Source organism: Neovison vison, chromosome 10, assembly GCF_020171115.1.
Source record: "Neovison vison isolate M4711 chromosome 10, ASM_NN_V1, whole genome shotgun sequence".
NCBI lineage: Eukaryota > Metazoa > Chordata > Mammalia > Carnivora > Mustelidae > Neogale > Neogale vison.
Genome location: NC_058100.1, coordinates 57,901,626 through 59,027,693, shown reverse-complemented (window position 1 = coordinate 59,027,693; position 1,126,068 = coordinate 57,901,626). Strand labels below are relative to the sequence as shown.

The window sequence follows — 1,126,068 nt, the reverse complement described above, 5'->3', positions numbered from 1 at the left end:
AAGAAACACTCATTTTAAATAGTACAATTCAAAAGGAATAGTAAGGAGATAAAAGCAGGACTCAGACACTAAAGTTTTCATCAGTGCAAGTTTGCATCTTGTTTCCTTCCATATGAACTTGTTTTCCACTGTATTTACTCTTTTTTCATAATATTTTCATAGAACTTCTGCTAGCTCTAGAGCTCTGCTCAGTGCCTCTATTGAAACAGTATACCCTTCTTATATGCTGTCTTGAGAATCCTCCAATAAAATCATGTGCTACTCTGCAAAAGTTTTTGCTCAAAAATATTACTGACTGAAACAACTTTCCTTCTTGTTTCCTTATTGCTACTAAGGACCAGCAGGGAGAAATATCCTCTCCCCAGCAGTGAATACTGTTATGCAATTTACACTTGACGCTCAGGCCTGCTGAAGCTGAGGCTTACCTGTAATCACAGCCTCCAAGGGAATGAATTCTTCAGTTCATGTAATAATACATGCTAATGAGTGTGAAATTGAGGCATTTTATTAATAAAATCTTGGTTCTTTTATACAGATTATATATCATTATCCTCATCTGTAAAGCCACTGTTACTACTTTGAAATTGCACTTTCTGGTGAAAAGTTAAAATTTTTAAGGAAAAAAATGATACAAATTTCAGTGGTCAAAAGTTTTCTCATTGTGTTCATAGACCAATTTTTTTTCAATGTATTTTGCAGGAAGATCTTTGAATAAGACTTTAACCACAACCAAAAGGAATAACCTTCTCCTTCTCCCTTCCCCTACTACAAAAATGTTTGGCAACTTTTGTGTTTACATTTAAGATCATTTGCACCTTTACAAGGAAAAAAAGTATTTGGTAAACAGTTGTTTACATGTATCATTTATGCTTTTTTCTAGCATGTATAACTTTTTTAAATAAAGGTAGTACTTACCATAAAAAAAATTGGGGCTGATGTTTTTTGGTGCTTGTGTCTTTGCTGTTTAGTTTCTTTTTTTTTTTTTTTTTAAAGATTTTATTTATTTATTTGACAGACAGAGATCACAAGTAGGCAGAGAGGCAGGCAGAGAGAGAGGAGGAAGCAGGCTCCCTGCCGAGCAGAGAGCCCGATGTGGGGCTCGATCCCAGGACGCTGGGATCACGACCTGAGCTGAAGGCAGAGGTTTTAACCCACTGAGCCACCCAGGTGCCCCTGCTGTTTAGTTTCTATACCATTTATATGTCCTTTATGTAAAGTTGCAGGTACTTTCAACTTGAAGGAATAAAAGGACTGCCAGCTGGAATTATGAACTTATGTATTTTATATAACAGTACTATATGACCTAACCTCTAAGCTTATTTTCTGGTGTAGCACTTAGAACCATACAATTTTGAGCTAGAAGGACTCTTTTTTTTTTTTTTTAATTTATTTATTTTCAGCATAACAGTATCATTATTTTTTCACCACACCCAGTGCTCCATGCAATCCGTGCTCTCTATAATACCCACCACCTGGTACCCCAACCTCACACCCCCCCCCGCCACTTCAAACCCCTCAGATTGTTTTTCAGAGTCCATAGTCTCTCATGATTCACCTCCCCTTCCAATTTACCCCAACCCCCTTCTCTCTAACTCCCCATTGACAATCATCTGGTCCAAACCCATCCATTTCTTTGCTCTAAGCCGGAAAACCAAAGATGTCCTTCCTAAGAGTAAATATAGTCAGTGATAGGACCAACATTAAAAATCAGTTCCCCCAACTCCCACTCCATTTCTCTTTCTGTGCCACACTGCCACTACACCCCCACTTGAAACATGGCCTAGAATTAAATGTACTAACAGACTTCAAGTAAATCTGGTATGTAACATTAAAAATATACAAGCACTTCATAAGATCCTTAGAGTGCTGCATCATTAAGTCAGTCTTCAAGATAAAACTCACTTACTTCCCAAGATTCTACTATTGCCATGTATTTTATAGGAACAATTCACATGGCAGTGGTTCGATAGCAGAGACCCAGGATCTACAATACTGACCAAAGTGTTCACTGGAGCATAAAGGGTTATTTTTTCCCTCCACTGAAAGTGGTCCAGTTTTATTATTGAGAAAATGTACCTATTATATAGTGTCACTGCTGTAAAAGAACATTTGCCTAGTGATTTCCACAACTGAAGTGAGCTCAGAATTGGGTTGGGTTGGCAGTCCACTTCATTTTATAAATTAGTAAATTGAAGCCTAGAAAGTTTAGGACATGTTAGAAACTGAACCTCATATCCACATCCCAATTCCAAATCCATTCATTGTTCTTTATACTACTCTCCAATGTAGGGGACAGCAGTTTACCCCATGTCCTCTCCTCTTATGAATCCAAGAAGAGATGTTGATTTTCCCATCTCTTCAACTTTTTATTTGTTAGGACACAGGGCTATCCTCCTATGAGGAACTGGAAACTGGAAGCGAAATGTGTAGCTTTAAGTAAAAAAAAATATGAATTAGCTCAATAGTGCAGGAAAATAATTTGACAAGATCCAACACACATGCATAATAAAAACCATCAACAAATTAGGAAGAGAACTGCTTTAACCTGACAAAGGGCATGTATGAGAAACCTACAGCTAACATCATATTTAACAGTGAAATATATACTAAGATCAGGAACAATATAACACTACCTTCTCACCACTTCTATCTGCCATTGTGGTGGAAATTCTAGCCAAGGCAGTTCGGCAAGGAAAAGAAATAAAAAGCATCCAGATTGAAATTAAGTAAAACTTTTTATTCACAAATACCATTTAGTCTTGCATACAGAAAATCCTAAGGAATTCACTGAAAAAATTACTAGAATAAACAAGTTCAGCAAGATCACAGGATATAAGAGCAATATATACTCACAACAATCCAAAAATGAAATTAAGGAAGCAATTCCAAATGTGTAAAATTGTAAGCATATTTTTAAAAGGTGTTCTCTTCAAAAACAGAAAACACATAAAACTATCTTACTGTCATTATCGAGTATGGATGGACATGGAGTTCCACTTTGAAACTCCCTGGCTACTGACCTATCCAAAATAATTTTCACTTACAGGAAAAAAAAACTTTTGGCATTCTCAATAGCATGAAATAAATACTTAGGAATAAATTCAACAAAAAAAAGTGCAATACTTGTATGCTGAAAACTCTAAAATGCTGCTGAAGGAAGTCTTGAAATAAATGGGAAAATATCCCATGCTCATAGACTAGATATTAGACTTAATACCATTATGACTGCAGTACTCCCCAAATTTATCTATAGATTAAACACAACCACTATCAAAATCCCAGCTAACTTTGTTTCAAAATTGACCAGCTGATGCTAAAATTCTTTGGAAATGCCAAAGACCCAGAATAACCAAAACAATCTTAAAAAAAAAAAAAAAAAAAAAGGAAAAGTTGGAAGACTCATACTCCCTGATTTCAAAATGTACTACAAAGCTACACTAATCAAGACAGTGTGGTACTGGCATAAAGACTGACATCAATGAAACAGAGTTGATCGAGTCCCGCGTCGGGCTCTCTGCTCGGCGGGGAGCCTGCTTCCCTCTCTCTCTCTCTCTCGCTCTGCCTGCCTCTCTGCCTGCTTGTGATCTCTGTCTGTCAAATAAACAAAATCTTTAAAAAAAAAATAAATAAATGGTACTAGAACAAATGAATGATAAGAATGAATGAATATGCAAAATGATGAAACTGAATGCTTACCTCACCCCATACAAAAAATCTCAAAATTCTGGATAACAGACCTAAATTAAAAGCTAAAATTATAAGATCCTTAGAAAAACACAAGAGTAACCCTTTGGGACCTCAGATTAAGCAATGACTTCTTAGACACAACACCAAAGGCATGAGAAATAAAATAATTGATAAACTGGACTTAATCAAAATTAAAAACTTTGACATTTTGAAAATAAATGAGTTCACCCTGGTATCTCTAATTCAAATTTAACATTACAGAGTTTCTACTGAGCTTACTTTATAATTGTTTATCTTTTATGCTCAAAATTTCTTGGTTCATAACATTGTTATGTTTTATCTTATTACAAACAATGATAAAAGAATACCAATATTATTCATAACAAGGTAACTGAGTACAACTTAAATTCCTTTGCTGCTCTTCTTTTCCTAAGATATAGCTGACAATATAAAATCAAAATACTAGGATTTAAAAATACTAAAAATAACTCTTTGGTGATTATGACATGAATTAAACATAGTTAGGTTTATTTATTTTTAGTTTTTAAGGATTACTTTTTCTTTTTGATCCAATTTTGTTTCTAACTATATAAAACACCTACATGGTTCTAAACTCTAAACAAGGAACAATCAAGTAAGTTTTAAATTTCATTCCTGCTCCCTTTACCCCAGTTTCTTCCTTCCCCCTAATAAGTAACATTATTATTGCTTTTGATTTATCCTCTCATTGTTTTTTGGAAACATAAAGGAAATACACACAAACTCATATTTTACCCATTTCTTCTATATAAGAGAGCATACTGTATATACACTGTCCGCATACTCTTCCAACAATGCCTCTTAGAGATCAAGATCACTCCATGGCAGTATCAGATTATCTTCCTCAAACCTTTTTATAGTTAGATAGTGGTATTTCACTGGGCAGCTACACCATAATTTATTCAAACAATCTCCCTTTGATAGGCATTTGGAATTTTTTTTAGTCTTGCTATTACAAATACTATTGCAATAGATAGCCTTGTACAGGCTTCATTTATGTTTTGCCAGTGAGTTTTGGGGATAGAACGCTAGAAGTGGGACTGCTGGTTAAAGGGTAAATCCCACATAATTTTGCTAGATATTAATTTCTCCGTAGCAGTTGTACCATTTCAAACAATCTTTTAACTGTTTTTCCTTTCACTCTCGTCCACCTATAACTCATTCTCCCTCATATCTTATAAAACATATGTTAGATAATATTACTCTCCTGCTTAAAACTTCAATGATTTCCCATTGCATTTAGAATAAAATCCAATTTCTTCACAGTTATCTACGAAAACTTAGATGATGTAGATACTGCCTCTTTCTATCAGGATTAGGTTTGGCTCTGAGCAAGAGACCCAAAATAGCAACAGCTTATACAAGATAAAAGTTTACTTCCCTGGGGTAGTGGATGGCTGTAGCTTAAGCACAGACCCTTGCCTTCAGCTCACATCATGGTCTCAGGATTGTGAGATCAAGTCCTGTGTCGGGCTCCGTGCTGGAGGTAGAGACTGCTTAAGACTCACTCTCTCTACCCCCCTGCCCCTACAACCTTCCCTCTCTTAGGAAAAAAAAGTTTACTTCCCCGACACATAAGTCTAGAGGAAGACTACCCAGGGGTCGCAATGGGGTTCAGCTTTAAGAAGTCCCTGAAGCAGGGCGCCTGGGTGGCTCAGTGGGTTAAAGCCTCTACCTTCCGCTCAGGTCCTGACGAGCCCCTCATTGGGCTCTCTGCTCAGCGGGGAGCCTGCTTCCTTCTCTCTATGCCTGCCTCTTTGCCTACTTGTGATCTCTGTCTGTCAAATAAATAAATATCTAAAAAAAAAGTCTCTGAAGCACAAACTCTTTTCAGACCATGCTCCACCCCCCTATGATCTAACCTGCATCCCCGTGACCACAAAGAATGGCTAGAATTCTAGTCACCTATAGTCATTATAGGTGTTCCAAGCAGAAAAGATGGAAGAATAATTAAAAGGCAAAGGGTACATGCCCACTGTTTTTTAAGGAAGATTTCCTGGAGGCTCTACATGATCCTTCCATTTATAGACCATGGGTCAGAACTTAAGTCATATGACTACACCTAGCTCTGAGAAAGGCCGGAAAAGGTCATCTTTATTCTAGACAGCCACATGCCAAGTCAAAAATTGGAAGACATAGTCAGTGGAATAAGTCTCTGTTGAACAATTTCTTCACTTTCATCTACTTCTACTCCACCCTTACTCTGCTCAAGACACACACAGACTTCCTTTGTTCCTCAAATGAGCCAAGTTCTTAGCCATCTCAAGGCCTATGCTCTTGCCATTTCACCTGCCTAGCACATTCTTCCACACACCTTCCCACAGCTGGTTCCCTCTCACCACTCAGGACTCAGCTCAAATGTCACTTCCGCAGAGAGACCTTGGACAACGGTATAAAACGTCACCCCTTTCCGTAATGTACTGCCTTATTTTCTTTATAACATTTATCTCAACTGAAATTATTTTTACCTTCCTCCACTAGAATATAATTTCCACATGACAGGGATACTTTCTGTCTTCATTGCTATACCCCTGTTGCTCAATACAATTTCAAGTACAACACAGGAGCTTAATATTAGTTAAATGAAAATGACTGTCTGACTCCAAAGCCCATGTTTTTTCCACTATCCCTGCTATTCACAGTGTATGTGAAATAATACCCCAATCCAGAAGTTAACCTTTGTTTTTAGAATGACAGCCTACTAAAGTTATTTTCTTTCAAACAAATTTTAAAAAACATCATTTGCAAAGTAAAACAAAATCTTCCTATGCTCAATAAATTAAAATTTAGAGACATAGATATAGCAAGTTGGGCAAGTCTCCCAGGTTGCTCGAATTCATAGTTTGCATCTATAAAACAGAAGAGCTGGTTAAAATGCGTTCACTTAACCTGCAGATATTTACTAAGTACTGTGCTAAAGCAAGATTAGGGACATGAAAGTTAAGATAATTTCTGCCCGCAAGAGACTCATGGTTGCCTCTGATTCCATATGATTGTTGGCTTGTAACATTTGTGCTAGAGAAAAAGACTACAATTCTTGTTCTTGAGACATTCAAGACCTGTCACCAAGACACTGATACACACTGCTTCATTTTAAAAGTAAATATTTAATTCAACATTGCAATAAGAATTGAACAGTATTAAAAACAGAAGCATATTAGTGGCTTTAAAAAGTGTATGTTAATCTCCAGTTTCCTTTGGAGATTTTAATTGCCAGCTCTCTACAATGAAATGATACTAAGAAAATGTCTTTAGAAGACAGAAATTCTCTTTGGATCCAATTCTAAAATGCTTAAAAGGAACTGACGGCTTTAAAGATCCAAATCAGAAATAATATTAGAGATACCTCATTTGAATCCTAAAAATTTGATGTAATAAACATTACATATTTTTTAGAAAGATGGTCCAAGAAAATAACAACTCAGCATTTTCTAGACACTGGCATCCCAGATCATCATGACTATTATGGAGCACCTGGCTGTGATTCATTCACTACCACGTTCTTTTTTCTTCTAGATCCTTCTTGAATTCCATTCCATCTGGGCAATTCCAAAGGCACTGAGAGGAAAACAGATGCAGAGACAGATGCTTATTTCTCCTGCGGGGCCTCTCAGAATAGCAATTAGGCAAATAATCAGTGAGGAAAAAGCATATAATCCATCATTTATAGTCCCCACAAGACTTTAATCAATTTGAAAAATTGCCAGTTCTGTCAAATATGCCAAGACTCCAATAAGGTATTTATGACACAGAATCTGAAAAAAAAACAAAAAACAAAAAACAAAACACACACACACACACAAAAAAAAAACAGATACTTAAAATCAGAATTATGATAACAAAGCAGTTTGATATTCGATAAATATTCCAGGCTTAAATTCCACATCTGGAAGCTAAGATAAACCCAAACCACTGCTGCTCTAAGTCAAATAAATTTTGATCTATTTAATGAAGACTAGTAACTTTAATAAATACACAAGTATTAGTCAGTGGTGCTTAGAAATAACTAAAATTCTTAATTTTTTCTGATTTCCACAGATGGGCTAACTATGTATATAAGGAATAAGGAGAGGAAGGGGGTATCCCTGAACCCCTTGGATTTCTATGCAAAATAAGTATGTACATTTTCTACAAAGAGGTTCTATACCTTCCTTCTTTTCAAAGGGATATATGATTCCAAAAGTACCTTGTAGAAACTAAGCAGATAGCAGAAACCTGGTTAATACACTAATTTCAAACTTTTGAGAGGCAGTACACTGTTGCAGTTAAAGGCATAAGCTCAGATGACTGGGCTCAAATTCAAACTCCCTTATTAGCTATTTGATCTTGGGGAACCTACTAATCCTCTGTGCTAGTTTCTCTTCACAACATATCTCAATAGGTTGTTGTGAAAAACTGAATGAGACGGTATATACAAAATGCTTTGTAATGCCTGGCACCATTACTGCTTAATAAAAGTTCACTATCAAAAAAAATGTTTAAATGTTAGCTATCACCATGGCATTATATGAAGGTAGGAGCCAGTCACCATCTTAAATCATTAAGAGAGGCTCTTAGTGGGGCGCCTGGGTGGCTCAGTAGGATAAGCGTCTGACTTGATTTTGGCTCAGGTCATGATCTCGGGGTTGTGGGATCGAGCCTGGCGTCAAGCCCTAAACTGGGCTCCACACTCAGCATGGAGTCTGCTTATCCCCCTCTCTTTGCTCTCCCCTCCCACTCACTTGCTCTATCCCTAAAATAAATAAAATTTAAAAAAATTTAAAAAAGGATCTCTTATCTGGTCTATATTACACCAGATAAAATCAATGTGTTTAAGAACCATCTTTATATTCATAATAATACATTATATGAAGCAGTTTTTATAGAGTGGGCATATGACCACAAAATCTTAAATACACAAGGACTTCATGAACACTGAATTCTGAGGTGCTAAAATGGAATTATTTTCCTTTTATAATACCAAATTAAACAAGGTATGGTATAATCTTTCAAATGTTTCACTGAAAACCAAAGAAATAAACTTAACGTCATGACCCAGTACAAGCAATGTATATACCCTTACTATATATGATACAGTCATTTTTATATTTTCTATTACATATCTTTCTTTTGTTTTTTAAAGCTGGTCTCTTCCCATTAAAATTATTTTCCAACTTACTATTGCAATAGGACCTTCAATTAGAAAAACACTAATACAGTGTTTATAGAGTATGAGCTTTTTGGAACCTAAGAGATAAGCATTCAAATACTGACTCCTCCTCTGACTAAGCTATTCTGCTGGTGTCACTTTCACCTAACTTGGCCTGTTCCCTTGTTTTAAAAATAAAATGTGGATAAAAACATCTACTACAGGGTTGTTCTAAAGATTAAAATTAAGATATATTAAACTCCTAGCACAGTCACAAGTTCAATATTCACTGTTTACTATGGCTACATTTTAAAACATTTTAAATATATTAATATATTTTATTATATTTAGGTGCCTACTCTCAGTTTATTTCTGATATTTCCTCTAGTAAGTAGTTCATGGAGAGTAACACAATGTCAATTATTTCCTTCCTAGAGAGAGAAAATCCTAGATAACATCTTAGTTATGTATTTCTGGCTACAATTTTCTGATCTCACATACAAAATCCTCTGTTGCTCTGATAATTATTTCCAAGTTTGACAAAACAATTTTTAATATTTCAAAATTACTACAGAATAATTCCTATTATTACCAAAGTCTGTAGCTCACAGCATATAGTATTCTCCCATTATAAAGCTATACCTAGAGACTGAAGACTTTCTAGTAAATCATTTATAAAGCATAAAATATCCTACTGTCTCGAATTAGCATTCAAATGTGTTTCTTCAATGTAGCAAATGCATACTTTTTAAAAGCTACGTAATCAGGAAAAATTACTTAATTAGACTTGTTCAAACTAACCTTTATTTTTCCATCAGTATGTGCTGAAGCTACAGATGTAGAAACACGGACCAATCTTGTGGCTGATAAATGAATCTTGAAATGCCTATGGAAATGTGAATAAAGGCAGTCCATAAATAAGTCAACTTCTTCCTGAGTAACTTCCCCAGGGGTTTTGTGGACACTGTCCCACAAAGCTTTTGCATCCTCTGGATGTATGGCGTAAGAAATGTCCAGACTTTGAGGGCTACAGGGTACAGACCAAAGAAATTCGGTAGCAGCCATATATTGGTCCATTTTGCATGCAGTCCACATAGCAGCCATCCAGGAAAGATTAAAAGCATTGATTGCTAAGGGACTGAAATAACAATCGAAAGTTTTCTGAAACCACGTTCCTACTATGGCTGTATTTGTCTCTGCTCCATTTGCGAGGAATAAGGGTACACAGGTGAAATCTTCTGAAACAGTCTCTAGAAGACTGTCTCCAAATATACAGCAGAACCAACCAGTCCACAACACTTTATGTTCTCTGTTCTCAGATGGCAATTGAGATTTTGACAGAATCTACAAAGAAAAAAAAAAAGGTTCATTAAATTCAAAAGTACACTTACTCCAAATTACATCTTCTCAAAATTAGTACATTTAAAAATAAGATATGTTGTACTGCTTGCCAAAAAAAACACAAAGGAAATAATCTGCCTAATCATCATTAGGCTTTATCAAGTTAATTGACATTCCTCCTAATATTCTTATTAGGACATGGTATATGGATGGCAAGATCTTGGTGCAGCCAAAATGCAAAATATGGAATGCCAATATAGTGTAACCAAGTACACTATCCTGAAAAAAAAGAAATCTCAAAATCTCAACTTCAGAAGGGACTATAAAAAGTCACCAAATCCAACATGCTTGAATTCTTCCATAAGGGAAGAATTCAGGATTTCCCAAGGCAGCTCTATCAACTTAAAAATGTTCTTTCGTTGGTTAGGCCCACAGTTTCCATCCGTAGGTCCTGTTTTCTTCCTTATGTGCATGTAGAACAAATCAAATCTAATTTCTCTTCTACAGTCAAATATTTGATGATCTGTATCATATGTAATGTCAAGTTCAACATCTCTAGTTTCTTAACTATTCCTCCTATGACATACACGTTATCCTGGTCACTCTGAAATTCTTCGGCATGGGAGTCATTCATAAGTGAATATAACCACTTCAAAAGGATCTGATTAAAGTACTGTTACCATCTTTAACCTAGATTTTACTACTATAAATATAATCTTAGATTCAGTAGTGTTCTCATTTTTAATTGACAGCTTTATATAAATTATCCCTATTCATTTTTACTATGAATAGGTAAATCTTAGGGCACCAGGGTGGCTCAGTCAATTAAGCAGACAACTCTCAATTTCAGCTCAGATCATGATCTCAGGGTCCTGAGAATGAGCCCCACATCAGTGCTCAGCAGGGAGTCTGCTTGAGACTCTCTTCCTTTCCCCTCTGCCCCTAAACCTTTAAAAAAAAAAAAAAAAGTAAACCTCCCCTAATATAGAGAGGCGGTATATTTACTCCTATTAAAATTTTAATCTCTTTCAATTTGACCCATTGTGCCAATCCATTCAGATTTTTTAGAATCCTGATTATGTTTCCCGGCAGACTAACATTACAAACTTCAAATCTCTAAACTACAGGACAAATGTACCTTCCAGATACTGAAAGTTTTAAAGTCTGACCAGGATAAAGTGAAGATCACAGCCCAGTTTCCTATCCCTTTAGAGATAATCATTTTAACAACTACTTTTAGCATATTTCTCCTTCTTGTTCAAGAGAGTGTAAGAGACCCAAAAGCTTTGAAGCCCAGATAGGTCTACCGCACTTTCATAATCTAAAAGTTCTATAACACTATGAAGAAATGAGATTTACTTCGGTCACTATTAGGACACTCTACTAACAGCTCAAGTGGTCATGTCTATTCCTGAAAGAATATTTGCCTGTTGACATGCAAATCACATCCCTTCTCTGGGCATTTGACAAAGACTGCTAACTATCTACCCGGTACCTACTTTTCCTTCCACAATAAAACTGTGCTTTTAATGAGGTGGCAAAGTACCCACTAAAAAAAGAAAAAATTCCTAGTCTGCCTTCCAACTGGGATGTAAAGAGAAGTTGTTGGGTCTTAGAGTCTCATTAAAGGTTTACTCAGTGACAGGCACTCTCTTTGCCCTCTTACTTCCTTGGAACTTGCAGACAATATTTAGAGTTTCAGGAGCCAAGTCAGACTACACGCAACCTTATGGAGAGAAGCCATGCACCAAGGATGAGAGAGAAGGCAGAAGGAGCCTAGATTATCCATTCATAAAGGATATGCCAGCTTTGAACACCTTACCTCCACTTTTTTTGTAAGACAAATAAGGCTCTATCTATTAAACCTCAAGACAGACATTTCATTCACAGTTATTTAGGCTTTTTATTTTATGCAGCTAAACCTAAACCTAGGAATCTTAAAGATCCTTGTCAATATCATGACCTACAGCAGGGGTCAGCAAATTTTTTCTGTAGAAGTAGGATAGCAAATATTTTAGGCTTTGCAAGACATATTGTCTCTGTAGCAAATACTCAAACGTGCTGTTTGAGCACAAAAGCAGCCGCAGACAGTATGTAAACAATGAGAGGAGCACCGTTCCAAAAAAACCTTATTTAAAAACACAGCAACAAAAACAAAAACAAGTAACATGTCAGATTTGGCCTGTAGGCCATAGTTTGCTGATCTACACAAATAAGCAAAATTAGGCCTTTTTGATTATTTCAGAATTTAATTTATAATGACTAAGATGAGTTCACTCAAGAAACAGAAGTAGCAAGCATGAATAATAAATCCAGTTTCTTAATCAATCCAAAGATAGTCCTACTACTTTTAAATACTACAAACAGGAACGTTACATTTCTTTTTTTTTTTTTTTTAAGATTTTATTTACTATTTACTTGACAGACAGAGATCACAAGTAGGCTGAGAGGCAGGAGCAGAGAGAGAGGGGGAAGCAGGCTCCCCGCTGAGCAGAGAGCCCGACATGGGGCTCGATCCCAGGACCCTGGAATCGTAACTTGAGCCGAAGACAGAGGCTTAACCCAGTAAGCCATCCACGCGTCCCAGAACGTTACATTTCTAAGAGTAACTTGGCATGATACATTACAATATACGATGATAGATTATATATGTATATATATATCTTATATATGTATATACATACACTTTTTTTTTTTTTTTTTTTTTTTTAGATTTTATTTATTTAACAGAGATCACAAGTAGGCAGAAAGGCAGGCAGAAAGAGGAGGAAGCAGGCTCCCCGCCGAGCGGAGAGCCCGATGCGGGGCTCGATCCCAGGACCCTGGGATCATGACCTGAGCCGAAGGCAGAGGCTTTAACCCACTGAGCCACCCAGCTAAAATTCCACTTCTAGGAATTTAATCCAGATTTATGCAGGTTTCCTTACAAACATGTAGTATTCTTAATGACATGAGTAATTATAATATTATTATTAATTTTTTTTTTTTTAAAAAGGCCATATGCAGGGATGCCTGGGTGGCTCAGTTGGTTAAGCAGCTGCCTTCGGCTCAGGTCATGATCCCAGCATCCTGGGATTGAGTCCCACATTGGGCTCCTTGCTCGGTGGGGAGCCTGCTTCTCCCTCTGCCTCTGCCTGCCTCTCTGTCTGCCTGTGCTCGCTCGCTCTCTTTCCCTCTATCCCTGACAAATAAATAAATAAAATCTTTAAAAAAAAAATAAAAAAAATTAAAAGGCCATATGCAAAGGTGTGGACAATATAATCCAAATTTTAATAGATTCAGATAGCCACACAGACATATCTATGTTCGTGAGAGATACTGACCTATAGTTTTAGTAATCTTCATGTAGTTTTAGTATTGGGTAATGCTGGCCTCACAGAATGAGTTAATCTCATTCTATTCTCTGAAGAGACTGTAGAGACTATAAAGAACTGAAATAATTCCTTCCTTAAATGTTTGGCAGAATTCACCAGTGAATCCATCTGGGCCTGATGCTTTCTACTTTGAAAAGTATTGACTCAATTTTTTAATAAATAGAGGCTTACTTGGATTGTCTATTGTCAGATGTATACCAAAATGTTAAACTGTGGTTTTCAATTTTTTTTATATTTTTATGTATTTTATGATAAACATGACTATAATGTAATTGGAAAAAAACTCAAATTGGCCATATCTAATTACTGTAATTTGGTCAAACGAGACGTAAGATGGGTTATAAATCACAAGCTTAAGTTTTTTTTTTTTAATGTAAGAAAATACCACAATTTCTAAACCAGGACAGTGCAGATTCTTTCCCCCTGGGAAGCAAAGATTGATTATATAACATACCTGGACAAGAAAGGCTTCAGAGTCTCTTTGTGTTCCTTTCATTCCTAGGAGAGTGGAGAAAGTCACTTTGATGTTGAAGTCTTCTCCCACTTCCACAGCAAGCCCTTTTTGCTTCTCAGCAGCAATAAATGCACTCAGAAGTCTAGAATACTCTTTGAGATTAGTATAGGAGAATTTATACAGGGGAGTTAAACTATATAAAGTCCATTGTTTATGCAGAAGGAATGCAACTTTTTGAGGATCATTATCTTCCTACAGAAAAAAAAAAATCAAGACAAAAGAAGTTTAAATTCTCATTTACTAATATTTCCTAATTCTTAATCACAGTATTTTAAATATTTAATACCAATCCATTACTGGGTACCTAATCTTTACACTCCAGCCAAAACAGAGTTTGCAGGACTCTGAAGATCTCTAACAAGCCTTTTCATTTGCTGTATCTTCACTTTGGAATATTCTTCCCACATGCATTCATATGGCATGTTCCTTTCCTTCACTCAGGTCTGTCCAATGTCACTCAAGAGGCCATCCTATCTAATTTTGTCTCACTCCAATTTTGTCACTTTACAGATGCTTTTTTTTTTTTTTAAATATGGAATGCTTCATGAATTTGCACGTCATTCGTGTGCAGGGGCCATGCTAATTTCTGTATCGTTCCAATTTTTTTTTAAGATTTTATTTATTTACTTGACAGACAGAGATCACAATCAGGCAGAAAGGCAGGCAGAGAGAGAGGAGGAAGCAGGTTCCCTGCTGAGCAGAGCCAGATGTGGGACTTGATTCCAGGACTTTGGGATCACGACCCGAGCCGAAGGCAGAGGCTCTAACCCACTGAGCCACCCAGGTGCCCCTATCGTTCCAATTTTAGTGTATGTGCTGCTGAAGCAAGCACACTTTCTACCTCCTTAACCCCCCCTTTTTTTTTTCCACAGCATTTATTACTATACGACATGATATGTTTACTGGATTTTTATTGTTTGATTCCTTACTAGAGCATGAGTATGATAAGAACAGGCATTTTGCCTATTTTACTAGACATTATATCTCTATCCTCTAGAACACCTGCTCAATAAATATTTATTGGATGAACATTTATGTTTCACCTTTAGAAATTTAAAATTATAGATTTTCAAAATAGTAACTATTCCTGGAACATTTGATTAGTTTTAATTATGTAATTTTCTTAAATATTTGACAGTAAATCCACTCTGCGACACAATGTCAAATTCAGCAGATTAAATAAAAAGATACTTCGGAGCATTTCTACCATGCTCTATTAGAATCACGGGTACCATCAAAAACAAAAACACTTCCTTCCTATTGGCCCTATGGCATTATTGAGGGTCTTCACATACATCCCCATACAGGTTCCTACTTTGATCCTAAATTGAAATTTTCTATAAAATCCACACTTTCTGACATAGTCTTACAGCTCCAACTATCTTTTGGAACTTTCATTGCAGTTGTCTACTTGATAAAAATATTTCTTCGGACTAGAGTGTTCATGGAAACTTTTATAAAACTTATATAAAAAGCTATAAACTTTTTTCTTGTTATGATCAAAAGGTATGGGGAAACTACTTATTTTGCAGTGATAAGGAAATGAATTGAACGTTCCAATCTTTATTTTATATACAATTTCTATTTTATGGTTAGGGACCATCACTTTCATTACCAGCACTAGTAATTTAAGAAACTTTTCAGAAAGAAGCAAAAATTTTCCCATTATCTCAAGAGATATGAGGCATATAACATGGAGAAGAAAATAAGACTCCAGGGAGGATGTGGGTGACTGATCAGCCAGACTCCTTGCTATGTTCCTCAAAACCACACACCAAACCCACACTGACTAGGGTTTTATTTCCTGTTCCAGTGAAATCACAAATTACTAATGTTATAAATGTTCAGAGTTGTTTATGAATAATCAAAACAGAGAATGTTGCTGTAGACAAACTGGAGACAATATAAACACCAAAATAATTTAGTAATGATTTAGAAAAATTTGAAAAACAAAAATTAAGTCTAATAAATTAATAAGTGGAGGAGAAATAAGAAGCGTTTACAATAGAATGCCAAAGGCTGGTTGGTAAATAATGCAGCAAATGGGAGTTGGAAAATCATGATACTGTGACCATAATGATAAAGACAGAATCAGACAAATACTATCGATGGATGTTAAGTATGAGGGGAAATTTAGAGAGGAACAGAATATTTACATTATCCTAAAGTGTCTCCCAGACTGCTTATCAGATGCAGAGATGAATAAAACAGTAATTACTGAGCAACACCTTGACAGGATGATCAAAACTGACATCACCTCTGTGCTACCAGATGTTATTCCCCAAGAAGGACACGACAGCCCCTATGCTGCATTCCAGCCAATGTGTGGCTTCAATCTAACCACGAGGAAACATCAGACAAATACAAAATGAAGAATATTCAATTTAAAAAGGAAAAGGGAGGAAACTACATTCTTCAAAATGTCAATGTCATAAAAAATACAGAAATACTGTGGAAATGCTCCAGATTAAAGGAAGTTAAAAGACATAACAGAGGTGGTACTGATAGTGTGAATAATTGTTTTTTCTCATTTTATTACCTGAGAGATTAAAAAGATACTAAAAAATACTATTAAAAAGTAACAAAAGTCGGGGCTCCTGGGTGGCTCAGTGGGTTAAAGCCTCTGCCTTCGGCTCGGGTCATGGGCCCAGGGTCCTGGGATCGAGCCCTGCATCGGGCTCCCTGCTCAGCGGGGAGCCTGCTTCCTCCTCTCTCTGTCTCTGCCTGCCTCTCTGCCCACTTGTCTGTCAAATAAATAAATCTTTTTTTTTTAAAGGTTTTATTTATTTATTTGACAGAGATCACAAGTAGGCAGAGAGGCAGGCAGAGAGAGAGAGGGAAGCAGGCTCCCCACCAAGCTGAGAGCCCAACGAGGGACTCGATCCCAGGACCCTGAGATCACGACCCAAGTCGAAGGCGGTGGCCCAACCCACTGAGCCACCCAGGCATCCCATAAATAAATAAAATCTTAAAAAAAAAAAAAAAAAAAGTAACAAAAGTCAAAACGTTTTGCTCACAGATTTTCTCAATTATTGAGTAACATGAAGGAATACAAAAGGCATACCTGTAATTGGGAACACTGAGGAATTTTCCTTCGAGGTGGTGTTGGGATAAATGAAGTCTGCTTCCTGACTGATTCTAATCGTTTCTGCAAAGGGGTGGCACCTATAAAGTAATCTTTAAGCCTTGAGGATGCACTGTGCCTAGGAGTCGATCCTGGTGTATCATAAGAATCCATGATCTACATAAAAAGAAATAAAACCAGAACTCTGAACACTAAAAAGTTAATTCAGGCTCACAGCTTCACTGATTCTTCTTCTCCTTGCTATAAAGTTCTTTCTTTCCCTTCCACTCCCTGCCCTCCTCCCCCACCCAGTTTTGACTTTTTAACCAAGTTCTCATTGGCTATAGACTATTTTTAAGAATATCTTCCCAGGGGCGCCTGGGTGGCTCAGTGGGTTAAGCCTCTGCCTTCGGCTCAGGTCATGATCCCAGTGTCCTGGCATCAAGCCCCATATCGGGCTCCCTGCTCAGCAGGAAGCCTGCTTCTCCCTCTCCCACTCCCCCTGCTTGTATTCCCTCTCTTGCTGTGTCTCTGTCAAATACATAAATAAAATCTTAAAAAAAAAAAAAAAAAAGAATATCTTACCAATGCCTCAAACACAGAATGTTCAAAACTACATTCAACTCCCTCCCATTCTCCTCCCCAAATTAGCTGGTCCATTTTCAAATTCTTGTCAATTTTCTATGTTAAAATTCATTTAAAGTGGCTCTTGGGAGCGCCTGGGTGGCTCAGTGGGTTAAAGCCTCTGCTTTCGGCTCAGGTCATGATCCCACGATCCTGGGATCGAGCCCCACGTCGGGTTCTCTGCTCAGCAGGGAGCCTGCTTCCCCGTCTCTCTCTGCCTCTCTTCCTAATTGTGATCTCTCTCTGTCAAGTAAATAAATAAAATCTTTAAAAAAAAAAATTTTAAGTGGCTCTTGAACAGGTAGCCATTAAGCAGAATCTTTCGAGTTTTTCCTTCAGCAGTCTCTGTCATCCATTCCCAAAGCTACTTCTAGGTTCTTATGACCATATCTAAGGGTAATCCACTCTTCAGTAATGACACTTTATCATTAGTCGCCTGTGCAAAAAACTTCACAGTGATGAGAAAAATGCTACTTTTTGCTATTTAAGATCTCTCATAATACAGCTTGCCCTTATCCTACTCCTCCTAGGCGTAAACATATTCTTGTCTGCATGTTTTTGCCTATCAATTATGTTCCTTATCTGAAGTGTCCTTTTTCCATTCCACCTCCTTTAGGACCATGCTTGAATTTGATCTCTTTCCAAGTAGTAGGGTTTTATCAATCTTTTTTCCCCAGAAGTGTATATTATACGCTTCTGTCTGTATCAATAGCTCATTCCTGGAAGCATTGTGTATAGGGGCATGGCTGTGTGTGTATAGAATGAGGTCTCGGGGGTAAATATTTTTTAAAAGCCCAAAAACCCTCTGAGTTTCATGGTACCACATTATGTGATCTTATTATCTGGCACTATTCAGGTTCATTTTCTACTCCAGGAATTCTCAGCCCAAGATCTATGGACAAAATCCAACAACCCTAGGTTGTATGCAAAATGTCATATGCATGTGTATTTGGTGGAGGAAGGGCAAGAAGAAAGGTCCCACAGACAATTTTTGCAAAGGTTAAGAACTACTGCCCTAGGGGCACCTGGGTGGCTCAGTGGGTTAAAGCCTCTGCCTTCCGCTCAGGTCATGATCCCAGGGTCCTGGGATCGAGCCCCACATCGGGCTCTCTGCTCAGCAGGGAGCCTGCTTCCTCCTCTCTCTCTGCCTGCCTCTCTGCCTACTTGTGATCTCTGTCAAATAAATAAATAAAGTCTTTTTTTTTTTTAAAGATTTTATTTATTTATTTGAGAGAGAGTGAGAGAGAGCATGAGCGAGGAGAAGATCAGAGAGCGAAGCAGACTCCCCATGGAGCTGGGAGCCTGATGTGGGACTCGATCCCAGGACTCCGGGATCATGACCTGAGCTGAAGGCAGTTGTCCAACCAACTGAGCCACCCAGGCGTCCCAATAAATAAAATCTTAAAAAAAAAAAAAAAAAAAGAACCACTGCCCTAGAGAGATCATTACCCTACTACCCCCTTCGTGCCTGTCATGTTCGCCTCTGCTCCCTGACTTTTTTATTCAGCCTACAGCCAACTAAGAATGCTGCTCTCCTCCCATATGCCTGACCAAATGCAACCCATCCTGGAGGTTTCATGTCCTCAGAAGCTGGCCGTATCCAGAGTTATCACCAGCTCTTCTTGCACTTGTAGTTCATAACATACAGTTCCAACTTAATTGTTTTTCCTGTGGTAGACCCTGACTTAATTCACTTTTTACACTGTCACCAATACCCAAATCCGAGTGCCAAGCACGCAGCATGCAGCCATCTAAGCACACAAGTGTTGTAAAGAAAACGAGCACACTGCAGGGCAAAACGTAAAGTGTACTGCCGGTCCTGGACAAAGACAATGGGTCTTACCAATAAGATGCTGTGATGACGCTGTCACCCATTCCGGCTTCACGAATCATTCCTCAAGTCTGGTTCCAAAACTAGGTAGAAACTAAACCCCCATGAAGTTTAAAAAAAAAGTCGCCAAAACGGCAGCTGAGACAGAGTTCGGAAGGAATCCTTGGCCCCTTCAAATTCCCTCTCGCTCCACAATAACCGGTTCACCAGGGACACAAACTGTTCCCTCAGACGTCCGGCGACTTCACCCCAGGAGGGGCATTTCCACTGACCCAGCCACCAGCTCTGCGACCCTCGCTCCTGCGGAGTCGGCTTCTGCCAGAGAAGAGAAGGAATAAGGGGTAGCGGGTCCCAACTCGCCCCTCTCCACTTGAGCCCTTCAGAGGCCCAGCTAGCTCTGAAATCCCGCCTTTGAGAAGCTGCACCCCAGGGCTCAGCCGCCGCCTCTGTTTAAAATAGTTTCCCGTCTCGCTCTGCGGCCGGACGCCGGAAGTCTCCCTGGTACGGATTACACGTTAGTGAAGCGACTCCGGTCGCCATTTTAACTGAGGTCGAGCGACCTGACCGTAATCGTCAACGTGGCTAACTGCGCTGCGTCAGTCTTCAGAATTTTCTACCTGCGTGAAGCGTTCCGGCAAATTTCCGCCCATAATAAGCATGGCGAGGGCACCTCTGCTCTGATTGGTTGAATGCCTTCACCGAAACTTGGGCGCTTTCAGGCGGAACAAGGAGTGTTTGTCTCTCAGCGGTCGTCTAACACACTGTGGGTTCTGGACGTGCGAAGGTTTTGGGTTTGCTGGCCTTCCTGTTTCTGAAGACCGGAGGCCGGCCGCCAGGTCTGGAAGATTTGAAACCTGAGGCTCAGTTCCTTCTTGTATTCCAAGTTCGGCCTGCGAAAGCGTGGAATGAGAGGAAGGGCGTGCGCCTGGTGATCAGCCCCTTCGCCTCTGCATGGTAGCGGAGACCCCCTTTGCCCTGCTGGGTGGAAGGGTTCTGTCGGCTCTTCTGGCCGCAGTTCTGTTGGTTAGAAGTGGAAACTGATGCACTGAGATGGAAAAAGGATCTTTCCCTCACCCATCCTCCAGGGGCCCCAAAGAACTTGCAGATTTATCTAGTTTCTAGACACGTGTACTTGAATGTTCAGCGGAGGAGGGCTTAAATATTGGAGAAGAGAGCGAAAACAACTAGCATTTTAAGGGATTTGTGTCTGTTTCCAAAACTGACTTTCGATCATCATCCAGCACCGGCTGCTTGGGATTCGTGAGTGTCTCTTGCCGTCCTGTGGCTCCAACATGTTCTGTTGGTTAAGTCGGCTCTACAGGGGTTTTTCCACACCCACCGGAAGGATCACCCACCTGATCCAGAGTTCTCTCTCCAGAACGCTGGTGCTCACTTCACAGAGGAGAATTCCAGGTGAAAGCAGTGAGGGGCCCTGTCCTCTAAACAGTACGGTCTCTGCAGCCAGAGTGCTCTTAGTCCATTTCCCTGTAGTCTGAACTGGATAGCTTTATGTGTAGAGGCAGATCTTTCACTCTCCATTTCTTACAATGTCAGTTTTTCTCTGGAGTTTTAAAAAAAGTAACCACATGAGTTTTGCTTTTAGCTGATGCTGTTAATAAGCCTAAAAAATTCTTTAACGTTTGAGAATATTTCGTATAGTCTTTTCTGTCGTGCAAGTGACTGGTTTCACTCTAGATTCATACCATCAAACTTCTGTTATTTCCAAAACCTCATTTCATTTTGGAAAAGAATGTGCACTATTGAGAATAGGGTAATTTTAGGTCTCAATGCAAATGCTACGTGATCAAAATTTAGATTTCCTAATGCAGGGCAAAAATGTACAGTAAGACCCGTTAATTTACTTGGATTTTGACACATCTGCAGGTAAATTTAATAATGACTGAATCAAATTACACACTTGAACTTACTTTATAAATTCCATTCATTGACATTAAATACTTAAGATCATATAATTTCAGGGTCTTTATTTTCAAGCAATTTGGAAGTAATATGTTTTTAATCTTGCTTTTCTTTAAAGAATTCAGTAGCTTTGTTGCTCGGACTAACACGTGTGGAGAGTTGCGTTCTTCTCACATAGGCCAAGAAGTCACTTTGTGTGGATGGATTCAATACCGAAGGTAAACTGGCCTACGAGTGTCTGGTGGTGAGGGGTGACTGGGTGTCTGAGACAGTTTGCTTTCAGCTCTTGATTTCTGCTTCAGGTCATGATCTTAAAGTCCTGAGATAGAGCCCTGTGTTGGACTCCGCCTGCTTAAGATACGCTTCCTGCCCCTCCCTCCCCCAAAAGAATGACTGGAGGTTGTTTTCCCCCAGTCAATTCCAAACTTTTATTAAAATTTCCATCAGAACAGCAAAAGTTTTCCAACTCCTGCAGGATTCTCAGAATTCCTTGAGTTTTCAGATCTGTTTTGCAAGACCCAAATAGAGTCACTGGAGTGGCATGTGTTGAAGGGTGTAATAACCCGTGTTCCACCAGTGGACTGAAATGTCCATTAGCCTAATCAAGTTGAGGAGTTTCTAGGAACAGGAATTGGGAGTGGGCCAGCTGGTAGCTTTAATAGCATGGAAAAGTTTTATTATTCTAAATTTAGGTAGAGAAAAAGCCTAAAAACATGAACAGAGATTCCTTAAGATTAGAGCCCATTTTGTTGTTCATCTCGATATTCTAGCACATACCTGAATAGTACATTAATTAACAATGAAGAGTTCCAAATTATAGAGACTGTGTGGCCTTCCTGAAGAATATATTCCAAAGGGGAACACTTGAGTGGCTCAGACGGTTAAGCATCTGCCTTTGGCTCAGGTCATGATCCCAGGGTCTTGGGATGGAGTCCCACGTCAGGCTTCTTGCTCAGCACGGAGGCTGCTTCTCCCTCTGCCTGTCACTCCCTGTACTTGTGCACTTGTGTGCTCTGACAAATAAAATCCTCAAAAAAAAAAAAAAGAGTATGCTCCAAATGGGTGGATATTTGACCCATAAATGTGGTGACTTCTGAACTCAAAATCCAAAGAGGTTTTCTGTACCTGCCTGGTCCTAAGTATAGTATAAGAAGTGCGGGTTGAACACTAAAATGTTGGGATTTGGGGGACCTTCTTGATGGTTTGTGGAAGTATTAGTACTTAGACCACCTGTAGAAAATTTTAGTTGTATTTTTTAGGAAAAGAGTTTATAGGGACACATGGGTGGCTCAGTTGGTTAAGTGTCTGACTTCAGCTCAGGTCATGATCCCAGGGTTCTGAGATCAAGCCTCACTACGGACTCCTTGCTCAGCGGGGAGCCTGTTTGTCTCTCTCTCTCTCTCCCTGCTGTTCCCCCCCTGCTTATAGTCTCTCTCTCTCAAATAACTAAAATCCTAAAAAAAAAAAAAAAAGAAAGAAAGAAAAAGGAAAAGAAGAAAAGAGTTTATATTTCTATATTTAAGAAATGACCAATTGGATATTTCTAATATCCTAGAATATCTTTGGATTTTAATTCTTGAAAAGTTTCCAAATTTAATAAAATTTTCTTATAAAGACTTAAGCCAATGAAAATTAAAAATTTGCCTTTTACTAACAAGCCAGCTGGATAACATTAGCTGCATGTATAACCAGTAAAAATTGAAATTGAAAATGAAAAGCCTGGGGTGCCTGGTTAGCTCAGTGGGCAGAGTGTGATTTCAAGCCCTGCTTGTGGAATGGAGTTTATTAAAAAAAATTTTTTTTTAAGATTTTATTTAGGGGCTCCTGGGTAGCTCAGTGGGTTAAGCCTCTGCCTTCAGCTCTGGTCATGATCCCAGGGTCCTGGGATCGATCCCCGCATCTGACTCTCTGCTCGGCAGGGAGCCTGCTTCCCCCCTCTCTCTCTACCTGCCTCTCTGTCTACTTGTGATCTCTCTTTCTCTGTCAAATAAATAAAATCTTTTAAAAAATAAATAAATAAAGATTTTATTTATTTTTCAGTGAGAGTGAGAGTGAACAAGCCCAGGCAGGGGGAGTGGCAAGCAGAGGGAGAAGCAAGCTCCCCACCCAGCCGGAAGCCCAATGATGGACTCCCATTTTTTAAAAAAACAGGAGCGTCTTGGGCAGCTCAGTTGGTTGAATGGCTGCCTTTGGCTCTGGTCGTGATCCTGGGATCAGAACCTGGTGTTGGAGCTCCCTGCTCAGTGGGGAGCCTGCTTCCCCTTCTCCCTCTGCTCCTCTGCTGCTCCCCCTGCTTGTGAGCTCTCTCTCAAATAAATAGATAAAATCTTTTTTAAAAATTTTAAAAAATAGATGATTTAGGAAATAACAAATGCAAAGTCTGGGGTTTTTTTTCCATTAATAAATTTACATAGATAATTGCATGAATGTAGCACGTAACGAAAACACATAATTATTTATTAAAAAAAGAACGTGGGAAATTCCATGCATTTTTGTTTGTTTGATTGTTGTTTTGCCTGCTTAAATTTTAGCTCAGAAATTTTTGTTCTAACATGTTCATTTTCTTCATTGATCAGGCAAAACATCTTCCTGGTCCTAAGAGATTTCCATGGACTTGTTCAAGTTGTCATTCCCCAGGAGGAGGTAATCGAAGGATTTCTAATGTTGTCTGAAAGCCTCTTTGATGCTGTGGTAGAGTAAGCTAAGTATGTTGGATAAGCGTGTGTGTGTGTGTGTGATGAAATGTTCCTGGAATAATACTTGGTTTTCTCTAGGAAGGGTGACTTTTTACTGTCTATCTATCTATACCCTTTGAATTTTGAGCCATGTGAAGGGTACTACCAGCTCAAAAAAATTTACCATTAAAATGAGATAAAATATCTCTCATCATGCTTGTTGGGCAATATTGGCTTGTCTTGTAATGTTTACAAATACATGTATACACAAGAAACATATGGTTTACTCAGTTTTTAGTCTTTGAAGTAAGTTAAGAGCAATGAATTTAACTTTCAGGGATCAAGATCCTTAGACGAACATAGTAACTCAGGAGAGTTCCTTTCATTTGGACTCCATTATTGCTATTGGGTATAACTGTCCCTAAGACTAACTCTGGAGACAGCTGCCTTAAAAGTATGTAGGAATTGTTTCCATCGATCATTCTTCTCCTTATTTTCCTTTAAGGAAAACAGTTCTAAAACCCTTAACTAATAGTTTTTACCTGGTATATTATGTAGAGTCAAAATGGGGATGCAATTTACAAAATTCTTTTAGAAAGTCATTAAGGGCATCCCCAGTATTTATATCAGTTTAACTATGAGTGTTAATATTTATCTAAACCATAGACTGCAGTTACTACATATTCCTTTAAACTCATTTGTTTGTCGGAACTGTTTTTCTCTCTCATTCTGTAGTCAGCTGCTTCTGTGAGGAAGATTCTCTGTGAAGCCCCCGTGGAATCTGTGGTGCAAGTATCTGGGACAGTAGTTTCCCGACCTCCAGGACAAGAGAATCCAGTTAGTAGTTTAGAAGCAGTCTTTGTAAATTTTACCTGTATACCTGTGCACTGTCTACACATTCAGGCAGCAGCGAATGTGTACCTATTAGACATTAGGCACTGAAAGTTCTGCAGGTTTTACAAATGAACCTGCATATTCCAAAATCTTCACCAGAAGCACACACCAATGTGCACAGGCATGTTAAGACCTCTGTCAGGAGCACATCGGCCCCAGATATGCGTAAGAATGTCAAAGTCACACACAGACAGGGATGCTTTAGACTCTGCCCTCTGAGCACCCGCACACTTTACATATGTAAATAAGTGCATGCGTTTTACAAATGATCATTGTGTACTTGTCCTGATGAGTGATTTTTTTTTTTTTAAAAATAGGTCTTTTCTCTCTCTTTAAGAAAATGCCAACAGGTGAGATCGAAATCAAAGTTAAAACGGCTGAACTTCTGAATTCCTGCAAGAAGCTGCCCTTTGAAATTAAGGACTTTGTGAAGGTGCCATCCTCTGTTTTTTTAAGATTTATTTATTTATTTGACAGAGAGAGAGAATACAACCAGGGGAAGCAGCAGAAGGAGGAGAACCAGGCCCCCCGCTGAGCCCAATGTAGGGCTCGGTCCCAGAGTCCTGGGATGAAGGCAGACGCTTAACCAACTGAGCCACCCAGGCATCCCATCCTCTTTTATTAATAAAATAGAGTATCTTAAGAGTATCTTAAATTCTTAGTACTTCATCTTTTAGTTAGAAAAAGCAATATAATTACAGGGCTGAAATTTTTGTGGTGGGGGAGAAAAAAGGAAATATACAGTTTTCCCCCAGCTAAGCTTTCACAAAGAAATGACAGTTGTATTTTTGGTTAAAAGTTGTCAGTGCAGAGAGATGCAGAGATTTACAGCTTGAAAATAAGCAAACCTTCTTACTGATTCCTACGAGTACCACAGTGGAGATGTCCTCTGCTGCTCCTTGCATTTCCTACACTTGTAGTTCCACTCAGGTGATAATGTCATAGCTGTTTTTACTCTGGTATATATAGTTTTTTGAAGATTTTATTTATTTATTTGAGGGAGAGAATGAGCAGGGGGAATGACAGAGAGAGAGGAGAAGCTCAGTAGGGATCTTGACTCAAGGTTTGATCCCAGGACCCCTGGATCATAGCTTGAGCCAAAGGCAGATGCTTAACTGCCTTTGAGCCACCCAGGCACCCCCTACTCTGGTGTGTGTGTATATATATATGTATACATGTATATGTATATACACATATATATATTTTAAAGATTTTATTTATTTGACAGAGAGAGAAATCACAAGTAAGCAGAGAGGCAGGCAGAGAGAGAGGGAGAAGCAGGCTGCCCGCTGAACAGAGAGCCCGATGTGGGGCTCTATCCCAGGACCCTGAGATCATGACCTGAGCCGAAGGCAGAGGCCTAAACCACTGAGCCACCCAGGTGCCCCACTCTGGTGTATATTTTGAAACAATCGTTGAAGTCTTTATATTTTTCAAGACTCAACTAAGGGCTTAAATGAATGGATAAGTGTTTAGGAGGGTAGGCAAATTGTGATCCATGAGGGGTAATAATTATAATAATGAAGAGTAAAAAATGTATAATCTATGTTAGTAACAAACTTAGAAGCTGTAGGAATTAAGGACGGTGTATTCGCGAATGGTGGAAAGTAAAGATAGAACTGAAGTTGTTGAAAATCCGAGCTCTGTATTAAAGTTAATATCTTTTTAATATTCAAAAAATATTTAAACATTAAATTCTAACCATTTGTTTAGAAAACAGAGGCTCTTCGTTTGCAGTATCGCTACTTAGACTTGCGAAGTTTCCAAATGCAGTATAACCTGCGACTGAGATCCCAGATGGTCATGAAAATGCGGGAGTATCTCTGTAATCTACACGGTAAGGGACATGCCTGAAAGTTCTTAAGCATTTTTAGCATCTCTTCTGTTTCATTCAACGTCTTATTGCATCTTCTCTTTAGCACGATTGAGTCAGAAGTTGCTAGATGTCTGGAATTTACTTAATGTGTAAAGCAGTTTTTGAAGAAAGTTTCATTTCCAGGTGTTTTGTCCTAAGGCATAATTTGGTAACTTAGAGCGTAATTTCGATCTATTAGGTTACAAATACAGTCTTTTAAAGATACTGTGTGGAAGGTAGAAAAGCCCCTTGTTGTTATCTGTGAGTTTTCTTAATTCTTTATCATGTTTATACTACTTTGTCGGGAGCTCAAAGATGTCCTATGAATTAAACTAGACTCTTCAATCAGTCCTGGGCTGGGGGGTTGCTACTATGTTTGAGTTATTTTTGCTATCCAAGCAGAACATTTAGAAAACAGAACAATTCAGTAAAGAATCCATCAAATAGTTGGAATTATTTCACAACAGAAGTGTCATTTTATGAGCCAAATAGGGTTTTATGAAAATCTTAAGCTTCCATCTTGGTTGTGTGGAAATCAGTATTCAGTGAGCTTGGTAACTTCTTTCAGGCAAAATTCCTAATTAAAATGTAGGAATTTCAGATTTGTTGAACTGTACCGTAGACAGCACATTTGACAAATTCCTATTTATTAAATTCTGATGCTTCTCTCTTCTCAGGATTTGTGGATATAGAAACACCAACATTATTTAAGAGGACTCCCGGAGTATGTATATCCCTTAAATCAACCTACCAATAGTGTCCTATTAGTTATGAAATTGGACCACTTTGTTTTTATATTCCTGTGGCTATATTTTTTAAATATATTTTACTGTTTGACAGTGGTCACATTAACTGGGTTTTGTTAAGAGTGGAGAAAATTATATGGGAATTTTGACTCTGAACTTTTCTCCTACATGAGTTTTCTTTCCCTTAATGTTTATAAATGCAAACCAATAATGAATTGTTTCCTTAAAAATAAACCTCTTGTTGGGTGCCTGGCTGACTTAGTCAGGAGAGGATGTGACTCTTGATCTCAGACTTGTGAGTTCAAGCCCCAAATAAGGTATAGAGATTACTTAAATAAAAAATTAAAAAAAAAATAAACTCCTTATTCATTAAGAATTGACATTTCTAGGGCGCCTGGATGCTCAGTCATTAAGCATCTGCCTTTGCTTCAGGTCATGATCCCAGGGTGCTGGGATCAAGCCCCGCATCGGGCTTCCTGCTTGGCAGGAAGCCTACTTCTCTCTCTCCCACTCCTCCAGTGTTCCCTCTCTTGCTGTGTCACTCTCTGTCAAATAAATAAATAAAATTTTAAAAAAAAAAAAAAAGGACATTTCTAAACGTTGTTTATACAGTCCGTGGACTTATAAAAACATAGTTTAAAAAAGCAGTTAGCAATTACTGGATAGGAATTGCACAAAATTCTTTCAGATCATAACAGAATTGGGAATTCATTTCAGCAAGCATGTTTATTACTTACCATGTACAAACATTGTTAAAAGCCTACTATGTGCAAGCCTTTTGGGGGACTAAAAGATGAGCAAGAGATGAACTCTGTCATTTGCTCTTTAGTTAATTTCATTTGTGATGAGCTGAAGTATCAAGCTCCACCAGGTCTTAGGTTCAGGGTTTTTTTAACCATATTTCTGCTCTCCTTCTCTCATTAAAAGGGTGCCAAAGAGTTTGTAATACCATCGAGGGAACCTGGAAAGTTTTATTGTCTCCCTCAGAGTCCTCAACAGTTTAAACAGCTTCTGATGGTTGGTGGTTTAGACAGGTGAGCCTTCTGTGTGCTAGTCGTAAGTTGTCAGAAAAAGAAAAGGAAGGAAGGTGGGAAGGTGGGGGAAGGAAACACAAAATCATCTGATCTCTTAAAAGAAGGTAGAAAATGGGGGCACCTCGGTGGCTCAGTGGGTTAAGCCTCTACCTTCGACTCAAGTCATGATCTTAGGGTCCTGGGATCGAGCCCAGCATCGGGCTCTCTGCTCAGCAGGGAGCCTGCTTCCCCCTTTTTCTCTGCCTGCCTCTCTGCCTACTTGTGATCTCTCTCTCTCTGTCAAATAAATAAATAAAGTCTTTAAAAAAAGAAGGTAGAGGGGCGCCTGGGTACCTCGGTAGGTTAAAGCCTCTGCCTTCGGCTCAAGTCATGATCCCAGGGTCCTGGGATTGAGCCCTGCATCGGGCTCTCTGCTCTGCGGGGAGCCTGCTTCCTCCTCTCTCTCTCTGTCTGCCTGCCTCTCTGCCTACTTGTGATCTCTGTCTGTCAAATTTAAAAAAAAAGAAGGTGGAAAATGTGTGAGCATTTGGAAAATATTTGTAAAATACCCCAAACATTTGTAGTCATTATTTAGTAAAGATGTATTGGGTAGCCACCATGTGCAAAGCTATATGCTAGTAGATGTGCAGAGAATTTTTTTTAAAAAAAAGGAAACGTTTTAGGGGCACCTGGGTGGCTCGGTTAAGTGTCTGACTGTTGATCTCAGCTTGGGTCTTGATCTCAGGGTCGTGAGTTCAGGCTCTGAATTGGGCTCCGAGGTGGGTATGGAACCTACCTAAAAAGAAAGAGAGAAAGAAAGGAACAAAGACAAAAAGTAAAGATTTTGCTCTCCAGGAGTTAATGGATATAGTAAGACAGAATAGGGTAATAAATAAATAAACGAACTGTGATAGAACCCAAAAGTGAGTTTGTTGACAGTTGCAAATTAGGCGTTGTTTGGGGACATATTATTAAACAACTTTGTGAGCAAGGCCTTCTGGGACAGTGCTGCATCCCAGCAGATGAAGATGCGAGTGGGAATGGCGTAGCGCAAGAAAGCTCAAGTGTATTCGTGGAGCAATAAGTATTTTGATTTGGCCAGAGCAAAAGAGTCTATATAAAGAAGCATAAGCTGCCTTGCATGCCAATCTACTATATGAATATTGAAAGGTGCCATTGTATGTTTTTAAAACTGCATAGATGAGTTAGTTTCTTATGGGTCTACCGTACATCCACTTAGAGCATCATAAAGAATTTTTAAAATTTCATATGTCCCTTAGGTACCATTATTAATTTATTTCATAGATTGCACTGCCATGAACTTTTGGGGAAAAGTATGTGTATCTTCCTAGAATCATGACTCAATTCATGTTATTTTTCAATTGTAGATATTTTCAGGTTGCCCGATGTTACCGAGATGAAGGTTCGAGACCAGACCGACAGCCCGAGTTTACTCAGGTACTGTGTGATACTCACTTCTGTCTCTTAGTCAGCCTTGCTCCAGCCAAGTAGTTCAAGACCGGGCAGTAATTTTTATCTGTAGGCAGACCTTGTTTTGTTGTACTTTTGCTTTATTGTCCTTTGCAGACGTTGTGTTGTTTACTGATTGAAGCTTTGTGGCAATCCTTCAGAGCAAGTCTATCAGCACCATTTTTCCAACAGCATTTGCACACTTCGTGTCTCTGTGTCACATTTTAGTAATTCTCACGATATTTCAAACTTTTTCATTATTGTATTTGTTTTTTTGACCTGTGATCAGTGATTGTGGTTCCCTGAAAGCTCAGATGATGTTTAGCATTTCCTAGCAATAAAGTATTTTTTGATTATGGTACATATATTTTTTGACATAATGTTATTGCACACTTAATAGACTACAGCATAGGGACGCCTGGGTGGCTCAGTTGGTTGGACGACTGCCTTCGGCTCAGGGCGTGATCCTGGAGTCCCGGGATCGAGTCCCACATCAGGCTCCCAGCTCCATGGGGAGTCTGCTTCGCGCTCTGACCTTCTCCTCGCTCATGCTCTCTCTCACTGTCTCTCTCTCTCAAATAAATAAATAAAATCTTAAAAAAAAAAAAAATAGACTACAGCATAGTATAAACCTGACTTCTATAGGCACGGCCAAACCAAAAAATTAATTTGACTCACTTTATCGTGATTCTGCTTTGTTGCAGCAGTCTGGAACCAAGCCCACAAGAGCTCTAGTGTGTGCCAGTGCTTTATTTCTCATCACATTTTATCCATCAGATATTTAATTAAATGAACCTGCAGTGGAGACACTATTTAATTTTTGATTCATTTCGTGTGTCCTTCTTAGAACACTTATGGTCATCAACTAAGAAATGCCAAAGATTCCTGCAGTGTTGTAATGGTGTTGCTAGGATAAGGTTCTTCTTCTTCTTCTTCTTCTTTTTGAAAGATTTTATTTATTTATTAGAGAGAGAAGAAAGAAGAGAGCATGAGAGGGTCAGGGGAGGGAGCCCAATGCAGACCCGATCCTGGGACTCCAGGATCACAACCTGAGCCAAAAGCAGTCACTTAACCAACTGAGCCACCCAGGCGCCATAGGATAAAGTTCTTTAAAACAAATCCCTTGTACATTAAGAGCCAAGATTTCTGTATGCTGGCATTTAATCTGACTCATCAAAGCTGTCATGATTTGGTTTTTATATGATAGCATGTTAATCAGCGTGGTGAAGGGGCAAAAATCTAAGCTTTGGAGTTGGACACATCTGGGGTCAAGTGTGGCTTCACTACTTACTAACCACATGTACACAGGCAAGTTACAAAGCCTCTCCGAGCCTAAGGCATGAGGAGAGCGATGAGAGCTAAACAGGTTGTTCCGAAAGCAGTAGGAAAATGCCTGACACAAAACAGATGTGCAGTATATCCTCCCAACCCCCATCTATGGATTAAGTATTTATGTGCAGAATCCTGTGGTAACTTGAAAGCAGCAGAATGTATAAATTTGTACATATCACTACTGTGGCTGTCCAAGTTAGTTTCCCTGTGTTATTTTGGTTTCAGATTGACATAGAGATGTCTTTTGTAGACCAGACTGGAATCCGGAGTTTAATTGAGGGCCTGCTCCAGTATTCCTGGCCCAGTGACAAGGATCCTGTGGTGGTTCCTTTTCCTTCTCTGACTTTTGCTGAGGCATTGGCCAACTATGGAACTGATAAACCTGACACTCGCTTTGGGATGAAGGTACTTCTCTTCGCTTTTCCAGGACTCTGTCCTACCATCCTCCTGCAGTCTGTTAAACCACTTTGAAATTTACAACCAGTTACACACATTGTTATATCATATTTTTTGTTGTTACCTTAGCTTGTTACCAAGCTATAGCAAGAGAGAATAAAAGCATGTAAGCACTACAGTACTTTTGTCATATCTACTATGCTCCAAGACTTTTTCCAAGAATAAGGTGTTCTTGCCATAAAGTTTTTATTATTGACAACTTAGTAATTATATGGACATGAATGGTCACTTGAAAGGAAAAAAACCCTGTTCTTTCCTCTTTAATTTTTCTTAAGCTAAAATGGCACTTGGAAGACAAATGATTAAGATTTATTCTTTTTCCCTAGCCTATAAAGAGCTCAAGTATATGGAAATGTTTATTCAAATTATTGAGATCTATACATATTTTAACTAGGGGTAAGAGTAGGATTTATATGGAGCAGTTTCCATTAGCAAGCCTCTCCTTATTTGCTCTTAGAAAGCATTGACCCTCCATGTCTATAATGCTGTTGGCATTTCTCTATCTCAGTTCTCAGTGCAAATTCCTTAGAAGTCAAAGTTTCATTTCATCTATAAATAGGCAGTGCTCGATTCTTGGGATGAAAAAAATACACGAAATGTTCTAACTGCCTGCTTACAGCTGCCAACCTAACCACGTCTTATTTCTTCTTTTGTAATATGGAATAGGGGTAATAATTACGTCAGACTTCTTGAGTTAAGTTCCGGCTCCGGGTTGTCTTGGCCGAGTTATTTTCTTCTCCGTGCTTGGTTTATTCCTGTATTACATGGGGATAATGAGAGTGCATATCTCATACTTTTATTATACTGATTAAATGAATTAATAATGATGAATAATACATTAGTACATTAACCCCTGTCCTAGTGCCCAACCCATTAAAAACCGGCTGCACTCTGTAAATGTTTAACATAATAAGATCTACTTGCTTTTTTAGAATCTTGTTTTTAAAATTTTGAGATAAAAATTACCTCACATTTATTTACTTTTTTTGTTACCCATATTATAGATCATAGATATTAGTGATTTGTTCAGAAATACAGAGGTTGGATTTCTTCAAGACGCACTTAGTAAACCCCAAGGAGCCGTCAAAGCCATACGTGTCCCTGAAGGAACAGTAAGTGACTCGTAGTTCTGTTTCTCTAGAGTATATATTCGGGAAGTAAATATATTCAACATTGGCACATTAACTTCAAGTAGAACAGTTCTTTTTTTAAGAACATATATCTTTAGGGGCACCTGGGTGGCTCAGTGGGTTAAGTGTCCAGTTCTTTTTTTTTTTTTTTTTAAGATTTTATTTATTTATTTGACAGAGAGAAATCACAAGTAGACAGAGAGGCAGGCAGAGAGAGAGAGAGGGAAGCAGGCTCCCCGCTGAGCAGAGAGCCCGATGCAGGACTCGATCCCAGGACTCTGAGATCACGACCTGAGCCGAAGGCAGCGGCTTAACTCACCGAGCCACCCAGGCGCCCCCTAAGTGTCCAATTCTTGATTTCAACTCAGGTCATGATCTTAGGGTACCAACATTGAACCCCACGTTGGACTCTGCACTGGGCGTGGAGACTGCTTGAGATTTCTCTCTCTCCCTTTACCCCTCCCCCACTTCTAAAAAAAAAAAAAAGAAAGAAAATACATATTTTTGTATAAAGTAAAGAATAAAACCTTGTGAGTGTGAGTTTACACTCAAGATGTAGAGTTTTTGTCTTTCTTTTAAAAAATGCTATAAAGGGACACCTGGGTGGCTCAGTCAGTTCAGCCGCTGCCTTTGGGTCAGGTCATGATCCCAGGGTCCTGGGATCAAGTCGTGCATCGGGCTCCTTACTCAGCAGGGAGCCTGCTTCTCTCTCTCTGCCTCTGCATGCCACTCTGCCTGCTTGTGGGGTCTCTGTCTCTCTCTCTCTGACAAATAAATAAAATCCTTTTTAAAAAGGCTATAAAGTACTCTTCTACTTCATTTGAGATCATTCCCACCAGTGATGAGCATGAAATAGTGTTCATATGTCTTCCAGCCTCAGTTTACCCAAAGGCTCCCAGACCATATCAGCTCCAGGATCGCCTTTGCATGTTGGTTCTGGGCCTTCCGAGGGCTCTGGTCTCGGTTGCATTCAGGTGCATTAATAACAGCAGGAGGGCGAGGAGGTGGAAATGTGAAAAGCCAAAGCAAGGGGAAGTGAGGGCAGGAGAAAGAATGGCTGCGCTAGGCAGACCCCGACTCCAAGGTGATGAGACACGTCTGTTTTCCATTGTTAGCACACCTGCTTTGAACAGGATGTGAGAAGAGGGGTTCTGGAAGTACTTTGGATAAAATTACTATTTTGAAAGATGACTCCTTTGTGTTCTTGAGCATATTAGTGTATTCAAAGTGGGAATAAGAATTCAGTCTCATTACTTTTTATTCACTTCGTATGGTTAGTGGAAAGTAATTTGTGTCCATACTCTAGTCCAGACATAATGAAAACATTCAGGTAAGCTCAGTTTAACATATACTGCTTGGTATTATTTGCCTCGGGCGCCTGGGTGGCTCAGTGGGTTAAGCCACTGCCTTCGGCTCAGGTCATGATCTCAGGGTCCTGGGATCGAGTCCCGCATCGGGCTCTCTGCTCTGCAGGGAGCCTGCTTCCTCCTCTCCCTCTCTCTGCCTGCCTCTCTGTCTGCTTGTGATTTCTGTCTGTCAAATAAATAAATAAAAATCTTTAAAAAATAAAATAAAAAATAAAAAAAACATATACTGTTTGGTATTATTTGCCTCAATTTGAGTATGTCCAGTCTTCCCCAAGCCAATTATAAGAAGCACGGGAGTGTTAATCATGTCTCTGCCTTTCCGTATCTCCCATCCCTAGTCTAGTGCCCCAAGAATATTAGTTACGATGATAGTCCTAGTGTTTCAGTTACAAAGGCATTGAGATAACTTAAAAAAGGTAAGATACAAAGAATTTTAAGTGACCTGAAATAAGCAAATTCTGAGTCCTCTTTCTGATCTGAAAATGATTTTTTTCTTACACAATTCAGTTGTAAAGATTTGAACATGAACCCTGCGTATTCCATAGGCAGGCTTTTCTGTGGAGCACGTTTCCAGCCGTTGCCAATGATTCCTGCATAAGAGGGGGGCAATAAGCCTTGTACAAGCTCTAAAATGTTGTCATTTGGAAGCAGAAATTAAATTTTATATTAAATCCTATTGTGGGGGCGCCTGGGTGGCTCAGTGGGTTAAGCCGCTGCCTTCGGCTCAGGTCATGATCTCAGGGTCCTGGGATCGAGTCCCGCATCGGGCTCTCTGCTCAGCGGGGAGCCTGCTTCTCTCTCTCTCTCTGCCTGCCTCTCTGTCTGCTTGTGATTTCTCTCTGTCGAATAAATAAATAAAATCTTTAAAAAAAAAAAATCCTATTGTGGTGGACACAAAATGTATTTGTAGCCCATTTGATACTGTAGACATGTTTATGAAGCTGAGTTTACTGTCTTTTCAGAAATACTTAAAAAGGAAGGACATTGACTCTATTAGAAAATTTGCAGCTGACCATTTTAATCAGGTAAGGAATTAATTACAATAGTTGTTTTTTTCCCTATTAGGGATTCCATATTTTTAATAAGTGTTTGAGCTCTTTATATAATCTCTAATTTTGAGGTCTTACTATGTCAGACCATTCTTCTGCTTTTCTTCTTTTAAGGTTCATCTAATCCCAGGACAAGACTCTAAGATTTTTATTTAGACAGTTGAATTCACCATTGATCAGAATGTGAAAATTCAACCATAGTTTTTTGTTTTTGTTTTTGTTTTTAAGATTGTATTTGTTTATTTATTTGTCAGAGAGAGAGAGAGAGCACACAGGCAAGCAGGGTGGCAGGCAGAGCGGAGAAAGAAGCAGGCTCCCTGCTGATCAAGGAACCGGATTCGGGACTTGATCCTAGAACCCTGGGATCATGACCCGAGCCAAAGGCAGCAGCTTAACCGACTGAGCCACCCAGGCATCCCGCAACCATAGTTTTCAAAATAAATGTGGAGGGGCACCTAGGTGGCTTAGTTGGTTAAACTGTTAAGCATCTGCCTTCAGCTCAGGTCGTGATCAGGCCTCACGTCAGGCTCCCTAGTCAGTGGGGAGTCTGCTTCTCCCTCTGCTTCTCCATCCACTCGTGCTCTCTCTTGTTCTCCCACTCTGTCACTCTCACTCTCAAATAAGTAAAAATATTTTTAAAAATAAATAAAAGAAGTGTGGAGTTTTAATCCAGTTAGGATTAGATTAGAGCCCCATTTGCCCAAGGTTTGAAGGAAGCCTGTATTCATTGTTTTTCCTGTACCCTTTTTAAATTTTTTAAAATTAAAAAAAAATTTTTTTTAATTTAAAATTTTAAAATTCAGAATTTTTAAAATTCTGAATCCACCTCTGACAGACACATTTTGTGTTGTTGGCTTGGTGAATGGAGGAACTGAACTACCAAGGAGTGGGAGTGGCAAACGGGCCTTTCTTATCTCATCACTGGACCTGGAAATTGTCTCAGCCTTCTCAGAATCAGTAACTTTAAAAATAGTCATGCCCTCTGAGTCATTAATATTCTGTGACATACTTTGTAGAATACATTCTAAATCTGAAGAGAGTATGCTTATTATAGTATCCTTTACAATAGGAATAAGGTGAAATTATATGGGAATAATTAAATAAATTAAGGTATAATCAAAGGAATTGATATGATTAAAGTTCCTTTTTTAAGACTTTGTCTCCAAAAAGTCTGTAGTATGGGGGATATGTTTATATTGTAATGATTTGTAAGAAAAGGAAAATACAGAATTTTATATAAACACTGATCATAACCATGTAAAAACACAGTATTTTTGTACTGAAAATGGACCACCCACCTCTACCACTACCACAACCAAGCCTCATACCTCAGGCTCAAAGGGATTTTCAACAAGAAAGAAAGAAAGATTAAGATAATGGTTTCCAAAATGGGTCAAGGCAAAGTGAGAAAAGTCAGAGCAATATAAAAAGCTTTTCATGAAGTTAAATGAATTTAAAGAATTATCCTCTACTTCTCCTTGTTCTTTATTGTAAAAATGTATATTCTTTTATGAAATGATGCTAATAGCAGATAATGTTTTAAGTTTGTTTTATGCTTTTGATAAAATTCAAAAGTGGCAACTCTAGATCTTCCAATTTTGTTTCTTTACTTTTATTTTGCTGATATTTGAAGTCTGCACTTAGGAATGACAGGACTGGGAAATAAGCTGGAAGGTTAACTTCAGTAACCTTCAGTTCATGAAACTCTTACTACATGTTCTTTTTTTCCCCTCTTTTTGCCATTTCTCATTAACTGATTTTTATAGAAGAAATGGGTAACACTTCTGTTTTTTTATTGTATTATTTTTACTTGATTTTTTTAAAAAAATATGTGTCTGAATTTTTAGCAATATATCACATGCACAGAGTTAAAAACACAAGTAGTAGGATGCCTGAGTGACTTAGTCCATTAAGGGTCTGCCTTTGGCTCAGGTCATGATCCCAGGGTCCTGGGATCAAGTCCCACATTGGGCTCCTTGCTCACTGGGGAGCCTGCTTCTCCCTCTGCCTGCGACTCCACCCGCTTGTGCACACGCTCTCGCCTTCTCTCTGACAAATAAGTAAAATCTTCAAAAACACACACAAGTAGTAAAGGATTAATGAGATGCATAAGTGTGTGTTCTAGCTCACATCACTCCAGTTCCACACCAGCCAGAATGTCTCCGTTTTTTAGAAATATATCTGCATACTGGTGTTTTTGTTTGTTTGTATTTGTTTTTACTTATCCATTTTAAACTGGATCTGTAAACTTCTGCATAAGCAACAGAGCTTCCACACACAGGCCTTACCTAGTTCTTGTGTACCTCCTGCACAGCCGTCTTTGTGGACCTTTCCTTCATTCCTCTTTTGAGTTGAAGCCACTCTCCCTGGACCCCAGATCTTCCTCTTTCTTATTTGTGTTGGAGTAGATCCTCAAGTAACTTCCTAAGAAAGCACACAAGAGATACACTTGCTTCGCCTAAAAATGTCTTTATGTTGAAAACCTCACTCTTGATGACTAATTTGGCTTAGTATAAAATTCAGAATTGCAGTCACATCCCTTTAGAACAGTGCTGCCCAGGGCACCTGAGAAGCTCAGTTAATTGAGCCTCCAACTCTTGGTTTCTGCTCAGGTCATGAACTCCTGGGTCATAGGATCGAGCCCTGCATCGGGCTCCACACTTAATGGGGAGTAGGCTTGAAGTTTCTTTCCTCTGCCCTTACCCCCACCTTCTCTTTCACAGGAGTCCTCACTCTGTGCTGTCCAACAGAACCTTCCTTGTTGGTGGAAATGTTTTGCTTCTGCGTCATCCTATATGGTAGCCCTTAGCCAGGGCAGCCATCCAGTGCTTGAAATGAAGCTACTTTACCTAAGGAGCTAGTTTACCTGAATTTTTAATTTTATTTCATTTCAGTTAAATAGGTACGTGTGAGTGGTGGCTACTGTATTAGACAGCACAGCCTTAGCTTGCCGAAAACATTGCTTTTTTCTGTTGTATCTGCTATTACTGATGAGAAGCCTGATGCTGACACGAATGTGTTCCTTCACAGCAAAGCTGCTTGTTTTCCTTTGGAAGCATTCAGCCTCCTGATCTTTAATGTTCCAGAATTTCAGTTTGCATACCTTTGGATCGTTTTGCATTCATGTGTTGTACCCTACAAGGGCCGTTTCAATATTGATGGCTCATGTCTTTCATTTGTGGAAAATTGTTCTATTACTGATAGTTTTGACTTCATCATTCCCTCTAGTCTCTTTTTTTTGGAATTTCTTTTAGCCATATTTGTACTTCCTCTTGTAACTTAACTAGTATGTCTCTCTCTTTTTTTTTCCCTGTGTTCTTTGCCACCATTTTCTTTGTCCTTTTTATTCTGAGAGATTTCTTCAACTCTTCTGTTGGATTCATTTTAGCAATCATGTTTCAGTCCCAGTAGCTGTTTCTTTTTTTTTTTTCCATATTTTATTCTGGTTTTATTGATAGAATATATTTTTGAGGGCCTTTGAGGATTCAGTCCCTAAACTACCTCTTTCCTCTTGTGTCCTTTTTTTTTTAAATACTGCAGCATTTCTTTAATGTATGGTGACTATTGATTGTATATATTTAGAATGAGGTGGGTTTTTTTTTTTTAAGTTCTTTCTTGAATTCCAGTCAGTTAACATACAGTATATAATATTACTTTCAGGTTTACAGTTTAGTGAGTTGGCATTTCCTTACAATGCCTGGTGCTCGTCACACGTGCACGCCTTTACCCCCATCACCTGTTTCACCCGTCCTCCCCTACCTCCCCGAACGTCCTTCCCCCACCTTCCAGAATGGCAGCACCTTCCAGATTTAAAAAGCTGGCTGGTTCACTTGGTAGAGCATTCAACTTTTGATCTCTCTGGATCTCTTGATCTCAGGGTTCCTGAGTACAAGCTCCACATTGGGTGTAGAGCTTACTTAAAGGAAAAAAAAAAATTTTTTTTTAGGTGGTTAGGAGTACAGGGTCCTTGGAGGGGCTTTGTGAATGGGTATGTTCAGTCTAGGGGGAGCAGCAGAGCCACTGGCCCCTACCCTGAGGATCCAGAGTTTCATCGGCGTCCTGAGCCTACCCTCTGGGCTTCTGCAGGAAAAAATCCATCCCTTCTGTGCTGAGACGACTCCATTTTCTCCAGGCCAGAGCTCCTGCTGCTTGCTGCTGTAATCATTCCTATTCCGTTCATTTGCAGCCTCCACAGATTTGCAGAAACCTCTTTGCCAGTGTCTCCCCACCTTTTATTCCCTTTTGTTTCTGATTATGGTGAGATGACATCTGTAATTCCTCTAGTGTCATTTTGAAGGGGTTGAGGGAAGGAGTGAAGATCATCTCATGTCGGGCACCTGGGTGGCTCAGTGGGTTAAAGCCTCTGCCTTCAGCTCAGGTCATGATCTTAGGGTCCTGGGATCGAGCCCCGCATCGGGCTCTCTGCTCGGCGGAGAGCCTGCTTCCTCCTCTCTGCCTAAATGTGATCTCTGTCTGTCAAATAAATAAATAAAATCTTAAAAAAAAAAAAAAAAAAGATCATCTCATGTCCTGCTGGGAGCAAGAAATTTTCTATGACAAGAAAAATAAATCACCCCCACTTTTTAAAAAGGTGTAACTAAGTCTTTTTCTTTATCACAGGAAGTCTTACCTGTATTCCCAGAAGCCAGTAGAAACTGGAATTCTCCAGTTGCTCAGTCCATACTGGAGGAGCAAAGATCGGGACTAATCAGACTAATGGAAATCCGAGAGGATGATGTGGTCCTGCTGACTGCCGGGGAGCACGAGAAAGCAGTAAGAGGGGGCACCTGGGTGGCTCAGTCATTAAGCATCTGCCTTCAGCTCAGGTCATGATCCCAGGCTCCTGGAATCGAGCCCTGCATCGGGCTCCCTGCTCAGCGGGAGGCCTGCTTCTCCCTCTCTCACTTCCCCTGCTTGTGTTCCCTCTTCACTATCACTCTCTGTGTGTCAAATAAATAAATAACATCTTTAAAAAAAAAAAAAGAAGAAAGCAAGCAGTAAGAAACACCACCTGTGAACAGCTGTGCTATTGATGCTGTGTACATAATACATATTTAAAATTGACTTAATTTCATAAAATGGGGCTGCTCTATATGAGTTTTTCTATTAATAAATACCTTTCAGCACTTAAAACAATGCTTAAAACCAAAATCCCTTAAAAAGCACTTAAAAACAAAAATCCAGGGGCGCCTGGGTGGCTCAGTGGGTTAAAGCCTCTGCCTTCGGCTCAGGTCATGATCCCAGGGTCCTGCTGGGATCGAGCCCAGCATCGGGCTCTCTGCTCAGCAGGGAACCTGCTTCCTCCTCTCTCTCTGCTGCCTCTCTGCCTACTTGTGATCTCTGTCAAATAAATAAATAAATAAATCCAAAGAAGTGTTCTCTTCATCAGCTCCCAGCCTCTATCAGAATTGCTCACACAGTGATAATTATGATGTGATGATTGGCACTGTTCACACAGATTAGATATGGCTCTGATTAGGAAAGCCACTCAGGTCAAGGGCCATTGGTATTCCTTGTAGGACTGTGAAAAAATGTTTTCACTTTCAGGGTTTTGCAGATTAGGAAGATTTGGTAATCCCAAACTTTTGTAGATAATGCATTCCTAAAACTGTGGAGGGAGAGATCAGACTGCTGGAAGGCTACTGGGCTGGCAGACATCTCCAGCCCTACTTGGTCACGGCCGGACCCTTCCTCCTCAGGAACAGCTGCTGGGAGGTGATGAGTACTGCCATGCCCTGGCCATCTCACCACCCTTCAGGAGATCTGTGGAGTGGACTGAGCCATAGAGATCACTGTAAAAGGTACGGAAGAATGGAATGTCAGTCAAACGTGAATATTGAAAATACACTGGAAAGGTCAAGTGTGATATAAATTCATTTTTACACTAAAGTATAATATGATTTCTTTGTAGCAGTGGTGTTTGATTAGTACTTTATCAAGTCCCTTCTTCTTTTTTGTATTTGTGCTGTACATATCATTGTTTCTTCCAAAGGAAAAGCTTCAGAGGTCAGTTTCAATGCAAAGTTTAACCCACTGTCCGGCGCCAGGCTGGCTCAGTCAAAAGAGCGTGGGACTCTTGATCTTGGGGTCATGAGTTGCAGCTCCATGTTGGCTATAGAGATTACTTTAAATAAGTCAATAAATAAAATTTTAAAACATTTCTTTTGAATAAGTAAGTAAATGTAGAACCCTCTTTCCCTTCACCGGCCATAATGGAGTGAAGAAAGCTATTTAATTACAACTTTGTTTTGATGCCACAGTCACGTTTTGTTTCGTTTTTTTAATTTTTATTTATTTATTTGACAGAGATCATGGGTAGGCAGAGAGAGAGGAAGGGAAGCAGGCTCCCTGCTGAGCAGAGAGCCAGATGTGGGGCTCAATCCCAGGACCCTGGGATCATAACCTGAGCCGAAGGCAGAGGCTTTAACCCACTGAGCCACCCAGGTGCCCCCGCAGTCATGTTTTTAATGAATTCATTTATCAACATTATTGTTTAAAACCAGTCATGAACAGCGCCGATAAACTTGCTGGGGAATGCACCAGTTAATTACAAATTTTACTGTCAATGAGTTTCTTAAAAAAGAACTCGGGATTTTGTATTGTATAAATACCCTGCTGTAAACTTATTTGGTCATTCTGCTTTCTCCTGGTATGGGTTGAAGCTGCTGGCGTTCTTCTCTCAGGAAAGTACCATTTGAATTCCTGCTGGGACTGCTTGGAAGAACTAAAAATTGGACTTAAGAAGAATAGCATTAGCACTCTGAATATGCCACAGGTCAAGTGCCCCAGGTGCACATGTGAGCTAGAATAGGCTCTGTGCATGTTTGTAGGCACAGTTTCCTTTCTCAGGGAAGTTCCGCATATCGTAGTGAGCACTTCTCTTTGCTCAGCACTGTTCTGTGTGCTTTGTGGACGTTAACTCATTTAATCCTCATGCCAGCCTTATGGGAGAGAAGGACCATTCTAAGATCAGAAAACAGAAGCATGGGGGCACCTGGGTGGCTCAGTGGGTTAAGCGTCGGCCTTTGGCTCAGGTCATGATCCCAGGGTCCTGGAATCGAGCCCCACACTGGACACCTGATTGGTGGGGAGTCTGCTTCTCCCTCTCCCTCTGCCTGTCCCCCCACCCATGTGCTTATGCTCTCTGCTCTCTCAAATAAATAAAATATTTTTTTTTTTTTTAAAGAAAAAAAGAAAACAGGCATGGAGGTTAGAAATGGACTTACATGCAACCAGACAGTAAGGGAGCAGGTTTCTAACCTATGAAGTCTGGTTTCAAAAGTCACACTCTTAAATGGACCTCTTACCCGTTCTGCCCCTCTGATCATAGCCAACATTTGCTGGGCATCAGCTGGGTGCCAGGCACCCCTTGGAGCCTCACTGCACCCCCAGGAGCAGTCAGGGGAATGATCACAGAACAGCTCCTGTAGGTATGTCACTTGATCTTCACAGCGGCGTTTTGGAGTAGATCAGTTTATCTCCATTGTCCTCCGGAAAAAGGTGTGGAGAAGTGAGTCAGTAGCCAAACCGAGATATAGCCCAGGTCAGTCAGACTCAGGTATCTGTGCTCTCTGTCACTGTGTTACCAAATTCTCACCTGATCTTCCAAGTGTGACAGTCCTTCTCAACCAAGTTTCAATCCGATCATCCTCAGCTCTTTGTCTCCTGAGAGGCTCAGAGTGTCTGAGTAATCGTCTCGTCCCTTCTCAGAGGATGGCCTGGCTGTAGAGTCCAGCTTGTGTCATTTGCTGCCTACTCTGTCGCAGTGGTTAAATCAACATTCGTATCTTCTGTTTACAGTGCTCTGCGCTGGGAAAATTACGACTGGAATGTGCCGACCTTCTAGAAGCCAGAGGATTGGTGCTGCGTGACCCAGCTCTGTTCTCTTTCCTTTGGGTTGTGGATTTCCCACTCTTTCTTCCCAAGGAGGAAAATCCCGGAGGGTTGGAGTCAGCCCACCACCCGTTCACTGCTCCCCACCCCAGTGACCTGCAGCTCTTATACACCGAACCCGAGAAGGTACCATACCTGTTCTTCCACATAAAAAGGAAATGGGGAAACAAAGGCAAAGACGGTCTGATTTCATGGTCTCACCCAGTTCTGGAAGCCTCAGAGAGGTGGTTGGGTTTGAGCACATAGTAAATACATTGTCTTTGAGTAGCTGCACTGTCTTCAACCTGTAGAACAGAAAATTAGAAATTTTCCCTAATATAAAGGCTCTGTGAATCTTCTAGGTCCGTAGCCAACACTATGACTTGGTTTTAAATGGCAGTGAGATAGGCGGGGGTTCTATCCGAATTCATGACGCAGAGCTCCAGCGCTACGTTCTGGCAACTTTACTGAAGGTAACGTCATTTTCTAACCTGTTGTTGTTGTTGTTGTTGTTTTAACCAGAATATTTGTTGTTTTAGCCAGCATTGATGGTATAGTGGTGAGCATACTGCCTTCCAGAATGTTTGTGGGATTTGTTTTTTTTTAATTTGTTAGGAATTAAGGACTCACTAGATAGAGAATAGTGTTGGTTTGTCTCTCTACCTTTAGTGTGTAAGACTTTGAAAAGTAAATGATCATAACAGTCATTTATTAGTAGGGGCCGTTGTGTGCTGGGCATTAAGTACTTTATATGCACAGACACATTTAATCCTCACAATTACCCTATTCTGCCCATTTTAAAGATGAGTGACCGAGGCAGACTAATTAATCTGCCCGGAGTCACACAGCACAGAAGTCACCAGAGCCACTATTCAAATCCAGGCCAGGTGGCTCTTAAGCCCAAGCTCCTAACCTCCGAACCACCACACTGCACAAAAAATGATGTGGCCAGAAATGCATGGAAGTGTTGATCATGCTAGAGAAAGAGCCTGGTTTGAAAGAATTTTGTATCATTTCATATGGGTGATATGATATGATAGAGAGTGGGATAATCTGGGTTTTTAAAAGAAGAGTCTCTACAGATGCAGGTCTAAGAAACTTCTTGATGATTCAGTGGAAGGCCAGGTTAGATTTCAGGAAAAAAATTGTCCAAGGAGAGTCTGATCTCAAGCAATTATTTAGTGGGATAAACTAACAAGTGTGAGGGAGGATGGAAGAATTTTTTTTTTTTTTTTTTTTGAAAGAGAGACAGTGAGAGAGAACATGAGAGGCGAGAAGGTCAGAGGGAGAAGCAGACTCCCCATAGAGCTGGGAGCCCGATGTGGGACTCGATCCCAGGACTCCAGGACCGTGACCTGAGCCGAAGGCAGTTGCTCAACCAACTGAGCCACCCAGACACCCCAAGAATTTTTTTTTTTTAAAGATTTTATTTATTTATTTAACAGAGACACAGTGAGAGAGGGAGCACAAGCAGGGGGAGTGGGAGAGAGAGAAGCAGGCTTCCCACCAAGCAGGGAACCTCATGCGGGTCTCCATCCCAGGACTCTGGGATCATGACCTACGCTGGAGGCAGAAGCTTAACGACTGAGCCCCCCATGCACCCCTAGGATGGAGGAACTTCACTGAAGGCAGGGTTGGAGAACTCCAAACCACAGACTCCCCATCAGCCTTGAGGACATTGCAACCTCCCTTAATATTTCTCCTCCCAACTCAAGGCATCCAGTCATCAGTTTCCCAGCCAGGTTTCTTCCTTCCTTTCATTGTCAAGCTTCTTAAATGAGTCAGTGAGAATCCATGGCTTCTGCCTCTTCCCCACCACCCGTGGTTCTCTGCCCCGCTTTGCATTGGAACAGAATCAAGTGGAAAGTGTTAAAAACAAACAAACAAAAAAAGACCACCTCACTACTCCACCCCAGATCAATTACGCGAAAGGCTGTGTGAGGCTTTCACATTCATTCCTTAAAAGCTCCCCTCTTGTTTCAGTTCTGTAGCCTGGGGAGAGAACCACTGTCAGACACACTTTCAACGTTTCCACACACGTTGCCCCACATAAGTTAACTTGCAGAGCCTCCAGATCCAGTGGCCTGTTCTTAGCCCCCAAGCTGTCCTACCTCCCAGCAGGATTTGATGCTCTTCCTCTCTTAATAATGTTCTCTTACCTTGGCCCTGTGATAGGACACTTCCTGCTTTTTATCCTACCCTTCTGAGCCCACACCTCCATGTCCTTGATAGGCGCTACCCTGTCCCCATTCTCATTGTAATATTGGCTGCGTTACTGTGTGCCACACATCCCTCTACATATTTCATTCTGTGACTTGTCCTAGTCTCTTGCTAAACCATAAACAATCTGAAGGTGTTTTTTTTAACTCGTTTTTTTTTTTCCCCCTTTAGCATCTGCGCTTACTGTGGACCCTCAGTGTGTATTCAAATTGAATTCTGTTTTGAATTTCAGGAAGATGTGAACTTGCTCTCCCATCTGCTCCAGGCTTTAGATTTTGGGGCGCCCCCTCATGGAGGAATTGCCTTAGGTAAACAACTGTCCTTTGACCAGCTAAATTTCATTCTGTAACCTTATGTCTCAAATTTGGGCTCAGTTTCCAGGCAGGGGCAGAGGTGGAGAGGAGGGGATAAAAAGGATAGGGTGCGAGCCCAAGAATTCTGTAAGATTTTAAGTTTGTGTTTTCCTTTCGTTGATATAGTGTACTTCTAAAATGTACTTTAATATGTACTTTACCAAAGGGGGAGGAAAAAAGTACTTTACCAGCTAAAGGTAAAACTTTATAATTTGCACTTGAAAGATTTCTTTTTTTTTTTTTATTTTGTCAGAGGGAGAGAGAGAGAGAACGCACAAGCAGGCAGAGGCAGAGCAGACTCCCTATGGAGCAAGGAGCCCAATGTGGGACTCGATCCCAGCACCCTGGGATCATGGCCTGAGCCAAAGGCTGCAGCTTAACCAACTGAGCCACCCAGGCGTCCCTTGAAAGATTTCTTAGAAGAATAAAACTTCAGTGTTAAGTCAGTATTGCTCAAATCCCTGGGGGCTCACAATCGCATTCACAGGTGACTGGAAGGCACTGCTCCGTGGTATTCAGCTTGTGTGAGAGCAGGAACATGCCAGTGCCCTTCTGCCATCGTTGCTCACCTTGCTGGTTTTGTCAAACGAGGAGTGTGAGAAATTCTCGGAAGCTTACCTAGATCGTAGGCACTCAACAGCAAGGACTTCCGTTTGTGTTCTTGGTTTTTGTCAACCTTTAGAAAACCTTTGCTAAGGACTCATTAATTGCTGTGACTTCATTTGAGCGTGTGAATATTCATCCTCGGCATTTTTCTAGGATAAGACAGAAAAGAACCTTTCAAACACACAGAAGTTCCCTAAAAAAGGCAGGGAACTCTGCTTGGCTGCAACTAAAGATTCTTATTTAAAAGTTCTCTACAGCCTTTGTGGAAAAACTTAGTCACTCCCAACCTTAGATTCCACTCTCATCTGTTACCTTTGTATTTTACTTCCAGGGTTAGACAGACTGATATGCCTTGTCACTGGAGCACCAAGCATCAGAGATGTCATAGCCTTCCCCAAATCCTTCAGGGGGCACGACCTCATGAGCAATGCCCCAGATTCTCTCCCTCCTGAGGAACTGAAGCCCTATCATATCCAGGTCTCCTGGCCAGCAGACTCAGAAGCAGAAAAGAGCTCATTGAATCAGCCATCCCTTCCAGAAAGTTGAGCTTTTGAGTTTTGTCTGCTTGGCTTCCCCAAGGCTGAAATCAGATGCAGAGTGCTGCCGCAGGCCTCATGAGCAGCTCTTCAGGGGGAAGGAATCCAGACAACATTCTTTACCACAACAAAGAAACAGAAGGTATCTCATTTTGACTTGATAACACACATTACTAGGATTTTTTGTTTGGGACTTTTATGTAGTTTCTGTTACCTGGACAGGTGTGAAAATGGGCCTCTGTCTGAGTAATATAATAGCTTAGTGTTTTCTCATCATGTTTTTCATACCTGGATAGTAGATCGTTTACTTGAGACAGAGGTAATCAGTAATCAGACCATGTGAAATGTGGGGAGATGCTTGCCCCTTTAGTCAATTGATAAGGGGGTCATTTCAACCAGCCTCATCAAGAGAGTCCTGTAAAGGAAGCTAAACAGTGTTATTTCAACGGTAAGCATAATATAGTGAGAAGCATCATGATATAATACCAAAAAAGAAAAAAAAAAAATCACCAAAATGAAAGTCATAAAATCTTGGTGTTTTACCTTGAGCACGTTACATAAGCCTCCTTTCCTGCTTATATGAAATGGGAACACTGCTTGTCCTGGCTTCCTCACCAGGCTCCTCTTGCCAGAACCAGAAGAAATGATGTATGTGGAAGGAATTGTGAATAAAAATAGTTTGAAAAACTATAAAGGATTACACAAATATAATAGATAATGGTATTATTTACCTGTAAACAGATACTGGTATATCTATATATCTTACAGTCTAAGATTAAATAAAACTGACATCTATGGCATAAGAAAAACAGTAATTTTATTAATCAGTATTCTATTTATGATTGTATTTTTTAAAATAATTATTGGGGTGCCTGGCTGGCTCAGTGGGTAGAACATACAACTCTTGATCTTGGGGTTCTAAGTTCAAGCCCTACACTGGGTATAGAAATTATTTAAAAATAAAATCTTTGGGGGGCGCCTGGGTGGCTCAGTGGGTTAAGTTGCTGCCTTCGGCTCAGGTCATGATCTCAGGGCCCTGGAATCAAGCCCCGCATCAGGCTCTCTACTCAGCGGGGAGCCTGCTTCTCCCTGTCTCTCTGTCTGCCTCTCTGCCTGCTTGTGATCTCTCTGTCAAATAAATAAAACCTTTTTAAATAAATTAATAAATAAAATAAAAATAAAATCTTTGGGGCGCCTCGGTGGCTCAGTGGGTAAAGCCTCTGCCTTCGGCTCAGGTCATGATCTCAGGGTCCTGAGATTGAGCCCCATATCAGGCTCTCTGCTCGGCAGGAAGCCTGCTTCCCCTTCTCTCTCTGCCTGCCTCTCTGCCTACTTGTGATCTCTCTCACTCTGTCAAATAAATAAATAAAAATCTTAAAAAATATATATATATTAAGATGTCTTTTAAAAAAACCACACGTGATTTTTCTAGAAAAAAAATCATATTTTGTTATGTGGCAGAAGTGCTTCACATGTACTTCCTCTTTGTCAAACAAAACATTTAAGTGACATGCACTCAAGGTCAAGATTCTAACTGAAATTCCGAAGTGCCTGGGTGGCTCAGTGGGTTAAGGCCTCTGCCTTCTGCTCAGGTCATGATCCCGGGGTCCTGTGATCGATCCCCGAGCAGAGAGCCTGCTTCCTCCTCTCTCTCTGCCTGCCTCTCTGCCTACTTGTGATCTGTCAAATAAATAAATAAAATCTTAAAAAAAAAAAAAAGATTCTAACTGAAACTCCTGATGATGAACAATATATCAAAAAATTTTTTTTAAAGATTTTATTTATTTATTTGACAGAGATCACAGTAGACAGAGAGGCAGGCAGAGAGAGAGAGAGAGAGGGAAGCAGGCTCCCTGCTGAGCAGGGAGCCCGATGCGGGACTCGATCCCAGAACCCTGAGATCATGACCTGAGCCGAAGGCAGCGGCTTAACCCACTGAGCCACCCAGGTGCCCCAATATATCAAAATTTTTAATCTTTATGCTTCTCAGAAAGTTTTCTGATTCAGAAAATGGCACTTTTTTATAAAAGAGGAAACAAGAACACACACACACATATATATAACAAATTTTATATGTAAAGATGTACATAAAAATTCAGAAAATTGGATTTTTTGGGCCAGTTTTTAGATTACTCACTATTTTGGGCAGTGCGAATTAAGTAAATGAATCTATTTTGGCACGCAGCTACTGTTCATATAATATCATTGAATATTTAAAAAATAGTGTTAGCTTAGGACTTCATGTTAGCAATATGATAGAGTAACTATCCTAGAAAATCTTACTTGTACAGAACACCTAAATTCCTAAATAAAATATTTTCTGAGTCTTTTTTAAAATTTTATTTAGAGAGAGTGTGAGTTGGGGGAGGGGCAGAGGGAGAGGGAATCTCAAGCAGGCTCTGCACTGAGCGTGGAGCCCGACACAGGACTTGATCTCATGACCCTGAGATAGTGACCTGAGCTGAAATCAACAGTCAGAAGCTTAACCCACTGAACCACCTACATGCCCTCTTTGAATCGTTTTATATGCATAAATGAACTAGTAAGGGAGCTCCTTACTAGTAATTGTCCCTGACACTGACGAAATTAGGTGCTGAAGCTGTTGATGTCCTGTGGTACTGCTGATCTGGTGTGACCTAGTCGTTTTTCCTGGATCATAAGGGGAAACGGGCAAACAAAACCTACTGCTTCCTGCGTAAGTCAAGAAGTTAGATAAGCGATGCCCATGCAAAACAAGGTCCTGAAAGGAGACCCCCTCAGTAGGGGGTGATTGACAAAGAAATTTGTCTGTGTTTGCTTTGGCTCTGGGGATCTGCTCTGGCCATTAACAGCCACAAGCTGACACTTAACAGAGGTTTGAACACTTTCTAGTCTGAGACTCATGGTGTGCCGAGGTTGATAAAAGCAAATGCAAAAGAAAACAACTTAAACCTGGTTCTCAAAGAATTGCTGAAGATGAAGTTCCAAGGAACATAATCTCACAATTTTTTTTAACATCTTTATTTTTTTCAGTGTTCCAAGAGTCATTGTTTATGCACCACACCCAGTGATCCATGAAATACGTGCCCTCCATAATACCAACCACCAGGCTCACCCAACCCCCTGCCCCCCTCCCCTCCAAAACCCTCAATTTGTTTCTCAGAGTCCATAGTCTCATGCTTCATCTCCCCCCTCCTGTTTTCACCAATTCACTTTTCCTTTCCTTCTAATGTCCTCCATGTTGTTCCTTATGCTCCACAAATAGGTGAAACCATATAATTGACTCTCTCTGCCTGACTTATTTCACTCAGCATAATCTCCTCCACCTGTCCATGTTGATACAAAAGTTGGGTATTCATCCTTTCTGACGGAGGCATAATACTCCATTGTATACATGGACCTTATCTTCTTTATCCATTCGCCTAAGGGCATCTTGGCTCTTTCCACAGTTTGGCCATTGCTGCTATGAACACTGGGGTACATATGGCCCTTCCTTTCACTACATCTGTATCTCTGGGGCAAATATCCAGTAGGGCAATTGCAGGGTCATAGGGTAGCTCTATTTTTATTTTTTTGAGGAATCTCCACACTATTTTCCAAAGTGGCAAAAAAACACCCAAGGAAACAAGCTACTAATGAGACTTTATCTGCAGACACACAACCAGGATCTGATCTGCAAATATTTAATATATTGGGACCTATCAGATCCTGACAACAAAACATACATTTATAGAAATAAAAGGGAATTAAATGTGTGAGTGGGGTATAAGAAATGATAAAAATAGCTAGACAAATTTGGAGGGGAATTATAAGCATATATAGGGGGGCGCCTGAGTACTCAGTGGGTTAAAGCCTCTGCCTTCAGCTCAGGTCATGATCCCAGGGTCCTGGGATCGAGCCCCGAATCGGGCTCTCTGCTCGGCAGGGAGCCTGCTTCCTCCTCTCTCTCTGCCTGCCTCTCTGCCTACTTGTGATCTGTGTCTGTGAAGTAAATAAATAAATAAAATCTTTTTTAAAAAAGCATATATAGGGGCGCCTGGGTGGCTCAATTGATTGTGTCAGGTCATGATCCCAGGGTCCTGGGATTGAGCCCTGTTTCGGGCTCCTTGCTCAGTGGTGAGTCTGCTTTTTTTTTTTTTTTTTTTAAGATTTTATTTATTTATTTGACAGAGAGAGAGATCACACGTAGGCAGGGAGGCAGGCAGAGAGAGGAGGAAGCAGGCTTTCCGTGGAGCAAAGAGCCCGATGTGGGGCTCAATCCCAGGACCCTGGGATCATGACCTGAGCAGAAGGCAGAGGCTTTAACCCACTGAGTCACCCAGGTGCCCCGTGAGTCTGCTTCTTCTGCCTGCTGCTCCCCGTGCTTATGCTCTTGCATGCGCTGACAAATCTTTTTTTTTTAAAGTGCCTCATAGTCTCGGACATATGTCCCTGATTGTTAAGTGCCACATAAAAGTTGCTTTATTATCACCTAACGTTCTTTTTCCAAGACATTCCAGAGTCATCTTGTAAACACGCAGTAGTCCTGTGTTTTGGTCAGACCCAGATCTGGAGAAACGTGTCTCAAAGGTCTGTCAGCTCTACCTTCAAAATGTACCCAGCATCTGATCCTTTCATAGCTCCAGGCTACCACCCTGCTTCAGGTGGCCATCTTCCACAGCAAAAGCTTCCTAACAATCTTGCTTGTGTCCTTACCCCTCCGCAGTCTAAGGGTCAGGTTCCCTCCTCTGCTCAAAACCCTCCAGTGGTTTCCCATCTCAGAGAAAAGCCAAAGTCCTTACAGTGCCCTCCAAAGTCCTCCATAACCTGCCACTTGCTACCTGCTGACCATCTCCTGCCCACCCCCTGTGCCATCCACACTGGTGGTCACCAGCCATGAGCCCATGCCTTTGCCCTAGTTGCCAGGTAGCACTTTTTCTGGAGGTAATTGCATTGTTCAATTCCTAATAATAACCTCAAGCCTTTGCTCCCATACTTCCTTTTTGAGAACCATATTCAAGTGAGCTCCTGCCACCCACCAGAATACTCTGCCGTCCTTTCCCTGCTTCGTTTTTCCTTTGTAGCACTAATCACATTACCTGACCGACTGTATTTTATTTGCCTCAATAGAATGTAAGCTCCATGAGGGCAGGGATTGGTTTTGCCATTCTTTGCAGTATGTCCCCAGCACTACTTGGAAGCCTGTACCTCCTGCTGCTCTCCACTCGTTTTGCCCCTACCCCTCCCCTGGCAGCCGTTGGTTCTCTGTATTTACAGGTCTGTTTCTGCTAGCTTTGGGGAACTGGGTGGCTCAGTCGGTTAAGCAGCTGACTTGACCTCAGCTCAGCTCCTGATCTCAGGGTCATGGGTTCAGGCCCTGCCTTGGGCTCCTTGCTGGGATGGCTTGGGATGAAGAGATCAAAGTTACACCCAAGTCCAGTCTCAGCTTTATCATGTGTGCAGCACAATACACCAACACTTTCTCCACCTTTACACCAGGAATAAGAGGGAAGAAGGAAGCATAGGTTTATCCTTTGAAGCCTCAGGGATTTTCAAGAGCATGAGGATCCCTTTAAAATACATAAATGTACAGCTTCTTGAAAGATGAAAAAAGCTCATTTAGCTCTTTTAAAAGCTGTGACATTTGAAGGATAATCAAGCACTAGTTTTGAATTCTGGAACCCAGCTTTTCAGCTTGAGAACATAATTACCTTGTGTGCTTGGCAGGACAATTAGTGAAACACATCATGTACTAAATTAGAACTACCATTTGTTGGCTTTCTGGCAAGGTGGGGTCCACTAATGGGCTATTTCCATTATGTTCTATGAAAATCACTTACATGCGTCATCACTCAGTAATGGGTTTTTTTTTCCAGGGGGCCAAATCAGATACTGTTAGTATAAATGTGGGAATCAGTTATTCAAACTGGAGTTACTGGTGACTGAACAGTACCCTACAACACCCATCCCTCACCTCCCTCAGTGTGTAAATGGTAGGTGGTAAGTTAGAGGATTACAGGTTCCCAGGATTGGAAGGCACCTCATAACTTGGGAGTCCAAACTCCTACCCAGTGCCAGAGGCTCAAGTCACATTAGGGTTTTCGTTTTTTAAAAACCAGCCCAGCCCTACTTTTGGGTAGCCCTTTGTTCCATAAAGCCTCGAAGTCTTTGCCAATCTTGTCAAGCCAGCTTTAGCAACTCTAGGCACACATTGGGAATTTTCCGACCAGATGTCAAGACCTTTAATATTCTTGCCTGTAGTATTTCTTCTACTGGTTTTGGCCCTCCCTTCTAGCCCTCTGAGAATTATCCTTACAAATTCTACCATTACATTATTAACGTTACAGTATATTCTGACATTGCTACCTGTGTGGCCTCTGGCAACTTTAGCCTTGGTTTATTTATCTGTTAAATGGAGAAAATTGCTCACTTGCTGCCATAGTAAGGATTAACTAATACCTTTAGCATCTAATAGACATTCAGAAACTTTTGTTAAGACAGGATTGGTGTTTCAAAGTATACTAGAGCTATCTCTTCTGATTTGCCATTAGTCCTCACTCAAGTTTTCAACCAGCTTCATATGAATTCACCTTAATGGCTGTCATTGAGCATAAGACCATCATGATAGATTGCTTGCATAATTTCATTGTTGGGATCTTTAGGCATTCAGTATCAATTTGAGACTGAACTAATCCCATCTGTAGTTAATTTCATACCTTCCTGGGACACCTGGGTGGCTCAGTGGGTTAAGTGATCTCAGGGTCCTCAGACAGCTCACAGGGGGCTCTCTGCTTAGCAGGGAGCCTGCTTCCCCACCCCATTTGCCCACCTCTCTGCCTACTTCTGATCTGTCAAAGACAATCTTAAATTCATGCCTTCCTGTAGAAGAAACATTAAGCATGGAGGTCAATGTGGCTGTAGCCAAGAGCTCAAAACCAAATTTTCTTACTCTGAAAGCCTCAAAACACACCATCAGACCCCAATGTTTATTTGGAGTCACACTATATCCAGATTTGCAGCATCCTCAGGCTTCTAAGTAGGTTAAGTCCTAAAATAAAATTGTAATCCATCTATCATGTTGTGTCCTGCCCCCAACTTCAAGTTCTAAATGCTGAGTGGAGATTCTGATTATCTAAATCTAAGGCTTGTGTTTCCAGAAGCCAGAACAGACTCCTTAGGAATTTAGGGAGTAACTGGGAACCCACTAGACTATTCATTAATGACCAAAACTCCCAATTTCCATTTGCAAAATTAGCACTCCTACAAAATCCCTATTTCCTTAAGGATATTGGAATAACCCCAGCACTACTGACCTCGTTCTTAAAATCTATCCTCAATTTTTAGGCTTTCTTTCAGTTATGTATGGGGGTGGGGGATAATGGAGTCACTTCCTAATACCACATATCAACACTTCAAGAGACCCATCACCATGGTGCTCAATAGCAAGTATTTTGCTGACAGGGATTTTCATTCAGCCCTAGAAAATTTCTGCAAGACATACAGCTCATCCCGGGTCATGTCACTGTTCTAAATCAACACAAATACAGTATTCTACACAAAAAGGCTGTAGTACATTCCTCTGCCTTTACTTTCAAACCCAAGACATCCTGTAAAATACACATGAAAAGGTCCTTACTGTCACAGGGTCTTAAACTACAAAGGTGTCCTATTTCCCTTCTTTCATCCCATTAAGTTGAAATAAGCACTCTTGATCAGATGGTTTGTAAGAATTTATTGAAATTGATCATTTCTTCTATCCCATGAGCATCCATTCAGGTTCCTGCAAGGACAAAAAAGCTATTTTTAGTCACATTTCTGTGTTTCAATTCTAAAGATATTTTGAGTACACAGAACCTCAGATCTTTTATGATCATCAAGTGATCAGTGAGAGAGTTCAAGGTGGAGTGAGATCATCATGTGTTCTGGAGTAAGACAGCAGCAGTACTGTGGTTCTCAAGCCTCACCTTTTAACTGTTCAGCTGCTCTCGTAACTGGACTGCTCTCTCGTAACTGCCCTAAAAGCAACAATTGCAAGTTAATCATGGTAAAAAACAAAAAACATTGTGATACTTGTCAATAAAGTAACCTCAGAATCAAAATGGAACGGTTTTAGGAGTGATATCATTCTATTTCATTTGGCAGAATCACTACATCACTGGTTACATTCTAACTTACCACACAGACCGGAGACCAACTTACCTTTAAATCTTCAGGTTGCTAAGTCGGCCTGTTTGAATATGGAGGGGAAAAAAGGCTTTCATTTAAAATTTGTTCTACTTAATTTTTCCCATTTTTAACTTTCTAAGAAAAGGGCAGCAAACCCATTCCACACATTATGACAACTGTGTAGGTGTCATACAGTGTCCATGCCCATACATCATATAACACCCTGAGTAAATCCTACTGTAAACTCTGGACTTTGTTGAGAATGATCTAGTACAGATTTGTAATCGCAGCCTGTCTCACTCCAATGTCCAATGTTGATAGTTAAGTGTGTGAAGACAGGATACACAAATTCTACATTCAGTTTTGCTGGGAATACTAAAACTGCTCTGGAAATGAAGTTTATTAATTAAAAAAATAAGTACAACTAAATAACTCATCCTGGCCTCATCTATTCAGATTCATATGCCATAAAAACTTCCTGGCAAAAATAAATCAGACTGCATTTCTCCAGTTGTGAATCCTTAGAACTATTTGTGTTTGAGCCGCTATAGTATCCAAACCTGAACATTTCCTGTGGTAAAAAGGTCTTAAATTTTCTTTTTCAAGGGTATGGACAGGATTGCTGCAGCCGATACATCAGATAGGAGCGAAAGACAATTTTGCTCATCACTGCTAGTCTGCTGAACTATGGTTTCATCATTGTATCAGCTTTAAATTAACACTTCCCATAGAAACCAAACTTGAGATTTCTGTACCTTGGCTTAAACTCCCCGATGCAGGCCTTGTAAGATGCCCCAACTCTTCATACCTGCAGAAATTTAGTCAAACTTAGTAATAAATAATATTAAGTAGGTTTCTGCAGTTTTCCCAGTACTGTTTCAGTTTTCAAAAATCTTCACTCTTTTTCAGAGAGATTCCCATCTGTGTTTAATTTCAAAAATCATCACTAACAGCATCTTGCTAGTAACCAAGTCAGATCACTAGAATACATACCTTTATATAAAGTTCTTCAAACGCAGCACCTAACAAAAAAAAAAGATATTGCTTTAGACACATGTCACAACAGCCAAGTCCTCCTTTCAACACCAGAAAACACTTAACACAGTATATTTCAGAAATACAGACCAGACTTCAGAGAACAAGCTGTTTTCATGTCTTACCCTAAGCAAGTCATCCATGATAGGGGCCTGTAAGCTAGAAAAGAAAAAAGACATTTTATTAAAATGTTAATTATCATCGAATTCTTCTCAGAGTTTTTGTACAGGGTTCTTCAGTGTTAACTTTGTCTACATGCTCATTTCAGGTCAGACATTTGATCAACATCATTTCAAAAACCCTGATGAGAACACGCTTGACATGCATTCATAATCAGCCACAAAACTAGTTAACTTGGTAGTTAAGCATTATCCTTCAGCATTCAGAGTTAAGTTTTGGACCTACTATAAAATGTTAATACTTACCCCAAAATTGGTCTGTCCAGACACGTTAAAGACTCAAGTCCACCTAAGAAATAAAAATAAGTTAGCAAGATAGAAAAAAATGAATTTTTTCTCTCACAAATCTAAAAATGCCTGATATCAGGTAGAGCTAATTAAGACCTTCATGTTCAGTCAGTATTTGCTTATCATCATACAGGCTGGTTTTTTACAAATGACAGTGTCCTAGCTAATGGTAACAGGACAGGATCTGGCCCTTTATTTAATGCATTGAAGCATTTCATGGTAGGAGTGATTTCTGTGCATAAGGCAATGCTAAAAAGCCATTAGTGGCATTCTTTATTATGTTTGCCCAGTTACCAATGTTTATTTCAACGTAAATTGTACTCACCCCTCCAACTTCCAGCTAATTCTGTGTAATGCCTACAGAAAAGGATAAAGTTAGTGACATTTTGCTTATGCTGTTATACCAAACCAATTTTACTATCAACTCAGATACATCAGACAAATGGTGTCTCTCTTCATGATCCAATCTGCTGAACTATGCAACCATCATAGTATCTGTTTTGCAGGTTCCACAAGCACTTAAGATACCAGAGTATAGAAGTTAACATTTGTTTTAAAAAAAAAAAAAAAGAAAAGTACTGAGTAAATATGGAGTATATGAAAGGTTTCTCACCTGCCTGCCCATAGCCAGGGTGTTTAACTTCAGGATCTAGGAAGAAAAAGCTTCACGTAAACTTAGTGGCAATCTCTAAATTCTTTAAATCACCATTTTGTGTGCCTCAGTTAGTGTAAAGGTGGTAATAATTCTCGTCATTCTTACAGTCAAGAGTAGCAAATAAATGTCATCATTGTGGCACTTTCAACCTAACTTCCCCCTTGTGAGAGAATTTCAGTAACTTACCTTGCCAGCCACTTCCGCCCCTTCAGCACGAAACTACAAAACAGACGAGGAATATCCAATGAAACACACCGCGCGGCCAAGTTAATGACCAACATTCTAACTAATTAAGCCTCAGCAGAATTTTTCAGAAATCCCTTCTGTCCACTACTCTTAAACCATCACGGGCTTAACAAAACCTCCACCTCCAAGCAGACCTTGGCGTTTACCCGTTTCTTACCTGTCCATCAGAAGCCATCAAAAGCCACACTGCATTCATGTCCGGCACCATTCCTAGGTTAAAGATCAGGATCTTTAAGACACCACTTTGTTCTACTAAGTCTAAACATGTCTTTCCTACCATCTATACCAGGTCGTTTACACCAGCCACAATTTCATGACTTTAAGGGTGCACTTCACAGGTTAGAAAAAGCGCACGGCACACGGTGGGGCGCCACGAGGTAAGTAACGGTGCACCGCGGAAGGCAGCCGATGGGCACCACGTGGACTACCCTATCCGCCGGCCTTCCTCAACAAGAGGCCGGAGGCGGCCCAGGCCCAGGTCATTAACAAAGGCCCACTCGGGTGACTCGGCATGCGCCGCCATCAGAGCCGTTGGCATTCATCAACAGTCTCAGATGTCCCTACCAACGCAGACTTCATCACAGGCAGGGAACGCGAGCCCAGGGGTTTCTCGCAGTTCAGCCCCCACAACCCGAGTAGCAGTTTAGGCCGCGGCCGCACCCAAGGCGTAATCGTCTACCATCTTCATTTTGTGAACCCTGCAAAGGATCGCGACCGGCCGAGAAATACATGTACGCATAAGGTGACTTGAACTGCCAAGGGCTGGAGGCCTGGAGCGAAGAAACCATTAAGCTAAAATGACACTTACAAGCAATACGCCAACTGCCAACCTCGAAAGACCGAGATGGCGTCCCAGCGCTAGTATATAAGGATGGGTTTTCATGACGTCATGACGCACCCTCCCCGCCAGCGCGGGCTTCAGCTCCTCCCCCTCTCCTCCCTCCGTTTCTTGCTCCGCCTCTAGCCACACCTCCTTCCTCTTGGCCCCGCCCACCCCGCCGTTACGGGCGGAGACTCGGCCGCCCGCGTGACTCAGGGCTCCCGCCCTCCGACCGACTGAGAAGGAAGAGAGGGGAGGGGGCGCGAGGGACGGAAAGCGCTGGGGGAGGGGGAGGGGGGCGGTGTAAGGGTGAGTGATTTCCTTCCGGCACGTCGCCCGCTCCGGGGGAGGGGGTGGGGGGTTTCACTTCCGGGACGGTGTTCCGGCCCATTCCGGCCCATTTCCACCCCCGGAGGTAGGTGCTGCTCCTTGACTGGGCTCGGGCCCCGCACTCCGGTCCCCCTGCCCTGCACCGGGGCCGCCTTGTCCGGGCTCCGCCGCAGCCTGCTCCTGGGGCGCTCGGCCACTCCCCTTCACCCCACCCTCAAGGCACCGAGACCTTCCACCCCCTTGGCCCCGGGCCGGACTGAGCTGCCGGACCCGCCCCCTCGCCGGGCCCCTCCCTCAGGACCCCGGGATGGGCGGCCCCCTCCCCCACCGCAGCCGGGACACACCCAGATACACACACCCACCTCTGGGCAGCTCCCCGCCCGCCTACGCTTACCGCCTGGACTGGGTCCCGGGGCGCCGCCCCCTTCCCGGTGCTCTGCCCTCACCTGATTGCTGGCTCCCCAGCCTCGCGCCTTGCACCCGTCTGCTCCCCCGCTTCTCGGTGACATTTCGCCCTTCTGCTAGTTCTCGCTACCCACGCTTCCTAACGCAGGCTGAAGCCCCTCAGATACCGGAGTGGCCAGCCCCATGGCGTTCCCGATTCTCCCTTTTACAGCTCTCACCCTTCCAGTGCCGACGGTAAAGACCTTACGCCAGGGGCTTCCTCCTCACTGGGGAATTGCCGGAAAGATCAAACAAAAAAGGCGCTGGTGTAGGCTCCAAAATAAACACATCTGAATTCATGATGGCATCGACAGAGGCTCTTATTGGATTAAAAGTTTCAAAACAAACAAAAACGCTTTGGAAAAAGGTCAGATTGGCTAAAGTTGGTTCTTGAAAGCAGTGTATACACTTCCCTACTTACCTATAAGTGTCTCGTAAACGCGGGGCTGTACTGTGAGCTTGTCAAGATACATTCCTGAAATTTTAGATCTTAAGATAACTGTGTAATGTCTTACAAAGTTACAGATTAATGGAAACATTGGGCTGTAGTCAGTGTCTTCCTGTGGAGATTCAGACAAACTACTCTGAACCACTGAAGGCTATTGGATGCAGTTACTGGCATAGTGTTTCGTTTCTTTTTAAAAAATCTTTTAATGTAAAAATATTGACCATACTTGGTGAATGATCTGGGTTTTGTTGTTGTTGTTGTTGTTGTTTTCTTTTTTAACCAGTCTTGGGGAATGAAATTTTAGAATCAGTATCATCACCACCCTGAAATTCCTCACTTTGAATTGAGGTAGAAGTAGGTTTACCTACTCATCCCTGATTCTGAGAGTGAACTTTAAGTTCTCTGCATCTTCAGTGAGTTCTGACACAGCTGTGGCATGTTTCCCAGCCTAGAGTTTGATTCAGAGCCCTAAACCCAAAGCCTTTTGGTGGGGACTCTGACTCTTAAGCTTAGAAATAGTGGCTTGCATTCGTATGGGCTATTCGCGACCTTTTAAATAATAAACCTAACTCTCGAAGTGTATAATAAAGTATTTAAAACAAGAGGGATACCTAATCAACTCATTTGTGTTTAATTACTTTTATTCAAAGAGCTTACTACTTTCTCCTCCAAAGAAACGTCTCAGGATTTTATATTCAGTGTGCAAATACTTTATGATCAAAGAACAACAACAACAACAAAAAAGAACTGTCACAACTGCATTTGCTCCTTCTGTTCTGTTGAACTTATATTTTGATGTTGCATAGGTTATTAGTAAGGGACGTGTGGAAATAGCTCGAGTTTATAGAAGTCTAGTGATCCTATTTTGGTTTTAAGGGTATTTGAAAAACCTGTTGGTTCTTTTCCGTGTCTAGACGTAAGGAAATTTCTCTTTTTACTTGGAGATTTTGAAATTTTACCCACAACTAGTTTTAAATAGATTTGAATTGGAAAGCCTAAAAGGAGTGAAATGCTAACTACTGATGATTATGGTTTCCTCTTTCAGCAGGGTTGAATGCCTGCCTACACCCTCAGGCGCGACCATGGAGAAAGGTGGGAACATACAACTGGAGATCCCTGACTTCAGCAACTCTGTCCTGAGCCATCTAAACCAGCTGCGCATGCAGGGACGCCTCTGTGATATTGTGGTCAACGTGCAAGGACAAGCTTTTCGGGCTCACAAAGTGGTCCTGGCTGCCAGCTCACCCTATTTCCGGGATCACATGTCCTTGAATGAGATGAGTACTGTCTCCATTTCAGTCATCAAGAACCCCACTGTTTTTGAACAGCTCCTCTCTTTCTGTTACACGGGGCGGATATGCCTGCAACTGGCAGATATCATCAGCTACCTGACGGCTGCCAGTTTTCTGCAGATGCAGCATATTATCGACAAATGTACACAGATCCTGGAGGGTATTCATTTCAAAATTAATGTGGCGGAAGTTGAAGCCGAGTTAAGTCAAACGAGGACAAAGCATCCAGAAAGACCTCCAGAATCGCACAGGGTCACACCAAATCTAAACCGTTCCCTTAGCCCTCGGCATAACACCTCAAAGGGAAACCGGCGAGGTCAGGTAAGTGCTGTGTTGGATATCAGGGAGCTCAGTCCTCCCGAGGAGTCCACCAGCCCCCAGATAATTGAACAGAGCTCTGATGTCGAGAGCCGGGAGCCCATTCTTCGAATCAACCGAGCAGGACAGTGGTACGTGGAGACAGGAGTAGCAGACCGAGGGGCCCGCAGTGATGATGAAGTCAGGGTCCTTGGAGCCGTACACATCAAAACTGAGAATCTGGAGGAGTGGCTCGGGCCTGAGAATCAGCCTTCCGGAGAAGATGGGAGTAGTGCAGAGGAAGTCACAGCCATGGTGATTGACACCACAGGCCACGGTTCTGTGGGACAGGAAAATTACCCTTTAGCATCTTCGGGAGCCAAGGTGGCTCGGCCAACAAGCAGTGAAATTGACAGGTAAGGCTTGTTTTCCTTGTTCGTCTAACCGCTGTTGAGCAGACACAGCTGAAGCAGGCTCTCCGTGTGGTGCAGAGTGCATCTTCCTTACTCGATGTTGTTAGCCAAGACAAGCTGATGTTGGGGAAACTGGAGGCGTGCCAAAAGATTTGCATTCTTATTTTTTTTTTTTAAAGATTTTATTTATTTATTTGACAGAGCGAGATCACAAGCAGGCAGAGAGAGAGGAGGAAGCAGGCTCCCGGAAGCTCCTAGTCATAAAGTATTCACAGTGTTGTGGGAACTATGGTAAAGTTAGACACTTCCATGAATCAGGATAGCAGCTGCAGCCACACTAGGATCAGTAATTGCCAGGGCCTCCTCGGATTTCCAGGCCGGGAGCTGATCATCAGCGGGGAGCCTGGCATCTTTGCCTTTCCGTGGTACCTTATCACACAGGTAGGTGGCCTCGGGGACTTTTACTTTCCTTTGGAGCAGTGTTTACTTTTCTTTGCCTCCACCCACCAGATTAGAGGATGCATGGTACCAGCGCAGATTGTTCTTTTTAGTGTAATCACAGTAATTCCAAAGAAACTTTTTTGGATGTTTTTCCCTTCTTTTTTTTTTTCATTTGCCGTTTGATAATATCTTCCCAGTTTTGTTTTTAATTGATGACTGCTGGCACCACAAGCCTGAGAGTCTCTATTTTCCACCAGTGCTACAAATGCCCTATGCCTCACTTTTCTTTATCTAATATATTGTAGATGTCAGAACTTTTTTTTTTTTTTTTTTTGGTGGAAGTAGCAATAATTCTAATCTAAGTAAACTGAAAGACAGTCTCAGGTGAAAGAAAGAAATATTACCAACTTAGACTGGTAACATTTTTTTTTTTCCACTCTTGAAAATAAACAAAGGGCACCTGGATGGCTCAGTGGGTTAAAGCCTCTGCCTTCAGCTCAGGTCATGATCTCAGGGTCCTGGGATCAAGCCCGCATCAGGCTCTCTGCTCTCTCTCTGCCTGTCTTTCTTCCTACTTGTGATCTCTGTCTGTCAAATAAATAAATAAAATCTTTAAAAAAAAAATAAATAAACTAAAATTGACTGCATGAATAGTGAAAACCAAAGAAGCTATTACTTTGGTTCCCACCTGGTCTTGAAAGCGACTTGGGTGTCAGAGAAATTCAGAGAGCATATCCCATATCCACTATAGGTGGTCTCTTCTTGTGTCCTTCAAAGGTAAAATCTCCTTGTGCACAATACTTATTGCCCCCTGTGTTAGCACTGTGTCCAGTGTCAAAACTGTGTCAGAAGTAATAGCTTTGGGTGCAGAGATTTTTAATCTCCATGGTATGTATCAGCAGTCTGAAATATATAACGAGTTACTGTGGGCACTGGGGGAAGGAACAACCAAAAGCCTAATAGTTATGCAGAAGAAACAAAATAATAGACACAGTTTTAATTTATGCTTATATGGTCTCCCAGTACTTACGGCTAGAAGCTTCTATTTAGCCTAGTTTCCCCAGGCCCTGTGGCCTATCTGCTGTGTCGTTTTGTGTTTGTTAAATTTACTAAGGCAGACCTTTCTTAGATCAGATCTTATACTGACTTCATGAAAGTATTTCTTAGTAATCTGTTTTTCTGGTTGTTCCCCTTTCCTCAGCCATGGGATAAAAAGGATAGACATCACTATTCTTTAAGTTCCTTTATGCTACTTGTCTATCTGTCCCCATTTTGCTCCTCTTCCAACAGATTTAGCCCCTCTGGCAGTGTTGTTCCCTTGACCGAGAGACACAGAGCCAGAAGTGAGTCTCCTGGGAGAACGGATGAGCCTAAGCAGCCCAGCTCCCAGGTATGTAATGGATTTCGGGTTGCTGCAGTGGTTGAGGGAAGTGCCACTGCGTGTGAACAGAACATAACGAATAAGAAAGAAAACATGTAGGAAAGGTAACAGTGGCCCTGTTAACTAACTACCATATTTGATGACTTCTCTTCTTTGCTCTGGCTTGTGAGCATGCAGGAAATACACTTTTGTTGGCAGCAGAGTTTGGGAAGTGAAAAAAGATGAGATTGTGGAATACTTTCCTGATTATAGGAACCAGTCTGTATTCCTGACTGAAAATAATATAAATAACCCCTGAAAACTACATGCAGGTAATTTAGGACCTGGGATGGAGAGAGTCTGATTTTGTACTCAAGTGGGTGTAATATTACATAATTTCTGATTTAAATAGTAGTATATATTTGTAAATAAATTGCGTATGTGGGACGCCTGGGTGGCTCAGTTGGTTGAGCAGCTGCCTTCGGCTCAGGTCATGATCCCAGTGTCCTGGGATCGAGTCCCACATGGGGCTCCTTGCTCAGCAGGGAGCCTGCTTCTCCCTCTGCCTCTGCCTGCCTCTCTGTCTGCCTGTGCTCGCTCTCTCTCCCTCTCTCTGACAAATTAAAAAAAAAAAAAAAATCTTTAAATAAATTGCGTATGCATTTTTTGTGTGTGATTGCTTTTTTTTGTATGCTGGTATCTTTTCATTTTTTTTTCTTCCGGAATCTTTTGTTAGACCAAAATGTTCTAGAAAGGATAGGAATGATGTTTTCCATCTTTTTTGTAACTCTCCCTAGCAAGTAGTGTAAGTAGTTGGTATTTTTGTTTATTTGTTCTCTTAAGTCTGTATCACTGAAGATTTATTTTTTTTAAAGATTGTGTGCTCACCAAGTAGAACACAGTAAATTGTAAATATTTTTGCTCTTTAAAAGGAAACACTGGTGGGTTAAGATTGGATAGCTTCTGCATTGTATGATCGTATCTTATTTAGTTTTTATGTAAACCATTGGATGTTTATTGTATCCACAGTGTACTAACAGCAGTAGGACGTTGTTAGAAACTGTATTTACTTGTATGTTATCATGCCAGGGTACCCGAAAAGGAAGGTAACTGTTAGAAGATAGTTTTTTGGTTCTAATAACGTGTTAGAGAAAATGTTACGAGCTTGGAGGAAAAGTAACTTCATTCATGTAATTAGGACCCGGGTTTTCTCTTCACCTCTCCGGTAGGAGGCAGTGAGTGACCCTGTGAAGGTGACTGTGAGGCAAATACACACACACCGCAGTGGGACAGGCCTTATAACCGCCTGTCAAGTTTGTGTTTGTTAAATTTACTAAGGCAGACCTTTCTTATTTCAGATCAGATCCTATACTGACTTCATGAAAGTATTTCTTAGTAATCTGTTTTTCTGGTTGTTCCCCTTTCCTCAGCCATGGGATAAAAAGGATAGACATCACTATTCTCTAAGTTCCTTTATGCTACTTGTCTATCTGTCCCCTTTTTGCTCCTCTTCCTTTCCTGTGGGTAAGACAGACTAACAGATACACAGAACACCAGCAGGAAAGACTGCAGTGACTTGAGGAGCAGTGCTGGGGGAGCGGGAGTGCTCACAGCCAGTTCTGACAGTCAGTGTCCCCATAGCAAAGTGTTCTTCCTGAAAGATGAAATGCACTTTTTTAAGAACTGGTTAGAAAGAGATAACTTATTCGTATGTAGATGGGATGGGGATAAAAATGGGAGTTCTGCAAGGGGTTTACCTGACCAAAGCAGAAGGTACAGGCTATAAAGCAAATAAGTAATTCTATCTGAAGATGGTATTAAGAGTTGAGTTTAGGGGCGCCAGGGTGGCTCAGTGGGTTAAAGCCTCTGCCTTAGACTCAGGTCATGGTCCCAGGGTCCTGGGATCTGGCCCGGCATCGGGCTCTCTGCTCAGCAGGGAGCCTGCTTCCTCCCTCTCTGCTGCCTCTCTTGCCTACTGTCAAATAAATAAAGTCTTTTAAAAAAAAAAAAAGAGCTGAGTTTATATACCTTAATATGTGTGAAAGTTTTTTTTTTTTCTTAAGATTTTATTTATTTGACAGAGAGAGAGAGATCACAAGTAGAGATCACAGAGAGAGAGAGGCAGGCAGAGGGAGAGGAGGAAGGAGGCTCCCCACTGAGCCAAGAGACCGATGCGGGACTTCATCCCAGGACCCTGAGATCATGACCTGAGCCGAAGGCAGAGGCTTACCCCACTGAGCCACCCAGGCGCCCCTGGAAATAATTTATATGAAATGTATTCATTATATGGAATAATTCACTTAAAAGGATAACTTAAAAGACTTAAAAATTAAGTACATTTTAAAAGATAAAATGATAACATAGATAACTAAAATGCATTTACTTTCTTCTTGTGGACAGTGCTGGTATGATACTTAAAGTTAAGCAGGAGTTTTTTTTAGAGAATAGATACCCTCAAGATTATGAATAGTATTGTAAGTTTGTAATGTTTAATACTAGTTAATGTTTACTTAGCTACATTAAGTACTTTAGCATATTAACTCATTCGGTGCTCATTGCAACCTAGCTGGCAGGTGCTGTTATGATACTCATTTACAGATGAAGAAATTGACACAGGAGTAATTACATAACTTGCTCATGGTCTCACATTAAGTAGGATTCAGATTTGAACCCACATTTCAGCACCGTTAATTGCTACACAGGGTAATCACATGCACTCAGAATGTTTCATGGTATGTTTATTGTGTTTGATTCTCCTGAGAATTCTCTTGAGAGAATTGTTGAGCTGGAAGAACATGTACTAACCTTTTAATTTTGTGGATGAGAAAACTAAGCCTCAGAGAAGTTATTCTGTGCTTTGTCCAGGAACTTTTAGTGGGTTAATCCTTTGTTCTTTATGGGAGTTCAGTTTTGATTATCTAGGGAAATGGAGCAGAAAGAAATGTTATATAAAACACATGAGAAATCATCTAAAACCTCAGGCTTACTATTCAACACTTGACTTCACATACTGCTTCCCAAGCCTGCTGAGAACTGCTTCTGTTCTGTTGGAAATGCTGGAGACTGTCAGTTTACATACGGGAAAGGAGACAAAACTCATTTTTAGAAATTCAAGAGAAGGGCACTGAGTTAGATACGAGGTAGATGAGTCTTTCTCCAGTTAATCCAGAGTGAACTTTTGCATTTTCTTCTCTTTGCATTGGTACGTTGCTTCTGCCAAACATCTGTAATTGCCTCATACGTTTTTATACTGCTTATATACACATCCAAGCTTTTTATTCAAAACATTACATTATATATATGGTATTTATGTGTACACATATAATATTTCAGAAGTCAGCAGACTGAAAATATCAGTAATTTCTGAATGGTGAGATTTTAATAAAGAATTTTGAATGAAAATCATTTATAAATCCAAAATGTTTAGGGGTGCCTGGCTGCCTCAGTTAGAAGAGCATGTGACTCTTGATCTTGGAGTCATGGGTTCAAGCCCCAACTAAAAAAGTAATAGTAATAAACTTTCAAAAAATGGTTATAAAAAGTAAATCCAAAATTTTTATATGATTCATTAAAAGAAATATATTGTTCCTACTCTCAACTTCCAGGTAGGAGGAGCCCTTATTTATTTCATATATTAAAAAATTTAACCACTTACTTTGTTAATGTTCATATTAGGTAAAACAAAACAAGGTCTTTAATTGATATTGATGAATTACTGGGTTTTTTAGGGGTAGTAGTGGTAGTTTGATTATATTAAGAAAAATAATCTTTGTCTTTTAGAGATACTTTAGTAGGAGATTTATGGATGAAATTATGTCTGGAATTTTCTTCAAAAATAATATGAGAGGGGCACCTGGATGGCTCAGCCCGTCAGGCATCCAACTCTTGACTTTGGCTCAGGTCATGACCTCGGGGTCATGAGATGGAGCCCGTGCTCAGTGCAGGAGCCTGCTTAAGATTCTCTTCTTCTCCCTCTCCCCATCCCCCTGTGGCTCTCTCTAAAAAATAATAATAATATGGGAAAGGAGAGAAATAAGTTAGGTTAATGAAGAAAAAATTTTCCATTGGATGTTAATTTTTGGGTGATTGGCAATTCAGCATACCATTCTGCCTAAAATTGTTAATGAAAAGTTAGGAAAATATGTACACTCTGACTGTCATAAGGAAAAATAAATCAGAAAGAAAAGGAAAGCCTTCCTTTTCAGTAATCTGAAGGGTTAGTGATGTAATTAATAGCAGCGTTGTAATGCTGCTTTTATAATTGCTTTTTTTAATGTTTTAGGTATATTTGTTACCACAACATAAAAAGTTTAACTTTGGCAGGGAGATCGTTTTAAAAGAGAGATTGGAGAGATAATATATACATCACGGATTATTCTACTCTATTTTATTTTAAAGATTTTATTTATTTGTCAGAGAGAGAGCAAGCGAGAGCAAGGGAGCAGCAGGCAGAAGGAGAAGCAGGCTCCCTGCTGAGCAAGGAGCCCAAAGCAGGACTCGATCCCAGGACACCCTGGGATCATGACCTGAGCCAAAGGCAGACACTAACTGACTGAGCCATCCAGGCATCGCAGATTATTCTATCTTAATAATCTGTTTAAATCAACTCAAAACCACTACAAACAGGTGTATAAAGCGAGACGGTAATACGTCTGTGCGCCGTATTGCCAGCGTAACCTTCAGGGTAAGGGTAACCTTCAGTGTTTGAAAAGTGAATAAGCAGCATCATGAGGAATATGTATTGATCCTATTTCTCTTTGTCTGGTTTTTGTTCAGAAATTATATCTTTTGTTCAAAGGGCAAAATCAGAAACCAAGTCTTACACTTCTTTCTCTGTAGTTATCGGTCATTGTCTTTGGTGGACAACGGTCAGTGACTACTTAATGAGTATCAATTTGTGAAAAGGGTACAGGAAGGAATAATTGAGTTAGTAAATCCATATCTCAGCCTTGTTTCCTTTCCCACCTCTTCTGCCAATTTGCTCCGAGGTCAGTTACAGTGTGAGTAGAACGAAAATCCTGTGTATTGGTATGGCACTGACATATTTTTGGGTAAAGAACATTGTTACTGACAAATTGTATATCTTTGGTAAAGGTAGTTACTGCAGGATTAGATTTTGGTGTTAATGATAGTGCCACAAATAGAATTTATGATGTGTTTGCCACACATAATGTGTTCTCTGCCATCATATATTGTTATCATTGGCCATATCACATGTGGCTATTTAAGTTTAAATTTTAATTAACTGAAAACAATTAAAATTAAAAAATCAATTCCTCAGTCGAACTAGCCATATTACAAAGGCTTAAGAGGCACATATGGGTAGGAGCTACTGCATGAGATGGTACAGGTTATAGAACATTCCCATCATCACAGAAAGTCCTACTGGGCCAGCACTGCCTAAGGGCCTATGTGATTGTTGAGAGTCCAGAGGATGGTACCACTGGCCTAAGGTTCTGTGACTATAAAATACGACATTCGGCAGGGGTTTGATGAGCAGGCTGGTTGTCAGCCCAAGTAACTCTGCTGTCTTGCTCTTTGAAAGAAATCTGAGTGTCCTAAGATTGTTCTTTGTAGTATTATGTTAACATCTTTAGCTACATGTTTTTTGTAGTATTTACTTTCCTGTTTGGATCTCTCCTAAAAATTAGCAGATGGCTTAATATGAGAAGTGAAAAGAGATTTGATCTCTCTTAATATGTATACTTAAGCATAAGTGTTCTTTCTTGCGTTCCTCACCTGGCACAGGTGGAGGAGTCCGCAATGATGGGAGTAAGTGGCTATGTGGAGTATCTCCGGGAGCAAGAAGTATCTGAGCGGTGGTTCCGGTACAACCCCCGTCTCACCTGCATCTACTGCGCCAAATCTTTCAACCAGAAGGGGAGCCTGGACCGCCACATGCGCCTGCACATGGGTATCACACCATTTGTCTGCCGCATGTGTGGCAAGAAGTATACCCGGAAAGATCAGCTGGAGTATCACATCCGCAAGCACACAGGTAACAAACCCTTCCACTGTCACGTCTGTGGCAAAAGCTTCCCCTTCCAGGCCATCTTGAATCAGCACTTTCGCAAAAACCACCCTGGCTGTATACCCCTGGAGGGGCCTCATAGCATCTCCCCTGAAACAACTGTCACGTCTCGAGGACAAGCTGAGGAAGAGTCACCTTCTCAAGAAGAGACAGTTGCTCCTGGGGAAACTGCCCAGGGCTCTGTGTCCACCACTGGGCCAGATTGAAACTTTGAGGGGGAGGGGGCAGACCCTCTTCCCCTTTGGGCCGTCAGCAGCCAGCATCAGGGCCCTGGGCTGGTACTTAGATTTACAAAATGCCACATCACTAGATCGGAAGATGCGCCCAAGATGTTGCCAAACTAGAGGATGAGCAACATACACAGAAGCACTAGAGGCTCTTCCCCTCCTCCTTCCCACCTCATCCTTTGGAAAATAATCAAGCAAATCAACTTTCTAATTCAGGGATCAACAGCCTTGGTTTGTTAACTTTATAAGAAAAAAATTTTTTAACAAAACAATGATAGATGGTCATTTATCTACCAGTCATGTTTGAACACTGTACTTTGGTCCATATCATCCTGGTGGCTATAATTGCCCAGATCTGAAAAAACAGCAGGAGCCTTGGTCATCTGAACCAGCCAGCCACAGGAGAGAAGGAAGTAGTCGTGACGGCAACAGGGAGGCGGCATCTCTCCTCTTCCTTCCCTGCCAGAACATGCAGTTTCACATTTGAAGAAAAAAAAGAAGAAAAAGGTATCCTGGTGGTTCTTAACTGCTTTGAAAGGTTAGACCTTACCTTCGCTCTGATTAGGCGTCTGATACTTTGCCTGATTGTTTCCTGTAAGCCACCATCTTGGAGCGGTGTTGTCGTGGGCAGCGTCACCTGAAGCACTTTAGGCAACCGGAAGTGAAATGAGCAGCAGAGTGTTCGCAGTAGGTCCTGCTACATGTGGGGGCTTGAGTGTCCTACTGAGGAAGAGGGGAGCAGGGAAGGAAGTGGGGTTTTTGTGCGAATGTCAAATGGTGCAGAGCACTGCCACTTCCTGGTCGGGATTTGTACCCCGTAGTGCTTAAATATCTTTGGGTGTTAAGAAACGGCTCTAGTCCAGATGAATTAATGTGTTAGGCTGAGTACCAAAGTTTCATCCAGTCTCTGTGGCTCCTCCTTTCACATAACAGCAATATTATACATCAAAAAGTGTCACTTTCCAGTGAAATGAGCCTGGACTGTATTTTTAAATCTACAGGTCTCCATATTTGATAACTTTTATATGAAGTTTTAAACACATTTTTTCTGCAATAGTGTGGTTGAAGAAATTCAACACTATGGTTCTTACTGCAACCACAATTCCATTTCCTTCTACACATGTAAAAGTTTATATTTTCAAGCCAATAGAAGAACCTCACTAAATCCATGTCTTGCGTCTGCAAACCTAGTAATTCATAAACCCATCATCAGCAAATTGCTGGTGACTCCAAGAGCTTTGCTTTTTAATAATACACTACAGGGCATTCACCAGAAAACATCATGCACAATCACGTTGCAATAAATTGATCAAAGGATCAGTTTTGATCAGGTTTGGTTACTTAATCATTCCTAAGATTTTTAAAACTTCAAGGGACCTTTTTGGTAATTCTGGGGATTTCTGAGATTCCTAATCCAGCACTGAGAGTCAGAAAAATTTACCAAACATGTAGAGTTTTAGATGCCCTGTCTCGCATTCAGAGAACGGAGGAGGATTAGTAAGGGGTGCGGGCAAGGAGATGCTTACAGTGCAGATAGAAAAGAGAAAAACCCATAGCGTATCCTAATGGATCATTAGTGTTTTAAGAGTATTTAAATATGCAGTGGTTTGAGTTATTTTGGTGCAGAGGCATAGATGATTGTAAGAGATCCGGGGCAGGGCTGGTCATGCCTGCACCGGTGAGCCATCTGTGAGAACGTTAGTAGCGTGCTCCCTTTCTGAGAATGCTTTGTGGTATGTGGAAAGGTGGGTGGCAAAGAATGGCATTTCTTTGATGACAGGAAGTTAGAGTGCAAAGAGTAGCTCCTGAGCAATCTGCGAATTGTACGTACACACAAAGCTGCACCGTGTCCCCAGAGAGTGGTTATTTTCCCTTCTGGAAGAACGTGGAAATGCGTCTTGCAGTAGGAATGTAATGATGCTACCATGTGATAAGAGCCTACCCTTACACAATCCCGCGAAGCCGTCTTTTGTCTTTCCGAGACATAGACTGGAGCATTCTCCTCTTCAGCTGGGCAACAGCATGATAGGGCCGTCTTAGGGACCAGCTATGCTTTGTGGCATAGAAGTGGATTTGAAATTAGCCTCAAATCTATAGGGAAACCTTTTAGCTGGTCATCTAGGCTGTCCGTGGACAGATTTTGCCATTACTGAATAGGCAGGCATGTGAGAAGACAGAATACGCTGCTGTCGATGGAGCTTTCAAGCCTACCAAAAAAATGTTAAGTCCATCCTACTTGTGAGAAGTAGTATGCTGGAAAGTTCTTTATGCTTTGTTAGTTTCTTAGATTTTTCTGTGAGGAAATAGAGCTTTTTTAAACTGTTACCAAATTGTAAAGGCGAAGTGCAGTCATCTTTGTCAAGAGAGACTTTGCAGCATTTGTCAGTACTCCAGCCAGAGGGTTAGCAACTGACCTTTTAAATGAAGTCGGGGCTGTGTAGTAGATGTGGAATGCTGTGAGTGTTTCGTGGGTTCACCTCCCTTTTCATGCATTTGTCATAGGTTTCTGCTGTATTGATACTGTGAATAGAGTGCTGCCAGGTCTTCCGGGACCACAGCAGCACAGTCATGTTTGCTGGTTCTCACCTCTTAACTGGCTTAGCCCAGAGCCATGAAATTCGTGAACGTTCAAGCCAGGCTAGCTTTTAAACAAAAGTTTCTGAAAGCAATTTCCATGTTAGCCAGAAAAGATATTATTATTCTAAATAACTATCCAAGATTCTTATTCAGGTTCACTGTGACATTGTCCTAGTCCTTAGCTAACATCACTGTAGGGTCATAGGGTTAGTAGTGTTCTATCTACATTAAGGAATAGCTGTATTGGTGTGTGCACAGAGGATACCTCTCTTAGGGACGTACTAAATGGACTATAGCTAATGCCGAAAATTCATTACCAAATCTTAACTTGCACATGTCACCTTGTGAAGGGAACTGCATTAGCAGTCAGAGCTAAATCATCATTAAGTACTTAAATGCCATGAAATAGCAAACACTGGGACCATTTTCATTCATTGAGTGGCACTTAATAGCAAAGGAGCTACCCAATATTGTCAGCAAAAGAAGAGAGATGGCAGTATATTAATTTGTTTTCATTCTAAAAGGTACCTTTTATTCTCTCTGAATTCTGATACCAGTATCTAGATGTAGCATTGGCATGAACAGGAACACTGTTCTTAGGCAGAAAGGCTCTTTCTAATGACTTGTTCTCTCTTTACTCAGAACCATATTTACCTCTGAACCGAGCTGAGTTTTATTTTATGTAATTTGTCAACTACCCCCAAGCCATCATTGTACCAGACAGTTAAATCTAATCTTGAATAAGTGAAAATAAAGGATAAGGATTGGAAAAAAAGGGAGATAGCAGTTGAGGAAAGTTTTCTTGTTACTTTGTTTTTTTGGTATTTTTACATGTTTCCAGTTCCCTCTATATCAGTGAAACAGAGTTTCCAAAGATGTTATGGCAATAGAAATAAACCAATTTTCTCCCACCTTCGTAGTAGAAATCTGGCCTTGGATGGAAGTTGGTCTGATGGAAGAGTGAAATCGTGAGCCCCATCCTTAGCCAAGTAGTCTCTGGTCAAGAAATACTTTAAAAAATTTCTAGCTATTACTTTAAATAGTTAAAAGCTATTTCTTTTAACTAGTAAAAATTACATTTTGTTTGACTAAAAGATCTAATTTAAAGAAATAATAACAACGGGTAATGGAAAGAAAATTAAATTGAACAAAGACAGCCGGTCTTCTTAATCGAAGTGGAAGGCGTTTAATCAGGAAAGGGTTGGAATCCTGGAAGTTTTTCTCTCTTTAGATCCAACAGACAGGTGTGTTTTGTTTTGTTTTGTTTTTCCTCTTCCTCAGATGCTCTTCTCATCTACTTACTGGTTTAAGGCATAACAGAGAGGTCTTTATTGAACTTGTCTTTGAAAACAAGGCTCTTTACCTTTGCCATTTGGGAAGGGTGCACAACACAGAAGTACTTTAGTTGCTGAGATTTAGAAATGGGACACAAAGCTATTAAGTCAGGTAAACCCCTGGGTTGGAGAGGATGCCCCTTAGCAAAGTATATCCTGAGAATTTATGAATCAGATCAGGGTTCAGCAGACTGAGGCCCCCAGGGCCCAATCCTGAGGCCATCTGTTTGTCTAGAGAAAGCAATGGTGGAATGGGGACACACCTGTTCTTCAGGTATTGGTTCTACTGTGATGGCAAGGTCGAATGCTTTGTGACTCAGACCACATGACCAGCAGGGCCTGAAGATGTACTGTTTGTCACTTGACAGAAAAGTTTGCTAACTGCAGAATTAGATTTGAAACAGTGACCCCCCAAATTGGCACTTCTGCCATTTTGTCTTTATAATAGTTTGGTTGAACTTTTAAATTCGTGTTGCCATGTTTGCATCAGTTTCTTGAAAGAGCTTGCCAACTTTTTCCAGATCTTTGTCTTGTAACCCTCTCTGTGTTCCTTTTTAATGATACCCATTGCTTTAAAAGCATTTGGAATAGCCTTATGATCTGTCCTTGCCTTGAAGGTGCAGGTGGATTAAAGTTTAGGATGGTAGTTACAGATGTAACAAAGTAATTTAAAAAATAATTCCCGTGCATAATAATGTAGGATTAAATGAGTACCATGTTTACATAAAATACTGTAAGAAAAAAAGTTAATGTTTTTATAAGTAAGTTTTGCCGTTCCTCTGAGATCACTTGAACTGATTTGCATAATAATGGCAAGAATGCATTTTTTCCCATTAGTATTAAAAATTAACTTCTGTTATGAATAAGTGGTTTGATTCTTAACCTAAAATACTGTCTTTCTAGATTAGAAACCTCTACCCTTTCTCTGTACTACAAACCTTCATTTTCATTTCCTCAAACTCACTCTGTTCAATGTGGAGTAGTAAAAAGCCAAATCTTCTTCCCTTCCTTTATTTTTTTTTCCCCAATGAATGTTTTAAAATATGAAATCTCTGAGGATTTCAAATTGCTGTTAGACCCATCTTGCAATTTCTGTTACTATCATTTTTCTAAATATGTACTGGGCCATTATTTATTTGCTCTCTGAATGTTCATTCTTACTGTTCAAATAGCTTATTTATGCCAGATGTGCAAACCATGGAAAATGTTGGGATGAATATAAACAGAATTCCTTATAAGAGGAGAATATAATTGTTCCCTGTATGGAAACCAGGCATAGACTTCTGAGTTAAATTTATCAAGACAAAATGTTCTAGGCCATGCTGACACAATGTAGTGAATCTGATTCTTCCTTTGTTGTCAGCTCAACCAACGCATAGCAAGTTCAGATGACCTAACCTCCAGTCGGCACCTCTCTACTAGGCATTTTGTTCCTAAAGTTCCTTTTTTCTGAGTTGGACATTAGTAAGTATTATGTGTATGATATGCCTGAGGAGTAATAGGCAACCCTGAAACTATAAAGTTCCAGAATATTTGCCTAGGTTAGAACTCCCTTGTCTTAGAGCACTTAGAGTAATACAGCGTTCTTGACATTGTGGAGTGTTGCTTTTCTGATTAATCTGGGATATAGAACTTGTGAAAGCAATTGAATTTAGAGAGCCCAGTGAACCATCTGCCTCCAGCTCCACACGAGTTCTAGGGAATAGTTGTCATTTCTGTGTGAAAGCATTGAAAACAATGTTGTGTGCCTAGCATGTGGGCAGGGCATTATGACTTCTTTGTTAATTACCAGTCTTGTGTTTTGCCTTCTTTGCTTTTTGGAGTTTCTCTGTTTTCAGTCTTCTCCTTTTTAGGTAGTGCTTTTCCCAGGACCAGTCTTTTTTACTTTGCAGTAAGTGGGTCTTCTTGCTCAGGACAAGCCAAAGTTGGATATTATGAGTCCTTTAAAACACCTGACTGACTTACATTCCAAAGGATGTAATTACTGACAACAGCAGTGGTCTCCAAATCTGGAAGATATCTGCAGACTCTCCAGTTTTCTTGTGTAGGCAGACTTTCTTCTCCCTCAACTGGGAGGAACAGCAGTGACTTAAAAGGCAGTCATTACGTGAAACGTGTAGTTTCTTCACAGAGTACGTGTACTGTCTTCACAGAGTACATACGTGAATAAATTTCTTCTCTCACATCTTCCTCATTATCTGTATCACAAGTACTTCCCATCTTCATGCAGTTGAGAAGGGCCGGCTCGCTCAAAGAGGGGAAGCTTTAAGCAACAGAGCTGAGTTCTAAAGGCAGAGCAATTCTTGAAAAATAAAACTCTTCTAATGCTTGCTTCTTCATGTCTACTCACTAAGTCCTGTTGAGGAGGCTAGAATTCACCATCCAGTGAAGGAGCTATATGTGCGGCATCTGTGTGGACAACAGCACAATTTAATAAACTGTGAATCTTCGAACCTGAATTAACCCCTAATGCCAAAAGTCCGAGTTTCTCGTGGGAAAATGTTTCCTATTCTGTGAAATCACTTGTGTGATAAGCAGTATGCAGGAGACTCTGTTCTATAAAGTAAATATTAAGTACTTTTTGGTACCAGACCATGTGCTTGGAATTTATATAACAAAATGGATTTTAGACATAGTTTAGCTGTGGCTTCCTATATTGAGAGTCCTGAATCCTCTTGGCTAGAGTCTGGACATATCTCTTTTTTTCACCACAGAGATCAAAGAGAAGGGGACAGACTCTACTGTCCTAAGTGCTTTAGTGGCATAATCACAGTTAATCCTCAGAATAAGCCTGTGAGGTGATAACAGTAGAACTAAAAATAGTTGAGTTTTTTTTGAATGCTTACTACGTGCCAGGTACGGATGCGTGTGTCTCACATCAGCTAACTCACCCGGTCCTTACGGCAGTCTCGTCAGAGCGACACTGTTACTCTCCTTGCTTTAGGGAGGGAGAAACTGAGGCACAGAGAAGTTTGACCCAGGCAGTCTGACACTAGAGTTGACACTGTACTAGACTGTGTTGCCTTTAAACGGTGTAATTCTACGACGTTTTATAGATGAAGAAACTTGAGGAGCCCGGGGTTGCACAATGAATAAACTGCAGACCCAGTAGTTTCCCATCTGATTCCAGAGCCCAGACTCCCTCCACTACATCCTATTGACTCTGTTTGCTTACAACAAGTTGGGGTGAACTGGAAGAAACAATAGCGAGTAACTACTGCTTTCAGTGAATCTTTAACTCAAGAAAGCATGCTTGGAAGATTTCTTCAGAAGATAAAGTCTCTGAGCAGATGTTGGATGGGGGATATTTTCTGGGGGTATTGCTCATTGACTCAGGAGTCACCCATTTGGAAGGTACAGTTGTGAATCAGTTCAAGTTGCCACCAAGGCAAAAACTGAAAGATAACATTCCTGTATATCTGGCTTTGTAACAAACTGCCCTAAACTACAGTGACTTAAAATAACAACTTTATATGTCTTATGATGTGATGAATCAGAATTCAGGAAGGGCTCATCTAGACAATTCTCTGATTCCCTGTGGTGATGACTGGGGTCACCTGGGTATTCAGCAGGTGGCTGGGCTGGTCTGCAGTGTCCACACCAATCTCACAGGCCTGATGCCTTATGGGATGGCTAGAAGATGGGGCTCAGCAGGCCTCTTCTCCCTGCCTGGAGTCTCAGGGACTTTCCATGTGGTCTCTCCATCAGGGCAGTCCAAGACTTACTAAATGGCAGCTCAGGCCTCCCAAGAGGCTGGGCAGAAGGTGCCAGGCCTCCTGAGTCCAGGCTCAGAGCTCCCATAGGGTCACCACCATACACTATTGGTCAGAGGAGAGTCACTGGTCAGCCCAGATCAAGGGGGGAGGAAATACCTTACCATTTGATGGCATGTGTGTCAAGAATTTGGGACCACTTTGATCTGTCGTAGGTACCATTAGGTTATTGATTTCTCTGGACTTCTCTGTGTTCGTTCACTTGGGTTAGTTGTTTGTGCCGTAGAAATCACTTATGATGTATGTCTACCTTGGGTCAGTCAAGGAGCTAGAAGGAGAATGAGACAAGTACCCAGAACAGGCTTCGTTAGCTACACACCCACTGAGTTTCATTTATCTAACAGCAGAATTTCCATTTTGTTTTTCTTTTGTTCCAAGTTCTAAGTTGTGACCATTTGCTGGTTGTTGTTGTTTTTCTGTGAAGCTACAGTAACTGTACATAACTGAGCCAGAAACACTCCAGAGGGAGTAAAAAGCTTGCTGTTAGAGATGTCAGCTGTATTTAAGTTTACAAATAGGCCCAAATGCCTGTGGTATGGAAAATTCATATGGCCACTAAATCTCTTTCAACAGGAGTTTCTGTTGAGTGGCTGCATGGATCACGTTCTTGAGATCATTGAAAGCTTCACCCGCACGTCCTCATCCCACCTTAACTGCCGCCGCGCCACCTCGGGCGCAGTTCTGTGCTGGGAGATGAATAAGCTCATCCCGTTTTCCATCACCTTTCATGTGGGAAAATTCATTGCTCAATTTGATCTGTTGTTAGTCCTTTAAAATTAGCAGTTGCTGTCAACCTGTCATCTAAAGGAACAGATCACTGAACTGTGAGGGTTTTTGTCATTTAGGGTGCTTTATTTAAACTCCTGCTGCCTTGTGCTAGTTTAGACTATTGCTGTGACAGAAGAAATATGGGCAGATAAAAAATTCTGCTCTAAAAAGGATCACCCCCCCCCCCAAATCAGTATGCTTTGTAAGAGAAGAAAGATTTGGGATTATCTATCCATTCCGTGGGCAGTGGGTTTCTGGAGAATTAGTGGTGAGGGCTTCTTGCTGGTCATCCCCAGGTATCAGAGAGTAAAGAGGTCTCTGTTCCTGAGCCCAGGCCTCAGGAATTGCAAATACAGGAAAAGGTACTCAGGGCTGACGGCTTAATATAGGGCTCTACAAAATGCTGGGAAAGGAAAAAGACTTCGGCATTTGTAGTTGGATTGCCAGGGATGAAATGTTTGAGGCAATTAAGCATCAGGATTAGATTTTGTCATATAAGGATTGGGGCAAATTTCAATGGATTAAAAACAAACGAGCCTTAACATTTTCATTTTGACCCACATTTCTACTCTGATGTACCTCAAAGTCTGCTTTCTGTGACAGAGAAGCCTTTTAAAAATATATTCCCAGGGAATGAAAAAAATCTTACAGTGGTCTCTGGAGAAGTCTCTCGTTCCGTGGGGGACAACTCTTTGTGTCCTCCTCTAGATTCTCTGTGATGCTTAAGTTTGAAACCCTCTGCTAGTGGCATGAGAATGAAGTACTGTGGTCTTGCTTTGCAGAAGAGAACAGAGTCACAGGAAAGGACACCTGTAGACCGAGATCATACTGAGTCTTTCAGCATCTCAGGCTGGTCTCAGCATTCTGCGGGAATAGAAATTCCTTAGGGTTTAGATTTCTGCTCTTAGCTATGTCTTAAAGCAGATGTTCCTGACATATTTAAAGATGATCTACTGAGTTTCCTATAAAGCAATGGAGTCCTCACTGTAGTGGTTGTCTACAAACCAGTGCAGAAACAGAATTACAACACAGGGAACAAAGCTTAAAGGGTGTTTCCTCTGGAAGCCGAGACGCTCAAGCAGGGGTCACTGAGAGTGTAGCTGAATTCTCCATCTAGAACAGCTATCAGTGAGATAGCAGAGATATTTAGGATTTATATGGTATTTCTAATATTTTTTAAAAAATGATTTTAAATCATGTAACTTGAAGTTTTAAAAAATGAGCCTGTTTTCTTTTTGGAAAACTGGCCCAGTAAAAATAACACTAATAGAACTCAATCGTATATGCATGTGCATTGAACACAGAGTGGTATACTAAAGATAGTTCATGCAAATAACTTTTGTGGGAAGTTTGGCTATTTTCGTAGTATCTTTTTTCATAAATGTGTGTTTATAAATATATTTACTCATCCACTATGACCTTGGTAGCATTAGAAGCATTTGTTAGCTGTATCATTGATTCTGAAAAATCTGATTTTTGGCATAGTAGGCTATGAGAGCTTTTTGTTGCTTTGTATTTTGGCTAAGAAAATTATTTCTTGCACTTTCTATTTATAAAGATGTTATAACACATTGCACCCACTTAATGTAGCTGTTGTTTAGAGACAAAAAAAAAAATGTAGGTGTTAAAGTGAAGTGTATGTTTAAAAAGCCTGGCCTAAAGAGGGACCTCAAAATAACAAACTTGGCTTGCATCTACCTGAGAAGAGCTGGGGTTGGATAGCAAATTTAGAGTGAAAGGAGCTGTTGGGGTGGGCAGACTTTTGCTGCAAGTTGCAATTTTCTTGCGAGTTGCCGTGATGTGTATGTAATTGTGTGTGTGTGTGTGTGTGTGTGAGAGAGAGAGAGAGAGAGAGAGAAACAGGTGTCTGATGAAGGCATATAAGTCAGTGTAGAATAGTCTACCTCCCATTAAAGACTGAGCATATTCCAAGATTGCCCTGTAGCCCTTTGGGCAGGAAGCTGCGTTCCTCAGCCACTGTCCACCTCGTTCCCTGTTGTACTCGCTTCGGCTCCTCTACCTCTGAGCACTTGGCTGAAGAAAGAGTGTGCTTTTTGTAGCAAAGCGAAGGAAAAGCCGGACACACAGTCTAGAGGCTGCAGTAGCGCAGTTCTCATGGTCAAGTGCCGATGCTGGTACTTAGCTCCAGTGTCCAGATCCAACGCTGTCAGAATCCTTTGGTTTAGTGCTTTTATCTGCTGGCTTCTGATCGGCCAGAGTGGCAGTGCATGTGGAATCTTTCTGGTTTTTTGTTTTGGTTTGGTTTTTTGGTTTTGGGTTTTTTTTGTAAAGATGCACCAAACTCCTTTTAATGATGTGAACATTTTGTTTGAATCCTGAGCTGTGTTTTTTGTTCATTGCCATTGATGGTCCATTCCTGGGGGACCCGATGGTTAACCATACTTGCCCAATGATGAGCCTTTTGCCAGTATCTTGACACAGAGGGGTGTGTGACATGGGGTTTTGGATCACTTATTTTGCTTTTAGCCACTGCAAAGAGATAGTCCTGTTTTTAATGCCTCTGCTGTTAACAGTAGTCAAGATGGCCTCATCTGGATGCTGCGGGTGTCAGGAAACTGGGTTTCAGTAATTGCCACTAGTCACACCATCTGACCTTGAAATCCGGCTGTGACACTCACCTGTCTTACCTCGTGGGGCACTAGTACACTGAGCCATGTCGGGTTACCTGCATTTGGAACACGTGTTCTAGCTTAGGAAGGACTCTTGGCCCTTTCATGGATCTGTGGCGCTTTCCACCTTTTCATTCGAAGGCACTGGCTGATGGTAACATCTAAACGGGCGTTCTCGGGTTAGGAGCGAGAACGAGAGGGTGATCTGTTTTCAGATGTGGAGAGGCTGGCCTCTGTGTTTAGGTACTGGCTGATAAGTATTTGCTTTCCTGGTGACTGGGAAAGGCAAGCAATGATACAGTGTGAAATTCCAAATAATGAGATGGGCATTAGTCCTCAGTGACCAACGATCTAGTGGTCTGCCTGAACACAGCATGAGTTCTGGAGGGAGATGAGGCAGGAAACCATGTGAGTCTACTCACCACAGCTATTGTTTCTCTTCCTTTCTTTTCTGCATGCGTGCCTCTGTGTGTGTGTGTGTGTGTGTGTGTATGTGTATTAAAGCACAGGGACAGGACCAGTGGGCAGAAAGAGCTGTCCAGCTATTGAGATTCTAACTGTAGAATAATTGTCAGCCTGTAAGCCATGCTAATATCCTAGACTCAGGAATTAAAGCCTGCTTAGGAATCCTCCTCCCTCTGGCTTTTATCTTTTTGGGCCAAGTCTGTTCTAGGCGTGCCCCCAGCTGTTTTGCTGTAACACATACTTAAGTGCAGACTTACCTAAATCTGAAATGTACTGTTGGCAGTGTGACCTGTTACAGCCAAAGTGATTTATTTAAAAACAAAACAAAAAGTGAGAGATGCCTAGGTCATGTCTTTGGGGCACATATTAAATCTATGAATCTGAGAGGAAGCATGGAGTCTTACCTTTCTTCCCTCTGACTTGAGGGAACACTGGCCTGCATGCTTCTTCTTACTGAGCCAGTTGGCCTAAGCCAGTCGTTTTCCATCCTGGCTGCACATTAGCATCACCTGGGCCATGTACACAATGTCCCCCCACCGCACCCCGCTGGACCCTCATGTTGAATTGGTCTGCTGTGCAGCTTGGACTTTAAAGCTCCCCAGATGATTCTAGTGGGCAGCCAGAGTTGAGAATCGCTGGCCCGGTAATCTTGAGTGGTCTTCAGCAGGATAACCTCAATCCTGGTTTTTTTTTGTCATATTGGTATCCCAGCATGACTCTGAGTTTAAAGTTGGCCAAGGCTCAGGTGGTAAAATGGATCATCCGTTTGTCCTCGAAGTAGTTCTGGAGAGAGATGTTGCCTTCCATCCAGTTTGGTCTCCATACCAAATACCAGGTGTGCGTAGGTAAGCAAAACAGATTTTCAAAGTCAGGTCTCTAGAATCCTCTTTCCTTTGCATATGTGATTTGAGTGGAGATTTCTCAACTCTGCTAGCTAACATAGAGCACTTGAACTTATTAAAAGGGCCAAGCCCAGCCCACCTAGGATGATTTCTATTTGTAAAATAAACAGGAAGCATTATTAAAGTTAATGGAAAAAGAGAAGGATCCTTCCTGGGCGTCATGGTAATACATTTGATTATTTGTCTCTTAGCCGGTCTTCTAAGTGGGATTTCAATGTAAAGTGGCTTTCACTTTGGGTTTTTTTGTTTGTTGGGTTGGGGTTTTTTTTGTTTGTTTTTGTTTGTTTGTTTTTTGTGAATGATATGCACTAGCTAAGGCTTAAATATTTCTGAATTTTACATGAAATGTGAAATGAGTCATTTTAGTATCTCTATTCTGGGTGTCAGAGACCTAACCTGGTAATTTCTAAATGAGGTTCCGTATCTTTCTTTCTTCCCACACCAGCTAGTAAAAATGCCTGCCCCTGGCAGCTTTGCACATGGTAATGGGAAGGGGAGAACTGTTTGATTACCTTACAAGTAATCAAACAAGTGAGACACCTTCTCCCCATTCAAACTGACTAGCTACCAAGTGATTTCTCATTGATGACAGACATTTTTGTTTAAGAGCAAGTTCAGGTATAGCAGTCTTTTCTGAGAGAATTCTGGGCACTGTAGAAATTTTCATTCATATCTTGCCTACAGTAATTGCTACTTTACATTTCAGATAGGTGGTATGTTCAAGAAGAAAAATTGGTTAGAAGGGAAGATTGGTCAGTGCAGAGGACTGAATTAGCATCAGGCTACGAAGTTTCATTAAAGCATGGAGGCCTCTACATCGCATGTAAATGCCGCAACATCTTTTAGAGAATATGCCTCCTACGCCTTAGAAAATTGAGGCTTCTTGAGACAGGGTGGAAGAGAAAAACAGTAGCCTTTGGGACTTGCATGCATCAGAGAGTAGGCCTTAGAGTGTCATACGAGGAGGATTGTGGAGTACTGTGAAACATTGTTGAACTTGATGCAAATCAAACTGCACTGGATTTTATGATTCCTGGGGGAGGGGGGAAATGATGAGGAGGATGGGAAAGTAATGGTACAAAATATATAAACTTGTTCTAGATTTTAAACAAGAAATGAAACAAATCCCCTTTCAGGAATTCTCTGTCGGGACTGTGAAGCCCAGTCAAGTTCTCTGTCCTACTGGACGGGCTTGCGGGCTCCTCTCCAACTTGGAGGGAGGCCTTTCTGAAACAGCTACACGGATGCTAGTCTGGTTACAGTTTCACCACCCTCCCCTCCGCCTACTCAACAGAAGAAAAACATTCCTGAACAATAGAAATGTGTTCTGTCTCAGTCCACTACCTTTTTATCTGCTCTGGTCTGTGTTCACAGTTTTAGCCCATTGCGTTGTTTTGTGACCTAATGGCAGAACTGGAAGGGATCTGCCAATTCAGTAAGGAACCAATGGCCTCTCCTTTAAGAAATCTGAAAACCAGAACTCTCCATCTTTGGCATGTTAGCATCATTTGGAAGAGCACTTAGATTTCCTGGCTCCTCGTCATTCAGGGTTGGGACCCACTCACGCTCTGGCCCTGAGAAAAGAGAAGGCTGAGGGTTCAAAGATAGAAAAGTCAAGGTAGCTGAAATGTGGTTTCCTTCAGATGGACCTGGTCTGAAAGAAATCTGTCCACCTGTTCTCTATGGTGCTTATATATGGTGGGTGACAGCTGTCCCCATCTACCTGTCCCTGGCACTGTGCCTTCCTACTGGTCACTGTGAATAGCAGATCACACTGGACTCAGAGGCCAGAACCCAGGACCATTTCCCCCTTCTCATCTTGAGCCCATCACTTCTTCATACAGCTAATAATGTAGCATTTACGTCTCTTGGGAAAACTCTTGGGTTTGTCCCTCAAGACACAGTAAAGCACTTCAAGGAAAATAGTCAGAAAATAAGATTGTGGTGGTAGCTATCAAATAAAGAGACTATAGGAAAATTTCTCTTCCCCTCACCTGATACCGATAGCAAGGATTAACGTGCCCCCTCTTCCTGCATTTTTAAAGGCTACCATAGTATTTTTAAGCAACAAACTTAGGTAACATTTTTTTCACAACTTGCTAATCAAAGATTCGTATTAAAACAGACAATCAGTTTCTAAAATGTTGTTATCCCTGAAAGGGAATGAGGTAGAGTTTTAAACTAGAAGAACCTACCGGTCTGTTTTTTCCCTTAGAAAAAACAAACATTTGAGGTTTGTGTCTTTCATCTGAAGGTATTACACCATTACTAAAGATGCCTCAGAAAAGTCAGTGAGCCGGGTGAGCGCCCTTCCACCTCTGCGGGTGCTGGCCCTGGTTCGTGCATCTTATTTCCTTAGAGAATATTTGTTTCTATTATGACCTTAATTATAAATACCTATATATAGGAATAGGATTTTCTCTCACCCCACCCTCTTTTAATCATTATCACTTAAGTGTAAACCGCACCTCCCCTCACCCCCCTTTTACTGAACAAATGCACTTTAATTCCTAAGGAGAGTGGCTGTTCCTGGCCCTGAAGCCAGATTACTTCAGGAGGAGAGTTGAGGAGGGAGAACTCCTGCCAGACCCTGTGAAATGAACCAAATTCTTTAATGTCAACACAGAAATCCTACCCATTTTTAAGCTGTCCCCACCCCCTGCCAAAGGGAAAAAAAGAAACAAGGAAAATGAGGAAGTTTAAAATGGCTACCCTGATTGTAGAAGTTTCCCCAGGGGGAAATACCCAGTATTAAGTTATTTTCTCAGCTACCAAAATGTCAGAAGCTTCTTGGTTGTTTTGTGGGAGGCTGAGATTTCTTTAAGTAAAAACTCAAGTGAAAACAAAGGCTATAAGATACGATTCTGATTTATATTAGATTTGTTCTCTCCCTTAATTTGACAGGTGTTCTCAGTCTCTCCTCCTGTAGATTCTGTCCTTCCCCTGATGACAAGCCAATAGTCCTTGGTGGGGTTGCATGTCTCCTAGAGCCCCGGAAGCCCTGTCGTGTCGGGGGAGGGGGGAGGGCAGGAGGGCGGGCTGAGACTGGGGTTGGGGGAGGGAGATTCAGAAAGAGTGAAGATATGGGTTTATATAAACATATTTAAAGCAGTTTAGCAAAAGCTTTCTCGTTGAACAGCTTTAAGAACAATGTGAATGAAATCTTAGCAACTTGGTTAGAAATTTGAAAAGTCTATTAATGTATACTTGAAATTCTGTTTGTATAAAAATACATTTTCCTCTTTATTTTAACACTGTGTAAAAGAACATTATGCATGTGAGTGGTTTGAGAATTAAATGGTTTAATACTCAGATTTGACTGTCTGGTTTTTCCTATATAGAGATTAATTCTTTTACAGTTTTTGGATTTTTTTTTTTTTTTTTTTTGTATTATGGGAATACTGACATTTTACGAGAGAGAGAGCACGTGTACAAGCGGGCGTGGGGGTGGGGGAATGAAGGAAGGGGGAGACTCTGCTGGGTGCAGAGCCCTACATGGGCCTCGGGGCTCCACCTCATGACCCTGAGATCATGACCTGAGCCAAAATCAAGAGTGGGAGAGGCTTAACCAACTGAGCCCCCCTCAGGCACCCCCTTCCTCCACTTTTCTTGACCCAGGTGTGCTCACTGATAGAGAACAATCAAAAGCACTCACTTGACCAAATGCCCGCTAGCATCTCCATCCATTTCTCCTCTCCCTGTCTTCACTTCATGTGGCAAAATCCATTCATAATTGGGAATAGTTGTGTTTATTTTTACTTCGATCACAAACCAAAACAGGAAGAGGTGCAAAAAATAACACTTCATTTATCACAGGGGTTGGCTACTCTGCCCATGAAGAGAATAGTGTTGAGAGTAACTTCCCTTATAAGAACGAGGAAGGGCCTGTTGGCCTTGAAGGTCACCTTGTTGGGGTTCAGCGAACGGCCAGCAATCCCGACGACAGTACTTGCTGCTGCTTCACTGCCTTCCTCGTTGACCTGCAGACCAGACAGGAAACACAACAGAAACATTAGCTCCTCTGCAGTTCACTGTCACAGACACAGCAGTTGCTCAAAATGCTGTTTGTTCTCCAGGGAAGAGTACGCTTGGGTCAGGTTGCGCTCCCACCAGAACCTGACGTTTACTCATTGTTTCATCCAAGGAATATTGATGTAAGCACTTGTGTTCCTCCAAGCTTTGTGCTGTAAGAGCAAGGGTTCCTTTCAGGTAACCCCTGAGCCAGTAACATGGATATACACAAGGCTGTTGTATTTCTGGCTGGCCCCATCATACAGGGTATGGCAAGAGGGTTATCTTGTACCAGATGCTAAAAGAGACTTTGAATCCAGATCAGAACTCTGTAGTCGAGATAGTTTCACTCTTGGAGCATAAAGATCCCAGAGAGAACTACCGCAAGCAACCACTCAGGACACTGGACCTATGAAAAGACGAGGGTCTTATGGCTGAATAAGGTGAGTATTTTTTGGAGTAACAGTCTGACACATTGGTATTTTAATTTGCTGATAAGCAGAATTTCCAGAGAGACACCTTCAGAAAATTTTGCTTGGGGACCCGGCATATCACCAAAACTCTCCCTGCCTCTTAATGAAACACTTTAGATCCCTGAGCTTTGTGGAGCTGGTTGAAGAGATGCTGTCCCTGTCACTCTTCTTGCCTGCTTCCTTACCATTCTATACCCCCGTCTTCCCATGCTGTTTCATGGTCATACTAGGCCTGGATTTCTGAGCAAGACCAGGATCATCTTATTCAAAACAGACATTGGCTTCTAATGGCTTCCCAGGAGATCTACAATCAGCTGGGGTCCTGTATATTGGGTTCCCAAGGTTTCCGAGGAAAACGACTTTGTTCCAAGAGCTGTGGAGGAACCTTGTGCCATTGTTTAGTGGGCTAAGGGGGAATAGCCCACTAAATCCAACCTCTGCGTCTTCCTAGTGGTAACTCAAAGCCCTCAAGGGTGCCTGAGTTGACTTCTTCCATTTAGGGTCCTTGGACGAGGACTTTTCAATCAGAGTGACAACACTGAAGACCCAGCTTCCCTCACAGTCTTCCTAAGTGTACTTCCCTTCATAATCCATATCAAAGAAGGTGTCAGCAGTGGCATTTGTACTTCCAAAACCGCTAATCCAGTTCTCCTGTAAGATCCCTAGGTCTGATCTCCAATTTTAGTATATGTGCTGCCGAAGCGAGCACTAGGTCTGATCTCAATACCTTGAAGATACAGCCCTCTGGTCTTGAATTATAATAATGACACTATCTTCTCAGACTATAATCTTTTTCTTTTTCAAGCTATTGGATCTCCCTCAGTCTCATGATAATTATTCTGCCTTCCTTCTGTCCTTTGATCCCTCTGAGCTTGGACTCTGCCACTGTATTTACTAGCACCATGCTCTGAAACCTTTCTCCTTTGACCATAACCTTTCTTGGCAGTATCCTCAATCCTGTGACCTTCTCTAACAGTGGCCATCTTCTTTTCCTTCCAGGCTGGTTCCCCCAGGAAATAGTGGCTTCCCAAACCTGGTTGTGGATTAAAATCTCCTGAGGAGCTTTGTAAATATGCTGATTCTCAGACCCCATTCTGGATCTCCAAGAGTCAACTCCCCACTGAACTAGTGCTATTGGTCCATAGTTCAGTATTTGAGAATGAGAATTTCTATCTTTTTTTTTTTAAGATTTTTATTTATTTATTTGACAGACAGAGATCACAAGTAGGCAGAGAGAGGAGGAAGCAGGCTCTCCGCCGAGCAGAGAGCCTGAGGCAGGGCTCCGTCCCAGGACCCTGGGATCATGACCTGAGCCGAAAGCAGAGGCTTTAACCCACTGAGCCACCCAGGTCCCTGAGGACGAGAATTTCTATAGGCTTTACATAGCTATTACTCTAGTAAATGGTTCCATGGGCACCTGAGTTGGGGAAACACTGGCTTAAGCAATATATGTTTTTAAGTTTTTATTTTAATTCAAGTTAATTAATATACAGTGTTATATTAGTTTCAGGTGCACAATCTAGTGATGTAATGATCGCACACATTACCTGGTGCTCATCACAGCAAGCGCTTCCTTAATCCCCATCACCTGTTTCACCCATCCCCTATCCGCCCTCCTCCCCTCCGGAAGGAACCAGTTTTTTTCACTATGGAACTTCTTAGATGCCAAAATGCCAGTGTGCATTGTTAATTTCCCAAGAAGAGCATATGCATTTATCTGACCATTGAACTTTGTTTTTTGTGGAGTTCTAGTTCTTTGGAACACACTTTAGGACATGATCCATTCTCATCAGCTCGGCTTCTTTACCCTCCATTTGCTCTTCAGCTGTTACAATCAGGCCTGTCCCCCAACTAGTCTGTCCAAATTCCACAGGTAATGGTAACCTATGGTCAGTTTTAATCTTGTTACTAGATGCTTTCTGTCTCCCTAAAACTCCTGCCTGTGTTTCTGTGAACGCCTACTCCCCTGTTCTCCTCCTCTGAATTCCTTCTCTGTAGCCTTTGTTGGTTTCTTTTCCTGTGTCACCCACCCCTAAATGTTTGACCTGCTTCAGGAGAAGTCGTGGGTGGGGGTTAGACCATGAAGGCTTCAGGGAGTGCTGTGTTGTGGAGGCCTCATGGAGGAGGGGGCTACAGATCTGGGGTTTGAGGGACACTGGAAACATGCCTTTTTCACAGTTGTGTCCTGCTTTTCACACACCTACTGTAAAACCATAGACCCAAGGAGCAAGAACTCCATAGTTATAAATCACGTGAGATACCAATATACTGAAAAAAGAAGCAAGAGCATTAGAAGAGAGTAAAGGAAGATGTACCCACCTCAAGAAAGGCTTTATGGAATGCATCTGAGATGTAGAGGTCGCTCCGGCCTCCTGCGATAATACCTGAAGGAAAACCAGAGAAGGTTCTGTGAAGTGGGAGAAAGTTGGCTTCAACCCTCAGAAAGGAATGCAGTTTGAATTAAGAGGTCCTGTGGGGCTTTTTTTGAAAAATAAAAATCCTGAATGCTCATCTAATGATACTAAGTAAATAAATGCATGTTAAAAAGAATAAAGTCCTTTAGGCTTTTTCAGCCTGGCTCCTGAGAATGTACTCTCAGCTTCAGCTCTTGGAAGGGGGCAGGGGACTCGGTTCTTAAAGAAAAACTCACTCCACTTAGTAGGAATGTCTTTCTTTCCAGTCTGGCAACATTTTCAAGATAGAAGTTGGTTAGACCTAGTTTAAATTTTTTTCAACTTTTATTTATTGAAGTCATCTCTATACCCAGCGTGGGGCTCAAATTCATGACCCTGAAATCAGAAGTCAGATACCCTTCCTTCTGAGCCAGGAGCCCCTGCTTAGACCCTGTTCATAGGCAGCCTATTAAAGGTAAATTCAATTACCTGACACTGTAAACTTCTTTTGAAAAAAGATATTTTAGTGCATATTTTTAAAGGATGGTAGGAACCAAGACCACAGAACACTGTTGCTGAAGTCTCACAGCGGGGGAAGGTTGGCCACATCTGTTGTCCAAGTGATGTTAGGGCAAACTCAGGAGCCCTTTGGAATATCAGGCTGTTCAACGTCAGCACTGCCTATGTTGCGGGTCGAAGATGTCTCCCGCTCTGAATCATATCTTTGCTTTGAATTCTGATGTCTTTTCAAGTTCTTCTCTACCTGGTCCCATCCCGCATATCAGTTATAGTCTCAAAGCATCCCACTGCCTGCTAAGTCCCTGGACATCTAGGCGCAGACTCCCCAGGATATGGAAGAGGAACCAGGTCTTGGGAAGGAAGGGATCTCCCCGAGTTAGCAGCAGAACCCTTGCTCTACTCCTAACCTGCTCTTTTCTACACTTTCCCCAATTCTTTCACCTTTGCTCAGCCCACCTTGGTGGGGGGAGGTGGACAGAGCAAAGAGAAAAGCCCTTCCTGGGCTAACCTGGGAGCCTGGACTTCTCAGGGCTGAACAGGTCCACGAGGCCCATGTCCTGCAGCAGCTCCTTCACACTGAAGCTGTCCTCAATGCGGAAGCGGGGTACGTGGGCCACCAACATGATCTCTGTCATCTCGTCCAGCCACTCCTGCAGCATCTCCGGGGTGAGCTCCTTCTCCACCTTGGCCAGGGTCTTCTGCAGCTTGGGCAGGATGAGCACCATGGTGATGTCATCGCCCTTGAAGGGCAGTTCAAGCACCTGGGTGCCTTCGGCCACTTGACGATAGCGGAACTTGCCTTCCTGGTACATCATGGACGCCAAGCACGACTCCCCATTAGTCTTGTGGAATGGTTCCTCCCTTGTGTTCTCGGGACTGAACTTGGACTTCCACAGGCCCTGGGAGGAGACAGCAGGTGGAAGAATCACAGTGAGAAGACCACAACCCGCTGTAGGAGAATCCTGATGTGGGAAATAGTCACATTATTTTATCACCCTAATATGTAGGTAGACTTGGTAGAAGAAGAGGTTAGAGGGCTGTGGATGGAAAGGTTTACAATGATATGGCAGTGATGGAATTACCAGTGTTTTTCTTTCTGTGAACTTTTCTGTATTTTACAGATTTTCAGCAGTGGCTATTTATTTGCTTTACAACTAGAAAAATAAAAATGAAAACTGAGAATAACCTACTGGCCTCTTCACAAGCATCTTTTTGAGTTTGAAGTGCCCTTTGCTTTCTGCCTCCCACCTGTCTCTTTCTCAATCCAACAGGCTGGGCTCTGACCCCGATAGATAAAGGCCAGACATAGGTAATAACCCAGGGGGTTGTCTTGGAGCCCTGCCCCTGCAGAGAGTGAGTCCTGGCTAACTTCCTGCTCAAAGATGGAGGGACCCTGGGATACAAGATAGCCCTGTGAAATATTCGGAGTTGTAATTACCATTCCTTGTCCTTTCTGGCTGGTTGATTTGGATCCTCGCCTATAAAACTAGGAGCTGGAGTTGGCGAATACTTGCACCGCTCCAAGCATTTCACCTGTGTTCACTTACTCAGGCCCCTCAGGAAGCTCATGAGGGAAGTGTGTCCTTATTCTCACTTTACAGATGCAGTATTCGAGGCGCAGAAAGGCCTCCGCTAACTCACCTGAGTTCACACAGCAGAAATGGAAGGGTCAGGATTTAAGTAATCTATCTGAGAGGCCCGAGGTCTCATTGATGATATTATGAGAATAAAGAGGGCTAATAAACAGCAAAGTGTTCTGTAAACCATAAATGGCAATACACATTGCGTAACTACAACCTTCTCCACGCTGCGGGGGTGGGGAGGGAGAAGGAAACCCCAAGGGACAGGTGGATGGCAACAGGCCTGGCTGAACTCCTGGGCTCTGTGGGGGGGAGGGGAGTACACGTAGAGCACAACCCAGGATGGGCAAATGTGCCCCAGTTCCCGCCAACTTAAACCTGTGGCCCTCCTGAGTACCAGGGGCCTGTTTATTCCCAGTACCCTGTCCCCCATTCCCCTTCCTGCATGTCTCCATTTGGAGTAGCCTTTAGACATCTCAGCTCTGAGAAAGACAAAGCCATGTGCACGATCCAGTCACAGGACTCTGCAGAATTTGGGCTGAGCCTGGCTCTTGCAGGTGCAGAAGCTCCAGGCAAGGGGAACTTTGAGTCACTATTGAAGCTGCTCCGGACCATGGAGAAAACCTCATCACCGAGAACTGTCAGTAGAGCCTACTGTGTTGTTCCAGATTCCAAAGTGGAATTAACTGGATAGAAAAATTGTCACCCTTGTATAAGAGTTCAACACCATGCATACTTTGCAGCTGGGCATGCTAAGTTTGTGGGTGTGTACACTCTTCCTTGTGCCCAGAGACACGACCAGGCCCCCTGGACTTCAGGCCAGCAGCCATGGCCCTAGACATAGTTCTAGACTCTCAGTAAATTCGTATTTCTCCTCAGGCCAGGCATAGACTGTTTCTCAGAGAGGATCTATCTAATGCCTAATGGTGTGAAAGCAGATGAGCTGGAGGACACGGGGATGTCCTCTGGGTCTCTCTGGGGCCATCTCGAGTACCTTGAAGTAAATGGTGTTGACCAGCACCAGGACGGTGAGCTCGTTGATGGCGTCCTCAGGCACAACATCAGTGATACGTCCTTCGGTCTTATTGGCTACCCATTTGTTGATGATCATTCTGGACTGCTCTGCATTTTCCTGAGGAGAATAGGAAACAAACCTACCCACCTGTGCTTTCAGTGGGCTTCTCCACTTCCCCACACAGCATTTCATTTTATTCATCAGCCCTTTGCCCTTTCCCACCGTTTCCCACTCTAACCCAGATTAGGGAGAAATTACATATCTAATATAATGCCATGAATCTTCCAGATGGTTAGTAAATATTCACAGAAGAGAGAGAAATAGAAGCAGAAATAAATGAACAGAAAAAAAGAAAATAGTCTGGGGAAAAAGAAAACAAAATACTATTTTTCTGATATGTACAGAAGTTAGTGAGTTATGCAGGGGTGAGGGGCAGGAAGGATGCCCTTATGTGGACAAAAAAAAAAAAAAATTGGAGAAATGCTGCCTGAATAAAGCCACAGACTTCTTTGTTGCAGGACTCAGCCGCTTCATGAATCTCCAAAAGGAGGTTACAGCATGCAGCATACACCAACTTTATTTGAACCTGGTAATTTTTTTAAAATGAAGTAAGACTGGCATCTCCAGAGTCCTTTTTGGTCTTGGGGGATAACATGAAGAATTTATTATTTATACAGTGTTTTAAGAGCCGGCACCACAATCTAAGCCAGAGATACCATTGATTTCTCAGGTTTCGAGCAAGCAGATATGTTCCAGGGGTGCTGACTTCTAGGCACTCCCCACCCCCAAACTGCCTTCAACTAGCTTCGCCACGTTCATTTGGATCCTGGATTCTGCTTCTCTATCTTCTCAACCTCTGAGTGGAGACCAAGAACTCTGAGGTCGGGGACGACATCTGCGACTCACCTTAAAGTTCAGGGGCTGGAGCTTGGCTCCGTACACCACCTCACTGATGTCCTGGTAGGTCTCATTGAAGACAAGCGATTTGTCTCCGAAAAGGCGGTTGGCTGCCACTAACTCCGAGGATTTGTTGGCTTTCCGATAGAGGCGGCAGTTCAGTTTGGCAAAGAAAAAGTGCACCTGGTCAGACGTCTTCTCAGAGATGGTATCAAACTTAAAAACCTGTGAAGCCAAAAGAAAATGGTGGAGAAGCCTGGCTAAGGCGGTGGGGTCAGCCCCTGACCAATGGCCACCCAACCTGAGACCTCGTTCAAGAGCAGCACCCCGCCCGGCCAAAGTCCTCAGCTCACATCTGCTAAGTGAATGCAGGATAAAAGGAGAACAGAGGGGGAGGAAGGAGAAAGGGGGAAAGCACAAAGAGACCGGGACACCACCTAAAGTCTGTCCCCAGCTCTGGGCAGCACAGGTTTCCTTGGCGTCCAGCTGGGAGGCGAGGCAGAAAGGCTTCCCACTGTACCTCCATCAGCTGCTTGAGGGTGTTGTCACAGGCCCCCAGCTTGGTCATAGCAAAAGCTGTGGAGATACTCAGAGGCGACAGGAAAATGTTGTCCTTGTCATTCTTGGAGTCGGCCAAGTGCTTATAGAAGGCGGTGGCAAAGCGCGAATTGGCTCTGGACAGCTCCCAGACGCGCCGGTTGGTGGCCTCGGGGACCTTCTGCTCCGCGCCCTCCTCCTCCACCGCCTTCTTCTCCGTCGCGCGGTAAATGCACAGGGGGTTCACGGGGATGTCCCGAGGCTTGGCTGTGCAGATGTCCTCCACGGGGCTCCAGTCACAGGTCACACAGCCCCAGAGCCCGGTGAGCAGCAAGGCCAGAAGACATGCCCTCCTATAGGGGGACAGAAAGCGGAGTTAAGCTTGGCTGGGAGAACCCTGATCCCCGCTGCCCGGCCCCGCCGTGCCCGGGAACGCGCAAGACTCCAGCCCTGGGAGTGTGGCCAGGCGGCGGGCCCGACGCAGGACCGGTCGGTGGGTCGGGGGCAAGTGGATCCACCTGCCCCACACGGTCAGGTTGAAATTAAAATCAACGATTGAAGCAGCTGAGGGTCCTAAAGCACCGCGGGCCCAAGGCGGGAGGGAAACTAAGAGGTGCGCAGCTGCCGCTGGGCGAGCCGGGACCCACGCCCGGCTACCAGGCAGGGTCCTGAGCGCCCAGCGCAGACTTAGCGCGGTAGGAGGGGCCATTTCCAGAAGCTGCTTAGGAAGGGCCTCCTGGATGTTAAGAGCTGGGGATCTGGACTAATGCAGCAGAGATTTCGGTAATAAAACAGGGGTAAGAAGGGATGGGGGCGCCTGGGTCGTTCAGTGGGTTAAAGCCTCTGCCTTCGGCTCAGGTCATGATCCCAGGGTACTGGGATCGAGCCCCACATCGGGCTCTCCGCTCCACAGAGAGCCTGCTTCCTCCTCTCTCTGCCTGCCTCCCGGCCTACTTGCGATCTCTCTCTCTGTCAAATAAATAAGTAAAATCTTTAAAAAAAAAAAAAAAAAAAAAGAAGGGATGAACAGGGCGAAGCCCCACCTAAGTGCCCAGGCCTCTCCAGGCCTCCAGCTCCAGCCCTACCACCCCCACGGAGCGCCAGACCCACTGTGTGCCAGATAATGCCACCCGCACGACCTGAAGATTCCTTAGTGAAATGCCACCCGATTGTCCTGGTAAGTAGTGTCCCCACCCACCTCTTCTCCTCCTCCATCCCCAGTTCAGCGAACGAGAGCCTCAAGCCAGAAACCCCGGGTGGGGGGTGTTTCTCCTTCCCCCGTTCCTCACTTTCACCCTCATTAGTCAGACCCTGGACTCAAAGAACTCTGCGTCCTGCTCTCGCCGCCTTGGTGCAGGCCCTCATCATTCCTCTGCCTGGATTTTTGAAAGTTTCCAACAGCGGTTCACTAAAAGCCAATGAAATTAATCTTATTTTTTAAAAAATGAGATCGTGCTACGGGCATATTAGAATTGGAACACTAGGCACACCAGGAGATAAACTCTTGTCGTACTTTTGTACAAAGACAGGGTGGGCCCGGAGCTCCTTCTGGCTGACTTGGGAGTCTGTGTGGGTACTGAGGCTTCTCAGTCTCCCCTGGCAGAAAAAGGCTCGCTGAGGTGCTGGGCTGCTGGAGGCTGGGGGCAGCTGAAGGGTCCTTGGCTCCCTGTGTGAGGTGAGGTCAGCTCTGCAGCCCTTTAAGAACAGAGGCACAGAGCGGGAGAGAAGCAGAGGCAGTTGGGGAGATAGAGAAGGCAGGGCGAAGAAGCAGAGAGAGAGAGAACCGTGCTGTTCATTTCCCCATCTTGCTTGCCTTTGGTTTCCCTTTTTGGTCCTCAGCTACATCTAGAAACACAAGCGGAGGCTGAGGGGGATCTGGGAGTGTTGTTCTTCGGGAGAAGAAAAACCAAGATGGTGGTGCCACAGCCTCCGTTGGAGCCTCCACAAACAGCCCAGGTCAAGAAGGGAATGTGCGGTATCGAGGGAGGAGGGGACCTCCCTGTGAGGCTAGTGAACGGGGTCGCTGTCCTTCAGTCAAAGGTCATTGAGTTCTTGGAGCGGGGGCAATTGAGTGGAAAGAGAAGCAAAAAGGGAGTTAGGAGATCCTCACAGGTTAAATTTTCCCTCTTTTCAGCTTATGGCTGGCCTGGGAATTTGCGTCGGAGTGTCCCCAGGGCTACTCTAAGGGCTGGCACTGGCACAGCAGCTCTAGGCAGAGAAGACATCCCCTTTGTTTCTTGGGCTAAGAACCCAAGGTGTGGCTTACCCCAAGAGGGGGTGGAAGGGAGGGTGCTTGGAATGACGTCTTCCAAACACGTCTTTTATTGTTACTACGAAGGAGAGGGCCTGATTTTCTGGAAGGGATGGAGGCCATCTTCAGCAGAACTTCAAAAATGAAAAACCCCAATGAGGGCATGCAAAAGAGAAAACTTGCCTCTCTTACCTTTTTCCAGTAGCTACAGTTCCTATCCCACTGGAAAACATGGTTGCTAATCTTCCACAGGGCCGGGTGAGTGGAGATAGTGTGTTCTGAGGCAATGGCTCTGAAAACTGGTTCTTTCCTCTGAATCTGACTGAGGTTCCAGAAGCTAGGGTGGGGGAGGGAGCTGGTGACGAGGGGAAAACTGAGGTCAAAGGCTGATGACCAGCTTCCAGGGTTAAGCAAAGTGTAGAGCCCAGCATTGCTTAATTAGAGAAGTTTTAAAGTTCAGTCAGGGCGAGGAAAGGCAAGGCCCACCTCTCTTAGGCATATTCCCTCACTCTCTTCATTAATTTTAGAGAAGAGGAAAAGGAGGACATGTTCTCAAATTTAAACCTGGTCAGAAAATGCCTGACAGAGAACTTTGTCTACAGGATTTTTTTTTCTTGGTTAACCAAACCAGGAGGTAGAAATAGGTGAATATACCTAGTCAAGTTCAATGTCCAGAAATTTCTAACTTTCTCCCTGCTCAGTGCTATATGCCCCCTGCCTCCCTCTCTTTTGGAAGATTTATTTGACAGAGAGAGAGCACAAGTAGGCGGAGAAGCTGACTCCCCACTGAGCAGAGAGCCCGATATGGGGCTGGATCCCAGGATCCTGGGATCATGACCTAAGCTGAAGGCAGACTCTTAACCAACTGAGCCACCCAGGTGCCTGCTGTATGCTCTCTGTCACAGCTCTTTCCGGGGAGAGAGAGAGAGTCCATAAAATCTGGTCAGAGGGAAGAGTATTCTGAACAAGTTACTACCTTCATTCAGGCTTCTAAGGACCAATGTGTCCATGACCCAGACCAGGACACACAAAGGAGGAATTGATCCCACTGGGGGATCGGGAGACAAAGTATGGGGTAGATAAAAACATACATGCTCTTTTTGAGATATTTATTTTTTTAAAGATTTTATTTTGAAGTAATCTCTCCATCTAACCCCAAACTCAGCGACCTGAGATCAAGACTCACGCTCTACTGACTGAGCCAGCCAGGCACCCTTGAGCTACTTCTTTAAAAACAAAGAAAGCAAATCCTGTTTCTGGGTGTATCTCTGGGGGAGATTAAACGAATTCAAACTAATGGAGATAAAGGGTAGGTTTATTTGTATTCTCCTCTTCCTAAATAGCCAACCCAATATCCTAAGGTTTGCTGTGATAGTATTTACAGGGTAAGTATGCCTCCTTCTGTGGGATTGAAGATTCTTCGAAAGTGGTGCACTAATAGGTATAATTCATATATTATTTTTATTCATGTAATAGATGTTATTTTCTGTCCTACTTCGGAGGAAGTTGCAGATAAAATGTCCCCTTATCCCTAAAGTGTGTGAAGTTCCTCAAAACCAGGACATGCCCTTACATGTCTATGGTACAATGATCAAAGTCAGAAAAACTGACAATAATACAGGACTGTATTTAAATCTGTAAACTATTCTAAGTTTGCCAGTTGTCCCACTGATATTCGTTATAGCAGTGGTTCTCAGACTTTTTGCCTTCCGGATCTCTTTGTAATCTTGCTAAATAATATCTAAGTATTATTAAAACTTATATATAAAAGTTCAACTTCATGCAGACATGAAGGAGTCCCAGGGACTTCTTGGGGCTCCTGGACCACACTTTGGGAAACACTGATTGAGTGCCCCCGTCCTGCTTTTTTTCCTTTTCTAGGATCACACGTTGCATTCAGTTGTCATGTCCCCCCGCCTTTCTGTTTGTTTGCAGTCCAGAGGTCTTTTATATTTTCTACAGCCGCCATGCCATGAGATCATGTGGAATGGGTTCCGTTGGCTCTGGCTCCTCTCAGATGGTTCTCGTGTGCTTCTTTGGGTGGGACAGGCTGCTGCTTTGTTTGAACCCTAGTATCTTTCTCTCTGGCTTCTTTTTCTGACGATTTTCCTTTGCACGCCTCATGAAGCCATCTCGGCTCTAGAATGCTTAATATGTTCAACACACACGTCAATTCTCTTGGCAAGAATCTTGTCCTTGACTACAGTAATGCCAACAGCATCCTGGGTAACATCGTTGATATTTCCACTTTTGTCATATTAATACAGGGCATTCCTTTTAGCACAGTGCCCGTCCCCTTGATGTCTACAATATCATCTTTCTTGTGGATTTGCATGTATGTGGCCAAAGGAACAACCCCATGTTTCCAAGACCTACAGCAGATGACTCTCCTCTTTCCCTTTGTGTTGGTCCTTTTGGCAATTCCTGGAAAATGGTGGATTCAGCTGAAAGGGTGTCAGTCTCTAGCGTATTCTGGTTTGAAAAGTTGCTCTCTTTTGTCATGCTTTAAGAGTAGGAGGCAGTTTTTGTTATGTTTTGTTTGTTTTTTCCTTTTTTTTTTTTTTTTCCTCTAGGTAGGCTCCATGCTCCATGTCAGGCTTGAACTCACGACCCTGAGACCAAGAGTTGTATGCTCCATTGACTAAGCTGGCCAGGTGCTCTCAAGCCAGTCATTTTTGAAGAATGTCTCTCAATTTGAGTGTATCTGAGGTTTCCTCAGGATTAGATTCAAGTTACACTTTTTTAAGGGCAAGCACTGCAAAAGTAATATTGTATCCTTCTCTGTGGATCCTATCAGGGGAGACATGATGTCCGTTTTTTCCATTAGTGGTGTGATGTTAGTAACTTTGGTCACTTGGTTAGGATGGTGTCTGCCAAGTTTTTTTCTCTGCTGTAAAATGTGCAATTTTCTCTTTTTTAATTAAGTGTGTATCTTCTGGGCAGATACCTCAAGAATATGTAAATACAGTTTTTCATCAAACTTCACCTGCTAATTTACCATCCCTCAATGATTTCTTTGCAAGACTTTTTTTTTTTTTTTTTAAGCACTGTACTTTCTCAGTTATTTCTCATCTGAGTCCCTAAAAAAGGTTATCACTAAAAATAGTAGAATTAAGAGAGATTAACTAAGGGGCGCCTGGGTGGCTCAGAGGGTTAAGGCCTCTGCATTCGGCTCAGGTCATGAATCCAGGGTCCTGGGATTGAGTCCCACATCGGTTCTCTGCTCGGCATGGAAACTGCTTCCCCCCTCCTCTCTCTGCCTGCCTCTCTGTCTACTTGTGATTTCTCTCTCTCTGTCAAATAAATAAATAACATTAAAAAAAAAGAGAGAGAGAGATTAACTAAGCTAGCATACTGTCTTGCTGGGCTGTGAGGAGATAGGCCCTTTTATCCATTGCTAATAGGAGGGCAGAATGCTGTAACCATTTGAAGGGAAATTTGACAGCACCAAAAATTACAAATGAATTTAGCCTTTGAGCTGGAAATCCCACTTCAAGAAATGTCTGCTACAGCTCTATCTGTATGGGTGCCAATGAGATTACTGATTGTAACCTGATTTGTAGTAATAGCAAAAGATTACAAACAGCTTCCATCTAGAAGGGAGTAGTTAAATAAATAAGCTGAGGTACATTCCCACCGGAAGACTATGCCACTGTCCCAAAAGAATGAGGAGCCTTTCTCTGAACTGATACGGAAAATCTCCAGGATAACTAAATAGGGGGAAAAGTAAGCTGCCCATCAGTGTTTGGTGTGCTACCTTTTGTATCACAGAGTAGAGAGGAAGGGGTGAGGATTAATTCTTCTGTCAGCTAAACCAGTGAGATACTATTATGTCCAGTTTATAGATGAGAAAACTGCCCTTCACAAGGCCTCAGAATGTGCCCCAGATTAGAAAGCTAGCAAAGCTGCGGTTCAGACCCATTGTACCTGTCTCACAGGTTTGGTGCTCCTGTAACACAGCTATGAAGAAAATGTCGTCTCCCCAGGTTAAAACTCCAGTTCTTTTTCTGGGAGCAGGGTCTGTATGTCATCAGCTGGTTCTTCTCCTCCAGATAGTCTCTATCAAGTTTGTCCATGAATCCCTCCAAATCCAGGGCTCCGGGGCCCAGAAATGAACCCAAGGATTGCCACTTTCTTTGGTTACACATTTTTATCAGAAGGCATTTGTCTTTGATGCGCATTCCAAACGAGATTTCCAGCTGGTCTTTGGGAGTCTTTAACCCCAGCCTAGTCTCTGGGTCTCATACAGCCCTCCCCGCCCCCGTCTCTGCCACCCTTGCCTTTGTACTGTCTAGTTTTTTGGGTTTTTTGTTTTGTTTTGCTTTTTTCAAAGATTTTATTTATTTATTTGACATACAGAGATCACCAAGCAGGCAGAGAGAGAGGGGGAAGCAGGCTCCCCGCTGAGCAGAGAGCCCAATGCAGGCCTTGATCCCAGGACCCTGAGATCATGACCTGAGCCGAAGGCAGAGGATCAACCCACTGAGCCACCCAGGCGCCCCTGCACTGTCTAGTTTTTCATGATCCCAAATCCCTTTCTTCTTAGTTCATCTCAGACTGCTTTGATGAGGAAAGAGAGAAAGAGTGTCTATGCTGGGCTCGCTAATGTGGGTCTCTCCCTGCCCCACACCACCAACCCACTCAGCCCCAGACTCAATTATTCTATAGGGTTTTAACAATGGTCTAGATTTAAAGACCTAAAAGTGTGCTTAAATCAAATTTTTCATGGTAGCTTCTAATCATTTCTGAAATTGGGGGCAGACTCTATTTTTCTCTGAGTGGAAACAAGGTCAGAAGGAGCTGGGGGTTCTCTGTGCTCTGCTGTGTTAGGGGTAGGTTTGAGGGGCCACAGAGAGGAAAGAATATAGCATTCAGTCACCCTCTTTTTTTTTTTTTTAATTATTAAGTGGTTTGAAGATTTATTTACTTGAGAGAAAGAGCTTGACCACACGTGTGTGTGAGGGGAGGGCCGGAGGGAGAGGGAGAGAGGCAGGCTCCTTGCGGGCCAGGCGGTGGAGTTGGGAGTCTGATGTGGGGCTGGATCCCAGGAACTCCAGATCATGACCTGAGCTGATACCAAGTCAGCGGCTTAACCAACTGAGCCATCCATGTGCCCCACCCTCTCTTTAAAAAAAAAAAATATTTCTTTCAAGTGAGTAGTAAAGTTAAAAAAAAAAATCCCTCTTTCCCTACTTGGCCTCTAGTCCCAGCAGCAGCTCCTGATGCTTGCTGTTGATTCTCTCATGTTCTGGGCTGTTCTGTTCTTTTCTCTGGCATCAAGAAGACCTTGGTGGAGTATAAACAGGAGAGCTGAGCTCCTGCTGCTGGTTACTGAGTAACTCAAAGCTTAACTTTTCATGGAAATTTGGCAAAATATCCAACACAAAAACCAGAGCCATTCTCCAGCTCTCCTAGGCTTCTAGGTTATGAGGTGGTTATGCTATTTTAACTGAGGTGAAGTAAAGTTTGTCAAAATAATCCTGCGTTATTACTTGGCAGCTTTTCAGTGACTCTCAAAGCTTCTCACTGGAATTTGTTAAAATTCTCACACAGGTTAGAAAGTCCAGCTTTAGTTTCAGGGACAGCAAATCAAAGTCACAAATATTTATCGAACATGCCCAGTGCACAGGCCACTGGACCTTCCACGTACCAGGTGCTTGATAAATATTTGTGTTTGAAGGAACCTGCTTTGGAGTAGTTTTGCTGACTATTCGCAGAAAAATACTTTAAATCCCTCCTAAATAGAAAGTTGAGGTTATTAAAAATGCTTACTTCTCCAGAGGAACTGACGCCTTGTATGATCAGAAGTAGCAGGCGAGGGCATTCTGGGGAGACTGAGCAGGAGAGCAGTGCATGAGGTCAAACTCACTGTCCTGTTTTAGTCCAGGAAGATGTGGGCGGTGAAAGAGACGCGGAGAAGGGGGAAGACAGCAGAGGTAGAGGGACGGGGAAGGTTGTGTGGAGACAGAGGGGATGGCTTGGACAGACCTAGAAACTGCTGGGAAGAACTCCTAGGGAAGCCAAGGCCAAGGGGGTGTGTTTGGTGAGTACAGGTCAACCAATGTGACTGGTGTCTCTCACCCACCGCTGCCACGGGAGGGCCGCTTAGCAAATCTGTCCAAACTCCTACAAGCAGGGAGGTGGAAATGAGGATCTAGGAATGAATGTGGCTTGGTAGCTTTTATCCCATCAGGACACGAGGTTGGTTTCGGGCCCCTTCCAGGTGGCCAGTGCCGAAAACCAACAGATGCTGCTTGGGAATAGGTTGTTCAACTTTGAACAGAAACGAGTTTTAGGAATCCTGTCTTGTGCGCTTACCAAAGTCCGGCTAAGCAGGGAATGGTGCCAAAGGCAAACCCTCAAGCTGCTTGGTGAGAGAAAGGGGCCGGCCCACACCGGAGGCGCGGCTGGGGTCTCACCGGCCATCCAGGATTCCTAGGACGGGTCAGTTTTCTGGGACAGGTCAGTTTCCCTAGCTTGTCAGGGTAACAAAGGGCCCGCTCAGGGGAGGAGGACGAGCTTAGGGACTGAGGGAAACCAGAGGGTCCTGTAATCTAGATCATAATAGCCTAAACTCCTTAGACTTGAGAGGATAAGAAGATAAGCTGAGGTGGCTGTAGGTCTTCCTGGAAACTGAGTATTTAGGAGAGCTTTGATATTGCAAAGGCAATTTTTCCCCTTTAACCTAATGCTGTAGGGAACAACCTAGTGCTTGCTGAAGGGAACCATGGGAGGCTGCGGACTTGGGTGCACGTGTTTGGGTGTTTAGTGATGCCAATCATGCTTATACCATTTGTGGTCAAGTTGCAGCTCCAGGAGCACATACAGGGTCCTGCAAGAATGTGGCCTCGTAATGAACTTCAGGGAGTTGGGAGCAGCTTGAAAAGTCAGGTGGAGGCCAAGCCTCGGAAAGCTTTGTGTATAGTTCTGAGTTGTTTGAGTTTTATCCTTTGGTGGTTCAAATCAGTAAAGGTTTTAAGCCATAGTGAGAAGGGATTATCAGGATTTGAAATGGAATAGGGACGGGGCAGAAAACCCACTCAGTAATCTGCCGCAGTAGACGTTCAGGAAATAATCAGGGCTGGTCAGCACCAGGACAGCGGGAATGAAGAGGAGGGAAGAACGTCCGAGATCGTGCTCAGTCTTGCAGCGTTGACTCTCCACCTTGTTCATCTTATAAACCCTTTCATACCTTTAAGAATCACCTCTTCAGAAGAAAAAGCCTCCCTGAATCACCTTGCTTCCCCAGCTCAATGCATTTTCCTTGAAGTACTCTCCTTGATGCTAATTGTGTCTTACATCTCACTGCTTCAGGAAGTCTGATGATGGCAGAAACTGGATCTTTCTGCTTCTCAAATTGCTTTGCTGCTCACAGGTGTGGTCTGCGGACAAGCAGGACTGCCAGCCCCTGGGAGCGCATTAGGTAATCCCAGGCCCCACTCCAGAGCTGCTGCAACAGTAAGGACACTTTAACAAGAGTGCCAGGTGAGACGTATGCACATTTCGTCTGAGACGTGCTGACAAAGAAACTCTCCAATAAATGTGAATAAAGAGGCACAAATCAGACCCCTTCATTGCTGGCTTGTAACCTTTCCTTGGAATCCCTTTACTTTCAGAATAAAATCAAAATACTTTAGCATCATCTGCAGGCCTCTGTGGTCCAGCTCTGCCTCATCTCATGCCATGGTCTCACTCCCTCTACTCTTGCCTCAAACAGTGAGTAACACAGATTCTTCTTTCCAAAAAATCATATTCCATAGAAACATATTCTGTTTTCTCTGACTAGCGGTCTCTCGCCTCCAACATTACCTGCTGTTCTGTCTGTTCTCTAAGTCTTACCTTCAGTGCAACTGCCTCAGGAAAGCCTTTGCTGCTCAGCCAAGCAAGGTGAAGTGTACTTTGTGTACATTCTCACAGCTCCTGGCTCTTCTCCTTTGAAGACAATTGTAGCTGGATAATTTTTTTTTTTGGTGATTCTAGTGTTTTGCTGATGATTATTACCTAACATATAATGTATTATTTGTTTCAGGGGTAGAGGTCTGTGATTCTTCAGTCTTACACAATTCACAGCACTCACCATAGCGCATACCCTCCCCAATGTCCATCACCCAGCCACCCTATCCCTACCACCCCCTCGCCTCCAGCAACCCTCAGTTTGTTTCCTGAGATTAAGAGTCTCTTATGGTTTGTCTTCCTCCCTGGGCCCATCTTGTTTCATTTTGTCCCATCCTACCCCCATGACCCCCTGCCATGCCTCTCAAATTCCTCATGTCAGAGAGATCATATGATAATTGTCTCTCTCTGATTGACTTATTTCGCTTAGCATAATAGCCTCTAGTTCCATGCAGGTCATTGCAAATGGCAAGATTTGGGGGGTTTTGATGGCTGCATACTATTCCATTGTATATATATACCACATCTTCTTTATCTGTTCATCTGTTGATGGGACATCTAGGTTCTTTCCATAGTTTGGCTGTTGTGGGCATTGTTGCTATAAACATGTGGGTGCATGTGCCCCTTCGGATCTCTACATATGTATCTTTAGGGTAAATACCCAAGTGTGATTGCTGGGTCGTAGGGTAGCTCTATTTTCCACTTTCTGAGGAACCTCCATGCTGTTTTCCAGAGTGGCTGTACCAGTTTGCATTCCCTCCAACAGTGTAAGAGGGTTCCCCTTTCTCTGCATCCTCGCCAACATCTGTCATTTTCTGACTTGTTCATTTTAGCCATTCTGACTGGTGTGAGGCGGTATCTCACTGTGGTTTTGATTTGTATTTCCCTGATGCCGAGTGATGTTGAGCACTTTTTCACATGTCTGTTGGCCATTTGGATATCTTCTTTGGAAAAATGTCTGTTCATGTCTTCTAAGGATTTCTTGATTGGATTATTTGTTCTTTGGATGTTGAGTTTGATAAGCTCTTTTTTTTAAAGATTTTATTTATTTATTTGACAGAGAGAGATCACAAGTAGGCAGAGAAAGAGAGGGAGAAGCAGACTCCCTGCCAAGTGGAGAGCCCGATGCAGGCCTGGATCCCAGGACCCTGATATCACGACCTGAGCTGAAGGCAGAGGCCCAACCCACTGAGCCACCCAGGTGCCCGAGTTTGATAAGTTCTTTATAGATTTTGGATACTAGTCCTTTATCTGTCATTTGTGAATATCTTCTCCCATTCTGGCAGTTGTCTTTTGGTTTTGTTGACTGTTTCCTTTGTTATGCAAAAGCTTTTGATCTTGATGAAGTCCCAATAGTTTGCCCTTGCTTCCCTTGCCTTTGGTGATGTTTCTAGGAAGAAGTTGCTGCGGCTGAGGTTGAAGAGGTTGCTGTCTGTGTTCTCAAGAATTTTGATGGATTCCTGTCCCACATTGAGGTCTTTCATCCATTTTAAGTCTATTTTTGTGTGTGGTCTAAGGAATTGGTCCAGTTTCATTCTTCTGCCTATGGCTGTCCATTTTTCCCAACACCATTTGTTGAAGAGACGGTCTTTTATCCACTGGACATTCTTTCCTGCTTTGTCAAAAATTAGTTGACCATAGAGTTGACAGTCCATTTCTGGGCTCTCTATTCTGTTCCATTGAGCTGTGTGTCTGTTTTTGTGCTAGTACCATACTGTCTTGATGATGACAGCTTTGTAATAGAGCTTGAAGTCTGAAATTCTGATGCCACCAACTTTGGTTTTCTTTTTCCACATTCCTCTGGCTCTTTGGGGTCTTTTCTGGTTCCATATAAATTTTAGGATTATTTGTTCCATTTCTTTGAAAAAAATGGATGGGATTTTGATAGGGATTGCATTAAATGGGTAGCTTGCTTTAGGTAGCATAGACATTTTCACAATATTTGCTCTTCTAATCCATGAACATGGAATGTTTTTCCATTTCCCTGTGTTTTCCTCAATTTCTTTCATGAGTACTTTATGATTTTCTGAGTACAGATTCTTTGCCTCTTTGGTTAGGTTTATTCCTACGTATCTGATGGTTTTGGGTGCAATTTTATGGGATTGACTCCTTAATTTCTCTTTCTTCTGTCTTGTTGTTGGTGTATAGAAATGCAACTGATTTCTGTACATTGATTTTATATCCTGACACTATACTGAATTCCTGTATGAGTTCTAGCAGATGTGGAGTGGAGTCTTTTGGTTTTCCACATAAAATATCACATTGTTTATAAAGAGTGAGAGTTTAACCTCTTCTTTGATGATGCCAATGCCCTTTATTTCTTTTTGTTGTCTGATTGCTGAGGCTAGGACTTCTAGTACTATGTTGAGTAGCTGTACTGATAGTAGACACCCCTGCCAAATTTCTGACCTTAGGAAAAAAGCTCTCAGTTTTTCTCCATTGAGAATATTTGCTGTGGGTTTTTCATAGATGGCTTTGATGATATTGAAGTATGTACCCTCTATGCCTACGCTGTGAAGAGTTTTGATCAAGAAAGGATCCTGTACATTGTCAAATGCTTTTTCAGCATCTATTGAGAGTATCATAGGGTTCTTCTTCTTGCTTTTATTAATGTAGTATATCAAACTGATTGATTTGAAGATATTGAACCAAACTTGCAGCCCAAGAATAAATCCCACTTGGTCGTAGTGAATAATCCTTTTAATGAATTGGTTAGTATTTTGGTGGGAATTTTGCATCCATGTTCATCAAGGATATTGGTCTGTAATTCTCCTTTTTGATGGGGTCTTTGTCTGGTTTTGGGATCAAGGTCATGTTGGCCTCATAAAATGAGTTTGGAAGTTTTCCTTCCATTTCTATTTTTTGGAACAGTTTTAGGAGAATAGGTATTCATTCTTTAAATGTTTGGTAGAATTCCCCTGGGAAGCCGTCTGGCCCTGGGCTCTTGTTTCTTGGGAGATTTTTGATGACTGCTTCAATCTCCTTACAGGGTTATGTTATGGGTCTGTTCAGGTTTTCTATTTCTTCCTGGTTTAGTTTTGGTAGTTTATATCTCTAGGAATGCATCCATTTCTTCCAGATTGTCAAATTTGCTGGTTATATTTGCTCATAATATGTTCTTATAATTGTTTGTATTTTTTTTTTTTTTTTTTTTTTTGGTGTTGGTTGTGATCTCTCCTCTTTCATTCCTGATTTTTTAACTTGGGTCCTTTCTCTTTTCTTTTGAATAACTCTGGTCAGGGGTTTATCAATCTTATTAATTCTTTCAAAGAATCAGCTCCTAGTTTCATTGATTTGTTTTACTGTTCTTTTGGTTTCAATTTCATTGATTTCTGCTCTGATCTTTATTATTTCTCTTCTGCTGGGTTTGGGTTTTCTTTGCTGTTCTTTCTCCAGCTCCTTTATGTGTAGGGTTAGGTTGTGTACTTGAGAGCTTTCTGATTTCTTGAGAAAGGCTTGTATTGCTATATACTTTCCTCTCAGGACTGCCTTTGCTGTGCCCTAAAGATTTTGAACAGTTGTGTTTTCATTTGTTTCCATGAATTTTTAAAATTCCTCTTTAATTTCCTGGTTGACCCATTCATTTTTTAGTAGGATGCTCTCTAGCCTCCATGTACTTGAGTTCTTACCAACTTTCCTTTTGTGACTGAGTTCTAGTTTCAAAGCATTGTGGTCTGAAAATATGCAGGGAATGATCCCAATCTTTGGTACCATTTGAGACCTGATTTGTTACCTAGGACGTGATCTATTCTGGAGAATGTTCCCTGTGCGCTAGTGAAGAATGTGTATTCTGTTGTTTTGGGATGGAATGTTCTAAATATATCTGTGATGTCCATCTGGTCCAGTGTGTCATTTAAAGCCTTTATTTCCTTGATGATCTTTTGCCTGGATGATCTGTCCATTTCAGTGAGAGGGGAGTTACTTTTATTGTATTTTTGTTAATTGTGTTTCTTTGATTTTGTTATTAATTGGTTTATATAATTGGCTGCTCCCATGTTAGGGGCATAGATATTTAAAATTGTTAGCCCTTCTTGTTGGACAGAGCTTTTAAGTATAGTATAATGTCCTTCCTCATCTCTTATAGTGTTTGGCTTAAAATCTAACTTATCTGATAATAGGATTGCCATCCCAGCTTTCTTTTGATGTCCTTTAGCATGGTAAATTGTTTCCCACCCCCTCACTTTAAATCTGGAGGTGTCTTTGGGTCTAAAATGAGTTTCTTGCTGACAGCATATCGATGGGTCTTTGTGTTTTTGCTCTTTCTCTGCTTAGAGGACCCGTTTCAATATTTCTTGTAGGGCTGGCTTGGTGTTTGCAAATTCATTTAGTTTTTGTTTGTCCTGGAAGCTTTTTATCTTTCTATTTTCAATGACAGACTCGTTGGATATAGTATTCTTGGCTGCATATTTTTCTTGCTTGGTGCTCTGAATGTATCATGCCAGTCCTTTCTGGCCTGTTAGGTCTCTATGGATAGGTATGCTGCCAATCTAATATTTCTACTGTTGTATGTTACAGACCTCTTGTCCTGAACTGCTTTCAGGATTTTCTCTTTGTCACTGAAACTTGTAAGTTTTATTATTAGATGACAGGGTGTGGACCTGTTTTTATTGATTGCAGGGGTTCTCTGTGCCTCCTGGATTTTGATGCTTGTTCCCTTTGTCAGATTAGGAAAATTCTCTGCTACAATTTGCTCCAATGTACCTTCTGTCCCTCTCTTCTTCTTCTGGAATCTCAATTATTCTAATACGATTTCATCTTATGGTATCACTTATCTCTCAAATTCTCCCCTTGTGGTCCAGTAGTTATTTGTCTTTCTTTTGCTCAGCTTCTTTATTCTACATCATTTGGTCTTCTATATCACTAATTCTTTCTTCTGCCTCATTTATCCTAGCAGTGAGAGCCTCCATTTTTTATTGCACCTCATTAATAGCTTTTTAAATTTCAACTTGGTTAGATTTTAGTTATTTCTCCAGAAAGGGATTCCCTAGTATCTCCCATGCTTTTTCCAAGCCCAGGTAGCACCTTGATAATCGTCATTCTGAACTCTAGTTCTGACATATTAATGTCCATATTGATTAGATCCCTAGCCGTCGGTACTGCCTCTTGTTTTTTTTGTTGTTGTTGTTGTGGTGAGCTTTTCTGCCTTGTCTTTTTATCCAGATAAGAACAGATGAATGAGAGAACAAAATACTAATAGGGTAGCAATGACCCCAGAAAAATATACACTAACCAAATAAGAAGAGACCAAAAATCAGGGGTAGAATGAAAGGGGGGAAAAATAAAAGATATATATATATTAGACTGGTGAATAGAACAGAGCCACATACTTGATTCTGGATATATATACACACACACACACACAAGTGACTGTAAAGATGAAAATTTAAAAGATAAATTTTAAAGATGAAATTTAAAATGTTCAATTTTAAAGATGAAAAATAAAAATTTTAAAGATGAAAATTCAAAAAGGTTCTAAAAAAGGAATTGATAAGAAGTTGATTGAAAAAAGAAAAAAAAAAAAGGAAAGAATGTGATCAGGCTGGAGATTAGAACAAAGCCATGCACTAGATTTAGGGTATATTTTGATCTGTTAGAAGACACTGTATCCCAAAATTTTGAAGAAAAAACCTGTATCTATACAAAAAAAAATAAGGTTAAGTACAATGAAGAGATATTATGACTATAAAAATGAAAATTAAAAAAGATTTTTAAAAAAGATTTATTTATTTGACAGAGATCACAAGTAGGCAGAGAGAGGCAGGGAAGCAGCTCGATGTGGGGCTTGATCCCAGGACCCTGGGATCATGACCTGAGCTGAAGGCAGAGGCTTTAACCCACTGAGCCACCCAGGTGCCCCTAAAAAAGATTTTTTAAAAGGTATTGATAAAATAGAAAACATTAAAATAGGAAGAGGAAATTTTTTTTTAAATTGAGGGGGGAAAAAAAAAAGCCATGAATTCTATGTGTTGTTTTCCCTAGCTCTGGAGTTTGCAGTTCTCATTGTTCAGTGAACTTGGTCTTGGCTGGATGTTCTTGCTGATCTTCTGTGGGAGGGGCCTGTTGTAGTCATTCTCAAATGTCTTTGCCTGAGGCAGAATTGTACCGCCCTTGCACGGGACCAGGCTAAGTAATCTGCTGGGGGGGGGGCTGTTGTTCTTGGTAGCTTTTGTTCCCTGAACGCTTTACATGTAGCTTTGGACAACAGGAATGAAGATGGCGGCCTCCCAATCTCTGGCCCCATAGGAGCTGAGAGCTCAGGGCCCCACTCCTCAGTACGCCCTCAGAGAAAAGCAGGCAATCCCTCCCATCTCTCTGGTCTCCAGCTGCAATTTCAGCTCACCTGGCCTGTGAGCAAGCATTTCCCTCTGGCACAGGGCCCTGTTTGGAGTTTCCAAACCCAGCATATTTCTGCAGCATGCTCCCGCACTGCTCCTCTTGGAGAAGGAGGGAGGAGGTCTCCCTGGATCTGCCACTTGTGGGGTCCCTGCTTGAAGAGCAGTGGTCCAACTGTGCCTTGGATTACAGCTTGGGGTAACCCTGAGCTGAGAAACCCCTCCTTGGCTCCATCCCCGCAGCCAGTCTCCCTGCCTTGTTACCTGGGAGCTCTGCCACACTCAGTCACCCGTGGCCCTTCTGCATCCCTGTGCATCCTGAGACCACACCGTCCCCACAACGGCACCACCCCCTGCTTAGCCTCTGGAACAATGTCCCTCAGTGGAGCAGACTTTTAAAAGTTCCGATTTTGTGCTCGCTGCTCTATCACTTGCCAGGGGCCGGCCCTCTCCCCGTGGTCTCTCTTCCCGAATGTTGCCTTGGATTCACTTCTCCGTACATCCCACTTTCCAGAAAGTGGTCAATTTTCTGTTCCGAGAATTGCTGCTCTTCTTCTCTTCGATCTCTTGTTAGTAGGTGTTCAGAATGGTTTGATATCTAGCTGAACTCCTAGGACCTGATATTTAGGTTCCCTACTCCTCTGCCAACTTGCTCCTCCCCTCCCCCCCTTTTTTTAAACAATCATTTTTTAAAAAAGATTTTATTTATTTGAGAGACAAGAGATAGCAAGAGAGCATAAACACAGTGGAAAGGGAGCGGGCTCCCTGCTGTGCAAAAAGCCCAATGAGGGCTTGATCCCAGAACCCTGGACCATGACCTGAGCTGAGGGCAGCCAGCCAACTGACTGAGCCACCCAGGTGTCCCTGTTACCTATTTTAAAACTGCTCATCTCAGTTTCCGTAACTGGAGCCTAAGCTCCTTGAAGATGAAGACTGGAGTCTATCTTCTACAGTGTGGTACATTTGATTAAGTACTCAATAATTCACTTCAGTAAACACCAAAGTGGGTGTTCAGTGAGTAGTTGAAAGGCCACTTTTGAGTTGCAAAGTCTTCCAAGTAAGGGTGGCAGCCAGTATTCAATGGGCCACCATGTTGGAAAGTGGAGGGCATTTATTAATTGATCATTGCAGATTAGCTGGTTACTGGGAATGAAATGCTAATATACACAAAAAACAAACTCATATTAATCTATGTGAGTCTCAGTGTAAAGGGTCAGAAAATATCCTACTGCTCGTGGGCAGGGTAGGCTTAGCATAGTGGTCAAGATGGCATGGCTGGTTTTGGAATTCCCACTCTAGATTTTTTAACATTCAAGGATGGTTGCAGTAGTTACCATCCTTCATACCCTCTAAACTTTCTTTCTTTCTTTCTTTTTAAAAAGATTTTATTTATTTGACAGAGATCACAGGTAGGCAGAGAGAGGAAGGGAAGCAGGCTCCCCGCTGAGCAGAGAGCCCGATGTCGGGCTTGATCCCAGGATCCTGGGATCCTGACCTGAGCTGAAGGCAGAGGCTTTAACCCACTGAGCCACCCAGACGCCCTTAACCTTTCTTTTATTATGGTCGATTCCCTTGAGGTCAGGTGTGGTACCAAACAAAGATACCTATTTGCTAATTGTTGGTAGGAGGTGAAAATAACCTTCACTGTTTAGTATATTACTTTTCTGCAAAAATAAAGGAAATGCCAGGAATTGTCAGTTATACATCTTTTAAAAATATGGGCATTTACTTACATAAACATGTTGCTATTATCACACTGAACAAAAAGGTCATTCCTTGGTCTTAGTAACCAGGCGCCTGGGTGGCTCAGTTGTTAAGCATCTGCCTTTGGCCCAGGTCATGATCCCAGGGTCCTGGGATCAAGCCCTGCAATAGACTCCCTGCTCGGTGGGGAGCCTGCTTCTCCCTCACCCACTCCCCGTTTGTGTTCCCTCTCTTGCTGTCTCTCTGTCAAATAAGTAAAATTTAAAAAAAAAAAAATTGTTTTCCCCACCTTTGATTCAGGATGCAAATAAACTCCACATGTTGCATTTTCCTTTTGGTCTTAACCTTCTTTTGAATCTAGCAGCCCCTTCCCCTCCCCTTTTTCCTTCTTCATGCCACTGAATTGCTGACTAAGGCATATTTTACACCAGTCTCTAGTAGGAGACAGTCAACCTATACACCCTCCAACTGCAAGGAATGACTAATGGGTGGGGATTTCAGGACAATAAGAAGTCAGTTAGGATGGAAAGACAAAAAATATTTGCATCAGGAAGGTACCCACAGAAAGTCCATGCTGCTTAAACATAAAAGAAGGTCCTGATTAGGAAGTGGCTTATAAAGGTAAGTAATAAGTAAAATCTTAAAAAACAAAAAACAAAAACCAGAGCTCTGGATATTAGCCCTGGAGTCTCACTGACTACTGATGCTAGGATCTCAGACGCACCACCTTTACTGTGCAATAGCTTTAGAACATAAAAGGAATATGGATGATAGTGTATTTAAGGTTGGAGTAATTCCTATGATATTTCTACAAAACTGGCTACTGCAAGTATGTTTTAATCTAATTCTCAATTTTTCACATAAAAAAAGGTGTAACAATCCCAATGTTAGAATAAAATGGCACAGACTCTTTTATAAAAAAGACTACACATTTCTCCTCATTAATTTATCATTTAATATAAATGCTGACAGAAAGCAGATAAAGACCTTGTAGACACTTTCATATATTTACAAACCAAAAGGTGAATCACCTCCTTCTACTTGTTAAAATAACCCTTTTATCTGCAACTCATGGGAGCTTTAAACACTAGTTAGGAGCAACATGAGGCTGAGTCAGTTTCCACGGTAATAAAGGAAATAGCATTTTAACAAAATGTGGCATCTCTGATATAAACAACATGCACACAAATAATATAAAATTGATAAAGATGGCCTTAATCCTCTTAAAAACCTGACAAGTATAACATGCACTTATTCAGACCCAGAATTCTGCTGCCCTAAACATCTTCCTATTACTCTTTATTTCCACCTCACTTGTTTTGAAGGCTGTTTAAAAATTGGAAATATAAACACATTAAAAGAGAAGAAAATGGTCCATTTCGAACAGGGTTTTTTTCCTTCCTATTCCAAAACCACAACTTTCAAGAGATAGTCTTCAAATAAGATTTCACAGTTTGCCGGAATCTAAAGAACTATTCACAGTTTGTGAAATTCCAACCCATTTATTTTCATTTCTATTTTTAAAAAATTGAAAACACCTGGAAAAAAGTAAAATTTCACAAACTTCAGCAACTTAAAAATCAGCTGTCACTTTAAGACAATATTTTTATTCCTGAACAGGTGGGTGGAGACAGGCAAGAATAAACAGGGAGCTGAGGCAAGGAAAAAAATAGGAATTCAAGAGAACTTTTTAAAAATGGTACTTTGTCTAGCACTGATTTATAAGAATAGGAGATATAAATTCTCACTATCCAAAACTAGGTGATTTCATGAAGTCATCTATAACCTGACTCAAATATCATGGGCTCCTTTATTAACCTAAATTATTTTTGTCTTGTTAAATATACCTCTGCAGGGCACAATCACATACAATCAATACGATTGGTAAATTACACAAGCTCTATCCCAAGCAAATATGCATCAATGTTAAAAAGTTTTTTTTAAAAAAACAAAAAACAAAAAACCAAAATAAAACAAAATCCACCCAAAAAGGTGATAATGACTGCAGAATGTCTCGGGGAGACTGGTATGAGCCTAAAGACCAAATTGACCATAGTCATGGAAAAAGGGTAGCAGGAGGAACAAGGGGAGACCACACACAAAGAGGAATCTCACAACTGGAAAATGCTTCAGTGGGTAAAAGATTTTGTTCATCATCTTAATTAACTTTTTCCACTGCTCTTGTTCCAAAAAGTTAGAGTATCATCATAAAGTAAGACAACAAGGCCTCTGATCAGTGAATAAAATGGAAAAAAAAATTCCCCTGCAAGTTCCTTTCATTTCCAGAAGGTAGGAAGAGGATGAAGGGTGATTGGGGTGGGGTTGGGATGTGGGGTATGGCAATGAAAATGTGGGCAATAACACATCTGGAAAAAGTAGCTCTCAGGACAGTGCCTTCGTTGAAAAGAGGATGTAAAAATGATAAAAAAAAGCTTCAAATACCTTTAAATCAGAGGAATATATTACAGGGTTGTTTAGATACTATTGTAAGAACGGCAGTCAATCAGTGATTACACTATAAATGGTGATTTTAAAAAACAACAATAGGCAACCCCCACCCCCCAAACCAAAACCCAACAACATCCAGGCAACCAATTATCCAACAGTTTCTTTCCATCCTTTTCATGACCCTTTTATGCACTGGCTGGGGTGGGGAGCAGGGGCTGTCTGATAGTTTCCAGTTATAAGATGACTCTGAGTGTACAACCTAAAATGGAAGCCAAAGACTTGTGAGCTCTGTCTACACAGAGTTAAAAACAACAAAACAAACAAAAACAACAAGAAACAGACCTCAGTACAAGAAAATAAGTCATCTTGTCTAGTGTGTATACATATACATACATACATATATACGTATATATATATATACATATACTAACTCCACAGGATTTAACTTTTCTAAATACACATTTTTGGACACAATATTACCTTGAGGTTTAACGTCTCTCTCTTGGGTTATTGTGCCTTATTTTCTTGTGAAAACAAAGGTTATTACTCTAGGGATGTTTTGCTTAGGAATAAAATTCAAAGTAAATTCAGTGTTTGGCTGAAAATTCAGAGGCTCTGAAAAGAAGGATTCCAGTGATGAGGTTAAGTCCCTTTATCACAACACGATTTCAAAGGGCTCTACCCACTTTCTTCAGTGCAGTATTGAAAACCCACCTATTGGGAACACATTTATTATTAAAAGGTGTTACTTCTTCCTGGTGGTGGCAGTGTCCTATTATTTATTAACATCATAGCTAGTATTACTTATCAATTAGAATATTTTATATGTGAAAATATCTTTAGCAGTCAAAGCAATAAAATCTTAAAAACCAAATCTTAAGTTGGTATTTACTATAATTAACAGTACCTTTTGACAAAAACAGCGTTCTTTTTCAAATGGCTCAGAAAAGTTGAATAAAGAATTTAATAAAATATTAACTGCAGTCCACCTACAACTCCCAGTAAATCCTTTCAGCAGGAAAATTTCATAAAGCTGAGCTGAAGCACAAATAAATAGAAAAGTCACAGCTGTCCAAGGTAGAAAGGTATGAATGAGGACCAGCAAAATGGGTAAAATGATGACAGCAGTAGACCGCTTATTTGTTCAGTCCCTAATGTTGAACGTAAAATCTGCTTTAGTTTAGTTGCTCTAATTTTTTTCTAAAAGGACAGGCTGATTTTTCAGGGAAGAGATCATCTTGTAACACTGTTACCAGGCATCACCAACTGAGAAATAAACACAACCAGGCTCTTTTCACTGAAGTTAATTTCTAGGCAGATCATTAATTTCTCCAAAAAAGTAACTGGATCTTTCCTTTTACAAAATATGTATCATTATAGGTGCTTTTAACAGGTAAATTTAAAATTATGAAACCTTTTCTCAATTCTTTAAAATGAGCAAAAATGAAGTGGAAAAAAGAGGGTAAGACCTCCATCCATCACCATTTGTATTTAAAAGCGCTCAAATACTTTTTAGTGAAGATAATGTTTTTCTCCAAATCCAAATATAATCGTAGACATGCAGTGACTATAGTTTATTTCTCACCAGTCACATGCTCATGAATTCTTTTACCCAGTCTCATAGCTTGACCATGGTGATATAGATTGTCCTTCCAGACACAAGTACAAAACCAAAACACACAAGATGCTATCATGACAAGATAATCTCAAAAAACAGGGGGTCTGCTTACACACAATATGCACACAAGATGCATTCACTGGTTTAGAGAAACTGGTGAATTTTCATTACTTTTACATTTTATAAGGCCAGCTACCTTTAACAGTTATCTTTAGATAAATCTACTTACACAGTACAATCAACTGACAAATACTAAAAGGTTTCACAATCAAAATGGCTATTTCCCCCAAAACCAAAACAGAGTAAAGCACAAGTCTTTGGCTCTCCTTTAAAGAAAACAGCAGGTTACCATTTTTAACCAGACCTTTGTTTGCCTACCAGTAGGGCAAATACCACATTTGTGCATCACTGAGTAATAACACCATTAGAAAAGGCAACTTCACAGAAGTTATTGGCTAAGCGAATTCATTTGAATGCTCTGTTTTGAGGCAGCAAACTGTCACTGTTGCAGATTGGGGAGGGCAGTGGGTAAGTCAAGGGGAATATGCAAAGACAGAAAAGGGTCAGGAAAAAAAAAAAAAAAACAACCAAAACAAACTTTGAGCTCCAACCCTGAAGACCTATGGAAAAGTCTGATGGAGTTACACATTCATGGTAGCAAATGAGAATCATACCAATTTTGTCTTTTAGGCAAAAGAATAAATGCATGAGAAGTCCAGAAGGGAAGGGAAATACGACGAGAGAAGGGAATCAGCCACATTAATGCCATACCAAATAATTTTTTTATACATTCTGAGTATTTGGATATTTATAACTGGTATTAGAAATAGTGTCTTATCATGTGAATACTATTACTAGAAACCTATGCTACAACTAACTGTTCTTTTGATTACAAAAGTTACAAGGAATGGATCTTTGGTCACTTTAGCTTCTGTAAATTACCCAAGACAGGGCAGCTACTGGACTTACCTTGTGACAGTATCTATAAGGTAAAAGAACTATATATAAGTTAGGAAACTATGTGTAGATATCTTATTCTTAGTTCTTCTACTCTTTTCCAGAGACACCTTGGGGGGAAAAAAAACTTTTATATTCCTAGCTATAAGATGATTCTGGTTTTATTATCTAAACAAGAGTGAACACAATGATTACTATATTCCTACCTTCACCCTCTCAGAATTGCTCATGTTCATCTGTGATGTCAGTCTTGCTTCTGAATTCAGTGAAAAGCAAATAAAGTCATCTCCAGAAGAAATTAATATTTACTAAGTAGAAAGCATAAAAACTGTATTTTCTATTTGACCGATTTAATTTCTTAACTGTCTCTAAAGATATACATTTTAACAGCAAAAAAAACCCCAAAACCCAAAAAAACCAAAACCAAACCCCCCCAAAACAATCCCTTTCACATGTTTTGGGGGGGGGGGAAGGCAGCTGAAGAGTCAAGCAGTTAAAAGAAGAGTCAAGCAGTTTTGCCCAAAAAGGCTGCTTACCCTTACAGGCTCATCATTTCACAAACTGTACCACAGAGAAAGGGAAAAGGCAAAAAAAAAAAAAAAAAAAATCCAAACTTTGGAGGTTTTATTTAATTTCTAAAACTGCCTGGGGGTACTAGGAAAGTTTTAAGAATTTCCACTGGGATAAGGCAGAATGACCAATTTAAAATAGGTAAGTTAAAGGCACAGTGGGATAGGCTATCATTCTTTTGCCTTTCTACCCAACCAGATTTCCTCTAGAGTGTGTGGGGCCTTACTGAGGTACAGCTAGAATTAAGGCTACAATTTAAGTGATCTGCCCCCCACCCCCATCACCAATGAAATTACCTTAAAAAGTGAAAGGGACGATTTTAAGTCAATTCAAAATAGTGGCTTTTCTGGTTTTATTCTTAATAGAAATACTAACTATTCCTGCCTAGCTTATGAAATCAAAATGGTGGAAGCAAGGAGTGTATTTGGAGGATATAAAAATAAGAATAACAGAAGTTGACTTATTAGATGTTTCAATGGATATCCAAAATAGAATTTTACTTTTATTCTGAACTTCAACAAAATCAATACTCAAAAATTCCCTAATACCAGAATCATTCTGAGTTCCAAACTGAACCAACTGCTTCTAAAATTTAGGAATTATCTAACATGTCCAAATGAGAAATAAGATCTGCCCAAATCTGCCTACAGAAGGTTGGAGGCCAAGAATGTTGCCTTTTACAGTTATACAAAGAAATGAAAAATCTTGGGACTCTGTCAGACATACAAAGTTTCTCTCCTTCTCCCAAAAAACAATAAGCACTTACATATAAGAGGGTTTCAAGCAAAAAAGAAAACGAACAAAAAAGCAAAAAAAGCAAGTGTGTATTTTTTTAAAAAAGGAAAATATGATTATCAACTGAAAAAATGCCTCATCTTCATTCAGTGCTTCTACCTCCCAATCAGTCATTTTATCGCAACAGCTGCGCTCATGCGAAAAAATCCTTAAAACATACCCAATATATATACAGATATAGCTATGTATATATGTATATATATATAATATATATAAATTTTTATTTAAATAAAAAAGAAAGCTCGAATCCCAAGCCAATATGTGTATATCAAATCCTTGACCAGCCAGGTCTGTAGGGCATAATCAAATTCAATGTGAAATAGTATATAAACACGGTGCGCCTTGACTGGGCAAATTAAATAATCGCTACTCAAAAGAGTGTTCTGTTTGGACTCTCCTACTGGTAGGCAATGGCAGGACTGTATTTCCCTCCCCCCTCCCCCCATTTGTTTCAGTTAACAGTATGATGGACACAGAGCTTACACTGAGGTTGTTATGACCTCAGCAGGAGTTAAGGGTTAAGAAAATAAGAAACAAGAAAAATACAAACTCTTGCTTTTACCCAACCAAAGCAATGCAGTAACTTATTACATAACCAGTGCTTTCTGTTTTAGTAGTATAGTCCAGAAAGGGAAAGTTTTAAAAAATCAGGCAAACGGAGGGATGGGGAGGGTGACTACATCAAATAATCCCCACTAAACATGTTCTATAGGGTCTTAGTTCAGTATAGACACATGGCATCAGAATATGTGCAGCAGAACTAAATTAAAAAAAATTCTTCCCTATTCTTTTCAGCACTTTTACAAAGAATCTCTTCACTACTGTAAAGTCAAGTCTAAGAAAACTGACTTTTAGATATTTACAACCAAATGGTGCCAATGATTCTGAACAACAACTAGTCAATTCATAACTATCCTTAAGATCTGGGCGGTCTGTATTTGCCAAATCTACTTGAAAGCCAGTGGCTTTCATGTGATTTTATATTTTCGGTTTTGACAGTAAAACAAAATAATAACATCCACGAAATAACATGACTGTTCATTTTCAGTTCAAGTCAAGTGTTGTAGTTTTAAAACATGGTTGATTTTTTAAAAAATACATTTTATGATTTTAGCAGAAGTTCAATTTGAAAAAGCACAGCTCCAAATTTTCAACCATCCGCTCAGTACAGGTAATACACTGACCATGTATTTTCAGTACTATTAAGTTACAGTTCATTCTTAAAATCATCTCCATTTAAACTAATCAAAGAGCCTACAATATTGGCCTGACTTTCTGATTACATTAAGAGAATGACATGGATCCTTAATATGGAAGTGAGGACTTCAAAAAATTAATTGATAATTATCTCTCTGAAAAAGCAAAAACCAGAAGTTTTAGTGCTATATGAAAAACATATATATGAGGCCAGTAGCCAGAAAGAGAAAGAAAATTATGACTTTCAAGTAATAGCTCTTGGAAAAGTTGGTTTGCTGCACATTTTCTAATAACTAGTCTACTACTGTCTCTTTGTTTCTCAAGCACCACCAAATTCTCAGACAGTCTGGTGCTTTCTGTCTGTTTTAATTTATGGGGTTTGCAAACGTTGGATAGGACTGGGGGTAAGGAATTATACACTGGGTATGTAATAATACCAAAATACAAGAAAAACCTACTTCATTAAGATCATACAATTAATCAAACAGAGTGTATATATAATATCTTCTTTTTTTTTTTAAAGCCCTGGATCCAAGGCGTCCAAAGTTATTAAAATAAAGTTCATTCACAGAACAAAAACAAATTTAATCTGAATTGCTTGCAGATACTGCTAATTTTCTTTTTCTTTTTTTTTAAATTAAAAAATGCATTAATGTGAACTATGTGCAGGGTTTGTTTTTAGTAGTGGTGTTTGTGCACATTGCCTCCGCTACTTTTCCTTGATTTCTCTGACCACTCTCAGAGAAAAAGTTTAGAAGTTATCTGTTCTCCTACCCCTATGCCCCGCAAATTAATCAGGAGCAAAAGATAAACGTTGGACTCTTCATAATTTAGGGAGCAGAAGTGGGTGTGACTCCTGCTCTCTGGGAGTCATTGTTGTCACCTCCTCCCTCGGGGTCCTCTGACAGGTTCAGAGAGCTGGTCTTGTTTGACAGGAGGCTGATATTCTCTTGTGTCAAAGCTGATCCATTTGGTACATCGCTGTTGACATATTAAAAAAAAAGTTGGAATTTTAAATAAGGAGAAAGAGAAAAATGAGTATTAGCAGAATAAAATCAATAGGGTCTTTCTTGCAGCACCTGGGTGGCTCAGTGGGTTAAGCCTCTGCCTTCAGCTCAGGTCATGATCTAGGGGTCTTGGGATCGAGCCCCACATCGGGCTCTCTGCCTATTTGTGATCTCTCTCTCTGTATTAAATAAATAAATAAAATCTTAAAAAAAAAATAGGGCCTTTCTTTTACTAGTATGGAAAAATATGCAAGTAGCTTTTTGGACTTTAATTTACAGTTCGATGTCCATGGTTTAAACATAGGGTTTGGCAAACTAAGGCTAAGCAGTGCCTGTTTTTGTAAGTATAATTTTACTGAAACATAGCTTGCCCATCTGTTCATGGATTGTCTATGGCTGCTTTCACACTACAAGGGCAGAACTGAGAGTTTCTCCACAGAGACTGTAAGACCCCTAATTTTAAATTCTTACTATCTGGACTAAAAGCTCTGACCCCTGCTTTAGCAGGCTTACAAGTACAAGAAATTATTTAGAACTCAGGACAATGCATCGATTTACTTAGCTAAAAACTACGCCTGAAAGCAACAGGGCATTAGAAATTATTGCTATGCAATCATCAGGAGAGTAACTCAGGACTATGCTGCAAATGACTTCAAACTACCCTGAGGAAATAATGACAGCTGTGCACATAAAGAACTACTACAAACCTGTTTATTGCAGGGTTGTTCACAGAGAGCTAACATGTATCCCTCACCTCTAGATGATATGGGATAGACCGAATTAAAAACCAAGGGGACGAGGTGGAAGGTGGATTTGAAAGAGGCTAAATCCCCACACACTTCAGAAGGACTGGAAAGGTCTACAGCAAAATATTAACACTGGCTTTAAATAAACTAAAAAACAGAAAAAGAAGAATTGGAGCCAGAAAAATTAATTTTAGGTATTGATAGATAATTCAGTTTTGAACCTGTTCTAACCTTCCAAGTTTTATATCTAAATTTATGTGAAAATATTCTTAATGAATGTATACAGAATGATAATTTTATTATTTATTTATTTATTTATTTATTTATTTTAAAAAAGATTTTATTTATTTATTTGACAGAGAAAGATCACAAGTAGGCAGAGAGGCAGGCAGAGAGAGAGGAGGAAGCAGGCTCCCTGCTGAGCAGAGAGCCCGATGCGGGGCTCGATCCCAGGACCCTGAGATCATGACCCGAGCCGAAGGCAGCGGCTCAACCCACTGAGCCACCCAGGCGCCCCAGAATGATAATTTTAAAAACAAATCATATTTATGAGGATACTTCTGTCAAGACTGCATAATGTAAGACTATAACAATGTCCTTTCCTTTACCTGAATGTCAATGTAAGGTCCTCAGCTGGAACCTTATTTTGTGGCTCTGGTTGTCCATTTTCAGCTTGCTTACTTGTATTCAATTTGCTTTTCATGTCCAGAGAACACTGGTTCTCCTTTGAAAGAGAAGGAAGTAAATTCAGTTATCTTCTATTTAATGGTGCTAATGAGAGACCAAATATAGATAATACAAATTGATAATTCACAAATCATATACACTTTTATAAAATGACCAAAGAAATGGGCAGCCTAAAAGAGAGACATACATGATGATAATAGAGTACACTTGCTCACTATCCAAGCCAGAAAACAAGGGGGCGAATGCCTCAAGTTAGAAAAACTGATGACTTAGAAAAGGTAAGCCAAAATGTAATAACTACCTATAATGTGCTTACTGAAGCCAGAAAAATGAAATGCCCCGTTTATTTGCTTGGAAAGAACGTGAAAATTATGCAACCAAAGAGTCAATTACCATGCAACTGGGGGGAATGGTTCAATCGCCCAAAATCCAAAATTTACTAAAAGCAGTATTCATGCACTATGAAGCAAACCCTAAGTATATCCATGGATACAATTCCTCAATAAGGAAGGTGTAGATAGCATTTTACTCATAACAAAAAACAGGTCTTCAATAACTAAAGGCTATAAAAACTAGAATGCTATTTGTGAACACACATTACAAAATCATAATCACCATCCCCTCATCTTCCCTAACCAGGATATTTAACAGTAATTTAATATTGTACAATTAACTGCCTTGTTTTCCCTTAAAAGTTTTTCGTAATACAGAATTCCTAAGACCAAGAACACACTAGAACAAAAAGGGAATGAGAGGAGGAATGAATAAAAGAGGGAGCTAGCTCATCCTCATGAAACTATTCTAAGTATTAACCACTCACTGGATACCTTGGGGTGATGATTCTCGAGCTCTATAGCCATGAGTTCTCCGACATCACTACACAGAAGCTTTCCTTTTCCCCTATCCCGGCTCCCACGCTTTCCCACCAGAACACTCACCATACTCAGTTCCCGGGTTCTCTTCCCGATTTCCCTTTCCACCTGGTGCAGTTCCAAGCTCAACTGCTCACTTGAAATCATTCCAGGCCACTTTGGAGGTGGTGGTGGGGGCTGTGACTGGCCTGCCAGGGTGTTCACCTCCCTCTGCAACACCAGCCTGTTACTAACAGCCTAGTACATAAAGCCAAGCACATACACAACTCAACACATTTCACACCATGCACAGAATGACCAGGCCCAATTTCAGACCACTGCCTCAAGGAGTTTATCATGAAGATATTTGCAATAAAAATGACACTATAAGGTTCTCTCTCTTTTGAGTGCCATTTGAACTAAAAAGAAAAACCAGGGGATTTAAACTTACTAAGCAGTAATTTAATCTTAGGGATAAGTTGCTCTTACTTGATTTGAAAGAGAAGTCAAGTATAAAAGCATATTTCTTCCCCTCTTTTAAATGGAATTTTCTGAAGTAAATCCTGCAATTTATTTCAATGAAACCTCAGTAATGGCAAGGACATTTAACCATACTGAGTTAAATATGTGGCAAACTTCCAAATGATGCTGTTTATTCTTTTGGAACAGAAAATGGGTCTACAAATTTCAAATAAGACAAAAAGCCATGAGCTAGCAGGATAAGAAATAATACTTGCAGTTAATGGTCTGAATCTTCAAAAAGCTAATCAACTAAGGAAGAACATAAACACAGCATTCTATTTATTTTTAACAATAGGAATTAGGAAGAAGTTCTAGACCAGTGTAAATAAAATAATGGCACAAGAAGATGAAATATGAGTATTACATAGTTAAAAAAAATTCTAAGCCTAATTGCTTACATAAGAGCACAAGTCAGACATGTGTTCCAAAAAACACAATCTCCTATTTGTCTTCATAATGAGGGAATCTAAGAATTAGTTAAAAATTTATTCCCAAAGGGGTTCCTTCCTTATCAAAGATTTTGGTAGAAAGGTAACAACTAATGTTCTAATAGCTACTTCTTCTCCAGAAGGGAGCAATATATTTATCAGTAGAATGTCTTCAGTTTTCTAAATTCAAAAAATATGCTCCCATGTAAGTAAAGCAAACAAAACCGTCTTCTTTATGTGGCACTTTTTTTTTTTTTTTAAAGATTTTATTTATTTATTTGACAGAGAGAGATCACAAGCAGGCAGAGAGGCAGGCAGAGAGAGAGAGAGGAGGAAGCAGGCTCCCTGCTGAGCAGAGAGCCCGATGTGGGCCTCGATCCCAGGACCTGGGCCTTTAAAGAATTTAAAAAATTCCTTGTTTTCAGATATTTTTTCTCTAAGTGTCAGGCAACATGGTGGAAAGAACATTGAATTTGGAGTAGGAAGATTTGGGTTTATATTTCAACCTCTGTGAAACTCCTATCTTTCAAGCAGAAGAGGGGGACTATACCACTTGCCGAACCTATATGACCGGGTCATTGTAAGGGTCAATCAGGACCTGTGATTGGTAACTTATAAACTCAAAGAACTAGATTAATGAAAGGTGCAATCGCTATACAGAGGCTCTTTTTTAAGTCCAAGTTCTAAAATTCTATCTTTTAAAGATATATAAATAAATGTGGAGGAAAGGAAAATTTTTTTTAATTAAGAAAGGCAGTATGGGGGCGCCTGGGTGGCTCAGTGGGTTAAGCCGCTGCCTTCGGCTCAGGTCATGATCCCAGTGTCCTGGGATCGAGTCCCGTGTCGGGCTCTCTGCTCAGCCAGAAGCCTGCTTCTCCCCCCCTCTCTCTGCCTACTTGTAATCTCTGTGTCTGTCAAATAAATAAATAAAATCTTAAAAAAAAAAAAAGGCAGTATGAAAAATGAAAAATGTTAAGCTAAAAGCATTTGTTGATAAAAACTGTATACCTTAAATGTGCCATCAGGGAATCGAAGTTTCTGCTGGGAAATTTTTAGATAATGTGTTTTCTATTTTAATGGAATAGAAATTCTGAATTTCCTATTATCCCACACTGAATTCTTAAGTACTTAAATTCTTTAAAGAATGGACAGCTATACTAACTCTTTAAGAAACAGCCCTTAAGTTTTTATGTTCATAGTACCTTAAAAGTTCTTCCTTTTAAAACCTCTTTGAGAGCCCTTCAAAAATTGGAATGAAAAAAATATCTGTAGGCTGGTACCTCTAGCCCACGTAGTTGAGTCTGTTGGCTAATTTGATGGTTTAGTTGTTGCAATTCTAGTCGTAGCTGTTCCCTCTCAGCAGATGGAAGGGGTTTTCCATGACTGGCCACTTCTGACATGGACATTCTCTCCCTGTGGTGGGAAATAATGGATAAAATATTATTGACCTAATGTAACATTTTGTGTCAACTGTACTTCAATTGAGAAAAAAAAAAGAAAGAAAGAAAACAAACAACCCCCGCCCCAGGTTTGATCTACTACTGTGCTGACATAAAAATCTGTGTTACTTCATCATGAAAATAATAAAAATCATTGACAAGAAAAATAAAATGAGAAAAGCTGAATAATTTTAAAGGCTTATAAAAGTAAAAAGAATGACTCATACCTCTCACTGAAGTGTCCTTGAGAAGGAATGTTTTGATGAGTTGAATATGGAGAACCTCCCCAGCCACTGTGGGTTCCATATGGACTATAATCTGTAAGAGAATAATTTACTGTGGGATGATGCAATTCAGAGATTTCATTCTTTTTTTTTTTTTTTTAAAGATTTTATTTATTTATTTGACAGAGAGAGATCACAAGTAGGCAGAGAGGCAGGCAGAGAGAGAGAGAGATGAGGAAGCAGGCTCCCTGCTGAGCAGAGAGCCCGATGTGGGACTCGATCCCAGGACCCTGTGATCATGACCTGAGCTGAAGCCAGCGGCTTAACCCACTGAGCCACCCAGGCGCCCGAGATTTCATTCTTTTAAGGTAGCCTTAATCTGGGGTGCCTGGGTGGCTCACATGTTAAGCGTCTGCCTTTAGCTCAGGTCATGATCCCAGGGTCCTAAGATTGAGCCCCGCATTGGGCTCCCGCAGGGAGTCTGCTTCTCCCTCTCCTCCACCACTCTCTCCCTCAAATAAATAAATAAAATTTTAAAAAAATAAGATAGCCATAATCTAAAAAGCACAGGCATATTTTATACACAGCTATGTGGAAAGATGTCCACTAATGTAAGAGGGTACTGATGTCTGTTTTTTCCTTACTGAAAGATACCAGTCTTTGTAACTCTTTCTTTCTTTTCCTTTATTTTGATAGAACTCGAACTCACAACCCTGAGATCAAGACCTGAATTGCGATCAAGAGTCCAACACTTAACCAACTTAGCCACCCAGGCACCCATTTCAATTTTTTAAAATGAGAATGTATTATTTTAATAAAAGCAACACAGCTATTAACACACAACTAACATAGGCAATCTTCACAAAGAGACATTTTAGTTTGTACCCTTAGAATTCTCTGGGTTATTAATTACCTATCTACAGGGATAATACTATGCAAGAGTTTAAAAAAGATTACTGCCTTGGAAGATTATGAAAAGTACTCACAGTAAATGGGGAGTAGGAATGGCAGCTGAAAGTCATGAATAAGAACCCACTAGATCAGCTTACCTTCAATTCTTACCTGAAATATTAATAGGTTTTGTGGGAGCTCCTTGAGGTGCCATGGCCTGCATTGGACCAGCACCCTGATATATTGTTTTGGAGGTTCGAGAGATGGCACCAAACCGAGATACAGTTGGTCGGTCTCCAAATGGGATAAGGTCATCATCACTGGTTTCTGCTGCTCTTCTCTGAAGATCCAGCCGCTGGTCTCTCATTCCTTTACTCTCCACATTCTGGGAAAAAGTAAAATGAGAAATCCACCCTACACTTAGATCTCTAACATTATTTCCTCCAGCTCTGTGGTAAGGTTTAAAAGAAAAAAGTATAACATCTTTATAGGTAGGACTAAAATAATTTGCTTGTCATTGTAAACATTGCTTTTTAAACCTCCGATCACAATAAGAAATACATCTTACATCATGACCCAGTTCGTGTATATACATTCTAATATACAGATATAATTTCATGATAGATATTTACCTCTTACTGTATGTGCTCCTATATTTATACTGTTATTCTACATTATTCTTAACATAAAAAAGACCCATCAATTTCAAAACTCAATAGTTAGAAAACCACTGCCTAAAAATATGAAGTGCCTATGCAGATGTTTCAAAGAGATTCCAATTAGAAATAAGTTCCAAGATAGATAGAAAAAGAAATCTAACTGGTTGCCATTTGTTGCTCAAAATATAGTTTGAGGGCCATAGCAGCAGCAGCAGCATCATGTGGGAACTCATTGGAAATGCAGAATCTCAGGTCCCACCCCGGTCTTACCGAATTAGGAACTGCATTTTAACATGTTCTACTTAGACTCTGACATAATTTATATGCACACTAATTTCTGAAAAACACTAATGGTCTTTCAACCATTTGGGAGATTTTCAATTCTATCTAGGTTAGGTTGACAAATATTTTTATTTTTGAGAGATTTAAGGAAATGAGTCTTATTTTGCTAATGTTGGTTTTAATATAATAATCCTCCACCCATTTTAAGATTTTACTTATCTGAGAGAGAGAGAGAGAGAGCATGAACAGGGAACGGGGCAGAGGGAGAGGGAGAGGGAGGAGCAAACTCCCTGTAGCCAGGAAAAGAAATAATTTGTATATCTATTTACTATACAACACCAGTTATCATACAATGGTATTTGATAAAAGCAGTTAAAATTAAAGAACCTGACCTATAACTTTGGATACATCTCAAAAACAAAGTTGAATGAAAATGCAAGTTGAAGTATGTAATATATATAAGACCTATAAACGTACAAACCAAAATTGTTTAGGAATAGTCTAAAAGTATCCATGAAATGATAAAGTTTCAATTCAAGATAAAGGTTACCTCCAGGGAAGATGGAAGGAAGAAAAATGAGATTGGGGAGGTATATACAAGAAGATTTAACTACTTCTATAAAGTTTTATTTCTTTAAAAAATAAAGAAGCAATTAATATATATATATACATACATATATTAATATATACATACATATATTAATATATATACATACATATATATGTATATATATATTTATACATACATATATATGTATGTATATATATTAACTAGCTTAATATTAGACACATAAAAATAAAATTGAGCAATTATAATACATTTCTATGTATTTCAAGTTCACTTGAAGCTTACTAGCTCAATTCTGACTCAAATACTACTGCTGCTCATTAGATTCAACTTCATTGTTTAAACCTCAGAGCTGTAAAAGTTATAATTTACTTGAACAAGAAATCCAAGATCCCGATTAATCATACAAAATAATTTAATTTGGGTTCTAAACAGTTGTTTGGTTAACTGTTGGCTGCTCAGAAATACAGTAAATGATCTTCTTTGTCTATCTAGATATGCATTAGAAGATTTATGCTTTACCTGAAAGAAACAAAAATCCATATAGTTTAAACATAATTCAATTCACATCATATAGAATATGGTCTGAAATTCTTAAGGAAATCTCAATTATTTGTGTCTAACTGTTAATGGGGCCTGATTCATCAGGTTCATCTTCATTTGTATTCATTATGACTTAGTATCAGACATACCATCATTTCCACACTCCCCGCTGCCACCACATCTTTGGGTTTTGCATCTTTGGTTCCAATGTAGGAGCCGATGGTGTCACATGACCAGGGAGAATACTGGCTATAATCATTTCCTTTGTATTTCCCAGCTACCTTCAAGTCTTCATCCAGAAACTACAGATGGGGGGACAAAAGTATATATATATGTATAGAAAATGGGTCTTACAAGTAACAACACAGAAAAAGCAGGAATGTCGTAGAACACCATAGGCTAAAACAACATGATTATCTGATCTGTTACAACAGAAGATTTCTGTAGACTATGAAAAATACACAAGTGAAGATGGGATTATGGAGGAGGTTTACTCATCTTCTTTATCAATGGAAGTCAACACTTAAACTAATATGTACCACGTCCTAGTTTTGCTGGACACTCCTCATTGTTTCTTTTAAGAACATTCCAGGTAAACAAGAGCATTAAAAACTACTTAAAATGTAGCTTAGAATATTCTATATAGTGCATCATGATGCAGTAACTTTTTTACTGAAATCTCTTTAATAGCATTAATTCATATTTTAAATAAATTCTCATCCTTAGGTTGATTCTGTGAAGTGAAAAGGGTAAGATACTGAATTTTCTTGATGAGTCCTGAAATTATATAGTAACAGAAAAGCTATTCTAGGTCTAATGTATTTTTATTAAAATCACAATACTGACATTTGTGTAAAGTTTTACAGTTTTCAAAGTATTTTTTAAGTATACTACCTCATATGTTCCTCAGATCCATATGAGAACACAGCTGATTTAAGGCTACACCATTATAGGCCAGTACTATGACTAGAACTTTATCAGAAATATATATACATTGATATACTGGTAACATAGGGGCTATTGACATATCTAAGTGGTTCTATGCCTCCCCCATCTTAAAAAAAAAAAATCTCTTTTCAGTCATCATTACTGGTTTTCTATAGTGACAGAGGGTTTTGCTGTTCATAAATATTAATCATTTTCACCCACAACTCCCATTTCTATTGTTTATAAACTGTTTTGTCCTATCTTGATTTAAAAATTTTATCTCTTTATTTCTCCTTCACATGATAACTTCATGTAGAACAGCTAGCTTTTTAAAGATATGACCTATTAACAAGAGTGCTTACCCGGTCCCACCCTAATATATTATGTGGCTGTTAAAAAGAACTAGATAAATTTATATACTGACAAAGAAAAATATACAGGATAATTGGTCAAGTAAAAACAATAAACAGAAAATGTAAATATAAACAAAACCACAGGATATATTACTAAATGATTCTATTAAAAAGTAATAGGTTAGTTTATGCACACAAAGGTTGAAATGTATTTAGAAAGTTGAAACTTATAATAAACTTACAATGATACATAAAATGGGATTTTGGAGAAATTTCTCTATGTTTTTTATTCTTATAATGTATGAATTTACATTTATTTATTATTTGAGAGAGTACCAGGGGGAGGGGAGGAGAAGAGGGAGAGGAAGAAGCAGGCTCAATCCTAATGGAAATACAATGAGACCTACATATATAATTTTTAAAATTTCTGTCAGTCACATAAAAAAAATAAACAGGTAAAATTAATTTTAATAATACATTCTGTTTAATCTAATACATCCAAAGTATTATCATTTTTTTTTTTTAAGTAGGCTCCATGCCCTGTGTGGAGCCCAACATGGGGCTTGAATTCATGACCCTGAGATCAAGACCTGAGCTGCGATCACAAATTGGATGCTAAATAAATAAAATCTTAAAAAAAAAAAAAAAGAATTGGATGCTTAAGCAACTGAGCTATCCAAGGCACTGCTAAAGTATTATCATTTTAATATATAATTAAGAAATTCATTAATGAAAAAAGGAAATTAATGAAATGTTGTATTCCTGGGGTGTACTAAATCTTCAGATCCAGTGTACATTTTATGCTTACAGTATAACTGAATTTGGCTTAGCCGTATTATTTGAAGTACTCATTAGCCATCTGTTATAAAACTATTGTAAAACAATGTGGTATTGGTGCAAAGACAGAGAAATAAATCAATGAAACAAAAGAGTCCAGAAACATTTATAGTCACCTGATTATGACAAAGGTGACTGGATTATGATTATGGTGACTTCTGGACACTAGGGAAAAGATGGGTCTTTTCATTAAATGGTACTAGATCAATGAGATATCCTTTGGGGAAAAAATGGATCTCTACGCCTAACACAGTAACACAAATCAATTCTAGATGGACTGTAGATCTAAATGTAAAATAAAATAAACCTTTTAGAAGAAACACACAAAAAAAGTATATTCATAATTTTAGAAATAGCCAAGATTACTTAATACTTAAATAAGACATGCAACAAACAACTGATGAAGGAAAAAATGATAAATGAGACTAAAAATGATGTGCTAGGGGTGCCTGGGTGGCTCAGTGGATCGGGGCCTCTGCCTTTGGCTTGGGTCATGGTCCTAGGGTCCTGGGATCGAGCCCCATGTCAGCCTCTCTGCTCGGCGGGGAGCATGCTTCTTTCTCTCTCTCTGTCTCTCTGCCTGCCCCTCTGCCTACTTGTGATCTCTATCTGTCAAATAAGCAAACAAAATCTTTAAAAAATAATAATAAAATAAAAATTATGTGCTTACTTCCTCTTGATGAAAGGTAGGAGGCAATGTTGGCGAAGGTGCAAAAGGAGGTGGAGAGATGACCTTCCTTTCCTCTAGCTGGGCCATTATTTCCTTTCGTCTTCGATGTAGCTCATCTAGACTAGGATGGGGCTGAGGAGGAGGAGGAGGAAGCCGGCTATAAGGAGAGTCCTGGAAATGCAAAGATTAGTAAAAACTGAAAAAGAATTTCAAAACACATTAGCTCATTTAGCACATCTTTTGAATAGGTTTTATGTGTTCATATCAGTATCTGAACATACTAAGCCTTAGTAAAACAAAGCAAAATAAAACAAAGCCCTTCAAAACTCTTGAGGTTTTCCCAAAGAGCAAATTTAAATTTCTTTTCCTTGGCCAGAGACCATAATTTCAAATACATTTGATGCTTGAGCCGCACAGGGCCACTTACACATTTTTTTTTTTCCAATAAAAACAGTTCTGTAAATATATTTTCTCTAATGATTTTAATAACATTTTCTTTTCTCTAGCTTACCATATTTTAAGAATACAGCATATAATACATATAACATACAAAATATGTGTTAACTGACAGTTTATGTTAGGCTTCTGGTCAACAGTAAGCTATTAGTAGTTAAGTTTTTTGGGGAGTCAAAAGTTACAAGTGTTTTTCAACTGCATGGGGGGCACTGCGCACCTTAATGCCTGCATTGCTCAAGGGTCAAATGTGGATCTAGAAATGTTAATAAAACTAAAGTTCTGAAACTAAGTAGGGTTAGAGGGAATGGGGTAGGATTTTTTTCCCCCTTTAATATTAAGTTAAAAAAAAGAAAACCCAAAACAAAAAAACAACTCTGCCCAAATTGTGAAAAGATGGGAAAAAAAGGAAGGGGGAAGCTTTCTTGTAAAAAAGAATTGATCGAACAAAGGGTTACTACCATGGCAAAAAGGTAAATCACTACAACCAATAATCAAATTAAATCTACATAGTAAGAAAAAAAAAAAAACAACCAGCATACTCTGTATGAAGGTCTGATCTGAGTTGGATGAGGAGCCACTGGATAGTAACCCTCCATCTGTTGGTATCTTTCTCTGGATTCTGGTACATAGGATGGTACTGCAGCAGGTGGAACCTCAATGGGTATAGGACTTTCTCGGAAAATCTCCTCTCTTGTGTAAGACTGAGCAGGGTACATTCGGCGGCCGTCATAGTGTGGTGGGTACATAGGTGGGTACTGCTGTGGCTGGGTGCCATACTGAGAGTTGACTACACGATCTTGGAGATAGGGCGGATAATGATCCAAGTAGGGAGGACCAGGTTCAGGAGCAGATGGCGGAGGTCTGACAAAGCGAGACACACACTGTGGTGGTGTAGTATAGTACATACCTGTACAATATAAAAAAGGAACCAAAAGTAACAATAAGCCAATCTATTTTTCTATATTTTTCCTTTTAATATACATCAACACTAAAGAATTAATAATCCACTCATTTCTTTACATGTTTTCCCCTCTGCCATAGTCAGGTTAGTTTTATGAAAAAATAAACAAAAATTAACCTTAATCCTTAAAAGTCATTGAAAAAACTAATCTACTGATAATTTATAATAGCAGAGTGGCTCTCTCAGTTGTTTGACCATCTTTTCTGCTATGCCTTAATGCAACGCAAATATTGGAAAGTTAAAGATTACATTTCCCTGAAATTCAGGTTCCACAAATCACTCACATGAAATCTGAATGTGAAGTAGAGTTAAGTGGAAAGGAATGTGGCATACACAGATCAATTCTGCTACTGCAGAGCTCTGGAGACAAGAGTTGTAGCAGTGGCTTCCCAATTTTCAGACTTTGGCTTCAAGTGATATGATCCTGGCACACAGATAGGACCCATGCTTCCTTTTTCTATTGCCTTTTTTTTTTTTTTTTAAATTAGAGATTTATTTGAGAGTGTGCATGCATGCAAGAGAGAGACCGTGCATGCACAAACTGGAGGAGAGGCAGAGGGAGAGAGAAGCAGGCTCCATCCCAGAACCCTGGGGTCATGACCTGAGCTGAAGGCAGACGCCTTAACAATTGAGCCACCCAGGTACCCTGTTTCCACACTTTTTTTTTTTTGTTTGTTTCTTAAAGATTTTATTTATCCATCTGAGAGAAAGAGAATGAAAGAAAGCATGAGAAGGGAGAAGGTCAGAGGAAGAAGCAGACTCCATGTGGAGCTGGGAGCCCGATGCGGGACTTGATCCCAGGACTCCAGAATCATGACCTGAGCCGAAGGCAGTTGCTTAACCAACTGAGCCACCCAGGCGCCCTGCTTCCTCACTATTAACAGGCTTTTTCAGTATCTGCTTCTGGGACTCACTCCTCCAGGCCTAGTTTCAGCCTGCTTTTGCAGTACTTCCACGGATTCTATAGGCACCCCAACTCCCTGCAATCAACCTCTTTCTGCTCAATACAGCAACCATGATTTTTGATCTCTGACTCTGGACCTTGACTGATACAGTGTATTTAAGGTCATCTTAACAAAAGTAGATGAATATTTCCTGTGATGGATGGCCCAAAGGAACTTTGACACAAAAAACTTTCATCAGATTTTTTCATGCAGTAATAATGCCATACCAATTTAAAGCTATTCTTTAGGAAGCAGAGAAGACATTACTAATTCAAAATTGAGACAACCTTGGGAAAAGGAAATGGAGAACACTTTTAATCTTCTTCAGTTTAAAAAAATAATAGCACCACACAGTCTCTGACAGAGACCCAACACTTTAAAAATCAGTGTTCCTATTTTGCACAGGAGTTGTATATGTGAAGCCTCCGTCATCTCCACTCCTTCGCTATCCATAACTAGTATTGTCATTAAAGCTAATTTCCCAAATTTGACTATTTTCTCAAATCCCTTCTTCTTCTTTCCCACCACACTAATACAGGCCTCAATAATCATACCCGGTGTACCAAGTCCCCTTACTCCTCCTCAACTCTAGACTGTCATCTTTGCAATCCATTCATAAATTTATCTTTTTATTCCCATACTTTTAGGGCATTCTTTCATAAAGTCTTTTTGATTCTGCAAGTTCTCAGTGATCTCCCTTGAGTCTTGCATTAATCCCTATCACATTAACATTAACCACAACTGAATGCTTAGTTTTTAGCACAAATACAAGCACACACATATATAAGGTATGTTTACTTATACTATTTCTTTACTAATATTGATTCTACACTATTAACTCTCTACAGTATGTATGCTACTTTTTATTCGTATATAAAACACGGCCCAGAAAAAAATATTAGGTGATAAATGAAACCAAGAAAAACATACTCTGTGTGTTTAATTTATACTCACTATAATATTAAATTCTTTCGCACGCTTGAATAAAATTTTGGTAAGGAAAATATATACTGCCTTAGTTAAGTAAGTTTCTATTGTTTACTTGGGTGACTTGTGTAACTATACATGACTATATGTACATATTTAATATACAACTAGCTTCCCATGATAGGCAGTTTGCTTGATATACCTCTGTTAATTCACTTATTTTGTACTATTTAGTTGGTCATAAAATCTCTGCTTTTTCCAAAGGATCACATAAACGCATTTATTTATCTTGAGCCTGCTGCAAATACGATCACTCTTTCTTAGAATTATTCTCATAACTCCTAAGGAAAGAGAGCAACATAAAAAATCATTACCCTGCTGATACGGTGCTGGTTCAAACGGTGGAGCAGCTCCTCGAGGATCCTGGTAATAAACATCTGCCTGCTGTGCTGGGTATAACTGAGAACCTCGTGGTACCATCTGAAGTGGTTTGGTGACAGGCATTGGAGGCAAATCTGTCGGCCCCCTTGGAGGTACAGGATGTGGATTCACAGGTAAGGCAGAAATACTCTTAGGGACAGATTCTAGCCTAAAGGAGTAAGATTCTACAAGTCAAGTTAAAGGTCTCAAAAATACTTCTAATATACACAAATTGTAAAATGTTTTTTTTTTAAAAAGCCTTAATTTGGGAAACTTTTCTCCCCAATAGTCCGTTCTTCTATAAATTTCATAAACTTTGATCTTAGTTCATTTATGCTAATTGTTTCTTAAAAAAATCACTAAAACAGGAAATAAAGAACAAAATAAAACCAAAAATGAAGTGGGCTGTTTGTTTGTTTTTTTAATTAAACTCTGATTATTCTTTCTTCCCTCTACTTTGTTTGTAAAGAAAAAACTTTAAATAACAGCTAGGAAAAATGACGTACAGGTCAGGAGGAGATCCAGGGGCGCTACTGCTCAGATGATCTATCTTTCCTGGCTTCAGACTAGAATCATAGGTGGCATCTGTCCCTCGTGGAATCAGCTGTGTTACTGTACTCCCTGCTGATACAATTCCATTTGGCAGAGCAGGGGTTTTTCTGCTAGGCAGATCCACTGCGCCTTCATCTGGAAGGACAGCTGCTGAAGGCAGGCCCACCTCATTAAGTTGACCCAAAGAGGCACTCAGGGGTCTTCTGGGAACTAGGCGTTTATTCATTTTACGAAACCTACACAGAAAGCAAAGTCACACACTAAAACCCAAAATTATAAAAACAAAACCAAGAATTAAAATATATTTGAGAAACAGATCAAAGGAAAAGATACTAAGATACTAAGAACATTACTTTCTAGAAATTCTCTTGAAACATCAGCCATAGTTATCAACTTTGTGTGTGTAGATACTACAAAATCTCAGGCAACACACTAAGTATAAAATTCCTTATAATGAGTATTTATAATATCACAGATCATACTAAGTAATATCTGTATTATAACTTACTTTTACTGTAATTTCTATTTCTGAAACATTGGAGGGGGTAGAAAAATCTTTAGGGGACAGTTCCTGAAATATTTTACTTTAGCTTTCCCCCATATGCCTTAGGATACAGTTAACCTATATTATAAATTAACTATAAAACAAAAAGCCAGTGTGCAGAGAAAAATTTACCATTTATTCCATTAAAAATTTTTAAATTAAGCATAGTACTTTGTATCTGATATGATTCCAAGATTCTCATGTTAATGTGCACCTACACAAAACTGAAATTATTTTAAAAGTGGATGAATATAAACAATACAGAATAATGCCCAAATTTAAACAGACACTGGGGTATAAAAGGCATGTAGATTCTAAATCTAACCACAGTAAAACTATTAAGCCATCCAAATTCAGTACCCTTGTTCCTCAACAGTGAAAGAAAATCTATTTACACCTGCTAGGACACTGAAAAAGTATCTCAAAAACAAACCCCCTTAAGAATAATGTTTTCTTCCTGAATGTTTCCCATATCTGACAAATTTCAGAGGAGTGGAGAGGAGACAATACTCCTTAGGTGTAACCACTGTAAACAGTTTGGTACATAATCATACAGACTTTTCCCTCTATACCCTGCCTTAAGATTAATATGTATGTAAGACTATTATGAACAGAAATAGGGTCATATATGAGTAACTTCTCCTTCTACTTTGTAACCTGGATATTCCTTTATGTTGGTACATTTTAGGTTGTTTCTGATTTTTTGCTATTAAAACAATGCAGTAACGGATACTTATGTATATGTCCTTGCATCCTTGTGTGACTAACCAGAAGAGAATTTTAAGTCTAATGTATGTACATTAGAAATTGTTATAATGCTCTAAAACTATTGTAACTTCTAATGGTAATAAAAGAAATGGCCTTTTCCATTATTTCATCGAACACTAGGTAGTATCACAGTCTCTCTTAATTTGCTAGTTCAAAATGTCATTTTAAAAAAGATTTTACTTAGGAAGCACACAACATACATGCATACGCATGCGTGGAGGGTGTGGGGGAGGGATTAGCAGACAATGGCAGAGCAGGGAGCCTGACACCCTTGCCCTTCCATCTCAGGACTCTGAAATCATGAACTGAGCGGAAACCAAGAGTCCTACTGCTTCATCGACTGAGCCATATGGGTGCCCCTGAAAATTTTGTTTTCATTTGTATTCAAACAATCAGTGAAGGTGACATTGTTTTACACTTTTTTTTTTAGTATCCTTCTATGAATTGCCTATCGTTCATGATCCCTGCATTTACTGGTTCTTCTCCTTACAGATGTGTAGTAACTCATTTTATATTGGGGATGTCAGTCCTCATTTCCTCACCAATCTTTTATTTTTAATTGTGGTGTTTGGGCCACATCTTAGATTATTTTTATGTAATCATATTCATCAATCTTCTCTTTCATGGATGCTGGGTTGTCTTTCAAAAATTCTTTCCTATTATAAGATTAAGTAACAACAGAAAAGATCTCTAAGTACAGGTTGCCTTCTTAAAGATTTAAATCTCTAAAGCATTTAGAATTCATTTTGATATAAAGGTAAGAATTGAGTTCTAATTATTTTTCAAATGGATAGCAGTTGTTCCATGTCATCTTCTTTGTTACTGATGAAATGCTACCTTCAGCACAAACGCTCAGTTCCTATTGTGTCTGGTATTCTTTCTAGATTTTCCATCGTATTTCATGGTTCTATCTGTTCCTTTGCTAACACCACAGTCTTTGTGCACTGCAGCTCATGATACACCTTAATAGTTGTTAGTCTAATCTGTTTGAAACTTATTTTTTCAGAAATTTTCTGGCTATTTGTACATATTTACTTTTCTCAGCAAGTTATTTTGTTAGGTCCTAACAATCCTCATGTTAATATTCTGAGATTTCACTGAAGTAGTGGTCTTACTACTACTCAATTTTGTCTTACTGTCAACTTGAATGAGACTGAATCTAATAGTTTACAAGTTGAGCATCATGTAATCATACTAGCTTTTAAGATACAATTATGCTGAGGAAGTGTCTATAACAGCTTTCTTCTATTAAATAATTTTGATCTATTATGAACATTTGATTCTAAACCTAACGTAACTATACTGTGTTATCTTTGCACTTCATGGTGCCTACTTTAATGTATTATTGAATTCTAATACTTGGGATTTTAAAAATATTAACATGTGAGGATGGACTGGTATTTTCTTCAATTGTCCTATCTTTGTCAAGTTTAGTGGCAATGTTACACTGGCTTTATAAAAAAATTAAAAGGTTTTCTTTTCTTTTCTTTCTACTATGTGCTGGGAAATGTACCATCACTGGAATTATCTGATCTTTGAAATTTAAAACAATCTGTGAAGTTACACCTGGTAATAAAACAATTTGGTGAACAGAACAAAGGGCAAATTTTTCAATTGGAAATACATTATTCAACTAGTTAAAATTAATGAAAATTTTTAGAGTTTAATTTTTTTTGGTAGTGCAAATGACTCACTTCTATATTTAGTTTTCTATTTGTGGGCACAATATAATTAAAGCTGAAGAAACTGCCTTGGTTTTCTTTTTTAAAATATCTGTATTTCTTTCTAACCTTTTCCCATTCATTAAAGAGAATGTAGCTGCTCCTTTTCTGTTTCCTAACAGTGGCAAATTATTCTACTTAGTAACTCTACCTTATTTCATAACAAGTTATTAGAAGGTTGAGTTTCACACTTACTTCTCCAGTTCCTCCTGTGAGTGTGCAAATGTACAGCTGGCCCCACGAGGGCATCCTCCTCTCTGCTTCATATCTCGACACATGTATGTTTTATATTTGCTATGCTGTGGAGGCTGAGACCAAAGTTAAAACATTAGACACTGATTCAAACTAACTCACACAATTATCTAGCCTGCCCAGAGCAAAAGTGTTAGAAAGCCATTCTGTCTACAGTCTCAGAGTCCAAAAATAAATTAATTATAAAGAACGGGGTCCTGATTTTTTGATATGTTGGCATTAATTCTCCAACATGTAGCATCATGTAACTCCTAGATTAAATCTATGACAGCTTTATCATTTTCTTTCCAGGTTTATAATGGAAAAACAAACCACTGGAGTTTAGGGCTTTCCAATGTTTAATATGTGTTCTAATATTTGTTTTGGACAATGTGTAGTATTAGCTATATTTACAATTAGGTTTTCCTATGACACAACACAAGACTACAGTGGGCTCTATCTAAAAATGAAAAATACTCTGTAACCAATTCTTGATATGCAGAAGAACTTATCAAGGACTTACAGTATCTCTACAAGTACAAATGAAATTATTATTTTCTAGTATAAGAAAGGAGGATGGACTTGGGAGTTAACAAAAGTATCAAACACAATACAAAGCTAAAGGAAATTTTTTTTTTTTTTAAAGATTTTATTTATTTATTTGACAGAGAGAGATCACAAGTAGACGGAGAGGCAGGCAGAGAGAGAGAGAGAGGGAAGCAGGCTCCCTGCCGAGCAGAGAGCCCGATGTGGGACTCAATCCCAGGACCCTGAGATCATGACCTGAGCCGAAGGCAGCGGCTTAACCCACTGAGCCACCCAGGCGCCCAAGCTAAAGGAAATTTTATTCATTTTATCACCTATCGATAGAACTTAAAAGATTAATCTTATTGTTACGTTCTTCATGACGTGTAATAAAACATGAAAAAGTTTTTAATATTTTATTTCTTATCATAAAATAAAGTCTGATCTATGCTTAGATTATTTAGGAAAAATGTATCCATATTATTCTACTCAGCAGGATAGTTTTTTAAAAGAAGATTTTATTTTTAAGTAATCTCTACACCCAATATGGGGGTTCGAACTCACAACCCTGAGATCAAGAGTCGCATGCTCTACCAAGTCAGCCAGGTGCCCCGCTACTCAGCAGGATAGTGAATGGAACTTAATGTTTCATGCCTCTCAAAGAAAAAAGAAATACTGAATAACCTATTGTTAATATTTACCTGAACCAGATAAATTAATAACAAAGCTTTAATTTCACAAGCTTATTATGGCAAAATAAAAGATCTAGCGAACCTAACATAAATCCCCAAGAGCAGAATAAAATGAAAAACTGTAGCCATAACATTAGACATTTTACTGCTGTATACTTCAAAGTATTTGAAGAAAAATCTGGCCCACTTGCACAACAGACCTTATATGAATGAAAATGTTAAACTACTACTACAGAAGAAGCATTTACAAATATATGAATAGTTCTGGACAGATACAGCATTAAAAAGTGATATATATTATCAAACTATAATGTAACAGTAACCAATGAGGATCATTTTATTTAACATAGAACCTTTAGCACAGAATCAAATGCTACTACACATCCAAAGTGAAAAATGACTCCAGTACAACTAACAGGATTATTTAATTCCACTGTTGCCAGATAAAATTACCACACTAATCCATTAAATTGGCTATAAGCCATATTAAACTAATTTATAGTTTCTATAGTCAGAGTCTCAAAATACTCATGTCATCTTGTGGGTTTTGTTTGTATCTGTCATAACACCCACAGTGGCTTACTTCTAAGTCTCCAACGTCCCCCTTACCTGCTGTTGATCTGCTCCCTTTTTGCTATGGTTCTGGATATAGTCTACCAGCCCATGTACCACAGTCCGCACAGCAACCAGCCCATTTTCTAGCTGCTCCCAAGTAGGAGGAGGAGCATCTACACAACAAATTAAAAAACATTTTAAAATGATGTGATTCAGTATTTTGTCCAATATTAAACTAATAAAAGGGTTAGTGTCAGCCCTTCAGTGAAATTAAGTTAGGCTTCATACAGCTTTTCAGGTAATAACATATTCTCCTAAAAAATCATTTTAAGGAATGGATTCTAAACTAAAGTAACTACAGGGACAGGGAATGTAACATAAATTAAGTAGGCCAGACAATAAATGGCGACCACCATTAGACACTTAGGGTTGGGAATGACAACAGAGAGATAAGAGGCAGGGACTAGGCTGAACTGGAGAGTGTGGCCCCATCTAAGGTAATGGTTACGATTCAACTTCAGCTGATTGCTGTTATGTGACGATGTAAGGATGGCACTCCCGATATACCGCTGTTCCCCAGGGAATACTAAAATTTGAGATTTTCATGTGAAATTACCCAGTTTTAAGTTTTACCTAAAAAATTTAGAATATTGTGCAGACCAACACTGTGTGGACCGAACAAAAGTTAACTCTGGACTAGCCAATTTGTAATGTCCATTTTGAAATTCTGCATAGATGACATATTGGTAAACAGAATGTTTAAAGAAACTGAATAGAAGAGTCATTATATAAAGCAACTCTGCTATACCATCTTCATTTAATATTTATCTAGTGACAGTGCTGTGATTTTTATAAAGGGAAAGTTAACCACAAATACAAAATGTTCTCTAGGAGAAAATATAAAAAGTGAGAACACAAATACAGAGAGGACTTCCCACTGGAGACACTCTGAAAGACTTCTAGGTGATGGCTGTGAATAAGGCTTTGAAGGACACATGGGAGTTTCACTTGAAAAAAAAAAAAAGAATATCTAGAAAAGGTGAAGAGAACTGTCATACAACAAAGTATTGTTGGGAACACCTACTAAGTCCCAGGTATTGTTCTACTTGCTAGGGAACCAACAGTGATCAAAACAAAAACCCATTATATCCAAGGAGAGGAGACAGACAGTAAATAAGATAATCAAAATAAAACAATTTAGATAATGATGACTTGAATAAATAGAGCACGGACAGGTATGTATAAAATTTTAGACTGGGTGGCCTGAGAATGTCTCCTTGAGAAGGTTACATTTGATTAAAGACCTGAAAAAATGGGATGAGTGTGCCTTGTGGATACATTAGGACAAAAATGTTCTAGGGAAAAAGAGTAAGTGGGAAGATGGGGATATGGGAGTATGCCTGGCATGTTCCACAGAGATGAAACTGAAAAAGAGTGAGTTAGGTGGAAAAGAATAGAAAATAAGCTTAGAAAAAGGTAAGAACCCCAGATCATGTGAGGTCACAGAAAAGATTTTCACTTTTACTGAACAATGGAAAGCACTGGAGAATTCTTTAAGATTTCATTTATTTTTAGAGAGTGAGCGAGAGTGCACACATGTGTGTGCGAGCAGGGCAAGGGGGAGAATCTGAAGCCGACTCCATGCTGAGTGTGGAACCCAACACGGGGCTCAATCAGTTCTGGAGAATTTCTGAGCAGACTGCTAGCAGGATCACTCTAGCTCCTATGCTAAAACCAGACAGAACAGGAGGCGATTCTGTAATCCCTGAAGAGAGAGAGGATGGTAGCACTGAAGGTGATGAGCAGATGGATTCTCCGTGGATTTTAAAGGGAAGGACCTCCAGGGTATGCTGCTGGATCAGAGGTACCACACGTGAGCAAGAAGAGTTGAAGAGATCTCCAAGGTGTTTGGACTGAGGAAATGAAATGGAAGGTTGGAGTTGCCACTAAAAGGAAAGGAAGGTGGGGTGTGTGTTAAGGTACCTGGAACTCACTTTTAGACAGAATGTTTGAAATTATTTTTTTAATAAAGATTTTATTTATTTATTTGACAGAGAGAGAGATCACAAGTAGGCAGAGCAGCAGGCAGAAGGAGAGGAGGAAGCAGGCTCCCTGCTGAGCAGAGAGCCCAGTGCTAAGCTGGATCCCCAGGATCCTGAGACCATGACCTGAGCTGAGCCGAAGGCAGAGGCTCAACCCACTAAGCCACCCAAGTGCACCCCCCTTTTCTGAGCCTTTTAAATTTATTTATTTGAGAGAGAGACAGAGAGAGCAAAAGCAGGGGAAGAGGCAGAAGGGAGGGAGAAGTAGACTCCCTGCTGAGCAGGAAGCCCAACGTGGGGCTCCATCCCAGAATCCTGGGATCATGACCTGAGCCAAAGGCAGACGCTTAACGATCTGAGCCACTCAGGTGCCCCTAAGTTTGAAATTACTAGATATTCAAATAGGCCTGCTGCATGCTGAACAAGGAGGTGGATATACAAAAGAATTCAGGAAGAAAGTATGGGCTGGATATACTACATGTTTCACAGAATCTAAATCAATTGCAAAATACACCATTATTTTATGTGTCACCAAAATAAAAAGAGTGTTAATTAAATTACATGTCATTACACAGATGCATCCCAATTTCAGAAATGATAAGATCGAAAGAAACGTGGGCTTCAGAACTGACAAAATATAGTAAATTTGTGAGTCATATAAATAATATTTAAAGTTATGAGACTAGACAATATTATCTAGGACATGGGTATAATTAGAAAAGAGATACATGTATTAAACTCTGGGAGCAATCCAAAAGTGAGAGGCTATAGAGATGAGAAATTAGCAAAGGAGGCTCAAAGGAGGGTCCCATAAAATGAGAAGGAAAATAGGAAAGTCAAGTGAAAAAAGCGTTAAGAGGATCAGAAAGTGAACAACAACATTAAATGCTGCTAACAGGTCAAACAAATGAGAACCAAGAAGTTATGTCTGGAATTAACTTCATGGAAGTCACCTGTGACCTTGACAAAACAGTTTTCGTTGAACAATAGAGATAAATGCCTGACTGCAGTGAGTTCAGAGCATGTTTTTTAAAAAAAAAAAAAAGGAGAAAAACAGTAGTAGGTGGATGGCAAATAGTGTCCAAGGGGGTTATGTTAACAAGAGTAATAGGATGTCTGTATGTTGACAGAAATACTCCAGTAGAGAAGACAACTTGATCATATAAGAAACAGAGGATACTGGAATGACATACTTGACAAGATGATATTAGGAACATGAGAAGGGGGAGAGGCCTTAGCGGAGAGGTACAGTTTATCCACTGTTTCACAAGGATAGCAGCCCATACCGGCACAGCTATAGACCAAAAGGTTGGTGCTTGATGGGGTGAAAGTGCTCTTCTGATTGCTCAGAAAGAGCAAAGCATAATAGTGAAAAAAGAAAAATGACTGGGCTCTAGGACTATATTCGACCTGGTCTGATTTAAGCAATTTTGAGAGTAAATTTTTTTTTTTAAAGATTTGATTTATTTGAGAAAGAGAGTGTGCAAGCACACAAGCAGGGGGAGTAGCAGAGAGAGAGGACGAAGGCTCTTCACTGAGCAGGGAGCCCGATGGGGACTCGATCCCAGGACCCTGAGATCATGACCTGAACTAAAGACAGACCTTAACTGACTGAGCCACCCAGGTACCCAAGTGACAGTAAATTCGACAAAGGTAGATTTAAAAAAAAAAAAGAAGAAGAAAGAAAAAAATAGAGGGCCCCGAAATGCCACTGTCAAGATTTCCAAACCTTATTCAATAAGCAATGGGGTGTCACTGAAAGTTTATGAGCACAGAAATAAGATCAGAGATGTGATTTATTTTGCAGCAGTATGTGGACTGAACTAAAAACAGAATTAAGAGTAGCAGAAAATGGAAGGCATCCGGTCTCAGGAAAAAGAACAAGGCCCTCACCAATGCAGTATTAACTGGCATGGGATAGAGGGATATTGTGAAAGAACAGACAGATCCTGTTGTCCCAAATCGTATGTAGAAAGAGTAAAAGGAAAAGATATGAGCTAAGACAAAAGACTTGGGTTTTAAGTGTAAATACCTCAGACAAAGAGGTCATTTAACACAGAACACAGGAAGAAGAGCTGTATCAAGTGAAGAAGAATCCGCTTTGAAGAACAGAAGAGACTATGAAGAATCTCGGAAAGCATTTGGGAAAGTCAATCTGGAGTGATGAAGAGATAATGATGATAGAGATATCTGGGAGCCTATTTTCTCCAGAGAGTAACACCAGTGGTGGGAATGAATGACCATCATCAACAAAATGCAAAGGAAACAAAATTCCAAGAACACAACTGGCCTACTCCTTAGTGGGCAGGAGCGAAGAATGGGTCAAAATAAGAAGCACAATTTAGAGAAGTCAGAAGGAAATTATGAGAGTAGAGAAAGATACAGTATCAAGAGAGTCCCTATATTGAGGAACTGGTCGACAACATCATCAAATACTAAAGAGAAATCAAGTAATTTGAGGACTGAGAAGCCGTCTCTGGAATTTGAAACTGGGGAATTACTTGTGAAGGTCAGGAGCAGGAATAAAACACAGGGACAGCAGCAGAACACAAGCTAAAATACCTTTGATGTGAAAAATGAAGGTTGGGTGATTTTCAGGTCAAGGGGAAGGAACAAGAAAAGGGTTGACAAAGTAAAGATGTGCAAGAGAGGATGCTTGATGAATGAGAGACATTATCATCACAGAAAGGGCAAAAAATGGGACCAAGAAAACGGCAACTAAGGACACAGAATATAGAAAAAAATTAGTGAACTTGTGTTTTGTCAAAATAGATAAGAACAGTAAATAGAGCATAATTCTGTTATATGAGAAAAAGAAAACGAAGGATCCTAGAGTGAATCTACTTCCCTGGTGAAGTGAACAGTAAGTAAAAAGGTTTGAAGCAATAAGGATATAGATACAAGGCTGGGGCCAGAAACTTACACAGTGTCTAAAAGGAATGTAACAAAAGGTAATTAAAAGAATCACTGAGCAGCACTGAGGCACACAAAGGACAGTCCATTAATTTCCCTTGGGGTTAATTTACCTGGACTAGGGTCAATGTTTGCCAATAGCTCCAAATGGGGTCTTAGTCGGTTCAAATTTGCTGGATCTCCAGTTCGCTGGAGAGCAATTGTTAGTTCCTGAACACTTTGTGCAAAAGAGGCTGGGGTCTGCAACTTAAGAAAGATAAATATTAACTTTCCAAAACCCAGCTAATCCTTTTAAAGTAAAAACTATGTGTAATATTGCAATCATTTTTGCAACTTACTACATTTAATTTTATCCTCCCATACATTCCAGGCTTTGGCCAGACTGGATTACTGGTGCCTGAGCAAACCCCATACTCCCCTGCCTTCACAGCCTGGCAGACTATAAACTCTCTTCCCTCTGATGGCACAATCCTCAAATGTGTCTGACCCTTTCTCAATTCCTCAATTTGGAAGTATACTCTTTCCATCTTACGTTCTTTTTTTTTTTTTTTTAAGATTTTATTTATATGACAGAGAGAGATCACAAGTAGGCAGAGAGGCAGGCAGAGAGAGAGAGGAGGAAGCAGGCTCCCTGCTGAGCAGAGAGCCCGATGCGGGACTCGATCCCAGGACCCTGAGATCATGACCTGAGCTGAAGGCAGCGGCTTAACCCACTGAGCCACCCAGGCGCCCTCCATCTTACGTTCTTAGAGCACTGTATTAGTTTGGCTCTTGGAGTGCTTCCAGAGAACTGAAATTTGGAGTCTAGAGAGAACGCTATACAATACCAAAAACAATGAAACTGAACTCAGTCAAACTGAGCTTGAGTTCAAGTTCTGTTCGAGACCAAAAATCACCACACCGGACACAGCCGTTACGGACTCACTCGGAAGTCCATCTGTGATATGGACTAAAAAATTTCCAAAGTCCACTCCAACTCGAAAACAATCTTATAATGGTTTGGGATTCTTGGAAGTTATCTGGCTGTGTATTTTCCTCAAGCTTAATTAATGACAGACTTTCTTACATTAACTCCCCTGAGAGGCCCTATATATAGGACTTTGAATAGGGGAAATTGATTAGGCTATAGTAACTTACTTGGAAACATTTAGCTCTCTATGCCTTTTACTAACAAAGATGAGACTTTTGCTCCCGTAAAAGGTCACTCTTTAAAAGGTAATTTTTTAAAAAAAAGCATACATTTTAAAAAACATGAAAAATAACCATTCAAATGCTAACATGCCTTTATTCAATTTTTTCATCTTTGCATGCTTTTTACAAATTTATAATTTATAAACTTACAGTTTTGGCTACCATTAGTATTTTAACAAAAGCATTTAAAAAATATTTTATTTATTTGACAGACAGAGATCACAGGTAGGCAGAGAGGCAGACAGAGAGAGAGGAAGGGAAGCAGGCTCCCTGCCGAGCAGAGAGCCCGATGCGGGGCTTGATCCCAGGACCCTGGGATCATGACCTGAGCAGAAGGCAGAGGCTTTAATCCACTGAGCCACCCAGGTACCCCAACAAAAGCATTTTTCTATTGCTAACCACTTTTATTAGAGAGAGAAGTACTTCAAAGTGTACTAATAAAATGACAACACCCACGTTTCCTCACTGACAATACAAATATTTCACTTTTTTTTTTAAAGAAACTGAATGATATTTATCAGCTGAAGAGAGTATCTGTCTTGAAATAACTAATTTTAATGGCCATATAACCGTGTTCTGACCAGAAAGGTAACTTCTTTAACCATCTGCTTATTTTCTACTTTATAAATAATGTAGCAATTGATACTTTTGAGGCTCGAACCCAGGACCCTGAGATCATGACCTGAGCTGAAGGCAGAGGCTTAACCCACTGAGTCACCCAGGTGCCCCTGTAATGTCAGTTTTAAATGTGTATTTAATTATTACTGGAGCTGAATTCTATTCTATCAATTACATATGTTTCTTCTTTGTGAACTGGTAATTCATGCTTATCCATTAATTTACTATGATTACTGATTTTCATTATCACTTTTAATAAATTCTCTGTAAGGTCCAACACAGTGGCAATATGTATAGTAGCAATGTAGTAGTAGCCACTAGCAATATGTGGCTATTTAAGTTAAAATTAGTAAAATAAAATAAAAATGTAGCTCTTCAGTTGCACAGTCATATATTCTGGGGGCTAAACAGCCATGGGTGGCTAGTGATCACCACATTAGACAGTGTTCGTTACCACAGGAAGTTATACCACTCTAGATAATAAGATGCCACACCACTGTGAAGTCTGTTTATCAGTTTGTTGTAAGGTCTCTGGATAGTAAATTCAAACTATTGCTCATGATGTGAGGATACTGTTACAGAATAAACTACATAGTCTAATTCACACAAAAAGGTCAACCTCCTTGTAGAATCTTTATAAAACCCAGCCAAGTTTCTCTTTAGAGGTAGAAAGTTACTCTTTTAAGAGACCATTACTAAGGTTTCAATACATTATAATCAGTCAGTTGCATAATTTCAGACCTAGGAGTTGCAGGTAAAGTTTGAGCAAAGATATCTAGAAAAGATTTATAGGACAAAAGAAGTAATATACATTATACTGAAAATTACATAACAAGCATAGAAAACCATTTCCCAATTGTTCTTTGACATCAATACACTATTCATGCAAATAATCCTATCCTGGGAATAACAAGAAGTGACAGAATAGTCTGGAAAGATCTGGTGGTTAAGAACATGGATTCTAGACTAGTACACCCAACTTCAGATCCAGCCCTGTCACTGATTACCTATACCAACCTGGAGAAATGTACTTAATCTACTTCCCTGGGACAGCGCAGGGTTATTGAAAGGATTAAATGGGTTATTTAAAACGAGGCACCAGTGAACTCTCAATAAATGTTCAATAATATTATATTTGATCTACCCTTACATCTTGATCTTACTTCTTTAAATTAAATGTGGGTAGACTCTAAAGTATAATCATCTCGCTGGTTTTAAGTATTTAAGGTAAAATAGTAAAAGTTAATGCTATTATAACATATATATTTACATGGTGCTTTAAGACTTTTTTTATACTTTTGTATATTTCATGTTGAATTACAACTAAAACAATTACAGGATTTACCCTAGTTTTAACAGAATTAAATACAGCACTTAATGGAGCCTGATCATATGTACTCTGGTGATCTTCTTATCATAACAAAGAGATAAAGTAAAAATAAGTTTACTGAAAATATGATCAATCCTAGAATGATTGGTAACTTATGTGAAATTACTGTTGCTAAGAATCATAAGAAACCCTAATGTATACATTCTCCAGATGACTGAATGGCTGTTACAGGAGAACAATAAAGGCATTTAGAAGATGGGTTTAGTTAACACGATGATGAAAACTCAGGGAACAAAACAAGGGAGAGAGGCAACAATAACAGAGATGGAAGACTCTCAAAAGAATACTAGAGTGTGCTGGATGACTTATTATAACACTAGTCAAATCTTTTATGAATGATGTCATTATACACTAATTATATAAACAAACTGGAATTACTATGTGACTAGCTATGATACTCAGCTACAGATAAGTAATTTATAAGAGCCTGACATACAGTATTCATTTTAACATACATTCATTAAACAAATTACTAAATCATGAATTACCCAAACTCCAATATTAGTCCAAGAAGTAAGGATCAAAAAAGGGTCTACCTTGTCAATAATTGACTGCATATGAGACTTGTGAGTCTGGTCTCCATAAAGTAAAGAGGACCATTGGTCTGGTGCAATTCGTAAGCCTGCTTCCATAGCAATTTGCACTATCTGGGAGTCATGTTCTCGCCGCAGAGCTTCGTAGGTTCTAAATTCTTCCTTTAGTTGCATCAAAGAAGAGTCTTCATCACGCTTGGTGACCTAGTAAGATACACAACAATCTCATGAGTCAGTAAGAAAGAAAATGAGTTTATACTTTATAAAAGCACATATAGAGAACAGATCATTTTTAACAAATTTCTTTTTTTTAAGCTTTTATTTATTTGTCAGAGAGAGAGAGAGAGCGCACAGGCAGGCAGAATGGCAGGCAGAGGCAGACGGAGAAGCAGGCTCCCTGCTGAGCAATGAGCCCAATGGTGGGACTCCATCCCAGGACCCTGGGATCATGACCGGAGTCAAAGGCAGCCACTTAACTGCCTAAGCCACCAGGTGTTCCTATAACAAATTTCTTTTAACAACAATAACAAGATTAAAATGGAACACACTGTTTTGCCTGTAAAACATTTCCCCCTTTAAAGACATCAAAATCTTGCAAACAGGGGCGCCCGGGTGACTCAGTGGGTTAAAGCCTCTGCCTTCAGCTCAGGTCATGATCCTGGGGTCCTGGGATCGAGCCCTGCATTGGGCTCTCTGCTCCTCGGAAAGCCTGCTTCCTCCTTTCTCTCTCTGCCTGCCCCTCTGCCTACTTGTGATCTCTGTCAAATAAATAAATAAAATCTTAAAAAAAAAATCTTGCAAACAGGTCTTACAGAAAGAATGAATATGTGCTGGAGCAAACTAGACTGGATAGACTTTAACACATATAGAGATGTGCAGATACGCATTTTTGAAAAGAAGAAAAATGCTCGAGGCACCTGTCTGGCTCAGCCAGTATAGCATGTGCCTCTTGGTCTCAAGGCATGAATTCAAGCCCCACATTGGATATGGAGTCTATTTCTTTTTATATACATACATAGGTATGTGTATATACACACACACACACAGCAAGGACTTTAAAAGAGGGAAAATATGCAATTATTCTGAAAAAGACAATAACAACAACAATATATGTTTCTTCTTCATAACTGTGGATTATCAAACTTGGGCTTGCCTGGCATTGAGCTGGCTGACAACCTAACTGAAAGAGTGTCATTCAGATGCTGGTATGATTCTAAAGACAATTAATCTGTACTTAGCTTAATATTCCAGAGTTTTGCAGGCTTGGCCACCATCAGAAAGTATAAAATAATAATAATGATAATATCTTTTAGTAATTAAAATGATTAACCCTTATTGAGCCCTTAGCATGCTCTAGTCAGTGTGTTAACTTATTAACCATCATACTGACATATTAACTCATTTACTTCTCTAAACTTGTTGAGGTAGGTACTATTGTTATTTTTGCTGTATCGCTACATTTTGAATCAAGCTGGATTTAGGCCAAAGGCTCAGGAAATCAAAGTCAAATAATATTTTTTAAAAGATTTTATTTATGTGAGATAGAGTAAGAGAGAGTGTGCATGGGGGAGAGAGAGAGAGAGAAAGCACATGACCGGGTAGGGGGGGCAGACGGAGAGGGCGAGGGAGATAAAGGAAGGCTCTCCACTGAGCAGGGAGCCCCACACAGGGATCAATCCCAGAAACCCGGGATCACGATTTGAGCCAACTCAAATTAAACAACTGAGGCACCCAGGAACCCCCAAAGCAAAATAATTAATTCTACTCCAGGATCACCTGTATCCTAACATATTTCAGAACATATTTTTACCTTGTTAACCTTTTATTCCCACAAGGACTCAAATTCCTCTAGCAGAAAATTCCCATTTTTTTCCTTCCAAAGAAAACTACAGCAAGACTTCTAGGTCATCCTGATTATATTTTTAAATGTATTCCATTCTTATTACAAGAAGGCCTAACTTAAATTTCGTTAGGCAAATCCATAAAAGACCAAATAGATTTAAAAAAAAAATCAAGAACTAGAGTCACAAAAACAAAATATATTTTGCCACCATTTAAAGGCAAGTCAAAAGACCAAATGCATATGTGGATGTATAAAAACATCTCTCAATACAAGCTAAACCTTATTAAAATGTAGAATGTCTTCCATATGATATACTAGGGTTCCCTGGCCTTGGTTCTCACAACTGTGTTTTAACTAAAAACAGTCAAAGATTTCCAAGAGATGCATGTCTACAGTAAGTTCTGGAACTGTAAGGTACTAAGGAAGATCAGAATTATCCCTGCCCGAAAAGGTTTTTCTTTAAAGATCTTATTTATTTATTTATTATGACCTGAGCTGAATGAAGGTAGATGCTTAAGGACTGAGCCACCAGGCACCCCTGAAAAAGTCAACGGAAATAAAAGAGATGCTAAAAGGATGCAGTTAGAACACAGCTATATGGACACACACAGCTACAAGGAATAATGGAAGATGTGAGCTCCATTGATGTGAGTTCCACAAATTAAATTAAACAGGTATTGGTAGATACTTAACAGAAACTCTGCCATAGTGAATAAAATTTAGGGTGTGGACCTACTGCAATGAGAGAAGATAAGTCTTCTCATGATGGAAACTGTGGCACGTATTACCAGCAAGAGAAGAAAGCAGGTAGACAATGAAATAAAGGGAAAGAATCAGGACCCAAATGAAAAATAATTGGATTTTTATAAATTTCCGATCTCTTTTCAATTACTATTAATGCTTTTAATTAGGATTGAGAGGTTCACTGTGGGTGTTCTGGGGCTTTTGGACCCCTTATTATTCTTCACAGGGGAAGGGTAGATTTCCTTTTCTTTCCTTTTATTTTTTAAGCTTGTAATAGTGTGTCTGTGCTGTTATTACAGAACAAAGAACTTTGGAAGCAGACAGACATTCTGAAGTGTACTGCACATAACACTGTACAATCATGTTATTATAATCATTACAACCAATGTGATTTATTTGGGGACAATCTGAACTACTTGGGAGTTATTCTGGCTAGAGTTTCTAATAGTCCCAGAGGCACCTATGGCCAAGAACAGGGTTGGGTACAGACCTGGAGTGCACACATCATTTTCAGTATATATATAATCTGACTCAAGAAAGAAAAATAATGTGGGCATTTAGTCAGAGCTTTAAAAAATTTTTTAAATTAAACTGGCATGCCTTCCGGCCACCTAGTTAAGTGTCTGCTCATGTCATGATCCCAGGGTCTTGGGATGGAGCTCCAGGTGGGGCTCTCTGCTCAGGGGGAGCCTGCTTCTCCCCCTCTCTCTCTGCCTGCCACTCCTTCTGCTTGTGCTCTCTTTCTGTGTCAAATAAATAAATAAAATCTTAAAAAATATATAAATAATTTTATTATTTATGAATGTCTTATTAACTTACAAAACATATTTATGAAATACATTGTTATTTATATATTTATAATATAACAATATTTCTATCACTACAATTATGTAACTCAGCAATATTATTTCTATTATTACAATTATGTAATTCATATAATTTATATATAATATATAAATAATAAATATATAAATTATTTTGTTTGTATATAAAATATAGTGTTTATAAAAATAAATGTTTTCCTGTTGATTTTGTAAACCATGCTTTCTCAGGAAATGAGAAAATAAACTACAGCAGACTGTAGGATTTTTTAGTTTGAGTGTCAGATGAGGGGACATGGTGACCCACGAAAGGGGTCATACAGTCTGTATGAATTAAAAAATTTTTAGTAGCTTGCCTCTCTGGTCCATGAAGTACTAGTTATGTGTGTGACAGAAGCAAGAAGCCTTCACATTAAGAAGTCAGGAAAACAGGATGAATGATAAATGCTACACAGGAAGCACTGATTGTCTAAAGCAGTGCTGATACAAAAGAGTATGTCCAGGAGCGCCTGGGTGGCTCAGTGGGTTAAGCCTCTGCCTTCGGCTCAGGTCATGATCCCAGGGTCCTGGGATCAAGCCCCACATTGGGCTCTCTGCTCAGCAGGGAGCCTGCTTCCTCCTCTCTCTCTGCCTGCTTGTGATCTCTGTCAAATAAATAAATAAAATCTTTAAAAAAAAAAAAAAGAAGAAGAGTATGTCCAGCCTTACTTTATATACTGAAAATGAAATGACAAATGGAACTCCAGTACTGTACATGTGGAATTACAGCAGGAGCAAAGAGCAAAATGAAACTTCTTGCTTCAATTACTCTCTTTTCAGACCAATTCTGCATATAGTCTTGATGGAACAATGACACACAGCTTATTAGCCTCTTCAAATATAAAAATCTATAAACCTGGGGCGCCTGGGTGGCTCAGTGGGTTAAAGCCTCTGCCTTCGGCTCAGGTCATGATCCCAGGGTCCTGGGATCGAGCCCCACATAAGGCTCTCTGTTCGGCAGGAAGCCTGCTTCCTCCTCTCTCTCTGCCTGCCTCTCTGCCTACTTGTGATCTGTCTCTGCCAAAGAAATAAATAAAATATTAAAAAAAAAAAAAATCTATAAACCTCAGTTTGATCCATATGTGGATCAAATTGTTGTTGTTCAATATCTAATATACAAAATTTAATATAATAGGGGTGCCTGGGTGGCTCAGTGGGTTAAAGCCTCTGCCTTCGGCTCAGGTCATGATCTCAGGGTCCTGGGATTGAGCCCCACCTCGGGCTCTCTGCTCAGCGGGGAGCCTGCTTCCTCCTCTCTCTCTCTGCCTGCCTCTCTGCCTACTTGTGATCTCTCTCTCTGTCAAATAAATAAATAAAATCTTAAAAAAAATTAATAAAATAAGATTTAACTTTAATAGGACACCATCTGCATTGCTTTCATTTATTATTATTATTTTTTACATTTTTTTAAAAAGATTTTATTTATTTATTTGTCAGAGAGAAAGAGAGAAGCAAGAGTGAGCACAGGCAGACAGAGGCAGAGGGAGAAGCAGGCTCCCTGCCAAGCAAGGAGCCCGATACGGGACTCGATCCCAGGATGCTGGGATCATGACCTGAGCCAAAGGCAGCTGCTCAACCAACTGAGCCACCCAGGCGTCCCTTTTTACATTTTTCAAAACAAAAAATCTTTTAATTTTCTTAGGGGCAACTTTATTAAACTCAAAAGTTTTACTACTAGGGCACCTGGGTGGCTCAGTGGGTTAAAGCCTCTGCCTTCAGCTCAGGTCATGACCTCAGGGTCCTGGGATGGAGCCCTGCATCAGGGTCTCTGCTCAGCAGGGAGCCTGCTTCCCTTCCTCTCTCTCTCTGCCTGTCTCTCTGCCTACTTGTGATCTCTGTCAAATAAATAAAATATAAAAAAAGAAGTTTTATTACTTAAGTTTGGGAAAAAGATAATGTTTCCTTTTAAGCTGAAATATAACCTTAGTTCATACCTTGAAGCAGGAAGCTCTATAAAGGAGCTGAACAACATGCCCAATGCTAGTTTTAGAGGCCTGAGGAAACCGTGGCTCCAACCTTTGCACCACAAAGAGAACCAAGACTTTCCTTGACAGAGCAGAACCATCTTCCAAGGCCAGGAGAACCAGCTTTAGAGCTTCCTCCTGCATTGCTAGGGAAAGTTAGGCAAAACCAAAATTTATCATGTATAAAGATAAGATAAATTTATTTATTAGAACGGCAATATTTAACAATTTCTGCAGGTACCACTCCATGGGCAACATAACACTGTAATACATAGTTACAGTTATACTTTCTAACCATTTTGGGGCAATTTTATATTATACTCTGCATATTTTATTTAAGAAAGCAGATAAAAAAAATTTCTATCAAGTTAAAAACTTTTGACACTGAGAAATGTTTTACATGCTCTAAAATACTGACATGGAATTACCCAAGCCATGAGTGTCAAGTGGAATATTTCTTGGTAATAACAGAGTATTAGAAAAACTAGCCTTTGTATATCACACTTATAGTTCTTAACATCATACTTTTAGAATTATTAGTAGAGTAAATATCAAACTTTCATCACATACCTGGTCCAAGGAACTGGCAGCCCCTAGCCCTGACTGCTGCCCAAAGATTAGAGGAGAGTTGCTGAGGATTCTGGTGCTGAAGAATGAGCTCTGTAACTGTTCGTTCACCTAAAGATCGGGCAGCTCTCATAGCACGAATCCTGCCTTCTTCTTCAACGAGTTGGCAGTGGACCAGAGTCACCAGCTTCCTCTGCATTGGGCGACTCAGCACACTCTGAGTAGTGCTATTCAGACCCACTCCTTTAAAGAGAGTAAAAAGTTATTTCTAGGTTTACAATGCAATTTTAGAGTCCAGAAAAACTTCCTCTGATGGGCTTACGGACTTATGCATACATGATAGTTCCCAGTTCTACTGTAATGTTTAAAATAAATAATAGATAAAACTACATGAAGCCTAGTTTGCATTTTAAAAGTATACAAAAGCTATTATCTCATGTAAATATAACACTCAGTACAACATTAAATATATCATTATTCATCATAACCATGGAGGGAAAAGGGGAAAATGCCAGATATTAAGACTCAAATCTTGAGGTCATAACAGTTCTGGCATTTTACTTCGTAACGGTTAATTTTACCTTCCTAATGAAATAAGTCATAATGGCAAGGCACAAAGAACAACTTCCAATTTTATTTCATTCCCTATGGCACACCATATAATACTGAACAGAAGGCAGACAATCCAGAGTTGTCAAATAATGGAGAGCTCTTCTGAAACCACATTCACTTATATTTGCAACTCATTCAAATGTTTCCAACATCACATAAACTCTGAAAGTCATCTATTTAATGTGATTTATAATGATATTATTTAGTGTTTGTGGGTTTGATTTATAATAAATAAGTAAATTTCATTAGCATTCACTTACAGTCCACAATTTTTTTTAAAGATTTATTTATGGGGAGTCTGGGTGGCTCAGTCAGTTAAGTATCTGCCTTCAGTTCAGGTCATGATCCCAGGGTAATGGGATCCAGCACAGTGTCGGGCTCCTTGCCTATCAGGGAGCCGGCTTCTCCCTCTCCTCTCTGCTTGTACTCTCTTCTGCTATTTCTGTCATTCTCTCTCAAATAAATAAATAAAATCTTTAAAATACATAAACAAACAAATAAGTAAAATAAAAGATTTATTTTAGAGAGGAGGTTGAGGGACAGAGGGAGAGAGAAACTCAAGAAAACGCTGAGCTGAGCACAGTTTGGCACGGGGCTCAATCTCATGACCTCGAGATCATGACCTGAGCTGAAACCGAGAGGCAGACACTTAACTGACTGCACCCTCCAGGCACCCCTACAATTTTTATGATAATAAAAACATCTTTAATGAACATGTTTAGCATGGGTAGCTGCATCCGATTTACCTCTAGCACTGCTGAGTGGTTTCAGGTACAATGCTAATTCTTCTACACATTTCTTGGCTTCCTCATAATGCTTTGTATCTTCAACCCCACTACACAAAGTAATGGGTTGCTGCTCAGGGACCTTCAGGTCAGAAGAAATGGTCTGTATGAGTACTCATTGTTTTATTGAGTATATTTTATGCACTGCTACTCTGTGGTAACATCAAAGCGCCTATGAAATTTACTGAATTCTTCCAAAGGCCTTTTCTATACTAATACACAAAATTTAATGCACTGGTTTTGGTTTTGTAATAGCTTTACTGAAATATAATTTGTACACCATATAAGCCACCCATTTAAGATATACAATTCAATGGTTTTTAGTATATTCATAACAGTGCAACCATAACCACAATTTAAGAACATTTTCATCATCCCTCCAAAGAAGACAGTATCATACTCTTGTCTCCCCTCTCATATTTCCTCCCAACTCCCCACCAACCTTAGGAAAACAATGATCTACTTTCTGTCTCTATGGAGTTGCCTACTTTGGACATTTCACATTAACAGAAATCAAAGAACCATATATAGTTACTTCCAAAGTGGCTACACTATCTTTTACTCTCACCAGCAATCAATGAGTTCTGTTGCTGCCAGCCTCACCAGCACTTGGTATTGTGTTCTGGATTTTAGCTATTCTAATTGGTATGTAGCATAATCTTGTTGTCTTAATTTGCAATTCCTTAATGACAAATGATATTGAACAACTTTCCACTGTTCATTTACCATCTGTATATCCTCTTTGATGAGGGATTTATTCAGATTTTCCCCATTTTAACATTATGTCTTTTTTATTACTGAATTGTAGGAATCATTTATTTATTTATTACGAAGTTGCAGGGGAATTTATTAGCACATCTAGATCTGAAAAAAAAGGTTATAGACTTACAAGGCTAAGCTGCAAGTAGGGAGCAGAAGGGAGAAAAACTTTAGTTGCTATTAGTTTTTATTCCAAACTGCATCAGTTCATTAGAAACAAGTAGTTTATAAAGGACTTAGTCCATAACTTTAAGAGTCTTTTATATATCCTAGACACGACTTTCTTTCAGATATGTGAGTTACAATTATTTTCTCCCATTCTGAGAGTTGGGTCTTTCACTCCCTGATGGTCCTTTGAAGCACAAAGTTCTAAGTCTTGATTTAATTCAATTTACCCTTTTATTCCTTGTGTTTTTCATGTCCTATCTTAAAAACAACAACAACAACAAAAAACAAAACCCACCCACTGCCTACTCCAAAATCATGAAGATTTATGAGTTCTGTGGTTTTAGCTTTTACATTTAGCCTTTGGTTCATTCTGAATTAGTTTTTGTATTTGGTGTGAGGCAGGGGTCCAAATTCATTGTTTTGCATTTGGATATCCAGTTTTCCCAGCACCAATTGCTGGAAAAACTGTCCTTTTCTCACTGAATGGTCTTGGAAACGTTGCCAAAAATCATTTCATATGCGTGGGTTTATTTCTGGGCTCTGTTCTATTCCACTGAACTAAATGTATGTCTTTATACCAGTATCATACTGTCTTGATCACTGTAGCTTTGCAGTTTCAAAATGTGGAATCTAAATCCTCCAACTTTGTCCTTTTTCAAGATTGTTTTAACTATTTGTGGTCCCTTCTGATGCCATGTGAGTTTTATGATTGGCTTTTTGTTGTTGTTGTTTCTGCAAAAAGGAAAACCACAATTGGGGGTTTGATACAGCTGGCATTGAATCTGTAGATGGTTTTGGGTAGTACTATGATCTTAACAATATTAATTCTGCCAATCCACGAACAATGTCTTTCTATTTATTTATGTCTTCTTTAAATTTCTTTCAGCAATGTTTTGTAGCTTTTCAGTGCACAAGTCTTTCTCCCCCTTTGCTAAATTTATTCCTAAGTATTTTATTATCTGATGCTAGTGTAAGCGGATTCATTTTCTCAATTTCCTTTTGGATTTTTCATTGATAGTGTATAAAAATGCAACTAATGTGTTGACTTTGTATCCTGCAACTTTGCCTAATTCATTTATGAACTCTAACAGCTTTCTAATGGAAATCTTTAGAGTTAAAATAGTGACTGCTATATATTGAAATTCCCTGTCCTTGTTCCTCAAAATGTTAATAATAGAACCACCCTATGATCCAGCAATTGCACTGTTATTTACCCATAGGATATAAGAATACAGATTCGAAGGGATACATACACCCCCATGTTTTACAGCAGCACTATCAACAATAGCCAAACTATGGGGAGAGTCCAAATGTCCATCGACTGATGAACGGATAAAGAAGACGTCGTGTATATCTACAATGGAATATTACTCAGCCATCAAAAAGAATGAGATCTTGTTTGCAATGACATGGATGGAGCTAGAACATATTATGCTAAGAGAAATAAATCAGGCAGAGAAAAATACCATATAATCTCACTCATATGTAGAATTTAAGAAAGAAAACAAATGAACAAATGAGCACACAGAAAGGGGGAAAAGAAAAAAGGAAAGAGGGAAACAAACCATAAGAGACTCTTAATGATAGAGAACAAACTGAGGGCAGACAGAGGGACGTGGGTTGGAGATAGGCTAGACGGGTGATAGACATTAAGCAGGGTACTTGTTATGAGCAGCGAGTGTTGTAAACAAGTGATGAATCACTGAATTCTACTCCAGAAACCAGTATTGTACTGTATGTTAACCACCTAAAATTTAAAAAAATAATAATAAAATAAAATGCCCCATCCTCAAATATAAACATTAGTTGTTTCAGTTAAGATATAACAAGGTCTTACTCATTTTGTAGAAAGAGTTAGTTCATCTTTAGACAATTTTATGGGGGGGGAAGCAAGCCTTGGTTATTTGCTATTATTAAAGTAGTATATTTTTAAAATTATTACTCTTAATAAGTCTATTTTTTAAATGTTTCTGAACTATCATATGGGATTTTCAAAATAAAAAGAAATTATTATGAAATGAAAAATTAAGTGCAAGAAGCAAAAGGACCTATTATTGCACTTCCCCTTTTGACAAATATTTTGTAGTGTTGTTGGTAACATCACGAGAGGTTTATAAATAAGTTTTCCTTTTGAATAAGTTATTCTAGAATTGCTCTCTTCATCTCCAACATACATATTATCAACCTTTCGTACATTTTAGCAGCTTTTGTCAAGACTGATCTAGAGAACATCAATGCGGCCAGATCCAAAGTTCTAGTATATTTATTCAAAAAATGATTTTTGGTAAATATATGGCATTTCAGACTCACACTCTGAACATTTAGTAAAGGATTACTTAAATAAATCATATCTAGCTTTCAACAACCTACCTCCCTTGGCTTTGTGAAATCTTCTGAAGATACTACTGATCCCTAAATTTGAGAATAAGGACATTAAATTTTAGAGTATTACCATCAGACTTGCTAGACTAACTTTAACATTTAGATACCTAGGAATATTTGCTTCTACTCTAGAAAAATGGTTCCCAATATGCTCTAGAGTTCTTGTCACCGTCTTCATCTTTCATTTCAGTTAGTGTCTACTATGGACAACTGTCTGAAGTAGCTTCACTTTTCCTATTAAGTAAAAAGCAATGGTTTTATGAGCAGTATTTTCCTCAATATTAAGAGGTCTCTGTGACTTATCCTCTTAGGTCTCTCTAGTGATCTGAACAGCTGAGATTGCTGAGAAAGGCTGACCACCAGATTAAGGGACTGTTCTGTGCTATGACCAAGGAACACTGCACTCCCACGATGTATCTCCCAACACACTGAAATAAAAGATTTGCACAGTACCAATGGAATTTTCTGTCTATTTAGGTAGAAGGCAATGTTGTCCAATTTTAATTCAAGTTTCCCTTAGGAGAAAAACACATACACTCAGAAACTGAACAGTAAGTGCTCCATCTCACCTGAGCACCCACCAGCTGCAGCAATGCTGAGTTCACGGGGAGGAGCTCAATGTCTGTATTGATAGTGGTCTGGTCAAATGGGCAAGCCTTGCGGTGAAGTTTATTCAGGCACATCTTGCAGACAGTATGGCCACAACCCAAACTGATGGGCTTTCGAATTGTTTCATCAAAAGTCTGAGTGCAAATTGGGCAGGAGAGGAAATCCGTCCACTGTGGAGCTTGTACAGGCATTGTTACTGGAGTTACAATTCACTAACACACACACACACAGAGAAAATAATCTAAAGCAAAGATTCCACTGGAATCAAAATCTTTGAAAAAAGTTTTTTTTTTTTAAATATCTTCTGTAGATACAGTCAGCACATAGTGTGAAATATAACCTGGAAAACAAAAAAGAGAGAGAGAGAGAAAAATCAGTGTGTCTTCCTTTTCACTTAAACCGTGCGTTCACTCTACTACCTACAACATGTTATCACTATAGTACATTGTTTTGCACTTCTATAGGATCAGAGCCATAACAAAACATCTAGTTTTATCCCCTCACTGTAGAGATGGGGAATGGACCCCAAAAAGAAAATTACTTGCTCAATGTAACAAATGAAGTTAGTAATAAAGTTAGATCCAGTATCTACATCTCTGAAGTTTACTGAAGTCTATGATTTATAGAAGAATTAGCCTTTTTTTCTTTTTTTAAGATTTTATTTACTTGTCAGAGAGAGAGAGTGAGAGTGTGAGCACAGAGAGAGCAGGACACAGAGGGGGAAGCAGGTGCCCTGCTGAGGAGGGAGCCCGAAGTGGGACTCGATTGCAGGACCCCGGGATCAGGACCTGAGAGAAAAGCATCCGCTTAACTGAGCCACTCAGGCATCCCAGAAATAGCCTTTTTAAGGTGGTTAATAATACTATTTCTTTTTTTTTTTAAAGATTTTATTTATTTATTTGACAGAGAGAGATGACAAGCAGGCAGAGAGGCAGGCAGAGAGAGAGAGGAGGAAGCAGGCTCCCCGCTGAGCAGAGAGTCCGATGCGGGGCTCGATCTCAGGACCCTGAGATCATGACCTGAGCCGAAGGCAGCGGCTTAACCCACTGAGCCACTCAGCCACCCCAATAATACTGTTTCTTGATGTGAATGACAGTTACATCTATCTGTTCAGCTGTGAAAATTTATCAAGTTGTACACTGATGATATGTACACTTATGTACATGTTACACCTCAATAAAGAGTTTTAAAAAATTGGCATAAAGCAAAAACCACCTTAAAATATTTTATCATCAAATTGGGTATAGGTAGGGTACCTGGGTAGCTCAGTTGGTTGGGCATCTGCCTTCAGCTTAGGTCATGATCTTAAGAGTCCTGGGATTAAGGTCCCAATCAGGCTCCCTGCTTGGCGAGGAGCCTACTTCTCCCTCTCCTCCCTGCTCTTGCTTTCTCTAGCTATCTCTGTCTTTCAAATAAATAAATAAAATCTTAAGGGGAAAAAAAAAGGACTTTAAATAAATAGTCTATGGGCTTTTTTAGTTTGTTTTTAAGGGTCTTAAATATTGTTAAGAGTTTTATTTACAGATAGTTATCTTTAAGCCCCTGGTATAGCCTTTATTTATTGCTATTGTGTGTTGTACTGAACAACTGCATAGTTAAAATCATTTACTTCAAAAGATTCTTTAAATTCTCAAATTTATGAATGACAGAACAATTATAATTCAAATTATAATCAAATTCCATTGCCTAGTCTCTGTTTTTGGCAGAGGATAACAGCCAAATCACAAAATTTATCACCTGTGTCTAATAGAAATTCTTTATATAAAATTCAACCTAAATCCAGCATATATATTAAATACCTACTACACTTACTCTAAATGTCGTTTCTAAAAATAAGAACTGATGCACAGAACAATAAAGTAATAGTATTACAAGGTTCTCCAAGATTTGATTTTGCTTACAAAGATGGAAAAAATTATTTAAGCTATAATTAACTAGGAAAGTAAATCCTCTAGATACCTTATTCTTTGAGCATTATATTTAATTCTTGTCTTATTGAAATAACTCAACCTTAAATGCAAGGCCATTATTGGTGAGAGAGCAGTTTCATTCATTCAGCGAATACTTACTAAGCACTACTATGTGCCAGACTGAATTATTGGGGAGACAGTGAAACGGCACGGTCATAATATCCGCCTTCTAAGTAATATTAGTTTTGTTTGGGTTTTTGCAAAGTGTGCTATAAGATAAATGGATTTTACCAGGTTAATTTCATGTTTAGGATATAAAATTAAAGTTATCTGCATGTGTGTTAAAATGGCCCCTGCAATAACAAGAATGAGTAAAGAAACTGCTCACATTTTGATTTCTATAATGTTTTAAAGATAAATACTTCTAATAAAATAGATTTAATCAAATAGATTGAGTAGCTACAATTATGTTTATATAAAATTATTACTATTTAATAAACTGAAACTCTCATCTGGAATGGTAAAAAAGAGAACAGCATCTAATTACTCTATTCAACTGCACTCAAATGCTACATTTGTGTACGGGGTTAGAAAATGCTCCAAAATAAAAAAAAGAGTAACGTTTTAGAAGACATAATACTCAGAAAAAAGAAGTAGGTATTAGTCAAAAAACTGCTTGCTGAACCCGATTAAATCAATAAAGTATCACCCACATGAACTCTTCTATAGATTAGCATAGCAATTTATACTAATGCCTGTGAAGAATCTGATCTTGTGTTAATCTCTGCAAAGTAATTTAATGGTTCCTTCCTTTTTATTAGTATCGCCTTGCAAACAACTTAAAAAAATTTTTTTTTAAGATTTTTTATTTATCTGACAGAGATCACAAGTAGGCAGAGAGGCAGGCAGAGAGAGAGGAGGAAGCAGGCCCCCTGCAGAGCAGAGAGCCCGATGCGGGGCTCGATCCCAGGACCCTGGGATCATGACCTGAGCCGAAGGCAGAGGCTTAACCCACTGAGCCACCCAGGCGCCCCAACAACTTAAGATTTTTTAACCATTAAGTAAAGATAACAAAACACAGCACTTTATTCTCTCAAACACTGTAACTACACAAATCCCAAAGGGCATAAAATGTAAATATTTTATTGTACGTCAGTACAATTTTTATCATTACACAGCTATGTGCCACATTCTATGCTAAATGCCTTGCATACAGAGCACTTATAAAATGTAGATAATTACTGTTATTCCATTTTACAGATTTGAGAAATGGAGGTTTAGAGAGGCTGAGTAAGATAAAAAGAAAGAGCTAAAATACTAAACCCAGATATTCTCGCACAAAACCCAAACTCTTAGCCATATCACCATTCACAAATTAAAGGTTAAATAGAAGTAAGGAAGAACTATATGTGACTTCATTCAAAAACCAATGTCACAAAGCTGCGCTAATAGCTACTGACCTCACAGCAATTCTGCTAACCTTACTGCCAAATCTAATGGTCAGGTCACTGTTCTAATCTTGTCTTCTCAATAAGATATGAAACAGATGGCTACTAACTTCCTGCTTCTTGAAAGTGTCAATGAAACACGTTCCTCTCGTCCCCTCCAACTTGCTGACTGTGTTTTTGATCTCTTAAACTCCTAAATGTTGGCATCATCAGATCTCTACTTTGAGTTTCCTTTTCTCATCATTCTTCAGCTAAAATCCTAAAACAGCTTTCTGTAAGATTTACAATAAACTCTGGATTTCTTATACTGGTTTACAAAACCCTAATTGATATGACTTATAATTCTACTTCAACTTCGTTTTCTAACACTCATTCCACCTCCCTAGTACTGTCCAGCTATTCAAGGGAAGCTTGTTCCCACCTTAGTATAATAATATGAGGTATTCTCTCTAATCTTTGAATTGGAAACCATTTACTTTGATGCCATCAAAAATGTCAAGTGTTCCTCGACCACTTAAAACTCTAAATCACTTTTTAACCCATCACTGTATTTAAATTCTCTATAAAACATTTCCAACATCTGTAAGTAGCATTTTCTTTCTTAGATTTTATTTTTATTTTTTAAAATATTTTATTTATTTATTTGACAGACAGAGATCACAAGTAGGCAGAGAGAGAAAGGAGGAAGCAAGCTCCCCACCAAGCAGAGAGCCCAATGTGGGGCTTGATCCCAGGACCCCGGGATCATGATCTGAGCTGAAGGCAGAGGCTTTAAGCCACTGAGCCACCCAGGCGCCCCTCTTTCTTATATTTTAATGTTTACTTAATATCCATCTTCTATAAGAATACAGATTCTACAAGAGCTAAGACCTAATGTGTCTTGTTCACTATAAAAGCTATAGCTCCTAAAAAAAACAAAACAAAACAAAAAAAACTATAGCTCCTTACTAAAATTTAGGCACATTAAAAATTTTGTGTGTAATTTCAGAGAGTTCACAGACCTGTGGAAATCTACTCAGAAATCTCTAAGGTACTTAGAAACTCTAAATTAAGGGTGGCTCAGTTGGTTAAGCAGCTGCTTTCGGCTCAGGTCATGATCCCAGCGTCCTGGGATCGAGTCCCACATCGGGCTCCTTGCTCGGCGGGAGCCTGCTTCTCCTTCTGCCTCTGCCTGCCATTCTGTCTGCCTGTGCTTGCTCTCTCGCCCTCTCTCTCTCATAAATAAATAAAATCTTTAAAAAAAAAAAAAGGAATTCTAATCTACATTATTCCTTAATGAGTCTTAAAAAATTATAAATAAATACTTGAGATTTATTGTATGTCAGACACTGCAATATGGAAACAGGTAAAAAAACATGGTCAACATCAGTTTTACAGACTTGAAAACTCATGGCTCTCCTATATGAACTCAGATCTATGCTGCCATAAAAAATTTTCCAAATCATTCTGTTATAACAAGAATTCAAAATTTTATCAGTAAAAGAGACCTCAGAGATCATCTGGTTCTAGCCTAGTTTTTCAAGATGAGATACTAACATTTACTTCTGTCCCTATCAAAAGCAAATATTATTAAGCTTTTTCAAACACCTCTTTTCACTTAATCTTTAAAACCCAAAGAATGGGATGCCTGGGTGTGTCTGTCAGTTAGGCCTCTGCCTTCGGCTCAGGCTCAGGTCATGATCCCCGGGACCTGGGATGGGGTCCTGCGCATTGGGCTCCTTGCTCAGCAGGGAGCCTCCTCCTACCTCTATCAGCAGCTCTCCACTGCACACCCACTGTGCGCTCTCTCTCTGACAAATAAATAAAATCTTTAAAAATAAATAAAACCCAAAGAACTTGGGATCATTTTTCTTCTTTTGGCAAAGAAATAAAAATAACATTAAAAAAAAAATTCAAAGAACTCTGTCCAAGGTCACACAGGCAGTATCTGGCAAAGTCCAGATGACACAGCCACCTCAGGTCAGTACTTAACACTAAAGGCTACATGCACTTTCCACCACACCAATCTGATATGGAGAAGACCAAAAGGCATGACAAGTAAAACAGTTACAAAGTCATGAAGCTTGATAATGGCAGCGCTAGAATTCGAAACCAAGTTTCCCAACTCCTAGTTCTAGTGTCCCCTGCACCCCATCAGACTGCCTTGCATATATACCTATATCAACAAACAGCTGATTTTTAAAAATATTCTTGCATATGAAAACCACAATGACAGTACTTGGCTTAGACCAAGCATCCATTAATCTTGGAAATGATAAGTAAAATTGTTTATATACACATGCCCATTCTTCTGGGAATAAGATCCCTGAGTTTTATCAGATTCTCAAAGGTTTTATTTGGGGAGGAAGATAGGGGGAAGGTTAAGTATCACTGACTCAGACATACTGAAATGAAATAAAGTAACTGGTGAAAACATAAGAATATAAAAAAAATAATATATGAAAATATATGTCCTCTATATTTGCACCACAATCTCAGACTAACTCTTGTAAATTTTTTTAAAAGTGATATTCATGTGCATCAAACATTTTTTTTACACGATTACACTGAAATGTCTCCCTCTCACCCCTATTTCCCATTCTGCTAGTCCTTATTTCCATGCCACCTCCACAGATAAACCACTGCTATTATTCCCTTTCAGTTTCTTTATTCATCTAGCTCAAATACATATTATTAATTGGAAAAAAAGCATTTAAATGAAGTTATTTACAACTCTCCTATCCCTTTCTTCATTAAACCAGTTTTTCTTAGATTGAGGTTCTGTCAAGAAAGAAAAAAAAAATCCTAAATAATTCTTCTAATTACAAAGCACATGTGCTCAAGGCCTCCAGATAAATCATGGTATGTTAGGGATCTGCCCACATGTTGCTCAACAGGGCTAATTCTACTGGAGCCTTTCTAACCAGAAAAGCATGAATGATGGTCCTCTTCAGTTCTAACAAAACCCAAAGGAGGGGTGGCTGCTCAATGATGAGAGCAATGATTAACTTTCCTATCAGTTAAAACAAGGCCTACTCCCCTAATACCTCTGATACTAGGTGACAATACAGAACACACATGACAGTTAAATAGCAATCAGTCCACCTTGAAGAAGGCCCAAATTTTAAAGTATCACATAACTTCTCCAATAATAAGCACATTTTTATACCAGGAATAGTGCTCATAGCTACTACAGACAAAATTGTGACACGATACATAAAAGAGCTTGGTTTTCTGAAAATGAAGCATGTATCAGGCATTATGCTAGTTGTTTTCAGATGCTTTTCCTTTTAAATGTATACCATAACCCTAAACTACAAAGTAAGGTACCATCAGTCACCAGTATTTGTGAAGTACCAAGTAGGTGCCGACACCACAGCGCTCTGTACACGGTATCAAATTAAAACAATGTTCACAGCCACACAAATGTTCATAGCCACACGGTAATGCAGTTATTACCTTCATTTTAATACTAGAGAAACCAAAATACAGAGAAGTACCCAAAGACACAAAACTAGCAAATGCAGGACTATGATTCAAACTTGGCCAGCCTAATCCCCAAGCTGTACTTTTAAATACTATGATCTCTGTCATCTTATAGATGACCATTAATAGTCATTAAGGCAGGGAACTTCGAAGAGTGATGGAAATGTTTAAAATTGGACTGTGGTGATGACTGTACAATTCTGCAAATTTACTAAAATTCATTGAATCATACACTTAGAATAAGTGAATGTTATAGTGTATGAATTATACTTCAATAAAGTTATTAAAATAATCATGAAAGGCTTTTAAATAAAAAGTCTCAGCTTTCACATTTTTAAATGCAATATATAACTTAAAAATATAAAGACATCTCTCAGATCTGTTCTATGAATGCAGCAGTAGCCCTATTAAAAGCTAACTTATACTGCTTTAAAGATGTTATTTAAATATATTAAAAACTAACAGAAAAAAGTCTTAAAAGTGTATTACCATTTCCTCTACACAGGTTTGTTTTCTCTGCTTCTGATTTAGAGGGAGAAACACAGAAATAAAATTCATCAAGTATCTAGTTTGGGCCAGTCACTCACTCCTCTGAGGCATTTTTTAATGCCCATTTTATAGATAACACTTAAAGCTTCAAAAGCATTAAATAACTTGCCTAAAGCCTATGAATTGTAAGCTGACACCACAACTCAGCTTTGAAGTGACTCTGAAATTATAAGTTACCTTGAGAAAGATATGTTAGACAAATCTTTATTGCCTATGAGAAGAAAATCTTGGATTTCCTCTCACCCTGTCCTATGAGATGAGTTTAACTCCTTATTCTTGGCCTTAATTTAATTTGCCATTTCTCTGGAACATTTCCATAGCAACCAATATGCAGGGCAACTTCAGAGAACATTTTTAACCAATTTGAAAAACGAAGCTAAAAGCAGGAAATCAGAACAAAAAGAAGAAAAATCAATGAAAGCTTATTATAACACTTCTCAGTGTTCTAATTCTCAGCAGAGTTTCAATTAATTTACAGATAAAATACTAGTCTGAGATTTTTAAGGAAGCTCAAGGTTTTTCCAGCAATAATACCCTGTGAAGAAAGACACTATTTTGATTGTAAAAAATCTCTCTTCCAGAGGCACCTGGGTGGCTCAGTGGGTTGGGGCCTCTGTCTTCGGCTCAGGTCATGATCCCAGGGTCCTGGGATCCAGCCCTGCGTCGCACTCTCTGCTAGGCAGGGAGCCTGCTTCCCTTCCTCCCTCTCTGCCTCTCTCTGCCTACCTGTGATCTCTCTCTCTATCTGTCAAATAAATAAATAAAATCTAAAAAAAAAAAAATCTCTCTTCCCCCCAAAATACAAATATACAAATTTGTATACAACAGTGCTCGCTTCGGCAGCACATATACAAATTTGTATACAACAAATTTATATACAAATACAAAAATACAAATATAAATTTGTAACCCTATATTGTATACAACATTCTAGATATAATTAATGTAATATACTAATGTTAGTACGAATGGACGAATACTTGAGACAGGTAAAAAAAGAATGTCTTCTCATTTAGAGGGGGGAAAGCCTGAAAGATAGAACTTGACAAATAAGGGTTGAGAAAGCAGCAAAGGGTTCATTTAGCTGGCTTACTTTCCCAGTGTTCCGAAGGACAAAAAGAAACACTTCCATCTGGAACTTAATGCCAAATTTAGGAGAAGTAACACTAAGGAAAGATAAAATCATTCATGGGGAAGCTACCCGATCAGAAGCTGAAACAGTACTCTATAAAATTACTTTTTTTTAAATTTTTTAATTTTTTATTTTTTTATGAACATATATTTTTATCCCCTGGGGTACAGGTCTGTGAATTGCCAGGTTTACACACTTCACAGCACTTACCATAGCACATGCCCTCCCCAATGTCCATAACCCCACCCCCCTTCTCCCAACCCCCCTTCCCCCCCAGCAACCCTCAGTTTGTTTTGTGAGATTAAGAGTCACTTATGGTTTGTCTCCCTCCCTATCCCATCTTGTTTCATTTATTCTTCTCCTACCCTCTTAACCCCCCATGTTGCATCACCACTTCCTCATATCAGGGAGATCATATGATAGTTGTCTGAAAGACAACTTCTAACTTTGTGTACACAGTTTAAAACTCCAGATATCTATTCTACATAAAGTTAGGCACTGTGTGTAAATGTGTTGCACGGAAGAGGACATCACCAGTTATTAAGAGGTAGCAGAAAAACATCATCTTGAAAGTACCCGTGAGGTAGTAAGCAGGGAAAGCTTACCCATTACAGCAAAACAGCCAAAGGCTATTTTATTTTTTTCAGCTTTTGTATCAATATTCTGCTGAATATTACATACACTACATTGTCAAGTAAGTTTGTCATCACCATTTAGTGGTATTCCAAAAACAGACAACACAATAAGAACTAATCAAAATCAGGAATATCTTGGAATACACTAGGCCATTTTAGTTGATCTGTTATCTTGTTAATTGCTTTCAAATTAAATGCAGATTTCTGATATTAGTTGCTTTCTTTGTGAAAAGTGGTGTCTCCTTAATTTGGCCTCTTTTCTAAACCACAAAGATAACTCAGTCCCAACACAAGAAGATCCAAGAATAATTTTAGGTGCCTAGGCCAAATATTTCAACCAGACTCTAAACAGTTTTTCAGACCACATTCAGAAATCTCTCCTCCTACTGCAATAATAGGCTCCTTTTGAGAACAGGAAGTTTGTTCCTCCGGTATGCACAAGTTATTTTGAGACACAATGACAAATCTGATTGGCAAGTATTCAGTAATCTTGGATGTAGGGATAAATACTCACAAAGAAAAGAAAATCTAACTTTCATATTTCAGACTATTACAATGAAATTGAGATGTTCTGAGGGGCAGCACTAATAATCTGTTTCTTTAACTTATCCCTTTTTACTAGTTCTTTCCCACCCGCATGCTTAAATCCTTGTTCAGAAGAGCTTAAAAACACCCACATTTCTATCTCCAACCTGTCTCCAACCTTTAATTAAAAAAAAAAAAAAAAAGGGCAGTTGATTGACTGGGGTGGAGCCTGCAACTCCTGATTTCATTAGGGTCATGCATTCAAGCCCCACACAGGGCACAGAGTATACTTTAAAAAAAAAAAAAAAAAAAAAAATTTAATCCCTGTCCTTATTTTCTTCCTAGGCTCTATTCTTTACTCCCTCACCTTTCAGTTGTGGGTTTTTATTATTTTTTTTTAAAGATTTTTATTTATTTATTCATGAGAGACAGAGAGAGAAGACCAGAGAGAGAAGCAGGTTCCCCCTTAAGCAGGGAGCCGGATGCGGGGGCTCCATCCCACGACCCTGGGATCATGACTGAGCTAAAAGCAGGCAACTGAGCTGAAAGCAGGCGCTTAACCACGAAGCCATCCAGGTGCGCCCCCTTCACCTTTCAGTTTTAAAACTACCATTCTATCCCAATCGCTATGACTCTGAACAAACACATCAACAACCTTCTTTTGAAATTCAACAGTTATGGGGTGCCTGGGAGGCTTGGTCGTTAAGTTGCGGCCTTCAGCTCAGGTCATGATCCCGGTGTCCTGTGATAGAGCCCCACACTGGGCTCCTTGCTCAGTGGGAGGCCTGCTTCTCTCTCTCCCACTCCTTCTGCCTGTGTTCCCTCTCTTGCTGTGTCTCTGTCAAATAAATAAAATCTTAAAAAAAAAAAAAAACCTCAACAGTTATATCTCAAGTCATTATCTTCTTTTTATACAGCATTTAATGATGTTGACCATTCTTCCCTTTTTGGTTTCTATAATGCCATACTGTCCAGGTATTCTACTAACGGCAGGCCATTCCTTGGGTGTCTCTGTTGAGGGCTTCTCCTTCTCTGCCCATTTCTGGAATATATGTGGTTTTTCAGAATTCCTTCCTCAATTCTCTCCGCTACAAAATTTCCCTAAGAGATTTCATCTATTCTTCAGCTTTCAAATACCAACTACACGCTGATGATTCCCAACTCTACGTCCCAGTTCAGACTTCTCTTCTGAATGTCAGCCAGGGCCATATAACCAGTTGGCTACTAGCCACCTAGTACTTACCATGTCCAACTAGTCTCAGATCATCTCAATCTCACCAAAACCCTTCTGTTCCCTATATCAATGATCAAATCTCTTATCCATTGACAGAAGCATGGGGAATCACCCCTGACTTTTCCCTTTTCCTCAAGCCCTTCCCCTCCAACTAATCAGTCACTATGTTTATCATGTTATTTTTTAAATGTTTGAAACATTCCCATCCATTCTCAATACCTAAATTTAGATCACCAACATCTCTAACCTAGATTACTGGATTTTTTAACTATGGTACTGCTGTTAACAGTATCCTCAACAGAGCAAAGCTAGGGTATATAACTAAACTCTAAATTCCTTAAAATCAAAGAACATCTTGGGTTTTTTTCCTCTCTTGCTATTTTCTCTATGGTTTTAATATAGAAAAAGCCAGCCAATATACATTAGCAAACCTATCAAGCTGGAGTATTTATTTTCCCCAGCACTAAGTCAACAGAGTTAATGGAAAGCTAGCTGCTAGGGAAGAAACCTAGGGCCTTACCATGCAGAGTAGCATGCACAGATCACCAAGGATTTTAAAACTTGAAATAACAACACTTTGAACCAACCAGACCTTAAAGATATCCAGAGAATACCTAACAGCAGCAGAATTCTTTTCAAACATATATGGAACATTCTCTAAGATACACCACATGCTAGATCATAGACATATATGGAACATTCTCTAAGATACACCATATGCTAGACCATTGGCTTTTATTGACCATAAAAGCCAATACATTTAAGAGGACTGAAATTACAAAAGTTATATTCTATGAACACAATGGAATGAAATCACAAACCACTAACAGAAAAGAATTCTGGGGAACTCATGAAAAGGGAAATTAAGTAACATGCTCCTTTTTAAAAAGATTTTTATTTATTTATTTGAGAGAGAGAGTGCAAGAGAGTGAGAGACAGTATGAGCAGGGGGAGGGGTAGAAGGAGCTGGAGAAGCAGACTCCCCACTGAGGAGGGAGCCAGAAGTAGGGCTTGATCCCAGGACCCCAGGATCATGACCATGACCGTAGCTGAAGGCAGACACTTAAGCAAATGAACCATCCAGGTACCCCTAAATAACATACTCCTAAGTAACGAGTAAGTCAAAGAAGGAATCAAAAGGGAAATTAGAGGGACGCCTGGGTGGCTCAGTTGGTTGGACGACTGCCTTCGGCTCAGGGCGTGATCCTGGAGTCCTGGGATCGAGTCCCGCATCGGGCTCCCAGCTCCATGGGGAGTCTGCTTCGCTCTCTGACCTTCTCCTCGCTCGTGCTCTCTCTCACTGTCTCTCTCTCTCAAATAAATAAATAAAATCTTTAAAAAAAAAAAAAAAGGGAAATTAGAAAGTATTTTGAGATGAATAAAAATGAAGACACACCACACAAATGCTTGTAAGATACAACTAAAACAAGGTTTAGAGGGAAGCTAACTTCTTAAAGCCTGTATTAAAAAAGAACAGGGAAGGTGCCTGAGGGGCTCAATCTGTTAAGTGTCTGCCTTCAGCTAATGTCATGATCCTGGGATCCTGGGACAGAGTCCCTAGTTTGGCTTCGCACTCAACAGGAAATCTGCTTCTCCCTCTCCCTCTGCCCCTACCCCCACTTGTGCTCTCTCAAATAAAATTTTTTAAAAAAATAAATAAATAAAAAGAAGAGGGAGGTGGGTGGGGAAATGGTGAAATAAATGAAAGTGATTAAAAGTATGTTTATCATGATGAGCACTAAGTAATGTATAGAACTGCTGAATCACTATATTGTATGCCCAAAACTAATACAACACTCTGTGTTAGTTACACTGGAATTAAATTTAAAAAATAAATAAATAAGGCAAAAAATAAATAAATAAAAAATAAACCAGAGAAAATAAAAATTAGAAAATTATAAAGAAGAAAAATCAATAATCTTACTTTCCACCTTAAGGCACTTGCAGGAAAAAAAGATCTCTGACATCAGCAGCATAATAAACTCTCTGAGGCCAAAATGTAGTGAATTTACATCGGTAGCAAGTGATACCAATTTTAGACAATTACTGCCATAAACATACAAAACAGAAACTTAATATACCAGACAGTATAAGCTTAAAATTTTAAAAACAAAAATAAATTTTTAAAAGTTTAAAAATTCAAGTATTCTTATACCCTGAACTGTTTAATATTAACCAGTTTAAGAGGTATAAACCCAATCTAAAAAAAATCTTGATAGTTCCTTTTCCCAATGAACACACACACACACATTTCCATTTAGGAAGAAGGAGAAACGATACCTCAAGGTTTATAAACTCAAATATAAAATCCAGGTTTTTGTTTCATTATTTTAGGCAAACAACTTATAACATGAGCAAATAAGACTTAATATATCAAAGCTGGCAGAGAGAAAAACCCTCAACTTTATCTTTCAAAGGGCTTCTGGAATACCACTTATTAGCAAGCTATACTGGCTTCCCTATCTTTGACGAAAATTTTCATTGGTTTAATATAAGCAAATGAAAACTTAAAACAGAATGCTGTTTTAAAATAATAACAGCATTTACTATGGGTTAAAATATTCTAAAAACTTAAAAAGTACATTAATTTTAACTATCAAAATAACCTTGCAAAATATTATCGGACCCTTGAGAAAATCACTGTTAACCATATTCTCAAGGTTCACAGCCAATGAGAGCTTGTGGAGTTTAGATTCGAACCATGATGTGTCTAACTTTACTACTGTTAAGACTGTCTCCTTGGGTTTTTAAATCATTTGTTGTGTTAGTCTGCAAAGATTCCTCCCTCTGTAATTTGACTTTGCTGCTCTTTCTATTAAGAGAGGGGGGTCTACAAGTCAGGAAATGACAGATGCTGGCGAGGATGCGGAGAAAGGGGAACCCTCCTGTTGGTGGGGATGCAAGCTGGTGCAACCACTCTGGAAAACAGCATGGAGGTTCCTCAAAATGTTGAAAATAGAACTGCCCTATGACCCAGCAATTGCACTACTGGGTATTTACCCTAAAGATACAAACGTGGTGATCCAAAGGGGCACGTGCACCAGAATGTTTATAGCAGCAATGTCCACAATAGCCAAACTATGGAAAGAACCTAGATGTCCATCAACAGATGAATGGATAAAGAAGATGTGGTATATATACACAATGGAATACTATGCAGCCATCAAAAGAAACGAAATCTTGCCATTTGCGACAACATGGATGGAACTAGAGCGTATCATGCTTAGCGAAATAAGTCAAGCGGAGAAAGACAACTATCATATGATCTCCCTGATATGAGGAAGTGGTGACATGGGGGCTTAAGTGGGTAGAAGAATCCATGAAACAAGATGGGATAGGGAGGGAGACAAACCATAAGTGACTCTTAATCTCACGAAACAAACTGTGCGTTGCTGGGGGGAGGGGGGTTGGGAGAAGGGGGGTAGGGTTATGGACATTGGGGAGGGTATGTGCTTTTGGGTAAATTGGAAGGGGAGGTGAACCATGAGAGACTATGGACTCTGAAAAACAATCTGAAGGGTTTGAAGTGGCGGGGGGGTGGGAGGTTGGGGTACCAGGTGGTGGGTATTATAGAGGGCACGGCTTGCATGGAGCACTGGGTGTGGTGAAAAAATAATGAATACTGTTTTTCTGAAAATAAATAAATTGGAAAAAAAAAAAAAGAGAGAGGGGGGTCTATTTTCCCACCTCTTGAATCTGGGTAGCCTTGACTTACTTTGAATAGTAGGACGCAGCAGAAGTGATGTTGGAGGGAGTTTGAGAGCCTAGGCATCAGCTGACCTTGCAGCTTCTACTCTCACTCTTGCAACATGGTGCCACTATGTGAGTTCGCCTGCACTAGCCTCCAAGGGAGAGACCAAAAGAAGAGAGAAAAACTGTCCAAGCTCAGACCCCTGGAGCAATGAGCCCCAATCTGAGCTTCCAGATGACTGAAGCTGCATGAGCGGCCTCAGTGGAGACTAGCAACAGAACCACACAGCTAAACCTTGCCCAAATGTAACCAAATAGTTATTGTTTTGAGCCTCTATGGTTTGTTACTCCAAGACAGGTATCTGATGAGGGTTGCTAGTCGGGCCAGGGATGGGGGTACGAAGAGGGTGGTTGGGTTACGGACATTGGGGAGGGTATGTGATATGGTGAGTGCTGTGAAGTGTGTAAGCCTGACGATTCACAGACCTGTACCCCTGGGGCAAATAACACATTATATGTCAATAAAAAAATAAAAATTTTTAAACAATTTTTCAAAAAAGATATCTGATAACTATTTATATAATTAAGACATAACAACCAAGATAACACTTAAAATGCATCACAGCCCTTTTGAGACTACAGTAATACTGAATGCAGTATCGACACTGGAGTTTGAAAGGTTCTTTCAACTGAATTACAACCCTTTACAAGAGTGAATCTATCTATCCTCTTTTCTTAAGGCCCTAAAATTTACTAATATACTGAAGTACCTTCTTAAACACAACATGCCTAAATTTAGTTTCTTAATCCTACAGCATAAATTAATAGTAACTAAGGAGAAAAGAATTTAAGTATACCAACGGTAACATTTTCAAAGCACAGCATGGACAACAAATCCTCTAGACAAAACATGTACCACTTAGGCTCAATTTAAATCCATCTAGAACTTTTTACTACATTCCAACTTAATACATTTGTCATCTGTGCTAACAGTCCTTTATCCTGATGTGCCAGAGAAGCATTATTAGCTCTTAATGCTGATAGATTCATATGCTTATAAGTTAGATGTTATTAGTCTTCAGTGGTTATAACTGAAAGACTACTTCCCCTAACAACATTACCTTAGTTATCTTAAGCAGGTTATACTTGTTTTTATCTACCCAAAGCATCTTTACATATTCTCCAAATCTATTTCCTCCCCATCCCCACTGTGAGATCTGGGTGCCAAGCACTTATAGATTATCTCATGTAATCCCCCAACAACCTTCTGAGACAGCGATCACCTCTACTTCACTGATGAAAGAAAGAAAGAAAACTGAAAGTTACTCAGCTAATTTAGTGGCCTAGTCATAATTTGAACCCACGTTTGTCCAACTCCAAAGCCTGTACTTTTTCCACAGTAATTAGTCTTCCAACTTCTAGCATCTGTAATTTTTATTACATTTATTAATGATTTTATTACTTAGCCAAAAATAAAAATCTAAATTAAATGGTGCCTGCTTTAGGTTTAACCTGAGCATTAGTTTTAAATTAAGTATATTTAGTACAGGAACCCTGGAACTGTTTAAGCCCTGGTTTTTTTTGTTGTTGTTGTTTTTTAATTAGGTTAGAGCAACTACTATGTTTCTATTGAGAATCACAAGGAACATTTTACTAAACATTTCACAAAAATAATCAGAGGACTAAAACAGTATTTTATATATATTTTAAGATACTCAAGACATACTGAAGTATCGCATACATACAGAAAAGCATATAGATCAAGAAGTTCAAGTCAATGAATTATTACGAAGTAAGCATACCTGTACAGTTGACCTGTAGAGCTGACCCTCGAACACCAGTTTGAACTGCCTGGGTCCACTTATATGCAGATTTTTTTACAGAGCTAACAGCAGGGAGCCTGGGGGGCTCTGTTGGTTAAACAACTGCCTTCAGCTCAGGTCATGATCTCAGGGTCCTGGGATCTAGCCTCACATCCCTGCTCAATGGGGAGTCTTCTTCTCTCTCTCCCGCTCTCTGCTCTCTCTGCCGCTCCCCCTGCTTATGCACTCCTGCTCTGTCAAATAAATAAAATCTTAAAAAAAAAAAAAAAAAGCTAACAGCAAAAGCCACAAGGCGTTTACTTACACCTGCCTGCTCTCGTGTCCACAGAACGAATCAAAGGTAACTGCAAAGAGGTTGCGCCTGCTGTGCTGAGAACCCAGGGAGACCTAGAGAGGCAGTCAGCAGCCCCTGGGTGCCCTGGGATGGGGCAGGTCTTCAAGTCACCCCAGGGTGAAAGGGTTGTATAGGTGGGGTGGTTGGGTCAAGCATCAGGGACTAAACTGAAGGAGGAATATATCTAGTGCCCTCAACCTTCAATCCTCCAGGCAGCCCCACCCCCACCTGGCTGCCACCTCTCCCCAGTAGCACCCAGGCCCAGTGTCCCTGGGAGGCCCACATGTAGTCACAGGTACCAATGGCACAGGTCAGTGCTACATGGCAAGGCAGACGGAGTAGCTGTACTGTGCCTCCAGGCCTCTGCCGCAGCCAGCAAGTCACCCGGCAGCTGCCCTTGCTAAGCCAAGGCCACAGGCTGCAGAAAATGACCATCCCAGAACGAGGCCTGCCCCGATAATGCCCCTATCTCTCACTCTCTTAAAAATAAATAAATAAATAAAATAAAAATAAAAGTTCTATACAGTGGATCATCAACATGTATTTTTTTGTGTTTTGGCTTCTTTCCTTCAAGATTATTATTTGTTAGATTTTTTTTTCTACATTCGTATTTTTCTATTTTCGTATTTTTTTTCCCCCGATAATGCCCCTATCTCTCACTCTCTTAAAAATAAATAAATAAATAAAATAAAAATAAAAGTTCTATACAGTGGATCATCAACATGTATTTTTTTGTGTTTTGGCTTCTTTCCTTCAAGATTATTATTTGTTAGATTTTTTTTCTACATTCGTATTTTTTTTCCCCAAGATTTTATTTATTTATTTGACGGAGAAAGAAGAGTATAAGCAGGGGAAGCAACAGGGAGATGGAGAAGCAGACTCCCTGCTGAGCAGAGAGCCCAAAGTGGGGCTCAATCGCAGGACCCTGGGATCATGACCTGAGCTGAAGGCAGACAATTAACGGACTGAGCCACTCGGCACCCCTCAACATTCTTATTTTTAAACTGTTAAAAACACTCCAGTTAAACTGATCACAGTTAGAAAACAACCCTACATAAAGTCATTTTTGAAGCAATGATGACATTTGAATTTTGACTATCAGCAGATTTCTGGTATTGAACTGGAAGGGACAAAAACAGGTGTCAGCAACAAAACTTGAGAACAGAGTCCCCTCTTTACTCCAGAAAACAAAGCAGCATATCTGTCACACTCATAACCCCCACCTCTTTCCTTTCACTTGTTTCTTTCTTTTTTCCCAGGGAACCTGTGCCTTGACTTCCTTGGTGGCTACCAGAGGGCTGTGACTGATTTTAGAATTGGACAACAATGAGAAAACAGGAAGATGTATTCAGAATAGGTAAGTTGTATATGCAACTCGCTTGGGATGCAACAGCTGGATGACGCTCGAGTACATACTCTGACCTAAGGAATCTTTGCATTAGAGACCTAATCGAACATTTGGAACAATAATAAAGCAGTAATAGTAGTATTAATAAGATGTACTGTCCACATAACCTAAGAGCTGAGGCTTAAAGGCCTTGTCATTACTTTATTTTTATGGACTATGCCTGAAAGGATTTAAACTATTTCCACAAAACAAAAGTTGAGTGATTTTCAGTTGCACATGCTTGAAAAATAATGCAACAAAATAAGAGGTGTGGATTATTTCTAGACTGTTATCCTGGGCAAAAATTTCATTTTGAGGAATTAAAAAAAAAAATGGACAAACTGTTACATGACTCCAAACACAGGGGCTTATAGCTACAATATATTTATATATATAAGGGGATATGGAACAGGTAAATTGTGATTTGAAACAGGTAAATTGTAAAGGAAGACATTTTGTTGATCTCCAAGTAGTAGCTACTTCCAGAGAATCTACTGGTTTGTTGCCACTATATCAGAATTAAACACAAAACACTTCTGTCAAAACACATAATGATGACCTTCTGGGGATTAAATTCATGCTCAGGTTTGTGTAGTACATTTATATGTGTTGCAGACAGCAAGGGATAAAAGGCTTCCGAAAGTCTCACTGATGTGGGCTGCACAATAAACAGTCATTACTACTACTAAATTACACTTTTTGGTAAAAAGAGGGAGCTCTGCTTTCCTAAAGAATTATGATCAGTTTGCCCACTATTCCCCCAATCATTAACCTTTCCCTCATTTCCCTTTAAGCATTAATCTATGAATTCCCTAATGAAGGGCCTTACTTGATTACCTTATTTAAACCTGATCTCTCAACCCCAATCCCATTACTACCATACACAAACTGCTGCTTCCCATCTTGTTCCTGATTAATTTTTCTTGTAATACTTCTCACTATCCGATATGCCCTTTTACTTTTTTCTTACAGTGCATACCCACCACTGCCAAAATGTAAGCTCTACAGGATAGAGATTTTTGTTTGTTCCTCTATCTAACCCTGAATACATTCTATGTTCCAGGCACTACACTAAGTGTTCTACATGCATTATCTCACGTAGTCTATTAGAAATCACAATGTAGGGCGCCTGGGTGGCTCAGTGGGTTAAGCCACTGCCTTCGGCTCAGGTCATGATCTCAGGGTCCTGGGATCGAGGCCCGCATCGGGCTCTCTGCTCAGCAGGAAGCCTGCTTCTCTCTCTCTGCCTGCCTCTCCATCTACTTGTGATTTCTCTCTGTCAAATAAATAAATAAAATCTTTAAAAAAAAAAAAAAAAGAAATCACAATGTAAAGCTTAATTTCAGAGTTGAGGAAACTGAAGAACGTATTAGATTAGGTAATATGCTCAAGGTCACATGGTAACTAAATGTATCCTGATTTTTAAAATGGCAATTCTTTCTGTAGTCTTTGCTGCTTTGGTGACACTACTATCCAATTTGACACTCGATGTACAAATCTGGCAATCTGACAATCATCCTAGATTCCATCGTTTTCTACTCTTATTAAAAAAATTTTATCATTGCATCTATATATTCCTTTCCTTCTCTACTTTCCTGAGGACCCATATTCATTCACTTAAAAAATACTGAAATCCTACTATGTGCCAGTGGCCTAGGATCTGAAGTTACAGCCCTGAAAGAAAGAACAACCCTGCTCTCACAGAGCATATCTAGTCTTCTCACCCGGATGACACAGTAACCTTTTAACTGATCTCTGCTTCCAGCTTTGCTCTTGCCTTCCTCTATTCTCCTCACAGCTGCTGGTTATTCACCTATGTTCTTCTTCCATGAAAACTCAATAAAAAAAAAAAAAAACAGACAACAGGGACGCCTGGGTGGCTCAGTTGGTTAAGCAGCTGCCTTCGGCTCGGGTCATGATCCCAGCGTCCTGGGATTGAGTCCCACATGGGGCTCCTTGCTCGGCAGGGAGCCTGCTTCTCCCTCTGCCTCTGCCTGCCATTCTGTCTGCCTGTGCTTGCTCTCTCTCCCTCTCTCTCTCTCTGACAAATAAATAAAATCTTTAAAAAAAAAAAAAATAGACAACAGACTTCAACAAACATTTCACAAAAAGGATATCCAAATGGCCAACAGGCATACCATATGCCAGCTGAAGTTATAGAATAACATGACACACGGCACCTGGGTTGTCAGTCAGTTAAGTGTCCGCCTTTGGCTCATGTCATGATCCGGGATCCTGGGAAGGAGCCCCCCATTAGGTTCCCTGCTTAGTGGGGAGCCCCCTTCTACCTCTCCCCCTGCCCCTCCCCATGCTTGTGGGTGCTCACGTGCTGGCTCTCAAAAAAAACAAAAACAAAAACTTAAAAAAAAAAAGAATAGCATTACACAGGTGGGGAATTTAAATTAAAATGACAATGAGATACAACTCCATATGTATCAGAAGGGCTAAATTTTTTTTTAAGATTTCTTTTTTAGAGAGAGTGAGCATGAATGTAAGGTGCTTCTCAAACCATCTCCATGCTGAGCACCGAGCTGCCGTGGGACTTGATCTCATGATCCTGAGATCACAGCCTGAGCTGAAACCAAGAGTTAGACCCCCAAACGGCTGTGGCACCGAGGTGCCCCAGGCTAAAATTTTAAAACAACAATACCAAAGAGGATATGAGCTGTAAAATTCTCATACAATGCTGATGGCAGTGTAAGTTGGCACATTTCACTTTGGAAAATTGGCAGTATCTACTTAGGCCAAACAAATGTCTACAAATGACCCCAAAAATTCTACTCCTGGGTATTTATATAAGAGAGATGACTAATTATGTCCATCAAAAGATATATACAAGAAAGTTCATAGTGGCTTTATTCCTAAAAAACTCGAAACAAACTGGGAACAACCCAACTATCCAGGTACAGTAGAATGGATAAACTGTGATAAATTCACACAATGATAAATCACACTGTGATAAATTCATACAATATAGCAATAATAAAAGGAATACTGATCTGTTACATATAATACAGCTGAATTTCACAGATATCATAATGAACAAAGCCAGATTAAAAAATAGCACCTACTGAAGGATTTAATTTATAGAGGAAAAAGAATACTTTTTACGACTTCATTTAAAAAGAAACAAAGTGTCTATGGTGCTAAAAGTTAGAATACCTGTTGGTAAAGATGGGTGGCAGTGAGGAGGGTATTGCCTGGGAAACAGAAGAAAGAATTCTTAGGTGCTAGAAATGGTAGGTATCTTAATCTAGGTAGTGTTCTGGTATATCATAAGTGTATGTATGTAAAAAGTCATCAAGATGGGCCCCTAAGACGTTTTTACTGGTTTTTTTTCCAAGATTTTATTTATTTACCTGAGAGAGACGAGCGAGAGCTCACAGAGAGATAGGGAGAGGGAGAGCCGACTCCCTGCTGAGCAGAGAGCCTAAACCCAGGCTGGACCCGAGGACCCTGAGATCATGACCTGAGCTGATCTGAACCACATAGGCACCCCAAGATTTTATTACTCTTTACTGCATACATATTATACCTCAATTAAAAAAAACATCAACAATTTCTTCAATGATGCCTGAAGAGGATCAATCCCAAGTACCTGAACATGCCATAAAGATCTTAGGATGTGGCCCCCACTTACCTCTCCAATCTTACTTTTCATCACTAACTGCTTTATATTTTATTCTCTACCAAAGTATTAAGGTTTCCTTGCACACAATATATTCTTTTTCACTCTAGGTTTTGTTTGGTTCAAGTATTCCCCTAAATCTAGAATATTAAACCTCTACTCATCCTTTAAGGCCCACTTAGGTCAGGAAGCTCTTTCAAGAAGCCTTTTTTTAGCCCAGCCTATATTAGGTACTCCTCTTGTGTTTCCAATATATTCTATGTTCTTTCTTTCTTTCTTTAAAGATTTTATTTATTTATTTGACAGAGAGCAAGATCACAAGTAGGCAGAGAGGCAGGCAGAGAAAGAGGGGGAAGCAGGCTCCCCGCTGAGCAGAGAGCCCAATGCGAGGCTCGATCCCAGGACCCCGAGATCATGACCTGAGCCGAAGGCAGCGGCTCAACCCACTGAGCCACCCAGGCGCCCCATTCTATGTTCTTTCTATATGAGAAAGTTCATACTGTTGTGTGCTGCATGGCGTGTAATATTTGCTCAGTAATTGTTGAAGGACTGAAAAAATCACTACTGTGCCTGATTGTAACAAGTTTCATATTCCTAAAGATAGTGCTGGGACAATTCGCATAAAAGATAAAGCCGAATGGCAATGGGACTTAGGACGGCAGGATGTATCACCACACAAAGAGTCAAACTTTTTAATACTGGTACTTAATATTTAGAAGAAAGTATGTTTCCAAAATTAAGCACATCCTTAAAAATATCTATAACCCAGGAAAACTAAAAGTGAAGTGGCAGATTAAAAATGTAAGAATAAAGAGGCTAATAATGTGAGAGGCGCCTGGGTGTCTCAGTCGGTTGAGCCTCTACTTTCAGTTCAGGTCATGACCCTAGGGTTCTGGGATTGAGCCTGGCATTGGGCTCCTTGCTTACAGGGGAACCTGCTTCTACCTCTGCTTGTGTACACGCACTCTCTCTCTGACAAATAAAATGTTCAAAAGAAAAAAAAAAAGCTAATCTGAAAAGACAACATATTGTATGGTTCCAATTATATAGTATCTTATTCCAGAGCATCTGGGGCTGAATGGTTAAGTGTCTGATTCTTGATCTCAGGTCAGGTCTTGATCCTGGGGTTGTGAATTCAAGCCCTACATTGGGCTCCACGCTGGGAAGAGAGCTACTTAAAATTTTTAAAAATTATATTCCAAATAAACACATAAAAAGATACTCCACATCATAAATCATCAGGAAAATGCAAATTAAAACAACATGATACTACTATACACTCATCAGAATGGCCAAAATCCAGAACATATACAACATCCAATGGTGGCAAAGATGTGGAACAACAGGACCTCTCATTCACTGCTGGTAGGAATACAACATGGGACATCTACTTTTGAAAACAGTCTGATGGCTTCTTAGAACTATACGTACTCTCACAATAATATCAAGCAGTCACTTTCCTTGCTTTTACCCAGAGGAGCTGAACACTTATGACTATACAAAAACCTGTAAACAGATGTTTAGAGCAGCTTTATTCATAACCTCCAAAACTTGGAAGCAAGCAACCAAGATGTCTTTCAGTATAGATAAACTGTGGTATATCCAGACAGTGGAATATTATTCAGCATTAAGCTATGAAAAAAAAATGGACAAAACTTAAATGCATTGCTAAAAGAAAGACGACACCTGAAAAGGCTACTTACTGCATGATTCCAACTACAGGACACAATGGAAAAGGCAAAACTAGGGAAACAATAAAAAGATCACTTGCTGCTAGGGAGTTGGAATGAGGAGATGAATAGGCAGAACACAGAGGATTTTCTGGGTAATTCAAATACTCTGTATGATACTGTAACTGTGAATACTTGTCATTATACATTTGTCCAAACCCATTAAATATACCACACCAAGAATGAACCGTTTGTAAACTATGGACTTCAAATGTCAATGTAGAGGGGTGCCTGGGTGGCTCAGGGGATTAAAGCCTCTGCCTTCAGCTCAGGTCATGATCTCAGGGTCCTGGAATCAAGCCCCGCATCGGGCTCTCTGCTCAGTGGGGAGCCTGCTTCCTGCTCTCTCTCTCTGCCTGCCTCTCTGCCTACTTGTGATCTGTCTGCCAAATAAATAAATAAAATCTTAAAAAAAAAAAAGTCAATGTAGATACACCAATCTTTTTTTTTTTTTTTTTTTTTTTGGAGGAGACTGTGCATGTGTGGGAGCAGGGAGTATATGAGAAATTGCAGTACCTTCTCAATTTTGCTGTGAATCTAAAATTGCTCTAAAAAGTCTTTCAAAAGGGGCACCTTGGTGGCTTAGTGGGTTATGCCTCTGCCTTCAGCTCAGGTCATGATCCAGCGTCCTGGGATCAAGCCCCGCATCAGGCTCTCTGCTCAGCAGGAAGCCTGCTTCTTCCTCTCTCTCTGCCTGACTCTCTGCCTACTTGTGATCTCTCTCTGTCAAATAAATAAATAAAATCTTCCAAAAAAAAAAAAAAAGTCTTTTAAAAAGAAAAAAGAATTTAAAAAAATCAACAACTGAACCAGAAATCTTTCCCAAATATGGAAAACCTATTGACAGGTTTTACTCCCTACTTCCTTTCCCTCCACCCTTCCCCACAACCATTTTGCCATTATGCACCTAAGAAGTTGTTGAGTTTTATCTTGACACAGAGTACAATGAATTAACTAATGCATGTCAATCATTAGGAAACTAGGTGCTACTACTTCAATATTCAATGATGTTTTCAGAAGAGTATTATCTATTCTGGCCTTTGTGATATTCTAAGTTACTCTTAAGTGCATTTAGAGATCTATCTATCCTAAGGATTTTTTTTTTTTTTTTAATTTCACAAAACCATCTTTTTTTTTTATAGCAGTAGAAAGAAAATAAATCGGCCTTCTGGGCTCTTATGAACAGGTTTTCATCAACTGCATACCTACAGACCTATCATAATAAAATCACATTTCTGAAAAAATTGACTCAGATAATGAGTAAATCCACAGAATCTATAACTCAAATTTTCTAAATATATAGAGAACGTTACATTTATTTTTAAGCCTCTGATAAAGTTAAAGAAAAGCTAAATTCAAGCAAAGACTGTTTAATCAAAACAGTTCAAAAACTTCTTTCAATGGGGTAATTAATGTAAAATTTGACACATAAAACATGGCTTTTAAAAGAGTAATTATAGGGAAAGCATTTCAAAAGGAAGGCTAAAACCCAAGGTTTTTTTTTTTTTTTTTTTAAAGTACAGCACTTAAATATGGAAGACTCTTTAACAGAACATCTCCACAAAAATGGCCTTTTGAGCAAGCATGACTGTATACTGATACAGGGAAGGTCAAATCAAGACCAAACACAATATAGCTACTTTCAGCAAAAGTAGAGCTATAGCTTATTTATTTAAAAAAAAGGGGGGGGGGTGCCTGGGTGGCTCAGTGGATTAAAGCCTCTGCCTTTGGCTCAGGTCATGATCTCAGGGTCCTGGGATGGAGTCTGCTTCCCAACCCCACCTCCCCACCCGCCTCTCTGCCTCCTTGTGATCTCTGTTTGCCAAATAAATAAAATCTTAAAAAAAAAAGGGGGGGGGGCAAAAGAGAATGACATAAGGTTCTCCACTTCTCAAGCTCCGGAAACTTCACCAAGGTGAGTTAAGGAAGATACAAGTTCATGTGGTAACCAATTTGGATTTTACAGATTAAAATGTAGTATGAATAGAACCCAAGTGTAAAGCCAAGTGCCAACACGGAATTCTGGATGCCAATAATGTTCAGTTAAATTCTATTCACCCTTACTAGCCAATTCATAATTAGTTGCGGAAATTAATTTCCATTATTGAAAATGACTCATACTCAAAAATATTTTCCCATCATAGCTGAATTATAAGAAGAAATCAGCTAAATGGGATAATTTTCTTCTTTAAGATTCTAATTATTTAAAGAATAAGAATAATTTAACTATTAAATCTATAGTTAAGACTATAAATTACTATTTAAAATTATATAGTATATAATTAAATGGTTCCCAATGACCTCTTTCAAAAGTGATTGTAACTTCAAACACAACTGTAAAGGCAACCCCAATTAGTGCGGAGCCCAAGAGAGAACTAGGTTAAGGAGATCTAAATTCTAATATCAATTCTGCCATTTATTAGCTCTGAGACCTGTATATCCTTGATAAATAAATTTGAAAGGTTTAGAGAAAAACAAGAAAAGGGGACTCTAGATTTTAGAACACCAAAAAATGGAGTAAAAGAGGATACTCTAATAAGAAATCATGGAAACCATTAATGGACAATATTTATTTGGTAAGACTGTTTCATTCAGGGCGTAAAGTTTATTATGTAAAGTTCAGGGCTGCCGGTGACACAAGCAACAAAGCACAGAAAATGTAGGCTTGAGGACAAACTGAGATCATGTAAAGAAATAAGTTTTCTCTGAGAGTGAACATAAACAGGAACCTGGACCTTCGGAGGATAGTTTACATCAGCACTCTTCAATAAAACTTCCTGAGATGTTCTTTGTCTTCAGTTTCCAGTATGGTAGCCACTAGCCACATGTGATTACTGAATCACTGAAATGTGGCCTGGTGCAACTGAGGAACTAAATTTTAAATTTTATTTTATTTTAATTAATTAAAACTTAAGTTTATGCACAAAATGAAATATTACTTAGTAGTAAAAAGAAATGAGCTAGGGACACCTGGGTGGCTTAGTCAGTTAAGCATCTGTCTTCCACTCAGGTCAGGTCCTGGGATCATAAGTCCTGCATCAGGCTCCTTGCTCACAGTGAGCCTGCTTCTCCCTCTGCCTGCTGCTCCCCCTGCTTGTGTAAGCTCTTTCTCTCAGACAAATAAATAAATAAAATCTTAAAAAAAAAAAAATGAGCTATCAAGCCCCACAAAAAGACATAGAAGAACCTTAAACGTTACATTGCTAAGTGAAAGAAGACAATCTCACTCAGGAAACTACACAGCACAAAATGTGAATCCTCATATAAACTATGGAACTTAGTTAATAACAATTTATCAACACTGGATCATCAATTATAACAAATGCACACTAATACAAGATGTTAACAGAAGTAACCGTAAGGGGAAGGTGTATACGGAAAATCTGTACCTTCAGGACATTTTTCTATAAACCTAAAACTGCTCTAAAAAAATTAAGTCTATTACAAATTTTATATTTAAGTAGCCATTTGTAGCTAATGGCTAGTAAGGAATAGCAAAGATCCATATCAATGAAAGACTGACACGGGAAGAAAATGAGAATGGTATCTCATTTCTTTCTTTCTTTTTTTTTTTTTTTTAAAGATTTTATTATTTATTTGACAGAGATCACAAGTAGGCAAAGAGGCAGGCCGGGGGTGGGGGGCTGGGGGGCGGGGGAGCAGGGGAGCAGAGAGCCCAGTGTAGGGCTCGATCCCAGGACTCCGGGATCATGACCTGAGCCAAAGGCAGAGGCTTTAACTCACTGAGCCACCCAGGCAACCCTGGTATCTCATTTCTGACCACTACTTTCAAAAGTACACATACAGGGACATCTGGCTAGCTCACTGTATAGCATGTGACTCTTAATCTCGGGGTTGTAAACTCAAGCCCCACACTGGGTGTAGAGTTTACTTAAAAATAAAACCTTAGGAAAAAAAAAATACACATACATTTAATCCTAAACTACACAAAGTTTATACGCAGCTTCAGTAGCAAATCTCCCTCTGCCTCTGCCTGCCTCTCTGCCTGCCTCTCTGTCTGCCTGTGCTCGCTCTCTCTCCCTCTCTCTCTGACAAATAAATAAATAAAATTAAAAAAAAAAAAAAATTAAAAAAAAAAAAACGATTTCAAATAGTCTAGATGAATATCTTTCTAAAATGATTTTTGTTAAACAGAATTTACAGAGCAAAATTATTTACTGACTGAGTACTATGTATCAGGTACTATACTGAAGATGTATGTTATCTCATTTTAAACTTCAAAATAAATCTTTAAGATTTCATTTATTCATTCATTCATTCATTTATTTGAGAGAGAGAGAGAGAGAGAGAGAGAGCATGCATGCACATGTCCATGCAGATGTGTGTGCTAGCAGCAGGGAGGAGCAGAGGGAGGAGCCTGGGAGGGGAGGACTCAGGTCTCATGACCTGAGCTAAAATCAAGATTGAGTTGCTTAACTAACTGGCCACCCAGGCACCCCCCAAAACAAATCTTTAAAAGGAAAGTATATCTAGGGCACCTGGGTGGCTCAGTGGGTTAAGCCTCTGCCTTCGGCTCAGGTCATGGTCTCATGGTCCTGGGATTGAGCCCCACATCAGGCTCTCTGCTCAGCAGGGAGCCTGCTTTACCCCCCCCCCCCGCCCCCCGCGCCTCTCTGCCTACTTGTGATCTCGCTCTCTGTCAAATAAATAAATAAAATCTTAAAAAAAAAATAAAGGAAGGTATTATCATTTCTGATTTTAGAGATGAAGAATCATAAAGCTTAAGTGGTAAAAGATGGGAACATAGATATTGGACTCCAAAGCCTGTGTTCTAATATACTCTGTACGTATTTTTATGACTTCCAAAATTATGAACATAACTGAATTTTCCTACAATGAATTTATCACCAGGAATAGGTTAAAAAAAAAAAGGAATAAGTTATATAGCATAATAATTAAATAATGACACACTCAGTCTACTGAGGTGTTGTCCATATATTAAATGGCCCCAAGCTAACATGGTTTTTTTCTGTAAACCCCTCCCCTTCCTGTCCCTTTTACCTATAGTGCCTCTACTCCCACAGCTAATTTGCACCTTTTAATGGCTATGGAATTAGAGAACAGATAATCAAATTTATTAGAATTATGTACAAACCAAGAGAGCACCTAAATCAGTGCCTTAGTGCAGATGATCTGGTTCATTAATCTTGTAACAAAAGTTTTTTTGTATAATTCTTATTGTAAACTGGGACCTGGAGAGATGAACTACTACTGCTCTATAATAAAGCTAAGAATCCAATAATCCTACTTCACCCACAAATCTTCCACTAAGCCATATTTTCAAGTATAGATCTGTAAACATCACTTCACTTAAAGATGTTAACGATAAATGTACTGTTTTGTTCTTTTTTTAAGAATTTATTTATTTGAAAGAGAGAGACAGCGGGCACACACAGGACGAATATAGGTGGGGAGGGATGAAGTGGGAGGGAGAGGAAGAATGTGAAGCAAACCGACATGGGAGTATGGAACCACACTAGGGCTCAATCCTAGGACTGGGAGATCGTGACCTGAGCCGTGACCTGAGTCGTGATCCGAGCCAAAACCAAGAATCTGACGCTTAACTGACTGAGTCACCCAGGCACCCCAATGATTAAATGTATTACTTTAATATACTAGCTTTCCTATGTTACTATAAAAAATAAATGAGATATATATAAAAATACAGAAATATTTATAAAGAGTTAATACTTTTCTGAAAAAAGTCCCCCTATTAAAGAAAAGTACTTAATTTTAAGTATTTGTAAGTAATTCTTTCTCATCACTTTTTAAGTTGCCCTTATAAGGAAGTTTTCCCTTGAAAAGGGGCTATTACTGAAGTGACTTTTTATATGCCCTTCTTGTCCCAAGATTATGGCCAGAGGATATCAAGAGTAATCTGGAGGTTGCTGAGGGCTTGTTTTAGAGTGTTTTCAAGTCTGATGGAGAACTCTTGACATTTGGAAACAACTAAGAAAATATGAATATTTAAAACATTTTAAAAAGGGGGAGAGGGAGGGGTGCCTGGATGGCTCAGTTAGTCGGGGGACTGCCTTTGGCTCGGGTCATGATCCTGGAGTCCTGGGATCAAGTCCCACATCCGGCTCTCTGCTCAGCAGGGGTCTGCTTCTCCCTCTCACTCTCCCCTTCTTGTGCGCGCTCTCTCTCTCTCTCTCTCAAATAAATAAAATCTTAAAAAAAAAAAAAAAGGCGGGGGGGAGAGGGAGATAAATATCAAAATTTAAAATTTTCTGCCTCACTTAGATCTCCTGTAATTCATTATAAATCTTTACTAATAACATGAAACTTGTTCTGCACCTATCACCATAATTTTAAAGATTTCAATTTAACTGGGGCAGGGAGGGAGTACCATTCTGAATTTAAGAAAAGGATAAGAGTATTTCCAAAGCCCGAAACTGAAACTTCAAATTAAGCAATCCTAAATTTACAGAAGTCTGGGGTACTGGGCTGGGTCAGTCAGGAAGAACAGGCAACTCTTGATCTTGGGTGTAAAGATTACTAAAAAGAAAAACAAAAACAAAAACAAACCTTTTTTTTTTTTTTTTAAATATTCTATTTATTTGACAGACAGAGAGAGAGAAAAAGAGAACAAGCAAGAGGAGAGGCAGGCAGAGGGAGAAGAGGGCTCCCTGATGAGCAAGGACCTGGATGTGGGACTCAATCCCAGAACCCAGGGATGATGACCCAAACTGAAAGCAGACACCTAATCCACTGAGCCACCCAGGTGACCTGAAAAAAAAAATTTTTTTTTTAAAAAGGGTTGTCTGGCTTGCTTGGTGGGTAGAGTGTGTGACTCTTGATCCTGGGATTGAGTTTGAGCCCTATGATGGGTGTAGGGATTACTTTAAAAATAAATAAAATTTCAGAGGTCAAAGTGCATTACACATTATTCCAGAAAAGAAAGCTTAATAATTTTCTCCCTCAATCCATAAACTAAACCAATCAAAAAAAGCTACAGATCAATTGGTTCTGTAACAGTCATCTTTTTGGAGGGAGTCAGGTAGAGCCAAAACCTAGGTTTTTAATACTCATTCAACATGTGATTAAAAGCAGAGTGTCAGGTAAATTACAGCTCCAAATATTCTCAAAGATTAGCTGAGTAAAATAATTATAAAGTCAGATTCATAAACATCATGGAATTTCAACCTAACGATCATTTTCCAATATAATCTAAAAAAAAGGGAGGGGGGCGGAAAAGACAAGAGAGAGAGAAACCAAAAGGCAAACAAGTTGTAGAGCGCAAAATAAGTCAGTCTTAGCTGCTCCTATCTGTATAGAACATCATAATTTAGTTAATTCTCATAACCCAATAAGGAAATACAAATGAGTCTGAGAATTTGAGTAGAACTCCTCTGGAATCATCAAAATTAAAACTGCAAATTTGAAAGAAAACTTTCAACTTTTCTTCCTTCCATAAAGAGTCCCTGGCAGTCTGCCTACTGTACTCAAGAAAAGCATGCAAAGAATGAGGTGGTTTTTGATTCCTAACAATCATATCCTGAAGTTTTTTCCTACAATTTCAATTATACGTAATACTGCTTCTTAATCTTGACTCAATATAAATTTATGTTAATTCCACAAAGACAAAAAGTAGAATGGTGCTTGCTAAGGACGAGGGGGAGGGGTGAAAGGGGGCATAACTGCCTAATGGGTAAAGAGTTTCCTTTGGGGGTGATCAAAGGGTTTTGGAATTAAGACAGTGGTGGCTGCACAACATTGTGACTATAGTGATACTGAACTGCTTACTTTAAAATTACTAGTCTTATGTTAAATGACCTGAACCTTAATTAAAAAGTTGTTTATGTCAAGATATATATATATATAAAATGTATATATAATATACATATAATACATATGTATATAATGGCCTCTTTAGAGTTCTTCTTCAAAAACATTGCCACCATGTTCAAATGCTATTTAGATCTTGGAGATTTCTAGATGCATTACAAGTTAAATTATTACCATATACTCACAGTAATAATCAGTGTGATGAGTACTAACGTCAGTGCTAAAATGCTTAACATCAAAATATTGCTGACATAAGACATATATTTGTTAATAATCTCGAAGAAAAACATAGATAAACCTTAAAATATTCACTCCTCTACTGCAGGTCACAATTTCAGTCAGCTCAACTGTGCACGAAAGGTCAACTAAGATTTTTTACTAAAATTCTTTTCCCCAGGGGCTCCTGGGTGGCTCAGTGGGCTAAAGCCTTTGCCTTTAGCTCAGGTCATGGTCCCAGGGTCCTGGGATGGAGCCCCGCATCAGGCTCTCTGCTCACCAGGGAGCCTGCTTCCTCCTCTCTCTGCATGTCAAATAAAATCTTAAAAAAAAAAAACAAAATTCTTTTCCCAAACCTCAACCAATTAGGAAAACACTGTGAACTAATAAGAAGTGCCTAAATTACATAAAGGGTAAACAAGAATATTATGTAAGAAGTGAACAGGCACAAGTCTGACCAATAACAGCTATAAATAAATATGCTAAAGTTATATGTCCTGGGGATATAAGGCAACATTATTTAGGATTAGTAAACTGCTCACTTAAAAATACACAGAATCTAAGAAACGTTGGAATAAGAAAAATTCCTTTGTATTACGCCAGACAAAATCATTCTTAGGGCGTAACAACCTCCATGGCTAGCTAGTCCAAATCCAGCCTAGACTCCAGGATTAAACAAGAGAACAAGGTCTTCAAAAACGTCCTACAAAAACAGGCTGATTTTGAAATCTACTGTGACTGTTTTGATGCAGGCCAATGTGAGAATTTAAATACATCTGAATCTAACCCCAAAGAATATCTGAACTCCTGAGCATTGACAGGGCCAAAGCTAAAGCAGGTCAGTATACCCTGCCAAAGAACATCTTGCTCCGAGGTATCCACCAAACAAGGATCATTTATCAGTGTATTCTTCACTGTGTTGAATGCCAACCACTCTCAAGATATATCCAAGGGTAGACTGCCTAGCCTCCCAGAGAATTCCATTTTGAACCCCAAGATCTAGAGATGAAAAAATGGTGCAGAACTCTAAATGGTTTATGGCCTTAAAAAATTATAAATGGAGAATTTCAAATGTTAGCTGACCCAACTTGAGCATCCCTGAATGTTACTAAAAGCATTTTTAAATTTCCATGAAGTATTTCACAGGCACAATTTAGCAACTGTTTACGTAGCAAATTAAAGCCATGAAACGATTACAGTAATACAACAAATCTGTCCTATGTAAATGGTATGAGTTTCTAGATCAACCACATTTAAATTTACTAAAAGCAAAAATAAGTGTTTCATTTGTAATTCACATGAATAAATACTTTCTCAAACTTAGAAATGAGTATTTGGCAGTGTATAAATAATGTTAATAGAAAGATATTAGGGCTAAAGGCAGCATTACAAAGCACAGCTGCTGATCAAAACAAGGAAATCCATCAACATAGGAAAGGCTTCAAAGTTAAATCCTGAGACACATGGTGGCAGTAGTAAAGCATCTAATTTGTCCACAAGACCTGGGTTTGAGTAAGCTCTTTTACCTATTAATTATGTGGCCTTTTTGCAAGTGACATAGCTTCTCCTAGCCTCAGATTCTTCATATATAAAGTGAGAACAATACCACCAATATTATAGTCTAAATAGGAGAATTAAATGTGAATGTTTTTACTCATTCAACAAAGATGCTTTGAAAAACTATAAAATTTTTAGGTAGAAAAAACTCAAATTCTTCAAATTAATCATATATATTAACTTTTAATATTACCAAGAAAATACAAATCTAGTTCTTAAGCTATGGTTCCAAAATCTTATAAGGAAATTCTTAAATATTACTTGAGAAACTGAAATTATCAGAATAAACACTGATAAAATATGATGATACAGGGATATCTTAAAAGAGTTTTGACACCTATTAAAACCAGAAGTCTCTAAAAGGTTTTTCAACATTAAACAGAAATATGGACCCACACCCAAACCATAAATTGTTAACACCCAATTTCAAATACAAAACCTTAACATTTAAAAATCTTTTGTTTGGGGACCCCTAGGTGGCCCAGTTGGCTACCTGTCTGCCTTTGGCTCATCCCTATCCCAGGGTCCTAAGATCACCTCCCCATATCAGACTCCCTGCTCAGCCAGGAGTCTGCATCTCTCTCTGCCTGCCTGTCCCCACAACGCTCGTGTGCGCTCCCACTCTTCTCTCTCTCTCTCTCTCTCTGACAAATAAAATGTTTAAAAAAAAAAAAAAAAATCTTGAGGCGCCTGGGTGGCTCAGAGGGTTAAAGCCTCTGCCTTCGGTTCAGGTCATGATCCCAGGGTCCTGGCATCGGGCTCTCTCCTTGGTGGGGAGCCTGCTTCCTCCTCTCTCTCTCTCTCTCTGCCTGCCTCTCTGCCTACTTGTGATCTGTCAAATAAATAAATAAAATCTTAAAAAAAAAAAAATCTCTTTTGTTTTCAGGGAAATGTTATTAAGTATGAGGCAAATTAGTCCTTCATACAACGAGAGGTTTTTTTTTTTTTTTTTTTTTTCATAACAAAGCAAACTAACCACTTAAAATTCTCAAACTTGTACATTCTAATAGGTTTAGGGTCACACATAAATATAAGCATCATTACAAGCTAGACTTTACGTGCACTTTGTGCTGACCCAAGAAAATTAAGCGTTAAAAAAAGTATGGGTTTCTTGGGGTGCCTGGGTGGCTCAGTGGGTTAAGCCTCTGCCTTCAGCTCAGGTCATGATCTCAGGGTTCTGGGATCGAGTCCCACATCGGACTCTCTGCTTGGTAGGGAGCCTGCTTCCTCCTCTCTCTCTCTCTGCTTGCCTTTCTGCCTACTTGTGATCTCTCTCTGTCAAATAAATAAATAAATAATCTTTAAAAAAAAATTATGGGTTTCAGTACTTCAAAAAAGAAGTGTCCTGGGCGCCTGGGTGGCTCAGTGGGTTAAGCCGCTGCCTTCAGCTCAGGTCATGATCGCAGGGTCCTGGGATCGAGCCCTGCATGGGGCTCTCTGCTCAGCCGGGAGCCTGCTTCCTTTTCTCTCTCTGCCTGCCTCTCTGCCTGCTTGTGATCTCTCTCTGTCAAATAAATAAATAAAATCTTAAAAAAAAAAAAAGAAGTGTCCTTTCTGAAACTTACTCCCTGAAAATTCACATTTGCTGAAGCCATGTTAAAGTCGTTCTTTCCCCATCACTTTAAAGTCAAAACATCTACATTATTTATGCTGGGCATAAAATGAAAGTTATTTGTATTTTTCCACTTTATTTCAAACCTAAGCAACAATAAGATACTTCAACCTCCATTTTTGTTCAAGTGCTAATGTATTTACTGTCAATTCTCCTGAAAGAATTAAGGACTAGCTCCACTCACTAAATTTCACATAACCTAAAAATGCTTTGAATCACAACACAGACAATTCTAAGCAGAAATTTACCCTAAAAATGGATGAAAGATATTAACTGGCATCTTCAATCTTCCTTTTAAGAACACAAACTAGGTGGACATCGCAACTGAACATTAAATAGTAGAAAGCAATCTTCCTGGATGCATCCAAACACTTTTAATATAAATTTCTGCACACCTGGGTAGAAACTGGAATAGAAATAACTTGAATCACCCCACCCCAACCCCCCCCACCTGGAAATGCACGAGGTAGATGTCTCAAAAAATTAAATTTTGGAGTAGTCGCAGTTAACTGTTGAAGTTACAGGCATCACTGCCGGAGGGCAAATGCAATAAAGAGCTGCTCCTCCAAAAGCCTAAAAACCCTCAAAAGAGAACAGTTGTTTCTAGTTTTTGAAAGTTACAAAAAAGTTTTGAAATCTTATTAAAATCTGCTTTAGAAATCACATCTCAAACTCAAAGGAAAGGTTAAGTCTTAGAACAAATTACTGAAAAGCAAAAATTACAACAGGAGACAAGACACAAGAAAGTTCTAGCCTGGAGAAGAACCACTTCTCTCCTGAAGAAATGCTTCATTGGGTCCATTCTGGGCTAACGTTGTTGTTGTTTCTTATGCGGCACATTAATAATTCAAAACGGTTCGTTTGAAGAAAAGTTCTATTCAAACATTACCATTTGTCTTCGCGTTGCCAGTTAGTGGCTTTGTTTCCAGTTTCATGGACTATTCTGGGATGTCAAGAGTTATATTATTACTGCTCCAAAAGAGCCCTTGTTTCACTCTCACCCGGGACGTGGTCGTAACTGCTGTTTAGAGGGAACTGATGCCAAGAGATGTTTTAAGAACATCCCTCGGCCCTCCATCCCTCCCCAGCCCTTATCGATAATCGCGTTTTACCTCGCATGTTTCTTGCTGTTGCACGTAAATTTTTTTTAAAAAGACACCCGCATACACGATTCCCCTATCGCCATCAGGAAGAAAGAAGACCATCTGGCCCGATCTCCAGGAGCTTCACGGAAACAGACACCGTGAAACCCACAGGGTCGAGGAAGCGGAGCGCTCAAGGGGTCAGCGAAGGGAGCAGCCCCGAGTGCAGGGACGCGGAGGCGGTGCCAGTTTACAGACGCCTTCACCTCCCCACCCCCACGGACCGGGGGGGTCCAAAAAGCATTTCCTGCGCGCACTCTCCGCCCGCCAAGGCCCTCGGAGTAACCGCCGAGCTGGGCGGCCTTTTGGCCCCCTCCCTCCGGCCGAAGTCTCCCGCGCCCTCCCCTCGGCCGGGGCGGCGTCCGCACCTCCCCACGGCCTACCCACCCGGCGAGGCCCTCGCGGTCGCGCTCGGAGGCCTGAGGCCTAAGGACGCCGGGCGCTGACAAGCCCCGCCGCCGCCGGCTGGGCCGAGGCCGGGGGGTGGGGTGGGGGGGCGGCGGCCGCTACCGCCGAGGGGCGGAGGGCGGGCGAGGACGGCCTCTCCCCCGCCGCGGCTGCCTATTGTTCCCGACGGAGGCCGGGCGGCTGCCCCGCGCTCCCCTCGCCGCCGCCGCCCGCCGCTCGCTCACCGCGCTGGTCCGAGCAGCAGCTCCTCTCAGCTCCGAGTCCCCGCGGCCGTCGCCACTACCGCGGCAGCCGTCGCCGCCGCCGCCGCCACCGTCGACTCTGACTCTGTCCCAGGCCGCCGGGCCACGGCCGCCGTCGCCACCGCCAGCGCCGCCTCCAGCCTCCCACCTGCTGCTGCTGAGGCTGCTCCTGCAGCAGGGGCCATCTTGTTGGTCGGCCTCCTCTTCCTCCTCCTCCTCCTCCGCCCTGTCGCTCGTTGTCCTCGTCCCCTTCCTCTTCTTCGGGCTCCGGCCCGCCCCGGAGACTGGGGCGGGGACGAGGGCGAGGCCCCTCCTTCGGGGGGGCGGGGCGCGCGGAGGGGAGGGACGGAGGGAGGGAGGGAGGGAGGGAAAGGAGGGGATGGGAGGGGCGGGGCGGGCGCGGGAGGAAAGCTCTGAGTCACCCGCAGCCAACGCCCGGGAGGGAGGCCCGCGACGCTCCCCGCCAACCCCCGGGGCGCACCCACACCCGGAGCCGCCGAACTGGTCCAGCGGTCCGCCGGCCCTCCCCCACCAGCGCCTCTGCGCCCAGCGGCGAGCGGCCAGACAGACGGCGAGGGAGGATTGGGAAATTTCTGACGTTTCCATCGAACCCCGCACTCGCTCGTCCCTAGGCTTTCTCAGCTCCCGTCCCTCTACTCCGGTTCCTTTTCACATTCCCGCCTCCCCCAGCCTCCCCCAAAAGAATTTGTTCTTATCTCGTGTTGTCCGCATTCTGGGTCCCACCAGGTTGGCCCTGGACACCGCTCTCACCGACTCCCAAAGAGAGTTCAGCTTCCCCCGCGCGGCGAGACCGCCCGAGGGCCTGGACACTCACTGCCCCCAAACATCTCCTCAGGCCCAAGGGAACCCTGAGAGCTGTCTGGGCCGGGGGGGGGGCGGGGGGGACGGAAAGATTCGGCCCATGGAAGAGTTCCTGGATCTCAAAGCTAACCTTACGATGACAAAGTTTCTTCTCCCTTCTGGAAAAGAAGCCATTTTGATTTGGGGAAGCGGGAGACCCCTTCCAGACAAGCGCGCTTCACCAAACCCGTGCTTTGAAGGGAGAGAAACGGAATTCCTCTCTTATCACACAGTCCTAATTTCAAGATAAGCCGTCCAGAGTAGAGGTGGTCTTCACATAAACATCCAGTTAGTACTCCTGCATTTATCCCCCCCCCCTTTTTTTTTTTGCTTCAGGTCTTGGCCAAGAGAGCAGATACGCTTTCTTGTCCTTACCAAGAACAGTCCTTTATGTAGAGAAGCTCCTGCCTTTAAGTCAATAAATTCGATCGTTGTAACAGTGTTTTTTATATTATTTGTAAAATAAGACCACACACCTTCCTAAACTCTGGGCGCCGGTCTTTTTAGTCGCTGTCACCCTCCTGCCACTCAGATTTCAGCTTCTTTTTAGAAGACCTCGTGTTGATTGGAGTTAACTCCCTTTGAAGTGGGCCGAATCTGTAACCTTCCCCTCAACCTTCTGAGCAGTAACCGCAATCCTACAACTAACTTCTAGCTATCACAGAGGGATTAGGTTAGTGTACGCTAATCTAAAGGATATCTATCTCTAGGATAGCCTTTTCTTCCCCGATGAGGCAGACCTCATTCCCCTGCTAGGAAAAACATTAATCTGCTCCTCTTGTTTTTCCTCCTCCTCCCTTCTTATCCCTCCTAGGGAACCTTCCACAACAGAAGGTTTTAGCGGCTGTTGCTAGGCAAACATGCCAACTTCCCTGTTTAGGTGAAGCAAATAACCCAACTTCCATTACAAGCAACCTAGATAATATAATTTCTTTAAACTATGAATAGCTGTACCTCAGTGGTAAATCCCTCTCAAGGTTATCTTATAAAATAGGATGCTAAAGTTAAATTTATTTTTATTTCATGTATATTTCAGTTAAATACAGGTTTAAAGCCAAGGGGCTTCCCAGAATTCACTTTAATAATATAATTAAACAGAAACATTTGGCAGAAAAAGGAGAAAAGCAGCTTTGAAAATTACTTCGGTGTTTACAATAAAAGCTAATCTATGAGAAACATTTATATGCTTTGAACTCCCCACTTAGGGTAAATGTATAAAATACAGAGAATAATTTGTTCCTTGAGACTGTGCCTATTTAGAAGAAAGGTAATACGGTTATTTGGCAAGAAAAAAAAATAGAGATTCTGGATTTTATTCCCAAATTAATAACACGGTAAGAATTTTAGCTAGTAAGCTAAGACCTTCCCCCCCCCCACCCCGATTTTGCTGTTTAAGATTTTTGCTTTTCAGGGTGTTGAGAAGTAATATAAATAAGATTTTAAAAGTTATGTTGAGGGGCGCCTGGGTGGCTCAGTGGGTTGAAGCCTCTGCCTTGGGCTCAGGTCATCATCAAAGGGTCTTGGGATAGAGCCCAGCATTGGGCTCTCCGCTCAGCAGGGAGCCTGCTTCCCTTCCCCCTCTCTCTGCCTGCCTCCCTGCCTACTTGTGATCTCTGTCAAATAAATAAATAAACCTTTAAAAAAATTAAAAAAATAAAAAGTTATGTTGAAATTTATGTATACACACACGTATATGTCTTTAAAGTTTCAAACACTTAAAATTGTATAATTTGTTTTAATCCAGCTATTTGTATTAATCCAGTGAAATAGTGTTTGAGAACTTTCCTGAGCTAAGACACTACATCAAGAGTGTATTACTAAAGACAAACAACTTAGATGTTTTATAGTCATTTGTGCTTAGAAATCACTACTGTGTAGCTTTAACACAACTTAAGCAATTTAGTTTTATTTTGTATTTTATTATACAATCCTGTTTTAGAATGCCTAGAAATTTAGATGCTGCCCTGGCCTCCATCCTTGGTATACTATGAAAATTAAATGAGTCATTTCATGTAAAGGACTTCAAACAGTTCACATAGTAAGTACTTAAATGATTTTTTTAAATTCCTTTTATGTTTATGTCATTATAGTCTTTAGTTTTTCATCAGTCAAATGAGGGTAACAAGTCATCAAATACATTTTTGCTCTTAGCATGAACTGTAAACAAAATTAATACTAATTTTTATTTTTATTTTTTTAAGATTTTATTTATTTATTTATTTTTAAAGATTTTATGTATTTATTTGACAGAGAGAAATCACAAGTAGATGGAGAGGCAGGCAGAGAGAGAGAGGGAAGCAGGCTCCCTGCTGAGCAGAGAGCCTGATGTGGGACTTGATCCCAGGACCCTGAGATCATGACCTGAGCCTAAGGCAGCGGCTTAACCCACTGAGCCACCCAGGCGCCCCAAGATTTTATTTATTTATTTGATAGAGAGAGAGTGCGCATGCACATGCAGGAGGGAGAGGGGAAAACAGACTCCCCGCTGAGCAGGGAGCCCAAAGAGGAACTTGATCCTAGGACCCTGGGATCATGACCTGAGCTAAAGGCAGGCACTCAACTGACTGAGCCACTCAGGCACCTCAATGCTAGTTTTTAGATCACAAATCAGTTAAAATAATGCCTTATGAATTTTTTCAATATATTTTCTGATATGCCTGTCCTCTATTGTTCTTCCTTTGATTTTTGTCTTTTTTTTTTTTTTGAGACAAATTATGCAGTGTGATTAAGCTAGCACATGCTTAAATAAAACTCTGGGATGTGTTATTGTCAACCTAAGGCTTTATTTATTTTAAAACTAGAAAAGATTTTTAGATACCAACCAACTTATAGGAAAGAGAGACTAAGAACGTTTGGATAGATCAAATATCTACCCAATGCCTTCTTTATAGATAAATATTATAGTACTGAGGAGGGGGTTAGAGAGCGAGAAGGGCTATTCCATCCTACAAAGATGAGTAAGTCATGTGTCCCCGCTTTAAAGAATTTTGAAATACACATATAAGCAACAAGAGTATAAAATAAACTGGGTCATAATTACATAGAAAGTATAAAGTTCTATGAAAGTTAAAGGAAATAATTAGTAGGAATCATCACTCTAATGTCACAGAAACTACCTTTTGACAGGTAAAAATAACTATGTATGATATTAGATGCGTACCCAGAGCCATAGAAATATAATAGCTATCAGTTCAAGGCAGGATGTGGACGAAGGATAAGGAATAGGAAACACAAGTGTGTGTGAATGGAGTTTAGATTAACTAAAAAACCTGGTTAATGTACTGCTAGAAGTCGAGACCTCTCCAAGGTAAATGATTTATGTTGGGAGAGGGGGTGACATCCTCAAACACAGACACATACACAAAATAACACTAGAGCTGAGTCACCTGGACTTTCTGGAGTGCTTTAGGTCAAGTAAGGATGGGAGTCCGAGTGAGTCCTCTTCATTCTTCCCACCCAACCCACCCTCATACATAGATTCTCCATAACCTACCCTTTCCCCCAGTCAACAATCCTATCACCACTATTCATTAAGATAAATCTCTTAGAAAATAAATGAAGAGGAAGACATTCCAAGAAATTACACTAAGGAAATATGAAGAAACCAATAGTTTCTGACCTACCCTTCACCTTTAGAGATCAGTCCCAAAGCAGGCCCAAGTCAGCATCTGCAATCTAGACCCCAGGGGTTGCCTTAGATTTAGGGTAACGATCCAAAGTAATCACGGCAGATGTAGCCCAAGCCAGTTCTGGGGTTTGTGGAGATCGGTCTTTGTAGGCTTGATCCATAAAGAATTAAATAAACTGATGTTTCTGAGTCCCTCCTGAAATGGCTTCTGAACCTGTTAGCAAGCCCTCTTGCTCAACCTTAGATCCAAACAGTTAAAACCAGAAGCCGAGGGGCGCCTGGGTGGCTCAGTGGGTTAAAGCCTCTGCCTTCGGCTCAGGTCATGATCCCAGGGTCCTGGAATCAAGCCCCACATCGGGCTCTCTGCTCGGCTGGGAGCCTGCTTCCTCCTCTCTCTCTGCCTGCTTCCCTGCCTACTTGTGATCTCCATCTGTCGAATAAATAAATAAAATCTTTAAAAAAAAAAAGAAACAAAAAAACCCAGAAGCCGACCAGACAGCTTAAGTCATGCTCTAACTAAAACCCCTTATAGTTATTTCTGATCACACTTTCTGGAGGCATTGATGAAGGCATTTTACAAGGACCCAGAACATCTCTCCCATCCAACCAGAAAAGCCATGATGGCAATGGGAATGCCTAGAAGACCATTCCCCACATATGCCCTCACACCCCCTTCCCTGCCCATGATCCATGGGCTGAACACACACTGAACCCCACCCGTGACCACATGCTCTCTGCCTGCTTTCTCGCACCCACTCCTCTGAACCTCTCTCTGTCAAACTCCAGATGTCCATCTTGCTGGAGGTCAGTGTCCAGACTTAAGCCATATCCCCAGGCTGCCCACACCCATATAAATTTATCTCTTCCTCTTTTCGAGACTCTCATCTCTTGACTTAACTGGCTTCTCTTGAGACAAGTTTATTGGAGTTTTTTTGGCAACATTGTTGGCAAACCCAGCCAGGACCTGTGCTTTGAATTTATCTCCCCTTGGGATTTTCCAGGATGGAGCAGTTCGGACCTGAAGTGCGCCGGGGCTCACCGGTTTGTTTCCCGAGTTAGTGGCTATGATAGATCTTTAGAAAACAAATTGGTCTTCATGAAGGACTTCATGAAAGACTTCACCCCAACACTGAGCATCTCTGAACTTCAGCTGACCTTTAGTGACTTATTCTGGGGTGAAAGTAGACAGAACTCCTCTATGAAAGAAACATCAGACTACTTTCAGGCAAGAGGTAGTTAAAACGGTCAAGAGAAAGCAGCTTCACTTTTCACTTAGTGAAGTTTACTGAAGTTTTGTTGGATTTCATTATCATACTAGCTTCCTAGGGCTGCTGTAATAAATATCACAGACTCGTGGCTTAAACAACAGAAATTTTCTCATAATCCCAGAGGCTGGATGTCCAAGATCAAGGTATTACAGGGTTTGGTCTCTTCCAAGGACTCTCTCCTTGGCTTACAGCTGGCCATATTGTGTTCATTCTGTGTCTGTCTGTATCCCAATCTCTTCTTATAAGGATACAAGGCATATTGGATTAAGGCTTACCCATACGATCTCATTTTACTTTAATTACCTCTTTATGGGCCCTGTCTCCAAATACAGTCACATTCTAAGGTACTAGGGATTAGAACTGTAACATGAATTTAGGGGTAAGGGACACAAATCAGCCCATAACAATAATAAATGCCCACTTTAAGAATATAATAATTATTAATAAAAGTCACCCTTATGAATGCACAATTTCAGATTTATTCAGTAAACCTGAAGGTTTTCTTTTTTTTTTTTTAAGATTTTAAAAATTTATTTATTTGATAGGGAGTCGGTGAGAGAGGGAATAAAAGCAGGGGGAGGAGGAGAGGGAGAAGCAGGCTCCTGGCTGAGCAGGAAGCTGGATGTGGGATTGGATCCCAGGACTCTGAGATCATGAACTGACCCAAACGCAGATGCTTAATGACTAAGTCACCCAAGTGCTCCACTCTTTTTTTTTTTCTTTTTAAGATTTTATTTATTTATTTGAGAGAGACACACACAGAGAGAGAAACAGACTCCCTGCTGAGCAGGAAGCACATTGCAGGGCTCGATCCCCAAACTCTACAATCACAGCCTAAGCCGAAAGCAGATGCTTCACCAACTGAGCCATTCAGGTGCCCTGATCCTGAAGCTTTTCTAATTACTCTTTAAATAAAATATCAATGCTCTTTCAGTATAAGTTAGCAACAACAAATAGGATACTGAAATTTTAAAAAGCTGATTACCAAAATTATCTGAGCCATACCACAATAAGAGTTATTGGAAAACAGAACTAAAATTCTAGTCTATTCAGAGAGAACTTGAATAGACTCAAGAATAATATGAAAGGATTTATAGAGCTCATGATTTGACCCTCATTTAGAATTCTAAGTAAGCAACTATAGATATATTGAGGTCAAATACATTTTGTAACCAAATGATATCCTCTAGCACAAATATATGTTCAATATGTCTCGGCATGTCAAGACTAGCCAGTTAAAAGAAGTTGGACATTCATGTGTAAATCCTTCCTTTAAGCAAGATGGGGAGGAACTCTCTTTTGCTCCCTGCCTTACTTTCTAGGATCTGGACTCAGGGGAAGTCTTTAGAGTTCCTTATGATGTTCCAAGAGATTAGGGATTAAAGATGAGCTTGGGTTGGGACACCTGGCTGGCTCAGTAGGTGGATTCTCTCCTGCTCCCCTGTGCTTGCTCTCTCTCTCTCTCTCTCTCTCTCTCTCAAACAAATAAATAAAATCTTTAAAAAATAAATATTGAAAATAAAATAAAATCTTTAAAAATAAATACATACTGACTCACATACATACCTGTACACCTAAATATGAGCTCTGCCACTTGGGGCAGATCATGAACCAGATTGGAAGCTGTCCCTATGGTGGATACTTCACTGAAGATGAATATTCAGTCTGTGTTGCATTAGGCCCATGATTCTCAGTTTCGTCGTGAACTTTTAAAAATTTTATATCCCCAGCTCTATCCCTAGAGATTCTGATTTGAGGTCTTATTGTGGGGCCAGGGAGCTTTCATTTTTTGAATTTGACAGGTGATCCTATCCTATTGTCTGAGGTGAGGACCACTGATGTGTATCAGGGGTCGGGTCAGCAAGCTTTTTTGGTAAATAGCCAGATGGTGAATATTTTTGGCTTTGCAGGCCATACAGTCTCTGCCACAATTACTCAGCTGTGTCATTGTAGCAGGAAAGCAGCCCCAGACAAAATGTAAATAAATGAGCATGCCTGTCTTCCAATAAAACTTTAGGTACAAAAACAGACAAAAAGAGGTGATGGGCTGGATTTGGACCCAGACTGTTGTTTCCAACCCTGTCTTATATGAAGAGAGGTTTTACTTGCCAAAGTCAGGGAAAGTATTTTTCTTATGTTCAACAGCAGCATTAAAAGCTTTACATGCAATGATCAATGTTTGGTGTTACACACGATTAACTAAACAGACAGAACTCCTGCCTTTCAAGGAATTATTTTCTAAAACAACAATAGCACAGACATACTGTTTATAAGGAATCAGATATGACTAATTGTCATATAAATAGATGACACTATGAGACTAAACGTGAAACTGAGTTCAGAGGTGGGCAGATTTTCCTAACACTCTCGATTTATGAATATCAGATTAAGTAAAAGGAACATTCAGTAACCAATGTAAGGAGGAGAGCAATACCCCAAACTAGCTCCCCTCTTTGAACAGGAGGCGATCAGAGAGCATATTTTAAGAGGAGTCCTGTAGGGTACCTGGCTGGCTCAGTCAGTGGAGCGTGTGCTCTTGTTCTTGGGGTCATGAGTTTGAGCTCCACGTTGGGTGGAGAGATTACTTGGGAGAAAAAGAAAAAAGAAGGGTCTTTTAAATAAGACTTCATGGCTCTCTGTATGGCCAAATTTGCCCTCTCTCAATTGTAACTTCTTGATCAAACACATTATCAGGGCGCCTAGGTGGCTCAATCTGCCTTTGGCTCAGTTCATAATCCCGAGGTCATGGGATCAAGTGCTGCATCAGGCTCCTTGCTCAGCTAAGAGCCTGGTTCTCCCTCTCCCTCTGCTGCTCGCTCCCCCTGCTTGTGGTCTCTCGCTCAGATCTTAAACACACACACGCGCGCGTGCACGCGCACACACACACACACACACACATTATTGTCAGATTTATCCTCTGAGGTAAGTAGGAGCTGTATTATGGTTGCAGTTTAATGAAACATGATTACTTCCTTTATATAACCTGGAACAAAGAAAAATGTTTCCCTTTCTCAATAGAAATAGTAAATTAGAAAAAAAAATCAGTGGATCAATTTGTGTGTTGGTGTGTTTAAAATAAGTGATTGATAATTTAGTGGCCTCCTGCCTACATTTGTAGAAATGGTAGAATAATAGTTGTTGGTTACGGCAACATTCTCCTACATCTCCTTGTATTTCCAAAAGATGGACGTACATAATGAGTTACTTAGAATTTTATGGCTTTCCAATATCTTACCTCCCTTCCTTATACTGCTTGGGAATTTTCCATTTGGGAATTTTTGTGGGTGGCAGGATCTCTTCTCCTACTACAGGAGCCAGAAAGTCCAGATACTTGCTTGCCTTCTGCCCTTCCACATGGTCTCCCCCACCCCACCCCACCCCTGCATTCATCCTAGAAGAAGGGAAAGTGACCCAAGCTTGGTAGACTGGATGCTCTTACTTGGGACTTTGAATCAGGACTGAGTTACACAGACTAAGCAGAATTCATCCCCCTCGTGCCTATGACACCCAGAGTCTGGTGACACAATGGCAGCAATCTCTGGGGTGGTATCCGGCATTTATTTGCAATGGCAGTGATGCCCTAAACGGGCAATTTCAGGACTGACTCTAGATGTGGTTCTGGCTATCTAGCTTCACTCAACCCCCTTCCTTACCGTCAAAACCATGAACCACTCAACGTTCCTCCAGAAAATTCCTTTTCTGCTTATGTTAGCCACTGAGATGGTTTAACATATAAAGGAACGGTACAGAAATCATAAGATTGCAGAAATAATCCATTTTCCCATTTCTCATATAATTTCCCTTTACTCAGTTTAATGGAAGTTGTCCATATATGGGTTTTTTAAATTTTGTTTTGGGGGCCCTGATTTTTTTAATTTTGATTTTTTTAAATTTAATTTTAATTTTTTAAATTTTGTTTTGGCCCTGATTTTTATTACTGTAGTCATCCAAGTTTCAGAATTTAAGAGTACATCTGGATGCATTTCAGTTAAACTTAAGTGAGGGTGTCCCAAATTACTTGTTTGCTTCGGTTACTCAGCTCATTGATTATACCCAAATAATAAACACTCCTTTCAAGATTTTAGACTTGACTTTTTAACTCACTCTGCCAAGAATATTGAGTGTTTACATTAAAAATAATATTGCCCACATTTCTCAAGAGAAAATACTCCATATAATTCTCTCTTGACTAAAAATTTTTATGAATGCAAAGTGCTTTTAATTTTTTTCTTGAACTCCTTCTGCTCACAAGAATTGTCGCAATCAAGTATTTCGTTTGGGGCAATCAAAGCCCTCTTTGCTAAAATTACATGGAACAAGGCTTCTTTTTTCCATTTTTGCAAAAATATTTCCACAACCACAATTGAAGTGCTCCTTTGTGGTTCTTTTCTGGAAAGACTTATAACCTTGTTTCTGCAACATCTAATTGAGACCCCGATGTCTCAACTAATAATATGGAAGTCACAGAATGAAATTAATTTGCACCCACTTTATCACAAACAATCACAATAAATATCTGATTACTGGTCATGTACCAGTCATGGTGCTATGGTAATACAACAGTGTACATGACAGAGTCTATTCTTCCAGAGAATAGACTAATGGCTAAGCAGGGAAGATAGGATACTTATAAATAATTAAACAACCACAAGTGTGAAGGCCAAAAGTACATGGGATATTTAACAGTGAGAATTGACTGAGTCTAAGATGAACAGAGGCTTCCTCAAGAAAATGACATTTAAGCTGAAAGTTACAGGATGAGTAGAAATGAGCCAGGCAAAGAGAGAGAAAAATGTTTCAGGCAGAAAAAACAGCATACGGGCGCCTGGGTGGCTCAGTGGGTTAAGCCGCTGCCTTCAGCTCAGGTCATGATCTCGGGATCCTGGAATCGAGTCCCGCATTGGGCTCTCTGCTCAGCAGGGACCCTGCTTCCTCCTCCTTCTCTCTCTACCTGCCTCTCTGCCTACTTGTAATCTCTCTCTGTCAAATAAATAAATAAAATCTTTAAAAAAAAAAAAAAAAAGAAAAAACAGCATATACAAATGCACCAAGGCAGGAAGAATGGTAGTTTGTTTCAGGAACAAACAGAAATCAAGTCTGGCTGGAGAAAGTCAAGAGATTCAGAAGCGGCCTAGTGAGAACATGGCTGCAGAGGTAAGGAGGTAGGTATTGGAAACCAAAGTAGGCTGAACTTGCCTTTTCTGGTTAGCTCAGTTTTCATAGCCCAGAAGGACTAGGGGCACAAAAGACAAAGCAAAATTCAAGATTTAAGGTCTACCATGAGACTTTCCCTTCATAAAGCCAAAACCCGCTGTACTTTCTGTATTAGGACACATGATAAATGAATACCTCCCACCTCCTTGGAACTGCAAAAAAGCTACCTATTTTAAAAGTTGGTGCTGGGGCACCTAGGTGGCTCAGTGGATTAAGCTGCTGCCTTTGGCTCAGGTCATGATCTCAGTGTCCTGGGATCGAGCCCTGCATTGGGCTCTCTGCTCAGCAGGGAGCCTACCTCCCTCTCTGTCTCTGCCTGCCTCTCTGCCTACTTGTGATCTCTCTCTCTGTCAAATAAAATAAATAAAATCTTTAAAAAAATAAAATAAAATAAAAGTTGGTGCTGACTGGAGAGAAGAAAATTTTTTCCTGAGAATTCATTACCACAACAAACCCTTTTACAGGTTTATAGTTTGAATTCACACTTCTTGGTTAGGCCAAAAATATCTCAAATCAGTAACTTCATTTTGAGGGGCTCTTGGCTAGGATGCCCCAATCACGTGATAGAAGTAAAGGCAAATCTTTTCTGAAGGAACCCTCCTGCTTCCCAGGCCTCAAGAATTCCCACAAGGGGCTCCTGGGTGACTCAGCTGGTTAAGCATCGGACATTTAATTTTGGCTCAGGTCATGATCCTCAGGATCCTGAGATGGAATCCTGCTTGAGACTCTTTCCCTCTCCTTTTGACCCTCCCCACTCCCACTCATGCTCTCTTTCTCTATTTCTCTTAAATAAATAAGTAAACAAACAAATAAAATCTTTAAAAAGTAATTTCTGCTGAAAGTTCAAAAGAATAGCATAATTCATAGCAAAACAACAAAGTCATCAACATCAACAGCCACAGTGTCAATCAGCAATAATCATCCAAAATGATGAGCATCACAAGCCCTCATGGCAGATCAGACCCACAGAATTTTCAGATGTTGAAATTATTCAACACAAAATCAATAAGGAAGTTTAATGTTTCTAAGAATAAATAAATCTTTAAAGCATGAATCAAAAGTGGATAGTTAAAAAGAATGAAACATCTGTTTCTGATACCAATGGATAAGGAATGGAGAACCAATCCTCTTTTGAGAACAACCAGAAAAGCTGGTCAAAAAATTCTTTGTCATTAGAGTCTTGGAAGCTTGACCAGGAGAATAAGTTCTCCTATCAATGGACCTAGGGAGCTTGTTTGGAGGTTGTAGAGGGGGAGTGCATCTACTCATATACCCTTGACTCAAGAATGGTCTTCCTTTGTTGGGTAGTGGTCCTCTTCCTCTGAGTATACAGCTTTGGGAGGGATGCACATAGAGTGGGAAGGGAGGAAGGGGACACCTGCCTAGCCAGCCAGATCAGCCAAATCAACTTTGGTGATCAATGGGGTGACAGATGTCACAGTCAGATTGCCCTCACATCCATGGTCAAAATATTTTTAGAATCTTGAACTCATGAGAGAACTGGCTAATCTTGTTCCCCCAGTAGCCTTGTCAATGGGGGATGATGGAATTCTTGGCCAGGATGGTGGCCCCATGGATGGCAGTGGCTGCCTCCTTGGAGCACTTAACACCCAGCCGGATGTGTCCACTGTAATCTCCAATGGCAACAAACATCTTGAACCTGGTCTATGGGAAAGCACAGGTGTGCTTTTGGAGAGGCATAATCTTCAAAACCTCAGCCTTGAGAGATGTGTCCAGGAAAGAGTCAATGATCTCAGATTCCTTGGTGAGCAGAGAGACAAGATAGATCTCCTGCAGGGACTTGATCTTCACAAGTAGGTCTCAACAGTGGGCTTAAAATATTTAGTAAACCATGTTGTAAACAGGTGTGCTGGCATCCAGTCTTGATTGGCCCATTTCTAGAGCACAGGTCAAGCAGATTTTACATAATTTTTAAGGGATCAAGGATTTTCAGAACAGTAAATGAACATTGGCTTCAAGTTCAAGTTAAAGTTACCAGCTGCATGAGCCCCTGACAAGAGTTAGCCTGCTCTTTGAAGTTTGAAGCCAGGCATTGATTTCTCCCACATAGCATTTTCTTAGAATATAAGGATATAAATATATTTTCTTGGGATCATTCTCTTGTTGAGTATAGCCACCTTCAGGAATGATCTTCTGGAGAACTTGCTCAGCTTCTACACCAACACTTACTTTTTTCACTTGCTGCAGTAAGTGGCTTCTTTCCTCAATACTCAGGAACATTTCCTAGCTTCAGACTTTTCTTTTTCAGGGTTCTCACCTCCCTCAGCCTTCATAGAACTGAAGAAATTTAGGGCTTTCCTCTGGGTTCAGCTTTGGTTTAAGGGAATGTTGTAGCTAGCTTGATCTTCTATCCAGACCACTAACACTCTCCATATCCGCAATAAGCTGTTTTGCTTTCTTATCATTTTTTTTGTGTTCACTAGAGTAACACTTTTCATTTCCTTCAAGAACTTTTCCTTTGCATTCACAACTTGGCTAACTGGCTCATGAGGCCTGCCTTTTAGCCTATCTTGGCTTTCAACATGCCTTCCTCACTAAATTTAATCATTTCTAGCTTTTGACTTGAAGTGAGAGACATGGAACCCCCCCTTTTTTTTTCACTTGAACACTTGTCATCATAGGATTATTGATTGGACTAATTTCAATAGTGTTATGTCTCAGGGAACAGGGAGGCCTGAGGATGTGGCGAGAGATGGGGGGATGGCTGGCTGGTGGAGCAGTCAGAACGCACACAATGTTTATTGATTAAGTTGAGTGTCTCAGACAGGTGCAGCTCATGGCACCCCCAAACAACTAAAGAGTAACATCAAGATCACTGATCACAGATCACCATAGTAAATATAATAAAAAAAAATTAAAAAGTTTGAAATATTGCAAAAATTTCCAAAACATGGGGCACCTGGGTGGCTGAGTGGGTTGAAGCCTCTGCTTTAGGCTCAGGTCATGATCCCAGGGTCCTGGAATTGAGCCCCGCATAGGGCTCTCTGCTCAGCAGGGAGCCTGTTTTCTCCTCTCTCTCTGCCTGCCTCTCTGCCTACTTGTGATCTCTCTCTGTCAAATAAATAAATAAAATCTTAAAAAAAAAAAAAAAAGAATCTCCAAAATATGACACAGAGACATGAGGTGAACAAATGCTATTGAGAAAATGCCACCAATGGATTTGCTCAATGTAGGGGTTGCCATAAACCCTCAATTTGTAAAAAAACAAAAACAAAAACACAGATCTGTGAAGTGCAATAAGACAAAGCACAATAGGAGCACCTAGGTGTCTCAGTTGGTTAAGCATCTGACTCTTGCTTTCAGCTCAGGTCATGGTCCTAGGTCATGAGATCAAGCCCTCCCTTGGGCTCCATGCTCAGTGGGGAGTCTGCGTGAGATTCTCTCTCTAACTCTCCCTCTGCTCCTCCCCATTTTACCCACCCCCATTCATGTGTGCTCTCTCTAAAAAAAAAAGAAAGAACAAACACACACACACAACAGAATAAAATGAGGTATATTGTATGCATAAAGCACCTCATAATTTTTTTGATGAGATGCAGAAACTTTCATGGCATTTTATCAATTCAGACTTTTTAACCTCAGGTAACACGGATACTGATAAAGTTACTCGGAGGCCCAGTGATGTCTATATTTTTAAGTAGCTTGGAAAAACCTGCTAAGACAGGCTGTTGGAGATGCAAAAATGAAACAGAGACTGTTAGGGGCTAGGGGTAGACGACCATCATCACCCTCCCCACCGCCATCACGACCACCATCATCACTGTCAACAATAAAGCATCCCCCATGTCTAGACATTGTGTTGAAAGTTTTCTGTTCATTATGTTGAATCTTTACCATTCTAGAAGTCATTCTACAAGGCACTGAGGTTTGTAAAGGTTGAGCAATTCATCCCAAATAAAGCAGAGGAAATAGCAGAGCTAAGATTCAAAACCAGATCCCAGGGGCCTGGGATCGAGCCCCACGTCGGGCTCTCTGCTCTGCGGGAAGCCTGCTTCCTTCCCTCTCTCTCTCTGCCTGCCTCTCTGCCTACTTGTGATTCCTCTCTCTCCGTCAAATAAATAAAAATCTTAAAAAAAAAAAAACAAAAAAAAACCAGTTCTGTTCATCCCAGAGTACTCGGTCTGCGTTACAGCAGTGCTAACCCTCTCGGCTAGCCCCGAGTCCACTGCAGATTCGACTCCATGAATTACACACAGAGCTCGTCCTGAGCCTGTTTTCCTCAGAAGCATTTCTTGCCTTCCCTGATCTCTGTGTCACAGGGAGGACCGACCTTCTTGTGAAGGCCGACTTCTTGGTGTGTGTGGCTAATAGGAGGAGTTCAGAGAGCAGCAGGAAAGAGAAGCCACATTGTTCCTCATCAAACCCCCTTCCTCCTGCTGGGGGTAACTTCCCAGGCATCAGCCATTTGCTGCCTTATTCCAGCTGCAGCTACACAAGCTTTTACTAGGTAGCCCTAATCCCTGGACTTCTTTAGCAATCCTCCTTCCCTTTGTCCCTTTAGCCTAGTGGCACCCTACTGTGGTTCATCTAAAGCAAGAGTCTTGGGTATAGAAATAAGTGGGTGTGTTTGTTCTTCTTGCTCTATCACTATGGCCACCACTAACTGGATCCAGAGTGGCTCTAACTCAAGAACAGCCCACAGCTGGCTGGCAGGCTTCCTAGATCAGGTTCTTAGCAACAATCTGTCTGGAATTTGATCTCTAGATTTAGGGGGTCCATTAGCTGGTAGTAGGAGCAAAGGCAGAAAATCACTCTAAGAGAAACAAAGGCAGAGAGAAAAGACGTCCTGTCGATTGCAGGGCACTCAGGAAAAGTTAGCAAACTTGCGGCTGGCATCGAGAGGAGGATGATTTATCTGTGCTGGTTTCTGAAGAAACTTCCAGTTTAAAAGCCACATTACAGGGGCGCCTGGGTGGCTCAGTGGGTTAAAGCCTCTGCCTTTGGCTCTAGTCATGATCCCAGGATCCTGGGTTCGAGCCCCACATTGGGCTCTCTGCTCAACGGGGAGCCTGCTTCTTCCTCTCTGACTGCCTCTCTGCCTACTTGTGATCTCTGTCTGTCAAATAAATAAATAAAATCTTAAAAAAAGAAAAAAAGCCACATTACAGTCTCTGTCCAGTTCAGCTGTACTCAGGTTCCCATGCTTCCTGTGTGCCCCTACTGTGTCACTTCCTGATTTCCTGGCTGGCTGAAACTTGGGGCTGAGATTTCTACTTCTTTTCTTTTTTTTTTTTTTTTAAAGATTTTATTTATTTATTTGACAGAGAGAGATCACAAGCAGGCAGAGAGGCAGGCAGAGAGAGAGGAGGAAGCAGGCTCCCTGCTGAGCAGAGAGCCAGATGCGGGCCTCGATCCCAGGACCCTGAGATCATGACCTGAGCCGAAGGCAGCGGCTTAACCCACTGAGCCACCCAGGCGCCCTCTACTTCTATTCTATTTTTAAAAAGTTTCCCTAGGTATCTTTCCAATAAACCATTCACTCCATGACATAATCCAAGTGTGTTCATGTTTGTTTGTTTACAACCAATTTAACCACCTAAAATGATTTTTAAAGCCTGTCCAATCTCTTTAATCTTATCTACATGCAGCTCTATGAGCTGGGCAGAGCAGAGGTTTTTATTATTTTTTTTTAAATAATAGGTGGGCACCTGGGTGGCACAGTGGGTTAAGCACCCAACTTGTGATTTTGGCTCAGGTCGTGATCTTAGGGTTGTGGATTGTGGGGTTGTGGAGACCCACGTCAGTCTCCACGCTGGACATGGAATCAATCTGCCTAGGACTCTCTCTCTCCCTCTCCTCTCTACCCTTCCCCCTTCCCTTTCTTAAAAAAATTCAAACTTCAGATTAGCTAAATAACTCACCCACAATCACTGGGCTAAGTGATAAGTGATAGAACCAGAACTAGGAAACAAGCATTTTGATTTCTGGGTCTATTTTGATTTCTGGACTAATCCCTAATTTCCTGTGAGCACACAAGCATACACACACACACTGTCAATGATTTATTTAGCAGGAAAAGAGATATTTGGACATACTGGATATCAGAAGTTCATTACTGGATATCTCGAAGAGTCTTTTGACTTACTTGGTTGATTTACATCTCTAGGCATCTTTCTGATAATACCTCTCCAATTTTACAGAAGAAAGGTCAAGTTGAGTTATAATAGGCAAACATTCTGCAGATGAAAACCAGACAAACCCATTTATTTTTTCAGAAACATTTGCTGGGAACCTACTCTGTGGCAAAAACTTGCTAAGTGCTGCAGATACAGAGATGGGGAAAAAAAAAAAAGAAAAAAGAAAAAAATCCGTTGTGGGAATTTTCAGCCCAAAGGGAAAGAGATAAATAATATTACAGCACAAGGGCAACAAGCACAGGCAAAGCACAGATCCAGACCAGATAAAGGTTTGATGAACTCTATGGGGGTAGGTGACAGGGAAGACTTTCTGGAAAAAGTAACAATTGACTGGAGTTTAGAAAGTTGAACTAGAATATCAATTAAAAAATTTTGGGGGGGGTTCCTGGATGGCTTAGTTGTTAAGTGTCTGCCTTCAGCTCAGGTCATGATCTCAGGGTCCTGGGCTGGAGCCCCACATCAGGATCCCTGTTCGGCAGGAAGCCTGCTTCTCTCTCTCTCCCACTCCCCCTGCTTGTGTTCCCACTTTTGCTGTGTCTCTCTCTGTCAAATAAATAAAAATCTTTAAAAAATTTTTTTTCTTTTTTTTAAAAGAACCCAAAGTGGGGTTCAAACTCATGACCCTGAGATCAAGAGTCGCATGCTGTAGCAACTGAGCCATCCAGGTGGCCCCTGGAATATCAGTATTTAATGGTAAAGGGAGAAGGTGCTGCTACAAAGAGATAAAAAAAGGATAGTCAGAGAAAAAAGGGAATAAGGAGAGATGGTGGCCCAAAGACTAAGGGCAATAGCTTAAAGGAAGGATAGATGAACACTGTAAAAAACCCCAGAAGTATTTGTTAAGTAATAGACAGATATGGTAATATACTAATGCAGGCTCAATGGACCTGGCAAGCAGAAAGTTCTTGGCAACCTGATCCAGGGCTGTTTCTAAGTGGGGAGAGGGTAGCAATTAAGCTGAAATTCAACGGGATCCAGAGTAAAAGGGAGGTAAAACAGTAGAGATATGAAATATTTCAGGAATCCCAGAAATGAACAAAAATTGTGTCAGACTTCCCTAAAGTTGAAAGAGGGTTAGAGAACATACAATGGCATGGGGAATGAATGGAATTTGGGATAAGAATATCTAAGGAACTAACCTAAACTGGAGAATCTTTGATGACTGAAATTTTCTGGTATGCTTTCTATTTAGTAGATACTGGAATATAACTGGCCTATTAGTTCTTCCCTCTTCCCCATTTTCAAATTACTACACATGTATCCTGTGGACCACTTCCTATGTCCTTCTTAGTGAACACTATGGACAGTTCAATTCTTACTGACATGTATATGACCAGTGACCACTTGGCACATAAGGTTAGGCACAGAAAAAGTGGACTCTGGATTCAGACCATCTTGATCTGAATTCTATCTGCACCTTGTATTTACATGGTCTTGCACAAATTAATTAATCTCTTTGTTTCTCTCTTTCTTCATCTGTAAAGTAAGGATAATGATACTTACTCTGTAGCATAGTTGGGAGCTTTAACTGAGTTACAACATATAAAATGCTTAGAACAGTGCCTGGCACTTACAAAGAGATATACATGGTAGTTGTTATTATTAGCAGTAGTAATTGTGGAAATAATAAAACAGAATGTTTGAAATTGGAATTATGCTAGAAAATCCAGGACTTGTGTATATGTGTGTGTGTGCTTGTGTGTATTTGTGTGTGTGTGTGCATGAATGGTAGAAGCCCCATTCAAAATAGCTTTACTGGGCGCCTGGGTGGCTCAGTGGGTTAAGCCGCTGCCTTCCACTCAGGTCATGATCTCAGGGTCCTGGGATCGAGTCCCACATCTGGCTCTCTGCTCAGCAGGGAGCCTGCTTCCTCCTCTCTCTCTCTGCCTGCCTCTCTGCCTACTTGTGATCTCTCTCTGTCAAATAAATAATAAAATCTTTAAAAAAATAGTTTTACTAAAAGGGTTAATGTATTGTCTCCTGTAACTATGTTAGATTGTTTAGGCAGGGAGAAATTCGTTCTCTGCATCTCTTGGGACTTTCTGCCGCTCATCGTGTGATGGAATCATTCTCTTCTGTAGCACAAAGGGGAAGGAGGATGTGGCTGGTAGTCCCAGGGCTACATTCTTACAGTACTTATTGCAAAAAAAAAGAGAGGCTCCCTCTCAACCCCATCTTCAGCATAACATTCAAGGAAGTGCAGGAGAGGAAGGGATTGGCCCAGCCCATGGCATGTACCCACGTTTGTGATTGGGAAAATGGGGGCTTTGATTACTAACTCTACCAAGACCATGTTGAACCAGAAAAAGCAGGCTATGCAGATAAATCTACGCTATCATGTCTTTTGAAATCAGATGCACACCACATTTTACCTTTTGGGTAAGCCATATTAAAACTCAGCTTTAGATACTTACATAAATGACAACAATAAAAGTAACACTTGCAACTAATACTAACTGAGGCTTACTATGTTTTGGGCATTGTCCTAAAAGTACTGACAATTTAATTCTTACAACAGACCTATAAATAGGTGATATCATCATCATCATCATCATCACTTTATAAATGAGGAAGTGGAGGAAAGAGAAAGATTAAGTTGCTTGCCCTGAGATCATTTATCAAAAAGTGGTAGAGCTGGGAACTGAGTCCTGAGAGTTGGCTCCAGAATCTGGACTCTGCCAAAGAAGAGGAGGGAAAAACAGTACAGTATAGTTGGAAACGAGAAAACATATTTTCAAATACACTTAGTGGAGATTTTGGAATCAAGCCAAAAGATTGCTTTGGTTTTGAGCTTTTTTCTAAGATGTTGAAGACTCAGAAATGTTGAAGGTTGGAGTATATTTTCTAAAAATTCCATCAGTGTTTTAAGTCATCCAAAGAATATACTGAATACAATGTATCTCAATCTCCTCGGAGAATGTCCACAAAAAAGCATGTTTTGCACATTCTTGGGTATGAATTATCTGAGTTGTCTGAGTTATATGAGCTCTGAGTTATCAGAGCTTATATATATATATATATATATATATTTATATTACCAATAATTATATACTTTATACTTCATATATACTTATAAGTATACTTTATATACTTATATTACAAATTACCTACTGAAGGATTGAAGACTATCTCTTTGCAGAGCTGAGAGAAAGCAAGGAGTAGACCTTTAGTTACGTTAGGCGCTCTGGTTCATAAGGGGATCATGGAGGATTTCTGCAGATCCAGTGACACCTCCAGGAACTTTCCTTCCCTCAACTTTATGGGATTCTTCCTGTATTCCTTTTTTCTTCACAGTTGCTACCACCCATGTATGTATGTTCTTCCTCATGAAGCTATCTTAGAAACTACCTCTTCAGCTTTCTCTAACTATCTGTGATGACCTCAGGAAAGAAAGACCAGAGGTCCTTTTTGTTTTTAGGAATTACTGTTAGTTGCTATGGGGAAACAAAATTGTGGCCAAAAGAAATCGATCCCAAACTGGAAAAGTAGCAAATACTCACAAAATATCAACAAGTTCTTTAAGTTAGTCCTCACAAGGGGTGCCTGGGTGGCTCATTTGGTTAAGTCGTTGGCTCAAGTCATGATCTCGGGGTCCTGGGATCAAGCCCCGTGTTGGGCTCCCTGCTCAGCGGGTACTCTGCTCCTCCCTCTCTCTCTGCTCCTCCTCCCCCCACCCACTGTGCTCTCTCTCTCTCTCTCTCTCTCTCAAATAAGCAAATAAGTGAAATCTCAAAAAAAAAAAAAAAAAGACATCATGATTCAAACGGAAGCTGGCTGGCTCTAAAGTCTACTTTCTTTCTTTCCCCCTAAAGTCTACTTTCTTGATCCTCTGGTGTAGCAAAAATCAGGACAGATGGTTTCACAAGCAGAAGCATATAACAGTCCAGAGGACTAAGTGGAAATATGGCTTAGGAGCTGGCTGCTTTAATAGGTCCTCTTCGTCAGAATACTTGGCAGGATCAACACTGCCCCATGACTGTGCCTCAGCTCCTTTTATAAATTGGATTTTCTCAATTACCCAGAGATGATGAGTGTCTTAAAGACAATTCACACTGATGGATTCATAAGACAGTAACATAACAGCCATAATGTCAAGTGATACATTCCTTTCCAGTGGCTAGAAACTCTTATCTTCTTTCTAGGACTACTTTTCTTGGTATCAGGGAAACTGAAAAACCAGAAGGTTTATTAGTAAGAGTAGAATTGTAGCAAGAGAAGTAAAAAATTGGGGAGGGGGGGAGATAATATTTCTTTAGGCTCAGGACAAAGCTGATGAAAGATTTTTTTTTTCCTCCCATGTCAGAGGATACAACCTGACGGCTCTTATTCCCAGAACTGAGGCCTTCCTCACCGATCAGGGGTGGGATGGACATATCTCGTATTTGTCCCGGTAGCTTTGGGGATGTCAGAAAATAAAAATCTTACCCACATTCATACAACAGAGGTGGGATGTAAGTGGCACAGGGGGAATTCTCATTCAGTCTGAGTCCAAAGCCAGAGTTCTTTGGAGGACCCCATCATTTGGTTTAAATGGGAGATGACAGTAGACCACAGTCAAGATCAGCCAAACACTTATGGAGACAAACACTTCCGGTGCTCCTTGTAAGTGTTCACTCTGTCATGCTAAATGTGTATCAAGGACGGTCCTTGCCCTTACTTGTATAGGTAAGAGCAACAAACAGTAACATCTGTGATACAAACTCTAGGTGCCCTGATGCCGAAAAGGCCAAAAAAGAAACAGGTGACTAAGAGCTTCCACAGTCAGGGAAATTGATCAAAACATTTAAGAATGGGTTAAACGTGGATTGGTAGAGGGGAGAAATAGACATCTCTGTGGTATAAAGATTATGAAGGAGGAGTAACTTCCCAGGAGAACAATGCCACTGAATAGAGGATTACTGCAGGCTAGGTTGGTGGGGGTGGGAGGGGCAGCAGGGTGAGGGTTGATGATCTCTGGCCTTCAAAGGCAGTGACAGGGTTTGAGTGTCATGAATTTGGTCTACAGTGTGAGTGTTCAAGGAGGCCAGACATGTGCCTGCTGTGGTAATCCACCTCTGAGATGCTGAGGGATCCAATGTGAGGCGGGTGGGAATGGACAGGAGGAACTGACGCTTAGAAGGAGGTATTATTAGGCCTTGATTTTCAGAAGGAATGCAATAGAAGGAAGGGTTCAAAGTAACTGTCAGGGTTCTCCTGTGACCACTGATATTTATGTTCAACCAGTTTTTCTTCATTTTCTTTGACCTCTCCTCCCCCAACCACATGTGAAACTACGAGGAGTCACATAAGGTCAAATATTTCTGATAAACTCTTTTTGCCCAGTTTATAAATGTTTATCTGAATAGAAAAAGAATTTCAAGAATCAGGGATCTTCATTATTGTTTTCAGGATGCCTTCTTTGAACATCAAGCACGTGCTTTTTATCCTTCGTCTTCTCCTTCTGCTTCTTCTCATTCTTCTCCTCCTCCTCTCCCTCCCCTCTCCTCTCCCTCCCCCCTCCTCCTCTCCCTCCTCCTCCTCCTCCTTCTTCTTCATTTTTTTTCTTTCCCCCTTTTTGATATGTACATATTCAAAAGCAAAAACACTTTATTTCCTTAGTCTACAACAGAATTATTGGCTACTACCTTCTTTTGACAGTTATGGGTTCACCTGAAAATCTCCTGAATTTCATTATATTCCTCCAAATACTGTTTGATTCTTCTGTAAACGCTAATAAAAATAACTTGAAGTTCATACTCCACCTTTCATTCAGAAAGATCCCAACATTCTTTACAATGTGTACTGATGCTATTCCTTTACATAGGCACACCACATTTCCTTCGTGCCTTTCATCTGAGGATCACAAGGGGCACAACAAACATTAATTAATTCTTACAACAACCTTCTGAACTATAATTTTTATGTGTATATAGTAGATGAATCACCTGAAGAACCAGCAAAACACAGCCTTTGTAGGCAAGACTTTGTAGGCTTGGCACAACTTAACGTATAAATAGTCCAGTCAAATAGGTTAGCGCAGGACAGGCAGCACTGTTTTTTATTTAACTAAAACCACCAATGGAGTTTCACTAAGAGAATAATTATCCAAATAATGACTTATCTAGGTTTCTACAAGCCACTCTTGGACTTTTGCAACAAACCCTCCCAGAAAAAAGAAGGAAGTATAGTCTATTAATAGCTACGCCCTCCATCTCATTGTCACTCCCAAGACAAGTGCTTCAGCAACAAAGCAGTTCTTGTCATTACCTGAAACTTTGATTTAGTATCAACACAGAGAAAGTGTGCCACGGGCTGACTCATCAACACTTTGCTTCCTACCTAGATTTCCCTGGAGTGTCTCTTCTTCAGGTGTGTAGCTCTCTGAGGCCTATTTAGCTAAAGAGAGATTAAATGTTCATTATTGTCATGTAGGCTACTCTTTAGAATAAGAACAAAAACCAAAAGAGAATCTATAGTGGAAAATATTCACAAGAAAATGGACTCTTTCTTTTCTAAGTTGGCTCGCCAAACAATTGAGGATATATATCAACAAATGCTTTGCTCAGGGGAACTGATTTTATATCTTTTCCTTTATTGAAAGCTCACCTTTATTCTAGATTTTTAGTATAGAAACTTTCAAGTATATTCAAAAGTAGATAGAATGATATAATAAGGACCCCATGCACCCATCACTCAATTCTAACAATGATCACCTTGGCTCTTCTTAAATATATATTTTTAAAGATTTTATTTATTTATTTGACAGACAGAAATCACAAGCAGGCAGAGAGGCAGGCAGAGAGAGAGGAGGAAGCAGGCTCCCCGCTGAGCAGAGAGCCTGATGCTAGGCTCGATCCCAGGACCCTGAGATCATGACTTGAGCCGAAGGCAGAGGCTTTAACCCACTGAGCCACCCAGGCACCCCTCTTCTTAAATATTATGGCCAGGAAACGTACACTTTGCAGGAAGTCCCAATACAATAGCAACAACACAGTCCTCTCAGAGATCCTCATGGAAAAAAAAAGAGAGAGAAACAGCTTCATGGAATCCTGAAAGCCAAATTTTAATTCATTTAAATTAGATTTATGAAATAAATATACGTATACATGCCATAGGGCAAAGTTATGGGAAGATTAGAAAACTGTGTCTCAGGGACGCCTGGGTGGCTCAGTTGGTTGGACGACTGCCTTCGGCTCAGGGCGTGATCCTGGAGTCCTGGGATCGAGTCCCACATCAGGCTCCCAGCTCCATGGGGCGCCTGGGTGGCTCAGGGGTTAAGCCGCTGCCTTCGGCTCAGGTCATGATCTCAGGGTCCTGGGATCGAGTCCCGCATCAGGCTCTCTGCTCAGCGGGGAGCCTGCTTCCTCCTCTCTCTCTACCTGCCTCTCTGCCTACTTGTGATCTCTCTCTGTCAAATAAATAAATAAAATATTTAAAAAAAAAAAAAAAAGAAAACTGTGTCTCAAAATCAAAGAACAGAATCGCTAAACTCTAAGTAACAACACTATCGCCATTTATTAAGTCAAATGCCAGAGACACACTGACCTCTTATTTATCAACAGTACTATATGGTATCTCTGCTTTCAGACTGTGGAAACACGGGTGCCTGGGTGGCTCGGCTGGTTAGGCCTCCGACTCTTGGTGATCTCAGGGCTGTGGGATCGACCCTGCTTTGGGCGTGAGCTCGGGAATCTGCTTGAGATTATTTCCTTCTCCCACTGTCCCTTTCCCTCTCCCCTTGCCCCTCCCTCTCCCACTGCCCCTCTCCCACTCACACACTCTTTCTCTCTCTCTCTCAAATAAATAAAGGAATCATTTAAAAAAAGGTTTGGAGGGGCGCCTGGGTGGCTCAGTGGGTTAAAGACTCTGCCTTCGGCTCAGGTCATGATCCCAGAGTCCTGGGATTGAGCCCCACATCGGGCTCTCGGCTGAGCAGAGAGCCTGCTTGCCTGCTTTCTCCTCTCTCTCTACCTGCCTCTCTGCCTACTTGTGATCTCTGTCTGTCAAATAAATAAATAAAATCTAAAAAAAAAAAAAGGTGTGGAAATTGAGGCCTGGAGAAGTTAAGTAAGTGACTTACAGTCATAGCTAGTTAGCAACAGGATTAACACTTGCCATTCTCTGATTTAAAAGCCTCTGCTTTGTTTTATAAACTGTAGCCAAATAGCCAATATAAACTGTAGCCATAACGTATGTCTTTTGAGTTGAAGACATACTCAAAAGACATACGTTATGGGTGTTAGAGGGGAAGGAAAACGACAAACATCCAGTTTGGTGGGAACATGGAAAAACCCATAAGAATTGTTAAAGTTTTGGGGTGCCTGGGTTGAGAAGGTTGAACACCTGGTTGGTCTCAGCTTAGGTCTTTTTTTTTTTTTTTTTTTTTTTTAAGATTTTGTTTATTTATTTGCCAGAAAGAGAGAGAGAGAGAGAGCACGATCATGAGCAGGGGGAGCTGCAGGCAGAGGGAGAAGCAGGATCCACGCTGAGCAAGGAGCCCAAAGTGGGATTAGAGTCCAGGACCCTGGAATCATGACCTGAGCTGAAGGCAGACACCCAATCAACTGAGCCACCCAGCCATCCCCCAGCTCAGGTCTTAATCTCAGGGTCTTGAGTTCAAACCCTGTGTTGAGCCCACTTTAAAAATAATAATAATAATAATTGTTTAAGTTTTAGCACCCAAGCTAAGGCAAAAGAGTTGATTAATTCTACTTTACATTTGCTCCATTTAAAAGTAGCCTAGAATTCTTAACATGATGAAATGAATAAATGTGTCATTTGCTCAGCAGTACAATAACTTAAACTAGCCATAATTGCATAGTAAGGCATAATTTAACCTTGCCCACTGTCATAATGCCAACTTAAATCAGAAGCCATGCTAAATAAATCACCACCAGTCCATTGTCTAAATTCATCATAAGCTCACACCATTCAAGGGCAGTGCATTAAAACTTGAGTTTTATTGGCTCAGTCATCCTTACCTTTTCTAACAAACCTTTTGTCAAGGAGACAAAAAAACAAGTGCGATTTTGGTTGGCATATATATATACACACACATACATACATACATATATATATATGCCAACCAAAATCGCACTTGCTTTTGTGTCTCCTTGACAATAGGTTTGCTAGAAAAGGTTAGAAAAGGTAAGGATGACTGAGCCAATAAATGTATATATATAAATGTATATATATATACATACACACACACATATATGTGTATACATATAAATTTATATATAATATATACCAGAAAATTTTTTATAAAAAACAATATATGTGTGTGTGTGTATATATAATTTTTTTTTCTTTATTCTTTATAAAGGACCTGGGACCATTTTGTGTCCAGATTCTACTGTTTAATACTTTCTTTTAGGGGTGCCTGGGTGGCTCAGTGTGTTAAAGCCTCTGCCTTCGGCTTGGGTCATGATCCCAGGGTCCTGGGATTGAGCCCCACATTGGGCTCCCTGCTCAGCAGGGAGCCTGCTTCCCCCTCTCTCTCTGCCTACTTGTGATCTTTGTCTGTCAAATAAATAAATAAAACCTTTAAAAAAAATAAAAATAAAAAATACTTTCTTTTAAAAAAATTTCGTTAGAGAGAATTATTTTGTTTTAAACTCACATATATTTTGCTCCATTTAAAAATTTAGCCAAAGTATTTACTACATATGCACAATTTCTTTAACCTGGGTGGCTCAGTGGGTTAAGCCGCTGCCTTCGGCTCAGGTCATGATCTCAGAGTCCTGGGATCGAGTCCCGCATCGGGCCCTCTGCTCGGCAGGGAGCCTGCTTCCCTCTCTCTCTCTGCCTACCTCTCTGCCTGCTTGTGATTTCTCTCTGTCCAATAAATAAATAAAATCTTAAAAGAAAAAAAAAATCCAGAAGCACCAAATAAGTTATAAAGACAAACAGCAGTTTCTTGTCCCACCCCTTCATACTACCTCCCAGTGATTGCCTCAGAAAATAAAATACTTTTTTCTTTTAAACCGTTTTAGCTGTTTGTGTATGTAAGTATTTCCATATTCCTAGATGATAGCCTTATAATGTTTCCTCTTGATTTACCACTTTGAAGACAGCAGCCAGTGACTTCCTGGCATGGTAGATGGTAACAGATGGATACGTATTTTTTTAAAAGATTTTATTTATTTATTTGACAGACAGAGATAACAATTAGTCAGAGAGGCAGGCAGAGAGAGAGGGAGGGAAGCATGCTTCCCGCTGAGCAGAGAGCCTGATGCAGGGCTCTTTCCCAGCACCCTGGTATCATGACCTGAGCCAAAGGCAGGGCTTTAACCCACTGAGCCACCCACGTGCCCCCAAATGTATACATATTAGTTGAGTACCTGCTATATGCCAGATACCGCTCTGTGTTTTGGGGATGCCACAGGTGACAAAACAGACAAATCCCTGACTTTGTGAAATTTACCATAAAGTGGATTAAATCTTTTTATAACCCTTCCATCCACTCCCTACTCTTCCAATGTGATTATACCATAATTTTTATTTCAGTTAATTTGTGTTTATATTATGCCCGTATAAGTACTCTTTACTTTAGTACTCCAGACTACTAGGGTTATATTTCTTCTTTTTGCACTTCTTGAGTACTTTTTAAAAAAAGATTTATTTGTTTATTTCCATGAGACAGAGGGAGCACATACACAGCAGGAAGGAGCAGAGAAAGAGGGAGAGAGAAACCCAAGCCCACTCTGTGCGCTGAGTGGGAAGCCCAAGGGGGCCTCGATCCCAGGAACCTGGAACCAGACCTGAGCAGAAACCGAGTCTCATGATTCACAGCTGCGCCACGTAGGTGCCCCACTTCTTGAGGACTTTTAAAATAAAAATAAAAATAAAGATAATAGGACTTTAAAATTGTTACAACAGCTCAAACAGATGCTCAGTCCATCTATCATCAGTTTTCCTCAAATGCTCCTATGCAACAGAAAATCAGCCAGTTCTTTCATTTTCCTAGGGACTCACATGGGGAAGCGTCTGTCTGTTTCAGTTGATATTGATTGTTCTGTAGGCCTGCTTCTTCAGGGCTGCATTGCACGGGTTCCTGGATTCCATGCCTTCCTCTGTCTCATCTCCATCCCTTTTCTGTTGGGAGTCCATCTTTAGTAAAGTCTAGAGAAGGGTGGACAAGAAATATATTTTCTGCATCCACAAATACATGAAAATCAATCAATCAATCAATCAATCAATAGCACCAAAAAAGTTAGAAGGACAAACAGTAGTTTGTTTGTTTTTTTTTAAAGATTTTATTTATTAATTTGAGAGCGAGACAGTGAGAAAGAGCATGGGCGAGGAGAAGGTCAGAGGGAGAAGCAGACTCCCCATGGAGCTGGGAGCCCGATGCGGGACTCGATCCCGGGACTCCAGGATCACGACCTGAGCCGAAGGCAGTCGTCCAACCAACTGAGCCACCCAGGCGTCCCCAAACAGTAGTTTCTTGTCCCACCCCTTCAGACTACCTCCCAGTGACTGCCTGCGAAACAATTACCATTTTCTTTCTTTCGTTTTTTTTTTTTTTTTTTAATTTTTTATTTATTTACTTGACAGAGATCACAAGTAGGCAGAGAGGCAGACAGAGAGAGAGAGAGAGGAGGAAGCAGGCTCCCGGCGGAGCAGAGAGCCTGATGCGGGACTCCTATCCCAGGACACTGGGATCAGACCTGAGCCGAAGGCAGAGGCTTTAACCCACTGAGCCACCCAGGAGCCCCAATTACCATTTTCTTTAATCTATCTTCTGGTTGAACAGGCATTTCCCTCAGAATTCTCAAAGCATTGCTTCATTGTCTTGGACCATTCAGTGCTGATAACAGAGCTGTGGTGTCATTCTCTCCCTTGTTCCTTTGTCTAGGACCCATCTTTTCCTCTTTGGAAGCTTTTAGAATCTTTATCTCTTGCAGAGTGACAAACCTTTTTATGAAAATGTTTTCATTGCTCAGAGTATCTGGGCTTTTTCCACTTACAGGCTCCTGTCATTTGGGTCTGGAGAATTTTCTAGGGTTATTCCTGACAGTTTGTTCATCCGTATTTACTCTCTCATTTTTGTTTTTAAGATTTTATTTATTTATTTTTTGGGGGGAGAGAGTGGGGGAGGGAAGAGGGACAAGCAGATTCCGCACTGAGCACAGAGCCCAGCCTGGGGCTCCGTCTCACAATCCTGAGATCATGACCTGACCTGAAATCAAGAGTCAGACGCTTAACTGACTGAGTCACCCAGGCGCCCATACTCTTTGCTTTCGCAGGAATTCCACAGTTTGGATTTTGGTCTTTTTGCATGGATCCTTTCATGTCTTTTATTTTCTCCTGTCTTTCTTTGCTTGCTGGGCGATTTCATTAACTGCCTTTTCCAACCCTTCTAATTACATTACTCTTGTGGCTATTTATTTTTAATTTCTAGGCTATCTTCTGTGTTCTCTGTTTCTGTTTTGTTTTGTATTTTAAATGAATGTCATATAATTTCTTCTCTGAGTTTTGGAGTTGGTTTTTTTTTTTTTTTTTTTAAGATTTTATTTATGGGGCGCCTGGGTGGCTCAGTCTTTAAGCATCTGCCTTCGGCTCAGTTCATGATCCCAGGGTCCTGGGATTGAGCCCGCATCAGGCTCCCTGCTGAGCAGGAAGCCTGCTTCTCCTACTGCCACTCTCCCTGCTTGCGTTCCCTCTTTCACTGTGTCTCTCTCTGTCAAATAATAAATAAAATCTTTAAAATATATATTTTATTTATTTATTTGATAGAAAGAGAAAGCACAAGAAGCAGAAGTGGCAGGCAGCCAGAGGGAGAGGAAGAGGGAGAAGCAGGCTTCTCGCTGGTCAAAGAGCCCAATGCAGAGCTCGAGGACCCTGGGATCATGACCTGAGCTGAAAGCAGCCACTTAACCCACTGAGCCACAAAGGCGCCCCTGAGTTTTGGAGTTTTAAAAAGAGTTTTCTTCTCCCTACATTGTCTCTGTCTTCTTCTTTTTCTTTCTTTCTTTTTTTTTTTTTTTTTTAGATTTTATTTATTTATTTTTGAGAGAGAACATGAGCAGGGAAGGGAGGGGCAGAGGGAGAAGCAGACTCTTACTAAGCAGGGAACCTGATGTGGGGCTTGATCCCAGGACCCTGGGATCATGACCTGAGCCAAAGGCAGATGCTTAACCAGTTGAGCCATTCAGGCATCCACAGAAACAGTCTTTAAATCACACTTCCAAATTTTCTGCGTGAGCCCATTAGCTCATCTGGGTGGAACATGGCAAAATAATGTCAAGGTCGTAAGTTTGATCTTCATGAAAGTCCATCAGCCATACTTAATATTACAGACCATCTTCTCCCCTAACTCACAGAGTCAAGAATATTGTTTTGGATAGCTATAAAATAGGCAAGGAATAATCTCGCTTTCATTTCCTGCTACTGTTAACATTCTGTATCCTAGGTCCTGAACTATCTGCAACATGCTGCTATAGGAACTTAAAAGAAACAACAACAACAAAAACACTGGCAGATTAAAGGGACAGGATGAGAGAAAGAATACAGACATATCAAGATAAATCTGTTCATGTCTGCTGGGGGAGAATCATCCCATATGGTTCCCAGTGCTTCTCTGGAAGCAGAGTTTAGATGGCTGTTTGTGGACAAAGGCTTATTGGGGACTAACTCTCAGGGGGAACACGGTAGAGGAGGGAGGTCCATGGGGGAAGTTGATCTTGGTGAAGCCGCAACAGAGGTCTCAGCTGGTCGCTCAAGGAGTCCTGGAGCTGGAAGTCCCTACAGAGTTGTCCCACCTTGAGCCAAGACATCAAGTTTTATAACCACGCGTTGACCTGTTATGGGGTGAGAACTATCCCAGAAAGGGAGCATGACCTTCTGGAAGAGTGGCCCTTATCAGCTGTCAGCAATTTCTAGAGAGTTTTGGTTTCGAAGTTGTGAGTCTGCACTCCTGGCCGTGTTCACCATATATACCCTATAGAGTACGGTCCTCTTGAACGTTCAAAAGCTAAAATATTGGGGCGCCTGGGTGGCTCAGTGGGTTAAGCCGCTGCCTTCGGCTCAGGTCATGATCTTGGGGTCCTGGGATCGAGTCCCGCATCGGGCTCTCTGCTTGGCAGGGAGCCTGCTTCCCTCTCTCTCTCTCTCTGCCTGCCTCTCTGCCTACTTGTGATCTCCCTCTGTCAAATAAATAAATAAAATCTTAAAAAAAAAAAAAAAAAGCTAAAATATTGGTTGTTTTTTTTTTTTCTTTTTTCCCATTTCTCCTAAGTACTTATGGGAAGAAGAGAATGAGCAGTGCAGGGGCAGGGATCTGTTCAGTCCGTAACCCAGAGAATTCACTTCTGAGAAATGAAATGAATGGAATTGACTCTCCAGGGGTTTGGGTATTTTAATTCATGTTACTTTTGCTTTTGGTGGATTTTTAGTTTATTTACTTTGGTTAACAATCATTCTTAGGTTTAATTTATTTATTTAAAGTAGGTTCCAAGCCCAGGGTGGAGCCCATCACAGGACTTGAACTCTCCACCCCAAGATCCCAACTTGAGCTGAAACCAAGAGCTGGACAGCTAATTGATTGAGCTACCCAGGCACCTTTAACTATCACTTTTTTGTGTCCTATTAACTGGAGTTAAAATACATTCTGAATGTTTTCCTTTTTCAAAGACTTTGGCTCAGGTCACGATCTCAGGATCTTGGGATCCAGCCCTGCGTTGGGCTCCCAGTTCAGCAGGGAGTCTGCTTGTCCCTCTCCCTCTGTCCTTTCTGCGCCTCATGCTCTTTCTATCTCTCTGTCTCTTTCTCAAATAAAGTCTTAAAAATAATAAAATACATAAGTTTTTAAGTGTATATAGAGAAAAGCTTTTTAATAGTAAATTATTTTAATGTATACAGCAGTGATATATAGTACTACATATACTTTACACTTTAAAATTGTATTTTGGGGGTGCCTGGCTGGCTCAGTCAGTTAAGCGCCTGCCTTTGGCTCAGGTCATGATCCTGCGGTCCTGGGATTGAGTGACCGAGTGCCTCATGGATCCCCGTTCAGCTTCCTGTTCCCTCTGCCTGCTGCTCCCCCTGCTTGTGCTCTCTGTCAAATAAATAAATAAATCTTAAAAAAATATATATAAAATAAATTTGTATTTTGTTGTCAGTAGAAGTAATGGGGTGCCTGGGTGGCTCAGTGGGTTAAAGCCTCTGCCTTTGGCTCAGGTCATGATCCCAGGGTCCTGGGATTGAGCCCCGCATCAGGCTCTCTGCTCAGTGGGGAGCCTGCTTCCTCCTCTCTTTCTGCCTGCCTCTCTGCCTATTGTGATCTGTCAAGTAAATAAATAAAATCTTAAAAAAAAAAAAGTCAGAAATTCAGTATTTCCCAAACAAGCATATGTCAAAACCATTGGAGAAAAATAGCTAAATGGAACAATGGTTTGAAACTTTAATTCTGTTCCCTCAAGTTTCAAGTCGGTGGAAAACCAAAGGTAAAAGGAGAAAGGGAACCTTCACAGCCTAAAAATCTGTTTCTCATTGCTGTTGGGAAACTGAAGAAAACCAGACTACTAACCCAAAACTTGAGAGAGGGAGCAAATTTTTGTTAAGTGGTGAATTAATGGGTTCAACGTGCCAAGATGCACTAATGATGGCAAGCAATGGCTGAGTCATGTGTGGGGCATGGCTGAGCTTGGATTCCAACAGGCAGCTGAATTCAGTGTCATGTGGTAATTGGGAACAAAGGCAGCTGATTTCTCTCTCACAATAAAGCCTGGGAAGATGGTTTCACATCACGTCAGAGAATCTTCAAGAAACTCTGCGGAGGCACCTGGGTGGCTCAGTGGGTTAAAGCCTCTGCCTTCAGCTCAGATCATGATCCCAGGGTCCTGGGATGGAGCCCCGCATCAAATAAATAAAACATATCAAAAAAATTTTAAAAATCTTAAAAAAGAAAAAAAAGAACTCTGCAGGTCAGGCTCACTTGGTTAGAATCTGTTTCATATGCTCAGTGTTCCTGCCTTTTTCTCAGCAAGGTCTCCATCACCCACGAAATCTCAGACTTATGAAATTCAAAGCGCACTCCAAGACGGACAATGAAAAGTAAGTGTTCTTCCTGTTCTCTTCCTCAGAGCTCTCATTCCCTTCCTAGAGGCAAACATTGTTTCCAGTTCCTGATGTATTTGCCTCTAAGATATTCAAGAGTGAGGTTTTAAAAATCTACTCTTTGCTTTCTGTTTAGGCTGCCACCACTCCTTATCATTTAGAATCTATAAATGCAAGGGCCTATTTAGCCAGAGCAGCTCCATCCTGACGCTGCCCAGCCCCCCTTCAGGGAACTTACTTAAAAATGAGTCCCAAGGGGCGGGAGCCTGGGTAGCTCAGTGGGTTAATCCTTTGCCATCAGCTTAGGTCATGATCTTGGGGTGCTGGGATCCAGTCCCACATCCGGCTCTCTGCTCCGCAGGGAGCTGGCTTCCTCCTCCTCTCTCTCTCTGCCCACTTGTGATCTCTCTCTATCAAATAAATAAAATCTTAAACAAACAAAAAAAAACAAGTCCCAGAAACCAATCCCAGGTAACAAAGCCCAAATACCAGTGTGGGTCAGCAGGTGGAGGTATCCAATTGGTGGGGGTGTATACTGTCTCCCTAGCTACCAAGGAGGAGATGGGCCCCGCCCTTTGGGTGTCCTTTGGGCACCAATTCTGACCAAGGTGATAGGCTAGTTCAAATATCTACTATAAAAAAAAAAAAAAAATCTTAAAAAAAAAAAAAAAAAGGACGCCTGGGTGGCTCAGTTGGTTAAGCAGCTGCCTTTGGCTCAGGTCATGATCCCAGTGTTCTGGGATCGAGTCCCACATCCGGCTCCTTGCTTGGCAGGGAGCCTGCTTCTCCCTCTGCCTCTGCCTGCCTCTCTGTCTGCCTGTGCTCGCTCGCTCTCTCTCCCTCTATCCCTGACCAAAAAAAAAAAAAAGAAAAATATCTCAAATATCTACGATAGGGTAAATTGTAATTCAATTGGTCACTTATGTGTGACCTAGCAGGACTGTGCAGCTTTCTCTGTGTTACAATCTCATTGGCCACCTGTGCGTGGCCAAGCTCAACCACGTGGCCTTTGCCCTTAAAAGCTAGTCTGTGAGGCAGAGAGAGGTCGCGTCTTTGCAAAAGACCTGCCCGGTCAGTTTGATTCTCGATGCTTGGCACGAAATGAAGCTTTGCTTGACTTTCACTTTGTATCAGTCTCGCTCCTTTGACCATGGACCCAACATAATAACCTTGAAAATGAATTTGGTCTTATGAATTTGTAGTAAACCTTAATGGCTTTTAATGATCTATTACTACTTTTAGGGAAAAAAAATGATCCTAAACAACGGGTGTGCCCTTGATTTGTCCTGGGACAGATTTCTACAGTTTTCAGGGATTATATGGTGGAATTTCTTTGGGGGCCAAGCAGAAAATCAAAATATGTATGGGAGAAGCCAGAAGGAGGTTGTAGATAGTGTACAAACAGTATTTCAAATACCAAGAATGTTATGTACATAGTACAACTGAACTATATAATTTTTGGTCCCTCATTTTACACTTCACTCTTCTTAACAACCGTAATAAGTACGAAAAAATCATAAGTACGCTTACCCATCATTAGCCCTCTAAAACCTAGCCTATTTTTCTAATTCCTTAATAATTATAAAGAGCAGTTCAATAATCTTAGGATCCTAGTAGATAATATGATTGGGCCCCAAGAAATTTAAATATAGTATGGAAATGTTATTTTAATTGCATGAGGCAAAATCACAGAGTGCTTAAAGACACAGGCTGCGAAGCCAGAGAGACCTGGGTTTGAGCCTTGGGGTGCAGGTTAGCCAGACTGGACAAGTCATCTTTGCTTAGCTTAGCTTCTAATTTATCTACAAAATGGGAATAATAATAGTTGCTTTGAAGATTATATTAGATAAGGTAGGTTAAGTGCTTAGCACTGCACTCCAAGGTGAGCCCCGAGGCACACCTGCCTAGTCCTCAGAAATTATCTCTATTATCACTACTTCAAAGACCTTGATACAAACTTACACTCCTTTGCACTTGAATTCCTTCTTAACCAATTTTCCTGCTTATTTTATTTTATTTTTTTAAAGATGTTATTTATTTATTTGAGAGAGAGACAGTGAGAGAGAGCATGAGAGAGGAGAGGGGCAGAGGGAGAAGCAGACTCCCCGCGGAGCTGGGAGCCAGATGCAGGACCTGATCCTGGTCCTCCGGGATCATGACCTGAGCCGAAGGCAGTTGCTCAACCAACTGAGCCACCCAGGCGCCCCATTCCTGCTTATTTTAATTCAGAGGTCATTTCTGACGAAAGGCAGAAACAAAATATTAATTGATTCATTGAATGAGAACTATTATTTATTTATTTATTTATTTATTCCATTTGAGATTAGTCATTCATTAACTGACCAGATTACAAAAACAATCAAGGTAGATACCTTAGTTCATCCTTCCAATAAGCCTATTGATCTGGTCTTCTTCCTTGTTGCCAGCATCTCCACCTTCTACAAAATGGGTGGTCTTTTTCTTCATTCCCTGCCTCCTGGAGAAGATAATCTGAAAGGCCCTAGAAAGTTGTTTGCTTCTTTGAAACGTTTTCCAGCAGTATAGATCTCATGAACCAGATCCTCCACGCAGACAACGCGGTATTTACCAAGAGATCGGGCAATCAGTGTGTCATCTGTCAGGCCAATTTGCTTCTTGTGGATTTTGCCATAACCCCACTTGTAGATAAATTCATTCCCCAACTTCAGGTTTGGGTACCCCCATGCTGTATATGGTTCCACAATCCTTAGCGTGTTAACTGAAGCCTTGTTGAACTTAACAAAGTACCATTGAAGATCTGGTGAAGGCAAAGAAGCTGCAACTTGAACCTTTGGGCTCGCACCTTGATACCGCTGATCCTGATGACAAACTCCAGTTTGGGTTCCGCAGGTACCGTAGAAGTTGCCATTCGAATCTCAGTTCTGTGGAAAACCAAAGGTTTTCTTGGCATCCTCGCCATTTGAATCTCAGTTCTGTACACCTGCTTATATTCCCAGTGGTAGTGCTTAGCTTTTTCATAGATAAGCTTCCTCCTTGCCTTTTTTTTTTTTTTTAAAGATTTTATTTATTTATTTGACAGAGAGAAATCACAAGTAGATGGAGAGGCAGGCAGAGAGAGAGAGAGAGGGAAGCAGACTCCCTGCTGAGCAGAGAGCCTGATGCGGGACTCGATCCCAGGACCCTGAGATCATGACCTGAGCCGAAGGCAGCGGCTTAACCCACTGAGCCACCCAGGCGCCCCCCTCCTTGCCTTTTGAAGCATCTTTTGAGCAAACGTCTTCCTCCAACACTTGATCTTCAGCACTGTGAAATTCCTTCTCTTCTTTTTAAGGGTTTCTGGCACAGCAGGAACCTTCATTTTCTTCTCTTATGCACCCTCCATGGTTCTGGCCAGAAAAGAGGAAGTCCTATTTATTTATTTATTTATTTACAGAATTTATTATTTATTTATTTGACAGAGAGAGAGAGACAGCGAGAGAGGGAAGGGAAGCAGTGGGAGTGGGGGAGGGAGAAGCAGTCTTCCCATAGAGCAGGGATTCCCATGCCGTCTGGGGCTCAATCCCAGGACCTTGAGATCATGACCTGAGCAGAAGGCAGACACTTAACAACTGACCCGCTCAGGCACCCTGAGTGATAAATATTTGAATACTTTGTATATGATGGGTACCATTCAAGACAGAATATTGAAGACAAATTTCCCTTTCTCCAGGAGTTTGCCTAGCATGAGGGAGATGGACAACAAACAAATTAATTGGTATAGGATGCAGTTTCAGCTTCCGATAGGGGCTGGGATATAAAGGAAAGCAGACCAGGAGCCTGGGGCTTTGAAGGTGGTGGTGTTAGAATGGGGGGAGAATCCTGACAAACCACAGTTGATGGGCACTTTGTTGACACAAAGGTAGCAACAATGAACTAACATTGCTGCTGGACTCACGAAGTGGGCTGGTTCCTTTTTCTTCACACCCTTCTTAGCATTTTCTCATGAGGCTTAGTCTAGCAGGTTCCACCCTTCCTGATAATTTAATGCTGGAGCCACTCTCTTACATTTGCTCTTGACTGTGGACTCTACTTTCTATCTTTCGTATTTTTTGTTAGAAATTGAGATTACAATATGTTGTACACTGGGAATTAATATAATATTATATGTCAATTATTTCTTGATTAAAAATACAAAAACGGGGCGTCTGGGTGGCTCAGTTGATTAAGCGACTGCCTTCGGCTCAGGTCATGATCCTGGAGTCCTGGGATCGAGTCCCACATTGGGCTCCCTGCTCAGCAGGGGGTCTGCTTCTCCCTCTGACCCTATCCCATCTCATGCTCTCTCTCTCTCACTCTCTCTCTCAAGTAAAAAAAAAAAAAAAAAACAAATTAAAAAAAAAAACAGCATTAGTAGAGGAACAGAGGAACACCACCACTACCACCACCAACTACAAAAACCATGTTTTTAAAAATCGAGATCATCAGAGCACTTCCTGCATAACCACAGTGACTTCTTTGGGTTCTGCTTGGTATTAGTCATCACCACAGACATTTGTACATCCTTCCCCCAATACTTTGCTGATGATACCTATAGACAAGTAGCCATCCTTCCATGGAGCATGTCTGGCTTCTTCCTATACAAATCTGGAGACACAAGTATTTTTTTTTTTTAAAGATTTTATTTATTTATTTGACAGAGAGAGATCACAAGTAGGCAGTGAGGCAGGCAGAGAGAGAGAGGAGGAAGCAGGCTCCCTGCTGAGCAGACAGCCTGATGCGGGACTCGATCCCAGGACCCGGAGATCATGACCTGAGCTGAAGGCAGCGGCTTAACCCACTGAGCCACCCAGGCGCCCCGACACAAGTATTTTTTGGTATGTCCACAAAAACAAATCTCCACAAGATACTGAGAAGGAAGGCCAGTTTTTACTAGAGATTTCATGAAAAGAAGGTGAAGTGTCATAGGGCATACTACACAACAAATAACTTTAAATTCCCAGTGGAGGGGCACCTGGGTGGCTCAGTCTGTAAAGTGTCCTCCTCTTAATTTCAACTTAGGTTATGGTCTCAGGGTCCTGGGATTGAGCCCCCTGTCCTGCTCTGCGCTCAGCACAGAGTCTGCTTGTTTCTCTCCCTCTGCTGCTCCCCTGTTCTCTCTCCCTCCCTCTCTTTCTCAAATAAATGAATAATTACAATCTTACTTTAAAAAAAAAAAAAGAAAGAAAAAGGGGTGCCTGGGTGGCTCAGTGGGTTAAAGCCTCTGCCTTCGGCTCAGGTCATGATCCCAGGGTCCTGGGATCGAGCCCCATATCAGGCTCTCTGCTTGGCGGGGAGCCTGCTTCCTCCTCTCTCTCTGCCTGCCTCTCTGCCTACTTGTGATCTCTTTATTTGGGATAGAGCAAGAGCGAGGAGGAGGGGCAGAGGCAGAGGGAGAAGCAGACTCCCCACTGAGCAAAGAGCCCAACCGGGGGCTCGAAGCCAGGACCCTGGGATCATGACCTGAGCTGAAGGCAGAGGCTTAACTGACTGAGCCACCCAGGCACTCCATTCATAAGGTTTAAAACTAAAATGAGCAGACTCTGTTTCAATTCAGCTATTTCTCTGCAGAGATAGCACTTCTCAGCTCTTTCATCAGTTCATTTGGGATTCTAGATCTATACACATGCTACCTTTCTACTTCTGAATTTCAAGCTTTAGGTCCTATTATAAAATGTTCTTTATTTTTTGGAAGATTTTATTTATTTTTAAGTAATCTCTACACTCAATGTGGGGCTTGAACTCCCAACCCCAAGATCAAGAGTTACATGCTCCACTGACTGAGCCAGCCAGGAGCCTGTATGATAAAATGTTTTATTACAATTATATAAAAACTATTAACAGCTAAGCCAAGTAGTAAGCTATGACAACTATGTAGAACTTTTTCCCCCTTGATATTAACTGTCTTTTTTGAAACTGTTGTTATACAGTTAGTTTTGTTTTTTTTTAAAGATTTTATTTATTTATTTATTTGACAGAGGGAGAGAGAGAGAGAAATCACAAGTAGGCAGAGAGGCAGGCAGAGAGAGAAGGGGAAGCAGGCTCCCTGCTGAGCAGAGAGCCCGATGAGGGCTCGATCCCAGGACCCTAAGATCATGACCTGAGCTGAAGGCAGAGGCTTAACCCACTGAGCCACCCAGGCGCCCCTACAGTTAGTTTTTTATATACTAATTAATATTACAACCCTCAACTCTTGGCCAGTAATCCAGATCTCTTCTCTATTCCTTCAAATATAATATTAGGTATTCCTTTTTCATTTTTTTTTTTTAAGATTTTACTTTTAAGTCACCCAACATGGAGCTCATAACCCCGAGATCAAGAGTTGCATGCTCCCCTGAGCCAGCCCACTGCCCCTAATATTAGATATTCTTTCAATTTAATCTTCATGGAAAAATGTCCATGGAGCATTTTAACCTGCTCCAGTGTGGGCCAGTTGTCTGCTGCGTGACATCCCAGTGTCTCCTTTTCGCCAGTATCCCGAGAATTCTCCTCGCGCCTCTTCTTGAATACCACACATTCCTCTTTCTTATTTTACCTTTTGCCCTCATTTTGGTGAAGCAAACACATCAGTAGCTTTCTAAGAAAGAGTACGTGGAATGTAAACTTTTGAGACCTTGTATATTTGGAAATATCCTTAATCTTCTGTCATAGCTATATAATTGGTTATATATAATTGTATATAATTGTAGGTTTGGTTAGGTATATAATTGTAGGTTTGAAATAGCTTTACTTCAGAATTTTGAGGGGTTGTCCATTGTTTAATAGCTCTCATTGTTGCTGAGAAGCTGTATTTGTTTTCTACTTTTGTTAATAAATCACAAACCTATCAGCTAAAAAAGAATATCCATATACTGGGGTGCCTGGCTGGCTCAGCTGGTAGAGTATGCAACTCTTGGGGCGCCTGGGTGGCTCAGTGGGTTAAGCCGCTGCCTTCGGCTCGGGTCATGATCTCAGGGTCCTGGGATTGAGTCCCGCATCGGGCTCTCTGCTCAGCAGGGAGCCTGCTTCCCTCTCTCTCTCTCTCTCTGCCTGCCTCTCTGTCTACTTGTGATCTCTGTCTGTCAAATAAATAAAATCTTTAAAAAAAAAAAAAGAGTATGCAACTCTTGATCTTAGGGTTGTCAGTTCGAGCCCCTTGTTGGTTGGAGAGATTTGTTTAAAATAAAACAAAAATTTAAAAAAAGAATATCCATTTGGGGTACCTGGGTGGCTCAGTTGGTCAAGTGTCTGCCTTCAACTCAGGTCATGATTCTGGGGTCCTGGTATCGAGCCCCGCATTGGGCTCTCTGCTAAGTGGAGAGCCTGCTTCTCCCTCTCCCTCGGCTCCTCCTCATGCTTGTGCTCTCTCTCTCTGCGTCATATAAATAAATAAAATCTTTGTAAAAAAAGGAATATCTATTTCATGGATGATAATTCTGTTGTTGGTCAGAAATCTGAGCACACTGACTGGGTTCTCAGCTCAAGATACACAAGTCTGAAACCAAGATATTAGCTGGACAGAATTTTTGTCTGGAGAATCTGGGCAAAATTCACTTCCAAGCTTATACAGGGGTCTGGCATAATTCAGTTCTTTGTAGTCATAAAACGGAGATCCCCATTTCCTTGCTTCCTGCCAAGTAGCGACCTCTCTCAGCTCCTACAGGTGCCTGCATTTCTTGTCATCCAGCCTCCTTGTCTTCGAAGCCAGTTATGGACCCTCTCCTTTGCCAGGAAGAATCCATCACTTTTAAAGTCTCTTTTATTTTTTATTTTTATTTTTTATACTTAGTATGTGCAGTTTATTATGTTAGTTATATCTAAATAAAACTTCAAAGAATAAAAACATTCCAGATAGAGTTGAAGCTCCACTCTGCCTTCCCTACTACCATTCTCCAGATGACGTCTAGCTTGAATTTGAGGCTTATCATTTCTATGCATGTTCTGTACTTTCAGTTCATGTTTGTATTTATAAACAATATATAACATTGTTTTGTATAATTGTATTATTTTATAAATGGTATACTTTGTGCATCTTTCTACAATTTGACTTTGCAGTTTTAAAAAATTTTTATGTATTTATTTATCTAAATTCAATTAATTAACATATAATATATTATTAGTTTCAGAGGTAAAATTCTGTGATTCATCAGTCTTATATAATACCCAGTGCTCACTACATCATGTGTCCTCCTCGACATCCATCACCCAGCTACTTCTTCCCCCATCTCTCAGTTTGCTTCCTATGATCAAGAGTCTCTTATAGTTTATCTCCCTCTCTGATTTTGTCTTGTTTTATTTTTTCCTCTCTTCCCCTATAATCCTCTGTTTTGTTTCTTAAATTTCACATATGAGTGAGATCATATGATAATTGTCTTTCTCTGATTGACTTATTTCGCTTAGCATAAAACCCTCTAGCTCCATCCACATTGTTGCAAATGGCAAGATTTCATTTTTTTGATGGCTAAGTAGTATTCCATTGTATATATATGCCACATCTTCTTTATCCATTCGTTTGTTGATGGACATCTGGGCTTTAAAAGCTCTTCTAATGCTGACCAGGTCGAGCCTTTCTTAAAGTTGACTATGCCATGTAACAGAACCTAATTATGGGAGTGAAATGTGTCATATTCATGGTATTCATATTCACAGTACTGGTATACACAGAGGTTGGGAAATCTTGCAGTCAGAATTCTACCAAAGAAGTCTAAAATTATTTTAATTCATGATCTGTTGTTTATATTCTATTTTTACCTCTGGAAGCTTATAGAATTTTTCACTGTTTTCAGGTTTTTGAAATTTCATTATGTGCCCTCCTATGGATCTTTTTAATGATTGTGCCATGCACTAGGTAAGTCTTTTCAGTCTAGAAACTCACATCTTTTTTTTTTTTCCACTCATTTATCTAATTGAGAGAGAGAGAGAGAGAAAACAAGCTGGAGGGGCAAAAGGAGAGGGAGACAGAATCCTAAGCAGACTCCTTGCTGAGTGCAGAGCCCAACGCAGGGCTCAATCCCACAACCCCAAGATTGTGACCCCAGCTGAAAACAAGAGCTGGACGTCCAATTGATTTTGCTGCCAGGTGCCCCCGAACTCTCCATCTTTCTATTTAATTTGCATATGTTCACTGATTATTTCCTTCCTTTCATTTTCTCTGTTCTTGTTTTCTGGAACTCCAATTACTTGAATGCTGGTCCACCTGGTTAGTTCTTTAATTCTTCTCCCTTCTCTCTGTTTTCTATCACTGTTTTTCATTCTACTTATTTTTTCACAGCAACATTTTCCAGATATTAAAATTTTCATTTAGGTTCTCAAAGGTTAATTTACAAGAGCTGATTTTGTTTTGTTTTGTTTTGTCTTGTTTGTATAATGAATGCTCTTTCCATGTGGCATCATGTTCTTGTTTTATGCATGCAATGTTTTACGTCTCTTATTTCTTTGAGGATATTAGTGCGGATTTTCTTTTCTGATTACCTTTCTGTTCCCATAGTCTCTTTGCCGTCCAGGTTAGCTTTACATATTTGTTAGAAGTTTTCCTAAGAAAGCCTGGTAACTGTGATCTTTGGTCACCTGTTTTAAACCACAAAAAGCTGATTGTAAACTCTGAGCCCATGATAAAGTCTTGTCAACCAGGAAATTTACTGGACAGTGAGCTGCTTTCTGCCACCATGTTAAGGAAACCCCAGTGCTGGTATCTTTAGGTCTTTCTTTTTGGACAGCCTAGTTAGTCCTGGAAAGACATCTCAAAGTCTTTCAAATATCCTTTCAAGAGGTTGTTGGCCTAGTTTTCAACTTCTTGGAGCTGAATAGGGGAAAAGAACTGAGGCTGTATGTTCTTGGTAGTATGTCAGGAATTCAAAATCATCTATGTTTTGGCACCAACATTAATATATGTCATGGTTTTCTGTGTTCACACCCAGTAGAGTGTGTAGAAAGTACTCTTTACATCTCATCTTTGTTTATTGAATTTTTATCATTCTTTAGATCTAAGCTCAACTGACCTGTCTAGAAGTAATTCTTTCCACCTTTATAATGGTTTAAAATATGGTTCATACCACTCATAGTACTTTAAGCACACCTGCCTTGAATTGTATAGAATTGTTTACTTATCGGGGCGCCTGGGTGGCTCAGTGGGTTGAGCCTCTGCCTTTGGCTCAGGTCATGATCCCAGAGTCATGGGATCGAGCCCCGCATCGGGCTCTCTGCTCAGCAGGGAGCCTGTTTCCCCCTTCTCTCTCCCTGCCTCTCTGCCTATTTGTGATCTCTGTCTGTTAAATAAATAAATAAAATCTTAAAAAAAAAAAAAAAGAATTGTTTACTTACCTTTTTACTAGGGACAAAGTCTTTCAGGGCCATGACTATGTCTATATAATGGAGTTTCCCGTCAGAGTGTCCTGCTTTTACAGGCTTTTAACAAATACCTGTTGAATGAGTGTCAGACCAGAGAGTGATTACAAAATTACATCAGTATTTTCTAAGATGTGTCTCTAGGGATTCTTTAAGGGCTTTCTGGAGAAACATTTTGATCTTATTCATTTGGTTTTAGAGACCTTCAGAAAAGTGTATTGTGTGATTGGGAATGTAACAGGAATAGAGAAATATAACAGCCCACCATCTTGTGTCATGTAACTCCCACATGGAACAGTAAAAGTGTCAAATATATAGATATTAAGATAAAGATTTTTTTCCATTTCCTTTTCTGAACCACTGCCAAATTATTGTCAGAAACTTCTATAACAGCAGGCACTACCAATTCTAAGATAATTTGAAACCAACGACTAACATTAGCTATTTTTGGATGGTTGACAATGCATGTAAGATGTCTAGTCATTCTTATTCATGCTGCATTTGTTCAAACACAATTCAACCTGAGCATCCTAATGCTTTTTTCTAACAGAGACTGTCCCCCCAAACCTTCTTTTTCATTCTGGAAAACCCCTTTCTCAGTATTAGCCACGTAGATAAGTGCTTGGTGTGTCAGAAGAACTTTTTTCTTCTTTTTTCTTTTTCCAGTTCCATCGTTAATTTTTTCCCCTAATATTTACTTATTTTTAAAATTTCTTTTCAGTGCTCCAGAATTCATTGTTTATGCACCACACTCAGTACTCCATGCAATACGTGCCCTCCACAAGACCCACCACCAGGCTCACCCAACCTCGCCCAGCTTCCAAAACCCTGTTAGCTCCTCAGAGTCCACTGTCTCTCATGGTTTGTCTCCACCTCCAATTTCCCCCAACTCCCCTCTCCTCTCCTCTCCCTATGTCCTCCGTGTTATTCCTTATGCTCCACAAATACGTGAAACCATATTAGTTTTTTATAAAAGATTTTGTTTTCTTATTTGACAGAGAGATAGAGGGAGCCAGAGAGCACAAGCAGGAGGTGGGAAGGGGTTGGGGGAGAAACAGGGGAGGGGGGAATGGCCGTGGGAGAAGAAGCAGCTCCCTGCTGAGCAGGGAGCCCAATGTGGGGGCTTGATCCCAGGACCCTGGGACATGACTTGGGCCAAAGACAGATGCTTAACTGACTGAGCCACCCAGGCACCCCTCCATCGTTAATTTTTGTGGAGATGTAAACTTCCTTTTCTTGGTCTCAGTTTCATTTTTTTAAAAATGACAAAGAAAACTCCCTAAATGTTAATCATCAAAACTTTTTAAAATCATCTTGGAAGAAGAAACTTCTGGAAACTAGATTTTCCCCTGCTTTCTGATTCACTGCAGGTATTACAGTGACAAACCTAAAACTTCCTCCCATTTACTTTTTTTCCAGTTCTTAATTTCTCCTTATCCTTCAAGCTTCAGCACAAATTTACTAAGTAAATTTACCTTTACTAAGTAATCTAGGTTAAGTGCAAAACAGTTTTGGAAGTGTAAAAAAGATGAAGAAAAAAGTAAAAACTTATAATCCTATCATTTGCAGAAAACAATTTATTAGTATTTGGGAATATCTCCTAATTCTTTTTTAGGACACAAATACGTACATAATTTAATTTTAAAATTGTATATGAAGTTGGATCATTATTTTGAATTTTTTTTTTAAATATTTTTTTAAAAATTTATTCATTTGACAGAGAGAAAGAGAAATCACAAGTAGGCAGAGAGGCAGGTAGAGAGAGAGAGGGAAGCAGCCTCCCCACTGAGCAGAGAGCTTGACTGGGAGCTCGATCCCGGGACCCTGAGATCATGATCTGAGCCGAAGGCAGAGGCTTAACCCACTGAGCCACCCAGGCGCCCCTATTTTGAATTTTTTAAGTTAAAATTACAGTATGAGTCTTCTCCCCTATTGTAATGTTTTTCAGGAGACAGCGTACTTAAGAGGATAGCCCGTAGCATCAAACTTTTCTCTGGGTTCAGATCTTATCTTTCCCACTTATTAGCTATATAACTTTACATGCCATATCTCTCTATGCCATAGCCTCCTTAGATGATAATGAAATACCTATTTCAGGATTTCTCTGTTTCTTAAATAAATTATTACATGTAAAACACTGGAACAACATCTTGTACATAGTAAATACACGCTTTTAAATTGTAACAGAGTACTCTACTATTTGGATATATTATAATTTATACAATCAATCCCTTATTATTGAACATTTAGGTTGTTTCCAATTCTTTAATATTCCTTGTGCTTAAATCTATGTACATTTATTTGATTATTTCCTTTGATAACTTCCTAGAAATTATGGACCATACAGTGACTAATTTACTATTTATAATTTCTCCCTCTTTTTCTCCTTTAAGAGTAAGTTTCAGAGGACAGAAAATTTGTCTTTTTTGTTTAGTACTTCATGTCCAGTATCTGGAAGAGTTCCTGACACATAGTATAGACTTGATAAATTCTGTTTGTTGAAAAGAGTATATCCAGTATAATTATATCATTAAGCATCTGCCTTCAGCTCAGGTCATAATCTCAGGGTCCTGGGATTGAGCCCCTCATCGGGCTCCCTGCTCATCTGGGAGCCCGTTTCTCCCTCTCCCTCTGCCTGCTGCTCCCCTTGTTTGTGATTGCTCGCCCTCTTTCTGTCAAATAAATAACATCTTTAAAAAGATAAGAAAAGAGTATATCCATTTTAAGAATCTTGTCAAATTGATTTCCAGAAATCAGCACTTCCTCTGGAGTATGAGAGTGCCAGACTCATGACTCCCTTTCCTGCTTCACGATGTCAGTTAAACACTCTGCTTAAAGAATCTTTGAGATCAGCATCCATGAGCTGTCATTACTCTTCTGATATGCTGTTTATCACGTATCGCTGATCCCAAGTTTGTTAAAGAAGATAACTAGCCTTGTATTTTTTCTTTCCTCCTCAACATTTTGTGTCTAGAACCATCTTTTGCTATAATTAGTCCTGTCTTTTCATCACGATCATTCCTATTTTCATGATTGTACTGGGTTTGGACAAGGCATATTGGTTCTAAGTAATAGCAGCTAACTGCATGGGACTTAAGCAAATAAGATAATTATTTTGAGAATATGGAGTTGTCTCACAAAACTCAAGGACAAGAACAGAATGAGAGACCCTGGAAGGGCATAGTAGGCTTGAACCAAGAAATCAAGATTTTTCTCTTCCTTATTCTCTCTGCAGATCAGCTTCTCCCACTTCTCCTGACTCTAGGATTTTACATGTAACAGTTCCAGCCATGCATAGAGACTGACCTACCTATTTCGAATTCCAGTTCAGAACTTCTGAGTTAGGGAATTTCATTGGCCCTGACTTGGTTGGGGTCAAGCATCCAATGCAATCTAATCTATCTTGACACAAGAGCAGGAATCATGTGGTAAAACATGGTCACCAGGTGCCCGTTCCTGTGGAGGGAGGATCGGTTCTGAGAGAAAGGAAGAGAATTATTTTGAGCTGAGCAGAAACTTTCAAAAGCACCTGCCGCAATAATCTTACTCAAATCCTTTCCTTGTCTGAATGTGTGGTTTACCTAAACTTTGTGCATCTTTATTATCCCAGAAAGAATCTCCAACGTCAGAATCATGAAGATACCTTGGTGTTCCAAATTATTTTATTTTTGTCCTTCCTGAGAACTTATTTTTTACCCTTAGTGTAGTATTGTATTAAACAATAGGTTATTTTCTAATTGTTTTTATTCAAGGAGTTTTTTGATTTCCAAGCTGGGTAAGCAATCTAAAGAGGGGTAGCAACTCTCAAATTTCACTTCTATATACTTAGAAAGTGCTCAATTAATATTTGGTGAATTGACTAAAGGGCTTGATAAGAGCTTTGAATTCTCAGGGCACCTGTATGGTGTAGTCAGGTGAACGCCCGACTCATGGTTTCAGCTCAGATCATGATTTCATGGTCTTGAGATCAAGCCCTGCATAGAGTGTACCAAGTTCATTTCTACACGCAGCATGGAGTCTGCTTAAAGTTTTTCTCTCCCTCTGCCCCCCACACTTTCTCTCTCTCTCGCTCTCAAATAAATAAATAAATAAGTATTTTAAAAAAGCTTTGAATTCTCTGAAAGAAATAATTCATCTCGTTAAATGAAAAGATTATATCTTGAGTATTTTTGCCTAATGTGTACTATGCATAAAAAAGTTCCTAACAGCCAGGAGAATGATGAGTGTCTCTATAACACACCCCAAGTTCATGAGCAACTTTTCATCTCCATCACCACCTTTGTTGAGTTCGTCCTCATCTGTCTGAGAGATTTATTGAATTAGACTTCTATCCTATCTCCCTATTGCCTGTCTTGCTCCTTTCCAACCTATTCTCTTAGTAGGAAAAAAGAATCTTCTTAAAATACAAATCTGATCATGTCATTCCTCTGCTTGAAATCTTTCAGTGACTTCATACTTTCCTTAGAATAAAATCCAAACTCTTACCATGGCCCATAAAAATCAGTATGATCTGATCTCAACTTCTCTCTTCAACCTCATTTTTCAAGTCCTTCTCCCCTTGCTGGCTGTGCTCTGCCTGGTTTTCTTTCAGTTCCTCAGGTAGATCAAAATCTTTCCTCAGGGTCTTTGCATATGCAATTCATCGCCTCTCTCAGGAGAGGTGCACCCCCACAACACTGCCTCTCCTTACAGGTCTCAGCTTAAACGTCACCATCTTTTTTTGTCCTGGCTCTCCTGAAAACCCTCTCTGAGATAATTTTTCTCTGTTTTTTTCCTTGTTAGCCTCATGTTTACATCCTTCATAGAATGTTTACAACTCACAACTATTTTATTTTTCTCCTCAAAGTTTTTTTTGGGTCTGTCTTCCTTACTACATAAATTCCATGGGTGTGTAGGAACTGTGTTGGGTTTCTACCTGCTCTCTATTGTATCTCCAGCATCTTCCGTAGGGCCTAGCGTATGGTAGCTGTTCAAAATACATTTGTTGATTTTATAAACAAGTGAGTAATAAGATAGATAAAATAGAACTTACGAGGCTAATTTTCAAGTAGTTCCATGTGGTTCCAGTAGTTTCTAGTGGTTCTATGTTGGATTAGAAGGCAGACTTCCATGGTCAATACTATGTCATTTTAAGCAAATAATTTGATCTTTCTGTTCTTTAGTTTTCCCATACATAAATAAAATATAATCATACCCTACATGCTTCTGGAAACATAAAGGTAGTTTGGAAGAGATGGTAAATGACCATACTACTAATTAGACATGCAAATTGTGTATGTACGTGTGTGTTTAAGAAAATGAAAAAGTGTTATCAGCTGGATGTTCTCTCCCTGAAAACAGATATTTGTCCATGCAAAGTAATCAAAGTTTGGCGATAGAGATGATTACATTATAGAAGGTCTTTTAGCAAATCTCCATGAATTAATTTGTATTTCTTTTGTGGGGGGTGGTGGAAAAGGGACTTGTAAAGTATTTTTTTTTTTTTAAGATTTTACTTATTTATTTGACAGAGAGAAATCACAAGTAGACAGAGAGAGAGAGGGAAGCAGGCTCGCTGCTGAGCAGAGAGCCCGATGCGGGGCTCGATCCCAGGACCCTGAGATCATGACCTGAGCCGAAGGCAGCAGCTTAACCCACTGAGCCACCCAGGCGCCCAAGGGACTTGTAAAGTCTTAAGAAGGGGTTAGAGGAAGTGTTTTGAAATTGTGACTGTAGATTTCTGCTTTTTACCTCTGTCTGGACTAGCAAGTACACTCCTGCCAGAAGTTTCCAAAGTTAATCTTCATAGGCTTGGAATCCAAAGAGTATCTTTGTAGGATTGCTTTTAGTTTCTGGACTTTCTTTTTCTACTAGCTTGACTTTTAAGACTTTTTAAATATTTTAAAAAATACTTTCATACTTTATTACTATCTGACTACTTATACTACTTTGTAACACATTTTCACATTCATAAGCATGAGAGAAATTATCACTATTTTCAAGGTATGGAAACTAAAATTAAGTAATTAGCGCCTAGGCCACATCATTAGCGGAAGGCGTTAGGTGGGATGTGGAGGTAGAAAGGGGAGGCAGAGAGGTGTTCTCAAACTCTGGGCTTTTGATTTCTTACGGCCTTGCCATCTCTCAGAAGTGCTAGGTATGCTAAACTGACATTTCCTGGTGGCCCTAATAGAGATTTGCAAATAAGTAATGGAAGTGGTTTTAAAAATGGAATCACTCAAAAAAAAAAAAATCTATAATTGTGTAAGCATCTAGAATATTGATCTCAGTGATCTTGCCAATATCCAAGTATCAAACCTTTTTTCTTTGGTTTATGGCTTATCCCATTTTTGGAACACTTGATATGCTCTTAAAAATCATGACTACACAGTTTTGAAAGATTCTTCTATTAACTATTTTGCTGCCTAAGTTCAAAACTAGCTTGATCTCCTAGTGCCCTCTATTGAAATAGCCATAGTATAACAACTAGTTTCTTCCGACATGATTGAATGATCTATGGATAGCAAAGGGCCTCTAATTTTGTACTGACTCTATTCTTCATTTCTAAGTATATTATGTTATGTTATTTTATATACAAAGAAACTCTATTTCCAGTAACAAATTCAGGGAAACTCAGAGGTTACTCAATAAATACTTGGTGAATTAATTTATATGTACTTTGGTTTATTCTAGAAGCATTCATGTGACCATCTACTGTGAAATTTTTCTGTAAAGTAATACCACTCTTTTGCAGTTTCAGTTGGTCCTTGTAATTTTCTCTTCTACTCCTATAGCCTTGCTTTGAGACGTGGCACCCAGAGTGATGGCTAATCTTTTTCCACTCCCACCCCAGAGATTGCCATTTTTGGTTTTTCTCAAGATACAGTAGAAGTTCGCAAGAGTTTGGGTTTTTGAGTAAGACAGATTTGAGTTTAAATCGAGACTGCCACTTCCTCAAAGAAGTTGCTCATCTTTTAAAGGGCTTTCCCGTAGGTAGAATGGGGAAATTGTCAAACCCAACTTCTAGGATGACCGAGGCTTCAAATGATATAATGCAAATAAATATAACTTTTATTATTTTATTACTTTCATTTTTAGCTTGGGCAGGTTTGGTCTTGAATATTGAATTCCTTGGCAGAGTGAATGCTTGGGGAAGACCTCTCTGTTGCTCTACCTGACAGCATTTCCAGAACGTATTTCTTTAGTAAAAATCTATCTACAAAAAGAAAAATTTGGAACCAGATCCTCACATTCTATAATTCTTTTTCATAGCTCACTTTTTAACAATTTCAGCCAAAAAGCCTTGCCCTAGATTCCCATCCTTTGAGGCTTGTGTATACTTATCAATCGTTTTTATTAGCTCTTCCCCATTTGTGAATAATCCTCATTTAATAAAATGTAAAGGATCTGGAGAACAGAGGAAAAGAAACTTGGAAATCATGGGACTAGAGGAAGATAGAAACAAACCAGGTTTTGTTTCTTTTACCATACTAGTGTAAAGGAGTTGACCATATTTTAATTTTGTCTTATTTAACAAAAAGAAAAACCTTTAGTTTCTTTTTTTTTCTCAAATTAACATAGAATGTATTATTTGTTGCAGGGGTACAGGTCTGTGGTTCATCAGTCTTATATGATACTCAATGCTTATTACAACATACATCTTTCCCAACGCCCATCACCCAGTTACCCCATCCCCTCCCCCGCCTCCCCGCCAGCAGCCCTCAGTTTGTTTCCTATGATTAAGAGTCTCTTATGGTTTGTCTCCTTCTCTGGTTTCATCTTGTTTCATTTTTTCCTCTCTTCCCCTGTGATCCTCTACCTTGTTTCTTAAATTGTGCATATCAGGGAGATCATATGATAATTGTCTTTCTCTGATTGACTTATTTCAATTAGCATAATACCCTCTAGGTTCCATCCACATTGTTGCAAATGGCAAGATTTCTTTCTTTCTTTCTTTTTTTTTTTTTTTTGATGGCTGCTTGTTGGGGTTTTTCATTTCATTTTATTTTTATTTTTATTTTTTACTTTTTAAAAATATTTAATTTATTTATTTGACATCGAGAGAGAGAGAGAGAGATCACAAGTAGGCAGAGGCAGGCAGAAAGAGGGATGGGAAAGCAGGCTCCCTGCTGAGCAGAGAGCCTGATGCGGGGCTGGATCCCAGGACTCTGAGATCATTACCTCAGCTGAAGGCAGAGCCTTAACCCTCTGAGCCACCCAGGCGCCCCATGAGTTTTTTATTTAATTAAAATTTTTTCAACATTTTATTATGAAAATTTCCCAACATACAGCAAAGATAAGAGAATTTTCCAGTGAATATCCATATAATATCACTAAAGTTCTGCCACTAACTTGTTATTATACTCTGCCATAATATTTTAAAATTTATTTTTCATGAAAAATTTAAAACTTCCCTCAGTTATCAATTAATAACAATTTCTTGAGAGTTTTTTGTTTGATTTTGTTTTTGTTTTTGTTTTTGTGTTTTTTTTTTTTAAGCAAGTACAAAGCAGTTTATTAAAACTAAAGTACACTCTTGGGCGCCTGGGTGGCTCAGTGGGTTAAGCCACTGCCTTCAGCTCAGGTCATGATCTCAGGGTCCTGGGATTGTGTCCCACATTGGGCTCTCTGCTCAGCAGGGAGCCTGCTTCCCTCTCTCTCTCTCTCTCTCTGCCTGCCTCTCCATCTACTTGTGATCTCTCTCTGTCAAATAAATAAATAAAAATCTTAAAAAAAATAAATAAAACTAAAGTACACTCTCAAGGTGGGAGAGCTGGGCAGTTTTCTTGAAGTAGAACCAGCCCCGAGGTTGTTTTGGAATTGGATAATATCTGGTTTTTTTTAAATTAATTATTTTTATTAACATATAATATATTATTTGCCCCAGGGATACAGGTCTGTGAATCGTCAGGCTTACACACTTCACAGCACTCACCATATCACATACTCTCCCTAATGTCCCTAACCCAAAATATTTGTATTTAATTTAAATTTTTATCACATTGATACCTGGTCATAGTTTAAAATGTCCAACAGTAGTGAGGCTTGTAATGAAAAATGCAACACCTGGTCCCATCTTTCCCCCAAAGCTGCCCCCCTCCCTCCACTTACTGAAAGCTGGTTGCTCCGGTATGAAGCTCATATTTCTAAATAACATGCTTATAGTGCAACTTCTTACTATTTCAGTTTTGAGAGTTTCCTATCTACTACTGTTTATTACCTCCACATTCATAGGCACATATAAACTTCTACTTCCCCCTCTCCAATCCCCTCGTCTAATCATTGTTAGAAAAATACTTAGTATTTGTTAACATGACTTTTATATACACACTATTCACAGTTCAACTAAGTATGATGACTCCTGTTTTTATTTTCCCTCAGTAAGAGTTGCCTGGTTCCCTCACTTAGTTTGCTATGTGATTATGACAAATTTCTCTTCCAACCCTTAGAAAGAATTTAAACATCCGTTCAGAACATTAAATGTATTGGGAAATCCACTGGTTTCTTTTTCTCTTTCTTTCTTTAAATCTTAAGATGATCATCCTGTAATTTGCCAATGTCTCATTCCAATCTGGTTTCTGCCTCCCAGTAGTCATCCAGGACTTGACTTCATCTAGTTGAGAAATCTCTTTTCTGTGGGACTTTATAAGACCCTATTTCCTGGGTCCTGTGTCTCTCTTTGTACTGGATATAGTCCACTTGTCTTCCTTCCCCCTCAACTCCTCCCCACTTCTCCCCACTCTGTGATTTGCTTTCCGTAAGATGCTGACCTGATTCTCTTTGGCCTTTGATTGGGTTTGGTCAATGGGAGACACAGCATTAAATCTGAGGGAGAGACGAAAGTGAAGATGGTGTATTTATTCCCCTGACTCCTTCCCTGTCAGGTAACTCTCTTCATATGCCATTGTCTCTGGGTTCCAGTAACTACTCTCTTGCTTTGTCCCTTTGGCCTTAAGGGTGTTAATAGGCTCAGAGTGCTGCACTACTCCTTATTGTTTTCCCCAATCCCTGTCCACACCTTCTAGAATAGTCCCATTATTAAACTCTCCAGTTTGAGTGTGCTGCCTGGTTCATTCTTTCCTTTTGGTGACATGTTCTCTAGGCTCTTTTTAAGAAAGGGTGCATAAGAAGTAATTTTTTAAATAGCTCATCTAAAAATGTCTTAATTCTACACTTATATGTGACTGATAGTTTGGTGGGGATCAAGTTCTAGGTTATAAATAATATTCTCTCATATTATTGTTCTTGCTTCATTGTTTTCTAGCTTTGATTATTGCTGCTGAAATGTCTGAAAATATTCTGGTTATTAACCCTTTGCACGTGGCTTATTATTTTCTTTCGAAGAGCTCTCTCAATCTTTTTTTTTTAAGATTTATTTATTCATTTATTTGACAGATAGAGATCACAAGCAGGCAGAGAGGCAGGCAGAGACAGAGGAGGAAGCAGGTTCCCCGCTGAGCAGAGAGCCCAATGTGGGGCTCGATCCCAGGACCCTGGGATCATGACCTGAGCTGAAGGCAGCGGCTTAACCCACTGAGCCACCCAGGTGCCCCTCACAATCTTTTCTTAATCCCATGTCTGAAATTCAGCAATAATGTGCCTTGATGTGGCCTTTTAAAAATGTGTTGTGCTGGATACAAAATGAATTTCATTCATTCCTAAAACTTGGCCTTTAGCTATAGGAAATTTTATTGTATTATATCTTCAGTAATTTCCTATATACTTGGGAAATGTCAAATTACATTTTTAAAAAAGACTTTATTTATTTATTTGGCAGAGAGAGAGATCACAAGTAGGCAGAGAGGTAGGCAGAGAGGGAGAGGGAGTCAGGCCCCCTGCTGAGCAGAGAGCCCTATGGATGAGGGGCGGCTGATCCCAGGACCCCGAGACCATGGACACCATGACCTGAGCTGAAGGCAGAGGCTTAATCCACTGAGCCACCCAAGTGGCCCTCAAATTACATTTTTTTTTAAAGATTTTATTTATTTATTTGACAGAGAGAGATTACAAGCAGGCAGAGAGGCAGGCAGAGAGAGAAAGAAGGAAGCAGGCTCCCGGCTGAGCAGAGAGCCCGATGCAGGGCTCGATCCCAGGACCCTGAGATCATGACCTGAGCCGAAGGCAGCGGCTTAACCCACTGAGCCACCCAGGCGCCCCTCAAATTACATTTTTTAATGGGATTTTTTTTCCTGTTAGTTACTTATCTGTCTCAGTTTTCTCCAAGTTTCTTCCAACTATTTCTATTGTTCTTTTCCATGTTAAAAGCTTTCCTCAAATATCTGATGATTCTCAGCTTCTCATTCATATTTGAAGTTAAATCTCCATCAGGTTTTCTAATTACATATATCTTAGGCTGCTTAAAGTTGTCTCACAGCTGATTCTCTGTTCATTTTTTTTTTCCTAGTCTTTTTAAAAATCTGGACATATACACAGAAAACTTACATTGGATAGTTTCTATAACTATTCCTTCAATTTCACAAAAATTTTCTTCACAGTGTCTAATCTGCTATTATTTCCATCTCCAGAAGTTCAGTGTGGGTCTTTTTACTATTTTCCATGTTTCTATTTATCATTATTGAATTTTTCCTCAATACTATGGAACATATAGGATGTAATAATAACTTTTAATGTTCCTGTCTAATAATTTTTATTGTCTATCTCATTTCTAAGTCTTTTTCTATTTATTAACTTTTTCTGCTTACTTTTTTTTTGTGTCTGATAATTTTTTACTAGGTGGTAGACATTGTTATTTTACCTTGTGTGATGCTGGACTGTCTTGCATTCCTATGGTTTTGGTTTTTTTTTCAATATTTTATTTATTTATTTAACAGATAGAGACCACAAGTAGGCAGAGAGGCAGGCAGAGAGAGAAAGAGGGGGAATCAGGCTCCCTGCTGAGCAGAGAGCCCAATGCGGGGCTCGATCCCAGGACCCTGAGATCATGACCCAGGCCGAAGGCAGAGGCTTAACCCACTGAGCTACCCAGACGCTCCCCTATGGTTATTTTTGAGCTCTGTTCTGAATGTAGTCACTTAAAAATATTTTGACCCTTTTAAAACTTGCTTTTAACTTTTTTAGGCGAGACCAGAGTAACCTTTAATCCAGAGCTAATTTTTATCCCACTGCTGAGGCAATACTCCATAAATTACGATTTTTCACCTTTGTAATCCTACTATTTTCTATCTTCATAATTTTAAAAAAGTTTTTATTTATTTATTTGAGAGAGAGAGAGAGAGAGGGAGAGAGAGCACGAGCAGGGGGCAGGGGCAGAGGAACAAGCAGACTTCCCACTGAGTGGGGAGCCCAACAGGGAGCTCAGTCCCAGGACCCAGAGATCATGACCTGAGCTGAAGGCAGACACTTAACTGACTGAGCCACCCAGGTACCCCCTACCTTCATATTTTTTTTTTACTTTTCCTAGCTCTGTGTGAGTCCCAGAAATTGTGTCCTCTGCAATGTTTGGGTACTTTCTTCCCTCACCTTGAGTAGGTTCTTCATAAACATGCTCTAATCAGCACTTAGCTGAAAAGTTGAAGGGGTCCTTTTGCAGACCTCCAGAACTTTCTACTGTATCTCTCTCTTCTCCAGTACTGGGCCTAGCATACCCTAACTGCCTTGGCTTATCTGTACTCCCTGCTCTGTCTCCTCAGCTAAAGGGGAGATTGCCAGCTCCATCTGGGTTCTTTTTCCTGAAAAGGAAATTGATGAACTGGCCTGAAATTCTCTTGAGACAGTAAAGTGAGGCTCACCTTGTTTGTTTCCCATTCTTAGGAATCACTCTTCTGGATTACTTGGTGGCCAATATCCAGAAACTGTTGTTTTATATGTTTTGTTTTAGTTATTTTAGGTATGAGCATAAATCAGGTCTCTTTTGCTGCATCTTGGCTGAAACCGAAGTTCTTTCAGTCTTTTAAAAAAAATAACATACATACATATGTATACACATACATGTGTATTTAATAGGATCTGATTATTGCATTTATGGTTTTGTGTCCTGCTTTTTTCAACAATTGTGCATACTAATCATCTTTGAATATTTAAAAATATTTTTAGAACAACAAATTCAAAATTAAAAGTGTAAAATCTTTAAAAACTCTTAATACTGTGTATAATTAATACATCAAGTTTTAGCAAAATGTCATTCTGAAGACCCAGAACTTTTCCAAAACTAAGCTTTGAGAAACTACCCATCTATTTCATTTCTAGGCATCTCATAATTATTAATTATGGCCACAAATGTCTTGTGTTAAAACAGTTAACACTTCCTTTCCCAGTTTAATGCAGTGATTGTACCTATCTTATCTCTAATGGTTAAATGCTGCCTTCTGACCTTCTCCATGCACCTTCCCAGCTATCCCACTAGTCTATGGCAATCGGATTCCCAAGTTCATTGCAACATTTCCTACCATCATCATCACCTGCAGAGGACAGCCAATACAGGGCTTTTCAAGGATACTAAAGCTCCCAACACTAAGGCACTTAGGACTAATTAAATCTTTTCTACCTAATAACTTATTAATGCTTTGGTGAGGAAATGCCACTTAGGTACCCAGGAGGTTAGTGTGTGGCTGAGAATCTCCACCTTAATATGTCCATTTCCCTAAGACTTAGGTTTAAGTTTTACAATATATCTGTGAGGTTTTGGTATTTCAGTTTCATTTACTATGTGCCACCACTGAAGCCAGGCCCACAACCAACCACAGAAATTGTTAGAGTCACACCCAGAGACTAAACAAACATATTAAATCTCCACCCTAGGTAACAGCACCGATATTAATGAATTTGGCCAGACCCAACCTTATTGTTTTTCCTTTGGATGAAGACCTCTAGAATATACTCTAAATATGCTTCCCATATTTTTGACAAGTTGGCCTTTAACTCCTAGGTTTACTGTGCATATAGTATTTCCTCCCTTTCAGGAGATTTTGCAATTTTTCTTCTGAGCTATACTGGGAGTTAGTTATTGTTGTGGGCTTGAAGGTTTGGTGAGATTCTCAATGTGGCTCTTGAGGAGGTAGATGATTTTAAATTTTGGGTATCATCCACATACAAATTATATTTAAGCCATAAGATTGGCTCACCAAGAAAGTGAGTATAGTTAGGGAAGAAAAGAGGGGCAAGAGCCAAACCCAACATTTAGAGGTCAGGTGGAGGAAGATGAACCAGCAAAAGAGGAATGGCCAGTGAGCTAGGAGGAAAACTGTGCTTACTAGACCTAAGTGAGAACGGTGTTTCAAGGAGAAAAGAAGATCAATGAACTGAGAATTAACCATTGGATTTGGCCACATTAAATTTATTGCTGATTTGACAGGCAGTTTGAACTGAATGATGGGGGCGATGCCGTGATTAGAGTAGGCTTAAGAGAATACATGGAAAGAACTTGTATACGGAATGAAGGCAATACTTCTGGAGAGTTTTGTTATAAGAAGAGTAGAGAAATAAAGTGGGAGCTGAAGGTGGATTTCAGGTCAGTGGGGGGATCTCTCTCTTTCTCTCAGGATGGGATGTGTTACAGCGTGTTTCTATGCTCATGTGAATGATAGAGTAGAGACACAAGAATGATGTGCAAGAGGGTTAGGGGAGAATGGTCTTAATGTCCTTGATGAAGCAAGATGAGATAGAATGGAATTCAGTGCTCAAATGGAGGGGTTGGCTTTAGGAGCCCAGACCGTTCATTTTTAGGAACAGGAGGAAAGACAGTTTCTGGTCGCAGATGTAGGATGGGTAGATATGACAGAAACTTATAGGATTACTCTTCTGAGTGTTTTTATTTTCTCAGTGAATTAAGAAATAATGTCAGGGATGCCTGGATGGCTCAGTGGGTTAAGCCGCTGCCTTCGGCTCAGGTCATGATCCCAGGGCCCTGGGATCGAGTCCCACATGGGGCTCTCTGCTGAGTGGAGAGCCTGCTTTCCTCTCTCTCTCTGCCTGCCTCTCTGCCTACTTGTGATCTCTCTCTGTCAAATAAATAAATAAAATCTTAAAAAAAAAAAAAAGAAATAATGTCAATTTGAAAAGAATTATTTTTGAAAATTTCCCTAGAATTTTCTAAAACTTATTTTACATTAATTTTATTGAGGCATAATTTACATACAGTAAAATGTACAGAGCTTATGTGTATAATTACATCAGTTAAGACAATGCATGTAACAAACACCTCGGTCAAGACAAACACAAGATAATCCTATCAACACAGCAAGTGTGTTCCAGCCCCTTTCTATTTAAGCCCCTCATCCTTCTCCCTTCCACACCTTGCTGCCCAGAAATGCCAGGAGACAATTGTTTTGATTTTTTGTCAGTATCAATTAGTTTTACGTATTCTTTTTATTTTATTTTATTTATTTATTTGACAGAGAGAGATCACAAGCAGGCAGAGAGGCAGGTAGAGAGAGAGGAGGAATCAGGCTCCCTGCCAGGCAGAGAGTGCGATGCGGGGCTTGACCCCGGGACCCTAGGATCATGACCCAAGCAGAAGGCAGGGGCTTTAACCCACTGAGCCACCCAGGCGCCATAGTTTTACATATTCTTAATCTTCATATAGCTAGACGAGTGAGGTATGTAGTGTTTTGTGTCTGGCTTCATTTACTCAGTACAGTGTTTTTGAAATCATCCATTCTATTGTGTGTATCAACAGTTCATTATCTGTTATTGCTGATTAGTCTACCACTGCAGGAACACGCCACAGTGAGCGTACTCATTCTCCTAGGGATGAGCATTTAGGTCGTCTCAAGTTTGGGGCTATTATGGATAAAACCACAATAAACTTTCTTGTGCTGATTTTTTTTTAAAAGATTTTATTTGTTTATTTGACAGAGAGAGAGGTCACAAGCAGACAAAGAGGCAGGCAGAGAGAGAGAGAAGGAGAAGCAGGCTCCCCGCTGAGCAGAGAGCCCGATGCGGGGCTCTATCTCAGGACCCCAAGATCATGACCCAAGCCGAAGGCAGATGCTTAACCCGCTGAGCCCCCCAGGCACCCCCCTCTTTTTTTTTTTTTTAAATATCTTTTTGACCACTGTTTTTCAACTCCAAAATCTATACACTGGGACAGATCTCTTCTCTTAGCTGCAGATTCATACACCCTGTTGGGTAGTTGACTCATCCCTTGAATGGTTCCTAGGTTTCTCAAACTCAAAATGTTCCAAACTGAGCCCTCCTGCAAACCCTATCCTCCAGTATCTCTACTCTTAGTATCAGTATCACCCAGTAACCCCTGCTAGAAACTAGTAATCACTCTTAACTCTCCTCTCCCTCACCTGCAGTGTCCAATTATTCTGTTGATTCTTCCCCCTACATATTTTATTAAAAATATGTTCTCAAATCCACCCATTTATCTACACTACAGTCTAATCCTTTATCTACATAGAAAAAAAATATTTTCTGACATTCATATCTGACTATCCCTCCCCGTCAAACTATTCCATAATATCCCTTTACTTACTTTAAGGACAAAACCCAAACCCCTTGGCATGGCACAGTCATGATCCAGCCCCTGACTATCTCTGTAGCCTGATCTCTAAACTCCAGCCATAGTGAACATGCTTCTATCTCCAAACATTCTCTTCTAAGAGCTCTTCACTTTGTCTAAAACATTCCCTCCCCTCCTCTTGTTTGCCTGGCTAATCCCCAGCAACCTTGTAAGGCTCAGCTAAAATTTCACTTCCCTTGGTCTGTCCTCTTCGACCCCTAAAATTAAGGCCAGTTCCCTTTATTTATATGCTTTGTAGCCCATACTTGATTATAATTATGTGTTGAGTTTCTTTATTTTCCAGTAGCTCCAAGACAAATCTTCTTGTTCACTGCTGCATTTTCAATGCTTAGCAAATAAATAGCAAGTCAATAAATATCTGTTTATTGAATGAATGAATAAATAATGTTTGATGGACTTTAATGTCCACTGCCCATATATTATAGCACAACTTCCTCATTTGGAACTCTTGTTTTGATTTCATTATTAGTTAGCTGAATATATACTCCAGATTTCTTTAAGGAAGAGAATAAGAGTGTTATTTTCTTTTCTGAAGACTCTCATGATTTTCTCTTGCCATCACACCTAAACACATTGATTCACACTCAGTGTGCACCTAAACAGTAGCTTGGATTTTTTTTTTTTTAAGATTTACTTATTTAGGGGCATCTGGGTAGCTCACTGGGTTGAGCCTCTGCCTTTGGCTCAGGTCATGATCTCAGGGTCCTGGGATCGAGCCCCACATTGGGCTCTCTGCTCAGTAGAGAGCATGCTTCCCCCTCTCTCTCTGCCTGCCTCTATGCCTACTTGTTTCAGATTATTATCTGCTTCTCAAGGCTCCTTGGCAAGCCTCTTAGATGTGAGCTCCTGTTTGCTCCCTACCCACAACAGCTGGCCAGCTCTGCTTCCTGGCACACAACCTGCCCCAAATCCTTGGAATTCTTGTCCATATCAGGTACCCAAGCCCTTTTCTTGCCCAAGAAAGGTAGACAAAATAGTATAGAAAAGGGAAAAGGAACATAATCCAGAAGATTCAGAAGATTTACTTATCTCTGAAAGTAACTTTCATTTAGAAATAAGAAAGCACTCATTCCCAGTGGTTTTGTTTTCAATGACTCTGCTACACTGTGATGGGACATTGTGGTCCAATGTCACTGCCTGAGATATAGAAACTATCTGGTTCTCTGACAAACCAAACCAATGGAAATTTGTGATCTATCATCAGCTCTGCAAGCATCGTGACCGGCACTCTGCCTAGAGACTTTGTTCATAGGGACAGATCTGCCAGGACACAATAAACTATCACCAGCTCCCCATCCCTACCTCAACCAAACTTTGGAATTTGCAGTCTCCAGATACACACAGAAAGATGATAGCCTCCAACATGACCATAACCAAAAAGCAAGACATGACACCACACAAGAGTCACCTGCTCAGCCTGCAGTTCTGCGATGGCCCCTGGCTTCCTGGGTCAGAAGCTGACGGTGGGGGAAGGAGGCTCAACTCACTATCTTCTTTCAGACGGGTGGATCTGCTCTGTATACCGAAGCAGAGTATGAATGGGGCACCAATTATTTTCCTGAATCCCACTCCATCAGCCTCATAAGCTGGGGTAATTTCTCCTGTCAATAAGAGGCTTGTCAGTCTTTGTGATCTGCATTGGTATGAATTTTATCATTTCTCTTCATCTTTTTGTGTGTTTCAGGCAGCAGTTGGGAGAGGCTGAATCAGGGGCTGCTAGCCAAATACCATTTAAAACTGGAAATGCCTCATTGATTTTTTTTTTTTCCCAATTTATTTATTTTCAGAAAAACAGTATTCATTATTTTTTCACCACACCCAGTGCTCCATGCAAGCTGTGCCCTCTATAATACCCACCACCTGGTACCCCAACCTCCCACCCCCCCCGCCACTTCAGACCCCTCAGACTGTTTTTCAGAGTCCATAGTCTCTCATGGTTCACCTCCCCTTCCAATTTACCCAAATTCCCTACTACTCTCTAACGCCTCATTGATTTTTATTGTGATTGCGTCAGCCTGTTCTCATCCCTCCAGCCTTTGCTACAGGATTTCCCAGGCCACAATTTTTGGTTGGCTGCTCAGTCTGCAGTCTCTTTCAGGGAATTAATCTACTCTTACACCTTCATATCTGGTACCTGAGAAGTCTCAAACTGCTGTCTGCAGTCTTGTTTTCTCATCTAAATTGTGATCCTTTATTTTCAGATCAAAAGACATTTCTACCTGACAAAATTTTTGTGTCCTTGATGGATGTACTTCTACCTTATTATTAAGACTGTTAAACTAAGGGTGCCTGGGTGGCTCAGTGGGTTAAAGCTTCTGCCTTCAGCTCAGGTCATGAGCTCAGGGTCCTGGGATCGAGCCCCACATCAGACTCTGCTCAGCAGGGAACCTGCTTCCCCCTCTCTCTCTGCCTGCCTCTCTGCCTGCTTGTGATCTCTGTCAAACAAATAAAATCTTAAAAAAAAAAAAAAAAGACTGTTAAACTAGTAGAGCCCAAAGTCATTGGGACAGGAAATAAACACTTTGTACAAGGGTTATTTGATTAAACTGTGGGAAGCATAACCCCATTTTCACTCTTTCTCTTCTTGGAGAGGAGAAGGTATACCATATATTGGTCAAAGGGGTAGAGCATTTACTTCATCCCAGAGGGCCACACCCCAACTCGCATCTCAACATAGCATGGTCCTCTCGCTGGCAATGTAACTGAGTTTTCTATAGTCATGTCGCTGTTCTGTATGATTTGCCTCCACTGCTTTTGAGTGATTGAGGGCAAGACGTGTAAATTGAATGGGTGTCAAACTATTGACTCACAGAGTTCATTTGTCTGAAACAATGTCGTATGGAAAATTCGTATCATGTAGGATATTTTGAGTTGCAAGAAACAGAATACCCACTGAGTTATAGTTCTTGAAGTTTTCCCCACTGTCCTTCAGGGTTCACCTAAGTAGAGCTGAAAGCCACAGAAGTCCATTTAGAGTGAGAGCTACCAAACTGTACAGAGCTTTCTATAAACTTGGATTGTTTTTTTCTTCTCTTCAAGCAAGTGATTGTAAGGAAGGACCCATGAGGCCACAGAAGTGTGATGCAGGAGGTGTGACAGAGAGGTCAGAAAAGACATGCTGGGGAGGGGGTGTGTGAGCCCACAGCATGTATAATTTCCTTATGACTTTGGAACCTGCTTGGATGTAGTCTTGTTTACATTGTTTCCACTTGATGGTAGTGTGCTGATGCTTGATTTATTTTTTAATTTATTTTTTATTTATTTTCAGCATAACAGTATTCATTGTTTTTGCACCACACCCAGTGCTCCATGCAATCCGTGCCCTCTATAATACCCACCACCTGGTACCCCAACCCCCACCCCCCCACCCCTTCAAACCCCTCAGATTGTTTTTCAGAGTCCATAGTCTCTCATGGTTCACCTCCCCTTCCAATTTCCCCCAACTCCCTTCTCCTCTCTAACTCCCCCTGTCCTCCATGCTATTTGTTATGCTCCACAAATAAGTGAAACCATATGATAATTGACTCTCTCTGCTTGACTTATATCACTCAGCATAATCTCCTCCAGTCCCATCCATGTTGCTACAAAAGTTGGGTATTCATCCTTTCTGATGGAGGCATAATACTCCATAGTGTATATGGACCACATCTTCCTTATCCATTCGTCTATTGAAGAGCATCTTGGTTCTTTCCACAGTTTGGCAACCGTGGCCATTGCTGCTATAAACATTGGGGTACAGATGGCCCTTCTTTTCACTACATCTGTATCTTTGGGGTAAATACCCAGGAGTGCAATTGCAGGGTCATAGGGCTTGATTTTTTTTTTTAAAAGATTTTATTTATTTATTTGACAGACAGAGATCACAAGTTGGCAGAGAGGCAGGCAGAGAGAGAGGGGGAAGCAGGCTCCCCACCAAGCAGGGATTCCGACCCTGGGCTTGATCCCAGGACCCTGAGATCATGACCTGAGCCGAAGGCAGAGGCTTTAACCCATCAGGGGGCACCTGGGTGCCCCCTGATGCTTGATTTTACATCTAGTTAGCTAATACTAAGTTCATAATGAATACCAGGTGTCTCAGGGACATGCACTCAGGGTCCATCAGGTATCAGTAGCAAGCCACAGGCTGTTACAGAAAATTATACATATGATTATACACAAATTTTATTACATTTTATATATTACATTATTTTATTTTGTTTATTTAAAAAGCTTTTTTAGAGATTTTCTTATTTATTTGAGAGAGAGTGTGTGTGCATGAGTGGTGGGTAGGAGCAGGGGGAGAGAGCAACAGGGTCCCTACTGAGCAGGGAGCCCCACATGGGGTTCGATCCCAGAATTCTGGGATCATGACCTGAGCTGAAGGCAGATGCTTAACCCACTGAACTGCCCAGGTGCCCCTAATTTTAAATAAGAGATCATGGCTTTGTTTTGCATCAAAGCCCTGCTATGATTCTTTTAACAAACCTTGGCATGTTCTCTATATAACATTATAATCAACCACATTGTGGGCACCACTGGCTCAAAACTACTTGCATTTTGGCTTGGATAAGTTGGGATATTTTCTCTCAAATGAAGATCAGTTCACGACTCTCTCTACCACTGAGAAAGAGACACAATACCGTTGATCCCTGAACAGTACAGGTTTGAACTACACCGGTCCATTTATAAATAGACTTATTTCAGTAAATACAGTACAGTACTGTAAGTGTATTTTCTCTTTTTTATAATTTTCTTAATATTTTCTGTTCCCTAGCTTTACTGTAAGACTACCACACATAATACCTATAACATACAAAATATGTGTCAATAGATTGTTTATGCTACTGGTAAGGCTTCCAGTTGAGAGGAGGCATTGGTTAAGTTTTAGTGGAGTCAAAAGTTCAGACTTCAGACTTTTGACTGTGTGTGAGGGTTGGTGCCCCAAGCTGCCCTGCTGTTCGAGAGTCAACTTTCCTTTGTGAGCCCCCGTGGGTTTTGGAGGTAACGTGTTATCACATGAGTATGCTGCTCTAACCCATTTTCAGATTACCACAAAAGATGCTTTGAGAGGGACCCAGAGAAAGAAGTTTCCCTAGCTGATCGTTTAAGGTTCCTGGTAGTGTTGAAAGTGTTCAAAGTCACTGTGAAAGGCTCCATACTATGTAATGGGAACAACATGACATTGTAGAAAAAGGCAAAACTATCAAGACAGTAAAAAGATCAATGGCTGTCACTGATTTGGAGAGAAGGATAGACAGAGGACTGAACAGGTGGAGTAAGGGGGGGAGGTTATGGTAGTGAGAATATTCTGTATGATACTGTAATGTTGGATACATGACATCATGGGTTTTTCAAAACCCAAAAAATTATATAACAAAGAATAAACCCTAAATGAATCCATGGACTTTAATGGACTTTACTTATATTAATTAAAAAACCTAATTAATTAATTAATTTAAAAGGGGGTATTAATTTTTACTAATAGTGCAGTCTAAATCAATATTGCAAAAGAAAGTATTTCATTGATTAGGAGTATGCTACCTATATTTTAATAGGCCTCCGTTTTTGTGTGGAGTAACATGCTACTTTTTGCTCTTCGTTGGGGCCTACTAGAACAAGAGGAGAGCTACGTTAGCCTTTGAGGGCTTCTCTGTGATGGTTCTGGTTTCAATTAATTTCCTTTGATTCATTAGTCTTCCAGTATAAAAAAAAAATTAGGGGTTCTCAGTAAAAGGAAGCACATGCATCTAATTTTGGTCCCTTCAGAAATTCCACTAAAACTTAGTAAAAAAGAAAAAAAAAATTAAAGCCAGAAACTGACAAGCTAGAAAACAGGAAAAAAACCAACATCAATGATATTTCATAAGCTATGAAGCTGATAGGTTGGTGGTTACCAAGGGCAGTCCAGAGAAAGCAGGCTCTTAACCTAGTAGGGGAAAACCTAAGAACTAAACTGGTGTGCATTGCAAAAGTGCTTAAAATGACCGGGATTCTCAGGATCAGTCACCTCTGAAAATGAAAATAAAAGTTGGAGGAAATGTTACAAAAGGAAGATTTGTTGAAAACTAATGAAGGATCAGATGGCTAGATCTTGTTTCTTACTCCATGCTGCTGATTGATTATCTACTCCCTGCCCCCACCATAGACTACAGACTTCTTTGGGAAGGGTAAAACCAAGAGTGTCTGGTCTCAAGGTCATCACTCGCAGTGGAAGGTGGAGTACCCACCAAACATGTGTCAACGTGAGTGTATCTGAATGCTGAGTCCTGAGTCCTCTTACCCCATCTGACTCCCAGACATTGGCAGTTAGGCCTAGACCCTCTGGTCAGATTGGAAGATCTCTGGGGATCAGATCAGCCCATGAAGATACTAAAGATACTGATTCAGGGGTTCCTCAACAAGCAACCCAGTGGTTTAAAGCTTTCTATTTTTAAAAAGTTTTTATTTAACTTCCAGTTAGTTAACATACAGTGTTATAGTAGTGTCTGGTGTACAATATAGTGGTGCACCAATTCCATACATCACCCTGTGCTCATCACAACAAGTGCCCTCCTTAGTCCCCATCACCTGTCTCACCCATCCCCCACCCACCTCCACTCTGACAACCACTAGATTGTTCTCAAGAGTTACGAGTCTGTTTCTTGGGGGCGCCTGGGTGGCTCAGTGGGTTAAGCAACTGCCTTCACCTCAGGTCATGATCTCAGGGTCCTGGGATGGAGCCCCACATTGGGGTCTCTGCTCAGTGGGGACACTGCTTCTCCCTCTCCCTCTGCTGCTCTGCCTGCTTGTGCTCTCTCACTCTCTATCAAATAAATAAATAAAACTTAAAAAAAAAAGTCTGTTTCTTGGGGGTGCCTGGCTGGCCTAGTAGGTAGAGCACACAACCCTTGATCTTGGGGTTGTACCCTCAATCCCCCTACTGGGTGTAGAGATTACTTAAAAATATATATATTTTTTTAAAGTATCTGTTTATTGGTTTGCCTCTTTCTCTCTCTCTCTCTCTCTGTTCCCCCATTTGCTCATTTGTTCTATTTCTTAAATTTCACATGTAAGTGAAATCATGTGGTATTTGTCTTTCTCTGACTGACTTGTTTCACTTAGCATAATACACTCCGGCTCCATCCACATACTTAGAGCTTTCTATTAGCTCTCAGTGTCCTACTTTTGAGCAAACAAACAATTGAGTAACAGAAAGTTGAAGAAAAGCTATAAAGAAGGATAAAATAAGTAAATAAGCAAATGCAAGAAAGAACATTTGGGGAAACAGCAATGAGATAAAGATGAGAAAAAAAACCCTTAAGTACAAGATATTACATTCATGAAACAAGATGCTACATCAAAACAATATCCAGATTGTAAAAATTATTCTTTGGAATTAAGGTGATGGTAGCATAAATGAAAAACTCAACAAAAAAGTTGGCATTTCCAGTTGAGGAATCTTCCAGAGAGTAGAGCAATAAGAAAGAAGAAAGAAAAGAAATCCAGAGAACAAGTTCAAGAGGTCCAGCATCTGAAAAATAGGAGTTCCAGAGAGAGAGAGAGAGAGAGAGAGAGAAGCAAGAAAACAATTGGGAAGGTATTAACAAAATAGTTCACAAAAATTCCCCAGAACTGAAGCTCATGAGTTTTCAGATTGAAAGATCCCACTGTAGGATACCACCAGGGATAAAACAAAACAAAACAAAACAAAAAACCCCACACCCAGACATATTACTATGAAATTTCAGAACATTAGAGATGAAGAGAAATTCCTACAAACTTCCAAAAAGGAAAAAAGAGGCCTCCTACAAATGATCAAGAATCAGAGTGTCTTTTGAGTCCTTGGTGGCAATACTAGAAACCAGAAAGCAATGGTGAAATGGTCTCAAAATTCTGAAGGAAAATTAATTGCAACCTAGAGTTCTATATCCAGTCTGTATGCAGAGGGAAAGAAGACATTTTCAGACATGAAAGATCTCAGAAAACTCACTTTCCGGGTATCCTTTCTCATAAAGTTACAAAGGGTTGTGTCACATGAAAACAAGAGATCTATCCTAGGAGAAAATAGAAAGGAAACACCAAGGTGTTTGCCAAGGGAGATCCTAGGATGTTACCATCACAAGTCAAAGTTGGAATGGGTCAGAGGCCCTGGGACAGAAATATTTAGGAAGAAAAAAACTAATAGACTATATTAATAAATTTAAACAACTGGCAGAGGGTTTGATTGAATTAGGGGTTAGAAAATTAAGCACATGAAAATTATTGACTCCAGGAAAAGCAAACGTTTATTTGCAGGGGGAGAAATGACCATAGTTGACTATCCAACTATTCTATCACCAAAAGCATCATTGAAAAGGTTTAAAAGTGTAAAGTTGAACAAAAAGCAAAGTGGCTGCACTAATGCTTTAGCAAAGCTCTATTTTAAACCAAGTAACCTTTTCTCTCTCTTCCACAAACCTCTGCTCCTCTCTTCTTAGCCTTTTGTTTTAGGAACCTGGTCCTACCCTAAAGACATGACTAATGTGGCTGGCAGCACATACACAATTCCTGTCAAAATTGGCTGGATCCTGGACCCCTGGGTGGCTCAGTCGGTTAAGTGTCTGCCTTCAGCTCAGGTCATGATCCCAGGGTCCTGGGATTGAGTTCCGCATTGGGACCCCCATTCAGCAGAGGCAGAGCCTGCCTCTCTGCCTGATTGTGCGCGCTCTCTCTCTGACAAATAAATAAATAAAATCTAAAAAAAAATTTGGCTAGATCCTGTATTTCCCTATGAAACCCTCCACCCCTTCCTCCCAGCAGGCTTGAAGTTTTGAAGGCCTTAGCCTGCTGCAGCCTCCTTTGCCTGGCAAAGCAATAAAAGGATGATTCCTCTTTATCCCAAACTCTTTTTTAAAAAATTTTACTTAAATTTGTTAGTTAACATATGGTGCAATATTGGTTTCAAGAGTACAATTCAATGATTCATCACTCACATACAACACTCAGTACTCATCATAACAAGTGCCTCCTTGGTGTGCCTGGGTGGCTCAGTCATCCAGCGTCTGCCTTCGGCTCAGGTCATGATCAAGCCCTGCATCAGGCTCCCTGCTCGGGGGAAGCCTGCTTCTTTCTCTTCCACTCCGTCTGCTGTGTTCCCTTTCTTGCTGTGTTCCCCTCTGTCAAATAAATAAAGAAATAAATCTTAAAAAAAAAAAGTGTCTCCTTAATACCCATCACCCACTTAGCCCATCACCCCCCATCACCCCTGTTTGTTCTCTATCATTAAGAGTCTTTCTTGGTTTGTTTCCTTCTCACACCTCCCCCCCCCAACTTCCCATATGTTCATCTGTTTTGTTTCTTACATTCCACATATGAGTGAAATCACATGATATTTTTCTCTCTCTGACTTATTTCGCTTAGCATGATACTCTCTAGCTCCATCCACATCACTGCAAATGGCAAGATTCATTCTTTTTGATGGCTGAGTAATACTCCTCTGTGTGTGTGTGTGTGTGTGCGTGTGTGTGTGTGTGTGTGTATCACCTTTTCTTTATCCATTCATCAGTCATTGGGCATTCAGGCTTTCTCCATAGTTTGGCTGTTATTGATAATGGTGCTGTAAACATCGGGGTGCACGTACCGCCTTTGAATCTGTATTTTTGTATCCTTTGGGTAAATACCTAGTAGTACAATTGCTGGATTGTAGGGTAGTTCTATTTTATAACTGTTTGAGGAAACTCCATACTCTCCTCCAGAGCGGCTGCCCCAGTTTGTATTCCCATCAACAGTGCAAGAGGGCTCCCCTTTCTCTGCATCCTCATCAACAACTGTTGTTTCTTGTGTTCTTAATTTTAGCCATTCTGACAGGTGTGAGGTGGTATCTCATCTGGTTTTGATTTGCATTTCCCTGGTGATGAGTGATGTTGAGCATCTTTCCATGTGTCTTTTAGCCATCTGGATGTCTTCTATGAAAAAGTGTCTCGTCATGTCTTCTGGCCATTTCTTAACTGGATTATTTGATTTTTGGGTGTTGAGATTGATAAGTTCTTTATAGATTTTGGATACTAACCCTTTATTGGATATGTCATTTGCAAATATCTTCTGCCATCCTGTAGGGTGTCTTTTAGTTTTGCTGATTGCTTCCTTTGCTGTACAGAAGCTTTTTATCTTGGAACGCCTGGGTGGCTCAGTGGGTTAAAGCCTCTGCCTTCGGCTCAGGTCATGATCCCAGGGTCCTGGGATTGAGCCCCACATTGGGCTCTCTGCTCAGCGGGGAGCCTGCTTCCCTTCCTCTCCTTCTGCCTACTTGTGATCTCTGTCAGATGAATAAATAAAATCTTTAAAAAAAAAGAAGAAGCTTTTTATCTTGATGAAGTCCCAATAGTTCATTTTCATTTTTGTTTCCCTTGCCTCAGGAAACAGATCTAGAAAAATGTTGCTAAGGCCAATTTCAGAGTCATCACTACCTGTGTTCCCTTCTAGGATTTTTATGATTTCAGGTCTCACATTTAGGTTTTTAATCCATTTTGAATTTATTTTTGTGTATGGTGTGAAAAAGTGGTCCAGTTTCATTCTTCTGCATGTGGCCATCCAGTTTTCCCAACACCATTTGTTGAAGAGGCTGTCTTTTCTTCCATTGGATATTCCATCCTGCTTTGTCAGAGATTAGTTGACCATATAGTTGTGGGTTCATTTCTGGGTTTTCTATACTGTTCATTGATCTATGTGTCTGTTCTTGTGCCAGTCCAATACTATCTTGATTACTACAGCTTTGTTATATAGCTTGAAATCCAGAATCATGGTGCCTCTAGTTTTGTTATTCTTTCTTGGGATTGCTTTGGTTATTTGAGGTCTTTTGGTTGCATACAAATTTTAGAATTGTTCGTTCTAGATCTGTGAAAAATGCTGTTGGTATTTTGATAGGTTTTGCATTAAATGTGTAGATTGCTTTGGGTGGTATTGACATTTTTTTTAAAAGATTTTATTTATTTATTTGTCAGAGAGAGAGGGAGAGAGAGCGAGCACAGGCAGACAGAGAGGCAGGCAGAGGCAGAGGGAGAAGCAGGCTCCCTGCCGAGCAAGGAGCCCGATGTGGGACTCGATCCCAGGACGCTGGGATCATGACCTGAGCCGAAGGCAGCTGCTTAACCAACTGAGCCACCCAGGCATCCCTGGTATAGACATTTTAACAATGTTTGTTCTTTCAACCCATGAGTATAGAATATTTTTCAATTTCTTTGTGTCTTCTTCAATTTTGTTTGTAAGTGTTCTATAGTTTTCAGAGTATGGATCTTTTACCTCTTTGTTTATTCCTAGTTATCTTACTGTTGTTGTTGTTGGTGGTTTTTTGTTTGTTTGTTTGTTTACTGCAGTTACAAATGGGATCATTTCCTTGATTTCTTTTTCTGCTGCTTCATTATTGGTGTATAGAAATGCAACAGGTGGGCGCCTGGGTGGCTCAGTGGGTTAAGCTGCTGCCTTCAGCTCATGTCATGATCTCAGGGTCCTGGGATCGAGTCCCACATCAGACTCTCTGCTCAGCAGGGAGCCTGCTTCCTCCTCTCTCTCTCTGCCTGCCTCTCTGCCTACTTGTGATCTCTGTCAAATAAATAAATAAAATCTTAAAAAAAAAGAAATGCAACAGATTTCTGTACATTGATTTTTATATCCTGTGACTTTGCTGAAATCATGTATTCGTTCTAGCAACTTTTTGGTGGAGTCTTCCAGATTTTCTGCATAGAGTATCATGTTGCCTGCAAATAGTGAAAATTTGACTTCTTCCTACTGATTTAGATGCCTTTCATTTCTTTTTGTAATCTGATTGCTGAGGCTAAGGCTTCTAGTACTATGTTAAATAATAGTGAAAGTGGACATCTTTGTCTTATTCCTGACCACAGAGGAAAATGTTTCAGTTTTCCATCATTGGGGATGATATTAGCTCTGGGTCTTTCATAAATGGCCTTTGTGATGTTGAGATATGTTCCATCTATCCCTACTTTGTTGAGGGTTTTTATCAAGAATGGATGCTGTATTTTGTTAAATGCTTTTTCTCTATTGAGAGGATCATACGGTTCTTGTTCTTTCTTTTATTAGTGTGGTGTATCACTATTGATTTGTGACTATTGAAATAGTCCTATAGCCTAGGAACAAATCTTACTTGATTGTGCTAAGTAATTATTTTAAGGTACTGTTGAATTCAATTTGCTAGTATTTTGTTGAGAATATTTGCTTCCTTGTTCATCAGGGATGTTGACCTGTGAGTCTCCTCTTTAATGGGCTCTTTTTCTGGCCTAGAAATCAAGGTAATGCCAGCCTCCTACACTGAGTATGGAAGTTTTCCTTCCATTCCTATTTTATCTCAAACTCTATTTTTTTTTAAAGATTTTATTTATTTATTTGACAGAGAGAGATCACAAGTAGGCAGAGAGGCAGGCAGAGAGAGAGAGGAGGAAGCAGGCTCCCCGCTGAGCAGAGAGCCCGATGTGGGACTCGATCCCAGGACCCTGAGATCATGACCTGAGCCGAAGGCAGCGGCTTAACCCACTGAGCCACCCAGGCGCCCCTCAAACTCTATTTTTGCACAACATTTTGGGACTGAATCACAGAAGTTTGTTTGCAACAACTTACATAATTATAATAATGCAAGAGCATATATTTATCTAATCACTATATTGTGCTGATAAGGGATGGGAAATGATTGTATATGTATGTGTTTAATTGTGATGGGGTAAGGAAAGCCAGTAGGGAATACCTACCATTAAAAGGGTGTGGAGTAGTAATATAGGCATACTTTTTAGACTATAGAGGTATGCAGGAAGAAAGTCATCTAGAGTTGAAAGTAATTGTCTTTGATACCAGTGGAATGATGGGTAGAAGGACTGAGGACTGTTTTTTTGTTTTAATATATCTTGTTAAAGTTGTTCACATCTTATTTTTTTTCAACTTGTTCACTTTTTTAAAAAATGAAGACAAAAGTTAATTGATAATTACGTATTTCAGAGACATTATTTAGGACTCTGAAACAGGTGTTTTTTGTGGTTGTTTTGTTTTATTTTTCTACTATGTCTTGTACATAGTGAGTACTCTCAACTGATTTTGAATTGAATCTTTAAAAATGTGTTAGCAATTGTAACAAGTCATTACTGGCCTGTAAGATCCTTGAGATCAAGGATTCTTTCTTTCTTTTTTTTTTTTTTTTAATTTATTTGACAGAGAGATCACAAGGAGGCAGAGAGGCAGGCAGAGAGAGGGGGGAAGCAGGCTCCTCGCTGAGCAGAGAGCCCGATGTGGGGCTTGATCCCAGAACCCTGAGATCATGACCTGAGCCAAAGGCAGAGGCTTAATCTACTGAGCCACTCAGGTGCCCCAAGGATTATTTCTTATACATCTTTATAGTTCCTTCAGAGTATAGTGTAGCATCATTTGCATTTTACTTGTGTTAATGTGTCAGATTTTGCATGTTTAAGTCTCACAAAAAATGGTCAAATTCCTTTATATTCTTAGTTAACTATAATTGATATTGAGTTGAATATTTATCTTTACAAATAAGCTTTGCCTTTCAGTCAAGAAATCAGCCAACAAAAATTTTTCAAGTGCTTATTTTGGGCAAGGCAGATCACATAGTTCTTTATTAACTAAATTACATTCTCTAGGAAAAGAATCTGAGAGATGTATCCAAGGTCATCCAGAGAAACAGGCAGCACCACCTCTTCTCAGTCAGATCATTTGCCAAATTTTTGTGATAAACACACTCAGAGAAGGTGTGAGGAAAAAGTCAGAAGGCTTTATTCCACTTGAGATGAACAGGCAGTGCAATTGGTTTTTGACTAAAGTGTTGATGGATAAAAGACAAAAACTGGTGTGTAAATTCAGACTTTGTGGAACGAGGATTAAAAATAGAAAGGAATTCTATTTAGGTGTAGACAGTGAAGGTTGAGATATAATAAGAACTTTTATAAAGGAGTGGGCTTGAGCTCTTTTTTCCTACTAAAGAGCCCAGATTATGAAGCTGGCAGCATATGCCTCTTGTCTGCTTGCTTGTATTTCTGGTGTCCTGGTGAATCACATGGTTGTCCCAAATCAGCAGCTACTAATCTATAAATTCACAGCTCCAGAGAGTTCATATGAGATTATCCAGACACTATTTAAAGGACCAGAGATCAAGGAAACAAAGGAGGCTCTTCATAATGGGTATGCTAGTACTTTCCTAATCCTATGGCACTTGGTAATTTCTACCAAAGTAGATGGGGTGTATTTGTCTCTTCCAATGGATTCTTCTCCTCTCCACTTGTTTCCTCTCATAAATGAAATTAATGTTTTATGCCTCCAATAGGGGGCAGTTATTTTAAGTAGAACAATTCTACTCCCTTCTACTCGCCATATTAATAGTTGCTTCCTATATGGAAACTTATCTTGGACATCTTAGATTTAAACAAACAAACAAACAAACAAACAAAATAGAAAACAACTTAAGAAGAGCATCCCAGGACTTCAGGGACTATAAATACAATTCAGAAAACTTTTGGAAGAATGGATTCTTGGGGGCACCTGGGTGGCTCAGCTGGTTGGGCGACTGCCTTTAGCTCAGGTCATGATCCTGGAGTCCTGGGATGGAGCCCCACATCAGGCTCCCTGCTCGGCAGAGTCTGCTTCTCCCTCTGACCCTCCCCCTCTCTGATGCTCTCTCTCTCTCTTTCAAATAAATAAATAAATAAAATCTTAAAAAAGAAAGAAAGAAAGAATGGATTCTAGGAAACAAAAAGAACAAGAAAACTGCATTAATAGTTACTATTTTAAAATCTGCCATTCAGAAGATAACCACAAACTTAAAAGGACTTGTCTATTAGCTTTCTTGATTTTAAGCTCATTTTCAGAGACATATTTTCTAGGTAAAATCAAAGGAAGTCGTCTGCATTTTTAGCATTAAATATTGAAAGATGTAATTCAATACTAACACTTTGCATTCCCTGTTCTGTACTTTTAAAAATGCTGTTCCATCTTTGTTATGAAGTAGGTAATGCAGACGTTATTAATATTTGTAGATTGAGGAAACTGAGATCTGAGAACTTAAGTGACATGGTTAAGACCTCACAACTACATCATGAAAGGCAGGGCCAGAATTCTTGTTCCATTGTTTTATTCGTTGCCATCTATCAGTAAACATTACATCTTTGATGAATTATGGGCATTCCTACTTCATGGTTAAGTATACAAAGACAAAACAAAAAATCTTAATGGGATGTTCAAGGTCACTCTGTAAGAGAAATGAATAGCTAAGGAAAATACACGAGCACTGACTTGAAATCCTTTCCTCAAATCACTTGACCACAATAAATATGAGTGAAATCTAAAGAGCTCTACAGAACACATTGTGCATTACTGTTCTTAAGGTTTGTCCTAGATAAAAGGTTTCCATTAAAGCCCAATGCTTCTTGGCAAACACTATAGCCTTTGGGTAACTATTTGTCTCCTCTAGAAATTAGAAACAAAAGACAAAAACAAAAAAGGTAAATAATGGAAATGAAGCAATCCTCTATGTTGAGCAAAAGTCAGAAAAATTAAATTTTTCACAACTCAAATATAAGATTATGTTCATCAGACAGACTAAAGTTTGTAACAGGTATAAACTATTGTGTAACCAAATAATTAGATCATATTACAGTAACATTCTGTTAATCCGACTTTTAAAACTTCATTTTAAGCGCAAGAAATCACTATACATGAGATGAATGATTGCCTTTGTGTTCTCAGATTAAAGAAAAAAATTGGATGCCGTCATAGAAATTGGTCATTATGCAGGCCACCTGACCTGCTTCCTTATACTTAGAGAATTCCCACCTTGTAAGTCTTGGTGACAGCTGTCTCCCTCAAAGGAAGTGGAGGATGTCAGATACTCTTTTTCTCTGCGTCACTTGCTGCGAAAGGGGCAGGCATGTGACGTAGGCTTTTTAATCAGACATCTGTGGGGACCTTTGGCTCAGAGCTGAAAATACAAGCTGTTTCTATCTTTCTGTCACTGTCTCTCTTCTAGTATCAGGACAGTTACTGTTAGCAACAGTCTCTAGTGCAGAAATGGCCAAAGGGCTTCAAGAGCCTGATGTCTGTGGCACCAGCTCTAGGCTGACCATCTTGTCACAGTTTGTCCCACACTTTTTCAGTCTTAGTTTGAAAAACTCAGAATCCGTGAAAACCTCTCGGTCCCAGGAAAACCAGGAGCGTTGGTTTCTCCAGCCCGCTTCCTCTTGAGATTAACTCTGTGGGAAGTTTATCTTTGCTGTTTAGCTTTAAGCCTTCCAGAATTTATGTGAACCACCTAATATCCTTTGTTTAAAAAACAAAAACAAAAAACCCTACAACTATGGAAGTATAACCCAATATCCTTTTTTAAAATTTTTTAATTAACATATAATGTATTATTAGCCCCAGGGGTACAGGTCTGTGAATCGTCAGGCTTACACACTTCACAGCACTCACCATAGCACATACCCACCCCGATGTCCATAACCCAGCCACCCTCTCCCTACTTCTCTCCCCCCAGCAACCCTGTTTGTTTTGTGAGTTTAAGAGTCTCTTATGGTTTGTCTCCATCCCGAACCCATCTTGTTTCATTTATTCTCCAATATCCTTTTAATCAAATATTGTTTCGCTTAAATGGGGGAGAGTTGGTCTCTGTTCTTGTTACAAAGAACCTCGACTGAAACAGACACTTTTGCATAGAAGTTGTTTCGAAACTTGTGTTTCACAGAGACCCTATGTATCCTTTTGGTTGATTCAGCTCCTAGGGTTACTTACAAACCCCATCTGATGTTAGTGCAGCCTTTTAATATTTTGACAGGTGTAGCGAATGCATCAATAATAAGTATTCTTAGTGTTTTTTTTAAAAAGATTTTATTTATTTATTCATCAGAGAGACAGAGTGAGCAGGAGAGAGCCCAAGCAGGGGGAGTGGCAGGCAGAGGGAGAAGCAGGCTTCCTGCTGAAAAAGGAGCCTGATGCAGGGCTTGACCAGGGCCCTGGGATCATGACCTGAGCCAAAAGCAGATGCTTAGCCAGCTGAGTCACCCAGGCACCACTTTTACCATATTTCTGAAATCCTAAGATCTTTCTCATGGATGAGATTGCTGTGAACCATCTCCTCCTGGTGATGAGATAAACGTTGACAGAATGTAAAATCACTTAAAAGTACAGTTGCTAACAGAAAACTAATTTTGCCACCCCATCCCATCCTATATCTCCCAAATTTATGAACGCTTATTCTCCAGATGAAAAAATTTTAAAGTAAAAAACAAACAAACAAACAAACAAACAAAAACCAGTAAGAAGAGATGACTTTTAAAAAGCCACTCAACTGGGGTGCCTGGGTGGCTCAGTGGGTTAAAGCCTCTGCTTTCGGCTCAGGTCATGATCCCAGGGTCCTGGGATCGAGCCCTGCAACAGGCTCTCTGCTCAGCAAGGAGCCTGCTTCTTCCTCCTTCTCTGCCTGCCTCTCTGCCTACTTGTGATCTCTGTCAAATAAATAAATAAAATGTTAAAAAAAAAAGCCACTCAACTATTCATCTTTGGAGCCTATCTCAAGCTCTCTGTTGTCTCTCCTCATAGTTACACCATCCCCCCCTCCACTGCCCCAACATGGGCACCTCTCCTTCAGCTTTTCCTTCATGGTATCCTTACACTCCTGCACTTGGGTTTATTTTGTCCTTCGGAGAGAAAAACTTCAGGGAGGATATTTCTGTTCATCAAATGGTTATTAAAGTGTTCCATAAATCGTACCTCTTTATGAAAGAAAGAAAACAGAAAAAGAAAAGCAGAAATAAGTATGCATAATTCTGCCACGGCTAACATTTTCGTATTTGTTTTATGTGAACATTCATGTCTATAGCTATAGAATTTGTTAAAGATTGTATTAATTAATTAATTAATTAATTAGAATGAGCAGGGGGAAGGACAATGGGAGAAGGAGAGAATCTCAAGCAGACTCCAGAGAAGCACAGAGCCCAGCACAGGGCTTGATCCCACAATGCCGAAATCATGACCTGAGTCAAAACCAAGAGTCAGAAACTTAATCTACTGAGCCACCAAGGCTCCTTATAGCTATAGAATTTTTTTTGAAGATTTTATTTATTTATTTGACAGAGAGAGAGAGAGAGTAAGAGAGGGAACACAAGCAGAGGGAATGCAAGAGGCAGAAGTCGACTCTCCAATGAGCAAGGAACCCAATGTGGGGCTGGATCCCAGGACCCTGGGATCATGACCTGAGCCGGAGGCAGGCATTTAACCACTGAGATACCTATGTGCCCCAGCTATAGAATTTTTAAAATCTGGGGTCAAACTATATACACTATTTCAAAACCTGTTCTATTATTACTATTGTGAATTTCCCTCCATATATATGCATATAGGTATTTTAAATGATGGCGCACTTTATAATTTTTAGATGTATCAGGAACATATTATCAGTGAATTCTTGGACATTTTTAGTTTTTATCAACAATACTCTCAAAAACTATATAGTTTATTTTTTGCAAATAAAAAAGTACATTTTGTGTCTTCTATTTGAGGAATATATTAAATAAGTTTCAGGAACATATTAAACTATTAAATAAAATAGTTGCAATGCTGGTATTTGTCTTGAGGTGGGAGTTCAGAGGAAGTATGATCAGTATCTCTGGAGCAGTATTTGCTGCCTATTTCTCCATTACTTTGCTGCTTTTTGCTGGCCTTCATATATTTTATTACCTCAAAGTCCATCATCACCCACTTCTAAAGCCTACCTGCAGGATATTGGTGGAGGCTGTTAATGTCAGTCACACCAGAGAGAGGAGAGTGGGCGGGAAGCTCTTCAGGGGATCTTGGTTGGCTTCTATATCTTAGCTTTATTTTTAACTCTGTGCAATCAATGTTGATGACATTAGACATTTGCTTAATCTCAGTGCATTCAGTCACTCTTTCTTTGGCTCTTTCCTCTCACACCCTAGAGCCTTCTCCCAAGCTACACCCTATGCTTACAGTGACCATATGCTCTCTTTTTCTAGAGTCCCAATTTCAAATATTCTGTCGCATTGCCAAATCAGATGTCAGACCATATGTTTCATATTTTCTTTGGGGAAATATCTTCACTTACCTATACTTCGGTTCCCTAAATTCTGCCCAACAAGATTTCTATTGGTTTTGCAAGACAGTTTATGAAAAAGGTTATTAATCCGAAACAGCTCAGATGTCTTCTCTTACAGGAAGCATTCCTTCATTGCCTTCTTTCTTTCGATGTGGCTTGTAAGTGCTCCCAGAGCTCTCTACGGTTCCCTAGCAAGGCACAACTGAAACCACAGATTTCCCTCACCCACTCATCAGAATCACCATCCTTGGCATATTTGGGGAAAGCGAAGGGTGGGAAGGGTTGCTCCACATCTATTACGGATTCATTACCGTAAACTCTAGTCTACAGTCTCTTTCTTCTTCCTGATAGCCTAGGGATCTGAATATTCCCCAGCAGCACAATTCCCCATCTTGTTTGTTTCAGTCTAGAATAATACCATGGGGGAGGGGATGGGAGTTCCATATGAGCTTTCCATTCTAAGTTTAGTTGCACAGTCTAGAGTCTAAGAGAGATTCAGTATTCTAAGGACCTAGGAGACAATCATCAGGTCATGTACACAGACACACACATTGATTTCTCAAGGGCAAACCTCAATTTTCAGAGCAGTACTAATAAAAAGGAAAAGAACAACTGTCCTATTTTTTCTTTATAACCCAGCCCTTGTACACAATGGAGATGGAAATTATAGGGACATCTGGGAGGTTCAGTGAGTTAAGCATCTGCCTTCAGCTCAGGTCATGGTCCCTGGATCCTGGGATAGAGTCCCTGTGTCAGGCTCCTTGCTCACAGGGGATCCTGCTTCTCCCTCTGCTTGCCACTCCTCCTGCTTGTGTGCTCTCATGCTCTGGTAAATTAAATAAAATCTTAAAAAAAAAAAAGAAATTTACATTATAATGTAGAACAGCTTTAGTTCTTGTATTTATCTTTCCTTTCTCTTCTGCTTTTAAAGATTTTATTTATTTATTTGAGAGAGAGAGACAGTGAGAGAGAGCATGAGGGAGCTCCAGTGTGGCTCAATAGGTTGGGCAGCTGCCTTCAGCTCTGGTCATGATCCCTGGATCCAGGGATCAAGCCTAGCATCAGGTTCTCTGCTCAGGGAAGAGCCTGCTTCTCCCTTTCCCTCTGCCTCCCATTCTCCCTACTTGTGCGCTCTCTCTATTTCTCTGTCAAATAAATAAAATTTTAAATAAATAAATAAATAGGGAGCTCCAGGCCAAAAAGAAATAAGAAAATGGACCAACTGCTGAATCTAATCACCTCCTAATGGATGAGAATATGATATAGACTGTGGCCCTTCTCTGCAGCTTCTCTGCACAGCTAGCCAAGGCATGAAGAAGTTTCATGGTTTCAGGGCATCCATGGACCTGTCTACAAGATTTCTGCATCTCAGGATAAGAGTTCCTATTATATTTATATGTGTTCTAGGCACCAGAGAAGCAGACATTAATCAAAGAATCACACAGACAGATGTAAATTACCACAGTAATTATAGGTACATAACAGGATAGTTGTCATAGGCAGAGAGGTCCCCGAAGTCTTCTCTGGTGAAGTGCTGATTGAGGTAAAGTCAAACCAAAGGGTAGAGAGAATCTAGATACAATGAATAGTGTGCACGAAATCCCTGAGGCTGGGAGGCACAGGCCAATTTACGGAATGGGAAGGCCAGCGTGGCTGAAGGACAGAGAATGAGGGAGAGAACTAGTGAAAGGAAGGCCGGAGAGAGAGGCCAGTTATGAAGGTCTTCGTAGACCAGTTAAGGAACTTGGTCTTTATTGTAGGAGCTTTGGGAACTGTTCATAGCAGAAGGGTGATAACTGGTTTTGGTTTTGAATCAAAACTCTGGCTATCATGTGGAGAATAAATCAGAGTGGATAGGGAGAGATCAGTTCAGACACTGTGACTCTAGTTCAAGGAAGAGTAGAGGGTGCTTTGAAGTAGGGAGATGGCTGTGGAGGGAAAGAGAAGTGGTTGAGTTCAAGGACTCGCCAGAAGTGAAATTAATAGAATGGAGACATGAGTTGGGAATGAGGGAACAGGTGAGAGAAAGAGAGAGAGAGAGAGAAATGTTAACAAGAACATCTGGGTTTTGGACTTCCCTGATAGATTAAATGATGGTGCCATTCAGAGAGATCATGCATGCTAATAGGGGACCAAATTTTGGTGGGGGGAAGACATTGGGTTCATTTTGCACTGTTGAAACTGAGAAGTCAATCTTTTCACTTGTGGGTATTAGGCTGCCCTCAACAACAGACATTTTCTCACAGCTGTGGAGACTGGGAGTCCAACACCAAAGTGCTAGCCGGGTATGTTTCTGGTGAGACCCCTTTTTCTGGCTTGCAGAGAGTTGTCTTCTCACTGGACATTCACTGGCCTTTTTTTCTGTGCAGAGAGAGAGAGAGAGAGAGAGAGAGAGAGCATGCACATGCTTGTGTGTCTTTTCCTTCTCCTCCTTCTTCTTTTAAAGATGTAATTATTTATTTTAGAGAGAGAGCATGAGCAGGAGGGGTAGTGGGAGAGGGAGAGAGAACCTCAAGCAGACTCTGCACTGAGCACAAAGCCCGCCATGGGGCTCCTTTCCAAGACCCTGAGATCACCACCTGAGCCCAAACCAAGAGTTGGATGCCTAACCAACTGAGCCACCCAGAAGCCCTTCTTCCTCTTTTTATAAGGACACCGGTTCTTTTGGATTAAGACCTCACACTTAAGATCTCATTTAATCCTAGTTACCTCCTTAAAGGCCATATTTCCAAATATAGTCACATTGAGGGTTAGAATTTCAACATAAGAATTGAGGGGTGGGGGGGGACACAATTCCATAACAAAGCGTATTTATTTATTTATTTATTTAAAAGATTTTATTTATTTATTTGACAGACAGAGATCACAAGTAGGTAGAGAGGCAGGCAGAGAGAGAGAGGAGGAAGCAAGCTCCCGCTGAGCAGAGAGCCCGATGCGGGGCTCGATCCCAGAAGCCTGGGATCATGACCTGAGCAGAAGGCAGAGGCTTTAACCCACTGAGCCACCCAGGTGCCCACAAAGTGTATTTATTAAATAGTAGATAAAATCACAAACTTCCAAATAAAACCAAACCAAGTTTAAAAATCTGACTCCCACAACCCAAAAACTCCATCATTAGATGCATGAATAATTAAATAGTGATATTACTCATATAATGGATTTTTCTAAAAGATTTTATTTATTTATTTGAGAGAGAGAGAGAGAGAGCATGAGCACAAGTTGCAGAGGGGGAGGCAGAGGGAGAAGCAGACTGCCCGCTGAGCAGGGGACCCTGGAATCATGACCTGAGGAGACTCTTAATGTACTGAGTCAGCCAACCAGCCATAATAAATTATCAGAGAGCGATGAAAAGAGTTATAAGGTACTGAGACACACAGCATGGATGGATCTCAAAGTAATTATGCTGAATGACAGTAGCCAGACTGAAAACAGAATGTGTAATTTTATTTAAATAAAATCCTAGAAAATGCAAAATAGTCTATATGACGGAAAGCAAATCAGTGGTTACCTGGGGCAGGGGTGGAAAGGAGGGACAGCAGGGAGAGCTAACAAAGGGACATGAGAAAGCTTGGGTGATGGGCAAGTTCATGATTTTGATGGTGGCAGTAGGGTATATACATACATCAAGAGGTGTATCAAATTCTATTTTTTTAAAGATTTTATTTATTTATTTCACAGACAGAGATCACAAGTAGGCAGAGAGGCAGGCAGAGAGGGCGGGGGAAGCAGGCTCCCCGCCGAGCAGAGAGCCTGATGCCGGGCTTGATCCCAGGACCCTGGGGTCATGACCTGAGCCGAAGGCAGAGGCTTTAACCCACTGAGCCACCCAAGAGCCCCTCAAATTCTACATTTTTAAATATGTTCAATTCATTCCACATCATTTAAGTCTTAATCAAGCTGTTAAATTTGGGAGGGAGGTTGTTGGAGAGAATCAAAGAGACTGTCTCCATGTCCTCTCAAAGGCCTAAAAGTCTTTCTTTATCCCTAAGTGAAGACCATGCGGCTTTCAATTCAGGTGGCTGGGTGTCTGGCCCAGGCCTCTGAGGATGCTCTGGATCTCTTTAGAGGAACTTTTTTGGGGCTAGCTGAGCTTCTGTGACCTTCTGCCTTTTGCCCCACCTTCCTGCTCCCTCTTTGCTATTCTGAAATTAAAGATAAGAATGGATTTTCTGGCCCTGAGCAGGTGTGGAATAAAATGTACCAGCTGGTCGCATTGAATGAAATCTGTATAGCTTATGATTGAAAGTTTTCTTTTCATTTGTTTCATAAGCATTTACTGAGCACCAGCTAGATGCAAGATGCTGTGCACGTAGTTACTGAGCAATTTCTGCACACCTTGGATATGGGCCTTGTGATTTACTTTGGCCACCAAAATGTGCTAGAAGTGACTTGTGTGCCAGTTCTTGGCCTTGAGAGACCTTGCATGCTTTCTAGGTTCATGCTTATAACCCTGACAGTCCATGTGGCTAAGCCCAGGCAGGTCTCCTGGAAGATGAGAGACACACGGCTTCATCACCCCACTTCCCCAGCTGACTGTTGATGTCAACACGTGAATGAGTCCAGTGGGACCAGAAGAGCTCCCCATGGAAGCCCAGCCCCAACTGCTGACCCATAAAACCACAGGTTAAATAAATGGTTGTTCAGGGGCTCCTGGGTGGCTCAGTTGTTAAGCATCTGACTTTGACTCGGGTCAAGCAGGAAGCCTGCTTTTCCCTCTCCCACACCCCCTGCTTGTGTTCCCCCTCTCGCTGTGTCTCTCTCTGTCAAATAAATAAAATCTTAACGTAAATTAATAAATAAATGACTGTTTAAGTCACACACACATACTTATACACACACCTGGTTCCTGCTCTTATTACTAGTGCCTAAGTGACTTGGTCAAGTTATTTAACCGTCTCTGCCTCAGTTTTCTCATTTTAGAAATGGGTATTTTTTTTTCAGCATAACAGTGTTCATTGTTTTTGTACCACACCCAGTGCTCCATGCAATCCGTGCCCTCTCTAACACCCACCACCTGGTAAAAATGGGTATTTTTTTTTTTTTAAAGATTTTATTTATTTATTTGTCAGAGACAGAGGGAGAGAAAGCGAGCTAGCACAGGCAGACAAAGAGGCAGGCAGAGGCAGAGGGAGAAGCAGGCTCCCTGCCGAGCAAGGAGCCCAATGTGGGACTCGATCCCAGGACCCTGGGATCATGACCTGAGCCAAAGGCAGCTGCTTAACCAACTCAGCCACCCAGGCGTCCCAAAAATGGGTATTTTTTAAATACTCATTTGACGCCCGAGTGGCTCAGCCAGAGGAGCATGCAGCTCTTCATCTTGGGGTCGTGAATTCGAGCCTCACACTGGGTGTAGATTACTTTAAAAATTAAAAAAAAAAATCAGTCAATATATAAGAGTATAAAAATACCTGCTCTGTGCCAGATATTTTTATACTCTTATTTGTTGATTGACCAGATACCCGGTCAGCTGAATTGAAAGCCACAATTGAAAGCCGGGGTTGTTAATATTACATGAGATAGTATTTGTAAAGTGCCTTACACAGGGATGGACACCTCAATATGTATTTGGAATACAGTAGCAATGATTATTTTTCTAGTCAAGACCCATATCTTACTCATTTTTGTTTCCTCAACAACAAGCACAGGGTCTTCATAAAGGACACTCAGTAAATGTGACTATTTGGGAACTGAAGCAAGTTCAGTGAATATTCTGATTAAAATCTTCTTGAAAATAATACCATATATTTATTTAAAAGGTGGAAAGAAATCACCATCTCTATTGTTGTGAGTTGAAAAGCCAAGTTTTTGTTACCTTCATTTTCCCTGAAACTCAGGACTAGTATTGGAATTCTCTTATCTTCTTGACCCTATCAGCAGCATTTCAATACCGGCTGAGAATTCCTTTCTCCTTGAAACACATCTTCCTTCGGCTCCATGGACACCACACGTCCTTGATTCCCCTTTGATTCCACAAGCCACTTTGCAGTCTCCAGTAGCTGAACTGCTCTAGGGCTCTAGGCTTGGTCCTTTTCTTCTCTCTGTCTCCATTCCCTCCCTTGGTGATCTCGTTCTCATGGTTTGTTTGTTTTTAAAGTTTATTTATTTCTTTTAGTCATCTCTATCCTCAATGTGGGGGTTGAATTCATGAACCTGAGATCAAGAGTTGTCTGCTTTTTCAACTGAGCCAGCCAAGTACCCCTCACCATCATGGTTTTAAATATCTCTAGGGGATGCCTGGGTGGCTCAGTCGTTAAGTGTTTGCCTTCAGCTCCGGTCATGATCCCAGAGTCTTGGGATCGAGTCCTGTGTTGGGTTCCTTGCTGGGTGGGAGCCTGCTTCTTCTTCTCCCACCCTTCCTGTTTGTGTTCCCTCTCTTGCTGTCTCTCTCTGTCAAACAAATAAATACAATCTTTAAAAAATATATCCTCTCTGTATCCTGGCAATCCCAAATTTCTATCAGTGGCTGAGAGATGTATATATACATATATACGTGAGATATATATATAGATCTATCTAGATACTGTAGATCTATAGATCTATACCTAGATCTATAGATCTACAGTATCTAGATAGATCTAGATAGATCTATAGTATTGATAGATCTATCTAGATCTATAGTATCTATATAGATCTGTATCTATATCTATATCCAGATAGATCTATATATATCATACCTGAGTATAAACACACACACACACACACACACACACACACACACACACAACTGCCCATGTGACACAACATTTGGTTATTTAATAGAACATTGGAAACCTGAAGCATCCAAAACTTGATTTCTGATTCTGTCCCCTTCACCTCAAACCTAGTCCTGACATTTTCCCTATCTCAGTGTATAACAGCGCCATCTTTCAAGTTCCTTCTACAGTTAGAAGAGCTTAAAATCCAGGGGACAGTTCTCCTGGGATATTTCCAAATGTTCTGCTTCAGATGACACGTAGCCACCAGGGGTGAAGGGTAGGAGATGAGTCACAGCTGTACAACAATTCTCAGAACTTGCCAGTCCCAGCGTGAGGCCTTCTGTGATCTCCTGCCTCTGCAGCAAACTTCTCCTGTCTTTCATCACTTTTCCTTCTCTTCCTTCTAGGTGATAGAACAGACACTCTGATAAGTTGATTAGTTTAAGGTGATCTTTTTTCAACAAGCTTTGGGTCCCTAAAAAATCTCCTCTATAGGTGGGCTCCTCTGCTTGTATCTTATAACAAGCTGCCTTTCCTTGCTGAATTATTCCAAGATAATGTATATATTTAATAGAAACCTTCAATGTCTTTAATTCAAAACAGTAAACATTAGTCCCCATAATATGCCCAGTGGAATACTTTGTGGGACAAGATAGGCATTTGGTACCAGTCAAAAATATACTTGGCCATCTATTTATGCTTTTTTTCATGAACAAATGTCCTCTGTTCCTGGAGGTTAATTCAAATGTATCATTTTAACATATTTTTAAAAGATTTTATTTATTTATTTGACAGAGAGAGATCACAAGTAGACAGAGAGACAGGCAGAGAGAGGGAAGCAGGCTCCCTGCTGAGAGAGAGCCCAATGTAGGATTCGATCCCAGGACCCTGAGATCATGACCTGAGCCGAAGGCACCGGCTTAACCCACTGAGCCACCCAGGCACCCTCATTTTAATATTTTTTTTTTTAAAGATTTTATTTATTTATTTATTCGACAGACAGAGATCACAAATAGGCAGAGAGGCAGGCAGAGAGAGAGGAGGAAGCAGGCTCCCCGCCGAGCAGAGAGCCCGACGCGGGGCTCGATCCCAGGACCCTGGGATCACGATCTGAGCCGAAGGCAGAGGCCTTAACCCACTGAGCCACCCAGGTGTCCCTCATTTTAATACTTTTTAAATCTTCTTTTCTTCAGACGAGTTTCCTGCGCAAGGAGTTTAATTCTCTTTCGAGAAGAGTATTACTTTTATTAAAATACAGATTTTAGGGGCGTCTGGGTGGCTCAGTGGGTTAAAGCCTCTGCCTTTGGCCCATGTCATGGTCTCAGGGTATTGGGATCAAGCCCCACATCGGGCTCTCTGCTCGGCAGGGAGCCTGCTTCCTCCTCTCTCTCTGCCTACTTGTGATCTGTCAAATAAATAAATAAAATCTAAAGATATATATAGATAGATTTTATTTATTTATTTATTTATTTGTGTGTGAGAGAGAGAGAGAGCAAGAGAGCACAAGCAGGTGGGAGAGGCAGAGGGACAAGCACACTCCCCACGGAACAGGGAGCCCAATGTGGGACTCGATCACAGGACCCTGAGATCATGACCTGAGCTGGAGGTAGATGCTTAACCAACTGAGACACCCAGGTGCTCCCCACTTTTGAAAAGATTTTATTTACTTATTTATTTGAGAGAGAGAACATAAGTGGGGAAGGGGAAACAGGGAGGGAGAGGGAGAGAGAGAATCTCTCAAGCCGACTCCACACTGAGTGCAGAGCCTGACGTGGGACTTGATCTCAGGGCTCTGAGATCATGACCTGAGCAGAAACCAAAAGCGGGTCGCTCAATTGTTGGAGCCAAACATGCACCCTCAAAAGAGTATTCCTGAATGAAATGTAGTCTCTTTCCTTTTTCCTAAGTTTATCCAGAGTCTGGAGGAGTAAATTTGCTTGGGATGGCTCACACTGCATGAAGTTCCAAAATTATTTCATATCCACTTTCTTACTTAATTCCATTGCTGTCTTAATTCTAATACTATTTTATCCTAGTTTTATTACTGCTATTACTATTGTGCTTTTACCACCACTGCCTTTCATCCCAGAAATGAAACGGTACCACACCCTTACAAATTGATTATTTGTACAGCTTCCTAACAGATTCTCTGACTCCACATTCTTTGCTCAAATTCAGCATGCATTCCACTATTAAAATAAAAACTCAGATTTACTGCATCTGGACTACTTGTTATTTCTTTAATCCTTCTGCCCTTTGTTCTTTTATAGGGCTTTACAATTTTTCAAGGTTTTTTTGTATTTACTATATTGCTTAATTCTTATAATTGCCCTGCAAAGTATTATTAAGAGGAAGCAACATATACAGGGAAGAACTATTAGCTAAAAAAATGATAAGTAAGTAATACATGTCAGATTTGTGATTCAAACCCAGATGTTTTATTCCAACTCAAGCATTTTTGGAAAACAGAGATGCCTCTATCCCTCTGCCTAGCCTCCTTCTTAACAAACTGACATTATCCTCAGCCCCTTCTGGACAATGGTCCTAGTTTCCCTGTTTGTACCAAATACTTCATACTTCCTAGCAATGGTTTTGTAGATGTTTGACCCAAATGGTGTCATTCTAATTCTCCATTCCAGGAAACTGGAAATGGATCATAGAGACTATGATAAGTTGTTGGGAACTAGTGGGTAGGGTGTTGTTTTTTTCTTACGTGCATATCTTGGTGATTATTTTTTGGAGGCCCCAAACTGACATACCAGGGAGAGAAAGAGAGAAAAGAAGCAGGCAATAAGAGACAGAAATGAAGGAAAGATTAACCTTGGTTTTCAACTTTGCAGTTCCTGGTTCCATACCTTAGTGGGCTCAGATAAACTTGCTGCTCCTTCTTGAATCTGTGAGAATTTTTTTTTAATAGATCCTGCTTTATCTAAAGTTTATCAAGTGGATTTTTGGTCTTACTGTCAATGATATCTAAAGCATGTTATTCTTTCCACCCATTTTTTCCTCCTTCCCTCCCATGCTTTTTGCTCATGCTGCGCCTTCTGCCAGGAATGCTTTCTTATTCTGTTCTCTCCCTTTCAAAATTCTGCCATCCTTCAAGTCCCAGTTCAAACACAATGTCTTCTCTAAGGGCTTCTTTGTTCATTCCACTTGGGATGAACAATCAGTCTGTATAACTGTAGCATGCACTTGGTAACAACCCATAACACTCATCACAAACTGCTTTATAGGATTCTTCTTGTGCATGTCTCCCCTGGCCTATTGTTGAGAAAACATACAAAGATCTTGACCCATCCAGTTCTGAAAGGGACTGAGGCCTGAGGCACATCTGGATATCAGAAGTGGAGCCATGTATCATATACATGTAATTGTTCTCACATAGTCAGTACCAATGGATTTCCCTATTGGGTTTGTTACATTGTCTTTGGAATGAGAAAATAAAACTACTGAACCAATAGCTACTTGAACTATTGGTGCCTCAGGACAGAACAGAGGTGAGGTGGACCTCACCTAAGTTAATTGCTTCCTGGATGCAAAGAGAAAATTTAGCTCAGAATTTCCTAAACTGTATTCAGTTCTGAGATAAGGAACAATAGCCATTTATTATAGAGCCCATAGTTGTATAGCAAAAATATCGATGACAATAATATTTATTTCTGAATGTATTTAGTATTTGTAATTCCTGTGCCCATGAACAATATTGTCTCCAGATGTGATTGGCAATTATAGTTAAGATAGTATTTATATATTTATGTGGTTTTTAAAAATAATTTTATTTATTTATTTGACAGAGAGAGAGAGATCACAAGTAGGCGGAGAGATAGGCAGAGAGAGAGGGGGAAGCAGGCTCCCCATTGAGCAGAGAACCCGATGCGGGGCTCGATCCTAGAACCCTAAGACCATGACCTGAGCCAAAGGCAGAGGCTTAACCCACTGAGCCACCTAGGTACCCCATATTTATGTGTTTTATATATATACACACAAACATTACTATGGTGAAACTATTTTTAAAATATTTTAATTTTTTATTAAAATGTATTTTAAACATTTTTAAGGATTTTTATTTATTTATTTGACAGAGAGAGAGATCACAAGTAGGCAGAGAGGCAGGCAGAGGAGAGGGGGAAGCAGGCTCCCTGCTGAGCAGAGAGCCCAACGTGGGGCTCAATCCCAGGGCCCTGAGATCGTGATCTGAACTGAAGGCAGAAGCTTAACCCACTGAGTCACCCAGGCGCCCCATATTTTAAACATTTTTAGATAATATTTTATAACCTCTTTCCGTACTGTGAGCACTCACAGCCTATGCCCTCAACACTCTCACCTTTTTTTTCCACTGGTAGTTGGTTGGCAAAACTCCTGGTATAATGCAACTTCCCACCTACTCAGTCTAATCAACTGGAGAGAAAAAAATTATGCTCGCTGGACTCACTTTAAAATTGTGATCTCTAGGGACGCCTGGGTGGCTCAGTTGGTTAAGCAGCTGCCTTCGGCTCAGGTCATGATCCCAGCATCCTGGGATCGAGTCCCACATTGGGCTCCTTGCTCAGCAGGGAGCCTGCTTCTCCCTCTGCCTCTGCCTGCCATTCTGTCTGCCTGTGCTTGCTCTCTCTCCCTCTCTCTCTCTGACAAATAAATAAAATCTTAAAAAATAAAATAAAATAAAATTGTGATCTCAAGTTTCAAGAGGGTTCTCGGTGTTGTCCAGCCATTCTTTACATTTCCCTAGTTGTCTGACTCACCCATTTTCCAGATGATGCTATTCCTCTCCAGACTCTTCCTCTCTTCCCCATCCTAGCTGACGACTTTCCTTCTTATTTCACCGAAGGAAAAGAAGCAGTCAGCAGAGAACTTCCACAGCTTCTCACCACTAATTCTACCCACTTCCTGCATTTTACCTTCCCTCCCTTTATAAAAGTTGAACTGTTCCTGTTGCTGTCTGGATCCAACCCCTCCTGTCTGTGCTCTGGGTCCTATCCCCTTTCGCCCATTCAAAAACTTCACTTCTAAAATTATCCTATCTTTTTCCTATATCAGATTTCCTCATTCTGTGGGGTCATTAACATAAATATATAGAAATATATTTAATAGCATGCCTGAGTGGCTCAGCTGGTTAAGCATCCAACTCTTGATCTTAGCTCAGGTCTTAATCTCAGGGTTGTGAGTTCAAGCCCCGTGTTGGGCTCCGTGCAGGTGAGGAGCCTAAGAAAGAAAGAAAGAAAGAAAGAGGAAAAGAGGAAAAAAGGAAAATAAATACATTTAATATCTCTAATTTAATAAAAGAACCCCTATCTTGATCTCTTATCCCTCTTTAGACACTGCCCCCATTTCTTTAATCCTCTTTTAGGGCAAAACTGGAAAGAACATTTTGTAAATGTGCTGTCCCCTTGTAATCATTTGTCTTGAATTCACACAACAAGGCTTTATGCCCTCATCATTCCACTGAGAATGCTCTGATCAAGTCTACCATTGAACTTGCATATCACTAAATTCAATGCCGAGTTCTCAGTCTTCACCATGCTTCACCTCTTAGTAGTATTCAGTGTAGTTGATCTTTTCAGAATGCATACTATGCTTGTCTCCAAGAAACTTCTCTCTCCTGATTTCCCCCTATATCTTTGGCTCCTTCTTCACAGTCTGCTTTGTTGGTTCCTCCTCATTTTTTGGACAAGTGAATGTCAAAGTTGGGGTTCCCCAAGTCTCAGTTCTTCTTTATTAGTCCTTATTCCCTGGGAGATCTCAGCCAGTTTCATGGTTTTGTAAGCCATATACATATACTCTTTTCCTTTTCTTTCTTTCAGTTCCTTTCCCTTCCCTGTAATCTTAAAAAGTAGCAAGGTCATGAAAATCAAAGAAAGAGTAAGAAACTGTTCCAGAATGAGAAAAATTAAAGAAACATAATTCTGAGCTGAACCTTTTTTTTAAAAAAAGGTTTGTTTGTTTATTTATATATTTTTAAAAGATTTTATTTATTTATTTGACAGACAGAGATCACAAGCAGGCAGAGATGCAGGCAGAGAGAGAGGGGGGGAAGGGAAGCAGGCTCCCTGCCGAGCATAGAGCCCGATGTGGGGCTCGATCCCAGGACCCTGGGATCATGACCTGAGTCGAAGGCAGAGGCTTTGACCCACTGAGCCACCCTGGTGACCCAAAGATTTATTTATTTTAGAGAGAGAGAAAGAGTATGAGCAGGAGAGGCAAAAAGAAAGATCGAGAGAGAGAGAGAAAGAGAGAGAATCTTAAGCAGATTCAACACTGCACACAGAGACAGATGCGGGGCTTGATCTTATGATCCTGAGATCATGACCTGAGCCAAAACCAGGAGTCAGCACTTAACTGACTTCACCACACAAGTGCCCCTGAATCCTTTTGATATAAGGTCAATAACATTAGATGTTGGTGATATGGCAGCCTTAATTTCTGGATTTCAATGATTTTATTGTGGTTAAGCAGGAAGAACACACTAAAGTATTAGGAAGTGATGGGTTACAGAGTAGCATTCTCAGTGGGTCATTGAGTCAACATTGACTCAAGGAAACTTGAGCCACTAAGGAAAGAAGTTGTTTACACTGTACTTGCAACTTTCCTTTAAGTTCGAGATCGTTTTTCTCTTCTCTTCTTTTCTTTCCTTTTAAAAAAAAAGAAAAAGATTTTATTTATTTATTTGACAGACAGAGATCACAAGTAGGCAGAGAGGCAGGCAGAGGCAGAGGAAAGGAAGCAGGCTCCCCGCTGAACAGAGAGCCTGACACCGGGCTCAATTCCAGGACCCTGGGACTAAGACCTGAGCCGAAGGCAGAGGCTTAACCCACTGAGCCAACCAGGCGCCCCATCCTTTTTTTTTTTTTAAAGATTTTATTTATTTATTTGACAGAGAGAAATCACAAGTAGATGGAGAGGCAGGCAGAGAGAGAGAGAGAGGGAGGGAAGCAGGCTCCCTGCTGAGCAGAGAGCCCGATGCGGGACTCGATCCCAGGACCCTGAGATCATGACCTGAGCCGAAGGCAGCGGCTTAACCCACTGAGCCACCCAGGCGCCCCCTTTTTTTTTTTTTTAAAGGAAAACTATAGGTTGATGAGACTTTAAGACTCATTTCTCTCTAGCTTATATCCAAGACCACATATCTAATTTTAAGGTCAAAATTTTCACTTGGATGGCTAATAGTTTTGAAACTTCAAATGTAAACTTGAACTTTAGATTATATATTAGATTATTATAGATTATAGATTTAGATTATTTATATTTAGTATAGTCCTCCAACTCCATTTGTCCCTTCCCCAATGTTTCCACCATTTACCTAATTGCTTGAGTCAAGCTCTTAAAATTAACTCTGACTCCTTTTTAACTCTCAGGTCGTCACTAAATCCTATTGGTTCTATCACAATATACACATCTTCCCACCTCTCTCAATACACCTCTATTTCAAGCTACCATCACATTTTACTTGGTCTTCTAAGCTGGTTTTTTTAAAATGGTCTCTATGTTTCTGCCCTTGTTCCTCCATACTCAGTTCTCGACTCTATAGCAGACTGATCTTTTCAAAGCATAGAACAAATCTTGTCACTCCTCTACTTAAAATGGCTTTCCGTCAACATGGAATGAAATCTAACTTGTACACTCTGAAGATGGGCCATGTTCTACAAAGGCCTTCTATCATCTTGGCCACGAACTAGCTCTTCCCACTCCCCCAATCTCATCTCCTCCACTTTTCCTTCAATCATTGGCCCCAATCATATTGGCTTCTGTGCTGTTCTTAGAGCACACCAAGGACTCTGCCACCTCGTTCCATTTGTATCAACTGATTGCACATCATAGATTTTCTAACATTTCTTTACAGAGGCTTTTCCTGACTGCCTTATCTAAAATGGCACTTCCTATTCCTTTACAGTGTTTTTTTTTTTTTTAAGATTTTTATTTATTTATTTGACAGAGATCACAAGTAGGCAGAGTAGCAGGCAGAAGGAGAGAGGGAAGCAGGCTCCCTGCTGAGCAGAGAGCCTGATGCGGGGCTCTATCCCAGGACCCTGGGATCATGACCTGAGCCAAAGGCAGAGGCTTAACCCACTGAGCCATCCAGGTGCTCCCCTTTACAGTGTTTTATTTAATAAAATATTTATTTTTTAAAAAATTTTTTAAAAAATTTTAAGATTTTATTTATTTATCTGACAGACAGAGATCACAAGTAGGCAGAGAGGCAGGCAGAGAGAGAGGGGGGAAGCAGGTTCCCCGCCAAGCAGAGAGTCCGATGCGGGGCTGGATCCCAGGACCCTGAGATCATGGCCCAAGCCAAAGGCAGAGGCTTAACTCACTGAGCCACCCAGGCGCCCCAATTTAATAAAATTTTTAAAAATTTTTAAAGTTTTTATTCTGATTGCAGTTAGTTAACATACAGTGTTGTATCAGTTTCAGGTGTACAATACAGTGATTCAACATGGTTTTATTTTTCGTAGTCAGACCTGTTATCCATTGCACAACTGGCCCTGCATACAACATGGTTTTATTTTTCTTCATTGCATTTATCAACACCTGGCATTATATTATGTCTGTTTATTTATTTTTTAAAACATTTTATTTATTTATTTGAGGGAGAAACAGAGGCAGAGATAGAGCATGGGCAGGGGCATTGAGGCAGAGGGAGAGGGAGAAGCACACTCCCTGTTCAATCCCAGGACCTCAAAATCATGACCTGAGCGGAAGGCAAATACTTAACCGACTGAGCCACCCAGGTGCCCCTGTTTATTTATTTTTTAACTGCTGGTGTTTTCTACAGGTATCTGTAAGTTATCCTGGACTTTTCCTCTCCTATTTATTGCCATATCTCAGCACTGAGAACAGTGCATCCTACCTAAGAAGTACTTAAATGAGGGGCAGCTGGGTGGCTCAGTGGGTTAAGTCTTTGCCTTTGGCTAGGGTCATGATCTCAGGGTCCTGGGATTGAGCCCCACATTGGGCTCTCTGCTCTGCTAGGAGTCTGCTTCCTCCTCTCTCTCTCTCTCTGCCTACTTGTGATCTCTCTCTGTGTCTAATAAATAAATAAAATCTTTAAAAAAAAGAAGTATCTAATGAATATTTGTTCAGAATGAATGGGAATGTTTACTATTAAAATGACCAAATGAAGATGATACAGAAAGCTTTGCCAAGAAGGAAGAGGAAGGCTTTGAAGTAATATTTCTCAAAAGGCAGAGTTTTGAGGGTAAGTAAAGGTTATATATTACACTGATTAGAGAAAAAAGTAATAAGGGACTCATGTCAGAGGCACAAATCTGTCATGTGTCTATACTTTTCCTTTTCTTCTTTCTGTTTATCCACGTGGAAGGAAAGTTTTTGGATAAGAGAAAATTAAAATACGTAGAAATGTAATTCAGTAACAAGCTATGTAGTATAGTCAGTCATTGGGATTATTCCACAAACTGAAACAACATTACACATATATCTAGAAGGTCTTTTGATTTTCAAAGATGTGTTTGATTATAAAGAAGGCAGCCAAATACATATTCCAAGAGTTTTTTACTCTGAGATGAGGAATTCAGGGTTTGTTAAAGGAGGGTTTCCTAGGTCTGAAAGTATTCATGGTGGAGTGGGGAAGAGGATGTAGTAATTCAAATTAGCTATTGGTAAAAGTTACTGCTTAGAGAGAAAAATACCAATTTTTACTTTGCATATAAGTGACCACTTTGTGCTTATTTTAAAAAATCATTTTGTATTCCTGTTATTCTACTAAAGGATTTAATTTTTAAAGCATAATTTATTGGAAAACCACTAATTCTCTCTTAGTTAAACATGTCTTTGAAAAGTCTGGCTATTTGCATCCTGAATCTATAACAATGTAACAAGGAAGTTGCATAGAAAATTTTGAAAGAAGCAGTCCAAGGCAACAGGTATGGTTTTTCAGAGTGAGGTACCAGACCGCCCAGCAGAAATTTCAAAACAAATTTCCACTGGTTAGATAGTTCTTAAGAACCACAAGAGTCAGGCTGTGGAAAGTGAGACTGCAGTTGTGAAGCGGTATTCTTTAGATAAAACAATGTTGTGCATCCTGTGCCCTTCTAACTAAGGTAGAGGAGGGGAGGATGCTGGTCCTTTTACTACTGGTGTAGTAGTAGGGATTCCTATAGGATTACTCAGAAAACTTTGGTCACAAAGATGGGTTATAAAGGACTGATAATCTGACTTCCCAGAAAATCCAGAGGACCAGAAAGTGATGGCTGGTCAGGCTCTTTTTTATTGGAGAAGATATGCCCAATTGCATTAGGACCAGTAAGCTCTCTCAGAATTTGTCAGGACAAATGATGCATGAAGCTTCCCACAGACCTGATGTGGGCCACACAGGGGAGAAAGAACCAGTCCAGAGATCTTTCTGACTTCTACCTAAGAGAACTGCCTGATAGGTCAATGGGGCTCTCCCAGAAAGAATTGCACGGTGTGGATATCCAAAAAAATCTGCAGCCAAAGGAGGAGTAGCCCCAAGAGGAATAGAATATATGTCCTGTGTCCGATGTTGTTGGAGGAGTTAGCGCTTGATTGACCAAGCACGAGTCTGTGAGGAACAAGACAAAAAATCAGTTTTAAACATCTGCCAGTCCCAGCAAGTACAAGGTCATCTCACTGTAGTACCGACCAAGTAAGACCTTTTTGCTCCCTTATCCGAAGTGCCTCTCTGAACTGTAATCCAGGGGTTCCATCGTAGCACTACTGAATAGGAAAGAAAATAAGAAGAAAAGACAGAAAACAGCTGACCACATCCCTTTTCTTTAACTTTCCTTTCTAAATGTCAAATTGAGGTTGAATTTTGTGATTTAAAGTGATTGTAAGATAAGGGAGCAGAAAAGTCATAAGACTTGCTGGAATTTTCATCTTGGTCACAGGGGGAAAAACTCACCCTCTGAATTCATGCCAAGAGAACAGTTATGTTTTGACTATATCTCATAAGTCACATTAACGCAATGTAACAAATACACAGATTTTCCATTGTATGGTTAGTGGAAGCCTCTCAGAACTTGCAGGTACAAATCTTAGGAGGAAATGCACATTGCAAGCCCAAATTTATAAAATAAAAATTGTGTAATTTCAGCATTGGTTTCATTCACCAGTCACTACAGTAGAATCCTGAAATAAAATGAATGTAGAAAACAGCTCTATGGAAGAAAGAAATGTAAAATCTGGATGAAAAAATCCAGTCCTCCTAAACCAGGAAAAAAATGCAGTGTAGTTCCAGTGAGAATATTAACAAACCAAAATGTATTTAAAATACATGTTTGGGGCGCCTGAGTGACTCAGTGGGTTAAACCTCTGCCTTCAGCTCGGGTCATGGTCTCGGGGTCCTGGGATTGAGCCCTGCGTCGGGATCTCTGCTCGACGGGGAGTCTGCTTCCCCTTCTCTCTCTCTGCCTGCCTCTCTGCCTACTCGTGAACTCTATCAAATAAATAAATAAATGAATCTTGAAAAAAAAATACACGTTTTGGGGTGCCTGGCTCACTCTTTTGGTACAGCATGAGACTGTCGATCTCAGGTTGTAAGTTTGAGCCTCACATTGGGTTTAGAGATTACTTTAAAAAAAAATTATCTTTTAGCCATGGTTTTTAAGATGAATAGTTACCAAAAATCTTATCCAAACTTTCTGTAACAGCTAGCCTTCTAGATATGATAGATTCTAATAAACAATATCAATTTTAAAGGAATAACATTATCATGAGACTATTTATTTATTTGAGTGAGAGAGAGAGAGAAAGAGCATGAGCATAATGTTGGGGGAGGGGCAGAGGGAGAAGGAGAGAGAATCTCAAGTAGTCTCCATGCTCAGTAAGGAGCCTGATGTAGGGCTTAATCTGGATCTAACAACCCTGAGGTCCTGACCTAAGCTGAAATCAAGAGTTGGACACTTCACCCACGGAGCCACCCAGACATCCCATTATGAAACTATTTTAATTCTCTATTCTAAAATCATGGGTATCAATTAAGGAGTATGAATTCAAAATAAGGCTTAGGGGTAACAGCACTAGTTAGAATTAGATCCAGTTATGGTGAGTAAAACCAATAATAATAATAATGCATTACATATATAAGGATTCATTCTCTACAAAAGAAGTTTGGAAGTTGACATTTCACGTAGGTTGGAACTTCCACAAAGTCATAAGGGACCTAAATCCTCCCAGTTCATCACTTCACCATTCCCACGGTGCACTCCTGTACTCTGGTTCAAGATGGCTGCTAGATTCAACCATCATATCTATGGTCCAGGCAGCAGGAAGGAAGAAAGGAGAAGAGCCCATTCCTTCTCTTTGAAAGAAATGTCTCAGTTCCTTCTCTTTGTCAGAATACATGGCTACAATGGAGATCAGGAATTATAGTCTTTTAACTATGCACATTCTAATTTTAAATAAGTTTGGGGTTTTGTTACTAAGGTGGAAAGAGAAAATGGATGTTGCAGCAAGCCACCAGGAGTCACTGGCTTAGAGACTTAAATATATTTCTTCTAATAAAATGGTTAGGTCAAACCTTGATTACTGATTACTAGCAAATTAGAATTACTGATAAAGATCCTTACTGGTACTATAGCTAAGATTTTCTTTAAATGCTTGCTTTTTCTGTGAAGAGAACATTTTTGTCACTTGGAACCAAGGAAAGACTACGATCTATTAGTAGGAAACTCAGTAACTTATTATATTATTTAAGCTCTCTGTTTCATTGAGAAGACAAGCATCTCAGAAATTTCTTTTTTTTTTTTTAAGATTTTATTTATTTATTTGACGGACAGAGATCACAAGTAGGCAGAGAAGCAGGCAGAGAGAGAGGAGGAAGCAGGCTCCCTGTGAGCAGAGAGCCGGATATGGGGCTCGATCCCAGGACCCTGGGATCATGACCTGAGCCGAAGGCAGCAGCTTAACCCACTGAGTCACCCAGGCGCCCCACATCTCGGAAATTTCTAAAACAAATTTGTGAATGTGTTCATTCATGCTATTACTCATACAATAAACATTTACTGAATAGGTATTAGGGGAAGAAAAAGACATGATTTTTGTTTTCAAAGATTTAAAATCTGGTGAAGGTAATCATGAATATTTTTAAATGCATCAAAGTCTTATAGATGCTGTAAGAAAGTATGTACCAGGTGTTATGGAGTTATAGAAGAGAAAGATAATTTCATAAAAGAGATCAAAAGTTATGTATCCAAAGTAAGGCAGAAAGTGATAATGGAATTAAATTAAAATTATTATGCAATTTAAACTATACCAAAAAGCATAAAAAAATAACACAGTGGACATCCATTAACAAACCATCTACTTTATGAACTCACAGGGCACACTTTATTTATTTATTTATTTATTTATTTAAAGATTTTATTTATTTACTCGACAGGCAGAGATCACAGGTAGGCAGAGAGGCAGGCATAGAGAGAGGAGGAAGCAGGCTCCCTGCCGAGCAGAGAGCCGGATGTGGGGCTCGATCCCAGGACTCTGGGATCATGACCTGAGCCGAAGGCAGCGGCTTTAACCCACTGAGCCACCCAGGCGCCCCAATTTATTTATTTATTTTTAAAAAGATTTTATTTATTTATTTGACAGACAAAGATCACAAGTAGGCAGAGAGGCAGGCAGAGGGAGAGAGAGGAAGGGAAGCAGGTTCCCCACTGAGCAGAGAGCCCAATGCGGGGCTCTATCCCAAGACCCTGAGATCATGACCTGAGCTGAAGGCAGAGGCTCAACCCTCTGAGCCACCCAGGCACCCCAAGAGCACACTTTATTAAAAATGATCCAAAAACCTGGATTTTGGTATAGAGTTTGAAATTATTAGCATTCATGTATACAGGCATAAACATTTGAAACTGCTGATCTTCCACAACAAATTGTTATTGTCATTAGAGAATTAAAGAGTAGTAAGAATCTTTCTGAAATTAGGGAACAGTTAGGGATCTTCCAATAGAACTGTTGTTCTACAGCAACAGTGTTTTTCATTTAATTATTCTTTATTTTTGAGGCACCTGGGTGGCTCAGTGGGTTAAAGCCTCTGCCTTCGGCTGAGGTCATGATCCCAGGGTCCTGGGATGGAGCCCCCCATCAGGCTCTCTGCTCAGTGGGGAGCCTGCCTCCTCCTCTCTCTCTGCCTGCTTCTCTGCCTTCTGGTGATCTCTCTCTGTCAAATAAATAAATAAAATCTTTTAAAAAATCTTTATTTTTAGGTTAGGTAAACTGTGATAGAACTTAGACATAAACTTTTTTTTTTTTTTTTAATTTGCAGCTTATTTTGTATGTGGCAAAGGGAAAAGGGACTGAAAAATGTCTTGGGGGGAGGATGGGAGGTGGTGGCTAGGGTGTGGATTTCCCTTGACTCAGAAGAGGAAAGTGGTAATTTTCCTCCCTTTACCATGAAAGTTATTTGTAACTTTTGAAGTTGCTTTTCTGCAAAACATATGTATTTAAGGAAAATTTCTGATATGACCAAAATCTAAATTCTAGGCCTGTGGCAAGTACTACAAGGGAACGTGGGTCACTGCCAAAGCTCTGTCTGTGTGCCTGGTGTGGGGAATGCACCAGGGAACAAGAACTCCATTAAAAGGGCTGACACAACATCAACACAGAGGCAGTCTCCCTCTTTGACCGTATACTTTCCATTGTTAAAACACAGAGTTCCTTCTCAATAGTTTCTTTACATTGCTAAAAATGAGTAACTTTATTACCACTTTTTTACATTGTTAAAAAAAAGTAATCAAATCTAGATTGCTAGATCGTAATCTAAAAAATTGTAAAAGATATATATGACCAGTTTCAATATCTTGAAAGCAGGATAGGGGAAATTCTCAAGTTCTAGAAAAAGGAAAACAGACAAACAGAGCATAAGGGGAAGATGACACCAAGTACATGCTGAAGCCCAGTAGGGATGGGGAACATGCTATGAGACTGAAAGACTAAAAAAAAAAAAAAAACAGTGACTACTGATGCATTTAACAGCATGGATGAATCTCGAAATAAATGTGCCAGGTGAAAGAAGCAACACAAAACAGAATACAGAGCGTATGATTCCATTTATAGAAAACTCTAGAAAATGCAAACTAATTTATAGTGACAGCAGATCAGTGGTTACATGAGGATGGGAGAGAATGTAGTAGAGAGAAATTACAGAGAGGCACAAGGAAACTTTTTTGGGTAATGGGTTTGGTCATTATTTTGACTGTAGTGATGATTTCATAGGTACACACATACCTCAAAATTTGTCAAATTGAACACATTAAATATGTGCAGAAACTGGTCAGATACATTCAAAAGAATGTATCTTTTTCACTTTTTCACACCATATACAAAATAAATTCAACATGGATTAAAGACCTAAATGTGAGACCTGAAACCATAAAAATCCTAGAGGAGAACACTGGTAGTAATGTCTCTGACATCAGCCGTGGCAACATTTTTCTAGATATATCTCTGGAGACAAGAGGAACAAAAGCAAAAATAGGCTTTGAGGGACGCCTGGGTGGCTCAGTGGGTTAAAGCCTCTGCCTTCAACTCAGATCATGATCCCAGGGTCCTGATATTGAGCCCCACATCGGGCTCTCTGCTCAGCAGGGAGGGTGCTTCTTCCTCTCTCTCTGCCTGCTTCCCTGCCTACTTGTGATCTTTGTCTGTCAAATAAATAAATAAAATCTTAAAAAAAATAAGCTTTGGGACTATATCAAAATAAAAATCTTCTGCACAATGAAGAAATGACATATTTGATAAAAGATTGGTACCCAAAATATATAAAGAACTAATACAACTCAAAACCCAAAAACCAAATAATCCAATTTAAAAATGGGCAGAAGACACGAACAGACATTTCTCCAAAGAAGACATCCAGATGGCCAACAGACACATGAAAAGATGTTCAACATCACTCATCATCAGGGAAATGCAAATCAAAACCAGATGAGATACCACCTCTCACCTGTCAGAATGGTTAAAGTCAACAACACAGGAAACATTACTACCTGTGTTCTCTGGCAAGGATGCTGATAAAAAAGGGAACCCTCTTGAGCTGTTGGTGGGAATGTAAACCAGTGCAACCACTCTGGAAAAGAGGATGGAGTTTCCTCAAAAAGTTAAACTAGAACTACCCTACCATCCAGCAATTGTGCTACTAGGTATTTATCCGAAAGATACAAAAATGCAGATTCGAAAGGGGTATATGCACCCTGATGTTTACAGCAGCATTATCAACAATAGCCAAACTATGGAGAGAGCCCAATTGTCCATTGACTGATGAATGGATAAAAAAGATGTGGTATGCACGTGCGCGCGCACACACACACACACACACACAGGAATATTACTCAGCCATAAAAAAGAATAAAATATTGCCATTATGCAATGACATGGAAGGAGCTAGAGTATTACGCTACATGAAATAAGTCAGAAAAAGACAAATGCCATATGATTTCACTCATATGTGGCATTTAAGAAACATAACAATTAAACAAAGAAAAAAATGAGAAAAAAAAGGGAAAACATGGGAGAGAGGCAAACCAAGAAATAATGTTTTTTAAAAGGTTTTATTTATTTATTCGACAGACAGAGATCACAAGTAGGCAGAGGCAGGCAGAGAGAGAGGAGAAATCAGGCTCTCTGAGAAACAGAGAGCCTGACATGGGACTCGATCCCAGGACCCTGGGACCATGACCTGAGCCGAAGGCAGAGGCTTTAACCCACTGAGCCACCCAGGCGCCCCGGATGGAGTTTTTAAATCACCTTGTTGTATACCTGAAACTAATATAACACTATATTAACTCTATTGGAAATAAGTAAGTAAATAAATAAATAAATAAAGCGCAGCCTACTGTATGGCCTTTATACCTCAGGAAGCTGTTAAATACAAGATATCCAAGCAAGTTCAAGACATCCTTCTTTACATTTTTGTGTATTCAATTTATTTGTTGAAGGGATTTGGTGGTCTGTCCTGTAGAGTTTGCCACATTCTGGATTTTACTGATTGCAAAAAAAAATTCTTATCTTTTAGAACTATGTGATGAAGTATTAATGGATGAAATCCACAAGAGGGGTGGGGAAGAGGAGATTGGCCATGTGTTGGTAATTTTTCAAGCTGAGTGATTGGGATCTGAAGACTCATACCATTCTTTCTAGTTCCTTATGATCTTAAACATTTTTGTAATAAAAAATTAAAATAAAAGAAGTCCTGGGTCCCCTAAATCTCTTAGGGTTTGAACATAGAGGTCTGGGTTTTCTAATAAAGTCCCTGGGTGATTTTGTTATATATTAAAGAGAATCACTGCCCTAGACCAAAGTAAAGGGCCGTGATGGTAAGATGGATATTGGATGCTTGGCACAAGGTATGGGAAAAGCAGTTTTTGGCTCATGTTCTATTTCTTATCACATTATGAAAGTTGTACATTAGCTCTTTTTCAGAGAGACATTTATGGCTTTGCCTACCTCCTCCACTGCTGAGGAAATTTTCTAATCACTACATGTTCATTGACTTTGTTCTTACTCAGTCTTAAAAGTGTGATTTTAATATAAATTTGCTTTATCATATAGGCTTAGTATGATTTGCCTGGATTATTCTGAATTTCAGCCCTACATAAAACTGAAATAGAAAAGTTTGTCTTCTGTATGTCTGGTCTCCTCTATGACGCCTTTACTCTCTCAGGTTCCTGGTGTCTTTCCTAATCTTCCCACTAGTTAAAACCACTGAAAAACTGTATGGGGATGACTAGGTGGCTCAGTGGGTTAAAGTCTCTGCCTTCAGCTCGGGTCATGATCCCAGGGTTCTGGAATCGAGCCCCGCATCAGGCTCCCTGCTTTGCAGGGAGCCTGCTTCCTCCTCTGTCTCTCTGCCTGCCTGTCTGCTTACTTGTGATCTCTGTCTATCAAATAACAAAAATTTAAAAATCTTTAAAACAAAACAAAACTGTATGATAAGTTCATTTATAGAAGTTTGCTGATTGGAATTAAGTCCTCTTCTCAGGGAAAGTAGATTTATTTATTTACTTTTAAAGATTTTATTTATTTGACAAATACAGATCACAAGTAGGCAGAGAGAGAGAGGAGGAAGCATGCTCCTTGCTGAGCAGAGAGCCTGATGTGGGGCTCGATCCCAGGACCCTGGAATCATGACCTGAGCTGAAGGCAGAGGCTTTAGTCCACTGAGCCACCCAGACACCCCAGGAAAGTAGATTTAAAGAGGGCACAAGAGGGCGCCTGGGTGGCTCAGTGGGTTAGGCCGCTGCCTTCGGCTCAGGTCATGATCTCGGAGTCCTGGGATCGAGTCCCGCGTTGGGCTCTCTGCTCAGCAGGGAGCCTGCTTCCCTCTCTCTCTCTCTCTGCCTGCCTCTCTACTTGTGATTTCTCTCTGTCAAATAAATAAATAAAATCTTAAAAAAAAAAAAAGAGGGCACAAGATTTAAGTAAAAGTTAAGAAAAAAACAAAATATGTTGGATTCTCAGGCATCAAGTAATCTAGTGAGAGAGAGACCCTTTACAATTTTACCAGCTAGGTTTTTACCTATTCATCTCATTGAGTATGTACGTTTAGAAGACTCGGATAATGACTTTTCTTTTGTAATATGTACAGAAAACTTAACTTTGGCTGTAATTAAAAAAAGCCAAATTTGAACTTTTTAATAGTCAAGAAAATTTATTGGCTCAGGAAACTTACTAAATCTGGAGGAAGGGGTAGGCTTCAACACAGATTTGAGCCCTTCAGTTCTGTGTTAGCTTTATCCTCAGCTGGTTTCCCTCACAGTAGCCAAGTGGCCACAGTAACTATTGGACTTATATCCAACTATCACACCAGCCAGAGTAAGAGACAGAGCACATTTCTTCTGCTAATAAACCTCAGATTTGGCCTCCCTTAGGACGGGACCATTTTAGATCTGCATTAGATCCTTGAACACTGAGAGTTAGGTGGAGACCAGATTAGGCTGGACATCCATTAAGGCCCACACCTCCGGAGCTGGTGCTTTTCTGTTCAAATCATTAGCTGCCTCACAACTGCAGAGGGTTAGAAATGCATGCTGGGGAGTCAGCTAATAATGCCCATTATAAGAGAAATATAATATTTCACATCATTAAATACTGTGATTTAAACTTCGATTTTGTTCAATGTGTATCTCGTTTCCTGGTTTTTTTTTTAAATGTATAAAATATTTACTAATTGATTTCCTTATCCACCACTCCAGCCGACATAGGCACCAGGGAAACAAAGATGAATTCAACATGACTCTTGCCTTTTAGGTGTCCATACCAACCTAAAGGTTCCCGTATTTTCAGGACTTTCTGGGAATCTTTTTTTTTTTTTTAATTTTCAGTGTTCCAAGATGCATTGTTTATGCACCACACCCAGTGTTCCATGCAATACATGCCCTCCTTAATACCCACCACCAGGCGCTGCCCCGCCCCCATGTTTCCTGATTTTTATGTTATGAAATTTTAAATTGGGAGATGCAGACCCACATGAGGGAAACAGGGTAGGGTAAAACGGGGAATACAGAAACTTTGAGAATGGAGAGAATGAATGTCTTGTAGGCGGCTGATTGTCGCCACCTGAAAATGAAGGTCCACAGTTACCAAATCTCCAGTTTTTAAAGAGCAGGGAGCTGAGCATACAACCTGAGATAGAGGGGCTCAGTTTTGGGATCAAGGGATTAGGACTTGAGGTGATGGCAGACACTTAACTGATTGAGCCACTCAGGTGACCCCTATTTGCCTTTTAAAGAGAAACCGGAATGCATTTGAAATCTTCTGGCTTTAAATTTTAACTTTGGCTAATTTGTTTAAGCACCATGCAGGCCAAACAAAACATGTTTGTGGGTTAGATCTGGACGTAGGCCACCATTTTCTGTCATGTTATGAGCCATGCTAGAATACTTTATAACTTTCTCCAACGTGAGAGCTTTCAGTCCTTTCAAGGATTAGGGCTGCTAGCATATGCTTATTGCAAAAGAAGTCATCGTGGGAAGAGAAGTGAGCAGTGCACATTATATGAACAATGCTTTGTTATTAAATCTTTGGCATGTACTTAGAATTGTTTTCCAGAGAATGAGGGTAAGTTTGCACTAAATCACCTTCACGGTCTCTTATCTAGGTTCTCTCGGGACTTGTCTCTTATCCAGGTTCTCTTGCGACATTTTTTTTATCTAAGTTCTATTGTGAGGAACAGTTCAGTTTTACACAATGACCCCTGGTGATTAGAGATGTAACCTGTGGCCACCCGACAGAGTTTGCTCTTTTTGCCAAATAGCTTCTCTCCAGTCAAAAGATACCGGAAGGTAGAAACTTACATCTTTTTCATCTGTTGGTTTCCTTATGGTGCCCAATAAATAAACTACTAGAAAAAAATAAACTTTCTAGTAGTTTATTTAGTAGAGACTCAGTACTTGGCAGCTTATTTATGAATAGGTACTTGTTGGTGTATTAATAGCTACAGATAATTTGAGTTATTCCAACCCTAATTTTATTAAACATCAAAATTCAGACATTTATTGAGTCAGTCCCAGAGGTAGGTAGACCCTTGGAATACTGAAGTTGGAGGACCTTCAGGGAAGGAGCCCAGAAGATAGGGGAAACAGAAGATAGTTGCAACACTCCTGATATGTTCCAGCATCTCCAGACATTTAAATCAGGAAAAAGAAAAAAAGAGAGAGAGAGAGAGAGAGAGGGCCCTCTGGACTAATGTCGTATTTCTCAGGGTAGTTTTTAGATCTAGTTGGGGAAATGAGTGCAGGGGAACTGAAGTGGGGCAGAAGGGAGGATTTTAAACTAAAGAATTCATTCTAGAGCTTAAATCATTGGACATACACTTAACTCTTAACGCACTATATTCATTTATTCATACAGTTACATGCATGGTGTACTTTCTATGAGTCAGGCTCTATGCTAGGCATTGTGGAAGATACAAAAATGAAGTAAGTCAGGTCCTCAAGGATTCTCTAGGAGAGAAAATATCGCACAGATTTACCTAGATAGGGTTGAATATATTCGGTGCCTCAAACCTATAGAAACAAAGTGCCATGGAAATTAAGAAAATTTACAGTTCATTTCTGGCTGCCGGCTCTATGAAGGAAGATACTGACAGTTCAAGGATCAATATACAATATTGGTAAAGGAAAAAGAGTTGGTTTATCTCTATTAATTTGTACTCCCAATTAACTACCCCAAAGGACGGAGTGATTTGAGTTTTCTTAATATAAATACATAGCAGGTGTTTTCCGTCTTCAATCTCCCACAGAACCAACAAGCAAGGGAGCGCTTGACCAGCACGCACTTTCGAAAGAGGCACCTAACAGTAACTGGCGAGAAAAGTTAGTATTCTTTACGGTGACTCTCTTGAGGATTACTTGGCATTAAGAATGAGATTATGTAAGCCGGTTTATGAGCAGGAACACAATCGCCCCAAATTTAGAGCTATCTAACAACTCTGACCTCTGGGCAGGCCCGTCAGCCCACCCCGCCCTGGGCTTGGGGACGCCCCTCAGCGAGCCCGAACTCAGCTGGCCCCACCGGCTCGGTTACCCCTCCGAAAGGTTCTGAGGAACGGCGACCGTCTACCACCCTTTCCCGGTCCCCACTCTGACAACCCGAGTTCTGCCCGGTCCTCACTCCCCGGTCCCCATCCCCCGGTCTCCCACTCCAGCCAGGACGTGTACGCGCGTGCGCGCCGCCCCCGAGGGCAGAGAAGGCGCCTCCGCCCTCAGGAGCGCGCACGCCGCGCCGAGGGGCTCGGACGCGCGCGCTCCCGACCCACCTCCTCCTCGGCCCGCCCCCTCCCTCGCCTCTTCCTGCCGGGCGGTCCTCCTCTCCCCCCCTTCTCCACTCCCTCCGCCTTGCTCCCTCCGCCCTCCCAGGGCTCTGGCGGCCGCGGAGTGAACGGGACGGGCCCGGCCGCAGAGCGCGGGGCGGCGGGTGAGACGCGGGATCCAGGCAGAGTTGTTCCGGCCCTGTCCGCGGAGACGTGAGGAGGTGAGGCGAGGGCGGCCTCCGAGGGGCCGGCGGGCGGCCGGGCGGCCAGAAGCCACGGGCCGGGCCGGGGGTGTTGGCGCCGGGGCTGAGGCGGGGGAGGGTCGATTTGGGGGCCGGGTCGAGGACTGGATGCGAGAACACGGTGGGGAGGAGGGCACGGGGGCTTCGGGACTGTCGGTCGCTTCCTGGACCCCCCGGCTCTGCCTGCTGGTCTCTCTTCCTGGCCCGGGCGGGCGGGCGGAGTCGGGGCGCCCCTCACCTGGGGGCGGGGTGGGGACTTGGGCGCTCGCCCCTAGCTGTGCCCTCCTGACATTGCCGCCGCCTCCGCCGCTGCGCCTTGCTTGCTGCCGGGCTCGCGGTCTCAGCAGCCCTGCGTCCGGGGGGCTTGTGGTTAGGATTTTTTTTTTTTTTTTTTTAAACCCACACTCAGGCTTCTCTTCGTGACCGCGTCTCGCCCTCGCGCTCCCCCTGCCTCCCCCTGGCACTTTGCTCCGCTCTTGCTGTTGATGGTTGTGGTTTTGCAGTTTGGGATGGGCTGCGTCCTGAGCAGATCTCTACCTGCAAGGAATGCCCCGTTTCGGACTTGACTGGCCACGACAGCCCTCTGTTAGGTGTGGGTGCTCAGTGTCCTGATAACTGAGTCAAAGTTTCTGAGACTGGGCTAGTACTTTGCACTGGTCGCCAGCGGTGCAGGGCTGGGCGGTGCGTCAGCGTGTGGAAAGGGGCCCCCCCGGCCCCCGAAGGTGGCTGGATGGTGGGGGACTGGACTGACAGGGTTTATTTCTGATTTCAGGGCAGTGTGTGCAGGTAATTGTGTACTCTCCTTGTACCTCTCAGGATTATCTTAGAGATTTTACCAAAATGTAGGTGGTCACTTGCAGAGTTGAAGGTTTCTTGGAAGTGAGGAGAAACGCCAACCTCATTATACTAATTAATGGTAAGGAGAGCTTTTGCTTGCTTGAGAGATTTCAGCGCTGACTGGAAACTGATTTCAAGGCCTGCATTTTTGGTACGGGAAGGTTTAGGGATTTCTAATACATTTAAATTTTCTTCTACTTGGTGGGAAGTAGATAGTTGCTTGTTTGCAGTTCTGAAAACACAATTTCATGAAAACGCTCTGACTTTTCTTCTAGTAGTGTTTATATTTAGCTTTTGCTGTACTTCTGTAGAATATCCAATACGATGATGTCAGAAACTACAAAAATGAAGGTTGCTTGTGGTCAGATTGGAAGTGGATTTTGTCCGTGGAAAATATTGGTCCACAGGCAGCTAGAGCTGGAAAACTGGCCTGTAATTGATTATCTCAGTAGAGTCCCATAGGAAACTGACAACGAAATTGCAGGGGAGAAAGACCAGGTGAATTTGATCCGTTTGTATTTAAATGTTCACCTGCTTGGTGAGTTAGTTGAGACTGGGAGAGAATCTCAGGGTCTATATTAAATCAGTTCAAAGTGTGCTCTGATAGGATATATTAATAAGTCATCTGGGGAGAAGTGGGTGTAGTTGGGTAGTGCTTATATATGAACATATTATATAGCCTACACTGTATTTTAGAAAGCTGGAGACAAGGTAGTAGATCCCAGTGGTATTGGGACACATGGTGAATACACCACACCACCCAGCATGAGAAGGTGTGACAATACATGTATGAAGTTTGTTTTGTTTTTGGCCTGAGTTATTTGATAGGAACTCTATTTATTATAGTTTTGATATTCTGTGAGTTTTGTTCCTTTTTTAATGTTTCATGATTAAGATAATTGTCTTTTCACTCTAGTATTTTTTTTTTTAAGATTTTATTTATTTGAGAGAGAGAGACAGGGAGAGAAGGAATACAAGCAGGGGAGAGGGAGAGGCAGGTTTCTTGCAGAGCAGGAAGCCGGATGTGGGGCTCGATTCCACAACTGTGGGATCATGACTGGAGCCTAAGGCAGAGGCTTAATGACTGAGCTGTCCAGGCACCCCTCACTCTAGTAGTTTTTATGCTGTTTTACTTTGAATGACAGAATTTTGTAAGGCATATGAAACTGAAGTTTTCATGTTTACTCACTAGTGTACAATTTGACTTCTAAAAAGTTATAATTAAAATTTTTTTCTTTGCTTTAACCCAGATTTCAACTTGTTCAGTTACTGTACATTTATTTGAACTCAGATGATACAGCATTAAAGCTGAAAGTCCTTTTATCCATGCTTAATGGAGTAGTTAAAAGAAGGAATTTTGTTGTGCCAAGAAAAAATATTATGAGTGGGAGATAGCCAAGCTTCAAGAGATGAACTTTAAAGAGCATAGTAGCTAAGTAGAAAAAAATTGTTGCATTGGGGGTGTAGAACTGGGTCTGCATTCCATCCTACCATTGTCTTGAAGAGGTATGGGGATGATTATTGGCTGGAAAGAGGGTGTTTAGAGAATGGAGTAGATGTTTTAGTCTATAGTATTCTCAGGCACAGAGCTTTTTTTGTTTTGTTTTGTTTTGTTCTGTTCTGTCTCACAAGTTTTTTTTTTTTTTTAAAAGATTTTATTTATTTATTTGACAGAGAGAGATCACAAGTAGGCAGAGAGGCAGGCAGAGTGAGAGAGGAGGAAGCAGGCTCCCTGCTGAGCAGAGAGCCCAATGCGGGACTCGATCCCAGGACCCCGAGATCATGACCTGAGCCGAAGGCAGCAGCTTAACCCACTGAGCCACCAGGCGCCCTGTCTCACAAGTTTTAATGAGTTGCTACCTCTATGAAGTTCTTGCCTTGTATAAGTGGCTCAGCCACTGGGTCTGAGCGTGACCAGTAGCACAAGGCTATATGAGCGTCTGGTACTGCAAAGATAGCTCAGGAACTTCTTATGGAGATAGTCTTATGACATTTGGCACCAATAAAGTAGAGGCAGAGAAAGTACAGACTTGAACCTGAGTTATGATAAAACCCACTCATATTTTAGAGGAGAGGTTTAATATTGTGAACGTGGAGGAAGACATTGCTTGACTTGACTTGTGGCTTTTCAGAGTGGTAATTAATTTTCAGTTTATGGTTAATATTTGTATTGGGTATAAGTATATGAACCTCAGTGGACCCCTAATAAGGAAGACTTAATGGAATTTAGCAGAATTTGTATCTCAACATTTACCTTTTCATATTTCATTTATTTTCCATATTGCACTCATTCATTAGCTAGGATGCCAGAATTGTTTGAGTATAGCAGTTTGTGCTCATGCTGACTCCTTTTTATCATCTTTTGGTATTTTTTGGTGTAATTTTTGGGGATTTTCCTTGGAAACTTCTAGGCATATACTTAGATGATTTGGAGTTAGATGTGGGCTACAATTAGTAGTCTATCTGAAATTCTGAGCCTTCTTGTTTTCTAAATAGCTTTAAAAATAGAAAACACAATTTTTTATAAACACTTCTGAAAAATCTGGTTACAGACTGTGTTGTTGTGATAGACATAGAACAGCCAAAAATATATTCAAGAAACGTCTCTCCTTACCCAGTTTAGTAAGCTTAAATAAGAAGTAAGAAAGGTTTTTTTTCCCCCCCAGTAAAAGCCTGATTTTCCCAGAATGTCAAGTCTAACAACTGTTGGTTGGTCTGTTTTTTTCCCTTGCTTATTCTAAATTCAACAAGTACATGTCTCTAGTCCATGGCAGAAACTTAATTCTAGTAGAGAATTCTTAGTAATGGAGATCTTGTTTGGGGATGCAGGCTAATTGCTGGAGAAATTGACTGGGAAACATCAGATACAGAAATTGACTTTTTTACAGTACTGTTTTTCTCTGTACCTGAGTTCTCGGTGGAGTGGGGGCATGGGCACAAATGTCACAGTTACTTGGATTTTTTTAATACTATATATTTCCTCTTCCTCTTCCCTTGTCCTCCCAACTCTTTGCTAAGTGAGCCACTTGCTACTAGTAGGAGTGTGTTATGTCCCTCAGATGTGTGAGGCTGAACAAAGGCTGAAAACCTTGGCCCTTTTCTGATACTTCCTAAGCCAAATTTCCACTCCCTGTAAGTTGCCTCCTGGTGTATCAATAGGCATCTCTGTAACTCTTATTTTTTTTTTTAAGGTTTCTTTTTATTTATTTGACACAGAGAGAGATCACAAGTAAGCAGAGCAGCCCAATGCGAGGCTCAAGTCTCGATCCCAGGACCCTAAGATCACGACCTGAGCCGAAGGCAGAGGCTTAACCCACTGAGCCACCCAGGCGCCCCGTAACTCTTATTTTTGAAGAGCAATAAATTGTGGTGGAAAAGAAATTACATATGTAACCAAGAATAAGATATATTGCGTTGTGTAGGACACATGAAAGAGACTAGGAGATTGTTTAGCTGAACATTTATTAAATTGTTTTGACTGTGACTTACAGTAAGAAACACATTTTATACCTTGATTCAACCCCTCCTTCCCCCACACTCAAGTGCAGGCACGCAAAGTTTGGCAAAACGATACTTATCTTTTCAGGACCTTGCTGAAACTGGCTCATCATGTGGCCTTGCAGAAGCAGTGTGCTTCCCTCTTTCCACCCAGCTCCGTGTTCAATGCCATCATGCTGGTAGCTTGAAGCTGGCCATGGCGTGAGGGTATTTATACCAGGGAAATCAGCAAATGATATAGTTTAGGGCCTTTTTTCTTCCCTTTGTATAGCCAGTTGTTGAACATTTTCAGCACACTGCTGCCTACAGTACACATAGATATTTCTAGTCCACCTGATTTCATTAAAAAAATGCTGAGTTTGTCCCCCAAATTGATTTTATAGCCCGCTAATGCAGACAACAGCTTATAATTAAAAAAGGGTTTAGTCCATCCTCTTTTCTTTGCAGATGACCATTCTGGAAGATTGAAGTTGAAGTTTGATACAGCTAGTTATTACCAAAGTCGGGTCTCCAGAATTCAGTGATCTGGAGCTGTTTCTAGTGGACTTTTCTCCTAACTCAAGTCATTCATGTAGCTCAGTCGAGGTGCTTAATATGTGTCAGACATTGTATTAAGCAGTTTGAATAGAGTTGAGCAAGGCATAGACTTTGACCCTCAGGCCTTTTATGTTTATGTGGGGATTAAATGTGGAAAGAAAGATACTATTTGGTAGAAAGTAAGTGTGGTAAAGAAATAAAGATAATGCAGTCTGAGGGTTTGGGGAGAGGAGGGAGCAATCTCTTTTAGTTTTAAGGATAAGGGAAGAGGTGACATTTAAGCCATGCTTTGAAGAATAGATAGGATTTGGACTAGTGGAAATAGGACAAATAGTATGTAAAGAAAGGCCTTTCTGAGCCTCAGGCTAGGGTGATCAGAGGCATAGAGGGAAAGGGCTAAGCAAGAAAGAGTCAGCGCTTGATGGTGAAGAGCCTTGAATGCCAGTTTTCCTTTCTGCTTTTCAGTTTATCTTTCATTTTTGACTCTGGCATCATCTAGTACTTCTTAACATTAGAGAAGTTTTGTATGCTATGTTCTTGATTAGAATATGACCCAGAGAGCACTTGAATATCCTTAGTGTGAAAGCTGAAGGGAAAAATTATCAGTGTTAGGGAAGGGAAGCAACCTCAAGTTTGATCAATCTTAAAATTGTTGGAAAGTAAGGGAAAATATTTTCTTTGTAAGGAGATACCATTATTTTTTGTTCGCCAGATAGATAGCATCAAATGGCTATAATAGAGGAGGAAGGAGTTTTGAAAGTATTTTCAAAGTGCCTTCCAAAATGTGATTTCTAAATGACTGGATCTAAATTCTTGAAGGCAGATCTGGTTTGGCAGAAGGGCAGTCTTTACAGAGCCATGGCTGAGCTGACTAGCTTTCAGAATTTAGGGCAGCAAGGCAGAGAATTTCATACCACGGCCAGATGTGAGGGGCTGATTATTTTTCTACTCAAAGAAGTTCCTTGAATTTCAGCCTTTATGTATTTGACAGCCTGTATGACTGAGGATGTTTTGAAGTCTTGAATGGAGCATCCCTTGTTCCACAGGTGAATTAGGTGGTTAGAAATGAAGATGAGTGACAGTAAGGTGTGTCTGTTAGTCAAATTGACTGTGGTTCTCAAGGTCTTGTTTTCTGATGATTTCACACTTACTGCTTCTAATTAAAATGGCACACAGTTAATTTGAAGAAGTTTTACTTCATTTTGACCTCCCAGTTCTGTAAAAGGTAAAAGCCCTTTTAGAGCGTTGCCCAGGTAACAAGACATACAGAGACTATTAGAAGCATGTGGAAAATTTTGGTAATCTTGGTGATGCAGTCACTATAGTAAATAAATGCTTGGTTGGTAAAAGCTGGCCACTTCTGGATAGTTGACAAAGAATTTTTGGGATGAGCTTTTGTTCAAAATAAATAACAAATTATTTTGTTGCCATACTGTTTTCCTCATTTATTTCAGCTTCTGATATGTAAAATATGTCATCCTATCATTTTAGAGGTTTTCAGCAGTTTCGAATGAACTGCTCCACAGGATAGCACGCCCCAAATAGTATGATAAGGGTTCAGATGCAGCAGGCCTCAGATAGCTCATGCCAGCTCAATGGAGTCGCTAATCGTGTCAGCACAGGGCATTGAGTTTTTTTTTGGTTGTTGTTTTTTGTTTTGTTTTCTGTTTTTTCTTTTTTGAGATGTGTTAAACTTCCCAAATAGGGTTAATTAAAATCCTTCCAAATTTTCTACCATCATTTTTTGTGGTCCTAACTGTGATATTAATGTCTTTAATTGATATTTTGTCTACAAATAAACACATATACATAAATGTGTATTATGTATGTATACACATGAATACCACCCACTAGCTGTTGACATTTATGGTGAAAATATAGTCTACCTGCAAATGATTAAGAAGAAGTGGTCAGACTCTTTGAAGACTGTCATGTGAAGTGACAAATACAAAATAATGCAAATCCCCACAGGGATTTTTTTTTTTTTTTTTTTTTTGTATGCCAAATTTCCAGGAAAGGAGCACATTTAAAAGGGCAAGTATAGAATAGATTCATGTACCAGTGAAGGATTTCTCAACTTCTACCCTACCCCACATATACACCCATATTCTGCCCTTATTATCAGCAGTAAGCAAAATTGTAGGGCTTCAAAATCAGGCTTCTACCACGGGGGATGCAAATAACAAATACTCTTTTTAGAAAAAATAGAAACCTGTGGTTTTCACTTTTGCAGGCTTAAGAGACAGAATGCTAGTTTTTGATAAATGATATAGAATATTTATTCTGTACATCAAGATGTATTTGTAATTTTGAGGGCCTCTGCTAAGAGCATTGTACAAATACAAATGGTTCTTAGAGTGGTTATCAGGAATTTCCTTGAGTAGTCTCTCTGGAGTAATTTATCCTGGTATGACATTTTGAATAGATTATAGTTTAGTGAAAAGTCAACCACTGACAGGAGCCTGTACATATATTGGCAGACAATATGGTTTCTTAGGTTGTTTTCTAGTAATTTTGTTACTTTAGCATCTGAGACCATCAGACCTCAATTATTTACTGTTTCCAGAAAGCTCTTCCCTCATGAACTGTATTCTTTCATTTTAAATCTGTATCTCATATTTGCCCTACTATTAAGGACCATATTTCAACTAACGTTTTGATATGCCTTTGTCCTAGACTTTGTGAAAAGATGAATTACTGCCTATTAGGTTGGTACTGAATAGTAATTCAGTTAATGTCTTCTTTCTTCCATCCATTTTCCCTCCAATATTATAGAATATAATTATTTTTCAAATCCTAGGACTAGCGGTTTACCTATATGAGTGAACCTATAAAATTTTAATGCATGTCTTATGTAGCTTAATTTTTCACAAATGAGTCTAGGTTTCTAAGTTTTGTTTTTTTTTTAAATTCTGAAATGCATTTTGTATTTCTTGTCAACATTGTCAATAGTTTTGATATGTGAAACAGGTTTCTCCTGTTACAGTTGTTTTCACAAACAGTAAAATAGCAGTCTCTACCATTGAAGATATCAGATAAAGTTTTTAAAAGTTAATTTAATAATAGGTTAGAGAAACCAGTTTGTTTAGCAGTTAGTGTGGTACTTCCCATTTTACATATAAATTTCATTGTTTGAATGCTAATCGTGGTAGAATCTTACTATATTACACTGAGGAGAATTTACTTTTTAAAAAAATTTTATTTTTATTTATTAATTTGACAGACAGAGATCACAAGTAGGCAGAGAGGCAGGTAGAGAGAGAGGGGGAAGCAGGCAAGAGCCCTCTGCGATGCGGGGCTTGATCCCAGGACCCTGAGATCATGACCTGAGCCGAAGGCGCCCTGAGAATTTACTTTTTAAAATAGAGTGCTTTAGCAATTTTTGTACTTTGGAGAATTTCATTTAGAAGAGGATAATAGTAGATTTAAAAAATTGTGGTTGGGCTGGGGGATGGGGATGGACAAAAATAGTCATTAAGCTGCAAATAACTAAAAATGCTTTTTGGTTTTGTGGAAGACAAGGTACAAGGTAGGTGAAACACAGGACCTTAATTCTTGATCCAGTACTGTTGTGAAATTCAGAGAGAAAAAGTGATTTACCAAAAAAACTATTTCTTATTTTACATGACGTTGTTTAGTGGATTAATTATATGAGGTACTGTGCATTGTCTACTTAATCTTATGGGGTAGGAGCTATTATACTATTATTCACAGTTTGTGGAGGAGGAAATGGCATAGAGAAGGTCAGTAACTTGCTTAAAATCATCCAACTCATAAGAGGCAGGTCTCCTTTGCTTCTAAATCTGCTTCATAGTGACTCTCAATACTACTCTCTATTGGTGATTCTTCAGATGGGTTGATGATACTTCTCTTACCTATTTCATAGGGTTGTTATGAGAATTAAGAAAATTAAGATTTACGAAGAAAACACCTGTAAATGTGCCTGGTGTTTCGTTTTACTGGATAATTTTTGAGGAGCCAAAGAAATCTTGGAAATATATAAACTCCTATATTACTTTGTAATTACTATATCACTAAAATAAGTTGAACAGATATTTGAAAGACTACTATTTGCATAGTGGAAGACCTATTTAGTGTGGGTCCAGTGGGTCAGCGAGTGAAAGAGGAAAGAAGAAATGTAGGGGTGGATTGGATGATCTCTAGGAAAGTGAATTCTTCTGCAATGAGGAGGAGTATATTATAACATGAGATAACTTCTAAGACCCTTTCAACATCAGGAATCTATGAGTCCTGTAATGGGCGCCTTTTCTTTTAACACCTTGAAATAGCTGGATACAGCCAAGATAATTTTTGTTTTAGCTTGGATCGTCAACAGTCACAGTTCTTTAAATGTTAATTCTTTGCACATAGGTTGAACAGAAGTAAGTAGTTGCTTGGGAAAAGTACAGTTATGTATTTTTGGTTTTCTCCCTCCCAAGATAAAACGGTGTTTTTCAGGGTGTAGTGGGTAAAAAAGGTTTAATGGTATCTGACAAGCTTGTATATAATAGTTTTCATATGACTTTTCCTTAAATTTAGATGTCCTGAGTGTATATGTGCAAAAGAAAGTTACAGGTATGAAAGGTCGTTTTTAATTGTATGGAGAGTTATGGCTTTATCGCCATAAATTCAGTTTCATTCTCTGACATTGTTTTATTCAGCAGACATTTATAAGGCAGAGTATATGTTCTGTGCTCAAGAAGCACAGGTAAGAGGCTGTTATGATGCTGACAGTCATATTGGAGAAACATGAAGAGTGAAGTTTAGCAAGGATGGGGCAGGAAAGGATGTGTTGTATGGGAAAGCTTCAGAGGGTTACGTAACCTGGTCTGGGGTTTCAGGGAAGGCCACCTGAACTATCTAAGTTGAATTGAAAGAAGGCAGGAGAGACATTTTAACTAGAGGTACAAAAATTAGAGGTAAAAAATCTGAAATTGTAACTCTTAGTACCTTTGTAGACCCAGTGTAGGCAGTTCCTCATCTCTCTGAATCATTGTAAAATCCCTAAGTAGATGTCATTTTCATAAGTAACTATAAATAAAGGTTTTTAGCTCTCACTGATAACTTATTTTAAATATAATGCTTGTGGTAGCAGATTAGGAGGAACAGTTTAGAAGAGGTGAGGTGCTGTGGTATCTGTACATACTGATAACAGGACGGTGAGATTGCTGAGATGACAGTAGTAAAGAATAGGAAAAACTATTAAAAAAAAAATCCCCAAATCTAAAAACTATAGATAGCATAAGGTAAACAGCCTTACATAACCTAATTAGCTTTAAAGTATCAATTATATTTCTAATTTGTCAGATTCTCTCTTACCAAGAAAAGGTTAAGTATGTAGTCTGTGCAGTACATTTATGAAGGCATTAAGGTATTTATTGTAGAAAGGTTTTGTAAGGAATACAGTAGAGTGTTGAAAAATGTGGTTTTGAGTTGCACGGATAAGGTCCACTTCTCCGTGGATTTTTTTTTTTAAATTAATACAGTATGGTACTGTAAATGTATTTTCGCTTCCTATGATTTTTATAATAACTTTTCTTTAGCTTCCTTCATTGTAAAATTACAGTATGTAATGCATATAACATATCAAGTATGTGCTATTTGGTTGTTTATGTTACCAGTAAGGCTTCCAGTCAATAACAGGCTATTATTTCTTTTTTTTGTATTTTAACAGTTTTTATTTAAAATCATCAGTTGTTTCTTCCTTCTTCTTCTTCTTCTTCTTATTTTAACAATCAGCTATTAATAGGTAAGTTTTGGGGGAGTCAAAAGTTATATGTGAATTTTCAACTGCAAGGGGGTTGGTACGGTACCCGTAAACCCCCTGCATTGTTCAAAGGCCAACTGTAATATGAAAACCAGAGGGTAAACTCTTATTTCAGTTATCAAATTGCTTATCCAGATGATTGATTTCCAAAGAGTTTTGAATAACCATAGATTTAATTTTCTTCTTATATATGACACACATAGGCCTGCAGATTTTACAAAATACTAAACATTATTAAGCAAGGTATTTACTATGTAACATGGGTTAGAAATTATTTGCTCATATAATGGATCAGAGTTAGGGCCGTTGACCATTTGGATACCAGGTATTTTTGAAGAGTGTGGACTAGATTGCCTTTTTGCTCTAGATGGCTGGTACTTGTGATCTTAGCATAGACATCATCATCTTGAAAGTCTTCACTGAAACTGTAGACTCTCTCATATGTGCTTTCAGAGCATTCTGTTTTCCTCCATGCTGTGATACTAAAACATTGTATTGTACGTTACCTGTTTCTGCATTAGACTATGGTATAGGCTTTTTAAGAGCAAAAACTGTTTTGTTTAGGGATCTGAAATTTGGCTTAAATCTTGAATCTTTGTGTCTTTGGGGAATTCTATCTGTAAAATAGGGATAATAGTATTTATTGCATAGGTTTTTTTTTTTAAAGATTATATTTTTGTTTTAGAGATGGAACACAGGTGGGGTGAGGAGCAGAGGGAGAGGGAATAAGCAGACTTCACACTGAGCAGAGAGTCCAAAACAGGGCTTGATCTCACTTCAGTATCCTGAGATCCTGACCTGAGCTGAAATTGAGTCAGACATTTAACCAACTGAGTCACTCAGGTGCCCCTAGTGTTATTTGTCTTGAATAAGTTAAGGAATGTAGAGGAGACACAGCGCAGTTCCTGGCACGCAGTTAAATTCTCGTAAATGTTCTCTCCTTTCTCCCTATATTGGGCACTTAGGATTTTCAGTAAAACTTTTTAAGTGAATTTGAAAATTGTGTTCCAGCTGAATTGGATCTGTCACTAACCTTATTAATGAAAATGTCTTAAAATGAAAACTACTATATAAAAATACAGTCTTTGAGCTAGATGACAGTAAATTAGTCTCCAAATTGGATTATCAACCAGAAAAGCATTTCTTCGCTTTCATCAAACTTGTAATTGTTATGATGGCAGTGGGTTTAAAGTAGGTGGAAAAGAATGTAGAGTTTCTTTTCCAGGCCTTGTTCACTAGTGTTGGTGGTTATGCCTCGTATGGCCATTATCTTGGCTTTTTAATGATGGGATTGTTATTGATATATTTCTTGGGGAGTTAAGAATTCCGAATCTGACAGACTTATTAGCTGTGTGACCTTGGATAAGTAACCTTACTTCTGGGTTTATGTATCTGTAAAATGAAAGTAATAATAGCTCATGACTTTATGAAATTTAAGAAATAAAATAGGTGCTTGGTGTGTAGAAGGTGCTCTCTACTAGGTGGGTATTCTTGGCCTTCTTTTTTTTTTAAAGATTGTATTTATTTATTTGACGGACAGAGATCATAAGTAGGCAGAGAGGCTGGCAGAGAGAGAGGAGGAAGCAAGCTTCCCGCGGAGCAGAGAGCCCGATGTGGGGCTCCATCCCAGGACCCTGGGATCATGACCCGAGCTGAAGGCAGAGGCTTTAACCCACTGAGCCATCCAGGTGCCCTATTCTTGGCCTTCTTAACCAAGCCAGAATCCTTAGTATTCCTTGCCTTTAGTAACTTTATTTATTTTTTTAAAAATTTTATTCATTTATTTGAGAGAGTGAGACTGAGTGAGAACTAGTGGCATGAACAGGGGGAGGGGGAGGGGTGCAGGGTGAGGGAGAAGCAGACTCCTTCAGAGTTGGGAGCCCAACTCTGGGATTGATCCCAGATGACCTGAGCCAAAAGTAACTTTAACCCTTTGAGTAACTTTTATTCCCCTTTAGTAACTTTAATTGACAGCAGCAAACCAAAAAACAGGGGTTGGGAAGGAGGGGTACCTGGCTGGCTCATTTGGTAAAGCATGCAACTCTTGGCCTCATGTTTGGGGGTTTGAGCCCATGTTGGGCATAGACATCGTTTAAAAAATAAATAAAGATAAAAAAGATAGGGGGAGGGAGAATTGAATGACCTGGGGAATGATGGCAGAAATTTTATGCCAATGCTCTTGACCTGAAATAAGAGACATGGGTGGGGAGGGCCTTTGGGTTTATACGAAGGTTTATGAGTGGAACCAGATTGATCAGATGTGACATAACATTTATATTCTGGCTTAAAACCTCACAAACCAGATGAGTGTTTTTTTTGTTTGTTTTATTTGTGTTCCTAATTACTGAAATACTTAGGATACTAAACTGTTTATTTGATTAGAGAGTTCTTTTTCATTGGGCTGAGTCCAATTTATTCAAGGCTTATGGACTGTTGAATTGTTCCTTTGTGATAATGTGTTAAAGACATTCTAGGAATGATGTATTTTCCCCCCTCTATATCTCTACTGTTTGCAAGGGGAATATATAGAAGTAGGAGGCATAAACCATATCTTTCAGGAACTTGACTGTAGTGGGAGAGTAATATATACATGTATTAAAAATAACTGATTTTTAAAAAGAATTTATTTTATTTTATCTTATTAAAGATTTTATTTGAGACAGTGACTGAGAGAGAGAATGAGCAGGGAGAGTGGCAGAGGGAGAGAGAGAATCAGACTCCTCACTGAGCAGGGAGCCCGACGTGGGGCTCTGGGATTGTGACCTGAGCCCAAGGCAGATGCTTAACCAACTGAGCCACCCAGGTGCCCCAATAACTGATTTTTTAAAAAAGCAGAATTATTGGCTGAAACAATCTGATTATCAGTCAGATTATCAATCAATGGGATAACAATCCCATTATCCTCAGCATCATTTAAGGTATATAATTTTGCTGGAAAAAAAGTCCTAGGCTGTTGTATATGCTGGTGTCAAAAATTAATAGAAAAATTGGAAATGCAAGTTTCTGATTAATGTTAATTTTTTCATCTTATTTGAAAATCTTTATTAGAATTATCTTCTAACATTTTCTAAGAGTTTAAAAAATTACCAATAAATCTTAAAGCATATTTACTTTGTTATCTTTAAATGGGATCATTGAAATGTTGGTTAATCTATCTTTCTAAGCAGTGAATTTAAATCATCATGATTTAGATATTTTTCTATAATAGTATTTTGCTATGTCTCTCCCTTAGGAAAAATCAAGCTGATACCATATTTATTATTAAATCTTTTTGTAATATCTTTTATACTTAAATCGTACACGTTTTGATAAAAAAAATATTGCCAGCCCCCCTTCCCTCACCCTTTACCCCTTGCTCTTTTGTACCTTGATGAATACTTGGATAGAAGAGCATCTCTAATCAGAATGTAGTCTCCTTCTATTTTCCTGTTCCTGTCTTCTTGTCATTCAGATCTCAGCTCTTTTTTCATTTTCTCCAAGCCTTTCCCAAACCACCCAACCAATGAAATGGTCCCCTATTCTAGTCTTGTTCTCCCACATTGCCTTGTGTAGTTGAATTCAGAATACTTATCCCTGTCTTAGAAATTTCCTTCCTTCCCTCCCTCTTTCCTTCCTTATTTACTCTTTTCTTCCCATCCCCCAGTAGCATGTAAGCTTTTTGAGAGCAAGGAGTTTGCTGTTTTTTCACTTAAAAAAAAAAATTATTTATTTGAGAGAGGAGGAAGGGGCAGAGGGAGAGAGAATCCTGACACAGACTCCTCAGTGCAGGGCTTAGTCTCCTGACCCTGAGATCAGGACCTGAGCTGAAATCGAGAGCTCGCTGCTCAAACATTTGAGCCACTCCAGCATCTCTGTTTTTTTCACTTTGGTATCTCTACAGCTCTGAATAAACCACTCAATAAAATTTGGTTGATGGCAGAATGAAGCAGATATTCTTGATCTTAATTAGCTTTAAGACTTTCTTGAAAGTTATTTCACTTCATTTTGCCTTGGTTTTCTTCCTTTGCAAAGTGGGTGGGGGATGGAGAGGCAAGAGATTAAATTGGGTTATTTCAGAAATCCCTGCCATTTAAGGGCTGCTGTTAGCTTATGAGCTTGGAGGTCTATTCTAATGGCATTGGTGAATTCGTGCTGACTTAATTACTTTCTTACTCTGTCTACTGTTGAAACCAGTAGAGTATATTTATATTTGCAATATTACAGCATTGGAGAGTAAACTCTTACTGCAAAATCAGGTTTCTTGGTGTATCTGGATTATTAAAGAGAGCAGATCTGCAACATGATTTCTGTTTCCATGGTCAAATTTATTAAGATAAATTTCTTTGGCATATCCCAGTGCTAGGTTGAACTGAAATGGTATTTAAATATCAGGAAATTTGAGTCAGCTTAATTATTTTTAATCATGAGAGTTATTTAAATGAAATGTGAGATAATATATGTATATAAAATGAGAGTATATAAAAATGTAATTTCTGGAAGATGAATAGCGTTAAATAAACTGTAGTTTTTCGTTTGGTCTATGTGGCTAGAACTTTAGACATTTGGCACTTTCATTCTTCAGTTGCGAAAGCTTTATTGTAAAGAACAAAACCATTTTTTGAAATAGGTAACAGAGATGAACAGATAATTGATAGCAGAGGAAATGTAAGCAACTGGTAGCAGAATGTTAGATCTTATCAGTAACCAAAGAAAGGCTTAGTAAAGCAAAATGAAATACTATTTTATACCCATTTCAGTTTTTTAAAAAATACTAATAACATAAGCCTGGTTAGATTTTAGTAAAGTGGGCATATCAAATATTGCCGGTAGTTTGTAATTTGGCAATATGTATGTAGAATTGTTAGACTGCTCATAACCTTTTAATAAATGTTCAATTTAGTAATTTCATTTCTGAGAGTATTCTAAAGAAATAACAGAAAAAAAGGAAAAGACAGAAAAACAGGTGTTATGTTAGCATAAGGAAATGGCTATAACATTTAAGGAAAGGCGAATATAACATTTAAAGTATGTAAGAAAAAGAGGAATGAACTGATTGCGGATTGGTTAGTGTGGTAGGATTATGGAATGTATTTTTTTTTCCCTAAATTTAACCTCTTATAATAAGAAACTTTTTAATGACTTTTTTTATAATGAAAAAAAGTATAAATAAAGTCAGGTTTTGCTTGCTGTGATAATTTAGTTAGTATAATTAGGGTTGCCAGATCTAGCAAGTAAAAATACATATGATGTTTGGGAGATAGTTACACTAAAAACTACGCTTTATCAGAAATTTTAATTGGATGTCCTGTGTTTTATCTGACAAGCCTAAGTGTAACATATTTTGGTGATAGCTGAGTGTTATGGGGAAATGTTGGGACACTGTGCTTCCCAAATATTTCTAAGTATTGTTTTTAATTCAGGTAACTTTTTTTTTTTTTTTTTTTAAATCCAGGATTATTTAGCTGGGAGAATTACTGTTTTTTTTTATTTTTATTTTTTTTTTTTTGCTGCTGTTGTTGTTTTAAGATTTTATTTATTTATGTGACAGACAGTGAGAGCAGGAACACAAGCGGGTGTAGGGGGTGGGCAGTGGGAGATGGAGAAGCAGGCTTCCTGCTGAGCAGGGAGCTCAGTGCAATGTGGAGCTCAATCCCAGGACCCTGAGATCATGACCTGAGCCGAAGGCAGCTGCTTAACCAACTGAGCCACCCAGGCGCCCCAGGAAAATTACTCTTATGGGCTAGTTTTATTTCAGGACTAGCTTTTGAGTGATGGTTAAAGGAAATATGCTTTAATATTTGACAAGAGCAATTTTTAAGAAAACTTATTAATAAAAATATAATATTTGATGTTGCCTGTTTACCTTAGGTAGAATGAATTTGGACACAAGTAAGGCTGGAGTCAGGAGGGCAATTTAGAAAACTATTACAGTAATCCAAGTTAGGGAAGTAGGTGGAAGTAGTGAAGTTGGAGAGGATAAACAGATTTAAGAAGTTCTTGTGAAGGGGGCGCCTGGGTAGCTCAGTGGGTTGAAGCCTCTGCCTTCGGCTCAGGTCATGGTCCCAGGGTCCTAGGATTGAGCCCCGCATGGGGCTCTCTGCTCAGCGGGGAGCCTGCTTCCCCCTCTCTCTGTGCCTGCCTCTCTGCCTACTTGTGATCTCTGTCTGTGAAATAAATAAATAAAATCTTAAAAAAAAAAAGTTCTTGTGAGGTAAAATGAATTGGACTTTGTCATATATTAGATTTAGGGGTGAGAGAAGTGATTCTTGGGCCTTTTTATCAAGAGGGGTTAAAGGAAGAATGCAGTTTTGGGGAAAGAAAATAGGAGCTCAAGGTTTAATATCTATAAAGTAAATATTATAGATGTCTGTAGGCAATTTGACATACGGTTATAAAACTTGAGAGATGTTTGGGTTTGAAAAGTGCTAATTGGGACTAAGTAGAATAGAAAAGGCCCAGAATAGAATTCTGAGGAGCTCCCTTTTAGAGATGGAAGAGTAATTTGTTTAAAAAAAAAAAAAAAAAAGACTTTCTAAAAATTTGCACATTTATATATTTTTCTACTGTTTATTTGTATTTATTTCTGTTAATTTTGCTTTATTACATCCTTCTTCTGTTAGATTATAGACCCAGTTAGGCAGGACCGTATCTCTTTTGTTCACCTCCATGTGTACAGTACTTAGTACATAGTATATAGTCAACATATAGTTTTTGAAGCTATGATTACAGTTTTGTGTATTTTTGTATTCCTTTTGTTCCTCATTATAATGTCCTTTTTTTTTTTTAAGATTTTATTTATTTATTTATTAGATCAAGAGAGCGAGCACAAGCAGGGAGAACAGCAGGAAGGGGAAGGCACTGTGCTGAGCAAGAAGCCCTATATGGGACTTGATCCCAGTACCCTGGGATCATGACCTGAGCCAAAGGCAGCCGTGTAACCCACTGAGCCACCCAGGCGTCCCTTTTTTTTTTTTAAAGATTTTATTTATTTATTTGAGACAGAGAGAGTGTGAGAGAGAGCATGAGCGAGGAGAAGGTCAGAGAGCGAAGCAGACTCCCCATGGAGCTGGGAGCCTGATGTGGGACTCGATCCCGGGACTCCAGGATCACGCCCTGAGCCGAAGGCAGTCGTCCAACCAACTGCGCCACCCAGGCGTCCCCCAGGCGTCCCTTAATGTCTTAATTGTGGGCATTCATTTTGGGAAACTTTGTTCTATTGTACAATCAATTATTCTCTTTATTTTTTTTTTTTAAAGATTTTATTTATTTGAGAGAGAGTGAGAGAGCATGTGAGGAGGGGAGGGACAGAGAGAGAAGCAGACTCTCTGTTGAGTGGGGAGCCTGATATAGGGCTCTATGCAGGGACTACAGGATCATGACCTGAGCCAAAGGCAGGCTCTTAACTGATACCCAGGGACCCCTGATTTCTCTTTAAATCAGTTTCATATAGATATATTTTTAACTTTTCATTATGGAAAATTTCAAATTTATAAGAAGGAGTAGTTTACTTAGTAACCAAATAACCATCTTCGTTTAACAGTTTTTATATTTATTTTTATCCCTTTTTTTTGTGTAACACTACAAATTACAGAGATTGATTCATTTTATCCTTAAATATTTATTTATTTATTTGTTTGTTTATTTATTTTTGGGGGGGGCAGAGGGAGAGAGAGAATCATAAGCAGGTTCCTTACCCAGTATTGAACCTGACATGGGGGTTGATCTCACAACCCTGAGATCATGACCTGAGCTGAAATCAAGAGTCGGACGCTTCACTGACTGAGTCATCCAGGCACCCTTATACATAAATATTTAAATGCATCTTTAAAAAATAAGAACATTTTCTCACATAACCATAACACATCCTCACATTCTCTCACCTAACAGTTTCTTAGTATCATAAAAAAAACCTAGCCCATATCAAGATTTCGCTACTTGTAAAGAAGTGTCTGTATTATTTTACTAGGGCTACTGTGACAAAATACCAACAGACTGGGTTGCTTAAACAATAAATTTATTTTCGCACAGTTCTGGAAGCTGGAAGTCCAAGGTAAAGGTGTTGGCAGATTTTATTTCTCCTGAGGACTCCTTTTTGGCTTATCAGTAGCCACCTTCTTCCTTTGTCCTCACATGGTCCTTCACACATGGATTTGTGTGTACATGCTGGGGTCTCTCTATCTTCCTGTAAGGACTCGTCAGATTGGATTAAGGCCTAACTAATGGCCTCATTTTAAAGGCCCTCCCTCTAAATACAGTCACATTCTGAGATATTGGGGGGGTTAGGGCTTGAACATATAAATTTGGCAGGATATAGTTCAGCCCATAAAAATGTCTCTTATTGCTGGTTTGTTCAAATCAAGACATAATCTAGGGCGCCTGGGTGGCTCAGTGGGTTAAGCCGCTGCCTTCGGCTCAGGTCATGATCTCAGGGTCCTGGGATCGAGTCCCACATCGGGCTCTCTGCTCAGCAGGGAGCCTGCTTCTCTCTCTCTCTCTCTCTCTCTCTCTCTCTCTCTCTCTCTGCCAGCCTCTCTGCTTACCTGTGATCTCTCTCTGCCAAATAAATAAATAAATAAATAAATAAATAATCAAGACATAATCTAGGACTATGCAGTTGCATTTAGTAACACAACTCCCCACTTTCTCCTTTTTCTTCTTATGGGTGTCGAGACATCTAGCCAGTTCTGTAAAACGTTCCACATTTTGGATTTGTCTGGCTTATTTCATTGTTTTCTGTTTTTTGTATTTCCTGTAAACTAAAAGCTAGATTTATTTATTTACTTAAAGATTTTATTTATTTATTTGACAGAGAGGTCACAAGTAGGCAGAGCAGCAGGCGGGGCGGGGGGTGGGAAGCAGGCTCTTCCTGAACAGAGAGCCCAGTATGGGGCTCGATCCCAGGACCCTGAGATCATGACCTGAGCTGAAGGCAGATGCTTAACCCACTGAGCACCCAGGCACCCCTAAAAGCTAGATTTAAAGGTCTGTTTAAATTAAAACATTTTGGCCACCCATGTTTATAGTTGCTGCTGTGTAGATCATAATTCATTATATCTGGAGACATATGTCTGATTGTCCGGGTTTTCATGATGTTGAGATTATTTCCTGGATAAAGTGGTGACACAGTCTAATCGTTTTGTTATCAAGTTTGCTTTTTTATCTTACAGCCAACAAGTTATTTGTGGTATAAAATTTTTCTCTAGATATCATATGGTTTTTTTCTGTTTTTAAGTAGGCTCCATGCCCAGCATGGGGGTTGAACTCATGCTCCTGAGGTTGAGAGTCACAGCCTCCACTGACTGAGCCAGCCAGGCTACCATATAGCCTCGAGAGTTGTCGTTTAGGGTAATGTGGTTTCCTGAATGCCACTATTGTTGTTATGAAGAGTGAACATTGTCATTTTTTTTTTCTTTTTTAGCATTTGAACCCCTTTCTTGTATTTGATATATTCCCCCAATTTATGAGTCAGAGCCACCTTTTCTCTAAAAGCTAAAGATGTTAGATGCTTTATTCCCAGCCCCCTTTTCATATAGGGCATGGTACATACCTAGATTCCATCAGCCAAATACAAATTATGTCCAAAATTAGAGGACCTCTTAGGGCTCATAGACTCCATTGAAATGTGATTTTATAGAGAGGAGGGATCTGTTAGTGCTGTCTGCCATCCTTCTGTGTTTAATGCTAGGGTCTGTGAAATGTGGAAAGATCTGGAGATGCCTTATAATCCTTTTAAATCTAACTTCAGGATCTGCTGGCCAGGGACTACTCAGTAAATACTGTACTTGAAATGGAGAAAATTGTATGCCCCTTGCTTTGAGAATGACAGAAGTAAAGTACTTCAGAGGGTAATTTAAAATTTTATTTCTATTAGGTTTTACTTAAAATCATTTTTTCCATTTCAAGAAATGTAAAATTATATCTTCAAGTAATTATTTCTTGAAGTTTTCTGCTTTTATTTTAAAATCCTGTGTAGTGTATTGTAATACATTTAAAAGATAAAGTAAAAAGGAAATTCTGCTTCTCCCCATTTATTGATTGATGAACACACACATGGGAAAAAAAAAGAAATGAGCTTATAATAGGTAATATATTTTGAATATCTTTCTGTGGCAATTTTATGGTAGCATAATACCATGGAACTCACTGTACTGTTTCCTTATTGTTAGATGTTTAGATTCCCTCCTCTGCTCTCTATCTGCCTGTCCCCCCACTGAAACAGTACTAATATGTGTGCCTTTGTAATTGTATTTTCACATATTTTGGGGATATTTAGCTGGGACAGATTTTTGTGGATGGATCATTATGTACATTTACTTTGAAATTCGGTTTAAAAGTTAAAACAGTAAGAATTAAATGTTGACTTCAAGCTCTTTCTGGACACTAATGTTCTCACTCACTTGGTAGAGATGGGAAGATGGTTTGATGAACAATGGAAGATGTTTATCAGATAGAATATTGTAGGTAGAAGCTTCCAAGGAACGTCTCAACATACCTGAGTTTCAGGTAGAAGGTGAAGATGCAGGGATTGTTTTTTTAAAAAAGATTTATTTCTTTAGAGAGAGCAAGTGGCCGGAGGAGGGGCAGAGTGAGAGGGAGAGAATCTCAAGCAGGCTCTGTGCTCAGCACTGACCCTGACTTGGACCCACTATCCTGAGAACATGGCCTGAGCTGGAATCAAGTGTTGGCTGCTCAGCTGACTGAGCCATCTAGGCGTCCCACAAAGATTGTTAATCTCACAAAGTTATAGCTAATCCTCACTTTTTCATTTTGATGCAGAAATAATTTTTGAAAGATTTTGGTGGTATTTTGCTAAGCCAGGTATTTTAAATTGCTTTCTAGTGAGAAATGGAATTATAGTCTTTTTTTCTTTGGTTAAATATAGTCTGTTTTGATTTAAAAGTAATGCACATGATAAACATTTACATAGTCTGTATACATGTCTGTATCTTCTGCATAGACCCCTGTTCTCATTTCATCCAACCTGTAAAGAACTGGTAAGGTCAATTATTCAGAGGCTGATTTCCCAATTCGTCTTTATGATGTCCTTTCATTCATTTTATTAGACCATTTTACTGTTCTACTTTAGTATAATGCAAGTATGAACATATAAAGGGAAAGGGAGGAGAGAGTGGTGATGTCTGGAAGATCATGGGTTAGTTAAAAAAGTTGATTAAAGGGCGCCTGGGTGGCTCAGTGGGTTAAGCCGCTGCCTTCAGCTCAGGTCATGATCTCAGGGTCCTGGGATCGAGTCCTGCATTGGGCTCCCTGCTGAGCAGAGAGCCTGCTTCCTCCTCTCTCTCTCTCTGCCTGCCTCTCTGCCTACTTGTGATCTCTCTCTGTCAAATAAATAAATAAAATCTTAAAAAAAAAAAAGTTGATTAAAGCAGGGGGTCATGAAAAAACCTAACGCACATGCACCTTAATCATGTTAACTTGAAATCCGTGTGAACCTTACCAAGCTTTTGATGTAGGACCAAGCCCTTCTGGCATTTTTTATCTTGGTTTTTCTTGCACATGCCTCATTTATAATGCTTTTAGTTTTTTTTAGTGCACTTAGAATAAAACCTTAAAAATCTTTAACATGTGCTACAAATCTACAGTATCTGTCCCATTGCCCGTTTCTAAGAAATCTATTCTTCCTTTGGTTTTCTGTGATCAGATTATTCAGGCATTTCAATTTTCTTTCTTTTCTGGGGGGGTGTTTTTAATTTGTTTTTTTTTTTTTTAAGATTTTATTTTTAAGTAATCTCTCTAGCCAGTGTGGGTCTTGAACTCACAACCCCGAGATCAAGAGTCGCATGCTCCACTGACTGAGCTGCCAGGTGCCCCTGGCTTTTTGATTTCTGAAACTTGACGTAGGTTTTCCATAACCTGGAATTATCTTTTCTTCAAATCTTTGGGTAAAGAATCTTATCTCAAATGCCCAGATTCAGAGAAGCATCCTTGATATTCCCTAATATTCCAATCTGAAGTAGGCTACCCCTCCTCCTACTAATATCACCTTGTGGTTTTGTTTCATTCTCCTTGACGTATTTGAGAAGTACATATTTGTGTGTTTGTTGATTTTCTGCCTTCTTCACAAAACTGAGGGCTGCATGAAGATGAGGTCCATCTCTGTTAGGTTACCATGTCTGTGCTTAGAGCAGCATCTGGCATATAATAAGCTGATGTATTTGTATACCTGATTAATCAAATGTTTATTAATTACATACAGTATGTCAGACACTGGGACATTAATAAAATGCCACTTAGTTACATTATTCATAGCCTATTGTATATTTTTAAGTGGAAATGTGTACATCTAAACATGCATATATTCAGTAAAATACAGGACATTTAAATTCTGAGATAATAATATTAGAACATGCAAATTTTATGCTAAAATAAATAGAGCCCTTTTTCGAATGTAGGAGAAAATGTTGCTTAAACTTTTAAAAATAGTTATTCATCCATTTTTCATTGACACTACCTTGAGAATTCTGATCATCTTATGGAAAGCTTTGAAAAGCTAGGAAGATCGTAGGCACTATTATTAATAATTGTAGCTTTTTTTCCCCCTAAAGTAATTAAGGTTTTCCTCGTGAGTCTGCATAAAGTAGAGATACTTGCCCTCTGGAGAACGAAATTGGTTTGAAATGTAGAACTGGAAGTAGAGCATAGGTAATTAAAGCTAATATACTGTGATTTTGAGTTGTTGCGTCTTAAGATCTCTTGCCCTTAATAAGATGTGCTGAAATAAACAGAATGGCAGGCATCATTTGTAAAGCTTTTCCATTAAAAAAATATATTTTATTTGTTTATTTGACAGAGAGCTAGAGAGAGAGCACAAGTAAGCAGAGCGGCAGGGAGAAAGGGGGAGAGAGAAGCAGGCTCTCTGCTGAGCAGGGAGCCTGATGTGGGGCTCGATCCCAGGACCCTGGAATCATGACCCAGCCCGAAGGCCTCCGCTTAACCAACTGAGCCACCCAAGCGCTCCAAGCTTTTCCATTTTAATCATGGTTTTGTTTTTGCATGACCTGAAATTCTATGATTTGGTAGGGTATACTTTATATAAAGAACCGTGTGCAGTTAGTGTTTTGCTTTCACGTTTATATTAAATCTGTGAAATGTGGTTTCCTGACTATGGGTGAATGAATTAGCTTTTCAAATCCCATTATAGTTGTAAAGTGGATCTGGATTTGGTATTTGTATGGGTTGTCTAATGTAATTAAAACATTAAAAATTATTTTTGTTGAAATGATCTTGCTAGAGAGAAATTATTCTTTGAAATGTGAAAGTTTAACCCATTCATTTAACAAGTGTGATATTGTCAGGTGGGGTGCTATGTTCCTGACACTTTTTTGGGAACTGGAAATACAATGATGAATAAAGGGTACTTGCGGTCTTAGCAGAACTGGTTGTAATTGATGACACAGACACATAAATCAGTGGTATAGTAAGTGCTAGGGTATGAGTATAAATTAAGATTTTGTAGAAGCGCTGTAAAAGCAGTGATTGACTCTTTTTGGAAGAGCTGGAGAAAGTTTCTAGGTTGTTAATCCAGACAAATCCAACTATTGGGATTTTACCCTCCCCAGTTTGTGTAAAATATGGCTTTTTAAACTACCTGCATAGAACCCCAAAGGCAGAGGAGAGTAAGAATGCCCGTTGCATGCGTTCAGGATGTACCTCAGGGTAGATTGAAAATTTCTTAAATTTTCGGTTTTATCTTAAGAATTCTTATGAATGCTGCATTTCTTTATATACTGATTATATAAATATAGAAATATTTAAAAAAATGTTTACTTATTAGAGAGAGTGTGTGTGAGAGAGCATGAGCAGAGGGGAGGGAGAGGGAGAAGCAGAGTTTCTGCTGAGCAAGGAGTTCTATGTGGGGCTCGAATCCCAGATCCCAGGATCCTGAGATCTTGACCTGAGCTGAAGGGAGCCGCTTAACCAACTGAACCACCCAGGTGACCCTAAATATAGAAATATTTTAATTACTACCAGAAAAGAAACATTCACTGCTGGTCTATTAATTTTGGAATACTGGAGTGAACGAACAAAGCTGATACTACATACAAAGTTTAGCATTCACCTTCCTTTTCCTCGTGTAACACCAGCATGTCTCAGTTTATGCCTGGAGATAGATGTATACCGGTTTGAGAAAAAACAGATTAGTCAATCAGATCATGGAACATTGCATTCTTCTTCCTTTCCCTCCCACATTCCTGTTGTGTTCTTTCTCCTTGGTTTTTACCTCTGGTTTAATGACTACTGCTCGGTATGCCGTGATCAGCTTGCTTACTGCCCTGCTAGTTTTTATCAGCCAGTGAACAGAGAGCAATACTAGAAGATGTTTGGGGGCATAACCAGGGAGGTTTCTGGATTATAGAGAAAATCCGAGTCAGAAGACATCATAACACAAGGAAATGATCAGATTTGGCTCATCAAAGTAAGTAAAGGTTTAGGAAGGCTCCTGTATTATTAGAAGGAAGATGGGCCAGACTAATAAGCCTTGGGGTGAGAATGTGGGACTAAGAGCACTGGTAGAGTCCAGTTTCTGAGCAGCAACAAGAAAGCTGGTGGTGTTAACTTAGATTTTTTTCAAAGTGGTCAGACTAAATGGTCTGAATATTTCATATATTGAAGTAAGTGCATGTTCAAAAATAGGTTCTCTCTGAAACCTTATGGTTACACATGAAGTCATGTCACTGACTTATTCTGCATATGATAATAACCATCTCTGTGGTTCACCTGATGTTGTTAGTATTAATGACAGCTGCTTCATCTCAAACCTATGCTGTACGTGTTTCTCTGACTTGACTTTGCTTGCTGGTTGGAGGCTCAGGAGGGTCTAATGGAGTCACTTCTGCACCTCTCCAGGTTTTTAACTAATTGACAACAGAAACAAGGTGTCAAATGTGGGACAAAAATGAAGTATTGAGCTTTATTACTGGTAAAGGTAGATTGGAAAGTGTTGTGAGGATTTCAGTATTGCACTCTCCCTAGGAAGAAGTGAAAGCCCCCACATAGAAGTGGAACAGAAGAATCAGTTTCCTTTTCAATGCAGTGACTCATGACACCTGCTGTAGCCACAATCCCCTCAGATGGAAACTTTGGGCAAACAGCTAGGCAGGCATGTTTTAAACCATTCACCCTGGTCCACCCTTCTGCCCCTCCATTGGGCTTGAGATGGGCATCTGAACTGACCTATGGACAGTCATTGTAGGAGACAGACCACTGCATAGTGGTTGATGTGGCTGCTTCAAATCTGGACTCCATATTTACATAGCTGTAGGAGCTAGAACAAAGTCCTTCATCTTTTGAATGTAGTCCTTCATTTGTAAGGTGGGAATGCAGTTAGTTTAGTGATTGTTGTGAATATAAACAAAAAGATAACTAGAATGCCCGACACTATTTGGTTCATAGAAAGCATTTAATAAAAGTGATAAAACTGTTATTTGTGACTTAGAGTGCGTTCTCAACTAATTAGACTTTAAATCTTTAAAAATTACAACTGCCCCATTAAACACATAGTATGTTATACTTGTTACGTTCCTAAGTTATACTGTTATTGGAAAACATGTATCCTTTGAAATTAATATTGCATCTTTGATCTGCTCATTTCCCAAGAGCAAAAGGCTATCATTGTTTTTATGCTGATGTGCTCTTATATTACAGACTTGCATATGGGTGTTACTCAGACCATGAGGGATAGGTTTTCATTTTCTTGTCAGAGTGAAATCTCAATAATGTTCTCTGTATTTTGGGGGAAGGGAGCATATGGTCAGCTGTCATTACTGAATACTTATTTCTTGGGTGCCTCAAGTGTCATTGGAAGTAGGTTTAATTTATTTGAGCCAACACGTTAAAAAAAATATATATATATATATATTTTTAAGATTTTATTTATTTATTTGACAGACAGAGATCACAAGTAGGCAGAGAGGCAGGGAGAAAGCAGGCTCCCCGCCAAGCAGAGAGCCGGATGCGGGACTCTATCCCAGGACCCCGAGATCATGACCTGAGCTGAAGGCAGAGGCTTTAACTCACTGAGCCATCCAGGCAGCCAAGTTAATATATATTTTTTTACGTTAATATTTTTTTAAAAAGATTTTTATTTATTTGACAGAGAGAGATCACAAGTAGGCAGAGAGGCAGGCAGAGAGATCGAGAGAGGGAAGCAGGCTCCTTGCTGAACAGAGAGCCTGATGCAGGGCTCGATCCCAGGATCATGACCTGAGCTGAAGGCAGAGGCCTAACCCACTGAGCCACCCAGGCGCCCCAACATGTTAATAGTTCGAAAAAGATGTGTTATTTATTTTAGTGTGTAGCAGAAAGCATTGACTTGACTTAAACTTTATGTATGAATGCTTTGTGTGCATAATTATTGTTTAGTATGTATTTGTTAACTGGTCTCTTGCTATACATTTGTTTACTCAGATACATTAAGGGAGCTCCTAAGGTACCTTTCAAGATTTGAATATGTGTAATAGGATAAATAGTCCCTTTATCAGTAGAATGAAGTATGGTTAAAACATAGGTTTAATTGTTTATAGCCTGTTTGATACTAGAAATTGTAACAAAGTCTGGGATTCCTGGTACTAAATTGCATTGTCTTTGGGGAAAGAATTCTGGAGCTCTTTTACCAGTTACTACTTACTGATTTGACTTTAAAAATGAACTTGAGGGGCACCTGGGTGGCTCAGTGGGTTAAAGCCTCTGCCTTCAGCTCAGGTCATCATCCCAGGGTCTTGGGATGGAGCCCCACATCGGGCTCTCTGCTCAGCAGGGAGCCTGCGTCCCCCCCCCACCCCGCCTCTCTGCCTGCCTCTCTGCCTACTTGTGATCTCTGTCTGTCAAATAAATGAATAAAATATTAAAAAAAATTAACTTGAAAAAAGCGTTTAAGATATGGTTTTGCTAAATTTTCTAAGTTGCTTGGCTTAGGTCTGTCCTCACCTTCCTTCTCTCCCTCCTTTTCCTTTTTCCCCTCTGTTTCTCTGACATTTTATTTTAAAAAGTTACTTTGCAGAAGTTACTCTTCATTATGAAGTATGCTAATCTAAAATTTGTACTTGGAAAGGTAGAAAATACCTCATAGTGGAACTGAGCTGAAAGGACAGTAGTTCCTGTGGGGGATTTTGATGCATTACTGGTTGGAAAACAGAAAATGAGGAGATAGAAACTAGAAGTTAGTATTTAGACTGCTGGGAAATGCCTTGTTACTATAGTTAAGTGAAGATATTTTCATAGAACCTATCTTTGGTTCATTGTGATTCTTTTGGATATCCCCACTGTCCAGTCAGCCTCTCCCTCTGATCTCTCCCTTTCTTATTTTTAGGGTACATAGGAATCTTCTACAGCATGTATAAGTACAACTCTTTGTGACCTGGGATTTGGGATACTGTTGTACTTTTGTGAAGCATGGAGGATATGGGGAAATTCCCCGCCGCCCCCCTCCCCCCACAGTACAATGTGTAGTTACTAGGTAACTGTATCTAAAACAGATTAGAATTTATTTCAGATTATAGTACTTGAATTTTATTTCAGGTTATGTCAAATATAAGTTTCCATGTCTGTGCTTCTCCAACTGTTTATTTTCATCATTCTCTTGATAGTAGTATTGAAGTATGTTTTTGGCTTATAGAAGTTTGACATATTTTGACAAAACTGTGACAAATTGTAAAAAGCCTTCATCTTTTCATTTTAAAACTTTTATCTTCTGGGGCACCTGGGTGGCTCAGTGGGTTAAAGCCTCTGCCTTCGGCTCAGGTCATGGTCCCAGTGTCCTGGGATTGAGCCCCGCATGGGGCTCTCTGCTCGGCAGGGAGCCTGCTTCCTCCTCTCTCTCCGCCTGCCTCTCTGCCTACTTGTGATCTCTGTCTGTCAAATAAATAAATAAAATCTTTAAAAAAAATAAAAAAAATAAAACTTTTATCTTCTGCTTTGTCATAACATCAGGTGTTAATGAAGTGTGCTGGGACCATTATGAAAGGCTATTAATCTTTAGCATATTAGGTACAAATTACTTAAATGACAAACACAAATAAAAAAAAAGTCAGAGACAGTTTTAAGGTACTGAGATGGGCTCTGACTAGTGGGAAGAAAATTATTAATATTTGAAAAAAAGTGAAGTTCAGATGTAGAGTAAATTAGTCTTTTGTGCTAATTTTCTTGGAAATGATTTTCCATTTGTAGGACTTGGTTTAAAGGCAGTAATTTTGACATAAAATATTTCAATTTTTTTTTGTGTGTGTGATTTCCTTTGCTCAGAAGCAGGAGAGAATTTCTGCCTCATTTTTTTGCCTTTAGGAAGAAAATACAACAAATAACATTTTAGCTTGTGTGTTAAAAAGATAAGCTGGAGAATTTAAGTGGGAAAAAGAAAACCCTTGACTTCTCAATTTGTGCTTGGGTGTTGGTTTACAGTTGTTAAATTCCCAAGTGTAAACTCTGGGAATCAAGAAGGGGTTGCTTGTAGTGTTTACTGTGTTTATGGCTGTGTATTTATTATCTGGTCCTACCCATTAGGACTAGTTTTTTTAAATTTTGTATTTATAACCTATGCTATGTTTTTTATGGTAGAAAAACTTGCTTATTTTACTGTTAGCTCAGCTGTAACTTAACTAGATTAAAAGAATATACCTTTGGTTCAACTGAGCTTCAAATCTCCCAGCAATATAGTAATATGAAAATGTCTTGGGAAAACCAGACTCTGTCTTCCCAGCTTAACTGAGACTCTCATGTTGGAGCATCTCCACCAAATTTTAGCTTATTAATTGATGGGGTTAGACTGGACATTTTGTACATGTGTACTTGCTTGAATCTTTTAGACTATTGGCATTTTTTTTTTTTTTTTAATGTTTGAAGTTTAGTTTTAACCGTGGCTCTAAAATGTAGCAGTAGTTAGGGGCATCTGGGTGGCTCAGTTGGTTGAGTGTCTGACTCTTGGTTTTGGTTCAGGCGGGGAGTCAGCTTGTACCTCTCCCCCTGCTCCCCGCCTCCACTCACATGCTCATTCGTGGGCTGTCTCTTTCAAATAAATAATCTTTAAAATGTAACAATAATTAGACTTGTGAGCCAGGGAGGTCACTTTACTCTCTTCTCTTTAACCTAAAGCATTTTATAACTTTTTAAAAAAATTTATTTATTTGGCAGAGAGAGAGAGAGAGAGAGACAGAGAGAGAGGAAACACAAGCAGGGGGAGTGGGAGAGGGAGAAGCAGGCTTCCCACTGAGTAGGGAGCCTCAGGCGGGGCTCGATCCCAGGACCCTGTGGGGTCCTAAAGCATTTTATAACTTCTTAGTGGGATTTAGTCTCAGGATAAAAATATGAATCAGTATAATTAGTTAGAACTTTCTTTTATCTTTCTTCCATCTTCTTTATAAAAATCAGTACAGAGATGAAAATTGTTATCCTAATGATTGAAGTTGCGGAAAGCCTGGAGTGTTTGAATTTAGGTAAGATTAATTTTAGTGGAAGATATTTTGACTAGAGATGAGGGTCACCTTTTCTTTTTTTCTCTGTAAAAGCATCAGATTATGAAAGCTCTTTCCTAAGATTTTGGAAGTAATTATTAACTTAATGTTCAGTGAAAAAATTGAACTTCTGAAATCAAATAATGAGTGGTTCTCTTTTAACTTCATTTTCTTTCTTTTTTTTTTTTTGTTTATGTTAAGTTTATAAAAACACCTGCATGCCTTGTGGCTTGCACTGTGATTTAAGGAACCAGTGGTAAGAGCTGTTCAACCTCCTTTAGATGAATGCTTCCATTTGTAAGCCTGGTATGTGCAGCTTGTGCTGTCCCTTTAACCTATATTTTTGAAATGTTCTCATTTTTATTTTGTATTCAAGGTCAGTAACAGCTAGGATTAATGGTTTGCTCAAGAGTCTAAGCAGTGTTTTTTGGGCAGTGGGGGAGAATTGTTTGGAAGGGCTAAACTTTTTGTTTTACTCTATTTTATTTATTTATTTATTTTTAAAGAGGATATGTGTGCATGCATGGGGGGCGTGGGAGGGGGATGGGAGGGGGAGAGAGAGAGTCTTAACCAGGCTCCACATTCAGTGTAGAGTTCCACCTCACCATCCTGAGATCATGACCTGAGCTGAAATCAAGGGTTGGACTCTTAACCAACTGTTAAGGCACCCCTGTTTTCCTTTATTTTTAAGGAGATCAGATAATGCACAAGGTGTATGTGGCACATTGGGAAGCTGCAGAGACGCCCTGCGTTATTATAGGTGTTAGGGCATAGAGAGCCCACAGGTTTGACTCATCTCTAAATTTCCATTCTGTAGTGTTAAGTATATAGTAGATGTCCAGTTAATGTTCAAATTAATGAATACATGGCATGCACGTTAGAAAAGATTCTTTGCTGTCTTTTGCGCAAATATTTAATGATTTTTATTCCATTTTTGGAGGTCATCTTCAGGAATTATGACACATTATAGTTCCATTATCTCAAAGTTGGAAAATCATAACCTTTTATAGAAATTTTAATTTTTATTCAGTGTTCCATTTTTTTATACTTTTTATTTGTTAACCAATTAATCATCTAAGTGTTCCTCAAGTAATTCAAGGATGGAGGGACTAGTTTCTGGTTTGCAAGGTTACTCCTTACTCTTAAATATAGGAAATCTGTTTCTGTTCCCCTCTTCTTCAGTCTGGTTATATCACATAGTAAATTCCCTAGATTTTAAGGTATGGAGTATTTCAAGACTGGTACTTTGGAGTAGTTGTGGCTTTGTATCTCATTTCCATTGCTTATTGGTTGTGTGGTTCTTGAGTTGGTTACTTAACTCCTTTTTAATCTCAATTTACAATTAAATTAACTAAGAAATATAAAGCACCTGGCAGAGCAACTGACAAATAGCAAAATGGTAAATGCTAATAACTACCAGCTATGTTTACTACTTTGTTTACTAAAGGGAAAGCAGAGGTAGTCATGCAAGTTTAGGATCTGTTTGCAATTGAGAATTAAGGAAGATTGTAAAATTGGTAAAATTGTGGCAGTATAGTGAGTTTGTTTTTGAGCAATTTGGACTCTCAATTTGTCTTCTGGGTATAGGCTACTTTTCTCTTAAACTCAACATTTTGAGAAGGTTGTTGCAATGAGAAAAATCTGAGGAATAATAGTTGCTGAACTTAAAAAAATTTTCAATTTTTATTTTTGTTCTTTGAGGGACTGATTATATGAGAAAGAAGAGTGTGTATAGCACAGTGCCTCCTACTTAATAAGCTTAATAAATGATAGTAGTTTGTGTGTGTGTGTGTGTGTGTGTAATGCTGCTTCTCTGGGTGGACTGCTATACTAGTTTTGTGTCTTTGGGTAAGACATTTTAGTGTTCTGTTGTTTCTTCATGTATAAAAATGAATTCATCTTAGCTCTGCTGTATATTGGGAGGGCTAAATGAGATGGAATGTAAAGTGCATAATACAAAATAAGCACTCACTTAATGTTGATATTATTATTGAATGCATTTTCTTTTGAGAGGCATTATTCCAGAATGGGAAACGCAGGCTCTTTGGAGTCTGGTTGAGTTGGTTTTGAGTTTTGCTTCAGCTGTATGCTAACATTGACCTTGGGCAGATTGCTAAACTATTCCTTTCCTGTTTTCATATCTATAAAATGAGGATAATAGCTACCTTGTCGAGTTTTCAGAATAATGATGAATACATAGATACTCAGTAAATGGTAATTATTATTGGCATGATGCTTGTAATTCAGGTCAATAGTATTTTCTTGGCAATGTGAGCCAGCTGGCTGGATTTTTTCTTTGACACTGAGGGCTGTCTGAATTGAGGACTTAGTCTACAACCAAGTCAATTGTGCTTTCTCTATAAAATAAAACTTCCTGTGAGAGGAGTCAAGATGGCGGAGAAGTAGCAGGCTGAGACTACTTCAGCTAGCAGGAGATCAGCTAGATAGCTTATCTAAAGATTGCAAATACCTGCAAATCCATTGGCAGATCGAAGAGAAGAACAGCAATTCTAGAAACAGAAAAACAACCACTTTCTGAAAGGTAGGACTGGCGGAGAAGTGAATCCAAAGCGACGGGAAGATAGAACCCCGGGGGAGGGGCCAGCTCCCGGCAAGCGGCGGAGCAACGGAGCACAAAATGAGGACTTTGAAAAGTCTGTTCCGGGGGCGCCTGAGTGGCTCAGTTGGTTGGATGACTGCCTTTGGCTCAGGGCGTGATCCTGGAGTCCCGGGATCGAGTCCCGCATCAGGCTCCCAGCTCCATGGGGAGTCTGCTTCGCTCTCTGACCTTCTCCTCGCTCGTGCTCTCTCTCACTGTCTCTCTCTCTCAAATAAATAAATAAAATCTTTAAAAAAAATAAATAAATAAAAGTCTGTTCCGGGGGCGCCTGGGTGGCTCAGTGGGTTAAAGCCTCTGTTTTCGGCTCGGGTCATGATCTCAGGGTCTTGGGATCGAGCCCCGCATCGGGCTCTCTGCTCAGCGGGGAGCCTGCTTCCCTTCCTCTCTATCTGCCTGCCTCTTCTGCCTACTTGTGATCTCTACCTGTCAAATGAATAAATAAAATCTTAAAAAAAAAAAAAAAGTCTGTTCCGCTGAGGGACATCACTGCAGAGGCTAAACCGGGGCGAAGCCCACGCGGGGTCAGTGTGGCCTCAGGTCCCGCAGGGTCACAGAAGGATGGGGGGTGTCTGAGTGTCGCGGAGCTTGCGGGTATTGGAACGGGAAAGCCGGCTGCAGAGACAGAGTCGACAGTGAGCTCACAGCTCGGGGTTACCTTGAACGGGCCGCATGCTAGGTGAGCTCGGAGCGCGGCCGGAGGTCAGGCAGACGGGAGTTACTGGGCGCTGTTCTCTGAGGGCGCACTGAGGAGTGGGGCCCCAGGCTCTCGGCTCCTCTGGGCCGGAGACCAGGAGGCCGCTGTTTGTATTCCCGTCCTCCAGAACTCTACGGAAAGCGCTCAGGGAACAAAAGCTCGTGAAAGCAAACCCGAGCAGATTACTCAGCCCGGCCCCTGGTAAGGGGGGGTGCAATTCTGCCTGGGGCAAAGACACTTGAGAATCACTACACCAGGCCCCTCCCCCAGAAGATCAACAAGAAATCCAGCCAAGACCAAGTTCACCTACCAAGGAGTGCGGTTTCAATACCAAGGAGAGCAGCAGAATTCCAGAGGAGGAGAAAGCAAAGCATGGAACTCATGGCTTTCTCCCTGTGATTTTGTAGTCTTGCAGTTAATTTCATTTTTTTCTTTTTCATTTTTTTTCTCTTCTTCTGCTAAATTTTTTTTAACTTTTACCCTTTTTTAACGTTTTTTAACTAGTTAATATATATATATTTTTTCTTTTTCATACTTTTCTTTATTCATTTTCTTTTTAAAAAAAATTCTTTTCTTTTTTTTTCTTCTTTCTTTCTCTTTGAACCTCTTTTTATCCCCTTTCTCCCCCCTCATGATTTGGGATCTCTTCTGATTTGGTTAAAGCATATTTTCCTGGGGTTGTTGCCACCCTTTTAGTATTTTACTTGCTCCTTCATATACTCTTATCTGGACAAAATGACAAGGCGGAAGAATTCACCACAAAAAAAGAACAAGAGGCAGTACCGAAGGCTAGGGACCTAATCAATACAGACATTGGTAATATGTCAGATCTAGAGTTCAGAATGACAATTCTCAAGGTTCTAGCCGGACTCGAAAAAGGCATGGAAGATATTAGAGAAACCCTCTTGGGAGATATAGAAGCCCTTTCTGGAGAAATAAAAGAACTAAAATCTAACCAAGTTGAAATAAAAAAAAAAGCTATTAATGAGGTGCAATAAAAAATGGAGGCTCTCACTGCTAGGATAAATGAGGCAGAAGAAAGAATTAGCGATATAGAAGACCAAATGACAGAGAATAAAGAAGCTGAGCAAAAGAGGGACAAATAGCTTCTGGACCACAAGGGGAGAATTCGAGAGAGAAGTGACACCATAAGACGAAACAACATTAGAATAATTGGGATTCCAGAAGAAGAAGAAAGAAAGAGGAGAGCAGAAGGTATACTGGAGAGAATTATTGGGGAGAATTTCCCCAGTATGGCAAAGGGAATGAGCATCAAAATTCAGGAGGTTCAGAGAATGCCCCTCAAAATCAATAAGAGTAGGCCCATACCCCGTCACCTAATAGTAAAATTTACAAGTCTTAATGACAAAGAGAAAATCCTGAAAGCAGCCCGGGAAAAGAAGTCTATAACATACAATGGTAAAAATATTAGATTGGCAGCTGACTTATCCACAGAGACCTGGCAGGCCAGAAAGAGCTGGCATGATATTTTCAGAGCACTAAACGAGAAAAACATGCAGCCAAGAATACTATATCCAGCTAGGCTGTCATTGAAAATAGAAGGAGAGATTAAAAGCTTCCAGGACAAACAAAAACTGAAAGAATTTGCAAACACCAAACCAGCTCTACAGGAAATATCGAAAGGGGTCCTCTAAGCAAAGAGAGAGCCTACAAATGGTAGATCAGAAAGGAACAGAGACAATATACAGTAACAGTCACCTTACAGGCAATACAATGGCACTAAATTCATATCTCTCAGTAGTTACCCTGAATGTTAATGGGCTAAATGCCCCAATCAAAAGACACAGGGTATCAGAATGGATAAAAAAACAAAACCCATCTATATGTTGCCTCCAAGAAACTCATTTTAAGCCCGAAGACACCTCCAGATTTAAAGTGAGGGGGTGGAAAAGAATTTACCATGCTAATGGACATCAGAAGAAAGCAAGAGTGACAATCCTTATATCAGATCAATTAGATTTTAAGCCAAAGACTATAATAAGAGATGAGGAAGGACACTATATCATACTCAAAGGGTCTGTCCAATAAGAAGATCTAACAATTTTAAATATCTATGCCCCCAACGTGGGAGCAGCCAACTATATAAGCCGATTAATAACAAAATCAAAGAAACACATCAACAATAATACAATAATAGTAGGGGACTTTAACACTCCCCTCACTGAAATGGGCAGATCATCCAAGCAAAAGATCAACAGGGAAATAAAGGCCTTAAACGACACACTGTGCCAGATGGACATCACAGATATATTTAGAACATTTCATCCCAAAGCAACAGAATACACCTTCTTCTCTAGTGCACATGGAACATTCTCCAGAATAGATCACATCCTCGGTCCTAAATCAGGACTCAACCGGTATCAAAAGATTGGGATCATTCCCTGCACATTTTCAGACCACAATGCTCTGAAGCTACAACTCAACCACAAGAGGAAGTTTGGAAAGAACCCAAATACGTGGAGACTAAACAGCATCATTCTAAAGAATGAATGGGTCAACCGGGAAATTAAAGAAGAATTGAAAAAAATCATGGAAACAAATGATAATGAAAATACAACGGTTCAAAATCTGTGGGACACAACAAAGGCAGTCCTGAGAGGAAAATATATAGCGGTACAAGCCTTTCTCAAGAAACAAGAAAGGTCTCAGGTACACAACCTAACCCTACACCTAAAGGAGCTGGAGAAAGAACAAGAAAGAAACCCTAAGCCCAGCAGGAGAAGAGAAATCATAAAGATCAGAGCAGAAATCAATGAAATAGAAACCAAAAAAACAATAGAACAAATCAACGAAACTAGGAGCTGGTTCTTTGAAAGAATTAATAAAATTGATAAACCCCTGGCCAGACTTATCAAAAAGAAAAGAGAAAGGACCCAAATAAATAAAATCATGAATGAAAGAGGAGAGATCACAACTAACACCAAAGAAATACAAACTATTATAAGAACATACTATGAGCAACTCTACGCCAACAAATTTGACAATCTGGAAGAAATGGATGCATTCCTAGAAACATACAAACTACCACAACTGAACCAGGAAGAAATAGAAAGCCTGAACAGACCCATAACCAGTAAGGAGATTGAAACAGTCATTAAAAATCTCCAAACAAACAAAAGCCCAGGGCCAGACGGCTTCCCGGGAGAATTCTACCAAACATTTAAAGAAGAACTAATTCCTATTCTCCTGAAACTGTTCCAAAAAATAGAAATGGAAGGAAAACTTCCAAACTCATTTTATGAGGCCAGCATCACCTTGATCCCCAAACCAGACAAGGATCCCATCCAAAAAGAGAGCTATAGACCAATATCCTTGATGAACACAGATGTGAAAATTCTCACCAAAATACTAGCCAATAGGATTCAACAGTACATTAAAAGGATTATTCACCACGACCAAGTGGGATTTATTCCAGGGCTGCAAGGTTGGTTCAACATCCGCAAATCAGTCAATGTGATACAACACATCAATGAAAGGAAGAACAAGAACCATATGATACTCTCAATAGATGCTGAAAAAGCATTTGACAAAGTACAGCATCCCTTCCTGATCAAAACTCTTCAAAGTGTAGGGATAGAGGGCACATACCTCAATATCATCAAAGCCATCTATGAAAAACCCATCGCAAATATCATTCTCAATGGAGAAAAACTGAAAGCTTTTCCGCTAAGGTCAGGAACACGGCAGGGATGTCCATTATCACCACTGCTATTCAACATAGTACTAGAAGTCCTAGCCTCAGCAATCAGACAACAAAAGGAAATTAAAGGCATCCAAATCGGCAAAGAAGAAGTCAAATTATCACTCTTCGCAGATGATGTGATAATATATGTGGAAAACCCAAAAGACTCCACTCCAAAACTGCTAGAACTTGTACAGGAATTCAGTAAAGTGTCAGGATATAAAATCAATGCACAGAAATCAGTTGCATTTCTCTACACCAACAACAAGACAGAAGAAAGAGAAATTAAGGAGTCAGTCCCATTTACAATTGCACCCCAAACCATAAGATACCTAGGAATAAACCTAACCAAAGAGGCTAAGAATCTAACTCAGAAAACAATAAAGTACTCATGAAAGAAATTGAGGAAGACACAAAGAAATGGAAAAATGTTCCATGCTCCTGGATTGGAAGAATAAATATTGTGAAAATGTCTATGCTACCTAAAGCATTCTACACATTTAATGCAATTCCTATCAAAGTACCATCCATCTTTTTCAAAGAAATGGAACAAATAATTCTAAAATTTATATGGAACCAGAAAAGACCTCGCATACCCAAAGGGATATTGAAAAAGAAAGCCAAAGTTGGTGGCATCACAATTCCAGACTTCAAGCTCTATTACAAAGCTGTCATCATCAAGACAGCGTGGTACTGGCACAAAAACAGACACATAGATCAATGGAACAGAATAGAGAGCCCAGAATAGACCCTCAACTCTGTGGTCAACTAATCTTCGACAAAGCAGGAAAGAATGTCCAATGAAAAATAGTCAGTCTCTTCAACAAATGGTGTTGGGAAAATTGGACAGCCACATGCAGAAAAATGAAACTGGACCAATTCCTTACACCACACACAAAAATAAGACTCAAAATGGATGAAAGACCTCAATGTGAGAAAGGAAGCCATCAAAATCCTTGAGGAGAACACAGGCAGCAACCTCTTCGACCTCAGCTGCAGCAACATCTTCCTAGGAACATCGCCAAAGGCAAGGGAAGCAAGGGCAAAAACGAACTATTGGGATTTCATCAAGATCAAAAGCTTTTGCACAGCAAAGGAAACAGTTAACAAAATCAAAAGACAACTGACAGAATGGGAGAAGATATTTGCAAATGACAAATCAGATAAAGGACTAGTGTCCAAAATCTATAAAGAACTTAGCAAACTCAACACCCAAAGAACAAATAATCCAATCAAGAAATGGGCAGAGGACATGAACAGACATTTCTGCAAAGAAGACATCCAGATGGCCAACAGACACATGAAAAAGTGCTCCATATCACTTGGCATCAGGGAAATACAAATCAAAACCACAATGAGAGATCACCTCACACCAGTCAGAATGGCTAAAATCCACAAGTCAGGAAATGACAGATGCTGGCGAGGATGCGGAGAAAGGGGAACCCTCCTACACTGTTGGTGGAAATGCAAGCTGGTGCAACCACTCTGGAAAACAGCATGGAGGTTCCTCAAAATGTTGAAAATAGAACTGCCCTATGACCCAGCAATTGCACTACTGGGTATTTGCCCTAAAGATAGAAACGTAGTGATCCGAAGGGGCACGTGCACCCGAATGTTTATAGCAGCAATGTCCACAAACTATGGAAAGAACCTAGATGTCCATCAACAGATGAATGGATCAAGAAGATGTGGTATATATACACAATGGAATACTATGCAGCCATCAAAAGAAATGAAATCTTGCCATTTGCGACAACATGGATGGAACTAGAGTGTATCATGCTTAGCGAAATAAGTCAAGCGGAGAAAGACAACTATCATATGATCTCCCTGATATGAGGAAATGGTGATGCAACATGGGGGCTTAAGTGGGTAGGAGAAGAATAAATGAAACAAGATGGGATTGGGAGGGAGACAAACCATAAGTGACTCTTAATCTCACAAAACAAACTGAGGGTTGCTGGGGGGAGGGGGGTTGGGAGAAGGGGGTGGGGTTATGGACATTGGGGAGGGTATGTGCTAAGGTGAGTGCTGTGAAGTGTGTAAACCTGGCAATTCACAGACCTGTACCCCCGGGGATAAAAATATATGTTTATAAAAAATAAAAAAATTTAAAAAAACTTCCTAATAACAGCTTAATATTTACTTGTTTATAGAATTTTATATGAAATGCAAATTAATGTATATTAGAGTATACTTTTTTGTGTTTTCTTTCTTATTTTTGTAGAACAAAGGCAAAAGCAGCATCTGTTTGGGTTTGAGACTAAGAGATGCTATTCTCACTTCCCCTGGATGCTCTTTATCCTGTGTTTCCTGGAAAAGAGAAATCCTGCTCATACAGGGTTGTTTCTAGGATGTAGAGGCTTTATAGAGAAGTGATAGTCATCTGTCTATTTGGGGGAGACAACATAGAATTTGTCTTGCCTAGAAAACAGAGAATTCCTAGTCAAAAATGTCAGGTGATTATTGTCACATTCTTTATTGTATGAACAAAGCTGTCAGTGGGATCAGGCAGCTCAGCTCCAGACTAAGTCTGTAAAGGCACGATCAGTTTTCCCACAAGAGGATCTAGCTAATAGAATTTACTGAGCACCAGTGAAAAAACCAGGTGATCACCCACTCTGAACTGAAACTACAGCAGGCTGTCACAAGTTTGCAGATGTACAGACTGTTTATGGAGAATGTTACCAAAGGGTCTGCATGTTCATTCAGATACTTAAATCTCATGGCTGGTGAGGATGACAAAATTTGTACCTGTGTCCTCTTCCTCCCTTTATTTGAAAAAAGAAATCTTGGAACATATAGAAATGGTAGCCTCATAATAGATTTCTTGGTAAACATAAAATTTCTGATAAGTAACAGTCATTTTACATGTATTTTTCCTTATCTTTTTGGAAGGTTTTGCATGTAAATGTCAGTTATATGGATTTTTTTTTTTGAGACACAATTCACATACCATTTTATTTTTATTCTTTTTAAAGATTTTATTTATTTGTCAGATAGAACACAAGCAGTGGGAGTGGCAGGCAGAGGGAGATCCAGGCTCCCCACCGAGGAGGGAGACCGACATGGGACTTGATCCCAGGGCTCTGGGATCACGACCTTAGCCAAAGGCAGATACTTAACTTACTGAGCCACCCAGGCGCCCCTCATATACCATTTTAAAGTGTACAGTTCGTTGGTTTTAGATGTTCACTAGTTGCATACTACTAATTCCAGGTAGAGTATACATATCTTTTACCGTATTTAGACAAACTTACTCTGATTTCCTTTTATGCTTTAAGGAAACCTTCTATTTTTCTTTTGGGCTTATCCTTGACTTTTTGTTAAGTCATTTGGAGTTTGTTATTTGGAGACCAGTAGTCTCAATTTAGAGTGGTTTGTTGAACATCCAAGTTTTTCACATTAGTCAGTGGTGCTTCGTAAATTTTAACAGCTGGATCTTCTCTTTTTTATTAAGGTTTTATTTTCTAATTTATTATTATTATTATTTCTTAAGTAGTCTCTACACCCAGTGTGGGGCTTGGATTCACAACCCCGAGATCAAGAGTGGCATGCTTTTCCAACTGAGCCAGCCAGGCACCCCAGCTGGATCCTCTCTGGAGGGAAAATTGTTTAACCAGTTTCAGGAAGTTCTCAAACATCTATTTCTACATTAATTCCATTTTTATTCTATTTCAGAATAAGAGAGGATAGAAAATAATATCATTTTGGGTGACTTTGCCATAGGCTGAAGAACAGTTGTTCAACAGTGGAGCAGTTATTTGATGACTTAATTATTCACTCCTTCCTCTTGCATGACTAAGTTTTAATATAGAAGTTATTTTTTATAGATCAACTAAAGATGTTTTTCCTTAGCAACCCATGATACTGTCATTGCAAGCACTCTATAAACTGCTGTGGTTCTCTTAAATAATTACCTTTATTCTTTATTCTTAGCTTTACCTTTACATCTGAAAGATTTGTACAGGGCATTATAATTTTCTAACACATTTACTTTCCTTGTCATTGAAAATAGGTCTTTGTTTTTATATACAAGTAGATAGATGTCAGCAGGACTTACAGAACTTAACCATTGTCTGCTTTGTCTTACTTAAATCTTAATAGTAGATTCTCTGGAAAACAGGATAGGTGGTAATCCAGTTTATTGTTATTTTTGACTCAAACTAAAATGCAGTTCTCATTAGCTGCAAAGCATGTCTCTTTGGGTTCTTTAACTTCTAGTGAAGTGAAAACCCTTCCTCCCACTTCTTTCCTCCCTTCTTCCCTTTCTCCCTCCCCCCCTTCTTGTCTTCCTTCTGTTCTTCACCCTGTATCTGACATGTGCCATCTCTTATAGGACTCCTGTCTATTTGCCATACTGTCTAGAGGGAGGACAGCCTCTCTTTCCTCTCTACTACATTATCTTGTGGGTTTAATCTGATGAGACAGTTTAGTTCTTATATTCTTTCCTGTACTGTTCTTAGGAAAATGCCAGGTAAAGTGGCTTAAGACTTAGTCCTCCTCTTGGAACAGTGTTTCAGTAAGAGGTATTAAGTTAATGGGCTTGGAGTTTAGTTAGAGACATGACCTCTCTCCTCTTGCATCGTTATCCCTACCTCCAGAGGCTAGGTTCTGGGGCTGCTGCACAGCTGAGAGATAGAATGGATGCTAGAAAACATAATATGGTTGTTGGTCATAGTCTTTTATGTCCTTTATTTCATTTTTGATCAGAGTGTCCATCTCCCCGCCCCTGCCCTGACAACTTGTTACGTATTTAGGATAGTACCATTTTGTCATGTTTCAGACTTTTGCCTTTAAATGTTGCTCATATTATTTGATATGCAGAAGTCTTAAATTTTTATGAAGTTATCAGTCCTTTTCTTTATGATTTTTTTTTTGGATTATGCTTATTTCTTCCCTACCCTGATAATCAGAAATACTCATAGTTTTTTCCCTAGTCATTTAACAAAACCAAAATTCTTTTGACATTTGTTTGGAGTTTGGTTTCTGGCAGGTATCACATGTAATTTTTTCCCAATAGCCAGTTTTCTTATCACTTTTTTTTCCTTTAAGATTTTATTTATTTGAGAAAGAGAGAGTGTGCACTCTTGAGTGCATAAACAAGGGGCAGGGGTAGATGGAGAAGCAGACTCCCTGCTGAGTGGCGAGCTTGGATCTGGGGCTCAATCCCAGGATCCTGGGATCATGACCTGAGCTGAAGGCAGAAGCCTGACTGAGCCACCCAGGTGCCCTGTCCCATCAACTTTTATTGAATATTCCCTCCTTACAGTAACATTTTGAATGAACTTGTCCTTTCCCTAATGCTTGTAACATGCCACTCTTATTGTATACCAAAATTTTAGCCGGTAGTCTCTTGAATTTTCTATTTTTTTTCTGATTTGCCTCTGATGTCTTATACCACTCTTACATAATTTCAATTAATCTGTCTTCTCTCTGGTAATATGCCTTCTTTCCTTTTCCCCCACGTTTTCTTGATTGTTTTCCCACATGTTTTCTTCTAGATGTTGATATGTTGATACTGCTTTATAGGTATTGAGTATGTAAAGGTCGACGTTTTTTTGTTTGTTTGTTTATTTTTTACACGTATTAGCATATTCAGTCCTTGTAACAAGCCTTCAGTCCTCATAACAAGCCAGTGATGTTGGTGTTATATCACAATTTTACAGATGAAAATATTGAGGTACAGATAGGTTGAAAACTTAGTTTAAGATCAGGTTAAGCTCAGGAGCTAGAATTCAAACCCAGGCAGTCTGACTGTAGAGCTCATGCCCTTAACCACTATCCTAACTAAAGGTTACATTATCGTGTCAAGTTTCACAAGAACTTTTTTTTCCTTTTAAGTAATTTCTACACCCAGTGTGGGGCTTGAACTCATGACCCTGAGATCAAGAGTTGTATGCTCTACTGACTGAGCTAGCCAGACACTCTCCCCAAGAACTTTTTAAAAATTTTGGTAATTGAATTCGATTGTACTTGTAAATCAACTGGACTCTTTACAATATGTAGTTATATAATGGTCTGTTTTCCGAATTCTGTTATCCTGGAAAATTATGTGTATCTCTGATTATTAGAGTTTTTAAGTACTTTAGTAGAATTTATTAGTATTTTTTATAAGTTCTCTTTCTATAAGAAATTTATTCTTATTTTATTATCTGAGTGGGTTCCTCTCACCCTCTTTTAGGTATAATGAGATACTGCTGGTCTAAAAGAAGGCTATTGAATTTGTGTATTTTATGTCTGGTAGGCTTGCTTAAAAATAAAGACAATTCTACTGATTATTTCCTATTTTCATAGAGTCTGTATTTCAGGAAATGTTCAAAGAACAATAATTTGGTTGATTTATGTGTGTGTGTGGGGAAGGTGTATTCTATTTATAAGTAACTAAGAAAATGTGAAAACTCTAGATAATAGATACTCATTTTAGAATGAGATAAATCCTGTAGCTGTCTTTGAGATTCTTTCTAGGGATTTCCTGGGGAAGTGAGGCCCAGTCACTTTCTTAACTGTATTGTTGGCCAGGAAGCTTTTGGATGGGATCTCTCAACTGTCCATTGTAGTGGTGAAGATAGGCATTTTACTTGATGGGCAGTGCTGCAGAGAAGATCTGGCCTTTTTACTCTGGGTTGATGGTATTACCACAGAAAAGCAGGAAATAATCTGTGCCCTGTGGATATGAATTACTGCTTTGGCATAAGGAAGTTAGGCAGAGAGTGTCATTATACAAAGTACAAAAACTATCAAATGTGTGGAAGTAGAGAAACATTTGTAATAATAATGACTAGCACTCTTTTGTGTACTTAATGTGTCCAAAGAACTCTGTAATTTTTCTGAACTCTTACTAGTAAGTTTTAATAGTTTTTCAGTTTAGCTTTCAGATTATGACAGTTTATACAATAATATTACTATAAAGGTATTTTGGAACAAAACCAGAAATATTTTGATATGTAGTGTTCTCATTTTTACATTTTAAATAGTTTGTGATTATAGCTTTAATGTCTTTATTGTCCTGAGTATTTAGTGCTCTTTAATTTCATTCATTCAGTTCATATTTACATAGTGTTTACCATGTGTCAAACATTCTTTTAGGTGCTGTGGAAGCAGCCCAACAGATCATATGTTCTGGTCAAGATTGAGGAATGTTTGTCAATTAATGAGCAAATAGGATTCCCTCTATTTGATATAAACTCTAATTGATATTTAGTTTTATTGTATTTTTGTCAGAGAAATATCCTGAGCAATCTCTATTCTAATTTTTTTTTTTGATGGTGTCTAGGATATACTTTGTTTTGAAAATGAACCTTTATTTTTTTATTTTTTTTTAATTTTTTTATTTTTATTTTTTAAAGATTTTATTTATTTATTTGAGAGAGAGAGACAGTGAGAGAGAGCATGAGCAAGGAGAAGGTCAGAGAGCGAAGCAGACTCCCCATGGAGCTGGGAGCCCGATGTGGGACTCGATCCCGGGACTCCAGGATCACGCCCTGAGCCGAAGGCAGTCGTCCAACCAACTGAGCCACCCAGGCGTCCCTATTTTTTTATTTTTTTTAAAGATTTATTTATTTATTTGACAGACAGAGATCACAAGTAGGCAGAGAGGCAGACAGAGAGAGAGGAGGAAGCAGGCTCCCTGCTGAGCAGAGAGCCCGACGTGGTACTTGATCCCAGGACCCTGGGATCATGACCTGAGCTGAAAGCAGAGGCTTTAACCCACTGAGCCACCCAGGCGCCCCAGAAAATGAACCTTTATTTTTGACCAGATGATACATATCTGTTAATGAACCATACCAGTTAAACTCCACATCTGTATCCTCATTTCTTAGGCATTTGATTTGTTCACAGCTAAATTGTCCTCTGCTTGAATTATGTATCTATCAATCTTGCATTGTATTTTGGACAGTTTTTGCCTTATTATTTGATATTATACTATTTAGTGTATAGAGGCTTTTGACTAAGAGATTTTCAGTGTGGCTTGTACTACTTATCACTATAAAAGACTGTATTTGTCCTGTTTAATGCTTTTGGCCTCAATTACACTCTGATTTTGAATCTACCAATCTCTGTTCCTTTTGTTTTGATTTGCTGATAGGATTTATACTTTTAATTAATTAATTAATTAATTAATTTTTTAAAGATTTTATTTATTTGTCAAAGAGAGAGAAGGAGAGAGAGTGAGCACAGGCAGACAGAGAGGCAGGCAGAGGCAGAGGGAGAAGTAGGCTCCCTGCTGAGCAAGGAGCCCGATGTGGGACTCGATCCCAGGACCCTGGGATCATGACCTGAGCTGAAGGCAGCTGCTTGACCAACTGAGCCACCCAGGCGTCTCTATACTTTTATTTTTTGACTTTCCATGTACTTTTATTTTATGTATGTCTTTTAGGAGTATTTATTAGATTGAACCACATGTAATTATCATTTCTATAGGTCAAAAAAAGTCACTTATTGGCAATTTTATGTGGTTCAACCGTAGTCTTTTTTTTTTTTTTTTGTAGATATATTTTGACCCCATATGCAAATCCTTAATAGGTAAATGATACAGATACCAATAACAAGTAGCATTCATTAAGTACTTCTTTGTGTTGTTTTAAGCACATTACTTACGATAACTCATTTTATATTTATAGTAGATCTATGTGCTATTTACAATTATCCTCCCTATTTTATATCTGAAAAATATATTAAGACTTAGGGAGATTAAGTTCTTTGCCCAAGGCCATTAAAACTGGTTAGGATAGAAGTTATGATTCAAAACCAGTTGTTCTCGGTATCTGGCTTGTGATCAATACTGACCAGCTTGGCTTTGGTACCTATTAAATTAAACTCAGAATGAGAATTTAATTGGTAGTCTTTTGTGTTCTCCCTGGTAGTAATGGTGATGGTGGTGAGTAAATCTGCAGGAACAGGCTTCAGTTAAGTCTAAAGCCTGAGCCTTTCAGTAGGATTATACATCTCAGGGAGTGATTCTACGAAATTGACCTGTTTGTTCTGTACTGCTCCCTGGGAAAATTGCTGAGATTACCATCACTTACTTGGCACCTGGAGGGCAGGCATGCACTAGATAGTCTTTTTTTTTTTTTTTTTTTTTTTAAAGTAATCTCCATGCCCAGTGTGGAGGCCAGTGAGGGGCCTGAACTCACAACTGTGAGATAAAGACCTGAGCTGAGATCAAGAGTCAGACACCCTAGACACAGTTTCTTGAATAGTCAGGAGTGGCTGAGAAGGGACTGATAACAGAGTTTGCTGGGGGGATAGAATTGGGGGAGTGACTGCATGTGAGTACAAAGTTTCTTTTTGGGGTGATAAAAATGCTCTGCAGTTAGACTGTGGTGATGGTTGTACAGCTTTGTGAATATAGTAAAACCTACTGAATTGTTTTAAAAAAGAAGAAAGAGCAATTCAAGCTTTCTGGCAATTGCTGCAATACTTTGGTGGGGCTTGAAGGCCAGAGGAGCTTGTCCCGCTAATGGGGAGGATGTATCTGACTTACAACTTTATTTTATTTTTAAAAATAGACTTTGTGTTTTAGAGCATTTTTAGGTTCACAGCAAAATTGAGCAGAAGGCCCAGATTTTTGTGTATACCCTCTGCCCCCACACATGCATAGCCTCCCCCTTATCAACATTGCTCAAAGGGTGGTACATTTGTTAAAATTGATGAATCCGCATTGCCACATGATTACCCTTCAAAGTCCATAGTTTACATTAGGGTTCACTCTGGTGTTACATATTCTCTGAGTTTGGACAAATATATAATGACATATATCAACCATTTTAGTATCATAGAGTGGTTTCACTGTCCTAAAAGTCCTCAGTGATCTGCTTTTCATCTCCCCCACCCCCTGCAGCCCTTGGCAACCATTGGTCTTTTTACTGTCTACATAATTTTTTTCTTGTCTAGAATGTTATATTGTTGGAATCATGCAGTGTATAGCTATTTTAGACTGGCTTCTTTCTTCAAGAAATATGCATTTAAGTTTCCTTTATGTCTTTTCATGACATGATAGCTTATTTCTTTTTAGCTCTTAATAGTGTACCATTGTCTGGATGTACCATGGTTTATCCATTCATCTACTGGAGGGCATCTTTGTTGCTTCCAAGGTTTGGTAATTATCAGTAAAGCTTCTTTAAACATCCTTGTGCGAAATTTTGTGTGGGCATTAGCTTTCAGCTCCTTTTAGTAAATACCAAGGAACCCAATTAGTATATTATACGGTGAGAGTATGTTTAATTTTGTAAGAAGCTACCAAATGTTTGCCATAGTAGCTGTCCTATTTTTTATTCCCCCCAGTAATGAATGAGAATTCCTGTTGTTCCACATTCTTGCCAGCATCTGGTCTTGTCAGTGTTCTGCATTTTAGCTCCTCTGGTAGGTGTGTAGTGGTATTTCATTGTTTTAATTTGCATTTCCCTGATGACATGTGTGGAGCTTCATTTTATTTCATATGCTTCATTTTCATATGCTTATCTGCCATGTATATATCTTCTTTGATAAGATGTCTGTTAAGGTTTTTTGTCCATTTTAAAAATCAGGTTATTTTTCTTGAGTTTTGAGAATTGTATATTTTGGATAACTGTCTGTTGTTCGGATATGGCTTTTTCAAATATTGCTTCCCAGTCTGTGGCCTATCTTTTCATTCTTTTAGCAGTGTCTTCTGCAGAGTGGAAAATTTTAGTTTTAATGATGTCAAATTTATCAGTTTCTGTTATGGATCATGCCTCTGGTGTTGTATCTCTAAAAGTCATCATCAAGGTCATCTAGATTTGCTCCTGTGTTATCTTCTATGAGTTTTATAGTTTTGATTTTACATTTAGGTCTGTGGTCCATTTTGAGTTAGTTTTTGTGAAGGGGATAATGTCTGTGGATTCATTTTATTTGGACATGGATGTCCAGTGTTTTTGTACCATTTGTTAAAAAGGCTATCTTTTCTCCATTGTGTTGCTTTTGCTCTTTTGTCAGAGATTGCTTGACTGTATATGTGAGTCTATTTCTGGGCTCTGTTTTGTTCCATTGATCTATTTATTCTTTTGCCAGTAACATACTATCTTGAATACTGTATCTTTGCAGTAAATCAGGTACTGTCAGTCCTCAAATTTTGTTCTTCAATATTGTATAGGTTATTCTAGGTCTTTTGCCTCTCTCTCTAAACTACAGAATTAGTTTGTTGATATCCACAGAGCAAATATCTGGGATTTAAATTAGGATTGTTTCAGATCTGTACATCAAGTTGGGAAGAACTGGCATCTTAGCAGGATCGGGTCTTCTTATACACGAACATGGAATATCTCCTCGTTTCTTAAGTTCTTCTTTGGTATCATTCATCAGAGTTTTCTAGTTTTTCCTCATACATCTTGTACACAATTTTTAATTTTTATTTATTTATTTATATATTTGACAGAGATAAAGAGCACAAGCAGGGAATGGTAGGCAGAAGGAGAGGGAGAAGCAGGCTCCCTGAGGAGCAGAGAGCCTGATGTGGGGCTTGATCCTGGAACCTCGTATCATTACGTGAGCCGAAGGTAGTCACCCAACCAATCGAAGTACCCAGGCACCCCATAATTTTTTTATATGTATACCGAAGTATATAATTTTGGGGGTGTTATTGTAAATAGTATTGTATTTTTAATTTCAAATTTTATAGGCTCATTGCTGGTACATAGGAAAGCAATTGATTTTTGTATGTTAATCCTATAGTGTATCACTTTGCTGTAATTGCTTATTACTTCTAGTAGTTTTTTTGGTCATTTCTTTCAGATTTTCTACATAGACAGTCATGTCATCTCTGAACATATTCTTTTTTTTTTTTTTTTTAAGATTTTATTTATTTGACAGAGAGAAATCACAAGTAGATGGAGAGGCAGGCAGAGAGAGAGAGGGAAGCAGGCTCCCCGCTGAGCAGAGAGCCCGATGCGGGACTCCATCCCAGGACCATGAGATCATGACCCGAGCCAAAGGCAGCGGCTTAACCCACTGAGCCACCCAGGCGCCCTGAACATATTCTTTATCAAGGTTGAGGACAGTCCCTTCATTCCAGTGTACGGAGAGTTTTTATCATGAATTAGTGTTAGATTTTGTGAAATGTTTTTCTCCATCTATTCATATAATCACGTGCTTTTTTTTTTTTTTTTTTTTTTGTAATTTGTTGATGCGATGGATTCCATTAATTGATTTTTGAATGTTGAATTAGTTTTACCTACCAAGTTTCGCAACTGTTGCCAGAGGGCACCTCCAGACTGCCTGGTCTGGTAGTTAACAGGACTAAGCTTGGGGTTTCACAAGACTGTATATTTGTATACTTGAAAAGCTACTGCCTGAGGGTCGGGCTTCCAATCAGCCTGAATCTAGGTGCTGACTAAGGACACCCCCCCCCCCAAACGGTGTCCAGTTTTGGACACCGGTCTTGGCACATTGTCAACAATTAGCACCTATTAAAAATAAAGTAGGCTGCTTGGACAATCACAAAGGTTCAAGAGACAAGCAAAAACTATAGTTTGGTTGAATGGTAAGGTTCATTTCCTAAGTGAGACCATTCCTTCAAGAATTGGAGGGGGAGGGGCGCCTGGGTGGCTCAGTGGGTTAAAGCCTCTGCCTTCCGCTCAGGTCATGATCCCAGGGTCCTGGGATTGAGCCCCCTCATCAGGCAGTCTGCTCTGCAGGGAGCCTGCTTCCTCCCCTTTCTCTCTCTGCCTGCCTCCCTGCCTACTTTTGACCTCTCTCTCTCTGTCAAATAAATAAAATCTTTAAAAAAAAAAAAAAGAATCGGAGGGGGAGACAAATGATGAGAGACTGTGGATTCTGAGAAAGAAACAGGGTTTTGGAGGGGTGGTGGGTGGGGGGTTGGGTGAGCCTGGTGGTGGGTATTATGGAGGGCATGTATTGCATGGAGCACTGGGTGTGGTGCATAAACAATGAATTTTGGAACACTGAAAAAAATTTTAAAAAATTTTATAAGCTAAAAAAAAAAAAAAGAATGGATAGGAATGAACACAGACTGTCAAACAAAATGAGGAAAAAGAGGAATATGTTCCAAATGAAAGAACAAGATAAAATCTCAGAAAAATTTGTTAATGAAATGGAGATAAGCAATTTACATGCTGAAGTGTTCAAAGTAATGATCACATAATGATGCTCACTGAACTTGGGGGAAGTGTATGAACACAGTAAGAAGTTCAACAGAGAGTTAAACAGTATAAAGAAGCACCAAAATAAGTCAGAGATGAAGAACACAATAACTGTTCTGAAAAATATAATGGGGGGTTCAACAGCAGACTAGATGAAGCAGGAGAAAGGATCAGTGAAATCAAATTTAGGGCAGTGGAGCTCATTTAATCAGAGCAGCAAAATGAATAAAGAATGAAAAAGTGAAGCTTGCTTTTAAGGGACCTAGGAGGCAACATCAAGTGGACTAATACTCATATTTTAGGGGTCCCAGAAGGAGAAGAGAGAGAGAGAAAGGGCAAAAAACTTACTTGAAGAAATGGTGGCTGAACCTTTCCTAACCTAGAAGGAGGAAATGGACATTTAGATCCAGGAAGCCCAGAGAGTTCCAGAAAAGATGAACTCACGCTAAGACACATTATAATTTAAAATGTCAAAAGTTAAAGACAAAGAGAGACTCTTAAAAGCAGCAAGAGGAAAACAACACATTACATACAAAGGAACTCCCATAAGGTTATCAGATTTTTTAGCAGAAACTTTGCAGGCTAGAAGGAAGTGGCATGATATGTGCAAAGTGCTGAAAGAAAGCAACTTCACCCTGCAGTGTTATTCAGAATTGAAGGGGAGATCAAGAATTTTCCAGACAAGCATAAGTAATGAAGTTCATCATACTAAACCAGCTTTATAAAGAAGCTTTTTAAAGGAACTTCTTTAAGCTGACAAGGAGGGACCCTAGGTTGTAACAAGAAAGCATATGAAAATGTAAATCTCACTGGTAAATGTAAATATGTAGTAAAGGTAGTCAGTCAGTCACTTACAAAACTAGAATGAAAGTTAAAAGAGAAAAATAGTAAAAATAGCTATAACAACAATTTTAGTTAAAAATACAAGATGTAAAAGGTGACACCAAAATCACAAAAGGTAGAGTAGGGGAGAGTAAAATACAGAGTTTTAGAATGTATTCAAACTTAGGTTTTTATCAACTTAAAATAGACTGGTACAGATTGTTATATATAAGCCTTATGGTAACCACAAAGCAAAGATGGTATGGTGGATACACAAAAAATAATGAGAAAGGAGTCTAAGCATACCACTAAAAACACCCTCATCAAACCACAAGGGAAGAGAGCTAGAGAAGAAGAAAACAGAGAGAACCTACAAAGCAGCCAAAAAATAACAAAATTGCCATAACTACATGCCTATCAGTAATTACTTTAAATGTAAATGGACTAAATTTTCCAATAAAACATAGAGTGGCTGAATGGATAAAAAAGGAAACCCATTTATATGCTACCTACAAAAGACTCACTTCAGATATAAGGACAAAAACACACTAAAAGTGAAGTGATGGAAAAAGATATTCCATGCAAGTTTCTGACTTGCCCACACTGAGCTTCAATTATAGTTCAAGTTTTTCTACTCCAGCACTGGTTGCCATGGATGTTTCTGCTCCAGGGGCTTATGATTCTTTGGACTTACCTATCAGTCTGTTCAGTTTTGGGAGCAGCAGTTTGCCTTGTCACCTCGCCTCTCTTTTGGAGCTAAGAAGAGTTTTTGATTTTTCAGTTTGTGTAGTTTTTACTTGTCATTAGGATGAAATGGTGATTTCTAAGCTGTTTAATATGGGGCACTGGAAACTGAAGTCTAATTTTATTTTTGTATTCTTGTACTTAAAGAGATTTAGGTTTTTCACTTGGGACGCCTGGGTGGCTCAGTTGGTTAAGCAGCTGCCTTCGGCTCGGGACATGATCCCAGCGTCCTGGGATCGAGTCCCACATCGGGCTCCTTGCTCAGCAGGGAGCCTGCTTCTCCCTCTGCCTTTGCCTGCCATTCTGTCTGCCTGTGCTCACTCTCTCTCCCTCTCTCTCTCTGATAAATAAATGAAATCTTAAAAAAAAAAAAAGAGATTGAGGTTTCTTACTTATGTTTGTTGATGTCTTTTCTTTCTTTCTTTCTTTCTATTTATTATTTATTTGACAGGGAGAGAGATCACAAGTAGGCAGAGAGGCAGGTGGCGGGGTGGGGGGAGAAGCAGGCTCCCTGCTGAGCAGAGAGCCCAGTGCGGGGCTCAATCTCAGGACCCTGAGATCATGACCTGAGCCGAAGGCAGAGGCTTAACCCACTGAGCCACCCAGGCACCCCTTGATGTCTTTTTTCATTATAATTAGTATAGTATTGCATCCTTTCACTTTAATGTGACAAGACTTTTGATTTTCCTTTTATCATCCTCTACTTTATGTCCTTGAAATTTTATGCTTTTTTACTGTTGCCTTATTTCTCATCTCCTGTTGTAAGTATCAGTAGATTATGGTTCTTAATTCTTCATCCAAGTGATAAAGAAGATAATACAAATTTTTAACAAGACAGGGCATACTTTCTTTAGCAAAAACTGGTGTGTGTGTGTGTGTGTGTGTGTGTGTGTGTGGGAAGGCATGACAGTAGTTTGCAGGGCCTGAACGTGAGAGGGTCAGGGGTGGATAGCAGAGCTGTGATGTGACTCAGGATAGAAGAGCCAGAGGTCAGATGTTTTGGGGGTAGGTGTTTTTTGGTAACTTGCCACTTGCTTCTCAAGGCGTTATGAGGCTCAAGAGCCCCTGGGCATTCTATAGGTATTGACTGGTAAGGAGGGACTCTTGAACATCAGGCAACCTTTTAGGTAAGCCTCCAAGATGGGGATGTCCAGGGTGGAAAAAGATCCAGAAATTGAAGCATCACCTCCCTGACTCCATCATGTAAAGGTGAGAGATACCAGCAGCAGAGCCCAGAAGAGAGTCTGAATTCCTTGGTTAGGTTATCAAATAAATTTAAAAAAATCCTTTCCCCCCAAAAGGAAAAATAAAAAAGATGAAAATGGCCCCAAAGCTATCTGAATCACTGTTTCAGTGTCTTCAGCTCAGGGGATTAGGCTTCTCTGTCAAGGGAGTCCCCAGTACTCTACCAGAATTAGATATAATTCTTAGTGGGGTACTCGGAGGGACTCTGAGAGATGACATATGTGGCGGATTCCAAGTGTCAGACCATATCATATTCTAGCCCTGGGATACCCCAGCCTGCTGGGCAGGTGTAGCATAGCAGCTCCCTTTCTGCTGAGCAACGCAGGGCCAGAGTCTGCCCAGCCCAGGTAGAAGGAGGCCCCAGCTCCCACTTTTGGGCCCTGGCCACCTGGGGGTTGTAGAAGTCCTACATGGTTGTGTGGACTGGCAGCAGATGGGGATCAGGGCAGGATCCCTGAGATGATAAAGATGATCTCAGAGAAAATCAGCAAATGGCCCTTGGAGTCCTTGTCTTCCACGTAACCAACAGACCAAGCAGAGCCAACAGGAGGATGATCATGAGCAGTCTGCAGGTCCTGGGGCAGCACGAGCAGTGGGGCCTATACCATGCACTGCATCTGACCTGTGCTCTGCACCATGCAGGACACCTGCAGCTTCTCCCACACCACCTGGGCTGCCATAGTGTTGTTGCTGATGAAGGCAGTCACTTTCCACAGGGCCAGGGCACAGGACAGCAGAGCATTCACCCAGCCAAGCAGCATTAGGATGATCCTCAGGATTTGTAGACCAGTGGAACCATGGCAGAGTTGAGGCTGAGAGGAGCTGTGAAGGAGTGCACAGGGATCCTTAGGAGCCACTGAGTGTCTCCTCCTAATATTTCTTCGAGAGGCGTTGTATAGTGAGGAGCCAGATTGCTTGTTTTCTAATTTGTGCCATGATACTAGCGACTTTGGGCAAGGTTCTTAGCATTTTGTTCCTTAGTTTACTCATCTATAAAATGGAGATAATAATAAACTTATTTGAGGGTAGAATGAAAAGAGTTTATGTAAAGTGTTAAGAATTGCCCCTGGTATAACTTGAGAATTGTTATTATTGTTTTTAAAAAAGATTTTATTTATTTATTTGACAGAGATCACAAGTAGGCAGAGAGGCAAACAGAGAGACAGGAAGGGAAGTAGGCTCCCAGCTGAGCAGAGAGCCCGACGAGAGGGTTGATCCCCAGGACCCTGGGATCATGACCTGAGTCGAAGGCAGAGGCTTTAACCCACTGAGCCTCCCAGGTGCCCTGAGAATTATTTTTATTATAGGCTTCAATATTACGGTTCTCACTTCAGTTTTTCTTTTCTTTCCTTGGGAATTATTATTTTTTAAAAATTTATCTCTTTTGGATCTGATTTCCTATTTCTCTTACTCAGGATTTATATTTCTTAATTCTTTTATCCATCCTGGGATAAGTTTTAAGTTTTTAACATTTCTTTTTTTTATATGTTCCACTGAAGTATCTAATCCATATCTGTTGTGGTTTTGCCTTTGGAAATCATGTTATTTTGTCTCTGCAGTTTTCCCTAATCTTCCTTCATAACTTTGTGCTCTAGTTTCGTGTATATAATTCTCTCTTGAATGTCCTGAGAACATCAACTAGAAATTTTGTAAACACGTTTTCCTGTATCTTATAGTAAATCTACTTAAAAAGAAGTTTGCTTTTTTGTTCAGTCAAGTACCCATAATCTGTATTGAATCTTTTTGAATGTGAAGTTTTTTTCTTCTTCATTTTTATGGTGGGAGATCTCTGCTAGCCCAGGATTGGTCATAGTGTAAGATAGAATTTGAGATGTATTATTGTTATTTAAAGATCTTATTTGTGCATTTATTTGAGAGAGAGAGAGGGAGAGAGAGAAAAAAAAAATTGGCGGGGGAGGAGCAGCAGGAGAGGGACAAACAGACTCTACAGTGAGCACAGAGCTTGGTGTAGTAGGGCTCAGTCCCACGACACAGAGATCATGACCTGAAACCAAGAGTTGGGTACTTAACCAACTGAGCCACCCAGGTATCCCAAGTTTGAGATGTATTATAAGAGATGGCTGTGGATCAAACTAAATCTTTAAATAAGTTGAAGGTAGGTGATACTGGTAATGCCCCTGTAATAACTGAGCCAGGGTTCATAGTATTATAGAAAAGAACAATAAATGATAATCACTAACATGTATTAAGCTTTTTTAAGTGCCAGGCAGTATGCGAAATGCTTTTACTTACATAACATTATTTAATTTTTCCCAACAACTCTTAGGTAGATTATTATTTTTTCTGTTTTAAATTCAATGAAATTGAAGTTTAGAGAAATTTACTTACCTTAGGTCATTAAGTTTGTAAATGGTGGAAGCAGGATTAAACCCAGTTGTGTGTGTACCTGATTCTAATGGTTAAGAGTTTAACAGTCAGGCTTTAATGGCCCCCATTGTCAATATTTATTAGAGCTTGAACTCTTGTATTAGATTTAGTAGTAGGTTTAGTCCCAAACTCAGACAGTACCCCATCTCACCCATGGGGGATAGTGGGAGATGTGTTTAGATCTCTCTTGGTGAAAGAATCCTTCAGTGTTCCATTTAATGTATTCCTTCCCCCCCCCCCGCCTTTTTCTTTTTTTCAGAGAAGGGGGAGGGGCAGAGGGAGAAAGAGAATTCTAAGCAGACTCCATGCCCAGTGTGGTACCCTGATGTGGGCGCCATCTCACAACCCTGAGATCAAGAGTCAGATACCATCCAGGTGCCCGTCCACTTAATGTACTTTTGAAAACCACGAAATTTGTTCACTTCTTAATTAGGGTTATTCACTCCTCTGATGCACATAGATAACCTTCTCACTGCCATACTGCTTTATTACCTGTTTCTTAAGCATAACACAGTACTGCTGTCTTACTTTAAAAAAAATCTGTGGTCTGTATAGATATTCTTGGAGTTCTGGGCATGTGGTTGGCATCTTTTCTGGAGAGCAGAGAATCCCATTTCATTTGAATGCATTTTCATTGTTTGCCATAATGCCTGTCACTTAATAGTTGTTAGTTGAATGAATACTGTGTAAATTAAATTAGATAAGGAGATTCTGTAGTGTAAGTCCTTGAGGATGGGCATATTTTAAATGGTTGAATATATATATCACAACCAACTCGGAACTTTTTTCACAACACTGAGTCTTATCATGACTAGTCCTTTATCCCTTTTCTATCCATGATATTAGGGATTCCTTTACCTGTCCTTCAGAACCGCTGTTCTAAAGTGTTGAGTATAGTTGGAGACTATAAAATGATTGAGTAGTTCTTGACGAATATATGCTACCTTTCTTTAATATTTACATGTTTGTGCTGTAATGATTAAAATGTCTAAATCCATGGTACATGTGGTTTAGATCTTGTTTATAACACCTTTGTATATAAGACCTTTTAAGAGTTTCATGAAGTAATATACACAGTCCTGAAGTGACTTTGCAGATTGTGATATTACTTTTGTCTTTTAGAGTGGAAGAGACATAAAATAAACCCTATATTCAAGGACTTGACTTGAGAGCAAATTTAGAATAGGTTTCACCTCTTTGAAATCTGGTATAATATTTTGATTTATTAAGATGATTGGTTTAGGTTACATGAAAATAAATTTTTACAAAATGAAAATATTTGTAGTAATCAGAAAAAAAATCTCATTTCTTTTTTGATCAGCAGCAGGGTTCACGGTATTATACTGGGAATTAATGGTATAAAAACATCTCAGGTACCTATTCTTTGTTTTTATTAAGAATTTGAGATTTTAAAAAAAAGTGAGATTTTGTGGCAAGTAAGAGTAAGAAGCAAGAGAAAATCAAACTAAAATAGGTACTTGAGATGTTTTTATATAAGCTCTTATGTAGGTGGTAGCTAAAAATCTGGTACTCCTAGAATGTGAAACACATACATCACATCTTACTCTTTGGCACATTAGTAGAATAAGCTGGCATAAACAAATTTCTTTTCCTGATGGGAAAATTTATACTTTTTTGCACTTAGTCCATTAAGTTTTTATTTTTAGTTACTTGAATGTGAATTTAAAAACAAAACCCAAACATTTATCTGTACATGATCTAGATGGGTGGCCCTAAAAAAATTGTTTTTGACCATAAGCCCTATAGGCTAATATCATTTTACTAGAGCAGAATTAATCAGTTGGGGAAATTGTTGAAACTGTTTCCAGAGGTTATGCAAATTGTTTTGAAGGATTCAAATTTCATATATCTAGAGTGTTTTTTGTTTGTTTGTTTTTTTAATTTGAGAGCCAGAGAGAATGCACACACACATGAACAGGGAGGAGGAACAGAGGGAGAGGGAGAAGCAGACTCCCTGCTAAGCAGGGCGCCCCACATGGAGCTCAGTCCCAGGACTCTGAGATCATGAGCTGAGCTGATGGCAGATTAACTGACTGAGCCACCGAGGTGCCCATGTATATCTAGTTTATGCTACCTTAGCAATTAAAGATTTAAATTTTCTATGCCCTTAAAATTTTTTGTTTACTTGACCTTTCTGAGGTTGAGATACTGTTTTCTTCCTGCTGTATTTGTTTTCTGGTCAAATTGATCCTTAACATTTCTATTAGTATTCCTTCTAATTATGCTGTACTATTATTTGGTACATAAAATTTCAGCCACATTTTCTTGTCCCTGTTGATTATATTTTGCATTTATATGAATGACCTTTATAGAATAAAGTACAGTGCCTTTTATCTTGTAAAAAGATGGAAACTTTTTTTGGGTTGTCCCCCTTCTGTTCCAGTCATCCAGATCTGAGGTCAGTGTGGCCATCGCTTTGCATGCCATTTTTCCTTACTCTGAAGGACGGCCTTACTTTGGGCATTCCTTCCTTCCTTCCTTCCTTCCTTCCTTCCTCTTTCTCTCTCTCTATCTTTCTTTTTTTAAAAAGATCTTTTATTTATTTAACAGAGAGAGAGAAATAGTAAGTAGGCAGAGAGAGGGGGGAAGCAGGCTCCCCACTGAGCAGAGAGCCCGATGCAGGGCTCGATCCCAGGACCCTGAGATCATGACCTGAGCTGAAGGCAGAGGCTTAACCCACTGAGCCACCCAGGTGCCCCTCATTTTTGTTTTAATCTGCTCTTGTCATTGTGGGATTTTATAGGAACTGTTCTTTAGTTATGACATATATTTTATTTTTTCATCATATGTTTATTTTTGTGCCATATAATGTGCTAGGTGCTAAAGGAAGTATAGGCTTTTTTTCCTTTTACTTTCTGTACTATTACTTTCTTCTGTTTTTGTCAGATTTTGAGCATATAAAATACAAATTTCAAGCATACAAAATCAAAGTGAGTGATATAAATATTCCTATGGCCTTTTACCAATTTCAGCAGTTATCAAATGATGACCAGTCTAGTTTCCTCTGTGCCCACCCAGATTTTATGAAGCAAATCTCAGCCTATTATTTAATTTGTGAATATTTCACTATGTATTGCCAAAAGACAAGGACTCTCTCATGACAGTACCACCATTTTCATGCTCTCAGAAATATCAACAATAATTTCTTAATATGGTTGACTTGTTATTGTTCTTGTTTTCCTTGCATGAATGGAAAATTTGCTGAGGAGGTCTCTAACATTTTAGTTTACTATCTTTTTTAAAAAGTTACCTCATTATATCCTAAACCTGTGGAAGTTCCATGTAATGTCAAGTGTATGCTGGTTATTTACCCAGGGAAAAAAAACTGTCTGCTATTATTATCATCCTTTAGAGTCAAAGTTCTGATCAGGCTGTGGGGTCCCATATGGCCTCTTGAGTTTTAGGAACTTTGAATTTACTCAGTCTTGGATAGTCGTTCATTCATTTATTCAGCAAATGTTTATCTGTCTGCTATATGCCAGGCATTCTTCTAGGTGCTTGGGTTATATCAATGAATAAAACAATTATCCTTACTTTTGAAGAAACTACATCCTGCTGGAAGAAACAGACAATAAGCAGTAAATATGACACAAAAGTAAATTAGATTTCATGTTAGAAAATAAGTGTTCTGGGAAAGAAAGTAAGTAGATCAGGATAAATAGGGATTGGAAATTGGTGGTGGGGAAGTAGTGTAAGATAAGGCAATCAGGGTAGCTCTCTGAGGAGGATGATATTTGAACAAAGATATGAACAGGGAAGTAAACATGTTAGCAGACATCTGGGAGAAAAGTGTTCTGTTTTGCAACAGCCAGAGCAAGTGTGCCAGTGTGGTTTGAGAGAAAGCAGATAGCAGGGAGATTGATTTAGAATGGAATTGAGTCTACAAGGGGAGAATTGAAGGAGAGAAGTCACAAAGGTAAGGTAAGATGGGGTAGTGAGTAGGGGCCTTTGTAGTACAGGCATATAATAGCTTTGAAGGTCACTTGGCTTTTATTATGAGTAATATGGGGGAGCCATTGGACAATTTTGATCAGAGGACTGGCAAGAACTAAATTAAAAGGATCATTTTGGATGCTTTTGAAAATAGACCATAGGGGAGCAAATAAAGAAGCAGAGAGTATTTTCAGAGACTTTTAGAATAATCTAGGTAAGGGATGATGATGGGTGGGATTGGGAGCTGGTAGTGGCAGTGGAGGTAGTGAGATATGATTGGTTTCTGGATGTAATTTGAAGATAGAGCCAAAGTAATTCCTGATAGTGTAGAGTAAGCTGAGAGAGTGGAGAGAGTTAGTTTGAGAAAGGAGAAAAAGAGAACAAGAGGAATAGCATGACTGATACAGTTGGCCAAAGTTAGAAGGATTGAATTGTCATTAATGAGATGAGAAAACCTGTAGGAAGGTAGTATGGAGCGAGGGGTAGGTTGGTAGGGAATGGTTGGAAGTGTGATTTCTGAATATGTTGAGTTTGAAATGTCTGTTAGACATCCAGTTGGAGAAGACTGTAACTATGCTTATCAAATAATATGTGCTCAACATCAGCAACAACAGTGAATGCTTGTTAAAAAATTAACTGGATTCTGTATGAGTGGTATTAGAGCATGGAGCTCTAATATTCCTATCTCTGCCCTCAGTATGCAGCAAGTCTATTGTGGCTTATGACCCAGGATTCAAAGACATGACAAATACCAATACGGACATCAGCATGCAAATTCAGTAACATGAGAAACTCAAATATTGGATTTCTGGTAGCTTGTATTTTATCACACTTTTCCTATTTAAAACATCAGAAGGCATTTAAAAACATCCTTTAGTAGGTGGGATATTCAGTAGAAATAGTTGTGGAGTCATTGAATAATTAGCTCTTCTAATTAGATAAAGTACCTTTGGGTTTTGTTGCCTTGTGAGAGTAAAGTAGAAAAATCTAGTACTGGAAAAATTATTACTTTGAATTATTTTCCCAGTGAATGGTGACTTAATTTTTCCCCTTTGCTTTTGTAGACATATGACATGTAAATTCTTAGAAACAACTTATGAAATTTTAGGTATGTCATATTTTCTAAATATTAATATCTTCAGATTATTCTGTGCCTTTGTGTTTTTGTTTAGTTTCTACAACACAATTTAGAAGTCCTGTTTTTAGGGTTTTAAAACTTTTTTTTTTCATATTGCTCAACTTTCCTCATAAGCATCCTGCTGAATAATTTTACTCAAAAGATTAGGGAGTAGTCTGAAGTATATTATCTTTTCCTTGTTACAAATTCTACCAAAGCAGGGGCACCTGGGTGGCTCAATTGGTTAAGTGTCTGATTTTGGCTCCTGTTATGATCTCAGAGTCCTGGGATTAATACCGCCCCCCCTCCAGGGCTCCCCTCAGCAGGGGAACTTGTCCTTTTCCCTCTGCCCCTCCTCTGGCTCATGTGTGTGCGTCCTTGCTCTCTCAAATAAATAATTTTAAAAAATTTCTTCCAAATCAAAGAAAAACGCCTTTTCTTGAAACCTAGTTAATTTGAGGGATTTTCTTGCTCTCTCAAATAAATAAATTAAAAAAAATTTCTTCCAAATTTAAAAAAAAAATGCCTTTCTTGAAACCTAGTTAATTTGAGGGATTTTCAAAAACTCTAATGCTTTTATGTGGCTCACTAATTCTGTAGAACTAGGCAGAGAGAAATGCATAACGCATATAAATATGTATACTATATGCCAAGAAGTTTTCGGGTCTTATGTATTTAAATTTCTTCTGATGGGTTAAAAGGTGTTAAGTCAGGCATATCTCACAAACATTCAGTATTATAGTAAACACAGAGGGTCCTGTGTTTCAAAGACAGAAGTCAGAGCTTTGCCTATAGACTTAAAAGGAAAGAAAAAAAACAATTAAAAAAAATCATTTGCCTTCTTTTCTTTATTTTTTCTGGTGCAGTGACTCAGGTGCCCCTCACTGCTGATTTTGTGCAGATTGAATAGATAAAGAAGGTAATTGTGAAGTCTCTTAGTCTTCTTAGGAACCATGTCTGGTTGCCAAGTTTATGAATTTTTTTTTTAAAGATTTTATTTATTTATTTGACAGACAGAGATCACAAGTAGGCAGAGAAGCAGGCAGAGAGAGAGGAGGAAACAGGCTCCCTGCTGAGCAGAGACCCTGATGAGGGGCTCGATCCCAGGATCCTGGGATCATGACCTGAGCCAAAGGCAGAGGCTTTAACCCACTGAGCCACCCAGGCGCCCCAGTTTATGAAGTTTTAAGATTCTACCTTGAGTCTCTCTCTGCTAGACCCAGCAAATTGGGAATTACCATTTCCTCTGTTAACTAAGTGCCAATTATGTGGAGATACACAGTAAACATTAATTCACTAGTTTTTCCCTCTTAATTCTGCTTGGTGTTGTATTTGGTATACTTTCATAGAGTGTATTATGTGAGAGCAGAAGAGACAGTGGATTAGACTCAAAATGTTTGTAATAGTGTAATATGCTAGTAAATAGATTTCTCAAATGAAGATTTCTGTGTTCTCCTTCTGGCTCTGTAACTTGTTAGAGAAATTGTTTTTCTCTGTGCCATAGCTTTGAAGATAAATGATACATAGAAGCTTTAGAGCTTAGAGATCTTGGAGATCAACTAGCCTAATCCCTTATTTTTCAGATAAAGAAACCCATGTGTTCATAGAGCTGAGACACCATTCCCATGGACATATTGGGCAGAAAGAAGTGTGGTGTATGCTTTATGCAGCATTATACAACATGCCAAATGTTAGACGGTGGCCCACAGATCATAAAACTTCGGTTTTATTATACCAGGGGAGCTAGAACTATGAAGTGGATACCTTAGTAGATGGTCTCTTCTGTCACATGATGGATTTCTTTTCCCCCTTGACCATATGCCTGTACCTGCTGGGCACAAAACTGATTATTAGTCTTAAGCCATGTTTATTGAACTCTGAATCGTATAGTCATCAGACCTTAGTTTTCCAGGCAGTAAGTGACAATAATATAATGTATATAATTTTATCAACCTTACTCTTGAATAGATTGCTTAAATAATTATGGGAGAAAAACCAAGAGAAAAATCTAGAGTTAAAGTCAATCCTGATTAAAAATATTTGAGAGTATTTTCAAAATATTTTTCATCTATGTTATTGCCTAGGAGATACTGCTGAATAGGGTTTTCTAAACTACAGTATGCATGGGTCAAAGTTTTATAAATTGAGTGTATCTAGAATTGAATATTAGTTTTAGAAGATTAGTCTGTTGAAGTACATTTTAATTCAGTGGAATATAAAAATTACAGAAATCACTGGATTTTTTAGGCAGTAGTTAAAAGCCATATCAGTATCTCCTTGAGAGATAGTTGCAGTGTTAGCTATTTCTGATTTTTATTTAATTTAAAGATAGCATAATAATACTGAAGACATTTAAAGTTTGTTTGTTTGTTTGTTTATTTATTTATTTTTTAACTAATCTTTACACCCAGTGTGGGGCTTGAACTTACAACCCTGAAACTGAGTCCTGTGCTATTCTGACTAAGCCAGCCAGGTGCCCCTGCTGAAGACATTAAATAGATCACTGAATTACTCAGCCGTTGTCATGGTAGTGCTATATAACAATTCCAAAATGTTAGATGGCTTACAACAATGAACAATTAGGTTTTTAACTCATGATTCTGTGGGTCTGTGAGGGAGACTCTACTTCCTTCTGGGATTGGATTCACGTCTTTGTCATGAGTTCCATTTTGGGTCTCCTGACTTCCTGGGCCACCATCTTCTTAGGATAGATGGCAGGAGCTCAACAGACCAAGCCAAATAACTTAAGACACTTAAAGTCTTTGACCAAGTTTTGTTTATTGGTATTCCATTGACCAAAGCAAATTACATGGGTAAGCCCCAAATTTTTTAGGCTGGGAAATACTTTGCTCCACTGACTGTAGTGAGAGGTATTAAAAAATCACATGATAAGGGCTCTAAATGTACAAATCTGTAATAGGGAGGGAGTAGAAAATTGGTAACAATAATCTGATTTTGAACAGTCACTTATAAATCTTACTATTTTAATACAGGTTTTTGTTTATGTTAAGTGTTACTCAGCGTAAAAGTACTATTCAGTCATTGTGAGGCAAGCAATATTTACATACCTGTTCCTTTTCCATTATGTCATTTCAGCTAATCAGTTTTTTGAGTATTTTTATTTTTAATTAAGGTACAGTTGGCATATAGTATAGGTGTACAACATAGTGATTCAACAATTATATGCACTGTGGAATGCTCACCGCAGGAAGTGTAGTTACCATGTGTTATTACCATTCAGACTTATTATGATATTATTGACCATATTATATTCCCTGTGCTGTACTTTTCATCCCCATGACTTATTTAATTAAATTAATTAATTAGTTAATTAATTTTTAAAGATTTTATTTATTTGGGGGAGAATCTTGAGCAGACTCCATGCTGAGCACAGAGCCTGTCGTAGGGCTTGATCCCACAACCTGGGTCATGACCTGAGCTGAAACCAAGGGTCAGATGCTAAATTGAGTGAGCCACCCAGGTGCCCCATGACTTATTTATAACTGGAAATTTGTACCTCTTAAGCCCTCTTCACCTTTCCACAGTACCTGCATCAATTTCCATTTCCACCAATAGTGCATGAACGTTTTCTTTTCTCTACATCCTTGCCAGCACTTGTTACTTCTTGTCTTTGTGATACTAGCCCTTCTGACTGGTGTGAGGTGGTATCTCATTGTGGTTTTGACTTACCTTTCCCTGATGATTAGTGATGTTGATCATCTTTCATGTGTCTATTGGCCATCTCTGTGTCTTATTTGGAAAAATGTTCTTTCAGGTATTCGCCCATTTTTTATTGGATTTGTTTTTGTTTGTATTAGTGTTGAATTATATGGGTTTTGTTAAATATATTTTGGATATTAACTCCATATTGGATATGTCATTTCCAAATATCCTGTTTCATTCAGTATGTTGCCTTTTTTCTTTCTCTTTTCTTTAATTTCTTTATTTGGTTTTTCATTTTGTTGATGGTCTCCTTTGTGCAAAAGCTTTTTAGTTTGATTTAATCCCAAATGTTTATTTTTGTTCTCGTTTTCCTTGCCTGAGGAGACGTATCCAGAAAACTATTGCTAAGGTTGATGTACAAGAGACTACTGCCTATGTTTTCTTTCAGGAGTTTTATGGTTTCAGGTTTCACATTTAAGTCTTTAAGCATTTTGAGTTTACTTTTCTGTTTGGTGTAAGACAGTGGTCCACTTTCATTCTTTTGTATGTGGCTATCCAGTTTTCCCAACACTACTTACTGAAGGGACGATCTTTTCACCATTGTATATTCTTGCCTCCTTTGTTGTCTATTAATTGACCATATAATCATGGATTTTTTTTTCTGGGCTCTCAGTTCTATTCTGTTGATTTGTGTGTGTGTTTCTGTTTTATTACCATACTTATTTTTAAGATTTTATATATATATTTGAGAGAGCGAAAGCATGAACAGTGTGAGGAGCAGAAGGAGAAGCAGACTCCCTGTGAGCAGGGAGCCGATGTGGGGCTCGGTCTTCAGATTCTGGGAGCATGACCTGAGCTGAAGGCACTTAGCCAACTGAGCTACCCATACTTCGTTGGTTAAGCTTTCCTTTTTTTCGTCATATCCAGTATACTGTTTATCTGGGAAATTGTCAACTTTTTAGATACTGTCTTCTTCCTTCACCTACATATTTGTTCTCATACTACTATATGAAACCTATTGAAATATATCTTATGGGGTGTCCAGGTGGCTTAGTTGGAAGAACATGTGACTCTTGATCTTAGGGTTGTGAGTTTGAGACCTACATTGGGTGTAGAGATTACTTAAAATCTTTTAAGATTTTATTTATTTATTTGTCAGAGAGAGTGAGCACAGGCAGACAGAAAGGCAGGCAGAGGCAGAGGGAGAAGCAGGCTCCCTGCTGAGCAAGGAGCCGGCTTTGAAAAATAAGTGTGTGTGTGTGTGTTTATCTTTTATGTCTTTTTGGTAGCTTATAATTATAGTAGGACTTAAGAGGTTTCATGTGACAGAAACTCAGTTTAAACTAGCTTATGAAAAAAAGAATTTATTGGAAAGTATATTTCATAGAATTAAAGGAACAGTGGATTTATCAAGACTGAGGATGGGAACAGAATCCTGTACTTCAGGATTCTCTCAAACAAAATGATAGGGACTCAACTAAGACTCTATTGCTTGTGTGTATTTAGGATTTTCTTTCACCGCATATTGGCATTCTTCATTTGGGAAAAAATATGGCCACCAACAATTCCTAGTTTACATCTTAAAAGTTTCTGCTGTAAGAGAAACAAGTGTCATGATGGAGTCTCTGGTCATCAGTCCAAAAATCTTAGGAATTGGGTTAATTGGTCTAATTAGTTTGTATTCAGTGGTCCATCTTTGGATCTGTTTGGCCATAGTTTGAGGTTTGAACAGAAGGAGGGCTTATTGTCCGAAAAGAGTGTTTTGAGATTATTGCTAGACAAATAAAAATAGGTATCCACTAAAGCAATGTGAACTACTAAGGCCCTTTTGTTACCTTTTCAGGGGCAAGGACATACTTGCACATATGTATTCATTTTGGTATGGCTCTTGCCTGAGAACTGGAATAGTAGAGGAACTGTTTAGTAATAGAGGTAATTGTTTGTTTGTTTTTCCCAAGACTGGCTTGGTTTTTCAAAGCTCAGAATTCTAGTTGGTAAGTGTTCTAATTCTAAATTATTCACATTCCTTTTCTTATTATAAATTAAGACTTTTCCTGTTTCTACTATTGTGATGGGTCTACTATATAGTCATTTGAATTCTCATGCCTAATAGTCCTTGCAGCCTATCTTGTCCAATTTTGAGTCACACTCATATTTTCGCCGTTCTATTTTAGTTCAAGAGCCACTTGAAAATGAATAGGTGCAAACACATAATCTAAAAGCAAGAAGCTGGCTAACCACATTTGGCACAAAAAGAAATTGGACCATGTGCACCACGATTTTATACTTTTGAATGTGTTCAGTTATTTTGGGAAGAAGATAGTTTCCAGTTAGACTTTGCTAAATGTTGTTATACTGTTTCTAGTATATGTGAAAATTGTAGTTTTAGGCATCCAAGTGAGGTGTTAATTTAAGATATATTGCTCATTTGACAAAAATGATGTGGCATTAAAGAAAGAATTAAAAGCCATTTCACTTGGTAGAATTGGCAGAATTGCTGTAAGCGTGGGGGATATGTGTGTTTCAATGGTTCAATTCAGTCAAAAATATTTATAGAGCCCCTTTGGGCTCAGAGAAGGGGAAAATATTTCCTGTAGGACTGATAAGTTTTCTGCCCCTTATTCTCTTCTACATTTAAAATGCCTAAAGTAGGGACGCCTGGGTGGCGCAGTTGGTTGGACGACTGCCTTCGGCTCAGGGCGTGATCCTGGAGTCCCGGGATCGAGTCCCACATCAGGCTCCCAGCTCCATGGGGAGTCTGCTTCGCTCTCTGATCTTCTCCTCACTCATGCTCTCTCTCACTGTCTCTCTCAAATAAATAAATAAAATCTTTAAAAAAAAAATAAAATGCCTAAAGTATATGAAAATATATATATCTACACTGTAGTTCCCAGGTTTGTTTGTTTGTTTGTTTGTTTTTTGTGCCTGAAGAGACATAAAATTTTTTGGTCAGATTTTACATTCTAATTTTTGGATTATGATAAGGGTAACCTTTTAACTAAATGCCTTTAAAAAAAAAGATTTCATTTATTTATTTATTTGGGAGAGAAAGAGAGCAAGAGAGAGATATCATAAGCAGCGGGGAGGGATAGAGGGAGAAGCAGACTCCTTGATGAGCAGGGAGCCAGATGTGAGACTCTATCCTAGGACTCTGGGAACATGACCTGAACTGAAGACAGGCGCTAAACCAACTGAGCCACCCAGGTGCCCTAACTAAATGCTTTCACACACTGAGTTGAAATGGATGTGTTTGTCTTGAGGTCACAGCACTGTGAGCTGCGTATTATTTAAAAGACCCCTGCGGAGGTGCCTGGGTGGCTTAGCTGATCAGTTAAGCATCTGCCTTTGGCTCAGGTCATGAGCCCAGGGTCTTGGGATTGAGGCTGAGTTGGGTTCCCTGCTCAGGGGGGAGTCTGCTTCTCCTTCACTTTCTGCCCCTCCTCCTGCTTGTGCTCACATGTGTGCTCTTTTTCTCTCTCTCAAATAAATAAAATCTTAAAAAAAAAAAAGACCCTTATAAAATTTCCAACTGCTATTTCTTTTGATCAGAAATAATGGTAGATTGCCATACGTAAAGAGCAAGTAGTTATTTTGCTTAGCATATTGCTGCGGAGTAGTAGACTCAGTCAGTTGTATTTTGAACTGACTTGTCAAAATGGAACTCTTCAACACATCACATGGAATGAGCATCTTAAGATTCAATGACTTTAGAATTCATTCAGTCCAATATCTTTTCTAATGTCCAACACCCTGTTTGATGCAAGAGTCCATTCTGGTTCATCCAAAATAATTGGCTTGTTTATTAAACATGTATCTGTTCAATCTGTGGGCACTATGTTAGGGATATGTTGGTGAGTAGAATAAAAAGAGACATGCTCCCCTGCCCTTGTGCACATAGTTAAGCTTGTAGTTGAGTGCTCAGTTGGTCATTCAGCCTCAGCAAGTTGGGAAGAATTGATAATGTTAACAATATTGAGTTTTTCTAATCCATGAACATTGAGTATCTCCATTTACTTAGATCTTTAAAAATTTTTTATCTTTGTTTTGTAGGTTTCTTACTGATCTGTTTCTTTATTTTAGAGTAGACATAGAGAGTGTGTGGTTGTGTGTGGGGGGTAGGAGCAGAAGGGATTTCAAGCAGACTCTGCACTAAGTGGGGAGCCCACCTTGGGCCTCGATCTCATGACCCTGAGTTGACATGAGCTGAAATCATGATTCAGATTCTTAACCAGCTAAATCACCCAGGCTCCCCTAGGAGGGGTTTTTTGGGTAGATTCTTTGGGATTTTTCTACATAGTCTGTGAATAAAGACTGTTTTATTCTTCCTTTTAAATTTGTATGCTTTTATTTCTCATTTCTTATTTTTTTAATTGAATTAGCCAACATATCTCTTGCCTGTGACTAGCAAGAAGTTGCTATGGCCAAGGTCAAAGGGGTTGTTACCTGTATTTTCTTCTAGGATTTTACTGGATTCCTGTCTCACATATAGATGTTTCATCCATTTTGAGTTTATCTTTGTATGGTATAAGAAAATGGTCCAATTTAATTCTTCTACTTGTGGCTGTCCAGTTTTCCAAACATCATTTGCTAAAGAGACTGTCCTTTTTTCATTGTATATTCTTTCCTACGTTTTTGAGGATTAATTGACCATAGAGTTGAGGGTCCATTTATGGGTTCTCTATTCTGTTTTTGATCTGTTTGTCCTTTTTTGTGCCAGTACCAAAATGTCTTGATGATTACAGCTTTGTAATAGAGCTTGTGATGCCATCAGCTTTGATTTTCTTTTTCAACATTTCTCCGGCTACTTGGGGCCTTTTCTGGTTCCATACACATTTTAGGATTGTTCCAGCTCTGTGAAAAATGTTGATGTTATTTTGATAGGGATTGCACTGATGTGTAGATTGTTCTGGGTAGCATAGACATTTTAACAATATTTATTCTACCAGTTCATGAGCATGGAATGTTTTTCCATTTCTTTGTGTCTTCCTCAATTTCTTTCATAGGTATTCTGTTGTTTCTGGAGTATACATCGTTTATCTCTTTGGTTAGGTTTATTCCTATGTATGGTTTTTGGTGCAAACATAAATGGGATCAATTGCTTAATTTCTCTTTCTTCTGTTTCATTGTTAGTGTATAGAAATGCAACTGATTGGGCACCTGGGTGGCTCAGTGTGTTAAGCCTCTGCCTTCGGCTCAGGTCATGATCTCAGGGTCCTGGGATCGAGTCCAGCATTGGGCTCTCAGCTCAGCAGGGAGCCTGCTTCCCTCCCTCTCTCTGCCTCTTTGCCTACTTGTGATCTCTCTCCCTCTCTCTCTCTGTCAAATAAATAAGTAAAATATTAAAAAAAAAAGAAATGCAACTGATTTCATATCCTGCCATGTTGCTGAATTCCTGTATGATTTCTAGCAGTTTTGGAGTGGGATCTTTTGGGTTTTTCCACATAAAGTATCATGTCATCTGTGAAGACTGAGAGTTTGACTCTGCCAGTTTAGATGCCTTTTATTTCTTTCTGTTGTCTGATTGCTGAGGCTAGGACTTCTTGTACTATGTTGAACAACAGTGGTGAGAGTGGGCATCCCTGTTGTGTTCCTGACCTTAGGGGTGAAGCTCTGTTTTTCACCACTGAGGATGATATTTGCTGAGGGGTTTTTGTAAATGTCTTTTATGATATAGAGGTATGTTCCTTCTATCCCTACAGAAGAGTTTTTTCTCAAGAAAGGATGCAGTATTTTGTCAAATGCATTCTCTGAATCAGTTGAGAGAATCATATGGTTCTTGTCCTTCTTTTATCAGTGTGATGTATCATGTTGATTGATTGGCCAATATTGAACCACCCTTGCAGTCCAGGAATAAATCCCAGTTGGTTGTGAATAATCCTTTTAAAGTACTATTGGATCCTAATGGCTCGTATCTTGGTGAGAATTTTTGCATCCATGTTCTTCAAGGATATTGGTCTGTAATTCTCCTTTTTGGTGGGGTCTTTGGAGATTAAGGTAATGCTGGTCTCATAGAATGAGTTTATAGAAGTTTTTCTTCCATTTCATTTTTTTAAAGGTTTTATTTATTTATTTGAGAGAGAGAGAGAGAGCACATGTGAGAGCATGAGCAGGGTGAGGGGCAGAGGGAGAAGTAGACTCCCCACTGAACAGGGAGCCTCATGCAGGGCTCCATGTGGGAACTCCAGGATCATGACCTGAGCCAAAGGCAGATGCTTAACTGACTGAGCCACCCAGGCACCCCCATTTCAATTTTTTGAAATAGCTTCAGAAGACTAGATAGGTATTAGTTCTCCTTCAAATGTTTGGTAGAATTCCCCTGGGAAGCCATGTGGCCCTGGACTCTTTTGGGAGGTTTTTGATTACTGCTTCAGTTTCCTTGTTGGTTATGGATCTGTTCCGGTTTTTTGTTTCTACCTGTTTAAGTTTTGGTAGTTTATAAGTTTCTAGGAATGCATCCATTTCTTCCAGATTGCCTTAGTTGTTGACATATGGTTGCTCATAGTATGTTTTTTAAATTATTTTTATTACCTTGGTAGTGTTCATGATGTCTCCTCTTTATTCATGATGTTATTAATTTGGGTCCTTTCTCTTTTGGATAAGTCTGTCTAGGGGTTTATCGATCTTATTATTTCTTCCAAGGAACCAGCTTCTAGTTTCATTGATCTGTTTTACTGTTCTTTTGGTTTCTGTTTCATTGATTTCTGCTCTAATCTTTATTATTTCTCTTCTGCTTGATTTAGGCTTTATTTGCTGTTCTTTCTTCAGCTCCTTTAGGTGTAAGATTAGCTTGTATATTTGAGACTTTTCTAGTTTTTTGAGAAAGGCTTGTATTGCTATGTACTTCCCTCTTAGGACTGCCTTTGCTGCATTCCAAAGGTTTTGAACAGTTTTGTTTTCATTTTCATTCGTTTCCATGAATTAAAAAAAAAAATTCTTTAATTTCCTGGTTGACCCATTCATTTTTCAGTAGGATGCTTTTTAGCCTCCGAGTATTTGAGTTCTTCCAAATTTCCTCTTGTGATTGAGTTCTAGTTTCAAAGCATTGTGTTCTAAAAACATGCAGGGAATCATCCCAGTCTTTTGGTACTGGTTGAAACCTGATTTGTGACCCAGTATGTGATCTGTTCTGGAGAATGTTCCATGTGCATTTGAGAAGAAAGTGTATTCTGTTGCTTTGGGATGGAATGACCTGTATATATACGTGAAATCCATCTAGTCCACTGTGTCATTCAAAGCCATTGTTTCCTTGTTGATCTTATGCTTACGTGATCTGTCCATTGCAGTGAGTGGGGTGTTAAAGTCCCCTATTTTTATTGTATTATTAATAGTGTGTTTCTTTAATTTTGTTATTAATTGGTTTGTATATAATTGACTGCTCCCAAGTTAGCAGCATAAATACTTATAATTGTTAGATCTTAATGTTGGATAGAACCTTTAAGAATGATACAGTACTCTTCTTTATCTCTTACTACAGTCTTTGGTTTAAAATATAATTTGTCTGATGTAGGGATTGCTACCCCAGGTTTGTTTGTTTGTTTCTTTTTTTTTTTTTAAAGACTTTATTTATTTGATAGAGAGAGAGATCACAAGTAGGCAGAGAAGCAGACAGAAAGGGAGGATGAAGCAGGCTCCCTGCTGAGTAGAGAGCCCAATGTGGGGCTCGACCCCAGGACCCTGAGATCATGACCTGAACCGAAGGCAAAGGCTAAACCCACTGAGCCACCCAGGCGCGCACCCGCCCCCCACCCCCCCACAGCTTTATTTTGATTCTCATTAGTGTGATAAGTGGTTCTCCATCTCGCTTTCAATCTGGACTTGCCTTTGGGTCTAAACTGAGTCTCTTGTAGATAGCACATGGTTGGGTCCTGCTTTTTTATCCAATCTTATACCCCTTGTCTTTTTTCCCCCCCCCCAATTTATTTATTTTCAGAAAAACAGTATTCATTATTTTTTCACCACACCCAGTGCTCCATGCAAGCTGTGCCCTCTATAATACCACCACCTGGTACCCCAACCTCCCACCCCCGCCACTTCAAACCCCTCAGACTGTTTTTCAGAGTCCATAGTCTCTCATGGTTCACCTCCCCTTCCAATTTACCCAAATTCCCTACTCCTCTCCAACGCCCCTTGTCCTCCATGCTATTGGTTATGCTCCACAAATGAGTGAAACCATATGATAATTGACTCTCTCTGCTTGACTGATTTCACTCAGCATAATCTCTTCCAGTCCTGTCCATGTTGCTACAAAAGTTGGATATTCGTCCTTTCTGATGGAGGCCTAACTAAAGAGGTAAAGGATCTATACTTGAGGAACTATAGAACACTCATGAAAGAAATTAAAGAAGACACAAAAAGATGGAAGACCATTCCATGCTCTTGGATCGGAAGAATAAACATTGTTAAAATGTCTATACTGCCTAGAGCAATCTATACTTTTAATGCCATTCCGATCAAAATTCCACCGGCATTCTTCAAAGAGCTGGAGCAAATAATCCTAAAATTTGTATGGAATCAGAAGAGACCCCGAATCGCTAAGGAAATGTTGAAAAACAAAAATAAAGCTGGCGGCATCACCTTACCTGATTTCAAGCTTTATTACAAAGCTGTGATCACCAAGACAGCATGGTACTGGCATAAAAACAGACACAGAGACCAGTGGAACAGAGTAGAGAGCCCTGATATGGACCCTCAACTCTATGGTCAATTAATCTTCGACAAAACAGGAAAAAATATACAGTGGAAAAAAGACAGTCTCTTCAATAAATGGTGCTGGGAAAACTGGACAGCTATATGTAGAAGAATGAAACTCGACCATTCTCTTACACCGTACACAAAGATCAACTCAAAATGGATAAAAGACCTCAACGTGAGACAGGAATCTATCAGAATCTTAGAGGAGAACATAGGCAGTAATCTCTTTGATATCAGCCACAGCAACTTCTTTCAAGATACGTCTCCAAAGGCAAAGGAAACAAAAGCGAAAATAAACTTCTGGGACTTCATCAAAATCAAAAGCTTCTGCACAGCAAAGGAAACAGTCAAAAAAACAAAGAGGCAACCCACGGAATGGGAGAAGATATTTGCAAATGACAGTACAGACAAAAGGTTGATATCCAGGATCTATAATGAACTCCTCAAACTCTACCCCTTGTCTTTTGATTGTAATGAAAGATATAAAGTATTGAAAGATATAAATTTAGTGCCATTGTATTACCTGCAAAGTCCCTATTTCTGTAGATTGTCTCTGTTTCTGGTCTCTGTTACTTTTGGGCTCTGTCTTCACTTATAGGATTCCCTTTAATATTTCTTGCAGGGCTGGCTTAGTGATCACAAATTCTTTCAGTTTCTGTTTGTCCTAGAAGCTCTTTATCTCTTCTTCCATTCTTAATGACAGCCTAGGTGGATAAAGTATTCTTGGCTGTACATTTTTCTCATTTAGAACCCTGAATATATCATGTCAGGCCTTTCTGGCCTGCCAGGTCTCTGTGGATATGTCTGCTGCCATTCTAATATTTCTACCCTTGTAGATTTAAGAACCCCTTGTCTTGACCTGCTTTCAGGCTTTTCTCTTTATCTCTGAAATTTGCAAGCTTCACAATTACATGTTGGGGTGTTTATCTGTTTTTTGTTGAATTTGAAGGGGTTCTCTGTACCTCCTGGACTTGAATGCCTGATTGCTTTCCCAAATTAGGGAAGTTCTCAGCTATGATTTGCTCAAATATAACTTCTGTCCCTCTCTCTTCTTCGTCTGGGACACCAGTAATTCTAACATTGCTTGGCTTTATGGTAATGCTGCTTTCTCAAAGCTTCCTTCTCCTCATGGGTCCATTAGTTGTTTTTCTCTTTTCCTCAGCTTCCTTCCTTTTCATCATTTTGTCTTCTGTGTCACTGAGTCTCTTCTGCCTCTATCCTAGCTGTTAGAGCATTCATTTTAGACTGCATCTCAGTTAAATAATTTTAAATTTTGGCCCGATTAGATTTTATTTCTGTACTAAGAGATTCTCTACTGTCTTTTATGCTTTTTTTCAAGCCCAGCTAGTGGCTTTATAACTGTTACTCTTAATTTAGTTTCTGATATTTTACTTATATCCATATTGATTAGATGTGTGGTAGAGACTATTACCTCTGGTTCTTCTTTTGCTGTGAATTTCTCCTTCTAGTCATTTCATCTAGAGAAGAATAGATGAACGAGAGAAGAAAATCATAAATATCAACCATGACCCTGGTGAAATACACACTAGACAAATCCGACGTTTTCAGAAACCAAAAAAGAAAGGGAAAAAAGAATATAATCTCACAGGTGGATAGAACAGTGTGATCATTTGATCCTGGGTGTATTTTGGTCTGTTTGTTAGAAGACACTAAATCCCAAATTGTAAAGAAAGAAGAATATATATATATGTATCTAAATAAAGTTGAATACAGTGAAAGGAGACCAGAAGTGAAAAATATATCTATAAAATGTAAATGTAAAAATGAAAATTAAAGACTTAAAAACAATTGATAAAATGAGAAACCATTTGAAAAGGAAAAAAAGTGAAAAAAATTAAGATGAAAGACTAACTACTCATGAGAAAAAACCCTCCTATCCAATTGATTTTTTTCCCTAGCACAGGAGTTTTTCAGTTCTGAGTGATTCATAAACTTCCTACTCAACTTATGTTCATGCTGGTCTTCTGGGGGAGGGGCTTATTTTATTGATTCTCAGGTGTCTTTGACAGGGTGGAGTTGCAGTACTCTTTGCGGGGAAGGAGGGCTGACTCAGTGTAAGCTGCTTTGGGTTGCTGCATGTGGCTTTTGTTCCCTGAAGGTTTTTCTTGCTGCTCCAGAGGATGAAAAAAAAAATTTAAATGGCGGCATCTGGATCTCCAGCCTTGGAGCTGAATGACTAGGGCTCCTGCTCTTCAGTGTATCCTCAGAGAAATGCAGTCAGTCCCTTTTGTGTGTGCCAAACTCTGCAGACTCCTTCAGTGCATATCTGTACCAATCCTGGCGGGGGGGTGGTTGTCTCACTGTGTCCCCACTTTGGGGAGTGGTTGCCTGATTGTGTACCCTGGCTGCTCTCACTGGAGTAAGGAGCAGGGTCTCCCAGTGATTGTGGCTTGACTTGGAGAGCGAACATGCGGGGGTTCCTGGTTTATGGCAGTGCCTAGCTGAGAGGCCTCTCTGGGGCTTAATAATTGTAGGTGGCGTCCCCTGTTCCAATGCTGGAGAACTCTGCTAGACTCAGGCGCCCTGTTCTTTTTGTGATCCTGGAACTCCTGAGACCACACTCTTAGGGAGAATTCTGTCCCTGCTTCACCACCTGAGCACCTTCCAGGCAGGGATGTCCCCCACAGGAGCAGACTTCTAAAAGTTCCAGTTTTTGCTCTCTGCTGCTGTTACACTTTCCGGTATCTGGCTTATGGAGGCTTCCCTCCCTGCCAAGTTTATCGCCAGATATATCCCCTTAGATTCCTGTCTCTGTACCTCCTCCTTTTTTTTAAAGATGTTTATTTACGTTAGAGAGAATGAGCACAAGTAGGGGGAGGGGTAGAGGGAGAAGCAGGCTCTCTGCTTAGCAGGGAGCCTGATCTGGGGCTCCATCCTAGGGTACTGGGATCATGACCTGAGCCAAAGGCAGAGGCTTAAATGACTGAGCCACCCAGGCACTGCTCCACACCCCTTACCTTGGAGACTGATTGCTTTTCTTTTTCTTTTTTTTAAAGATTTTATTTAGTCATTTGACAGAGAAAGAGAGAGCAAGCACATGCAGTGGGAGCGGGATAGGGAGAAGCAGACTTCCCACCAATCAGGGAGTCTGATGCGGGGTTCTGTCCCAGGACCCTGGGATCATGACCTGAGCTGAAGGCAGACGTCCAACTCACTGAGCCATCCAGGTGCTATGTAGTTGCATTTTTATTTGTAGAATTGCAGGAATTCTTTTTTTTTTTTTATTTGAGAGAGAGAGACAGTGAGAGAGAGAATGAGCGAGGAGAAGGTCAGAGAGCGAAGCAGACTCCCCATGGAGCTGGGAGCCCGATGTGGGACTCGATCCCGGGACTCCAGGATCACGCCCTAAGCCGGAGGCAGTCGTTCAACCAACTGCGCCACCCAGGCGTCCAGGAATTCTTTTCTTTGATCTCAGGTTGAATTCACAGGAGTTCAGGATGATTTGATAGATAAATAGCTGAATTCAAGGGACCAGATGAAACACAGGTCCCCTATTTCACCATCCTTTCTCTCCTCTCCCTTATTTCTTATGACTTTGAATCAGAGTGGTGAGAGAGGGCATCCTTGTGTTGTTCTGAGTATTAAGGGGAATGTGTCCAGTCTTGTAATTAAGTATAGGTTTTTTGTAGATACTCGGTTTTTTTTTGTTGTTGTTTGTTTGTTTTTTAAATGTAGGCTCCACGCTACCCAGTGTGCGACTTGAACTCATGACTCTGAGATTGATACCTAAGCTGAGTTCAAGAGTGGGATGCTTAACTGACTGAACCACCCAGGCACCCCTTTTGTAGATACTGTTAAGTTGAGGAAATTCCATTAATTGCTAGTTTGCTGAGAGTTTTTATTTTTATTTTATGACTAAGTGCTGAATTTTGTCAAGTGCACTTTCTGTGTCAGTGACATGATTAGGATTTTTCTGTAGCTTATTGAAATGATTTATTGCATTGATTAATTTTTGAATGTTGTTAGTCTTGTAGACCTTGAGTATAATCCTTTTTTATGTTGTTGAATAAAATTTTATAATATTTTGTCTTTATTCTTGTAATCTGGTTTTGGTCTTAAGGTAATGCTGACCTCTTAGAATGAATTGCAAAGTGTTTCCTCTTTTATTTTCTGGAAGTGATTGTAGAGAGTTGATATTATTCTTTAAATATTCGGAGAATTCACTGGTGAAGCCATCTGTGTGTGATGCTTTCTTTTTTGGGAGGTTATTAATTATTGTTAAGTTTTTTGAAAATTATAGAGCTATTCAGAATATCTAATTTTCCTAGTGTGAAATTTGGTACTTTGTTTTGGCAATTTTTAAATTTTGTATCCTCTAAGGAATTTGGTCCAGATCATCTAAGTCACCAAATCTGTGGGCCTAGAATTGTTTCAGTATTCCTCTATTACCCTTTCAATGTCCAGAGGATTGGTAGTGATGACCCATCTTTCATTTTTTTATATTAATAATTTGTGTCTTCTCTTTTCTTGTTTAGCTTGGCTAGCCGTTTATCAGTTTTATTGATCTTTTGGTGTTTTTTGATTTATCTGTATTTTCCCATTTCAATTTCATTGATTTGTTACATTTTTTATTATTTCTCATCATTTGTTCTTCTTTTTCTGGTTTCCTAAGATTCCTAATGAAGCTTACAAATATTTTAGATATTTTTTCTTTTCTACTATACGCATTCAGTTCAACAAGTTTCTAAGTACTGCTTTTCACTGCATCCCACAATTTTTGGCAAGTTGTATTTTCATTTAGTTCAAAATATTTTTAAATTTCTCTTGGGTCATCTTCTTTGACTAATGTTCATTTAGAAGTGTATTGTTTAATTTCCAAAACTTGGGAATTCTCCAGCTCTCCTTCTGTCACTGATTTCTAGTTTAATTACATTGTGGTTGAGAACATATTTATATGATTTTTATTTTTTCACACTTGTCAAGTTATGTTTTATGGCCCAGAATATGGTCTTCTTTGGTGAATGTTCCCTGTGAGCTTAAGAAGAAAATGTATTCTCCTGTTGTTAGATGGAATGTTCTATAAATGTCAGTTGGATGATATTGGCTGGTGGTGCTATGCAGGTATTTATAGCCTCACAAATATTCTGCCTGCTTGGTCTATCACAGGTCAAGAGCTCTCTCACAGAGGGATGTTGAAGTCTCCAATCATAATATGGCATTGTCTATTTCTCCTTTAAAAAAAAAAATATATATTTTTAAAGTAATCCCTTTTAAAAAATTTTATTATTATTGTTTTTTTACTTTTAAGTAATCTCTACAGCCAACATGAGGCTTGAACTCACAACCCCAAGATGAGGAGTCACATGCTGTACCAGCTGAACCAGTCAGGCAGCCTTCTCCTTTCATTTTTATCAGTTTTTGCCTTATAGATATTGACACTGTTAAGTGGTTACTTGTTTGGGATTGTTATATCCTCTTGGAGAATTGATCCCTTTATCAGTATACAAAGCTCCTCTTTCTCTGCAGTAATCTTCCTAGTTCCGAAGTCTGCTTTTTTAAAAATCAGTATAGCTGTTTCAACTTTCTCTTTTTTTGAATGTTAGAAATTTGTTATTATTAAGCTCAATTTAATATACACAACATTTCAAGTTACCCTTCTTTAACCACTCTCCCATCCTACACCCAAATTCCTCACTTAGCTTCTAGCAGTTTGTCAAAATTACCATTTAAGTGTTCCTACCAGTTTATGGCTCCAGCAGCTTCTGCTTCAGGTAAAGAGATCTGACTTGCTATCTCTCTCTGGATTGTCTGTCTTTCCAGATTTTGGGATGGCAGTCTGTCTTATGAACTCAGTTTTCTGATGGATCAAAGCTACTGATACTTAGTTTATTCAAACTTTTCTTGTTGTAAGGAAGGGAGTGATGACTTCCAAGCCTTTTAGCTGAAACTAAAAGTTGGGATTATTTGTCTTTTTATTATTGAGTTGTAAGAGTTACTTACACTATCTGGGTACAAGACCTTTTTCGGATATATGATTTGTGAAGTATTTTCTCATCCTGTAGTTTTATTTTACTTTCTTCATAATATCATTTTTGCCATACACATTTCAAATTTCAATATAGTTCAGTTTACCTATTTTGTTCTTTGGCCATTGTGCTTTTGGTGTCATTTCAGAAATCATTGCTTTACCCTAGGGCATGAAAGTTTACACCTGTTTTCTTCTAAGAGTTTTATAGTTTTAGCTCTTACATTTAGGTCTGTGGTCCATTTTGAATTAAGTTTTGTGTGTGGTGTGAGGTAAGGGTTCAATTCCATTCTTTTGCATGTAAATATCTGATTACCTAGCATGATTTGTTAAAGACTGTTCTTTCCCCGTTTAAATATTACTTTGGGATGCCTGGGTGGTTCAGTATGTTAAATATCTGCCGTTGGCTCAGGTCATGATCCCAGGGTTCTGGGATAAAGTCCCGAATCAGGTTCCTTGCTTGGTGGTGAGTGTGCTTCTATATCTGCTTGCTGTTCCTCTTGCTTGTGCGGGTGCACGTGCACTCTTTCTGACAAATAAAATCTTAAAAAAAATTATTACCTGCCTGTTGAAATATTTTAAAGTGTTGGCTTTGTATTCTCAGATTTTGTGTTTGTGTGCAAATTTAGTAAGCATTTGCATTGAAGTTAAAAGAAATGTTCAACCCAGTAAGGTAGCATTAGGCAAACTTCTAAAAGTATCCCTAAGGCCTTAGAGGCATGGTTTGATGTTAGTAATGAGAGCTGTCTTAATTCTGAGTAGAATGAGAAATTCTGGCTGTGTTTTGAAGAGGTCACAGTTTGGTAAACTGATAGCTTTTTGTTAGCCGTGCAGAATATCTAACATTCTCTTAGGCTAAATAAAACCTCTTAAAAATGGACATCTTATTTGAATTGAGCAACTATTAGTATTCATTTACATGGTGATTTAGAGTTAAGGGCCAGGTTAACTGTTTATCACTTATCTAAGAAAAATGTCTTGTGGGGAAGACAGATAACTTTTGGTGGAGGGAGGAGAGACATGGAGAAAGTTCTGTGTGCATAGTGACAGATACCAGCCCTGAGTGTCTAGGAATAGGTGAGGAAACTTCAAGAGATGGTATAATGTAGTGGCTCAGAGCATGTACTTTGAATTCAGAATACTGGTTTGAATCCTGGTTCTACATTTGTTATTGGTAAAAACTTTAGCCTGATTGGTGCTTTTAACAACAATTTGTTTAACACATTTAGTGAATGTACTAGGTCTACTATATTAGGCACTTGATATTCCCAGATAAACAAAAGAGTTGGAAGATAGCTTTAGCATCAGGGGTGGCCTCAGGCTTCCCTGCCTTCCTTAACATTTCTCATCTTTTACTGCTCTCACCCATGTTCAATTTGACCTAGCTATCAAGGCCTCCTTTCTCATAAGCCTTTTCTCATACCTGGGCTTTTTGTATTTGCTGTTTCTTGTACTTGAAGGCCACCCCCTCCACCCCCGTTCTTTCTGTGGCTTACTCATTAAGCCCAAATGTCAACTGAGTCCATTTTGCCGCCTACCTTCTTATTACCTTTTATAGTATATAAAATCAGTATGGGATCCTGATTTATGTTTTGTTTTTCTGTGTTATTTCTCTCTTCTCTAAGAATGTTAGCTCTAGGAAGATTGGGACTGCACTGGTTTCATTTATCATTTAGTCTCCAGTTCCCATTGTAGTTTCTAGCATATAGTAAATACTCATAAATATGAGTTGGATAGATGAATGAAAGCTTATACCTGTTAGATTCAGCCATATGAACGTAGGAGGGAAGTGCTAAGACCCTAAAGTGGGGAACAACTTTCTGTAATTAAAGAGCAGTAATGGTAAAGTGACAGGGGCAGAGACGTGTTGGGCTTTGTAAGTCCTGGCAAGTAGTTTGGATTTTATTAGAATTTTAGTGAAGAGATTTTAGAATGGAGTTTTAATGTAATATAACTTATTTTCCATAAGATTTCTTTGGCATCTCTGTGAAGAGTAGGTTAGGAGAGGAGAGGACTAGAGGTAGTAGATGAGACTTTTTTAGTAGATGAGAACATTGCCTGGATTAGTTTGGTAAAAATGGCCATGAAGAAATGGGATAGAGGGATTTGTTTTGGATGTGGGGCTAACATGACTTGCTGATGTGAGGAATGAAGAAGTAGAGCTGATAGAATGATATCCAGATTTCTTGTTTGAGCATTTTGTTAGAAAGTGGTATTATTTACTGGAAAGGGAAATTGATTGAGGAACAAGTTTAGAGGAGGTGTTAAGAATTCCATTTGGGTCACATTTAAGATACTGATAAGAATTCCTAATGGAAATATAAAGTGGAAAGTTGGATTGCAAATAAGGAATTTAGAGGACATTTGCGTTGGAATAGAAATTTGGAGATTGCTAGAAAATAGATGGTATTTAAATATATGGCAATGAGAGATACTACTTAGTGGGGGTGTGGCAAGGAATCAGGAGAAGCCTCAGGACTTGGGGAATTTCCAACATTAAGATGTTAAGTCTAGGAGTGTCCGCTTGGGCTTGAAGGATTGGCCACAGAAGGAACACCTGGACTATGTAGCATCTTGGCAATCAAGGGTTCATGAGACAGCGTGGAAGGGTAGAGACATGGCCTCTATTACATATTGCATTTTCAGAAACATTACCTGTAAAATAAAAAACAAAAACAAAAAAAAAAACCTTTAGAGGACTTGAAGGATTTAAAATTTAAAAGAAAGGATATTCACATGGCTAACAATTAAATGATGGCTAGCTAATTATGCTATCCTAGAATAAATAATTACTCTTTGTTTTGATATTATTGGGAATTGTGAGTTTTGATGAAGGTGGAAGTAATTAATTTTTTAAAGTATAATTTGAAGCTGAGAGTAAAGCTTTCTTTTGGCTAAGAGTAATGGTGTTAGTGTCACCTAAAGGCAGAATGAGGTAATGCAGCCCTATTTATATGAGGCAAAGAACACAGTAACCTAATTGGAATGAGAACAAGAACAATTCTGTGGGTAATTTTAAGGCGTGGGTTAGCAGACTTAGAGTCATGTGTTATTTAGCCCCAGTTTACTTGTCTTACCCCTCTATCATATTTCCCTTTTGGTCACTGAGCAAGTTGTTTAACATACGGTTCTTGTCTTTTACATTTCAGCTCAAATATTTCCCCGAGTCCTTTCCTACCGCCTTACTTAAAGTTGTCTGTATACTTTTTATAGCTATTCTTTGTCACAATAACCTGTTGTATCTTCTCCAAAGCCTTTAGAGTGATTTAGAATTGCCTTATTTGCTTACTTGCTTGTTTTCTTACTAGATACGAGCTCCCGCGGTGCAGGCACCTTGTCTGCCTTACTTACTCATATAGCCCCAGTGCTGAGTACTACGTCTGTTATGTAGTACACACGTTCAATTAAAATTAGTTGTGTGAATATTTGAACTTCTGGAAGTGATAGACAATGTTCAGTTTTTTTGGTGGCAGATTGATCCAAAAAACAGAATGGCTAAAATACTGTTTGCCACATGAATATGACATGAGAGTCTTAGCCTTTTCTCCCCTTCTTGTGCTGATAAGTGACAATGTGTCTGGAAAAGAAAAGATACATGGCTTAGGGTGTTGAATTCTTTAGTAATCAGTCGACTTTAGTGACACAAGGTATTTTAAGGTACAGTACTTGGTCTTAAGGAGATAAGTTTTTGGAAACATTTAGATTTAATTACAAAGTAATTTCAGTGAATATTTGTGTGTGAATTTGGTTTCTAGTGTCATACTTATTTCTTGTATTTATTAAAAACAAAAATAATATTTCTAGGAGAAATAGAGTCAAACAGTAGTAAATCTGTTTAGTTGTGATGTGGGAAGGTTTTTGTTGTTTTTCAGGGAACAATATGGTTCTTTTAGTCAAGAAACTCAGGGTGAAGAGAGTACATTTCCATTATGTGGCCTAGTCCAAGAAGGTAGCCTCTCTAGTTTTGAGATAATTATCTAGCCAGCAGAATTCTTCTTCACATGAATCACTTTTAAAGGCTGAGTATTGATCAGGGACTTATTAGTCCATGTTTTCATTAATAGTTTTTTTTTTTAATCCCTGTAGTTTTGATCAGGTGGATGTGGAAAGAGAAGTTTGTAGAATTGAAATGGAGGTCAGAGCTGCATTGCAGAAGGTTAGTGGGTCATCGGATTCTGTGGCCACGCTGAACAGTGAAGAATTTGTTTTGGTTCCTCAGCATGCAGATGATACTTCTACAAAAGAGGATGAAAAACCCGAACTGAAGGTATTTCTCTTTCTTTCTTTCTTTCTCTACAAATGATATTTTAAATCTCTGTTTTTTCTTAATGAGGTGAGACTGATCTTAAGAGGTGTGTAAAATACAAAGGTTTTTCTCAAATGCTGACCTTGAATAGCATCAGTATTTGATTTATGCAGAGGCTAATATTTGGTTTGTGTGTTTTTGAAGTTTTTTGCTTTTGGTTATGTTTTAATTCAGAATTTTAGAAAGAAGTAATAGAAAGGAAAATAGAAAAGGATAATTGGGGAATTAGACTTAAATTTACCTAAGATTTAACCATTATCTGGATATTTTTGTGTTTCTTATTGCTGAGTTTTTTAAGTTAATTATATGAAAGTTATGTTTTATTTTTACTTCAGAAACAATATTGTGGTTTTTGTGTTTTAAATCAGCTGGTAACATTCTAGTATGTGATTTAACAGTTGGTTTGTCTGAATATTTTTTTAAACATATGTCTTATATTTTTAGCAGTTGAATTTTTATATAAACAAAAATGATCCTTTTTCATTTTTGTTGTCTTACTAACTCAAAGAAAAAGAATCAGACCCAGGTGTACATGCATGAGAATTGTATAACCACCATCTAGAAACAGGAATGGAGAAACTAGTCGGAAGTGCTACATGTTGTTTATGATTTTTATTTAGTACTATGGACTCAAAAATATATATCAATTTAATAAAATTGTATAAAAATTATATTATTAAATACCCATTTATGCTATGTTTAGGATATATAGCTTTATAAATACATTAAAACAATCAGTGGTTTTATTTAAATTTAAGTATATTTGTATTTAAATGACTTTAAATTTAAATATTTATATTTTAATATTAATGTGTTTATGACATTTATTAGGCCTTGCATCTCACCTGCTTTTAAGAGAAGAATGAGTCAACTTAAATGTGAGGAAATTAACAATACTCCTCTTGGCAGCAAACAAACTTTGTAAAGAAATCATAAATATGTTTATGCTATGATAACGAGAAATATGACCTTTTAAATAAGAGAGTAGATACTTTATTTAAATTTACCTGTTTTTATCTTTAAAACACATAAATTTAATGTTACCTGTACTTAGAATGTGTTTGTATGGAAAAAAAGTAAAGGAAAGAAAAATCTTTGTAAATTAGATCTTAGATCAGCTATAGTTAGGTACAGCTGTATAAATTCTTTTCAGTAACTTAAATTTAAAATTTAACTTGTTTTAATTTCTTCTGGAAATAAAATATTTTCATTAAGCCCCAGAACTATAATATGATTGAAACAGAATTGTCTCGATTTGCCTATAGATAATTTCTAATGGTGATGAACAATTGGAAAAAGCCATGGAAGAGATTTTGAGAGATTCTGAGAAAGGGCAAAGCAGTCTTCTTGTTGATTGTCAAAGTTCCTCTGAGATTTCAGAGCATTCATTTGGAGATATTTCAGCCAGCCAAACAAATAAGCCATCTCTTCAGTTAATTTTGGATCCATCAAATACAGGTACTGTATTGAACTCTTAAACACCTTAAGATAAATGGGATAAAGTGAACATGAAAATTTTAAGAAGAAAATTTTAAAATCCTGTTAGTTTTGTTTTCTAAGATCAGGGACACCAGCCACCAGGTTTTTGGTTCTGGTCAAGAGTTCCCACTCTGTGTTTTTTTTTTTTTTTAAGATTTCTTATTGTTTTTTTTGGCAGAGAGAAAAATCACAAGTTGGCAGAAGTAGGCAGAGAGGCAGTTAGATAGAGAGGGAGAAGCAGGCCCCCTGCTGAGCAGAGAGCCCGATGTGGGGCTCAATCCCAGGACCCCAGGATCATGACTTGACCTGAAGGCAGAGGCTCAACCCACTGAGCCACCCAGGTGCCCCCCAACTTTGGTTCTTATGTTTTTGTTTTTTTTCCCCTCCATGTTAAATGCATGTCAGTGTTATTTGAGAACAGGGTCTATGTCTGGGTCTTTATTTTATTCCTAGTACTTGGTGCATAGTGGTCACTCAATAAATACTTACTGAACAATTGAGTAAATTCTTGGATGTTAGGAATGGTGTAATGTCTTTCATATGATGTTCCTTTTTACTCAGTTTGACTATAGTTATTTCAAATTGTCATTTGTGAAAATTCTAAGTAAAATAGCTTATCAATTCTGTCAACATGTTAAAAAATAAATACATCCATGATTGAGTAGGATTTACAGTGGAAATACCAGCTTATAATGCAAAATGGTTTTGGGAGCAAGAAGAGCCTAACCAAACCAAAGCTAACTCCTACTTCAGATAGTTTAAACACTAGGGATATTGTTTGATCTGGGCTCTGATAGTGTTTTTGTTTTTAAAGATTTTATTTATTTATTTGACAGACAGAGATCACAAGTAGGCAGAGAGGCAGGCTGAGAGAGAGAGAGAGGGGAGAAGCAGGCTCCCTGCTGAGCAGAGTCTGATGTGGGGCTGGATCCCATGACACGAGCCGAGGGCAGAGGCTTTAACCCACTGAGCCACCCAGGCGCCCCATTGTTTTTGTATTTAATATACTATTCAGCTTTGATCTTTTCCATGTCCCCTTTCCTCCAATTGGCTTCCTTTATGGTCATAAAGTAGTTAGCAGCAGAAACTGGTAAGTAGGGCCAGATAATTTATTTATGGCTGTGGCAGAGGAAGACTCTCTTCTTTTATCTATTGAACCAAAGTTGTGAGTTTCACTCCTTTGAAGGATTATCTAGTAGTCAGGGGAATCACCCGTAACTGATGGTTACATTCAAACCCTGAAATAAGTCACACTGACAGACAAGATGAGATTATCCTGATTGACTTAGGGCCAGTGATTCATTTCTGAATGCTGCTATAGGGAAAGTATAGATACTGGCCATACAGAGTGTGGCTTTGATGGCTCTAACTTATACTATACACAAAATTTATTCCTAGTGAATCAGATAGTTAAATGTGAAAAATAAACATCTAAGAAGAAAATATCAGAGACTATTTTTGTGATTGCATAGGAAAAGCCACATCATTAAAAAAAGATAGTTTTTTATATATATAATATATATTTAGATGTTTTATATATATTTAAAAGATTTATGGTATATAAATATATATATATTTAGAAGATTTTATTTGTTATTTTAGAGAGAGTGTGTGTGCACATGGGTGTGGTGGGGGAGGGTCGGGGAGAGAGAATCTCAAGCAGACTCCCTGCTGAGTGCACCGCCTTCCTTGGGCTGCTGTCCCAAAACCCTGAGATCATGACCTGAGTGGAAATCAAGAGTCAGATGCTCAACTGACTGAGCTACCCAGGTGCCCCGAAATGAATGAGAATGGTACCATAATAAATGAGTTTTTTTTGCTTTGATCTACATTTAATTAAATTATTAGACAACACATTTTTTTAAAAGATTTTATTTATTTATTTATTTATTTGACCGACAGAGACCACAAGTAGGCAGAGAGGCAGGCAGAGATAGAGAGGGGGAAGCAGGCTCCCTGCTGAGCAGAGAACCCCATGCGGGGTTGGATCCCAGGACCCTGAGATCATGACCTGAGCTGAAGACAGAGGCTTAACCCACTGAGCCACCCAGCCGCCTGCCCCATAAACAACACATTTTAACATGAAAAAAAAATTGTACTTGTAAGGTTTCCTCCAAATGGACCATTAGTGTTAGGCAACAAAACTTCAAGTTTTTATGTGAGTGTGTGTATGTTTTTTTTTTTTTACCCTGTCCCACTGATACATCCTCAACCATTTTATGTAATAAATAAAGACAGACTAGGAGAAGATATTTGTAATGTGTTGGGGTTCCTTAATAAAACTCTCTAGTTTGGTGACTCACTATAAATACTTACAGGTATTTATTATTGTATAATAATATAGTTATAGGTATATTGGTATATATTACAGGTAGATAATATAGGTATATTATCAGTATATAGTCATACAGCTAGAATTAAATTCAAGCGAACTTAAGCTAAACATGTATGTATGTGTATTTTACTTAAAAATATATATATTTTAATTAAAAATAGAAACAAACTTTAAATAGTATTAATTTTTATTCTTAAGGGAACATAAGAGATTATCTTACTCATTGTTCTTTGCTTTATCTTTTGAATTTCCTAAAATTCAACTCTTCCAAAAAACCCAGATCATACTGTATCACATTTATATAATTATATTTTGGTTACTAGATTAATTGAAAGGAGGAAATACCTTTTATCTTCTAATGGAGCTCTGATGGGTTGTTGGAATTAGTTAATCTTTGCAGTGGGCTTATGATTTTAAGTTTATTTGATAGGGACCATGTATTATACTTTCTTGTGTTCTCAACACTCATTACACTAAATATATCTTAAAAATGTATTTTTTGGGGTGTCTGGGTGGCTCAGTGGGTTAAAGCCTCTGCCTTTGGCTTGGATTGTGATCTCAGGGTCCTGGGATCAAGCCCCATGTCCGGCTCTCTGCTCAGGGGGGAACCTGCTTCCCTTCCTCTCTCTCTGCCTGCCTCTCTGCCTACTTGTGATCTCTGTCTGTCAAATAAGTAAATAAAATCTTTAAAAAAAGAAAGCTTTAAAAAATTGTATTTTTCACTGAAGATATTGGATAAGAAGAGATTTCCTTTGCTTTACAAGTAAGTTTTTAGTATTTTTTTCTAGTTATATATTTTTAGTTTTTATTTTCAATAGTATAATATTGGAATGTTCTTGTCTTTCTCAGAATTCATGTTGAAATCCTAACTCTCAAGGTGATAATATTAGGTGGTAATATTGGGTAATATCACCTAATATTGTTATATTAGGTGATATCATTAGGTGATACCACCTAATACTGTTATATTAGGTGATACCACCTAATATTGTTATATTAGGTGATATTATATTATTAGGTGATAATATTAGGTGATAATATTGGGGACTTTGGGGAGTGATTGTCACGAAGATGGAATGCTTGTGTTTGGGATTAGTGCCGTTGTAAAAGAGACCCCAGAAAACTAGCTTGTCCCTTCTACCTCTAAGGACACAGTGAAAAGATGTTGTCTGTGACCCAGAAGGTTGGCTCCCACCAGACACTGAATCTGCTGGTGTCTTGAACTTGGCCTTTCCGGCATCCAGAACTGTGAGAATAAGTGTCTGCTGTTCAGAAACCACCCAGTCTGTGGTATTTTGTTATAGCAGCCTTAACAGACTAAGACAAGACATTTCAGCTGCCTTTTCCTAGTTGCAGTCAACACAGTTTTGCTTAACAGAATTATTGTGGTTGGTTTAAAATGACGCATAACTTCAGTGGCAAGGAACTGTCTGGAAATCATCTAGGTTTAAATGGGCTCGAGTGAACATTTAAGGTATGTTGTTTTTCGTTGTAAAACTAGACAGATGAAAGCTTTTGTTCAAACATGATGATAACTTTTTCATTTTTGTCATTTGATTGTATATCCTGGCTATGTGGTTGCAGCTCTGATGGGGAATCTGCTAGTTTATTAAAATATACTTAAATACTGTTTGGATACAAAGATGAGTCTTCTTTGGTATACTCTTTGTCACTCTTTTTGCTGAGGAAAGGATGATGGGGTTAAAGAGCAGGGGACTGAATTTATATTTCGGTAGGAATGAATTCCTTACATTGGTGTGTGACTTTACAAGGTCTAGAACTATTGCGTTGGTAGAAATATTTTGCTGTTTGGCTGCTTAACTCAGGATCTCCGCTAGTTGTAATTGGATAGTTACCAACGAGTTTTGTCTGCACGAAGGCTGCAGTTACAATATATGCAGTTGTGGGTGGTATAGGGTATAAGATGGTGTTCAGGATGATGTGTGTTTCCCATGATAGGCAGCTGGAAGGATGATTAGCCTTAAAATTTTTCATCTATTTAGTGATTAATTAAATTGATATATATTGTCTAGTCTTTTAGATACTGTTATTAAGTGCTGTGAATAAAAAGAGGATAGAACAGTTCCTTCCCTTGAAGAGCTGATACTCTGTGTAACTAAATACAGAATGAGAACTACACTGTTCTTTTAATTCATCCTATTGTAGACCTTTCATAGAGGTTAAGACCTCATATCTGAAGTTCAGAGCTGGATTTGAACCCAAGCTCTGTCTACGTGTCTATGACCTTGGTCAGGTTCTTTAACTTCTCTAATGCTTAGTTTCCTCATCTGTAAAATAAAGATAAAATAGAATAAGCTATATAGAGGTGAAGGAGGATGAAATAAGATCATTCATTTTGAGGTATTTTGTAAAATGCCTGGCACAAAGTAAGTACCAAATGAAATACCATCTTTCTCCTCCTCATTGTCATCATCCTCATCCTCAATAGTATTGGAAATACTATTGAATTGAATCTGAAATAAAAATCACATAAACTTTTAGGTCCAAGCCCAGTAATTACAATACATATCTGCTTAAAATGCATGTGGGGCAGGGTATAGGCTCTTCATCTCTATTGAAGCACTTTGGTAGCTCCTGGAGATTTCTGTGGAGCAGTGTCCTTTTGAAAAGCATTTAAATAGTTCTTTTCTTTGAGCACTATAAATAGGTTATTCTGCTATCTTTTTGTTTTCATAGTTTCTGTTAAGAAATAGTCACTCCTTTGAACATTCATTTTCCCCCTGTTTATAACATGCTGCCTTTTCCTGTATACTCTTTATTATCTTTTCAGCAGCTTGATTATATGTTTTTTTTTTTTTGAGTTTATTTTTATCAGAGTTCACCGAGATTCTTGAATCTATAAATTTGTGTCTTTCACCACATATGGGAAGTTTCCAGCCATTATGTTTTAGAAATATATATATATATATAGATATATATATTCTCTCTCTCCTCCCCCCCCCCCCCCCCCCGCTTTACTCACTTTCTCTTCTCTTCCTGGGACTCAGACAACAAAAATGTTAGATATTTTCCTATTATTCCACCTTTCTGAGGCTCTCTTCATTATTTGTTGCAATTTTTTCTCTCTGTTTTTCAGTTTAGGTAATTTTATTGACCTATGGTCAAGTTCACTGACTCTTTATTCTTCATTCTTTTGAGTCCCTCTACTGATTTTTAAATTTTAGATATTCCATTTTTCTGTTCTTAAATTAACTTTGGTTCTTCTTACACTTTATGTTTCCTCGCCAAGGGTTTCAATATTTTCATGCATTTCAGGTGTATTCACCTTTATATCATGGAGCATGGTTATAAAGGCAATTTTAAAGTCCTTGATAATTTCCACAACTGTATACTCTTCAGATTGGTTTATGTTGATTCTTCTTTCCCTTGGGAGTTGGTTACCTTTTACTGTTTGTTTGCTTGTTTGTTAATTGGATTATTTTCCATACTTTCTGAATCTTGTGTTTTGAGATTCTTTTTCCATAAGATCCTCTGAAGAACATTGATTGTACTTTATTTTAGGGGGCAGTCTACCTGGTAATGTCCAGACTGCAAGTTTTATTTTCCTTCCTGGTTCCAAAGTCACTTCAGTTCCCAAAACCTTTGCTGTGCTTCTTTGGTTTGTTACACATACGGTGAGCCCGAACTTGTATTAGTTCATATACAAAATTAGGGATTTCCTTCTTCTCAACTCTCTTTGGGATTTCTCCCACACTCTCTGGGTTCCTGGGACCCATTTTTCTTCTTCTGTAGAAAGATTTCTCACTTAGAGTTTTTGTTTTGTTGTGCTGTCTAGCAGTCTTGCATGCCTGGAGTCTACTCTAGGACAAAGTGGTAAGAGAAAAGAGAAAAAAATAGTGGAGGTCCATTTTTGAATCAAAGGAGTGAATCCATTTGCTCTGGTGTTTAGATTTTCAGACAGGTTTTTTTTCCTCTAATTTTTAGATGTCTGTCTCCCCCCACCAACCTTTCCCACATTGCAGTATAGGTCTGTAACTGGGGCTGGCCTTGTGGAAGAACTGGGAGAGAGAAAAGAGAGAGAGGAAACAGTATCAGAAACAAGTTGTAATTCCTCAGACACTCTGGTTTGCAGACACTCCTTTTTCTGTTTTTTAATTTCTTTTATAGTTTTGTTCGTTGCACAGTTCTGCACTGGGAATGCCCTTAGGTTAAATCTGGGAGATAAAAGAGGGTGGGGGTGGGGGGCTAAGAAGGAAACTCAACACTATACTGGTAGTTCTTCAGGTTTTGACTCCTCTCTTTAATCTTAATTATTGTTTACTTTTTTAAGAAGAATTTTTATGTACTCTTTATATTCTGTTCAGTGTTTTTAGTTAAGAGAGATAAGCTGTAGCAGACTTAGTGCTTCAATTTGACTGGTTCTGTCAGTTTTTGCTTTAAGTGTTTTGAAGCTCTGGTGTTAGGGGGCATAACCACTTAAAATTACTATGTTTTTCTGATGAATTGACCCTTTATCTTTGTGAAATGTTACTTTTCCCCCTGCTAACTATTCCTTGTTTTGCAGTCTAATATTTGATATTAATATAACTACTCCAGTTTTCTTATAATTAGTGTTTGCATGGTATGTCGACTATTTTTTTAAAATTTATTTTTAGTCTACTTGTGTCCTTAAATTGTGGATAAATTGTAGATAAATTGTAGATAGCCTGTAGTTGAGTTTTTCTTTTTTTATCCAGTCTGATGAGCTTTTAATTGACTGGGGCTCAGCAAATTACTTCCCATAGGCCAAACCCTACCCATTACTTGTTTTCAGTATGACTTGCAAGGTAAGAATTGCTTTTACATCTTTAAAGGGCTGAAAACAAGTCAAAAGAGAATAATATTATGTGACACATGAAAGTTATATGAAATTCAAATTGAAAGTGTCCATTTTAAGTTTTGAATTTTGTTAAAAAAATTGTGGAAGGCCATTTCTCTCTTTTTATATAATACCTGTATAATATCCAAATTTTTTCTTGGCCCATAAAGCCTGAAATACTTATTAATATGGCCCTTTATAGAAAAAGCTGGTGATCTTTGTCTTTGACCATTTATATTTAATGTAATTTTGTGCATGTTTGGATATGAGTATTCCTACTTTCTTGCTGTTTGTTTTCCCTTTGTCCCTTTGTTTTTGTGTCTTTTCCCCCTTTTCCTGCCTTCCTTTGAATTGAATATTTTTTAATACTATATTTTATTCCCACTACTGGTATATTAACTGTGTAATTGTATACAGCTGTATACAAATTTTATAATTTGTTTTATTATTTTAGTGCTTGAGGTTTACGACTTAAGTCTTTAACAGGTCTGTGTTTTAATAATGTACCACTTCATGTATACTGTGAGGATCTTCTTTTTCTTTTCCTGCAGACTTTATGCTTTTGTTGTCATTCATTTTGCTTATACACATTATAAATTCTACAAAATACTAATTTTTCACTTTAAAAAATCTATTATGTTTTAAAGAAATGAAAAAGCAAGGAAAAATTCTTCCCCTCATATTTATAACTTCTGGTGCTCTTCAGTTTTCCTCCAGTATCATTTTCCTTTCCCAAGGAACTTCTTTAACATTCTTCTTTTCTTCTGCAATTTAGAATCTGCTGTTATAGGAGGGAGCATTTGATTTCACATCTTGCATTTTTTAGGTCTAGAATTTCTTTTGGTCCTTTGTCTTTCATTTTTTTCTCCTTGTTTTGTTAGATATTTTAAAATCCTCAATCATAATTATGATATTTATTTTAAAGGCTTTGTTTGCTTATTTTGTCATTTGTCTTTTGGGATCAGTTTCTGTGCTGTTTCTCTATTTGGAGTTTACAGAGTTACTTAGAAAGCCACTTTTTATTTATTTATTTTTTTGCTAAAACTCTGACTACATATAAATTAGACCACTTGAACTGCTTTATCTTCCATTCATCAGTTACTGAAACATGATTTAATCATAGGATCTTGCAGATAACTGTTGTGTGCTTGCTAATTTAACAAAAAATACATATGATAAGTCTAGATATGTTAGCTAATGAATGTTAGCATTCAGCCTTAACATGTATTTCTGTTCTTTATTTATCCCTTTTGAAATCCAGCACATTGAACTGATTCAAAAGGGGGAAAAACACGTTTCAGTGATTAAAGAACATGGTAGATGAAGTAATTGATTTTGAATGGGTTTAGTTTCTCAACAGAAGAAAAGTAGGTGGTGATGTTCCATGCTATAGTATAATGTTTGGGAGCTGGGAATGGCTTTTGTGAATTATTTATTAATATACTATCAAGTGGGATCTTGGTAATGAGGATTTGGGCCTGGTACAAGGATCTAGTTCTGGTAGACAGGTGTGTTTGGGTATGGGTAATGGGAAGAGGTGGAGACTAACTCAATGTGGCTTTCAGGTGAGGATGGAGAGAGAGGCAAAGGGAGAATTTGATAGTATCTGATACATGCAGATAGATACTGTTTAGCCACAGTTGGGCCTTTGCTGCATGCTGTGCTTAGGATTTTCTAAAGTGAACAGTTTGTTTTAGAAACTCATTAATGGGGAGAGGAGAATTAGAGGAAGCAATGATCAGATCAATCATAGGAAGCAATCGTAGGATGCACTGGAATACTTACATAGTTCATAGAGGTCAGCAAGCCAGGAAGGAGGCAAAGAGGGAGCTTGCTTTTGTTGTTACTGGTATGAGATGTAACATCTTAATGTTGTTTACTTTTTCTTGTGAAGTTAGGATCCTTAATAAATTTGGTGCTATACCAAATTTGGATCTCTACAGTCAAGACAGACTTTTAACTTATTTTAGTTTTATTTAATCCTCATTATTTTTAGGCTACTTAACCCTGCCTTAATTTATTTTATTTTATTTTAAAAGATTTTATTTATTTGAGAAGAAGAGAGAGACAGAGCATGAGAGGCAGAGGAGAGAATGAGAAGCAGACTCCCTGTAGAGCAGGGAGCCTGATGTGGACCTCGATCCCAGGATCCTGGGATCATGACCTGGGCTGAAGGCAGATTCTTAACTGATTGAGCCACCCAGATACCCCTACCCTGCCTTTAGTGTACTTTTTTCTCCTTATTGTTCTATATCATTTGAACTCTTTTTCTTTTTTAAACAAAAAACTTAGTTTTTTTTCCTTTTCTTCTAAAGAAGTTATAGCTAAGTAACATAATACTTTGAGAGGCTTTGAAAGTACAAAATTCCAGAACTCTGAATTAAGATGTAGCATAAACATCAAAAGAGGTGAAAACACAGACCTAAATTTTGTTTGCAGTTTTTCATTTACGTTTTCCATTAACTTTTGAGTGAGTGTGTGTGTGTTTTTCTTCAGAAATTTCTACACCCAGACCATCTTCTCCAAGTGGATTACCTGAAGAAGATAGTGTTTTATTTAACAAACTGACCTACTTAGGATGTATGAAGGTTTCTTCCCCACGTAATGAAGTGGAGGCTTTACGAGCAATGGCAACTATGAAATCTTCCAGTCAGCACCCCTTTCCTGTCACTCTGTATGTGCCAAATGTTCCAGAAGGTTCTGTGAGGTAAGCTCCAATCTTTTTTTATTTCCCCCAGACATGTATGAAATTTTTTGCATGGTGGTGATGATGTTAAATCATAAATCAGGACTAGGACTTACCGTGAGTTCACTTTTACTCTGTAGACATGAAAAGTAAACATCTTTAGGCTTAGACCATGTTGCTTATTTATGAGAGGTGTTTACAAAATTTTGCTTAGAATATTATAAATGGAAATAGAAATTTAAACATACCTATTCAGAAGGAACATAAAAACCTGCCTTCCCCTTGTCCTATAACCGTGGTTCAAGAACTAGAGTGAGGGGCACCTGGGTGGCTCAGTCCATTAAGCATCTGCCTTTGGCTCGGGTCATGATCCCCAGGATCCTGTTATCGAGCCTTACGTGGGCCTTCCTTCTCAGTGCAGAGCCTCTTTTCCTTCCCCTTCCACTTGCCACTCTGTCTGCTTGTGTGTTCTCTCTCTTTTCAAATAAGTGAATATAATCTTTAAGAAAAAAAAAAAGGAACTGGAGTGAGCCATAGACTTTATACTTTTAACATCAGATTGGGAAGAAGCAAAATGGCCTTTTCTCTTATGCTTAATTAGGAATAATATTTACTGTCATCTGCAGCTCAAGTTTCTTTAAATCAGATCATGTTCTTCTACATTCAGTGGCCTTTAGTCACATTTGTGATTATATTAAAAAATTCTTGCCATATCTGGTCACTCAGAAACTACTGCCTTGACCTGATCTTTTACCCTTCTCCTCTCTCTGTACCTGTCTTCTCTCTCTCTCTCTCTCACTTTATTCACTCACTACCTTCCAGTCATAGTAGCTTCTTTGTACTTTCTCAAACATCATGATTCCTACCTCAGGACCTTTGCATATTCTCTTGCCTTAGCTTAAAAAATCTTCCTTTGTTTCCCAGTAACTTTTTAAGTTATTTACATTTCACCTCATTTTATCAAAAGAAGCCTTCTTTGATCAGGTCACGTAACTGTTCCTTTTTTCCCATTATTGGGCCTTTTTTTCCTTCATAGCACTTTCTTTGATTTCATTTTGTATGTTTATTTGCTTATTGGTTTATTGTCTAACTTCCTCACTAGAATATAAGCTCCACAAGAGCAGATTATTTCTTTCTCTGTGCTGTAGCTTCAGTGTTGAGAGTAGTATCTGGTCCATAGCAGATTTCAGTAAATGTTTACTGAATGAACAAATGAAATGTACCAAATCTTTGAAATTAGATTGACTGTATCCTTGTCCTAAAATATTCCCTGACAGCAATTTAGTCTTTTTTCAAACTTTCTGAAATGCCTTATTCTCTAAGGTTTAGAATGTGAGAAAATGTTAGCTTTGTTCTAAGTACTAAAGTAATAGCAATATAAATTTATAAGGTTTGGTGAAAATACTTTGAATTTTTAAAGGAAAGTTGTAGCTATAGTATTTATATGGTATTTCTTTAAAAATGTCAAAATGCCTTTTAAAGTTATCTTTTTAGTTTCAAAGTGCCAAACACATCTTGACTAAGACTTAGTGTTTTGATTTGCGCCTCTATTCCTACTGGGTACTCCTTAGTTTTTTAGATCCTGACATGGTCTTGAGATTTTAAATCAGTCTAGGGCTTAGGATTTACATAGGGGAAAGTCAGAGAGTTATTTACTCCTAAACCCCACAGACTTCTTTTACTTCTTAAATTCTGTTGTTAAGTTCACCTTTGGAACCACTCTGACCTTTTTTGTTTTGGGTAAGAGATGTCTTGGTTGAACAATGAAGATAAACTTATAGGTGCTTTGTAAATAGAAATGAACTTTCCAGGGATGGTCTGTGGTATTCTGTACTAACATCTCTTTTGCTATAACAGAACAAGGCTAGCAGTTGGGGATGGGTGACAATAGATTTTATGACGCAGGTAATGTGTACTTGGCTTTGGGAGTAAATGAATTGCATCATAGGAGATATGAAAATTAAGTAATTGTTAAAAGAAGTTGAAGAATTTATGTATGTGTCTGTGTGTGTGTCAGTGTAAGATATGTATATCTGTACACATATATACACACAGACACAAACATATCAAAATATTATTTTAGTACATAATTATAGCCAGTTTATATTTGTGATTTTAAGATAATTAAGATAGGGGTCCTTGGGTGGCTCAGTGGGTTAAAGCTCTCCCTTCAGCTCAGGTCATGATCCCAGGGTCCTGGGATCGAGCCCCACATCCGGCTCTCTGCTCAGCAGGGGGCTTACTTCCCTTCCTCTCTCTCTGCCTGCCTCTCTACCCACCTGTGATCTCTGTCTGTCAAATAAATAAATAAAATCTTAAAAAAAAGATAATTAACATGATTATATATATGTCATTAGTATAATAGAACTGTTTACTTTTGTTCTTTGATAGTTAATATGTTATCTTATTTTTTTATCACTGTTCTGTAGAATTATAGACCAATCCAACAATGTGGAGTTAGCTTCTTTCCCGATCTATAAGGTGTTATTCTGTGCACGTGGACATGATGGGACAACAGAGAGCAATTGCTTTGCATTTACAGAGAGTTCCCATGGTTCAGAAGAATTTCAGATACATGTTTTCTCCTGTGAAATTAAAGAGGCTGTAAGTATAATATACTGTAGTAATTTGCTATCAAGATGAATTAGGGTAGTATTTTTGAACCGCAGTCTCACTGTTTTGTAAATTAGTATGTATCACCGTATACTGTATTACATAAATTTGGAGTACATTTCTAAAGAGAAAGTTAATATTTAATGGAATAGGACTAAAGATGGAAAGCTAAATCTGATAACTGCACTGAAGTGGTATTGTAGGTAGGGCACTCGCAACTTAAAAAATATAACAGAAAAAATCCTACTTGAAGAGCTCTCCTGGTACCCTACCATGGTAGTAATTGCTCAGGCTTAGAATGGCCTCTGTTCTTATTTTTCCCAAGTTGATTGGTCCATGTGACTTTTTAAAGCTTCTATTACAAAATGTTTTTCTGCTGGACTGAGGATTACATGTTGCTTTCATTTACATATTGGACTATGATTGTTTCTTAGATATCTGTGGTTTTCACTGGTGATTATTATGTTCATTCCCTCAGAGGATGACTTCTGCTTTATGGAATTGACCTAATGAAAAATATAAATCTCACCGATAGCAGAGGTGTCAACTTAAAGTTTTTTGAAGATGCTAGTAATGTTCCTCTTGGTAATTACTAACTGGTGGTTTATTCTGAGACTAGAGAAGTGGTTCTTAAAAACATGGAGAAATTGCCTTCTTTTCTGTATTTGTTGGATTCTCCCCAAATTAAAAATAGGTTGCACTTAAAAAAAAAATTCCAGTGTGCCTGACTGGCTCAGTCTGTAGAGTATATGGCTCTTGATCTTGGAGTTGTGAATTTGAGCCCCATGTTTGGTAGAGATTACTTAAATAAATAGAAAAACTTAAAAAAAATTCCACTATAGTTAACACACTGTTATATAGCTTCAGGTGTAATTAGGTTATACTTTTAGAACTTCAGTGCTTACAACAATTTTAAAGGCATTAATAAATTTGTTTGGATGGGCAAATCTAAGGTGTATTGACTTTTGGAAATATAAATTGTCAGCAGGAAATGCTAAAAGCCGCTATTCTATTTTTTGTTTACCATGAAACATAAATAACCATTGTATTAACAGGACTTCCAAGAGTTTATTTCTGGCCACAACATGGGAACTCAAAGAAATGTGTATTTCTCTGTGTTTGATACTAAGCATGAAGGATATGTCAATTCTTATGCCTTGGTGACTAGTTTTATTTATACTAAAATGAACATGCATAGATACACATAATTTAGATTGTAGCCATATGAGGCAGAACCCACGTCTGTATAAGAAGTTCAAGTTGGTTTTTTTGTTTTTTAAAAAAAAATACGTCTGAGACTATTTCATGCCAACATTTCTATATTTATGTATATACTGTCTGCTTGGTCGGTGGTGTGATAGGAGAGTGAATGAGTACAAGTGTGCCTGGCACTTAGCAGGCAGTGAATATAAATATGTTGGAAGAATATCTGTGAATTTGAATGAAGGGGTCTATTTCAGATTCTTACAACTCTACTACAGAAGTGAAGAAGCAGAGGGTAGAGTCCTGGCATTTCATGTTTGCAGCATTTAACACACCTGTGTGGTTTCTGGGTAATTGGCGCTTAACAGCAAGGAAATGAACTTTGAAGACTTGGAGAACCTCCTGCTTGGAGACGTAGAAACACTTCTGCAGAAGAAAATGGAAAGGGTCCTGGCTTGCAAGCATTTTTCATAATTATGATGGTAGGAAACTCTCTTTTTGATTATCACATTCTCTTGTTTATGGGTAGAGGAACTGTGTGTCATTTTTGAGAGCTTTAACAGTGGATAAGCATGGACAAAACTGTGGGGGAATTCTCAGCCTGACCATTTTGGATATGATATTAAATAGTATTAAGTATATTTCTGGAGCAGATATTTGGTACCTTGCAAGTTATGAGAGGTGATATCCGTGTATTTAATTTTTTTACAGTACATTTTTGGAAGCGTTCCATTATGTGTTCATTGGTGGCAAAATTCATTATTTGAAGGAGAAATACATGACATTTGTCATTAAAATTTATTATGAGAGATATTTCTAAATGAAAAAATAACCAATATAAATGTAGAGCTTATGCCAGGCACTGTGCTAAGTATTTTTTTGACATTCATAAAATCCCCATGATATAGATAGTATTTATTTTGATTAGTGATCTTCTCCTCTGCCTGGAGCAGTTCTGGTTTATGTCTGTTGTCCAGGTATATTATTAGTAGAACTCCCATCTTATTCTCAAAGGGTTCTGGTTTGGCTGATAAACTGTATGGGATAAACTTTGTTTATCCCAAGGCTAAGATTATATATAATAGAGCTGGACTTCAAATAGAAGTCTCTGACTCGGAATACCCATGTAATTTTCAGTAACAGCTTACCTGTTGCTTAAATATTATAAAAAACAAATATGGATTTTTTCATTATGTTTAATGAAGACATTTATTGTTCATTTAGTTTACATTCCACCCACCTTTCAGTTTTAATCATGCCTTACACAGAAGATGTCCAACATCTTCCTCTTTCCCCTCAAAAAATAATGACCCACTTTAATTAATCTGAAGTCTTTAGTTGCTTTTACTGGTTGTCTCATTATCTAGTTCCTAGGTTTCTTGTTCTGTGGTGAAGGTGCAACTTTAGTCCTTAGTTTTTGGGTCCCTCTTGATGGGCACAAACAATTGGCAAAGATAGTTCAGGAAGAGGTAACAGACGTTCTTATTGCCTAAATATGCACTATTAAGCAATGTTACTAACTTAGTTGTTTTCCATTGTTTGCAGAGTCCTTGGATGTGATCTGTAGAAGTTTATTAAGAGCAAGAAGACATCTTAACTTCTCAAGCAGGAGTAGCTGCATGGCTGCCAAGACCAACTATCACTGTGATGCTTTATTTCACCCTAAAATCCCACAAGTAGTGTTAGGGTGAAGCCAGTGAAGGTCATAGCTCTGTGGGACCTGATGTAGGGATTAGGTGTTCCCACAGAAGGGTTAGGATACATATGACTTGATAGACCCGGGAGACTCATCTGTAGGGCTCTGCTGGAATGGATCTCAATTACCTGTGGCAAGAGTTGGGGAATCCCACCCCAGGTCTCTTGATGCCCTGATTTTGTTCAGGGAAAGTGATACACTGTTTCTGTTGAAGGATTGCAGGCCAAACAGAATATCAGAAAGCATAGTGAAAAAAGCCAGGGGAGACATGTACCCTTGTTGCATCTTTATAGATACATTGTATAAAACTGTTTGTAAAGATACTTTTAAAAGGCTTAGTTGACTGGCTTTCAGAATTTATTAAGTCTGTGTAACAAGTTTCCTCAAAACAGATTTGATGTTTGTTGTTTGTGTATTTAAACATACTTCTCCATTCCTAGCAGTTCTCAGTGTTAAACATTTTAGAAGCATGATTATTACCTAGTGTTAAAGGCATTCAGAGGTATTTCATATTAAATTTCAAAGGTATCATTGGGAAGATCTTCATTCTTAATGCACTGTTTTTTTGAGCCGGGGTGGGGGGGGGGAGAGGTTGCTGAAATGTCACTATGTAAGAAACCTTATTCCTTGTATACAAGGGAATATATTATTTCAAAACACATTTATTGAGATGGCATTTTAGCAAAATGCCATATTTTGGAAATTAATTCTGAAGTTATGTTATTAGTGTTTTCCATAAATAAGTTTATTTTTATAATTTTTAAGAAGTTTCTTATATGAGGGACACCTGGGTGGCTCAGTCGATGAAGTGTCTGACTCTTGATTTTGGCTCAGGTCATGATCTTAGGATCCTGAGACAGAACCTCATGTGGGGCTCTGTGCTCAGCAGGGAGTTGGCTTGATTTTCTCTCCCCGCCAGCATGGTTTCTTTCTCTCTCAAATAAATAGATCTTTAAAAGAAAAATGTCTTGTATGTTATGCCTCTTATTTTAGTTCCTTCTATGAGTAATTTATTGGAATAATTTGTTTCTAAAAATTTAACACAGTATCTTTCACAGTGCCCTTTATAGAATGATTTTTCTACATCTGTTTCTTCAGTGAACATTTTCTTAATATATGGTATTTTTAAAAAGAGTCAGTTATCTTTCACCAATATTAATAAAAAGGCTTTATCTTGGAAAAATATGTCATTTATGTTAAGTAAATACCTTTTTGTTTAATAGCATTTTTTTTGGAGTATTTACATGTAATACATATTTGAGAAGGTGGAAAATACCGAAATAAAGAAGAAGAAAATAGAAGTTATTCAAAATTTCACCAGAGTTAAGATTTTGGTATATCTCCTTTCTACATACCTATGTGTGCTCTCCTCCTACCTCTTTATAATCAAGAACCCCAACAGATAACTTTTGTGTTTAATTAGTACTTTCCATAGGTATAGTTTTCTGGAGGAAAATTGTACTGTATTTTTTGTCAATAAAGCTTCCCTTCTGCAAAGAATATGCCTATTCTAGATTATGTGTGTGTGAGTGTGTGTGTGTGTGCATGTTTAATAGTGTGACATGTATAGAAATGTTGGACCGTGGTATATGTTTTTAATATTCTTTTCATGGTGTAGTTGGCTACCCAATTTGTTTCAATAACTATAGACATCGATAATCATTTTTCCTGAAGATACTGTACTTTGCCAATCATTGGGTCACCATTCCAGCTACTCGTAGACTCTAGAATTCACAAATGATTTTAACCTTGTTGTTGGGAGTGGCAGCTATAAGACGTGGTGAGGATGAAATGTAGTTTGATTGCTGTTAATGTACCAGCTGTGTCCTATGTCTAAAAAGAGAAAAGTGTAGTCTGATTCCTCTGCCTCCTCCACCCCCAAGTCATTCTTAACTACTCTGGCTCAGCCCCATATACTTAAAAACCTTTTAAAGAGAAATTGCTGAGCCTTGCCATCTACTTTAGAATTTGCCAAGCTCCCTGACTTTTTTGGTGTGTCCTGATGTGGCAGGCTTGCTGATAGCTCTTATATAAAGAAAACGAAATAGTTAGAAGATATGGGAGAGGAGAAGAAAGAATAAATATGGTTGGGGTTTGACTCTACTAATGTATCAGTGTATCTACAGGTGTTCCCCTATATTTACATACAATGTTTTCTTAAAAATATGCTGGAGTTGAATGTGTAAATAGCAAATAATAGACTTCACATTTTGTTTGATGTTAGGAAATGGGGAGTACTCAACTAAAAGTGATTTAAAGTTTCTATTTACACTTTCCCTTGAGTCATACTCTTCAGTGACTTATTTCTAGTGGGTTTTTTTGCCACTGTTTTCTTTTCTAACCACTTAAAGTATTGAGCTAAATCGAATAAGTATCCATTTGAGGCTAACTATTTCTGGTTTTGGCTTACCTAATGATTCCTTCTTCCCTACCGGAAGCATGTTCAATGTACGTGTGCTGAAATGTAAGCACCACATTCACTGCTGTATCCCTAGCACCTAGAATAATACTAAGTATACAGAGGGCGCTCAAAAAATATTTATTAAACGAATGTGTGAATTCGTCATCTTAATTGTAGAAGAGTTGAGGACTGCATTTCTTAGTTATATCAGTCGTTGTTGCTTTTGTTGTTTTTATTCATTTATATAAAATTATAGTTGGGTAACACATTAAAATATTTAAAAAATTTTACAAGCACTGTGGTTCAAATGTGCTCTGCTTGATGTGAACCTCAGGCTGGCAGGCAGTATTTGTACACATTTAAAAGTGTGTAAGTCAGGGGGCACCTGGGTGGCTCAGTGGGTTAAATTCTCTGCCTTCGGCTCAGGTCATGATCCCGGAGTCTTGGGATCGAGCGCCACATTGGGCTCTCTGCTTGGCGGGGAGCCTTCTTACCCCTCTCTCTGCCCGTCTCTCTGCTTATTTGTGATCTCTGTCTGCTAAATAAATAAAATCTTAAAAAAAAAAAGTGTGTAAATCAATTAAGCTTAATTTGGCAATGGAAAGGCAGTTTAGGGTAATTATTGATTAATAGATACAAGTGTGGCTGTGGGAAATTTGAGGACCACTTATTTTTGAATGTGAGAGACTGTATGAGAAAAGGCAGAATATACACGAACATCACAAAAAGAGAAAAATGAAAGACCCCATGCTTTAAGAAATTCTGTTGATGTAAGTGGTCATTTGAAGCAAATGACAAAATATTATAGTCTTAAACTCACATAATTCAGTGGATGATTTTAATTCACTTTATCTAAAGGGAAGGATTTGTTCATATTTAAGGGAGTCTCTTGTATCTCCCCATGTGAGATTATGTACGATCTTTGTTAAACTCTACTTTTTCCATCTTGGTTTCATTGTTCAACCCATGGATGGCCTGAGAAATTTGGAAGTTCTTTTGTGCTTCAAGCTTGCAATTTTGAGATGGTTTGATGCTTCTTTTGGAGCCAAGGAAGAGAATAACTTCCAAAAGAGTGGGATCCGGAGTACTTTTCCACTTTAGGGCAAGAGTATAAGCCATTGATAGATATATATTTTATAGAAGTCACCAGGGTGGCTTAGCACTAATAAATAGATCATCTCAGCTGGGAATCCTGCAGTGCATTTTTATCACAGCAACACTGAGGAACAGCACTTGAATCTCTTTAGATCACATTACCGTGTCAGCTTATTGCTAACACCAGTATTTACTTTATTCTGTGCCTCAGTGTCTAGCCCTCTGCAGCTGAGGGGAGTGAAAAGAGAAATTGAGAACTTAGGCTAACACCTTGTTTTGTGTGTTCATTGGGACGATTTAGAAGCCAACACCATTCGTTCATTGATTGCAATATGGTATATTCTTTTTTTTTAAGATTTTTATTTATTTGACATACAGATCACAAGTAGGCGGAGAGGCAGGCAGAGAGAGAGGAGGAGGCAGGCTCCCTGCTGAGCAGAGAGCCCGATGTGAGGCTCGATCCCAGGACCCTGGGATCATGGCCTGAGCCGAAGGCAGAGGCTTTAACCACTGAGCCACCCAGGCGCCCCGCAATATGGTATATTCTGAGACCTAGAAACATCTGTAAATAAATATAGTTCCTTCAGTGAACTTCAGTTAGTTAGACCTTTTCATTACCATTTTAAATGCTGGATTTAAAGAAGAAACGGTATATAAAATGTTATGTACAATATATAAACATACATAAATATAAGCATATATATGAATATAAGCAAGCAATATATATAAAATACCATATATATATTTTGTGTGAACATGAATGTATAAATATATGCTTAGACTATATCTGCTGAAGTAAATTGTGACCATGGAAAGTTACAGATTCAAGAATTAGGAAAGAGGAGTAGCAAAATGCAGTTAAAACCTTTGCCTAATGGTATTTCCATTTTTCTTTCAGGTAAGCAGAATTTTATATAGTTTCTGTACAGCATTCAAACGTTCTTCCAGACAAGTGACTGATGTTAAAGACTCGATTATTCCTACTCCTGACAGTGACGTGTTCACCTTCAGTGTCTCCTTGGAGGTAAAAGAAGATGATGGAAAAGGAAACTTTAGGTGAGGTTATTTGGGAAGAATAAAAGTTGGTATTATGCTTGAAATATAATACTGGCTAATGTAAAGCTTCCAGAAGCTATGCAACATTTGTAGAAAGCTTTAACATGATAAATATTTGGCAGGTGAATGAGTATGTTTCATTACTCTCATGCTTTCAGATATTTTATGTAGATGATTTTCTCAGTATTTAAGAATAATGATATTATAGAAAAATTCATAAAATAATAAATGCAGAATAAAAAGTATAGTTTTGTCAGCCACACTCAGTTTTAATATTTGATTTATTCCTTTTGTTTATTTCTAAGGGGTATTTTTATACACTTGTATATACAAATTTTTCTCTTTATTATGTAAGAATTTTTCCATTAAAATGTTCTTAATCAAAATCAGCTTCGATGGTATCAATAGTGGTTTGACCATCATTTAATTAAACATTTTCTTCTGTTGTATGTTTAGAATGTTTTTCTTGTGTTCACAAATAGATTATAGAGCACAGTTATGCTCTTAATGATCATTTATGTGCCTTTAATTCTAACAATAATTATTAGGTAGATATTTTGTCTGCTTTTTTGTAGATATAGACATTGAATCTTAGATAAGTTGTTCAGGGGATTTTTCATTTCAGATAAGACGACCTATGTTTTAGACATTTATTATCTTAATTGATTCTTAAGAGTAGTCAGTCTGATCTAGGCTAGAATTATAGTTGTACTGATCCATATCTCTTTGTCCATTTTTATGTGTATTTACTTGAGTATGTTATAGTTATCTCAAATGGTAGATATTTAAAGCAAGCTCTTCTCACTTTGTTTTGTCTTGGGTTTTAGTGTCTTAAGGCCACACAACCAGCTAAACCAGATAGTGAGTCTTAAAAAATGAATAAGCTATATTCCTAAATTTATTAAATTTAAAATTAAAATTGAAATGGTGTCCTTTAAATAATCTTGGTTTTATCTTGTGTTAGAGATAAAGTGTAAGGCCCTTGCAAGTCCAATTTAAAAATTAATTAATGACTTTGTTTTGCTGACTGTAAAATTTGTAGCTAGCTCCTCTGGCAGAATGAGAGTTTAGAGCATGTTAAGACTAAGGGTATTTTCTCATTTGAACCTCAGAATAGATTCTAACCTTGGAATAGATTATTTTTTTGTGTTATTGTACTGATAATTTCTGTTCTTTTCGCATATTTCAGTCCTGTTCCTAAGGATAGAGACAAATTTTATTTCAAATTAAAACAAGGAATAGAGAAGAAGGTTGTGATTACAGTGCAGCAACTTTCTAACAAAGAATTAGCTATTGAAAGGTAAGCAGCTTGCTTCTAAATGCTACCAAAACCTTGTATTGACATTGCTGTTGTGTTTCAAGAGATGTACTATTGAGTTTAAGCTGTATTACTCACTGTGTCTTTTCACCATACTTCATTTTCTTCATTTAAAAATGAGAATGAGAATCTTAATGCTGTATCCACTTAAATAAGTTAGATTTAACTGGTTCATTGAAAATCTCAGTTGATGGAAGAAATAAACTTGAAGTTTTTCTTCCCCCAGTAATAACTGCTTGAACTCTGTTTGGTTACATCTCTTTTTCCTGCTGTCCCTTATTTATATATAGGACAAATGCTTTAAATTCTCAATCGTCTCTGATAATTAAAAATTACATTTAGTAACCGGGATGTCAGGGGCTTAAGATAGATACATATCTTTTAAATATATAAACACACACACACACACACACACACACACACATATATTATATATTAACAATATTAACAAATACATAAATATATATATGTATGTGTGCATTTATGTATTTGTTAACATTTGGTCATATAAAAACAAAAAAATTTTGTAGGACAAAAGATACCATAAACAAAGAATAACAAATGATAGTTCTGGAAAAAGTATTTGTACTGTAAATGACAGATGAAAGGTTAATATCTATAATATACACAAATTTCTTAAAAATTTGCAGAAAAAGGGAAAATAAAAGTATGAATTAACAAATTACAGGAAAGCTATTCACATGACTAATAAACATATATATGCATAAAACATATTGTCACTATTCATGAATAGACTGGAAGATGTATGTAAGGTAGCAGTAAGGTAACAGATGCACAAAGATAACACATAGAGCTGGTGGGGATATGGGAAAATGGTGAATTGTGTGTACATCCTTTTTGAAAACAATCTGACAACATCTAGAAATTAAAACAAAAAACCCCACCTATAATTGGATGCATCAGTCCCATTCTAGGGACTCTGTCCTATTGAAAAGAAGAGTACTGTGTAAGGACTTAATTTTAAGGATGTTTATTATAGCCCTTTTTTATAGTGGCAAAAATCCAGAAGTAAAAGCAAATGCCTTTTCACTTAGCTTTAGGAAGTGGAAGCAATTGGTGATGGTCACAAGAGAAAGAAAAGCCTCTTCATCAAGACTGCTGTAGACATGACCTCTTACCTCCCACCCCCCAGTTCTACAGCTAGGATGAAGGTGGGGGGGCAAGTTGAGGTGCTGGCTGATGGCATCATGGGCACCTCTGTCCTTTTAAGTCTAGGAGAAGGTGTCTGGCCTCCAATTATCTCTTTAGAATGTTCTTTAGAATGTCAGGAATTTAGCTTTGCTTTGTTCCCACCCTTGGGTTTTACTACTCATACCCAGATAACAGGAAAAATGCTGCTATTTAATTCTGTCTTATAATTATGGTTGTCATCTTTTCTCCTTTTTTAGTCGTATAAAAAATAATTGTGAGTCATAAAATGCATGAAAAATAGCTGGAGATTAAAGGTATTGTTGATTTTGAATATTTTAGTCCTACAAGGATGATGAGAATTTTTGTTGTTGTTAGCAGTAGGTAGAGCAATGTTTGAATCTTTTTATTCAGAAATAGGCAATTTCACACTTACAGATGAGGTTAAAAAAGGTGGCCCAGTGGGTTAAGCCGCTGCCTTCAGCTCAGGTCATGATCTCAGGGTCCTGGGATCGAGTCCCGCATCGGGCTCTCTGCTCAGCGGGGAGCCTGCTTCCTCCTCTCTCTCTCTCTCTCTCTCTCTCTCTCTGCCTGCCTCTCTGCCTACTTGTGATCTCTCTCTGTCAAATAAATAAATAAAATCTTTAAAAAAAAAAACAAAATAAAATTGCTACAGAGAACACCTGTGTACTCAGAATCACCTGTGGGGAGCATTTTACCCCACTTACTTTGCACCCACTTTCTCCATCTCTCTCTTCTAGCTCTCAGTCTTTACCTACCTACTTATCTACCTGTATACACACACCCATATAATCGTTTTTCTGAATGATTTAAGTTACGCACACCATGGCATCTTATTCCTGTGTACTTTCTTAGGAAATGTGTATTTCCTAAAAATAAGGATTGGGTTAGCTCTAATATAAGCACATACGATACTTTTTGTCTAAACTGCGACTTGTCTCCAGGTTTGTCCGTTAACCCAGTAGCATCCTCTCCCTCTAGTTCAGGGTTCGGACTAGAGTCAGGTTGCATTTAGTTGCCATATGTCTGACTTTCGTTAATCTGGAAACATTTCCACAGCCTTTCTCTGTCTCTTATGACATGGACGTTTTTAAAGAATACACCCATTTTTCCTCTTTTTAATACAGCATTGCTAATTTGGGGTTAATCTGATACTTCTGTGTGATTAGACTCAAGTTATTTATTGCTGCGTAGGTGATGTTTCTGTCACTGTGGATCACATTTGAAGGTGCCTTACGACCATCTGATAACCATCTGTCCCTCACTGGCGATGTTCATTTTGATTGCCAGAATTTGTCAGAATGTCTGATTTCTTCTCTGTAATTCCTTCTTTTGTCCCCCTCCCTTGCAACTAGTAAGCAGTCTGTGGGGAGATATATGAAAATATCCTGCTTCTCATCAAAATTTTCTTCTTAAGTTAGCATTCATTCATGATTCTTGTCTGATCTTGTCTGATTCAGTCTTAACTGTGAGGAATGCAAAATTACAATTTTCCATCTCCTGTACTTTCTCTAGATTTGGCAGTCAGCCCTTGGCATTCTGATGTAAGCCAAAGATCTCCACTTATGTATTTGTTATTGGTATAGACTCCTGCATTTCTCTCCTCTCCACAGTACTTTATAGTACTTAATTATTTTGGTGTTCAGATTGTCCAGAATTTGCCACTGGGAGTCTCTTCACATCCTGCATCCGTAAGACATGCCCCCAGAACTTCTTTCTGGCATAACAAAAGGCAGCTTTCCATTTAATACATCTGTAGTAACATGCGTAAGGAAGTATTAGGTGTTGAGTAATTTAACTTTTAATAATCATTATTGAAAAATTTTGGAGTTTTATGATTAATGGCATATTATGTCTTTATAATAGAGGCTTGTGCTATGCTTGTATTTGAGGCAATCCTTCCTATTCCTAATGAGAAGCTCCAACTTTGGTCAACTTGAAACCTTGATGAATATGAGTAAAACAGTTGAATGCCTACTTAGAATGTTTTCTTCATTAGCTTAAACATTTACACATGTATTTTGAATATATTACAGGAAATAATAACGTAGAAATGGGGCTTTTTGACCACCCTCATATTCAGAAGCCAACTTTTCAGCCTCCGTAATCTTCAACATCATTGTCTTCATCATTCTACTTTCTGAATAATTTTGAGGCATTTTTCCAGAGCTCATTATCTCAACATCTGCTTAAGTTATCTGAGATAAAGCACTTTTTTTGAGCAGTATATGTGGCTATTGTTGCTAAGCCACAGGTGCCTATTTGTATAGCATTAGAATTATTTTTAAAAAATTAATTCCATATATGACCACTTACTATATTGCTTTTATGTTAATATAATTGATCTTGATGATACTGTCTAACAACTCTGGGTTCATATATCCAGCAGTAATTATTAAACTCATGCTAAGTGTCTTTGCCACCCCCACCATTTTTTTAAAACACATTTTATCTGATCACCTCTATAAATATCCAAACTAAAACTGACTGAGATAGCTTCAGCTAAGGCTTCTTCCACAAACAATACTTCATTCAGCATAACAGAGTGAATTTCCTGTGATATGGGACATTTTGTAAATACTCAGATTTGTCTATTTTGCACTTGGTCTCAGCCAAAAGGCTGAGAAGTGATTCAGATTTATGTTTTTTGGAGAAAAGAATTGCCTTTTATTAGATTATATGCGGTATTTAAGGTGTTTAAATAACAAAATGTAAATAGTGGAATTTAAGGTGATCCACTAGGTGGCAGTCTTGTCAAGAGAATTCTTAACACCTCTGCCTCGAACTGCTCCTGACATAGTTTGTAATTGAAAGACATTGGTGTGACTGCTATTCAACATAATACTAGAAGTCCTAGCTGCAGCAATCAGACAACATAAAGAAATAAAAGGCACCCACATTGGCAAAGAAGAAGTCAAACTATCACTCTTTGCAGATGACTGATACTTTATGTGGAAAACTCTAAAGACTCCACTCCAAATCTGCTAGAACTTATACAGGAATTCAGTAAAGCATCAGGATATAAAATCAATGCACAGAAATCAGTTGCATTTTTACACACCAACAACAAGAGAGAAAAAGGAGAAATTAAGGAGTCGATCCCATTTATAATTGCACCCAAAACCATAAGATACCTAGGAATAAACCTAACCAAAGAGGCAAAGAATCTGTACTCAGAAAACAATAAAGTACTCATGAAAGAAATTGAGGAAGACACAAAGAAATGGAAAAATATTCCATGCTCATGGATTGGAAGAACAAATATTGTGAAAATGTCTATGTTACCTAAAGCAATCTACATGTTTAATGCAATGCCTATCAAAATACCATCCATTTTTTCAAAGAAATGGAACAAATAATCCTAAAATTTATATGGAACTAGAAAAAACCTCAAATAGCCAGAGGAGTGTTAAAAAATAAAGCCAAAGTTTGTGGCATCACAATTCCAGACTTCAAGCTTTATTACAAAGCTTTCATCATCAAGACAGCATGGTACTGGCACGGAAACAGACATATAGATCAATGGAACAGAATAGAGAGCCCAGAATAGACCCTCAACTCTATGGTCAACTAATCTTTGACAAAGCAGGAAAGAATGTCCAATGAAAAATAGTCAGTCTCTTCAACAAATGGTGTTGGGGAAAATTGGACAGCCACATGCAGAAAAATGAAACTGGACCAATTCCTTACACCACACACAAAAATAAGACTCAAAATGGATGAAAGACCTCAATGTGAGAAAGGAAGCCATCAAAATCCTTGAGGAGAACACAGGCAGCAACCTCTTCGACCTTAGCTGCAGCAACTTCTTCCTAGAAATACCACCAAAGGCAAGGGAAGCAAGGGCAAAAGTGAACTATTGGGACTTCATCAAGATCAAAGGCTTTTGGACAGCAAAGGAAACAGTCACCAAAAGACTGAGAGAATGGGAGAAGATATTTGCAAATGACCTATCAGATAAAGGGCTAGTATCCAAAATCTATAAAGAACTTATTAAACTGAACACCCGAAGAACAAATAATTCATTCAAGAAATGGGCAGAAGACCTGAATAGACATTTCTGCAAAGAAGACATCCAGATGGCCAACAGACACATGAAAAAGTGCTCCACATCACTTGGCGTCAGGGAAATACAAATCAAAACCACAGTGAGATACCACTTCACACTAGTCAGAATGGCTAAAATTAACAAGACAGGAAACAACAAATGCTGGTGAGGATGTGGAGAAAAGGGAACCTCCTACACTGTTGGTGGAAATGCAAGCTGGTGCAGCCACTCTGGAAAACAGCATGGAGGTTTCTCAAAAAGTTGAAAATAGAGCTTCCCTACGACCCAGCTATCGCACTACTGGGTATTTACCCTAAAGATACAAATGTAGTGATCCAAAGGGGCACATGCACCTGAATGTTTATAGCAGCAATGTCCATAATAGCCAAACTATGGAAAGAACCTAGATGTCCATCAACAGATGAATGGATAAAGAAGATGTGGTATATATACACAATGGAATACTATGCAGCCATCAAAAGAAATGAAATCTTGCCATTTGCAATGACATGGATGGAACTAGAGGGTATTATGCTGAGTGAAATAAGTCAATCAGAGAAAGACAACTATCTTATGATCTCCCTGATTTGACAAATTTGAGAGGCAGGGCGGGGATTTTGGGGGGTAGGGAAGGAAAAAATTAAGCAAGATGGGATCAGCAGGGTGACAAACCATAAGGGACTCTTAATCTCACAAAACAAACTGAGGGTTGCTGGGGGGAGGGGGAGTATGTGAGGGTGTTTGGGTTACGGACATTGGGGAGGGTACGGGCTGTGGTGAGTGCTGTGAAGTGTGCAAGACTGATGATTCACAGACCTGTACCCCTGGGGGAAATAATACATTATATATTAATTTTTTAAAAAAGACACTGGTGTGGAAAAAACCCCCAAATTACATAATTTTGGCTTATCTTCAGAAAGCAAAAGTGATTTATCATTTTCAAAAGCAACTTTTATGTATGTAAAATTTGCAACATGTGCAAAAGTAGAAAATAATATATTGAACCTCACAGTGCATCCATCCATCACCTATCCCAGATGCTAATTTTCAGTGTTTGGACTTTCTTCAAAAAGTATTTTTTTCCTAAAAGAATCCATTTGCCTGTGTATTCAGGGGTTCAAGCCTTCTTTCTGTGTAAGTATTTGATAAATTAAACTGGACTTTCTATCTCAGAATCTCCAATATCTAGCACAATGCTAGCAACACAGAACTTTGTGGTTAGCTACTTAACCCTTACGTAGCACTTCTGTGCTGGATATGGTTGTAGAGGCATTGGTGATACTATTTTCGCTTTACACTTGAAGAAACTCCTGAAGAAACTGAGGCACAGAGAGGTTCGGTAACTTGCCTAGGTCATGCAATTAATATTTGAGCGGAGTCCATCTGGTATCAGAATACGTATTCTCACTCTCTACTGCCTCTTTCAAAACTTGTTGAAAAATGAATAAAAAGTATAAAAAAGTATTACATAGAGTATTGACCAAACTCATTGTAGTAGTAGCAATAGGACACTGCACCTGATAGACTCCTTCCTTGTTTGGAGAACATGTGAAGACTGCCTTCATATCTTGAAAGTTTCTAATAGTCTTGTTAGTGATCCATGTTGGATTTTACATTGAGCTTTATTTGGAACTGGACAGAGGAGAGAAAGTAGTAACGGCCAACGTTTATTGAGCGCTTACTGTGATGGCCATGCTACCGTTGCCATAACAACATGTGAGGAAGGCTTTATAATTATTACCCTGTTTTTGCGGATCATGAAACAGGCTAAGGAGCTTAAGTAACCCGGGTCACTTGGCCAGAAACTGGTAGAGCCAGGCTTTAAACCAAAGCCTGGTTTCTGAGTGTGTCCTCTTTAAGATTATACCCAACTAAATCCTGATTGTTCACTAACTTTAAAATTAATCAAGCCAGTTAGAAGATAGATGAATTGGTATTGTCATAATTTTAAAAAATTTATTTATTTATTTATTTGACACAAAGAGAGAGATCATAATTAGGCAGAGAGGCAGGCGGTAGGGGGTGGGAGCAGGCTCTGCGCGGAGCAGAGAGCCTGATGCGGGGCTCAATCCCAGGACCCCGGGATCATGACCTGAGCTGAAAGCAGAGGGTTAACCCACTGAACCACCCAGGCGCCCCGGTATTGTCATATTTTGAGCAGAATTTGAAAGTGAGAATATAGATGTTGGGGCATCCAGGTGATTGTTCAGGGACTTCAAACTCAGGGACACCATGACGTGGGAAAAATGCCGACTGATTTGTAGAAGAGAAAGCCGACAGTAATAACTGATGGGAGGAAGCAAGACGGTTGTCATCTGAGATGTGTGAGAAGAGCAAACCTGGTTATTGTGGGCCCTCAGTGAAAATGTTAAAGTGTGCGGATTTGATCAGGTCAAGTTCTTTTTGTATTTCCAGAGCAGAAATGGCAGTCATCTGTGTGTCTGACCAGCAGACATTTCTGTGATTTTTGGTAATCATCACATGTAGAAATAGTGAGAAAAAATTTCTGACAAACTACTGAATTGATACAGATTTTTAAAGTTATTTTATTTTTAAAGATTTATTTATTTATTTGACAGAGAGAGAGAGAGGAAGGGAAGCAGGCTCCCTGCTGAGCAGAGAGCCCAATGCAGGACTCGATCCCAGGACACTGGGATCAGGACCTGAGCTGAAGGCAAATGCTTAACCAACTGAGCCACCCAGATGCCCCAGATTTTTTTTAAAGTTTTATATAATGTTTAGAATACACTTTTACATCATGCCTACTTCAGTGCTTTAGGTAGATTGTTGGTTATGCCTCATACTTGAGAAGTGAGTTTTTCAGTTTTTGCCGTATTAATTTTTTGACTAGTATTTTGTAATAAAATGATTCAGGACAATAATACCATACATACTTTGCAGATGGGCTACTGTAAATGAGAAGTGGTGTTTTAATGATGGCAATTTCAGGCCTCGTGGAAGGTTAGTTGGGAAGAGATTTTTGGCTTCAGCGTTTATGTCTGTCTGATCGCTCTGTTCCCAGGGATCCACCCTGATGCTTGCTGTGTGAATCAAAATGAAATATTGATACAGCAAGCAGAACGCAATGACTAGATTTGTCATAAGCATATAACTCTGTTTGTACTGAGTAACGTGGGCCACACTATGAGAAAAAAGGGATTTCCATGAGTCACTTTGATCCTAATTTGGGGGAATTACAACCATTACATATACTTTTAAAAATACATAACACATCATTAACAGAAGGTAGTTTGATCATTTGTGGAGTGATTCAGAGATGTACTGGTTTTGGTAGTATATGCTGCCTCGCTTCTTAATTTGTGCTTGCTGGCTTACAGTGAAAACCATATGATGAGAAATTCACGTGTTAAGTGCCATACTTCATAGCACGAGTGATTGACAGGTACCTTTCCTTGTGTTATTTTCTGGAGGGAAAGATTTCCAAGCTAAGGAGTACTGAAAATAAAAACCACCTGGGGCTCTTTTTCTCTCAGAACAATTTTCCAATATGATTTGATACCACTGGAGTTGGGGAATGGTAGAACTTCAACTGTTTATTATTTTGGGGCTGATCTAATTTGATGTTTGACCATTCTGAAGGTCTTTTGCTGGATTTACCTAGCATTTATTTTTATCCTCACTCTAGCAAGTTACTGTTTTATTTAGAAAGAAGCTCAGGTCACTGACTTCAGGCTGCCTAGATGTTAGTTTGATTTATATCTTTTATGGAAAGATATAAAATTATGATTTATATCTTTTATGGAAAGATATACAATTATGATTATGAAATCAAAAGCTTTAGATGTTCTAATAATTTTTCTTAAAGGATATCATTCTTCTCCATCCTAAAATGAGAAAAAATTGGTGGGGTGACCAGAAGTCTCGGTAATATTTTATTTTGTTTGTTTGTTTATTTTGAGAAAGAGAGAGAGAGAGCACGCATGCACATGAGTGAGCTTGAGTGGGGCAGGGGAGAGGTAGAGAGAGAATCCCAAGCAGACCCTCATGCCCAGCTTGGAGCCCAGTGTGGGGCTGGATCTCATGACCACGAGATCATGACCTGAACCAAAATCAAGAGCCAGATGCCCAACCAACCCACCCAGGCACCCCTCCATAATATTTTAAAAGCTGTTCTCTGAACTTACTCAGCTGTCTTCTTTGAGTTTTCTTTTCTTTCTTTCTTTGATGTATTTATATGTTGTGCTATGATTGCCCTCATAGCAATAGTTAGCACCTCTGTCATATCACATAATTATAATTTCTTTTTCGTAAGATCTCGTCTCTTAGCAAGTTTGATGATAATACAGTTTTGTTGTCTATACTCACTGCGTTGTACATTAGGTCTCTAGACCTTACTTACTACTAGCTGCAAGTGTGTGTCCTTAAACAACATCTTTCCTGTTCCCCCTCTCCATCTCCTGATAACCATCCTTTTATGCCCTGCGTTCATGAGTTTGGCTCTTTTAGATTCCACATATAAGTTTAGATCATACAGTATTTGTCTTTCTTTTCCTTCTTTATATCACTTAACATAGTGTCCTCAAGTCCATTTCTGTTGTCACACATGGTGGGATTTCTTTTTTCCTCCGGACTGAATAATATTCCGTTGTATCCCTGTACCACATCTTCTTTATCCAGTCTTCCACTGACAAGCATTTCGGTTGTTTTTATATCTTGCCTGTTGTGAATAATGTTGCAGTGAACATGGGAGTGCATTTATCTCTTTGATATCCTATTTTCATTTCCATGGTTGTATACCCAGAAATGGGATTTTCAGATTGTATGGTAGATTTGTTTTTAATTTTTAGAGGCGCATCCATATTTTTCCATAGTGGATAAACTAATTTACATTCTCAACTTACATTAGAAAATAACTTAATCCGTTGGTTTAAGAAATTTAGGGTTCTTTTTTTCCCCAAGATTTTCTTCATTTATTTGAGAGAATGAGACTGTGGGTGCATGAGTGGGGAGAGAAGCAGAGGGAGATGTTGACTCCCAGGGAGCCCAGGACCGTGAGATCATGACCTGAGCCAGAGGCCGATGCCACTCAGGCACCCCAAAACTAGGGTTCTAATTAGGAGAAGTGGGGTATTTTAACTGTATCCTCTTCCAGTTATCAATTTATTATCTCTAGGTTCCAAATCTACCCTCTTTTATATTTGATGGAGCGAAATTTGTTTGCAGCCAGCACAATATTATATTGAGCCAGTAGAGGGTGCTAGAGAGACACTGCTGGGGGACGGGTCTTCTCTTTGGTTCTGGTGTGCTGTGGTGGTTTCTTGCTCTTGCTGTTAAGATTCTGGGACATCCAGTGGTGTGTTCCAGCTGTGCAGCCAGTGCACACACGCCCTCCTCGAGCTCAGAATCCCAGTCCTGGCTCAGCACGATCTTCCTGTGGACCTCCAGACACAGATACTGTGGGCCTCAGCCCTCACACCATTCTGCCAGTGAGCTGGCTCTGGGAGCTCTGATTGCCTTTGTTCACGTACTGGCCGACTTGGCTGCCTGCACCGATGTGGGCTGTTTCCTGTTTGCTTGTGGCCCAGCTCAGTCCAGCAAACTTTGCCATCCACTGTACTGCAGTCGAACTTTCTCTAGTAAGGATAGAATACCAGCTGTAGGGGGAGGATCCTCCTCCCAAGTACTCTTTCCTGGTGTACTCTCCCTTAGGCTTGAGGTATTCTTTAGAATTCTCTTTACTGTTACTCTCCTATTATAGTTAGTAATTCTTGATAATAAACTTTCCCTGTTCAAATGATTGTGTTTTCTCTCCTAATTGGACTTTGACTGGCTAATTGAATTAATACCTGATAAGATCAACCAGTCCCATAGGTGAAGTTTTAAATACATTTCTGGGCAGGGTGGGGACTGGGAAGAAAATTGTTATTTTAGATAGGTTTTTGTGGTTTTTTTTAAGGGGGTGGAGGAACAGAGAGAGAGAGGGAGAGAATCTCAAGCAGGCTCTACACTCAGTGTGGAGTCTGATGCAGGGCTTGACATTATGATCCCTGAGATCATGACCTGAAATCAAGAATCAGACTTTTAACTGACTGAGCCACCAGGTGTCCCTGGTTATTTTAGATAGGTTTTTTTGTTTTGCTTTTTGTTTTCGTGTGTTTTTTTTCTTTTTTCTTGGCTTTGTTTTTCTTTTACTTTTTTTTTTTTTTTTTTTGGCTTTCATAATAGTGATAATGGCAAGGCTAAAAACTATTTAATGACTTTTGCCATATGTCCATTTCCATTCTGAGGTTTTTTCATTTGACTCTTCTGTATGACTTATTTTTGTGGGAAGGTGCAAGGAGAGGGATTAAGTATCTGTAAATACAATGATTTTGTCACTAGTAAGCATAGCTTAAATACTAATGTTTTATCCTTCTTTATAATGAAAGTTGTTTTTTTCTCTTTTAAAGATCTTTGTTTCATTTGAAGAGACGAGGGAGGAGGAAGTACATAAAATGTTATTTTTATTTAGTAGGACATTAGGCAGTCAACAAAAGTTAAGTTATATGTGAAGTCTTGTATTTGTACTTTAAATATTAATTTGTTTTTTTTCTAGTTTGACTGTGTTTTAATGTTTCCTCATCCCTTTTATTCTCATGATTTTTCTTTCTTTTTTTTTTTAAAGGGGGGTGAAGGGGCAGAAGGAGAGGACGAGAATTTTTTTTTTTTTAGATTTTGTTTATTTGACAGAGAGAGACACAGCACAGTGAGCGCAGAAACACAAGCAGGGAGAGTGGGAGAGGAAGAAGCAGGCTTCCCGCTGAGCGGGGAGCCCAATGCAGGCCTTGGTCCCAAGACCCTGGGACCATGACCCATGAAGTCAATAACTGAGCCACCCCGATGCCCCTAGGGTGAGAGAAGCTTTTTTTTTTTTAAAGTCTTTTTTTTTTAAAGATTTTATTTATTTGAGAGAGAGAGAGAGTATGAGAAGGGGGAGGGTCAGAGGGAGAAGCAGACTTCCCGCTAAGCAGGGAGCCCTATATGGGACTCGATCCCGGGACTCCAGGATCATAACCTGAGCCAAAGGCAGTCGCTTAAAACCAACTGAGCCACCCAGGTGCCCCGGGAGAGAGAATCTTAAGCAGGCTGCATGCCTAGCGCAGAGCTGGACGTGGATCTTGATCTCACAACCCTGAAATCATGGCCTGAGCTGAAATCAAGAGTCAGATGCTTAATTGACTGAACCACCCAGATGCCCCTCTCATGTGGGTATTCACGTTTCCTTTAAAGTTCGTATATTTTGATGAGTTACTTCATTATTCCACTGTACTGTAGAAGATTGTTATTCTTTTGATAACTGATCAAAGCTTAATATCACTTGATTTAAGCCTTTTAAATGGAATTGAGCTCCTGAGGAATCTATATTATTTTACATACAGATGACATTGTATTATATTAAAGTTCTCCTTACTTAGAATGTAAATATGAAGATAGGGCTCTACAGAAGTGGAGCTGAAATTGCTGTTCTTAAGTGTAGGAATTGTAGGGTTGGTTCTTGAAAGCCATCTGAAAACTTGGATTTCAGGAAGGGTCCCACTATTCCCAGAACTGGTGAGTGCCTAAACTGTTTGTAGAAACAGCATGATTTATGCTGAATACTTGCTTTTCTTCTGGAAACTGGAATTTTGTTATGTCCCAGCCAAAGGATGCCTGTATGACCAGCTCCCAGTAAAAACCTTGGACACGGAGTCTCTGACTTTCTCTGGTAAACAACTTTTCACACATGTCACAACTCATTGCTGGAGAAATTAAATGTGTCCTCAGTGAATCCACAGGGAGAGGACTCTGAACTTCACCTTGTGCACCTTTCCTTTTGCTGATTTTGCTTTGTGTCTGTTCACTCTAATAAATCATCGTCATAAGTACAACTCAGTGCTGAGTCCTGGGAGTCCTCCTAGCAAATCTTCCAACCTGGAGTGGTCTTGATAACTCCCAACATAAGAGCATTTTGTTGTGGCTAGTTTTTCATGTAAGAAAACTTTTCATGTAAGAAAACTTTAAATGTTTTCTTAAAACATTTAAAATTAACTATTTTCTTCCTTGGGGGGTGTATGTGTATTAGCTTTTATTGATTGTAGAAAATGAGCATTAGCCTACTTGAAGGTCTCTTTATGTGGTTATAGAACAGCTGTTTTGGATCTTGTCTTTTAGGGAGCAGTAGCATTTGTGAGATGAGGTTATGAGCTAATGCACAGTAGATACCGTTTTGGGTTTACAATTCTGCAGACTCATTAATCCAGTGTGTTTTTGGATACCCAGAAGTAGTTCTCTTTCCTTGATGCCCTTCAAGTCAAAACTCCTCTACACTCATATATTCTGTTCCCATTCCTACCCTGCCCCCCATCAATAATAGGAAAGGTTGTCCGTATTTCTCTGGTAGTACTGCCCCTTCCTTGACTCGTGCACCTTGGTTGTCCTGAACTGGACTAAAACGGTATTCCAGAGATCTTCATGCTCTTGCCAAGACTCTCCTCCTTCTCATCCTCAATCTTCAACTTCGCTGAAATCTGTTTGTTTTGCCTGTTTCTTTCAGGCCTTGTAAGAAGTCCAGAACTCCTGGATTTTCCATCAGTACTCAAATCCTGATCCCCTGGATATCCTGTCTTCTGACTCTCATCTTCCACCTTTACTCAACTTCTGGAGCATTCCAACCTACACTCTGGAACTCATAACGCATCACAGCACAGTTAGCCTCTTTCTGAACCTGATTTCTGAATGTTACCTTCACTTTATACAAACTGGGCTTTCAACTGAGTCTGCTGCTTCCTTTACAATCTTTTCGAGCGATGGCTGTTTCCTCTCCTCCCATCCCTGTATCTTTGGCCTGGAGATGTATGAGTATCCTTCTTGCATATCCCTGCTCCTTTGGACTGTTTTCTTCTTCCCTCTTTGAAAACTCACAGCTTTGAAGTTGATGCTCTTAGACTTTCCCATCTCCCAGCCTCTCTTGTCGCAGTTATCTACATATCCTTGGGATTTGCATCATTCTTTGAAGATTTTAGCCCCTGGCTCTCTATCATTCTCTAATTATTAGGCTTATCCTAAGTTTTGGCAGTTTCAGTATCTATGCAGATGATTTTCCTAATAACCTAGCTTCTTAGTTTCTTGACTTCTTCTTTTTTTTTTAAAGATTCTATTTATTTATTTGACAGAGAGAGATCACAAGTAGGCAGAGAGGCAGGCAGAGAGAGAGGAAGGGAAGCAGGCCCCCTGCTGAGCAGAGAGCCCGATGCGGGACTCCATCCCAGGACCCTGAGATCATGACCTGAGCTGAAGGCAGCGGCTTAACTCACTGAGCCACCCAGGCGCCCCGACTTCTTCTTGTCTACAGACCTTTTCTCCCTTCCTCAACTATCTACTTCTACCATTATACTCTGGAATTTGTCATTACCAATAACCACACTCCCTTCATAGTCTCAATATAAGGTATCCCACTGTCTGATCACTACCTTTTATCTCTCCAATTCATTCTCATTTTCTCAATTCCATTAATTCTTTGATCTCACTGAGACTAATAATCTGTGGTCCCATCATGATTTGCTGTCCTTCACCCACTCGCTTCATGTTTGTTTTTTTTTACTTATCTCTGTCCTAATTTAGATTCCATTATCTATCTTTATAAATTATACTCCCACATCTCCCTTATTCTCTTTTCCATTTTTCCACTCGCCTGGCATATTGCCATCTCTAAGCTTTCTGCTCCTTTGTACCAACACCGGTTAGAATTGAATGCAGCTGGGGAAGTAACAGATAAACAGCCATGCTGATTGGCGTCACTCGAGGTTCATGGCCATAGCCTCAGGTGTACATTTGTGTTGCTAGCATCCCTATTTCATTTTACTGGACAAGCTATTTCATCTCTTTCTTAGGCTGTTTCACACCTGCTCTTTAAGTGTCCACCATGTCTTCTACCATGTTTACTCTCAACCAGTGATCTCTTATTGACGATAACAGAAACAGTAGTAGAACTTTTTTTTTTTAAGATTTTATTTATTTGACAGAGAGACAGTGAGAGAGTGAACACAGTGAGGGGAATGGGAGGGGAAGAAGCAGGCTTCCTGCTGAGCAGAGAGCGCAGCATGGGACTCGACTCCAGGACCCCAGGACCATGACACGAGCTGAAGGCAGCTGCTTAATGACTGAGCCACCCAGGCGCCCTAGAACTTTTGATATTACCATCACCTTTTCTACTAATTTTCTCATCTGTACTACATATTCTGCCTTTTCTCATATTACTCTGGATGAAATGTCCATGCTCTTGGCCAACTTTCTACTTGTATAGGAGATTTTATTCAGTTTTTTCCTTCTTGATGACATGAGTTTAGTAGTCTTTCCTCTACCACACTCTCTCCTTAGTTACCTCATCCGGTCTCTTCATATATAGGACTTTAAATATATCTACAAATGAATGACTTCCAAATTTTTAATCTCAACCTGAGGTCTCTTCTGAATTGCAAATTTTTATATGTATCCACAATTTCAGATCTTCATTTGGCATTTGTTTGCTTGTTCATTTGTTTAGAGCAGCTCTATTCATAATTGCCCAGAGTTGGAAGCAGCCAAGATGACTCTTAATAAGTGAATGAATAAGCAAACCAAGGTATATACAGGGAATGGAATAATCACTAGAAAGAAGTGGGCTGTCAAGCCATGGAAAGGAGGAACCTGAAATGCAATTGCTATGTAAGAAGTCAATCTGAAAAGACTACTCTGGTTCCAAATGTATGACATTCTAGAAAAGACAAAGCTATGGAAACTGTAAAAAGATCAGTGGTGGGGGTTGGAGGGAAGAGAGTGTTGGGTAGATGGAACATGAAAGTTTTAGAGCCGCGAAGCTCTTTTGATGACCCCGTAATGGTGGATGTAGGCAGTTATATACTTGTCAAAGCCCATAGACTGCATAACAAAAAGTGAACACTGTGTCAAGTATGGGCTTTGGGTGATAATGATGAGTCAGTTAGGTTTAGCAAGTGTATCACTGTGGGGCAGGATGTTGATAGTAGAGGAAGGGGTTGGGGCAGTATTTCAGAACCCTGTACTTTCTGCTCAGTTTCTCTGGAAGCCCAAACTACTAGTAGATTAAATCTATACTAATAGATTAATTCATAGATTAAAAATCTATTAGTTAAAACTATGTTCTATACAACTAAATATTTAATGCAGCAGTAGCAGTCACTTCTTGGCAAGCGTCAAGTACAGAATCCAGACGTCCACCTCTGTATTCCCGGAGGATGGATGGGGCAGAGCACAGCAGTCACTGGGATGCAAATCAGTGTAGGTGTGGGCTTGCCGCCACTTACTCTTTACCGAGATATGGCCCATTGGAAGGGAATGATGTTGGTGTGTTCAAACCCGGTCACTTCTCCTTCCCCATTGCAATTAATCTTTCCATCATCATCTTATTTCTGTTAGCACATTCAGGGCATACCGTGTTATCTTCTAGGCCTGGGGATGAGAAAGTACAGGTGGATAACAGGAAGAGAGAGATCATCTTTTTGGGAGTGTCAGGCACCCAGACCTGACTTGCATGGAACTGTAGGTGAATGCAACCTTTTGTATCTGTCATGGACTACAGACCACCTGACGCCAGAGGCTTGCAGCAGAAAGGTCTCAACAGAAGCAGAAAAGGAACATGAATTCATAGACTTGGACAGACTGGCTCTTGCAGCAGTTCTTTTGAATGATACTGATGATGCATGTATCTGGTATATGCAAAAGCCCAAATAATATATCATTATCTAAATTTTATGTATTAATCCTGTTGAATAATAAAGCACAATAATTGATTTACTAAATGTTTTTAGCGGTAATTAAGCCAAGTGTTAGATTTTGAAGTTTATTAGTTTGATTATTCTAATCATTTTTAATATTCTGTTTTTATCTGAGTATAATAACTAAGTTCTCCTTTTGTATTTGAAAAGATTTAGTGCAAGTATTCATATTTGATATGGTTCTGCATTTCAGATTTTGATCCATCATAACGGTGTGGTTAATGGGATCATTGTTGCCGCAGGATGCTATGCTTGGAGTTTATTGTATGTTCTTAAAGTTTATTAGTTTGATAATTTAAAAAGAAAAAAAAGAGGGTCTAAAAATATCACCTCTTGGGGCGCCTGGGTGGCTCAGTGTGTTAAAGCCTCTGCCTTCGGCTCAGGTCATGATCCCAGGGTCCTGGGATCGAGCCCCGCATCGGGCTCTCTGCTCGGCGGGGAGCCTGCTTCCCCTTCTCTTTCTGCCTGACTCTCTGCCTACTTGTGATCTCTGTCTGTCAAATAAATAAATAAAATCTTTAAAAAAAATCATCTCTTCTTCTATAACCTCTTTGTGGATTAAATTCTTTTCACTGGTAGCAGATCTAAAACAGTCCTAAGTATCTATTTTAAATATTTTAAAAAAGATTTTATTTATTTGAGAGCGAGAGAGAGTGCGCATGCGAGAGCATGAGAGGAGGGCGGGGCAAAGGGCAAGGGAGAGAGAGAATCTCAAGTAGACTCTACATTGTGCCCTTGTTGCAGGGCTTAATCCCGCAATCCTGAAATCATGACCTAAGCTGAAATCAGGAGTCAGATGCTGACCCAGGCACCCCCAAGCATCTATTTTATTTTTTTCCTGGTGATTTGTCCTAGTATTCCAGGTAATCTTAGGGGAAAACTATAAAAATTTCCCATCTGAAGAATGGAGAGAAAAGGACGACTAGTTTTTTAAACCTCTTTTGCTGATAACTATAAAACCTAATGGAGAGACTTCTTCCTGCGACTGAGGGCTCTGAAGTTAGTAAAATTTTTAAAATCACCAACTATGGAGTCCTTCATCTGGGTTTTAGTCCTGGCTCTACAGTGACTGTGTTATTTAACTTCTCTGTGCTTCGGTTTCCAATTTGTAGATTGTGAATAATACCTCTTAAGAATTTTGGGAGGAGGGCGCCTGGGTGGCTCAGTGGGTTAAGCCGCTGCCTTCGGCTCAGGTCATGATCTCAGGGTCCTGGGATCGAGTCCCGCATCGGGCTCTCTGCTCAGCGGGGAGCCTGCTTCCTCCTCTCTCTCTCTGCCTGCCTCTCTGCCTACTTGTGATCTCTCTCTCTGTGAAATAAATAAAATCTTTAAAAAAAAAAAAAGAATTTTGGGAGGAAAAATTAGATAATACCTGTAAAATATTTGGAATAGTCCCTGACTCAGAATAAATGCTTAATAAACACTTGCTGTTATTACTGTTGGCAGTATTATCTCTAGTAGCACAATCATGATATTTACTGAGACTGTTCTGAGTGATAAGTGAAAATCAGAGCATCCTGTAGAATCAGGGTAGACTGCTACCATGAGAAGGCAAAACCTTGGCTAGATTTTTAGCACTTTTGTGTATGTACAAGCAATCCTTGTTTTGTAATTATGATAATGCACAAATTTATGTTACTTTGGCTTAGTTAAATAATACAGTCCTGCAGCCACATAGTTCAAATTTTTGTTATCATGATATATTAATTTTGAGTAATTGCAGAAAGTGAAAACTCTGTTGTTAACTCTTTAGTTTATAGTCACCACATAAATTCAAGATCAGCAACTAGTCACATCACTTCCTTGAAATTCTGTTGAAAATGGTAACAGTGCATCTGTTACTTAGTTCACGCCCAGATAGCAAAGTGTGTAACTGTGTTGCCTCCTTATCTCTCAGTGATAAACCTATGTAACATTTCCCCAAAATATATAAATTCAAAGAATTGGCCAACAATGTTAAATGTGTAGCAAAGAAATGAAAGTGCTGATGCTGAAAGTGAAATTGCATATGATCTTAGAAGATTTAGAAATGATGACAGCAGAATGAAGATAGGAAGAGCTCTAGGCGCTGCATGAAGCAATGGTGTCAACCGTTCTGAAAAAGTCTGGTGAATAAAAAGAGCACAATAAAGTCACTGTCATCTTTAGGTTTCAGTAGGAATAGAAAGCTGCTTAGGGTTGAAATGGAGCATTAATTTCTACTTTGGATTAAAGGCTGCAATAAAAAAAAAATCTAGTTTTGCTAGCATTCAAGCCAAAATTTTGAATTTTGTTGCCACATTGAAAGGGAGTGATACTTCCAAGAATGGAGATCATGCAGTTTCTTTAGCTGAGTTTGGAAGAAATATGATATAAGCATGCAGTTGAACACAATCATGTGGGGAGCCTGGGTGGCTCGGTTGGTTGAGTGTCCAACTCTTGATTTTGGCTCGGGTCATGATCTCAGGATCCTGGGATCGAGACCTGCTTCGGGCTTCATGCTTAGTGGGCAGTCTGCTTGAGAATTCTCTCCCTCTTCCTATGCCCCCCTCCCACATGTGTGCTCTCTCTCACTTTCTCAAATAAGTAATCTTAAAAAAATTCATGCAACTCAATGTGTTTTGATTTGAGTCTCCCTGATGGCTAATGATGATGAACATTTTTTCATGTGTCTGTTAGCCATTTGTATGTCTTTTTTGGTGAAGTGTCTGTTTATGTCTTCTGCCCATTTTTTGATGTGATTATCTGTTTTTCTGGGGTGTTGAGTTTGAGGAGTTCTTTATAGATCTTGGATGGTCAGCCCTTTGTCTGTACTGTCATTTGCGAATATCTTCTCCCATTGCGTGCGTTGCCTATTTGTTTTGTTGACTGTTTCCTTTGCTGTGCAGAAGCTTTTGATCTTGATGAAGTCCCAAAAGTTCATTTTCGCTTTTGTTTCCCTTGCCTTTGGAGACATGTCTTGAAAGAAGTTGCTGTGGCCGATGTCAAAGAGGTTACTGCGTATGTTCTCCTCTAGGATTTTGATAGATTCTTGCCTCACATTGCAGTCTTTTATCCATTTCAAGTTTATCTTTGTGTATGCTGTAAGAGAATGGTCGAATTTCATTCTTCTATACTTAGCTGTCCAATTTTCCCAGCACCATTTATTGCAGAGACTGTCTTTTTTCCACTGGATATTTTTTCCTGCTTTGTCGAAGATTAGTTGACCATAGAGTTGCGGGTCCATACGTGGGCTCTCTACTCTGTTCCACTGGTCCGTGTGTCTGTTTCTGTGCCAGCACCATGCTATCTTGGTGATCACAGCTTTGTAGTAAAGCTTGAAATCAGGCAATGTGATGCTCCCAGTTTTGTTTTTCTTTTTCAACATTTCCTTAGCAATTTGGAGTCTCTTCTGGTTCCATACAAATTTTAGGATTGTTTGTTGCAGTACTTTGAAAAATGGCAGTGGAATTTTGATCGGGATGGCATTGAAAGTATAGATTACACGAGTTAGAATGGCCAAAATTAACAAGACAGTAAACAACAAGTGTTGGAGAGGATGTGGAGAAAAGGGAGCACTCTTACACTGTTGGTGGGAATGCAAGTTGGTGCAGCCACTGTTTCCAGCGACTGGAAAGCAGTGTGGAGATTCCTTAAGAAATTAAAAATAGAGCTACCTTATGACTCTGCAATTGCACTACTGAGTATTTACCCCAGAGATACAGATGTAGTGAAAAGAAGGGCCATCTGTACCTCAGTGTTCATTGCAGCAATGGCCACAGTCGCCAAACTGGAAAGAGCCAAGATGCCCTTCAACAGACGAATAGATAAGGAAGATGTGGTCCGTATATGGAGTATTAGCCTCCATCAGAAAGGATGAATACCCAACTTTTGTATCAACATGGATGGGACTGGAGGAGATTGCGCTGAGTGAAATAAGTCAAACAGAGAGAGTTAATTATCACATGGTTTCACTTACTTGTGGAGCACAGTGAATAACCCAGAGAACTTTGAGAGAAGGAGAGAAGTGAGTTAGGGGAAATCAGAGGGGGAGATGAACCATGAGAGACTGTGTACTCTGAGAAACAAGCTGAGGGTGTTGGAGGGGAGAGGGTGGGGGGATGGGTGAGCCTGGTGGGTATTAAGGAGGGCACGTATTGCATGGAGCATGGGATGTGATGCATAAACAATGAATCTTGGAACACTGAAAAAAATAAAATTTAAAAAAAATTCATGCATCATGACAGGGAACAACAATGAATAGTATGCGTATGACATGGCAGAACTTTTACTGCCGTATACGAAAAACTTTGCAGGATTCGAATCAGACGTAAATGGAATTATAAAGAAATAGAACCCTGGGAATGTTGACATTGCCACTGTTCAGTGGAGTCTGCACAGGCAGCCAGAGAACGCAGTGAGGTGAATTTAGCAGCATAAGTAAGGAAAGTGATTGTGATGAAAAGGAAGCATGTCCTGGAGGAAATGCCAGCAAAGACTTCACGTTAAAGGAACCCTCAGATATTTCATAACATTGAAAGTGCAAAGGATAAAATATTGGAAGCTGATTCAAACTTAGAAAGGAATATGAATTTTACCAGGGCATAGAAAAAATGCTTACTCTTGTTGTAAATTCCATGAGAAAAAGCAAGCTCTGTTCAAACTCGTCTTAATAATTGTTTCTGAAGAAATAAAAAACTTTGTCAATGTTTCTGTTTTAAATCGCAAAGAACTAAATAAGTTTTACTTTTTTTCTCCATCAGTTGTGTACTTATAACTGACAGCAAAGAGTTTTTAAAGTTTTGACAAAAATAAAGGTTGCAGAACAATCATAAGTTTCCTCACTGATCATAACATCCTTTTGCCCGACTTCAGCTTGTGTGGTTATTATAATGGTTCCCCATACTGCGCAGAGTGAGGAATGCCTGTGTATCTATCTCTGCTTCATCCTGTTAGTGAGGGAAACACAATCCCAGCATTTCTCACCTGGCTTTTGCAACTGTCTTTTGCTTTAACTCCTTCAGTGTGAGACTGACCAGGATTCTAATTTTTACAAAATTTAGCTTTTCGTGTTCTTGGATATTCTGAAAAAATATGATTGATTTATAGCTTTTCTTTGTGTTTCTGTTTACCTTCTTCTGATATACTGTCACTTTTTCACTTTTTAAAAAAAGATTTTATTTATTTATTTGAAAGACAGAGATCACAAGTAGGCAGTGCAGTGAGGCAGGCAGAGAGAGAGAGGGAAGCAGGCTCCCCGCCAAGTAGAGAACCCGATGCGGGGCTTGATCCCAGGACCCTGGGATCATGACCTGAGCCGAAGGCAGAGGCTTAAATCACTGAGCCACCCAGGCGCCCCCACTTTTTCATTTTTAACAGCAAAAGTTTAGTTAAGAGACAGTGCTCCTTAACTGACATTGGTAGACACTTGCCTCCTTTCTTTTCCTTTCCTCCCTTCTTCATTTTTATCCATAGTCTTAATGGAGGTAGATAGAATCCTAATCATTTGATGGGCTGAAAGCAAAAGTAAAATAATTTAGTTTGCTGTTACAGGGCATTAACATATCATCTTTGGTTTTTGTCACTTTTTTCTATCACTTAAGTCTAAATACGCTGAGTTTTGGTGTTTGTATGGATGCTAACTTGGTATTAAAAACTGTTCAAAGTGCTTTTCTTATTGACATATAATGTATTATTTGCCTCAGGGGTACACGTCCGTCCATCATCAGTCTTACACAATTCACAGCATCACCATAGCCCATATCCTCCTCCCCCATGTCCATCACTGAGCCACCCCCTCCCTCCCCCCCCACCCCTCTAGCAGCCCTCAGTTTCCTAAGATTAAGAATCTCTTATGGTTTGTCTCCTTCTCTGGTTTCAACTTATTTCATTTTTCCTTCCCTTCCCCTATGATCCTCTGTCTTGTTTCTCAGATTCCTCATATTAGTGAGTTCATATAGTTGTCTTTCTCTGATTGACTTATTTCACTTAGCATAATACCCTCTGGTTCCATCCGTGTCATTGCAAATGGCAAGATTTTGCATTTTTTAAAAAAAGGGCTGCATAGTATTCCATTTTGTATATATATATACCACATCTTTTTTATCCATTCATCTGTTGATGGAGAGCTAGGCTCTTTCCATAGTTCGGCTAATGTGGACATTGCTGCTATAAACATTGGGGTGCACTTCCCTTCGGATCCCTATGTTTGTATCTTTAGGGTAAATACCCAGTAGTGTGATTGCTGGATCGTAGGGTAGCTCGATATTCAACTCCTACACTGTTGGTGGGAATGCAAGCTGGTGCAGCCACTCTGGAAAACAGTATGGAGGTTCCACAAAAAGCTCTGTTTTGAGTAAAAACTCATAGGTATTATGGAAAGTTAAACTTTGTTTTTTTAATAATAGTGGCACTAGGGGCCTGGGTGGCTCAGTTGGTTAGGTGTCTGCCTTGGGCTCAGGTCACGATCTCAGGGTCCTGGGATTGAGTCCCCAGCTGCTCAGCGAGGAGTCTGCTTCTCCCTCTGCTCCTGTGCACTGTCTCTCTCTCACGGTCTCTAAAGTAAATAAATATAATCTCTAAAACAATAGTAGTAGCAGTTATAATAATAATTTGTAATTGGGCACTGCTTTATAGTTCACAGTGTACCTTCACCTTGAGGGCTTTCATTTCACCTTTACATGAATATGGGAACTTGTGAGCCAATAACACTTATATTTCAGAAATGTGGAAAGTGAGATGCTGTGGTGTGTAAGTTGCCCTGGGTCACATGGGCAGTTGATAATCTTTCCTGATAGGCTAAGGAGGTGATAGAGTTCAATGTGTAAAAGATCTGCAGTTTTGGATCATGGACATGGACTCGAATCCCAGTCCTTTAACTAACTACCTGCGTTGTTCGGACAAATCCCTTCTACCTTCATGAAAACTAGTTTGTCATTTCTCATATGCAGGTTGTTTTGAAATGTAAATGCAGCAATACAGTAATGTCTGACTTAAGGAATTAAACAGTATATGCTATAATTTAATAATATTAATATACTGTCATCATCATCTCATTCTCAGGAGGTTTGATTTCAAATTTTGGTCAGGTCCGTATGTACTGTATTATAGTGTTGGGTGTGTTTCTTTTCTGCTTTTTTAACATTCTGTATTTACAGTGATCCTAGAACTTACCATATCGGGTTTTAGTTCCCTATTTACTTGTATTTTCCTCCTCTAATAGACTATGAGCTGCTTGAGAAAATAGGTGTGATGGCAGTTTTCTACATTATTTATAGAGTTAACAAGGAAAGGTTGAATGCTTTGATCTCCCCAAAGAAATACTTAATATTCACATTTGGTGTTTGTGGTACTAATAATATCTAATTACTGACACATTATCCCTAATAGACCTTACTTGTCTCCATAGGAAACCTGATGTGCTTTAATGAAATATAAATTTGGAAATGACTAATACAGCTTTATAGAGAAAAATGGTGCAATTTTGATGTCAGAAAAACTCCTCTGAGTTCTTGTATTATACCTCTTCCATTTTGTAGAAGAGGAAGCGGAAGCTCAAGGGGGTTAGGTGCTGGGGCATCTGGTGGCTTGGTCAATTAAGTGTCTGCTGTTGATCCCAGGGTCCTGGGATGGACCCTGAACCCGTGTCGGTGGAGAATCTGCTTCTCCCTCTCCCTCTGTCTCCCACTAGTGCTTTCTCTCTTTCTGCCTTTCACTTTCAAATAAATAAAATATATATTTTTTAAACATGGCAGGGGGTAGGTAGGTCCTTTCTCCAAGGTCACACTACTGGTTGGTTGCAGGATTTTTTTTTTAAAGAGTTTATCTTGGGGGACACCTGGGTGACTCAGTCACTGGGTGTCTGCCTTCGGCTCGGGTCATGATCCTGAGGTCCTGGGATCAAGCCCCGAATTGGGGGTCCCTGCTCAGTGGGAAGCCTATGTCTTTCCTCTCCCACTCCTCTTGCTTGTGTTCCCTCTCTCCCTGTCTCTCTCTCTCTTTCAAATAAATAAATAAATAAATAAATAAATAAATAAAATCAATCTTAAAAAAGTGTTCATTTTTATTTGTTTGAGAAAGAAGAGAGAGCACAGCTGGGGGTGAGGGAAGGAAGAGAGGGAAGGGAGATGGACAAGCAGATGCTGTGCCGAATGTGGCCTTGATCTCACTACCCTGAAATCATGACCTAAGCCAAAATCAAGAGTCGTTTGCTTAATTGACTGAGCCAGCCAGTTGCGCTGGTGGCAGGATTTTTTATTTATAACCCAGGAAAAGATCACCACATCCAAGACCATCAAAATAAAGTGATAGCTGTTGCCATTTAAGGAAAACCTAAACCTCCAAGACTCTTTTTGCAATAAAGCTTAACATGGGAATATTAAAAAAATATAAAATTGTACCAATTTCATTATCTGCCTGCAAGTGCTTGGCAAACAAAATGGTAAAAATCTTTTAAGTCTTCAAGAACAAAAAGAAATGTAGGGAGGATGCATACTAAATTGTTAATGTTCATTCTTAAGGGGGCTGATATTAGAGAGAAAAGGATAAATTTATGTTTTCTTTTTCCATTTTGGTATCCATTAACTTTTTTACAGTAAGTACATAATAGTTTTGAAACTTAAGAATTCTATAATATAGAAAATTGTTCTTTAAAAAAAAACAAACCGTGAGAGATACAAGCCAAAGCAAAACATGAAGGGAATGTGAGAGAAGTCTTCTGTCCTCACTGACCTGACCTTTTAGTTGGAGGGACCAAATTTCTTATCGGAAAAAAGAATTCACTTTTCATTCTTTTTTTTTTTTTTAAAGATTTTATTTATTTATTTGACAGAGATCACAAGTAGGCAGAGAGGCAGGCAGAGGGAGAAGCATATTCCCCACTGAGCAGAGAGACCAATACGGGACTCAATTCTAGGACCCTGAGGTCATCACCTGAGCCGAAGGCAGGGGCCCAACCCACTGAGCCACCCAGGTGCCCCTCACTTTTTATTCTTGCTTAGCAAGTATTTCAGGCAATGATAGAAGAGAGAGTACAATGAATTGCATAATTAACACTTAATTTGCGGTGTTTATTATAGGAGTTCATTGGGAGATTATAGCAGCGTATAGATTATAGTGTATGGCAGTATATATTACATTTTGTTCAGTGGTACAGTAATATGTTTGGAAAGTTATCTTCAGATCTCAGTGACTTTATCTTTTCATGTACTCTCTTGTTTTTCGATGCCAAAAGAGATCCTTGTGCATTTGAGTATCCTCAAATACTAACAGGAGGTATATATTGCTTTACTACTTACTAGACTCATATTGGGATAGGTCTTACCTTGTTCATGGAAGAACAAGATGTACTACTAAAAAAGTAAACCTTTGAAAAATAACAAGGATCAGAATTTGTAGTGACATGTCAGTTGTCAGTATTTTGAAATATAAAAATATTAACAGAATTTATTTATTTACATTCTCTACTGCTGTGTGAAATATTCCATAGCATACTTTTAAATGTTGGAAAACTACAGTAAAAACACACTAGTAAGTGTGGGTATGCGTTGTTGGCAGAGGGATACTGAGGACAGATCAGATTGTCTCTAGATTTACAAGAGTTATTTAAGAGGCAAGAGAATTTGAGTAAGTTGTTGGGTTTCTCTAGATTCTGCTTTTCTTACTAAAAAGCAGAATTAATAATAATCTAACACATATAAAAATATTGGATTTAGCTGAATTTAGACCTTACGAAAATCCTTCACAAATAAAGTCATAGGGAATGTAGTCAATGGGATTCCTAAAGCTTCTGTAGCATCAGGAAGCACAGAACAAAGTAAGTAGTTATTCCTATGTATAGTATGTTGGATAATATCTTCACTAATATAATGGCACATTTAGTAATGAGTTTCATATAACTTTTTTTCCAAAGTTAGGGTATAATAAATATTAACAGGCTACTCAGTGAAAATGAGTGTTGAAGGCCAGGGTAATTGTTTCTCTTAATCTGGCTTGATACAAAGAGTGAGCACAGTTTTGTTATTTTTTAAAATCTCCTTTACTATTTAATTGGGTTAGTTGATTTTGGCTTATAGGCTTGAAATAACTCTAAGGTAAATAAACCTTCATTTCTGTCTAAAAACAAATTCATATTTTACTACTGTATTTTGTTTCAGTCAGTAATTTGTAGCCATTTTTATTATAGTTTTTGATCACTGGTAATCTTTTACATGCAGAAATAAAGATTTGGGAATTTAAATAACTTATTTCTATGCAGTTTTATTATGTATCTTAATTATTTTTTGTGGTGTTTCTTTTAAAAAACTAAAGTTATTTGTAAGTACAGAGGTCAGATTGTATAGTTATTATAAAAAGGCTTTTTGCTCACTGGGCTTCTGTATGTTCTTGATACCTTATTTGTCCTTTTTTTTCCCCCAATGTTTTCAGATGTTTTGGAATGTTATTAAGCCCAGGTCGAAACGTGAAGAACAGTGACATGCATTTACTGGATATGGTAATGATAACCTTAAGCACATTAACCAAGTATAGATGATAGTTAATTTATATTTTAGAAGTATTTTCTATTTTTAAATTTTGTCATATTGTCAAAATTGTTTCTAACTTTCATCTGTATGGTAGTAATAATTTTGGAAACCCAAACTTAAAGTTACTTATGAGGGAGAGATTTAGAAAAATTTCTACCAAAAACTCCTATGCAAATTGAAAGCAAATAAAAGGATAGTGTTGTGGCAATGTCCATTTTTTCATCTCTCTGGGTTCTTAGGAAGATGTCTTTTCTTTGAGCCAAAAATAACAAGTACATGATTATAACAGGCATATCCAGAGTGAATATGGTGCCTTTCATTTTTTTTAATGCACTGTTACTGAGTACTGTAATGAATGCTTTTGTTTTCTTTAAAACATTTCTCTTTCTGAATTTATGCTCCTTTATTACCTGTCCTTAGCAAAGTATATTTACTTTAGGAATGGTATTTATTTAAATAATTTTCTTAAAGATTAATATGTATTTGAGAGTTGGTTATTTTATGTAAAAATAGCAAACTATCTTAACTTTTAAACAGAAATACCTTCTATATTGCACTTAATGAATATATTTACTTTGTGATTTAGAAATGTTGTAGGAAGGTCATCTTAGAGTTTCAAGTAACTATGAAATAGTAAAATATAAAGTGACTTAACTGGGATTTTTATATTTAGTGACAGCAAGCCCTACATATTTTAATCTTTTCAGCTGAGTGTTGAAAATGTCAATTAAATAGCACCAGTTCTGTCAACTTTTTCTTCAGGTTATATCATGCTAATGTCACTGATTTTCTAGTGGTCCTACTGGAAATGGTTTGTTCAGCCCTTTGAGCACATAACTGTGAGCCAGGCATTGTGGGGAGTGCTGGGTTTACAGATATGGTAAAACATAGCTCTTAGCATCTGTGGGTTTATAGATTTGTTGATAAAAAACAGATCTCTTAAGTATGTAACTATGGCAGTGGGTTAAGTGCTCTCCTAGCGTTGATACAATGAGCCACAGAGATCTAGAGGAAGCATTTCACGAAAAGTTACACTGAATGTGAAACGAATTAGCTATTGAGCCACCTCTCTTCCATCCCTCTGTACAACATATCAGTAATACAGGTGGTTTTACCTAAGGCAAGCCATAGCATTTTGGAGTCCTGAAAATTCCATGAGGAGGTAGTTCATAACACAGGTTCCTAGGTCTTAGAGTCTTGCAGAGTTTAAAAGATTAAGGTGAAACCATGGCAGAGACTTTTTAAAAAATAAAACCTGAATGCAGATTTTAGACTTACAGATTGGCATGAACTTCTGAGGCCCCTTGTTCTTGAGTGTCTTACTTGAAGAGCAGTTCTCCACTTTGAAGAATCCATATTGAAATCAAAGGTCTGGTCAGCACTGAAGCTTCTGTTCAACAAATAGTTGGTAGAAGTGGGAGGGTTTGTTTCTGCAATTATCAAGAATTGTGATTTGTTATTGATCTTTGTGCTATCTTTAATACATGGTTATTGAGCCTTGGCTAGACTACATTTCATAAAAAGGAACTTATTACTTATAGTGAAGACTATGGGACAATTCTGGTTACTACAAAGTTATTTCCTTATAATCACCTGAAATCATATTCCTTATATCTTTGCCTAATTAGTTTTAGTTCTGTCCTCTAGAGCAAGATATTCTTCTGACTCATTCAAATATGTGAATACTTTGAAAACAAATTTTGCTTTCTTACACTTGATTCTGATAAATTTTGGAAAATCCTGCAATTATATTTAATTTTAGAATTTGTGAGACTTTTCTGTTTATCTTGAATAATTTTTAAACAATGCTGACTTTTCTCCCCTTTGAATATTTTCTAGTAACATGAATTGAGACTTTTTAAATAAGATTTTCTTTATTTATTTGACAGAGATCTCAAGTAGGCAGGGAGGCAGGCAGAGAGAGAGAGGAAAACGCAGGCTCCCCACTGAGCAGAGAGCCTGATGTGGGGCTCAATCCCAGGACCCCAGGACCATGACCTGAGCTGAAGACAGAAGCTTTAATCCACTGGGCCACCCAGGCACCCCGAATTGAGACCTTTTATAAATTTATACATTTAATTTAGTATAAGATCTACATGAAAGAGAAATTCCAATTTATAAGTGAAACTAATTTTCTAGTCAAACAGCTAGATTACTCATATATATATATAGAGAGAGAGAGAGAGGGAGAGAGAGAGTATATAAACAAAATATACATAGTATTATATATAGTATATAAACAAAGTCTTCTATAAATAAAATTGGGTTTTGGGGGATACAAATAAGAGATTCAGTTTTCTTCTAGTAGTGAGAATATTTTCAATACTGTTGGTAAGGAAAGATTTTTCTTTACCCTTCAAGGTTCTTTTGCCTGGTCTAGGAATTAAATTGACAAGAGACAGATTAGCAGGAGAAAACTGAATTTAATTACATATGTATGGGTGCTCCATAAGAATATGATGCCTGTAGGCAGTCAGACAATGAGGCTTATATGCCATTCTAAGCTAAGGAGAAGGGTTAGAAGTTGAGGACTTCAAGGGAAGGAAGATAATTCAGAGAAGATGAAAAAAGTAAATGTTTGGCAAACATGTTGTGAGACCACTCAGAAACAATGGGACATAGGAATTTTAACAAACAGACTGCCCATTTTCTCCCTGACTACCTCACCTACTTTATTTTATACTGTAGTTATCTAGGGTGACAATAAGGGGGAGGTCAAAGGTTCTTCCTCAGCCTTTTTTTTTTTTTTTTTAAATAAGCAGCCTAAAAATAACCCACATGCCAGAGAGATAGATTTTGTGTGGCAAAGTTTGCTTCCCTATATGAAACTAGAGAAAGCCTAACAGCAAGGTACCAAGAGCTGAAAACTCAGTAGAGGCAGGTTTCTTGGAACTGGAATGCAATTTAAAAGTCCTAGAAACGCCTCAGATAGTTTGTGGATCTTTACAATTAACCATTTATTGACACTAGACTAGTAGCTGGTCTCACAGTTAAATATACACGATTACACTGTAATCCAGTAAGCTCGTAATCTGTATGTGTAAAAAAGCAATAAGATTTTCATGAAACAGTTCTTACCCCTTACACGTGTAAGGAACTCTGCTATTTTTTTCTTATACTTAATTAAAAAGTCTTGTCATAATGTACTAGTTGATTTTAGGATTCACAAATGGGTCACCAACTGGTTTTTGGAAAACATTAGCTTGTTAGTTCTCTAGAGTCAGGATCATTTAGTTTTGTTTTCTCTGCTGGATACTTACAGGCAAAGACCACAACTTAGAGTAAACTTGCATTTGCTTAAAGAATGGGTGGATTAGCCTGAACTTACTTTTTTTTTTTTTTTTAAACTTTTTCTGTGTGTTATGTCTTTTCAGCACCATGTGTCTGCTTTACCCCACCATCTGCCTACTTGACCTCATAGCTTAAGCTTGCTCATTACTTGACAATAGTTCATCTGTGGCTTACTCTGTGATTCCCTGGCCTCTCCCTCATGGCTTTTCTGCCCATGTTCCCACTGCAAACTGCCACATTCTGTCTGTATTTCCTAATTTATTTTCCTAAGAGGAGGGCATCTAGTGGTTCCATCCTGGCCTAGTTTGAACAGAGTCTTTTGTTGTCCAGATGTCCCTTACCTGCTGTTCCTGATTTTGTCAGTCCTGCTTGTGGTAGGCGCAGAGGAGTCAGGAGGAACTCTTCAGCAAAGATAATTGAAGAAGTATCCCTCTCTCTCTCTCTCTTTTTAAAGATGTATTTATTTTAGAGAGAGAGTGAAAGGTAGAGTGAGCAGGGGAGGGACAGAGGCAGAGGGAGAGAAATCCTCAAGCAGGCTCTCCTCTGAGTGTGAGCCTGACTTGGGGCTTGATCCCACAAACCCCAAGAGAGTCAGACACTCAACTGACTGAGCCACCCAGGAGCCCCAAGAAGTATCTTTATAAGAGACTGGGAGCAAGCCAGACTGTGTAATGGAAATGTCTAGTTCAGAAAGAAAAGTGCCATACTTGATGAGGAGAAACTTGTATTGAGGGCTTTTGATGTGTAAGACAGTGTTACTGTGGTGGTGTGAGGACGACAAAGACATAAAGCTATGGTTGTTGAATTAGGCTGTTATGGTTACAAGGGACAAAGATGCACTTAGAGCACCTTAGAGACAGGAGAGGTTATTGATCTTCATGAAATCGTATGGAACCCTGCAGAGTGGTCTCTGCTATCTAGACTCTTCTGTCTGCCTCACCTCCCCCCAGAGGCTTACTCTTTCTTTGAGTCTCTTTATAGGTTGGGCTCCTGCTCTTTTTCCACCCCTGCTCCTGCCTCTGGTGCTCTGCCCCCTCTTTCTGTACCTCCTTCCCCATCTCTCTCTTTCTTTCCTTCACCTTCCCTTTCTCCTTTCGCCTTTTCCTACCTTGTCCTCCTCTCTCCCTCCCTGCCCATCTCTGCTCTTCTCTCTTTGTTCCTCACTCTTCCTCCCTCCTTCCTGCCTCCCAGTATGTGCCTTTGTATCTGGACTCCATGATTATTTTTAATGAATTTTTTGTTTTCTCCATTTCTCTCTTACCAATTAGCAGTTTCCCAGTACTCTGCTGTTCTTTATATAGTCTTTCCTACTTTACAATTTCTGTTACCTTGTCACTTCATTTGATGTGTGACCTGTCAGGGCCTGACTTCTTAAAATCTTACAGCTCCGCTGCTAACTGCCCATTTTGCTTTGTATTTGTCGATTGGAAGAAATATTTTGATTGGACTAGCTATCTTTTTGGACTCAAGCACAGCACAGCTCTTTCCAGAAATGGGTTGGGCTTTTTGGGAGGCCAGATTCTCGATCTGAATGGGGGTCTAGATAGGTAGAGAGGATTAAGAGGTAGGTAGAGAGGATTAAGCATAGAGAGGGAGGGAGGGAGGAAGGGGTGGAGAGAGAGATGGAGACCGAGAATGAAGATGAATATATGAATGTGGTGAAGGTGCTGTGTGAGTGTCCTTTCCACGGCCTTGAGTGTACTTTATCTCCAGAACTCAGGGTTCTTACACTCAAGCTGACCACCAATACACTAGGAAAATAGACATTGTAATCACCAGCATCTGTGTGGGGGTAAAACAAAAAAAAGCTTTTCTCTTTGTTTTCGTCTGACCCTTTCATCACTCTTTTCATAATATGAGGAAATGGCTACAGAGAATTTAAAGCACTGTAGACAGCATTCTCTTGCACGTGCACATGCTTGTATGCTGTGCGCTGTTCTCCCATGGGAACACCTCTAACTGCCCCCCCCCACGCAATACATACACACAGCTGTGTGGGATCCTGTTTTCACTGTGGGAGCTGCTGGCTGCTTCAGCAGAGTCAGGAGTGCGCTGGTGGACACCTTAAGGGGTGGAGGAGATGAAGAAGGGGAGGACAGAAGGGAAGGGGGGAGCAAGTAAAAAGGTCAAAGGGAGACGGTCAACTTGGGTGTTGACTACAAACCTTTATTAGTCTCCTAACATTGATTACTGATCGTAAGAAAGTGTACACATACATAGATGATCGAAAAGTTTCAAATTTGAGAGGTGTTGTGATAAAATAAATGAATATTTTAAGAATATATTATAAATTAAAATGGCAGTAAAATACTAACTGCTTTTCCTTTGATTAGCTATTAGTTCAGTTAAAATATCTTCAGTGAGATCTATTCTATAGTTGTAATAGAAACTAGACATACTCATATGCTTTAAGTATGTGAAATTTTGACAAGCATCCTAAGATAAACCTAGATATAACTTCATACCAATTTGCTTTTGTGAGTCAGCATATAAAGGTGTACCTTCTTTTAGCCAAGAGGTATGGCATCTAAATAGAAACTCTGAGGAAAGCTGTAAGAGAATTTAATATTGAAAGAAATGCTTTCACAGGGTGACAAAAATTCTACCCCCAAAAATCCCATTTGATTTTAAGTCCAAATTTTAATAAATTTGATTGCTTAAAGTAAGATATAACTTAAAATGGTGATTTTCTTGATATTTATATTCTCAGTGATTTCTCTCTGAACTTTTCCAGGAATCCATGGGCAAGAGCTATGATGGGAGGGCTTACGTTATTACTGGCATGTGGAACCCCAATATACCAATATTTCTGGCACTTAATGAAGAAACCCCAAAAGGTAAATTTTCTCAGAGGATTCATTATTACTTGCTTTAAATTTTATATTATGGTCAATGTTGTTTCGCTGCATTTTTTGAAATTTTAGTGCTTATTTAAAGTGAAGTTATTCTCATTTAGATTTTAAAGTATTTTTTTCTTGAGAGATTTTATTTATTTGACAGACAGAGATCACAAGTAGGCAGAGAGGCAGGCAGAGAGAGAGGAAGGGAAGCAGGCTCCCCACGGAGCAGAGAGCCCGATGCTGGGCTTGATCCCAGGACCCTTTGCCCGAAGGCAAAAGCTTTAACCCACTGAGCCACCCAGGCGCCCCTAGATTTTAAAGTTTTTTAATACTCTATGCATTTATGGGGAAAACGTCCACTATTCAATCGAATCTACCCCAAAGGTATGTGAATTAGTTTTATTAGATTACGTAGAAAGTATTCGGTGTTTGTGTTTCATATGTTATCATAGAATTATTTGAGGGCAATGACAGACACAAACAACTGTCCCACCCAGGTTGCTCCTGTTTGGTCTTCTATTGAGGGATTATGTACTTTAAAGTTTATTTCCTCTATTAAAATAAACTTTCTATAATATTATATTAAAATAATATTCTTGGGGTGCCTGGGTGGGCTTGGTTGGGTGGTCACCTCTTGGTTCTTTTGAGGTCATGAGCTCCTGGGTTATGAGATCAAACCTGTGTGGGGCTCCCATCTCAGGGGAAGCTTGCTTGGGATTTTCTCCCTTTGCTTCTCCTTCCCCTCGTGTGTGCACATGCATGTGTGTGCTCTCTCTCTCAGATAAGTAAGTCTTAGAAAATATTCTTACTCGAAAGATAATGTATTTTATTTTATTTTTTAAAAGATTTTATTTACTTGACAGAGACACACAGCAAGAGAGGAAACACAAGCAGTGGGAGAGGGAGAGGGAGAACCAGGCTCTCTGCCAAGCAGGGAGCCCAACGTGGGGCTTGATCCTGGACCCTGGGATCATGACCTTAACGACTGAGCCACCGAGGCGCCCCAACATAATATATTTTAAATATAAAATTATTTCATAAGGCAGAAAAAACACCTGATTTCTAAAATTTCCAAATGATATCCTTGAGATTATAAATTACTCAGAGGATTCATGAATCAGAGTTTGATTTTTTACAGAGGAAGTTGAAGTTCTAGAGATGAAATGTCTTGGATCTTTCTACTAAACCACCAAGTTGTGTATTCTGTTTTATGTTTTGTGTTACTGTCTCTTAAACTTTGACAGTACTCCCCTTGGACTTTTAAGGCCTGCCAGGGCAAGTACAATGTTTAGAGAATCCTTGTTTCTCTTGAATTGGCAGGTAGAATTTATTTAGAAAGAATGTAATTATTTTTTGTTGAATTTGATATTAATAGAAGTACAGTTGATGTGTATAAATGTTGTATATTTTTTTTTAAAAAACATTGTTGAAGGTTTCTTCTAATGATGGGCTTATTTGAACTTTAACTGAGAACTCAAAATGCTGGACAAAGTAAATTTTTAAAATATTTCAGAAGTGGGGCGCCTGGGTTGCTCAGTGGGTTAAGCCTCTGCCTTCAGCTCAGGTCATGATCTCAGGGTACTGGGATCGAGCCCCACATCTGGCTCAGTGCTCAGCAGGGAGCCTGCTTCCCCCCTCTCTCTCTGACTGTCTCTCACCCTACTTGTGATCTCTCTCTCTGTCAAATAAATAAATAAAATATTTTTAAAAAAATTTCAAAAGTAACAAAGAAATGACGATATGGATTAGCCAAACCACAGACTGAAAAACCCAAATGAGGGGTGCCTGGATGGCTCAGTCAGTAGAGGCTGAGACTCTTATTCTCAGGGTCAAGAGTTCAAGCCCCATGTTGGACATGGAGCCTACTTAAGAAAAAAAAAAAAAAAAAAAAAAAAGAACCGCCCCCCCCCCGCCCACTGAATCTCAAGCAGGATAAATAAAATAAAACCCGTATTTCAACCTATCATGTTGAAACTAAAGAAAACCAATAGACACTAGCCCAGAAGATTCTAGATTCTTACTGAAGGAAGGCTGTGGCCAAGTAAAAATTTTAAATAATAACTGAAATTTTGACTGATAGCACTATACTCGTGCCTAAAACTACTTGCCAGGCTCTGATACAGATCTGTAACTGTACAGAACTATTTCATCAGAGCCTTGGTGATTTTCCTGAGCATGTGATGAGGGGACAACGAGGATTCCGACAGATCTCCAGGGACTTCCCTTAAATCATACAACATTTAAATATTCATTTAAATAGCATGTTCCAATACAAACTTAATATAGTGAAGGTTGAGAGTCTCTTCTGATTTGACAGTTCTTTCCATGCAACTCACCAAAGTGAATAATTTCTTCTGTCCCTTTTTATAAGATAAAAGGACAAATCCTATAAATTTCTAGAGGCATTCTGGGAAGTTGGAAAGATAGTTTTAGTTTAAAAGATATTCTGAATATTTTACCTAATTTTTATATTAAGAACCTGATCCGGGGAAGGAAAATTAAGTTTTCAGAGGTGATTTTGACCATTGATTTAGATAGGGTCATGAGTATTGAGAAACATACTTGGAGAACGTGGTCATCTATTTAATCAAAGCTGTAATACAACATTTACAATTAAACACAGAAAGTGACCATCTGATTGGAAAGAACCTTCTTGGGAAAACTTAACAACAAAGCCAGCATAACATACAGTAAATTTCTGCCACAGATAAGCGAGTGTACATGACGGTGGCAGTGGATATGGTCGTCACAGAGGTTGTGGAGCCTGTGCGCTTCCTTCTGGAGACAGTAGTACGTGTGTACCCTGCGAATGAGCGGTTTTGGTATTTCAGCAGGAAGACTTTCACGGAGACTTTCTTCATGAGGTTGAAACAGGTAGGATTTTTTTTTCTTTACTTGTAATAACCTATATATATATTTTCTGTTTTTAAAAAATTATTTTTGTTAATATATAATGTATTATTAGCCCCGGGGGTAAAGGTCTGTGAATCATCAGGTTACACATTTCACAGCACCCACCATAACACATTTTCTATTCTTTTTTAACACCAAGATAATTTCTTAAGTAGTGATAAAAAGTGACAAAAACTTCTCAAATAATCAAGTGATAGAGTCAACCAATAGAATATTTGAAAAATCTACATCTAGGTCATGTAAATTAAAAAAAAACCCAGGGACACCTGGGTGGCTCAGTTGGTTAAAAAAAAACCCAGCTCTGTTTAATAAGTACGAACTCTTTTCACTAGAAACTTGGTCTGTGTATCTGTGAAGTATCCACATACTTAAGAGAAATACTGATTTATATGTATAAAACAACATCCTTTTATATATATTTATTTAGAACCAAAAAGACAGGGCACAGAAATAGCATATCTTTATAAAGTTATAATGAAAAAATTTCCAAGTAACACCTGGGATTAATTTTCATAGTTATTTCTACCAAGATATTATATGAATACATTGTGTGACTTATCAGTAAGATCATAAAAGTACATTTTAGTACTTAACTAACAAAAGTGGAGTTTCTCTGACATCCCTAAATTAGGCAATGTAAGCAGGTAAAATACACAATTTTTGTTTTGTAGTGAAGGAAGACGGTACTAGTGAAAAATAATTCGGATCGTAATAGGGTCTGTTTTGTGAAATGAGGGTAAAATGCTCTATTTGAGTAATGAAAATCCTTTATATACTATTTAGTACTGCCATTTCCCAAATTTAGTCATGCTTGCTGTTTGATAGACTGCAATATGTGAAATGTAATGTGGTAAAAGCAAGTATCAGCACAGTGAACAGATAAAGAACCCATATTCATATAAAAAAAAAAGTCATTGCTCAGTTAGGCTTCATATACTACATATTTTGAAATTACTGTGTTTTTTGGCTTTCATAAAATTATCAGAGTGATGGTTTGATACAACTTTTATTACTATTTGGATTATTTCCTTTTTTTGTAGCATATTCTAAGGAAGATTATATGAACAGTATTCAAAATATTAGCCTCTTGAGTATCTTTGCATATTTTATTATGGAATATTTTCCTTCCTCCCTCCTTTCTTTTCTTTGCTTTTTTGGTAGCTTAATTGTTCTGACTATCAAAGAATTCACTTTTCATTTTGAACTGAAGGATTATTCAGAGTTGTGTGAGAGCAAATAAAGGCTCTATATAGAAAGTGGTCATCATTCTTCCCAGTGACCGTTAATAAATTATGATGTGAATTCTTCCTTCTTGAGACCTGATAAAAAGTTAGCTTCTTCCCATATCTATATATCTATATCTGTATACAATATCTATATATCTATGCACACACACATTTATGGCAAGGTAAACAAGAGTACTAAGATTTATGTATTTATATACATTTCAAGAATATATGTATTACAGTAGATTTTTATAATTAAATGCACTTTCATATTTTAAAAACTACTGATGTTGAGTAACTGAGTAGCAAGTAATAAATATTAAAAATACTGTCCAAGGTCATTTCATGTGAATTAAGAAGATTAAATCAGATTTACTTATAATATTCAGCTCTACTAAATGTGAGACAGATGTATTTTTATGTTAATTTTTTATTGTGAACAATTTTATGCCACAATATTAGAAAATGTAGATGAAATGGACAAAATCCTCAAAAATACAATTTATCTAAATGATGGACGTAGGGATAAATAGAAAATTTGAATTGCCATATGTATAAAATATGTTGAATATGCAATTAAAATTTTTCCTACAAAGTGAACTCAGTCTGAATGCCTTCAAACACCTACACACTTACAAAATACACACACAAACACACGCACAAACACGTGAACACACACGCACACATACATGCACATACCAAGCTACACAGGCTTCCCCTGAGAATAGAGAGGAAGGAATACTCCCTGACCACATTTTATCAGGCCAGAAAATAAATTGACGTGAAAACCTGACAGAGAAACTACAAAATGGAAAAACCACAGTAAACTCTCTCACATGAACTCAGATGTAAATTCCTAAACAAAATATTTGCACACAAGATTCAGTGATTTATAAAATGGATAATTATATATCATTACCATGCAGGTATGGTTTTAAGTTGTTATTTAAGTTCCTGTTAGTTAATGTACAGTGTGATACTAGTTTCAGGGGTACAGTGCAGTGATTCAGCACTTGCATACAACATCTGGAGCTCACGACAAGTGCACTGTGAGACTGATTTAAGTGAATATCAAATACGAAGAAGGTGGTTTCTAACTTTAGTGGTATAATCTGTGTTCAAGAAGAAGTGTGGAAAGCTGTGGAGACTGAAGGCATACCTGCCCTGAGCAGAAATAATGAAAAGGAGGAAAAGAATTGAAATCTAGAGAAGTTAAATGAATTATTAAAATTTATATGGATAATTATTGCAAGAATGGAAACTATAACTTCTTACTGAAAGTCCTGCTATGCTGCAGGAAGGCTAAGCTAGTTTTCTTTCAATATTTCAGAGACTAGGTTGTTTTGTGGCCATTGATAATAATTTGGAGATGTTAGTCTAGACTAGACAACCTTGGTAGAAAGAAGGAGTTAAGTGAGCACCTAATGCAGTTCAAGGTTACCTTGGAATCTCTGGGCCCAGGCCATTCCTAAAGTAAATGATTCTGGGTGACTGCACTTGCTGAATAACCCCAGAACCAGTTCTGTGCTCAAACAGGATTAGGTCAGATTCCTGGGGGATAATAACAAACCAGATGGGATTTGCTCTATTCTGTTCCATTGCTCTTTAGGTCTGTTTTTAGACCAATACCACAGTATGGACCACTATAACTTTTTAGTAATTTTTAAAGTCTGATGTTCGAAGATTTCTGAAGTTTTTCAAAGGTTTTTTTTTTGTCTCTTTCACATTTTTTTTTGTATTCTCTTCAGAATTTTAGAAATAATTTGTCAGTTTGTAGAAAACAATCCCAATTTTGATTGGGATTGCCTTATATCTATCTATCACTTTGGAAAGACTTGCTATATTAACAGCATTGAGCCTTTCCCATATATGCGAAGCCTACAGCTAATATCCTTAGTGGGGAAAAAACCAAGAGTCATTCCCCTAAGGTCAGCAACAAGACAAGGATGTTCACTCTCACCCCTTTTATTCAACATTGTATTGGAAGTTCTAGTCACAGCAAACAGACAACAGAAAGAAAAGACATCCAAGTCAGTAAGAAAGAAGTAAAATTTTCACTATTTATATATGACATGATACTCTATATAGAAAATATGAAAGACTCCACCAAAAGCTGCTAAAACATAAATTTGGTAAAGTCACAGGAAACAAAATCAGTGTACAGAAATCTCTTGCCTTTCTATATACCAATAATGAAGCAGCAGAAAGAGAAATGAAGAAAACAATCCCATTTACAAATTGCACCGAAAACAAAAGGTTACTTAGGCATAAACCTAACCAAAGAGGTGAAAGTCCTATACTCTGCAAACTATAAACCACTGATGACAAAAACAGAAGATGACACAAAGAAAAGGAAAGACATTTCATGTGTAGGGATCAGAAGAACAGATATTGTTAAAATGTCTGTACTGTCCAAGCAGTCTACATATATAATGCAATCCCTATCAAAAATACCACCAGCATTTTCACCGAATTAGAATAAACATTCCTAAAATTCGTACGGAACCACAAAAAAAAAAAAACAAACCCAAATAGGCAAATCAGTCTTAAAAATGAAAAATGAAGCTGGATGCATCAAATTCTAGACTTCAAGTTTTATTACAAAACTGTAGTGATCAAGCGAGTATGATACTAGCGCAAAAACAAACATATGTCAATGAATCAGAATAGAGAGCCCAGAAATAGACCCATGATTACAGGTCAGTTAATCTTTGACAAAGCAGAAAGAATATCCAATGGGAAAAAGACCATCTTTTCAACAAACAAGGTTGAGAAAACTGGGACAGCAACATGCAGAAGAGTGAAACTGGACCACTTTCTCACACCATACAGAAAAATAAATTCAAAATAGATTAAAGACCTAAATGTGAGACCTCAAACAATAAAAATCCTAGAAGAGAACACTGGCAGTAATGTCTCTGACATTGATTGTAGCAGCTTTTTTCTAGATAGATTCCTGAGGCAAGGGAAACTCAAGCAAAAATAAATTATTGAGACTGCATCAAAATAAAAAGCTGCTGCTCAGTGAAGGAAACAGTGAAACTGAAAGGCAGCCTATGGAATGAAAGAAGTTACTTGCAAAGGGGTTAGTATCCAAAATATATAAAGAACTGATACAACTCAGCACTCCCCAATAATCCAATTTAATTAAAAATGTGCAGAAGACACAAACATTTTTCCAAAGAAGACATACAGATGGTCAACATACACATAAAAGATGCTCATCATCATTTATCATCAGTGAAATGCAAGTCCATACTACAATGAGATATCACTGTACACCTGTCGGAATGGCTAAAGTCAACAACACAGGAAACATTTGTTGACAAGGATGTGAAAAAGAAGGTAACAGGGTTCCTTCTTCTGTTGGTAGGAATCCAAACTGGTATTGAGGTTCTTCAAAAAGTTAAAAATAGAACTGCCTTATGATCCAGCAATCACACTAGTGGGTATTTACCCAAAGAATACAAAAACAGTAATTCGAGGGAATGCAGGCACCCTATGTTTTCAGCAGGATTATTTGAAGTAGCCAAAATGTGGAAGCACCCCCAAGTGTCCATCAACTAAGGAACGAGGTGGTATATATACAAAAGAATATTATTCAGCCATAGAATAGAATGAAATCTTGCCATTTGCAACAACATGGATGAAGCTAGACAGTATAATGCTAAGTGAAACAAGTCAAAGACAAATACCGTATGATTTCACTTATATGTGGAATTTAAAAAACATAACAAATGAACAAAGAGAAAGGAGAGAGGGAGTGAGACAAACAAGAAACAGACTCTTAATTCTGGAGAGCAAATTGATGGTTTCAACAGGGAAGGTAAATGAGAGGATGGGTGAAATACATTTTGGGTATTAAGGAGTACAGTTGACACAGTATGCACCAGGTGATTAAAAATAAAAACTTAAAACCCACTATCAAGCCTTCCAGTCAATGGATGGCATATCACAAGCTATATAGCTTTTCTTTAATTCCTCTCAGCAGTGTTATGCCACTTTTAGTATATGGGTTTTATTCATATTTTGTTACATTTGTCTCCAAGTATTTAATATTTTTATGTGACTAAAAGATACATTTTGTAATTTTAAATATTTGATTGTTCATTGCTAGAATATAAACATTTGCTTTTTGTATATTGACCTTACTTTCTGCAATCTTGCTAAGTTTGTTTATTAGTTTTTATAAATCCCTGGGTGTTTTTCATATACACTATGATGTCCTCAGTGTATGAAGACAGTTTATATCTTTCTTTCTAATCTGAATGCTTTAATTTCTTTTTCTTGTTTTGCTGAGTGTTGGGTTTTATGAAATATTTTTTTGTGTGCATATATTGAAGTTGTTCCTGTTTTCCTCCATTATTATGCTGAATGACACTGATTCTTTGACTGTTAAGCTAACTCTGCATTCTTCAGGATAAGCCCCACTTATCCTAATACCATGATGGTATTCATTTTATATATTAGTCATGATAATCTTTTTATATATAAGCTAGATTTGAATTAATAATACTTTGTTAATGATTTTTATGTCTATTTTCATGAGAAATATTGGTCTGTAGTTTTCTTGTAATGTCTTTGTCAGATTTTAGTAGTAGCTTAATATTCTCACAAAATGCATTGGAATTTGTATTTTCTATTTGCTTAAAGAATTTAAGATTATGCTATTTTTTCCTTAAATGTTGGGTAGAATTCACCAGTGAAACTATTTGGGCTTATAGCTCACTTTGTGGGAAGGCTTTTAGTTATCAGTTTAATTTCTTTAGTAGATACTGTGTTACTTTGTTTATTACTATTTTATTTCTTTTTGAGTTGTGGTGATTTGTATCTCCAAGAAATTTTCAGTTAAATCAAGAATATTGCTTAAAATATTGTCTTATTTTCTTTTTAATGTCTCTAGGATTTGTAGGACCTTCTTTTATTTCTGACATTGGTAGTTTATGTATTCTCTCTTTTTTAAATTAGCCTAACTGGAGGTTTATTAATTTTATTGACATTCTTCTCTCAAAAAATCAGATTTCGATTCACTGTTTTCCCAGTTGTTTTCTGTTCATTCCTTTTGTTTTCTTTGTCATTTCTTTTTTTCCCCTCCTGCTTTGGATTTAACTTTTTTTCTTTTTCTAGTTCTTAATGTGAAGATTAGATCCCTGATTAAAAATTTTTTTTCTGATGCCTTTTCATTTTTTTTTTTAAAGATTGTATTTATTTATTTGACAGACAGATCACAAGCAGGCAGAGAGGGAAGCAGATAGAGAGAGGGGTAAGTAGGCTTCCCACTGAGCAGAGAGCCCAATGGGGGGCTTGATCCCAGGACCCTGGGATTATGACCTGAGCTGAAGGCAGAGGCTTTAACCCACTGAACCACCCAAGCGCCCCAGCCTTTTCATTTTTAAGGTTATAACTTTACCTGTTACTACTGCTTTAGCTGCAACCATAAGACTTGATATTTTGTGTGTTCATTTGATTTGAAATATTTTCCACATCCTGTATTATTTCTTTTGTCATATTGGTTGTTTAGAAGTGTATTGATTAATTTCCAAATATTTGTGATTTTTCCAGGTATCTTTCTGCTACTGATATATAATTTGGTTTCATTTTGATTAGAGAACATAGTCTGTGTCATTTGAATCCTTTTAAGTTGTTTAACCTTACTTTATGACTTAGTATATGGTCCGTCTTGGTAAATGTTCCAAGAGTACTTATAAGGAATGTGTATTCTGCAGTTGCTGAGTGAGTATTCTATAAATGTCAATTTTATTAAGGATTATGAAAGGGCTTTTCTGTGAAGTCTACTCAGTTATCCATGTATTCATTGAGATTTCTCCATTCTTGTTGAAAGTAACAACTACTTCCATGACTATTACTATAAGCAGTAGTGGTGATAGCAACTATATTACTACATGCAGTATGCTGTTCTAAGCATTTTAAAAGTGTTACCGTGTGTCATCCTTGGTACCACCATTGTGATGTACATACCATTACTGTCATCATTTTTCAGATAAGCATTTAGGCACAGGAAGGTTATTAGTTGGTAGATGAGGAATTAAACCTAAGAAGTTTGGCCCTAAAACTTACCCTTGTGAAGTGTTTATGAGAAAGGGGAAATATGCTAGTCATCACACTAAAATTGGGATTTTTTTTTTTTTCCTGTGAAAACTTTTCTCTATGAGTCCTGGTCATTTTGTTATATTTTACTTCAACTTCTCTTCTTTACTTGCATTATCTTTGGCTGTTGACATCCCTAATTACATTAGTATTATATGTGAAGAGTTTAGAAATAAGATCTAAAGATTTGTAACATTTGAAACATGGGCAGTGCACTTTATCTTTCTAAGAAAACAGGCTCTTAGCTGCTGAAATGAAGTGATGTATGATTCTGGTCTGGGAAGAGCATACTGCTTATATGGAATCATTTGGAAGCTGTTGCCCAAAAAACGCCTGCTCCAAAACCTTTCTAATACTAATGAACATCGGGTATCTTACTATTTGATGCTATTCCACTGCTTTAAAGATTTGCTACCTGTTCAAATGCCAGCATCCTCGGGAAATAGACCTTAATAACTTTTACCAGTCGTATTGTATTCATTGTTGATGAATTTAATAACCCTCTTTCCTTGGGCTAGATTTTATTAGAGGACTAGGTTAAGAAATCAAGAGGGCATTCCCAAGTGATGTGTCAAGTGTTAGTAAATTCAGGAGAGAGGGCCAAACCTTTATAACTTATCTTATAGTTTTTCTGAGATGCCAGTACTCATTTTAGAACTGATTTTCAGTGCTTAATTTAGTTTATTAAACATTTATTTAGTGCAAAATATGATAAGCACTGTGCTAGATGTTGCGGATATGTGAATGAATAACATATGTTCTCTGTCCTTAAGAAGTAAGAATGTAGTTGTAAAAATATTATATCACTAGGTAATACATGCGACTGTAGAAGTATATGCAAAGTGTAGAAGTCATGTTGACCAATGACACGTTCTACTCAACTTAGTTTTCCTGGGGTTGTATCTCAGTTTACCATTTCCTGCATGTTTAACCTTAGGCAAAATACTCCTTATCTCTGAAATGTGGAGTTTTATTATACCACCTTATAGAGTTGTTGAAAGAAAACTTTGTTTTCTTTAACTATGATTCACACCACTTCTAACAACAGATGGGTGGGTGTTTTCCCGTATCAGTCAATCAGCCAGCTCTGTGGATACCAACTGGGTGACCTAAAATTCAGTTATGACACTACCTGGAGTTAGCACAGACCCCACAGGTTAAGGGCTCAGTCCCTCTACCCCCAACTTCAGACACCAACTTTAAGTCCAGTTTGACACATTTACTTTTGACTAAGTGGCTTTAAATTGGAGGTTCCCACGGCTCCTCTGCTCATATTTGATAATTTGCTAGAATGGCTTGCTGAACTCAAGAAAACAGTTTACTTACATTATTGTTTTATTATTAAAGACTATAACTCAGGAGCAGCCAGATGGAAGAGATGCATAGGGCAAGATATGGGGGAAGGGCTGTTTATTGTGGAGATTTCACGCCCTCTCCAAGCCCACCATCCTCCCAGCACTTCCACGTGTTCACCAATCCCTTTATTTAAACTAGTCCCTTTATTTATGGGTTTTTAATGGAGGCTCTGTTATATAGGCATGATTGATTAAATCACTGACCATTAGTGATTGAATCACTCACTGATCAGCCCTTTTCTCCTCCTTGAGGGGTGGGGGGTGAGTCTGAAAGTCTAATCACTCTGTTGATCACATCCAGCCCTTTCTTCCCCCTAGTCTTTAGGGGTTTTCCAAAACTCACCTCATTAACATAAACTCCAGTGTGGTTGAAATGGACATGTTAGGAAAAGATGCTCCTTTTACCTTTATTGCTCTGGAGCTATTACAGAAAGTGGGACAAAATCCAAAATTTTTTTTAAAGATTTTATTCATTTATTTCACAGAGATCACAAGTAGGCAGAGAGGCAGGCAGAGAAAGAGAGAGGAGGAAACAGGCTCTCCGTGGAGCAGAGAGCCTGATGTGGGGCTCGATCCCAGGACCCTGGGATCATGATCATGAAGGCAGAGACTTTAGCCCACTGAGCCACCCAGGCGCCCCAAAATCCAAATATTAAAAAAAAATGTTTTTTATTAGTTTCACAGGTAGAATTTAGTAATTCATCAGTTGCATATAATACCCAGTGCTCATGACATCACATGCCCTCCTTAATGCCCATCACCCAGTGATCCTTCCCCCACCCACCTCCCCTCCAGCAACTCTGTTTGTTTTCTAGAGTTCAGCATCTCTTATGCTTCGCCTCTCAATTTTCATCTTGTTTTATTTTTTCCTTCCCTTCCCCTATGTTCATCTGTTTTTTTTCTTAAATTCCACACATCAGTGAAATCATATGCCATTTGTCTTTCTCTGACTTATTTCACTTAGCATAATACCCTCTAGTTCCATCCACATAATTGCAAATGGCAAGATTCAATCTTTTTGATGGCTCAGTAATATTCTTTATTGTACATAAAATATACACACACACACCACATTTTCTTTATCCATCTGTTGATGGACATCTGGGCTCTTTCTATATGACAACAAACAAATATTATAACAAAAGATGTTTCTTTCACCTTTATAGTCATGGAGCATTTTTAGGAGCCAGGATTAAGAAATACATGTCTTATTATATCACAGTATCGTAATTGTTATAATAGATAAATAAGAGTTCACATAATGCCCTTTAGAATAGTGCTTGTCATCTGGCAAATACTCAGTAAATATTAACTATTGTTATTAATGCTAATTGACTACTTGCTTTCTTCTATCTGTTCTGTATTCTCATTGCACAGAGTCCTATCAACCTGAAGTAAGTGAATCAATCAATCAAACAATGAATAACAATCAATCAAACAAAGCCTAACAAGGATATGTTAGGCTTTTGAAGTATGACAAAGCAGAGAAGGGCATTTCATTTGGAGAAAATAACTTGCGTAAATTCATAAAACTGATGCAAGGTGGTCTGCTCAAGAGATGTAGAAAAATTAGATATTACTGAAGCATCAGTGCACTTTACTCTAAATAGGTAATTAGATACTTGCTTAGATACTTAGAGACTTTCCTCAGATTGGGAGGATTTTAAAAGCTGTGAATGGCAGTAGATTGGTAATTGAGAGAGGTCGCTCTGACAGCAGTGAACAGGATGTTGATACTGGAGGCAGTAGATATGAAGTGAGTAGGCTGTGATGGCCTAAAGATAGGCAGTGTCAGTGAGGATTGTCAAACAGAGGAATTAGAGAGGCATCAATAGAGCAAAGATGGTAGCATTTGGTAAAGTTGAGGGAAAACAAGGAGGCTATGGTTTTTTTCTTTTTTTAAGATTTTATTTATTTATTGAGACAAAGAGTCCAGGTGAGCATGTATGTGAGTTGGGGAAGGGAGAGAGAATCTCAAGCAGACTCCATGCTGAGCTTGAGGCCCCATATGGGACTCAGTCTAGCCACCCTAAGATCATGACCTGAGCCAAAATCAAGAGCTGGATGCTTGGGACGCCTGGGTGGCTCAGTTGCTAAGCAGCTGCCTTCAGCTCAGGTCATGATCCCAGCGTCCTGGGATCAGGCTTGGCATTGGGCTCTCTGCTCAGCAGGGAGCCTGCTTTACCCTCTCCCACTCCCCCTGCTTGTGTTCCCTCTCTCTCTCTCTCTCTGTCAAATAAATAAATAAAATCTTCAAAAAAAAGAAAAAAAAAAAAGAGCTGGATGCTTAACCAACTGAGCCACCCAGGTTAGGATTACTTCTAAGTGACTGGGTGGTTGTTGATCCTCTTGATTGAGATAGAGTTCTCGGGAGAAAAGTTATAAAACTGAGTAATATTCCGCCATGTATATATCTCACATCTTCTTTATCCCAGGACCTTAAGATCATGACCTGAGCTGAAGTCAGACACTTAACCCACTGAGCCACCCAGGTGCCCCTAAAATTGGAGTTTTGAGAAAATCCAGTCTCTTTTTCCTGGATTTGAAAGTTACACCTAGTGATACTGCTGAGTGAGCATCTCATCAAAATACAGGGCGCTGAACACTTATTATTGCCAACATTTAGAAGAATGACGTAGATAAATTTCAAAGCAAACTAGTTTCTTTTGGCAGAGATGGTATAGTTAAGCATTATGTACAAACTTGTACATAATGCAAGTAGTAGATAAAAAAAAATCCTGGAGATCTAATGCACAGCATACTGATTATAATCAACAGTATTGTATTACAGACTTTAAAGTTGCTGAGAGACTAGATCTTTTGTTCTTGCCACACAGAAAAAGTGACAACTATGTGACAAGATAGAGGTGTTAGCTGATTTTACAATGGTAATCATATTGCAGTGTATAAATGTATCAAATCAACACATATACCTGTACAACATTATATGCCAATTATATTTCAATTAAAAGGGAAATTATGCATCACCTGATATTTTTCTTCTTCTTCTTCTTCTTTTTTTTTAAACATATGGAAGGACTTCTAAAACAGCAGAAAGCAAAATTAGAATTTTGGAACATTCTGTTGCTTCAGATTCTATGTGCTTATCATGTTAATTCAAAATGATTTTTTAAATGACAGTTTTAAAATACCCCAAAATAGAACTTATATTGGAGATACTCATAACTTGTTCAAAAACAGTAGAGTAAAATTTGAAGATCTAATTGGCTTTATTGTGGTCTACACATTTAATGCAATCCTATCAAAATACAACCAGCATTTTTCACAGAACTAGAACAAGCCATCCTAAAATTTGTAGGAATCACTGAAGACCCTAAATAGCCAGAGCAGGGGGTGGGGTTATGGACATTGGGAGGGTATGTGCTTTGGTGAGTGCTGTGAAGTGTGTAAACCTGGCGATTCACAGACCTGTACCTCTGGGGATAAAAATATATGTTTATAAAAAATAAAAAATTAAAAAAAAATAGCCAGAGCAATCTTGAAAAAGAAGGGGAAAACTGGAGGCATCATGATTCCACATTTCAAGTTACAGTACAAAGCTGTAAGCATCAACAGAGTATGGTACTAGTGCAAAAACAGAGACATATATCAGTGGAACATAATAAAGACCAGAATTGGACCCACAACTGTGTGGTCAACTAATCTCCAACAAAGCACTCCCACCAAGTGGCCTGTGAGTGAAAAATAACTCCTACCTAAAGATTTGTGTTCTTTGAGTACATTGAAAATTTAACAGATAAAAATAAAAGGCTTATCACCACCTAAAGGGCAATGTGACAGAGCTACTTGGATGTGATGGGAAGTAGCAATGTAATTGATATTTACTAATAAAATTTTACTTATTTAGATGCACTGTCTTTAGGTTCAGATAACATTCTTATGTTTGAAACTGTGATTATTACTTAGAAAATACTACTTGTTCATCATTTTGAAATGAAATTATTTCCTATGAACAGAGACAACTGCTTTTGTTTCCAATAATGCCATGTAACATTCTTAGTTATGTTGCTCTTCACAAAAATGTTTTCTACTTTGTGCTTTTGCCAAAATGTAGTAAAAATTGGTAACAGCAGAGTTTTTCTAGGTATAAAAAAGGAAAGCATATGGAATTAAGAGCTTTGAAAAATGCAACATTTACTTCAGTGAACTCAGTGATCTTTTATTTCATAATTAGACATCTACAAGGAGAGGGAGTGTCAGAAAAAAAATAGGAGCAGATTTGATGATTAGATGAAGTTATTATAAAACAGAATTCAGTTCGCCAGAGGTCAGTTGAGTCAGCACAGTGAAAACGCATAGGGGGTGGTTCTTGAATTCTTGCTTATTTGGGGGCTGTGTGTGATAAACTAGGAGGAACAATTTGAGGCAATTATAGATAAAAAACAATGTTATGAAGAAAGAAATGCTTATATAATACTCCTTTTAAAGATAATCTTAAGAAATGTTATTTACATTAGATTAGTTTAGGAAATCCAGAACATTTTGAGGCCAGCATACCATATTTTAATGCAGATTGGCATTTCTTGAGATAGGAAGCATATGTTGTAGAATTAGCAAGGTTTAAATAATTTAAGTTATATTAACATATCTGATTACCATGATGAACAGATTTTCTGAAAAAATGTTGCTTATTATAAAGATTTAAAAAATTCTAATAATAATAAAAAATTAAGTAATATTTAATTATTGGAGCATCTGGCCTAAAAGGACATACTGAGTTTTACATCTGATTGGAAGGAATCACTTACTTCTGTATAGATATGTAGTGTGTATCATGTATTTTGAATTTAATACATAAAAAAGTGTTTTGAATTTGTATATGAAATAAATATGTCAGCTGATGCTGGTTCTCAATAGGTAATTTTTTTTTAATTTTTAATTGTTTTTCAATAGGTAATTTTTAAAAATTCTATTAGATGTCCTTTTATCTCTGTAAGCATTGGTTTCCTAGTTATAAAGTAAGACTGTAGATTAATACAATTACTGAGGTTTTTTCTTTCTCTAAAGTTCTGTGACAGTTGAATTAGTGAGCTACATAAAAGGATTATACCACAAATAATTCCATGACTGCTATCATTAATTCAAAGTTAATTTATGATCTCTGTGGTAGTATTCATGGTGAGGATAAGATAGTTAAAAATCTAATCCTTATTCCCAAAGGCTCTCTGTGTCACCTTCTATTAGTAAGGAAATGTATAAAAATGTATAAAAATCACCATTTTACAAAGAAGAATATGATAAATACTGAATGAAAATAATGTATAGAATGCTGTGGGGTTTAGCAAAGGGAGGGACCGCAATAGTGTAATGACACAATGTGGTGCTTAAAAAAAGTCCCTTTGAGGAAATACGTGAGTTTTTTTTTTAAGATTTTTTTAAATAAATCTATATTCTATTTATAAATCTATATTTTTCTAAATCTTTTATACATAGATTTATTTTATATTTTATAAAATAGATTTATTTTATTTATATTTATTATGTTTATATATATTTGTATTTATTTATAGATTTATTTTATAAATCTGTATTTTTATAAACATATTTTTAATAAATCTATATTTGTAATTGAACAGAAATTGAGTGCAGAATATATTTTAGCCTGTCTGTTGTTAAATAACAAAATTCAGGCCATTAGATTTGAAGATGTAATTGGCTTTATTAAATGATTCATGAATCAGGCTGCATTCCATCTAGCAAGTAGAGGGGAGCTTCACTAAGTTAAATAAGAGAAAGATTTTAATTTTTTTTCTTTTAAAATTTATTTATTTTAAAGAGAGAGAGCATATTTGCGAGTGAGGGGGGAGGGACAAAAGGAGAAGGAGGGAGAAAATCTCAAGCAGACTCCCCACTGAGCACGGAGCCTGATGTCATGACCTGAGCTGAAAGCATGAGCCGGGTGCTCAGCTGACTGAGCCATCCAGGTGCCCCTAAAAATCTCTCTTTATCTTTATTTTTGCCTTTTTAATTACTATGTTAATTGGTGTGATCTTCTTGGGTTTCTTTTGTTTGGGGCTTTTGGTGCCTCCTGTTTCTGGATTTCTGGTTCCTTGGGAAGTTTTTAGCTATTATTTCTTCAAACTTTCTGTCCCCTTTTTCAAACTAGCTTTTATATCAAGTATTTTTCCAGATTATATGAACTTGGAAAGCATTTGGGTTAGTTTCTATCTTCTTGCATTTTAGAATAACCAGTTCTTATAAGTGCTTGCCTCTGAACCAACTAAATAGAGCTGTTTTACAAATTAATTCCTACCAGAGATAGAAACACAAAGACCACATACATAGACACACGTGAATATGCAGGTAGATGCTGACTTTATTAGCTTCTGTTTTAAAATTACTACCATGAAATAAGTGTTACCTAAGATTCTGTCACAGCCACTGACTCAGGAAGGCAGTGGGTCAGCGCTTAGCTCACTACATTGTCCACTGCATGAACCGATGAGCTCTGGCATGCTGCCTCAGCCAGTTGTCTCAGGGAATCCCATGGAGGCTGGGCAAATCAGTAGGCTAGCACCTGGCTGGATTTGCTAACACTGTTGCTGTACAAACCTAAACTTGTCACAAGAGAGGCCAGTAACTCAAGCGACAAGTGTTTGGAAAAGAGAAAGGGAGAAATTTATTTTGGGTTCCAGAAGCTAGGGGGATGGAAGGCTTAAGCCTTAATAACCATCCTCTCCACTGACAAGATGGACACCTAGAAGTTCATAGGAAGAGGATGGGGGTGGAGGGTGCATGGCAAAAGAGCAGGCAGAGAGTGTGTGATCATGGGTGGGGGTCTGTATGTATGTAGCTCAAGATCCTGGGCAGGCAAGGGGACGTGGGGTGTGGTCTTCTAGACATTTGGTTGCTATCAGGGCTTTTCTGTTCTTGTTGTTGGAATGTTCCAGTCATTGCAAAATGTTTTTTGTCAGTGCCACCTGAAAGTGTAGTAAGAAATAAATACAGTGGGTTTTGGTTAGAGCTTGAGTTGTTGAGTAGTCTTGTCTGTTTCTGGTTTTAACTGGGCCTATGGTGGAGCAAGAGGGCTCGATGTAAAAGTATAAACTTTTAGTTATAAAATTTGGATTTGAGTTTCTCTGGTAGATGGTTAAGGTTATTGGTATAGATGGCTAAAGCTTTCTTTTAATATTTGTGGAGAAGCTACTTAAGATTTATATTTGTCCTTGGCAAGTCAAGTTTTAAATGGCCTTTCCTTCTTATTTTCACTTGGTAAGGATTACCTCCCTGCAATTGGCACGTTAAAGAGATTGGCTAGATAAAGAGTTCGCAGAGAAGACTGGGTAGGACATCAAACATTTTCATTTTAAATGCACAGGAAAAAAAAATGTAGCCATTTTCTAGAAGACTTTTATTTCTTTAAGGTCAGAATTTTTACAATATTTATAAGCCTTTTGAGATAAATAGGGGATGTTTTGGGATTGATGAAAAGGATTGATGGTCTTTGAATTGTTTTTGGAACTGCACTTCTGGTCCGCTAAAGGCTAGTTTTGTAAATTAAGCACAGGTGTTTCTAATTTCTCACTGAATTTCATTGCTGCCTAAATGATATCACAGGCCTAACAGACCCATCTATTCATGAGAATGCCTTTTCTCCCTTGAGTACATTTAGCTTATGGGAGAAGGCCTAAAAAAATTTCTACCAGCCCTAGATAACAGCTTTCTAGTTTGTCCAAATTTCTGATTATAGTTAGTAAATCTTTTAAAAATATCTTTCAGGTTTTGGCTGGGACAAACAAAAAAGATTTCTGGAAGTGTTAAACAACCTCATGGATACAAGAGAAATCCTCAAATAGGATGTAAAAGATACTGTTTTTACAAGAGATAGTCATTCCCCAAAATAGCCAAAGAAACAACCACCTTCAGGTACCAGGCAGGCAAAAAATCCAAGCTGTGTTATTGGGATGTAAAGTTGTTGGGTCCCCAATGTTGGGTCCATGGTCAAAGGAGCGAGACTGATACAAAGCAAAGTCAAGCAAAGCTTTGTTTGGCACCAAGCGTCAAGAATCAAACCGACTGTCAAACAGACGGGTCGGGGCCCCCTCTTATGGAAAGGACGACCCCTCCCTGCCTCACAGACTAACTTTTATGGAGCAAAGGCCCTGTGGTTGAGCCTGGCCACACACAGGTGGCCAATGAGATTGCAATACACAGAGTAAGCTGCACAGTCATGCTAGGTCACACATGGGTGGCCAATTGAACTGCAATTCCCCCATAGTAGACATTTGCACTAGCTTATCACCTTGGTGAGAATTGGCCCCCAAAAGGCGGGGCCCACACTCCTTGGTAGCTAGGGAGATAGTATGCTCGCTTTACTGATTGGATGTCTCCACCTGTCCCGACTCATCCCTGCATTCGGGCTTTTATCTCTACCTGACCTGACCCACCCTTGTATCTGGGCTCTGTTACCTGGTACTGGTTTTCTGGACTTGCTTTTAAATAAGTTTCCCTGGGGGGGAGCGGTGGACAGGGTCAATTTAAGTTTTACTGCATAAACAACACAATGGCTGTTCAACCGAGGTGGGGCCACTCTGGCTAAATAGGCCTTTACAAAGTGAGATGGGCAAGAAAGAAATACTTACTCCTAAGAGTGAAATTATTATTTATTTATTTTTTTAAATGATTTTTAGTTTGTTTATCTGGCAGAGACAGACATAGCTGGAGAGGGGAACACAGGCAGAGGGAGTGGGAGAGGGAGAAGCCAGCTTCCCTGCTGAGCAGGAATCATGACTCAAGCTGAAGGGAGACACTTAACCGACTGAGCCACCCTGGCCCCCCCAAGAGTGAAATTATAAATAACCAATGGTCTGGCTTTGAAAATGATGGGATAATGTGAATCGTTATTTTCCCCTCTTGACTAGGCTCAGGAGGTAATTTTTTAAAAAAGATTTTATTTATTCAAGAGCCAGAGATAGAAAACACAGAGAGAGAGAGTGAGAGGGAGAAGCAGACTCCCCACTGAGCAGGGCACCCAATGTGGGACTCCTTCCCGTACTCCAGGATCATGACCTGAGCTGAAGGCAGTTGCTTAATCAATTGATCCACCCAGGCTCCCTTATCAGCCTTTTGTAATGAATCTTTCAATGAAACTAATTTGGAATCTTGAAGCCTTTTGGAAGCTCCTTAATATCCATTAAAATAAGCCTCCCATTCTGTTTAATTTGGGACCCCTTTCTTTCAACCATACTTTTTAAATGAGCAAGTTTGTCTAATTTGAACATTCCCCATAATGGCCACTGTAAATTCTGGATTATTTTTAATAGAATTTTTTTTCATCTTGCTAGATGCCTACAACTTCTAGGACTATAGTTCTTAGACATAAAATAAGCAGGTATGCTTGATTCTTTAGAATGTAAAGATCCCATTAGCTAGTAAGTCTTTGGGTTTTTCAGAGCCCAACTAATACCTAGAAGTAGTATGTTGTGGGGTTGGGATTGTGTGTGGGTTTTTTTTTTAAATATTTTTAAATTTTTTATAAACATATATTTTTATCCCCAGGGGTACAGGTCTGTGAATCGCCAGGTTTACACACTTCACAGCACTCACCAAAGCACATACCCTCCCCAGTGTCCATAACCCCACCCCCTCTCCCAACCCCCCTCCCCCCAGCAACCCTCAGTTTGTTTTGTGAGATTAAGAGTCTCTGATGGTTTGTCTCCCTCCTGATCCCATCTTGTTTCATTTATTCTTCTCCTACCCCCTTAACCCCCCAAGTTGCATCTCCACTTCCTCATATCAGGGAGATCATATGATAGTTGTCTCTCTCTGATTGACTTAATTCGCTAAGCATAATACCCTCTAGTTCCATCCACGTCATCGCAAATGGCAAGATTTCATTTCTTTTGATAGCTGCATAGTATTCCATTGTGTATATATATTACATGTTCTTTATCCATTCATCTGTTGATGGACTTCTAGGTTCTTTCCATAGTTTAGCTATTGTAGACATTGCTGCTATAAACATTCGAGTGCACGTGCCTCTTCGGATCACTACTTTTGTATCTTTATGGTAAATACCCAGTAGTTCAATTGCTGGGTCATAGGGTAGTTCTATTTTCAACATTTTGAGGAACCTCCATGCTGTTTTCCAGAGTGGTTGCACCAACTTGCATTCCCACCAACAGTGTAGGAGGGTTCCCCTTTCTTCGCATCCTCGCCAGCATCTGTCATTTCCTGACTTGTTAATTTTAGCCATTTTGACTGGTGTGAGGTGGTATCTCATTGTGGTTTTGATTTGTATTTCCCTGATGCCAAATGATATGGAGCACTTTTTCATGTGTCTGTTGGCCATCTGGATGTCTTTGCAGAAATGTCTGTTCATGTCTTCTGCCCATTTCTTGATTGGATTATTTGTTCTTTGGGTGTTGAGTTTGCTAAGTTTTTTATAGATTTTGGACACTAGCCCTTTATCTGATATGTTGTTTGCAAATATCTTCTCCCATTCTGTCAGTTGTCTTTTGGTTTTATTAACTGTTTCCTTTGATGTGCAAAAGCTTTTGATCTTGATGAAATCCCAATAGTTCATTTTTGCTCTTGCTTCCCTTGCCTTTGGCGATGTTCCTAGGAAGATGTTGCTGTGGCTGAGGTCAAAGAGGTTGCTGCCTGTGTTCTCCTAGGGTTTTGATGGATTCCTTTCTCACATTGAGGTCCTTAATCCATTTTGAGTCTATTTTCATGTGTGGTATAAGGAAATGGTCCAATTTCATTTTTTTGCATGTGGCTGTCCAATTTTCCCAACACCATTTATTGAAGAGGCTGTCTTTTTTCCATTGGACATTCTTTCCTGCTTTGTCGAAGATTAGTTGACCATAGAGTTGAGGGTCTATTTCTGGGCTCTCTATTCTGTTCCGTTGATCTATGTGTCTGTTTTTGTGCCAGTACCATGCTGTCTTGATGATGACAGCTTTGTAATAAAGCTTGAAGTCCGGAATTGTGATGCCACCAACTTTGGCTTTCTTTTTCAATATTCCTTTGGCTATTCAAGGTCTTTCTGGTTCCATATAAATTTTAGGATTTGTTATTTGTTCCATTTGATATTTGTTCTATTTCTTTGAAAAAAAAATGGATGGTATTTTGATAGGAATTGCATTAAATGTGTAGATTGCTTTAGGTAGCAAAGACATTTTCACAATATTTATTCTTCCAATCCAGGTGCATGGAACATTTTTCCATTTCTTTATGTCTTCCTCAATTTCTTTCATGAGTACTTTATAGTTTTCTGAGTATAGATTCTTAGCCTCTTTGATTAGGTTTATTCCTAGGTATCTATAGTTTTGGGTGCAATTGTAAATGGGATTGACTCCTTAATTTCTCTTTCTTCTGTCTTGTTGTTGGTGTAGAGAAATGCAACTGATTTCTGTGCATTGATTTTATATCCTGACACTTTACTGAATTCGGATTGTGTGTGTTTTACTGTATTTTCTTGCTGCACAGGAGTTTTCTGGAGGTTGTCAGGTGACCTGGTGTTAATCTAACCCTTCTGTGGCTAGCTGATCAACCACAGGAGTCTTCTTGAGGTGGTATGTGCTCTAACACTTGTTAAATGCTTGACCTGTACCCCACCATTTTTTGTGGCTTTCTGTCTTTTAAGATCTCTACTATCAGTAGCCTTTATTTATACAAAACAAGACGAACAAACATGTGCCTTAAAATATTAGCAGTGCTGTGTCTTGGCCACAAGAAAGCTTTCTGCACACAACTGACAATTCTTGTAGAACCTTGATGAGGTTTTCTGCCCTGGGAATTGTCCAAAGGATTGAGGTCATGGTTCTGGGCAGACCGTTCCACCAGCTCAGTTGGACTCTGGGTGAAATTGCCATCTCGACTGGGCTCTCAGCAGAACTGCCAGCTCAGCTCTGGGCAAATCTGCCAGCTCAAGCTGACCTACCTATAAAGGAAAGCCACTCATATCAGGAGCTTGAGTGCAGACAAAAAGGCGTCTCTCACACTGAGAGGTGCTTACCTACAGCCCTCTGAAATGACAAAGACTAGGAACTCAAAGGGTTTGCATTGTTTCTCATTTTGCCTGAATGTTGTAAGAAGTTTGCTTCAGGTCCTACCACTGCCACCAAATGTGTTAAATAATAAAATTCAAGCAAGTAAATTTGAAGATCTAACTTGCTTTGTTAAACAACTCATGAGTTGGGCAGCACCCCATCTAACAAATAGGATGCTCCATAGAGTTACTTGGAGTGGAAGATATTTTATAGGATGATGGGGGCAAGAAAGGTATTAGTAAGAGAAAAGGGTTGTTCACTCAACGGCACTGTCTAGGGGGAAAGCACGTGTCTTATCATGCAGATTACCCTATCTTTCTTTGTGGGGTAGAGAGGACCAGGTGGCAGACTCTGTTATGGATTGAAAAATTTCTGAATAACCAGTTAGGGCTACATTTCTGGGGATTGCTGAAACCGCAGTTAGATTATGTATTAAGTATGGGTTTGGAGACGTGGTTTAAGTGACACTATTACGGCGCCTGTGATTTTTTTTTTCTTTTAACACAGTTTAAAAGCACAAAAGGAAAATTACATTTTGGAGATACATGTTGATTTAAGCCTATTTAAGTCAAGGTATAATCAGTTAGTATAACCAAGAATCACCTATGTGAAGTGATGGGTAGTAACTAAACATTGTAGAAATTATTTCACAATATATATAATGTATCAAATTATTATATTGTACATCTTAAACTTACACAGTGTTGTATTGCAGTTACAGCTCAATAAAACTGAAGAAAAGTAAGAGTAACTGAATAGGAATAACTTCTAATTGCAGAAAGATGAAAATTAACAAGGTTGGGGGGGTCCTTATGTAATTGTGGGAAAATAAAAAGCTGTGGAAGGCAGATGTTTTCCTAATTTAACAGTTCTATGTAGGATCGGCTTTCTTTACCTTCACTTGTGTGAAGTTAAATAGAAGCTGTTTGCAAATGTATTTTCCCCGTGTTATTATATGTATTTGCAGCTCAGTGAGACCATCTGATGGTTACATGATTTGTGATTTTTAAAAACATAGACATTTTTATTAAAACAAGAGTTCTTATAGGCAGTGGTTCACAATTTAACGTTTTTTTCTTTTTTTTTTTTTTTTAAGATTTTATTTATTTATTTGACAGGCAGAGATTACAAGTAGGCAGAGAGGCAGGCAGAGAGAGAGGAGGAAGCAGGCTCCCTGCTGAGCAGAGAGCCCAATGCGGGGCTTGATCCCAGGACCCTGAGATCATGACCTGAGCCGAAGGCAGAGGCTTAACCCACTGAGCCACCCAGGTGCCCCCACAATTTAACTTTCATCAGAATCACTTTTGGCTCTTTAAAAAATCCAGATTCCCGGACCCCATCCTAAAGATTCTGAATAGAGATATGAGGATTATCGTTCTTTGTATTTGATGATAGTATACCATTTTAGACAAGTAGAGTTTATTTGTATAAGTGTGAAGAATCTTCGTGATGTTTACTCAACCACATTTATGGAGCCCCTTTCATGTATTTACCTGTGTCAAAGTGCTCTAGTTAATTCTAACATGAACCAGACAATTTTTGTTTTACACACAGATTGATTTTTAGTTACCTAAAAATAAGTGAATATTAGAAATAAAAAGTGTTTTTTATAAAAAAAATCTCATTTTGAAACTAAATTGGTGAATATAATGTTTAGGTCTACATGAGATTTATAGTAATAGAGAAAACTTTGTTTCTGTAGTAAACTAAGTGCAAATGAAGTATTTTACCAGTGTTGTACACTTATCCACAACAACAAAGTTGAGTAGTTGTGATTGAGACCATATGGCTTGCAAAGCTTAAGATATTTCCCATCTAGCTTTTTATAGAAAAAGTTCATTGATTCCTGACAAGGATTTACATTGTTTGTAAATAAGAACTGTTTTACTTCTTCCTTTCCAATGAGTGTGCCTTTTCTTTCTTTTTCTTGCTTTATTGCACTATTTAGGACTTCTCTATGATATTGAGTGGGAATAGGAAGTGTCTCTTATGTCTTTTCTGTGTTCTCAGTCTTTGGAGAAAAGCAATTAATTTTTTACCATTAAGTGTGATGTTAGTTGTAGGTTTATGGGTACTGTTTATCAGGTTAAGAAAACTCCTTTGTATTCCTAGTACTGAAAGTCTTTAACATGAATGAATGAATGCTGAACTTTCTCTAATGCCTTTCTATATCTGTTGATGATGAGGTTTTTCTTGTTTAGTCTGTGACTATGTTGAATTACGTTGATTTTTTTCAATGTTGAACTATTGTTGCATTTCCCAGATAAACTTCACTGGTTTTGATATATATCTTTACCTATAAGGTATGTTGCTGGATTTTATTTGCTCATATTTTTTTTTTTTTTTTAAAGATTTTATTTATTTATTTGACAGAGAGAAATCACAAGTAGACGGAGAGGCAGGCAGAGAGAGAGAGGGAAGCAGGCTCCCCGCTGTATTTGCTCATATTTGATTGAGGATTTTTATCTGTTTTTATGAGGGATATTGGGGCACTGGTGTTATTTCTTTAAATATTGAGTAAATATTTAAATATTGAATATTAAATATTCAATGACAAATTTGTCGTTGAAACTATATGGTCCTGAAGTTTTCATTTCAGAAAGGTTTTAACTTACAGATTCAGTTTCTTTAATACAGGTCATGTATTTCTTGGGTAAGTGTGGGCATTCTTTAGCTTTCAGAGCATTGGTCCGTTTTATCTAAGCTGTCCAATTAATATGCATAGAACTGTTTGCATTATTCCTTTTGACATCATGGGGTCTGTACAAGTGTTATACACTTTTTTCCTGTTAATGAGTAATTTGTACCTTCTTTCTTTTTTGCTTGGTCAGTTTATTTTAGAGATTTATCATTTTATTGATCTTTGCTAAGAACTACATTTTGGGGGGTGCCTGGGTGGCTCAGCTGATTGAGCATATGCCTTTGGCTGAGGTCATGATCCCAGGATGCTGGGATTGAGTCCCAAGTCAGGCTCCCTGGTCAGCAGGGAGTCTGCTTTTCCCTCTTCCTCTACCGTTCCCCACACTTCATGCTCTCTTTCTTTGTCACTCTCTCAAATAAATAAATAAAATCTTAAAAAAAAAGAACTACCTTAAGTGTTTTTTAATTTGTGCTTCTTTCTGCTTGCTTTGTGTTATTTTGCATTTCTTTTTCTTGTTTTTCAAGTAGAAAGTTAGATTACTGATTTGGGGGTGTTTCTTTTGTAATATAAGCACTTATAGCTCTAAATCTATACTGTTTAGATGTATTACTAATTTTGATTTGTTTTATTTTTATTTTCGCTGAATTCAAAGTATTTTGTAATTGAACATTTCTCTTTCATTTTGACCTATGGATTATTTGGAATTGTGTTGCTTTATTTTTCAGTATTTGGAAATTTTTCAGATGTATTTCTCTTATTGATTCTAGTTTAATTGTATTATGCTCACTAAACTTATTTTTTACAATTCAATTTTTAAAACTAAAGATCATGTTATAACCCAGGAAATAATTTGTCTTGGAGAAAGTTCCATGTGCATTTGAGTAGGTTGTGTAATCTGCCTTTGTGTTGCATAGTGATCTATAAATACTAGATCCTGTAATTGGTGTTCAGTTCTTCTATAACCTCGATGTATTTTTGTATACTTTGTTAGTGATTATTGTGAGAGGAATGTGAAATCTCCAATTATAAATGTGGCTTTATCTCCTTTCATTTCCATCAAGTCTTTATACTGTTTAGTTGTTAGGTAAATTTATATATATTTACTTTTGTGTTCTCATTGACTTGATTCTTTTAACATTGTTAAATGACCTTCTTTGTTCCTACTGGTTTTTTTCTTGTGTGGTAGTCTACTTTGTCTTATATTGATATAAGTCTCTTTAGACTATATTAGTGTATAGTCTCTTCAGTTTTCTTTTGATTAGTGTTTTCATGGTATAGCTTTTTTCCTCATTTTACTTTAACTTGTATTATTTAAATTTTTTCTTTTTTAGACAATGTAGTTGTATCTTGTTTTTAATATAATCTGCCAGTTTTTGTCTTTTAATTGGTATGTTTAAGTCATTTATGTTTAATGTAATTATTTACAAGTTTGAATTTAGGTCTGTCATTTTATTGTTTTCTGTTTTTGTTTCTCATTTCCTGCCAACTTTTGAATTATTTGAACATTTAGTATTTCATTTTTACTCTATTGCCTTATGATAATTTTATTTTATTTATTTTATTATTTTTTTAAGATTTTATTTGTTTATTTGACAGACAGAGATAACAAGTAGAGAGAGAGGCAGGCAGAGAGAGAGAAGGAAGCAGGCTCCCTGCTAAGCAGAGAGCCCGATGCGGGACTTGATCCCAGGACCCTGAGATCATGGCCTGAGCCGAAGGCAGCGGCTTAACCCACTGAGCCACCCAGGCGCCCGCCTTATGATAATTTTAGTGGTTGCTGTAGGGATTGAGGTCTCTGTGTCTTGAGTAGAGTAGAAATACAATTAAAATTTGGTTGATTTAAACCCGATAACTTTTCATGGCTGTCTTCTCTCTTTTAATGGACAATTTTTAACTTTTATTATTTGCTAATTGATTTGAAGGTACACCTGAGATTCGAATTTGGGATTCAGAATTAATTCTTGAAAACAGTGAATAATTGGTAGCTATATATATATTTTTAAAGATTTTATTTATTTATTTGACAGAGATCACAAGCAGGCAGAGAAGCAGGCAGAGAGAGAGAGGAGGAAGCAGACTTCCTGCTGAGCAGAGAGCCCAATGTGGGGCTTGATCCCAAGACCCCGGGATCATGACCTGAGCCAAAGGCAGAGGCTTTAACCCACTGAGCCACCTAGGCGCCCCTAGTAGCTATATTTTTATAATTTAAATGGATTACATATAGTACAGGTAGATATTAGAGGTAATTTTATCTCCATATATGCATATATTATTCTTGTTTTGTGTTTTTTAGAGCCCAGTGTGCTATAAACATTGAAATAATGATGATAATAACAAGTGTATTATTATTAAAAATTTGTTTCAGATACTTAGGTAAATGTCCAGAGTTGATATAGATACTGTGACTCAAGCAAAATTGAGTAATTTGTCCAAGACTTCATATCTTATTAGTAGTAAAATTTGAATTCAGATCCATGTCAGTTTGATTCCAAAGTTCATATGTTGTAGTATTAGTCTAGCCATTCATTCTACTGATACTTGTTGAGTACCTACTATGTGTCAGATACTATATTATTTCTGATTGAAAAATCAGCAGAGTTCTTGCTGTTATGATGCCTCTGTCTTGTGGTAAGACTGCCATTAAACAAATAAATATAATAACAAATGTGTAATTACATTGTGGTAGTGCCGTGAAGGGGAAGGACAGGGAATGAAAAGTATCAAAAACATGAGGAACTTACTTTGAATAGTTTGTTAGAGACCTGTACCCCTGAAACAAACAATACATTGTTATGTTAATTTAAAAGTTAATTAATATGTTAATATGTTAATTAATATGTTAATTTAAAAAGATAGTTTGTATGAGTGACATTAGCAATAAAGATCTAAGAGTGATGGGAGTTAGAAAGGCTCTATTGGCAGAGAGCAAAGGATCTCCCAGGGTCTTGAGTTGGAAAAGAATTTAAAGGTTCTTGGAACTGAAACAAGGCCAGAGTGGTTGGAATATAGTAACATGCTGTGGGTGTGAATTGAGACTGGAAAGAGAGGCAGGGGCCAGGTTATCTAGGGCTTTGTAGGCTGTGCTAATTTAATTGACAGTTGCCTTAAATTTTCCTCCTTAGGAAAGGGCCATAGAATGTAAACCATTTATAAAGTAAGAACTGTCTACTTCCATGAATTACTTAATGGATATAGCTGCTATCTTTTTATCTCAATGCAGGGTGTAGTCAGTCCTGGAAATCTAGCATTACTTATATATCTACCCTAGAAAATGTGGTGGTTCAAGATTTTTTGATAAAAAGAAATTTTTTCCCACAATGTTTAGTAGGTTTCATTGGTTAAAATAATATAAGAATAATGCATTTAGAATATCATGCAGAGAACAACACACTTTAAAAATTTTCTTAAGACATACAGGAGATCAAACATGACATGCTACTCTTAATTTCAGCTGTTTTTAATGAACCTTGAAATACTATCTTTTAGCATTTCCTTCACATTTCTAATATTGGATCACATGTTTATGTCTTTCTCAGTCTGAGGGAAAAGGGCACACCAATGCTGGAGATGCAATATATGAGGTAGTAAGTCTACAACGACAGTCTGAAAAGGAGGAACCAGTCACTCCCACTAGTGGAGGGGGTCCAATGTCACCGCAGGAGGATGAAGCAGATGAGGGTAAGAAGTGACACTCAGTTCTCTTTCTTTACATAGCTTCTGTACTTATAACCCTCAACACTGTGTGTGTGTGTGTGTGTGCGTGCGCTTGTGTGTGTGTGAAGGGCGCGGGAGGAGAATGCTGATTATTCCTAGTCTCCCCAGCTCCGCTGCTCCAGATTCTGCTAAATGCAGAAGAGATTTCGGTCCATTGCTTCCTTGGTTGCATAGTTCCCAGTGCCATTTATGCATCTGTTAAAATTTGCTGTTTTGCTTTCTGTTTAATTTCAAATATGTTTTAAGTGTTTAATGAGAAGTTTCAACTTTTCTCACATGTCTTTAGAATTTCAGTTATAGGTCATGTCCCACTACTCATTTGATGTTATTTAGTTTTGACTTGTTTTTTGTTGTTGCTTTATCATTTTACCACTCAGTTTTTTTTTTGTTTTTTAAAGATTTTATTTATTTATTTGACAGAGAAAGATTACAAGTAGGCAGAGAGGCAGGCGCAGAGAAGAGAGGAGGAAGCAGCCTCCCTGCTGAGCAGAGAGCCCGATGCAGGACTCAATCCCAGGACTCTGAGATCATGACCTGAGCCCAAGGCAGCGGCTTAACCCACTGAGCCACCCAGGCGCCCCTACCACACAGTTTTTTGAGATAGCATGGTGTGTGCTCTGTTTACTACGTGGATGCTATTGAGAGATGCTTACTGGCCTCACAAGGGTCACACTTCATTTGGCTCTGTGCTTAGTATTCTTTTTATAGGAACTAGAACTAACTGGCAGATCTTTACTTAAGCCCTTAAATGATCTGCTTATAGGATAGGGTTTATTAAAAATTTCTGAGTTTATATCATCTTTGAAAAAAGGATCTTAGAATTCTTTCTCTCTGTGAAACCATTCCTTTATTTGGTTTGCCATACAGATACTGGTTATTTTTTGGCTTGTATTTATTGAGTGTTTATTACATGCTAGACATTGTTCTAAGTGTGTAATTGAAAAAAAACACTTTGTGAAGGTATAATTTACATACAATGGAATGTATCCATTTTATTTATTTGCTTACCTATTTATTTTTAAAGATTTTATTTATTTATTTGACAGACAGATCACAAGTAGGCAGAGAGGCAGGAAGAGAGAGAGGAGGGGAAGCAGGCTCCCTCCTGAGCAGAGAGCCTGATGTGGGGCTTGATGTGGGTCTGGATCCCAGGCCCCTGGGATCATGACCTGAGCCAAAGGCAGAGGATTTAACCCACTGAGCCACCCAGGAGCCCCATAAAGATTTTATTTTTAAGTAATCTCTGCACCCAGTGTGGGGCTCATACTAGGATCCTCAAGATTAAGAGTCTCACGCCCTACTGATTGAGCCAGCCAGGTGCCCTGGATGTACCCATTTTAATTGTATAGTTCATTAAATTAAATTAAACTATTAAATTAAATAGTTCATTAAGTGGATACATCTGTATAACCACCACCAGCATCATAATATAAAATATTTCCATTACTCCTTCCCCCCCAAAATTTCCCTCATGCCCCTTCACAAGAATCACTGTTTCTTCTCACCTATAGTCTCAGGCAACCACTGATCTGTTTTCTGTTACCATCTTTTTCCTTTTCTACAATTCATATAAAAGGAATCCTATAGAATATAGTCTTTTGTATATAGTATCTCTCACATAGCAAATCTTTTGTTATCTATGTTGTGTCAATAGTTGGTTCCTTTTTGTTGCTGAGTAGTAATTTATCGTAAAGATATGCCACAGTTTATCTCCTCACTAGTTAATGGACCTTTAAGGTGTTTCTAGCTGTTGGCTCTTTGCTGCTGTGGATATTTGAGTACAAGTCTTGGGTGAATATTTGCTCTCATTTTTCCTGGGTAAATCACCTAGGAGTGGATTTTCTAGGTCTTATGATAGGGGTAGTTTAACTTCATCAAAAAATTTATTTATTTATTTATTTATTTAAAAGATTTTATTTATTTATTTGACAGAGATCACAAGTAGGCGGTGGGGGGGGTGGAAACAGGCTCCCCGCTGAGTAAAGAGCCCAATGCAGGACTGGATCCCAGGACCCTGAGATCAGGACCTGAGCTGAAGGCAGAGGCTTTAACCCACTGAGTCACCCAGGCGACCCTAAAAACTTATTTTTTATGAATAACTTTTTTATAAAAAAATATAAGCTATTTTTCAAAGTAATTTTACCATTTCCATCTTTATCAGCAACATATGAATTACTTGCTCCATTTCATTTAACACATTAGGCAACTGTCAATTTTTAAATTGACAGTAGCTATTCTAGTGGGTGTATAGTGGTATCTTGTGACATTAATTTGAATTTCCCTAATGACTTACCATGTTGTTCAACTTTTCATATGGTATATGCCATTTGTCTATCTTTTTGGTCAACGGTCCATTCAGATCTGTTGCCCCCCCCTTTTTTTTAAGATTTTATTTTTATTTATTTGACAGAGAGAGATCACAAGTAGGCAGAGGGGTGGGGGGAGGCAGACTTCCCACTTAGCAGAGAGCCCGATGTGGGATGTGGGGCTCGATCCTAGGACTCTGAGATCATGACCTGATCCAAAGGCAGAGGCTTAACCCACTGAGCCACCCAGGTGCCCCTCTGTTGCCCATTTTTATTTTTTTTTAAAGATTTTATTTATTTATTTGACAGACCGAGATTACAGACAGGCAGAGAGGCAGTCAGAGAGAGGAGGAAGCAGGCTCCCTGCTGAGCAGAGAGCCCAATGTGGGGCTCAGTCCCAGGACCCTGGGATCATGACGTGGGCCAAAGGCAGAGGCTTTAACCCACTGAGCCACCCAGGCGCCCCCTGTTGCCCATTTTTAAATTGGGTTGTTTTCTGTTTGAATTTTCATATTTCATCTCTCTGTGTATATACGAATATGTAAAAGTCCTTTATCGATATGTTTTGCAAATATTTTGTCCCATTGTATAGTTTGCCTTTTCATTTTTTGAACAATGTCTTTCGGAGAGTATAAGTTTAAGTTTTATGAAGTCTAATTTGTCAGGTTTTTTCCTTAATGATTTGTCTATGATCCACTTAAATTTTTATGTTTAGTTGGAGGTAGAGCTTAGAGGTTTTTTGTTGTTGTTTTTGTTTTGTTTTGTTTTGTTTTGTTCGTTTTGGGGCTTAAAACTCCAAACCTGTTATTATATCTTATGGCTTCTGAAGGTCAGGAATTAGGGAATGGTTTTTGTGGGCAGTTCTGACTAAGAGTTTCTTATGAATTGTCAGGTGTTGTCTGGGGATATAATCATCTAAAGACTTCCCTCGGTGGGACTGAAAGGGTCCCATTCACATAATTACCAAAATGATGCTGATGGTTGGCAAGCAACTTTGCTTTCTCTTATGTGGGCCTCCCCTCAGGGGCTGCTTGGGTGTCATTGTGAGATAATGGCTAACTTCCTTCAGATAGCCATCCAGGAGACCAAGGTAGAATCTGCAGTGCCTTTTATGTCCTCGCTTTGGAGTCATACAGTATCACTTTATTTATTTATTTATTTATTTTAAAAATTTGTTTGACAGGCAGAGATCACAAGTAGGCAGGCAGAGAGAGAGGAGGAAGCAGGCTCCCTGCTGAGCAGAGAGCCTGATGTGGGGCTCGATCCCAGGACCCCGGGATCATGACCCGAGCCGAAGGTAGAGGCCTTAACCCACTGAGCCACCCAGGTGCCCTCGCAATATCACTTTCATAGTATTCTCTTGATTACAGAGTTCAGCCCTTCCATTGCATGACTCCACTATATTCTATACAAGACTCCCAGGAACACTGTTGTGGTCATCTCTTTCCCAGCCAACACAAAGAGGAAAAGATCAGAGATCACAAGCAGGAGAATTTTAGGCCAGACCTAGAAACACATTCTTTTCTGGTCAACAAGAACCACAGCACTGGTTTGGGAATGTAATTGAGCTATATGCACAGGAAGAAAAAACAGGTGTTTCAAGTATCTACCAGAAAGTAATTTGAGCACAAGATTTCAGGTAATGTTTTACAAAAATGCCGGTCTTAAATGAAATATACGGGGCGCCTGGGTGGCTCAGTGGGTTAAAGCCTCTGCTTTCAGCTCAGGTCATGATCCCAGGGTCTCTGTTCAGCAGGGAGCCTGCTTCCTCCTCTCTCTGCCTGCCTCTCTGCCTACTTGTGATCTCTGTCAAATAAGTTAAAAAAAAAAAAAAAAAAGAAATGAAAAATACATGGAACTAGAATTGGGAGAGAACAAAAATAATAGAATGAGAGGTGCTACTCAATAGGAATAGATTATATTATACATTATATAATACATAATATAATTTAGTAAATAAAAATTCCTTACTTCTATCCACTAACTTAAAAGAAGGTTAACTAACATGGATTAGGTATCTGATATGTGGCATATAGTGTATTAGATATTTAATAAATCTAATTTTATATTTTACTCATATTAGCCCTGAGAAATAAGTATTATCATCTTTATATAACATATGAAGAAATAGACTTAAAAGTTTTAGGTAAATCATTTGGGGTCAGAGGACTAATAATAATATACAGAATCTGGGACACCTGGGTGAATCAGTTGGTTAAGCCTCTGCACTGGGTCCAGCATTGGGCTCCTTGCTCAGCAGGGAGCCTGCCTCTCCCTCTGCCTTCTGCTTCCCCTGCTTGAGAAATAAACAAACAAATAAATAAAATATTTCCCCTGAGAAACAAATAAATCTTTGAAAAAAAAAATATACAGAATCCAAACCTATGTTAGTCTCACTCTAAAGCCAGTGAATTTTCATGACCTACAAAATCAAGGTATTCTTCTTTAAACCATGAATTGTAACTCCACTCTCAATTGCTTAAAAGGTAGTATTTTTAATATTATAGACAAGATATTTTAGATCTTACAGATTTCAGATCCTATTCTAGATGTAATATCATGCTTTGGATGGAAGACTATAATGTAACATAGTATGAAAATATAACATGAGACTCTATCGTCCAAATTGCATTTGTTGTGTGAAAGCACTTTTGGAGAGTGATTTCAGCATACAGATCAACTAGTGCATTAAAAAAGACCTTTAATAAAAAAAAAAAATAAAAAAGACCTCTAGATATAGAATATTTCAGTTATGTTGGCCAGAAGCAAACATCCTTCTTTAAAATCTTTTGGAAGCCCAAATATTCTCTTCAACAGAAGTCTTTCAGACAGACAAGTCCAGCTTTATTTTATTTTCCATGCGTTTTGTCTGACATATTACTTGATGTTATTCAAGGCTTAGAAGGGTATGTTTTGGTTTAGTGGTAATTACTTCAGGGGTGAGAAGATTTGAAAGTTGTGCAGATGCACTTGAAGGGAAGAGCTGCTTACTTATGGAAAGCAACATTACTAGAAAATGGTTACATTGAGAAGTAAATGGCAAACCAAATGATCCCAGGTTTAGCTTGTTACTAATTAGCAAAATATTCAGAAACAGTCACTGCCAGGATCTTAAGATCATGTATCTGAGCATTGGAAAGGCCATTTTTTTAGTCTTATTGAATTAGGCACAAGCTTCATTTTTACTTTTATTGAAGTATAATTAACATACAATGTTATATTAGTGTTGGGCATGCAATGTAATGATCCAACAATTCTATACATTTCCATTGTACAGCATGGTAAGTGTAGTCACCATCTGCCTCCAGGCAACATTATTGCCGTCTTATTGACTATATTCCATATGCCGTACTTTTCATCTTCATGACTTACTTATTTTGTAACTGGAAGTTTGTACCTCTTAATCCCCGTTCTCTCTTTTACCCATCTTCCCATTTTCTCCCATCTGGCAACTACCAGTTTGTCCTCTCTCTTTTTAAAAGATTTTACTTATTTATTTGAGGGGGGGGGTGGCATGAGCAGAGGGAGGGGCAGAGGGAAAGGGAGAAGCTGACTCCCTGCTGAAGGCAGGGGAGGGGGTTAATCCCAGGTTGCCAAGATCATGACCTGAGCCGAAGTCATACGCTTAACTGACTGAGCCACCCAGGTGTCCCTGTTCTCTCTATTTAAGAGTCTTTTTTTCCCCTTTGCCTCTTTTTTCTTTGTTCATTTGTTTTTTAGATTCCACATATAAATGAAATCATATGGTATATATCTTTTTCTGTTTGACTTATTTCACTTAGCATTTATGTCCTCTAGGTGCGTCAGGTTGTTTTAAGTCCTCAGGGAAATGTAAATCAAAACCACAGTGAGATACTGCCTTACACCCATGAGAATGGCTAGAATCAAACACATGAGAAATAACAAGTGTTGGCGAGGATGTGGAGAAAAGGAACGCTTGTGCACTGTTGGTGGGAATGCACACTTGTGCAGCCACTGTGGAAAACTGTGGAGGTTCCTCACAAAATTAAAAATAGAACTACCATATGATACAGTAATTCCATTATGGGGCATTTACCTAAAGAAGACAAAAGCACTAATTTGAATTGATAAATGCACCCCTATGTTTATTGCAGCATTATTTACAAAACCTAAGGTATGGAAGCAGCCCAAGTGACCATTGATAGATGAATAGATAACAAAGACGTAGTATGTATATATGGTGGGATTTTAGCCATAAAAAAAGTGAGATCAAGCTTCATTTTTGTGGTAACCATTTTGGTAGATATCTTTTGACACAGTTTTGTCCAAATGGCTACTTCAAATTGTGAGGAACAGAGGCAGAAGAGATACATTTGAGAATATTCTGGAGGTAAAATCAAAAGGTTTGTAAATTAATTGTATGTCATGAGCAGCAGAAGGGAAGGGAAGAAAAAGAATTAAAGGTCACATCCAGGTTTCTAGTGTAGGTTGTTGGATGACTTTGGTTGAACAAATGAGATAAGAGGAGGAAGAATGGATTACAGGGTAAGGGTAAGATTTATTCTGTTTCAGACACTGATGAGTTTGAACTTACTGGACATTAAAATGGGACTATTTTTCAGTTATTAAAAATAGCCTTTAATTGTGAGAGAAGTTTAATAGCTAGAGATAAAGGTTGGAGAGACATTAGAATGAGGTAATGAGAATGGCTAAAATTTCCTTGGGAGAAAATGTGGGAGGTGCAGGTTAAAAGTAGAATTTAAGTGATCACTGAAACTTGAGGGATAGATGTAGGAAGAGAGAGCTCAGCTAATGGATTTGCAGAAAAATGATCAGAACATTTTGAGAGGATGAATAACAGACTAAGTAGTAGTAACAGCCTGAGGAGTGGAGATTTGTAAGGTGGGGGTGATGTGCAGCATTGCCACATGAACAGGGAGGTTCAATATGAAAGGACCAAAAACTGTTAATTGGATTTGGTAAATTTTAGAAGTTTCCATGATGGTGATTTTACTGACGTTGAGAAATAAAGCCTTATTGTAGTGGATTTGGAGAAGGAGAACAGTGTTCTTAAACTTTCAAGAAAGTTGATGAGAAGAGGAAAGAGATTGGATTAAAAACATTGGGTTAATTAGGCCAGAGAGGGGTAAGAAATTTGAGCTCATCTGTAGCTGGAAAGGGAGAGCTTAAACAGGGAGGAATTAGCCACTGAATGTGTAGCAGTCCAGGCTCCCGACATGCTTCTGTGTCTTTGCAAGTGCTGTTTACTCTGCTTGGAGGCTTTTTCCATTTAAGTCCACCTGGGTAAGCTCTACAACAGGAATGCATGTTAACAGTCAAAAGAAAATAGTAATTTTAGTGTACTGGCAGTTTCTATACTTAGAGTATGTTTCAAAATATTTTCTATGACTTTTTTTTAGTAGGTTGCTCAGGTGAATTTACATTTAAAAGTATTCAGCCTACAAGGGCTGAGTAAGGAGCTTGGTGAATCCACTTATCAAAAAGCAATGATAAAAGTCGATAAAATTGTCAAAAACCAGCCAGTTCAGGACTTGGGAAAGTGACAAATTATAAAAAATGGAGAAACATCTATTCAAGAAAAACTACTGAACTCAGAAAAGAACAGTCCGTATTTTAGTCCCCAAGGCTGCCCCCTTCTGCTCATTCCCACCATTGGCTTATTGTCATGACAGTTTTACAAGGGTGGGGCAAGCTGTGAAAACTAGGAGCTTTTGCCAAAACAGATCCATAAATACAGTGAATGAATTTGGGTGGCCAGAGGGAAGGGAGTCTGGGAGATGGGCAAAATGGGTGAAGGGAAGTGGGAGATATCAGCTTTCAGTTGTGGAATAAATAAGTCATGGGATGAAAGTTACATAGAGCACAGGGAATGTAGTCAGTGGTCTAGTGAGAGCAGCGTGTGGTGGCAGACGGGAGCTGCGCTTGTAGGGAGCACAGCGTAGCATATAAAGTTGTCGTCACTGTCTTGTACCCCTGAGACTAATGTAATATTGTGTGTCAACTATACGTCAATAAAAGAGGAAAGAAGAAAAAAAAAGGGGGAAAGAAGGAAAATCAGTAGCTTTGCCTTAGCTGCTGGAAGGAGTTTACTTGATTTGGAGCAAACATAGAAACCTGTATTTCTGGAATGTTCTTGGAAACAGTAGTGATTTCTGTGGCAAAAAGATGGGAAGGCCAATGTTGTTAATAGCATGAGATCACAATTCTGGTTGGGGAAAGCCATAGGTTGGCCAGAATTTGAACAAGATTTTAGGAATAGGTGGGCTTTCATAAGATCGTACATGTCACTGGTGGTCTAGAAGACTGCGTCTGGTTGTGAGGCTCTGCACACACTCAGGAGAGACCAGAGAGAGCCCTAACTAGTCATATCGATGCTGGACCCGAGTCCTGTTTCCAGAGTTCCATCTCCAAAATGGTTTTGCTTTTCTTCTCTAGTCAGCGGAGAGCAGCTGTGTTCCAAGTGGAATAAATAGCTGAAGACTGGTTCTCCCAGGATCAAGCCTTTAGTCTTCCCTTGTCAGCAGGTGGCAGCTCCCAGGCTCCAAATCTCAGAATCCAGAATCTGACCTCTCTCTGACTGGATCGTTGCCTATGCTGGATTATTGCCTTTGTCCCTAACTGGTTTCTCGCCTTTCACCTTGGCCCTACCACCCTAGCCTGTGTTCACACGCACCGGCCATACATATTCTTTAGAAATTTGTAAGATTACTTTTCTTCTCCCCTTACAGTCCTCTGTTGGCTTCTCATTTCACTCAGCCAAACGTTCTTTTTACCAGGATCGACAAGGCTGAACGCAGTCTTGCTCTCGATTTTTACCTTTCTTTCTTTTTTTTTTTTTTATTTTTACCTTTCTGACCTTATTCCCTGACACTGCCTCCCTCACAAATGCCACACTTGTCCTTTTGCTATTCTTCAGACACACCAGGTGTACGCTTGCCTAGGGCTGGAGCGCTGGCTGTGGCCGCTGGCTGGGACCCTTGTTCTTAGATTGCTGCATGGTTCCCTCCCTCCTCTCATTCTAATTTTTCTTCAGTTGCCACCTTCTCATTGAGATCTTGCCTGCTCAGTAAATAGGAGGGATAATAATAAATGAATGAACAAATAATTAAAAACTAAACATATAGGTACAATATAATAGATATAACAAATGAATGTTTCTCCTTTTATAATGCCTCAAAATGATTGAATATTGAAAAATATTAGAAAAACAGATGTAACATTTTGGAATTGCATTGAAAATATGAAAAACAAAAAAATTTTCAGTTTCTCTTCCTTATGTATATGGTCTAAAGAAGAACAAGTCATTAGATTTCTGTTTTCCTAAAAATTTCTTGCTTTTGTTCATAATGATTTTTCAGATGTCACCTCATCTTTTGAAATTCTGTTAGCCATCACCTTTTAAAAAAATCACAGATTTTACAAAAATCACAGAGTAAGAAGTAATACTTTGTTTTCTTTTTTTAATAGATCGGGCATTTCATACATTTTCAATATACTTTATTATTAGTTCTGTAATTGACATTTCTGTCAACGCAGACATCAAAAGTTAGAGCTGGAGGTGGCATAGGAATGTTTCCTGCTGGGGGGAATTGGAGTATTCTTTTATTTAATTATTTTCAACAATTTGCCTGTCAAAGCAAAAGTGGAAGTTCAAGTCACTCTAAATTGTCTTACCTTAACCTGTAATTTAACTAAAAAGGGATACAGATTTAAAAGGACTAAAACTGCTCTTAATTTCCTGCGAAAGATCTAAAGTAAAATGAATTAAGATATCTTTGCATTTTTTCAAATGTTGTTTAAAAAATGAAGTGGTTTAAGGATATTAATCTGAATTCAAAGGAATCTTAGCAGAAAGGTAAGTCCCTCAGTCAATGCAACATCACAGGGATTATTTGAAAATTACATTATCACCTTTAGGCACTCCTGCATATTCTGAATTGCTCCTGCTTTTGAAACTTGAAGTGCCCTCATTTTGCTTCATCTGTATTTCAAACTGGCTTTCTGTTTGTTACCCTGAAACTTGTATTTAGTTACTTGTAACATGGATAATAAATTATGTGAAGGCAAAAGATGACAAATACAATGTGATTTCCTTTAAGACATATGCCCAAGTAATTGTAGAAGACCAGAGCCACAGTAATATTAGATAAGCTTCTCTCCTGGTTGTACTTTTTATGTCCAGTATAATCTACAGTTTTTATATTGGGATTGATTAAAATGCTATCTAAAAAAAATTTCCCCATGATTTAAGTGACTGTTAGCTAACACAGCTCCTAACTCATTATAATTTAAGAGCAAAATAGTCTCAAACTCAATCAGAGGCTTATTTTCTCCAAATTTCTTAATTCATAGTCTGATTAGAGAAAAGGTGATGACAAAGAGCTTTTACTACAGAAACCAGTTTGCAGATGAAACTTTTTAATATTCAAATGAGAAGAAGACAGGGCATGTAGAAAAGAAGTTAGTTTTTTAGGAAAATGTAATGATCATATAGCACTTATGTGTGGCAAGCAAAACAGCTGCAGAAGTGCTGCTCAAACTTTGAACGTGCACATACATTGCCTGGAGATCTTGTTGAAGTCAGGTCTTGTTTCTTACACCACACTTCCAGTCTCAAGTATTTAAATAGCCTGCTTATATTAATTAATTTAACCCTCATATCTTCCCTCACAGATCTGCACTATTACTATATCCATCTTGTAGATGAGCAAAATATGTTCCAATAAAACAATCTTGGCATATTAGATACTGTGTCAGATACTTTATTTATAAAATAAAATTTATAAATTTTATATTTTTATAAATTTTATTTTATAAATTATAATGATAATTATATTATAATTAAATTATAAATTATAAATTTATAAAATTTATAAAAAGTCAGATACACACAGTCAAACTTTATAAATAAAGTGAGAGAGAGAGAAAGAGGAGGAGAAGGAGGGAGAAAAGGATTTTATAATATTGTTTTATTCTTGCATTTTAAATGATCTGTTTCAACAAAGTGATTAAAAATATATTTGATAAGGGAAGGTATTTAAGAGAAAGTGGAGGGAAAGAGTGTATTAGTTATTAGTCGCTCCATAACAAGTTACCAAAACATTTAGCATCTTAAAACAATACACATTTATTATCTCACATTTTCCATGGATCAGGAGTCTAGGCATGGCTTTGCCCAGGGCCTCACAAGGCTGCAGTCCAGAGTTTCAGTTAGGAAACTGAAATGTAAGGCTGAGGCTTGCGGTTCTCTTCAAAGCTCAAGTGATTGTTGGCTGAATTAATTTTCTTGCAACTCTAGGACTCCTTGTGGCTTGCTTCTTCAAAGCCAACAACAGGAGAATCTACTGTAAGGGAAGGCCCAAGCCCTCTTTGAAGCATTTGCCTGATTAGGTTAGGCACACCTTGCTAGTCTCACTTTGATTAATTAAAAGTCAGACTGGTTGGGAACCTTATGTCTGCAGAATCCTTTCCCCTTTGCCTTATGACACAACCTAGTCACAGCCATCATATTTACACATTCTACCTACACTCAATGGTAGGGATTTTGTAGGGTGTGTACCCCAGGAGTCAGGAATCTCTGGAGCAGTCTTAGAACTGCTTATCACAGAGAGGGTATGAACCAAAAATAAAGCAAACCTGTTATTTTTTAAGCACCAGTTCAGTAACAGTCACTTTCATATACATTTTATTTCACTTGTCACTGTAATGATGCAACATAGGTACTATTACTTCCCTCATTTTATAAGTTTATATCTCATTTGTCCCATTGGACTAGGCCCTAGTATATAAATATGTGCAGTGTTGGCTAAACAAAAAGATGATCTAAACAGCTCTTCCAAAGGGTACATGATAAATTGCCAAATGAATAATACGAGCATTTATTAGTACAGATTTCCAGTGTCTTTTCTCAAGCCATTTCCATTACTTGTGAAAACCTTAGCATCTCTGCCTGCCAGGATTCAGCTGGCTATCAGTTTAAATGCCATTTCTTTATCATTTATCCCCAGTCAGAAGTGATCTGTTGTTCCTTGAATATAGAAGTACACTGTAATTTTGCTTATCTGTCTTTAATAACATTTATGATATTCTGTTAAATTACAGTTACATGTGTCTTCTCTTCCTTATGTGACTGTAAATTCCTTCTGACAAGCTTGGGTCTTTATTCATACTTGGATCTGTCCTCTGCTGGGCCTATCCGAGATTTCAACACAGTGGGTCACCAGTAAATGGTAGCTTTACTTCACTTGTCAGGGAAAATTTGAATGAGTTAGTGGGATTTGGAAGAGTAGGAAGTATAGCATTTTGACATCTGTGAAAACAGGAAATGTAGAGGCATGCAGAATCTGCAGTGTGCCTATGAGACAGGGAATGTGAGGTTGGAGAGCCAGAGGGGGACCAGACCTTGGAGGGCCACCCTGAAAATACTGAACAGTGTCGACTTCAGCTGTATGAAGCCATGGAGAATCATTGAGGGATTTTGAGCGAGGGCGTGCATGAGCAGAGATTTGAGTTAGTAAGATTAAGTGGGCAGTAAGCTATATAAAGTGCAGTTAGGAACAATGAAGAACCTGTGATTATATCTCTAATTTGAAGAGATAAAGCCTGAGCAAGGGTGCTGATCCTGGAAATAGGAAATGACTGATTTCAGGGAAAAAATTGATAGGAAAAGGTGATGAGTCATAGCTGTCTTTAATTGCCATATTCAGAGGCTCAGCGCTGGGTTAGCTTGCCCTGGAAGAAAGCGTATTGGTATATTAACTTCATTCATTTCAGAATTTTTGTGTGTACGTACATACTCTCAGCACTGCAATTAGTTCCTTGGAAGGACTTACCTTAAAGCTAAACTTCCTTATGTTTTATGTGGGAATGAACATTTTAAATCCTTGCAGGAATTAAGTAATACAGTGAAACATCACACTATATATTGGATTTGACCCAAATGTAATCAAGTGCCAAATGTGTGCCTTAGATTTTAAGTGTTGTGAGATTAATTAAGACTGTCATTTGGGCTCTTGATGTTTTCCCCTGCAGATAACCAGTGGTGTTTCAAAAAAGCAGCTGCAGTCTAACCACTGGGTGCTTGAGTATGATTTGGTCCCCTATCGTCTGAACTTAAGCACTTAGTAGTGATTTCTTCCCCTGTGACTTGTGTTTTATTTAAAAACCTAAACTATACAAAATTGTGGTGTTTAATTCATGATTACAGTCTGTTCAATCTAATCTTAATTCCACCTCAGTCATATGGTAATTTTTATGTTTTAAAATATAGCGCCTCTAAAGAATGAAAATCTAGAATTCAATAGAGAATAACTTACATTCTCAAATTTCTAGCTTGCATGTCTTCTACCAAAAAAAAAAGATGCCATTTTAGAAAGTAATTAATAGGGGCACCTGGGTGGCTCAGTGGGTTAAGCCTCTCTCTTCCTTCAGCTTGGATCATGATCCCAGGGTCCTGGAATCGAGCCCCGCATGGTGCTCTCTGCTCAGCAGGGAGCCTGCTTCCCCCTTTCTCTCTGCCTGCCTCTCTGCCTTCTTGTGATCTCTCTGTATCTCTGTCAAATAAATAAATAAAATCTTAAAAAAAGTAATTAATATTTCAGTTTGACAGAGAATACATTGTAATCATTTCCTACAGCAGTATTTTTGTATCTGGGAAGTTTATGGTCTTATCCTTAACTGGAATCTAGTATTTTTTTTTTTTTAAGTGGTAAGATTCTTGAATTTGGCAGATTGAAATCTAATTCTAACATATTTACTGTGTATGGGACTGATTTCTATTATATTTAAATTGTACAATAGATAGACTAGTCTTTTATATTTATAGTAAGTATATCCTCACTTTTCATAAAATGGATTTTATTTTTTTGAAAAATGTATTGGGCATTTGAAAAAAAATCATCTTTAATGTTTTGAAGCAAATAGAAATGGTTTCTCTGCAAGGGTCCCAAGTTTGGCACATGTGGCCAAACTAGCCATAGTCTGGTTTTGTTGTAATGGCTTCTGAGCTAAGAGTGGTTTTAAAGTGTAGTAATAACAACATCTCCTCCCAACCTCCCCGCAAACCACCCCCCCCAAAAAAAAATAAAGAAGAAAGAGAAGAACATGTGATAGAACTGAAATTATTTACTGTTTGGACCTTACGGAAAAGTTGGCCAACCCTGACAGTCACACATATTTGTGAATGTGAACGTTTTATGTAATTCCTAAAATTCTGTAAAATATACTGTTATTACTATGCTTTCTTTTGTATTTATAACTGGGGCCACATTTTAGTTAAAGTTTTTTGTTAGTTGCATTTGTTACATAATAGATGCCCTTCCTATTATAAGTACTCCAAAGTAAACTATTCTTATAAAAATTTTTGCCATGAGTAGTGTGTTACAGTAAAGCTTTAGTGTATTTCTAATGAGAAGTTGGTAAAAAATGAATTTTTTTGTTTTCATTTTGAGATGTCCCTAAGTGGAGCACTCAAAATTCATGAACTGAGGTTGTTCTTAATAGGAGATATATTTGAAAGGAAATATGAGAAGTAGCAAGAAAAAAAAAAACTTGTAGAGTTATTGTTTCATCATATAGGTGTGATAAAAAGAACCCATCTTTCTCATTTGGTTATTTAGTGTGCCTGAACAATTTGTTGGTATTTAAGGTATACCTTAATACAACTCTTGGTTGTTTTGGCAAGCCCCAAGTGTGTATTTACTTCAAACTAGCATAAGTGGATAATCTAATAGAAAAAGTACATTTTGATATCTTAAAAATATTTTCAATATTGTTATATAAGCTCTTTTCAGGGAAGATTGATACTTGGTATTAATATAGTACAGCATCTTTAGTTAGAAAAATCAGTCTTAAAGATAATTTTACTCAAAAGATTTTTTTTAATATAAATATATGAACTTAAAGTTTTAACTTTATAGTAAGGATAAGATTGTGAATATAGTAAATGAGTTGTGAATTTCTGTATTGCATGCTTTTAGAAAAGAACTTAAGTGTGTATTTTTAAATGCTTCTGTTTGGTTATTAAACTTATATAGGTTTGGTTTTCTTATATGGAGGATTTTTTTGGTTTTGTTTTGTTTTCATGCTGGGGTCAGTTTTTGTTCATTTAGTACTTTGTATGTATACCAGTTACCTTAACTGAAACATTATTAATGTAATGATATAGTATCAAGAATTAAATGATCATGTCTCCCTTTCTGTATTTTTTCTAATTTTTAAAAAATAGTCCTTTGACCTTTAATTTCACAAAACAATCTGAGGGTTGCTGGGGGGGCGGTTGGGAGAAGGGGGGGTGGGGTTATGGACATTGGGGAGAGGGTATGTGCTATGGTGAGTGCTGTGAAGTGTGTAAACCTGGCGATTCACAGACCTGTACCCCTGGGGATAAAAATAAATGTTTATAAAAAATTAAAAAAAAATAGTCCTTTCAGAAGTTAGAAAATAGTTTGAATTAACTAGCACCCCTATAGAAAGGTATCCTAGTTCTTCATTTAGTGCTATTTTCATGTTATTCCAAAATGCATGTGGCTATCTTTCATTATTTTTCTAACTTTGGTGTGATAAAAGCTTCACATTTCCCAGCCCCCAAATCTCCTGAATGTCAGTTAATGTGATGCCTCTTTGCCTCGCTTAATGTCTCAAACTTCTTGAAAGATGATGATGAAGATTAATATTATATAATTTATCTTAGAGACATTGTCAAAATGCTGCCTTTGTAATTTTCCTCTGAACACTTTCTGTAGATATTATAGGATAGGATGAAGATTTGGATAGGAAAGGATATTAGAAGGTAAGAGGGAGGCTGAATTCAAGAAACTACGATTATGCAGAATTGTTGGATGTAGCACCAAGGCTTGCTACACCAGTTTGCATGAAAACTTGAGCGCTTACGTTTCTTGCTGCTCCCAGGTTCCTATTACATATAAAGATGTTTTCATTTGAAATCCCTAAAGTTTAACTGACATGGGATTTCGCCCTTCTTTGCCCTTGAAACCCCTTTCTTGTACTTAAAGTAATTCATAGAATAATTGGGAATTCAGGGCAAATCTCTGGTATCTGAAGTTTTAAGTTAATGTAGGATTTCATTCTTGACATTTCTTTTTTAAGCGAAGTAATTACCTTCTCACCTGAGGATTTTAGGTTTTGTTTTGTTTTAATGAATATGTTTCAAAAGTCCAAGGGTCTCACATATTTACATGCAAAGCAATTATATTCTAAATAAGTACTTTTCTGGAGATTGGAAGGCTTAATTTAATCCTATAGATTTTTTTTTTTTTTTTTTTGGTAGTGGGGCTGACCTTTAAATGATAGATAAGTGAACTTTGTACTTGAAGGGTCACTGCTACTAGCTAAATGCCACACAGTTTTTAATATAAATTTTACTTGATTTTATTTATCTTTCTACAACATTTTTACATGTAATTATATTTTCTAAGTTGCTTAGTAAAGCCTGTGTTTGAAAAGTTTGTCTAGATCCAGTATGCTTAGGGAAGAATAAGAATATTTATTCACAATTGCTGCAGCTAACTATGATAATAATAATATTTTAACTAACTATGATAATAATAATATTTTAAATGATAGCTGAATAAAGAGAGGAGAGTGGTTAGAAACAGTCTAAAGTTCTTAAAATAATTACTATTATTGACAAATGATGATGTAAATGTAAAGAAAAACCCCAAGTGGACTTTCTCTGAGATAAACTTCTTTCTAGTAAATGTCGTTGATGTTTGTCATTTAAATTTTACTGCCTACATGAATCAACTAAAATGGTTTTTGACTGGTTTTTAAAAGTCTATTTAATCAAAATTTTAAGACATTTAAATAAATTAACAGAGCTACTGAAAAATTGTCTGTGTAAAGCCAGCCACTGGTTTATTATTTGGAAGATAAGCAACTTTGTATTAGAAAACAAACAGAGAAATATATGGAATTTCTTTTCTCTCTTTTATTGTTAAAAAACTTAAATAAATATAAAATGGACTCTGACTGCCCACCAATTCTGGTTCTCCAGGAGAAATCATTTAATGGTTGAGATATTTTTTCTTTTTCCTAAAGGAATATTTTGCATATCCTGTTTGGCAACTTGCTTTTCTCATTAAACAATGTATCTGATAAGAACACTATGTTAAACTATTTCTTGCTTTCTAATTAAAATAGTGTTCTGTGGCATGGATATAGCATAATCTACTTTTCCAGATCTCTCTCTCTTTTTTTTTTAAAAGATTTTATTCATTTATTTGACAGACAGAGATCTTAAGTAGGTAGAGAGGGAGGCAGAGAGAGAGAGAGGAGAAAGCAGGCTTCCCACCGAGCAGAGAGCCTGATGTGGGGCTCGATCCCAGGACTGCGGGATCATGACCCAAGCCGAAGGCAGAGGCTTTAACCCACTGAGTCACCCAGGAGCACCCCAGATCTCTTTTGAAAGTTCTAAAAGCAATTTCTATTTTTCTTTGCTTTTTCTTTTTTGGCTATTATGGCTATTGTGAAGAATAGTCGGCCTTATATATATATATTCTGAAGCGCAAATTCAGATTTCTAGATATTACTGTGGTGTGCACAGTCTGGTTTTTGATGGTAGTACTAAATTACTCTCTAGAAAGACTGCAGCTTTATGTTCCTTAAAGTAGTTTATCTGGGCGCCCTTTCCTTCAAATCTTCACACAGAGGAGATATTATTAGTCTTAATGTTTACTGCTTCCATGATATGATAATAGCAATAATAGGAGTTAACTTTGGTTGAACATTTATACATGCCTGAGACTATTATCAGCACTTTTTGGATGTTCTCCACATTGTGGAGTGAGCTGTTTCTAGTCTCTGGTCTTTGTTCCCATAAGTGAGTAGTAGATGGTCTATAGTCATGCCCAGTGTCCTTCAGAGTTCTTGTGGCTGGTTGGGTTTATGTGGCCACTGAACCCACTTTTTCTGCCAATCTAGTGATTAGGATTCAGACTAAAATACTATAGTGACTATCTGGGCATGATCATTCACACACCCAGTGATGCTGATTCAGCTGCATGTTTTCTGTGTATCTTTGAATTAGAAGAGAGCCTGGTCGTCTACTGCCTGCCTTCTCCTGAAGTAGAATCCCCTTAATGCTTGGCAAGTAAACTGGTTTCTGTGGGAACAGATTGGGCCACTGATTCACCAGGGTCACTAATTCCACTTTCTAGTGAAAAACTATGTGGATTATACATTTAATTCTCACACTGGTCCAATAGGGTAGTATTTTATCCATTTTTTTAGTAGAAAAAAATTAAAGATAGGTTAAGGAGTTTGCCAAGGTCACACAGTTTGTGAATATTTTTCTTGCTAAAATCTTTTCTTCTTTTTTCAGGCTAAGGCCTTGCTTAAATCTCCCTTTTTCCTCCTCAGGCACTGCCTCTATTACAGGAGGGGGCAGGGTATGACGAACTCCTGTTGTTTCTCAGCCTCGTGCTGGGTTTGGGTTGAAGCCAGAAAGCTGATAGCATCTGTGATCCCCCCCCAAGTGCATGTCTGTGGGCAGGGCTTGGGGAGGTAGATGTCTGAGGGAAAGGCCTGAGGAGAAAAATGCTAACTGTTGTGTTCTCTTTATTCAATCTATAGAAGGAAAATTTTAATAACCTCAAATCACTAAAATATTTAAATTTGGGAGACTGGCAACAAGTTAGGCATTATATACTTGCTCAGAGAATGTACTCAATAAATGTTATTTGAATTTAATTATACTGAACTATGTCATTTGTAGTTCTGGAAACTGAGACCTTGGAAAAAAGTGACAGTGTCAGGACCAGAATCTAGGCTTCCGCTACTTATAATTGTATTGTGTAAATAATTAACTCCTTTAGCTGAAGCAAGACTGTGAGAACTTATTAACTATTTGCAGAAAGATTATAGAAGTAATTCATATGTCAGTATCAGTAAGGAGAGGGCTTAATTCTTTAGTCGGAGAGATTATGACTTTTGTCACACCAAGGGGATGTAGTGTTTTAATGATTTGAGTATGGCATTGGGAGCGGGATGACTCAGATCTTTTATAACTACAGGAAGAAGGCTGAGCTTTCTGAAAACTTATTGCTGAAAATATCACACTGGCTTTAAATTGGGGGCTAGAGTAAATATTTGTAAAATGTATGTCAGCAGAAAGGCTACACAATATTGTACTGTTACTATTTTCATGATACTATAAATAGAGACAGGTGAATAAGTTAATAAAAATTCTAAGTGGTACCCATTTGACCACATCAAAGTATTTTGAGAGGTATTTTATTTTTAGTTTTTGAAAGAGAGAGCACGTGTGGTCGGAGGGGCAAAGGGAGAGGGAGAGAAACTTAAGCAGGGTCCATGCCCAGCAGGGAGCCGGACTCAGGGCTCAGTCTAACCACCCTGAGGTCGTGACCTGAGCCGAAATCAACAGTTAGATGCTTAACCGATTGAGCCACCCAGCTGTCCTTTGGAGGGGTATTTTAAATACACAGAAAGTTTGTTTTTAAAAAACCCAGAAATTTGGAGTTAGATAATTAGAGCTTTAATTTGTCCTTTCTCTTTGTACCAAAACCACAAATAAATTTTACATCAGAGAAATAAAGGTTTTAGATTTTACCAGTCTCTTCAGGATTACCTGGCTTTTGTAATCACCTCTCTCCCCATAACCTTTATGACTGTCTAGTGCTGATTTTCTCTTACTTGCCTCTACCATTCCCCCAGCTTTGCTTGTCCCACTTACCCTCCCTTTCCAGATTCCTTTCTTCCAACCATCCTACATTCACTTACATTTAAAGCCTGTTATGTACAAGGCACTGTACTAAATGCTTAGGACCAGTACCTGTCTTCAAGGAGTTTGCGGTCTAGAGGTAGAAAGACATATGTGGGGGCACCTGGGTGGCTCAGTGGGTTAAGTCGCTGCCTTCGGCTCAGGTCATGATCTCAGGGTCCTGGGATCGAGCCCCACATCGGGCTCTCTGCTCAGCAGGGAGCCTGCTTCCTCCTCTCTCTCTGCCTGCCTCTCTGCCTGCTTGTGATCTCTGTCTGTCAAATAAATAATAAAAAAAAAATCTTTAAGAAAAAAAAAAAGAAAGACATATGTGTACAATAAATGCAAGATAGAGGAGCTAAGATGTGGAGTAGTAGGTGGAACCTAGGCTTGCCTTGTTTCTTGTACACAGCTAGATAAATCTCAAAGCACTCTGAATACCCAAGAAATCGATCTGAGGACTGACAGAACAAACTGCATAACTGGAGGGAGAGAAGAGGCCACATGGTGGAAGGTAGGAGGTGGGGAGATGTGATTTGGGGGAGAAAGAATAGCAACACTTATCTCAGACAAATTGGAGTTTAAACCAAAGACTGTAATGAGATGAAGAAGGGGACCATGTCCTAATAAAGGGGTCTATCCAACAAGAAGATTGAACAATTATAATATTTATGCTCCCAATTTAGGAGCACCCAAATATATAAAACAATAACAAATGTAAAGGAACTCATTGCTAATAATGCAATAATAGTAGGGGACGTTAATACCCCACTTGGATTGATGGACAGTTCATCCAAGCAGAAAATCAACAAGGAAACTGGCTTTGAATGACACACAGGACCAGATGGACTTAACAAATGTCTTAAGAACATTTCATCCTGTAACTCCAGAATACACATTCTTTTTGAGTGCACATGGGGCATTCTCCAAACTTGATCACATACTGGGTCACAAATCAGGCCTCAACAAGTACCAAAAGATTAAGATGATACAATGCATATTTTCTGACCACAATGCTGTGAGACTTGAAGTTAGCCACAAGAAAAAATTTAGAAAGAGCACAAATACGTGGAGGTTAAAGAACATCCTACCAAAGAATGAATAGGTCAGCTTGGGAAATGGAAGAAGAAATTTAAAAAGTAATATATGGAAACAAATGATAATGAAAGCACAATGGTCCAAAACCTTTGGGATGCAGCAAAAATGGTCATAAGAAGGAAGTATATAACCATACAGGGCTGGTCTATTTCAGGAAGTAAGAAAAATCTCAAATATGCAACCTGACTTACACCTAAAGGAACTAGAAAAAGAACAACAAACAAAGCCTACAGCCAGCCAAAGGAAGGAAATAATAAAGATTAGAGTAGAAATCAATGATATAGATGCTAAAAAATACAAGAGAACAGATCAGTGAAAACCAGGAGCTAGTTCTTTGAAAGAATTAATATACTTAATGAATCGCTAGCCAAACTTATCAAGAAGAGAAAGAACCCAAATAAATAAAATTGCAAATGAGAGAAAATAACCAACACCACAGAAACTCAATCAACTAGAATGTTATGAAAAATTATATGCTAACAAATTGTGCAATCTGGAAGAAATGGATAAATTCCTAGAAACATACAAACTACCAAAACTGAAACAGGAAGCAATAGGCAATTTGAAACAGATTGATAAACAGCAAAGAAATTGAATCAGTAATCAAAAATCTCCGAACAAACAAAAGTCCAGGGCCAGGTGTCTTCCCAGGGGAATTACAAATGCTTTAAAGGAGAGTTAATACCTATTCTCCTCAAACTGTTCCAAAGAATAGAGAAGGAAGGGCACCTGTGTGGCTCAGTCAACTAAGCGTCTGTCTTTGGCTCAGGTCATGATTGCAGGGTCCTGGGATTGAGCCCCACAACAACAAGCTCTCTGCTCAGCAGGGAGTCTGCTTATCCTTCTGTCCTCCCCCACCCCACTTCACTCAGGTTCATGCTCTCTGTCTCTCACATAAATAGATAAAATCTTAAAAAAAAAAAAATAGGAAGAAAAACTTCCAAACTCATTCTATGAGTCTAGCATTACTCTGATTCCCAAACCAGACAAAGAACCCACTAAAGAAGAGAGTTACAAGGCCAATATCCCTGATGAACATGGATGCAAAAATTCTCAACAAAATGCTACAAACAGAATTCAACAGTGCATTAAAAGAATCATTCACCATGATCAGTGATTATTCCTGGGATACAAGCATGGTTCAAAATCCACAAGTCAATCAGTGTGATACACCACATTAATAAAAGAGGTTAACCATGTGATCCTCTTTTTTAAAAATTTTTTATTTTTTTAGGGATTTTATTTATTGATTTGACAGAGATGACAAGTAGGCAGAGAGGCAGGCAGAGAGAGAGGAGGAAGCAGGCTCCCTGCTGAGCAGAGAGTCCAAGGCGGGGCTCGATCCTGAGATCCTGAGATCTCATGACCCTGAGATCATGACCTGAGCCGAAGGCAGCAGCTTTAACCCACTGGGCCACTGAGGCACCCCCCACCCATGTGATCCTCTTAATAGTTGCAGAAAAAGCATTTGACAAAATGCAGCGTTCATTCGTGTTAAAAACCCTCGACAAAGCAAGGATAGAGGGAACATACCTCAACATCATGAAGCCATATCCTAAAGACCCCCAGCTCACATCATCCTCAGTGGGAAAAAACCGAGAGCTTTCCTTCTATGGTCCGAAACAAGACAGAGATGTCCACTCTCACCGTTGTTATTTAACTTGCTACTGAAAGTCCTAGTCTCAGGAGTCAGACTACAAAAAGAAATCAAAGCCACCCAAACTGGCGAGGATGAAATAAAACTTTCACTCTTTGAGGATGACATTATACTTTACATAGAAAACCCAAAAGACTCCAGCAAAAAATTGCTAGAACTGGTGCATTAATTCAGTTAAGTCCTAGGATGCAAAACCAACATACAGAATTCTGTCGCAGTTCTATACACCAATAATGAAGCAGCAGAAAGAGAAATCCAGGAAGTGATCTCATTTGTAATTGCCCCCAAAACAGTAGGATACTTAAGAATAAACCTAACCAAAGAGATAAATCATCTGTACTCTGAAAACCATAGAATACTTATGGAAGTAATTGAAGAGGACACACAGAAATGGGAAAGCATTCCATGATCATGGAATTGGAAGAACAAATATTCTTAAATTGTTAAAATGTCTATATTGCTCAAGGCAACCTACACATTTAATGCAATCCCTAATAAAATAACACCAGAATTTTCATAGATCTAGAACAATCTAAAATTTGTATGGAACCATGAAAGACCCTGAAGAGCCAAAGCAATCCTGAAAAAGAAAAACAAAACTGGTGGCATCACAATTCCAGACTTCAAGCTCTATTACAAAGTGGTAATCATCAATACAGTGTGTTACTGGTACAAAAACAGACACATAGATCAGTGGAACAGAAGAGAGAACCCAGAATTGGACCCACAGCTATATGGTCAGCTAATCTTCAGCAAAGCAGGAAAGAGCATCCAATGGAAAGAAGTCTTCAACAAATGGTGTTGGAAAAACTGAAGAGTGATATTCGTGAGAATGAAACTAAACCAGTTTCTTACACCATACACAAAATAAGTTAAAAATGCACGAAAGACCTAAATCTGAGACCGGAAACCATCAAAATCCTGGAAGAGAAATAGACAGTAACCTCTTTGATGTGGGCCATAGCAACTTCTTACGAGACATGTCTCCAGAGGCAAGGGAAACAAAAGCAAAAATGTACTGTTGGAACTACATCAAGATAAAAGTTCTGCATACTTAAGGAAACAACCAACAAAACTAAAAGGCAACCAACAGGATGAGAGAAGATAGTTGCAAATGACATACTTGATAAAGGGTTAGTGTCTGGAATCTGTGAAGAGCTTATCAAATTCAATATCCAAAAAACAAGTAATCCAGTTAAGAAGACAGTTTTTCAAAGAAGACATACAGAAGGCTAACAGACACTTGAGAAGATGCTCTGTATCACTCATCATCGGGGAAATACAAATCAAGACTATAATGAGATATCACCTCACACCTGACAGAATGGCTAAATTCAACAACAAAATAAGTGTCACTGAGGATGTAGGGAAAAAGGAACTCTCTTGCACGGTTGGTGGGAATGCAAACTGGTGCAGCTGTTGTGGAAAACAGTCTATTATGCTAAGTGAAATAAGCCAGTCAGAGAAAGACAAATACCACATGATTTCACTTATATGAGGAACTTAAGAAACAAACAGATGAACATATGGGGGGAAAAGAGAGGCAAACCATAAAACAGACTCTTAACTATAGAGAACAAACTCAGGGTTGCTGGAGGGGATGTGGGAAGAATGGATTAAATGGAGGATGAATATTAAGGAGGGCAGTTGTGCTGAGCACTGGATGTTGTATGTAAGTAATGAACCACTAAATTCTCCTGAAACTAACATTCTTGGGGCGCCTGGGTGGCTCAGTGGGTTGAGCCTCTGTCTTCGGCTCAGGTCATGATCTCAGGGTCCTGGGATCAAGCCCTGAATCGCATCGGGCTTTCTGCTCAGCAGGGAGCCTGCTTCTCCCTCTCACTGCCTGCCTCTTTGCCTACTTGTGATCTCTGTCTGTCAAATAAATAAATAAAATCTTAAAAAAAAAAAAACTAACATTATTGAAGGCTATGCACCTATGATCATTACTGAAGTGAGATTTTTGTTGAGTATTTATAATGGTCATGTTACCCAGTTAAGGATTAAAACTCTCTAATTGAAGAAATCTTGAGTTTTCTTTTCACTACTTTTTTTGAAAAGAGGATATTTTGCATAAGTAGAACAATACATCTTAGTCATAGAAGTGATGCAAAAAGATTCCCATTTCTTTCACTAGATTTTAGGGCAAAGGAGCAGAAGTATGGATTGTAGTTTGACTTAATGGAGTAGCTGACTTTCACACGTCACATTTTGTATGCTTGCCTTTATTACATTTATTTATTTATTTTATTTATATTTTATTTATTTTCCAAGATTTTGTTTATTTATTCGAGAGAGAGAGCGAGAGGGCAGGACACAGATCTTGAGCAGAGGGGAGGGGTAGCGGGAGAAGCAGACTTCCTGCTGAGCAGGGAGCCCAGTGCAGGACTGGATCCCAGGACCCTGAGATCATGACCTGAGCCAAAGGCAGATGCTCAACCCACTGAGCCACTCAGGCATCCCTTTATCACAATTTTTTAAAGGTAAGAAGTGTATATTATAAGTTATAAATATATGCATTAAAAGATTAATATATAAGATCTTATGTGGTGTTTTCAACTGAAGTAATGTAAACAGAACAGTAGTTCTTAATATATGGGAGAACCTTGTTATTCCAGAGGTGTGTTCTTTAGTTGAGAATTTATTGTGTGCATTGAGAAATGTCATTTATGAGAATGGGCTACATATGCACATGATACATAAAAGTGATAGAGAGTTGAGAACCATTGATTATAGAAGATGCCTGTGCGGAGATTCAGGGCCATCAGTCCAAGTGGGCGTACGTGAAGGCTCCTTGACTTCTGCAGTGCAATTTTGTTTTGCCACCCATTCACCTAAGAAGTATGCAGAGCAAACAGATCTTACTCACAGTGCGGTCTGTGGGTACATTTAGCACTTACGGATGGTCTCAGATGTGAAGAGTCTGCACTATAGACTGAAAAATGTAGACACTTGGTATTCAGGATATCCCCTTAAAAGAAAGTATTCGATATTTATTCTTTTAGATTTTTCAAGTGTGATTACTAAATCAGTTCAGATCATTAGAGGGACGCCTGCGTGGCTCAGTTGGTTGGACGACTGCTTTCGGCTTAGGTCGTGATCCTGGAGTCCCGGGATCGAGTCCCGCATCAGGCTCCCAGCTCCATGGGGAGTCTGCTTCTCCCTCTGACCTTCTCCTCGCCCATGCTCTTTCTCACTGTCTCTCTCTCAAATAAATAAATAAAACCTTTAAAAAAAAAGAAAAAGAAGGCCATCGGTAGATTAAGTTTGTTATTTGGCAGGTTTTGTTGAAATTGTAAAGTTGGAGCAAACTTTTAGTGGGCACCCACTACTTTGTTAAGTGCTCTAGACACAAAAATAAATAAGACATGACTCTTATCCTTGAGCAGCTTTTAGCCCATAAGAAAAAGACCCACAAATAGATAGCAATATGTAGTAAATGCAGCAATAAGATATGAATGGGATATAATGTGAGCTGCCTAAAAGAAAGTTTGGCCTGAAAATTCAAGGAAGACTTCCTGGAAATTGTGCCCTAGGAGTGCTGTCTTGCACATTATTTAGCCAGAAATATTTGGATGCCTGGTAAGGAAGACTTTCCAAGCAGAGGGAAACATTGTGTGATAGGAAAACAGCATTATGTGTGTGGTAAAATATATTCATTTATAAGGGTGGGAAATGATACAATATGAGATTAGAGAGACTATAGAGGCTGATGGAGGGTCGTTTAGGTCATTCTAACTTTGTATTTTCTTCTTTAGTCAAAGGTTGGTATTAGAGATATTTCTACAGTTATGGTAAAAGTGTCTTCTTGGACATGATTTATTATGTTTTTCAGGGTATTTTGTGTAAGGATATAGGCCATTGATCACACAAGTTGGGAAAAGTTCCCTCTAAGTGAAAGTAATTTTAAGCTTTTTTTTTTTTTTTAAAGATTTTATTTATTTATTTGATAGACAGAGATCACAAGTAGGCAGAGAGGCAGGCAGGGAGAGAGAAGAGAAAGCAGGCTCCCTACTGAGCAAGGAGCCCAATGCAGGGCTCTATCCCAGGACCTTGAGATCATGACCTGAGCTGAAGGCAGAGGCTTTAACCACTGAGCCACCCAGGTGCCCCTAATTTTAAGCTTTTATCAGTAAGAGTTGTGCCTGTACATGTAACCGTTTCTTTCTTTCTTTCTTTTTTAAAGATTTATTTATTTATTTGGGAGAGAAGGAGAGAGAGCACACAGGCAGTGGAAGGGGCTGAGGGAGAGGCAGAGAAATCCTCAGGCAGGCCCTGCGCTAAGCATGGAGCCCATAGCAGGGCTTGATTCCAGGACTCCGTGATCATGACCTGAATGGAAATCAAGAGTCAGACACTTACCTTGCTGAGCCACCCAGGCACCCAACCCTTCATTTTTTTCATTCTTGTCTTTGGAGAAGGTTAAAGCTTAGTTTTTCATTTAACTGTTGTATGTTGTTTTTGCTTTGGTGTTCTGATGGAAGGCATCTTCTTTACCCCATTCCAGCCTTTGACTTTTCTGTTCCTGTTACTGTTCATCTATTTTACTCTGTTGTCATGTATCTGTATCCATTTCCTCTGTTTCTGTTAAGACATTACTTCCTCAAAGTCAGGGAGGATGTCTATTTCATATTTTTAAGTTTGGCCATATATTGAGTGCTTTATAAATATTTGAATGAATTAATACTTGATTAATTCATGTTTGCTTCATTTACTTGTGTCTGTTTTTAACTTCTCCCTCAAGTTTTTTTTTTTTTTTTTTTTTTTTTTGGTAAATGTGTAGGATAGATGTAAATAAGATATAATCACTAAATGTTATGGGCTCCATATATCTAATCTCTTAAATCATCTGTTTCTCAATATATGAAGAGGACATGATGTAATAATAGCTACTAAAATTTTTTGAGTGAATACTGTATTCTATGGAGCTTCTCTTCAAATTGACCTTTCTCTGAGCCATTGCATATGTTGTTCCTTGTTTGGAAGGTACTTTCATCAGGACTTCTGCTTGCTGCCTTTTCCGCATCATTCATTCATTCATTTCTGTTTGTTTATTTATTTGATGAAGATTTTGTTTAATGAGAGAGAGTGAGATTGAGAGAGCACGAGCAGGGGGAGTGGCAGAGTGAGAGGGACAAGCAGACTCTCCACTGAGGCTCGATCCCAGGATCCAGAGATTATGTCCTGAGCCAGAGGTGGAGGCTTAAGCCATAGCGCCACTGAGCCGCCCTTTCTCATCATTTAGATCTCAGCTCAAGGCTTAGGTGTTACCTCTTCAGATAGCCTTCCTTGACCACTTTCTGCTAAAGTAGGCCCTTTCTTCTCTCTCAGTTTTTTCTGGAAGTCTTCCCTTACACAGTAAGGCAGCATTAGTCTTTCTGTCATCTTGTTCTGATGGTACTTTGAGCATACCAATCTAATAATTCTTAAAATACCATATTATAAATATGGTCTTTTAAATTCATTTCTCTCACCTTCCAGAGTGTGAGTTCCTAAGGGGCAGATGGTATTTTATTCTTTTTTGAGTTCCCATTGCCTAGTATGTGGCAAGTGTTAAGTAAATATTTATGTAATAAATGGAAATCTCTTGGAAATGTTAGACTCAGTGAAGAACAACATATTTTTTGTTTTTAAAATATGTTAATGGACAGATAGGTGATACAGGGGTGAATATGTGTGCAGAACAGACTTAACATAGCAGTCTTCAGACTGCTATCCTCAGAAAAGGCTATTTGCAAGGTCAGCCCTTGGCTGCTACTGGGAAACAGATTTTGAGAGGGTTCCCACCATTCCCTAATTGAGAAGAGTGGCTCACTGTGCCTACACTGTTTCTACTAACAATATGGTTTATGCTGAACACCTACTTTCCTTCTGGATTCTGGAATTTTGGTACATGCTAGGCAGAGGGTACTTACATGATCAGCCCCAATAAAAACCTCTCTAATGAGCTTTCCTGGTAGACAGCATTTCACACGTTTTGTAATAACTTGTTGCTGGAAGATTTAAGTGTGTCCTATGGACTCCACTGGGAGAGAGAGGACTTTGAGAAGTTTGTACCTGGTCTCCTCTACACTTCACCTAGGGTGCCTTTTCCCTTTGCCAGTTTTGCTTTGTTTCCACTGTAATAAGTCATGTGTAACAACTATAGGCTGAGTCCTCTGTGTCCGCTAGAGAATTTTTTTTTCCACTAGAGAATTATTGAACATGGGGGTGATCTTGAAGACCTCTGACTTAATAAGATAGATAGATCTTTTGTACTGCTAATTGTGGGAGAAATGACAGATACTAAATCAGAAAAACATCATGAACTAATAATGCCATTTAGACAGTTAAAATTGGTTGATTGGTTTGGGTAGTTAGATTGGGTGTTCAGCTAAAAATTTCTCTGAGGAGGTGGCATTTGCACTGAGACCTGAGTGACAAGAAGAAGCCAGCTGTCGGAAGATCGGGAAAGAGCATTTTAGGAGAGGAAATAGTGCAGAGGCGTGAAGGTGAAGGTGTGCTTGGTGTATTTGAAGAATAGAAAGGAGAATGGGGGTACCTTGGTGGCTCAGTGCGTTAAGCCTCTGCCTTCAGTTCAGGTCATGACGTCAGGGTCCTGGGATCGAGCCCCGCATTGGGCTCCCTGCTCAGGGGGATTCTGCTTTCCCCTGTCTCTCTGCCTGCTGCTCTGCCTATTTATGATCTCTCTCTCTCTCTGTCAAATAAATAAATAAAATCTTAAAAAAAAAGAAAGAAAGAAAAGATGGATCACTGAAGGGTAGGGAGCAAGCAAAAGAGTGGTACAATACAGACATGGACAGATAGAGCCAGGGGACATCATGTAAATACTTGTAAGCCACAGTGAGGAATTCTTTTTTGAAGGCTTTAAAGGATTTTAATCTGGGAAGAAGAGACAAAGATTTGATTCCTGGTTTCAAAACCCCGCTGCAGCTTTATAGGAGGAAAATGAAGTTCAGCAGAGTACGGATGGAAGCAGGGAGACTATTGGGAGAGTCTTACAGTGATCTGGGCCAAAATGTTGGGGGCTTGGGTGAGGGTTGTAATGTGGAGAGGGAGAAAAGTAGATAGAATTGAAATACGTCTTGGAGGTGGAGTCAGCAGCGTCAGGCAATCAAATGTAGGCGGTGAGGATAAATAAGAACTTGTCCATTTCCATTTGAACAACTGCATAGATTATGCTGTCATTTATGAACATGGGGGAGGGGAGAATCAGGCAAATACAGGTATGTGAAGAAAACTAAGAATTTTTTTTGCAAGTTTATTAGGTATCCAAATGGGAATGTCCCATAGGCAGTTGATGCATAGGTTCTGAAAAAGTGTGTTTCTTCTTTTATTCATCAGACATCTGTTGAGCGCTTACCAGGTGCTAAGTACTTTGATAGGGTGTGGAATGCCATGAGGACTAGAATACAGTCTCCTATTTAAGCAAGTAAGTTAGTTTCGGAAGGAAGGCAGGCAAGTGTTCAGGCCATTACAGAGAGGCATGTTATCATAGGACCATGCAGAGAATGCTTAGGTCCGCTAAAATGGCACTTATGCTCTACAATTTTCAGTTTTTCTCAAAAATCCATAATTTTCTGTTACTTCCACAATTACGTGTTTACTGTCACTGTTGAATTTTAAAGTCCGTATGTGTAAGAGCCAGCCTATATCAAAAATTAACCTGTCTCCTTCGGCGGTTTCTGCCCCTTTTCTCCCAGTGTGTTTCATACTTGGCAATCTCTTCATCAGTTAAAATGCTTTCCCTTAGGAGGGGAATCTAAAAAAATCCCAGTGCAGAGATGTACCTGCTTTCACTGTTACTTCCTTGACTGCCTGATTTCATGTGGCTGCTTTGACAAGTCTTGTGGGCATTTCCCCTTCCTTTCTCATTTCCTTTTGAGTATTTTCCCTTGCAGAGTTACACTGTTGGTCAAAGAGGTTCATCTGCCCAGTTAGAGGACTTGTGAGTATATTATGCAGCCCTGGTGGGTGTTAGTGAGCTCCCTTTCCACCATTAGTTAAATTTGAGTATCCTGAGGGGTTCTTTCTTCCCTTGCTTCTCTTTGCTTGTAATTATCTCCAACGCTTGCTTAGTTTTTTCCCTCTAATTGATTGGCTGCCTTTTAAAAGTCATTCTTTGATAAGTTTTAAAATAATCCTTTCGTATAACTATTTTCATATGTTCTTTCTTATAATCTGCCAGGCACTAATTGCCTTCTTTACCATCTGTCAAATTATTTTGAAAAAAATCATTGATAATACATTGAAATAGCCACTGTCCCAATTTTTTATTATAAAACTATACTAGTGTCCCCAAACACATCAAATTGTATACATTAAATACCTATAGCTTTTTGTATGTTAGTTGTATTTCAATTTAAAAAAATGAGCAGAGAATTAAAATGCATTTCCAAACTCCCCAAAATACAAAATGTAAATAAATAGATAAATAAATAAATAAATAAATTCTAAGTCCTTTATATCCCAGAAAAATGTAAAATGAAACACACATAAATACATGAAAGGATATACTAACCTTATGATTAAGAAAGCAGTTTGTTGGGGCACCTGGGTGGCTCAGACAGTTAAGCGTTTGCCTTCGGCTCACGTCATGATCCCAGGATCCTGGGATGGAGCCCTGCATCAGGCTCCCAGCTCAGCGGGAAGCCTGCTTCTCCCTCTCCCACTCTCCCTGCTTGTGTTCCCTCTCTCGCTGTGTCTCTATCAAATAAATAAATAAAACCTTTAAAAAAAAATAGAAAGAAAAGAAAGCAGTTTGTTTAGGTGCACCTGGGGGGCTCATTGGGTTAAGCATCCAACTTTTTATTTTTTATTTATTAATTTTTAAATTTTGTATAAACATATAATATATTTTTATCCCCAGGGGTACAGGTCTGTGAATCGCCAGGTTTACACACTTCACAGCACTCACCTTAGCACATAATCTCCCCAATGTCCATAATCCCACCCCCCTTCTCCCAACCCCCCTCCCCCCAGCAACCCTCAGTTTATTTTGTGAGATTAAGAGTCACTTAATTTTGTCTCCCTCCCAGTCCCATCTTGTTTCATTTATTCTTTTCCTACCCCCTTAACCCCCCATGTTGCATCTCCACTTCCTCATATCAGGGAGAACATATGATAGTTGTCTTTCTCCGACTGACTTATTTTGCTAAGCATGATACCCTCTAGTTCCATCCACGTCATCGCAAATGGCAAGATTTCATTTCTTTTGATGGCTGCATAGTATTCCATAGTGTATATATACCACATCTTCTTTATCCCTTCATCTGTTGATGGACATCTAGGTTCTTTCCATTGTTTGGCTATTGTGGACATTGCTGCTATAAACATTCGGGGGCACGTGCCCCTTCGGATCACTATGTTTGTATCTTTAGGGTAAATACCCAGTAGTGCAATTGCTGGGTCATAGGGTAGCTCTATTTTCAACATTTTGAGGAACCTCCATGCTGTTTTCCAGAGTGGTTGTGCCAGCTTGCATTCCCACCAACAGTGTAGGAGGGTTCCCCTTTCTCTGCATCCTCGCCAGCATCTGTCATTTCCTGACTTGTTGATTTTAGCCATTCTGACTGGTGTGAGGTGGTATCTCATTGTGGTTTTGATTTGTATTTCCCTGAAGGCATCCAACTTTTGCTCTCCATTCAGATCTTGATTTCAGGGTCATGAGCAACCTGCATTGGGCTCCTCACACACACACAAAAAAAAAAAAAAAGAAAAGAAAAAAAGTGGTTTGTTTAATGTTAAGAGCCTTATCCTCTTTTTTCCTCTCAAATGTAACCTCACTTCTTTCCATTCTAGTTATCTGTACAAATTTGTGAGGCTTAAAAAACAATGTTACAAAGTGGAAAAAAAAAAAAAAGTAAGGTTCTTGTCTTCCCTGTTTCTCTTGAATATGGTTGACAGATTTCAACAATCGCTGATACATTTTTATTAATCACTTATGCTTAGTAACTACAGGGACTATTAATTAGAAACCTGTAATTAGATTGAGAGTGACAGTGATGATGATTTAGTTGGAAAGAAATCATGCAATTTGTGGTGTCTTCCACCTTGAATCTTCTCTCTGTAATAAATCACCTTGCTTTTGACAGTGGAAAATGTTACCCTATTTCATATTAAGGATGATCTTTTGTTTTACCTTCATGGTTTACATTTGTGTATCAGCTTATATATAGAAAAATATATTCTGACTGTCATGTGAAAAATGAGAGACTATTTTCAAGGTCATACAAATGTGACAGCTTTTGGCTATCCAAAATGACATTATTTCCTACTAAGTAATCAAAATAAATCAATTTTACTCTATTCCAGGTTGACACATGTCATTATACAGACTTGTATTCCTACAGGTTTTGCCAGATGAGTGAGGTTTTGTTTTTTTCTCTCCCCAATTGTTTAGAAGAGAGTTTATAGTAACCTTTGATTACCAGTATTAATTTCAGCAAACAGTATGTATTACAAAAGAAAATTAAGGGGAAAATCATTGAAAACCCATAGCAATCACATTTTATCTGTAGTTACTTATCAGTTCCTCATTTTATGAGTAATCCTTCAGTTGAAAAGAAAAATGAGATTGCCTGGGTGCCTCATTTGTTAAGCATCTGTTTTTGGCTCAGTTCATGATCCAGGGTCCTGGGCAGTCTAGCCCCACATCAGGCTCCCTGCTCGGTGGGAAGCCTGCTTCTCCCTCTCCCACTTCCCCTACTTGTGTTCCCTCTCTTGCGATCTCTCTCACGGTCTCTCTCTCTGTCAAATAAATAAATGAAATCTTTATTTTTTTCTAAAGATTTTATTTATTTATTCATTCGACAGAGAGAGATCACAAGTAGGCAGAAAGGCAGGCAGAGAGAGAGAGAGAGAAAGGAGGAAGCAGGCTCCCTGCTAAGCAGAGAGCCCAATGTAGGACTTGATCCCAGGACCCTGAAATCAAGACCTGAGCCGAAGGCAGAGGCTTAACCCATTGAGCCACCCAGGCACCCTAAATGAAATCTTTAAAAAAAGGATTTTGTGCTAATTTGTCCCTGATTTTGTCATTTATTTTTAACTTTATTTGAAAAAAAAAAGCATTGTGTTGTGTGCATGTATATGTATATAGAAATATATATATTTTTTCCTTTTATGGTGTCTGTTGATACTAGTTCTGAAATATTCCTTTTATGACTAGGATGAAAAACATTGCTAATAGAAACACAGTATTTGTTTCAAAGCAGGGAGTAGCCAAAGTTAAGAGAGAGAGCCCTTAAATTAATTTGACCGAAATGTCATACATATTTATTTTATTTGATCTAAAAATCTACATTTATTGAATCTTATTTTGGTGTTGCACAGTTGGTTTCTGATCTCTGCATGTTAGAAAAATCAGTGAATAATAAACAATAAACCTAGAATGCTTTTTTAGTTACTTTGAAGTGCTGGGCTGAAAACAGGATTCAGTAACAATAGAAATAATAAGAAATGATAACTAACACTTGAGTACTATTGGGTGTCCAACACCATGATTAGTACTGCACATGCATTCTCATTTAATTTTTACAATACATGATTAATATGGTTATTTTCATTTCACCAATTTTTAAAGTTGTAGTCCTATAGTATGAGTTTGATCTGGAATCCTCTGTTTGGTTTTGGTTTCTCAAGGAGAAATTGAATTGAAATTGAACTGCAGGGAAATTGAAATTGGCAAGGAGACTGTGCATGGAAAAAAATGAAGTTAGGCATTTTGGAGGAGTCTCCAGCCATACTCCCTGAGTTAAGCAGAGTCTCTCAGAGACCTTTTCTAAAGTAAAGGAGTTGAAACTGTTAGGTGTGGATTCCCCCAGCTCTCTCTCTTAACATCATTAAACTTATCCAAAGCCCCATATTTAGTCAAAATATGAGAGGTCCTTCTGGTCAGTCACTCCCTCCAAACCTGGGCAGTTTCATGTCTTTTTCGGGAGTTGGCCTGATTCCTCATCTTTCTCTTTCTGATGTTTTCTTTCCCAATTACTTTAAGTGTGTGAACGTATTCTAAAAATAAAACAGTAACAAAGAAATACTTCCATTTATTCCATAATTGAATGTTACTATGTGCTAAGTGCTATTATATAAAGACAAGATATACCCCCACCCCTCACAGAGCTTGGTTTCCAAGAAAGGAAAGAACATATGTAAAACATGAAAGTTATAGATATTAAATGCCTGAATGAATAATGAAAACAGGCATGTGTTCATGGAAATCTTACAGATATTATCGTAGGAGTCTTTATAGGAGTCAGAAAGGAAGAGCTGGCCAATTTTCTGGGAGGTGGGGCTTGATAAAGGAAGCGTAACGCTTGACTTGACCATGCAGTTCTTTTTAGCTTTATTACTCTCGCCTTCGCACATTTCACGAGCTTCGATAGAGATAATCTACATTTATAGTTGCTGCTTCCTGCTGAAAACTTGCACTCCGGCTTTTCCCCTGTACTGTACATCACAGGAATTCAAATTTCTTTTTTTTTTTTTTTTAAGATTTTATTTATTTATTTGAGAGAGAGACAGTGAGAGAGAACATGAGAGGCGAGAAGGTCAGAGGGAGAAGCAGACTCCCCATGGAGCTGGGAGCCCGATGTAAGACTCGATCCCGGGACTCCAGGACCGTGACCTGAGCCGAAGGCAGTTGCCCAACCAACTGAGCCACCCAGGCGCCCAGGAATTCAAATTTCTTGAATGAAAACAGCTTTTAATAGTTAACATGCCTGCCTTTTGCCGGGCACTGTAATATATATGTGTTTTGCATATAATAACTTGCTTAATTGGTACAACTACAGTGTTGTTGTTATTCCCATTTTACAAATAGGCAGCTGAATCACAAAGTGATTTAACCAGGATCACAGCTAATAAATGGTGGAACTGGGTTTCAGAACCAGGCATTTTCACTCTGGAATCCATTATGAATGACTGAATGGACCTGGTTCCCTTTACCCATGTTTGCATATAGATGCCCACGTACTAAAGTTTACTAATTTTCAAGGCGTATATTTTTTTGTAGGTATAACGAATTTTTCTTTCTTCCATCTTCTCCCCGTCAGTTATCAATTCAGGAAACTTTTAACATCCTATGACCAAGTACTAATATAGGCACTGGGAATATAGAAATAAAAGTTTCTCCCCATTGTCAGGAAACGTAAAGTCTGATAGGAGAGGACATAGAAGAAGATAGATCATTGTAATATGATGTGATAATCACTAGGAGAAATATGCCCAGAGGAGTAGCGCATCCAGAAAAAGGTAATCCTAACTTGAATTTTGGTGTAAAAAACAAGATTTACCTAGGAGGATAGGAATCCAAGCCTTGTATCATTGTTCTTCTTTTTTTCCCCCTAGGTAGAATGGAATATACAGTTGGTTGGTTTTTTTTGTTTGTTTTTTGTTTTTTAACAGTTGCTTTTTATAAAACCTTCAGTTACCCTTTTACATACCACATTGTTCTGTTGTTGCCTCTCTGCCACATTCTACTTGCTAACCTTCTCACTGTTTCTTACTGCACTTCGGTTTCCAGTGTCTTTTTCTTTCCTTTCCTTTCTGTCCGTCTGTCCATCCGTCCCTCCCTCCCTCCTTTCTTTCTCTCTCTCTTTCTTTCTCTCTCTCATTCTTCCTGTATATTTATTTATTTGAGAGAAAGAGCATGGGAGCCAGAGAGAGAGAGAGAGCGCACGCGAGCGAGCACGCATGGGGAAGAAGGATTGGCAGAAGCAGGCTCCCCCTGAGTGGGGATCCTGATTCGGAACTTGATCCCGGGACCCTGGGATAGTGACCAGAGCAAGAGGAAGATGCTTAACTGACTGAGCCACCCAGGTGTCCTTTAGTATCTTTTTCATTATTTTTTTCCCCTTAAGTTTATTTCTTCCATTGTACCTAGAAACTCCTTTGTATCTAATACAGTAACTTTATTTCGGTTCAATGATATTCTTAGGATTTTTCCTCTTTTATAGAACCCCCCTTAATATTTCCTGCAGTGTCGGCTTGGTGGTCGCATTTTAAGCCTTGCCGGTCTTGGAAACTCTTTATCTCTCCATCCATTTTGAATGTCAGTCTTGCTGGATAAAGTATTCTTGGCTGCATGTTCATCTCATTTAGTGCCCTGAATATATCTTTCCAGCCCTTTCTGGCTTGCCAGGTTTCTGTGGACAGGTCTGACGTTATTCTGATGGGCTTTCCTCTGTACGTAAGGAGCTTCTTTGTCCTAGCTGCCTTCAGGAGTGTCTGTCTACAATTAAGATTCCTCATTCTTACTATGAGGTGTCTCGAGGACTTTCGAGATTCTGTAATCTTGGGGGAAGATCGTTCTGTCTCTAGTACATGAACGTTGGTTCCATTTGCGAGATTGGGAAAATTTTCAGAAAGAAAGACTTCAAAGGTAACACGATGTCAATAAAAATGTATCTAACAATAATCACTCTCAATGTGAATGGCCTAAATGTGCCCATAAAATGACACATGGTTGCAAATTGGATAAAACAACAGGACCCATCCATATGTTGTCTACAAGAGACCCATTTCGAACCTAAGGATACACCCAGACTGAAAGTGAAGGGGTGGAGAAGTATCTTTCATGCCAGTGGGCCTCAAAAGAAGGCCAGGGTAGCGATTCTCATATCAGATAAATTAGATTTTAAACTAAAGAGTGTAGTCGGAGATACAGAAGGACACTACATAATTCTTAAAGGGACTATCCATCAAGATGATCTAACAATTGTAAATATCTATGCCCCCAATATGGGAGCAGCCAATTACATAAGAAAACTATTAATCAAGATAAAGAATCATATTGATATGAATACATTAATAGTAGGCGATCTTAACACACCTCTCTCAGTAATACAGTAACTTGAATTTGTTTCTTTAGTTTCCTTTCTTCTTGTCTAACAGAATGGCCAGTAGGTATTTGAAACTCAGGGTGACTTGTTTCTGCAGCAAGGAAGATAGGTCTGGCTCACTTTTGAGGTCACTAGGATATCAATTTATTTTTATTCTTCCTGATTGTCAAGGGGATTGTACCCCTGAAACCTGACCATTAAATCTCTTGCTGCCAACTCAGTGTTTTGGTGTCTTTTGGGCATGTTGCTTTAAATGGGCCTGCCTTTTCTATTCTTGGCTCTGGCTTCTAGCCATTTACTAGATGTTGACACTTGGCACAGACTCCTATCTGCTAAATGCCAAGCATGGTCTCCTATGAAAACATGGTAGGAAAAGAAACAAACTATAAGGAGTGGTAACATTTGACTCTGACCTAGAATTCTTGAATTTTCTGTCTCCTTCACCTGCCCAAGCAGGGTAACCTTGAGCAAATTACTTAACTTCTCTGTGCCTCAGTTTTCTTACATTGAAAGTGGGAAATTGAGTAGTTGACTACCTTATTAGGTTGTTTAAGGGATACAGTGAGTTAGTGTCTGTAAAATTTAAGAACAGTATTTGGTATAGAGATTAAAAAAAGACATTCAATAAAAGCCTATGATTCCTGTCTTCTTTGGCTAAGTCCTATTTTTTTGTCCAAATATTTGGCTCCTGACTTGCTGTAGTTTCTGCCTTCCCCATTTTACTTTTTTTTTTTTTTACTAGGGATCTAGTTTTTACTTCAGTGTGTGTGCCCATTTTACCCCCTCTTATTGTGGTTCTCCGACTAATCTGGGTGTTTACACTTCTAATTCCTTTTTGTGGTGGAATATAACTTGGCAGATTGTCAGGGAAATAGTAACTTGTTGTCAGTGATGATTTTATGGCATATTAGTAGGGGTTTATAATAATGAAGTAGGCTTTTGTTTTCTGTAGCAACAGGGATTATTTAAAAGATAAAAGTCCTTTCCCCATGGTTAATATAGTTATGTGTACTTATTTTAAAAGATAAGAATTTTTATAGAAAAGAAACTTAAAAGTAACACATGTGTTCCCTTAATATTTATTGAATGTCTACTATGTGAGAAGATACTGTTAGATGATGAAACATAATCGTTTCTTAATAGTTTGGTGTATAATCTTAAACAGCTTTTTTTTTTTTTAAAGACTTATTTATTTATTTATTTATTTGACAGAGAGAGAGAGAGAGAGAGAGATCACAAGTAGGCAGAGAGGTAGGCAGAGAGAGAGGAAGGGAAGCAGGCTCCCTGCTGAGCAGAGAGCCCGATGTGGGACTCGATCCCAGGACCCTGAGATCATGACCTGAGCTGAAGGCAGCGGCTTAACCCACTGAGTCACCAAGGCGCCCCTAAACAGCTGTTTTTAAAGATCTTTGTAGTCATATCAGTAATATAACTTACTGAAATAAAACTGTACTTAAAAATTACTTTACTCTTTTTTTTGTTTTTCATCTCAAATTAATGTATTTTAGATGGTTTTCAAGTATCGTATAAAGATCTAGTCAATTCTTAAACTGTTGGGTGGTATTCTTTGGAATGGACGTACCATAATTTAGTTAATGCAACTTCTTTTTTTAAATAAAGATTTTATTTATTTATTTGAGATAGAGAATTAGAGAGAGAGAGAACACAAGCAAGGGTAGGGGCAGAGGGAGAAGCAGACTTACTGCGGAGCAGGGAGCCCAACACAGGGCTCTATGCCAGGATTCTGGATCATGACATGAGCCCAAGGCAGATGCTTAACCAACTGAGCCACCCAGGTGCCCCTAGTTAATGCAGCTTCTGTTGAAGAAGTCCTGATAGTTTTCAGTTGTTATTACAAGCAGTGATACAATGAAATTCTTTTACAGATACCGATATGGCATATGTGTTCCTGGAGAATAAATTTTTAGAAGTGGAGTTGCTGTATCAGATGATGTATTAATTTGGACTCTTAGATTACTCTTCTATAAACATCAACTTTCTTGGCCATTTCCCCTTATTTTTTTTTTATCAACACTAGATATAATTATTCTTTATGTTCTCTGGTTTTTTCTGTTTCATTGTCTTAATTTGAATAACAAAATAATTGAGATAAGGCTTTCTTTAACATCTTTATTGGCCAGTTATTTTTTTATACAACTGTACTATGTTTAGGTCCTTGGCCCAGTTTTTTATTGGAATTTTTAGTTTATTGAATACTAGGACCATTTGTCAAAAGTTGGGATTTTTTTGTTTGTTTGTTTTTGTTTTTTAGTATACACTATATCTTGCTTCATATCAGCTTTTAATTTACAGGTAGATTTCTTAATCTTTCTTATGGCATCTTGGTTTTGTTTTATTCCTTTACCAAAAAGAATAAGAAGAAGCAGATTCTCTGTGTTAGTAGTACTTTCTGAATTTTATTATAATCAAGATTAATGATTTGTTTCCTTTTTTTTCTTTTCCCTTTTCATTGTTCTTAGATTTTGGTCTTCAATTTGGCATTTCAACTTTAGCAAATACTTTGGAGCCTTGGTGTGTTATTATTTACTATGGAGCAAAATAGAGGATAAGGTGGAACTCTATTGGACCCTCCTTGACTGAAATCCAGTTTTTATTATAAGCACTCATACTTGGTACCAGTTTATAAGAAGAGTGATCCACAGTCCCTGTTTGCCTCAGAATAGCGTGTTTAACCTTTTTCCAGTGTAACTTTTAATAGTCTCCTTTTTCACTCTCAAAAAGTACCTCAGTCTAGATGAAAAATTACAAGGATTATAAAGGATGGTTATTTACATCGATAGTTTTTTAGAATATTTTAATATTTAAGGCTTTAGTTGTTTCTGTTTACTTTATTCCTCTAATACTTAGAAATACTTCATTTGGTTTAACTTTTTTTTTTTAAAAGATTTTATTTATTTATTTGAGAGGGAATGAGTGAGAGCAGGAGAGAGGAGAAGGTCAGAGGGAGAAGCAGACTCCCCAAGAAGCTGGGAGCCCGATGCGGGGACTTGATCCTGAAGTCCGGGATCATGACCTGAGCCCAAGGCAGTCACTCAACCAATGGAGCAACCCAGGCGCCCCTTGGTTTAGCTTTTTAAAAAATCTCTTATTTCTCTTATATTCATGATGAACAAAGTTCACAGAATTGCTTATGTGAGGTATTTGTAGAGCAGTGAGTTTAGTGTATACCTTCTTGACCGTCATTCCAGTATCCAGAATAATGTTTACTTTTTGGACAAAGTGTCCTAAACGTGTTGAAGCATTTGTCTATGCATGTGCTTATGTTTTGGTTATACTTTACTATGTGATACTTCACATATTTGTGTGAATATGACCAAATCTTTTAACCTGACCAAATAAACCTTCCTTTATTGTATTGTGTTTTGGTATTCATGCTGTCCACCTGTATGAATTAGTTTATACTTGGATCATTGGCTTTCTAGTATGCTAAGTAATAACGGTTCTTCACACCGATCCTGGTGGGATTCACTTAATGCCAGTCCCTATTGTACTGTAACAACGTTGATAAGACATTTGTTCTTGCTATGAGCCAAAGAAATTTTTATCTAGCTTTTCATTCAGGTAATACTTCTTCAGACTTTTCTTATATAGTCCTCTGTCAAAGTCCTTGTTATAATGTAGGTAAGTTGTGCCCATTGTATTTCCTTTCTCCACCAGCTCTGTTACCACCTAAAGAAGATTTACACAGCTTACAGTTACTCATTTTCATCACTAATGGAGTGCTGTAACTCAACCAGTTGTATTCTTTCTGCAACTTTTACTTTATATTATGGGATATTTTATAAAGTTGCCATTTGAAAAAGCCAAATAGTTTAATCTTTCCTTTAGTTAAAAATATTTGTACTTATGAATTCCTTTAGTCAAAAATATTTGTACTTATGAGTGTATCTTTAAAACCTTAAAATTTTCTTATATTTCTAGTTGTTTGGTGTTTGTATCACAATATATATATATTTCTCAGTGTTATATATTGATATAAATATATATCTGACTCTTGATTTCATTGTTGGCATCACTAATAAAATACTAATATTTGAGAATATTAATTTCATGATTAGAATATCACATAAGAATTTCTAATTGCGTTACCATTAGCTTTAAAATTTTACCCTTTGGGGATAGAGTTATGTATATATATTGGTATTTTCAATTTCATACTGTATAAATTGTGAATAGGAATTTTCATAAAATGTTTATGCTTTGAGAATATATTTATCTAGGCACTAAAGATAAACTATAATAATGAAATTTCTACCTTTTTTTTTGCAATGGGCATAATATAAGCAGAAGTTTGTTTTATTAGACACATTGTCATGTTTCTTTCTTTATAATACATAAATAGCAAATATATAATACAGTGTTCTTCATTTTTATTTTTGTGTTTCTTCTGCAGAGAGTGATAATGAACTCTCAAGTGGAACAGGTGATGTGTCTAAGGATTGTCCTGAGAAGATCCTGTATTCTTGGGGAGAACTGCTAGGAAGATGGTAAAATTTATTTTTTGTATTGAAAATTTTATATTTACATAGTTGATGTTCATTTGTCTTATTAATTAAAATATGTTTGTTTATATTAGTATTTTAATGTACTTTAAAAACATAAAAGTTAAAACATAATTCATGAATACTCTATGTTTGGCTGGGTCTTCCATCCAGTATGGTTTTATTTAACTTACTTTTGGAAGATACATTTGCCTTATTATTTAATTTAGAAATGACATTGCCTAGAGTTGTCAGCTATGTGCTTTATTGCTAAAACATGTAAATATCTATTGTTAAGGGGTTATATTTCCTTTCTCTACCAATCTATTACCATGAAAAGGGGCTGTACTGCTTAGAATTACTCATTTCACCACTGATTATAAACGGTAACCAGTCTGTTTTATTCTTTCTGACTAAAACTGTTGCTTTAGATTTTGGAGTATTTTATCTAGAACTACAAAAAAGGATACTTTGTTTATACTTATTATGAATATTCTCTTTATATCTATTACAGGTAAGCTTTTTAAAGAGGTAATCATAACTATAATTTGTTAGTAAAATTTAAAAATCTTGCCAACAAACGATTGTGCCATACCGTTATATAGAAACTACCATTTATTATTGAGTATACATATCAAATTACATGCATGGTGGTGGTCCAGGAGAAGCTGCTAAGTCTGGGAAGAATTTCAGACATTTTATATGGTAAAGTAGAAGAACAAAGAATTAAACTTTATCTTTTTAAGAGACAAACAAATGCTTCTTATGATAATCTCCTATACACCTCCTGAGAGGTTCCTCATTTAATTAGGCAGATTATTTATGGTTCTGAGGATTGGAAAGCTCATGCCTTCTCACTGTAAAATCTGGAGAATAGTTTTGTCAACTTTCTGATCGAAGTGCCAAATCTTTTATATTTTAAGGAGTTGCCCTAAGAGTAAGGGAGGGCTTGCTGCCTCCCCTAATTAAACAAAGAAAATTTAATCTTATTTATCTCACAGATACAAATGTAAAATGAACACATCTTAGAGAGTTTGTTTAACTCATTGATTAATGGGAGCCATTAAGATATTAGAACCAATCAAGTGAGAATTCAGTTTAGAGATTTATATTCTCTTCCTAATAATTCACTTGCATTGTCATGAATAGGAATTGTTTTCATGGCTATGGACAAAAAAGTTATGCATTGTTACCAGTTTTCTGCACATCTGTTGAGAGTTGTAAATTTGCCTAAAGACAAAGGCATACACCTCTGTCATATCAGATAATTCCCAAAAGGGGCAACATAGAAAAGGTGTTCAGTAGACTCTTTAACCCCCATTTCAAAAACCTTTCATGATTTTTCCCTATATTATATCCAGAAGCTAATTGACTCGTGTAAGCATTGATCACCTTCCTAAATTTATCTCGTATATTTTTACTGATTTCATGCAGTGTTTTTGCCCCATTTAAGATGTATTTTCATTTTCTATGGCCGTGAATTAGTGTTAAGGTTATCCATGACACTTGTTAAAGGTGATAAGAGCGACTTTATTCAGGGAGGGGGAGCTATCACGGTAGGTATAGGAATCACTAAAATGAGGTCTTGCAGTAGGGGAGAGGGATTGGGCTGAACTCCAGATACAGCAAGGAACAGTGCAAATTTATAGCCAAGGAGAGGGTGGATGTCAGCAGGTGGAAAGTGACTGGAAGGAAACATCAGAGGTGAAGGAGTTCCTGACTAAATTCACCTTGCAAGATTCTTGCATAAGGTTTAGGATAAGGGTGATCAGACATCACCTGAGGATGGCAGAAGATGAGGAACTCAATTAGAAATCAAGGGTGATCAGATACTGAGGGTGGGGTTCCTGGCTAAACTGACTTAGTAGGATTCTTGCTAAAAATGGACAATACAGAGATGAACATGGAAACGTCCAAGTCAGGGCCTGTTTGAGGAAAGAGTTCAGGTGAGCCTGAGCAGAGCTCTGTGAAAAAGAGAATCTTTGTCATTAGTTAATAGAATTTTCTAGGACATTATATCTTGGGAGTGGGGAAGGGGTGCTGGTCAGAGCAAGAAGATTGTTAGAGTCCAGTTGGGAAAACAGAAGCCCTGCCAGCCTTTTCAGCTAGAGGGGTATTAATGCAAGTAATTGGTTTCTAGCGTGTTAGAATGCTGAACGACAGAAAGAGGATATTGAAAATTCCAAATAGTAGGAAGCAGCAGTATCCTCTAGAGGTGGAGAAATAAAATGGAAGAAGTATTGTGAACAGAATCTAGGAGCTCAGTGGAGGTTTCCTAAGAAGCTGGTGCAGGGACCTCTGAAGAAGACTGCCCAGCTGGTTGCTGAGGCATTGAGGATGCTCAGAGCAGCTAGGGTTTAGAAGGAGCTGTGAGGGGAGGGGACATTTTGTTAGTTCCTGGCTTTGAAAGAGTTACCCAGCCCTCTGAGCTGGTGGGGGGACCCTATATGATTGGTGCTGGTATTTCCTAGAGCATCTCCCAGGTATCATTATTTCTCAGGAGTCGTGGTATGGCTGCTAATGGCAATGCAAATCCTTCTTTTCTTCTTTCAATCACATACCATTGTTAACTTATTGGCAGAACCTAATTCGGAAACAGAGTTTTACAAGGTTGTAGGATACAAGGTAAATATGCAAAAATCGATCTTACTTCTATATTCTAGCTATGAAAAATTGGAAATAGAAATTTAAAACCACATAAAAACACTAGGAAAAAAACCCTTGAAACATTTAGGTAGAAATTGAACAAACTGTTACTAGATCTATACATTGCAGAAGTAGAAAACAGTAATGAAAGAAATCAAAGAAGACCTCAGTAAGTGGAAAAATGTATCATGTTAATAGAATGAAAGTCTCAGTATCGTTAAGATTTCCCTTCTGGCCATACTCGTCTTTGGGATCAATGTAACTTCAATCAAAATCCTAGTGGAATTTTTTTTGGTACCAACTGAATATCTGATTCTAAAATGTGTGTAGAAAAGTGAAGTAACTGGAATTGCCAAAACGCTTAAAAATGAAGAACGAATTTGGGAGACTCATACTGCCTGATTTCAGGGCTTACCATCAAGCTACAGTGATCAAGACATTATTGATGAAAGGACAGACACATAGATCAAAGGTGCAGAATAGACGGTTCAGAAATAGAGCTACACAATGTAAATAGACATTTCTCCAGAGAAGACATACTGATGCCGAGCCAGCTTATTAATTACATCATGTAATGCTTGCATCATTAGCCATTAGGGGAATGCAAATGGAAACCACAATGAGATACCACCTTACATCTACTGGGTTACCTGTAATAAAAAAGACAAATAATAACAAGTGTTGGCAAGGATGTGGAGAAATCGACACCCTCTTACACTGCTGATAACAGTATAAAATGGTGCAGCAGCCATTTTGGAGAACATTCTCACTTTTCCTCAAAAGGTTAAATATAGAGGTAAGACACAGCCTAACAATCCCACTCCTAGGTGAAATTGTCACCCAAGTGAAATGAAAACCTGTGTACAAGTCTGCAACATCTTTGTTCATAAGTGCCCCCAACTGGAAACAGTCCAAATGCTGTCCAGCGTGGATCAACTAAGTGGTACATGCAGTCCGCGGAGTATTCCTGAGCAATTAAAAGAATGAACTACTGGGGCTCCTGGGTGGCTCAGTTGTTAAGCCTCTGCCTTCAGCTCAGGTCATGATCCCAGGGTCCTGGGATTGAGCCCGTATTGGGCTTCCGGCTCCACGGGAAACCTGCTTCTCCCTCTGCCGCTTCCCCTGCTTGTGTTCCCTTGATCACTGTGTCTGTCTGTCTGTCTGTCTGTCTCTCTCTCTCTGTCAAATAAATAAATAAATAAAATCTCTTTAAAAAAAAAAAGAATGAACTACTGACACACAATAACATGACGGATCTCAAGTGCTTTATGTTAAGTAAAACATGTCAGATTTGAATGGCTAAATCCTACATGATTTCTTTTATATAAGATTCTTGAAAAGCCAAAACTATCATGATAGAAAATTTATTAGTAGCTGCCAAGAATTGATCATGTTGGGTGGTAGTAACTACAAGAGAGCATAGAATTTTTTAACTATCCTGTATATCGGTTACAGTGATGACCACACAACTTTATGAATTTATCAGAACTCACAGAACTGGGGTGAATTTTACACTGCATAAATTGTACCTTAAATGGCAAAAAACCCTAAAACCCAAAACCAAAACAGAAACAACCCAGACCCCGAAAACCAAGAATATTAATCCTGAGCATTTTGATTGTTGAGGCACAAATGCTACTACTCTGTCAGAAAAACAAAAGAAGAAAAAAATGACCCAAATGCTTATTTTATATTTTGTACTACACAGAAAACATCATAACAAGTAATAAATATGAATGAAGGAAGGAAATGGAGGAAAAAGAAAGGAAAAAGACAGGAGTGAAATTTGTGGCTTATATGTAGAGTAGCTCTTTGAAGTGTCTGCTTTTCTTAGGTCAGTGCCTTCATTATCCCTTGTATTCACATTCCTCTCTCTTTACTTTGATTTGTAGTATTTATTGTAGGAATCACTATCTCAAACTAATTTTTCTATTCTGGCCCTTCAAAGTTATGTCAAATGCACATGACCTCCTCAAAGTTACTGTTGTCTTACAGGTTCCTATCACAGTGCCTAGAATGTGGTAGGTGCTCAACAGAAATTTATTGAATGTATTTATGAGTGAAAATTCTTGACTTACAGACTTCTGTCCCTTCAAGTCTATGAAAATTTTACATAGCTACATTTGGTACTTGATTATTTTTTTCTTGTATAATTTTAAAATAAATGTAAATTGATATATTTCATGTTGGATTTTAAGTAGATTCAATTTTCATAGGACAGTTTACTTGACCACTTTGTATCTTGATCATGTCATGTTATGGTGAGGTGTTTTGACTTAAACATTTTTAAAGTGTCATTCTGGCTTTGAACTGAAAAATAAATTATAAGGAAGCAAAGACAGAAGGAGGCAGAATAGTTAGAAGACTATTGTAAATAAACTAGCAGAGAGATGATGATGTCTTCTGCCATGCTGATAGCAAAAAGTAACATGTGTTGAGATTCTGGATTTATTTTGAGACAGAGCTGATAGAATTTGCTTATGTTTCCTGTGTGGCCTGAGAAAAAGAAATAACTGACCAACAATGCCAGAGTTTTGCCTTGAACAATTAGGTCTTATGTTTATTTAAATATGAAAGACAAGAGGAGGAAGAACACCTTTGGAGGATAAAATCAAGACTTCGGAGATGTTGAGATGCCTTGTAAACATCCAAATAAATGTGTCCTTTAGTCAGTTAGATAGTAGATTGAGTTCAAGGGAAAGGTAAGGATAGAAATAGGAGTTTGGGAGCCACTGGTGTATAGATGATTTTTAAAGCTGTTAGAATGGACAGGATTACTTAGGGAGTGAATAGAAAAGTCATCCAGGAACCAGGCCCTTGTCCACTCCAGCCTTTAGAGGTGGGAGGGATGAGGAGGATCATACAAAGGAGTCCAAGAAAGCATAGCCTGTAAAGGTAGGAGAAGAAACAAGGAAGTCAGTCTGTCAAGAAGAAGGTAATGATTAGTTGCTGATAGGTCGAGTAAGCCTGAGAATTTTTACTTGACCCAGCAATTCAGTTGTCACTGATGACCCTGACAAAAACCTCTCAATGGAGAGGTAAGAATGAAAGCTTGATTAGACTGTGTCTAAGAAAGATAATCAGCAGGTAAAGGGACCTCTTCAGAGTAGTTTTGCTATAAAAGGATGACAAGAAATAGGGACATGTTAGGAACTGCATGTGCACCGAGAGGTTATTCTAAAAATTAATGTAGCATGTTGTATGTTGTTGAAAATAATCTAGGAGAGAAAATTTGAGAATGCCAGAGGGAGAGGACACAGTTGCAAGAGAAGCTGTTGAGTAGACAAGAAGAGATGGATTTGTTGAGGAATGGAGGAGTTGTTTTTAAGAGCACAGACCGTTCACTATAACAGGAGGAAAGGCAGGGCATGGCTACAAAGTAAGAGCTGACTCAAGTTTGCTTGCTATGCGCCAGGTGCTACCCTGAGCACTTTAGAAGCCTTACTCTAGTCGCCACGGCAATCCTCTGAGGCAGGGACTGTTAGTATCTTAATGGTAGAGATGAGAAACTAAGGGTGCCTGCGTGGCTTACTTAGTTAAGCGGCTGCCTTTAGCTCAGGTCATGATCCCAGGGTCCTGCTCAGCAGGGATCCTGCTTCTCCCTCTTCCTCTGCTGCTCCCCCCTGCTTGTGCTCTCTCACTCTTTCTGTCAAATAAACAAAATCTTAAAAAAAAAAAAGAGAGAGAGAGATGAGAAACTGAGGTACAACTACATTCAGAAGCTAGTATAAAAATGCATAGAAGATAATGGTAATGAATAGGTAACTTGCTCAACAGCCAGTAAGTAACTTGCCCACGATCATGCAGTGAGTAAATGACCACGTCAGCATTTGAATCTAGACAGTCTGGCTCCAGAGCCAGAACTTTTGTAGCCAAGTGGACAGGTGCCATTTCTGTAATGTGGGTAGGTTACTGGATTAGCTTTTATGGAAGAATGTAGAAGTTTTAATGAGAGGGAGAGAGTAAATTAGGAAACTGATTCCCTTGCCAGCCTTCTAGTAGGAGTTAAAGACAGACCATGAGGATGGCAGGAACACAAAATTACTTAGGTGACTGAATAAATAGCATATTGAGAGCTTTGCTGTTTTTACAAAATAACAAGATTTATAACTTGGTCAGAACATACATTTTATGAAGCATTTTCCTAAGCTCTAGGAGATACATAGATAAAGACACAGTTCTTACCTCGGATGTTCATAATGAAGAATAGATAGGAATGTATTCTCATAACAGATCATTTTAATCAGTTAACTGAAACATTGAGTTGTTTCATGTTTCTTGACCATTTTGTTATTTTTTCCTATAGGATGATTGTGTCCAACTGAAAAAAAATGATCTACTCTCTCTTAGGAACTGTACTAGACATAAAGATGAATAGGAGATAATTCCTATCTCCAAGGAGTTTGCCATCTTACAGAGGCATGTAAACATTTAAATGGATAATTGTGATATGCAAAAGTGAGAAAATAATACAGAGTAAAGCCTCATGAACCCACCATCCAACTTTAGTAGTTACCAACATAGTAAAGACAACCCTCAACAAATCTTTTAAAGCTAAAATTGCTATGGTGCTTTTTATTATTTCAGAAGCACCTGTTAATAGAGAAACTGGTTGGGAGGTAATTGCCTGAGTTGGTGAGTTCTTACCAAACCCATGGGCCTTACAGGGAGAGGAGGTTCCAAATGGGGAAGGAATTCGGAAGTAGAACTGACAGGGCTTCTCACCTATAATTCAGTGTACATTTTTCTAGGAATAAAGTATCTTTCTAAATTATATTTTTAGTAGTGGACTTCAAAAAATTCATTGAGTGAATCTGAGGAAATGATTTTATTTTTTTAGATTTTATTTAAATTCAGTTAATTAACATATAGTGTATTATCAGTTTCAGAGGTAGAGTCAGTGATTCATCAGTTGTATATAAACCTAGTGCTCATTCCATCACATGTCCTCCTTAATGTCCATCTCCCCCTCCAGCAACCCTCAGTTTGTTTCCCATAGTTAAGCATCTCTAATGGTTTGTCTCCTCTGATTTCATCTTGTTTTATGTTCCCCTCTCTTCCCTTATGATTCTCTGTTTTGTTTCTTAAATGTTACATATGAATGAAATCGTATGATAATTCTTTCTCAGATTGACTTACTTGCTTAGCATAATACCCTCTAGTTTCATCTGCATTATTGCAAATGGTAAGATTTCATTTTTTGATGGCTGAGTAATATTCCATTGTTTGTATGTGCCACATCTTCTTTATCCATTCATCTGTCGATGTCTGTCTGGGCTCTTTCCATAGTTTGGCTATTGGGGACATTGCTGCTATGAACACTGAGGTGCACATACCCCTTTAGATCACTATGTGAGGAAACTCTTTTAATCAACTAAGAGAACTGATTTTTGACCTTTACAGAACTTGTTGCATCTTCTACAATTCAAATATTTTTATTTTATTTGGCTCTTTATCACAGTTGTGTCATGATAATTCACATGCATAAAAAAGGAAAAATGTGCCTAATTGAGAAAAGTTGTATCTATTACATAAGGATTGATAAAAATTTTTAATTGCTCTTGGAATATCTTTTTAAAACATTACTGTTCTTTACATTTAGAAGCTTTTGGTGAGTCTTAGCAATACTGGTTAGGTACTTACATTAAGTTATTTTTGTGATTTATTTAGGTAAAGCACCTGTTGTATAAAATACTTCAGTTTTGTTTTGGAATATTTTTCTTTAAAGTGAGGAGACAGCCTGTGTTCTTCTTCTTCTTCTTTTATTTATTTATTTAATTTAGTATTATTTTTTAAAGATCTTATTTTATTTATTTGTCAGAGTGAGTGAGCACACAAGCAGAGGGAGCAGCTGGTAGAGGGAGAAGCAGGCTTCCCACTGAGCTAGGAGCCCAATGAGGGACTCAATTCTAGGACCCTGGGATCATGACCTGAGCTCAAGGCAGATGCTGAACTGACTGACCCACCCAGGCATCCCTTCAGCCTGTGTTCTTAATGAACTTTTAACTAAAATATAGTTGAAAGTATTTTGAACTTATTATAAAACAGCTAGATCACTGTATTGAAATAAAGTGGAACTTTTATGGATGAAATCAGAATTCAGTTAATTAAAAATATACCAATAGAAAGATGTAAAGGGAAAAATTTAATACAAATTTGAAATTATCAGAAAGAAATAAAGATACGGAAAAGAAAGGTAAAAACAGAGTGTGTAAAAACTTCAGTAGTAGAGGTCTGTTATATGAACTTGGAGTTAAGGTTTCTTGAAGAAATGACCGAAAGAAAAAAGTAAGTGAGCTAGAATTGAAGAAGAGGGCTAGCAACAGGGAGAGAGGAAGAGAGGAGAGAGACATCTGTGATGGGACAACTTGGAAAATCCAAACTGGAAATTGGTAGCACCTAAAACCATAAGATACCTTGAAATAAACCTAACCAAAGAGGTAAAGGATCTATACTCTAGGAACTACAAAACACTCATGAAAGAAATTGAAGAAGACACAAAAAGATGGAAAAACATTCCATGCTCATGGATTGGAAGAATAAACATTTTTTAAGTGTCTATGCTGCCCAGAGCAGTCTGTACTTTCAACACCATCACAATCAAAGTACCAATGGCATTTTTCAAATTGCTGGAACAATCAAAATTTGTATGGAACCAGAAAGGACCCTGAATCGCCAAGGAAATGTTGAAAAAGAAAGACAATGCTGGGGGCATCACATTGCCTGATCTCAAGCTATATCACAAAGCTGTGATCACCAAGACAGCATGATACTGGCACAAAAACAGACATATAGACCAGTGGAATGGAATAGAGTGCCCAGATATGGACTCTCAACTCTATGGTCAACTGATCTTCGACAAAGCAGGAAAAAATATCCAGTGGAAGAAAGACAGTCTCTTCAATACATGGTGCTGGGAAAATTGGACAGCTATGTATAGAAGAATGAGACTGAACCATTCTCTTACACTCTCTTATTTAGAGTTTATCTTTATAAAGATAAACTCTAAATAGATGAAAGACCTCAATGTGAGACAGGAATCCATCAAAATCATAGAGGAGAACATAGGCAGTAACCTTTTTGGCATCAGCCATAGCAACTTCTCTCCAGACACATCTCCAAAGGCAAGGGAAACAAAAGCAAAAATGAACTTTTAGGAGTTCATCAAGATAAGAAGCTTCTGCACAGCAAAGGAAACAATCAACAATACAAATAGGCAACCCACAGAATGGAAGAAGATATTTGCAAATGGCACTACAGACAAAGGACTGATCATCCAAGATCTATAAAGAACTTCTCAAATTCAATATCCAAAAAAAACAGATAATCATGTCAAAAAATGGGCAGAAGACATGAGCAGACACTTCTCCAAAGAAGGCATACAAATGGCTAACACACATGAAAAAGTGTTCATCATTAGCCATCAGGGAGATTCAAATCAAAACCACACTGAGATACCACCTTATACTAGTTAGAATGGCCAAATTGACAAGGCAAGAAACAATAAATGTTGGAGAAGTTGTAGAGAAAGGGGAACCCTCTTACACTGTTGGTAGGAATGCAAATTGGTGCAGCCACTTTAGGAAGGAGTGTAGAGGTTCCTCAAAAAATTAAAAACAGAGCTACCCTATGACCCAGCAATTGCACTACTGGGTATTTACCCCAAAGATACAGATGTAGTGAAAAGAAGTAGTGAATGTACCCCAATGTTCACAGCAGCAATGTCCACAATAGCCAAAATATGGAAAGAGCCAAGATGCCCTTCAACAGACTAATGGAAAAGGAAGATGCAGTCCATATACACGATGGAATATTACTCAGCCATCAGAAAGGATGAATACTCAACTTTTGCATCAACATGGATGGGACTGGAGGAGATTATGCTGAGTGAAATAAGTTTAATCAGAGAGAGACAATTATATAGTTTCACTTACTTGTGGAACATAAGGAATAGCATGAAGGACATTAGAAGAAGGAAGGGAAAAATGAAGGGGGAAAAATCGGAGTGGGAGATGAACCATGAGAGACTATGGACTCTGGGTAACAAATGGAGGATTTTAGAAGGGAGGGGTGTGGGGGTATGGGTGAGCCTGGTGATGGGTATTAAGGAGGGCATGGATTGCGTGGAGCAATGGGTGTTGTATGTAAACAATGAATCATGGAACACTGCATCAAAAACTAATGATGTACTGTATGGTGACTAACATAACACAATAAAAAAAAGACTTCTGTGACATGTCCAATATATTCAAAATAGTAGAGCCGATGACCTGAGCATTAAATTATTGAGTAAATTTAAGGAATTGGGCAGAATTATTTCTGGATAACTATTTCTGGTTTTAAAGTTGTGTGGAAGCTGTTGAGGTTTTTGAAGACTAGAAAAACAGAGTACTGACTCTGAAAACTTAGGCATAAAGGTCAAATTTTGTAGCAGGAAGATTTCCTAACCAAAAATACTAAGTGAATGTCTAAGGTAAAAATTATGGTTTATTGAATAAAACCATCTTCAAGCTACTCATTTCTCTTTTATCAGAATACCAGAAAATTGATACACATTTAGTAGGCACTTTGATTGTGTTCTTCATGGCTGTGCTTACCACAGTGGGAACGTGTTGTTTTAATCTGTGGTCTCTCAGCCTAACCAAGCATCAATGAACTGCTGGGAGAACAAAATGAAATACAAGCTCAGAGAGAACCTGAAAGACTAGAATCACTAAGTGTGAACATTTATAGCTTTCCTCCTTTTCACATTAACATATAATGTTCCATTTTTTTCAGCTGAGGAAAAATCCTGCTCGTCTCCACCCCAGATCAAAATATGTGCTCTTGATCTTCAGAATGACCTTTAATCTGTCATTTTTCTTGAAGTCTCTCTCTCTCTCTCTTTCTTTCTTTCTTTCTTTCAAGACTTCAGTTAAGAGGCGCTGAGTGGCTCAGTGGGTTAAGCCTCTGTCTTCGGCTCAGGTCATGATCTCAGGGTCCTGGGATCCTGGAATTGAGCCCTGCTTTGGGCTCTCTGCTCAGCGGGGAGCCTGCCTTCCCCTCTCTGCCTGCTGCTCTGCCTACTTGTGATCTCTCTCTCTCTATCCAATAAATAAATAAAATCTTTTTTTTTTTTTTAGCATTTCTTTCTTTTTTTTTTTTTTAATTTTTTATTTCTTTTCAGCGTAACAGTATTCATTGTTTTTGCACCGGACCCAGTGCTCCATGCAATCCGTGCCCTCTCTTAATACCCGCCACCTGGTTCCCCCAACCTCCCACCCCCCCGCCCCTTCAAAACCCTCAGAAGAGAGTTGAGGGAAATTGGAAGGGGGGGTGAACCATGAGAGACTATGGACTCTGAAAAATAAATAAAATCTTTAAAAAAAAATACTTCAGTTATTTGAGAAAGAGAGCAAAAGAGAGCACAAGTAGGGGTGGGAGATACAGAGGGACAGGGGCAAGCAGACTCCCCTCTGAGCAGGGAGCCCCACTCGGGGCTTGATTCTAGGACCCTGGGACCACGACCTGAGCCAAAGGCAGATGCTTAACTGACTGAGCCACCCAGGTGCCTCTCTTGAAGTTTTTTTCTTATTGTAGCTTGTTTAATTTAAGTAGGATCTAGGTTTACATATTTAGATTTTCTCACTGTTGGGGAAGGAGAAATCCCTGTCTTTTAGTTTCAGTTCTAGCTATTCCTTTTCCTGTGAGAACCTTTTAAAATGGGTCAAGCCACTGTCCTCACATTGTCCTGTCTCCCAGCCACCTACTTCCACCTCCCTTCTGTCAAAATTGCCCTAATTCCATCAGCGACCACTCAGTGACATTCAGTGGCTCTTCTCATCCCTTGATTTCTCTGGTATTTTTGTTAGAAATAATATCTTCCCTTTGAAATTCTCACTGGACAGTTTTGGAATAGTAAAAGTTCTTATATGCCTAGATTGTTTCAAGAAAAGATGCCTCTTTTGAAGGTGACTAGATGAATACATGGCATCTTGATGATCTTATTAAAATCAGTTAGCATGTTTGCTTTTAAAAAAGCATTTTTGGGGGGCACCTGGGTGTCTCAGTGGGTTAAAGCCTCTGCCTTCAGCTCAGGTCGTGATCTCAGGGTCCTGGGATCGAGCCCCACATTGGGCTCTCTGATCAGCAGGGAGCCTGCTTCCTCCTCTCTCTCTGCCTGCCTCTCTGCCTACTTGTACTGTCAAATAAATAAATAAAATCTTTTTTTAAAAAAAGCATTTTTTTTTTTTGCTTAGACTTAGTAGTTGATCATATTAATTTAATTTTATAAATCTGTTCACTTATTTATCTAAAATATATTGAATGTCTTCTTTGTGCCAGGCACTGTTCTATGTACTTGGGGTGCTAAAATAAAGAAGAAAGAGATTCTTGCCCTTCTGGAGTTTATAATTATTAAACTTTTTTAATAAATAAAATTTAATAATAAAAATTACTTATATTTATTAAAAACTACCTGATAACCATACATTTAATATATATCTGCTTTATATGTGACTTCTTGAATAATTAGATGCCTCTTGTTTCCAGTACATGCTTCAACACATGTAACAACTAGTTGTCTATTTCTAGGTCTCTTGATCGCTGCATTTTATGTTTTATTCAAGCAATGGTCGTATATAGTTATTAATAGGTAGTTTTATCTGAAATATGGAAAGCAGTGATTATTTCCATAAATTGCTATTTCATTTCAGTCCTCCCTGGTCATAGATGTATACTAGTAGTATTTGGCTTAATATCCTTTACTGTCCCTTATGCATTAGGGTGCTGTATGCATTATAATTACTGTATGATTACTAGGATAATCAGTAAATTAGAGCTGGTAATCATGTAGTGTTATGAATTACCTCGTTCTTTTTAAATGCCAGTCTATAAAGATAAATAGAGCCTAGGTTTTTAAGAGAGGAGAAAAGACTTTTTTCCATAATGCTTGGCCAGACAGATGGCTGGGGGTCAGCTAGAAGCTGAAATGTCAATTGAGCTGAATCATACTGTGGTAAAATGTTCATTAGGGTTGTATGTATGCATATGTAGGAAAGGATACTCCAATATAAAATCTTTTTAAGTTTTTTTTTTTAAATTTATTTGACAGAGATCACAAATAGGCAGAGAGGCAGAGAGAGAGGAGGAAGCAGGCTCCCTGCTGAGCAGAGAGCCCGATTCGGGGCTTGATCCCAGGACCCTGGGACCATACCTGAGCTGAAAGCAGAGGCTTTAACCCACTGAGCCACCCAGGTGCCCCTAAAATCTTTTTTTAAGTCATTATACAAAATTATATTTGCCAGCAGTATTGGAAATTTATAGTAGTACAACAAGTGAGTGTTAGGAAGCTGTGTGTGGTCTAGGCTGAATAGAACTGTGGAGATAGAAGTGCTTGGAATTTGGAAAGATCAGGAAAAAATGCATTAGCCTTGTTGATGGATCTCTAAAGGGCAGAGAGTAATGCCAACAGTAATTCCTAGGTTTCTAATTTGGATAGATTGTGGTGATAGTCACTGAGATAGGATACCCTGGAGAGCAAGGTTTAGTAAGAAAATGTGGATTGAGATTTGGACATGTTGATTCTGAGGTGCCTTTGAGCCTGTGAAACTCCAAACACACGGGCATGGGTGAAAACACTCCGAGATGAGAGAAACAAAAGAAGTAGACCACTGAGAAAAGTGTGAAGAGAGTATCCACCAGACTTGGGAGGTTCACAGAGGAGAAACTATAGCAGTGGGGTCTGTGAGGGGGAAGAGAGAGGGCTTTGTCCTTGAAGCCAAAGGAAGCAAAGTGGTCAACAGTGAGAGGTTTGAAAAATGCCCCTTGAACTTAGTGACATGGAGAGAGGTCATGTATTACCTCAGTGAAAACTAAGCACAGATGCAGAAGCCATGCTGAGCTGAGTTAAGGAGGAAATAGAGGTAATGACTATTTAACAACTCGAGAGAAATCTGTTGTTGTAAGGTAGGAGACAGTATGACAGCCAGAGGATTATGTGGAGTTGAGGAAAGGTTTCTTTTACATGGGAGGTGTGTTTTGGAGTTTTAATAGTTGTGTGTACACTGATGACTTACTGATCGATATAACATGAAGCATATGATATATTTAATTACTTTGCTATTGTGGTTATATAATGGGACTTAAAATTCAGAATATTTTGCTTTAATTTCAGAGGAAATGAGCTTTGACCTTTGTTTTTAGTTAATTCCATTTTCAGATAATTCTTATTTTTAGTTAATTCTGTTTTTTACCCTAAGATTATAGAAACTCAGATACCCTCAAACACCATATGTTTTTCCTATTCAAAAGTATAATCAGAACCAAATAAATTGTAAGAAGGATCATTTTATGACTGATCCTGGCTCTCTTGTGGTGCAATATTCTTTTGCTAATATTATACTCAATTAGATAGCAAAGAAGAGGCAGGTGGAATGAGATTAAAGATGTTAGTTTACTCAGGTGTAAGTCTTCTCGAGAATAATACTCACAAGAAATTTTGTGGAGCATATTTAGCTTTGTTTTTACAAACTAAAGTTGTATTTTAGTTTAAGTCCATGAGAGAAATTTAAAGAATTGAGATGACTTTTCTTGTGTGTGTATGATTATAAAAGAATTTAAGATCATTGTGAATATTTCAAACAGCAGAGGAAAATAAAAAGTAATTTCCCTCTCAATTCTATTACACATTTTGGGGTATATTCTTCTATATACTTTTCCTATGCAGGTTGAAATCAGACTTCAAAATATTATGGGTTAGAGAAAGAGAGAAAGCAAGAGAGGGAAGGAGAGAGAGAATGAACATCTATCTAAAATAATACTGTAGGGGTGCCTGGGTGGCTCAATAGTTAAGCATCTGCCTTCAGCTCAGCTCAGGTCATGATCCCAAGGTCCTGCGATCGATCCCTCATCCAACTCCTGGCTAGGCGGGAAGCCTGCATCTCCTTCTCCCACTCCCCCTGCTTGTGTTCCCTCTCTTGCTGTGTCTCTCTTTGTCAAATAAATAAATAAAATATTTAAAAAACAAATAAAATAATACTACATATAAAATTTTGAGAGAGGGAGAGAGAGAGTATATAAATTTAAAATTATATATACTGTTTTGAAACTTGCTTTTTTTCACTTAGCAGCACAACTCTGGTCCCTAATGTGCAATAGTGTTTTAAATGTATAAGCTCTACCTCCTTTCATTTCATTTTGCTCCAAGCCCATCAGTATCAGCAGTTTAGGTTCTCTAACTCAGCAATATAAAAATTTTCTTTGAAAAGGCCAGAAGAAAGCAGAATAGATATACACTTGATGGTTTATTAAAAATATTAATGGGATGAGTTTATTTGAGCTTTAAAGTTATAGGAGTTATGACAGTTTTCCAAAATGACCAGATTATGACCGAATGGGAAAAGAATGGAACATATTTTCAGAGGAAGGACCTGCTAAAACTGAGGTCTGGGCCAGAGATGGAAGAGTATATATAAGCTAGGTAAGTTGGTGAGGTAGATGGGAGGCCAGTTTTAGAAAATAAACGTATTGATTCTATGACCTTTAAGACTAAAACTTGAAACCAGAGTCTGAATGTTATATCAAACCAGACTACATCGTCAAGGTTTGGAGCCCAGATGGTAGCACCAGAGTCAGTTCTAAGAGATCAGAACTGAGCAACAAATACAAATAGAAAATCTGAGCAAAGGGGCATAAAATGTAGTTCCAGGTTCAAGCTAGGCACCAAGAAAACATGGAGGAATGTAGATTACATTCACAAGAATGGGAATTGCAAGTCACTTTCTTGTTCAGTTGGGCAGATTATTATAGTAGCATACTTCCTATGTCGTCATTGACTTCATGACAAAAAATATTTGCCTTTGTTTCATTTCTAAATACCCTTGGCTGATAAGTCTATGCTACTCCCCTAGCAGGGTGGAGTTGAATAGGTTTTGTAGGAAAGTTCTAGGTCCTTCATTTAGGGAGTACTTTGGGTCAGGACGTAGGCATATAGTCAAGACATGTTAGGCCTGTGATCCACTTTCAGCATCCCGTTCCCCCAGCCCCTGCTGTACCCTGCCACTAGCCAATTTACCCTATGTTCATGTCAAGGGATTCATATGGTTCTTTTTATGCCTTGAAATGCTTCCCAGAAATACATAATTAACACATTCATTTTTGTGAATAAGTTCATAGAATGGTTAAAAAAAAAAAGTAAAAAAAGAGAAAGTAGAAACTTTTCTTGACAGAAGAATAACACGGTTCACCAACAGAGAAAAGATGGGGCTGAGGAACCACGTCCGTGACATCTCTGAGCAACTGATGGCATTTCATGCCTCCTTCCCAGTTTTTCTCTCAACCCAGGCTTACATTTTTTATGTAAATTCATTAATGTAACTCATAACCACAGCGGTGATGAAGGGAGTGTGAGTGGTTTGTTTTCTTGTGTTCTTAGGCACAGTAACCTTGGTGCACGACCGAAGGGGCTGTCCACTCTGGTGAAGAGCGGTGTCCCCGAAGCCCTGAGGGCAGAAGTGTGGCAGTTATTAGCAGGCTGCCATGACAACCAGGCAATGCTGGATAGATACCGGCTTCTTATCACAAAGGTAGGAAGCTTTTTTCATATTCTTCTCATTGGACAGTATATTAAGTAAATACTGTTTTCATAGCTACAATAAGTCGTAAATGTTTTGAACTTCTTTAAAAACCGCTTTAGTGTTGTGCAGTGAATGGTTCTGCCTTTTGTTCTGAGCACTTGTTGTGGATAGTGGTAAATAATGCCTTGGCTTTCCTTTTTTCATTGAAGTGGAAGATATTTATATTTCAAGTGTTTTCAGTGAAGCTTTCTTACTGAGTGAAATTTGTATACAATTATGTTTGTACGCAGTATAATTATACTGTAGTGTAATTTAACAATCAAATTAACTTAAAATGAAATGAAAAGGCCTTCTGTGCTTATGTAACCTTACACTTAAATGATGTAGATAGTTAGTTGCCCAGATCCCTATTCTATCAGGAGCCCCCGCTTCCAATGTAAACTCCTGTGTTTATGTCCCAAGAGCAGATTGTAGAGCATATGTAAAGGTAGTCCTCAGTCCTGGAGTCTGCTCTTAAGGCTCCCCTCCTGATTTCTTAATCTGCTCTAAATCATGGATGTAAACATCTTCTTCATAAATGAGATACTTTGATAACCAAGACTTTGTTCCTCAGGATTTATCAACTTTTCATATTCTTTAGCCCCTTTAATTCCTTCTTCGCTTCCTACCCTCTGTTCCTCCCTCCCTTCCACAGATATTTCCTGAATGCCTAAATTCACCCATTGCTAAATTCAGATTTTTAAAAAAAGCTTTATCATTTTTATGATTAGTGTTTTCTGCAGTGGAATATGCAAGGTGATCCATTGATATATGTGTGTGGGAGGGGGATGCCTCAAGTTCCATTTGTATTTTTAAAATTCCAACACAAAGGATATTGAGCTATCCTAATATTTGCTGTGCCTTGGTACTGAGACCTCAGTAAGTCGTCAGGTCCAATGGCTACTTGTCTCATGTGATTTGGGAGTGACCTGAAGGAAGAAGGGACTTGCACACTTTGGGAAGGAATACCAGTGGTGCTCACACTAGTGTATGCACTTTCATGATATTCGAGTTTTCTTGCAGTTTGCATGGGCTCTTATGTGGATTTAAAGGTTGCCTAGTTTTAACTTAACCCCCACAGGGTATATGAGTGGTTTAAAGAGGTTGCTATCACATGATGTTACATATTAAGATACTAAAAATAACAATAGAAAACAAACACACTAATCAGTCCCTTCAAGTAAGAATTAATGTTGTCTAAAGGATGACAAAGCAACTATTCTAGAAATAAACTCATGTTCTAGAGAAGGACATTTGAAACATTTGGCAATGTAAACATCACTATGTGATTTTGTCGCACTGAAAGCTACATGTGTTATAAAACTCAACATCTTAAAAACCTGGAATCAGAAATTTCAAATGTGTTTAAAACTTGTACAAATAGTTGTAGAAAATTTGGAACTGACTGTTAAAATATAAAAATAAAACACCTTCTGGTTTAATGATATGAAATCATTTGAGGGGCGCCTGGCTGGCTTAGTTGGCAGAGCATGTGACTCTTGATCTCAGGGTTGTGAGCGCAGGCCTCATGTGGGGTATAGAGATTACTTAAAAAAATAAAATCTTTTTTTTTTTTTTAAGGAAAAAAACTCACTTTAGAAAATGAGTAATTTCCTAACCACATTTCAGCAAAATGATTAATGGGTGTGACTGAAAAAAAAATGATGCTCCTCTATTAGGGTCTCTGGATCTCTTGTCAGTCTTTTTCAGATATGATAATGATTAAACCATGAACTAAGAAAACTGATTTTGAAACAAGTTTCAAATTGTTTTTTCATAAACTGATAAAACAGCGTATGAAAAAGTAAATCATGTTGCATGATTTCTGTTTAGATGAAATGTTCAGAATAGGCCAATGCTTAGAGACAGAAGGTAGGCTAATGGTTGCTGGTGGCTGAAGGATGGAAAGTTTGGGAGTGGCTGCTCCCAGATACGGGTTGCTTTTTGGGGTGATGGAAATATTCTGGAATTTCATAGTGGTCATAATTGTACAATATTGTGAATATACCAAAAACCACTGAACTGTATACCTTAAAATGGTAAATTTTATGTGAAGTTTCTCTCAACAGAAAAATTGCACAAAATTAAACATTTTTAAATGACCCATATTCAATATTGAATAATATTTTTGTGTAGCCTAAATTTTTCATTGGTTTTATCTTTTTTTATATCCTACCTACATTTCTATGCTTTATAGGATCTATATTATACAGTAGCACTTATGCATAATAAAAATTAATAAAATAAATATATATGTGTTGCAAGTTTCTGCCCAGAGAAGTTTTTATTAATGGAGGTAACTGAGAAGAAGTGTCCAGAGACCATAACTCTGGTGTCAGAACACTTTTTAATATAAATAACAAATTGTATCCTTTTAATGGCTGCTTATAGGATAGCAGCTACTACCATATCCCTTTCTCTACTAAGAGGCTTTTAAGATTCATATCTTTTAGGATTTCAGACTTTGGGAGAAAAGTTAAGAATAGTCTCCCATGATGTTATTTATGAACTTCCGACAATACAGTGTAAGTCATATACATGATAAATCTTTACCATATATACTAAGCACCATGGTAATTTTGAATACATAATTGTGGGAAGGAGTTTAAGATCAAGAGACAGAATGGCCAAAAATGTTTTCATTGAATAAAATATTTTGAGAACTCTCTTTCACTCTGGGATCTGGCTGCGATTTACTTTCTGCATGTGAAGACTGGAGGGAGGCAAGAGCGTGTTATTTTTTTCTGGCAGTAGTAGACAGATCCCTGGGCCTCGCCAGTTGTGAGCCTTTGCATCTGCCTCCAGGCTCTCCATACTGAATCACCTGCCTCCATTCTGTAGTTGCTGTTTCCTGCAGTTTCCTAATTTGAGAAGCAATAGCCATCCCTACTTCTCTGGACTGTAGTGGTGGTGGCAAACCCAGAAGCTAGCAGTGGTGTCCCCAGTCTTCTGGTCTTCCAGCTCTTTCATTGCTTAAGTACTTAAGTTCTTCCATTAAATCTCTTTGAAATACTTAGAGCAGGTTCTCTTTCCCTTACTGAACTCTGTCTGATGTACTCGGCACATGCTTGTCATCTTGTTGTCACAAAATGGCTACTCTGCGTCTAATATTATGTTTAGAAAAGAAGAAAGACAAAGACTGTCAAACTGGACTTTAAGGGAACAGGCCTTCAGGCTACCAAGTCTGCCTGGGACTTCTAACTCCAGCTGCAAGTTTGGGGGTCCAGAGAGCCACTCTTATTTCATACTAGCTTAGCTACAAATTTGGGGGTCCCTGTAGGTAGTCTCTAGGAGTAGAACAAAATGTTATACTCACAATTATAGTTTTTTTTTTTTTTATAGCAAAACAATACAAACCAGAACCAGCCAAAGGAAGAGATATATAGAGCAGAGTCTAGGACTGAGAGGATAGGACGCTGGCATCATCCTCAGGGACATATTATCCTTCCTGCATCAGTGTGTAGTAGTATGCACTTAAGAATCACCAACACAGGAAGCTCACCAAGCTTTGGACTCCAGAATTTTTATTGGGGGTTCACCCTCCTGGTTGAGTTCAATCTTTACTTCTCTGTTCTCCCCTCTCCCAAAGTTGGGCTGATATCATCTGGCTCAATACCCCTAACCACATGGTTGGCTTTCCTGGCTTGGCTAGCCTCCATGCTGAGTCCTCTTTTTAACACAAACTGTCTAGAGCTCACCGTGAGTTGCCTCCTCCACATAAACTATCAGATATGGTTGGAAGAGGCAACTGCAGATGAAAAAAAGACACTCATACCATTTGGGAGAGGCCAGGGACTTAAAGGTTATCTCCCATAAGCTTGAATTGAGGCTGGACCTCTCTTCAGCATATCTGAACCAAGTCTGTGGCTCCCCACCTTTTTAAATATCCATTTATTTATTTTAGAGAGAGAAAGAGAGTGTGTGTGAGTGGGGGTAGGAGCAGAAGGAGAGGGAGAGGAAGAGGGAAAGAATCCCAAGCAGACTTTGCAGTGAGTGTGGAGCCTGACCTGGGCCTTGCTGTCATGACCCGTGAGATCACAACCCATGAGATCATGATCAGAGCCAAAACCCAGAGTCGGATGCTCAGCAGACTGAGCCAGGTGCCCCTGTATGTTGCCCTTTTAAAGAGCTTTCCCTTAAACTTTAAACAACAACTTTTACTTATTCTTTTTGACCAGAATTTTGTTACATGGCTACTATCTCCCTGGGAAGTTGGGATTTTTTTTTTTAAGATAGGTACTTTGCTTCTCTCCTCTACCCACTGAATATGGGTTTATTAATAATGATGAAAAGAGAAAATAGAGATTGGGTAGATACCCACTTTTCTCTGCTACAGTTGCCTGTTAATAGAGGCAATAGTTGATATCTGTTATGGAATAATTTTTTATAAAAATTAAGCTTAGTAGTTTGTTTATTTTAGAATGGCAAGTGTTTAAAAATTGCCACTGGAGGTTGACTAACAATGTAGAATTTAAGATAGTTTAATAAATTATTCCATGTTCAGTTTATACATTTATGACTATATAAAATTTTTAATGTTATTTCTGTTGTTAACAGTAAAATTTATCAAAACAACGTTTTCATACAAACAGTATAGAAATGTGGTTTTGATAATGTTCCTTCTTTATTCAGGCTCTCAAGGTATAACATTTCTGTGAGGACATACAGTGGTATATTTAGTTTCATGGTCTTCCTTCTAATAAGAGATAATAAATGATGCATGTCAGTATCTTAAAAAACAATTTTGTCCTTTTTCTGTGTTTAAGGGTAGAAATTAGACAGCAAGTGCCTAGAGCAGAAAACATATGTATGTACTTTGGTGGTGAATACATAAAAGCTTACCAGCCACTCAGTAGAAAAAACACGAACACCCAGAAGAGTTTCAGTAAAAAGTGCTTCCAGTATTTGGTACTTGTTTGTCATGGTTCAACAGTTTGTAGTGTCTTCTTTGGTACAGTTAATTTTTCATGTCTTATCAAGGAAATGGCAATATTTCAAGGCCAGTTAATGAAGTGGTTCAGCTTAAACAAATAGTTGCTTAATGAAAACCCTACCAAGGACCTAAGATTATGTAAGGAAGGAATGTGAGTATTTACAGAAAACTTACTGAAGATTCGGCTTCTCTGAAAAGTAGTCTGTTGGGGCACCTGGCTGGTTCAGTTGGTGGAGCCTGCAACTCTTGATCTTGGGGTTGTGAGTTTGAGCCCCATGTTGGATGTAGAGATTGCTTAGAAATAAAATCGTTAAGAAGAAAGAAAGAGAGAAAAAATAGTCTGTTTCTCATTCAGTTCTATGGTAGTGGTGTGTAGTTCAGAATTTGAAGCAACAAATCACATTCTGAAGCATTCTTTTCAGGTGTAGTGTCATTCAGCCATCGGGCTGAATCCAGCCACAATACGTTTTGTGTGACATCGAGAATAGTATGTGTGTGTGGTTCAAGCTTGTACTTCCTGTTTGACCATAGACTCACTGCTCTTTATTATTTACTTTCTGTTCTTTACACATTGCAATGCATGAATGGCCCTCAAATATATTTGATTTTGTGGTTACCACATGAACCATTGCCTCAGAGGAGGTAGTTATTCCAGTGTGCTTTTCATTGGTTAATATCTTGTGTGACTACTTTGCATTATATTCTTTAACTTCATCCATGTCATTGCAAATGGCAAGATTTCATTCATTTTTATGGCTGAATATATATTCCATATATCACCCCCACATCATCTTTATCTATTTATCTGTTGATGGACACTTGGGCTGCTTCCATTGGTTAGATGTTGTAAACGGTGCTGTAATAAACTTGAGGGTACATGTATCCCTTTGAATTAGTGTTTTTGTATTTCTTGAGTAAATATCCAGTAGTGTGATTGCTGCATCTTTGGGTATTTCTATTTTTAACTTTCTTCATACTGTTTTCCTCAGTGGCTGGACCAGTTTGCATTCCCATCTGCCAGCAATGCAAGGGGGTTCCTTTTTCTCCACATCCTTGCCAACATCTGTTGTTTCTTGTGGTGTTGATTTTAGTTTTTCTGACAGAAGTGAGATGATATCTCATTGTAGTTTTTTTTTTAATTTTTAAATTTTTAATTTTTTTATTAACATATAATGTATTATTACCCCCAGGGGTACAAGTCTGTGATTCACCACGTTTACACACTTCACAGCACTCTCCATAGCACATACCCTCCCCAGTGTCCATAACCCAACCACCCTCTCCCTCCCAACCCCCGCCCCGCCCCAGCCACCCACAGTTTGTATTGTGTGATTAAGAGTCTCTTATGGTTTGTCTCCCTTCCGATCCCATCTTGTTTCATTTATTCTTTTCCTACCCCCCAAACCCCCTACCTTGCATCTCCACTTCCTCATTTCAGGGAGATCATATGATAGTTGTCTTTCTCAGATTGACTCATTTCGGTAAGCATAATACCCTCTAGTTCCATCCACATCATTGCAAATGGAAAGATTTCATTTCTTTGGATGGCTGCATAGTATTCCTTTATATATATATACCACATCTTCTTTATCCATTCATCTGTTGATGGACATCTAGGTTTTTCCATAGTTTAGCTATTGTGGACATTGCTGCTATAAACATTCGTGTGCACATGCCCTTTCCGTCACTACATTTGCATCTTTAGGGTAAATACCCAGCAGTGCAATTGCTGGGTCATAGGGTAGCTCTATTTTCAACTTTTTGAGGAACCTCCATGGTGTTTTCCAGAGTGGTTGCACCAGCTTGCATTCCCACCAGCAGTGCAGGAGGGTTCCCCTTTCTCCTCATCCTTGCCAGCATCTGTCATTTCCTGACTTGTTAATTTTAGCCATTCTGACTGGTGTAAGGTGATATCTCATTTTGGTTTTGATTTGTATTTCTCTGATGCCGAGTGATGTGGAGCACTTTTTCATGTGTCTGTTGACCATCTGGATATCTTCTTTGCAGAAATGTTTGTTCGTGTCCTCTGCCCATTTCTTGATTGGATTATTTGTTCTTTGGGTGTTGAGTTTGATAAATTCTTTTTTTAAAAATTAAATTTAATTTATTTAAATTTATTTCTCTTCAGCGTAACAATTCATTGTTTATGCACCACACCCAGTGCTCCATGCAATACGTGCCCTCCATAATACCCACCACCTGGCTCCCCCAACCTCCCAGGCGCCGCCCCTTCAGAACCCTCAGATTGTTTTTTAGAGTCCGTGAATCTCTCATGATTCATCTTCCCTTCCAGTTTCCCTCAACTCTCTTCTCCTCTCCATTTTCCCTATGTCATTTAGTTTTGGTTTGCATTTCCCTGATGATGAGTGATGTTGAGCGTCTTTTGATTTGTCTGCTGGCCCCATCTGTATGTCTTCTTTGGAGAAATGTCTGTTCATATCTTCTGCCCATTTTTAGTGGATTATTTTTTGGGTGTTGAGTTGTATAAGTTCTTTATAAATTTGGATACTAACCCTTTATCAGATATGCCATTTGCAAATTTCTTCTCTCATTCCATAGATTGCCCTTCTAGTTTTGTTGATTGTTTCCTTCGCCTTGCAGAAACTTTTTATTTTGATATAGTTCCAATAGTTTATTTTTGTTTTTATTTTCCTTGCCTCAGGAGACATATCTAGAAAAATGTTGCTATGGCCAATGTCAGAGAAATTGCTGCCTGTCTTCTCTTCAAAGATTTTTATGGTTTCAGGTTCACATTTAGGTCTTTAATCCATTTTTGATTTACTTTTGGTTATTTTTGTTTATTTTGTGAAAGAAAGAGGTCCAGTTTCATTTTTTTGCTTGTTGCTGTCCATTTTCCCCTACACCATTTGTTGAAGAGACCATCTTTTTCCCATTTTGTATGTATTCCTCCTTTGTTGATGATAAACTGACCATATAACTGTGGGTTTACTTCTTGGTTTTCTGTTCTATCCCATTGAGCTCTTTGTCTATTTTTATGACAGTACTGTACTGTTTTAATTACTACCAGTTTGTAATATAACTTGAAATCTGGAATTGTGATACGTCCAGTTTTGTTTTTCTTTTTCAAGATTGCTTTGGCTATTCAAGGTCTGTTGTGGTTCCATACAAATTTTAAGATAGATTGTTCTAGTTCTGTGAAAAATGCTATTGGTATTTTGATAGGGATTGCAGTAAATGTATAGATGGCTTTGGGTAGGGTAGACATTTTAACAATAGTTGTTCTTTCAACCCTTAAGCATGGAATGTCTTTCCATTTCTTTGTGTCATCTTGAATTTCTTTCATCAGGTGTTTTATAGTTTTCAGAGAAAGGTCTTTCACCTGCCATTGAGTTATTTTTTTTTCTTCCCCAAACTGTAAGCCTTATGTTATGTGAGGTTATGTATGTATATATATATATGTATATATACATATGTATATATACATATATATGTATACTAGTAAAGTATGAAGCAGTATCTCTCCCCATCAGGAATCTTACCTATTTGGGGACAGCTATAACCATTGAGCTAATTTGAGCACCAGGTCTTGGTATACTAGCTTCCATGTTTTTTTCCAGAGAATAGGTAGGAATCACTAGGAATTACTGGCGTAGTTCTGCAAATGCCAGTGGGGTGTGAGATTAAATTACTCTGAATCTTTTACCTTGTGGCTAGAGAGTAATATTGACTAGAGAAGCGTGGGAGTACAGTGTAGAAGAATCACACTTACTGCTCCTGTCTTTATAATGTAATCTACAGAAAATAAAGCTTTACACATCTTTTTGACTGGTAGGAAATGTAATGGGACCAAAAATTTTAAAAGGATGAAAAACTCTAGTCTAGATTCACCAGAAGATGAACAAAAGCTGCAAACAAACTGATAATCCTAATCTGAAGCCAGAAACTAAGCAGGGCCAGTCAGAAGCACTGTTACATCTGAGTCATGAAGAATTATGTTGACTCTACTGCTAGCATCCAGAGGAGCTTTCAGGCACACCTATCTTGGTGAAAGTGGTCGCTTCGCCTTAGGAAATGTTGGTGCTCACCTTGGAGGGAGACCTTGGGTTCAGATTTCAAGCTCTGCTGTCTTCTAGTTTGTGACCTGGAGCAAGTTCCTTAATTATCCTCACTTTCAATTCCCTCATGTATGTAATGGTCTTAATCTGTATCTTCTGGAATGGTTGGGAGGATTCAATTAGATAACCCACACAAAGCACTCAGAGCATGCCTCACACATGGTTAAGCAAGCACTAGGGTTAGGCATGAGGAAAGTGACAAAGCAGTATATGCTTCAGTGAGTGGCACAGGAAAGTACTCTGGGAAAAACAGAGATTACAGTGGGTTCTTGAGATCTATGAAGGTTTCAAGACATCCATCTGAGAAAAGAGAAAGAAGCAAAACAAGATGTGTAACACCCTGTTATCTACTTGTGCAACTAATTCTTTCCTTAACTGATCAAACATCAAGATGTCTTTTGTGGGGGCGCCTGGGTGGCTCAGTGGGTTAAGCCGCTGCCTTCGGCTCAGGTCATGATCTCAGGGTCCTGGGATCGAGTCCCGTATCGGGCTCTCTGCTCAGCAGGGAGCCTGCTTCCCTCTCTCTCTCTCTGCCTGCCTCTCCATCTACTTGTGATTTCTCTCTGTCAAATAAATAAATAAAATCTTTAAAAAAAAAAAAGATGTCTTTTGTGTTCGACACTATGCTAGGTACTAGAGGTATAAAAACAGTAATGCTTATACCTACCCTTATAGAAGTTAACAGTCCGGTGGCGGAGGCAGTCAAGACAGCAGAGAATGGTGTTACCATGGTAAGTGCTGGGACAGAATTCTGAGCCACGTGTTAAGGGAGCAGAATGGAGCAGCCAACTTTGCCTCGGAGGCAATGAATAGGAGAGTATATTTAGGCTGAGGCAGTGCCAAGCTTAAAGACAGAGCTGTGAAAGGTCCTGCCACGGTCAGGTTGTGGGAAGTGCAGCATGACTCATGGGAGTGCTCTAGACTATAAACTCTCCATAAGGAGTGTGTCTGGATTTTGCTTACGGCTGTAGTTGTAGCATTCAGCACTAGGACCGCCCTTTAGCTGATGCTAGAAAACACTTGCTGAGGGAATTAATGGAGCGTGTGGGTATTACGGAGTGATGGGTATTATGTCTAGTGCTTTCTTATGTTCTTTCCATGTAAGTCTGACTACTTTGGTGATGCAGTTCTTGTTTTTACTGTTGAGGAGAAAGGAGGTGTGGAGAGATAAAGAGACACACAGTTACTAAATAGCAGAATCAATTTTGAACCCATAAAATAGAAGACTCTAAAAGAGAAATGAAAGGGATAGGGCATTCCTACGTTTTGTCTTTTAAAGATCCTTTGGAAGGAAGAACTCTTTCTCTGTATTTTTCTCATTGTTCACCATTAAAGGTAATAAAAGGCTAAAGAAGTAAGAGCAGTACTATCCCTTTCCTCTGCTTTATACTATTCATTGTATGGAAATGAAGTTTATAAACTAGGTATTACTCGGTTTTTATCAGAAAACATGTATAAACCTTACAAGTGGTAGAAAAGAGCTAAATAGTACTTTATAGAATCAGTAATAGAAAAGTTCTAAAACACCTAACTTCAAGCCATTCCTTTTAAATGGGCCTTTACAGTCTATCTTAAAAAAAAAAAAATTCATTCATTGAGTCATTGATTCATTTATTTTAGAGAGCAAGCACGAGTGAGGGAGGCCGGAGGGAGAAGGAAGGGGAGAGGCAAACCCCCTGATAAGCATGGAGTCCAACTTGGTGCTCAATTCCAGAACTCTGAGATCACGACCTGAGCCAAAGTCACTCAACTAACTGAGCCACCCAGGTGCCCCTGCACAGTCTATCCTAAAGTGGCCTGAGGCTTCAGCCATTGTCTGCTGCTGCATGATTTCTACCAGAGGCTGAAGACATCAGCCCTGTTTTTGGATCAGGGACAGACTTGTACCACATATTACTGAAGTTATTCCTTATAATTGATATTTCTTATAATTCCTGTGAAGTTAGCATTCTTCATCATTTTGAGGTGATCTAAAAAGACAAGAGAGGATTATGACCTGCTTCCCCTATGTGATCAAGCAGGACTGAAATTAGAGCTTCTGAACTGAGGATTAGTTCAGAATATCTGGCTTGAGGAGCCACTGAGTAATAATTACATTTTCACATATTTAGCAACCATTTGAGATGGGGGAAGTTGTGTGTGTTTAGGGCAACTTGAGTTTTATGTTGTTTTACAGAACTGTAAGTATAATTTTCAAAAAGATTTTATTTATTTATTTGAGAGAGAGAGAGGGAGTATGATGGGGGGGGAGGAGCAGATGGGGAAGAAGAGGTAGAATCTTAAGCTTATTCCATGCTGAGCTTGGAGCCAAATGCAGGGCTTGATCTCATGCCCCTGAGATTATGACCTGAGCCGAACGAGGAGTCAGATGCTTAACCCACGGAGCCACCCGGGTGCCCTGTATGTATAATTTCAGTAATTACAAGACATGTATGGTATAGTTTATCAGTCAAGTCTGCTGATTATTATCTGCATAACATAGCAAATACTGGATCATGGTCTGTGCTCTTTTATAGAAGTGAAGTAATTTGTAACATTCATACTTTACACTTTATTAATGGATGAGCTTTCAGAAATAACCTCATCACAAGCCATTTACCACCACCACTTGAATTCTTGTGGTTTTTTTTTTTCCTGAATGAATCTTCTCTTCAAAAAATGTATATGTGTGTGTATGTGTACATATGAACAGATACAATTTCTTTTGAAAGGATTTAAGTTCCAGTGTTAGATTGATCTAGATTTGAATCTCATCCCTCCCACATATTAATTTATGATCTTGAAAGATTATCCCAACTTCCTAAGCCTCAGTTTCATCATCCATAAAGCAAGGATAATAGTAATGCCTGCTGGGATTGTTGTGGGAATTAAATAAGGTGGTAAAGTGCTTGGCACATAGTAAGTATTCAAGATTAGCTTCTACTGTTTTTGCCAATATGGTGTTACATCATGAACATTGTTAACAGTGGTAGTGGGTATTGGTGTTGGTCTGTATTTCTACTTTCACATGTATGTTAGACCATGTGTATTAGACTACTTCTAGTCACATAATTTTCACAAGAGCACATGGTGTAAATAATAGCTATGATGGAATTGAAAAAAAATGTTTTTAGAAGTATGAAGTATCAGACTTGTCTTTTTCTGTTTTTTTTTTCTTTTTTCCTGGTTGCTGAATATCATGGAATATTTCATTCCTAAAACTTGACTTTTTAGTGATTTATTATTTTAGTGATTATGCATATTTGAGTATATCATAAAGTCAAATGATGTTCTCTAAAAATCATTCCTAATGATTGTCTGATTATAATCAAGACTGCAAATCAGGTATTAGTCTCATTCACTTAGTAACTCATTTGTTCACTGAGCAACTCTTTATTGAGCAACTTTTATGGGCCAGGCTTTCTGTGGTTTCTAGGGCCATGTAGATGAAAAGGGTTCATACCTTTGACTCGTGTAGCCTAGGGAAAGGCAAGTCTGTGCCTTGAGTGTATTATGATACAGATTATTAGAGATATCTCAGTCGAGTGTGTGGCATACAAGAGAGGTAGTCTCAGCTCTGCTTGGATGAGTCAGGGAAGAGTTCACAAGGAAGAGGATGTCTGAGGTGGGAATTAACTGGCTGAGCAGGATAAGAGAAGGGAATGCAGTAGAGAATGGGCTTATGTAATGATTCAGCTGTCAGTGACTTAGCTTGGCTTGTGCAAGGAGCCTTCACAAGTGAAATCAGTGTGCTCCTTCCTTGCCTCACTCCCCACCCCCTACTCCCCACTCCTGCGCTCTTCATGGGTCAGTGCTTGTCCCCCTGTTAAATGGGAAGAAAGTAATAAAGTTTATTCACATATATAAATACGTGAAATGAAAAACTTCAGAAAATATGTAATATCAGAATGGTACAAGAGGATATTTAATTGGTTACTTAAGGTTAATGTAATAGAACTTTAACAAGTAATATTATAGATATTTGAGTACTTATTGTATGCTGGGTACAGTGCTAGGATGGCAGTGCATATTAACTTTGACAATCAGTGAACTGAAAAAATACTATCTTGGCTGAATATAAAACAGTATAAGCTTGCAGAGTAGAAGTCTGATTTTATAAAGTACAGAGAGTGTGTGCTCAAACTTCTATCAGCGAGTTAAAAGGGCAGTAGTTGCAAATAACATTTTGGTAGTTGCTGCCAAATTCTCCTTTGGAATATAAATAAAAACAACTGTGTGACTGGCCTGTTTTGAGATTCTGCAAGTTCTCTACTTTCTTGAGCATTATGTGGACAGGTAAGGCTTCACCATGTTTATTCCTGTCAGGTTATTGGTACTGCTCAGAGTAAAGCCTGTCTTCTCTCTATTCTCCGGTGTGTTATTGTAGCAGATGGCTTTTAATAAAACATGTAGGTAAAGAAAATTTTTACTCTATTTAGTAGAACATACTGTAATTGTAATTACTGGACAGTCTCAAGAGGAGATGTTTAAATTGGTATTTTTCTTATGATTGAGAACCATTTAGAGAATATTTCATTGAAAAGTCAAGTAATGGTATCAATTACAAATTTCTTTTATTTGGTAAGGTTTCACAACTAAATTAAACCCTGTACATCATTTAACCAGGTAGTTTGCTTTTTCTTTACATGGTTTATTTTTTAAAAATTCAATGCTGTATGTTAGGGAACACTCAACACTAGATTTCATCGAGAGGCAGGGCGCTGTTTAATTACACGGCTGCTCTGTTCTCTGTCATCACCTTGTCTAGTTGTAGGAAATGAGCTTTTTGATAGAATGGGGTTATTCCAGCTGGGTCTGTATCATTGGTATGTATAAAAGCCACAGCCTCTTGTACTGAATGGTATATTACTGATATAGCCACAAAATTCACAAAAATTACTCCAGAAAAATTTATAATTTTTAAAATGTACTAACCCACAAAATAAGATGGACAAACAGAATAAACAATATTCACTGTATTGTAATGTAAGTGCCTTGAACAGGTAGATGCCAGAAGATCTTTGTTAAAGGAAATCAAGAATTACTGAAAAAGATTCTTTAAATGTACATTATTTTCTCTTTTCTTGTGTAGTAAATGCAGTGGTTTCTGACCACGTAATTGTACCTTGCTTATTATTACTTTTTCACAGCATCATTTTTTTCAAACTTTCTTTCATCCTCTAGGGTCTTTCATTTTTTATGATACCTGTATTGACACTTGCATGTATCAAAACTACAATTATATGTGAATCTGAGATGCACTCAAAGTCTTTCCCCCAGCATTGACATTTTTCTGTAAAAATTTTAAAATGTATTTGTACTTTTATGTACTTAAGTGACAATGTTCTATTTCTAGTAACAGATAATGTTTTGTCTTTGTTATCCTTTAAACTTAGTTAATAGTTTCCAGGTAAATTAAGGAGCAGGTGATTTTCTGATGTTACCTTTATTTTCATGTCATGGAGTTAGTGAAGGAGTACACTGTTTTGCGGGAAGTCTTTGGGTTATTGAACATAGATCATTCAGTGGCATAAAAGTTGTATTATTACAGCTTTAGAATTAAGGATAAGAGGAAAACTGATACTTTTCCTAAATCATGTGAATTTTCAAGAGTCTGGGATTATAGTATTACTCCTGGATCCTATTTCATAATAACTTTTTTAAATAATAATTTTGTTAATCTTATCTGCACATGTTTCTAAAGCATATTTCTGTTTTATTGGGTAATGTGGTATAACGAGTTTACCCAGGGTTTTTGTATTGACTTCCTTTTTCATTCAAATTTATGTTTACATCTGTTTTCCGTTAATTAGTATCAGGGTTTTAAAAAAGTGTGAGACATCTCTCTGATATGAGGAATTTGAGAGGCAGGGTGGATTGGGAGTGAGACAAACCATAAGATACTCTTAATCTCACAATACAAACTGAGGGTTGCTGGGCGGAGAGGGGTATGGAGAGGGTGGTTGGGTTATGGACATTGGGGAGGGTATGTGCTATGGTTAGTGCTGTGAAGTGTGTAAGACTGATGATTCACAGACCTGTACCCCTGGGGCAAATAATACATTATATGTTAATTTTTTTAAAAAAGTGTGAGACAATAGATAGGAGACAGCTACCAAACCACCCCCCGCCCCCCATATTACACATTTCTTGTCATCTTTTTCTAACAGTTAACGGTTTCATGTTGTAGGTTCTTGTTTGATTACTTTATGAGTTTCTCAGTATCTTTATCCTTTTGTGTTTTGTTATAGTTTATATTTGTCTCTCCATCATTTCTTCCATCTGTAACCTGCCTCCTTTTCTTAACTGTCCATAATGTAGCTCTCAAAGGTGGTTTTCATTATTTGGAATTTTATATTTGCTGGGTTTCATTTTCCTTGTGAATTTCTCAGTTTAGGCTGCTTGTTAGTTGCATGGCTTTTAGTTGATTTTTTAAACTGACAAGACAACAGACTGTGTCATCATAGAGAAACTGTCATTTTGTTTCTCCAAACGAAATATGCTTTGTATCCCCAGAGGCTGGCACTAGCCTTGAGTATAAATATTTGTTGAGTGACTACATGAGTTGAAGTATAGGTCAGTGCTCCATGATTTAAAAAATAGGAGGGGTTAATTGATTATGATATTATAATTAAATAATTATATTAGAAGTTAAGAATGTTTGTTTTGGGGGCACCTGGGTGGCTCATTTGTTAAGCCCCTGCCTTCGGCTCAGGTCATGATCCTAGGGTTCTGGGATCTAGCCCCGCATCAGGCTCCCTTCTTCTCCCTCCCCTGCTCCCCCAGCTTGTGTTCCCTCTCCTGCTCTCTCTCTGTCAAGTAAATAAATAATCTTAAAAAAAAAAAAAAAAAAAAGAATGTTGGTGTTTGTTTTGGGAGGGGTTTTGTTTTGTTTTGTTTTGTTTTTTAATAGAATGCTTTAAGTTATAAACCGGAGCTGATTAACTGAAGTCTCACTTTTTTCATCACATTTAATGAGTAGCTCTTAGGGACCAGATGCAAGCCTAGTCATTGAAAAGTTGTCATCATAATTTGTTCAGTATTTTCATTGTAAGTAAAATAATTACTCTTTTAAGCTTATGGAGTACATATGTAATTGTTAATATGCATACACAAAGACCCCAAAATATGACAAAGAATATATCTCCTATTGCAAACTCATATCCTAGTTTCTACTTCTTTCTCCCATTAATAGAAAAAAAAAAAATAAACAAATGGAAAAGCCAAAGGACCATTGAGAAAATGAAACATTATTATAGGCCTTAGAAAAATTCAGTTTCAGGGCACCTGGGTGGCTCAGTGGGTTGAGCCTCTGCCTTCGGCTCAGGTCGTGATCCCAGGGTCCTGGGATCAAGCTCATGGCGGGCTCTCTGCTCAGCAGGGAGTCTGCTTCCGCGCCCCCCCTCCCCTGCCACCCCGCCTGCCTCTCTGCCTACTTGTGATCTCTGTCAAATAAATAAAATCTTTAAAAAAAAAAAAAGAAAAAGAAAAATTCAGTTTCTCTGAGAAATTCTTGAGTTTCTTCCAGAAGATACTAGATAAATACCATGTTGGAGATATGATTGATACTGCAAATTTTTTCAGACTTTAAAGCTTTATTCCATAAATTGGCTTTTGGTTTAATTAATATATTCATTCCACAGACTGTTTCAAAATAAGTATTATAATTAATTCAATATGTTGCTATTTAAAAAAGAATAATTACTCCATAGCTATTTTATTATGATTCTCATTTGGTTGTTTTTTTCTATTAAATCTTTACTTTTTTCTAGATTCACAATTTTATCAGTAATGCTTCTATTAAGAATACAGTAGATTCATTGTGGAGGGTATGTGCTATGGTGAGTGCTGTGAAGTGTATAAACCTGGCAATTCACAGACCTGTACCCCTGGGGCTAATAATACATTGTATGTTAATAAAAAATAAAAAGTTAAAAAAAGAGTACAATAGGTTCTACTTTTTTTTTACATACAAACTTTTATTCCTAATGAATGATGAATAGACTTGGTAAAAGTTGCTCAAAACTTTTTAAATTATGGAATATTATGGGTATGCATACTTGAGAGCTTTACTTGTTACTCCTGTCAGAATAATTCAATCACTTCTACCCTTTAAGAGCTGATCCCTGACATGTTTATGAAAGCTGCTTAATCTTTTAATAGATGACTAATTTTCTGAAGACAGCATTATGAAACTTTAACCTTGATACCTGCAAAAATGATGTGAAAAGGAGCAATTCCATTTAACTCTTTAAAACTTCAGTTCTTATTTGAAAAAGTATGATGGCAATTTTTAATTGAAAACTTAAAAAAAAAGAAAAGGACACTTATCTTAATTTTTCTACCCATCTGTCTATTTGGTACTTAGATACCTTGGATAAGGTTCTGTCTCTTTATACAGATTATGTAATTGAAGACTGTAGCTTTCCTACTTTACTTTCTAGAGATTTCAGATCTTTGAAGAGTTTCAAAGGTCACATTTTTGCAGGGATGATTTAGGTATGTTCACAAGATTTCTTTTTTAGTCCTACAAAGCCGATCATTCAGTCAAAAGGGAAAATAATCTTTATTACATTTAAAAATTGCTATTTAAAATCGAGATTTTCTGAGTTAAAAAACAAACAAAGTGGGGCACCTGGGTGGCTTAGTGGGTTAAGCCTCTGCCTTCGGCTCAGGTCCCTGGGATGGAGCCCCACATCAGGCTCTCTGCTCAGCAGGGAGCTTGCTTCCCCCTCTCTTTCTGCCTGCCTCTCTGCCTACTTATGATCTCTCTCTGTGTCAAATCAGTCAATCAATGAATCAATCTTAAAAAAAAAAAAAAAAGAAAAAATTATAGGAGAATTTAAATGAAGAATTGAAGGGATTCCCCTATATAGTCTGCATACTTTTTCTGCTGGGGTTGGTGATATATCTCTTGTTATTGACCCGTAGTTTTTCCAACTTATTTTTACTGTGAAAAGACCTTTTCCCATTAAAAATAGATTGAGCTGGATCCTTGGGAAAAGATGATACTTAATAGTACCAAGAGAGGAGAGTCACTGTTTGTCCCAGTGGCACAGTGTAGTCTTGCATTAAGTGCTCTGGGACTAATTAATCAGGAAATGACTCTAATTAAAAAAGGAAACTGCTTATCAGCTGCCTGCACAGGCTATTTTACCAAAAGAAACTGTAGAGTTAGCTACTTGCTATCCAGCTTCTAGCAACATTCTTTCACTGCTTATGTGCTAGGTGAAAGGAGTGATATGAAAGATTTCTAGCCAACTTTATTTTGTAGTGATAAACTTTGATATTTAATGGACTTCTTTTTAGACATAAATTTACATAATAGCAATAATTTTGGAGTTAAAATATTTTGGTTGATCTGCCAAGTTTTTTAACTTGTAATCTTACCATGTATTTTAAATCCTGGAACAAACCATGCTACTTAAAAATAATCTTAGTAGACAACATTTGGGAATGTATGCAGATATATATATATAAATATAAACATATATACATATATATCATGTGAGATCAAAATCAACATAAATATCCAACAACTATTAGTGAATTTATCTAATTAATATTGTCATTTGTATAAGCTTAACAGTTTCTTTGGTTTAACTGAAATCTTTTTAGAGAATTACTATATAAAAGAGACTTTTAATTTCATAAGGGTATGTGTATTATGCATATTCTGTGTCTTGTTTCCCAGGCCTCTTTGTGTTTGTATGATGATTATTATATCCAGCACTTCAGATATTTCTTAATTTACCAAATAGTAATTGATTATGAATTACTAGTAAGAACTTTATCATTGTTCTTAATGTTGCTTTTGTTAATTTACTTCCTATCTTTGGATATGTTTTAATAATGTACAGAGGTTTATTAGTTTCTCAAATAAACCAGTTAAAGTGGAACTAATTAGTTTTCTCAAAGAAACATCTAAAATGGGGCAAGTAGTTGGACAAATTAAGAAGATAACTGAAGATAACTGAAGAGTTCCCCTCAGTAGATCTGGAATGGTAGCTTACTCCTCCTTGCATCTTTCCTACCCTTCCCGCACAGGTTGGCACATAGTAGATTTTCATTTTTATATTGATTCTTTATTTCTATGAAGATGATTTGAATTGTGGCTCTTTGGGGAACAGTTTATTCTGTGCTGCTATTTCAAATTGGTTATACTTCAGGATGCTAAATTTTGTACAAATGATTGCTGACACAGCACAATCTAATGTTTGCAAACTTCATGGCATGCTCAGTTATGGCAAACATAAGTCTTATGAATGACGTAGTAGTTACTTTTTAAATGTAGATGTATTTCTTTGAATTGTATTTCTGTTGAATTAAGAAAAAGTTTGTTAACCCAGATTTGCCTCTAACTTATATTATTTGATGCACCTGATAAGAACAAGAGAGTATATTGAACAAAAACAGTTATTAAAGCAGGTGCCATAGTTTTTATTCAGGTTTTAGATCTCTGGGATTCTTTTTGATTAGGGTTTCTGTTGAACTTGAGGTATGTGGATTTGCATTAATTTGCGTAACTCAGTTACTCAGATGTTCACCTTAAAGTATTGTTATAGGTTTATTTCATACATTAATTTTGAGAATTGAGAATTGATTTAGAAACATTAGTTTATCTTTTTGACTTAGCTATGGATTAGATTGATTTCAAACCATAGTATTACAGTTAATGTAGAAATCTAAAAGTTTAAATACTCAGCCCAAGGTCAAATAGAAGAGGTATGTCAGAACTGGAAATAGAAACTAGAGTTACCTGTAATTAATTATGGTTTTTAACTCCCTTTTTAATGTTTTCCATTGAACTTGCTTGGAGCATAAAACCATAGAGAATATTTCTTCTTTATATTGTGATAAAACCACATGATTATCACAGTTTTCATGAATAAACAGTATCTCCAGAGACTAAAAACTAAGAGGCAGCTTGCCGGCTTTCCAGAAGTGTTCTTTCCAAGGCTGAGAACTCGTGCTTGTGGTCAGGGCTGCTCGCTGCATACGTGGTAAAGCGGTGCTCCACTCCAGACTGATGTTGAACTCATCCACTTTAGAAACTGGAATCATTTGCTTTTCATAGGTAGCATGATGTTTAGATTAAGTAAGGTAAGGTATTATTCCACTGATACTGTTTTGTTTTGCTTTTCTTTGGAACGGGGCGGCAAACTTTTTTTTTTTTTTTTTTTTGAGGTAAACTTTTTTTTTTTTTTCAGGTTTTTTTTTTTTCCCAATTTATTTATTTTCAGAAAAACAGTATTCATTATTTTTTCACCACACCCAGTGCTCCATGCAAGCTGTGCCCTCTATAATACCCACCACCTGGTACCCCAACCTCCCACCCCCCGCCACTTCAAACCCCTCAGACTGTTTTTCAGAGTCCATAGTCTCTCATGGTTCACCTCCCCTTCCAATTTACCCAAATTCCCTACTCCTCTCTAACGCCCCTTGTCCTCCATGCTATTGGTTATGCTCCACAAATGAGTGAAACCATATGATAATTGACTCTCTCTGCTTGACTGATTTCACTCAGCATAATCTCTTCCAGTCCCGTCCATGTTGCTACAAAAGTTGGATATTCGTCCTTTCTGATGGAGGCATAATACTCCATAGTGTATATGGACCACATCTTCCTTATCCATTCATCCGTTGAAGGGCATCTTGGTTCTTTCCATAGTTTGGCGACTGTGGCCATTGCTGCTATAAACATTGGGGTACAGATGGCCCTTCTTTTCACGACATCTGTATCTTTGGGGTAAATACCCAGGAGTGCAATTGCAGGGTCGTAGGGAAGCTCTATTTTTAATTTCTTGAGGAATCTCCACACTGTTCTCCAAAGAGGCTGCACCAACTATGAACTCCTCAAACTCAACCCACACGAAACAGACAAACACATCAAAAAATGGGCAGAAGATATGAACAGACACTTCTCCAATAAAGACATACAAATGGCTATCAGGCACATGAAAAAATGCTCATCATCATTAGCCCTCAGGGAGATTCAAATTAAAACCACATTGAGATATCACCTTACACCAGTTAGAATGGCCAAAATTAACAAAACAGGAAACAACATGTGTTGGAGAGGATGTGGAGAAAGGGGAACCCTCTTACACTGTTGGTGGGAATGCAAGTTGGTGCAGCCTCTTTGGAGGTAAACTTTTAATACCTGCTTTTATCATCAGGCTAAGTCATGCAGTTACAAAGTAGTTAGAAATTTCTGAAAGACCATTTTTTTTTTAAAAGCTCACTCTAACATACATAATATCTAGTACTTTATTGGGACACTCCTGTTCAAAAGGTCCTGGCCAAGTAAGTCCCAAACAAAACACTCAACCCAAGGTTGTTTTCAGCCCACTGTTAATGAAGCTGTGTGTAGAATCCGAGCTTCTAAAAGAGGACACAAAGGGTGAGTCGGGGCTTTTGGCAAGGCTCAGAACTGCCGACTAGACCCCAACGTGGGAACCCAAGTGTTTTTTTTCTGGGGCACTTTACTTGAATTATTGCTTAGGCAACACAATAGATCTTTAAAAAGGAAGAACAATTAATTAACATGATAAGGAGGTTATTACACTCTTTAGACTGTATGTCATAGTTGTGGTTAGTAAATTCTTTTTTTTTTTAAGATTTTATTTATTTGACACAGAGAGAAATCACAAGTAGGCAGAGAGGAGGCAGGCAGACAGAGAGGGGGAAACAGGCTCCCTGCTGAGCAGAGAGCCCAGTGCAGGGCTTGATCCATCCCAGGACCCTAAGACCGTGACTTGAGTCAAGGCAGAGGCTTAACCCACTGAGCCACCCAGGCGTCCCTGTGGTTAGTAAATTCTGACAGTCTTAACAAAAATAGTCTCCAGCATTTGCAAGTATGAAGATCACTTAATTTTCCACAGGATTTTTGCTGCACAATAATACATGATAGATGAGCTAAAAACAATACTGTTTTATATTATAAAAATACAAGCTTTTTTTCATTTATTATGTTTATAGGCATTTACTCTTTGCATTCATATTGTTAATGGAACTCTATATAGAATGATTTTATTACCATATAAGAGGAAAGATTCTCTTACTGCTAAATTTTATTAGTTTGTACCAAATTCAGTAGTGTCCTAAGTCATTGACAATTCTTTAATATAGGGGTCTTCTGGTAGCATATTAATACTTCATGAAAATGGTTACAAATTAACTTTGTTTTTTTATTCTGGAGAAAGATGTTCTCTAAGAAAGCCTATAATAGTGAAACCTCTTCAAAAAACAAAAGAAATCCATGTTTATTGTAGTAATTTTGAGGAGTGTTCCTCCAGGAGCACACCAGAGAGAATTTAAGAAGGGATTGGTCCAGTAAAAATATGGCAGCCAATCTAACACTGACTCGATTAGAGTGTAAACTTGGAATATGATCTCAAGTGCCAATTCCATACCTCTCTGCAAGTCTGGATTTAATCATGAAAGCAGAGTCAATACTTGATAATTTGTTCTTGGTTTGTTTACATTCAGGGTTAATTTTACTATTGACTGATTCAGTAGATCTGGGATGGGGCTTGCAGTTCTCATTTCTAACAACTCATCTGTTAATGCCAGTACCTTTAGTAGTCTATGAAACAATTTGAGTAGCAAGGTTCTAGGTCTTAGGCCTTAAACCCTAAAATGTTCCTGAAATAGTGTTTTTTTTTTTTTTTTTTAATGATTGTTGGCTCAGTAAATGTAGGTAATTATTTCTGGCTTATTTTAGTTAAGAAAGATATAGCTAGAAGTCACAATGTAATTTATTACTTAGTATAAAATAGTTAAAAATTTTTTCTACAGTCATGGGTAAGAGAGATCATAGCTGAACACTATTACTGTTACGGACAGATAAGACAATGTAGTGTGTGTGTGTGTGTGTGTGTGTGTTTTAAAGAGAGGGAGAGAGAGAGCATGGAGGTGGGGAGCAGAGGGAGGGAGAGAGAGAGAGAGAGAGAGAATCTTAAGGTGACACCACACCCAACACAGGGCTTAATCTCACAACCCGGTGATCATGACCTGAGCTGAAATAAAAAGTCAGATGCTTAAATGACTCTGCCACCCATGTGCCCCAAGACAGTACAGTTTAATTTTTGTGTATGAGAAAGTGGTACACTTTCATTCTTCTGCATGTGGCTTTCCAATTTTCCCAACACTATTTGTTAAATAGACTTTTTTTTTTCCATTGGATATTCTTTCCTGCTTCATTGAGGATTAGTTGATCATAGAGTTGAGGGTTCATTTCTGGATTTCCTATTCGGTCCCACTGATCTATGTGTCTGTTTTTGTGCCAGTACCATACTGTCTTGATGATTACAGCTTTGTAATAGAACTTGAGGTCTGGAATTATGATGACTTCAGCTTTGGCTTGCTTGCTTGCTTTCTTTTCTTTTGGTGAATCAGATTTTTAAAAATCTATTTAATATAATTTAATTTTTTTCAGTGTTCCAAAATTCATGGTTTATGCACCATACCCAGTGATCCATTCCTTTGGCTATTTGGGATCTTTTCTGGTTCCATACAAATTTTAGGATTGTTTGTTCCAGCTCTATGAAAAATTCTGATGGTACTTTAATAAAGATTGTGACAATATAGTTTAAAAACTGAAATAGTTATGGGGCACCTGGGTGGCTGAGTCAGTTGAGTCCCCAACTCTTGATTTTGGCTCAGGTCATGATCTCGGGGGGATGAGATGGAGCCCCTGCTTTGGGCTCTGTGTTGGCCATGGTGCCTGCTTAAGATTCTCTCTCTCCCTTTCTGTTTGCCCCTCCCTTATCTCCCTCCTACCCCATGTGCGTGCGTGCATGTGCACTCTCTCTCTCTCTCTAAAAAAATAAAGTATATATTTAAAATAAAACTAAAATTGTTAGTTTTATATTTTATATTTATATATTTTTATATATTTTATATTTATATAGTCTTAAAATAGTTTAGTTTCTTATCAAAGGAATACTGTGTAAATAAATACAAAATGAGAATCATGACAGTGGATTATACATAGTTGCCTTGTAAAGTTTAAGTTCTTAACATCTAAATCATCTGATACTTGGCTTTTACTTGATGGAAAAGAAGGAAAGAAAGAGAATCAAAGAAGTAGATATTTCTTCTAAATCATTTTTCTCTCCCGAGTTTTGGCTGTCTACTTTCATTTTTGATTCAGGCTTTTTCTTTAATTCTCAAAATGTATGGAGCCTTTTAGGTTTTCCATTTGAGCCCAAAGAATAAGAATTAAATTTTACTTCCATTAATCTTCATTCCTATACTACTTGACCCATCACATTTAAAACCTTAATACATTTTATTTCCGAGGAAGACAAGTCCTATTCCCCATTGCTACTGTCAGGTTAAATTGAGAGAAGAGTTCTTTAGTGAAAGCCAACCACATTAATTTAAAATATTCTGTCATGGAGATAGAAGCTTAACAGAATTTAAGGTTACTGGAGGGCTATTTTTTTTTTTTTTCTTTTTGGAAATGGGTAAAGATGTAGCCAGAAATATCTTGTGACAAATAGTCCTTTAGGAAACCTGCCTAGTGCCTTTGCTGTAGAAATGAAATGACATATACTAAATGCCTAAACTAAAAGAGCCACTTTATTTGTATTCCTTTTTAGAAATCACTCCCAGGAAGAAAATGAGTTTAGATATTGTTCATGACATATTTGATTATTGACATAGACATAATTATATGAATCTTGAACATACTATATATTATACTAATTACTGATTTATGAGAGCTTTTTATTTATTTTTAAAGATTTTATTTATTTATTTGACACAGAGAGAGAGAGAGAGATCACAAGTAGTCAAAGCGGCAGGCAGAGAGAGAGGGGAAAGCAGGCTCCCCACTGAGCAGAGAGCCCGATGTAGGGCTCGATCCCAGGACCCTGAGATCATGACCTGAGCCGAAGGCAGAGGCTTAACGCACTGAGCCACCTAGGTGCCCCTATTTATTTTTTTGTTAGAGTGCTTTTTAAATGGCACTCACCTTTCAGAACATGTTTAGTATTATTCTAAATGCTCAAGAGAATTTATAAACTGGCTTAATTTTTATTTCTAATATGCCTTTCATCTCTCCCTTTTATGCTACTTAGTTGTATTTGAATATCCACTGTGGATTCAGGTTTTGTTGGGCCGGAAGCATAGTTTTGCGGTGGCAGAATTCTTTAAGGAAATAACCTTTTTTTTTTTTTTTTTTTGCAAATTTTGCGGAAGCATATAATGATGTGAACATATTTCTAGGGACTTTTCCAGGACAGAATGAAATTTAAGCTTGACTTGATTTTCTCCCAGTATCACAAACTGGGAAAACACTTTGTACTTTTTTCCTGTTCTAGTGTAGTCTAGTAAAGTTGGAAAGAACGTCAGTTTTCTGTTACAGCTGGGATTCAAACATGGGCATTCTCCATCTTCTTTGCCATTGCTGGATTCCAAGGCATGTGTTTTTCCAGTGTGACAACAATAGCTTTCTAAATGGTCCTCCCACTTCAATTTTTTTCACCTCATCACCCCCTTTTACTCCATCCTGTTCTCCATATTGCAGCCAGAGGACTCTTTTAAAAAGCTTTTCAGTGATCTATTTAGGAAAATCCAGATACTTACCACTATTTTTTCATGCTCTTCATTTATTCCTCAAGATTCAAGTTTCTCTCTGGTATCATTTCTCTTGAGCCTGAAATAATTTATCTAGTATTCCATATGGCACAGGTCTGTTGATAACATAGCTTTCCTTTATCTGAAAATGTCCTTATTTTTCCTGCATTCTTGAAGGGTATTTTCCCTGGGTATACACTATTGGGTTGATGGTTTTCTCTTTCAGCATTTTGAAAATGTTCCTTTGGCTTCTCTCATTCTTGGTGCAAGCCCATAGTTGCTCCAGAGTCCGTTTCATGGGCATGTGACCTGTGCAGTTACATAGGACTCCACACTTATTACAAAGGCTGTGTGCTTGGTTAAATTTTCTCCTGTATTTGCCTTGAAATTCTTAATAGTTTTGAACAATGGGCCCTGTGTTTTTATTTTGCAGTGATACTCAAAAATTATTTGACTTGTCCTGCATCATTTGGATCATTGCTGTCCAGTATATAAAATGTTGTTTTTCTCTGGCTGCTTTCAAGATTTTCTTTTTCACTTTGATTTTTGATAGTTTGATTATGATATGCCTAAGTATGGTTTTCTTCATATTAGTCCTCCTTGGGACCACAAACTTTCTTAAATCTGTGAATTGATGTCTTTCACCAACTTTGAAAGATTTGGGACAGTACTTCTTCAAATATGTCTTACTTCCCAATTCTCTTCTACTACTAGGATTTTGTCTTGTTGATATTGTCTCTTTAGATCTCTGGGGTTTTCTCTTTTTTTTTTTTTTTTTGATAAGCTGTTTTTCTTTCTTCTGTAGGTAGGATAATTTTTGTTGATCTTTCTTCAAGTGCAATTAGTCTTTTTTCATCTCTATTCTATTTTAAGTCCTTGCTGTGAATTTTTAATGTTATGTTTATATTCTAAAATGTTCCTTTGGATCTTTTTTATATTTTCATTTTCTCTCCTGAAATTTACTCTACTTTTTACTCAGTGCAGGTATAGTTTTCTTCTTCACTTCACTGAGCATAGCTTCATAGCTGCTTCAGAGTCCGTGTCTGACAATTTCAACATTTGGATCGTCTTAAGGTTGCCTTCTGTTGATTGTCTTTTCCTTTGTAAATAGGTTACAGTTTCCTGGTACTTGTTTGTCAAGTAATTTTGGAGTTCTGTCCTGGAAATTGTGAATATTATGAGAGTACTGACTTTTTGTTCAGCAAGTGCCTAACTTGATTTTATTCAGATTGTAAGCTCTGTTTTGTCTTGGTGGCTAGCAGACCCCTTCTGGGTTGAGCCCATTCAGCTTGAGCCTACCAGTTTGTAGTCTGTCACATGTATACTTGGGTTGGGGGTTACTCAGAAACTTGGGAGGTGTTATACACAAAATTTAGGGTTCCCAGTCTCTGGCTCTTTCTTCTCCTTTATTTCCTCCTTCACTGTGATTATGCTGAGCCCTGACCCTGCCTTCTCAGTCAGGAAAGACAGTACACTTTCTATGGGAACGTCAGCCATCTTGCATCTCATTGTGACTGTGGCCCACCCTCAGGTCAAAGCTGCAAAAAATGCATACTTATCTCATATTCTTGCTTTCTAGGTTGGATTACCTCTCCCAAATAATCCTGCTTTTTTCCTCTCTCCAGAGCCCTCAGTGAATTGTTCCTTTGCATTTAGTCTGGAGCTTAAAGTTGGTCTGTTAGGGTTTATGCTGTCCTACTACAAGTACAGCTTTCTTTGTGTGTCAGCTTTTAGTACTTTTGAAGGGAAGCAAGAGTGATTTATAGAAAGGCTTTATATCATACTGCTTGGAGAATGTAGAAATTTGATAATGCCTTTAGTGGTATATAATAAAATAGCTAATCCTTTTGAATATTTATTATTGAATGTGTGAATTCATTTAATTATTGCTGTTTGTATTATTTATAATTATTTAAGTGCTGTTATTGAAGCTAAAGATTTTAAGTAACTTAGCCAAAGTTGTAGTAAACAAAGGAGTTATCTGCTTTAAGAGCACATATTTTGAATTACTTTTCATAAGAAAAAGAGAACACTCTGTGGTTTCTTCCAGTTTGGAGACTTAATATAAGTACAGCAAACTGGAATATTTTCTCTGCCCATTGGGCAAAAATTATCTTGTATTTAGGTTTCCTGTGCCTGATTAATAAGGATCATCAAGATTTAAGTAACTTTTTAAAACATTTGAACAACTTCCAAAAGTTTTAAAAATAGAAAATAGAATTTGTAATAATACAAACAATAATTTATATTTCATAGTTGACCATTTGGGTTATTATAACAAAATACAATAAAGGGGGTGGCTTACAAACAACAAATATTTATTTCTTACAGTTCTGAAGGCTGGGAAGTCCAGGGTCATGACATAAATAGATTCAATGTACAGTGAAGGTCTACTTCCTAGTTTATAAAGGATGCCTTCTCAGTTTGTCCTCACATGGTGGAGAAAGCAAAACAGCGTTTTTTTGTTTTTTGTTTTTTTAAAAGATTTTATTTATTTATTTGACGGAGAGAGACTCAGAGAGAGGGAACACAAGCAGGGCGAGTGGGTGAGGGAGAAGCAGGCTTCCTGTGGAGCAAGGAGCCTGATGCAGGGTTCCATCCCAGGACCCTGAGATCATGACCTGAGCCAAAGGCAGACACTTAACTAATGAGCCACCTAGGTCCCCCCAAGGCAGTTTCTTGGATGACATTTCTAAGGGCACTAATCACTTCCCAGAGGCTCCACTTCCTAATGCCAATCACCTAGGGGGCTAGAATTTCCACATAGAATTTCGGTAAAACACAAACATTCACTTTATAGAAATAGCCCTTCTTAGTTACAAAATTTTCTTAAGTACCTTCTTTTTTAAAAAGATATTTAATTTATTTGTTTGAAAGAGAGAATGAGTGAGAGAGAACACAAGCCGGTGGGGAGGCTGAGCAGAGAGCCCGATGTGGAGCCCGATCCCAGGACCCTGAGATCATGACCTGAGCTGAAGGCAGATGCTGAACCGATTGAGCCCCCCAGGTGCCCGAGATTTTCTTATATACTTTCTAGTTTTATCCTCATGAAAGCCTTTTATAATATGAAGGCCATAATCCTTTATTGGTGTGGAAATAGAAGCCCGAGAGAAGTTACATCAAATAGTCTTATATAATTCAGGTATCCATTCTCTTTTGAAGTTTTATTGGTAAAAATAGTGACATTTTTAACATACTTTATAATTTTTTCCCCAAAATGTTTCATAAATATTTTCTTATTTAATGTTTCAACTCACCATCTGGGATAAGCAAGACAATGGTGTATGACTCTTTTTTCTAGATGAGACATCCAAAGGCATAAGAATTTATTGGTATGGGATGCATATTTGTTAATTGTAACATATGATGCTGTACCTAGATCTCTAAAACAAAGTTCTTTGTTCGTTCTTCTGTACCAAACTATCTTATTTTGTTTACAGGTGGCTCTGGCAGTATAGAGTATAAACATATCCCCCTAGCATTTTTCTGTAGTGCCTTCGGACTGCATCTGACATTGTAGGAAGCACTTAACACTTTATTGAATCAACAGATAACGAACAAAAAGAAACCTTTTGATAGTAATTCCCAAATGTCTTTTGGACTTTTTTCTTCTTTACTCTCTTTTGGAAAATGTATTGTGAGTAAAACTGCCTCTTCTTTGTCTCAAAATGAACTGAATAATATTTCCAAAGTGTCTTATACCTGTATTTTGATTTATGAATCCACTAATACAAAAACTTAAAAGATTCCTGGGTTAAAGGGGCTACTTAAATGGTAAGTAATATGCTTTTGGATGAAAATACTTTAGAAATATTTATATTTGATAATTTTTCTATGTAATCCTCTTGGAGGTCTTTTGAAGGTTTCCTTTTTTGTTTGCTTCCTTCTTTCACTCCACACTCTTTTCTTCCTTTCTTCCCTCCTGCCTTCCTTCCTCTGCTTTCCTCCCTTCCTCTAGTATAGAGTTCTGTTCTGGAAAAGACCTGTCCTATCTTGTGCCAAGCCTTTGATCCAATTTTGGAAAAACTTCTCGAGGTAATTTAAGTACAGAAGGTAGACTGAGTGTTCACTTTACTTTTGATTTATATATGACATCTGTTTGAAACTAAACTTTCTTTTCAGAACCAGAAAAAAATATATTTATTTTGGGATATGTAGGCCAAAGGCAAATGATCTGAGAAGTAAGCACCCTTGTTCCTAAAGGAGAAGTCACTTCAGTTTATAAGAAAAGCTGTATTTGACCAAAACCAAAGGACTTCAAAAAAGAAACCATAGTATACATTAGGCTATCAAGAAAAAATTTACTGAATAATGAATGAAGGAAATGTGTGTCTATGTTTTTATGGCCTACCCAGAATATAGGATATGTCTTTTTTTCCCTGACCCACTGTCAAAGAGGGGATGTAAAATTGCTCTGTTCAGTAGTGTTGGCCTAGAACAAGAGGTACTTGTGGCATGAAAAAATAACCTTAATGTGCCTTACCCTCATGCCCTTAGGATTACTAGAGACAATGGCTCATAGTGTAGCTTCTGCTCCTTTTCCATTCTCAGCCTGGCATTTAAAATTAGTAAAATGCAGATTTAACCTTCATTTCTTTCCTCAAGTCCATGACATTTCTGTATTTCTTCAGTTATTAAATGCTTTTTGATAATGATAAAAATACATATTTTATTAATTTTTGGAAATGTTTCATGATGTACTTCTCAGGCTTTACTATATGTCATCTCAGCCATATTTTAAATAAACAAACAATAACCATATTTTAGTCAAAATTGTTCAATAGTGGTTTTGCTTCCTATGAAGGAAACAAAAAGATGCTGGAAAAAGGTGCTGAGTAACTTAAACTGCATTCGGTGCAGTAATCTCCTTGAGATCACACTTTCTGAAGGGTCTTATTGCTACTATGGAATAAAAACATGAATAAATTACAGCCTTTAGTGCATCTAATTGACTAGTATATAGCACACCTTTATGTTCCATTTGTGCTCATGCTTAACACTTTATTGGTGTTACTATTGTTACAAAATTGTAGTATACCATTGGAATGCAAGTTCTTGTGGAATTAAAATAAGCCAACAATAGGATTATCATTTAACATTTAGGAAAAAAATTGGTTAAATTGTCCTTGGTCGGTCATTGCAAGCAAATAATAAGAGGACTTTCTACTTTTTGTTGTTGTAGCTGCTATTAGTTGATAAGGAACACTGTTAACACACTGAATATTATTTGAGCTGTGTAAGTCATCAGCCAAAGCATTGGGAATCTTTTTGTCATGCTGAGTTTTTTCATTAGAATTTGTTATGGCATTTGCTGTAGATAGGATCTGACCAGTATAACCAACAGATACTGAAGTATGTTAAATTTTTTATCAGTAGTTTTCTGTTATGTCTATAGTCTTTGTGTCCCAACACACATTAATAATGTTGTTAATAGGCACCCTTATGAATGTAAAACTTTTAGGACTCTAAACGACTTTTAAAAAGCATCAGATGTTGCTATTGCATGCCTCATTTGGTAAGCATCACATTCTATAAATGAAACAAATTAGGCCTTAGGACTGGAAGAATTCAAGTGACTTTCTGTCATCCAATAAATAGTGGACTAGAATTTTCTTTTATTTCTAGTAGCATTTGGCTGAGCCATGAAGAATATTTCTAATAATTGTATTCAGAATTTCTTACCAACTTAGATTCTTATGAAAATCCCCCCAAATATAAGGAGCAAATTAAACACAATCGTTTTTACTTGTGTAGATTAAAAACTGGATAATAAAAACAAAAACAAACACCTCAGTCTGATTTTTAATGGTGGGGTTTAGACTAGTGTTTTCCACAAATATAGTACATCTTCATGTTACTCGATAATTGGCATTTTCTCTTGATTCTTTTCATATTGGTTAAATTCATTTTTGCAGAGTTAAAATTTATAAATATAGTGACATTCCAGCAATATTGGATCATTTTTTTTTAATTTCCAAAACTTTTCTAATACCCATTTTGTGTACAAAAACCTTAATTGTAATAGTGCCAAGCATCTAGTTTATTAGGAAGCTCAAAGGATTAGAGTTATATTTATAATTAAGTTTCATCTACTTAGAGGAAGAAGCTTTATTGGTAAAGTAACATTTATTACTGAAATAGTTATTGGTTGACTGGGAGAATTTTACTGTATGTTACAATCAATTAGCTGTCATCAGGTTCACCCAACCCCCACTTTCCTCCCCTCCAAAACCCTCAGTTTGTTTCTCAGAGTCCACAGTCTCTCAAGGTTTGTCTCCTCCTCGGATTTCCCCCAACTCACTTGAGCCCAGTGGTGGGTATTATGGAGGGCACCTATTTCATGGAGCACTGGGTGTGGTGCATAAACAATGAATTTTGGATCACTGGAAAAAAATTAAATTAAATTTTAAAAAATTAGCTGTCATCATTCTCATGAAGTTCTGTTTAAAATACTTCCTATTTAATACCTTTGCTCTTGAACACCACCAATAATTTCTTTTCCCTCGGGGGCACACAGCTGTTACCAGCCTACTCAGAGCCATGTCAGGGCATAAAATCATCTTGACAGAAAGCTTTAAATTATAAATAGTCCCATAATGACATTCATCTTGGGCTGTACATTTATAAAAGGAGTTATTAAGGAAAATGTCATTTCAACCCTATTACTATAACTGGAATCCTTCACATTTCTGCAGTCATCTTTTGATACCCAGATAATATTTGTATATGCAAGCATTCGAACTGTTAGGGCTATTGAGTTTTGCAAGTATAAAGACAGACTAGGGATATTGGATAAACTGTTTCCTAAAATGTTCTAATTTTTTTTCTATCACAAATACATCTTCATATATGCCTTCTCCCTGAGAAGACTGTAGAAGGATAGGACTATTAAGACTCCAAGGTCTTATTATTATTCAAAAGGCATAGCACTGGAAATATTTCCTATATGATAAGAGAAAAGAAAAGATAAAAGAAAAGATTGATTTATCTCATTGTTATATAAAGGCAACTTCACAGTATTGGATATTGAATAGAATTCTGTGAACACTTTTTTCCTAGAGTAAATGTTGATATTAAATTATTTGGTGTTAGTGTTCTGAGTTTTAAATGACCAATTAATTCTAACTTCTTGCTGGCACATTTAAATTCTATGAAAATTCTACTTTTAACCCAAGGTGTATTTTTTTCTTTGAACAAAATTACAGTTTCTTAAAAAAGCTTAACTTTTAAATAACTGTATCTCTTGAACTCGTCTTTCTATTTTATACTGCTGTACCAGTTTATTTCAGCTCCTGAAAGCAGGGGTAGGTGAGAGAGCGAAAGGGAAAAGCAGAGGATGGTAACATTTGTAATGTGAGTCCATGTTGCAGAGCTACATTTACACCAGGCTTTAGCCTGTTGAGGTCTCAGCAAAAGCATCTAGATGATTGCTGGGTTGAAGCTGCGTTATGGAGATGGCAGTGTTAGATGAACAGGAATGCTGAATCTCTGTGAATGTGTGTATATGTCTGTCTGTATATGTGTGGGTGAATGTTCATTTTTCAAATCCTGTCCCCCGGCTCAGGAATTTGTAAACATTGTTGCATCGTGCTGCCTAGTAGGCCCCCCAGTCCGCCATACTGATGGCGGATTCCCACTTCGGTCTTCTAATTCAAGTTTTTAATCATATTTTCTTCTTTGATCCCAAATCCTTTTCAATAGAGACATTTTCTGACCAGGCTTCTGCCAGTTTAGCAACATTTATTCCTCTTTTAGGCATGTCTTGAAAACAGCATAATAGGTTTATTCTTTCCTTTCTCAATTTCTGTCTCTTAAAAGTGATTTCTGTCAAAGGCTCAGTGTTCTGAGTTGTTCCCTATGCTACCTAATCACTTTAGCCACTTAGCTTTGAAACTGCCTGGTGAAAAATAAAGTTGTACTGGCAGATGTAGGTCAATTCGTTTGAGTTCTCATTTTCCTTATTCCCCCATAACATGACCCAAGGATGATGAGAAAGTATAATATTTTTAGCTTTCCTTTGAAAAGCTTTATATTCTGGGTGAATTTAAGCCACCCTAATTTCTGTTATTTGAAGAGAATCCTGCTGTTTATTTTAGATTAGGAAAAGATCTAGCTTTATGAAATAACATTTTGTGTTGATGTTTAGCAGGAGAGGAACACAAATCAGTCAGTTTGATTTAGTAAGTATTATCTTCTATCATGTGTCAGGCACTGTGCTCACCACTGAGGATAATAGTAAGGATAGATCTATTCAGAGGAGCTCATAACATAGTAAAGAAGATGGTTAAATATACTCAACCCTTTGTTGGTTGGTGAATTAAATTCCTTAGTAAATTATTTTAGGCCTCTGCAAAAGACACTTAATGATCTTGTGGCTAATACATTTCTGGTCTCAGGGTTAGAAGGTCTTCATTTCATTCATTTCTGTTGATTTTTCCTCTTCCATCATATTTTTAATATGCTCTGGAGTAAGTCATGCAATATGTTTATAGTGTTAGTAATATCTGCTTATAAATCATTATGAGATCTTTGGGGAGAAAGTGCTGGCTCAACAGAAATATTATCCTTTCAACAAACATGTACTGAATATCTATGATTGAAGCATTGTGTGTTAGGCTCCATGAGTGATACAAAGATAAATGAGACAATTGTCTCCGTCTAGGAGCTGACAATGCAATGTACGGAGTGGTGATAGGATGTGGGGGAAGTTTGTGGAGGAAAGGATAATAATCAGGACATTTCTTTAGTGCTTTCATGTAAAAGCAAATGTATGTATAAAGGAGCATCTTATGGCAATTATATTCTCTCTTCTAACTCTTTTCTACCTGTTTGTATGATTTGTAATTGGATGTTTTCTGTACACTTAGTGGGCATGCTATAGTCAAAAATTGTTCGTTTCTTATCACTAGTTAAATAGTTTTCTTTAGCTTTGCCTCTTTTTCACTTGTATTGCCAGAGGACTTAATCATCACAATTAAAAGACATCTTTTTGAATATCAACTATATGCATCAGGGTTTTCAACATTGAATAATACACCACACAATTTCTTGGTGAAGAAAAGTCCTTAACAATCCCCTTCCACCAGTATGGACTATAAATATTATCTTGTTACCTAAATGTGTAGTGCTATAAAATTCAATATAAGCTCTGTATACTTTTAGTTCTTGTGATCATAATGTACCAGAAGTAATGAAAATATACATTTTTTGCTATTAATACCAATACCGTATGGTCTTAATTTAATGCTGTGGATTAGGTTATTTTCCTGAAATTAAGTTGCTGCTTACAGTGTGTGTGTGACCCTGATAGCTACCAGATGGGATTTTTCTGAGCTTGGCATGCTTACGGGACCATGTGCTTTCATATGACTCAGTTTTCCCAGCACACTTTCTGCAACCCACTTGGAGAATTTATTTGTAGGGTGTGGTGTTAGGTCACTTGATCTTCATGTGGTGCATTATTTACATATTAAACCTCTTTATGTATTATTTTCTGACCTGCAACCAATTAAGAACTAGCTGGCTCCAACACAATGGTAAATGCTTCAGTAAATCTTGGCACCGATAGTGCATAACAATACTTTGTTATGAGATAAGTTATCAGAATCTACTTCTTGTAAAACTTCTAGATTATGGAGGAAATAAAATTGAAAATTAAAAAATATTACATGAATACATGGACCCCTAAAGATACACTCTTGAAGATTCCTTGGACCCCAGTTTGAGAATAATATATGCAGACACATAGACCTGTATATATGTGGCATAAACAAACAGAAATTCAACACTGTTAGAAAATGAATCATGCAGGCATTACATGGATACAAATTACTACTGAGTTAAATACAATGATCAAATTAACTATTGAATACTTTTGTTTTGGAGGTACAGTCCAAGCACTCAATACAACTATATAAAATTAAATTCTTTTTCTGTTTTTGAATGCTTGCATTCCTTTTTTGGGAAAAATTAGGAAAAATATTTGGTTGGATGATACTAAAAAGTACAGATTAAGAATAAAGTAAGGCATTGTAGATCACTTATCTAAAGGACAATACCAGTTACTCATTTTATTAAAAGGCAACAGAATTTTAATGGGCTTAGGATCAAAATAGTAATGATTATCACTAATCCTCTTCTTTACTGGGTAAGGCAGGTAAGGGAAGATTTGTGGTTTTGTAAGCATCCTCTTTCTGCGGAGGTAGGAACCTCCTGCATATACAACAGAAGGCAGCTCTCCCTTTCTGTATAAGGCCCACATTCCCCCTGAGCCCAGCGTGAGCTTCTCAAGGTGTCTTTACTAAGTTCACAGGAGAAACCACAGCTGCCTTAAAAATAAGCCAATTATTTTTAGGGGGGAAATATACTTTTAAAAAAGTACAAATAAAGCAGAGGGGTGTGGAGAAGCACACAGAGGGGTCTGTTCCCAGTCAGTTCTGTTCAGTGTGTAAATACTGGAGAAACGTGCTATGTTATCACTATTTGTTACTACATTTGTCACCTGAATCTTGGTCATTAGTTATTAGAAAGGAACAAATGAAACTATGAAAGTAAAGACTTAACCTACATTTTCTAGTGCAAAGCATGTATAAGCAAATTTTTAATTTCTTACTCTGTCTATCTCTGGGGAAAGAATCAATTTATGTTACTTCCTGGTTTAAATCCTTAAAGACCTTACCACTGCTTGTAGAACCTTCATAAATTTTCTTCTGATACTATATCCCTTCATTGTACGTCACCTTCCAGTGATGTTGACCTATTTTAGTTTGTTCTCTACCAGACTGTGACTTCTATGAGAAAAGATCTCAGAACTTCTTCCAATACGTAGCATTCAGTAGACCTTCAGTAAAATAGTAATTTAATTGAACTCTAAATGGATGAATCTGGGCAAAGCACTTTGGCAGTGAGTATATCTTTTCAACCTTTAGTGTATTCTAGAGTAGAACAGTGAAGATTAGAGATAAGAAGCATGTTAGAAGACCAGAAAATCCAGATTTTGCACGAACTCTGAGTAGTTGAGTTCAATTCAATATGCATTTATTAACTCACATTTCCTGCTACTCATGAAGTTTGAGAACTTGTGTGGTTCTCAGAGGCACATTGTTGGTTGTGTATAGAATGATGAGGGATGTGAGGAATATCAAAAATACTTCAACTGTTAGGCTGAAGTTTTGTTTTTTTGTTTTTTAATTTGGACTTTAGAGATAATTTGTAAAGACAAGAGCATGAGTATTTCAAGTTTTCTTTTGAGAACTGAGTCATAGATGTTGCATTTCAAGCCAAGTAAAGGTTTGATTATTTTACACTTCATGGCTTTTTAAAATTCTAGTTGCTATAACAACTTTGATATTTCTTTATTATTTTTAGCACTTCAGTTGCCATAACAATAAGATATCTTTAAAAAATAGCAATTTTCTTTTATAAGGGAAAAATTTCTTTCAATTAAAAATGAATTTGAATCAACATTTCTTTCCCATAATGTGTACCCATTATTTAAAATGCAGTTATGCTATTCTGTTTTTGTATAATTTTGACAGAGCTTTGCAGGAGATGTTTTAATGTTCAACTTAAAGGGAGGTGGCTATATTGAACTCTTTCTGTGACATACTATTAATATTTGATGGGATTTCATTGATATAAAAATCTCATTAAACAATTTAATTTCCAGATTTGTTTCATAAAGTAAGAGAGAACATGATTAATGGATAGTTCTTACATGGAAGATACAAGAAATCTTGGAATTTCCTATTCTCTTGTATAATTTTTAAGTGTATTTATCATGTCTATTGCCATAGTCAGCACTTCACTTATCCAGAAATAACTGACAACGTAGTCCTGAGCTATAGCATTTTATTCATAGAACAGTACCTCTGTTTATTCTTTGAGAAAAAAATTCTTGTAAGCTTAATTTCTGATATTTAAGCCTTTAGAAAATTAAGGATAGCAAATTAAAGATGAAGGAGGAGTACTGCTATATTTGCTATGCAAATATAGTCAGAAAATATGGGAGCTTCGTTCTTTTCTAGGTGCCTGGTTACTTGCAGAAATTAAACAAGTCTGTCTGTTTCTCCCTATATTTAAAACCTATGTATCTATACCTGTATATACATGTAAATGCAATCTAGTAGTTACAGAGGTGTGATTGTATCATAAGACTGTGTTCTCATTGATGTTAACAGTGATGATCCCAGCCTACCAGGCAAAAGTTAATTATGTTCAGAATTCTCAGTTTAAGAAGGCAGAGGAGTAGATGATACATCCTATAAAGATTTAAATGTAAAATTTCTTAGAGTGAAGCAAAATTTTAAAAATTTAAAAAGAGAAACCTCATTAGCTGGGAATTGCAGCATCCATGAAACTGAGGTTTTTAACAGACTAAACTTTGGCAATTTTTACATTACTATGTTGCTAATCATATAAATTTCCTAAGCTGCATGGTCAGGTGCAGATAATGTGTTTATTTTAAGAATGTACTTTAAAAAAGGAATTTGGAAGGAGATGGCAATTCAGTAGAAAAGTGGAAGAGTTGTGATTAATTTCCTAACCTCAACAGGTTACTTAAGGGTATAGCTTCTTAAGGAAAAATGATTAAACAAAAAGTCTATTGATAATAAGAGTATGCTTACCTTTACTGTATGAGCTTTAAATGAATAGCTATGTACTTTTAATGGTTCATCTTTAATTTCTAGCTTTCATACCCAACTTTCAAATGTGGGAGTTACGTCCATTTTACAGATGGAAGCTGAGACACGTGGGAAGAATGACATACCCACAGCATCACAGTTAATGAGCACTGCAGCAAGCTGGCCCTGCTCCCAAACTGGCTTATGCTAGAGCCTATATTCTCTTCTTTAAGTCATAGATTTCTCATGTCTTCAAATTTAATAAATATTTATTAAAAATAATAGCCTAACTTAGGGAAAATGTAAAGAAAGAGGATACTATGCGTGGTTTGATTTTATTGCTCTGCATACTATTTTTGACCTATTAATTTGATCTTAATTATATATTTTATTTGAGGGTCTCCCCCACTCAGAGTTAAACATACATGTAAATTAGTATTTTTTTTCTCTGTTTTCCTTTGTGACTGATTAAAGATAATGAAATTTCTCGAAAGTTTTACTTTCTTGGCCAGTTTTGTCAGATCCCAGCTAGCTAGGGCAGTCTCACAGTGTTGTATAACTGGCATTTAATAAGAAGTCTTTTCTCACCCAGTGTCTCACTTGCATCTGGGCTGTTGTGTCTGTGAGTGCAACCGCTGAACCATGAGTCAGGTAGACTGATTGAGAGGGTGTGAAAGTAGACATAGGATAGATGGACTTACTCTGTCTTGTAGGATCTGTTCTTTTAGACATTACATTAACTTTCACTCTTGATGGGACATTGCTTTGGAGGATTATGGTATTTTTCTTTTTAAACATCAATATATATATTTCCTGGAAACAACTCAAGTAGTTCAGGGCTCTAATTTAGTGGTTTTACAAAGAAATGGAGCATTTAAAACATGCAAGTGCAATCATAGCTTTATCATTCTTTGTGGCTATAATTTACATGTAAGTGAAATGCACAGATCTTAAATGTCACATTTTGATGAGTTTTGATATAGATGCATGTATGTTACCCACAGATACCAAAATACACCATGTTTCCATCATCCTTAAAAGTTTTCTAATACCTCTTGCTGGTCAAGACACACACACACACACACACACACACACACACACGTCCACACCCCATATGAGGGAACTATGTTCTGTTTCTTTCATCAAAAATTAGTTTCACCTATTCCAGAATCATATAAACATATCACAGTTAGTTTATCTGTTACCCTGGTGATGGATAGATAGATGGATTGTTTTCAGTTTTTGGCTATTAAAAGTAAAGCTGCTATGTACATTTTTATACACATTTTTTGTGGATATATTTTTTCATTTTGATGGGTTGGAACTAGTGAGTAGATTTGTTTTATGTTATAAGAAACTCCCCAACTGTTTCATGGTTTTAAAAGCTGGGCCATTTTCGAGGATATGGAGAAAAAGGAATCCTCTTTTCCTGTTGGTGGGAAAGCAAACTGGTACAGCCACCGTGAAAACCAGTGTGGAGGTTCTTCAGAACTACCCTATCATCCAGCAATTGCATTACTGGGTATTTACCCAAAGAATACAAAAACACTAATTCAGAGGAATACATGCATCCTTATGTTTATAGCAGCGTTATTTACAAGAAGCGGCCCAATTATTTCTTGGTCCATCCATGGATAAAGAAGAGGTGATATGTGTATATATGTGTATGTGTGTGTGTGTATATACACACACACATGTAATGCTAATCGAAACAAGTCAGTTACAGAAGGACAAATACCATACGATTTAAGAAAGGCAAAAAGAGGGGCACCTGGGTGGCTCAGTGAGTTAAAGCTTCTGCCTTCGGCTTGGGTCATGATCCCAGAGTCCTGGGATCGAGCCCTGCGTCCAGCTCTCTGCTCCACGTGGAGCCTGCTTCCTCCTCTCTCTCTGCCTGCCTCTCTGCCTACTTGTGATCTCTGTCAAATAAATAAATAAAATATTTAAAAAAAAAAGAAAGGCAAAAAAGAGACAAGAAATAGACTCTTAATTATAGAGAACAAACTGATGGTTACCAGAGGGGAAGGAGGTGGGGGATGGGCAAAATAGGCAATGAGGTTTCAGGAGTGCCTTTGTCACTAGCACCAGGGGATGTATGGAGTGGCTGAATCACTATATTGTACGCTTGAAACTAATAGAACAGTGAAGAAAATCATATTAAAAAGTTGGGCCATGGCAGGGAGCCTGCTTCCCTCTCTCTCTCTCTGCCTGCCTCTCCATCTACTTGTGATTTCTCTCTGTCAAATAAATAAATAAATAAATAAATCTTTAAAAAAAAAAAAGTTGGGCCATTTTACATTACCACTAACAATTTTTAAGAGTTTGAATTGTTGTGCATTCTTACCAATATTTAGTATTCGCAGTGTTTTCATTTTAGCCATTCCAGTGGGCAGGTAGTTATAGTTCATTGTGATTTGACTTTGCCTTTTCTTTTTTTTTTTTTTTTTAAAAGATTTTATTTATTTATTTGACAGAGAAAGATTACAAGTAGGCAGAGAGGCAGGCAGAGAGAGAGAGAGAGGAGGAAGCAGGCTCCCTGCCGAGCAGAGAGCCCGATGTGGGACTCGATCCCAGGACCCTGAGATCATGACCTGAGCCGAAGGCAGTGGCTTAACCCACTGAGCCACCCAGGCGCCCCTGACTTTGCCTTTTCTTGATGACCATTGATGCTGAGCACTTTTTCATTTTGTTTTGATGGCCATTTGTCTATCGTCTTCGGTGAGTTGTCTGTGACAGCATTTCCCCATTTTTAATTGGGTTCTTTGTATTTTTACTAACAAATTATAGGATTCAGTTATTAATTTTAGATACAATTTTTTGTTAGATAATATGTTTTGCTAATGTTTTCTCCTAGTCTTTTGACTTACTGATATTCTTACTAATATTTTTGGAAAAGCAGAGTTTTGATTTTAAGCATAATTAATTACATTTTACTTTTATTGTTATTGCTTTCTATATCTAAAGAGATCTTTGTCTACTGACATGTTATGAAGATTTTCTTCTTCTAGTATGTTTTCTTTTAGAAGCTACATATTTATAATTTAAGATATTTATCTTTAGATCTATGATTATATCAAATATATTTTTGTTTATAGTATGAGGATAGGGTCTAAGTTAATTTTTCCCAGATATCAAAGTTTTCTAGTAATATTTACTGAAAAGATTTTCTTTTCCTCTTGACTTGATTTAGTCTTTTAAAATTCAGTTGGTAAGTTTGGGTTTATTTTTGGACTCTGTTCTCTTTACTGACTTACTTGTTTATCCTTATGCCAGTCTTGAGTACTGTGGCTTTATAGTAAGTCTTGAAATCAGGTGTGCCAGTCTTCCAGCTTTTAAAAATTCCTTTCCCCAGATTGTTTTAGCTACCCCAGGCCCTTTTTTATTTACGTACAAATTTTAGAATCAACTGTTTAGTTCTACAAATAGCAATAAACCCATAGATTAATTTGAGAAAAACTAACATTCTTAACAATACTGAGTCTTCTAACCCATAAAGGTGGTATATCACTCCATTTACTTAGGGCCTTTTAATTTTGTAGTCTTCAGGGTAGAGGTCTTACACATCTTTTATTAACTTTATTGGTATTTTCTGTAAGTGGTTTATTGTTTTAAAATTTCATTTACTATAATTTATTGCAAATATATAGAAATTCAGTGATTGTTGTGTTTTGACCTTGTATTTGGACAAGATTTACTCATCAGTTCTAATTATCTTTGGGGTAGATTTTTAAAGTACTTCTTATGTATGTAGCCATGTCTTCCAATTCTTGTATGGCTTAGCTATTTCTTTTTCTTGCCTACACTGGCAGGGACTGCCAGTACAATGTGCTTGGAAGTGGTAAGAGCAGACATCTTTGTCTTATTTTCATCTTAAAAAGAAAGCGTTTACTCTTTCACCATTAAATACCATTCTAGCTACAGGTTTTCCACGGAGTGTCTTTAGCAGGTTGAGGAAGTTTTTTCTGTAGCGCCACTCATTTAATATTTGTTAAATATTTGTAATTGTTAATAACTTGTCATAATGAAGTAAAGTTAATAATTTAAACTTGTTTTCTGTCCTTAGACATCACTAAATCAGTGATTGTAATATGTGCTACTTCACATGGTTTTTTTTTTTTTGTAGCATTTAGACCAAGTTGCTTTGATAACTACATTTCTAAAATATATTGATACTGTATGTTGTAGTATTTGTCATTCTTAAAATAAGTCAATAATCATTATCCCCTGCCAGATAGGATTTTTCAGAGCACTAGTCAAATACTCATACTGAATCGGGTTTACGTAGAGGTATAGATGAATAATATTTCCCTTAATTTGAATATAGTAAGAGTCTAATTATTCTCCTTCTGCAATTAGGATATATACTTTTATAAATTTCTTATGAAGCTTGAATGTCATTCAGGGGGGATTGCAAGGAACTCTGAGCTTCGCAGAAACTGGTTATTGGTGTTTTTCTGTCTTACAGACTCTTCAAGCTATTTTTATGTGCTTTATATTAGTTTTATTAAACTCTTATTTAGCTCCAGTTTTATGCCCAGTAGTGTAAAGTAGGTACTTAAGATATAATGGGGAATAATACAGGTATTTCTCCTTTCGTGGGGCTTGCAAACTAGTTAGGAAGATATGATCTAGGTCATTACAAACTACAATAAGAATGGAATCTGGTCTAATCTGGGAATTCAAGAAAGGTAGCTGTGAGACAGTGGTGTTTGAACAAAATCTGAAGGTTGCAACTGAATTAACTAAAAAAGTGTGATAGCACAGTGACCAGCAGGTACAAATGTCCTGAGGCAGTAGAGAACATAGCAAATATATGTGGGACAGGAGGATGGGTGGAAGAGGGGGAGGTTTAGCTAAACCTAAACAATATAGAAAAGAAGTAAGATTGGATGAATATGTAGAGAACAGATTTTTATAGGACCTGTTAGGACTTTATCTTAAGCGCAGTGTGAAACCACTGAAGTATTTTATTTTTAAGATTATTTATTTATTTGACAGAGAGAGAGAGATCACAAGTAGGCAGAGAGGCAGGCAGAGAGAGAGTGAGAGAGGGAAGCAGGCTCTCCACTGAGCAGAGAGCCGGATGAGTGGCTTGATCCCAAGACACTGAGATCATGACCTGAGCCGAAGGCAGAGGCTTAACCCACTGAGCCACCCAGGCGCCCCACCACTGAAGTATTTTTTTTTTCCTTTCCACCGAAGTATTTTAAAAGGGTAGTGGTATCATCTGGCTTTCATTTTTGGAAAGAATATTTTGTTTGTTTATGCATAATGGATTGAAGAGAGGTCACAGGCAGCTCAGGAAGACCACACTGGAAGCCACTGCATGAGCCCACACACAAGGTAATGCTAGTTTGCTTAGGGCAGTGACAGTGGAGATGGAGAAAAGTTAACAGATGGTAGGAGTAGTTGAAGAAATAGATACATTCTGTTTCTGGATGTATACACCCTTTTTGTACCTTTAAAAATGTTTTTTTAAAAAATGCTTTTTATTCTCTATTTGTTTACTTTTTATAATATTATATTGGTTATGTAGTTCTTCTTGATAATCATTACTTACTGTTTATCTTATTTACCATTGATGCTGATATCCTTCTGTTACTTTGCTATTTAGGTCCTATTGAGTAGTTGCCTGAAATGCTTAGATGTTTAATAATGAAATATTGATACATATAAAAGAATATGTAAAACAGATGGTATAAATAAGAAACCAAACACCTGTGGTGTGTCATCTCATAAAGCTATATTTTTTGCTGTTAGAAGTAATTCTGAAATATCCCAAATAATGATTCCTCTTAGTATTTCCCAGCTAGCATTCCTCAGTTGAAAGGAGAGGGAGGTGGTTGATAATGATTGTAATAAGAATGACAGTAATAAAACACCTAATGGCCCCTAATGTGAAAAGAATTATGCCTAATTTAAACACAAAGAATGCTTTATGTAATGAGCTATGTAAATATATGATATAAATGTCTTTTTGTTATTAGAGCTTCACATTATAAATTAGTTCCTATTATAATCAGATCAGAAAAAAGGTTGATAAGGGAACAAGTCAATCTCTAAAAAAAGAAAATTATCTTGTAAGAACCATTAAAGTTTTTTGTAAGTTGGTAGAAGGAAAGCGGGAAGCTTAGTGGATCAAAGACTCTAGTTGAACTCTTTCTTATATTGTCTTTTGAAAGCATGTACAATTATGGATTAGAGTATTCATAGACTCAAATCCCTGTCAGTGATAGTTTTTGGAAATAAATGTGTCAAACTAAAGGAATTTAGTATTTGAATTTCCCTGTGAGACTTTTTTTTTGCCATTTCCCTGATTTTGGAAAAATTACATTCAAAGCTATTTTAAAAATATGTAAAAACTAGGGGCGCCTGGGTGACTTAGTTAAGCATCTGCTTTCAGCTCAGATGATGATCCCAGGGTCCTGGGATAGAACCCTGTGTTAGTCTCCCTGCTCAGCAGGGAGTCTGTTTCTCCTTCTCTCTCTGTCCCTCTCCTCCCCGCCCGTCCCTGCCCCAAGCAACCTGTTCAGGCTCTATCTCTCAAATAAGTAAATAAAAATCTTTAGGGAAAAAAAGAGTAGATCTTTAAAGAATATATGTAGAGTCTATCCTTGTAAATGGTTTATTTAGATTTTGGTGACATGGGTAACTTTAATTATTGATAGTGTTTTATTTTTCGATGGATTTATAGTAAAGCTTAGTATTTAACTCTAATATGGGGTATGGTATCTGTCTATATTCATGAATATTTATCAAATATAATTTTTATTTTGAATATTTATTATTATCGTAAAAGAGAATGTTAGTTAATTCTAGTCTTGTTTGATTTTAATGCTTTTAGGTATCTCTAGAAGTCAAAATACTTCTCTGTAAAATAGGACCTTCTAGCCTTTTGTATTACATTTAAATATTTACTTTCAAAGCTCAGCTTGGTACTCACTCTACAGTTGTTATTCTAACTTTGTTTATAAATTATTCTGGTAATGAGAAATGTGCTTGCATTCTGTATTTCAGCTAAGCCTCTGAAAATTTTTAACAATAATATGGCCTTCCTGTTGGGCAGTTCAACATGGAGGAAAAAAATAGGGCTTTCTATTATTTAAAAATTACTTTAAGAAACAAAATTGTTGAACACAGGGTAAGAGAAGGAAAGATAAAATAAGACAAAATCAGAGAGGGAGACAAACCATAAGAGACTCTTAACTATAGGAAACTGAGGGTTGCTGGTGGGAAGTTGGGTGGGGGGATGGGGTAAGTGGATGGTGGGCATTAAGGAGGGCACTTGATAGAAGAGCGCCGTGTGTTATATGCAACTGATGAATAACTAAATTCTACCCCTGAAAGTAATAATACACTCTGTTGTTAACTAACTTGAATTTAAATGAAATCTAAAAAAAAAAAAAAAAAAAAAAAAAAAAATCTAGAGGGAGAGAGAGGTTTATCAATATGGTATTAGGATTGATAGCTTCAATGCTAGTTTCATGATTCTAGTAGGCAAGTTATACTTACCTTTTCTAGTACCCACCTTCTTCCTTTGAGAAATGATAATGATGGGTACCTACTCCATAAAGATTTAAGGTTTTTATAGAGAGAAAATATATAAAGCACATAGCATAATGGTTGGCACACAGAGCGTGCTTAACAGATGTTAGTTATCTTCCGTTTTCATTTTAATTTTCCTTATTTAATTCTGAAATGATTTGTAAATTAGTTCTAAGTCACTTTAAAGAAAAGTGCTGACCCCATGAAAAATAAGCTTAAAACAGAGAATGTTTGTCTGTAGTACGTCAAAATAAATGGAAATGTTTTTCATCTCCATCAGGTTAAGGAGCTTAATTTGAATTCCTCTAACTTGGGCATGAGTAGCTCAGTCACTATATGACAGAGTTCTTTGACTCTGAGTGTTTTTCATATTAAGATAAAGAATAGAGTAAATGGCTATTTTACTTATTTCTAATACCTACTTTTCAGAATTCACATTTAACCTTAAATATTTGCCCCAATAGATTTTAGCATAGAAGTGTTAGTTCCACTGCTTTGTTTATACAGTAAAATACATTAAATTCAACAATTTAGTGTGGGTATGGCAGGGATTGGAGAGATTATTAAATGACTGCTATTAATCAAAATATAACTATATTTTAGAGAGTAAAAATAGTAGCTATATCACTTGAGTTCACGAAGACTTAGCTGATTTTTAATAATTAATACATTTTTTCTGCCAGTGAGCATTAGATTTCTGCTGACTTTTTAGTGTCAGAGTACCTCGTGGTAGTTTCTCTACAGGGTTTAAAGGTGTATCCCAGTGCTTTTCTCTTTTTGTTTTTTTCTGTACTGCCCATAGGAAATAATCTTTACAAATGCTATAAGGAGACTGCCTCTAGAGAGTCACACGTGCCATTAATATGTTATAAGGATCGGTCAGTTGCATTGTCTTCTCTTGTCAATCTTGATCGGAGCTTGCCGAGTAAGTCTATAAGCCTGCATGTGCCTGGCAACTGTTACCTAGTGACAGTTTCAGCTGCAGTAGCCATTGGCTGTGCTGTTGATTGGGGCAGGAGGACCGAGTCACCTTTCTGATGGTGAGTTCTTCTGCATCAGCTCAGGATGAGGAGGAGGAGCAGGGCTCCGGCTCAGGTGGAGGCAGTGATACTGAGAGATTGTGAATTATCTACCGACAGCATCCTGGTGACTGCATCGCAGTGAATCGGACTTCTGAAGCAAGCAGCCCAGCCTAGCAGCTGGTAAGAGTGAATGTAGGTGAGAAGCATTGCCTTATTCCTGTAAGAAGAGAACTATTTTGTGATAAGTGAAACTAGGAATGTGCAAGGAGGAATATCCTGTGGATGTTACAAAAGAAGAAAGACTTCCCTGAATGACTTGGTGGTGCATGAGTAAATAACTTTCAGAAGAATGCTTTCTATTAAGCTGCTGCTTTGTTCCTGAAGGAAATGTTTTTATATCTAATGCAATGTTATTTCTTCAAGAGGGATGACAACAAAGACTGACAGAAAACTCTCTCAAATACCTGTACTTTAAAAAAGATTTTTGACAAATGTTCACTTGATAGCAGAATGACCTTGGAAGCCTTTGGATGGATTCTATCCTGCAAGCCTCTCAGTATTTCACACTGTAGGATTTAAACTCATCTTGATGCTTTAGAGGTATTTTAAAATAAGACCATCTTATAACCTACCTAATGGCCCCTGTATTAATTGAGCACTTGCTCAAAATAGAACACAGTAATAGAAGAGGCATTTTCTTAACTTATGGCTGCTATGTAACTGCAAATATAACAAAGAAGGTAATTTTCCACTTTCAGAAGATTTAGTCAAAGTAATGATCTAATGTGTTAACCCTCTGATGAAAATAGAAGAGATCTAGAAACAGAGACTACGAAGCCTACTAGGAATTCCTGAGTAATGAATAATGGCAACATTTCTGGTCAAAGAAGCTCAGAGTATATAGGAAAGTTTCTATTGCCAGAATTTCATGTATCCTTACATATATATGTGAGATATAGGTGTGCTTGTGAAGGTGAGAATAACTTTGAGCTATGTATTTTATGATCATGCTCCATTGTAAGGAAGGTGGCATATCAGATAATGAAAGTTACTTTTAGTTAATGATGCTGAAATTAATAACAGTTATTTATTTTTCCTTGGGAAAGGAAAAAGTATAAATTACATTGTTGGTGGTAGCACTAGTAATTGTGATGGGCTAAAGCTGTTTTCATCTGAATGCTTAGAAGATTGCATGCAGAATTAAAACTTTAAAGTTTATCATCTTTTGTCAGGTGTTAACGTTGTATATAACATATACAATGTTATATTGTATTTGTATATTATCTTCCCTACTGGAAATAGGCTTTTATTTACTCATGAGAGTTATAAGGCAATCTGGAGTCTTTTATCTCGGTTCTGCTCCTTTGTGCCCAAGTACAGCTGAGTCTTTTAGAATTAACCTTGTGTCTGTGTTTTTGGGGGTGTGTGGGGGGGTTAGCTCTTTTGAGAAATGAGAGAAATAGATCGTAAAGTTGATCCACCAGCATCAAACCCTGAACTGAGCCCAAAGATACTCTTTGCTGCAATGAACTTTTTCTTAGATTTGCAACTAGATCTTAGATCTTAATTATTTAAATTGTAAAATATGAATCCACTTCTCATCATAGATGAAGGAGGAAGCCTGAGACAGTTTAAGACTCTTTTTTTTTCATTTGTTCTAGTTGATCCCTAACAAACTACCTTTCTGAGGAGACCAAACAGCCCACAAAGGCTTTTCTTCTCTTGGCAATAGATTTTTTTTTTTTTCAGATCTAATTTTTCATAGTGCAAGGTAATAAGAACTCCATTTTCTCTAGAAGTTCCTGTGTCTTGAGAAAGTTGTTTGAGAGCACCGGAGGAAGCTAATCAGTGACCTTTTTTCACCTCCTTTCTAGCTTACCTCCCTTTCTTCCCCCCCAAAGTTGAGATGTGTCACTGCTGCACTGAGCTGATGAAGAGGCTTGAGTACTCTCTGGGAGGCTTAGCTGTGACAGAAGCACTGCCGCTGTCTCCCGAAGCTGATCCCAAGACACTAATGTGCAGAGTTTAACACATGCTGGACAGGGCACCTGCTTGCTGGAGCCTCGGCTGCACGCTCCCTTAATTCCAAGCCATGAACGAATCCAGGTGGACTGAATGGAGCATCTTGAACATGAGCAGTGGCATTGTGAATGTGTCTGAACGTCACTCCTGCCCACTTGGATTTGGCTACTACAGTGCAGTGGATGTGTGCATCTTTGAGACTGTTGTTATTGTCTTGCTGACATTTCTAATCATTGCCGGGAATTTAACAGTCATCTTTGTCTTTCACTGTGCTCCACTCCTGCACCATTATACCACCAGCTACTTTATTCAGACGATGGCATATGCTGATCTTTTCGTTGGAGTGAGCTGCTTGGTTCCTACTCTCTCACTTCTCCACTACTCCACAGGTATCCATGAGTCACTGACCTGCCAGGTTTTCGGATATATCATCTCCGTTCTAAAGAGTGTTTCTATGGCATGTCTTGCTTGCATAAGTGTGGACCGCTATCTGGCAATAACCAAGCCTCTTTCCTACAATCAACTGGTCACCCCCTGTCGCCTGAGAATTTGCATTATTTTAATCTGGATCTACTCTTGCCTAATTTTCTTGCCTTCCTTTTTTGGCTGGGGGAAACCAGGGTACCATGGTGACATCTTTGAATGGTGTGCCACCTCTTGGCTCACCAGTGCCTATTTTACTGGCTTTATTGTTTGTTTACTTTATGCTCCTGCTGCCTTTGTTGTCTGCTTCACTTACTTCCATATTTTTAAAATTTGCCGGCAGCACACCAAAGAGATAAATGACCGGAGGGCCCGATTTCCCAGCCATGAGGTGGATGCCTCTGGAGAGACTGGACATAGCCCCGACCGTCGTTACGCCATGGTTTTGTTTCGGATAACCAGTGTGTTTTACATGCTGTGGCTCCCTTATATAATTTACTTTCTTCTAGAAAGCTCCCGGGTCTTGGACAATCCAACGCTGTCCTTCCTAACAACCTGGCTTGCTATAAGTAATAGTTTTTGTAACTGTGTGATCTATAGCCTTTCCAACAGTGTTTTCCGGCTAGGCCTCCGAAGACTGTCCGAGACAATGTGCACATCTTGTATGTGTGTGAAGGATCGGGAAGCTCGAGACCCCAAACCTAGGAAACGGGCTAATTCCTGCTCCATTTGAAGAGAACGATATAGAAATCAAATGTAATCCAAAAGGGGTTTTGGATTGTATTCTAGATTCAATTTGCCACTAGAGAAATGTTTACTTGAATAGTTGACTATGAGATGGAGAGACGAGAGGGTTCTTTTTTTTCCCCTCTTTTTCCACGGTGGTGGTGGGGGGAACTAGAGAAAAGAATGTATAGAGGGCAATCTCATGAGATATTTATAGTGTATGAATATAAATGTAAAGTAATAGCAAAATTAAGCACTGAGGATGAAAAAAATATTGAAAAAAGTATCTCAGATCTTCCACAGGACATGAGCAAAGCCCCTCGGCATCTCTGTCTTCTCGGACTGAGCTCTCCCCTCTGTCTTTGCCTCTCATTCCGTCTGTCAATGTCTCTCTCCCTCTCTTTGTGTTTGTGGAAGTTACTTACATAAATTGCCCTTTATGGGAAAATGCTACATATTATATATGTGGCAATGTACATTTTTTTTGCATCAAAGCATACTTTTACATACGAATCTGCAATCTGTAAGTGGTTTCTCCATGAAGGATGCGTAGTAAATTTTATTACCTGCCACATAATCCTTTTGCTTGTGTTTTTATACTATCCACAGCATAAAATTTCTGCTATAAACAAAAAGAAACAGTATTTTTGTTCTGGCTAAAATTATGCTTAGCCCTCACCCCCACCCCCTTCTGACAGCCTGCTCTTTCTTTTTCTCGATCTGCCTCCTTCGGTACCTTAATCCAAAAGTGTCTTAGCTAATAAAGAATCTACCATATAAAACAATCATAATGTTAAATAATGTATTCCTTCCAACAAAGCAATCTATAGCTCATTTCAGATACTGTGTTAAATACTCTTAATAGCTTTTGTAAACATTTTTATCTGGTTCCTTTTCATTCAGTTCATGTGCCCAAAGTGGTATCTTTTTTTTTTTTTTTTTTTTGCTTTAATAAAGCTTTGTTTTTCTTTAAGAAAATCCACAAATAATTCTAATGCAGACGCATAGTATTCACCAGAAGTGAGGTATTGATTGCCCTTCGGACCACACTCCATGTGTCCCCCTTTTCTTTCCCCCTTAAGAGTAAATATTAATCTTTTTGCGTTAGGTCTACAAAGCTTAGTGTTGCGTCCACCAATCATTTGTATGATATGCATTTGCATATACTATATTTTTTACAACAAAGAAAATGTAAATTATATCATGTGATCTGTGCCTAATGTTTTCTTAGCACAATATATAGATCAATGTTGCTTAAGTCATCAACATTGGAAAAAATATACAAAAACTTCTTTGAAGAGAAAATTACTTTTGTGTAGTTGTTATTTAGATATTTATATTAGACCGAGCTGCATTCTTAGTACTGCTGAGAATATGATATACTTAATTATCAAATACAGGTAAGAGCTGTCAGTATTTTCTTTTGTAATGATCTGTTTTCATACGCAAAGATTAAATTAACTTATTTTTTAGTGTGCTACATGGACTTGTATAATAAATTATCAGGGGTTTAGATGTAGCAAAAGGGCATTTGGGGAATTAGTAGTGAAGCAGGTGTGAGTGGTAAAACATCTGAATCTTACTTTTTTACTATAAGTTTCCTGCCTGACAGATATTTTAAAGTTTATATCAAACTACTGAGTATTTTTCTTCTCAGCATTTTGATTTCTTTGTTTTATGAAATGCATTTAATGAAATGTGCCTATGACTTCAAATTGGAAGCCAACTGTGTTTGCACACTAGTGGTTTGACTTCAGAGGTCCTTTAATAGAAAATGTCATCATTTTATTGAGGTTGTTCTGAACCCATGTATATTTTTAAACATGTAAGAAAGGTTTAAAATAAAGAATAAAATAGTATTCTATATATCAAAATCAGACTTTGTTTCAGTTTAATGAAAACTCCCTTAGAATAAGACTTTGCTTGTTTGGGAATCAAAATTTAATTGTTTCACATTTCTGTGATTTGGATTTTGTATATTCTTATCTCTGTTTGCCAGTGACATCTTGGATAAGTTGAGATGAGCCTTTTAGGTTCAGACCAGTTCAAGAAAAACAAAATTCAAGAAAGTATAATACTTCTAACTTTTCAGCTGTCACAAATAGAGTCTTCAACATGATATGCATTATTTGGTAATCATATTTTTATTCCTTTAGTTTGGTCTGTAAATATACTTAGAAAGGATTCAGTAGGTGTCTGTAGAGGAAACCTGAGGTTGTGTTTATTGCGTTTTCCTCTTCTGGCTTTTCCTTTTGATAATTAATAACAATATGTGTCCAGTTTTAACAGTGTTAAGTTGTACATATATTATAACATTTAATCCTCATTATACTAACCCTTTCAGATAGGTACTGTTATTGTTCTTATCCTAGAGATGAGCAAACTAAAGAAGGGTGACTAATGCCAGGTCACTAATGCCACAGTCCGTAACGGAGGTTCATTCACACTCAGCTGGATTGGAGCCAAAGCCTGTGCATTGAACCACTGTGCTGTACTCCTTTTTTCTTTTCTTTTTTCTCCTTTTCTCTTCTCTTCTCTTCTTTTCTTTCTTTCTTTTCCTTTTTTTTCTTTCTTTCTCTATTTCTCTCTTCCTTCCTTCCTTACTCCCTCCCTCCCTTTCTTTTCTTTCTTTCTCTTCCTCAAAAGCTTTCACACCTTTGTACCTCTGTCTGTACCTTGTCCTTACAAAATTTCTCTGAGTTTTCTTTTTCCTTGCCTAAATCTTTTGCTTTAGTCCTTTCCATGTTTTGTGATATCATTTCCCTTGATCTTACACATTCTTTTATTAAAATACCAATCTAGTAGGCCCAAACTTGCCAGTTTACTCTATCATCAAACTGAAACTCCAGGACATAGCATTTCCTTGACATTGCCTTTATTCACATTTGTTAAGTTTTTGTTGAATAGTTTCTTCAGATCTCTATAAATTTCTTATAGAAAAAAAATGGTGAAGGAGAGTAGAGAAGGAAAGCTTTACTGTGAGCTTCAAGGCTCACAGTAAAGGCAAGTTCTAGATTTAGAGTTTTCATTTTTTATCATGTTTCACATGCAACTCGAAGGCAAGCCACTTAACTTCCTTTTGACATATTTTAACGTGTTTATATAATAAGATAATACTTGTTTTGAAACTACTCTTTTTTAGATTAATGTGTTTTAAGAATAGAAAGCGTAACCATTATTCTCATCATTATATTGTATTCGGTGGTAATTATCCAATTCGGTTCTAAGTGACAGCCAAATAGTAACGCTGTAGTTTATTACTGGTAATTCTATTATCTGTAGAGCCATTTTTTTAAAAAAAGTATTTTATTTATTTGACAGAGAGAGATCACAAGTAGGCAGAGAGGCAGGTGGGGGGAGGGGAGAAGCAGGCTCCCTGCTGAACAGAGAGAGTCTGATGGAGGCCTCGATTCCAGGACCCCAAGATCATGACCTGAGCTGAAGGCAGAGTCTTAACCCAGTGAGCCACCCAGGCGCCCCCTGGGGAGCCATTTCTAAAGTTACATAGTGTTGGAAGCCTTTATAACCCATGTGTATGAAATCTGGACTGAAATCCTGGCCTGCAGAAGTCATTTGGCCCTAGGTAAGCTACCAGATCCTCAGATTTCTCATCAGTAAAATCCAGAGACTTATACCTTACTGTTAACGCTGGATTTGAGGACTGAACAAGGTAATGTAGTCTATGTGCCCAGCAGGCTCCTGGCTCATAGAAAACATTCAGAATGTGAGCTCCTTGTTTCATTGTGGCTGCCATATTTGTTGCCATTACAATTTAAAGATCACTAATTCCAATTTAAGAAAGTTACATTTTATAACAGAATTAATCCATTGAGTTTAAGAGTTTCCTGAAATGGCATTTTTTTTTATCTGTTTAAATTCAGATTTTGGCTTAAATTCAAATGTTTTTAAGTATAGAGAGCTTCCATAATTTCTGAAAGCTCATTTTCCAGGAATGCTATTCATGAAGACTTTTGAGATGAAGGATAAATTAGCAAGCAGTTGTTGGGAAGATTCTGAGATTGACTTAACTTCTTATCTGATTGTATTAAAAGATGCCTGAACATTTTTCTTTTGTCAGGTTGGCAGTAGTAGGAACAGATTGTTCAGGAATGTTTTGCCATTTGTCTTTACATTTTCGTTTTCTTGACTTACTGAAATGGAATCTAAGGTATTTTGTTATATACATGTTACTGGAAGATACAAAGATGAACCAGCAGGTTCCTTGTACATATAGCACTGATTCATAAGTTTAGAAATAAATGAAGTTGTTGCCTTAAAGGACTTTCTTCTGTCTCTCTCCACCCTGGGAGGTAATCATTAGAGATGAAAAAGATGTAAGTGTGCGATAAATAAAGGAGGTTAAGGTGCGAAGAATTTGCTAGTACAGTGTGTTTAGGTTGGGCCATCACAGTGCACAGGAGTTTGTGTTACTGAGTTGATGTGATATTCAGATGTGTAGATTTCAACAGGTGCTCTTCTCCCTGAACAAAGCTTTTTTTTGGATTAAGAAGAATATGTAGAAAATGGCATACTCTACAACCAAATATGTAGACACTGAGGAAAACTAAAATGCTTAGAAAAGAAAAGAAAAAAAAACAAACAGATCCCCTTTTCATTGTTTCTCGTAAATGGGTTTATCCAGTGCTAGTTTTGCTCTATTAATTTAAAATACTCGTAACCTTGTTTAATAGTGTAAATGGTTGTGTTTTAAAATATTAAAAGTGAAAGTGATGTGATTGGGTCTTCTTTATTCATGTCCTGTTTAATTTTTTTTTTTTTTTAAGAATGAACAATTACTTCTTTTTATAGTCAGAAGTAGAAAAATTGTTCTGTTAAAAAGAACACTGAGGGGTGCCTGGGTGGCTCAGTGGGTTACGTGCCTCTGGCTTAGGTCATGATCCCAGGGTCCTGGTATTGAGCCCATACTGGACTCCCTGCTCAGTGGGGAGTCTGCTTCTCCCTCTCCATCTGCCCCTCTCCCCCACTTGTGCTCTCTCTGTCTCTCTCTCTCAATAAAATAAATAAAAATCTTTAAAAAGAACGTTGGAAAGAAAAGAATGCTATTTTTAAAATATTTTGAGGGGCACCTAAGGTTAAACGTCAGACTCCTGATTTTGGCTCGGGCTGTGAGACTGAGCCCCAAGGCCGGCTCTGCTCTGAGCATGGAGTCTGCTGAGGATTCTTCCTCTCCCTCTGTCCCTTCCTCCACTCCTGTGCACACTCCCTCTCTCAAATAAGTAAACAAATCTTTTAAAAAAATTAAAATATTTCGACATTTTGCAAAACAGTTTTTGTTGATTCTACAAGTAGCATTATCCAATTATGTCTCAGTATTTTTTCTTTTGAATCTATATAGTTTTCTTTTTTTTTTAAGTTTTTAATTCCAGCTAGTGAACACATAGTATCATGTTAGTTTCAGGTGCACAGTATAGTGATTCAGCAGTTTTATATGCCATCCAGTGCTCATCACAGATGCACTCCTCAATCCACACAATGTACTTACCCCTCTTCTCTGTAACCATCCGCTCTCTACAATTAAGAGTCTGTTTCTTGATTTGTCTCCCTCATTTTCCCCCTTGGCTCATTTCTTCTGTTTCTTAAGTTCTGCATATGAGTGAGATCATATGGTGTTTTGTCTTTCTCTGACTTACTTTTGCTTAGCATTATACTCTCCAGCTTCACCTATGTTGTCGCAAATGACAGGATTTCATTCTTTTTATGGCTGAATAATATTCCATTATGTATACTATTCCATTACATATAATGGAATATTATATATATGGGTGTATAAATATACATAATCCCCTTCATATGTGTATATGTATATACATATATATAATCTCCGTGTGTGTGTGTGTGTGTGTGTAAGCTCCTTCATCCATTCACTAATCAGTGGACACTTGGGCTGCTTCCATATCTTGGAATCTGTTGTAATCTATTGTAGACTATGCTGCTATGAACATAGGGGTGCATGTATCCCTTTGAATTAGTGTTTTTGCATTCTTTGGGTAAATACCCTGTAGTGCCGTTGCTGGATCATAAGGTAGCTCTATTTTTAACTTACATGATGTTCTCTACAGTGGCTACACCAGTTTGCATTCTCACCAACAGTGCAGGAAGGTTTCTTTTTCTCTACATCCTCACCAACATCTGTTGTTTTTTGTGTTATTGATTGTAGCCTTTCTGGCAGGTGTGAGATGACAGCTCGTTGTAGTTTTGATTTGCATTTCCCCAATGGTAAGTGATGATGAACATCTTCCCATGTGTCTGTTGGCCATCTAGATGTCCTCTTTGGAGAAATGTCTGTTCATGTCTTCTGCCCATTTGTAACTGGATTATTTGTTTTTTAGGTGTTATATTAGTTCTTTATATATTTTGGATACTAACCCTTTTATCAGATATGTCATTTGCAAATACCTTCTTCCATTTCAGGTTGTCTTTTAGTTTTGTTGATTGTTTCTTTTGCTGTGTTGAAGTTTTTTATTTTGATGTAGGTCCAATAATTTATTTTTGTATTTATTTCCTCTGTCTTGGGGACCTAGCTAGAAAAAAGTTGCTATGGCCAGTGTCAGACATAACTGCCTTTGTTCTCTTCTAGGATTTTTTTATGGTGTCAGGTCTCATATTTAGGTTTTTAATCCATTTTGAATTTACTTTTGTGTAGGGTGTAAGAAAGTGGTCCAGTTTCATTCTTTTGCATGTTGCTATCTAGTTTTCCCAATATCATTTGTTCAAGAGACTGTCTTTTTCCCATTGGATATTCTTTCCTGCTTTGTCTAAGATTAGTCGTATAGTTGTGGTTTCATTTCTGGGTTTTCTATTCTATGTTGTTTATCTGTATCTATTTTTGTGCCCATACTGTACTGTTTTGATTACCACAGTTTTGTAATATAACTAGAAGTCTAGAATTGTAATGCATCTGGCTTTGCTTTTCTTTCTCAAGATAGCTTTGACTTCAGGGTCTTTTGTGTTTCCATACAAATTTTAGAATTGTTCGTTCTAGTTCTGTGAAAAATACTCTTTTCTTTTCTTTTTTTTTTTTTTAAGATTTTATTTATTTGTTTACCAGGGAGAGACAAAGCAGGAGAGGGAACACAAGCAGGGGGGACCAGGAGAGGGACAGCAGGCTCCCGCCGAGCAGGGAGCCGGATGCGGGGCTCGATCCCAGAACCCTGGGATCATGACCTAAGCTAAAGGCAGATGCTTAATGACTGAGCCATCCAGGTGCCCCCTGAAAAATACTCTTGGTATTTAAAAGGGATTGCATTAAATGTGAAGATTGCTTTGGGTAGTGTAGACATTTTAACAATATTTGTTTTTCTAATCCATGAGCATGGAATGTCTTTCCATTTCTTTAAGATAGTCCATATAGTTTTCTGATTTCTGTAGTATTTACTTCAGAGTAAATTTTCTGAGAAATTTGATTCAATATTCGATATTCTTGAATTGTTTTTGCTTTAACACAGTGAATACAAATTTATCTGTGAATACAGTACAGACTAATGCAGTGAAGGCATTGCAGCAAGAAATGACTAGTGCACTTGTCTGAGGTTATACCAGACATAAATAGTTGCTCATGTATGAACTCTGTAAAATAAAACTGTAAAACTTTACTTGTGTTCCTAAGAGAGTTCAAATTTAAAATAGGTATTGTTAGATTATACATTTTATACTAATAGACTTTTCATAGTTATTTTCTTTACTCTTTCCAGAATTTTATAATTAAAAATATTAAATTGGTAAAATTGATATTATAAGTGACAGATTTGGGGAAGATTAAAAGAATTTCTGAAAAAGCAGGTAAAAAATCCTGAACATCCTTGTTTAACTTTTAAGATATTTAAATTTAATTTAAGTTAAATTATATTTACATTTTTCTTATATTTATTATTTTGTCAAGGAAAGGATGATTCAAATTTTGGTTTTTGGAATTGCTTGAAGTTACCAATTTTAAAATAGATCATAATTTCCTGTTTGTAAGAAAATAACTTCTGTATAATGTATACCTAGGTTTAGATATAATTTGTATTGAAATTTAAAATTACAGTGAGATAGACATTCAATTTTTTTTTCCCTCATTTCTACAAAGATCTTTAAACTTTACTGGATTTCTAGGTATTTTTATTTGGAAAGAAATCTGGAAAAGTACATTTTGAGGATTTATATTTATGATGTCATGTTACTAAGAGGGTCTTGTGATAGCTTCTGTTATTTCAGTCATCAGTTTCATGTATCAGCCCTTTTTCTAGATATGATTTAATATTTAACAATTGAACAGACTTAAAATTAGAGGACTGTATTGGGATTTACTTTTATAAATTTTGAAGTCCAGGACATCCATTGGTAGCATAGGGACAAATAAAGTGAGGTAGGGGGCAGTGGGTTGTTGCTTTTATCACATTATAAACTTAGCGGGGAAAATTCTGGCATTTTTGGTGAGCAGTTGTTGTAGTGTGTTTAATAACTTCTGCAATAATTCAATGCACACGTCTTCTATAGAAGACATATTAGGATTTGAAGCCTCATTCTTGACCAAGATCACCATGATGTCCCAGTTTGGAATATTACTTGGGATATCTTCAAATGATTCAGTGTACCATGAGGAAAATGGAGACCCATGTGTGCCTCTCCTATTAAATCTGAGTTTTAAAAAATTATTAGAAAAGTTCAAGTAGGGGCGCCTGGGTGGCTCAGTGGGTTAAAGCCTCTGCCTTCGGCTCAGGTCATGATCTCAGGGTCCTGGGATCGAGTCCCACATCGGGCTCTCTGCTTAGCAGGGAGCCTGCTTCCTCCTCTCTCTTCCTGCCTGCTTGGTCTCTCTCTGTCAAATAAATAAATAAAATCTTTAAAAAAATATTTAAAAAAAAAGAAAAGTTCATGTAAAAATTTGAAAAGAATTTAAAGTGCTTTTTGAACATATGTAATAAATGCCCTTGACATTATGAATTAGGTGTATTCTAAAAGCTTCGGTGAGTAGGCACTATCTCATTTCACATACAGATATCTGAGATAAGATTTTTTTTTTAAAGATTTTATTTATTTGACAGACAGAGATCACAAGTAGGCAGAGAGGCAGGCAGAGAGAGAAGGAAGCAGGCTCCCCACTGAGCAGAGAGCCCGATTCGGGGCTCGATCCCAGGACGCTGGGATCATGACCTGAGCTGAAGGCAGAGGCTTTAACCCACTGAGCCACCCAGGCGCTCCTGAGATAAGATTTTTAAGTGACCCTAACAAGATCATACAGCTAGACAGAGATACTACTGAGCACATGCCTTGTGTAGCAGTAGTTTTATCTGTGATAAGGCTCTTGAATAATATATTTGTTTTATTTTATTTTTTTAAATTTTTTATTTTATTATAAACATATATTTTTATCCCCAGGGGTACAGGTCTGTGAATCGCCAGGTTTACACACTTCACAGCACTCACCAAAGCACATACCCTCCCCAAAATCCATAACCCCACCCCTGTTCTCCCAACCCTCTTACCCTCAGCAACGCTCAGTTTGTTTTGTGAGATTAAGAGTCACTTATGGTTTGTCTCCCTCCCAATCCCATCTTGTTTCATTTATTCTTCTCCTACCCACTTAAGCCCCCATGTTGCATCACTACTTCCTCATATCAGGGAGATCATATGATAGTTGTCTTTCTCTGCTTGACTTATTTCGCTGAGCATGATACGCTCTAGATCCATCCATGTTGTCGCAAATGGCAAGATTTCATTTCTTTTGATGGCTGCATAGTATTCCATTGTGTATATATACCACATCTTCTTTATCCATTCGTCTGTTGATGGACATCTAGGTTCTTTCCATAGTTTGGCTATTGTGACATTGCTGCTATAAACATTCGGGTGCATGTGCCCCTTTGGATTACTACATTTGTATCTTTAGGGTAAATACCCAGTAGTGCAATTGCTGGGTCATAGGGCAGTCCTATTTTCAACATTTTGAGGAACCTCCATGCTGTTTTCCAGAGTGGTTGCACCAGCTTGCATTCCCACCAACAGTGTAGGAGGGTTCCCCTTTCTCCGCATTCTCGCCAGCATCTGTCATTTCCTGACCTGTTGATTTTAGCCATTCTGACTGGTGTGAGGTGATATCTCATTGTGGTTTTGATTTGTATTTCATGATGCCGAGTGATATGGAGCACTTTTTCATGTGTCTGTTGGCCATCTGGATGTCTTCTTTGCAGAAATGTCTGTTCATGTCCTCTGCCCATTTCTTGATTGGATTATTTGTTCTCTGTGTGTTGAGTTTGCTAAGTTCTTTATAGATTTTGGACACTAGTCCTTTATCTGATATGTTGTTTGCAAATATTTTCTCCCATTCTGTCAGTTGTCTTTTGATTTTGTTCACTGTTTCCTTTGCTGTGTAAATGCTTTTGATCTTGATGAAATCCCAATAGTTCATTTTTGCCCTTGCTTCCCTTGCCTTTGGCGATGTTCCTAGGAAGATGTTGCTGCGGCTGAGGTCGAAGAGGTTGCTGCCTGTGTTCTCCTCAAGGATTTTGATGGCTTCCTTTCTCACATTGAGGTCTTTCATCCATTTTGAGTCTAATTTTCGTGTGTGGTGTAAGGAAATGGTCTAATTTCATTTTTCTGCATGTGGCTGTCCAATTTTCCCAACACCATTTATTGAAGAGGCTATCTTTTTTCCATTGGACATTCTTTCCTGCTTTGTCGAAGATTAGTTGACCATAGAGTTGAGGGTCTTTTTCTGGGCTCTCTATTCTGTTCCATTGATCTATGTGTCTGTTTTTGTGCCAATACCATGCTGTCTTGATGATGACAGCTTTGTAATAGAGCTTAAAGTCCGGAATTGTGATGTCACCAACTTTGGCTTTCTTTTTCAATAATTGAATAATATATTTATTAATGGCTGGTGGTCGAATGACCTGACCCTTCTCTCTTGAGTAGAAAATGAAGACTTATTTTGTTGAATAAGTTGAATAAATTTCTTTGTGAAATTTTAACTTTTAACGTATGAAGGGGGAACGATTACCTTAAAATTAACTGTATGTTGCAGATGGGACTTTGAGATCATGGAAAATGTTGTGTGTGTGTGTGTGTGTGTGTGTGTGTTTTAAGATTTTATTTATTTATTTGACAGACAGAGATCACAAGTAGACAAGAGTGGCAGGTAGAGAGGGGGGGGGAAGCAGGCTCCCCGAGGAGCAGAGAGCCCGATGTGGGGCTCGATCCCAGGACCCTAGGATCATGACCTGAGCCGAAGGCAGAGGCTTTAACCCACTGAGCCACCCAGGCACCCCAATATCATGGAAAATGTTAATAAGATATATTATTAGCTCTGCTCACTGCTTTGATATTTCTTAAAACAATTTCTAGCTCATAGAGGATAAATGAAAATTTGTATCTTTTAAAAACACAACAGTCGTCTGCTAAATATGTTAAGATAAATAGACTGAATCAAATAGTATTAGCTGTGTCTTTAAAACCCTAGAATGATAAGGAACTACCAAAATCACACTATCTTTATGTAAAACTGCTTTTGAAAAGTAAACATGTCATAGCCATGCACTTTATATTCTGAATGTTCTTTGTAATGGGTTTGCAGTATGGCTGAAGTCATCATAGGATGGGTTTTTCTGAAGCATGATGGAAAAGGTTTTGACATTTCTGGCTATTGTGCTTTATGTATGTTTTGTGTTTAGTATATAAAATAATAGTCAGGAAATCAGAGATCAGTCTGAATCAGTGATGTTTTATTTTATTTCAGTTAAAAATATTTATTTAGAGAGAGAGATAGAGAGCACACACAAGTGAGAGGGGCAGAGGAAGAGGGAGAGAGAATCTCAACCAAACTTTGTGCTGAGTGTGGAGCCCAGTGTGTGGCTCCATCCTATGACCCTGAGATCACAGCCTGAGCTGAAAACAAGAGTTGGATGCTTAACGGACTGACCCACCCAGGGATCCCATGAATCAGTGACATTTTAAATAAAACCTTTCTAATATATGATTCAGTTTTATTTCAGTGAAATATTACAGTTACAGAAAAATTAAAGGAACTCAATTTAGGCTAACACAGGATTGTTTTTTAAATGTCCTTAGATGAAACATTTCTGCAATTTCTAGTATACACAGCAGTTGAAGTAAATAAATTCAACCGAGTTACTTGAAAAGTTTATTTTCTTACAAATTAAAAATTTCTGATTGTGACTACTTAATTTATAGTACTAATTAAAATGGCTTACAAGCTGAGTCATTACATAATACAAATTATTGAAATTTTAATTCACATTCCATATCGACAAATTAGGGCAATATGTATTTATTGTGTTTTATGTGCAGAATATAAATTATGGTTTATAATACTCCTGGATGCGTTTAGATCCAAAGAATAACTTATTGAATTGTGGGAAGGAAGCAAGAGGGCAGATCATCTAATTTCCAGGATTTGAGGGAGATTTTGCAGAAAAGTCTTAGGAACAGTACAATAGATTGAAGAATTAAAGGGACCAGTGCATTTAATAAAATGAACTGACATAAATATTTGGCTACATGTTTAGATTCTGAAGTCTTAGAGGATAGCTTGGGGTATTTGAGAAGTTATTAAAGTGAAAGGAAGGGCAATGTTCAATATTCAATATAATACAAAAACATTGTGGGGAAACTTCAAGATGCAGTATATTACAAAGAAAATGTTTTTTTATATGGTTTAAATCTTATTAGAGTAAAGTAATTAGGTGTAAAGTATAAGCTTTGAGACTAGGACAGAAACATTAACATGAGTAGATACAGCTTGAGGGATTGCATCTGGGACACATTCTGTCATCCTAGACCACTATTTAGATTTGTTTGGTGTTTATTTTTCTAATATTTGTCACCTGGTTATAGGTGAATTTGTCTTTATGATGTAGCGCTGTCTTTATGACAGGTGGGTTTTAACTTGTCTGTCAATCAAGGTAATCATATGATGTGAACCTGATATTTTTTGGTTCTTTACTTATTAGGTTGTTACTATATATGAGGGACTATACTAAATTCTATGCAGGATCATGAGATTCACAAGTAAAACAGATTTTCGCTTCTCCAAGAACATGTAGACTATTAGGAGATATATGGACTGCATATAGATAACTGTAGTCTAAGACAGGAGTTGACAAATTAAAGCCCACTGCCTACTAATGTTAATAAAGTTTTCTTGAAACATAACTGTGCCCATTCGTTTAGATATATTGTCTGTGACTGGTTTTGTACCACAATGGCAGGGTTGAGTTACTGTGACAGATTTTATGTCTTACAAAACCTAAAATATTTACTATCTGACCCTTCCAGGAAAAAATTTCTTGACCTTTATTATAAGACATTATAAATACCTTTTTTTTTTTTTAAGGATTTTACCTGTTTATTTGACAGTGAGAGACAGTGAGAGAAGGGAGTACAAGCAGGGGGAGAGTGGGAGAGGGATTGGTAATCTTCCCACTGAGCAGGGAGCCTGATGTGGGGCTCGATTCCAGGACCCTGGAATCATGTCCTGAGCTGAAGGCAGATGCTTAATGACTGAGCCACCCAGGTGCCCCTATAAATTCTTTCTGTATGGTACCACATAGTAATAGAATGTTGTACTTTTATAATTACTAAGGACCTCATAAGGATGATTGCTAGTTTTAACCTGATTCATCCAGATATCGGGAAGATTTCTAACATGTAGGTAAAATGCTAGATCCAGCTAATGGTGTTTTAAACAATCTATCAGAAAGTTTTGGCTTTTCTCAAATTTAGTTAGATGGGCTAGAAAATGAATCCATGATCTTGACTTTTATGTCAAAGATATACTTTGGTTTATTATGATAAAAGCAAACACTTAGATATGCTTTATACATGTCAGCTACTGTTCCAAGTCACTGAGGTAGGAGAGCCATTATTTGAACCTGTATAGTCTAGCTGAGCACCTCAGTAATTTATTTGTCATATATTTTCTGTCAAAAATGAGTAGGAATATTACTCAGACATAAAAAAGAATGAACTCTTGCCATTGGCAATAACTTGGATGGATCTAGAAGGTGTAATGCTAAATGAAATAAGTCAAAGAAAGATAGATACTATATGATTTCACTCATGTGGAACTTAGGAAAAAAACAAACAAAGAAAAAAAAAAGAGACAAACCAAGAAACAGACTCTTAACTATAGAGAAGAAACTGATGGTTACAAGGGAAGTTGGTGGTAAGGATTAAAGAGTACACGTAATCATGATGAGCATTGAGTAGTGTACAGAATTGTTGAGTCTCTATATTGTACACCTAAAACTAATCTAAGGCTGTATGTTGGGCACCTGGGTGACACAGTTGGTTTAGTGTCTGATTCTCGGTTTTGGCTCAAGTTGTGATCTCAGGGTTTGGGGTTGAGCTCATGCTCAGTATGGAGTCTGCTTGGGTTTCTCTCTTCCTCTGCCCTTCCACCCCTGCTTGCACATGCTTTCTCCTTCTCTCTCTGTCTCTCCAAAATAAATAAATAAATCTTAAAAAAAAAAAAAAAAGACTATGTTACGTATACTGAAATTAAAATTAAAGCTTAATAAAAAAGTACTAAAAAAACCCCAAATGAATAAAGAAAAAAGGCAAACAAAAAAAAGGACTTTTTTTTTTTAAAAAAAAGACTTTATTTATTTGAGAGAGAGAGAGAGTGAGAGAGCATGAGAGGGGAGAAGGTCAGAGGGAGAAGCAGACTCCCCACAGAGCCGGGAGCCCAATGCAGTACTCAGTTCCGGGACTCTGGGATCATGACCTGAGCCAAAGACAGTGGCTTAACCCACTGAGCCACCCAGGCGCCCAAAACACCATACACTTAAATACAGAGAACAGACTGGTGGTTACCAGAAAGTAGGTGGATGTGGGGATGGGTGAAAGGGAAAGGGGAGAAAGAGCACACTTAGTGTGTGATGAGTACTCACTGAATAATGTTTAGAATTTTTGAATCACTGTATGGTGTGGAACTAATAGCACTGTGTGTTAATTATAGTGGAATTAAAAAAAATAAATTTTTTAAATGAATAAGATAACATAAAGCTGAATAATAAACAGCAACAAATTGTCAGGTTTCCGTTAGTTTGATTTTAAGTGAAAGCTCTCCAGAGGATCATGGGGTCTTCTTGCCTGTTTCAGGAGAGTCGATGGACTGCAGGGTGCTGAGAGAAGAACTCGAGGATTTCTTACAGAACTAATTTAGGTGTTAGGATATTGTCTGTACTTCTGCACATATTTAGCAACATGCGTTTCATAATAAGCACCTTTTAATATCAGACAGCTCTATAAATGCCGGAGTTCTAGCAAATCACTATAAACTTATCTCTAAGTTTGCCTCTCTTAATTCTCATCCTTTTTACGTAACTGATTTCCCCTTTTCATCCTCAATCAAGGTTTATTTTAGGGGCTTTTATTTTTAATTTTTAAAGTCATCTTCTTAAGGAAATATAGGGAATATATTAAAAGGACAGAAAAGAGAACAAATCACCCATAACTCTTTTATCTGTATATAATTAGAACAACTTTTCATATTTTTTCCATTCCATTTTTTTCAGTATGGATTAGGACTTTTTACAAAGAAAAAATAATAATCGTGTGTGTGTGTGTGCGTGCGTGCACGTTAAAGATTTTATTTATTTATTTATTTATTTTAGAAAGAAAAAGAGACTGGGGGGAGGAGCAGAGTGAGACTGACAGACAGACTCCCCACTGAGTGTGGAACCCGATGCAGGGCTGGATCCCGAGGCTTTCAGATCATTACCTGAGCTGAAGTCAAGAGTCGGCCTCTTAAGTGACTGAGCTGCCCAGGTGTAGCGCCATGTAAAGGATTTTTAAATGCATTTATTTATTTATATCTGAAGCGTTATTCCATGTTACTGCATACTCTTTATAAGCATCTTTATAAATGAAACTTTGTCTGTATTTAGTATTATTTTCCTACAGTTTTTAAGAAAGAGAAATACTGAGTCAAACTGTGTGAAGATATTTTAAGATTATTTGCATATATTGCCAGTTGCTTTTCAAAGGGAGCGAGCCAGTTTTCCTTCACACCAGTAACGATCAAACTAGGTTGTTTCACTACAAACTTGCCAGCAGCAGTTCTATGTTAACCAGTAAATTAAGGTAATTAATTTTTCACTTTATTGCCTCCTAGCCCCTATTAGAGGTTGCTTTGTTAATGTGGTTTTTTATGGTATTTTTCTTCCCCACTTAAAAAAAAAAAAAAAGTAACTAGGATGGGTCTGCTCTGCTACATTTAAACCAAAGTGCCCAAGCTCTTTATTTAAAAATCTTTGAGCTCAAATCATCTCACTTTTATTAGCTTACCATTTACTTTATGCTTCTGCTTTGTGAAGATAAAACACTGAATTCTGTCAATGCTGTTCTTCCATTGTTGGTGCTATTTTCAGCATTGCCTGTTTCTTTGTCTGCTGTGGGTGCTACACGACCACTTCTATGTGGAGTTTGAGAAAGATTTAGAACATTTTTTCCATTGTACCCTTCATCCTCCAGCAGTAATAACCCTACTGGCCTTTCATTGTGGGGGAGATCTTTTTGTAATTGGAGACTTTCGAACCCAGTGTCCTTGGAATGCACGTGGACATCAAGACTTCAGCTCTTAAGGGCTAAGAACCCCAGGCCTAGTTTTGATCCTGAGGATTTCCCTTCAACCTGGGTACAGTTCCCACAGAGATGACCTAAACTGTGGTAAGCAGTTGAGTGGCTTTACCACTTTGGAGAAGCCGTACCTGGGGTGGATGTCTAAGGGACAGGGGGTGCTTCTAAGTCTTTTCTGTCTATTTCTTCAGAGTGTCTTGTATGCAGTGATTGTTTATTTGTTGAGCTGAGTGTACTCTCTATACAATAAGTCATGTATTGGGAGTGGAATTGAGTGAAATTGTCCAGATTTGGGTCTCTCCCCCTTTCCCTACCCAACTCAGAGGATGGTGTGGTTGGACTGAAGATTATTTCAAAATCTTTTCCCCCTCTGCCTTTTTAGTAGAGTGTAAATGGGGAAGTATGGAAAAGAGTATACTATAAGAGTTGAAAGATTATTTAATACAGGTATCATTTAAGATAGGTATCCATTCTAATTTAATTCTTCCTTCTGCAGTCTGCATTCAGTACATGTGTAGGCTTTGAATGTGTGTTTTAAAAAGGGTAAATGTACTTTGAGGTTGCTTTGGATTTGGGGTAGTTTTTATTTATATTCAGCTGAAATGAATGTCTTTCTGATTTCTTTCCACCATGATTAGGGAAAGAATTAGGGGCACGGGGGTGGCTCATTCAGTTAAGCATCTGCCTTCAGCTCAGGTCATAATCCCAGGGTCCTGGGTTGAACTTCCTTGGAGTGGGGAGTCTGCTTCTCCCTCGCCCTTTGCCCGTCCCCCCCACCTTGTGCTCCTGTGCATGCACACGCTTGCTCTCTCAAATAAATAAATTAAATTAATTTTTTTAAAAAAAAAAGAAAATGAAAATTTCTAGTTTGCCTAAGAACCTTCTGTATCCATTAGTAGAACCGTTGTTTCTTAGAAAAGTCTTCGCTTACTCTTGAACCATTCATTACTCGTAAAATACTGTTTTGAAGCTCATCACCAGCTTTTCCCTGAATGTGCTCTAATATATCCTTCTTTAAATGGTGCTCAGAGCTGAATATAATGTTCTGTATGTATATGGCCATTAGCAAAAGAGAATGAGGTTATCATTCTTCCTTCATTTATATAACATACTGCTATTTATTCAGCACGGAAATAAATTAGGTACTTTTGGTAGTTATAAATTATCACTTAACATATTGAGTTTATTTTCAATAAACCCTTAAGTCTTTTTTGCACCTGTTTAATTGTGTGTTCCTTCTTCCTACATGTACAATAGTTTGTGGGGTTTTTTGAGCACAATTTTATCTTTATCTCCTTTAATCTTGTTAGAGTTGGCTCAGTTGTTCCAACCTTTTAAAAACTTCTCTGTATCTTCCAATGTACTCATTAAACTTTTGCCATTTACAAATGTGACGAACATTTTTAACATGTAACTCCAGATAATTAACGTTTAAAAAAATCAAACAATCTCAAACTATATTGGTCATGGGTCCCTGGAACTCCCAGCTTTGGTGATTTTTTGGACTCCTAAGATTTAGCATATGGTTGTCTTGTGGCTAAGATTTATTACAGCAGAAGGATACAACGTAAAACTAGCAGAGGGAACCAGACAGATTTAGGAGTCTTCTCCTAGTGGAGTCATAGCACACACTGCATTCCTCCAGTGAGCTGTGACAACATGCACAAATTACCGAGCACCAGTGAGGCTCAGTAGAGATTGAGCGCTCTAGGATTTTATTGGAGACTGGTCATGTAGGCACCCTCTGCCTTGTGCCAACCCAAATTTCAGACTTCCAGAAGGAAGGGCGATATTTAGCACAAACCATATTGTTTGCACAAACAGACCAGGCATGGTCATTTAGGGAAAGTTTTATATCAGGGTGGGAAACTGTTGACCAGCGATGTTCCCAGAAGCCAACCAAGGGCCAGCCTTGCAAGGAGGCTGTTCCATGAGTGAGCAGCAGTCGCAGGCCTGTTGTATTAACTCCTCTCTATACATTATGCTATGTTGTCATTGGCTAGAATTTATGTCTAGTGTTAAGGGTTTTTTTCCATTTTTTAAAGATTTTTATTTATTTATGTGGCAGAGATAGAGGGGAAGCAGGCTCCCTGCCGAGCAGAGAGCCTGATGGGGGACTTGATTCCAGGACCCTGAGATCATGACCTGAGCCAAAGGCAAAGGCTTTAACCCACTGAGCCACCCAGATGTCCGTCCCTAGTGTAAGTTTTTTAGGGTCTTGGTGGGATACAGTTTCTTAGAGTGTATACCAGGGGGAGTCATTTGTTTTTTTTCATGTTTATAGAAATAACTTTGAACTTAGGACTTTCTGATGAGGTTAGACTTGTTATTTTTATAGCAGTAGAACTTCCATCTGAAATACTTTACCACTTACGTTGATTTATTCAACGTTATATGATTTGATAAGAATATTTAACATTTGTCTCTTCTTTTTCCTCTTGATAACTAATTGTGAAATATTTACTGATTTTTCAGATTGCAGACTTCCAAATATCTAAATTATAGAGGTGCTATACAACTTATAGAACCTAATTTTCCTCTAATTTTTATATTTATTTTGACATTGTTTATGATTGTGTAAGATTGAGAAGAGAGTTCATAATAACAATAACAACAAATCACAGTTTGAACAAGAAACAACTAAATCTTTATCATTTAAGTTTCATGACTTATGATGTCCTATTTAAGTTGATGCAGAAGGATACTGTTTATTTTAGAAGATCAGGGAAAACTTTTTTCACTGTGTGAGAAGTGCTTGATTTGGTGTAATACAAATAGGTATTTTGGACTTTTCTAAAATATACGTTTTTTCCTAAACTTATGCTATACGTTGAATTATTCATTTTTAAAAGGCCAAGAAAAAACTGTAAGTCCTTCTGCTTATCCACTTAGGAAATCAAATTTAATATTTGATTATTTGATAAATTTACTATAAGAAATTTTATCATTTTCATTCTGAAACTACATTTAAAATACAGGAAGATTTTAATACATGGATCATTAACATATGGAATATATTTTGCAGGGATTTTTAAGAATGCCTTTTAGGGGAGATTTTTAAGAAGATGAAAGATAATGACCTTTGGAGTTTTTATTTAAGTGCAATTCTGCCCAAGGACAAATGAATGATTGGTTGACATGTAAAAATGATCCTTACAGAGATACAATTTTTTCATGCTCTCTCCATCCCTAATTTATTGTTCTTTTTGAATATTTCCACAGAAAGCTCATACATTCACAGGGATTGAACTACCATCCTTTTACTAATGATCTGAAATGGAGCTCCCTAAATCTGGCCTTGAACTTGTTCTTCAGTCAAATGTATCTAGCCTCCCTATTCTGGATTTCTCATAAAAATTGAGACCCAGAGAATTACATGAGGAATTCATTATTGCCAACTTAACTGACCATTTCTGTTTTGTTTTCTTATTAATTTCACTGGTACCAGTATCTTCCTAGATTTCCAGCTTGCCAGTCTCTCTATTAATGTTCATTTTAAAAAAATTATTTTTTAAAATTTATATATATATATATATTTTTTAAAGATTTTATTTATTTATTTGACAGAGAGAGATCACAAATAGGCAGAGAGGCAGGCAGAGAGAGAGAGAGAAGGAAGCAGGCTCCCTGTTGAGCAGAGAGCCCGATGCGGGACTCGATCCCAGGACCCTGAGATCATGACCTGAGCCGAAAGCAGAGGCACCCTTAAATTTGTATTTTTAAAGAGTACCAGAGCTTTTTTTTCTCCTTCTCGTCCCATTTCATTTCATTCAAAATCAAATTTATACTGATTCTTTTATTCCTTTTTTTTTGTACTGATTCTCTCTACTGCCTTTTAAGATACCTTTTCTGATAATGACTTTGATCACTTGTTTTGGTCTTCATGTATAGTTTTATCATATTCCTTTTTTTTTTAAGATTTTATTTATTTATTTGACAGAGAGAGATCCCAGGTAGGCAGAGAGGCAGGCAGAGAGAGAGGGAGAAGCAGGCTCCCCACCTAGCAGAGAGCCCGACACGGGGCTCGATCCCAGGACCCTGAGATCACGACCTGAGCTGAAGGCAGAGGCTTTAACCCACTGAGCCACCCAGGCGCCTCTAGTTTTATCATATTCTTTTAAAAAAAAAAGTGTTTATTTGAATAATCTGTATACCCATCATGGGGCTCGAACTCACAAACTTGAGATCAAGAGTTGCTTGCTCTTCCAACTGAGCCAGCTGGGCACCCCTAGTTTTATTACATCCTTAATGTACTTTGAGTCAGGGGAATTTTAGGTTAACTGATAACTTATGGACACAGCCTTACCCCTAAGAATCCTTTCATAACTAATAAGGTGTCCTCTTCAATTGTTACACAGCTCTGTGACTTAAAAGATGCTTCCTAGGGTGCCTGGGTGGCTCAGTTGGTTAAGCAACTGCCTTTGGCTCAGGTCATAATTCTGGAGTCCCAGGATCAAGTCCCACATCAAGCTCCCAGCTCCATAGGGAGTCTGCTTCTCCCTCTGACCCTCTCCCTTCTCATGCTCTCTCTCTCTCAAATAAATAAATAATCTTTTAAAAAAAAAAAAGATGCTTCCTAATAGTGAATCCAATTTTTCTTTGTTGAAATGTCTACCATTTTGATCCTATGTCATCTTTCAGGAGAAAAACAGAAATAATTCATCTCCCTTTTTGACATGACTCCTCTGATATATGAAAATTGCTCTTATATCTTCCTTCTCTTCCCAGATTAAGCATCTTTATTTCCCCACACTTGCCCACTTGGTTCATTCAGTAAATATTTATTGGGCACCTCTTAGGTACATGTCACTCTTTGAAATACTTGCAATATGGCAGTAAACATGAATGGTTAGCTCTCTTTTGTCATAAGGCTTATGTCAAAATAGAGATAAACAAAAAGTATTTCGAATTAAAACACTGACAAGTAAAAACTAAGATAATTTTGGACTTTAATAAATGCCATGAAGAAAATTCAATGGTTATAGGATAGGGAGGGCATGGGGATGGGAGGCTACTTTCTCCGTTTACTTTGGTTTTCAAATGTCCCATCATCTTGGTTGGCCCACTACAACAATATGCTTGAGCTTTGGCACTTTCAGATCCCTAAAATGATGGAATTCTGACCTGTTACTGTCCTCTCTGTACATAGGAAGGTAGAGGCTTCTTAATTATGGTTGAGATGAAACTGTTTGGACTATGATATCAATAAGGCCACTATTAAAAAGGAAAACACAAAAATTTACACCTTTAGGGCATGTTGGACTTAAACATAGTATTCTCTGGCTTAATACGAACTTTCATAGTTCGAGACTAGTAGTTGCTGTATTTAGACAATGTGCTTCCATTAGGGCGGTCTCAGATAGGGTTATCTGTTTGAACGACAGTGTTGCCCTAGTTTTGTAGTGAACTTTTTCAAGTCTGTTGTATTTGAACTATTTTTCAACCAGATCTTTTCTGTTCTGTACTTGGAAAATCAGTTTCTTGAACCTTATTGCAGGGTTTTACAGTCATCCCTATAAAATTCAATCTTACTTAGTAGCCCTTCCTTCTAGATTTTTGTGATCTTTTTGTATCATGTTACAGATTCGAAAGCTTACCCTCTCTGTTGTCTTTCAAGTCAACAATATTGACTTAAACAGAAGAGTTCCAGGAACAGAACTTGGCAAAACGCTCCTTCCAGTGGATTTTATTTTATTTAATGTTAGCACATTTTGAATACGGCTGTATATCTGTCTCTAGCACTACTTAATATCTGGTTCACATTTTATCTAGTGTTAATATCTAGTTTTGTTTTCTTCCCTCTTATTTTCAATCATTTCAGATCATTTCATGAGATGTTTCCTAAAGAAATTGAAGCATTGTTGTTCAACCTGCATTCCAGAGTCAAACTGATTGGGATTTTTATTTATTTATTTATTTTTTTGACAGAGAGAGATCACAGGTAGGCTGAGAGGCAGGTAGAGAGAGAGGAAGGCAGAGAGAGAGGAAGGGGAGCAGGCTCTCTGCCGAGAAGAGAGCCCAGTGTGGGGCTTGATCCCAGGACCCCGGGATCAGGACCTGAGCCGAAGGCAGAGGCTTAACCCACTGAGCCACCCAGGAGCCCCGGAACTGATTAGGATTTTAAAAAATTATTTTTATTAACATATAATTTGTTATTTGCCCCAGGGGTACAGGTCTGTGAATCATCAGGCTTGCACATGCCCTCCCCGATGTCCATAACCCAACAACCCTCTCCCTCCTGATCCCATCTTGTTTCATTTCTGTTTGGATTTTAATTGTTTCTCCTGTCTCTTGTTCTTTGTGTAATACTGGGCATGTTTACCTAACCTCTTTGACCCTTGGTTTCCTAATAATTGTACCTGCTTCCTGGGGCTATGTGAGATAATGAATATAAATCACCTGTCGTAGTGCCTGGCATATAGAAGATTCTGATAAATATTGGCCGCATCAGCTGGAGTCATTCTTGACAGTCCTGAAGAAATTAAATATATTCTATCTTGGGCTTTCTTGATCTTAACTCCTTTAAGTGCACGTGCACATACACAAATATACACATAGCCTGATTTTTACCATTTGTTCTTAGGGATGGGCAGTGTGGAACACCTTTTTTTTTTTAAGTATTTTAAGCCATTTATCTAGAATTCTACTAGGTGAAGCATCAACCTTACCATCTCTGGAATTCATACTTTCTTCGAAAGCTTAAACTTTGTCTTCTCTCTAGTCATTTATTCTCTTTTTGGTGGTCCACAGTTCCTCAAGGAGTAGATACTAACACTGCACTTGTAATAGTTACTTGGTTTATCTTGGAGCCTAGTCAAAAATGACACCTCAGCATGGGATGCTGAAAGTATTGCCAGGCTAGCTCATTCACTTAGTCATGGTCCTTGGGTCTCTGGTAGCACAGAGAATAAAATTGTCTAGAGAGGGAAGAGAGATGACATAACACAAGTACTGTATGATAAGCACCATGAAAATGTCTTCATGTGTATTATTTTATTTATCCCTTTTAGTAATTTCATTTCACAGCTAAGGGAACTGAGCATCAGAATTCAAATCCCTACTTCATCTCACATCCACTAAGTGGTGGCATCTCTAGAAATTGAATCCAGTTTTGTCTGATACCAAAACCATGTCCCTTCCAGTCCAATATATGCTTCAGGCCCTTGTTCTCCTGCTCTTTGGCAGTTAACATTATATGGACATATATATCAGACTGACCCACTCTTCTTTCACTAGGCATTGGGAAACCAGTAAAGGATCGGTATAGAGGAGATTTGTGAAGTCAAGAGAATTGATGGGGTCATAACTAATATTGGCATATTCCCCCTACATAGGAAAATTTGATCATTATAGCAGTATTATAAAATCATGGAATCTTAAGGTTGAAGAGACCTCTTTGGTCATGAGTTCTGTTTTCTAGCCATATAAAAGTCATATGTGGGATGTATTGTAAGGAGGTTATTTTGGTATTTTTGTATCTGAAATACTTTGTGATTTAAGATAAATTTTTGCCTTTATTATACTTCTCTATAATACATTGTATTTTAGAAGTTTCTTTGTGTTTCTATAATCTAATGGTTACACAAACTTGTTATACGCGAAAAAGGATAAGTGAATAGAAATTTTAGAATTCTTTTTCCGTACATGAGAGATACTATAAAGGGCATATCTTTAATTATCATAGAGGGTTCCTAATGACTTATGCTAAAGTTCTGGAAGAGACTTTTACACACAAATAAGTGCAGGTAGGCTGATTTTGTGTTAAATAATTCTGCGTGTGTGTGGTTTATCAAAACTTGTAGTAATAATTTATTTCACATTTCTCTCAGCCATATTTACAGAAAAATTACCTTATAATATTAAAGTACAAATAGAAATACTCCTTATTATCTAATATTCTAATTTTATAATTTTTCCAACTTTATTGAAGTATAATTGACAAACTGCATATATTTAAAGTGTGTGTTTTTTTTTAAGTAAGGATTCATCCTGTTTGATCTTAGTAAGTGATGGATTCATATTCTATACTGATTTTTAATCTTGCAGTGTTATGACATAAAACATTGTCATTATCTAGTTCTTTTTTAAAGAAATGTGAAATTTTAAAAGTTCCTAAACATGGAATAGACATTTTTATGTAAATATTTGTGAATTCATTAGTGAATTTCAGGTAGTGGTTAGTTCTTTAGGCTAATATTGGACATTATTACTCTAAAGAATCTAAAGAAAAAATTTAAAAAGAAAAGAAAGAACAGACATTGACATATGTATAAAATTAATCCAATAATCTTCTAGAACCTTAAGTTCCGTGGGGGGCAGGGACTTTATTACATTGACCACTGTAATCCTGTCGTCCAAAATAGTACGCCACACATGGTAGGTGTATAGTAAGTATTTGTAGCAACACTGGCTATCTTAGCTCTACAGATGAGTGTTATACTAAAAATGAGGGGGATACTTTTGCTTTTGAGTAGATTACATTGCTAACTATTTGGCGGCTTTGCTTGAATACTTCTAAGAATTTGTGTTTTCTCCCTCCTAAATTTCTAGATTCTATTAGCAAAGCGTTTTACACAAAACCTAAGAACAGAGCACCCTTATTTGGGGTAACTGTACCAAACACATGCTTGTGTGTGTTTATGCTCATGTCTTTTTATCTGAAATGAGAAAAATACAGCTGTGACTGTTTAATAGCTTCTCATAAATTGCTGAATGTCAGGTAAGTGCTGCTTTGATTTATTGTCCTAGATAATAGGCTCAAATCTTTGTGTGTTTGTTTAATTGTAGAGGAAAACATTGGTGATGAGGGATATTATTTTGGTTACCAGATATGAGAAAGTTTTCATGTTGCTGCCTGTATCTTTCTAGCAAAGTTATCTTTACTGCTTTCAAGTAAATCAGGTCTTTTCTCTGATCTGCATTAATTTTTCTGAGTCACTGATCCAGCATTTCCAAGTTGTATAGTCTGGACCATTTACATCATATTACTGTCAGTCCTTATTAGAATTGATGAGTCCTAGAAACCACCTTGAACCCACTAAATCAGAATACCTGGAATGTGGGTCTCTGGAACCTGAGTTGTTTTGTTTTGAGAGAGAGAGAGAGCACATGAGCAGGTGGGAGTGGGTGGGGTTGGCACAGAGGGAGAGGGAGAGAAAGAATTCCAAGTAGGCTCCATTTCTGGACTCTCAGAGCGTGACCTGAGATGAAATCAAGAGTTAGATGCTCAACCGACTGAGATACCAAGGTGCCCCTGGGACCCGAGTTTTTGACAGGGTCTGCAGATAATTTCTCTCTGCACTCAGAAGATTGAGAATCATTGTATTAAATTTTGCTGGAAGTGTCTCTGCCCTGGGGAGAGGCTGGTTCATGGAAGCTCTGCGGAAGGAGTCCTTCACTGAAATTTCCCGGGACCCACTTTTAAGTCCCAAATGAAGCAGTTTTAAGACCCTGATTGGGTCAGTGTGAGTCAGAACCAAAAGGTTTTCTAACCATACTGTTAGATTATAACTCTCGTGGGTGATCAGGTCTTCTCTGCAGGCATGGCCCACCTTCGTTCTCTTACTGGTTGCCCAGGACCACTGCTGCATTTGGCAGGTACCTACCTAACTGTCCGGCCCAGAGTCACCCCATCTCACAGGGTAGGTACCATTTCCTATATTGTTCCAACTTCTTCTCACCTCTCTAATATCAACCAGAAAATGATTCTGAATTTCGGGGCTTAAGAAAGGCACTCTTTCTTTCTAATGCATCAAAGCTCAGTTTCAAAAAAAAAAAAAAGTAAATTGACAAATGTACAATCTGTTTAAACTTATTTGTATCAGCAAACTACATGGTAATAAACAAAATGGTGATGTTGAACTAATTTGCTAGAAGTAATGATAATTTTTTAGTTTTACATTCATGTTGTAACACCTGGCCCTCCTTAAATTCAGAGGCATTCTAAAATGCAGCATTTATTTATTTATTTATTTTTATTTACTTTCAGCCTAACAGTATTCATTAAAATGCAGCATTTAGAGGACAGACACCAGTTAACATAAGATTAAATCCATGACTTCATTGACATTGTGCCATTGCCAAGTTAATTAGTCTCAAAAGCTGGATTTTGCCTATACATTTGTCTCATTTTCCTAGGCAAGAGTTAAGAGGGCTGACACTGTATATTAAGCTTTTTTGTGTTCCCTGAGCTAATTAGTATGGTGGCTTATACACAGCAGATATTTAGAGAAAAATACCCTAATGTCTTGATACTGATTCAATACAAGGACATTTCAGCCACTTTCCGTGGGTTTCTTTGGGAAGGATCTACTAGGATTTGAAATTTCTATTTAGTTTTTAAATTTCTATTTATTAAATTTCTGTATAGTTTTTTTTTGGTGTGTGTTTAAATTCAGTTATATTAGCTCTTCCCTGTCTTCTTGCTGGAACTTCTTTTTAGTGGAATGTGATTATTGCATTAATGATATGTTAGTTGTCTTGGAGAATTGACATTCTTTCTAGCTCAATTAAAAAAATTTATTGTAAGCCTCTGATGTGACTCAACCTAGAGACAAAAAGGTGATACTAAGATGACATTCACCTTCTCTAGTAGGGAAGGAAGGTAAAAATATTCAGCTTGCTTTCAAATACCTAGGATACTTGTTAGGGACTAATTTATTTAGGGAAGTGAAAATTTCTTTATATATTAGAAATTTTGCTAAATTTTAAGACAAAATCTTAGAAAAGTGGGTATTAGAATTTGATAATAGGCAGGGCACCTGGGTGGCTCAGTTGGTTGAGTGTTTGCCTTCTGCTCAGGTCCTGGTCCTGGGGTCTGGGGATTGAGCCCCAAGTCAGGCTCCCTGCTAAGCAGGGATCCTGTTTCTCCCTCTGCCACCACCCTGCTTGTGCTTTCTCTTTCTCTCTCTTTGTGTCAAATAAATAGATAAAATCTTAAAAAAAAAAAAAAAGAATTTGATACTAGGCGATTATATTTTTAGAGACATGTCCACATCAGACTAGATGCTGAGATAAATTGCTCTGATTTCTTGATCTCTATCTGAAGCAGCTCCTTTCAGGTGTTAGATATTGGCTCAGTGGGAATCAGGTTAAAGCACTTGTTCTGTACCCATAGATTTTGGAAACTTCTCCTTGGCAGACTTTGAGCCATGGAGACCCATAATGATTACAGTCTCCTAGGAAACTTAATCTGGCTGCAGATTGCAGAATTTATTTCGGGAGGTAAAGACCAGATAGGAGATTATTATGGACTGGTGTTTGTGGTCCACCTCCGGGAACCCCCACCATTCATATGTTGAATTTCTAACACTCAGTGTGACTGTATTTGGAGGTAGGCTCCTGAGGCAGTGCTGAAGGTTAAATGAGGTCATAAGGGTGGTGCCCTCATATGATAGGATTGATCCTCTTATAAGAAGAGGAGGAGAGTGGGACGCCTGGGTGGCTCAGTTGGTTGGACGACTGCCTTCGGCTCAGGGCGTGATCCTTGAGTCCCGGGATCGAGTACCGCATCAGGCTCCCAACTCCATGGGGAGTCTGCTTCGCTCTCTGACCTTCTCCTCGCTCGTGCTCTCTCTCACTGTCTCTCTCTCTCAAATAAATAAATAAAATCTTTAAAAAAAAAAAAAAGAAGAGGAGGAGATACACGAGTGTTTTCTTTCTATATCTTGTGAGGACACAGCAAGACGTCAGCCGTCTGCAAGCCCTGGAGAGCTTTCACTGGAAACTGAATTGGCCAGCAGCTTGATCTTGGACTTTCTAGCCTCCAGAACTGTGAGAAATAAGTTTTTGTTGTTTTAGCCATCAGTCTGTACTAATTTGTTATGGCAGCCAGAGCAGACTGAGAAAAAGACCATTGTCAAAATCTGAGCTTGAGGTGGCAAGGGGAGTGGTGACTGAAAGATGAAAGAGATGGGTCCATGGAAATGAAAAGAAAGTGATATTATGAGAAACGAGTCTGCAGGATCTGGTGGCTAACAACATACAGGAGGCAAAGGTGATGAGTCTTCAAATGGAACACTTGTCCACTTTTCCCAAAATGCGGAGAAGTGTTTCAGGACTAACTGCGTTGAGTGTTCCCAAGACCATTGCAGTTTTGGTAATTTGCTTAAAGGACTCACAGGACTCAGTCTATAGTCATATTCGTGGCCGTGATTTATTACAGTACAAGGGATACAAACCAAATGTAACAAAGGAAAAAAAGGCACATGGGGCAAAGTTTTGGAGGAAACCAGGCACAGGCCTCCAAGAGTTCTCTCCCAGTTGAGTTGAACAGACAAGTTTTATTCTTCCCGTATCAAGTTGCGAAAGCACTTGCAAAATGTTGTTTGCTGGAGAAGCCCACCTGAGCCTTGAAGTCCAGGGTTTTTATCAAGTGTGAGTTACATAGACAACCTTTGTTTAGCCACAATGGTTGACCTTCAGAAGGAAGGTAGATGTTCAACATAAACCACATTGCACACAGAGTTGGGATACAGTAGGCCTCACTTACCAGTTAGTGAATGATGGGAACCTTCCCCAAATCCAAGTTCCCAGATGCCAGCAAATGGCCAACCTTGTGAGCAGGCCTTTCTAAGGATTGCAGTCTCTGGTTTGTTATAGTAACTCTTTTCTGCACAGGAATATTGTAAACAAGAAAGAAAAAATCACACCTATGCCACTCTTTTTGTTAGTTTATGCACAACACAAAGTTTATGCATAACAAATTTAAATTCCAGTCATTATCTTCAGTCGGCAACAGATAAGGATATTTTCCACAAGTGTTGGGAAGCGAAAACAGTTCTGAATGCAGTTACATTCTCTTGTGTAGTAAGAATAATTTTACGATACCATTAGTAATACATACCTAGACAAGTCAAAGAGTTATTGTCACTTTATAATAAATTTACAGTTAAAAAACTGTTTACCAAATGTCCGTATGCTTTCTATTTCCTTTAGATTGTTTCTAATCAATTGGCTCAGAGTTCATTATATAGTAGGAATATTAGCCCCTTTTCATGTACGGTATATTATTACCTTCTTTCCTCACCCCTGTTGAGAATGTTATTAAGACAAAGCATTTAAGGGACACCTGGGTGGCTCAGTTGGTTGAGCAGCTGCCTTCGGCTCAGGTCGTGATCCCAGCGTCCTGGGATTGAGTCCCACATCGGGCTCCTTGCTGGGTGGGGAGCCTGCTTCTCCCTCAGCCTCTGCCTGCCATTCTGCCTGCCATTCTGTCTGCCTGTGCTCGCTCTCCCCCCCCCTCCGATAAATGAATAAAATCTTTAAAAAAAAAAAGACAAAGCATTTAAAATTTTTATTTAGTCTCTAGAAGGATTCTCTAACTTACCATGAGATTGAGTTTTTGCTTGGTTGCTAAAAAATAGGCATGACTAAAATGTGAACATGTTGAAAATCAAATGGGCTGTGTTAATTTAATTTCCGAGAGAGCTATTTGAGCAGTTCAGCATTTGTGAAAATCTACACTCTATTTAAATGGACTTCTAACTTTCTTCATAGGAAATGAGCCATGAGCTAGCCCATTAGGTGATGTTGAAAAACTCAACATCAAGAACAGTGTTATCCAGGACCATTTCCAGAATAATATTTAGTTGAATTAAAAATGGAGATTGGTATTTGACTTCTGTGACATTAATTTGTCTTAAATATTTGTCAAAGTTCTTGCATTTAGTTTATTGATGTTCAACATAAAACCCTCAAAGATCCATTTCAGACAAGTGATGAAAATGTTGTAAGTCTAATTAGGAATTATGATGGGGAAAGAAAAATAGATAATAGTTACATTAAAGAAGATTTGGCCTGATCTCTGATTTTTGTCATGAAGTCAGGAGAACACCATTCATGTTGTTTGTTTCACTCTATGCAATCTTCAAATAATGGTAGACAAGTAATTTCTCATGATTTTCAAAATAGTGCTGAGAACTGAACTCCCTGCGATAGAAATAATACTAGAAAATTTACTGCCTCTAAAAAAATCAAGTATAATAAGCAAAGTTGGCCAGTAATGTCTCCTTGTTATATTTCCAATAATGCTATTCCCTCTATTATCTACCAGTCCCCAGATTGTGTTTCCGAACCATAACGGGTAAAATCATGCTACAGTGGTATTCAGATAGCTTTTTTGGTATGTTTCTGGTTCTTCCCTACCAGTGTTCTCCCCATTGCTTGTATACTCAAGAACTAGTTGGTCCCATCTACCCTTCTTTCTCTCCTGCTTTGGCTCTCATGCTTTTGCAGCCACCGTAGTTCAAGGATGTTCACCTCTGCCTCCTGGGAGGTCACTGCCGTTTGATGTTTGTGCTGAGAGCACTGTCTCTTGACAACACAGGACCTCTGTGAACCCTGCTAGTGTGCAGAATTCCTCCTATGGCAGGTGCGTGTTGCTTTCTTGGGAGCCCTGCAGGGGCACAGCTCTTCCTACCCTCCAAAATGTAGATTTGTTAGAATGTGCTACATAGATCTTAAATCTTTCCTGTCTTATACTCCAAATGCCTCAGAGAGATTTTTTTTTTTTTTTTAAAGATTTTTAAAGCAGCATCTTGTTCTGTTGTTTTGGCAGAGCATCTGCTGTCCAGAGCTCTGGGGCAAGTTCCAGTTAGAACTGGGAGGTGGAAACAGCGTAGGCTCAAGGGCATCCAGAGGACAAGATATCCTGACTGTGTTTCCCTTTCTATAGCACGTATGGCCTTTTATTTCCTTGGGATGAGCTCTTACCTCACAAATGCCTTAGCAGTTGATACAGTTTTCGGGCAAACTAGACATGCCTTGAGGTAAGCGTAATTTGTTATATATAATTGCATAATGATAGAATTTTTAGTTTTCAAACTTTCTCTTAAAGCCAACAAAAATCTCCTTTACACCCACAGCCCCCACCCCCACCCCCGACGGCTCAGGTGCTCTAACTGAAGCAGGTTGCAGTCCTGCAGTCATTCATCCCCCTGAGGCTCATGTGTAGAGTATGACAGGTTTTCAGAGATTACTGATCTCTTAACTCCCTTGTTTTATACATGAGAAAAAGAATGTCCATGGAATCCAAATCTGCCGTTTCTCAAAGGCATTACTAAACTTTTTCTAGACCTTCTCTGAGTTCATTTTTTCTTTGTGAGACATGATGGAATTAACTGCTCATGTGGCATTTCATGTACACACAGATCATGTAATGCTTATCTTTTTGTTTTATACTTAAACAGTAGTGCTCTCTCTCTGTTGTCTCTAGCCTCGGGGTTTATTTTTTAAAATTAATTTTAGATTCTCAGTGCTGGGGCGCCTGGGTGGCTCCGTGGGTTAAAGCCACTGCCTTCTGCTCAGGTTATGATCCCAGGGTCCTGGGATCAAGCCCCGCATCGGGCTCAGTGGGGAGCCTGCTTCCCTTCCTCTCTCTCTGCCTGCCTCTCTGCCTACTGTGATCTCTGTCAAATAAATAAATAAAATCTTAAAAAAAAAAAATAGATCCTCAATGCCCAAGGTCATCTTATCATATTTTAGGTAGCTAATACATGTTACATTAAAATAAATAAATGTATTTAATACTTTTCTTGGAAATTATGAATTTGGTTTATGAAGTATCATTTTACATCGGTGGATACTTTAATTTTTTTATATTTTAATTTTTAATTGACCTTCCTGTTAGTTTATGTGAGCGAGGTCTGTTTGTTCAACTAGGTTGTCACTCTTTTAAAACCTTCTGTATCTCCCCCCATCACCATGAATCCCAGCATAATAGAAGCACACTGATTAATCAAAGAGAATTCCACAGGAAATGTCAAGAAACTATTGCTTTACTCCCTTCTTAGTGCCTCTTAAAATCTTCCTGACATTGACAAGTCAATCTGACAAACAGATTTGCGTGCTTCTTGAGGCTGCTGGATAAAGAGGCGAGGTATAATATGAAATAACAGGAATTGTGTTTGGGATCTACTGCTTATTAGCTTTTGACCATGACCATGTTACTTAACCTCTGTGACCCCTAATTGCATCATGTATAAGACAGAGAAAATAATATCTGTCATATTGTGATAAGTAAAGGAAATTACACCTAGTGTTTAGGAGTACAACATGTGTAATAATTGCTAACTCTTTAAATGATAGTTTTTGTCATGTATAAGCAGGTGTGATGAACCTGCTACTCCGTTGGTGTTTAATGTGGATACAGATCATGTGGAGATCTTGTTAAACCGTAGGTTCAGATTTTGGGGGTTTGAAATGATGCCAGATATTCTTCATTTCTGATAAACTTTTAGGTGCTGTAAGGACACTTGACATAGCAAGGTGCTGCATTATTCAGGATTCCCACCATGCATTTTCTCCCCCATATGTTGAATGATTGGATTGTCTTTCACAATTACTGTATATCTTGTCAAATATTGTGACTGTGTTTTTAAGATAGTGAACAACAATATCTTGAACTTATGCTTGCTTTGAACACCTCTTTTTGTTAAAATGCCAAGGGCATGATATATTTTTTGAAAGCTTGCAGTGCTAGGTATGGAACGGTTAAGGCCAGACCATTAGGGTGCAAATGATGATCCTGTCTACTTTTGGAGGTTTTGAATTTGAAAGGATACCAAGCAAGGACTTCGGGCAGATCAAGTCTTTAGCCATTTTCTTCCGGCTATGTATGAATTATATACAGGTCAAAAATTTACAAGGATAAATCTAAATATCCCATGTAAGATGAACTTTATAAATCTTCTGAAACTGAAATAAAAAGAGCACTAGACTGGAAGTCAGGAAATGAGAATTCTGGCTTTGGCTCCAACAAAGATTAGTAGGGTGACCTTGGAAAGCTCAGCATTAATTCTAACTTTTTCATGCATTTGTAATACTTTATAAAACAAATATTTAAACAGAGCTTTCAGTTTCCTCTCTAGGAATGGATCTCACCTATAACAATTTTCTAATCTTCAGTATTCTGAGTTTAACTTTAAAACTACAAAGTACTCTAATAATTAGTTGACTATGCCTAGTTTTATTTTGATTATATTCATTTTTTTTAAAGATTTTATTTATTTATTTGTCAGAGAGAGAGGGAGAGAGAGCGAGCACAGGCAGGCAGAGGGAGAAGCAGGCTCCCTGCCGAGCAAGGAGCCCGATGTGGGACTCGATCCCAGGATGCTGGGATCATGACCTGAGCCGAAGGCAGCTGCTTAACCAACTGAGCCACCCAGGCGTCCCGATTATATTCATTTTTGTTACTAAGATTTTAATAATACATTTTGGAACATTTTACTGACTAATTGACTATTTCAGATATTGCATCAAAATTTGAATATATTTTTATAAAAATACAAATTAACGCAAATGTAAAAAATTATTTGAACTGTAATTATTTTCAGGTTCTTTTTCTTCTCATGTGTGCAGAGTTATCCACTGATGTAAAAGATAAAACACAAGAGATGTATGAATTCCTGAATATTGTAAAATACTCTTAAGCTTCTATGTGCAACTCTTGGAAATACCATGTTAATTTGTGAGTACCTGCAGGAGCACAAATTAAAACGGGAAGCAAGAAAATGGACCTTGGCACTATTGGGAAGTGATACTTAGTTAAGTGGGGATTTATTGCATCCATGATATCTGAGAGGAAGGATTTGACAAGTTAATTAATTTGTCTTTTCTCTTACCTAAGTGCTTTCATTGCTCAAATCCTTCTGAAGCTCCAAAGCGATATCTATCTCTGTCTTCAGCAGCAGCCCACAAGCCTTCAGGGCATTCTGACCTTTATTTGGAGGGGTAAGGGCAAGAGATGTGGAAAAGCATTTCCCTGGGTTTGAAGAGTGTTGCTTGTGAGAGATGTTTAGGGTCATAGGTCATACTGTGTCAGTCTTAGCACCAAATTCAAGTGGCAGAAGGCATCCGCTTGCTCTTCAGCAGTTTTAACAGGATATTTGTGATAGCTAGAGTTCTCTGAAACAGTCTCTGGCAGTGTCCCTCCTTCCTGGATCTGAGGCAGGTTCTGCTTTGAGTTACCGTAGTCGTAGGAGCAGAACTGGGTGTGCTGAGACAGAAATACTATGCATATGACCTGTGCCACCTTATAATAAATAAAGTATCATTTTGGGTACCAGATAAAGTACAAAAGTTATTACTGGGTAGGCGTTTTCCACAAACTTCTGCAGCTAATCTATGTGTTTGAATGGCAGCCAGACTATTGAAATGTATGAACATATAGCATTACAAACTAAAATCATGCTGTTTTTAAGCAAATAACCTCCACTGTTCTTCTAAGCACCTTGGAATTATTTTCTTGGTTGTAGCTATTGTTTTGATGTTTACATATAGTAATCACCATTATCTAACGCTTAAGATTTCTGAGCAGCGGTAGTAAGCATTGTACTTCTTAACTCATTTCTAGTAAAGAAAATAGAAAAGCAAGCAGGGTAAATTTTGAGTTTAGTGTTGATTCAAAGTCAACAAATAAGTGATAGCTATTTCACATAATTTTCTGGTATTTGCTTCTGTAGCATTGTTTTCAAACTCAGTTCTTTTTTTTTTTTTTTTTAGGATTTTATTTATTTATTTGACAGAGAAATAGAGAGAACAAGTAGGCAGAGCGGCAGGCAGAGGGAGAGGGAGAAGCAGGCTCTCTGCTGAGCAGGAAGCCTGATGTGGGGCTCCATCCCAGGACCCTGGGATCATGACCTGAGCCAAAGGCAGAGTCTTTGACTAACTAAGCCACCCCTCAGTTCTTAAGTACTTAAGTACTGAATTGGAGAGGTACTGGACATGTGGGAACACTTTTTTCCTCTGCCATAAGCTGTGATCCATATTTCATATTGAAAGCTGGTATAATAATAAGTTAATATTATATACAACAGGAACCCTGACATAATGCATGATAACAGCAAAATTATATTTATTCAAGAGGATAGTAATATTTCCTTAATTATGAATAAAACTTATTGTATCCACATTAATACAATTTCCAGTAAGTGCTGTGAGATCAGTTAGTGCTTAAATGAGTGCTTAGAGATGAGGTCTCCAAAGAGATTTTGAAAAAAGTATTTATATCAAACCTGCATAGTATATTTTATAAATAAGCTGAATATCTACATAGTATTCCCATAGTTGAGTGGTAATACTGTCATTAACAATAAATTTTACAACTAATTTAGTATGCTTCTGTGATTAAGAAAATAAATTGTCATTTCTTTCTAAGGTATTATTTATAAGGCAGCATGATATTTTTCCAGAAAGCATAGTGTTTATATGTAATATGTTCATGGCCTCCCGTTTTGCCTCTCTAGTTTTCAGGTGTGTTCTTGTGGACTGTAGTCCTCTCTCTCTGATTTGTTCCCCACTTTGTTAAAAAAAGAAAATAAAAAACAGAAGATTCAAGGAGGACTGTCTCTTAATGTTTTGTTTTGTATTTTTTGCAGTAAGTCTTTTTATTATATAGGAAACTATATCCCAACCTTAAGTACACTCGCATACGGGAAAACAACTTTTAGAATGTGCAAAATGGAATGAATAAGGTCTTGGTTATTCTTTATATCTTCAGTGAGTCTTAAATTGGGGACCAGAGCAACTCACAAACCATTGCTGTTTATAAACCCTCTCTTTTTTAGCTTTTGTCTTTTTCTCAATTGTATTTTGAGTGACTTCTGTCTTCTGTGATTAGTACAGTGCTTGGTGGAGGAGAATGGGAAATGGTATTATCGTTCAAGTTTTAAAATTCAAAGATATTCAGAATTTTTCATCAGCATTTCAACAGGGCCTTGGCTTTGCCCCTTTTACTATAAAGCATATTTCAGGTGTTTACCATAATATTCTTAATATACTTTGCTGTTTCCTGATTGCATCCAAGAATAACTGCTCTAGAACAGTACAACTCAAGCTTTAATGTAAATATGAATCACCTGGGGATCTTGTCAAAATGCACATTTTGGCTCAGCAGGGCTGGGTTGGGCCTGATTCTGCATTCCAAACAAGCTGCCAGTTGGTGCCCCTGCTCTGTGTAGGGACAATATCTTGGACATATGGGTTATATTGGCATATCTAATGCTTCTTAATGCATATACCATGTGTTCTAGGAATAGCTTGTTCTTAGACAGTGATTCTCAAATTTTAGCATGGCCCCAAATCATGTGGGAGAATGTTTGCTAAAAATAAACGTGGCTGGGCTCCCCTCCTCAGAGTCTGTTTCGGGGCAGGGGGTGTTGCGGGTGGCTTGGGAGCTGAGGAATCTGTACTTTTCAGAACTCTGCAGATTTTGGTGCAGGTGGACTAAGACCAACTTTGAGAAATAGTACTTTAAAGTCTGGAATTGCTGTGGAAATTCAGTCCTTTCTGGAACAGCAGGTTTCTAAAGCCAAAGTTACATTGAAAAACCCATGTAAAAGGTGATTGCTTTGGATGCCAATGTAGTATTTAGGTAATGAGAAAGCAGTCGTATTAACTTTGTGTGTTTATCTGTTCTGTCCCATTGCCTCAGGCAAAAGGCACATGATATTTTACAGTATACCAGTAGAGAAGGCCACAATCTCTTTTAGTTCCTAATTAACCCCGAAGGGGTCTTAATTGAATAATTGGGTGGAAGTAATAGGTGAGTAGGTATATTAAATGATGGTGAATGGAGGCTGGCATTAATGCTTCTCTTGGGCATTCTTACTGGGGTATTGACTCTCTCCGGGTTCCACCAACATGTCTGGTGTCTCCTGCTATTATATTTGCCTCGAGTCCCAAGACTAGCTGGTGCCTTACATAAAATACAGAGTTGGTCTGCAAGTTGAAACAAAAATTAGGAATTCAGATAACATAATGAGTTATTTGTCATTTTAGTTTGACAGCAGTTAAATTCTAAAAGTATGTCATTCAAAGTGAATTTTTAAAAGTGACATCTTTTCACAACTTTAAAAGTGATTCTTCACCTGCACATGTCTCTTTCTCTTTTAAGGATGTGGGAGGTATTTATGTAATACCTAATTGACTCTATATAAATTATTTAAAACAACAGGGTTGTACAGAGGTTACAGTTATTAGATAATCTTTCCAGAAATAGGAGAATACTGTGTTCGGCAAACTGTGTAATGTTAACCAAAGTGATTTAAAAGCTTTATTTAGGATTAATCTATCATATGGTTAAATTTATTTTCTCATTTATTCACTGATTTGCATATGATCTTACAACTCAGAAATTTTTAAACAAACAGAGGTGTACCCAAAAATGAATTATAGGATAAATTCAATTAAAGCAATTGTAACCGAGGCTAGCCCTGGACAGAAATGTGGGATTAGTGAGCTGTGATTACATTACTCCTTTACTGCTTCTCTGCTCTCCAGAGCAAATTCCTTTTGTGCTGCTTCAAGATGGCTCTGTTCCAGTGCCACAGTACCCCTCTGAGATCTCCCTTACCTTTGAGAATTTCAAAGTCTAGAGCAGAAACAGTTTTGAAACTGTTATGACTTAGTATATAAGTGCTGTGTGAGAAGGATATTTATCATATGAAATACTTTAAGATCACACAGATTAATTCTGCCTGAAAGAAACGAGAAGATAGACAAATACCTCCAGGGGTAATTAATATACAACATAATCCTCTCTGAGATGAGATATAAACTGAGTGACCTTTTTGAGATGCCTTTCTGTTGTGAATTTCATGGTTTATTAATAGGCTAAGAACTGTGGTTTACAATCTACAGTAGTCATACCTCTTAACACAAAGGTGGTTAGCATTGGGAAGGAAAAGTGTCTACTGGTTTTTAAAACAAACTAAAATTTTCATTGCATGCTGTGAAGTAATTTTGTTGAAACTTGGGTGAAAATTTTGCTCTGAGTTAAGAAAACATACGAATGAACAAGAAATGTAAAAGGTATTTAAATTCTGACACTTTTTTTTTAACAATTTTATTTATTTATTTGACAGAAAGAGATCACAAGTAGGCAGAGAGGCAGGCAGAGAAGAGAGAGGAGGAAGCAGGCTCCCTGCTGAGCAGAGAGCCTGATGCGGGACTTGATCCCAGGACCCTGAGATCATGACCCGAGTCAAAGGCAGAGGTTTAACCCACTGAGCCACCCAGGTGCCCTCTGACACATTATTTTAAGAGCAGTTGATTTCTAACTAAGGAGAAAATCAGGATAGCTGTTTGTACTAAAGTGGAAAGACTGTTACAGACTTATTGTCAAGTTGTTTTTATTTTCACACCTAATATTTTCTAGGTTTCTACATATATGGTTCAAGATAGATTTAATAAGATTACTCTAGCAAAATATAATTTAAGGCATATACCTTGTGAAATAAAAATAATGTTTAGAAGTTTACTTTATAGTTATATATAAATTAAGAACTTTATATCATTTTAAATTAACTCAATTACAGTTTTGATGCTCCTTGATGGCTAGAGCTATGGTAACAGTTCTGAGTTACTATTACTAGTCAACAGTTTCTAGTCACATGTGACTCTTTAAGTTTAAATTAATTGAAATTAAAGTGAAATTAAGTAAAATGTGAAATTGTTTTAAATGTTCAACATTTGATGGGGACGCCTGGGTGGCTCAGTTGGTTGGACGACTGCCTTCGGCTCAGGGCGTGATCCTGGAGTCCCAGGATCGAGTCCCACATCAGGCTCCCAGCTCCATGGGGAGTCTGCTTCGCTCTCTGACCTTCTCCTCGCTCATGCTCTCTCTCACTGTCTCTCTCTCTCAAATAAATAATAAATAAAATCTTTAAAAAAAAAAAATAAAATAAATGTTAAACATTTGAAGTGGCTAGTGGCTTCTGGGTTGGACAGCAGAGATACAGAATATTTCCATCATCACAGAATTTGGACAGCACTAGTCTAGATTTTAGAGTATATGCCAGGTGTGGATTTGCTAGGATATGCACCTTGTATCAGTTTGGTTCAGGTTCACTTACATAAACCTAAATACCATAAATCACAGTGGGTTAAAGAAAGTAGAAGTTTTCTCTCATGGAAGTAAAGTCTGGAAATAGACAATTCAAGGCCATGGAGGTAATTGGGTATAAAAAAAGGAAGCTTATTCTTGCTCTGTGCTCTCCTGCCATCACATCTTCTACATTGTGGTTCAGGATGGCTGCCCAAACTCCAGCCCTTATTAAGTCTGTATTCCAGACAGAGGGAAGAGGGAAAGGAGGGGAGAATTCTCCCTGTTTCTTTTTTAATTCTAATTTTTAAAAGATTTTATTTATTTATTTGAGAGAGAGAGAGTGACAGAGAGCATGAGTAGGGGAAAGGAAAGAAGACACTCCCTACTGAGCAGGGACCCCAATGCAGGGCTTGATCCCAGGACCCCGGGATCGTGACCTGAGCTGAAGGCAGATGCTTAACTGACTGAGCCACCCAGGCACCCTGCAGTTTCCTTCTTTTTAAAGATGATTTCCCATTTAACTATCATTGGACACTTGACTTTTATTTCATTGGCTAATACTTATCTTTTATATTTCACATGGCCAATATTAAGCACAAGTGAGGATGGGAAATGTCTTATAGCTGGGCAGAAATGTGTTTCCCTCGAGAGGGCTGGCTGTTGTCAAGTTCTTCAGAAGAGCCAATGAGAAATTAGTCTCAATGTGTAGAAATTAATGTAAATGAAAAGTCTTTCATAGTATGTTTTAAAACCTAACAGAGCAATAAGAAGCAAATAGTGTTACCTCATTTCACTGGGGTAAAGAAAGCATGCAGAAATCACAAATTTAGTTACATAATCCCTCTTGTGCCTATTTTCCATGTACTTAGAGCTTAGTATTGAGCTGTTTATTTTTTTTTAAGTTATAGTTTGTTATGTTTTCTGTGAAATTTTATTATTGGCGTTGAGGTTTCAATTGTGTGAGGTGTTCCTCAGATAGCCGAAACATTCCAAATTAAAATTGATTGAGATTAATGAAATGAGCAAATTAATCACAGTTAGAAATGATGATTTTCATAAGCGTAGTGATCTACATTTTATAAGTATTCAGGGATTAATGATGTTTTCTAATATTCTATGGATGCTTATTATTAGGTAGTATAGTTTAGGGTTGATTTCACATAGAGCTACCCTACACCCCAGCAATTGCACTACTAGGTATTTACCCCAAAGATACAGATGTAGTGATCCAAAGGGGCATGTGTATCCCAATGTTTATAGCAGCAATGTCCACAAGAGCCAAACTATGGAAAGAACCTCAATGTCCATCAACAGCTGAATGGCTAAAGAAGATGTGGTACACACATGTACCACATGTGTGTACACACACACACACACACACACACACACACACAGGAATACTACTCAGCCATCAAAATGAATGAAATCTTGCTATTTGCAATGGTGTAGATGGAACTAGAGGGTATTATGCTGAACTAAGCAAAATAAGTCCATCAGAGAAAGATAGTATCATGTGATCTCACTCATGTGGAATTTAAGAAACAAAACAGAGGATCATAGGGGAGAGAGAAAAAAATAAAACAAGACAAAATCAGAGAGGGAGACAAACTGTAAGAGATTATTAATCATAGGAAACAAACTGAGGGTTGCTGGAAGGGGAGGGAGATGGGGGAATGGGGTAACTGGATGATGGACATTAAGGAGGACATGTGATGTTACGAGCACTGGGTGTTATATAAGACTGATGAATCACTGACCTCTACCTCTGAAACTAACAATACATTATATGTTAATTAGTTGAATTTAAGTAATAATTAAATAATAGTTGATTTTATTAAGTAAAATTACTAGAAAGTGAAAATTGTTATTAATTTTTTCCATATTTTTTTATCCTTTATTCTGCTGGAAATTCTTAAGAAATCTTATTTTGGCCTATCTTCTAAGAAAGACAGTTATTTTAATGATGTGAGTTTATAGAGTCTGTGATCTCCATTTAATAACTTGTGTCTTTAAATCATTAGGTTGTTCCAGTGCTCTGCAAACACGTTTTTATTGTCATAGATTTAGGACAGACTCTGGAAGCCCATATTCTAAGATTTCAAACAATATATATTTCTACTAAAGTGAACCATCAGGAAAACCTTGAGAAAAACTTAGTTTTTATTTTCTTACGTTCTGACGGGTGACAGTTACTACTGTAGGATTTCTGTTGGAGTTCTGATTTTGCCTGAGGACCTGTGTGATTTTGTTTGTGGGATTTCCAAGGAAATTTCATATTTGAATCTGGTAAGAATGAAGGCACAGTATTTTCAGGGGATGTAACCCAGTAGTCTGTTCATAGAACAAGGTTAGCTGAATCTTGCCTCACCATTTCCCCGAAAGTTTTAGAATAGATTCTTAATCGATATTGTCAGTGACTTTATCATAAAGCTCTTTACCCTCAACTATTGCCTTGAAAGTTGCAACCTGTGTCTTTTATCTGATTTTTTATTCTAATTCTTCTTTACCTGTTTAGTTTCATTGACTTCTTCCCTTTGGCACACAGGCGACTACCAAAGCTTTTATCTTTCTGTCCCCTCAAATTTCTTTTTAAAAAATATTTTGCTTTTTAAAACTGTAGATTTATCAAAAAAAAAAAAAAAAAAGATTTACATTTGCCGGCAGCCCACTCTGTAGGAGCTGCAGTCTGGCTCCGGTCACCAGCACTTGGCCAGGTGCTTATTTGAAGATCTCCAGTGATACATTAATTAAAACCCCAGTGGCCCTTTTCTCTTTGTGTTTCTTCATCTCTGCCACAGTTGAATTTTTGACCACTTTCTCTGTGAAATTCTCAGTTCCTACTGTTTCCCATTGAGTGTTCTTTACTCCCCCCACTGGGACTTGTTAAATGTGTCATCTTTCTTCTTCTTCTTTTTTTAATCTTCCTTCCAGTTAGATACACAAAGCTCCCACCTGAAATATCACCCCATACTTATCTCTTCCTGTTACAGATCCTACCAGGGCTTTAAGACCTTCATATGCCATCTTCCTTTTGAGCTAAAAATATTCTTTCTCATTTCTATCTCATTTTCTCATTTCTCATCCAGTTCCTACTTGAAGCACTTTTAGGATGAGTTTTTTCCTTGACAGTGTGATTTTGTACCAATTTTTTATCTACCCTAGCAGATACTAATCAGAGGAGGGAAGAGGCTACCATTGCAGCTTCCTCAATGCTGGGTGTAGTCCGTAACCTTGAATATTTGTGTTGTGTGCTGTGGTAGGCAGAATAATGACTTGCTAAAGATATCCATGTCCTAATCCTCAGAACCTTCATGTATGTAAAGTTACATGACAGAGGGGAATTAAGGTAGCAGATGGAATTAAGGTTGTTAATCAGTTAACCGTAACAGGGAATTTATTCAGTTTTACAGGAATTTTTCTTTTCTGGTTGTTCTTCAAAGGAATTCTTCGTAATGGAAGAGAGATAGAGTCCATTGAGAGAGAGCCCACATTGGATGTATCCATCCAGAAGGAAAAAATTCCTTTTATTTGGGCTTTATAATTTGAAAAAAATAAAGATACCTCCCTTGTTAAACAGGGCTGCTAAATAAGGGGAGACGTCAAATGACAAAAATAAAACAATTCATTTACAAGTTTGATGTCCTTTGTTCAGAGGAAAATAGTCCATGGATTGGAGAAGTACCATGCCTCACAAGCAGTGGACACTATTGTGGAGGGATTTGAGGTAAAAGCGAGTTTTATGGATTGTTAGAAGAGGCAACTCAGAAACAGCGTGACTGGCTAGGAGGTCGGTAGTTCCCTGTGGGACAAGCAGGCCCTCTTTTCTAGGGCTTGGTAAAGCTAGATAAAGTGGAGTCGGAGGACTGTAGTGGTGTACTCTAGGTTTTCATGACAGTGAGGTGTTTCCCCGTAAGTGCAGGCTGACTTACATTTTGATTTATGACATGGACTGGGCCACTGCGGTGGCCTCTATTTTGTGAATTGCTCTAAATAAATTAACATTATCAGAGTTCAGTAAATATTAATTTAATGAATGGAGTTGATGAGTGAAAGGAGTATGTTATTCGTTCTCCTAAAAAATGAATTATTTTAGTTTCATAATTGCACTATATTCTTCCCTCCTCTCTTAGAAATAATGTTTCCTTTACGTGGAGGTGTCTTCCCTTTTCCTTTTGAATAAGTCCTAGTGATCCTTAAAGTCTTGGTTTAAATGTTAAATGGGGAAGGATTTCTTAAATTCCTTAACCACTCGCTACCCTTTCTCCCCCTTTTCTATGTACTTTGTGTTCCCACAGCACTTTGTATTTCCATCTTAGCCCTAACACACTCTAGCATTATTACCCATGTAATTGTCTTTCTCTGTAGACTGTGCTCTCCCTAAGAACAGGGACTCTATCTGTTTTGCTCGATATTGCATTCCCAGAGCTTGCTCTAGCGTATACTTGTTAAATATTTATTGAATGACATTCATGAGAAATATCAAATGTGACAAAAATACATGTTCAATTTAAGTAGGTATAAAGTATTGTTTTCAGATTCTTTGCTTATCTGTTAATGTCCATCAACCTACCCAGAATTAAACTTATTAATAGTTTTTAAAAATAATGTATTTATTTGAGAGAGTGAGAGAGAGAGTGAGAAAGAGGATAAGGTGCGGGGAGTGGGAAAATGAGGCTCCCCGCCAAGCAGGCTCCCTGCCGAGCAGGGAACCTAACACGGGGCTCGATCCCAGAATCCCAGGACCATGACCTGAGCCGAAAGCAGACACTTAACCGACTGAGCCATCTGGGTGCCCCAAACTTAATAATAGTTTTATAGGCAGAATGAAGTCTCTAATAGTAAAATCTTTTAAGTAAACTATTGAAGTTTATCCAGACTTCAAGCTTGATATTAATCCCCAGATTTAATCTGTTTCACTTTTATATTTGAATTTAAAAACTATTTAGAAGTTGCCATTTTATACTTAGGTATTATTTTTCAAGAAATAATTTTATTCTTCTGTGACTTTTCTACGTTGGAGTCTAGTATTTTTGAGAGCACATATTTAGAACATTGATTGTGTATAATTTTTTTATTTTTTAGAGAGAAAATGGCATTGATCTGTTTCTTGCCTTTTGAAAATAATACTCTGTTGGAGGCTTGGAAGGGTTTATGTAGAATTAAGTGGGCTTATGTTGGCTGATGGGCTCCTGTAGATAAAGCCCCAGCCAACTTCAGCCAGGCTGCTTTTGTGTTGATGTACTGTTTTTCCTTGGGCCAATAGATGCTATTTTTTTATAAGATACGACATGGTTGGGAAGAAAATCTGTTCTGTTTTGCTGCTATTTAAAGCACCATAGAATGGTTGGTAGACCTTGATGCTCTGTTCATTTCATCTGCAGTTGAATTATTATTGTTGCTATTTTTTTATTAGGGAGAGTTCCTCTGAGATAACGTCTACACAGTAGTTATAATTTCATGGTTTTCCATGTGAAATGAAATGACTCTCTGGAGATTTGGGCCTATTTAATTTGGTTTCAACATCTTAACCACTAGATTGTTTTGCCTCCAGTTTGGGTGATTAAAGTTAATAAATCTAATTTATTTCTTTGGTTTTCATTGATATTGTGAAATTTCAAATTGACTAATAGAATGAATTCCTAGCAGCCAAAATCTTTGGTCTTCTAGAATATCATTTTAAGCTACTTTTCTCGCTTTCTCCTCCTTTTCCATGTTTGCGCTCACTCTGCCTTCACTGTGGCTTTCATTTATGCTGAGACTTAGGATGCTAAGAAGGGCTGCAGGACATAACTTTTCACAGCCAAGAAAAAGGGGAGAGGGTTTTGGTGTGTACACAAACCAATCCAAGATGGGGGGACATGGGTGAATCATGCATGATACATCTTTGCCGAGTCCTGCCTACCGAGGGACGCTCCATTTCTGCAAGGAAAACACCTTCGGTGAGGAAACAGTTTCTCTTTTAGCATTTATCACCCTATTCCACCCCTCCTCCTCCTCCTCCTCCTCCTCCTCCTCTTCTTCTTCTTCTTCTTCTTCTTCTTCTTCTTCTTCCTCTTCTTTTCCTTTTTAAGATTTTATTTATTTATTTGACAGAGAGAGAGGGAACACAAACAGGGGGAGTGGGAGAGGGAGAAGCAGGCCTCCCGCTGAGCAAAGAGCCTGATGCGGGATCATGACCTGAGCCAAAGGCAGACATTTAACGACTGAGCCACCCGGGCATACCCCCACCCCTCATCTTCTTATTAGAAGAGCTGAATTGCCTCAGGAAATTGCTGACTTCCTTGAAGTATGTGGGACCCTCTACCAGGGACTGTGAGGCTGGTAGCGAGTGTTTCCTTCAGTCTGTGGACTCTTTACTCTGTGAGTGTTTGATGGAAACCAGGCTCCTGCTGAGACATACAGCATGAAATCTCATTGTTCCAGTTCACCTTCTTCCAGTCCCGTAAATTCATGGAATGGAAGTGCTTCAGAATGAGACTTTGCCTAGTTTCTATGGTGATGTGAGGAATCTTTTGGGAATAGTAAAATGATATATTTTTGTTTCAAGCGTTCCCTCGTTCCTTTTGTTCCGGGCTTCCCCATCCACCCCTGGAGTCATTGGCATGCATTATTTCAGGAGAATAGCTGCAGTCTCAAGGGTTTCTTTTTCAGCTGTTTTTTTTTTTTAATAAATTATTTTCTTGATGTGAAATACATGTACAGTAATAAAATTTAAAAGGTACAAAAGGATAGAATTTTATTTAAATCTTCTCTTCCCTTCTTTCCCCCCAGTACATCGCCACCCTTTTTCTCTGCCGTTCATTTCTATGTACCCAAATGCTATATCATTTATGCTCTTGTACACCTTGCTTTTCTCACATAATATCTTTGCTGTAGTTCCATACTGGAAGTATAAAAGTACCTCATTTTTTGTTATCAGCTTTAGTAGCCATATCAGTTTGGACAGTTCCGTTCCTAATCTTAGGCTTTAACAAATAATGCTGCAGTGAGTAACCCTGAGAATACGGCATCTTGCACTCATGAATTTATCAACACCATCAACTCTTAAAAGTGGAATTGCTGGGTCAAAGTCTGATACTCTTAGCTCTCAGCTTTAAATGTGTTGGGGTTTGTTCTGGTGCAGCTTGTTTTCTCCAGAGCGAAACTCGTGACAGTCTGAATCTCCTGAGAGAAATAAGGACTTTTTAAATTCTAGAAGCTCCTTAGTATATGTTGAGAGCAAAATTTGAAAATCTGTACATAATTTCATTATAAGCAACGGCATATCAAAAAAAAAAACAACTCGGGAGTATATGTATGTTACACACAACACACGCATGCGCGTGCGCACACGCGTGTGCGCGTGCACACACACGCGTAGGCAATTTCTGCTACCAGAAGAAGAAATCCTGTCCAGTGCTGAGCAGAGCCATAGGTCCGTGTTCTTACCCGCCCTACATACCTTTTCAGAGGCTGAAAATTGAAAATAGGAGACAGGGAGGTATTGATGATAGTGATGGTAATCAAAACAAAACAAAACAGAAACCAGTTAGCGTTAGGAGAGAATTTGAGAATACCAGGATTGCTTGAGAAAGCTGTCTCTCAAGGGACAGAGAAATTCTAAGAGCACTGGTAGACTAGCCAAGACCCGTTAACGGAGGATATATGCTAAAGAGTACCTGGACCTCAAAACCAGATGTCCTTGAAACCAGAGGCTATAGCAAGATTCAAAGTCAGCCAAAAAGACTGGGAAAACTCTGGGGCGCCTGGGTGGCTCAGTGGGTTAAAGCCTCTGCGTTTGACTCAGGTCGTGACCCCTGGGTCCTGGGATCAAGTACCCCATGGGCTCTCTGCTCAGCAGGGAGCCTGCTCCCTCCTCTCTCTCTGCCTGCCTCTCTGCCTACTTGTGCTCTCTGTCTGTCAAATAAATAAATACAATCTTTAAAAAAAATTTACATAAGACTGGCAAAAATCTGAGTAGACATGAGCATAAGGCACATAGTGACTAAGTGGAATGGCAGATGTCTCAGGTAAAGCCAATCAACTGCCTGGCCTATAGGACGTGAATCAGCACTCACTTACCCTCCACCATGACCATGAGACAACTCAGTCTTCTTCTTTAACTAGTTACCATCCTAAGAAAGAAGATGGGGTTCAGGAATTCCTTAAAAAGATTGAATTTTTAATCATGGAACACCACATCAATGATGTTCTGTATGGTGACTAACATAACACAATTAAAAAAAAGAAAGAAAAGATTTAATTTTTAATTGAATGACTTTATCTGAAAGAGATTGCTTTAAATAGAAGAACTTGAGTCATTTTTAGTTGCTGAATTTTTAACAATTCTCAACCATAGTCCACCTATCACTATTAGAAGAAATGGATGCATAAGAACAAAATTACTTATGTTGTAGAAAAGAACTGTTATTTTTATATTTTTGTACCTCTGAGTCATGGTATATCTATTTTATCACTTCTCTCCAGTGTGTACACACATGTACACTCATACATGTTGCAGAACAGTATCTCTCTGCTTACTTCCACCATGCCATATGTAAGGCATGTCCAAAGGTGAACCACGGATTGCAACATACGTAAGTTACTATATGGCTTCTAATATTTTTTAATGGAATTCTGTTTGAGTATAAATAGAAACTTCTGGTTACTTGTAGGTATCTTTACCAGCCTGTTCCATCATATTTTTACCATATCACAATTACCTACATGCAGTCTCTTCTCCTTTTATCAGAAACAATAATAATGAATATTAATGAGTGCTTTTTGTGCTCTCAGCACTGTGTGCTGCCTAATGTTTTGTGAGGATCACTTCATTTATATGAGGGGAGTGGCACAAAGAAGTTAAGGAACTTCCATGGGAAGTTTATTTGTTTGTTTTTAAAGATTTTATTTATTTGAGCGAGTGAGCGAGCGAGCGAGCGAGCGAAAGAGATGGGAGGGGGGCGTATGATCCCAGCCAGGGGGAGGGGCAAAAGGAAAGGGAGAAGCAGGTTCTCCACTTAGAAGGGAGCCAGAGGTGGGGCTTGCAGTCCCAGGACTCCGGGATCATGACCGGAGTTGAAGGCAGACACAACCGACTGAGCCACCCAGACACCCACCCCTCCGTGTGGAATTTAAAGTTGGAGTTCACACTCTCAGCAAGGAAGCTATATTGTGTGCCACCACCTTGCATTTTCGCTTTCATCCCTTCCTTCCTAACGCTACTGTTTTGTGTAAATTCTTTGTTTTCCCATTCTCCCTTTCCCCCATCCTCTTGTCCCTTTGGTTTTTTGGTCTTTCTCTGTTGTATGAGTTCTGTTTCACATCTTTTATCACCTGGAGTCTTTCTGGTAGACTGATTTCTGATTCCCTGAGTCTGTTCCTCACGCTCCTCTCCCCCTCCCACTCTTTGCCCTTTTGTCATTGACAGCTTCTTGCAGATTCCCTTGCTCTTTTTCTCTCTTTCTCAGTCCAACAAAGACGGCTCAGAAAGAGCAGCAGCCTTGTCATTCGAACAAAAGATTCCAAGAACCCTGTGTAGGTTGGCTATTGATTAGCTTAACTGAAAAGCTGATTAGCTACTTCATCTGTGGCTGAGTCTATCTGTTAATACCAGGGAGTTGCAGGCTGTGGTGTTAGGAGATCTGCCAGTGGCCACCTTTACATTAATTTTACTTACTGATTTCTGTCTCGGAGGTCTTGACTATACCTTGATTATTGCATAACTCCCAGAAGGGAAAATGAAGTCCCCAAAAGCACCTTACCTTGCAGGCTTGATTTATTTTAAGATTCTGTTAGTTTCCTAGGTATTATTTTCATCACATTTGGAAAATCAATTTTATATTTTAATTCCATATTTTTAAACTTCTAAGTCATGCTTAGAAAAAATGGTATAATCTAGCCCTTTCTTTTTTTTTTTAGCTTTAATTGATTTCTGTTTTTTTCTTTATTACTGAAATATGGTAATTCAGCTAAGGAGGAGTGAAGTTATGTATGAATTTATGTGTACATTTATTTATAGAAATATGTGTACGTATGAATTTATGTGTACATCTATTTATAGAAATATGTGTATGTGTCCATAAATATTATATGTGATTATGCGTATAATATGTGTATGCTGTTTAGGTATATCAGTTGATTAAGAGCTCATTGAAATCAAATATGTTTTATAATCTTCCTTTTAATGACTTACCATTATTACTATGTAGACTCCAATAAATCTAATCAGTAAGTAAGATTTATTGAATCTTGATGGATATGGAGAATATGCACATTTTAACTGAAACAAAATTTTTAATTGTGACTATTTAGCATTTCTTTCTCCTTATAAAAGGTAAGAATTGGCTCTTTGATGTTTGTTATCTAGTGGCAGACCATGAAATAAATTTAGTATCATTTTTATTGATTTCTGTGTATTTTATCAACTCAAGAAGTCTCTCCAGAGGAGCAGTCTTTTAGTTGGTTTTAGTTGGTGATGTACTATGCGTTGTGGTAGAACAAAGAGGTTTTCTTTATATTTTAAATTCCTTCTGGATAATATTAGGAATTAGTCTTATAAGTCGACTAGGCTTTCTATTCATTAATAATTCTTCACCCCAAATTGTTTTACTTTCAATCTTATGAAAGGCCAAGATATCACAATGCAATATTTTCATAGAACTGGGAAAAAATAAAAAGTGAATTAAAGCAAGATCTTCTGTTCTAGGAAGTGGCTTAGATTATGATGTAGTTAGTATATTCCTGATGAAATGTTACAAAACCTAGAAATTCAAATTTAAAACAACTGATCATTTTTATGCAAATTAATAATTTTAAAGGTAGTAGCACACTAGAAAGATAATTGTAATCATCAACGGTTTTCAAATTAGTGCATGCAGTTAAGACTTAGGATGCTTAGGGAACTAAGAGGAGGTGTAGAAAAGTACCATGTGAGTCACTGCTTCTTATTATTGGTTTGAGGTCAACACTTAGATGTTTGTAGCAGCGAAGTTATTTATATAGAATTTGAAAGCTAAAAGATATCTAGAAACATGGATTCTTTTTTTTTTTTTAAAGATTTTATTTATTTGAAAGACAGAGGTTACAAGTAGGCAGAGAGAGAGAGAGGAGGAAGCAGGCTCCCTGCTGAGCCAGGACCCTGAGATCATGACCTGAGCCGAAGGCAGCGGCTTAACCCACTGAGCCACCCAGGCGCCCCTAGAAACATGGATTCTTAATGGCAGGCTTTGGCATCCAGCTCCAGCCAGAGTGACTTTGTCCTACTGCTGAGCCTCAGTTTCCTTGGGCTTAATGATAGTAATTACCCTGTAGAATTCTCCTGAAGATGAAATGATAAAATTTACATAAAGAATTTAACACCGCGCTTGGCACAGGTGGAGAATAAGTAAATGGCAGCTGCTGCTACCAGTGGAGGTGGCTGCAGCTGCAGTGTTGTTTAATGTGAGGAAATAAAATCAAGCCTGAAATGTTATCATTTACTACTTTCTTGGCTTTCTCCTTCTGTCTTTAATCTCTCTTTTTAGGGCTCTTCTTTAAGTTCATATATTACAAAATTTTGAATTCTAGACCCTCATAACTGTTGGACTATTTAGAGTCCTAGTCATATAATTATAGAATTTCGGAGTTGGGAGTTTGGGGATGATTTTACCCAAACCCCTAATTTCACAAGGGAGAAAATGATGTCCAGAGAGGTTAAGTGATTTACCCAAAGTAAACTGCTTATGGCAGGTTTCCTGGTGAGTGGAACAATGTTCATTTTACTGCTACATTCTGCTGCTTCCATACCATTCAGTTCAGATATGAATGGACACTGTCAATATGGTTGACTCACTTGAGTCCTTATTCTGTACCAGTTACTATGCTAAATGCCCAGGTAACAAAAATGAGGAATGTAGAGTTCCGACAACACAAGCATTCCTAGTGGAAGCAACTGAGTGACAATCACAGGAGAGTGGTATTATAAAAGTGGGGTATAATAAGTCTAGTTAAAAAAGAAGGACAGGGACTAGGGTTTATGAAGTGCCTATGTTCACATGTGCTGTCATTTAATGGTTGACGTAACCCTCTAATGTAGGTGTTACTTCCCACAGTTTTGTTTCTTGGCAAAGCTCAGGGCCTTTTTGAGGAGCAGAGACACATAGACCTGAGTTCCAGTGGGAAAAAAACTCAGTGCTTGTCAGAACTTGGAGCTTCCAGAAAAGATTTGGTAGATATTGGTTGATGAATGGGAATGATGAATCATTGAGACTTCACTTTTTTTTAACCTGCAGCTGAAATTAAAGACCAAGTTGCTTTTTTTGTAATTTGTTTTCTATAAATCTATTGCCTTAATTGAGTGGAAGACACTAAAAATTGTCTGACTTCTTAGAAGAGCAACATTAGTGAGCTGAACTGAGGAACAAGCATTTCCTGTTGTAAATGAACTTCATTTAGTTTTCTTAATGTTTCTGAGTCAAAATCTAGGGCAGGGGCTAAAGTCTGCAAAAGGCACAAAAGCTTCCATGTCCTTTGAGACTCTGCATTTTCTTAACTACTTGATCTTCTTACCTCATTTACTTTCATCACTTGGTTTTTTCCTCCCTTTTTAGTTGGTTCTCAGATGGGTACATAATGCACTGTGAGAAGATTTAATTGTTCTGTGACAACTCTGAGGTGTCGTTATTACTATTTACATTATTGTGTACACTTTGGGAAATCAGCTAACAACTAACAATTGGGATACTTTAAAAAATGTTTCTGTCACAGAAGAATTTCCTTTTGTAGGTATTTCAAAACACTTGGTTGCTCTGGCTTCCTAAAAATGGAAAAAAGACACCCATTTAAAAAACATTTAGTATAGTATGTGTGCCCTCGTTTTGAGGGAAAATACCATTCTCTGATTCTTAGGGTATCTATGAATTTATTCTTAAGTTTCAATTTTGGACATAATGGAGCTGGTCCAGAAAATACTCAAGGTTTCTTTTATATCTAAAAATCTGTTATTTTATTGGAACTATTATCTTTATAAACTATTAAATGCAGTAAAGGTATACTAAATACTGTGCAGAAGCTATGAAAATTACAGATACATAATTATGTTAAAAATGTGCATCACAACTTGCTGCTCTAATTATCAAAATGTATAGAAAAATACATTTCTTGACATAATGAACTTTCTGTAGGCAACAGGTACACAAAAAAGTTCACATAATTAGTATAAGCAGCTAGAACAGCAGGCAGAAAGTTAGCAGCCAAACTTATACCATATAGTCAAGAAATTGTTCAGTTTTAACTGAACGTTCCAAAAGAAAGAATCCCAGAGAACTGTCCAGGCCACTGCTCCATGTAAACAACGTGTGTATATTGCATACCCTCTTAATACCTATAATACGCAGTAGGGTTTATTGAAGGGTATGAATGTTATTTAGAAATATGTATGTAAATACAGAAAAAAATAGCTAAAAGAATTGAAAATTATTTCCTCAGGACAATAAGAGTCAGAAGTGGAGAGGGATGTGACAGAATCCTGCAGCTTTTCATTTGTTTAATAGTACTATTTTAAATTCATGTACATTTTACATTCAATTTTTAAAAAGTCTTTAAACAAATAAGCATGGGGGGAGCAAAAAGAGAGAGAGTGAGACCCAAGAAACAGGCTCTTAACTCTAGAGAACAGACTGATGCTCACAAGGGATGGGGGGGCGGGGTGTGGGAAGAATGAAACAGGTGATGGGGATTAAGGCGTGCAATTGTGATGAGCACCAGGTGTTGTATGGAAGTGTTGGATCACTAAATTGTGCACCTGAAACTAATTTTTTAAAAAAGGTAGCTGTCAGAATTATGTTTTTGGCTGTAGTTTTGCCGTGTTACATTGGTGCTTCCATGTATCACTGAAGATACGTGGAATTCAGCAAGTATATAAACAAGAGGCATCAGAGATACCATAGGAATTATATAGATGTTAAAATGTACACACACCTTCTACCACTCCCTTCTATTAATTTTTGTTATCTGTTTTTAGGATCAACTATGGTAGATAATTGATATTTACAGAATAATAGTCACCTCTTTAATTTTATCAGTAGTTGCAAAATTTATTTGTAGCAACTTCTCTTTACTATAATTGCAATTGAGAAGTCAAAAAAGGGGGCGCCTGCCTGGCTCAGTTGTCAAGCTTCTGCCTTCGGCTCAGGTCATGATTGCAGGGTGCTGGATTGGGCTCTGCTCAGTAGGTAGCCTGCTTCTCCCTCTCCCACTCCCCCTGCTTGTGTTCCCTCCCTCTCTTTGTCAAAAAAAAAAAAAAAAAAAAGAAAGAAAGAAAGAAAGAGAAACAAGAAAGGAAATGAAAACCAAAAGCCAAAATAAAACTGATTGACTGTCATGACATAGTCTGGGGGAGGTGATAATAGTAAAAAGACCAAAGGGGGGAAATAAATGAGAATTCCAATGGCCTTGATAATCCATAGGCTAATGAACAAGGTCAGACTGAATCAGGTGAGTTCTCTGGGGGTTAATAAGCCCTATAACTTGATGGTAGCTAATAAAATGTCACTGAAATTTTTATTTACTATTAATTATCTTTAATGTACTATATTTAATATTCACCAGGTAGAGCCGTCTCTCTCACACAGCTATATGGTTCTTGAGGCAGAAACCACACTTTATTCAGTTGTTGTATCCTCTATGGCATAGTCGTGTCAATAAAGGCATGCTTTATCATGAATGGATTTTCACTACCTGCAAATTAGCATGTTGTAGCTGTGTTTCAAAAGCATCTTAGATTTGTGCACAAACACTTGTATGAGTGCTATATCTTGAATAAATAAAAGCATTTCTTTTTCCTGATTTCACATATGTATGGTTTATGCTAGTGATAATAAAGACTTGGACATTTTTCACTCTGTCAGAAGGGGGCCCCATATCTCCCCTCCATAATTCCAGCCACATGTTGCTGGAAAACAAGGCTCAAGATTCCTTATCTATTATTTTTCCCCCTAAATTCCATGATCATGGCAGAGAACATTTTTTTTAATGTGGTTTTCTACAGTGTGCTTTCAATATGCATGTATCTAGTAAATCTGCTGTCTACTGTTGTGTTACAGTTCTTTGCTTTTTCTCTGAACCAATATAATTATGTGGTTTACTTTACTATTGAATCTTGGGGTTATTTTTTTACCCCAATATAGTTTTTCATCATTTCTGCAATGTTCTCTTTGGAAGAATCTAGATTGCTTTGTAGCTAAATGGTACCATAGCCAGAAAAAAAAGTGGTTAAGATCTGATGACATATGATTAATTGGCATGTCATTTGTAATTGTGTATTCTACCTAGTTCTCTACTTGAGGGAGATCTTTTCTCCTGGGAGTGCTAGGGAAATTATTACAGTGTCGTTCCTCAGAAAAGTTATTCATAGTAATGTAGCTGAGAGACATATCTAGTCTGAGGCTATCTTAAGGAAAGATTGTCCTTTTTGAACAGATGTCACATATCTTTATTGGAAAACTTATTTTCTTCCTATTGTGGAAATAATGAAATTAAACACATTATATGAATTAAAAGAACTGTGACTCTGATATACAAGCTATGCCTGTTTTATTACTTCTATATAACTTGCAAGTCCTGTTCAATTGTGTTCATTTTGTTAGGAATGAAAAAAAAAACCACATTTGTGTTTAATTAAATTGGAGTGATACAGTATTATGCCATCTTTTAAAAACTACTGGCAAATTTTAAATGTTCAAAGCACCATATAAATAGGGATGAGCAGAGTCTATTCAGGGCAAGGTAATTAGAGCATATTTGGCTAGAAGATCTCAGAGTAAAAATAGCTAGTCTCAGATAGTGTTGGAGAAAGGTAATTAAAGCTTAAAGAATAATGATGAAAACCTTTTGCTTAGATACCTTTCCTTATTTTAGGTTCACTGCCTTACATTAAAAATAATGAACCCTAGCCTAGAAATCTCTGTGCAATCAAAACTAGCCCAGTGAATACTAGTGAGTAAGATAAATTATAATACCCTATTCTATATCCCTGATGAAGAAGGGAAATGCATATGGCCTAGTAATATAACAGCTTATAAGTTAAAAACATTTATCTTCTCTCTTTTGTCATATTTCAACTTCATGTATATTTTTATAAAATCCCCTAACTCTTCCTCCTCCTTCTTCCCTACATAATGTACAAAATGTGTTATGGCACTCTAAATTGAGATTCCCAGATTTTTATGCCCTTCTAAACTCTTTGACAAATCATTTATCATCCCCTTTTCTCAAATCTTAAATATAGACATCCTTCAGTGAGCTCTCTTTAGTCCTTTCTCCCCCTCTAATCCCTTCCTTAGACGTGTTTTATGTTTCTACTATTCTGCCGTATGTAGTGATGCTCAAGTATATGTAATTGGTCTAGGTTTCCTGGGCTCCAGAACTGCATTTTCAACTGTTACCTGGATATCTGTACTTGCAATGTAGTGACATCTACATATCTTCAAAGTCAAGGGTCATACTCCATTGCCTGTAACTCTCCTACCTGCACTACACGTAGCCTTCACTGAGTTCATGGCAATATCAGTCACTTTTGACAACTTAAAAAATTTTGCTTATCCTTTGAAAGGTATGTCCATTCAACTTATGTAACAACCACCGTCAGATTTATCTCCTCCATTCTATTCTCTACTCCCACGGCAAAGGTTCAGGAAGGAAGGTAGCAGGAAGGGAGCAGTTGTTGCTGTCGATCTGCACCTCCTGCCCCGGTCCATTCTACCCGCTGCTCATTGATCGGCTTCCTGAAGCCCTGGTCTTATAATGCCATTACCCTATCTAAAACCTTTCCCTGGGTCTTTACTGGACTTAACGCTAAGACCAGTTTTCAACCTCACTTGCACGACTCATCTCAGTCAAGCTCTTTAACCTCCTTTTAACACTTGGCATAGTTTTAATGAAATGGAATAATTTTTTTCCTCGAATATTGTACATTCTTTTCCATCCGTGGTTCTTTTCATATTAGTATGTCAGCCTCATGAAGGCATTGATTTTCTGTTCATCTGTTCTGTTTGTAGTTCTGTCCTTAGCTCCCGAGACAATGCCTGGCACCTAGCAGGTATTCAGTAAATATTTGTTGAGTGAGTGGACAAGTAAACAAATAAAAGGAGAAGCTGGAAGATATCTTTCATGGGTCTGTACTATTCTTTCCTACCTTGCATTCTTTTTTTTTTTTTTAAGATTTTATTTATTTATTTGACAGAGAGAGATCACAAGTAGGCAGAGAGGCAGGCAGAGAGAGAGAGGAGGAAGCAGGCTCCCCGCAGAGCAGAGAGCCCGATGCGGGACTCGATCCCAGGACCCTGGGATCATGACCTGAGCCCCACTGAGCCACCCAGGCGCCCCCTCCCTTGCGTTCTGAGACCTGTATCCTCTCAACAAATCCTCTTTGCCTATGTTAATTTAAGTAATTCTTTTTCTTCTAATGAGATGATCTTTGACCAAGACAGCACAGAAAAGTTGAGAAGATGCTAAGAATTTGGATAAAGGAATTTACTTTTAGAGAACTGAAGCTTTCTCTCACCTTTGCTTTCACAAAGTATGAAAAAAAATCTCATCTCTGAGGTCAGGTATCCCATAACCCAAATATGTGGTGAATGGGGAAACATCCTGATTTCAGTGGAATCACTCATTAAGTTGACAAGGGTCTATCCATGACTCTGTAATGTCATGTTTTTGGTTATATGTGAGCAAAGAAATTTATTAAGTCATGTCTTAATTATAAAGTATACTAAAGCTAAACAGACTTCTGTTAAAATAGTAATTCAGTAGACTAATTAGTTGATTTTCAAGGTACACTAAACTGGTTGATTGTCAAGCCACAGTAAAAATATTTGCACGTTATTAGTATCCACAAATTTTATATGAATGCAACTTTAGGCAAGCAGAATCTTGATGAAAATGTGATGTCAAACTTTGCAGTTTTCCCCAAGTGCCCATCGATAGATAAATGCAGAAAGATGTGTACACATGTGTACACACACACACAAAATGGAGTATAATTTAGCCATAAAAATGAAATCTTGGGGAACTGGGTGGTTCAGGGGGTTAAAGCCTCTGCCTTTGGCTCAGGTCATGATCCCAGGGCCCTGGGATCAAGCCCCGCATCGGGCTCTTTGCTCATCAGGGAGCCTGTTTCCTCCTCTCTCTCTGCCTACCTCTCTGCCTGCTTGTGATCTCTGTCTGTCAAAGAAATAAATAAAAGTCTTTATTAAAAAAAAGAATAAAATCTTACCATTTGCAACAACAGGAATGGATCTGGAGAGTATAGTGCTAAACAAAATAAGTCAGAGAAAGACAAACACCATATGATTTTACTCATATGTGGAATTTAAAAAAACAAAACAGATGAAGGAAGGAAAAGAGACAAACCCAAAAATCAGGCTCTTAACTATAGAGAACAAATAGAAGGTTACCAGAGGGGAGGTGGTTGGGAAGATGGGTAAAATAGGTGAAGGGAATTCAGAGTACACTTATCTTGATAAGCACTGAGTAATATATGGAATTGTTGAATCATTGTATTGTGCACCAACAAACAACTACACTGGAATTTTTTAAAAATTTGAAATTTTAACTAGTAGATATGAGTTAAGGGTAACATAAAATATCTCTTATTTAACTAAATGCTTAGAACACCACTAAAAGCCAACCAAATGGCCTCAGTTATATGGAAAAAAGTGATAAAGGAAGCTTAGGTTTTAAAGATAAAGTCACGAAGTGCATGTATTTATAATGAACAGAAGGCTACAGATGAAGGAGGATGAGATATCTTTACTAACAAAACACTTAGGCAGAAATACATGTTTTCAGTGAAGGATAGATGCTAACAATTAGGCAATTTTCATTGGTTATAAAAGAATCTAGGCGGTTCACATGTGATGCTTAATGTTTACAATTAAATAAGCCTGCCCTTAAAAGCACAAATTTAGAATACTGGCACTAAAGTAAATTAAGCCAAAATTTCCACCAAAGAGAAATTAGGATTTCATGCTTCCCTGCCCCACCCCCATGGCTCCTGGAGTAATTTTAGGTACACTGAGGATGCTTCTTCCATTCAATTACATTTTCTGACTCTCTATCAAGTCCTCTGGTTAATTTATCTCCTGGTTGACTTTTCAGTAGCATGTGGCTTCTTTACACAACCAGTCATTTTATAAAATATTTTAGGTAATTTTTAATGAACACTAATCTAGTCAGTTCTAATTAGTAAGAACAAAGGATTCCTGCATATATTATTCACAACCTAAGTATGGTCATGAGAAGGTAAGACTTACCATTTAGAATACAACATATCTGGCCTAGTATTCTGTCCATGGTCATAGCTGATGGCGAGCATTGTTGGGAATAGTGGCAATGGTAGTATTATCACTTTTACTACTTCTACTCTAGTTACTGGCTTCTGGCAAACTTGTTCTTGTTGTGTATTTTCTAACACTTTGCATGATTTCTCAAAGGTATGGTAATAGATATTTAGCCCATTTTACTCTAAAAGAGGGACATAAGGAGAATAAATGAACATATAAAAAAGTCCATGTTTAAGGCTGTACTAGAATTTGCATGTTATGATCCAACACTTCTCCTTGGAAGCACAGGGAACAACTAAAATTCATCCTCTTGAATAAAGTCATGCTTTACAGTTAAGCATTAAAACTATGTTTTCAGGGCATAAGGATCACATAGTAAGCCTTTGGCCTTTCTCTATTCCTCTTTAAATCTACATGTGGGTAGCAGGCCAAGAATTCAAGATGAGATAGTAAGATAAATTGGAATTTTGATTATATGGATCTATATAGCTCACTTGTTGAATTGGGGAGGGGGGCTCTGGGATGGTTGTTCCAGGTGTACCCTACTGGAGCCAAAAAGGCTGAAGACCTTGCTTTAGGCTAGATTGTTCTTCTCAGAGATAATGGATATTTAAACATGTACCTACATAAAAATATATGTTATCCAGGATAGTTATATTCTAAATGCAGAGATAGAAGTTTTCTAGCTTTTGCTAGCGTTCTTCATCTCTAGTACCATAATGCAGTGGAATTAAGTCGGATAGCCACAGCTGTTGAGAATGAGCTCTGTCTGGCACTGTCATGCTAAAGGGCCATGTAAATGCATTAAAGCAAGACTTCATGACAGTGTTAATATTGCTACCAAACTATGCCTGTATTCCAATTTTAATCATTCGTACAAGGCTCATTCATGCTCATTAAGTACTCATTAAGTACTTTTAAAGCAACGATTCTATAGCATCCCTCAGTAATATATTTTTTAAAGATTTTATTTATTTATTTGACAGAGAGAGATCACAAGTAGGCAGAGAGGCAGGCAGAGAGAGAGGAGGAAGCAGGCTCCCCGCTGAGCAGAGAGCCCGATGTGGGACTCGATCCCAGGACCCTGAGATCATGACCTGAGCCGAAGGCAGCGGCTTAACCCACTGAACCAAGCAATATTAAGTATTATTTCCTTTTACGTAGTTTGTAATGTAATGTCTGACATTTAGTGGCTTATTTGTTAACTAAAGAATTAACTCTGAGCCTAGTAGCTGTTGTCAGTTGCCAGTTTTCTAGGAAATCATTATGGTATAGACAAAAACATATTATTGGCATCATGTTTTGACTAATGAAAAATTTTTAAATTTTAACTTACAGCTTGTCTGTTTTGATGTGGAATTTCTCCTAATGGCGTTCTGAAATTATCTAAAGTCAATAATTTTATTTGTTTGGATAAAGTTGTCCAAAATGACTGTATAGCACAAATAACTTAAATTAAGCAGACTATTTTAAGCACTCTTCATACAAAAAATTGTACAACTAACAAAATGAGTTGCACACATTTGTATAAGTTTGTGATTTATGCTGCTATTCATTTAAAGATGAAGGCTCATCTATCAGAGCAGGAACCTATAGGCAAAGTCCAAAATGAATAAATCAAGAAGTAGCTATGTCAGTGTATGCATATTTAGGTATAGTGCTAATTGTTATTAGAAGGGGGGAAGAGGAATCATCTGTGAAAAGTGGAATCATAAGCTGTTTTGTGCTACTTGATTCTTTTGTGCTATTTGATTTGTTTTTAAATATTTATTTAGAGAGAGAGCTTGTGAGCCCCGGGGGCGGGGGAGGGGGTGCAGAGGGAGAGAATCTTCAAGCAGACTCCCCGCTGGGCACAGAGCCCAATGCAGGGCTCGGTGGGAGGCTTGATCCCGTGACCCAAGAGATCATGACCTTAGCGGAAACGGAGAGTTGGATGCTTAAACAACTAAGCTACCCAGGTGCCCCTTTTGTGCTATTTGATTTTAAATCATGAAGCATGTGCTATATTGGAAGCCAGAAAAAAGAGAAGAGATTATCTTTTGTTGGTGGAGTTCATCTGCAACTTCAAAAACTTAAGCTTTTAGGTTGGGGTAGAAGCCAGACTGTGAATCAACAAGAAATGGAAAGGAAGTGAGATAGGGACCACAGCTCATTCTTTCAAGAAGCTAGATCGCCAAAGAGTTATATAAAACTTAAAGACCATGAGATAGTTGAAGACAATTTGCTGTAAGTTGCAGCTTACACAGTTTGCTGATATTTATCATGCATTAAATATACACTCCCAGTTATTGTTTGAGCAGATGTGTAATGGGCCAAACTCTGTAAAAGTTAAAGGCAGAACCTATAATCCTAGGAGCTTCGCAGGTTCCTTGTGGAGTTTTTTTCCTCAGGGAACTTTTGCTTCCTGGTCTTTTTTAAATTATCTAACCCTGGTTTCTTGATCAAGAGAGGGATTTTTCTTTTTGTTTTCAAAAGGCACTCCATTCTTTTTAATCACAATTTTTTTTCTGACAGTTTTTTGATCGGATCCAAGTTTGCAGCCCAGGCCCTAAGGATCTAATTGATGTGTTTATTGCAGCAGTTCTCAAAGATTTTAGTCTCAGGGCTGCTTTATACTTTTTGTTTTGTTTTGTTTTTATGTAGGCTGTCCAACACGGGGCTTCAATTCATGACGACGTGAGATTAAGACCTGAGCTGATCAGGAGTCAGACACTTAACTGACTGAGACACCTAGACACCCCAGGGCTGCTAAAGATTATTGAAGACCCCCAAAAGTTTTGTTTATGTGGGTTTTACCTATTCATATTTACTCTATTAGAAATTTAAAAACCTGTGAAATTTTGAAAATGTTTTATCAGTTACTTTAAAGTAGCACCATTAACCTCATTATATGTTACAATAACATTTTTTTTTTAAGATTTTATTTATTTTTGGAGAGAAAGAGCAAGAGTGTGAGCAGGGGGAGAAACAGGGGAAAGAATCTGAAGCAGACTTGGTGCTGAGCTCAGAGCCCAACATGGGCTCGAACCCACAACCCTGGGATCATGACCTGAACTGACACCAAGAGTCAGACATTTAACCAACTGAGCTACCTAGGCGCCCCGCCATAGCATTTTTTTAATGAAAAAGAACTATTTTGCAGTACAAAAATAATTTAGTGAGAAGAGTGATGGTATTTTACGTTTTTTGGAAATCTCTTTAATATCATTGTAAGACAGTCAGAACCTCAAATCTGCTTTGCATTTACTTTGTTGTAATATGGCATCTGGAAAATTCCACAGTATATTTGAAAGTGAGTTCAAAAAAGGTAAATAGCATTTAGTATTAGCAAGAAAATAGTTTCACCTTGAGGATCCTCCAAAAGGTTCTGGAGGAGCTCCTCCTAACAGATTCGGTTTTTTTTTTTTTAAAGATTTTATTTAATTTATTTATTTGACAGACAGATCACAAGTAGGCAGAGAGGCAGACAGAGAGAGAGGAAAGGAAGCAGACTCCCTGCCAAGCAGAGAGCCTGATGCGGGGCTCGAACCCAGGACCCTGAGACCATGACCTGAGCCGAAGGCAGAGGCTTAACCCACTGAGCCACCCAGGTGCCCCAACAGATTTGGTTTTGATGCTATTTTGTCCTTTGCTCTCTTCAAGTGCGCTCTGGCTGGCGTCGGCACGTGCACCTGCAGTCCGCCAGTGCTGAGAAGGCCTCGCTGCTGTGCTGCTGTGCTCTTAGTCACTTACACCAGTGGGATTTTCTTCAGCTGTGTCCTTTCTTCTTCCTCCTTGTAAAGGGAGGTTCAAATTCAGCAACATTCTCTCCCTATTCTTAAGCCCATGCCCAGACGAGAAATTGGAGGTGTTAAATCACAGGCGAGGCGACAAGAGAGGCCTCAGGCATTCCCCTCCAGCTCCGAGCTACCACTGGCTGTTTTCCAAGCTCTTTCAAATGCATATCCTGTCAGGAAAGTATGTTTGAGCACAGAGCTCCAATTTTTGTGCTTTTACTTATTTATGAGTTACCTGCATATCCTTTAGCCCTCATGTATTTATGAGTTAGATACATATGCTCTTGGACTCACATGTTATAACATGTACAGAAATACAAATAAAATAGATTAAATTAAAATAAACATGAAGAGTTTGACTGTTCTCCTTCTACATCCAAGTGGATCATGGCACATACGTCCTAGTTGCTTTTCTGTGACATTGTAGACCCAAGCAGTTGTGGCTTAAACCACAAAAGAAAAGGATGAGGAGGTGGAATCTGGAGAAGGGCTCTTTTTTTTTTTTTTAATATTTATTTATTTGACATACAGAGATTACAAGTAGGCAGAGGAGATGGGCAGAGAGATAGGAGGAAGTAGGCTCCCCGTCGAGCAGAGATCCTGATGTGGGGCTCGATCCCAGGACCCTGGAACAATGACCTGAGCAGAAGGCAGAGGCTTTAACCCACTGAGCCACCCAGGCGCCCCTGGAGAAGGACTCTTAAGATGAAGGGAGGTTACTTTGTTTCCTTGCTTGACTGGGAAAGAACCCATGTCAGGAATCAAAGATGTAGAAGATTGTTCACATGTCAGAGTAGGAAGGTAGAAGGAGATGAATGATGAGTCCCTGTCCAAATTTTATACTGAAAAGCAGGAGGAACCATTTGTTTAAAAAAAAAGTTAGGGGTGACTGGGTGGCTGAGTGCATTAAGCCTCTGTCGCCAGTTCAGGTCATGATCTCAGGGTCCTGAGATCAAGCCCCACCTCAGGCTCTCTGCTCAGCAGGGAGCCTACTACCCCCACCCCCGCTCTCTGCCTGCCTCTTTGCCTACTTATGATCTCTGTCAAATAAATAAATAAAATCTTTTTTTTTTTAAAGATTTTATTTATTTATTTGGCAGACAGAGATCACAGGCAGGCAGAAAGACAGGCAGAGATAGGAAGGGAAGCAGGCTCCCCGCTGAGCAGAGAGCCTGATGCAGGGCTTGATCCCAGGACCCTGGGATCATGACCTGAGCCGAAGGCAGAGGCTTTAACCCACTGAGCCACCGAGGTGCCACAATAAATAAAATCTTTTAAAAAATTAATAAAAATAAAAGATTTTACTTATTTATTTGAGAGAGAGAGCATGAGAGAGAGATCAAGCAAGTGGGGTGGGGGGCAGCAGGCAAGCAAGGGTAAGACAGAGAGAGAGGGAGAAGTAGGCTCCCCACTAAGCAGGGATCCTGACAAAGGCTCAATCCCAGGACTCTGGGATCATGACCTGAGCCAAAGGCAGACACTTAACCAACTGAGCTGAGGTGGCCAAGGAACAGTTTCTAAATATCCAGCAAATAGAGCAAATAATGATGAAGTATGAAATGAAGAAGATGGAAATTAAGAGAATTTCACGTTTGCAGGTTTTCTGCTAAGACTGAGGATAGATGAGATGGAGTTAAAGAGAGAAGAAAGGGGCGCCTGGGTGGCTCAGTGGGTTAGCCGCTGCCTTCGGCTCAGGTCATGATCTCAGGGTCCTGGGATCGAGTCCCGCATCGGGCTCTCTGCTCAGCAGGGAGCCTGCTTCCTCCTCTCTCTCTCTGCCTGCCTCTCCGTCTACTTGTGATTTCTCTCTGTCAAATAAACAAATAAAATCTTTAAAAAAAAAAAAAAAGAAAGAGAGAAGAAAGGATTTTAAACAGCTGTTGTAAGACCTGTAAACTTGCTTAGGACACAAGAGGAGACCACATGAATTGCTCAACCATAGTAAAGGCTGTACTGAATTTAGATACACATTGTTTGGGGCCTAAAAAGCATGGTTTGGTGACTTCTTTAGCAATGCTTAGCATTTTGGAAAGGGGAGTAAAGAAACTAAAACAAGGAAAAAGGAAAAACAGACTAGAAAATACCCAAAGTTGGAAATGAGTAAGTTCTGTATAGCAGAAATTCAAGAGGAGAAGGCATCGAGAGGGAGCTAGTGATGGTATATTTGGAATGGTTGCAGACGGGTCTGGGTAGAGAAGCAAGTCTAAAGCAGAGAGGGTTTTGATGAATTAATGAGAGGTGAGGAGTGGAGGTGGCACAAGAAATCATTCACATTGGAGAAATTGAGAAAGAAAGCCAGATTTTTAAAAAAAGATTTTACTTATTTATCAGCTAGAAATCACAAGTAGGCAGAGAGGCAGGCAGAGAGAGAGGAAGGGAAGTAGGCTCCCCGCTGAGCAGAGAGCTCGATGCGGGGCTGGATCCCAGGACCCTGTGTGTGTGTGAGAGAGAGAGAGAGAGATTTATTCAGCAGAAAACTCTCCCACAGAACTTTCTCCCAGTTGGCAGAGGAGCTCTTTTCCCTGCTCATCTGCAGTTTAAGGTAATCCGTCTCACAGTTCTGGGAGATCTTGGGTGTTACACTCTAGTTGAAAGATTGATTTGTTTCATTTGCATGTTGGCCATTTCTAAATATGGTGCTTAATAAATACACCTGTTTTTGTTGCTCTTTGTGTTTTTGGTATTGTTGCGACAGACTTTATATTTTTCATTGGATTGCAAGTTCCTTAAGGACGGTGATGATATTTTTAAACCCTAAGTAACCCACCATAACTAATGTATTAAGGTGTTCACATAATAAACATTTAATACACATTGGCTGGTACATAGGTAAATTTTACTGTAAGTAGAGGTAATCTTTCTTATTACTCATGATAGTGTGAGAGGAATAACTCTGGTAGTTATTTTTATTTAAGAACAGTGTAGCTGGGGGTGCCTGGGTGGCTCAGTTGGTTAAGCACCTGCCGTTGGCTTCAGTCATGATCCTAGTTGTCTGGGATCTAGCCCCACATTGGGTTCCCTGCTTAGCTGGGAGTCTGGTTCTCCCTCTCCCAGTCCCCCTGCTAGAGTTTCCTTTCTCTGTGTGTCAAATGAATGAATAAAATATTTTAAAAATGTAGCTAGTATTCCATCTTGGTTTGGATTCTAATATGACTTTGTCATTTAGATCAGCTGGAGACATTTCTTGAGTACCTGCTAAATCTTTGTTAAAATAGGAATAATTGTTGAATACTGCATCAAAAACTAATGATGTACTATATGTTGGCTCACTGGACAAATGATAAACAAAGCAAAGTAAAAACAAAATAGGAATAATGGTTCTTGGAAGATGGCTTCCGAATATTTACATGCAAGAAAAATTCAACTTTTTTTTTTTATGTTATATTAGTCACCGTACAGTACATCATTAGTTTTTGATGTAGTGTTCCATGATTCATTGTTTGCATATAACATCCAGTGCTCCATGCAATCCATGTCCTCCTTAATACCCATTGCCGGGCTGACCCATCTTCAGTTTGTTTCCTGGAGTCCATGGTCTCTCATAATTTATCTCCCCCTCTGACTACCCCCCCCTTCGTTTTCCCCTTCCTTCTCCTAATGCCCTCCATGCTATTCCTTACCTTATGTTCCACAAGTAAGTGAAACCATATGATAATTGACTTCCTCTGCTTGACTTATTTCACTTAGCGTAATCTCCTCCAGGATGTGGTCCATGTATACAATGAAATATTACTCATCCATCAGAAAGGATGAATACCCAACTTTCACATCAACATGGACGGAACTGGAGGGAAAATTCAACTCTTATCAATAATATAGACAAATAAAAAGTTCAGAGGCTAAGACTGAAGCACTAAAATTTTCCATATTAATAGGACAAGCATTTAAAAATAGTGATTATTATTTTAATGTAAAAACCAAATTCTGACCAGTTTATCATGATTAAATTATAATAGATCATTATAGTAGATGATTTATATTGAGTGAATGCTGTGTGCCATGCACTGTGTGAAATGCTTTATGCGTTATCTCATTTAATCTTCAAAACAGTCCTGTAGAGTAGAATTACAGTTACCCTCATCTCGTAGATGAGCAAACTAAGGCTTCACAGGTTTAAATAACTATTAGTAAGCAGTGGAGCTGGGATTTGAACCTAGGGATTTGAACAGTGATCTTTTTTTTATTATTAGATGCTGTAAAATACACATGGATAAATACAGTTCTTTATTCACATGTTAGCTTACAATTCTAAAATGTGGGGCTATTGAGGTATTCTAAAATGAAACCTACTGAAAAGTCCCTACAATTTCACTAAGGGGAAGGATTTAGATACATCTTCATGATGTATTATTCATTTCTGTAACAGCATTAGGGAAGTATTATGAGGATGCAATCTAACATTAACATATGATATTAAAATAAGTTTTATTACATTATTGAATTAAACATGGAAATACTTACCTCAAATATGTTTTGTAGGGGGAAATGTAGAAGCAGGACTTAGTTTTAAGGACACATAAAATTAATTTAAGAAAAATAATGGGGCACCTGGGTGGCTCAGTCATTAAGCCTCTGCCTTCAGCTCAGATTATGATCCTAGGGTCCTGGGATCGAGTCCCACATCCGGCTCCTTGTTCAGCAGGAGCCTGCTTCTCCCTCTCCCTCTCCCTCTCCCCCTGCTTGTGTTCCTGTGCTTGATCACTCTCTGTCAAATAAATAAATTAAATAAGCTTAAAAAAAAAAGAAAAAGAAAAATACTAACATCTTTTGTAATATTTTTGTGCCCTTAACTGTGAAATCCTCCATCTTTATTTCTAAGAGACCCAGAAATTCTCTCCTGGCAAGTGGCTAGGCAGGTGATAAAGCATAGATCTGGACAAGTAATATCCCTTCAGTTCTAGGAGTCTATTGATATAGCTGGTAGGAAAGCAAGTTTTTTAAGTCTAGGTGGCTCAGTGGGTTAAGCCGCTGCCTTCGGCTCAGGTCATGATCTCAGAGTCCTGGGATCGAGTCCCACATCTGCCTCTCTGCTCAGCAGGGAGCCTGCTTCCTCCTCTCTCTCTCTTTGCCTGCCTCTCTGCCTACTTGTGATCTCTGTCTGTCAAATAAACTAAAAAAAAAAAAAAAACTTAAAAGTCTATATCCACAGAAATAGTCTCTATAGAAATACATGGTAACATAATGGTAGCTGTTAAAACTCCCCCCTTCCAATACATGTACCCCAATGTTTATAGCAGTATTATGAACAAAAGCCAAATTATGGAAAGAGCCCCACATGTCCACTGACTGGTGAATGAATAAAGAAGCTGTGGTGTATATAGGCAATGGAATTTTGTTCAGCCATAAAAAAAGACTGAAATCTTGCCATTTGCAGTGGGTAGATGAAGCTAGATAGTAGTATGCTAAGTGAAATAAGTCAGACAGAGAAAGACAGATGCCATATGATTTCACCTATATATGGAATTTTTTTTTAAAGATTTTATTTATTTATTTATTTGACAGAGAGAGATCACAAGTAGGCAGAGAGGCAGGCAGAGAGAGAGGAAGGGAAGCAGGCTCCCTGCTGAGCAGAGAGCCCGATGCGGGACTCGATCCCGGGACCCTGAGATCATGACCTGAGCCGAAGGCAGCGGCTTAACACACTGAGCCACCCAGGCGCCCCACCCATATATGGAATTTAAGGGAAAAAATGATGAACATTAAGGGGAAAAAGAGAGGCAAACCAAGAAACAGACTTAACTATAGAGAACGAACTGATGGTCACCAGAGGGGAGGTGGGTGGGGGATGGGCTTAAAGGGGGATGAGGATTAAGGAGGGCGCACTGGGTGTTGTATGTAAGTGATGACTCACTAAAGTCTACACCTGAAACTAATATTACAGTTCATGAACTGGAATTTAAGTGAAAACTTGAAAAAAAAAAAAATAAAGCTCCCTCCTTCCTTATTAGGAGGTAAAAAATGCGCTAAGCTACTATAAATGCTACTTGGTTATCGTGAAGTCTTCTAGATGGTACCCCACTCATCTCCGTAAAGTAGTTCTCGCATGAAGTAGAGTGTTCCACTCCCAAGGAATATTTTGTAGTCTTTGATGTATTTCATTGTAATTCCCTAATTTGTTTTATACTTTTACAAAAGTGACATTTTTATTTATTTTATTTTTTTTTAAAGATTTTATTTATTTATTTGACAGAGAGAGATTACAAGTAGGCAGAGAGGCAGGCAGAGAGAGAGAGGAGGAAGCAGGCTCCCTGCTGAGCAGAGAGCCCGATGCGGGACTCGATCCCAGGACCCTGAGATCATGACCTGAGCCGAAGGCAGCGGCTTAACCCACTGAGCCACCCAGGCGCCCCCAAAAGTGACATTTTTAAATGTTATTTTGCAATGATATAATGCTTTATATTTGCCATTGTTAGGATTTCTCAGTTAAGGATATTTCTAATTTTTTTTACATGATTTTATTAATTTGAGAGAGAAAGTGTGAGTGGGGGAGGGGCAGAGAGAGAGGGAGAAGCAGAATCCCTGCTGAGCAGGGAGCTCAATGCTGATCTCAATCCCAAGACCCTGGGACTGGCACCTGAACTGAAGGCAGACATTTAACCAACTAAGCCACCCAGATACCCCAGAATATTTCTGATTTTTTTTAATGTTAAAGCTTGGTAAAAGGTTTTGGTTTTTTGTTTTTTTAAGATATATTTATTTATTTGAGAGAGAAAGAGAGTGTGCGTGCGCCAGACATAGGGCTGAATCCCATTACCCTGAGATCATGACCCAAGCCAAAATCAAGAGTCGAGTGCTTACCTGCCTGAGCCACTGAGGCACCTGGCCAGGTAAAAGTTTTAAGTAAATTTTTTATGGAGGTATAATTGACATATATCAGTTTCAGGTATACAGCATAATGATTTGGTATTTGTATACACTGCAAAATAGTCACCATAATGAGTGTATTTGTCATTTGTCACCGAAGTTACAAAAATTTTTGTTTCTTGTGATGAGAACTTTAAAAATTTACTCTCCTGGTGGCACCTGGGTGACTCAGGTGGTTAAGCATTTGCCTTCAGCTCAGGTCATGATCCTAGGGTCCTGGAATTGGGCCCCATGTTGGGTTCCCTGCTCAGCAGGGAGCCTACTCCTCCCTCTCCCTTTGCCACACCCCCTGGTTGTACTGTCTTTCTGTCTCTCTCTCTGTCAAATAAATAAATAAAATCCTAAAAAAAAAAGAAAAAGGATTTACTCTCTTGGCAACTTTCATATATGCTGTACAAAATTATTAACTGTAGTCACCATGCTGTATATTATGTCACTGTGACTAATTTATTTTATAACTAGAATTTTATGCCTTTTGATCCATTTTTACCTGTGTTTCCTAACCCCCACCACCCCTCCTTTCTGGCAACGTCTATTCTGTTCTCTGTATCTATGAGTTTTGTTTTGTTTGTTAATTGGATTTTCTTTTAATTACACATATTAAGTGAACTTTCTCTGTTTGACTTACTAAGCATAATACCCTCAAAGTCTGTCCATGTTGTCATAAATGGTTATATTTCATTCTTTTTATGGGTGAGTAATATTCCATTACATTTGTATACCTCCTCTTCTTTATATATTCATCTATCTTTGGACACTTAAGTTACTTCCCTATCTTGACTGTTGTAAATAATGCTACAAATGAACAAAGAAGTGTATATATTTTTTTGAATTAGTGTTTTTATTTTCTTTGGGGAGAGGGGTAAATACCCAGAAGTAGAGTTACTGGTTCATATTGTAGTTTTTATTTTTAATTTTCTGAGGAACCTCCATAGTATTTTCCAACATCAATTTACATTCCCATCAACAGTACATAAGGATTCCCTTTTCTCTACATCCTCTCCATAACTTGCTGTTTCTTGTTTGTTTGTTTTTTATAATAACCATTCAGGAAGGTAAAAGGTGAAATCTTACTGTGATTTTGATTTGCATTTCCCTAATGATTAGTGATGTTAAGCATTTTTTCATGTGTCTGTTGGCCTTTGTATGTATTCTTTGGGAAAATATCTATTCAGATCCTCTGCCCATTTTTAATTAAATTATTTAGGTTTTATTTAATTTATTATTATTATTTTCTATTGAGTTGTATGAATTTTTTATATATTTTGGATATTAACTCCCTATTGGATATGTGATTTGGAAATATTTGCTCCTATTCTGTAGGTTGCCTTAGTTTTATGATTTTAGTGTCACATTTTACATTTTTTTATATACCAGTTAGCTAATTATTGTAGCTATAGTTATTTTTACTACTTCAAAAAAAATTTTTTTAAGATTTTATTTATTTATTTGACAGAGATCACAAGGAGGCAGAGAGGCAGGCAGAGAGAGAGAGAGGAGAAAGCAGGCTCCCCACCAAGCAGAGAGCCCGATGCGGCACTCGATCCCAGGACCCTGGGATCATGACCTGAGCTAAAGGCAGAGGCTTAACCCACTGAGCCACCCAAGTGCCCCTAAAAATTTTTTTTATTTATATATTTGACAGAGAGAAAGAGACAGTGAGAGAGGGAACATAGGCAGGGGGAGTGGGAGAAGGAGAAGCAGGCTTCCCGCCGTGCAAGGATCCTGATGCGGCACTTGATTCCAGGACCCTAAAACCATAATCTGAGCCTAAGGCAGCTGCTTAATGACTGAGTCACCAGATGCCCCTGTTTTTACTACTTTTGTCTTGTAACCTTCGTACTAGCTTTTTAAGTGATAAATCAACTGCCTTTACTGTATATTTATCTTTGCCAGTAAGATTTATACTTTCATATATTTTTTAAAGTTTTTATTTTAAATCTGGTTAGTTAACATAAAGTGTCATAGTAGTGTCAGGTATACAATATAGTGATTCAGCAATTCCATACGTCAGCCTGTGTTCATCACCACAAGTACACTACTTAATCCCCATCACCTATTTCACCCATCTCCCTACTGACCTCCCCTCTGGTAACCATCAGTTTTCTCTCTATAGTTAGAAGTCTGTTTCTTGGTTTCTCTCAGTCTTTCTCCTTCCTTTCCCCTTTGCTCATTTGTTTTGTTTCTTCAATTCCACATATGACTGAAATCATTGCAGTGGCAAAACTTCATTCTTTTAATGGCTGAATAATATTCTGTTGTATAAATACACCACATCTTCTTTATCCATTCATCATTTGATGGGTACTTGAGCCCTTCCATATCTTGGTTATTGTAAATAATGCTGCTATAAACATAAGGCAATATGTTATATGCAATCCCTTTGAATTAGTGTTTTTGTATTTTTTTGAGTAAATACTCAGTGTTCTATTACTTGGGTAGGATAGTTCTATTTTTAATTTTTTGAGGAACCTTCTTCATACTGTCTTCAAGGGGCTGCACCAGTTTGCATTCCTACCAGCAGTGCACAAGATTTCCTTTTTCACCACATCCTTACCAATGCTTTTTTCTTATTTTGTTGATTTTAGCTGTTCTGACAGATGTGAAGTGATATCTTATTGTATATTTGATTTGTATTTCCATGATGATAAGTGATGATGAGCATCTTCTCATGTGTTTGCTGGCCATCTGGATGTCGTCTTTGGAAAAAATGTCTGTTCATGTCTTCTGCCCATTTTTAAATTGGATTATTTGCTTTTTGGGGTGTTGAGTTGTATATGCTCTTTATATATTTTGGATACTAACCCTTTATTGGATATGTCATTTGCAAATGTCTTCTCCCATTCTGTAAGTTGCCTTTCAGTTTATTTTGATGTTTATTTCAGTTTATTTTGATGTAGTCCCAATAGTTTATTTTTGCTTTTGCTTCCCTTGCCTTGGGAGGCCTATCTAGGAAAAAGTTGCTCTGGCCAATGTCAGAGAAGTTACTCCCCATGTTCTTCTGTACGGTTTTTATGGTCTCAGGTCTTACACTTAGGTCTTTAATCCATTTTGAATTTATTTTTGAGTATGGTGTTAGAAAGTGATCCAGTTTCATTCTTTTGCATGTAGCTGTCCAGTTTCCCCAACATTATTTATTTAAGATTGCCTGTTTCCCATTGGCTATTTTTTCCTGCTTCATTGAATATTGGTTGATCATATAATTGTGGGTTAATTTCTGGGTTTTCTATTCTGTCCTATTGATCTGTATTATTTTTGTGACAGTACCATACCATTTTGATTACTACAGCTTTGTAATATAACTTGACGTCTGGAATTGTGGTAACTCTAGCTTTGCTTTGCTTTTTTCAACATTGCTTTGGTTATTTGGGGTCTTCTCTGGCTCCATACAGATTTTAGAATGGTTTGTTCTAGATGTGTGAAAAGAACCCCATTGGTATTTTGATAGGGATTGAATTAAATGTATAGATTGCTTTGGGTAGTATAGATATTTTAACAATATTTGTTCTTGCAGTCCATGAGCATGGAATGACTTTCCATTTCTTTGTGTCGTCTTCAATTTCTTTCATCAGTGTTTTATTGTTTGCAGAGGTCTTTCCTATCTTTGGTTAGGTTTATTCCTAGGTATCTTATTATTTTTGGTTCTGTTGTAAATGGGATTGTTTTCTTAACTTAGTTTTCTGAAGTTATATCATTGGTATATAGAAATGCAATCGATTTCTGTCATTGACTTTGTATCATACAACTTTACTGAATTTTTCAGTTTTAGCAATTTTTTGGTCTTTGGGTTTTCTGTATGTAGTATCATGCCATTTGCAAATAGTGAAAGTTCTTCATCTTCCTTGCTGATTTGAATGCCCTTTATTTCTTTTTTTGTCTGATTGCTATGGCTAGGACTTCCAATACTATGTTGAATAAAAGTGGTGAGAGTGGACATCCTTATCTTGTTCCTGACCTTAGGAGAAAAGCTCTTACTTTTTCCCCATTAAGTATGATGTTACCTGTGGGTTCTTCATATATGGCCTTTATTACATTGAAGTATGTTCCCTCTAAACCTACTTCATTGAGGGTTTTTATTTTGAATTGATGTTGTACTTTTGTCAAGTGCTTTTTCTGTGTCTGTTGAAATGATCATATGGTTTCTATCCTTTCTTTTATTAATGTGATGTATCAAATTGATTGATTTGAGAATATTGAACCACCCTTGCAACCCATGAATGACTCCCACTTGATCATAGTAAAAGATCTTTTTTTAATGTATTGTTCAGTTTGTTAGTATTTTGTTGAGGATTTTTGCATCTATGCTCATTAAAGATATTGGCCTGTAGGGTTTTTTTTTAATGCTTTTTAAAAAAACATTTTTTTTTAATTTGACAGAGAGAGATCACAAGTAGGCAGAGAGGCAGGCAGAGAGAGAGGGGGAAGCAGGCTCCCTGCTGAGCAGAGAATCTGAAGCGGGACTTGATCCCAGGACCCTGAGATCATGACCTGAGCTGAAGGCAGAGGCTTAAGCCACTGAGCTATCCAGGCACCCTGCTGTCTTTTTTTTTTTTTTTTTTTTAAGATTTTATTTATTTCTTTCAGAGAGAGAGAAAGAGAGACAGCAAAAGAGAGCACGAGTGCGGGGCTAGGGGTGGAGAGGGAGAAGCAGGCTCCCCACCAAGTGGGAAGCCTGACGTGGGGCTCAGTCCCAATACTCTGGGATCATGACCTGAGCCGAAGGCAGACTTAGCCAACTGAGCCACCCAGGCGCCCCTGTAGTGTCTTTATCTGGTTTTGGTATCAGGCTAATGCTTGCCTCATGAAATGAATTTGGAAGTTTTTCTTCCTTTTCCATTTTTTTTTGGAACTGTTGGACACGAATAGGTATTAAATCTTCTTTAAATGTTTGGTCGAATTCACCTATGAAGCCACGCAGGCCTGGACTTGTTTGGGGGTGGCGGGGGGGCGGGGTTGATTACTGATTCCATTCATGTATTTTCTTATTATTACTTAGTGCCCTTTCTTTTAAAAGGACTTTTTTAAAAAGTCCCATTAATATTTCTTGTAAGGCTGGTTTGGTAGTGAAGAACTCTTTTAGCTTTTGCTTGTCTAGAAAGTACTTTATCGCTCCTTTAGTCTGAATGATAACCTTGCCAAATAAAGTGTATTTGGTTGAAAGTTTTTTTCTTTTTAGCACTTTGAATATTTCCTGTCACTCCATTCTGCTCTGCAAGTATCTACTGAAAAAGCTGCTGATAGTCATATGGGGATTCTCTTGTACATAACAAGTTGTTTTTCTCTTGCTGCTTTTAAGATTATTTCTTTACCTCTGACTTTTGACATTTTAATTATAATTTGTGTTGGTGTGGATCTATTTGAATTCATCTCTTTTGTATTCTCTGGGCATCCAGGATCTGGATACCCCATGTTAGGGAAGTTTTCAATCATTATTTCTTCCAGCAAGGTTTTCCCCATTTGTCTGTTTCTTTTCCTTTTGGGATCCCTATAACATGAATGTTATTCCACTTGATGTTGTTCCATAGGTCCCTTAAGCTAGCTTCACTTCTTAAAAATTCTTTTTGTTGTTGGTTCTCTATTAATACCTTGTCTTGTAAATAACTAATCCTTTCTTCTGCTTTATCTTATCTGTTGTTAAATCCCTCTAGTGTATATTTTAGCTCAATTATTGTATTCTGAGGCTCTGTGACTTATGTTTGGTACTTTCTTGTATTTTCTATGTGTTTATTGAAATTGTCACTGTGTTCATCCATTCTTTTGAGTTCAGTGAGCATCGTTGTCATTGCTTTCACTTCTTTATCAGGCAGGTTGCTTATCTTTCTATCATTAAGGTCTTTTTTTCTAAAGTTTTATCTTATTCTTTCATTTGGAATATATTACTTTGTTTCTCATTTTGCTTGACTGTTTCTCTTAATGTATTAGGTAAAACAGCTGCCTCTTACAGTCATAAAGGATAGGACTTGTGTGGGAGAGAAGCCTCATCACTGAGCCTTGCCTTCCTCTTGTCTCTCAAACCTTTATGGTTATTTAAGCAGCCCGATTTGTTACTGACAGATCTCTGTTGTTGAGGGTTTTCCAAGACCTGTCAGTGTTTTAAAGGAACAGATGTTAGTTAGAATTTAGTTTCAGGCTGACTGGAGACCAGACCCCTAGGCAGCAGCTTTTAAAGTATGAAAATATATAAAGTCCAGTGGGACTGCAAATGTAAATCTTGCTGGCTTTCAGACTGGGCAATCTGGAGGTGTCTCATTTTTGAGAGATGCAAAAACTGGGGTTTCAGACAAGTGTATAAGCTCCTTTCTGGAAGGTACCCATGAGCTGAATCAAGTGCAAAGATGGCAGCCCACCCTGTGTTCCCCGAGGGCAACTCCATAGCCTCTAGATGTGTGGCAGACCTGCATCCTGCCCCTCGGGTTGATGTGCTAAGACAAGGGAATAGGACTTTTTCAAAGAAAGACTGGGAATATGGTTTAGTCCGCTGCCTGGGTAGTGCCTTGGGTGGGGTAGCCTGTCAAGAAGTGTCTTTCTGATTATTAATGGTCCCATTACAGGATGAAGGAAGGCCCCTGGCCACCAGAGCCAGGTGATCAGGGAGCGTCCCCTGTGTGGACTGCATGTGCCAACTTTAATGAGGCAGAGGGAGAACGCTGAGCTGGTGCACGCCTGCCCGCTTTAGGGAGGCACCAGGAGAGGGGAGCCAGGGCACGCCTGCCAGTTTTAAGACAGTGGAGGGTGTCTGGTGGTGTGCGCCGCCTGCTGGTTTTCTGTCAGGGTAGCAGGAGAGTGCTGGGATTGCATCTGCCCACCAGCAGAGGGAGAGCGAGAGCACCAAAGCGGCAGCTTCAGCTCTGAGTTTCAACTGGCCCAGGCCTTTCTGGGAGAACCTCTAAGATTAGCAAATGAATCTCCTTCACCTATAATCTAGGTGCTTTTCAAACTACTGCTTTTGAGCTGGGCTGTTGCAAATGTGTGAGGCCTCTAAGGGCAGTATCTCAGTTCCCTGCGGCCCTTTGCGTGTCCTGCACATGAAACCCCTCGTTTTTCAAAGCCAGATGCTTTGGGTCTCATCTTTCCAGTGCGGTTGCCAAGGGTTGGGGTGCCTGATACAGGGTGTGAACCCCTCGCTCCTCAGGGAGAAGCTCTGGATTTGTGAGATCTCTAGCAGTTGTGGGTCACTGCACCAGGGATGGGGGTTTTGGGGAGACTGCATCTCTGCCTCTCTTACTCATCTTCACGTGGCCCTTTTATCCTTTGGCTAAAGGATAAAAGCAGCTCTTCAGTGAGTTTTCAGGTCTTTGTCAGAGGGAGTTGTTCCATATGTAGCTGTAGATTTGTTGTGTCCGTGGGAGGAGATAAATTTAAAATCTTCCTAAGCTGCCATCTTGGACTGTCCCTCCAGGTAAACAGTTTTAGGGTGTCAGGGAGTTCAGTTATTTGTTTTTGTCTTGAAAGACTTTGTATCAGATACTAATCAGATAGCATTAGGCCAGTAGTTTTCATTTCTAATTGTGCATTGCAGCCACTTGGGGAAGTTAAAAACAAAGAAACAAAACATGGGGGAAGAAAAAAAAAACAAACCAAATAAACCAGAAACAAAGCCAAGACCCTGTCACCTGAGATTTTAACTGGTCTGGGACAAGGCCCAGGCAAGAGTAGTCAAGAGTATTTTTAAATAAGTATCCAGGTGTTTCTTTTTTTTTTTTTAAAGATTTTATTTATTTATTTGACAGAGAGAAATCACAAGTAGACGGAGAGGCAGGCAGAGAGAGAGAGAGAGGGAAGCAGGCTCCCTGCTGAGCAGAGAGCCCGATGCAGGACTCGATCCCAGGACCTTGAGATCATGACCTGAGCCGAAGGCAGCGGCTTAACCCACTGAGCCACCCAGGCGCCCAGTATCCAGGTGTTTCTGATGTGTGACCAGAGTTGAGAGCCACAGCACTGTACTGTCTCTACACTCTGCCCTCATCTCCTGTTCGGCATTAAATATCCATTTGGGACTGCTGTGTTGCACAACTCCAGGGGGCTCCACTGATAACGGTGTTCTCTAACGGGCACTGACTCTAAGCGTGAGTGGTGCCTCCTGAAGTTAGCTGTTGGTTATGTCGACAAATGAATGGCTTCAGTCATAACTGATGCAGGAATAACACGGTTACTAATGCAAAGAATATACAGTATGACAGTTGTCCTGTATACATTCCTCTTCGTTTCTGAAGTCAAGTCAACTGCCTTGACAGTTATTCTTGTTTAAAATAGGTCAGATTTGTATAGTAGTAAGGATGAGAAAAGTCTTTATCTTACGGTAGCTGAGGATTCAGAGTAGCAGACAGAAATAGCGGAAGCTGGGTATGAAATGAAAATTTGCATGGGGTTTCAGAAATGCGAGACTAGGGAAGGGTCAGGTATAGCAAAAGGGCTTTTTCATCCTTAGAGAGCTTACCTCAAAGAGCTTATCTCTTTAAAACAGAACAGGAGAATACCTCTGATTAGAGAAAGAAATGCCTCATTAAATATCATTAGAATAAAAAATACACAGTACAACTGTGGAGCCTCTTGCTAACATGCCAAACATACATCGCTCACTGTGCTTAGGTTCTTTACATTTTAATTAATCTTCAGTGATGTAAAATCGCTGGACTCTAACAGTTTGATTTCAAACCCATTTATGAGGCTAAGATGAAATGTGGCTTTAGGTTCTCTCGACACCACTGTGGATGCTTTATTGTGGTGAGTATCAAAACAGCAGTTAATTATAGTGGTACCATTTCTGTTCTTCACCTCATTATCTCTGTCTTGCACTATTATTTTCTGTTGCTGCTGGCTGTACAGCATCAGGCCTGGCACCAGTGGAGTGTGAACACAATGCCAGCGCTGCATTCAGCACAAGAATAGAAAGGCAGATGGCAGATTTTACTATTTATAGTTGGAGCCAATTTGCCTGAGGTGAGCCCTGCTGAAATGGTTCTTATCATGAATGTTTTCATTTATTCAAGGGATAAGGAAATGAAAGCCAAATAAAATAGCTCCATTCCCAGGACTCTGAGAGCAAAAACTCCTGCTATAGATTGGAAAGCAGTTCCCGGTATTGATTATGAACTAGAGAATTATACATTTTTCTCCCTGCTCTCAAAATAAAGACTTAAGGTCGGCAGCATTCTTTGTAGCAGAACTTAAGGAATTTATTGTTCCGTGAAGTTGTGCTGCCATAGCAACTTGATGCAGAGTGAATTTTAATTAATAGGAATAAAATGGGTCTGTGATAAGAACTAATTATTTAACACCATGAAATATATTATTTAAGCTACGGAATAGGTTTTACTTTTCCGTAGGAAAAGAAACACAAAGTAACTTTCACATTTGATTTGTTACATTGTTTTGTTTTAAAGACTGGTTGTTCTAAACTTGGATAAATATTTTGTATTATCCGCATGTTGAAAGAAATTTTGTGTTCAAAATTAAATTATCATGTGAATTATCTAGGCTTTCTTTAGGCATCTGATTTCAAAAGTCTCTTATTGTCAGGAACATAATGAGTTGATAACTAAAACAGCCTATTAAAACACTTAGAACTTAAGTGATCCAGATAATCTGAAATACAGCGGTGAGCTAATGAGAGTGGCAAATAAAATTCATTTTCCACAGAAAATAAAACATTGTATTATAGACTGAAAAAAAAGTCATTCAATTTTATCATGGTCATAAAAGAAAAAGTATTTTGATTAGGTGTATTAGAATTTAGCAGAGTATTTAGTTGTGTTCTAAATTATGCCAAAACATCTGTCTATTTTATTTATTTTGCTGTCAGTAAGAAAATAAAAAATTTATTTTTTTAAAAATCCAAATGCTGACATTGTCCAGAAAAATTTAACAGGTTTATTTATAATTGTTACATAGTTGGACTGCCGAAACATTTTGACTTACATTAATGCTTTATGTCCCCACATTTATATTAAATATTTACACACAAATGAAAACAGAAAAACTGTCAATATATGATTTCTGTTCCCTATTTTTCCACTTGTAGTGACATACTGAGGCACCTTTTGACCCCACAGGAAAAACATATGTAACGTTCAGAACTATCAGTAACAGGAAGGAGAGGGGGAAAAAAATGTTTTGTTTTTCTTTTAAGTAAAATGTCTCCAGACATAGTGGATTCTTGAGCACATTCTGCACGTGTGCAGCACGCCAGCTGGATGTCTTCCGGCATAATTGTGACACGTTTGGCACGGATAGCACACAGGCTGGTGTCTTCCAAAAGGCCCACCAGATAGGCCTCACTTGCCTCCTGCAAGGCTCCCATAGCTGTGCTCTGGAAATCTATTTTGAAGTCCTGAGCAATTTCTTGCTCCAGACAGTAAAAAAAAGTTTGCGTATCAGATGTTCAGTGGACTTCTGGTAACATTTAGTTTCACGGAGTGTCACAGTCCCAGGCTTATAAGGGGTTTCTTTACCCTCCCCGCTCTGTGCCTCCCCATCCCCTCTGCTCCCCAGGAGGGTGGACTCTTGTGAGTGGCTTTTGTAGCCTGTTGCTTCCTCTTTGCTTTAGTACTTTAGTACCAGTCCGCGTGCAGTCAGCTTTGTATCGGGGTGGGTATAGGGACCTGGTTACTTACCCTCCTGCTTCTTGGGCTGGAGCTCTGTGAGCTGGGAGGAATGCTGGTGTTAGAGAACGACAGGGGCTGCCAGCACGTACATTTTAAGTCATGGTAAAATGTCTGTCGTGCGTTTATTGATTTTATTTAGATGAAATTACCATTTCGTTTAAAATTTTCATTCTTTTTATGGTTTCTACTCTGAAAGATTGAAAAAGCTTACAGAAAGCTAGATTTGGAAAGGGACAGCTACTGTCTAAATTTAAATTTTTGCTTTGTGAATTTTTTGTTCATTTTTGAAATACAGCAAAAAGGACTTTTATTTTGACATGGCAGATTAAACACATGTTGATAGCTCTTGTCCTTCCCAAATCCACTCTAGAATGAAAATAAAGAGGTTTGAAAATAGGATGTGGTCCATGTCCATGGTGGAATATTACTCAGCCATCAAAAAGGATGAATATCCAGCTTTGTATCAACATAGATGGGACTGGAGGAGATTATGCCAAGTGAAAGAAGTCAAATAGAGAAAGTCAATTATCATATGGTTTCACTTATTCGTGGAACATAAGGAATAGCATGGAGGGCATTAGGAGAAGGAAGGGAAAAATGAAGGAGGGGGAACATCGGTGTAGGAGACGAACCATGAGACACTGCGGACTCCAGGAAACAAACTAAGGGTTTTAGAAGGGAGGGGGTGGGGGGATTGGTGAGCCAGTGATGGGTATTAAGGAGAGCATGGATTGCATAGAGCACTGGGTGTTACACAATGAATCACAGAACGCTATATCGAAAACCAATGATTTACTATATGGTGACTAACATAACATGATTTAAAAAAATTAAACAGACCCATAAGGGCAAAGAAAATGGTAGAGGAGATAAGTTATAAAATTTGGAAGGTGGAAAGCAGATGTATGAGTTAGACTAACTTAGCAAACCTGAGAAAACTCAATTATAAGTTGGCAGTAGGGAAAACTGAGAAAACTCTGATTTACATACCAGGATCTCATAATACTCAAGAACTGGAAATACTGGGTACATCTGGAAGTTGGAGTTAAAGTGGGGCTAAAAACAGGAGAACTAATTTTATTTTTTTTAAAGATTTCACTTATTTATTTGACATACAGAGTTCACAAGTAGGCAGAGAGGCAGGCAGAGAGAGAGGGGGAAACAGGCTCCCTACTGAGCAGAGAGCCTGATGCAGGGCTTGGTCCCAGGACCCCGAGATCATGACCTGAGCCGAAAGCAGAGGCGTTAACCCACTGAGCCACCCAGGCGCCCAGGAGAACTAATTTAAACTCTATCTAAGAAACAGTTGATTTCCAAGTTCCCATCCTCTGCACCATATAGGTATGCTACAGTGTCTCTTTTACGTGGCAGAAGACTTAAACACATAGTTTCTGTAGAGGGTAAAATGAAGGTATCAGAGCTATGACCACAAAACAGTAAAAGGCATAAGACAGATGGCTACTGTGTTGAAATCAGGTACAGTAAATGAAATTTTTGCATGTTGAATGTTGAGACATCCAGTCTTCTCCATTGGCCCACGGGATGTTAATAATCAGGAATTTTATTGAGGCAAAAGATTAGAAGAATTTTCTTTTGGGAATGTGAAAAGTCCAAGAAAGAAAGACAGATTGCGGGGCGCAATTATACAAAAAAATGACCAAACAGCAGGGAGCCTGCTTCCCTCTCTCTCTCTGCCTGCCTCTCCTACTACTTGTGATTTCTCTCTGTCAAATAAATAAATAAAATCTTTAAAAAAAAAAAAAAAAAGAAAAGAAAAGAAAGACAGATTGCTTGGCGTTCCCAAAGGAAATGGCTTAGTTGGATCATCCTTTAGTGAGCACACGATGAGCAAACAGAATCCATTCTTCTGAACTGACGCTCGGCTCTTAGGTGCCCTACTCTGTTTTGTTTTGTTTTTCAGCTTTAGTGACATATAATTGACATATAACATTGTATAAGTTTAAGGTATACAATGTGATGATTTGTGGTATGATTGTGTAAATTGTGGTATGATGTAAATTGTGGTATGATTACCACAGTAAGATTAGTTAGTCTATCATCATGTTACTCTGTGTGTGTGTGTGTGTGTATGTGTGTGTGATGGGGAGGGGAGGGGTGTGAGAACATTTAAGATTTACTGTCTTAGCAGCTTTGTTAAGTATAGTCACCATGTTGGACACTGGGTTCCATACAAATTTTAGGATAATTTTTCTATTCCTACGAAGAAAAAAACACAGACTTACACTTCCTTACTGATTTTGTCTTGAATGATCTGTCTGTTGTTGCAACTGGGTAATTGAAGTTCCCTACTATGTATTGCTATCTGTTTCTCCTTTCAGATCTGTTAGTGTTTGCTTAGTATATTTGGGTGCTCTAATGTTGGGTGGATATGTATTTGGAATTGTATCCTCTTGATAAGTTAACCCCACTACCATTATATGATTAATTTCTTTGTTTCTTTTCATAGTTTTTTATTTAAAGTATGTGTGTTTGTGTGTGTGTGTGTGTGTGTGTGTGTTCTCATATATGTAGTACCTCTGCTCTCTTTGGGTATCTGTTTACACGGAATATCTTTTTCTATCCCTTCACTTTGAGCCTATGTGCCTTAAAGCTGAAGTGAGTCTTTTTTAGGCAGAATATAGTTGAGGTTTTTTGTTTGTTTTTTTTACCATGCCTTTTGATTGGAGAATTGAATCCACTCAAGGAGTTACTATTACCATGGTATTAATTGTTTTCTGGCTGTTCTGTAGTTCACTTGTTCTTTTCTTCCTCTCTTGCTGTCTTCCTTTGTGAACTGATGATTTTCTTTTTACTGGTATGCTTTGATTCCCTTCTCTTTATCTTTTGTGTACCTCCTATAGACTCTTGCTTCTGTGTGTTTCCATGAGACTTATGTAAAACACCTTATAGATGTAAGGCAGTTTTAAGCTGATTACAACCTAACTTCAGTCCCATACAAAACACCTTTGTCCCACCACACACATTTTCTGTTTTTGATGTCACAATTTACATCTTTTTATGCCATGTATCCATTAACAAATTATTATAAATACTTATTTTTATTACTTTTGTCCATTAACCTTTTTACTAGAGTCAAGTTGTTAACATACCACCATATTACAATGTGAGAGTATCCTTTTTGCTAATGTATTTTATATTTTCATGCATTTTTATGTTACTAATTAGCGACCTTTCATTTCAGCTTGGAAGACTTCTTTTAGCATTCCTTGTAAGGGAGGACAGTGATGATGAACTCCCTCAGCTTTTGTTTATTTGGGAAAGCTTTTATCTTGCCTTATTTCTGGAGGACAACTTTACCAGTTAGTATATTCTTGGTTGGCAATTTTTTTCTCTTGACACTTTGAATATATCATGTCAGTCTCCCCTGGCCTGCAGTGTCTACAGAGAAATCTGATGATAGCCTTATAGTTTCATTTGTATGTGATGAATTATTTTTCTTCCTGCTGATTTCAAAATTCTTTGTTGCTGATTTTTAGACAGTGTTATTATAATGTGTCTTGGAAAAGATCATTTGGGGTTGAAATTTTGCTGGAAGCTATAAGTTTAGGAAACTTGGATGGCCATATCTCTCCCCAAATTTGAGAAGTTCTTAGGTGTTATTTCTTTAAATAATCTTCCTGTCCATTTTTCCCTCTCTTCTTCTTCTGGGTCTCCAATAATACATAGATTATTTCTCTTAATGATATCCTATAGTTCATGTAGGCTTTCTTCACTTATTTTCATTCCTTTTAATTTGTTTTCCTTTCACTGGGTAGTTTCAAGTGGTTTGTCTTCTAGTTCACATTTCCTTTCTTCTGTTTGCTCCAGTCTGCTGCTGCTGCTGCTCTCTGTTGAATTTTTCATATCATTCCTTATATTCTTCAGCTTCAGAATTTGTGGTTTTTTTTATTATTTTTATCTCTGTTATAGCTTTTTTGGTCATTATTGTTCATGTAGTTTTCTTGATTTTATGGAATTATTTTTCTGTGTTTTCTTGTAGTTCATGGAGATTCTTTAAAATGACTATTTTTAGTTCTTTATTGGGCAAATTAAATTACAGATCACCATTTCTCTGGGGTTGGTTACTGGAAAATTGTTGTATTCCTTTGTTGTATTCCTTTTTTGGTGGTGTCATGTTTCCTTGTGTGTTGTTGTGTTGTTGTTGTTTCATATTCCTTGAAGTCTCGCATTGCTGTCTTCACATTTGAAGGTGTAATCTTCTCCTTCAGTCTTTACTGACTGGTTTCAAGAGAGAAATATCTTAAATCAGCCATAATAGGGATTCTGATGCTTTTTTACACATTCTTTCCTATGGATATGCCTGTTCCACACTTCCTGCTTTCTTTTATAAGGGAATTTGTAATCTTGTCTGACTTCTCTTGATCTTGTAAAGCCAGGCCAGGTGGCAACAGCCTCACATTTCCTTACTTCCCCTAGAGCGGTGCAGAATGCTCAACATTGTATGGTTTCTCCAAATCCTTCAGAGTTGGACCAGATTCCTTTGTATCCTTGCTAGTAGCCTGCAAAGGCCTCTTCTTGCTGTTTCGGGAGTGTGTACAGAAAGCTGGCCATTAGTTGGGGATGTGTATGTGTGTGGTGCACAGAGCATTGGGGATGCCCATTGTGACACCTATGGGAGGGTTTGCAGGTGAGGCATTCCCAGTGGCTCATGGACAGATTTCCTGATAGAGTGTGTGAAGCAGTAAGTAAGATTCACATCCCTTTAATGCCCTCCAAGAAGTCACTTGCTGTTTTCCCAGCTGTTTCCTCACACCCCTGCATGCAACACACCTTACTATTCTAGACAGAACAAGCAATAAGTGGGTCTTTTGACAGTATCCTGCAGAGCTGGGGACTTCAGTGACCTACTCTTAAATATGAGCAGATAACCAAATATCATTAGGCTTTGGAAGGAAATATTTGACATAAAACAAACAGAACAACCAACCAAACAGATAAAGCCACTTGGAGAGCACAGATGATGTGAAAGGAGAAGGAAAAAAAAATTTTTTTAAATTAATATCTTAAGAGAAAAGAGGTGATAAAATAAAAAAATATATACATACACATATGTGTTCCTATAAGTAGGAACAGTCAGGGAATTAAAATTAGCTGGTGGGAATTTAAAACAAAACAAAACAAAACAAATTTTTTGGTTAGACAATGAAGTTGAGGGAAGTCTTCCAGCAAATAGACAAAAATACAGAGGTAGAAAGTAGGGTAGATAATTTAATAAGTTAAATTATAAGATAAGTTAGATCAGAGCATTAAAAAGAATAAACTTGGGACACAAAACATACGTGAATCTGAAGACATAATCGCTTAATGAAAGAAAGCAGTCACAAAGAAGTATATAGGGCATGCTTCCATTTATAGGATTTCAAGAGCAACCAAAACTGTGGTTAGGGATATGACTACCTGTCAGGGGTAGGTAAAATACATGATGGTGTATTGATACCATGTAGTTCTGTAGGTGTATACACATGTAAACATTTTTTGATCTATATACTTAATATTTATGTACTTTACTGTGTACATTATTAACACCATAAAAATAGAGAAAATTATTAGAGAATTAATCCTGGAGACCCAACACTTAAACAATAGTAGCTCTATGAGATGAAAATAGAGAGCAGAAAATAACAGAAATAATTCAAGGACATTGTCTGGTTGTGAGGGCATGAGTTTCTAAAATGAAAAGACACAACCAAGTATTCAGCGTATTAAATAAAAATAGACAGGTGCCAACACCTATTATTGGGTATTTATGCAATCTTAAGAACAAAAGTTCCTAAAAGCTTCCAGAGAGGAAAAAATAGCAGAACTGGAAGCTAGAATACAATGGAACAACACCTTCAAATATGTGAGGGATAATTAATTCCAACCTAGAATTCTATACCCAGGAAAATTACCAAAATATGAATAGATTAAAGACATTTTTAGATGTGCTAAGTCTTAATCTGTCCGTTTTCAAAAAGATACTGTGAAATGTTCACCATGAAAATGAGAGGAAAAACAAAAAAAGAAAGACATATAGCAAATAGAAGATTTACTGTGAGAGAGAGAGATGCAGAGAACCCTCATGGTGAGGGAAAGGAAAATTTGAACCTGACAGGCAACAGGAGGCCTGTTGAATGACCAGTTCAGATCTGAATCCAGAAGTGTCTCAGAGACTTATTTTCAAGAAGATGGAGTTGACAGGGGCACCTGGGTGGCTCAGTGGGTTAAAGCCTCTGCCTTCGGCTCAGGTCATGATCCCAGGGTTCTGGGATCGAGCCCCGCTTTGGGCTCTCTGCTCAGCAGGGAGCCTGCTTCCTCATCTCTCTCTACCTGCCTCTCTGCCTACTTGTGATCTCTGTCTGTCAAATAAATAAATAAATGAATCTTTAAAAAGAAAGAAAAGAAGAAGATGGAGTTCACAAAATATTGAGAGTGTGTGAATTTATTGGGAGGAGATTTACAAAGTCAGGGGAAAGTTATGGGTATGTGGGAAACTGAGTGAACAAACAAGACAACTATGAGCTCTGGGGTTGGAAGAAACAGTATGAAAAGAAAAAAGAAAAATGATAATATATTAAATGGTTCAGATGCAAATAACCTATGTAACTACATAACTCCAATACTAAAATGTCCCATCCAGATAGTGTACTGAATGCAATGGAATACTACGAAGCAGCAAAAAGGAGTGAATCACAAATCTATTTCCCAACATGGATACCAAAAACACAATGTGGAGAAAAGCAAGTTAAAGAATACATGCCACTTGATACCTTTTATATCAAGTGTTATGTTTCTAAAAACTCATAAAACACAATAGAGAATAATGTGATAAATACTTGCATTTTCACAACAGAGCTTAAGAAGTCAATGTCAGAAATATCATGGAAGCTCCTTGTGTATTTCTCTCTTATATCTCTGTCTTTTCCTGAAGTTAGCCATTATTTAGAAGTTAGATGTTCACATTGATCATTCTTATGTATGTCTTTATACTGTATATATCCCTATATGTATATATATGTGCATATATATACATTTATATATCTATTATTATACATACATACATATATCCCGAACAATTATTTATCAAATTGAATGTTTCTAAACTTTGTGTAAAGGGTGGTATATGTGTTCTTCTGCAGTTTGTATTTTTTGTTGGCTCGACACTAATAAACTATTGTGTAATATTTATATAATGGTTACAGTGGCTACAGCAGTTATGATAAACTAGATAGTAAATAGACACATGTCAAAGAAAGTTTGAGGAGCCTCCATTTTTAATGAGCATTTTCCTTATTCTAACTTGTTGCAATGCAGTTCATACAAATGTTTGATTTTTAAAACTTTATTTTTTTATTGTGAATTAAACATAATGATTTTTGTTAACTCCTAGTCAGAGTAGTTCACAAATTCAGAGTAGTTTTCAAAGATACCATGTTTTATACTCAGTGGCTTATTACCAGGGAGTTTCCAACATTCCATTCCAACATTCCACCAACAGTATAATTTGATTCACTAGGGTCGTGTTCATATCATGGTAAAAAGCCGAAAAGCAATATAGTTTATATCCCTCTCTTTTTTTTTTTTTTTTAAGGAAAAAAATGTTTGGAATGCCACAGTTTAATTTGATACCGTGAGTGTTATGGACTGCGTGTTTTTGTCCTTCCCCACCCCCAAAGCATATGTTGAAACACTAATTCCCAATAGGATGGTATAAGAAGGTAAGATCTTTGCGAGGTAGTATATTTAGGTCATGAGGATGCAGTTCCCATGATGAGATTAGTGTCCTTTATAAGGTGGGAAGAGAGCTAGCTTCCCACTCTCTACTCCATGTGGGGAAACAATAAGAAGACAGCCATCTGTAAATAAGGAAGAAGGCTTTCACCAGAGTCTGTGCTAGTACCCTAATCTTAGACTCCAGCTTCCAGATTATTTGGTTATTTGTTATAGTAGCTGAAGCCAAGACAATAAGGTTAAGCATTGTTTAGTGTTTTCTGTCTGTTGCATTTAAGACAATTTACATGTACCTTTTAGGTATAGGTATAAACAGTTTTCTCTTTTGAAATCTTACCAGTCAAAATACAGCCAAGTTATATTTAAGTTAAAGAATTTATCTTATTTTTTAAAAGGAATAAAAATAAGGACCTTAAAGATTAAAGCAAACCTTTTGAAGGATGATGGATAAAAGGAACATAAATGAACCTAGATTATTTCTTCCAGAAATATCTAAGCTGTGAATTTGTTTGGTCATTTTTCGTATAATTGCTCTTAGGGAGTGCCCCAAGAGATCACCTGGGATCGTTTATTTATTGGGAAATGAGGAGAGGGATTCTCTAACGTGGTGTTCTCCAAGTTTGGTGTTGATTAGAATCACGTGGAGAACTTGCTGAAGCACAGATTCCTGGGCCACACCTCCAAAATTTCTTATTCAGTCTAGCAAGTGTTAGGGCTTGCGATTTTGCATTTTGTACTAAGTTCGCAGGTGATGCTTCTCGGAGCTCAGCTGAGCTGGTAACAGAGCGCCCAGAGCTGCCAAGTGGTGGAGTAGCAGTTACGCCCTTACTCACTTATCGGTGTTGTGTGCACAGGAGTTGAAAAGTGGTGGGGACGCTGACTTCTCCTTTTCCGTTTCCCCCACAGAAGGGCATACTGGCTGAGGGACAGATGGATAAGCACAGATGTTTGGTTGTCTCAATGTTGAGGGAACTATGAACAAAAAGGTCCAGATGGAGTCTGGAGAGGGTCAGGTAGCAGAAGTAGGAAAGGAAAGTACTGAGTAGTGGGGGAAGTTGTGTTCAGGGTGTCCTCTTTTTCCTCCTACACCCCCAACTCCCACCACTGCCCACGATCAAGGGATGCAGGCGCCCAGGCCAGCAGTATAAATGGGGGGACGAGCATGATTAGCGAGGGGGCCGAGTTGAGTCCTTGACTACAACTTCTTGTAGAGACAGCATTGCATTGGCTGTGCCCCGCGTCTGGTGTTCGGAGTACAGCTTTCCCCATAAGGTTTGCCTGGTAAAACCTTTGTAATTGCCTTTGATTGGGCCAGAAAAACCACACACAGGTTTTTAACCAGGAGCTGGACTCCTCAATGCTGATGTTGGCTGGAGAACCACACTTTGAGAACCGCTGACGTGAATTCTAAAGATAGCGGCGCCCTTTCATCTGCCACTCATCAGCTCGTGCCTGTTTAAGACTTACCACATGGAATTGTCACGTTTTCAAAATAATTCTCATGCATCATTTTAAGACAGCTTTCAACCATCTGTTAACTAGTAAATATTAGCCTTGTCACTAGGTAGTAATGTAAAATGTTTGTAGTATCATTAGATGCTAAGCCTTACTGTATTTGAAATTATATATAAACTCTCACAGTTCAAAACTAATGTGGTTTGGAATCCAGTTTGCAAAGCCATAATCCTCTGCCTTAAATGTAGGTGCTTGTATTATAACAAACAGAATAGGGGTTAAGAGTTCAAGCTGTTAAGCCAGACTTCCCCAGTTTCTGGCTTAGTTTTGCCTCTTTGTAGCTCTTTGAGTTAGAATGTTATTTAATCTCAACGAGTTTCAGTTTCTTCATTTATAAAATGGGAATAAAAAATGGAATAATAATAACACCTATCTCATGGGATTGTTGTGAGAATTAAAGTTTGTGAGGATTATTATGTGTAAAGAATAAAGACCAGCGTCTGGACCATGGTGAACATACGATCAGCATTACTAGCTGTTACTAAAACTATTGCGGTATTACTCTCCCTAGGAGGACTTTTAGGTCACATTATTTCCTTAAAAATGAGCCATTTGCCATAGGCAGATATTTCTTTCTTTTTTGATACATACTTTTTCAAACAGCTACTAGCTATTTGTAATGTGGTGTACTGTGAACTGTATGTAGCCTTTTGCAGTATTATCAATTACTGGGACACAAAATTGGATTTTATAATTACAAGGTAAAGAATAAAATATAAGTACATTAGCTCTCTAGATTTGAAGGTGGGTGTTGGTTTTTCAACTGCAATATGTTTCAGGGGATGTACGTTGAATCTTTGGTTCTCTTTTCTCAGTCCACTAGGACAAAGTAATTTTTGAAATGATATAATGATTTTCCTCCTCTAATTTTGGTATATTGCATTATAAATACACATATGTATATAAAGGATTTGTGTCCTACTAAGCATTTATTTTATTTTAAATAGAAATATGATTATCTTTGATTGCTTTAATTGCAGAAGTTCTGTTTTGGGGTGTCTTCACCCAAGTAACTTTTTGCATATCTCTTTCAAATATGGTTAAGTTTTTTGCTTTGTCGTTATTGGGCCCAAATAGATAAGCCTTTCTAGCATGACCAGAGATCTTAATATTCTGGGGGAGAGGAGAATAGGCAAATTTAGGGTAAAGAATTTCTATTCCGATAGATACAGCTCTGGGGACTCTTTGTAAGATTCTGTAAGTATTTAGACCCAAAAGGTCTAAAGGTGCTACATCTTGACACCAAAAGCACAGTGACATGGAATGCAATTATTTTTGTCGAGAAAATTTTAAGAGACAAAAAGAATATATAAATATGCATATCAAGAAGTCAAGAGTGATAACTATAAGCTATACAAAGGAAAGCAATAAAGAAGTAATAAAACACTTAAGATTTCATAGAAGAATTAGAAAAAGCAGTTTAATGCCTTAACATTAAATAAAATTAAACATCAAGGGAACATAAGCCTATCAATACACTAGAAGTGAGATTAAGGATGGCTTAAAAATAAAGCCCTGCGGTTCTTTTTCTGACTTAAAAAACAAAAAACAAAAAACAAAAACTTAGCTTTAGTGAAATAAAAATAAATAAAATATTTTTAGATACAGTTTTTTAAAAAATCTCAAGAAAATTGAAACTTTTATTATTAGGTATAGATTATTGGAGATTTCAAACAGGTTGACAGTTTACAACTTGTAGGCCGAGTCTGATTTGCTGCCTGCTTTTGTGTGGAATGAGAGCTAAGAATGGTTTTTCACATTTTAAATGGTGGGGAAAAGTCAAAGGAAGAGTAATATTTCATGATGTGGAAAAAATACATGAACTTCAGATTCCAGTGGTCACAAATGAATTTTTCATGTTGCACAACCACGCTCATTCATTTACTATTATTTACAGCTGCTTTGTTCTGCAAGGGCAGAGGACCGAGTTGCAGTTGCGATAGACACAATAGGGCCCACAGATTAAAATATTTATTATCTGGCCCATTTGAGAGGAGCTTTGCAGACCCCTGCTCTCCCCATCTGTATTCTTCTCTGCTGCCGAATACCCCTGCACTTTCTTGCCTTCATGCCCTTGTTGGTGTCACACTATTCATTGTTCCCTTGACTATCTCTGTATGTCAAAATACTGCCCATGTTTTAAGACCCAGTTCCATATCTGACTTCCATGTGATTATAACTCCTTTCACCTTTTGAGTCCCAAAGAACTTGGTTTGTAGTTTGCTTTGAAAACTTTTAACATTCAGCTGTCCGTTGTGGATATTTGTGACACCATATCATATTTGCATTTTAATTCCTTATAATACACAAGTGGAATCAAAGGAGAGGTGGGTAATGGAATTAACATTTACCAAATGCTTACTTTCAGGTACTTTAGTAGGATATTTACATGTGTTTTCCTTCATCACATTATACCTAATGGGCACATAAATACTTTCTTAACAAATTAATAAAATATATCTGATTTAGCCTATCAGACTCTAACAATTCTTTTTTTGTTTTTTGTTTTTAAGTAGTTGACATACAATATTATATGTTTCAGGTATTCAGTATAGTGACTCAAGAACTGTGTACATTACTCAGTCCTCAGTGTAATTCCCATCTCTCAGCATACATTATTACAGTATTATTGACTATGTTCCCTATGCCATCTGTGCTGTATTTTTCATCCCCATAACTTATTTATTTAAAACTGGAAGCTTGACCTCTGACTTCCCTTCACCTGTTTTGCCTATCCTCCCACCCCCTTCCACACTAGCAACCCTCCTGTATTTATGTTTCTGCTTTGTTTGTTTTTTAGATTACATATATAAGTGAAATTATATGATATTTGTCTTTCTCTGTCTGACCTATTTCACTTAGCAGAATATGCTCTAGGTCCATCCATGTTGCTGCAGATGGCAAGCTCTCGTTCTTTTTTATGGTTGAGTAATAATCCATAATATGTATGTATGTATATATGTATCTATTATATATATGTATATATAATGGAATATTGGATGAACACTTAGGTTCCTTCTTTTTTTTTTTTTTCTTTCTGCATTTTGTACTTTTTATTTTTTTATAAACATATAATGTATTGTTAGCCCCAGGGGTACAGGTCTGTGAATCGCCAGGTTTACACACTTCACAGCACTCACCATAGCACATACCTTCCCCAATGTCCATAACCCCACTACCCTCTCCCTAACCTCCTCCCCCCAGCAACCCTCAGTTTGTTTTGTGAGATTAAGAGTCTCTAATGGTTTGTCTCCCTCCCAATCCCATCTTGTTTCATTTTTTCTTTTCCTACCTCCCCAAACCCCCCATGTTGCATCTCCACTTCCTCATATCAGGGAGATCATATGATAGTTGTCTTTCTCCGATTGACTTATTTCGCTAAGCATAATACCCTCTAGTTCCATCCACGTCATCGCAAATGCCAAGATTTCATTTCTTTTGATGGCTGCATAGTATTCCATAGTGTATATATACCACATCTTCTTTATCCATTCATCTGTTGATGGACATCTAGGTTCTTTCCATAGTTTGGCTATTGTAGACATTGCTGCTATAAACATTCGGGTGCACGTGCCCCTTCGGATCACTACATTTGTGTCTTTAGGGTAGATACCCAGTAGCGCAATTGCTGGGTTATAGGGTAGCTCTATTTTGAGGAACCTCCATGCTGTTTTTCAGAGTGGTTTCACCAGCTTGCATTCCCACAACAGTGTAGGAGGTTCCCCTTTCTCCACATTTAGGTTCCTTCTTTATCTTGGCTATTGTAAATAATGCTGCAAATAAACACAGGGGTCCATATATCTTTTCAGATTGGTATTTTCCTTTCTCTGGGTAAATGCCCCGTGGTGGAATTGCTGGATCATATGGTATTTCTATTTTTAATATTTTGAGTAGCCTCTATACTGTTTTCTGCAGTTGTTGTATCAGACTGTTTATGTTCTGACCAAGAGTGCACAAAGGTTCCCTTTTCTCCATATCCTCGTCAATATCTGTTATGTCTTGTCTTTTTGATACTAGCCATTCTCATGGGTGCAAGGTGGTATCTCATTGTGGTTTTGATTTGCAATTCCCTGAAAATTAGTGATTTTGAGGATCTTTTCATGTGTCCATTGGCCATTTCTTTTGAAAATGTCTATTCAGGTCCTCTGTCCACTTTTAAATTGGATTATTGGGGGTATTTTGCTATTGAATTCTGTGAATCTGTGTATATCTGGGCTATTAACCTCTTGTGGGATATATCATTTGCAGATATCTTCTCCCATTCAACAGGTTGCCTTTTTGTTTTGTTGGTTATTACTTAACATCTTTTAAAAGTCTAGTCAGTGCCATTGTCATTAATTTATTAGCTGATCAAGATGTAAATGCTCCATAAATAATCTAATCTATTTATAGCTCTGGAGTTTATTTTTGGTATTTCATTGTCAATATAAGTTTTCTTTTCTTTAGGAAATGTACTTGCAAAAATCGGAACCATCCAATTTTCATTTTTTAACCAAACTAACTTTTTCATGCAAATTTTTCCCCCGAAATAAGAAAACTGCTTGTTGCTTTCAGACTCACACAAAGCAGCAAGTTAAGCAGAATAGTTCCAGTTTTAATTGCTACCCAGAGCAGATCTAATAGTAAAATAAATTTTACATGCAGGTGCATTTTGGGTTTTGTGCAGTTTTAAGTGAGTACAGTGGGGGTATTGAGGGATTGGTTATTACGTTTTGTTATTAACCGTTGGTTGAAGGAATGGTTTGTCAACAAAATACTTAAATAGTGCCATGATTGTAATTGTTTAAAAGCAACTTTTGCCTGACCTATTTGTAATTGTAGTAGATTGTTATAATAAATTCAGTGAATTTTAACTAAGTTGATAGTAGAAAAAACTAGAAATAAATCCTAGTGCAACAATTAAAATGCTTAAGCCTTGATGATTTAGAAAGAAAAGGTAACCTAACTTAATTTTTAGTAATGGAATTATTAAATTAGTAAGCTAAAAGGAATTTTGCCCAGAAAAGGATGATTTTGGTTACTGCCTTTAGCACGATTCTAAATTTGTAATTGTGGTAATTTTATTGATGTGACTTCTCTTGTTTAGTGTTTTATGAATATTTTTATTCTCTATACATAATCTCAGATCTGTATAAATAAAAAATATGTATATAAGATCTATGTATATATGAATAAAAAATTGGAGACACTATTTTTTTTTTTTGCTTTTTATTTTTTAAACCACTCTCCCCAAATTATGATTCTGTTTCTTTGTGGCTTCATAATTGTAGGCCATTTTTTAAAAAGTTTTTATTTATTCATTTGACAGAGAGAGAGATCACAAGTAGGCAGGGAGGCAGGCAGAGAGAGAGGAGGAAGCAGGCCCTCCACGGGGCAGAGAGCCCAATGCGGGGCTTGATCCCAGGACCCTGGGATCATGACCCGAGCCGAAGGCAGAGGCTTTAATCCACTGAGCCACCCAGGTGCCCCTTGTAGGCCATTTTTATAAACCATCATTCCTCACTCCACTCCCCACCAGGCATATCCTTTATTAGAAACCAGTTGTTTTCCTAACCTCCATATGTGGAGGACATGCAGCATTGTTAGGAAAAAGATATATCCATAAAGATAATCTGGAGAGTAAAAGTCAAAATGTTTACCTTCATGATTAGTGTGGAAACACAGAAAGCACTGGTCATGGATGCTGGTGTTCTAATTAGATATTTGGTCCTAAAGTTAGACCCACACACTTCTAAGGAGGGTTTACTAGCTTTTTTTTTTCCCCTTTTCTTTTTTGCACTTTATTTTTTAAGATTCATTTAATTTGAGACAGAGACATGAGCATTAGCATGGGGACAGGGTGCAGGGAGAGAGAGAGAGTTCTAAGCAGACTGCACAGAGCGAAGTTCATCTCAGGGCTCCATTGCATGACACAAAGACCACAACCCTACCTGAAACCAAGAGTCTGACACTCAACCCACTGTGCCACGCATGTGCCCTGTTTTGCACTTGTATCAAAGTAGAGCTTTTTATTTGTAATGAAGATTAAAATGTGTATAAATTAATTTTTCTCTATAGAGCTTTTATTTCACTTGAAGTTAAACACTGCTTAATTCTGGTATGCAGAATTTATTTTATTAATGATTAAATTATTTAATAGTTAAAAATAAATGGGCATAAATGCACACAAAGAAATAGTCACTCATTCTGCCTGTAGAATTCAGTTGTGCTCAATTTTATTAGTCTTCCTGGATATGTGTGTGTGAAAGGAAATGAAATATAGACATTTCAAAATGCCTTCATTATGTCCCTTGTCTCTAGAATATTATAACCTTTATGTGTTCCAGTAGATTGAGTTTTTGCGTTAAAATGGGGTCTTGATTCTAGGTGTTGAAGTTATGTGAAATCTTGCTGAGATGTTGCTTCTCTCCTTTGGGACTTTGGAACTTTAAAGTGCCACTTTCCTGAGGTGAATGAATGGGGTTCACTCTAAAAACTCCAACTATTAGAGTTAGCATCATTCTAGTTTACGAGTCCTTGAACTTTCTGAATTAGTATTTGTGTTTCTTCTCATGAGATGTGATGTTTACCACCTCTTTTCTCCATTACACATACATCAAACCTAAAATAAAATCAAGCAAAGTTTCTATGAAGCCCCATGTACATATAAATGTGTAGGTTCTTCAGGATTATACCATCATTTTTTGAATCTCTGCTCCATAACTCGGGATTTTAGTATAAGCCAGGAACCCAGAACTTTGCACATTCAGGACTGTTGAGATTCCAGAGAACTACATGCTCTGTACATTATAGGCCCTTAATCAGCAGTGATTGCTTGGGGCGTAAACAGGAGCTACAGAATAGCTACCTGGTTTGCCCAAGGAAGTTTGTCTTTGGCCTGAATAGTTACTATCACGAGAAGATCCTAGAGGATGCATTCGGTGGCTGGTAGACATATTTTCATAGTTAAGGGGAAATAATTATTTTTATGAAATATGCAATTCCTACATGATTAGGGATTAATTCCAAATTTGAAAAAGGTTCATTGTGATTATAAAAAAATTTTCTGACAGTAGGCTTTCATTTTTCAGAATTGTTTTTCAGTTTTTCATTGAATTAGAAAACTTCAGTTTTTCCATGTCCTTTAGAGAATTATTGAGCATTCTTGAAAAGAGGTTGTGTATAATTTTATAAGAATCAAAAAGTTTTTGTCCTTGAAAAATTAATATTTTCTTCAACTTAATTTTGTCATAGAATGGTGTCTGCAAGTAGTAGAGACTTAGTGAATACTTATTAAATAAATATGATAGCCTATGTTAACAGCATTCATAAATGTCAACAAAATGTAGATGGGTCTTTTTGTAGGAAATCCTGTCCTTATTTCACCTCAGGTTTTTATCGTAACATTTTTTTTTCCTCTTTGCAAATATTCTTTCATCAGTATTTTAATTAGTGATGAGCTCTGCACTTGGAAAATTTATTCAAATAAATTATCCCAGTGTCAGGGGAAAAGCACTCTGGAAACGTAAGGTACGGCCCTTACTCCGTGTTCATATCACTTTCCTTAAAGGGACCGTGTGAGAATGAAAAGCTCCAAAGCAAAAACCTTTCTGCAGCTTGTGTGTGCGTGCGTGCATGCGTGTGTGTGTGTGTGTGTTTAAGACTGAGGTGGAGCGAAAGATGGAGGGAAAGTGGGAGACAGAGAGAGAGAGAGAGAGAATTTGTGCCTTCTATCAAATTGTCACATTTCCAGATAACTGAGAGGAGCACATTAAGTAAAAAGAAAAGTAAGCATTATAATTTTTAGTTTTTATAGTTGTATAGTTGTTCCTTTTAAAAATAGATTTTCTTTCTTTTTTTTTTTTTTTTAAGATTTTACTTATTTATTTGACAGAGATCACAAGTAGGTAGACAGGCAGGCGGAAGCAGGCTCACTGCTGAGCAGAGAGCCCAATGTGGGGCTCGATCCCAGGTTCCTGGAATCATGACCTGAGCTGAAGGCAGAAGCTTTAACCCACCGAGCCACCCAGGTGCCTCCAAAATTGATTTTCTTGAGGTGCCTGGGTGACTCAGTCGTTAAGCTCCTGCCTTTGGCTCAGGTCATGAGCCCAGGTCCTGGGACCAAGCCCCACATCAGGATTCCCACCCGGCGGGACGCCTGCTTCTCCCTCTCCCCCTCTCCCCTGCTTGTGTTCCCTCTCTTGCTGTACCCTCGGTCAAATAAAGAAATAAAAATATCTTTTAAAAACTGATCTTCTTTTGCCTATCATGAATAAAGCTCCTGTGAACATCATCAAAGAAATAGATTTTCATCAAAACAAGCACTAATCAGGTTAACAAATGGTAACTTTTAGATCAAACTGATAATTTTTCCCATTTAGTCAATGACTGAAACAATCAGCTTTTGGAAATGGGTATGTAATATGTTAAATTAAAAACATTTTATAGTCACTTTAAGGAAATTTTGTAACATTAACAAGAAATATTATTTCTTTTGAGCAGAAAGTAGAGTATTGGGCTTATTGCCTATTATTGTTTTACTCTAGACCCTTTAACTCATTTTTTCTTTTTAAACAGAAAAAGGCAGATTTAGATATTGCATATTTGTCTTCTACTTTAATTTTTTGGTAATATAGTGTAAAATAGACAGAAAAGGAGACTTCAAGTTATGGAATATAAGTAGATATTGAAATTTTATTTTGCTGCTTCTCAAGTTGGTTCTTGGACTTAAAAGGCCAACCTTCTCGTTTATTGATTTCTTTGAATAGTGAGTTGCCTTTCCTGTCTTTCTCACCAAACCATGAAGATAATTTGAGAGATGTCTTTTCAGCTGAGCTTTTGTATTTTGCCAGTTTTTCTATGACTTAGATGAGGTTTCAATTAAAAATAGGCTATAAACTTATATGTGGGAGGCAGTTGAATGAGTTGCTATGACAGTTCATATTGTAAGGTTGAGCCAAGTACAAAGTAGCTTAATAAGACTTGAGAAACATAGAGCTATATCTGTCCTAATTATTACTCTTTTTAAACCTGGGATGGGTGTAGACGGACATGTCTTCTCTCAGAGAACAAAAGGCTAACGGGGGCATCAGTGGAGCCTGTAGTCCTGAACTCAGTGCCACTGAGAACCCACCTTCCCAAGGAACACCCCTATTTCCTACTTGTGAATATGGGTAAAAGATTTTGGGGAAACAAACTCAGGTCTCTATGGCCATTTCCCCAGTTCTCTACAGCTAGCTCTCAGCAGCTTAATAAATGCTACATACCATTATCAGTTCTTTTACTTTTTGATTCTGAAAGGAAATTTAGATTTTTTAAAAGGAATTTTCTAAGTCAGATTCTGCCATTTTCTGCACTTCATATTTATCAGTAGAATTTTGGAGTATTGCAAAGTGTATCTGTGTGTGTACCAGGAAATTTTAATATGCTACTATGAATGTGCCTTTGGACATTAAGCTTAGACATTAGGCAAGAAAGCAAACAGCATTTTCACTGACCTCTATTTTAAGAAAAGATTTCCATTTTCAGAACACTAGCCCCAAAATGAGAAGAGAAGAATGAAAGAGAAGGGAGATAAAAGCTCTGTTTTTATGATAAGATGGCTAATTAATGAAAATTCAGATATTGGAGAAAATATATGTAACAAATCTGTTGTTCCATTTCTAGAAGGAGCTGTGGGTAGTTGAAATGGGAAGATTTCATTCTTCTGTTAATAAAGTGTTGGTTGTTCAGACTGAAAATATGCAAAATCAGAATTGGAGAGCCACAAATTTTATACAGGAAACAAAATCTCTGTGTATTTTTCCTAAATTCCAAGAAAAGCTCCTGATTCTTCGTGGGAAAGTAGGGCTCCCATTTGAACTAATCATGTGTATTCCGTGTATGCTATTGTGAACATTTTCCCATTCCACTGAATATTTTTCCATAATACAATATTTAATGACTGCATAATACTTAATTGTGAGGCTTTATTATATATATTTAAACAGTTTTCTGTTGTTGAGTATTTCCTGATTGAATTTTTACCATGAAGTTCAAAGAATCTATTTTATTTTTTAAAGTATTATATGCTGACTTTTTGTAATGAGATGCAGAGAAAATATTTTTGGCTTTTTCCTCTCATTTTAAGTACTATATGCTGGTGAAGAAATGGTTTTAAAAGCCTACATTAAGTAGCCCAGTTAGTAAACTTATAAAAATGGCTTTCTTGATAAGGCTGGTAGGAGTGAATGTGACACTCATATTTGGTCTTCATTTATTTTTACAAGGTTACTTGTAACTTTGGCTATTTGCTCTGCTATCAGAATTAGTTATACTGCTGAGAGCATGTTTCTTTCTTTGCTTATTCCCTTTTTCATACTCTGAGCTCTATGAGGGAGGGTCTGGGATCTCTTCTGTACCTCACATGCAGCAAAGTACTTTTTTTTTTTTTCATGATTCAAGAAATGACATAAATAGGGAAGGAACAGAAGAAGGATCATTATTTCTTGTAGTTTTCTCATTCTCAAGACCTATCATAAAATTTAGTTAGAAGAGTTCCATTTTTTCCCAAACCTTATGTATATTTTAATTAAAACATTCCTGTGTTTTAAATATTTATGACTCTCATTGAAACACATTTTGAAACTGTATTTTTTTTCTGTTAAAGATTTTATTGAAAATAAAACTGTATTATGTAACTATTATGACCTAGGAGGAATTTTTTGAATATTACAATCTTTTCTGGAGATACTGATACACTAGTTTATAGGTGGTATACCATTACTCCATTAAGATATGTTACTTTAAAGCCTCTACCTCTGGATTAAATATTTTAAATACAAGCATATTAATTTATATTCCCATTCAAATAGAATGATATTTACTCCTTAGTTCACTGAGTTAAGAGCAAGCCTCATTAACACAGCAGAGGGTGCCTTTGGTGTCACTCTAGTATATTACACGGGATAACTGTCCAGCTTCCATGAGAGTGCTTCTGCTTTGTACACAGCATGGGTGCACGCATGTTACCTAACTCAGCAGTGCTCAGAAAGGTAGTTAGAGATTCCAGAAGAACAGCCCAGTGGCTGAGCACTCTTTTGAGATGTGTAGGGACAGTTGGGGGAGAGGTGAAGGAAACTCCTAATCTGACCACAGCAGGCTTCCACTGGGTGGAGTGTGCCTTCTCACTTTTGGCCTGATTAAATCCTTGGTAAAGGAGGAGGATCCTTAAGTCGAATGGACAAACTAGTTCCTTCCCTCTGTGAAAAGGAAACTTGAATAATTATGATGCCATTTCTTCGATGTTCACTGAATGCTTACCAGATGCCAGAAGTTGTACCAAGCACTACAGTTACAACCATGACCATAGACGGTCCCTGAGATAGTTGATAGTTGGTCCCTGAGTTGAAATGAGGAACACACAAATAGGAAAACAGGCAGTTAGGATACAGTATGGTAAGTGCTGAGCCAGGAGTGTGCTGCAGTGTTCTGGGGAAGTTTATTAGGGTGGGGACCTGACTGAGTCTGGGCAGGAGAAGGAAGCGATGCCCAGCATTACCTTACTCTAACACCTATCCCACCCCTCCCCCTTTCCCATTGTACCTGTAACTGTCATAGTTTAGACTTCCCCACTTATATTATTAAAATCTTATACAGTGTTTCTCGGACATTTTCGTCTTAGAACTCCCACCAGCCAGCGAAAGAAAGTTAGTTATTGGGTGGAGAGGAGGAGGGTAATGCTGTCTTAGACCACAACCCTAAGGATCTGCCAGCATGTGAGTTTCACGTATTATTTGATACTGTTGGTGGTCAGCGTGGGAAGTGTGATTCTAATGCATGTGTAAAAATCTTGTAAGGAGCACAAAAAGTTGTGATTGTTTCAACTCTACAAGTCTTCCAATAAAACTGAATTTTAAGGAAGATTTTCCATGAGGATTCAGTGGTTTTACATACCCTAAGCACACTGTTGTTCAACAAATATGCACCCAATTAGTCACCTTTTTTTCTGCTTGATATGTACAGGTGTGGCCGTAGCAGTCTCCTTGATGTTCAGATTCTGTTATGTGATTTCCTTGTCCTCCTTGGTTTAAAAGAAAACCCCAGACTACGTCGCTTGCTTGCACAAACCCTCTACCACCTGCCTCTAGCCTTCCTTCCACTCCTAGCTCTTCAAGCCCTCTTCGAGCATGCGGTAGCACAGCAACTTCTGAACTCTTCTTTGGGAAAAAAACGTCCCTTTGCTGACAATGGTGCTGCTACCAGGAATGCACGCTTCTCTGCATTCATACTGTTCCCAAGCTCCAAGTTAAGTGCCACCTCCTTTTTTTTTTTTTTTTTTTAAAGATTTTATTTATTTATTTGACAGAGAGAGATTACAAGTAGGCAGAGAGGCAAGCAGAGAGAGAGAGGAGGAAGCAGGCTCCCTGCTGAGCAGAGAGCCCGATGCGGGACTCGATCCCAGGACCCTGAGATCATGACCTGAGCCGAAGGCAGCGGCTTAACCCACTGAGCCACCCAGGCGCCCAATGCCACCTCCTTTTGAAGCTTCCCCCTGGTTTTCATCCTGAGTGCAATTTTGGTTACTTTATAAATCTCTTACGGTTTTTGTTAGTATTTGCCCCGTCCTCCCCTAATGATTCCTCACACACCTTTTCCTTTTCTGCCAGATTATAAGCTACTAAAGAGTGATTTTTTTTTTAAAACATTTTCCTGAGTCCAACATTGTCTACCATGCATCCTGTATGGAATATGCCCCCACAGATGTCTACTGGGTTGAACTAAAGTTTGATGGATAACCTTAGACATACCACTAATCTAAGGACTTGTGTATTCTATTCCCAGTGCTGCCATTTACTCTTTGAATTGCAGCCTGACATTTAATTTTTCCATGACTCTGGGTTTTTTTTAAACCCACAAAGTGGGTGTAATGATATTTCACTTTGCGTTATAAAATTATGTTATTTATCGAAGAACTACTTTGAACTGCCTGGGAGGAAAGTGGTCAAATTTCTAGAAAAAAAATAATAGAATTTTTGCCTCTGCAATGTAAAAATTTGTGCACAATTTAAAGATAATTTTGTTTAAACATCAAATAATCTAGAACTATAGGACCAATTATAGCACATATGGATGTATGTATTTGTGTGTAGAATCTTTTCATGTTTACAGGCTCATTTTGTAATGTGATACCAATACCAGACCATTAGTAAATTTGTCTGCTCAATTTTTAGGAGACTGAAATTGTTAGAAAATAATATTGCTTCTAGTATAGTGGCTGAGAGTCTGAGCTCTGGAGATGGAATACACAAATCATTTTTTAGCCTTCTATGACCTAGGGCAAGTTACTTAACCTTTTAATGTATTAATTTCCTCATTTATAAGTCAGAATAAAAATTATTCCTACTTAGAGTATTATTTTCAAGATAAGTTAATGCTGACACAGTAAACACATGTCAGTTATTACAATGTTTTCATGGAGAAATCATATGTAATAGGGATTTGTTGAAGGTTAAACATAGTGATTAAGAGCTTAGTGTTGGATAAACCTGGATTTGAATTTTTGCTTTATCTATGCTGCATGTATAATTTTGTAGGTGTTACCTATTGTTTCCAGGCCTCCGTTAGCTTTTTGAAAATTGAATGATGTAATACATGTAAAATAAACAAAATTCAGATATTTGCTGTGTTGCAATTTGAATATTACTCAGATTTCTGAGTTTATCAGCTCTTTCCTGCAACATATAGTATTGTAGGAATATGTATAATAAGAGGAAACTGCTGTGAGTCTTTTTCCGTAGAAGGCTCTCACGGTGAGGTAGGGGAGTTAGAACCATTAGAAGTGTTTTACAGAAATTGAGGAAGAGTTGTTTGGTTGTTTTCTTAAATTGTATCATTTGAATTAAGATAAAGCATTTAAAACATAACCAGTAGACTTTCATTAAGTTCACTTTTTTTTTTAAGATTTTATTTATTTATTTGACAGACAGAGATTACAAGTAGGCAGAGAGGCAGGCAGAGAGAGAGAGGAGGAAGCAGACTCCCTGCTGAGCAGAGAGCCCGATGGAGGGCTCAATCCCAGGACCTTGAGATCATGAGCTGAGCCGGAGGCAGAGGCTTTAACCCACTGAGCCACCCAGGTGCCCCTTAAGTTCACTTTTTAACATTGGGTTTTAACATAGTGATTTAAAATTAGACATATTTGGATTCAAATCCTTCTCCTAGATCATGCTAGCAGTGATTTTTTTGGTTAAAAGTGACAATTGCTTCTTCTTGGATTTATTGTGGTAAGTCTCTGTACAGGGTCTGCAACACAGGAGGCAACCTGTCAGTGAATGTTAGCATCTATTACTGTTAAGGGGGTAGAGGTGATGAAAAGAGCAAGCATTTCTTTTTTTTTCCAAAAAAGATTTTTAAAAATTTATTATTTATTTATTCCTTTATTTGACAGAAAGAGAGAGATCACAAGTAGGCAGAGAGGCAGGCAGAGAGAGAGGAAGGGAAGCAGGCTCCCTGCAGAGCAGAGAACCTGATGTGGGGCTCAATCCCAGGACCCTGGGATCATGACCTGAGCCAAAGGCAGAGGCTTTAACCCACTGAGCCACCCAGGGACCCCTAGAGGAAGCATTTCTTAAACAGTAGAGCTTGACATACTTTTAGAAAATGCAAATTGAGAGTCAGCCTGAGCTGTTAGCAATGGGGAATGACTCTTCCAAAATTTGGATACACAGTTGCAGTCTTGGTATTTAAACTGAACTCTCCTGCATTGGTTTATTACCTACTCATTATATTTGAAAAAGATCATATTTGTTTTATCTTTCAGCAAGGTTAAATTTAGTTTCACGTTGAGACAGACAGTATTTAGTCCATCAAAGGTGATCTTAAAATGCAGTTTAGGTTCTGTTAAGTTCTCTGTGACATTCTGTCACCAACTATAATTTGACATTAGATGAAATGTTTTAATTCCTCACATTTTTGTTCCAGTTCCTTTCATGAGCCTAAATTGTACAAGTATGTCATTAAACGGCAACTGGATAGGAGGTTTAGTTCCTGTTAAATTCGTCAGTGCTGCCTGGCCCCTTGAGATGAGTGCCACTCTGTGTGCCTAAGAGGTTAGTTGAGAAGAAACTTCATGGGTCATTTTTCAGATTGATGTCACCCATGTTCCCAGGGGAGCCTGTATGGATATTTCCCAGGGCATAGGTAATTAATGGAAAGGATGATCTACAGAGTGAAGCCAAATAACCTAAAATTTCTAAACTCTGCTGTATGTATAATGTTAATAAATGGTTTGCCTTCTGAACTTGCCTGTGAAATGATAGTTTCTCTTGTTAAAGTGCTATATAACCCTTTTTTAAAGGATTTTATTTATTTATTTGACAGAGATCACAAGTAGGCAGAGAAGCAGGCAGAGAGGAGGAAGCAGGCTCCCTGCTGAGCAGAGAGCCCGATGCGGGGCTCGATCCCAGGACCCTGGTTTCTTGACCTGAGCTGAAGGCAGAGTTTTTAACCCAGTGAGCCACCCAGGCGCCCCTTAAGTATTATATAATCCTTAAAAGCCCTGTTTGCAGGGATTTTTAAGACTGAACAGAAATAATAAAGAAACTCTGAACTTTTAATTTGTGGATGTATCATACTATGTGCTTCTTATTAGAGAGAAGTATAATAATAATCACCTGATTTTGTCATGCCAGATTACAAATAGAACTATTCTCTAAGGTTTTCAGAAAAGTAAAACCTCTACTTTTCACTATTTCTGAGATGTGCTGTGCTCATCCCTACATAAACTTGCAGAGGGCTTCTGTGTGGCACCCATCTTCTGATAGCTCAGTACTTCTCTAGAGTCCCCTCATTTTGCATGATTAATTCATCTTGGTAAGAAAATTTAATTACTACTGAAACCTCAGATTCTGACTTTCTATCACTTTTCTGATTTTTAAGTGTAACACTCAGTAACTACTTGCTATTATTTTAGCTGCATATGTTGAAGTGACACTAAAAGTATACCTGAATCTCCAGTTGGTATTTTACAAGCTTAGTTAGAAGTGCCAAAAAGGTTTAAAAAAATAATTTAAAACTACAACATTGACCTAGATTGAAAAAAGAAAATCTCACAAGTATAAAAATTTACACCATGAATATTTAAAAATTCAATGACTGATTCCTCAAATAGTATGGGCAGATGTTATACAGCATATGTTAAGTCATTTTGTCAATATACCTGAACCACTGTCCTTGAGTCCCCTGTGACCCGTGAAGTGAAACGAGGAAAACTAGATTGCCCTAAAACCCATCTGCTGGGTCATCACCTACACTACAGTGCTGGTGAAGCCAAAGGCTACTCTGTGCACAATTTTTGCTAACACATCTCTTGTCATCCTGTACCTGACTCCTCTTAAACATAGAGTTCCCCTCCCATATGTCAGCAATCTCAAAAGAAGATAGAAGAGGCAGCCTTATTATGACAAGGTGGTACATTATTTTGGCTCTTGTCATCATAGTGAAAATTATGGAAAATAAAATTCAAAATTTTCTTGGCTTTTGGAGGACAGAGAAAGTGGTTGCAGTAGATACTTGAAAGACAGAGTAAGATTGCACTAAAAGAGGAGAATGAATTTTAAATATTGCAGTGCAGTCCTACATAGGTATTCAAACCTATAATGCCAGTGAAGAGAAAAGCCACTTTGAGTTCATACAGACTTGGTCACCACTCTAGTCTGGAGTTTAGGATTATGTAGAGATGAATGGAAAGCCTTGGGCTTTTAGTAATAGCTCTTGAGAGCTCAAGAAATGGAAAAAGTTAGGGAAGTAAAACTGTTGAAAAGCCAAGCCAACTTGTTCCTGAATCCCTACAACTAATTCCGGAAGCTTAGGCTTTTTCCTATAAATATAGTAGAGGAGTTAGCTTAGCCATTAAATAGGAATTGAGCACTATACCAGTCTAAAACCCTTGAAGACTAAAATTAGCCAAAGAACAAACTCTGTTTTAGTTTATAACACCTTCTTCTATCCTCCCTACCCTAAGTTTCAGGAGATGCCCTTATAATAACTGAGGGAGTTCATTTTTAATATTTTTACTAGGTTCCTGTTACAGATAATCTCCCTTCTGTGGTCATTACTGAGTGACACCCCCACCCCACCCCCACTTGTCTAACATTAATAAACTCACCTCTTCTCCTGTTTCTCAACTGTCCATGGTTCTTACTGATGAAGTTCTAGAACCTAGGTGAGGTTCGGTGGGCTGAGGTCCGGATCCGATGACCAAGAAAGAATTCTTGAGACATCTTTGGTGCAGAATGGTGGTTTATTAAAGCACGGGGACAGGACCCGTGGGCAGGAAGAGCTGCTGCCCCGGGTTGTGAGGGATGACATGTTATATACCTTGCGGTTGGGGGAAGGTGAGGGGAAGGGAGGCTCAGAAGGGCTATTGGGGTAAAGAAGACTGTCAGGATATTGAAGGCCTGATTACTATCAAGCCAAGGCCACTTTCCCTCTAATGAGGCATTAACATAAAGACAATTGGGAGTTTGCTGGTGGAATGTTACATTCCCGCTATCAAGCGTCCTTGTCAGTGAGATTTAGGTTTAGAAGAAATTTAACTTTATTTACTTTTCTTTTTACCTCCGCCTCCTTCGGTTTTTATGGAGGGGAGGGTGACATTAGGGCTTGAGGAATTGAGTTATGTGCCTTTGGAAATTGGGCTGTTGATAAGGTAACTTCTTTGTTGTTAATCTCAAGGACATTTGTAAACCAAGGGAGACTCCTGCCTTGCAGGACTGTGATCTCTGCAAGTTAACTATTTATTGTTTTATGGCAGTCAGGGGTGCCTGAGGAATGCTACACATATTACGGAGGGGAGCAGGTGGAGAGCGGGGTGTAAGGCGCCAGCTTTTGCTCTGTCCTCAGCCAGCCTCCTACTCCCTCATCATTACCATCTGAAGACCAACGTCTTTATCAAGACACATACATTCCCTCACAGGGTAGGCAGGCCTCCTGTATTTAATTATTTTTTTGTGTGTCCTATATTGCCTAAATATCATTTATATTAAACATTTTTCAACAAAATATACAGCTTTGGCAGTTAGAGCTATTTTTCCACTACTGTAATTGGCACTTAACACATTTGAATGAAAACACAAGCTGAAAATCAGACCTCTAGAAATAAAAATCAGTGTAGTCCTTTATGGTCTCTTCTGCAGGTTATTTTGAAGGGAACTGAGAAGTCAGAGTATTTAATTTTTATGTTCAAGAAAGAAAAAGACTGTTCTTTGCCTGAAATCCCAAGTTGTAAATAAGTAACCATCATTAATTAGAAATAGCTCTGGATCAGTACACAGGCTGTGAAAATCAGCCAATCAATGACAGCCTCACTCCAGTGGCCATGCCTTTGAATATCAGCCAGTCAATAATAGCCTCACTCCAGTGACTACACTTCCGAAAGTTAGCAAATCAATGACAGCCTTAGGCTTCTGAAATTCAGCCAATCAGTGACTGCTGCTGTATGTTTAGTATACCTGCTCAACATTCATTAATGTATGTTCAGTGGACAAAAGAACAAAGTAAGTTGGATGTGGCCACTAAAGATATTATGTTAAATGTAAATGGACCTGAGACTCTTTTGTCAGCAACTGGTGTGACTACTAGACAGAAAGTCAACAGGAATATAAAAGACCTGAGCAATATAATCAGCCAGTAGAATCTAACAGGCACATGTGTATAGAACATGTAACCAAACAATACCAGGATACAAGTGGACCATTTACCAAGATAGACCATATCCTGGGCCATAAGACAAACCTCAACAGATTTGAAAGAACTGAAATCATACAGAGCATATTATCTGACAATAATGGATTCAATAACAAAAGTACAAGCAACAGGGAGAAAAATGATCTATGGGTCAAAGAGGAATTCTCAAAGGAAATAAAAAAAAATATATCGAAAGATAATGAAAATAAAACATATCCAAAATATCAAAATATGTCGTAGGAGGTACCTAAACCATTCCTGACAGGAAAATTTGTAGCACTAAATGCTGTACAATTAGAAATGAGTAAAGTTCTCAAAGTGGTAATGTAACTTACTCCCTCAAGAAGCCTAAGTTCCTGGGGTGCCTGGGTGGTTCAGTGAGTTAATTTTCTTGATTTTCTGTTCAGGTCATGATCTCATTGGTTGTGGGATTGAGCCCCACGTTGGGCTCCATGCTCAGGGTGGAGTCGGCTTGGGATTCTTTTTCTCCACTCCCTTTTCCCCTCCCATCCTCAAATGATTAAATAAATCTTAAAGGGGCATCTGGGTGGCTCAGTGGGTTAAGCCTCTGCCTTTGGCTTGGGTCATGATCTCAGGGTCCTGGGATCGAGCCCCGTATCAAGCTCTCTGCTCGGCAGGGAACTTGCTTCTCCCTCTCTCTCTGCCTGCCTCTGTGCCTGCTTATGATCTCTGTCTGTCAAATAAATAAATAAAATCTTTTTTTAAATAAATAAATAAAAATTTTAAAAAAGAAAGAAAAGAAACCTAAGTTCCTACCCAAGAAATAAAAAGGAGATAAAATAAAGCCAAGGGAAGTAGAAAGATGGAAACAATAATGGTAAAAACAGAAATCAGGGTATTAAAAATAAGAAAATAATAGAAGAGTGTGAGGCCAGCAATTGGCAGATTCCAGTGCTTACTTCCCTGACAGGAACAGCAAAAACAATAAACAACAACAGATAATAGCATACTTAGTGGTGAAAAGCTGCCAACTTCTTCTGTAGGATCAGGAACAAGAAATAAGACAAGGATGTTACCACTTTCTTCAACATAATACTGGAGGCCTAGTCATGGCAATCGGACAACAAAAAGAAAAAGGCATCTAAATTGGTTGGGAAGAAGTAAAACTTTCACTATTTGTGGTTGACGTGATACTATATAGAGAAAATCTTAGAGACTCCACCCACACAAAAAGAACTAATAAATGAATTCAGTAAAGGTAAAGCATACAAAATCTATTGTTTCTATACACTTATAATGAAGGAGTAGAAAGAGAAATTTGGAGAACAATCCCACTTATAATGGCATCAAAAAGAATAAAAATACCTAGGAATAAATTTAACCAACAAAATGAAAGAACTATACTTTGAAAATTATAAGACGTTGATGAAAGAAATTGAAGGTAGCACCAACAAATGGAAGGACATATGATGCTCATGCATTGGAAGAATTAATGCTGTGAAAATGTTCATACTACCCAGAGCAATCTACAGATTCAATGCAGTACCTCTCAAAATTCCAATAATGTTTTTCACAGCACTAGAACAAACATCCTAAAATTTGTAAGGAACCACAAAAGACCTCAAATAGCCAAACAGTCTTGAGAAAGAGGAATGAAGTTGGAGTTATCACAATCCCAAATTTCAAGATATATTACAAAGTTACGGTAATTAAAACTGTATGGTACTCACTCACACAAAAGTGGACATATATATTGATAGAACACAGCAGAGTTCAAAAACAAACCCATGCTTATATGATCAGCTAATCTATGAGAAAGGAGGCAAAATTATACAGTGGGGAGAAGATAGTTTCTCCAGTAAATAGTGTTGGGAAAATTGGATAGCTACATCCAAAAGAATGAAACTGGAGTACTTTCTTTTTTTTTTTTTTTTAAGATTTTATTTATTTATTTGACACACAGAGATCACAAGCAGGCAGAGAGAGAGAAAGGAGGAACCAGGCTCCCCGCTGAGCAGAGAGCCCAACATGGGGCTTGATCCCAGAACCCTGGGATCATGACCTGAGCCAAAAGCAGAGGCTTTAACACACTGAGCCACCCAGGCGCCCCTGGAGTACTTTCTTAAACCATACCAAAAATAAACTCAAAATGGATGAAAAACTTAAGTGTGAGACCTGAAACCACAGAACTGCTAAAAGAAAACATAAGTGTTAATCTCTTGGACATTGGCCTTAACAACATTTCTCTGGATATGTCTCCCCAGACAAGAGAAACAAAAACAAAAATAAAAAATTGGGACTGTATCAAACTAAAAAACGTTTTACACAGTGAAGGAAACCATCAACAAAACAAAAAAGCAATCTACTGATTGAAAGAAGATAATCGCAAATGAAATATCTGATAAGGGGCTAATATCCAAAATATATAAAGAACTTACACAACTCAAGACACACACACACAAACACACATACACACACACAAATAATAATAATAATAAGCCAACTAAAAAAATGGGCAGCGGATCGCAATAGACATTTTTTAAAAGAAAACATAACAGATGGCCAACAGACACATGAAAAGATGTTCACTGTCTTTAATTGTCAGAGAAATGCAAATCAAAACCATAATGAAATATAACCTTATACCTGTCATAATGGCTGTTTTTAAAAAACAAAACAGGAAATAACAAGTGTTGGTGAAGATGTGGAGAAAGGGAACCCTTGTGCACTGTTGGTGGGAGTGGAAATTGGTGCATTTGCTATGGAAAATCATATGGAGGTTCCTGAAAAAACTAAAACTAAAAATATCATACAGTCCAGTAACTCCACTGCTGGTTATTTATAAAAAAAAAAAAAAAATGAAAGCACTAATTCAAAAAGATACATACACCCCTGATAGAGCTACCCAGAATCCATACCGTTGAACTCCTTTACATCTCCACCTATTGCTGTAGTGCTGAATGGCCCCACCAGCTTTGGAGGAGAGTCAACACTCACCTTGTACAGCTACATGCCTGTCCTGAACCCTGGCTCTGCAACAACTCAGCGTATGCTCATGCCTTGGGCATCAATGCCACCACTGTAGTAAGTGCACCTGCACTCTGGTCCCAGGTACCATGGTTATTCTGTTCCCCCAAGCCCTGGACCTTGGCTCCATACAAGTCCACACCTTGAATTCTGGTGCTACTGCCACAGCAAGTGCATCCTTACCTTTGTCCCAGGACCTGCAGTGGTTCTACTTGGCCCTGAGCTTCACGGTTGCTTTCTGTGCACCTCTACTGCACTGGCACAAGTGCCCCAGATCCTACTTCTTCCATATGTGTACTTGCATACCAAATTAAAGGCCAAGGAAGATCTTTTGGCCATTGCCCACCCCCCAAAGGAGAACAAGAAGACTCCAGAAGCCTTTACCACTGAGGTTACCCACAATATTGATTGCTGAGGACTCCTACAGTCTTTCCTGATGGCGACCTCATTTGACAGAGCTTCATGGAGACTACACAGTTGCACTTCCCCCAGAACCCAGATCTATTGCTATATCCTTATGGAGCCAGCACCACCATACCCCCACCCAGCCAGTGTCTTCATACTATCTGTGGAGGAAGGTCTTTCCCCACTGAAGCCAATCTGTAAAGTCTGGAGATGACTGCCCCTCAAATGTGCAGACGTCAGTGCAGGGCTACAGGAAACATGAAAAATCCAAGAAAAATGATACCGTCAAGGGAACATAGTAATTTTCTAGTAACTAATGCCAACAAAATGGAGATCTATGAGTTCCCTGCCTGTGAATTCAAAATAATTGTTTTAAGGAAGCTCAGTAAGCTGCAAGAGAACACAAATAGACAACTCAGTGAATCAGAAAAACAATACATGGCCAAAATGAGAGATGCAACAAAGAAAAATGGTAAAATGAACCAAACAGACATTTTGGAACTGAAGAATACAGTGAATGAAATAGTAAAATGTAATAAAGAGCTTCAATAGTAGACTCCCCAAATTACAATCAGGTCATTTAAAATCACCTAAGCAGAAGAGAAAAAGAAAAAAGAGTGAAAAAAGCTTATGCAATTTATGAGAGACCATCAAAAAGTACTAATATATGTATGTATTATGGGAGTCCCAGAAGGGAAGGAGATTATAAAAGCAGCAGAAATAAGTCCTGCAAGGAATAATGCCTAAAAACTTACCAAATCTGGAGAGAGAAGTGGAAGTCCAGATTCATGAAACTCAGAGGTCCCCAATATTGTCATCCGAGACTTCACTGAGATACATTATAATCAAATTGTCAAAAGTCAAGGAGAAAGGAGAATTTGAAGAGAAAAGCAACTCCCTACAAGGGAATTTCTATAAAACTCTCAGTGGATTTCTCAGCATGAAACTTGCAGGCCAGGAGAGAGTGGGATGATATATTCAGGGTATTCAAAGGGAAAAAATGGCCAACCAAGAATATTATGCCTGGCAAAATTATTCTTTAAAAATGAAGGGGACATGAAGTCTTTCCTTGACAAACAAAAACTGACAGGGTTTGTCACTGCTAGAGCTGTCCTACAAGAGATGCCTGATACTTACCTCTCAATGAAATATGTGTAGGAGAATCTTATCACAACACAGTAAAGTCCATATTTGAGAAGTCTACATCTAAGATCTGGTATAAAGGATGCCCACTCTTCCCACTTCTTTTCAACATAGTACTAGAAGTCCCAGACTGAGCCATTAGACAAGAAAAGGAAATAAAAGCCATCCAAGCTGGAAAGGAAGTAGAATTATTTATCTTTACAGATGATATGATCTTATATGGAGAGAACACTAATACTCAACAAAAAAACTGCTAGAACTGATAAATTGAGTAAAGTTTCAGTATACAAAATCAATAGATAAAAATCAATCATGTTTCTGTACATAATCTGAAAAGGAAATTAAGTAATCCTATTCACAGTAGTAACAAAAAAGAAAAAAATATATAGGAATGAACTTAACCAAAGAGATGAAAGACTTGTACACTGAAAATTAATAAATGTTGATGAAGGAAATTAAAGCAGAAACATACATGGGAAGACACCCTAACTCATGGATTGGAAGAATTAATATTGTTAAAATGTACATATTACCTAAAACTATCTACAGATTCATTGTAAATGTTGTCATAATTCAAGGAATGTCATGGTGACATTCCTTGTAGTAATAGGGAAAAAGCTCTAAAAATCATACAGATTCATAAAAGACCCTGAATAGTCAAAGCAATCTCAAAAAAGAAGAAAGCTGGAGGTGTCACACTTCCTCATTTCAAAATATATTACAAATACATAGTAATCAAAACAGTATAGTACTAACATAAAATCAAGCATAGAGGCTAGTGGAACATCCAGAAATAAATCTACACATCCATGGTCAACCAGTTTTTGACAGTGGTGCCAAAACAGAATGGGAAAAGGATAGTTTCTTCAGCAAATGGTGTTGAGAAAACTGGATATTCACATACAGAAGAATGAAATGGGATCCTCATGTCACACCCTACACAAAAACCAGCTCAAAATATATTAAAGACTTTTAAACATAAGACCTGAAGCCATATATCTCCTAGGAGAAAACATAGGGAGGAAAAAAGCTCTTTACCATTGGTTTAGGCAATGATTTTTTGGATATGGCATCAAAAGCACAGTCACAAAAGCAAAATAGACAAATGAGATTGCATCAAACTAATAAGCTTCTATCTAGCAAAGGAAACAGTCAATGAAATAAAAAGGCAATCAGTAGAATGGGAGAAAATATTTGCAAACCATTTATTTTGTAAAGGGTTAATATCTGAAGTACATGAGGAACTCATACAATTGATAGTGAACAATCAAACGAAAAACAGATAACCTGATCAAAAATGAGCAAAGGACCACAATAGACATTTCTTTTTCCAAAGAAGACATCAAATGGCCAACAGGTTTGTGAAAGATGTGCAACTTCACTTATCATCAGGAAATGCAAATCAAAATCACAGTAAGAGATCACTTCTTACCTGTTAGAATGGCTGTTATCAGAAAGACAAAAGATAGCAAGTGATGATAACATTGTGACAAAGGGAACCTTGTTTACTCTTGGTAGTAATGTAAAATGCTATAGTTATTATGGAAAACAGTATTGAGGTTCCTCAGTAAAAGTAAAACTACTGGGACACCTGGGTGGCTCAGTCAGTTAAGTGGCTGCCTTTAGCTTAGGTCATGGTCCCAGGGTCCTGGGATTGAGCCCCGCATTGGGCTCCTTCCTCAGCAGGGAGCTTGCTTCTCCCTCTGCCAGCTGCTCCCCTGCTTGTGCTCCCTCTCTCGCTCTCTAACAAATAAATAAATAAAAATTTAAAAAAGGGAAAAAAAGGAGAACTACCATATAATTCAGCAGTCTCCTTTTTGGGTATATAACCAAAGGAAATGAAATGAGCATCTTGAGAGATTGCTGCACGACTCTGTTTATTTCATCATTATTTACAATAGTGAAGATAAGGAAATCAACCCAAGTGTCCATCAACAGATGAATGGATCAGAAAAATGTGATTTTATGTATATGGAATATAATTCAGCCTTTAAAAAGAACAAAATCCTGCCATTTGTAACAACATAGATGAACCTGGAGAATATCATGCTAAGTGAAATAAACCAGACGCAGAAAGACAAACATGGCATTAGATTTGGAATCTAGAATGGTCTACAACATAGAACCAGTGGGTAGAATGGTAGTTACTGGGAGCTAAGGTTGGGATACTGTTGGCTGAGAGGACAAAGTTTCAGTTTTGCGAGATGAATAAATGCTATCAATCTAATATGCTGCAATGTGACTATAATTAACAATATTGTATACTTGAAACTTGCTAGGGTAGAGGGTAGATATTAAGTGTTCTCATCACAAAAAAAGTAAATGTGCTCTTTGAAGAGATGGATGTGTTAACTTGCTTGAATGTGGTGATTATCTCACAGTGTATATGTAGATCAAATAATCAAATTGTATACCTTAAATATATATAATTCTTAATTGTCCAGGTATACTTCGGCAATAAAAAATAGAAATAATGAAAGGAAAAACTAAACCTCTGATAAGACTGAGAAAAAGTTAAAAAGAAAAGATACAAATCATCAGTATCAGGAATGAAATAGGGGATATCAGTACAGAGTCTGCAGACATTAAAAAGATAACAAGGGAATAGTATAGACAACTTTATGCCCATTTATGGGTTATTTAGAAGAAATAAATCAATTTCTTGAAAAATACTGTCTACCAGAATTCAACCAAGATGAAATAATCTGAATAGCCCATAGCACTGAAGAAATCGAAGCTGTAATTTAAAAACTCTTGAAAAAGAAATCTCTAGTTCCAGTAATTCACTGGAGAATTCTACCAAACATGTAAAGAGGAATTAACACCATATTTTGTACACAGTCTCTTCCAGAAGATGGGCTGGAATGCTTCCTGACTGATTTAATGAAGCTAGTATTACCCTGGTGGCAAAAACAAAGACAGTACAGAAAAAGAAGTCTGTAGACCCTATTTTCTACTTACTTAGATGCAAAAATCCTCAATAAGAATCACGGACCCACAAATAATTACAATTAGTATTACTTGTCTTAGAGATTAATAATCAAAGTCTGGAATGGAAAATGTTAATTTAGTGCTCTTTTAGTTACTTCTAGTATAGCCTCAAATATGAATTAATTTGTGGTCAAATTCAGCAGGTTTCATAATTTCATTTTGTTCCCTTCATTTGGATCACCATTGTTTTTCAAATATAAGCTAATTATTTTTGGCAAATTAGACCAAATCATTCTTGTTATTATTTTTAAAAATTGAACCATCATACATTTTCCTTTTCTGAAAAAGCCTATGTACCCTTTTCCTTAATTTTATGGTTTTTTTTTTTCCAGGATATTGAACCTGCTTAATTTAAAGTTCTCCTCCTTTTTTTTTTTTTTTTTAAAGATTGATTGATTGATTGATGAAAAAGAGAGTGTGAGTTTGTGGGGGTGAGTAGAGAGAGACAGAATCCCAAGTAGTCTCTCCACTGAGTATGGAACCAGATACAGGCTGATCGCATGACCCCAAGATCATGACCTGAGCCAAAACCAAGAGTCAGATGCCTAACTGACTGAGCCACTCAGGCACCCAGGTTCTCCTCCCATTTTAAAGGAGGTATCTAAAAGTGTTCCTTGCATTGTATTCCTGATTAGATTAAATTTTCCTATTTCTGACCTGGTGACTATAAAATGAAATCTATTAAAGTGATGGTAACCAGCTGTATCCCTTTGCCATTTGCAAGTGAGCTCCTTGAAGTTTTGTGATGGCAGATTTTCAAAAAACAGTACTTTAACTTCCAAAGTAAGATATGGTATAATATGTATCATAGGATGAAGTGTTTGGTTTGATTTATACACTGTAATTCCCTTCTTTAAAAAGACATCTTGTTTGAAATAATTTCGTTCAATTTTAGGCAAAGTACATTACTGGAAGTTAAAAATGATCATTTTTTCCTCTAAAGTGAAGATTCTCTGAAAATATGTTCATGGTGGTGGGAGTGCAGGGTGGAGGGTCACATATTCACATATCTTACCACATCTTATCTTTTTCAAAGAAAGAAAATAAAAGTCCTCTTTAAATTTAGTTGGTGACAACTCTTTGCCTTTTGGTGCTTAATAAGGCTTGAGATAATAATAAATAGTGATAATTACAGAACCTTTTTCATGTTCTTGTATTTTTGCTTACATTTGGAGTTTCTAAGGTCAGCATGCAGGGAATTGTTTATTGCTTCTTAATTAGGTTTCCAGCAGTTAGAATAAGCAAGAGGGTGCTTGGCTTATGGCATTGCAGTATGTCCTGATAGGCTTCCCTTGGTCATGGTTAAAGAAAACAGAAAAATAGCAATCATTCTTTCATAATTATACTTTTTCTATAAAGGAAAGCTGTTTATAGTTAAGCATTACAAAGTAATAATATATACATTAAATAAATGAAATACATATTTAGATATCTGAATATTTACATGTTTTAAAAAGATGACAAGCATGCCAAGGTACAAATTATCTTTCATACTCAATTTTAACTCTTTCTCATCATTACTTAGCCTACCTTAGAGTAATGCCAACATTCTTTAAGCCTTAAAACACTCTGTGTTTATACTATAGGTAGGATATCCTTCAGTGACTTTATGGCAAAAGCCCTTGCAGTAATTTCCCTTACTCTTTTAAATACCAAGTATTTATTGAACTCCTATAATATATGTAAAATATGGTAAGCATACAACATTTTAAGGGATTCATACAACAAACATTTGTTGAGCATCTATTATGTCCCCAAAAGGAAAATATAAGATAGATTCCTTTTCCTTAATGTTTGGTGTGATTAGTGGTGGGATTAGGTAGATATAAGATCCATGTAGGAAAACAACCATTAATCCATGCCAGTAAATTATCAGTGGACTCTGGGGGAGGATTTTAAGGAGGGGGGAGTTTTTACATTTGGTCTGCAGTAGATAAATAGCATCAAAGGTGATGGACTGTGTGGGTGAAGATGATTTTGATAAGCTTAGAGGCTGTATCGTAGTTGAGGAGCAAGAGGAATATTACAGGAATGGGAAAGAATATGATAGATACTGGGGAGGTGTTTCCTCAGATGGGGACAAAACATCATAGCCTTTCCAGAAAGCACAAAGGTGGCCAACAGGTGGCTCCATGGTAGACCTTTTGTATGAAAATTGAGGTCACAACACAGCTAACCTTTGAAGATTTAAAAGATGTTTAGACATGTCAGGGCCTCAGAAGAATGGAAGAAATGAACTGTCCTTGCCTTTATATGACTTAAAATTTCTTTGTTCCATTTTTGGTGGAAACTCTGAGGGGATAGGAAAATGTTTTCCTTATCCCTTTTCCCCTTAGAAGATGATGAGGAAGTAATTGCAAAAGACTGCTATAGCACTGTTCAAAGTGGGAAGAGTTACAATGTGGGGACCAAGCTAGAATCCTTTCTTGTTTTAAAGAAGAGGGCTGAAGTAGGGGCGCCTGGGTGGCTCAGTGGGTTAGGCCTCTGCCTTCGGCTCAGGTCATGATCCCAGGGTACTGGGATCGAGCCCCGCATCAGGCTCTCTGCTCAGCGGGGAGCCTACTTCCTCCTCTCTCTCTGCCTGCCTCTCTGCCTACTTGTGATCTCTCTGTCCAATCAATCAATCAATCAATACATACATACATACATACATACATACGAAAGAAAGAAAGAAAGAAAGAAGAGGGCTGAAGTAGTAGCACTAGACCTACCTGCTGTCTGGTCCTAAGTTGTGGTGGTGGTTTGTTTGCTTTCCTGGTCTCATCATCATCTCTCTTTGTCTCTCTCTCTCTCTCTTTTTTTTTTTTTTTAACTTTATTCATTTATTTTAGTCAGAGAGCACGTGTGTGTGAGTGCTCATGCAGAAACCATGGGTGGGGGCAGGAGCAAAGAGAGAGGGAGAGAATCCCAAGTGAACTCCATGCTGAGCTCTGAACTGGTTTCAGGGCTTGATATCACCACCCTGAGATCATGACCTGAGCCAAAACCAAGAGTTGCACGCTTAACTGACTGAGCTACCCAGGCACCCTTCCATGGTCTCATCATCTTAAGTCAATCATAAAGCAGCCAGTCCCCATGGCAGAACAATCCTCCTTTTCCAATATGTATCCTGAAGGATAGGAAACCCTAGCCCCTAGGGTGCCATATTTCTGGAGGGATTTAGAGAGTTGTCTCAGCATAGGGAACTCCTTATGGTATTACATAGCTTAACTGGCAGGATAAGTTAAAATTTCCATGGAATCAAATATAAATATATATATATATATCTTAATAAATTCGCCTCTTCACCTCATTTAACTTTGTCTCACTTTCAAGGTTTGCTACGTTTCCCTAGAGTTATAAAGATTCTGCCTATGACATTTTCATGCTGTTGACCTTCACAATTGATTTAGTTGATCTTTCTGAACAAAGGAGGAGTAATTATTGTTAAAAGGTAGAAGTATCTGAACTCTACTGCAAATAAGTTCTCAAGTTATATTTGGAGATGCTACTCTTAAGTTTTATTTTCTTTTAAACCATCCTGTCTCTTAGACAAGTGTGCAGCTGCTTACCCTTAATTTCCTAAGTGCCACCTTATATTTGTCATTCCTGGTATCAAAAAGTTACTGGCACCGGGGCACCTGAGTGGCTCAGTGGGTTAAGGCTTCTGCCTTTGGCTCAGGTCATGATCCCAGGGTCTTGGGATCAAGCCCCACATCAGGCTCTCTGCTCGGTGGGGAGTCTGCTTCCCTTTCTCTCTCTCTGCCTGCCTCTCTGCCTACTTGTGATCTCTCTCTGTCAAATAAATAAATAAAATCTTTAAAAAAAAAATTTACTGGCACCATGGTGTTGAGAGGTGAACTCCTGTAGATATTGTATGAGACTATAATGAAGCTGAATGAGAAGCAAAGGGAAGGTGAATTTGTGGACTTATAACTCAGGCAAGTGTTTTTTTCAGTTTTATTTCTGAGTCATTATGAATCCCAAACTCTAGACAAATGTAGGTGTTTTTTCATCTTCGAGATTCTGATAGGATGAGTCTGAAGACAGCAACCTGGCTCTCTGTTGACAGAGAAAAGAGGACTAAACTCATCCGTAAATGAATCACGTCATTCCTTTCAAGCTATGCTTCTGTTACTTAATTACTTCAGTATTCACTGAAATCAAGTGTTTTATTATGTTTTGTATTCTAAAAGTTTTATTGTTATTATTTATGATTTTTTGTTTCTTAAATTATTTAAATGTGTTTTTGAAAGAATTATACTTTCTATTGTTCATTATCAGGAACACATGAGTCTTAGACCTTTAATCTATTTCGAAGTAATAAAAAATTCAACTTAAATGTTTTAGTTAGACCTTAAAAAGGAACACAGATACTGACCCAAAATACACACACACACACACACACACACAAAATACATTTCATAAAAAGAAAGATCATCAGAAATGACAAATTCACATTATTTAATACTGAGCGTAAGAGAGACTTGAAATCACTCCATTGTCAAGGGGCTTCTCCACACTTCTGATGATTCAGGATAGAATATCTCTAAATAATAAATTTATGTGCTGGAGACCAAAGTGTCTTGGAGTGATAACATATCAAGAATATACTTAAAACATTTTCTGAGTTGAAATATTACTAGTTTAGATGTCTCTAATTTAAAGATGGTAGAAATCCATTTTCTTGTACTCGAGTGAAATTTAAGGTGAAATTAGAGAATTGGGTGGAAGAATTGATTTCACTTGACCCACTCTATATTGTATCTTTCCTAACTGGTCAGTTTTTCTGGTTCTGGTTCTGGTGAAATTGTTTGATGAGAGTTAGAGTTGCTAGGACCAAAATCACAACTGGAACTTTCATGGGGTCTTGATTCTGCCAAGTGGCCCCAGCACCCTGAGAACAGAGCTGCCTGTGTCTCTGAAAGGTTTCTTTTTTACAGAAGCTATACTTTAGGATCAGCAGTTGTCCTCCCCATTTGGGTTTCAGTAGAAGGAGTACTGAGGGTTTGGGAGGATTTTGTCTTCCATGTTCCCAGATTCTGCAGACTAGAGTTAAAGTACAGACCACCTCCATCAGAAATGTGCCCTAGGATGGCGTTCACAGTAGTTCCTTGTGTTCACTTCCACTTTGAGTTGCTTCCGAGCTGTATACCTGCGGGGGTCCTGCCCAATGAGTTAAGAAAGGAATTTACGAACTGTGAGTAGAGAAGAATATAGCAACTGATAGGTGACTGTAAATGAGTAAGGAGAGAATATCGGAGGAAAATCTATGTGTTCATTATTATTCTCTCCTAGGATTTTTTTTCCTCATAGTATATATTTTTTCCCCTTTATTCATTAGAGAGAAAGGGAGTGAGTGGGAGCATGAGCAGGGGGAGGGACAAATGGAGAGGGAAAAGCAGATTCCCTGAAAAGCAGGGAGCCCAATTCAAGGCTCAGTCCCAGGACCCTGGGATCATGACCCGAGCCAAAGGCAGATGCTTAACCAACTGAGCCACCCAGGTGCGCCTTTCCTAGGATATTTCTTTTTTTTTTTTTTCCCAATTTATTTATTTTCAGAAAAACAGTATTCATTATTTTTTCACCACACCCAGTGCTCCATGCAAGCTGTGCCCTCTATAATACCCATCACCTGGTACCCCAACCTCCCACCCCCCCCCCCCGCCACTTCAAACCCCTCAGATTGTTTTTCAGAGTCCATAGCCTCTCATGGTTCATCTCCCCTTCCAATTTACCCAAAAGCACATACCCTCCCCAATGTCCATAACCCTACCCCCCTTCTTCCAACCCCCCTCCCCCCAGCAACCCACAGTTTGTTTCGTGAGATTAAGAGTCACTTATGGTTTGTCTCCCTCCCTATCCCATCTTGTTTCATGGATTCTTCTCTCCTAGGATATTTCTGAAAACGGATTTAATATTTCCAAATTTCCTTTCTATGTCCTAGGGCTGAATCTTAAAGCAACTCAACAAGACCTAAAATATGGAATTCAGTGTTTGTTTTTTTTAGTTTTATATTCTAACAATTCATTTTTTGTCTTTTTTAAAAATTTCTTTTAATTTTTTATTAACATAAAATATATTATTTGCTTCAGGGCTACAGGTGTGTAAATCATCAGCCTTACACAATTCACAGCACTCACCATAGCACACACCCTTCCAGTATCCATCACCCACCACTCTGTCCTGTCCCCGCCACTCCCCAGCACCACTATGTTTTGTGAGATTAAGAGTCTCTTATGGTTTGTCTCCCTCCTGACCCCTTCTTGTTTCATTTTTTCCCTCCCTACTTCCCATGATTGCCTCCCACCTTATCTCTCAAATTCCACATATCAGAGATATCATATGATAATTGCCTTTCTTTGATTGACTTATTTCACTTCGCATAATACCCCTTTAGTTCCATCCACATCCTTCAAATGGCAAGATTTCAGGTTTTATGATGGCTGTATAGTATTCTGTTGTATATATATATACCACATCCTCTTTATCCATTCATCTGTTGATGGACATCTAGATTCTTTCCATAGTTTGACTATTGTGGACATTGCTGCTATATATATTCGGGTGCACGTGCCCCTTAGGATCACTACATTTGTATCTTCAGGGTAAATACCCAGTAGTGCGATTGCTGAGTCGTAGGGAAGCTCTATTTTCAACTTTTTGAGGAACCTCCAGGCTGTTTTCCAGAGTGTCTGCACCAGCTTGCATTCCCACCATGGTGTAGGAGGGTTCCCTTTCTCTGCAACCTTGCCAACATCTGTCGTTTCCTGACTTGTTAATTTTAGCCATTCTTACTGGTGTGAGGTGGTATCTCACTGTGGTTTTGATTTGTGTTTCCCTGATGCCCAGTGATGTGGAGCACTTTTTCATGTGTCTGTTGGCCATCTGGATGTCTTCTTAGGAGAAATGTCTGTTCATGTCTTCTGCCCATTTCTTGATTGGATTATTTGTTCTTTGGGTGTTGTGTTTGATAAATTCTTTATAGATTTTGATGCTAGCCCTTTATCTGATATGTCATTTGCAAATATCTTCTCAGCATTCCTGACAATGCAATTCTTAAAGTATCTATTCAAGTTTAACTATTATAAGCTTGTCTCAAAAGCCTTTTAAATATGGGGGTGGGGAATGAACACAGGTGTTAAAACATTAAGACCTGAGTATGAGTTTCAGCTGTGATATAGATCAACTGATGTTCATTATTTAGCTTCTCTATTAGTTTTCTTCTGTAGAAAATGAGTTACATGTGCCTATTTAATTCTCCATAGGGTTATTTCAGGACCAAATAGGAAAGCTATTTTAAGGATAGGTTAAAAAAAAAAAAAAGCTACATAAATTGGCATCCTTAAGATTAAGGGTCTTCAAGCCCTGCACTCTTGACATGGGCTGGCTCAGTCTTTGTTGTAGGGATTGTTCTGAGCATTTCAGGATGGGAAGCAGCATCCCAGACCTCCACCTACTAGAAACCAGTAACACTTACCTAGTTGGGACAACCCAGAATGTCTCCAGACATTGCCCTTGAGAGGGCAGAATTGCCCCTGGTTGAGAACTGCTTTAAACCAAATAAATTATTTAAAGCAACTTACTTCTAGCAATGCAGTTAGTCTAATTTCACCATATTAGAGCTCTTGTTAATGTGTATATTGTTTTTATTTAGAGCAGGGGTGAGCAAACTAAGGCCCTTAGGCCAAAATTTGGCCTGTTACTTGTTTTGTAATAAAATTTCAAATTTATCATTTACATATTGTCTATGGCTGGTTTTTTGCTACAGAGGCAGAAGTGAATAGTTCTTACAGAGATATTTGGGCCACAAGCCTAAAATGTTTACAGTCTGGCTTTTTACCAGAAAAGTTTGTCCACCCATGATTTTAGAGTATTTTATCATGAATTGAACCATGAATGCTGAGACTTCAAATAGTTTGGGTTTACGTGAAGGTTTTGGTAAAAAAAAATTTTTACTTTGTATAAGTACATAAAATAGGTATACATTTAAATTTAATAATTATTGCGTATATTTGTGCTGGCTGCTTTATGGACATATAATATAGCACATCAACTAAGATCAAAACTTTAAACCATACTGCTCTGGTTCAAATCCTGGCTCTGCTCTTCTGGGACCTAGGACAAGTCCCTTAACTTCTCTGTGCCTCAGTTTTCCTCATCCATAAAATGAGGATAATATTAAAACCTATGAGGTCTGAAGTAACATGCAAAGCATGTAGTACAGTATTTAGTGTCTACTAATAAGCAGAATTCTTACTACTGTGATAACCAGAAGGTTCCGGAAATCAACTCAATTTATATTTGGCCTTTACAGTTCTTTACTAGCAGTACAGTTTAAAGATATGAATGTGTAATAATTATTTTCATAATAAAATGTGGGCATATAATTGCACCTAATTTGTTCCTTCCTCTAATACCGGCATCCTTGGTGGCACAGAATATACCTGTTCTGTTCCTTTCTGTACAGTTGTACAGAAATGGATAAATAGGTATTAAAGTTGTCGAATTGGTGTCTAGCCAGACAACTTATTCAATTACAGCCGAAGATTAGTTCTAAGTAAAAAAAAAAAAAAAAAGTCACCACAAGTCTTGCCACTAGTAGAAAATAAATTAACTCTAAAAAAACATTATGGATTTCAAAATGTTTATCACTTTCAGTGCCTTTCCTGAGATGGTTAGTCCAGCTCCTGTAAAGCTCTGCCTTGTATCCATCAGACTTTAGGAACCCAGGCACCAAAAAAAAAAAAAAAAATTAATTTAAATTAAAAATTAAAAACTAAAAAAAAAGGAACCCAGGCACAAACCCCCTGGCTTCTTAGAAATGCATATTTTAATACAATTTTCTATTTTGGGGATATCTTTTTTCTCTGAAGCAAAAATAATGATTGCAGATTATCTTTTTAATCCTCTTGTATGATATTGAACAATTACAGTTTCATGTGTTTTTCAATATAAACATAAAACAAATAAATACCAAGATGAAATTTTTAGTCTCAATTTTTTTTCTTGGATACACTGATTATGTCAGGCTGCCACATATGATCTATCAGCTAGCAATGAATTATTGATCTCTCTATATGTGAAACATGGTGCTAAGAAATACAGAACTTGAGAGGAAATACAAGGCATGGATCTTGCCTTCAAAGGGTTTACTCACTGTAAAGAAGACCACAGTTCTTTTATAGATGCTTACATAGCAACATAAAATCACACAGTATTCTAAAAGTATTCAAAGAGATGCCACATGAGTTTTCATAGTAGTTATCAAGTGAGTCATACAGACAATGAGTAATTTATATTCAGCGAAGAGACTGGTCATAATTCACTGTGGTCTGTTTGTCCTGAGTTCCACAAGCACTGTGGCCTTCAAAGTATCAGGCACTGTGCTGAAAGTTGGGGACCTAAACATTAGGTAACATGATCCTTCTGGCCTTATAATTTGGTGCAGGGGACTTACTTACTTACTTTCTTTCTTTCTTTTTTTTTTTGCCTCGGAATATATTCATGTGTGTTTTATTTTTAAGTAGTAATCTAAAAGAATTCTTTTTCTTTTCCACTTAAATAATTTGCCAGGCAGAACACTTATCAATATTCCCTTTTTGAAAACACATTCTCTCCATCCATCTCTCTCTTTCTCTCTCTCTCTCACACACACACAGAGTTCTCCTTTTCATTCTTAAGATAATGTCCACGTAGCCACCAATCATGACATTGCCTTAATAAAGAAGGCTGAGATGAGAATGATTTGCTTGTCACTGCTTGAGATCACATGACCAGCAAGAGAGTCCTGGGAGTTGTAGAATCCAACTCTCCTAAACCCTGACCTGTCACTCTTGCTGCTATCACATGCTTTTTTTTTTTTTTTTTGGCAGCAGCAGCAAACATTTATTCATTATTTAGGATGAGTCAGCTTCTCTATCAGGTACTTTGCATATATTGTTTTGTTTAATCCTCATAAAAATCTGTGGGATAACTACCATTATTAGCATCATTTTGTAGGAGGGCAGCTGAAGCATAGACAAGTCAGTTGCTCGGAGTCACACATTTGGGAAAGTTGTGTGTCGTTACAAAGCCAACTGTTTTAGATTTTGACTTCCCTAGGCACTCCCCGATTCTGCCTCTTAAACCCTTCCTGCTTGACTGAACCACCTCAGTTTCTTGGGGCAAGGAGGACGGATGTAATTCAAAATACCCTCAAAGGGGAAAGATTGTTTTTCATCGAACCAACAAAATGTTTTTGGAGTACTTATGACAATGCACAGGGAATCATTCCCTTAAGGCCTTCGCAGTCTGGCTGGGGACAGATGAAGCACAGGTGTCTTAACAGTGTGTTCAGGGCTCAGGTAAAACACTGGAGAGGGTGTTAGGAGAGCATAGAGGAGGATAGGGCCCCCATCGTAGGGAGTCGAGGAGGGATTTTGGAGAGATGGGATCTGAACAGTGAGTGGGTTTTTGTGTGGAACTTCTGTAGTACAGAGGAACGGTCCTTCTAAAAAGCGGTTATAGGATTGCCATACTATCTGGTGCTTTCTTGGTTCTGCAGAACAGCTTTAGCATAACAGCAGTTTTTCGGTGGTAATATTGGTCTCTGTCTCTGGGATCCTTTAGGAATTAGCATGGCCATCTTTCTGGGATTCATCCACTGGGGAGGAGGGTGGACAGGCCAGAGTGAGCTCATGGGTCCTTACCAAGACCACAATTCTGGGATTCCTATAGTTGCTTCACATCTTATCTCTGCTAAGAAGTGTTCTGAAAGTTGTTAACAAATGCTGGTCCAGGGAGCCTTCCCCGGGGTCTTCTTCCTCCTCTTTGTTTTCACGGTTCTGTTTTCCTGTGGTTGTACTGGTGGGCCTCTCTCTTTCCCAGCAGGAACTTCTGCCAACCAAAGACTCTGGCTGGACTTAAGGTACCTCAGATGCCTTGGAAACTTTTTGCTGGGTTAGCAAACTTGAGAGGAAATACAATATTTATTTATAATACAATAAATTTATAATACAATAAAATATTTTACCTCAGAGAAGTAAAATATATAATAAAATCATGTGGGGTGGGGGATACCTCTTATTTAATATGCTTAGGAATTTGTAGCTCTTACAGGAGGTAAAATTGTTTTAAAAGTGGCGATCCTGAAGGAAGGTAGAGGCCAGGGATTAACTGCCTTCTACTTCCCACAAAACAATGCATCTTTCTCCGGAAGTTATTTTATAACGCCACATTGTTCATCCTCCTGAGCACGGCAGTCATCTTTCCACGGAATATCAAACATTTACCTTGACTTCAGTTCAATGGTTGTCTTTGAAAGGACAGAAAGCATGTGTTACAGGGTGCCTAGGGAGTGTGCTTTGAAGAGAGAGAGCGGATTAGTGGTTTCACAGATTAGTGGCGAATTTATTAGAAGGATTTGGTGGCTAGCATGAAGTGTCTGAGGCCATACCCAGGCAAATGGAATGTGGGAGAGCTGTGGCTGGAATCAGTTTTTTTCTGACCTAGTGGGTTTCTTCCAGTGTTGAGACACAGGTAATGAAATACGGTTTTCCCCATCTCTTCCCGCTTTCATTCTCCTTGATGGCATCCAGCATGTGGACACACTACATCACCTACTCCCAAGGAAGGGGTTTTGCTTCCTTAGAGTTTAATTATCACTAACCAGGTTGCAGGATTCTCTTTCTACTTGGTTTCTAGCTAATTGCTTTCACTTTTTTTTTTTTTTTTTTTTTGGACTGGTTACTTTCTTCCCTTTCTCTTTTGACCCCTATAGCTTCTCCTGGTTTCCTCCTTCCTTCTGTTACCCTTTGAATTCCTTTGTGTATGTTTACATTAAGCTGATTGTCAGAAGATTTATAAGGCATCCATTATCTGGACTTGACACAGTTTAGAATTTTCCTAGGACTTCTTTTTTTTTTTTTTCCAGTGAAATTTGCTGTTCTTCTTCTTCTTTTTTTTTTCTCGTCCTTCTATATCTAAGATGGTTGTTTAATGAAGATGTAAAATCATAAGTCATTATTCAGACAGGCAAGTATTGGTCTTATCATATAGCATTACATTAACAATTCCTCATTCCTGACTAGGGCTCTCAAGTCACTTTAGAATCCATTCCAAGAAATACAAAGATATCTTAGTGATATTTCAGTTATTAAATATTGTTAGTGAATACATTAGCTTTTATTGCATCTTTTCTCTTTGGTGTCAAGCTTTTAGTCATTCCATTATTGTTTATGGTTTGTACCTCTAACAGAAGCCAAGCAGAGAGCAAGAAGAGAATGCCATTTTGCTGCTTGTCAATAGCCAGAGAGGGAAGGGTTGAGCATGGCGAGAGATGGGGAAGAGTCTGGACGGTGAGCAGGTTGAATCCCACCTAAAAAACGTTTTGGAACCTCTTCATCAGAAGTGGTTAGGGTCACTTTTTTAAAGGATAGGTGCCACTTTTATTCATTTCTCAATCCTGGCCACTGCTGGTGGGTAATAATTGGTTCCCTCTCCTGAATTAGCGTCTTCAAACATTGCCAGTTTAATTTGGAGGACTTGTTGGACGCTGGAGGGAGGGAGGAGGATAGGTGCAGGAAGAGCTACAGGTGGTAATCAGTGTTCACCTTACTGTGCTTTAAAATCTTCTAGTATGAGTATCAACTTGATGTTCTGTGGTGTTTTTCAAGGTTGCATGATCCAGTAACTTATCAAATAATAAGTAGAGAACCTACTACCTGATTTACAGAGTGTCAGATTTACAGTTAACCAAATGGCATCACTTCTCTTTGTACCTTATATTCTCCATTCACAAAATGAAAATTACGGCATTGTCCTTGGCTCCTGCCGAAATAATTATAGAGATTACTTATGTATTTGTATCCTTGTGAGGCTTTGAACCTACACTTTATTGAGCATCTTATGTGTGTGCATGTGTGCGCAACTTTTTTCTTAAGGGTCCTGTTGATCGTGTTGGGAAAGCAAGACACGGTTACGGATTGATTGCTTTGGTGTTTCATAGAAAGAGTAGTTTTCATTTGCTGTCTGCCAACCACATAGAAAATTCCCTACTACCTCCTGGTCCCAGAAAGGATTCATCAACTTTCAATAGTCTATGAAGAATAACTATAATATAATGTGCTGGGTTTTTATTGTGGTAAAATATAATATTTATAATTTTAACCATTCCTAAGTATACAAGGCAGTGTCATTAAATGTATTCACAGTGTTGGGTGTAACCCTCACCACTACCTATACCCAAAACTTTTTCTTCTTCCCCTATAGAATCTCAGTATTTGTGAAGCCATAATTTTCTCTCTTCCTTCCCCTTAGCCCTTAGTAACCTGTATTCTATTTTCCGTTTCTATGAATTTGTTTATTCTAGGCAGCTCATATAAGTGGAATTGTACAATATTTGTCATTCTGTGTCTGGCTCATTTCACTAAGCATAATGTTTTCAAGGTCCATCATGCTGTAGCATGTATCAAAAAGTCATTATTTCTCATGGCCAGATGTTATCCTGTTGTATGAATACATTGTATTTTGTTTATCCATTTATCTTGTGCCTTATACTTTAATATATGAAAGGATTAAATTATAATATAAGGTATAGGTGATTTAATAACTAAGTAAGGGGTACAGGAAGAATGTACTTTGTCAGAGAAGAGATAAAGGGTGTCTGGGTGGGAACCCTGGCTCCAACATTTACTACCTGTGCGAGCTCAGGCAAGTTGCTTAGTCTGTCAGGCCTCGTTTACCTCATTATAAAATGGCAGTAATTATGATCTAACTCACAGGATTGTTCTGAGGATTAAGTGAGTTAGTATATGTATGGTTCCTAGAACCATGCAGCATTGTAACAGTGTAAGACAAGTGCTATTTTGCAGTTTATCACTATTATTATTAATATAACATAATTACTGTAATGTAGTTACTACTTCATCGTAGTTGATGAGCATCCCATAGAAGAGACCAGAAATGTGCTAGGCTGTAACGAAACTCTGCAGGATGTGATTAGAAAAAGAATTCCAAGGTGACTCAGGTGTGTACAGAGGACACAGATGGAAGGTTTGTGTAGGAGACAGGTGCCACACAGTGGTTAAACGAACAGCCTTGGAACCCAACAGACCTCTGTTGAAGCCACAGGCCTGCATTATACTTGCTGTGACTTTGGGTATAACCCTTCTAAGCTTTAGCCATAATTTATAATATGGGGATAATAATGGTGATAACCGCACAGGATTATGAGGATTAAAAGAGAGTTTATGTAAAGCACTGAGCACGTTGCATGATGAGGAAAAGACTTTAGAAAGGGATAGGCTCTATTAATTCAGTACTTTAGATCTCCATCCTTTTTTGTCATTGTTATTAGTATGATCTAATTGGATAATAGTGAAAGATACTGTTAGAAAGGTATTGAGGTAAAGACAGAGGAGTTTGCAGTTAAATTTAGGTATTGGATGTCACTAAAGTTTTCTATGAGAGAGAGAATGAATGAGTGTGTGTGTGTGAGTGTGTGTGTGTGTGTGTTCTAATGCAAGAGCATTAGAAAGGGGGGGACCTTGCTGAGACCACTGACTTGGGAACCAGACTGAAACCAGTCTGTTTATACTGTGCATATAACTTGGGGGTTAGAGAGAAAAATAGATAAACCGGAGGGAACAAAACAGTTTATGTAATTTTTAACAATTGAAAAGAAATCAGTAAACACAAGAAAATATTTGAAAGCAAATAGTTACTTCCCTTGCTGGGTATTCATTGTGTCAGACACCATGCCAGCCCCTCTGTATTGATTACTGTCATTTCACGTACCCAGTAACTTTATGATGGGAGACGCTTACCCTTGTCTCAGTCCCCCAGATGAGAAGAAAAGTCAGCGGCGTCAAGTGGCTAAGATCACAAAGGGCGTGCAGAGACGGCGAGCACACCAGTGCCTGTTTTCGACTCGTTCTCATAGTAGGAACAGTTCCATCTGGGCATGTGGCCCACGCTTCCTAACCTCCTCTGCAGTTAAGTGTGATTAGTGACAAAAAAATAGTGTTGTGGGTAATTTCGGGGAACTACCAGAGAGAGTTGGCTTGTTCCTGCCACCCCTTCTTTCCTTCTCCATCCCCAGTTCCTCCTGTCCTCAGTGAAGCTTGTCTTAGAACAGGGCTGCAGCCTTAGAACGGTGGTGGAACAGACGGCTGGTGGGACCCGGGTCTCTGGGAACTCTGGGGAGCAGAGCCTGTGCACCAGCCCAGCACTGCCAGCCGGAGGATGCTTCTATAAGAGAAAAATAAGCTTCCCTCCGGGATTTCCTGTTATTTTCTCAGCCAGTCGGCATCCTCACTAACAAAGATCATCCAGGGCAGAACTGGGAGTTGACGCCGGGTGCTCTGGCGCCCGTTGTGGCCGCTGCAGCCGCTGCCTCACTGTACTCTTTCCCTTGGCAGCCCTCAGATAGTCACTGGATTTTGTAAGGAAGTGTTCAAAACTAACTCTGGTGTTGCTCGAAAAGCCACACTTACTGAGGGTGGACATGTGTCCAGAAATGGATTCAGGAATCCAGTGGTGTTTCCTCTTAGCCACGTAGAGAAACTTGAAAGCTTTGCTACTTGTACCTCAACCTAGGCATGTTTTCTTGTATTTCTTTTTCTTTTGCATAAATGTTCCTAATCCTGAGAAAGTTCTCCTACCACAAAAGGAAAGAAGTTGAGGCGTGATTTGTTTGTTTTAATTATCAAGGGCAGTGATTAATTAATGGCTTTTGGAAAAATGACACCTGTGTTTAAGCTAAGAACCTATGTTGCTGTTACTGAGAAAATAGCAGATTCTGGGGCACCTGGGTGGCCCAGTTGGTTAAGTGTCTGCCTTGGGCTCAAGTCATGATCCCGGGGTCCTGCTGATCATCAGAAGGGAGTCTGCTTCTCCCTCTTCTTCTCTCTCTCAAATAAATAAAGTCTTAAAAAAAGAAAATTCTGGAAAATCATTAATAAGAAGTGAATGTGCTCTTCCATGCTGCAGAACTAAATCTACGATTGTTATTTTTGAGCAATAATTAAAAGGTGTTGGAATTATAACAGTATATCAGTTGCTGACAATCTGAAGTATTGGCCTGAATTTCTAAGATGTTACCAAAGTTACATGTTAGTAGAAATCCTCAACCTGACATACTTTCTGCAGCAAACAATTCAGTCATCACCATTACTTAGAGAGACATCATAGTGATGAAGGCTGCGAGGATTTGGGCTGGCTTTCAGATAAACTGGGTTTTATTCTGCCTGCACTCTGAACAGATTGAATGATCTGTGTCTCGGGGACTAGTGGATAAAGATGTTTTATTTAATAATCAGTGGCAATGTGATGCTGGCTCCTAGAGGATCTGAAGATCCTACCATCTTTCTAAGTCATATTCTATACCTAAGCTCTTCAGACAAGAGCTCCTCAGATAGTCTAAACTGAATTGTGCAGTCTCAAGAGGTCAATAAAACTTTGAAAAGATGTAAAATATCGAATCAGTAATTATATCATTTCAGTGTTGGGAACTAAATGAATTATAAAAAAATAAAGTATTTACATTGCTTCAACGTGGCTCCATTTTAGCTAGAAACAAAAATACTTGTCTTATTTTCATTATTCTTAATTATTTAATTTTTTTAAAGTTATCTTGAATCTTCAGGAACAGCTTAAACCAATAAAAATTAAGAAATTTTTAGGTACTGGGACACCTGGGTAGCTCGTGGGTTAAAGAAATTTTGAGATACTATAGGCAAAGTTTTTGCTCTGCTTTCCTAATCTAATGGGACTGTGATGGCTTACATTTAAGCATTTTAAGAAGCATTGCTACTAACTCAAGGTGAGATCAAGGGTAGTTATATGTACATTTGAGTACTGTAGTGTAATGGAAAGAGCATGGACTGTAGAGTAAGACATCTCCCATCCTAATGCCATGTCCAAACTTACCTTTTGCAGAATGGAAAACATAACCGCTCTGTATCTTATTGAGAAGATTAAATGAAATAATATGTGACAGTTCCTTATAAAGCTTAAGGAACTGTACAAATGTTAGATGTTATTATACTTGGCCTATTTTCATGTAACATCTTAAATTTTTTTTTCTTTAAAGCCTCTACTACTATGTTTTAAATGCACTGAAGTCAAAACACATTGTTTTAAAGTTTTTTTTTTTAAGATTTTATTTATTTATTTGAGAGAGAGGCAATGAGAGAGAGCATGAGCGAGGAGAAGGTCAGAGGGAGAAGCAGACTCCCCATGGAGCTGGGAGCCCGATGCAGGACTCGATCCCGGGACTCCGGGATCATGACCTGAGCCAAAGGCAGTTGTCCAACCAACTGAGCCACCCAGGCGTCCCAAAACATATTGTTTTAAAAGGCCTTATTTCTCAGCCAACATTAGAGGCTCAAGAGAATGGACACACTCGGTTGAAACTTGCTGTACGGCTTTGGCAGCAAAGTTTAAGGCAGAAAAATAAGCTGAAGATTTCATACTTTTGAATTGAAAAGCAGTCATTTTCACCTTTAGTAACCTTTATGCAGAATGAAAACAAGTTGGAACTGGGAGAGATTTTGGTGGTTAGTTAAGCCAATTCTTTCATCTGTGGTTAAGTGGACTGAGATCCCGAGATTAAGTGACTGTCTTAAAGCCCAGTAATAAGCAGTGACAAAAAAGGCAGAACCTCTTGAATCCCAAGCCAGTGTTCATTTCCTTTTGCCATTATTTTTTTAAATTAAATTAAATTTAATTTAATTTTCAGTGTCATTATTTTTTTTTTTTAAATCACTGATTTTAGTATTTGCAAAACTTTCAAGGTCATTTTCCAGTGCTCATGGCCATTTGAAATCAAATCTGGCTTTAAAAGATGTTACATTAAAAAATGTTAATATCTTTTTGTTTTTGGTCAGTGTAATGTGGTTATAAAAGAGGAGGTCCTTGCTCTTAAGATTAAAAAAAAATAATGATGATGATAATTACTGAATACCAGGGTTTATACTAGGTACTTTTTAAGATACTGGCATCTTTTCTTTTAGAACATGTATCCATCCTTAAGAGATTTGATCAATTATCTCTCAATGTCATGGTAGACTTTTTGGCCTCCCAATGATTTTCTTATTCCTGCTTCTGAAAAGTAGTTAGAAGTTATAAGAAATGGCCACTATGGGTCTCAAACTAGTCCTATCTTCTTTTACCATAATAAGGTATTGAAAGGAAAAAATAATAAGAATAAACAAACAAAAGGCTGAGAGTTTAGAAAAAGGTAAAAACCAAACTTAGTAAAGACCTCATTAATTTAAACCCCTATAAGGAATGTGAACAATGCCTAAAATGAAATTTACTTTGCTACCGGAATTCTTTCTTTATTGCCTGTGTGAACTAATAATGTGAGCAAGATGAGAAAGGGAATGCTTTAAATGGTTAAAAGAACAAAATGTTTCTGAGCAGGCTTCAGTGGTTGGAATACTGATTAACATACATATAAGAGGCATACTAATTGCAGACAGCCTTATCTGGTCATTACAGCAAGTCCCCCAGGACCTTGCTGTTACTTGGTGGAAATTGAAAGTAATAAATTTGCTTTTTAAAATAATTACTCTGCAATTAAGAATTGCACAAATTTAAATCATTTTCTCCTGGCATTGCTCTGATTAATGGACTTTAAGCAAATAACTATACGTTCCCTCACATATAGTACAAAACAGATACTGATATATAAAAAGTAAAGATGGTGACTCAGTTTGTTAGAAAACCTCCTTCTTTCTAGCTTTCCACATTACCGTTTTGACAATAAAGTTTAAAATCTCTTTTCCATTTTTTCTTATTGATCCATGTCTGAATGTTCATATTGATCTTGTTTTTAACTTAATGGAAGTAACAACCTTCTTAGATCTCAGGACTAATCTTTTTATTCTTTGATGGAGCAAAGAATAAAGAAATTTGTTTTTCCTATTGATGTGAAGGTTGAAGCCTTAAACAGAAGGGAGGTATCAGCAGTTTCATTTTTCAGAGAATATAGCTCCTCTTTTAAATTGTGTCCATTTTGCTTTTGTACATGTAGAGCAATCACTTATTAAAGTGGTATGTTATTTCTCTTACCTAGAAGAAGACACTATGTAGTTATCATTCTATAGATATCGGTGAGGCATCTTTTGTTAACTATTTTTTTAATGATAATTTACTCCTGCTTTTAAAAAAATTTTTTTTAAAGATATATTTATTTATTTGCTTGACAACAGAGATCACAAGTAGGCAGAGAGGCAGGCAGAGAGAGAGAAGAAGGGAAGCAGGCTCCCTGCTGAGCAGAGAGCCCAACGCAGGACTCGATCCCAGGCCCCTGGGATCATTACCTGAACCGAAGGCAGAGGCTTTAACCCACTGAGCCACCCAGGCGCCCCATCTTTTGTTGACTATTGAAATATTCTTCTTGGGTATCATTATCAAACATGTGATGGGCTGTTGTGCTGTTTAATTTTTGGCCATGTTTTATTTTTCCTATTAAAATAGTACAAAGAGAAATGAAAATAGCCCAAGGTCTGACTTCACTGTTTGCACATAAGAAACTAAACTTTCTTCATTGGGGGGAAGGAAGGGTGAGATGGATTCTCTCTTTTGTTTTTTACCTCTTTATTTCTAGAGTTTTTATCTTGCCTGGATAACTTCCTGCCTGGATATAATATTTGGTCCTTGGCTTATCTTTTTTTCTTCTCTCCCTCTATTTCTCTAGAACACAGAGAAACACCACTTTGATCCTTGTTGGGACAGAAAAGAATTTCCAACTATTTAACCATCTCTCACTAACATACTAGAGAAGAGACAAAGACTTCATCTGCAGGGCATTGATTGTCTCCCTCTATCACTCTACTAGAAACCCCCACCCACCCCAACCCGTCCAGGTCAGCGTCAGTCTCCTTGTTTTATCCCAGGGAGGTATTTCGGTTCTTCTTTAGATGTGTCTGTGACATTTGATACTAGCTACTCTTTCTTGACACGTTCTTCTCCTTTTGATGTCCCTATCATCATTCTCTTTTAGTTTCTGCTTTCTTTCTCAGTCATTTGTGCAGCCAATATTTATGGTTCTCTTTGTTAGGTCCTGGGGATTTAAGTGGTGAACACAAGGAATGTGTCTGTGTTCACCACTTAAACCTCAGAGAGGTTCCGATCTAAGGGAGGAAACAATCCAGTAAACAGTGTTTGTGCTTTCATGCCTTACTTTTAAGATTTTATTTGTTCATTTGACAGAGAGAGACATCACAAGTAGACAGAGCAACAGGCAGAGAGAGAAGGGGAGGAAGTGGGCTCCCTGCTCACCTGAGCCAAAGGCAGAGGGCTTAACCCACTGAGCCACTCGGGAGCCCCCTTTCATGACTAATTCATACCAGTCCTTCTACCTACAGTACCCCTCTCTCTTTCTCTGTCTCTCTCCATCCCTCTCCCTCCCCACACTTACTCCCCCTCTCTCTTCTCTTCTCTTCTCTCTCTCTCTCTCTCTCTCTCTCTCACACACACACACACACACACACACACACACACACACATATACACTCACAGGCCCTTTATACCTTATGTTCTTGAAGATTTAAGAAGTAGCTCAGATATTAGATGAATTAATGCACAAAGTCTTCCTTTTATCACAAGGCCTGGGATTCCAATCTTATTTTCCCATTTTCTTGCCATGTGGCCATGGTGTGATTTCACTTATCTGGAGCTTTTGTTTCCTCATCTTTAGTATGGTATAATCATGGTCCATGCACCTCATTGGACAGCTGCAAGCATTAGATGAGATAGTAATAGATACCAAGTGCTGGAGAAACTGGAAAATTCTGTATCAAGGGGAAGTAGTTTTATTTCCTTGAGTTTGCTCCCTTCTCCCTAGCGCTCTTCTTGGCTCTTTTTTCCTCTTCTCTTTTCTTTTCAGAGGACCCTGCAATAAGTTGTTTTTGTCCTAAAAATAGTGTATCCTCCTACAGCTACTGAAGGGAATATAGCCAATAATCTAATCAGAAAATACATAGTTTCCTAGTGGCTATAAACTGAAGTATTTTGAAGTCATTCTAAAACCAACCATTACAACCTGAATTTAATCTGTTTAACACATAAAGAAAGCTGTTTCATAAGACCCTGAAACAGGTTTATGCTAAATAGTCTTATAAAATGAAAATGCTGTAGCATCAAATATTAATATTTTGCTAGCAGCAGGCAGCCCAAATGTTAATGGCTGGCATGCATTTGAAGGCCTACTTAACTGTGAATTTTATTAGGACCATTTCTCAGAGCTGGAGTTATAAATGGGCTTATAAATGAGAAATTAGCTGACCCTCTAGGGAGAAGCAGGTTCTTTGAAATCTTAATTAACCAATCACATTGAACTTCTATTTCAATTGCCAACACTTGGTTAAATGTTGAGGAAAACATTGTCTAGTTGGAAACATCTTAAATAATGGGAACACCATTCTTTTATATGTTGAAATAAATATAATTGTAAATGAAAAATAAAAAAGAAATAAAAATAGCTTATACTTGCCTTTTTGGATATTTTATTATATCGTGTAATTTAAAAAATTGCTCTGTAAAACTAGGATTTTAAAAAAATCATAAAGAAGTATAAAAAGCATAGGATTCCTTCTCTGTATCATTACTTGCAGTTATGACTTTTGAAGTACTTTATTTTTTCTACGCAAAAGGTCACAAATTGAGGCAATTTGTGTAAAGAAGTTAATTTTCTTTTTGCAGTGAATAGGCAGTGAGTTTATTATACTCATTATTGTCAGAGTGCTTTAATAATATGAAGTTTATGCAATGATTTGCATTTTACTTACCAAAGTCTTTTTATTTGTAATTTTGTCTGAACCTTGATGAAGAGTTGACTTTATGTATGTCTTGGCATGTAATTACCAACAATTCATTTTTTCTGTACCTTTCCCTAATTAATACATATTCTCACACTCCAAATAATGAACCCCAATCAAAATCACCTGTCAAGCAAAAAGATAAGATATATCTAATTAGGAAACAATGAAATTTAATTTCACAATCTGTTAATTTGTTTCTAATGTTTCCTAATAAGGGATTAAAAATGCCAATATTTGTGTTTTATAGCATTTTCCATTAGAGATTTGAAGTTAGCATAAGACTGTAAGTATAGGAAGTTACAGATTTTTCAGGAGAAAAAAAAAAAGAGAACTTCTTGGCTTCCTGCTAATATATTTTTTTATTCTTATGCCTTCTCTTACTCTTAGTTTCACAAATTTCATGTGGAATTTCCTCAGGATACAGGCAGTCCTTGCATACTACCCTTGGTAACTGTTTATTCCTCCTTGAAGTTGACCCAGTTTCTCTTTGATTATTTTACATTGATCTTTCTGAATTTTTCCTGTCACCTACTTCTAACTTTCGAAACTCTTTGTTCTGTCTTGATTCTTAGGGGTTGATTCCCAGTTCATAAAACTGTGGACACTTGATATCAGTTTTAAGAGAATAGTTTTTATCCCTTTTGCTGTTAGATTTGCATTTTTTTCCAGTTTTATTGAGATGTAACTGACATTTAACATTGTATTAAGGTGTGGAACTTAATGATTTAGATACTACTTAATGATTTTTTGTATATATGATAAGATGATCACCACATTAAGTTAATATCCATCTCCTCACATGATGACAAGGATTTTTTTTATGATGAGAACTTTTAAGATCTAGTCACTTAGTAACTTTCAGATATATACAGTACAGTACAGTACAGTATTTTTTATAAGATTTTATTTGAGGGAGAGAGGGAGTGGGAAGTAGAGGCAGAGAAAATCAAGCAGACTTTGTGCTGAGTGCAGAGCCCATATGGGGCTTAATCCCATGACACTGAGATCACAACCTGAGCTGAAATCAAGAGTCAGATACTTAACTGACTGAGCCACCCAGGTGCCCCTCAAATATACAATACAGTCTTGTTAACTATAGTCACCAGGCTGTACATTAGATCTACAGAACTTATTAATCTTATAATTAAAAGTTTGTATCTTTGATCCCCTTTACTCATTTCCCACACTTCTACTCCCACCCTCCCCGTTGGCAACCACTGATCTGTTTCTTTGAGTTTGGTTTTTTCTTTTAGGTTCCACATATAAGTGACATCATACAATATTTGTGTTTCTCTCTTTCACTTACTTCACCTAGCACAATATCCTCAAGGTTCATCCATGTTGTCACAAATGTCAGGACTTCTTTCTTTTTTTATGGCTGAATAGTGTTCCGTTGTGTATATATGCCGCATTTCTTTAATCCATTCATCTACTGATGGCCACTCAGGTTGTTTTTCTGTCTTGGCTGTTCTTTGAAAAAAAAAAAAAAAGGATTTATTTATCCATTTGAGAGAGAGCATGCACACATGAGTGAGGGGAGAGGCAGAAGGAGTGAGAGAGAATCCTCAAGCAGACACCCTGCTGAGCACAGAGCCCGATATGGGGCTCAATCCCAGGAACCTGAGATCATGATCTGAGCTGACATTAAGAGTTGGACACTTAACCCACTGAGCCACCCAGTCATCCCTGTTTCTGTGTCTTGGCTATTCTGAGTTGCAGTAAACATAGGGCTGCAGATATCTCTTCAGATAGTGATTTTTTTTCCTTTAGATGCATACCCCAAAATGGTAATGTTAATTTCAACAAAATATAGATAAATTGATGCACTTTAAAGTGATGTCTAGAAAAGATAATTATATGGTTGAATGAACGTATGTAGGTGAAAATTTAGTAACCCTTTAAATTGAATCTCTTTTTCCAGAGACATTATATTTTCTGAGATACAATCTTCTATGTTATGTTACCACTTCCTTAATATTGATACTTCAGGGGCGCCTGGGTGGCTCAGTGGGTTAAAGCCTCTGCCTTCAGCTCAGGTCATGATCCCAGGATCCTGGGATCAAGCCCTGCATCGGGCTCTCTACTCAGCATGGAGCCTGCTTCCTCCTCTCTCTCCCTGCCTCTCTGCCTACTTGTGATCTCTGTCAAATAAACAAATAAAATCTTAAAAAAAAAATTGATACTTCAACCAATGTGATCTTTTTAAAATCTTATGAGAGGAACTTACAAAACTAAGATGGTTCTGTGATCAATCAGTTTATATTCTCTTAAACTTTTGATTACTTGGAACTTGTCTTATATCTGCTACATAATTTCATACCTATACTTAATAGGTTTTCCAAAATTTACTACTGAATGAAAAATGCAGATATAACATAGTCATTTATTTAAGTCTAATTTCTAGAAATAAAGTATCAAGTCCTCATTTTCTAACATTTGCTAAGTCCCCTTTCGGATTTAACAGATACATTTGCATAGGTATCACACTTAATGTGAGCTGGAGGAATATGTTTTGGCTAGAAGGCATAGCATGTGTGTGCAAAGAAATGTGATTCTAATGTAGCCTGACATATTGGATAGGGTCAGAGAGCTTTTAAGACTAAACTGTGGGAAACCAGTTTGGAGAGTGGATGACAGGAGGCTAAAATGATAGGGCAGGACAGTGGTCCCCTTGAGGGTCACTGAATGGCAAAGGAAGTATAAAGGTGTTTAGACTTTATTCTTTGGGCTAGTTGTCCTTGGATGGGATTTAGTGCATTTGTGAATCCTTGAAATTACATGCAAAAGTGTGTGTGTGTGTGTGTGTGTGTGCTACCTATGCATACGTACATTCATATACATTCTTGCTAGGGAAAGGGTCTATAGTTTTCATCAAATTCTCTAATTTCACAAAGTTAAGACTCCCTGCAGTAGATGTGACAAAGCAATTTAGAGGCCCATAAACATGATAATGGGATAAGAATTGTTGCTTGTTTGCTTTTAAGAAAATCATTTTGGCTGTAAAACCAAAGGATGGTAGAAGGTTTAAAAGGTTATAATGGGAGCCTACCTCACACCATATGCAAAAGTTAACTCAAAATGGATCAATGAATTAAATGTAAGTGTTAAAACTGTAAAACTCTTAGAAGAAAACGTAAGGATAAATCTTTTTTTTTTTTTAAGATTTTATTTATTTATCTTACAGACAGAGATCATAAGTAGGCAGAGAGGCAGGCAGAAAGAGGGGGAGAAGCAGGCTGCCTCCTGAGCAGAGAGCCTGATGCGGGGCTCGATCCCAGGACCCTGAGATCATGACCAAAGCCAAAGGCAGAGGCTTTAACCCACTGAGCCACCCAGGTGCCTCCATTAGGATAAATCTTAATGATCCTGGATTTGACAATATTTTCTTAGATCTGAAACAAAAAGCACAAGTAAGAGGAGTGCCTGGGTGGCTCAGTCCATTAAGTATCTGACTTCAGCTCAGGCCATGATTTCAGGGTCCCAGAATTGAACACTGAATTGGGTGGGGAAGGGGGTCCTTGCTCAGCAGGTAGTCTGTGTACTCCCATCTCCCCTCTCCCGTTGCCCCTCCCCCCACTCATGCTCGTGCTCTCTCAAATAAGTAAATAAAATCTTTAAAAAAAAAAGCACAAGCAACAACAACAAAAAACCCCCATAAATTTGACTTCATCAAAATTTAAAACTTCTGTACATCAAGAGACCCCATTGGGAAAGTGAAAATACAATCTAGAATGGGAGAAGATATTTGTAAATCATCTATCTAATAAGTCTATTATCCAGAATATAAAAAGAACTCTTACAACTCAATCATAGGAAGAAAAAAAAATCAACTGAAAAAAGGAGCAAAGGAATTGAATAGATATTTCTCCAAAGAAGCTATACCAGTGGCCAACTACTGCATGAAAAGATAACCAGCATCATTAGCTATCAGAGAAATGCAAATCAAAACCACAGTGAGATACTATTTCATACCCTTTAGGAGGGCTGTTATCAAAAAGTTAATTATTTGGGCACCTGGGTGGCTCAGTCAGTTAAGTGTCTGCCTTTAGCTCAGGTCATGATGCCAGGGTCCCGGGATCAAACCCCTCATCAGCCCCTGCTCAGTAGGGAGTCTGCTTCACCCGCTGCTCCTCCCCCCACTCATGCTTACTTGCCTCCCCTACAAAAATTTTTTTAAAGTTAAGTATTCATAACTGTGTGGAGAAACTAGAGCCCTCATATACTGCTGGTGGGAATGTAAACATGCTGTAGCTGCTTTGGAAAACCATCCAGGGGTTCCTCAAAAGGTTGAAGAATTACTGTATGACTTAGAAATTCCACTCCTAAGTATATACCCAAGAGAATTGGAAATACGTTCACATTAAAACTTGTACAAATGTTCATAGCAGCATTATTCACAATAGCCGAAAAGCAGAAACAACCTAGATGTCTGAAAAGTGACGAATGGATAAATAAAATGTGGCATATCCATACAATAGAGTATTACTGAGGAATAAAAAATAAAGTACTTGTACATGCTTCAACATGGACAGATCTTGAAAACATCATGCCAAGTGAAAGAAACCTGTTACAAAAGACCGCATATTGTATAAGTTCATATGAAATGTCAAGAATAGGCAAATTTATGGAGTCATAAAGTAAAGGTTGCTTGGGCTAACGGGTGGGGGAGGTGAGAGGACATGACTATCGGATATGAGGCTTATTTTGGGATAATGAAAATGTTTTAAACTTAGACTATGGTGATGATTGCACAACTCTGCAAATATGCTAAAAACCATTGAATTGCATATTTTAAATGGTAATTTTTTAGTAAGTGAATTCTATCTCAATCTATTTTTTAAAATAAAAGTTTGTGGGGCACATGGCTGGCTCTTGATCTTGAGATTTTCAGTTCAAGCCCCACTTTGGGTGGAGAGATTACTTAAAAATAAAATCCTAAAAAAATAAAAATAAAGTAAAATAGAAGTCTATAATCTATGGAGAGGAGGCTCCGGTACTGAAATAAGATGGGGGAATAGAAGTGGGGAAATGATGAGGAATTTGAAGGTCAATAAAGAAAACAGGAGTGCTTTGTAAATGATGTTGACAAAACTGGTAGGAGGTTGCATATGTGGGGCCTCTCAGATTTCTGGCTTGGTGGTCTAAATACAGAGTGGTACCATTTGCCACAATGGGACAGGACATGAGAGGAAAAGAACGCTTTAGGAAAATGATGGTGAGTTTTTTAGGACACAGAGCTTCAAGACCCTGTAGGGCAACTGGGTAGAGTTGTTCAGTAGATAATTTAAAATGTAGGCCTGGAGATTGGACACATCATTGGAGAATTATTAGTGAAAGCCTTAAAGCTGAAGCCTTCTATGTACAAAACCACATAAAGAAAGTGTTCGTTAAGAAGGAAAAAGGACTGAGAACATGTAAGAATTTTACAGAAAAAGAGTTGAGAGGGGAATCAGGCAAGAGGTACAAATGGAGCCCATGGGGGAAGAGGTTTGAGAAAACAGGAACGGGTTATAAAATAAATAGTCCTCAGGATGTAACATACAGCGTGGTGACTGTAGTTAACAATACTGTACTGTGTATTCGAAAGTTGCTAAGAAAATAAATCATAGAAGTTCTCATAACTAGAAAAAAAAAAGAAGAAATGGTTAGGGTTTGTTTTTTTTTTTAAGATTTTATTTATTTTAGAGAGAGAGACAGAGATAGCGACAGAGAGCATGAGCCGGGAGGAGAGGGAGAAGCAGGCTCCCTGCTGAGCAGGAGCCTGAGATCGGGACCTGAACCGAAGGCAGAGGCTTAACTGACTGAGCCACCCAGGTGCCCCAAGAAATGCTTAGTTTTCTTTCACTGTCCACCTCATACCACATGAGCAAAAGTATTTTTTGTGCTTATCAATTCAGAGGTTAGTGTAACCTTAATAAGCAGTTATGGAGGTGTGTTCAGGGTAGAATCTGTAAGGGTTTTAGAGGAGGGTTTCTTAAAAGGATAGAGTTAGTTTTATAACAGAGATATTTGTTTTCCCTAATTTTTTTTCTGCTAGTGCTACAACTTTTTTCTTTATTCCAAGCATTGCCAACCCATGGTGCTTCATTTTTTAAAAAATCTCATGTGGTTTAATCAAGTTTTTTTTTCTTTTTTTTTTTTTATATTTACTGAGGCATAATTAACATATATTATTAAGTTAGGTGTTCAACATAGTGATGTGATACTTATTATACATTGTGAAATGGTCACTACTCTTAAGTCTAGTTACCATCTATCACCTTACAAAATTAATACAATATTATTTACTGTATTCCCCATGCTGTACATTGTATCCCTATGACTTATTTACTTTATAACTGGGAGTTTGTACTTCATAGACCCTTTCCCCCATTTTACTCCTCCCAATTCCCCTCCCTTCTGGGAACCACCAGTCTGCCTGTGTATCTGTGAGTCTGTGTTTTCCTTGTTTCTTTTGTTTTAGATTCCACATATAAATGAAATCATGTATTGTCTTTCTCTGTCTCATTTATTTCACTTAGCATAATACCCTCAAGATTCATCCATAATGTCATAAACAGATTTCATTCTTTTTTATGGCCAAGTAGTATTCCATTGTATATATATACACCATATCTTCTATATTCATTCATCCATTGACTGACACTTAGGTTTGTTCCTTCCATATCCTGGCTATTGTCAAGTAATATTGCAGACAGACAGAGGAGTGCATTTTTTAAAAAATTTGTGTTTTCATTTTCTTTGGATAGATATCCAATAGTGTGGATTGCTGTATCATATGGTTGCTGTATTTTTAATTTTTTGAGGAACCTCTGTGTTTTCCATAGTGGCTTCATCAATTTACATTCTCACCAACAGTGCATGAAGGTTCCCTTTTTTCAACATCCTAGTCACCACTTGTAATTTCTTGTCCTTTTGATATTAGGTATTATGACTGGTGTAATGTAATGTCTCATTGTGGTATTGATTTGCATTTCCTTAATGATTAGTGATGAGAAACATCTTTTCATGTGCCCCCTGGCCATCTGTATGTCATCATTGGAAAAATAGCTGTTTAGATCCTCTGACCATTTTCTAATTGGAGTGCATCTTTTGTTGTTTTTATTTTGGGTATTAACCTCTTATCATATATATGATTTGCAAATATTTTATTTTATTTAGTAGGTTGGATTTTTGTTTTGCTCCTGGTTTCTTTCACTGTGCAGAAGCTTTTTTAGTTTGAGGTAGTCCCATTTTGTTTCCCTTGACTTGGCAGTCAGATTCAAACAAACATTGCTAAGACCTACCTCAAGGAACTTACTGCCTACATTCTCTTCTAGTAGATTTATAGTTCCTTACGTTCAATTTGTTAATCATTTTGAGTTAATTACTCAAAGTTACTGTTGTGATTACTATAGTTTTGTAGGTTAGTTTGAAATCAGGCTGTGTGATACCTCTACTCTGTTCTTTCTCAAGATTATTTTGGCTATTCAGGATCCTTTCTGGTTCCATACACATTTTCAAAGTACTTGTTCTAGTTCTGAGAAAAGGTAGCACTGAAATTTGATAGGGATTGCATTGAATCTGTAGATTACTTTGGGTAGTTTAGACATTTTAATAATACTAATTCTTCTAATCCATGAGCATGGTATATCTTCCCATCTATTTGTGTTGTCTTCAATTTCTTCAATCAGTATCTTACAGTTTTCACTATACAGGTCTTTTACTTCCTTGATTAAATTTATTCATAGGTACTTTACTCTTTGATATAGCTGTAAATGGGATTGTCTTCTTGATTTCTCTTTCTGACAGTTTGTTTTTAGTGTAAAGAAGTGCAACAGATTTTCATATATTAATTTTGTGTCATGCAACTTTACTGAATTCATTTATTTGTTCTAACAGGTTTTTGTTTTTGTAGGATCTTTCAGGTTGTCTATATATTGTATAATGTCATCTTCAAATAGTGCTAATTTTACTTCTTTGTTTCCTATTTGGGTGCCTTTTATTTCCTTTTCTTTCCTAATTGCTGTGGCTGTGATTTTCAATAATATGTTGAATAAAAATTGTAATAGTGGGCATCCTTATCTTGTTCCTGAACTTCGAGATAAAACTTAGCTTTTTACCATTGAGTATAAAATTAGCTGTGGTTGTGTCAGATATGGCCTTTATTATGTTGAGGTACATTCCCTATGTGCACACTGTTGAATCAGTGTTGAATTTTTTCAAATGCATTTTCTGCATTTATTGAGATGCTCATATGATTTTTTATTGTTCATTTTATTAATACAGTATATCACTTTGATCAGTTTTCAGATGTTGAACTGTCCTTGTTTCCATGGAATAAATTTCACTTGATCATGCTGTATGATCCTGTTGATGTGTTGTTGAATTTAGTTTGCTATTATTCTGTTAAGGATTTTTGCATCTGTGTCTATGAGAGTTACTGGCCTGTAATCCTTTTGTCTGGTTTTGGTATCAGTGTAATGATGGCCTGATAAAATGAGTTTGGAAACTTTCCCTCCTCTTTACTTTTTCTGGAAGAATTTGAGAAGGAGAAGTATTAAATCTTCTTTGCAAGTTTCATAGAATTTAGCAGTGAAACCATCTCGTTCTGGACTTTTGTTTGTTGGGATATTTTTGATTACTAATTTAATCTCCTTACTAGTAATTGGTCTATTCTGATTTTCTGTTTCTTCATGAGTCAGTCTTAGAGGATTGTAAGTTTCTAGGAAGTTATCCATTTCTTCCAGATTGCACAGGTTTTTGGCATATAATTATGCTTAGTGGTGTCTTTGATCCTTTGTGTTTCTATGGTAACACTTGTAACTTTTATTTCCAATTTTATTTATTTGAGACCTCTTTTGGTTTTTTTGGTGACTCTAGCTAAAGGTTTGTCAATTTTGTTTATCTTCTCAAAGAACCAGCTCTTAGGGATTCCTGGGTGGCTCAGTCAGTTAAACATCTGATTCTTGATTTTGGCTCAGGTCATGATCAGGGTTATGAGATTAAGCCCTGTGTTGGGCTTCATGCATAGCAGGGAGTCTCCTCCTCTTACTGTCCCTCTGCCCCTCCCTCCACTTGTGCTGTCTCCATCTCCTTCTCTCTCTAAAATAAATAAGTCAATCTTTAAAAAAAAAATCAGCTCTTAATTTTATTGATATTTTCTATCATCTTTTTAGCTTCTGTTTCATTTATTTCCACTCTAATCTTTATTATTCCTTTCCTTCTACTAACTTTTCTAGTTCCTTTAGTTGGAAAGTTAAATTGTTTTAGATTTATCTTCTTTCTTGTGGTAGGCCATATTGGTATGAACTTTCCTCCTAGAACTGCTTTTGCTACATCTTACAGATTTTGGTATATTGTTTTTCTGTTTGTATTTGTCTCTATGTATTTTTTTTTTCATTTCTTCTTTGACTTATTTATTTTCTTCTTGTAATTGCTTTCTAATTTCCTACTCTTGTGGGTGGAAAAGATGCTTGATATGGTTTCAACATCTGGAATTTATTGAGATTTGTTTTATATTCTAATGTGTGATCTATTCTAAAGATGTTTCATGTGCACTTAAGAAGAATGTGTATTCTGCTGCTTATAGTTCTGTATATGTCTGTAAAGTCTATCTGGTGCATTGTGGTGTTTAAGGCCAGTGTTTCCTTATTGATTCCTGTCTGGATGATCTACCCGTTGATATAAGTAGGGTATTAAAATCTCCTACTATTACTGTCTTGCTGACCATTTCTCCATTTAGGTCTGTTAATATTTGCTTTATATATTTTGGTGCTTCTGTGTTGGGTACATATGTACTTATAAATGTATGTCTTTTTGCTGTATTGACTCCTTTATCATTATGTAATGCCCTCTTTGTCCTTAATTACATTGTTTGTTTTGAAATCTCTTTTGTCCAATATGAATATAGCTACCCCAGCATTCTTTTCACTTCCATTTTCATGGAATATCTTTTTATATCCTTTGACTTTCAGTCTCTGTGTGTCCTTACTTCTGAAGTGAGTCTCTTGAGGCAACATATAGATGTGTCCTATTTCTTACCCATTTAGTGCCCTTTGATTGGAGAACTTAGTCCATTTTGATTTAAAGTAATTTTTGTTAGATATGAACTTATTGTAATCTTTTATATTGTTTTCTGGCTGTGTTTATAGTTCTCTGTTCCTTTCTTCTCTTGCTCTCTTCATCATCTCTTTGATGGCTTTCTTTAGTGTTATCTTTGGATTCCTTTCTCATTTTATGCATTTGCTTTAAGTTTTTGCTTTGTGGTTTCTGTGAGGTTTACAAATATCATCCTACGTATATGACAGTCTATTCTACATTAATAGCAACTTAAATCTGAACACATTCCAAAACTGTATCTTTACTCCCCCTCCACATTCAATATTTTTGATGTCACTTTGCATCTTTTGTGTATCCCTTAACTAATTGTTGTAGTTTTAGTTAATTTTACTTTTGTCTTTTCACCTTCTTAGTAGCTTCATAAGTGATTAATCACTACCTTTATTATATATTTACCTTTTTCAGTAAGACTTTTACTTCTTTGTGTTTTCTTGCTATTAACTGTGCGATTAGTTTTTAGCTGAAAGAAGTTTCACTAATATTTCTCATAAAACTGGTCTAGTAGTAATTAACTTATTTTGCTTTTGCTTGTCTGGAATACTCTTTGTCTGTCCTTTGCATCTGAATGATAATCTTGCTGGGTAGAATATTCTTAGAAGTTTTTTCCTTTCAGTACTTTAAATATGTCAGTGCTACTTTCTTGTGACCTGAAAAGTTTCTGCTGAGAAATCTGCTGAGCGCCTTATAGGGGTTCCCTTGTATATAACAATTTGTTTTTCTCTTGCTGCTTTTATGATTTCTCTCTTTATCTTTAACTTTTGGCATTTTAATTATAACGTGTCTTGGTGTGGTTCTCCTTGGGTTCATCTTCCAGGAACTCTCTGGGCTTCCTTAAATTGGATGTCTGTTTCCTTCCTTATGTTAGGGAATTTTCAGCTATTATTTTCTCAAATAATTTTCTTGTCTCTTTCTCTTCTGTTTCTACAACCCCTTTAATACAAGGGGTTATTTGATGTTGTCCGGTGGTCACATAGGTTATCTTTAGTCTTTAAAATTCTTTTTTGTGTTTACTGCTCTGTCTGGGTGAGTTCCATTGCTTTCTATTTCAGCTGTAGATTTTTTCTTCTGCTTCATCTAGTCTCCTATTGAACCCTGGGAGTATATTTTTCAGTACAGTTACTGTATTTTTCACCTCTATGACTATTGTTTGGTACTTTCTTATGCATTCTCTTTCTTAAAGTTCTCACTACATTCATCTGTTCTCTTCCTGCATTTGGTGGGTATATTTTTTACCATTACTTTGAATTCTTTATCAGGTATATTATTTACCTCTTTTTCTGGGGTCTTGTCATGTTCTTCCATTTGACACATATTTCTCTCTTTCTTCATTTTGCTTGCATTTCTGTGGTTTGTATGTACTAGGCAAACAGGTACCTCTCTTGGTCTTGAAGGGGTGGCTTGTGTAGATGATGATCCTTTTCGTTTATCCACCATGTGCCTTAGCACTTAGCTGTCTCTTGAATTTTTGTGATTGTTTAAGTCACCTGACTTATTCTTGATATGCCCCCATTGTCTGGGGTATGCAAAGACCTGTCAGGGATCCAAGATTGAGGGGGGGACATCTCATTTCACACATGTTTTCAGGCCAGTCCCTCAGGCTGCAGCTTTTAGAATATGGAAGTAGGGGTGCATGTCTGGTTCAAATGGTAGAGCATGTGACTCTTGATCTCGGGGTTGTGATTTTGAGCATACCCTCCCCCACTGGGTTTGGAGATGACTTAAAAATAAAATCTAAAAAAAAATCATGCTAGTATATACAGTCCTGTTGGGCCATAATCGTAATTCTGCTTTCCTCTAGACCAAGAGATCTGGAGGTGTCCCCTGGGTAACAATTGCAAAAATAGGGGCTCTGTGTAATTACAGAAGCTTCTTTTAGAGAAGACTCATCAAGCTGTAATGAGGTCAGAAGGTACACAAGGATGGTGTCTCATTGCTTATGTTTCTTGGTGGTACCTCTTTAGCATCTAGATGTGTGGGAAACCTGAAGCCTATCCCTTTGGCTATGGCTCCAGGCTAAGTAAGAAGGCACTTTTTTTTTCAGGAAGCCTGGAATTGTGTTGCTGTCTGCTGTTTTGTGCAGTGACCAAAACAATGGGGGTGGTGGTGGCCTGCCAATAATTGTCTTTTGATTGTTATAATCCCAGTGAGTTCTGGAATGACAGTTCTCTGGGCCACCAGCACGAAGAGCTCAAGGGGTGTCCCTTGTGTATCTGCTAGCTCTAGAAGGCAGCCGGATAGTGTAGAGGGCACAGCATGCTTGCCTGCTTCAAAAAGGCAACAGGAAAATGTCTTGACTGCTCACACGTATAGATTTCAGTAATACAGTGAGTGTGCCTTGTCTGTGTGCATGTGCTGGTTTTTGGCTGGGAGAATGCCATGATCATTTGTGCTGACCAGCCCCAGCCTGAGGTTGGGAGAGTGTAGAACTGCCATTTTAGCAGACTTTAGCTAGGGAGGGGAGAGAAGTGTGAGACTGATCACATTCTCCTATCCTATCCAGGGAGCAGGGGAGCACTGCAACTCCCCATGTTCTCTGGCCTCAGCAGGTGTGGAGACCATGCACCTCAGTCGTTGTGGGGGTTGGGTTATTGTGTCCAAGCTCACCCACCTGTGCCCCAGACTGTGTGTAGAGTGCAATAATGGTAGGTAGCTACCAGCAACTCTGTCACTGGGGAGTATCTCTAATGTCCCCATCCTTCCTTCAGTGCCTCCAGATCAGGAAACGAGTCTGCTCCACATATAGTCTAGGCATTTTTCAAACTTCTTTTTACTTTCTTTCTTTCTTTCTTTTTTTTTTTTTTGCTTAGGTCTTGGGGCAAGTAAGACCACAAGCCCCTCCAAGAGAGGAACCTGAGTTTTTTATAGCACTTTGGAGCCGCCTCCTTCCTAAGACATCAACCCTGTTGGGTTTGCAAATAGACATTCCAGAGAGTCATCTCTGGTGCAGGTCCCAGAGGCAGGAGTGCTGATGTGGGGCAGCAACCCCTTAGTCCCCTGGGAGAAGTACCTATGCCCTGAGATCTCTCTCTCTTGTGAGTCACCATACCATGGGACTGGGCTGTTTTGTGAGTCTTTCCTCTGCATCTCCAACCCACCGACCCATCTTGATGTGGCCCTTTTATCTTTAGTTATGGAGATCAGTTCATCTAGTTTTCAAATCCTTTTCAGAGGGAAATGATCCATATGTAGCCATGGATTTGGTATGTCTGTGGGAGGAGGTGAGTTCAGGATCTTCCTACACCGCCATCTCGGACCTCCTCCTGCTTTTTCTTTTCATAACCAAAAATAGCAATGCAAACTATAGCATCTGTGTTATACACATTAGGATTCAAATTATGTAAATCTCTAATTCCACACACAAAAAGGATTTATATCAGATTCTATTTATAAAGTCAGGAAAATTCCTTTCACCAGAGCCTTAATTCTTATATTTTTCAAGTCTTTAAAAAAATAAATAACTAAAGAGCCATTAAAAAAAAAAAAAAAGCCTGCAATTTACTGTATGAAGGTTTCATATAGTCTAGTGAGCTTGTTATACGTTTTTCTATAGTCATCTCAGGGCAGTCGGGCTTCACACAGCCATATTGATCAAAGTTAGGATCATTATGTCCTCATCCCATATACATATTTTAGAGCCTATCTGTGACAACTCTATCTCATTGTGGCCCTAAAAATTCTTTTCCAAAGGAGTCAGATTCTCTCTTCTTTCCTGCTCATCTGCATCTCCTAGGAAGTGAGAAGTTTTAGAGTTTCTTAAAATTCTAGTGTGTTCTGATGTAGTGCTGTTCAACTTTTTTGACCCCTACCATATATACGTGTATGTTTGTCTTTCAGAAGCAGTAGTTTTCAGAAATGACTCAGTGAGATGCACTGTAGTATTAACCGTCCCTTTTTTCCTTTTAATTCTGATTATGACTCACTACACTAAGTATTAGATCATGATCGTGATTCAGTAATAGAGATTTAAAGTTTCCATGGCTTGTGGAGAAGCGTCAGGGCTGGCCATAGATTTGCTAAACCCCAATCTGTTCACCATGACTTTGTCTTAGAAGTGTTACATATGAGCTGGCTGCCTGGTAACATTAGTAGCCTGCAGGAGTTGTCCTACTTCTGGGTGCTGGAATTATTGCCCTCATGTTATAGAGAAAAAGCAAAACAATTCCAGATTTAATAATATCCACCATGAATTGAATGCTTATGATGTGTCAGGTGCTATGATTAGCCTACATAATATCTACTCTTAAAACAAGTTTGAAAATTAGAACCAACATCACCATTTTGGTGGCAGAATAGGGAGAACGAGGTACACAAAGCTTAAAGACATTAAATAACTTGTCCAAGATTATATAGTTTGTAGGTGGCTTTACAGCTCAGACTTTTTCACTACCATACATTCTCTGAAAAAGACGTTCCATTGTGAAGGGTCTTCTTTAATGCTCCTCTTTGTTGTGCCTAAGAAAAATTGAGAGACCTGGAAAAAACTAAAGCCCTAAATTAGACTTTGATAATCTAGCCTGTGCGCATTCTTGCTGCTTAAATAGAGAACTCAGGCAATGTCAGCATAATCAGGTCAGTGCTCTTTCGATACAGGATAAATTAAGATTGCTTCTATAATTTGTGGCAGTCCCAGGAGCAGAAAGTTACCTCTGTGATGTGCAGTCTGCTGTGGAGTTCTTTGAAGCCAAAGCTTATAGAAAATGTTTAAGACCGTGCCCCTGTTTCTGGTTTTTACTGGTGTTTCTCTATTTGCCCAGGGTAGTAAGATAAGTTTTTATTAGCTCCATTCCATATAGAAGCAGGTCTTACAAATTTCATGATTAGTAATGGGCTTAGCAGCTTCATAAGAAACCTTGACATCCCAGCAGACTGACAGAAGAAGCGAAAGGATAAGCAGTTCTCTGTAATGTTTAGTCTCCTCTGTTTTTACTCTTCCACCCAAGAGACATTTTTCCTGTCTCCCAGAGGAGAAAGTTTGTAACAAAGGGATTGAAAGTGTGGAGTTTGGCTTCTGAGTTAAAATCTAGACATGCATTGTCTAGTATGGTAGATACTAGGAACATGCACTGTCATCAAACACTTGACATATAGCAAATCAGAATTGAAAACATTCAATCAGATTTCAAAGACCTAGAGTATGGAATTTTGTTGTTCATTTTTAACAATTGGTTACATCAACATGTATTATCTCAACAGATAATATTTCAGAGTCATTGCTTCAATAAAAGGTTATTAAAATTAATTTCCTCTGTTTTTTTTTAGTTTCTGAATGTGGCTTCATGAAAATTATAAATTGCATATATATGGCTTGCATTCTGTTTCTTTTGGAAAGCATTGATTCTAGACCAGTGCTTCAGCTACCTTACCCAACCTCGCTTTGAAATATGGCCCATTAACTCACTTCAGGATACTGCCCCTTCCCTCCCATTCAAAGAAGGCTAAATTTTGCTCACTCTTTTCTTCTGATCCTTTCTCCCTACACCTGGTTGAAGAACTATTTGGTGATTTACTGGACAGGTAGGGCACATAAAATCAAGTTTGCCCCTTTGGAGGACAAGATACGAGACTTCGTTTGATGGGATAGGAATACCAAGCCCAGAGACAATGGATTTGCTGTCAATATTCTGTGGAGCAAGTTTGAGAAATTAGAGCAAAGTTTAGATTTTTCCCATTTTGACTACCTCGGTGATTTTTTTTTTTTTTTTTTTTTTGAGAGAGAGAGAGCGTGCAAGAGGAGGGAGGAGGGGGGCAGATAGAGAGAAAGAGAATCTAAAGCAGGCTTCATACTCAGTGTGGAGAAGTGATTTTGTTTCTGATTGAAATATCAAATTCTTCCAAGATAATGTGCTTCTTTGTACATGCTCATGTTGCCTAGTCACAGTCTGTTTGGCTTGCTTTTAGAGACTCCCAAAGCCTTAGTGAGTTCAGCCCTAAGAAGTGGGGATGGTGGGTTGTCAGTCCCTGAACCATGGGAGCTGATGTCCTGCTACAGTTGGTTGGTCGCAGCCAAAAAGACCAAAGTAAATGATGAAAACTATTTCAAAGGAATTGAACTATCATGTGCATTTGTGTTTCTTTGTACCTATAGTAAAAAGTTCCTGTTTAAAAAAAGAAGTTTCCATTCAAATAGTTTTCAATTAAAAATTCTCTATTTTAAAGGATACATTATGAAAAGAAGAAAAATCACATTTTTCAATTAATTACAATGTATTCAAGGAAAGATTAACAATTTGCTCAAAAGTGCACCATTATAATCAGATACTTTAGTGTATGCTAGTTTATAAAATTTCAATAAAAATGTTAAAATCATTCAGAAAAATAGTATTTAAATGGATCTCGTGTTTATTTACTTAAAATATTAAATGAAAAAGGTTTGTTTAAAATATACAATCCATTAAATTTTTGTCATTCCTGAATTTGTGTTCTGTGTGAGGGCAGCTTGTCCCCGGGCCACCATACCCGTCTTTCAAGTTGTGTCCAGATACTGTTTCCCTATCGATCTTTGCGTGTATATACTAGAACAATAAATTCTCCTTTTTTTTTTTTAAGATTTTATTTATTTGACAGAGAGATCAGATAGGCAGAGAGGCAGGCAGAGAGAGCTAGAGGAGGAAGCAGGCTCCCTGCTGAGCAGAGAGCCCGATATGGGGCTCAATCCCAGGACCCTGGGACTATGACTTTAGCCAAAGGCAGAGGCCTCAACCCACTGAGCCACCCAGGCGCCCCAGTTAATTTTCCTTTGATAAAGATTAGCACAACACGGAAATCTCAGTTGTAGGTATATGCCCTTATGCTAATTTTGAAGCCATTCCTTTGACCAGAGAAGCTTTTCAGATGTTAATTGATTGATCTTCATTTGACATTTAAGCACAAGAGTGTTGTTGACTTAAGTAAATATTCTCAGCATCTTTGTGGTCTGTTCACTGAGAAGAATCTTTATCTGTTCTCTGCCTTCATGTCTTCAGGGACCTCAGACCAGTCTTCTATATCTTAATTTGATCTTATTTTCCAGGTCATCAATTCAGTTTTTCTAAGCCTCACAGGCTTGGTATTCTCATTAATAATGGTGTCTGTCCATTGTTATCTTGATGTCCTCATTTTCCTCTCAGTCTTGAATAGTTTAGAATAGATCTTTCTCAGTCTATTCATAGCAGTATCTGTGGTGTTTAATATTTGCTCATTTGTATTAAGTAAATTTAACACAACTTGCTTGAGAAGTCAGATGTGACTAGTTCACATCAAATATGGTAACTTTCAGACCAAGTAAGGAAAAACAACTGAACAAAAAAAAAGGTATATAAAGAGTACTCAGGAATTGATATTCCCAGCACTGTGATACTAGTAAACTGGAGAATGCTACCAGATTTAGCAGATAATAGGATGCTCACTTAAATTTCAGAGACATTCACTGAATTTCAGAGAAACAAAAACTAATTTTTTAACATAAATGTTTCTCATGCAATATTAAATCCCATGCAGTTTACCTGGGCATCTTACATTTTCTCTGGGAACCCTAAAGTTGGGGCAAACACAGTAGCTTTTAACTCTGTGGAATTATAAAATTATAAGACAACTAGAGCTCACAATGTAGCTGAGCACATTGAATTTAGTACACTTTCTTTATAAGACAGCTGCCCTACTTAAATCCTTCAGTAAAATGCAAACAAAAAGCTAAGAAGTCAAGAATTCTTTTACTCATGAAATATTGTTACACTCCCTCCCTTCTTTTTAACCCCCCTCCCCAACTTTGGGGGTATCCCCTTGATTCTCACCAGGGCCAGTGGTACAGGGATGTTGCAATACCTGCTCTCGGGGTTAGAGCCAAACCACTCATTCTGCCTCATTTAGGCCATCCCAACTCTAGCTCCTGACGTTCAGGAGTTGCAGATGCTCGTTCGGTGGCAAGGGCAGAGTTGTCCTCTCGACTGACACTGGGGCTCAGAATGCTGCATCTTTATTGTTTAAAGAGTCCAAAGCTACCACTGCTCCCTTCCCCTCCCTGCACCTCTCAGTTTGCTACATTTGTTACAGGTTCTCTGGTTCATGCTATCCTCTCCATGTTTCAGGTCTGTGTATTCTATTTTACCACTATGATCGTGAACACAGCCCAACCGTAGTCAGCAAGAAATACTAACTTGGAGGAGTGCTGTTTTTGGTGGCTATTTAGAACATTGCAGCACTGCACTCCATAAAGGATTCTAGCCTTTGCTAGGTGGGAGGTAGATTTAAGTAAAATGTGTGCTTTCTGTTTTTTCACAATAAATCTGTGTGAAGGCCTCTTTTATTCTTCTTTCCTGTAAATCGGGAATTTGGGGCGCCTAAGTGGCTCAGTCAGTTAAAGCGTCTGTCTGACTCTTCGTTTTGGCTCAGGTCATGATCTCAGGGTTGTAGGATCAAGCCCCATGCCTGGCTCCCTGCTTGATGCGGAGTCTGCCTGGGAGTCTCTACCTCTCCCTCTGCCCCTCCCCCTGCTCTCTCTCTAACAACAACAACAACAACAAAATCGGGAAGTTAGCATTATGAACGAAAATGTGCTAACTTGCTCCAAAGTTATCTTTGAGGAACCCCTAGAAGAGCAGGGTTTTGAACAATGAGACCACCTGTATCTTGTGGGTAAAAACGTTCACTGTGGCATTGGCCGTGGCAGTAGCCCTGTCAGATGACATTCTGTTTTAGGATGGTTTTTATATCCCCTCTTCCCAAGGAGTCAGCTCAGAGCATTTCACAGGGCAGAAGTGAGTGCCCAAGAAAGGAAGATTTGCCCAACCGAGTTTCCATTTGTGGCTCAGTGTGGGACTTGACTCACCTTCCACTTAAATAGCAACAACATGGGTTCATTCTTTATTCTCTTGACTTTCTGCCTTGGTTTACCATTTTCTCCTTTCATAAAATCATTTATTCAACAATTATCTGTTTAGCTCCTCCTATATATAGGGTACTAAATGTGTTATTGTATGACACCATGTCCAAGTGACCCGGAGCTTAGAGGAGGTACAATACATCTTTCCCCAAAGCAATATGTTATAGGTTTTGTATACGTTTATATACCGTGGTGTTATTAGGTCATAAGGAAGGACAGCATTATTTTCACTTGGGATCATTAGGAAAGCACCATGGAAGGAGTCTATATGAGCCTTTATAAATGGACAGGATTTCAACAGGAGAAATGTGGGAAATAGGGCCGTCCAAGGCAGAGGAAATTGCACAAAAGCATTGAAGCTTGAAAGAACAGTGCAATTTTGTGGAATAGGATGTGATTCGGATGGAATGGAATCAGGTTTCATTTTATTTCATTTTTTGAGGATAGTGGGGGGAGCTACATTGTAGATGGATTTGAATGCTACACAGGAGCAAGTCAGCACTTTAGGTAGTTTAAACCTGAAAGTACTGTACAGAGTAAAATAGAGAAAATCTTCTCCATCCTGATTTAGATGCCACTGTCACAGTCTAAGCATAAAGCATAAACCACCTTTTCGGGTGGTTCCAGAAAAGGACACATGTCCTAACTGACCTAAACAACCCTTGGTTTATCTAAAGAATAATATTACTTATTTTCATATTGTGAATAATTGTCAGTTATGCCTAGTTACTTTGCAACATAGGAACTGTTACGTGTGACTTGGTATCAACCACTTAAAGCTTTGAGAAGATGAGAGCTTTTCTTTGTAGAACCAGGTCTAAATAAAGAAACAGTGCCTGACAAACATGTGGGAAGACCCCTCCTTTCAGTCCCCATGACTACTGAACCAAGTCCAAACACAAATGGCAACTTAATAAATGAGAAATAAGTGGGGTTACTTTTGCAATTTCTTAATGTTTAACCAGTTACATTTTCTTTTTCAGAAATTTAGACTTTAAACATCCTCTCTTAGTAACTTGGGTCTATTAGCAAAAAAAAAAAAAACAAACAAACATAAAAATCCATGGATCTCTTAGCATTTAAACCAGAAGCAAATATGGGTATCGAAGAAAGCGGGAGTAGTGCTTCAAAAGTGAGAAGGACCACAGCCATGAATGGTCTGTGTGTCTGTATGTTTCCCAGTCAGTGTTTTAGAACCTAAATAACTAGCAGTCTAGAAGATAGAAAAAAAAAAAAAAAATCCTCCTTTCATTGTATCTTATAATCTTATGAAGTAGAATAGAAGACCTTACTCCCTTAATTTGTAACTTCTAAAGGCCCTCAAATAAAAGAGGAGGATCTGTATCTTACTTTGATTTCATATGGTATTAAGAACCTTGTAGAGAATCTGAGCCTGTTAAATGCTACGATCACGAGAGGCAGTAGATGGGAATTCCCTGTTTCTTGCCAAACTGTGATCTCAGTCTGCTACTTCAAGCTATTTTACTGAGAAAGAGTTAATGTGTAAACTCGGAAGGTTACTGTAGATTTCTAAAACATCGTATTTAATGTGCTTTGCCTCTGGGAGGGTTTTGAACACAATAATTATGTGATTTATCTGTTGGCGTTTTTTTTTGTTTTGTTTTGTTTTTTAAAGATTTTATTTACTTATTTGACAGAGAGAGATCACAAGTAGGCAGAGAGGCAGGCAGAGAGAAAGGAAGGGAAGCAGGCTCACTGCTGAACAGAGAGCCCGATGCGGGACTCGATCCCAGGACCCTGAGATCATGACCTGAGCCGAAGGCAGCGGCCCAACCCACTGAGCCACCCAGGCGCCCACTGTTGGCGTTTTTGAAGTAAAAGGACTGATTTTGAAATAATGCAACATTTTAATATATCTTTATCTTTTATTGCTTTTCATATAAAATGAGGTAAAACTGAGCAAAACTCAGTGAGAAAACTGCAAACAGTTTTTTATTACAATTTTTGCTATTCCAATGGTTGTAGAATTACTAATTTCTTTTTTAAGATGGAGATCCGTTTGTTTTTTCTTTCTGGAGTAATAGCTGTAGTTATGTCCATGTGTCATCCTTCGCATTGGGAGTAAGGACACTTTAGTATACACTTTGCTATGAAGGTTTGGCTTATAAGTCTATGAGTACTTGTGTCATCTTCGATTTGGGGCAGATTATTTCCTTTTGCTACTGCATCTAACTAAATGAGGTTACAAGGGAATTTAGAACTTGAAGCAGAAATTATATATACTCTCCATTATGGAGATTATACACTCACCATGCCTGCTTCCCTTATTCTGATTTATTTAGCACATTTACAAAGCATCTACCAAAGTCCCAGTGACAGGGAAACAAAGATAAATAACTGATCATGGTCTACCTAGAAGTGATACCCAAGTGAGGATATTCAGGCATGGGTACCAGTTAATTAATACAACTGAATGGAAGATCAAAGGACCAATTGACTAAGGAAGGAAAATGGAAAAAGACAACTTTCAGACTAACTCTTGGGATATCAACTCAGACATGGACTTTCACTCCATTGAGACCAAGAATATAATGGGACACCTGATTAAATGGGGAATTCTGATTTGAGTGTTTGATTTGTCCAGTTTTAGATGTAAAATGATAGATCTCTTAGACCAGTAGTTCCTAGATAACAATTTGTAGATTTTTGCTTGTGGCTGCGTAGGAATTTGTTAAAAACACAGCTTGCCTGGAAGTACTACAGAGATTTTGGTAACTTAAATCTAGGTGAGATCTGGAGATTTGGGTTCCAAAATAGCTTCTCAGATGATTCTGGTAACTGGTAAGGCTTGGCACCTACTTTGGTAAAGAGCAAGGAGAAAGAAGACAGATGGTAGTTGGAGTCACAGAAATGGATATGATTTCCCAGGAAGAACATAACATGGAGGGTGAGCGGAGAACAAGGGTGAGGATGTAACACCATCAGATAAGGAGTACACAGACAAGAAATCAGTTAAGAAACTAAAAAGGAATATACTGTGTTGAGTAGTTGGAATATATATTTACCTAGATCCCCTAAGTCTTAGAAAAGTAATGCTCATTTCTGAATCAATATAGAGGGGAAAAAAGTTGTAGAATAAAAATCTCCAGGTTTCTACTCATGATTTATTCCAGAAAGGATTAATAAAGCTTCAAATATGCCTTATTGGAAAAAATATTTTTTTCTATTTCCAGGAAAATCTGTTGGAGAAACAGAAATTGACCCTCTTGAATAGAGAAAATTGAACAAAGTACATTATCAGAAAAATATGATATTAATTAGAATTTGTAAAACTAAAAAATGACCTTTAGTACACTTACTAGATGGGATTTGAATATTTAATTCATTGAAATAACCTTTATAATTGAGAATTAGAACTCTTACGGTCTCTCAGGAACAAATGTTTCTGTTCTTCACCTTGTTTCTTTTGTTACTGTTGTGGTGATCAGCATCTTCTCCTAGGTGAGTAAAAACTTAGGTTAATGGAAATGTGCTGTTATAAAAAGGAACAAAATGGCAATTATATAACCTGACCTCATATAAAAATTAATTGCCTTTTTCAAAATCCATATCCCAGCATGTGGGACTTTATTGATCTTAAACGATTTTTAAAATAGATACATTATTGACATTTACTTACAAATGTTAGTTATTGTTCCCTTACATCACTCTCCTTTTAGGTTTCAGGTGACCCTTTTATGTAGGTGAATTATAGGATCACTTCAATAGTTGTCTGTTCCCCTTTTAATTTAGTGGTCTTCACTAATCACATTTGGATTTTCAGGGAGCTTAGCGAACAAGTGGTCAAATGGCCAATAGTGGTCCCATTATTTTTAACCTGTAGGGTTCTGCATTAAAGGTTATTTTTCATTTTTTATTTCACTTATTTGGCTTGTTTTTAGGGTTTGAGGGCGAGGGACAGAGGAAGAGGGAAGGAGAGAATCTCAAGCAGGCTCTACCCCCAGTATAGAGCTCCAGGCAGGGCTCAGTCTCACAACCCTGAAATCATGACCTAAACCAAAATCAAGAGTTGGGTGGATACCTAACCAACTGTAGGTGCCCTTACCTTCAAGGTGGTTTTTTAAACTGTCATCTGAATTAACACAATATTGGGAGACTGTTTTATTATGAATAGTATTTTGTCACAGAGGAAATGATAGGCAACAATAAATATCTTTGAATAAACAAAATTTATTGGTGAGAATACCACAGTGAGATTTTCAAAATTATTGATGATCAACTTGTTATAATAAAACTGGTTAAGAAGTTAAAGAGGGATAATAGTCCACACAAGACTGCTATCACTTCTCATAGTAAGTTCGGGGTGTTACCAGAATCACCCTGAAGTTCAATAATTCACTAGAAACACTCAAGGAGCTCAGTGGAAGCTGTTAAACTGATGGTGCCAGTGTATTATAGCGAAAGGAAACAGATTACAGCCAGCCAAGGGAAGAAGCACATTGGGCAGAGTCCAGGAGAAATGCCAAACATGGAACTCTTTTTTTGTCTTTTCCCCATGGAGTCATTAACAATATAGCTTTCCTGGCTTCAGTATGTAATGACATACATGGGATATTGCCCCTTCATTTAGGGAAGCTCACTTGGGTCTTGTTGTGCAGAGTTTTTATAGGGGCTATTCATGTACTGCCCACATGACTGGCCTTTAGTTTTTTAGTCTCTTTATAGATAGAACCTATGCTGCATGACCCTAAGCCCCATGGTAAATCACACAGTTAGATTGTTGGGTGGCAAAGCCCACATGCAAACAATGACCTCCTATCAAGCATGGCATTCCAAGGACATAGAGATCACCTCCTAGTAAATAGGGATAAAGGCCAGCGCTCTTTTGTGTAAGGTTAATTCTTCACTACACACTAATTCTTTTTTTTTTTTTTAAATATTTGTGGGTTTGGTTTTCTTTTCTTAAGATTTTATTTATTTATTTGACAGAGAGAGATCATAAGTAGGTAGATAGGCAGGCAGAGAGAGAGAGGAAAAAGCAGGCTCCTGCCAAGCAGAGAGCCTGATGCGGGACTCGATCCCAGGACCCTGAGATCATGACCTGAGCCGAAGGCAGCAGCTTAACCCACTGAGCCACCCAGGCACCTCACACTAATTCTTTCAGAGAATAAAATCAGATGAGATCAAAATGAAACAAGAGTTCACAAAACTGACTATAAAGACAAGGAAATGAAATGGCCAGATGAAATGGTTCCTTGAGGTCCACAGGACTGTTAAAACATCTTCATTCAAGATTATCTTTCCAGGGCGCCTGGGTGGCTCAGTGGGTTAAGCTGCTGCCTTCCGCTCAGGTCATGATCTCAGGATCCTGGGATCGAGTCCCGCATCGGGCTCTCTGCTCAGCAGGGAGCCGGCTTCCCTCTCTCTCTCTCTGTCTGCCTCTCTACCTACTTGTAATCTCTCTCTGTCAAATAAATAAATAAAATCTTTAAAAAAAATTATCTTTCCATATTCTGGATCCCACTCAACTTGCCCCTTTATGAAGTCCCTTCTGCAGACAATTAGAGTCATATCTCCTGGGCATGCCAGGAGTAGTTTCCTGCTTTGGAATCTCTGCTCATGCCACCTTGTCACATACAGTTGACTCTTGAACAAAATAGGTTTGAACTGTGCAGGTACATTTATACCCCGATTTTACCTGATAATTACAGAACAGTACTGTAAGTATATTTTTTCTTCCTTATGGTTTTCTTAACGTTTCCTTTCCTCTAGCTTACTTTATTGTATGAATGCAGTATATAATATGTATAACATATAAAATATTTGTTGGTCGATTATTTATGTTTTGGTAAGGCTTCCAGTCAACAGTAGGCCATTAGTAGTAAAGTTTGGGGGGTTCAAAATTATACGTGGATTTTTGCATGGGGAGTTTGTGCTCTTAATCCCAAGACTGTTCAGGGATCAACTGTATTCTCTTGAGATCTTTCCGTTTTGTTGAATCTGTCATGTCTGTGGTATCCACCCCAGACCCCTTCTTCTGAGAAGGCTTCTTTCACCAATGAACTTTTCTGTAGTCACGTTCTTTGCCGGATTTTCCATATCATTTATTTGGCTGTTAGAATATGTTTCCTTCCAGTGATATTTGCACCTATATCTTGTCTTAACAAGCTCTTAACCTCTTGCAACTTAGGGATATAATGGCCTCTATCCTTTTTTTTTTTTTTTGATCCTGTAAATCCTAGTACAATATCTTGCACATGGCAGGTGTTAGATAGATGCTTGAATGGTAAACTTTCATAGAGACATGTGCAACCAGGAGGATATTATTCAAATGTATTAATTAAAACATCTTATAAATTTATAAATAATAAAATTTATAAATCTAAATTGTACTTATAAATTTCTGAGGTAACCATGTTAATCCAGAATATTGGAATAATTTTTGGCAATTCATTGAAGACACCTGCAAACAGAGGTCAGTAAAACTCTGGAAAGTATCTAAAAGTATTGCCATTCTGCTCCTACCTCAGGACTTTTGTACGTACCTTTCCCCTTTGCCTCTAATGCCCTTTCTCTGAATAGTTGAACAGTCAGAAAGGCAAAACCACCCCACCTGAAATATCAACCTTCTCCTCACTCACTGTCTATTTACCTTGTTTTATTATTTTTTTTTCAGAGTTCTTTTCTCTAACTAATATGATACACTTGTTTTTTGTCTCTTTTCCCTGTTACTAGAATATAAGTCCCATAGGGAAAGGATGTTGCCTTGCTAACAGCTGTATCTTCTGCATGTAATATAATGCCTGATTCTGAGTACATACTCGGAACCAAGTATTTGTTGTATACATAAATGAATTTATACTAAGCATCAAGTATAAAGCTTAATTTTTTATGTACATTCAATTTTTATGCCATTTGATTTAAGAAGACGTAAAGGAGGGGCCACCTGGGTGGTTCACTAAGTTAAGCATCTGCCTTCGGCTCAGGGCATGATCCCAGGGTCCTGGGATCGAATCCTGCATCAGGGTCCCTGCTCAGTGGGGAGTCTGCTTGACCCTCTCCCTCCCCCACTAGTATTCGCTCACTGTCTCTCTCAAATAAATAAATAAAATCTTTTTTTTTTTTTAAAAGAAGATTTAATTGAGCTCAGAGAGTTTCAAAGAGTTTCAAAGAGAAGCATTTAACTGAAGGTTTTAGAGGGGAGGGAGGTAGGGGGATGGGTTGGTCCGGTGGTGGATATTAAGGAGGGCACGTATTTCATGGAGCACTGGGTGTTATATGTAAGCCATGAATCTTGGAACACTACATCAAAAACTAATGATATACTGTGTGGTGACTAACATAACATAATAAAATAAAGTAATTGAAGGAGTGGTAGAATGTTTTCTAAAATATTGAGTTCTTCAGCTTGTAAAAACAATAACTAGATGTATCCACGGTCAAAGTCAATAAAGTTATAAAATGTAAAGATTAGGTGAAAATGGGCATTTTTATCAATTGCTAGTTATTTAGAGGTGTTCTTTAGTTTTGTGGAAAATTAAAAAGTTATTTTTATACAATGGGAGTAAATATGGAGCTCTTAGATTTTTAAAAAAATCATAATTTTTAAAAGATATTACACGGGGGGGTGGGAGGTTGGGGTACCAGGTGGTGGGTATTATAGAGGGCACAGCTTGCATGGAGCACTGGGTATGGTGAAAAAATAATGAATACTGTTTTTCTGAAAATAAATAAATTGGGAAAAAAAAAAAAGATATTACAGAGTTAGCCATGCATCTTACTTTGGAAAATAACAGCATGAAGTTTAGTTATTGTGCTTCGTTCCAGCAGAAGTTGCAGAGTTTATCATTGCTCGTTGAATGAGGTTCCAAGACCAAGTGCCTCAGTTGAACCTTTATTTTGGGACAGTGAGTGGTTAGCAACCCTAGAATGAGGACATACCCATATATGGCTGTAGATGCTTTTGGTGGGTGTATTTGGAGTCTAAAAGTAACCCCAGGTATTTGTCATAGAGAGTCATCTCTGCTCCGACCTAAATTTCATAGGCTCTCTGGGAAACCAGGCTGTGCCCATAGGCTGCAATGCTGCTTAGTCTTCCAGTCCCCAAAGAATGCTTTATTGTATTCATGTTTCCCACTCCAGTCCTGGCACATCCTTCGGGATCAAGGTATCTATCACTCTATCACTTCTTCCTGTCCCCTACCTTCCCCTCCCTTTAGTTCTCGTTGTTGCTTCTCTCCCCGAAGAGATTCCTTCTGGTGATGCCGGAATGTGGCTTATATTTTTGACCTTTGTGTCAGGCTTTGATTCCGAGACATTTGGCAGCTTGTGTGTTCAATGCTTGGGAAACAGGTTGCTGCTTACAGTAGGATTTCGTTAACGTTTATTTCTTTGCTTCCATATTATCTCATTTATGCTAAGGCTGCCCCCCACCCCCACTTGCATAGTCAAGGAATGAGAACTGGCAATGATCCATTCTTTTTGTGTTACTGTTTCTAGCTCACGATTTCAATAGCATGTTTGAAACTAGAATGCACTTTCATATTTTCTCCTTTTATCTCTGCCTCTTTGGATTTTTGGCAAACATCAAGGCAAATAAATCAGACCCACCACTGCAAACCCATCTGCTTTCAGGAGCATGTAAGCCGCCCAGTTTGTGATGTATTACCATAGATCTAGCTCCAACATAGAACTAAAGGAGGATCCCTGTGAAGTAAGAATAGAAGGCACGTTCTAAGGTCAAGTACTTTTTAAGCTCTGAATCATTTATCTGCTGACTGTCAGTAGGCATGGTCTACAGTGGCATTTTTAATAACACTAACAAATTAGCATGGTATTTATACATTTGAAGTTCTTTTGGGTAGATGAAAAGTAAACATGCGTTATACTTTGGATTTGACAATAGGGATTAATAAGAAAAGATGCTGTCATAGTTGTAAAAATGTAGCAAATTAAGGTTATAGTCGAGGTGTTCACTTACTGACATCGCTTTTATACTTCATCTGGTGCTAAGGTCACATGGGAAAACAATCATCTGCAGTAGAATACCTTTCCAGTTGTTGACAGCCCAGAAATTGTTTTATAAAAAAAAATAATAGGCTATGGTCATCCAAACCTCTCTTCCTAATACTTGTTGACACTTGAATGCTGTATTCATTTTTTATTCTCACAACAAACAAGTAAGTGATGGTTCTCTTGGAATAGGAATTAAGAGGATTGCAGACATTTTAAGGCATATATTTAATACTAGAAGAATGCCTCATATAATACTCTTGATAGCAGGCTGTAAAATGAATCCACTTAAAACGATCAAAAGTTAATTGAGCTACTTACCATCGCTCTTAGAGTTGGTTTTAAATTTATTTTCAACAAGCCAAATTATATCCTCTGTTGGAGCATGGATTTTATCACACTAGAGATGATACCTTTTTTGAAAATAAAAAGGTAATTAAGTCTTGTGACTTAGCATTTGGAGATTAAAGAAAAACCTTCAAAGTAAACTAAATAGAAATTTAGTTTCTACGTGGTGGTAGTGTCAGGGGTGTGGAGTGGCGAGCAGGCAGGTAAAACTCACTTTTGAAGCCCTTCTTCCAAACTTTTCACAGTTACTCTCTGCTTCTGGTTAGAGTCAGCTTTTGTGTGTGGCCCAAACTGACTGCTCCTAAAGTTAGGATAGATGCCATCAAGGACTTTGCCTACTAGTTACATACTTGGTGTTGATGGCCCAGAAGGAAGGAGGGACAGTGGCATGTGTCCTCTTCATAACCATGACTTTAACCCTTATCTGATTCTCAGAAGCTAAATTCTGAAGTGGTGATGGACATGGTAGCTCCTCTGGCAAATTCAGCTTCTCCTGAACCCTGACCTTTCCATCCTCCTCCTGGGTTGTGATATCTTTATTTCATGTATATATGCAGAGCTAGGGCCAGAATGTGTACCAGTTGGTAAAAACATTACTTTATGCAAATAATTTTTCACTTTTGCTTTTATTCATGGATTAGTAGAAATAAGGATAATTTAAGACACATAAGATACCTGATGGGAAATTCAGACTGGGGAATATATATATTAAACTGTCCTCATGCTGAAAGCACGTTCATAACATTCATGATACCCAAAGAATTTGGATCACATTGTTTCCTTCATTGTTTAACGTGCATACATGCAGAAAGATGTCTAAAATAGATTTTCACCAAAACATTTAAGTAGTTACATGTGGGACACCTGGGAGGCTCAGTTGGTGGAGTGTCTGCCTTCAGCTCAGGTCATGATCCCAGGGTCCCAGGATCGAGGCCTGCATCAGGTTCCCTGCTCAGCGGGGAGTCTGCGTCCCCCATCTTTTTCTGATCATCCTCCTACCTTGTGCTCTCGCTCTTCAAATAAATAAATAAATACCTTTAAAACAACTAAATAAATAATAAAAAATAATAAACAGTTAAATGTGGTTTTTAAGGAAAAGGAATAATAATTGACTAATTTTTACTTGTTTCTTTAATGATTACTCTATTAGGCAGTATGCAAATAAGTAAGCAATTGGCATGACATAAATTTTGCATTATCATCCCATTTTACAGATGAGGAAAGTAAAGTTTAGTGAGGTTAAATAACTTGTTTAGGATCCTACACATATTAAGTAGAGTAGCCAAAAATAGAACCAAAGCCACTGATACACCATACTGGGCTGACGATTAGAATGGGAGATGCGTCTACTGGGAAGTAAATTGCAGGTCACGTAGTGGACCTCTCTGGATATTGGTGTAGCTGCCCATGAAGGAGTGACCACTTTCCTCTCCCCATTCCGATGAGAATGGTTAGGATTTAAAGAGACTCTGCTTATAGGAACCTTCCACGAAAATGACGTCATATCTGTTTCGGTTGTGCTATAAAATGTTTCTAGTCATTTTTTTTTTTTAAGTGTTTTCACATGAAACCTTTTAACTACAGATATTTAGGTGGTGAAATATTTGGCCTCTTTTTGGTCCTTCTCTATTTTATTTTGTGTAAAAATTCACAACTATAATTGGAATAAGTCTAAATAGAAAATTAATATTGAAAGTCATCATTTTATCTTCCTTTTACAGAGCATCAGCTTTGAGTCAGTATTTGTTGAAAGAGTGAGTGAATTTGGGACTAATCTCCTGAATCTCAGGTCTGGATTCCTGAAATATATACGGTTGTTACTCTCAACAGTATGAGTAATTGGGAGATGAGTAGCTTTACCTTTGAAAACATGATTATTTTCTCTAGTCTAGTACACAATTTCACTCATATTGGTCTATTTGTAAGACTATAGTGTACCTCCTGACCTTCAGTTATGTGAAAGGGATCAGTGAACAACACAGCAAAACATTTTATTTAGTTTATAAAGTGAAGTTCCAAAAATTGTTCCCTTAGTCAACTGAGAGCAATATGTTGGAAGAAAACTCTAGAAACACATATGTGTAGAAAGCATTTGAAAGTAATCCTAGGAAGGGAAGGCTCATTAAAGTCAGGAAAAGTTGATGATTTTTATTTCCATTTGATTTTTTGCCCATTTATTTTTAGAAACAAATCAGGAAGATTCAAGTATGCTTAGAAAAAAATTACTCAGTATTATGCAAAGTTACTTTCTAGAAATTTTTAATCAATTTCCCTTTCTCTGAATCACACTGTTGGTACCATTTAAACACAGTATGATGCCAAATGAGTAGGCAGTTTCCAGGGAATATAATCCAATGATGTCTCTCCCTTAACATCTTGAAAAGTGTAAAAAGAGTTATCCTGTGAACCACTCAGCACATGTTTGCCCCTGAAATAGTTCAGCAGTGGAAGTAGTAACATTTTCATTGGTCATCTTTTCAAAGAGCTTATAAGTGGGAACTATGACTGTGTGGAAAGAGAACCTTCTATTAGGGAAAACCTACACAATGAAAACTTTCTTCTGCCTGATACCAGATCCCCTACTCGAGGGAGCTCCTCCTCAGACTCTGTACCAGACCATAGCTCGTTGTGCATTACCTTTATATTCACCTTCTTCTGTGCTCCCACCTTCCCTCAAAATTTTCTCTGTCCTCAGAACTTGCATTTGCCTTTATAAATATACGCTTTCTGTGCATTCTCTTACTTAAAGGTATGATCATTTTTTTAAAGTTTCATTTTTATTCAGCTGTAGCAGTGCATTCCTCTAAGCCATCGGAATTTCCTCTGAACTGATTTGCAATGTGTTTGGTGTTTGCTAGCAAATTTGGAACATTTCAGTTTGTGTCCTTTCTCCACATGGTATAAGATCTAATTACCACTCAGCATGAAACAGCAGCTGAAGTGAAAAAGGCAGCAAGAGAAGGCCCTGGCTTAACTTAGGAGCTAATCAAGGACTTCCTTCTTACATACTTCCCAGAGGCAAAGAGAAAGGGAGCTAGAACTCATTAAAGTAACTCATGTATTAAACAGTTTTTTTCCTTCCTTGATCTTAACGGAAATGGGGCATTTGTTCAAATCTTTATGGAAGCAAGACATTAATTGACACCTTTAATTTGCACTAGTAGTCACAGATGCTTCCTTCAACTGTGCAAAATATTTTCATCATCAGGGTTGCTAAAAGTAGCCCCATCCTATTTTCTTGACATTTAAACAGATAAACAACATTTATGGGAATCAAATAAAATCAAATGAATGATTATCACTTTTATTCAATTTTGAGCTTTTGGATCCTGAATTTGTCTTAAAAAGAACTTCTAGATTTATCTTTAAAGCGTGTGTCATCCTAATATCGTTTGGGGCTTTTTATTGTCTGGATTGAATGCATTAGGTAATCAACCTATCAGGAGGAAACGATGGGTATTTTTACTTTTTAAATTACTATGGTATGAGTTTTCACTTATCAGATTATCAAAAATTTAAGAAGTTAGAGAATCTGTGGTGTCGGGCTGGTGTGGAAAACATCTACTCCATCAGCATTTGAAGAATGTGTTGTTACAACACCTCTGGAAGGAAAGCGCCTTCATCAAAAATGGAAATGCACGTGCTCTTTGACCTAACAATGCCACCTGTAGGAACCTGTTGTTGAACACGTATGCATAAAAATGTTCCTAGTGGTATTACTTGTAATATAAACAGAAATATGCAGAGAAGTCATTAATAGGAGAATATTAAACAAATCATGGCATGTCCATATCCAGATACCTTATTCCTTTTGATAGCTGCTCTTAAAGAGAATGAAATACCATGTATTGATGAGAAATATTCTCTACATTATCTTATTACGTGAAAGGAGCAGATAGTTTTCTTCTATTTGTGCTTCAAAAAGCAGAGGATAGAGATGTGTTTATACAACTTTTCTCCCTCACCTCCCTCTCACATAAGCATATATTCACACATCTATAGATAGATGGATGAAGGATACAAAAGAAACTGTTGCTGGTGAATGGGACTATGGGTCTGGAATGGGAGGCCGGTATTTTTGGTGGGGGCAGCATACTTTTTCTGCGCAATTTGAGTATTTTTTTTTTTTTAGCATGTATATATATTATTTTTCAATTAAAAAGAAATTTCAAATTACTGACCAGGTCTGTTTTTTTCCGTTTTAGGACTCAGCCCAGGAGGGTGTTATCACCCGAGACATTCATCGTACATTTCCTGCACATGATTACTTTAAAGATACCGGAGGAGATGGCCAGGAATCACTCTACAAGATCTGCAAGGTAGGGCCCTCCATCTCATTTTTTTCTAACTTATTTTACAGGGCCATATCTTAGGAACCCATTGTAAAGACTTTTAGATTTTTTTTTCCTGTCTTCTTTTCTTAATTACACTGCGCCCTATTGCTGCTAGACAGCCAAAGCCCCTTGCCAAGAACTCTCTGGCGTGAGAAAGAATTCAGGAGCAAGGTGTTTAGAGAAAGGGACAAAGATTTATTAAGACTAGAAGAAAGCGATTTCACAAAGTAGCTATCTCTTATCCTAGATGAGGAAGAGACCCTCTTTGCCTCTAATGAAGGGTTTTAAGGTTTTCAGATTAGCTAATGGTATAGGGAGGGGCTTACTCTCTAACTTTGGGTTTATCATTTACATTGGGTAGGTTAGTTTCATTGTTTTAGGGTTGCAGAGTTACCTACAGGGAGCAGTTTGAAGGATGTTGAGCTTTTACTGCTGGAGGGAGTGGCGTTTTGTGATTTTCTATGAGTCAAATTTTGTGACTCTTTTTGTGACTGCTGGCTTTTAGGTTAAGGGTCAGCCTAAAACCAGAATGACTTTACTTAGGTCAGCTTGTCTCTTGAGTCTCCATTCCCTCCTGCCTCAGTGTTCCCTGCTCAGCGCAGAATCCTGAAGGCAGTTTCTTGGCTGCATGTCCCATCAGGGAGGGTGCTCAGTAAGGCCTCACTTTGGCTCAGCTGCTAACAAGAAAGGAACAAAAGGTCTTCTCAGGTTACGCAGCAAAGGCTGCTAGGAGTCCTGATGACTGTCCTCCTGAGAAGATAATGTGGCAGTTGACAATTTTTGTCACATAAGGGTAAGAAAACAATGCGGTTTTTAAATACTAGCAAGTTCTCTGAAATTATTGGTGTATTCTAACATGTCACATTAGACATCTTCATGCACATTAGACATCTTCATGGTGTATTCTAACATGTCACATTAGACATCTTTATGTCCCATTTTAAATTCTTTCAGAATTTTTCAAGGTTGTATCAGGATTGCAAAATAACTTTTTAAATCATTATTTATAGTTAACTTATATTGTCAGTGCTAATTGAGGCCAAAAGCTAAAAATTACAACGTCCATTCAGCAAAGTTTTGCCCTTTCTCCTCAAATTTAAGATGCCTTATGAAATGTGGTCTGTAACTTAACATCGTCCTCACCCCCCGTTACAGTAGAGATTACTACTGAAGATGAACTACACAAAAATCTTGTAATAATGTGGAGGAAAAAGCGAGTACCATGGCTAAGCTTATAAGTTATGTAATCAGTTCCTGAATTATCAAATTTATCCTTTCATTGCATAGCGAAATTTGCCAGTAAGTATTCAGGAGTACGTATCAGTATCATTTTATATTTACTGATTTTTTTTTATATTACTTATAAAAGTACTTGCCTGCTTGCGATCCACGTAGGACTGATGCTTCATTCTGCAAATGGCATAGCTTTCATTAAAATCCTTCTTGCATATTGTTGGTTTAGCCCTTTGCCCACTCGTATTTGATCTTGTTTTTCTCTTCTTTTTTTCCTTCTCTCTTGATGTAGCCTTTGGAGGATTATCATTCAGTGCTAGAAATGCATAGATAAATTAAACTCTGAGAGTGTACTGACTTCTGGAAAGTAATACATCATCTAGTTTTTAAAAATGCCACAAACCATTGAATACCATTACAAATGTATAATATATTCATTATATGATTGTAAAAGGCAAAATTATTACAAAATTTTTCTACCAGTTTTGAAATTCTATAAACTAGTTAGCTTGTCACGTGTAGGGAAGATGTCAAAATTTATGTAGTTTCCTGGTTTATGGAGAAGCGTCTGATTTACGATATATGGGAGAACATTTTCCCCCTCGCATTCAGCGTATTTTCAGCCAATCAGTAACTTTTTCCTTCAGTTTTTCTCTGGCTGATTATACTAGAGAGCTTTTTCCATGTAACCAAAGCAGATGATTTTATGCGCTTGCAGCCTCTGACTTAAAATTTTGCTCCCTTGTAGTAAAAGCAGTATTCCCCTCATTATACAATATTGACAGGAGAAATATCTGAACCAGTACCAAACACAAAGGTAACATTTAAATAGTTGGTACTCTTAAATAGTTGACATCTTTGATATTGCAGATAATAATCCAACCGTGAATTCGTTACACAGTGTTCGTAGTATGTTCACATACTGCATGTAGCCACGTTAGATTATTAGTGTATACTTGCAACATGATTAGAGAGTTTTAAACCTCTAAGTAAAGAATATTGCAACAATGTAGCTCTAAAATACCTTGTAACTGCTGAATATTTTAAATTACACTAAATTTTGTAAAAATGTGGACAACAAAAGAATCATATTAAAAGCATTTCAGAATTCAAGATAATAAAGGAAAGTTGCTAAAGCTTGTAATGTACTAAAATATATCTTACCTAAACATGATTTTACAGCACCCTTTGATAATGGGGGTGATCAGAAATGAATGTATCAGAATGTGTTAGAGAGACCAAAATTTGCTGTGTTCTTGAGTGACGCAATTCCTTCTCTTCTGGATTTGTTTTTTAGCAGTTTAGTGCTCATGCAGGAAATCTCAGGTGGTGGTGTTAACTCACAAACAGGAAAGCGTACTTATAAGTACTTTAGAATTGAATATTCTTCTCAAGTTTGTAAATATACTTTCCTTGGCTTTTTCTATCCAATTTGAGCTGTAGTCTTTGACTGTAGGACTTTCATCCCATATCCCCAAAAGTTGCTAGATGTAAAAAGGCCACTGAATGTGATCCACCTGTCAATCATTTTTATTTCTAGAATCATATCCAACATCATACCTCACATTCTCAGCAATATACCTTTGAGTTTCCATCCTGGATACTTTGCACAAACCTGAAACATTAATACCTTGTTTTTAAAAAGTGGCTTATTTATCAGTTCTTTTTTTGCCCCCCCCCCCATAATCTTTTTCGTGTCTTAGTGCACTGGCCAGAACCTCCATTGTAGGTGTCAAAAGGAAGCAATCATAGTGGACATCCTTATCTTGCTCCTGATTATTTAAAAAAAAAAAAAAAAAAAAAGTGCATCTAATGATTTACCAATCAGAATGATATATCTTATTCACATCAGCATCACACTTAGAGTCCTTTTTTTATGCAGTGCCTTCCATGTGTTATAATAATTTCAAATTTACAAAGTACTTTCGCATATATTACCTCATTTATTTCTGACAACTTATCAGTGGAGCCTATACTAGAAATGTAGTATGCTGTGCTCTTAAATTGAGACAGAAATTATTAAGAGAATTTCAGTTATAGTAAGCGTGGAAATCAATTTTGGTTTCAAGGATACAGAAGTCCGACTGTGGTTGAAAAGTTTTCTGTGTCTCTGGTGAAATGAGAAATGATCTGAACTGTCAGATTAAACGGAAGACTGTTAAAAACTTGCTGTCATGTTTTAATGGCCCTGCCAATTTCCGTTTTTGCCTCTTAATATCTTTTTCAGAGTAGGAGGAAATTGAAATGGCTCAAAGATTCTTCTGTTGTCATAAATTTATGTGTGGAAATTAAACTGAAAGTATAACAGAATTCATAGGATTCTGAAAATGAAAAGTTTAGGGTTCTCCTAGCTCCCTCCATTCTTCCCTTCCTCCTTCCTTCTTGTCTTTCCTATTAGTCAATAACATTTTAAAATAGTGTCCTTGAAAGAAGGAAAAAAATACTAGCTCCCCAAATATCTTTAGCACTTTTCTATTTTAAATATGATATAAAATCTATTTTGAGTTGGGAGACAGGTTGGCACAGTTTAAAGGACTGAACATCAGGAAATCTGGTTCTTGATTCTTTTCTTAAGCAGACTTAAGACTATGGGAAAATCACTTTTTGGATTTCCTCCTCATTAAGGCTATGGGGTCTGATATGATTATTCCAATTTCCAGTTCTAATTTGCAGTGATTCTAAGTGTTTAAATTTTTTTTCTTAAAATATAACAGATGAGTGCAGGATTGAACAATTCCTATGTCAGGAATAATATATATAAAATATAACTGTGTCTCTCAGTTTCCAAGCTATAGGTGAGCATGATTTAATGTTGAAGACTTTACCTGGCTTTCTGTTGTGTTTGGGTATGTGTTTCATGCACACATGAAATGGAATATGTTTAGTAATTTACTTTGAGATACACATCTCTTTAAAGACCTAAGGCCAGTCAGTCATAGTAATCAGTTAAAATATTGTTCACAACTGTATAGATTGAAGAGACACTTGGTGTGCAGTTTAATTTGAGGCATATTGCCTTTTCTAATTTTCTGATCAAAGTAACTGTTTTCTGAAAAAGAGGCTACTGCTGTGAATTGGATGGGAGGGATTGAATATATTACAGAGAGATCAATACCTTTGTTCATCTGGGTTAATAGTGTGATCGTATAATGGTTTGTGGAAGGACAAAAATAAACTTAATCCTTGTTTTATCAAATATTCTCAAAACAAGATTGGATTTAATATAAAAACTTAAACATTTCAGGTATTATTTTGATACCTAATGAGTGACCTGCTGCATGATTTTGAAGAATGCAAATGATCACTGACTACTGTAAAGTTAGATGTAATTATACATTATTGTTTTCTAGAGTTAGGAGGTGTTAGTGGTTATAGGGATGAATTATTTTTCACGAGTTGATTGTATTTTCAATATAAGTTTCTATTTGACTACATGTAATACAACTCTCTTCCTTGGGGTGTCTGAATGATTCCTTGTTTGAATGACAGCATTTACTGAACACATTATAGGCCACTATTCTTTACAAAGCCCAATTTGTTTTTTGTTTTGTTTTTGTTTATTTTTTATTTTATTTTTTTACTTTATTTTTTTCAGTGTTCCAAGATTCATTGTTTATGCACCACACCCAGTGCTCCATGCAATACGTGCCCTCCTTAATACCCACCACCAGTGCTCACCCCTCATCCCACCTCCCTCCCCTCTAAAACCCTCGGTTTGTTTCTCGGAGCCCACAGACTCTCATGGGGCTTCGCACTTAGTGGGGCGTCCATTTGAACATTCTTTCTCTCCTCCCTCTGCCTTTCTCCCTGCTCATGCTTGCTCTCTCTCTCTCTCCCAAATGAATAAATAAATCTTAAAAAAGAAAAGACCCTAGGGACATCACTTTAAAAAAAAAAAAAAAACATTTATGTATTTATTTGAGATGGGGGGGAGAGAGAGGCAGAGGGATAGGAGCCTGATGCAGGTCTGGATCTCATGACCCTGAGATCATGACCCAAGCCGAAATCAAGAGGCTGACCCCTAACTGACTGAGCCACCCAGGTGCCCTGATCCTAGGGACTTCTAATAATAATAATAATAATAAATAGAAATTGAATATCACAGGAAATGTATATTTTTCTTGTAGCTGATTATAAAGCAGTCTTCTTTTTTTTCCCACCAGTTTTATCAAGGAAAAAATTGGCACACATCACTGTATAAGTTTAAGATGTACAGTGTGATTGTTTGATTTACATATATTGTGAAATGATTATCAAAATAGGTTTAGTGAGTATCTATTATCTCATATAGATACAACAGATAGAAGAGGAAAAAAAATGTTCTCCTTGTGATGAGAACTCTCAGGATCCACTCCCTTAACAACCTCTGCATATTCCCTACAGCAGTGTTACCTGTCATCATCAGGCTCCACGTTACATCCCCAGTATTCACTCATCTTGTAACTGCAGGTTTCTCCCTGTTGACCACCAGCATCCAATTTCCCCTCTTCCCACCACCTGCCTTTGGTAACCACAAATCTGATCTCTTTTTCTATGAGTTCGGTATTATGTTTGTTCTTTAGAGTCTACATGGAAGTGGGGTGGTATGGAACGTTTCTTTCTCTGACTGACTATTGAAGGCATCATGCCTTCAAGGTCCATCCATGTTAGGTCGTCATCTTGATAAAGAATGGTTACCTTAAAATCACCTTATCATTAAAGAACTTTAATAAGTATAACATTTAATATATGTATAGAAAAGTGCACAGATATTGAGACTATAACTTAGTGAATTTTTCCAAGTGAGCATGTATAATCACTATAGAATAAAGATACAGAATTTTACTAGCATTCCAGGAGCTTTCCTTTATTTCTTTTACCAGTGATTTCCTCCCCCAAAGGTAACCACCATCTGATTTTTATTACTATACATCAGGATTACGTCTTTTTGAAATTTAAAATGTTGAGTTACACAGGAAGGATTCTATTATATGCTTTCTTTTGTTCCCAATGTCTGTGAAGTTTATCCATGTTATTGTATACGACAGTATGCTGCTTCATATTCCATGGCATAAATATACCAAAATATAGTGTCCATTGTATTCTTGGACACATGCATTTGGTTTGTTGTCAGTTAGGAATAATACTGGTAAGTACATGCTGGTATTAATAGTGTTTTCTTACACATATGTATGCATTTCTGTTGGGTATAGGCCACAGATGAATTTCTGGGTCAAAGTGTATAGACATGTTCACCTTCAGAAGATATTGCTAAACAGGTTTTCAATTATACAGTTTATATTTCAACCAGCAGTGTGTAAGAATTCCAGTTGTGCTCTGTATTTTCAACAACACTCAGACAACTTTCAGATTTCAGCCATTTTGGTGGATGTGCAGTAGTATTTCATTGTGGTTTCATATGCATTTTCCTTATGACATCAGAAGATGAGCACTTTCCACATGCCTGCTGCCCATCAGGATAGCCTCTGTTGTGACAAACTTGTCATTGCTTATTTTTGCTATTGGGTTTCCTCTTATTACTGCCCTATAGTAGATTTTTTTCTGTATCACAAGTATGAGTCCTTTTTTAGGTATATGCATTGCTAACATCTTTTCTCTGGCTTGCTTTTTTACTCTAAAAAAAGTATCTCTTGACGAACAGATGCTATTAATTTTTTAAAGGCCCAATTTATTTATTAACTTTTTCTTTTTTTAGTATATTTATGTCTTTTTTTTTTTTTAAGATTTTATTTATTTATTTGACAGAGAGAAATCACAAGTAGACAGAGAGGCAGGCAGAGAGAGAGAGAGGGAAGCAGGCTCCCCGCTGAGCAGAGAGCCCGATGCGGGACTCGATCCCAGGACTCTGAGATCATGACCTGAGCTGAAGGCAGCGGCTTAACCCACTGAGCCACCCAGGCGCCCCTATTTATGTCTTGTTTAAGAAATATTTGTTTAACCAAAAGTCATGTTTAACCCAAAGTCATGAAAATATTTTGTGATGTAATCTAGAAATTTTATTCTTTTGCCATTTACACTAAGGATTATATACCTGTCTACAGTTGATTATTGTATAAGATAGAAGTCAAGGTTCATTTTCCTTCCATATGTATCTCTAATTGATCCAGCATTATTTTTTTTAAAGATTTTATTTACTTGTTTGACAGATAGAGATCACAAGTAGGCAGAGAGGCAGGCGGAGGGGCGGGGGGTGGGGAAGCAGGCTCCCACCGAGCAGAGAGCCCGATACAGGGCTCAATCCCAGGACCCTGAGATCATGACCTGAGCCAAAGAGGCTTTAACCCACTGAGCCACCCAGGCGCCCCATCCAGCATTATTTTCAAGCAACCATTTAAACAACCATTCTTTCTCCACCGTATTGCTGTAGTATCCTTGTCATAAATTTGATCCATGTATATGTGGGTGTGTATTTGGACCATTTTTTAAAATTCTTGGTTTTACATTTTATATATATATATATTTCATATATAACACTGCGTAAATTTAAGATGTATAGTATATTCATTTGATAATTTAAATATTGTAATGTGATTGCTATTGTAGTAATATTTAGCACCTCTATCATATTACATAATTATCCTATCCTTTTAGTGGTTGGAATAATTAAGTCTTCGTTTCTGAGCAAGTTTGATTACTGTAGTACAGTATTATTGGCTATGTTTATTATACTGTGCATTCAGTCTCTTATTTACTACTTGTTATAAGTTCGTACCCTTAAGGGGTATCAGTTTTATCCCCTGCCTCCATCCCCTGGTAATTGACATTTTACTCTCTGTTTTTTACAAGTTTGACTTTTTTAATTAAACATATAAGCCATATCATACAGTACTTGTCTTTCTCTGTTTGATTTAACTCACTTAGCATAGTGCCCATCCATGTTGTTATAAATGACAGGATATCCTCTTTTCTCATGGCTGAGTAATATTCCAGTGTGTGTGTGTGTGTGTGTGTGTGTGTATGGATATTTAGGTTGCTTCTGTATCTTAGCTTTTGTGAATAATGCCACACTAAACATTGGTATCTCCTGTATCTCTTTGAAATCGTGTTTTCATTTCTGCCCCATTCCATTCAGTTGATCTACTTGTCTGTCTTGGTGCCAACATCACAATATTAGAATTTGAGCAACTTAACAATAAGTCTTTTTTATATTAGCGTTTTATTCTGTTTAAAGTCTTAGAAGGCCACAGGATGGGTGATATTACTATCATTTCAAAGATAAGAACAATTTATGTTCATAGTATCTAGATTTAGACAAATCTAGTGTTTCTTTTCTTTTTCTTTTTTTTGTAGTTTCAAGTTTTTATTTCAATTCCAATTAGTTCACATTCAGTGTAGTATTAGTTTCAGGTGTAGAGTTTAGGGATTCTACACACAATGCCTGGTGCTCATCACAAGTGCCCTACTTAATCCACATCACCCATTTAATCTATCCCCTCTCCCACCTCCCCTCTGGTAACTATCAGTTTGTTTTTTATAGTTAAGAGTCTTTTTTGCCTCTCTCCTTTTACCCGCTATGTTCATTTGTTTTGTTTCTTAAATTTCACATATAAGTGAAAACTTACAGTATTTGTCTTTCTCTAACTTACTTCACTTAGCATAATAGTCTCCAGCTCCAACGATGTGGATACATTGTTGTAGATGGCGAGGTTTTATTCTTTTTTTTATGGCTGAGTAATGTTCCATTGCATATATACACCACATCTCCTTTATTGTTCATCAGTTGATGGACATTTGGGCTTTTTCCATTATTTAGCTATAGTTGATAATGCTGCTATAAACATTGGGGTGCACGTGTCCCTTTGAATCTGTATTTTTCTGTCCTTTGGGTAAATACCTAGTAGTGCAATTGCTGGAACATAGGCTAGTTCTATTTTTAATTTTTTGAGGAACTCCATACTGTTTGCCAGAGTGGCTGCACCAGTTTATATTCCCACCAACAATGTAAGAGGGTTCCCCTTTTCTGCACCCTTGCCAATGTCTGTTGTTTTTTGTGTTGTAAATTTTAGCCATTCTGACAAGTGTGAGGTGAATAACAATAGGTCTTATTATCTGGTAGTGTTTGGCCTACAACATTGTTCTACTTCAAAATTAGTTTTACTGGCTTGGCCCTTCATAGTCTCATATGTTAGAATCAGGGTTGGCAGTTTTTGAGAGAAAAGAAAAACTTCCATAAGGATTTTGGTTGATATTGCATAGATTCAGTACTTTATAAGTTTTCTTAGTTTTTTTCAAAGAGCCAACTTTTGGCTGTTGATTTTATCTATTTTGCATTTGCTTTCTATTTCATTGGTATCTGCTTTTTAAAAAAATTTTTTACTTTTTTAAGATTTTATTTATTTACTTGACAGAGAGAATAAAAAGCTCAAGCAAGAGAGCACAGGCAGGGGGAGCAGCAGAGGGAGAGGGAGAAGCAGACTTCCCACTGAGCAAGGACCTCACACAGGGCTTGATCTCAGGACCCCAAGATTGTGATCTGACCTGGAGGCAGATATTTAACTGACTGAGCCACCCAGGCATCACTCATTGATACCTGCTCTTACTTTTATTTCATTTATTCCATTTTAAGTTTAATTTGCTGTTTTTTTCTAGCTTCTTTGGATATATGCCTAAATCAATGATTTTTTTAGTCTTTCTTTTGTTCTAATAGGTGCAGAAAGGGCTATAAATTGCTGTTAGGTACTGCTTTAAATGCATTTGTACAAAGTAGTTTTTCTGCATTAAAGCTGTAATTTTTAGGTGCACCTGGCTGGCTCAGTTGGCTAAGTATCTGCCTTTGGTTCAGGTCATGATCCTGGGGTCCTGGGATCAAGCCCCACATAAGGGTCCCTGCTCAGCGGGTAGTATGCTTCTCCCTCTCCTTCTGTGTCTGTCACTACTGTGCTCGCCCTCTCTCAAATAAATAAAATCTTTAAAAAACTGTGATTTTTGTAATCAACATAATTAAGGTTTAATTTACATACAATAAGCTGTATCTGTTTTATGAATATAGTCTGATAAATGTTGACAGGTATATACACCTATGTACATAATTAAAATATACTGCAATCAAGATACCAAACCTACATCAATTAAAAACTTCTGCACAGGGGTACCTGAGTGGCACAGTCAGTTGAGCATTTGACTCTTGGTTTAAGCTCAGATCATGATCTCAGGGTCCTGGAATCAAGCCCTGTGTTAGGTTTTGCACTTACTGTGGAATCTGCTTGGGATTCTCTCTCTCCCTCTGAACTTCCTGCTCCTGTCCTCTTTCTCTCTCTCTCTCTCTCTCAAATAAATAGATAAAATCTTAAAAAAAAAAAAAAAAAGCTTCCACATCTGCACAGTAAAGGAGACCATCAACAAAATGAAATGGCAACCCACGGAGTGGGAGAAGATAGTTGCAAATCATATATCTGATAAGAGGTTAATATCCAAAATATTCAAAGAACTCATACAACTCAATACCAAAAAATTAAATAATTCAGTTAAAAAATTGTCAGAGAACATGAATAGACATTTTCCCAAAAAAGACATATAGATGGCCAAACAGGTACATGAAAAGATGTTCAACATCACTAATGCAAATCAGAGCCATGATGAGTTATCACCTCACACCTGTAAGAGTGGCTAGTATAAAAAACAAAGAAAGAAGAAGTGTTGGTAGGGATGTGGAGAAAAGGGATCCCCTGTGCATGGTTGGTGGGAATGTAAATTGATGTAACCACTATGGAAAACAATATGGCAGTTCCTAAAAATTTAGATATAAAACTACCATATCCAGCAATTCTGTTTCTAGGCATTTATTTGAAGAAAACAAAACAAAAAACTGACTCCAAAAGATATTTACATTCCTTTGTTTATTTGCAGCATTATTTACAATAACCAAGATATGAAAACAACCTTAGTGTCCATCTGTAGATGAATGGATAAAGGAAATGTGATATATACATGCAATGGGATAGTATCAGGCCATTAAAATAACAATCAGGCTCAGTGGGTTAAAGCCTCTGCCTTCAGCTCAGGTCATGGTATTGAGCTGGGATCAAGCCCTGCATCCGCTGTCCACTCCGTGGGGAGCCTGCTTCCCCCTCTCTCTCTGCCTGCCTCTCTGCCTACTTGTGATCTCTGTCAGATAAATGAATAATATCTTAAAAAAAAATAACAAAACCTTGCCATTTGCAATGATGTGGATGGAGCTTGAAAGCATGATGCTAAGTGAAATAAGTTAGAGAAAAACAAATACCATATAATCCCACTTACCTGTGGATTCTAAAAATAAATAAAAATAAAACAAGCTCATAGATACAGAGAACAGATTAACAGTTGTCAGAAGTGGGAGGTGGGTAAAGTGTGTGAGGAAGTCAAAAGGTACAACCTTCCAGTTATAAGTAAACCATGGGGATGTCGTATACAGTATGGTGACAATAATTCATAATACTGTATTGTGGGGCACTTCAGTGGCTCAGTTGGTTGAGCATTTGCCTTCTGCTTGGGTCATGATCCTGGGGTGCTGGGATGGAGCCCTGCGTCAGGCCGCCTGCTTGACAGGAAGCCTGCTTCTCCCTCTCCCACTTCCCTTGCTTGTATTCTCTCTCTTGCTGTGTCTCTCTTTGTCAAACAAACAAACAAGGGGCACCTGGCTGGCTCAGTGGGTTAAAGCCTATGCCTTCGGCTCAGGTCATGGTCCCAGTGTCCTGGGATCGAGCCCTGCATCGGGTTCTCTGCTCAGCGGGGAGCCTGCTTCCCCCTCTCTCTCTGTCTGCCTCTCTGCCTACTTGTGATCTCTGTCTGTCAAATAAATTAAAAAAAAAATTGAAAACAAACAAACAAACTTATTTTAAACAAGCTTATTTTAAAGTTAAGAAAGTAGGCCTTAAAACTCTCCTCACAAGAAAAAAAATTTGTAGCTGTATGGTGACAGATGAGACTAGGTAAGATAAGCCTATAAGACTAGGCTTAACCTGGTGATCATTTTGTAATACATACAGATATCAGATAATTACATTGTATGCCTGATTACCATATGTTACATATCAGTTATACATAAATAAAAATAAGTAAACAAAATATTTCCACTTCCAAAAAAGAAATGAATTACTGACAGGTTAAAAAAAAAGATTTTAGAGAATACTTTTCATGTACCTTTGATTGGGTACAAGAGAACCAAAGGAACCCTGGTATTCTTTATTGTTCTATCATTTCAGAAATCAAATAGATTTTCTTTCCCTTAAGTTCTATGTTTTAACAACGGATATGAAAACATTCATATCACCCCAAAAAGTTCTCTAATGCCCCTTCACAGTAAATTCATCTATGCCTGAGCTCAGAAATTCATCTACTTTCTGAACTCATTTATCTTCTTTCTGCCATTACAGTTTCCATTTCTTTATAATATAGTGTAAATAGATCATACAATGTATACTTCTGACTTGTCTCATGCAGTGTAATGGTTCTGAGATACATCGTGTCCTTGAGTGTTTTGGTAGTACATTGTTTTGTATTCCTAGGTACTATTCAGTTGTAGTCCCACCAATTGAGATGCCATATTTTATGACTGTTTAGTTTTTAAAAATTTTTAATATCATAGTGGTATCATTGACCCAATACATTTGGTGATTTTTAGTTATTTTTTGGTATTGATTTCTATCTTAATTTTACTATGGTCAAAGAACATGCTCTGTATGACTTCAACACTAATGAAATTTTTTGACTTGCTTTCTGATCTAAAAATGTTTTGTTTTGGTATTATTAGATGAACTCTGTAATTAGACTTTCCTAATCTTTTTTATAGCTTTTTTCTCCTGTCCTGTCAGCTACTGGTAAAATTGTGCTAACATTCCCAACTATGAATTGGGCTTGTCTGTTATTCCTTTTAGTTCTCTCAAGTTTTGCTTTATGTATTTTGAGGCTGTTTTATTAAGTGCTTACAAATTTAGTGTTATTATGTCTTCAGATTGAATAACCTTATTATCATTATACAATGTCTTTCTTACTGCTGATATGTACTTTGATATAAGCATGGACAAATTAGCTTTATTTTGCATTGTATATCATTTATTTTTAAAGGTTTTATTTATTTATTTGACAGAGATTACAAGTAGGCAGAGAGGCAGGCAGAGAGAGACGGAGGAAGCAGGCTCCTTGCTGAGCAGAGAGCCTGATATGGGGCTCGATCCCAGGACCCTGGGATCATGACCTGAGCCAAAGGCAGAGGCTTTAACCCACATAAAGATTTTATTTATTTGTCAGAGAGAGAGAGAGCACACAAGCAGGAAGAGCAGCAGGCAAGGTAAAAGCAGGCTCCCTACTGAGCAAGGAGCCTGATGTGGGACTGGATTTTAGGACCTTAGGATCATGACCTGAGCTGATGGCAGCTGCTTAGCTGACTGAGCCACAGGTGTCCTGCATTGTATAACTTTTAATATTCTTTTATTTTCTGTTGAGTTCTTATATTTAAGGGGTCTCTCCTTTAAGCATTTTACAATTGAGCTTTGTTATTTTAGCTAGCTCTATAATTTTTTTAATTGGGTATTGAGTATATTTTTAATAAACTTCTGGATATATTTAATATTAAACTTAATATCTCACTGTTTTCTATATGTCTCATCTGTTTGTTTTTTCCCTCATTTTCCACTTTCTACTCTGTAACTGCTGTATAGTTTGGTATACTTTTAGTGGTTACTATAGCAATCATAACAGACAATGTTAGCTTTTTAGAATCCATCTTAGGTGACTACTTTGATCACTTCTGTATAATTCAAGAACCTTATATCTCTTTAACTCCATATATTACTTTTTTGTTTATTGTCCTATTGTCGTGTATTAATTCTGAACATATAGCAGTACCCCCCTACAGATACATAGGGTATTATTTTTTGTTTTTAACCATCCATATTCATTTAGACTTACCTGGTTCTTCCTGCATTGCCTGCTTTTATCTGGGTTTGTTTTCTTTCTTCTTAAAGACATTTTAGTATTCTTTAGTAAAAGTCTGCTAGTGAAAATTCTTTCTTTTTTTTTTTTAATTTGTTTGAGGGTCTTATCATTTTATCTTTATTTTGGGAAGATTTTCATTTGTTATGGAGTTTTAGATTGGCAGGGTTTTTTTCTGGCATTTAAAAAATGTTATTCTATTATCCTCAGAATTCCATCGTATCTGTTGAAAGATGGCTGTCAATTTTATGGTTTCTTTAAAAGTAATGCATCTTTTCTCTCTGCTCTAAAAAAATTTTTTTAAATTTATTTTTGGTGTTTCAACAGATCTTCTATAATGTGCCCTAGTTCTTTGTATATGTTCTGCTTGGAGTTTGTTATTGAATCTGTAGCTTGACATAGTTTGTCACTTTTAGAAAATGCTCAGACAATATTTCTCCCAGTACCATTTTGCTCTGCTCCTTTATTCTGGATTTCCAAGTATTCATATTTTATGATGTCACTTATGTCTCTTATTCTATTTTATATGTCTCCATCCTTCTTTTGGTCTTCATCTGGATATTGTTTTTACTAATCTTCTCACCAGTCTATTGCCATCTTAATTAATTTGTTTTTCATTCTACAATTTTTATTTAATCCTTCTTAAAAATAAATTCCAGTTCCCTCATGAAATTTTTTCCTATTTCTTGAATAGATTAACTGTATCTATTCTAAAGTCCAAGTCTGATAAAGTCTAATATCTCTTCACCTGTTCATATGTTCCTATTGTCTCTTGACTTTTATTTTCTCATATTTTCTTTCATGATTGATCATTTTTAATGGAAATATGGATCTTGTGTATGAAAAATTATATAAAGACTTTGAATGATTTTACTCGAGCAGATTTAGTGTTCTTCTGGTAAGAACATATATATTTATGTGTGTGTGTGTGTGTATACATATATATACACACATATATATACACATCCATCTATATATAGATACATATATATAGATATATATAGATACATATATATAGATATATATAGATATATAGATGGATGTGTATATATATGTGTGTATATATGTGTATATATATATATATATAGTGGATCCCTTTGGTCCAGTGTTGACTATTTTTTGCTTCATGGTTGAGATCCTTCCAGCATTTCAGCTAAAAGCCTGAGTTATTTTTTAGAGATCTTCATCTTTGGTGGGCTCCATACCTTACTTGCTGTGTACCACTAAAATCTCTGCTTAGTTTTACTATTCTTGCAGACTACTGTTTCCAAAATTTTCTCTTCTATGAAATACTGTTCTGCTCTTCTGAGAAAATATGAGAGATCAAATTGTCACAACATTTCCTTCAAACTTTACGTTAGACAAGTTGTTGGTTAATAATTTCAGATTTTCTGGAGGGGAGAGGAGATTTTCCCTGATCTTCTTGTTTACAGTGGGGGAGAGAGAATACGAAATTAGCATACTGGTAAATCTTAATCTCTCAGAGTAAGAGTTTCATTTAGTTTCCCTGCCCTTAAACCACTCATTTTCCGTTTTTTATTTTAGGCAAATTGTCTAATTCTGCTTCATTGCCAAGGACAGTTATGTTTATAGCCATTCAGAACAATGAAAGCATGCTTGTACATACATACATGTATAAAAGAAGTTGAAAAGCTTCACTGTGTGTGTCTGTGTACATTTATGCAGGGGTTAACTTCATGCTTAGCTTTTGCTTTTAACGTTTCAAAAAGGATTTTTTTATGTTTGTTGGTATCACTAAGTCATACATGAGGGACTATTTTGAGATTTTATTTTTTACTTTTTGGTCCTTTTTAATATACATATTAAGAGGATGGACTTTTCTATGAGTCAGAGCTCAACTGAGAAGATATGATGTTATTTTAAATATGAAATTTTCTTCTGAAACTGTAACAATGAAAAGGTCAGGTTTGTGAAGTTGGAGTCCTGCAAAGAGAACGAGTGATTTGTAATGCTCTTGAAAGTGTCTGAAGAGATTTTAAAAATTTCTTTATGTGCTGGTCCCATAAGAGCTTTTGTGAAATAGCTTTGTAGTTTCTGTGGAGGCTGTAGTCTTTCAACTCAAAGGCTAATTGATGCCATCACACCATTACTAGAATAAAGAAGAGAATGGTTGGGATTATGAGGATGATAAAAATGTGTAAAATTAGAATACAGGGATTGGTATATATCCTAAAGATTTGCTTATAGCCAGTGTTTTTCAAAAACAACATTACTCTTTGAGAAAAGAAAAAAAGTAAGATTACTTTTTAAAATAGAAAAGTAAAAACAAAACTAACCTGTGAAGATATAACACAAGGAGTCTTCAAATAAAATGCTACTCATGGTGTCCTGAATTTATGATTTTTCTCAAAATAGAGATCTATTTCTGTAGTAGATTCAAATGGCTTAAATATCCCAAACGATAAAGGCACAGTTATTCCTGAATGGATTAGTTATAGGATTATGGGGACTTATTTCCTGTTTACTAATTGTTATCCAGTTGGCAATATCTTTACAACTTCGAAGCCTCCTCCTTAACCAGACCTTTTCCTGCATCTTTTAAAGACCAAGGAAGGGTGTGAATCTGAATTGCTTTCCTCCTCCTTCCCATCTGTCCAAATCTTACTAGCCCACTTCCCTTGTGAAGCTTGTTCTGCCCACTTCTACCCACAGTGATTTATAGATTAAAAATACTCTATAGAGTTTAGATGATTATATTATGGATTATGTCTGAACATAATCTGGTTAATTTCACTGAAATCTTTTCTTCCAGTTTTTTCAGTCTTTGGGGGATAAGGTGCTCTCTGACATTTTCTTTTTCTTTGTTTTAGAGAACAGAGTGCAGTACTGGCTACATGATGTAATGTAATTAACTCTATGGCTTTGACTTGATGAAACTGTTATCCCAGGTCCTCTACAAAGCCTATCACCAAAACAGTATTAAATGTGTAAGCAATGTGGTGGGGGAGATGCTGATAAGAGAAGGTGGAGAACAAGCTGGGAGAGCCTTGGGACTACAGTGTTAGTCTGACCCCAAGGGAAGAAGAGAGGAAGGAAGATTAGGTAGAAGTGTCTTAGACAGTAGTGCAATTCTAAGGAAAGTTTGGCAAGACTAAGGGGAGTCATTAGCCAAAGGTGAGTTCCCATTTCTTTCAGAAGCTGGCTTTCCTTAATATTTTGTTGTGCTCAGTCATTGCCTTGGAGTATCCCCCTTGGAAGTGTGACCTTCCACACTTCCAAGTGCAAAATGTAGAGATGGATTTCAGAAGTTAACAGTTGGGACCTTTAGGTCCATTATGTTTTCTGTGGTTAGAGATCTAAGAGGTGCATTTTCATGGTCATCATACTGATATTTTATGTGAAAATGTATATAAACTCTAAAGGAGCTCTCTATTTCTATAATTTTTTCTTCTAGAAAATAATTTTATTTGTAAAATTATTCAACCTAATCTCTTTAAAGAGCAGGATGTTGGGGTGCCTGGGAGGCTTAGTGGGTTAAAGCCTCTGTCTTCAGCTCAGGTCATGATCTCAGGGTCCTGGGATCAAGCCCCACGTCTGGCTCTCTGCTCAGTGGGTAGTCTGCTTCCCCCTCTCTCTGCCTGCCTCTCTGCCTGCTTGTGATCTCTGTCTGTCAAATAAATTTTAAAAAATAATAAAAATTTAAAAATAAAGAGCAGGGGGCGCCTGGGTGGCTCAGTGGGTTAAAGCCTCTGCCTTCGGCTCACGTCATGATCCCAGGGTTCTGGGATTGAGCCCCGCATCGGGCTCTCTGCTCAGCGGGGAGCCTGCTTCTCTCTCTCTCTCTGCCTGCCTCTATGCCTACTTGTGATCTCTCTGTCAAATAAATAAAATTAAAAAAAAAATAAAAATAAAGAGCAGGATGTTGCTTTATTTCATTTTGTAGAGTTCCTTCTTAATGTCCTCTTTGTACTTTTTTTTTTTTTTTTTTTTTTAATCAAAAGTCCAAGGATGTAAACTAAACATTCTGGGTGATTTCATATAAGCACAGTTTACTTATGATAGGGATATTCTTTTTTTTTTTTTCTTTTTTTAAGAATATGATAGTCTAGTTATTTTACATTTCCTTTTTTTAAAAACAACAACAACAACAACAACGAGTATATCAGTTCACTTTTTAATTGTTGCCAAAGGCCTTTTTTCCCGAATGTTATATAAAAGGAAACTTACATCCAGGAATTTTGCCAGCTATGTTAAATAAGAAAATTGCTTTGTGAGTGAATATTTGTGAGTATATCTAGCTTTCTACGTTTATAGTCACCCAGAGTTTAGATTATTTCATATCAAGGAATCTATTTTTAGGGCTTATGTTAATACTTTTCTTTTTGCTAGCATATAGGACACACTTAATAACCTTTTTTAAGTCCCAATTTTTTATTATTAGAATCAATAGATGAAATTATTCTGTCAAATTTATTTATATGTGTGTGTATGTATATTTCCATATTTCTGTGTATTTTTTAAAGACTTTTGGACTTACAGGGAAATTGCAGGTACATAATTTTGTTCTCCTGTACTATTTGAGAGTTATTTGCCAACATGGTGTCGCATCCCCAAATACTTTAGGTTGTTTTCTAACAAGAAGGAATATTCCCTTGCATAACTGTAATAAAACACCCAAATCAAAAAGTAGCATTGATGTATTGCTACTACCCAAGCCTTAGCCTTCATTCGGGGGTCACTGGTTGTCCACATAATGTCTTTTATAGAAAAAGGACCTAGCTCAGAATCACACATTGCATTTAGTGGACGTGTCTCCTTGATTTCCTTTAATCTGGAATAGTTTCTCACTCTTTCCTTCACTTTCTTGACCTTGGTGCTTTTGAAGATGACAACCTAGTCATTTTTTGGAATGTCCTTCAATTTGGGTTTGTCTGATCTTTCCTCATGTTTGGATTCAGGTAATACATTTTTGGCAAGAGTAACACAAAAAGAATGATCTCTTCTTATCTCCTCCTCTCAGGTAGCACACAGCTGCAGTTTTTCCCATTATTAATGATGATCACTTTGATCACATAAATAAGGTATTGTTTACCAGGTTTCTCCACTGTGAAGTTTCTCTTTTCCCCTTCGTAATTAAGAAGTATGTTGTGTGAGATAATTTGTCACTAGAAATTATACCTTCCTTGGGGTACTAGGGTGGCTCAGTCAGTTTAGTATCTACCTTCATCTCAGGTCATAGTCCCAGGACCCTGGGATCAAGCCCCAGATCAGGCTCCCTGCTCAGTGGGGATTCTGCTTCTCCCTCTCCCTTCGTCCCTCCCCCTGCTCATGCTTTCGTTCTCTCATATAAAGAAATAAAATCTTTTAAAAATATATATACCTTCTTCATCAGATTTTCCATTTATGTGTGTGTGTGTGGATGTGCGTGCGTGCGTGTGTGTGTATTAAATCGTATTCAGATGGACTCATGAATTCTCATTTTATTCAGTGTATTTACTCTCTTACTATAATTTTCCTTTTGGTTCTCAGATTGTTCCCAGTTGGACACTGAGAGGCCTTCAAGCTGATCTTTTGGCGTACCCTATCATTCTCTGAACACTGCCTTTCTTTCTGGCTCAAAAGATGTTCCGGGCTTATTTCTTTGCCCCAGAACTAGAATTAGCTATTTCTCTAAGGAGCCCTACTTTCTTTAGTTAAAAATGGAGAAAAATCAATATCTGTATGCTAAGTATGTTCATTCCTTTTAGGATATCATTACTCCAAGTGATCTCAGTGGACAGAGCTAATTATATATATATAATTTTTATATATATATATAATATATATGTATACACACACACATGAACGTATATGTATAGAAACATATATGTGTGTATGCATACAAACATACATTTTATTCCATATTTTAAAATTTTTTTAAAGATTAGAGAGTGAGCAGGTGAGCAGGGGGAGGGGCAGAGGGAGAGAGAATCTCCAGCAGGACTCCCTGCAGAGCCCAATATGGGCCTCAAACTAAGAATCCTGAGATCAGGACCTGAGCCAAAATCAAGAGTTGGACGCTTAACCAACTGAGCAACCCAGTTTGCCCTTCCATATTTTTTAATGAGATATAATTCACATACCATGAAATGGATCCCTTTAAATAAGTATACTTTTAGTAGTTTTTAATATATCTATGAAGTGGTACAACCATCATCACTGTTTAATTCTAGAACATTCTTCCACTTTAAAAAAGAAACCCTATATCCTATATCCATTAGAAGTCATTTTCTAGCACCTCTATTTTCCAGCCCTCGGCAATCATTAATCTACTTTCTGTTTCTGTGGTTTTGCCAAGTTTTGTTATTTTATTGTAGTAGTTTGGTTGGTGACTTTTGTGAACTAATTATATAAAATCTGTATTGTCATGTGTGGCCACTGAAGTCTCCAGTTGGTGGTTAGCTGATGATTGGACAGAGATTTGGTTAAATTTCCTAGAACCTGTAACTTTCCCACTGTTTACCAAGGGGCCCTGTGTATGTTTTGGGGCACACTTTCATTTCTCAGCCAACCAGATGACAACTGTATCTTACCTTCACTTCCTGTCTTATACATAGCCTCAATGTCAGCCAGAAATGAGAGCTTAGAGCCTACTTAGGCCTTTTCTGAGCTTACCCCAGGCCTTGGGCATCTGTACAGCCTTACACATGGGTACAGCCCTCTAGATTCTCAGAAATATATCTGAGTTTTTCAAAGCCCTTGTGGATATCTCATTGTTAGCTTTTCCTTTTAAACCTTTTTCTAAGTCTATTGTCTGCTCCATTTTTATCTACCATCTCAAGGCAGTCATAAAATTAAACAATTGCTTGTTAATTGTTTTTGACAAATACCCCTGTAAAAAGACTTTGGGGATCCACCATATGGGTCAAATAATGGTTATTCTCTGCACATGATTCTTTGGAGGAGCTCTAGCCCGTTTTGCTGCTTCTTATGGTTGCCAGGCTGCTTGTTTTCACTGCAAATGCAGGATGTTAGTTTTCAAGGTCATCCTGGAGATGCAGAGAAAGGGATAGAATTATGGGAAGTTGAAAATGCCACAGATTTTCCTGTTCTTACAGATACTCGGTTGTTTTTCTATAATAAATGTTCCTTGGACTGCTGCAAAACTTAGGTCAATTCCCAGAACACTGAAGAAACTGATTGTAATAATTTTTGTGATTTTTTTTCTGCTATTACAGAGGAGCACATTTTGGGAGATCCTTACTCTGCCTTTCTTGCTGTTGTCACTGTCCATATTTGTTTTTATATCTTTTTATATATGCTGAAAACCATGGATTTATAGAAATCCTCTCATTTTTAATTAAACATGAGGAAATTCTGTTGTTCTTTTTCCTGTATTTGTTAACTTGTTTCTCTAACTAGAAAAATTTAAGAAAAAATTTTTTTCTTAAAAAATTTTTTAAAAATTTAAGAAAAATTTTTTTTTCTTAAAAAAATTAAAAAAAATTTTTTTTTCTAAGAAAAATTTAGCTCCCATTATCCATTTGATCAATATCCCTGTAACCAGCTTCCCATTGTTGTTGCCTCTGTTCTCTTGCACAGATGGCCTCCTTGCAGAGGTCAGGCTCTAACATCCCATGTATGTCACTCCACTGATACCTCATTCTTGGCCATCCACTTCCCCACATGGATGACCTCATCATTCTGGTTAGAGTATGATACCCCATAGCCAGACCACCCCTCTAAGTCATGTTCATCTTGCTTTGCCTGATGGCTTCAGGAAGGGAATGGGAAGTTTAATTACTCTTTAATGATGAATTTTATCATTCTTTTTGTCCTTCTTGGGTTCTACTTATCAGAGTTTGTAAAGATGTCTTAGATTTACAGTGGAATATGTGGCCTTCAAAGAATATTTAAAAAGGTTTAAATTATATCTCTAAATAAATTTAGTGGGGGAGGTTTTCTGAGGGCATCTGTGGAAACCCAATCATTCTCTTTTTTTGTTTTTTTTTTTCCAAGATACTATTTAACAGACAGCGATCACAAGTAGGCAGAGAGGCAGGCAGAAAGAGAGGAGGAAGCAGGCTCCCTGCTGAGCAGAGAGCCCAATGCGGGGCTCCATCTCAGGACCCTGGGATCATGACCTGAGCCGAAGACAGAGGCTTAACCCACTGAGCCACCCAGGTGCCCCGAAACCCAGTCATTCTTAAGTCAGTGAACTCAAGAATCCATAAGCATTTTAGTGGTGAGTGAGACCTCATCCAGAGAGCTCCATGCTCATCCTGATGGTGGCTCAGATGGGATAGTTGGAAGAAGGACATTGTAGTCCTTGACATCAGCCCATCATTGATACTATTATTTAGCACTTCACTATGTACCTAGGCACTGTATTTAATCCTCAAGGAAGTTTATATGGTGGTTTTTATTATCACCATTATGTTATAGATGAAGATAATCACTCTTCCTTTATCACAGAGGTCCTCAAAAGATCTGTCTATACTTGATATAACCAGTTCCTCTTCTCCAACCATTTCCTAAACTCATTTCAGTCAGTATTTCACATGTATTACTGCATTATAAATGATCTTGTCAGAAAACAAACATCTTCCAAATCATAAAATACTGTCATCTCAGTTCATAGTAACTCCATTCTTCCAGTTACTCAGGCTAGAAACCTTGAATCATTTTCGACCCTCCTTTCTTTCTCTTGCACCGCAAGTTTAGAGAGTGTCAGCTATGACGAAGAGCAGTGGTCCTGGGATGTCAGCCCACTGCAGAGTTCGCAAGTATTGGAATTCCTAAGAAGGACACAACTCATACAGGCCCTGGTGGAACAACGCTTTACTCTCAAAAAAAAAAAAAGACAGAGCAAGATCAACGCAGTAGTGAGCTTCAGTCCCCCAAGATGACAGTGACAAGGAGATGGTCTGCATGCTCCTCTTTTATACTGCAGAAGAAGGACCCTGTTCTCTGCTTGCAGGGAGCTTGGATACCAGTGTGGTTGGCCAGGTGCCCTAGAACACATGCACTTACAAAGAAGTACACATCAAACCTGGAAACAGGGAAGATATTCCCAAACCAGGCGATGAGCCCAGCACAGACTGTAAGGGCTCCCCACCTCCATGTGAGAAAATGTTCCAGAACTGCAGCATACCCTTTGCAACCTTGCCAAGGTCAACAGGCTGTGCAGGACCACCTTTCCCAGTTCCACCCTTTGCATCCATTAGGAAATCTTATTGGCTCTCTTCTCAAAAATGCATCCAGAATCTGACCATTGCTCCTTACTTCCACTGCGGCCACCCTGGTCTAAGCTGTAATTATCTACCTCGTCTTTCTGTTACATTCACTGAAAAAGCCTAAGTCCTGATAGTGGTTTATAAGGCAGTAAACTTCATGTGTTACTATTCTGTCCATCATGCATTCTGGGCCAGTCAGATACATGCCCAGCTCACTCCCACATCGGAGCACTTGCGCGGACTCTTCCCTCTCCTTCTCCCAGAGATCTCCGTGGCTTGCTCTTCTGCCCTTCTCGACTCCTTGCTCCAGTGTTACTTCCTCAGTACTGCCTGCCCTGACCGCCCACTTAAATTTGCAATCTCGTCTGAGCCCAGCACTTCTTAGACCTTTCCCCTGCATTGCTTTCTGCCATTGCACTGTCTTTAAACTTGCTTACTTACTTACTGTGGTATTGTATTTTTCCACTAAAAGATAAGCTGTAGGATTTTGTCCATTTTGTTCACTGGCTTAGACCAGTCTTGCACAAAGATTCTCAATAAATATCTCTTGCCTCAAAGTGTTTGAAACTTAGGGAAGTTAATGAATTGTAAGAGAGGCAGAGGTGGAATTTACAATGTTTGGCATTCAGATCTACTATTAGAAAATCTTTAAGTAAATTTTTTAACAATGATTTTACAGTACTTTACTGTTAACAAGTTGCTGTCCTGGGCCCTATAGTTAGGGGCTAATTTTATAGTTTAGAGGCTAATTTGGTCTCCTTAAAAAGAAACACACATAAAACAAGGTTATAGTTGATCAGTTGCCCAAAATTTTGTGACCAGTGGCTCCCAGAAGTCTAATCCTCTCTATCCCCTTAGGGCAGAGATTCAGTATCTGCTAATTCATTGTTCATGGCAACCTTCCAGAGCATAGCCCCTGTAAGGAATGAGAATCTACTGTACGTATGTACAATTTTCTCAACAAACAGTAGTTTTCATTGGTTATCTACTTCACTGTTTTAATCACCTGCATTAAACTGTTAGGTCCCCCAATAATGGGTCCGTGATCAAAGGAGTGAGACTGATTCAAAGCGAAGGTCAAGCAAAACTTTATTTCGTGCCAAGCATCAAGAATCAAACCGGCCGGTCAGGGCTGTCTCTTACAAAGAGGTGACTCCTCTCTGCCTCACAGACTAGCTTTTAAGGGCAAAGGCCATGTGGTTGGGCCTGGCCACGCACAGGTGGCCAATGAGATTGTAACACACAGAGAAAGCTGCACAGTCATGCTAGGTCACACATAAGTGACCAATTGAATTATAATTTAGCCTATAGTAGATATTTGAACTAGCCTATCACCTTGGTCAGAATTGGTCCCCCAAAGGCGGGGCCCATACTTCTTGGTAGCTAGGGAGACAGTATGTGCGCCCCACTGATTGGATGTCTTCACCTGGCCTGACCCGCCCTTGTATTTGGGCTTTGTTACCTGGGACTGGTTTCCCAGACTTGCCTTTAAGTAAGTTCCCTGGGTGGGTGGAGGGAGTGGGGTGTAGGGTCAGTTCAAGTTTTACTGCAAAAACAACAAAATCACTGTTCAACAAGGTGGAATCGCTCTGGCTAAATAGGCCCTTACAAAACTCCAGCGAAGGGACGCCTGGGTGGCTCAGTTGGTTAAGCAGCTGCCTTCGGCTCAGGTCATGATCCCAGCGTCCTGGGATCGAGTCCCACATTGGCCTCCTTGCCCCGCAGGGAGGCTGCCTCTCTCTCTGACTCTGCCTGCCACTCTGCCTGTGCTCTCTCTTTCTCTCTCTCTCTGACAAATATATAAATAAAATCTTAAAAAAAAAAAAAAAAAAAAAAAAACTCCAGCGAAGCCTTGATCTGTGTGACTTTCATAATCTATATTCTAGAGATGTGACCCAAATTGAAGTCTTATCATGAACCATTTAATGGGAAGTTACTAATAAGTAATTTTCAAAAATTTTTAGTTAAATTTGAAAAATTATGAAATATACATTCAAATGAGAAAACAATTTGTATTTATAATTTTTAAAAATCAATAATAGAGATAACATCCTTATACCAACAATTTCTTTAAATACTTACCGATGTTGTTCTTGGATTCAGTCTTCCTCCACCAGAGTCAGCCACTGTTCTAAATGTTGTGATTATCGTTCTTCTACTTTTTTTAAATAAAGCCATCTCCCCGATTAGTTTAGAAATATGAATTCAATACAGCACAAAAAGAAAAATTTATGTTTTATCATTAAGTTTATGGTTGCTCACCTGAACTCTGCCATATATATATGTCAACAATCACTAATATCCAGAGTTTATAGAGTAATAGTAGTTAAGACCTTGAGCCCTAGAGCTGGGCTGCCTGAGTTTGAATTCTGGCCTGGAGCTTACTAACTTGGTGAACTTGGGCAAGTTGTTTACCTTCTTTGTGCCTCAGTTTCTTCTTTTATAAAATGGACATATTAATAGTATTTACCTTGGAAAGTTCTATTATATACATATATTAAATATAAATTAATATATATAAATACATGGAACAGTAAGTAGCAGTTATTAATAAATAAATGTCAGTGGCTTTTTAACAGAGAAATTAATGCTAAATGATTCTTTGAAAAGCCACTTGTATTCTTTTTTTTGTGTGTGTTTTGCTTTATTTATTTATTTATTTTTCCATTTTACTTGTCTCTTTATTTATTTTTTTTCCAATTTATTTATTTTCAGAAAAACAGTATTCATTATTTTTTCACCACAGCCACTTGTATTCTTAAGTATTATATTAGTTCAAATATCTAGCTAGTTCAAATATCTACTATAGGCTAAATTATAATTCAATTGGTCACTTATGTGTGACCTAGCATGACTGTGCAGCTTTCTCTGCGTGTTACAATCTCATTGGCCACCTGTGCGTGGCCAGGCCCAACCACATGGCCTTTGCCCTTAAAAGCTAGTCTGTGAGGCAATAATCTTTGCCTTAAATGTTACCCTAATTTCTTTTAGACTACCACATGTCTTAAGATTCTTGTAACTCTGTGCTCTCTTTTTATTTAGCTTATTGTGGCATTACTTAAAAATAGTCTTTCCTTGGTATCTCTTTTTATCTCTTTTAGATTACATGAGAACAGACCTCTTTTTAGTTTGTAAATAAATTTATTTCTGCATATTTTATACTTGATTGTTTCCCTGACACACTCATTTAAGGGCTGTTGGTGCCAAGAACAATCCAAGGGCTGATTTGTTTGTTTGTTTAGATCTCATGTTGGCAGAAGCTCATTGTAGGTAATGGATGAAACAGCTTGTCTATCAGAAGCCAGTAAATCAGCAAATGTATCAGTTGCTTCAGCAGTGCCAGGAGCTAAATGGGGATCTGTTTTAGAAGTTTGATCCTTTCTTGTATGCCCATATAGCAGCCTTTCTGTCTTTTTAGAGAACATCTGATTTCCTTTTTGTTTTTCCTGTGATTCTGAGCTTCCTTCCTCTTTACCTGTAAGTGTGCTTGTCTGATGAAATAGTACTGTATGTTGTCCATTCCTGGGACAAAATAGAAATATGATTGTATGTTTCCCACATCAACCTAGTAAAGGTTTACGTGTTTTGGGAGAAAGAATTGAGATCGATCATTAGACATAATTTATTTGTAACACTAAAAAATTTTCCTAATGATCTTAAGGTAATCCAAGAGCAATAGTGGCTGTTGTGTGTATTGGGTTCGTAAAGAAAGTCTCACAACCCCATGGAAACTTATTTTCAAAGTTAGCATCCCATCAGGGGATAACAGTGGCTCTCTTAAAGAAAATCAAGTGTTTTCCATATTTATTTGATAAAGAAGAACTTAAATTAATATGTAAATGTTAGCATCAACTAGATTAAGCCTTACAAATGTCTTTTTTTATATCTTTTATATCTTTATATCTTTTATCTTGCAGTTAGCATGATAGCAAATATATCACATAAAGAAAAGTTCCCTTTCCCTAAACCCAGAAGTCCTGGATTTAAAAAGATTAAGCATTGTTATTAAGAATTGTCCTTTATCTTGTGACTGTGGAGTCTTATCCCTCATATCTATTGAGCCTTGTGGCAAGTCAAAAGATAGTCCCTCTCATCTTCTATGGACCCAAACACATAAATGTCCAAGAAGAATAATTCTGCACAGAGTGAATCTAAGTGATTGTCTTGGTCTCTTCAGGCTGCTATATCAAAAACAGCGTTCACTGGGTAGCTTAAACAGTTTGTTTCTCATAGTTCTTGAGGCTGAGAAGTTCAAGGTCAAAGTGCTGGCAGATTCAGTGTGTGGTGTGGGCTCGCTTCCTGTTTCATAGATGGCCATAAAATGCCTTGTCCTCATGTGCCAGAAGAGGCAAGGGAACACTCTGAGATCTCTCTCTCTCTCTTTTTAAATTTAAGGTTGTTAACATACATTAGAATATTGGTTTCTGGAGTAGAATTCAGTGATTCATCACTTCCATACAGTACCCAGGGCTCATCATGACAAGTGCTCTCCTTAATACCTATCATCCTCCTAGCCCATCCCCCACCCTCCTCCTTCCATCAACCCTCGATTTGTTTTCTATCATTAAGAGTCTCTTGTGGCTTATTTCTCTCCCTTTTTCCTTTTCCCCCTTCCCATAAATTCCACATAGGAATGAAATCTTATGGTATTTGTCTTTCTCTGACTGACTTAATTTTGCTTAGCACAATATACTCTAGCTCCATCCACACTGTAAATGACAAGAGTTCATTTTTTTTTTTTTGACAAGAGTTCATTTTTTGATAGCTGAGTAATATTCCATTAAGTATATATAGCCCATCTTCTTTATCCATTCATCAGTCAGTAGACATTTGGGCTTTCTCCATAGTTAGGCTATTGTTGATAGTGCTTCTATAAAAATTAGGGTACATGTATCCCTTTGAATCTGTATGTTTGTATCTTTTGATAAATACCTAATAGTGCAATCGCTAGATTGTGGGGTAGTTCTATTTTTTTTTTTTTTAAAGATTTTATTTATCCATTTGACAGAGAGAGATCACAAGTAGGCAGAGAGGCAGGCAGAGAGAGAGAGGAGGAAGCAGGCTCCCTGCCGAGCAGAGAGCCCGATGCGGGACTCGATCCCAGAACTCTGGGATCATGACCTGAGCCGAAGGCAGCGGCCTAACCCACTGAGCCACCCAGGCGCCCTCTATTTTTTTTTTTAAAGATTTTATTTATTTATTTGACAGAGAGAGATCACAAGTAGGCAGAGAGGCAGACAGAGAGAGAGAGGAGGAAGCAGGCTCCCCGCTGAGCAGAGAGCCCGATGTGGGACTCGATCCCAGGACCCTGAGATCATAGCCTGAGCCGAAGGCAGCGGCTTAACCCAGGCACCCGGGTTGTTCTATTTTTAACTTTTTGAGGAACCTCCATACTCTTCTCCAGGTTGGCTGCACCAATTTGCATTCCAGCAGTACAGGAGGGTTACTATTATTCCGCATCCTGGCCAACATCTATTGTTTCTTGTATTGTTAATTTTAGCATTCTGATAGGTGTGAGGTGATATCGCATCATGGTTTGTATTTCCCTGATGATCAGTGATGTTGAACATCTTTTCATGTGTTTGTTAGCATCTGGATGTCTTCTTTAGAAGAGTGTCTATTCAGTTATTTGTTTTGTGGGTGTTGAGTTTGATAAGTTCTTTGTAGATTTTGGATACTAGCCCTTTGTCAGATGTGTCATTTGCAAATATCTTCTCCCATTCCCTAGGCTGCCTTTTAGTTTTGTTTATTGTTTCCTTAATTGTATGGAAGCTTTTTATCTTGATGAAGTCCCAGTAACTCATTTTTGCTTTTGTTTCCCTTGCCTGTGGTGACGTGTTTAGCAAGAAGTTGCTGCAGCTGAGGTCAAAGAGGTTTCTGCCTATGTTCTTCTCTAGGATTTTGATGGTTTTCTGTCTCACATCTGGAATCTCTTTTACAAGGATGCTAATCCCATTCATAAGAGCTCTATCCTCCTGGCCTAGTCACCCCCTGATGGCCCCACTTCCTCAGTACCATCACATTTTGGATTAGGTTTCCACATACGAATTTAAGGAGGAACACAGTCTATAGCAGTGATATAATACAGGCATTAAGGGTACATCTGTATTTAAAGGGTAAATCTGTATTTAAACACACTTGGGTTCAAATCCTGGCTCTGGCTTTGTGTCTTTGCCCAGATTAACTACCCTCTCTAAGCCTCATAAACTTTGTGAGGGTTGAGAACGTATAAGAGCATTTAGCGCAGCGTCTGACACATAATAAAGAGGGCAGGCCTTTGTACACGCCTTTCCCTGCAGCATGCCTAAAGAATCTCCATATCCTTCCTGCAAGAATGTGAGGCCAAGTCTGAAGCAATTTTAGTTTCTTCCTTTTTTTTTTTTTTTTTTAAAGATTAAGAAAACATCACCGGGTCTGTGATATCTCCCTTGCCTTTAACTCTCCTTCTTACACTAGGACACTTCCTCACCCTTTCCCTCTGAGCTTCCATCTGTCAGACTTTCTCTCACTGTGCCCTTTTCCACTGCACATGCCACATTCTTCTACAGGACTCTGAGCTGAGGCGCACGGACAATGTCTTCCCATCACCGGATCCACCTCACTAAATGCGGTGTTTGATTACATAATAGATGCTCAGTTGATATTGACTTGCTGAATGAAAATATGAAATACTCTTGGGGACCCAGCCAGAAAAGTAGTCTATAGTTCAGAACAGAGACAAGAGACAGAGTGCAGCCCCAGAATTTTTTTTCCCCAAAACTGTTACAAAATTTTCAAATATATAGAAAAGTGCAAAGAACTGTACAGGAAACATCCATCAACCCACCACCTAGGTTCTCTAGGTAATATTTTGTTACATTTTCTTTGCCATTTATCTGTCATTCCATCTACCTTTCTATTCAGTTAATCCATTTTAATATTTTAAGGCTTTTCAGAATTGCTTTTTATGCTTTGTATCTTATGCCTGATATTACAACATAGGTATTATTAGCTAGAGCTCAGTATTTGCTAACAGTTTTCTTTTGTAGGTACAATTTACTCTCAGTGAAGTACACAAGTATTAGGAGTGCCATTTCATTAATTTTGACAAGTGCATATACTCGTGGAATCCAAGACATAGACTCTTCACAGTTAATCCCTGACCTTCCCCCAGAAGCCATCTTCATTTTGATTTTTTTCAATTTAATTTTATTTTTTTTCAGTGTTCCAAGATTCATTGTTTATGCACCACACCCAGTGCTCCATGCAATATGTACCCTCCATAGTACCCACTACCAGGTGTTTTGATTTTTTTTTAACCCTATATCGCTTTGACTTATAGAAATTTATATTAGTGGACCAAGAGAGGAGAATCATTTTCATATAAGATGTAGTTCACACAGCATAGTAGTCTTGAGATTGTTCCGTATTGCAGGTGTACGTGGTTCATTACTTTCTGCTGATGAGGAGTGCTTCGTTGTATGAATACACTTTCCCGATAAGGAATATCTGAGGCTGCTTACAGTTTGGGGCTATTATAAATAAAGTTTCTAGAAGTATGTCTTAGCCCTGTATCAGTCTTTCTTGTATTATTTGCGTTCATTTCTCTTGGGTGAATGCATAAATATGGAATTGCTGAGTCATAGGGTAGGTGTATGTTTAGTTTTCTAGAAAACTGTCAGACATTTTTACAAAGTAGTTTCACTGTTTTATACTCCTGCCAACAATGTTTGTGACTCCAAGGATACTAGCATTTGGTGTATCAGTGTTTTTAATTTTAGTTTCTGGTGGCCATGTAGTAATATCTCACTGTGGCTCTAATTTATTGACCAATAACGTTGAACACTTGGCCATTTTCTTACTGGCCATTCATAGATAACCCTCTGTGAAGTGTCTCTTCAAATCTTTGTTTTTAAAGTTGAGGTTTGACATTGAATTGTAGGAGTCCTTATGTACATCATGGAAGAGTTTTTCCAGATATGTTTGCAACTGTTTTCCCAGTCTGTAGTTTACCTATTTATTTTTTTAACAGTGTCTTTTCCTTACTGGAGGTTTTTTAAATTTGATAATGTATTTGTACCAGTTTATTCTTTTGTAGTTAGTGCTTCTATGTCCTGAGAAACCCTTGCCTTCACTAAGTTACAAAGATACTCTTTTCATTGAGTAGCCTCATAGTTTGAGTTTTATGTTTGGAACTGTGATAAGTCTGAAATTAATTCTTGTGTATGAAGTAAGATAGGTGTCAAGAATATTTATTTTCCCATTATGGATATCCAACTTTTTGAGTACATTCATTGAAACAATTTTCATATACTTACATGTTTACATATATAATCAATTTTATTTTCTTCATTGTATTATCTTGGTAACTTTGTTGAAATCAGATGACTTTGTCAGTGTGCTTATAGTTCTAGACTTTTTACTGTTTACTAATTTTTTTTGTCTGCCCTTGTATCAATTTTTTACTGTCTTGAGTATTATAATTTTACAGGAAGTATAGTAAAGGCTTCTCTTCTGTTACTCCTTTTTCCAGAATATCCACTTTCCTTTCTAGCTGTTCTCCTAATCTGTTCTCTGGTTCTTCAAGCCAATAAGACTGCAATTTCACATCCAAGTTTTAGCCATCCAGTGTGGTATCACTGGTGCCTGATCTTCACAAAAGCCGTACAGAATGGGAATTTTACCACTGTCAATTCCCTCTTCTGAGTCTGTTCTCCCCTCCAGGTTCTGACTGCTTTCGTTTAGGTCATCAATGTCTTCAGGTTAACTGCTATATGTATTTGCGCAGATATAGTTTAAATTTATTGCCAGAGGGAAGATTGGCCCAGTAGGAGCTACTCCTCCATCACAGAAGTGGTACCCAGATGTTTTTTAAAAGTTAGACTGAGCAGGCATCTGGCCAGAGATGCAATTAAAGTAAGGAATTGGGGAGAGGTTTGGTGCAAAGAGGGTCAAGTTTTGAATAGAGGGAAAGGATTCAGTTCACCTCAGTTAGAGAAGGCTTAGATGAAAGCCAAACAGTGCTTGGAAGAACTCCGAGGGAAAGAACTTGCTAGAACACTGTTTTTGACTTATTTTACTTTATTTTTAAATAAAGTCTTATTTATTTGAGAGAGAGAGTGCATGCGAGAGCAAACCTGAGTAGGGGGAGGGGCAGAGAGAAAGGGAGAGGGGGTAGAAGATTCTCCGATGAGCAGGGAGTCCAATGCAAGGCTGAATGCCAGGACCCCGAGATCATGACCTGAGGAGAAGTCAGACAGTCAGTTAACTGACTGAGCCACCCAGGCACCCCTAGGACACTGTTTTTTTGTGTCTGTGAATTGTAAAATCAATTTAGTAGGTGGCCTCTGAAAAGTCATTTTTGCTTCTAACCTAACTTAAAAACCATAAAACAAGTAGAAAGTAAGATCATCGCTTTGTTGATTTGTACTTTCGTCCTTAGCTCTCTAATTAGAGAGTAGTCTCTGGAGTCACTTAATTCATACCTCCTCTGGCTATTGTGTCATGGACCTGCATTTTTTGTTGAACTTGTATGCTGAGCCTATAAACAGCACACTTCTCAATAAATGTTAAATATACTTCTGTAAATAGATCAGACATTTGTTAAATGACGTCAGGGTTGATGAAGCATGACTGGCTTTTGGAGATCCACAGTTTTAAGAAACCTTTAGCTGACATCTTTCATGGGGGAAGCAAAGCCTTGAAAATATATTCATCATTCATATAACACCCTCTCTCATCAGCAAATCTCAGAATTCCTTGTTCATGAAAAAGGTAGTGACAGAGCACTATCACGAATGCTTCAGATTGGGATAGTACTAGAATGTTTTGCCTCTCTCTTCCTTTTTTGTTCCTTTTTTATTCTCTCTCTAACCCTTCCTCCAACCCCTGATACACACACCCATGATGAGGTCTGGATAAAAGTACAAATCAAGCAATCAGAAATGTATCTGTATAAATCAAAGAAAATTAAATAAGCAAAAGGATGCTAATGCATCTTTCAATTTTTAAAATTAGGCAGAGCTCTGTAAATTGGTGATAATGAAGAAAAAGCTTCTTTCAGATTCATTAGGTAATGTTTGCATGATCTAATTTTTCTCTCATTAGGAGAGAGTGTGATAATATCATCATTAGCAGAAGAAGATTAAAAGAGAACAATAGTACTTCAAAAGACACCATTAAGAGGCTGAAAAGGCAGGGCACAGATGGGAGAAAATATTGACAACACCTATGTCTGACAGTGGATTCATGAACAGAATGTATCAAGAACTTCCATGAATCAACAGTAGTAAGACAAGCAACCTAATTAAACAAGTGGGAAAATCTTGAACAGACAGTCACAAAAGACTATGTATCAGTTGCCTAAAAGCACATGATAATACGCTCTACATTGTTAGCATTCAGCGAAATGCAAATCAAAACCACAGGGATTAAGAAAAGGAAAACCTAGTGACAGGGTGGGATATTGACAAGGATATGAAGCAGTGAGAACTCACAGCTTGCTGGGCTGGGTGTGACGCTTGACTTACAACCTCTTTGGAAGATACTTCGTTATAAAGTTAAACATGCACTTGGCATTTAAACCTTGAACTTTCACTCCTGGGTCATTACTTAAAGAGAATGAAAACCTGTATCTATAAAAGACCCTTGTGTATACATGACAGCTATAGTCATACTAAGCAAACATGAAAAAATCCAAATGTTCAACCAGAGAAAGGGTAAGTTGTGGAATGTTTACACAGTGAAATACTCCTCCTCCGTGGAAAGGAATGAAATGCTGTTAACAGGCAACAACGTGGAGGAATCTCCAAAACATTATACTGAGTAAAAGAAGCCAGACACAGAAAAGTTTATATTATATGAATGCATTTTCAGTACCCGTACTCTGACTACCTTGGCATATGGAAGCTACCACACTTAGCCTCCTCCCCATGGTAACTCTTCCTAGTAATCTTTGCTAACCACTGCCCTGGACAGAGACAGCTTTTTTTTTTTTTTTTTTTTTAGAATAACATATAATGTACCATTTGTTTCAGGGGTACAGGCCTGTGAATCCTCAGTCTTACACAATTCACAGCACGCACCATAGCGCACACCCTCCCCAATGTCCATCACTCAGCCACCCCATCCTTCCCCCACCCCCCGCCAGCACCCCTCAGTTTGTTTCCTGAGACTAAGCATCTCTTATGGTTTGTCTCCCTCCCCGGTCCCATCTTGTTTCATTTCTCCCTCCCTTCCCCCCAAGAACCCCTGCCCTGCCCAGAGACAGCTTTTATACTCACAAAATCATAATGCATTTTATTAAGCACATTAAATGGAAAACCCCTCACTGAAGTGAAGCATAACACGTAGATGGGACCCATATAATGGGATACATGTCCAGGACTTAGCACAACTGGGATGTTTGTCTTTGCATCAAAACTCTCACATCAACTCTAGAACCTTCTTGCTCTCTTCCACTCTTTGCTTCAGCCTCCCATGGTGTCATTTGCCTGACTACAAACCATAATGGAGCGTTTAAAATTAGGTGCTGTGAGCATCTCTTTTTTCCAGATTCTAAAGATGAACCTGGGGATAATGGGACATCTAGAATTGCTTTAGGAACTGTACAACATCTTTGGGGGATCCCACTGTGCTAATGACTCACACATTTAAGTTGAAGTACCAGTGAAAATGTGGTGGACAGCCCAGGGTCAATGTTAACTTATGTTAAAGTCTGTGAATGTGTATAGTACTTTTTTCTCTTCATCTCTTCTCTAGGCCTACTCTGTCTATGATGAAGACATCGGGTACTGTCAAGGACAGTCTTTTCTGGCTGCTGTATTGCTCCTGCATGTGAGTAATTTTCCATGTGATAAATGGCATGGTGCTGCCAAGTTTATTTTATTTTCTACTTGGTTTTGTTCTTCTGTCCTATTTTCCATTTATCTGATGGAGATTACACATGGCACCTCTTTTTAAAAATGTACCTTTGGTGATAAAGTTAAAGATCTGATGTCAGGTACAGGACAGTTTCTCAATTGAATTAATAATGCTGACAAGAAGGGGATTTATTGGTTATTTGGAGTTATTTTTAATGAGAACCCTCTAGAATGAAAGAAGTCAATGTAGCTGCTCAGATACAAGCTGGACTAGAGCCATTGTGAAGGAATATGGCAAGGAAGTCTTATCTTTTCTACAGTTTATTTTTGTATACTCTTTTGCATCTCAGTCACTTTCATTTAACAGAACATTTATTGATCATCAGCCTGTCAGTGTTTGGCTAGGAAGTGGGATTACAAATATGAATAATTTATCATTTGTGTTACCAAAGGCCCTCTGGTTCAGGATAGAGCACAAGTATTGTAGGCACATACTTATTATTTTTGTTCTTTTTCCATGTCTTTATTGATTTTTCTAATTTTCACTAAAGAAGAACTTATAGCGTGCTAAGTAAAAGCAATACACAGAGTAAGAGTACAGAGAGAAGAATTACCCAACCCAGCTCTGCTGGGACTTTCAGGAAAGACTTTCTGGAGGAGATGGTATCCTTGCCCAGACAGAAATAATCGAGGTTGGGAAAGGGAGGGAACAGAGATGGCTGAAGAAGAGGAACAATGTGAGCAAGTATATGGAAACACAGAAGGTCACAGTATATAAAGGGAACAATATGAAATTACAGTTTCTTCTCAGCTACTATAGGAAATGCATACAAAGACAGGTGTGAGATAAAAATGGTCAGATGGGCAGGGACCGAACCATAAAGACTCTGTAATCATGTCAAGAAACGTGGGCTTTATTCTAAAGCGAGTGAGGAGCCATTAATCAGTTTGAAGCAAGGGAAGGATAGTTAGATGTTCATTTCAGATAAATTCTTCTTTTACCCTTGGGGAGGGTGAAATTAAAGAGGACAAGCAGCAGCAGAGAGATCAGTTAGGAAATTAAAAGAAGCTTAATTAAGAAACATGCAGGATACAAAATTGTTACGTTTTATGGAAGGATTGACAAAGGAAGAGTCAAAAAGTCATATGTCTAATTTTCTAGCTTTGGTGACTGGATGACTTGTGGTATTTTTTTTTTCTTTGACTGATGGTATTTTTAGCTGAGATAGAAAATACATCCATTGAGATTGAATGGAGAAAAATGATTAGGAGTTGATGATGAATTTTGTTTTAAATTCTTTGAGTTTGGGATATTTTGGGGGACTTCTGAATGAAGCTGTCCACCAACAAGGTAGACACTGGAGACTGATGATGAGGAAGAAATCACAATTGAAATCACAAGAGTAGATCGGATCATCTAAGAAAAATAGAATTCCAGAGCCCAGGAATTCCAGATATTTAAGGGCTGATGAGGAATAGGAATTCTAGGCAAATTTCGGATTTTCAGTAGGGTGGAAACCATGTCTGCTGTCAAACTCAGCAAAGAAGTCTAACAAGTTTAAAGCAAAAGCATTTCTTTTAAGTTTACATTCTGGAAATGAAGAGTGATTACAGTAGATTCACAGTGCTAATTCTGAACTTGATTCTGATGATAATAATGATATACAATGGTTATGTTGTGATAAATCACTTTATTTAACTTTGATTTCTTCTTCCTTTGCATTGTCATCTCTTTATGGTCTTCTTGGTCTTTTCCTCTTAGCCTTCTTTCTTTGACATCTCCATGGCCCATCTTCTTGGTATTCCCTGTGATAATCAAGCACTTTATGGTCACAAATTTCCAGAGCCCTTGTTCTGCTACTAAAGCCTCCGAGTGTCTGACGTAATCAGCTCTCTTACACAGGGGCCTGGAGACTGCACGCAGGACATGCGTATGTTCACCAAGGTTCAGAATCCTTTTTCCTCTAATCACTCTGATGAGAGTCGAAGTTAAAGCCATGGGTGGTGAAATTTCATCTTCTACAAAGTAATCTTTGCGTATATCAGTTTATTTAACATTTTAGACCGGAAGCCCTGTTAAACACATTACAATAGATTGGTTAAACTTCAGTGAGAAGGACATCTCCCTGGGATATCTGTCCTCAGATTTAACAGAGGGTTGGTTAAGTATGAGTTCATATTTATTGGGAAATACCTCCCACAACAAAAGAGTCAGTGATCCAGATAACTAGAAAACTCAGACACCTAGGATTTTTTTTCTACATTATCTACCCTCATATGATAAGGGTCACATGCCAAATCAGCACTTTAAACCTGCTTTCAAACTATTTCACAAGATGGATAGAAATCTAGTCCAGTTTTGCACACTTTCTACAATAATAGAATTATGCAGTTGTTGCCATGATTTATAAAAATAACTGGAAATCTAGAAATACCTTCAGAACCTTTCAGGAAATTTTCACTAATATTCATCATAGCGTTAATGAAAAACATTATTGTAATTTTTAATTGAGAGTATATGCAATAATTCTTTTAATTAGCATATTCCATTAACTGACCAACCCATCCATTAACTAACACAAATGAGAGAAATTAACTGTAATTTTTGTCTTTTTTCTATTTTTGCCTCTGTGGTTTAAACAGGTAGAAGAATACAGTCTAGCTTAAATAATTCATCAAATACACTATCTCAGGTTCTAGGGAGATACGTTATTAGGGTGTTACTGACTAATTTTTCATCAGTTACATAAGCAGTTACTTCTTGCTGCTTTCTGCTGCCAGACATCATTTGGCAGCTCCATATTAATCATTGTCAGAACCTGATTCTTTTGGGGATGCTGTCTTTTCCTCCCTCATGGTCATTTATATTTCACATTCACTGCCTAAGAGGAAAGGAAGATCAAAAGTGAAAGTATTCAAAAAACAAAAGTTTAGAATTTTTAACGTTTTCCATTGTCTAAGTAGTTATAAATAATAATTAGCTTCTCTTGGTGCTTGGAAATTTCCTGATGCTTTGATAATAGCTTTGTGACATGTATTTTAAGCCCTAGAAGAATTATCACAGTAGATGCTATTATAACTATTGATAGAATTACAAGAAATTTATCCTTTATAGTTGGTCAAGAATGTTATAGCACAGATAAGTAATATTATCACTGTAGTATTAATTATTGCTTATTTGGAAATATAATAAATAATGTCCTTTTATATATTTCATTTATTCTAAAAATCATATAAAATATTTTAAATAATTTTTGACCCAATATATTTTGCTAACATACTATCAAGTAATTTTAAATTATTTTATGTGACATATACTTTTCTTTACCTTCAGAAAATCATGTTCTTTTTTAAGGTTAAATTACTGAATGTATACTAACTACTATGGGCATGTATGGGAGCTTTTCAACTGTAGAAAGGATTATTTTGGGATAGTCCAGAATGTTTAAAATTATTGAATTTTCTAAAAACACTATGACTAGGCACAGTTCCTTTGGAAACCAAAGGCTTTATCTGACAAAGATATGCATACCTAGCAATTCCACTCCTAGATACGCATCTTGGTCAAATCTTTACACATGTATACCAAAATTGTGTATTAGAATTGTCCCAGGATCAGTGTTTATAACAAACAGCTCAAATGTCCACTATTAGAATGTTTAATACTATAATTGTAATTAGACATTAAAGTGGAAAAATTGTAATATATTTAATACTAGAACACTGTATCAATGAAACTAATGTTTTACACAATGTAAGTTAATGTGAATGAATCATACAAACATAAATTGTTTAGTTAGAAAACAAAGTATACTTGGTATCATTTGGTATGATTCCATTTCATGTGAAATTCAATAGCAGACAAAACTAAATTCTATTTTTAGGATGCTACCTAGATGGAAAGTATAAATAACACTAACAAAGCGATTATTGATAGTCAGGATAGTGATTTCTTGACTGATTGGGGTGGGACATACCAGGATCTTTAAGAGTATTGAAAGTATTCTGTTTCTTTTTTTTTTAAAGATTTTATTTATTTATTTGACAGAGAGAGAGAGAGAGAGAGAGATCACAAGTAGGCAGAGCAGAAGGCAGAGAGAGGGGGGGAAGCAGGCTCTCCACCAAGCTGAGAGCCCAATGTGGGGCTCGATCCCAGGACCTGAGATCATGACCCAAGCCAAAGGCAGACGCTTAACCCACTGAGCCACCCAAGTGCCCCAAGTATTCTGTCTCTCAACCTGGGTGGTAGCTGCACTTGTCTTTATAATTATTTGGTTTTACTTCATGATCAAGTAACTTATTAAAGTATACATTTAACTTCTATGCATTTTTGTGGGTTGCATTTAAGAATGAAATAAAGTTTAAATATTACAAATTACAAATCTTTTACTGCAATTCCTCAAAAAGGTTAGGGTTAAGGCAGGATTTAACGAATGGACTTAGGAAATGAGAAGCAGAGCTACTTCTTAGTTTTCCTAAAAGATTTCCACAGAATCCAAGGTACAACAGAGATCTTGACTTCTTAGTGTCTTTGTATGTTTACATTTATGTTTATGTTTATGTTTATGTCAGTTACTGAGGCCAGGACAGTATGATATTCTGATTGGCCTGGCCCAGGTCTTGAGTCCTTCTTTTTTTTTTTTTTTTTAAATTTTATTTATTTATTTGACAGACAGAAATCACAAGCAGGCAGAGAGGCAGGCAGAGAGAGAGGAGGAACCAGGCTCCCTGCTGAGCATAGAGCCCGATGCGGGGCTGGATCCCAGGACCCTGGGATCATGACCTGAGCTGAAGGCAGAGGCTTAACTCTCTGAGCCACCCAGGCGCCCCTTGAGTCCTTCTTGTTGCTGATACTGAACTGGATCAGCTTCTGCCTACAGGGAAAAGGTAATTTGATTCTAGATGAGAGCAAGATAGGATGCTACACAGATACATCACATCATCCACTAGTGATATCTTTGCTATAAGAGTTTTAGTGTATTTTGAATAAGTCCCTCTATACTCCCAAATCATTTTCCTTAAAATGCAAGAAATGTTCCTGTTCTAAGTTAATTCTTATATGAGAGCTTTTGAGTCATTTCTCAGTATTGCCCTATGAGTAAATACACTCAAGATATTTTACCTTTAAAAAATACTCTCTTGGCCACGGTTGCCAAACTGTGGAAAGAACCAAGATGCCCTTCAACAGACGAATGGATAAGGAAGATTTGGTCCATATACACTATGGAGTATTATGCCTCCATCAGAAAGGATGAATACCCAACTTTTGTAGCAACATGGACAGGACTGGAAGAGATTATTCTGAGTGAAATAAGTCAAGCAGAGAGTCAATTATCATATGGTTTCACTTACTTGTGGAGCATAACAAATAGCACGGAGGACAGGGGGAGTTAGGAGAAGGGAGTGGGGGAAATTGGAAGGGGAGGTGAACCATGAGAGACTATGAACTCTGAAAAACAATCTGAGGGGTTTGAAGTGGCGGGGGGGTGGGAGGTTGGGGTACCAGGTGGTGGGTATTAGAGAGGGCACGGATTGCATGGAGCACTGAGTGTGGTGCAAAAACAATGAATATTGTTACGCTGAAAATAAATTTAAAAAATAAAAAAAAAAACTCTCTTGGGGGGCACCTAGGTAGCTTAGTTGGTTAAGTGTCCCACTCTTGATTTCAGCTCAGGTCATGATTTTAGTGTTGTGAGGTCAAGCCCCTTGTCAGGCTCCATGCTAGGTATGGAACCTGCTTAAGATTCTCTCTCTCCCTCTGCCCCTCCCCCTCCCATGTGCATGCAAGCACACATACTCTCTCTCACTTTCTTAAAAAAAAACAGAAACAAAAACAAAAACTTTCTTGATCTTCCCATTAACTACTATCTTAAGTTTCTCTGCCGTTTCAAAGCTTAACTCCTTCACAGATAATAAAAACACAACTATGAATTTGAATGGCAGTTTAATACCTTTCAAGTTCTATGATCCTCAGCAAGTTTCCTAAACTCTTTGAGCTTCAGTTTCTTCATTTATTAAATGGAGATAATATTATTATTTTTCTAGGATTTTTGTGAATATTGAATACTTTATATTATCTTATGAATCTAAAGGGTCTTATTTTGTATCTGGCACAAAACAATGCAATCATGGAATTAAATCCAGGCTTAATAAATATGTAGTTATTGGAAAATCACTTAACTTCTCTGAACTTCACCAGTTAATATTAAAATGTAAAAATAATATCTACTTTACAGAATTTTTATGAGGATCAAATGGGGTTGAGAATGAATGCCTCTAAAAATGGTGTTTGCTGCTATTTGTTCTAGAATTGGCTTAATTATTTGCCCAGCCTTTTCCTTTGGACCTTTGTCCCACTAGCTTAGATTGATTACATACAGCAAACCTGTATATTATACAGTATGTTTTATGGCTTATAAATAGACATTCAATTTAAATGTATTTCAGTATTATTTGATTTAAAAGGAAAATGAAAGTTAGATGTTTTCATTTTATTTGCTTTTCATATTGTAAATAGAAAGTGAACACTCATGGTTTTTAAAGTTCTCACTAACATTTACCTTTGTTGAAGAAAATGAATGATTATCTTCATGGAAAAACAGATTTATTACAAAAACATGTGAAACACGGTCATGGAGAACAAAAAAAAATTAGTTTTATCCAAACAAGGAGATTATTTTATATTATCAACATGTAATTTTACTTTGAAATACACTTTGATGTTTTACACCAGATGAGCCTTAAAGACTTTGAAGTACTTAGACTTGCTTTGTCTTAGGGTTCATTGCAGAAAGAAATAGGGAAGCTTGGAGACTGTCTATTCAATGTTAGTACAGATGGCAGATCCTTAGCAATGTTTGTTACCAAACAATGATTACATCATGATTGATTTTCAGATTATGTGTATGAAGCAGGTATTTAGTTTTGTATTTCATAGAACCATGGATAATATTTTGATACCTTAAATTATAAGATTTTTTTTTAAAGATTTTATTTATTTATTTGACAGACAGAGAGAGATAGATCACAAGCAGGCAGAGAGGCAGGGGAAAGCAGGCTCCCCAATGAGCAGAGAGCCCGATGCGGGGTTCGATCCCAGGACCCTGAGATCATGACCTGAGCCGAAGGCAGAGGCTTAACCCACTGAGCCACCCAGGCACCCCAAATTATAAGATTTTAATATTTACCTCCTCCTTTCCCCAATAAAATAACACTGATTCTATAACAAAGCTCTTATACACAACAAAGATGGATATTCAGTATTAGAGATCCACTGTGTTCCAACATCTTAATATTTTTTTTTAAAACAATGTATTGGTTGGCAGTTCTGCCTGATTTGGATCCCTAGTCAATGGGCCAGACCAACTGTGGAACCTTTTCTACTACCCTGCTCAGCAGGGGAGCAAATTCATGGCCTCACCTAGTTGCTGAGCTTAGCCTTCAGTCCTGACGCTATAGGAAGCCTGGTGAGAGAATCTGAGCTACTGCAGACCCCATCCTATAGCCCCACTCAAGCAGAGACCCAAGTCAGGAGCTCTGCCCAACTGTTGAACATAGCCTCTGGCCTTTAATGACAGTGACCCTAAGCAGCCTCAAAGCCTAGCCTATAGTACCACCAAACCAGAGTGCCCAGCCTGAAGTCTTGCCCAGAGCTCAGGCTATGCTCTTACCAAATTCCTGAACATAGTCTGCAGCCTCACCTAATCAAGAAGCCTGAACAGTAATTCCACCTGACCACAGAACAGTCTCTAGCCTCACTCAGCTGTGGGATACAGCTTGAGACCTTCTGACCAGAAAGCCCAACCAGTTACCTTGGCCAACAGCAGAGCACAGCCAATAGCTTACCTGATTGTGAAGCCAAGCCTGTGGCCCTGCCTAACTTTGGGATACATGCTTAGGTCCCACCTGAACACAAAATCCAGCCCATGGCACTATCTGGTCTGGTACAACCTGAGACCTCACTTGACTAGGAGCTATTTCAGAGCCCAACCCATAACCCTGCCTAATTGTGGAGTCTAACTTGTTGCACTATCCTGCCAAGGAAGATCGCCTCTGACCTTGTTCATTTGAAAGTGATTGCAGTGCCCAGCTAGTGGCCCCACTTGACAGTGGAGCTTGGTCAGCAGCCCCATGTAGTCAGAGAGCCCACCCACTGGTCCTATTTGAATGTTGAGCATAGTCAGTAGGCTCGCCCAACTGTGTAGCCCGGCCAATACCATTCCCCTGGCCTTAGAACATGAGCACTCAACTACACTCTGCTTGCCTGTGAATACTGCCAACTGGTCCATCCAGTACCCTAAGCTGAGCTAACTTGTGAAGATCTTTTTATGCCAGAGCAAACTGTAATGTGTGAAAGAGGAGACCACTTACTCAAGTATGCAGATAAAAATGCAAGGAATCAAGGATCATGAAGAATCAGGTAAACGTGATACCACCAAAGGAAACTAATAAAGCTCAGATAACTAACTCTAAGGAGACAGAAATCTGTGAACTGCCTGACAAAGAATTCAGAATTCAGAATAATTCCTTTAAAGAAGTTCTGTAATCTATAAGAACACACAGATCACTAAATAAGATTAGGAAAACAAAAAGAAATCAACAAAGAAACCATCAAAAAGCAGATGCTAGAGTCAAGAATACAATGACTGAACTGAAGACTTTAATAGAAATATACAAAAGACTCAACCAAACATAAAAAGGAATCAGTGAACTAGAAGATAGGTCATTTGAAACTATCAAGTCAGAGGAGCAAAAAGAAAATGAAAAAGAGTGAAGAAATCCTACAGGACTTATGGGACACCATCACATGAGAAAGTATATACATACTACAGTTTAGATGGTTAGAATCTGAACAGGGTTACACCAAGACACATTATAATTAAGTTGTCAAAAATCAAAGAGAATTTTGAGAGCAGCAAGAAGAAAGTGACTTATCACATACAAGGGAACTCTCCATGTGACTATTCAATTTCTCAACCAAAACACTGTAGGCTAGGAAAGGGTGGGGTGACATATTCAAAGAATGTATTGAAAGATAAAGAATATTATACCTAGCAAAGATAACCTTCAAAAATGAAAGAGAAACACTTTCCCAAGCAAACAAAAGCTGAGGGTGTTCATCATCACTAGATCTCCCTTACAATAAATGCTAAAGGGTATACATCAAGCAGAATTAAAAGGATGCTCATTAACATTAACATATGAATGTGTAAAATTCACTGGTAATGGTAATTATGTAATCAAAGTCAGATTCTCTGATATATAATGGTAGTAACTAATACACTTATAACTCTTATATAAAGTTAAAGAGCAAATATATTAAAAATAACTATAACTACAATAATTTTTTCTACCCAATATAAAAAAGATGTATATTGTAACATCAGTAACCTAAAGTGTGAGGCAGGGAGAAGTAAAAATATCAAGTTTCTGTCTACTATCAAAGTTAAGTTTTCATAAACCTAAAATAGGATGTTATAACTGTAAGTTATTTTAAGTAAGTTTCATAGTAAACACAAAGCAAAAACGACAGTAGATTCACCAAAAGATAAGAGAAAGTGTTCTGCCACAGAATGTCATTAAATCAAAGGAAGACAGCAAGAGAGAAAGCAAGAAACAAAGTACCCACAAAAAAGCCAGAACACAACAAAATGTCAATAATGAATTGTTACCTATTAATAATTACTTTAAACATAAATGGATTAATTGTCCAATCAGAATCAATTGTCCACCTTACTGGAGGGGTAAAAAAAAGACCCAACTATATGCTGCCTATAGAGAGACTAACTTTAGTCATAAGGACACACATAAACTGAGAGTGAAAGGATAAAAAAAGTTATTTCAAACAAATAGTAACTCAAAGAAAGTAGAGTTTATATTAGACAAAATAGATTTTAAGCTAAAAAAGGTCAAAAGATACAAAGTCATCATTTAATGGTAAAAATGTCATCAAGAAGATATTAGCTATTATAAATATGTATTTGCCCACATTGGAGCACCTAAATATATAAAGAAGATACAAACAAAACTAAAAGGAGAAACGAACAACAACAATAATATTTGGGACTTTAATACCTCACTGTCAACAACGAATCATCTAGGCAGAAAACCAATAAGGAAATTTGAATAGCACTATAAACCAAATATACCGTACAGCCATATACAAAACATTCCATCCAAAACCAGCAGAATACACATTCTTCTGAAGTTCACATGGGACATTTTTTAGGATAGATCATATGTGAGGCCATAGAAAAATCCCAAGAAATTAACAAATATAGAAGCTATGTGAAGTAGCCTTTGTAACCATAAAAGTAGAAATTAGTTAGAGGAGAAGAGATGGAAAATTCATGAATATGCAGAAATTAACACACTCCTGAACATACAGTGATTTAAAGAAGAAATCATAAGGAAAGCTAAAAAATATCTTGAGAAAAATGGAAACACACCAAATACAGCAAAAGCAATTCTAGAGGGAACTTTATTATGATAAATGCATGCATCAAGGAAAGTCATACTTCAAATAACCTAACTTTATACCCCAAGGGACTAGAATAAGAAGAACAAACTAAGCCCAAAGTTAGTAGAAGGAAGAAGATAATAAAAACTGGAAAAGAAGAGCAAACAGAATTGACCATATCATTAAAAGGATCATGCACCACAAGTAAATGGAATTCATCCCTGGAATGAAAGATGGTTCATACATAAATCATAAATGGATACATCACATTAGTAGGATGAAAGATAAAAATCATCTCAGTAGATGCAGAAAAAGCATTTGACAAAATTCAGCATCCATTCATTATAAAAATTCTCAAAAAATTATGTACAGAGTGCATCTCACCATAATTAAGGCCCTATATGACAGGCCAGCAGCTAACATCAAACTCAGTGGTGAAAGGTTGAAAGTTTTCCCTCTAGACATACAGATGACCAAGAGGTATAATAAAAGATGTTCAACATCACTAATTATCAGAGAAATGCAAATCAAAGCCACAATGAAATATTACCTCATATATATTACAATGGCTATTATGAAAAGGCAAGAGGTAAACAGTATTGGCAAACATGTGGAGAAAAGGGAACCTTTGTATGCTATTGGTGGGAATGTAGATTGGTGCAGCCACTGTGGAAGACAGTATGGCGGATCTTCAAAAAATTAAAAGTAGAACTACCATATGATCAAACAATTCAACTTATGAGTATTTATCCAAAGGAAATAAAGAACACTAAAGCAAAAAGATACATGCACCCCTATTGTCATTGTAGCATTATTTACAATAGCCAAGATATGGAAGCAATCTAAGTGGCCATTGATGGTTAAATGGATAGGGAAAATGCGTCATATATATATATATATGCGTCATATATATATATATATATTCATATATATATATGAATAGAATCTTGGCATTTGCAACAAGAATGGACCTTGAAGGGATTATGCTAAGTAAAATAAACAGAGAAAGACAAATATATATGATCTCACTTATATGTAGAATTTTTTTCAAAAAATTCATAGACATAATTGATGGTTGCCAAAGGTGGGGGGGGTAGGGGTAGATGAAATGGGTGAAAGGGGATCAAAAGATACAAACTTCCAATTAAATAAACAAGTCATAAGGATGTAATGTACAGCATAGTTAATAATACTGTATTGAATATTTAAAAAGTGCTAATAGAGTAAATCTTAAAAGTTATCATTGTTGGGGCACCTGGGTGGCTCAGTGGGTTAAAGCCTCTGCCTTCAGCTCGGGTCATGATCCCAGGGTCCTGGGATCGAGCCCCACACTGGGCTCTCTGCTTTGCAGGGAGCCTGCTTTCTCCTTTCTCTGCCTGCCTCTCTGCCTCCTTGTGATCTCTGTCTGTCAAATAAATAAATAAAATCTTAAAAAAAAAAAGTTCTCATTGCAAAAAAAATTGAGCTATGTATTATGATTGATGTTAAACTAGACTTGTGATCATTTCACATTATGTACAGATATTGAACTATTAGGTTGTATACCTGGAACCAATATGTTGTGTGTCAAATACATTTCCACTGAAAAAAAGAAAAAGAAAGCTTTTTCTCTAAGACCAGGAACAATACAAGGTTGCCCACTCTCACCACTCCCACTAAACATAATACTAGAAATCTTAGCCAGAGCAATCAGCTAGAAAAAGAAATCACAGATATCCAAATCAGAAAGGGAAAAAATGGAAGTGTCTCTTTTTGCAGATGACATCATCTTATATATAGAAAACCCTAAAGACTCCACCAAAAAAACTGTTAGAACTAATCAGAAAATTCAGTAAAGTTGCCAAATATGGAATCAACAGTGAACTATCTGGAAAAGAAATAAAACAATCCCATTTACAATAGCATAAAAATTTAAAAATTTAGGAATAAATTTAATTAAGGAGGTAAAATAACTTTACACTGAGAACTATAAAGCAATGATGAAAGAAATTGAAGGGGCACCTGGGTGGCTCAGTTGGTCAAGCGTCTGCCTTTGGCTCAGGTCATGATCCCAGGGTCCTGGGATCCACATTGGGCTCCTCACTCAGTGGAAACTTGCTCCTGCTCCTTCTGCTTGTATATGTGCCCTCTCTCTCTCTCTCTCTCTGTGTCAAATAAATAAATAAAATCTTAAAAAAAGAAAGAAATTGAAGAAGACACAAATAGAAAAATATCTCATGCTCACGGATCAAAAATATTGGTAATGTCAAAATGCTCCTACTAACTGAAATCATCTACAGATTCAGCGCAATCCCAATGACAGTTTTTCAGAATCAGAAAAAAAAATCTAAAATTTGTGTGAAAACACAAAAGACCCTGAATATCCAGAACAATCCTGAGAAAGAAGAGCAAAGCTGGAGGTATCACACTTTCTGATTGCAAGCTGTATTGCAAAGCTCTGGTAATCAAAACAGTATGATACTGCCATAAAAGTTGATATGTAGACCAATGGAACAGAATTAAAAGCCCAGAAATAAACCTATGCATATATCATCAACTAATGTTTGACAAGGAAGCTAGGAATATTTAATGGGGAAATAAATGATAGTTTCTTTAATAAATGTGTTAGGAAAACTGGACAGCCATATGCAAAAGAATAAAACTGCACCCCTATCTTATATCTCTTATAAAAACTAAAATAGATTAAATATCTAAACATAAGACCTGAAACCATAAACCTCCTAGAAGTAAACATAGATAAAAAAGCTTTTTGACATTGGTCTTGGCAATGATTTTTTAATTATGACATCAAAAGCATCAAAAGCAAAGATAAACAAGTGGGACTACATGAACTAAAAAACTTCTGCACAGCCAAAAAAATCAACAAAATGAAAAGACAGCCTACACAACGGGAAAATATATTTGCAAACCACATATCTGATAAGGGTTAATATCCAAAACATATAAAGTACTCCTGTAACTGAAGAGAAAAAAAAAAAAAAATCATCCAGTGAGAAAGTGGCAAGTGACCTGAGTAGATATTTTTCCAAAGAAGATATTCAAAATCTAACAGGTGTATGAAAAGTTGCTCAGCATCACCCATCATCATGCAAATCAAAAGCACAGTGAGATACTGCCTCACACCTGTTGGAGTAGATATTATGAAAAAGCCAAGAGGTAATAAGCATTGGCAAGGATTTGGAGAAGAGGGAACCGTTGTGCACTGTTGATGGGAATGTAAATTGGTGCGATTACTATGGAAAACAGTATGGAAGTTCTTCAAAAAATTAAAAATAGACTACCATGGGGGCGCCTGGGTGGCTCAGTGAGTTAAGCCTCTGCCTTTGGCTCAGGTCATGATCTCGAGCCCCACATTGGGCTCTCTGCTCAGCAGGGAGCCTGTTTCCCTCTCTCTCTCTCTCTGCCTGCCTCTCTGCCCACTTATGATCTCTGTCAAATAAATAAAATCTTTAAAAAGAAATAGACTACCATGTGATCCAGCAATTCTACTTCTGAGTATATATCCAAAGAGAATGAAATTACTATCTTGAGACAAAATTAGTACCCCCACGTTCATAGCAACGTTATTTACAATAGACAAGACAACCTAAATGTTCATCAGCAAGTGAATGGGTACAGATAATGTATCTACATTTAATGGAATATTATTCAGTCATAAAAATGGAAGTCCTGTCATTTGTGATAACATGATGAACCTCAGGGGTTTTATGCTAAGTGAAATAAGTCAGACAGAGAAAGACAAATACCATATGTTATCAGTTATATGTGGAATATAAACAAGAAGAAGTCATAAAAGAGAATCAATTGGTAGTTGCCACACGAGGTGGGGGAAGTGAGTGAGTGAAACAGTACCAACTTGTAAGGTATAAAATTAATAAGTTCTGGATATGTAACAGTTTGGTGACTATAGTTGACAATATTGTATATTTGAAAGTTGCTAAGAGAAACCTTAACAGTTCTTACTGCACACAAAAATTGTAAGTATGTGAGGTGATGGGTCTATTATCTGTTGTGATCATTATTTAGAAATGTTGTTGCCTAAAGCTACACATGAAGGATGATAGCTCTAAGACTTCTCACCCCCCCCCCGACAAATGTAGATTGAAAAAAAATAAATAAAGCTTATAGACTGGGATTGTCCATATTATTTGGGGGAATAAAATTCAAACTTAAAAATTCTTTTGTTTTTGAAGAACATATATTAAATATATTGTTTCTGTGTGAGAGAGAAACAGGGAGTGGAGAAGAGAGAGTGGAAAAGGGTGGAGATAGACGGAGGGAGGAAGGGAGAATTGAAGCTCCATACCTAAAAGCAAAGCAGCAATTTATGTTCATTTTCCTGACTAATTCACCCAGTGCCTCTACTTGCGCTCTAGCTGATGGTGATGTCTAACTCTTCATCTACACATCCTACCTACCTCCCCTATCCCAGGATTTTTGTGTTCCTATCAAAGTCAAGGAGAGTTGCCTATATACTAGTCCTTTGGGAAGATGCCATAAGGTGCATGCGTCTCTCCTGTTTAATGACTGCATGTGTGAATACCAAAAGGCATTTAAACCTTTTGTTTGCTTTAATGGTTTTATTCATGCAAAGCACTAAAGGTTTATCCCCTCTGTAGGCTACCAAATGATAAATGTTTCAATAGAACTTAGAAAGAGGGAGACTGTAACTGAATTAGTTTCTCTAGGGCTGGCTGCAGTTCCCCTACATGAGCAGTTTTGTGTGGCCATTTTAGTAGCGCTCTGAGAGGGAGAAGGGGAGGCTTAGACCTTGGCAGTAGGAGTGATGGAGTCCCAGAACCTAAGTCAGGTTCGGTGGGGTTAGGTTCGGAGCCGACGGCTAAGAAAGAATTCTTAAGACGTTTCTGGTGCAAAAAGGTGGTTTATTAAACCACGGGGACAGGACCCGTGGGCAGGAGGAGATGCAGCTGCCCCGGGTTGTGAGGGATGGCAGGTTAAGTACCCTGCGGTTGGGGGAAGGTGAGGGGAAGGAAGGGTTGAATGGAGTATTCATATGCTAAAGAGGGCCAGGATATCCGAGGCCTACCGGAGGCCCCCATGCTTTAGACCAGCCATTAGCATTAGCATTAGCCTTGCGCTTGCTTTAGACCAGCCATTAGCATTAAGATAGTTGGGAGACTTTTTGGTGGGGTGTCACAATCCTGCTATAAATCGTCTTTGTTAGTGAGATTTAGGACATTTGTAAGCCAAGGGAGACTCCTGTCTTTCAGGATTGTGATCCCTGCAACCTAACTATTTGCTTATTGTTCATGGCAGTCAGGACTGCCTGAGGGATGCTACTCAACTGACTGAGGGGGAGCGGAGGGAGAGGGGGTGAAGGCACCAGCTTTTGCTTTATCTTCAGCCAGCCTCGTGCTCCCTCATCAGGAGGAGGAGTAGACCATGCATGTGCAAGTTAATGTCTCTTGAAGCTTCAATGACAACGATTGTTAAAGAGGGAAAGAATACAGTGTACTTGTATTGTGAATAAATTAGTATAAGCTGAAAAATATTTGCTGACTTGAACAGCTAGGGTCAAAGCTCCAAACACCTCACAGATAAAACAGGATTTAAAAAAAGCAAATGTTTATAGACTCAAAATGACAACAGCAAAGTGTACTTACTTAACTTTAGGAGGTTTTATTTAATTTATGTATTTCATGGTTTATAAGTAGAATATAGAAGTGGCCAATTTGTGTAGGAATTTAAATAAATGTTGTTACATTTCTAAGTGTAGCCTAAGTTACATTTCTAAACCTAGTTACATTTCTAGCTCAGTTTGACATGTTGAGTCCCCCAGTAATGGGTCCATGGTCAAAGGAGCGAGACTGATAACAAAGCGGAGGTCAATCGCTTCTCGGCCTTTTGGCTAAGATCAAGTGTAGTATCTGTTCTTATCAGTTTAATATCTGATACGTCCTCTATCCGAGGACAATATATTAAATGGATTTTTGGAGCAGGGAGATGGAATAGGAGCTTGCTCCGTCCACTCCACGCATCGACCTGGTATTGCAGTACTTCCAGGAACGGTGCACCAAAAAAAAAAAAAAAAAAAAAAAAAAAAAAAAAGCGGAGGTCAAGCAAAGCTTTATTTAACGCCAAGCATCGAGAATCAAACCAACCGTCAAACCAACTGGTCAGGGCCTTACAGAAAGGGCGACGACCCCTCCCTCCCTTACAGACTAACTTTTATAGAGCAAAGGCCATGTGGTTGGGCCTGGCCGCACACAGGTGGCCAATTAATTACAATTCACCCCATAGTAGCTATTTGAACTAGCCTATCATCTTGGTTAGAATTGGCACCCAAAAGGTGCCCAAAAGGTGGGGCCCACACTCCTTGGTAGCCAGGGGACACTATGCGTGCTTTACTCATTGGATGTCTCCACATGACCAGACTCATCCCTGCATTGGGGCTATTATCCACCTGACCTGACCCACCCTTGTATTTGGGCTTTGTTACCTGGGTTTCCTGGACTTGTTTTTAAGTAAGTTTGGGGGGGGGGGCAGGATCAATTTAAGTTTTACTACATAAACAAGAAAATGGCTGTTCAACTGGGGTGAGGCCGCTCTGGCTGAAAAGGCCCTTACAGACAAACTTTACTAACTTGGCCCCTAATTAGAAAACAAATAAAGGGGTAGTCAAAATGGAAAGGGAATAAGGAGAGAAGGGGTTTATAAAATAGACCTCTACTTGAATTAAGTGTTCAGACAGAGAATTTAATCTAACAAAGGTGTCAGATACCATAAACCATAATCAGCCAAGGTCAGACTTTCAGAGAAATGACATTGATATTAAATGTTTACAGGGGCACCCGGGTGGCTCAGTTAGTTAAGCATCTGCCTTCAGCTCAGGTCCTGATCTCAGGGTCCTGGGATCCGGCTAGAGTTCTGTATTGGGCTTCCTGCTCAGGGGGGAAGAAGCCTGCTTCTCCCTCTCCCTCTGTTCCTCCCTACCGCTGGTGTGTATACTCTCTCTCTCTTAAATAAATAAAGTCTTTATTTAAAAAAAAAAAAAGTAAATGTTTACATAACAGTTTTATTTTTATCTTAGGACACTGCGTTAAGGATAAAATCTTTTTCTGTTTGCTTGATGTATTTTCTAGAATATTAGATATATATCTTGTCTAAATTCCTTCAGTTCATTGATACCACAATTTAGAGATTTTTTCCTTGGATTTCAGATTTCATTATCTGTTCAGATAAAAATGCCTCTGGAAAGGGTATATTCGATTTTATCATTTAACTCTTAATGATAAAAGTTCATAAAAATCTTTCCTGAAAACTTTCTATGTAAAAAGAAAATAACATCAAGAAGACTATGGGAAGACAGCATCTCACTATCAAAATAAAAATTACATTTATCCTTTGACCCACAAATCCCTCTTTTGTGGCTATTATTCAGGGGGAAAAAGCAATATGCCTTGTAATGTACATAGAATGTTGTCTTTTGGGGTGCTTGGGTGGCTCAGTGGATTAGGCCTCTGCCTTCAGCTCAGGTCCTGATCTTAGGGTCCTGGGATCTAGCCCCTCATTGGGATCTCTGCTTAGCAAGAGCCTGCTGCCCCCTCCCCCTCTGCCTTCCTCTCTGCCTCCTTGTGATGTCTCTCTCTCTGTCAAATAAATTTTAAAAACTTTAAAAAGAAAAGAATGTTATCTTTTATGTAGGAAAGAGAAAAAATAAAATAAGTGTGATTCTTTTATTTGCATAAAGAAACACTAGCAGGATACATGCAAAATGATTGAGTGTAGTTACGAAGTTATACCATAGAGGCAGAGACCAGGTACAGGAATTCTGATACAGAGACAGAGAGGAGTAAGACTTTACCTTTGCATACTTTTGCATTGTATTGATTTTTGAATCATGTGACTGTATTACCTGTTTTTAAGATGACTGAATGAGTGAATAATAAGATGATTGAAATCACAAAAGAGCGAAGTTCATTTCAAGTGAGGAAACTGGAAGGTTTGAACACAAATTTTTTCTGTTTTGCTGCTGAAGGCTGGCTCTGAAGAGGTTCATTCACTAAGGCCTTTAGACGTTAATACAGAGGACTGTTAACAGGAAGGAACTTTTCTGCCATTCTGGCCAAATGCCACTCAGCCGTGTTCTATGTGATCTGTTTTCCTGTAGATGCCAGAAGAGCAAGCGTTCTGTGTTTTGGTGAAAATCATGTATGACTATGGCTTACGAGATCTCTACAAAAACAACTTTGAAGATCTTCATTGCAAGTTCTATCAGTTGGAGAGATTAATACAGGTAAATAAAAATTGGGCTTTTATCACTCAGGGATTGAGTTACAGAAAAATTAATAAAATTGATGAATAATAATAATTCATGAAAGTTTAATGGAATTCTACAGAAAAATGTAGATATATTTGGTTTCTGACCAGTATCTATGTTGCTGTTAATATTTATTTAACCATTTGATCATTTTTAAAATAGTCTTCCATTGTAAATATTCAACTTTAATATACTTTGAAGTGGGAATATAGTGAGTTAAGTCAATGAAAAGGTTCCTGAGTATATTTGTAAAGAAATGAAGATATTTAAAGAATAGAAATTGAAATACTTAAGAACTTTCCCTCCCTTAATTAGCCCTAGTACTATATTTAGATCCACATGTAGAGAATTCTTAAAAGGGACAGAAAAGAATTGAAAAAGAATAAAAAACACATAAATGTTAATATAGGGACATATTTAAAATTTTTTCTCCTATAATTTCATGATCTCAAACAATGTATGTTACTGTTTCACAATATGTCTGTGTAAATTTATATGTATGAAGAACATATTATTTTATATAAGTAAAATATTACATAATAAAAAAAGATTGTGAGCAAGGGCAAGATGCTATTGACTAGTGCTAATAGAAGGAATTCCTGAGTAGCTTTGAAATTCCACCTGAAGTTGAAAATCTTAAATGTTTTTTTTTTTTTAAAGATTTTATTTATTTATTTGACAGACAGAGATCACAAGTAGGCAGAGAGGCAGGCAGAGAGAGAGAGGAGGAAGCAGACTCCCCACTGAGCAGACAGCCTGATGCGGGGCTCGATCCCAGGACCCTGGGATCATGACCTAAGCTGAAGGCAGAGGCTTTAACCCACTGAGCCACCCAGGCGCCCCGAAAATCTTAAATTTATAATGGGCCTGTGTCACATGCTTATATGGCTTTCTCTATCTGAGGTATTGAGAACCCAAGAGAAATGTGAAATAAATACATGAATGGATTGATTCCATATTGGAGAAAAGTAAAGTGATTAAGGAGGAAGGTAATGGGACACAGCACTAGAGATACTGGTAGGAGCCATTGGCCTGACCTGTCAGGAGATCCATAGGTGTATAAAGAGGGCATGAAGTCAATAAGAGACTAAAAGACTAGAACAGGGAAGACACAGGATTAGCAATGAGATTAAAGACAGCTTTACTGGGAGAAGAGAATGTTGGAAGGTAGAAGACCTTAAAAAAGAATTGAGACAGGGGAAAGATGTTAAGAGAACTATAAGCACAATGACACATGTGCTTTCATCGGGAGAAGAAAGATTGTGTAGAAGATTCTGGGCAACTGTGGACAATAAAAGCAATAGGTTCTTTTTGAGATTTAATTCTTCTAAGTAAATATTTGGGATTATTCACTTTCTTACCTTTTATTTTCAGAAGTTTACATTTTTTTGAAGCTCAGTATTCTTAAGAGCTTTGAGAGTCAAATAAATGTACCTGATAAATGAATAGCAAGTTCATGGTACTGTGAAGAAACCCAAACACATTTTAACATGTGTTAGCATTCTTTGACCGGATGACCTTAGGACACCCCACTTAAAGTACCTGATGGGTACCTTTGGGTGTTTTTCTGAAAGCATTTTGTGTAGGAAGTAGGGAGTTTTGTCTGTTTGTTTTTATGATCCATTTATGAAAACAAAACTAATGTGAGCTTTTACATGTCTTTGCTTTTCAGTTATAGGAACAGCTATGCCAATACTCTGAGCTTTCCTTTCATGCTTTTGACAAGCATTTACTTACGTAATTGAGGAGAAAAAAGCGTTAGGGTAGCATAAAGGTATTTTTAGGAGACATCCTATATCATGCATTATACCCTTGCACAATTTCTGTAGCTTGTCAGTTTTTAATGTCCAAAGATAGGTTATTTTGAAGTCTGATTATGTTTGGGGTTTGTCTCAATACCCCAAAAATATACGCAAGTGATATCACAGATCCCGGATGATGTTGATATTAAGTGGTCTCCAAAGAGTAGATCTATTTCTTTCCTAAGTAGTTCGGCAACCCATTTGATCAGGTGCTGGACTTGACTCTGGAGGGATGACGTTCATTAGACCATAGGTATTCTGTCAAAGCGAGCATTTACTAAGAAACAAGAACAGTCAAGTGTGCAAGAGGTCATCTTTGGTATTTGGCCATGACAAGTCTGCCTTTATTTTCCTCAATCATCCTAGTCCCAGGCTCATCTCCCATGATCACTTCCATGTAGTTACATAAAATTGAATGAATTTTGCGAAAAATCTGGAATGGTCATAGAAAGCTAGTCATAAATTACAGTTGTGGTAGGAAATAAAGCTTCTCAGTTTTCCACTTTGACTTTTTAGGAGCAGTTACCGGACCTGCATCACCATTTTTGTGTTCTGAACCTGGAAGTTCATATGTATGCCTCCCAGTGGTTCCTCACTCTTTTTACAGCCAAGTTCCCACTCTGCATGGTCTTCCACATCATCGACTTACTGCTCTGTGAGGTAGAGTGACTTCATCTCTCATACCTAAGCCAAAAGTGAAAATAGTTTTTATTTAAAGTGGTCATAATCGTCTTCATTTTATTTTTTCCTATAAATTAAGCCATAAATATTGACCAGGAAGTTCTATTTAATTTTTTAGTAAAGACTATTTTAATTATAATTTTATTATTTGTGAGAAACGAATATGTTAAGTCATATAAAATTCCTACAAAGTAAGGTAGGTAATTAAATTTCTGTAATTAAAATTCATAAGCCTTTACCTGTGTAATAATGTATTACTAATATAAAGGACCTTTAAAATTATATAAATGAATTCAAAATCAGGTGTTTTTAATAGTAATGTAGTTATACTTCCAAGAGTGAATATAAATGAAATTATATAGTAATCTATATTTTATTTTATCTTTTCTTTTCTTTCTTTTCACCAGTACAGTTAACATACACTGTTATGTTAGTTTCAAGTGTACAATATAGTGTGATTCAACAACTCCATACATCACCTAGCACTCATCATAGCAGGTGTACTGTTTAATCCCATCACCTATTTAACCTCCACCCACCTCCCCTCTGGTAACTACTAAGTTTGTTTTCTAATTATACAGTAATTTAATCTTCAATTCATAAGATGTTTCTAATATATATGATGTTTGAGACTCCTACCAGATAATTGTGAAGTGATACACTAACGCTTCTCTACCATATATTTTCACAGAATATTTAAAAAACTAGTTTGCAGGGGCACCTGGGTGGCTCAGTGGGTTAAGGCCTCTGCCTTTGGCTCAGGTCATGATCTCAGGGTCTTGGGATCGATCCCCGCATCCGGGCTCTCTGCTCAGCAGGGAGCCTGCTTCCTCCTCTCTCTCTGCCTGCCTCTCTGCCTACTTGTGATCTCTGACTGTCAAATAAATAAATAAAATCTTAAAAAAAAAAACTAGTTTGCAAATTCCTTAGGTATATGATTTGTTTCATGTATTGTTTTTAGTTCCTGAGGTGGCTGCGTTTATTCACTTTACTCTTACAGAAATAAACAGCATTACACATGCATACCTTGTATCCTGCCAGTCAAAATGTTTAACAGTCTTAGCAGTGATTGCTAGATGAGAATTTTTTTTATTTGGGATATAAATGTATATAAATTATAGCTGTCTTAAATTAGAAAGCTAGAGTAATCAAAAGTATAAGCCTAACATAATCTAAACGGTTTTGTATTAGTGCATAACTTGTTATACACGGTTTCCTTTCTTAACCACTCCAATCATATTAATCAAATTATAAAAAACGATTAAAAGAGATAAAAATGCCTAAGCTGCGCAAAGCATGGCTAGGATTTCTTAGGCTACCACGGCAGAAGTGTTTCCTGTGCACACATCGCTGGGCTCTGCTCGTCAGAGGTTCTAGCTGGGAGCCACACAGTCCTTGAAAGTTGCAGAGCATTTTGTGAAGGTGTAAGATCTTTAAACATTTTTTTAAAACATATTTTTAAAAACATATTTTTTAAAAAAGATTTGTTTATTTTACCTGAGAGCCAGAGAGAGAGAAAAAGAGAGAGAGGAGGGGCAGGGGAAGAGAATCTCCATCAGACTTCCCGCTGAGCACAGAGCCCGAGGCAGGGCTGGATCTCACCACCCTGAAATTATGACCTGAGCTGAAATAGAGAGTCAGACCCTTTACCATCTGGGCCACCCAGGCGTCCCCATTTGTGACATTTTAATAAAGAAAGGCTCAGCGACTTGCTGAAGGTCACAGAGTAAGTTCCCCAATTCTGAATATGTAACAGCTGGCAAACCTGATTAATAACACATTGACTCTCCTATTTGTCTTACTTAAAAATTAGTTTCTAAAATGCCTATCTAAATTTAACCTAAAGGAAGAAGGCAAAATTAGGAGTTAGAACCTCACTCAAAGTCAAAATGGTGTGATCTCTGTATACACAAATTTGGGCATTTGGCAAACTTTCCTGACTCCTCAAATTTAGTGCAGTGCTGTTCAAAAGTAAAAACCAAATTTATGTCTTTGACTTCTGTGATCTTAAAGTAATACTAAAATTTATTTTTGATAAATAAATGTTTGTAGGTCCTATTCATTTCATACTGAGCTGAGTTTAGTATTTCATGGTATTTAAAAAATAGGAAAGTGAGAGTATGACATTTTAACAGTTTTATATATATAATAGGAGCTTACAAAAGTTAATATTGCTTCAAATGTTTTGCTGAAAGAGATTATCTAATTTTATACTAGGTTAGTTTCATAATGTTCATTATAGAAATCACACCAGTAAAACTGGATTTCTTGGTCATTTATGGCAATAGTAACACTATCCTCTAGTTCACTGGAGTGATGCCTTTCTAAAATCATCTCTACGTGAGTGATTCCATACCTGGAGCATTGTCTGTGGGTCTTCTGGAACCCAGATTCACAATTTCTCAGTAAATTTTATTTTAATGATATTTGAATTTCTGATGTCAGTTGCTAAGTAAATTAGCAACATTTACAGTAGGGAAAAGAAAATTTATAAGCATTATCACTTGCTACCTGTGATTTAATTATAATATTTGAAAGATCTTAATGCTTGTTAAAATTAATAAGAGATCATAGATACTACTTTCCCTTCCCTTAAATCTGTACTCTGTAGCTGTTTAAGGAAGTTGCATAGATTTCCAAAACATGGAGTAAGTTGTAATCACAGGATCATGGTAACCACGGAAATAAATAATAATATCCCTTACCAGTTCAAAATAAACTTTATTGGGAAGAGTATCAGGATATTCATTCTTTCCACTAACTCATCTTTGTCAGAGGATTATTTTGCAAAGGAAATTTTTAGATAAACTTTTATTTCCTGCCTGTCTGTGTTTTCTCTTTGCCCCTTTCCTTCTTGTAGTTAATAAAATATTTATATCAAAACTCGTCTTTCATATGTGGTAAAATATTCTGAAAGAAATGATAACATAGTCTTAAATAGAATCATCTATATGTATTTGTTTTTGTCATGTTCTCTTTTTTTTAATGAAAATGATTCAAATCTTCATCATTATGAATTAATGTATATATACCACATCTTTATCCATTTACCTGTCGATGAACATCTAGGTTCTTTCCATAGTTTGGCTGTTGTGGACATTGCTGCTATGAACATTCAGGTGCACGTGCCCCTTTGGATCACTACATTTGTATCTTTGGGGTAAAAACCCAATAATGCGATGGCTGGGCCCTAGAATAGCTCTATTTTAAAATTTTTGAGGCTGCATACTGCTTTCCAGAGTGGCTGCACCAGCTTGCATTCCCACCAACAGCGTAGGAGTGTTCCCCTTTCCATCCTTACCAAGGACTACCATTTCCTGACTTGTTAATTTTAACCATTCTGACCAGTGTGAGGTGATACCTCATCGTAGTTTTAATTTGTATTTCCCTGATGCCAAGCGATGTTGAGCATTCTTTCATGTGTCTGTTGGCCATTTGGATGTCTTCTTTGGAGAAATGCCCAACAGCAGGATTTTAAACTAGAGTTTGAAAAAAACATCTTATTATGCTGAGATAAATGGAACGTTCCATAAATTGTTGTGTAGGCAATAATTGAAATTAATACTATTTTTTAAAAGAACAAAACCTTCTATATTTTATTGTCTGCTTCTATGGGGAGAGATAAGAAAAAGGCTAGAAGTATTAACACAGTGTAAATATTGTGCTGTTAATTCTCTAAGAATAGAACATTGTCTTTTTTAAAGAACTCTTTGTGGAAGTGTAACAGATTAAAAGAAAATGTGCAACAATTAGTGTAAAAAGTGATTTTTTTATGTTTTTCATAAGGTGAACATAACTAATGCAACAAGCAACCCAGATTTTTTTAAAAAGCCAAAATACTACATGAATTTCAGGAGTCCTCCTTCCCTTTACTGCCCCTGTGGTCACTACCTCTCTGAAAAGTAATCACTGTCCCAACTTCTAGCACCGTAGGATTATGAGTTTTGATAGTTTTTTTTTTTTTATCAAATTTCAAACTTTAGCTTTAGATGGAATAACACAATATGAACTCTTCTCATCGAGGTTTCATTTATCATTATGTTTGGACATTCATCCATATAATAGTTGCATCTAGGTTTGGTTCATTTGTTCCACTGTATGAGTATATTGTAATATATCCATTCTTCCATTGTATTGTTGATGGGCATTTGGGTTGTTCCAGATGAGTGTAATTGCAAGTAGTGTTGCTACGAACATTCTTGAACTTGCCTGTTGGTAAGCATATGAATGTACTTCTGTGGGTACACATCTAGGAGTGGAATTGCTGGGTTAGGGCATGTATACACTAGGATTTAGTAGATGCCCTCAAGTAGCTTTTTCAAAGTATTTTGAGCATTACCTTTTGAGTTGTTTTTATTCGGTGGAAGTCTTCCTTGTGCTCAAAGGCAGGTTTTTATTTTACTGTGTTTTGTTTTGTTTTTTAGAGGGCAGATCCTAGATCAGATTAGAGTTCATAAATATGGAACAAAATGACACTCATTTAGTTGAAAACTCATTGACTTGATCTCTGAAGTTGCATCCAAATGAGAACTAAGAGCTGGATTTAAGAGCTGACTCACTTCTGTGCTTGTACGAGAGAAATTCACCTGGTGGGAAAAGTCCAGCAGTGTATTCGGTGACAGAAGGAGTGACATAGAGACAGTTTAACATTGGAGTTAAGATATTTGGTTTTTTTATTTAACCCTTCCTGCATCACTTTGTTTATGTTACATTACCTGTGTATGTCTCAGTTTGTTTCTCTGTAAAATGATGCTAACAAAACCTATCTCCCAGGTTTATTTTAAGGATTGAATGAGAATATGAAGTGCTTAGCACTGTGCCTACTGCATAGTAAATACCCAGTTAGTAATATAACCCTCCGTTCTGCTCTGTCCATCTATATAGCTCTTTTATTGCTTCTCAGTTTTTTCTGTTAGCTAGATGACACCAGAGGTTCTTAAGAGAGTAGGCTAACTGGCTGTTGGTTCTTTCTTACCTTTCTAACCACCTTTGTTTCCCTCTAGTTAAGATGCTTTTTTGCTAAAACCAAAATTTTAGCCATTGACCTTAATGGAAGTTTAATTCTATTTTATAATTTTATTTTATTTCTAATTCTATTAGTTGACTAATGACTCAAGTAGTCCTCGAAGGTATTTTTTTCTTCTGCTTTCTTTCAGAAGACATAGGAAAAAAAAATAGTATTTCTTTTAGTCTTGACAAGATAACTGACAGATGATGTTTGAAGTTCGCTCTTCCCCAATAGTTCAATTTTTAGAGTATCAAATTATATTCATCTTTATATAGTAACTTGATATTTCGTGGAATATAAGGAAATCATTGACCCTTCAAATTAGAATATATTTCTTGTCTCTCCTTTTTTCTTAGGATGATGAAAAAAATGACACTGCAGTACTCCAATATTTAATTAAATACCACCAAGTATGTACCCCCTTTCAAAACAGTTCTCTGAAGCTGTAGAGTAGACTTATTATATAATATTCTTATCCCTTGCCCCCATTTTCTCCCTCAAACAGTAATATTTGAATTTTTTTTTATTGTAATACAGCTGACACATAACATTGTGTAAGTTTGAGGTATGCAATGTGTTCAATGTGTTGATCTGATTCCTTTCTTTTTTTTTTTTTTAAAGATTGTATTTATTTGACAGAGATCACAAGCAGGTAGAGAGGCAGGCAGAGAGGGGGGAAGCAGGCTCCCTGCCGAGCAGAGAACCTGATGCGGGGCTTGAACCCAGGACCCTGAGATCATGACCTGAGCCGAAAGCAGAGGCTCAACCACTGAGCCACCCAGGCACCCCGATCGGATTCATTTCTGTAGTGCAGTATGATTACCATACTAGCATTAGCTGAAGTCTTTATCAAGTAATTTGTTGAATTTAAAATGTATTAGAGGGCGCCTGGGTGGCTCAGTGGGTTAAGCTGCCGCCTTCGGCTCAGGTCATGATCTCAGGGTGCTGGGATCAAGTCCCGCATCGGGCTCTCTGCTTGGCAGGGAGCCTGCTTCCCTCTCTCTCTCTTTGCCTGCCTCTCCATCTACTTGTGATTTCTCTCTGTCAAATAAATAAATAAAATCTTTAAAAAAATAAAATAAAATAAAATAAAATGTATTAGAATGAGCATAGGGGACATAAACATAAATTTTATAAAAACTTTAAGAGTAGTATTTGGCTATAAGAGTAGGGGAAAAAGCTTTGACCAACCAATAAATATGGTTAAGATTATTTTAAAGTTTTACTTATCAATAGAAATCTTCAGGACTAGGAAAAAAAAACTCTCAAATCTTGTTTCTGGATTTTAACTTCTTTCTCACCTACAACGGTTTTATGGTTCTCACATCAGTTGTCTCGCAGCTCTTTCTTGCGTTGCATTAGTTTTGACATTACAGAAGTTGAACCCTCACATTTAAATGGCAGAACCATGGTCTGTGCTTCCTGTGATTTTATTTTATTTTTTTTAAGATTTTATTTATTTATTTGACGAAGAGAGAGAGAGAGAGATCACAAGTAGGCAGAGAGGCAGGCAGAGGGAGAGGGAGAAGTAGGCTCTCCGCTGAGCAGAGAGACCGATGCAGGACTCAGTCCCAGGACCCCAGGATCATGACCTGAGCCGAAGGCAGATGTCTAACCGACTGAGCCATCCAGGCACCCCATGATTTTAAAGGAATATTCACGCTCATTCATTTATTCAGCAAACATTTATTGAACTACTTCTAAATGCTTGACACCATTCAGGTTTGGGGATGTAAAAGTAAAGAAAAGGAGGCAAAACTCAACTCTTCATTACATTTTTTTATCCTTGTGGAAGACACAGACAATAAACAAATGCCTAAGTAGAATATATGATCTGTCAGAAGTATTAAGTGCTATGGGAAAAGATGAAGGAAGAGAAATGCAACAGGTCTTAATTGGGACTTTTGACCATTATAGATAATTTAGGTTTTACTGGACCGAGATGGGAAACAGCAGAACAGTTTTTTAAGTATAGGAGTGATAATCTCTGATATATATTTTATTCTTACCACTCAGGTTGCACTATTGAGTCAAAGGGAAAAGTTAAGGACCAGTTATGAGGCATAACCTGGGTTGCTTAGACCAAGTTAGTGGTGGTGAACATGGTGAGAAGTGGTTGAATTCTAGACAGATTTTAAAAGTAGAGAGGACAGGATGTGCTAATGGATCATCTGGGTGTTTATTGATTATATTTTCGTTTAACGTAGTGGTGAAAGGGAAGCTGATTATGCAGCTTCTACACTTCAGGGGGCATCTTGGGGACCAATGATGTTGAGGAGTGACTGGGGCAGGTTACTCTTGCATGCTTTATTCTGGAAATGCTTGGATTACAATTTCTCTGCAGTGGTTGTTCTAGAAGCAGATTCTGGTACCCTTGGGAACATTGAAGGTCAATCTTTAGGAAATTATGGAGGGTGGAATAATTATGAAAAATGACTAGTGGAGGAATAAGCGTGTCAAACCTAGTCCTTTAAAATAAAGGTACATGGCAGGGAGCCTGCTTCCGCCCCTCCCCGTCTCTCTGCCTACCTGCCTCTCTGCCTACTTGTGATTTCTGTCTGTCAAATTAAAAAAAAAAAAAAATTGTGTAAAATAAAGGTACAAGTTTACTGTTAAAAATAGGAGTGGTATTTTGTTTTAGTAGAATCAAACCCACATTACTTTGGGGACTCACAAAGACTTTATATATCTCAAACCTGTTTAATAACCCACAGCATCTAATTATGTGTTCTCATACTCAGAACATATATCACTGACTTAAAGTTATAGGATAACAGTTTTTTTTCCAATAAAATTCTTTCAGTTTATCATGAATTGGAATAACTAAAGTTACTTTATAGTATTTTTTTCTTGCAGAAAGCTCATTATAGGTAAACTGTGTAGCATGGATTACATAAAATAACTAAACATATTCTGTTATTTTTCTGATTTAATATTTGAAACATTTTTAAAGGCATTAAGGCATACAATGAATGCTTATATATCTATCTCCCTGGTTAAGAAACAAAATAATATGAACAAGATTAATTTGTATATTATTAACTCCCTCTCCCAGGAAATATCCCCCTCCTTTGCCTTCCTCACATGAACCATTATACAGAATTGAATGTTTCTTTGTTTTTTATTGCATATATGTGTACCTCTGAGAAACTTATAATTGATCATATTTGAAAAATCTTGTACTCCCTTGTTTATGAAGTCCACTACTTAAAATAAGTTTAGAAAGCTGTCTTCCACCTACAAGCCATTGTCACACATACTGTTCAGTTATCTCCTCACTATTCTTTCCACTTGACCCTCTCTTATCCCATTTTTCTCCATAGCATCCAGAGATCAGGTCAATTCCTCTGCTAAAAATCCTTGGGTGGTTTCCCTCTAATAAAACTCACGTTGTTTCACCTTGTCCATAATCTTCCCCTTCCTTCCTCTCCAGTGGTACCCTTGGGTCAGTCTTTCTCTTACTGTACTTCATCACTGGCCTTTTAGTTTCTGGAACATTAGGGTCTTTTCAGGTCGAAAACGTGTGCATATTCTTTTCCTTCTGGCTAAATTCTTCAGGCCTAGGGTTAAATGTGGTTTTAGTTAAATGTAGTTAAATGTGAAATGAAGTTTTTCCTGATCAGTCATTCTTAAGTAGTCTAAACTTTTGGACTTCTGTGATAGCACCCTGTAGTTAGTGGTTTTTTATTTATTTACTGTGTATTACTTTTCAAATGCCTATTTCTCTCACTAGATTATAAATTTCTGAAAAGAGAAGGCATATCTCTTTTGTGCACTACTATATATACACCTTATAATCAACTTGTGGACATACAAGGAATATCTGTTAATGTTAATGGGCAAGTTTACTTTTATCATCTTCATGTGCATGTTTCTGTGAAATCCTATTGGCTGAAAATGACTTTGCTCTTGAGTTTTAAGAGGAGAAAAATAATATATTGGGAAATTCCTTCTGTTTTAATTAAGATATTTTAAGAAACAGAAACCCAGACATTGTAGCCCAAGTACAGTGGGGGATTGTTGTAAGTATAAAGCGAATCCAGGAGAAGATGAACAAGTAGACCTCAGGAAGGACAGGTGCCACAGAAACGCCAGCGCTCACCTCTCTTACTCTTTATTGCTCTGCATGAATTGAATGTGCTCCATTCTCTCCCTCCTTACTTCTTTGTGGAGTCTATGGTATCTCAGAAAGTTTTGCCATGATTGTTCAACTCTAGGATCAGTGGTTCTTAAAAATCTCCTTATATTTTTTAGCTAAAATTCTAGAGGGATAATCTCACTAGTCCTGCTCCCATTTTAAGATAGCTTGTATAGTCCTAGATCTTAGGGATGCTCCACCTTAGGCTAGTTGTCCATGTCTTATTTAATATGCTGAGGAAAGGGGTAGCCTTGAGTGAGTCGTATGACTGATAGCCCACTAAACAAGAGCTGTACATGGAGGCTCATTTTCTGAGAAGCCATTCTCAGAAAACAGCACAACAGAACATTTCTAGTGTGCATATACCCCATGCACCAAAATTCTTAGTATTGACTGCTTTGAAATACAGCATTTGCTAAATATAAAATGTATTAAATAAAATTCTCAAAAAAAAAATCTCAAAAATACCCAGTCCATAGATATTTATTTAATTAGAATGGGGAGTCACACAGTTTTAATACAGGGTATAATCTTAAAAATTATGGTCTGAAAATTATGGTTGAAGGGGTAACAGTGTTCCAAATAATTTTCATGTACAGATTTTTCAGTAGGGTTTTGAATAAAAGAATGTGTAATTTTGATCTATATTATTTTAATGATTATTTGCAAATCTTTATAAGTATTTGCTTCCCATTGTCTGGAAATTGGATTGTGAAAGCATCTTCTAACATAATTGTTTAAATACATCCATTGCAATCGTTAGTAACAGTCCTCCAATTTATAAGTTATTTAGATTGTACAATACAGAAGTCTGTCATGTGGTAACAGCCAGAAGTGGGACCTTGGAGAGTAGTTCCTTCCCTTCACCATCCAGTTTTATTAATACCCAATTTTTGCTGACAAACTCTCAGGCTTCACTTTTTTCTTTTAACAGTTTTATTTATTTATTTGAGGTAGGGGGTGTGGAGGAAGAGCAGAGGGACAAGGACAGGCAGCCTCCATGCTAAGCACAGAGCCCAACATAGGGTTTGATCCCAGGACCCTGCTGAGATCATGACCTGAGCCAAAATCAAGAGTCTGATACTTTAATCAACTGAGCCACCCAGGCACTCCAGGCAGATAATCTTATTATTCCTGCCCATCTTTAATGCAAATGGACCGTGGTCTTTGCCTCTTTTAAGAAATCCCCATTATCTACTTTCATTTAAAGTTTGGAGTCTTACCAATTCTCAATATCACTAGGGGGTCTCTGGGTCCAAGACTCTGTTGACCTCATAAATCCCGGGTGGTCCTTCTCAGGTCTATTAGAATTTCAACATGAAATGCTTCTTCTGATGACCCTGGTATTTTCTGTCTTCCTTTTCTGACTCCTTTGTTTGGCATGTTTAACTAAACAGTGGTTTGACCTTTTTCATATTTACCCACGGCCTGTTAATTATATCGAGACAAACAGTATCCAACCATCAGTACTAGAATTGCTGACTGCCTTGGTTTAAAAGAAGCATAATGGGACTTCCTGGTCTTTTGGTTTTTGGATGGTCTTACCAGGGTTTTCGGAAGCTCTGATTTTGTAGAGGTCCATTTGACATTTTGCTTCTTGTCCATGTCCTAGTAATATAGCCCTTTATGCTCTTTTTGCTGAGGAATAATGCCAGGAAATTTTCCATACTTGAACAGTTTCCTGCATAGTCCCCTGGCTCATTGACCTCCTGGACTGCAGGATAGGCTATGTCACAGTCTGGTAGGTAGTTGTTTCTTACTTATGGCATTTAGTGATCGCAGACTAGTTGTTCTCCAACATCCCAAATGAGGTAGATAACATCTACTTCTGACCAGTTCTCTTGTTTATTTGAATTGAGTCCACAAGAATCCTTAATACAGAGAAAAATTAGTGCAATCTTAGTATTTAGAATCTCTGTTTCCAAGTCACTTAATATAGGACTCTTCTAAGAGGATGAAAGATAGATATCCAGTAGTACTGATAAAATCCTCTAAATGCTCTTTTTTTATTAAATAGAATCAAAGCACATTTTATCTAAGTAACCTTTTCACTTGAGAAGTAAATGGCTTAAAATCAGTGACTATGGGTTGAAGCTAACATGCTGAACATATTCAGATAGCATGAGTCAACCTTGAAATACACAAAATTATCAGGTCCTGAAAAACAGGTCACCTTTGGAAGATAGATATTACTTTGTGTATACACCTATCTAGAAATGTCCAGTTCTTGTCCCAGATCTTATTTTTTTCAGAAATGAGTGTAGTTGCTTTCTGTTTATGTCTGATTATACAACACATAGAAATACTGCTTGTTTTGTGAGAATCTCCTTCCTAATCCCAGAAGAGCACGATGATACAGTGCAGTATGAAAGAACAGAGAAGTCTCTGTGTTCACTGATCAGTTATACCAGTGAGTGTTGAAGGATGTGCGGAGTAAGTCTTCTTTGCAGGCTCAAGGTACCTGTTACAAAATTCACCTTGGGTAGGGATTCAGGAGAGGTGGGGTTCCTCTCTGTGATTCTGTCTCTATCCCACCTGGTCCTCAAAGGTAACACCTGACTCTTTTCCAGCCACCTGTTTCCTGGTGACTCAGGGAACCTCTCTGTGAAGCTTCCTCTCTCTTGAGTTATCTCCCTAAGACTCCATCTTTCACCTCTGCTTTTATTCCTTTGCCCTGTGGGCTTGTCTCCTCTTCTTCTGTTTTGGCCAGGGATTCAGTTACTAAGCTTTACCTGATGTTACCATAGAGAATGTTTCCAATACAACCAGGCTGAAAAGACTCTGAAAGAAAACAGCTAGTACTCGCCCTTGGGATCTATCACCTGTAAGATCACCAGACATTTCCCTCTACCAAGATGGTGACCTGTGGGCATTAACTTTGTTCTTAAAAATCTCTTCTTCATTTTTTTCTAAGTTTGTATTATAAAAGATCCACTTCTATTATCCTAGGTTAGTATGTGCTCGGCCCCAAAAGAAAAAGAAAGGATATGTTCTGCCCCAGGAAGAGGATGAGAGAGGAGGAAAAATGTTGTCCAGCTCATCTGATGGCACAATTGGATTCTGCCTAACTCTTAACATTTAATAATTCCATCCATTTTTAGGATCTTTGTCATCATATACTATTCTAGTGACAGCAAAGTATTCTCCAGCTCTATTAGGCTGAGTATGAGGATGGTAGAGACCTCAAGCAGTCTGCATGAATCCCTTTTTAGGAGGTATGGAAAAAGAGAAGAGAAGGTCATGGTGAAACTACAGCCCCAGCTTATATGGTAGTCTTAAGTACCAGTGCTAACTCAGGGGAAGGGCCAAATTTCCTTATTGCACAGTAGGTTCTCTGAGGCTATCCTTATTTCCACCTTTAAAATGACATTTTATTTTAAAGATTTTTAAAATTTATTTTAGAGAGAGAGACTGAGCGAAAGAGAGAGCATGAGCCGGGGAGGGAGAAGAAGCAGAGGGAGAAACAGACTCCCCACTGAGCAGGAAGACCAATGTGGGGCTCAATCCCAGGACCCTGGGATCATGACCCGAGTTGAAGGCAGATGCTTAACCAACTAAGCCACCCAGGTGCCCCTAAAATGACGTTTTAATATTGTGCCAGCCAACATTTTTTTTAATCTGTATATTTTCCTCTAAGAAATATGAACCAATTTTTTATTTTCTTGGGTAAAGATAAATTTGGATTTATCTGAAATTTACTAATAAGCCTGAATTATATTTTACCCAGTATATTGACACTCTTCAACTATGGAGTTTTTACTACATTTGATAAAAATATTTTGAACCTACTGAAGTTTCATCCTCCTTTACCTGATTTTTCAAATCATAGAACTACTGCTAGTCAGCAAACACTGTTAAATCTTCCTAAATTCAAGAAAAGATCATTGAATTTAATCTAGCATTTGGATAAAATCCTTGAAGAAATTGGGCATTGGTTACAACAAAATAAAAGATCCAGAACTTCTTCTACTTTCCCTAATGAAACTGTTTTAAGGATTTGTTTAGATCAGATATGAACTCAAATGAGCAAAAATGAGTGAAATAGGCTGGGTATAACATAATCCAGAATAGTGGGGACTGATATGAATTGGAGAGTATGTGATTCATATAAAGGGACTCAAATAACATTTGTAAAAATACTGTGTGGCCAAACAGAATGCATCATCAGACTAAAGTCAGCTAAAGGTTGCTAATGGTTTGTGACCTCTGATTTAAATAACAAGATGAAATGTTATTCTTTTCTTGGGGGAAATGTGGAGGTGGTGGGTGAGTTTCTAAACTGTGATGAATTAATTAGTATATTTTTATTTTATTTACTTTTTTAAAATGTAGCAAGGCTAGGATTTTTTTATTTAGTATATTTTTATTTTAGCCCCCCCCCCCACTGAGCCACCCAGGTGCCCCTAGTATATTTTTATTTTAGAAGCCCATACTGCAAAAGTTATATTTGTAGTTATTATAGAAATAAGACATTTGAGAGGCACCTGGGTGACTCAGTTCGTTAAGTGTCCGCCTTCAGCTCAAGTCCTGATCTCAGATTCCTGGGATCGAGTCCTGCATCCTGCTTCCTGCTCAGCAGAGAGTCTGCTTCTCCCTCCCCCTCTGCCTGCTGCTCTGCCTAGTCGTGCTCTCTGTCAAATAAATAAATAAAATCTTAAGAAGAAAAGAAAAGAGGAAAGAAAAGAAAAAAGAAAAGAAATGAAAGAAGAGATTTCATAGAAGTGCAGGTGTACTTGAAGTCATAAGTCAATATTTCTCAAAATGTAGTTCATAAACAGCTTTTTTCAGAATAATTTTGGGGAGGGGGGTACAATTTCCATTCTCAGAGGCATACCTCAGAGATATTATAGGTTCAGTTCCAGAACACTGCAATAAACCAAATATTGCAACAAGGTGAATTAAATGAATTTTTTTGGTCTCCCAGTACATAGGAAAGTTATGTTTACACAGTACTGTAGTCTGTTAAGTGTGCAGTAGCAGTATGTCTTCTAAAAAATTCATACCTTAATTAAAAATGCTTTATTGCAAAAAAAAAAATGCTTTATTGCTGAAATGCTAACCATTATTTCAACTTTCAGGAAGTCATAATCACTGAGCACAGGTCACCATAACAAATATAATAACATACTATATCAAAAGCTTGAATTATTGTGAGAATTACCAAAACGTGACACAGAGACAAAGTGAGCAAATGCTGTTGGAAAAACGGTACCAGTAGGCTTGCTCCACACAGGTTCACCACAGACCTTCAAATTGTAAAAAATACAATATCTGCAAAATGCAATAAAACAAAGCACAGTACAACAAGGTTTCCCTGTATAAAGCTACAGTAATCAAAATCGTGTGGCAGTGGCATAGGTATAGATACACAGATTAATGGATTGGAAGTGAAAGTTCAGAAATAGCATTTGTGAGCCATTGACAAGAGCGCCAAGACAATTCAATAAGGAAACAATATTCTTTCCAACAAGGTTGCTGGGATAACTGGATGTTAATACATAAAAGAGCGAAGCTGTGTCCTACTTCATACTATGTGTAAGAACTCAAAATGGATTTAGGCCTAACTAGAAGACCTAAAACTATAAAACCCTTAGTAGAATATCTAGCTGTAAATTTTCATGGCCTTTGATTAGACAGTGGTTTCTTATATATGACAAAGCACAAGCAACAACACATAAGTAGGTAAGTTGTGTTTCAGAAAAATGTATTTTTCTGAAAAAACTTGTATTTCAAAGGACACTATCAAGAAAGTGAAAAAACCTATAGAATGAGGAAAAGATTTTGCAAATCACATATCTGTTAAGGATTTGGTATCTAGAATATATAAGGAATCCTCACAACTCAGCAATAAAAAGACAGATAACCCAATTTAAAAGTCAGCGAAGGATCTGAATAGGTATTTCTCCAAAGAAGATATACAAATGGCCAATAAGCACATGAAAAAAATGTTTAACATGATGAACATGGTCCATCTTTAACAAGATGCACCCTTACTTAGACAGATATAATGCAAAAGATGGGACAAAACTAATGTTGCTGAAAATGTGAAAAAATTAGAACCCTCAAATTCCTGGTGATGGTGTAAAATGGTACAGTCACTTTGTTTTTTGTTTGTTTGTTTTGTTTTTTTAAATTTTTATTTATTTGACAGACAGCGATCACAAGTAGGCAGAGAGGCAGGCAGAGAGAGGAGGGGTGGGAAGCAGGCTCCCCGCTTAGCAGCTTAGCAGAGAGCCCAGGACCTTGGGATCATGACCTGAGCTGAAGGCAGAGGCTTAACCCACTGAGCCACCCAGGTACCCCAGTACAGTCACTTTGAAAAGTAGTTGGAAGTTCCTCAAAAAGTTAAAAATAGAGTTGCTGTATGACCCAACAATTCATTTCCTATGTACATACCCAAGAGAACTAAAGTCATAGGTTTACCAAAACAAAACAAAAGCAAAAAATTCTTGTGAATGGTAATACCATCATTTTTCATAATACTGAAAGTGGAAACAACTGGAATGTCGAACAACTGATGAACAAATAAACAAAATGTGGTATACTCATGTAATAGAATATTAGTTAGCCATAAATAGGAATGGTGTTCTAATACATGATATAAGATGGATGAGCTGTGAAAACATTATGTGAAGTGAAAGAGGCCAGAAAAAAAGGCCACATGTTGTTTTGTTTCATTTATATGAAATTTACAGGCAAATCCTTGGGGACAAAGTAAATGAGTCATTGCCAGGAGCTGGGGGGAGGAGGGATTGGGGAGTATGCTAATGAGTACAAGGTTTCTTTTGGGGATGATTAAATGTTCTGGAATTAGATAGTGGGGATGGTTGTAGTCTTATAAATATACTAAAAACCACTGAATTATATAAAATAACTTGGTGGAAGAGAGGGGAAGATGGCAGCAAAGTAGGAAGACCCTAGGCTCACCTCATTCCATGAATATGACTAGGTAATTATTACATCATCCTAAATACCCCAGAAATCAATCTGAAGACTGACAGAACAAGTTCCACAGCTAAAGGTGGGAAGAGGCCACATCAAAGAAAGTAGGAAATGCAGAAATACAGCCTGGCAGAGAATTGGATCTTGTCTACTGTGATGGGGAAGGAACTGCAGTCACTGAGAAGGGCAAGAGGCAGACTAGCACATAGGGGAATGCACAGGGAAGACAATTCCCCATAGCTGTTGCCTGGGAAAGCAAGAGGGTCCAAATTTCAGTTCTCATAACCAGGGGGCCTTGAAGTCTGGAGTGTTAAATGTCAGTTGATGTGATGTATATATATAATGGAATAGTTCTTAGCCATAAAAGAATGGATGGAGAGTTAGGAAGTATAATGCTAAGTGAAGTAAGTCAGTCAGAGAAAGGCAAACACCATATGATTTCAGTCATATGTGGAACTGAAGAGACAACACAAATGAGCTCAGGAGGAAAAAAAGAGAGAGAGAGAGAAAGACAAACCAAGAAACAGACGCTTAACTCTAGAGAACACATTGACGGTTAGCAGAGGGGAGGTTGGTGGGGGGGATGGATGGAATAGGTAATGGGGATTTTGGAATGCTCTTGTCATGATGAGCACTGGGTAATTAAAATAAAAACTTAAAAAATAAAAATTAAAAATTAAAAAAACAACAAATGTTGGCCGTTCTACTTGGGGGAAAAAAAACAACTTGGGAAGATTGAGAAGTGCTTGTTAAACATGCGAATTCCATAGACCCATCTAGACCCTAGATTCTTTGGAGATACGACCCTAGAAATCTGCATGGTTAACAAGTTCCCAAGTTTTAAAATTTTTTAAATTTTAAGAAATGCTGATGTGACAGCTCCATGTACTTACACACTGCAGTGTGTTCAGGCCACAGGCTGTATGCTTTTTGGCAGTTTTAATCCCCAGTAGCAGCAGTAGCTAAGAGTGATTGGGGGAGCACTTTCCATCCCATATGGAAGCTAGTGAATGGTACAGGCCTAGTCCTTTGGAGAATTGAGAGGAGTGAGCTGGAGAGGCACGAGATAGTACGTTTTTTCATTTCTTAGAATTTGTGACTTTGGCAAATTCTAGGAAGTAAAATAATAGTCCGAGATAATGAATTCAGAGAAACACAAATCTTAAGGGAAATATCCAGCAATGTTTCTGTGGTTGCTGCATTTTTAATGTTGATTCTGGGGGTAAAAACCTTGGTCTGTTGATTTCTTCAAGGCTATTTTGAGCAGATGTTACTGTTGGCCCATCAACAAAGCCAAGTTGACAGAGAACAGATGAGTGTTTTAACAGCTAAACTTCCTTGGCAGTAGTATCTGGACCAGATTTGTTTCACAGCAGTGCTGCAGCAGACCAATTATGATTAAAAATGGGCAGATACTTTATTTCATGAAGATCGAGGCAAAGAACAAGATGGACCCTTTTTAGAGTTAGCCGTTACCAAGTACGGGGAATGAAGATGAATCCACCTTGTTCCAATACAGGCTCTTCAGGGGCATATCCGATTTTTACCTTTCTAAGGCAGAATTTCATATATGATTAATAGTATTCCGTGTGTGTGTGTGTGTGTGTGTATACATAGCTTAAAAATATTTTTTTTTCTTTTAAAATATTGTTATTTTCAGAAAGACAGATTCAACAATAGTGCAGATAGTACTAGAATATAACAAAAATCATGCTCCTGATACCTCATGGACAGGAGTTTGGGAAATGGGTAGCCACGTCAGTCAGAGTCTCCGTAGCCCCCAGGGACCTCTACTCCCCTTCACTTCTTCCCTTACCTAGGGGCCTCCACTTCTTGCTTCCTAGAGGCTCCAGATCCTCCTGGACCCCAATTCTAGCTCTTTCTCTGTACCTCCAATCATATCAATGCAGACCAGATTGTGGAGCTACCTTTTCTAATGGGCATCACCTGTTCGATTAAAAAAAAATTTTGAGTAGAGTTGACATACAGTGTTAGATTAATTTCAGGTGTACAACATAGTGATTCAATGCTCACCACAAGTGTAGCTACCATCTGTACATACAGTGCTGTTACAAGGTCATCGACCACCTTCCCAGTGCTGTGCCTTTTATTACCAGGACTTACTCATTTTATAACTGGAAGGCTGTATCTCCCATTCCCCTTCACTCATTTTGCACCCCCCTTCTCTCCTCTGGCAACCATCCATTCATTCTCTGTATTTTTAGGTCTGATTCTGCTTTTTTGTCATGTTCATTTGTTTTGTTTTTTAGATTCCACACATGATTGAAATCATAGGGTGTTTATTTTTCTCCATCTGACTTATTTCACTTAGCATAGCACTCTCTAGGTCATCCATGTTATCACGGAGGCATGAACTCATCCTTTTTGACTGTATAATATCCCTGTGTGTGTGTGTGTGTGTGTCTATTTAATTGTCCATTTGTCTGTCATTGAACATTTAGGTTGCTTCCATGTCTTTACTATTGTAAATAATGCTGCAATAAACATACGGGTGTGTATATCTTTTTTAATTAATGTCTAAAGTTCTCTTTTAAAAATCTAAAACTTAAGGGCACCTGGCTGGCTCAGGTGGTAGAGTGTGTGACTCTTGATCTCAGATAGTTGTAAATTGGAGTTCCATGATGGATGTAGAGATTCCTTAAAAATAAAATCTTAAAAAAAAAAATCTAGGGGCACCTGGGTGGCTCAGTGTGTTAAAGCCTCTGCCTTTGGCTCAGATCATGATCCCAGGGTCCTGGGATCGAGCCCTGCATAGGGCTCTCTGCTCAGCGGGGAGCCTGCTTCCTCCTCTCTCTCTCTCTGCCTGCCTATCTGCCTACTTGAGATCTCTGTCTGTCAAATAGATAAATAAAATCTTTTAAAAAAAAATCTAAAACTTTGGGATGCAGGGTGGCTCAGTGGGTTGGGCCTCTGCCTTCAGCTCAGGTCATGATCTCAGGGTCCTGTGATCGAGCCCCACATTGGGCTCTCTGCTCAGCAGGGAGCCTGCTCTCCCCCCACCCCCCGCTGCCACTCTGCCTATTTGTAATCTCTCTATCTGTCAAATAGATACATAAAATCTAAAAAAAAAATCTAAAACTTCTTTCCTCAAGGTATCAAAACATTTTAAAGCTCAGAGTCACAAATACCCTTTTTTTAAAAAAGAGAAGTGTGGCTTTGATACTCAATTAATTCTTTATGGCACTCTTGATAGGCACTATTACTTTAACTAGCCTGTTTCTTTCCTTGGCAATAAAAATAGATGGCCAAGCTTAAAAATTCTACACTTATATGAATGGTTGATTATAATGGTTTTGTTCTATGTAAGCCCCATGATCTACTATAACACAAATACTTTATCGGGGGTGTAGGAACATGAAAGTGACTAGCTTTTCCCACTTTTTTTTTATGTCATGCCATTTAACAAATGACTAACAGTCATGTTTTCTGCCTCAACCTGAAGGAGAAGGGGGTTTTAATACCAGTATTTCTTCCAAGATGTGGAGCTTCGGATGCTTGCTTATGCTGTCTACAAACTGACCCAGGCTGAGCCCTAACCCAACGTTTATTGTGTTTTATTTTAGGCTAGTTCAGTACTTGATGATAGAGACAAAGCACGGGTTTGGTTGTTGTTGTTGTTTTCCCAAAGGACACAGGTTGGGGGTGATCAGATATGAATTGATAACAAAGACTCTTACATTATGTTGACCCATAGGGATTTGCCATATTTATAAATCAAAAATATTGAATATTGGCAATTTCCTATGGTTCAACCTTATATTATACTCAGAATAGTGATATTTAGGAGAGATTCCTTCATAAGAATAAGGAATACCCAATCCGAACTGGGGAAGGCCCACTGTCCAATGGAGTAGTCACTATAGGTAAATGAATGAAGTCCTCTCTCATAATTTTTAAGATTTATTTTATTTTATTTTATTTTATTTTATTTTTATTTTATTTTTTTTAAAGATTTTATTTATTTATTTGTTAGAGAGAGAGCGCCCGAGCACAGGCAGACAGAGTGGTAGGCAGAGGCAGAGGGAGAGGGAGAGGGAGAAGCAGGCTCCCTGCCGAGCAGGAGCCCGATGTGGGACTCAATCCCAGAATGCTGGGATCATGACCTGAGCCGAAGGCAGCTGCTTAACCAACTGAGCCACCCAGGCGTCCCAAGATTTATTTATTTTAGAGAGACAGCATGTATGCATGAGCAGAGGGAGGGGTGGAGGAAGAGGGAGAGAGAGAGAGAATCCAGGGCCACCAGAGGGCCACCAGAGAGGGACACCAGTGTGACACATTTGGCTAAACATCAGACTCTTGGTTTCAGCTCAGGTTGTGATCTCAGAGCTGTGGGATCAAGTTCCTTGTGGGCGTCTGCGCTCCGTGCAACATCTGCTTAAAATTCTCTTTCTCCCTCTCCTGCCCCTTACCCCCTACACTCTCTGTCCGTCTCTCTCTCACATAAATAAATCTTTTTAAAAAAATAAATAAAATTTCATTTTTGAATTTTGCATTTTGTTCCACAGTAGAGCCAGAACTATTTTAATATAAATTTTTTTTTTTAAATTTTTTTTTCAAATGCTCAAGTAAAAATTGTTTATCTAAAAAAAATTTTTGTCCTCGGAAATACAGCATATTTGATTTGACTGTTCCTCTTCTGACACATAGCTCTCTGTACCTTGGCTTTGGCATACCATAGTTTGGAAAGCACAGTTACATAATGGGAAGCTGCTGAAAGTTTAAATCAGGGTAACGGCATGATAAAATAGATTTTTTAGAAAGGTAATTCTGGAAGAGCCAAGCTAGTTGTGTAATATCAATTGACATATATTTAATGAGAAACGTTTAGAATAGTTGCTAGTGTTCTGGATTGTGGCTGCTGTGTCTGTCCTCTAGCACATGTGCCTTTATCTTTTGCAGTAAGTATACATTTAAAACTATGTGGTGTAATGCCAAATTGTCTAACAGTTCTACATTTCTGTGGAATTATGGGGGAGGGAACACATTATACAGTGTATGTACAATTTTTAGATTAGATTTTCTTTTATAGCCTTTTCTTTGAAGTAGTTTCTTATACTTGGGCAAGAAAGAATTTATAGAACACATTAGTTAATGTGTTGCATTGTAGGCAGGACAACTAGATTTTTAAAGGTCAGGTTATTAAATGTTTATGTGGGAATCTGAAAGGACTCCTAAGTAATTTATTTTCAAAGTCATTGAGAAGGAGTGAAAAGTGGATGACTGTCCTATGAGACAGGCTAGTCCATATAGCTGTTAGGATTCCAGGAAAGCCAAAAATGGAGCAGAATATGCTTCTGACTTATTCCAAAGTGAGGCTTTGTGTTTTGTCTCTAGAAAAATAATAACTAATAGCTCATCAATTCAACATCTAGGAAACCAGTGATACCCACTGAAAAGAATGTCTTACTCATTCATCCATTCACTCATTTATTTAGTAAATATCGAACACCTAATATGTCCTGACACTGAGCCAAATCTAACAGATCTCATGATTAATTGAATAGGCATTGTCTTTGTATCCATGGAGCAAATAGGCTGGTGGGCACACAGATAATAAATAAATCAAAAACATGACTTTATAGTATAATGCTATGAAGGGAAAGTTCAAGCTGCCTCAAGGTTTTGTAATAAGTAAAACCTGTTTTAGATTAAGGTTTCAAGAATGGTCTTTCTGAGTAAGTGACATTTAGAGCTGAGATCTGAGAGATGAGTAGGAGAATTCCCATTTGGTGGGGGAGGGGGATATAGTGCATGTGTAAGACTTTTGGGTGGGAGGAACTAAAAGAAAGCCAAAACTTCTAGAACACAGAGAACAGTTGGCCAAGAGGTAGGTGGACCCAAATAATACCAGGGCTTGGCAACCATCTTGAGAAGGACATGGGATTTCATTCCAAGTGATGCAAGAAGCTACTGATGATCTTTAAGTATGGAATTGTGTGGTCTGATTTAAATGTTTGAGAGATGATTATGGTGTTGTAAATGCATTGAAGGGGGAATAAGGAAACCAGGGAGACCAATTAAGGACTCCTGCTCCCAGAAGAGCTGATGGTGGCTAGTTGAAAGTGTCGGCAGAGGATGAAGGTTGGTAGATGAATTCATATTTCAGAATACGGGCCACGGTTGTTAAGCACTGGGGGGAGCAGCTCGAAGGACTTCGACAGCTCAGTGAGAAAAGATGAGGGTAGAATAAGATTGAATTGGGAAAGAGTGCCTACGTAGGGCAAAAAAGCATTTTGTTAAGTGGATTTTCTTTTTTCCTTTATTTATTGTTTGGTAAAATGAACTCGTGTAAATGAAGGTCAAAGCTAACTGTAAGTTAAACTCTGAAGAAGTATTATTTCATGGCATCTGGGTGGCTTAATTGTTAAGCATCTGCCTTCAGCTCAGGTCATGATCCCAGGACCCTGGGATCGAGGCCCATATCGGGCTCTCTGCTCAAGCCTGCTTCTCCCTTTCCCACTACCTCTGCTTGTGTTCTGTCTCTCTCTGTCAAATAAATAAAATCTTTAGGAAAAGATTGACTGGGACAGTGGAAAACATTGCTGTCTTCTGAAAGTACTACATAGTTTAAAGTTTGAGAAATACATTGCAGGAAGATGTTGGAAGATTTTTTTCTTCTTCTCCTCCCTTCTCCTTCCCCTCCCCTTCCTCCTCCTCCCTTTTTCCTCCTCCCTTCTTCCTTCTCTCTCTCCTCTTCCCCTCTCCCCTCCTCCCCCCCTCCCCTCCTCCCCCCTCCTCCTCCTCCTTTTCCTCCTCACAATTCTCCCTCTGGGATCTCTTTTCTTTTCCCCAACAAGCTTCCTGTTTGGAAAAAGAGATTTAGTGGAATTGAGACTTATACATTAGAAGCATCAATAACATATAACCTTTTATATCACTTTACTTTTTTTTTTTTTTAAAGATTTTATGTATTTATTTGACAGACATCACAAGTAGATGGAGTGGCAGGCAGAGAGAGAAAGGGAAGCAGGCTCCCCGCTGAGCAGAGAGCCCGATGCGGGACTCGATCCCAGGACCCTGAGATCATGACCCAAGCCGAAGGCAGCGGCCTAACCCACTGAGCCACCCAGGCGCCCCAATATGTCACTTTACTTTTTATTTCTGTCTTTTAACTTTTTCTTTTCCTTCTGTAACTTTTATTGAAATCATGTGTATGGACTCTGTTTTCTCCCTGTAGAAAGCTAGACCAGGTGCTTTATGTTTCCAAGAATGCCATCGCTTCTGAAGTCCTATCTGTCTGCTCGCAGGCTCACTTTGTCAGAGAAAGGAAAGTTTTGGTGACGCTAATGGTGTTGACGTGTCGCCTTGCTGGCTCCGTCTGACTATATTCTGGGACAGTGCCTGGGAGTGCTTGGACTCAAAAACCAGAATATTAATATTGTTTGGTGGCAAAACATTGAATTCTGCTTGAGCTGCAGTTGACAGTACCACATATTATCATTACTGATGGAAATCAGTTTCGAAGATAAAATTATTTTATGGTCCTTAATTTGTATATTTAACAGTTTGGCACTTTGAATTTCCCCTTTGAATTTTCTTCTCCCAGAAATCTTTCTTGGGTTGGAGTTTTTGTGTTAGGAGTTATGTTAAGATTAATAATCTTATTATTATTATTAATAATTAATAAGCTTTGTTTATACATTTATTTGCAGGAGACTTATAAATTAAGATAGCTTTCTTTTATTTCCTCACAGTTTTGGATCAGCAAAGCTGGATCAAAAGTAGCTTCTGCATCTAAAGTGTATTTACAACATGAAGTTTTTAAAATTATCTGTCACCATTAGAAAGCTAATTAGAAAATGTGAGTCATTTTCAAAAAGATGCCAATTTTGACAGCTTCATCTTTGATTTTTCTTCTTTCATTCTTTCACTGGTGCATGGCGCCATCTGCTGTTTGTGGGAAGTAGATTGTTTTGAACCACTAGGCAGACTAGATCTGTAATGGGAAAGATGCAAAAAATAGATGGCATGGAAAAATGCAAAAGTGTGGCCTGTTCGAGACAGACCTGGTCTGTGTTTATTTGCTTATTCTTTTACGTAAAATAATTTTTAAAACCTGGGTTGTCTTTTTAGTATTTGCATGAATCACAAGATTTTTTACTCATTTTATTCTTGGCTTTTTGCTCATGTATTTTATCTTTTTTTTTAGAGTAACTCAGTTCTCAACCCAGAGTAAGTAAGCAGCAAACATTTGCAGGTCGTTTGAATCTCACTTGGTTTTTTTGTGTGTGTGTGTGACTAGACGGGGCATCTTTTCTGAAATCCCTCTCCCGGTCCCTGGCACAGAAGCAGCATTGGATTTGGAGCGGGAAAGAGTTGGCTTCCCAGCCAGGCGCTGTGCCTTCCACGTTGCCCAGGCTAGGCAACTCATTTCACCTCTCAGCACCTCTGTTTTCTTCCCTATAAAAAGAAGATAATAATACCTGCTTCTTAGGATTGTTGTGAGGATTAAGTGAGACCATGCTTGTCCTATGCCTAGTACAGCCCTTTCCTTTCATTAAAATAATGTCATGTTCAGGTTCAAGGGAGTTTCCTTTTTACCTTATTTCAGAGACATCTTTGTCAGGAGTCAGATTTTATTATTATATAACTGTAAACTCTTTGAACTGGAAGGAACCTTAGCAAGTGGGTCTCAAATTTTAATATGCATTTGAATCATTTGGTGATCCTACTTAAATGCCAGTTCAGGTTTGAGTTCATGGTTCTGGGATGGAGAACCCGAGAGTCTGCACATCTAACTCACGCTTAGCTGCTGCCGACACAAGCCCCACAGAGCACAGGTTCTGGAGTGATGCTTTAGAGAACGGCAGCAACAAACAGCCGGTGGGTGGAGGGTCTGGTTTTCCTTTCCACACAGTTAATCTCACGCGCCAGTCATCCAGAACTGCATTCTGTTTTAGAGGAGAAAAGGAACCCAAAGTTTCTCACCAGAAGACAGTACAGTCTGATTTCTTATTCTTTACTGTCGGCAGTAACACTGTTTAGTGAATTATATTCAAGAGCTCATCATTTATTGCCCAAGCTCTGTAACCTTCACACGTTGTCACCTTCAAATACTTAAATAGAGCCAATTCCAAATACAACAGCTTTTATTTCTCTGTAACTTCTTACCCATTGTTTCCCTTTATATTGTCTTTAAATTTTTACAGCATTAAAAAAGGAAAAGCTAGGGGCGCCTGGGTGGCTCAGTGGGTTAAGCCTCTGCCTTCAGCTCAGGTCATAATCCCAGGGTCCTGGGATCGAGCCTCACATCTGGCTCTCTGCTCTGTGGGGAGCCTGCTTCCTCCTCTCTCTCTGCCTGCCTCTCTGCCTACTTGTGATCTCTGTCTGTCCAATAAATAAATAAAATCTTTAAAAAAAAAAAAAAAGAAATGCAGAATGTTGGGCCTCACTGTACATTTACTGAATATGAATATGCATTTAAAAATAAAAAGAAAGAAAAGCTAAACAAATTAGTTCCTATAACTCAATGTAAATTTTAGAGTAATGACTTGTCTCAAATAAGACTTTTTGGGTGCGTTCCCTATGCAGTGCTTTTCTCTTCGTGTTTGGATTTTTCCATATACTGGTTGATTATATTTAAACCTGAATACTCACATTTCCAATGTACCGGTGTGGGTTCACCAGGATGTAATGTCTGTCCACATATTGTCTGAGAAGGAATGTTTTTTATTTTTGAAGGGTCATTTGGCCCAGTCACACAGTTTCAGAGTCCTAAAGGAGATTAAAATAGGCATGAAATAAATTTGGGCTTGGGGGTCATACGAATTTGATTATGAAAGTCAAAATTATGGCCTAGAGAAAATTTTAATGGACAGAATCCCTTTTCCAAATTCAATCTTTTTTTTAAGATTTTATTTTTATTTATTTATTTGATAGAGAGAGATCACAAGTAGGCAGAGAGACAGGCAGAGAGAGAGGAGGAAGCAGGCTCCTTGCTGAGCAGAGAGCCCAATGTGGGGCACAATCCCAGGACCCTGAGATCATGACCTGAGCTGAAGGCAGAGGCTTAACCCACTGAGCCACCCAGGCGCCCCACCAAATTCAATCTTAACTGAAAGAACAACACTGCCCTTCCTGCCTACCTTCCCTAAGGACATCCTTCTGCTACCTAGTGTAGCTCACTGTCCTCAGAAGTATTGCCATGAGACTACTAGAAAGTCACGATAGCCACTAGGAATTACACAGACAGGTTTCTCTGTCGTTCTGTTTGCAGACACTTAGATATTCCTCTAAAATGAATATTTGTCCTGTTTAAGATGTCTGGAGAAGGAATTTCTACTTTGGTAACTTTTTCAGGATTTTTAGTTCTCCAAATTTCTCAACATTTGTGGAAAATGGATGAGAATGCCTTTTGACAAATATTTTTTCCAACCGAGAGACAAAGCAAAACAAAACAAAACTGTTGTACCTTAGGTGTTCAGCTTGAGAGTTTTCTTTTCCATACCATTCCTGGCCATCCATCTTTACTTTTAGTCATAAGCTCACCCTTTTTTAAGTTCCTAAGATTCCTGAAAACTCCTCCCATCTTAAAAAGACTAGGTTCCATATGCATATTCTTTTTTTTTCTTTTTATTTATTTGACAGAGATGACAAGTAGGCAGAGAGGCAGGCAGAGAGAGAGGAGGAAGCAGGCTCCCTGCTGAGCAGAGAGCCCGATGCGATTCGGGGCTTGATCCCAGGACCCTGGGATCATGACCTGAGCTGAAAGCAGAGGCTTTAACCCACTGAGCCACCCAGGCGCCCCCATATGCATATTCTATAAACAATCCTTGGTTTCAGACCCTGCTGCCATGGTAATGTCATTGTCTTCCTTGTTATACCTTCTGGTGAACTAGAACTTAAAGGTAGCCATGCCTCTGGCAATCTATCCAGTCCATTTTTAATTTGAAAACAGAAAATGGGGTATTTCTATTATATTTAAATCATAAAAAATCATGGATTTTTTCACTTGGAAAGTGGCCTACAAGAAGTTCAAACAAATAGCCCTTATTTAAAAGAAGAGGACTGGGGCGCCTGGCTGGCTCAGTCGGGAGAGCATGCTGCTCTTGATCTTGGGGTTGTGAGTTGGAGCCCCACACTGGGTGTTGAGATTACTTAAGTAAATAAAAACTTAAAAATAAAATTAAAGAGGAGGGCTCATGTAAGTAAGGCAGGAAAGGTTATTAGACCCATGGCTTATCTAAAGCCCAAAGCAGGAGTGGGCAGTTTAGGTTGAGGGCTTAAATTTAATACTCTGAGGATAAGGTATTTCTTCAGCATACTCTCTAGTTTTATTTGTATGAGGAGATTTATGAAGGTCTCAAAAAGAATTCACAGTTGAACAACAAAAGAATTTATAATTAGGAAAAATGAGGATAGATTAAAAATATTTAATCTTGGGGACGCCTGGGTGGCGCAGTTGGTTGGACGACTGCCTTCGGCTCAGGGCGTGATCCTGGAGTCCCGGGATCGAGTCCCACATCAGGCTCCCAGCTCCATGGGGAGTCTGCTTCGCTCTCTGACCTTCTCCTCGCTCCTCATGCTCTCTCTCACACTCTCTCTCTCTCAAATAAATAAATAAAATCTTTAAAAAAAAAAATATTTAATCTTGGAAAGGGAACCTTCAAAAGTATCTTCAGTGACATGGAAAAATTGTGACCAGGTGTTCCGCATTTCCTTTGGGGACAGAACAAAAGGAAGTAAATTTATACTATAGCCAAAGGAACAGCAGTTAGATGTAAGGCAGATCCACACAAGGAAGCCAATAAACATTGGAACAGAGGGATATTTGGCTTCCTGGTTATCTTCCTCAGATTCTCTGGTTATTATCAGCGTCTGTTTCCTGTGGCTGGGACTTGACATCTCTAGGCCTGAGTAGACGCACCTCCGGAGACCCTGTCCAGCTCAGGGATCTGCCCAGATCTGTCCGAGGTGACCGGTAGAGAGGCAAGCTGGCCTGTCCATAGCAAACTTCCTACATTGTCCACACAACTAAGCTCTGTTTCAGTTAGTGAAGTGACTTTTTAAAACTCCCACTAACGATTAAGGAACAAATGCCAAAGACTAAATTAGTCAGCTTCCAGAAGCAGAAACTGTAAACACCTCTCCTCTATCAGCTTTTAAAGGTTATTAATCCTTTGGTCTTTTTCTCCTCAAGTACTAGCTACTTCCATCTTCTAGTGACCTAAGTTTTCCCTTGTCCTTGATATGATCAGGTTAATTAAGAGAAAGAGAATTTTTTTTCGAGAAGTTATAGAAGAAATATATAGGTCAGCTTTTATCAAAATATGTAGCAAATTTATTGAGATCTTAAAGAACTGAAGTTCCTTTTTTTTTTTTTAAGATTTTATTTATTTATTTGACAGACAGAGATCACAAGTAGGCAGAGAGGCAGGCAGAGAGAGGGGGAAGCAGGCTCCCTGCAGAGCAGAGAGCCCGATAAGGGGCTCAATCCCCGGACCCTGAGACCATGACCTGAGCCAAAGGCAGAGGCCTAACCCAGTGAGCCACCCAGGCGCCCCTGAAGTTTCTTATAAAAATTCTAGGAAGTTCAGTTTTGAGGACTTTACCGTAATAACGGGCTCAGACATAGAGTGCTTATCTGTGTGTCTGGCATTGTTTGTAAGTATGTTGCATATACTAACTTAACCTCACAACAGCCTTGTGAGGTAGGTGCTGTTTATGAAGAAACTGAGGCACCTCCTGTTAACTGTATGACTCAGAGCTGAACTTCTTTTCTGGTCATTTGGCCATTCGAAGGAAGGAAATGGGGTCCTTAATGCAAGGAGCATGGTAAATTAAGTCCCAATTAGAGAGACAGGAAGCCTTCAGGAAATAATCACAAAGACATTTTACTGGTAACTTTCACCCCAGCAACTGCAGAGGAATGAGTTGCAGGGACAGAAGCAGAATGACAACAGATAGAACAGGGACCCTGGAATAAGGAAATGAAATACTTATTTGCTGTGGAAGGCTCTTCTTAGCTTGATCTATACCAGTATTTCTAACTTTTTCTTCTTTGACTTCTGTTAACTCTTATAAACAAAACATGAAAGCCAGTGGTTTCTAAAGCCAGTTGATTATCAGAATTTGTAGAATAGGGTGGAGATGCTAAAATACATAATAGATATTCATGCCCATCCTGGAATAGGACCCAGGAAGTGAACTTTTAACAAACCGCTCTTTGTTATTCTTTTTTTATTTTTTTTTTTAAGATTTTTTAATTTAGGGCGCCTGGGTGGCTCAGTGGGTTAAGCCGCTGCCTTCAGCTCAGGTCATGATCCCAGGGTCCTGGGATCGAGTCCCGCATCGGGCTCTCTGCTCAGCAGGGAGCCTGCTTCCTCCTCTCTCTCTCTGCCTGCCTCTCTGCCTACTTGTAATCTCTCTCTGTCAAATAAATAAATAAAAAATCTTTAAAAAAAAAAAAAAAAAGATTTTTTAATTTATTTATTTGCCAGGCAGAGAGAGAGGAGGAAGCAGGCTCCCCACTGAGCAGAGAGCCCGATGTGGGGCTTGATCCCAGGACCCTGGGATCATGACCTGAGCCAAAGGCAGAGGCTTTAACCCACTGAGCCACCCAGGCACCCCCACTCTTTGTTATTCTTAACTGGTGCTCTCTGTTTTATTACTTAGGAATCTTACTCCTGGAGGTTGAGACATTTACCTAAGCCAGTCAGTGGCAGAAATAGAACTGTGGTACAGATATTTTAACTCCTCTCTGAAACTTTTTGGTTTATATTATTAATCAATTTCTACAGTGAATTTCCAGATTGTTTAATAGTATGCTTAATTTACTATGTTTAAATAGGAATGAATTTCACAGTGCTTCTAGAGTTTTTCCTTATAATTATAGAATGTTTGCAACAACTATTTATTTTTGTTGCTACAGTGTCCGATGCTAATTAGGTCTCTTTGCTTTGTGATAGCTCTCACTTTTAACTTGTTTTTTTTTTTTTTTTAACTTTTAATGAACATACAATATATTTTTATCCCCAGGGGTACAGGTCTGTGAATCGCCAGGTTTACACACTTAACAGGTTTTTTGTTTGGTCATTTAGTAGATCCCAGACCAAATTAACTGAACTAATTCTTCCATCTTTTCTTAAGTGAAGATATCTCTTCCTCACTATGGGAGTTAGAATTGTGATTTCCAGAGCACCTGGGTGGCTCAGTGGGTAAGCCTCTGCCTTTGGCTCAGGTCATGATCTCAGGGTCCTGGGATCGAGCCACCTGCATCGGGCTTTCTGCTTAGCAGGGAGCCTGCTCTTCCCCCGTCTCTCTGCCTGCCTCTTGCCTAGTTATAATCTCTCTCTCTCTCTCTCTCTCTGTGTCAAATAAATAAATAAAATCTAAAAAAAAAAAAGGAATTGTGATTTCCAGTATAATTTTTCTTTTTTTTTTTTTTTTTAAGATTTTATTTATTTATTTGTCAGAGAGAGAGAGAGGGAGAGAGCCCACAAGCAGGGGGAGCAGCAGACAGGGGGAGAAGGAGGCTTCCTGCAGGGCAAGGAGCGCAGTATGGGACCTGATCCAGGACCCTGGGATCATGACCTGAGCTGATGGCAGGCGCTTAACTCACTTAGCCACTGAGGCGTCCCTCCAGTATAATTTCTTGATGTGTGGCCAGGATTTCCAGGAAGAGAACTTTCATTAATGAGGGATTTCATTATCTGCCTGCTTTAAGTGGATACCTTCCTCTTGGTTCTCTCCTAATAAAGGAACAAGCACTCCCATCCATTTTACAGCTTAACATAATTTTGAGGGAGCTGAATTACATTCTAAAGTAGTCAAATGACTAAATATGACTTTATGTACCTGAAGTCCTGGATATTTTGTTCCATGATAGCTCATTGCTAACACAAGAGGGTTTACTACGTAAATAATAGCACTTCAATGAAAATAGACGGGAGGTGCACCTGGGTGGCTCAGTCAGTTGAACCTCAGACTCTTGATTTCCCCTGAGGTCATGATCTCAGGGTTGTGAGATGGGGCTACTCGCTCAGCGAGGAGTCTTCTTGGGTGTCTCTGTCTCTGTCTCTCTGCCTCCCCTCCCCTGCCCCCCCCACTTGCGGGTGTGCAATATGCATGCTTCTGTCTCTCTCTCTCTCACTAAATAAATAAATAAAATCTTTATTTTTTTAAAAAAAAGGAAAGAGTAGACTGGAAACTCATTTACTTTTTGCTTTCTAAAAAAGCGTAATTGTCCAATTGTGATAACCCCTGGTCAGAGTTGTAGGTTTTACATATCCTTGATATATGAATGGAAAAGTGAAAGTAGGAAAAGTACATTCTAAATTACTGTGATTGCTGTGCAAAAATGCCTGTGTAGACATATCATAAAGTTATAGAAAATAGGACTTTTTTCAATTTACAACTGTTTTTAGTATTCAAGGAAAATTAATTGGTTATCAGAATATTTTGTTACACTTAAAAATTTGTCATTTCTGTTTTGAAAATGTTTTTTTGCTCAAGGATTAAATTTTTGGACTGCAGTTAAAAATTAGTACTATTTTTGAAAGCATGTATATTGTCACTTCTTGTACAGAATGTGATTTCTGGTCAAGCAAGTAATGTGTATTTATGTTAAAATTAGAGGACACATTTGTAATTGATGAGCAGATACTGATTCTCAGTGGAATTATTTAAGGAAGAAATATTGATAGTTTGTTTTCCCGGACATCTCTTTTATGATCAGTTTCATGAAATTAATCTGCTAACTTGAAATTCTGTTGCCTAGCTTTCATTATATGCTGTTCTTTTCTCATCATTAATCTGCCAAATTTTATCCCTTTCAATTCTTAACCATTTTCATAAAGCTTAACTCATTTCCTTGTATTTCCTGTAGATTTTCAAATAGCCGATTTTATAGTTTCCTTTTAAAATAGAATACCAATTGTATACCAGTGTATACACATATACATACAGACATAAATCCCTGATGACATTGGTGTAATTTGTTATAAGGAACTATTTCCATGCGACTACAACTTTCCATGCGACTACTCTTTTTTTTTTTCCTGATTATAGATGATCTGATGGGGGTATATAGACCAACCTGTAGTGTTTCCAGCTTTCATGCTTTTGGTCATCATTTTATCTGATTGCATCATTGCGTATTCATTTTTAAAATTCATAAATATGTGATATTTCAAGTACTTGCTAAAATTTTATGCAGAATTCGCATAAAATACGATATATTGATTTACTACCATAGGGAAACATCAACTCTCTTTTCTTGGTAGACTGTTACCTATATGAATACTCTTGAAAGGGGTATTCATTAGAGAATTGAATGTGGTCTAGTTTTCTTTTTTAAATAATGTATGATCAGCGTTACTAGATTCCAGAGAGATTATTTAACATCTTCATTTGTCTGACCACAAGTTCTAAAAAGATGAAACTGAGCACAATATCACTCTTATTTCTTAAAAATATATTAGTCATTTTTACTATTATCATCATCATTTTCAGCTAGATTCCATAAGTTTTAATTAATTGAACACACAATTATAATACATATTATTTTTAATGACACTTAGTTTTGATGTTTGACTTTAAAAATTTTGCCGAGGTGACCTTTAGAAACATTTTAAATATTATGAAATATCCATAAGAGGACTTTGAGTTAAAGAATTTTACGAGTGGGGCACCTGGGTGGCTCAGTGGGTTAAGCCTCTGCCTTCGGCTCAGGTCGTGATCTCAGGGTCCTGGGATCAGCAGGGAGCCTGCTTCCCCCTCTCTCTCTGCCTGCCTCTCTGCCTACTTGTGATCTCTGTCTGTCAAATAAATAAAATCTTAAAAAAAAAGAAAAGAATTTTACAATGTGCTTGTTAGAGGCATTGTACAGTGATTCCCACCCTTGGCTGTCTTATGACCACCTGGCCTCTCCCAGACCAATTAAATGAGACTTGAGGTGTTATCCTAACTTCCTAGGGGATTCTAATGTGCAGTTGGCTTGCAAACTGTAGGTAATGCTCAGTTCTCAGCCTGGATCCATATTGGAGACTCCTGGGAAGTTCTTGAAAATACAAGCGGCCAGGCTGTACCCCCGAGGAATTTTTGTTTCTTTGATCAGAGGTGGAACTTCTGCTTCATTGTGTTATCAAAGCACCCCAGGAGATTCCAGTAAATAACCAGAGATGTGAACTACTCAGCTAAGGGTAGAAGAACTGGGTTAGAATCAGGAAACTTGTCATTCCAGTCCTAATGCTGTGAATTCGGATAAACTACCTAGCATATTTGAGGGTTTTTTTGTAAAATGGAGGTATTAATATCAACCTCTATACCCGACAGATATTGTCACAGTTGAATTACACAGTGCACTCAGAAGTTCTTTGCAATAAAATGCTATAAAATGGTTGCAGTTAAGATTTACCACGTATGGCTGCTGTGAGGTGCTATGTTTAGTTTAGTTTGGTGTTAAGTGCCATGTAGCTCTTAGCAGAAAGAGGCTACACGTATCTCCGAGACAGAAAGAAACCAGGGCTCCTTGGCCGTCTTCAGCATATGTCATCCCAATTCTTCAAGTACCTGCATTTTCTATTCAGACCAGGCTGCTAGTGGCTATAAGTGGCAGCGGGCAGAGGTGGAAAAAAAAAAAAAGAAAAAAATCCCATCTGGTGATTAACCAAAAACTTGTTAGTTTCTTAAAACTAGTAACATCCTTCTCATACCTTCAAAGAGACATGGCAGGCAACTGTGCAGCTATTCCCCTGATTTAACTTTTTAAACTCTCTTTCAGGGGCTCCTGGGTGGCTCAGTCAGGTTAGCGTCTAGCTGTTGATTTCAGTTCACGTCATGATCTCAGGGTTGTGAGATCGAGCCCCACATCAGGCTCTGTGCTGAGTGTGGAACCTGCTTGAGATTTTCTCCCTCTCCCTTTGCCCCACATCCCCTCCCTCTAAAAAACAAAACAAAACAAAAAAACCAACTCTCTTAGAGTGCTTTCCTGTATTACTTCTGCCCCTGTTGTCCCTAGTGTTTAAGCTTCACTAACATTTACCCATGTACTGCGTGAGGACAGAAGGAGGAGAAAGGGCCACCAAAAGTGAATACACTCATTAATGGTTCCCCACATGACACAAACCTCAGAACACACCCCTTGGATCCAGAGCATTCCCAGGGGTGGTAGTCTAGCTCCCGCCTTTCACTGGACTCATCACCAAGCAAATTACATACAGTATGTTGAGCCTTTTGAATCCTCTCAACTGTGTATTTGACTGCAATTTTTTGAGTTGTTTTTGGGTTTTCTCCCCCATGATTCAGCTTTGAGAGTGCTTAAAATATCAGCTTCTGCTTATCTCCAAAGACAGTGATAAACATGTGATTGGTTTTCTTTTCCTGAGCATATCACGCTGATGTATTATACCCCCACTTTCAGATTCGGAAAGAAGTAGTGAAGCTTCTGGGGTAGAAGAAGTTGAAAGAAAACATGTCTGAATTTTAATGTTGCTGTTCAGGAGCCCATGTTTCATATTTAAGAAAGAATGGAGCATAATTTGTTTATCTCGCCAAATAACCTGAACATGAGGCTTAACAACAACAAAGTAACTTCTATCAAGAAATTATAGGAAAAAAACTAGTTTGAGGAACATTTCATGATTTTTTAAAAGATTTACTTATGGGAGAGGGAGAGACAGAATGGACAGAAAGGACAGAGGGAGAAGGAGAGAGAGAATCTCAAGCAAGACTCCCCACTAAGCCCAGAGCCTGATGCAAGGCTGTATCCCAGGACCATGATTTATCATGTCCTGAGCTGAAATCAAGATTTAGATGCTTAAATGACTGAGCCACGCAGGTGCCCCATCATTTCATGATTTTTCATTCTCATTAAAGCTATTTCATTGATCCCAACAATCCTATTCATTTCACCTATTCATTCAGCTAATATTGATACCTAATCTGTTACAGGCAGTGTCCTGAGTGATAGAAATACACCAATAACGGGCAGGGTTCTCCCATCATATAACTTGACAGGGATGCAGAGAATGGTGAGTGAGTAGTTACATAGCAGTGGATGAGTCTGTAATACGGACAGCCCAGGGTATTTTTTTAAAGATCCCAGATACGGGCACCTGGGTGGCTCAGTGAGTTAAGCCTCTGCCTTCGGCTCAGGTCATGATCTCAGGGTCCTGGGATCAAGCCTCACATGGGGCTCTCTGCTTAGCAGGGAGCCTTCCTTCCCCCTCTCTCTCTGCCTGCCTCTCTACCTACTTGTGATCTCTGTCAAATAAATAAAATCTTTAAAATTAAAAAAAAAAATAAAGAGCCCAGATAAGGGATACCCAACACAATTATGGAAGACCAAGAAAACCTCAGAGGAATTAGCATCTAAACTCAGACCTAGAGAAAGAGAGGAATATCTAAGCAAAGAGAAAGGAATGTTCCAAGCAGAGAAAACATGTAATAAGGTCCAGAGACTCAGGGCATGGTCTAATATGGGGGAGTTCCTTGAGAAGAACCTACTTTTCATCTCCCCACAGCTCTGAGATCACTAAGAAAAGGAGGGGTTTGTGGGAATTGGGCACTACCCACAAAATCCATGGCTTTAGCTTGCAAAGGGAAAACCTTAGTTGCCATCTTGTTTTAGTTCATCAGTTGTAATTAGGTCAAGTTCCAAAGAAGACTTCACACTCAAACATTTTGATTTCCTGTTGCATTTTTCTGCAGGTGTATAATCATGGGGAGCCCCAGCAAAGTAACTTGACCCATTGTAACTGAATACTGCTCTATTCTCTAACCTTTGCATGTGACTTGCCTCCCCAGTTGTATTGATTTTTTTTTTTAAGATTTTATTTTATTTATTTGAGAGAGAGAGACAGTGAGAGAGAGCATGAGCGAGGAGAAGGTCAGAGGGAGAAGCAGACTCCCCATGGAGCTGGGAGCCTGATGTGGGACTCGATCCCGGGACTCCAGGATCACGCCCTGAGCCGGAGGCAGTCGTTTAACCAACTGCGCCACCCAGGCGTCCCTGTATTGATTTTTTTTAACAATATATTTCTTGGGGTGCCTGGGTGGCTCAGTGGGTTAAAGCCTCTGCCTTCGGCTCAGGTCATAATCCCAGGGTTCTGGGATCGAGCCCCACATGGGGCTCTCTGCTCTGCAGGGAGCCTGCTTCCTCCTCTCTCTCTCTCTGCCTGCATCTCTGCCTACTTGTGATCTCCCTCTCTCTCTCCCTCTCTGTCAAATAAATAAAATCTTAAAAAAAACCCAAAAACCCCAATATATTTCTAAAATTTTCAGAACACCTCCATGCATGTTGAATACACAGTTGTGTTCTATAAATATTTGTTGAATTTAGATTAAGTTGTTTGGGGACATTTAAAGATTATTTTTAGTATTTTTTAAAGATATTTATTTATTTGTCAGAGAGCTCAAGCAGGCAGAGTGGCAGAGAGAGAAGCAGGCTCTCCTCTGAGCAAGGAGCCCAATGCAGGACTCAATCCATCATGAACTGAGCCAAAGGCAGCTGCTTAACTGACTGAGCCACCCAGGTGTCCCCATTTTTAGTATTTTTTATGAAGAGTATAACGGGGCACCTGGATAGCTTATGACTCAGGTCATGATCCCAGGGTCCTGGGATGGAACCCCACATCAGGTTCCCAGCTTAGCGGGGAACCCTCTCCCTCTAACCCTGCTCATTCTCTCTCTCTCAAATAAACAAATAAATATTTTTAAAAAACAAATGAAAATTTAGGAAGAGTATAGGTATAAAACTCTTAATAGCAAGGCTCCCATACCTTCTGGCTTCTGGATAAATTGAGTCAATGGAGACTCTAGCAGGAGACTGGAGGAAGGGGCGGATCGAGATCAGCTGGTCATTAGGAATTGGTAGAAGTCTTTGTCTGTACGATCTGTACGAAGGGCATCAAGAACATCCCCACAGCCTGGGACGGTTGACTGACAACTGTGGCTGGAGGACAGTATAATCCAAGGCTCATCATTACATTAGGGGATTGGGAGTAGGAGGGTAATTGCCCGTGTTCATCAACAATAAGGCACCTTCATGGGAACAATAAAGTGCTTTCCAGGTCACACCTCTCCTTTGTTAGCCAAGGGTAATGTGTTATCAATTTATATCTTTATCTCCAATCCTAGCTTGGTAGTCCCTTTGTAGAGAAGTGACTTATCCATCAGTGTAAACATACAAGTGATTGTATATACTAGGTAGTTTGCAGAATGCCTGGTAGCACACAGATTTAAAAATATTTGTCAAAACCTGGAATTTAGCTTATTTCTCTTATTTTTTCTCTTTTGTTTCTAAAAGGTTTATTTAATTCAGATTTCATGAACCACTAAGTATTTTTCCCAGGGTGACTCCTAATTAAGGAATCAGACTTTGTTGATAGACCTTTATTTAGTACTTCACTTCCAGAAACAAATGTAAGTCAAGCAAAGATTAAAAAAAAAAAAAATCACCTACAACTAGATAGATGCATTCATAGATTATGTCTGTCCCTTCACTTTCTTGAACTCCTACTCATGAAAAAACTACCAAATGTGTCTATAATAAAAATGGAAAACATATAATAAAATTAGGGAAAGGGAAGTTTGGAACCGTACAAGTTTTGTTATAGTTTGTACATATTAGTAAATGGGTAGTAGACATAAGGGAGGACTTAGCCATAGGGGTTTTAAAATATTAGGACTTGAATTTATATGCAAGGCTGTTGTGAAGGTCCCTGAAATCTTTTTAAAGCTTCTGCTTGGTTTTCAGTGCTGCAATCCTGACCTCTAGTGGGCATCCCGAAACAGAAACCCAAACCTAAAATACATCATTTTGCTGGGTACTCCATCAAACTCCATTATTTAGTCAGCCTAAGAGATGGAATTTTTGAGGAGCTTACAATATGAGAATGAGAATAAAGTAAGATACCTTTTGGCTAACGTGTTACACTATTCTTGCAACTAGAACTCAATGTTTTAGAGCAGCCAGTATGTCTTTATATTTGCATAGTAATTATCTGTTGGTATCTTCTTCCCATGGAAAAATGCATTATTTTTCAGACCACAGAAATAAGAAATTTATTTTGCCCAAAGAAGAGCTCAAAGGGGTTCTGTTCTGATTACCTGATGGTACCAGGTGAATGGAACCGGAGTGGCTTTAAAACAGTGGTTTTGGGGCTCCTGGGTGGTTCATTGGGTTACGCCTCTGCCTTTGGCTCAGGTCATGATCTCAGGGTCCTAGGATTGAGCCCCCGCATCAGACTTTCTGCTCAGCAGGGAGCCTGCCCCCTCCCCCCACCCTGCCTGCCTCTCTGCCTACTTATGATCTCTGTCTGTCAAGTGAATAAATAAAATCTTTAAAAAACAGAACAAAAACTGATTTTGGAGTTAGATGTATTATATAGCTTTCTGTTACGATGCCCTGATGCAACATTGTTTTTGTGTTATTTGTGCCAAGAATACATAGTCTAAATTTAATCATAGAGAAACAACAGACAAATCAAATTGTGGGACATTCTACAAAATAACTGTCCTGTACTCCTCCAAAGTATCTAGTTCATCAAAGACAAAGACTGTCATCAGCTATCTGTTGTAGATAAAAGAAGACTCAGGAGATAAGACAATGTAATGTAATATATGTTCCAGGATTGAATCTTGGACCAGAAAAGGACATTAGTGGGACATTCGACCAAATCTGAGTACTGTTTTCTTGGTTTTAATAGTTGTGCTGTGGTTATGTAGGTTGTTAACATTTGACGAAGCCGAGTTAAAGGTATGCACAGTTTCTTGGCACTACTTTGGCAGAATTTTTTCTAAATCTGAAATTATTTCAAAACGAAAGGTTTTGAAAAGCCATTAATTTTATTCACAATTTCCTAAGTCGGGAATTTCGGAAAGATTCAGCTGTGTGGTTTATCTCTGATCCACATGAGAGCAACTGGGGCACCTAAGGATGGAGATTCACTTCCAAGATGACTTCTTCATTCACATATCTGGCCCCTGGGTGATCCCGGCCCTGTGTTTCTTATGGATGGCATCTCGTCCTGCGGGGCATTTCCTTTCTGTGTTTGGCTTCTTACAGCATGGGGTCTAAGTACAACTGTACTTACATGGAGGCTGGCCTTCCAGAGGGAGCACCGCAGGAGGTGAGGCATGGAAGCTTGTACTCTTTTTTTTTTTTTTTTAAAGATTTTTTATTTATTTGACAGACAGAGATCACAAGGAGGCAGAGAAGCAGGCAGAGAGAGAGGGAGGAAGCAGGCTCCCCACTGAGCAGAGAGCCCGATATGGGGCTCGATCCCAGGACCCTGAGATCATGACCTGAGCCGAAGGCAGAGGCTTAACCCACTGAGCCACCCAGGCGCCCCGGAAGCTTGTACTCTTAAGGTTTGGGCCCAGAATATGGGCATGGCTTCACTTCTACCATATTCTATTGATCAAAGCAGTAGCACAGTCTGCCCCAATCTGGGAAGCGAGGACAAAGACCCAACCTCTCAATGGGAGAAATGTCAAAGAATGATGATATTGCTTCATTCATCACAGATGGCCAACAAAAGTCTTGTTGCAGTAGAGATAGAATTAGTGAAAAAGCTATGGAGTTGTTGTTTTTTGTTTTGGGTTGTTTTTTTTTTTTTTCCTGACAGACATAAGTTCTAGACCTGGATTTACAATTTACTGAGAGAGGAATATCTCTGGACCTCAGTTTCCTCATCTCTAAAATGGTGGCAGTGACACCTACCCCATGGAATTATTGAGAGAATTAAGTGAAAAATATATATAAAGGGGCACATGGGAGGCTCGGTTAAGCATCTGACTCTTTTTTTCCCCTATTTTTTAAACTTTATTTTACTTATTTGTTTTTATTCATTTAATTATTTATTTGAGAGCAAGGGAGAGCATGAGTTGAAAGAAGGGCAGAGGGAAAGGAAGAGAGAGAATCTATAAGCATATGCCAGGACCCTAAGATCATGACCTGAACTGAAATCAAAAGCCAGCCCCTCAACCCACTGGTCCACCCCGGTTCCCCAAGTGTCGGACTTTTGATTTCGGCTCAGGTCATGATCTCAGGGTTGTGAGATCAAGCCCTGCCTCAGGCTCTGCACTGGGCATGGAGCCTGCTTGAGATTCCCTCTCATCCTCTCCCTCTGCCCCTCCTCTGTCTTTTTCTCTCTCGGGAAAAAAAAAAAAAAAAAAAAGTGAGGGGCACCTGGGTGACTTAGTGGGTTAAAGCCTCTGCCTTTGGCTCAGGTGATGGTCTCAGGGTCCTGGGATGGAGCCCCGCATCGGGCTCTCTGCTCAGCAGGGAGCCGGCTTCCTCCTCTCTCTGCCTGCCTCTCTGCCTACTTGTGATCTCTTTCTCTCTGTGTCAAATAAATAAATAAAATCTTTTAAAAAAAAAACTTTGATAAGCAGATATGAAAAGCAATAAATATGCAGACCTAATAATATATGCTAGCATTTACTGTGTACTTAGCAAGTGCTCAGTTCCTTTGATAGGGTTTTTATATGGTATTTCCTTTAGTCCTTGCTCCTTCCTGGGATGGTTGGTGCCATGCTGTTTGGTTCAGAAGGGGCAGAACACGTTTCCTCTGGCTTTAGCTGTGCTTGTCTGGTGGGCCTGCTGCAGTTACCTTAGCCACTTCTGGTTTGATCATTTCTCGCTGCCTTGTTGTTAGGATTTCCACTTCCACATACTATTTATTTCCCTTTTGTTTTGATCCCGAAGGACCCAGGCGCTGACGCGCACTTGGCACCGTTCGGCATTCTGTCTTCAGCACTCGCTCCTGGCGCTGTCAGCGAAGTTTCTGACAGCTTCTCACACAATCTGTCAGCCCCCTCTGAGCCCACAATTGCCTGCTCATCAGAGCCAAATGTTCCGTGTCTTTGTTTCAGTGAGTGCTCTGCTGTCAGCCTTTCTTCATGCAGCATTGTGGGTGCTCCATTGTTGGCCGACCCAGGAACACAACGATCTGCACTTTGGAGAGATTACACTTTGTAGAGATTATTTAATTTGGGGCAATTACTTGTAGGTGTTCTTCAAAGTGAAGATTTTGCCAGGCTGTGATTGAATTTTGAAACGGCAGCTTCCCAATCAGTTAAGGAGCCACTTCTTCATGCACATAAGACCGATCTCAGTCTGTTGTCACTCAAGGAAGGTGGTGACCCTTTTTGCCAGGGAACGCTGAGTCTCTATGGCCTCACATCCTGCAAGCAGTCAGCTGTGTATGGAAAGTGTTTTGGATACCGGGCAAATAATAAGATTTGGTTTTGGTAGAAGTCACCTATTTGTTAATCTTCCTTACCCTCTGCATTCAAAATTTACTTTAAATGGAAGGAATCACTTTAATCCTTTAGGAATTAGAGGGCCCATTAAATAACCCCAACTAAGGGATTTATTCATTCATTCACTTCTTCACTGGGCTATCTTCTCTAACTTGGCAGTTAAGAGAATGACTTCTAGAACTGCACTGCTTTGTTTAAAATCCATTTTGTAGCTGTGTGACCTTGGGAAATTTACTTTGGCTGCGTCTTAGTGTGGATAGAAATTAAAATAGAATTTAGGGTCGTGGGAGTAAATAAGGGCATGTTTTCACTGTGATTAATTCAGCTCTTGGCACATAGAAAATTTTCAGCGGATGTTGGCTCTTATTTATTATCTTGCACTTGGAGTTTGACCTTGTACCATAAATAATAAGGAGCCATAACAATATATTTACTTGTTATTTTTATCCTTAATAGTTCTCCAAATGTTTTACTCTTGGAGTCCCATTAGGAACACTTGTTTACCCCTCAGTACCCAACAAATTGCTGCCAATTACATATTCCTGAAAAGGGGAGGCATTTTGAAATGGATGACATCTTTTTCTTTTTAAAATATATTTCATCAGCGTGCCTGGGTGGCTCAGTTTGTTAAGCAACTGTCTTTGGCTCAGATCATGATCCCGAAGTTCTAGGATCGAGTCCCACATCAGGCTCCGAGCTCCATGGGGAGTCTGCTTCTCCCTCTGACCTTCTCCCTTCTCGTGCTTGCTCCCTTTCTCAAATAAATAAATAAATAAAGGGCGCCTGGGTGGCTCAGTGGGTTAAGCCGCTGCTTTCGGCTCAGGCCATGATCTCAGAGTCCTGGGATCGAGTCCCGCATCGGGGCTCTCTGCTCAGCAGGGAGCCTGCTTCCTCCTCTCTCTCTGCCTGCCTCTCTGCCTACTTGTGATCTCTCTCTGTCAAATAAATAAATAAAATCTTTTTATAAATAAATAAATAAATAAATAAATAAAATCTTTAAATAGATAGATAGATAGAGATATACATATACTAATAGTTGGCATAGTTGATTAAGTGTCTGATCCTTGGCTTCAGCTCAGGTGATGGGATCGAGCCCTGCTCAAGCTTCACACATGTGGGGTTTGCTTAAAACTCTCTCCTTCCTGGGGCGCCTGGGTGGCTCAGTGGGTTAAGCCTTTGCCTTCGGCTCAGGTCATGATCCCAGGGTCCTGGGATCGAGCCCTGCATCAGGCTCTCTGCTCTGTAGGGAGCCTGCTTCCTCCTCTCTCTCTGCCTGCCTCTCTGCCTACTTGTGATCTCTGTCAGATAAATAAAGAAAAAATCTTAAAAAAAAAAAAAGAAAAGAAAAGAAAAAAAAACTCTCTCCTTCCTGCTCTGTGCCTACCGCTTCCCCCCCACCTCGCTCACTCTCTCTCTCGCAAATAAATAAATCAGTCTTTAAAAAAATGTATTTCAATAAATATATTTTAGTTCAGTTAGTCACCAGTTGGATCCTGTAAGAGTGGATGGACAATAAAGTAACAATAGAGGATTTAGTTCATGGTAGCTTGAAAAAGTGAAGGGTTGTTCCCTAATAATTCACTTCATTGTTGGCTAAGAGTCTGAGGACCAAAGCTGGCATTGACATTATCATCTTAAAATCAGCCTGTGTGTGGTGCTGCACTTTTTTTTTTTTTTAAAGATTTTATTTATTTGACACACAGAGATCAACTGTTTGTTTTGTAGTTTTTAGAAAAGTGTTATCTTCTATTTCTGTCAGATATAATAGTTTAGTTCTGACAGTTATCTCTGTAGGCTGTTTGTCTCTAATCCCATCTACCAGACACTTTGTTTTTTACTTTGCTAGTTTTGATATCTATAAACTGTAAAACCATATCACCAAAGTAATTTGACTTGCATATGAAATTAAAACTTGAATAAATTTTTGTGGTGTTAGAGCATTTTGATTATTCAGAGGTCTTTTTTTTTAAATTTCTAAGTTCTTGGTGTTTTTCATAGGTCACTTGTTCAATAATTGTTTGACTTTGAGATAATTGAAGAAAACGGTTTCTTACTGTGATTTGATGATGACTCTATAAACTGGTCTAGTTGGGTCCACAGGGAAAGGAATAAATCTCATAAATTTTGGGATAGGTAGTATAGTTTAATCATTTGGTCCGCAAATAAGCACTTACTATGTATATTATACCAGTACTGAATGGTGAAAATTCCCTTAAACTAGACATTAAAGGTTTGGGGGATCCTAGCCTTCTACTAAATATGCATTTTTGACCTTAGGCACATTCTGAAAAATGGGATCACAATAGATGTTGTTAGAGAATTAGTGAGATTTCACTATTCCTCTGACAGCAAAGAGGTTGAGAATACAGCACAGCTGGTTGAACATGGAAGGAATTTGGGAGGGAGAAGTGGGGTGGCAGACTGATTTAGGAGAAGGGACCAGAGCATAGTAAGGATTAGAGAACTGGAGACGAGCGGGGCTTACATTTTTGATCAGTGACTAGAAAAACAAGATCCAGAGACATTGTGGACTTAGTCCTAATGGCAGGTTGATAAGCGTTCAGGTTGTAACAGTTCACCACTGCCAGGCATGTGGGGCAGGCCTGCAGGTTTAGACTGAAGGTTTGGGCAGCAGTGGGCGGCAGCTAGTAGATGAGGAAGCCAAATTTGGGGGCACCGGGCTGGCTCAGTCAGTGGAACTTGCCACTCTTGATCTCAGGGTTGTAGGCTCAAGCCCCACATTGGGTGTAGAGATTACTTAAAATCTTAAAAAGAAAAAAAATTTTTTTTTGCTTAATATTAACCCAAGTTTTTTGATCTACAGTAGTCTTCCTTTTTCTAATTGTTAAATTGTGATCAGAACTAGTCCAGACTCATTGCATGGTGTGGTAATGATCTGTGTTGATTTGGTTTTATCTCTTGGCCTTGTTACACTTTCTGCTGCTTTTGGTTTCTTAAAGAATTAACTGAATAAACCCCAAACTTCCAATGAAATATTTTGTATTTCTCATTCATCCCTTCTTCCCTTAAATCATATTTTAGGTAGGTGACTATGAAAGATCAGCAGATCATAACAAGAATTCATTCTGAGTATCTAGTCTTAATCCTCACTTCTGATTTTGGAGACAGGAAAAAATGGTTTGTTACAAGTTCTCTGCGTAATACACCTGGCACAAGCTCCGTATCCAAAAGGCAGACAGACTGTATTTGTGACTGAGATGAAGAGGGCACGTGTAGAGACCCTGGTGTCAACTCATACTTGAAAGATCTTTCTTCTCATGTATGATGATTATCATGGCAAGGAAAGAGCATATTTCATGGCAACTTTGTTTCATTGTGTCATCTTGAGCATTTAAGATTTCCTATATTTTGAATTTAACATCTCAACAGCTCTTTAGAGTCACGGGGCTGAACTCAGAGCTCAAAATTCAGTTCCAGGATATCTTCTTTTTTTTTTTTTTTTTTTTAAAGATTTTCATTTACCCATTTGATAGACAGAGAGAGATCACAAGTAGGCAGAGAGGCAGGCAGAGAGAGAGGGGGAAGCAGGCTCCCTGCTAAGCAGAGAGCCTGATGTGGGGCTCGATCCCAGGACCCTGAGATCATGACCGGAGCCGAAGGCAGAGGCTTAAACCACTGAGCCACCCAGGCGCCCCCCAGGATATCTTCTTAACAAGCTGTTTAATTTGTGTATTCCTAAAGAGATATTTGGTTTTCCTTGAGAAAAAAAAGGAAAAGAAAGTCTAACACATAGCCCCTAATTACACCTCGAGTTGTACAAATACTACTTGAAAGCAAACACTAAAATAATAAGAACAGTAGTGGAAATCCAGTGTGATGCTTACAACTCCCCTCACATAATCTGTCCCAGTTATCAGCAACACTGTTTCGTTTTGTTTTGTTTTGTCTATTGCTGGCCATTTAACCAAGATGTACATACTGGGACTTGGGAATTTCGATTAATAATGTTAGACTTCTGCATCACTGCCACCTTGATCAAAAAACTTAACTTTCACAAACTGTAGACTCATGAAGATAATCCAGAAATTGAAGGAAAAATAGTTTATTGAATAATTTATTGAAGGATTGAGGGAAAGTAATTTATTGTAGAAACAACAATTTTATGTGAACATTAAGTAGCACCAAAAATTTGCAGTAAGCCTCTCAGAAAGGAAAGTACCTTTCAAAAAAAAAAAAAAATCTCATGGTTTATTATTGTATGTGAAGATGAAAGCAAGTAGGGATTTCAGTAAAGATGGATGGGAAAATACTGACGAAAATAATGATAGATGTAGCAATATTAATTTGGACTCTTTTTCTGTTTCAGGGTTTGAATATAATCTTTAATGTAGCCTTGGCGCTCCTAAAGGTAAGTCTGTTTTGATCTTGAAATTGGGCAAAATTCAAATTAGCCTTTGACTGGGTCTGGATTCTTGAATCCCAAAAAAGACTTCCCTGAGGAACTCTGATTCTCCTTCCATCCTTTGTTGTTTGTTGTTTATTTAGAGTTTGTTTCTGTACTTTTCTTACCATCTATTTAATTTTGCTATCCCAGCACTCCGTTCAGTAACACGTAAGGTTGTTTTCATTCATACGAGTTGGATGATGTAAGAGAAAAAGTTAAAACCTGTTTTTTTTGTCAGAATGATGCCAGCCTTTTTCTTAAAATACTTCTCACCACAATAACATCCCTGGAGGTACCTAAACCTAGAATTGAATTATTAGAAAGCTTTTATAGTATACTGACTAAAAAAGAAACTGCTACATTTCAATTTGCACTTCAACAGCTAGGGATTTACAAGACACTTTAGAATTCAATTATAATTACCTTGTTGAATTTTATATCAATGTATCAATGAAGCTTTAACGGTGTGGTAACAGCAAGACATTTGCTGCAAAATTGGTGAAAGTAATCCAGTCAGTTTTTGTCTTTCAGTCAGAGGTGACATTGTTACTTAAGGCGATAATTGCCTTATTTATTTAAAACAAAATGCAGGCCCACCTCTTCCCAGTAAAACGTAGTTGTTAAAATTGCAGACTCTGGACCCAGACAGCTTTGTTTCTAATTTCAGCTCTGGTTTGTGACCTTGGGTAAATTACTCTAAGGGCTCAGACTCTGAGTTTTGAGATAATAATAGAAACTAATTTCTGGGATTGTTGTAAGAATTCAGTACGATGATACATAAAAAATAGTTAACATAGTGTCTAGAAAATTCTATTGCCTAATAAATGTCAGCTATCATTATTGTGACTACTCTTGTATTCACAAGGTAACTCACTTTCTAGATTCCCCATCATTCTTCCAAATTTCCCAAAAGATAATGACAAGAGGTCTTCAGAGGGCTGCTTGGTATTTTAGGAGAGCCTCTGGATCAAAATACTTTGATCCAGAACCAAGACATGACGTATATGGTTCCAATGTACATCAAGAAGTGGGGTGTACTCCTCACCCCTTATTATGTTAAACATTTGTTTTTTGTGAAGTTCATAAATTGTACTTTAAACTGTTCATTAAATCATTTGGAGTTAAGATGTGAATAATTCTTATGCCAAAGTTATTTTGGAAGTTAGGAAGATATTTTAAAAAATTTCAGTAAAATAATAAAAACATATGTGCATGTATGTTTTAGTGAAGTCCTGGATCTCTCCCTCTAATTTTTTTGTTGTTGTTGTTGTTGGGACGAATTAAAACTTTCTAAGATGCTTTTCAGTATAGGGCTGGAATGAGACTTTTAGAATGCCTAAGCAGTGACAGTATTATGTAATTCAGACTAAAAACAATACTTTGTCATAAAGTAAGTATAAGAAGGAAGTCCAACAAAGTGATGATTTTTCCTATCATGTCTAATTTGTTTTTAAGCCTCAGATATTATCCTTCCCAAAATGCAACTTCCTTATTTTTTTGGTGACCCTTCTTTACTGGTGCTCTCAGCACACACTTAAGTCTGTCTTTTGGGTTAACCCCAGATTTCCTGTCTGGATATAGGAACTATAGTCAGAGTAATACTGTATCCATCTGAGAAATTAGCTTCCTGATTGACAGATTTTTTTTGGCGTGATTGCATTTTTCCTCATGTTAACCCAGATATGGCCTGTGCAGAGGACATTCTCTGGCCACTGGGCAGAAAGGCTTTTGAATCCTCTCTAGAAATACATGGGTGCTTATCTAGTATCTTGCAGAATTTGCCTAGTTAGAGAAGATTAAAAGGAGAGCTTTGTCACTACTATTGGGAGATTTATATCCCTTCCTTGCCTGAATCCTGGAGCTGACCCCTCTAGAGACAGTATATATAGGCTGAATTGAAGTGTACCAAATTGATCTGATTGCCTCCACCCAGAAAAAGAATATCCCAAAATACGTGAAAGTAACTAGCATTTAGCTTCCAATCTAATAAGCCACATAGAAGAATGTATATTTGTTTTGCATAAAAATAACAAACTTAGGGGTAGTTCAAAGAGCTTATGAACACAGCATAAGTAATCCATTAGCCTACGTTAAATGTCCAGATGTTACTTGTAAGAGAACTGTGGATTGTGTTAACAAGAGAAAACTACTTCATTCTCTCCTGCAGTTTATAACTGAGGGAGCCAAGGCCTCAGGTTGCCTAAAGTCTTTTGTCTTAGTAATGGCAAAGCTGGAATTAGTATATTTTTAAACAGTATAAATATAAGTGAAGGTCTCTGTTGCTCAGTATGATTTAAAGACACCTGCTTTCTGAATGGGAGCCACTTTCTTTTGAGTTAGAAATAGTCTGCCAAGGAGTTAGAAAGCCATTGAGCTAAAGGAATGGTTCATTATAGTAGGGGGTGTCATCAGATCATCCAGGATATTGGCAGTGTCCTTTCATTTCTCCCAGTCTAATTCATTTGCTATATGAAATAGTCTATAGTCACTATGTATAGTATATTATAATAGATTAGAGATGATCACTCAGAATTATTCTTACCACTTCATGTTGCCAGAGAAGTTTTGTTTTTTTTTTAAAGATTTTATTTATTTATTTGTCATAGAGAGAGAAGCGAGAGCAAGCATAGGCAGACAGAGTGGCAGGCAGAGGCAGAGGGAGAAGCAGGCTCCCTGCCAAGCAAGGAGCCCGATGTGGGACTCGATCCCAGGACGCCGGGATCGTGACCTGAGCCGAAGGCAGCCGCTTAACCAACTGAGCCACCCAGGCGTCCCGCCAGAGAAGTTTTGATCAGAGTAAGTTCTTTGCATTCAAACAATTGTCAAAAGTTAGTGACAGGGGTGGGGGCACCTGGGTGGCTTAGTCAGGTGTCTGTCTTCAGCTCCAGGTCATGATCTCAGGGTCTTAGAATCAAGCCCCTCTTCGGGCTTCCCACTCAGTGGTGAATCTGCTTGTCTCTCTCCTTCTGCCCCTCCTCCTCCTTGTGCTGTCTCTGTCACTCTCTCAAATAAATAAATAAAATCTCAAAAAAAAAAAAAAGTATATGATAGGGATTGCCTGGCTGGCCCAGTTGGTGGAGGATGTAACTCTTTATCTTGGGGTTTTGATTTCAAGCCCCACATTGGGTGTAGAGATTACCTAAAAAAAAAAAAAGTAAATGACGGAATGTTTCCCCCCTTTCCCAGCTCATTTTGTGTCTTATTACAGAGATAAAGAAAACCCACTCATAATTCCATCCCTAGAGGTAACTGTAATAAAAATTCATTATAAAATCTTCCTCCTCTGCATTGGTCTATGAATATATAAGCCTTCATTAGCTTTGTACATTTCTGTGTACATATATATTTTTAATATGAGCTTGAGGATTGTAATTAAGAAGTGGGAGATAGGAGATAAACCCAAAGGAATAGTGTATGAAGAGGAACATATTATTTTCTTTCAAAAAATGATGATGAACAAGACTCTTTTTCATTTAACAATATGTTATGACTATCTTCTGTGTCACTACAGACATGTCGTGATTAAAAGCATGGCAGCTGGAGCCAGACCACTTGAGTTCAAATCCCATCTCCCACAGTTTATGCTGCAATCTTAGATAAATTACCATTTCCCTATCTTTAAAATGGGGATATTAGATATTAGTAATGTCTGTCTCATAGGATTGTTAGGGCTTAATGAGTTATATATGATTGGTAAGTGTGAAATTTGTAAGTATGAAAATGAATGCACCCAGGAATAGTTATGACACATAGAGCTGCCTTAGCTTTTTTAATCACTGATTAGTATCTTATTGTGTGTACCATAACTTTGTTTAGCCAATTTTATATTTAATTTTTATGGGCATTTGTTTCCAGACTTTTCCTCTTAAACAAACATCCCGAAATTTCCATCTTTGCATACTTATTTAATGATGTCTTTTGGATAAACTTTGAGGATGTCATTGCTGGGTCAGACTGCAGTCACAATTGAATTTTTGATAGACATTGCGAAGTTGCTTTCTACTAGCAATATGAGAGTGCATTTTCTCCATACTCTTGAAAAAACATAATTTCTAAATATGTGCTTTTATGGACAGTGAAAACAAGTTGTAAAACAATGCACTTAAGAAGTAAATTATGATACTAATTTGTGTCATTTTAGTAAAAAAACACTTCAGACAGTTCTGAAGAGTCTCATGTTCTTTCATTTGGGAATATCTAGGGTTTTGTTGTTGTTGTTGTTGTTTAGGGAAGCTAGTTGATCGTGGCTAAATTTTAGAAAAATGACCCCTAGCTTGGATGAGCTTTTATATTACATAAAAGTTCTTGAAGCATCTCTTTGATGGTTTTGGCTTTTCAGCCTCACCACTATGGTTTTTTGCCTTACCATTTTATTGAAGTTTTTGTTTGCTTGGTTGTTTGGTTGGTTTCTTGTGTGTTTTTTTGGTTGGTTGGTTGGTTTTTTGTGTTTTGTTTTGTTTTGTTTTTTGAGGGGGCAGGGAAGAACAGAGGAAGAGAGAGAAATCTTAATCAGGCTTCATGCCCAGTGCACAGCCAGCACAAGCTCAGTCTCATGACCCTGAGATCATGACCTGAGCCAAAATCAAGAGTTAGACACTTAACCAGCTGAGCCACCCAGGCACCCCATATTGAAGCTTTCTCGACGGAGTCACTAACAAAATCAGGGGACATGTTTCCATTTTTATCTTTCTTGATTTCTCAGCAGTCATTCAAAGAGCATAAAGATATAACACTTCCCCTTTTCTGAAACATTCTCCCATGGCTTCTGTCTTATTTTTTATCTCCCTCTCATCTTCCCATTTTACTTTTGCTTGCTTCGTTTTTCACCCCTAGTCATTGACTTGGGGTTTCTCGGAGCTCTAGCCTCTAGGAACTCACTTGATGCTTCTTCCTTGCTGATCTTGTTCATTCTCATCTTTATATTTAGCCAAGATCCAAATATTTGGCCATGGACTTAATGTCTGCTTGGACGTTTCAGAGGAACATTAAATCCAAAAGCCAAAACTGCACTGATTAACACCCTCCCAGCCCTTTGCCTCCTCCAGTAACCTTCACCTCAATGAAGGCACTACCCAGCTGCTCAAAGGAGAAACCGACAAGTTGTCCTTAATGCTTTTCTTTTCTTAATCCCCAACATCTACTGGCGATCAACTACTGTTGATTCTATTTCATAAGAATTTTTAGAATCTTCCCAGTTTGGTGGTTAGGCTGCCATACCTTCTGACCTGGACTGTTGCAGTGACCTCTTTCAGTAGAGTATTGAACACCTACCAAGTGCTAGCTACTTTTCTAGGCCCTGGAGATAAAGTATTGCTAAGGAAGGATCCTGCATTCTCAGAGCTTGTGTTCCGATGAAGGACAGATAGTACTTAAAAAAACATAGTTGTGTTAGCATATGCTGAGGTTTCTAAAGGAGAACGATGTTAATGCAGAGTGACGGGAGCTCCCTTCTTTCAATTGTCAATGAAGGTGATCTGAGGGATGGTATTCGAGCTGAAAATTGAATGCAAAGAAGTAGCTAGCGTGCCAAAATCTGGGGAATGAGACTTCTAGGCAGAAGAAGCAAATATGAAAGCCTTAAAGAGGATTTTTATTGACTTAAGAAAGTGTATGGCCGGCGTGTGATGGGTAAGAGAAGATGGTGGCTCAGATTTGGGTGTTAGTAGTGGAGCTGTGAGAAAGGGATGTCTGCTCTTTCTCCAGCTGCTTATGACCACTGTCCTAGCCAGTCCCACATTGTCACCAGAGTACCCTGTGTGTGTGTGTGTGTGTGTTTTGAGATTTATTTATTTATTTGAGAGAGGGGGAGAGACAAAGGGAGAGGAAGAGAGAATCTTTTTTTTTTTTAAAGATTTTATTTATTTATTTGACAGACAGAGATCACAAGTAGGCAGAGAGGCAGGCAGAGAGGAGGAAGCAGGCTCCCCGCAGAGCAGAGAGCCCGATGTGGGGCTCGATCCCAGGACCCTGAGATCATGACCTGAGCCAAAGGCAGCGGCTAAACCCACTGAGCCACCCAGGCGCCCAGGAAGAGAGAATCTTTAAACAGACTCCATGCTGCGCGTGGAGCCCAGTGCTGGGCTTGATTCCCATGACCTTGATCCGAAACCAAGAATTGGATGCTTAAGGAACTGTGCTACCCAGGCGCCCTGCCCCCCACCCAGAGTATTCTGTTTAAAACAGATTTTATTATTCACTATTGAACAAATATTGACCAAATGCCTATTCAGCGATAGATGCTTTTCTATGTACTTGACTAGATCAATGAGCTAGAATAACAAAAATAGTTGCCTCCATCAGCCTATGTTCTTTTTTCTTTTTTAAAATTTTTTCAATTTATTTATTTTCAGAAAAACAGTATTCATTATTTTTTTTTAAAGATTTTATTTATTTATTTGACAGAGAGAGATCACAAGTAGGCAGAGAGGCAGGCAGAGAGAGAGAGGAGGAAGCAGGCTCCCTGCCGAGCAGAGAGCCCGATGCGGGACTCGATCCCAGGACCCTGAGATCATGACCTGAGCTGAAGGCAGTGGCTTAACCCACTGAGCCACCCAGGCGCCCCAATATTCATTATTTTTTCACCACACCCAGTACTCCATGCAATCCGTGCCCTTTATAATACTCACCACCTGGTACCCCAACCTCCCACCCCCCCGCTACTACAAACCCCTCAGACTGTTTTTCAGAGTCCATAGTCTCTCGTGATTCACCTCCCCTTCCAATTTCCCCCAACTCCCTTCTCCTCTCTAACACCCCTTGTCCTCCATGATATTTGTTATGCTCCACAAATAAGTGTCAGCCTATGTTCTAACAGTATACAGTTAATAAACAAGAAACATAACAGATATATAAATATAGTATATGAGAAGTAATAGTGCGTGGGAAAAAGGAAAAATACAGGAGAGTAAAGAGACCTCTGGGTGGGTTATTGCAGTGTTAAATAAGGTAGCTAGGGTTAACTGGGAGTCTGTTTCTTGGTTTGTCTCTATCTTGTGTTTTTCCTTTGTTTCTTAAATTAGACATGAGTGAAATCAGATGTTTGTCTTTCTCTGACTTATTCCGCTAAGCATTATACTCTCGAGGTCCTTCCATGTCGTTGCAAATGGCAAGATTTCATTCCTTTTTATGGCTGAATAATATTCCGTTGGGGTGTGTGTGTGTGTGTGTGTGTGTGTGTGTGTGTGTGTACTGCATTTTTTCTTTTTTCAAAAAAGTGTTTATTTAAATTCCACTTAGTTAACATGGAGTGTAATATTAGTTTCAATACAGTATTCAGCATTTCCACACAACAGCTGGTGCTCGCCCTCAGTGTCTCCTTAATCCCCATCGCCTATTTCACCCATCCCCCCCCACCTCCCCTTTGGTAACCATCAGCTTGCTCTCTATAGGAAAGAGTCTGTTTCTTGCTTTGCCTCTCTCATTTTTTTCCTTTACCCATTTATTTTCTTCCTGAAATTCCACATATAAGTGAAATCATATGGTGTTTGTCTTTCTCCAACTGACTTATTTCACTTAGCATAATAATTTCTGACTCAATGCATGTTGTTGCAAATGGCAAGATTTCATTCTTTTTTTGATGGCTGAGAAATAGTCCAGGTGTGTGTGTGTGTGTGTGTGTGTGTGTGTGTGTACGTGTGTGTGCTACATCTTCTTTATCCATTTATCAGTCAGTGAACACTTGGACTGCTCCATAACTTGCCTGTTGTATATAATGCTGCTGTAAATACCAGTGTGTGTGTGTGAGTGTATATTCCTTTGAATTAGTATTTTTGTATCCTTTGGTAAATACCTAGTAGTTCAGTTGCTGGATCCTAGGATGGTTCTATGTTTTTTTTAACTTTTTGAGGAACCTGCATATGGTTTTCCACAGTGGCTGCATCAGTTTGCATTCCCACCAACAGTGCAAAAGGGTTCCCCTTTTTTCACATCCTCATGAACACCTGTGATTTCTTGTGTGGTTGATTTTAGCCATTCTGACAGGTGTGAGGTGACATCACATTGTAGTTTTGATTTGCATTTCCCTGATGGTAAGTAATGATGAGCATCTTTTCATGTATGTCTTGGCCATTGTTTTGTCGTCTTTGGAGAAATGTCTGTTCTTATCTTCTGTTAATTTTTTTTTAAGATTTTATTTATTCATTTGACAGAGAAAGATCACAAGTAAGCAGAGAGGCAGGCAGAGAGAGAGGAAGGGAAGCAGGCTCCCCGCCAAGCAGAGAGCCCGATGCGGGACTCGATCCCAGGACCCTGACATCATGACCTGAGCCGAAGGCAGCAGCTCAACCCACTAAGCCATCCAGGCGTCCCACTTCTGTTAATTTTTTAATTGGATTTTATGTTTTTTGGGTGTTGAGTTTTATAAGCTTGTTATATATTTTGGATGCTAACCCTCTATCCCTTTATCAGATGGGTCATTTGCAAATATCTTCTCCCATTCCGTAGGTTGCCTTTTAGTTTTGTTCATTGTTTCTTTCACTGTGCAGAAGCTTTTTATTTTGATGTAGTCCCAATAGTCTATTTTTGCTTTAGTGTCCCTTGTCTCAGGGGACCTATCTAGAAGAAAATTGCTATGGCCAGTGTCAAAGAAGTTACTGCCTTTGTTCTCTTCCAGGATTTTTATGGTCTCATGTCTCACATTTAGGTGTTTCATCCATTTTGAATTTATTTTTGTGTATGGTATAAGAAAGTAGTTCAGCTTTCCCTCTGCCTTTTGTTAAATAAATGTTCTTTTTTCTATTGGATATCCTTTCCTGCTTTATCTAAGATTAATTGATCATGTAATTGTAACTTCATTTCTGGGTTTCTATTCTGTTCCTTTGATCTATGTGTCTGTTTTTGTGCCAGTACTGTACTGTTTTGGTTGACTACAGCTTTGTAATAATGTTTGAAGTCAGGAATTATGATGTCTCTAGGTTTGCTTTTTTTTTTTTTTTTTCAAGATTTCTTTGGCTATTCAGGGTCTTTTGTGGTTCCATACAAATTTTAGCATTATTTGTGCTAGCTCTGTGAAAAACACTATTGGTGTTTTGATAGGGATTGCATTAAATATGTAGTTTGCTTTGAGTAGTGTAGACATTTTAACAATATTTTTTCTTCCAGTCCATGAGCATGGACCATCTTTCCATTTCTTTGTGTCATCTTAAGTTTCTTTCATTGGTGTTTTATAGTTTTTGGAGTAAAGGTCTCTCACTTCTTTGGTTAGGTTTATTCCTAGGTATCTTATGGTTTTTGGCATGATTGTAAATGGTATTTATTGCTTAGTTTCTCTTTCTGTGACTTCATTATTGGTGTGTAGAAAGACAACAGATCTCTGTACATTGATTTTTGTATCCTGTGACTTTACAGAACTCATCAGTTGAGCATTATTTTGGTGGAGTCTTTTTGTGTTTCCTATATATAGTATAATGTCATCTGCAAATAATGAAAGTTTTTCTTCTTCCTTACTGATTTGAATGCCTTTTATGTCCTTTTGTTGTCTGATTGCTGCGGCTGGGACTTCCAGTACCATATTGAATAAAAAGTGGTGAGAGTGGACATGCTTGTCTTGTTCCTGACCATAAAGGAAAAGCCCTCACTTTTTCCCATTAAGAATATGTTATTTTGTACATGTGCCTGGTGCACATGTGAAAGAATTTCTCTATGATAGCTATTTCAAGAGGCATGTCATTATTAGATCATAGATTGTGCTACAAATTATTGATTGACTCCATCCTGAGGTTACCTAGGGAAGTCTAGGTTGGCTGGTGCCCCTGGACAGTTGCTTCCAACACTAGCTGCTACCCCTCATTCTTATGGGGGTGCCACACTAAAATGGAACCTGATATGTGACTCTGTATTTCCCTTCAGTTAAGAGCACACACTAAAACACATCTTCATTACCATGTCTTCAGATGCTCTGTGCCTCATCACAAAGGGCTCTATCACCTGGACATATACTTTAACTGACTGCCAAGGGAGCCACTGTCCATCATAGACGAGAGTCCTCGTAGCTACTTGGAGCTCTGGTTCCAGGTGGCCAAGGAGCACAGCCTTCCACTTAGGAGAGATTAGTTAAGAACAGGGGACTGTGGGGAATCTAGGTGGTATGCTGAAATCAGTGGCTTCAGGTATCAGGTAGTTTTGTTAATTTGTGGCTGATAGACACTTTTACTAGCATGGAGGCTTTGTTACAAGTGGCTTTCTATATATTAGGGCTTCTTCATTATTCTGAAATACTTGATATATCAATAAGAGTTCTCTAAAAAGATAAAACTAATACTATTCCCAGACATACTTCAGAGATACTGTGTGTTTGGTCCCATAACACTATAATAAAATGAGTACTGCAAAAACAAACAAACAAAACAAAAACAAAAACAAAACAAAACAAAAAAACCTTAATGGTGTTTTTTTCACAGATGGCCTTTATTCTGTTGAGATTTCCTCTAAACCTACTTTCTTGAGGGTTTTTATCATTAATGGATGTTGCACTTTGTCAAATGCTTTTTCTGCATCTATTGAAATTATCACATAGTTCTCTTTTCTCTTATTAGTGTCATGTATCACGTTAATTGATTTGTGAATATTTAGCCCCCCTTCAAGCCAGGAATAAATCCCACGTGATGGCAGTGAATGATTTTTTTTTTAATGTATTGTTGATTTCAGTTTGCTAGTATTTTGTTGAAAATTTTTGTATATGTTCATCAGAGAGATATTGGCCTATAGTTCTCTATTCTGGTGTGTTTATCTGGTTTTTGGTATCAGGCTAATGCCAGCCTCATAGAATAAATTTGAAAGTTTTCCTTTTCTGTTTTTTGGAATAAGAAGAATAGGTATTAATTCTTCATTAAATGTTTGATAAAATTTGTCTGTAAAGCCACTGGGCCCTAGACTTTTGCTTAATGGAAGTTTTCTGATTACTGACTCAGTTTCTTTGCTGGTTATCAGCATGTTCAAATTTTCTGATTCTTCCTGTTTCAGTGTTTGTAGATTGTATGATTCTAGAAACTGATCCATTTCTTCTAGGTTTCCCAGTTTGTTGGCATATTGTTTTTCATAATATTCTCTTATAATTGTTTCTATTTCTGTGGTATTGGTTGTTATTTCTCCTCTCTCATTTGTGATTTTATTTATTTGGGTCCTTTGTGGTTTCTGTTTGAAAAGTCTGGCTAGAGGTTTAATCAATTTTATTAACTTCTTTTTTTTATTTCTCTAGGTGTAAGGTTAGATTTTTTATTTGGGATTTTTCCTGCTTCTTGAGATAGGCCTATATGGCTATATATTTCCCTCTTGTGACCCATCGACTGCATCCCAAAGGTTTTGGACTATTGTGTTTCATTTTCATTTGTTTCCATGTATTTTTTAATTTATTCTTTGATTTTCTGATTGCCCAGTTAGTAGTAGGATGTTGTTTAAACTTTGTGTACTCGTGGTCTTTCCAGGTTTTTTTCTTCTGGTTGACTTCTAGTTTCATAACATTGTGCTCAAAAAAGGTACATGGTATGATTTCAGTCTTTTTTGCATTTGTTGAGGCCTGTTTTGTGACCTAATATGTGACTTATTCTGGAGAATGTTCTGTGTGCAACTGAAAAGAATGTGTATTCTGCTCTTTCAGTATGGAATGTTCTAAATATGTGTTAAATCCATCTGGTCCAAGTCATTGTTTCCTTGTTTATTTTCTGTTTAGATGTGTCCATTGATGTAAATGGGGGTGTTTAAGGCCTCTCCTATTATTGTATTATTATCCAATAGTTCTTTTATATTTGTTATAAACTGTTTTATAGGGACGCCTGGGTGGCGCAGTTGGTTGGACGACTGCCTCCGGCTCAGGGCGTGATCCTGGAGTTCCGGGATCGAGTCCCACATCAGGCTCCCAGCTCCATGGGGAGTCTGCTTCGCTCTCTGACCTTCTCCTCGCTCATTCTCTCTCTCACTGTCTCTCTCTCTCAAATAAATAAAAAATAAAATAAAATAAAAAAAAAACTGTTTTATATATATTGGTGCTCTTATGTTGGGTACATAAATAATTACAATTGTTCTATCTTCTTATTGGATTGTTACCTTTATCATTATATAGAGTCCTTCTTTGTCTCTTGTTATAGTCTTTGTTTTAAAATCTGGTTCCTCTGATGTAAGTGTTGCTACTCTGGCTTTCTTTTGACATCCTTTTTTTGTGAGTTTGTTGACTGACTTTTTTTTTTACAGAAATATTCATTTTTACTGCTTTTGTGTTTCCTGCCTTTGTACTATCACTTTTGGTCTCTCCTTTCCACTCCAAGAAACCCTTTTAATATTCCTTGCAGAGCTGGTTTAGTGGTCATGAACCCCTTCAGTTTTTGTTTGTCTAGAAACTCTTTATTTCTCCTTCTGTTTTGTTTTTTGTTGTTGTTGTTGTTGTTGTTTTTAATGTTTTATTTATTTATTTGACAGACAATGATCACAAGTAGGCAGACAGGCAGGCAGAGAGAGAGGGAGAAGTAGGCTCCCCACCGAGCAGAGAGCCTGATGCAGGGCTCGATCCCAGGACCCTGGGATCATGACCTGAGCCGAAGGCAGAGGCTTTAACCCACTGAGCCACCCAGGCACCCCTCTCCTTCTGTTTTGAATGTTAGCCTTACTGGATAGCATATTCTTGCCTCGAGATTCTTCCCATTCGCACTTTGCATATATCATGCCATTCTCTTCTGGCTTGCAAAGTTCCTGTTGAAAAGCCTACAACTAGCTTTATGGGTTTTCCCTTGGAAGTTAATTACTTCTTTTGTCTTGCTGCTTTTAAAAGTTTTTCTTTATCATTAAATATCACAAATTTAATTACAGTATGTTTGGTGTGGGTCTGCTTTTGTAGATTTTGTTGGGGTTTTTCTGTGCGTCCTGGATCTGGATGTCTATTTCTTTCCTAGATTAGGGAAGTTTTCAGCTATTATTTCTTCAAATAAATTTCCTGCCCACTTTTTCTGTCTTCTTCTTTTGGGACTCCTATAATATGAATTTTATTATGTTTGATGTTGTCACTGAGTTCCCTAAGTCTATTCTCATTTTGCCCAATTCTTTTCTCTCTCTTTTGTTCAGCTTGCTTACTTTCCATTACTCTGTCTTCTAGGTCATTGATTCATTCATCTGCTTCTTCCAGCCTCCTATTCATTCCATCAGGCATGTTTCTCACTTAGCTTATTGTGCCTTTTATCTCTGCTATGTTACTCCTTATCTCTGTGTTAAGGGTCTCACTCATGTCTTTCACTCTTTTCTCAATTCCAATGAGTATCCCTATGATCATTGTTTTAAATTCTCTATCAGGCATGCTACTTACATCTGTTTCTCTTAGATTTCTTATTGTGGTCTTATCTTGTTCTTTCATATGGGATAAATTTCTCTCTCTTCCTTTTGTGTGCTCTGTGTCTGTTTTTGTGTGTTAAGTAGTCACTCTGTCTTGTGCTCTTGAAAGTAGTAACTTTATGAAGATGAGTTCCTGGGGTGCCTGCCATGCAGTGTCCTCTTTCACTTCAGAGGAGTATCCTATGTCTGTTGCTTACACCCTGCTGTTGTATCTGAGTCACTTTTCCTTTCAGTGCAGACAACCTGTTGTGAGCTGTGCTTACTCTCTGTAGTATTACTGGCTGGGACCCAGGCAGGCCAGTTCTGAGGGGGTGTGCCCTCTGGGGAACTTGGGAGCAGGCCAGCAGGGTTAGCAAAATTTACACTGGGCCAGTAGTTCTATGCTGGATTCCTGGAAGGGTTGTAGCCATTGGGGGCTGCATGCTGGGAGGTGGGGTGGGGGTTGCAGCAAGGGCTCAAGGCTGGACATGACGCACAGTGATGGCTGGGCACAGCTGGTTCAGTGCACAAAGGTGGCTAGGGTCGTACTGATGGGTGCAGTGCAAGATAACAGCTGGGGTTACTCAGCTAGGTGTCTCACACAACAGTGGCTGGGGATACAAGTCTGGGTGCCACAGTGGCTGTGTGCCCAGCAACTGAACAGGGCATATACGTGGCTTTAACAAAATTTTCCCTGAGCCTAGGGCTGAGGCTAGCAGCTTGGAGTGAGTGATCCTCGGGAGGACTTGTGGGCATGGCTCACTGCTGGGGGGTTTGGTATCTGTGCAGCTCCAATTCCCACCGGTGGCTCTGTGTTTATGCTGGGAAGCAGGGGAAAGTGGCATCTGCCAGCTCCCTTGTTTTCAGAGAAGTCCCCCAACATGCTTTGAGGTCCGTATAAACAGATCTGTCTCTCATTTGCCCCCAGCATTGTATAAACTGCCACTTTTAGGGTGCCTTTCTGTACAGGCTGCTGTTTCTGTAAGGGTAGCAACCCAGCTGTCACTCACCCTCCTGGCTCACCCCTGCTGAATCAGCAGACTTTTAAAGCTCCAAGTCCCACAGGTTTTAAAAACTCAGAATTCAGCCCCTCTGGTTTCTCAAGCCAAACATTATGGAGATTAGTCCTCCCAGGGTGAGCTCCCTAGTGTGACAGACAATTTGTTTCTCTACTCCCTTAGCAAGCACAGCTCCCTCCCTCTTGCAAGCAGCCTCCTTCCACCTTTCTGACCTTCATAACCTTTCAGATGCAGATTTTTCTCTATATTTAGTTGCCAATCTGGATCACTCTCCAGTTTATTGACTTGAATGTGAATGAGATCTAGTTGAAAATGTGGGATGCTGTGAGCTCAGGATCCTCCTGTTCTGCCATCTTCCCAACTTCCCGACATTTCTTCATCTAAGGTTTTTGTAGCTTTAGCTCTTACATTCAAGTCTGCTGTCCACTTTGAATTTATTTTTGTATATGAAGTGAGATGGGGTGTTGGACTGGATGGTCATCCTCTCTCCCCATTCAAAATACTTTTGTCAAAATCTTAACCCCTGGGACGCCTGGGTGGCGCAGTTGGTTAAACGACTGCCTCCGGCTCAGGGCGTGATCCTGGAGTCCTAGGATCGAGTCCCACATCAGGCTCCCAGCTCCATGGGGAGTCTGCTTCTCCCTCTGACCTTCTCCTCGCTCATGCTCTCTCTCACTGTCTCTCTCTCTCAAATAAATAAAAATAAAAAATCTTAAAAAAAAAAAAAATTTAAAAAAAAAAAAAAATCTTAACCCCTAATGCCTCCAACTTGCTGTATTTGGAGATAGGGTCTTTAAAGAGGTATTGAGGTTAGAATGCCATCATTAGGATGGGCCCTCATCCAGTAGGACTGGTATCCTTATAGGAAGAGGAGATGAGGACACAGGAATGATCATGCGAACACACAGGGAGAAGACAGCCATCTGCAGGTCAAGGAGAGAGGCCTCAGAAGAAACCAATAGTGCTGACACATTGGACTTCTAGCCTCCAGAATTGTGAGAAAAAATTAATTTCTGTTATTTAAGTCACTCATTCTATGATTCTTTGTCATGTTACCCCTAACAAATATAGTAGGAGTACAGCTTCATTGTTTAGCATGCAGACATCTGGTTGTCCCTGTAAATTTGTTGACAAGACTGTTCTTTTCCCATTGAATTATCTTGGTATCATTATCAAAAATTAATTGACTGTCAGCACATGGTTTTATTTCTAGCTCTCTGTTCTACTGATTTTTGTCTATCCTTATTCCAGTACCACCCTGTCTTGATTACTATAATTTTATAGTAAGTTTTGAGATCAGGAAGTATGAGTCTTCCAAGTTGGTTCTCCTTTTTCAAGATTGTTTGGCTGTTTTGGTCCTTTGCATTTCCATATGAATTTTAGAATCAGTTTGTCCATTTCTTCAAAAGAAAGAAAAGAAAAAGAAGGAAAGAGAAAGAAAGACTGGGAGTTTGATAGGAATTGCATTGAATCTTTAGCTCAATTGAAGAGTAATGCCATCTTAACAATGTTATATCTTCCAATGTATGAACACAGGATGTTTTCCCATTAATTTAGGTTTTCTTTAATTTCTTGAAACAATGCTTTCTAGTGTTCAGCATACAAAAGTCTTGCACTTCTTTAGTTAAATATATTTCTAAGTATCTGTTTGATGCTATTGTAAATGGGATTTTCTTAATTCTATTTTAGATTCTTCATTATATTATCTAAAATTATGATGGTTTTTCTGTACTGATATTCTATCCTCAAACCTTGCTGAAGTCATTTTTAGCTCTTGTGTGTTTGTGTGTGTGTGTGTGTTTGTGTAGGTGTGTGTATATTTCTTAGGTATTTCTTTTCTTTCTTTTTAAGATTTTATTTATTTATTTGACAGACAGAGATCACAAGTAGGCAGAGAGGCAGGCAGGGTGGGGGGGGAGCAGACTCCCCACTGAACAGAGAGCCCTATGTGGGGCTTGATTCCAGGACCCTGAGATCATGACCCACGCCAAAGACTGAGGTCTAACCCACTGAGCCACCCAGGTGACCCTCTTAGGTATTTCTATATATAAGATCATATCATCTCTTAAGTAGAGTTGGTTTTACTTCTCCTTTTCCAATCTGGTTACCTTCTTTTTCTTACCTAACTGCAAGAACAATTTTCCCTTCCCTTTCTGCTGGCATTGGGAAGAAGGGTCAATTCTTGGTCCAGCCGCTCTCTCCCTGAAGGACCATATTTGAAGCCATACAGAGTTAAAGAACAAGAAGTGAAGAGCAAAACGCCTTGAAAATGGAAAGTGGATTTCAATTCTCCCTAGTCTTTGATTCATCAGCTTGGGTTAAATGTTCTTGTTTCTATGCTTGAAGATGGTGACACAAGGAAGGGCTGACCATGGGACTATTGTTTCTGCAGCTACCATTCAGGTTTTAAATTCAGAAGTCAAAAGACCATAGGGGGGGAAATGGAGCTACTATAAACCTTTTGGATTTGCAGTAATTTTTGTGTATTTCATTAGTTTTTTAATTTCCATGAAGGAATGCCTATTGTCCTGTTGGTGGCAGTAAAACACTACTGCTGTGGAAATAGACGCTAAGAGGCTGGCACTTAATTCTTCCCTTCTGGTTGGTATTCCTTTAAATTGGTTTCCCCTTCCAACATAATTTGTTGTTTGAATGTTTAGTTTCTTTTTAACTTTTTTCCGTGTATCCTCAGCTCGATGATAGAGTGGTTTTAGGGTGCTACTTAATAAATACTAAAACAACCAATGTAATTGGGGGTGCAGGATAATCGAGGAATTTTATTTATTTTATTTTTTAAAAGATTTTCTTTATTTATTTGACAGAGAGAGAGCATAACCAGGGGGAATGGCAGGTGGAGGGAGAGGGAGAAGCAGGCTCCCCACGGAGCAGGGAGCCCGATGTGGGGCCCGATCCCAGGACTCTGGGATCATGACCTGAGCTGAAGGCAGCTGCTTAATCAACTGAGCCGTTCAGGCATCCCAAGATACCCAAGGAATTTTAAAATTCCAGAAATGATGCATTTTATGGATTAGGGATCTATATCAGGAAAAAAAAGTGTATCATCACAGTACCGTGCATGTATTATATAACACTTAAATTTGTTGAAGTAATTTCTCATTATTTATTTCTCATGAGACAATCCAAAATGCCAGGGAAGAAGGATAGTTGGCTAATCATGTCATGTCCACATTGTCAGAAATTCATTTGGACTTGACGTACCCTAAGAAATATGAGATCACTTGACAGAGATAAGAACAATAGAATCCATTGTCCCCCTTTCCCTATGTCTGTGAGAAAACTAAGTAATTTTAGCACAAACTCGTTCAAGCTTTTCTCTCTTTTACTTCAAAATTTCTCTTCATTTGTGTCCTTCTCTGCTGTGCTCCTATCTTTAATGAAGGTATGCTCTGCCTTCATTGCAAGGTTATTTCCCACCTTGGGCCTTGATCCCAGCTTTCTTGCCTCCCTTTGGGGAAGCCTGTGAAGGTTGGTTAGTTCCCTTAGCCCACAGACATTCAGGGACTCACTGAATATTATTGGTAGATCATGGGTCGGGTGTGAGTGACAGCTTGCAGAGTTGGCAGTCTGGGTCCTCTAGTTGTTGTGAGTCCAACGGAGAAAGCAAACAAGCAGACAGTTACAATTCACTGTGATTGCTCCCGAGTTTTCCAAGGGGCCTTCAGGCACCCAAAGGCTGGATGCCAAATCATTCTGGGAGAACCAGGGAAGATTTTCCAAAGGTGGCAACTAACCTTAGAAGAGGGCATTACAGGCAGAGCGAATAGCACCCAGATGAGGCATGAGGAGGAATGGCTGAGTCAAGTCTTTTGCTAGGCTCCGTTTGAGGCTTTTGTATGAGAAGAGATTCTTTTTTTTTTTTTTTTAAAGATTTTATTTATTTATTTGACAGAGAGAGATCACAAGTAGGCAGAGAGGCAGGCAGAGAGAGAGAGGAGGAAGCAGGCTCCCCGCTGAGCAGAGAGCCTGATGCGGGGCTCGATCCCAGGACCCTGAGATCATGACCTGAGCCGAAGGCAGCGGCTTAACGAGAAGAGATTCTTAAGGGGCTTTATTTACATTTTTTTGCCATCACTTTACCATGGGATTTTCATCAAATCATCTAACCTTCTAATCCTTAATTTCTTCACTTATGAATAAGAGGATGGGAAAATGTGGTTTTTGAGGCTCTAAATTTCTGTCTTGTTGACTGTCAGTCTATGCTGTGTGTATGTATGGATTTTTGTGTGTATACGTATGTATGTATGTATAGCCAGTGTCTATGCTATGTACCACCTTTGCCGTCCTTTATGAGTAGATAAGAATTATCTTATAATTAACACAATTCTTGTTTAAATGCTTGACTGAAGTTTATCTTTGTGTCTCTTATGAAAAAGAGTTTGCAGAACAGTATAATAAAATTTGGAGGAAAAGAATATTCACTCTATTATGTTCTAAAGGAATACCAGTAAGTTGTCTTCACTCCCACTTAAAAAAAAATCTTTTATCATGATCTTTGAATCTCAACAACTCGTTTGTTCTTAATTAGTCAAATATTGGTGTGTGCATGTGTGTGTTTGTGTGTGTGAGGATGTGTGTATAGCCCATACACCTCTGTACTACCATTACTCTTACCAGTTATTTCCAGAAACCCAAGTAATATGTTGGATTCATATAAAAAAAATCTGACAGCTGTTGCCAATAACTATAGAAATGTGTAACATTTATCATTTATGATAAACTCTCAAATGCATTTCAGAAATAAATAATAAAATTAATAGCAATACACCTATCATTTGTTGAGCACTTAAATTGTGCCAGTGCTGTGCTAAGCACTTTTAAACTAATCTTCATGATCTTTAATTTTTTTCTTTTTTTTTAAATTGCAGTAAAATATACATAACATAAATGTTACCATTGTAGCTGTTTCTAAGCATGTAGTTCAGTGACATCAAGTATGTCCACACTGTTGTGCCGTCTTCATTATCCATCTCCAGAGCTTTTTCAACTTCTCACATTGTAACCCTGAGCCCATTAAACAATGATGTCCCCTTTCCCCTCGCCCCCAGCCCTTAGCGGTCACCATTATACTTTCTGTCTCTATGAATCACCATTATACTTTAGATACTTCATATGAGTAGAATCTTACAGTATTTGCCCTTTTGTAACTGGCTCATTTCACTTTACAGAACCTCTGACTTTCAGCTTGAAAGATTATAAAGAGAACCTCGGATATTTGGTGGTGGGAAGGAATAAACTGAATAAAACAAAGATGTCATGACAAAAATTTTAAGTAACAAAGGCAAGATTTGGTGATTGCAACACAAAGTCCTTTTTTGTTTTGTTTTGTTTTGTTTTAGAGAGAGAGAGAGAGTGTGCTAGTGGGGTAGGAAAGGGACAGAGAGAGAATCCTAACAAGGTGTGGAGCCCAACACAAGGCTTTATCTCCTGACCCTGAGATCATGACCCGCGTTGAAATCAAGAGTTGGACACTCAACCCACTGAGCCACTCAGGTGCCCCTATAACACAGTCTTCAATTTGCTCAAAAGTTCTTAAATCAAATCTTCCTAACTTGGATTAGCCTTTTTTTCCCCCAGTGCCTTACAAAAAAAGACATTGTGTGGTTTACATGCTTCACAAGTTAATCCAGAGTCACTAGTGACTTTATCCAAACATCTGAAAAGAAAATGATCTCATCAAGAAGGGGAAGGTCTCTTGAATCTTTAAAAACATCAGTCAGGAGACGTAACACTTTGTACCTGCTCTGCTCAAGCCAAGACCAAGACCCGGTTTGCTGTGTCCTCAAGGATCCATAACTTGACAGTTTAAAGGTCGTTCCCTCGTTTATGAACTGATTGCGTTAGTTAATATCTCCATTTCACAGATGAGGAAACAAACGCTTTAAGAAGGTAAATAATTTGGCTAAAGTCATTCAGTTGGGAGAATGACACACCAGACCTAGAACTGGGCCTGTCTTACCATCCTACCTCACCTGCCCTTAACCACTGAACTGTGGCAGGTGTGTGTGCTTTAAACCCTCCAATTACCCTGGGAAGAAGAGATTATTAGTCAGTTCTAGAGCTCTTAGCCAAAATTACATGCTTTTTCACATTGTATATATTTGGAGACAAATTGTAGTGAAATCAGCTTCCATTTAAAATATCCATGTTAAGGGGCGCCTGGGTGGCTCAATGGGTTAAGCTGCTGCCTTCGGCTCGGGTCATGATCTCAGGGTCCTGGGATCGAGTCCCGCATCGGGCTCTCTGCTCAGCAGGGAGCCTGCTTCCCTCTCTCTCTCTCTCTGCCTGCCTCTCCGTCTACTTGTGATTTCTCTCTGTCAAATAAATAAATAAAATCTTAAAAAAAAAATCCATGTTAATATCATACTATGAATGAAAAGGAAGTTTTTTATCTAAGTTGTTTGAAGTCTGTATAGGGGAGGGAAAACATTTCCTTAACCTTCTTAGGGTCTCTGGCTAGATCTGAAAATTAAACTGACAAAGACAAATTAACAGGAAAAAAAGCATGCAATTTCACTTAATATGTTTTCCATGACATGGGAGCCTTGATAGGAAAAGAAGACCCTAAGAACTGGTTAAACGTGTTTTTATGCGAGGTTTGAGAAGAGTGAACAGTTGTGGAGAAATACATAGGACGAAGGGAGTAGGAGCTAAATGTAATAAACAGGGGGAAGTTTTACAAGGCTTGCTTGTTTGGATTCTTCTCAGTATTCCTCTGTCTTGGAGGTAAGGATGCTCCTTTCCTCCGGCTTCGGGGAGGGCACTTCTCACATGATAATATTATGACCTGCTTCAGGGATGAAGGGCAGAGGAAGGTCAGAGAAACCTTTCTACTTCTGCTATTTTCTCAGACTCTTTCAGCTTAAAATATTCAATACGCCAAAGGCCATATTTGGGGATAGTGTGTTCAAAACTCCATCAACTGTGTGCTCAAAGATAGTTGTCCCAGTTTTTAAATGTCACTGGGTGAACAGGACGCAAGCAGAGCCAGAGCAATTAGGAGCCATTGTCCCATCAACCCATAACTGAATTTAGGCTAATGAAAACAAACTCACTATCAAGAATGATCATGAAATTAAAATATTCTCTCCTCTTGGTGCCTGGGTGGCTCAGTTGGTTAAGCAACTGCCTTCGGCTTAGGTCATGATCCTGGAGTCCCGGGATCAAGTCCCGCATCAGGCTTCCTGCTCTGTGGAGAGTCTGCTTGTCCCTCTGACCTCTCCTCTCTCTCTCTCTCTCTCTCTCTCAAATAAATAAATAACATCTTCAAAAAAAAAAAATCCTCTTCTCTTGACTGGCTAAAATAATACTTGATTTCTGAGTTCTGCCTATCCATTTCTTCTTTCATAGCCTTTAAGAGGTATGAAGTCATCCCATAGTATGGGATGAATCCTGTTTAAGGCCCTGTTCAAACTCTCACTCTGACCAATCACTGTGTATGAGCTGATCATAGGGAGATATTATCAGGAGACTTTTGTCAGAGGATGTCCCTGTGCAATAAGTTTTTATGACCCTTTTTATCTGCAAGAGTTGCTAGTATTGCTTTTCAGCATGAAATAGACTAATTTTGTTCATTAAAGTGCTGACAGGGTTGATGACTCACTGTAGGAATCGATTGATATTATCACAATAATGTAACTAGTTGAGGAAATTCAACTGAAGCATATAAAAATTTATTTGATAGTTGGTTTATGCAGGTTGAGAAAAGGTTGAAATATGCTTTTACAGGAAATGCAATAACCGAAACCCTTGTAGGCTTGGTCTTTTTTTTTTTTTTCCTCCTTTGCTGCTTTCTCTTCACTTACGAAATTTGGTTTTGGCAAAGCCAAGTGAATGTAGAGCAAAATCTTTTATTTGTGGCGTAGGTAACCTTACTTAATTAGGGTATAAGCTAAGCTTCTGTTTAATACAGTGGTTTAAGTAAAATAGTTTATTTCTTTCCCACATAGCATTCCAGAAAGAGGAGTGCTGGTCCAAAAAGGCAGGCAGGTCACCTCCATGAGATCACTGAGGGACTTAAGTTTCCTATGTTTTCATTCCACCAGTTTCTAGGATATCGTCCTCCTCTACGTGGTTAAAATTAAATCAATGCCTCATCCAAGTTCCAATTCAGAGCAAGCAATATTCTTCTAAGCAAATAGTAAAGAAGTTGAGTATGTTACTTTTGCCAACATTCCATTGACATATGTTTTGTCCCTGGCCACACTTAGCACAAGGGAACTAGGAATACAGTCTAGCTCAGCAGCCATGTGACCTGTTAAATTCTTTTTTTTTTTTTTTTTTGAAAGACAGAGATCACAAGTAGGCAGAGAGGCAGGTAGAGAGAGAGGGAAGGGGAAGCAGGCTCCCTGCTGAGCCCGATGCGGGGCTGGATCCCAGGACCCTGGGATCATGACCTGAGCTGAAGGCAGAGGCTTTAATCCACTGAGCCTGTTCAATTCTTAAGTCTATAGAGGAAGGGGGAAATTTTTTAGAGAAAATTAGAAGTCTGTCACAGTTTGCTCCTATGGCCATTCACCATATCTGTGATCACCTTTATTCTCATACATAAATACTACCTCAAGCTCAAGCCTGGGTGCCTCAGTCAGTTTAGCATCTGCCTTCAGCTCAGGTTGTAATCCTGGAGTCATGGGACTGAGCCCCGCATCAACCTCCCTGTTCAGCCGGAGTCTGCTTCTCCCTCTGCTCCTTACCCTGCACTCGTGCTGCTTCTCACTCACTCTGTCTTTCTCTCTCACATAAATAATAAAAATCTTTAAAAAAAAGAGAGAGAGAGAGTAGGCAGGAGTATGACCTCCTTGGAAACTGTACAGTTTTCAAAGCATGTCTGCTATTTGTGGAGATTTGGAAGCCTGAGAGTTGTTTTAGTGATCAAATATAGGCTTTTAAAAAAAAATTTAAATTTAAAAAATATTTTATTTTATTTTATTATGTTAGTCACCATACAGTAAATATAGGCTTTTTTTTTTTTAAAGCCAGACTTTTGCTCTCTTTAGGGAATTAATTAACTAATTAATAGTTTTGTGGCCTTTGGTCTTTTTCCTTCTAGTTAGCTTTTTGTAAATAAGCAGATCCAAAGATTTTTTTTGACATAGTTCTTAAGTCTTCTTGTTGTATTTGTTTGTTTTTGTGGCCCATTCTCCTCTTCCTCCATTTTAGTAGAGGTTACCCTGAGACCAGCTAAAACTACAAGCGTGGGTAGGGAGGCAACACCCTTAACCCTTTAACCCAAAGAGTTCTTTGACTCTTGGCTGTATTTATATTTTGGCTGGGAAGTCTTAACGAGAGATGCTTAAGAAAAAATGAAGAGCTTATTTATCCTTCCATTGGGGGGCCAGTTTAGATTTTCTGACCTTGAGGCCTCAAATCAAGGTATTTGGTCAACTTAAGCTATAGACCACTTAACAGCCACTTTCTCTAGAGTGACAGGTATCACAGACTGACAGTCTACCTTTTAGTTTTTACAGTTTTACAGTTTTACCATTACCATTTATATAAAAATGTTCCCCAGTTTTCCATTCTGCAATATCTGTTTTCTTGCCATATCTTTCACTCAACCACGAAGCCAAGAAACTCATTTTAAGTTTTAATTTTGCTAACACCTTACTTCTGGGTACCAATTTCCATATTAGAGTATAGGCTAAACTGCCATACCAATTGTACCATATACATGCCATACCATGTATATATCTTTATAGTGCCTTAAATAAGAAAGTAGTTCTGTTTTCTTTTTTATGTGACAGTCTGTGAAGATAGGCCTGTGGACCAGGTCCATCTGCAGCTCAGCACCATGAGATCATCTAGGAACCCAAGTTCTCTTTATTCTGTTGTTCTACAGCAGGGTTTCTCAAACTCAGTACTATTAAAAAAAAAAAAAAAGATTGTATTTATTTGAGAAAAAAAGCGAGAAAAGTGGGGCAGTGGGGAGGGGCAGAGCAACAAGTAGACTCCCTGCAAAGCAGGGAACACAATGTGGGTCTCAATCCCAGGACCCCAGGACCATGACGCAAGCCAAAGGCAGACGCTCAACCGACTGAGCCACCTGGGTGCCCCTCAGACTCAGTACTGTTGACATATTGGGGCCAGCTAATTGTTTGTTGCAGATGGCTACCATGGGCAGTATAGGATGTTTAGCAGTATTTCTGACCTCTACTTGCTAGATACCAATGATGCTTCACTAGTTAGGACAAACAAAAATGTCTCCAGACATTACCAGATGTCCCCTGGGAGGCAATATCATATCTGGTTGTGAAACATTGCCTTATAATCTCTTGGAATCATTTTCATCTATGTGGTCAAAGCAGATTTTGATCTGTACTGAAGAGGAAAACCAACCAATCAAAACAGTTTCAGATGGTATAATTAGCAATGACCTTAATATAGTAATTATAACTTTATTCCATATGTTCAGAAGTTAAGATATGGAAGATATAAAAAAGACCCAAACTGAAGTTTAAGAGATAAAATTACAATGTTTGATAGAACTAAGAAATACATTAAATGGGGATGTTGGCTTGGAAGATAGCAGAATAAGAGGACCCTAAGCTTGCCTTGTTCTACTGATACGACTAGATAACACTCACATCAGCATAAATAATGTGGAAGATGACCCGAAGACTGGCAGAACAAATTCTACAACTAAAGGTGGTGAATAGGCCATATCGAAGAAAGTAGGAAGGGCGAAGATAGAGTTGGGAGCAAAAACGAACTGTGGCCGTTCATGGTTTGGAGGGAGCTGGTGGTTCAAAAAACCCCAGATTTCACAACAGGGATCCCATGAATAAGGAGGATGAATCCCCATAACATTTGTCTTTGAAAACAAGAGGGGCCGAATTTCACGAGTTCTTAAAACCAGTGAAACTTAAAGACTGGAATTTTAAAAACCAGCAGGCTCAGTTCTGTCTGGGAGAGCCCTAAGGGCATCAGGAAGGAAGCTTCTGCCCTTAAAAAAACAGCAAAACAACAGCCAATGCAGATAGAGCATAGCACCAGCAGTTTAAAAAACATGAGGAACATAGAGGAGGGAGAGTGATTTTCTCATCTCAGAGCATGGTCTGAAGAGACAGGGGTCATGGGGACCCCATAGGAACAAGGGAGTTGACAGGCACCATTTCTTTTTTTGGCCCCTCAGCATAAACAATGGCCACCTGCTGGAACCAGTAGTACTTGTTACCTAACTTGTTGCACCAAGCCCCACACCCGGATACACCCGCACCCCCACCCTATGGCCCATCAAACTTCAGCAATCTCCCCATCCAAGTTATGCTGCTTCTGGTACTACAGACCCCCACCAACCGACCGGCACAAATCCTGCCAATACCATATCTCCTGACCTGTGCATTTTGCAGGACCTCAGTTCCAGCTGTGGAAAGACTTAGGTCTCATTTTACAAGCAAACCACCTTATACCTTGTTAAAATGTATCCCCACCCCTACTGGGGAGAAAATACTGCCCATAATAGGCAAAGAGAACCTCTGCAGACAAATGGACTGAAAGAAAAAGAGGGCAAGACTCAACAGCAGAGCACGTGCAACAGACATAGGAGACACTCCCTGAGGAGTGTTCCTGGGGAACAAGGGACACTACACTGCAGGGCACTACAGGACCTCTTATTCATAAGCCTGTTGTCATTAAGAGCAAGAGAAGTAGCTGACTTTCCTAACACACAGAAACAGACACAGATACTTAGACAAAATGGGGAGACAGAGAAATATATTCCAAATGAAAAAAAAAAAAAAAAAAAAAAAAACAGGACCAAACCCCAGCAGGAAACATAGGCAAAAAGGATGTAAGTAATATGTCTGATAGAAAATTCAAAGTAACTATCCTAGAAGTACTTGGTGGGCTCAGTCAGAAAACCATGTGACTCTTGATCTTGGGGTAGTGAGTTTGAGCCCCACATGGGGTATAGAGATAACTAAAAAATAAAAATAAATAAATAAAGTAATGATCATAAATATACTCACTGGACCTGAGAAAACAGTAGAAGACATCAGTGAAACCCTTATTAGCACACAGATAAAAAAGAACCAGTCAGAGATCAAGAACACAATAAATGAAACTAAAAACACACTTGATGAAATAGATAGCAAGTGAGATGGAGCAAGGGGACAAATTAATGACCTGGAAGATTAAGTAGAGGAAAGTAACCAACCTGAGCAAAGTAAAGAAAAGAAAATTATGTAAATTGAGAATTTCTGAATTTCTCACAGAAATCAGTGACTCCATCAAATATAGTAACACTGGAATTATAGGAATCCCAGAAGAAGGAGAGAGAGAAAAGAGGACAGAAACTTAAATTTGAGGAAATAATAGCGGAAAACCTCTCTAATCTGGAGAAGGAAACAGATATTCAGATCCATGAGGCACAGAGATTCCCCCCAAAATTCAACCCACAGAGGTCTACTCCAAGACACATAATCAGTAAAATGGCAAAAATTAGTGGCAAAAAAAATTTTAAGGCAGCAGGAGGAAAGAAGACAGTTACATACAAGGAAAACCCCAAACGACTGTCAGCTGATTTTCAGTAGAAACTTTGCAGGCCAGAAGGAGTGGCATGATATGTTCAAAGCACTGAATGGGAAGAATCTGTATCCAAGAGTACTCTATCCAGCAAGACCATTTAGAATATAGAGAGAAAGAGTCTCCCAAACAAAACTCAAGAAGTTCATGACTGCTAAACCAGCCCTACAAGAAATATTAAAGGAGACCCTTTGAGTAGAAAGGAAAGAACATATGTGAAAATATGGAAAGTAAAAAACATAAAAGCCGTAAAAATAATTATTTCTGTAAAAATTCAGCCAATGGATTCACAAAATAAAAGGATAAAAAATATGACACCATATACCTAAAATACAGGGAGAAGAGGCGTAAAAAATGGGTTCAAACTTAAGCAACCATCAACTTAATATAGACTTCTGTATGCAGATGTAATTTACAAACCTAATGGTAACTGCAAATCAAAAACCAGTAATAGATATGCAAAGAATAAAGAGAAATGAATCCAAGCTTATCACTTAAAAAAGCCAACAAGCCATGAAAGAGAGCAAGAGAAGAGAGAGAAAATCTGTTGCCCTAAAAAGCAAGTAACAAAATGTAATAAATGCATTTCTATCAGTAATTACTTTGAATGTAAATGGACTGAATGTTCCAATCAAAAGACATAAGGTGACCGAGTGAATAAAAAAATTAGACCCATCTGGGACGCCTGGGTGGCTCAGTTGGTTAAATAGCTGCCTTCGGCTCAGGTCATGATCCCAGCGTCCTGGGATCAAGTCCCACATCGGGCTCCTTGCTCGGCAGGGAGCCTGCTTCTCCCTCTGCCTCTGCCTGCCATTCTGCCTGCCTGTACTCACTCTCTTCCCCTCTCTCTCTCTGATAAATAAATAAAATCTTTAAAAAAAAAATTAGACCCATCTGTATGCTGCCTACAAGAGACTAATTTTAGAGCAAAAGATACCTGCAGATTAAAGATGGGGGATAGAGAGGCATTTGTCACACATATGGGTGTCAAAAGAAAGCTGACAAACTAGATTTTAAAACAAAGACTGTAAGAAGAGACAAGGAGGACACTGTATTATAATACAGGTGTCAATCCAGTAAGAAGATAGAAAACTGTAAATATTTATGCACCCAAAAGGGGAGCACCCAAATACAGAAAACAAGTAATAACAAAAATCAATGATCAATAGTAATACAATAATAGTAGAGCACTTTAATACCTCACTTACATCGATAGACTGATTATTCGCAGAGAAAATCAACAAGGAAACAGTGGCTTTGAGTGATACAGTGGACCAACGGATTTAACAGACATACTCAGAACCTTCCATCCTAAAAGTGGGAATACACATTCTTTTCAAGTTCACATGGATCATTCTCCAAAGAAATTGTGTGTCCGGTCACAAAACAAGCCTTAACAAATTCCAAAAAATGGAAGTCGTATCATGCATCTTCTCTGACCACAATGCTATGACGCTAGGAATCAATCACAAGAAAAAATCTGGAGAGAGCACAAATACATGGAGGTTAAATAACATGCTACTAAAGAATGAATGGGTCCACCAAGAAATCAAAGAATAAATCAAAAAGTACACGAAACAAATGAAAATGAAATCACAGTGGTCTAAAACCTTTGGGATGCAGCAAAACGATTCCAAAAGGGAAGTTTATAGCAATACAGGCCTAACTGAAGAAGCAAGAAAAAATCTCAAATAACCAGCCTAACCTTATACCTAAACAAGCTAGAAAAAGAAGATCAAATAGGGGCTCTGGCTGAGAGAGTTAGTTAAGTCAGTTAAGTATCCAGCTCTTGATTTTGGCTCAGGTCGTAATCTCAGGGTTGTGAGATCAAGCCCTGCATGGGGCTCCTCAGCGTGAAATGTGCTTGAGATTCTCTTTCTCTCTCTCCCTCTGTGTGTGCACTGTCTCTCTTTCCCTCTCTTTCTCTCTCAAAATAAATAAAATCTTTTTTTTTTCAAGATTATTTATTTGTTTGACAGACAGAGACCACAAGTAGGCAGAGAGGCAGGCAGAGAGAGAGAGAGAGGAGGAAGCAGTCTCCCCACTGAGCAGAGAGCCTGATGTGGGGCTTGATTTCAGGACCCTGGGATCATGACCTTAGCCGAAGGCAGAGGCTTTAACCCACTGAGCCACTCAGGTGCCCCTCAAAATAAATAAAATCTTAAAAAAAAAAAAAAAAAAGAAGAACAAATAAAACCTGAGCCCAGCAAGAGGAAGGACACAGTACAGATTAGAGCAGAAATAAATTATATGGAAACTAAAAATAGTAGAACAGATCAATAAAACCAGGAGCTAGTTCTTTGAAAAGACCAACAAAATTGATAGACCACTGACCAGACTCATCAAAAAAAAAGAAAAAGAAAAAAAAAGAGGACACAAATAAACACAATCACTAATGAAAGAGGAGAAATAACAACTAATACCACAGAAATACAAACGATCGCAACAGAATACTATGAAACTATTCGCAACAGAATACAAATACTGCCAATAAGTGGACCACTTAGAAGAAATGGATCAATTCCAAGAAACATATAACCCACCAAAACTAGAGCAGGAAGAAATAGAAAATTTGAACAGACCATTCACCAGCAATGAGATTGAAACAGTAATGAAAAAAATCCCAAAAAACAAAAGTCCAGAGCCAGATGGCTTCATAGATGAATTCTACCAAACATTTAAAGAGTTAATACCTATTCTTCTTAAACGATTCCAAAAAATACAGGAGGAAGGAAAACTCCCAAATTCATTTTGTGAGGCCAGTATCACACTAATAACCAAACCAGATAAAGACACCACAGTAGTTCAGTCAGAAGAACATGTGACTCTTGATCTCAGGGTCATGAGTTTATGCTCCTTGTTGGGTATGAAGATTACTGAAAAATAAACTTTAAAAAAGAACACCACAAAAAAAGAGAACTACAGGCCAGTATCTGTCATGAATATAGGTGCAAAAATATTAGCAAACCCAATCTAGCAATACATTAGAAAAAAACATACACCATGACCAAGTGGGATTTATTCCTGGGACACAAGGGTGGTTCATATTCACACAAGAATCAACATGATGTGTCACATCAGTAAGAGAAAGGATACAGACCGTATGATAATTTCAACACATGCGTAAAAAGCATTTGACAAAGTACATCTCTTCATGATAAAAATCCTATGCAAAGTAGGGAACATAACATAATGAAGGCCTTGTGTGAAAAACCCACAGCCAACATCGTATTCATTGATGAAACTGAAAACTTTCTCCTAAGGTCAGGAACAAGACAAGGATGTCCACTCTTACCACTTTTATCAACGTGGTACTGGAGTCCTCACTATAGCAATTAGATATCATAAAGAAATAAAAAACATCCACATTGGTAAGGAAGAAGTAAAACTCTCATTGTTTGTGGATGACATGACACTATAGAAAACTCTAAAGACTCCACCAAAAAAAAAAAAAAAACCCTACTAGAACTGAGAAGTGAATACAGTAAAGTCACAGAACAAAAATCAATGTATAGAAATCTGTCACATTCTCATGCACTAATAATGAAGTAGCAGGAAGTGAAAGTAAAGAAATAATCCCATTTACAATGACACCAAAAACAGTAAAATATTTAGTAATAAACATAACCCAAGAGGTGAAAGACTTGACTGAAAATTGGAAAACACCATTGAAAGAAATTCAAAAAGACACAAAGAAATGGAAAGACATTCCATGCTCATGGGTTGGAAGAACAAATATTATTAAAATGTCTATATTACCAAAAGCAGTCTATAGATTTAATCCCTATCAAAATGCCAATAGTGTTTTTCACAGAACTAGAACAAACAATGCTAAAATTTATATAGAACCACAAAAGATCTCAAATAGACAAAGTAATCTTGAAAAAGAAATCCAGGGGCGCCTGGGTGGCTCAGTGGGTTAAGCCGCTGCCTTCGGCTCAGTCATGATCTCAGGGTCCTGGGATCGAGTCCCACATTGGGCTCTCTGCTCAGCAGGGAGCCTGCTTCCCCCCGCCCCCCGACTGCCTCTCCATCTACTTGTGATCTCTCTCTGTCAAATAAATAAATAAAATCTTAAAAAAAAAAAAAGAAAAAGAAATCCAAAACTGGAGGTATCATAATTCCAGATTTCAAGTTATGTTACAAAACAGTGGTAATTAAAATAGGATGGTATTGGAACAAAAATAGACACAGATCAATGGAACAGAATAGAAACCCCCCCAAAAAAGCCCACAATTAAAGGGTGAATTAATCATTGACAAAGTAGGAAAGAATATCCAGTGGAAAAAAGAATATCTCTTTAACAGATGGTGTTGAGAAAACTGGACAGCCACATGCAAAAGAATGAAATTGGGCCACTTTCTTCCACCATACACAAAAATAAAATGGATTAAAGACCTTAATGTAAGACCTGAAACCACAAAAATCCTCAAAGAGAACACAGAAATAATCTCTCTGACATTGGCTGTAGCAACATTTTTCTAGATAATGTTTCCTAAGGCAAGGGAAATAAAAGCAAAACTAAACTATTGGGGAAACATCAGGGTGACTCAGTTAGTTAAGCATCTGCCTTTGGCTCAGGTCATGATCTCAGGGTCTTGGGTTCAAGCCCTATGTCCAGATCTCTGCTCAGCAGGAAGTCTGCTTCTCTCTCTCCATCTGTCCTTCTCTCTGCTCATGCTGTCTCTCATTCTCTCCCCCAAATAAATAAATAGGATCTTCAAAAAAAAATTTTTTTTAACCCTAAACCATTGGGACTACATCAAAATAAAAAGTTTCTGCACAGCAAAGGAAATAATAAACAAAACTAAAAAGAAGTCTGAGGGGGTGTTTGGGTGGCTTAGTCATTAAGCATCTGCCTCTGGCTCAGGTCATGATCCCAGAGAGCTGGGAACAAATCTCACATCAGGGTCCCTGCTCGGTGAGGAGCTTGCTTCTCCCTCCTCACCCCCACTCCCCCTACTTATACTTTCTCTCTTTCTCTGTCACATAAATAAATAAAATCTTGAAAAGACATACAGATGGCCAATAGATGTATGAGAAGATCCTCTTGATCAATTATCATCAGAGAAATACAAGTCAAAACTATAATGAGATATCACCTTACACCTATCAAAATGGCTAAAATCAAAAACAAAATATGGGACGCCTGGGTGGCGCAGTTGGTTGGACGACTGCCTTCGGCTCAGGGCGTGATCCTGGAGTCCCGGGATCGAGTCCCACATCAGGCTCCCAGCTCCATGGGGAGTCTGCTTCGCTCTCTGACCTTCTCCTCGCTCATGCTCTCTCTCACTGTCTCTCTCTCTCAAATAAATAAATAAAATCTTTAAAAAAAAAAAATACAAGTGTCAGCAAGGATGTGGAGAAAAATTCTCTTGCACTGTTGGTGGGAGTTCAGCCACTGTGGAAAACAGTATGGAGTTTCCTCAAAAAGTTGAAAATATAACTACCCTATGACCCAGTAATCACACTACTGGGTATTTATCCAAAGATTACAGGAACACTAATTCATAGGGTACATGCACCCCTACGTTTATTATAGCATTACTTCTAATAGCCAAGATAGGGAAGCAGGCCAAGTGTCCATCAACTGATGAATGGATAAAGAAGACACACACACACACACACACACACACACGAATACTATTTAGCCATAAAAAAGAATGATATCTTGCCGTTTGCAACAACATGGATAGAGAGTACAAACACTAAGTGAAATGAGTCACTCAGAAAGACAAATACCATGTGATTTCTGTCATATGTGTAAGTTAAGAAACAAAACAAGGGAGCAAGGGAGAAGAAAAAGAGAAAGAAAAAGAGAGAGAGATGAGTCAAGATACAGACTCTTTAACTATAGAGAACAACCTGATGGTTACCAGAGGAGAGGTGAGTGGGGGGGGGTGTAAAATGATATAGGGGATGGAGATTAAAGACTATGCTTATCATGATGAAAAATAATGAAAATAAGAAAAGAAATACAGTTGATCTAAAAAATGAAATATATTGAATGGGATTAATGTCAGAGGAGACATCACAGAAGGAAAGATTAGTGAACTTGCAGATGCAGCAGTTGAAACTATTCAAGATTAAATGGAAAAGGAAAAAAGAATTTTAAAAAAGAAAGGAGTAACAAGTTTTATAATATTTTAGAAGGCCTCCTACATATGTATTTGGGGTCCTTGAAGAAGAGGCAAGGGGAAAAGCAGAAAAAACATTTGAAGAAATAATAGCTGATGTTTTCCCAAATTTGATGAGAACTGTAAGCCCACAGGTCCCAGAAATTCAGTGAATTCCAAGCAAAGACATATGAAGAAAACTATGCCCAGGCATGTTATAATCAAACTGTTCAAACCAGTGATAAAAAGAAAATCTTAAAAGCAGTCAAATAAAAAAAAAAGACACAATATCTGTAGCAGGACAAAGTAGTATAGATTTCTCCTTAAAAACAATGGAAGCAATAAGATAGTAGAAGAGCAGGAAAAAAAATTACAAAAACTTCTTTACAAAAATAAGGCAAAATACTTACAGACAAGGCATCTGGGTGGCTCAGTTGGTCTTGTTCAGATAGTTAAGACGGCCTTTGGTTCAGGTCATGATCCCAGGGTCCTGGAATTGAGTCATGCATAGGGCTCCCTGCTCTGTGGGGAGCCTGCTTCTCCCTCTGCTTGCCTCTCTCTCTCTCTGTCAAATAAATAAATAAAATATTTTTTAAAAATACTTACAGACAGATGGAACCGGAAAGAATTCATCACTAGCAGATATGAATTACTAAAAATGTTAAAGGAAAGCCTCTGGTGGAAGGAAAATGATCCTTGAAAGAAACAGGAATCTGTTCCACCCAGAGGAATATAGAACACAGCAAATGGTAACTTTATGGGTAAATGAATAAGACTTTCTTTCTTGTTGTTTAAATTTTTCTAAAATATAACTCTCAGTTTAAACAAAAGTAATAACAGTGTGTTATGGAGTGTATAACATACGTAAAATAGAAATGTGTGACAATAATAAAATGGAAGCCGGGAGAGAAACAATGGTATTATACCATTGGATGGCACTTAAACTAAATGTGAAGGGTGTAATCCCATTTGAAGGTGGACTGTGGTAAGTTAAAGCAACATTAATGCAACTGCTAAAATCGCAAAACAGGGTTACAGCAAATAAGCCAACAAAGGAAATAAAATAGAACCATAAAAAGTATTCAACCTGAAAGAAGCAGAAAAAAGGGAAAGAGGAGAAAGAGTAGATCAAACAAATGAAAAACACTTCAAGATGATTAACACTTATGTACCTAATAAGACTTCTAAGCAGACTGACCAGGAAGGCAAAAGAGAAGACACAAATTACTAACAGCAGATTCCACAAACACTATGAAGGATAATAGAAGAAGATTCTGAACACCTTTATGGCAATCAGTTTGACAACTTAGATGAAAGGGACAAAGCTCTGGAAAACCACAAACTGCCAAAGCTCACTGAAGAAGGAGATCATCTGATTGGCACTTTATCTGTTAAAGAGTGCTCTTTTTCACAGTTTACATTTTATTTTGCAACTCGAGATTTTTATCAACTAGAGGAAATTGAAGCATGGTCACATGGGTACTACATTCCAACATTTGGACAAAGTGGTATGTCTTCTATTTTCAGACACAGAAGCTACAGAGAAGAACAGCATAAGATTGATATAAGAACTGATGTTTTCACAATTTACTTCCTACCTCATCATAATTCTGTAGTTAGACTGATCGGGGGGAAAAGTATTCTGCGTATGGTAGCATTCTGTTCTTCCACAGTTACGGACTCTTGAGGTCCCTTGCTTCTCTCCCTTTGGAGGGTTCCTCTTCCTCCTCTACAGATTTTAGCTGTAGATAAGTCTTTGGGCCTTCTGCATTTTTGCATTGTGGACGTTCATTTTCCAAAGAAAATAATTCCTAAATTTTGTCCTAGCTCAAGTTCCAATTGTATTTTTCAGTCACCGCTATAAAATCTTCAGTGGCCTTTGATGTTTCCCTCTTAATGTCATTATTGCTACGTGGATAAGGCCGTTTACCTACGCACAGCTTTATGCGAGTGTCACTTACAGAGACGGGGATCCGCATATCTCTACCTCATGTTCTTGATGATTACAGTATCTCTGTTTCTTCATTCTCCCATCAATGTCTTTGAGCTAGAGCCTAGCCCTGTATGCTGAAAGCATCTTAATTTTATATATCATGCCTCCTTTTCTTCATGTATACAGTCTTCCAAGCCCCTGTGTTCTGGCTCAAACCCTCCTCTATTAAAGGATGGTTCCTGAGCCTTCTGCCCGAGATGGACCTCTGCTGCAGTTACAAAATGCATCATTCACTTTGTCACTAACATGCTGTGTTTCCTTTATCTAGATAGGGATGTTCTGCATTCTCCCATTAGGCGATTTCTTAAAGGCAGTCTGAAGCTTTCTTTTTATCTGCCAGAGTGGCAAGTGCATTTCTGCATGTTCAGCAAGCGTCCCTAATTCCAGGATTGATGCACAGAGTCGCAAAAGACCGGAAGATTAACCTCATCCTTTTTCTAGTTGTTGTGTTTAAGTAGACTGCACTTCATTTAAAGCAATAGTTGATGTAGTTTTTATTTTTCCCTAATGATCTGTGCTTTGTTTACATATTTTATATTGGAGAGAAAGAAACCGCACCAATCCTTGCTTCTTTATTTTTTTTATATTTTTTTAAGATTTTATTATTTATTTGACAGAGAGAGATCACAAGTAGGCAGAGAGGCAGGCAGAGAGAGAGAGAGAGAGAGGAGGAAGCAGGCTCCCCGCTGAGCAGAGAGCCCGATGCGGGACTCGATCCCAGGACCCTGAGATCATGACCTGAGCTGAAGGTGGCAGCTTAACCCACTGAGCCACCCAGGCGCCCTCCTTGCTTCTTTAAATTTGTTAATTGTTTATACAATAAATTCAGATCTTTTCACATGAATTATGTATGCCAAAAACTCCTTTCTTCTGAATACAAAAGTCCCACATCCCACATTTACAGTTTTTTCAATTTAAATAAACTTGCACAGAAAGAAATTTCTCTCAAAATTATTGATGTTAAGTACAGCTTCAGACACTGTTACATCCCTTTTCTCTTATATATAATAGAACTTGACTAACTCCTAAAAACTGGAATGGAGTTCAGATACCCTAGTCTCTTCTGAAAACTGTCCATTCTGTACTCACATGGATGGCTCTAACTTCGTCACGTTCTCTCTACTCCAGCTAAATTGGAAGTGAATTCAAGGTTAGCCCGGCACACGTGGGGCTTGTCTGCTTTCTGTCTGTGAATAGCCTTCCAGTCTCTCTAAATCTACGTATTTTTTTCAAATCCAGCTCACATCTCATCTCTGGTCATCACTTACCTTCCTGTTTTACAGTCCTAAATAGAGAGAACTCTCAGGAAATACTGTTACATTATAGCTTCCATATTAAAGTGCTTTCTTTTACTTAAATGCCATTTCAAGAATTTAAGGGAAGCTCTTTGAAACTAATTCAATTGTTACTGGGTCAGCTTAGAACTCTGCACGGTGGCACTTTGCATCCTAGGAGAGATTAGACTTTTGCGGGGTATAGTATATTGGAGTGGGGTGTGAGGGAATGCCAGGTAAGGAGTCTAAACACACTGCTAGCTCTTCTTGAGTCAGTTCTTCATGGAATGACTTCAGCGAAGTCATTAAATTTGTTAACGTTTCTTCCTGATACATGAGATACTTAAATACAATTACAGTACACACGCAAATCAGCTAAACCTCAGTCTGAAATTAGTGCTCCCATTCTCTGTTGGTAAATGGAGAAGTGAGTGAATATCCTTGCATCTTTGTTGCTTTTTCTCTTTTATTTAAATAATTATAGACTTGACTACTACTTTTAAATAATTATAGACTCTATTATCCTTTCTCTTGAGCTGTCTTCATCAATTTATTATAGGTACCTTAGCTCAGATCTCTTTTCCTTTTTTTTTTTTTTAAGATTTTATTTATTTATTTGATAGAGAGAGATCACAAGTAGATGGAGAGGCAGGCAGAGAGAGAGAGAGATGGAAGCAGGCTCCCTGCTGAGCAGAGAGCCCGATACGGGACTCTATCCCAGGACCCTGAGATCATGACCTGAGCCGAAGGCAGCGGCTTAACTCACTGAGCCACCCAGGCGCCCCTCTTTTCCTTTTTTGACATCACCAGTCTGAGATCCCTCCCTGTTGCTGCAGGCAGTGGGAGAGGTGGATGCCCACGTGGGACTGGTGGTGGATCATCATCTACACGAGGTGGTCAGACACTGTAAAGGTTGAGACTTGAGCAGATGGACTGGAGGAGGTCACCAAGACGGGCATGAGCCTCACGTAAGGCTGGCCTGGGATGAGTTGTGAGAAACTGAGTACCAAGCCAAGAATGGACAGAACTGTCAGAGGAGCAAATGAAAATAAGTGGAAAGAAGGGCAGCCTGGAGACGGAAGCGGGGAGGGGACAGCTGGGGGTGGTTGGACCAGCTCTATTTTAAATGACCAGCCTTGGAAAGGAAGCCACCAATCTATTTTTTTTAATCTTTTCTTAATTATTAAATTATAAATGCCTCCTCCTTAATTATAAAATAATGGGAGGTGGTATATTTCAAATAGGACCTATTTCATTCATGGTGATATTTATTTATTTATCTATCTACTTATTTATTTATTTTTAAAGATTTTATTTATTTATTTAACCGAGAGAGATCACAGGCAGGCAGAGGGAGAGAGGGAAGCAGGCTCCTTGCTGAGCAGAGAGCCCGATGTGGGTCTCCATCCCAGGACCCTGAGATCATGACCTGAGCCGAAGGCAAAGGCTTAATACACTGAGCCACCCAGGTGCCCCTGTGATATTTAAATGAGTTCTTGGAAAGTTTTTCTTTTTCTTTTATTTTTTTTTTAAAGATTTTATTTATTTATTTGACAGAGAGAGATCACAAGTAGGCAGAGAGGCAGGCAGAGAGAGAGGAGGAAGCAGGCTCCTTGCTGAGCAGAGAGCCCGATGCAGGACTCGATCCCAGGATCCTGAGATCATGACCTGAGCCGAAGGCAGCGGCCTAACCCACTGAGCCACCCAGGCGCCCCTTGGAAAGTTTTTCTTCTCCTCCTCCTCCTCTTTCCTTTTTGTATAGAATATATTGCAGTATTTCAAAAGATATTGTTAACAGGTGATTTTAAAACAGAGCATTATATCTTTCAGATTGTTAGTTTTCCACTCAGCTACCACTTTAATAAAATAAGCAATTTCAGTAAATATACATATAAATGAAAATATAAATACATATACATATATAAATACATATACATATAAATTGTAGTTATCATGACTTGGTGTTTTATCCTAGGTTTAGGCAATTTTAAGGTAAATAGAAGAAATTAAAGGAATTCCTGCTGAGCACAGTTGTAGTTGGTGCATTTCTATTGGAAACTAATGTGCTCGCATTTCAGAGCAAAGACAACAAAGCTGACATGGGTATTTAATGAGCTACAGGAGTCATGCCTCTTTTAAGCACATGCCCGTTCGGGTCCCGCAGGAGTTTTGAGCGTGTATTCAAGTGCTGACCGGACAGACCACACTACTTCTCCACTATCACATGCAGACCATAAGCCTCATAGTGGCAACACCTGTTCTCAGGCCCCATTGCTTTGCATACAGTGAAATACTTATGTATTAGACTTTTAGTTCTTGAAGGTTGGCTAGATTTCTCTGCTTTCATTCATAGGAAAGAAAGAAAGAAAAACCGTATGTAAATGTAAAACAAATGGACATTGGAACGAAATTCTTCAGTTAATTTATCTAGCCTGGCTAATTTCATTTCAGACATCTTACCCATTTACTTGTAAATTTTCTCATATCTAAATGTAATGGCTTGGGGTGCCTGGGTGGCTCAGTGGGTTAAAGCCTCTGCCTTCAGCTTGGGTGGTGATCCCGGGGTCCTGGGATCGAGTCCCGCATCAAGCTCTCTGCTCAATGGGGAGCCTGCTTCCTCCTCTCTCTCTCTGCCTGCCTCTCTGCCTACTTGTGATCTCTGTCTGTCAAATAAATAAATAAAATGTTGTTTTTTTTTTTTAAAGTAACAGCTTATAGGGGGACATAGGGAAGTGTCTTCCATCTGCCACAAGTGATTTCCATGTCATTTTCTTGAGTGTGCTTTCAATCCTGTTATTAGTAAATTCTGAGTGTCTGCCCTCTTGGGCGAATACACTTGCCGATCAGATGTTTTCTTAAAGGTGTATTTTATGTTAATATGAGTTTGGGTGCATGATAGCATTGTTTAGAAAACTTTGTTTGAGGGGCGCCTGGGTGGCTCAGTCGTTGGGTGCCTGCCTTCAGCTAGGACATGATCCTAGGGTCCTGGGATGGAGCCCGCATTGGGCTCCCTGTCAGGCCTGCTTCTCCTTCGCTCACTCCCCCTGCTTGTACTCCCTCTCTTGCTGTGACTGTCTGTCAAATAAATAAAATCTTAAGATACCTTTGTTTGAGAAGTGATTGGATTTTGCAGTACTGATTACTTACAGCCAAATAAGTTACTGCTTCCTTCCACACATATACTTTGTTTCCGTGTGAAATGGAAAACATTTTTTAATTTAACATTCCCCTCCCCCATATATTCCACACACTAATGTCCAAACTAAACCAATGACTTCTGGACTTGCATTTGTGTCCATCCTGCAAAGTGTTCTTTTGTCCACTGATGCACCTCCAGAGACCTAGCCTGTCTCATGATGAGAGCCCCCACACTCCTCACGTCACATCTGTTTACTTCCGAAGTAAAACAAGTGAGAGACTATGGACTCTGAAGAACAGTCTGAGGGGTTTGAAGTGGCGGGGGGGGGGGGGGGGGAGGTTGGGGTACCAGGTGGTGGGTATTATAGAGGGCACAGCTTGCATGGAGCACTGGGTGTGGTGAAAAAATAATGAATACTGTTTTTCTGAAAATAAATAAATTGGGAAAAAAAAAAAAAGAAACCAGCACATTCTATGATTTACCTCCTAAAAAAAAAAAAAAAAGAAAAGAAAAAACAAGTGATAGCATATTGTTAAATAATTTTAGTTCTATTTATTTTCTTATGGCTTTTATACTGTTTTACTGTATGTTAGCATTTTCCCTCTTTTCTCTTAGAAATCCATAAATATGGCACTTGCTTTCATCTTGACCTTTCTTCTTACTAATTTAGACATTAAATAAAATAGACACTTACCATCCTTTACTGAAATACATGTTTTTTTAAAAATTAAGCTCCCATCTTAATTCTGTTTATAACTCACTTCTTCATTTGAGCATCTGTTATTCATTGATTTACTCAATATTTATTTTAATAATCTGTGACCACAGTGACCAGGAGCTGTTGGGTAGTGGACTTGCCAAGATGGGTACGTTGTAGTCAAGTCAAGGGCTTCACAGATAAGTATGGAAGATAGATAGATATACAGTGATTGCCACAGAGTGATTGTTACTGTGTGGTCATGAAGAGACAGGACAGGAGACAAAGGCAGAGGAAGGAGGTAATGATAGGGATGACTTGAAAGAGAAAGTCACAGTTGAGTCTTAAGTAGCAAGGAGGGGCACCTGGCTGGCTTAGTTGGAAGAGCATCTGACTTTTGATCCTGGGGTCGTGAGTTCAAGCTCCACATTGGGTGTAGAGATTACTTAAATAAATAAAACTTAAAAAGATGACAAGAGAAGACAAGGAATGATATTTTGGGCAATGAGAACGGCATATGTGAGCACCAGAAATATCATAAAATACAGCATGTTGGGGAAGAAGCTTCATGAGAACATTGGGCTTAAGGTGTCAAGGTGACGGATGTAATTGGAAAGGCAGGAGAGGTCTAGATTGTCTGAAGGGTGGCTTATAGTTAGAGCTGTGTGCTAACCTTTGAACCCGTGGGCCAGAGGCTACTTTCAAATAGTCACGTAATTAGATGTGGTGTTATAGGATGAAAATTTTGAAGACAGTGAGAAATAAAGGGAAATGTGGAGGCACTGGTAATAAATATGGAGAGTAGTGAACTATTAGGATAGTCCAGGGGAGAAATCATGGAGGCCCTTTGAACCAAGGCTGTGACAGCGGGGATGGAAGGGGTAGGGTACAGGGGACACCGAGCAACGTTTCCCAGGTGCTGTCAGGGAGCTATGGGAACAGTTAGATGTGTTCGATGAGAAATGCTAAGTCATTGCTGTTCTCCTTGCTATTCTGTCCTCTCTTTCTCTTTCTTGTCCTCTTCACAACTTTCCAGTCCTGTCCTCGCTTTAATTTTAAGGAAAGGAGCTGCATATAAAATGTTTTTTGGATGGAGGGCAGCTTATTAGACCTTCAACAGTCGGCCTCACACAGTCTTGCTGCTCACTTAGTGATAACCGGTGTGTCCCTAGACAAGTGAGGAAATGCTCTCAGATCAGCTTCCTCTTGTTCTGCCTAAAGCACTAGGGTTTGAACTCCATTAATAATTAGACTCTCAGGGAAAGTGACCAAACCAATTGATCTTTTAGCCAAATTTAGTGCCTCAAAATCAGCGACTTGGGGGAAGAATTCATATGTCAGGAGGCATGTCACTTCCTCTGTAGTGCGCCCGTCCCTGATTTGGTAAAGAATATTCTCTCTGGCAATCTTAAATCAATGAGTTATATAAAAGAAGACATAATAAGCCACATGTACTTGGAAAGTTACACGAATATAATGAAGAGCTATTTTTCCTTTCTGATGCTTCTCAGATTTAAGCATTGCTCTGTGTCCATGGCAACCACACCGGTCCAGGCTTTCCTCTTCTCACATTTGGCTCACTGCAAGCGCTTTATGACTTGTCTACCTTCAGTGTCTTCTTCTCTTAAACCCCCTTGCCCTCTGCTACCCGATTCACCTTTCTACAGATTTGTCTTCATTGTATTGTTCATTGTATCCGATAGTCATGGGGCATTCATTTCCATCATAAAGTGTCCTCAGATGTACCTGTTAGGCATATCACTGCACAGTCATGGGGATCCCCTCATGTCCAAGTCATGGGTCTTGTTTCTGCTCCGAGTCTATAATGCCACTGAGGATGGAGACCATATTATGCACTTGTTGTATATTCCCCTGGCCCCAGGCACAACTCTGGGCTCATGATATGTGCATAATGAACTGAATATTTCCTCTTTCACCTTTTACCCCTGGGTTCATTTAGTCCTCTCTATTCCCACTTGGTCTAAGGGGTGTTTCTGGTTATTTTGTGGTGTTAATTTCTTTCTCTTTCCTAAAGTAGTTGATAGTTTTATAGCATATCTTATCCAGAGTTTCCAGTACATTTTTAAAAACCAATTTCATGATATCTTTTTTCTTAAATATAGAAGCCTCTCTCTACCAAAAACCACAATGACTCAGCTACTTGCATGTCTAAAATGGTTTCTGCAGTTTTAGGTGGCTAGTCTTTATGATGTTTATAGATTCATAGAAGCGTTTTTTGGAAGCATAACATTTGGTATTAATCATGGGATTGCTACAGTTCACCAGGTAGACCTTTTGTTCAAAGATGTGTATAGACATAGGTTCAGGGGGAAAAACAAACAACTTGACACTCATGAAAGATATGTTCTACCATGCTTTTAAATGTTTTAATACCACTAGGATATTTTTATTCAGTGTTTTTTTAAATTGAGATAAAATAACTGTCTTGTCATAAGAACACAGAATAACTGTGAAGAACAAAGACTATCAGGTAAGCTTGCTTACCATCTGCCACACAGAAGTAACTAAATTCATTCCTCAGTAAACCCACAAGTTGCTGTGTTATGGCTTTGTGGGGTCTCTCAGGGAGAGCTGAAACCATAAATATCAAATCTGTAAATGTCAAGGAGTCACTTTAGCTGACTCCTGGTTGCTAAAGAAAAGAGAGATTCAGAAAGCCCTGTAAAATAATAATCCTTTAAAGTAAAGATGAATGAATGAATGAATGAACGAATGGAAAAAAAGAAGCTGAAACCAGAGTCTTATTTTACCTTTATGTTTTTCTCTAATAACTTGTCAGTAAAGATTATTTAAAACTCTCCCTCCTCTCCCCTGTGAGCCTGGCCCTGGTATTTTCTAGTTGGAGAAAGAGATCATACATGAGAAAGAAGTAAACAGTTTCATAATGATGAATGTTGTGAAAGAAAGAATACAAGAGAATCCAGCATGTTACTGCTCTCCATTAGATAAGATGGTAAGAGAAGGCCTCTGTGAGCAAATTAACATTTAAGTTGAATGGTGTAGTGGACCCAGACATATGACGAACAGAGACAACAGCAAGTACAAAGGCTTAAGGCAGGAGAAGTTTTGTATGTTGAAAACAGAGAGGGGGCCAGGGTGAGTGCAGCACAGTGAGTGAGTGAGAGGTAGAGAGGAAGGAGCTGTGGACAGGGAGCTAGGCAGGGACCAGATCAGTAGAGACATATAAACAGCATAGGGATTTAAGGGGAAGCCAGTTTAAGTTTTAACAGGGAGAAATTGTATCTGATTTATGATTTTTAGACATTTGGATTGAAGAATTCTGGTGTGTAGAATGTGAATTGAAAAAGAAATGAGAGGGACGCCTGGGTGGCGCAGTTGGTTGGACGACTGCCTTCGGCTCAGGGCGTGATCCTGGAGTCCCGGGATCGAGTCCCACATCAGGCTCCCAGCTCCATGGGGAGTCTGCTTCGCTCTCTGACCTTCTCCTCGCTCATGCTCTCTCTCACTGTCTCTCTCTCTCAAATAAATAAATAAAATCTTTAAAAAAAAAAAAAAAAAAAGAAATGAGAATGGAGACAAGTCAGACTTACTTCAGAAGGCCAAGTCAGGATGTGGTCGCAGCTTGGACTAAGGCGGTGACAGTGAAGCTGGAGGGGAAGACCGATTCAGATAATGTTGTGTACTGAGCTGACAGGACTTGTAGATAAATTGGACATGGAAGGCTGAGGGCAAGTGGGAAATCAAGGAATCAAGGATGTTGTAGAAATAGGGCAGATGGATTTTGCAAAGGCAGGTTTGCCTAAGCTCGTTCAGAAAAGCATGCAACTCTTGATCTCAGGGTTGTGAGTTCGAGCCCCACATTGGCTGTAGTGATAACTTAAAAATATCGACTTGCAAAACGTGAACAAATCATTTCTTTTAGCCGTGATCTCATTACCTCATATTACAGGAATGGAGTGAGACCGTGCATGGATGTGGGTGGCCCGGGCTCTGGCCCACAGTAGGCACTTGTGAGATTTGTATTCTTACCTCCACCTCAGCACATTTTTATTGGGAATTTGTATTCTCACGTTACTAATACTTAGGTCACCAAATTTCAAGCTAACGACTAGAAAGTCCATCAGTGAATATTATATGAGATTCCATCATTCATCAACTCAGTAATTATTTCTTGAGCTCTTTGTATATGTAGTTACTCTCCGGGGTGCTAAGAACATGTTGGTGAGTGAAGCAAATGCAGAATGTTTCCTTAAGTAGCATTCTGTCTGATGGGATCAACTATTTCCCTAATAAAATACAACAGTTATTAAATCACACCTGGCATAATGGAGAATATCATGACATAATGTGAGAACATCTCTTCACAGGTTTCATATTTTCCCTCGTTTACCTCATTCATTCCCATATTTCACCAATGATTCCTAAACCCATCCTTTGGCTCCAGATTCCTCTTTCCCATGGCCTGTGGAACATCTCCAACAGACTGCCTCATATTTCTTGCTAACCCCATTCATCCTTCACCCTTTCCTGGCCGCAGTGCGGACAGTCCCTGTCAGTTACTACTTGTACTATCGTCCCAGCTCACCAAGCTAGAGATGTCACAGTCATTAGTAATATTGGCAGCTTCATCAGATTGCTGTTTTAAACCTTATTTTCTTAGTTAAAAATGAGACTCAAAGATGTTAGTTTTCCTCAAGTCACACGGTTACTGGACATCAAATGTTGGTTTTAAATCCAGGTCTGACTGACATCTCAGTTTTTGTTCTTTTGGTAACATTCTGAAGGATTGTTAAAACTTTTTAAAGGAAAAAATGATGGAGGGAAAATGTTCCAGAAAGAGGGAAGAGCATCTTAAAAGGCTCAGAAATATTAAAGCACCAGTATCTCTAATCAGAGAAATGTTTAGCTGCCATTCTCCTACACATGTTTTTCCATCTTGAATGCTGAACCATTTCAGGAAACAATTATAGCGTAGCCATTATGTGTCAAGTAACCGCCTCTGCTCAGTTTTTAGGACAAGAAGGAGGATGGTACGTGATACCTATCTCTAATTGCCTTAGCAGGGGAGAGGGACCCTAACAGTTGATTGCCATGCAGCACATTAAAGCATAAGCCTGCAGGTGCTATGCCAGAGACAGCACAGGCAGAGACCTGGGGGAGCAAACAGCAGGCTGGTTGTCCCAATGTGGGGTTGAAGGGTGGTTCCTGCAGGAGGTAATATCAGAGTTGAATTTTGACAGATTAAGAAAAGGGAAGTGAATTAGAGGGGAAGCACAGTTCAAGAAAAGGAGAAAGCAAGAGCAAAGACTTGGAGACATGGAGTTAGCAGGTGCACGCGGGGAACTCCAAATACCTTGAGTTTTATACACAGTGGCGATCCCAGTGTGTCATATACTAAGGGCTGATCTCAAAGCGGAAGAGTTGGGAGTGGAGAAGAGGGGATAGTTTTGAGAGATGGTGAGGAGGTTAAACCCACTTGATTGATGGGTTAGAGGTAGAGGGAGGTAAAAGGAGGACTCTGGGATGACACCCAGGCGCCTACTGTATAACTGGGCAGATGGAGACCCCATTAGCCAGGATAGGACATGTCAGGGAAATAACTGACCTCACCAGACAGAATGCCCTTTAAGGGAACATTTTGCATTCGCTTCACTCACCAACATGTTCTAGCACCCATGTCAGAGGAAGATCTGTTCAGGGAAGAAGTGGTGACTTCAGAGGCTGAGATCAAGTTACATGTGAGTCTGCATAGATCCTATAAGGAGATGGATATTTAGGTTGGGAGCTCTGGAGAGCAGGCTGATCTTGTGGCTGGGTTGTTCAGTAGCGATTAACAAGAAGGGTGTGGATAGGATCACCAGGGTACAGGTGCTGCTTTTTGAACATAAGTTTTTACTCTGTTTTCATTTCCGTTGTTTCTTTTTAGAACCCAAGGCACACTAGTCCCTCAGTCTATTCATAGTGACACGACTGTGTAAATCCTGTTGTCTGCACTGGACTAATTTGATTAGTTTCTAGGATCCAGCCTGTTTAAGTCTACCTCCTCCACTGTTTAATAACTCAAGTTAGATTTTAAGTATTTGGTAGTTATCTAAAAAACTATAATTGCAGTTACCCCTTACCAGCAACATGATCTTGGGCAAGTCACTTCATTGTTGTAAGCTCAGGTGCCTCCAATGGGAAAGGTCATCAGTGGTTGTTAGGATTAAATGCAGGAATGCATACTCTAAGGGCTTACCTAGTTCATAGTCTTTGTAGATACTGAGTAAGTAGTAACTGTTATAATTTATATTGTTAGTTACGCAGGTATCTACCAGAGTTTGTGACTTTGTTAGGCCCTGCTGAGAACAAAGAGCAGTGTGAGATAGGTAAAGGAGCCCACCATGCAGAGAAGACCTCTGTGTACCTGTTCTGCTACCATCACATAAGTCAGCCTGTGCCAGGGCCGGTGTCTACAGGAACTGAACTCTCACGGGAGGTGAAGAGGGAGCAGATCACCTCCTGTGAAAGTAGAGGAAAAAATCATCCCCATTCTCAGCATTTTGCTACCTCAGAAATTCTACTGAATCCATCCGAAGCTGTGAGCTGGGGGCAGGGGCAAGGAAAGAGTACAGCCAGACTCCGTATTACCACCGATACTCCAGAACATGGACTTGTCTATGCAAAAAAGCCCTGACTGTCCCCGCCTTGACATATTCATTTTATGGAAACAAATTCACTTGCTAATACATGGGCTGACCCGTACAGCGACTCCACTGAAAATATTATTTTTCTCAGTGACAGCTATTAAACTACACTTAGCATTCTGTGTAACATGAAGATGCCGGAGATGGCGAATTTAATAGAGAGCTGGAGGTGGACCATGGGAAGACAGTAGAGGTAATTCACCACTTACCAAGATGAATCAAGTGCCTCATTATTTTTAATAGCCATGACAAACAACACACACGTACACTCAAACACATAAAAATAAGATGTGAAATGCTGATCCAGCACGAGAGGATCAAGGAACAGTCTGGATTCTGTAGATCATCATTTTAATCTGATCAATGTAACATTAAAAAAAGAAACAACCAGGCCCCTGCTGACATTTATTTATGCTTCTGCCTACCTGAAAATAAATGGGAGCCTTATACCAGGTGCCCAGGGAACGGAATGAATGAACTGAGACAGGATGCCCTGTTCAAGCCTGCATCACCAACATGGCTTCGAGAAAGCCGCTCTTCACGAGGCACTCTTGGCCGAGCTCCCAGGGACGGAGTCTCTCTAACGGTGATCGAAGGAGAGCGCGCACCTCGCTTAAACACAGAGAAGACAGAGCCGTGCTCGGTTCTCCTAAGTGTGTGTTCAGAGGGGGTGATTCTCAAGGAGGCTTTTGGCTGCTCCTCTCAACTCACCCCTGTGAGTCTTAGATCTTTTCGTAGAGGGGAGGGGGCACGGGCTCCAGGTCAGTTCCATGTGAAATAAAATGGTGAAGCAGTTTTCCTAATAAGAGAGCTGTTTGTTTGTTTGTTTGTTTGTTTAATGGGCTACCTTAATTGGAAGACAACAACAGCACAGGAAATGCAAGGTTCCCTGCCATGCAACTGGGCTCTGGGATCTTGGCTTCCTGGCTCTGCCTCCAGCAAGTGCTGTGATCCCAAACCAGTCATGTATCCGCTGCCTCAGTCTTAGCATCAGTAGGCTAAACATGTTAGACTCTGATGCTTTCTAGGGTTTTGCAACATATTATTTTATGATTCTGCTGTCTTACCTAGAGTATCCTTCTTAGTGTAGGTAGTGTGTTACTGAGGGACATTGTCCAAAAAGTGTGTTCTACCCCTTAGGTAGGATTGTGAACACTTTAGAATGGTACAGAAACCAGGTTATGGAAGGTTCAGTTAGCAACAGGGGTACTTAGCTTGGAGATAAGGAAATTGAGACTGCCTTCAAATATTTGAATTAATGTCACATTAAAAAAAGTTGACTTAATTCTGTGTTGTTATAAAATATATTCCCCAACCCAGTAACTAGAAGTTTCACTTTCCTGGCTTACTGCAAGTAGTACTTTCTAAACAAACAAATGTCCGATAATAAAACAGGCAGCCTTTTGAGATAGTTGTCAATAGAGATAAGGAAGTAGGGGCAAAATGACCAATTCTTGAAGAGACTAAAAGTTCTTGCATTGATAAAGGCATTAAGCTAGAATCTACCACAAAAATTGTTACCATGACCGTTGAGCATGTTATTAAATTATTGTTGGTGGGAGAAAGTTCTCTCTTCTATTAAAAAAAAAAAAACAAACTCCTTGGGGCGCCTGGGTGGCTCAGTGGGTTAAGCCTCTGCCTTTGGCTCAGGTCACAATCTCAGGGTCCTGGGTTTGAGCCCCTGCTCAGCCAGAAGTCTGCTTCTCCCTCTCACTCTGCCCCCACCTCTGTTCATGTTCTGCCTCAGATGTGCTCTCCCTCTTTCTCCCAAATAAATAAATAAAATCTTTAAAAAATCAAAATAAGGGGTGCCTGGGTGGCTCAGTGGGTTAAAGCCTCTGCATTCAGCTCAGGTCATGATCCCAGAGTCCTGGGATGGAGCCCCTCATTGGGCTCTCTGCTCAGAGGGAGCCTGCTTCCTCCTCTCTCTCTGCCTGCTTCTCTGCCTACTTGTGATCTCTGTCAAATAAATAAATAAAATCTTAAAAAAAATAAAAATTAAAAATTAAAAAATTATCTATCCTACAAAAAAAGAATTCAGTTTTTGTTCTTTTACCTTTCCAAGTTGAGAAACATATAGCTCCTTTCCTTGTTATTACTAAGTGTTTAAATCTTCAGGGTTAGAACTGAAGGGGCAGTTGGTCTCACAGGAATGTCTTTTATCAGTATTTGGCTAATTCTCTTGCTAATGTTTGTGTAACCCCTGAAGTGACTACTTAGCATGTTTCTTGGTAATTCCATTAATCAATTAATCAATTAATTCCATTAATCAATTCATCCATTAATCAGTTCCACAAATTAAGTCAAATATGCTTTTAATTTTACAATGGGTGTCTGTTCATGTCCCGCTCGTGTCCAGCAATCATGACTCGGTATAGGAGCTCAGGGCTCAAGCACAAGGCTCTAATTAGGACTGCACCACCATCCACCTGATTCTGGCACTCCAGAGAGAGCCTTCTGTTCTTCGGACCATGGCTTAGGGACCACTGCCCGGTCCTCTTTACTTTTTTCTCACTCTGCCTCATTGCATGATTCATCCAAATTTCCCATATTATCTTCAACTTACTGCTGAACTTCCTTTACAGTTTTTTTTTTTAAATCTTCATGATAGTTTAAGAAAATTTGAGAAATCATGTATTTTTAACTGGTTAGTTTAGAAGAGGTTTTTTTTTTTTTTTCTGTCACTAGTTTCATCTTTGGATTACTTTATAACTCAAAAATGTATCTCTCTGAAGTGTACTGTACTGAATCTCATCAGTGATAAAAACATTACTTGGGGAATTGGGAAGGGAGAAGAGAAAATGCTCACTGAGATGACTCACTCTTCTAAGGCTTCAGAAATGCCTAGAATCCTTTCTCCCACTTCACCCAGTGAAGAGTTATTTTACCTGATACTGTTCAATGGCTATTCTCAAAGGACAACCTGAAAAATTATGGACATTTTGAAAGCGAGGGATGATGCGTGGGATGGGAGGCTGTTTATAGAGAATGCTTTATTCTCCCCAGAGTGATACATGCCAAGACAGGTTGGGCTTGGGCTGATATCTCCATACACACAGAACTGAGTGAGTTGGTTTCTGGGAAGCCTGGTTCATCTTGATGTGGAAAGGAAGACGATGGGCATGGACATTCCAACCTGGCATGTGTTCATTCCTCTGCGGCTTCTGGCCTGGAGTGCAGGGAGATGACACCCCTCTCAGTGTGGTCATTTCCAGGCAGGGGATGCCTTCTGGGCCTGGAGGGCCTTCGGTCCCTTATCTTCCCACTGGGAATTCTCGACCATCAGCCTTTGCCCCTTACACCAGCTCAGCGTGTTCTGGGTCCGCGGGAACAGAGCCGTGGTTGCTCCGTGCTATGCTGCTGCTCCCTTTCCATCTCCGTCCTCGCTCTTCACGGCGGGTCTGGCCTGTGAAGCCCTGGGACCTGCATCCGGTTCTGCGCGTCAGCAGCTCCATCTTCTCCACCCCGCCACGGTGCCAGCTCTGCCTCCTCTGGCTCAGCATCTTGGCTGGGGGGAGGAGCCAGCTGGGCCCCCGCCCACTTCCTTCTTCCTCTTGTTCTTCCCCAGGCTGCTCGCTGCTCTGACCCCCAAGCCTTCTGCAGGGCTCTGGTGTGGCCCCCGTTCCTCAGACTGGGTGGGGAAGGTACGCTCTGGACCCATGCCATCGCCCCATGAAACCACTGCTGCTCTCCCAGCAGCGGCCACTCAGAGCCCAACCTGAAGCTTACCTTCACTTCCTCAATGATAATGCATTTTTGAGGGGGAGGATGATGGAGAGATTAGGAAAACTGAAATACAGGACCACGTTTATAATTGCTTTAAATGTAACTCGGTTTGCTTATTAAAATATCATACTTTGGTTATTTCATTTAATAGCACTTCTTTTGTGACCATCAAAGCCAAACCATAGTTCCAAAGTCTTTTGATTAATTTTGACTTCTTACCAGAATCCATTTGGGGAAGAAATTTTTTGTTTCTGGTTTATATAAGAAAAAATAAATGACTCTGCCAGTGTCTTTGAAACCAAGTCAGTTGCATGGAAACATTTCCCCTATCTTTTAAAAAATATATCAGTCCAAAAAAGTCCTGTAAGCAAAGGAGTCACTGAATGCTCCCTTCCTTTGCAAGTAAAAATATCCCCTTGTCCTGAAAAAGGAAGCTTCCATGACAGTGCTTTGCACACTGACACAACAGTTGCACAGTCTTTTCAAACAGAATCTTGTGCAGAACTCCAATATGTAAACAAGATAAAAATGGAGCTATTCCCAGAGGGGTGTGTGGCATGGGGTGGGGGTAGGGGGTAGGCTCTGAGAGGCCCAGAACCTCTGTCCTCAACCTCACAGTCTCCCCCTCCAGCTAACCTGAGTTACCCATGAGACATTTCCTCCAGAACCTTAAGGATCTGAAATGTGGTGGGTTGGGGTGTGTGTGTGTGTGTGTGAGAGAGAGAGAGAGAAATTCTGATGATTTTGAGCATTCTACACTAAAATCTCTAGTTTTGTAAGAAATCATTTTTGGAGTGGCACCTGGGTGGCTCAGTAGGTAAGCATCCAACTCTTGATTTTTGACTCAGGTCATAATCTCAGAGTCTTGTGAGATAGAGCCTGGCAGTGGGCCACTGCTGGGCATGGATCCTGCTTACGATTCTCTCTCTCCCTCTCCCCTTCCCTCCGTAGCACATGCACATTCTTTTTCTCTCTTAAAAAAAAAAAAAAAGAAAAAATAAATGGGGCACCTGGGTGGCTCAGTGGGTTAAAGCCTCTGCCTTCGGCTCAGGTCATGATCCCAGGGTCCTGGGATCAAGCCCCACATCGAGCCGCACATCAAGCTCTCTGCTCAGCAGGGAACCTGCTTACTCCTATCTCTCTGCCTGCCTCTCTGCCTACTTGTGATCTCTGTCAAATAAATAAATAAAATCTTAAAAAAGAAAAAAGAAAATCATTTTGGGGGAAAAAAGAGATCATTTTTGGAAGAAATTGAAGACTTGACAACAATATATAAATACCGTATTTAAGATTTTGTGAATACTCAAAATATTTAACAGAAATGTTTTACTGAGTTTTGGAAAAAGAAACAATATTCTGTTAAAGCAGGCAGTATTTGCCTTTCACCCCAATTCTGTAATTAATCTCTTTCTTTAACCAGTATCACAGAGATACACTGATGTTTCTATTTTGTTACTTATAGAGATCTATAACTCTCATTTGTCAGAGCAGGAAACTTAAGACTCAGAAGGAACTTGCTTTGGTTCTCTTACTCTGTATCAACTACAGCTTGCATGAAGAAGCAGGTCTGGTGTTCTCTACAGAACTACAGCATCAAGATTCTGAGCGTGATTAGTTCATTGTTTGCTGGTTTACAAACTGCTCCCAAGGGGAGCTTGTCTTTTTCCCTTCATTTGGCTGTAACTGACTATCCACGTCAAGGAAGTTAATATAACACATACTGACACTGTAAAATTTTAAAGCATGGATAATCTGCAGTTATATTATTAGTAGGGAATGATTAATTGGACCCGAGCATTAGAATGTTTTGAGCTATTAACTGAGCATTTATCAGGATCTGCGGCTTAAGAAAGTTAATACTGCTTTGAGAATCTCCACTTCAGTGGTTCCTCAGGTGTATGCTCATTATTATGTTGGAGGTGTTTATGTTTTGTCATACTGCATGCTTATAAAAATCTTCCTTTCAATTATGACTTCCCAGAATGCTGAAATAACTTCACATGCTAGCACTGCAAAAAGTCATTATTATTGCGCAAACACTGCAACTTGAGGGTGTGTCCTTTCTTGGAAGCTCCGTCTTTGCTGTCTGTTCACCCCCTTATCATTTCGCCCTCAACCTCTCTCTCCTGGGGAGATTTCCGTCGTCTAACCAGGATCGGAGCATCCCACTTTAAATACGCGACATAAAATCAGACTTTTACCTGCTATCGTTATTAGAAAGCAAGAGGGAAGAAAGGTCAGCCGTTTAGCTGGCAGGCTGTCTGGCTTTTCTGCGAGCATTACATGGGAAGAGAAGCTAGTTCTTCTGTCTCTGGCTTTAGGATTCAACAGCGTAAGCTGTCAGACTAACAACACTGATTGAAGGTGGACTGGGAGGGGGAAGCACATCTGTCCAACGGCTCGCCATTGGCTTCTTATTACAGCATTCTCCCCCGAGACACACTCTGCATGCTCATTCACCTACCTCCTCCTCTTCCCTCCCCTTCCTTCCCTACCCCTTCATTACTGATTCACAGCGAGAGGCGGCAGCGGCGGCGGCGGCAGCGGCGGCAGCCGTGGCGCTGCTTGTCACGAATCAAGGATTGCAATGAGCTCATCCTTTTCTCCTTGCAGCTTCACAACTGCCCTGGCTTCCTGGCTACTGCTGCTGCTGTCTGCTCACACACACGCACGCACGCACACGCGCACACATACACACACACGCGCGCACACACACACTCTCTCTCTTTACATGCTAGACCCTTCTGAGCTGCTGGTACATTTTAACACATGTATCTGAACTCTCCTGCATCACTCTTGGCCATTTTCTTGCATCCGATTGCTTTTGCCGTTTTTTATTTAGCTCAGTATTTGATTTCATTTTCCAGTCTACTTTGGGGCTTTTGCACAGTGGATAATTTAGCCAAAATGTTCTTCCTGTGGAGACGTTAGCTGACAACTCCCACCACAGACTGGCTTGTGCGTGCTCCTGGGGAGACCTAAGCCTGGCTCCCTTCCCACTGCAGTTCTCAAAATTGGGGATCAGAGATCCAGCTTTCTCATTCTGGACACCTACTTACTGCTCATGGAAGAAGGGGTGCCCTGCCCAGCCCCAGCTGCTAAGCTCACACCTCCAGTCAGAAAGTCCCAGGACATGCACGACGAGAGGAGCAAGCTGGTGAATGAGTATGCATGTCGAGTGCTGGAACTTCTGGGGATGGGGCATCGTCTGTTTGTGCCTCGGCTTCTGGCGGTGAGACTGTTTTTCATTGAACTTCATTTGTAGGGAATCTGCCACCCTCTGTGAGAATTCCTGTATCCCTAAAAGAGGCTTGCAGTCTCCTGTTTTCTTTTCCTCTTCCCCACACTACCCAGCAGGAAGTGCTGAGTGGCCGCTGCCCTGGGGCTCTGGCCGAGCCTGGTCCACGCCACTCCTTAATTGGCTAGAGGAGGTATGGCTCTTTTCTGAGAGCCCAGGGCCACATTAGCCGCATTATCTCCGTGGCAGGGGGAAAAAATGTTTTCTGGTTGCCTAGACTCAGCAGTAAAGCAGAATAGCCGAGTGCTTGATACAGGCGTTCTGTTATTTACATCTCCAAAGGGTTAAATTTCACAACAGACATTGCTACTTATCTGGACTACTGTGGTTTGCGTTCTAACCTCACCATTTGGTTGCCAACTTCATTTTTTTTTTTACTGGTTAGGGAATTTTACCCCTTAAAAATCCTTGGGTAAGAAATTGAAAATTTTTCTCCTGGAATGCTTGAACAGTGTATCTATGAAGCAGCTTAAAGCTGTTGGGTCTGTGCTGTGAATCTGGGAAGTCTGGCTTGCTTGTTTTTTGATTTCCTGCACAAGAAGAAAATCACCCTTCCTCACTTCCTACCAAGGGTTAAAATTAAATACCCACAATCGCTGGTGCAGGGTTTCTTTTCAGTGGTTTGAGAACTGTACCTAGCAACTGTTCTATAATGTAATTGGTCTACAGTAGTCCTATACCATTATTTGGTAATTGAACAAGAATAATTAAGCTTTGTCTATTTTATACAATGGAGTTTAATACCATTCCAGACTGTTCTTTCGTTATGGTTCTGTCATATTTGAGTCTTTTCAGAAGTATAACGTTGACTGAATTTAACACTTTTCTCTCATATCTCTCTCATCAGTCTAGTTCATCTCTGTTTATATTATCTTTGCAGTTATCAATTCAGTCTTCATACATGTTTTCACATGTAAATATCATCCCCCTTGCTTAATCATAACAACATTTCAGGTAGCTGTATGCAGGAGGGATTTTTCACCCGAAAGAAAGTCTGTTTATCTTTGCGAGATGAAGTTAGAAGCAGTGACCAGCATATAATTATGGGGGAGGGGGTATTTTTGAGAAATACAGTTTCTTTGTCATTTGGGAAAGAAAGAAAAAGAGTTCAGTACATACGTGTTAATGCCCAGGTGAGGTCATCAGTGCTCACTTGAATTCTGTTTCCCTGAACCTCATTTATCTTAAAAAAGAGAAAACTGAAGGTTTATGTTCTATTAGAAAGGAGTTTTTTTGGTAGTTTTTTTGTGGTTTTGTTTGTTTGTTTTGTTTTGTTTTAGTGAAATAAAAAGCATTTTATTTAGGACCTCTGACACTATTAAGTGCTAAAATATATTTCAACAAATTCTCTACATCTCTTTGAGGAGTCTGTTTTGGTTCTCAAATATTTTCATATTCTTAAAGACTACTTAACTTTGTGACTCCAGGGCTCCCACTGCCAACTTTCCAGTAATCTGGTGCTGCCTTCCTTTGCCACTTCTGACTCTCAGTGCTTTGAAGGAAAACATAAATTGATAACTAAGACTGTCTCTCAGTCTTAAATCCACATTAGGCTTGCATTTATAATGCATTTACTTTAAAACCAATTATCGGCCATAAAATCCACAAAGAGTTGGGTTCATACACTTCAGATCTTCTGGAGGTCATGTGGCTCTGTATGTTGCAACCATATGAAGTTGGCTTGGTTGCCCAGTTAGGTATTCAAGGTCGTACATCCCTTGGGTTGTTTTGGGCTCTCACATTCAGCCTAGGTAGTGGTGCCATTTGCATTACTTACACATGGAAAGTGTATACTGAGTTGTCTGTAGGGTCATTTGGCAATCTCTGACTTTGTTATACAGCATTGTACTGAAAAGATCATTGATAGAACTAGGGTACTCTACAGTTTGGGAAATCACATGCCCTTTAATTAGTAATATGGCTGTGAATTGAGATCAGCTATCCAATGAGTTACTGCTTAAAGTTTATTTAGCATGTGTACCAGGAGGAAGTACAGTCATTCAGCTGTGTGTTATTGGACTGGCTAATGATGTGGGATCGATGGCCGATCTGCTCGGGCTGGTCCTGAGAGGGATCCTGCAACAGGCAATACTACAATCTTTCCATTACCACCCAAAAGGGTGGGCATTGAAGTTTTGGTTTTCAGATAGGTTTTAAACATGAATGCATGTAGGTTGGACACAGGTAAATACATTATTTTACTTTAAAGATCCCAGTAGTTGTGGTTTTTTTTTTTTTTCATGTCAGTTAATTTGCTTGATGGACTGATCAAATGTATGAAGATCTACCAAGACAGTGTTGTAGATTTGGACTTTGAGCCTTATTCATTGTCCCCTGATTCACAGAGGGACCATCAAACGATTAGAATACCAAGCACATTTGAATTTTTTTAAGTTTTTATTTAAATTACATTTGAAATTCTTGCTTCTTATCCTTCAGAGGTGCACTTAGTATTAGTAAACAATAATTTCCCTTTAACAAATCAAGAACAAGTACTTCATTGTAGATATTACCTTAAGGCATAAATTCTGTGTGTAGACTCACCAAACACATTTCTTTGGTGAAATTAAAATTCCAAAGCAAGAGATACAGGTATCCTAGATACCAGCAAAGTAAGGTTTCCCTCTTCTAAAGCCTGTGCTTCCAAATGATTCTCAGACTTCCAAAAATATGTCTCTACTGAATAGAAATCCTGTTAGACACTATAAAGGAAGAAAAAGCCATTTGTGGTAAAAATGGCAAAGGTGAGAAAGAGAACCATACCTAGATTTTTTTTTAAAAATCCCCTAAAATAATCAAACTTAGAATTTGCTGCTTATCGGAGGCCGTTGAAGAACGATTGATCATCCAAGAGTCGTGAGAGGTTCAGAACAGAAGCATCTGGAGCTAACACCCGAATGTTAGAGCTGTTCCTTGCCACCCACCCTGCCTCTTTAAAAAAAAAAAAAAAAAATCACTTTAAAATGTGATACTCTTGCACTGAATTTTTCAGTGGGAAAAACACACTGGAAATGGTATCAGCGATGACACATAGCCAGAGTCCATACTCTGTAAGTGTGTGGAATTTAAAGAAAAAGGAAAAACTTTTATTCTACTCCTATTCAGAATCTCCCTTTTCTCTCTCTAGATTTTATTAGCTGTTATATGGTATGGGATGTTATGACCAGATCATCCTTTATTAATATCAGTGTTGGCTGTGGTTTCAGTGTGACACTGTGGGCCCAATTGATTATTGGGATGAAAAGCCAAAAGACAAGACCAAGTCTGTCTCTCACTCTTACTTCTGTTTTAACTGCTTCAAGAATTCCTCATTGAAGAGAGACTATAACTCTTGAAACTTGAAGAGTCAAATATAAAAGTTGGCATGCATACTTCTGATGCCCTTCAAAATATAGAAATCAGTTTTTATATTAAGATAAGTCCTACATCTACTCTCCAATTTGCATTTTATAAATTGTGACTTTTACTATAGGATGTGCTTGAAGTGGAGTTTTTATGAATTCATAGAACAAATTTATGTTGGGGTCTCTCATGTGCCTGGGAATTTGCTTAATTCGTTTTACTGAGGGAAGTGGAAAGGATACCTAAATCAGCATCCTACTTTAAAAAAAAAAATCCTACTTACCTTTTCCCTCTGGATAGTTCTCTTTACCTACTTGAAAGGAAATAGAAGTAGGACCGATTGAAATGTTTTTAATTGTCCGAGTAATCTTTATATATAATTCTATTCAAATGAAGAAAGAAGTAATCCTTCCTTTGGAGGTGTAATTGATAAACATGTTCCATATCATCACTTAAAAGGATTTGACAGCAAGTTTGGGGAGCAAAAGATGAATGTTTATAGATCCACTAATTTTCAAAAGTTATCATTTATTCTTATTTAAAAGCTAATCGAGTTCTCTGTTTTGCAAGGGAAGAAAACATATCTTTGCTTATTTAAATTTCGCTAGCTCTCATCTGTGTTACTTTCTAGATAATTTTACTTAACAAATAATGTCAGGAAAGTAATTGCATTTTCATTATGATACTCTTCCCTCACGATTATTCTGAAGACAATGTAGAAAAACTCAAAGAATTTCCCAGTTGAAGAACAGCCTTTCCAGCTCCAATCAGTTCTTCTAGCCTGACAGAGTTCTGTTGTAGTGAAGACAGATAGATAATGATATCCAGAAACTGGCCTCTCCTCTTTTGGGTTCTTGCTTTGGTCCTTGAATTTTAGAGGTGCATTTTTACAAAAAAAAGGAGGAGAAGCAGGGTGCATTTTTAAAGCTTGGGTCTTAACCACAAGCTCATGGGTTAAGCTTCTCTTCATTATCAGGGTAGACATGTAGCATTCATACATACAACTGTAAACTTAATTACAACATCTCCATAGCCAGTTGATGACTAAGCTGTGTGAAGTCATGTTTTAGTTTCATAGAAAGCACTGCTACTTCTATTTTGGACTAAGACTGTTACATTAATGCTTGACAGTTGTGAAGCCTATATATTTAACAAGGTGATATGTACTGATATGATTCAAATTTTCTGAAATATGTGTGTGTGAGGATAGGAAAAATGATTTAAGCAATATAACAAATTGTTAATTATGTTTATCTCTAGTTAGTGATACCTCTTGGGCTTTTAAAAATATCTTCCATTTTAGAGGAAGGGAATATGTAATCAATAAAAAAAAAGTATGATCCCACTATATAGATACGTACGCACGTATGTGTGCAAATTGTGATTTTTACAAAGTGTTTATAAAACCAAACAACTTTGTGATAAATTCTGTGAGGCATCCAAATTTTTGGAGACCAAAAGGTATCTATTCCTCATTTGTAGAGGGAAGAACCTCTTGCGTACATCTGTCAGAAAATGGAGGGTTACCCCTATAAATTTACAGTCTGCTTATGCCATAAAAAGGTGTTTGGAGGTGATACCTAGAGATTATGGGAGTCTCTTAAATCGGAGGAAAAAGCCCTCCAGAATCAGAGTAGGACTGCAGATTGCCTTCTGGAGCAATGGCAAGCAAGGTTTTTGTTAATATACTTTTTGCTTATTGGCGTGGCTTTTGCCTCTCCTAAGGTTGTCTTCTGGCATATATATATATATATATTTTTTTTTTTTTTTTAAATTCTCAATGAAATTAGCTTTATTTCAGTCCATGACAGGAATATAAGTTCTTACAACTTGGCCTGCCTGCTTTCTGGAATTAAAAATGTCACTGAGAGCAGGGTACTGTTTTTAGCTACTAAAATACCAGTACCCCAGTGTATTTGAGCAACCCAGAGAAAACTTTCCAAACTGTCATCCCTTACATTTGTTTTGGGGTTCACAAAATGTACTTATAGGACTTGACTTATTTCCTTCTCCAATTCTTGAGGTTGAAGATGCTCCCTTTTTGAAGTAGAACAGTAGCAATTAAGCAGCCCCACAAGTTAGCCAGAGCTGGGATCAGAATGGATTTAGTTCACACTTTGCAGCCTTGTTTGAGTCTCTTTAACTGCCAGCTACTTTCTAGAAACTGAGAATAGGGGGCTGACTACCATGCAGTTTCCACATGTCTGTCTGCCCGAGTCCTTCTGCTCGGGGGTCATTAGAGCTCGTCTCTGACAGGGCTTAACGGAGTGGGCCATGGGATCTGGAGCATCATGAAAGCAAGCAGTGACTTGGAAAGGGCAGTCACAGAGCGCTCTGAATTCTGGTTTCCAGAGACTTAGCCCAGGTTCGGCCCCATTCAGGTGGTAAGCTTCTTGCTGCACTTTCCCTGAGCGGATGGCCTCCTTCAAAGTGCACCTCTCTGTCCTGGCCACCCGTGGCTGACCAGAGGTCACATGTCACAGGCTTCACGATTCCTCCTCTTTAATCCTCACCCTCCTGCTTCTGCACGAGCTCAGAGGCTGGACTTGAAATGAGGCCTTGGCCAGTATTTGGTAATCACGCTACCGCCTGCAGGCAAGGAACTGCACCAGCATTTGGGGGGGGTGTTACCAGGTAACGAGAGCTTGGTTGCACAGAAAGTAGAAGCGGTGCCCTCAGAGGCTTTGGGGTAGCCGCTCATCCCGCGTCAACACGAACTCTAGAAGAAGTGTGTCTTGAGTTTTCCCAACAGTCACCAGAGAGCTGATCATCAAAGCCAGTAACACAGCTGAGAAGGGAAGACTGGGGATGTAGTGTCCAGTGTATCGGGCAGCTGGATGCTCTCCCATAATTCAGCAGTTGGCACGTTGGTCAGAGAAGCCCCCTCTTAGGCTGAAGTTTCCTCTAACAGTCTGTCCCAACTTAGTCAAGGTGAGTTGATAGCACTCTGTCGCGCTGAACGTTCTCTCTACCACTTAACGCCGTCGTGTCTAAGATTCCACGAGGGAGGAAGTCAATCAGAGATGTACCGAGGCTTGTTTTCCCACTGCTGCTAGCCCAGCTCTACTTTCTGATTCCTGGTTTATGGATCTGAAGCGGAGGCAACCTGGAGCCCCTGTGGAAATGCCTGCTGTATGGATTAATATTTTATTTTACATGTTTCTGTTTAAAAGGGAGGGGAGATGAAAGTAGCATTCATTCATTCAGTAAATTTTAATTGAGTACCTCCTATATTCCCGTTATTGTTCTTGTCACTGTGGATGCAGCAGTGCACAAGACAGACAAGGCCCTTTTCCTTAGGAGGAAACAGATGTAAAACGGGAAAATGCGTTGGTGGAAAACTACTTGGTGGGCTGGGGGTGGGGGAGAATTTAAGTGCTCAGGAAAGGCCTCACTCGGATTTTGCATTTGAGCTAAAAATCTAAATCACAAGAAGTTGCTATCCTTATGAAGATCTAGGAGAAGACTATCTAGGCAGAGGGAACAGCGAGGGCAGTTGCCTTTAGCTAGGAATGAACTTGGTGTGTAGGAAAAACAGGAACAAGGCCAGTGTGCCTGGAGCTTGAGAACAGGAGGGAGGTGTGGGTCAAGACGAGGTTGGACGGGAAAGCAGGGGCTCCAGATCATGAAGGGTCTTGGGGGCCATGGTAACAATTTTGGATTATTCTGAGCACAGTAGGAAGCCCTGGAGGGCTTTACACAGAAGAACCCCATGACGTGAAAGGGTATCATCTGGCTATGATAAGGAGAGGGGGCTGTGGGGAACGAAAGCAGAGACCAGTTAGTGGGTTAGTGCTGTGGTTCACCTAAGCGATGGACATGTCTAATGGTTTGAGGACCAGGGTGCTGAAGACCACTCATGCCCCGTGAAGAGCAGGAATTTCTCTGACTTTCTTTAAGGTTAATCAGCTCTACATTTGAATCTAAATAAAGTAATATTTAGAACGAGCGCATAGTTCTATGATTTCTAGCCATCCTGGTTAGTTTTGTTTTGTTTTTCACTTTCTTACTGAAGTGTTGTTTTTTTTTTTTTAAAGATTTTTATATTTATTTATTTGATGGAGATCACAAGTAGGCAGAGAGGCAGGCAGAGAGAGAGAGGAAGGGAACCAGACTCCCTGCCAAGCAGAGAGCCTGATGCAGGGCTCAATCCCAGGACCCTGGGATCATGTCCTGAGCCGAAGGCAGAGGCTTTAACCCACTGAGCCACCCAGACACCCCTGTTACTGAAGTTTTTGACAATTAATTTCTGACTCTTAAAACATCTCATTTCTCTTCGGCTTACTTCTGTGTACCCAGTCTGCTTAATCTTTAACTTATATCAGAGTGTTTGCCAAAGATTGCTTATGGTTGTTTATTAAAATACTTACGACCTTTCTTTTTCTTTTCTTTTCTTTTCTTTTTTTTTTTTTTAATAGACTCCACACCCCATGTGGGGCCTAAACTCACAACACCAAAAAATCAAAAGTCTGAGCCAGCCAGGCACACCTTGTCTTATTACAAAATCTTTACTGCAGAAAATACAGCAAAATAAAAGGGAAAAAAACCCCATGGTTCCACTATCCAGAGAAACCTTCTGTTTCCTTTCCATCTTTTCTCTATGCATGCATCTATTTATTTTTAAGTAGTTATTTCTTGAAGAAGTAAATTTTGCAAACAGTTTTTCGTAAGAAGTTTGCTAGTTAAGGGATTTGCTTCATTTACTTTTTCATAGCATTATTTAAGGTGGGGGATCAATTTCTTATTTTCTTGAGCTGTTGTCATTAGTTGGAAGGCCCTTGGGGGTACCATTAATGGTACCATTAGGTATTCATTATATATAATTTTAATATGCTTTGATTACATTGTCTATGTCCTCAGCTAAGTTGCTAATAATATACTTAAAATACTCACCCAGCAAGCTAAAGTCATATATTAGACCCAGAGTTAAAATGTTTCGCTTTTCTGGCTTTTTTTTTTTCTTTTTTTTTTTTTCTTTCCCTCAGAGCTGTAACATGGTTAGCTTTGCTGGGATCCACCATTTCTAATCTTCAGGTTATGTAAATTAAATATGTTAGCCTAGTAATTAATTCTTATATCCTGCCCAGGATTTATGGTGACTTATTTTGGCTTATAGTAAAGAGGTTAGAAATCTGTTCCTAAAAACTTGTGGAACTAAGCTAGATCTTAGCTACAAATAAGCAGTCGGGAAACTAGAAATTCTTTTTTCAGTGTATTTGTCCTGAAGGCAGGCTAAAATGTAATGACGATTCTTGGGATTATTTTGCAGACCTCAAAGGAAGATCTTCTGCAGGCTGATTTTGAAGGTGCTTTAAAGTTTTTCCGAGTTCAGCTTCCGAAGAGATACAGGGCGGAGGAAAATGCCAGAAGATTGATGGAGCAGGCTTGCCACATTAAGGTAAGGTGCACGGATTTATACATCATAAAGACAGAACCTGAATGCAGAAAGAACATGGCCAATTACATAAAACCCTTTCTCTACACGTTGCTGGATGTTGACTATGTTTAAGGTGATACTGAGGTTGAAAAGCCTCTCCCACACATTTCTGTAAGGCTGGTATGTGTCTAGTACCTTCCAGTAGTACTTGGTGTGAGAGTTCAGATTGAAGCAATTGGAAGACAAACATTTTTCTTATAGGTAGGGCTCTAGATTGGACTGCTGTCATAGTGGTTTCCATAGCCGCAGACTTAGTATTTAGCTTTTGGCCATCTGTTTTAGGATTATTTATGACAAAGCAAGAAAAGCCTGCTTAGGCAGTGCTTTCTTTCCTCTAAGGGACTTGGAAAGCTTTCATCTGCCCATTCTCACCCCACATCTGCGAAATGGTCATGGATATATTGTTCCTTATCCTATGCCTCCTAGATTAGTTTTATAAAACTAAACAAGTTTTATAAAAAAATTTGATATGGAGGGCACCTGGGTGGCTCAGTGGGTTAAGCCGCTGCCTTTGGCTCAGGTCATGATCTCGGGGTCCTGGGATCGAGTCCCGCATCGGGCTCTGCTCAGCAGGGAGCCTGCTTCCTCCTCTCTCTCTCTCTGCCTGCCTCTCTGCCTACTTGTGATCTCTCTCTGTCAAATAAATAAATAAAAAATCTTAAAAAAAAATTTGATATGGAAATTTCTATCCAGAAAATTATGATATCAAGATGAGAGAGCATATTTTTAAAGATTTGGAACCAATTTATTGATGTTAATTCTTGTACCTCTGGAATATACCAGGGAATCTTCTCACCTAACTATGACATAAATATAAATTTCCCTTCTGAACATAGAGACAAAGATCCCATGTCTTACTGAGCTCATGTTCTTGCAGAAGGGAACAGACAATAAATGACTAACATAATAAGGGGCGCCTGGGTGGCTCAGTGGGTTAAAGCCTCTGCCTTCGGCTCGGATCATGATCCCAGGGTCCTGGGATCAAGCCCCACATCGGGCTCTCTGCTCCGCGGGGAGCCTGCTTCCTCCCCTCTCTCTCTCTCTGCCTGCCTCTCTGCCTACTTGTGATTTCTCTCTGTCAAATAAATAAAAAAAAATCTTTTAAAATAAAAAAAAATTAAAAAAAATGACTAACATAATAAATAATATGTTTAATATGCTAGAAGGTGATAAGTGGCTAGGAAAAAAGGAAAAGTAGGGCAAAATAAGCAAGACCGGATTAGTTAGGAGAAGGAAAGTTAGAGTTGTTACTAGGTAGTCAGAGTAGGTAGATCTCATTAAGAAGGTGAAGGAGATGGGTTAGTTGTACAGATGTCTAGGGGAAGAGGGTTCCAGCAGAGGCAACAGCTAATTCAAAGGCCCTGAGGCCGGCTCATGCCTGGTGGGTTTGAAGAACTGCAAGAAGGCCAATGTAAATGAAGTAAGTGAAGTAAATGGAAGTAAAGTAAATGAAAATGAGCAATAGACGAGGAAGTTAGAGAGCTCACAAGGAGCCAGAAAATGTAGGTCTTTGTAAGGATTCAGGCTTTACGTTGAGTGAAGTGGGTCGCTCTTGCAGGGTTTTGAGTGGTAGAGTAATTCAATCTGTCTGAGGTTTTAGGGGCTCACAGTGCTGTGTTGAGAACAGACTGCTAGGAAGTTAGGAGTGGAAGTAGGGAGAACACACAGGGGTTTTTGCAGTAATCCTGTTGAGATATAATGATAGAGTTTACCAGAGTGATGGAGTGGAGACAGAGGTGATTGGAACCTGAGTATATTTTGAAAGAGAACCAAAAAGATTTTCTGATATATTACACATGAGTATGAGAGGAAATGAGGAGTCAAGATGACTCCATGGATTTTGGATTAGGCGATTAGAAGATTGAGTTGCCATTAGGTTATTAAGCTCATTAGTTACAGTGTACTTAGACATGTACTTCATTTAAGCACCGTACCTGCTCTAACACTTTTTTGGTGTAACACCGTTGTTTTTGATTTAACCTAAAGTAAATTCTGAATATCAAAAAGTATAATTCAGTGCTGAACGTAAATAACTGGACAGAAAAAAATATATTGTCTTTCAAGTGAATTGTTTATTCAAAAAATCATTTTCCAAAGATACTAAGCAAAACAGACCTCTGAATCTTCATCCTAAAATGCAAACTTGTAAAGCCTTCCAGACTGATTATTTTATTCGGCTGGGCCAAATCACTAAGCATGAGTTACATTTGTCTGTAGACTTTGAAAATACATTTCAGTGGTCATGGTGGCTTTGATTGAATTTTGTGGGTGGTGTGTTTGAAAGGTAGGCTCTGGCCTTTGATTGTTCCAGAGCTATCCAAATACTGTAACTAGAACAGTGCTATAGGAATCTGTTAAAATAAAACATTCATTTCTAAGAATGAGATGAGAGAGTTAGGAGGTATAGGTGAGATGGAAAGTTAAATGTCTTTAAGGGAAATTTGGTAGCATCAGACAATCAATGAGAATGGAAAACCCAGGCAAATGATCTAGAATTGTGAGATGTATAGGGAAGGATTTTTTCCAGTATAATTTATGAAGCTCCTCAGAGGAAGGAGGCACCTTAACAATGGTCAAACCAGAATCACGGGATCTGAAAGACACAGAAACCTAAAATGTTAGAGTTCAAAATATGATCTGGGTCCACTTTCTGGAATGAACATGTGCCACCAGAATGATTTATGTGAACGTGAGCAGATAGACATGAATTTTTATTTTAAGTAATAATGAATTATTTGATTTTGTTTTTTGTTTTTAGGTCTTATTTTGGGTTTTGTTTTTTGTTTTTGCATTATCTAAGGAGAGTAATGGTTTCTTAGATACATAAAACAGTACTCACAGGACACCACATTTATTAAGGTATAATTGACATAACATTAGTTTCAGTTGCAAACTTGCAAAGTGATCACTGCAGTAAGCCCAGTTAACTCCTGTCACCATCCATAGTAAGAACTTTCAAGCTCTGCACTCCTAGTGGCAGTACAGTATTATTAACTAGTCACCATGCTGTATAGTGTATCCTCATGACTTATTTATTTTATAATGAATAATGTCATCATTTGATAATGAAATTTGTACCTTTCGACTCCCTTCACCCATTTCACCCAGCCCTTACCCCCTGCCTCGGGCAATCAATCGAGTCACTGTATCCCTGAACTTGGGTATTTTTGTTTTGTTTTGTTTTGTTTTAAACTCTAAATGTAAGTGAGATCATGTGGTATTTATCTTTTTCTGTCTGACTTAATTCACTTAGCATAATGCCCTCAAGTCCATCCATATTGTGTCTAATGGCAAGATTTCATTCTTTTTTGTGGCTGAATAATATTCCGTTGTGCATGTGTACCACATTTTCTTTAGCCATTCATCCATCAGTGGTCTTTTAGGTTGTTTCCATTACTGGCCATTGTAAATAATGCTGTAATGAATATAGGGGTTCATACTGCCTTTTCAAGTTAGTGTTTTTGTTTTATTCAGATAAATACCAGAAGTGAAATTGCTATACTATATGGTAGTTCTATTTTTAGTTTTTTGAAGAACCTTCATTTTCCATAATGGCTACACCAATTTACATTTCCACCAACAATTGCACATGGCTTTCCTTCTCCCTACATCCTGGCCAATCCTTATTTCTTATTCTCTTGATAATAACTGCTCTAGCAGATTTGAGGCAACATCTCATGGTGCTTGTGATTTGCGTTTCCGTGATGACTAGTAGTGTTGGGCACCTTTTCACATACCTGTTGGTTATCTGTATGTCTGCTTTGGAAAGATGTCTGTTCAGGTCCTCTGCCCATTTTTTAATCAGATTGTTTGGGTTTTTTGCTATTGAGTTATATGAGTTCTTTATATATTTTGGATATTAGCTCTATCAGACATATGGTTTGCAAATATTTTCTACCCTTCAATAGGTTGCCTTTTCATTTTGTTGATGGCTTTCCTTTGTTGTGCAGAAGCGTTTGTTTGTTTGTTTTTTAAACTCATGGGGCTTGAACTAATAATCCTGAGATCAAAATTTGATCTGAAATCAAGAGTCAGACACTTAACTGACTGAGCCACCTAGGCATCCCTGTGCAAAAGTTTTTTAGTATGATGTAGTCCCACTTGGTTTATTTTTGCTTTTGTTATCTTTATTTTAGATGTCAAATCCAAAAAAAAAAAATTGCCAAGATAATCACCTATGTTTTCTTCTAGGAGTTTTATGGCTTAAGATCTTATGTCCAGGGCGCCTGGGTGGCTCAGTGGGTTAAGCCGCTGCCTTCGGCTCAGGTCATGATCTCAGGGTCCTGGGATCGAGTCCCGCATCGGGCTCTCTGCTCAGCAGGGAGCCTGCTTCCTCCTCTCTCTCTCTGCCTGCCTCTCTGCCTGCTTGTAATCTCTCTCTGTCAAATAAATAAATAAATAAATCTTTAAAAAAAAAAAAAAAAAGATCTTATGTCCAAGTTTTTTATGAGTTAATTTTATGTTTGGTATAAGATAGTGGTCCAGTTTCCTTCTTTTGCATATGACTGTCCAGTTTTTCCATCACCATTTATTGAGGAAATTACATTTCCCCAAAGTATGTCCTGACTCCTTTGTTGTAAGTTAATTGACCACATATGCATGGGTTTATTTCTGGCTTCTCTGTTCTGTCCCGTTGATCTATGTGTCTGTTTTTTATATGCTGCTACCATACTGTTTTGATTACTTTGGCTTTGTAATATAGTTGAAGTCAGAAAGTGTGATGCCTTCAGCTTTGTTCTTTTTTCTCAAGATTGCTTTGGTTATTTGGGATCTTTTTTGGTTCTATACAAATTTTAAAATTATTTGCTCCATTTCTATGAAAGATGCCATTGGAATTTTGATAGGGATTGTGTCGAATCTATAGATTGCTTTGGGTGTGTGGACCTTTTAACAATATTTATTCTAACCTGTAAACACAGAATATCTATTTGTGTCTTTAGTGTCTTTCCTTAATGTCTTATAGTTTTCAGTGTACAGATCTTTCCTTGGTTAAATTTATTCCAAGATATTTTTTGATGCAGTTATAATATGGATTGTTTTCTTAATTCCTCTTCCTGGTAGTTTCTTACTCATGTATTAAAATAAAACAGAATTTTGTCTATTGATTTGTATCACAGGATATCATTTTAATTTATAAAGTGATTGTGAGGCAGATGTGAGATGAAACTCAGAGACGGAAGTAGTACAATATCCAGGGATCATGCTGGAACTGAAGCACAGATTTCCAACCTGAAGGTTTAAAATTGTTTTTCAACTGAGACCTACATTTTAAAATAGCTTTTACGTCAAAACCCTGACCATACACAAACACACACACACACACACACACACATCCCTAAAGAAATACCCTTCAACAATATGTGATATACTCTGATGTTTCCTCTTCTACTACTGTATTGTATTCTGTGTCATTTAAACTTCTTGAAGAAAAATCTTTAAACCAAAGACAGTCATAACCACTAAATCAATTTCACAGCAGCTTGGCGTTTTGAAAAAACACCAAGGTCTGTCCCACCGTTCACACCACCTCCCTCTTCCCCTTTCGGATGTGCTGCAACTTGTGAGAGGTTGTGGAGCTTGAGGTGTGGCAATGAATAATGGAAGTGTGGGTGTGCTAAGGATGTGAGTTGTCATGCCGTCCTTGTAGCAGAATATGCTGGCAACTGCAGGTTTTGGGGAATGATGGATTTACAGACCAAGGCTGTGTGTCAGGCAAAGCATTCACAGACAGAGGTGACTGCAGGTATGGAACAGGCAGGAAAGTTGCCCTCACAATTTCTTATCTACAGCCTTGACATTAAAGACAGAATATCAGAAGTAAAAAATTTTGATTTTAATTATTTTCAAAGTTAGTATTTGTGTATGATTATATCTTTTTTGAATGGACCTGTTCTCATTGAGTTATCCAACAAGATGAATCACTTCCCTCTAACTTGTAAGAACTAGGTGATGAGTGATTTCAGTGAACTGATTGGTTTTAAAATAGACGTTTAACAGTTGCAGATGGAAAATAACTTATTACTTCCATACATGGTTTATTTCCGTGTGTCTACCAATAAGATATATTAATAAACCACAGTGGATTAGATAAATAACTTTATTCTTCTAAAACCTGTATAATATTAAATATCAAAAATGTCCTTGTGTTTATTTTTTCAGATTTAACTAACATGATTTAAAAATTTTCTATCTTCCTACACCTGTGGCTTCAGCTAGGTTAAAATCAGAAACTGTGTTGACCCATCAGACTTGATTTGAAAAGTCATTTCCTTACTTAATATATGAATATCCTGTACTTCCTCTGGTTTTGTTGAATATCATTATTCAGGTGTTACTTGTAGTTAAAAATTCTGCTACTGTGGACCTTCTTAAACTTGAATCTTGGCTTCATGAACTCGAAATCAGTAGAAATTCAAATTTCTTGACACAAGCATATGAGCATTTTGTTTGTTTTGGTAAGATGATCTATAGCTTTCATTAGATTCTTAAAAGGAATTCAGAAACTAAAAAAAGCAAAAACAAACAAACAAACAAACAAACCACAAAAAAAACCCAGCCTCTATACTTTGTTAGATAAGGGTTATCTGTATAAGCACTTGACTATCTATAGATAGCCCATTCATAAATTCTTACACTTTGTAAAAATATCAATTTATGGGGCGCCTGGGTGGCTCAGTTGGTTTAACTTGTTTAACAGTCTTAAACTTGCTGAGTAAATTGATATTTTTTCAAAAGATTTTATTTATTTATTTGAGAGAGAGACAGTGAGAGAGAGCATGAGAGGTGAGAAGGTCAGAGGGAGAAGCAGACTCCCCATGGAGCTGGGAGCCTGATGCGGGACTCGATCCCCGGACTCTGGGACCGTGACCTGAGCCAAAGGCAGTTGCCCAACCAACTGAGCCACCCAGGCACCCCATAAATTGATATTTTTACAAAGTGTAAGAATTTATGAATGGGCTATCTATAGATAGTCAAGTGCTTATACAGATAACCTTTATAATTATTCTTGATCTGCCTATTTTTCTATATAATTCAACACCACTTATATTGTATTCGGTTGAATGGATGAAATTACCATTCTTCTTGGTCAAAAATTTGAGATATTAGACATCATATATGATTTAATTCAGTATTTCATGCCTCTCCATATAATTCAATGCTATGTAAGATGATGAAATATTATTAAAAATTTGAGTGTTTTAATTATAATAGAATTCATTTAGCTGACATTGCTCTGATAAGAACAAAGGGATAAACTAGAAGAATAAAACACCTATAGTAGAGAGAATCAATTATCATATGGTTTCACTTATTTGTGGAGCATAACAAATATCATGGAGGACAAGGGGTGTTAGAGAGGAGAAGGGAGTTGGGGGAAATTGGAAGGGGAGGTGAACCACGAGAGACTATGGATTCTGAAAAACAATCTGAGGGGTTTGAAGTGGCGGGGGGGTGGGAGGTTGGGGTACCAGGTGGTGGGTATCATAGAGGGCACGGATTGCATGGAGCGCTGGGTGTGGTGAAAAAATAATGAATACTGTTTTTCTGAAAATAAATAAATTGAAAAAAAAAAAACAAACACCTATAGTAGAAGTCAGAGGACTGTATATACCTATGGACATGCAAACTCTGTGAGAGAATTACTCTCCAAAGACTGAAAAACAAGTTTTGTCTGTCCCTCTCTTTCTTCCTTCCTTTCCTTCATTCCTTCCTTCTTCCCCTTCCCTTCCCTTCCCTTCCTTTCCTTTTCCTTCCTTCCTTCCTCCCTCCCTCCTGCCCTGTCTTCTACCCTCCCCCCATCCAGCTTTCTTTCTTTCTTTCTTTCCTTCTTTCTCTTTCCTTCCTTCCTGTTCATTTTTATTTGGAATAATGTTGCAAATGCCACATTTGTGGTGCATCTCATTAGTAGCAAAGTTCATCACATCATTTAAAATGGTCTGTTGGTAGATCTTCATAAAAGAATATTTAAAAATAGAAATCAGCCCATTTCATTTGATTTTGTTAGTGAAATAATTTGAGCAAAATTAAAACTTCAGAATTTGATGTCAAACTTAAACAATGTAGTTAGGAAAGGAAGTTCATTTCTGAAGGACCTATTGTGTGCAGGAACTATGCAAGAGAACTTCTGAGAGGAAACAAGAGTTAAGATAAGACCTGATGGGTTAGCCAGTTAAGGAGTATCTGAGACCAGGGGAAGGAATATGCCCAGAGGTAAGAAAACCCTAACAGTAGTTGATGACTAGAGAATAGGAAATGAAGGGAGTAAACAGAAGACAAAGTAAGCAGGAGCCAGACTGCTGGTGCAGAGCCTGTAAGCCAATCCCAAGAGCAGTGGGAAGCATTGAGGGGTTTTAAGTTAAGAGGCAGAAATAATCAGCTGCTCGTTTTAGAAAGGACTTTTTGGCTGCTGTGTGGAGAATGGGTTGAAAGGGGTAAGATTAGGTATTGGTGACAAACCAATTCAGGGATGTTTATGTAATCCAGGTGAGAAGTGACCAGAGTATCTGTTATGGGCTGGAGATATAATGACAGATTTGAGAGATATTCAAGAGATAGAATCACAGATCTTAGTGATTAAATGTGAGCATTAGGGCAGGGAAAGAGTGCCAGTCATGACATTCAGAATTTTTACTTCGGAAACTTGATAGTAATCCCACTGCAAAGGGAATAAACAGGTTGGAATATAAGTGAACTGTTGGACATGTTCAGCTTGCAGTGTATATCCACAGTCTCATATCTAAAAATATAGAAATTCCAAGTAGTGGGTGGAAAGTAGGCTGGATTTCACCACTATTGAAACCATGAGAGTGGGTGGATTCTCATAGGGAAGCAGAAAGGAATGTTGAGGATAGGGACATTAATATGTGAAAAAAAGAAGTAGAAGCCAGTGAGACTGAGAAAGCAGGAAGAAACCCAGAAGAGAAGTGAAGTGTGATCACTAAGGGTAAAGGTATTTATTTTCAAGAAGGAAGTTGAATAAATGTCAGTAATGCTTAGAGGTCATATAAGGTGATAAGGAGTGAAAAGCAGACATTGTGCAATAGTTAATGATAAAGATGTCCTTAATGGCCTTAGCGAGAGTAGTTTCAATGGAGAAATAAATGGGAGAGAAGGAAATGGAGAAAGGAAGATAAAACAACTCTTGTAAGAAGGTTAGAATGGGAAGGAGATGGGGGTGGAAGAGATGGCCAGCAAGCCAGAGAATAAGTACAAGAGAGATAAGAAGACATAAGATTGAGATGGATTTTTTGGAGGATGGGGAAGATGAGTTCTTTAAATGCTACAAAACTTCAATGAATCAATTTCTTCATTGAGCACCTGCTATATATGCCTGGCACTATGCTAGAACCAGGGAATGCAGGGTAGATAGACTCCCTGAAATCAGGGGATTTCCATATTATTGTTTGGAAAATGTTAGTTATATAATCACCTTAACAATAAATGTATAGTGGCGCCTGGGTGGCTCAGTGGGTTAAGCCGCTGCCTTCGGCTCAGGTCATGATCTCAGAGTCCTGGGATCGAGCCCCGCGTCAGGCCCTCTGCTCAGCGGGGAGCCTGCTTCCTCCTCTCTGCCTGCCTCTCTGCCTGCTTGTGATCTCCATCTGTCAAATAAATAAAATCTTAAAAAAAAAAAAAAAAGAAGGTTAGAATGGGAAGGAGATGGGGTGGGAGAGATGGCCAGCAAGCCAGAGAATAAGTACAAGAGAGATAAGAAGACATAAGATTGAGATGGATTTTTTGGAGGATGGGAAAGATGAGTTCTTTAAATGCTACAAAACTTCAATGAATCAATTTCTTCATTGAGCACCTGCTATATATGCCTGGCACTATGCTAGAACCAGGGAATGCAGGGTAGATGGGCTCCCTGAAATCAGGGGATTTCCATATTATTGTTTGGAAAATGTTAGTTATATAATCACCTTAACAATAAATGTATGGTGGCGCCTGGGTGGCTCAGTTGGTTAAGCGACTGCCTTCCGGTCAGGTCGTGATCCTGGAGTCCTGGGATCAAGTCCCGCATCAGGCTCCCAGCTCCATGGGGAGTCTGCTTCTCTCTCTGACCTCCTCTCTCATGCTCTCTCACTCTGTCTCTCTCTCTCTCTCAAATAAATAAAATCTTTAAAATAATAATAATAATAATAAATGTATAACTACAAAGTGAGACAAAAGCTCAGAAGGGACATAATGAGAATATATGATGGGAAGGAGCAAAAGAACCTGACTCGGATTCAGTCAACAATTTAGGGAAAGCTTTCTTGAACTGAGATTATAAGGCATTCCAGACTGAAGGAACAGCTTGTACAAACACTGTGAAGTAGGAAAGAGTAAGTTATGTTGAAGAAACTGGGAGAAGGCCAATGGGACTATAGCTTAGAGACTCATGAGGGTTGATAACGTAGAGACCAGACCAGTCCATCTTCAGATAAGAAGAAAAGGCCCACCGAAAGAGAAAAGTTGAAGATTTGGTAAAGGAAGGGAAATAAATCAAGAGGCAGTCCTCCAAGGAGGAGGGTAAGGGATTAGATTCCAAAGAATAAACCTATCTTCCATTATTAGAAGGGAATGAGCAAGGAATCATCAGGGATGAAGGGAATATGCAGTTTGGTGAGGAGGAAATTAAAAATATTTCATTTGAAGGTTTCTGTTATTTTAAGCAGAATCTAGAGTGAATGGAAAAGCTTTTAGAACGGATGTTGCAGAGATTGAAAGAACTAAGTGAGAACACACAAAACAGTTGTTGAACCATTGTTGGAGATCATAAATTCATAGTGGCAAAAACTCTGTAGCGTTTTCTGAGTCTCTCTAGAAACACTCAGCAGCCCGAATGTATTTGTTTTCAAGAAGGAAGAAGTTGAATAAATGCCAGTAATGCTTAGAGGCATTATGTATACATTAATGTATACATGAAGAAAATAGACGGTTACTTTGATGTCAAGTTGAGGTTTGCCAGAATGAGGCAAAGGAAGGACAGTGGCGACAGAGCAATGGTGCACTAATAAACCAGATCTTGGGGGATACAGAGAAATGAGGAAAAGGGGAATCCCTGATCTGTCACTTGTGCCAATTTACATGGTATACATAATCCTATGATGGCCAATTTCAGGGTGCCAGTGCCTTAAGGACAGGCTCACACATGAGTACTTGTGTGGCTCAGTTGATTAAGCATCTGATTCTTGATTTTGACTCAGGTCAGGATCTCAGGGTCATGAGATCAAGCCCATTGTCTGCATGGAGTCTGCCTGAGATTCTCTCTCTCCCTTTCCCTCTGCCCCCCACCACAATAAATAAAATCTTAAAAAAAAGAAAGAAAGAAAGAACTGGCTCATACAATGTCTCAATGTTAATAGTTGCTTCTCAGGAACTGGTAGTCAATGACCCTAGCACACACAGGTTCAGAGAGGTGAGGCTAGAAACCAGAGTGTGGTTGACATGATGGAAAATGGAGTCTAACAAGTAGAAGAGGAAGTAAAAACCAATGGGGACGGGGAGTCTGCAAGAAAAGGGGCGGGGGAGAGCTACAAAGAATTGTTGAACTCCATGACTAAGGAGAATGGTGGAGGAGAACATTAAATGAGTTGGTGGTGATTACCCAAGAAGAAAAACAACTTTCCTCCCAAAACTCTTACATATTTGAAAGACAGTTGAGTGACACTGGAAGACAATACTGACTTGTTCTCGAAATTTTCAGTTGTAGCTCAGGTTCGTTTGTGGCAGCAGAATCATGCCAGTTGCTCTTTGGCCATCTATGGCCAGCTCCTCTGACTTCCTCTCTCTGTCCTAGCAGCAGTGCTATCATCTCTCCCATCTTCCTGTGATTGGAGACATTGGGAAATGCTTTGAGGCAGAATCAACAGAGATGGCAGAGGCTACAGGAGCAAGGGCGATGAGGAGGGCCCTGGCATCCTCCTCACACACCAAAATTGTCTTCCTGCCCCATGTGGGAGAGGAAACCACCAATGACACGGGCATAGCCATGCTAACTACTTGCCTCAGAAAATTCTGAGCTCTGCTCTAGCTCAGTTAACTCTTCCCTGAGGTAGACAATTACCTACACTCCCAGAGTGGATTGTTATAATTTGGCTTGCCTCCCACAAATCACATTTGTAATGGGATATGGTAAATTTGTTTATCTAGAAACGTAACATTTTTTCCCTTTTAAGACCTCCATATTTGTAACTGTGGATTTGAATTTAACTGTTTGAAAAATAACTTTCATTCTAGAACAAAACTGTCAAGAACATTTCTATTAAAAGTAACTTACCTTTAATTTCTTCATGCTGTTTGCTATTTGTTTCTGACTGTTGTTACTATATGTAAACAAGAATATAATCTCCCAAATAAAGGCTTTCTTTGAATTAGCAATGAGGCCACAGAGAAGCTTCTGTCAACTCCATAGATCTAAAATGTGTGCCCTTATGTACACCATGGATAGGGCTCATTTTTTTTTTTTTTAAGATTTTATTTATTTATTTTTCAGAGAGAGAGAGGGAGAGAGAGCGAGCACAGGCAGACAGAATGGCAGGCAGAGGCAGAGGGAGAAGCAGGCTCCCTGCCGAGCAAGGAGCCCGATGTGGGACTTGAACCCAGGACACTGGGATCATGACCCAAGCCGAAGGCAGCTGCTTAACCAACTGAGCTACCCAGGCGTCCCGATAGGGTTCATTTTTAATGGACTCACATCTAGTGTTCTTTTCCTCTAAAGACCTCTATGTTGACAACCACAGTTGGGAATATTTGGTTGAAAGGGTCATAATCCTCTGCTGGGAGAATGTTACATTACAGGATATAGATATGATAAATAACTGATAATGAGATAGTTTCAAAACAATTACCTCTTTTCTCCTTTGAGACTTCTTTTTTTTTTTTTTTTTTGAGATTTTATTTATTTATTTGTTTAGAGAGAACGCAGGCAAGAGTACGTGTGGGCATATGCGGGGGAGAGACAGGAGCAGAGGGAGAGAGAATCTCCAGCAAACTCTTCATGGAGCAGGAGCCTAGCCGATGGCTTGAACTCAAGACCCCGAGGTCATGACCTGAGCTGAAATCACGAGTCAGATCCCTAACCGACTGAGCCCCCCACCCCCGGTGCCCATCCCTTGTTTTTTCTATTAACATTCAGAATCCTCAGTGTGCCTCAGATTTAGGGCATTGTTTTGTTTTTCCCCCTAATTAATACAATTTGATCTTGCTTCTCACAGTCATGTACTGTGGGAATGAAGAGGGAACATATAAATGTTGGATGTGCTCTGAAACGGTTGATGACAGGTGGAGAAAATGGGCCAGAGCTCCAGACGCCCAGGCATGAGGCGCCCTCCACATTTAGAAAATTGAGCTTTTCTGGCTTTTCCTAATCAGCTAGAGTGCATGTGTCCCCTTTGTTTACTTCCGCCATTTTATTCTACCATTATCCCTACTTCTGCTCGTCATTTTCTTTCAGTTTATTAAGGAGAAAGCCATATAGATATTTTTAAATTAACTTGATGGGTGAACCTGGGTATTGTATCGTGAGCTAATCTATATTAATCATTAGGTTGTCCTACACCAAAGAAAATTAAGATAAATGGATATAAAAATTGATTTATAGATATGAATCTTTTTAGTAAGGGAAACAATAAATCATAGAAATAAAGCATCATACCCTTACATGTATTCCAAACTTGGTACAGTGTCCTCATGCAGAGCTTTGCACATAGAATTAAAAACAAAAAAGAATCCTTCAAAACTGCTATTCCAACTAGTAGTTTCTCTTCCTTCAGACTTTAAGTATCTTTTTCTTCTCTGCAATGAATTCATCTCAGCAGTCTTCCGAAGACTTAGTAAGACTAACGGTTATTCTCTTAAATGGGAGTTTTCGTATCTCATATACCTTTCTGCAGTGTTTTGCCCATTACTTTCTAAATGTTACAATATATGTTTACCTGTGTTAGAGAATAAAGTTAGAATTAGAACCCATACTCACTTTTTGGCAACATTGGTAATAAATAATCTTCCCGCAAAGACTTACACTGAGATCCACCATTCTTTGTTTGTTTGTTTGTTTGTTTGTTTACAACTATTTTTTTACAAGCTATGTGTTTGTTTTTGAGACAACCAGCATGAGAGAAGGAGCACGCACACAGGGGGCCGAGAGGAAGGGGCAGAGAGAGAGAATCATAAGCAGGCTCCACTCCCTGTGCGGAGCTTGACATGTGGGTCTCGATCTCATGACCCTGAAATCATGACCTGAACTGAAATCAACAGCTGGACGCTTAACCAACTGAGCCACCCACGTGCCTCCTTTTTTTTTTTTTTTTTTTAAACTATTTGAATCCATATTAAGATTATATTTAAAGTGTGCTTCACGGTTTGTGTTTGGGGATCTGATGTAGACAGAAAATATATATGGTGTTCTTCTGTTCCCTTGCTGCTGCTCACTAGAAATAATTGGGTTTTTGTAGGTAGCAATAAAAATAAATTTAAACGTTGACGGTGTTGAAAATAGGTTGGGTTAAGATAGCTGGGCCAGTGGATCCTGGGGGCTTTGTCTTCCACACCCTCCAACCACAGTACCCCAGACACCATGCCTCTGCCTCTGTAAGACGGATGAGTCACTGACCTCTACTTCTGAAACTAATAATATATGGTAAGTAATTGAATTTAAATTTAAAAAAAAAGAGAGAGAAAAAAAGATGCCACTGCCTCTGCTCTGGGGGGTGTAAGATAAAATTCCTTAGTTATTATGTGCTTGTTCTACCCACCCACGGGCCCAGTTAGCTTTTAGCCAGCAAATAACTGAGTCAAATTAATGCTCTGGAGAACTTAACTTCTTTTACTATGATGCCTTTTTCTCCCTTCTCCCCAGCAAAAAAATTAAAAAAAAAAAATCTTTTAAGGTGGTGGAAGTAGCACATAAATGAGAATAGCAACCCAAAAAAGATAGTGAAACATTTTAAGTGTTATTCACATGTCTCCAACTGTTGTCACGCTTTCTGAAGCTCCACTTAAAGGCAAACAAACTGCTGAGAGGAAAATTATATTCCTTGCTATAGCTGGTAGTGGTGATTAAAGGGGAAATACTTTCTCATTGTCATTTCCTCTGTCTGGGACTTTTTATTGCTATCACCTGGGAAAGAGAGCGCTTTCTTTCATCTGGATGTCTCCCCTGCTCCCTGCCTGCCCCTTTTCCCACCCCCATGGCTGCTTGTGGCTCGCATGGTCTCTTTCTGACACCCATCATTTATCATTTCACTACCTCTCCTGTCGCTGCTCCTGGTATTGTTACCAGCAGGCGAGGGAATCTTGGAGTACGGACCACATGAAGAGGTGGTAGAGCTCAGAGTTAAGTGGTTTAGGTTGGAGACTTCAGTCCGCAGTTTAGCACAGGTTCCACGCACTTACCAGTGCGTTCCTTGCCATGTTCCTTCCATTCCTTCTCTTTTCCATGCACTGCGCTGTCCTCCGTTCTCCCTTACCCTCCGGGTCGCCATACTTCCCACTGGCTCTTGCTCCGTGTTGGAGTTTCTTGCTAGGTTGGTTCCTAAAGAGGCAGTCCTTACTTTCCGGGTCTCATGTCTGGCCTTGGGTCTTCGTGTCTGTAGTCATCAGCTAGGGCTCCCATCATAAAATACCACAGACTGTGGGGCTTAAACAGCAGTTTATTTTCTCACAGTTCAGAGGCTAGAAGTCCAAGATTGGGGCGGGGTGGGCGGCAGGTTTGGTTTCTTCTGAGGCCTCTCTGCTTGTCGTGCAGGAGGCCATCTCTCACTGTGTCCTCGAGTGGTCGTCCCTCTGTCTGGGTTGTCTGTGTCCTAATCATCTCTTCTGGTGGGGTTTCCAGTACTGGGTGTTAGGGCTTCAACATAGGAATTTGGGGTTGCACAGTTCAGTCCCTAATAATGTCTTTTTTCATAGTCAACAAAATGCCAGTTTCTCCCCAGGTTCTCTGAAAATACTCTCTTCCTAACATGGATCTTAACTTGGCAACCCTGAAGTGCTCTCCAGTGTCTGAGAATACATGACAGGAAATTTCCCATGTTTCCCAGCATACCCAAGTTCTCCCTTTCTATCCTAAAATCTCAGATTATTGAAAAGATTTTATAGCTCTACCCTCCTCTTCCATCAGCCCCCGTTGTTAGCAAGGCATGTTGGGAAAAGTTCTAATTTACCTCATATACCCTTGTTCTGGTATTGGTCTTACCACATTAACTTCCTTATAATCCTGCCTTTACATTGTATCAGATCTTATATAAACCACAACCTCCCTCTTTCTCTTCCTTTCCTTAAAGAGAAACAGTAAGTTGGGCAAGTGAATAAGTTATGTCTTAGCAGGATGTCTAGTGATAGAAGAAAGTCTATATTCTATTTTAATAGAATGGACACTTTACGCAACAACATAGTATGAATACTACATAACATAGAATTTAATGTATTTTCTGAAATCATTCACAGAAAATTTTTTATTTTAAAACATTTCACCAGGGGTGCCTGGGTGGCTCAGTGGGTTAAGGCTCTGCTTTCAGCTCAGGTCATGATTTCAGGGTCCTGGGATGGAGTCCCACATCGGGCTCTCTGCTCAGCAGGGAACCTGCTTCCTCCTCTCTCCCCCCCCCCCTCTGCCTGCTTCTCTGCCTACTTGTGATCTCTCTCTGTCAAATAAATTTTTTTAAAAAATCTTTAAAAAAAAATTTCACCAAATTTTAAGATGCCCATTGTTTAAGAAGACAGACTGTAGACATTGTCTTGCTGCGGGAATATTCTGAAGGGAAGTGTCTGGCATAGCAGGAGTTTCTTAGACCTCTCACCTCAGACCAACGGGTCTCTCTGGCTTTAGTTTTTATCTTCTCCAGTTTCCTGTACTCACTACCACCAGAGTTGTCTGCCTGGCAAATCAACCCCTTCTTGTCGTTCCTCACCTCAGAGAACACTGCTGGCTCCCTGTTACCCGCAGGATAACCCCCCCCACTCCTCAGCTTGGTAGAGAGCCCCTTCTTTCGCACCACTATGCCATGCCCTTTCCTGGCCTGTCCCCTCTCATCCCTTCCGCCTGCAATATTTGCCCTCTGTGCAGTGCCTGCAAAATGCAGGGGCTCTGGAGGCAGACAAGTCTAGCTTTGAATTCTGATTCCAGTTGTGACTGACTGGGGGATCCTGAGAAATTTACTTAATCTCCTTGAGTAGTTTTCTCATCATGAAATGAGACTAACACCTACTGCTGAGGATCTTGTAAGAATTGCTAAAGCTAAGCATATGCGTGACTCACTACTAAATTATTTATCAATTCTTGTTGCAGTTATGGGATCAAGCAAACCCCTATTTACTCTTTAAGCCCAGATCAGGCATTATCACCTCTTCTGGGAGCCTGGGCTGCTATTTATTCTAACTCTGGTAATTCCTGGGCTAGAGCAATGCAGTTGTACTTACGAATGTGGTTTTCTGAAGCCATGTTGTTGGGGTTCAAATCTTGGTTTGTCTGTGTATTACGTCTGTGATCTCTGGCAAGTTTCTTATACCCCCTATGCCTCAGCCCTCTGTTCTGGAAAATAAGGATAATATTATCTATGTAATAGGATTACTGTGAAGATTAAGTGGGATAATGTACGCACTGGACCCTTGAACAACACAGATTTGAACTGCGTGGATCTATTTATATACAGATGTTTTCTGACAAATACAGTACTGTAAATGTATTTTCTCTCTCTCTCTTTTTAAAAGACTTTATTTATTTTTTAACAGAGATTACAAGTAGGCAGAGAGGCAGGGGGAAGCAGGCTCCTCACTGAGCAGAGAACCCAATGCGGGGCTCGATCCCAGGAACCTGGGATAATGACCTAAGCCGAAGGCAGAGGCTTTAACCCACTGAGCCACCCAGGTGCCCCAATGTATTTTCTCTTCCTTGTGATTTTCTTTCTTTTTTTTTTTTTAAAGATTTTATTTATTTATTTGACAGACAGAGATCACAAGTAGGCAGAGAGGCAGACAGAGAGAGAGAGGAGGAAGCAGGCTCCCTGCTGAGCAGAGAGCCCGATGCGGGACTTGATCCCAGGACCCCGAGATCATGACCTGAGCCGAAGGCAGCGGCTTAACCCACTGAGCCACCCAGGCGCCCCTTCCTTGTGATTTTCTTAACAACTCTTTTACTGTGCCTACTTTATTATAAGTATACAGTATATGATACAGGTAACATAAAAAGTATGTCTTGATTGACTCTGTTATTGGTGAGATATCCAAGTTAACAGTTGACTACTAGTAGTTAAATATGGGAGAGTCAAAGGTTACATGTGGATTTTTTACTCCATGGGGGGGGGGTCAGTGCCTCTAAACCCCTGTGTCGTTCAAGGAACTGAGCGATGTGTAAGAACTTACACAACTGTGTAAGAAATTTAGCACAACGCTGTATATACCTAGTATACATAAAATTTTAGCCATTATTACTATATTCATTTTGAGTCATTTTCTCTTATTGTGAATTCCTCAAGGCTTTGGCTCTTCCTTGCTCTTCTCTAGATGCCTTGTATCTGATCCAGTGCCTAGCCTACGCTGGGATCAAAGAAGGCCTAGCTGGATCAAAGAAGTCACTCATTAAATATTTATTTAGCTAGCAAATCCTGTTCATTTAAGATGAAGAACATTGGGCTTTAAATCCTCTTGAAAATACTGGAAATAAACAAAAATTCTCATGTATTACACTGAACAGTATTCCAGATTTCTTCATACAGAAAAATGAAATAGCTGAGTTTATTGGTCTGAATTTTACTTTTAAGTGTCTGGGGTGTCTGGGGGTGTCTGGGGGCACCTGGGTAGCTCAGTTGATCGAGCAACTGCCTTCAGCTCAGGTCATGATGCTGGAGTCCCGGGATCAGTGGGGAGTCTGCTTCTCTCTCTGACCCTCCCCCCCTCATGTTCTCTCTCAGTCTCTCTCAAGTAAGTAAATCCTTAAGAAAGGAACAAAGAAAGAAAGGGGAAAAGGTAGGTAGTTAGGTGTCTGGGAGTGCCTGGGAGGCTTAGTCGGTTGAGTGTCCAGTTCTCGCTTTCCGCTCAGGTCATGATCCCGGGGTCATAGGATCCAGCCCCACCTCCAGCTCCACTCCTTGCTCAGTTCAGAGTCTGCTTGTCCCTCTCCCTCTGCTCCCCTGCACCTCCCTACTCTCTCCCTCCCTCTCTCTCTCAAATAAATAAATAAAATCTTAAAAAAAAATTAAGGTGTCTGGGTGCCGGGTTGGCTCTGTTGGCTAAGCATCTGACTCTGGATTTCACTGAGGTCATGATCTCAGCATAGTGAGATCGAACCCCACATGGGCTCTGTGCTCTGCATGGAGTCTGCTTGAGATTTTCTCTTTCCCTCTCCCCCCCAACCCCTGCTTACTCTCTCAATAAAATCTTTTTTTAAAAAAAGCCATCTATCTATCATATTATATATACTACAGGGATCATGAAATATGACTTTGTGCATTTTCCACCTTTGTAGACCTTTAAGCCTTGGAGGAAACGTCAGCTTTCTTCTTTGATGCTCTGGTAACCAGGCGCCCTCCCATATCTTCAAATATTAGATTTTAATGATTTCTAGAATACTTAAAGTTCTGGGAGGCCTGGGTGGAGCAGTTGGTTTGGCATCCTACTCTTGGTTTTGACTCAGGTCATGATGTCAGTGAGATTGAGCCCATGTTGGGGTCTGTGCTGACCACAGAGTCTGCTTGAGATTCTCTCTCTCTCTCTCTCTGCTCCTCCCACTCATGCTCTCTCTCTCTCAAATAGATAAATAAATCTTTTTTTAAAAAAAGAATACTGGGTGCCTGGGTAGCTCAGTTGGTTGAGCAACTGCCTTTGGCTCAGGTCATGATTCTGGAGTCCCAGGATCGAGCCCCATATCAGGCTCTCTGCCCAGCAGGGAGTCTGTTTCTCCCTCTGACCCTCCCCCTTCTCATGCTCTCTCTCTCTCCCATTCTCTCTCTCTCTCTCTCAAATAAATAAATAAAATCTTTTAAAAAACTACTAAAAGTTTTTCAAATTTTATATAGTCTCATTTGCCTTATTAGTTATCTATAGTAAAAATAACTGTTGAAAGAACTGAAGCTAAGATGTATATACCCACAGCCTTTTCAAACAAGGAAAAATGTCATTAATAGTTTATGATCAAGCCTGCTAATATAGAGCTCAAATGACAAAGTGATGTGTTCCTTATTTATGTAGGAAATTATAATCATATTTTGTGTTTTTGTCATGTATTTCATAATTACCAATTGTATTTTATTCTTCATAAACTAAATTCAAGGAATGTCAATAATAGATCTGCATATTTATGTGATAAATGGCACATCGTGTCATTTATCTGTTGCTGCATAACAGACAATCGCAAAACTTACCGGTTTATAACAACAATATTTCTCGTGATTCTGTGAGTTGGCTGGGTGGTGGTTCTGCTACTACCTCTGGATTCATTCATGTGGTAGCATTCAGCAGCTGGGATAGCTCAGGGTTAAGATCTCTCTTTCCACATGTTTTCTTACCATTGGCTTCTTCACAGTATTGTGGTCCCAGGTTTCCAAGAAGGGCAGACCCAGGGCCTAAGCACAAATTAAGCCTCTGCTTGTGTCATATTTGCCAGGTCATGTTGACCAAAACAAATCACATGGAGAGTCAGTGTTAAAGGAGACTGCACATGGGAAATGGATATCAGAAGACATGATCGATTGGGAACCATCCCTCTAACAATCTACCACATATATGCATGACAAATTTATGTTTAAGTATATATATATAAAAAATTAACTTCATTTCTGAGAATTTGGTGTGGAAAGGGCATTTCCTTGACATTTTAATAATATTCACTAACATTTATTAGTCATTTTTATTTAATAATATCCTTTTATACATTTTGGTATTATGAGCTAATATTGCATTTTCTTTTCTTTTTTTTTTTTTAAGATTTTATTTATTTATCTGACAGACAGAGGTCACAAGTAGGCAGAGAGGCAGAGAGAGAGAGGGGAAGCAGGTTCCCCGCCGAGCAGAGGGCTGATGTTCGCAGGTATTTTGGATGAACTGAGCCCAAAATCATATCCAAAGACATCCTCTCCACAGAGAGTTGGTGATGGATCAAGTGAACGAAATGCTTTGAGTGTGTTGCACAAAAGAGACGGCAGACCCATACTGAGCTCCACTCTCCTGACCACTGTGTCAGTAATGTCTGTGTGCTGGCAGTGGGAACCCGTGCAACCCGTTCCCCCCTGCCTCCCTGTGGATGTCTCTGTGCACCCCACCCTCTTGCCAGTACACCTGCAACCCAAGTGCCTTTCCATGGGTTGCCTCTTTCTCCCTCCTGATTCTATACAACTTGCCATTTTTGTTTGAAGGCACCACTGGTTAATAGTAAATCTGTCATTATAACAGCCACAACAATTGTATCTTGCTTCCATAGATACCTGGCATGTTAATCACTCAATCATTATTTTAACATCATGAAATCATGTACATCATGATTGTACAGAGTAGGAAAAAAGGGACAAAATGTGCAAGTCTGTAACTAGGGCCACTTGGCTAAGAAGTGACTGAGCCAAAATCTGAATCCTGGCAGCTTGGTTCTAGAGTCTGTGCTTTACTACCTCTCTTATACTCACTGATTTTTATATTCATCTTATACTGTAGCACATGGTTTTTTAAGGCAATCAGTATTTACAAGTTGTTAAATAGTGCCAGTATTTATCAGTCACTTGCAGGATTTAAGACTACTGACCCAATATGATTACATTCAATTTCATCTGTTCATTCTTTTTGCTCTAGAAGCATCTAGAGTTTCTTGCTCACCTACCATCTCCTAGCACCCGATTAGGCATTCTGTTCAGGAATAATCACATCAGACAGGATCCCAGTCCTCTTGGAACCTACAGGATAACGGAAGGGACAGATAACGCAAAAATAACATATAATCAAAAACTGTAACAAAGGTTACAGAGGGAAAGAGAAGTTTGTTCTAGGAGAGAAAATAGTAAGAAGCTAATTTAGGCTGTGGAATGAGGATGAAGGAAAACTTTTAAGAGGAGGGTAACATTTTAAGTTGAAGCTCTAAAAGTTTAATAGGATGTTGCTGGCTGAAGGGGAGTAGTAATGTATGCCATAGATCTTTTGATTCTGGCCAAATAGTGGACCAGATGTCAGTATAAACCCTTCTGGTACAGAACATTTAAAACTTCTGGATAAAATAATTTAAAAATATTTTTAAATGTGTGGCAGAGTGAGTGGGAAAATAAGAAAAAAAATTTAGGAGCCAGGAATTAATGTGAAAACCTGAATCCTGGGATATTAGGAAATTCTACACCTATATTTTATTCTTTAGGCATTTGCCAATCCCTCGCGGACTAGATCTTGGGCTTTGACGGGCATCATGCTGAAGACAGAGAGAGGTTTCTCTGTCAGTAGGTGAACTAGGGGGGAAAATCCCATCCCTTTCCTATACCTCTTCTTCCCAAAGTGAAACAGTTGGTTAATTGCCTATCTTGGCCTTAATGTTTGAGTAAATGGGAGTCATATATATATCAGTGATATGAAAATATATTTCATGGTTAAAAACAAAATATATATTATGGTTTAAAAAAATTTTTTTCCTGGAATTTTTTTTTTCTTTTCCCCTGAAGTACTGTGTGGTAAGGCCCTTATGTAAAAAGGCATTTGCCCTTTTCAAGGAACTGAAAGGCTGGTACAGATTGAGCAAAGTAAGTGCTGGCAAGTGGTGTCAGAGAGGAAGCCAGGGACCAGATTCTTGCAGGGCCTCAAAGCCATCCATTGGGATTCTGTATTTTATCCCAAGCATAATGCAAGTCTTTAGAAGGATTTTCAAAAGATTACCTGACTTACGTGAGAAAGAACAGAATAGAAAATATAAAAGTAGGGAGCTACTCTAAAGGTAGAGGTAGAGTTTAAACTACAGCAATAATCCACGTGAGAAGTGGATTGACTTGGATTAGGGGAAATTGGAAGAAATTAAGGAATTCAAGATATACTTTGAAAGTAAAACCTGCTGATGAATTGGATGGGGATTTGGGAGAAAAATATAAAGGGTTGTTTCCCAGGCTCTGGCTTGAATTACAGACTGTCTGGAGGTCTTTTTCTAAGATGACAAAGACAGGGGGAGATATGGAGGGAAGATCACATATTTGATTTTAAAAATGTAGAGTTTTGGAAATACTAAGTTTGACAAGAAATCCAAGTAGAGACAGTACCACTATTTGATATAATGTAAATGAAGAGAATTTAAAATGTTTTTATGTAGTTGAACTCATATTAGAATAAACCAGTGTGGAATTTAAATGAAAATTTTCCTTTTACAGGCAATTCATTTTTTAGTAAGTTTCATTGGGAAGCAATCTTGTGAAGTAATAGAATTTCACTGTAACAAATATACCATTTAAATTCACATCCCTAGGATGCAAGAGCTAGGTGTATTTGCAGATGAAGTATAGTAATCTATGGCAGTGATTGGCATATTGTTCACTAAACCTGTTTTCATTTCTTCCTGCTGATACAGTTTGAACTACATTTCCCAGCCTCCTTTGCAATTAGGTGTAGCTATGTGACTGGGCAAAGGAAGGAGAGTAAAAGTGATGTACATTTCTTCCTTTAGTCTAGCTGTTGAAAGAGAAATCTCCCATATAGCCTCCAACCTGTCTCTCTACCCCTTGTGCCAATTGGATATTGGCAACCAAAGGGACCATGGAAACCACATGCTGAAGATGATAAAATCTCCATCAGTCAGAGTTCCTAAGCGATAACATAGTTCAGAAAACCCCACTCTCCTGCTACCTGAACTTTGCATGATCAAAAAATGAACTTCTGTTATTTTAAATCACCAGGATCCTATGATTTAACTATTTCAGCAGCTCACATTACATTAAAAGAAGATGTTAATTTTCTTTCAAGGTGATACCAAGAAGCTAATTTCATTCCCATTCATTTCTTTTCTCATTTTTCTTCCATGTATGTTTGCTTCCATAAGAAACCAGGCAATTTTGAATAGATTAGGATGTTTGGAGGTTTATAAAGGAGTGAGGGGATTGAAGATGCTTGAGGTAAGGGAGAGGACTTGAAGGTTATAATTGCTTCCTGTTCTCCATAGAAGATAAGTGTCACTCCCACTCTGTCTGGCCCAGTTTTTCATTTCAGAGATTCACACTCCTGCAAGCTGCTTCTTTCCACTTGCTAACGGCAAACCCGTTACAAAGCACAATTTGTGAAGACCTTGATCACCATTCCCTTCCTTGCTTAGTTTAATGTTCACATATAATCAAACTTATGTCCTGGGATACTAACTCACCACAATAGTAAAACTGAATGGAACACCACTGGATATCTCTTCTTTTTTATGGTTCAATAATAGATGGCAGAGGCTCTCTCATGGTAAACACTTTCGGGAGAGATGCAAAATGTGTCAGAAGAAGTGCCTGTCTCTGATGGGGTATGTTGAAACCAGAACATACCCCTTGGAATCTTTGGCCATTAGATTAGCCAGTTAGAAATACTCGTACATTATTTTCTTGTTACTTCTCAGTCTATTTGCCTTGCTGGACCCTCTCATAATTCCTTCCCCTGAGGGCAAGTAGAAGGTAAGTTCACTTCCCTATGCTGAATATCCATTATAATTCCTGGTACATTAGTATTGTAAGTGCTTAGAACTTCTTGGTGGGAGGGACGCCTGGGTGGCGCAGTTGGTTGGATGACTGCCTTCGGCTCAGGGCGTGATCCTGGAGTCCCGGGATCGAGTCCCACATCGGGCTCCCAGCTCCATGGGGAGTCTGCTTCGCTCTCTGACCTTCTCCTCGCTCATGCTCTCTCTCACTGTCTCTCTCTCTCAAATAAATAAATAAATAAAATCTAAAAAAAAAAAAAGAACTTCTTGGTGGGAAACCAGGTGATTGCTAGAAGTAGTATGGTATGGGTCTGACTGATAGGAAAAATGTTCCTTGTAGTAGGCATCTTTTGCATCATTTCGTTTTATTCCCATCAGTAGTGTGCCTTTAAGATATAGATCATTATCTGGCAATTGGAAGTATTTTTATTAAAAACCTTATTATGGGGGTGCCTGGGTGACTCAGTGGGTTGAGCCTCTGCCTTTGGCTCAGGTCAGGATCTCGGAGTTCTGGGATCTAGCCCCACATCAGGCTCTCTGCTCAGCGGGGAGCCTGCTTCCCCCTCTTTCTTTCTGCCTGCCTCTCTGCCTACTTGTGATCTATCTCTGTCAAATAAATAAATAAATAAAATTGTCTTTAAAAACCCTTATTATGATAATGCTTGTTGTATAAGGAATTTAGCTAAATTTATATGCTTTTGATGAATATATCTTCAGTTGTGTACTCTAAACAAAACTATTAGATTATTCTTATGATTGGTAGAGTTTATAATTTTGCAAGAATTAGGCAAGTTGCAGACACACACAGGGATAGATTCCCCCCCAACCTGCAAAACACAAGAGCTTTAAAAGAATACATTCTGGCCCTGTGGATTATTGCCTCCTCTTCAGTCCAGTGGCATATGGCTAGGCTTGAGCAAACAGATGTCTATACCTAACCAGACATTTATTGTCTCAGTTCAGGTGCTAGGCCAGGCTAATGTTTACAGGTGTGCTGTCATTGAAATTTTAAATCTGTAGCAGTTAATTCTCTGAATCCAGTGTACCTCTAATCTAAACTGTGGCATTGTTGGCTTCTGGAATTATTTTCTTCTCCAATCTGTAAGATGATAGTAAAACTTACTCTTACAGGGATTATGATAAGCAAAGTAAAATCCTGTTCTAAATTGTCATATGGGAAATTAAAAAAGCTTTTTGTCTGTGTAGTCTTAGGTGGCAGAAGTAAAATGATAAGTAAGCCCCAATTTATTCTAGGCACACTCTAGCTAGCTTTAGTGAATGGATGGTTCCTCTACAAAAGTGGGTATATCAATCACTTTGAGCCCTTGGAACACTAGGGGTAGGTGCTGTTTGATTTAACTCTTCCCAAGGAATCTCTAGCTGGCTAGACTAAATTTGCATTTGGTGGTATAGCCTATGGACTTTTATCTTGGTAGGGGTGACATTTAAATATACAGGAAAAGCTTACAATGCAATAAAATGAGCCTGTCTGCCTTGGAAGTCACGGAGAACCTGGGGCAGAATGCATGATGTTTGGTAATCAGAACCGAGTTAAATTGAACCACTGTAAAGTCAGGCCAAAGCCTGATACCCAGAGGCCTTTTTTCCTTCCCAAGGGATCCTACCTATAATACCACCCTGAGGATGTCAACTCAAGGCACAACTCTCAGGGGCCGTGTTCTATATTGCTTGACCTTACCATCTGCATTTACCCTAAAGCAGTCAGGCTTTCGGGAGGCTGACCCCTTACAAGGCCCGGTGCCAATACTTTATATATCCCAACTCATGATGGTGACACAGTGGACTGATCAGATCCTCTCTTTCAGGACATTTTAAACTTGAGGTAGAGAGAATTATTTCATAGGAACAGAAGTCAAATACTTAGCCAGAGAAAAAGGCAGACAAAGATGACATGAGTCACTAGAAGCCATGAGTAAGCAAGAGTAATAAATAAGTAAGAGCCAAGTCATGAGATTTTTAAAAAAGTGTGTGCGTGGGGCTGCCCAGATTTTACTTCCTATGTGCAGGGGAGGATGATCAACAAATTACTGCTGCCAAAGGCATAAGGAACTTACCAGATTTTTGCACATCTGTCTGATCCTGGACAACTTGAAGTCGCAACTTGAAATTCCCAACCTACGTTCCCATACTTTGCAAGAGGCCTGGTTAAGCTGCTTCTTATGAATTATCGTGAGGCCTAGGCACATGGCATCCCTCGTTCCTCATTTTCGTGCGGAGCCTTTGATAAAGCCCCCTCTGCTCCTCCTCTCATACCCACACAACCACACGCAGTTCCTGTACGTAGCTCGACTGAGTCTCTCTTCTTTGCAGCCAAAGGATCCTAATTTATACAACTGCCCTGTGAGTTCAATTCTTACGGTTTAGGCTGTGCAATCGAGGCAAGGACTGATGAACAGTAGCAGTTTTATGCCCATGTCAAGAGTGTACGGACTTTGAAGGGGCACTGGGTGGCTCAGATGGTTAAGCATCTGCCTTCGGCTCAGGTCATGATCTCCACATCCTGGGATCGAACCCCATGTCTGGCTCCCTGCTCAGCAGAGAATCTGTTTCTCTCTCTGCTTCTCCCCCTGCTTGTGCTCTGACTCTGAAATGGATAGATTTTTTAAAACTTTAAAAAAAGAAAAAGAGACTTTGAACAGGAAAGGCAGTTTACCTCTAATTGTTTAAGAAAACTGATGTTTTACAGGGGGGACCCAGAGAAAGATGGATAACGCTGATGACATAACATGACATTTAAGGAGAAATGTTACATGGAAATGTTTATTTAGCAAAAAAATAAACTCTCTCTCTCTCTCTCTATATATATATATGTATATATATGGTTTTTTTTCTTTTCTTTCTGCTTCATTATGAGTTTCTGAGGCATTCATCTTGGTATGCCTCACAAATGCCCAGCAGGGGGCTTTGTACACAGTGGGTAGAACGCAAAATTAATAACATAATGTGGCCCAGGCATTGGTTTGTGTTGTTTAATATCAGCTTTGAATTGGCTGGTAAAAATATATTTTAAGGCAGACTACACTGTAAACTGAAGAGAGAGATGTGAGTCAGAGACAAGAAGTAGGATTTCCAGAAGCTTCTGGGGGAGGTAGATATAGACAGTGCAAAAATAGCCCCGAAACTACACGAGCACATTTCAGAGAGCCCGATAAGAAACTGCCTTCCTCACTCAGGGTGTTAAGGGCCAGAACATACCCTTATCAGGAACATCTACAGTGCACAGTAGAGCATAGCCTTTGGCCAGAGAGCAGGGGATGGGTAGTGAAGGAGAACTGGCAAAAAACAAATTCTAGGTTCTAGTTTTAAAATGGCAGAGCATATCTGATGGTGTTATCTCCCTGCTCTCTCACAAATCATCCAGCTGCACTAGGAGAACAAAAAAGAAGGAACACGAGTCCTGTCTTTAAAGAAACTAGGAGACCTGCGAGCCCAAGCCACAGGGTGTGATGAGGAACAGACAAATGCAGTTGAAGAAAGACATGCACAGCTACAGATCTCAGACAAACCAGTAATGTCCAGTGTAGACTGCTGGGAATGGGCGTGTGGGCTGGCAGCAACACCTTCCTCAGCCCTGATTAGGCAGAAAGAGGAAGCAGGGTAATGGGCTGAATGGAGAATCCCACAGACAAAATTGAAAACATGGGCAAAAGCTTACCGGGAAAACACAATAAAGTAGGATTGCATCTTTAATATCAGCCATGATTGAATTTGGAGGAAAAAGCTTTAAATAAGGCAAAGAAGGATGTTCATAATAGAATATAGCACTGGCAGCTATAAAGCAAAAACTGCAGGAGATATGAAGAGAATTAGTTATATGATAGTGGTAGGAAAACAGTAATTCACTTCTCTTAGTTCAAGAGATTAGGTGACAGGAAATAAGAAAAAGAAAACCCAAATAAAAATAGTAAATAAAGGGACCCCTGGGTGTCTTAGTTGGTTAAACATCTGCCTTCGGCTCAGGTCATGATCCCGGGATCCGGGGATCAAGTCCCATGTCAGGCTCCCCGCTCAAAGAGAGTCTGCTTCTCCTTCTGCACCTCCCACTGCTTATGCTAGTGCTCTCTCTCTCTCCCTCTCTCTCCACCCCCCAATCTCTCCCTCTCTCTCTCAAAAATAAATAAAATCTTTAAAGAATAGTAATAATTAACATAGCAGATATTTGGTATCTGTCACTTTGCGTTCTGAAAGCTAACATATTTTTAAATGCTGAATGAAACATTCACAAAAGTAAATCCTAAAAGGAATTCAGTGAATTTCAGAAGGTGAAAGGAATGCATATAGCATTTTCTTATTTTGTTGTAATAAAACTAAAAATTAAGAAAAGAATTTTTAAATTTATCATTTGAATATTTAAAACTTTTTTTACTTAAACAACTCTTGGATCCCAGAGGAAAGCAAAGGTTATGGAAAAATCTAGGGAAAAAAGCACAGTGAAATCACTCGATATTGGGACCTATGGGACAGAGCTAAAAGCAAAATTCAGAAGCACCTCTCTTACTGAAGAAAGAAAGTAACTGAATTAAATATCTAACTCAACAAGTTAGAAAAATGATCAACAAAACAAACCTTAAATAGCAGAAGGTAGAATAAAGATAAAAATTAATGAACTAGAAAATGGAAAACTGATCAGACAAATAAAAGACAGTTCTTAAAAAAACAAATAATTCTTTAGCTACCTAGTAAAAAGTGGGTAGGGAAGAGAGCATAGATGAGAAATAATCATGGGGAAATGACAGAAATAGAAAAGAATAAGACAATCATAAAACGTTTTGTTCAATCCTTTATAAATTAATTTGAGAACCAGGAAGAAGGGATAATTTTTCAAGGAAAATAAAAATGATCACTTCAAACCTCAGATGATTAGAAAATCTAAACAGAATCACCCCTGCCCCCTCCCTTGCCAGCCCCCCAAAAAGCCTGACTGAGGCCCAGGTGATGAACAAGGGACTTCTGGCAGTTTTTCAGGAACAGATAATATCAATCTTCCCAAATAGATGTGCTTTAATAAACATGGGTATCTCTGAAAAGAGACAAACTGGTGAACAGTTGTTGTTCTAGGGAATGGAGCTGGAACTAAGGGACAGTATTAGAAGCGAGTCTTACCTTTTATTACCTATCTTCCAGGTCGTTCCATTTTATACCATATGTATACGTTGCTTATTTAAAGTATAAGGAATTTAGAATATATTGGTTTCACATTTGGACAAGTTCACAAAACCATTTGGCTTTTGTTGTTCTGTTTACTCCCATGTCTTCTTTTTTGGTAGGCAAAAATGTTTAAATGGCCCCCTTACAAATGTCCCACCCTGATCCTTAGAACCTGTGAATATGATGAGATCTGGCTTCTGTGAATAAGTTGTGTTCTATATCACAGTTGACCTTAAAATAGGGAGATTATCCTGGATTATCTAAGTGAACCTGACCCAATCCTATGAGCCTCAAAAGCAGAGAGCTGCTTTTGTCTGCTGGCAGAAGGGCAGTCGAGGAGATAGGGGGTGTGAGAAGGCATTCACGTGCACCTGTGGCTTTGAAGATGTGGGGGATCATAGGGCAGCCCCCAGGTGACGGCTGGAAAGGACTTCATACCCACAACTGCAAGGAACTGCCTTCTGCCAAACCACCAGAAAGAGCTTGGAAAGCGGGGCCCCTGGGTGGCTCAGTGGGTTAAGCCTCTGCCTTTGGCTCAGGTCATGGTCTCAGGGTCCTGGGATCGAGTCCCGCATCAGGCTCTCTGCTCAGCAGGGAGCCTGCTTCCTCCTCTCTCTCTCTGCCTGCCTCTCTGCCTGCTTGTGATCTCTCTCTGTCAAATAAATAAATAAAATCTTTAAAAAAAAAAAAAAAAAGAGCTTGGAAGGAGAGTCTTACCCAGAGCCTTTGGGTAAGAGCCCACCCAGCCTGCCAGGCATCTTGATTTTAGCCTGTGAGACCTGAGCAGAGGACAGTAGGGCCCACCTGGGCTCCTGACTGCAGAATTGCAGGATTAATAAATAATAATAATAATTGGATATTACTTTCAGCCATGAAGTTTATGGTAGTTTGTTATACAGCAACAGAAAACTAACAGAGACAAATTGCATTTTAAAACCCCCTCATGGAGCTGCAGCTGGTTGACAGAGCATGCAACTCTTAACCATAAGGTCATGAGTTCAAGCCCATGTTGGGCATGGAGCCTACTTAAAAAATAATAATAATAAATAAACCCTCCGTACATGTGGGGCTTTATGGGGACCCAGAGATGGGAGCCATCGTCTCTCTAGTCTGGGTATGCTGGGATGGTGTAGAGCAGCCTCAGAGCCAATGGTACTGGTCAGGGGCTGCCTGTTTCTCATGATGTAAAATAATCTTTGCTGTATTTTCATTATTTTCACCGAATATGTAGAAATCCCATTTTATTATCTTAATGAAGAGAATAAATTTTTATACCTTTTTCTTTTCCTGCTCAGGTTGTAGTATTGAAATAATTTTTTTTGGTATTTGTTTTAAACAGTCTTTTCTGTTTTGAATGAAAGAGTTGAATTATTTTTTCCTTTGGATGCCTTGGCAAATTAACTCCTGCCTTTCTAAAACTTTCTGGGTTTCTGTGCCCTATTTTAAATTTGTCGTCCAAACAGTTTTTGATCATGATAACATACCTCAATGACACTATAATTCTTTGACTACTTTAGTTTTTCTGGAGTCTTACTTACTTGGGTTGCTGCAATGACAGTTTTATCCAAGACCAAATAAAGATAGTTTACCTTTAAAGTTGTCAGACACTAGCACTTGTCTTTCAATTAAGTATTTTAGTTTAGTATTATGAGAATCAAATATTTAATTTTTATTTAATTGGCGGTACTTTCGGAAACTTTTACCTGGAAATGTTAACTCCAAGAACTGCAGAAAAGAAGTCTGTCTGTTAGATCTTCGGACGGCATAGGAAGATTCCAGAATGTGGAGAATTGCTTCTGTGGTTGCTCGCACTTCAAATTCCAAATAGGAAAGCATGGAAAGTTGAAGTCAGTCAGTGTCCAAAACCCAACCATGTAGCATCATCAGTGGCACAGTACCATGTATCCTGGTTTTTGATGTACCTGATCCTGGGTTTTGATGCATTTCTTTTTGGTAAGTTACATTGTCCAATTTTCTTTTCTAGGACAATTCCAGGGCTCTGTAAGCCTGTTGAGGTCAGGAAATGCTTCTGCCTCCTATACAAAACACCACTGGACAATGTGTTACAGAAAGATATGAAACCCACAAGGAAAAAATTTAAAAAACTGATGTTGATGACTGTGTATGTGTGATGTGAATAGCAGACAGAACAAAGAGTTTCTATTTTGCTCTGATAATCAAATTTCTTTAAAGAATGTATTTGTCCTCTTTAGCAGAAATTTGTTCTTTTTCTTTATGAGATGAAGTGAATTTTTTTTTTTAAGAGAGGTTTCCAAAAGGACTTGAATTGTATTACTGCTAATGCTGGTGTGTATTGAGTGAGACATTTACAGCAGCAATAATTATATTAATACTCTGTGCCAAATATATATAAAATGGCTTTACTACTGGTGTCTGAATTATGGAAAGGTAGTAACATGTTTAAGAATGCTGTTTGAAAGAAAAAAGGCATTTGTCTTCAAGTCTGGTAATGTTTTTATCTCATCAAATACATCATCCAGTGAGCTTTATCTTCTGCATACTAAAATATAGATATTTCTGTATCTTTATAGATAGTGATTTATTTATTTTTATTTTTATTTTTTTTAAAGATTTTATTTATTTATTTGAGAGAGAGAGACAGTGAGAGAGCATGAGCGAGGAGAAGGTCAGAGAGCGAAGCAGACTCCCCATGGAGCTGGGAGCCCGATGTGGGACTCGATCCCGGGACTCCAGGATCACGCCCTGATAGATAGTGATTTAAAAGAAATCTCTGGTGGGCTCAGGTTTCAGAACTGTGTGTAAGTCCTGAGTGCCACACTCCCAGGCCTCAACTCAAAGACTAGCTTTGCTCCAGTGCCCGAGACTGGCTGTATTAGATCACTTTCTTTCTTTCTTTCTTTTATTCTTTCTTTTTTTAAAGATTATTTATTTATTTGCTTGACACAGAAAGAGAGATCACAAGTAGGCCGAGAGGCAGGCAGAGAGAGAGAGAGAGAGAGAGAGGGAAAGCAGGCTCCCCACTGAGCAGAGATCCCGACGTGGGGCTCGATCCCAGGACTCTGGGATCATGACCTGAGCTGAAGGCAGAGGTCTTAACTCACTGAGCCACCTCGGCACCCCAGTAGATCATTTCAAAGACAACTCTTGATGAATTTGGCAAAAGGGAGGGAGGTAGAGCCATGCTTGGCTTTTTCCTACATTTGGGGTTTCCCTCTGGTAGGTTGTCCTTGTGAATAATGCTTATCATTGGCAAAATATAAAAACTTAGTTTGCCATCTGAACCCTCCACCTAAATACAGATGTGTCAGAGGTGTGCTGATAATCAACAACGAGGCAGTAGCCACAAAAAATAAACTTGTAGGAATGCAGCTTTGAGAGTATTAGGAATGTCGCACTGTGCGCTGCCCCTGGTCAGCCCAGCAGCAGCACATCACAGTTTGCTCTCAGTAATTTGGATCACTGCACCTGTTGCAAATTGGTGGTGTCATAAGCTTAGTAGCAGATGTCCATCCATAGATACAAAATGTGAGTTTTATTATGATAACAGTATTGACTTAATGAGGTTTTCTTTTTCCTGTTTTTTTTTTTTTTTTCCCCACTGACTTCATGAATTGGAATTACTGGGTAGGAAAGCAAGTAATACACTTCCTGACCTAATGGTACATATGTGTTGAGGCTGAAGAATGTCATAGATAGGTGCCCTTATTCATAAAACATTACGGGTAGAGCAGAGACCTTTCATTGTAAAAAGTGAGATGATTTCTTTAGAAACCATGTAAATTACTGAAGGGAATTATGACCAAGGATATGTTTTGGGTGAATAGATGCCAACTGCCCATCTCACTAAATGATTACTATTCTAAATATTTTTCCATTAGCTAGTTTCAGCTCAGGAAATAGATTAGACCCTTAATGGCCTAAGCAACCAGGAAATGAGTGGTATATTTATAGATTCTACCAGTGAATTTGAAATAAAACTTCTTGCCTATTAAATATTCTGACTGTAATACTCAATGTAAATGCAATTTTTTAAATGCTTTTTAAACTGTTCCCTCCTCCTCTCTCATCCCAAAGCTTTTGAAAGTCTGATAGTCTCAATGATGGGAATAAATTATCTAAAAGCTTATTTTGAGGGGCGCCTGGGTGGCTCAGTGGGTTAAAGCCTCTGCCTTCAGCTCAGGTCATGATCCCAGGGTCCTGGGATCAAGGCCCCGCCCCCCTCCCCTCTGCCCAGTAGGGAGCCTACTTCCTCCTCTCTCTCTGCCTTCCTTTCTGTCTACTTGTGATCTTTGTCTGTCAAATAAATAGTAAATAAAACCTTTTTTTTTTTTTTAAAGCTTATTTTGAGGAAAGCCTGATTTTATATTAAGTAGGGGGTATAAAATTACCATTGAGTCTAGATCATATGTTTTAATGGTAGAGACTAACCCATTTCTGGTCTTGCTCTGGGAGTCTATAGAACATCAAAATCAAGGTGGCCACCATGGACCACTCTGGTGGCCCCATTCAGGCCTAGAGCTTTTCCATTTAAATGGTGCTGGAGAAAAGGTGTTCCCACCTTATTTAACCCTAATGGCTTAGCCAAGCTTTGTGGAAGACTGACAATGGCTGTGTCCTATATATAGACCAAAGGTAAGGTAGGCTTTGGCTTCCACCACAGTCCTTACTTAAAAGGGCTGATTCCCATCTTAACTTTGCCACTGAACAGCTCTATTTGGGGGCTTTGACATAAGCAGTTGAGTTCGAGAACCCCTGAAGGCCTGAACAGCTCTTACATCACCTTTTATCACCTGTGTTTTCATAGAATCATGAAGTAAGCATTTGATTCCCCTTCTAGGGGCCTTGTTTTCTGCATCTATTAAGAAAAGGCTCTTGAGGGGTGCCTGAGTGGTTCAGTGGGTTAAGCCTCTGCCTTCGGCTCAGATCAAGGTCTCAGGGTCCTAGGATTGAGCACTGCGTTAGGCTCTCTGCTCAGCGGGAGCCTGCTTCCCCCTCTCTCTCTGCCTGCCTCTCTGCCTACTTGTGATCTCTCTCTGTGTGTCAACTATATTAAAATCTTAAAAAAAAAAAAAAAGAAGAAGAAGAAGAAGAAGAAAGAAAGAAAAGGCTCTTGAGAAAGAGGGACTCCTAAAAGAAAGGTGCAAATCAAAGCCATTTTAAAATGGACTGAGGTTATTACTTGTGTTTTTATGAGGAATAAGGGGTTAATATATTTACTTTCATTATGTGTAGAAATTTCTTTTCATTTTCTTGTATTGGTAAAAATCCGGATTTCTTGAGTTTTTCATACCCCAGATGTTTAGCATTCTGTTTTATAAATAGGAGACACTTAAAAGTTGTGTATTCTCTTGAACTTCACTGTAATACCACTTGAAAAGGCAAAGTTGGATCAACTATTTTTTTGTATTTGAATTGTTTCTAAGCCTATTTTTAATGATGGGTGTGTATTCTTGCACCGGCCCTTTTTCTGTTGTTTATACTAACAGAGCATCATCTTCATTGAATGGCTGATTTAAATGAGAAGATACTTTGTGCTCTTTATTTTAAAATATTACAAAGTCCGATTCCTGTTCAAAGGCTTTCAGATAAAACTGACCAATTCCACATTGAAACATCTGGACAAATTTAAAATACAATCTAAAATTTGTAGGGAAGCAGTCAAAGGTCAACCCCTATGTTTTACTGGATCTACTTTTTAATTTCTGTTTTATTTATTGTATCTTTAAAGTTAGACTTCTGGATTAAAAATCCCTAGGATAGAGGCACCTGGGTGGCTCAGCTGGTTAAGCTGCTGCCTTCAGCTTGGGTCATGGTCCCAGGGTCCTGGGATCGAGTCCTGCATCAGGTTCCTTGCTGAGTGGGGAGCCTGCTTCTGCCTGTGCTTGCTCTGCCTACTGCTCCCTCTGCTTGTTCTCTTTCTCTCTGACAAATAAATAAAATAAAATCTTATTTTAAAAATCCCCAGGATAAATACATAATATAATAGTTTAAAATGTACTCAGCACACCATTGCACCTCCCCCCCGCCCATTTAACAGGAAATGAAGTTAATCAAGTGCTGTAACACATCATTCTGGGAGCCGGGTGCTTCTGTCCACCACCGCCCAGGGAAGCTGTATCCACCCACAGCAGGTTGTAAGTCTCTTCCAGCAACAGCTGGCTGTCGATGGGAAGCACTCCGTGTGTTCAAAGCTGTAAAACTACATTCATTACTTCTCCAGCTCTTGTCTGTGTGGATCCCGGGGACTGAGATCTGCAGTTTGGGAGGCTTTCGTTTGCCACACTAAGCCACACCCTTCTAAAGGCATTACTTCTCTCCCTCTTGGTTTGGTTTCTTCTTCCTTCTTAAGCTTTTCCCTTTCATCTTCCCTCATTTTTTAAAAATGTAATTCATTTTTTATGTTTTCAGTCGCTTGACCCCTAGTGTCTGGTGTCCTCATCTGTAAATCAGGAACTAGGTAGTACTCTCTAAAGCCAATGGCAATACTCTGTGATCCCATGGGGTAGTATATATTTATGAATAAATATAAGTATCATCTTTTTAGTGATAATTTTATCAACAAATTATGGGTTGGAAATCTAAGTCACAGGAAACTTTTCTTATACCCTCTCAGCTTCTGTGTCTAGGGGCCTATGAGTTAAACTGACAAGGGGTTCAGTCCTTGGGCGTCTGTCTGTGGCTCAGGCCATGATCCTGGGGTCCTGGGATCAAACCCCGCATTGGGCTCCCTGCTCAGCAGGAAGCCTGCTTCTCCCTCTCCCACTCCCTCTGCTTGTATTCCCTCTCTCGCTGCCTCTCTTTCTCTGCCAAATAAATAAAATCTTTAAAATAAATAAATAAATAAATAAATAGACAAAAAGCAGACTAACAGGAAAAATGGCATATGTTTATTGATATTAATACTTTTTATAGGAATAGTAACTTCACAGAAAAGAAGTAAACACCCAAAGAGGCAGCCGGACCTTGGGACTTATACACCATTTTAACAAAGGGTGATAAATTTCGGAGCAGGAACACACAAAGGAGAAAGGGAGTTGGGCTTGGAGGGAGTTAGATTGTGAGAAGGTAACTAGAAAGTGTAGGAGGGAAACTAATGGTAGCTAAGGGTTGTGGAGGGGCCCCCTTTACAGATGGACATTCCCTAAAAAAGGGCAGTCTCTACTCTGTTTTTAGGCAGGTAGGTTGGGAGCAGAGAGTTCCTGTGCCTGTGGCTTCTCAGTTTCCTTCAGCTCAAAATAATCCTTTGGCATATTTTGTGGCATATTTTGGGGTAGCATATTCTCGTTCCCTTCAGAAACCTAAGAATCTGACATCTTTTTAGAACCCTCCTAAGTCTGAAATTCCTGGACACTACTTTGTAAAACTGATTGATGAGTTGAATAATATATATTCAAACATATAAGTAATTAATTCTGATACATAAACAATGCCCGTAACAATGAGACACCACAAGTAGTTTGTCAGGAAGTGACTGTGATCTTTCCAATTTCAGAAATACTTAATATCAAAACATCAAGTTATGTACCTTAAATACATCCAATTTTTTGTCAATTATACTTCACTAAAACTAAAAAAACAAGACTATGTAAATGTTCTGTTTGTAATTCATGAGGCAAAAATCTCATAGTGTCAAAGTGAAAGAAAGTTCTCCATAGGTATTAATGAATGACTCACTTAGTGGTAATTTTCAATAGGGTTTGAGACAATATCAGTAGGTTCTGAAATCATAGAAATTATTTTAAAAAGTCTAATGGTTGGAGGTCAATTTGGTATTTAAAAATAACCCCTTTCTGAGGCGCCTGGGTGGCTCAGTCATTAAGCATCTGCCTTTGGTTCAGGTCATGATCCCAGGGTCCTGGAATTGAGCCCTGCATTGGGCTCCCCGCTCAGTGGGGAGTCTGCTTCTCCTTCTCCCTCTCCCTCTGCTTGTATTCCCTCTCTTACTGTGTGTGTCTCTCTCTGTCAAATTTAAAAAAAAAAAAAATCTAAAAAAAAAAAAAACCCTTTCCATAATCTTAATTTAAGAGATATAGATCTATATTAATAGTTCTCAGCCCAGGGTAGTTACCCCACACCCCTACCACCCCTTGGGCACATTTGGCAAAGTCTAAAAAATTTAGAGTTGCCCCTACCTTGGAGGATGGGTACTACTAATATCTCATGTGTAGAGGCCAGTGATGGCGCAAAACATCTTAAAATTCACAGGACATCTTTCTACAAGAAAAAGTTACTCATTCCCAATTGTTAACAATGCCATGTTTAAGAAATTTTTCTATGTATGACTCAATAGAGAGTTCTACAGTTTGGAGTGTCTGCTCATGTTTAATTCTGCTCGCTGTTGAAAACAAAATAGAGGTCATTAAAATTCACATCTTAGCCAATGCATATCATTACAAACTACTTGCTGACTTTTGGCATTTTTCTTGACCTTTTACTCTTGTCTGGACAATTAGATTTTCACGGTAGATTCTTGAGTTTGGTCTGAGGCAAACTCTGGAAAACAAAATGAGAAAGCACTCAAAGATCCTACTGACTGGTATTAAGGGTCCCATCTAGGCAGGTTTAGAGATGGGGTAATTACTTAATAGATTATAACTCTTTATAATAGTATGCTTCAAGGTGGTGTTATGGGCCTTAAACTGAAGTGAACTCTACCAATCATTTAGTGCAAAGTGTTCTTTTAAAATAAAATAAGAAGCTGCCTTTCTAAGCTCACAGGTGTTTCCTTGTAGAACCCATACAAGGCATGATTGCAACCCAGACACAAGACACTTCACTTTTTAAAGTTCTTTTCCTTAGCTCATTTGAGAAAGTGGACGCTCACGAGCTTCTGCATCAAACTTGCTTGGCGTAGACGAAGAAAATTCAGGGAGAAATTGATTTTGTGAACAAGGGGATTGGCAGTCATGGCCCTCCATCATTTACAGAACTCGCAACATAATATTAAAAATGAGGAAGGGGAAAAGTACAGCAATAGGGAGGGACATTTTCCCTTGAGTCCTCAAAGTGATAGAATTGCCTTCCATTTCCTACTGTTTGTTTTCCCCACAACAGTTGAAATTCTACAGTAATTTTCCATTTGGTTATTTGCCTTTTTCCTTTTAAAAAAAGTTTCCATTATTATATCCAATGAATTAAAGGGTATTCCTCATTAGTCTCTGAGTTGATGTAGTAAGATCTGTAGAAAGAGTTGTTACAAAATGTGCACATCAGGGGTGCCTGGCTGGCTCAGTGGGTAGAGCGTGCGTCCCTTTTTTTCTTTTTCTTTTTTTTAAAGATTTATTTATTTGAGAGAGAGAGAGAGAGAGAGAACACAAGCAGGAGGGCCAGAGGGAGAGGGAAGAGAGAATCTGAAACAGACTCAGTGCTGAATGTGGAGCCCAGTGCTGGGCTTGATCTCAAGACTCTGAGATCACGATCTGAGCTGAAACCAAGTGTCAGGTGCTTAACCGACTGCACCACCCAGGCACCTTGAGCATGAGACTCTTGATCTCCGAGTTGTGTGTTTGAGTCCCGCATCAGGCCCGGAGCCTACTTAAAATTAAAAACAAAATATTCACATTAAAGAACGAGTTTTTCAGGGATCTGGTAGCTGAAACAGCATCATGAAGCTGTAGCTTTACTAATTTCATGTCACGGTAAGATAAATTTAAAAAAACAAACAAACCAGGGCAGACTACTCTGAAACTGGGGATTTGAGAAAAATACAGGCAGAGAAGATTTACCGCGATCACTGTTAGTAGTAGTAACTGGAGCATACTGGTCTGATTTAATTTGACATACTCAAAATAATTAGGCTGTTGAGTGTAGAGGTGAGTATAATGATCACCATTTAAATAAAGTTAAAATGTTAATGTTTGGTGCCAGTAGAAAACAAAATGTTTAGCCACTAATGCAGAGGTCACTAAATCTTTGTTACAGTCTGATTAGCAAGTTAATACTTTTTCCTTTTTTGCTTTTCAAATACTATTCCCTAATTTTGCATTTAATTTATCTTTTTCTGAAAACCTGTTAATTGCATGTGCTTTAGCCCTACAGAGGAAAATGTTGCTTAGCAACTGCCAAAATAACTAATAAGCCTATATCTAGTAAAGGCTTAAAAGACTTACTCATTTTAAATTTATGTATTTCTTTATTGACCATTAAAACCAAGAAGAAGTTGTTTCACTTTGAGTTTCTTCTGATTTCTACATCTTTTTTGTAATTTATATATGGGCTTTTGTAGTAAAAACAGAACAAAAGACACAATACAGTTAATGTAAACATTACTCTTTTCTCCCTTCATCCTCTTAGTAACATTGTTGTATGTTCATCATTTGCTTTAGATACTTTTGTCAACATAATACCTTGTCAGTGTTACATGCTGGGTAAAGAAGTAGTTTCTACTCATTGGATACAGATATCTACAATACTTTTTTGTAATGCCAAGGAAGCTATTTTCTTTTTGAAGAACTATATTAAGGTTTTAGGAGAGGGAAGTAGAGATAATATTGCCAATAATGGTTTTATTTTTTGGTTATTTGACCCAGAAGAATCTCAGAAGAGTCATCTACGCGAAGGGCTTTGGGGTGGGAAGTAGTGCTGTCACAGTGCGAGGTCGTTGGACTCCTGTCACTTAGCCTCAGTGTGTGCACTTGCCGGAGGTTTAAGCCTTCCCCCTCTAGCATATACAGAGTTTTGTTATTGTCCAAATCGCAGAGCCATTTCCTTCCCTTTGCCTCTGTTCAACTGCCTTGGGGTAAAGATGAAATATCAGTAAATTTGTTTACTGCTTCCTTTGTATTCTGTGGTGTTGTAAAGTTAAAGACCACCTTTACAAATATATTAATGATAAAAAGAGCATGGGAAATTTCTATTACTAGTCCTAAGGCAGTATGCATTAAAGAAAAATGGTATGTGATTTCAAAGAGAACTTTTGTCTTAGAATGAAGCTCCTTTACAAAATGGCTGCTTTGCAGGTTTTTCTTATGGAGGCTTTGGACAAATTTATAGCTATTTTCTTATTATTCACAGGAAGGAACTCCTGGGATATCATCTTGCACAATGGTTAATTGCCCTAGACATATCAGTGGGGTTTTTTTAACGGAATATCTTCATTAAGATATTACCCTAACATAAAAAAAAGGTTTTTTCCCCCTACCAATATTGAATTACTGCTACATACAGTAACTATAGTAAAACAATTATCTTTTTTTTTTTTAAAGATTTTATTTATTTATTTGACAGAGAGAGATTACAAGTAGGCAGAGAGGCAGGCAGAGAGAGAGGAGGAAGCAGGCTCCCTGGTGTGCACAGAGCCCGATGTGGGACTCGATCCCAGGACCCTGAGATCATGACCTGAGCCGAAGGCAGCGGCTTAACCCACTGAGCCACCCAGGCGCCCCTAAAACAATTATCTATAGTCAGCTAATATAGGACTCATTTATAAAGTGCCATCTGTAAGATCATGTACTGTGTTCCTATCTCATATTGTCAACCCTTGTTAGAGAGAACAATGTAGGTAGAATAACCGGAAGTAAGTTAAATATATAAAGGTGTATACTTAGTATTTTATCTGATATAAGTACATGATGTGCTAAAGAATTGAATAGTTTAGGACAAAAATAATCTTTTAAAAGAGATGTGGGGCCCCTGGTGGCTCAGGCATTGGGAGTCTGCATTTGGTTCAGGTTATGATCCCAGGGTTCGGGAATCGAGACCCACATCAGGCTCCCTGCTCAGCGGGAAGCCTGATTCTCCCTCTCCCACTCCCCCTGCTTGTGTTCCCTCTCTCACTGTTTCTCTCTGTCAAATAAATAAATAAAAATCTTTTTAAAAAAAGATACATGTATCTTGAATTGATCTTTAAAAAAAGGAGATGTATATGAGGGAGATAGATAATGGGAGGAAGAATGGAGAGAAGGGAAAGAAAAAATGTTACTGTTGAAATATAAAGACTGGCTTAAGAGTAAAAGGAAATTCACTAGTTTTGTTAATAGTGAATAAAATAGTTAATAAAAGCATCCATTTACTAATGCTTCCATTCTGTGTTCCAAGTGCAGATAATGGAAAATTTCATTTTATTCTTTATAAAGTTTAATACTAGAACTTCATGCTTAACATTAATTTTTTTTTACTTAGTCAATCTCATGGGGCAGTTTTCCTATAACATTCCTTTAGACAGCTCTCCTCTATACATGGGAATAGAACATAGAAACTATGGGGTACCTGGGTGGCTCAGTGGGTTAAAGCCTCTGCCTTTGGCTCAGGTCATGATCCCAGGGTCATGGGATCGAGCCCCACATTGGGCTCTGCTCAGCGGAGAGCCTGCTTCTCCCTCTTTCTGCCTCTGCCTGCCTCTCTGCCTACTTGTGATCTCTGTCTGTCAAATAAATAAAATCTTAAAAAAAAAAAAAAAGAAAATAGAAAGTATGGGGGAAAAACATTTAATTTTTAAATACAGAAAATTTCATATAATGAACCTTTTATTTATTTTAGCTCTTAATTTTTACTTGTGTAAAAAATGACTAGTGTAGTCATTTGACAGAAATGATTAGAAAAAACATCTACCAATTAATCAGTAATTAGAGTTTTCCTTCATTCCCTGTTGTACTCTTTGGAGTACAGATACTAGTAAGCAGTAAAGTGTCAAACAACTAGGTGGCCATTAGGAGAAGCAAAAGGCATTATATTTACATAAATTAAAATTACCCACAAATCAGTACTTAATACATATTTGTATTCAGTTTTGCAGTCTAATCATTTGTACAGATTTGCCAGCATATGTACATTGCTGTAATCTCAGCGTGGCCAGTTAGCATTATAAATCATAATCTCATATTATGTTGCATGCTTAAAATTCTCAACAAATACATGCTGAGTTGTCCCAGATGGACATTTTTATTTTTTTATTTTGTAAAGATTTGATATTCAAGTAACCTTGACCATCTAGGGGGGTCTTGATTTCTCAACCCCAGTATCAAGGGTCACACACTCCACTGAGCCATCCAGGTGCCCCTCAAAACGAATTTTTTTTTTAAGATTATTAATTGATTGATTGATTCGTTCATTCATTCACTCATTCAGTCATTTGACAGAGAGAGAGTGTGTGCATGAGTGAGCAGGCAAGCCAGAGTGGGGGGAAAAGCAGAGCAGGAAAGAGGAGGAGAGAATCTCCAGCAGATTCCATACTGAGTGTGCAGCCTGATATGAGACTCAGCCTCACAGCCCTGAGATCATGGCCTGAGTGGAAACCAAGAGTGGGGTGTTCAGCCGGCAGAACCACAGAGGGGACATTTTTAAATAAGGATGCATTGTGGACTACGTATGTCCTTAGGCCTGAAGGTGGTCCTTACAATTCATGACTGAAAGTAAACCCTTGGGCAGCTCTGTGGGCGCTCATATTCTCCCCTAACTTCCTGCTGTCTCTGATGACTAACACATAAGGAAGTTAGCTGTTTTTAGGTAAAAAATAAAAATCATGATATTGGAGAGATACACTTTATGATTATACTTTATGACAGTGCTTAAATCGGAAATAACCACTTTTTGGGAAAATATTTTAGATCGGACATAAAAAATACATTCTTGGGTCACCAGCCTGGCTTGGTAGGTAGAGCATATGACTCTTGATAACACGATTGTAAGTTCAAGCCCCACATTGGGTGTAGAGATTACTTAAAAATAAAATCTTAAGGGGCGCCTGGGTGGCTCAGTGGGTTAAGCCGCTGCCTTCGGCTCAGGTCATGATCTCAGGGTCCTGGGATCGATTCCGGCATCGGGCTCTCTGCTCGGCAGGGAGCCTGCTTCTCTCTCTCTCTCTGCCTGCCTCTCCATCTACTTGTGATTTCTCTCTGTCAAATAAATAAATAAAATCTTTAAAAAAAAAATAAATAAAATAAAATCTTAAAAAAATAAAAATCTTAAAAATATTATTATATATTATAAAACAAAATAAAATATAAATAAATAAAACAAATATATAAATATACAATATTAAAATTTTTAATATTTAATATTAAAATATAAATATTTATATTCAAATATCTATATTTGAATGTTAAATGTAATATTTATTTTAAAATAAAATATAAATATATTAAAATATAAAATATATAAATAAAATATAATATAAAATAAAAATATGTATAAATAAATTCTTATTAAAGTGAATGAAATTGCTACCACTCTTAGTAAGACAACTGTTAAACACTGTTAAAAAACTATTAAAGCCTTTTTATTATTTTTCTATTAACCCATTAAACAATTTACTCTTGTTCTTAAAGCAAACAAAAAGTCGGTTTTTAACAGTAGAGAAGCAGCTGTTGACAAGTCATTCAAGGAATGCTGCTTCAGTCCACACATATTTTCTGTTGTAGCAGATAGTTGATACGTGCATTACACTTGTCAGTGTTGGCCTCAGTTTTCCATTTGCAAATACCTTATAAATAATACTCTTAATGCAAAATGAGTTTTTAGTTCGTATTTTGAATATACAATAATACAATAATAAAAGAAAATACTTAGGGGGGATGTCTGGCTGCCTCAGTGGGTGGAACATGTGACCCTTGATCTCGGGGTCCTGAGTTTGAGCCCCACGTTGGGCACAGAGCTTGCTTAAAAAAATTTAAAAGCTAGGGCGCCTGGGTGGCTCAGTGGGTTAAGCCGCTGCCTTCGGCTCAGGTCATGATCTCAGGGTCCTGGGATCGAGTCCCGCATCGGGCTCTCTGCTCAGCAGGGAGCCTGCTTCCCTTCCCCTCTCTCAGCCTGCCTCACTGTCTGCTGTGATCTCTCTCTGTCAAATAAATAAATAAAATCTTTAAAAAAAAAAAATTTAAAAGCAAAATACTAAAAGAAGAGAGATACAAAGTCCAGCTTTGGAAATTGTAAAGCTTCTGTTTCAGGATCTCCAAGTTGAGTTTACTGTCTTCTCTCGAATTCATCTTATGATGAACCTGTTGGGGGTCAGTGGAACACACAGCCTTTGTAATCACATATTTCAATTTTAACCATGGCTCTCATATGCTAGCAGTGTGACCTTTAATCACTTAAACCCATAGGGCAGTGGTTTACTCTTCTCTAAAATGGGGATAATACAACCAGCTTCACAGTATTGTTGTAAAAATTAGGAGAGTGTAGTTAAAGCTCCATCCCAACACAGGAGATGTTAAATAATGTGATACTTCTCTCTTCCCTCCCCCTTCACTTTTCATCAAAATCAGCTGATCTTTTTGAAATGAAATAGATTAACAGTTTCAGCTTCCAGATAAGCTGTTACTCTAAACCATTGTATAGGATATTTCTTTTAACTCTAAGATACCAATGAACAATGGAAAATCTTGTTAATAATACAATTATAAAGAAGGATTATGTATTTCCACATGTTTGCCCATAGTAACAGTGTTTTGTTGATCAGGTTACAACAGATGAATATCGGTATACAACAAATGCTGTCTTTGTTCCCTGTTCTTGTCACAATTGCTTAATTTAATAAGAGGTAATTGATTAAACTCTGTCTGCATTGTCATCAGGAAACTGGAGAGGGCGGCGAAAGTATAAGAGACTCCACACACACGTAAACACACAGACATTATCAACCTTTCAAGTCCTCTAACCTCTCTCAATGATTTCTGACAGAATGACATGTGTAAATTACCAGCCTGCTCCCAAATACAGCAACATCTAAAAACATTTAATTGCTTAGGGAAAGCTGGTGGAAGGTTGGAGTTTTATGACAGCATCTATCTCTTTCTCCCAGATTTTTATTAATTGCATAAGGAAATAGAAAATGGAAACATTGTGTTCTCAGATCCTGAGCTCCTCCCCCCGCCATCCCCCCTCAGTTCTGAAAGTTACATTTCCATCTTCCCTTTGGTGTTTAGCAAACGATCTTGTCCCCACAGACATCATTTTTATTAATATTGATAATAACAGCAAATAACAGCAACATTAACCAAATGCTTTCTAGAACCAGGCAGCTTACTAAGGGATTTTATGTGCATTATCTTATTATCCCTCATAGTAACAGCATTGTTATTATTTGCTTACTGTGTGGATGCCGAAACCAAGAGTAAGACAGCCTGTGTGATTTGCTTATGGTCACAGAGCTAGATGTTACCCCAAGTTATTCTGAACTCTGAAACCCATGTGCTAACCATTATACTATAGGTCCTTACCCCGATGACAAAAATAGAGGCCCAAAAGGCAAAAACTTCATGGTCTTCAATGACTGCCCTTGGCCTATACACCATGTTTTCCAAATTTGTTGACCTGACATTTGAAACCTACCACAGGCCTTTGAAACCTTATCTCTTACCGTACCCCACCACTATCTGTTCCTCCCTGTGACCAGCTTTTTTTCCCTGTAAAAAATGTTTCACTTTGCCTATCCAAATCTCATCCGTCTTTCCATGAAGGCTTTCCTGTATGCAGAGACTTCATAACATTACAGTCCTAAAGTCACTAGTGATTGTGTTACTTGACAAACATAGTGTATTGTTGTCTTTGGTGACGGGGAGGGGATATCGGGATTTGAAAAGCAATAGTGTCTGGCACATGGCTGATTCTCAGTTTATGTTTCCTCCCTTCCCTTATTGTCCTTTAGTGATGAAGGGCATGCACTTTGGAGCCAGATACACTGGTTTTTTGATCTTATCATCTCCATTTCTAATTGTGATAATTGAGTCAAATCACTACCCTCTCCATGCTTTGGTGGAGAAGAAGGGAAAATTAGAGTTCATTGAGTTATTGTGAAGATTAAATGAGATTCTATGTCTAGGACACAGTGAATGCTTGCTACATGTTAGTTCGCATTATTATTATAAAAGATTTTTAAAGGATATATTGTGTGTGTGTGTGTGTGTGTGTGTGTGTGTTTTAAGTGTGGAGCCCAATGTGGGTCTTGAATTCATGACCCTGAGATCAAGATCTGAGATGAGATCAAGAGTGGGACGCTTATGGGGCGCCTGGGTGGCTCAGTGGGTTAAAGCCACAGTCTTGGGCTCAGGTCATGATCCCAGGGTCCTGGGATTGAGCCCCACATCGGGCTCTCTGCTCAGCAGGGAGCCTGCTTCCTCCTCTCTCTCTCTGCCTGTCTCTCCATCTACTTGTGATCTCTGTCAGTCAAATAAATATATAAAATCTTAAAAAAAAAAGAGAGAGTTGGACACTTAACCAACTGAGCCACCTAGGTGTCCCTATTACTCATTATTATAACTAGATTATATGTTACTACATTGAAAATTTTGTAAGCCCCTGCCACCCCCGTGCACATCACAATCATTTAGCAAATGCTGTTGAGTTTTTCAAATTGAGATATAATTCACATCGCATCAAATTCCTCAAGTTGGTTTGTTGTTGTTATTTTTAGTTTTTAAATTCTTATTAACTGTAATACTAGTTTCAGGTATACAATATAGCAATTCAGCACTTCCATCCATCACCCAGTGCTCATCACAACAAGTGTCTCCTTAATCCCCATCACCCATTCAACCCACCTCCCCCACTCACCTCCCCCTGGTGACCGTAGAGTCCACCACTGTCAGCTGTCTTTATGTGACCTACTGCAGGGACCTGAGGGCACTGTTGGAAGGGGGCTTATCCAGGCCGGCACCAGCCCTGCAGGAAGAACTTGAAACAAATGAACATGTAAATAAATCTAGCTCACACTTTTTTGCGTTCCCTAAAACTGAAACTGCCTTCTGATCTTGGTTTAAAAAAAAAAATCTAAAACATTATCCTTGTGGAATGGTTTGATTTGGTTGTTAGTAAAACTTTTTAAAAATTTAAAACACATTTTAAATTTTAAAAATTATTTGAGGGGCACCTGGGTGGCTCAGTGGGTTAAAGCCTCTGCCTTCGGCTCAGGTCATGATCCCAGGGTCCTGGGATCAAGCCCCGCATCGGGCTCTCTGCTCTGCAGGGAGCCTGCTTCCTCCTCTCTCTCTGCCTGCCTCTCTGCCTACTTATGATCTCTGTCTGTCAAATAAATAAATAAAATCTTTAAAAAAAATAATAAATAATAAAACTATTAAAAATTATTTGAATGCTTTAAAACTTAAGGTAAAGGTATTTGTAATTACAAGTGAGTTGTGTATTCTGCTCCAAATGAGACAAGACGGAGCATTGCTCATATTTTTTAAATGTGTCTGAAACCATCCTCAGCAAATATCAGTGAATGCTTACAACACTGGAAGCGCTTATTTTTGGTTAGGTAAAGTTTAAAGGAACACGTTGTGTTAAAAAACAAAATTCAACTAAGTATATTTTAAAGATCTTAATGACTTTATCCAATGATTCATGACTTGGGCAGCACCCAATCTAGCAGATAGGAAGGAGCTCTGAGGAGCTGTACTAAAGAAGAGACTTTCATAGGCAGAAAGGAACAGGAACAAAGAAGTTACCATAGGCCAAAAAGCAGGTTGATTATTTCAAAGGGATCTGTCAGCCAGATTACCCGACTAGTGCTGATTAGGCGACTTCTGGTGACTGGTTTAGGATTCCATTTCAGGGAGAGCCAATGCTGTGATGAAGCCTCTGGTAATATGGGACTTCACAGAAGTGACTCCATTTTGGGCCTGTTTAACAGTTGGCTGTGGATTTTAGAGTTACAAGTGAGGTAAAGAGCTGATTGTCAGAGAGTTGCAGACTCACGGTGTGGACTCTCCCTCACCCACATTCTTTGTAGTGAGGAAGTAAGATACCCAGTCCAGCTGCTAGGCAAGTATTTTAGGCGCCACTGTTTTTTCTTTTCTTTAACTCTGGGGTTTTTCTGTCATTGCTGTTGTTTTTTACCTTAAGAATCTGTGATTTCTGGGGTTTTGAATTTGCCTGGCAATTGCAGGGAAAGATAAAGAAAGATAGTGAGCTGAATGGCTAAAGTTTGACACAAGAATAATGGTTTTCTTTACTTACCTTTGCATGATTTTTTTAAAAGAAGACTAAGATTTTGCTTATTTATCTTTTACTCTTTGATCTTTTCCCTTTGTAAAAACTCAGTATGTGTCACTGGACTACTCTGAAATCCAAAATATCCTGAAAAGCTTTCCTCTCTTGATACTTCTGTGACTTCTCATTCTCCTTTTATCTTTTGTTCCCCCACTTGGAGCACTTGGGTTTCATAATGTGCACTCCTAAGTGGGAAACCTACTTGAAATACTTGTTTTCTGTGATTGAGAAAGTACCCGTAGAATTTTATCTTTCTTAGAGTTGTTTATGTCAATACCAAGAATGTCTTGTGAAGGTCTCTTAAAACGGAGTCACCCACACTTGGTGAATGTTGATCTTGACTGATTGAGGAACGGATAGACAAGTGCCACCAGGGAGGGAAAGAGCGGGTCTACAGGGCTCCACCTGCGCTTGGGGGGAGGGCGCGGAAGACCCTCTGCCCTTGAGACCACCTTTCTGCCCAGGTGCTTTTCTCCTCCTTTCTATCGCGCCCTGACCTTACTGCTGTTGTGAGAAGTTCAACCAGCAGAACCTGAGGCATGGGGTTAGGGGTCTTTGCAGCCACTCTTGGGGCCTTCGGTTTCTCACATATTTTCACCTTTGATATGAATACCCCTGCCCCCATAAAGCTACTTTGCTTTGCTGCATTTGGAGAGAACACAGAAATTAGAAAATGTTCACATCTTATTCAGGTTTTTCTTGATTTTCTTTTTCATTTTGGCCGTACCTGCATTTGTGAGAACAGATGTTCTCTGAAGGCCGGGCATGCTTTACTGCCTCATACTCACTCAGGGTGATCTAGGTATGTTGTTGTTAAAAAGTAATAATCCCAGAAGAATGATTGTTAGAACAAAATCAGGCACCAGAATAAAGTCATACTATGTAAAGTGTTAAAATGACACTTAAAAATCATTAAAGATATTTTATTCACCAGAATGTTCTTATTTAATGATATCTGGAGAGGCTTTTACAAATTATTTTGTAGCCAGGTTGGCCTCTAAACTGCAAAGACTAAAAAATAACCAGTAAAAAGTATCACGGAATCCTCTTCAGAGGCAAAAAGTTCACATTAGAAAATCCAAAGTAGGGTACAAAGTAGACTGCCTTTGTTGGGACGCATTCTAGCAACCCCGACTTTCTTAACATCTGGGATTACCGTTACCCTTTGTTTTTTATTCTCATGGAGATGAAAAAGGTATTTCCACCTTCAAATCCCCCAGTAAGCCTGTTTAGTGGAGGGAAACTGGATACTTATTTGGACTGTGTCTGCGCGCACGTGAAAACCTCAGATCTAGTCCATCCCTCTCAATTTACATGACCATGAGGAAACTGAAACCTCGGGAGGTTGAATGACTTGGCCTGGGACAGACAGCTAGCTAGTTCCTGCTTGAACTGGCGACCATCTATTGGTTCCCACCGAATCCCTGTTTTCTGCTGCCAGTTGGATATACATTCCCTGCTGGTACATTTTAGCGGCAAGTGCTGCTACGTGCCTTGATCTCAGGTAATACCACTCCCCACCCCCCACCCGCCGGCTTTTTGCAGACTTGCTTCGGGGTGTGAAGGAGAGGACTGCAAAGACTCAGGTGGAAACAAGGCGGGGAGACCCGTGGGATCAGTTAACAGGGGAAAAGGCCAAAAGAGTGAGAAAGATGCCTTGCAAGGGAGTAGATAGAGGATGTTTGTAAACTTGACTCGAGCAGGGAGGGTTCGGGGCGGGTCTGGTAGCTCCTGTTTCTGCGACCGGAGAGAAGGTCTTAAGAAAAAAGGCCAGTTCCAAGACAGGTTTTTAAACAGATCATTAGTTTTCAAAAAGTATGCTTTTTGTTGGGACCACAAGTATACATTTCATTGTAAGAGAAAAGAAACATTGGGATTTTTCCTGCCCAGACTCTTGAGAGTCCAAGTGTGGAGAACCATGGTAAGGGGGACAGAAATAAAGCGTACAAGTCTAATTTAGGGAACCCTTGCTTTAGAAGATGCATGCATTCTGGCTTTGATAGAGGACCTCTTAGATTTAGAAATGAAATGCTATTAATAATTCTAGTTACTGTGACTAATTAGAACAGTCTTTTGTAGGTAATAAATCAGAAGCTTTAAAAAAATACCCGACTGTTTACCTGAGAACCTGTGTGGAATTCTGAAAGGATTGAAATATTTAAAGTTGTCAGCTTCTGTTTATGTAATTTTTAAAGTATCTTTACAGCCTTTGATTATGTTCCTAAAATTGTTTTGTACTCTTAACAGCCCTGATCTCTAAATATTTTATGAGTTTAATACACAGCACCTAAACTGTTTGATGTTGTTTTTCTGGTCCTTTTTTTCCTTGGGTTATGAGTGTTCTTCTTAACCAAGGAGATTACCCATTGTTACTCTGAATTGCTCTCCTGGGGTGCATAGGCAACTGCTCCAATGCGGTTTATAATTCTTGTTTGCCCCTGGGCGGTTGCCAGCGGGGAGTAAGGCATTCTGGGAAGTAGTTTCTTTACCTTCCACAACAGGTGTCTTTGTCAGTGCGCCTTATTCAGGTATCAGGGTAGAAGCACTGAGTCACCGCAGCAAAGAAAAACATGAAAGCAAGAGGAATTGCTTTCCCATCTAGAAAATGGTGCTGTAAGGTAAACCTGAAACCTTCTGGTGCTAGTGAGTGCATGAAGAGGGTCACAGTATCTTTTACAGTACTTCTGCAAAGATAAAAAGGACTTTAAAAGGTAGGAACTACCTGGATGCTTTATGAAACCTTGTCTCTTGATTACCGTTTAATTTTTACCTGGTTAGTCAGCGTTTAGATAGATATACTGGGAAGCTTTTTCACAAAAATAAAGCGTAAGAGACAAAGCTGCATTGTAGCAAAAAAATGAAGTAAAAATGCTTTACCGGCTCCCACGAGGGTCAAGCCCAGTTTCAAGCTGTTTTAATCTTGAAGATTTATTGAAAGTATTGCATTTCTGTTAAAATAAGCCTATTAGACTTGCTTCTGTTTCCTAGCGATCAGGTGTTTTTCTTTGGGGTGTGTGTGTGTGTGTGTGTGTGTGTGTTTAACCTAGAGTGCTGTAGCAATTGCAAAACTCCCCTAATCATATTTAAATGGAACAAGGTGCTATTTAAGTAATCATGTTAACCTAGGTGAAGATACTTTAGGAAAATAAGGGAAAATAGACACCATGAATCTCCTTCTAAGTTTTGTCTTTTGAAAAGCACACAATTAAATAACATAACAATGCTATTTGTAATTAGGGCTAAAAATTCCAAACAGTTACCTGTTTTTGATTATAGACAAACATTGCCAAATTGATTTCTAATTCTAAAAAATGCTATTCCTCATGGTACTGCAGTGTCATAATCTATAAAAAGCAGAGAAGATAATAGCTTAACTGGAAATTTTGGAAAAACAACTTTTGGAGGAGCTTCATTTGTTCTCCCCTTTTATTTGCTTAATACTTTTCCCATGGAATTAGCAGACATTATATTTCCTGGTAATTTAGGCAACCTTGTAATGATGATTATGGGCAGCCTTAAAATTTTTCATAGTGCATATTGAGATTCATATATGGTCTCCCAACTGTGAAACACTTCTGGTGGCTACGACAGCACCAGTTCATGACTATCTGCTAAAATGGGTAATTAAAAGAAACCTCTAAGTTTAAAAAAAAAAAAAAAAAGAGGAGAACTTTTATCTATGGGAGAAAAACCATAAAGTTAGAAGTGAGACCTTTGTGTTGCTTTCTGAATAACAACAGAAAACAAAGTTCCTAAAATCAAGAATTTTATTTAAAATATTTGTGGTTTTTTGTGGGAGAAGGGGAAAGGAAAATTATTGCAGACCCTATTTCATTTTTATATTTTGGTCCTTTTTTTGTTTTAACAGAAATAATCAGAGGTGAAAAAGAATCTCTTTTTTTCATACTTCAGGAAATAATTCTTAACCGCACCAAGAATTCTAGAAATTCTGAAAAACTAAAGGTTGCCATCTATTTGTTTTCTATGAATGTGAAAAAATAAGGCATGAGAAAACCTACTTCTCCTCCAAGAAGAAGAATCTTGACATAAATGATACTGAAGTAAGAAGGCAAACTTTTAAAATTTCTAATTACCAAGAACATAACGTAAATGAGTTTGGGGGCCTTTTGTTTTCAAGTTTCATTTGGTTTTGCTTTAGGATATTTCCAGTTAGAAAACTTCTCTTTATTTCTCTTTTTGAAGCTGAAAGAAGATTTCCCCAAACCGAACTTTCCAGCTGCTGGGTTAAGAATGCAGAAGGTGTTTATACTGTATACTTCCTCCACAGATAAGAGACCTGCCTTAGTTTTCTACTGGAGGTGAATTACCAAACGAGCCTGGGATAGCAGCTGCTTTTCTTTTTTTTTTTTTCCCCCCCTTTTCTTTTTTCCCTCCTGGATTTTTGATACTCCGCCCCCTCAAACTCAGGTGGGTGTGGGCATTGGCACTGAACTGCGGCAGGATTTTTCCTTGGATAGTCTGGTCTGGAGCTGGGGCAGCGCTGGTGCTGTGGAAAGGCCAGCTGGCAAGATGATGGAAGAAATCTCCATCATGGTAGCCTATGACGCCCATGTTTTCAGCCAGCTGCACGATGAAGACTTCCTCACTAGTCTGGTGGCCGTCAGCAAGCCCAGGTCTATGGTAGGTGGTGTGAGTGCACTCCTCTGGGGCTGGGTTTTTTTTCCTTTTCTAACATGATAGCTGTGTTCCTATAGCAACTGAGAAAAACTTCCTGGGAATTAAAATAGAAAGTATTGCGTTTGGCTTTGTGTTCAGGCTACAGAAAGGTCTGCAGGTTTTTAATGATTTATTTACATCACTAAACACTGTGACATGTTTAATAGTGCATTTTAAAGTGCTTTAGGAGTAAAATTTAGGTTACTACTTTCATATGTAGTGAGGGTCAGAGGAGTTGTAGAGCGGCAAATACCACTCTGTCCCGTGTGTTCGCCTTGCATGTGTGTTCATGATTATCAGCTGAAGCTTACCTACGTTTATTTATTTTTTTTTTTAAGATTTTATTTGTTTATTTGACAGAGAGAGATCACAAGTAGACAGAGAGGCAGGCAGACAGAGAGAGGGAAGCAGGCCCCCGCTGAGCAGAGAGCCCGATGCGGGACTCAATCCCAGGACCCTGAGATCATGCATGACCTGAGCCGAAGGCAGCGGCTTAACCCACTGAGCCACCCAGGCGCCCCAAAGCTTACCTACGTTTAAATGCAAACGGATTCAGTCTTCTTGAAGTGGAACATTTGTAGGCTAGAACATAGCGTGGAGAACTGAACTATCTAAAAGTCAGATAACTTTCAAAATGTTTACGTTATTACTAAGAACTATTAGGAAATTAACTTTGAATACAGTTACCGTTTGGATTTAATATTTGGAGGTTTTTTTTTCACTGTTCTCCAAGGGTCTTGGTATGCATATCCTTGCATAACAGAAAAATGAAGTTCTTGAAAATGTTTGTTTCTTCTCTGTGGATGTCATCCTCATAATGGCTAGAGTTCAAGATAGCAGTGAGCCATACTTTGTAAACTAACTTTCCCAGCCATTGCCATAGTAGCCTCTTACTCATTATATTTGATAGTGCTCAACACAAGCAGTAGAATGAAAGACTGTATTGTAACAGTTATCTTGCTAATATGAAACCCTGATCTCTATTTTAAGGCATAGGAACCTTAACAACATAACCTGGCAATTTCTTCAAATAATAACCTGCAATGAACAATATAAAGGGGATCTCATAAATTGATTTTAAAAGACTTAAGGGTTATAGTAAGTAGATGCAGCCTAAATTTTTTAAAAGGTTTTTTATGTATTTATTTGACAAAGAGACAGAGCGAGAGAGAGGGAACACAAACAGGGGGAGCGGGAGAGGAAGAAGCAGGCTTCCTGCCAAGCAAAGAGCCTGTTGCGGGGCTCAATCCCAGCACCCTGGGATCATAACCTGAGCCAAAGGCAGACAATGACTGAGCCACCCAGGCACCCCATAGATGCGGTCTGTTGCCGTTGTTTAGATGCTGAATTGAACAAACTATAAAAAACATCTATAATTGACCGCTAGTTATTTAATGATACTAAGAGGATTATTCATTTTTCTGCAATAAAGGTAATTATGTTTAAAATGATGGTTTAGAGATACATATTAAGATAATTATGGACAAAACGTCTGCAAAGATTCAGAAACATACATAATTCAGTAGAGGGTTGGTGATGTGGATGAAGCTAGATGACTATGTGTTGGTAATTGTTGAAAGTGGGAGTTGACTATATAGGGATTCATTTTACTCTGCTTTTTTAGGTTATTTTTTTAGGTAGGCTCCATTCCCAATGTGTGTCTTGAACTCATGACCCTGAGATCAAGAGTTGAATATTCCATTGACTAAGCCAGCCAGGTGCCCCTGTAGATGTCTCTATAGATACAGTTGAAGAGTCAGCTGAACCAAAGAAAATAGCAAAAGCCAAATAAATACAACACAATATACATCTATAAGTGTTCATTAATACAGAAATTATTTTGCATTCTTGTCCTATTTAATATATATAACTTACATTGTTTTCAGTTATATATATATATGTATGTGTATATATATATATATAATTATATATATTATGTGGATATTACTGCCGATCCGTAGTTAAACCACAATATTTTACCAAGTCAGGAGAGTTAGTCCACCAGTAGTTGTGGATAATCTTTTAAACTTCATTTTAGCCATGAGTTTCACTATTCTGCCATGAAAACTTACCCAGAGAATTCAGAACTTTATTTCATTCCTTTTTGGTGGTCTTGTCGGGATCCCCCTTCAGGTGTCTGAGCTGAGTCTTCAAGTGCTTGTAGGAATTTTCCATGCCAAAGGAGAGGAAACAAAAACAGATAGAAAGTGGCACACTGAAGAGGACATGGGAGACTTAAGGCGGGAGGCAGTGACCTGACCAGGTCCTAGGGGGCATCCCAGCAAGTGTAGGACATTGTGTACTGTGCATGTGTAGTCATGTGCGGGGGACAGGAGACACAGAGAGGAAATGAACCAATGAATTAATATCGGTGTGCTTATGAGGAAACACTTCCATTCGTAGATCAGATGAATATCCAGTATGTTGGTGTATGCTGTGCCTTGATACAACTTTAGCTCCCCCAAGCACACTTCAGCTCCTAACCCTAGATCATCTCTGCTATGAAATTTGGTCACTAGCATGGAAAGTCTCAGAGGTATGATAAAGACACAAAATATTGTCTTTATACTACATGTTGAAATAATGTGGATGTTGGGGTATTGAATCTTATTATACAACTTTCTGGAGATACATGGTTTTCGTTACCAGATGTGAAATTTTTAAAGACTTAACTGGTATAGCCTTTCGAAGGTGATTATTTGGTTTCGGTTCATGTGGAAAAGTCATACTAAAATTGTGCTGAGATGAAATATTTATCATTTACTTTTAATTTCATGTTTTTTGTTTTGTTTTGTTTTGTTTTGTTTTTTGCTTTATCTGAGATGAGCCCTTTAAATTGTGTGAAAAAGATACATACTCAGAATTTCTTTAGTAAGGAATAAATTACTTCTCAATCTGATTTATTACCGCACTGTGAAACAAATTACATTTGCTAACATATGAAATCCTTTGGGTTTATGTCGATTATTACAAAGGGTATTTGGAAGGTTTCTTAGTACAGGATTAATTAAATATCTTTCTGTAATTGGGACTTTGTTTCATAATGGAAGGTATCTTGATTCCTCAAATGGTAAAAATCCCATTAAGAATAGTGGTTTTGGTGTGGACACTGAATCTTTTCTTGTTTATAAGTAGCCCTGTGGCTTTCTGACATTTTTGGTGGAGACTCATGGTACAAAAATACAAGCCATTATGCACTCAAGACTAAAAGAAAATTTAAACAATACTTTTGTTGCTACTTGTGATGTATTCAGGTTTTTGTTTTGTTTACGGGCTAGTTATATTCCACTGAATTTATTTCAGAAATGTCTCAAGCTACACTTTAAAAAATATGGCAATATCCTGTTGATCCTTTGAATAATAATGCAAGAAAATCACAAATCCCTTTATACAGGTCCCTTTAGAGAATCATGGCAAGAAAAAGGGATAAGGAAGCCAAGCATAACTCCTCTTGTCTTCCAGATCTCTCTCGCTTTCTCATTCATTCTCTCTCTCTCTCTCCGCCCCCCTCCCACCCAAGAAATTACCTGGGCTCCTGGCTGGCTCATTCAGTAGAGCAGTAGAGCATTTGACTCTTGATCTAGGGGTTGTGGGTTCAAGTCCCATGTTGGGTTTAGAGATTACTTTAAAAAAAAAAAAAAAGGAAATTGCATAGGCTAGCATTATACTTACTGAGAGAACTAAACAAAAGTTGAGAGTCACCACTTGCAAAACTTAAGAACTTTTTAATTGCAGGGGTACCCGGGTGGCTCAGTTGTTAAGCGGCTGCCTTCAGCTCCGGTCACCATCCCAGGGTCTTGGGATAGAGCCTCACATCAGGCTCCCTGCTCAGCGGGGAACCTGCTTCTCCCTCTCCCACACCCCCTGCTTGTGTTCCCTCTCTCGCTGTCTCTCTCTCTCTCTCTCTGTGTCAAATAAATAAATAAAATCTTTAAAAAAAAAAAAACTTTTTAATTACAGAATAAATAAGTTGATGTGTAAGGTGAAAATCCAGTATAGTCAAAAGGGCTCCAGCAACATTTAGAAAGGTGCCTCATTGAACACAGGATTCCGGCTTTCCTCTAACAGATTATTTTTTCTGTGGTTTTCTGGCTGAAATTAACTTGCTTGCATTTTGAGACAAGTTGTACCCTCCCCCATTCTCCCTCCAAGAACACGTATCTTTACATCTGACCTGAGTGCTCACACAAGGAGTGATAAACAACCGAGGGGGGCAGTCTCTGAAGTTGCCTCCATCACGGCCTTCTGTGGCAGAGAGGAATGGCCAGCATTCTTCTCTACCTCCTCCACCATCTCTAGTAATTTCCAGGGCTGGCTAGTGCAAATACAGAGGGAAGATCACACCTGTTATATTGATTATGCATTCCGAAGGAAGCTTTGAATATGTATTTAAATTTAAAATGTATGATTTAAACAGCTAACAAGCCTAATAATAACCAATGCACACTTACTGTCAAGCTGGAATATTTTAGGTTAAATGTTAATTTGTATCCTGCTGAATTGTTTTCGTTTTTTAATCTATAGAGTGGTTACGAAGGGAACTTTGTGTTCTGATGTCTTTTAGGGCAGTATGTAACGTTACAGACGTTTTTGGGTTACTGCAATGTGCTGGTATAAATAGAATATACCTTCCTCCAAAGACCTCACAGACAAGTAAAAGAAGAAAAATAAATATTTATGGCAGTGATACTTGGCTTTGGTAGGGTAGAACAAAGTGAAGAATGATTACCATGGGTTGAAGAGTATGGAAGAAGGCATCAGAAGGGGGTGGGGGCCCTTAAGTCCAACTTTGAAGGCTGACCAGGTACTCACCAGCCAGTGGAAGAGGGTAGGACCTTTCTGAGCAAGGGGGAACAGCTTGTGCAAAGGCCGAGAGGTTAACTGCTTTGGGAGCTTTTTAAGTTACTGTGTCCCATTCAAGTTTTAGATCTGCTACTTACTTGTAATTTACCTACATTCTTTACGTTTCACTTTCCTCATCTCAAAATGAGGGATTTAGTACTGGTTGTATTGGATTGCTGTACGGATTGAATGAGAGCATTTGTACAGTATTTAGCACAGTGAATGCCGGTACTGTCTCCCTTCTAACAAGGAAAGGGCTGTTCAAACTGGAGAAGGCTTAAAGGAAGGAGTGGGTTGAGTAGATAAGGCACCACAGTGATGCGGAAGGAGGAGGGTGGACAAAAGGAGAACATGGGCTCGTTGGGTTACCCTGTTGAATTACTTTGTTTGATTAGGGAATCACTATCAGGATATCAGTCCTGTGAGAAACTTGAAGCCTTCTGCCATGGAGATGGTACAGAGGGTCTTAGGTTTGAGCCTCAGGAAGGTGGGAAGGTAATACAGAATGAACAGGAGGGATTTAGGTGGGCCAGACCACCTGCTGAGTAGGTGTAGTGATTCTGGCAGCAATAATCTGAAATAATCGACTGACGGGAGCCACATGGCCCATGGAAAACTTTTTAAAAGGCGGTACATCAATGCAGGTGGGAAGTTGACAAGTGTCTAGACTTAGACACTTGACAATGGCAATGTGATAAATTAGTCCACACATGTTGGTTAGTTCTTGGCAGTACATACATATAATAATACTACTTAGGAAGAAGCAATAGCTGATTTGCATGAGAAGAGTATATTATAGAAGTACGTTGACAATTACTGTGAACTTCGTACTTTATATAATTGGAATGATTGTTACACCAACTTGAATGGGAAAGTTGGTATCAAGAATGTAATGGAGGGGCGCCTGTGTGGCTCAGTGGGTTAAAGCCTCTGCCTTTGGCTTTGGTCATGATCCCAGGGTCCTGGGAAGGAGCCCTGCATCGGGCTTTCTGCTTAGCTCTCTGCTTCCCTTCCTCTCTCTCTGCCTGCCTCTCTGTCTACTTGTAATCTCTGTTTGTCAAATAAATAAATAAAATCTTAAAGAAAGAAAAAAAAAAAGAATGTAATGGAGGGGTGCCTGGGTGGCTCAGTCCTCTGGGTGTTGGGCTCTCCATTTCAACTTGGGTCATGATCTCAGGGTTGTGGGATCAAGCCCTGCTGTACTGGGCTCTGTGCTTAGCAGGGAGTCTACATGAGATTCTCTCCCTCTCCCTTCCTCCCTGCTGTCTCTTTCTCAAAATTAAAATAAATACATCTTTTAAAAAAAATATTTGTTGGAGAAAAGATGGCCTGACTTTACTAGTTTCCACATCTAGAAATTCTAGGTCACCTACCACCGTAAGGGACTTGGTGTTCAGTGTTGAACACTGTCCATTAACAAAAGCTGTTTACCCATGCTAACACGTGTCTAGGCTCTATTGCCACTAGATATTTGTTCTTCACTGATAGATACCAAAATAGCATCCCTGTGCCAGCAAAGGAAGGGAGCTCTTTCAGGGAGCTACGCGTTATCTGTTCTATCAGTGGATGAGGGCAAGCTGAAATTACTGCCTCCTTACTGGGTTGGCACACTCATGTAATCTAGCATGCCAGATTAGGAAGAAAAAAAAAATTCAGAGCAATTCCTTGTGCCAGAGATGGGTAAAACAACAAAATCAATAGTTATTTCTAAATCTTCCCTGGATATACATTTCAAATATTGATTCGAATAAGACCTAAGACCCATTGATTTGTCCATATTTTTTAAAAATGTTATTAGCCGAGCATTTTTTATTCTTAATTCCCATTTACCTTGTACACGTTCTGGTGCTATTCCATCAATTTCAGTTCAGTATCAGGAGCCAAATCTTCCCTCATTTGGTTGATCAGTTCTGATAATGAGTTAAGGTTCTTAACAATTGCAAGTAATAAAATCTTGAGGTTATCTTAAACAAGAAAGGGGACTTATACGGATACAAGGGTGTGTCCCTTTAAACTCAAGGGCAGAAGTTCAGCCAGGCAGCAGGGCTGGCACAGGACTGATGCTGGCCAGCATTCTCCCTGTCTCTTGCCATCTCATTAACTTCTCTCTTGGCCTCTCCTTTATTTATCTCTCTCTACCCAAGTTTTCTTCTTCATCATTCCCAAGGAATATAGCTGCCATACAGCATCCAGATTTACTGTTCTGTCATTTGCAGAGAGTTAAGCTGCTACCCTAAATCACAACTCCAGAATCCTCAGGGACAATCTGGCCGAGACGTGTCAGGTGACGTGACATCACGTAGAGCCTGTAGCCCATCTGTCTGGGTCAGATCCCACCTCACCTCTAACTAGCTCGCTGGCTTTTGGCAGATTACTTGACCTCTCTGAGCTTCATTTTTTTCATCTGGAAAATTAGAAACGTATTAGAAGCACCTTCTAGGATTTTGTGAGAATCAGATCAGTCAATGCAAGTAAAGTACTTGAGCTTACCTCGCACACAGTGAGAGGCATGTGTGCATTACTTGGTATTACTCCAAACTGATTTCTCTTCGTGAAAGTCTTGAAATAAAAGGAGATGAACTTTTACCAGACTTTATAAAAAAAAAAATTCATTATGTAGAAATTATCTAGGTGGTTTTGCTAATAAATATGAAATCATTGAACCAGTTCTGTAAAATAATTAGAACCTCTCTGCATTTAATCCCATGTAAGATTTGAGAAGTAATCTTTCTGTGCTTGATCCTGGGGGTGGTGTTGATTTGTAAGTCAATTTAAACTATTTGGGGGGAGATGTTATAGAAACGGTTGACATAAAACATATAATATATTAAATTTTTTTATTTCTGTTTTTAAATCCTAACTTATCCATAGTGGTTGAAAAAAATCTTATTCTGGTTTTTAGTTTGTTTTAGCACCCATGTTTGTATTCAGTTTAATAATCAAAAATTTTCATTGGTCTGCTCCTATGTGCTCTGCTAGATTTTTAAGCTCTGGGAGTGAGGTGTGAACATGAAAGACATAGGAGTTGTGAGTCTTATATTATTTTGGGGAAAAGACAGAAATATTAGCTAATGATATTATCACCTAGTGAGAAGTATTATACAAAGACTTAAAATGGAGTGATATCATCAAAAGGGTTTAATTGGAGGCTTTATTTTGGGTAGTCACTGGGGGCCTCTGTGGTATCATTTGAGATCTGAATAACATCCGTGGGAATGTCAGAGAAAAGCTCAGGCAGAGAAAAGCTTTAAGAGAAAGGTCCCAAAGTGGTAACGAGTTTGATACACTAACAGAACAGAAGGGTCAGTGTGGGATCACAGTGTGGAATGAGCACCAGGGGCAGACAGTGGTAAGAAACGTGGTCGGGGAAGAAGTTGGGAACCAGGTTAGGGTGGAGGGGGAGGGCCTTATAAGTCAGAAGGAGTTCGGGTTTTATTCCTCATTTGATGTCCTTGTGTTTTAAAAATCTAATGGATCAGGTTTTAGACTTGGTTAACAGAAATCTAAATTGATGATTAAATTATTGGAGAAGCCAGTATTATATCAAAAACTCACCACAGTACTCAAACTCAATATGAAATGAAATTGTAACATTCAAACTCGATGCTGGGACTACAAGCTGGCTTATAAATGGGATTTGCAACAAAACAAAGCAAAAATAACACAGGAGCCCTGATCATTGCAATACCCACAATAGGATTTCTGGCAGACTGAGATATTGAAGAAGCCCACTTAACCTGATACAGTCAGGAGTGTAATTGGTTAATAGAAAAAAATTGGCTCAGGGGATAAGGCATAAAAAAGGAAAAAAGTATATAAACATTTATTTTAACGTAAAACATCAGTATATATTCATTATCAGTTTTGTTATAGGAACCTTAATGCCCTTTTTTAGACTAGGAATTCTGAAATACATAATACTTTATAGTTTGTTTCCTTAGGAGGGCAGCAAACTAATTAATGGTGCAGTCTAATGTAAGCTTTGTGGAGTTGTTTTTTTAAGAAACTTTTTACATCTTTGATAGTAGCATTGCAGTCATTTAATGTGACAGTGACTTTTCTGTTTCACCACTCAACAAGAGCACTCTTAGCATATTATGTTGCACAAAAAAACCACCATAAATTTTGTGGCGCTCAATAGTTAGCATTTATCTTTGTCTTATAAGTCTTTGGATGGTTAGAGTTCGGCAGATCTTGGCTGGCACAGATGGATATAGCTGAGTTTACTTAGCTTCAGGACCCAGATTTGGTCAGATCTGCCATTCTTTTGTAATCAGTAGGCTATCTGGAATGTTTCCTTCTCATGACAAGAGTTTAGAAATTCCCAGAAAGTGGGGCACCTGGGTGGCTCAGTCAGTTAAATATTTGCCTTCAGCTCAGGTCATGATCCCAGGATCCTGGCTCAGTAGGGAGCCTGCTTCTCCTTCTCTGTCTGCTTGTGCTCTTGTCTCTCTCTGTCAAATAAATAAATGAAATCTTTAAAAAGGAAGGAAGGAGGGAGGGAGGGAAGGAGGGAAGGGAAAAGGAAGGAAAGGAAGGAAGAAAGAAATTCTCAGAAGGGTAAGTGGAAACATTAGATGCCTCTTAAAGGTCTGGTCTCAGAGCTCACACACTTTGATAACTGTCCATGTTCCATTGGCCAAAGCAGATCAGAGAGTCACTTCCAACATGGTGGGACAGGAAAGTATATAACACCATGGAGGTTGGAGGAGGGGTAGTGACTATTTCCTGAACAGTCATCCACCACATATCTAATAATTGACCTTTCATGTAGTCATCATGGTTAGGTAGCTATCTAAAATACGTAAATACTGTGTTTTTCATAGCATACTTTGTTTATATTCACACAAACTGTATATCCACAGATTTGTTATCAGAAAATGACATATGCCCAAAAATACAATAAAACCTGACTGTAAATTCAAATTACCACTCTATTATTCATTTTCATTTTACTTGGAACTTTGAAGTGAATTGGCATTCTTCTTTCCCATCTCTCCCAGAGGTAATTAAAAACAGAAAACTCCACTGTGCCTAGTGGCTCAGTTGGTTGGTGTCTACCTTCGAACTCAGGTCATGATCCTGGAGTCCCAGGATTGAGGCCCATATCAGGTTCCCTGCTTGTTGGAGAGTCTGCTTCTCCCTCTGCCCCTCAACCTACTTGTGTTCTCTCTCTCTCTCACATAAATAAAGTTTTTTAAAATAATAATAATAATATAAAAGAAAGAAAAAAATCTCTCCTATTCAGTGATGTGCTATGGTATGTCAGCTTCGTTATTCCAGTCTGAACCATCTTTATAACCCAGGGATTTTTAAGAATCTTTATAACCCAGGGCACCTGGGTGGCTCACTGGGTTAAGCCTCTGCCTTTGGCTTAGGTCATGATCTCAGGGTCCTGGGATCGAGCCCCGCATCAGGCTCTCTCTTCCCCCCAACCCCTGCCTGCCTCTCTGCCTACTTGTGATCTCTCTCTCTCTCTCTCTCTGTCAAATAAAATAAAAAATCTTAAAAAAAAAAAAAAAAAAAGTGGGGCTCCTGGGTGGCTCAGTGGGTTAAGCCTCTGCCTTCGGCTCAGGTCATGATTCCAGGGTCCTGCGATCGAGGCCTCATCAGACTCTGGCCAGCAAGGAGCCTGCTTCCCCCTCTCTCTGCCTGCCTCTCTGCCTACTTGTGATCTCCGTCTGTCAAATAAATAAAAAAATTAAATTTTAAAAAAAAAAGAGTCTTGGGGTTATGGACTCTTGACAGTCTCAAGTTCATGGGCCCCTTATCAGAAAACTGTTTTTAAATGCATAAAATAAAATAAATAAAATTATACAGGAAACCAATAATACTGAAACATAGTCATCAAAATAGAGAAAAATCACATTTAATAAATTCAGGTATAACTGACATATAAACATCAGCTTCAGATGTATAATATGATTTGACATATGTATGTAAATTGCAGGATGATCACAATAAGTCTAGTTAACATTCAGCACCACACGTATTACAGTTTTTTCCTTGTGATGAGAATTTTTTTTTTTTTTTTTTTGCTGGCATCAATTTTTTTTCTTTTTTTTTTTTTTTTAAAGATTTTATTTATTTATTTGTCAGAGAGAGAGGGAGAGAGAGCGAGCACAGGCAGACAGAGAGGCAGGCAGAGGCAGAGGGAGAAGCAGGCTCCCTGCCAAGCAAGGAGCCCGATGCGGGACTCAATCCCAGGACGCTGAGATCATGACCTGAGCTGAAGGCAGCTGCCCAACCAACTGAGCCACCCAGGCGTCCCTTTTTTTTCTTTTTTTTTTTAAATAAAGGATGAGCCTGGGTGGCTCAGTGGGTTAAGCCACTGCCTTCAAGAACAGGTCATGATCTCAGGCTCCTGGGATCGAGTCCCGCGTCGGGCTCTCTGCTCAGCAGGGAGCCTGCTTCCCTCTCTCTCTCTGCCTGCCTCTCCATCTACTTGTGATTTCTCTCTGTCAGATAAATAAATAAAATCTTTAAAAAAAAAATAAAGGATGAAATTTGGTCTCATTCAGAGATTCATAGGCCTCATACAGATGGTTAAAACCATTCTTCTCTTTCTGTGTTAACCATCTCCTAATTTCACGTAATGTCCACAAGGTCTTTAGATCTGTTTGAAATTGTCCTTTGAGGAGATCCACCAGACCACTACATAACAAAGGCTTGACCAGATTCACTACTGTATCTCAGTAGATATCATCATCATCAAAGAGATGTACAAAATCCTTTAAAAAAATCTGCATGGGCTGCCTTTTCATTGGCTGCTGAGTTCATCAGAGACCAGGTGCTGCTTTCTGTCTCATCCAGGTCCACGTAGGGCCCGACACCCTTGGAAAATGTCTTGTCCACCCCCAGCTTCCTCTTCCCTGTGGTGCTTCAGGCATTCCTGGTCCTGGATGAGAAATTTAAGATCTGCCCTCAGCAACTGTCAAATGTACAGTAGAGTATTATTTTCTGTTGACGTGTAGTTGATGTATAATGTTTTTTTGTTTTGTTTTGTTTTTTTTTAAAGATTTTATTTTATTTATTTGTCATAGAGAGAGAAGCGAGAGCAAGCACAGGCAGACAGAGTGGCAGGCAGAGGCAGAGGGAGAAGCAGGCTCCCTGCCAAGCAAGGAGCCCGATGCGGGACTCAATCCCAGGACGCTGGGATCATGACCTGAGCCGAAGGCAGCCGCTCAACCAACTGAGCCACCCAGGCATCCCGATGTATAATGTTTTATTAATTTCAGGTGTACAACATAGTGATTTAATGTTATATGCATTACAAAATGATTACAGTGATAAACCTAGCTACCATATGTCATCATACAAATTTGTTAGAATACTAACTATATTCTTTATGCCGTACGTTGCATCCCTGTGTCCTGTTTATTTTATAACTAGAAGGTTTTACCTTTTAGTCCCTTTTGCCTATTTTACCCTTCCCCCTCCCCAACACTGCAATGGATTATTATTAATTATAGTCATCATGCCATACATTTCATCCCCTGGACTTAACTTTATTGTTAAATTTAACTATTAAGTTAGTTAAATTTATTAGTACCTTTTGACCACCTTCACCCATTTTCCCCACCCCCAGCTCCCCCAAATCAATTTTGTGATAGAGTACTATGTGCTTCTTTATTAATACTAATTTTTTATTTATTATATTACTAATACTAATTATAATATTAGTATATTATATATAGTAATATATATAATAGTAATATTATAATACTAATTTTACTTTATTAATATTAATATTAATTTCTAATTAATATATTTATTATATAACAATGGTAGCAAGCAGAATAACTACCATAATTCTAAAATAGTGATAAATACAAATAATATTTTGAGATGTATGCAGTAACTGTAATGTGAATGAAAATATCCATAATAGCTGATAGTTTCAGAGGTGCAAAATTCAGAGGTTCAGAGGTTCAGGTTCATCACTGCTCAAGGACACTGAATTCTCTTTACAGTCCCCTAACATCTGAGACACAGAGGTTTTAGGATAACATTCTTTCCCTGATGGCTGGCTAGGAGAAGTCTTGGCCATGCCTTATGTTCTCTGTCTTCCCTCTCTCCAAGATACAGAGAATTACTTGTGAAACTTGTGTGATTATGTGATTAATCTCCCGCTAACTCATAACACCCGTGAGAGCAAGGCTGTGTCTGTTTTTGTTGGCCATTATGTCACCAGCCCTGCACTGTGCCAGGTGCATTGGTCTCACTGTGTATATTTAATTGATAGTATTGGGAGAAAATGAAGCACCACATAGATAAAATCATTGGTCTACATGACTTTGTGACCGTTGAATATATTCATAAATCTGTGCACATAAGATAGGGATAGTTACTTAAATTTTTTTTTATCCTGGTGTTCCTGAGTGGCTCAGTGGGTTAAGTGTCTGACTCTTGATTTTGGCTCAGGTCATGATCTCAGATTTGTGAGATCGAGCCCTGCAGTAGGCTTTCATGCTGGGCGTGGAGCCTGCTTGAGAGTCCCTCTCTTCCTCTCTCTCCCCCCCCCCACTTTTTTTTTAATCCTTAGACCTTCATACTAAATTTTTTCCTTTTATTTCCAAGTTTGTATTTTTTAAAATAATTTTTTATTTTTTTATTAACATAATGTATTTTTAGCCCCAGGGGTGCAAGTCTGTGAATCACCAGGTTTACACACTTCACAGCACTCACCATAGCACATACCTTCCCCAATGTCCATAACCCCACCACCCTCTCCCTAACCCCCTCCCCCCCAGCAACCCTCACTCAGTTTGTTTTGTGAGATTAAGAGTCTCTTATGGTTTGTCTCCCTCCTGTTCCCATTTTGTTTCATTTATTCGTTTCCTACCCCCCTAAAGCCCCCACTTTGCCTCTTAACTTCATATCAGGGAGATCATATGATAATTGTCTTTCTCTAATTGACTTATTTCACTAAGCATAATACCCTCTAGTTCCATCCACGTTGTCACAAATGGCAAGATTTCATTTCTTTTGATGGCTGCATAGTATTCCATTGTGTGTATATACCACATCTTTATCCATTCATCTGTTGATGGACATCTAGGTTCTTTCCATAGTTTGGCTATTGTGGACATTGCTGCTATAAACATTCGGATGCACGTTCCCCTTCGGATCACTACGTTTGTATCTTTAGGGTGAATACCCAGTAGTGCAGTTGCTAGGTTGTAGCGTAGCTTATACTAAATTCATAAAATTGATTGTGGAGGGGCACTTGGGTGGCTCAGTGGGTTAAGGACTCTGCCTTTGGCTCGGGTCATGATCCCAGGGTCCTGGGATCGAGCCCCGCATTGGTCTCTCTGCTCAGCAGGGAGCCTGCTTGCCTTCCTCTCTCTCTCTGCCTGCCTCTCTGCCTACTTGTGATCTCTGTCAAATAAATAAATAAAATCTTTAAAAAAATTGATTGTGGAATCAGGTTAGAGTCTAGTTAAGTACTTAAATATTAGTTCTTGTTAAAAAGTGCAGTACTTGTGTCTGTTGTATCTTACTCAGTGGTTCATTCAACATAAGTATCTCCTGTGTGCTCACCTCTGAGCTATCTTTAAGGAGATGGTAATCTAGTTCCAGAGATAGCCATGTGAACAGTTCCTGTGAACCTGGGTAAGAGGGCTATCAGAGTTGTCTGAGATGCCTCCCTCTTCTTTGCCTGTCTGTCACACCCTGCGCCCAGGGCACTCACTGAAATGAGATATTCTGTCTGATTTTTGAGTTGTACGTTGAGGTTCATTTTCCCTGCAGGTTGTTTTTATTTTCCGTCTCTATCTGCCACAGCATCTGGCACATAGTATCTGAAATCAGTAAAGGTTCTAATTAGAGAGTAAAGGAATAATCAAGAGAGTGTGGGAAATAGAGATATAATTCCATAAATATGTGGACACTTTTTAGCATTTTGGTTTTTAAGCTTTTACAATTTTACCTTTTTTTTTTTTTTAAGATTTTATTTATTTGCCAGAGAGAGACAAAGGGGGAGAGAGTACACACAAGGAGGCAGAGAGGCAGGCAGAGGCAGCGAGAGAAGCAGGCTCCCTGCTGAGCAAGGAGCCTGATACGGGACTCGATCCCAGGACCCTGGGACCATGACCTGAGCCAAAGGCAGTGGCCTAACCAACTGAGTCACCCAGGCATCCCCAATTTTACCTTTTAAGGAAGTGGTACATTCACATGGTTTCAGAATTTCAACAAATGTAAAATGGCATCTAGTGATTTCCAGCACACTTCTATTGTCCTTTGATATTACTAGTTTTTTAGAGTTACCCTTCCAGTAATAGTTTATGCAAATAAAAGCAAATTTGTATGTATTCTTCCCTTCTCCTTAAACAGAAATTTCATGTCCCATTCCGTGCTTGTCTCCTCTAACAGAATGTGTTGGAGATTTTTCTTTGTCAGTACATCAAGAACTCCTCGTTCATTTGATAGCTGCATAGATAAGTGTTTTACTATATGGATTTCCATGTGTTTACCCAACTCCCAGTATATATATATCTGTATAAGGTTGTTTCCAATATTTTCTGCTACCCACCATGGTGCTATGAATAATCTTGTATATCATCATCTCAAATATGTGAGGATATCTGTAGGTTAAATTCCTAGGAGTGAAATTGCTGGGTTGAAGGGTAAGTGCATTTATAATTTTGATAGATAGGGCGAAATTGCTCTCTTTAGAGGATATATCATTTTTCTCCACCAACAATGGTGCCATTCAAGAATGGAAACTTTGGAGTAAAATTCTAAAGAAAAAAAATAGAAAATTTTCAGGTCATCAGGGGGAAGAAAAAGCTGTTCCATCGAGAAGAAATAGTATTTTCAGAGGCACGCAGGAGTGAGAATGCTGGGAATTTCAGCTTGTTCTGTGTGGCTGGAATACGGGAACCAGGCCAGAAGGTGGTAAGATAGTGGTAGTTAGTTGGTCATGAATGGTTTTGATTGTAATGCTAAGGAACTGATATTTTTAATTCTATAGATGAAGGTTTTAAGTAGGGATGTGATGTAATGAAGTTGATGAGTGCATGTTACGGAAAGAATAGATGTTTAGATCTATTTAAAGGGAAGGTGCCCGGGTAAGATATCCTTATATGTTAATAATTATATCCATGTCCAATAATCTGTGATATGAGTCTATATAGAAAAAGAGTTAGTAAACATATTAGAAAAAAATTTTTAAAAATAAAAGTGAAAGTTGCCAAATAGTTCTATTCCCTACAGATCTTTTTGCAACTTAAAGGTTTTTTTCATCATTAATGACTAAAATAGTCATTACCATTACCATTAGTCATTTCCATATACAAAATATGGAAAATGCATATAAATAAAATCTAAAACTGAAACAAAACAATAATTGCTCATAATTTTGCCACTCTGAGATATTTTGTGTCCACATAACTCCTATTCTTAAAATGATCAAAGAAAATCAATATTAGGTTAGAAAATACAAAGTGGTTTTCAAAGACAAACACTTGTGAAAAGATCCTTGTCATTTCTTCCAGGAAGAAAGAAAATAAAAACATCTAAATATTCCTGCATAAATCATAGCATAGTTGTCAATGTAGGCTTATACAATGCGGCCTCCTCTTAAACATATGGGTGTCTTTTAGAGACGTAACCATTTTATTTATTTTTTTGCTTTAAGGACCTTCACTACAAACCTTTTGATAGATGTCCGTTACATGTGCTGCTTTTCCTCTTTGTGACATTTTACTGGCAGGTACTTCTCTAATCAGGGTATCGATTATTGGCCACACGGAATGTGTAGAAGGATGGAATGTTTCAGAAAGCCAGGCTCCACTGTGCATACTTGGAAGTCTTTTTGTGGATTAATCATAATCGCCCAGTGGGCCCCTTGTAGGGCTTGTTGGCACAGTCTATGGAAGATCCTTTTCAGGCTGTTCTTCTTCGGGAGTAGGATTTGAAAAATAATCTCCAAGTCACTGATACTGTGTTTGAATACATTCATCTTCCTGCTTTGCAAGTGCATTGAGGTATCTTGAAATAAATTTTTTCCGTCCCCAGTTACATCCTAAGAGTTTGAAGGGGGAGGGGAGGAAGGTCCCAGGTGCATTTACTGATCTTTCCATTAGAGTAGACCAAGCTGATAGATTCAACAGTTCTGATGATTTGGGATTCAGGCTATCTTAGGTAGTGTTAAAACCCTGCAGTATTTAATGGTAGAATCAGCATAATTTCCCTTAGTAGTTAAAAGCTAACCCTTGGTTAGAAGCTCCAAAGCTCTGCACTACCCTCCAGCCTAGCAATCACACTTCCATTAATTTGATTCCTTCATGTAAAATGGTCATTTTTATTGCCCCTGCCTGAAAGGTGCCAATTGCTTTCCCTCTTGGGTGTAGGCTGCTTAGCTTTCCTCTTATTAAAAAGACAGGAAATATATCTTCCACTGAAAGTACGAACGTCATCTGTAAATGTGCAGTCTAATTTCTCATTGATTTGAGCTCTTTGAAGAAGATTCAAAAAGCCAGGTGTAACTGAGCGCTCAATATTGTCACACTGGAATGAGAGGTGTTCAGTGACCAGCCTTGCGGATGATGGGAGGCTGCAGAGAGGGGGTACGAGGAGGGCTGGGATAGATGGGGTATAGTTCGTGTAACTAAGAGGGGGACGAGTGAGTTGGCTGGACTCACAGGTTCCTTTGTCTCCTAAGAAGGACTTTGAACTACTACGTCGGGAAGTGAGCACTTTTTATAATCGTTGATGGAAGTAGATCTCAGTGCGCTGCATTTGGGGCATTTGGTGTTGAGACTAGACCCAGGGAAGAAGAGAGGTCATTTGTGAACAGAAACTAGCCAAGAGAGCTTTTTCTCAACCCTTCTCGGGTCAAAGCACGATAGATACTCTACCAAAACGGGTTCAGTATGTAAATGGAGTAATTGAATGAAAGTTCTTTCTGTTAATTGGAAATACTAGAAGCTGTTCTGTGTAATCTCAGCAGATTTGAGAATAAAGTACTGAAAATACTCAAAGGATGTAGAAATAAATTTGATGCGATACTAGTATTTCATGATAAAGAGCTACTTTTCTCCTCCCTTAAATTATCTTTAAGGGAACAATAGAGATAAACATGCTGAGAAAGAGAAGTACCATTTCCATCCCGGGTGAACTGAAGCCATTCAGCCTACTCAGTCTTTCATAGTGACCTGTATAGTTCGCAGTTGTTTGCATATCGAACATATTGAATATTATGTAAAATCACAATGAATTCATACTGAACATTTCACCACCTGTGACCTGTTGAGACCAAACCCACAGGACTCAGCTGGCTTCTGGTTTCAGGGCCTGGGCCCCTCTGGGCCAGGACCATGTGACGATGACCGTACTGTGTGAGGACAGCATGGGTGGCATCACGCTGACCCACCTTGCTCGCAGTGTCTGTGTGGCCCGTCTGCTCACATGGATCACCGGTCTTCCTCTGCTTTTAGAGAATTTCCCACATAACAGTAAAATGTACTTGCCTTTGGTGTGTTGGGTACCCCCACAAAAGGAAAGAGTTTCCTTTCTTAACTCTGCACGGACTTCACATGAGGAGACTTGCAGTAGGAGTGGGAAATGAATCTCCTCGCAAACCGAGACGACAAAGAACTGACCTAATGAGGAACATAAAGGGCAGGGTCCACGCATCCTGCAGGGTTCGAGCGCGGGTTTCCTCCCAGTGCCACGGAAATAGACACAGACATAGACATAGTCATTATTTTTATATTGAATTTAATTCCCTTAGCACATTATTCCTTTTTTAACTCATTTACTCTTCGCAGCAGCTCTAGGAAGTAAGGGCCGATTTGGGGCTGATTCTATAGACCGTCAAACAGAAACCACAGACTAACCAGCCCAGGGACACTGTGGCCAAGTAAGAAGGTCAGGATTTGAACACTGGCTTCTGGCTCAAGATATAGTGAGGAAGGTGCTCTTCCTCACTGTTCAGAACTCAGGGCCCTATGCTTTGTACTCACTCACTCATTAGTTGTTACACCCAATGTCAATATATACAATATATAATCAAACTTGATGATATATTTGATTATATGTCCCTCTGATTATCAGAATCCTGAAACTTTCTACACTTCAGCAGTTTCTGAAGAAGATGGTAAGGTAGACATTAGTACTATAATTAGAGCTTTCTTAATTTTTCAAGCATGGATCCTGAAGGTGAATGTTTGCTCTGACAGTGATCAGCAGTTTTACCCGATTCTGCTCACTTTTAGGGATTGGAATAGGAAGGCAAGCATGCTTGTCTAAATTCCAGAAGTTCCATGTTTGACTTTGCGCTCTATACATGGCAAGAGAGCCTTGTTCTCTAGCAAGCATACTGACACTGGATAAGTAAACCTGTTAACAATTCCATCTATTTTAAATTTCCATGATTGTGGTGAAGATATACGGTGATGGGAGCTATTGTTCAAATGTAGAACTGTTGCCATCTGACTTGAATCTCACTTTGCCTTCATTTCATTCAAATAAGTCTGGGAGCAAAGCTAAAAGTACTTACTGGTTTAATGGGGGAAAAAAGCCACTTTGATAGTTCAGAAAGTGGTAGTTTAGAAGAAGATCAGACACAGATACAGAGGAGTCATATATTAAAAATTATCTTTGGACAGTTTCTTAGAAGGATAACACAATTATATAAAGACAATATATGTTTTTTGTAGCGTTTTTATCAAATGCATAGCTAACTAGCATGGGTAGCTCGTGTACTGGTTGGAGAATGAAGATCCAGAAAGATCTGGCTAGAAGAGTGTGCCCATGAAACACAGTAGGGCCAAATATAAGATTCAGGTCCAAAGGAATTCTACACAGTATAGCAAGTTAATAGCATTTTAGTAGGAATTTTTAGCAATCACAAGCTAATTTAAGCCTTCACAAAATTGAATATTTATTGTATAATCTGGGCCCAGTAGTGTATTTGTATTAAGGCTACAGAAGAGGCTAAGATAAATGTGGTCCCTTCTTTCACAGGGTGTACAGTCTAGCAGACAAGATAAATACTAAACAAATAATTACCAAAAAAAGGTTATGAGTTTCGTAAAGAGAGGGAGTCCTGAGTCCTATAGGGACATATAGAGAGACCTAATTTAAATGAGGGGCCCTAGGTTCTATGGGAACAAATAGGGAGAACTAATCCAAGTTAGGGTTCAGAGAAGACCTAAAAGATAAATAGGATTCAGACCACTGGAGAGAATGAGAGTAAGGGGGAAAGTGTTGTAGGAAGAGGAGGAAGAATATTTAAGTCTTGGAGGTGAGCAAAAGAACTTAAATAAGTGACGGATAGAAGGTAGGGAAGGGGAGCAGGGAAGAGCCTGACATTAGCCTGGGGAAGACTGTAGGAACCAGTCCATGAAGAGTCTTAATAGTCACATTAAGGAAATTGGACTTGACGCAAAGGGCAACACTAGGCTGTGACTTAGACTTGGCGGTTCCTTTGACCTTTCTAGTTGTAAATCCTTTGATCTTTAAAGTAGGAGACTTGGATCAGCCCTTTCAGATCAAAGATCACTAATGTGAGTTTAAGAATCCTAGAAAGAAGTATTTCTCATCTCTTCTGTTCTATTATTTTTCTTTTTAGGTTGGAATAAAGATTTTGTCATGAAGCATATTTTAGCATTTTAGAGAAAGTGCTCTAATGACTCCTATGATACAGGTGTGTGTGTGTTTGTTTTTTTTTTTTCTTAAAGTCATTTTGTCATCGAAAAGGAATCGTAGATGTACTGTGGAAACAACTTGAAGTGTTGAATACAACAAGGAGATCATAATCAAGGACACCATGATACAAAGGCCCTGGGAATAGAGTAGAGTGGAGGGTTCAGGATGATAAAACTGACCACAAGGGAAGTAGTGGTTGCTGGGGGCGGGGGGTATTGGAGGGACAGGAATAGTCTTCAGATTCCTGAAGAGGACTGTCTGTGGAAGTTGGAACAGAAGGGAGAATCGTGGTTAATGAGTAGAGGCTGCTAGAGATTTGCATTTCCCCTCAGTATTAGGGAAAACTAGCAATTAGAGCTGTTCACCAGAAAATTCGTGAATTCCTTTGAATGCCCCTAGGTGTTCAGTAAATTGCTACATATGTTTAAGCCATATGTAGTCACTTAGGGATGTTACTGGGGAAATCTGAGCATCAGACAGAAAGTAAAATTAGATGAACTCCGTATAATGAAGAGTTTTACTTTGGAAACTTAATTCACTGCATGTTTTGATGAACACATAATTGATCTGTAGGATAATTTAATACCTGTCTGAAAGAGAAAAGCAATTTAAGCTGCTTGGTATCTTGACTTGACATATCCATCACCTCTGCTAGTAACGCGTTATTTTGTGGAGGTGTGAGAACGCTTTGAGATCTACTGTCCTAGCACATTTCAAGTATACATTATTGTAACTTAGTCGCCATGCTGTACATTAATTAGGTCTCCAGACTAAATCATCATATAACAGATATTTTGTACCCTTTGCCCATTTCCATCTTCCCATTTTCTGCAGCCCTTGATAGTCATTCTGTTCTCTGTAAAATTGACCGTTTTAAAGTGAACAATTCAGTGATACTTAGTGCCTTCACAACATCATGCAGTGATCACCTCTGTCTAGTTCCAAAACATTTTCTTCCCTCCAAAGTAAGACCCCTTATTCATTAGCCCGTTTCTCCCCATTCTCCTTTCTCTTCCTAATCCATGACAGCCACCAAATCTGCCTTCTTTCTCTGTGGACTTATCTATTCTGGATATTTCAAATAACTAGAATCATATAACGTGTGACCTTTTGTATTTTGCTTCTTTCACTTACTGTAACATTTCAAAGGTTCCTTCACATTGTAGCACATATCAGTATTTCGTCCCTTTTTATGGCTGAGTAATATTCCACTGTGTGTTTATATTACACTGTGTCTGTCTGTTCATCTCTTGTTAGATATTTGGGCTGTTTGTATCTTTCAGCCATTGTGAATAGTGCTGCTGTGAACGTGTATGTGCATGTACTTGTACGAGTACCCGTTTCCTTTGTTTTTGGTATATATGTAGGAGTTGAATTATGGGATCATAGGGTCATGTGATCATAAACATAGATCTTCTGTGTTTAACTTTTTGAGGAACTGCCTGTTTTCCACAACAGTCAAACATTTTACCTCACCACCAGCAATGGATGAGGGCTCCAGTTTCTCCATATCCTTACTGACGCTTGTTTTTTCAGTTTTTTTTTTTTTTAAAGATTTTATTTATTTATTTGACAGACAGAGATCACAAGCAGGCAGAGAGGCCGGCAGAGAGAGAGGAGGAAGCAGGCTCCCTGCTGAGCAGAGAGCCCGATGTGGGGCTCGATCCCAGGACTCTGGGATCGTGACCTGAGCCGAAGGCAGAGGTTTTAACCCACTGAGCCACCCAGGCGCCCCCAGTTTTGTTTTTTAAATTCTAGCCATCCTTGTGGTTGTGAAGTGGTCCCTCATGGTGGTTTTTTTTTTTTCTTTTTTTTTTAAGATTTTATTTATTTATTTGACAGACACAAGTAGGCAGAGAGGCAGGCAGAAAGAGAGGAGGAAGCAGCCTTCCTACCAAGCAGAGAGCCCAATGCGGGGCTCTATCCCAGGACTCTGGAATCATGACCTGAGCCGGAGGCAGAGGCTTAACCCACTGAGCCACCCAGGCGCCCCTCATGGTGTTTTTTTTTTTAAAATTGTGATAAAATATATAGAACATAAGATTTGCCTTTTTAGTGATTTTTAACTGTACGATTCCATGGCATTAATTTTATTCACCACTTTATTTCTAGAACTTTCTTTACCCCCATTTCCTCACCGTGCCCACAGAAACTCTGTACTTAATTAAGCAGATCTTTCCTATTTCCCCCATTTCTCCTAACTCCTGATAACCTCTGTTCTATTTTCCGACTGTTCTAATTTGCCTGTTCTAATTATTTCATGTAAGTAGAATCATACAATATTTGTCCATTTGTGTCTGGCTTCCTTCGCTTAGGATAAAGTATTGAAGGTTCATCCACACTGAAGCATGTGTCAGAGCTTCATTCCTTCTTATGGCTGAACATGTTGTGTTTTGTGTATATACCACATGTTGTGATGTCTTCATCCTTTGTTGGACATATGGGTTGTTTCCACCTTTGGACTGTTGTGAATAATGCTGCAGTGAACACGGGCGTACAAGTATCTGCAGCCTTGCTTTCTGTTATGGGTGGTGTTTACCTAGAAGTGGAATTGCTTGCTCATACTCTACTTCTATATTTAACTTAGTGAGGAACCGGTGTGCTGTTTGCCACGGTAGCTGAATCATTTGACATTACATTTCTCACAATCAGTGTGTGAAAGTTCTCATTTCTCTACCACCTAACTAACCATGATTTTCTTTGTTGTTGTTTTTTTCCTTTTATTCTGATCCTCCTAGTAGGTGTGAAGTGGTATGTCATTATGGCTCACAATGGCTTGTGATGTTGAAGAGTGTCCATGTGCTTCGTGGCCATTCGTATATCTTTTAGAGAAAAGTGTCTACTCAAGCCCTTTGCCTGTTGTTGTTGTTTTTGTGTGTGTGTGTGTGTGTGTGTGTGTGTGTGTGTGTTTTAACCTGGATTGTTTGTCTTGTTATTGAGCTGTAAGAGTTCTTTGCATATGCTGGATATCAAGTGCCTTTCAGATACATGACATGGAAATATTTTCTCTCATTCTGTAGATTATCGTTTGGCTTCCTTGATAAGTTTTCTTTTTTTTTTTTTTTAAAGATTTTATTTATTTATTTGACAGACAGAGATCATAAGTAGGCAGAGAGGCAGGCAGAGAGAGAGAGGGAAGCAGGCTCCCCACTGAGCAGAGAGCCCGATGTGGGGCTCCATCCCAGGACCCTGAGATCATGACCTGAGCCGAAGGCAGAGGCTTAACCCACTGAGCCACCCAGGCGCCCCTCCTTGATAAGTCTTCTGCACACAAGTTTTTTATTTTGATGAAGTCCAGCTTACTTTTTTGTTGTCTGTCTCAAAGATATTTTTTACTTGATAAGGTACCATAAAATTCATGAAAACATCTGTTTGTTCACATTTTTATTTATTTGTTTGACAGAGAGAGCACAAGCAGGGGTAGCAGCAGGCAGAGGGAAAGGGAGAAGTAGGCTCCCTGCTCAGCGGGGAGCCTGATGCGGAGCTTGATTCCAGGACCCTGGGATCATGACCTGAGCAGAAAGCAGATGCTTAATGAATGAGCCACCCAGGCACCTCTGAAAACATCTGTTTAAGAAAACAAACCGGGAGGACCTGGGTGGCTCATTCAGTGAAGTGTCCAGCTCTTAATCTCAGGGCCCCAAGTTCAGGCCCTGTGTTGGGCTCCACACTGGGTGTAGAGCATACTTACATGGGGGAGAAAACCCTTTCCGTGATTTAAGAGTGAACGCAAAACTGTTTAGCTGAATACATGCAGAATAACGCAATAGCCAAATTGAAGGCAGATTTGTGTAAGTTGAGTAGTTTTGTTATCATCTTCTCTCTTCTCTCTAAGCCTTACCTTTTTTGAAGGAGGGTTCAACCTATAAAGGATATCTTGAGATTTTTAAATTAATGCTTATAAAAATTTGAGAATAGGCTTATAAGACTGGCAGTAAATTCTGTGAGCATACTTTTTGCTTAGTAATGATGTATCTGTCTTACTAGATTCCAAGATGTTGAAAATAGCCCATTCACACGCTCCTGTTATATAATTGAATCATCGTTTATTGTTACAAAAATCAAAGCTCCCTTGCTATCTCTCTGGTTCTTGTAATCATATATAGAGACGCATGACTGAGCAGTAAGAGACCCTTCCTGCTTCCACATGTCAGGCCGTGTTGGCCTTAATGGTATAGAATGGAGATACAGACAGCCCTGGAGACAATGGTGGTGGTTTTTTGTTTTTGTTTTTTTCCATTTTATCTTATTTTATTTTATTTCTTTTCAGTGTTCCAAGATTCATTGTTTATGCACCACTCCTAGTGCTCCATGCAATACGTGCCCTCCTTAATACCCACCACCAGGCTCACCCGACCTCCTCTTCCTCTCCCCTCCGAAACCCTCAGTTTGTTTCTCAGGGTCCACAGTCTCTCATGGTTTGTCTCCCCCTCTGATTTCCCCCAGTTCACTTCTCCTCTCCATCTCCCAAAGACCGTCATTTTAAAACTATTCCTAGAGCGGAGGCCTGTTTATTAGCTATCCCAGTTTTCTCCTTAGAGCTTCTGTGACTTGCTGACTAGCCTCGGAGTAATACATGTCCTCCTGTTAGTTTCTGGCTTCACTCTCCACAGCAGCTCCTAACCTTGGCAGTCCTGTTTTTGCTTTGGTGGGTCAAATGAGTGAATAAGATTTCATTTTTTCCTTTGGACATTTGGAGTATAAATTGGGTTGAGTAAGCATCTATGCTTTTATAAACTCATTGTTTGATAAAATAAAAAGCATTAAAAAATTGGTCATTGGCAGTGTCTATGGCTGGCAGGTGTTAATGAAATACTGGCCATCTGTTTGGTAGTCACGTGAGACAGATGATTGTATTCTGTTCATAGTTTTTACTCCTTTCTCTGCCAGTGGTCTCTCAGATTTATCTCAAAAAAGGGACCAGGCAAGAGAATGTGGCCAGATCAGCTCACATCCATTTTCCTGGAAAAGTAACTCCAAAATATGCCCAAAGGATAAGATGCTTGTTTCATCCTCAAGCAGAGAGGATGCCTTTGTAAGCGGCAGGAGTGTACCATGCCTTACTACAGGAGATACCGAGAAAGCCAATACATGGTCTTTGATCACAAGAAGTTTCAGCATTCTCAGAAAAGAACACACACCTAGAAATGCCTTATGACTTAAAAACGAGTTAAAAACAAGTACAGAGGAGAGAAGGTAAACTGAATCTGTGTGGGACAGTGCCAGCTGTGTTGAATCCAATAAGTTTATTTCTTAAGGAAAATACATATCAATCTGAGAGATGAGGCCTGCTAGTTAGTGGAAATTATCTATGAAGTCTGGTCTCTACTAGATTTTCAGAAAAAGAATGATTTAACACATTTATTTCAGGTGTTTATAGTCTGTATATTTTCAGATTTTTTTAACCTAAGGTAGTGGAAATAACCAAAATGTGTGACACAGTTTTTTTTTTTTTTAAATTGCTGACACAGTTTTTTTTTTTTTTATTGCTGTCCTCTTCATTGTCATCAGCTTAAATATTGCCTAGCATTGGAGAGCTTACATCTCTATTATGTAAGACACAGACTGCACTGTTGTCTCTAAGTAGAAGTGCCCATTCATAGATGGTTCTATGTGCTTATTTATAAGATAAAACCATACAGGGGCACTTGGGTGGCTCAGTGGGTTAAGCCTCTGCCTTCGGCTCAGGTCATGATCTCAGGGTCCTGGGATCGAGCCCTACATAGAGAGCCTGCTTCCCCTCTCTCTCTGCCTGTCTCTCTGCCTGCTTGTGATCTCTCTCTCTGCTAAATAAATAAATAAAATCTTTTTTTTTTTTAAAAAGAGATATAACCATATAACTGTAAGGATTTTGATTGTTTCCCCCAGAGGTTTTGCTTTGCACATCATTGCCATGTGAGTAAGTTAACAGTACTAAACCTTCTGTCTCTAGAGGTAGGTTTGTCCCGTGGACTGTTAGGACAGGCAGTTCCTCTTGTCTTGCCCGTAGAACAACATACCTGTTTTTGTGATACAATCTTCCTGATAAGGTAGATAGGTTTCCCAAACCCTTAGTTGGTGGAAATTTTACAAAGCTTAACCCTGGAACTTTTATAATGGAGGAAAGGGCACTGCTTTCTGATTTTCAGCACTCTCAGGATTCTATTTTCAGTCAGGTGGCAGATAAGTAAATACTTACCTTCTTTCTATAAATGAGCTGTCCACAAAAGTTTTTTTGTACTGTTTAACTAGAAATGTTATTGGAGAACTATAGGAAAAAGAAAAAGAACAGATTTAACATAGCACTGTTTTAATGCCAGTGGTTGTATGAAATGAAAAATACTGGCAATTTGTTGTTTCAGAAAGTAAGTCTTAACACCTAAAGAAGCAAGTTACAAAGCTTCAGTAACTTCTGGAACATTCTTTCAATACAAACACTTTAGATATATACTAGTGTCCAGGATAGATTTTCCAGTATATTGTCTACAACAGATCTTAAATATTGAAAACTAACAGAAGTTGTTGCATAATTTTTTCTGTAATTAGATAAGAACATTCTTGCTGCTGGTCTGCAAACAGTTCATAAAGATAGCTGCTGCTTAAGATAATTCATAGTTAACACATGCTGATTGGTGAACTCCACTCTTCCTTTTCAATAATGGAATTGTATTATCCTAAAATCCAGTAGTTTTCTCACATTGAGCCCAGGGTTGAAAGGTCCAAGGCCAGCAAGACAGCTCTGCCATCCTCAGAAGCTCCTTCCGTCTGTGTTTCCAAGGAGTTGTTCAAGCTCTCGCCGTCTCCAGGCCAACTGGAGAAAGAGAGGGGAGGACACACCCCTTCCCTTCTAAGTGCACTAGTACTAAATGGCATACATCACCTCTGCTTGTATCCAGACTTAGTCATATGTCCCCACCAAGCTGCAGGGAAGGCTGGGGAAGATCCCTAGATGGGTATCCAGGAAGCCAGTTGAAATTCAAGAAGAGTAAGTGTTGATAGAGTTGCACCTCCATTACTATGTCCAGTTTGAGAGCACTTCTGTTAAACCAAGAAATTCCCTCGTCCTCCTCTGCAGTTGGTCCCCATCCTATACCCAGACCCGGTCACCTGTAATCCACTTTTTGTTTTTATTCATTTCCATTCTCTGGAAGTTTCTTATACATGAAGTCATGTAATGAATGGTCTTTTGTACCTGCCGTCTTTGACTTAGCATGAGGATTTTGAGATCCATCTCTGCTGTTACACGTATCAGCTCTTGGTTCCTTTTTTTTTGCACAGTAGTAGTCCACTGGTGGACACCCTGCATTCTGTGTATCCGCTCAGTAGTTGGGGGATTTTTTTTTAAAACTTGTTTCCAGGGTTTAGCTACTATGAATAATATTTCTATGAACATTTCCATGCAAGTTTTTGTGTGAACATACGTTTTCATTTTTCTTGGGTGGATGCCTAGGAGTAGAATTGCCGAGCTGTATAGTAAGCTTATATTTAATTTTTTAAGAAACAGCCAAATTTTTCCAAAGTGGCTCCAACATTTTACATTCCCAGCAGCAGTATACAAGGATTCCAGTTTGTCCATCTCCTCAACAACCTTGGATACTACTAGTCTTTTTCATGATAACCATTCTCGTGGGCATATAGTAATACCGCATTTGAAGTTTTTTTTTAAGATTTTATTTATTTGTCAATGAGCTAGAGAGAGAGAGAGAGAAAGCAAGCGAGCACAAGCAGGGGGAGCAGCAGGCAAGGAGCCTGAATGTGGGGCTCGATTCCAGGACCCTGGGTCATGACCTGAGTCGAAGGCAGATGCCCAACTGACTGAGCCAACCAGGCGCCCCTCATCTGAAGTTTTTATTTACATTCCCCTCATTAATGTTGAACAGTTTTTTAGGTTCTTATTAGCTATTTATATATCTTCTTTGGTAAACTGTCCATTCAAAGCTTTTGCCCATTTTTAAATTATGTTATTTGTCTTCTTGTTGAGTCATGATAGTTCTTTATTATATTCTGGATACAAGTCATTTTCAGATAAATGATTCAGAAATGCTTTCTTTACCATTCGTGGCTTTTCTTTTTTACTTTCTTGATCATGTCTTGTCTTGTCTTTTTTTTTTTTTCTGGTTTTTCTTTAACTGAATGCAGACCCAGTCATAGAATTAATTAATTAATTGCTCTTTTGAAGAGTGAAGGTTTTTTATTTATCATTTTTTTCTTTTATAGATTGTGCTTTTGGTGTCCTAGCTAAGAAATCTTTGCTTAATCCAAGTCACAGCAATTTTCTTCTAAACATTTTTTAGTTTTTAGCTCTTACATTTAGATCTGTGATCTGTTCTTTTTTTTTTCTTTTTGCCCTGATGAAATAAGTCTACATATATTTTTTTGCATAGCAGTATGTGATTATCCTGGCACCGTTTATTGAAAATACTATTGGATATACTTGGCATCTTGTCAAAAAATAATTGACCATAAATGTACATGTTTATTTCTGGACTCCCAATTCTGTACCATTGATCTCTTTAATTATCCTCACCTGGCTATAGATTTTTAAGACTTTCACAGGAATATATTTGAACTTAACCTTCTTGCTTTGTCATCCAAGCCAGTCAGTGATGGGACCTGAAATGACCTCATTATACTTAAACATCACTGAAAATTGTGATATAGGAGCCAAACTTTTATATTCACAGAGCAGATATGAGTCCAGAAGGCAAAAAGGCCAAAATTGGAAAAAAAAAATTATAGTCACAAAAATGTAGTATTTCTTATATTAAAGTACAGATTAAAGAGATCTGAGCAGACAGTAGCTTAAATAAAAAAGATCTTCATTTTCCTCTTTAATATCAGTTTGAGTGTATGCAGTCCTAATTGGCTGTGATAGCTATGTTGAGGTCAGTAAAGCCGACTCGGGATTCCTGTCCTGTTGCTCTACCATCTTTAGGGATGTTCCCCTCATGTTCACGGTCAGATATACTCACCACTGCATTTTCTAGTCTATATTCTAGTTGGAAGGAGGGGTGAAAATTGGAAAGGAAGAGCATACCTCTTTCTTTGAAGGAAGTTTCCACATACTGATTTCCAACACTTGTCACTGGCCATCCCTAGACAGATGTAAAGAAGGCTGAGAAGCATAATCTTAGCTGAAGGCCATGCACCTGGCTTAGGTGTATATTACTAAAACTCAAGGGGGAAATGCATAGTTAGAGACAATTAGCACATGGTACCTCCAATTATATTTATATTATGTATAGTTACATTTAAGTAGGTCTCAGAAGATGAACACTGAGCAGCTACATTTGAGGCACTGTTTGGGGATTGTGAAAGTTGTCCAGTGAGATTACCAGAAATTAATTATTGGTGTTGGGGGAAGCAGGCATGTTTAATGTCTTAAAATTTTTTGCTCCAAAACTAAAAATGTTGTCCCTTGTTGTCTTTCAAGCACAACCACTGAAGATCTAAGCTGCATGACTTCATGGTTTTTTTTAGCTGTCTTATTCTGGTAATTCTTCCTTAAAAAAACCAAATTGTTGAGTACCTGTCATGTGCCAGAGATAGGAGGGTAATTTGCCTGTATCCAGAAGTATAATTTTGTTTGGCCTGAGAAAGCATATAGAATATCCTGAAATGTTGAAGTTTAATAATAGCAAGAGAAGGTAAGAAGCTTTTATAGTATAGAACTGTATTATGAAGTAATGTGTTTCTGAAAGAGCCCAGGACTGAAAGTGAAGAGACTTCAGTGTGTGTCCCAGATCTGTCTCTCATCGGGTAACTGGACAGGTCTCAGTGTCTTCACCTATAAAATGAGATGGTACAGCATATGCTTTCTTGGCTTCCGTAGCTCTTGATATCCATGATGTACATGTTATGTACACAGTATATTGTGTGTTACATATTCTCTATAAGTCTCTATGATTCTGTAGTTTTGATTTTCTATAATCCATCATTCTAGTGTATCTGTTGCCAACCACTCTAAAACATAGCGTCTTAAGAACAAGGGCCATTAGGCTCGCAGATGATGTGTGTGAAGAGTTCAGACAGGGCCTACGAGGCATGGCTTGTCTGTGCTCCAGAACATTCTGGGGCCTTATCTGGACTCAAATAGCCGCAGGTGACTTGGAAGAGGAAGGGCCAGAATTATATGAAGGTTCTTCACTCTTGTGTCAGGTGCCTGGAATGGAATGTCCCAAAGATAGAGCTCAGCTGGGATTGTTGAATAAAATACTTGCTTTGAATTCTCAGTATCATTCGGGCTTCCTCACGACCTGGTGTCTAATGTGGCAGCTCAGGGCACAGGAGCTGGTGCATTCCTAGAGCCGGGTTTTAGCTCATGAGATGATTGAAAAGAATGTAGTGGAATAAAAGGTTTGAGAATTCATTCTAAAACCAAATAGAAAAATGTTAAGTATCAATTAAATGGAGCGATACAAGTTTACTTGTGGGAGGTTTGGGTGGCTCAGTCAGTTAAGCGTCTGCCTTTAGGTCAGGTCATGATCCCAGGACCCTGGGATCCAGTCCTACATCAGGCTCCCTGCACCGTGGGGAGTCTGCTTCTCCCTCTCCCTCCGCCTCTCCCCCAGCTTGTGCTTGCTCGCTCGCTCTCCAACAAATAAATAAAACCTTCAAAACAAAGTTAACTTGAGGCTAGCAGGACACAAAAACTTTAATTTCTTGAATGTGTGCTAGATGGTAGGTGGTGTTCCACAAGCACTTTTTTGGATTATCTCATTTATTCTTTACAACAGTCTTAAGCAGAAAACAAGGCTCAGTGAGGCTAAGCAACTTGTCCAGGTCATAATGCTGATAAGTGGCTGAGCCCGTGACTCAAAACAGATCTAACAACAAAATCTGTGGCTTAAAAAACTTAACTAAGGTTATGTGCACTCTTTGGAATAGGCCCTAATCCAGAATGATAGGTGTTGGTGGGTTTTGGGGTTTTTTTTAGATTTGTTTACTTATTTGAGAGAGAGTGCCTGCATGGTGGGCATGGGGGGTAGAGGGAGAGAGAAACTCAAGCAAACTCCGCGCTGAGCATGGGGCCAACTCGAGGCTCCATCTCAATACCCCGAGATCATGACCTGAGCCAAAACTACATTGGACACTTAACCGACTACATGACCCAGGTGCCCTGATAGAATAGATGTTCTTAGAAGAGGAGGAGTTAGGACACAGAGTGTGGAGCATGTGAAGACACAGGGAGAAGATGGCCTCTGTAGGCCAATGGGTGAGGCTTCCCAGGACACAACAACCCTACGGACACCTTGGTCTTGCACTTCTGGCCTCCAGAACTGTGAGAAATAAATTTCTGTTGTTTAAGCCATCAAGTCTATGGTATTTTGATATGGCAGCCCTTTGCAGACTAAATATTACCACTAATGATACTACATTAATGTATACTTTTGTTATTTTTAATTTGTCACTCTGTCCTTTGCTTAACTGGGTTATTTTTGGTATATAACTGTTCATTTTAGGTGTGGTATCATGTAATGATTTGGTCTGTGTATGTATTGTGAAATTCCCACCACAATATGCTCAGTTAACATACATCACCATACATAGTTACAGAATTTTCTCTTGTGGTGGTGTGTTTTTATCAGCGTATTTTCAGGTGGCCTTCCACACTGTCCTGTCCCTTATAGATATTGTCAACAAAATCCATAATAACATATTTCTCCTCTAGTTATATTAGTTTCATCTGCTTTTATATGAGTCTACAAACTCTTATCATTAGCACTTCCTGAGGAATATAATAAAAAAGTAGAATTCTTCAAGGTAAAAAAACCTTCTTTCAGGCATGTTCTTACCTAGAAGATAAAATTAGAGTTCTTCCCATTTTCGAGATGTAAGCCTTAATAGCTCCTAAGGGCGTTATTTTCTGCATAGGTCAGGGTTTAATTAAGATTATTTCAAAGTAATCCAGAAATCAACATGAAGATCTCTGGTCTTAACAGCTAGTTATCAGCTCCTAAGAACTGTTCAAATACGTTGGAAATTAGACTTCATCAAGACAGCATTTATTCCTTGTCCATAAGCCATTATGTCTTATTTTTTTTTTGCTTGTTTTATATATATATATATATATATACACACACACACACACATACACACAAGTGTTGCTTCCGCAGTGAGCTTCCTAAAGATGCATCCTTTTGAAAATCCTCTTGTTAGTACAATGTAAAGCGATACTTATTGTGGGTGGGCACCAAATGCCTATTAAACTGAATTTCAGGTTTAGATATCACTGGTTCATTTTCCTCTAAGCGCCACAGTTGAAACACCATTGAAGTCAGTATGGGAAAGATATTTATTTTCAACACTTGCATGTTGTTTTGTTGTATTACTCTGCCCTTCAATTTTTAAAACTATTTCTTGGGGCGCCTGGGTGGCTCAGTGGGTTAAGTCGCTGCCTTCGGCTCAGGTCATGACCTCAGAGTCTTGGGATCGAGTCCCGCATCGGGCTCTCTGCTCAGCAGGGAGCCTGCTTCCCTCTCTCTCTCTCTGCCTGCCTCTCTGCCTACTTGTGATTTCTCTCTGTCAAATAAATAAATAAAATCTTTAAAAAAAAAATAAATAAAATTATTTCTTTTTTTTTTTTAAGATTTTATTTATTCGAGACAGAACAAGAGTGAGAGAGAGAACAAGCAGGGAGAGCAGCAGGCAGAGGGAGAAGCGGGCTCCTACCAAGCAGGGAGCCTGATGCGGGGCTTGACCCCAGGACCCTGGTACCATGACCTGAGCCAAAGACAGATGCTTAATGACTAAGCCACCCAGGCACCCCTAAAACGATTTCTTACGACATGCCCTTCTGATAGCAGCATTCTCTCCTAAGCACTGCTTTTTCACCAGGGAGTTTAAGAACATAACCTACTCATGTGTTGGGAGAGAAATATTTCTAAATAAGGATCAGAATGATGATCATTTTGTGAGATATTCTTGGTTCCTCCAGCTAAAAAAGCAAATGACAACATTATTCCTAAAATTGGAGCATATGCATATTATTCATGTCTCCAATATACCAAAACTTCATTTTCTGGTAAAAGAATTCATCGTAGTAGATAGAAGTATCGGGTTTCTCTGGGTTCAGAAAGGTGCCACTTACCAGCTGTGTGGCAAATTGGCTTAACCTTGTGGTACTTCAGTTTCCTGTTCTGTAAATGTGGGCAATAATACATAATGACTGTACATTTATGGGAACAAAATAAGGTAATGCATTTTATTTGCTTCTACAGCACATGCTACGCAGGAAAGAGGCAGCAGACCCCAGCCGTTAGCTTTTCCCATTGCCCCCTGGGGATCTGGATATTAGAAACAATGGAAATCACCTTTAAGGCTTTGAGTAGAGCACAATAGGTAGTCCCTGAATGTTTATCAGGTAATAGTTAAAAATACATGAAGTACAAATGGAGGCTATTTTCTCAAAGACAATGGCAGGTTTAAAGAACCCACAATTTTCACAAGGGCGCTTGGGTGGCTCAGTGGATTAAAGCCTCTGCCTTCAGCTCGGGTCATGATCCCAGGGTCCTGGGATCGAGCCCCACATCGGGCTCTCTGCTCAGCGGGAAGCCTGCTTCCTCCTCTCTCTCTCTGCCTGCCTCTCTGCCTACTTGTGATCTCTGACAGTCAAATAAATAAATAAAATCTTAAAATAAAATAAAATAAAGAGCCTACAATTTTCACAGTGCTAAATTCAGCATGATTCCAAGGTTCCAGAGCCTTCCCAGTAAACAAGAGCCTTACCCTTAGTGCCATGTCTGGATAAATGACATATAGTCAAATTACATAATATGTTAATCATTTGAGTATATTCTACATAAACAAAATTTAGAAGTCTGCTGCATATCTGAGACTTTGTCGCCTTTAAGGTTGAATCAGAAAAGTATGTAGTCAAGGGGCGCCTGGCTGGCTCACTTGGTGGAGTATGTGACTCTCAGTCTTGGGGTTGTAGGTTCGAGCCCCACGTTGGGTGTAGAGATTACTTAAAGAAAAATAAAATCTTTTTAAAAAAGAAGAAAAGAAAAAGGTGTTTCGTCAAAAGTCACCTTCAAGTAGTTTCACTGGGAGCTGCAAACATGACTGAACTATCACACCTGGGTCAGAGGTATCTAAGGCTTGTAAGAGGTTCATTTTGAAATTATAGGACAGTCCAGTTAATTTCACAAGAAAGGTACAAAAGACTCTGGGACTCTGGAAAAGAGGAGAGAGCATTTCTCATTGTAGAATCAGGATGTAGGGCTTTTTTGGGGGAGTGGAATTGGCATTTAAGGGGCGCTCTAAAGGATGACTCGCTTCCTATTTCCCAGAAAATTTAGGATAACCAGATGCTGCTTGGCTACACTTTCTGCTCCTAACATACCTTGTTGTCTCCAGGCTCAGAAAAAGACTTGTTCCCTTTTTGTTCAACATTAATGCTTTCAGCCTGGCTCCCAGTTTGATTCCTGCCTGCCACCTCCCCCAGGGCGGTGCACCAACCCGTAATCTCAGTTGGCACAACAGTTTCAGCGACTCATTCTGGTGACTCACACTGTGTTTCTCAAATTGAGAAAAACTGGTCAGGAAGTTCTTGTGCCCCTCATACTGGTACCGTCTCTCTTTCTCCCCTTCCCTTAAAGACAAACCCGACAAATGAAGAGTTTATGCTTGTCTCAACTTTTTTAGCAAACTTGAAAAAAAAAAACCTTTATTTTTCTTTATGAACTATTTCAAAAACAGAATTATGGAAAAAACACCCATGTATTTGTGCCCAAATTAATAAATATTAGTATTTTGCCATATTGAGATCGTTTTTAAGAAATGAAACAATACAAATGTAATTAAAAATTCATTTACCTTCACTCACCTTATACTCCATTCCTTCAGAGTTTTCTACCCTTCTCAGTTGGTACATATTCATCTTATTAACTTTTTAATACTTTTGATACATTATAATAAGAGCTATCAGTCTGTGGCACTTACTGTGTATTGTTGGGTACTGTTCTAAGCACTTGGCGCATATTGTAGTAGGGCTCTCCAGGGAAATAAAACCAATTGGATTTATAGAGAAAGCGAGAGAGAGAGAGAGATTTATTTTTGCTTGTTTTTTTTTTTTTTTAAGATTTTAGTTATTTATTTGACATAGAGAGAGAAAGACCACAAGCAGGGGGAGCGGGAGAAAGCAGGTTCCCCTCAAGCAAGGAGTCCAGTGTGGGGCTCGATCCCAGGATGCTGAGATCATGACCTGAGCCGAAGGCAGATGCTTAACCGACTGAGCCACCCAGACACCCCTGTTTTTAAGATTTTATTTTTAAGTAATCTCTGCACCCAACATAGGGCTTGACCTTAAAACCCCAAGATCAAGAGTCACATACTCTGTGGACTGAGCCAGCCAGGCACCCCAAGAGATTTATTTATTTCAAGGAATTGATTCCCAAGGTTGTTGAGGCTGGCAAATCTGAAATCTGGAGGGCTGGCAGGCTGAAAATTGAGGCCAGAGTTAATGTTGCAGGCTTGACTCCAAGTCTTGAAGAGCAACAGGCTAAAAACTGGAGCGGGATTTCTTACATTGAAGTCTTGAGAAATCTTTCTCTTTAAAGAAACCTAAGTCTTTACCCTTAAGGCCCTCCATGGACTGGCTCATTTTCATAATGGATTGTCTTTTTTCTGCTGGATTATATCAGTATTTATATATTAATCCTTCACTGGTTATATTTGTTACACACATCTTTCAGTTTTTTCTTATCTCTGAACTTTGTTTATGGTGTGTTTCTGTTTGCCAGAATTTCTAATTTTAATGAATTGGATTTATCAATCTTCATTCATTCAGTAAAAATTTAGTGAGTACTCTACGGGGCACTTTTGTACCTCTGGAAGTATGATAGTAAAGAGGAAAAAGTTTCTGTTCTCAAAGAACATAACATTTACTGGAAGACTGACAGTAAATGTACTAAGTAAAACTATACAGTGTATTAGAAGATGGTGGGTCATACGGAGAATGTAGGTCAGGAGGATCAGAGTACTGGGATGGGTGCTGTGTTAAGTGTGATGGCCAGGGTCGATTTCTAAAATGATCCATTTGAGCAAAGACTTGACTGGGTCGAGGGAGTGATCCTCGTGGCTGAATGGAAGGGAGAGTTGTAGGTGGGGAGGAGACAGCCCTTGGAAGGGCTGAGGCAGGTGCAGGACTGGGGCACTGGAGATTAGCCTAAAGTTTGGTGAGCTAGAGGAGTCCCAAGAGGAAACCCCAGGGAAAGAGAGATGCAGATGGAGCAAGGCCTTGTAAACCATAGGACTTGGTTTCTATTTTTAGTTTATGATTTGTGCTTCTAGTCTCTTATTTTAGACTGCTTCCTCACCCAGAGATCATAGTGGATGACGATGAAGATGGTGGTTAATATTAATTAACTATTTACTGAGTGCCAGGCACTTTTTAAAAACTGATTTTTGTCAATTTTCACAGAGATGATAGTGTCCTGTGTATAAAATTTCCAAAATACTTGTTTTTCTCATTTAGGAATTCAGTTCATCTGTGGAAATTATTTCTTTGATAGTGTGTGGGGATTGAATTATTTTCCTCTTTTTGATAGACAATCGTCTCTTCTCCACTCCTAGCCATCCTGTCCTTACTGATTAGTAGTAATACCACCTTAGTTTTATACCAAGTCCCATATATACATGGGCCTGTCTTTGGGCTCATTAATTCTGTTCTGTTGGTCTGTGTGTCTGTCCCTGAGCTGATACGACAGTGTCAGTTAGCAAAACCTATTATAAATCTTTGATATCTAGGAAGACAAATGTCTCTTCTTTTGTATTTGTTTAAAGTTTGTTTGACTATTCTTGGTTCTTTATTCTTCAGTATGAATTTTTTGGATCAACTTATTGAGGCTTTTATGAACAAATCCTTTGGGATATTGAATGGAATTGTGTTGAATTTATAAAGGAATCCTGGAAGAATTGATGTTAACAATCTTTTGGGAGTCTTTCCATCCACTTTATTTAGGTCCTCTTTTATGTTCCTTAACAAAACTAAAATCTTTTCCCCACAGAGTCTTTTTATTAGATTTATTTCCGGAGATCTTGTAGTTTTTTTTGGCAAGAAGGCATGGGCTTCATTTTTACTTATATTTTTTAATTGCTTGTTGCTAGTGTATTGACATCTACTGATTTTATAAATTGACCCTGTATTTAACAGACTCGTAAAAGTCTCTAAATGGTTTTATTCTTTTACTCATAGATTATTTCGGGTATCTCTAAATAAACTATTAATCATGTGTAAATTACAGAATTTGTTTCCCTTCCTAATTTTTCCTAATTTATAAACTTCCTATTTATTATTTTCTCTCATCTATTTCTTCAGTGAGAACTTCAACAATAACTGTTAAAAAAAAAAAAACCATAGTGCCAAGCATCCTTGTCCTGTTCCTGGTTTCAAAGGGAATGTTGTTAAGGTTTCACCATTAAATGTTGTGCTTGCTCTAGGTTTTAGATTGATAGCTTTTGTTGGGTTTAAAACAGTCTTTTCTATTATCAATTTGCTAAGTTTTTAAAATAAATTTTTATTGGGTGTTCAGTTTTTATCAGTTGCTTTTATGCATCTCTTCAGATGATTTTATAATTTTTCTCTTTCACTATGTGAATTGCAGTAATATTTTTTCTTATTTAATAATATCTTAAATAGTAGAATGACGTAGTTCAAAATCCAAACTGTAAAACTGACCTTATCGTCCAAACCTACTCTTCTTCCTCACTTCCCATTTTAAAGAACGGTGCGTCCAGCCAAAAAACTTCGGAGCCCGTCTAGGCATCACTCACATCTACTCTGTGACCAAAAGTCCTGTCCATTTTCTGCTTCTTAACATTTGTCCTCACCTCTCTAGTCTTCCCTCGTTGCTTAGTCATTCTCCACATTCCCACCAGAGTTGAATTCCTTTGTTTAAAATCCTTCCGTGGCTCCCTGATTCATAGTATCTGGAAGTCCGAGCCCCTTACTATGCCCTAAGAAGGCCCTTCAGGGCTGGCTCTTCTCCAGTAGTGGGCTCCTTCCGCCCCACTTCCGGGACACCCCACTTCCCACTGATTCCCCTGCGCATCAGTCATTCCATGGGGGCTTTCCAGTGCCTCCCGTTGTCCAGCTCTTCTCATTTTTCTAGAACCAACTCGAACCTCCCTCTGTTATACATGTTCTCATTCCCAGGTAAAGCAGACCACTTAATCTTTGTACCTTGTTCTGTCCCATACAGATCTTAATCTTTGACATTTTATGATCTTTATCCACTTATATATTTATCTCCTCTACTAGACTTAGTATCTTAAAGGTAGTGACTAGTTATTTTATTCATCACTGTATCCCCAACCCAGTAAGGTTATTCGTGTATATAGAAGGAGCTGAATGGATCAACAAGGAACAAGCAAACAGGCAGTAATTGAGATAAAGGAGATTACTCCAGAAGGAAAATAATATAAGCAAAAAGTCTGTAAAGATTTAACTGTGACTCCTGCTAATTTCATTATCTACCTTGAGCCTGAATGGAGCCTCCGGGAATTCCAAAACTGTTTGTAATGATTGATTGATTGATTGAAACAAACTTCTTTTTGTCTGCTGCGTTTTACAACTTTGTTGCCATTTTCTGTCTTTCTGTCTTTATACAGAGCTTTTTTCCGTTTCCCTCTCATTTTTTGGAGATTTTATTTTCCTTTAAATTCATTCATGCATCTGGTAAATGCTGAGTACCTGCTTGTGGAGGCTCAGGGCAGGTGCGGGAACTACAGTGGACCTTTGAACAACACAGGTTTGAACTGTGCACGTCTATTTAAATGTGGATTTTTTATAGTACAATGTTATAAGTGTGTGTTCTCCTCGCCCTGGTTTTTGTAATAACCTCTTCTCTAGTTTACTTTAAGAATACAGCATGTAATACCTTTACCATACAAAATACGTTAATCGACTATTTATGTCACAGGTAAGACTTCCAGGAAACAGTAGGCTATTAGTAGTGAAGTATTTTGGGGAGTCCAGAGTTATATGTGGATTTTTGACTGCATGGGGTTGGTGCCCCCAAACCCTGCCTTATTCAGTGAGAGCCTGTCCCCACCCTGGAGAGTCTTTCTGACTGGTTGGAGAACACAGATTTATAAATAGACAAATACAGCAGTGCTTTGTATGGACATCCTAACTCTTCTCATTTTTTTTTTACACTGGCCCCCACCTTGTGAAGAAAGTTTGTTGTTTATTGGGGTTTTTGACAGTTGTGTTTGGTGAACAGGAGAGTAAGTGGGAGCTATAGAGAGGAAGGGGTACTGGAAAGAGATTGTTTCCTATTTTATTTATCACCTCTTCTTCCTCGTTCCCAGCTGTTAGTGTTGAAGAAGACTTCCTTTCGTCAGACCGGCAAAAACATATTACTAGGTTTTTGTGCTTTGGTTAGACTAGAAATTAGAAATATAGGACATGTGAGTTCCTATTGTTTTTTTTTTTTTTTTTAAAGCAAAATTCAGTGAGCTTGATTTTGTCATTGTTGAGTGATGATTTACTTGGTACTTGTTTTCTTCATTTTCCATGTTGAGGAGATAAGGTAAAATGTGTCTCTGAGAACTATAATCTAGAAATTGAAATGTTAATCCATGGCCGTGAAGACCAACTTAACTATATAAGCCTTGTGTCTGACTTTATGAAATATTTGCCCCATGGTATATCTGAATGTTGGTGAAAATCAGTCAGTGTTGGGCGCCTGGGTGGCTCAGTGGTTAAGCCGCTGCCTTCGGCTCAGGTCATGATCTCAGAGTCCTGGGATCGAGTCCTGCATGGGGCTCTCTGCTCAACAGGGAGCCTGCTTCCCTCTCTCTCTCTCTGCCTGCCTCTCTACTTGTAATTTCTCTCTGTCAAATAAATAAATAAAATCTTTAAAAAAAAAAAAAAAAAAGAAAATCGGTCAGTGTTATATGTGAGGTTAACAGGGGTATTAAATGTCTGATTTTAGTAGTAGGTGTTTAGAGTATCAAGCATACAGTTAGGTTTCTAAACTGGTTTGAATATAAAGAACTTAAATCCAAACCAGAATTTATTGTGGCACTGCCATAATTCTACCCAAAGGCTTTAATAAAAGACACATTAAAAAACCTTTTTTATTATGGAAGTTATCAAACACACACAAAAGTCGAGAGAACAGTACCATGAATTTCCCTTACTTATTATCTAGCTTCAATAACCAGGCAGTCTCTTGCTTTTCTTATTCCATTTCTCCTCCAGTTTTTTTTCTTTGCTGATGTATTTTTTTTTAAATATTTTGTTTATTTATTTGACAGACAGAGATCACAAGTAGGCAGAGAGTCAGGCAGAGAGAGAGAGAGGGAAGCAGGCTCCCTGCTGAGCAAAGAGCCCGATGCGGGGCTTGATCCCAGGACCCTGAGATCATGACCTGAGAGAAGGCAGAGGCCTAACCCACTGAGCCATCCAGGTGCCCCTCTTTGCTGATGTATTAAATAAAAATTTAAGACATACCATTTTATTCATAAATACTTAAGTACATGTCTTAACAGATAAGGACTTCAAAAATATAACTGTAATATTGATAACATACCTACTAAAATTAAGAGTAATCCTAATGGTGCCCTTCTGAAATTCAAATGAATATGTAACAACCACCAACGTCCAACTAAAGGAATTTATCAGGTTCCAATTTACCAAGTGGGGAGTAGTTTGGTTTTCTATTAACCCCCCAAGTTTAGTGCGGTTTTTGTTATTTTTATTTTAACCAGAAACATTTAAAAGTCATTGTACTCTCTTTTAAAACAAAGACAAAGTAAGCAATGTGGCTTTTTTTTTTTAAATTTTATTTCATTTTTTCAGTGTTCCAAGAGTCATTGTTTATGCACCACACCCAGTACTCCATGCAATGCGTGTCCTGTGTGATAACCACTTTCCTTAATACCCACCACCAGGCCTTTTCAACCCCCCACCCTCAATGTGGCTGTTTTTAATGCATATTTTTGTTTATTCATGGGATACTTCACAATATACTTGTTCCCCCTCTGGGCCAGGCTCTGAGTGGTTGAAATGAATATATATGTCCAGTGAAACTCAGTGTTTTCTTAGGTAGGATGAACATTTTCCATTTCTTTTAAAAGGGAAAGCTGATAGGATGTCTTTTGCATTATGTCTTACGAATAAAATTCAGAACCCCTAGTGCTAATGGTAAGATTCATACTCTAATACTCTAATTCTAAGCCTGGCTTTGCATTCTTAGAATAAGGGAAGTCATTTCTTCTGGCTTCTAACAGATAGCACTTTTTTTTACTGATCCTCTTTCAAGGATTTTCTTTGTGTGGCTTTTCAGACTTACTAGGAGTCCGTGCTTTGAGCCAAATCAAAGCTTGCTTCAGCCCTGGCAAGACATAAATGTTTTTTTTAAAAAAAGAGATTAGGGAAGACAGCTATTGTCATGCGTTTTCCTCAGTTCTGCTGAACCACTAGTTGTCTGGGCCAGTCGGAGTGTTTGTGTCTATAGGTCATAGATACCCTGTTCTGCTCTTTACACTACTTTAGATGTAATTTACTACTTGTCATCACTCTGCTAGGCATTATAAGAAGCAAAAAAGATGATTCCTACTTTACACCAGAAGGCTTCGTTAATATTGAACTTTAAAAACCCATGTAGATCTTAGTTTCTTATTACTTCCTGGTTGAAGCGAAATCATGTGGCAAGAAGACCCTGTAGACCATCCATGCTGGCCCCTTTCGTGGAAGGCATTGTCTGCCTCCCATTTTGTGTCCAGGTGTAGATTTTTAAGACTTGCCTTCTTACTATTAAAATAAGATTTATAATATAAGATAGCTTTTTTAGACTCATCTTTTTTTCTTTTTTTTTTATTTTTTAAGCTTATGGTTCTTTGCCTGCCCAGTGAATATCTGAGCTGTACATGCTCAAATTCTATTAAGTGCACTCTGAGTGATAGGCAGGCAGGCAGATTAGTAAACAGGGTAGAATTGGTAGACTGGAAAGAACCCAGAGAAATCATCCGGTAGAATGATTTCCTTTCCATGGAGGATTATATCAGAACCACTCTAAAAAGTCAATCCTTTCCTGCAAAATTTCAAGGAGGAATATTTGTTCATTTATGTAAAATAATTTTTTTTTTTATAAGATGGAAGACTGAGCCCCATGCTGTGTTCAGGCCTCTCTTGAGCGAGCACCTTCATTCTGAAGCACCTTCTCAGACTTTCTTGACTTTTTATAAGCTTGATACTTTGGAAGATTATGAGCTAGTTATTTACGAGGATGTCTCTCAGTATGAGTTTATCTGATGGTTTTGATGGTTTCTCATAAGGAGATTTAGGGTATACGTTTTTGATGAGAATATAGCCTAGAGATGATGCTGTATTTTTCCCATTGTACCCATTCTATCATGGAGCATGGTTTTGATTTGTTTCATTATTGGTGACACCCACTTTGATATTTGGAATAGGGTGGTTCCTATTGTCCATGCAAAGTTGCTCTCTTCCTCTTTGCAAATAATAAGAATTTTGTGGGAAGGTGCTTTGAAGTTATGCAACCATCCCATGCCTCATCAGTCTCAGTTTATTTCATTTTTACCTATAGGGACTCATGCTTTCTTATTCATTCAATATTTTATTATAATCATTATTTTAATGCTCAAATAATCCCCTTTTTGGTCTCTGGGGGCTCCTTCAAGATGGTTTCTGTGTCCTTTGAACATGTTCCCATTATTCTTGGGCATAACTTGCTTTTGAAACAGTAAGACATCCCAGGGTCTTTTTGTACTTTTACGGTTTCTAGCCTTGGAATCAGGTGTTTCTCCAAGCAGCCCTGGTACCTTTTAGTAGAAAATGCTATTCAGAAACCAAGGTCTGTGTAGTAGACATGCTCACCACAGAGGTAATCATTCCTTGTAGGCCCTCTCAGCAGACAGAGCTAGGGAATACACCACAGGCATTTACATACACACATTTGCACCTGTATTTCTAGTGACGTACCTGAAAACTCTGACTTTGCATCATCATCTGCCTTCTCTGACACTGTGAAATCTGGATCCTTAACTTACTTGATCAGTCCCCTTGTATGTACAAGGCTGCCATTTCTGCTGTCCCTTATGTGGATGCCCTCCTCACTCTGCTCAGACTCTAACTCCCCATGTTAGATGGCACCCCACTCATGAACTTCTTCCACTGGGACTCCAGCATGCCCATGGCAGGCTTCCTCTCCATGTAAATGCCTTTCTTGCCTTTCTTGGGCTCTAATGCGACCCCCAAGGCCACCCCCTTCCTTGGTTACCCTTCTCACTTTACTTGGGCCCACTTTGCTTGGGTTGACCTTTTCTAGGCCACCCTGCACTCTCTTTTCATGGGTTTAAACAAAAGGAAATTAGATAACTGACAAGTACTCACAAATTTGCCTTAAGAAATGGAAAATAGAGGTTTTCCGAATGTCTTCCCTACAGCAAGAGTATCCAGCATCACTTGGGAACTTTTTAGAAATGCAAAATTTTAGGTCTCATATCAGACTTACTAAAGCAAAAGCTCTGGGAATAGGGCCCGATAATGTATGCTTTAATAAGCCCTCCAGCCGATCCCGATGCACACTAGTGTTTGAGAGCGATTGTCCTAGGGAGAGAGAGAGGCTCTTTTTAGCATTCCACTCTACGTCTGGGCTCTCTCTTGCAAAATGAAGATTCCGTGATTGTCAGGTGTGCCTGGGAACCATTTTTAGGGTTTTGGAGGCATTTCAGCACTTTCGACCTTTCATCTGGGCCAGATTGGAATATTTAGTTCAATGTATCAATCCTCCAGGGAAAATTATGAACTTGTAGAATAATTCAACTTTGTCTTTTTGGCTTAGAGATATTTTCATTAAGGCCTAAAAGAAACAGAGCAAGGATCAGAAATGGTAACTGCAGTATCAAAGCAACAGAGGTTGTACAGTTTTTGTTTATTTTAAGCTCACTTATATCTGATATAGACTATAAATTAATGAATGACCATTAGTCTCTTATATTGGATGTGTTTTCTGCAGTTATCAAAAATATGCTCTACAACCCTTGTACACTATTGGAGGGAATGTAAATTTGTAGAGCCTCTATGCCAGAATGTATGGAGGTTCCTCAAAAACTTAAAAATAGAACTACCATATAATCTAGCAATTCCAGGGCACCTGGGTGGCTCGGTGGGTTAAGCCGCTGCCTTCGGCTCAGGTCATGATCTCAGGGTCCTGGGATCGAGCCCCGCATCGGGCTCTCTGCTCAGCAGGGAGCCTGCTTCCCTCTCACTCTCTCTGCCTGCCTCTCTGCCTACTTGTCATCTCTGTCAAATAAATAAATAAAATCTTTAAAAAAATGTAGCAATTCCATTTGTGGGTATACATTGAAAGGAAATGAAAATGGGATTTCAAGGAAATACCTGTACTCCCATGTTTATTGTAGCATTATTCACGGTAGCCAAGATATGAAAACAATTTAAGTGTCCATCAGTGGATCAATAAAAAAGATGTGCTGTGGTATATAATGGAATATTATTTAGCCATGAGAAAGAAGGAATACCTGGCACTTGCAAAAAACAAAAAACAAAAACATGGATGACCTTGGGGACATTATGCTAAGTAAAATAGGTCAGAGAAAAACAAATACTGTATGATCTCACTTACTGAAATCTAAGAAAGCCAAATTTACAGAAACAGAGAGTAGATTGGTGGTTACCAGGGACATGGGGATGGAGGGAATGGAGAGATTTTGGTCAAAGGGTTCAGACTTCTAGATGTAATATGAATAAGGTCTGGGGATCTAATGTACAACATGGTGACGACAGTTAACAGTATTGTATTAGATATGTGAAAGTTACTAAGAAAGCAGATCTTAAATGTTCTTGTTACGAAAAAGAAGTGGTAATTATGTGACATGATGGGGTTGTGAGCCAGTGCAGTGGTGATTAGCCATATTACAGTATAAACATATACCAAATCAACGTGTTGTGTGGCTTAAACAGTGTTATACGTCAATTACATCTCAGGAAAGCTGAGGGAGAAATAAAGTGCTTAACATCTTCTGGAATGGTAAAAGTATGTGCCTCACAAATTTGACTTCCTTAGACATGAGGGTTTGGCTACTTTTCAAGTGAGTAAGACAGATCCTGTAGTAAAACAATTTCACAAAAAAATCTTACCTTTTTTTCTTGAATGGCATGAAAATATAAACAAAAATAAATGTTATTTATACTAGAGAACAAAGCATAGTCTGTTCAGTATTGTGGACTTCACCTCAACTAGATTAGCCTAGAAATCTGTTCTTTGTTTAAATTCCTGGGCTAGATGTATTCTTTATCCTTTAGCTTTTCTATCAGCAGAAAAGGATAATGTTCACAGTACCTGAATTGAAACTCTTTTCAATTCAAATTAAAAGTTCCCTTGAAGTAAAGCTGATTTCCCTTCTTAAAAGGTTATCGATATTTCTGGTTTTTCACTCTATTGTCAAAGGAGGCCTTTGTTACTGTTTTTCACAAAATCTTTGTCAATGTTTCTGGTTCTCTTTTCTGAGTGCATATGAATAACAGTTTTGAAAATAGCCAGGTGTGATACCTTTGACTTTTTTGGACTAGAAACAACAGATATAAATACATACCCAGTCAAATTTACAGTCTAGGAGATGAAGTAAATCACTTAATAATGGCTCTGGCTTAATTTTGTCTGGTCCCTATATATTTGTATTTGTAAATAATTTCTTAAAAAATCTTAAAAATCTTAAATATCTTAAAAATATTTCTTATATATTTGTATTTGTAAATAATTTCTTATATATTAATCTTATATATTTGTATTTGTAAATAATTTCTTTAAAATATCTTAAAAATCTTAAATATCTTAAAATATCTTAAAAATCTCAGGACGCCTGGGTGGCTCAGTTGGTTAAGCAGCTGCCTTCGGCTCAGGTCATGATCCCAGGGTCCTGGGATCGAGTCCCACATCGGGCTCCTTGCTCTGCGGGGAGCCTGCTTCTCCCTCTGCCTCTGCCTGCCTCTCTGTCTGCCTGTGCTCGCTCGTTCTCTCTCCCTTTGTCTCTGACAAATAAATAAATAAAATCTTTTAAAAAATTTTTTTCTTAAAAATCTCAAGAAATTGTTAGCATTGAAAAAGGAAATTTGAGAAACTTAGTATTCTAAAATTTATGATAATAGATTTTTAAATTTATGAATTTATTATTTGTGATTTCAACAAATTTTATGGGATTCTCCTAAAAGCCAGAACACTAACATTTTGTAATCTTACAAAAGTACAATGTCAGTATATGTCATAGTATATGCCATAGTATATGCCATATTGTCAGTATATGCCTTAAGAATCTGGGTAAGGAGCAAGTCTTAGGAAACCTGTTATGTCCCAATAATGGGTCTGTGATTAAAGGAGCGAGACTGATACAAAGCAAAGGTCAAGCAAAGCTTTATTTCCCACCAAGCATCAAGAATCTAACCGAACGTTCGGGCCGTACCTCTTACGAGAGTGACCCTTCTCTGTTTTACAGACTAGGTTTTGTTTTGTTTTAGATTTTATTTATTTATTTGACAGACAGAGATCACAAGTAGGCAGAGAGGCAGGCAGAGAGAGAGAGAGGAGGAAGCAGGCTCCCTGCCGAGCAGAGAGCCCCATGCGGGCTCTATCCCAGGACCCTGAGATCATGACCTGAGCGGAAGGCAGAGGCCTTAACCCACTGAGCCACCCAGGTGCCCCACAGACTAGGTTTTAAGGGCAAAGGCCATTCGGTCGGGCCTGGCCATGCACAGGTGGCCAATGAGATTGTAACACACACAGGAAACTCCACAGTGATGCTAGGTGACCAACTGAGTTACAATTTACCCTAGTAGACATTTGAACCAGCCTATTACACCTTGATTGGGATTGGAGCCCAAAAGGCTCCCAAAGGACAGGGCCCATACTCCTATGCATCCCCCCACTGATCCGGTGTCTCCACCTGGCCTGACCCACCTTTGTATCTGGGCTTTGTTTCCTGTAAATCCCCTAGGGGAAGGGGAGCAGGGACAGTTGCTAAATAGGTCCTTACAAAACCAGTAGTCTTTTTCAGCATCTGGATTTCAACCTAACTTTGCTTCTGGGTGGAAAATTTTCTTTTTTCCGAAAAGAAAACCAGGGGCACCTGGGTGGCTCAGTGGGTTAAGCCTCTGCCTTTGGCTCAGTTCATGCTCTCTGGGTCCTGGGATCGAGCCCCACATCAGGCTCTCTGCTCAGCAGGGAGCCTGCTCTCCTCCAACCTCCGTTCTGCCTACTTGTGATCTCTCGCTCTCTCTGTTAAATAAATAAATAAAATCTTTAAAAGAAAAGAAAAGAAAACCAGCCACTAGGGCTGATGGTAGAATTGATGAGAATACAAAGGCCAAGGAAATTATAGGGTTGTTTTTAGCAAGAAAAGGGCAATTTGGACTAAGTTAAAGCATGCTTTAACTTGTCAGATTTCATAATTCTTTCTATGTTAGCACCTAAAACACCATATACTTTATAGTATATGTATATATATTATATATAGTATAGACAACAACGTGCTTCATAAAAAATTTTAATTATATGGTAGTCAGGAAACATTTACTTATGAAAAGAGAAAGGATAAACATTTACAGGGTATTGGGAAGTGCCAGAACTTATCAATTACTTGGTTTCATATTTGTAAACTCACCTCAGGTCCCAAAAAGTCACTCTTTTTAAAAAAAATATTAATCTGCATCTTAAAGCTTTATTTATATGTGACATTATAAGTGACACAAAGTCCCAGTACAGCTGTCATATACATCAAGGTCTATAATAGTGAAAGATGGGGAAGGAGAGTTACCATAATTTTTTTATAAGATTAATTACAAAATAGCAATACTTCATTTAAAAAGAAGTTACATGGCAGTAGAACTCTTTGTCTTGAACACTGGTATTACCAGTACCTGGTACCAGATGATAAGTGGGTCCTTAATATGTGCTTCTTGATGTAAACAGATTTTACTGGAATCAGCAGTGGAAAGTGGCTTTCCTAACTTGGAGCTCCTCTGTAGTTTATTCTCATCATCTTGTTTCAGAAATAACACCTTGGAGACTGTGGTAAGAGTAAGAAACCCACATGGGCCCCACAGGTCTATTCTAATATTCCTCCTCATCTTGTTGGCTAATGCTCTCGACACCATTCTGTTGAGTTGTATTAGATTATGTTCAGGTTTTGTATTTGCCTGAGGCATGTGTAAGTAGAAGCCAAGTTATAGCGAACAATTTGGAATAACAACCTCTCCATAAAAAGTAAAAAAGTAACTCAGAGAGAGAATGAAGTTATAGACATGTAAAACAAAAAAGAATTTCTCTTTCTTTTTTGCCTTCCCATATGTTTCAAAGGATGGCATTCATTTCAGTTATGAATGAGGATGTTTCCCTGTGAGTTTAAAGCTTATAACATAGATTTCCACCCATAAAACAGCCTACATATGTGTTCTAAAGCCCTTGTATGTAGAACGGAAATGAGTGATCTAAGGCAAGTTCTGGCCTGTCCCTTGAACAGCAGTAGCTAAAGAAACATGGGTATACCTTTCCGTTTGAACTCAAGAACCAAGGAGATTTGAATAGCAATACTCTATGTTTATGGAATTTTTTTTTTTACAAATACTGTATTAATTTTAAACAAATCTATAATGTAAAATTGGTAGAATTTTTTACAAAAGTCTAACTCTCAGCAAGTTCACTGACCTCAGTGCTCACATTCTAGGTATAGCTGACAATCTTCATATAGTTTCTTGTAATAAAATATAATGAAGTAGTGGGTATTTTTTGTTTGTTTTGTTTTGTTTTGTTCTTTGTTTTTTTAGAAAGCATGCCAGAACACAGGGATGGGGGGAAAGGGAGGGCCAGAGGGAGGAAGAGAGAGAATCTTTTTTTTTTTTAATTTCATTTATTTATTTGACAGAGAGATAGAGAGCACAAGTAGGTAGAATGGCAGGGGAGAGGGAGAAGCAGGCTCCCCACCAAGCAGGAGCCTGGGGCTCCATCCCAGGACCATGAGATCATGACCTGAGCTGAAGGCAGACACTTAACCGACTGAGCCACCCAGACACCCCAGGAGAGAGAGAATCTTAAGCAGGCTCTACGCCAAGCGTGTAGCCCCATGTAGGGCTCCATCTCGTCACCCTGAGATCATGACCTGAGCCAAAATGAAGAATTGGATGCTTAACCCAGGCACCCCTAATTAAGTTTTTCAGAGTTAAATTGGATCTGTCCTTACCCTCTCTTTTCTCTTTCCTCCCTCAGTCTAATTAGTCCCTCCATACTTTTTCCACATTCACCATTTGGAGATTTGTGACATTACAGTGACTTGATGAGCCCCACTCTTCCTTGCACTGCATTTCCTGCCACATCCATTTGTTTTACACGAGGGCTGTCTGTGTGGCCCAGTCGGTTAAATGTCTGACTCTTGATTTCGGCCCAGGTCATGATCTCAGGGTAGTAAGATGGAGCCCTACCTGGGGCTCCTGCACAGGGCAAGGAGTCTGCTTAGGATTCTCCCCTTGTAAGGTGCGTGGGTGGCTCAGTCGTTGGGCATCTGCCTTCAACTCAGCTCAGGTCATAATCCCAGCGTCCTGGGATCAAGCCCTGCATCGGGCTACTCAGCAGGAAGCCACCCTCTCCGACTCCCCCTGGTTGTGTTCCCTCTCTCGCTGTGTCTATGTCAAATCAATAAATAAAATCTTCTAAAAAAAGGATTCTCTTTTTCCCTCTCCCTCCCCACCGGCCTACGTGCACACACACACACACACACACACACTCTCTCTCTCTCTCTCAAAATAAGATGATATCATATTGGGGCACCTGGCCGGCTCAGTCTGTAGAGCATGTGACTCCTGATCTTGGCAGCGTGGGTTGAGCCCCCTGTTGGGTGTAGAGATTGCGTTTAAAAAATGATATGTGACATTGGAATTGTGAAAGACAGCAAAATACTAAATCCTAAGGAGTGTACTTCCTCATCTAGTTATACAGTTCCCCCCTTGTAAGTTATTATTTTGTAGATTTTATTTATTTACTTATTCATTTATTTTTTAGAGAGTGCATGTGAAGTGGGAGGGAGATGAGAGGGAAAGACCTAGAACGGAGCCTGCTCCATCCAGGCTTGATCGCAGGACCCTGAGATCATGACCTGAGCCAAATCCAAGAGTCCATCACTGACACTCAGGCACCCCCCGCCTTGTAAATTATTGCAGTGGGGGAATTTATTAGGGAAAACATAATTTTAAAACGTTAACAGCGCAGTATACTGTCATTTGTGGCTCTCAGCTGACACACCAACAGCCTCCGTCCACGCAGGCTTTCAGTTTCAGAGGCTGGAGGTCCTTCAATTCCTGTTCCCATGGAAATGAGGAGGGCCGGACTGCAGAAGGGAAGTGACGGCTGAAATGCACCCTATACCTTATTTTTCTGGCCGCCTCGCAGTTGTCATGGAAATGGGAACCTAAACGCCACTCCACTCCAGCTTTGGAGAGCCATCATTCCTGTGTAAACAGCGGTAGAGGGACTGGAAACATGAAAAAAGCTAATCTTAAGGTCTTTCCTTTACCTGTGTGTGGCCAAGCCTGATTTCCAAATTATTCTCATTTGATCGATTGTGAGCATTCAGAATGATTCAGTTATTTTTTGGAAAGTCAGTTTTGATATCACCGTTTATCCAAAATGAGAGTTCCCTTATGATTGTCAGATATATGTCTGTTCTCCATGTGTTAAGCATTCACTCTGTGTGATGTTTTCACTTTATATTTATGTCTTCTGCCTGCTCCCCCTGCCCAAAATTAAAGAGATGTATTTCAGTTCAGGGGAGAGCATCCAACTGCATACCGTAAGAAATCTCCCGGATGCTCTCGTTCTTCTGCGCCATTTCCGAAATTGCCCCACAGAGCGGCGGTAATTATTGGCTCCATCAAACATATCAAGGAAAACTGCCATTTTTAATTGGTTATCACAATCTTCTCATTTAGGTAACAGAAATATCCTATGTTAAGTGGATGTCTGTATCTTTGCACTTACCAGCTGTGTGTCATCACATACCTCCGGTGAAACCCATACTCAAAGAAAACGCACGGGCACAGTCTTCATCTGTCTTTCTTATTCTAATAATTTTAACTGATGAACAAACTCCACTGGAACCACCGTCATTTAAGAATACGCTTAACTGAACAAACCGGCTTGAGGCGTGGATTGAGTTTTCAGCTCTGTGTTCGGCTGAAGCAGGTCGATACCAAGTTTAAACAAAGAAGGGTTCCGGTTTCGGGTTTTTTGCCTCCTACTCAGGAAAAGCTCCTTCCCAGCCATATGTGAAGAGTAAACGAGTGGTGCAGGCGCATTCTGAAGTGTAAGGGGGCGGGCTCACGGGGCCTGTCTCAAAGGACAGGACAGACTTGCTTTAGCGATCTCCCTTCTGCTTCTCACCGGCCCCCCTTTCCATTTCTCCTGTCATCTTCTTCACAAAGGCCTCGTCTACTCATCTGTTTTTTTCAAACTTCCTAAGCATTCTTTCGGCGGCCGCCTTCCTCCTTTTCTTCCCCCTCCCTCGTGATCTAGCGCAGACACACCATTTCCAGATGGACATTCCTAGCAGCGCCGTCCCCAGCCTCCTGTCATCTTGCCACCTCGGTGACTTCTTGCCATTACCGGAACGAGACTTTGGCAAAGCTAGCTCGAACGCCAAATATTCTGTTTCCTAAGCCCTATAAACTACCAACACAATCAAAACATTTTTAGCGTTTTAGGTTCTTCCGTCTTCCAAATTGCTTCTCACATCCAGAATGGACCCGAACATTTGTTAAGACTATGCGCCTGATTTTTATTTCAGAAAATATGGTCACTGAACTAGCAACTACCAAAATAGGTTCATGCTTTCATCAGCTGGTGGTGACCTAGATCTGACGGACCGGCCTCTGTGCCTTCCTTCCAGCCTGCCCTGCAGATGCCGAACGCCAGGTCTCAGGTCCTCGCCCGGACAGACACAACTGCATAGCACGCTTAGCCCACACTTCTCAGCTCCATGCCTTTGCTTAGGGCAGTTTCCTTCTCCTTTCCTTTATGGAATGAGGAAAGAAATAAGCAATAATGAGCTATTTTTTTCTTTATCTTGCTCCTCTCTGTACCTATTACAATCTACCTACTGTTTTTTATATACTCTCTGCAGTTTACCTTAAAATACTCCAACCTACACAGTGTGATAAGATGTGTGTTAAAATACTCCAACAAATAAGATATTAAAAAAAAAAAAAAAAAGCAGGGGGTGGGACACCTGGGTGGCTCAGTTGGTTAAGCATTGGCCTTTGGCTCAGCTTGTGATCCTGGGGTCCTGGGATCGAGTCCCACATTGGGCTCTCTGCTCCACAGGGAGACTGCTTCTCCCTCTGTCTCTCTCTCTTTCTAGCAAATAAATAAATAAAATCTTTTAAAAAAAATTAAAGTACTCCAACGGTGTGATAAATTGTGTGTTAGTTTTAGCCTGTACTTTGGACTTGATTAATATTCGAAGCACCCTGATATGGGGATACGATCTAGGGTGGGTTGGTGGGCACTGGGAAAACCCCTAATCAGGAGATAACTACTGTAAATTTATTCTACTTATATTTAAATCTACATCAGAGAGTTTTCTAATTAGCATAAAGGAAGTCAAATAACTTTCAATTGGTTTGGCTAGAACTACTACATAGGCCCCTGTAGCCTTGCATGGATCGCACGGAAGATTCTAACACCTGCAGAGCGGTGCCTGGTAAAGAGCCCTCCAGGCTTGCTTACACCTACAAATGCTGTGCGGTAGTGGGGAAGAAACCTGTGGCCTTGCTTAGGGAAAGGAAGAAAGATTCTGACACCTGTGAATGGTCAATAGCAAAATCTCCCCTGGGGACATGCTTGCAGGCTAGCTCCTCTTTAAAGTCTGTCCTAAATTTCCTGGTGAGTTTGTATATGTGCTGCCGAAGCGAGCACTCCTGGTGAGTTTGTAAAAACCCTGTCCTCTAAACCATAAGAGCATGAGGCTTCTGTTTCCATGATGGCATTAGTCATATTTTAAAGTGTATTGTGAACTGCTTGATGAAAGGGTTGTGTCCTAGCTGTCTTTGTATCCCAGAGAGCACTTGGCACGGTGTCTTACACAGAGTGGGTATCTGGGGAATTAATGAGCACATATGTGCACTTCTTACTTTTTGTAAGGAACGGACCCAGCATTGGGTCATGGGGACACTGAGAGCCAATATGTGGGTTCCAGAGTTCATTCATTAGGTGTTCACAGTTCTCGGGGAGCCAGTAGGAGCTGTCCATGACCATGTCCGCCTGGCGGGTCATGAGCACAGAGGTGCGTGGGACGGTCATCAACGGCGAAGGAAGGTGTCATCTCCTTTCCGAAATTCATACCAGAATGCACTGCTCATTTCTGTTCCTGACAATTCTGACCCTAGATGTAAACATGGAAAAGTCTTTAGGAAAATTATTTTTCATGTGTATCTCTTAGCCAGTTTGAGGCAGATAGGCTATATGGCTAACTGAGTAGATAAAAAGGTTAAAGTGACAGCAGAAGATTTGGGAGGGGGGAAAAGCCTAAGTATAGCAGATAGATTTTTATTTTTATTTTTATTTTTTTTAAAGATTTTATTTATTTATTTGACAGAGAGAAATCACAAGTAGATGGAGAGGCAGGCAGAGAGAGAGAGGGAAGCAGGCTCCCTGCTGAGCAGAGAGCCCGATGCGGGACTCGATCCCAGGACCCTGAGATCATGACCTGAGCCGAAGGCAGCGGCTTAACCCACTGAGCCACCCAGGCGCCCCATCAGATAGATTTTTAAAACAAAGTAAACTGAAACAATGCCAGTCAAGTGGTGATACAGTACAATAGTTCAGCAAGGGCTTTGGACCTTCGCTGCCTGGAGTGGAATGAATCCCCATCTTGCTAGGTGTGTGACCTTGGGCAAGTAAGTTATCTTTCTGGGTCTCTGTTTTCTTCTCCCTAAAGCGAGGATAATGGCACCTACCCGTGGGGCTTCTGGGTGGTCCAGGTGGTTGAGCATCTGACTCTCTCGGCTGGCTCAGGTCATGATCTCGGGGTCATGGGATCCTACCACCCCTCAGACCCTACGCTCAATGGGGACTTTGCTTCCCTCTCCCTCTGCATCTCCTCCCTGCTTGTGCATGCACGTGTTCTCTCTCAAATAGGTAAATCTTTAAAAAAATAATAATTACACCGACCTCATTATGTGAGGCTAAACTAAATGAATGCATCTAAAGCATGTAGCATTCGGTGCCTGGCATATAGGAAGTGCTGAGTGTGTTTGCTATTTCTATAGTGATGTGGCCAGCTCGGGGCTCTAAAGGCAGAAGAAGGCTAATTTAAGTCTGTTTGCCTCCAGTGAATAGTCTTCCTGCCTTGAATCTCCCACAAATTGGTGCTTATACTCTCATGTGAAACTTAGCACATTCTACCCTAAATTACAGAATTATTTGTAAGCTCCTTAAAAGGTAAGACTGTCTTCTTTGTGTTCCTCTTAGCACCCAGAAGAGTGCTTACATAACAGCCTGGCTCATATAATAGCTCTTTAATAATTATTTGGAGAACTGTGAAGGAGACAGAGGAGGTGGGTCCCTGAGGTTGGTCCCCGGAGGCCCTGTTCTGTGGGTCTGTGCCCGTGTGCCTCCCACATTTCTTCAGGCTCAGCTAGCCTGTTCTCTCCCGACAGCGCTTCCACTGGCCTTTGGTCCCTCCAGCTGGCCCTCTTTCCCAGAGCCAGTTCATGGCCACGCGACCAGTCCACTTGCACAGGCCCCTACACTTAGTTGAACGCTCTAGCATCTCGAAATGACCACTTTTTAAACAAGGGGTCTCAATTTTCATTGTGTACTTGTCCTGGCAAATTAGGGACCCAGTATGGCTCTTTCCCATCCTGTGCTGCTTATTCCCCCTCCGCGGGGAATGCTCCTTCTCCCCAGCCTTCGCTGGCTAACTTACTCCTCAGGTTAATCGTCAGTCCTCAGATGTGCAGTCAGAATTAGAGCTGCGTGCGCTCTAGTCCTTCCGTCTGTATGTTTCCCTCCCAGCACTTCCCTTACTTTGTAAGAGCAGCATTGATTTAAATTGTGTGGTTATTTCTTTAAAGACACTCTCCCCGCCAGACTGGGCATTTGTTCCTGGATGCTACATAGAACACAGTCAATGTGTGTTGAACAAGTGAAAGAATGGGTGATTTTTTGAAAATTCAAAGTAGGGATGAGTTTTCCTTCCCATGTTAAAAAGTGATGTATGCAGACGGGCCACGTGGCCAAACCCCTGTGGGTGTGGACTAACCCATTCTACTTCCTGCCTTTAAAGGCAGATGAATACAGGAAAGCTCCCATCTCTCTCTCTTTCCCACTGTTTCATCGTCCTCAGTCTGGGAGAGGAAAGTTGAACCTTTATAAAGATGGAATTATTCAGATTGTCTCAGTGTATTAGTCTTGAATTAAATGTCTTACAACATAAATGTCTACAGCCTTCCACCTGCTATGGGAACTCTTAGCAAGAGATAGATACTGACTTCTGTTCTAATTGCCAGTGACAACGGACACAAAAGTACTGTTTCAGATTTCTTAGCATTCCGTGCTGCAAAGGTCAGCATTGTTAGAATGAACATAGCATTTGATGATAATAAAGAACGATGTCCTACTTGGTTCCCCTGCCATTCCTTCTCTCCCATATCATTGTCTAGTGATTGTCTAGTATTGTTGTTGTTGTTTGTTTGTTTGTTTTTAAATATTTTATTTATTTATTTGACAGACAGAGATCACAAGTAGGCAGAGAGGCAGGCAGAGAGAGAGGGAGGAAGCAGGCTCCCCGCTGAGCGGAGAGCCCGATGTGGGGCTCAATCCCAGGGCATTGGGGTCATGACCTGAGCCGAAGGCAGAGGCTTTACCCCATTGAGCCACCTAGGTGCCCCTCATTGTCTAGTTTTAAATAAGCTTAATTAGCTTGCTTTGAATGCACAGCTGTATCAGCTTTCTGCAGCCCAGTTTTGGGACTACATCTGGTTAATCTGCTCCCTGGAATGAGACCAACACCATTCAACATGTAACCAGATTTAGGATATTACATACCATCTTACAGTCTTAATTTTTAGCACTCGCTAGTCATTCTCTAAGTCCTTTTCTAAGCACTGTAACGCAAATTTTAAGAGGTAAATTTCTAAACAAAAACTTATTCAGAAGTGGAATTTTACTTGAGCTATTTCAGTGGGTGTTGAGCATTTTCCCCAAAAAATCAAAGAAAGAAGAAACCTCCATTATGGTATATTAACTTAAGACGTTATTGCTTCTTGCGGCACCAGAGTGGCTCAGTGGGTTAAAGCCTCTGCCTTCGGCTCAGGTCATGATCCCAGGGTCATGGGATTAAGCCCTGCATCGGGCTCTCTGCTCAGGGGGGAGCCTGCTTCCTCCCTCTCTCTCTGCCTACTTGTGATCTCTGTCTGTCAAATAAATAAATAAAATCCTTTAAAAAAAAAGGATATTATTGCTTCTTAATTTTTACAAAGAGGAAAATAACAGAATTTTCATAATTCAGTCTAAAGTTGAGGATACAATAGGTGCCTGGGTGGCTCAGTTGGTTTAGTGTCTGCCTTCACCTTGGGTCGTTACCCCAGGATCCTGGGATCGAGCCCCATTTTGGGTTCCCTGCTGAGCAGGGAGTCTGCTTCTGGCTCTCCCCCTGCTTGTGTTCTCTTGCTCTCTCTCTCTCTCTCTCTCTCTTGCTTACTTTCTCTCTGATAAATAAAGAAAATCTAAAAAGATAAAGTTGAGGATATAGTGAGATAAGAAACCTTATTACTTAAAAGATGAACAGGCAAATGTCTTTTTTCCCCCTCCTTCAAATGCAAAGAATCTGAGAAAAATAGATTGAAAAACCAGGAAAAAGAGTACTATTGAAGGAGCTGCAAGTGATGCACGTGGCTGCAGAAGAGAACCAGGCAGTTTCTGTACAAATCAGGGTGAGAAGCTGTGGGGACAGAAAGAAAGAAATTTAGGAAATCATACACAGAGAAGAAAGGCATGCTCAGTGAAATGATAAGCCTCAAAAAATGTTCCCTCTAAGTGCTGCCTGATTCCAGGACCTTAAGGTAATTTGCTTGACACCGAAAAGTGGCTTTTGCCCCAGTACTTCACTGCCGGCAGCTGGGAGAGGAGGAAGGTAGAGGATTTCAGTCTGCCCTCTCTTGAGACTTGATGAAATTCTACACAGGCTTCTCCCAGACTTAAATTCCTGCCTCAGCCACCCCAGGGTGTGTCTGACCTTCTCTTTTTTCTGGCTTGCCCAGAAAATTCAGGGTGAATGTGTTTGTACTGCTTGATGCTAGGTAATAGGACAGATAGCTTAGGTTCCTTATCTCCTAGTCTCATGTTAAAATAGCATCTCTGTGGTCCTGCCACTGACTAGCTCCGTCCCCTGCAGCCATCTGCTGGATGCTAAGGGCCGTGGGTTCCAGGGCTGTGTGTGCTGGACAGTGACAGGCAGTGGAGAGGACCGGGGGCATGGAACATCCTGCAAGTAAGGCTTGACCGTGGAGTCAGAAGGCCTCTTGGGTTAGTCATTATTATGATCCCCTTTCGTGTTACTTAGTCTTCTTCTGTGTACTTACTTTACACTGTGAGTACAGTAGACCCCACTCAAGTAATACAAAATATGTTAAGTTCTTAGCCCAGTGCCAAGCCACGCATTATGTGCACAATAAAAGGAGGTAGTCAGAGAAGTTGCGATTTATGTTGCCCCTAAAAAATAAATAATTGAAGCTCTGAATAAGAGGTTTAAAGGATTTGTTTCTAAAATTATGTAGTGTTTGACAGAGAAGGATTTCATAATTCTTTTTTTTTTTTAAGATTTTATTTATTTATTTATTTATTTGACAGAGAGAGAGAGAGAGAGAGAGAGAGATCACAAGTAGGCAGAGAGGCAGGCACAGACAGAGGGGAAAACAGGCTCCCTGCAAAGCAGGGATCCCGACATGGGGCTCTATCCCAGGACCCTGAGACCATGACCTGAGCTGAAGGCAGAGGCTTAATGTACTGAGCTACCCAGGAGCCCCAGGCAGAGAAGGATTTCAAATGTAAGCCTATTTAACCCTAAAGTAACCTACATCTCATATTGAAGAGAAACTCTATTGGTTAAATAATAATTCTTTTTTTTTTTTAAGATTTTATTTATTTATTTGACAGAGAGAGAGATCACAAATAGGCAGAGAGGCAGGCAGAGAGGGGGGGGGAAGTAGGTTCCCTGCTGAGCAGAGAGCCGGATGTGGGGCTCAATGCCAGGGCATTGGGATCATGACCTGAGCCGAAGGCAGAGGTTTACCCCACTGAGCCACCCAAGTGCCCCTGTCCTTGAAGCATATGATTTTTCCTTCTTTATCATTATCTATCTGTCTTTCTGTCTGTCTAAGGTAGGCTCCATGCTGGGCGTGGAGCCAGTTGAACTCATGACCCTGGTATCAGGACCTGAACTGAGATCAAGGGTCAGACTCTTCACCAACTGAGCTACCCAGGTGCCCCAATTTTTCCCTTTTTAAAACTTGATTGTGTCCTTAAAGCCAAACTGTTTATATAATAGATTCTTAAAATATTTTAGAACATTAAAAATAGTCCTTCCTGATCTTACAAATTTATATAAAGTTTATTTATAAATTGGTTGTTTGAAGCATAGAATGGATATTCCCTTGGAAACTAGTGATTATGTTCTCAGGCCAGTTCACTGAAACCTCTCTAGCTTGTGCCCCTCTACCTTCACGCTTGATATTGTAATTCTCTGGTTTTCAGATGGAGAATACAGTGTAGCAGAACTGCCTGATCTTTATAAAATCAGAGCTCCCTCATCATACCTTAGACCTTCCAGTTAGAATCTTGAGGTGAATATGCTGAATCCGTCCCAGTAGAAAGGACAGGCCTACTCAAAATCCCGAGATAGGACAGAATATGGTGTGCAGGAGCAAGTAGAAAAAGCCAGTGTGGCTACAGTAGAGACCGGTGACCCCGAAACTCTTCTGATTATGCATCCCTATCAGTAAATGTAATTTAAGCACAGACTTCCAACATACATATCTTCACTTTTTAATAAGGTAATGTATACTTTACTAAAATAGGCACAGAAATAGACATTTTAAAAAGATGAGGTTAAAAAAATAGGAAGGAAGGAAGGAAATAGAACTAGAGGGGCACCTGGGCTTAGTAGGTTAAGCTGTTGGCTCTTGATTTTGGCTCAGGTCATGATTTCAGCGTCCTGGGATGGAGCCCTGCAGTGGGCTCCTTGCTCAGCAGGGTGTCTGCATCTCTCTCCCTCTGCCCTTGCACATGCAGTGCACCCTCTCTCGCTCAAATAAAATCTTAGGAAAAAAAATAGAACTAAAAATTCTACTGATTGCCTTTTGCTTCTGTTTGGATCCTTTCGTGGACTTCCTGGGATGGGTGAACCTCACTTTTGCAAAATACAGGCATAGAGAGTGTGGGGGTGGGGGGAGTAGATAGAGACCAGATCCTATAGGACCAGCAGTTAGGTCAGGTATTCCTCTCTTTATCCTAAATGCAACAGGAAGCAATTGAAAAAGTTAGGAAGAAATTACACATTTCATAATGCAAAGATAACAGGTTTGCATTTGGAAAAAAACAGTTGCCTTATGGGGAAAAGTTTCTGAGTAGAACAAGGACAGATATGGGGAGACCAGTTTGGAGCTTACTGCAGTGATGAGAGGGGCTTATGGCTTGAACTTGGGCAGTGTCAACAAGGTTCAAAAGAAGAAGACAAGCTAGGAGACATCTGGAGGCATGTTCTGTAGAATCTAGTGGTTGATTTCATGATCCGCGGTGGGGGGAGGGGTCACAGATGACTTCTGGGTTGCTGGCTTGAGCATCTGGATGGAAGACAGACAATGGGAGGACTGGTTGGGGTTAGAGAGTGGGTGATGTCTCTAGGTTTAAAATGTCTCCTATGTGAACTATCTAAAAGATGTTATGAAGTTAGCAGGGGGATAGGTAGGTTGAGCTCAGTAGCAGTCCTGGGCCGGAAACTATAAAATAGAAGTTGTCAACATTTGGGTAGTAAAGAAATTACTCTACTTCCAAATATCACTTATTGATAGGAAAGCTCAAGCAGAATACCAAGGAGTTCCATAAAAAAAAATCTACACGAGTTCTCGTGTAGATTCCATAAATTTACATGAGATTAGATTCATAGGACTGGAGATGAAAAATTAGAAATGAATTGTGAAGCAGCTTCTATAAAATGCCATGGTTTCTTAAATTTGCTACGGCATGGGGAGCAGACAGCTCATATTAGAGTGTGGTCAAGAAAGTAGAGATTGGTATTTCAGAAGCTTCCATAGATACTTTGATGGGCATACTACATTCCGGAGTGAGCTGTGAATACTGGAAAGGGAGTCACATCGTATAATTACTCATTAACGAGTCCAGGAATCTGTCACGGGTGTGTGCACCATTAGGCTGGAGTAATTGGAAAGCCAAACGTGCTGGATGAGATGGAGCAAAGGCAGCACTGCAGACTGGATGTAGTGTGTGGATTTGGGAAGAGAATGCCGAGTAACCTGATGTCTGTAAGCCTTAGGAGTTATGTTAGTGTTCTAAGAGGTTAAGTACTTTCCTTGTCCCCGCCCTCTTAAGCCATTATATTCCTTACTAGTGTACAACTTCCAGGGGTGGGGGTTGGGTGTGGGGGGTGAAATGAGTATAGAGGGTCACAAGGTGCAAACTCCCACTTACAAAATAAGTCCTCAGGAGAAGTAACGCACAGCATGACAAGTGTAGTTAATAATGCCACATTGCAGGGGCACCTGGGTGGCTCAGTGGGTTAAAGCCTCTGCCTTCGGCTCGGGTCATGGTCCCAGGGTCCTGGGATCGAGCCCCATATCGGGCTCTCTGCTCAGCAGGGAACCTGGTTCCTCCTCTCTCTCTCTCTGCCTACCTGTGATCTCTATCTGTCAAACAAATAAATTAAAAAATCTTAAAAAAAATAAAATGCCGCATTGCACATTTGAAACTTCCTAACCTAAGAGAGTAAATCTCCCAAGTTCTCATCACGTAAAAATAATTTTTGTAACTCTATAGGAGACAATGTTACCTAGATTTAATGAGGTGATCATCATATCATTTAATATCTACAAATACTGAATCCATATATCATACACGTGAAACTTAGGTTTATGCCAACTATATCTCAATTTAAAAAGAATACAATTAATAATCGTTTATAGGTTCTTAACGGACTCTGAAAGTTGCCCTACCCAGTCTCATGGAGCAAAGTATCCTTGACTATGCTCCCCCTCCTCCTGCTAAAAGCTCAAGAAGTGTCAAAGTAGCTTCTCTCGCTGAACATTCGGAAGAGGATTAAGTGAACCCTAATAGGACATGGCCCCTCTTCTTCGCTGGACTCCCTCCCAGCTCTTTCTTCCAAAGAATTGAGGCTACTTCAGTTTTGTTCACCACTGATCCATTTTCTATCCAGATCTTGATAGGCCATTGCAGAACTGATTCTGAGCTGGAAACCCTCAGCCCCCTGCAACTCCAGATCACCAAGAAATATGGTGCCAGAGTTATCTGATTAATATATTAAAATGGGATCATTTATATTCTTCCTAAGAAATTATCTGAAGTGAGCAAGAGCAATACATGATTTCTAGTACCTTTGGCTTATTAATTTTTTAGGCTCTTAGACTCCTGACCATCAGGAAAATATTAAACTGATCTTGGCAGCGGTTTTTGTTTGTTTTTTTTAATAGTGATCTACTTTGCCAGCATTTGCATCCATTAACAAATATTTTTGTATCTTTTATTTTTGAAATAGAGAAGCAGATTCATCAAGTTTTGAATAATAGCTCTGACAAGGGACTAGCCCCTTGTTAAAATTCAGCACAGGGGAAATTCGATTTTTTAACTGGGCAAGAAAGCTGACATAAACCAGTCATAATGAAAATCCTCCTCCCCGCCCCCAACAAATTTCTTCTTGTACCCTTTATAACTGTATGCACTGATAAGCCTTTCCCCGCACTCATTGGACACATACTCGGCACCGCACCTGGATGTCAGCTTCTTGAGGCGCTCTACCTTCGCGGTCCAGGCAGGAGAGCGAAGTGGTCCAAGAGGACAGAGGCTCGGGGGGCCTGGGGGCCTGGGTCCCGCGTCTGTGTCTGTCTTTACTAGCCACGTGACCTCGGAGAGCTACCTCTCTTCAGTCTTCTTATTTATAAAATCCAAATAATACCTCACAGAGTTGTTGAGAGGCTTAAATATGTAATTTTCTAAATTACAGCCTTAACCCTGGTAGGGAATTCTTCGACATGCAGGCACTCTGTTTCTCTCTGTGCCAATTACTGCTGCTCCAACACAGAAGGGAAGGAAGCGGCGTCGGAGCATGCGCAGTGGGGCTGAAGCCCTCCCGTGCGGGCGGGCCTCCGCCTGTCTCTCCCGACAGCCCCACGCAGAGGTTTTCTGCACAGACCCCACTCCCACTTTTTCTCACCCTTCCTGTCTCCTATCCCCTAGCGCCCTCCCCTCCGTCTTCGAAAAGTCCTATGGGCATCTTCATTGTACCAATGACCAGAGGGCACTACCCGCATTTAACAGGTGACATTATAAATGGGGCAAGGATACTAGGGGCTCAGAAAAGATGCCAGCAGGGGTTCTAATGCAACTCCAAATCATCCTACCCAAAATGCCAGTAGTACTCCCACCTTAAGAAGCACTAGTAGCTCCTAGATTCTTTTCTCTAGTTAAATTCGGAATCTACTGTTCACAGAATTGATGCACTGTTCCATAAGACCAGCATATGTCCCAAATCACGCCATATACAGCGCAGATTGTAGACCAGGTCGAAAACTCTCCACAGGTACCTTCAGCTGTGCTGTGTCATTTTCCTCTTGTCTGCGTGTAGCTTTCTCTTAGGTTAATATAATGGGTTGTTTCAGAGTTCTGTTACAGCTTTAGTTACAATCCAGAGTTTAAGATCTGTGCTGTTTTAAGAGACATCTAAACTCTTTAATGTATAAAAATCACATTTGATAATCAGGAAACCTAACCAAATCATGTATGTAAGAGAAGAAGTATGTTTTATTAAAAATAACTAAGGCACATGACATTCAAGTATTAGTAAGGAGTACTCAGTGTCCTAAGAGTAAAAATAAGGCAATAACCCAACTAGGTATCATTAGTGAGATAAAGGTTCTTAAGGCAAGTTCACCAAAAAGTAATTGATATACAACAAAAAACTGTACACACATATATTTTCATTCTATCAGAGTCCTATATAAAAATAAACTCACGCTTTAGATGGAAAGAGGGAGGGCATAGGAAAAGAAAGTTGAGCATATTCCTCAGTCTTCCTCTCCCACATTCCGACCAAGCCGGAATGATGGCATGGTGAACTTGGAGAGAAAGAATAACGCAAATTAGCAGCTACTGTGCTTTCTCCTTGCCTGTTACCCAGGGTCATCGTGGAGCTTCTCCCGCCACTCCCCGAGCCCCCCCCCCACCCGCCGCCCCTTTCCCTGAAGTTCCTAAAGCTCTTGTCTGTGTATTTCCTGGTAACAGCCAAATAGGCCCCACTTTCATCAGACAGGTGAAAGTGGTGAAAATGCAGGCGGGTGACGGCATTGGTGACCAGGACAGGCGCTAAGGGAGCCTCCCTAGTGATTCAGTATTACAGCCCCGTGAGTATGAGCGTCAGGGGAGTCGATGAAAAAGCCTCCTTGATTGAGTGCATGTCCTTCAAGTCCTGCTCATGAAATTGTCTTAGAAGGTCTGAATAGGCATTTTAAAAATGGAATATGATAAAATGTAGTAGAAAATATTAGAGGACATTGTGCCGATCCTTAGCAAAAACCAAGTACAGTTTAAGAAATGCCACAACTAGTTACCATTTAGTGGTAAGAGGGGGAAGCCAGGAAGGGACTGAATGAATCCCCACACTGGCTGGGATGGAGTTGTTTTTATCTTCTGCTTACTGCTGTTGTGCTGTTGGTGTGTATCCAGGTTATTTCACATTGACATAATTTGCAGTTGGTTATAAAATGAAGGGGGCAGGAAGGTTTTTTTATCTTGCTTTCAGCAAAAGTAATGAAGACTTTCAACTGAGTTTTGTTTGTAAACATTTGGTAATTGATAGTTGTTATGATTTATAATATGTTATTGGGTTCGTTTCCTCTTGTTACCCCAGCAAATAACTACAGATTTAGAGGCTTCGAAGAGCTTTATACATTTGTTATTTGACAGTTCTGTAGGTTAGAAATCTGACCAGTTTCATCAGGGCTAACATGAAGGTGTCGGCGAGGCTGCGCTCGAGTCTGAAAGCTCTTCTCACCTTTTCCAGCTTCTAGAGGATCCCCACATTCACTTCCTCCTCCATCTAAAAAGCCAGCAACATCGAATTTCGTTGGCTTTTCTTCAGTAGTCACATCTCTGACTGAAATCTGGAGAAGTTGTCCTCTTTTTTTTTTCCCCCCTTACATTTCATTTATTTGACAGAAAGAGAAAAGGAGAGAGAGAGAGAACATGAGAACGAGGGCGGAAGACAGGGAGAAGGAATGGGAGAAGCAGTCTCCCTGCTGAGCAGGGAGCTCAAAGCATTGGGCTCAATCCCAGGACCTTGGGATCATGACCTGAGCTGAAGGCCAGTGCTTAACCAACTGAGCCACCCACCTGCCCCCAAAGTTCTCCTCTTTTAATGACTTGTAGGATTTTGTTGGGCCCATTCAGAAAGTCCCAAGATCATTTCCCCATCTCGAGGTCCTGAATCTCAAGCACGTCTGCAGAATCCATTTTGCCATGGAAGGAAGCATATTCAGAGGTTCTGGGCATTAGGATGCAGACATGGGGGAGGCATTTTTTTGTCTGCCATAGTTGTCTGTATCGACTCTTGCTTCCAAAATATTTTTCTTGTAAAATTGTGTAAGAAAATCAGTTGATTTCAGGAAAAATCATAGAAAAACGTGTTTGGATATGGCAGAGAAAAAAATGAAAATGGCATTCACATGACTAAAGGAATATTGGCAAATACACTTCTCTTGACAGCCCCGTACCAGAAGGGAGTACAGGCCAGGGAGACTGTAGACCCACCCATATTCCAGATATTCCAGATAATCCCAGATCACTCTGCCATTAAGGGTGTCTCACTTCAGTGTTCTCAGCCATGTTGGGTTCACTTTTCTCATTCTGAAGACAGGGATCGTACCTGACAGACAATCTCCAAAGGTCCTTCCAGCTCCAGCTTACGAATTCTAAGTAAATGGTTATGTTACGAATTTAAATGTCAGGATTAAACATATTGTGAAATAATCTAAATACCGTGAAATATTCAAAACATTAAAACTGCTTCTATTTTAAATGCTGACTTCCTCAAATGTAGTTGTCACGTCCAAAATGTCAGATCTTGGCTGATTATTTAAAATGATTGCTATCATACTTACTGGGGATTGTCTTCCTCTTTTGGGGTTGTTTGTTTTTAATAAATACCATTTTGAGTTGGTGAACGCTCGTTTGCAGTTGCACTTATCAAATAATTGTGGATTCTTTGAGTACATTTCCTGAATTTAGTCAAATAGGAGGTATTGGGTGGGTAGAGGTTGGACGGTGTATTGGAACAAGCTCCCTCACCCCCAGTTAGGTAAACATTTGAAAGGATCAGTGATTCTTCAAGTACACAGTTATATTAAAAATATTTAACTTAAGGGGAGACATACCTGTATCACTCTTGAGATAATAATTGGGTCAGTTCTAATAATTGTTAATGGCTTTCTGTTCTTTTAATTAAAACTACATACTAAAGAGGTATTTTATTCCTTGCTCCACTAAGAAACATTTCAAGCTCAATATTACAGTTCCCTAAAATAAAATCAATTTTGTCCCGAAATACAGTTTTAAATACCATGACAGCCTATGTTCTTTGATTATCTCATAAATAACAGTTTCATATCAGCTCACCGTCCTCCTTCCCTCTCGCCCCCCTCACTTTGTGCCAATCACAGGTGGATGCTCAGTGTCACCCCACAGCACAAGATAAATAAGCTTGGCAGGTTTCCTAGCAACATATTGTTCTGGGAACCTGCGCTGTTTCCCTGAACAAGATGAAGCCAAACATCCTAGCATCTCAAGCCAGATGGGAAAGGATTAGCGTATTGAGGGTGTTTAATGCGTTTTTTAAAAAATTTCACATTGAAAGGAACCTCTTAACATAAGTAGCAAGATTGACTTTTAAAGGACCTTTTTTTACATGGAAAAAAAATTCTGTAACACTTCGAATTTTAAAAATATGGTTTTAGAAGAAATTCTCTAGAAATAAGGTTGCAGTGTGTAATGCAGTCATTGCTGAATGGGTCCATTTTAGAGCCAGTAGAAAATACTCCCACACAGGACCAATGTCCAACCTGGTGTACCGCTCAGGGCCCGTGTCCGTTGCAGGGATGCCAACCTACTTCCGGTCTGGTAAATGGCTTCACAGTAGCCTCCGCACAGTACTCACTTCTCCCTCGATCCTGTTCTTAGGAATGCCTTGGAAACACTTGTCCCTGCTTAGCCTCTGAGACTTTTTCCCTTTGTCCTCAGCTCAGGGCTCCTTCAGTGCTAGGGACTCAAACCACTTCATCTTAAAGAGTGTTTTTGGTTGGGTGTTTGGGTGGCTCAGTGGGTTAAAGCCTCTGACTTTGGCTCAGGACATGATCTCAGGGTCCTGGGAGCGAGCCCTGCATCAGGCTTTTTGCTCAGCAGGGAGCCTGCTTCCCCTTTTCTCTCTCTGCCTGCCTCTCTGCCTACTTGTGATCTCTCTCTGTCAGGTAAATAGATAAAATTTAAAAAAAAAAAAAAAAGTGTTTTTGGTTTTCCGAGCAAATGATGAATACACACAGAGAAAAGACAGCTGGAAGAAACAGGCCCCCCTAGTAAAGTCAAGAAGTAATGTTGCTCCTGTTCTGTTATCACATGACCATGTGTATTTATTTTCCTGGTCTGTCTGACGATCGTGAGGCCCACAGGTGGGCTTTTGCACGCGAGTTCCTCCCGGTGCACTGGTGAAGGTCTCTGGAGATGGTTAATGAGAAGTTACTTTCTCATGACCATGTTCGGCGGTGGTTTTGCAATTCAGTTACGCCCTGAAAACCGTCCGTCCTTCTTGTTTCACTGGGGAGACTCCCCCTTCGGCCAGATGAGTGTTGCCTTCATGTGGTTGTGGAATGATTGCCACCGTCTCCAGATGGGAATGAGTCTGTGAATTTCCCCATTGTGGTGAGAAACAGGTAATTCCAGGACCTTAGAATGCACCTGGGTGGAAGAGCAGAGTCGTTAGAATATGAAGGGGCATGACACATGGCGTCTTTGCTTTTTATTGAACAAATTCTCTGGCCAGATTCTTATGCACATACTACATTTTCTAAATACCAAATCTTGTCCTCGACAAGAAACAGTCTGCTCAGAGCCTCCTGTGGACCGATGGCTTAGGTAGGTCTCATGGCAACGGTTACTAAGCATCAACACATCTTTACCTTCAAGTCCCCAAGAATCCAGCAAAATAACACATCTGTTGTCTTTTAAAAAATTAGATAAACTTTCTCCTCATTTCAAGTCACTTACTTTAGCACCTAAACATTAAATAAAGATTTTCATGTTGAAAGGAATTATATAATGTTGATTATCCAAGGAAAGCCTAGAAGTGGACTTAATCTATTCACACGGATCACTGATGATAATACGTTAATTTTATTGAATGCTTTTTAAAAAAAAATTTCCAGGAAACGGGCAGTATTTTAGATACTTTGCCTGTTTATAATGTTTAATTCTCCTGACAGCCATTATGAAGCACAAATCGGTTTGCCTGCCATTTTACAGATGAGGAAACTCAGACCAAGAGAGGTTAAGTACTGATTTGCCAAGAGGTTTCATAGTTAATGAAAAGAAAAAAATAGGAGATGTTCAGACCCTGATCTGTCTAGGGCCAAATTCTTTGACCTTTATTCTGTGTTACTCTTATTAGTTTATTTTTAGAATTCTAAGATTGTGTAAATCTTTGTCTTTTTTTTTTTCCTCCATAAAACAGTAGACTGCTGTCTTTTAAAGATGACACAATTTTGGTAAGAAATAGATGAGTCGTTTAGATGATCTATTACCCCATGCAGCACAGCGATTCTGTTGTTTTATAGGGAGTTTCAGTGACAGTCTGTAGAATCTTCTTTCTCTGGGGTACAGTATACTGACTCTATTTAAAAATATTTTTGTTGCTAAGTTTTTTCCTTTTATAAAATAATCTTCCTTTTCAACATGGTGGAACACTATGAATGAGTTTTATTGAAAAGTAGTTAGAATTAATAGCACTGTTCAATACATTTACAAGAAACAGCGTATTGCAGCACAGCAATGGACGTTTATAAAGTTTCATGGAACATGACCACTCTCGTCTGTTTACATATTACTAATGACAGCCACTTGTCTGCAGTGACACCAGAGCGGAGTAGCTGTGACCTAGACTGCGGAGCCCACAGAGCCTACACTACACCATCTAGGCCTTGGCAGAAAAAGTCTGCAGACCCTGATCTCAGATCTAGACCTTCCCCGCGACTTGGTGTTGGGTGTGCGCCCTTAGAATGCTAGAGACTTAATCGGCCACTGTATCAGAAAGCGTTTTCCCAAATCACGTCCTTGTCTAACATGCTTCTCTTCTAATCCCTGTAGGTACCAACCAAGAAACTGAAGAAATATGAGAAAGAGTATCAGACGATGCGGGAGAGTCAGCTGCAGCAGGAAGACCCAATGGATAGATACAAGGTAGGGGAGGCGTGGGTCACCCATGAGAACCAAGTGCCTTCTGTACCCTGAAGGAACAGTAGTGGCCAGTTCACCCCCACCTTCCTTCTTGCTTGACTCAGACGCTCCCTGACCATGATTAATGTCCAGGTATGTTTTCATTTCAAGAAACTCTTGAGTCGCCAACCATAATATTTCTTTTCTTTCAGTTTGTATATTTGTAGGTAACTCCACCTGTTGCATTTTTACTTGGAATCTTCATAAGAAGCTGAGAGAAAGAGAGGGAAAAAGAAAGAGAGAAAGTGGCTATCGACTACTTTCAAAAATGAGAAAACCAGGAAAGTGGCAAAGGACTGTGTTAGCTGTGCACGGTCACGTCCACAAAGACTTTTAGAAGGTGAACTGTTCCAAGCCTGGCACAAGAATGTTTCAGACTTTCCTCTTTCTGTAGCGACTGTTAAACATACAAACTCGTTTGGAAGGAAAAATAAAGCCCACGGAGGTTAATGGAGCACAGTAATGGTGTTTGTTGCAACATTTATTTCCACAAATCTGAGTGACAGTGATATTTCAGTACAGTTTGCAGTTTCAGAATCAAACCTGATTTCAGTTTAATATCCTAGTTAACTGTAGTATTAAAAAAAAAATGGGCCATTCACGTGAATAGATCTCTTCAGTGGTAGTTAGTAATGCTGTTCCCATGATGCAGTGCTGCGGAAACACTGATTCTGAACTTATTTTTTCCAGCTGACATACTGTCGTCTCCCTTGAACATGTTTTAATTCCTCAGATTCATGCAGATGCCTAACGATTCCCTCTGTCTTCACATCAGTAACCCTGGGATTAGAGAATATTGTATTTTCACACTGAGCACCACCAATGCTAAAATATCCTTCCAGGACAAGTATGGAGGTGGCATTGTTCATGAAAGCCCAACAGCGGGATGACTGCCGCTCCTGTACTCGAGTGGCCCTCACGTGGTCAGAGAAGTCACCAGGGGCGGCTGGAGTCACAGGACCTCTTCTCTCTTCTGTGGAGCAGAGTGGGACATGGCAGGAGTATGCAGATTTTATAGTTGGACCTGAGTTCAAATCTTGCCTTTCCAGGAAAAAAAACCCCAAAACACAGGATTTGTTAAACACATTGCAGGGGTTAATACCTAGCCCATTGTTCAGTGTGGGATAGGTATTAAAGGTATTCAGCACTGGACTAGTTATCATGCTTTTTCCTCATCTGTAAAACATGCAGGAGCTCACATATCTCCTTATAGGGCTCCTGTGAAGATGAGGGATGTCGTGTGTGAAGCGGCTCGCACGGAGCTGCTGTTCAGTAAATGGTGGTTATTAGACCTTTGAGGCCTGCTGCCTGCCATGACCCAGGTATTATTACTAGAATAATATCCCCTTGCGTGGATCTGCTCTACCAGTCCCTTGCTTATCTTCTCATTTCTCCCAAGGGTTGCTCCCCAGTAGCCTGACAGCAATATGCCTCTCCCCTTGTTTCTAGAACGGGCAAAAGAACTGATAAGAAGAGCCCACGTACTGCTCTGGTAGAGTAACCCGCAAGGTGCTCACAGAATAAGGTTTGAGGCTCATTTCCACCACCACCAACCCCCCCAATAAAACCAGTTTTAATGTAGTTCCTGTCACATGCTGCTTTAGGAAGGCTTGAAGAATAATTTAAAAATATTCTTAAGGATCCTAAATGAAGACCTCCTACTGCGTAGATAATCATTCTAATTATCTTAGTTGACATCATTACAAATAAAATCTGGGCAGAGTGCTTTGAAATAGAAGAGAAGGCAACGAAAGACTAAAATCGTACATTTAAAATCAGTCTGGGACTGAATTTGGTACTGTTTCGTACATCCTTTTCACATCAAAGTAGATACGTGTGAACAGTACAGTGCATATTATTTGTTCAAGAGTACTTCCCACATGTAAGACTTTCAGTGTGTTCACATTTTACTGTGGGATCAAAGTAGAATTAAACTTTTTTTTTTTTTTTAAAGATTTTATTTATTTATTTGACAGAGAGCGATCACAAGTAGGCAGAGAGGCAGGCAGAGAGAGGGGGGAAGCAGGCTCCCCGCTGAGCAGAGAGCCCGATGCGGGACTCGATCCCAGGACCCTGAGATCACGACCCGAGCCAAAGGCAGCGGCTTAACCCACTGAGCCACCCAGGCGCCCCAAACTTTTTTTGTTTTGTTTTGAAAACAGATACTCTTTTTAACTTACGCATATCAGATATGCTCTATAACTATTTCTTTTATCTTACTGTAATAGTTTGTCCATACATCTAGTATTTCTGTACCCTTTTAATAATGTCTAAACATTTACATTGGGAATATACTTGGTGAAGTTATAGTCCTTAAATACATTTTCAAGGTGATAGTTGGCTTCATAGTTTCCAACCATCACCAGCCTTGTTCTTTCAGATACTCGACACCTAGTTTAAGAAACCAATTATAATGACCTTAAAGTAGAAAAGTATTCAAGAAATACCTCTTAGCCTCTTCTAAATTTAATCCTATCAAGAATAAGATCTGTGTCCCTGGAATAAGCACATTATAATTCGTAGATCTTGGACTGGGACGTTCTTGGACTGCAAATTCTTAAGAATAACTTGGGAAGATCTTTGTGGGCATCAAGTCAGAACTTAGACCAGTTCACTAATAAGCCCTCCTCCCCCGTGAAGGTCTGTACTACTTAAAATGCCATGTCTACCCCGAGATCACTCGATGGTAAGGGAGTTAGGAAAGTTGCGTCAATTTTTTTCTAAAGGCCCAGAAACGTCATACAATAAAATATTCTAAGAGATTTTTCAGTTTGATGCTGTTTCCCTTGGCATACAAAAAGGCCCCTTGCGTGGAAGCCAGAGGTGGGATGAAGGACCCAGCAGTGCAGAGGCAGCCCTGAGCCATCACGTTCTTGCTGTATCTATCCAAGTATGTGTTTTAATTTTATGACAGATGCCAATATCTATGTTTTCAAGTGATGTCACTATACTCCCCTGTATCTAACACTTAAATCTCAACCACAAAGAAAGAGGTGAATTATGTTGGTAAATTTTAGAACCCTAAACACAAAAACGTTCTGGAACAGGACAGTGGTGATGGTCGCACAATGTTGTGAATGTACTAAAACCACTGACTTGTACATTTTAAAAACGTGAAATTCATAATATGTGAGTTATATCTCAAAAAAAAAAAAAAAAAGATCCAAGCAAAAATGTTCCAAGGGGAATGGCATCCAGCCCACCATCTTCTTTTCATAAATTCCAAGTCATGCAAGAGAAGCCTGTGCAGAAGCCGTACTTGTGGGAGGGAGACTTTCTGTCAGATTTGGAGCTAATTAATGATTGTCAGTCCTGTGTGTATTCATATTTATAGGGGAAAGGCCAATGTAAGTGGGTGACACATTCATTTTCATGTATAAATATGGATGCACACAAACGTAGAACTGTATAAATTGCGTACACACCAGGCTACCTGGTCTTGGCTTACATTTGCATTTGAAAATCAGCTCTGTAACGGCTACCTACAGGATTCGGTGTGCTCTTTCTGCCGATCTTGACTACGTTTCAAGATGCAAAAAGGAAACTTTATTGGAAGAGGAATATAGAACATTTATTCTAAGTCCCTTCTTAAGTTTGACCTGGCCAAATTGGTGTGGTAGTTTTTATCTACTTGAAACTTTGGTTTGTAAATTAATTAATTTGAAATGAAGGGAAACACAGGATAAAGACTTGTCTATAGAAATCCATCTTGTATATTTCCATTTTCATACAAGCTCCCAGAAAACAAGCATTCAGGAATACGTGTAGCTGTGTTAGTATATTTTAAAAATTAGTAGTCAAGCCCCTAATAAGTAGTTACCGGCCTCAGAAATTGTAATACTATTTTCTGTTTTTAAGGAGTTGAGTTGTCTCCATTTAGGGAAAGATAGTTTTCTACTAATGTAATCTGTTGACAGCACCTTTTAGAGAACTGCAGCCTTCCTCTACCTTTGGAAGATGGTATGCTTTTCTTATTTAATTTAGTACTTGCACAGATGTGGGGTAAACCTTCGAAAGCACAGCTAATTAATTAATTCAGTGAGTCTTCCAAAGCGCAATGAAGATTATGTTATTACCTGTTCTAGATAGGCAAATCCTAGAAAGAATCGGGAATGCTTAAACTCTCTTGAGTTCAGGACACAAATAGTATTATGCATCATTTCTAACTCAGGTATCTTATCTACATTTAGTATAATTAAATTTAGAACGTTTAATTTCTTTGGTGAGGTTAGAAGTAGTAATTCTCTTATCGAAGTGTAATTCAAGCAGGAAGAGAGTAATTCCTCTAAGTTTGCAAAAAGTTCATCTTACACATACTAATTTTTGTAGAGCAGTTATCCCTGTATGTAATTTAAAATTAAGCTATTTAATTATACTGGGCAAAAATAATGCAATATTTGAAGTAAAGCTTAATTGGACTTACATTATTTGCCATTCTTCTATGGCTATAAAATAACTTAGAGCAGACATCACATCTTGTTTTTAAATTGTCAAGTGAAAGAAGTTTAAATTTTGTCAAATTACCTGGGGAGTGGGGTGGGAAGGCTTCCCCTTCTTCTTACTCTGTGGGGCCTTTCCTTCCTCAGGAAGTCAAAATAAGTGAATCTATCTTTGAAAACTCTTTTCTACCAATGAAAATAAATTTACATATTCTTAATTTTCCTCATTACAGAAACTGTCATTGGTTTTTGGAAATATTTACATTTATGAAATAATATGCTTTTAATGAATACTGATAGTCAAGAGCATGGTTTCCATCTGCCTGTGATAACGTTGTGATAGACCTCAGAAGGCCACCACTCTTGTTGATCGTGGATAATCCAGTGAACTCACTGTTGTAAGATGGTTCGAGTTGCAGGCTAACCCCTATTGAGGATTCTTGAGCAAATTAGGAAGAAGGAGCAGGTGGCTTCTGATGATGCCTGTTCACTGAGTTTTACTTAACACTTGAGAGAGGTTTGAATGTTACACATATTAAGAATATTCTAAGTATGTTTATTGATGATCTTCAGAATTAATTCTCCAAAACTTTTATTCAATTTTTAGTCTTTTTTTTTTAAGTTTTAGTAAATTTTGCTTCCTGTGTAAGTAGCATTACTGAGAAAATTATGTCACACTGACATGTTTTGACATCATCTGTAACCCATTTGCTTTTTTAAAAATTTGATTTGTATGCTAGAGCAGGGTATCTGCCAACTATGGCATGAGGGACAAAAGGGCCCGCTGCCTGTTTTTGTAAATAAAGTTTTATTGGAACGCAGCCACACCCATTGTTTACTTATCAGCTGTCTAGGACTGCTTTTGCACAACAGTGGCAGAGTTTGAGTAATCTCAACAAAGATCTTACGCCTGCAAAGCCTAAAATACTTTGTGTCTGGCCATTTACATTTAAAGCTTGTTGACCCCAGTGCTAGGAAATAACCAAAGACTGTTTTTTAAATGCTAGGAGAACTGTAGTCTGGTTTGCCAACTGCCAGTTACTTATTACCAACAAGATTTTGTTTTTAGTTTGACATTTCAATTTTTTAAAATTTCTACCAGAAAGATAAAACTGGATACATTGGGTAAAGGAAGAGCATAAAATGTTTCAAGTATCCAGATTTTCTCTCTCAAACCTTCATTTGCAGACAATGTAGACATTTAAACATTTAATCTGTAGGCATTTGCCTTTGAATGTCAAAAAAACTGTTTGCTAAAATCTGATGATGCTAATTATCAACTCTTGAAAGAATTACCCAAACGAAAGCATGGGAGAGTTGAGTGTGTTTTTGCTAATAAAATTGCACTGGGTCTTTTAGGAAAACATTTTCTCCTGATCCTTAAATGACTTTAAAACCATGTGCCAAGAATTCGTTATAGTAGCAGATGACACACCCCAAATACTGAGCTAGAGTTTACGAAGCTGCCTCATTTCCCATCATTTTTTCCTGTAAGGCTTCGTTTATTTTCTTCCAAATGCCGGTTCCCGTTGCTCGGGTGTCTCATCACGGAATAAATGACGTTCAGCGTCTCTTGTGCTGCTTCACCCACATTCCAGCCCTCAGACTCACAGGACAGCTGGAAGCATTCCCCTGCCCAGCAACTTCAGTCTGTTGCCCGAAAATGAACTATTTTGCAACGTTTCCGACCTTGTCATACGAGGAAGTTCCTTCCACCCGGCTGAAATAACACAGTGTAAACAACTCACACCCAAGTTGTCCATAGCCCCGCAGACAGCATCTTCCAGCCGTCACACGGACTGCGAAGGGCAGGGTGCAGGGGAGGAGTTTGAATCTTAGTCTGGCTGGGTTGAGACTTGCCCACTGGCGGCCTCAAGTGTACTTTCTTCCAGCGAATGTTTGCAGACAGAGAACTTAGAGTAAATGACAGCGTTAACAAGTGTCTGCTTCTGTTATTGCCATTTCATAACTGTATTAGTAGGTGTGCAATTTCATTGGATATTCTGTTTTTTTTTTTTTCAATTGTCTTTTGTACCTATGATTGAAAACGGTAGTTGGTCTATGACTTTTGAGGAGGTAAGTTATTTATCTGTGTATGTCTGTGATACCGGCGTCTGTCTGTCTGCAAAATGCAGTATCCTCCTCCCCAAAGTTACTAACCAAACTCTCCCGGCAGCCTTGCAGCTCTTATGCTGGGGAGGGGGGGGCAGGGAACTAACGAGGCAAGTTGTCATCTGCTTTTTGCTGGGATGGTGTCCGTTGTTGGAGGGTGGGGGATGGGCCGAACAGGGCAGTGTGCGTTTCCAGGGTTATGGAAGCCGGGTCTCCTGCCGTCTCTCCAGAGAGGAGTGGGAAGCCGGCTGCCTGTGATGTTGACAGGCTCAGAGCAGCTGGGCACATCTGCTTCTGTGCACACCGTGGCACGCAGCTGTCTCTGCATGGACAGGCTGACGGGTGACCCCCAGGCGCACTCGGGCAGGCAGCCCTTGCTGACCTTTCAGAATGAACGAAGCCCGTCCACATGGAACCTTCTTCTCCGTTCTAGTATAAAGCTTTTCCTTGCATCAGTCAGTTCCAGGGAGGGGCGGGGGAGCAGTGTGGGCTCCTTGGGAGAGGCTGGAAAGGATCACCCAGGAAGACACCTCACTTGAACCCTTGGCGAGCGTGGGCAGGTTCATTGGCAGGGACCCCCGCCCCGGTGGGTGGCGGTGCCTCGCTGGCCTGCTCAGGGGCTGGGAGGACTGCTGAGGACGCCTCCCGCCCCAGGTTCAGACTTTGGAGGACGATACTGCATTTTCGGCCCCACAGCTTGCTTGCCCTCATGTCTGTGAGTGCAGAGCAGGAGTCACACTCGCCCTGTGCTGCTTGCTGCGTACACACCCAATGGAAGCTTTTTGCTAAAGCCAAGCCGGTAGGGGCGCCCCTGAGGCCATTTAGCTTTTTAGGGACGCTTAGACACTTAGGGTTTCTCCCAGATCTTCCCCTGTCCCCCCTCTCCCCCCTTGGCTGCGAGCCATTGGGAAGGGTTCCAGTTGCAACAGGCGTAGTGACGGCATGTGTCCTTCAGCGCTAAGCTGAGCTCCCCGGTCTGACTTAGGTAACGTCACCCACCGAGGGTTGGTCTCGGATCAGGAGAGAAGGAGCCGCCTGGTGCCATCCATAACATACTTGTAACGAAGCACTTTCCCATGTGTGACTTGTGTGCGGGTTATCTTAACTCCCTTGTAAGCCTGTGTCACTGTCACCTGAGAAACCTGAGCTGCAACATTGTCACTTGGGTGAAATGACTGTAACGTCAGCAAGCATTCAGGGGACTCTGCATCTTGAAGTCATGCAAGTACAGTTGTCAGGAGGACTCAGACCCTGACTCAGGAGTAGGGCCTGGAGTCCTGTCACCAGGGGCTCTTGGGAAGGGACTCCTGGAGGTGAGAACAATCGCTTCCCTGCTGAGCAGCCACCTGGGCACGCTGTGTCCTGCGAAATGGTGCTGGGCCTTGCCGCTCCTTCCTGGCAAGGAGGAAGTGGATGGGAAAAGTTTCTGGAACTTTTTTTTTTTTTTTTTTTTTTTTTTTGGTAATTCTGAGTTTTCAGCAAGTAGGCAAGTTGTTTCCACAAAATGGAGTAGTAATTAGATGTACCAGAGCAAAAGACTAAGTCTCGTGCCCCTGCTAGAATTTGGATTGCTTCAGCAAAGATGGAAAGATTTCGCCATGAAGGCCCTGGCTGCTTTTCTGCATGTATTTTCATGACAACTTTTATGCTACTTCTGTGGGAGGTTAGGACCTCTGTGGAGGTTAGGACTTCTGTAGAAGGAGGGAACAGACAGAACTGGATGAGTGCAATGTGCCCCTACAAATATGTTCATGGTCTTTTCAGGAATATCTTGGGAAAGGATTCCTGGCAAGGCCATACTTTAGATGGGTTACATCGTATTTAGGTTAAAAACAAAGATCCAGTCTGGTTGCAGGTAGAATATGAGCTTCTAACAGGAGTGAACTTGAAAAAATTCTCATTCTGGCATTTTATCCTTCCAATGGAATTGAAATTCTGAGTGGTTTTTAATTTTTTTAGATAACATTCTAAACCCATGTATTCTGTATTCATTGTTGAAAACTTAGAAGCATTTTTTAATGTTTTTTTTTTTAAAGATTTTATTTATTTATTTGGCAGGGACAGAGATCACAAGCAGGCAGAGAGGCAGGCAGAGAGAGAGGAAGGAAAGAGGCTCCCTGCTGAGCAGAGAGCCCGATGCGGGGCTCAATCCCAGGACCCTGAGATCATGACCTGAGCTGAAGGCAGAGGCTTTAACCCACTGAGCCACCCTGGCGCTCCTTAGAAGCATTTTTAAAGCACAAAGACAACAATAAAATTAATCCAGCACCTATAATTAATGTTATTTATGTTGTTACAAAAATGAGACTTTCGAGTTCCTTGTCTTTTTTTCTTTCCTATGAGGTGGCTTAAGCATTTCTTTGATCATTACCTATTTTTCACTTATGTCAATTATTTTATTTTTCACTTACATTGTAACACTGCATGGAATTCTATCATGAATTTACTTAAAAGCATTTAAGAGATTTGGGGCTGTTTTTATCTTCTTCGGTAGATTTCTTTTTCAGAAATGTTGGGGCATTCCCCAACTGTCCCCAGTCTTCGTCTTCTAAAAGAGAAGACAGAAGTTGACTCTGTTGGGTGGTTCTAGTCCAAGCACAGGTTCATCCTTCAGCTTCTCTACTGGCCCCATTGGGGGGTTCTCCACCCCATGAAAGTCTTAGGCTCTGCCCTTACCACTGGTCTCTTAGCCCTTCTTTAAGAAGCAAAAAGAGAAAAGAAATGGGGCTTTCTTTTTTCCATATAACCAATCCCAGGTTGTTCTGTAGAAGGTAAATGTCCTTTCGCCCCATGTGACGCAATGACACGCTCTCTTCCTGGGCATAGATTTGTCCTCTGGTCGTGCACCACTGCTCTGAGTTCCTGCTACCCTTGCAGAAAACACTGTTACAAGTATAAATCTGAAAAACAGGAAGATTTCATCACATTGAAGTCTTTCCTGTCAGCTCTCTTTGAATCTCCTATAACTGTTAACAGTAGCAAAAAAAAAAAAAAAAAAAGTGCTTTTGATACTTTGGAATGAAAGACCGTGACTTGCTCTTCTGAAAATAGATGGCGCGTGTCCACAGTTCATAAAGTTTAGTTCAGGGGAGACCTTCCTCCTTCCTTCATAAGAATGTGACTTGGCTCTTTCATCGTAGGACTTTGTTTCAGATTTTTTCCTGGAAGCTCAAGAGGGAAAAAAAAACAGCTCGGTAATTTCTTTTACCAAGAGTCTTTTGAAGTTTTAAAGTTGAGAAGTTTCTCAAAGCACTCCCACAACATTTAGAGCCATTGTCGGAAGGACTCTCGCTCTTACCGGTGCAAACATCCGTGTGCAGAGAAGTATTTCTGCACAGTATTCTGCACTGTATTCCTACACCAAGGATGAAATGTCAGTTGATAGCAAAAGTCCAGAACCCATGTTTCTTCATTTAGTGCTCATAATTGAATATATTCAAATAACGTGAACTGTGATACAGGGAAAACAATGTGAAGAAACGTCTAGTGGTTTCCCCGCATTTGACACCACCTGCGTCGTGCAGTTTCTCTTGAGGTTAAGGGTCGGATTCCTGTGCATGTTTCAAACAGAGGCTGGCCAGTGTCTGTGTTCTGGGTCTCTATGAAATGTCACAGGATTGGGGAGGTGTTGGAAATTCTGCCTTTTGTGGCACTTTTTAAATAATGCAGCCTTTACCGTGCAGCCTGTCAGGGACAGTTGTAACCGTCACCAGGTAGACCGCCGCACCTGCACCGCTGGCTTAACTCACTGTTGTTTCCTGGACAGCAGTCCTGCCTTCCTGTGCCACTCGCGCCTCCTCCTTCTTACACCTTCCAAAGTTCACTCTGTTGTCGTTGCCTGTTTTCCCTCGCCAGTCCCCTTCGTTTCTGCTAGTGTGTCTGGTCACTAACGCCCCTCCTCTGGCTGTTGCTCTTTTCCTGCAGAGGGAGAACCGGAGACTACAGGAGGCCAGCATGAGGCTGGAACAGGAGAACGACGACCTTGCCCACGAACTAGTCACCAGCAAGATTGCTCTGCGAAATGACTTGGATCAGGTAAACCTGTCGTTTGCTGGGTTGAAGTCCAACCGTGACGACCTCCTCAAGGGTGAGGATCGAGCTGCTCTCGCTGCGGTCCCGCCGGGGCTCACTCTGTACCCAGCGCTGAGTTGGCTGCTGGTTGGCTGAACGTACAGGTCAAGAGGTGGGAGGGGACAGCCTGAGCTAATTGGAGAGGGTGGAAGCCGCAGCCTTTGAGAAGGGTTGGGGTCCTCTTCAAATAGCATGTACGATACTGTTTTCTTTATAACTCTAAACTTCTTTGGTGTCTCTTCTCTTCATCTGTACTTTTCCTAAGCTGAGGCTGCCAGTATAATTACCTGGGAATATCAGTCATCAAGACTATACCAGTGCCACGCCAGCATTGGAAGGCACTTTACTTTTTGTTCCAAGAAGAGTTCTCATCTCCAGTGAACGTGAGGACTTTATAAGAAGTATGTACATGGAGATACGGGTATTAGTGGAGAGACACACTTGGTGATGGCTGAGGGCCAAGATGCTAGGTGTGAATCCCGGCATCGCGGTCTGCTCACCGCACGACCCTGTGTGGTTCTTAACCTGCCTGTAGGTAAAATAAGGTGAAACGTGTCAACACAATGTGTTCCATACATGGTAGCTGTTTCTAGGAGGACCTTAAATTGTTCAACTTGCCTGGTTCTTTCCAGCAATACTGACAGCTTTAGGACTTCTTGTTTTCTGTCCCTGGTGTTTTAAAAGATACTTGGCAATATGGAAGGAGTCTTGGGCGGGTTTAAAATTATCTCTCTTTTCTGACTTCAGAAGTGACTGTTCCCCACCAATGGTGTCAGGGTCAGAAAGACTGAGACTTAACACTGTTGAATCTGTTAAAAAAAAAAAAATTACCTGTACACTGACTGCTCATTGACAATATTTCAAACACAATGTCCAGTAATAGAAATATGATTAAATGTTTGGAGAAATTTTGTTTTTTTTTTTAATTTTATTCACTTCCTTGACAGAGACAGAGATCACAAGTAGGCAGAGAGGCAGCAGAGAGAGAGGAGGAAGCAGGCTCCCTGCCTCACAGAGAGCCCGATGCGGGGCTTGATCCCAGGACCCTGAGATCATGACCTGAGCCGAAGGCAGAGGCTTTAACCCACTGAGCCACCCAGGTGCCCCTGGAGAAATTTTTTAAATGCTGAAAAATGGTCTCTGGCACTACCTCTTTCCCCCATATAAATGGCTTGTTTTGCAGCTCAAAAGTTTCAATCACAGTAAGATAGGGATTAGACAACTATTAAGGAAAATAGTGCTAAAGGGGGAAAAGGGGCAGCTGAAGGAATTCACAGTAAATAGAGTTTGAAATTAAGACAGAAACTGCTTTGTGGGACACAGGATGTGGAAGGTCGAAAAGCAGCCTGGTTGGGGGTCTAGGGGTGGAGGATGTGACCTTTCTCCCCATGAAACCATTCAGCTGGGCTGCTTGGAAGTTATTAGAGGGGGTGTGAGAGGCGTGTGACTAGGAGAGAGCCAAAGAAGACAGAGGGCTTCCAGTCCATCAGGACCAGGACCAGTCTGACCTTAGCTGGTACATTTTTGTGTTAATGACACTATGCTGTTGAGTCAGTACTGTAATGAAATTTCCTATTTTCATACAGGCTCCCCCAACGGCCTCACATGTGATTCTGTTCTTTCAAATCTTTTATCCATTAATAGTTTTCTGAAGATGGATAACTAAATGAGAAAGAGTTTTAAGCAGGGGGACTCCGTGGAGATGCGGTGAAATTCATTAGAGAGAGAGTCGTAGGTTGAAGGTGGCGCAGGAAGTGTATTTGGTGTTATCTATCAGGCCTTTAAAAGGATTAAAAAGTAATGAGATGAGATGTCTACTGACCACCTACAACACACCAAGGATTATATTCAGCAATTCTGTAAGCGTTATCTCATTTAATCTTGCTAATGACTCCACCAAGCAGGTGTTCTTTTAATCTTACATTTAATAAATGAGGAAAATGGCATATAGATTCTGACTCGGAAAGCTATTCTAACAAAAATAGAAATCTGGTCGGTGGGATGTGTACAAGATGGTTTACTACTGTGTCATTAAGAAAAATAAAAAGTAGAAATAATGTGTAGGTCCAGTAGAAGGGGAGAATGAAAGTTAATGTCTTATGGGAATTGTTTTTTAGAAACAATGGGAAGGTAATGTTACAATATTATAAAACCCTATAAATTTTTCTGTATATAATGCTTGCATCTAAATTGCAAGGAGTTTGGCTGACAGAGGGCCATCGTGTTAGGAAAGAAGCTGAAATATACCTCAAAAGGAGAAAAGCCTACAAGGAAATCCATCAGAATACTAGTTCTAGATACTCTGGGTGATGAGAGTCAATCTAACTTTTAAATTCATCTTTTGCATTTTTTTCAATTATTTTATCTTTTATAAGAAGACCTTAAATTCTTAACAACCCTTGGGTTAGGAATAATATGCATTATACCTTATTAAAAATCAGAAAAATAATATATTATTTTTAAAAATGTTGTACCACCGAGAAAGTCCATCTTGTGGATCAGCCTGGAAAGACTGCTGCATGCACAGTCCCAAAATAACGGACTGTTGGGTATCTGGGTAGATAGCTTGTGTAGATTCTAGTTGCTAGTCCCTGAAGAAAAGGTTCCTTCATTCTTTCATTTTTTCCCTCTTTCTCTTAATTTCCTTCCTTTATACCTCTTCTTTTAAAAGAGTAAGGAAGACCTGGCCCTTGCCTTTTGAAGCTTGTTATCTAGGTAAAAGGATAAAAATTGCTATTTCATGCACATCTCCTCCAAACATCTGATTCTGCAGTTTCTGCCTGAGCGGGGCTTACTTCCCTGTCCAACAGCTGTCCGTGCCCTTTCAGTGTCCTGTCCCCCAGCCTGGCCGGAAGGGCACCCACTGCCTACGGAAGGTGCTGGCTCTGCCCACCTCCACCCCGTTCACTTCCTACTTTTCCGTTGCTACTTTTCTCAAAATCACATCTCTTCATTAAAATAGCCAGACTTGGACAAACATAAAACAAACATGAAAGCAGCCTGTATTCCAGACAATATGTAAACAAACAAGCGCTAATTAGGTAATTAGGTACTCTTTAAAAACAAATTATTCCCCACCCTTGTCCCTTTAGTGCTGGCTTTGGGCTTCCTGGGCACCAAAGGCTCTTAAATTTTTCTCTTTGACACAGCCTTCTGTTTTGACAATGTGCCCTCCCTCAGACTCTTAGAATAAGGACTTCTCCGGGGGATTAACAATGAAAAAGATACAACATCTCCATTTCGGTTTCTGTAGCTTGCTGCCTTCAACCCTTCCTGTCCTTTCTTGTTCGCAAGGAAGGAACAGAAGAGACACGGCTCCTTGTCCTTCCAACCAGAGCGAGTTCTGTGTTAGAGCAGGGGCTCCGTGTGCTGAGTGGTAAAGTCTTTTGTTTTGTTTTAAATTGAACAACTGGCTTGACCAGTTTTTTGTTGGTTTGTTTTTTGAGATTTTTATTTATTTATTTGACAATAAATGCTCTGCACCAAGCGGGGAGCCCGATGCGGGGCTGGATTCCAGGACCCTGGGGTCATGACCTGAGCCAAACGCAGCCAGACGCTCAGCCATCTGAGCCACCCAGGCTCCCTTGGCTTGGCTAGTTCTTTGAGAAATCATTTATGAGAGAGCCTCATCCCTGCTGTGAGCGCTGAAGCTTTCGATCAGGTCATCCGTTAATTGATGATTAAATCACAGATGGCAGTGCTTTTTCCCCTCCCGTGTATGTCGTATGAACCTTAGGTAGCACTTAGAAGTCGCCACATCGATAAGGCATTTAAGGGAGGGCCTGGGTGGCTCAGTTGGTTAAGCATCTGTCTTTGGCTTGGGTCTTGATCCTGGGGTCCGGGGATCGAGTCCCACATGGGACTCTGTGCTTGTCAGGGAGTCCGCTTCTCCCTCTGCCTGCCATTCTGCCTGCTTACACTGTCTCTCTTGCTCTCCCTTGTCAAATAATTAAAATCTTAAAAAAAAATATATAAGACATTATAAAATGTTGGTAAGTGCGAGACACCTGGGTGGCTTGGTCAGCTGGGCGGCCGACTCTTGATTTTGGCTCAGGTCATGATGTCGAGGTCCTGAGACTGAGCCCCACATTGGGCTCCATGCTCAGTGCGGAGTCTGCGTCAAATTCTCTTTCTCCCTCTGCCCCTCCCCCTGCTCTCTCTGTCTCTGTCTCTGTCTCTCTCAAATAAATAAATAAATCTTAAAAAAAGATGTTCGTCAGTGATTAGAATTAATAATGACAGTGATCTTAACAAATTATGGTGAAGATTTTATAGTTTGAATTCGAAGAATATGAGTATCTATCTGTTCAGTATTACATCCCTAGAGATCCCTTTTCATTTAACATGAAAGATGATTTCTAATTAAATGAGGCCTAGAAATTGGTTGTCCAAAGACCCAGAAGACTGTTCCTAGGAGAACCAAGTTTTTTCAGAGGTGATCCTATCTTGATGAGCTGTAGAATCATTCTGACTCCACTGTTTGACATAGAGGAGAGACTCTGGAGGAAGCTTCTGGAAAATTCTGGAGCTCCTCCCACATGGGACCCCCAGCAATTTCTGCAGATGTAGGAAGCACTCCTTTAGTGTTCCAAAACTATAAAGTAGAATGTCTAGGTGTGGTGCACAATTTAAGAAGCTTAAATGTCCCGATAGCAGAAATTTACAAAAGGCTAAAAATTTGGGGTGAATCTCTTTAATAAGCCAGACTTAGAAAACATTCACTTCAGAGTGTCATGAAGAGGAAGGACTCTTCTCTTCACAAACTGGAAAATGCGGGGGCTACTGAAGAGGACACTCTTCTTTATCAGGAGGGCTGTTACTTACATAGTCTGGGGTAGAACTTGAACCCGTGGGCTGAAGTTGTGGGGACCTAGATTTGGTTCGATTTTTAAGAAAACTGAAGTGATCTGTGTTGCTGTTCTTGATTCTCTCTCTGACCCTCCCTCAGAGAGTCTGGGGAGGTGCTCCCTGCTCTGACTGCAGTCATCTGACTGGCTCTCCAATTTGCCGTTTCGAGTGTCTGTAATCTGCACCAGATATCATATACAATTTATGAAAACATAACTTGCACGGATATCTTGCCCACCTCTAGTTTCAGGATATGCTTCTGCTATGTAGTTTCCCCCTTCAAATCTATCAGAGCAAATTTTAGACTCTTTTTAAGAAGGACTTTTTTACCTTCAGTACACCATAGTTGCAAATTATCTGAAAACCGAGCTGTGACCATCCTAGTGTGGGACACTGGGAACTGGGAGCCCGGACAGAGAGGCTGGAGTGCCGCTTCTCTGCCAGGCCCGGCAGACTGTGCTGGCCCGGCCTTCGGGACGAGTGGGAGATGGGGCCAAACACATGCATGGCCACCTGGCCAGTTTTTACGATTCTTTGGATAATGTTTCGCTGTTGTTGGCCAAGGATAGCTTCTTCGAATAGCTGTCTGTCCTCTGTGTCTGTGGTTTTCTCTGCTGAGCTCATCCTGTGGCCCTGTGCCACCTCCACCTCACACAGCGCCCCCTGGGCAGTGATGGGAGAGTCACCTCCACTCATTCACCAAGTTCCTGGGGAGTCCCCACCCCACCTGGTACTGGCCTTGGTGCTGGGGAGATGGGGATGAGCAAGTCTAATGGGCAAGACAGAGAAACCCCCACGTGTGATTTGTCAGTAGAGATTGGGCTCAGTGCTGTCGAGGGAAATAGGAGAGATGCAGGCAGAGGAACTCATTTAGATGGAGGTGAGGAGCTGATTTAGGTCAGGGTGAGGGGGACAGAGCTCAGGGCTCACTCCACTGCAGATGTGAACTTGACGCTGAGACCTACAGAGAGAGGTGAGGGAGCAGTAGGGTGTGCAGTAGGCATGTGTTGACTAGTTAAATAAACGCATGGTGCTTTCCTGGTTAATTGGACTCTGTATCCACGTTAAGAGCAGAGTATTCGCTCTGAGCTCTGCTCAGCCATTCCAGAAACGCGGCCTTTTCTGATCGGGTACCTGGTCTATGTTAGATCAGTTTTCCCGAAGGCCATCTCTGTCATGGGTTTTTGGTCTTAATTTCTTCTTGCTCTACTCACGGTCCTGTGTGCGTCCCTTCGTGAGCCATTTTACCTCTGCTGGTCTTTGGATTTTCTCACCTACTGTTGACCATGGATCAGCCTGTCTCTCTCTGAATCCGCACTCCCCACCCCAGGGCACTAACAGCTAGAAGCTTCTGTATACGGCTCCACCCCTTCATCCTAGTCATCTACACACTCTCAGAGTGACTGAAAATGTGTAAAAAGCATTTAGAAAAGAGCATGCGCTTTGATGCCACTCACGTCTGAACTCAGCTCACGCCTCTCCTGTTCCATATCTGCCCCAGTCGGGTTGTTCCATCTCTCCAGACTTCACTGCCATTGTCAGTAAAATCATTGTTGTTGTGAGAATCAGAGATGATGTGTGCCACGTGCCTGCCAGGAAGTTGGCCTTCCATGAAAGCAGCCGTCCCCTGGGTGAGCTAGGAGGGGGAACATGGCTTTTGGTCGTGAGGCCATCATAACTAGAGATTAGGTTTGGAGAGAGTATCCACACGTGTTCTTCGCCTTCCTTATGATTGCCGTGTGCTCCGACGTGCAGGCAGAAGACAAGGCAGATGTGCTGAATAAGGAGCTCCTCCTGACCAAACAGAGGCTGGTAGAGACTGAGGAAGAGAAGAGGAAGCAAGAGGAAGAGACGGCCCAGGTGAGAGGCATCGGGGCGGGGGGGTTGGGGTGCTTTTCTTTACCCACGTGTGTTGGCATGAGGAGTTGATTAACACTCTAAGCAAGAAGTAAAATTAAACTTACTCTAAGTCAAGGGTGATGTTGAAGCAGGACACGCGAATAGCATTGGGTCTCCACATTTTGTCTAAAGGGTGTTCGAAGTGGAGGCAAGAACTGACTTCTTCCCTTGAACAGGTTTTAGGAATCTGCCTTTACTCAGATGTCTAGCGAGAGTGTGAAGTTTCCTCTAAGTTTAGCATCTTGGACTTAGATCCAAGAGCTTGGACAAACCTGCAGTGTTTGTGTCCTGTCTCCAAGCTTGTTGACATCAGCAGTATGAGGGCACGGGGAGGGGGAAGCCTGCAGAGATGTCCGGGAGGTTGGGAGGTGCTGTCAGTCCTGCTCTGTCTCCCTCATTCCTGCCTTAGAAGCACCTGCGTTCCGGCAGAGCGCTCAACCCTTATTCCCCAGGGGAAGGAGAAACTCCTTTGGGAACCAGGCTTTGAAGTTCGCTCCCTCCAGGCTAAGCGCTGGGAGACCATGGCTTGGCCAAGTCCTCCCAGCTAAGAGACAGGAGGGGCCTTCTACTCAAGGAGTCGAGCCCGCCGGCCTTCTAGCCTTCCTGGGGAAGAGCGGAACACCTCACCAACGGTCTCGCCTCTGCCAGTCCCAGCCAGGCATGATGCACTCATTTATTTTAATGAGTTAAATTCCAAGACATCAAGAATACTAAATATAAAATAGAACGCAAAGCATTTCAAAGACCTGTAGCCAAGCAGAAAAAAGTCCACCAAAGTTAGTAATGAAGGGATGTATCATTTAGCACCTTCCAGGATTGATAAAAAGTGTTCCATGATTTTTTTTTTAAAGATTTTATTTATTTATTTGACAGAGAGAGATCACGAGTAGGCAGAGAGGCAGGCAGAGAGAGAGGGGGAAGCAGGCTCCCCGCCGAGCAAAGAGCCTGATATGGGACTCGAACCCAGGACCCTGAGATCATGACTCGAGCCGAAGGCAGAGGCCCAACCCACTGAGCCACCCAGGCACCCCTGATTTTTTTTTTTTTAAATTGGAAAATGATGAAATGATTCTGGGCATTTAGTGTGGGCCAAGATTTTTTTTTTTTTTTTTTTTTTGCATAGTCAAAATTTTTTTTTTTTTTTTTAAGATTTTATTTATTTATGTGACAGACAGAGATTACAAGCAGGCAGAGAGGCAGGCAGAGAGAGGGAGGAAGCAGGCTCCCTGCTGAGCTGAGAGCCCGATGCGGGGCTCGATCCCAGGACTCCGAGATCATGACTGGAGCCGAAGGCAGCGGCTTAACCCACTGAACCACCCAGGCGCCCCTGCATAGTCAAATTTTTTAAGGAGCTGATTATCCAGTTTGAGCCAGGTCTTTGATGGGTTTGTGGTTTTTCTGTTTGTTTGTTTTGTTTTGTTTTTGGCTTGTTTTTAATCTCTTGCCTTTTGGGGTTGATTCAGTACTTTAGGTAAAGAATGAAGCTATTAGCAAATTAATTAATTTAACCCATGCTTCTTCCCTCCCAGTGTGTGTGTGGGGGGCACACACACGTATTTGTATATGTACATATATCCTGTTTTAATCATTATGGTACCTTTGCGAGATAGGGATTATTCTCTTTGCCAGATAAAGAAACCATGGTTTAGAGAAATTAAGTGACACTTGCCCAGAGCCTCTCGGCTTTCTAAGTTTGTCCTGAAGTCCATGGCGCCTTATCGTGGGAGGGCAGAATGTTGTGATTTCTGTCCTTTAATTATGGAATCTAGAGAGTAGAGACCAATATAAATAACCAACTTTTTTTTTTTTTTTTAAATAACCAACTTTGAATCAATATAACCTATACGTTGCTTTTAGAATTTAAGAACATGGCAAATATGAAGGAATCCGGAAAACCTCAACAATAAGGAGTCCGATTATAAATCGCAGTCATTTGTGAGTTAGCAAATACAGCTAGTTTGGAATGCTGCAAAGCAGAATTTAATTTATTCTGATTATGTACTTAAAGAGTAACCAGAGCTGTATTGTGTTTGTTGGGTCAACAACGCAGAGGAGCGGAGTTCTCTTCTCATCTGGTGGGCCTGGAGCTGTCCTGCCTTCCTTGATACCTAGCGTCCCATGTTGCTGGACTCCAGAAATAAGCGTGTTTTTCAGTTCAGCATTCTTGGTTTGGCATTTCTGTGACTGTAACAAGGACCTGCCTTACCGGTCGCGCCAGATCCATCTAAAGTCATTCCTCAGTCCCTGAATCTCCTGACCTCCAAACCTCTTACCTTCCTGCAACTTTTTCTGACTCCGGTCTCCAAAGCTTCCCGTTCCCACCTTCAGAGAGTTACCAGCCATGACAGTAGAAGCAATGAATGGGGAGGCCTCTGCGGTCACTGATTATATAGCAGTAAGAGTACACACAACATTGCCTGGGTATTTGGTTTTGTTTTAGGCTCTCCTAAGAATGAAGATAGCTTCGGGGTACCTGGCTGGCTCAGATGGGGGCAGCATGTGACTGTCAATCTCAGGGTTGTGAGTTCAAGCCCCACGTTGTGTGTAGAGATTCCTTAAAACAAAGTCTAGGGCGCCTGGGTGGCTCAGTGGGTTGAGCCTCTGCCTTCGGCTGAGGTCATGATCTCAGGGTCCTGGGATCCTGCTCAGCAGGGAGTCTGCTTCCCCCTCTCTCTCTGCTTGCCTCTCTGCTTACTTGTGATCTCTCTCTGTCAAATAAATAAATAAAATCTTAAAAAAAAATAAAGTCTTAAAAAGAAAAAGAAGAAAGAAGATAGCTTCTGAAAGGAAACGTATTTCACAACATATTTATAAAGTGAGTGGTAAGGATAAGCAGTTTTGTAATGGGGCTGCTGCATATGTCTTATACGTTACAGGAGAGGAAGATGTCTGCATCTCCGAAGATGATCAGGCTTTCAAGCTTGGCTACAGCTTCAGTGAGGAAAGTTTAGGTAGCTGTAGTTGTTAACATTGGCCTTGACCGAATCAGGCCGACATGAGTATAGGTGTTCACGGCAATCCATTAGGCTTTTAACTGAGGCTTGGTGTTTCTCCTCCTCTCCTCCGTCTCTTTAGCTAAAAGAAGTCTTCCGGAAACAGCTGGAGAAGGCTGAGTATGAGATAAAGAAGACCACAGCTATCATTGCCGAGTATAAGCAGGTAACGAGCCACTGGGCTTTGGATTGCTATAAAAGTGATTATTTGTATTGTTTTTCTTTGAGGGGAAAAAAAATATTTTTGTCTTCAGAGTTCCCAGAACAGTGATTGCCGTGCATTCATTAAATTTGGTGACCTCCTTTCTTTTCCCGAAATAAACAGTGGATGTGCTTGCTGATAAGGCGGGAGGTGTCACTGAGCAAAACGATCTGTTGACTGCTTACAATGTTTGGTAGATTCTGAGGAACAGGAAAGTTGATCATTACCACTGGGGTCCTGTCTCTGCGCATTTCAGAAGCGCATTTCCAGTAGACCTCAGGAGTAACACTTTGCCTCTTTGCCAAGGACTAAAGTTTAGTGATTGTAGCAAAAAACAGTACCCAGGGAATCGGTGTGTCCTTCGCTGTCACAGTATAGAACGCGGGAGCTCCTTTTCCCACTTGGCTGTGTGGCCTTACCCAGCAATGGCCAAGGCTAGCGGGAAGCCTTCTTTGGGGACCCTTTGGTCACTTAGTGGAGGGCTTGCTTCCCCTGAGGATATTCCAGGCCCCGTCACCCGAGTGCTCCCGGAAAGCCCTCGTGCCGGCCTGTGTAGTATCGTCTTGGCTCTGCTGCCCATGCTGGGACACGGCAAGGACTCCGCATTGCTGAGAAACCCTTGAATGTCCCTCGAGGGACCAAATGTCACCTGCTTATCCTAAGAATGTCCCTGGGATCTCCTGCCTCATGTAGGAGTTTGAAGTCAGATTGGTATTCTTTTTAAAAATGTGCTGCTTATGAATAAAATTTGTGTTCCAAACACCACCCCCCCTCCGCTTAACCTTGCCAACCAGAAATAGTTACTGTAATATACTGAATATACATTGTTGCTGTATAAATAAAAATGTCATTTATATTGTTTGTGCTAATTTTTGCAGCTAATGCACTTCATATATTATGAACATCTTTTCAGAAGGATTTTTCTCCTTCGTGGAAGATTACTTAGAAATAAGGCTTCAGAGCTGTCTTACTCTCTTTGCTGATAATCAATATGTGTTTATTTAATACCTGCTAGCTGAGAGGCTTGATTCTTTGGGGGAGTAAAAGATGAATTAATTCAATTTCTTTCCTTCAGAAGCTGATCTTGTAATGGGGAGATAACACTTGTGCACAGATAAGAGGAAAGGGAACTTACTGCCCAGGGGAAATGAAACCCTTCCTGGAGGAGGGGTGATTTGGGTATGTGGAGGCAGTGAAGGGGGATAGGAGTAGGGAACAGAGGAACAGCCCATGCAAAGGCATGGAGGTAGATAAGTGAACAGAAATAGTTTTGTTTGTCAAGAGTTTCAGGGACAGAAAAAGAAGCAAAGATGAGTTAGGTTCCAGTTCAAAGAAGGGCTTTAGGTTAGGCAGAGGAATTTGGATTTTATTCTATTTACAGCAGGAATGTTTGAGCAAGAAAGTGGCATAATCAGGGACATGTTGTTGGCATCGATCTATCCTAGTGAGAAACATGGAACCAAGTGGAGAGACCCACTGGCAAAGATACAGACAGTAAGAGGCTAACCACAGAGTCCAGGTGAGAAAATAGCCTTAAACTAAAATAAGTAGTAATGAAAATGGAGAAGAGGAAGACGCAAAATATAGTCATCTTTTGCTGGACAAGGGAAAAGACTGATGGTGATCCCGAGATTTTCAGTTTGGGGACTAGGAGAGAGATGATGAGACATTAACCAGTCCAAGGAACAGTAAAGACCAGGTGCCGTGGAACTTGCCATCACTGCAGATGGGTTTTTTTTTCATCACCACATTAGGCCATGGGTGGCCGCCATATGCAGCACTCTTCAAAATAGTAGTCCTTGCGACTGTTCTTGAATATTATCTGGCAGGCACTGCCAGTAATGTAAAAGGCAACAGACCCATCTGTCTGAAGATAATTAGGATATAAAACTTAATCCAAATGCATTCTATAGTTGGAATTGGCTATGATTGGCTTTATTTTGGAATCTTCAGGGTTACTTGAAAGGGTATATGGTTTGCCAAAATTATTAGGGAGATTGCTTCTTTTTCACATCAGCTAATACAGCCCTATTCATTATTTCCAGGCTTGGATCTGGAGAAATTGGAAACAACTCCACAAGCAGGCCCTGGTCTCTAGAGCCTTTTTAAAAAATTATTTATTAGAGAGAGAGAGAAAGAGAGAGCATGAGGAGGGAGAGAGGGGGAGGGAGATACAGACTCCCCACTGAGCCTGGAGCCTGAAGTGGGTGGGGGGAGTCAACTATTCAACTACCTAAGGACTCTATCCCAGGACTCTGGGATCATGACCTGAGACGAAGGCAGATGCCTTCAAAACAGACATTGAAAAAAAAATCCCATGGGTGCCTGGGTGGCACAGTTGGTTAAGGGTTTGCCTTCAGCTCATGTCATGATCTCCAGGTTCTGGGATCAAGCCCCACATCAGGCTTTCTCTCATAAATAAAAATTGTTTTTTTTTTAAAAAATGCCTGTTTTGTCATAGAGGTAGCTCTTTTATATTTTTAGTTCAGATTGCATTTTAAAATTTGACATCCCCTAACTTTTTTTATTCTGTTTTTTTTCAAAACAAAGATTCATATGTCACTCAGGGAATTGGAACACCTAGAATTTTTTTTAAAGCAAATAGTTTCGTTCGTTCGTTTGTTTGGTGTTGGCTTTGAAAGCACGTATTTCTACCTGCCCCTACTACTTGATGTTAGCACCTTATTTCAGAATCAATAATGAGGTTTTCTTTAATGAGCACTTCTTATAGGCCATGTGCCATATTGAATCCCTTGCATACATTTTTTTCCCTCATTGATTATCACAGCATAGCAATTTGTATTTATGAGGGAACTGAAGCTTAGAAAGTTTAGTGAATTCGCCCAAGAACACAGTGCTGGAAAGAACTAGAGCTGGACCTCATGCTTGTCATTTCACACCATATTGCCAAACCACTTGATCAGAATTTTACTCTTTATTATTTTCTGGGCATTTTAACTCTGTTTTATCCATCCTCTCTGCCACTTTTAGAGGAAACTCGAGGTCATTGAAAACAGAGACTCCCCCTGTGGCAGTGCACAGGAGAAGTTTCTGGTCCAGAATTCTTTTCATCCCATTTCCAGAATGGAACTTTGCACAGAGTAGATCCCCAGCAGAGATTCTGTAGATTGATTCCAAAAGAGAACAGGAATTCACTGGAAATAGCCACAAAGTCTCGTGACAGAAAAAAATCAAAACACCCCATGTGCTCTTCTACTAATTCAGATGAAAATACGCTTTCCGCGTGGAAAACACTCTCAGGCTCTCCGCTGTGTGTGGACTGAATTTGCGGGGCGGTTCTTTCGCGAGGTTTTCTTCTGGCCTCGGAGAAGCCAGGGCCACCCGTGAGTGGTTACACAGTGATGTGCACATCAGAGCTGTTCCGCTTCCTAATAAAGACACTCTTTTCTTTCCTTCAGATCTGTTCCCAGTTAAGTACCAGACTGGAGACACAGCAGGCCGCCAGCAGGGAGGAACTGGAAGTGGTGAAGGTGAGGCGGAGCGAGAACGCTCTGTGCTGTGGCTTCTTGCAGATTCACGCAGTCTTGCGTCAGTACCCGAGGGGAAGCCCCGCCCCCCGTGCGTGACCACGCCCCCGGCGGCCCAGCTTCTGACGTCACGCCCACCCTGCCCCTCTCGGAGGGTGGAGAGCGGACTCTGTCTCTGGCCGGGTGTGATGCTCCTCGCTGCCTGCAGAAAGGCCGTGTTCCCATCGATGTCAGGGCTTGTCGCAGGCGGGTCGTGGGAGCTCAGCCTTGTCACAAGAGGCTCCTGAGCCTTCTTGCTCGGTGGACGCCTGGGAAGCCCTCAGCATCCCGACGGGGCCAGAACTGATGTGGCTTCGGCGTGGTGTGCCGAAGGGAGGGCAGCACCCTCCCCTTGCTCTCCACCAGTTTTTTGGAGGTTGTTTTTAAAGGAATCTGTAGGATTTCTTTACATGCTGCCCCCTGGTGGTGAAACTCCTTTTGTTGCCTACGCGAGAAAAGCAATTGCTAATTCCCGTAGAATCCACAGCAGAGTAAATGAATCCCTGTCCTCAGAAGCAGTGCTGGCACAGCCAGCTCTTGTGACCTGCGTGCAGAAACCGGACGTAGTTCTCTTTGAGTGTATTCAGGTTTGATGCTAGTGCATAAATGCATTCTAGGCACGTTAGCATATAACTGAACGACTGGGACAAGTTATTTACCTCTCTAAGCTGTATTTTGGGCCTGTAAAATAGAGACAACATTACCCACCTCAGCCGGTTATTTTGAAGAGTAAACAAGTGCTTATCTTAGTGGTTGGCACACAGTAAATCCATAGTTTTATAACTTTATAACCTGAAAATCTGAGACATGAGAACTGAAAATATGAGCCTTGTTCTGACTTTGTAGTCCAGGTGTTTTTTTTCTGATTTCCTGTTCTAAAACAGTCTGAGATTATTAGTGACTGTGACGTTGGTCATCTCCCTGCCCAAACCTGCCAAAATTTTGGGCTCATGTCTTCCCTCTGTGGTCTACCTTTACCTTCTTCCTCCTTGGTCTTTATCATCCTTTTTTTTTTACACTAACACTCAGTTGATGATGTTCCTTGGCATAAAAGGGTTAACTGTCCTGAACTAAAATCTTCATGTAAATATAAATGAAATGGATATATACGGGTCACTCAAGGCTTTATTGAGCATCTATGTGGACAGCTTTTAGACTAATGTTTTACAGAAATCATGCATAACAAAAAGTTTAGAATTTCCCTACAGAAGCAAGTTATATGTATGCATGTGAAATATTTAGGGAATAGTACAGAGGCATGTTAAGTCAGCGCTGAGTTGGATGACACAGACAAGCAGGGTTTTGAGAAAGCAAAATCGTAAGAACTGCGGAGCAAAGATGACTTTGTAGAGGAGGTGGACTGAAGCAGGACTTGTATTAGAAGATTTCTAGACTTCTGTTAGAAGGATTTAGAAAGGACATTCTGGAATAAACTGTGACTAAAGACCCAGAAATCAGAATGAGTCTCATTAAGGAGGCTGATGTGCTTCGAGTATTAAGGGATAGAGGGAAATACTGACTTTTATAAACAGTAGACAACTGGGTTGTCTAATGAAAGGCCGTGATATTCAGGAAGAGGAACCTGAACTTGTTTTGGCCGAAAACAACGACTAACACCTAGTAAACACGTCCTGTGTGTACTTTTCCAAAGATTATCCCATTTTATCCTCTCAGCTTCCTGTGTAGGTAGATACTATTATATCTTTTTCTTATTAAAAAAAATAAAAGATTTTATTTATTTATTTGAAGGTAGAGGTAGAGCCCAAGGAGAGGGAGCAGCAGGCAGAGAGAGAAAGAGAAGCCGACTCGCTGATGAGCAGGGAGCCCGATGCAGGACTCAATCCCAGGACGTGAGATCATGACCTGAGCTGAAAACAGATGCTTAACCAACTAAGCCACTCAGGCACCCCTATTATATCTTCTTTTTAATGATTATTAGGTCTTGTTTTTACTGACAATGATTACCAGAACAGGTCATTCATGATCTCAAGGTCACAGTGAGTAGTAATGCCGGATTTGAACCCTGGGAGTGAGACCCTACTCTCCATACCCTTGGTCACTGTACTGTCCCATAGCCTCTTGCCCCAATGCTACTTCCCTTTCATCTCTTGTTTGGCGTGATGCTATAGGTTTAATGTTTCCATCCTCCTGTAACACTATTCCCCTTTCAGGTAACCCTTTGCACTGGAGTTAGAATGAGCTCTCCCCAGGATAAATGTGATTTTCTCACTCTGTGTATCAGTTTAGAATGAGATTGGCCACAGGGAGGAAACCCAAAATAATAATGGCTTAAACACAAAAGACGTTATCTCACTTTAAAAAAAAAAAAAGAAAAGTCTAGGGCTAGAAAGATCCTGGGTTTTTATCAGCAATCCACATAGGTCAGGTATCAGTGACCCACACCCTCAGCATGGGCTGCATCTTCAAGGTTACTTGAAAGTCAAACCTGTCACTGGAGTGACCTCCATCACACCCACCTTCAAGGGTAGAATTTGGGGCCAGAAGAAAATGCCAGGATCCCAGAGCCCACCTCCAGCTGGGTGAGCTCTAAGTGGCCTTCCTTGAAGCTCCATACCACACTTTGCTGACCTGTCAGAACTGAATCTCATGGCCACGCTGAGTTTAAGGGGAGCCTGGGAAATGGCAGCTTTTAACCGGGCAAACTGCCAGCCCACATGAAGTCCGAGTTCTGTTAGTAAGGAAGACAGGGAGGTGGACGCTGGCTGAGACCCTGCAGCCTCGTGAGGCTCAGTGCTCTCTCTCCAGCGGGGAGCCCAGGTTGTAGGGAGTGCCTTCGGGAATCAGGGTTCCATAGCATTACATTGGAGAACCTTTACATTGGGGCCACAGACAACGCTTCTCACTTCCTGCCTCTTGCTGCTCTGCCATTTCCTCCCTGCTGGAGCTGCTCACACTCCCTGCAGTTCTCTGAAGGGCCAGCGGCTTTGCACACAGCGTTCGCCCTGCTGAGATGTCCTCCTCCCTCGGGGAGCCTGTTCCATCATGCGGTTCCTCCTAATAGAACTGCCTGCCCAGCTTGGGAAACTTATAATCATTTAAGACCGAGATCAAAAGCCACCACTTTTAACATTTTATTTAGTCTACCATAAATACATAAAACTAATACTTGCTGTTTGCCTATTTAGTGCCAGTAGTGGGCTAATTATTCTTCCAGGTTCTGAAGAGGCTTACAAGATATCTTTTAAGTGTCTTATGAATATTAATCAGGTAGGAATCGGAAGAGTACATTAAGGATGGAATAAGAAAGCAATCAGGGTGTGTGTTCAAATGAGCACTGGGTATTATAAAAGACTGATGAATCCCAGACCCCGTACCCCTGAAACAAATAATACATTCTATGTTAATTTAAAACAAACAAACAAACAGAGCAATCAGTGGGAGCTGAGAAGGTGACTTCCAGGGATTCAGGCCTGGGATGAGGAGAGCTCGGATGTGTCAGAGAAATAATGACCAGCTGAATATGGAATGAGGGAGAAGGGAAAGAAGATGAGCCCAGAGTTCAGGTCTAGATGATGGAGACAGGCATAGTGACACAGAAATGTGGGGAGAATTGTGTGTGTGTGTGTGTGTGTGTGTAAATAGTTTCAGTTATGGACATACGATAATATGTAGTAGTACATTAAAATAGAGATGCTCTGTAATATCTTTTAGCTCGAACTATTTTTGGAGCAGTTGTAAGAAAACAAGAGCACCACTGTCTTGAAGAGTTGCTTTGGTCGGTGCTGCACGCCTGACTGGTAGGCCAGACATGAGGCAGAGTTACTTGGATTACCTTGAACAATAATGATTCTCTTTGCTTAAAGCTGAACTGAAGGACAGGACATAAACTTTGTTGCAAGCATAGATTTAGGTCAGTCACAGTGACGTTTCTCAGTCTCCTGTGGACTGGCTACTTACACTCTGAGTTTCTTCACTTGCATCGGGCATGGGAAGAGTACGCGGTCTTACAGGACCTCTAGGATTCAGGAGATACTGCTTGGAGAGCCTATGGCATGGAGCTCTAGAAAGACTAGTGGCAGCACAGAATTTCCAGGACAGGTTTCACAGAGATGCTCTGATAGTTTCCATTTCCAGGGAAATGGATACTCTGGAGATACTTTATAAGAAGCAAGGAGCAGTGAACTTGAGCAACTGAGTTTTGTGCTAAAGCCATTTTGGCTGCAGTGCAAGAAATACAATTACCTTCAGAAGCGGGCCTGCCTTCGAGGACCACAAGCAGCATCTACGTCATGTTTCTAGAAGTGATTTCTGCCATGAAGTCACTTGATGTGGGTTCTCTCTTTGCCTATTTCAGGGTAAAATGATGGCCTGTAAACACTGCAGTGACATTTTCAGCAAAGAGGGGGCCCTGAAGCCGGCGGCCGTCAGCAAGGAGGAGCAGGGGGTGGACCTGGATGACGAGAAGGACAACCTAAAGAAGCAGCTGAGGGAGATGGAGCTGGAGTTGGCACAGACCAAGCTGCAGCTGGTGGAGGCCAAGTGCAAAATCCAGGTCGGTGACCGGAGGAGGGAAGTGGTCCATGCTATAGGACACGTTCTTGTCCTTTGGCTCCATCCATCCAGCTCGGCATCTGAAGAGGTTTCCACATACGATGAACACATTTTTTGCCCACTAATGTGTCCTCCAGAGTCACATTCAACATCATTTAAAAAAATTTTTTTAAAGATTTAATTTATTCAGTTGACAGAGAAGAGACACAGCGAGAGAGGGAGCACAAGCAGGGGAAGCAGGAGAGGGAGAAGCAGGCTCCCTGCTGAGCAGAGAGCCCAATACAGGGCCCGATCCCAGAACCCTGAGATTATGACCTGAGCCAAAGGCAGTGGCTTAACCTACTGAGCCACCCAGGTGGCCCTACATCATTATTTTTAAACAGTGACATAAACACATAGTTTTAAATGAAAGCATAATTAAAATAATATCCCATGAGAACTTTTGCTTTTTTAGCTTATCCTGAGATTTCTGTTGCCAAGGTCCCTTCTCATCGAACTTCAGCTGCTGTGGTAGCTGATTCTGAAAATGAAGGGCCAGAGCTGCTCTGTTGTCCTCCTAACAGGTGGACATTGGCTGACACCCATTCTTTACTTTGGAGCTTTTTCTCCTTCATCTTTACTTGACTTTACCAAATCCCTTTCCTCCCAAATCTCTGCCCATATGTGAAGATAACATAATTAGGAAAATAGTCCTGGCTTCCGATGGACTATTCCCCTTTTCCCTTCTCCCAAAGTCCTTGCCTACCACCATAACCCGCCATGGCCCTAACCATGGCCCCTCTAGTGACCCTGAATGGTTTCTGTGCTGGCCCGGGATGTTCTTGGGGTGAAGGCCATGTGTTTGGAACTAGAATTCAGTCATGCTTACAACATCAGGAGAAGTTCTGTCCATCCATATATTTGTTGTTTCAAACATGTTGTAACCTAAACCTAAATTTGGACCAAAAACATTGCATTAAGAAGCCAGTTAAAATCTCTCCTGAGTTTTGGGGGAGGACAGCTGCAGCTATACAGAGCTGGGGATTCCATAAAACTATACTTCGGGGGTTTTTGGGCAGAGAGAAAACACATAATTCAGATGATTTTCTTTTCCCAATCAGGAACTGGAACATCAGAGAGGAGCCCTTATGAATGAAATCCAGGCTGCAAAAAACTCTTGGTTTAGCAAAACCCTGAACTCTATCAAAACGGCCACGGGCACCCAGCCACTGCAGCCACCGCCGGCCACCCAGCCACCCAAGGAGAGCACATAGTTCCAGCCTCCCCAAAGCACAAGAGCACAACGATCAAAGGGACAGAGACCCAGGAGGAATCTCCCGGTATCCCTTTGCAGGAAAGTAGAGGAGGCTAGAAAGCAAGCCAGGATCTCTCAGTAGCTCTCACTCGTTCTCGTTTGACACTTTGCAAAGGGACGTTATTTAAACTGACCTGAGTTATGTTGAATACCTGCTTTCAAGCTTCTCATGGAAGACCAGTTCCGTTCCACCATAGTATTACCCATTATTTTATATGCCTGATGTTGAGTTGGAAATAAGTAATTCAGAACTAAATGCTTTTAATTTAGAACTAATTATTCATAATTACTTTTATCTTACATAAAAATGGAGATGTCTTTTATTCCAAGGTTGAAGTGATAGGATATTTGTCACAGCAAAAAAAAAAAAAAAAAGAAAAAAAGATTGAAATCTAAACCTCTTATCTTTTCAGGATTTATTCAGATAAAGCACACTGTGGGACCATTTATGACGACTGTCAGGTTTCTTCCTGAAATGACTCCCTGGAAAACAATAATCCTGTCCAAAGAATAAACCTGGGATTGAACAGTCCTCCCAGAAAGAAAGAGTTTATTTTCATTTTCTGTTGCGTATATCTGGAAGTGAAGTGCCAAGAACCATGGAATAAGATAGACTGTTGAGGAAAGGAACAGAAATTTTGATAAATGCAGGATAAGATAAATCATTCGGCCCTAGTATTCCAACAGGTCCTTTTGAGAAACTCCACATGCGAATTGCTGATTCCTAAGTCTGAACACAGTTGTGACTTCCAGCAGACTTGAAGTCAGAGGTGGCTACTGTGAGTTGCAGCATTAGGGAACCTTTACTGGAAAAGCCCAAAGAGACCCAGGTTCAGCCAATATGCTTCAAATGAAATAGAGAACCAGGGACAGAGTATGTCATTTAAGGTTGACATATATTTGCTAAGTAAACACTAATATATTCTACCTTTTTAAAGTTACAAAATGGAAAATTAAGGTCAGTTTCACTTCATCTTAGTTTACTGTTAGACAGCTTGAACTATTTCTGTATCTCCCTAAAAACGTGCCCTTGGTACCCCAGATGAAGAGATGCAAATGCATTGGTAACATTTTTGACTGAATATAAAATCTTTAGAGAAATACTTATCTCATGGAAAGATAAAGCTATTGTTTAAAAGTTGGTGGAAATAGTTTTTTTTTTTAATTATATTTAACATATAATTGAAGTCTTTGAATTGAACATATATTTAACATATAATTGGAAAAAAAAACTATTTCCATCAACTTTTATATATATATAGTCCTTGCAGGAAATTCTTTGGTAACAGCAAAACTAATTTTCCCATTTTCTAAACTAGTTTGGAGGCTTTGGTCCTTTTACGCCAACCAAACTACCATCAGCGATGTACAATAACATTTATTGATACTCATCCTTCCCTTCATTGTTGAACATATTCTTTGCAAAGGATCTTAAACTCTGTAGCCAGAGTGATTCTCATTGTGCCATATGTTGCAATGAAAAGTTACACATTCTTGGAAGTACAAATTAAATAAGAGCCATCTCAACTCCAGGAGCATGCACTATTAAGTTGCTCATAGTAGATAACTTTCCTCCAAAATGATCATTAAACTCTAAATTAAGTCCCCTTCATTGGTAAGTGTTTATTAAATCATCTACAACCCATAAAACTGATAATGGATGTTATCCTTTATTATATTTATCAGATACTTTTCTTACAGAATTGTGTTTTGTCCTGATGTCTTTCATTATAATATTCATTTCCTTGTACCAAAAAGGAAATAATCCAGCATTCTGAGTGTCTGTGTTGACGCTGATGTTCTCTACTTGGTGATTTAGAAAAGGTAATCTTTTTTTGTTGTTGTAAACTATAATGGCTAGAAAATTGCATCTTGGTACTTATTTCTGTAAGTCATTTAGCATAATTTTTTAGCTTTACTGGTACGTTATGCTTTGATTACAAGAAGCCTTGTACAAGTTGCCTTATCAAATGGCCAGCTCAGTTAAAGATGTTCTTTTGTGTTGTGTGAATCTCATAGTTTTACTGTACAGAGCTCTTTTTAACTTTCAAAAATCAGCACATTCCACAGAATGCCTGAATTGCATAATTTTCCTTATGTGGCAGTTGAGGGAGAAATGGAATGGCTGTAAGTCCAGTCCTCACCTGTATACCAGGCTCAGTTCCAGAGCCCCTTACATTTTTTTCTTTAAACAAAATCACCAGGTACATACATTCCAAGTATATAATCTTTTACGTTTTCTCTTAACTCTTTCAGAAGATTTTAATGGCAATCTGTAGATTCTTTTCTTTCTTCTCCAGTTTCATATCATTCTTAGTTATGTGTATTGGTACCAATAGACATAAATTGGTATGCAGAGTTCCTCACTGCAATGCCTTTGGGTCAGCTGCAATACTAGATAGAAAGAAAATTCAGAACTTGGTTTATGATGTGTTTATTCATTCAACATGTTAGAATAGCACCAGCCCAGCCACGTGTCCTTTCCCCTGTACTGTTTGAAAACTCATGCATCCCTATGTTAAAGAACTAACTGTTAGTTTTAGTTTCACTTATTTTGAAATATTTGAAAATTACTACTCTTCTCTTGAATTTCTTTTAGAAAGACATCAACCAGCCCAGATATCTAGGAAATTTCCAAATATTCTAGAGTGTTTTTCATCTTTTCCTAGGATATGTTATATAAAACATTCCTCCGGAAATCCAACACTTGCAGCATTCTGAAGAGCGATGATTTCTCTTCTCATTAAATTCTGCAGAATAAATGAAAGGAGTGAATTTCAATTTGATAGTTCAGTTCATTAGCTTTGATATCTTGAGACTCTTGTTTAACACATTCTTTGAAGCTGAAAAAAAAAATAACCAGTTGAATTTTGCAGTGCATTATGTTTGCTGGCTTCACACCCTGAGCCATGGCACAATTTGGTTATATTTAATTACATACAGTTTAATGCAAAGAAATTCCCAGTTACCTAATGCTCTGTGAATGGGTGCCTATCAGGAACACTAAGGGAATGTCATAGAGGCCTCTGGCCTCTCCTTCCATACAGCCACTCTCTCTTTCCCTCTCCCAGTTATTCAGTTCATAATTTCTTCATTGGCTTTCTTAAATTTCCAAAGTACAAAAGCAATCTTTATACTAAAAGTTGGGATAGTTAATACAAAAATTTATCTTGTCCCCCCCCCCAGTTTTTCATCCTTTTGTACTGTGCATTAATATTTATTTTTCTCAAACCGCTACTCCATTTTCTTAAAATATTTTCCAGTTAATAACTAGTGGCTTTATTTCCCAGTGAAAGGGAGAAAAACAAGAGAAGGCATAGTTTAGGGCATGAGATGAAAGATCCTAAAAAGAGTGATCAGTTACTGAGAATGAGGCCTGCTCAGGTAACTGAGGTAAGGGGTTGAGTTTTCGTTAGCTGAAATCAGCCCACTCATGATTCTGCTAAGGCAGTTGTCTGATTTCAGGATCCCTTGAAGGGAAAAGGGAACTTTTAAAAAATTAGATACCTTGGTTTTTTTTTTTTCTTCCTCTGGGAAAGAATACTTTTAATTATTTAGCAAGAGGATTCTGTTGTACAACTTACTCTTTAAAAATACCCAAACTCTTAAATATTTGATTTTCTTGCTTCAATGACAAGAAAACGAGAGAATGGATGAATGCTGTCCTTTGAACACTGTTTGACTTGCGTGTGTGCATGACTGGTAGAATTTTACACACACGATCCCTGCCTCTTTGTATGGGCAGCCACCAAGCCACTGAATACACATGCGGCCAAATGAGAGTTCAGTGGCCTGTGTTTCTTGCTCCCAGATATAAAACTGTTTTTCCCCACTGGTCGCCCTGCTCTTGCCACACTGAACTAGAACTGCTCCAGAACAGCCTTCCTCTCTTCCAGTGACTTCCGTGTAACACAGGCAAAGCTCTTCATTTTAGGAATTTCCTTCTCTCTCAGAAGTGGCCAAAATGAATCCTTCCACGTGGGCTGCACCTTCCCAATGATGATCATGAATTTTAACGAAAAAAGCAGATGTTTACAAGTGGCTGAGTGACTCCAGTCAGCTGTCAGGTGTCCCCTTCCTAGCTTCCATCTAAAAGACTACATGCCAGGTTTATTTCCAGAGGAATTTGTTACCAGTTACAAAAACATCTTCATCAACGTGTCCCATTCTTCCCATCTCCATCTTTGGTTTATCATTGGTAGTGTTCTGAAAACTTTAAGAAAAAAGAATCATTCAGTAGAACATCAACATTTTAAGTTACATTCCTTTTTCATTGACAATAAGTTACTATGTAAAATCTTCCATTAAAATGTGATTTTAATAACTATATATTATATATGGAATAAAATATAGGCAACTTAATTAAGTATACAAATGCATTAAGACTCTGGTGTCATGAAAGCACAAGAACAAAGCTAGAGATGGTCCCAGAATCCAAGATGACCCAATAGCCTTTTGAATCAACTTGTCCATTTTTGGTATTTTGCATAATGTATGGATCCTCAGTTCAAATGAAGGGAGAAGTTTCTCAATCAGCATCACTTCTTTTCTTTCAACTCCTACCTTTCCCTTGCTGAGGAGGTAGTAGAAATTCTATACCGTTTATTTTTAGGAATTCTAATTTTGTCCATGACTTCTCTAATGAAAACAGGTTCTAGAACAAAGGAATTGATTGGCCCAAACAGTGCTGACTACAAAAGAAACATGAGGAATCAGCCTCTGTAAACACTGACCAATTAGATGTTTCCATAATTCCATGTAATATGTATAGTACATGCTATCAGTGTAAATGTACTGCTTGTTAAGAAAAGTGCAATTTATTGTACATTGTCCCAACAAATGTTTACTTTTATAACAGTTATGAACTTGGATTAGTATCTTGTTTTCATGTGTGAATGAAGCCTTGTGAAATAAACAAATTCAACCAAGAAGGTAACAAGGTGACTGTTTTTGTGAGTCAGTGATGTTTTCAGTGCTTTGTGTTGCCCCTTTGGCCCCATTAAGCAGTAATAAACATTGATTCTCAAGTCCATATACCTCTTTTTGATTTGTTTCTAGTTGACTTTATAAACATCTGAACCCAATGTTTATGTAACATGTTTTTTAAAAAAGATTTTATTTCTTTATTTGACAGACAGAGATCACAAGTAGGCAGAGGCGCAGGCAGAGAGAGAGAGGGGGAAGCAGGCTCCCTGCTGAGCAGAGAGCCCGATGTGGGGCTCAATCCCAGGACCCTGAGATCATGACCTGAGCCGAAGGCAGAGGCTGTAACCCACTGAGCCACCCAGGCGCCCCTCTGTAACACTTCTTAAGGGACCCTAGACTCTGGTCCATTTAGAAAGAAACAAGATGCCAGGAGTTTGCTGCAGGCTTTACCTTGCCAGAAAGATCCTGTGCACAGCAGCACTGCTGAGGGCCCTCTTCTCTCTCTAGAGATTCCTTCATTGCACAGAACAGACACCCTCACAGTTAGTTTAATAGTAATCGGACACCTAATTAAAAGGAATAGGTGTATTCGTCTCATAAAGGCCAAACAGTTGGGCTTGAAGAGGCACTGGGATGAGGATTGGAATGCCATCAGGAACCGGAGCCACTGTTCTCACAGTCATGCTTCTGCTCGTCTTGCCAGGTAATGCTTATCTGCTGCTGCTGCTGCTCCCTCTGAAAACAAGTTTTCCTACTTCTAAGTGCACACCTAGCAAGTTCACATTTTCTCTTCAAGTGATCAGCAGAGATGGACTAGCATCTCGTGTCCCAATTCCAAAGTCTCATGGAAACCGAACTGGCTAATCCTGGATGAGGTAGTTGCTGCTAGTCTTTCAAAGTACAGCACAGTGGGTGCTAGCATAATTTAAGCCTAACTCCAGAAGCGTTCTCAGAAGTGGAGGCAGAGTGCAGAGAATCCCAATTTGCATTTTCTTCTGGGAGTCCATGGAACCTAAGTGAAATCCAAGAGATGAGTCAGCTCCTCTTAGAATTCAGCATGTATTAGGAATATTAAACAGACACTGTAGAATTACAGTTTGTAGTTCAAACCACAGACCTCTTTTGTTTGGCACATGTGGTATTTTTTAAAAATTTTTGTAGTTTTGTTTGTGTTTTGGTCATCTCTATACCCAACATGGGGCTCAAATTCACGACCCCAAGATCAAGAGTTGCATGCTCTTCCAGCTGAGCCAGCCCGGCACCCCTGGCCCATGTGGTGGTTTAAAAAATTAGAAATGTTACATAAAAAGTAGAACAGCAAAATTATTCAGAAACTATCTACTGATTTGATAGTTAGAAATTGAGTGCTCTTAACATGAACAGTAAATGAAAGTCACTTTTCACTATTGAAGTTCCTAGACTTAGTGAAGTTTACATGTTAGATTGTAGATTTATGTCCAGAAGAAATGCAAATCCCTACTTTCTCTTCAGTGGACTGGATACTCCAAAGGTAATATATGGCTGATTACCCTGTCAGATATCAGCCAGTTTGTATCCAACTTGGCAACCTTACACTAACATCCCCTTATTGCAGTGCCTCGGAGCGCCTGGGTGGCCCAGTCCGACTCTTGGTTTCTATTCAGGTCACAGTCTCTGGGTTGTGAGATTGAGCCCTGCATCAATGCCATGTTCAGCGGGGAATCTGCTTGAGATTCTCTCCCTCTGTCCCTCCCCCCAACTCTCTCTCAAAATCTTTTAAAAAATAGAAATAAATTACCTCTAAGGATCCATTATGCAAACACACTTTGATAACAGTGTTAATATCTTACTGGTTCCCTCATTAACTGAGTTGAATAAAATATTTATCATGTTCCTTTTAAATTTGCATGGGATTCTTGATTTCAGCTTTTTGAAAGTCTACTGTAATAGAACTTTTAATAACTGTCAAAGGGAGACAGAACAAAATCTTTTAAAAGTCTACTTGTAAGGAAAAATTGCAAGGAAGTTCAGGCTTTAGCACAGGCTCACCAAATAGAAATTATAGTATTTAAATGACAAAAACAAGAATAAAATAGAGATGACCAGGTCTATTTAATTCAAGCAAATTTACTGACTGCTTATTGTGCCAGTCTCTGTTCTTAGTGCTTGAAATGAGGTGAACAAGAAGATCCTTACTCCATGAAGTTTTAACTTTAGCACAGAATTTTTCTCAAACTCAGAGAAATACTGACATTTTGGGCCAAAGAGAAATTTCTTTGGGGGGCTATCATGCATACTGTAGGATATTTAGTGGCATCCCTGGGCCCTCCCCACTAGATATAGTAGTATTTCCCCACTTTTGACAATCAAAAATGTCTCCAGATGTTGCCAGATGTGGGGGGGGGGGAGTAAGCAAAATGTCTACCATTGCTCCCCAACTGAGAATGACTGTTGTAGTTGGCAAGACTAATAAATTGCAGGTAGTAATAAGTACTAGGAAGAAAAACAGGGTAAGAGGGTGGAAATGGTGAGTGGTGGTGATGAGGTCGATGGGATGGTTTTTGATACGTAAACTTGGCTAGCCTACACTCCCCCTCCACCCCATTCAGCCAAATACTAAGTGTTGCTGTGTGAGTATTTTGCACATAGTAATTTAAAATCTTAATCAGTTAGCTTTGAGTAAGGGAGATTATCTGGGATAATCTGGGTGGGGCTAATTGAATCAGTGGAAGGCCTTAATGCAGGGCTGAGATTTACTTGAGAGAAGAATGGAATTCTTCCCTCCCTGGCTTCTGTGGAAGAAAGCTTCAACCTGTTCTCAGGGGGTCTGCCTAGAATCCGTTCTTGCTTGTGTGGCCTATGAATTTTGGACTTGCTTAGCCAGTTCCAACAATTGCACAAGTTAATTCCTGGCAATAAGTATCTGCTACTGATTCTGCTTCTCTGATTGAAACCTAACCAATATAGCCGAGAACAGCCCTTTTGAGTTACTTTTCAGAGAACTCAGTGAAGACATGATCTATGTGATGGTCTGGAAGAAAAGCATTCCAGAGAGAAAAGCAGAGTACAGACTTCGAGGTGAGGACAAACTCCGTGGATTCAAGGGCAATATGCCCTAACCCTAACCAGAAAGGAGGGGAGCAGTGAGAGAAGAGTTCTGTGAGATGAGACATGATACTCACAAAGGTAAGATAAGATCATGTAGTATATGGTAGGTCATGGTAAGGAGTTTGTGCTTAGTCTAATAAGCCCAACAGGAAGCTATTGGGAGGTTTTTACCAAAGGGATATAATGATTTGAAAAGATTACTCTGGCTGCTCTGTGGAAAACGATCTGTGGTGGTGGTGGGTGGGGAAGAAACCAGTTAAGAGGCTAAAAATCCAGATAAAATAATTATGGCTTGGTCTTCAGTGGTAGCAGTGGAGGTTGTGAGAAGTGGTCTGATTATCTACATATTTTGTAGATAAGGCCAGTAAGTCTTGCTACAGGATGGGAGTTAGGACCAGAGAGTGAAGACTCAAGTATGATTCCTTGGCCTGAGCAATTAGTAGCAGGAGGTAACCATTCACAGAGCTAGAGAATAATTGGAGAAACTGATTTGGGGTGTGAAGAAGATTGGGAGGAGATTTTGGCGGTGTGTGGTGTGTGTGTGGGGTTGTTTTGTTTGTTTATGTTTTCAGATAAGCTAAATTGGGTGTACTTCTCAGACATCCAAGCAGAAACAGAGTCTGGGGCTCCAAGGAGATGTGTTGCTGAAGACAATGATTTGGGTAATAGATGGTATTTAAAAATCTTCTAACTTTTGTTAAAAATAGAACTACCCTATGACCAAGTAATTGCACTACTAGATATTTACCCAAAAGACACCAAAAATGCTGATGTGAAGGGCACATGTACTCCAATGTTTACAGCAGCAATGCCTACAACAGCCAAACTATGAAAAGAGCCTAGATGTCCATCGACTGATGAATGGATAAAGATGTGGTTGATATATACAACGGAATATTACACAGGCATCAAAAAGAATGGAATCTTGTCATTTGCAACAATGTGGCTGGAACTAGAGTATATTATGTTAAGCGAAATAAAGACAAATACCACATGATTTCAGTTATGTATGGAACTTAAGAAACAAAATATGAACACGGGAAGGTAGAGGAAAAATGAGATAAAAATAGGGACACAACCCATAAGAGACTCTTAACTATAAAGAATGAACCCAGGTTTACAGGATGGCATAAAATGGGTGATGGGCATTAAGAAGGGCACTTGTTGGTATGAGTACTGGGTGCTATATGTAAGTGATGAATCACAAAATTTTACTCCTGAAACCAATACTACTGTATATGTTAACCAACTTGAATTTAAAGGTTAAAAAAATAAAAAAGACCAACAATATAAACAAACAAATAGATAATAAAATCTTCTCTTTAGGCTACCAGGTGGTAGGTAGGCAGAGTTGCCCCAGGTGCATAATCAAGCAAATGAAAAAAATCACTGCATTAGGTCATGCAGTGTAATGGGCGCTTCATTCCTATTTAATTAAATATAATTACAGGCTTTAACTGGACACTTTTTTTTTCAAAAAACAATAATAACTAACATACAACAAATGCACTGATCTCAGGAGTTAATTCTATCAATTTTGACAATTTCAGTGTAACATTTCATCTCCTCGGGAAAATTCCCGCCTACTCGTGTAACCTACAAAAAGACTGCACTCCAGTTTATAGCTCCGTGAAATTCCTACAAAGGGAACATACCCGTAAACCAACATCCATATCAAGACACGGGACATTATATAAACCTCAAATGCCTCCTCATGGTTCTGTCATTGTCCTCCCTATCGTAGGGAAGACTGTCCTCTGATTTTTAACACCGTAACTGACGACTTTTGTTGGTTTTAGACTTCATTTAAACAAAACCAAGCGACAAAAACTCTTCTAGCTGGCTTCTTTCCCTTAACGTCAGGTCTGTGAGATTCAGGCAAATTTTAAGTAACTGTAATTTGTCTATTTTGGTACCACATTCCAGAGTCTTCACTATGATAATGGCCAGCCTGCACTTTTCTAGTAGCTTTTTCCTTCTAAGACTTGATTCTAATCGCTACCTCGGATGATATACAAAGCTGAGTGAGGGTTATTTGACTTCCCAGAGGTTACTGTTTGTTCCCAGCCCTGCTGCGGACGTTTTATGGCTGCCAAAGGCTAAAATAATATGAAAAGAGGAGGAACATAATGTAATCCCCGAAAAACTCGGCCTACATTTTCTCTGGTTAACAGCCTCAGTTAAATCCAATTCAAACCGGGGTTAGAACTAGAGAGTTGCAGAATGTTCGGTGAAGGTTTCGGAAGTACCGTATCACCACTTCAACAGTCAACAAAAAAGGCGGGGCCACAACTGCGGCGGAAGACTGGTGGGGGCGTCTGGCATTAGCCACTTTAACCCTTGGCTGCTCTACTGGGTCCCGTCACGTGGCCAGAGCAACCTCACCTCTGACAGCGCTAGGTGATGACGCCACCATATCGCAGTTGTTAAATCGCGATGATGACTCCAGAGGGTCATAACCCACTGAAAAACCGAACTATTCCCTTCAGGGTCCTCTACGCTAAATGTCTTCATTCTTTTCTGTTTCAACGTAAAAATGCTGCCCCTTGTCCCCCTTTTTGGTCCTTTTCTCACAGACGCTCACAAATTAACCTCGGACAAGATGGCTGCCTAGCCAACCCGGTGCCCTAGAAGGGACGGAATCAGCTGACTTTCTAATCAACTTCCGATTTCGATCCCGAAGACCAGTACGTTATTTCCGGGGTTGGGTTAAGGTACGTCAACGAGCGGTTCTGAGCTGCGACTGCGCAGCCGGGACACGCGAGGTCAAGGTATAATACGTACAGTTGCCCGGGCAGAGAGGAAGAGGCGTTACTCTTCTCGAGATGTTGGTTTGCTCGCGAGAGTTGAGCGTTGCTAGAAGGCTCGGTCTAAGGGGTGGGGCGAGGTTCGGCGGGGCGGAGCTAAGCGAGGCAGGCGGCGCGCGCGCGCGCGGGTTTGGGGGCGGTGCGGCGGCGACGGACTCGCGAAGGTTCCAGAGGCGCCGCGTGCGGGAGGCGGGCCGTGTCTCGCGCCGGGTCTGGTGTGCGCGCAGGCTTGGGGTGCTGCGACTCGTGCGGGTGGGGCCGGCGTCCGGGGAAAGCGCGTTCGGTGTGGTGTTTCCTGTTCTCTCCCCTGCGCGTCTGCAGCTCGGGCCTTGCTTGACCAGCCCGACCATGGCTTCAGCGTTGGAAGAGGTAAGGGGACGGCTTCATCTTCCTCACTCGACCGCGCGGTGTGTCGAGCGCTGTCGCTCGGAACTCGCTCCCGCCCCCCGCCCTCGGCCCTGTTTCCCGAGCTGAGGTGCCCGGCGGCCGCCTCCCAGGTTCCCTGCGGTGTCGCCGGGTCTCCGAGCTTCGCCTCGGCCGCCCGCCTGCAGCGGCCTCTGCCGGCTTCCGGCGTCCGGCATCCGGCCTCTGTGGCCCCGGGAAAGTTGCCGATGGACACCCGCCGCCCAGCCCCGGCCGTGCGGGCGATTCGTGCCCGCGGGCAGGGTGATCCGGGCTGTGTCGCGGTCCCCGGCTGCAGGTAGTGCCTGCGGTGGACCTTGGCGAGCTGGTCACCTTCACGTTTTCCTCAGGCTCCGTCCGCTCGCGCAAAACGAGCCGGGGACCTGAAGGTTCCTTCAGGCAGATTGCAGAAGCCGAGGGTCGGGTGAGCAGTCAGCCCCCAGCACTTGACTTCTAGGGCTGTTTTCTCAACGCACAGCTGGGTTGCTTTGGGCGAGTTGTGGCGCGTCTCTGGGCCGCAGTAGTGTCCATTTCAGAGAGACCCGCGAATAGTCCTAAGTGTTGAAAAGAGTGCGTGTCAAGCAGCAATGTGCTGTATGCGTTTTAAAAATAAATGAGTTGGAAAGTTGTAACTATCGGTGGGAAATAGCCTTTCTCTCTCTCTCAAGCTCTGTGAACTCTGAACGGGGCGGCTTAACTTTTTGGAAGGCTTATTAGCTTGAACAGTTACCAAGTGGGAATAATATCTGATTTGCTCTTTCCTGGCCTCAGTAGGGTGTCGCTACATGGTACTATTATTCACGGGAAAGTGTTGATTATTAATAGATTTGTTTTCTGAAAATGGTTTTCTCAATATGAACAAGTTGGAGAAATCTCAAACTTGGTTTGGAAGTCTAAACATCTTTAAATGAAGAAAATGTGTGTGTGTGTGTGTATTATACTGGATACCTTGCCCCAGGTTTATGTTAACGTGTTACAGAAATACGCCTTGGTTTCCATGTGCCCTGAGGAAACGGTCTCTGCAGTGACTTTACAGTTACACACGTGGACAGCTCAGTCATTAAACCTCTGCAACATAAGGGATTTTTCTCGGTTGAGGTACTTGAAAAAATACACACTTAGGGACACTTCAGTGTTTGTTTTTCTTTGATATAAAATACATTGTTTAACCGTTTTATAAAGTGTATTTTTAGTACATGCAGTGTTGCATCACTGTCACTACTGTATAATTCCACATTTTTATCATTCTGTCCCCAAAAGAAAAGTATTAAGTGTCTGTCTGTAAAGCAGTCTCTTCCTACTTCCCCTCCTTGAGGCTGCCACTAATTACTTTGTCTCTATGGATTTGCCAATTCTGGACATTAAATATAAATGGAATCTTACAGAATATGGCATTTTGCTTTTGGCTTTTTTCACTTAACAGGATCTCTAGTTCATCCACAGTGTGGCATGTGTTCCTTTTTATGTCCAAATAATGTTCCATTATATGGATATGCCACATTTTGTTTATCCTTACCAGTTGACGGACATTTGGACGATCGAATTTTGGCTATTAGGAACTGTACTGCTGTGAATACAGTGTACCACTCCTTATGTGGACATGTATTTTCAGTTCTGTGAGGTATATACCCACGAGTGGACTTATAGGAGCATGGGAACTCTTTTCAAAGTGGCTGCACCAGTTTCCATTCCCACAAGTTGGGTACCAATATCGGCCCACCCTCTTAACAGGTGTTATTTTAGGGGGTGGTTTTGTGGATGTTTTAGTGGGTGTGAAGTGGCATTCTGTTGTGATTTTGATGTGCATTTCCTAAATGACTAAGGATGTTGAGCATCTTTTCTTGTGCTTGATGGCTGTGTTCAAGTCCTTTGCTTATTTTGAGCACTTTGGTTTTAATGCTTCCTGGTGAACTCAGAAATAGGTAAGATAAAGCTTGAATGTGTTAATGGGTGGGGATGAAAGGGATTGAGATTTTGCATAAGGAGAACAAATGAATGCCAAGGTAAATTAGATGAGAAACTCCTGTGTGCTGGAAAAGTTCCAAAGGGATCGATTTTACTGGTTTCAGGTCTGCAAATAACAAAACTGTGGAATTAAAAACAGGCCTATTGGGAGATTGCTTCAGACTTAACAGTGACTCCTTCCTTTTCAAAACTGGCTGGAAAGAGGGCTTGAGGATCCCTTGCTTAATTCTCAGAGTTTAAGAAGCCTACTAGAGAAAGGATTCCTTGCCAGTCAAGAAATATTAACATGTTAAGACTTGATATATTTTCTGTTTTGTTAACTGAATCCTTATTCAGGAACAGATATACCGATTTTACATTTCAAGATTTTTATCATATTGATAGTAAAATCAGTGTGAATTTTTAGACCATGATAAGATACTGCATTGAATGAAAGCATCTTAGTTCTGTGCTCAGAAGATGAAATTGCAGGATTTTTTGTTTTAGCAATGTGAGTTTTGGGGGGTTAGGGGAGTAGATAAGACAGGAGACTGCCACAGTTGGACTTTGTATTTACCATCCTCATAGTTACAAGTAAGTGAAATAAGGGCATCAGAGTTAAATGAGATAATAAAAGACTTAGGGTGAAAAGTGATTGTTTTTCTTTTTACTACATTTTGTAAGACTTCTAAAACAAAGACTTCAGAATTCTACTTGGACATTATACTGAGTTATCAAACATGTGAATATTTTTATATTGAGGTTTTTTATATGCTCTGAGGCTACAGTGTATAATGTCATATTACTATTACCAAGCCAGAATTTTGAAAAATGAAACCCTTGTTTGTAAGGATCTTATGTATTTGCAGTATGTCAGAAGATAATGGAGAAAAGATTTTTAAGCTGATTATCTCATAGTGTCTTTAACTCTTGAACTTCATAAAATGTTGGCCATCTCTCTAGCAAGTAGAAATAGACACCTGGTAAGCAGTATATTGGCAAGAGGAGAAAAGAACAGGTGGTTTTTTTCAGTGATCCAGGACTGTGCCGCCGTTTGGGTTTTTTGTCTAGGTTTTTCTCTTCTACGGGGCAACTAAGACCCAGACTTTTGAGTGCAGTGTTAACCTGGAGATTGAGAACAAGACTTTATCTTAAAATCAGAAATATGTGTCTGTTTTTTTAATCTTTTAAAAAGCTTAAGCTTTTTTATTTGTAGTATTTGGGGTAGGAACCAGTGAGGAACCACCATAGAAAGTAGACTATCTCTGTAAAGTTGCTGTAGCATTTCACCTTGTTCATTGTGTATTTGCTCATCGGTTTTCATTTGTGTATTTGCTCATCCTAATACCTGATGACTATGAACAGATGTCATAAGGAAATCCATAATTTTTTTTGAGATTCCTTCATTGAACTTTTATGAATCACAACAGTATTTTTTTTTTAAGATTTTATTTATTTATTTCACAGAGAGAGATCACAAGCAGACAGAGAGGCAGGCAGAGAGAGAGGGAAGCAGGCTTCCTGCCGAGCAGAGAGCCCGATGCAGGACTCGATCCCAGGACCCTGAGATCATGACCTGAGCCGAAGGCAGCGGCTTAACCCACTGAGCCACCCAGGCACCCACAACAGTATTTTGTAAATAACATGTTCTAAAACAGGCTTATAACAACAAACAAACTGGAAAATTTAAGCTTGATTAATTATGTTACTACAAGTTTTCCTTTAAAAAAAAAATAGGAAGCTTCAGTTATTTACAGTTCAGTAGGCTGGAGAAAAGAATTTCAGGTTGCAATCCAACCCTAGAAAATTTAAATGAATCTCTTAATTCTTAACTCTTCGGTAAACTGAATGACCAACAGGCACAATATCCAGCTGTTGTTTTATTTATCATAACTAACTTATCTTCTGTTTTAACATAGCTACAGAAAGATCTAGAAGAGGTAAAGGTGTTGCTGGAAAAGACCTCTAGAAAAAGAGTACGTGATGCCCTTACAGCTGAAAAATCCAAGATTGAGACAGAGATCAAGAACAAGATGCAGCAGAAATCACAGAGAAAAGCAGAACTTCTTGACAATGAAAAGCCAGCTGCTGTGGTTGCTCCCATTACAACAGGATATACAGTGAAAATCAGTAATTACGGTATGACTCCCTATTCTACATCCAGCTCTTTTTGCCTGCCAGCAACTTATTCCTGAGTAGTGACCCACTAATACTGAAATAGTCTCAGTGTTTGATTTTGGTAGTTTGAAAGAGAAGACTTGTTGTTACTTTATTAAGATGCTTTGGAGGAGATGAAAAAGTAAAGAATAGATTTAAAAGCTGTCAACAAGAGCAAGGTGATTCTGTGTGAGTAGCAACAAGAATGAACCTATTCTGAAATATTGTTGAACATATAAGGAACACAGCTCTTTATTTTAATTCTGTTTGGATTTTACTTTTCCAGACAACCACCAGTATTATCTATGGAAAGGAATTTAGGCAAATTCGAGAAACATTTTTGAGTGCCCAATCTGTGCCACTGTTGTGCTTGGGCTTGTGGATATACAGTAGTGACCAAGACCCAGTCCTTGCTCATGGTGTGGTTAGGACAAAGACATACAACTAATACTATTACATGTAATGATACCATTTTCTCTCAGATAATTTTGGAACAGTGCAACTTGAATCTGATGAGCTCTCTTAAGGGGAGGGACAGTCATTTTTCTTTCTGCTCCCAGTATCTAGCACATAGTAATTGCTTAATACTTGCTTGAACAAAGTGAATAGAGGTGTGTGAAGTTTTGTGGGAATACAGCTGATGTAGCAGAAACCTGAAATGGAAGACTGAAGAAGGAAATGGAGACTTAACACATTTGAGTTTGAAGGGTGAGTTTGGCGAGTATAAGAAAAGGGAGGGGATTGTGTGAGCAGAGGACATGCTTAGAGCCATGAGAGGCAGCTTGTGTTTTCCCTGTTGTCATAAGGAAAAGCAGTGTGTGTTGTGTTTAAGAGATGTAGTATAGTGGGCACCTGGATGGCATTGTTGGTTAAGTGACTCCCTTCAGCTCAGATCATGATCCCAGAGTTGGGAGGTCTGCTGCTCCCTCTGACCCTCCCCCATCTTGTGTGCTCTCTTTCATATAACAAAATCTTTTTAAAAAGAGATGTAGTATAGTACGGTAAGGAGCTATGCTGTTTACTTACGTGACTACAGGAAGCTGGTCTGAGCTCGTAGGATTATGGCATATACCCAGCAACCATGATTTGTGTTAAGGGAGAAACTGTTCTCAATGTGGAAGATGAACTCAGTGAATGGGAAGAAACTAGATGAAGGTCTGCTGAACCCTCTAGAATGTCTTTTTGGATTAACACTACATTTCTGTTCTGTAGCACTCTATGGAACTTAAGGAACGGTCAGGGATATATAGAGAGCCTATATATACAACAAATACATAAACATTTTTATTCACTTTATGTGAAGTTTGTATGTTTTTGGTTGACAGAATTTATCTAGGTTCGTCAGATTAGATTTGGGTGATTTGGACTATATTTTACTGTGTCAGTGGAGGGAATTGAGAAAGTAGTGATTGCCTTTGAACTGTTTAAGTAGAAATGATTATGAAATTAGAGAATGTTTAGACATCCAGTTTAGTAGAGAATTCTATAGTACATCTACTTTTTAAAAAATTATTAAAGATTTTTATTTATTTGATAGAGATAGCACAAGTAGGCAGAAAGGCAGGGAGAGGGAGAAGCAGGCTCTCCGCTGAGCAGGGAGCCCGATGCGGAGCTCGATCCCAGCACTCTGGGATCATGACCTAAGCCCAAGGCAGCTGCTTAACTCACTGGGCCACCCAGGCACCCCTACATCTACTTTAATAGAGAATTCTCTTTAGTAGAGAATACATTTACTTCAGTAGAGAATTCTACAAATTTTCACAAAAAGAAAATGAGCTGCTTTTAATTTTTTTGAGTATAGTTGACCTGATGAAGTTTTAGAATATAAGTGAGGTTCAGCAGGGTGGAATCTGGAGCCGACTACATGCAAGAATTCTTGAGACATCTTTGGTGCAAAATGGTGGTTTATTAAAGCACAGGGACAGGACCGTGGGCAGAAAGAGCTGTGGCCCTGGGCTTGCGAGGGGTGTGGAGTTGGGGAGGTAAGGAAAAAGGGAGGGTTTGAAAGAACTTTCCTATGCTAAAGAGGTCCTACAAGATACCAGAGTTAAAGTGCCGATACCAAGTTAAAGTGGTTTTCCTTTTAGTAAGGCATTAACAGTAAAAATAGTTGGGAGAGTAATAGAGCAGGAGTAATGTCACACTCCTGCTGTCACACATCCTTTATCAGTGAGCTTTAGGTTTAGAAGAAATTTAACTTTATTTACATTTCCCTCTGCCTCAGCTCCCTCAATTTTAGGGAGGCGGGGGAGATGATGTTAGGGTTTCTGGAACGGAGTTGTGGGTCTTTGGAAGTTAGGCTGTTGGTAAGAACAACAGCCTTGTAAATCACTAGGATATTTGTAAACTGAAGGAGACTCAGGTCTTGCAGGATTGTGATCTCTACAAGTTTACTATTTTTCCTTTAAGGCAGCCAAAAATGCCTGAGGAATGTCACATATCCCATGGTGGGGGGGGGGGGGCTGTTGCCCGGTGTCAGCTTCTAAGTTGTCCTCAGCTTGCCTTCTGTTCCCTCATCAGACCCACAGTGAGACATTCATTTCAGGTGTACAGCACAGTGATCAGCATCTCTGCTAGGTTGTGCTCACTGCAAGTGTCACTGTGCAACGCTATTACAGTGTTGTCTCTATGTTCCTTACACTGTACCTTTTATTCTTCCCAGTTTATTCATTCCATAACTAGAAACCTGTACCTCCCACTCCCCTTTACTGCTGTGCCTAGATCTTCCTCTTAACCCCCCGCAACCATTGGTTTGTTCTCAGTATTTATGGGTCTGTTTCTGCTTTTGTTTTTTTTAGATTCAACATATAAATGAAATCATACGGTATTTGACTTACTTCACTTAGCATTAATACTCTCTAGGTCCTTCCCTGCTGTTGTGGATGTTAAGATGTCCTTTTCTTTTTTATGGCTGAGTAATAATTCCCGTTGTCATATATACTACATCTTCACCCATTCATGGACACTTAGGTTGCTTCCCTCTTTGGCTCTTAAAAATAATGCTGCAGTAAACATAGGGATATATGTACCTTTTAAAGTTATGTTTTTGTTTTGCACAAGTAAACACCCAGTAGTGGAATTACTAAATGATAATGGTATTTCTGTTTCAAATTTTCTGAGCAGCCTCCATCCTGTTTTCCACACTGGCTGTTGCAGTTTACATTCCCACCAACAGTGTACACGGGTTCCTTTTTCTCCATATCCATCCATACCCACATCTGTTATTTCATGTTTTGGGGATTTTTTGGTTTGTTTTTTAATTCTAGCCATTCTGACAGGTAAGGTGACATCTCATTGTAGTTTTGGTTGGTAGTTCCCTGATGATGAGTGATGTTGAGTATCTTCATGTGTCTGTTGGCTACCTGAATGTAATCTTTGGGGAAATGTCTGTTCAGGTCCTCTCTGCCTTTTTTAATCGGATTGTTTGGGGGTTTGCTGTGGAGTTGTATGCAAGTTCTTTCTGTACTTTGCATATTAACACCTTATCAGATAGATCATTTGCAAATATCGTCCATTCAGTAGGTTGCCTTTTCATTTTATTGATGATCTTTTTTTTTTTAAATTTATTTTTTTAAAAGATTTTATTTATTTGACAGAAAGGAAACACAAGCAGGGGGAGTGGGAGAGAGAAGTAGGCTTCCAGGTGAGCAGGGAGCCGGATGCAGGGCTTCATCCCAGGACCTTGGGACCTTGACCTCTGGCACGCCCCTGATGATCCTTTTTTATGCAGAAATTTTTATTTTAGCTTTAGTACTGCGTTTGCTCTTGTTTTCCTTGCCTCAGGAGCCCCACCTAGAAAGCTGTTGCTATGGCCAATGCCAGAGACATTATTGTCTGTGTTGTCTTCTAGGAGTTTATGGTTTCAAGTCTCACATTTTGGTCTTAAATTCATTTTGAGTTTCTTTTTGTGTGTGGTGTTAGTAAAATGAGGTACCTTAATGTGTAATGATCATATTCCTTATTCTTAGGAATAAGAAAACCACAGGCTTTGTTTTCAGGAAACCTGGGTTTGAATTGAAGTTCTACCACAAGCTAGATACCTAACTTTGGATAGATTATATAACTGCTATGAAGCTCAGTTTCTCCATCTAGAAAGTTTCTTGTATTTTAATTTTTCCCATGTTTCTATTACTAGAATTTAGTTTTCTCCAGGCTCAGGAGCAATATGCACTTGCTGTTCTAGAACTAGTGTGAGACTTTATTCATGTCCCTTTTTTGTTACTAGGATGGGATCAGTCAGATAAGTTTGTGAAAATCTACATTACCTTAACTGGAGTTCATCAAGTCCCCACTGAGAACGTGCAGGTGCACTTCACAGAGAGGTGAGTTCTCGCGATGGGAAATAGTGATCACCAAGTCAGCGGTTGCTTTATTACTGGTTCTTTTCTTTGCAGTTTCTAAAACTGCTTAAATTTAGAGTTCTCCTTTACACCTGCTTTAAGAGCCTAATCTTAACACCAAGGATGGCCATTTGAACATCCTAAAATAAAACTTGTGGCTTTTTTCCACAAGAGCTATAGAGCATGTCTTATAGAGCCAGGGATAATGTATTCACTGTTGTATTATAGGTCATTTGATCTTTTGGTAAAGAATCTAAATGGGAAGAGTTACTCCATGATTGTGAACAATCTTTTAAAACCCATCTCTGTGGAAGGCAGTTCAAAAAAAGTAAGTTTGCTTTTTTTTATCATTATGTTGTGAAACCTCATTAAGTTGAACCCAGTTGATTTAGAGTTGAGAGGAACTAGAATTAATTTATCCTCTGTAACAGGGATCAGCAAACTGTAGTCTGATGGCTGTATTACTAGAACAATGCCAGGGCTCACTTTTTGTGTTGTCTTTGCCTTTGATTGCACTGTAATGGCAGAATTAAGTAGCTGTGTGAGAGAAACCTAAAATAATAACTTTCTGGCCTTATTTCAACTCCTGTCTTTAGAAGAATAGATTATTATAAAAATATTGCATTAAAATCAAGAAGGGAATAAACTTTCAAAATTGGTTAAGAGTGAGACTTGAGTTTTCATGTCAGTTTTGTCACCTACTAATTGTGACTTTTTAGCAGCTCACTTAAGCATTCTGAGCCCGTTTCCTCATTTGTACAATGGAAATAATTTTACAAAGTTGAAGTTATATACTGAAAGGGAATATATATAAAGTACTTAAATTAATGGTAACTATTCTCAGAAAACTATCTAAATTTTTGATAACATAAAGGGATTTAATTAAGCACGTAGCCTAACTAAAAGTAGTAAAACCTATAAAAATAAATGGCTTTTTAAACTACTGTTCACACTTTTCACTAACTCAGATAATCTTTCTGCTTCAGTAAGGTTTAATGCATCTGTACGTAGACGTACCATTGTACCATTCTGCCATCTGTGTTTACGTTGTTCTGTAGCAGTTAAAAGGCAGTACTAGAATATAACATTAATTAGCTTGTGTCTCACTGCTCCTTCTTTATCCATCAATCCCAGAGTTGAACAAATACTCAAAAGAATCCTAGGAATTATATGGATCATTGTTGAAAAAGTTGTATATTATTTTTATTTGTGCCTGTCTCTGATCACTCTTACTGTATTATTCTCTTCTTTCAGTCACCAAATTAAATTTTTTTTTAATTAGACACTCCAAAATTATCCCATTTTATGGCCTTTGATAGCCTTACTTCTTGCTGTGCCCTTCCTCTGAATCTTGGGCCACAGCTCAGGTTTCACCTCAGAGGCCTTTTCTTTTCTTTTATTTTTTTTTTAAAGATTTTATTTATTTATTTGACAGAGAACACAAGTAGGCAGAGAGGCAGGCAGAGAGAGAGAGAGAGGAGGAAGCAGGCTCCCCACTGAGCAGAGAGCCCGATGTGGGACTCGATCTCAGGACCCTGAGATCAAGACCTGAGCCGAAGGCAGCGGCTCAACCCACTGAGCCACCCAGGTGCTCTCAGAGGCCTTTTCTAATGAAGTTCCTCTTCCAAACTCCATTAACCCCTTCTTGTCTTAAATATATTTGAAGTTTTACTTGTTTATGCTCTCTTTCATGAGTCCTATTTGTAAATGTACTACTACAACCTACGACAGGTCCTGCACATAATAGTAACTTGACTGAGTAAGTGTTTTCCACATAATCATGCTTATTTACCTCCATGTGTTGTAAGTTTTACTTTACTCTGCTCTTCTTCCAGGTCAAGACAGATACTGTTCTTATCTTATGTAGAAAGAAAGCAGAAAACACACGGTGGGACTACTTGACTCAGGTTGAAAAAGAATGCAAAGAGAAAGAGTAAGTTTACTTTAAGAATTTAAATATGTTCTTTGCTGGGATTATAGATTTCTAATACTTTGCTGTTATGAATAAGAGCTGGCTAGTAGTTTGACCATTGACACCTCTTCATGTCCAGTTTTTTGTTTTTTTTTTTTAAGATTTTATTTATTTATTTGTCAGAGAGAGGGGGAGAGAGAGCGAGCATAGGCAGACAGAGAGGCAGGCAGAGGCAGAGGGAGAAGCAGGCTCCCTGCCGAGCAAGGAGCCCGATGTGGGACTCAATCCCAGGACGCTGGGATCATGACCTGAGCCGAAGGCAGCTGCTTAACCAACTGAGCCACCCAGGCGTCCCAATGTCCAGTGTTTTTAAGGAGGGCATAGATCCAGCAAGTTGCTTTTTATGGAGGGCTTTAATTTTGGTTGACTTTCTTGAATTGTGTGTGTCCCCCTCCCCACCCTGTTTGACAGAGATCACAAGTAGGCAGAGAGGAAGGGAGGCAGGCTCCCCACTGAGCAGAGAGCCCAATGTGGGGCTCTATCCCAGGACCCTGAGATCATGACCTGAGCTGAAGGCAGAGGCTTTAACCCACTGAGCCACCCAGGCACCCCTCTTGCATTGGTTCTTAACCCTGGCCAGTGGTGCATTTGTGAGTATGTGAGAGCGAGTGAGCATGTGCAGGGGAGGTGGCAGAGCAGGAGAGAAGAGTCCCAAGCAGGTTCCATACCCAGCACGGAGCCTGACATGGGGCTCCATCTTCACCCTGAGATGGTGGTGGCTTGAGCCGAAACCAAAACCAAGAGTTGGGTGCTTAACCATCTAAGTCACATGGGTGCCCCACCCGTCCTGCTGCTACATAGATTGTGTCCATTCCCAGAGATTCCATCTCATTAGTTCCAAGAGAGGCCCAGATACCTAGATCAACTTTCTGAGTTCCACAGAAGTTCCTCATATGTAATTAGTTTCACTGTCATTGGTGTAGAGTGCAAGAGAGTATTTTCATTGGCTATTCTAAAAAGTGTTTATCTATTTATTAAATATTTTATTTATTTATTTGACAGAAATTGGAGAGGCAGACAGAGAGAGAGAGAGGGAAGCAGGCTCCCTGCTGAGCAGAGAGCCTGATGCGGGACTCGATCCCAGGACCCTGAGATCATGACCTGAGCCGAAGGCAGCGGCTTAACCCACTGAGCCACCCAGGCGCCCTAAAAAGTGTTTATTTAAAGATACTTCCATTCTAGGTCAAATTGTTCCTCTGTTTGAAATGTCCTGCACTGGCAGTGTCCTATATTGAGTCTTTTAGCCTTCCTCCTCCCTCTCACTCCTCCCCTGAGCCCGGTATACTTGGTTGGTAGAGTTAGCAACTATCTGTATCTGATTTGATTTTAAATGTAGAACAAATTAAGGAGTACAGGACTATGTCTTTCTCTTGTATCCTCAGTGCCCAGTTACCTCATTCACTACCAGATTACAAACATGAGGAATATGAAGTTACTTGGCCTTGCTTGGACGTTGGTTGAATTAGAGGCACGGATGATATGGAGGACCATAGCAGTAAATGGGATCATTTAGGTACAGGTCTGTCTCCATTACTGATTGTGTTTTCTTTTTCACAGAAAGCCCTCCTATGACACTGAAACAGATCCTAGTGAGGGATTAATGAATGTTCTAAAGAAAATTTATGAAGATGGAGATGATGATATGAAGCGAACCATTAATAAAGCCTGGGTGGAATCAAGAGAGAAGCAAGCCAAAGGAGACACAGAATTTTAAGACTTTAAAGTCATTTTGGGAACTGTGATGTGGAAATAATTCCAAGGAGGAAATGTTGGTGAGCTGCACAGATAAATTTGACAAATAACTACTTACACAGCCGCCTTCTAAGTAAAGGCAGTGAATTTTCCCATTTCCTCCTGGAGGATTTATTTAAATAAAATATGCTTATTAAACACTTCCTCCAAAGATGGTTTCCTTAGTAATCTGGGCATTTTGTTCAAAAAAGGATAATATCGTATTCTTGTGTGAAATGTAAAACAGCAAGTCTTGCCTAATGATAATGCCACATTGTGTGTATTTTTGTTCAGCTAAGAGGTAGAATACAAAAGTTCTTGTTTGTGTATAAGTTCCCGATTATCAGCTCTCACCATTGTACGAGTAAGTAAAAATAAAACCTGAATTTTTGCATAAAATGCAAATTCGTACCTTTGTGCTTCAAGGTTGCCATAGTTTTCTTTGAGCAGCTTAAGTGATAATAACATCTACCACACATTACCATGGCCTACTAATCCAGTCACAAATACTGTTCTCTAGATTTAAATGCTCAGAAATAAAAATTAAACTTGAAAAGGAAGACATCTTTGTATAGTACCAGTTAGTAAACTGCCACGGATCAGACGACTTTCAAAAGCTGTGACCATAAAACAAACATCCATCTATTTCTATATTCAATAAAGTTAACTAGGTTTTTGTTCGGTGGAATAGTGCTACCTCTCTAGGAGTATGTCAGGAAAGGCTTATTAAAAGGGAGGATTTCTTTTAGAATTCCACCCCCGCCCCCAAAAATCCAGAGTTAAGAGCAAAGCTGCAAGACTCCTGTGATCTCTATTACTACATCATACTTATCAATGCAATCAGATAAGAGAAAGCGATTAATAAGAAATACAAGAGGATTAACCAAAACTACTACAGTTAGTAGGAGAATTTGGTAAACATGGTATAGGGTAAAAGTTGGTAGGGTTTAAAATTAACAAATAGGGTGACTGTTAATTTAACAAAACTTCAAAAAAAATTAGACACAACCTCTACAATAAAATTCCTGACATTGGTACATAAATAGAGCAAACAAAAAGATCCAAGGCATCTGGAAGTTTTAGAATATAGTAACAGCATTTCAAAACTGCAGGAGAGCTGGGCATTTGAGATAACAGCCAAACAGATCAAAGATCTAAATGTAAGAACGAAGCCAGAGAGTACTTGGAGACATGGACAGAACTCCACCTTAACCTAAGAGTGAAAGAAACTACACTGTGTGACTTAGAATCTAGAAGTAATAAAGCTAAATATTAGTAATTTAACCACATAGTATTCATGTGGCAGAAAAGCTCCACAGTAACCCCCAAAACATGACATAACTGAGGATTTCCAAATTAAGTTCACAGGAAAAGGAATGTAACTTTTTTAACTTGTACTAAATGCTCCCCTCCTTCAGAAGAAAAAAACACTTTATCTTTTACTGGAAAAACTTAGAGAAGTTCAACCTATTGAGAGTACAGGGAAATACCTAATACAGGAATGGAATAAAGGTTGTGGGAGTTAAAACTCCTACAGAAGCATAGCTGGTAATACCCACCAGAATTATATATGCATTTATCCTTTTTGACTCACAATTCTTCTACTAGGCTCTTTCCGACAGCTAATACTGGCAAAAATGAATGATAAATGCAAAAAAAAATAGAAATACCCAAATGCCAATTAATTGAGGACTAGCTGAATAAACAGCTGGGGGGGGGGTTCTTACAGTCACAAAAGAATATTTCTACATACAGAATGATCAAGATGCAGGAAAAACAAAGTGCAGAAAATTGTTTATGGTATACTTACCTTAATGTCCAAAAGGGTGAGACAGGTGAATACACAGACATATATACATATTTACTTATTTCAGAAAGCAACTAGAAGAGTAACCCAAAACGAATAATAATGGTTACCAGTAGGGAAAAGGATGAGGTGGGATGGAAACCATACTTGGGAGTATATTTTTGTCTGCAATTTTGACTTTAGAACCATCTAAAATTTGACACTTTAAAAGCTAAATAAAAAGTAATCCTAACATTTGAAAACAAACCTAACCAAGTTGCAACAAACGTGATACTTGCAAGTGATTTAGAACACAGTATTTTGACTCTCCATTGCTATTGCAATGGGAGTTCAAAGACAAACCCACAGAAGTCTTAACACTGATCACTTAGGTGTAAAATCAGTGTATGCTGAAGCAATTTTTATGTATTATAAAGGTAATGAATAACGAGTCATTAAGAGTTTATACTTTAACAAATACAGAATCGATACAAACTTAACATTTTTTTAAAATGCACATTTCTTAGCAACATCCCCCAAAAGGGCCTAAAGGCAATGACAGTTCAGAATTAAGTAGCAAACAGCAGCATTCTTAGTGCTCAGTTGTGGTCTCTAAACATTTCATACTAAAAGGACCAGGGACCCTTGAAAAAAATGTGAGGCAGAAAATATACAAGGTAAGCCTGCATTATCTTGTGCCAGAAAATGAAGAAATACCAAATATCCTTCATCAAGTTAACAGAATTCAGGACCCAGCAGTGGGAGGACACCAGAAAGCTGCCTTCTGATGGCATGGCAAAGTACACAGCACATGGGAAAATCCACATCTAAACCTGAATCTAGTCAAGCCTCTCCGGGTAACTACAAGTTTTTAGGGATGGGGAATAAATTAAAGGACACGTGAAGAAGCAAACAGCCAAGTGTTGGCCATCCTACAGGACGCATGATGTGGCTCCCCCAACAAACCAGTGACTTGAAAACAAGTGAGAGGCCGAGCAACCAAATGAAATCGATGGATCATGCTTGGGCACCTGAAGCAGACAAATGAAAAGAGGGTGGCTTATCAATGGTATGCCGGAAATCAAGAAGTGTGAGGTTCTAGTTATAATCTGATTAACACTAGTTACTAGTTGGGATATTAGAGCATTCCAGTTGGTAAGCTGTAATACCAATTTGGGAAACATGAGTCCAAGGTTTATGAGAACTCACAGCTTCACCTCCACCACGGGTGCAGATCCTTGCCATCCAGCCGCACACCGGGCCTCTCCACGGGGGAGACCAAGGCATTTCAAACAGCACAACTGAAACCTGAACTCACATGCCTAGTTTCCTCCAAACGATTCTTTTCTGCCTGTATTTTCCATCTGGGGGTTGCCTTCTGCCATCTGTTCATTCATCCCTAACAGAAGCCCACAGTCCCCTTTAACACTTAAATATAATCAGTCTCTAAGTCTTGCCCAATTTTCTATGTAAGACTTTTTACAACCTATCCTGTGCCTGCCTCAACTCCCTTTGTTCACGCCCTGGCTTTCCAGAACGACTGCAACATCCTCCCAACTGGTTATCTTGCCTGGAGCTTTTCTGCTCGTGGCCCAGATCTACCACGCCATTGTCAGTTATCTGGAAAGCGACTGATGAAATCGTTCCTCTCCTTAAAACTCTCCAATCGTTGACATTTTTTTTTTTTTAAGATTTTATTTGTTTGACAGAGAGGGAGATCACAAGTTGACAGGCAAGCAGAAAGAGGGGTAAGCAGACTCCTGCTGAGCAGAGAGCTGGATGGGGGGCTTGATCCCAGGACCCTGGGATCATGACCTGAGCTGAAGGCAGAGGCAACCCACTGAGCCACCCATGCGCCCCTAATCGCTGGCATTTCAATGAAGTCTTACCTTCACATAATGTATCTTCCATGATGCGGCCTTTGTCTCGTGTTCCATGTTTCTCATACGAAAGAGGGGCTGCAGTCACGCTCTTTGATGCCTTCGCGCCTCCATCCCCCAGATCCCTCTGCAAAAACCTCATCCCTTGGGGCGCCTGGGTGGCTCAGTGGGTTAAGCCGCTGCCTTCGGCTCAGGTCATGATCTCAGGGTCCTGGGATCGAGTCCCGCATCGGGCTCTCTGCTCGGCGGGGAGCCTGCTTCCCTCTCTCTCTCTCTGCCTGCCTCTCTGCCTACTTGTGATCTCTCGCTGTCAAATAAATAAATAAAATCTTTAAAAAAAAAAAAAAAAAAACAAAAAACCTCATCCCTTGCCTCCTGATTTAAGTTCAGATTTCAGCTCCAGGAACACATTCCAGATGTTAAGTGGGTGCTTCCATACTCACACCCTGGCCATTTTTACCACTGGGCTGATCACTGTTGAGTTACTAAACAAAACAATCTTTTGCGACCTTTATTCATTTCTGTTATAGATAAACCAGAAATAAGAAAATATATACTATTCCAACAAAACTTTCCTGCTTGGATACATCTTTGGAGGCTTTAAGAGACCTTTTGTTCCAAAGGTCGCTGAAGATGGAACAAGAAAACACTGAGTGTTTCTGCCTCTTGTCCAGCCATCACGCAGAGAAGCAGAGCCCGAGTTAGATAACCAAGAACACCAGCTGCACCTTCTAACACATCGTTTCCCTAACAACAAGCTAGCGGTACAATGTGCTGTGCAGCTCGGGGAAGCCGGCCCATCTGACAAACTGCCCGATGAGCTACTTGTCCATGAGCTGCATTAACTATGAGATAATTCTGCTTTAGGAAATAATACCCCTAAAAAATACAACAACCCTCATGTGTTGCTAAAAGATTAAGTGTGAAGGAAAAGGCAGGCATACAGAAAATATTTTCACAGACTATTTTTTATTACTCTACTCCTTGTACTCTCTATGCATAGAAACAGTATGGTTAATTTTTAAGTCCAAGAGAAGAGAGAATCCGCAGATAGCCAGAATTCACTGACAGAATGAAACATCCACCAAGTATCTTCATTTAAAATTAAAAGTACTTTAACCGTAGGCAGCATCAGGTAGACTAGACTCCCATCCTGGACCCCTATAAAACTAGGTTTTCATCTATTAGAGAAGCCTCTTCTTGCCAGAACTGGGTTCCCTGCTCAGTGGGTTCTGGAGCAGGTCACCATATTGCTCGCTGGACCCCCGACAGCTGCCCATGGTCTGCTAAGTGACGGAAGACAATACGACTAAGCCTCCAGCGCCGCTTTACGCCACGTGGACGGGACGTCATCACACACCGATTTCGGATTCTAACAGGACAGCTATCCCGGGGAAGGGCAGCAATTTCTCCATCGGCCACGTCCTAAGGGAAGTCACAATATTACTACACTGATCACAAGTGCCAGTTATTCTATATGCTTCAGTCAACGCTCAGAGTAAGGGAACACAGGGCTAGAGCCACTAATGCACTCAGTTTCCCCAAAAAACCTTAGACACAGTCGTGAACCTTAACATCTGGGTACACACAAATAGACCAGATAAATGACAGAAATGTCTGGCATGCTCCCAACATAATTTTTAAAAAATTTATAGAAATGTAACCCAGAGGGGCACCTGGGTGGCTCAGTGGGTTAAAGCCTCTGGCTTCGGCTCAGGTCACGATCCCAGAGTCCTGGGATCGAGACCTGCATCTGGCTCTCTGCTCATCAGGGAGCCTGCTTCCCTTCCCCTCTCTCTCTCTCTCTGCCTACTTGTGATCTCTGTCAAATAAATAAATAAAGTCTTAAAAAAAAAAAAAAAGAAATTTAACCCAGATATGCAAGAATCCACAAACTGTTACGTGGGAAGCTCCCTCACTTTTAACAGAACAGCTCTGTAATAAGCAACTGGAATGCAAACACACATGGTCAGCACCCCAGCCCCGTCCTGTGGCTCGTAGTAGACACTGAACACAGGCACTGTTAGCCAGCAGCTCTCCTGGTTACTAACGCCACCGATGGGTTCTCCTTATTTAGGTTTTATATAAATCTAATCATGCCGTAGGCATTCTTTTTTATTCATTTCTCTTTGGTTTCTTTCATTCAGTAACACGCTTGTGAGACTCCTCCGTACTGCTGCGTGTGCCCTAATCTGTTTGTCCCCACTGGTGGTGATAGAGCGTGAATTCATTTACCCACTCGATAGCTGATGGGCATCTGGGCAGTTCTCAGTTTTGAGCTATTATGAATAGGGCAGATACATAATTTTTTAAAAATCTTTTTTCTATTGGAGTACAGCTGAAATATGGTTACATTAATTTCAGGTCTACGGCAGTGACTTGACAAGTCTATACATTACGCTGTGCTTCCGCATGTGTACCTACCACCTGTCACCTGTCACCACACAACACTGTCACAATACCACGGACTATAATCCCTGCACCTCACCCTTCATCCCTATGACTTATTCATTCCATAACGGGAAGCCTGTACCTCCCATTCCCCTTCACTGCTTATGCCCATCTCTCCTCTCCAATCCTGGCAACCATCAGTTTCTTCTATTTATGGGTCTGTTTCTGTATTTGTTTTGTTTTGTAAGATTCCACATGAATGTGAAATCTTATGGCATTTATTTTTCTCTTATTTCACTTATGATACTTTCTAGATCCAACCATGTTGCTGCAAATGGCAAGATCTTACTTTCTATGACTGCATAATACTCATTGCTTGTGCGTATGCTCGCACATACTCTCCCATCTTCTCCATCTATTTTCCTACTGATGGACACTTGTGTTGCTTCCATATCTTGGCTGTTGTAAATGCTGCTGCAGTAAAGACTGGGATGCATGTATCTTTGAATTAGTGGTTTGTTCTCCTCAGGTAAATACCCAGTAGCGGAATTACTGAATCATACGATAGTTCTCTGTTTACTTACTTGAGAAGCCTCCATACTGTCTTCCACAGTATCTATACCAATTTATATCCCCACCAACACACATGAAGTTTCCCTTTAAACCACATCCTTGCTCATACGTGTTACTTCTTTTTACTTCTAACCATTCAGGCAGGTGTGAGGTCACATCACCTTGGAGTTTTGGCTCTCATTTCCCGGATGATGAGTGATGTGGAGAATCTTTTCATGTGTCTGTTGGCCATCTGGAAGTCTTCTTTGGAAAAATGTCTATTCAGGTCCTCTGCCAAATCTTTTTTTTTTCCCCTCTATTTTTAAATTGGATTATTTGTTTTTGGTGTTGAGTTGTAGAAGTCCTTTATATATCTTGTCTACTAACCTCTTATCATTTGCAATATATCATTTGCAAATATCTTCTTCAGTAGGATGTCTTTTTACTTTGTTGATGGTTTCCTTAGACGTGCAAAAGCTTTTATTGGTGTTAGTGCCAATAGTTTATCTGTGCTTTTGTTTCCCTTGCCTGAGGAGACATCGCTAGAAAAACGTTGACACTTAGGCTGCTTCCATTATCTTGGCTGTTGTAAATAATGCTGCTGTGAACATGGAGGTGCAGATATCTTCTTGAATCACTAGTTTCATTTTCTTCAGACACTCAGAAATAGAACTGCTGGGCCATACGGTAGTTCTATTTTTAACTATCTGAGGAAACTTCATACAGTTTTCAATAATTAATGCACCAATTTACATTCCCACCAACAGGGCAGAAGGGTTCTCTTCACATCCTCACCAAAACTTATCCGTTGTCTTTTTGGTAATAGTCATTCCAACAGGTAGGAGGTGATATTGCATTGTGGTTTTGATTTGCATTTCCCTGATCATAAGTGATACTGAGCATCTTTTCATATTCCTGTAGCTGACGTTTTTAGGTCTTCTTTGAAAAAATGTCTACTCAGATTCTCTGTTCATTTTTCAACTTACTTTTTTTTTTTGCTATTGAACTATAGGAGTTCCTTATATATTTTGGATATTAACTCTTCATCAAGTCCTTTGCCGTGCAGAAGCATTTACTTTTATGTAGTCCCACTTATTTTTGCTTTTGTTTGCTTGTGCTTTTGGTGTCATATCTTAATAATCACCGCCAAGACTAATGTCAAGGAGCTTTTCTCTTGTGTTTTCTTGTAGAAGATTTACAGTTTCAGGTTTTACTTTTAAGTTTTCACACATTTAGTGTGAATTATTGTGAGTGGTGTAAGATAGGAGTTCAATTTCATTCTGTTGCATGTGAACATCCAGTGGCCCCAACACCATTTATTAAAGCAACTATTTTCTCTCCACTGAGTAGTTTGGGTTCCCTGTTGAATATTTGTTGAAGCCATATGAGTAGGTTTATTCCTGGGCTCTTGGTTCTATGGCTGGGGGAAGGGTGTCTATATGCAGGGTCTTTCAGTTCTAGGTGTCTGTTTTTTACACAGTATCATACTATCTTGAATATTACAACTTTGTAAAAAGTGGTTTTTTAAAAGATTTTATTTTTATGTAATCTCAACACCCAGTGTGGGACTTGGAACTCACAACCCTGAGATCAAGACTTGCAAGCTCCACTGACTGGGCCAGCCAGGAGCCCCTATAACAATTTAAATTAGGAAGTGTGCTGCCTCCAGTTTTGTTCTTTCTCAGGACTGCTTTGGCTATTCAGGGTTCTTCTGTGATTCCTATGAATTTTAGGATTTTTTTTTTTTTTACTTTTGTGAAAAATGCCTTTGAAATTTTGATAGGGATTACAAAAAGCCTATAGATGACTTTGTGTAGATGGACATTTCCTTTTCTTTTCAAGGCTTATTTATTTGAGGAGCAGAGGGGTAGAGGGAGATGGTAAGAGAGAAGGCCAAAGAGACTCCCCACAGAGCAAGGAGACTGACATGGGGCTCGATCTCCTATTCATGACCTGAGCTGAAATCAAGTCAGACACTAAACCGAAAACTACCCAATTGCCCCAAGTATGGACTTTTTAACAATATTAATTCTTCTGATCCATGAATACAGGACATCTTTTCATTTATGTCTTCTTCAATTTCTCTCATCAATACCTTATCGTTTCCAGCCTACAGATCTCTCCCTTCCTGAAGTTAATTCCTACGTATTCTACTGATTTTGATGCTATTGTACATACGATTGTGTTATTTCTTTTTCAGATATCTTGCTTTTAGTCTACACAAACACAACTGATTTTCATATCCTTCCACTTTACTGAATTCATTTATCAGTTCTAACAGTATTTGGTGCAATCTTTAGGTTTTTCCTTATAAAAGATCACATCTGCAAACAAAGTTTTACCTTTTTTTTTAAACTTGTTTATTCACAGAAGCTTAACCAAATGAGCCACCTAGGCACCCCTGTAGTTTTTTTCCTTATAGTGTTCTTATCTGGGTTTGGTAACAGGGTTTTGCTGGCTTGATAAAATAAATTTGGAAGTGCTCCCTTGCCTTCAAGTTTTGGGATCAGTTTGAGAAATATTGGTATTAAATCCACCTTTTTTTTTTTTTTTTTAAATTTTAGGAGAAGGGGGAGGGGCAGAAGGAGAAGGGGAGAATCCCAAGCAGGCTCCACACCCAATGAGGAGCCTGAGGCAGGAGTTGATCTCACAACTCTGAAATCATGACCCAAGCCGGAAATAAGATTCAGGCACTTAATCAATTGTGCCACCCAGGCACCCTGGTATTAATTCACCTTTAAATGTTTGATGAAATTTGCTCAGGAAGCCACACAGCACTGGGCTTTTTTGAAATGTTTCTGATTACTAATTCAATAGTGTTATTATTATTGGTCAGTTCGGATTTTCTATTTCCTCTCCATTAAGTCTATTAGGAGGTAGATTTCTAAGAATTTATCTATTTCTTCTAGGTTATCCAATTTGTTGGCATATAATCGCTCATATAAAGTTTCTTTCCTTTTTTTTTTTTTTTTAAAGATTTTATTTATTTATTTGACAGAGAGCAAAAGAGTACTAGCAGGGGCAGTGGCAGAGGGAGAGGGAAAAGCACACTCCCTGCTTACCAGGAAGCCCGATGCAGGGCTCAATCACAGACCTGGGATCATGACCTGAACTAAAGGCAGATGCTCAACCAACTGAGCCACCCAGGCACCCTGGTTCATATCAGTTTCTTACGATACTTTGTATTTCTGTAATATCAGTTGTAATGTTTCCTTTTTCATTTCTGATTTTGAGTTCTTTTTTTAACTCAGTTTAGCTAGAGATTTGTCAATTTTGTTTATCTTTTCAAAACATCAGCTCTTAGTTTCATTGATCCATAGTGTTTTCTGGTTTCTATTTCATTTACTTCTGCTTTAATCTTTTTCTTTCTTTTTCTTCTTCTTTTTTTAAACAGTAAACTCTATACCCAATGTGAGGCTTGAGTTCATAACCTGGAGATCAAGAGCTGCACATTCTACTGACTCAGAAAGCCAGGTGCCCTGTTACTCCCTTTCTTTTGCTAACCTGGGCTTAGTTTACTCTTCTTTTTCTAGTTCCTTAAGATACAAAGCTAGATTATTTTTCTTATGATTTTTGAGTCATGAAACCTCTGGGATGCAGATCAATAAGAGGAAATAGGTTTAAGAGGAGGCTGGAGAAGGGTAACAGAGCCCTGACACCTATGGTAAAGATTCTGACTGCTGGAGAAGCAAAGATGAGAGATCAGATGAGATTTACATTTTTAAAAGATTGTTTGCAATAGAGAGAATGAATCTGGTAAGGGGCAAAGTGGTTGAGATGGAGGAAAGAGAGATTACTACAACAGAAGCCTGCATTAAGGATTTTATTCTTATTTATGTACATACTAGTGTGTGTGATTATATTCACTTAAATATGACAATTATGACCGACCCTGTGCTAGACTGAGAAAGCACAGTAATTACTCTAACATATGAAAAGTGCATAAATTAAACAATAAAATGCATACAAAAGCCACTAACTTAACACAAACTATTAAGTTTCAAAGAATATTTTCTCCGTACTTTATTTTTTTTTAGTGTAACTCTAAATGGGATTGTTTTCTTAATTTCTCTTTTTGCTACTTCATTATTACAGAGGAATGCCATATTTTTATCTTGCATCTTTATTAAAATCATTTACCAGTTAACAGTTCCTTGGTGGAGTCATTTGGGTTTTTTTCTTTTACAGATTTTATTTATTATTATTTTATCATTTATTATTTTATTTATTATCATTTGAGAGAGCGAGAACATGTACCACATGTAAGTGGAGGAAGGAGGAGAGGGGGAGGAGAGAAAGAAAGGGACTCTCTCAAGCAGACCCTGTGCTTATTAGTGCAGAAACCAACACCGGGCTCGATCTCATGACCCTGAGATCATGACTAGAGTTGAAACCAAGAGTTCGATGCTTAACCAACTGAGCCATCCAGGTGCTCACGGGTTTTCTCTATATAGTATCAAGTCACCTATGAACAGTAAACAGTTTTACTTTTTTACTAATTTTGATGACTTTTCTTTTTTTTTCCTTGTGTGACTGCTGCAGTTCAGAGTTCCAGTACTATGTCGAATAAAAACAGTGAAAGTGGACAGCCTAGTCTTGTTTCTAAACTTGGTGGAAAAGCTTTCAATTTTTCACCACCAAGTAGGACACTAGCTGTAGATTTTTCATTTGTTGAGGTATGTTCTCTCTAAATCCACTTTGTTGAGTTTTATCATGAATGGATGTTGTATTTTGTCAAATGCATCTACTGAGATGATCATATGGTTCTTACCCTTTCTGGTTAGTCTGAATATCATATTGATTCATTTGCCACAAGTGAACCACACATCTCTGAAATAAATCCCTTTTACTGTGATACATGAACCTCTAATGTACTGCTGACATTGCTTTGCTAATTTTTTTTAGTAACTTACTTTTTATTTATTTATTTATTTTCATGTTCATCAGAGATTTTGGCCTGTGGTTTTCTTTTTTTGTAGTGTTTCTGTCTGGTTTTTGTACCAGGTTAACAGGGGCCATGTAGAATGAAGATTTGGAAGTTTCCCTTCCTCTTTTATTTACTGGAATAGTTTGAGAAGAACAGATATTAACTCTTCTTTAAATGTTTTATAGACTATATCTGTGAAGGCATCTGGTCCTGGAATTGTGTTTGTTGGGAGTTTTTTGATTACCAGCTCAATTTCATACTAGTACTCGGTCTGTTCAAATTTTCTCTCTTCCTGATTTGCTGTGGGGAATTGCAGGTTCTAGGAATTCATCCATTTTTTTCCTAGGTTGTCCAATTTGCTGGCATATAATTTTCAAATATTCTCTTGTAATCCATTGTTATTTCTGTAATATCAGTTATTTCCTCTTTCATTTTTTATTTCATTCCTTACTTTTTCTTGATAAGTCTGGCTAAATGCTTGTCAATTTTGTTTATCTTTCCAAAGAACTCAGCTTTATCACTGATCTTAGAATTCTATTTTTTTCCCCATGTCTACTTCATTTATTTCTGTTCTGATCTTCATTATTTCCTTCCATCTACTAGCTTTGAGATTTGTCCTTTTTCTAGCTCCTTTAAGTGTTAGGTTAGGTTGTTTGAGATTTTTCTTGTTTCTTGGGGTAGGCCTGTATGACTTTAAACTTCCCTCTTGGAAATGCCTTTGCTGTGTCCTAAAGATTTTGAACTTTACTGTGTTCGTTTTCATTTGTCTCCATGTATTTTTTTAATTTTCTCTGGTTTTTTCCTGATTCATTCATTGTTTAATGTCACGTTTCTTCTTCAAGTGTTTGTGTTTTGTTCTTGTAACTGATTTCTAGTTTCATACTGCTATGGTCAGAAAAGATGTTTAATATGATTTCAGTCCTCTTATATTTATTGAGACTCGTTTTATGACCTTACATGTGGTCTATCCTAGAGATGTTCCCTGTGTACTTGAAAGGAATGTGTATTCTGCTGTTTTTGGATTAGCTTGTTTTATATATATGCTAGGTCTGTCTGGTCTAATGTGTCATTCAAAACCATGGCTTCCTTATTTTCTTTCTGGATGGTCCACCCACTGAGGTAAATTGGATATTAAAGCTCCCTACCATTTAGTTTTACTGCCAGTCTCTCCCTTTATATCTATTAACATTTGCTTTATGTATTTTGGTGCTCCTATGTTGGGTACAGAGATAGTCTCAATTAATATATCCTCTGGGTGGACTAATTCTTTTATCATCTAATGCCCTTGTTTCTTGCTACCTTACAAAACAAGGTTCATAAACTAAGGAAACAGGAAGCCAAATTTAGACCACTTTAGGTTTAGACATTTACCACTATTTTTTAATATTTAAAATAAAGCTTTTTTTTTTTTTAAACCATAATAAACAAAACAATCTATTATAACTGACTTCCAGGGGCACCTGGCTGGCTCAGTCAGTGAAGCATACAACTCTGGATATCGAGGTCATGAGTTTGAGCCCCACACTGGGTATAAAGATTACTTAAATAAATACAAACTTAAAACAAAAGCCTGACTTTCAGAAATGCTCAAATTATTTAATACGTGATCTAAGTTTCTTTTCACATTTTAAAAAAAAATGCCAAATTTTCTTTGCCAAATTTATCGAAAATACTAAATTTTCATTTTATTTTATAGCTATATAACAAAGTGCCCTAAAGTGATGTTCAAGATCTCTCTAAGCCCTAATGGTTTCTACCTTCCTTTTAAAATATATTATCTTTTGAGTCATCATTCCCAGAAATATTGGAGAAAAAAAATTATGAATTAAATACCCATAAAGTCTTCGTTTCTACTATAGAATAACAATTTATCATCTAACCCACAGTGGTCTACCGACTGAGTAAGGCTGGGTTTCTTCTCAGCTATAGCTGATACAACTCATAAAGCAATTGTGGCCTGAGACAGGTCAGTCTTTGATCTGTACATTTTGACCAGTTTTAGCCCCCAAAGGTGTTTTTTTCTCCTCAATCTCTTCACCAATTTTGCTTTTTCTTAATCTTTGTTTGGGAAAATCTTCTTTTACAAAGTCACTCTGGAGATCACTGAACGCCTTAGTACCAAGTGATTTAGATTCACATACACAGATTTTTTTTTTTTTTAAAGATTTCTTTTTAAGTAATTTCTAAAACTTGACATGGGGCTCAAACTTACAACCCTGAGATCAAGAGCAGCACGCTCTTATCAACTGAGCTGCCCAGGTGCCCCTGCACGGACATTCTTGAAGGTATTTTTCAAGTATGTACTTTCTTCAAATTCACTGTGTGTTTAAAATTTTCTTGAAATACCAGTTTCCTTCCATTGAAGATGCTGGTATCTCTGAAAAATCTGATCGTTTTCTTCATTCTCTACTTAAGACATCTTACCACACTGCAACAGGAATTAAATGAAGATCTAGCTTTCCTTAATCATTCTCTAAGTGTTGCACTCACAGCTTGTCTTCCTGAACTGCTTAAATGGGGAGACGGTGGACTAGCACAGGCCTGTGGAGTGCTAGGTAAAATCACAGCTGAGTCAGATGTGCTTTCCATCTCCAAAATGAAACTTGGTTTACCTCTTCCTCTGCCATCCCCAGAGTGCAGAAAACATGCCTAAGGTATTGCTAGCCTGGTTTTTTTGGTTTTCATTTTTATTTGCATGCAATACGTTTTTCTATCCCATCACTTTCAGTTTGTATATATCTTTAGGTCTTGAAGATGAGTGTCCTGGCAGCATGTAGCTGGGTCTTTCTTTTTATCCATTCAGTCACACTATGTTTTTTGATTAGAGCATTTAGTCCTTCATATTTAAATTATTACTGATAGATATGCACTTACTACCAGTTTGTTCATTGTGTCCTTATCGTGTTTGTCTGTTTTTTTTTTTTTCTTCTCTTGCTCTCTTCCCTTGGGGTTTGACATTTTATTTAGTGTTATGCTTGGATTTCTTTTTATTTTTTGTGTATCTACTTTAACTTCTTCATTTGTGGTTACTACTGGGTTATATATAACATCTTATGCATCTAAGTCTTTATTACATTGACTGTAGCTAAAGTATGAACTAAAAGCACTAAATTCCTGCCCTCCATGTTTTATGTATATGATGTCATATTTTATATCTTATTTTTTGTCTCTTTAGACTAATTTTTATAGATAAAATTGATTATTCTACTTTAGTTTTTAGGTTTTAACCTCCATATTGGCTTTATAAGTGAATAATCTACTACCTTTAGTATGTTTGCCAAATTTAACCAAGGAGGTGAAAAATCTATACTCTGAAAACTGTAAGACACTGATGAAAGAAACTGAATACAAAAACTGGAAAGATATTGCATGGTCATGGATTGGAAGAATTATTATTATTAAAATGTCAGCATTACCCCAAGTAATTTATAGATTCAATGCAATCCCTATCAAAATACCAACACCATTTCTCAAAGAATTAGAACAAAAATTTGTCTGGAACTATAGAAAGCCCCGAATAGCCAAAGCAATCCTGAGAAACAACAAAGCTGGAGGTATCCCAATCCCAGATTTCAAGATATACCACAAAGCTATAATAATCAGAAGTATGGTACTGGCACAAAAAGAGACACAACAGGTCAATGGAATAGGAAGCCCAGAAATAAATCCATGCTTTTATGGTCAATTAATCTATGACAAAAGAGAGATAAATGTACAATGAGGAAAAGACAGTCTTTCCAATAAATGGTGTTGGGAAAATTGGACAGCTACCTGCAGAAGAATGAAACTGGACCACTTACTTATACCATACAGAAAAATAAACTTAATATGGATTAAGGACCTAAATGTGAGTCCTGCAGCCATTTAACTCCTAGAAAACATAGACAATATCTTGGATATCAGCCTAGCAACATTTTTCTAGATACATCTCTTCGGGCTAGGGAAACAAAAACATAAACTATTGGGACTACAGCAAAATAAAAAGCTTTTGCAGATCGAAGGAAACCATCGTCAAAACAAAAAGGCAACCTACTGAATGGGGAAAGATGTCTATAAACAATACATCTGATAAAGGGTTAATATCCAAAGTACATAAAGAACTTAAACAACCTGGGGTGCCTGGGTGGCTCAGTAGTTGAGCTTCTATCTTAGGCTCAGGGGAATGATCCCAGGGACCTGGGATTGAGCCCCCCATCAGGCTCCCTGCTGAGTGGGAAGCCTGCTTCTTCCTCTCCCACTCCCCCTGCTTGTGTTCCCTCTCTCACTGTGTCTCTCTCTGTCAAGTAAATAAATAAATCTTAGAAAAAAAAAAAAAGAACTTTAACAATATCAAAAAACCAAATAATCCAATTAAAAACTAGGGAGAGGACTTAAATAGACATTTTTTCAAAGAAGACATATAGATGGCCAAAAGACACATGAAAAGATGCTCAACATCACGATCAGGGAAATGAAAATAAAACCACAAAGAGGTCTATCAGCTTACAACTTTCAGAGTGGGTAAAATCAAATGTTGGTAAGGATGTAGAGTAAATGGGCTCCTCCTCTACTGTTGACGGGAATGTGTACTGGTGTAGCCACTGAAGGAAACAGTAGTTTCCTCAAAAAGTGAAAAATAGAAATACTACAAATCCAGTAATTCCTCAAGTGGGTAGTTGCACAAAGTAAACAAAAACAGTAATTCCAAAGAATACATGCACCCCTATCCTATCACAGCATTATTTATAGTAATCAAGATATGGAAGCAACCCAAATGTGCAATGATAGATGGATAAAGAAGATGCGGTGTGTATATACAATGGAATATTATTCAGCCTTAAAAAATTAGATCCTGCCATTTGTGACAACATAGATGGACTCAGAAGTTATTATACTAAGTGAAATAAATCAGAGAAAGACAAATCCCTATGATTTCACATATAGGTGAAATCTAAAAATCAAAACAAATGAACAAATAAACAACTATAGCAGAAATTGACCCATAAGAACAGAAAACTGGTGACTGCCAGAAAGCAAGTAGATAGATACCTTGGCAAAAGGGGTGAAAGGAAATGGAAAGTACAGGCTTCCAGTCACGGACTGCATAAGTCACCGGGATGAATGTACAGCATAAGGAGTATAGTCAATGTATTGTAAATAGTGTTATATGGTAACTACAATGGTGGGGAGCATAACCTTTCGTATAGAGTTGCTGAATTCCTATGTTGTATCCCTGAAACAAACAGTGCATGTGAACTATACACTTAATTAAAAAACAAAAAAAGATGGACGGGGGTGCCTGGGTAGCTCAGTCGTTAAGTGTCTGCCTTAGGCTCAGGTCATGATCCCAGGGTCCTGGGATCAAGCGCCACATGGGGCTCCCTATTCTGCAGGAGGCCTGCTTCTCCCTCTCCCACTGCTTGTGTTCCCTCTCTCATGGTCTCTGTCAAATAAATTAATAAAATCTTAAAAAAAAAAAAAAAAAAAAAAAGATGGGACCACCTGGGTGGCTCAGTCAGTGAAGCGTCTCAGGGTCCTGGGATTGAGCCCTACATCGGGTTCGCTGCTCAGCAGGGAGCCTTCTTCCCCAACTCTCTCTCTGCCTACCTCTCTGCCTACTTGTGATCTGTCAAATAAATAAATAAAATCTTAAACAAAAGAAAATTATCAAATACATATGTTGCACATCTAAAAAAAGAATTATTTCCTAATCTCCAAAAGCTTATGCATGTGTTCCCACTATGAGATACTTAGAGAATTATAAACACAGCTAGTCAGTGAATAGTAGCCAGCGCTGTAGAGAGGACCGGAGAGGAGAAATCACGAGGCTGCAAGTGAAGTTCCCTGGAGGCTGTCCTAGAAGAGCTCTAAGTTACTGACGTTCGCATGTACCTACCATATACAAACACATATACCACTCCTTGTTCCCCAAAACACTTACATTGGGGGCGTAGGTTTGATTTGTTTGCTATTTGGTAGGCAACACAGAGCCAGGATTAATTCCTATAACTCTCAGAGTCTTTGAAAAGCTACTGCTGGGTCTTCTACCAGAGCCGTTTCTTCTGGGGGTCTTCTTCAGTAATTCCTCCGTGACACCTTAAGCTGATTCTCAGGGGCCACCTCCTACTACTCCCTAAATACAGGCAAGTAGCTTACTGCCGTATGGTAAAGGCTCTAACAGAGTGGTTCAGGGCAATCAGTTTTCTGCTGATGACTAATCTAGACAAGGTTTTAAAAAATTTGTAGTAATGAATGGCCTGTGTATTATTCAGCCAGCTTCTTTAAGTAGTTTTTTTTAATCTCACTCTGAGCTTTTGATAGTTTCAGTAGTCCCGAGTTTGAGTTATACTCCTTGATAAGACTCTTGTGCTTTGTTTCTTTAAAGATTATTTATGGGAGAGAGCGAGCAAGAGGGAGGGAGAGAGAGAGATGAGGAGAGGAGAAGGGAGAGGAAGAGAGCCCTGAAGCAGACGCCCTGCTACGGACAGAGGCCAGAGATGCAGGGCTGGATCCCAGGACCCTGAGATCACGGCCTGGGTTGAAATCAGGAGTTTGTTGCTTAACGGACTGAACCACCTAAGCACCCCAACAAGACTCCTGAATGGAGGTATTCTATGTCACCAGGTAAGTGCAGGACCTTGTGCTTCAGGAAGTCAAACAGGGTTGACATCCTCTTACTCAAGTTAAGGAGTACAAGAAAATAAACCTAGAAGGAAAGCCACCTCAGCACAGAGAAGTGGGCAAAGGAGTTCAAAGAGGCAGGCTCAGAACTGTCCTGGGGGAGGACCAGTGTAGGCCACCTACGAGGCACGTGGCCAGCCTCATGGGTCAGCAGAGCCTCCCAAAGCCTTGACAGTTGAGAGAGTGGGAAGAAGTCAGAGGGCGGGGGAGATCTTAGGTCAAAATAATTGCTCAATTTGTGTGGCTACCGTGAACCAGTACTTTTTTTTTTTTAAGATTTTATTTATTTGATAGAGAGAGAGAGAGATCACAAGCAGACAGAGAGGCAGGCAGAGAGAGTGGGAAGCAGGCTCCCTGCAGAGCAAAGAGCCCGACGCAGGGTCTGATCCCAGGACCGAGATCTTGACCTGAGCCGAGCCAAAGGCAGAGGCCTAACCTACTGAGCCACCCAGGTGCCCCCCGCACCAATACTTTTTAAGTGTCATCTAGTGAAACGGTTAAAAGGCTAGTTAGGACGTGAATAGTTCTCTTCAGGCTGAAACTCACCAAAATCACTTCAAGTGTGTTCATTTATGTTGACTAGGAGATTTTGATCATATTCTCCAGATATTTTATTGTTACTAAATCACAACAGTATCAATGGTGCTCTGATTTGAGAATGAGCTTGGGGTAGACAGGGACTCATCAATCAGCTCACCTGAAGATCTTTTGGCAAAATGGTATTCTTCCTGAGTGAATTGATCCGCAGCCTCTCATCTGCATATTCATAAGCCATTTTTCGTCTCTTCACATCACGCAACATTTTCCAGTCTACATAATAACCTCGAACTTGGCCTGAAGGTGAGGAAGGAACCATCTGAAAGATAAGGAACAAGGCAGAAGCATTAGCAGACGCAGGCCCTGCCAGTTTCTCTCACCCTGCGAATCTTCTATTGACTATTTATGACCCAAGAGTTTTTTTTCTAATAATTTCTGATCACTTTAATAGCTTAAACTAATAGACTTAACTCAAATAACTTCTACAAATGTACATTAATCCAAAATGGTGGTAACTAATAATGTCAATAAGGTGTGTTATAGAGTGAAAAATTTTCTTAGATTTTTAAATATAATTCTGTTTGACCTTTACGTAGGCTAATAGTTATATGGTTCAAAAACTAAAAAAGAATTTAAAAAAGTATAGATTCCCTCCCACCTCCTCCCTTTCCTGCCTAATGACCACCCCTTTACTTCCAAAGGTATCCACCATTACTAGATCCTGTGTGTCCTTCCATAGATCTTTGTCTGTACAAATACACATACATATTCCCTCTCCCATAATTCATGCCCTCCTCCCCTTTTTTCCTCATTTAACAATGTATTTTGGAGTTCTTTCATATCCATATGTTAAAGTTTCTCCATTTTCTTTAGGTTGCATATTCCACTGTCCATACAGTAGACTTGACAAGGTCCAGGGCCTGTAAAATACGTGTGGTGGCTCAAATTTGGCACCTTGACCTTATTAACTACATGAAGCACAAGGTATGTGAGAAAGAGCAGGTGCAGGAAAGACTTTCTGACCTCCCCCTGAAGCAGGTGTTAAGACCCTCAGATGACAGGTGCCCTCCCTATTCCTGATAGGGGTTAGGGTGGGTGATGGGCAACCTCGTCATTGAAGATGGAAGGACACCAAAAGAAATCCGAAAGAACAGGCCTTGCTGTTCCCGGAGTTTACCACACTTAGCTCATACTCCTCTTATCACATTTCCCCACAATATCCCACTTCACCAGATCTAGCATATATACTCAGGTTTAACCCTTTGGTTATCACTTCCTTATAAAGGCTCATGTATCGTGTAAAATTTACACATTTGTATGCTTTTTTCCTGTTCATGTCTTTTGCTACAGGGGCCCCAGCGAGAACTTAGAATAGAAGGAAATTATTTTTTCCTCCTCACAGATGCATAATTTATTTAATCTGGGTCCCCCTGGCAGACATCTAGATCACACCTCACCATTTATCATTACAAACTATGCTGCACTGAGTAACCTCCTACATAAATTATTTCACATGCATTCCTACAGATCAGCTAGGAACATTCTTGGAAGCAGACTTGCTGGAGTAAAGGGTATTTTGAAATTATCACTGGCCTAATATTTCTTAGCACAAAATGTCTAGTAATAAGACAGTATGTTTCCCACAGTCCTGTTTACTTGGTAAAAAGAAAACCACAGGCCCAAAATGGCATCACTCAGGCTGGGACCTCAAACAAGAGCTTAATACCTAATCTACTCGCAGTTTCAACCTCCCCCAGAGAAAGTCTTAACGGATTAGTTAGGAGTTTTCTGAAGGGTGCCAATTCACGCCACCAGGCCAATCCCCCAAAGGAAGATGAGGCCTTCTGTGTAAGACCTCCTGGAAAGTGACCTTGACTGAAAACAACCCTTTTTTTTAAGCTAATGATTTTCTTGCCCCACCCTCCTTCCTATTAAAAAAAACAAAAACAAAAACAACCTCCCATTTTGTATGCATCCTTAGAGCTCCCTTCTACTTGCTGCTGCCTGATCTTGAATCATTTAATAAAGCCAACTGGATCTCCAAATATACTTGGTTAAATCTTGTTTGTTTTTAACAGATGTGGCTGTAGCCCTGGGCTATGAATTGAATTTCTCATGGCATTTGGGGACACTGAGAAACACAGGCACGGCATCCCGTGAACCTTTTTGAGTTTGGTTCTTCTTACCATTTCCAAGGGCCACTGCTAAGACCCCCTAGGTTTCAGCTTTGTACCACTTACATTCGAGATACTGTTCTAACCGGCATTCCAGTCTGGGGTTAATGGGTCCATTTAAACCGACAGGGATCCTAACAGAGTGCCTGTTCTTCTCGCTTGATTTATTCTGCAATCCCACATTGAAATCCCTTCCCCAGTTCCAGTCTGCATTCCCCACTTAACTGGGGTTTACTGGTTTAGTTCTTTTCCCATTTCCTGTCTGCAGTCTCCCCAAACAGAGTCTCTCGTTTAGTGTACCACGGTAGCTACTGATGGGGGCACATGCTCTTCTGTTGGCCAGTCTGCAGTGACAGGTTTTCATTAGTGCTGGTGTGGTGAGGTACATGTTTGTTTATCTTGGTTTGTGTACCTAAGGGTACAGCTAACGGGGATCTTGAAGACCAAAAAGCCGCAAAAAATTGGTGGGCACAGGTCAAGTGTGTGAGCACGAAGAGCACTTGCCATCTAACTCAAAGACGCCTGTGTTAGGGGTAAGTTGGTCAAGGAAAGGGTTAGACTGACAGTAGGTCACCAGCCAACCTCGAGAAACTTCCATGCAATGAGATACTACGTAAAACAACACAGTTCCCAACCCTGAAGCACCCTCCCCCCCCACATACAAGACCAGCTCCAAGAGACCCAAGGCTTAGCTACCACGGTTAATGTGCACACAAACACGAGCACAGACCAACCCTGGGTAAGGGGTTTCCTTTCTTCTTGTTCTGTCCTAATAGCTCGGCTTTGTGGTCTCTGTGGTCTTCCCCATCTGGAGGGGGCACATACTGGGGTGCACACTCGTGGCCAGCTGAACAGACTAGGGATCCCAGACACACAGTTACAAGCTGTGCTCTCTTTGTCCGGCAGTGTCGGCTCTCAGACGAGTTTGTCTTAAGAGGTCCCAGCCCATAAGAGGCCTTTGTCATCTCAACCTATGTTACTTGTTAGTGCTAGAAAATCCCATTCCAGACTACTTGCCTGGTATCACGGAATAGGCAGTTATGACTAAAGGCGATTCACGATTCACGTTTGTGGGAGACTGGACACCGTGTACACAAGTCATTCTTATCACCTATGCAATGAGGTCTTCGCTTTCTTAGACTACTCTTTGGAGTAAACTTTTGGATCAAGGGGGCTGCATTATCTATGCCCTCTGGATGCCTCTTGTCTTTGTGTAAGCCATGAAAAGGCTCATTGGTATGAGTCAATATTAAAATGAATGAGATCCTACTTGTCAATGGCCGGACGATGGGTCCTTTAAATTGGTTCTATTTGGAAAAAAACAGTCTTTAGAAAGAGCTCTCAATTGCCTTATTAATATAATGGCTGGCTGTAGGGATTCCTCTCATAAGATAAAACAAAAATCAGACTTAAGTAATGTCCACATCTAATGAAAATTCTGCTCCTTAAAATCCACTCCATCTGCCTGTTTTAACTTCCCCTTCCCTCCATAATTTACAGAGAGCACTCCAGCCTAATCTCAACGTTCAAAGTATACAGGCTATTCCTGTAAATGCCAAAAGCCAGAAAGCGAAATTAGCAGACTCACTGGGAACAAACTATAGGGTTTAGTTTACTGTAACCAACCCCTGCCAGCTTCACTCATTTTCATGCAATGATCTTTGTAGATATATCCCAGACACCTCTTCTCCTAACAAAGAATTCATGTCCCCTAAAAAGCAGCAAACTTTTTAAGGTATAAAGCTAATACTTTATACTAACATCAGGTTAATAGATGCCAAGGTTCAACTGTATAACCAGAAATAAAGTCTCTCAGAAATAAAGCTGAATGGCTTTATTTGATACAGATTTTCCAAAGACAGAAATCTTCTGGTTCTCATTTTAGTTAAAAATCTCCCTAATATGAAGAAACAAATCTAGTTAAAAAGGTGGGCCAGGGGAGGGGAGCCGGAGAGGGTGATGGGGTTATGTACATTGGGGAGGGTATGTGCTTTGGTGAGTGCTGTGAAGTGTGTAAACCTGGCGATTCACAGACCTGTACCCCTGGGGCTAATAATACATTATATGTTTATAAAAAAAATTTAAAAATTAAAAAAAAAAAAGGTGGGCCAGTTCCTTGATATTCAGGCTGTATTCTAGTTCTTTACAGAATTAAAAACTATCTTACAAATCTCTACAAAACCAGAAATGAAACTTGAGAAAAAGTTAAAATCTACATATCTTTACCAGTGCCCAAAGCTCGCCTATTCCTCTCAAAATGAACATATTATAAATGACCAAGATATTGAAACAAAATTGTCCTCTTAAGAAAAAAGGTAAATTTTAAATTGGAATGTCCTGAAAAAAAATTGTAATTTTTTTGTAGTTAACAGACCATTTTGTGGTTAACAGACCATTCACACTTACTTCTTAGTTTCACTACAAAAAATTGTAATTTTTCATTTTCTGTTCCTTGAAATGATTAAATCTTATCACATCTCTCAAATGTTAAGCACAGCCCACAATCACCTGAGACTGAAGGGAAAAAAGTGAGGGAAAAATGCTCTTTTCCTTTTTTTTTTTTTTTAAAGAAGACTCCATGCCCAATCTGGGGCTTGAACTAATGACCCTCAAGATCAAGAGTCACATGCTTTACTGACTTGAGCCAACCAAGCACCCTGGAAAAAGGCCCTTTTATCTTTTTTTTCTTCTTTTTTTTTAAGATTTATTTATTTGAGAGAGAATCCCAAGCAGACTTCCTGCTGAGTGCAGAGCCCCACAACATAGGGCTTGATCTCACCACCCAGAGATCATGACCTAAGCCAAAATCAAGAGTCTGATGCGTAACTGACAGAGCCCTCCAGGTGCCCCATGAAAGAGGTCCTTTTAGAATACAAACTACTAAAAGGGCTATTCTTAGGCCCAGGCTCTAGCATTTCTAATAACAGACTCCAAATCTCTACCTTGAAGAAAATTTAGATACCTTCTCCGTAAATTTTCTACCCTTATCTTCTCCAGGACCTAAGAGCAAATACAAAACTTTAGGGAAAAGTTTTTCATCTCTCCCTTCCCCCGCTCCTCCATACAGGGAGGTATTTGGAAATCAGGCCTGTATGTCCTCTCCACAAATATTAGTAAAAACAAATGCTATAAATGTTTATTATATCTTGTCTGTGTGTCTATACATGTTGTAGGAGATATTTTCTCTACTTTCACACAGTACTACTAAAATTAATTTGTAAAAGAGCTCTATTTAGTTGGTTTGAAGGCAAGTGCTTGTAAAATTTGGGTATTCTAAAACTCTAAGAGAGGAACCCAAATGTTTTTCAATTTCATGGGATATGAAAAAAATACTTGAAATGAAAACTAACTTAAACAAGCCTTTCAAGGTATCAACATTAAATATAAAACTTTATTCTAAGTTATCTCTTACAACATCTGCCCATCAAAAAGTAATACTTCAAGATAATGACTTTGTCCAATAACGTTCTGGTAAATAATCTAAACTTATTTAAAAAATAGATTAAATAAATACAAAGTTTTAGGCACCTTTTTAAAATAGTGTCCCCAAATCTTTTTGGTACTTGAAACCTTAAAGTTTTGCTTAAATGATGAGTTAAATTCATTAAATATCTAGGTCATTTCCAAATAAGACAAAATACTAAAACATTAATTACTAAACATAGGTTCATCTACTTTCGGATTCTTCTTACAGATACTCGAAAAGATACTTAGATGTGTTAATGGTACGTTAAAAAATTTTAAAAGGCATATGTGTGCTTCTACATAAAATGAAATGTATGCATAAATTCACAGATTTAAGGAATGCTGGTTAACAGACCATTCACACTTACTTCTTAGTTTCCACTACAAATTAAAGTTTCTAAAGTTAAAAATTTGCATATATGTAATTAAAGCTACTAAAAATAAGGGAAACATCTCCATATGCCAAGAAGGTAGGATGTTTTCAGTTAAAAAGAAAAAAAAAAAAAAAGAATGAGAAATAGAGATGAATTTTTTGTTAAAGGGAAAAAAATTAATTTTGTCCTAAAATTAGGCTGGTTGTTTAAAGATACACAGGACAAAAATTAAATGTAGAGGGAAAAAAGAGTTACAGAAGTTTTGTGGAAAAGGAATCTTTAAAAAGGAATTTTAAAAAGGAATATGTGGTCAAGCTGGTTAAGATTACACGGAATTTTATTTTACTTATTTATTTTATTAAAGATTTATTTATTTGATGGAAAGAGATCACAAGTAGACAGAGAGGTAGGCAGAGAGGGGGGGAAGGGAAGCAGGCTCCCCGATGAGCAGAGAGCCCGATGTGGGGCTCAATCCCAGGACCCTGGGATCATGACTCAAGCCGAAGGCAGAGGCTTTAACCCACTGAGCCACCCAGGCACCCCATAAGGAATTTATTTTTAAAAATGAGTTTTGGGGTGATTGGGTGGGACAGTTAGTTGAGCATCTGACCCTTGGTTTGGTTCAGGTTATGATCTCAGGGTTGTAAGATCAAGTCCTATGCTAGGCTGCCTGCTCAGCCTAGAGTCTGCTTAAGACTCTTTCTCCTTCTCCCTCTGCCCCTCCCCTCTGTGCTCACATCCTCTCTCTAAAATAAACACACATATATATATATTTTAAAGGATCCTCAATTGACTGTGCCACCCAGTCACCCCTAAATAAATGAAATCTTGGGAAAAAAAAGTTTTAAGGGGCATCTGGCTGGCTCAGTCTGTAGAGCATGTGACTCTTGATCTCAGAGTATTGAGTTCAAGCCATTAGGTACAGAACTTCTTTAAAAAAAGGTGGGGGGGGTGGAAAAAAAGGAAAAAGAGGAATGCCTTGGTGGCTCAGCTGGTTAAGCATCCAACTCTTGGTATCAGTTCGGGTCTGGACATCAGAGTCCTGAGTTCAAGCCTCACATTGGGCTCCATGCCCAATGTTGGGCCCGATTAGGCCCACTTAAAAAAAAAAAAGCTTTAATATCAAAAGTTGGTATCAGAGCGCTTGGGTGGTTCAGCTGGTTAAGCATCAGACTCTTGCTTTCAGTTCAGGTTATGATCTCAGGGTCCTAAGATTGAGCCCTGCGTGGGATCCGTGCTCAGCAGGGAGTCTGCTTAAGATTGTCTCTCTCCCTCTGCCTCCCCCATCCAATCAATCAATCTCTCTCTCTCTCTCAAGTGACCAAATAGGAGAGCCTGGGTAGCTCAGCCAGTTAAGCATCTGCCTTCAAAAACAGTCTACCAGCAATGTCTCATCTGTTTGGGCCATAATCCTGGAAAAATGGTTTGTGCTCCCAGAGGCTTCAGACCTCCTTGGGGACCCTTCAGGCACCTGCAGCGGGACTTCACTTAACTGCCACTTAGCACGGGTGATCAATACCTTCTTGTTCTTATTTGTGTGTTTTCTGAATGGGCTGAAGCTTTTCCCCCTATGCAAGGATGATGTCCCCACAACAGCAAAGAAATAGTTAGGAACTGTGTTTCCCACCTGGAGTATATTTTCCATGATCTCCAGAGACCACAGCACCCACTTCGCTGGGTAAATCATACAAACATTAACAAAAACCTTGCAAACCTTTCAGGATTCTATCAATATATGATATTCTGCTGATCTCTTGTAGTCTCATGCTAGTATGACTAGCTACTGTAAATCTTTAGTATCTTAAGGTAAACCCTATCATCAACAGGTAAATAAAGCTTTCACTCAACCCCAGTTCAAAGGATCCTATTGGTTATGGTCTGGAGCCTGAGGTCTGGGCATTTTGGAAACATCACCAAAGAACAGCTCTTGGAAAAGACCTTACCAAGAGCTCCTGACTACTGACACTGCTGCAAAACTAATAGGTATTAAGCCTTAAGTATGCAAGCTAAAAAAAACACTTGACCTGACACCTGGTCCACACAGATGCTGCAGACCTAAAGGTCAAACTGGCAAGGAAGACAAGTAACTGACACTGAGGTAGACTGCTTTCACCCAAGATGACATATCAAGACTCCATGCTATAAACATAAAACCCATTCACCTTTTCTTGTCCTTTAATCCGGCACTCCTTGGAAAGATTAACATCCTCAGGCCCTTGCTAAGAGGGGGTAACCTCTTTTATTTCAGGCGAGGAGAAAATCTAGCTGTGCTCTTATGTTTCCACAAGCAAAATAAGACATCTTATTGGTCGATTCCCCTGAATTCACATTGTTAAAAAGGACCTACCAGGAGGCTTTCATGACTCGGGATTTAATACAGACAGATCTGTATTTCTCTGGCTGGGGATAAACATAAATGATCAAGAATGGCTCCTTAATTCTTAAAATCATTGCAACATCTGTTGCTAAACAAAAGCAGCCCAACAAAGATCCTTAGACTCTCTAGCCAAAGTTGTTGATAAGAAAATAGCTCTTAATTATCTTTTATCTGAGCAAGGTGTCTGTCCTTATGGCCACCACCTGCTGTGCCTGGGTTAACACTTCTGAGAAAAGGGAAACTCAATTACGTATATTACAGTAACAAGTCACATGGCTTAAAAAGCGCTCCTTCCATGGGGTCCTTCTTTGACTTATCTTTTATTAGCTTGGGTCTTGGGGACTATAGCTCTATAGCACACTCCCTATACTGGGAATTATCTTGCTTATATTAATCATAATAACTTCCCTGGTGCACTGTATTCTCTCAGAAGTTTTAAATGCATGTTCACAGCTGCTAATCACTAAGCAAATGATCTAAGACTTGAAACATCTGGGGGTGCCTGCTTGGCTCAGTACAGCATGTGACTCTTGATCTTGGGGTTATGAGTGTGAGCCCCACACTGGTCACAGAGATTACTTTTAAAAAATTTTTAATAATTAAGAAAAGACACTTGAAACATCTAAGGAACAAAGAAAATGACCAACTTAAAAAACTGAACCTGAAGCCATGACCTGTGAATATTCCAGAGGGTAAGCCAAAATGTCAGGACCTATGGATACCACACAAAGGAATAATAAAAACTGCTAGAACTTGAGGTCACGGAGTGGCGCTAATGCCTTCAATTCTGATCACATTTCTGTTAAGCTTTGAGTCTGACCAAAAGGACAATTAATTAAAACAGAAAACCAAAAGCCCAAAATGGCATTACTTAGGCCAAGTCCATTCACAATTTGAACTTCCCCAACAAGAGTAATCTTAACTGGTAAGTCAGGAATTTTCTGATGGGACCATTAAGTGCCACAAGGGCCCTTCATCACCCAAAGAAGAGGACGTAACCAGCATAAGACGACCCACTGCTCATCCCCCTAAGGGAGAGTGACCTTGCCTGAAACAATCTTTTTTTTTTTTTTAAATATTCTATTTATTTATTTATTTGACACACATAGACCACAAGTAGGCAGGAAGGCAGGCAGAGAGAGAGAGGAGGAAGCAGGCTCCCTGCTGAGCAGAGAGCCCTATGTGGGGGCTCCATCCCAGGACTCTGGGATCATGACCTGAGCCAAGGCAGAGGCTTTAACCCACTGAGCCACCCAGGCGCCCTGGAACAATCCTTTTCTTTTGCTAATAACTCTCCTGCCCTACTTCTTTCCTATAAAAACCTTCATTTTGTACACTTTCTGAGAGTTCCCCTCCATTTGCTAGATGGGATGGTTCCTCATTCCAGAATCATTTAATAAAGCCAATTAGATCTTCAAATACACACAGCTCGGTTTTGTTTCTTAAAGGCACAGACTGATTAGGCCACTAAAACTCGTCTCTCCCAAACCAGAGCACACATTACATGTTAATTAATTAAATTTCAGCTACAGAGGGAAACCTGCATGGCACAATTGGTTAAGCATCCAATCCTTGGTTTGGGCTCAGGTTTTGATCTCAGGGTGGTGAGACGGGGCTCTCTGCTCAGTGTAGGGTGTGCTTGGGATCCTGTTTCCCTCTACCCCTCCCCACCTCACTCACTCACTCTCTTTCTAAAATAAAGAAATCTTGAAAAAATTTTTCAGCTATGGAAATGAGATTACAAGAATGCTAACATTTTTTTCAATCTATTAATAAGAGATAAACTGAAAAAGAGAAACTGAACACATTCAATGCTAAAAGCCTCATGGGGGAAGACAATTCTACAGTCACCCTTAGAAATAAGACAAGCACAAATGGAATTTCAATAATGATCTGTCACAGGACTGAGTCAAATGAGTAACATGGTCTCTGGGGCTGGAAACAAATGTCATGTTACAGAGGACTTCAGCAAAGTTTTGAAGAGACTGTCAGGATTTTGATACAGCTAGGGACAGGGGAAGGGACAGAAGATGGTTAGTTCAAAGCAAACATGAAAATGAGCGACATAAGATTCATAAGAACAGGAGAGAACATTCTGGCTGCAAGAAACAATTTGTGTTGATGGGCAACCCAAGGTGCACTTTTATGTATGAAAATGAAAGTCAAGGAGACTTAGGAAACAAAATTAAACATTTACCTTCGATCCTTTTCCAAGCTATCCCTAATCAACTTCTTCTCTATCATCTAACAGGCTTCTATTTATTTTTAAACATCTTTCATTTTTTGCATAACTATTTTTTTCTGACTAGAGGAGAAATCTATACTCTTAAAGCATTTATTGCTTTATTACAATATTTCTTCTGTGTTCTGTCTCTTGCCTACATTTATACGATCAATATTTTATCAGTTTCTATCAGTGCTATATACATTAAGGTTGCATTCTGCTCTGTACACATCCTATTTCTGCCCCCCCCCCACCTGTCTTTACCTCCCAAAATGCTTTTGGGGGCCCTCTTCAACATATGCTCTACAGTCATCAAAGTCTTCTAAATCCTCCTCTAAAATCTTCAGATTTTTCCTCTAGCTGAATCCTGAATCCCTCCTGATGGCTTCCTCCGTATTTTTTTTCTTTTCCCATGACTGGGAATGGAGGTGTGGGAAGTATATTTCTTGGTCTTCAGGGCAGCTCCCAAACCTTCCTTCCTGAAAGGAAGCTTTGACTCTCCCGCTTTTGGCTTATACCTCCCACCACCCCTCACTCCTGCCCTTGTCTACCACAGACCCTCCCTTTCATTTTTCACAGAATCTAAATCCTGGCACACTGTCACTTTCCAATATTCTTGTCCTAATTCCTGGTGATCTCAATATACATGAATTATCTCCTGATCTCTCTGTTCCTTGAGCCCCTCCCCCTCCAGTGATTTTTTGTACTCCCTTCCATGCCCTAGGTCTTTTATTACCAGTAAGTGCAAGCTTTGTTATCTCAGTGTTGTGTGTCTCATTTTCTATCACATTTTTAAAAAAGATTTTATTTATTTATTTGACAGAGAGAGAGAGACCACAAGTAGGCAGAGAAGCAGGCAGAGAGAGGGGGAAGCAGGCTCCCTGCTGAGAGAGAGCCCAATGTGGGGCTCCATCCCAGGACCCTGAGACCATGACCTGAGCGGAACGCAGAGGCCTAACCCACTGAGCCCCTCAGGTGCCCCTCATTCTCTATCACTCCTTTCTGGCTTGATCTTCAAACACCCCAACAACAACCCTTGTTAGGTTTTTAATTCATCAATCCTACCACCTTTTCACACTCGGCTTTTGATTTCCTGTCTCCCCCTTACCCAGCCTGAATTCCACGTGCATAAGCATATTATGGTGTTCCATCCAATCTCCGCTCCCTGGTCCCTCTGTCACATCACTGTACTTGCTCTAATTCTTGTCACTAGTTTTCCTGTCTGCTCCTATTTCACCATTTCCTCTTCCCTTAAATCCCTAACACCTGCTTCACACCCTCACACTCCACTGATGACTTCTCTTTAATTATAAAATTAGAAGCAACTGGGAAAGAATTTCCATAAACACCCATTACAACTACCCTCTTCCTAGTATGTGATCACATATTGTACATTCTCTCCTGTTATTAAATATCCAGTCTAATATAGTTAGCAGCATAATATAGCTAACTGCATATTGCTAATGAACACTTGAAATGTAACTAGTGCAACTGGGGAATGTAATTCCTAAGGTTATTTCATTTTAATTTATTAAAAATTTAAACTGAAGCAGCTGTAAATATTAAACCATTTATTATTTTTGTAGGACATTTTCCATTTTAATGTTGGAAAATGTGGCATCCAAACTGAGATGTGCTGTAAACAAAATTCAAACTGGAATCTGAAGACCTAGTATGAAAATAGAATGCAAATTTCTCATAAGTCGTCGTCACAGATTACATATTGAAGTTAGTATTTTGGAAATGCAGGCTTCAAATATTTAATTAAAATTAATTCCATGTTTCTTTTTACTTTTTTAACAGGGGTATTAGAATACTTTATCTTTTTTAAAGATTTAATTTGAGAGAGAACTAGAAAGAGAGCACAAACTGGGGCAGAGGGAGGGGGACAAGCAGACTGCCTTCTGATCAGGGAGCCCAAGGTGGAACCCTATCCCAGGACCCTGGGATCATGACCCAGCCCAAGGCAGACGCTTAACCAACTGAGCCACCCAGGAAGCCCTAGAATATTTTAAATTACATAATGCAGTTGGGATTATATTTCTATTGGACAACACTACCACAGACCATGAACAGTCCATATTCCTAAGACAAAACAATGGAATAGGAGACCCATCACCTTTACCTACTCAAAAGTACAACTGCACAATTCTTCCCTCTCTTAAGTTTTTCCCACTCTACAAGATCTTCCCGTCAACACAGAAAGTTACTTCTGTCGCGTGAAAAAACAAGGACACAAAACACAAGGACACAAAACCCACTCTTAACCCACCTCTCCTTCCAGCAGCTACCAACCCATCTTTCTGATCCCCTTGTAGCAAAACTTCAAAACAAAGGTCTATACTCCTAGTCCTCAGTTTCTTTCCTCGCGTTCTCCCTCGAACGCTTTGGCCCCCACCAAGGCCACTGAAACTGCTATGACGAAGACTCCAACAACACGCTGCTGAAAACCAATAGCCAATTCTCGGCCCTTTAACTGGCCTGTCAACTGAGCAGAGCGGACCACTCCCTGCTCCCTGAAACGCTGCCGTCGCCCGCTTCCGGGCCACCACACTCTCAGGGCTTTCCCTCTCCCTTGCTCAACTCCGGTCAAGTCTCGTATGTCCGGCTCTCCTCGCTTAACGGTCCCTGGGGCTTCAATCCACCGACCCCTTCTCTTCTCCACCTGCACTCACTTGTAAATGGGCGGCAACCTGCAGCTTCCAATGCCTGTCGGTTATAGGCTTACGAACATCAAATTTACATCTGACCTCCCCTGGGACGGGTCGGCACTGGCCGCTCCAGGTGGCAGAGTAGCAGGGGACCCGTGGGCTTGGGGGTTCAGTGGAGAGGACTGGGCGTGGGACTAAGGGAGCGGGCCTGACCTGACGAACGGTCCGCAGCAGAGAGCCCAGCATGGAAGCCGCCATATTGTCCGCCGCGAACGCTGAACCGCCGGAATTTTATTGAGGGCCGAAAACGGCGCGGACGCGAGGGGCGGGGCCCGAGGCGCAGGGGGCGGGACGGAGGGCGGGACTTTAGCTTACAGCTGGAGGGCTTTTCTTATTGGCTTTGCGTTCTCGCGGTATTTCACGCCGTGGAGCGCTCCCCGCTTCTTGCTGCCCTTCGTTCAGTTTGCGTTTGTCCTTACTCACCTTTCCTGCGGTTCCACGGAGCTACCAGCTCCTCGTCGCCAGTTTCTGTTCCCGGTCTTGCTCAACCTG

At 38.9% G+C, this 1,126,068-nt stretch overlaps 9 protein-coding genes, 1 long non-coding RNA gene, 11 other non-coding genes and 2 pseudogenes across 34 annotated transcripts; 6 read left to right on the top strand and 17 right to left on the bottom strand.

The window, feature by feature from the left end:
• Positions 1-5,510: 5,510 nt before the first annotated feature.
• Positions 5,511-19,701, bottom strand: CENPL (centromere protein L). 2 transcript variants are annotated; one of them, XM_044267384.1, is made up of 5 exons: positions 19,615-19,701; positions 17,148-17,324; positions 14,024-14,275; positions 9,656-10,198; positions 5,511-7,481 (listed from the first exon to the last, which is right to left on the bottom strand). In XM_044267384.1, exons 2-5 carry the CDS (start codon positions 17,319-17,321, stop codon positions 7,410-7,412), a joined length of 1,041 nt encoding a protein of 346 aa, XP_044123319.1. In that variant the 5' UTR covers positions 17,322-17,324; positions 19,615-19,701; the 3' UTR covers positions 5,511-7,409. The 2 variants fall into 2 exon arrangements, with proteins under 2 accessions (XP_044123319.1, XP_044123320.1); XM_044267385.1 differs by having other exon boundaries at positions 5,511-7,284.
• Positions 14,610-14,710, bottom strand: LOC122918926 (annotated as a pseudogene).
• Positions 19,702-20,260: 559 nt separating the features above from the next.
• On the top strand, positions 20,261-47,899 carry DARS2 (aspartyl-tRNA synthetase 2, mitochondrial). Of its 3 annotated transcripts, XM_044267381.1 has the most exons (17): positions 20,261-21,015; positions 21,641-21,740; positions 24,099-24,165; positions 24,933-25,034; positions 25,429-25,524; positions 26,805-26,928; positions 27,624-27,670; positions 28,620-28,726; positions 30,094-30,163; positions 31,733-31,912; positions 32,968-33,075; positions 35,423-35,485; positions 40,130-40,282; positions 43,310-43,528; positions 43,744-43,854; positions 45,834-45,909; positions 46,892-47,899. In XM_044267381.1, the coding sequence occupies exons 1-17, from the start codon at positions 20,895-20,897 to the stop codon at positions 47,104-47,106; spliced, it is 1,959 nt and encodes a 652-aa protein (XP_044123316.1). In that variant the 5' UTR covers positions 20,261-20,894; the 3' UTR covers positions 47,107-47,899. The 3 variants fall into 3 exon arrangements, with proteins under 3 accessions (XP_044123316.1, XP_044123317.1, XP_044123318.1); XM_044267382.1 differs by lacking the exon at positions 24,933-25,034; XM_044267383.1 differs by lacking the exons at positions 20,261-21,015; positions 21,641-21,740; positions 24,099-24,165 and having other exon boundaries at positions 25,013-25,034; positions 25,409-25,524.
• A 6,870-nt stretch (positions 47,900-54,769) lies between these two features.
• Positions 54,770-58,494, bottom strand: LOC122918669. 2 transcript variants are annotated; one of them, XR_006386654.1, is made up of 12 exons: positions 58,432-58,494; positions 57,781-57,833; positions 57,564-57,596; positions 57,336-57,385; positions 57,048-57,079; positions 56,681-56,723; positions 56,381-56,414; positions 56,214-56,242; positions 55,976-56,028; positions 55,254-55,281; positions 55,019-55,069; positions 54,770-54,834 (listed from the first exon to the last, which is right to left on the bottom strand). It is a non-coding gene; the product is annotated as an uncharacterized LOC122918669 (long non-coding RNA). The 2 variants fall into 2 exon arrangements; XR_006386653.1 differs by having other exon boundaries at positions 57,336-57,371.
• Positions 54,903-54,979, bottom strand: LOC122918931. Its single transcript, XR_006386711.1, has one exon. It is a non-coding gene; the product is annotated as a small nucleolar RNA SNORD81 (small nucleolar RNA).
• On the bottom strand, positions 55,138-55,215 carry LOC122918934. The gene has a single exon (XR_006386714.1). It is a non-coding gene; the product is annotated as a small nucleolar RNA SNORD47 (small nucleolar RNA).
• On the bottom strand, positions 55,849-55,928 carry LOC122918938. The gene has a single exon (XR_006386717.1). It is a non-coding gene; the product is annotated as a small nucleolar RNA snR60/Z15/Z230/Z193/J17 (small nucleolar RNA).
• LOC122918932 lies at positions 56,092-56,175 on the bottom strand. The gene has a single exon (XR_006386712.1). It is a non-coding gene; the product is annotated as a small nucleolar RNA SNORD79 (small nucleolar RNA).
• Positions 56,487-56,551, bottom strand: LOC122918945. The gene has a single exon (XR_006386725.1). It is a non-coding gene; the product is annotated as a small nucleolar RNA SNORD78 (small nucleolar RNA).
• On the bottom strand, positions 56,795-56,856 carry LOC122918937. The gene has a single exon (XR_006386716.1). It is a non-coding gene; the product is annotated as a small nucleolar RNA SNORD44 (small nucleolar RNA).
• Positions 57,150-57,217, bottom strand: LOC122918944. Its single transcript, XR_006386724.1, has one exon. It is a non-coding gene; the product is annotated as a small nucleolar RNA SNORD77 (small nucleolar RNA).
• On the bottom strand, positions 57,438-57,518 carry LOC122918930. Its single transcript, XR_006386710.1, has one exon. It is a non-coding gene; the product is annotated as a small nucleolar RNA SNORD24 (small nucleolar RNA).
• On the bottom strand, positions 57,671-57,730 carry LOC122918947. The gene has a single exon (XR_006386726.1). It is a non-coding gene; the product is annotated as a small nucleolar RNA SNORD75 (small nucleolar RNA).
• Positions 58,137-58,216, bottom strand: LOC122918936. Its single transcript, XR_006386715.1, has one exon. It is a non-coding gene; the product is annotated as a small nucleolar RNA SNORD74 (small nucleolar RNA).
• A 747-nt stretch (positions 58,495-59,241) lies between the features above and the next one.
• On the top strand, positions 59,242-73,365 carry ZBTB37 (zinc finger and BTB domain containing 37). Of its 2 annotated transcripts, none has more exons than XM_044267379.1 (4): positions 59,242-59,584; positions 60,714-61,670; positions 63,399-63,498; positions 69,217-73,365. In XM_044267379.1, the coding sequence occupies exons 2-4, from the start codon at positions 60,748-60,750 to the stop codon at positions 69,703-69,705; spliced, it is 1,512 nt and encodes a 503-aa protein (XP_044123314.1). In that variant the 5' UTR covers positions 59,242-59,584; positions 60,714-60,747; the 3' UTR covers positions 69,706-73,365. The 2 variants fall into 2 exon arrangements, with proteins under 2 accessions (XP_044123314.1, XP_044123313.1); XM_044267378.1 differs by having other exon boundaries at positions 60,711-61,670.
• Positions 73,366-85,907: 12,542 nt separating this feature from the next.
• Positions 85,908-96,173, bottom strand: SERPINC1 (serpin family C member 1). The gene is made up of 7 exons (XM_044266300.1): positions 96,044-96,173; positions 93,584-93,953; positions 93,073-93,288; positions 92,146-92,283; positions 90,080-90,470; positions 88,979-89,043; positions 85,908-86,155 (listed from the first exon to the last, which is right to left on the bottom strand). Exons 1-7 carry the CDS (start codon positions 96,082-96,084, stop codon positions 85,979-85,981), a joined length of 1,398 nt encoding a protein of 465 aa, XP_044122235.1. The 5' UTR covers positions 96,085-96,173; the 3' UTR covers positions 85,908-85,978.
• A 16,542-nt stretch (positions 96,174-112,715) lies between these two features.
• On the bottom strand, positions 112,716-196,987 carry RC3H1 (ring finger and CCCH-type domains 1). Of its 3 annotated transcripts, none has more exons than XM_044267375.1 (20): positions 196,734-196,987; positions 160,236-160,615; positions 156,319-156,439; positions 154,964-155,203; positions 154,364-154,539; positions 148,986-149,186; positions 145,364-145,496; positions 140,350-140,468; positions 138,488-138,600; positions 135,214-135,495; positions 134,662-134,876; positions 131,995-132,362; positions 131,000-131,170; positions 128,362-128,514; positions 126,332-126,545; positions 125,273-125,363; positions 124,887-125,019; positions 122,744-122,914; positions 121,727-121,842; positions 112,716-120,346 (listed from the first exon to the last, which is right to left on the bottom strand). In XM_044267375.1, exons 2-20 carry the CDS (start codon positions 160,464-160,466, stop codon positions 120,196-120,198), a joined length of 3,399 nt encoding a protein of 1,132 aa, XP_044123310.1. In that variant the 5' UTR covers positions 160,467-160,615; positions 196,734-196,987; the 3' UTR covers positions 112,716-120,195. The 3 variants fall into 3 exon arrangements, with proteins under 3 accessions (XP_044123310.1, XP_044123312.1, XP_044123311.1); XM_044267377.1 differs by having other exon boundaries at positions 122,744-122,887; XM_044267376.1 differs by having other exon boundaries at positions 196,900-196,986.
• Positions 196,988-232,294: 35,307 nt separating this feature from the next.
• Positions 232,295-233,282, bottom strand: LOC122918151 (annotated as a pseudogene).
• A 70,960-nt stretch (positions 233,283-304,242) lies between these two features.
• Positions 304,243-1,075,088, top strand: RABGAP1L (RAB GTPase activating protein 1 like). Of its 7 annotated transcripts, XM_044267366.1 has the most exons (26): positions 304,245-304,388; positions 387,322-387,502; positions 388,807-388,999; positions 398,671-398,881; positions 401,290-401,464; positions 408,767-408,924; positions 410,114-410,224; positions 437,615-437,681; positions 443,738-443,840; positions 446,551-446,717; positions 473,640-473,781; positions 515,852-515,945; positions 532,999-533,149; positions 752,841-752,954; positions 788,030-788,104; positions 806,721-806,846; positions 809,189-809,332; positions 854,999-855,040; positions 917,448-917,576; positions 1,040,127-1,040,219; positions 1,050,731-1,050,841; positions 1,057,481-1,057,585; positions 1,060,700-1,060,783; positions 1,064,239-1,064,310; positions 1,068,662-1,068,859; positions 1,069,959-1,075,088. In XM_044267366.1, exons 2-26 carry the CDS (start codon positions 387,365-387,367, stop codon positions 1,070,109-1,070,111), a joined length of 3,156 nt encoding a protein of 1,051 aa, XP_044123301.1. In that variant the 5' UTR covers positions 304,245-304,388; positions 387,322-387,364; the 3' UTR covers positions 1,070,112-1,075,088. The 7 variants fall into 7 exon arrangements, with proteins under 7 accessions (XP_044123303.1, XP_044123304.1, XP_044123302.1 ...); XM_044267367.1 differs by lacking the exons at positions 1,050,731-1,050,841; positions 1,057,481-1,057,585; positions 1,060,700-1,060,783; ... (1 more) ...; positions 1,068,662-1,068,859; positions 1,069,959-1,075,088 and adding an exon at positions 1,040,408-1,040,714 and having other exon boundaries at positions 304,244-304,388; XM_044267368.1 differs by lacking the exons at positions 752,841-752,954; positions 788,030-788,104; positions 806,721-806,846; ... (8 more) ...; positions 1,068,662-1,068,859; positions 1,069,959-1,075,088 and adding exons at positions 580,062-580,124; positions 581,819-581,835 and having other exon boundaries at positions 304,243-304,388.
• Positions 582,028-584,989, top strand: GPR52 (G protein-coupled receptor 52). Its single transcript, XM_044267374.1, has one exon. The coding sequence runs from the start codon at positions 582,037-582,039 to the stop codon at positions 583,120-583,122; it is 1,086 nt and encodes a 361-aa protein (XP_044123309.1). The 5' UTR covers positions 582,028-582,036; the 3' UTR covers positions 583,123-584,989.
• LOC122918953 lies at positions 804,439-804,629 on the top strand. Its single transcript, XR_006386729.1, has one exon. It is a non-coding gene; the product is annotated as a U2 spliceosomal RNA (small nuclear RNA).
• Positions 1,075,089-1,081,124: 6,036 nt separating the features above from the next.
• Positions 1,081,125-1,093,917, top strand: LOC122918663 (calcyclin binding protein). The gene is made up of 6 exons (XM_044267365.1): positions 1,081,125-1,081,341; positions 1,085,238-1,085,457; positions 1,089,701-1,089,797; positions 1,090,044-1,090,143; positions 1,091,651-1,091,748; positions 1,093,345-1,093,917. The coding sequence occupies exons 1-6, from the start codon at positions 1,081,321-1,081,323 to the stop codon at positions 1,093,499-1,093,501; spliced, it is 693 nt and encodes a 230-aa protein (XP_044123300.1). The 5' UTR covers positions 1,081,125-1,081,320; the 3' UTR covers positions 1,093,502-1,093,917.
• A 4,217-nt stretch (positions 1,093,918-1,098,134) lies between these two features.
• On the bottom strand, positions 1,098,135-1,125,839 carry MRPS14 (mitochondrial ribosomal protein S14). The gene is made up of 3 exons (XM_044267364.1): positions 1,125,730-1,125,839; positions 1,112,412-1,112,570; positions 1,098,135-1,098,609 (listed from the first exon to the last, which is right to left on the bottom strand). The coding sequence occupies exons 1-3, from the start codon at positions 1,125,772-1,125,774 to the stop codon at positions 1,098,427-1,098,429; spliced, it is 387 nt and encodes a 128-aa protein (XP_044123299.1). The 5' UTR covers positions 1,125,775-1,125,839; the 3' UTR covers positions 1,098,135-1,098,426.
• Between the last annotated feature and the right edge of the window lie 229 nt (positions 1,125,840-1,126,068).

What these genes read in the sequence shown, in the direction of transcription:
- CENPL (XM_044267384.1), bottom strand. Translation starts at nt 17,321, where the DNA reads ATGGATTCTTATGATACACCAGGATCGACTCCTAGGCACAGTGCATCC. An exon ending in CTGAAGCCTTTCTTGTCCAG is followed by an intron (nt 10,199 to 14,023) that starts GTATGTTATATA and finishes TTTTCTTTGTAG; the next exon opens with ATTCTGTCAAAATCTCAATT. An exon ending in ATACTGATGGAAAAATAAAG is followed by an intron (nt 7,482 to 9,655) that starts GTTAGTTTGAAC and finishes TTTTTTTTTCAG; the next exon opens with ATTCTGTGTCATAAATACCT.
- DARS2 (XM_044267381.1), top strand. Translation starts at nt 20,895, where the DNA reads ATGTTCTGTTGGTTAAGTCGGCTCTACAGGGGTTTTTCCACACCCACC. An exon ending in TTCACAGAGGAGAATTCCAG is followed by an intron (nt 21,016 to 21,640) that starts GTGAAAGCAGTG and finishes TTTTCTTTAAAG; the next exon opens with AATTCAGTAGCTTTGTTGCT. An exon ending in CCGGGGAGCACGAGAAAGCA is followed by an intron (nt 40,283 to 43,309) that starts GTAAGAGGGGGC and finishes TTCTGTTTACAG; the next exon opens with TGCTCTGCGCTGGGAAAATT.
- ZBTB37 (XM_044267379.1), top strand. Translation starts at nt 60,748, where the DNA reads ATGGAGAAAGGTGGGAACATACAACTGGAGATCCCTGACTTCAGCAAC. An exon ending in ACAAGCAGTGAAATTGACAG is followed by an intron (nt 61,671 to 63,398) that starts GTAAGGCTTGTT and finishes CTCTTCCAACAG; the next exon opens with ATTTAGCCCCTCTGGCAGTG. An exon ending in CTAAGCAGCCCAGCTCCCAG is followed by an intron (nt 63,499 to 69,216) that starts GTATGTAATGGA and finishes CACCTGGCACAG; the next exon opens with GTGGAGGAGTCCGCAATGAT.
- SERPINC1 (XM_044266300.1), bottom strand. Translation starts at nt 96,084, where the DNA reads ATGTTTTCCAGTGGGATAGGAACTGTAGCTACTGGAAAAAG. An exon ending in ACTGTAGCTACTGGAAAAAG is followed by an intron (nt 93,954 to 96,043) that starts GTAAGAGAGGCA and finishes GTCCCCCTATAG; the next exon opens with GAGGGCATGTCTTCTGGCCT. An exon ending in TCAACACCATTTACTTCAAG is followed by an intron (nt 90,471 to 92,145) that starts GTACTCGAGATG and finishes GTCTCCTCCCAG; the next exon opens with GGCCTGTGGAAGTCCAAGTT.
- RC3H1 (XM_044267375.1), bottom strand. Translation starts at nt 160,466, where the DNA reads ATGCCTGTACAAGCTCCACAGTGGACGGATTTCCTCTCCTGCCCAATT. An exon ending in CTGCCAGTTCCTTGGACCAG is followed by an intron (nt 154,540 to 154,963) that starts GTATGTGATGAA and finishes AACTTTCCCTAG; the next exon opens with CAATGCAGGAGGAAGCTCTA. An exon ending in CCTGGATCTCCTCCTGACCT is followed by an intron (nt 134,877 to 135,213) that starts GTACGTCATTTT and finishes TTACTCCTTTAG; the next exon opens with GCTAGAATCTGTCCCTAAGA.
- RABGAP1L (XM_044267366.1), top strand. Translation starts at nt 387,365, where the DNA reads ATGGAGGTCAGAGCTGCATTGCAGAAGGTTAGTGGGTCATCGGATTCT. An exon ending in AAAGAATTAGCTATTGAAAG is followed by an intron (nt 410,225 to 437,614) that starts GTAAGCAGCTTG and finishes CAATGTTTTCAG; the next exon opens with ATGTTTTGGAATGTTATTAA. An exon ending in AGGCCAAGTGCAAAATCCAG is followed by an intron (nt 1,068,860 to 1,069,958) that starts GTCGGTGACCGG and finishes TTTCCCAATCAG; the next exon opens with GAACTGGAACATCAGAGAGG.
- GPR52 (XM_044267374.1), top strand. Translation starts at nt 582,037, where the DNA reads ATGAACGAATCCAGGTGGACTGAATGGAGCATCTTGAACATGAGCAGT.
- LOC122918663 (XM_044267365.1), top strand. Translation starts at nt 1,081,321, where the DNA reads ATGGCTTCAGCGTTGGAAGAG. An exon ending in AGTGAAAATCAGTAATTACG is followed by an intron (nt 1,085,458 to 1,089,700) that starts GTATGACTCCCT and finishes TTTTGTTACTAG; the next exon opens with GATGGGATCAGTCAGATAAG. An exon ending in CAGGTGCACTTCACAGAGAG is followed by an intron (nt 1,089,798 to 1,090,043) that starts GTGAGTTCTCGC and finishes GTTGTATTATAG; the next exon opens with GTCATTTGATCTTTTGGTAA.
- MRPS14 (XM_044267364.1), bottom strand. Translation starts at nt 1,125,774, where the DNA reads ATGGCGGCTTCCATGCTGGGCTCTCTGCTGCGGACCGTTCGTCAG. An exon ending in TGCTGCGGACCGTTCGTCAG is followed by an intron (nt 1,112,571 to 1,125,729) that starts GTCAGGCCCGCT and finishes CTTATCTTTCAG; the next exon opens with ATGGTTCCTTCCTCACCTTC. An exon ending in TTTTGCCAAAAGATCTTCAG is followed by an intron (nt 1,098,610 to 1,112,411) that starts GTGAGCTGATTG and finishes GACTTCCCTTAG; the next exon opens with GACGTGGCCGATGGAGAAAT.